Here is a 1,153,433-nt window from a genome sequence, read left to right as displayed (position 1 = left end):
TAAGTAACAGATCCACTACTTAGAATAAACTCAAGAGAATGAGATCAGCAGAAATAGGTTCTCCTAGAGGTAAAACCTCACTCAATCATTTTTAACTACCATTCCTATCAGGAATATTCTCTCACGTACACATAGATTGCATACAGCAACTTTAAACGAAAATACCATGCTTGAATTTGTGTTACCACAGAACAAAAAATTTGAATCCCTAAAAAAGGTTACAGCTTCACTGTTTCCATCCTATTCATTCTATTTTTCAGAAATCTCTCATCCCTGAGCCGTGTGTTGCAATGTCCATCTACCCAAAAACTCAGAGAAAGAACTTTTGCTCTATTCTGAGCTAATAGCTAAGACTACACTCATTTCAATTGTTAAATCAATGCTCCTACTGCACAAAAAAGAAAAGTATTAAAATTTGTCTGAAATTACAAATCACAACTTCATTTTGTGAGGTAAACTTGTAATTGTCTTCCCCTTCTTTTGAGATGCTTTGAATGCAAAGGCATTAATATCTTTCATTTTTGTTTCTATTATAGAATAGCTTTTTACAGATGCTTGACATCCATTTTTATCTGATATGCCAATCTATCTTTCAAATTAATATGGAAAAAAACAGAAAAAAATGCCCGAAACTGTACAGGGCATTTTTAAGGGTGGTTGTACGTTTTTTAACTTTGCTTTGTTTCTTTCCTTTTAGTTTTAACAGGTTTTTAGTGTTTAGTATTAACAGCGTTAATAGGAAAATAAATTATTTTCATTCAGAACTAACTCATTTCTTCAAATTGAATAATAATTTAATGCTGATTATTGTGTGTATCTTATTATGTTTTGGGCTTGTTCTCTACACATTCTCCCATCACGTTTAAAACAAACAAATAAAACAGCAAACATTAAACCAGAGTTTACCACAGATATAGAAGATATAGTCCCCTTCCTCTCTCCCCTACATATAAAATTCAGAAAATATGCTCTTTCAGTTCAGGGCTCAAAGTAGATTTCTCCACAATTGCCATTCCCTTCAAAGTCCAAACATTTTATTCTTCCTTTGGTCACCTCAGTAAATCCCAAATATCATCAATCCTTCATATGACCAAGATGGCAAGAAGAGATAAAAAATGGAAGACTGCACTGAGGTTTTAAATTTATATCAGAATGAAGCATTGACCAAAAGACCTCCCATTCTGGTGTTTTGGGTTGTTTTTTTTGTAATGTCATTCAATTCTCTGGTTTTGAAATAAAACAAAAGCCCCCCCTGTTCGATATCAGTAAATCCAATTTGTCATTCATTCAAGTCAACAAACAGAATTATATTAACTTCTTCACCAATTTAAAACACAGTTTTTTAAAATATAACCAGACTTACATAGATATATCACCATTTGGGAGTCTTTGAGGATTTTTTGTTTCATACAATAGGAATCTGATGCCATCCTCAAAGTGAAGCTGGCTTTTCCTTAACAAAAAAGTTGTACTTGATGATCCTAAAGGTCTTTTTCAACATTAACAATTCTGTGATTCTGTGGTTCTATGATCAACATAAGCCAATGCTATTTATATGAGCTAAGTATAAAGTCTGACCTTCATACTTCTACTTGGCTGTAGTATTCACTATACAACACTGTCTGTACATAGGAGAGAAGCAGAAGATGCATGTAACTTTCTTGTCAATGTGTAATTAGCCAGGAACACCAGGAGAGGCTGGAAATTTCACTGGAGCTAAACAGAGCTGCAGGAAAGGGCCTGATGCTTTTAGACAATCTCACCGTGCTTGGAAAACACTGCTGTACATTTACTGCAAAATTAAGAATAAAACCTCCAGTAGTTCTGCTACAACAAACTGATCAACATGGACATCAATAATGCACAACCCTCCTGGGGTCCGTGGGGCTTTGGGTGAGCAGAAGATTTGGGAAGGAAGACTGTCTGTACAACATGCACCCATAATTATGGTTTGAGGTTAAGGATGACTTTCCTTCTAACACTCCCCTCCCAGCAAATCTGAAATGTATACAATAGCTGACATGCCCTGTAGCAAAGTGAAACAAAATCAGTGGCTAAAGCAGAGCAAAACATTACAATATTGTTTAGTGCATTCCAGTACAAGCTGCTTTGGGTTTTTTTGTGACAGAATATAAAATATGAAATAGTTCAGCTCAATACTAAAGAATCACAGAGGAGAGAAAAAAGAAAACCATAAACACACTCCAAAAACAAAAATCTCCATCAGTAAACCTTTCACTAAGAAGAACTTGATCAAAACCTGAAAGCCACACTATCCTTACAGCTCCTGTACCTGCCCATCCTGCTGGCTGCTAGTGCTTCCAGCAGTTCATTAGCATAACATGGAGTTAATCAACGCTGCTTCAGAAGGAAAATGCCACCTAATGAATCCCCAGTGCCCCTTTTCTGTGCACCAGGTGCTTTTGCTGCAGGTGTACCAGCCTGGAACAGATCAAGACTACCTGTTTAATTTGTGGAGCCCGACATGCCCCAAGCTGTGCGGTGCTAGGAATGATGAATTCAGGTGCAGTAATGAACCATGTACTCTCCTTCTTTGAAGACATTCTGATGCCAGGTTAGGCTCCAGGACTGGTGATATGTGAATGGCACTCCAAATAGTCCTACTTTCAAATTTGTTACTACAGAAAACGAATGAACTTGAAAATATACTTCTGGATGAGCTCAGCCGATTATCCTTGTGTCTCCTTGTTTGTGGTTATGGTATGGACATTCCCATTACTGGCAGATTCATTTCTGAACCAGTATTACAGCCTGACACTTTATGGAGCAAGGCTTACAAGTCTATCTCAGTTAAAGTACAGCAGATTTGCAGAAAAAATCAGTTTAAATTAAAGCAGGAAAAAAAAAAAGAGAAATAGAAAATCACCTTGTAAAATTCCTAAATAACTTCATCTATTTTTCTGCATTTTTGCTGATTTTAATGTCAAGATTTCTCTAAACTTATCAGCCTTCCTCAAATCCAGGGACTTATCCCCTGCTGGAACAATAGTCACAAGGAGCATATGGTTTGTTATGTGTAATGCTGGGCACACCTGGAGGCTGGTGAAGGCTGACTACACACCAACAAAGGCACATGCCTTCCATCCTCAGAGGACCTGACCAAATTTTTCACCGAAGCAAAGCAAATGAGCTGTAGGGAAGTCTGCAGCAAATTTATGTCACTCATTAGGGTGTTCTTAAAAAAAAATAAATTTTAAAGTCAGAGTAGCAAGACCTTGTTCTAGCTTGCTACTTCCAAATGATGTCTATATTTAAAAGGCTTAGTTTATGGCTTTGAAAGCTTAAAACATAAGCTCTTAAAATAAAAGTTTTAAGGTCAGAAACAGCTGTTTTTCACAAGAGCAGCACTGCTTCACTTAAACTTTGGAGGAACAGAGTGAGAAGCCATATTTTAGCATTCTTCTAAACAGCAATTCTTGTCTATTTTTACTGTCACTCAAACATAGCACCTCTAGTAAATTGGGAGGAAGAACAACATCTCTATAACAGTATGGTTACAACTAGTACACAACAGTATTATTGCATTGTGTTGTTGCTTATCTCAAGCAGTTTAAGGAACAAATCCATTATTAAACTTGTTTTATTGTGATCATTGTTTCCTCAACATAAATATGCACTGCTTAAAATTCAAGGTAACATTTCAATTCCCTATTTGGGAGGCTTTAGAAATCTATTTTAAATGTCATTGAGACAGTCACACTGTTTTGTAGGTTCTCAGTATTTTGCTCCTTTTAGACTTTCTCATTTTCTATTCCTTCTGTAGAAGGCTACATACTGATTTGTTTCTTTCACCTTATTGTGGAGCCTTCTCGCTTCCCTTCTGGGATCCCCCTCAATAGAGAAACCAGCATGATTTAGGAACTTCTGCTGAATTTTCTTCCACTCTCATTTTCTATTTAACATAACAAGGCATAACTTTGGAAGAAAACAAGTAACTGAGCCCCAGATGAAGAGTTAGTACTGCAATAGTTCATGAAACAATTACATCTATTGCTATAAATGCAATATATTTTCATGCTTGAGAGAGGAATATTTCTCTGAAGTAAATGTTATTATGATTTAAATTAAATTAAAAAAAAAACCAATAAAACCAAATCTGTATAATAGTTGGCAAATGTGTAATAAAACCTCATCATGGAGTTCTAGATAACTCACATTCTTATGAATGACAGAGTTACACGAGGTTTAAAAAAAAATAAGTAGATAAAAGCTTTCCACAAAGATAGATGACATCAGTAAAAAGCTGATATTAGGTATATCCTAGAGAAATTTTACTTAAAAAAAGAGAGCTTAATGATATCCCCCCCTGAAAAAAGCCACAGTACATCATGAGAAGGAACTAGTAGAACCATTTGAAGAAAATAAAGATGTCTGTCTCATATGAGTAAAAAAAACTTGTTTAGAAAACAGCTACATGACTTACTAGGGAAAAGTTAAGGTCAAAAAATTTCAAATCCCTGGACCTGAATCTCTTGGCACCCAGCCAGCGTTTCAGACAACAAAAAAGGAAGCTCCTGTTCTAACTTTTGTGGTAAACAGAATATCCCAGGTAACTAGAAAACTCGGCAGCCTGACATAAACCACAGATATATCCAACACAGGAGGAATAAAGATTTAAAAAACTGACACACTTTTAAGGAGTGATATTATAATTAATGCCAATCAACATGAATAAGTGGAATGTAGGTCTTAGGAAAGGAAAATGGGGTAATTTTTGGTGAGTTTACAAGATTTGTTGGTTGGGTTTTTTTTTTTAATTTATGGAATATTGATGCAATGCTGTCAGATTCCCAGACATTTAACTTGTCACTTCATATCTTCAGTATTCAACAGAATATTGGAATTCTATTTCACAAGTTAGGTAGATTAAAAACAGTAAACACTGAGGTTTCCTACATAATCAACAGAGAATGGATAGTCCACAGATTTTTACAGCCCTTCTCTAAATATTGTTTGCAAATCACTTGGGGCTGGGGGATGTCTAAACCAAAACATTTCTCAAATGATGTAAAGACCGAGAGGAATCTGGAAAGTTATATTGTAATTACTGAAAAATTTTAACCTTCATACCCTGATAAATCTCCTTAAAAAAGCCCAACTGTAGTCCTCTGTTATCTTTGTATCAGTTACAAGTGAAAAAAAACCCAAACCCAATATTACTGATTTTACTTTCAACTCCCCAAGCTTAAGAGTTTTTGTGGATTTGATCATATCTCATGTGAGCCTTCTCTTCAACGTTAATGTTTTTTTAATTTTACAAAGTTTTTACACAAAAACAGAAGTTAGAGATACCTGAAAAGTTTGCATAAACGATTTTCTTGAAATCAAAACAAAAAACCCCAAAAAAACAAAACACCACAAAAAAAAACCCAAACAGAAAACCAAAAAACCCCTCAAAAACATAATGGTGGTTTTAATGAAGATTTTAAGAGGTGGAATTAAAGAGGTTTTTCTAAATGTGCGAGTATATTAATGTGTGAGTTCTTGGAAGATGTCAAGTAGGCATGCACACAACACCTCTGGTCTTTCTTCCATAGGTGGCCACATGAAAACCTCAAAGATTAAGTTCTAGAAAGTGATTAAGAGGAGAAAAAAACCCAAACTTATGCTGAAGGAAGAAGAAAGAGAAAAGAAGAGGACTTTTCAAGATTCAGACCTCACGTCAGCCTCCTCATGCTTGTGAGGTGGTTCCTGCGGAGACTGAGCTGTGCCAGGTGAGAGCAGGAGACAAAAGGGGCAGATATTGAAAAAAGAGAATTCAAACAAGAGAAGGAGAAGCTTTTCCTCCAAGCAAGATGGGTGGGCAATGGCCCAGGCTGCCCAGAGAGGCTGTGTAGTCTCAGTACTCAGAGGTTTAAAACTCAGCCAGAAAAGGTCCTGAGCAACCTTGTCTGACTCTGTACCCCTCCCTGCTTTGAGCAAGGATTTGCTCTCAAGGACTCAAACCTCAAGATCTCTCAGGTTCAAACCTGCATTCTTCTCTGATGCAACAAATATATGACAAGAAACTTACAAATAAACAAAACTTAGATGCTCTATTTATGAGTATTCTGTGAAAAGCAGGAGCACGATCAGAAAGAACGTGCACTTACATTTGGACAATGGTGAAAATCACCAAGTCAGCAAACAGAATATTTTGCATGCATAACCTAGCAGCCTTAAAATTACCATAGTTCAGTGATAATCATGACATTGATTTTTAGTTCTGTGGGAACAGACGAACACTGAGAACAGTCTGTTTCAAAAGCAGAACACCAAAAGAGCCCTTCCCCTGACACTCCCTGTGAAGTGAATTTTAAGGAAGAGGGAGAATAGCAGACGATCAAAAAATGTTGGTTTTTTTTTTACATAAACTTTTCATTTTGACATACATGCATATTTAATATAATACAGAAATCTGCCTGTGATGCTTATTTTTAAAATGTCATTGAAGCTGACGTGAGGCTTATTTTGTCCTCTTTTCCACAGAGAAATTCTCGCTACGATGAAAAGATTCTCACTCAACAAATGTGGACCATGCCTCAGAGAGCTGTGCAAGCTCTGCAGCAGCTGCAGTGGGAGGCAGGCACTCAAAGGTGAGTGCCCCATGCAAGCAAGTGGAGCAGAAAACAAAAAACATGCAGTGAGCCACAGCAGAAATACCACAACTGTAAGTAAAACACACAATTCCCTCACGTTGCAGCGGAGCCGGCGAGGCAAACATGAGTGTGAATAGTGGACTGGCAGACTGTGTGATCCCAGCCCCCCTGGTGTTACAGATACAGCCTACAACACTCACCACACTGGTGCTGCTCTGCTCCTGGAGTGTGACAACAGGGACGAGCCAAGGGGCTACACAGCCAGCGGGGCATCAGGGACGTGTCACTGCTCTTTACACAGGCATCTCTGAGTACAACTCGCATGCTTCACCAGGAGGACAAAAGTGTAATGTATTGATCCAACACAGGCTCTTCTGCAACTGAGAAGGTTAGACACTGCTGTTTTCCTAGATTTTTTAGCAGCATTTAATTTCTCCTGTTTTCTAAGGCCCACCTGTGTTCTGAGAATTTTGAAATTTTATCCCTAACCCCATTTACATTCAAATTAAATTTAGTGCCGATGAATTCCCAAAGTGTTCTGGTAATCCATTTATAAAAGACAATTTCTATAGAATTTTTCTCTACCTTCACCTTCTATTATCATCTTTCCTTCCCACCTTACCTACATATATGTCAAAACAGATTCTCCTAAGGAAAATAAAATCAGGATAAAGACATTACTTGTTATCAAAGTTATGTAGAGGAAAACAAGTTACTTAGTATTTATCACCAAGAAAAAGAACCTGTTTATCACCAGTCCAAGTTACCTGTGCCCTGAGAATCTAACAGTGGAACAAATGGAGCAACTGGAAAAGAAACCCTGGAATCCTAGTGCTGGTAGATTGAAGGAATTAAAATAAAACTCAAAATTATGAATGAAATGAGAGCAAAAGAGCTGCAGAATTATGTCCCAAGTGACTCCAAGACCCAAACAGAGACCCTGTTATCAATGTCACTATTACACAGCTCCAATCAGCTGTCTTTTAGCTTTTGTATACATAAATAATACCAAACAGAAGAAATAACTCTTTAGAAGAGCGACCAGTTTTCAAATCAGTGGCAGATGTTTCTGAATTGGTATTCTTCTCCAATTCCTTGTTCTCAATCAAAGTAAGTTCTCATTTAAATCAAAATAAAAGGAATATATGTCACACTCCCCAAAGAAACCACAAACCAAAATGGTTGGGAGACATGACACACACACGAGAGTTTGATAAAGGTTTGATAAAGGTTAAAGCTTCTTTAAATAAAGGTTTGAATTGTCCTAGATATAAATTTTGTCTTATAATCATCTAATCCTGGAATAAAATACTTGTGAAATACTTTTGTTAACATTTTTGACACTTGCAATAAGAAAATAGAAAGCAGATGACCCAGAAGTCAGCAGTGGTGTGCTTCCTCCTTTAAACTCATCATTACTTTATCACTTAAGATCACATTGGGTTTAGCTCCTTAATTTTTATCAGTAACCTTAAAAGAAGCAGAAGTTCAAATATCAACTTTGAAAGTTTCATTCTTAGTTGGAGGAAACTTGGGATATGAAGTTTAAAGCCAAAATTTCAACTGTAAGGAGATGTCAAGAATAAGAATAACATTTCATTGCTAATGGACAGAAACTCTGTAACATGGTTGGACACCTAATAGATAGCTTCTTTGGGTTTTGGGCTTTATTGAGGGGGAGGAGATGTTTAGGGGTTTTTTTGGTTTGTTTTTTTCATTGTTGTTCAGCCTAAAAGTAGAAGTTACTCATCAAGAAGCCTTATCAAGGAGAACATTTCAGCCACAAGTGAAATCAATTATGCAGCAGGGGTGGTAGAGCAAGGCTCCATTTAAAGTAATTATAACTCCAATTAGAAATCAAAGAGAATTAATGTCAGGATTTTATTCCTATCAGGTAACTTTTGTAAAGGTCTTTAGATCCCATTTTAAGTTTTAATTTGTAGGGCAGAATTTCAGCCCATTTGTACAATATTTTTATGTTAAAAACCCCATAAACAATAAACAAAATCCCTACACCTATGCAAATGAAACATAAAGGGAAACCTGTTCCTATTTTTGTTCTCAACCTTTTTGATTACTCCCCACCTCCTGCAGTACTCAGGATAAAATGCTTAGAGAGAAGACCTGTGAGACTCTTAAATCACTCCATCCTCTGGAAGATTCACCAAATCTATTTAGTCAGTCAAGGTGATTATTGCAATCCTTCCGTGCCCTCCTGGTGCACCTACTGCAACAAAAGGGGTTTTGCAGCCCTGCAGATACAGAAGTCTTAAATAGGATTACTTATTTCTGCCAAGCTAACCCTTATTCCAATTAATCTTCTCCCATTTTTTTCTCACTCTGACATTTTTCTACCTGTAACCACCTGTTTCATCACTTTAGTAGCCAGCAGTTTTTAATATCTTGAAAATAATATTACTTTCACGTAGAGATCAAAAGTCAAATTCAACCAGCACACTTATTTACCTTGGAGAACTGCCAGATACTGCTTAAGCTCACCTTATAACCTGAATTTTCTTGCCAGAGAGCAAGCAGGGAACACAGGTAATGGATGTGCCTTTAGTTGCTATGATCAGTTGTTTATAAAACCACATGATATGCTTTCAATTACCTCCTTTTGGTATCTAGAATAGAAAGAATAGTGAGCTAAAAGATAATTCCTCTGTCATAGTGTTAATAGAGATAATTGTTAACTGATTTTTGGTTGTGTGCCTGAATTTCTTCAGTTCTGCTCAAAGGTATTAAGGGATATTTGCTGCTGCACATTGGATAAAGTTGATTACTTAGTAATGTTTTTATAATTATGCTTTGTTCTTTCCTTATGCTATTTTTCCATAAATAGGTATTAGATATTCTGTCTCTGAAGTCCTGTTTTAATCTAGATTAGTCGGTCCAATCAAAATGTGTTTGTTGCACTACAGCCAGAACAAGCAATTCTGGTTTAATATTGTCCATCCCCATATATCTACAGCATGGTAATGTAAATGTAAAAGCTTACTAAGTATGGCTACAATTAAATAAAACCTTTCCTACCCTATTTTGAGGCAGCTTTTAATTCTACCAAACAAGCTATTTAATCTGTCTGTTGGGATTAAATATGGGGTGGATGTGTTAGAATTTTCTTTACTGAAGAAGTTAAACTAAAATAAGCTCTTCTATCCAAGAGTGAGTGACAATATCAAACCAATATTTTATGTATTTTGAAGGTAAATATGTAAGTCTATTGCCTTCTGTATCCTTCAGCATTTTCAGCTTGGTACAGTAACTGATTTCAAATTGGAAACTAATTTTTGCTAGGGTTGGAAAAGAAGTTGGCATTGTTGTTACCAAATAGATGTGCATTTACAATTATTCTTATTATTCACATACCTTTTATTGAATTTTAACCTGTGATTAATTTATATTGGGTGGCCTGTTTATTCTGACAGGAATTTCACTTTAGCATCTTCAAATGAAGCAGCTCCACTGACAAGATCCAGTCCACGTAAAAGAAATTAATAGATGATACAAAATTGCAAGTGGAGCTACAGGCACCACAAAGGTCTGAAAAGTGAAAGGAAAAAAGCAACTATAATCTGCTGTAGCGATGAAGTATGTTAGAACCTCAGTATTTCAGCACATACTTCAAAGGCTACTGTCTCAGAGTAATACAGAGCTGTTTTCCTCATACTGTAAAGGTACAGAAATAATTTATTTTGAAACTTTGATGTCTTGTTTTAAGCTGAGAAACCAGACATTTCTACTTTATTATTTTTAAAAATCTCTCCTCCATACTTAAAACTATACTCACCAATTGATGCAATAATTCAGCATTGTTTTAAGTAACATGCCATCTTCCTTTTCTGTAATCTGCTGCCTGTATCCTTCACTGACTCTTCTTTCTCTAATACAATATGTTTATTTCCTCCTCAGGAACAAATGTATTGGAGTGTAGCAGCAGGCTGTGGAAACATTCAACTTCCACAACCACATAAATCTCTTTTAAAATAGAGATGCATTTGGTTTTGTTTATTTTTTTAAGAAACAGAGCTACTTGTATTTATTGTGAGACTACTTGTATTTATTGTGAGACTGATTCTTATACTGACAGAGAAAAGCTATAATGTCACTGACAACATAACTTCAACATTGTATTCAATGATTCTTTTCACATTATTAAAAAAAAATATATTACCTATTCCCCACATATTTTCTGTATTTAGTAAGCAACAAACCAACCGAAAAATTTACTGCTGTGATACCAAAATAGTCATAGAAAAATACCTTAAAATTTTGGGTATGTTTTTTAGGTTTGGTTTTTTGGGTTTTTTTTTTCAGATTTTAAAACATAGAATTGGACAGTTAGCTTTCATTTCTGTCAATATGGCCCAAGGAATGGGAAGCCAAGGAACACAGTGACAGACAAAGACTGCCCCATGCTGAGAAAGGAAACAAGTGACAATCTGCTGGAAAAAAAATCAGAACACAAACTCCCCAAGAGCATGTGCTATTCCAAGGTACACCAGGGCTCCAAGTGACTTGACATTGGGAATATGTGCTCTGCTCAGCCTTAAATACTGCATTTACTTTTTTCCCTCGCTTTGAACTTCATTGAGATTCCCCATGCATTATTTCCCACTTTTTTGACGTCAGGTTTATCAATTGCTCCAGAATCCTACATATTCTGCTAGAAAGCTACAAGATCAATGTAAGCCTAACTTCCTTCCACACATTTTATTTTGGCAAGATTCAGAAAAAACCACTTTCACTACCTCTACTAAGGAATATCAGAAAAGAGTGTGGGTATGTGCCATGGCTCTCATGCTTTAAACTGGTTTAATACAGCTGCTCTTAAACTGCATGGTTTTGATGCTTCAACTTGTTCAGTCTGCTTTTTGAGCAGTCTAGCACCTTCTAGACAAGATACAAGATATATTCTTGGTCAAACAGGTATTTAAATATTCTGCAAAAAAAATCCATTCTTGTCTAAAGCAGAATAGTTGGCAGTTCTGACAGAAGAAATAGACATTAAAAAGAAGACAGGAGTGAATTGGGTCTCTCACCTTCTCAGACAGAGTAGTTATATGTTGAATTGTTATTCACAAGAATTGCCCTTTTCTATCAGATGTGCTAGGAAACAAAATTTTTGTAAGGCAGGAGGGGTCAAATTAAATATATATTTTCTTTTCTATCCTTGTAAAAATATTCTGGATCTGTTTGAGGAATGGCTTGATTAGTTTTGTTGTTGTTTTTTGTTGATTTGTGTCCAGGATTTTTTTCTGTTCATCAACTCAATCAAGAAAACAAGTTATTCTCAAAGCCCTATAAAAGTATCCCAAATCAAGTGAATAAAAAAAACAAACCAAGGTTAGAAGTTTTAAATTAAAATAAGCCCTTAAATCAAGATTTCAAGAAAAAAAGATATTCTTTTTTTTCAGGAATAGGTGACCTCACTTTGGTTCTACAACTTCTCAACTCCATCAGGTTATTCTGAAGTATTTACAAATATTGGAAAACAGGAGACTGCTCTTAAGATTGTAATATGTAACATGGAAATATTTACTACAAACTGATCTATTAGAAATTGGAAATAGGTCTCAGATACTCCTGGTTATGTCACTTGACTATTTAGATAATGAAAAGTCCAACAAGGTGGATTTGGTATTTCTGGGAGAACCACATCCAGCCATTTCAGATAAGAAAATAAAAGCATGCAAAGCACACAACAATTTAATTCAGTTTGAAGCTAAATCGCCCTGGCAGAGATCACCTATTTTATAGATACATAGAAAGATGCCAAAACATTGTGGAAAAGATACTATGCTTTTAAGCCCTGGGTTTTCTATATATTTTTGTCACCTAATCTGAGATAAGTGATGTTTGCCAACAGTCACTAGGAATCAGCAAGATGCTGCTTCTACTGAGTTATTTCAGGCTTTCAAGGATGCAGCAGCAGATACGGAGAGCTGAGAAATTTTCTTGATCCAGAGGAATGGAAGTGTAGATGCACTGATAGACAGATGTGGTTTGTTTTCCTTTTTCACTAGCAGGTTTGTGGAGTGAAACAGCTGGTGCTTGCACTCTCAGGGAAGAGGTTTCAAGGGAGGTTTATTTCCAAGTGCCTTTTGCCAGGTGTTATTGCCAGGACACCCATCAGCAGCTGGAGCTGCTCTCTGTGCACGCCTGGAGCTCAACTCCTGCTGCACTGAAATGGGAAAGGAGCCACAGGACAGCAAGGGGGGGATTTTCTTTAAAAAGTTCATGGCTGACCTGTGCAAGCAGGCACGTGAGAGACAGAGGTGGGAAAGGTTTGGCTGAGTTAAACTACCAACTCTCTAGGGCTGGGAGGGCTCTGCTGAAATGAGCTAGTTGCACATCCAAGGAAAATGTAAACAGAGAAGGTACTTGATGTCAAAGTCACTCAGACTCCAGAATTCCTTCCTGCAGATGCCATGAGTCCTATAGATTTATATGCTTTCAAGAAGACACTGAGCATCTTAATGAGAAATCCAATGTATTTCTAAATACAGAGAAATGAAGGTCAAAAAGTACTCTGTGAACTGGAAACTGTGACAGTGTTCACAGGGGTCTGAGGATGAGGGAAGAGACGAGGATCTGACTCCATGTTTCAGAAGCCTTGATTTATTATTTTATGACATATACTATATTAAATCTATACTAAAAGAATAGAAGAAAGGATTTCATGAGAAGGCTAGCTAGGAATAGAAAAAGAAAGAATGATAACAAAAGCTTCTGTCTCAGACAGAGAGTCTGAGCCAGCTGGGCTGTGATTGGCCATTAATTAGAAACAACCACATGAGACCAATCACAGATGCACCTGTTGCATTCCACAGCAGCAGATAATCAATGTTCACATTTTGTTCCTGAGGCCTCTCAGCTTCTCAGGAGGAAAAATCCTAAGGAAAGGATTTTTCATAAAAGATGTCTATGAACTGGAAACAGCAGGGCTGGAGAGACAGAACAGATCAGTCCTTGGCTAGACCTGGAAGGGCCACTCCTTTTCTGTGTTGTCATTTTCATCATAGATTCTTTTCAGTGAAAAAGGAAATATCAGGTTAAAAATATAGAAACTACAAAAAAAAAAAAAAAAAAAAACCTAAAAACCTCTTGCTGCAACTATACCAAAAGTCTACTGTGCAGCCAGAGTGAACTCATACTTTCAGACATGAACAAGCTTAAAAGGTACTTCTGAAAAAAAATGTGTGAAGACTACAACAGAAAATACCAGAAGTGAATGAGCCTGCTGCTTTTCCCAAAGCAAACAGGACACTTCCTTTAATTTGGATGAAAAGAAGCAGATATCAATGTTTGCTTCAATAAGAACAAACACTAAGTCTAATTCATTTCTTGCTCTGGCAAACCTGTTTGACTTTCTTTTCTTTAGGGTGACTGCCCAGAAGAGCTGGGAAGAGATAACTCATCTCAATTTACTCTGGCAGCCAGCAAGAAACCAGTTCAGAAGTTAAGCATTTATAGCTGTGAAGGCTTACACATATTAAAGACAAGATTTTTAATAAGGCAAATGGATAGATATGAGAAAAAGAAAAGGTGAGCTTTCAAATGTGGACGCTTTTGGGCAGTTTGAAAGAAATCTCTTTACATGAAAAAAAGTTCAGTGCTGAGAAATACACTGCATAAGTAGATAAATAAAAGTAGATAAGTACATATAGAGTATATATAGAGTCTACTATACATATAAGTAGATAAAAATAAGTAGATAAAGTAGATAAATAAAATAAGTAAATAAAACATGCCTAAGTCAGGCATGTTAGTCTAGTAAATAGTACAGAGGTTTGGCTTTTTTTCCCCTCAAGATATTTATGCTGGTCTAACAGTGGCACTTAGAACAAACTCTCTTCCTCTAGAGTTTTAATTGGATGAAAGTAAGTAGTTGTAAATTAAACTTGTCAAGTTATCTTGTCTTACTTACCATAGTGGATAAGTAAGAAAATCAGTTATGCTAGTTATGGTGAGATGTAGGGAGGTGGCAGTTTCTTGTTAGATATGAAAGGCTAGATTGAGACTTCTGCAGATATTTAATAACTAAATAGCACCCCCTGAGCACTACATAATAAAAGTAAAATGAAAAGGGACACTAAGTTCAGACAGACTCATTGCAAACATCAGACTTCACTCAGACATACCAAATTCAGTACAGCAAGTTATTAGTGCTGCAAGTCACTGCAAGTGATTGTCAAGTTTTAAAATAGCGTTAGCTATTAAAAATTTCACTTGGCCTACAAGTTATTCTTCCATATTGCAGTTAGCATTTTTTTCTTGTTACTTTCTGGTTAAGATGCTGAGAAAGGTAATTTACAATAACTAGAAAAGTTATTTTCTATGTGATAATGTTAAAAAAAGAACATGGTAAAACAGTTACCTAGAAGCTGCTCAAAGTGATCTATAATAGGAAAGACTTGACTTGTTTACAACAGAGAGAAAAAAAATAGCAAGCTTTAAGAAGGAAGGAGCAAGGTTCTGTCACAGAAGACACTGAGAAGGATGTATGGAGAATGTGACAGCTAAATCCATTCTTTACAATATAGTGTTACTCACTTTTGCTACAACAAGCTTGAAAGAAGGGATTCATTTAAAAGAAATACACACATGGCTGATCTTTACTTGTGTATCCATAAAAACAATACAAGAAATATAATTAAACTGCTTTTCTCAAACATGATTACAGTGATAATTTCACCCCTACATGAAGCTCATTCTCTGTAATCCACTAGAATTCCTTAGTAACACCTTTTTATGAACATCCTATCTATTTCTTCCAGGAGTTTAATTTCATTCATTCCATATGGACCAACATACAGCTGTCATTTTAATTACAATGTCACTTTGAAGCATTTTTTTCTAGATTTTTTCAGCATATAACTTGGAGTACAAAATAATGGCCGAAATTGTCTTTTACCTCATATTGTTTGACTAACTCTTCATGGGCCCTATTTTTTATTGGAAAAAATGATGTTGCCCTGAATTTTAATACATGAATATACATTCAGTTTAGGTGTTTACACAGGCTCCTGACATTAATGTTCCTACAACTAACTGAAGGTGAAAAACAGCTGCATAAATCATTGCAGGTGCAAAAAGAAGTCAGGTTTAAGCACAGGTGTTAAAAAGAACTGTAAAACACTGACAATAAAGAGCCAAGAAAGATTAAACATGTGTTTAGAAGCACCATCAAAATTCAAATCAAATCTTTTCTTTGAAGTCTTGATTTTACTTTAAGGTAATTGCAGCAAGGTTAAATCAGACTAATTCAAGCTTATCTTACTTTATATAGAAAAGTCGATGTATTGTCTCTGTTCCTTGATAAACACTTAACAAGAAGCACTTATTTATTCCTTATTCATAAAGGTTAAATATACTTGTAAATGTTCAGAGAAACACAAAACATTAAAGGTGGAATTTTCAAAGCATGTGAAATATATAGCTGTAGAAACCTGCTGATTTTTTTTTGTTTTTTAATTTTTGTTTGGAATGAGTACTCCCCCAAAACTTCAAAGGTCTCAGACAAGGTCTAATCAGGCAGTAATGAACACAAGATCCTGCTACCAAAGCTAAAAATACAGAAAATTCAGCCTTTGAACTTACATTCCCAATCACTTTTAAAAATGGTATCTTCGGTGTGTACTGAAAAATAAAATATTAAATTTTAAAATAAATTTAAATATAAAAAATTATAATTATATATAATATTAAACACTATAATTGTACTATTTAATTAAAAATGAAATATTTAAATTTTTATTCCACATACTAACCATACACAGGTGTTTGCACAACACTCCCCTTCCTGTATCTTTCTAGATCTTCAGTGACAAATATAGCAGGATTTCTGGTCACTGTCAAAAAGCTGTCATTTAGCCTACACTCTTTCCAGATATTAGCTACGAGCCTGTAAACCACAGGAAATAATGCTAATAACACCATGAGAGAAATGCATGCAGGACTCGAGCAGCTGTGCCTTCCACAGCACGGAGAGCCTTGCTGTGGAATTGTTTAAAATGCATCCTGACAGAGAGAAAAAAGGCATGTAGGATTTTGTTGGGGCACACCATTGATCTGTGCACCTGTTTGCACGTCCATATATTGCCTTTTGGGAAGGGCAATAGAACTGTTCTTGCGTTTGTCAAACTCTTCCCAAGCAGGAAAAGCCTTCCCCAAGCACCAGACACACCCCCAAACTCAAGCCTCAATGGAAAAACAGCTGTGACTAAACTCCTCACAAAGGAAACTGGGATGCACCCACAGCTCATGGGACAGAGGGAACTGTGGGGAGGGAGTTTTAATGACTGGAGCCACGGAGACTGAATCCAGGAATTGTGAACAGGCACAATTATGCACCTGAGATTTCCTCCAGTTCCTCTCAGAATAGAAAGTAAAAAGGGAACCAAAGTGTTGTTCTTAGGGCAGCGAGGTGCTTATTAAGATTGCAAGATGACCACATCCAATACCGCTCTCATGGCTGATTCCATCAGGGGAGCACAGTCCTCTGCAGCATTTCCATCTCCTGAAATCCCTGCATCCAGCTCTTCTCCCCTACCTCCACCCCACAGGATACCCCCATCAAATCTACATCAAAGCCTCCTGTTCCCATGGTTTTGTAGTCCAGTTCAGCATGGTGGCTCACTTCCATTTCTTTTCACAGAATTTATAGCCTCCCTCTTGCCAGCATATTAAACTAATTCTTTCCATCCGTTACATGCTGACTGCTCGACTTCTGCTTCTATTGTTCAAATCTGGAATCTTTGGTCTTTTTATTGCCATTCATCCCATGCTTTATTACCTTATTTTACCTTCCCTACATATGGCTTTATTTCAACTGCTTTGCTCTTAACATCTCCCTCCTGCCAATAAATCTCATTTTTCTCAATATCAGACTGACTTTTAACTATTTTTATAAGCTCTATTTTCCCTGTTCACAGCAGACATGTAAAAATATAAAGACACAAGAATGAACAGGCCAATTCGGATGGACAAAAGCCAAACAGCATTTAAAATAGTTTCCCATTTGCTTCAGCAAGCCCAAACAAAATTCTTGTTAAGACAGTTTTTTTAACTTCATCTTCCCCTTCAAATATGAGTTGACCCAAAACCCCTGGCAAATGTATGATATTTCTTTTTTATTTTACTTGAGGGCACAGATTTAGGTGACAAAGAGCATGTACCATACCACTATAAATCACATACTGTTAAATACCATTTCATCCAGGTGAGTGCATGGATCTGTGCATACTCCCACCTGCTCATGTTTTCTATGTCTGTGAGTAAAAGTATTCCCACATTCAGTTTATCCCAGATATTAAAGTTACTCTATAATTTTTCCAGGCCCAGGTCAGCTGATCCCATCAAAACCCCAGTACCATCACTGAAATCTAGTTAGAGACTATGATTTTGCTCTCATCATTTTCACAAATTTGTCAAATAGTGAAAGCCACTGTAGTCATTTAATAGATAGTTCAGAAACCCAATTATGTAATTCAGTAATATAATTTCATTAATTCCAAACTATTTCTTTAATTTTAATAACTGCATCATAAAACAAAAATAGAAATGCTAATTTTGAATGCTTTAGAGTTTGATTAATTAGTATACTGCTTTAAATGAAAGCATTAGACAAAAATACAGGGGAAAAATTATTTGTGTTAACAGCTCCCCATGAATTACTTATAGCATAATTCAACTGCCTTGCCACAGAAAAAGTTAGAAAATAGATTTATAATTATTTCCCCAGCCATTTCATGAAGGATCACACAAAAAGAGAGGAAAATAAATATCAAATTAATGCACAGAATAGTGAATGAGACTTCTGTCATTAGCTAGTTATAGTCATCTTTCAGAATCCTTACACAGTTCTCATTCCCAAACTCATTTGGAAGAACATATGACAAAAGCTTTGTAACTTGAATTCAAGTAACTTTTAAAGTTCTTTAATTGGCTTAATTTACTTTCTTTACTCACCCTGCTTTCAACTACCCCTTGAGTGGGGAGCGATGATTTTGGGGGGTATGAAGGTTTTTTTTATTTGTGGGGTTTTGAAGAAAAGGGGTATGTATTGAGGGTGAAGGACATGAGGAAGAATATGGGATGCTTGTTAGGGCATATCTCCGAGCAGAATTTGGCCCACTCAATGTGACAGCTCTGGAGATTTCAATGGAAAGCTATTTGTACAGCATGATGCATCAAAGATTTGATCTGAGAAAAACTGCAAGCTCAACATGATTTTCTGACTACGGAGATAGTTGATTATGGTTTGTAAGCAATGAGTAAAAACATAAAAAAAACTATGAATCCTTGCTGTCCAGTTTGCAAAGAGGTTGTTTGCAGCCTTCTGCATTTTTTTGTTTAAAGATGGAAGAATGTTTCAGATCCAAAACCTACACAGAAAAGAAAGTGCTCAAGACCACTTTTTCCTTTCAGACCTTCAGTTGTATTTTGTTATAACTAGTTAAACATTAAGCAAAATAATTGCTAATCTTCAGGTCTGTGCTTTGAAAGAAATGCTAACCCAGAGTTCGTTCGGTGAATCTACTCAGCAGCCATTTATTAAACAAAGTAACTGCAGTCTTTCCAGCTCATTTACCTTTGTATGACACACTTGCAACATAGAAAACACACAGGAAAACATACATAACACACAGGAAAAAAATACAGGAAAATAAGTTACTCTCAGCAGTCTGTCAACGTAATTTACCTGCTAGAAGGAGGACCAGGCAATGCCATGCAACTCAGTGTAACACACCAATAGTTTCCAGAGGAACAGAATCAGCCACACAAGTCAATTTTTCAGAAATATTATATCAGATTTGGAGCACTGATGGAAGTGGTGTTATGGGTCAGTTTATATCTATTGTCCACCAAAACTGCTGAAGTCCTGAAATATCTCTAAATCACTGCAAACAAATAACCCAGAACAAGGAGGAGTTGCCTGTTTTGCTTGTGATATTTGTTTATCACAATGTCCTTATTATCTAGACAATGGTTTTAAACGAAAAAGAAAAAATTGGACAATAGCAAAAATAATTAGCAGCATTAGTGGTGATATACTAAATATAATTTTATAAAACTCCCTCATGAATGTACTCGACACTCTGAAAACAAACTTTTAATTGGTAAAGGCTATTCTGAATGGAAAAAAAATAAAAAACCAAATTTTTACTTAGAGAAGGAAAATGCAAGTGTATCACTCAGCTTTATCAATAATTTCATTCACTCTATTTCAAAAGTGAGTGAGTTTTATGAGAGTTTACTCTGCAGCTGTTAAAAAAAAGAGCTGGCTAATTTTTTTCAGGTTTCAGCCCTGGTGTTCAAGCTATGTTTTGTCCGAACTAAGAAAGTCATCCTTACTTTGCAGTATCTTTGTTTTACATCTTGAGTATAATTATAGAACTTGGGAGTGCCTTAAAATACACCAGTCATAAACCATCCCTCAACTTACAGTTGTTATTGAGACGGTATTGTAATGTTTGCACTTTCAGAATTCAAGTATGATAATTAATATTTTCATTTACATAAAAGCAGAGCAACGCTTTTAATAGCATCTTAAGTGTGACTTGAATGGCTCACTTAGGTTCACCAGAAGGTAAAATGTAAAGCAGAGCTTTATTTTCATTCCTCTCTTACTAAGGCAACCTGTCAAAACACAATTGTTTCTTAAAAAAAAAAAAAGAAAAAATAGAGAAATAAAAAACCTAAATTCATTCTCTCTCCCTCCCTCCTTCATATTTTGCATTTCATGTACTTCCACTTTTCTTTAAAGTATTAAAATCTTGCAGGAGCCATGCCTCCCCTTCCCATTCACCAGGAATGCTGACACAGGAGCATGATCAGATGTATTAGTGAGGCTGCTCCTGTTCCAGTGTGCACAAACAATTTGTTCTAAATCAGCTTTGCAGACATCGCCCATCAAAATTCCTCTCCCCGAGAAAACCTTTTAGTTTGAGGCATATCCAAACAGTTGTAATATGATTATTCCACTCTGTGTTTATCTCTGGGTCTCCAGCTGGAGGACCAGGCTCACAGTGGTCACAGCCAACATTAGGCTGCAGACAGCTGATCCAGCATCCTCTGTGCCCGCTGCCTTTCCCCCCTTTTTCAAGGAAAAGCAAAGTCTGCTAAAAATATTTGGGTGCTTTAGACAATACCTCTTATGCTGATATCAATATTCACAGACCAGAACTGCCTAGAGATTACATGTAAAGGTAAAGTAAGTTTAATTTAAAATTAAACTTTGATTTTATCCATCTCAAGAGGGATAATCAGTTCATTATATTTGCTAACCTATACAACTGCACAAAAAATTTTTCTACTAGTTTCTCAGGGAACAGGTTGTCCTTATCCAAGAGATCATCTTTGTGACAGCTTAGCAGAGACAGGATTAATAGATTAGATAAACATCTTTGAGTTTTATGAAAGCTGTCAATAACTTGTCTTCCAACCACTATTTAATAAAGCTAAATAAAAATAAAGTAGCGATGAGAAGTGAGTTAATTCGAAGGTGTTTTCATTTCTTGTTAAAGCCCAGAAGCTGCTTTGTCTTGAATGCTATAAAGAGAATTTTGAAAGGCAGGAGAGGAGAAGGCTCAGCCTCCGCAAGGCAGTGTGTCAGACAAATACAGTGGTTTGGTATGAAACCATCTCTAGAATAACATTTCCTGTGCACTTCCTCAGATCTAAAGCTTAACTGGCAAGCAAATTAAGAGAACTCATCTCTTGTAGGCTACTTGAGCAGGAACACCATTATTCCATTGATAATTATAACAATATCCCCATTCAGACAATATGACAAAGACCAAAATAAATGGCTGCAAATTTATGTCATCTCACCTTTTATATGCTGAAATAATTAACTGTTCTAAAACTATTTGTTGGTCTTCACAATTTGCACTCATGAAGAAGTTTTATAAGCCACACAAATAACTCAAAGTACAGAGCATACTTTTTTTTTTTTAAATCTTAACTGGACTCAGAAAAATGCTACACCCCTGAGTTCCACTGCAGTTCACAACCATATCACTTGTGTACTAACAGAGACCCCAAAACTTCCAGGTTTGTTCTGGGCTTTTTTTTTTCTTTTTTGTTTAGGGTTGGGTTTTTTGGTCCCTGTAGACCACTGACAGTAAATCACCTTATTTTATTACACAGGTCTACACAAGTTTAGTCTGTGGCAAAACTCCACAGAAAAAAAACTTTTCAAAACAGATTGTGATCATCAGAAATAAAGAGATGCACACAGTAATCTATATTAGAGGCCAAAAAAAGTGGAAACTGTTGGACCAAATTCTAGCATAGTCTTTTTTACTGTGTAGCTCATTTTCCTTTAATTTGCTGATTTGATTAAAATTGCTAGGCAATATATTTTATTGCAGAACATTCCCTCATGCAGACAGCCTGAAAGCAATGTGGTGCCAGATACATGCACTGACCTCCTTCCCACAAACTTCTCCCCCAGAAAATTCAGCTCTTTGCAAAAGCCAATGCAATCAAAAATTGACATCTGTGCTTTTCACCTCTAGTCCTAGCACAATTAGAAATGAAATTAATTGAAAACTGTTTCCTATAGATGAGCAATGAATAGCAAAAGCTATTCTCCATCCAGCTCATTTCATATTGAAGATGGACACAGAAGAAATGAGACAAGTCATGCAACTTATTTAGTATACATTACAAAAACATACAGTGGAACTATTTTCCCCTGCCTACGATTGGAAGGAATGATGAAAGATGAGAGGAATATCCTGTAAAACTCCTAACCAATCAATTTCAACTCCTTGCAGAATAAGTATCAGTGTTCTTGTGTATGTCCTAGAAGTATGTATGGAAAGTATTGCAAGCCATCTATACTCTTGTTTTTATTTGTTTCCAACTTCAGAGCTTTATTTGTGCTTCACTTCTGGAATTTAACCTCAGAGCTCCTCAGAAGAAAGAATTTGCATTTTGCTTTTAGATCTCATGTTTTTGTCCCAACTGGGAGACCCAACAGATGTAGAATTTTTTTTTTTAATGCATTCTCTAATGACTCATTTTTAAAGTGACTGAAACACTATCTCTAATTATAGCCGCAATATGTTCCTCAGCAAATTTCACATCCTGTCTAAGCATCACATTATGTTCTTCCAATAATTATAGCCTTTCTTCCATCCTTTTTTTGCTTTTATTTCAAGCCACTCAAAACTTAAATTCAGTCTTTAACTTCATTACCTAAAGCTTCTCCCCCATACTAGATGCTCTTTGGATGTTCAAGACTACTTGCTGCTTAAGACCACCTTATAAAAATTTCAGCATGTTGATTCCCTCCCTTGTGGATACATGTTGTATTTCAGTCTGAACTTTCAAACACAAAGTTTAATCTTGATGCTGAATGCTGTCCTTGCCAGTTAATTAAATCTAGTTTACATACATCTCCATGAAAGGATGTATTTTAAAAATAAATATGCATGAACAAACTAATTTAATTCCTTTGTCATAAATATCCTTTTCTCTCAGCGAGAGAAAAGAAAGATGACTGGGCCAAGACAGATCACTGTCAATAATTTAAGTTGTTATAATAAATAAGTTGGTTTTAACAGCAGATAACTTCACAGAGTACATTTCTTTGCTTGGTCCCTTACACATGAATATACAAACCCTTCTCAGTGTTGGAGAGACAGCTGGGAGGCCAACCCCAGCTATTTATTCAGAAGTAGAACCAGTCAGGGATGCACCACTGACTTTTAAGACAGAAAGTCCTTCAAGGAATTTTTTTTTCTTTTTTTCTTTTTTTTTTTTTTTTGCTTCAAGGCCTCCAAAACAAATCCTGTTGACTTTGTCTGCATCTAGCAGGCACTGGACTCCTGGCTGCAATAAATGCCAATGGTCTCGCACATTTTCAGCTGATTTTTGTCTTAAATGTAACAATTCTTGTGGATCCAGTAAGGCCACAATTCTCCAGAGCTGGTGGATTCCTGGGAGTCTCTCACATGTCCTCTCTCAGCACATAACTCACTTCTCTTGGCTTCTTTTTTCAGATATGTAGGTACCAATAAAAGATATTAACATGAACAGGCACAGAGAGCACTTGCACATTTTCTCCTTATGAGAATCTCAAAACTCTGAGCCTACTACATCTTGTTTTGATCTATTTCTTCACTGCGTTGCCAGTGCATCTAAACACTAACTTAAAATGAAAAAGCATTGAAATATTGCAAATATTGAAGTGGACATATTTAGTTTGCAAACAATGTATTGATTCTCTCTGAAGCATTATGTTCTTTCCAGTACACTTCAAAGAACAAGAATTTTATCTTTAATTTTTCTCCAATTTCTCATTTCCTATTTTTTCCCCTTTAAGTAATGGACTAGAATAGATGCAGAAAGCCCCAATTATTATCCCGTTGGAATATCTCTCACTTCCTAACTGCTTTCATATAATGCAAAGGTTTCATATTGTTGTCTCCTTAGTGCAAGAGTTTTGTACCTCCTTGATGTTTCTCACAGGCAGCTCCTCCAAGCACTGACTCTTCCATCTTCTCACAGCAGCCAACTGACTCCAGTTCCCCTCAACCAACCAACCCACTCTTTTATAACACTCTTCTTATTGCCTACAGCTGTGGCCTGTTAAAGTCAGGCCTGCTCCCAATCTTTAATAATGAACCCAGCTGCAACTCTTTAGGGGGTAAGATTACTTTCTATACTACCTTTATTTACTTATATTCTATCCCTCTACACCTAACTGCAAGGAAAACAGTCAAGAGAAGCATCTTCTCTTGAGAGAAGTATCTTGGTCATTGGACAAGGTAATATGTAAAGATCTCTTTCAAACCAAACACAGATCTATGATTCTATGACCTTCGTTCACTGCACACTCAGGTGTCCATACTGTGCATAAGATTACTAATTACTGTTGGAATTCAACTCTCTGTACCTCAAAACACTAGTATCAATCTCAGATAGCCTAAGACTTCTACAGTATTAATTTTATGTTTTTTTTCTTTAGTTCAGATGCTTTCGGGGAATATAAACATATTCCCTCACTTTTGAAGTAAGTTATACACATTTTTATTCTACTTCTCCAGGGCAAGAACAATAGAGTTGTGACTAGATTTCAACCTGGACTCAACTAATTCAGACAGAAAATAAATACATTTTTCTTGTAAGTATTAAAAAAACCCCAGCTAGTCTCAGACATATGAACCTGCTCCTGCATTAGGTGATTGAGCTGCTGATCTTTAGGTTCCTTGCTCTCTATTTATCCAGGATGTTATGTCTGTCTTTGCTTGTCCTTATGACAGCATGTCAGATGCAAGGTTTTTGAAGGATGTCATGCTGATTTAGTGCAACCATAATGCAACCAAGTGTCCTCTTTCTGGACATCCTCTAATGAGAGCTAATTATAAGCTGTCCAATAAACGCAAAAAATTTTTCTTGATCTGTAAAGTCACAAATTAAAAATAAGAGTGGAATCAGTTAAGAGAGATGCAGCCATCCAGTCCATCAGAGGAAACTTCATAAGGATGGCATGAAAATTTTCCTGTCTGTCAATGCCACCAGGAAAACACTTTCATTGACATGAGAAGCATGGAGCACCGAGGTCTCGAGACAGCTGCCATCCACCATTAGCAGCAGAAAGGGAGGTAAAAGGGAAAAAGTTTTTGAAAAGACAAGTTCGAATGGAAAAATAAAACTTCAGTTGCAGAAATTATGGCATGTTGAATGTACATCACAGATCTTCAGATTTCAGCCACAAAACAGGCCCCATGGAGAACCTGTCTGGGAACATCCATGCTTATTAAAAGTTGTCATCCCAAATCTGTGGCATCCTGTAAGGGATGTACTTAGAATTAGCCCAGGAGTAGTCTCCTCTCACAAATATGATTTTTTATTTGATTCAAATTCAGGATAAAGTCTTTTTGTCTGAATAACAGGGATCCAGGACTCAGAATTCACTCCTACGCTAACAGTGCATTCCACCCCACAGTTTGTATCAGGAAAACACTAATGAAGAAAACACTCATTTTCAGTATTAATTTCCAAAGACAAATTTCAGAAAAGGCCAGAAGCATTCTGTGGGTTTTATTACATGAAGAATTTAAAGATAATTGTTGCCACTTACAGATGGGATTTAAATGTTAACAGCTGTGCATAGCCAGTTCAGATTGTGTGCATTTTCTCTAAGAACCTATATAATTGTTCACACTTTTTTTTTTAGTGTTATTAAAGAAGACTGGATGGCTTGGGTAATGACAATAAATACAAACTGCAGGTCACAAAATCAGATGGTAGTAAAAATGATACATAAATGGGAATTGAGACACACGAGCATCTGTGAGAAATTATTCCGACCTAAATATGCACAATAAAACTGTGTCTGGTTAAGTTCCAGGCTGGCAGGATGAAAAAGATATTAACAGCCAGGAGACTTGCCACACTTTCAAACCTTTGCAGTCCCTAATGCTGGAAGGGCAAATGGAAACTTTGCAGCAGATACAGGACTAGAATTTTTCAGTGGTTCTTTTTCACTCTCCAGAGTAGCTGAACATGTTTTTACTGCAGAGCCTATAACTAGCACAATGTGCAGGGTTAAAGCATCTGTGCATTTATGTATATACATACATACACACAGAGAATATATTTAAAATAAAATCTACAGTTCTTTATAGTCATCCCTAGTATGTACATAATGAGAGATACAGTGCTGACAACTTTAAAAGTGCTTTTAAAATCCTTTTTGCCATTCATGCAAATAATTAGGTTTTCTCTTTGATCTATTTTTGAGGCTTTTCCCTCTTCTTTACAAAATGGATGATTCAGATTCAAAATAGGGCACAAAAATTATGTGTTTTTCACTAAAATAGAGATTTATGCTACATACATACCTTGAGTAAGCTTGAAAACAGAGATATTGAAGTCAAATAGAAATGATCTTGGACTGGCTCTAAGTTGTTATTTATCTCCATGAGAGAACTGTGACTCAGAGGAAATAAATTCTCAAATAAGCAAACCAGGAGGGGAAGAAGTGGCATCATAGAAATGAAGAGATGTGACTGCAATTTCTTACAGCTGCTATGAAGGAGCAATGGACATGAGTTTTAAACCATATAAAACAAATTTTTACTACAGTAATAAAAACATTGGAATTAAAGTAATAATCCTGTTTAATTAATTACATCTGGATCAAACATTCTTAAATCAGCCATTCAATGCTTTCACTTCAACTTACCATTTCTTGAAGAACCAGAGGTAGGAGAAGCAAAGCATCTAGGCAGAATCACCTGGAAAAAGAAACTTTAGAGCAAGCTATACTACATGAAAAGAAATACTACTGTCTAGTCATATGTATAATTCTTAACCATTCTGGGTCATTGAATACTGGCTTGTTGAGAGAGGCAATCACTTTTATATTTCATTTTTGTTTTTTAAAACTCATAATCGCCAAATTCTTACCAGGTCCATTCAGCAGTCTGGTGCCTTCTCTCTTGAGTTTCCATCCTGTTGTGGCTTGATCCTGTCTGGAGGCCAGGGGTCTCACAAAGCCCCTCTGTGACTCCCCTCAGCTGGCCAGGGGAGAAAAAACGTGACAAAAGAGCAAGGCAGGGCGAGATCCTTCACCGGTTCCTGTCACGGGCAAAGCAGATTTGCATTGGGGAAATTGGTTGAATTCATTACACACCAAAATCAGAGTAGGGTAATGAGAAACAAACCCAAATCTTAAAATACCTTCCCCTCCCTTCTTTCCAGGCTCAGCTTCACTCCTGATTTTTGCACCTCCACGGTGGCACAGGGGGATGAGGAGTGAGAACCAAATCTGTTCATCACACCTTGTCTGTGATGCTCCTTTCTCATCAGGGGCAGGACTCTTCACACCATCCCCTGCTCCAGTTTGGGCTCCCTTCCCATGGGAGACAATTTTCCTACAGCTCCACAGTCCCCCATGGAGTCACAAGTCCTGCCAGAAACCTGCTCCAGCACAGGCTTCTCTCTCCACAAGTCTGTAGGATCCCTGCCAGGAGTCAAGACAAGTCAAGCAAAGCACTTTTATTGTACACAGATTTTCAGTGGAGTTAAAGTATCCATTAAATGCCCAGCAACCTTTAACAAATCATGGCCATTAAAATATCCATCAGGAAAGAAAAAGTCCTTGGATGTTGTTACTTGGCACTTCAAAAATATCAGTAATTAAAGCTATGAAATAAATAGAGCCTGAGGTCAGTAACACTAATATGAAATACTGGGAAGGAGGAGTAAGAAGCTTTAAATAAGGCAAAAAAGTTTTTATTATTATTCATCTTTAGCATTCTCTCCATTGTATCATCTTCCTTGCAGGGATCTTGTTATCATTATGAGTGGGGGTTTTTTGCACCTATGTGCACACAGCAGAGGATGCATAAAAGGGCACAAAAGATACTGTAGTGATAAAAATGGTGTATCTTATGAAATAAAAATCAGATTATTTTGGAGGTCCTAGGTTATATTCATTTTCTTTCATAAATGTCTCTGAAAAAAAACGAAATGTGATATTCATAATAACAGTGCAGAAGCACTTTCAAGTTGATTATGATAGAAAAAATAACAAGTATAAAAGAATGGCTTTGCCTGCTAACTACTACTATGGACCATGATTGCAAGTTAGACAATTCCTTATTTCATGTACACACCCTAGAAGAAATTGGAGGTACTCTGTACATAGAAGATTTTTTCAGAAAGCTATCTTTATCAATGGCTAATTGATTTAAACATTACAAAAATCTTATTGTATAGGAACAAACTGAAAAAAAAAGAGTGAAATACAAAAAATCCCATGTGTCAAAATGGTGCAACAGCAGAAGCTCAGAATGGAAATTGCAGTACTCAAGTCTCTTCATACCAGCCAATGAGACAGAATTGCAGAAGACAGAGATGCTATCCCAGCACTGATTGTGCCATTAAAAAAAAGCTAGAAAATATTGAGAATTAGTCAGAAGGAGCTCAGATTGAGATGGTAATGTTGAAAGAGGAAAGCGAGACACTTAAGAACAGAAGATAAACAGGGCAGAAAATGGAATAACCTATCAAAATGATTACTCAATAATGGCAATTAAACTTTCAATGAGATGAGACTGTGCCACTAAATTAGGAGCAGAGCAGCAGCCAATAAATTCTAAGCTGTGTGCTGTCCAAGCAGCTGAGCTATTTGATACATTTCTTCACAATGACAATTAGAGTTATTTTTCAGTTATGCTTGCAGCATAACTGAAAAAAAGTCCAAGATCCCAAACTTAAACGTGGTCAAGTCACAAACTTTAAATTTCAATACATAGAACCTGAACATCCTGGATGGCCCAAGAGCAGGCCTTGTGTCCCAGGTCTGAGGGATACAGTGCAAGTTACCGCAACAGAAGATGTTGATTGTAGGAGAGAGGTGATCCAGAAAAGATCTATTGCTCCAGAGGGGGATTTTCACAGAAACCTCAGTGCTTATCAGAAGCAAACAGTCTAATAGCTTTCATAACTGCTTTCATAACTGTGAATACCACCCACTAGAAATCACACTCCACAAGCTTTCCAAGAACCCAGGGAAAATTCTCAGAATACTTTTTAGTAGTTCTCTCACTGTTGTGCAGCAGATTTAGTCAAGCATAGCCTTGTTCCCTGTTTCTGCCCCACCACACTTCTTAAAGTCAAAAATCTCTGCATTATGATCTGTGAAAATTAGGAATTAGAAAAAGTCTACATGTTAATCATATCTCCTCTAATTTCCTGACTCATTTGAAGATATTTATAATCTTCTGAGAGGATTTTTGGTAAGAAATGAATCAGAGAAGTTAAAAGCAGAATTACACATAGTTGCATCAGAATTACAAAGATTATCCACATATTTATTTTTGATTGCAAGTACAATTGCAGTTCAGTTTCTCCTCTCCTCAATGACCAAGTTACATGAATGGACCAATACTATTTTTAGGTATTTATATTGTTAGATGACTCATGGAAAGAGGACAGTTGATTATGTTGCAGCTAATGATTGAAAATAACAAAAAAGTGTTATTATAAATAATATTGATGCTACTTTGAATGTATTGTCTTTGCATCTGCATATAAAACAAATTTAGTGCAAGTAAAGGCAAACCATTTGCTTTAATGTGCTTTTTTTAGAAACACCATGCAGCACTATCCAGCAATGATTAGAATCTGCCATTGAAAAGTTCTTGGTAAAAATATAAAACTACAAGTTCAGTAAAGACCATGCTGATGTCCTATTTATACTTGGTTCCCTTATGTCTCTACTTTTGGACATGAAACATCAAAAATCTGTCCACCTAATGTGATGTTTAAAAATACTCACTTATATGAGATCAACTTTCTTTTTTTTTTCCTCTTAAGTCAAATGGTATGGAAAACAAAAAAAGAAATCCTTTAGTTAACACCAGGCTGTGAAAAGTCAAAGAGCAATGCTTTAACAATACTGTGAAGAAACTAGTTTGAATATTTAATGCATTTTGAAGTCTTCTAACCTGGCTTTATAAACCCAAGACTAACAATACTATAATGCACATAAACTGTGGTCTTGGGATATATCCTTTATTTTTCCCCTAAGTTTGTCTAAACACTGTCTAAAAACTTTGTAAAAGTGACTATGTTATACTAGTCACTTTCAACCAGAATAAGACATTGGGTCTTTATTCTCCTCTCAGATTTCTCCTTTGATTATTTGTACCAAAAGCAAGAAATGACACTTGCAATCATTGGCAATTTCCTTTCTTTCACAGAAAACAACAATAAAAAGAACAACCCTTCAAAATCAACCAACCAAATATGAGTCCTCATACCATTCTATAGTCAAATTTCCTATCTAGACACATATATCTTAGAATTTGGGAGGGGTTAGACTGTTGATTCATGACAAATCACACAGAACTAACTCACTAAATATTTATTTTGAGTAGATGTAACTTATGTCATAGGGTCATATCATTTGAGCTTGTTATACCACTGTTTGGCCCAGAAAGGAGAGAATAATTTAATCTCCAATTATTATTGTGTAAAGTAGTTTTCTGAATGTGTTTGCTATTTATTAAACTCTGCAAATGAACCCTGGGAAATACAAGTAATTTTCTCATTTAAGAAATTAAGGATGTAGCGTGTAATCTTTTTTCCCTTTACTGAACACACAAGCCTGCACTGGTCTGATGGAAATCAGAAACTGTTCTTCGTGAGTGGGAGTTAACCCAGCTGACAAAGGTTCAGCTGTATTTTAATATCTTCATATCTGGGAACAGTAGCCATGCTAGTGAAAATCAGAGATTTTTGGTTTTTTAAGCAGTCTCCATTTATACCATTCCATTTAAAATAGTTTTTCCTCTTGTTGAGCTAAACAGGGATTGTCAGTAAAGCTCATCTTCCCTGCAGATGGTCCAACTTTTATTCTAGCAGAACTTTTTTCTCTCTGAGTGCACTTGAATAGACTGAAGTAGGGCAGATTTAATACTTTGCCGCATCAAACTCAAAAAGAACCCCCAAAACCCAGAACAAGATGCCCAGACATCCACCCACAGCAACTACATTCCCCAATTGCTTTATATCTCTTCTGTGCAATGTGTATTGCAAGATGGAATTTCACTAAAGACCTGTAGCTTCTCTCCAGCACTATCACATTTGTGATCTGCAACTGCAAGAAATAATCATCCTGGACTTCTATTTTTAGTGGAAATACCTAGAGTGCTTTGCAGTTTTCAGTCAGAGCTATGGAGCAGCAGCCATGATCTTCCCCTTCCTCCTTGTCCCATGATATTTGCTGTGCTTGCTGTGATAACCCTGCCAGACAATTTGTTATTTTTCTCACAGGAAATCCCCAGGGCAATGCCAGATGACACTGCCATTACCCTGATACCAGATTATCAGCTTCCAACCACTTTCCAATTCCTTGTCCTTAACAGACCATTTCTTTCCTGCTCCTATCATGTGGCACAAGTAACTTCTGCTTTTCCTTAGGAAAGGTGAGACTCATGAAGCTGGCAGACTGAAAAAAGAAAAAAAAGAAAAGAAGATAAGGTAGATTCCAGATACTGCTGACCCCTTGACCTCTCTCTGAAAACTGAAAAAATTATGAGTATTACAGTAAGTACACTATTCTATCTTGGAACAGAGATATTAAGTACTTATTTTATAGTTCTATTCTCATTTAATTTTAATTTCAATCTAGAAATCACACATCCATTTGACCAAAACTTGAACAAGATGAAAACACTACAGCTATGTTAGTAACCATGTCCTGCATTGGAAAAAATTCTTTAGCTACCATGTTGTTTAAATGGATGAAAGAGTAAGCACAATGATATTTCCTCTAGTTCCACTACTTGACCTGCTTTAATAGATGCTGCTTAATAGGAGACTCTGTATATGATAGAGATCTTTAACAAAAACCTATAAATAAATAGAATTAAATTTTGCTAATAAGGAAAAATATTAAAGCTGCAGTTTAACATAAACCTGAAGTTAAGCAGTCACAAACTTTTGCACCCTAAAACTCCTTCAAGCAATCAAATATGCAGAGAGGTTTTCAGAATTAGACAGCTAAAAGATGGGTAAAGAATATGCACTTAATCAGATTAAGGTCATTGCAGTGCTGCATAGCTCATCCACTAAAACAAGCGAGCTCATCAGGACTTTCTGTGAGCAAATAAAACTTCTGATTTTGCAGGTGAAGTGTTTCACACACACTGAGACCAGGCTGCCAAGCTGCAGAACCAACATACTGAAACAATGAAACATATTCCAGGCTCACCCCGTGGGAAGGAACATGCATAGATCTCCATCTACCTCAGTGCTTACTAATTGGGAAAGAACAAAAATCAATAGCAAGAGAAATTGCATTTTCAGCTTTCAAAGTGCTGCAAGTAATGCAGAAGAGAAAACTGTTGAAAGTAAAGCAACTAGCAGTGTCCTTCCCACAGAGAAGTTACTTTTGTTTAGCATTGCATTGGTGATTTATGTTGATGTGGCTATGGCTCAGAGTAGTGGACTAATCTGGAATACTGATGAAAACTATCCACTAATAACAAGAGCTAGATGTATTATCATAAACTCCCTGTCTGCAAGAGACCTAATAGATAATTATGAATATTTGAGTGGGATAAGGATTTTAACAAGTAGTAATGACCTCATGATTCAGTGCTGGAGAAAAGACATCGATTCCCTCAATTAGTGTTTTTCTCACAACCTGCCTATTAAATTCAGGGAACAATGGGGAAACTCTTATGAAGCTTCTAAGTTCTGGAATATAGAATTTTCAACCATGACTTTGTCACTTTTGATGAATGGAAACATTATTGACAGCTTTTATTTCAGGTTTCTGTTTTTCTCTTACAACTTGCTCAGTACTTTTACTTGCAGTATCACTTGAGCAGTTACAGTTTGATGAAAGACTGTTTAAAAAGTATTTAATAGAAGTAGGTAAATGCAATACACAAATTTCACAACGAAATGAAGCAATTCATCACTCTAAGACAGATGTACCCTTCATTTTATGTGACCTAGAAGATGTGCTTTGTTTTTACTACAGGTTATTTGATTTTCCATTAGCTTTATATGCTGAAAAATGTAACTCTCTGAAAGAAAAAAAACCAAACAACCACAAAAACAACAACCAAAAAAACCCTAAAAACCCACAAAAAACAACAAAAAATCCAGACACTAAAGTTTTGGGGTTTTTTTTTTCTATTATGATGGTTTAAACACTAGTGAATGTTGTTTATGGGTGCTGGGAAAAAAAACAAATGCATCAAATGACCAAAACACATTTGGAGCCAAATTCAATGCCAAGACATTGAAGAGCATTGTACAGAGAGTGAAATGATTTTAAACAGTGCAAACAATTTTTGGATTATCTCTCACAATGTTGGCCTTCAACATGTTTCCTTTTTTTTTTGTTTGCCACTTAAGTGTAGAACATTTCTGAGCAAAGGAGTAGTTATTTTCTTTGTCTCTGGCCAGAGACATTAATGGCATTCATGCTTGAGTTCTAAGCCCAAAATGAGCAGTGCTAGTGGTTAAGCTACAGATGAACTTCAGGCAATAACTATCCATCTCTGTTCAAACTGATATAAAAAAAGAAAACTTGAGATTTAGGGATCAATTCCTTTTTCATATAATGTGCATTTATAGCCTAATGGCATCTTCATACTGTTCCAGTATTTCTTACATTGGTTCAAACTCCCAGCTCCAAACATGCTTTCATGCTTTCTCATAATTTATTGTTATTTTGATTCTCTAAATATCAAGGGAAAAAAAATATTCTCGAAACAATGAGCAATATATTGCCATAACATAATTTAAAGATTAGTCCTTTACTAGAGATCATATGCCATCCTCAGATTTAGTCCTTTACTAGAGATCATATGCCATCCTCAGATTTTCTGTGGAACCCTTGCTCAGTCCCACCTCCTTTTGAATAAGTGAACCATCATGGGCCTCAGCACTGGCTCCCCACAGCTCTGATTCCACTACTGCTGTAATAATCAAGGCTCAGCTTTCTTCTTATTTTCCCCTTACCTGTGACTTCCAAAAGCTGTGAGGCCCAGGCTGCAAGGAGTGTGGAATGCCAAAAGCAGATAAGTGCTCCTACACAGCATGTGTTCACAGAAAGGTACCCTGTCATACAAACACTCTATTTTTAGCCAGGAGTTAGTTCCCTCAGTGCGGTGTAAGTAAATTTGGAATACATTTCAAGTTAGCAAAATAAGACTCTCTCTACTTGTACTGATGTACATTCTAAAAAAGAATAATTGTATTTGACACCATTAATAATGGTATTTAAAATCGTAAAGACCAAGAGTAATGAAATCCCTGAGTGGAAATTCTATTTTATTCAATTCTATTTACATATACACTGTTGTACTGGAATGGGAAAAACATTCTATCATCCTTAGGTGGCATTTTAACACATTCCAGGGAAAAAAGATGAAAGGAGAGTATATCAGTTTGATTGTGCTAGTAGAATTACTGTGAATGTAGTTCAGGATCAAATGAATTAAGATTCTACAAGCAAATAAAACAAGCCCTCCGCTAAATATGAGACTTGAAGATATATTATTAGCCAAGATAAAAGTTCCTGTCTGCAGAAATGCAGTTTTGTTTTCTTTCTAATTTTAGCCCGGGCAAGGAGATCATCCCTTCCAAGAATCACGGAAAAAACACACAAAAATCTCAAAGGAAAGACTGAATTTTGAAAAGAGTATAACAGCACTTCAGCAGAAAGCTGCTTCTTTGACCTAACTAAGAATTTGCCTAAATGCTTACATTTGCAACAATAACTATGCTTTAGATAGAAGGATGTGTTACTGGTAAAATGATGGTCTTGTAGCAACACCAATTAACTGATATTATCCTCATAAAGTTGATCATATGTTTTACAAAGAGATCATCCCTGTTATTTGAGCTGAAGAATTTCAACTTCAGAATGATATTAATCAGGAGAGAAGTATTTGTCAAGCTTGCAGGAAATCTGCTTAAGTATTCTTTCCTCATTTTCCCCATGGTAATATTACTACCATGCAGCACTTGCAAGCTGAATTTTTGCATCTAAACCAATGCATATATATTTATGTCCAGGTTATAATTTATGAGTGGAAGGTGTTTAAGGCCAATAAGACAACATAGAATTAAAACAATATGGCAGACAATGTTTAAGCATCAATGTTCCAGCAACTCTATCAGGACAAGATCATTGGTACTTAATGTAGTGAGAGTATCATAATATCACTAAACTACACTGTGCAAGAGTGTCATGTATTCAAGATGTATTAAAAAGAAGGTACTAAAGGATAGCAACTCTTCAGATTCGTTTCAGGCTTGGCTTTATACATAGAAATACTTCAAATATATATACATAAAATGCATCACGTGAACAAAGTGCATTCAAAGCTAAACTCAGTGTCATGGCACTAAAGGGCTTTGTGCAGATGGTGAGATGATTAAAAAAAAAAAATAAACCACCAGTGTCTCTGATTTGTGGCAGTGCCTCAAACTTCACAAAACAGCCAAATTAGTTGTGTGATATAATCAAAGCAGTCCTCACTGCCTTAAGGCTAATGTTGGCCCTATCATAAGCTTTCTTTTTTTCTCAAGTATTTGTATACTATGCATACTGTAATATTAATTCCCAGGGTCAGATTTCTCATGTCAATAAGTAACAGGAGTAACCTTCTGTGAATTTCATGCCACTGGCTGCGAAATAAAGCTTTTTATCTTTTTTTGATGTCTTAATTCAGAGTGAGAAACCTCAAGCCTACATTTTCCTCAAAAAGTTTATGAGCATAGTTCACAAACTCTGAGGAAAAATAAATGTCAGAAACCTTTTTCCTTTGCAATTATTCTTACATATTATACAGAATTAGCATACTACAGTATACAAATAAAATGTGCAGCAAGTCCCTCATTCACTCTTTGTGGGGGATTTCAAATACGCCTTATTGCATTTGTGATTTACAAATGAAATCCTGCCAAGAAGTCCCTCGTGGTGCACATTATTTGTCACTCACAGTGACAAATAGGTTTGGTCTGTCATCACCCAGTGTAGTGACAAATGGGTTCCTGAAAATCTTTGAGACAACTGAAGTGCCAGGGAGCAGTGCTGAAATTTTTGCAGTCAAGAGAAATCCATATGCTTGCCCCTGTTGAAGGTAGCTCATATTTGCAATTAAGAAAAGAAAAAAAGCTAAAAAAGAAAGCCTACGGATTGATCATTCCATTGGAATTACATTTTGACAATTTTAAGATACTCCAAACTTTGCCTCCATTTCTTTTTACCCCAGAACATGTTTCTGACATCTTGTTTTGTTTTAAGCGTATACCAAATACACTCATCTTCCAAAACATTTTTAGGGAAGTCCTATCCCTGTGGGAGAGTTACAGAATGAAAACTTATAAACTTACAGAATAAAAACAAAAGCAAACTCAAATTTCCATTAAAACAATGAAATGTCTAAAGAGCCTCATGATGATACTCACAAGGAAAATATTTTTTAAAAAATGGAGATGTGGATTTTCTTGGAAAACAAAAGACACATTAATTTGTGAAACCTAGTTGGGAAAATTTTTCTGCAATATTATCCACTAGTAGCAGCTTTCCAGCAAACTTCCTGAAACATCACTGCTTCAGAAAAATATTTCAGAGACAAGATTTGATTACTTCTACTGCAAAGACAAGCTGAGCTTCTTGTGCTTCCTGAATAAAATACCAGTTCAAGAAAAATTACTGGGTTCTAACTGCTTCACATCCAACTACAATGCTGTGTTGAATATTCTGTAAATATTTTTATTCTGTCTGTAAACAGTTAAAAGAGACACTCACTTATCTGCTACTTTCCAGTATGATTTTCTGGTAGATGAAAAACACTCAGTTATTAAAAAATGCAAGACTGATTAGTTATTCATAAAATAATTGAACTAATGAATAATTGTTTTCTTTAAAGAACAATTTTAGAATTATGTGGTTTGCTTTGAAGAGTCTCCACGGGTCATCCTCATCCTCAAAAGCACAGAAACAGCTAAAAATACACAAAATTTTGCCTCTGCTTAGAAGCTGCACCAGCTAATCTACCTTTCTTTGTTGTACTAATTTTTTTTTTTAATTTTTATTTTGCATTAGTTTTATTCCAAACTGTAACAAGGTACCAGCACTTTGGTTTTAGCCAGGTTTCTGGACCTTTTCAAAAATCCTACTCTATTCTGCAATAAAATTGCAGGGTCCTACTGCACAGTGCAATAGATGGATTCAACAAGAAGGGAATTACCTAAACAAGACTATCGTGGAGATCCTAACATGAAAGTGTGATAGCATTCTGATTTTTTTTTTAAATTTATTCCTTTTTTTTTAAAAGAGGTTTGTTCTCAGTGAGTTTTTTGTTTAATTACGATTCCCATTCAATTTCTTGGTCGTTTATCCCAATTTAGAAATCGATTATCTCTAGGGCATCCTTTTGCCCCTGCCTGGAGAACTGAGGCGCACCCATACCAGCCAGGACATGGAACTGAGAATAAACTCTGCCACAGAGACATCTTTAAATAATCAGAGAAAACTCCTCCATCACCTCCCCAACACCAAGGGCAGTATCTCAATTCCCAGCTTTACAGTCACAGCAGACTCTATAAAAAAATAAAAAGCTCACAGTGTCCCAGGCAGGTAACACTGAAACAAGAGAAGCTGGTTTACTTCCCAGCATCCCCTAATGAAATTCTCATGACTTTCACTCATTTTTGTTAATCTATTCATCAACATTCATCAGGAATTTGCATTTTCTGCCAACATAATGGATTCCTCCCCCAGTTTTTTTTCCTTCTAATGTTCAACAGTAGCACTGGGAAACACATCTACTCACTTTTAACCCCCAGTTTGAGGCTTGGAACACACACATTTAAGAAAGTGGGAAGTCTTGTGCATTTTAAATGCATTTTACAGTTTGTTAAGTTTAAACACTCAGACTTGAAAAATATAAATTACCAGAATAATATATAGATTGCTTCAAGAGTTTTGTGGTCTGCTTAGTTTTATTTAAATTTTTAGATTGCACTAGAGAGATGTTTCTATTTTGTTTTGTCCGCTTTCCCTGATTAGTCCCTCAGCAAAGTACTACCACATTGTATTCATTAAAAGTTTACTGAAACACAGAACCTTGACTCATTTTTAAATTAGCTTAGAGAAAACATAGCAGAAGAGTGATTACCAAAATGCAAATCAGGTTCCATCCAAAAAATGCAAGGGATTTTGTCACAATACATCTAAACTAAACGCTATCTCAGAGAAAAGCTGATACTTCTACCTGCACAGATTTGGGCAAATTGTTTATGTGACAGAATTCACCTGATAAGAAGAAAAGTCTTGCTATGATCACAATAACAGAAGTAGTGAATACATTTCAAAGATTACTTTAAAGCCAAAGACATAACATTTATCAGATTTATCAAGCTTTGAATTCTTCCCAGCATTGATTTTTTTTTTTGCCTTACTTGTATATTTCTGACCTGATTAGGATGGTCCCACCCGCCTCACAGACACCTTTTTTCCTGCATTGCTGATGACTCTGACAAGCAATCCCTTCTGTATTATTTTTATTCTTGGTTATTAAGAAAGCAAATATAAATAAGCTCAATGATCCATTTAAATTTTTGACATGATCCCAGATATGCTTCTACTGGAGTTGTTAACTTTATCCTTTAAAACCTCCATAGAACAATAACATCAGGATATTTTTTTTCCAAAAATACCGTAAAACAGAGAATCACTAAACAAACTCTAACAGTTCCTCCTGGCATGATGTTTAGTGGGATTTCTTTTTCTAAGCCAGTTAGAGGGCCTTGAGGAACCCTTGCAAAGCTCTTTCCACCTGATTCACCCTTTAACCTCTGTCTAGTATGCTCACAGCATTCCAAAATAATTCAGAACCCTCAAACACTACACAGAGCATGAAAAAGTATAGCAATTTTGGTCATGATCACAAGCTTATTAGCCTGTCCCTTCTCCCCTCTGTCAGCAGGAGCCCAGAGCAGTCTCCATTCCTCTGTGAGCACCCAGAATATCTATTGGAAGAGGCAAGTCAGGGACTACAAATGAAGAGACACGTGGCAGAGAGGGTTAGCCACAGGAAGGATATGAATGCTGGATGTGGGACACAAAGAGCCCATATCTGAACACATACCTACATCTGGCAGGCAATTTCAAGCCACAGTTTTGACCCAAAAAGACCCCTACAAAACACAATCCTTATTTTGAAACTGAGTGACACATCTCTGATTTTTACCTCATAGCATATTCAGAGATAAAACTCAGGACTAATATCCTCTATCCCTTCCTTGAAAAATAGACTCTATTTTTACCAGAAGAAAAAAGAAACTCTCTAATATAAAGATGCATGAAAGACAGAGAATTTTTCTTAGTGCACTAATATTCTTGTAAGATATGTTACAGCAAAAGGAATTCAGCAATTGTATAATATTTTTGCTTTTCTTAACACAAAGAGACACAGGAGTCCAGACAATGAATTATTGTTTAAAATTTATAAGTAAATGACTGTTTTAGATGCTTTTAATGTATCTTTGTAAAAATTAATACTAGAAGTGGAAAATCCTTAAGACATCATATTTATGTAAAAGTTAAATAACTTTTTTTTTTTAAAGATATGCCTTGGAAGTTCCTTTGTCATGGTTGTTGCTTTCATTTGCTTGTGGTTTTGTTTTGTTGTTTGATTTTTTTTTTTAATTTGGCTTTTTTGATTTTCCGTTAAGCTTCTTTTTGTTGTTGTCTGTTTGCTTGTGGGGTTTTTTTTGTTTTTAGTGAAACAAACAGTTTGATAACATACATTCAGGAAGATAACCATTTAGTAAAGCTGTGTTCTTTCTTTTTGAACACTTTATACCAGTATAATTTTTTTGAAAGATCAGTACAATTTTTTAATAACTCTCATTCCTAGACTGACTGTTCAGCCCCATAAATTCATTCTCTTTCTATGCACCTTTTTATATAGTTCAGTAGAATTAGAATGATAGATAAAATAAAGTTTAGGCTTATTCAGACCTTTTGCTCTCATGGAAAAGGGAACTTAAGATAGAGTCATACTTCAATGTCACAGACTTTTTAATATAGAAATCTTTGTGATTATAGAACACCATGTGGTTACAGTGGTCTTCTCAGATTCATGCAGTCCAAGTTTACATCACTGCAACAACGCTGTTTTCATGGAGGGAGATAGATAGATAGATAGACAGAGAGAGATATGAGAGAGAGAGATCTCCACTGTAGATAACCAGATTCCACATAAATTGTTGAGAATTTGGTACTTTTGCAACCACATACTTTGAGGGAACATACAAATGATGGCACATATTTACATGCATACAATTAAAACCATACCATACAACACTTAAACTCTCTACCTAATCCCCATTCAACATTTTAAAAATTTTCCCAAGCAGACAGAAATAAATTATGGAATTTCTGTCTGATAATGGACACTTTCTGTTGATATGAAAAAAGGCTAAGTATTAAATCTCATACAGTCCAAATGAAATCCACTCCTTTTCTGCAGCATGAGAACACACCATTCCTGCAAGAACAGTCTTTCACTCCCCTGTGATTTTTCATTCAACTAAAAGTAATAAATGAAGATCAAAAAAAGGCCAATATTTTCATAGTTCCGTTCCATTTTACTCCTCTCAGGACTAGACTCAGGGCTCCCTGATACAATTCTGATTAAATAAGATTGTTTAACTTAATTTTGCTTTAATTTGCCCTCATTTGTAAAACTCCTTGAGGTCTCACATAAATACCACTGACTGCCTGAGAAGATGCCACAGTTATGAGCAAAGCCTGCAGCCAGGCTGGAGATGCACATGTGCAGTTCTAATTTTACACACAGTGCAGGTCCATATCTAACAGAAACAATCATGGTTCTGCTAATTCAGAGGGAGTCCTGAAAGCTGCCAGCAGGTATAGATCCATTCCAAACCACTAAAAAAGGCTTAAAAGGGATCAGGCAACAGGGACTTAAAAATCTCTTATGGCGGTAATAAGTGCAAATTAGCTACTTGCCTGCTTTATTGGAAAAGCAGGCAACTTTGTATACCAGCAGACATAAATTTAACACAGCCAACTTACCTCCATCCCTCAAAGAATCTTCATTCAGCCAAAGAGACACCATCACTGAAATGTGAATTTTGCCTCTTCTGAAAACAAAGACTTTTTTATTTCATAAAAAAAATCCAAAATAATAGAAACGTTGGAGTGCCTAGAAAGTTAAATCACAAAGATTATTATTATTATTATCACAAACTATGCACAAGTCTCTTAAAGCCAGATCACTGGTATAATATTTTATGTACTACAGGAGAGACATTCTGGGTAAAGGTACTGTAGGCCTACAAAGACCAAGGTGGCTCTTAAACTTCATTGAACAGAAACCTCAGGAATATTTTTCCCCTAAAGAAAAGTCAGAGAAACTAAGCTGAGACACCCACAATAACAGTTGGGGTTATTGTGATCCTTCAGTAACATTTAAAAACATTAACAAGAACAAAACTCCTAAAATTTCTAATAGGACAAGGCTGAATTACTGGTAAGTGAGCTACATTTAGGTTATCTGAGTTGTCTTTAAGATGAATAACCTTCAGAGACGCAACACATGGAACTCATGTTTATTTTTCTTTGACTTTAACACACTGAAATTAGGAATTTTATAAAAAACAATCCTATGGGGATGGGAAAGTCAAAGACTGCATACAAGGATTTGTTAGTATACCATCTAATATCCTTATTTCTATAATTTTTGTATCAGAATTCCTAGCTGAACTCAGGCACAGCACCCTTTTAGCCCTCACCAAACAAGGATATTATTTTTAAGCAAATGATAAGTGTTTATAGACTGAAAATGGCTACAACAGACAAGAAAACTGGCAAGCTGAAATTCCTTAATGGCTTGTTGATGACTACAGTTAAGCATCGCCTTTTCTTAACTACACTTTTTTACCATTATCAATACTGTATTAAATCTAACCCATGGGGAATTTACATGGCTTTGATAAAATTGATTCAACCCTCCAATATCTGGTATTAAACACTGTACTAGAGAAAGAAAAATCCCATTTTTCTTTTGCTACAACAGCCAAAGCCATGCAGTTTGGACAAGCTCTGGGCAAGGAAAGGGAAGCCCATCCAAAATACAACTAAAAAAAACAAACAAAAAACCCAAACAAACAAACAAAAACCTAACCAAAATATTTTTAATTGACAGTCCGGTCTCGGTACAGAAAATTCATTGTTTTCTGTGATTCACATAACAGTGTGTTATGACCAACATAATTGCATGGCACTCCAGTAAATGAAGTAGATAGGCCTTTAGTTGTTTTTACACATGAGTCCTTTTTAATAATTTTATTTTACATACTTCATGGGAAAAAGTCATATCACCGACTTAAACATTGCAATTTTTGTAGAGTAGTTTCATGTAGTAATAGAACTCTTTGAAAAAATAGTCATGACTCAAGTAGCTCTTTCTTATAATTTATGTAGGTTTGCACTAATTGACGGAATGAGGAATTGGTAATTAATTTTTTAAAGATTGAACAGAGACTGAAGAAAACTTAATGAAATAATTTAGGACTCATCATGGTAACGCTGTACCTCTCAACTAGGAAGCAGAAATAATGATCGTGTGATTCCAGGCAGTTGCCTGAGGGAATGAGCTTTATTAGCCATTGTTTGCTTCACTACCAGGTGGCCCCATCCCTGGTTTTGTTTAGAGCTCTTTAAGTTCCTGCTGTTTTAAAAGGCAGGGAATAAAATTTAGGCTAGGTCAAGGAGCATGGAGGAATGGAGAATGGTGTAGTCAGTGATACACAAGGCAAATTCGATGGAATCCAAGGATGTCAGGAGTGGACATGTGTAACACAAATGGTCCCACCATAGGAGCATGAAGACAGCAGCTGTCTGCTGTAGAGACAAATTATTTTCACTGAATAGATTTGGCTGGGTTGCAACTACTCAGTTACTCTGAGCGGAGGAGAAAAAAATAAAAACTCCAACTCACATTTCATCTTCGCCACTCGCTTTTCATCTTTCAAGCTTCACAACTTTTAAGTTTTGTCCTCACTTCCAAGCTGTCAGTGATATATTATAAAATGAATAGCTTGAAGCGTTTGGCTACCTGGGGCCATAAACCCAGCAGGTCAGCAACAGAAACTGTTGGGGGACTTTCTATGGCTTTTGCTGGAATTAAAACAAAACAATCAGGAGCAAAGCGTCATGGGTACAGCAATAACTTGTTAGTTCTAACACACATATCCCTGCAGATCACAGCGACCTCAATCTGCTTAAAAAATGGCTTCCTTGGGTTAGCCAATCTTTCTATTAAATAGCTTGGTCTTCCCTGGAGCCAAGATCTGCCTCCTTCTGCATGGCTTATTATAACAGCACAGGCAATATTTTTTGCTCTGACAATTTTCAAATAAAAATCAGTCCTATAAAGGCTGTGATTGTTTATTTTTCCTTAGGGCATTCAGTTGTTCTGATTAGGGACAGAGCAGAAGAAAAGTTGGATATTAAAACAGCAAAGATGTTGTGAACCTGAGGTGTTAGTTTTAGTTTAATTAACGATAGAGGAAGGCACATAAAAGAAATTAAATCATACAGCGCTTAAGATATGCAGACAAGGATACACTATGTGACCTGCCAGTAAAGATCAGTGTGATAAAGACAAAGGTAGTAGGAAAAACATCCCAGACAACTCCAGAGCAGCAAAATGGGGGGGGGGGGGAATCTAGCCCATTATAAATTTTTGGCAGTAATATCCAACATGCTCTCTGTGTAGCTTTTGAATCAAGACACATTTTTAGGATATGTGAAGTTTATAAGTTACTAACAAAACCAAAAGTACTCCGTAAACATCCCATAAAACTCATCATCTTCCATAATCACAGAAATGCCAAAATGAGTTAATTCATCAAACAGAAGACAAATCATATGTACCTTTTTTTGGAGCTTCCGGACTGTAGAGGAAAAAAGATCTCATATTACTCACATATTGCAAATTGTGGGGACATTTCTCCCCAGACCATCATGGGTACAAGCTCTCGCATTTATATGACATCACCTGAAGGGCATGATTAGAATTTTAAGCCTTTGAGGCCATTAATGGAAACTCTGAGCATCTTTCCCAGACTTGGATCACCTCATAGCTGTGCTTACACAATCTTGACTTCAAAGACCTTCTTTCAGTCACAGGAGTTTCCAGTTCCTTTGTATAACCTCAATGTGTGAACATCAGCACCTTGCTCTATGCCCCAGTGATAATTACCTCTCATCTGCATGCAGAGTTCAAGCACCTGAGAGCAGAATGTCTGGAGAGGAGCCCTGTGTCCCTGGGAAGGGTCTGCAAGCCTGTCCTGTTACTAACACAGTATGTTATGCATATTATCAGGCTTCCTGTTGGATCCTAATATTTTAGGCTAGATTACATAAATGTCAGAATGTCATTCTCCTGCTTATGAATTATTCAGAATAATTTACAGTAAAGCTATTATTAGCACCACTGTGACCTGAAAGTATTTTAGTTTTTGAAAGACTCTAAGTGAACTTACCTCTCTTTGGATGAATGTTTCTGTGATTTTTCACAAACATCACCATTCACATTTAATGAAAATGTTAAATAGCAGAGACAGCAAACAAGCCTGTTCTGTACTGGTGGTGTACATAAAACTGTACATAAATTACTAAACTGTCTGATTTTCAGAACTGGATAACCACAAGCTTGTTTCGGTTTTGCATTGGTCCACGATCTTTTTGTTGCTTTCTGGGAAAAAAAAGATATGTTTGTCTTTAAAAATAATGTTATGCAAGGCATCAATGTATATCCAGGAGCTAATTGAATGCTTTAAAATGCTTCACCTTTGCTAATCCCCAGCACTGTTTGTAATTGCCGTGACTAATCCCAGCCTGTCACTTGGGATTATTTCTGCTTCCTAACAGAGTGAATCCTGAGCATTCAAAGAATATTCTCAACTCATTGGATACTTATATTAACAAATTTATTTAGCTCTATAATTGACCCAGGCTCACAAACTCAGAGAAGCTTTTTTGACTTCAGAGACCAAGCTTTGGATCATTTTAACAGCTGGGTTTCAAAGCATTATTGGGGTGGGGGGAGGAAAGGGACAGAGGGGAAAACAGCACAGAAAGAGCAGTGGATGCATCTTTTATGAACCTGCTCCACAGGAACCCAAGACAATCAAAAGCAGGAGAAGCTAAACACTTCTTCCATACTATTACTGAAAAAGGTACAGGAGGAGGAGGGGTGGAGAAGTTTGCTAAGTGTGCTGAAAGATACCTTTAGCACACAGTTAAAGAAGATTCGTTTCCTAGCAGAAAACTCCACAAACCAATTGAGGCCTACTTCAAATTATGTATGAGCAAAGGAAAAGCATCTAGAACATTTTCAACCAACTGTAGGAAATGGTAATGCAAAGAGCTATAAAATGAAGTGGCAGCTGTCACCTTAGCTGTTTTCAAGTACAAGTCAATAGCCCATCACAAAGCAAAGCACTTTAGATTTTTTTGCCTTTTTAATAGACTTTCTTTTCCATGATTAGTTGCAATTAACAGACTGAAACACAGAAACAACCTATCAGGCTAAGTAACAAAATAAAGATTAATAGACCAGCTTGTCCCTCCTCTTTTTAGCCTTAATCTTTTCTCCTAACATTTTAAAAATAAAATATGTGTTTCTGGAATATTAAATGAATTCTATTTATTCATAGAAATAAAGACATTCTCATCCATGTTATAGAACTTCTCATATTGCCTTTACATTCTTTAAGAAAAAAAAAAAATCAACCAAATAAATAGCACATGAAACCCCTGGAAACCACCACCAACCCTACAAAAATAGCTTGAAGCCTTAGCTATACCAGCAAAAAACACGACAGACACTGCATATTCCTATCCAGTTTACATTTGCAATTCCAGACACACTGGTACTGCTGCTGGAGCTCATTCTGGATCAAGAAAACAGTTTTATGTCAAACCCTGCTATTTCAAGCACAGGTATGATTAAGAACCTCTATATTTTTAATTAAGGACTGTTCTGAAAAGCTGGTTCCAGTAATAAGTCTTTTTATGCATGTATATGAATTTCTGCAGATTCATTGAAGTTGAGAAAAATAGTTTTACACTTTAAATAAGCCCCAAACCATAAATGAAGGAGCTTCACTAATAATAAATAAAGAACAATAGCTTGAAAAATTTGAAGAGAAAACCTGAGAAACTCAATTTGATCCAAAGGGCTTCCTGTTATTTGGGCAAGAAACAAGAGGAGAGAGAAATGCAGAGTGACTCCTATGAGTCATCTTTACTGTGGTTTAGCGACTGAGCCATGCATCTGGCAAGCAAGGAAGAAAGGAATTTTATGAGGGTGGCAGAAAAAACACAAGGCAATACGAAAACAATAGACAGACATAATTTAATAAACTCGTATTATTAAATAATTGAAACCCACTCTGTAGCTAGGAGTCTCCTTCAGTTTACTGCAAATGTGCCACAGTTTCAGGTCAGATGAGGATCTGAGGGACAGCTGCAAATACTACAGGTTATGATGTCTGTAATTTTTCCTATGTACAGTCATGAATCTGAAAGAGGATAGGATTGACCTACCAGACCTTTTTTTTGTATAAGAAATGAAACAGGAAGATTTTGCTACATTTCTGCAAGGAAGCTGATTGAGTTTAGACCTGTTACATCCCAAATTTAACATTGGCAGGCTTAGTTATTGCAGTGACAATGAATAGAACTTGCTCAGAGCACTCTTAATACGTGGCAAGAAATGTGTACAGTAAATCAAGCACTCCAGCTTGACAAAAGAACAGTTGTGAACCTACAGTCCTCATACAAATGAACAAGAAAAAGGAAATTTATGAACAGGAGAGAAATATTCATCTTTGGAGGAGGGCAAATAAACTAGCCCACACAGTATGAACTTGATGAAAATTCTGTATTTAGGGTCAGCCTAAACACAGAATAATTTAGATGTGTTTTGGTAAGTGAAGATTATGCTCCTGAAACTTAGTCGTAGGTGTCTGCCTGAGTCATGCTAAAGCCTATCTCTCCTAGGACACATCATATGGTAAAATCTATTTCACTAAAAGAAAAAACAATCTCTGTCTCTCTCACTCGGGGGATCTTTTAAATGTTACAAGCTTTAGAAGGCACCTACATTTGCCTCAGGGTTTCACAGTATTCAGTTTTGCCTGGGCCTGGAAAAATACTCCTGTGAACTGTTCCACCAAAATATCTCAGCTTTGAGTGCTGAAAATTAATCACCTGGCTAAGTAGTTGACTAGGTTCAAGTTTTGTGTTTACTGTAAGTATTTGAAGTCATTAAAAACACAGCATGAATGAAAAACAAATATATATGATGTTCTGTAGAGAGTTCAGTTCCATGAAAATGTAAATGCTCAGTGCATAGATAAGATGATTAAAAATGGAAAAGACAGCTTGAGCCTAAATACATATGGTAACTACACAGCAGTCACTGACAATGCTGCATCTATTTTACAGACCATTTAAATCAGCAAAAAGCCAAGACACGTTATTTAAATTTGTCTTTATCAAAAAACGTATCTTGAAATTTTATAGAAAACTAATATCAGCTGGGGTATACTTTAAAGATTGTAATTGGACTTTATCCAGAAAAGGCTAAATAAATTGAAACATGTTTTATATCATTATGCATATTCTTTTGTGATAAAAATAGTTTTATATTTTGTAGCAGTTCAAAAAACTGTGCAGCAAGGGAATAATAATAAAGGAAAAGAAGCAATCAAAATGAGAAAGGGGGAGATTTCTTGTATCCCTCTGCAAAAGAAGTAACAAATTACTTCTGTGAATAATTTCAAAGACGTGAATAAGCTGCATGCATCTCCCAGATGTCTCTCAGAAAGAAATATTAAAGAATTGTCTGAAACACTTGCAGAAAACATATAAGACTTCACTTTTTTTAATCTCAAACAAAAACGTGCAAACTACAATATTTACTGACACAGTTTTATCAGATAACCCTGTTAGAGAATCCTACAATAGCATATCAAGAGTCTATAGTCCATGAAATTTCCTCAGTAAACTGAAGATCCCTTCCAACATGGATATCCCTTCATACACTGTTCAGCAAGAACAGTTTCTTAACAAGTTTTTAAGGATTTTGAGCAGGGCAAGATTTAGTACCAGTAAACCAGATGTGATCTACCTTCATCCATTTCAAAATCACCTACAAAAAGGGCAAATTTCACTGCTGTATGACAGTGGTACTCTGTCTTGCAAGAGAGCAAATACCTTTTTTTCATATGTTGAACGTACACAAGCAAATGAAGACCTTAATCTCAGAAGTGCTTAAAATCATGTTAGCCATGAGTTTTTTAACTTCAGCATTAATGACCCAAAAGAAAGATAAATATATATGATACTTTACAGACATATATATAAATTATTTATAAACATTTATAAATGTTTCATAATGCATGTGGAAGTACGTTTTATATGCAGACACAAACACCTTGCACCTCCACATATTCTTTGTCTTCAGTTGAGAGAGGCAAAAGATTTTTAATTTTGCTATTTTGTTATTTTGCATTAAAAAGTTATTTCAGTGCAGAAAATAGTCTTCCCAAAGGCCACTAGATCAGGACTTGTGTCTTCAGTCTGGACTGAAAGTCATTTCTAAAATTGTTTCAGAGCAGATGATCAGTTCAAGCAGAAGGCAGGCTGCTATAGATTGCACTAGGATGAGACCAAAGCTGACATTTAATGACTTGAAACATTTATTAGGAATGGAAGTAGATTTGATTTTTTCTTTTCAAGTGATTTCTTTTTAAAGTATCTGCGTCACCTGGAGGCAGGAGAGGGCAGGAAGGCACCTGAGCACCATTCACGGGGAAAGACACAGATAGAGGTACCAAGGAGGGCGACAGAAAAACCAGTTGTTGAATTGGGAGAGATTCTGGTCCTATCATTTTTTGTCTTCTGATTCTGCCAGCAGTCAACAAAAGAGGCTTTTTTCTTTGCTCGTATATGGTTTTAAGAAAGTAAAATCAGGTACCTGCATGAAAAACATTTCTAAAACTACAGCTGTAACAGCATAACTTTACATTTCCTTGTGCCTTTCCTTGTTTTCTCTCCTTTCTTTCTTTCCCTCTAAACATAAACACAAAAACCCCAAAGCATCCATATAAATAGCACACACAAATGCACTTGGGTGCTCATTCATTACTCACCCTGTGTCTCATTTTCTCACCTCAATAGGAGATATGATAGTCTCTTAGATAGCAGCCTGTGTTGTCTTCTCTTTTTGGATCCCTCTGATATGTGTGCACCCATACACAAAGGAATGGCAGAGCTGCTAAAGATTTGTTTTCCACTATTTTTAAATCTGAATTAAAAGCTGTGTTAAATGAATTGCTGAGTGCTATCCACATGAGGACGCATTTTTTACAGTTATCCTGGTCTTGAACTTTTTCATGCCAGCATGGTAGTGAAGCAGTGCTTCTTGTGGGGAAACCAACACTTTTACAAAATGTCCATTTTTACAGGACATGGAATATGCCATTAGGTTACTCGAGGGATTAATAAACTTCAGAATTACCTGCCTTTTCTACAGTGAAGTGGCATAATGACTTCACTGCTGCATTTTTTTCTTCCTGTAAAGAGGGACATTAGAAAACACACTGGAGAGAAATGAATACATGCCCTAAGCCCCTAACCAGCACTTACAGTGTACCTGAGAGCATATTAGGAAAATAAAGAAGAATCTTCAATTTACTGACTGAAAATGATTTTTTCCCCCCTTGTCTCTGTGGACTTCAAAACTGAGTCTTGAGGAGCTTAAATTACATTTTACATGCAAAGCTTAAAACCCTAATTTACCATATTCCTATCAGCCAGCAGATAAAGTCTATAGCACAGTGGTAGATAGCAGTTTCCAAGGGCAATACCTGTGCCCAAAGCTTTCAAAAGCTATAACATGGAGGATACAATAGAGAAGGTGATACACATCAGACTACTTGTCCCTGGACCCTTTCCTTTCAGCTTCAGGCTAGCGATGTATCTGACTAATCTGAAATCCTCTCATCCCCTCGAGAGTGTCACAGGCACTAACATATATGGATTGCTGCAACCTCCTTCCTCTGCCAGTGCCACAGTTATCTCAGTTCAGGGACTCTGAAAGAATCACAGAGGGGACAGATAACTATGTTTAAGCCTTAAGAATTGCCATCTTTGTGAGGGCTAGCCTCACTTTCCCATCACAGATAAAAGGGACACGGCAGCTTCTTCTGAGACAAACAAAATTGCAAGGACCATTTTCTGCTATTCCAAAAAGCTGGAATAGCAGAAAAAAAAAAGCACTTATAAAAGATGTCTTATAAAAGCACAAAAGTATTGAAAGCATAGATAACTTCCTGAAGCTGGCAGCTGTAGTTCAGTGGAGCCGCGCCAGCCTACTCCAGCTGAGCATCAGGCCTGCACTCTTCACAAACAGAAATAAACATTTTATTAAATCAAACCTCCTCCTTGCTGTGCTTTTACATCTAAGAACTTTTCCCAGCAGGCAACACCCTGATAATGCTGCATAAAGTATTTTAGAGACACATTTCCTGGGTGGTTTTCGCCTGAGAGGAGAATCTTCTCTCCCTGGTCTCTCATCACTCTAAGCACCTGATGCCACTGCAACAAGCACCTCGTGCTTTATATTTCCCTGCTTCCTGGTGTATTATTTGTGTTACCTTCATCACTGGTGTAGGCCTTAACTATCTTTCTAACAGTAAACAATCAAAGGGCATGGACCTTTTTAATAGCATTAAAATTAATGCTGTGAAAATTAAATTCATTCCTATTTCCACCTTTTGAGTAGCAGCCTGCCAAGAAATCACCGAGCTGATGTGTTTCAGCTTTCAGGGTGGCCAACCTCCTTCTGAAGTTTAGCTTCCAGCCCATACACAATCTGTCATACTTTGATCCATCACAAAAAGCATGACAGCACAACGAGGCGTCCCTCTACATCTCAGCTGTAATTGCTGAGAATTTTGCTTAATCAGGAGATTCTCAGTACCTGTCAGGCCAAAGTCAGGGCAGGATACTGTGACAGGGGTCATCTGTTTCTCTCTGCCTGCTTGGTATTAGCACAGGAGCCAGGCTCACATTACTAGAAGTGCTGCATTGGCAGAGAGATAATAAAGCTTGCTATAGATTCTGGAATTCCCCTTTGGGTTTCAAGTAACAGGCTTGCCAAAAGTGGTTCACCTTATTTTTTAAATATTTTATGGCTGCATAAAAAGTGCCAGATGCTGCTGAGAAACTGGACTTAGAGCTAGCCACTCAATCAGCAGAAAAAGGAAATTAAAACAACTTTTATTTAGCAGCTGCCAATATAAAGGGAAAAGTCTAAACAAAACAGCTATGCTCATGATACAATTTGAGTTTAGAGCCACAGCTAAAGTGACACAGAACATTTTCCATTCAATTTGAGGTGGCAGGTACTGTATTTTACATACCACAGACTTATTTTCTAGTCAAGACAGCTTTTTCCTTGTGTCAGTGGAAGAGATGCTTGACCACCTATTCTCAAAATTGATGTGTCCCACTAAAGAAACAGGCTCATTATCTATCCTGCAGAAGATATGCCATATTAGAGGTAAACATGGAAGAGAAAGATAATATGAAGAGAGACAGTAAAATAATGAGCGGCAAAGTGAAGACGGTAAATTTAATTTTTCTGGATTTTGCTAAACACTTGATATGGTGCCCCAAAAAAATTTATTTGCAAGAAATTAATTCAATATTCACTCAGAAAAAAAAAAGTGTTGCCACATAAATGAAAATCTGTCTAAATTGTTCTAAGATGTGCAATGATAAATGAGAACCTCTTGAGGATTGAGGTGGAGGACAGAGTTATTTGGGGGTACTACAGGCTTTGGTGTTTGCTTTCACACATTGACTGATATAGGAAAAAGTAAAGAATTTGGTCTTTAGTTCTGAAAGGTACTGCATTGCAACAATATTATTGGGAAGCATGACAAGAGGGTGACTCTAAACATATGGTTGAAAGAAAGCTAAAATTTCTTTTCAAAAACATGCATGAGATGGTTATGTGAACGATAACATTAAATGCAGTTTTTTAGGTGATAGCATGGATAGAATTTCACCTAAACTAGGGCTGGGAGAATAGGTATGGTATAGAATTGGAATACTGGCAGCTAGATATGGAGAAAAAGAATTCTTTAATTTCTGAAGAAAGTTTAGGTTACCCAAGCCCAACAGGGAGAGAGGAGGGGGAGGATGAGGACTGAGTACCCATTTGAGGGACCTTAGACATTATAAAGCTCATTGAAAAGAATTATGGGACTGGATAAAACTATTGAAAAAATTATAGCCAGAAAGATATATAATGAAAAGCGGAAATTACATCATTTGCAATGAGACATAGTCCCTTGTCAAAAAAACCAAAAAAGGCATTAAAAGCTTTTCTCTAAGAAATTCCTCCTCTGAACAGATTTGTACAGAGAAAGCACAAAAGCCAGTGTGGTTATTATAGTTATGCTGGGACTCAATCCAACAGGTAAGGAATTTTGCAATATTGGTTGCTACAGTTCAACTAGGGAGAAGCAGGAAGAAACTCAGAGCATTTAAGAATCCACAGGAAATATAGAGAACAAACTGCAATAACTTCTGTAGTTTATTTCAAACTCCCAAAGAGCACGTAACGCTGAATAACAATCTAAAGGACTTTTACAGTACCAGCTAACTGAAATGAAGAAGTCTCATCCAAAATATCAGACTTTCTTAGATGAAAAAGAAATTTGCTTTGACTGAGTGATAAAGTCTGAACCAAACACTGATCTATTTCCCCACAGTTTGAAGACAAGTTCTGGATATAGTGTCACTTTCACTGACTGTCTTTCAATAAGACAAACCTGAAATATACATAAAAAAATACAGTCATGACCTTAACTATACTTAGTTAAAGATCTAGCAATCACCAACTCTAGTGATGTCAAAACTGATAAAATATCAGCTTATATATGTCACATACACTATAATATATTCCATTGCAAGGCTGAGATAGAAATACTGAACCTGTTTTCATTAAATTCACAAGGACTTAATGGCTTCTTTTACCTTGTAGGTTTATTAGCATGCCTAAAATTCAACACAACTAAAGAATATACATATTGCTTAATTATGCAGCCATACAGCTGTTTGCCAATTCATTACTAATGAAAATAAAATAGCTGGAAATCTATCTGCAGTTATATATAATATAAGGAATATATATGCAGCTACAGACCAGACTCCTAGGCATAGTATCCCTAAGGTATCACCTAGTGTAACATCCTACAAAGTTCATAGATCCTACAAGTTCAAAAAGATAGCTGGAGACTCTGTGGTAGCCCCCAGAAACTCTACATTCAGAGTAAGCACAAGTGAGACAAAAAACCACTCAGAAAATGTTGTATTTAAAAACAAATAATGAAATTCCCATCTTCTATCATTGTTTAACTGGCAGCCTGGGGATATCAGGAGCCTAAACCTGAGCTAAATCACTCCATTGTTTTTGAGCATCTCATTATGGCACTGTTAGAAATGCCATTCCCAACACAAGCGCAAAGATAAAATGCAAGTCTCAAAAGAATTTTAATAATTACTGATGAAGACAAATTATGTTTGCTTTTTTTGGGTTTTCTGTTTGCTTTTTTGGGTTTGTTTGTTTGTTTTCCCTTAATATTCCTTCCTTTCCTGTTCACTCCCACTTGGCAGCTGGACCCATTTGTTCCTTCACATGTACACCCCTAACCGTAGTATCTGGAGTGGGAGGTTCATGTGAATATCTGAAGCCTTAGGTTTGAAGAATTTTTATTTTGGTAAGTGAAAAAAGGAGCTTTCTGTAGTTTTTCCTCTCAGGAAGAAAACCCAGTAGAGATCTAATGCCAATACACTTGGGCAACTTTACAGTGATATTATTTAAGTAGCGAGATCAAAAGCTAATAACCTCTCTAGCTTGGCAAGAGCTTCCAAATGATTGCCTTCTAGACAATTTATCCAGAGAACTGCTGGTACATTGTCCTGGTGGAGAAGAAACCAGCAGTTGGTCTTTGCAGCAAAGAAAGCCTTTTAAGCTCCTACTAGCAATTTTGTGCAGAAGAAATGATTAAGGAAAAGTCACCTCCAGGCACAAAAAAAAAATCCTCACAATAAACCAGATGGGATAAAATTAGAATCTGTTATCAAGTCTGAAAAGCTCAATGTTAATGCTGTAATTGCAGAGCTGAGAACTGCAGTGGAAGGAATTAATACAGCTGCTTTGAATTAAAAACGGTCAAGGAGTACACCATGTGGAAATGCAAAGGTTTAAAAAAATGAGGTCCTGCATAAGAGGAATCAAACTGCAGCATTTCACCTGATGTAACGAGCAACTCATTTGATATATGACAATATTAAACTAGTAAAATGGAATGAGTCCAGAGAAGATTGAAGCAATGGCTTCCATCACCTCTTTACCTTCCACCTTGCACCAGTTCCAGGACTAGATCCTGCATTTCAAGCTACACCTCTCAAAAGCAAATCCAATACAATGGGCACAGCCATTGCCAGGGTTTAGAGTGTTAAATGATTGATTACACACACATTACACACACAGAGTGGGATGCAGCAGTCAGGTTTGCACGGACATTTGCAAGGAGGATTGTGGATGTGACTGATGGTGCCTCCTGCCTGTGCCTGGGCAGGTGCTGCCCTTCAGACTCTCCTGACACAGTGCTGACTTTGGGTTTTGCCAAGCCCAGTGGTTTTGCCCTCCAGGGCTAAGTGCAACCATTCCCAGGACCCAGGATTTCAGTCTGCACCAAGTGAATGTGCTCTGCTTGCAAAGCAACTTGGCTGAAAAGAGAGATCTCCTCTGGATTTCTCACTAAAGACAGGCATTTAGAAGTATTGTATATTAGAAGTACTTAATGAGAAAAATATCTCAAAATGGCCTAAAACTGTTCTAAAGTCTCTTGAGCTTAGGTACCTTTCTATGAATCTGTATCCACATGCAACTTGTAATGCAATCTGCAACTACAATTTCTAGATAACCATACTACATATAAGATTTTCTATTCCTTTTTTTTTTTTGGTTGGTCAGGGTTTTTTGTTTATTTGGGTTTTTTGAGGGTTTTTTTTGGGGGGGGCAGGCTTTTTTGGGGTTTTTTTTGTTGCTGCTGTTGATTTTTATTTTTTTTCTCCAGGATGCCTTGTAGGATTTGGTGGGGTTTTTTACTGCAGAGTTTATTCATACTTGGAAATGGTAATTTGACAGCAAGATATTTCGGCTGACATTATTTCAAGTTCTGTTCTGCTGCCATTGAAGGCATTTAACAGAGCATGACCTGGCCCTATGGTTCTAGTCCATCAAAACACAAACTATATACGTTATTTGAAACAAAAAGGTCGGTTGTTTGGCAGTAGGTTTTGAGGCAGAGAAAAAAAATAATCTCACAAAGATCAATATACTATGAAACATCTCTATAGAGAAAGGTATTTTTCTCTTCCACTTGATGCAAGTGTAGTCATTATCCATCTGAGACTATTCCACTGAGTCATATTCTACTGAGACTATTTATTTTTTCAAGTATCTATCCACTTGACGAGTTACATTTTTGTTTTAAAACCTCTCTGAGTAGAAGAGGTAAAATCCTGTCATCTCAAAGACACTGTTCTTGGCTGAAGTCGCAGACCTTAAAAAAAAAAAAAAACAAAACCAAAAATAAAACTATACATGCTACTTACAGGATGGAGGTGACCTGGGTCTCATGCCTAAAGATACCTGCTTAATCTTTTGGAACATCCTGTGGAAAAGATCAATTTTCAATTGACAGGAACATTCAGTGTTGCAAACCTCCTGCTGGCATACAAAACCGAGGTCATTTATTAAAAGGAATATAATGAATGGCAGGGAAGATCCTTGTAGTTTCATGGATACATACCAAAAAAATCTAGCTAATCAAAGGCTGCAAATTAACAGCATGTTAAAGCAGGCTGGTTTAGTGTCTGTGGTTACTGATGAGTCACCAGATGCTCAAGATCAATAGATGTTTTACATATTTTAATTATTCTTCTGGGTTTATAACTTAATTACTCTTATGAACTTCAGGTAGCTTTGGCAGACTTAGTTTACCTTGAGTTTTACTGTTGCTTCATTAGCTAAAACAAGGTGCCAGCATGCTGATGTAGAGCCATGCTTTTATTTCCAGTTGCTCATCTGAGGGCTGGAAAATGATACACAGAGATTCCAGTGTGTCTCCCACAACACAAAGTTAGGCTTGATTTTCTGGAAAATGTAGGAAATCTGTTAAACAAAGAAAATTATTTTAAAATCTTACATTAATTTTCAGGAACAATGTTTTTAGTTTTGTGGACACTGGCAGAGCCTGCAAAGAAAAGTTGGTGAAAACATTTAAATGTGTGATTCAACAAGAGGGAGGAAAAAAGAACTAGTTGTGACAACTGTACTTGAATTTAGGGAAGGATTAAATTGCATAGATGGCAATAGAAACAGAGGAATCTGCTTTCCATTCAAAGAAAATGTTTAATTAAGGGGTGTCAAATCAATCTGTCAAATTACAGGCCTCTCCTTGTAACCCACTCTCTGGAAGTGAATCATTCCTTAGGCTGCTGTTGGAGATGTTCCTGGTCATGCTTAAGAAACCCTGGTTCTGCCACCTTCTGCTGTTGCTCTGGTATCACAACCTTTAGTTTCACCCTATTCCAGTTCTGCCTCCTCCAAATATTTTGTTGTCAAAGGAGTGGAACATGATTTATCTCAGTAATGAGGTAACAAAAAACTTGCTTTGTACTTTTTAAAGTCTGGAGTAAGTCATATGGGAGCATATATGAAATACAGGTTACGAGCAGCTAACATGATGGAGAAAATTTACTCCTCACAAAACTGTGTACACAACAATAAATCCAAATAGAACAGGCTGATTTGTTAAACAGCCACAACCAATAATACATAACATCAATCTTAAAAATTCTTTTCATAATTATATTGCACTATAAATTACTGGAAATAAGGATTTAGGATTGGGAGAAAAGATGCTAGAGGAAATAAATCAGATCAACGATGGTAAGAATGAAAAGCATGAGAAAAAGACTTAGCAACTCAGGGTTAAAATACATTTCTCTGTATCTCTGCACTTCACAATAAACACTTTAAAATGATTGATGGGGATGGACATTCTATCAATACCTAAAATACTTAAAATGCATAATAATTCAGTCAATCCAGAATGTGAGAAGGACTCATGTGACATCAGCACTGCTGGTGGTTTTCCCCCATTCTCATTCATTTTTTTAGAAATATAGTCTATTTATGTATTTTTGCATACCACGAATATTCATTTTTCATTCCATATTATTAGTTGTGCCTAATTCCTGCTGCAGTCAGCATTCTCCTTCAGCTGAAACATGACATAAGATTCTATATACGTGGATTTCAGAGTTCTTTTTGTCAGGAGGTTTTTCTGTTAATAAATGGCACAGATTTTGCATGCCCTAATTCTTCTAGGTAATTTTTTTAAGCATTCTCTTTACTCTAGATTTTGCTGTCATCACCGTGTGAATAACAAACTAAAATTAGTTACACTTGATATTTTTTGGAGTTTTTTTAGTTCAATCTTTTTTTTCCCTTCTGGTCCCAGGTTATTATGTTACCCATGAGTTTTGATATCTATCACAAAGTAATTTATATTAAGTACATGGAGCTTCAGAAACCAGAGCCTTTTCTGATTTCATGATTTCAGTGGTGATTGCTAACCAATAGTTTTAGCATTCCTTTAGTTGTGCCATCTGATGACTACAAAAAAATCCTTCAAAATATTCATTAACCAAGCCACACAATACACCTGCGAAGTAGATTTTTATCACTCATTGGCAGATGGGGAAACAAAGACACAGAAAGGTTCAGTGGTTTATCAAAGAGCCCAGAGGGGGCCTGTTGCAGAGCTGCAAACCAAACAATTGGAAACCAGATACACCAACATTTGGTGCTGCACATTATTATTATTCCTATTATTACTCTGTTTTACTTCTCAGGTCTTCCAAGTCTCAGAACACAATCCCAGAGTAACTCAAAACTCTTCTACCAGCTTTTCTACTGTCTTCTTTCTGTGGACAACACCCTGTCTGTCACTGAGCTGTGTGTGACTGCTGACTGCCCCAGATTCTCATGTTCTGTTGGACACTTTAGAACCTGCTTTCCTATCTTACGTTCACAGACAGAGTTCTTGTCTAAAGTTTCACCACGTATCAATATCTGCGATCCTTTGCCTTTGGTCATGACAAAGGCAATCTCACATAATCAATATTGTCCACAAAGAATTGCTCAAGAGATCATTTCTGTAAGCCCTTTGCTTTGTCTTTGTCAACTACTCACTGGTTTCCATTTGTTTTACATTACAAACATAAGCCCTTGTCTTCATTTTTGAAGTCCCTTACAGCTTACTCCTGCATTATCTCTATCAGTCATAGGATACAAAAAGGTCAAATCCCACCACTGATGAGCCCCTACAAAGGTTGCAGGATGGTAAAAGTAGTGTCTAAAACCAGTAACTTGCTGATACAACTGGTGTTCCAAAGAAATAAAGGAAAACATTATAGTGATGATGATTACTAACTAATATCTAACAGCTTTTAGCTAGTAATTTTATCCTCCAAATATAAATAATAATTGATTTTAACACTCCTATAATGACAGTTTTGAAGCAGATTCAAAGGCCATAAACCCCTCTTACTTGCATGCTTGCAATCTGTCTATGGAAGTAACTTATCTACTCTGGAGCAAAAGTAGTAACATCATTGAGGACAGAGAGAATAGGAAGAAAGAACTTCTCTACATATTTACAAGAAAGGGATTTATGAGAAATATTTCTGCTGAAAAGCTGTTCTGCTAAATCCAGAAGGATTTTATTGGCTCAGGCTCTGGTCACTCAAATCACAAACATCTATAATTTAGAAAAGAGTCACCTTTCTTTGAAAAGCAAGTGAGACCAAACCAAAGAAAATCAGCAAAACCAAGTCCAGAAACCATATTCCCTCTTATTTTACTCTGAGATGACTTGGACCAACAAATGAAGACGCATACATTAAATAAATCCTTAAAGAAATGCCAAATAATGCCAAAATACAAATATTTATATAATTGTCACTGTGTCTTCAGGGATATTTGGTAGTAGGTATTTAAGTCAAGATAGAAATTTTTTTAAAAATACCATGACACACATGAACATAGAAGGAAGTGCTGTTATATGAAAAGAATTTCAGACTATGAAATAATCCTGTTAATCTGTTATTTCAAAAAGAAATAAAGTTTTTAGAAACTCCCTTTATACAAATACTAAATAAAAACTGCTATGCTGCTAAATGTTCTGCTGTTGAAACAGAAGAAAATGCTTTTGGTCAACACTATTCAGTGAATTTAGACAATTTAGTTGAATTTAGGCAATTCGAAAGCCTTTCTGAGAAAGGTTACAAGAGAATACACAGAAAGATCTTTCCAAAGTTGGACATTTCCCCCTTCCTTCTTCATAGTGCAAGAGTCACCAATTTCCAGATGTTGTCAGTTTAGGATGTTGAGAACCTGGTGGTGGTGTGACAAAACCTGACATTTGAGATGAATTAAGAATGGAGAATGAGTACAATGAGGGAAATGTACCCAACACCAACAATGACACCCAGCAGCAGAGACATTTTGACAACCATGCCCTAGGCTCCAGTAAATGCAAAAAATGAAAAAGAAAAGGCAGAAAATGATAGAAGAACTTAGTTGACAAATAAATGAGTTAGTAAACTGTCCCTTTGCACAAGGTGAGCAGGAATATCAGGAAAAAAGTCATAGTTTTAAAAGTTCAGCTTGGGAAAAAAAACTAAACTGCACTCAGTCAAGAATTTTCAGTAGACCACAGTATAAAGGAAAGATATTCCTTCTTAGATATAATGGGAAAGTGTAGGAATGATTTCAGTCACTAATCAGTCCTACAATACTTACAACAATCAGCATGCTCTGCTGATACCTCCACTGGGGAAAACTCTGCCTGCCTTATGGGTGTGAAAGTAGATGTGGCCAGCAAAGGAAGCAAGATATCAGTACTGGAGTATGGGTGGCAGCAGCATCCATAAGAACTTAAAAAAGGAGGGAGAAATGAGCAACAAGCAGGAGAAAGGGCCTAGGAATTACACAGACCAAGAAGCTTTGGTTTGGAGAGTAGGACCCAAGGTGTGTGAGGTGATCAGACTGGAAGAAGGATGGCACATGGAAGGAGGAGGAGGCTGTAGGGGAATGATATTTGGATTGATGGGATGATATGAACAGTGGAGTGGATGGAGGGATCAGAACAGACTGGAAAGAGGCAGAAAAGGAGGACATGGTCACTTCTGGGGAGAAGGAGAAGACAACCTAAAAGGTGAGAGAGCAGAGACTATAGAAGAGATTCAAAGGAGCAGAAGAGGCTTGGTTATTATGAAGATGATGTCAAGTGATTCAAAGCTGGGCACTTGAAAATGATGTGGTTAAAGGAACACAGAAACAAACAAAATTATTCCAGATACAGAGATAATGTAGTCAGTCTTAATATAAAAGGATACATACAAATGCCCATAAACACTTGATACTAGGCACAATGATTAATTGAAGGGAATGGAATACAAAGGAAGAGTGATGAACAGAGATAATCCATGGAGTGGTATCATAATACCAGCATTTTGCCATCTCCTGAGACTGCAGAATCTAACTGAAGAAGTTAAATAAGAATGAGTTGCAAAACTGAAGTCCTAAAAGCGTGTGACATTAGTCAGTGTTAAAAAATTTTAATATCCTAGCAGTATTTCTTATTTGGCAATTTAAAGGGTGAACATTATTATTAACTGGGGCTTTTTATCTTGAAATTAGGTCTGTTAAAATCCCGAGTGTTCTTGGTCATATTGGATCAGATTGCTGCATAAAAGGAGTTTTAAAGTTGGGGCAGATTTTAATAAATTCAAGCCAATTTCGAACATTTTTGTATTAAAAGGCATTAATTATTAACAACTTTTGTGACTTCCATATTTGCACTTTTGCTGAACCACCAAGCTAAATGTTACAAACATTTAACAGTGATAATTGAGGGTTTTAAAGCCTTAGCATTTGATGCCAAAACCCCAGGAATCTGCAAGAGATGACAATTCTTGAACCAAGTACTTCATGCAGCCTAATATTTCTTTTGAGAAGGAGCAAGTGGCTTTGTTTTTAAAGACACTGCTATTAGTAGAGCAAACAAGATCCAAAGCAAAAAGGAATTGCATGCCAGTTACCCGAGATGTGTGGAAAAGACCTCGCGATCTGAAGTTTCACAAGCTAATGACAGGAGCAACAGAAACTAACTCTAAAAAGAATCTATTACAGACCCTTTGGCAAACCTCCCTCATGTGGGAGGTTATTAATGGGATTGAAGTCAAGGAGACATTTCCTACCCAGCTGTGCTCATTGTAGGATGACTGCCACAGCCTTACCACTGGAGCTGTTCCAGCTTGACCCTCATGTAAAAATAGAGTATTTTAATAATGCCACAGTGAGCTTCCCAGATCCTTTTAAGAACAGTATCTCTCTTTTCATGAGGCATCTCTTTCTGAAGAGCATCATCAAGCAGGCTCAGAAGTGAGACATTGTGTTCATTAATAGGTTCCACCTTGACTCCTGTGGAATATGAATCACTGACCTATACACAGGCAAGGAATTTTCTTTAAGTCAGATGGACAATTATTTTGCTTCATCAAATGAAAAGGTTCTACTTTACAAAGAAGAAGTTAGAATAATGAAACAACCCTTCCCAGTAGCTTGTAAGGAAATCTTGTATTATTGAAATTAAATACGTGGAGAAAGAGCTATAAAATTTGTGGGCAGAAGATGAAGAAAACTAAAGTATCATTTATGCTCCTTCAGGACTGGAATTAGAAATAGATTTTAAGTAAAATAGACTGACTCAAAGTTCCTCCCTACAGAAGTTGGAGAAAATAAATTCTTTCTTTGGGAATAACAAAACAATAAAGAATGTGTTTAAGGCTTGGAAAATATCTATAAAAAGGTTTTCATGAAGGAAAATCGGGAAAATCCTTTTGATTATAACACCACTTGAGATGTATTAAAAATCTGGATAATTTCAAAGTTCCCTAGCAGCTCCTGCATTATTTCGGGAGAAAAACATGGGTAAAGATGTGAAGGGAGAGGCTGACAACTGCAACACCAAGAAAATTCCTGTTACATATTCTGACTGTTTTGATTACAGTTGATCAAAAGACAAAAGTCTTTCAAGATACTAATTCTGATTTCATAATGGAGAAAAGGTGTATTGAAACAGAATTGGGACAAATTTCTATTTTTAAACATAGAGTGAGCAAAAGATGTTTCTCTCTTTCTTGGTGGCCAGGTGATAACTGAGTATGTGAGAAATCTCAATTAATCAGCCACGAGACCCTTAATACAATCTCATCTGTTTCAGCAATTACAAACCAGACCACTGCTGTTGCTGCAAACATTCTCTGCTTTGGGGATACATATTACGATACATGTTAATTTATGCAGTTAACAGCTACAACTTAATCTTGCATTCCATAGCTCTTCCTGTGCTTTTTCTTTATCCTGAAATGTAGTACGTGTCATGAAATCAGTTCGTGCTTCAGGAGCAAAGGGAACTTGTTACAGGAAGTTAATTGAAAATAGAGAGTTCTAAAGGAATGAGATTATGTATGATGTTTTCTTTTTTGATTTCTTTTTTTCACTACACCCTCTACTAGTCAGCCTTTCCTTGTGTTGATGCTAGTTTTTCTACCCATTGTTTCCTTTTTCAATTTCTGTTTGTATATAGTGCAGTGGGAACATCATTTTCCTTTTCATTTTTTTTTCCCTGTACAAACAGCAGTAATTCAGTGGAACTCAGAGATTAGCATGAGGAGCAGAAAATGATCAGTGAAGTACTTTAAAACTCTTTGTAGGAAGAGGAGTATTCTAGTTACAGTCTCTTAGACAGCAAATTGCTAAATTATGCTAAGGACTGAATGAAGTTTGAGATCAGAGAGAGTCTGCAGTAGCTGATTCTGCAGCCAAAGCAGAAGAAAACAATGACCTACATGAAACATACACAAAACATTTTGGTTCCTTTACAGAGAACATGAATTGGCCAATTTAAGCAGAGTTAATTGAGAGTTGAGGTCTAATTCATTTCAAGTGGTACTATACAGGATGCAGTAATCTCCTGGCTACTGCCTGTACATCAAGATTTGCTGTAATTAAAGAGATAGAACAAAGAAAACTAAAACCAAACAAACAAAACAAACGAAACAAAAAAAACCCCAAAACCAACACAGACACAAAAAAGAAAAAAGCCACACCCAGCAATAACAACCTTAAAATAATTTTTAAATAAAGGGAAAAAAAAGCTGAAAGTAACAGGTCAAAGCATATAAAAAGTATGCAAAGGACATCTATTTCTCATTCAGCACAGTACCATGCACGTGTGCATAACAAAATGATTCTTCTAATGCAGGGATTTAATTTTCAAGTTGCTTCAGAACATTGAGTTGGTCTGACTTCTACAAGGGTATCCCCCCCCTCCCAGTAAAATCATTCTCAAGTTTGTTGCCTCTTTTCACACTCTAGCCTCCTTGGGTTTACAGTACTGAAATATTATCTGATGCTCAGGAAATGCCTAATTAAAGCACACCAAATCCATGGAGATCTACGCTTTGGCTTTATTATGTAGAGATTCTCACTGAATATGCAAACACTATTAAAATTGGGACTTTTGTTCCTGTTTATTGGAAATAACATTTAATATGCAGTAAAACATCTCAGAGCTCTATATTCTATGAGGATCTTAAGCATCTTTTTTTTGCTGCCCATGTAGCCACATTTGCAGGAATATAACACCCTTATGGCACAACAGAGAGATGGAAGATCATATAGGGAATCAGCCTGAACCCAACTCTTAGATATTAAAAAATAAAGTTTAGTTGTAATACTAAGTCCTTCTTTTGTGCTGTCTGGACTACCATACTGTGGTGTTCCTATGATAAAAACAGAAACATTAATTTGCATGTTGTAAATTAACTTTGTTTGAGAATGGACAGATTTGTGTGAAAGAGATTATCTTTCTTTAAAAAACATTTCTCAGTTCATGGGAAATAAATAACAGTGTTTTGGTGAGCCCTTAGATTCTCATTAATGTGAAGTTTACATCCTTTTCACTCTTGCTGCCAGGAGACCTCGAGAGATATACTAATTAAAACTGAATTATGTATTTCAAATAGATATCTGACTATTTATTATTATTAGATGACTATTTTACTTCCAAATATATTTTATTTAAATGAAATAAATTAAAGAATACAGCTTACCTATACTGTTGCATCTTCATGAATGGAAAAGGGTCTTTCTCTGTTCTGATCACATAAGTAGCCTCTCAGTCCTACATAGAAACTATATTATATGGAAATTATAGAAACATTTTTATTTTCTTTGTTACACTGTGGTGAGGATTTCCCTTGCTCTGTCTTCTTGGCATTTCTCCAGATTTTTCTGTTACCCTTTTGAACCTCCAGGCCTGGAGAAGAGGCTGCCAGGAATCTATGTGAAAATGGAACAGCATGAACTGTTTCAGCAACTTCCTCATTCTTCTCCCACCCCCACAAGGATTTAAGTTAAAATAAAGCAACTCGACATGATTTCTCTCCAGCATAGTTTGGGCTCTGTTTCTTTCTAGTTTCATATCAAATTTACAGGTCCTGCAGGGAAGAAGGTAAACAGAGAGGTAAAACAAGCAGAGGCAGTGGCTGTGGCAGTCTGACAGTGCAAATACATGAGCCAGGCCTGCGAAGCAGCAAAGGCAGCATTTTCCAACTTGTTACCCCAGCCACCAAGTAATAACACACTGCAGCTCAGCCTGTGACTGACAGCTGAGGGAACAAGCTCTCAGCTGCATGAGACACTGCTAAGGAGCTCTGCCACACCACCATGCTGGGGGACTTCAGCTCTCTGCCTCTGAGTGCCATTTCACATGAAGAAGGGATTTTGCTTTTGAAAGATTCTGCTGCTATTATTATTATTATAAAATAATTATACATAATAATAATAATAACAATAATAACAATAATAACAATAATAACAATAATAATAATAATAATAATAATAATAATAATTTTCATTCATTTCTTTATTATTATTTTATGATGGAACAGGCCTATCAAGCAAATTTTGACACACCTTGAAATGGAAGGCATTAACTAGACAGCTCCTGTAAAGGGAAACCCTATTTTCACATAAAAGCAACAGGTATCTCTAACAATCTATTTCCCACATATATTTTTATAACATGACCCTGAGCTCAGTTGGTCAGAGCATGGTACTAATAATGCCAGGGTTGTGGGTTTGATCATTGTATGGACCATTCATTTAAGAGTTGGACTTGATGATCCTTCTGGGTCCCTTCCAGCTCAGACAATGCTGTGATTCTCTTTACATCAATGCAAGAGAAGCAGAGCAAGTTATAATTGAATTGTGAAATGTGTGTCTAAAATAATTAGAAAAGTTTTGAAACAACAGCAAGGAGAACTTCAGTTTCAGAACTGAAGCCACACCAAAAAATTTTTGCATGTGATTTTTGCAGGTGTAAAAGTGGGATAACACTTGAGAAGAGTTCTTCTACCTCGTGCTCACCTGAATTCTGCTTCTATTTACCCTGTAACCAATCCTGGAGAATTTTACAGACTTCTGAATCTTTGAGTTTGCCTGGTTACCTACATATTTTCTCTTCCCTGTTAATGTGAGCTTCAGCTGGTAGTGGAACCCACTGGGCACCTCAGTTCTTACAAACAGGACTCAACAGAGAGGATAAAAGATCATTAAGAATGTCTTTGGTTTCCCCTCTGAGCAGAGATATTTACAGAGAATATACTAAGATACTTAGAGAATGTTGCAGACATGATGCCAGTGGGAGCTGAGGGGCACTTAGGACTTTGTAGAAGAGCTCTGTTATCTTTCGATTAAATCTCTTCATTTTCAGAAAGGTGTTTGGTTTTGGGTTTTGGTGGATTTAGTTTTTTTCTTTTTTGCATTTTTTTTCTTTTTTGTTTGCTTTTTTTCTGAATTAAGCTTATGAGGGGAAGAAATGTTGTGGGGGAAGAACAGGAAAGAGAAACCAAATTTCCAGTCAACTAGAGTAAATGACAGTTTTTTCTTTGGCTACTCATGGTTATATTTGAATGCAAGAGAAGGAATGGATTCTTGAAAGAATAAATATTTGCTTCTCTACTAAGTCCCAAAGTCAACAACAAAACTGAGAGGCATGTCTTGGCACTGAACCAATCATCTGAAATCTCTATAGCTTCCTATAATGCTGAGAAAACAGATTTCACTACTAATGACTTTTCAGTATCCTCATCATTGGTCCTACAGCAAGACAATAAAATAATCCATGTAGTCACTTCAGAGAAAGCTGGACTCTGCTTCCTGTGAGATAAAAGTACTGAGCCAGTACACTCACATGCCTTTCTGATACTCAGGTAACATATTTCCTAGCCAATAAACTCATCAAACTCTAATCTTTGCTATCATCTCAGCACATTGATCATGAACAATTGGTGATCTGAGCACAGCTTTTGCACTGATATGAGCCAATCTGCTGAACCAGATTGTACAAAATGTATTGCATCCCCTCTTCCAGGAAATCAGAGGAATTAACTGGGTATGCCTCATGAAACTTTTTAATTTAATATCAATCAGTAATGTTAAAATAAATTTCAAATATTTTGGAGCCTGGACAGTCATCATTTTCTGAAAAACAAAACAAGTTTCTCACCTTTTCTTTTTCTTGGCTTACTGTTAAGCCCTTCTATCTTTCCAGCTCTTCTCATCCTTCAGTTATCAGAGAATTAAGAACAAGAACCTAGCTGACTTTAAGCAGTTAAAGGAGAAACAGACATACCTGATGATGAAGAGCTGTTAACATTATAATCTTGGCCCGATTTGCCTGTTTCTGCTGTCTGCTGGAAAACAGAATGGCTCTGTTAGCCCTCTTTTCTTGCCTCTCTCCAGAGCAGAATAAGCTCTGGCATATATGTAAGAGGCTACTGGGCAAAAAGAAGGTAACTGGAATAGAGATTTGTCTACCAATACCCAACAGCTTTGACTGGGATGACATGGATGCAGATTTCAAAGTTGGAATGAGAGGCCAGAATTCCAACTCCAATAATATTTACCTCTAAGAGTTAGAGACTTGTCAGTGATGGTACAAAAATAGCACAGAACTTGATCTCAGCTTGACCAATGATAGATATGGATAAATACTTCAAATAATTATTTCTGAATATGAAAAGTAACATGGTCTACATTTTCAACTAGCAGAAGATAGAATTGGGCAACTACAGGTAACTGATTCTTTACTTATTTGAGGCTCAGGAGAGGATTTTTTTTTTTTTTCATAAAACAAGGTATTGATTACTTTACAGTGGTTCAAGAGAAAAAGTGAAAAAAAGGCTCTTTAACTGCCTTCAAGAAAGAAACAATGCTATCATCCAGAAGTGATATGAAGATTCTCACTGTGTAAGATTTAGCAACTAAATCAAAATTCTAACAAACTCAGGGAAATCACATGACTAAGCTGATTTGCAGAGGAGGGTATCTAAAAAGACATGGATCAAGTTTCCCAATATTTATCCCTTATTCATCCAATACTTTTGAACAGGTTCTTGAAGTGAATGGTCTAACTCATGGGTGGAAATTCACAGATGTTGCAAAATTAGACCCAACAAATGCACATATATATGCAATACTATTTTATGAGTAAAATAGATCTGAAAATCTAAAACCAATCTGGAAATATCTAAAATTATTCAGGACCTTCACAAATTGCTATTTTAATACTTATAAAGTAACAGATTTCCCAGCAGTTGCCTGGTAACCCTACCATAATAGAATCTAGGGACTGTTAGGTCATATTCAGCTTTATAAGTTGTAATGAATCTAATAAGAGAGCACAGCCATCCATTATTATGGCCAATGTATTCACTATGAAATTCTGCATGGCAGTACATATTTGCAAGAATGTGCCATATTCTTTACTATGTATATGTCTGATTTAAAGTGATTAAATTCTTTCAAACATATTAGATGTGTCCACTAGGGAATTTCTCACATATTTCCTAACTTCAGAAGGCATTTATGAATTTGTCTTCCAACTCTTGTTGCTATGAATGCAAGTTCAAATTCTTATTGCTATTAATGTTCATAGTTTTAATAGCTTATTAACGCTATTCCATTTTAAAAGCCTGAGAAAACAAAAAATCAGACCTTTAAAGAGTTAAAAACTGAAGATATTCAGTGGAGGGGGTGACAAGAGAGTGACAGAGTAAAGAAAATTTCACATCTACCATGAAATTACTACTGAATTTACAGTTTAAAAATGTTCTACCTTATACTGGGAGAAATTATTTTGTACTTGTGATATATTCTGCAGTTTTATCAAAGGTGCAGAGCAAGTGCTAGTGAAATACATGAAGCTGCAGTAGCAGTGATTGAGAAAATAATTTTCATCATAGAGCTTAACCACTAGAGAAAACATGAAAAAGTGCTTAAAAATAGTTCATTGATTCATTTCCTTTTTAGATATGGATGCAAGGAAAATATAAATATCGCTATTATAATATGCTTTGCAAAACTTTATCAGTCTAATACAGTCCTGTCTAGTTTACAAAGACCAAGGTAGGCAAGAAATGGCTCCATCTAATTCCATTTTTAAATATAGATGTAAGGTGTATTAAAATAAACATCTGAACTTCATATGTATATTGATTTCTGATGAAGGCATAGCATCTCAAACCTTAAACTTCCATTCTTTATGCGCAGAAAGAGGAATATATGTACAATATACAAAGAAACACATTAATCCATCTAAAATTTATATTCAGTAAGATGAAGTTTGTAATGGTGCAGGCACTTACTAAAAAATAATCTGGCAAGCAAGTTCCATTGTACAACTCCAAGAACTTACACTTCTGTCTCCATGGACTGGTGCAGACAGTTGTGCATTTATTTTGCCGCAGTCCAAGCAGGCTGGATATGAGCTACATGCTTTAGATTTATACTGCAAAGCTCAGCCTCTTCTCCAGTGATTCCCAGTGTATCAGAGGAGGTATTACTCACCTTGACATATGGAAAAATATGCATTTATGTGTATGAAACAAGTTTGTAGGTGTTATCTCCATACGGCCATTTTATTAATATACTGGGAGAAGAGAGGCACAATATTTTAGATTCCCAGTTTGAATCTCCCACTGATCCTCACAGAAATACAAACACTTCACCTGAGTCCATTATCTGGCAGGCATGACACCAGTGAAAAACCTTAAGAGGTGAGGGACTGGACAAAGAGAGGTAATTCACAGACACCATGGGGAGAGCAGGGTGATCTGACAGCGAGGGGAAAGCATTTTTCCACAGCTTTTAACTAGGTGTCTAATGTGATTCCAGTTTAGATTTACTGCTTTCTGCTGTTCTCAAAAACCCGTTACCCAAAATGCATGCTCAAGAGTCGAGCTGTTTGTTACCCTGGCATTGTTCACTCTGCTTGTGCCACAGAAAATGGAAGACACCAGAGAGGGTCAGATCCAGTCCATAACTTACACTGATAACCATCATCCCTTGAGTGGGGAAAAAAAAAGGATCAGGAAGAACAAATAGAAAAGCCTCACTTGAGAACCTGCTTTGTTTCTTGAGGAGCTCACTGTCTTTTCATCAAAGAGGCATCAGCAATCTGTTAACACACAAAAAAATTAGCAAATGAAAGGTGTGTGTACCCTTTATATATATATATATGGAAAAATGCATGCTAAGAAGCCACTTGGAAAACATCTGTGCAATAATAGAAAGAAAACAACTTTTTAGTCTAGCAGATTCTTAGAAATAGGAAAGGAGGCAATGCTATTAAACAGCTGTAAAATTGGAATTTTTACTGAGGTGTGTTTCTATATTTGTTTAGACATCTACTAACCTTTCTCATTTAAAAAAAAAAGGTAATTTACATATAAATATTTTGAGAGAACCTGAAAGCAGTGATTAACTTATTCTATCCTAACATAGTTGTAGACATAGGAAGAATGACACATTGTAACAATATTAAGTAAAAAAATTGACATATTTTACTAGAGGCATTTTAAACATTTAAGTTTGTAAATATTTTATTAAACAATAGTTGTTCACTAGTTATTAAATAATAAAAATTAATTGTGTTTTCTTCCTTGCAATAGTCAAAATTATTTAATCAGTAGCAAATGTTCAGTACATTATGATAACTATTTTGAAATTACATTCCCAGAGTACTTTTTAAATCACAAGCTATTGAAAACAAAAATAACAATTAATATGCAAATAAATAATAAAGGTACAGTAAAACTCCATTATTTTATTGTTATTCACATTTAAATAATGCATTACTAACAGATTGTTATCTTCAGAAAATAGCATCATGGCTGGTTAATGAAAAAACAGAATTAATTATAATAAATTTGGAGCAGTAATAGATTAAAACTGAATATTAAAATTGAGTAAGAAAATACTTCAGACCAACAGGATTTACCCTGCGCTTCGATGCAAGAATCTGGAGTTTTAGAGTTCACAGATGAATATATTCATTTAATAATACAATTCCTGCCCTGGATACAGGCACCTCTGTACATGCTAAGTATCATTAGGACACACTCACTACAGACTATTTTAAAAAAAGTTAAAATTGCTGTCACTGACTGAATTTGGAGAAGATAAGAAGATATTCTAAAGGCAACACATCTGATGGAAAGCTGCATCCTATACTTGGGAAATTCTAGTCCAGTCCCACCTGGTTTTCAAGGTGGGAGTGGTGACAACAAAATGTGGGACAGTTTGGTTCCCTCACACCAATGGGCAGAGAAGGAGGCTCACTTTCACTGCTCCATCTTTGCCTGAACCTCTCAGCCTGATTTCAGCACATACAAACACTGAGACAAAGGTTTTCATGCACCTTATGGTTACCCACAGCCATTCATTTTGGGAAATATAAAACTTACTCCATCCCCATCAGGGGAAAAACAAGTCCTTAGTCTTTCCTGACATGAAGAGAATGCAAGGCTGAAACGAGAAACAGTTGTGGACAGCAAGCCCCACTCAAAAAATCCCTAGCAAGAGAGAAATATGAACCACACTTAGAGGGATTAATCACCTCTTTGCTGAAAGGGGTTGGAGATCATTCCTCCCTTAACTAGCAGCACTTAGGACCAGCAGGACTCCATCAGTCTCCTTGGTATAGATTGGGCAGTCACATAAACACAGAAAATGAGGAACAGTAGCAGGCCCAGAGGGGTGATATCACTCCTATTGAAACTGCCCCAATTCAGTGGAAGGAGGAAACACTCTGGAGGTTCGTAGAAGAAATAACAGAGAAGTTAATTTAAAACCGGTTTCCCAAATTTTTAAAGGGAACAGTAAAAGAAAACAATCTCTGAGTTTCAACCTCAGTTTTGCACTTTTGATCTTTTTTTTCAGAACATTCATTATTTAATTACACTTTGTTGCATTCAGCCATGGAGAGGATATCTATTACTTCTTAGCATATTATGCTGTGAGTTTTTTTCTGAACAATGCACAAATAAAAATACTGTTCCAAAATCCCTCTGGAAATTTAACTGATAATCTGCCTAAATTCACTTCACCCAAATTAAATAATCATTGTTCTTGGCTCTTCTCAAATTCACTCATAGGATAATTGTTGATTGAATATTCAAAATTATGTTAAACCTCTACCTATGTATTACACGTGCTTTTAAATATTGCATTGGCACCATCTTCTTGTCCATTGACTTGCATAGTTTTTGAGATCAGTCACATAAAAAGTGACCACAGGCCAGCCAAAGACATATTTTTCAGCCTGAAAACCCACAGGAACAGTGGCTTGCATGTACATAAGTCAAAAATGTTCACTTCTTTGCACAAATGATCTCAAAAGGATAAGGGGAGACACTCGAGTGGTACATCAAAGCCACCTCTCCTTGAATCTTTAAAGCCATATTAGTTTACCACTAAAAATCTTTTGGGACTGTCAAAATGATACTGAGATCTTGTTTTGTGCATGAGCAATATTTTCTAATCAAAATATTAAAAATTACTTCTGTTTTCTTTCACTCTCCCACAGAAATATTAAGTTCTTTAATATCCTGAATTTCGTGTAGTAAGAAAATCACAGCTCAATGCAAGGTCACTTGAGTCTAATCAACCCTAACCAAGAATGAAGATTTGTTCTTTCTTTGGGTTTTGATAGACCAGAGGTAATTAATCACTGCAGCTCAAGCACGTGACTGTTTTATAGACACATTAAGGGTAAAACAAAAGAATGAAATATACATTATTTTGGGGTCTTTGTGGCTTCTCTTTTTCCTTGCCAAAAATTAATCTAGCAGCTCAATCTGGTTTTCAAGTCTGTCAATATTACAATAATCCTAACGCAATAAACCTCTCTTGTTTGTTTGTTTTCTACAAAAATGCATAAACCCATTTATTTATCTTGGCTTTCCATCAGTATCACAGAGGAGTATACCTGCCCACAGAGGAAGTTCCCACACTCAATAAACTTTGTTTACATCATTTTGAACTGCTGTTCTCAGCCTCAACCCATTGCAACCCTGTAGGTTATTTTGGGTCACCCCCCTTAAGAGCTCTGGTCAACAGAGCTGTGCCAGTCCAACCTGAGAGTGGTTTAAAACAGATGTGTGTGTGCCTGACTCCAGCCTGGCTGACTGGAACTGGCAGGGGAATAAAAACAGAGTAGTGGAAGGCAGAGTAGAATCACAGATAATTTCCTAGGCACAAGAAAAACCTGAGAAAACAATTAGTATGGCACACTTGGGAAGGGTGGTAAAGAAAACCCGAACCACAAACCTGAGTTCATATAAACAAAAGGATTAAGGTTTGCCACAACAAAAGCTTCATACTAAATGAAAGAAGAGTTTTTAATTAGAAACTCTTTCTGCTAGTCACCCACAGTAAAGTGGGAAGAGAAAGAAAAAGGTGCTCTTTGAGACAGGAATAATTCCCTTCAGATGGCCAGAGCCCACAGCCTCAAATAGCTGTGGCAAGAAGAGGCACCACTGCTGACACCATTGTAGGGGGTCACCTTTAACCTTCCCCTGTCAAACCTTGGATGAACTCCTTTAAACAAAACAAATTACTGCAGAAAGCAGTCAGACTGACTGCTACACTACCATTGCAACACCTCAAGAAGTTGTCCTCTGCCTACTCCAGGGTACCAACTCTTTGACTGAAATTAAATAATTGAATGAAGGAACAAATCACCAAGTGAATATATGAATATTCATCATTTGGAGCGTGGGGATACAGTAAAATAGCTTAAAAGGCTTTCCAAAGAAGCTTAAAACCACCAAATTGTTCATGGATTGAAGTAGAATAAGCCAAAGCAACCAAGTCCAAAGGTGGCAACAAATTCCAAGGGTTGAAGTCTTAAACCTCTTAAAAGCAACCACAAGAGGTTTTTGTGATTACATCTGCAATGCTACATAGCAAATGCCTTGAGTTTTCAAAACTTTGTTTTCTTTAGGATCCTGTACTCAAACTGGAGTTCAATTAATAGCAATGTTTCATTTTTGCTTGAATTTTCATGCTTTTAACAAATTAATACTCTTAACATCCCTGTTGGATAGACAGGCAAAAACCTTTCTTGTCTGCAAAACTGAGATAAGTGCCTTGCTTAAGGACATACAGTTAGGACTGGGCAAAATAGGGTTAAAATTTAATAAAGAGTGCCTCTCATTTGTGCAGCAACAACTAGATTACATCACAAAGATTGTGCTATTAACATGAAATATAAACACAAGACAAAAAAAAAAAAAAAGACAGATAACCAGATCCTCATGAATATTCTCACTAATACTAGAGATAAAACACCTCAAAAAGTACATATTCCTTGCAATTTGGAGAAAATTATTTTGAGGCAAACCCCCAAGATTTCTAATAAAATCAGACCTATTTTCAAATTATTCAAAAGCACACAGTAGAAATGTACAAAAAATGCATCCAGCTAATGAAAGTAATTATGAATGGTTTTGTTCATTATGTTTTCTGTGATTCTTAATGAGAACATTCAATATCCTTTGCTCTTATAAATCACCATAATGTGACACATAATAATTTTCAAATATGTTCATTTTAACCATATTTAAAAATACATTTTCTAAAGAGTCTATTTTAGCAAGTAAATATTGCTTACTATAATGCACATACAATACCTCCCTAGTTATTATAACTCAAGACAGGGAGCCAGTACCTTGTACATTGATACATTTTATGACTTTTTTTAAAAACTATTTGATTTTTGATAATTCCTAAATATTTTCAAGTGTTGTTCTAGTCAAATTCATTTTATTAAAAATTGTAATAAAATTACTTATCTGAGTTGGGTTTGCAAGATGGTCTATAAGCCTTGAAATAGTGATGACAGGACAGAATTTATCATTCATATCTCAGCCTGTCAAATCCTGATGAAAGATTCAGAGAAGTCATACTCAAGCCTTTGTGAATAAAAAACTGTTAACACTCATCGATACAATTTCCATTATCATATAATCCCTAAAGACATTAAAAAAAATTTAATAACCCAATGGACCTTTTTTGTATAATACCATATCATGCTACCATGCTAGCAGAAAGACATGACACTTTTTATCGGTGGTCTTTCTATGTAAAGAATATCTGTACTAGCCAAGAAATTGCAGCTTGTACAGATACCATTTCAGGACAAGACCCCATTTTTGGATAGAGAGCACAGAGTTAACCAGATTTTAACAAGTCTTTAGCCAGATTATTTAAATAAAATAAGAAATCTCATTTAAAGATATATGACCTGAGATTTGGCCTACCAAAGAACTTCTCTAAGTTATAACTTGATAGGTAGAGTGGACATTAAGACCTGATAAGACACTCAAATTTCTACCAAGTATTTTCTGTAGAGAAATGACAAAATCATCTGCTATGACTATTCATGAGCAGACAATGTCCCCTGGACATGCACAGTAAGCAAGATGCTTCTAAGGACATGCAAGAGGTACCTCAAACCTGCTGTGCAGGCCCTTTGTGGATGTGGACACATAGGAATCCTGATTTTAGACTCACTGTTTTTAATTCTGATCCTGGGATTCCCAGCAGCTCATTCAACATCACTTTTCCATCCAGACTGCCAAGCAGGTGGCCAAGGTGGGCATCTTCTTCTTCTGCTTAGAAACTTTCTGGGCAGATAAAAGGAGAGCATGTGTGGGGAAACCCAAGCATATGGCAGCACTAATAACTACTTATGGTGGTAAATATTTATAATGCTCATCTCATGGCTATCACTTCCATAAAAGCATGCATTTAAGTATGGATATTACTGGATTCCTGTACAGTGCAACACTGAACCTAAATAACTTAAATAGCTACTGAAGATTCTGCACTTGTTAAGCAGGCAGTCTAGCAGCATGTTCACTCTTTTCCCTAAGTGGCTGAGCAGCAATTTCCAGAAATTAAATCACCTTAGTTTATAATTGCTTTATATTGGGTATTTCTTCAAATAACTTTTAAATATTTAATAGGACTATTTTTTTCTACCTAATTTCCTAAATGTCAGTTAATTCTCTACAAACATCTTTCAAATATTTTCTCATATCTTTATTAAGATTATTACTGTATTCTCAGTTTTCCACTTTATTTTTTTTTAGGATTACCTTGGCATACGTTATTGTTATAAAATGCAATAACACCTAGTATAAAACCGTAGAAAAACTTTTTTCTTTAATATATCTCAGAGAAGCCATATTTGGTTTTCCAGCAGAAATGGGCAAAATTCTCAATATGGTTTTGCAATGGACTCATCTAGTCCTGCGCTTACATGCCACAAAAATTGCTTCTCTGGAAAAGCTGCAAAAGGGAGAGAGAATCCACAAAAAGAATCAAAACCTGTGGTAGTTTTCAAATGGATCAAATTTTAACTATAGAATTGATATGGCTGAAAAATAATTTGCTCATGCATAAACATGCAAAGAGAAGGTGCAACGAAAGAGAAAACATATATCCAAAGGTACCTACTCACAGAACACAAGGCAGTGGACATGTTAAAATGTCCACCTTCAGATGGAAAGGAAAGGAAAATTTTCATAAGCAAAAACTTAATCTCACTCTTAAACCCCTTAATGTTTTCCTGAAGGATGAGGTGGGTTTGAACCCTCCTCAAGAAATATGGGAATGCAACATGGGTTAAATCTTTCACTAGAGTCCCAGCTATGAAAAATAACACAAAAGGATGGAGCATTTCAGTGTACTAGGCTGAGTGGAAGGGGCTCTGCTTAAATGAAATTCCCATCTGGAAAATCCATTTCTCTAAATATATTGATGCCAGGTTAAATTCCCAGAGAAGGTGTGCAGTTGAACACGTGTTCCAGGGAGCTAGATGGGTCTAGCTATGAAAGAGGGAGTGTACTCTTGAGCCCTACATCAATAAATTTTCTGATTGCACCCTGAAATATTTCTGGTGAAAACAGTAGTGAAAATTGCTAAAGTAAATTTTCTAGGAACCTTATTGATACACTCTTTGTTCTTTGAAGAAAAAAAAAAAACATTGTAGGTGCATAAAAATGCTCTGATTCCCTATGGTGTTCCACCTTGACAAACATGCATACACTGCAGAAAAAACTACCTAATTTAACTATTTTTGAATTTCTTCAACATGGACAAATGCCACATGACAGGATAAACCAGTAAAAATCAGAAAGTATTTTGTGGGCGGTCATTTTGTTCTCTGGAATTTGATTTGGTTTTGTAGAGTTTGTCATCTTCAGAGTCCTGATGCAGAAGGTTCTCCAAGAGGGTTTGTAAGAAGTACTTGCTTCTTCAAGCACTTAGCTGTAAAGTCACTAATACCTGAGAAAGATGTGCTTGTAATATAATGCAGCAAATAAAAAGCAACCAGGACATCAAAGGAGATTAGAAGAGCAGATTAATTTCACAATTTCATACAGTCAGTTTCCAGGAGAGAAGTTAAAAAACTCTTCCAAATTATTTGTATTGGCTGATAAACAGAACATATGAAAACAGAGGATTCATTACATTCCATATATAATATCTTGGAAATACAAGAGTATCCTCCTCATAAATCTGCAATAGCACACATATCACTTCTGCATGCAATGTTAGCAAAGAAATGAAACTCCACCCTTTCTAATTAAAGGGTATTTTAGAAAGGATTATATGAAAGTAGAAATGAAAAGACAAATAACACTGCAGACAAAATTTAGGAAATTAATCAGGGATCTCATTTTATTCTCTTTTCCCCATTGTTTTGATTAATTAAAAGCTATTTTCTATTAAAACAAACAAAACATGTGCACACACACAAAGCCAAAACATAACAAAACAAAGCCCAACAAACACTGTGGAGGTGAGAAAGAAAGAAAAAGAGTTTTAACAGTTCTTCTGTTCATTAAAAAAAATATTGCGTAAAATTTGAAAGTGCATATTGAAAATGTTTATGAAGAGATAATGAAGCTTGAAGAAGGGAAAAGAAATCTCCTTCACTCCATTTCTGTTCCACAAAAATGCAAAGATTCAATTAACCTCAAGCACTTAAAAATGGCATTGAAGTTACAGAAAGGATCAGTTTTATTTGTCAGCATTCTATGTGAAAACCCCTTTTTCAACAACATTTTGCTGTACTTTGCTGTGAAGTGCTGAGGTTAGAAATTTCCTTGAAATAATCTGTACATCCTAACACTTCACCAGTGAAAATTTTCTTCTGATTAAACAGTTATTCTTTAAAGCAGAAATGACACCTCCCAAGCAAGGAAGCCTTGGAAGGTCGCAGATTCTGTCTCCATAGGAGGCCAAGCTGTTTAGCAGAAAGTATGACCTACTGTGGAAACCAATGACCTAGTAAAAAAAAATAAACAGTGCTGTGCTGCAAAGTGGTGGAGCCAGCTGAGAAATAGAGACCTCAGTAATGAACTGCCTTCCTCCTACAGAGATCAAATCATGTTAAGTTATGCTATTAAAATAAATCACATTTTAAGAGTCTTTACCTGAGACACTAACTTATATTATTAAACCACAAAAATATCAATTTTATTTTCAACATATATGAACATGATTATTTTTTATTTGCAACAGACTGAAGTCCAAACTCTCAGCTCAACACCCACCCGGGAAAATATTTAGAATATGTATTTAAGCCATAGTAACTTAAAACTTATTTTAATGTTTTTCCAAATAAATTAAAAACTCTGAGAATTATCTGCTGATTTCAATGAACTTTGAATAGTGACCTCAACTTGAGAACTCAGTTTCTTTTTAATATTGTTGAACAGTCATCAGTTAAAAAAGATGGAAATAAAATGTCAAAGCATTAATTGCAGGCTATTCCTTTGCATAGAATACAAATACATGAGTTTAATCCTCAGAGCAAATCATGACAGCACCCTTCCTTATCAGTGGGGCTGTGACCATCTGCACTACACCAACAGCCCTTTTAATTAGGCAAACCACATAAAACCTTGCTTAAATTTGAGACACAATGGACAATGCTTCATGGCATTATTTTAAAGATAAACTTGGTCATCACTCTGCAAAAGAAACCAAAAACTCTGGGAAATAAAAGTTAAGTGCTATTGACTACATTTCAGCAGTGCTGTGTTAAGCAAGTTGATCTGGCTGTGGGTTTAAAAAGAGGGTCAAAACTAACACAGCAACAAGGTGCAGTAGAGATCAGTCATCTAGAAATTGGGGTGTTTACACTGTTATATTCACATGTAATTACTGAGAAAGGCAGATGTGCCAGACACACAGCAGGTGCCACACCATGGGGTGCTGCAGGGAACAGCACTGTGGTGCCCTGAGAGTCAGATATAAGGGATTAGAAGAAAGGCCTTGGGATGGCACCCAGACCATAGAGACAAATACAATTTAATCAAATTATCTTCAGAAGAATGAATCTTCTGTGATAGGCTGAGTTCAGGGCTCCTGGGAAAAACATGGTTCCAAAGCAAAAGGTGAGGTGTTTCCCAGGAAAAATTGCAAACAGTCTTTATTCAGTAACTAATCCTTCCTGTGCTGCTGGACTAACAATAAAACTAAATAGAACAGCACTTGCAAGGCTATCATACTTTCGAAAACACAAGAAAAAGCATCTTAGGATAAATTTTTATTTCAAATAAACATTTTTGGCTAGGAAGAAAATTCTGCATGTTGGGTTTCATATTGATTGTGGCTTCTAAAAAAACATGTTTATGAGCTAAAAGAGAAGACATCATAAAGCTCACATTCTCAGTGAGAGGAGGAAGTTCTTGTCACATAGCTTTTTAACACATTCTAATAAACCTTTTCACAGATTATATTTCACAATCATTTCTAACCCCATCTACCTACAAAAAAGTAGCAGGCAGTGCTCTCCTACAAGACTAACCATCTGAGAGAAAGTGTTCTGATTATATTATGTTTTATTTCCAAGCAATGCCATAGATCTGGAGTTCAAACTGTTGATGATATCTTTTGTCTTCCAAGCAGAGAAAGGACTGTATTCTCTTACTGATGTTACAAGATGAATTTTATAAGGGTTTGTGTCTCGAACTTTCTGCTCAGCTATTTCATTTGTAGCTGCACAATTATAATCCCCCTATCACTTGAGCTAATATAAATTTCCCAGCCAAAATCAAGATTTACACTTACATTAAAGAGTAAGACCTACTAATGTATTAAACCTCATAGTACAACTAATTAATATTATCACCAAACTTATCATATCTAATACTTTCTTCAGAAAAATCAACCCAATCAGGTTTGCTACCTGCTCCTTTCAGACACTTTCAGTGCAGTGTCTCTGCAGAGCTGCTCTTGGTGTGTACAGACATCCACTGACCTTCTACAAGACACATGGGGACCTGAAGAAGTGCTGATGTGTCCTTGTGATGGAAAAGAGAGCTGTTAAAAGTCACAGTCCCCAGCTGCAAAATCACATGTCAAATTACAGATACCCTCAATTACATAAATCAACCATCTGGCAAAAAAAAAATAAAAATAGCTATAGACATGAAAGAACAGGGAGTGTGTCCAGAAAAGGGAAACAGAGCTGGTGAAGGGTCTAGAGCACAAGACTCATGAGGATTGGCTGTGGAAACTGGGAGTGTTTAGCCTGGAGAAAAGGAGGATCAGGGAGGACCTTACCTGAAAAAAGTTGTGATGAGTTGAAGGTCAGTCTCTTCCCCCTCAGGTCACAAGCAGCAGGACAAGAGGAAATGGCCTCAGGTTGTGCCAGGGAAGGTTTAGCTTGGATGTTACAAAAAATTTCTTCACCAAAAGGGTTACCAAGTGATAGAACAGGCTGCCCAGGGATGTGGCGTAGTCACCAAGCCTGGAGTTATCTGAAAGTTGTCCAAATGCAGTTCTTAGGGACACAGTTTAGTGGTGGGCTTAGCAGTGCTGAGTTAACTGTTGGACTCTATTAACTTAAAAGAACATTTTCCAACCCAAATGTTTCTATATTCTGTAATCCAAGCAGAGCTCAGCACCTCTGTTTCAATTTTGTGATGCATAGTAAACATAGATGACCATCCTATGGATACAAAGAAAAATCCTCAATCATTGACACCCAATTGTTGGGCTAAGCATTAGACTCTCTCTCCTAATGCCCAAAAAATGTACATTAAAAGGGAAAATAAATTTTGAGATGGCATAGAAAATACTCAAATGTTCCTTGACTCATAGCTAGCTGGGGATTAGATTATTTAATAAGAAATTTATCGTGCTTCTGTAAAACTGCTTGTTAGGTCACATATTACAAACTTGGAAAAGCTGCTAGGAAAAAAAAAATAAATCAAGAAATCAATTTATAGTCCTTGTGGTGATGTATTCTAAGTGTGAACTGTGTTATGCCTGGGGAGCACAGATTTCAACCTTAAATAGAAAAATTCTGGCTTGTCTTAGCTTTTTGAAATATCGTTTTAGTTCAGATTTTCTTATGAGGATATGGCTTACTGTGAGAATGCCATGCTCCCATTTGTATTACCAAATATGAAATCCATCTCACAGAAAATTATTATTATTAGCTGTTCCAGAAGCAGATCCAAGTTCAAAAAGTTTGAAGAAATGGAAAAACTTCCTTTAAGTTTTCCCTCAACAACTCATTCCAAATTGAAAAAAATGAGGATGGTGAAGGGACCAGAAGGAAAGCCTTTAAAGGAGGGGCTGAGGTCACTTGGTCTTTTCAGTCTGGAGAAGAGGAGACTGAGGGGGAACCTCATTTTGATCTTCAACATCTTCTTGAGAGGAAGAGGAGGGGCAGACACTGATCTCTTCACTCTGTGACAAGTGACAGGACCCAAGAGAATGGTATGAAGCTGTGTCAGGGGAGTTTTAGGGTATCAGGAAAATGTTCTTCACCCCAGAGAGTGGTTGGGCACTGGAACAGCTCCCCAGGACAATGGCCACAGTCCCAAACCTGACAGAGCTCAAGAAGCATTTGGACAAAGGTCGCAGGAACATGGTGTGACTCTTGGGGTGTCCTGTCCAGGGCCAGGAGTTGGACTTTGATGACCTTGAGGGGTCCTTCCCAACTCATTTTGTCCTATGAATCTGTGACAAAAAGTAGCACAATTTATAAAAAAAATCTTCTTTTTAGTACAATTCAAAATGTAATACTTAGATTGTTCAGTAACTTGAGATAGAATAACAGAATCATTTTGGTTGGAAAAAGATGTCTAAGGTCATCAAGTCCATTAACCCAGCACTGCCAAATCTACCAGAGCTGTTCTACCTTACATTTGGAAATCAATGAAAAAAAGATTTGGGATTAGATGACAGACATCTCCTATCAGCTTCTCTCCAAGTATTACACAATATAAAAAAAGAGGAAGCAAGAAGAGAAACCTGTGCTGTTGTATTTCTGCATCCAAGTGTCACACACTATTGATTTACCTCCTTGAGGACCAGTAGGAAAACAAACCAAGACAAGTATGAATAAGCAAAGTCTATTTATAAATATATTTATATATAGCTCAGGCCCGAAGTTTGTAGGTAGAGACCAATATTCCACCTAAATATTAAGTAGCTGTGCTGACAACATGTTGGAGAATGACAGATGACATTGGCAGCTGCTGTAACAGGGAAGGACTTTTGCCAGAGCTGTCACTGCAGCTCAGAGCTGACAGCCAGCTCCAAGCGAGCCAGTCTGCCCTTGCCACCCTGTGTAAGAGATACTGGGGAGAAGGTTTGACAAGCCCACGCTTCTCCACACAGGAAACACAAACAAATATCGTGTTAGGGAATACACAGCATCTATAATTCATCCCACAGTCAAAGCAATTTTAAGTAAAGGCAACTGCAGTTTAGCACATTACATTTATAGCAGGTCAGTCGGAGACTTTTAAAAACCTCAACCAAACCACTATGACCCAAAGCAAAACCCCCTCAATATTTAATCTTGTATGAGCGGTTAGAACTCCCTGAGTCATCTCTTCTCCTTAAACAAAACCAAGTAACATGGGTAATAAAATGCACAATATGATAAGGCTTGAGATTTTTGGACTGAGAGATGTCATTATGGTGAGATGAACAAGGAAGAAGCAGGCTGAAGATAAGCTCTCACAAACTCTTGTCTTCCTGCTTCCAGTTTCTGAACCTGGCAAACTGGCAGAATAGCTGAGAAAAATCTCTTCAGTTGTTACCAGCTGGCAGAAACAGTTCAGACAGGTCGAGATACAACAAAAATGCATAGATTCCATTTCAGCAAGGTGACAAAATTAAAACGTTATGACATGATCTAAAAAAAAGTAAAATAATAATAAAAAATTAAAAGTTAATAAATTATTAATAATAAATTAATGATATTTAATAATAAAAACAGGTAAAAATCTCTACAGCTTTCAGAGGTGTTTTTTATTCAGATTTTTGCTCATTATATGCTACTCTCACAATTTTCTGTGGCTTTCTGTATAATTTTGAGCTTTGAAAAGAACTCTGTTTAGTGACAGCTACTATTTCTTTATTCTCATTTAACTTCAGGATCTAACAGAAAAATAAACTTCTGCTTTATAATGAGATTTAGAAAAAAAAATCATAAAATCTTTCGAGAAATAAAATATTTAATGTTTAGGGCGTAAGATTAGCAATAGTGCTAATCTTGTCTAAAACAGCCTTACATCTCAGAGATCTTGAACCAACCTGCTACCAAAACCACAAATGTCTGGGTGACCTGTAACATTGATATCCCTAATTAGCTGCACTCCTCCTGCAGACCAGACAGAAGTAAAGATAATGAGAAGGTCAAGGAGAGTGGTTGAAGAATTGGTATAACTTGTGTCGACTCCACATAGACAGGGCCATTAGAGACTTTGAGGATGATATGCTTCTCTAACACAATAAATATTCCAGAGTCACTGAGAAGGAACAAGATTCCTGTCATTTTGACTGTTTTTCCATTCCCAGAGTATTAGAATAGTGACTTGCAGAAAAGCTGTAAAGCTCATCAACTCCTACTAGGGCTGCAAAATCAAAGCCAACATTTATGCGAATTCCCTGGTTTTAAATGCACAGGACAGGTGCCTGTGTTTGGCACAGTAAAGTTCTCATAATGAACATACGAAAGAAAAAACAGTTTGACTGTTCCAAGTTACAAAAATGATGTAAAAAAAAAAAACTAGATTTTATCTCTCATTTTCAGAGGTGCCCAATGTCTCTACACATGCCACTTACATCCTCTTCCATGGTTCCTCACAGAACCACCTGTAACATGGAGATTATACAGTTACCTAAATCACCAAGGAATTCCAACAATGACTAAAAAGAACGTACTATGACTCCAAAGCCTTCTGATAAAAAGAAAACAAAAAACATGCAAAATATTCCTCAAAAAGCTAAGCAACAATTTCTGATGTGTGCAATAATCCCAGCACATGCTAACATCTTGCCCTACTTAATACATCAGTAATACTTTGTGGTTTAAGGTTAGGAACATATTTAGGTAAACAGTTAATTAAGATTAAAACCACATTCCCAAGTTATTCCCAAATCCTCATCCTCATAGGGTTCTCACTATATGCAGCTGAGTTCACCAATTTTTCAGCGGTACCTTCTCTGAGGACTGTTATCAAATATTCATCACAAAGAGACTTAAACCTGCTCATCTAGGAGCACCAGCTTAGTTCATGCTGGATCATAACAAAGCACAGCTCCCAAGTAAACCTTGGATGGATTATTGATGAGAACTGAAAAAGGGGACTAACACCACTTGTGCAGCAGAGACAATGAGAAGAGCAGCAACCCTGACACCCAAGAGAAACTGGGATTTACCATGACACCAATTGTAAAGTGCAGGCTAAAATAGAAGTCACACAGGCCAGAGACTGTGCTACATCTACAACAAGACCTGCAAAATATGGTTTGTTGTACTTGAAAGAGCCTGACAACTGAAAATGAATCTTCATACCTGGTAGAACTTTTCATGCACAAGAAGACTGCTGGAGCTCTTCTTACAGTCAGGTCCCATGGTTTCAAACAAACCAAATTTTTTTAAAAGCAAACAAACCAGCTCAAACCAAGAAACACAAAGCAAAAGAAGAAAATAACCATAAAAAAGCAATAAACATTGCTGTTATGCTCAGTCAGATATCCTTATCTTAAAAAGTCTTTCATTATTGAAAATGGCAACTATTTTTAAAGAGTGTCTAGAGATGCTTTTAGTGCATATCTGCTGAAACTAAGTTGAAATTATTTGAAAAGCTGGATTGATTTTCTTTTCCCTTGAGAAATGCTGCAATATCTTTTTGTTGTTTGTTTTCTGTTACTGTTTGTTAAAGCTGTTTATGCTTTTTTCTTCTCATTATTGATTTAATCAAAATTTTAACTTCTCTTTTTCCTTTTTTTTTTTTTTACAGAACCTTCACAAAACAAAAAGCAGCCAGGAACCTCGTGGTTGTGAGAGCTTCATGGGATGCTAAGGTTGAAGTCACTGCTGAGAATCACACCAAAGACTGAAAATGTGGCCCTTGCACTGACTCCTGTGACAAACTCAGCTGCTGGTTGTGTTATGCAATCTCTCACTATAAAATTAGGACAGGGCTGTTTTGTTGTTTTGTTTTTGGTTTTTTTTTTTTTTTAATGCAGAAAAAGCAGCAAATATTCCTCAAAACAATGCCATGAACCTAGGGCCAGATAGGTCTTAGATAAATGCCACAACCTCTAGGCAAATTCACGCTGGATCTGTGAAACACTCAAATTATTTTTCACAGGAGCTTATTCCAGCAAATTTTCACATGCTATAAAATAAATCTCTTCAAAACGAAAACAAAAAAAGAGGTTTTGTCAGTTGTTAGCACTACTAAGAGGGTAGATATAGATATAAATCAGTCATTAGAATAATCATGTCATAGACAATATACTAAACAAGTATATCATTTCCTTGATGATAGTTTGATGGTTACCTATTACTTTTTATAGAATGTTAAATGCAATGTCCTCCAATTAAACTATTTACAAATATCTGCGAAGCTAATTATCTTTTGATCATTAATCTGGCTGTTTATTTGTTTTCAGAGACAGTTATCCACATTAGAACAGCCAAGCACCCAAGATCAGCATGGCATAGTGTTTTTCAGATTTTTCCAGGCTTATGCCAATTTTCTGATGCCATATGACAGATCTGTAGTGCTTTATGCTCTGATTTACTGCAAGTATCCAGCTGAAAGCTTTGCAAACAATGTTGATTTTGAAGGTCAAAGAAATTATTAAGATATTCACAATTTTATTAAGTCTTAAAAATATTCTGATTGCTCCTTAGCTTTGAATTCAGTGTTTGGATTTAATTTTATTTAGCATTCATATTTTTAAACTATTCTCTGAACTGGAAATCATTCAAGGCTTTTGTGTGTGTGTGTATGAGAAAAATAATAGCGGTGAGATCATTCTTAGGATTCAACATTGTTTTCCTCCTTAACATCAGGAAAACCTCATATTTTGCACAGAAAAAGAAGAAAACATTATGAAAACAGGAAAAGCAGCTTCAGTCATTTTAAAGTGTAGATGATTATGGACAGATGAGATAACACAGAATCAGTTGAGTTATGACAGAAGATATTTAAATATCTAAGAGGTAGGAAATTAATTAATTTTTGTTTTCCTCTGAGACTTTTGACACAAGTATGTCTGACCAAACTTCTCATTCGAAATCAGCATTTCATTTGCAATCTTGATGAATTAAAAAAGTCTGTGCAAATGAGCAGTACCTTGTGTATTAATTTAAAATTATTATTTAAAAATGTCCTCCTCAAACTCAGGCTATTACACGTTTCACCTGAAATGACTCTTCAGTCAGTGAAAATTAGAAAAAAAAAAACCAAAACTGTAGAATGTTAATAACACGAAAGATGATATCCTGCCACATCTTTCCAGAGACTACTGATGTTCACCTTGAAACACAAAATGTTTCAAATTCACACCTATGTTAGTATTTACCCAAAATTAAAGATCAGCAGTGATAAACAGTGGCATAAGAGTCACAACACATAAAAACCAGTCCTGTTTGAGCGGGACAGCATTTTCACATATTAAATTTACATAATTATTAGGGTCTGTAGGCTATATACAAACAAAAAGGTCATGGCTCTCTCCTTTTATAGACTATCTGTGCACAGTTTTACGGATGGAAACTTTTTTGAGCACATCTTTGCTTTGTTCTACAAGGTACCTGAACAATTTTTTTTAAATAGCACAGATATGTCACATAAGCTGTGACACTTTTCAGAGGAGTTTCTTAAAGCACACTGTGAATTTGGTATTAAACAATTCCATATGTTTGCCTCCAATTTGTGGCTAATTACAGCAAGTTTTTTAGCACCTTCTCCTCTGACATGAACCTTTTAGAAAATGACTGAAGAAAAAATAATGGAGTTCAGGAACCTGCAGTTGTTAAATATGCAAGTTTTATGAACCACCAGGCAATCTCAGGGAGTGTTTTAGCATCTTTTTTTCTCACTAGTAGCAGTGCCAATATGAGATCATCAGGTGCAATACAATAATTCTATCATCACCTTAAAGACTTCTGCGTACATCTAATTACATGGACTCTTCTGTAACAGACTGAAAAATACTCTTTTTATTAAAGCGTATTTTCAAAAAGTTTTATTGATAAATGATAAAATTAGCATTACTCTTAATTTTAAAAGTATGTCACTGGATTTTGTATTTTTTTAATGGATTCCACAAATATTTGGATGTGTTCCTTTCAGATAAACTTCTTAAAATGTATATTGTCTCTATAAGGATAAATACATTGACAAATACTCTAATAACATTAACATTTAAAAATGTCCTCTATCAAACCATCATCAAAGGCTAGGAAATGTTCCATTACTTCTGACATATCACAAAACTGATAAAATCAATTAATGATTGCACTTTATTTGCGAAAATCATTAGGAATGGAATTTCCCTCTGGTGATTAATGTTTTTATGATTTTTTGCTGGTGGGAAAAGTTCAAAATTCTGATGGTTTGAAAAAAACAAGCAGAAGTGATAAACCCTACTGTGTCCCATCTTCGATTCCTCCAAAAAAGATATCTTTAAAATACTATGAAACCACAATACAGCATGTTTTGGAAAATTATACTTGGCATCACACAGCAAGGCAAAACTGTGAAATATCCCTGCAACATAAGAATTGCATGTCTCAACAGGTTCATTTCCTTCCCTGGTGGAATTATGGAGCACACAGCTGGAGCCAAATGCAGCATTATCTGTGATTATTGTAATGGGAAGTTTTGATAGAAGTTGCAATTGTTCCTTCTACTCCATCCCTCTTCCACCCTTGTTAAAAAATGTGGCAAATGAGAGAAGCCCAAGCTTTCTGCTGAAGAGGTAATGATGGCTACATGCAGATGAAAATTTATTCTCCTACCTTTGGTTTTCCCTTAAACAGACATCTTTAATGTATTCTTCCTCCTGAGCATCCCACCGCCACCTAATCTGTAGTCTTAACAGTCTAAACAAGCAACTACTTTATTAATATTAACAAGACACTTCAATATTTATAACACATAGCAAGACTAAGGGGAAGTGAAACGATGGGTAGTTCAGCAATCAGATGCTGAATCTAAGTGACTGAGAAAGCACATTGCAAATGAGTACAGATGGGTGTCAAAAAAAAAGCAGGAGAGAGGCAGAAGCAATGTCTTTTGACCAATGCTAGAGAGCATCCTGCTTTCTAGATATGCTCAGGTCTGCTCTGGCTTTGGTGAGAAGTGCATTTCAATTGTACATTTATTACACATACTCCTATCATTTTAATTTGGTATTAGGACCTTGACATGCAAGAATTTGTAACACTTTACAGGTATTCTCAACAAATGTCACTAGTCTGGAACTACATTTTCCTTTTCAAGTATTCTAATGCTTTATAGAGATATGGGAGTCAAAGCAGAGCAAAACCCAATGCCAGCTTTCTTTACATAAACACAAACAAGCAATCATCTACATTGTTACCTAATCACCCTGAAGTGTCTTACATTAATAAAATAAATTGATTTTTCAAGTTTTGCAGTAGAAGTCCAGCTTTCCAAGGTCACTCCAACAACACTGAACAAGTGTCACAGGATAGGACAAGTATTTTGACCTGAAAGTAGATGGCTGAATTCCATTCACCAGACATATGATGGAAGCCATTCACAATAACACAGACCCAACAAGATTCCTGTATTGCAGTGAAAACACTGAGGCTGCTTTACTCACCATGTGCATGAAGTTCAGTCTCTTTCATCCAGGACTCTCTACTCATTCAGACCCAAAATCCAGATGTTACATCCTGTGTGTCAGGCAGTTGGATATGGCCTCAGCAGTCTGGTGCCAGCACCTACAACCAACGGCTGGACTCCAAGTGTCCAAACCCACAGTGCTTCCTTTTCCTTTCACCTTCCCAAAGGAACAGCAGCCTCCCATCTGAGGAGTTATGACGCGTGAGTCAGCTGTCTCCTCACCCTTTTTATTCTACGGAGAAAGTGAACAATAGGATAAACTCCCTTCAGAGCTGCTTGGAAATAAATCCCTTAGGATATGTAGTCCCTGATTATGTTAAAGTTTGCCTTAAACTTGCAAAGGAAGTCTTTGTTTCTTCTCTTAACTTTCCACATCACTTTGAAGATCCTTTCTTTGAGTTGGATCCCACCATAAGGGAAGCCACTGTTTCTATCTCTTTATTTAATTTGCAGTAATGTTACTTATCTAATGCATGAAGCAAGTTGTTGCCTTGTCTTTTTTTTTTTTTGTCTTTTTTTTTAAGGCACAAGTACATTCCCAACAAAGAAAAGACTTTCATACTTTCTTGGGTTGGTTGTTTGGGCTATTTTTTTTTTAAATCTTTGAGGAGGATGCAAACATATCCCTTTTTCAGGTAAATCAATTAATTCTTCTGCTATAAAGAAATGAGTAGCATTCTCTCAGGTTTTGAGCATGCAGCTCCTTTGTTCAACACCTAGCACAACTCTGGAACTGGATTTCTTTCTATTTTGTGAAAGATTTTAATACTGCAGGAAAAGGAAACTAATTGTGCTCAGTTTAGCATGATTGCCAGTTTTTACCACAAAACTAATCATTGCAAGAGCAAAATGAGAAATACATTGAATATGCAACAAATGAAAACTGAATTACATCTTCAGAGAGTACCTGCAGTACACAGCCAAACCACTGTGCCCAAACATGCTATTTTATTTGGACAACTTTTATTTGCTTAATTTTATATACCACTTAAGCAGCTCTAATTGCAGCCTGTTTCTGAACCTCTTGCTCTTAGATCAGAGAGAACAAGTAGATACTGACAAAAGCTCCTCTGCTCAAAGCTGTTCTGCTTCAGAGGACACGTATTCACATTCAGGGAATCCTGAACTTGAGTTAGTAGGATCAATATTTCAGTCAGTATCAACTGTTCCTGCAGAGATTCAGAACCAAAGCTTCCTCACATCCTTGCAGTCAGACATTTGGGAAAGGAGCTTATTCCGCTGTGCAGGCATGCCTCTTGTCTCAGACTCTTTTCTTTTTTTGTCCTTCAGCTGTTCTGCCAAAGACAATCATCAACCAAACCTGCTTGTACATTGTTACTTACTATCATTTCCTTCCTTGCTGCTGTGCTATGCAAAGGACTAATTATGTATCAGTTTCTGCAATTCTAATGTGGGAAGTACAACCACTTGCAATATCTTGATGACTGTTCTAAGCTAATTTTGGAGGTGCACATAGTAATTATTTTTTTACAAAATTATGTCAGCTGTATAAAAATATTAACCTGAGGAGAAAGAGGATAGCTCAGAAATGGCAATCAGCTACAGAACTTCACATACCTAATTAACTGGTTTAAATCTAGTGAAACTAGATTAAAGCTAACACTCATGTGAAGACTATTATAGCCATAATGTTACTTGCCCCAATATCCAACTATCTCTCTTCACTCAGACTTGTCCCATGTGCCCATATCCATGGCCAGCTTCCATCCTGCACTAGTTATTTCACTTTCTTGTGGGCAGTTCAGAGGTCACCTTTTGGAAGGCTGACAGATTCTTGTCAGGTGGATATTTTCTGCCTGTCCTACAAGAGTTTAAAGGGTGGTAGCAGGCAGTGGCAAAGTCTACACATCATGCAGACCGATTTCCCAATGTGGAAGGTGTTTCTACAGATAACCACAGCTTAGCATTTTTCATCCCACGGCTCACAGAAAACCTGCTTCCCCTGTGCCACCACATGTTAAAATGTCAGACATGACCTGACAAGAAGAGCAGGTTGCCCACAATATATTAGGAAGTACTGCTGCCAGGTGGGAGAGTAATGACTAGGAAATATTGCCACAGCAGGGCAACATGTTGGAGTAGGCTTAGAGTAAAATATCCTGTAACAACCCATGAGTCCTTCCCTTTTTCCTGGCAGTTAAGAGACAAATGACCAAACTTTGACTCTAGAGCAACAGTTTCTGAAGAAATGAAATGTTCATTGATCTTGGCTAGTTTAAAATAAGGAACAAGCATTTGAGAGTTGCAATGCAGGATAATTTCTTGATAAATTATGTTAATAAGAGAAAATCTATCCTCTAGATCTTGCTTTCTTTCACTGCCCATTCACAAAATGGACAGAGCCATACTGGTACAATGAATAATGAATTTTTACTCTAGAGCTATTTTTATCATAGCTTTGGTGTAAACAAACATCTTCAGCTTCAAAACTACCATTTTGCCTTCTTTCACAAACAGCAGATCAAGTAGAATTGCTTTTAACAATGCTTATTTGTATTGCAAAATGAGGCTTTTATTATTTCCAGTAAAATAAACTGAATCAGCTATTCTGCAAAATATTCTGTAGCACATTTATTTTTTTCTAAAGAGAGGGATATTCAAATCTCATTTTAGAAAACCCAGATATGTACTGTAAACCCAAACTTGTTTGAGAGAGAAGTTAAAGGTCAGTTCTTAGAAATTGTTTAGGGAAGGATTAGAATCATGTTAAAAGCCTAGTTTGTTGCTTTCCTGGGAATGTTGTTTTCAGCTCCAAACATAATTTTGAATGAACTGCCTTGTCATTGGCACAAAAGATAATTATCCCTGTCCCACCCAAAGAACTGAGCTTGTGCCAGCAGGGACAGCTGAGCTCAAAATTAAACAAATGCCGTGTTGAAACTGAAGATATTGTACCATGTTTCCAGTAAGATCTTATTGAGTTTTTAGCCACTTTTTAACACTCTAGAGGGTGTCACGTGCCACTGACCTACAAGCAGTGTGTAGGAAGGGCAAAACTAAACACTCTTAGCCTGTTAACAGTATGAACAAGACTTTTACACTAGTCTCATTCAGAGGGGCCAATGGAATGTACTACCTATGATCAATGTCCTCCATGCTGTCAGAACATGTCAAGCCTGCAAATTATCTAGATGATGGCTTTTTAAGAAAGCTCATGGTCAAGAGCAACAAGTGAATGACAGTAAAAAATACAGTACTAAACAAAATTAACAGCATAAAAAATATTGTGCCATTATGTAACTTGCTTCTTATGGAAAACTTTGTCCTGGCCCTATGCAATGTCAGATCTGGGTGGGTACAGAAGCAGAATAAACTAGAATAAACTAGTTCAACCCTAATGACTGCTTAGGCTGATCCCAGTTTTAAAAGAAGTGATTTTTATTTTTTAATTTTAGCTAACTCATTGTCCAGATAACATGCTTTATTAAAGAATCATTTAAAATGGAGTCATTGGGAGGTTTAATTTAGAAACTCATCAAAAGTCAAGCCTGAACATGAAAACTAGATTCACAAATCCAACACTCAGCATTTGCAGAGACAACATCATTTCTTTTCCATTAAAGTTAATTATTTGTATGCAAGAAGTCTTTTCAAAGCTCAAAGGAAGTATTAAACCCAGTAATCAACATGTCCTTGAAATTTATCTTTTAGACAGTCAGCTGCAGACAAACAACACATGCTTATGTCATACAGATTCAAAGAGAGAGTCTCTAAAGTCTCAACACACTGGAGATACTGGAAGATGCACATATTTTATTCACTTACTTGTACCTTTCTGTTACTCACCTCCACATATCCTGGAAGAGAACATGTAATTTAAAGCATACTGTTGCCCAGTGAGCATGGTGAAAAAGAATGTTTAATTAATTCAGGTTATTTGACAAGATCAGAGAGGCAACAAGAGTGGTACCTGCAATAGATATGAAAGACCATCTGAACTTTTAATATGACAAATATTTCATTAAAATGTAAGTTCAAATTCTAGGCATGTTAAATGATTGCTTTATGGAGGCCCTAGTCAGGAAGTAAAGGAAGAAACTTCTAACCAGGTCCTGACTCGTAACAAGGTGTGGCTCAAGAGCTGTGATTCAAGAGCTGCCCTGCATAACTCAAGCAGACAAAAACATGCCTAGGTTGGACATCCATAGGGGCAAACAGACTTTCAAAGTCTGCTATTGTTTGGTACTACAAAATATGAAAAGCAGAATAGCAAAGAATAAAAAAGTTGTGAAAACCTGTGAAGGACAGTCAAAAGTTTTGAGCAGTAGGCTCAAAATTGTTTAAAACCATATTAGAGGCATAAATCATAGGTACAACGATTCTGAAAAAAATTATGAAGTTGAGAAAATCTAGTTAAATATCAAAGTAGGAAAAGGCGGTAAAAATCCGTAAGTCTTCTATCAAATACTGAAGGTGTGTGCACATGAGGAAAATAAAAAGGTTCTTAATCTTTAGCAGGTTTTAGCAGGCTAAACATGAGCTTGATGAACAACTTTCAAAGAACTAAAACGAGATAATACAGAGTAAAATATTTTTAAATTTTCGAATACATAAGAAGTAAGATACCTGCAAGAAGATCACAGAAAAAGTAGAACATGTAAGCATAACAGGAGTATGCAAAGTAGATAATGCTAAAGCTATTTTTTTAATCTATGCATCCACTGAGATAATGATTCTGAAAAACCTTCCTTTGCAAGGTAAAGAACAGTGATCTATGCCAAGCTGAAATACTGGCAGAAAAATTTATTAAGTTGACAAAATGACTTTTCAGTAACAGATGGCATACAATTCCATGCAAACCAAGGGTTAAACAGCTGATCTTTTGCTCATAATAAAGAACTGAATTAGTGAAGTTTAGAATAAAACACATTGTGAAGGTTCAATACAGCTCTTCTAAAGAGAAATATTTCCTTCCAATTTAAAGGGGTCTTTTGAAGTAATGATCAAGTATAGTGATAAATCAGATTTCTATCTCATCCCCTTGGAATGCCAAAATGAATCTCACAGGTTCCAAACTGAACACTTCTAGGCATAGGATGATGGCAAATGTCCTCACACAGTTGGAAAAATAACTTAAAGAAAAGTGACAAGATTTTACAGAGCCAGAAGTGTCTAGTGGGGAGTTATGAGTTATATTCATAAATTGATAGAGAAACCTCTATGAACAATGAAGGATGTAGTGGGCTTATGATCCTGACATGTTCACAGTAGCAAAAACAATGGCTGCTTTCAATGAACAGAGAAACTTGGAAGATTCTGCTTTGGGCAAAAAAAATTCATCATAGATCAATTAAAAGCTATTTGTGTATGGAAAAAAACCCCAAAACCCAAAAACTCTACAAACACATTTAAAAGCTCTGCCCAATCAAGTACATCAATAAAATGATCAATGGAAATTTGAAATCAAAAAAAGTTTGTGAATAATTAGGAAAGAAACAGAAAATAAGTCAGATTTCATTATGACTATGTAGAAAACCATGCTGTACCTTCCTGTTAAATGCTCTGAGTTCTCACATCAAAAAGGACATCCTTAAAATGAGAAATTCTACAGGAGAATGGCAGTGATTATCAAGGTAAGAAATGTTTCTGTAGAAGAAGTGACAAAACAGACTAGGACCTTTCATCCTGAAAAAGACATGGCAGGGTGAGGGGTACATGGCACAAATGCACACAGCCACGAGCAGAACATGCAGAGCAAGTAATGACCTTGCTCTCAGCCCAGGAAGAGCTGCAGTGCATAAAAACTGGTGTACAGCTACAGGGAGAGCAAAATCCTTTGAAGGTGACAAAATGCAAAGTGTTACTACTCTCTAGGAAAGACTCTGGCTGGAGACCATGGGATTTTGGGAGAGCATTCCAGGGAATGCCATTACACTTTTGCCATATCCTGGAGATCCACTGCTGGCCTTTGTCAGACAGAAGGCTGTCAGGCATGGTCTGAACTGATTTGGTCTCTCTCATGTCACTCACAAAACACTGAGACCATTCACTACTTCCAAACTGAATGCAGTATTTGACTGTAGCCTCCATGAGTGTGGGTTTTCTTCTTTGTAAATTTAATGTACTCAGAAAAAAGACAGAACTAGGTATATTTATTGACTAAATACATAAGAAATGGCTGGAACAATATTTCATGTGTGTTTGCACAATGAGCAAAATGTATTTACTGAAAATCTCTTTGTTTCTTTCTAATCATTCAGGTGTTGCCCAATCACTTGAAAAGAGCTGATAGCACCAGGCAGATTTCCAGCTGTGCTTTATCTGAAACCAGGAAATAATGTGTAAGCTTGCTCATGTAATAATGAACAAGCAATTAACAGAATCAAGACAGTTTCTAAATGGATCCTGTCTCTCTTCACATATCTGTGGTGAACTCAAAAAAATCTGTAACTATTTTTATCTACCCTCCAGTTTCTCTAGGGCTGATTTTTAGTTCATTGGTTCAGAATTACTGTGCTCCTGACAAGGTGAAGTGAGCTCCCAAAACTATGGGAGCTGATAAAATTCCCAGTAAATAGGAATGTTCAGGTTATCCACTCTAACATCTGCATCACATTGTTTTATACTTGTGATCAAAAACTCCTAACAGATGTTCCCTTATATATGAATGCTTCTGTAGAGGCAGTTAAAACTGCTTCGAAAGGCTGTCATAATCCACTAGCCATAAGGGAAAATGGAAAATAAAAGTTTTAATAGATGGTACTTAAGGTACTCTTCAATGTATCAACTCAAAAAAAATCCTAAGAATATTTTATTAGATTTTTTTAAATAGCAATTATCATGCAATGATGGTAAAAATTACTGAAGAAATTAATTTAAAAGTAATTATTTTAAGTATTATACAACTGTATTTCTACAGTTAGAAAAGATAGATTCCAAATAATGAAGGAAACACACAACCTTTGGAACTCCTCTCTCAGTAACTCAGTAGCTAACTCCATCATCTGTGATTTCTTCATTTCTTCTCAATTGTACAATTCTATTCTGCAAATCTCCCAGAATTTAAGAAGAAAATGGACCAAAAAGGAAGTACTTAAAAGACTTCTTAAAAGACAAAATAGCTAATTTAGCCAGGAGACTGTATCACTTACCTTGGCATAAATGCTGATTCTGGCTGTTCTCATGGGATTTAGGTGGTGTGCTGGGGGTCTCACAGAAGAAAAAAAAAAACATGATCACTCTATGAAATAATTCTGAAAACATTGGGGTTTTGTGATTTTTTTTCTCTAATTTCATCATAGCTTGTTTCTATTGAGGTTGCATTTTATGCTTTCACAACATTTTAGTTGATTTGACCCTTTTGATACCATACCGCATTGCAATAAAAAGAGATGCATTTCTCGGTGAGGAAATGACAAAGCTGTGGCAGCTTCCCACAGAGGTTGTTAAAACAGAGTTGATAAAACATTCTGTTTGTTGTTTGGTAGCTTAGCTACTTCATCAAGCATTCTGCTTATTTCCCCTCATTACTGGAATTATGCCTTTCAGCTATGGATACCAAGAACATTAATATATGATTTAGGCAACAAGAATATTAAAAGTGTGTGTGAATGAAATACTGACTAGGCTAAAAAGAAAATGGGACAACGCTGAGCATCCTCCTTCTCCTGGTACATCATGCAGACAGTACACACTTTTTTAAAAGATACGTGTCCAAAACAAACAATAAGGCCCTTTTTTGGTTCATATTAGCAGAAGCTCTACATGGCCTTTCCATGTGGAAAAAAGGCAAATAAATGAAAATTCTGCATTTTTCAGTCTCCTGAATGATACAAAGAATAACATTTTATTTTATAATTCCTTGATCTTTAGTTTCTATTACACACTAGTTTAACCATTACATTTTGGGGCTTTTCCTGACTTGTTGACTGCAACACCCCTGAACCTAAAAGAAAACAAACCCCCCCATCCAGACACACACCCCAAAAGCGACAAGCACTCACATTTCAAAGTACCTGGGAGTATCATTCCATGATGAACACGAAGGCCATGTGTCTGAATAGACAGGTACATAATGAACACTATCAATATAGGATTGAACTTGGAAGAACAAGAAAACTTAAGGTGACTTAAGCCTTTCATCCCAAGCAATCAGATAAAAACCAGAGTTGATTTTTCAAATTGAAGTCAAAGCAATTTTTAAGGCTCTGAATGGATAGTTTTTCTGAGCATTTTTCTTTTTTATTTCTAAAAGATAAAGAGTAAATTGGTTTCTATCTCATTGACTTTGTGCATTTCATGTTAAGAAACCAAGCCAAGTAATAAATTCAAAAATTCCTAAGCATTCATATTTTCAAAACATGGATTAGTAAAATGAATCAGGATTCTCATCACTGTTCCTGCTAAAGGTAATGCTAAACAAAACTCCCATGATCCTTAAGAGATAAAACTAGGTCAATGCTCAAAGTTTCCACTCCTGTGAAGTGAAAAAGCACAACACCAATGGTTTTTTCTATAAATCCAAACCTGATAAAAAAAAACTGCCATGCTTTTCCTGGTATGTTAGGCATAGAAAAGACAACATGATTGGGCCAGGGAAAACACCACCTTTTCCATCAGCAGCAGGGAACAACTGTGGAATGATGATGCTCCAAGGAAAGCACAGATCTTTCTATTATTTCAGACCTTGATGAAAGAAAAAGATACAAGTCTGGCAAAGCGACAAGATATATGGGACATGGAAATTTTAAGCATTTTTGTCAGCTCTTCCATCCCTGTAGTTATGATCAGATGTACAGATGGAGAAAACAATGCTAAAGTGTGATGAGTGAAGATGAGCTTTAATCAGGGTTTAAAAATGGAGATGGTCTAGAAATATACAATATTAGAAGAGCATCGATTTTATATTTTAATGGATTTCTGTTGCACCCAGGAGACTGTTCTTGCTGTTCTTGTCCTAAATAGCAGGCTCCAACAAATACTTTATATCTATACATACATACATAAAAACACATATGCCTGTATTTATTATTATGGTTTTTTTATTTCCTTCTAAATAATAATAGTAGTTTCTCTAGCTACTGTTAATTCTGAATTTCTTACAGACCTCATAATAGAAATTTATCTGAACAACTGATTTAGAAAACATAAATCTTTAAGCTTTACATCTCTTTAGGAAAGATCATGAATAGAGCTGTGATAGAGATGGACAAAGACATAGAAAAGAATGGTACAGAAGTCAGATAAGCAGAGAGTATCCTAACTGTGAAAGGCCTCAAAAACAAAGAAAAGTGATCTGAATTGAAATTGCTATGAACTGGAAGCCAAAAGATGGATTTGAGGAATGCAGATATTATGGAAGAGGTAGTAAAAATAAACAAGGTTAGTACTGAAAGTTGTAGTACTATGGTTTTGATTGACAGGTAAGGATGGTGCTATTCATCAATATGAGAAAAAAATATAGAATTTGGAAGGGTACAGGAGAAAATTAAATTCTGGATGGATAGACAGACTTTAGGAAACCAGATGCTATAGAGGTTATAGGGCAGGGGGAAACAAGCCTGAAAGGATGAGGATAAATTGGTTCTGGAAATATAATTTTCAGATTACTACATAGCTTGGGAATGTATCCAGTAATCAGAAATAGTGTTAAAAAGACAGATTGCTCAAGTAAGTCTTATTGTGTTATTGTATCTTCCTTGATTTTCTGGGAAGCAGGAGAAGTCTAAAATTTATCCCAGAATAAATATCCTTCTTTCAAATTGCACCTGGGTATCCTAAGAAACAAAGCTTATTCACAGGCTTGCTGCCTACCTTCGTGGTGAAAACCTTTTCAATAAATCACCTAAATCCAGCAGCCTAAGTCTGGTTGCATCAGAAACATGAAGTCTGAGAAAATCAGCTTCTGGGTAGGAAAATAAATTTTTATCCCTGCAGAAGGAGCAACTGTTTGAGTTCTCATTCATCAGCTGGTCAATCAAACAGCCATACATATTCATTTCAATAAATTAGCTCAGTAGCAGCCTGAAAGAAGTCACAAAGTATTTTTCTATCCATCTGGGGATTCAGACACCTGAGAAGGTCAAGGTACAGTGAAGAATATAGGGAGTAGAGGAAAAGAAAAGGAGCAGGAAAAAAAACACCTATTAGATACAAACCCTTAGAAACAGAGAATCATGAGCTGCAATGCTCACAAAACAACTCCCTTCAGAAGATTCTTTTTTTGAGGTGTGTATAAAAGAGAACACAAAGAAAAATATCTGTTACTCTCTTTATGAGTAGTTTTTCATTCTTTGGTGTTCGTGACTTAGATCAATTAGAGATACATCAGAGTTCAGGTTTACTCACTCTGCATCCAGCACATTTGTATTGTGCACTTCTACTGCTTCAAGTTTCCCTTTGCCTTGAATGCTTCCTGAACTGTAAGAGACAATTATGTAAGATGATTATGGTAGGTGTAGACTAAAAATTCCAGGCCCCTTGTGCTCACTCTGAGAACCTGTGTAGGAGGCAGGTCCAGCCCCACCATCCTCATTCCCCCAGCATCCCATTACTGTTCTTTTGTCACCTATTAGAGTAGCCCAGTGGTAGTCAATAGTTCTTAGGCATAAATGAGGGAAAATCTTAGAAGTTAAGAAAAAGTGTTATTCTATGAGCTGGGGTGGTAGTGCCAAAACACCCAGAAGTGCTGATTAAACTCTGCTGTAATAGACCTCTGTAAAGTTTAGTAATCCAACTAGTAAAGCAATTTTTGGCAAACATTACATTGTACGGAGACTATAAGAGTTTCAAGTTGCTGTTTCTAAAATAGAAACTGCAAAATCCATACAACTCCACCTAATTGGTTTTTGATTTTTTTTTAAGTATAAAATACAATCTTTATAACAAATTGAGTTTTAATTTACTTGTAACATTAATTGATGTTGCCTGGTAACAGTTTGCATACAAAATATGTACAGTATCACAAATTTGGATGCCCAATCCTCAATACATATATTATTCAGTGACTAGGAACAAAATCCACTGCAGAGTAATGAATTAACCATCCAAAGATAAGGAATCAATGCAGTTAAAATGACTGAGCACATATTTAATGATATTCTCATGATCCAGATCTGGTATTTGGAGAACCAGAAAAATTCTGTAAATTCCTTGATGAAGTTTAAGACATTTACAGGTCAATAAATTGTGAGTGCCCTTCCATTTCAGTTAAGCAAATACTTGTTTCTAGTTAGAAACAAAGATTGGCATTGGGGAATGAACTTTGTTTCAGTTCAACAGCTGCATACTTACACTAAAACAAGCATTCTGCATCCTCATTGATTTTATTGAGACTTGGCAAAATAAGCTCTGATTCATAGTCACATTCTAATAAAGGTAACCAGATATTGTTATTACTGTGGCTGGAATGCACAAAGATGTTCTTTTGTGTTCCCAAAATCCCCTCCCATACTATGTACTGACACTGCACTCAACTTGCTATTTTAGAGGTCTTGGTGGTGGGGAAAGTATTTACAAGTGGTAGAAGAAGGGCAGCGAAGATAAGGCTGGAATTCTTTTAGCCCTCATGTGTTACACATTTTTGGAGTTGTTATAAGGGGGTGGGATTAGCATTCACATCACTGCAGATTTCAGGAATCAGATAACATCTTTACAGGATTTATGACACCTCTTGGGCTTCCCAGCTATCAGGTAAAATTTTTATGCAGATATGTCCTGTATCAATCTTGAAAGAATAAAGTAAATTTATGTCCTATTCTAGGTAAGGGATCTGGATCAACAACGTTTCTCTATTTTCTAGCAATTTACTTGCTCAATATTTCTATTGCCCCTGTTTTACTCTTTCAAGTGGCCTGTAGAACAAATCTGTTTCCTCTACACAGTCACTTTTCAAGAATACTTCACGACTCCCAATTTTGGTGTTCATCTCTTAGTGGATGAAGCCTGCAGTTTCCATCCTAAAATAAATCTGTAGCCATTCTTAAATCCAGCCAATTCTGAAATATATTCCCAGTCATTAAAAGAAGGAAAAAAACCTGTATAGTCAGATCACGCTATCAACAAGGACTTGAGGGCTGGGATCTTGGAAACCTTTCAGTAGCTTCTAAACCACAGAAAACAAATCAGTTTCCACAGTTTACATCTTCCTGCGTCTGACTTTTATGAGATGATGATGTGGTGATGCCCACTGATACGGCCTCTGGCTGTCACCTAGATTTGCAAGGATGTGAGCTAAGATTTAGTTAGTGTCAGCTGTAGCTAACAATGGTGAAAATGTACATGCTACCAGTTCTGAGCAAGATCTGGTGCCTTGCCATAACAGCTGATGCCTTGGTATACATTTGAAGTTATGCGGAGCTATCACCAAACTAAAACTCAGTGCTCCTTTCCCTTCCCTGCTGTTCTCTTCATGCACCAGTCTCACCTCACTCTGGTGCCTTCTTGTGCCATCAAGAACACAGAGTAAACAGGGGTAAATATTTTGATATCCAACACCCAAACTCAGAGGCTCAGGGTCGGTGTAATCAAATCCTTGCTCTGGAGAATGGTTCACATTTGACAGAGCTTCACCTTGCCCTGGGGGTGTGTAGGATGGCAAAAGAACTTTCTTTGTCTATAAAACAGTTTAATTGTTCTCAAATATTTGTTGTTACATAGTTAAATATTTCATTGTTGTAGAAAAACTGAAGTTATTTTCTTGAAATTTTAATGGATTTCTTATTTTGCCTGCTCAGGACAGCAATTCAGAGTTATTTAAAACCACCATTTATGATATGCAAACAGCTGTTAAAATTTTTATCGAGAGCGCAGAATTTTGCCACTAACAAAATCACAGGTTTTTTTCAATTTTTGTTTAGTCTGTGGTATAGTAATATATTCTAGTGTTATGAAGACCAAAGGGCCCATTAACCAGGCTTATGTATACAATGTTATACAAATACTTAATTCACTGAATTAGTCCCCAGAGTTATCCAATATTTCCGCTTCAAGTTTCCTTGTATGGTACACAAGGCATTGCAGCTTGAACACATCTCACATTGTTTTTACTTTGGAATTGTATCCTCCTCCTTGTGTGCTGCATAAATTTAATTCACAATTTCTCAGTTACAAACAACAGCCTAAACATGAGTATTTTGAGGTAAAGAATCTACATTTTACCCTCTAAGAGAATTTAGTTGCAAGGATTCACTGATGTTACAGAATGAGACCAAGAGCAGAATTTGTTCTTTTGTCTAAGAACTCTTAAAAACTGAAACTCTTTGTGATTTTAATCAAAGAGCAAAAGTATTAATGAAGGTCTTAGCAATTTTATTTTTGTAAGGAACTTAGGCTTTAAGTCTTGAGTGTCTGAAACTACAAGAGCATCATGGAAATTAAACTATTGAGGAAAAAACATTATGAAAAGAGCTTTCTTTGGGGTTTGTATGTTTAGGTTTTATTTCCTTTTTTCCCCTTGCCCCACAAAAGTGTCTACTGATTAAGAGTTTTCTGAATATTTAACAGTTTAATTTTGGCATATAAGGGGAAAATTAGTATTAGACTCCAAGAGTCAGCTTCCACATTCAATTATATCAGTTTTCCCCAATTTAAGTCAGAGATTGTTCATAACCCATCTCAAACTAAAAAGAAGTTAGACTTATACAAGGGGGTTCAAAGAAGGTGTATAACACACAAAAGATAGAGGACAGGATTTAGGAAGCAGTAAAAAATAAATAAATTAAAAAGAATAAAAAGCTGAGTGAACTTACCCATTAAGTGAATAAAACTCTATACTGGGAGATGCAAATGTGATGGCTGATGTCACACTGCTACATCCTCCTATCTCTGCACTCAAAACCAGAAATTATCCAAAAAACACCTACCCATTCTTTTTTAAAGGGTGGCATTATCACAAATTATGACAAAATAAAACCACAGACTTAAATCCACCCGAAAATGTAAATAAGTAATACTTCCTACAGTGCATGACCAACAGGGCCATTTTGGGAAGGGATGAGAAGTGTAGAAAAAGAGAAATGGAGGAATTATGTTTGTTTGCCCAATTTGTTAATGCTTCTCCCTAAAGGCGCTTGAGTACTTTTTAATTGCAATTACAGACACCTATGCTGGCATGTCCTACAACCATTACTTCCAATGTTTCCAAATTTCCCTTTTCTGTAAATTTCTATTTTTATGAAGACAGGATGGCATAGGAGCTTCAAGTTTGGTTGCTCCATAGAGACAAGAGTTTATAGACTTCAAATAGAAACTTTGCTTTACTCTTAACAGGTGAAAACTGTACAATTGCCTGTGGGTTTTTGTAAAGAATTCCTATCTGTTACAATTTTAAAAGCTTAAAACCCAAGTGCATAAATTCTTATTCTCAATAAAATGACAATGGGCAACTGAAAAGAGCTCAGAGTAACACCTACATATTTTTTAACATATTTATATTAAATACATTATGGTAAAACCATATCCATACACCAAATAGAAACTCAAAGGCTTAGAAATATCCTACAATTCCTATTGCCATAGTGATTAACAAAAAAGCCTTGTGGGGTGATTGTGAAAAGAAATATTTATCCTACTAAGGACTGACATCTACATTAGTAGGTAGAAAAGACAAAAAGGGTAAAATTCAGGTTTTTTAAATTCATTTTATTGTACACCCTATTTTTTACCTGATGTTTCCAATAACAACTAACCATGCTGGCCTATCCTGAATAAATTCCACCTCACAAAACTGGGCCCCAGAACAAAATTATTTTCTGAAAACTGACAAGACTTTTATGCAAAACCAAGTGTTTTACTGATAGTCGCAAAACACGTTTGCAAATACTGCTAATAGGTTTTTTTTTTTAAATACCAGTGATGAGTAATCTGTTTTATGTCTCGTTTCAAAAGTAACCAGTGTCACAGATGCAAAAGCTTCTCTTTTTTTACTCTCTCATCCTTTCACTTTTGTGTTCACTACAGTAATGACAGATACACATAGGGATGATTTGTAATTAAATTAAAATCAGCAATAAAAAGGTGTGCAAAATGCATTTACTCCAAAACAATAAACAAGCACAAGATTAATTGCTTGCAATATGCCTACCTTTGATGTGTGAAAATAAAGATGATGCAGCACCTGATCACCTTCGAATCAATTCAACATCCACCTGGTAGAAAAGCAAATTATTTACTGCCAATTTAGACAGGTTCCATGAAAGGATTTCCAAGACCTCTGGTGGAAAGGCATCAGAACAGAAAAAAAAATGCATCCATTTAGCTCTTCCCCTTCTACTACAATGACTTAGACCAATTTCCACAGAAGGAAAATATCCCCCAAATGTATTCAAACAATATGGTAGAGCAAAATGTAGAACACATAACTACTCATTTTTAGACACTCTGATAACAGAGAAATATAATCACCATTGGCACAGTGTATGTCTTTTGTTGTGATTTTCCACAATTTCCTATGTATTCACAGAATTATACTTACAAAACCCACAAAGAAATAAAATATAGAAGAGCTCCTTAGCAGTGGCATCTAATTTCATTGACATTGTGTTTTGAATCTCTGAGCACTCTCTTGAATTGCACTGTAGCACAGTAAGACTTATTAAATACACCAAGTATACAATTATGTGCACAATGAAAATAAAGAGGAAAATATGTGGTAATAACAAATACCATTTCTCCTGTATGCAAAATTCTATTACTCTGCTTCTAAGTTCAAAAGTGTAAGAGAGTTCACCCTGCTTACTTTCTTTGGGTATCTGTAGTATTTACAGAGGAAACTCGGATTAGTGTTGATTTTCTTTGTTTTACGGGAGAAGCAGTTCCATTTCAGTGGTGAGTGATGATAGTACAGATCATCTGAAGGCTTGTTTAGGTTTAATTCTTTATGGTATTCATCTAAAACTCATTGCTGTCAAAGGAATAGTTTACACTAGATTTCAGCAAGGTTGCAAGTCAAAGTCTATATTCAACAGATTTGGGAAAATACTTTTCTTCCACACAAACCTTGTAGATATGTCTGGAATGCCAGAAACTTGAGACTTTGAGATGTTAACAACCAAATGTGAAGCAATGTACTGGTGCAATTCACAGTAAATGGAATAAAATAGGTTGTCTAGTAGTGCTAAAATATTTACACCCCATCCCCACATGCATCTATAACTCTCTCTTTACACCTCCCACACAGATGTCACCTTTTTGTAAGTGGATGTAAAGAACAAAGAAGAAAGGGGAAGCAAGTCACTAGCTTCTAATTTTGCTTTCTTCTAGTAGCTGTGGGTTATTAGAGTCTAATAGTGAAAATATAAGTGTGCAAACATTCATACAATAGGATTGAACCTTCAAGCATGCATCATGTCACGTGATGCAGGAATGATCTGTATTTGTAGCTTTTCAAAGATTCAGGAAAAAGGCACATTTGTATAAACAGATCAAATATTTTAAAAACTAACTAAGCAATGAACAATTAAAAAGAAACCAAACAAAAAACTCAGATTTTGCTAAATATGAAAATACTTAAAATATGAAGACTAGCAAAAGTAGCCATCCTTTCATTCCTAAGCAGAACATGAAAGCTCAGTGAAATTCAGGGAGTTAACTTACATTATGACTACAGGCAACTGGTGATGCTAAAACCTGCTTAGCTCCTTGGAGATTGGCTGCACTCTTTTCCTATCAGATGACCACTGGAGTTTCACAGGCTGCTCTACAGCTCTTTTTTACAATAGGGAGCATTCTGCCCAAGCCCTGGCAAGTTGCCATTGATTGTTTCAAACGCTCTGTATTCAGCCATTCACGGAATGATTCACTGGCTTTTCAGACTGTAAGCCAGCCTAGTGTGTCAAATATGCTTCTGAAGATAAAGGCATTTGTAAATGTAAAGGCATCTGTAAACTCAAAAGGTGTTTAACTATGTATGCAGCCCTTACAAAGCACAGGCAGCAAGCGTGAGACTGCTCCCAGTGAGAAAGAAATTCAGCAGCACTTTTCCTCTCTCTGAATTCAGATTGCAAAATAAAGATTTAGCAGGGTTCCACATAATGAAGTTAGGAATTTTAACAATATATCCAGCACTGGCCTACCACTATTTCTGTATTTTCTGCACCACAGAAATGTTAGCAGCGTGTGTCACAAGGAGCTATGATCCCTTTAGAGTATGAAAAGTGTATAAATACAGGGGCTGGGAGGCCTCAGTGGGCAAACCTACTGGCAACAAAACAATAACACTCTGGCATGTATTTACAGACACAAAATCCTGGCTTGTATTTGAATTAATTTACTCAGGGTACAGAAAAGAACCAGAGGTTTGAGTGGAGGAAAAGGGTGGTGAGATCCTAACAGTTCAATACTTAATTGCTCCCTAAAAATTCCCTTGAATCATGATTCCATTATCTTCTCACTTATTTCTTATAGTTCCAGATCTCCTACCCAAAACTCTATTCCTTTTAGAAAGGCAGAAGCAAAAGCATAAAATTGTGAAGGCTGGAAAAAACCTCAAGGGTCGCTGAGACCAGCAATTAACCCAGAATCACCATGTCCACCAGTAAACCAAGTGCCACATCCACACACCTTTTGAACACTCAGGAATAGTGATTCCACCTCCTCCATGGGCACCTTGTCAGCCAATGCCTGACCACCCTTTCAGTGAGGAAATTTTCCCCAATATCCAATCTAAGCCTCCCCTGGTGGAACTTGAGGCTGTTTCCTCTTGTCCTGTCACTTGTTACCCAGAAGACTGATCCCCACCTCACTATAATTACAGAATTATTTAGATTGGAAAAGACTTTTAAGACCATCAGTTTCCAACAACACTGGCAAGTCCACTAAACCATATTCCTCACTTCCACATGCACTGTTTTTTAAATACATCCAGAGTTGGTGGCTACAACACTGCCCTGGGCTGCCTGTTCCAATGCTTCACAATCATTTTGGTGAAGAAATTCTTTTCTAATATCCAGTTTAAACCTCTCCTAGGCACAACTTAAAGCCATTTCTTCTCATCCTATTGCTGATTAGCTTGGTGAAGAGACCAACCCACATATACCTAAATCCTCCTTTCACAGAGTCATAGAGAATGATAAGGTCTCCACTGAGCCTCTTTTTCTCCAGGCTAAACCCTCCCAGGGCCCTCAGCCTAACAAAAGTTGTGCTTCAGACCCTTCACCAGCTCTGTTCCCTTCTCTGGACTACCTCCAGCACCCCAGTGCCCTTCCCATAGTGAGGAGTCCAAAACTGAATACACAATTTTAGGTTGGCCTGCAGTTCTCCAGAGTCCCCATCCAGCCATTCATTTGGATGTTTGTTACTTTTGCCAACTTCCAATCAACTGGGAGCCCCCATTTGAGTAGGGCTGCTAGTAAATGATGAAATTTTGCTCAGTGACCTGTTCTGGGAGTTTCCTTGGCACTCTTGAGTGGATCCTGTCTTGCACCATAGACCTCACGTGTGTTTCAGTGGTGCAGCAAACCTCAGCAAAAAAGGATAACTTTTTCTCCCTGGATAGTTCAAGTGAAAAAAATGAGTTCCTCTTCCTTTAGGATTAAGGAAGACAAAGTGAGAGTGCAATGTGGGAGGTCTCTTAGTGAAGAAGGAGCATAAATAAGCCCAAAGCAACTCTTAGGTTTAAATAAAATAGTGTTGGCATGTTAGCTCTTTTTCCCACTGACTCGTGAAGCTGTGTGTTGCACTGTAACTCAGAAGGCTCCACAGTGATCTTTCACAGTTTTGAGTCTCCCCAAATCTTCTAAGTTATGTGTGAAATAGCAGATTGTACGGAATTGAGAAAAAGGAGCACAACAGGGGAGGAACCAATAGGTATACAATGCGTATTTGAAGTTTGGTGGCACCTCTTATTAAAAAAAATGTGGTGCTGGGAGGACATACAATATATATGTGTAAGTGCACCCAAAATAGAACACTCACAAAGTAGAAAAGTAGAGGAACAAGTAGTAGAGTTGTTGCACGCTCCAAGAAAAGACAGAAACCCCTTTAAAATAGGAAATCATTAAATTGAAAGATCAAGAAATAGCACAAGCACAAAACGCTGCATATAGAGGGAATTCAAGGCAAGTAACAGTCAATGTGTACAAATGATGTGGCACAATGGATTCTGCCTACAGTGAAGAACTTTGTTATACCCACACCTATTTTCCAACTTCCCTAGAAAAATCAATGCCTTTCAGTGCTTGCTGAGCCAAATGGGGAATGCCAATGAGACTCCAGTTTGTTTTGACACATCACCCAGCTACACCTCTGAAGAAACAGGCACAGAATTTGTCATCATAAAAAAAAACTTTGGGGGATGAAAAACTGCATGTTACAGCCCTGTTGGCAGTGCTAGCAGATGGCATGAAATTGCCACCATATGTGATTCCGATGTGTAAAACAATGCCGAAGGAACAGCTGCCTACTGGAATAATTGCTAGGTGTCAAAACCAGGATGGATGTCTAAAGACTTAATGAAGGATTGGCTGAATATTGTTTGCAATAGGTGACCAGGTGTGCTATTAACAGAAAGGAGAAATGCTTGTCCTACACACATTCAAAGGAACCTACCACTAGCAAAGAGTAAGGTCAGAGAAGTTAATTCTGTTCTCTGGTCATGACAGGAGGAGCACATTAACAGATGCAGGTGGCTCCATGTATTAGCAAACAAATCCTTTGAAGACCATTTGAAATCTATCCAAAATGGCTCTAGAGGTATGATCACGTTATATCTCCTAGGGAAAATAATGTTGTTGGGTACAACAATGGAGTTAGACAGAATCATACCAGATAAACCCAGAAGCTGCAGTTTGAAAGTTTTGAGTAACTCCATATTTCATTTTCCATGTTTGAATCAAAGGCAATTTGCTTGAGTTCAAAGGGAAAGGAGTTCAGAGGGAAAACTCTGAAAATGAACAAGAAAGTGTATATGAGCAGGAAAGCGAATTAAGGGAAATGAAGAGGAATGAGACATGTGATAAATATTTTTTGTTGATAACCTTCTGTTCTGGATGGAAGGAGATGTTGCCTTCTGTTCAAATGTGTAATTTTTCCTGGTTGCTACAGTAGCTAACTCTGATGCTCAGTCTCAACATCCCAACTGCAACTGCACCAAGAGGGAGGTCAGAGCTGCCTTGCAGAACCCCAGTGTACCCTGAGCTAGGACCAGCCACATGTCTCAGGAAGGGACAGCAGACCATCTTCTCCACTAGCTCCAATTTCATTTGAATTAGTGGAATTCAGTTGGAAAAATCTGCATTATAGAGAATCTCTACCTTTCAGATTAAAGACAATATCCAGGTTACCTCTCACACAATAGCTCATATTTTCACAACATGGCCTCACTTATTCCTAAAAACTGTGGAGGCCCTGGAGGGGCTTCTCCTAAGTTACACCCCACTGGCTCCTTCCCCTGTTCCTATGCCTGAACATAGGTGCTCCTGAGGCTCTCCCTCCCTTTTCCCTGATTGGGCCTCACCTTGATACTGCCTGGAGACCAAGGTCAGCCAGGAGGCCCCTGGGGGAGAGAGTGGGACCGAGGTTGGGAGTGTGGGTTGGAGAGGAGAACATCTCATCACGCAGCTGAATTAAACATCCATGGATATCATGCAAAAGCCTTTTTTGCTTCTTTACCCTGGACTTTACTAGCAGCAATTCAAACTGCAACACACCACAAACCCCCAAGCAAAACAAAAAAGAACCCTACCCTCCCAAAAAGATCTGCAATCAAACAAACAACCAGTTCCAGCCATATAAAGCGTCTCTCCACACAGGGTAAGATAATTTGGTCAGAAAATATTTTTATGAATTTGTCATGTATCCTCCTGGATTTTGGCCTATCATTCACATCCTTTTTTTTTTTGTTCCCTGAACACAGGATTGCACTAGTGACTAGGTGACTTTGAAATGTGTTGGGTTTTAAATCAACAATGAACATGAGAATACAACTTTGTGCTATTTCTGTATAAATATATCTAGACAAGTATTTATAAACTCACAGGAGTCCTTACAAAACTTCAAAGCTTACCCACACTATTGAGTTGCTTTTTCCTATTGCAACATTCAGAGGCATATCAGTTTGAACATTCTGCTGTGACCGTAGGCATTTCTGAATGAAAAATCTTCAGCATGAAGAAGTGCCTAACAAGAATATAATTGAGGCTGTATAAAGAGATCAACTGCTCCCTGCCACGCTTAATGTAGTCTACATTTTGTTAATGACAGTTCCTCCCAGAAGCATCTAAAATTTCTGAATTTAAACACAAGTTTAAATTCAGTTGGAAATTTTAAGACCTGAAGAGATTGACACAGTTCTTGCTCAGTTCTATTGGAGTAGCACTGGGAGCTGGTACCTCCTTGCTGCTTATGGAGCATCCATTTTTAAGAGAGTGCTTTAAAAGATAGTTCTGGAGCTGGAAGAGTTTTAAATCGATGAACTGGGTATTTGCGTCTTTACTACTTCCCAGTAGCTACACTAACTTCGGACGAAATATTTCTTGGACTGATTTACTTCTTCCTCAGCCACATCTTTTGTCAGCAGTGAGATTTGTCTTGGTAATTAAAGAAGCAGAGTCAGTGCCCAGACAACCATTTGAGTAGAGTGATACAAAGACACCTTAGCATCACTTTTGTTCACGCATGGTTTTGGTGTGATTCTTACTTCGTGACATCGCTTCCCAAACTCAGTCTGCATTATTTTAAAATAAGTTCTTAGATGTAAAATTTAAAGTGAAGTGAAGTGGCACAATCATTTAGCCTTGTGGCAAATAAGTTCAGCATTTGCACATGTTGAAAAATATGGAGTTGCTATATTAAAGTTAATTTAAATCTATCTTCAATATGGCTCATATTTATCACTTTTTAAGACAAATCTATGTGAAAAAGCTGTACCTTGGCTTCTTAAATATTGCAAAGGAAAGATGTTTAAATTTATAGATCCCACAGAAGCTTTAACTCTGCTCCCCTATGCACATACTTTTTACCAAGACCTTTCAGTACATGATCACAAGCAGCACTTATGGGGAAACAGGCTGCTAGCTACTGCACATTGTTAGATTTATTGGGAGTGGGCTGGGAATAAGTGTTGCTTAGGAGGTGGTAAGTACCGTTTTTTTAAACAGGTAAAGCAATACTCCACTTCTAGCTTCCTGAGAAGTGATCTCCCCTTTAGGATCAATTTTCTATTAAAATAAATAATTCCACTGAAATCTAATTTCAGGCAAGATAAACGGGTTCTTGGCTTGCCTTCTCTATCTGTGGAATATATGGAGGATATTAAAATTATCTCTTCCAAACAAAAGATATTTCAGCACACTGGCAAGAAAAAAAGCAGTGCAGTCCAATGTCTGAAGGTTACTTCTGCAAATATTATTAGCCCTAGACCAAACTCTTTATATCTTTTGGGCCAACAAAGCTAATTTATTAATTATAAAGAGTTTAATATTTCTCTGACAGAACTGACAGGACAAATACTTAATAGAAAGATTCCTTAAGTGCAATGTGAGATCACCATGAGATAGAGTGCGATGTGTGCGTCTGAAAAAAAAATGAACTTGGTTACTTCTGACAGTGGGATATTAATATTTCTAATTTAGTACTTCTATGTGCAGCTAGTGTTTTAGGGCCAAAGTTGCATTTTCCTTCTGTTAAAATTACTTGGAGGAGAGAAAAACTTGCATCCCTCCAAAACTGTATTCACCTCCTGTATTCACCGTTAGACCTCCCTTCCCTTACAATGGTCTATGCAGAAGGAAATGTGGGTCTCAGTCTTGTTTCCAGTCTATGTAAAATCTATTGCAGCTGAATCTCAATGGGCCAGTTAAATAGCCAAAAAGTGAATTAGCATGGAGACAAAGGATGTCTCTGAACATGAAGTTAGTAACAGATTTTTTCAGTATAAATAAGCATATGGTAGATCAGAATAACAGAGACTTCAGTGTTGCATCACAGCAGACACGTGCAACTCAAGGAGATTCCTAACAGACTTAGCACTGAATGGAGACTTATCCTCAGAGAAAATAATATAGTCAAGATCTCAGTGTTCTTTCAAAAAGAAATCATTTATGCCAATTATAAACATGAATCAGAAGATACATGTCTTTGTTGTTTCAAAACTAAACATCAAAACATTTCATCTGAGAATGATGAAACAAAATGCTCCAATTCCTAAAGAAAAAAAAAGCCAACATAAATCAGTTAAGACTGAACATTTGAACAGATCCAGGACAAATTATTTTTTTGATGTTAGCAATCATTTACCTCCAAATGCTGCTTAATTTTAGCCATAAGCATTACAGACACTGCCGATCAGGCCAGCTTGGTTGGTGAGGAGTATCAAAAACAGGAGCTTTAGCTATGGGGTTTTGTTCAGTTTATTCCAAAGCACAAGAACAAAGCCACAAAGCCAGGGTAAAACCATTCACATGGTGGTTCCTGTTCTGCCACTATGGCAGCCTAGACCTGCAGGCTTCACAATTTCCCCCATAATCCAGCTGGTCTGCAGGATCAAGCCTCAGGTGTTAGAAAATAGAAAGTGTGTCCACATGGAGATGAAGTCTCTGCTGGTAGTCACAGTGTTGTAGCCAGATTTACAGGAATAGGAATGTGCGGATTGAAAGCAGGGAAAATAAATGCTTTGTGGTCCCAGTTTGTGACTGTGCAGCAGAAGAGTGGAAAAGCTGGAAGGTAAATTGCAGAAGATGTATTTGTGCAGACTCTGTAGCAGTATTGGGAAAGTAGCAGATCCCAAATGAGCTAAGTGGCTGTAGCCTGCAGGGGTGAACTATGGAGCAGCCCAAGCTTTCAGGAGCCAGGAATTGCTCTTGGGGAAGGGAGAAGAAGGGATTGAAGCAAGCTACCTCTGTGTGACAGGCCTGACACAGACCTGAAGGCTGCCATCAAAAGAAGAACCCATGCCATCTAAATTTGGAAAGCATTGTACAAACAGAAGAGTGCCTTGAGTTTTTTGCAGAGCTCTAAACTCTGGGAGTCAGTTCTGTACTTGCCAAAATAGAGCTTGGACTTTATGACCTTGAGATCAAGCTGTAAGGCTCCCAGAAATATCAGAAGTAGATAAATATATTACTTCTCAGTATTGCAGATGTTTTCTGTCAATTGTCACAGAGCTCTTTTCTCAGAAAACACACTCAAGTGTCCGTGTTGTCTGCAAACCTCAGAGAAAACATCAGTCATTCTAATTAAAGAGCATCCAGAAATTGTTTTCCTTATATACTGTCGACCAAAGAATATATTGGAAAAGACCATAGCCTGCTGTTGGGATGATGCTGTTAAAAAACTGAAACCTGGTAAATACTGACATCTTATGCTTTTGGCAGAAGTTATTGTTCCAAATTCATCCATGTGTAAAATATTTATTCATAAAGCTAAAAAAGAAACAACAATCTTAGGACAGTATTAACAAGACAACAGAAAGTAAGAGCCAAAGTAAAGGGAACTGCTCTTAAAGAGAAAACCCTGCTGAGAATTTGTTTCAGAGGACATATTGCCAAAACATCCACAGTAAAAAGAGCCAAAATTTGCAATACAGTTAAATACTCACCACTCTGTGCTTTTTTAGCATTCTCCATCTCCAAATTTTTAATGCCTGGTGACAGTGGCACTCGGGTTTTGTCTCTTCCTCACTTAAGCCACTGAAGGGAATCAATGGTTTCATCCTTTCCTCCCATCTGCTGAGCATGTGTTATCTAACAAAAGGGTGGGGAATATCTGGGAATCACAGCACTGAAATGATATTCATAAGGAAAAAAAAATCTCCAGTTCTAACACCAAGATAATATAATAATAATTGCCCAAGCTAAAGGGTCAGGAATTTGGGGAAAGCATGGATATAACATTATCCCACTTGACTGAAGTCTGCAAGTATCAAAATAAAAGGCAATGCCTATTCCTGTCACAGCAAATCTAAATCCAACTCAGCAAGCTAAATGCCTTTCAAGCACCCAAATCAATGGAATATATGAATGGGATAATGAGATGCTGTTAGCTTATCTTGATCCACTTGTTTGAAGGATGATTTCTCTAAAATGCTTGCATCAGCCTTACATTTACCTTCTCTTCTTCACATTTTTTTTCCCAGACTAGGCAAATTATATGATGTAGAACACTACCCCAAGTAAAAAGTATGGTAGAGGTGAAAGGCCTTGTTTTCCAGAAACACTCAAGCAAATTAGCGACGGAATCAACTCTGACATTGCTTACAGGAAGTCATTGCTTACAACTACCCACAAATCACTGCACATGTATGTTTCTTTTTCCAGAGTGATGAGGAGAGATAATGCAAAAATATATTAATAGGTTAAAACTCAATATTTTAAGAATTCCTAACCTCTCAGTTTAGATTTCAGCCTTAGTTATCAGTCAGACTTCTGGGTCAAAAAGTCAAATAGTTTAGATATTAATTTCAAACATTTTTGCCTGCTTACCCAGAATTGCAAGGAATAGCATATAGGTACCTCTACATATCAGTTACTTTTGTAGCTAATAGTTTTTTGTGTTACTTCTGTTTAAATAAATCAGGCTTCAGAATGAGTTACAGTCCTCTATTAGAGAGCTAAACAGCAATGTAATACTTAATGATGCCCAAAAATATCTTCATTATCCTTTGTTCTTGAGTCATACAGATTCTTTTGTGCTAAAATCACTCAGTAGGACTCCATCAAAATTTTTCTGATTAAATTTTCTTATTCCTTCTTTTGCTAGGAATTTTCAGCTAGACAGAAGAATTCACACTACCTTTTAAGCTAAAAGCACAGAGAAAAAGATACAAACAACTTCTTCAGTATCTGTTCTTCAAATTATTTGAAACTCCATTGGCTTTTGCTCCTCAGACCTTGATTTTATAGACAAAAAGACACCCTTGGGCTTCACTTTAAGTCATCTCAAGTGTCACCTTTCAGAGAAGACAAATAAGCAGGTCTACCTTTTGCAATTTACATTCACTACTCTCCAGTAAAGAGAGAGACAGACTTTGAATATCATCACCACTTTTTATGGGATGGCCATGCTTTTTAATTATGTTCCCTAGCTTCTACTCATATTGGAGTTAATCCTACTGGATCCTACTGTGTTATTTCCATTGATTACAACGGGCTTTGGATCCAGCTGACCAAGAAAAGTAAATCCTGGTGTTTGTCCAGCATGCTGCATTGCTATGTTTTAGAACATTCCATGCATAGAAAAATATCCCCAAACACAAAATCATCACTTTTGCAACCCAACAGAATAGAGAAGTAGGGGAACCAAAGCAAGATACTGAAAGCAAGAACAAGAGGGGAACATCAATAGTGAGAGAGAAAATAAAGAAACCAACAGAAGAATTTAAACTCTGCGGTCTTTCAGCATGAAGGGACACAACAGGAAGGTGAATTTGTCTCATTTTATCATATAGTTGCCAACTGATGCTCTTGGTGGGGAAGGGAGGCCATTTCTTACTAAACTTAGTGAGGAAAGAGATAAGGTAAGAAGTTATAAATACACCTCTTTAGGAACTTAAGAAGTCAGTGAAGATTATCTTGACAAAGACCTAAATTATTAAAACCAGGAAAATTTTCTTAACATATATATATGCATATATGTATTGGTAAGGGTTAGTCCAAATTTAAACTAGAGACATTTTTCCGTGAAATAAATTTTAAACTACTAAACTGCTTCAGCAAGGGCAATATTTAGAAAATGTTAACATTATCAAGAGATGCAAAATAATGATTAAAATTAGGCTGACATTACTACTTTGGAATTTACTCTATTTTGGAGCTGTATTTCAAGGCTTTGCATGTCTATGAGAATCTCAAATACAGCACTGGTTGCCTATTCTCCTTCTCCTGGGCATCAGAGATGTTGCAGCAAGGTTACCAAACTATAATAAATATTCAGTGAAATTACCTTGTATGTACAAAACAATGAACAACTTGTATCTTGAAATGCTGATGGAACTTGGAGTGATCACAGCTTTCTCTTTCTATCAGTCTAATGGAGCTGAATCTGTTCCCATCTTACTGGTAATAGTCCAATGGGGATTTGCCACAGGGATGAGGAAGGACAAAGAATATTAATGAAAACATGCAGAATAATACAATTACTGAAATACTCTACCTCTATGTCATGGTTTAAACCCAACCAATAACCAAACCCCACAGAGCCATTCATTGGTGGTCTCTACTAGAAGCAGACTAGGCCTTGGCTCTGTAAGAACCCTGTTCAGCAATAACAGAAAACATCTCTGTGTGATCAACCCTATTTCCAGCACAAATCCAAAGCACAGCCACACCCTCACAAGCCACTGGGGAGAAAATTAACTGTACCCCAGTGAAACCCAGCACACCATACCAAGGAAAGTGTGGCATCTATAATGAGGTACAAAAAGTCATGGGATCTCCCATTAATGAGATAAATTGGCCATGGACTGGATCCACTGGGGAATTTCCAGTGCTTGACAAGAGGGCTGAAGGAAAATGCATTTTCCACCACAGTGCAAAGGGGTGACCTGCCTTGTCACCCTGATCACCACACTGCTGATTTGTATGGCTAATGGCCATCCCTCTCCAACATCAGGGCTGAAAGAACATTGCAAGCTTATTAATTGGATAGAGCATCAAGTGCCAGTTCATTTGCTGCAGAAGCAGCTCCTTTTGAAGGCTATCACCTTGATTTCTAAGGCTCTGACCTATGACCAGTATGTGCCTTTGCTGCTAACAAAGAATCCTTATATTACACCCTGGCAAAAGAACTCCTCTGAAGCATGGCTGTCCAGTCCTACATGCTCTACAGAAATACAGAGCCTAGATATAATCTCTCAGTACCCAAACTTGACAGCAATCTGCTGAATATTATGTCAGATCTGTCTACACAAACTGCTATCAGGTTACGGGTACATATATTCTTAACTTTTCTTCCTTTTCGTGCAGAATTATCTTTTTGGTGATGTAAGGAAATGCTGACATTTTTTTTCAAACTTCATTTCCCTTAACACAACACTATGAGGTAATCTAGTCAAACACAAACTGCTCTGCCTGGATATATACCAAATTAAAAAAAAAAAAAGCCCTTCTGAGTTCAGTGTCTAGATTAATCTGGCTGTTCTGGATCAAGACACAAGTAGGATTTCAAACATTCTCCTTAGTTCAGCATTGCTTCTCCTTTCTTGAAGCATGAACCATCAGTGTGATGGCTACTGTGGCTCAGCCACAAGCATCTAATTTCCCTTATTCACTGTATCTGCATATGAGGTGCCTGGTCTGGCTTGGTAAATTTATAGTTCTGGATCCTTGTATTGCTGTGCCTAGTCTAACAACGACAAGTTTCTTGTTAGTCTGGATCTAAGTAATTTCTTTCCCAACACATAAATTAGAAAACATTTAGAAGCCATCCACCTTGGAAAACAATTTATTTAAGGAGAAAACAAAGTATCACGTAATTGAGTCAGTGAGGTGAATGAAGATCCCTCTACAAGAACAGAGAATCATAAAACTGTATCCAAAATGAAGGAAAAGGAAATTTTCTGTCCCCACACAGTAGTACCAATGCACATTTAAAATCCACATAATAGCTCATGAAAGGATTCTTCGCAGCACTAAGTAGCTTTCCCTAAGTGACACTGCTTGTGTGACATTTCAAGCACACAAGTCTGAAGTGCTGGACCTTCAACCCATCCACCCTGAGCCCCACCCTACTCCCAGGTACCTAACAATGGGTGCCCCAGAAGTAGAACAGGGAGAATCTAAGTGGAAAAGGCAGTAGCATGTGGATATGTGGACAAGCACATAGCAGTATTTCCTCAGAGTTCTTCTTCAGCCTTTAACAACCCACAAATCTGTTACTTAAAGCTCAGTTGGTAAAATCACAGTACCAACAAAATTAACAAAATATACAGGTAGGAATAGCAGAGACAGACCTGTAGAAAATCTGTAGCAACATTTGGGGAGGTCCCCCAAGAGTCACTATATATACTTTGCTAATAACACCAACTTGACATTCATCTGTAGTCAGGTAGGATGCTAGGAGTACTGGGAACACGTAAAAACAGCAGATGTAACTTTAGTGTTTTATAAACACAGTGTGCATTCACTGTTTTGAGTGTTAAATACTAGTTTAGTCATCCCACCTCCAAAAGGATACAGCAAAATAAGATATGTAAATAATTTAACAGGTATAAATCTTAAGATGTTAGAAGTGCTTAATAATGTCTTAATAATGACAATAAACACAAATGGACTTCAGCCCTTCAAGGAGACAGCAAACAGAAATAAGACCAAGTTAAAACAGAGAAAAACCTGCATCCCCAAGCATGATCACTGGTCCTCTGTTGTTTCCTAAATTTGTGTATAACTTATCTTCATTACTAAGCATCCAGTACTGGTCAGAGTCAGGCAGAAGGCATAATGTTGGGTGAAGTTTATGTATAAATGGTGTGGCTATACATTAAAATAAATAAATAAATTGAGATTAATTTCTGGTTTTCTTCAAAGTAATTTATAAGGGAATTAGAAATTTCACAGCAGGTTGTAAACTAATTGGGGCAGGCAATGTTGATTTGGCTGTGGAGTTTTTCCTAATATATTTGTCTCCTTCATGTGACAACTTTGTGGGGAAAAAAAAACAAAAAAGTAAGCTTTTTTTCTTCTTAACACCAGGCTTCCTTATCACACCTTGCAAAAGTCTGTAACACTATTCAATCAGTCCAAAGCCTGGGATTGCAGAGACCTTCGACCGATGAAGTAGAGGACTGCTGGAGAAAAATTATTTCAATTCACTTTTAGGATAAAAGATGAAATAGAGACAAAAAGTACTCAGTAACATCTTGTGCTTCACAGCCCTTGTAGAAATGTGATCTTCTGAATGACCTGTATTGCTGGGGATTCAATCAAAAGAGGCTGAGCATGGGAGCAATGAAGTCGTGGTGGAAGGCAGTTGGGTAGGTGGTATTTGGTAGCTCATTACAAGGCAGGTGATGGTCCAGAACATTAGCCTTGCTTAAATATCAAAAGTAAAGGTATTAAACTGGAACAACTCTCCTATGAAGAGTGTTGGGTTGTTCAAGCTCAAGAAGTCCCCAGGGAGATTTTACTGCAGCTTTTCAGTATACAAAGGAATTTCTTAGAAAGACAGAAGCAGATTTTCTACCGTGTCTGTAGTGACAGAACTAAGAGCAACGATTTTAAACCCAAAGAGGGCAGGTGTAGGTAGGGCATAAAAAAGAATTATTTAATTATGAGGGTGACCAGACACTGGAACAGATTCCACAGAAAAGCTGGAGATGTTCCATCTAGGAACATAGCATGTGTTCAAGATTAGGTTGGATGAGGCTTTGAGCAACCCAAGTTTATTTGCCCCTGCTTAAGGGAGAGGTTAAAATAGATGATCTCTAAAGGTCCCTTCTGACCCAAGACAGATGTTCTGACCCAGAACATCTACTGTTCTGTGATTCTGAAGGAATATTAGCACACACAAATATACAATGATTTGCAATTGCCTGGCCACCTGTACAGAATTGCCACTGAAATAAAAAAAAAAAAAAAACCCAAACCAACCAACCCTGAAAGACAATCATTGTTTTCACTAGTAGTTGCATACTAGGAGACCTCGTTTCCTAAGCAGCATTTGTGCATGGGCAAGCCTACTGATTCCTGGCTTGAAAACAACTAGTCAGCAAACCACCAGCTTTGTAGAACTTGGTGTAGGATGGGAATATTGAAGTTGTTAATTTAAACATTGTTTCTCTTTTGATTACAGAGAAACAATGGTGAAATGAAAAATAACGTGCATTTTATCCTGCCTGATGACAAACAAGGGGGGAAATAGCATCTTTAGTTTTCAGCAATATCCAGTGTGGGGAAAGCACAAAGGAAATTGAACAGATGCCTTCCTTCTACTGCAGGTTCTTTTTCAAACAGCTACTCCTATAATTTGGCAAGAGGAACAAGACAATCTAGCTTTCTGTATTAAAAAGAAAACAACCCAACAGGTTTACTTGAGAGATTAGTCACTGGGTACGTCTTACTTGTGACCCCAGCTTCAAGATGCTGCATTACAAAGAAGTACCATGCAGCAGTTAGTTTGAATCCTTTAGGATTTTCATTGAAATCTGAAAAAAACCCACAGTAAAAGTATTGTATCCAAAGGAAGAGAATGGGCCTATCAAATTGTTATTACACTTCAGAGACAGAAGGGTACATGATTCCTCTCAGTATCAATTTCAGCAAAATACATAACCAGGTACACAACACAGACCACCATCGTGGGCTCAGAAATGGAAAGATAGATGTAAAAGACTAACACTACGTGTGCAAGATTGCCATTCAGACTTCTGAGGTTTCAAACCAAGAAACCAACATTTATTAGCTTAATTTAGCCAAATGTCCCATGTTTTGGAACTAAAATGCAATGTGAATGCCCAAGTCCACCTGGATCTTAGGCTCTAATACACAAATTTGAACCCCTCTCCTTCTTCATGGTCAGTGGAGAAAATTTCAGAAGTTGATTTAGAATGGGAGTGATTGCATATGGCTGTTTAGCTCTCCACTCACTGTAGAAGTGACAGTAGAGAGGTAGAAATGATCAGGGGAGCTCATTGAGCTCAGTCTCTCATGGCTGAGGACAGCAATGCAATGCAATATGTATTTTAAAGACTCCACAAAGCACCATCATACTCAATCCAGTGTGAGTTACTAATGATTAGCATGATTGTGAGCAACTTAACAGCTTATGATACCTTGACACACACTTTAAAATTTGAATGAAGGTCACAAGTTCACAACTACAGTTTATTAAAAAAGGGCAGCAAAAGTCAACTGCACTGCCAGAGAACACTCTCCTTTCACTAATTGGGGATTTTTTGCATAAAACCTCCAGAAGACCCTGAGCACCCATGCTACTGAAGAGCACAGCCTTTCCTTGCCTCCATCCCCTCCAACCTGATGCAACAGATAAACCCCAACTCCTGAATTAGGCAACTCTATTCAGGTAATATATATTTGACCACTGTTCTAGATGTATCATAGCATTTACAAACAGGTCATGAATTAAAAAAAAAAAAGAAAACAAAACAAAAAAAGCAATTGCAGTACAATAAAATACTTGCTTTGGAATAAAACAGCATCCAGGATACAACCTCCAAAAAATTTCTAATAGCTGTCCAGAAAATTGCCTTGTCAAAATCTACTCCCTCTGTGCCACTACAACAGCAGGAAGACCTGGATACCTAACAGAAATATTTCTGGCATGGGAAGCCTAGCACCAGCTGACAGAAAGGACATACACATACATAACACCAACACACAGACTCTGCCAAGGGACAAACGGGGCCTAATCAGAGCACGCTGCTCTCCAATAACTCTTGGCTGCAGAGTGTCCCCCTTGCTTCCACCTCAGTTTAGCACAATTTAGAGATGTGATTGAGCTGTCATAACTTATCCAGGAACCCTCATCCAGGGATTAACACAGTAAAGAAAGAAAAAACAAAAAAAAAAAAAAACCCAAACCAAACACAAAAAACAAAAGCAACTGTCCTGAAGTCAGTCTTCCCGTATGTAACTCTTTCTGGAAAAAAGATGGTGCAGGGGTGATGTAAAAATCACCAATTTGAAACACAGCCAGGGGAAGAAATTGGCAGGGTAAAAGGATTTCACCTCTGAGAAATTTTTTTTCACTTCCAAAGACACACAATAAGAATGGATTGGTTATACTGGAAAGGTAAAGCAAAAATTGCAGAAATCATGAGGTGCATCATAGAATTGAATTTAGCGAAGTGATCTACAATTAAAACTACAATGATTTATTAAAGAAAAAGAATGTTTTCACTCACATGTCCCAGAGCACAGGAATTCACTTGTCTCTCAAATTACACATGAACATTCCCACACCTCACAGTGATAATGCTCCCCATAAATTCAAATAGGTTATTGCCCTCAGCTGATACATCAGAACAAGTGTTTCAAACCATATCAGACAAGTGTAAAAATTCACAGAGATTAATGAACTTAGGATTCAAAACAAGCAATGTACCTTTGAATAAAAGATATTTGCAGGTTTTTTCCATAAAGAGGAGTTAATTTATTAACGTATGAGCTGATAGAGTTCCTGAAAAATCTATTGCCATTCCTAACTAGCAGAACCTTTTCTTTTTCTCAATCAGTTCTTCCCCACTAATATTGAATCAAGGCTGGAAAGAAAACTGCTCTTCAAGAAGCGCATGATACCCAATGTCACAGCTTACTGGTCCATGAATGTTTTTTGTTCTGGTTAGGCTTCCTGGATGAATAACTCAAATTCTTTTCTAATTTTATAGAAGTAGGTGGTTACTGTTAGATTAACACAATATTCTCTTTCTCTGAAACTTGCTACCTGGCCATAAATATACAGGAGCCAAGAGCAAGAATTTCCATACTCAAACTTCATCGCAACTTTTTGGGTTTGACACAATTCTTTATCCTAATGGGCTTTTATCCCCCAAATACATTTTAATTCAATAATAAATAACCATCAGCAGAACATGAATAATTACTTTAGGTACACTGGAAATTAAAACTTCCTGCTATAACTGTCTCCGAGTCAATGAAAACATTTGTTATTGAAGAGTAACTAATGCCTTGAGAGATTCCAATTGTTCACACATACTTTTAATCTGTGGCAATATAACTGTTACTAATGGAATCTCTGTGTGTAAGAAATTTAAATCACAAAGACAATTTAGACACTTTAGGTTACATGAAAATTTACCCTTCTTTTTTAATAGAAAGACTTCTGGGCTTCTTAATTTGTTACTGTCCTTTCAGAGAGAATGTTTCTGCTTCAAATCCATTTACCATTGTGGAAGGTAAACCTATCCACTATTCTTTTTACCATACAGCAGAAGCATGGGAGGAAAACATCCTCCACCTCCAGCTTCTTCAGAGTCTGAAGAGTGTATCAATTTTGCAATTTGTGGATCATTGTGACTTTACTCAACAACACCAAAATTGTTTTGGAGTCCTGTTTGGGCTTTTTTATCTTCAACACAATACTTGGTGCCACTACAGCTGTTTACGGAGTCTTTCCTCTTTCAATGAAAAGATGGCCCACCTTGGATTCATCTCTTAGAGCTTTTACTCAGAACTGCCTAAATCTGAAAACCTATTTCTTCCATTCTGCCCTTCCTTTTCCTGGTCAGGGAGCACAGAGCTGATATTAGCCAATATTTTCTTCTCTCTACAAATATCCTTGGCATTTGACCCTGCTAACCCAGCTCTCCCTGGCTCCTACCAGAAAGTGTCCAGAGACAAGTCTTCAGTATGTTGCTCATCTTTTGGAGGGCAGCACCTTGCCATGCTGTCTAAGAAAGGATCTTTTGATGCCATGGAAATGTGGGTCAGAGTTCTTCACTGCTTAGGAAATGTTTCCAACCTAGTTCATTCAGTAGAGAGGGGAAAAAAATATATATGGGCCACATGGGCGACAAGAAATTTCTGAAGTCTGTGTAAGCTGTTCTACTGGGAACAGATCTGGTCTTCAAAAAAGTGATGAACATGAACATCACAATCAATGTTAGAGATTTTAAAATTCAATTTTATGTAAAGATCCCAAAATCCCACTAGCACTTCCCTAGTACCAACCCACAGGACTCTTCCCTGTCAGTGTTCTTCAAGCATTTTCAGCCTAGGTGAGTAACACAAGTATGTCCAACTCAGCCCTAAAACCTTCCTGTGTTTTTAAAGGCTTTTTTTTGAGAAATTGATTCTCAGTATGGATATAGAATAATGCAACTTTTGTCTGACACCAGTACAATTTATTTCAAAGGAAAAACAGCTATGTAAGAGTTCCAGGAACACATGACACTTCAGAAAATAGGAAAAATTACATAGTCAAAGATCCAAATTTTCTCTGAATAATAGACTTAAATGAAAATTTTCAAAGAAATTAAAACATAGGATGGAAAGTTTTCTAGAGAATGCCTCATTTATTCCTCTCTGCACAATCTGTTTCCTTTCAGTGTGAAATTTTCACCACAAATAGAAATAAGTACATCTAAGTTCACCTTCAGCTATTAAATTCGACTTTTACAGTCCCTGGCAACTCTCCATTCTGTTGAAATCACTGCACAAATCTTAGGCTAAAGTGGCTAAAATCTCTTTTTAAACATTTCTTTTGGTTCTATTCTTTTCAACAACCTCAGTCAGACACAGAACAGAAATGGTGAACCTATATTTCATGTAGTGGAAATTAGGCAATGCATTAAGAACATCTCTCTGAGTAGGTGATAATGGATTCCCATCATAGCTCTCAAAATTAGTCATCAAGTCACAATCTGAGGTCAAGTAAAGAGCTTTTCAAAGAAAATGAGCATGAACTGACAATTAATACATTTAGACTGGAAATCTGAGAGGTTCTAATTATAAGAATGGAGAGAACTTCCTGAGCAATAACAAACAATCTACTTATTGGTGGGTAAAACCTGATTTTTGTAATCAGAAAATTGGCTATAATAGCAAGTACTGATTTCCTGGGTTTGGTGATCCAGTGGAACACTCAATATTTATTTCTCTATGAGATAATTTATTTATTATGATTCTATATATCTTCCCAAAATACTCCACCAAGGGTAATGGGGAGGCTGCTGAATCCCACTTTAAAATATAGAGAAAAAGAAATGAATTAGAGGTCATTTTAAACCTTTTTTCAGTTGACATTTTTGAGTGCTGCATAAAGCTTTATATGAAAAAAGAACCCATGATTTTCCAAAACCAGAAAGCACCGCTCAACATCTTTTTATGACAGATTAGATTTCCAAATTCTTATGCAGAATTAATTATAGCCTCTTATTATTTATAGAATATAATTTCTAAAATCAACATGAGCCTAATGTTGAACACCAAATGGTATTTTTGAAAAGTAGTCCAACTATGTTTCCAGTAACCGGTTGCGTGTCTTTTAATTAGTTCTCATGATCAATTTTAATTAAAATGAATAATTCAAATATCATGCATTACAATCTCAAACATTAATCTTCTCAAGAAAGGTAAAGAAACTTAAAAGGCAATGATTTAAAACATAGTCTCCAAATTTGAGTTTATAAACTTGTGTGTAAGACAAAGGATCCACAATTTGGATTGCCCTCTTATGTAACCTTTTCCTGTGCAGAAGTTACTTGGACAAACAAAAGTCCCAGTAGGGATGAGGAAAAAACTAAAAGTGCTCAGAAATTCATCTTTGTATTTTCATAATCATAATAACAAGACACAAAAAATAAAATATTAAGCAAAAAAAATCTTTAAAAGCTTAATTTAAGCAAATATTTTATATTATTGTAACCTTCAGGAGTCCTGGAGCTGCTGTTAAAAGAATATTCAAATTAGATATCAAATAGCAAGAATTAGATGACTAATAGTTTAGGAGTAATTTAGGAAATCCTAATGGGGAAAAAAAAACCCACCCAAAACCAGTTTACCCTGGAAGCTGATAGAAAGCAGCTTACCCAGAACTAATACAGGTATGGTGGGAAGTAATAGTCATAATGCATAACAATCTTGAATATTAGAAGACTACTGTATTTATTTCCTGAAAATAAAATATGGAGAGTGAAAGAAGAATTTTCTTAGGTTTTTTTCAGTGAAGATATCATATTTTGGGTTTAAAATATACTGTGGTTGTATCCAACAATGCAGTATACCTAAAGCTATTAGAAAGAGCTCAACATATATTTTGCCCATAGCTTTTCTTCCATTTTCTGTTACAACAATTTCTGTCACTTGGGACATTCATACGGAATGCAAGAGGTGCGAGGGTAAACACAGATAAACTTAGAGAAATAAATGTATCAGATTGATCTTCAGCTTCTCTAAACTGGTGAACTTGTATTGACTCAGGGAGATGACTATCAGCTCTGCTCTATGGAAGCTGCTCACAGCAATCTTCCCCAGATTCAGAGATGAAGATGATGTGTTTCAGACACTTAAGTAGTCATATTCCCTCTGACCCCAAATGCATTCACCTCATGGCAGTCTCCAACCTGATGTAATAGCTACAGAAGTTTCTGCAAGCAGGAATGCACATTATTGGAATACTAGTTTTGCCTCGAGTTATGAAGTCAGTCCTTTTTGTGCTAGCTTCACACAAGCTGAAAAGTGAAAAACTTATTTTCCAAAAGGAGGACAAAAAGGCTTCAAGTATTTGCCTAAACAAAATAAAGAGCCAGAAGACATGCAGATGCTATTCCTAAATATAAAGGAAGGAAATGAGCTATTTCACCCCGGCCATATTATTAGCAACTCTGACATTGAAACAAATGCATGTGAACTGGCCGAGAATAAATCCAGGCTGGATATTGAAAAAAGGCTTCACACTATCAGGGAAGGAAGACTGTAAAACTCCTTTCTATTAGAGAACAGTAAAAAAAAGGAAAAAAAGATCATGATTAAATTCTGGCAAACATAATTAAAATATGACATGATAGATCTGGGTCAGACAGCCCAAGACATCCTTGGCTTATATCCTGTATTCCTAGGAAGAAAAAAAAATTTAAAAAATGACTCCTACTTTCCAACTGGAATCAATTTTACCTTGGGCAGAAAATTACAAATAACCCTTTTAAGTGTGAGTAATACTTGTTTCATTCTACTCCAGCTGTTTACCACATATGATGCCCTTATCTGCAAGTCAGGAAAAATCTGTGTTGTTTCTTCTTATTACAATGTTAATGAAAACATTTGTTTCCACAAAGAAGAGTTTTAGATCAACAGAAACTCAGTCCAGAATAGTAGTGCATGTGTGTGCATGCATGCACCAGTCAGTAAAAACGCAATCGAGGAAATTATAAAGCCAAACCCACAGTGCTGCTGGCACAACAAACTATGGGAGCTGCTCATCTTAACCTCAGCTACCTCAGTTGACCTGGCTTGAGGCTGCTTAAAGCTGCCTTTGAACCAAGTTGGTAGACCATTGTGGCACACACCTTACACACGCTCACACACAGAGAATTAATTAGGTTGGAAAAAACCCTCTGAGATGATCCAGACCAACCTTTGAGTGACCACCACCTTGCTCACCAGACCATGTGCCATGTCCAGTCTTTGCCTAAGACCTCCAGTGCATTCCACCTTTTAACAGCCATCTCAGTGAAGCACTTCCTCCTGATGACCAACCTGAACCACCACCAACCTGCACAATTTGAAGCTCTGTCCTCTTGTGCTGTCACTGGCTGCCAGGGGGAATTGGCTCTCCCTCACCTGGCTATGACCTCCTTACAGGCGGCTGTGAAGTTTCAGTGCCTGGCTCTGCTGTTTTCTCACCTCCTTTTCCCTGCTTTGTCTGTGCAACTCTCAGACCCCAGTCTGTAAAAGAGGGATGATAAAATTACTCTAAGTCAGCTTTAAGGGGATTAGGAATTGCAATATCTAGACAGAGTAAGAGCCGAAGTAATTTATCATTTCAAGTTAATAAAAGTAAGAGTGTTACCACAGCAGCTATTTTTGTATGCTAGGACAACATAATATTGTGAATAAGAAAAAATGAGTCAAATGTTTAGCAAATATTAATTAATTGAACAGCAAACAACAAGCATTCTCTTTTGGCTGATAAATACACTTGTTTGCCCAAGAAAATGAAGATCTGTATGAGCACCAGTATTCCTTCAAATACAAAAAAAAAGATTGTTCAAATGCTCATTAAAAAAAATTAAGACACATACTTATGCATAAACCTAATGAGTAATTAAATTTTGAAATTGTGTTCAGAAGTATTTGCCAATTATTTGATCAAACCACAAATTAAATGTTTCACTAAAAATAGCATGAAGGCAACAAATTCAAAGACTACAACATGACAAAGCCTCCATACATAAATTGCTCATGTAATCTGATTTCTAACCTCTTGACCATAGTACAGTTCAGCAATGTGATATCATATTCTGACATCTACAAAACTATTATCATATTTATGCAGAGAAATGAGAGTGAATGATATCTTTATTCAGTTTATTTTCTTTTGCTTCTTTAATTCCTTCTCTTTTCTTTTTCTTCTCTCTCTTTTTTTTTTTTTTTAATTTCTCCATTAAGTATGGAGTGGCCTAATTCCTTATAAACCCCATTTCGTTGATGCCTGGTTTCAACAGCACTTTATACCTCTATATAGAATATTTTATCACCTTAAAAAGCTTCTCTTACTATTTTCTAAAAATCTACAGCATGTCTTTGAAGTGAGGAAGCTCTCCGTGAATATTTCACAGATGGGAAACTGAGTCATGTATAAATATAACATTTAAGGAATCTAATTTGGGGTGTTAGCTTGATAACAAGATATATATTTTACATACCGGAGATGCTCCCATGTTTCAACAAAATTCTAAGCTGTCAGCATTCCTAATCCAATTAGGATTCAGGATGAGTTTTTTTCCTCTTAAGTACATCTGAGCTAGAGAGGACTATAGAGAAAGAAAACAAGCATGTAGAGGTCAGAAATCTCACCAAAAGTTAGAGTTGAAATCAGCATAATTCATGTCTGAAAAACACCAGGTTCTTTCCATCGGCAAGAAAAGGAGTCAAAACATCAAAATGCACAAATAAACATCTCAAATTAAGTGAATGGACTCAGACCAGAATTCCCACATTTTTGATCCTTGACATTAAGCTTCTGAACACTTTTTTTTAATAGTGAAGCATGTTTGATAGAGAGAGTTGTTCTCATAAATCTTTGTCTGAGTTTAGACAACATCAGTGGCACTAGCCATTAGGAGGAATTGGTAAATTTAAAAATATACATTAATGTCCCTCATCATTCAGAAATGATGAAACTTCTTTGTTCAGTGGAGAATGGAAGAAAAACTAAACACATCTCCAAAAGCATACATTTGCCCAGTGAGATGTCAAGCCCTGTTTTCTTCATTCTGCAATTGATGGGACAGTCAGTTCAGAGAGAAAGCTTGCTCTTACATCTCCTAAAATCTCTGAAATGTCTTGTTTTCTTTGTTTTTCTCCACCATGTCCAGGACACAATCATACAAATGTTGGCTGCTGAACCTTTCAGAAGACAGATAGAACACTCATCCCCCCCAAGACTGTGATTCATTTCTAGTTAAAATCTTGTGGGGATGCTGGGGAAGTAAAGGAAAAATAAAAGCCTTTTCTGGTTATAAAGTAGAAAAGCAATGTTCCATGAAAATCTCTAGCAACATCCACCTGCCACTGGGAATTTCACAAGCCAAGTAGATGATTGTTGCATTGGCTGCAAGTGAAGCCCAGACCTCCCATATGGCAGTGCTAATTCAGCCACCAAATGACCAGTGGTGCAGGGAAAGGTCCTCCACCCCTCAGAAGCACTACAAGAGAAGACTTGTATTTTCACCCAAGGTATTCTTCTTGCAGGACTGGATGTCCTTTGATTTATATTTTGAGTTTGTGTTCCAAAAGCAGTCAAACACACACAAAAAAAAAAAAAATAGTTTGAGGGTTTACAACACAGGGATCCAAACAAAGAGATAACACAGTATTGTTCCTCCAGAGTTTACAAACTTAAACAAGCAGCTCAAGCATACAACAGTGCAACATTCAACATGAAGAGACTTTTTGACACAGCCACCTTCAATAATTTCCTAATATTGCCTTTTTGCCACTTGTATATACAAAGCAGCCCTTTGATTATTTTGATTTTTAGACAACTATAAAGGCAGTGACTGCTAAGTACAACTCTCTTATTACAGACATAATGAAAAATAAAGACCCTTTTTCTGCAACATAGCAGGAATCAGCTGAGACCATGCTGTAAAACACCCCATAAGGCCACCTCAGAAGTGTGAGGTGAGAAGGGCTTGACAACTTCAGAGAGATTAAAGGATTTTTTGGGAAAGCTCTGAATGTTTCAGTCACATACTCAGTCAGGACTGATCCCATTCCTCTATTCTTCTCACAGCTGATTTTCGGTTTTACAGACTCTCCTGTCACACAATTTAGCAGCAGCACATTCTGCTTTCCACAGTGCTTAATGTGTCAATCTTCCTTGCATCTGAATTCTGATTTAATTTCCCCAAATAAGCTCCTTTCTTCCCCAACCCTGTCTTTGTCACATCTTCACCAATCACTGCTTTTAAGGAGGCTTAGCTATCAAAGGAAAATTAGAAAAGAAGCAGGAGGCCTTTCTAAAACCAAGTTATCTTCATTTTTCCTTCCTGCTCTGTTTCCTCAGGGATACAGTAACATTTTGGGCCTTCTCTTGATGGAGAGACCTGGTGGCCTCTTATTCTCACGCTGGGATGGAGAGAGCTCAATCACTTGTCAGTGGCATAAATGTTTAATACTCATGCAAGCAGAACTGTCTCATGGTGGCTTGCTAATTACCCACTCCAAAAGGCTCTGGATTGGATGGCCTTAGATTATTCTCCTTTTTGGCTATGCTTTAAAAAATAATTACTCATCATATTTTCAGAAAAATACAACAGTATGTTTTCACAGCAAAGGCTTTACTAGCAACAGGGAGGACACTAAAAATAGCATAAAAGAGGGCAGTGATTTCTTTGATTCATTGGCACTGTTTCCAGCTCTGCTGTGTGTGACTGGAGTTTGTACAGAGAGCAGAAATGCACTGAAGATGAGATCTTCCTCTTATACCAAGCTGTGTGCATTACTACTGTTGAATGAGCAATTAGTGCAATTTGCAGAAAATTAGCAGATATTTTTAATGAGAAAAGTCGTTTGTTTCTAGGATTGCCATTTTACATGCCACAGATTTGGTGGTATAGAATTCCAAAATATAACTCAGCACTTCAATTAAACCACTCATGGAGTTCTGATGTGTGTCCCTAAAACACAGAATTTAAATAAGAATGACTGCATAATTCAATATCAGACAAGTTGAAACAGAAAATTATCCAAAAGTATGGCAGATAGATTTTTTTTTTTCCCAATCTAAAGATTTTTCTTTACCAAAGCTGACTAAACAGCTGGAATTTCAGAAATATCACTTTATCACAAAGCGCATAGACAACCAGTGATAAGAGACAGTTTTGACTGATTAGTTGCTCAAATCAGAGAAAATTAAAGCTACAGTGAAACATATCTAGAATATGAGAAAATTTAGTGAGAGTGCAAGAAGAACAGAAGAACAAAAGGGAACAAAAAAAAACTTACTGTCAATGTGTCTATGTAAGAGGCAATGCAGAGGTCAAAAGCAGAAACTGACAGTATGGAAAAGGCTGACAAACTTGCCTGCTGTCTTGAACCTCAAAAATTAAAACCAGCAACAACATAGAAAGAACAGGATGCTAATAAATTCATATATACAATTATATTAACATGTGACATATGGTTTGAAAATTGACCTTACAGAATCACAACTAATAGAGATGAGTATATGATGGTTTTGCCTTAAAGAAATGCTCTTCATACCCATGCCTTCAGCTGCTCTCCATCAAGTGGATGCAAAAAGAGAGATTCAGTTCATATTCCTACAAACCCATTACAGACTACGCAAAAAATGCTTGTCAACACTGAGAATAAAGAGTTACTCTAATCATTAGAATTAGTCATTAAACAAAGGCACTCCCAAAGCTAACATTCATCCTATTAACAGGTTTCACTGTTTTCACTATAAAGCTGCAGAAGGCTATTGCTTTCAAGTTTATTCTTTTTCAAAATCTTGTAATGTCAATGCTGACATTTTCAATTTATCTTAAAGATAGTAAATTGAAACTGAGTTAATTTTTGTTTTCAAACTATTATCAGCCCAAAACAACATTTAGAGAAAACCCAGTTTATGCCCTCTCTTTCTTGTAGTGAGGCAGATGCAGAAAGAAAAAAGGATTCTTGATAATCAATAAGTGAGTAAGTGAAAACAAAACACCTTTCTTCTCATCCCTTATACTCCAAAACCAGATGGAAATAGAAACCTGAGCTTACGCATTCAGGAGAGTGAAATCAATGAAACAGTGGCACACCATAAAAGACTCCAGTGAATGTATGTAGGATGAATTCAAAACCAAAGAAGTCTTCCATCTTGGAAAAACTCTTCTGCTTTATTTTTTATATGACTGCTGGCTATGTTACACCATAAAGAAGGCAAAGACTAAGAATTATCCTGAGAAGGATATAACATATTTTTCATTAGCAGCAAAAACTAAGTCCTTGCTTTAAACACAGAACTTCTGTGGCAACTGAATTTGCAGCTAAATTTGGGTTATTTACTGCTGATATACTGATTAGTTTAATCATGAAAACATCAATCACACAGACCAAAACACTGTGAGCAGCTTCCACATAGACAAATTTCACAGATGTGGACTAGAAGACACACAAAAATCTGTGTGCACACATACATACACATACTTTCTGTGAAAAGAAAAAAAAAAGAAAATTGCAGTACTTTCGGACTTCAGTAAAACTGGTTTTTGCCCCATATCTGTGGGGTACTTGTGGTATTTTTTTCCTGTCTCTTTGGTCACTAAGACTGTAAACTTTGCAGTAACAGGAAATAGTTTCTATAGAACTCCATTCTATATACATTATTATGTTAGCTGAGATGTGAACATGCCTATCAGATGAAGCCTCCCATTGGTACAAACAGCTTGAGAGAAACTGCAACTGTGGTAGCCATGCCTGAAACTGCTCACTGCCCCAAACCAGCAGGGTAAATTATCCAGCAGTTCTGAGTTTTTGTTCTTAGTAAATGAATTTTTTATCCTACCAAAAAAATGCCACCATCTCTCCAAATTTCTCCCCCTCTGCAGGTTTTTTTTTTTATTATTTTCCTCATGCAGGTGTTATTTCTGCACTATCAGAAGTCAAGTATCTTATGACAAGTAATTTATAAACTTCCTTAGTATTTTCAGACTCGTTCTCTATTTATTTTCCTCCATCTTGAACAATCTCTACAGAATTTCAAATTAATATGGGGCATAACTGCTGTACATGCAATCTGAATTTCTATGGGCAATGGCTAGTCTGAGTTATCTATGGGAAAAAATATACTTACACATTCAGGTAATTTCACCTGTTTCTCCAAAAGTTCTGCATTTGGAGCACATGTTGATTATGTGGACCAGTTTATACAGTGGCAAATACCAGCTTTTGGTAAGCTAGGGTACTATTACAATCAAACACTGCCTACATTTTAAATTACCACTGTTTCTTATGCAAGGCATAATGTAGGATAATGCACGTAGCTTTACAGCTCGTTTTGAGTTTCAAAACAAGTTACAATGCAATCACCTATTAACCTTTTCATCCCATGGGTTTTTCTACAAAAAGTTAATATCCCTGACAGCTCCTTGTTTATTTTCAGATCCATGCACTGTTTGCCACTAGTGACCTTGCAAGCAGATTCACACCTTACAAAGTCCCTGACCTTGAAGTCATTAAAATCCAATCACACACTGGGCAGGCTTCCATATTCATTAGGACAGCAAGAAGATAGATTTGAACATGCCTTTGAAGTGACCAATACATTCATCAGCCAATTTCCATCTTCTTCAACAATTTCAGATTGCTCAGGGATATTACTAGATTAATTGCCACAAAAAATCTTTTGCAACAAAACAGTAGCAATGTTAAGCAGATGCAATATGTTTCTAATTAAAAAGGCTACGATCAAACACAAGTCATAAATTATAGGTTGTCCTATGAATACCCATATGAAGCTCCTACAACAGCTCTTTTTGCTTATGCTTTTGATGTAGAGGTCAGAGCATTTTCTCAAAACACATGATAATGAAACTATCATCTAAAAATAAGAAAAGCCATGTCTACAGCTAAATGAAACCTCACACAGGATATTTTTTTTTAACTAAATCCATCACTGGAACGTGGTAATTAACCCTATTAGGTTCTTATGTATTTATTTCATAAGCCGCTTTGGAAGGTTATACTTCAAATCATAAAGATAAGATTTATAACAAGCATTAAAAGAACAACAAAAGCTGAAACAGAGACCTAGAGGAAACATTTTCTCCATCCTATTTTGACATACACTTGCCTTCATCTACACAGATTGTTCTCATAGAAAAGTGAAATTTATGTGAATATGCATTGCAGAAAAAGAAAGCTTTTTTTCACATTGATATATGTAGGCATGATTTCTTCCAAATTTAAAGTGAGAAAGATTTGAAAAAGGGTGGGATGAAGGAAGATGTTTCAAATACATAAATAGCAAACCTCAAATGAATCACTACCTGTCAAACAGGTTGCTCAAAACTCTGTTTGCTCTTCTCACAAATCACATTTACAGCAATACTGTTCAAAAGACTTCTACGTTTACCTGGAAAAGGCCAGAGTTATATCAAAACATTTTCAAGGGGACTGAGCTTCAATACTTTGGTCAAAGGTCTCTTTGCACAGAAGGCAGCTGAGGGCATGTTGCTAGCTCCTCTTGAATTTTTAAGCTTGTTGCTTTTTTGTACATGGGGAACCCATCCATGTGAGTTTTCACCAAAGCACAGACAAGAGGCTTCAAAAACCCAGGTTTCTTACTCCTTCTCTTAAAGTCACAAATAGCATTGTTAATTGGCAATTTCATGGTGGCAGCCATTTCTGTTTGTTTTTCACTGGGATCTGTCTGAGGTACATCAGTGACAACAAATCAAACCAAGGACCTGTTGGAGAGAACTTTTAATTCAGAAGGCTTTTGCCTGATTAACAGCTTTTAAGTAACATTTCAAAAAAAATCACCACTTTTTACAGACCCCTCCAGCTGTCTGATGGCAGAAGCCAAAAGTGACACATGTCCTGCACAGGGGGCTGACCCACTAAAGTCCTGTATTTTGGTGATCACAGTCCAGCATATAACTTCAATCAATACAAGGTTGTTTAAAAAAAAAAAAAAAGACAGAAAGACTAAACAAATCTATGTAGAGACAAGAGACAAACAAGTTTAAGGACCATAGATAATTCTAAAACTGGCTTCTTAAGGAGAGAGGAGAGGAGAGAAGAATGAAAGAAAAATCAATATTGCTTGAAAATGCATTCCCCTAGATGGGAAAAGGGCTGTTGTCTTGAGAATATAGTATATAACAGGCAACTGGTTGTTTCCCCATGTTTGTTCAAGACCATGTGATGAATGTCCCAAAACAGCATCTGTAACTATAAAACTAGTATAATAGACTTTCCATACTATTGCACAGTAAACAACTGGATAGAGCACAATAGTGTCAGTATCCTTTGTGTAATGGTCAGGTATTTTTCATTTATACTGTCCTTTCATAACCTGCATTGTGCTCACACTGAGCCAAAGCTCAAAGGCTTTGGCACCCAGTTACACCATAAATTGAAATAATGAGAATGGTTTTATATAGTTCTACAAAACGTGTCTAGGGTGTTGTGTGTGTAATGTGAACAATTTTGCAGCCAAGACTCTTTCTGTGGAGAAAACTAAGACCTTGAGCTTTGCTTCAGGAGAAAGCAGGGATATTTATGGCAAGAAAGAGTTTTTGAAAGCAACTAATTTTAACGGGCCCATTAGTCTTTATTGAATTAATATAAACAATTTTCTTTCAAGAAAATTAGGTTCAGGAGCATAAAGTCAATTATCTGGCATTACCTTTGCACACAAGAGAGACATTTCAAGTCATTACATCATACATGCTACAAACTCAGAAAATGAAATACACCCCTGAAATTTCACAAACACAGCTGAGAAGGTGCCTAAAGCAGTATATAATCATTTATTAAGATAAATAAGATTTTAAAGCAATAAAACTGTTTGAGCCCAAATCATACATACAATAGCTTCCTGAATACCTGCCTTTAGGTATAAAAGGGAAAAATTCAGCCCTCCCTTTCTCATTATTTGCAAAGGAGATTCCTCTCTTTAAAATTTTATTATTTGAATAATGAAAGCCAAATAAAACTCAAGGAAAAACAAAAAAAAAAAAATAAAGCTATATAGAGAAACATACATTAAAATTTAGCAACTGCACATTCTTATATTTGACACTTTGTGTTTATGCATCCTGGATTGTTTTCTATTGACACCAGCTGTCAGTTAAAAATTCCATTTTTAAACACAGTTAAGTTCACAAAGGAGTGGAAGATGACTAAGATTTTGATTGCTGAGGGGCTGGGAGTCTATGCAGCCTGTTGCACTGAAATTACTCTGTGACCTCCTCTGTACCTTTGAAAAACTAAAATCAGGTTCTAAAACTTTACCCCATGCATAACCAATCCTACAGCCATGCAGTTTCGATATATAAGAGGTCAATGTGAGACCATCAAAAAACCAAAATCAATAAGGATCATGGAAGTAGCCAAATGGAGCAGGTACAAGGGTTGTGGTGCACTAGGCCAGCACAGAGTGCTCTTCCATTTGAGTGGTGACAACACTGATCAGTCTCTGGACCATATTCTCCATATTTGGTCTGAATTTATTGTATTTTAATACCTCTAACATTTGAATGAATGCCCCTAATTTTTTTAATGAATCTTCTGTTTTTCACTTCAATTATGTATTTATTTGACTAGGTGATTCAAAACAAATAATTTTTTATGTCACTGTTAGTCTCACTCTCACTTTTGTCATTTTTAGAATATTCCTCCTCAGCTTCCAGATTTCTTCAACAAAAGCTGGGTTTCCTCCCACAGCCCCCAGTTGTTTAAGATATCACCAATCTCATGTTTTCAGTGTCTTTTAAGTGGGAATAACAATTACCTGAAAATATTTCACCAACTTACTTTAATGCTACAATATTATGTTAAGAACCAATTCCCCAAAACTCATTTTCTTTAAACAAGGATGAAAACGCACTTAGGCATGGATTTCCTGTTCATGGCCCCAGCTGCAATTTCAGCTTTAATATAATTATTATTTCTGTGTTTACTAAGCCTTCAAAGTGCTTAGTACAGAGCCAGTAAGTGCTCAGAAAACTTGGTAATAGAGCACAACTTAAGATAGGAATAATGGTTCCTCTTAAAAGACAGAGCTTAACAAAGTGTCATTGTTTTCCAAGTCATAGAAGCAGAAAGATGCTCAAAACAATTATGAATCTAGGAAGAAAAATATTAAGACACTGACCTAACACCAAAAAAAAGTAAAGAACCAAACCATACATCCCAGGAAACAGAGGAACAACTCAAGGGGAAGGAAAAAATTCACATCAGCATCAATTCCTTATTATGGATACTTAATAATTTGCTTATTTGGTTGTATGCCTGCATTCAGGAGAGGAAACACTCTCAAGCTGTGTCAGGGGAAATAGAGGTTGGATATTAGGAGGAAGTTTTTCACAGAAGGAGTGATAAAATATTGGTATGGCCTGCCTGGGAAGGTGGTGGAGTCACCATCCCTGGATGTGTTCAGAAAAAGACTGGGTGTGGCACTTGGTGCCATGGTTTAGTTGAGGTGTTTAGGGCATGGGTTGGACTTGATGCTAAAGGTCTCTTCCAACCTAGTCATTCTGTGATTCTTAAAAAAGGCTTAATCATAGAGGTTACACACTGCCCTGTTTTGGTTTTTTCCTCCTTTAGCATTGACAGGAATAGACATTCAATTCTTCATTATTTTTTCCTCAGACTAAGCTTAGGAAATAAGTTTTTGCTCTAGACAAAGGGGCATATTCCTCAGCCCCTTAATATATACCTCAATATTATTCAGGCATTGAATTTACCACCCACTGGCCAGCAGCCATAAAGTCTGCCATTCTCCTACACTGCAGAGAAACTTGTTTACAGAATCTTGGAATCATTCAGGTTGGAAGAGACTTCTCAGGTCATCCAGTTAAACCCATCACTGCCAAGTTCATCACTAAACCCTGTCCATAAGTGCCACACCTCACCCCTTTTAAACACCTCCAGGGATGGTGACTCAACCACTTCCCTGCACAGCCTGTTCCAATGCTTAAAAACCCTTCTGGTGAAAAAGGTTTTACCTAATAGCCAATCTAAACCTCCCCGGTACAACTTGAGGCCATTTTCTCTTGTCCTATCATCTGTTACTCACAAAAAGAGACAAACCCCCACCTAGATACAACCTTATTTTAGAAAGAAAGAAAAAATCATAATCAAATGAGAAAAGACTCTGCAGTAGAAAAAGTATAAAGAAGTTAGCAATTTCAAAGTTAAATTTAACACAAAGTGATCCCAGGAGTTCACAATAGCAGCAGCTAAAATGTAGGTGGTGATTTTTTTTGGTGCAGAAGTGGGTAGTGATTTTTAGTGCACTTTATATTTAAATTAGCTCAAAGTGTATGACTGAATTGCCTAGATGGTTAGATGGTATCTAACCATCTCAAATAATTACACAAAGGTATGTGATCTTCCACCTGACTAATGATCCCAAAACGTTTCTTCCAGAGGGAAGCTGGAGTGACATTGAGTAGGGGACAAATCACAAAATTGAGGACAATCAGAAAGTTACTTTTGCTTCAGTCATAAATAATGTGAGAAATTTGATGCAGCTGCTCCACAGGGACTCTGTAATGCAAAGACAGAGAATTTTGATATCCCTTTCCCCTACCTCATGCTGCAAAAAATGCTTGCCAAGATATATCAAATCAGTATCGACCTTTGCAGATAAGCAGCATATCATGGAAGCTTGAGCTGAATCTTGAGAATAATAACATACATGAAATACTTAGAAGATTTAAAATACCAAGTAATAGGGCGTGGGGGAAGAGAGGGAGATTACAGTCAGCAAGATGCAAAGACTAATGGTAAGGCAGAGCAGAGCATTATTTGGAATAAAAATATGTTGTCACAGCTAGAACCTGATAAAGAATTCCTACAAGATGGAAACTAGATCTTTAGTGTTCATAAGAAATGAAGACCATTCATCCTGTATGTCAAGTTTATAGGCCAGGAAAGCACTTCAACAGAAAGGAAATGTGATCTACACAAGTGTTTCAGAGTAGAACCCTCAAAATCTGATACGGGAAATTCCTTGTTTACAGAAACGTAATTACGTAGCAAAGGAGGGAATACATTTTTTTAGATGGCATCCGAATATGTTATAATTCGATCCTGAAAAGGATCCACATCACTGGAATAGCAACTGTGCTTCAAGTTTTCAATTTACTACTCAAAATGTTCACAGGACATCTCACTTCAATAATCAAGCATCAATTAAAATCTGCAGATGGCAAAATTTAATGATGCAATTAAGTAATTTTGTTTATTTCCCAAACTGAAATTTAACACACATAGCGCTCAGGACACATACACTCAAGCTAAAGCCAGATTCTGTCTCTTCTCCTCTCTTCTTGCACCAAGGTTTAGTTACACCTTTTGTCGCTTTTATGAAACGAGGCCACTTTTGCCTCTTTGCTGTTTTCCTTGTAGCCTTCCCCCACTGCCAGCAGGCATAAACTGACATCCAGTCTGACAGCAGCATTTTAGCTCCTGCCCATTTGCTCCTGGGGTCTCACTTGCTCTTCCTCTGATCCCTGGAGGCTCTACCTCCTTGTCAAGACCAAACAAAACAGGGGTGAGTCATGAAAATGGGTAGATGACCACAAGAGAGAGAGACAAATTTAATATTGCATAAAGAAAAAAAACATAGCCATCATTCAATGAAGACACATTCACTATGGTCTGGTGGTCAGAAACACATTAAAAATACAAATAAAAACCACCCTAATGTAGTCCTGTGGCAAACCCACAATGCTGGAGCTAAGATAAAAAGAATGAGGAGCAATAAATTTATAAAAGCTGACTCACAAAATAAACAGAAAGAGGGATGGCTTTTCAGAGAAGAACTGAGCAACTGAGGGGATATTAGGATAAAACTAAATAAATGTTGAGTTCATAATAAAATTACATTGCGCAAGAAACTTTTTTTAGTGGCATGATTACAGTGCTCTATTTAGACTGTACTATTGAGTGTCTGGAATGTTGTAAAGGCAGAAAAAGGCAAAGAAAGTTGAAACAGCAAACTAGTAGCGGCTCTTGAACATATGGCTCACAAAACAAAATTAAAAATATTTGTATTCTCCCTGAGGAAATCGAATTTAAAAGTGAGCACAGCTCTGCATAAATACATGGGATCAATGAGTAGGCAAGTGTTTAATTGAATACTGTGCAACAGATACAAGCTAACAAATATGGTAGTTTCTTTCAAAATTTTTAGACTTGTGCAGTTTAAAAATTAATCTGAAATATGCATTCCAAAAGCCTTTTGCACTTACAGATAATAGTGTAATAATGAAATATATTGTGTGTACATATATGTAGCTTGCTTATATGTGCATTTATAAACTCACAGACACATGTCAGTTTCCCAACTTAGAGAGAAATCATTTTGTACAAATAATTTGGACCACATATTGCAACACTGGTGAGCTACCAGGCAAAAAAAAATTCATATTCATACTAATTTCTAACAGCCATAAGAACATGTAATAATGAAATAATCCATAGCACACTATCTGAATTGGTCTTAAAATATTCTACCTGAGCTATCAGATAACTTTTAGTACTTCTGAAGTTGTCAATAATAGGTTTATGGATGACTGCTAAATTGAGAGGACCACATATATTTATTAGAAGTAAATTATACAACAGCACAAGGTATTGTCAAAACATATTAGCAATGATGCAAAATTGCAAATGATTTGGCCAACTTGATCAAATCAAAGAGGGTGGCACCCTGCTGCAGGAAAAGAGTCACTTGAAAAAACAACAGGAATTTTAACTCCCTGGGGATCTACTTTGTGTGTGCTTGAGGGGCTCTTGCAACAAGAGAAGGTACTTTATAACTCCTAATTAGTTGGGAAACATAAGATTGGAAAATTCAGTGCTACTTCCTGCATCTACTTCAAACAAGTTTGAAATTTCCTAAGAGGGTTAGTTTAAAATAGTTTCATACAACAGGTTTCTGATGCTTTCCCAAGCTACTTGGTATGACCAGTCCCAATTCCTTACTGATTGCACCTGCACAGAACACAGAAGTGTCCAGAAACTTTCCTCCCTCTTCTGCTGGCAACCCTGACCTTAGACATTCAGGCTGCCAGCACACAGGCCACAGTTCAATAAGGAGAGGTGTTCAATACTCATTCTGGCCAGCAGCAGCCACCTCCTGCCCCTTGTCACTGCTGCCTCCCTCCTCTGCTCTGCGCTAACTCAGCCGCCGGCACAGCTGTCAGCCCGGGCCAGGGAATGAAATGGGATAAAAGAATAAAGGTGAGCAGAAGGAGGCTTTATTTTTAATCTAAATCGGTTCCCTGATCTGATTTGATGCACTTCACACCCTCGCAAGCAATTTTCAGGGACTTGGCAATAGGAGATATGGTCAGGGAAAGGTACTACTTAAACTGTCATTGTGGTATCAGGGAACTATATTCTCATTTTGTACTTTAACCAGCTGACAGCTCAGGAAGAGAGTAAGCAAGATAGGAGATACACATGGACAACTCACTCCATCCCAGTTTATTGCCACTTTGGCTAAATTCCCTTAAAAACACCTTTTTTATTTTCTCACTTCTTACCAACCTGAGACACCAAAACCTTTCGAAGTTATCAGAGTGTCAGATGGACTTAAAGTGAGATTACAACATTCAGCACATTCTTAAGCACTCATTTAGGTAACACAGCTAAAAAACATCCTTTACACACTTTGAGTCAAAGTCCACATTGAAATTAAATAAATCTCAGATATCTTCCATTATTTCATCTCAAATACATAAAGAAAAAACTATTTGTCAACATCTCATCAAATTAATACTATTCTAATGATCTTAAATAACATCTCTCTCCCAAAGCTGTCATTACACTACAAAGGTTCTATTGTCATGATATTGCAAAGGTTCCATATTGCTAGAGTTCTGTACCTCCTTGATGTTTCTCATAGGCAGCTCCTCTGGGCACTGACTCTTCCTTCTTCTCACAGCAGCCAACTGACTCAAGTTCGCTCCCAACCAACCAACCAACCCACTCTTTTATAACACTCTTCTTATTGCCTACAGCTGTGGCCTGTTAAAGTCAGGCCTGCTCCTAATCTTTAGTAATGAACCCAGCTGCAACTTTTTAGGCAGTAAGATTACTTTCTATACTACCTTTATTAACTTATATTCTACCCCCCTACATCCCAATATAGTAATTCTCGGGGAAAATGCACTCTCTTGCATGCAATCTGAAAGAAAGGTCTTTTCTCCTGGGTTTGACACATTTGGTTGCTTTTCCATAAATGCTTAAAGCCAGGCAGATTGTAACTCTGTGGTTCACCTCTAATTAAATTCAAAGCTGCAGCAGTGTGGCCTGGCATGAGGCAGTGAATGGCTTGGGCTCACAGGCTGAACACCTGCAACAAGGAGTTCCTTGAGCAAGGCATTAATGCTGTCCGAGGAGATGGAAAAAGAAGTCTCTGAGCACAAGCAGCCACCTGAGCTCTCCCCATGAACAGAAACCACTGCCATCAGTAACCCTCCATTTCAGAAACATCAGGGACTTAGATCATCCCTCAAACTAGGATTTGAGGTCATCCCCCACCTTTTGAATCTACATTAGTAACAAGGACCTCTTTACATGTATATATAGATATACATAAAAAGAGGTTATTGTTAAATATATTCCTGTATATTCCAATCTATTTTTACACACAGATACAATGGAGTAGAATTTACTTACACTTTAGTTTCAGCCAACCTTCCTCACTGTCAATTGTAACATTTCTTTCACTGCAAAGCCCCAGAAAACCTTTTATATCAACAAAGTATTTTCTTAATGACTTCTTTGTGAATGCTAAGTCATCAAAATTGTAGCTTGTTATCATTTTTATTGCTGTTATGGGTATGTTCATGAAATATAAATTCAAACTGAGGAAATCTGCCTGCTTTTTTTTTTGACTTGTCAAAGCTAAATAAAGTTCCTAAAGCCTCTATTTCAACTTTGCTGTAAGTACTTTTCCATTTCCTCTCTTACACATCATTTTCTGGTACTATTACTAACAGAAATTATGCAATTTTAGAAATAATTCTGCTACACCATCTGACCCATGCAGCTATCACAGTTCAGACAATAGAGGACCAGAGGTTTCTGGCTGCTTATATGTCAGTGTTTAAGTTCTGGCCCAAGTCTAGCTCTCAGTACATTTAAAACCAACATCCCAACAGTTGCCATTAAAATTGGAAATTGAACAGGGGCAGTTCAAATAAACAAAACCATTCTCCATTTTGAAAGTCACATCTTAGTTCCACAGGACATCAAATTACTTCTAGAAGAGAGAAAAGGAAATACCATGTGAATTTTGTGCTACTTACCCACCTGTACTTTCATTGTCTATCCCAACAATTAGAGAAAGGAAGTTCCTGTCCCAAAGTTTAGCGGAGCAGACCTTGGTCTGTAGTGTGATTGGGTTATTCTATTTGAGTTATGGACCTTGGAAACAGAATATTATGTGCTACTGAGGGCCAAACCTTCAGATGGCATAACCTGGCATGGCTACACAGATTCAGTGATATGGAACACAAACCCTGTGAGCAAAAGATGTATCATTTCATGGCTGGAATGCACCACACACATTTTGTGTGTTACTGTAATTCAGCTGGATAAAAATTGCTAACAGCTGAAAACTGAGTCCTTCCAGGAGAACATGAAACCAGCTTCTAATAAAAGAGTCTAAATAACTCATTTGAAACATTAAACATCTTATAGACTATCCTGGCAACAATATCCTAGCTAGTTCAACACTAAGGTTGTCCTATGGCATTTTCTCACTCCATCATAGTGTTCATTGGTAAGAGAACACCATAAATTCCTTTCAATTAACATGTATGGTTTTCATGTTAATCTGTGTTTTCCTGGATCGGTTAGTGTGGGTATTTCCATATGACAGAAATACTCATCATGTGCTGGGACACCAAAAAGGTGAGTAGAAGCAAATGGGAAATTTATAATAGTGCATATATATTAACACAGTATATCAGAATTGCAAGAAAAAAAATCCAGAAACCCAAGTCTGTTAAGAAAAAAACTAAATGATTGCTCATCTAATTCAAAACTGAGAAAGTTGTAAAAGAATTCACAAAAGGAAATTGATTAAGTGGTTAAAAAAACCAGGAGAGGGAAATTTTTCACAATTACAACTGGATGATTTCTCATTTTCCCATTTGCAGAAAACCTGGAGAATTTGAAACTAAACCCATAGGAATAAAAACTATCATTTGCTTCCTAAGCATATTCAGTTCTGAATGCCTGCTCTTATTAACCAGATGTCACCAGAAAATGTTCCTTATTAAATTGTACAAGTAATAAATTGTTATTATAATAATGTTTCTCTGTTTCTCTTCATATTAACGTAACCAGACTGGCATTGTATTTGTTATACTTTGCACTTTAAATATAAACATTATCAATTGTTTCCATTACAAAACTGATGTTTGTGTTGTTAATTCAATTTTCCCACCACCAGTTTTTCACCTTCTCATGTAACCCAGGTGATAACACTCTGACAGAGAAAACAATCTCTGCTACCAGGATACAGCCACATCAGAGCTAACATAAATTTCACACAGGAAAGTCAAATGGAGAGGCAGCAATAGGAGAACATTTGAGAGCAACAGAATTCAGAGTTTACTTCTATAATTTCAGAACATAGAGAGGGAAATGGTCTATCTTGCTAGAGGTAGCAATGCTTATTGTAGAAGTATGTTGAGATTAGTCATGTTAATGATCTATAACACATTTTCAGCTCTCTACAAGGAAAGCTGGCAAAGTATGAAAAGAGAATGGAGGCAAGGCAACATCTTACCCAGAGTGAGAACAGAGCTGAGGGAACTAAGGAAATGAATCAAATTTAACAAGGAAGATACATGGTATCAAAACTGAGACAAAATTATAAAAGCATTTTTTACAGCTTGATGCTTTACTCTCAGTTCCTATTTCAAACATTATTTTCATTTATTGTATTCCTCTTCTGTTTACATCAGAAACCCAGTTAGACTTTTTAATAGCTACAGACCCACATCCTTCCATGGTACTTCCATACTAGATAAAATGGTTTAGGATTAAGAGAGGGCATGGTGACATAACAGGAATTCCAGGATGCATTACCTCTATAAAAGACATGATTCCTTGGGGAGAGAAGGAAGGAAACATGAGGAAGATTTTGTTACAATTTCAGGAACTGTTTTCTCTTTGGAAAACAGGCACTTTTGCATGCTTGGAGAGAATCCTTCTTTCCATGACCCGTCCAGAAGTGCCTGTTCTCTTCCCCAGGGTCTTTTTATATATGGTTCCTGATTAATAAATCTATAGCACCTAAACAAGCCTAATTTTTCCTTAAACATCATCTAAAGAAGAAGCAGCAGAGGTCACTGGGTCTGCTGAGGACTGAGGAGAGATCTCACTGCAGTTACAGCTTCCTAGTGAGGGGAAGAGGAGGGGTGGGCACTGATCTCTGCTCCCTGGTGACCAGGGACAGGACCCATCTTTCCTAACAACCATCGCATGGTGATACAGTAAGGTAAAGAATGTTTAAACACCTTAACACATAATTTTCACATCCGTTACCTAAACTTTCAAATTCAGAAGTTCTTGAATTTGGTTTGGTCACAATATTCCTGAAATAACGCACATCACTGATATAAAGACGTAACAGCAAACAAATCTCTGAACTTGCTTTTTATAAAGGCATGCCTATAGTCAACAGCAAATTCCCAAAATGATGTTGCCACACATTATTTCTAATGATTTCAAGATGTATAGTATCAGGAAAATATATTTTGAAAATGGGGAGATGCAAGGGCATTGGGCTATCTTAGCCTGCTTTGGAAAAGGACATATTACAATAGCACCTCATGAAAATCTCAAACCAGAGAATTCTTTCCCTGATCCTAATAAAAACACTAATAATAATTAAGGATTCCAGAAAATTTATTCTATTAATAAGAAGGAACAATAGGGAAAAAATGAGAACAGACTCTCATCTCAAAAATATATATGCTATTTTTGTAATTTTATTTTAGAGAATATTCAAAAACATATTTTGATCAACTGCACAAAAAGTAATCTTTTGAAACTGGTAGTTTCCTTAAAGAAATAGCTTGTTTAAGCACTTTCAATTCATGACTAATCATATAGACTATAAATGATCAATACTCACTTCATCATATCTAATTATTTTCAGAAAACTGTAGTACATTTTTCTGATTCTGCTGAAGTAATAATAAAAAGAATCTCAGTTTACAACTGGAATCTCTGCCCATTCCATATTTTGCAATGTTTGACCTCTACCTTGCACAGTGCTGTACAGAACCCGAGCAAGACACAAGTTCCTAATCCAAGGAACTGGAAAGGCTTTACCAGGGCAGGGGAGTAAAGCAGCATCATTCACATTCCAAGAGAAGACAAGCCATTGTCAGTGGGAGATTTTAAATCAATTGCCTGAGGTCACAAGTCAAGTCACTTGTGCAGCCCCTTTTTTTAAAATTAAAACAAAAACCCCCATTAATGCAATTTGAATGGGCAAACACCCTTAGCATACTTTAGTTGCAAAATGTGTCTTCAAATACTAGAGATGCTATATGCAACACACCTGGAAAAAAACTGTAGGTCTTGATGGTTGTTAATAAATTGTGCTTCCAGGAGCAGCACACCAAGATGCAATCTGGATCACTGCTTTTCTCGTGAATTTAAACAGGAAGAGGCACTTTAGTGCCAGGGTTCTGAGGACTGCGTGACACAGAACCAGAAGTTCACTATTTCACAGCCTGCCTGCTGCAATAACTCTGCTCAAATTTCCCATTTCCCTCACAAGTTCTCTCACAGATTTACGTGGGTGCAAGGGACTCCCAGGCCTCGTGAAAACAGAACAACATTTCCTTTCACTGCCTGCATCTGCAGAATTTTGAATTCTGGGTATTTCTTTCACCACCTTTACAAGTTCTAAAGGGCATCTGTTGATTCTACATTGCACTTTTTAAAAAATGGGCTTTTAAATGAAGGTGGCAACTTTGAGCAACTACATCTTGTCTCTGTGGAAAAAAATAACATATATCCTACTCTTCTGAGCAAAGGTTTAGTCTGTATGAAGGTAGCAGCCAAGAAACCAGTAATTTTTCATGCATTGCAACAGATCTTCCTAACACTGATATTTACATACTATTGGTTTGTTATGTTTGGCCATCTGTTTGTGGGTGAAATACTGTAGGCATATTTCATTTTCTTTTGACTTTGCTTAAAAAGCTTACCAAAATCTTCTATCTTTTTTTTCCCCCCTCATAAATACTCTATGTTCTTTTCAGCCTGTTGGGGAAATGCTATATAATGATAATCCAAGATATGCATATTACCCTTACTGAAGTATCATCTGTGTGTTTCTTTAGGATCTCAATCACTGAATGCATGATTCTAAGAACTTTTTTTCACTCTAGAGACTTCATTTTTACACTTTTACAGTTAAATGGAAAGCATGGTTTCACATAGCTTAACTCTGTGTTCCTCTATTTAAAATCCTCTAAACGATGCCAACGATTTTGAACCAGTTAATACCCTTAAACAGCAGATCAAGATTGCTCAAAAAAAATACACATTCGACAAGGACAATGTAAAATCTACATTTCACTTCAAAATCAGCTAGAAGAAGACCTGCTGTACTAATACCCTGGAAGCAATATCATGTATAAATCCTTTAACAGCAGCCACTTTGAACAGAGTAGCTGATCTGAAATGCCCTGTGATTTAAATCCAAGTCATACACAAAGTAATCCTCAAACAACTGAATCCTATTTAACTTTTCAAAACATCTGAATTTGAATTTGAGAAAAGCAAGCATTTTTAAAACCCTACTTTTAAATACACATTTAACCTTAATCTCTTTTTCTGACTCTTTCTTGGAGCATACCACCTGTACATCCATCTCAATTATATGTTCATGTATATACATATATTTGAATGTGTAATGTATGCAGCTTGCTAAGGACAGATTTAAATGAGAATTTTCCTCAGTTCTAAGACTACCACTCCAACTCTCAATTTCTGATCTCAGTTTGGACAGCAATATGCTGTAACTTTTTAATCTCCATGCTTTTTCAGCTGGCAAGCAGGAAATATTTATTTGGCTTTTTTCTTTTTTTTTTCTCCCCAATACAAGAAAATTACAAAATATCAAAAATAACCAAACAAAAAAGCAAACAAAATGAAGCAAATCCTTTTCCCCCCAGGCCCCAAACAGGATATTTCACAATTCATACTGAGATATACATTTGATAGCTACATAAGAAGAAATAATTTATAGCAAAGCATAGCAAAGTCATATCAACACTCAGGCCTATTGTTATGGTACTCATTTGCACACAAGGGTTGGGTTGATGCAGATTTGTGTGTGAAAAGTCCTAATTCAGATTACTCCTTTCTGGACTGACGTGAAGGGAAATTTCATCTTTTTATTAGTCTATCACTACTCCAAACATAAGATGGCACAACTCCACTACATGCATTTCTAGAGCTGAATATCAAGAAAGCAGATCAGGAAGCTTTCTTTCATTTACTGGCCTTGTATCAGGGGCTATATTTTTCCTATCAACTCAAATCCATGACTGGGGGAGATGACTCTACTTTCTACCTGCCTCACACATCATGTCAGGAGAGGACCCAGCAAAGCTGCCAGCTTCAAATCAGACAATTTATTAATTTTATAATTTATGACACTCAGAGGCATTGACTCTGAACCCTGAAGCCCACAACCACGAGCATGCAAACACTAGTAGTTCTCCAGCTTCTCAATTTTTATCTCTTTTCTTTACATGCCAGAGTTGGTAAAAATGACCATTCTTCATTCATTCCTCAGTCATTCCAATTCAAAGGCCAATGTCTTTACTGAGCCACATGAAAAAGCAGCGAAGTAGAGGCAAACATCCACTTCTGTCACCCTTCTATGCAGCTGTACTACATAGTTAGTAAGTTGTAAGTTCCACAAAGGGCAAGGATGAAAGGTTGGAGATGACATCTTCTAATTCCAACAAGATTCACCAGCAACTACCCCTCAGGGATCTCAGTGCCTCAGGAAGGTAACATCCATGCTCAGTGTCTCCAAATCGTTAAGAGAGCACTCGCAAGTTTAAGAAGTGGAAAAAAGTTTGAAAAAAGAGGTTCAGTAACAAAGTCTAACTAATTTTTCTAACAGTAACAAAGTAAACTAATTTCAGCTTTCCATCTCCACAGCTGCTTCTCATGGTTTGATGGTACCTTGGCTTTCTCCTAAGTAGGAATAAAAGCAGCAATTCATTCCATCTGGTTTTCAAATAGTGAAACGTAATTTTTTTTAATAAAGGTTTGTTGGTAGTGATATCTTTGCAGAGATACTACTAACACACTACTATTGTATTATTTTGTTTGTATCATACTGATGTCTATTCAAGCCCTAAGAAAATCTTTTGTGAACCTTGTCAAGTTATTTCTATGGAACAACATTTAAAATAAAATCAATAAATAATGTGACCTGAAGATACAGTGAGCTGCTCACACTGCCTATGTTATTTCTAGTACAAGTCTCCCCTAGGCTCATAAACTTCCTGTCACTTGTGCACTAGACTTCAACACAAATTTGAATGATTCAGCTGGACACAGTGGAAAAGTGAACTCAAAAGTAAACAGTGAGAAACAGTCACACGACGTGATAGGAATTCTGATTTTTTTCAAATACTTGAGCCATTGAAAAACCAAAATGAAAGTGACATGCCAACCATAGTGTATTTCTACATGAGACTTGCAAGTGTTTCAGAAGTTAGCTTTCTTCCTCTCTGACAGCTACTAGTTTTAATTCAGCCACTTCCTCCATTTTTGTGATATCAAAGCATTTTCTCCTTTTCTTCTGTAGGCCAGGCTATTAAACTACCCTATGGCACATAGAGGGACAATAATAATAATAATAATTAATGGTAATAATAGTAATAATAATTTCAATTGTTTGACAAATTGACAGAGAATAAGAGAAACATGACTATCATTTCTTCTTGCTCTGTTTCCATGCCTCTCATTGGTTATGAAACAAAGGGCATTTGAATTTTACAGCGGGGAAAGAAAACCACAACAACTCCCCTTTGAAATGGCTACTGGATGAGGATTCTCAATTTCTCATTTGTTCTTAGTGCTGTGATTAGACCTGGACAAGAACACGACAAAATAAAACATCTACAGTCATCTACATTGCATAGCTATGAGAAAGAAGTAAAAGGAGAGAAAGAGAGAGGAATGAACAGTTATTCAGTAAATGTAGGACCTTATAATTAATACAGTGATGTCTCATCACCATCACTGAGTTGATCAATATCACAATCAATATTCTCATTTCAACTACTTGGGTATTTAAGGAGAACAAGTCATCACACACACTTAAAACCCCCACCAGCGTTCCTTAGATAAATCATGCTTTGCACTGAAGGCAAATAACAAAAGCTCATCTGATCAACTTTTCTAATGCTTACCTAAAGGAAATTAGCTCCCATCACTTAAAGTAATTCAACATCAGAAAAAAAAATCTTCCAGTTCTGCTGAATAAGGAAAAAGAAAACCATCTTTCAACTTCAGGAGCTTCAACTTGACCCAGCAGAATAACTGTTTCCTGCAATTCTTATTCAAAAGTTCCCTCAAATTCTTAACTTGTACATCTAAGGAACTACTCTGAGGGCTTTTTTTTCCCCAAATTTTATTTGACATACCGTACAGACTGACAAGTAAACACCTAAACAGTGTGAACATTAATATTCACTTGCTGATGAGCCACAGATGCCAAAGCAGCAGCAGTAGATACAAAAGTAGTGACTCTCTCTTATTCCTCTCTGAAATCCATCAGTTATTTCTTTAACAGTCATTATCATCATTCCACTGTCTTGTATTTCTATATGCAAAACTGTTCCAATATAATCTTGTATTTTGACCATTTCCTTTTGGTTTTGATGGGAGTCTGTTTTACAAGCAGAACAAGTTGGTCAATAAAACTGGTTATTTGAATGCTTTAATACTCACTAAAATCATGACATACACTTAGAGAAAGAATGGAGATGAAAAATATTTCCCTGTGAAAATGCAGCTTTCTACCACATGAAGCAAAACACACTCCTCAGCTATTCTAGCACAAGGATATGTTGAACAACTCTGATTCAATTGCAAGGACAGAGGCACTGTGTGCTGGTCAATTTACCACCGTGCTCCTTCGCTGTCCTGCTCGACCCAAAGATACACGGACTCAAAAAAAAGGAACTGCATTTGAAAGAAAAACGCCGTTCCTTGAAAGGTCAAGAATGTATTACATAGACTCCGAGCACAGATCATAAAGCAACACAACACCAGGCTTGTTCTTTCAACTGTACTCAAAACCATTCATTTGTTTTCTTGTTATAAAGAAAATATTGCAGACCGATCGGAACAGTTTTTGTGGTGTATAAAATCTGACACTTGAGTGTGACAAAGCAAAAGGTTTTGCAGGTATCTCCCATTTATATCTACATGAACATTTGATAAATTTCATCATGAATTAATGATAAAACATGCAAGTGGTGTTAAGCTTCTGAAAAGTTCCTAGCTTTTTTTTTTAAGTATATGAGTACACACGCATTATGCATTTTATATTAACCTAGAACAGAGTGATAAAACATACTTTTTTGGTTAATAATTTTCTGGAAAATGAATTGGTAGTTATGCTAAATCAAAACATTTTCAACTGAGAATCAAAATTGGAAAGGATTATAATACATGATTTGATTTTGTTTCCAAAAAGTTCATATTTTATAGCAAGTACTGGAGCAATATTCAGGTGAAAGTTTTTCCTAGCTTACATCTCTTTCCTGTTCCCTTTTCTGCTCCTCACTTTATTGAAGTCCTGTGGCTAAGATACTCACATTAATCCTAGTCTTGGTCTTCTTTGGCTTTAACAAAGAAATCTTTAATTGTCCAAAGGTCACCATAAACACTCAAGAAAGCAGGCCTCCCTTTGAAGAAATTCTATTTCCTAAAGAATTGTTTAAAATATACTAGAGCAAAAACCAGAAGCAATAGCTATGGAACCATGCAATTAGATTGTGGATGACTACAATTAGTCCTAATACTTGATGGGCTTTGTGAGAGTCATCTAACACCCTTTACTCATCTAATTTTTATGCTTGTACTAAAATACCAAGAAAAAAAATCCATAGATTTCTTTAAAAATCTGGAAAATTATTGGCTTCAGACTGACTCAAATCAATTCATCTTCAGGTGAGCTTCTAAAAAATGGAAAATATTATTGTTATACCCCAATGTAAAACCATTTGTTAATCTCCAAGACAGAAATATCAAGATGCCCCAACTCAATGGACAAAAACTTGGAGTATTAACAAGGAGGTGAGGAGAAAAAGCACAGGAAGTAAAGAGGAGTAAGAGGAATATGAAAAGACATGAAAGACTCCTTAAAATATACAGCAATGCACTTCATTGCCTCCAAGAAAGGGAAAATACATGAATGCATAATAAAAACAAGCATTAATATTGACTAGAACAAAGTGAGAAGACTGGGAGTTTCTGTTCTCCCTGCTTTACAATTCAGGAATGCATACTGAGAGAAAGAACATCAGTTTCAAACTTATAATAAAGGGTGGGGGTTTTTTGTTGTTTTTTTTTTTTTTTTTTTTCCCCAGATAGAGCATATTGCTGAAGGATATTATTAAAACAGGAGAGTTTTGCTCATTTAACAACACTGTAAATTGAACAGCAAAAATTAACGACAACAAATCATTGTAGAAGTCCTCCAAATTCAAATTGAGAGCCTAAAACATTAAATCCCCAACTCTGCCACTTGTTCACTGATTTGTATTTCTAGTTGCCAATGGAAAAACAGGGGGAAAAAGGACCACAATAAACAAGCTTGGAAGCCACAGTCTAAAACAAATGCTATTAAATGTAGTAATAATTGAGGATCAATAAAGACTATAGTGGGAAACTAAGTGCTGAATATTGTAAATTTTCTGGTTCTTCTCTGATGCCACAAAAGATTGCTATATCCAGAGACAGATTATTAAACCATTATGAGAACTTAAAGAATGTCTCAAACTACTGTCAAAGAAGGAAGTTCCCATTAGTTAAGTCACCACAACAGGCACAGATGGCAAACAGGAAGGCATTATTTCCAGGGCTAAATAAAGGTGAAGGTTTGGAATGAGCACACTGGACAAAATTCCTCCGAGTGAACTTGTGATAAGCACAGGATACATTAAAAAGGCCTGTTTAGAAGTAGTACCTCCAGAAGACCACTTGGAGATGCCCAGCAGCAAGATGACCAAAAGAAAAAGTGCCAGGAAGACAGCACAGGGATCCACGTGGTGCTGACTGCCTTCCTACTTATTCTCTATTTTTCTCACTTACTGTTTAATAAAATCTGTACTATTGACTTTGGCATATGGTCTCACATCCACTTTAATTCGGGCAGAGGCATCTTTTAATAATCAGATCCTAACAGTCAAGAAGATCAAAGTGTGAAGCTGCATGATTTTGCAATAAATTTAGAGATTAATCATTCAACCACCTGCCCATCTCATTCTGTATTCTGTACTGGCTCTGCAAGTGCACATCTAGAGAAACAACCCACACACACAGATAACTGTAACCTGGGATCATGGGCACGCAAGAGTAGCTCTTAACAGATCTTCTAATAGTTTGTAAACAATGGGTGTTATAAAGGGTGACAAGATTTAAGTAGATTCCATGAAAAATACTACTGAATACTAATCATGAGGCACGGATGAGACAAATACTTCAGATGCTGTTCCAGATCTGCTGACTCTGAATGCCAAGATGTAGCCATAATCTGTACAAATTACATGTAAAGATATACATATCTGTTAAAAGTGGTATTATTAGTATGTTCTTACAGAGTTAATATCCTGGGATTTATTAATTTTTATTAATATATTTATAAGAATATTTATTAAAATACTTAATATACTCAGCACTCTTTGCTTGTAAGTTTCTCTGTGTCCTTATGGGAACAGAATGACAAGCTTCACCCTATGGAGAATTTCGGGCTTTGTTTCTCCTGAAATAATGCACAAAATCAGTGGTCATCTTTTTCAGCTGCCAAATTTTCTGTTATCTCCTCTGTGACAACCAAGAAGTCACTCCCTGCAGGTATTCTCCCTCTGTACTGTAATCAGCCATCTTTTTGCCTCTCACTGCTGCTGAATTAGAGCCCAGCAGCAACATTTTTAGGTGTCATTGTTTGGTAGCCAAAAGAATGCAGCATGGAAGTGAATGGGTTATTAGAAAACACAAAGGTTGCAGTTTTCAGGCTTTACTGCTGAAGCCTAACAAAGTACATCACTCACCAGCCGGTTCTTGCTTTCAAGTTATTCTTTGCATTTTTATCACACAGGAAGTTACTTTCCCATTAAATGAGTGCTGAGACTCTGGTGCACAAATCATCTGACTTAAAGAAACTATTTTTTCCCTTCTTAGTGTGTATTCCATCCTGTCCATGCCCTGCTGGCACTTTTCAAGAGCTTTTTCCCCCCCTGTTTTGTCAATTTTGCTTTCAACATTGCTGGTCTAACAGCTCTCCTCTGCATTTGCTAGCAAAGCCAGTTAATTTTCCATATTGGCACCAGTCAGCCATGGTTCAACAGAGACTACAGCCCTATGCTTTTGAACTGAAGAGCTCAGACAGTCTGTTTATCCTCAGCTCTGACCCTTTGCTGACCCTTAGCCAGTGCTTGGAAGGCACAGTGGGATAAAGCAGGTGGAAGGGAGCTATCCCTGCACTATTTACTGCACAGGCTGCGTACTCTGAGGCCTTCTCTCTGCTAGAAAGTCACCTCACTTAAACCAGGCTGGTGCAGCCAGCACAGCATCACCTGCACTGTTTGCTATTCTCTCATACCTAGAATTCTGACAGAGATCTGCTTCACTCGTTGCCTCTGTTGCACCTGAGAACTGTGTTGAACATGAGCTTCTGTGAAGCAAATGACTCTCCAGGTGAAGATGCAAACAGGATCATCTTTACATGATAAGTCATTCCTATAAAAGAGGACAGAAAATATTTTGGTACCTTGATACAGATGGCTCCCCATGTTCCCACAAGTGGCTCATGCCAGTGTGGGTATCATTTATAAAGGACAATCTCTCCTATTCTGGCATCTCTTGACAAATTCAATGAAGATACTGCGAAGGAACAATTTAAGTTGCACTCTCTCTTGCTTATGAAAATGCACAATTGCTGCTGCTTTGAATTCAACTGCCACACTGTCCATTCATTACCAAACCAAAACCACACTTGATTTTGTCTTGAAAAACAGCTTTGAGATTTAATTTATACTTTATTTGTTGTCACCTGCCAATTGACCCCAAAATAAGTTTCTCCCTGACCTTATTGAAAATCTTTAAAGCCACATATTATGTTATGTATTACACTATTTATAAAACATCTGTCCTACATTTGACTGAAAGGCCTTGCAAATTACTTGAAGTTTTGTTCATTCAACACTAATCTTCTAACTCAAAGCCTGTCAGTACAGTACATTGCCTGATAGCTTTGTACACTCTTTGCCAAAATGATCATAATACTTTTTGATGCCAAACAAAGGAAACATTTTGAATATCATGTCTTCAAGTGTCTAGTAAAACAAAAGCCATCATTTCAGTCTCTGAAGAATATTAATAAATATTCATCTGCACTGTAACTAAATGCCATCTATGTTAGACTGGACATATTTTTGATAGCTCAGAATCAGCCTAGAGAACTAATGCTATTTATTTTTTGCCTTCCTGACAGAACGTCTTATTTGATTTTCCTGCACAGCATACAGTACCCAAACCTTGTCTTTGCAATATAAGCAAACTTTACTTAATTCACCTTTTCTCTGGAATATTACACAGACATTCATACATAGAAAATTAAATATTTTTGTCCTCTCTCAGTCTGAAATTTTTTTCTCTTATGAACTAGAATATTTATTGTATTTTCACTCAAAATACATAGGGTAACACTTTATTCACTATTCAACTATTCTATATTTAATATCAAAAGAGGTCAACCTTCATGTTTATATCACTTTCTCCAGATATTTTAGCTACACTGAACAGCAGCAGAATATTTATGTACATTTGAGATGCTTCATTGGTTTCATAAAGTGTGGTAAAATACACTAATTTTTAATCCAGTTTATTACTTTCAGAAACTGATCCATACGCTGCTGTTTCCTCCTTCTTGGTCCATTCCATTGGATGAACATCAGCACATTCCCAGATTTCTGCAGAGGTGAAGGCAGGTGGCAACTGCTGCAGAGAAAATAAAAAGAAAAAAAAAAAGGGGGAGGCTGCTACCAAGATTTGCCTGTTTTTCAGTGCTGAGTGCTTCTGCTGCCTGATTGCTATAGAGACTAAAGAAGGAGCTGTTATTAGCAACAGTGGGCAGGCAGAAACAGGAGGGAGGAAAGCATCCTTAGTTAAAATGAAGCTTTCTGTTTGAACGGGAGGAAGGATGAAAGGACTGATGGTGGCAGGGCAAGACAGAAAAGAAAAACAATACTAAAAAAGGACAAAAAAACTGAGTGAGAAGAGTGAATTTGACAAAATTGGTGCACATGGAGAGCCATATGGTAAACCCTGACACTCCCTGAGGCTCAATGGGATGGGGGAATGCCATAGTCTGTCTATTAGCATTTTCTAGTGCAATGCATGCTCTCTGCCACAGGAAGATGCCTCACAGATATGCAGTCTCTGATCAATGCCATATCCCTGTTTCCTCATGTTCCAATATATGAGGAACCTACCAATCCACTGATCAGGTAATAACTATAGGGGTATTTTGGAAAAACATAAGGGTTCAAAATTCAGACTCAGCAAAAATAAATTTGCAATAATTATGGAAAACTTTTTCTAAAAATCTGCACAACTACTGTTACTGCAAAAAGTCTAGTATCTGAACTGCTTTTAATCACTGATATTTTATACTTCCTATTATGCATTACAAACTGTATAGGGTCAGTAGAACATAGCCATAACTTGTCATAACAGGATTTATGACTGGATCTCCTAGATGATAGCATATGACAGCTAAAACAAACAAAATTATACTTTTAAATAGAAAATAAAAAAACGCACCCAAACTACCAAACCTGATGTTGGCTTTCCTATATTTCTTGGTTGCATACACAGTCACAGGCATTTCAGTGGTACACATGAAGCAAAACCACTTGGGAAATAATAAATAAATATGTAAACAAAGAGTAAGAAACTTAAATAGCACAAACAAGCCCACAGAATTTTTCTGACAATTTGACATGAAATCTGCATGTGCTGGAAAAGTGTTCCCACATTAGCCTATAGAAGATGCAGCACAATGTCAGAATAAAGCACTGAAATTTTTTTTTTCTATGAAATCTGCTACAATACAAACTTTTCCTTTGTATGGCAACAGGGAAAAATAAAAACATTTTGTATTTCAACAGAAGAAAAGTTGACATTTTTATTATTTCTCACAACTATTCTTTTTACTTATGTGATATTTTTTATCCTAGATAATGTACCTCATTTTAATGTACATACAACTTAATTCAGGAATAACTATTAATTGAGCTACTAACAGAGAAGTAAAATATGATTAGACCATAACCAGGACAAAGTGACACAGATTTTACCAAGTGATTATTGTAATTATAGATTATGTCCTAAAAACTCAGAAATGGTTCTTGTTATTGGAGGTCTATTCTTTGATATTTCCTAATTTTGAAGGATACCTAAGCTACTTGAATAATGCAACAGAGGGTTTTATTACAAAATTTTATGTGAGCCAGTTTTTCTATCCCAATTATAATTAGGAATAACACCTAGACACAACAGCTAAAGATCAGTTCCAGTGGCACTGCTGCTCTTAATTTTCTACTAAATTATTATGTGAATTTTATAAATTTTAGCAGTCACGGAAATGAAAAACTACCTCCATTGGCTAAAGCCAAGAACAGTTCAGATGTGCTAAATCAGGTTGTCCAAACAGCTGTGCCAATGTTCCTCTGTCCAAAACTGCTCGTTGAGTCTCAGGTCTTTACTGAGCAGCCTGCCAAGCTGCATGAAGTTATGCCAGATTGTATGCAACATAAACAAACATCTACTTGGGCTTCTATTCAGACCAGCAAACATGATGAATTTGTGTCCCAGGGTCAGATTTAAGCCTAACCCTCCAAAACTGTATCATACACTATTGCCTAACTGTGCCATCTAGCTCTCTTTTAAGGTAATCTTATTAGGTAATGAATTATTATGAGACATTTCAGCACTGGTGAATTTGAATTAAATAATCCCTCTAAGCAGCTGGATTGTAAAAGAAAATACTTCTGCTGTACCTGAGCCAAGTTTTTAAACAGCACAGTATTTTTTTTTAAGACAGATTAATTCAACATATTCAGCATCATTACATACTTTTTACTAGGAAAGGATTCAAACAAGAGGCTAAATATTATACATTTTCAGTAAAGTCCTCTAAATAAACCAACTCAATAAAAGTTAATAAAACTGAAAGGTATATATGTGTTAATTTTGGAGGTTAAGTAGAAACAGAATTATCTAAATCCTATAAGCTGGAAAGTTTTTAAAAATCTAAATCCTTTGGATTCTTATCACTTAACAGTCATTTAAACACCAGGCTGCCCCTAACAACCCATTGAGTGTGACACTGAAACAAAGATTTATCACCAAAGCTGGTTCAGCTGTCATCTGATATGAGCAACTGGAGTGAAAAAAACCCAGCCACCAAATAGGAAAAAAAACCCACAACAAAAATCACTCCCAGCTTATTTAACAAGAAACATTTCAAAGGGCATTGAAACCCATTCAGCAAAACAACCAAAAAAGAAAGAAGAAAAATACAGTATGAAAATACTGCAGCTACAAGACATACAGTTATAGTAATTTAAGGAATAAAAGAGTTTGAGTCTCTTTCTGAGACAAGGACTCAGGTGAATCCTTCACACAGCCAGAAGGCTTGTACTTGATAAGCAGTAACTGCTAAAGGCTCTAGATTTGGTGTTCTCTCCACAACTGCTCATTGATTGAAAAAGGAAAAATACAATATTAATGGCAAAACGCATTTCATTACATGAGGTAAGGAATGACTCCATGTGGAATGAGCAATCTCTGGGAGATGGATTCTGGGCAGGATTGCCTTTTTGGCCAAAGCAGGACAAGGGGTAAAACAAAACATTCACAACAAGTCAAATAATCCACTGAATGACAGCTCTTACCTAAGAGGTGGGAATGCCTGACTGGTCAGGAGGTTCAGGTCATCAGGTTGTCCAACGAAAACTGGCAATGGGTTTGAGAGGTTTTCCTGTGGGCAGAAATAGTGATGGCATGCTTGTGCCCACCTGTGAAGGTGTGTGCGAAAACACACAAAAAAACAGAATGTGGAACTCTATAAACTCAAAACTACACATAAACCACATGATTTCTCTCTGTTTTTTTCTGTTTCATTTCTGTCTTTAAGGCTTTTAGATGGACAAGAGACCAATCAAGCATTAATCCTACTGTTGGAGAAGTGCTCTTTCCCACACAGCAAATCTTGACGCGTAGTCAGGCTAAAACGCCTGATGACAGCCTCTAACCACCAGTGACACCAGGAGAAATCATGGCTCAGGGTTGCAGGACTTTCAGTCTCATTAATAAATTGAAGCAAAAAAAAAAATAAAAGGAGGAACTCAAGCGAATGCATAGTTCTGGAAGGTGAATGAGGAAAAATAAGCTACAGTGAGCTTTTGGCCACTCACCAACCCTGTCTAGTTGATGTACTGTGGTCTCACTGCAAGCCTGCTAATTAGGAGCCACCAGCACACCATGCTCTTCCTGCCATGCACTTTTTCACCTGCCTTAAATAAGCTGAGAAAAGCTTCAGTGGTTTTCATGTCACTCAGGGGTTTCCCCTCACACTATGGGTATCTCAGAGAACTAGAATATTTCAGCTGCCCTTGAAGCAGCACAAACCTTGAGCACACAGCAGTATCTAATGTGTACAGGGGGAAACCAGCCCAGTTCCTAAAATGAAATATAGTATTTTAAGAGGAGGAGCCAGAAGATTAAGAAATGAATAAAGCCTCAAGGTATTATTGGAACCATAAATTAGAAATGCAAGTTAAATGCTATTCATCTTCTGCACTGACTGAATTTTTACCTCAAATGACCCCAAAGGAGAATGTGGAACTCTCCAAAATTACTAAATGATGTCCAAATCAAAGCCTTGGCTAAATTTTGATCTCACAGGGGAATCAGAGGGATATCCCTTTTGTAGTTTGCAAATATATATGCTAAATTAAATTTAAATTATGATAATATTAAGCAAGTTAAATTCAGGCTATATGGCTGAATAACAGTAATAAAGGGACACAATTTGAATGCAGCGGTAGATTTTAAGTAATATTTCAAATTTTTCTTTCTGTGGGCCTCAGGCACATTGTGCTTCTATTCATGTGAATAACTTCTGCTTTGAAGGGGAAAAGGAAAGAACACGTCTGTGAACATTCTGCAACGTCTGTGAACATTCTGCATCAGCCCAGGCTGACTGCAATCCAACAAGATTTGTCTCTGTCAGAGAAAAATGGCTATTTCCTGATAGTGATGTGTGAAATGAGAATAATCCACACTTAAATGCAGTTACAGGGGAGAACCATCATTCCAGTCTTCCCTGAAAAGTCACAACCCTGTTGAGCAATTAGTATGTGTGTTAAAAAAAAGACAGGAATATATTTCTCATGTTAAAATACTACCAAAAGCATAGCTTTTGGTACTACCAGAAGAATGTATGTGACAAACAACCCAGAGGTTCAGAGAAGGAAATATATAATGACAGATGATAAGTACCAATTCTTTTTTAACCATTTCACATAAAATAGTTCCTTGAAACTTTTTTTCTTCCACAAAGTTGAAGAGATAATTAGGAATAATTATGGGAAGCAGAAAACTTTGTTTTGGATTTCATGGCATTACAATTTCAAAAATCAGGACTTGCTTACCACATATTTTGTTCTCGGTCAAAAAAAATTTAAATCTACATGAATAGAGGTACATTTCTGTCTAACATTGCTTCACTCTATATGGAAGGAAATAAATGTCTTGTTCCTGCACCAATTTAAAACTGATGATAAAAATATATGTGAACATAAAATGCTATACTTTGTTCAAAGGAAAAAAAATACACCAAAACAATTCTAACACATATTTTAGAAGCAGAGTCATAAAAATAATTTAAATATACATACAAGTATTGCAAATAGATCTTGCCTCCTGGGATCATTACTTTCTATCTTAGAGGGGAAAAAATAAAAGGCAACTTAAGGGAATAAAACCAGTGATCTAATGGCAAAAACATGACAAATTTGTCAAGGCACATTTGTGAAAACCTAGTTTTAGAGCGTTTGCTATGGGCTTGACCAATAGCGTAAAGACAACAGCCTTTATTACATTGCACTTGATCCAATAACTCATTAATCTCTTACACAAAAGAGACAGAAAATCTGTTGCAGATTGTGGTTATCTAAACACAAATAGACTGTGGAGACAGAATATTCAGAGGGAACAATAACTTTTTCACAGGATAATGTATTCAAGTCACGATATAGATGAGCATTTCAAACTATGCTAATTGTCCAGTCAATACCAGATTCCTCTAAAACAAGATGAAATTGGACTAGGCTGATGTGGAATTTCAGCTTTCTGATATGTACTGTTCTCCTAGTTGGCACAAGCCCTACTCCCTCTCCCTTCCTGAACACCTCTGCAAAAATGTGTGCCACCAGCCATTTCTGTTTTCCAACTGGAAAATATTAGAGTTAAAAGCCAGATATTTTCATAAAAATAATTCTAGACAGGAATTTAATAGAACTTCACCTTGCTATGATTCACTAACTGTAGAATTGCGAAGAGTGATAAAAGTAAAACATCCTGGCTGTCCCCCCCAAAATACATATACATGCACACTCACACAAAAAGAAAAATTATTTCCTTTAAAATTTTCATTTAATCACATAAAACGTGATTTTCCTTGATGCAGTCAAATTTGGCAAAAAATAAGAATCACCATGTAGCTAAAAAGCTAAATACAAATAGGAAACAGATTGTGCTTGAATAATACAAGTGGTAGGAGAAGAAGAGAAAATATTAGCATCCTCTCCTTTAAGTAAAGCAGAGAGGAAATGAATCCAAATTTATAAGAACTATTGGCATGGGTCAGACAATCCAGAAAATAAATGAAATTGAACAACAAAACTGCATTTTTTGGTCAGTTCCGTGCATACAGATACTAATTTATGAACTTTGTCTTCCTGCTAATGAATTATAAATCAGTGCCAAAGAATAAAATTAATTTTATTACATACACTTTGCTGCTTTACCTTAAGGCTTTGAAAGTTCTCAACCAATAATTGGAAGGCAAATAACTGAGAGAGGCAAGAATTAATAAAATTAGAAAACAAACAAAAGAGCAACCATAATGGCCAGACTGCCTGAAAAACATTCACTTTTCCCTCTACTTCGAAATTTACACGGGCCTGAAGCCCAGAAATGGCAATATGCAATCCTGCACCTGTGACAAGTCAAAGACTGCTATCTTTTGACCTGTTAGGATAGAAACACAAGAGAGAAAAGGAAGATCCAGATCTTTCTAATAGAAATCAGCCCCATTTCATCTGTTTAAAGTAGTAACTTTTAACAGTACTAAAATACACAGTATGAAAATAGGATCTTATAATTTCAAAGGGTTTTTTTTGGTACCATTATAAACTATTTCTTGCTAGTTTGCACATCGTGATTGGGACCAAGTCTACAAACAGAAGGATTAAAAAATACACCCCATAACATCTTCAAAAATTCCTAGGGCCTAGGCCTGCACTTTTGAAACTTAATGGCATAAACTCAGTCACTGCCAGATCAGACCCTACAGAGCTTCTACACTAACTGGAGAGGGGTTTAGTTATTTAATAACCTCACAAATGTGCCATGGGGTAAGGTATGGGAAAGGGTTTGTTTCCTCCTATCCTAGTGGCACAAGAGGATTTAGCTCTTTGCTGAGTTTCTACACCAACAAACACCAAGCTAAATTCCAAGTGGGACTCTAAGGAAGAGCACACGTTACAAGTGTGCAAATAAAGGAACAAAAGCAGGGCTTAGGAGCACTGAATGTTAAGTGATCCATGGAGTGGATCAGTGTTTGCATCCACCCTCATGCTTTGTCTCTTTGACCATTCACTGCAATGAAGATAAATGTTATCTTCTTCCCACTTTTACATCAGAAGAAGTAGCTAATGGCATGGAGAAAGAACATTGGTTTTGATTGAAATGCAAATAAAATACTTGAAAAGTGCTGCCTCCTACTCCTTCTGCAATACCCAAGTCTCAGAACAGAGTAAAAAGATGGTACCCAAATTACCAGAATCTCCTGTTTCAGAAAAATCTAGGGCTTAATGTATTACTCATTGAATGGGCAGAGTTGACTATACTGATTTGTTTTACAGAATAGTTTTTTAAGGACTCTTGCAATAATTTAAAGAAAAAAAATCTAACAATTTTACATAAGTCCCTCTAACACAAATAAAAAAAAACCAAAGAAAACAACACTAAGGAGGGTTACTTCATCAAAAATAAGAACAACAGAAATTTGTCATCCTCTATGAATAGTTATTGTATCCATAATGAAATCACAGAACTGTCCATAAACATTTCAAATATTTCCATAATTAAACAGCAGTTAATGATGCCCCACAGTTTCAAGAAAAAAAAGTAAACAAATAGTCCAGTTATTTAAAAATTCTTTAACATTCAAATATAAGACAAGTTCATAAAAAACTAGAAAGAAAATTTTTGGGATTTAATCTTTTAAAAAATAGTCAGATCAACTGCTTTCACCAAAATCATATGCTGCATTTTCAGCTCTCTCTTCAGAAGACTTATGAACATATTATTATGAACAATTATGAACATAAAAGGAATAAATGAAATGTTGTTCTCTCCCATGCACATACCTGATAGACAGATACACAAGTTTTAGTAGCTAATGATCAACATGAACATGACAGACAAGGAGAGCATTTAAGAATTTAGAGGAATACTTGAATACTATTTTCCACATACATTTACAGATCAAAACATAGGTTGGGTTGTGAATGTGTACCTAGCAAATGTTATGAAGTGTTTTTTTGGGGAGGAAAGGGAGTTAATGCTACTTATTAGATTGCTGAAAGATAGCTAAAGAAAACCAGTTGTTGTCATATGGTCATAGCAAATGGTCATCAAATTCCTAATTTTTCCATTCTCTTTCTGTCTCTTTAAGCAATAGCACCAGTGCTCTCTCCCTCTGTTTCACTTTGCTTCCTAGCAAATGGGCTGCAATACTGTCTATACAAAATAGATCTTTCTGTAAGGCTTAATTCATTATTTATAAGGTACTTTGAGGTGTTCAGAAGAACAGCATAAAGCAAAGGAAAAGGAAGTGGGAAGTATCTAAGGATACACGTCCTTTGAAGACCTACAGCTATTTAAGGGATGGCAAAGGACTCTTAATACATGACATTTCATTTCTGAAGATACAGTCCACGTTTTGACCTAGAAATGTTTGTCATCTAGACCTAGTCATGTTTCCTGATTCCTTGGCATCTATTTAACTCCAGTTTTACTAAATATGCAAGGCTCAGAGTTCCAGACCAGAATCTTGAAAAGAAAGCATTCATCATACAGTATTTGTATGCCCAATATCAGTTCTTTATCACTGCAGAAGAAAATCATGTCACAAATTTTCAAACCCACTTTCTCTCTGTAAAAACAACTATTCAAAATTCCTAACCTTTTCCCCATTTCTTATACACCATTATTTGCTTACTTTGATTAAATGATGTTTCTGAATTTCTAAACCACTTTTTTAACATTATGTAGACAAAACTGAGATACTAAGTAATCCATAAAAATAAAAGGACTTCCTCAATCCATTCCAAAAATACTCAACTGTAATAAGAAGCTGTAAGAAGAAACTGGGAGAACAGAGATGAATAAAAGACAAACAAACAAGACAGAAAAACTTTAATTTCTTTCTCAATATCTACTGTTAAAATGTATAAAGTGTATATTTCTTGAAAGTTGCTTTTGAAAATGGAACCTAGACAAACCTTACCTTTCTTATATAAATATTTTCAATTTCTCCCTCTTGCTCTGATATTACCTTCAAACAATAATTAGTACACATATAGAAACAAAAAAGAAAAACAAACAAAGAACAACCTATCGTACCATCATATGCAAGGTTTTCATAGTGGTACACCTCCACTCTTACTTCTATACTACACATCTATAATTTAGACTGCCCCTAACTTGCTAGAAAGGGAGACATATCTTCTCAATCTGTGCAGTTAATTTCCAGTTCCTGTCTACCATTCCTAAGACACTGCAACACTGTATCTTTAAAAGTAAATAATTTGAATTTACTTGCATAATCGAAAAAACTGCAAACAAAATACAAGGTCACGATTTTTTTTCTTTTGGGATGGCAACAATTTGCAGCAATCAGTTGCCAGTACGTTGATTGTGTTCCATCCTTTTGCAAGTAAAAACATTTTTAATAAAATTTGAGAAAGGAAACAACAGGTGATTTTGAAAAAGCTGGGTATTGTCACTCACTTCAAGAGGCTGTAGAAGTAATGCAGTAAAAAAAAAAATCAACTCCAATGGTTTTTCAAACCATCAAAAACCTCATTAAACAACTCCAACAAGTCAAAACTGAAAACATTTCACTAGTACTAGCAGCATTTCCTATGCATGAATATAATAACAATAAGAATCTCAGCCCAAACTCATAATTGAAAAAGTTCTCAATGCAATTGCAGTCTTTAGCAGGTAGCTTAGAAACATGAAACTAAAGCAAGACCCATTTCTGTAAACATCTGTATCAATCTCTGATTTTACATGCTCCAGAACAGTTAATTTTTAGTCAGTTAAATATTTTCCTCTGCTTTTTCTGCTTTTTTTCAGTGCAAATTGTCTTTGGAGAAATACAACTAACACTGTGTGCCCAAAAATGTATACACTTGTACCTTCTGAAAAATAATAGAAACCAATGGGCCAATTTTCTGTGTGCGGAAATTTTTACTATGACATTAACTTGCAAATGCCTAAATTTTCTGTTTCCCCTATCAACCCTGTGACAGAACATTCACCAGTAATTTACACATATCCTAAAGTAACACATCTACTCCTATAGTCTTTAAGTAAGACTTAACAGTTGCTTTTTTTCCCCCCTATTTGTTTCAAATCAACCACAATTTCCTGCATGTTTCAACTGCTGTGTTTATCTCACTACAGTAATCATTGGTTCACTACTGATTATCACAGAGACCTACTTTTAAATATTAATTTGAAACATCAGCACTAACTACCTTTAAAACTAATAGAGGAGTCAACAAATCATATGGTCTTGGCCTCTAATGGATGGCTTCACTCAGTGTTCTTGAGCATAAGATGATACTGTCCTAAAAATCTCTAACTCCCCTAACTTTATGGAGACCCTAGAAACCTCTACATTGCCACCAAGAACTTGGAGTATCTCTTTACACTGCCCCAAAGTTATTGAAATGCCAGTTCTCTGTATCAGAGCTTCCGTTTTGCAGTGGTTGCAGTCACCTGAAATTAAGTTGGCAAGTAATACAAATAATTCTAATGAATTTAGGGCAGAAGACAAACATGGGATTATGCACCACACTTCTCAAGGGTCATGCATGGCAGACCATGAATTTTTTGACCCAGTTGCCTTTGTCATGGTGAATACAAAACAGAAATATGGAGAATGGAAAATGAAAAATTATCTCGTGGGATATATTCAAGATGAATTAGTTTAACGTTCTGACACTGGACACTATTTCAATGACTGAAATGTCCCTTGTCATTTTCTACCACATCACTCTCACCTGTGGCAGAAGATACTTTCACTGAAGGATGATGCAACAAACATGGCATTTAAGAACATGACCTGTATCAGATCATACCCTCAGAGAAAAAGTGGCACTAATAATAAGCAAGATGCTTTACAGCCAGCTGTTTACTACTATTGTGATCATGAAGCTTTTTTTTGGATAACAGAGCTTGCATGATTTTCTGAAGTCTCTCTTTGAATTGACTGTACTTTTTAGTCATCCCTCCCCCAGTGCCAGATATTTACCACCAGCAGATCCCCATTAATGGCAACCAGAAGTCACACCAATCTCTTCAATGGTTCATTGTCCTCTCCTCATAGAACTGAAAGAACTGTGGAGCATGATACACTTCACATTGAGCAAAATGACATGTTCAGTCTCTAGAGATGAACAGTAACTTAAATAATTGAATTAACTTAGATTTATTTTTTTAAGCCTGATTTCCTAAGGAAACAAGATATATTTAATGAAGATGGGTTGTTGTTGGTTTTCTTTTTGCTTTTTTTTGTTTGTTTGTTTTTGGGTTTTCTGTTTGTTTTTTTAAATTTGGTTTGGGTTTTTTTTCCTCACCTCTGGGTGAGAAAAAGTCTGGTAATCCTTCAATTCCTCACTCTGAACTTGGAGCTGCTTGGCTAACTTTGACCAATTTTGAGACAGCAGGATAGACCTCACAGATCTGCTGTTTCCTCTAAAACAGTGGAGAAAAAAGACCTAATTAGTACCTCTTCAGAAGCAAAATACTGCAGCATATATTTGGCTTTGTCCTGGTATAAAGAATCAATGTCCAAACAAAATATTAAGAATGCCTTTGCCCACAAAAAAACCAAACCCCAGCTGGAACTCTCACATTTCCAAGCAGAATACAATCCAACCAAGAGACAAAAAATGTAGGAAGTCATTAACACAATTAATTTTATTTGTTGTCTGTGGATGAAGATCTCAAGTAGGGTTTCTGTAAAAAAATGCAAGTTATTGCCAAAACAATAAGTGATGCAAATGAAAACTCTCCTTTACACAGATAACCTTCACAACAGCATAAATAAATCTGAAAACAATATTTGTGTGCATATACATATTCAATTGTGTGACATTTTGGTCCGTGGCAATCCCATGGAAGAAAGGCCAGTAGACTGATTACAGAGGAAGGAGAATTTGATGCATTCTTACTCAGGGGGCCAAGAAGCAGTAGAAGAGTATGAGTAGCTGGAAGAACTGTCACTGGAATGTGATACACTCAATTTGTTAACTGGGGTAAGGTATAGCTGCTGTGATAGACCATAGCAGGTCTGTGACCAGGATACAGAGTGCTGCAGCAATTTATCTAAAAGTTACACAAGACAGACTCTATAGCCACTACACAGTATGCTTTCTCCAGATGATGCTCCACTTACAGAAAATAACCACAGTGATTTAAGTAATTTAATAATTTTCTATCTTAGTCTCTTGATGTTTATTGTAAAGAAGACACCAAACACACAGCATTCACATGAAATTAAAGATTTTGTCCAACTGCTGTCCATTCCACCCAAGTATGAATCCCGATTTCAAAACCTGAAACTTTATTGCAGTAACATCCTAAGAAAAAGTTTAATAAGGTTACACTGTACAGTTTTGTTTCTTTCTGTTCATATCCATAAACACTGTCAGAGTTTTGCACTATTGGTATTGGACAATTTCCGGGATATTTTTTAAATTGCTTTCAGTTCTCAAATATGACTGGCTTCACATGCAACACATCTGTTTTTCCTGCTCGCCCTCCATAGCATTCAACTCTTAATCATTTGATAATTTCAATTCCTGTTAGCAAATTGCTACATGACTGTTTGCTGTGGTGTACAGGCTTTCTGTCATGACAAGGAGAGATACTGACAACAGCTTATTTTCCCCCTCTACCTTAGAAACATTTGTTGCCACAATTCAGTAGCTACACAAGAATTAATAAGTTGATACACAAATTATCCACTTGTGTTCAAGGAATACCACTGGACTGCAGTATCACCATATTTCACATTTGAAACACAATTCCTAAAATTTTATGCTTTTATATTCTCTTCCTCATGTGTAAATATGTGTTTATTGTATAACTTTTTGAATCATTATTAAAAATTCTGATGTACAAACCCTGAAGTTCATTGTAGCTACTCCAACTACAAAAAGACAAATGCAAACCTTTAACTCTTAAAGAATGAATAGACATTTAGAAGAAAAATTAAAATCTGTATGCCCCCAGATTTTAAATTTTGTAAATTTTCCATTTCCTTACTTGTGTTTCTGATCTACAAATTCCTTCACAAATTGAGGTGGACTGCAATATATTATGTATGCTATGCCTGTTTCTACTGTAAAATTTCCAGGACAGATACTACCTGATCAGTCCCTATGCATAAATATAACTAAAGCTGATTTAAAAACAAGCAAAAAAAAAAAAAAACCACCAAAAAACATGCCAGAATATAGCCAATCAACAAGTACATCTCTTTAGCTAGCATACAAGCAGCAGGCAAAGATACATTTTTAACTTTTTTGCCTCATCTCACAAAAATTTCATCATATTTGATGTATGAGTAAAATGAAAACTTATTTGGTTGAAGGAACAAGGCCATGAGGAAAACAAATGCTGCATGCACCAGTTCCTGTTATCCTTTGTTATCCATGGGTAGCTGACCATGGGCTAGGAGCAGGGGATGGATGACAGGATACCATCTATGTCCTCAGATTTTAGGTAGAGGGCTTATTTATTGTAGGCCATCTTCTTGTCTGTTGTGAAGTAAGAGTAAGATTTTTAAATGGAAATTACCTCAAGGAAAATTTATAAATGAATATACTTCAAATACGGTTTTGATTATTGTTCACAGCTTTGGAGTTTAGAGAAATAGTAAGGTGGCATTTTGTTTGTTTCCTCTTTAATCACCCACTCCTGAATAAGTCTGTATCTCCTAGGTGACTTGGCCCCCCTATTCATTACCTCAGTCTAGGAAAAAGTCTATAGATCTAACCTGGTTCCAAATGCACTGAAAATCAACATCTTAAAACTAATAAAATGACAGCAAATGGACACATTAAGTTGTACAGCATCTCAGTTCTCTGTAGTAGCTTGCTGATGCATGTCATAAACACTACATGAGAAACAGGTGTTTTCCCTTTTACAGGAAAAATATGCAGAATGGTCTAAAACCTTCAACAATGCATTACAAAGTTGTGCTGCCTAAGTAAATTCATATTACACTATCTAGCTATAAGAAAAAATGCTAGGCAAAATAAGTCCTTGAAATTACCAGAAATATCTGCTGAAAAGAACAATGTTAACTTTGGCTGCTTTATTGGGGAAAGATAGAATATTAATATACATCAAAGTTAACTACTTTGCAATATTATTTTTCCATTTCTGATTTTAAACAGTGCTGCATTTTAGTAAAATTGACAATTCAAACAATTGCATATGGAGAAAATAGTCACATCCTCACTGCAAAAAAGAAATGTAACAACAACAACAAAAGAAATGTTGCAACAATGAAAATTGGCTGTGAAAACAAATATGCAATCCCTTGTGACTTAGATAAATCCTTCTGATAGGTATGGACCAGTAATCACACCAATTTCTGCTTATTAGCTGCTGTGAGAAGGGCAAGTCAAGGACAGGGATCCCTAAATTCCTTCTGCCATGGAAGCCCCTTGGTCATCAGATGCTGATCTTCACACTGCCCATTCAGTGTCCTCAAAACCAGTCCTACACCCTTTTTTTTTTTCTGCTGGATCCCTTCACTGAGCACCTCAAAGCTTAGCAAATACACTCATCTCCTCACCCACCTCAAGAACACACCCTGTATGTTCACGTTTTTCCCCTGATTTGTTCCAAATTTTTCCTAAACCAGAAGGGAAGGCAAGATTTTGGGCTTCACCTGGTGGTAGACAGAACCTACCACCACCAGCACAACTCAGGAGAGGCACAGAATTTATACCTGTTCATGTATCAGTAGTTGATACAGCAGTTTGGGAGCATCAAGTCTTGGGGAAGTCTGGACTGGTGCTGATGGCTTGGGCAGGAAGATAAATAGCCACAGAACAGCAAGGGTTAACTATAAAAAGCTGATTTGCAAATAAGAGAGCAATGCCCCATGAACATCAGAGACATAGAAAAACAAAAAGTAACTTCTGGAACAAGAAAAGACTTCCAGTCAGGACAAACACTGCGTAGAGAAGGATTATTAGCATCCAAATATGACCCAGCATTAGTCACAGAACAATAGCAAATTATAGCATGATATTGAAGCCATAAAGGTCTAAACTCCCATTTATATGAGTATAAATGGGGAAGCATACAGCAGCATTATCTGAGTTTAGAGTCCAGTCTATGGCAAGGACATGCTCCCCAACACACTCTAGCTGGCATGGAATCATTGAGCATCTGAAGTTGGAAGCGACACACAGGGATGGATCATAAAGTCCAGCTCCCTACTCCTCTCAGGGCTAACTAGAACAAAACCATTTGGCCAAATGAGTTGTCCAGACACTTCCTGAGCTCAGTCTGGCTTGGTACCATGACCACTTTCCAAGGGAGCCTGTTGCAATGACTGACCATCCTCTCAGTGAGGAACCTTTTCCTTGATGTCCCGTTTGAACTTCCCCTGAAGCAAATTCATTTCATTTCCTCGTGTCCTATCACGAGGTTGAGGAGGATAATATATTCTCCCTTCAGCTTCCTCTTTTGTTCCCTCTCTCTCTGGTATGCCAGATTTATTTTACAGGCTATTAATAGCATTTGGAATTAGTTGCTCTCCAGACCTCTCCAGGGTGACTTGCAATTTAAAGCAAAACCAACAGTGAAGGAGTGTGGTATTTTCTGAGTCCCCTGTCACACGGAGGAATGATCAATCTGACTCCATGTTCTTAGAAGGCTAATTTATTATTTTATTATATTATATTAAAGAATGCTATACTAAAACTATAGTAAAGAATAGAGAGGATACAGACAGAAGGCTAAAAGATAATAATGAAAACTCGTGACTCTCTACAGAGCCCTGACACAGCTGGACAGTGATTGGTCATTAAGTAAAAACAACTCACATGAAACCAATGAAACATGCACCTGTTGCTAAACGAACCACATACCAAAGCAGAAAAACCCAGGAGAAGCAAACGAGACAATATTATTTTCCTTTTTCTCTGAGGCTTCTCAGCTTCCCAGGAGAAGAATCCTGGGCAAGGGGATTTTTCCAGAAAATATGACTGTGACAAACGAGGCCAGAGCAGAACTCACATCCCACTCACCTTCTCCTTTCCCCACACACTGATGTGACCCCATTCACATCCAGACACAGATTCTCAGAGCACATCAGCAGTGCCAGCCAGGTGTCAACTGATATTTTTGGGCCCCATTAAAGATGAGCCCAATCTCCCCTCAAATTCAAGACCGTAATTAATCATAGAAAAACATCTACTCCTACAGAAAACAAAGTTATTTTCTCCCCCATCTCCATGAACGCTGAGAGAAATACTAGTTATGTTGGAGCAATTAATGTTATTTCATGCAAAAATAACATTTAAATATAAAAGAGAAATACAGACACAGGAGCCAAGACGGCCCCACAGCTGCAGGACCTTGACAACATCTCCAGATGCACCTTCTGCTGCCTGCCAGCAGTCAAACAGGCAAAGGAGCCAGCAGAGGTGACACCAAGGAGTTAGCAGCAGCCCCGCCTGATGCTGTGAGAACAAGCATTGCAGAGTTTGGCATCTGGTCCCTACTTTTGCCAAGTATGCCCTGTTTGTTTCCACAGCTGTTAAATGTGTTTGCTCAAAAAAAAAAAAAAAAAAAAAAAAACCACACCAAAAAGGGGAAAAGCAGAAAGAACGAGCAACTGGAGATAAGCAAGCGACTGTGGGAGGAAGGATGAAGCCAACATGCAATTTATTCCCAGATAACAATTTGCTTTAGAAAAAGTATTTCTAGTTATTAGGACAAGTCTGAGATATTCTTAGATGAAATTCATGCATAAATTCATATGGCATATTTGTGTTTACATCTTCAAAACACTGTAGGCAATTATCAGAGGGTTAACAAATGCATTTGCTGTAAACAACTTTTCCCCACTTTCTATATATATTTTAAATTACCTTGTAATAATCTGCTCCATCCAGCAGAGAAAATTATTTTAGGCAGACTGAATCTGCACTCGTTGTTCCACCCCACCTGAAGGTAAAAGGATACAAAGTTAAACATTATTGTTAAGTGAGGTAACTTGTTACAAGCATAAATGTATTTTATAAAACAAAGCAGTCATTAAAAACAGTAAAATCACAATTCTCGTGAACAAACTAAGAAGAACCTTATTTTGAAGTAGCATCTCCCTTCTAACTTTAGTTCAAAACAAAGTAAAATTTAAGAAAATAAAGAACTGCATTTAAGTGAACGAAGAGGCACTAAATATTTAGACTTCAAGAAGAACAAGTAAGGTCAATGCATCACTTTAGGATGCAAAAAACACGTCATATTCAATTTCTGGCTAAATCTTATCAATTTCTTTGCTTCTGGCAGTGTTTTGGTCTTCACAGGGGAATAATTTCTTGGATTATTAGCATAACTGACCCTGTTTTACACCTGTGAAAGCAAACCTTGTTAATATGGCTAAACAGAATTCATATTAAGTTAAAACATGGCCTCTAGATATATGTGAAATACTTATTTACTGAAATACAGTTACCCTCTCCTAGGCAAATACAGAGACATCTTGAAAATATAGTTATAAACTAAAACCAGATGTCTCATGCTATGATACTAATTTAGAGCTTAAACAAAATCAGTTTTATAGAGGTTTTTTTAATAAAAGAGTCTCTGGTAACCTGAAGCCTAATAAAACAAAGTAAGTTTAAAAATCACATTGAGTATTTAATCTCTGCTGGAATGCACTATACAGTTTTATCCATTCTATATTTTTCATAACTCCTTTTATTTATTTTTTTCTTTCTTGCAACAGTAAAGAAATTTCTGCAAATTTAATTTCACTGAGTTTTGCTAGCTGGAATAAAATAATTACTCTTGTTTTCTCACATTATTTTCCAATTTTAAACAAGGGAACAACATGCTGCAATATTCAATTTTTCTCTCTTTGTAAACCAGTGGTGTTGCACACCTAGTGATAATGGTTTCACTGAGAATGCTCTGGCAAGGTATCTGTACACTACCTTATCTCTGGGCCTCCCTAGATCTTAGTATGGATGGGAAAAGAAGATTGTGTGCAGCTCAACTTCTACGCAAGAAAAAATCATGATCAGTTCCCAGTACTGAAGGAGAATTCCTTCAGGACACTGGTTAAGATTGTCCATCACCCCCCTCAGTTTTGAGCTAGAAGGGATCTTCCCATCAAGCATAGGCCTACTATGATGGCAGCATAAATTAAAGTCAATGCCATTATAATTTGCAATTAGTTTGTTCTACAGACACGTTCTGACACAAACTCTAACCCATGTTCACACTCATTACTGGCAAGGAAGTAAGGCCAGCTTCCCATGAACAGGAATAGGCACTGATGTGCAAGACTCACACTGCTCAGATGAATATTTTGTGACCAGTACATTACAAGGATGCTTTGCAATATTGCAGAGCATTCTAGGTTAAATGGATGATTAAAGTACTGAAGACAGCACAAATTCTGCCATGGATGTATTCATGGGTCTTTGTTCTTCCCATGTAACTGTGATTTGAAATAGTTATCATGATTTTTCTTGCTGTTCAATGGGGGATAAGAGAGTCTCAGTAGAGATTGTCTGTGTCTGAAATCACTTCGATAAAATGGTTATTCAGAATTAGCTTGAAGTTGTCTTATCTCAAATGCACACTGGAAAACTAGTTAATAGAAGCATTTACAGTCAGGGAAGGAATCCTCCTTCAGTACTGGAAACTGATCATGATTTTTTTCTTGCTTGTTTGTTTTTTTACAAATTGAAGACCTTGTTTTGAGTGCTGTTTATCCAGCAGAAAGCAAGGGGGTATAATGTTCATTCTGTTCTAAAGAAAAAAATCCTACAAATGTCAAAGTCCTCTCTAAAGCCTGGTATTTTTTTAAGTCTCTAAATAAATGTGTTTTATTGCTGCTTTGACACCTGTTTGCCCCCTTTATACAACTCTGTTCATGAGTAGCAGTACTTGATTTATAGACCTTCCACAGAGGGTCAGTGTCTATGGCTCAGAGCCAGATTGGAGGCACTTGTTGAATTCCCATCAAGTTTTTTCTATAACCTATACCCAGCAATATCTCAGTGCTTAAGGGATGGCAGTCAGTTCTTCTTTCCTAAATATGTGCAGCTCATCAGTTATGTAACCTGGCTCTTACACCTATGGAAGAGTTGATATAATAGACCCTCAACTTACCTGAAACTCAGGCTGCTGGAAGAAGAGTGCCAGCAGGGTCTGCCACAAGAGTGATATGGTGTTGTCATCTTATTGCCAAAGTCCCACACCTTCTCAGTGATTTCTAATGGGCAGCTCCTCACAGCACTGACTCCTTCTTCACAGCACAGCCAACAAACTCCAGCTCTCTCCTCACCCAGCTCACCCACTCTTTTGTAGCACTCTTCTTTTATTGGACACAGCTGTGGCCTATTGAGGGCAGGCCTGTTCCTAATCTTTGGTGATTAGTACAGCTGCAACTCCTCAGGTGTGAGGCTACCCTCTGCACTATCTTTATTTTCTTACATTCTACCCCTCCACAATACACTGCGCCTATTTTCAGTATGAAGGTCCAAGAAGTTTGTCAGAAGTGGGAGAAAAAGAAATTTTTCCTGTTGTTTTTGATGAGGAGTTGTAGACTTGGGCCATCTGAAGCCCAGTAAGGAGCCTGCAACTGAAGAAGACTGAACTGAATGGATGGAACTAAGGCAGTGGGGTTGGATGGGGAATGGTGAGAGAGAAAGAAGCTTTGATTTCTCTGTCTCCAGACCAAAAAAAATGTGGCATGCAGATCATGATGCTGTTGCAGCTAAAGTAGCTTGTGCTACACCCAGGTAAGAACTGCCTTGGCTGCTTTTCTGGACTCTGACACAGTAAGAAAAAAAACAAACAAAAAACACACGAATAGGACTGTGACTGAATTGCCTAATCAGCTGCTTGGCTTCTCTGGCCAGTACTGGGCAAAAACTGTAAAGATTCAGGAAGAGTAGGCATCCCTACTTTAAGTCCAGTAACCCAGGTTTGATACTGTTTAAAGTTAGGCAGTGTAGACAATCTGATTCATCTTCAAATCTTCCAAAACTAAAGGCTGATTTGTTTTGAAAAAAGAGCAAAGGAGGAGTTAGTGAGCTCTTACTGTCATGTCCCCAGCTATTGCCTCTCATTTTTCTGCCTGTTGAAATAAGTTTAAAGGACATCTTGCATTTGTCTTCCCTTTAGCTGATGTTAAAAGAGACATCAAGTGTCATCAGATGTTCTGTATTGGACAAGTTTCTGGTCAATGGGGGATGAAGCATCAACAACATCAGTAAAAGTGCATTCAGGGAAATAAGACTAACTCTGATGTGAAATCTTCCAAGGGAGAGCCCTGCCACCATTTGATATGCAGTTGTGGTTACTTAGATTATAAATCTGGGCATCTAATTTTAAGGAAAGGGTAGAACTGTCTCTTTTGAAGCATTCTTATCTGCCACAGATAATGTTAATTGAGGTTATTATTTCCATTCCAAGACAGATTAGAGCACAAGAGAACTTAAATGGAAATAGAAAAATAAATTCAGCATATATATATATATATCAGGAAGAACCTTTTTATGCAGAGAATAATAAATACTCAGAATAGCCTGCAGGCAAAGTTGTGCAGGCAAAAAGCACCGGTGTCATTCAAGAAACAATTAGATGTGATCCTTGGTGAAACAGTCTACTACAAAGAATATGTCTTGATGGACAAAATGACCTTTATTCATTCTCCAAAATTCTCTCATGTGGTTATAGTTCTATTGAAGAACATTTCACCATTTTGGCCTCAAGCAATGTCAATTCTTCCTTGAATTATCCTGTTCATCAGTTCACTGATGAGGCTGATCCTTTTTTATACCATAACAAATACTAAACAATCACCAGCCCTGTGTCATGACATGACTTTGAGTACATAATCATAACTCATTTTCAGTCCTATGACTGTACCTAATCTTGTACCTCGATGGACTAACAAACTTGTACAGGCATCTGAAAAATAAAACCACAAAAACCTTCTCAGGGTTTTAAAATTAACTGGAAGAAACATGGTCATTCTCCACTCCTGGCACACAGCATGCACCTTTTAAATTAAACACATACAGGAAAACAACAAGGTAAATCTCCCTCAGAAATCTAAGCAGATTCATGAAGGTCCTTGTGACTCTCCAGTTGTCACTAAAGTCAATCTTTCAGTATTTTAAGTTATTGCTGTTATTTTTCTTTCAGATGTTTGCTTTGTTTTAATTTAATATGGATTAAAATTCAGATAAAATTAAGCATTCAAAAAGATTTTTTTATTAGGCACAGTCCATTTGAGACATTTTGAACAAACCCTGGAAAAATGGTGAGTACTGCTATAAATAAGGAAAAGCATAGTTTATCTGTACCAACATGGCGAGGTAAATATAAACACTAGGATAAAAGGAACCTTGATCATTTAGGCAATTGAGGAAAATCTGGTGTTACCTGTAAAGCTGTGCATGTTCCTTTTTTTTTTTTTAGTTTTAGAACACTTGAGTCATACTCACAAGTATGGCTCACAGGAGCTCTGGGTTAATCTGATGTTTTCTTCTCCATCCGTTGTTTCAGGAGCTACTTCTGAGCCTGCTTGCACTCCGCATTGCACTGTCAATTCCAGGGAAATTAAGAAACACAGCATTTCACAGGACTGGTTACACACAGAGAAATAAGAAGAAGAAAAGATGAGAGAAATAAGAAAAGAAAAGATGCATCTGGAAATCCATCCCTAAAGAGTATCTCTGTAGTTCTCTCTAAATGTCACAAATTGAAGCTCAAGGGGAACTGCATGTCAGGAGTGCAAGCTTAAAAAGCTGCAAACTTGTTGAGAAAAGTGGGTGTTCAATAAACCATTTAAATTCAAGCTAACGTATACTACAAAAATATTTCAGACTATCTACAAAAAAAAAACGTTCTGAGATTTTAGAGTTTTGTTAAATGGTATGGACTATCAAACATAAACATTCATTTAGTCTAGGTTAAGAAATCTATTCATATTGCTATGTCATAAAAGAATTTCTGAAACAAAAAAAAATTATGAGTAATTTAAAATGCAAGAAAATTAATTAGCCTAAATTCTCCACATTTTGTTAAATTTGATTAAAATGTCTAATACATCCATGCTGTACATCAATAAGGCATTTTTTTAAGTGTTCAAGTTTTAAATATGTGGAGAATTTTAGTATTTTATAACTTTGAAGAACTAAATTGAAGTTTAATAACATGGAAACATCAAACCATTACTTTCATTGTGACATGGCTTCATATTACTGGTACATTGAAAAATTCAGATTCTGTCACACAGACTATTTATTTCCAAAAGACAGCATGTAAGTAATATCAGAAAAGACAGCAGAAAGGCAGCATAAATTTCCAGTGAAATCCTTTCTCAGACAATTTTTCTGCATACAGAAATGTAACATTAATATCAGTTACTAGGAGTGTGGGCGTTCTGAAAACAAAAAAATATCCCTTGGCATATTATGGTTTCCACCTGTTAAATCTTCATGTGTCTACTACTGTAGCTTCCTTTCTCTTGCTATTAGAATTTGCATCACAGACTGTTCTGCAATAAAATGATGCCACTGCTTTGAGATTCACACTGGATCCTATCACAAGTTATTTGTGCTGCACTGCTTGTTCTCTCGATTTTATTCACGCTGCCATCATTTTTCAAGAACTTTCCACAGATGGACATTTATCCATGTTGTTAAATTACTCAAGCAGTCTATTAATTTACAGAAGCCCTGAAATGGATGTGTGTTGGCACAATTTATTGCTTTAGAGTCCCTCCATAGCAGAACATTTACCTAATGGTGAAGTTTTTTGTGTCACTAGTCACCACTTACACAAGGTCAGCCCCAAGAGCCAAGGTTTGCAGTCAGATTCCTGAAAAACACAGTTGTCATCACCAATTTTAGCACTAGAATAATTATATTTCAGCACTAGAATAATTATTCTGTAGTTACCTACAGCAAACCTTATTTGCATAATATTGAGATACTTACTCATGCCATTACGCAATCAACTGCTCTCTTCAGAGCTCTTCTTATGTCCCCCTTCATTTCAGACCCCTCACCCAGAAAATTTATATAAATATTTTTCAATCTCCAATATAAACACCAAATTTTGTAGTAATCTAGTAGTAAATCTTTCCAGAGCAAAAATGTGTCATTTATAGTTTTAGTTACTGTTCCTCAAATTTTATTGAGTGCCAGTCAAATTTTTACCTAATAATTTAAAATGTAGCTTTTTCTCACGAATATATTTTCTTATTTAGGAAAAAACAAATAATCACCTCATTAAGTAAAGAGTGAAAGACTGAGTATATCCCCCTCCTTATCTTCTGGAAGATCATTTCTACTGTTCTTTGTTATTTGTATCTTGAGTTTGCATAACCCTGCCCTTTCTAAAAGGCTAAATGAAAAGGCTGAGGAAAGCTTTCAGAAAAGGCAACCATTTTAATTTTTTTCCCCTATACTTCAGGCATTTGAAAAATACCATCCTTTTATATTCTTTAAAAAAAATTAAATGTTACAGCTAGTCAAAAACGCTGAAGACCATTTCAAAGGACATTTCAACCTTAACTGAATTTCTGCTACACCTTTACATCTGCAAAAACTGGCTTTAAATGTTATACAAAGTAATAGAGGGTTTTCTCAATGTAATATTGTAGCTCTCACTATTGTACACTCACAAGGGCATGGCCTAAGGTTTTTTCTCAAGAGAAAGATAATAGTTGAGAGGTTTTTATAAATTAACCCTGTTTCTGCTTCTATGAATCTTGTTCACTTAAGTAAACAAGAACCCACTGGCTATTTCCGTAGTGAAATTTCTAGGTACACAGTGGATATTTCAAAAGTCAAAAACCCACTTACCTCAGAAGATTTTCACCAAAATTAGCACATGCTAATAAAAAGGTAATCTCTACTGAGAAACAAAGGGAATGAGATCAATACTACTACTCTATGGGCAAGTCCCTTTGCTCACGAAGGATTTTTAATTCATTAAGAATTTTCATTGGTTGGTTGGGTTTCGTGAGTTACCGATTTTGTAAAAAGAGAGAATTTTGTTTTTCAAGGGTTGATATCTTCAAAACAAGATTCAGACGGCAATGTAAATTGGAGAGGTCTTCCTTTTCAATTATTTTGAATAGCACATGAAAAAGCCTTTTTCTGTGCAGACTCATGAACATGGAAGCAAAAAAGACATTTTGAACCTGTCTTGTGATACATGGCAAGATTTTCAGAGTGCCAAGGATGTATCAGCTGTCCACAAAGAGGAGATAGACCTCAGTGAACCTCCGGAGCTGGAAAACCAACTGAATCTTGGGTTCAGGCTGAAATTTGGAAGACCTTGCAGTTAGTCTAAGTAAAGAAGGAGAATGTCTAAATAAACAGTTATAATTCATGTCTGAAATTTCCCCCCTATCTTGCATAAACAAATATATTTATGTATAAATCCATATTATCTCCTTGTATTCTGTCAAAAGTTCTACCCACCTGAGAACAGATGAGGATTCTCCCTTGAAAGACTGCCAAAGCCCTGGAGTACAGACATCCTGTGGGCTGGGTACCCACAGGAAATGTCCCTCCAGGCACTGAGGTCCTCTGCTGAATTTTTCTTAACTGTTTTTTCAAATGTATTCCAAAGCAGGATATTTTAATTCCGTATTCTCACTATGGTACCACAGAAGTGCACCTGCTTGCTGCAGTCGGGCATCAGACAGCCCTAAAAGGGGAATATGAGTTACAAAAAAGCCTTCACCCGAAAGTTTCTATAACCCATCATGTTACTCTACAAGTCAGCCCCCAAAATACCAATGGAACATTTATTTCACAGAATTTTTATAACAATTCAGGAAAGCCAAACTGCTGATGTGTTTTACAGGCAGCTTAATCTATTCTATGTTAATCAATATTACAAGGATGAGCATCATGAACTTTGAGCTGCAAAGAGGATTTTGTACCATCATTCCAACAAATCAGCAACCATAACTCAACATAAAAAAGGAAATAATACATTTCTTTACTCTTGAGCAACTATGAATTATAGCCTTCATTAAATAATGGGTGGTACTAATTTTTTTCTCAAATGTTAAACAATTTCTAATTCTATCTCTGCTTTAGGTAAGAAATTTTCTGATAATCTTGAAAGAACAAAATTATTACAAAGTTATTTTGTTTTCTGTAAATGCTAAGAACTAAAAGGATAATATTGTAGTTTGGGAAAGCTGAATAACAGAGTTAAATTGTATTCTCACACTTGCTTATTGGAAAAAGGCTTAAGAAATGTAACAGACATTGGAGCAGGGGTTCTATATAAAAATTTAAAAACAATGAAATTTATAATTTTTACTGGTACATCTTCCTTACATCTTAAGAGCATCACTTTTCCCTGCATTCTGTATAATAGCTAAAAAAATTCATCTCTTTTTCTTTCATTTCTATTTTGCCAAAGTTTCAGATGTAGTATCTCATTTCTCATAAATTGCTTTTGTAATCCTAACCATGAATGCACATGCTCATCTTGCAGTCCAAATTTGGCAAGTTCCATTGTTATTTCAAAATATAAGAAGAATCTTTTGATGTTCATATATGCTGCCAAGCATCTGAGGGATAAAATGCAATACAAATGCACCATACTTGAGTGATAGGAAAAGAAGAACATTAATAAAGTGCAAGTGTAGATACTCTAACATCACTGCTCACCAACAATATTTTTTCATCTAAATATACTTTCAATAGAAAAAAAATAATAGAATGGTGAAACCAATATGGAAGTTTGGATTATCATAATAAATTAAACCATGTAAAGAATTAAGTCAATTTTTTTCCACGTAACATCTATATGCATTTTTCAAGGAAATAATATGAAAACAAATGAGTCAAAACAGTAAAATTTACATGTGTTAAGGTTTTTCCAGACACATAAAGAGATGCCGAACAACTTGAGATTTGACTGTATGTAAACGAGCATTTAGTCAGAATTTTGATAATGCAGAGGGCATTCAAAAGCTGAGTAACTTATGTCTTATATTTAGATGAAGTCAAATGATAAGATGGATATAGGGTGGCAACATTCAAGTAAGCAAAAGAAAATTGTTTTGTAAAATGTATTTAATGATGGGTGACTTCAGAGCGTTTGCAGAAACCTTTATCATTGGTTCACAATTAAAAATTCATTAGGTTTTGCAAGGCCTGGATAGCATTTTGTAAATAAGAAGAAGCATGTGAAAAATTCAAGTGAATGAAAGGGTTTAATAGAATAATCACAGCTTGAAGAAGTGCCCCACAACATAACAATACATAAATATGTATGTGTCAAGGACTAAATCATGCTCACTGTACTTACACTAGCAGCTCCATTAACTTGGGTTATTCTGAAATCAACCAATCTACTCAGAGCAATAAAACAAACAGCACCCTAATAACTTTGATGGCCATTCCATCACCTCTATTTCCACTGGTAATGTGTTACATAAGCATAACCCATAAAATGCATGAGACCACATCAATAACTTCAACTGAAGGAATCTTTTTCCTCAACAGTAGATTTTTTCTATTTTCACTCCAATTAATTTCAATTCAGCTCAGTGACGGAAGGCTTAAGTCAATGTTAGTTTAATGTCTAGTTAAGATAATGAAATATTTTTATAAAAAATGTCTCCATTTAAGATTCAGACTTCTGCCATTTATTCCCATGGATCCAGAATTATACTCTATGGATTACATAGAAATCCATCATTTGCACTTAGTCTTTTGTCAACTCCTGCTAATTTATTAATGATAATTTATTATTTATTCTCATATTCAAAGAAACAATCAAGACAAAAGCATGCATAGCCCCAGATATAGTGAAGAATAGGCTTTTAACACAAGCATCAAAACATATTTTTGCCTGAATTGAGAAATCATCACTGGCACAACACAACTCTCTACAACTAACCAAGTAGCAAATGAATTGATTCCTTAAAATAATGGAAAACGCAATCAGTACATCCACCAGTGCTTTCAAACACTGATCTGAAATCCCTTGGAATGGCCTCAAATTACTTGAATAATTGTGGAAATCCCTGCTTGACTTGGATCACAAAAAATGAAGCATTCATACAGCTGATACTGCTGCATTTGAGGAAAAGGCAGCACCTGCTCTTTTAATCCACCCACATTATATTTGCTTTTGCCATCCAGCAGCATCTATGGTGGACACCAAGAGCCTTGGAACAGCTGGCTTAACCCAGATGTTGGTTTTTAAGAGTGAACTATAAAGAAGCTCAGCAGTGAACCTGCATTCAGTGTAGATGTATCTGCCAGATGTTGCTGTTGTATTTGGCCCATCCAGCCGTACTGACTCCTCAGCGTCTCATGATCTCCTCCTTCTTCAAAAAATTAAGTAATTTTTTTCTTTTTTACTTTTCTACCCTGCTAATAACACATATTTAAATAGTCAGGAACATTTTGTTTCAACGTTATTCCTATTTCTTTAGGATCAAAGCCTTGACATTCTCCCTCCCTCTTAATTCACCAGGTGTACACAAATACATAAGCGTAATACACCATTACGCTACCATATATTTTCAAGTTTTCCTTACAAGACAGGTGAAAAAGAAGTGACTATGCACTGTTCAAGTCCTTTAGTCCTTCCACCAACTCAATGTAACTTGTTTTCAAATCTCTATGCAATTCAAGCTGGACAATCCCTCTGGGGATTCCCCTCTGGGGAAGCAGGACATGACCTTCTCATTCGAATTATGCAGACTTGCTATTCTGATCTCAACCCACCTGACAAAAATATTAAAGGGCAAATAAAACATCCAGAAAACATGGAGAGTGAGAGAGATACATTGTCAGAGAAAGCTATTATTATCTTGTGATACCATGGCAAATGTCTTATTACAGGGAAGAGTTGGTAAAAACAACCATTCAATATTTCATACCAGAAAAAGAAATACAACTAGATAAAAATAAATGTGAATGGAATTTCGAAAACCTAAATTATGTTGTTACAATTGATATAGATGCTACCATACCTTAATGTTCTTTCAGAAGCAATTCATATACTCATTTTCATCTATCTTCACATCTTTTCAGCTCTTTTAATTTACTGCCTCTTGCATAAATGCCGTTTTTATTCCTCTATACGCTGCTTTGAACTTGACTTTTTCATTAAACAAGGCTTAGCTTTATACAAGTTTTTCTATATCCAAGCAGCAGCTAGATGCCTCAGAGTGCCTGAGAATATAATTGACCCTAATCATTACATGACAATAATCACTTTAATGAGACCTAGTGTTGTCAAACTACTGGCATAGTGTCAGCTCTTTAGTTCCCAAACAAGCAATTCTGAATCAGGACTTGGGTTGTACAGGTTTTTTGATCACCATGTTTTTTTAAGGAGGTGATCAGTTAGATCTCCACACTCTCTGCGCTGACTGTTCATGTGGAAGGCAATGCCAGCCACTGCTCTGAGCTCAGCTGACAATAATTCCTGCAGAAGGCAAGAATCCCAATCTTTCAGCCCTAAGAGGAGACAGGCAGATAGCTTGCACAGGAACACAGCACTGATGCTTCTGCAGCTGATGCACTGCACGGCTCTCATGCCAGTGATCAGCTCTGCCACATATTTTCCTTCCAGCCGCAGCAAAGTCACCTGTTCTGCTCATGAATCAGTGCCACAATGGCACAGCAGGGAGGACAGCAGGCTCCCCTGCCTGTCATTTGTCTGACTTTTAAAATTAGCTCCAGCCTTTCAGGAGGAGCCCACGGAGGTGGCTTTGTCAAACAAGCAGAACCCTGCTGGGGCTGAGACCTTCCCCACCGCGGCGAGGCCGCGGCTGCGCCAGCGACACCCACGCGCTTGTGCTCTGCAAGCGATGCAGCCCTGTGCGTGTCAAACACAGAGCGAACCCTGAGCCTGAGAATGAAAACATGTCCTCAATAAAGCAGAGAAAGAGGTTCATTAAATCTATTACTTTATGCTGGAATTTGAAAGACTTTGCAGCCTGTCCCAGTGTTATCGTTACTTCGAAGCAAACTCATGATTAAACAATGGTTAACATTTAACTTTAAACCTTGCTGTTTTGAAATATTTGAGTTCTGACTTGAGGTTTCTAATTCAGACTCAAACCAGGAAATTAAATATTTTAGCAATTATTCAAGTCTTTCCAAACTTCAGGTAGAATATTTTATCCCTTAATTTATTCTCAGTATTTGAAGCGTGGGACAAGGAAGCCAAAACACCACCTGTGGTTCTATTTTATTCCTTACACATCCTTCACTTATCATTTTAAATACTGCATCAAAAGGAGCCTGTTAAGGTGATCATGTTCATTGTCAATTCAGAAAAATAATATAGTATTATCTCCTAATGATGTGATTCACATTTATAATAAAACTAAACCCTACTTTCTATTTAATTCTTTCCTCACGAAATCCTAGTAATAATGCCTGGAAGATAACTATAAAAGGAAAATCACATCTGATCTCTACACCCTCAGTTTTATCCTTAATATGCTGTTTTAATTAAAAGTAGCATTGTTTATTGTTGAAGGAACATGAGGAAGAAGTTGCGTGTTTAATATTCCATATATGAAAGGAAAGAAATAACCAGCACTGTCTGAAGTCCTGGAACATACATTCATGTTATGTGATGTTACAGGCATTAATCAGATCACTCTACCCTCTGGATATGAAAATGCTTGAAAGTTAAAACATACACCTTCATGTTCTCCATGTGGCAAAAAGTTTAACTTATGCATAAGATAAATACAAAGAACCTACTGTGGCTTCATAGCTTTTAGTTTTTTAACTGGTGGACAGTTACATTTTTTTAAAAAATGAAGAACCTTGGGTTAAAATACTGTTTTCTGGTTTTTTTAAATGAATGCGTTAGTCACAACAGATAACAAGTGAGAATTTTATCTACCCTTACCTTTTCAAGACCTGTCCTGACAGGTTTGATGAGCAGAGCCTAACACCAGGTCACTGTAGTACCTCTTCAGAAATCAATTAAATCCTTGGGACAGACTGAGGAATGTCTCAATGGCCATGCCTCAGCCTTCCTAGAGGATGACAAGGGTGCTGATTTGTTAGGAAGGTAGCTGGCCTATCCCTACCTCTGCTTCAAGAGAATATCTTTTATTCCACAGTTACAAAGTTATAAAATGGTTTTTTTTTCCACCTCCTCAAGAATTTGAGGTTCTCACATGTCTGGGTTTTTACATTCTTCCTCACAATCTGACAGCAGATGATACTGTGCTTCTAGCACAGAAGAACTCTGTTACACATTTCAAGTTTCCTGGCACATCAGGGTCTGATCATACAAGATGCTGAGTGTAAATGGTCCAACTCTGTGTTACGCTGGAAGCTATTTGAAAAGGGTGAGAAAGGAAATTTTTTGAAGTTCATAGTTTCAATGTTAGAAACAATGACAATATGTACATAACAGATGAGTCCAATGTGCCCTTTTAAATTTTTTCTTTCATTCTTTTCATCAAGGGAATAGTAAATATTCTGATGAAAGAAAATGTAAGTGTAAAGTCTCCTGACCCCAAGTATTAAATTAAGATACAGCCTTTCCTCTTTGTGTTTATGCTGCCTCTAGGACTATTTGGAGTAGCCACAGTTGGTTCAGCTGTGAGGGGAATGAAACTTCTTTTCTGATATGGCCATTACATCTACACCTGCGTCTGCTTTAAAATTGACAATCTTCCCACAAACATTCAGTTCCACTCTTCAGGCTGGCTCTGTATCATTTCTTCTGACTGAACACAGGAAGACAGTAAAGGAAAAAAAATGAAAAAGCACACTTGACCCAGGTGCTTGCTTTCCATGTTACCTTTGTGTGACATAAATCAACAATTTGGTATGTCGGTGCCATTTGGCTGCTGTAGCTAAGCAATTACCTTCAGATATTGGTGTCTCCACCTCACCTGTACTCTGGGGTAAGGGCATGAATTCCACCTGAAATATCCCCATAAGCCATTTGGCTCCACTGTGAAAGCAGTCAGTAAAGGGGCACCTCAGACAGTGGCCATTCTCTAACACTGGACACATCCTGAACTTCACTGGTGCAAAAGCCAGGTCAAGTTATTCTAACAATTCCCTGGCCATCTCAGAATCCTTTGTTTCTTGGCTCTGACTGCGAAGCAGAAGCCAATTGCAACTTCTGAGCTGCATGTGTTAATGAAACTATTAAAGAAGAGCCTCAATAGTGGATTGCTACCATATTGAACCTAACAGTAGAACCTAAAGTGCTTTTTTCCATAAGACTCAATGGAACTAGTGCAATAACTCAACAATTAAGGTTAAATTATGAATTTTAAAAAATATATATTCTATAAATATCAAGCTGTTTATTACATTTTAATCCACTTCTCTTCAATTTCACCACTGATTTTATGATGCTAAAGGAGGGAAATAGAGAAATCACAGCTTTACAATGAAGAAAGGATGAAACTTCAAAATAAATTAAAATTGCATCTCAGAAGATTTTTGATACTATTTAGGTGAGTTCCAGTTGCAGAATTTATATTTGAACTATTTCTTTCTATATATATTGCTTTTAGCTACAATAATAAAGTGAAAGAAAACAGGAGATATCTCAGTCTAAGTAACAAGCATTGTGGTAAACAGACACAAAAACTGAATGGAGAAGAAAGAACTAAAATTCTTTTTTTCTGACAGGCAAGTTAGGAAAATCTTTCATTCATTTGATGGCTTTACTTTTTTGGGGGTGTTTTTTTTTTGGGGGGGGGGGGTTGGTTTTCTTTTTTACTGTTTGGATGAAAAGAAATATCTTCAGTAATCCTAACATATGCTCCTTGTGCCCTGAGACAGAGACCATCTGATAAAACACACTTGAAAGGCCTCAGCATTTGCAATGACATGGTTATACTCAGCAGCTTTCCCTACAGTGCTGATAATGTTATACACAGAAAAGAGGATCTGTGCACAATGCAGTGACTTGCCTGCTCTTACAGAGCCTCAGCTTTCCTTTTGCTGTCCCAAACTGTCTGTTGAATAGCAATGAGGCTGATAATGAACACTGCAAAATGACAGCTTCCACAAGTTTAGAGTTCTCTTCAAGAGCAGCAGCACTTCAAGACAGGATTTCTTTTCATCTGACAAAGAAATTTGTTTTCAAATATGTCTCGCTTAGGTATCTGAGGAATCCAGTGGACAACATGACAGACTGCTTCAATTTCTGAATTCTTACCCAGGAAGCCCCACAGGAAAGGGCTACTCCCTTTCTAGTGGTGAAAGAAAAGAGGCTGCACTGTTCTACTGCCAATGTGCTCAGAACACAGACATCAGGAGTGAGGAGGAGGCCCTTCACATCTCATTTGCAAACTGAGTCTCAACATGTTTCAGTACCATGTATTGCACATTCTCTTCCAGTACTGAGTGAATTAAAAGACACCACTTACTGCAGAAAGGGTTAGATAATAGAAAGAGAATGATTGGTTTATCTTCTAAAGGATTCATACACGATAAAAGGATCATTGAGAATTCACCAGGGGATGGGAGCCTTGTGACACAGAATTCTCCACTCAAGGCAAGCAAGAGTGTAGTTTACAAAATCTCTGGTATTTTCAAGCTAATGGGAAAGCAGAGAGGGTAAGGATTTTTTTATGTTTGTGTCTACAGAATATAAATAGAGAAAAATCAATCTCTCTCTTCCTATTTATCTAGCTGCTTACAGAGTCCTCAGAAACGGTTTGAGAGCTACAAAATCATGAATGGATTTTATCCTTGAGGTCTTCAATCAGCACAGGTAGTATTCCCCTTTCACTGAGTCATAAACAGAATAGTTTTTCAAGTCAGGAATTAACCTATATTCGAGAGTCCTTATCCAGTAAGACTTTTTCATCCTTGTCTAGTTCACAGAATATTAATCTGTACTGGCGTAGGAAAGTAGCACAGATTTATCCCAATACATCATCCACCTATGGCCACTTTTACAAAAGCAGTGGGTTGCTTTCAGGGCAGTATCATTTTATGCAGAGATGTTTTAAGTTTATTTAATGCCCTCTGAATCATGTTACAAACTAGGCAGAGCACAGAAAGAGGATGAAACATGTAAGTAGCGGTCTTAGAGCATTTTGAATACTGCTCAAAGGGCAGGTATTTGAGAGTATGAGAAGCACAGAAACAGACAAATAGGTAAGAAACATATTTCCTGGACATGTTACTTTCTCCAAGAGACAAAGATTCCATTAGAATGTGAAAGAGAACAGCTTTTCATACTTGAAATTGTGATGCTTGTTAGGAACTTTGTTGTTTCTCAATTGTTTTCAATAGCTAAGTTTATTAATGTCCAGTCTGCTAATCTCAGATTGCTTCTCCTGCAATTTTCATATTGATTTTCCCTATCAAAATGAAATTATATTCCTAATGGCTTCTAACTCCTTGCACTATCTGGCAAAAATAATGACACGTTAATTAAATCTTTATGTTAATGGCCTTAGAAGTAGTTCCCACCTCAATAAATCAGAACCTTCCAAATCTGCACAGTTTATTCCACTTGCAATCAATGTTAATTTCCTTTTGCTTCAGCAACTTCATTTACTTTTCTACTGAAAGTCCAATTATTTCTGATTACAATTTCAACATTTTAAAATGAATGTGATATACTAACTATATTGTAATTTGTTGTAATTTAAGTTTTTCTGAATTTATTTTGAAGCTCATCTCATAGGATAAATACTAATGTTAATATACCAAATTTTACATCCTGATTTTCACATAATTCCTCTGCAATTTAGCCATGATCTCTATCTGGGCTGCTAACACCATGAAGTTTATGTTTGATCATATGACATGTGACAAAAGAAAATTAGAAATGCAAAGCTATGGCTCCTTCTGCAATTATAGAAGCATGTCTGTCAGAGCCTGTGGACTCTTGCAAAATTAACATAGTCACATGATCTCCATTAAATGAATTGTATCTCTGATTTGTCAGATTGCTTACAAAACTGAGGCTGTTCAAATGTTTCATCACTTTTCTCTCTTTCTTTGTATTTCTGCTCTAATAACAGTTCCTCTAGTAGTCTTTCATGTCTTGTCCTTTGTTTTAACATCACTCTGAAGCAATGAGTAAGGAATTCCTAGTATTTCCTCTTAAAACAGATTATATAATGAGGACAATTTTTTGAAGATGGTTTAACAAGCGAACCTAATAAAACTGCTGTGGAAAGGAACTTGAATGAAGATTTTTTTTAAGCCTATTAGGATTTTGCTCTGGCTTTGTATGCATTTACCATGATTCTGCACTAATTTTAATCTTTTATAGTAAATTATCTAACTGTAGATTTCCAGTCTTGCAACTGATTGCTTTATTTATGCCTTATTTCCTCCTTTGCAAATTGTCTTTGTTACCTTTGTGACTTCTTTTATGGGCAGAATCCATTTTAGGCCTTGTCTGTCAAAGCACTGCAATCTTCCTCCTCTAATTAGCAAATTAGACATTAGTATATGCATCAGGATAAGTAGCTGAAAAAATGATGAGTGATTTGAAGCACTCCTATAGTTAAATGATTAAGAGCTTTATACAATACTATAAATCATTGGAGTCGTCTTTGACTAAATCTGACAATTCCTTTAAATCATTTGAGGGACTATTTGAGGCATATTGACACTTCATTAGGCAGAGTTGAGTTCCTGGTTGTGTTGTGTAGAACTTCCTTAGATCACTCAGTTGGGCTAATTCACCTACATTACACTAATATGGACATGAAAGTGGAAGGCAGAGCTTGTTTTTGCTACTTGCTAAATGGAAAAAGAGATAGAAAATATTGTGTTTAGATTCTTCTTGCCATAGCTCTGACAGTGTTGAAGGAAGGCCTGTTACACTTTCATTCTTTTCTCTACACTTTTAAGAAGCAGACACAGTTCTCTAAGGAATCCTGGTTCTAATGAGATGAATATTTCTGCTCTGATTTTAGTAGCTCCCAAATTTCTGAAATTTACATTTCTGGATAAAATCCACCAAGCATTTAAGCACAAGTTGATTTTTGCAAGATATATCAATTCACCATCCAGAAACAGACGTTGGAGATATTAAATGTGGTTGCTACAAAACACCTCTAAGAGCTGGTCTACAGCATAGGCTGGCTGAGGACTAAATGTTCACTGTTTCTCCAGTGAAAAGAGTCAGAAGAGGAAGACCTAAAAGTCAAAAAAAGCTAGTGAACGCCACAGGAAAATCCAAAGATCAGCAAGTAAATAGTGGATTAGGATGTTGTTGTGGTTTTTCCACTCTTTGAAATGGTCCAGAGCTGCAAAACCCTTTTTCCTCCCCCAATGGATACTGGACACATGGCTACTCAAGTTCGTATGGGTTCAAGGGATGAGGAACATGTTGGAAGAAAAAGCCACTGAGGGTTTGTGAAATACACAGAAGTAAATATGGCTTTGACTGTCTAGTTTGTACATATTTTTTTCAGCTAAAAAATAACTTTCTTAGTAGCACTACCATACTCAATCTAACAAGCAGCAGATTTAAAACAAAATGACAAAAAGAAAGCAATATTATAGATATATGGATGTTTACTTGGTGGTCTTAGAATGGGTCATAGGAATAACCAAGTCATTCAGACAAATTTTATATAAGTTGCACTTTCCAGTGAGGCACTTGAGGGCTAAGGCTTAGAATAATGGCTCTCTAAATGATAGTTTGCTGTTCATAATCATCTTAAATCATGCCTCTCTCCTTCTCCCTTGCTTCAAGTCCAGGGCATAAAGGTATTTATCTTTATGAAAAATGCAGAACAAAGCTGGTACACAAACTCTGTAAGTTATACTTGTGCTCCTATGGACATTAAGCCCAGCATCCCTCTGCCCTAAAGGAAGAAAAAGCATCAGGCAGGTAGCTATTCTCCTCTTTTTATATATATCTTCTCTCACATCTAAAATAAAGGAAATCTGTTATCACTTCATTAGAACTCAGAGATTTTGCTTATTTCCTATTTAAAAACACCAATTTAATGCATGAAAAATATTTTGTCTGTTTGTTCAGGTGTTGGGCATTTCCTCACAATGGATATACAGGTATTGAGGACAAGTTACAGTCAATCATTCTTCCTGGAGCCTAAAGTATAATACAAAATAGAACATGGAAAAAAACCCTCAAAAAATGTAAAACAAAACCTACAAAAAACAAACTAACAAAAACATCAACAAAATCAACCTGAATTGGGAGGTTCCAAAGATTCCAATTGCAGACAAAGACTGCTGTGCACAGCCTCAGGACATCCAGTAGCCTGGATTTCAGCAGTAGGTATTCAGTTAGAAAAAAAAAAAAAAGGAAAAATAAGGCAAACAAAATTATTCAAGCGAATTGGCTGGTTATTTGAGTAGAGGCTTAGCAAAGGCTGGCATTGTTAGCTTGATGGTTAAAATTATGCAGCTGAGGCAAATATCTCAAAATCTGGCTTTAGCAAAATCAACTGCTTCTGGCAAAACCTCTATTACAGTCAATGCAGTTAATAGCCATGTAAAAATGGGATTTATCAAAAGGAAATCCTACATAGTCATCTACAGAAGTTAGGTTAACAATTGTTACTTAGCACAAGCACTGATAATTTCCAAACAGAGAAATAAAACACTTACTTTCCATTCTTCTAAGTACACTTACATAATGAACTTGCAATAGCTAGTTTTACTTCTTGCCTGCAAGCAAAATATATAGTGCCAGAATATAATCCAAACTACGGGCAAATTAGGAGTTTTAGACACCTGCATTCAGCTCTGGGGCATCCAATACAGGACTGTGGACCTGTTGGAGTGAGTCTAGAGGAGAGCCACAGACAAAACCAGGGTTTTGGAGCATCTCTCCCACACACACAGGCTGGGGCTGCTCCGTCTCAAGAAGGCAGCAAGGCAATGTTCCAGGACCTAAAGGGGGCCCACTGCTGAAAGACAAATAATGTCCAGCCTAGCCTCCCCTTCCCAAAACTTTGAGCAGACAGGTGGAAAACAAAGACAGACCTGCTTCTCTCTTTTTTCCCTGAGAACATTTATAGAGCAGCAATGTGGACAAATCCCTGCACACAACCTGCAGTGGACTGCAACAGCGCCTCTTCCCTGTAAGGTGAGTTGTAGTGTGGTCTGATGGAGAATGCAATTAAAAATTATTTTAATTAATCCATAATCTGGTCTGACTGGATTTCAAGGGCATCCCAGACAATAGGAGCAACCATTCTCAACCTGATTTTAACATAGTCCTTGAGCTGTATATCCTTCATTAGAATATTTAAATGCTATCCCTAAGGATACATCAATCTTGAGGGAAGTAACAACAGCAGCATATTTTCTTCTTTTTACAGAGCATTCTCAGCACCTCACAGGCAACATTAAATCCATTAAAGATTAGCCATACTGCAGATTAAGCCTGACACGATAAAAATCACATAAATAATAAATGCTGAAGTAGCACGCTATGCCAAAGCCTATTTCATCAAACACGACAATGAAAACCTCTTACTATTTTTGTTTTGATATTCCTGATATTGTAAGGGGACAATAAGCTGCATCTTCCACACTTTGAAGCCTCAGGGGCAAAGTATTACAGATAAAATACCTTTGTCACTTGTCAGTAACCTGCTTTTCAGGAAACCAGACCCACTGCCACACTGGCCTGGAAAAGCTTTGCTGGATTTCATCATTAGTAAGTTTTCCTGTGAGTTTTAAGGGCATTTTTAATTAGGTTCTTCTTTGTTGATACAGACTATATTTTATTCTTTTGTTTCATAACTGTTAATTTATTACATTACTTAAAATATTTTTATGCTTCTTTTAGTTATTTCAGGATTATTGTATCTCCATTTCCACAGAGATTAAACGTGGGAAGTGATAAATGAGAATCTCCTTAATTTTTCAGCATGTTTCTCTTGGGGAGGGGAAGTCCTCACAGTGTCATATACATTTTTCTTATTTTTAACAGTTAGTCCCTACTGTTTCATTAAGTGCATTACCTATATCTCTGCTGCCTATTTGTGCAAAAAATGCTTGATCTATATGTTCTATGTTAAAAAAATAAAATCAGACTGTTAGTTTATTGTATTTTTCTATCAGAGATACTCCCAAGTTAATTATTTTTACTTCTCTCACAACTTTTTTTTTTCTCTTCACATATCTAGTTATATGATCAAGTTTAAAACATATTTGGTAATTCAGCAATTTTGTAAAAAACAGCTGATTTCTCCTCATTTTTTATTAATGAGCTTCCTTCCCTGCAATTTCTTTTTTTCCTTCGGAATAGTGATAACTCATAAGGAGTTGAAACAGGGATTTCAGATAGAAATTATAGAGAAATGAATTGTGATAGAGGGCACAGGGAGCTGGAAGGCACAAGGCTGGGAGGAGTGGCTGATACCCCAGAGGGCTGTGCAGCCCTTCAGAGGGGCTGTGACAGAAGGCAGAGAGGAACTCTCTGAAACTCAAAGGAAAATGCAGGGTCCTGGTGGGCACCAAGCTGTCCATGAGCCAGCAGAGCCCCGGGGACAAAGAAGGACCAAAGGTATCCTGGGATGCATGAGCAAGAGCATTGCCAACAGGACAGGGGAGATGGTCCTGCCCCTCTGCTCGGCCCTGGCATGGCCACATCTGGAGTGCTGTGTCCAGTTCTGGGTTTCTCAGTCCAAGAGAGACATGGAGCTCCTGGAGCAGATCCAGTGGAGGGCAACAAAGTTGATTGAGGGGCTGGAGTACCTCTCATGTGATGAAAGGCTGAGGAGCTGGGCTGTTCAGCCTGAGAAGAGACACATGAGAGGGAACCTCATCAATGCCTGTCAGTGTCTGAATGGAGGCTGTCAAGAGGATGCAGCCAGGCTCTGCTTAGTGGTACCCAGCAACAGGGCAAGAGGAGAAAGCCCAGAAATTTCACAATGAACACGAGGCAGGATTTCTTTCCTGTTCATTGACCAAGTGCTGGAACAGGCTGCTCAGACAGCGTGTGCAGCCTCCCTCACAGGAGATTTTCCAGAACCACCTGGACACAGCCCTGTGACCTGTGCTCTGGGATGGCCCTGCCTGAGCAGGGAGGTTGGGTCAGATGATTCACTCAAGTCCCTTCTAACCTGACCCATTCTGTGATTCTCTGACTGGATTTTAGTTCTGGCTTTATATTTTAAATGTTCATTTACTGTTAGGTTACCTTAGGTCCCTCTTCCTTCTTTCTCTCTCCCTTGTCTTCTCTACTTATAATGTATTTTCTGCTTTTGGTATTTAGAGAACATATATCCCAAAGCAAAGACCCCTATATCAGTAATAAATACTAACACTACTAACAATCATTAATTGGATTCTGCAAAAAGACTCTCTAATGTAGAAACTCTAAGTCAATTTCTTCTCCTCCCTTCCCTTCATCTCTCATCAATCTCTTCTGCACAAAGATTTTAAAACACTTTTTTCTTGGTGTTCAAGAAAGGAAGTTTAATTGAAAACTGTCCTCTTTACTTGTGTATGAATTATGGGACTATAAAATGGAATTGGGAGAGGGGAGCAGACAAGGGGATCAATAAAACTGCACTGACTGCACCTCCCAGTAACACTTCCTGAAAATCAGTCACCCAGTCCATAGATACTTTTTTTATCTTTCAGTGTAAGACTGAAACAAGACTCAAAGTCTTGTATACATCTCTCCAAGTCATTCTAAGTCCAGTTGTGTTTTGTGCAATATAATAGAGGTGCAGCCCAGCTTTGTATCTATCAGTAAATATCTAGTGATGTTCTGGCAATAATTTAAAGTTGCCACTTAATAGAGGTGGCAACTTTATAGAAACATTCCACTGTGACACTATTTACATTTATAAGCAGTTAGTGGGCAGGGATGTTTTAATTACTTTTCCTCAAACAGTTCCCCTGCCAGATGACAGAAACAAATTGTAAGCTGTATGGTCACAGTTACATTATTAGCAAATATTTGCCAGGACAAGGTACATAGATTTTTTTCTGAAAGTAAAGACTGTGAAGCCCAAGAGAAGACCCACATAGAACTCATTGCACCTTGGTCCAAGATACTTGCAAGTAAACCAGAGAAATATGAAGCACAGAGATTAAAATAATAAGAAATTATAATAGGGAATATGTAGGATTAACAAATATATTACTTATTCTTTAGAAAGCCAGTTGTTAAGATACTTTCTCCATGACTGACAAAAATTAAACAAACACATTAAGTATAACATACATTTAAATATATTAAAGAACATTCAAGAACATAATGAATATAATTGTGACAAGGTTGTAGTATGCTTACTGAGATTTCATATTTCCTGAATGCCAGTACATTGAAGTATCTTTCTTGCATCTATGCTTCCACAGGAAAGTGACTGTTCTCCAGTAAAATTAGGGTTTAGTTGTACATGTATTTGCAGAATCACAAGATATTCCCACTGTCTCCATCTTCTTTTCTTTTTTTGAGGAAATAAATCCTGCCATATTCAGATTGATGTTTTCTTTTTTAAATATCCATATATAGGTTTAAAGCATTGTGGCACACTAAATATTCTGGATGTAGGACCCATGAGGAACTCAACTCTTATTTACAAATCTTGCATGCAGATCTCAACCTATAGAGGCTTAGTGTACTTAAAACTCAAAGAAATGCAAATACTAATTTCAAACCAGAAATTTATCAGGATTTTCAAAGCCTATGATAAATTTCCTGCAGGATGGGTTTAAAGGAATGCTAATCCCATTGCAAAAAAGAGAGAACTATGTAAAGGTACAAAAAAAATTGTCATAGTCCTCACATGCTAGAAACAGTCACTGAGTTCTGTAACCCACTGTGCTGTTTTTAAGGGTAATTTTTCTTCAAACATTCTATCTAATTGTCCTTGGCAATTGATGATTCCACTAAAAAAGCTCAGCAAGGTATATTATAAAGGACTATCTGACAGATATAGTTAAGTTACACTTAACTATAGTTATATCTAAATTATATATAACTTACAGGTATTTGTAAAGAGCACAACTAGATAACAGTGGCCATAGGAAATAAAGTTCATGATCCTCTTATCATCATTAGAACCCCTAAACAAACTGCCACAGAAACTCAGAAATATTTCAGCACAGAAGTAGCAGTGGAAGAGCACATATGGGGAAGAAGCAAAAGGAGAAATGTAGAGGGGGGAACAATAGGTTCATTTTTAAAAAGCCCCCCAAAAAATGTTAGAAAGGGCAGGAGTCACTGGGAAGAAGGTTATAAAAATTCATTCAGCTTTGAGGTTTGCTGCTTAACTTAGCCTTCTTAATTTAAATCATCTACCAAAATCTACTATGCCATGCTGCTACCAACAATAAATTTCATTTTAATTATGTTGGAGATTCATTTATATGTAAATGTTCACCATCAGATGCATAAACCCAATGAAAGAGATTCATTGAACATCTGCCTCAGAAATTTAACAGAGTCAGGTCTGTTTAATGAGTAGCATTGTCCAACTACCTGTTCTTACCATGAGATACACTTTATTTTTATTTTTTTTCCCAATAAATCTAAAAACATAAGGGGGAACCATACCATCTTCTCCTTTTTACAATTATTACATACAATTTGTAAAGACAATAATAAAACATAAAAGATTCCCCAGCTGAAAAAAAAAGAGCTGAGGGCAAAACATGGTAAATAAACTCTTGTATTATTGATTTGGAACTAGAAACACAACACTGAGTCTTATACCAAGGGAGTGATTCATGCACTAAACACAAGCATCAGGTGCCGTTTTAAATGCCCAAGTGGATACAAGACAGTACAACACAGAGCCTGATTTCCTGCTCTTCTGCAGCAGCAGGTGGAGGTGTGGGATATCCTTGGGCATCTAAACAGTCACCAGATATGCAATTTTAAGCACCATTATAATTTCTGAAGTGATTTGCCTGTAAAAAAGCTGCTGCATCATATTAGTGGTAGCAGGTTCATTTTCAATGACATTATCTCCATTCAGAGCTACATGGAAGAGACTGTTTTGGTCTTGATTTGCTTTTATTTTAGCTTTTTAACTTCAGGGCAGTATAGTTTTATTCCAATTTTCACACCCTGCATGCACCAATACAATATGGCTGTAGAAATACCATATTGAAATTAGGGAGCTAGATCACCCAAACATAACAGCTTCAATTAGCATCACTAACAACACGGAAAATCTCACTATTTCTATGAATGCCAAAAAATATATCTCCTATAGTATGAAAAATATGAACTTGGTCATTTATTTGTGTTGTCTTTTTGTATTTGGGGGTTTAGTGTGCTTTTTTCCCCCCACAAACTCTACAACACCTGCTGCAGCAGGCATGGCATCACTCAAAAGCAATGGGATTGTCCAACTGCTATGAAACCATTCCCTTCAGCAACACCACATGACAGGAACACACCTGCAACAGGTCCGAGAACACCAGGGGATGCAAGGGGGCAACACTCTCATGGCAAAGAGGAGCACATTGCTTGGCACCTGGCACATGCAGCTCTGGATGGCAGCTGTGCCTGGCATGTGGAAATGAGGAGAGAGACCAAAACTGTTGCACATAAAGTTGTCATCTCTCCTCCCAGGCTACTTCTGCCACATGTTGGTTTTCACAGCATTTCTATTGCCTCCCAACAACTGCACACCCAGCATCAATTCTCCTACATATAAAACCAGATCAGTATCTTTAGTTTATGCTACAAAGCTTGAAATTTCAGGAAGATCCCCCTGGAGCCAATGCTGATCTGTGTAGTTTGTTACTGATTATGTGAGTGAGCAAGTGGAAGTGCCTTGCCAGAGAAGTTCAGAGAAGTTGTCTTTCTCCTTCACTTTTATAGTGTGGAAAAAAAAGTTACTGCAATTGAATTGCTTTCCTCCTCCTCTCCTATATATCAGCAGAGGTGTTTTTGGTTTTGTTTTTTTTTTTTGTTTAATTCTTGAACCATACAACTCCTGAAAAAGATTAGAGTATGTTGAAAGGTAAGATGCAGCTAACCAAGTGTAGAAAAAGCAAAAGAGATCACTGCAAGAACAGTCAAATTTAATTCGCTTAATAGAGCTTGGGAAGGATGGATGGAAGTCAGTTGAGAAATGAAAGAAACAAAAATTCTGGCCAGGAAACTAAACACACACCTTGAATGATAAAGAAGGAAGCTACCACAATCCAGGGACAGCATTACGAGCCAAAACAGACTTACACAGCTTCCATATGCTTTACTTTTTTTTTTTTTCCCCTTTGCCTATAAAGCTCAGTAGTTTCAGGGCCAACCTAAAGCTGTTTTTGAAAGAAGTTCTTTGCACAGCAACATTTGAGAATCAAACTTGTGTTGAGAGCCAAACTGTGGTTGCAAGATTATTCAGCTTCACCTTACAGTTGATTTTGTTCTTAAAATACATGCCTCACATAACTTGTTGAAGCTTAGCTTACTCTAAAAAAAAAAGAAAAAAGCTAAATGAAACACATGCCTATATGTTCTGTCAAATTTTTTACAGATTATTTGTTTACTTTTTATTTATAAATAGCTTCTTTCCTTTTTTCTATTAAATACACAAATCCTCTTATTTTAAGAAGACTGCCTATGAGAAGAAGAAAAATAAAATAGTGTCTGTGAAATATAAAACGTGCTAAAATATGGTGCCAGAGTTTCTTGCAGAGGCAGTTTCATACTCCCAAGCATCTTGAAATTCAAAGTACTTCAAATGATAGCCAGATTATTAGAGTCTCATGGCTGTGCCCCACTTAGAGCTCAACTTTGAGCATGGAAGCAGAGAAGAGATAAATGTGAGCTATCTGTACAACAGTGAATTTTAGTTATTGTTGATGTTGACCTCACAAACTTCTGTCCACCTACATGCATAAAATACACCACAGCAGGCAGTGATTGCCCCTCTGTCTGTCCCCTTGTCCTAAGCATCTGCCTTCCCTCCAGCCTCCTGAGAAAGCATCTCAGATACCAGTGGTGCGTGCATAACAAGATTAGATGAGATAGTGAAGGTTCAGTCATACTTCCCTCTCTCAAAGAACTACCATTCTTTTCAGAATTAATTAATACCTGAACTTTGGACTTGGGTAGAGGGATAAAATGAGATCAGGATTCAGACACAGAGGCTATGATATTAAAGAGTTCAGATACAGGCTTTGGAGAAAGCTTCCATTTAAAGGGGAAAAAAAGGAGGAGAGATGTGTAATTGATATGTGGTTATTAACAAATTATTAATCAATTCCTGCCTGCTGGTGAAAACCCATTATCAATTAACACACAGATTTTCTGCAGTGTGGCTTACAGCAAGTCTGCATGCTACTCAGCCTTTCTCATGCATTCAAAATCCAAGAAATTGTAACACAAACACACACACACTTTGTAGGTGAGCAGGTGTACAGAAGTCCTGTCTACCTGGTAAACTAAGGAGATTGAATAAAAGAGAATACTTTTACTGTTTCCCCAAACAAGTATAGCTATCATTTCTGTTCACCTAGATCTGCTTTATTTTGACCTCAGAAAATGCACAACTTCCTAGAATGAGTGGATTTGAGTGTCTTGCGCAGGTTGTTACAGATATCACATATGTCAAGGCAGATAAAACAAGCCCTTTAATGAAAGACACAGGACTGTGGCACTCCTTGAAAACCAACCCTGATAAAATTCCTGGGCCTGTGTGCTTTTTTCTTGTAGTAAGAAATTCTTTTTACTTCCATGTCTATTTATTCTGAATTTGCTTCATATTTGCACATCACTCCCTGACTCTTGAAGGGGAAAGAACAGTTTATAATCTTACCTCTACAAAGTCCTAGTAATCCTTTTAAAGCAATTCATACAATGCTGCTACTCCATAAAATAGAGCATATTTAAGAAATATAATTTTCTTACTGAAATCCTTCTCTTGAGGCCATAAAGTGCATGCCAGTATCAAAACCTCATCAAGGTAAGGAAGGGCGGAACCTGTCTGATGTTGAGGGGAACAGTTTGAGAATGAGCCCTTGAGCCTTTGACCCTTGAGCTTTGACCTCTTATTTTCCATCCCTATGTCCTTGAGGAAGGGGAGAGACAACAGCCAAGTGGGTGTCTGGCAGCTGGCCATAGCCAACTTGCTTCAGTGGCTTTTTCAAATGAGCAGGCAATAGAGAAAACCTTTTAGAGCAAAATACAAGGGGACAGTCACATCCTGGAGTGAACTGAGGAGCCCAAACTGAGCATGTGTCCCATTAAGGGACTGCCAGCTGCTTGGCATGAAGATGGCAAGAAGAAAAAGGACAGGGAAATGATACCTTAAGTTTTAGCTTTTCTATTTTTCAGATTCTGTGCTGCACTAGTGTGTAGTTCAGAGCTTCATATTAAGTCTTGGTGAGCTCTCTTCAAAGAGCATCTAGACAAAACAATTCCTTCTCTAGCTGGGGACCAAGGACAGTCATGAAAATTTCAGGCCCAAGAGTATAAACAAGGTGGACTGAAGAGAGAAAAGCAAGAAGGATGGGATTTCATAATCTGATGCTGTAACTAGAGTACTAACTCCTATGCTAATGGACCAGAACTTATCAAAGTGAGAGACCTTGTGACTGGTCATCCATTTTGTGACCATTTGGGGTTCATATTAGGTTTAGCCCTGGCTGGGCTCTTGTGCTGCCCAAGATGTATTCACTAAGGCCTTCTAATAAATACCTACTTTATTCTTTAGCTCTGTCCAGCCTCTGTTCTAGGTCAACCATCACAAGGCATCAGAGAAGTCAGTACTTTATAGAAGCAAATGGGGTTAGATTTCTAGTTATACACAGAAGTCAGTGAGGAAGACAAAATCGGAAAACATTATTATATTTAACATGAGATTCTGCTCCCAGTGAAGTATGCTTCCTCTGACAAACTGTTACAACCAAGATTGATTTTGTGGTCTGGGTGTAGATTTTTTTGTTTGTGATGGCTGGCTCCTCAAACATGAAGAAAGTGAATGAATGTAACCCTAGGAGGATACTCTAGAGTCTTTTCCAACCATAAAGTAAGTTCTGAAAAAACCTTAATTAAACTCTTCCTAAGCTTGGGGGGATGTTCATATATTTATTTATTTAGGCTTGATACCAGATAGCTATTTGCAAATGCTTAATATCAGAACTCTAAAGACAGTCCTCTTCACTGATACTTCTTAGCTCTGAAAGTGCTAGAAGGGGATGCTATAATATGTTAACTAGAACATTAGTTGTAATTATATTTACAGTTACTGGAATCTAAAGTGATCTGCACAAGCTTCAAAGGGCAATATCCAACTCCTGACAAAAGGAGTGGTTTCTACACAGCAACGCTCATTGTATCTGCTTTCTGCTTGCTCATTTTCCTTTCCACTCTCCAGCTCCACACCTCTCAAATGTTACCCTCAATTTTTCTCCTTTATTTACCAGCTGCTTTGTCACGTTAATTTCTCTAGATGTTACTCTAACCCATCTACCAGTCCTACACACGTACACTTACTCTCCCCTTTCTGTTTCTGTCCATTCTGCAAATCCTCTTGGGATGTCCCTTCTAAAAGTCCAAAGATGAGGCATTAAGGAATACAACTCAGTATCCATGATCACAAAGAAGAAAAAAAAAATGGAACAGCTTGCGGATATTTTGGAGAAAGTGTGTAAAAGCCAGGAATAACATCAAGAAATCTTCACTGAAAATGTTTTAAGAGAACTCCTGCCAAATTTCATTTGCTGAAAATAAATTCCTAACTGCAAAATTTTTACATCCTCTATTTCTGACTGCACATAGTCTCATGCTTTATTTACCAAATTAATGTTTATAGCACAAGGCAAGAGTATTCTCAACTTACATGACTGTAATTTGGCTATCTTCAATGAAATTAGAAGTGTTCACATGAGAGTATAAAAAAATGCCTGAATTTTAAAACTATGTCAGTACACAATTCCTTTCATTTTTTAATTGCTTACCCACATAGAATTATGAGTGGAAGAAAATAAGGCAAGTGGTTTTTTTCTTCCTATCATCTCCAGTTCTTTCAAATCTTTCTGCTGATGGTAGATTTTGACAGACAACATCAAGCTGCCTGAGTCACGTCCCATTATTGCTAAGTGATAATTTTCTCATTTCAAAAATGTTAAATTTTAAGGGTCATTGCTACCACAAAACCCTGTTGAGGTTATTTGCTAGAGAAAAAGCCAACATGCTAAAAATGTTACTACTTTCATCTCATACAAATTCCACAGAGGTGAGACAACACCCATTTTCCTACAGTAAATAGCTTGGGATATAAATAGTATTTACATGCATAAAGAGGGGTCTATAAAACTCATATTTACCAAAGAACAGTTTGAGCTATAGACTAAAATAGGAACTGCTTTTTTTTTATTTAGCATTTATGAAAAGGGAATAAAACGACAGATATGGAGCCCGATTAAGAGCTTTGTTAGGTTTAAAGCTTCAACACCAAGCCTTTTGTTTATGAAATTGTACAACTGAGACTGCCTAAAATATACAGTTTATATTTCTACTGAAAAACTGAAGTGCAAGAACAAATGAAATCAAGGCAATGACAGCTCCATGTGCCTGTTCCAGGCAGTACATGCAGTCTACAGGCATAAGAATGTCCTTTGCAAATACGCAATGCTGACCACTTTCATCCCGAAGTGTTTCAGTAGCTATGAGTTACCAGTGTAAAGGAAATATTTCTGGAGTGGATGATAGAAGAAAAAGGAGAATAAAAGTAAAGTGGTACACAACAGCAAGTGGAGGAGAAAATTGAATCAGAAAGCAGGACATTTTCTTATCAAGCTAAACATGCTGGTGAGCAGCTGGGAGAATAGGATTAACACAGCATAAGATGTAAACAAAATGTAGACATTAGAAGGGGGAATAAAATTTATCTTTGTGCTCTTCTTTTTGTAGAACTTCCCTGTCTGGGAAGATTTTCCAGTTCCAAAGTTCCCAAAACATAAAACAGTTCAGGAGAGCAACAGTGTCTCAATGGTAGCAAAATTGGATTTACTTTAACAAAATGACATGAGCTACTATTATATGAGGATTTTCCAGTATACAGCTCTTACAAACACCTTGTGAGCATTTCAAGACTGCTTCCTTCCCTGGGCTGGGTTATTTGATTGCTACCTCGACTGTCCTTCGGTCATGTTCAACAGTGATCCACATTACTGTATTTAGGAGAAGGAAAGCAGAGGTGACTGAGGCACCTACACCTGGCAGTGCTGGGATCCTTCTGAGCACTTGAGGTTGGGCGGCACAAGTCCTCTAACTCTTGGCAGGGTGGGATCTCAATCTAGAGCTCACAGAATACAGTCCTGCACAGCAGAGCCCGTCCTGACAACTCCTCCATAAGAAATATCCTTCCTACAGGTAGGTGTACCAGTTTTATTACAGAAAAGCAGCCATACACTGTGTTATCTCCTGGGATTTTCCCATGGGACTTGCACTCCAAAACTCAACTCACGTGTAGCAAACTAAATTTGCAGGCACTTGGGCTAGCCTCTACTAAGCCAGTTTGCTTGCTAAAAAATAGATTACTTGTTTTCTGCTTCTGCTTTGACTTTGTCATCATGTCCTCATTAACATATTCAATTAATTAGCATATAAAGGTAATATTCCTGCATGCACGCCTCCCTTAGAAACACTTCTGAGTTCCACTAAATAAGGTAGACTTGCAACAGATTAGGGGGATCAAAAAAGGAAGATTTAGGGGTTTGTATGCATACAAAAAGACATATCTCTTAGGAGAGGGGTATTATAGTAAAATTACACTAGTTTTCTATAAGGAAAAAGAAAGAAAGGAGGAAAAGAAGACAAAAACATTGAGATAAAACTAGGGAAAGCTGCATACCTACTGAAAAGTGCAGCCATTTCTGCTTCACTTTGACCTCATTATAAATAAAAAGATTAGGGGAATAGAAAATGAGCACAGATTCAAGCCTTATATTCCTTTTCCCTATCTCAAGGAAACAAACACATGTTTTTGTCACAATTTTGGGGGATAGAAGGGGATTAACTGCTGTGTTACTTTGAATCAAAAGTGTCAAGTCTATTAATGAAGGGGAAAACAGACAGTAAAAACAAGAAACACTGCATTAGTTCTAAAGATAAGCCAAATTAGATTGGTTGTACCTATAGCTTCTCTAGCTTGGTTGAAGGCTGCTTTTGAGAAAAACAACCTGATCATCTCCATTTTCTGTGTTTTGTTTTCTCTCTGAAATGCTTTCAAAGCACATGATTTGGGAGCCTTCCATATTTAAAAAAAAGGCAGAAGTTGCACTCTGGAGGCATCTCTAATACACGTAATTCAGTCCATGAAGCCTTAACAGGAATAATAAATAATAAAAAGAAACAAACCCCAACAAAATTAAAACCAAAGAAGCAAGATGAATGTAAGAGTGGTTGTTATGGATGCGGAGTCCTCAGCATAAATGAGAAAACTGTTTCTAAAGATCATGTCCTTTTTATGTATAGTACTTGACGGTGTATTTAGAATGGAACAGAGTAATTTTCAGTTCTCATCATCTAGTCCAAGTGTCTGACAACTTCATGGTGACCAGAAGTTAAAGCATGCTTTTAAGGGCATTGTCCAAATGCCTTTAAGCACTGTCGGATAAAGAAACAAAATTCTGCTTGTGATGCACAACACAAAGGGAAGTGCAAAGGCATAAATCGTCTGTTAGACGGATATAAACCCAACAGACTTCACAAGGTAGTTGTTTACTACTTCCTCTTGCCAGCCTCTGAGTTCAAAAGTCTCCAGATGGCTGTGGTTTAAGTTTTGCCATGATAGCTTTCAGTGGTGTTTTGCACAGTAGGTGACTAAATTGCTTTTCTCTTGGTTGGTGTCCTCATTGCAGTGGTAAAGGGGATGGTTTTGGTTTTCATCAGTAAATACTTTCACTCCTTTTTCTTACATATTTTTCAAATTAAGTCAAATATATATGATGCCACACTTTTACATTAAGCACTTCCAAATCTCATTAACTGCAGCATAATAAATGTAATCCTTCAACTGGTACTATTTGCTTTCAGGGAGGTAAAAAAATTATATGTTTCTAATGCAGACAAATTGCTTTCGGATACAACATATGACCCAGCATACTCAGGGATACAGAATAATCACTAAAAAGCTATTTGCTCTGCTTTTCCCTACAATCTTTTACCAGAATATCAATGTTGTACTGGAAGTAATATAAATACAGCACAACACATTGATCTCATTGGGGTTGCTGCTGCAAAGAGGTTATACATATATTTCCTACGGCCTCTTCTAAAATGCTTTTTCTCACTCTTCCCCTGTCAGAAGACCTTGTTTCAATATTGTTACCAGAATTATCACTACATTAAGCTTGGTCTGCTATTACAAATACATTTCCAATTCCTCATTTGGCAAAGTATTCAAAACTTCAGTAACTCACATAAAAAAAGAGTTCAAGTGCTCAGAATGAGAAAAACATCGTACGTACTAATGTAAGCCATTAGGACAACTACAGATATTTCTCTTAACAGCACATTCCCTGAACTGAAGCACTAAATTCCACTTGTACCTAAACCCATTTTTTATATGTTCCACTCAGTTGCAGGTGCATTTATTACATTAATATTAATGGCAATATTGATTTCACTCTTGGATAGATCCATCACCAAGCAAAGTTCTTGTCACTAATATCCAATAACTCTGAGAAGCTCTGGTCCTATCTGAACTACCAGATGCCCAAGTTACGCACACACCCCAATCACATCAGAGTTGCCATGTATCTCTATAATAGCTCAAAGGTATCTTCTAAAAAATGACCAGTTGGTAATTGAGTTTAGAAAACAGCAACTGTCAATAGAAAATGGTCACCAAGAGGCACCATTTCTTCACTTAAAAGCTGTGGGTTTATCTGATTTGATATTGAACTTTGCCATTCTTTTTACCACAAACATGTACCTATTAGATTTTCACAAAAAAATGTTGAGTGAGAAACCAATTTCTGTATTTTATAGATGTATTTATAGATTTTACATTGGAAACTGATCACCTTCACTGGGATGAATAAAAAAATTAGTCATGACCCTGCATTGTGCACTTCTTCTAGCTAGGCCACCTGTGCATGCTGTAGTTGCCTGATTCAAGACATGTCAAACATCAGCTGGGTGAGTTGATCACCAGCTGAGTGAGTTGATCACATGAGGTCTGCCAGCCACTTTGTTATTATTTGGAGCTAACATGAAGAGATGTTTATCTCAGAGGTGCCTGTTCCTTTGCAACTTATTTCTTGCAATCCCATTCTGCTCATTTTAGGTATCCTACTTCCTACACCATCTTCTTACAAACTTTGCCTTTTGTTTTCACCAGAAGGTGACAGTTTTGTTAGGACTGACTTTCAAGAACCAACAGCTCTAGAAGATCAAGGATATTAGATGCATTGCTTAGGCAGGAAAAAAGAAAAAATCAAAATCCATGTTAGGCATTTGTTTATCTACCTCTTGTTTGAATAGGCAATGTTGCATTTACAACATTTACCAAAAGAAGGCTCTTTTTTCTTCTGGGAAGAAAAAATTATGTTCTTCTAAATTAACTCATATTCTTGAAAATAATTCAGTTGTCATCCTTTAAGGTTTGCAAAAAAAATTTCTTCCTTATATACTTAAATTGGTTTATCAACAGTAACACAAGCTGTACACTGCTAAATGCTTACTGCTGGTAGGTAGTAAATCAAGTTTACATTTTACAACTGTCACAAATGTTCAGTTTTTCTGAAATAAAACTTACAGCTATACTTTCACTGACAAGCATGCAAGGTTTTTACTTCATCTTCACCATATCAAACTTGAAGTTATTTTACCTAACTTCATATGTCAAGGTAGCACAAGGGGGGGGACCAAAATGGATTGTTCCACAGGCACTAATTGCCTCACTAATACAAAGCAATATAGTGCTTCACTGTAGTGAATTGTTGTCCTGAAACACACTTTTATGCATTATGTTCAAGGTTTCTTTTAACTTTAGAGATCAGAAACCTAAGAAAAAAAATCTTGCTATTGTTAACGTTTTGAATCAAAACTGAGAACTTTTAATATGTTGTGATGGTAACAATCAATGTAGTATTATTGAACTTGTAGTAGCAGAAAAAATACTTCAGTATATGAGAGCATCTAGAAGACAATTTATAAACATTGTAAGGCAGAAATCCTCCTCTTCGATTTGTGCTCCAATCTATCAAGACCTTTCCATACCTCAAAATAAGTAAATAAATACCTTCCAAACAGCTTCAGACACACTAGTTTAATAAAACCAACAAAGGAGAACACATTCATTGAGATGAGTGGAATGCAACAAAATAAATTCAAAATAGTTTGTAGACCAATTTCCATGCCTCAGAGTACTTGAATATTGTTCCTACCCAAAATAAAATTTTCTGATGAAAAACTCTAAATACTCAAAGGAAATATGAAAAGGCATTATGAAAACAAACTGGAAATATCTAGATACATAAACAATCTTTTTTTTTCAGGATTAAAATTAAAAAGATCAAATCAATATGGCCCTCACTCCAATAAAACAACTGCTAATAAGCACTGAATAAAACAGATTATACAGCTCTGCAACCTATCAAGGTACAACAAGTGTTAATGAGAATTGTGAAACCAAAATGTAAAGTAAGTGAAATACAGAAATAAGTCCTAACAGATTTTCACTTCTCAGTGGTTCAGTTAAAAGCAACTCTGAACTGGCATTAGACATGAAAATTAAAATAAAGTTACTCTAAACCCTACAAAAAACCTGATCTAATGTCAGTAACACACACATTGAATAAGTGAAACAAGAACCTCTCAAATATCTGTTTTGGCAAACCACTAAAAATTAATTCAGCTGAAGAGTAACCTGTTGAATGCTAGTGCCTAAAAATGAAATAGGTGCCTTTATTACTATAAAGCTTATAACTTCTGACTAGATGCTACTTTCTGTTATGAGAAATCTAAATCTTTGGAGGTGAATCCCTCTCCATTGAAGTTAAAAAAACCCCTACATATTAATAAAAAACAAACAAAAAAACAACACCCCACCCCACCCACTGTAGTCTCAGTTCTCATTTTGAATTCACATTATTTTCACCTACAGAAGAGCTGAACTTGTTTCCCTTCCTGAAATGCATAAAGAACCACCAACAAAATGCTGAAATTGTATTCAAATGGCCACACTTTGCATGTACAAGAAAGTTTTCCTTTAACTAATTCTCAGCATAAGTTGAGTTTTCTATACAGGGCATGCTGTTCCTCTAGATAAGCAAAATATCAAAAAATTATCAGAATTATCAGCAGATATGAAAGACCACTGAGTAATATATCTCTGATTTTAGGAAAAAAAAACAAAACATCACCATAAACTGAAACGGTCATGCAAGCTCTATCTTCATTTCTCTATTTGTTAGCTACCCCAAACTTTGTAATTCAGTAAAACAAGTCTTAACCTCTGACAAAACATGGTCCTTCTGTTGACAACAACTTCACAAAGAAATTAATTTTTTTAATAATCTAAGTACAAAGGTACAAAATCACTTCAAGTAGTAGGAATTGACAAATCCATAAGGGATTGTGCAAATCACTTTTGAGAAAGAGCAGCCGGGTTAAAAACAATGTTAGCTTTTTATTTTTAATAAACTATTAAGCTGTCCTTCACAGCTTTCTCAGATTTGAATGCAGCTTTGCAAATAAAAGAATTCTTACCTAAAGAAAAATGTGAATTACATTTGGTCTTCATATTAATTGCACAGATTAAAGCCCAGAAGTACAGCAAGTTTGCATTGTTATGTTTGTGATGGCTTGTAGAGCTTTTATTTTCTCAAGGAAATGGCTTTTCTGCTTTCGGTGTCGTTACCAATTAAAATTTTGTCTGAGGCAAAAACTAAATCAAATTCTGTCTCCAGCCTAACTAGCTAGAAAACAAAACTATATACACACTGCTGAAAAATCTCATGGTTCTATAAAAACTGCAAGAGTAAATGGTGGTTTTCCTCCAAGATGAGGGTAAGAGAATAATGTGATTTCCCACTTTCCCTAATGTGCCAAAGACAAAACCATCAGAGCAAAACATGAGGGTTTGTAAAGCCACATGATTTTCCGGTGCTTGATGGCCAGCAATGTTTACGTGAAACTTTATGAAACAGGTACCTCTGGAAATTATTCTTTTTAGGAAAATACAGTATTATGTAGCAGCTAAATAAATTCTCTGTGCAGGTTTTTCCTCACCTCATATTATTATAAACCACTGCTACAACTCAATTATTTAATAGAAGGTTGATGCTAAACCCTCTAAAAGTATCACTTGGCCTTAGATGTCAAGCATCATCACCCTTATCTTTCTTGTTTCTCTTTGCAAACATAAATTTAAGTTGCATCTGTAAGGCAAACTTAGGTTAAGTAATTGGAACTGAGTTAATTTGCCTCATTTTCTGTCTAACACCTCCTCCTCCTCACTCTGTGTTCCTGATTTCATGGTTCAGTTTTATCTCATTAATGCATGTCCTTGAACGGCACTTCCTCAGCCCAGAATGCTGGTGTGCAAACACAACAATGTTTACTGCACTTAACCTACCAGGCATTCTTTAACTGATAAAATGATCATTCAGATCTGTCTTGCACTTGAGAAGAAGCAGTTTTTCTTAACCATATTACAAGTGATTTCAAAGGCCCGTGATTAAGGGAGAAAAATGAATGGAATCTGCATTCTCAGCACACCTTGATTTCTTAAAAAAAAATCTCCTCATGTTAACTCTACTTAAATAATTACTTCTATGTATACTTATTATAAATATTTGTTTTTATATTTATGAAGCAATCCAGAGTACAGGAATTCACTACTCCTTACTTCCTTCTCAAAGACATTTCCTACACTCCTTTAGTTAAATTCCATGTTAGAGGTTTCTTGTTAATAGATCGTTCATAATGCCACCATGTATTTCAGTTATTTGTGCTCATTTAAAGCAGTCAGAGAGATGTTCATTGCTATTTCAAAGGAATTTTTTTAATTCAGTCCTATTGCAGTCAATCACTAAACTACAGTTTGAATAGTTTGGAGGTTTGCTAAGAATATTTCTTCTTATCATAATTGGAAACAAGAAGAAAAAATCTTTGGGTTTTTTTTATTTTTTGGTCTAGTCCTCACAAGGCCTGTATTCCAAGCAGTTGGCTATTTCTTGCTTTACACTGACACTGAATGTACAGTACTAAATATATAATAAATAGGCTTAGACTGTCCTTCCCCAGGATGTCCCTGCTTGCTTCTTGCATAATGTGTCCTATGCTTTGCTCAGTTTTCATTTCGTCCCTCTTACATGTTAATTTTCTTTTGTTCTGTTTACTAAACTTGATGGAATTGGTTTTCCTGTTTTCAGAGAGAAGTTTTGAGATGTCAGCTTTTTTAGTAGTGTCAGAGTTGCCAGATACCTCCAGCACATGAAAAAAATGCATTTTAGAAATTTATATATATATACACACACTTTTAATGTATGTGTAATAATTCATATTCAGAAATTACCAGGTACTTTCCTCTAACACTGTTGCAACTGAGTGCAAGAAGTATAAAATCAAAGGTGTGGGTCTACCGGAATTAAACTTTTTCCACCTCTCAGGTCCATTAGAAGAACATACCCAAATTACCATTCATCATTCTGTGGTGTAGTTTTGAAAAAAGCTAAATAAGTCACCCTAATCATGAAGTTCCATAATTTTGTTTCTATTCTATTAGCTTATTTCCTTTCAGTGGAATTCAACAGCATTTAGGGTATCAGTATTAGCTACTGAAGCCAGCTTCACAAAAAATTACCCAACTGATACTCACATGGCAGTCAGCACCATGAAGAGGTTTGTGAAAGGCACAATTTTTATTTTTTTGAAGTGCTGCTATAATAAGAATAACTTAAACACAAAAATAAAAACACTGCTGATGCCACAGACCCTGTCTCAAAATGATAATATTCAAGTAACAGAACTGAGTTAGTTTCCTTAAGAGAAAATAATCACACCTCAGCAATCTCTTCATTGACATTCAGTATTCACATTTTAGACAAGAAATCCTATTTAACTTAGGTCGTTCTCAAAACCAATGTAGAAATATGCATGAACAACAGCGAAAAATAAAAGAACAAAATATTCTATGCCACCACATCTCTTTCCTCTCATTTGCACTTCACATGGAAATAATATATTTATTAGAGAACTTTAGGAAGCACCACAGTTTATAACTTGATTTTCAGATCCTTTAAAGACTTTTGAAATGTCTCGTTCTAAATCACATGGATATTATTCTGTTAGCTGATATGAATGCAAGTGGAAAATGTAATATTTTTTGGTGGCTGGTTTCATCATATTCTGCTGTATAGAAACTGTAGGAGTGTGTCATTTCCAGACATGTTTACAGTGTCTTCAAGACATGAAGATAATCTTAAATATCATAGATAAATGATTATTGAGTGAACCAGGAGAAGAATTAAATTAAAATTCTTCAATAACTTAGTGGTAAGTTATTAATCGTTTCTTAGGTTAGAGGTCTTGATGAAAAGATTTGGTTTTCTTGGATTGAAAGTATGACTGCATCCAATCTATTTCTTTGAAATACCCAATTTTCACTGAGCCCAGAAAAAAGTATTTTTCTAGCCACTGCTCCTTCTCCAGATGGCTTCCAATTTCTCTTTCCTCTGTACTTGAGCAGCTTTTTTATTTGCACGAGTACCTATGCGCACATTAATTCCTGAACTCCCAATTTTACTCCTCTGTTCCTACCCTCTCATTTTATCTAGCCCATTTGACAGAGTGGAAAATTTCATTCTCCAACTTTTTATCTTCCTTGAACACCTTCCTGGGTGTTCTTTAAGATGATTAAATTTCTTCTCCTTCCCTCTAAGTGTTCTCAACCTCTTTTTTTTCAACATATGATCTCATTCACTTTGAAAACTGTGTCAACATCAGAAGTCCTACCCACAAATGCTCTTTCATTGGTAATCTGCCGTCTAATAGTGCTCTTCTTTTTGCCCTTAGTTTCTAAATTTACTAACAGCAACAAGGCTAATACAATAAATCAACATGTTCTTTTCTTCTTACAAAGCTTTGATAAACCCAGATGAGTTACCTTCTTTCATACTTTTAAGTTACTAACTATATATCTTCACACATATTGTCCATATTTTAGTGCAAAATTCATGTGTTTGCTCTGAAGAGGTAGTTTTATCTCTAGTTTTGACATTTTTCATTTTTATACCCCTGTTTTCTCCTGGTTTTGCAATGTCAAAAAGTTGCAAGTGATCAATAAACATTGCTGTTTCTTGTATTAGGCTTTGCTCAGAGCTAACAGATTCACACTTCCCCTTCTGCTCTTTGTCTAAATGTCTGTGGGTGGAAGTGGAAGACGACAGAGAAAGCTATGTGCTTTCAGATGTAAGGTACTGTATAGCACAAGAAAACTCTCATTTATGCCTAACAAGAGCCTAATCAACATACATCACTGAAATTAGTTCTTATTCTTTGCATGCTAAACATGCAACGCATTTAAGGGAAAACCAAAGTCATGTAACAAGTGCACATGAAATGACACCAATTCAGCATACAGTAGACACTTCAAATGGAGTATATAGCAACAGGCACCGATTTGGGATCCAGTCAGGCTGTTAGGAATAGCAGAAATAGGCACTAAACAGGGAAGTTTCTGATTTATTATTACTCTTTCCTGATGTCTTCCTTTGCTACTCTATCCATTTTTCAGACCTACTGAATGCTGAACAAATATAAGCTGTATTTCTATAGGTGCTCACTTTTATGATCAGCTTCAGCCATCATTTATGTAATGGCTGAATTTGACTTGAAGGCTTTCAAGGGAATTTCTAACTACTCCATGAGGTAGCTGGACAAAATTATCAGTGCTTTCAACTCCAGGATTCAATGATGTCATTATTACTTATTCCAACTAGTTCCAACTACTTTTGCTACAAATTTCTAGTTTTTACATATGGCCTACTTGAAGGTCTTTAATTTCTTTTAAAATACTGTGGCATTACAGAATTATGGTCAACTATTTATTCTGATATGCTTAGAGTACTCTCTGAGAAGACATTCTGGAACAGATATTTATCACTACAGTGATGACAGGTGCATTAAGTCTTTAATACTTTAGGCTATGTATAACCTTTTTTTGGTAGAACTTCCATATAATTAGCCAACAGTCACAAGGTTATTAGTGTTTCCATGACTGTCCCATGAAATTCTAAAGGCACAACAGGCACATGTTTCAGTTCAAATGAACCTTACATGGAGATTTTTTGTTGCTGAAACTCTTAAGTCAGTTTGCATTCCTTTTTCTATATTAACTCTTTGGGTGGTTTGGAATCTTTGAACTCACATTTTTGGCAGTATTAGAAAGACAAGTCTATTTTCCATGGCCAAAAACCTGCACTGTAATTTATTTTTGTTCACTGTTTAAGACTTCAATAATTTTTTCTTTCTAACTAAACAGGAGCAAGCACCCAAACCAAAGCATCCTGAGTAAGATTTCAAGAATTAAAAAAAAAAAAAACTCAATGTGATATGTTCCAAACAAATATCAGTAGAGAAATTAAAAAAAAAAAGTTTCACTCTGTCCTGTATCTGTGACATCAACCAAAACTCTACCAAAAATTGTGAGCAACAAAAATAATGTTTGCAGAGATGGGTTGCACAACAGAGAAAAGTCAGAACCCACGTACTGGTTAACCTTACTGCTATAGCACAGACGCAGCCTACCAATTTTATTTGAAAACAAACCAACAAAATAATAAGGCTTATTTTACAAGTTATAAATATTAGGAATTCTCTACCTGGGAATATCAGGTGCTTCAGCTGAAGACAACAAAATGACAATGAGAAAAAGAAAATATTCACAACCACAATATTTTGAAATCTTTTCAGTGATATTCTCTAGCAGAACCAAAATTGCCACTATGCTCAGAAGCCCTTGACTCTTGTCCTTCATTTCAGGCACTCCCTGTCAAAGTGAGATTGCACTGCATTTTGGTGGAGGCACTTGAGAAGGCAGAGTCAAACCACAGCAAGACATCTGAACAATGTGTGTCATATCCTTCTCATTTCAGGTGTTTACCTAATGGAAGTCCTGACAGGTGGATTTATCCAACTTACGGAGAGTATTTTAATTTATATCAAGATGGCACACAAGAAAGGTATGACGGGAGAAAGAGATTTTTCTGCTAAGTAACTGAACAGCTAGAAACTGAAGTTTCATGGGAAATCAATACAATTTCAAGTCTTCAGTGAACTTCCACAGGAAGGCTGAGAAACTTGCTTTTCAAATTGTGTCTGCTATATTCAATCTATCTAGATTACTGCAAAATAGGCCTAAAGTCTGGATCACTGTAGTAGGTATAGATTTTGTATAAAATGTCTACAGAGAACATGACTGTTAAAAGAAATCATCATTTTACAGGCAGTATAACATTTCAATAAACCTCTTCAAATTATTCCTTTCCCATTCTCTGAATACAAGACATTTGAATTTGCCTGTTTTTTCAAGCTTTTATCTTGAAGACATATTACCTCCCACTGCATGATAGAATCATTTTATTCTATCATTTTAGAACTCTTATTCAGTTCTTCGAAGAGAGCAAAAAAAAAACCAAAATCTTAGGGTCATGGAACATGCACTGCATGAGTGTGTGATATATGTACAACATCTCCTATGTCTGCTTGTCTCACATCATCTGTGTGACCCAGTTCCTTCTCTTCCATCTCATTTTGAGACATGAACATTGGGCCTTACATCTCATCAGTGCTGAACATGTCATCATCTAAACCAAGGAGAGAAATACATTTCCTTGATAGGACAGAAAATATCACTTTGGATGTTCTTGTCTCAGTGTAAAAAATCCCCCCCCCCACAAGATGAATAAAGTATAATTTCTTTACTTCTTTGATGAAGGCCAATGAAAGTTCCACCTTGTTTCTGGATTTTCAATAATACAAATAAACTAACACTCCATCTGCATTTTCAAACTAATCACTCCAACCTTCCTTCTCAAGTGGAGAAGAAGGGACGAAATGGAAGAAGGGTACCTAGAGTGAACGCGTTTCATAAAATAAAGGAATATTGCTGAGGCTAGCAAGCTACTACAATTTCATAGATTGCTTGAATTTTGTTCATGACTTTTATAAACTTAACTAAACACATCCACTCTGCACTATTTACTGCCTTCTTCCCAGTGCAGACACTTTGGCCTTCATAACTAGAAATGTGTTGGTAGTACTACCCACAAAAACAATCCCCACTGTATGAGTCTGGACACAAAGCCCTGCTGAACAAAATACCAGCCAACTGAACTTATCCCACCTCCAAGATGTTTTCTGTCAGAAACTTAGCATTTGAAAATACCCTTCCTAACAGCAATCCTGCTGTAGAAAGCAATTTGGTTAGTGTTGGGTGATTGTAAACTATAAAGAAATTCTGACAGTTTATATTCTTTGACATACTCTGAAAAATCTTTCACTTTAAAAGCATTTTTTCAATACAATGTCTAAAGAAACATGAAAAAAAATAAAGAAAAAGTTAAACATTTCACAGCCTCTAATTTTTTTCCAAGAATTGGATTCAATTGAGCCTTAACACTTTTATAAGACACAATAGGGGAAAAATACTTTCTTCTGTTACTTGATGGGAATGAAAAAACTTCAATACCTCCAGTACTTCTGTTTCTGCTATGGGGATAACTTCTATTATCCACTTTTTGTCATTTGAGAACAGCAGAAGGCTTCTTAAAAAACCAGTCTTTTTTTGGTTTTTATTTTGCTCTGATAGCTAAAAAAAAATTAAAAAGTCTTTCTTGCCTGGCTCTCTAGATTATATAACACTTTATATATAAAGTAGCTTTTAATATTTAGCAAGTCCTACATATTAGCTTTTAGTACTTTTAAATGAGAGATTAGATATTGGTCCTTTTACTGTCATTCCAGCAGCATTGGTGATTCTTGTACATCTCTGAATTGTGTCAACAGAATTAAGAGAACCTGCTATAGACAGTGTGCTCTACTATAAAAAATGTAGTGATGTTGAAAAGCTTGCTGCTTTATAAAAATGCTGCAAGAATTTCTGCAGCATATTTTCCATCTTGTTGCTTTTCAATGAGATGCTTATATTTTATCAAACAAAATGTTAAAGCCTTTGTATATATTTGCATATTCATTCAGTTTTCTCTGATGTATTTATATATAAATTGATTAATAAATAAATTGGAAAACAGATGGAGCTATTTTTATTTGCTCTAATCTATATTATTTGCCAAAGGTCTAACAGTTATTCTCAAGTATATTCATGTTTGAGTATTTCAATAGAATTAGAACTGGATTCTTTTGAGTGCAGACCTTTGTATAGAACAAATCACAATACAGAAAAAAAATCCATGGAAAAATCACATTCTCTTGTGACAAAAACTAGATGAGCACAGTAGATATCACTCTGATATGTTTGTCTCAAGATCTGGCCTGTACATCAGGTTTTAATGATATTGGGCCTTCAGACTGCTGAAATGTGGCAAAGCTATCTCCTAAGTACCTGAAGCTGTTGACAACTATAGCTACACCTTTCCTTCCTTTTATTTCACATACATCAAGTCGTCAGGCTTTATCAGCTTCTGTATGAATAATGAAATATTCTAAACTGTGACAGGCTCCAGGAAGACCCACAGAACCACTTACAAGCCTGTGCCACAGAAACACCTGTGTTCTCATCTTCATTTCCTAGCCACGCTTCACACAGGGAAGATTTTTCCAGGGGCATTTCTTGGGAAGGTCTCCTTCCCTAGAAAGAAAGAGAAGAAAGAAGAGAAAAAGAAACCCTACCTGGCACATCTAGAGGCAGATAGGGTTTAATGGCTCTGAACACACCGGCACTGAAAAGGATTCCTGACACATAGCTTTGATTGTCCCTGATGAGCCTCTGAGTCACTTTGCAGGGCCCCCCTGAGGGGCAGCCAGCATGGTGGCACTCCCTGTTAAATCATCCTTGAGGAGACAGTGACAGTGCTGCTCACTTCTCACAGAATCACTAGGTTGGAAGAGACCTTTAAGATCATTGAGTCCAACCCATGCCCTAACACCTCAACTAAGCCATGGCACCAAGTGCCACATCCAGTCTTTTTCTGAACACATCCAGGGATGGTGACTCCCCCATCTCCCCAGGCAAGGCAGACAATTGCAGTATTTTATCACTCTTTCAATAAAATCTTTTCACTAACATCCAACCTATATTTCCCTTGGCACAGCTTAAGACTGTGTCCTCTGGTTCTGCCAGTGCTGCCTGGAGAAAGAGACCAACCCCACCTGACTGCAGCCACCTTTCAGCAAGTTGTAGAGAGAGTGATAAGGTCACCCCTGAGTCTCCTTTTCTCCAGGCTAAACACCCCCAGCTCCCTCAGTTATTCCTCACAGGACTTGTGTTCCCAGGCCCTCACCAGCCTTGTTCTCATTTTTCCCCAAAAGACCCACTGGTGAAACCCAGTCTTGACTGCACCATGCATGCTCAACTCTCTCTTCCTACCACTGTCCCAATTACTAACTTACAGGGGATTGTTTGTTTGATTATTTGGGGTTTTTACTTTGTTTTTAACAACAGTAATTAGAGAATAAATATCAATCCTCTCCCTCCCAGGTGAGTATAAGAAAACCACATTTCTGCCACTTTCCTTGGATCTGCCCTGGTATTAGTTTCAAGTCATGCAGAGCTCTTTTATTAGACTCTACTTCATCAACTATGACCAATGCTGCCTGCATTGATCCTGTTTCCTACACAAAAATCACAGAGCTAAGATCAAGGTCTGATCTGTGTCACAGAAATTCATATCAACATGCACTCAACAAGGTGTTCTGAGACCCTGAACAGCAAGAAGTCTGGAAAACACGTGCCTCAATCCTGTACCACAAAGCTGAACTGATAAATTTCTCCCTTGCCCTAGTGCCTGTGTTTCTCAAAGCCTTTTTTGATGATCCAGGGTTTGCAGTAAAGAGAAGACCTCAATGATAATTCTCACATGCAATTTTCACCTTTGCTGCAAAAAGGCACTCTCCGGATGGAGTGATCCTGAGTCATCCACAGATGGCTTCAGCTGCCATACATGCTGTTCCAGTAGGGCATCCCATAATGCTCACCTCCTAATAACAACACCTAGTAGCAGCTATCCTTTCAGATAGCCATGATGATTTAAAACATAAGTGGTTTCCCCTCTGTTATAAGCTGTTTGTACTGGTTCCAGCAACAGGCTTTCTCACGTTCGGAGACTGTTCAAAAGCTGTACTACTTTGAAGAAGTTTATACGATAGTCACTGAATCATTCTGAGAGTAGCAGTCTTGCAGAATTCTTTATTAACTGTACTCCTCCTGGAGCTGGACATATGCCCATTCCTTTGTAAGGAAATCGAGTTGTTTCTGTCACAGCAGGCAGTTCTCAGCAAGCTTTAGATGCTCTTGCCCACCCTCACTCTATGCTAGACAATTTAACATGTTTCTCTCACGGTGACTGTACACAAGGATAATAAATGAGTAGCCATTCCAAATCCTGCCGTGCCTCTGGCATTTTCCTCTTGATGATCTCAAGAGCACTATTAGCACCAAATATACACCTGTGGCTTAAAGATAAAGTAGCAAAGTACCTTCTCCTCTTGGAAGAATGCCTTGCAGCACAAGACTCATTCATCTCCCAACTATTTTGTTTGGGTGCTCCCAACCAGCCATTTAAGAACTACGCTACACTTCACCTGACGCACAAAGCAGCACTCACTGTACACTGGCTCTCTCTACAACTGCCCCCCCCCTTTCTAAATCTTCTGGAGCTGGAAGAGCTGCATCATAAAACTTTCATTTCATCTTAATTGAGCTTCAACCAAGGTATGACAGAGGCACTATTTCCCTGAGATCACCAAGACCAACTTTTTCCAAGTCCCATTAGTGGGAAGTGCCAAGTTTTAAATTTCTTGGTATAGGCAGGCAGTCCCAAAGCATCCCCGGCCCCCCTCGGTACTGACAAAGTACCAGGTATCAACTTTGCTATTTTCTTGTTACAAGGAATGATTTTGCAGTTCCTGCATGCTGGGCAACATCTGCTGAAGCTGCTACTGACTCTCTCCTGTGCCACAATGATCTGCTTCCTATGGAAAAGTTAATGCCAAACAGAGTAAAAGAGGGACAGATCAAAAGGGTGAAAATGGGCAAAATTTGTGCAGCAGGCTCAAGTTGAAGAAAAGTTCAACAAAAGACCAAAGAACAAGCAAGCAGATGAGCACTTCTGTTATCAGTCTCACCAATGCTGTTTATGTCTCTGCCAACTTGCTCAACTAATCCATTCTGCAGGTTGACATCAAACACAAATAGAAGCAGCTGCAAAACAGGCATAAAAATTCTGGAATTCAAGTCTCTAGATGATGATTCAGTACAATGGCACAGCCTTAATTCTTCCCCTTGTCTGTTTATCGTGGCAAGGCTAGCAACAAACTATTCCAACCACACAAATTGGAGGGCAGAGTTAAATAAAATTTAATAAACTGAGCTAGTTAGAAAAATACAGAAGAGTAAAGGTGAAAGGCAGCAATTTCTGACAGACATTAGAATCAATCAGAAAAAACTGCTATATTTAGAAAGCAGTTGAAAAAATCTAAGGTAATTCAGTTGGGTGAGGACTCTTCTGTTTCATTCTGCTGTTTAGGGCTGCAAATTCCCTCACAGAACTTCCCAGTGTTCTTCATAGTTTGCTTTCACAATTTGCTTTTATAGTTCCTGGCTAAAAAATAGTGCCAGAACGGTGACTATTCAACTAGTTTATCTCTCAGTGACCCAGTGGAACTATGAAGGCTAGGATAGGAAGATAAATGCAAATATTGTAAAATAAACTGTAGTTTATAGAACTCCATCTCCCACATGGCATGCTGCATACAACCTGTACCTATCCTTACACCCAAAAATCAGACCTCCCAACTCATTAAATTCAATCAAATGTAAATTTTCTTCTTTTTTGTCTATGTCAAGCAGATTAAGCCTCTCTTTTGCTGTATATTTACCCTTCAGCTGGCTGTAGTCAACTTGTTTCTGCTCAGTTTGGATGAGCTTACAATGGCAACCATGCCATACGTAACAACTCCACCAGCCTCAGTGCAGCTGCCAGCATGGCACCACCTCCCATGACTGCTCTGCCCCTGGTGATAGACAGTTTCCTCCCCTTGACTAAGCAGCTCCCGCACCACTGACTGTCTTTGAAAGAATCATACTCCAGGTCTTTATTCCCTGTCCCAGGAGTCTATCTTTACTCTTTCAGCCCAACATTTCTCCCCCATGAGACCAACTACATATAGGGTTTTCACTCTGACCAGTTCAGGTACATGGTATTCTGATTAATATTTAGTCCCTTTAGCCAGTTTGAAGGCTAATCCTTTGTGCACCTCTCTGTAAAGAAGCCATGCTAGAGGTGGAATGATGAAAATGGGAACTTGCAGATTTGGACCAAGAGTGAAGTCACATGAAATTAAAGAGCTTCTTTGGTTAAAAAACATCACCACACACACAAACCTACTCTCAATTCCTGTATGAAGTAAAAATTAGGCACCATTATGTTCAATAGCACACAAAACTTAATTCAACTTCACTTACTAGCAGAAGTAATATGGGCTGTAACAACTAATTCACAGAGGTCCTTCAAACTACAGTATTTTTTCCCAATTTCATTCACTTTCCTATAGCTAAAAACTGCCAAATATGCTACTGTAAAGCATATGTTCAATTTGGGTCTCCCCATGTACATTTTCCTCAGCACACCTGATGACCTTGGTGCTGATTATTGTTACATTCCTCTGCCAAAGACAAGGATTTAAAAGTACTGTACATATTTGTGCTTATTAATTCCATGTCTTCTACATTCTTATCAAGTCTACTTAGTGATTTATTCCTCCTTGATTAACTTGAAAACTATTATTAGCTAGCTATATTAGCTACCTATCTTATTATGTGTTTGGAAGGTTTTGCACTGAAGAAAACAGGGACTCAGTTGTCCTTGATGCACTCCTGTTTATCATGCTCAGACTTGTAATAATTCCTGTCAGACCAGCCCTCCTTTGTTCCCTGAGTTTTAGCTTTTTATACAAAGCACTCTTATCAGTTGTGTTTCATTTGGAGATAAAATATTCATCAAACTATCAAACCATTGCTATTTCGTAACAATTTACATTATCCTCATACTTAAATGCTAAAGTTTAAAGTTTTGGGGGCTTTTTTTGTGTCCATCCCCCTTGACATACATATCTGCTTTTGTGTTTTCAGCTCTATGAACATCCTATGCCAAGCAGGTCAAACATGCCCATCAGAGCCAACTCCTGAACAGCTAAACACAAAACCTTCCCAATGATCTACTTCTTTCATACTAAATATAACCCTATATCCTTGTTTTGCAAACCAATTCCTTTTGGAAATACATCTTAGCCACTAACATTTTAGCTTAGAAAAACTCCAGGTTCCACATGTACACTTGGATATTGAAGTCTACTGAAATGAAAAATACTTGTTACTGCTCCATTGTCCTTATGGGGGGGAAAAAAACCCCAAAAAATACACCTTTCTCTTTAAACTCGAATAACTAGTTAATTTTTAAAAGACAAAACAAAAAAGCCTACACATAAACACAAACCCTCATCAAAACCAACATTTCTGTGGAGTGCTGTTTGTCTCTCTGCAAGTGTCTAGCTAGTTAGCTGTCTTACTCGTAGTAAAAATTTAATAAGGAACTAATCCCACTCTAAAATTCAGAGCTCTCTCAGCTCTATCAGTGATGCTTCTTCACAATGGTACTTCAGAACCACCACTTTAGCAGTCACAGAAATTCATTTCATGAGTTGTTCTTCACAGCTTCTGGTCATACATTTCTTGATTTATCTAAAAGAGAACTTAAGAGTGGCCTCCTTTAAGGCTCTAGTAAATTATGCTTAGCCTTTCTGTTGATAATTTGCCTAGATTCTAATGTCCTTTTAAAGAAATCAAACAGACCCTCATTCATTCATGAACTGAAATTCAGCATGTACTTTTTGGCAGATAGGCACAGACAAAACAGATGGAGATAAAAAAAAAAACAAAGCCAAAAAAAAAAGAAAAAGAAAAAAAAAGAAGAAAGCTTGATTTTGTATTTCTCCAGGAGCCAGTTCTGCCAGATCTTTTGTGGATTTCCTCACAGTTGTTTTGCTGAGATACTATTGTCCACAGCCATTGACAGTAGTCAAAACAATCCTCATCCATAATAGGCTTAATGTCTGAGCCAAAACCTGACTCCTCCAAGTGGTAGCTAATATCACTGAGCATCAGAATAATTCAGGATGTAACTTGCTGGGGCTGTACTTCTGATGAGCACAGGTGATTATTTCTCTGTGTGTGTTCACACAGACCCATGCTCACAAACCCAGTGCTAGACACAGAAATCCTTCTTTCCCTTTCCAGCCCAACACACTTGGCTTGTTCTTTTCTCTGCCTCAATTTTTAAGATTTCATTTTAGCCAAGATGAGAGACACAGGGTCCATCTGAAATGGGCACAAATCAACATGCCCTTACTTGGCTGTCTATCATTATCTCTATACATAATTTTCAAGCTGGCAATCATGTGACTTGCTAGCACACTGACACAGAGGCACTGCCCATGAACAGCATCTGCTCTTAGATATTTGAAAATGGGCATCTCACTCCACAACAGAGCTCACTGTGCTCTTGCAAGCACAATGAAAAAGGTGGCACTTGATCCTTCCTGAAAGAAGTGTGAATGTGTGCATGGGAGAACAGCACACAAATATACATTGGATTTACAAGTCTTTTGGATGTACAGGAAAAAAAAAACAACAACTAAAACCCCATGTTTTAATTTTCTTTGCATCCTAGAAGACTTACTGTGCTCCATTTGCTGTTCTTCCTTGCAACAGTGATGCATAAAAACCTCTATTCCTTTTTTTATTAAGGAGTTGCCAAATTATCATAAGAATGCACTACAGTATGTACCTGTCCTTACAGAACAAAATGAGTGCCAAACACCTAAAATTCATACGTCCAGAACAATTTTTAAAAGGTATTCTTAGGTTCAAGGGACAACTCAAAAGAAGCCATAGGATCAGTAAAGTGAAACTCAAAAGGAAAAATTAAGGTTACTTTTTCTATTAACTTTTCACCCTTCTTACAAAAAAAAAAAAATACTATTGCACTTACAAAGTGAATTTAAATTGGCTACACCATTTAAACCAAAATATAAACTTATTCTATCCCCAAACATTTCTTTCTTAAAGGTTTTGTTGTCAGGGGACAGGAAGGGGAATATTTTTTTTAGTTGGGGTTTTTTTGGATTTTTTTAACAGTATTTGGCTTTGCTCTCAGTGCAAAGCTTGGGCTGTTAAAGTAAAATAAAATCAATTCTGTGTATACATCAATAAATAGTTTCAAACACACATAGATGTCTTCCCTTCTGCAAGTCACGGAACGCACAATTTGCCCATCAGTGCAGTAAGAATACAGCTAATGGCTAAAACCAGAAATATTTTAGTTTTTTTTAAACTGCGTCAACAATTTTCTTTTCTTTTTTTTTAAACACCATAGGTTTCAAGTGTAAGAAAAAAATTATACAAACCCTGTCAGGCATATCACATATTTCAGTAGAACTTAAAACCTGTCTCACTTCTAATCCCCTATATAATATGTAAATTACTGAACTGTATAGTTTTGCCAATGTTATTCTACTGTGAAAAGCTAATTAATTCAGAAAATTGAAAAAAGTCTTGGTTTTCTTTTAATAAGATAATTGATAGCAATTCATTTACAGCTGTAGACTTAGAATTGTCCTGAGGATGCTTAGTAGATGTTTAAAAAAAAAAATCAGAAAATATACTGCAAGAGAGAAACAAATAAAAACAACCTTGAAGAACAATAATAAATAAAAAAAAAGAGAACAGATGAAGGATGAGAAGATTATTGGCTTTGACTGGAAGAACTTATGTTTATCATCACCTATATTTTATCTACTAGTCAGTCCAGGGGTTTGATTCCCAGAGGTATGTCTGTCTCTCTCAGCATCATGCTACAAGGCAGCAGATAATACAAAGTGGAACTGTAGTTAAAATTCTTATTATGTGCTGGTTTCCCTACTGTTGCCTCTAAGGCAAAAAGAGACCACTGAGCTCTTTTGTATTGAAGCTTTCAAATGCAATTTCAGCCTAATGCTTTGCATTAATATGTGGCATCTCTGAGTGCTCTGCTCTACTGCTGAAGGAAAGAATGACTCCGGTACTGTGAGAGGCACATCTGTGATTAAATATGGCAGTGGTATTTATGCTGCAAAGCCACTGGCAAAACAGCTTAAAAATTAATGAGAAGAAAGTTCCACCACAAAAATGGTGGAGCCAATTTCTGTAGACAGATTGACATGCCCCAAAGAGGGAGAAAACAGAAATTAGTTTACCATCCACACTTCTGCAGATATCGCTAAGTTGTCCTTAATAAATAGAGTTGTACGTAGATATTAATCTCTAGCATGAACATACAGCTTATTCAGCCATGTTATGCTCTATAACTTTGAGATGATGAGATCTACCAAACAGATATTGAGCTGTTTTAGACCTGCATGTCTTCCAGCAACTGATTATTCTATTTGTGAGTACAAACTTATAAATTAGTCTCCAGAGTAGACAATGTTTTATTTTCTCTTTCCTCTCCATAAATTTACAATTTTTAGTTTAGTATTTAGGACTTACAAAATTTAGTCTCACTGAATGTGATGGCTCTCCTAAAGCTATCCTACTATATAAATGCAGACACAGAAATACTTGTTGTTTCTACAAATGCTGAATATTAAGAGAGACAGTGCTAAGACAGGAATAAGAAGGATATAAAGAAAATTGCAGCTCTTTATCCTAAAAGCCAAGCTAATGCAGTTTAAAAGTTATAAAATGGGAATTAAAAGACACTCAGAGTTTAATACTTTTTTTGTCAATTTTTTTTGAAGTGTTACCAATCCCCTACCAATAACAACACCCACACAAAACACTACAGATGTTTCCAGAACAGTCTTTTCTTTACTGTTACCAGCTTCCTTTTCATGAATCACACTATGGAAATTTAGAAGAATTTTAGCACAAAACGTCAGAAAAATATTTTTTGAGTTATGCAACTTGAATTTTAAAAAGAACTGCACTCCAGAGTTTGAATTTTAGTATCAAAGAACCATGACAAAATAAAAGATAACCTGATGGTTAAGAAGGATTTCTTATATAAACTATTCAATATGCCTATGTATAGACATCACTTTGGGCCCCATTTCTAAAACCCATCCTATGGCAGCAATCCAAATGAAAAGAGTATTAAATATTGATCCAAGTTAAGATAAAAGCCAAATCCCCATTCAAAATTTTACCAGTGAGGTTTGGGTTTATCTTTATAATCTTGTATTCTATCTTACTCTTCAAAATCTGTTAAGGACAAACCTATTTTTTTGCATACATAAATTATCCCAACTCAGACTGAATGACTCTAAACTTAGCACTTTTATTTTGGTTCACAGAGAGTAGATTTACCTCTGCCATTCTTTGTTGCCATCTCTGTGTCCCTCTGCAATGACCCTCCACAAAGATCTCTTCTCTACAAATTAAGTCACTACTTGTGCTTCTCCTCCCCATCCCATCCCACCCCCACCATGTGGAAGGGCACATAGATGTGGAGAAGCAGTGTGTGTTTGTTTTTCAGAAGGGAGAAAAGGTAAGGACTCACATTAATTGGACAAGATGCCTGTTAGAATTGTCACAAACTCTCTACACTAATCAGAGTGCATTAAAATTGTCAGGCAAGTGGGCAATTAGCACAGTATACCACCCTCCTGTACTGTAGGGCACAGGATTGTCACTTTACACCTCACTGTTTAGCCTGGTCAGCTAAAAGCCTTCCTAATTTCACCTTTTTTTTCTTGAACAAAATCTGAATAGGGTTCTGAACCACTAATTATCTTGGTTTAAAAACTGCTGAAACTGAAGTAACCCCTTGCTTCTGAGCAACCCTGTTTGCTCCTGATCTTACCTGAGAAAAAGAAGAAAAGAAGGGAAAGGTGCATTATTTATTTGGTTGTGCTTATTTTTTTTTAATTATGGCCACCTTTGTTACAGATCTCAAGAAGAGGGTCTGTGATCTCAGGGCCACATTAAATAAATGTTAGCAGATGGGCAAGCTCAAGTGGTTGGGCAGACAGGGCACATCTGTGGGGAACAGGACGCTTGCATTCCTGCCTCTGGTCTTGCAGAGACACTTCAGGAAAGTAAAAGGCCAGGGTAAAGAAATATAGTTTTATACTGAATCAGTTCTATTCTCAAAGCACATACTAAAGTGCCAAATCAGCAGCAGAAAAGAAAATGCATAGTTTATTAGGAAATATGTGATATGCTAATAACTTTGAAAAAGTAGCTGGGGAGATGGGAAACAGCCTCTTCAGGCTCCTGTAAGATGTGTATGTCAGGTCTATTCCACATAAATGAGCAGGGAACACAGAAATAGCTCTTGTTGGTTTGTTTTAATAAGATCAGCTTTCTCAGCTCAATTTTTACCTCATGAGATTAGTTCATAATCTCCAAGCAGAATTCCCACAAACCTGCACAAATATGAGCTCAAAATCTGGTCCTATTTGAGGCAGCAGAGTCACCTTTCCTGTTAAAGCAAGCTGGATTGCTTTTTCAGTCGAATGCCACCTAAGGATGCTATAATCTTAAAAGAGATATTCATTCAGTCTCTGACTGAATTAAAAATTAGAATAAAATGAAGTATTTCAGATGTAAGGGACCCACAGTAATCACCTGGTACAAGTCAGGGGACCAGAAGTTAAAGCACATGATTAAGGGCATTGTCCAAATTCTCCTTAACACTGACAGGGATGGGGCCACCATCTACCACCTCTCCAGGAAGTCTGTTCCAAAGTCTGACCACCCTCTTGGTCAAGAAGTGTTTAAAAAAGCTAGGGAATGCATTGAGCATATTAAAACAGAACAGCAAATAATTAAACACAAAAACTAAATAATTAAATCTTGATGCTACAGTGTAGACTCGTATCTTCATTTACTTTGTTCTGTTTTTTTCCTGATCTATGCATACATAGATCTGTTGGTAGATTGCTTTCCAATGAAAATTATTGAGCCTCTGTACCATATGAAATAAGATTTTTGGCATTTGCTGAATTTTTAATTAATTTTTACTTCTAGCTTCAGGAAGGAGCTGTCTTGCACAGTAACTCATAGACAGAGATGATATGTAAACTCACTTCTCAAAAACATCAATATTTCACTCATGCTTACAAGACTCTAGGAATTCTGCAAACTAAAGCATTATATTTGTTGTTTTAAAAGACTGCTTTCAGCTGCTTCTAGTACAGCAATCCTTCTGAATTTTGTAGGTATGAGGTGTCACTAAGATGAAGCGTTATACCTATTCATGTCAATGTGCACATCATATTAGCCTCTATAACCATTCCAAGGATTCATGCCAAGAATGACATATAAAAATATCAAACTCACTATGAACTGCAGTTGCAAACACCCTGATTGCCAACACACTTCTTAGAATGGGAATAATTCCCTATACTAGGGTATTGTTTTGTTATTATCATCATTATTTTTATTCCAGCAAATTCACAGCCCTTAATGATTTGAGCTTGCAGCACAAACTTGCCTCGAGCATTTTGTAGCCAGGATGGGGAAAACCGGACAAACATCACTGCATTCATTATTTTCAATGTATTTTAAGGCAAGGACATTAGAATCTCACTGAGGGGTAAGAAGGGACAAATAGGTCTGACTATGCAATTCAAGCCTTTTCCTGCAAGGGATTCCTTAACAGCAGTGGCCAGAGATGCATTTGAGATGATTTTGTTCCATGGCTCGGGTTGCAGCTCGCCTTCGCAGGAGAAAGAAAATGGCACAAACCCAGGGCAGAGATGAAGGAGTGTGATTTAATTTCCGAAGTATTTTCTGGATTAGAGTTAGAAGACTAGATGGGAGCTAGAAAAATCCTTCAACCCCTTCCCCTATAGTAAGGCAACTTCAGCTACCTGTGTCCTATCTGACCTGGTTTTATGTAAACCTCACTTAAAAACGTGCCATACCAAAGACACTGCAATTTGCCAGGAAACCTGTGCTGAGTTGCAGATCCCTGCCCACAACTCATTTGTTTATTCCCATAGTATTCAATGCTGAATCCTTATTGTAATTTAAACCTAAACTTCTTAGGCTCTGTAACATAAGCATAGGGGGGAAAAGAAAACAAAAACAAACCTTTTTACAGCAAGAGTTATGAGAGTTATGAAGTCACCTTGCTATTCATCTCAGTGCAGGTAAAGACTCAGCCACCGTATTCTGATCAGTTTTGGCTCTCACTGTGCAGTAAATTAGCATAGCTCAGAAGTTTTCCCTAAGAATTACCAGAGGTCCTATCACACCTACATAAGCTGCCACCTTCTTTCTCAAGGCAAGGCTGCAGCTGTTGGAAATTATACAAAGTTAAATTTTTTTAATGTAATTTTAGTTAGTTTTGTTCACTTTTGCCCCAGGGGTAGGGAACTGAAGTTTCTTTTCAGGAGAACTGTTCCACCAGTGGAGGCCTAATGAGATTAACATGCCAGCAGACTGGGAGTAGCACAGGAGATAGACAAACCACCATTAATGACCATGAAGGAACACCAACTCCAAGCATCACCCCTGGAATGGTCAGAGACACCTGGTCTGGGAAAAGAGAGATAAGAATAAAGACCTAATTATCATTGGAGGCCAAGAAATCCACAACCAGTAGGAACCCAAATACCAAGACCTGTGCAACTTTGGACCAATGAACACTGAACCAATCAATTTCTATGGGTTTTGACTATATAAAATATGTGAAAAATCTAGTAAAATTTATGTGTGATGAAATTATTTTCACTGCACAAGCCAGGCAACGTGTGGATGAAATTATTTCTGTTGCACATACCGGCCAGAATAAAGTAATGCCTTGATTCTTGAACACTAAAAATGTTGTTGGAGAGTTTTTTGATTTTCCCACACTTTTGATGACACAGCCAAGCTCTCTAATCACTGCTAGAATTACTGTCAGCAAATGGTCCCTCTAACAGAGTTGCCATCATGAGTTGCTGCAACCTTCAACTTTTGCAGAACCATCAGACAGAAGTTCTCCCTCTTTAGAGTAGTGGACCACCTCACAAAGTGAGGCTACACTAAGCTAGAGGTAATTCGCAATCTCAAAATTTAGAAAGAGACTACCACAGAAACTAACCTATTTTATGAGGAAATAATATTTTATTTTAAAAAAACCCCAAAAGTAAAAAAACAACAACAACAAAAAAAAAAAACCCACACAGGCAAAACCAAAAAAACAACAAAAAAAACCCAAACAAAAAACCTGACAAGCAGACAGATTTGGTGTGAAATATAAAGGGAGTGTACAGAAAACTTGCTGCTCCTGGCTGCTTCCTAATTTTGCATAACTGCAGGAAGTCTGGGGGCTCCATGAAAAGGAGCATCACACAGCCAACCACCCTAACTGTAAAATATTAGGGTGGCTGTTCCCCTTGTCACACAGACAGACACCTATGAAAGAGTCCCATATTCACCAGGGCCTAAGACAACATGAAAAACTAGTCTAAAGCACCTTAAACTTAATTTTCAAGTTACAATGACAGGGTGAGTTTTCTATGAACTCAGACAGAGAGGATTCAAACCAACCCCCCCATCCCCCCCATTTAAATAGTAAAAATTATACCCTTAATTGTATCCTGGAGCATTTGTGTGTTGCAGAAAGATGACTGATATTTTAGCTTGTGAAAAATGGAAAAATGTTTGGGAATTCTTGCCCATTTTAAGATGTTAGTCTCAGAGTCATTAGCCATGAGACACTCTGCATTCAAATCACAAGAACAACAAAAATGCCTTGATCTTAGGTAGAGAAAAGGAGGCTGTCTGAAAGTTGACCTGCTCTTTTCCACTTAGTAGTGGGCCAAACCTCATGCTGGCAGCCCATCAGACACTGACATCGGCTCATTGCTTTTATTCAGCAAGAGGGAAAACAAAAAAACCCAAGAAGTTTGGAGCACTAATTCCATGCACACTAACAAGTGTTAGCAATTGCACAGGACAGGTTTTACCCTCTCTGACAGTCCTTGGAGCACAAGTGATGCTGCAGAAGCCAGGAGGGCTGCTTGGGGAGCAAGGCTGTTCTTCCATGTATCTTGTCATAACAGATTATTTCACACCCCATGTCATACATGGGAGTCAGGAGCAAGCTTAATGAACACGGGGCCCAACAACCAGGATTAGCAGCAGGAAGTTATAGAACATTAGATTAATGAGCTAAAGCTACCAGGCCCAGAACAGGAACAATTGGTAAGAATCCAAGATTCACAGCCAAGGACCAGAGTCCTACAGAACCAGTTGCCAGAAACAAATTCTTATTGTACCAACACAAAGGGAATAGAAAATAAGTAGCTTATTTTCAAAGCACCACACAGAAGAAAAAACAAAAACAAAACAAAAAAACCAAACCAAAACAACAAAATAACAGCCAAACCAAAGAGGAAAAAAAGAAAAAGTAGGAATGACAACCTCCTGCTCAGAAGCAACAGTAAATAAGACACTAATGCACAAGCAAGAAGAATTTTACAGTTTTTTTTTTTAAAAGAAAATAGTATGGATTCCAACTGAGGGAAACACACAGAGCCAGAAAATAGAGTTGATAAAGGTTCCCAATATTTTTCTTTTATTCTGACAAAACCCTTTCTTCTGCTTAAAGCTGCTGATGTAGATGCCTTGTGAAAGTGACACTGGCATTGCCTCAAACAGAGCCTGGGTAAGATCTGGATTCAAAGACGTAAACAGACATTTTAGTGCATTTGTTTCCTGTTGCTTGCACAAATCTCAACAGCTCTATTGCCTGTTTCATTGTTAAACATTGATTCCAATAAGAGACTATCACTGAGGAAGGGGAGAATAGGTTTTGCTTATCAGTTTGTTCCTGCAGGACAGTAGTTTTAAAGGGATGTATATGGGTAAAAAAAAAAACAAATTAAAACCATGTCAGATTTTCTATGGGCATGGATGATTTTGTTATCTGAGGTTTTTGGTACTAAAACAATAAAAAAAATTCTTGCACAAGGCAAAATCCACCCCAAACCAGGAGCCCCAATTCCAATTTTTTCTCAATTCATCAAAAACTTAACAAGCTCCAAAGCAACAGTAGCAAACATATCCAGAAAAATGTAGCTTCAAAAGTCCAGAATGGATACAAACAGTATCAACATAAGCGAGAGAAGGCAGCTGGATTATTCTTTGCAAGAGTTCTCAGATTTCCAGGTCTACTTCAGTTTAACCTTTATGCATAATTCCTTGGGGTTCTTTGCACAAACTTATGAAGCAATGAGCATTCTTGTTCATCTATAGTAAGTCTTTCTGCATTATCCAATGCACAAGTGTAAGAGATGACCAGAGCACAAGATGTCTGAGTCTATTCCTTTTCAGCTGAAAATACAACAGAAGAGCCAGATTGTTAAAACTAAGGCCCCAGAAGCCAAACCTATAAAGATGATTAACTACCTGAATCATCTAATTCTTTGTAATCTACCTAATTCTTCTATCTAAATCTAGTTAATTCTTCAGAAATATAAGCAAGTGCACACAAAGACGTATCCTCTCCTGTAGAACTTTATAAAACACAGAACTCCTTCAAGGAATCTACTCCTAGATTAAAATGAGGAAGACAAGAGCATCTCATTGGGCTGTCCTCATCACGGATACTCTGACTTGTCTCCTTTTTCTGTGGGATACTGGAGGGAACACTGTTTCTCAATACCTTACTGGTGTGCATCTCCTGCCACGCACGCAAATCATGAGAGAGGAAAAAGAAGCAAGTAAGATTAAACAGAAAAAGTAGGAAAACATTTCTTTGCTGGGCCAGCAGATTATCTTGAAAATGGCTCGCCTTCCAGATGCTCCCCAACTACAGCAATTGGCAGACGGCAAGGACTGCAGATGGATGGGCACAGCTGAGACACAGATACAGCTGCGAATAGCTGGCTTGGTAGTGTTTGCTTTTCCTGCTGCCAGCCACAGTCACAGCACTTCTAGAGAGTGGGTGGCAAAATAAGGAGAGGATTTCCCAAATTCACGGCAGAGGAAAAAGCCTTCTGTTAACATCACTGTCTTAATCCTTATTATCCTGAGTGCATGATATTAGAAGACATTTTTCTTATTCATTAATGAGAAAAGCTATACTTTGCCATCTATTAATTAATTCCTAAGATTAATTTAGAGAAGATTTATTAGATGCAGATCTGGAGTTAATTTACCCTCTTTCTTACAGTTTGCCACTCAGTTCTTACGAGGTCACAAAATGTTACACATTTTATCCTGGTTCTGCACTAACTCCTTTATTAAGAGCAAATAGCAAACTGTGAAACCAAGTCCACTACAGTCAACTTGACCTTCATGGTAAACATACTAAGTTACACCCTGGAAAACAATAAGAAAGAGACCAAAACTGCAAACCATATCAATGGTTATGCAAATGTCTTTGCCCAAGCCATAAAACATGCTGCAGGGGGTTTTTTGCACTTTCAGATTTCTAATTTCTAGTTGCTCTCATGTCAGTTTTATCTTTATAATCAATTTTACTGAATTCTCTGCATCACCAAGATATTTTCATCTAGGGAAGGCCTCAGCCTGGCAGGCTAACAATTCACCAGTAAGAGGGATCTTAATAACCATTTGCACCTGGAGTACTGCTGCACTGAATATCATTTAAAAGGCAAACAAAAATTAAGATCCATACATTTTTATAGCATAAAAAAAACAGCCCAGCACTTGATCTCATATTTCGAAAGAGCATTCTGAGTAACTACCATAGGAGAGCGTGCTTAGAGAGTGATCATTTGAGACCAAGATTTCCTATCTGCATGCTTAGTTTGCACAGATAAACGTCAAGCCTTAAGTGTAAGTATGTGCTGATAGACATGTGCCCCCTTCTCCACCTGCATTCCTAATTATGGCAACTGCAAGCATGGGTAATAAGGGTGTTCATGTGCATTCATTTTGTTACAGTCACCTCTCCTACAAAAAAGTGAAGCTGACAGAGCTGTTAACGTCCAGACTACTTCTGGAGCTCAATTTTCTTCATCTTTTCCCTTCCCCCTTCAATAACATCCAACTGCTGGAGTCTCAGTCTGTCATAACTGAGAGCACTTTCCCCTCCCTCTTTAATAAAATCTCATTTAGACAGAAGCGTTCTGTTGGTGGACATGACTACTAATGCCACATTTAAAAGGGCATGATACCTCCTTTCAGAAAAGGGATGGCAAGTGGTTTTTTTTTTTGTGCCAGCCTAAGTGCAGAGAGGCAATTCTCATTGAACTGGGGTGATTTACTGTAATGGGGAAAAGCTACATGATGGAGAGGACCACATAAGTCCATCTGTAAATTGCAATTCTAACCTTTTTGTTTTATATATAAGAAGGCATAGGGAGAAATTTCAGAGGAAGAACAAAACAACAATAATGCAATCCTTAAAGAATAAGCTCTTCCTGCTTGAAAATAAAGACATGTTTCTAAGGCTGTGATAAACCCTAAGATGTTTTTTAAGAATCATATCCAAAATAAAATGCTCAGGGAAGATGCTATAGCACACAATTACTGTTTTCAGCACACTACATAAAGAGTGAGGGAATGGGAGGAGTGGAAACTGATGATATCCTTAGTTATAATTTAGTGGCACACACACATAGTTAGTGGTGTTTTAAACATATGCAGAATGTCTCTAACAAGTTTGAATGAACAAGTCTATAAACTGTTAAATTGGTTTGGTTAATAAATGAAATTACTAAACAAGCTTGCCAGACAGATTTGTCAGTGATTTATGCACCTGTGAGAGTATATAAAAGATTTGTCTCTGGGGATGTTCTTATATAAAGGCTTTTATTGGTATCCTGTAAATCCATTTGTGGTGCTATTTCCACCCCTTTGAGTGTGGAGTCAGATTTGTGACAAGTTTTTGTTCAGGCAGTTCACAGGAGATTCTATTGATGCTCAGTTCTTAACTGCTTATTTGCATATTTTTATATAAGAGGGAAAAATTAGAACTTTAAAATCTAGACATAATTAAGCAGACAACTTAACTAAATCAATTCAAATACAGATAAACCATTTCTATTAAGTCAATGTATCCACTATCCTTTCATTACACATGGCCTTAGCAAGTCAGATGAAATAATCTTGTGATTTTACTGAGGATGTGTTTCATAAAACTGGTTAAAGACATATTTGAGGACCTACATCAATATATTTAACAAGTCAAAAGTCATGCATAAATAAGAGCCATAAGCCTGTACAATGAAACACTTCAAAATTCCACAGGATGAATCTATCACTTCCTGGTCCCTTCAGTGGGCTTCTTCATTCCTTCCTTTTCAAGGTGAGCCTTAAAAAAACAATACTGTGTTTTTATGACACTTGTAACTCCTTTCCCCACAAAAGCCTCAAGTCAGAATGAATCATAAATAAGATGATTCATTGAATCAATAGTTTTTGGAAATTGCCAGAGCTACTTGTTCATAGTAGCTCTGTTAAGCTGCTTAATTAGATGGGGGACAAACTTAAACCAATGTGTGGGCCAAAATGTATGTATGGAAATATACATTTTGATATTGTCCTCTACAGAGAGGCAAACAGCATACTATTGCCAGCCTCATCTCCAGGCTGCTTTCTTCTCTTTGCACAACTGGCTGCCCATTCTGACATTTAAGAGCCCTTTTCATGGAGACCTTTTTTCTGGGATCCAACCTAAACCTCCCCAGGCACCACCTGAGGCCATTTCCTTTAATCTTATCTGTGGCTGCCTGGGAGGAAAGGCTGGCACCCACCCAGCTACAATCTCCTTTTGTCATTGTAGAGAGAACTAAGGTTTCTATTGACCCCCCATTTTCTCCAGGCCCAATACCCCCAGCTCCTTCAGCTGTTCCTTGCTGGACTTGTGCTCTAGACCCTTCCCCAGCTCTGTTATCCTCCTCTGGCCACCCATAATTTTAAAAGAAGTATTTAAAGCAAGTTATTTTATGTCAATCTATTAACCAAGCACAGGAGAGTTAAGAAAACCCAAACAAACAACCCTCAAGAAACACAGTAGTAATTTCTTTCAAGAAAATGTTTTTTTTAAATGCATATATTTGAAACTCATGTTTCTATCCAAAACTCAAGTTTCTATTAAAGCAGAGGTGAGCAATTGGAATTATACAGGTTCCATCTCCTATTTCCATACTGCTTTTTTCTTTTCAAACTGAACAATCACACTTGTCCTGGACTTCAACCTAATCTTAGTATTCTTGAACCTTTGTGCAAACAATGGTCGTGTGTTTCTACAACTCAATTCTGCAGTGCTTTTGCAAGTGAGAAACTCAGCTTGTTGGAGAAATATTTGTGAGTCCCTGAGCCCATGTGCACACAGACAGACTATATGGATGTTTACAAAGAGTCAGGTTCCCAAAAAAATGAATTCATTTTTTTTCCCTTTAAAAGCGAGTTTCTTCACCTTTTCATATTTACATTCCCAGCACACATTTAACCCAAAAGCTTAGACACAAACTCTCAAACTTCAATGCCAAACACGTTGATGCCACTCTGGGCACAGTCCTTGGAGCATTCAATGGGTAAGGAATGCCTAATTTAAATCTCTATTCAGGATCTGTAGCATAATCTCCAGTGAAACGATGAAGGTGCTACTTTTAACAAGCTCCATATGATCCAGGGGACTGAAATGATTACATAGATCCTTCTCACCAAAAGAAAAGCTAAGGGATATTCCATACCATACAATGGTGGAGGCCATGTTTAAAATAATGCACCCATTAAAATCATGTACACTGCCCTGAGATTGTTCACAAGACAAGAAGTTTGTGGTTTTGGTTTTTTTTTTTTACTTTTAGAAGATTTTGGCTCTAATGAAATACCCTGCTTTACAAGATGTTTGGAAAATCTGCTTGTTATACCATCACGAAACATCAACAACAAGCTTTTGTGGTAATTGTAAAGAGAATTGACCTATTTGGAGAGTGTGTGCGTGAGTGTTTGTATACACAAACGCTTGTTTGGAAAGGTTTATGCTTGAAGATTTAGAGCAGTGAAGCTATGGTTAAAATGATCTATGATGGCAAAAGCTACTCCTGCTCCTGGCTGCTCTATTTTGTGCACCTACTGTAGAAAAAAATATCCTTTCTTCTCTATTTTCTTTTTTCTTTAGCATGGGATTATAATACTAGCGAGCTTGCAGAAACACCTCCCAATCCTCTTCCCTTACTCTGCCTACATTAACATCACCCCAGCCCCAAAACACATGCCCTATTTCAGATCTGACAGATAGTTATTAAAGGAAGGAAGGTGCTACAACACAACACACTACAGAGGAGTCAAAGGATTTAAGCCAACAGCTACTGAATACAGATTTTCTTTTTCCCCATCTGTTTTTGGCAGGATTCTTTTAAGCCTTGCAACAAAAATCATGTGCTGTGTGGCACCTGAGGTCTTAGTTCATGTCAGCAACTGGTTTATTTCCTAAGTGTAAAATATCTTACTCAGTTGGGATGACATAATGACTCCTAGGACTCCCCTAAATTTTTAAGCTCCTGAGCTGAAAGCACACTGATGGAGGAGTCAGGTATAGCAGGGTTAAGTACAAAGCCTAAGGCTTATCAAATATATGACAAACCTTTAAGGCAAAGCAGTTCCATCCAATCTTGGACAGCAACAGTACAGAAAAACATTATAGAAGGAACAAAGGAGATGGCACCCAATATTCTGCTTCAAGATTGGAAGAAGGGGATGTTTCAGTTTTGAGGCAGAAATAATCATTGCTCCCTTAGGCAAGAAAATATTCATCTGGAGTTCCTAAGAGAATTTTGCACTTCAGTTATATTTTCTATTACCTCAATAAGAAAAAAAAAGGACTAAAAGATAGTGAGTGCCCAGTAGTTCAACAAAAATTAATTTCTAGAATGTCATAATTTATATTAAAAAAAAATCTGTATGTGTAAAGAGTGATCTGAACCAACCTGGAATTTAACTGTTGATAGAAGCTATTGGTAGAAATTGATTTTTTTCAGACTTCAAGTGTGGATTAAGGATTTTTTAAGTTTTTTTTAATTCAGCGCTCTCAAGCTAATTGGGAATTTGCTGAGATTGTAAGCCCAAATCCAGGAAGATCAAATATGGCATATAGATACAGAACAGGGCCCTAAAATCAAACCTTGCCCAAATATTAATTTTTCTAAAAACAGAGAGCAAATGTACCATTCCAAAAAGTATTTCTGGCTGTACCACATTAACAGAAAAGTAGATTTTACACTCCAAGAAAGAAAGCCGATAACATCAATCCTATTGTTGCTTTCTAACACAGTTTCAAATGTAAATTATGCTAATTTTGTATAAAATAACAATCATAAATCTCAGAAGCAAATTCCATACTTTAAAGATTAATATAATTAAGACAAAAGCCTTTTACAAAGCCCTGTATGCTGTTAGAGAAGAATGCTTTTTCATACATCTCTATTTTTCATAGGCATCTCTTCAAAAAAACTCAAACTTGAAATAATAGTATTCCATAAGTACACTGCTGATAATTTTGCAACCATCTTGTTAAGGATTAATCTACCATCTAGGCATCTTTAAGAAAATAAATAGATCTCCATTGCTAAATGATTTCCAGAACAAGAAAATAAATTTAGCAAACAGGTAGGTTACAGCAGGTCAAGTAGCGTAGTTTTACTATTAATTAGTGCATCTTAACACGTGAAAGCATAGGAGGTTTTCTTATTAGTTGTAATATGTAAGGCCATGGAAATAAATGTATTTTTCTCCACTTCTCCACTTGCAAGTTTCAAACTCAGCTAACATAAAAGTGGAGAGAACAATACATAACTGAAATCATCTGGGAGATGCCAGAGAAATTGCTCATTTAGGTAAGCAAAACATTTAACCAAAGTTTGTTCTGAATAGCACTCTGCAGCCGACTTTAGGGTCGTGAGAAATAACTAATTTATCTCCATTTTTCAGATGAGGAAAATTTAGTTAATGCAGTTAAAAAATTAGATGTATCTATAAGCAGAAACAGAACCCAAAACACTTGGTTTCCAACACTCACACTCTGATCACCTGACCATGTTTCTATGGCCTTGAAAAAAAATTATTGCCTCAGCAGCCATTGCCCAGCCAATTTTGTTTAAATCACTGCTGCTCTGTCGGTGATCTAATCAGGACAGCAGTCAGGCCTGCTCTGCCCATGGCTCCCGCAGCGCTCGTCTCGCCGCCAGCTGCAGCATAATGCACCTCCACAATGGATGGCTGGATCAAAAATAAAGGTAAGCTATTTGCTTGAAGCGTTCATCTTATCGATTTGGTGCTCATAGGCTTGCAGAGGAGGCCTCTTAAGGGCTGGTTGGAGATCCAAGGTAGGCAAGGTCAACAAACACTCCCACTGATTACCACCAGGGTGGGCCTCGCATTTCCTTAGGATGAGAAAGCCAGAAAGGAAAACTAAAAAGGTTCTGTTTTCTGAGCATCCACAAAGTGAAACAGTGATGCTTAACCCAGGATTCCTGATGTTTTATAAAAATAACTTGACTGCATGACAGTGAGAGGAAAACTTGCATTCTTAAGCAAAATTTCTCCGATAGTTGTACATCAAGTAACTACTTTCAAAATATGCACACAAAAATTAATGTATGAAATCAACACCCACATACCATGATTAAAAGCTACATCCTAAGAATTACAGTTTTCCACAAAAAAAAAAAAAGAAAAATATTTACAGTGCCATCTGTTGTGGCAATGGGGATAAGTCTAGCTGGCCTGCCTCAAAGCTCTTCTCAAAGACCATGTCTACTGACAAGTGCCCATATACTTTTCCTTAAAGATTATAAAACTGTTGACTGCAGTTGAAGCTTTGTTGTCCACAAGTACTGCAACAATAAATAGAAACCACCTAAAAGTACTGTTTATTGAGCACAACATCCTTCAGTGTTTGTACACACAGAAACATGCACACATACGCACAGAGCTGACAGAATATTTGTCCCCAGATGCTCGGGCAACTGCAGAGTTAATTGCACATCACAAAATACTCATTATGTTGATTAGATACATGGAAAGGACTTTTAGCCATTAAGTAAATAACCTCACTAAAGATTCCTGGAGCTAAACACAGTCAAAGTGGTGATTTCCTACAAATCTATATGCCTTTTTAATAGATATCAATATACCTTCACTGAGTTAAACCCCACAGATTATATCCACCATGTTTATGTTTTTGACCTCTTGGGGACTGGAGGGTAGCAACCTCTTACTTTCTGGTGACTTCTCTGGTGAATGTTTCAAGAGCTTGTGTGCCTGGGAATGATATTGAAGGATTTGAATTTACAGCATAGCACTAGGCAACAGAAAGCTGTGGCCAGTCAAAATTATACTAAGTAACAAGAGCATCCCCATGCAAAATTAGCACGAAATTAGCAGTGTGTCATAAATTTACAGATATACTTATGTGTACTCTATGCTGACACCCTTGCCCTATTATAAAAATACTCTTCACCCTTTCTTGGTGAGAACAGGCCTAATTTTGTGGGAAAAGGAATAAACACAGAGAGAAAAAAGGTTTTAGGAAGGGAAGTCAAAGCAAAGTACATGTATGGAATGGAGGAAGGATTATAAACCAGCCTGTTCAGATTGATTGGAGTTGGTTTAGGAGTCAGTTAGAGCTGCCATCTCTTTTTCATGGTTAATTCTACCAAAAGCACAGAGAGATTTCCAATCCTTATCAAGCATTGAATTTCAGCATAACATTAAATCAATATTCTCAGAAACAAAAATGTTGATCAATAAAATGTTATTGAGTTAATAAAGGAAAACATTTTATTTCAATTCACATTTTTATGTTATTTTAATACACCAGAACTTTGAAATTAAAATCTGAAAGTTACTTTGATAATATAAAAGTGTTTGAAAAGAAAAAAATCAATATAATGGGCCTTTTTTTTCCCCTCTACAATCTTTTAATTTCAATGAAAGCGATATCCATCAACACCCAGCTTGAGACCTACAGCATAGTGGACTAAAAGCCTGATAGACACTTGACAGAAATTTGGCTGCATGAGCATCATCACAAGAGAGTCTGCTGGATGGGCAACATCACACAGGCTTCAAATCCCTGACTCCACCAGCCCAGCAGCAATAAAAGAGAAAATACATCACTGGATCAAGCACCTCAACATCAGAGCAATACATAAAGGTATTTATCTGCATAAAGACAGGGCATGATGTCCCCTTCCCCACTTGCAACTTCATGACCATAATAATTTGATTCATGAGTTTGCCTGTAAATCGCGCAGACAATTTGTCTGTCTGTACCCACCCACCCTGGTGTGCTTGCAGGGCAATTCTGAACACATCACGCTTTGCCTAAAGTAAAAAAAAGGAGTAGTAGTAATAATAAAGAATTCTGATTCACAAGAGGAAAGGGTGCAGTGCATTTCTGTTAGGAGAAAAGGTACTTAGTAAAGTGGAAAAATGGGTTTAGTTTTGTGTAACAAAAAAAAAAGGTAAAACAAGAAAAAAAGATAAAAAGTTCTATGAAATTTGGAAAAGGCAGCAGAGCTCTGAAAGAGGCTCAAGTCAGAGTTTTAGCTTTGAAAATAGCTAATATTGCTAGCATTAATAACTGGCAGGAGAGTTATATTTGAAGGAGTGATTTGTTCTTTCTGGGAAGAAAAAGAAAATCAGCAACTCAGTAGAAACATTGATGTTATATTTTGAATTTGATGCAATAAAGCAATTCTTTCTATGATTACTTAGACACTAATAAATGTATCTCATTTTATAGGTATTTATGAATCATGCATTTAAGTATACACCATGTCCAGAAGACAATGAGACATTATTACTCATACTGAGTATCCTTCTGGGGAAATACATGTTAGTAACTCTGTCAGAATTTACTGCAAGCTATCAAGAAAAAAAGGCATTCAAATCAGTGGCAGCTTCAATCTGTGCACGGTAGACCTAAATCTAAGCTAATGCCTTTCACAATTAAGGGTAACTGGCTTGAATTTAAAAGGCAGATAGTTTCTCAAATTTTGTGTCAATTTTTTTTGTAATAAAAAATTATAATTCTAATTATTTAATAAAAGATATTTGCTGTAAATCTATAACAGGAAAAGAAGTCGTGTTTGTGGCAAATAAGATTTGTAATAAAAAATTTTTGCACCATCATACCTTGTGAAAATAAAACATTTACTGAAAACAACTCTACCTGAACCAACTGAAGGGCTCTTCCAGTGGCTTGTGTGTGATGTGACAGTGCAAAAACAAACTGGAGGTCCTTACCATGAAATCACCTAAGTTTCTGAAGACTTTAGAAATCCCATCAACAAGTAAATTCCAAGGTCCTGTCATGAGCCCAAGGCACATCAAATGCATGCAAGCAGATAGGACTAAACCAAAATTCTAATGTCATAAATATACCAAGATTGACCTTTCTCAAGGAAAAAAAAAAAATCATTTTCCAATCAGCTTGATGCTTGTCTTGGTGCTACCACCAAACCCAGGCTCTCTCACATTTAGTCAGCTGGAGTTCTAATACCTAGGTAAATTTTGCTCAGTGTGAACTGTGATTAACTGATTTCTACACCAAATGTTTTAGTTTCCTGATCATCACCAACTCAAGCAAAAAAAAATAAAAATAAAAGAGCTTTCAAAAAATACAGTTAAATTCTGGATGTTTTTTTCCTAAAATGCACACTATTATAATTAAGATACAATTTATCAACTAAAAATAGAACTGCATTTTAGATTTCTCCATCTCCCTTTTGTTTGCCCATGATGTTTAAATGACAGCCATGTATGCTTGCACATAATCACAGAGTTACACAAGGTTTCCAAGTCCTTTCAGGTGGGCATTTCAAATACCTCCAGCTGTGATGCACAGCTGACCAGAGCTCTAGGGCAGGGAGGCAGGTGGACGCCATGACATAGCTTAACCAGACCAAGCAAACTTATCTATACTCTAACAGAAATAAACCTGAAGAAACAAACCAGTAGCACCAGTCTTATGGTGAGAAGCACCACATGTGGTGTTCTGCTAGCAAGCACAAGTGAAAGGCAGATTTTCAACTCTGCAAGAGTGACAGAAGTGCAACCCATGGGCACAAAACCATAAATATTAGAGGAGGAAGTGTCTGTTTCTGCCAGCACCAAATGACATTTCCTCCCTCTGAAGAGAGATGGCTGGAATGACAAGAGCAGTGAGAGCTCAGGAAAGCCAAGTGCCACTGCTTTTTGGGGAGCTTTCCAGGCAGGCTTGGGCAGGCACACCACACTGCATGCCCCAGGGGTGCTTGTATCAGCCTCTGGGCAGGTTAGATGGGTAACTGCAAGGAGCTCTGAGTCATCCTTGAAAGAATAATTGTAGTGGAATCATAACCTCATCATCTCTGAGAATTTAGAAGCCAGACTGGTCCATTCACAGTGGCACTGGAGCAGAGAAAGGGCAGCTCAAACATCCACCTGAACGCTGCCATTAGCACTTGGGTGCAAAGTAAACACCAGGAAAGATGCTCAGAATGTTTTGCAAGAGAGGACATCCTCTGAAATTAGTACTCTAGCATCAAGTGTTTATCGGGAGCTGATTCCATAGCCCGGCTTGAATTGCTTGTAACAAACGTTATAACAGTGTTCTGAAATATTAAACATGTACTCACTTGAAGAACAAGATTATTCATGAACTTAAATGCTTGTTCCTACATTAACTTGAGTTATTCCGTGGATAATTGACTGAAGTTATTTACAATAAAAATAACAGCCAAGGCACTAAACTGTGTCCTGGAATAAGCATTTATGAAATGCAAACACCAGCCATATGAGATATAGGCTAGCATATAAAGTATCAGCTAGGTTAAATAAAGTTTTTTAAAAGTCCCAACACAGAATTAACAAATAGAAGTGTAAGAAGGCTATACTAAAATACAATAAAAGCTGCCTCAATTATTTTGATTTTATTTCATTTTTTAGCTCCTACTAAAACTAATTCTTTGTACAGAATCTACTCTTTCTTCCATGATTTTTGTCTGGGAAAAAAACCCCAAAAAACCAACAAAAAAACCAAAACCCAGCATTGTAAAAGGCATAGAGTCTATGAATTGGTAAATATGAAATTTAAATAAAATTCTCTGCATCAACATTTTTCCCCCTAAAATTAAAATTTATTTTATAAATAATAATCAAAAAATAAAGAGAGGGTTCTCATTTTGTCTCTGTTTGGGTTAAATATTGATAAGAAATATTATTCATCAAAATTTCCATTATTACTTTCAGGAAATTCAGAACTACTTTTTTTGTTCAGTTATCAAAAAAAAAAATCATGTACTAAAAATACAATTTTCACCTAATCTATGATCAAGTTACTAAAACTGATGCCAAGAACAATCTACCCAAAACAAAAAATCTCTTTTGTAACTTTCTTAAATTACAGATCTAACATTAATACCATTTTGGGGAAAAATAAAAAAATATATCTTTATAGCAGTAGTACCTCTGAAATAATACACTGACATATAAGATTGTTTAATCTTTTTTTCTGAAAAAGAAAACCATGCATACATGAAGTTATTTTCCCTCTTGAGTCTCATTTTGATGGATATGTCCATCCATTGGCTTTGTCTGCCTCAACCTCACCTTCCTGACTTTTGAGTGGAACCTCTTTTTGGAGGTTGTTCCAATTGGAGCCATTTCAAGTTGGCTTAAGTGATAAGAAAGAGAAATTAGAACATGATTTCATTGAGGAGGATAAGTCTTGGAATTTGTTTGTTGTGGTTTAACATCATGCATAATATCATTATATCACTTTTTAATGACCAAGAGCACTACCTGCTAAAAACACAGAACAAGGAAAGCTGTACCTATTTAAGAGAGAACTGAAAAATTTCCCTTCACAACTACATTGTGCAAAGATGTGACAAATAATGGACTAAGTCACCTTTGAGATGACACATAAAAGCTTAGAACTAAATTCTGCATAAAGTATCTGCCTAACACTTTGAATATGCAAGTGAATTAGACTTTTGAGTCATCACAGTAGCCCATATGACATGTTTAGTTCTCCTGATGTGCTTATTTTACGCTTTAATTGTTGCCCATAGCAGATTTAAGAAAAAGACCTTGCTTAAGGTCTTTTTTTTTCTTTTTTGGCAGGCAGCACTTCACTTTAATCTTGCTACATGTTTGCAAAATACAAGTTTTCTGCGTGAAGGCAATATATAAATGTAATGAAAATACATGGAAAACACATTATGAAAATATCAATGAAAAACACTTAGTTAAAATAGTTTATTAGCTAAATAGCTCTGAAGTGTTAGTCTGGAAACTAATACGATACTCAAATCAAGTTTGCACTTAATTTCAGTATCTACGTCCTGGCATATCGATTTCAGTCCCAACAGATAGCAAAAGGCTCTAAAATTGTTTAAGTAATGATTTTCTGTTAAAAGCTTATTCTCAATAAAGGACTTCTTCTGAGATAAAAATGCATCACTACCCAATATTCCAAGGACAAATCCTTCCCTAACTATCAAGTAAATATAACAAGGGGGAGAGATGTGAATGAAATATCTGCCACAGCTGTTGTAGAAAATCACAGGTTCTAACTGGTCAAAGCAGCACCTGTCTAGTTCAGTCTATTACAGCAATGTTCTTACAAAAGTCTGCAAAGAGTTGCAATACAACACGTAAATCACAATATATATTTATATGTGCCACTTCTGGACAGTGTTGCAAGCTATTCAATAAAATAGGTATTGGAAGAGAAGTCAACAGATCAGCTCTGGTGTGTCAGGAATTAGGTCTGACCAGTCAAATAATCTGAAAGCACAGTATCCAACACAGGTCAGATGTCCTTCTTTGGAAATGGATTAATTATTGAATACACCTGGATAACCACAAGTAAGTGTTCCAATATCTAGTAACTGATACCCACGTGTTTAACTGCTAAATTCTCTTCTTAATATTTCAAAGTATTCTATTCCTCAGGACTACTATATTAAAAAGACAACGCTTACTGCCCTTTTTTCCTATACACCTCTTCAAGACTTAGCTCAGCATCTTGATTATTCCTCTCTGAATTGAGCCATTTGATAGGTTGAAGCAAGAAAGAGCTATTTCTTTGGAAAGATTCTTCTTTCAATAAAAACCCAAAACCAAACAAAGAAACCCAACCCTGTCTCATCTATTTATTTTATTCTTTTCAGAAGAACTTTGTTTTTCAATAGAGCTTTACAGCCCCCCTGCCGGTCTGGCTGATTTAGCCAGACATTTGCATCACTAGGTAATCCATTCAGATCCTGATAGCTGTTGATCTAAAACAAAAGGCCACCCTCCGATCTCCTTGCTGTTAGGATACTCAGCTTCTTAACCTTATTCCCCGAGTTTAGTGGGCCTATTACCCTGTCCCTCTCCCATTCTAGGGGTTTATACTCCATACTTCAGGATTTAGACAGTCACAAGTACAAGGCAGCTCTTAAAATATCAGTGGTCACCATGCCATCTGTGTCTTTTTTATTTTATTTTCTTTTCCAAGAGAAGGCAGGAGATTTTACACAAAAAAAATTGGGCAAAAAATAAGATTTCCATGGGTGGCAGCAGCTGCTCCAGAGCAGAAAATCATTAATATGAGTACTTGATTGAATTTCGCTACTAATCCATGATTCTGAGGACAGTGTACACAAGTCCTTAGCAGCAATACTGAGGGAACTGAAATAAACTTACTGCTACCAGATGGGTTTAGAGAAAAAAAGGGAAAAAAATGCCTGTTGGTCAATATTGCCATGAAGTTATTCCTAACTGAAGAAAACCCAACAAAAGACCCCTCCCTAAGACCCTGGTTCAAGCTGTACAAGTCACCATCTGATGTGAGGTGTTCATAAACTCTTCAGGATTCTTTGTCAGGGTTCTTATGCCAGGGCAAACCTCTGCTGCCAAATTAATTTGGTTTCTGAGTGCATATTTTGCTACTGCTTGGATGTCTAAGGAGTCTCTGAGGGTGGAAGGGGAGCCTTTCACGAGCACTTTGTGATTTTCCTGACAGTGCTAAACTTAGTTCTCCTTATAGAGAAGCAGCAGCCAATAATCATTTTGCCAAGTAAACAAGCAAAGGAATAACAGGTTTTGATCTCTAAGTGGGAGAAAGGAAAAAATACAAACCCCTGACAACACTCATCTTTGATTATCCTTAGGATAACTGGTGTAGACTTTTCACAAGCTTCTTTTACATAAGGAAGTCAGTTTTTTTTGGCTGGTTTTGTTGTTTTGGTGGGGGTTTTTGTGTTTGTTTGGGGTTTTTTATGGTTTTCTTTGTGGTTTTTTTTTTTGGTTTTGTTTTTTTAAGACTTTCTTCTGAAGCAGAAATTAGCAGCAACTGTAATCTAATAAATCTTCCTCTCCTCCAGGTAGCAAGTCCTACCACATACATCCTTCTTAGTCACTCTCTTATGTATTCTGTACAATGAAAGATGTCCCAAAGCTATATTTAAAAGGCCTTCTAGAAGCAGGTGACCAAAAAGTCTCCTAAAACTACTATCTTTAGCAGCAAATTATGGGTAGAAGTTTGGCAGCTGTCAGAGGGGATTGATTGATTTCATGAGCATGTCATTTCACCAATAAGTTAGCAATAACAATTAAGCCACAGGGTTATTGGAGTTGTTTTTGTTGAAGGCTTTTTGTTGTTCTGTTCTTTGTTTCCCCCCTCCCCCCTTACTTTGTGATTTTGTTATTTAGCCCTTATTTTTGCTGGCTAAAGTTACTATGCATTCCAAAAAGTCATAATAACATTGAATTTCTAGATTGTTTAAATTAATTTCCTAGTTGTAATAAGCTTGGGAGTGTTTTAACATAAATTTTCTTTAATATTAATATCGGATCATTTTCTAAATTCAGCACAGTTGATGAAATGAAGACTGAAAAACATTCCATTTTCACATGCTACGGAAATGACATTTACTGAACTTAGCAGGAAAAAAAACCACAAGTTACTTTAAATCCTGTCAGATTTTCTATCTGTTCTATCCCAGATCTGTAGGATCTCAGCAGGACTACCTCTCAAATTAAAAGAGACTGATGCTGTCACTTCTGCAACACCTGCAATGGAACTTAACAAGAAAGCCAACTCTGTTATTCTTCACATGTGCCTTTCCCCTCATTGAACTGCGGAGAAAAAGGAATAATCACCATCACATCTTTTAGAAACAGTCCCCTCCACAGAAGGAAGATGTAGAGTGTGGGTCACAAGAGCACATTCCCAGAGCAAGTTGGAGCAAAACCCAAATTCTTGCGTTTTATCATCTTCTTGTCACAAATGTTTTGTCAATAGGTTTCAGAGGTTTATCTTTCACCCTTATTACAGCTGCTGGTCCTCGCAAAGGACTGAGTACTGCTATCATCAGTCTGTTGGAACATACTGTAGGTGACAGAAATAAATATCATTGGTTTCCACAGTTACAAAATTGCTGTTGACTTGTATCAGTAGCAATACGGTTCCACATAATAGAATTTCTAGGAGGGATTAGTTTGCTTTCCTAAGCAATGAAATAACACATATTTGAGTGTACAAAGAAAGTCTTGCACTTGGAGCTCAAAGCTATTTTTTCTCCTATATGTGCACTTGTCTGTCAAGATGGATATTTTTTGCCTTTTTTTAGCCACTGTTAAAAAACTGGGAAAAACTAGAGACAACTTACAGAAAGTTTCAATACTACATAAGATTAGTAAGATATTTTTCTATATTCCTACCTGTAAGAAATTCTGCTACAAGGGTTACTACTGGCCAACTCCATGTATTCAACAATACAAAGTCAAGATGAAATTTTACAAATCAATTTTTATTTCTAGACTGCAGTCTTATTTGCCATACTGCTCAGCTTGCCAACAGATGAACATGAAATGATAAAATATCATCAGGTTCCTTAGCTGTTCCCCAAAATAAAGAAGACAGACACTACCAAAGCACCATAAAGTAACCATCCATGCTACAGACAAATGTCAGCAACCAAGAGCTGATAATCAGCCTGGTGATTCCCACATGCAAATGAAAATGAGGATTTACTCAGAGGATCAAAACCTCCTCTTCTATTTCTTTCACATTTGGAAGCCAGAATGGTGAAATGTAGTATTTAAAACTATAAAGATCCAGAAGATCTGCCCAAGTCCAACAAATTGATTCCCTGAGTTCCCAAGTTCCCTGACTGATAAATCAGGGAACTTCATAGGCACAATAAGCAGTGCAACCATGACAAATTGCCATATACTCTACCATCATAAGGTGTCCAAACATTTGGCCCTTTTCTCACAGAATTGTTTATATGGAAGCCAGTTAGATAAAATTCCATTTATTTAATAATTTATAATTGACAATACTTGAAGTTAAGTAGACAGAAATAGCTGGGTTGTACCTCTCACAAATGAAATGGTTAGACATTATGACCAGTTATTGGGGAAAAAAAAAAACAAAAACAAACCTCACCAAATTCCTGACACCATATGCCATACTTCTTCTGCCAGGAGGAAAAAAAAATATTTCACTTGGACATCAAAACAACATACACTGCACTTCTGTAGTAGGGATTTGCCCCCTCAACTTTTATAATCCAATTCTATCCTTTTCTCTCTTTCCATTATATTTGACCAAGTTTTCAGTGTATTTTTTTATCTTTAGAGCAAGTGAGCAAGCAAAGCCAGCCAGAGAGCCTGCCCTTTGAAATGGACAGTGCTGTATGCTGATTTGGATTAGTCATGCATCCATTCCAAAATAAAAGCAATGTTTATGCTCTCTTTTTTTTTTCATTATGCTTTGGCTCTTCAGCAAGTTCCATATTCATTAACACAAGCTGGCAGACAAGAATTTAGGCTGGTGTGGGATTTATTCAGGAAACAGACGCCATATGAGCATGAGAGAACATTTCTTTCTTATAAGTGTTGTGCACACCTTCTCATGTGGATTTGTGAGACATTTTATTTGCATAAACAGCTGTCTTCTTGCCTCATTTCTGCAGCAACAAATAGTACCATGCAAGAAAGCTGCCATAAGAGATCCTGTTCTTATTCCTCAAAGTACTCCCTCCACTTCTCTTTGCAGTTGGCCCTTCAAACTTAAAAAAACCCAACAAAACAAACAACCAACCCCCAAAACCAAAACAACAAAGAAAACAAACCAACACCAAAAAAAGCCCCCCAGCATTACATTATTTTTAAATTCTATTACAACTTGTATTGCAAGAATGAGGTATCAGGATGTAATTCCAGCAGACATTTTGAAGCCAGACATCAACCTATTTTTAACTTTTGGCCCTGCCAAAGATTACTTGACCTGTAATTGGGAAACTAGAATATCTTTCTAACAATCATCAGGCAAAGATTCTATCCATTAAACGGGAGAATCCTGAAAGATCAAAATACCACAGAACACTTATAGAATTCAAAGAACTATAAAAATAGGAAGTACAGTTTAGTACTCCATCTCTATAAAGAATATTTCAGAGGAAAATAAAACAGATTAATGGTAGTATATATATCAGAGAGTGGACCAAAACAGAAAAATATTTTAGGCCAATAAAAGGAAACAATAGTGGATTTACTCTGTTTCACTAAGATATTTTGCTTAATTTAACTCCCCAAATTCACTTTCATCTCCAGAACTAAGGTAAACAATCTTCATGAGAAGTATTGTTATAAAACTCACTTCTATAGAGCACAGATCAAATATTACTGGAAAAAAATCCTCATTCTTGTAGTGAGTATCTCAGTGTTTGATGGGAAACAGCCAATGGCATCTGACATTTCAGCTGACATGAACCATGGAATCCCAGAGTGGTTTATGTTCAAAGGGACATTAAAAGTTATCTAGTTCCAATGTCCCTGCCACGAGCAGATTTTAAATATTTTTTTGCACCATCCACTGCTGAGAACCCTTATAAAGATAAAATAGTCTGTTTTAAATAAGACTAAAAATTCATTAAGGAGGAGAAGAAAGAAGAGCTTATTAATGCATTGATGAACTAATCCGCAAAGCACACATAGCATCACAGAATACTGAAGGTGCCTTAAATTGGGACCAAGTTGGAAGGAATTTTAAAAATATAGACTTATTTTCCCACTTATAAAGTAAACTTCAAATATTTTTCACATGAATGCAAAAATAAGTGTGTTATCTCTGCTTAATTTTTTCTTCTGATAGTTAATATTTTTTCTATTTGTGATGCTAAAAAGATTACAGGAGCACCAAAGTGACTAAGGTACATTAACTCAAATGAACTATTGAAGTGTTTAAACTGATTCTTTCCTTTTACAAACAAGAAAAACAATATTTAAAAATTTCCTCAGAATCTTCCCTGAATGCAGGATAATCACAAATAACTTGCTTAGGCAGAGGCAAAATCTCAGAAAATATATAAAAGCAGGTTTGGGTGCTAGCATTCTGATGGAAAAAAAACCTCACAAAACAGCCTCCAAGATAAGCATTTATGTCAAATTTCTAAAACAGATTTGTGAAAGCCCTTCACTTAAAAAAAAAAAGCCAAACAAAAAAACCACCATAGCTTCCTATGAATTCTCTTGTACTCCTGATTCTGTGTTCCATCTTACATTCTCTTGTCATTGGCTAGAACTAATAATGATATTTTAGGTATCATCTGTATTCAGGACAAGCTTCATAGGACAGTTGCAGGTGGCAAAGGTGCTATAGCAGAACCATTCCCTTTTGAGGCAAGGAGCTTGGACTTGGCCAGTTACCCTGGAATTTCCAGACTGATACTACACAACAAAGTGGAGCTATTTTGATTTGCTTTCAGTCACAACAAGTTCTACCCCACATCATTTCTTAATGTTATTTTTTTGCCCCCAAACCATCTCTTAAGACTTGTTCAATTTCAGAGGAGCACCGTTTGTGAATTATGCAACCTTGAAAGTTTCTCTGCCTCAATTCAAATTCACATGTCCTCTCTTGCAGCCAGTCCAACTTGCTCAAAGAGCAGGTAGTTAGTGCATTCATTTTTAGCTGTGTTGGAAACCATCACATCATAGGCATGGCCAAGAAATCCAGGCAAGCCTGTCACAGCCCGAAAGTCTCTTTCAGAAGTGTTCTGGCATTAAAGACATTGCTGAGGGCAAGCCAGTTGAAAGTGCCATCCAAACAAGGTAATAAACAGATAATAACACACATTCTGTAGCAAAGGGGAGTTGCCAGGAAGCCTGCTGAAACCTCAGACTTGCAGATCAGTCTCTCCTGACAGACCTCCTTGACTCTTGCAAAAGTAACAAAAAAAATCCACAGAAGCATTTTTTAAAGTACCAATAGCATAACATTCACATAAGATCTTTGGAAATAACCCAGTACCTTTGATTCCATTAGATCTTCTTTTGCATCCTCCCCTCTCTTCCAAAGATAAAGGAAGAAGCTCAAAGAAACAGGACTTACAGATGACAACCTTCATGCCTCACCAAGAAAATCTCTTATGCTTTATTTCACTGACATTCAGATTTCTCTGCCACCTGCCATACACTCTAATGACATTTTCAACAAAGATGGATGAATGATCTTTCATATTCTGCACAAAATGGGCACAAATGCTCTAAAAGTTACTCCCTGTCAAACTTGGTCTGATTTTTATAGAATCAGGTGTTGGAATTACACTGCTTACTGTTCCAATATTTCTTACTGTTATCAGCAATTTTTTCTCTACTTAGGTTACTGTTTAAGAACAGAGATCTGGTTATGACTAACTTCCAGAAATAAAGACCTAATGTCACTTAACTATGACACTCTTTCCATCATCTCCTGCATTGTGAATCTTAACACTGATGTTAAATTATGACATGTGGTTTCAGCTTCCACAAGTTTTCCATTCTTTCCCCTTATTATTTCTTTCCTCTCTCATTCAACATTTGTACACTACACTTGGGAGATAGATTTGATCTGGCTTCTCCTTTCACATTAGTATTTTTGCTCATTACTGTATCTGAATTGTTTGATAAACACATCAGTGGCACAGAGGTAATTGTAAATCAAGTCACTTCTTTGATCCTCACATTTGCTACGGCTTTTCTAAGTGCAGTACCTAATTCTAATTGAAACTGCTGATAAATGTGAGCCTCTTGTGCCAACAGCTATCCTCTTATTAGCTTTTCTTTCAACATTCTATATTTGCAATGCTCAGCAAAGCTGAACTGCAGCAATAAAGCCTCAGCTGTTTCCCCTTGTTCCCAAGAGCTACGAAATCCACTCCAGATTTCTGGAACATTCATCTATGTATGTAACTGCATACATACAGATCTGCATATACAATGTTTTGTCTATGCTTGAGTATTAGAACTCAGTTTCATTTAAATCTTTTGGGTTTTTTTCCTACACAGTGAGGGAGAAGGAACACATTTCAACCTTTCATTTCCTCAAGTTCCTCTATATAACTTCAACACAAATGGACAGTTAAGAACCACTCCCAGTTTTCACAAGATTCAAACAACATAAAAAGAACCTAAAGGGATATCTTGGTGTAGTTCCTTTGGGTGAATTAGGTGCAACTTGAAGATTTGGAAGTAATTACTTTCACATTGATGCTATAAGAATTTTCTCATCTCCATATTAGAAAGGGTAGCCCAAACAATTTGAAGGATCTGTCTGTATGCATATATGAACAGAGAAAAAAAGTATATATACATAGGATGGGAGCTCTGCTCTATCAATTTAGTGGGCTCTTTTTTTCATGTTCTGAGTGACTCCATCTAACAATGCATGAGAGAACTCCTTTAATCAAGGAGTTTCTCTTTTCTCAGTATTTTTTTGTCCTTGGAGGGCTGCAGCACAGAGAGCAGCACCACACAATCAAGTTGTGAATTCTTCTAGTAAAAAGGAGCTTTCAGAGTTAAATGGCTATTTTGTTAACATTTTAGACCAACGCATTGACCTTGCAATATAAAAAGACTAAAACAGACAAATATTTTAAAGCATTTTGTTTTATGAGTTTCAGCACAGAAATAACCACCCTTCATAAAGCCCACATCTGAATGAGAGAGTCAGTATTCCCACAGTGCTTTCAAATTTGCTAGAATGTTACATTTCATACTGCTTAGTTTTTAATGCCTCATTCTGCTCCCAAGTCCAATGACAGAAGTCACTTGGAACCATGTAATGATTTTATTACAGGCACTTGTGTTCTTGCATTTCTCATCATTCCTCTTATTTGTTGGTTACAGTCGATTGTTACGCATAGTTTCAAATTAAATTGTAAGCAATTTGGGGAAGTAGCACAGTGGATATTCACAGAGTACATTAGCATAAGGAAACTAAACCCTCTATCTTTCCCCTGTTGTCAGTGAAAAGGTAAAAATGGTTTCAATTCCCTTGCCACTCTGGAAGTGACACCAAACTTCACCAGTGCTGTAGCCTCTCCTTTCACTGGCAACAGGAGAAGCTGATGGAAACTAATTCTCTCAGAGTGAGGTTACTAAAATGCAAATAAGAAAATAAATACACACCAGATTAGCCATAAGGGTCAGTTCTTGAGCAGACACCTGTCTTTTCAAACCAAAACAGTAGCCTAACATGCATGACAAAAGAGTGTAAATAAAACAATGCAAATACAAACCAGTAATTTTGGTATTACTACAGCATTTTATCATGCTTAGTGATGGAAAAGAACAGTACTGAAATGCTCCTGAAACTAGAAAAAAAGAAACAAGTTCCAAACTGCTGGCAATATTTTCTGATGCTGGTATAAGACAGAGGGAGTGGGACAAAGACTCTAAGGAGTGGTAGACAAAGGTGATCTGGAAAAATAAAGAAAAGCAGGTGTTCTATAAAACTAATTATTACCAGTTTTTACTTTGTCATTTCTATGAGTCATATGAAGAAGGTAGTTTTATACTCTTTATTCCTGAAACAAATGAGCACATAGACTAATGCTCATGGAACACTAGAATAGTGCTCTTTATTTCCAGTTACCAGTGTACAGACAGCAATCTTTCCCGACCCAATGAAAATGTCTTTAAAACCTGAAGGACATCTAAAATGACACCAGCATAACGTGACTGAACCTAACAATTGCCTAGGAAAACCCTTAAATTTATGCAATTTCTTCTGTATGTTTTTTTTCTGATTATGAGTAATTAGAAAAGGTCTGACAAGTAATTTCAAGAAAACTTGAAGGCACCTGAGCCTCCAAGCACTGTACATGTGCCCAACATCAGCATATCACCACTATCATGGTTTAAATTACAGACTAGAAAGACATATCTGCAAAGCAGAGCCTCAGTCTCTAAAAAAGTTTCTTCCTTTATACAGGCTCAATTTCCCAACTAATAGAAGAGACAAGAAAATTGTTAGGAACGGTGAACAAAGTTCACTGTGGGTTTTGTTGATTTTTTTTTTTCAAACAGCAGCATCACAAAAGGGTCAATGCTGTAGCAAGGCAGCTGATGTGGAACTGAGAATAAAATAAAAGAAAACCCCACCCACCCCCCCCCCCCAACTAAAAAAGAAAAAAAATAAAAGAGGCAAAGAAATAAAAAGTCAGCTTAAAGGGAATTCACAGACCAGAAGAAACCTCATGACAAACTGCCTGAGGAGGAAGTAGAGATACTTAAAGAGATGCTGATGTTTTCAGAGACAGAAGTAGGAAGAAAAGACTGAAAGTTGTGAATCTGAATCCCTGAAGGGAACATTAAGCTAAAGAAGTCTATTCAAGCACATTAAGGCAGAGCTTATTTGTACATTTTGCAGCTGAAGCAAATATTCAGAACCAAGGAAGATTACTACTATTTAAAACATTATAAAGACAATCTCATATAGACTTGTCAAGTAAGACAAGAAAAGACAAGACCGAGAAAATGAGGATTTTACTGTTCAAGATTTCAAGCTAATGTGCTAATCACACCAACTCCCCCTTCAATTCCTTCCTCTTCAGTAGAGCAACTGGCTAAGTGATAGAATGAGGCAAGTTTCCTAAGCGGTCACACTTTTACCTGAAGGAACATTTCATTTACTGTATGTTTTATGTTAAGTACAAGTAGTTTTATGTTAAAAGGATCCTCTAGGGCTTCTGTGATGAAAGACTCCAAGATTAGCTGCTGCTTCTCTCCTTCACACCCGAGCACTTATCTAAAAGTACTCAGAGACATACAGGTACATGAACCCCTGCCATACAGTGCACAGGAGAAGCAAAAAGGCAGAGAAAAAAAAAAGAAAAACACCACTACATCCAAGTACCAATACCAAGCCTGCCCCAAAGAAATGTACTATGAAATTGTAAATTCACTCCCATCCCTATTCCTTACCCCAGAATCAAATAAGTAGATAAGGCCCATGTGCACTGTACTAAAAAGTAGGACACCCTGTTGGCAAGGGAGAAAGATGGGGAGAAATTACCCAGGTGGTAATTTCTCAATCCTGTTGTTGAGCAAAAGCAGTCATTCAGTGCTCCAGATAAATACCAGGCTGATAATCAAGAATGAGGGGCAGATAAAACCTTCCTGAGGCAGCTAGGAAAAGTCTCACTGTCACAGGAGCTGGGTCTCATGAGCCTCTGGTATCTGCTGGTCAATACAGTGGGTCAAAAGAAATCCAGATGCTCAAGATACCAAAAGGAATGAATAGAATCAACAGTATTGCAAGTCCTGGAATGCAAAAAGAAGGTTCCAGCCTCTGCAGGGACCTGCTTGGAAGGATCCCATGGGAAAATGCCTGCCAGGGCAAAGGGACCCAGCTGGCTCAAGCTCAAGGGCAGCCTTATCAGAGCATGAGAACAGTTCATTCCACTTTGCAGAAATCCAGCAAGGCCAACACAGATAAAAAGGAGAGCTCTTGGCTGAGTTCAGGCACAAAAGGACACAGAAACCAAAAGCAGGGATAGCTGCCTGGGAGAAACAGACTCTGGCTGCATAGGTGGGAGTAGAATCAGCAATGCATAGCTGGAGTTCAAACTAGCAAAGGGAAGATGGACAGGAAGAGTTTCTGCATGCACACTGCCAGCAAAAGGAAGCCTAAGCAGAGTGATGGCCCTGCTCAGAGAGGCAGTAACCCCAGTAACAAGCCACAATAGCACAGAACTCAGTGCCTTTTCTACAGCAGTTTTGACAAGTCTCAACTACAAGACAAGCACTAATTCATGAACCAATTAATTCTGGAGTCCTTCATAGTGGAAATATTTTCATCCATTTGCTGTCATTTACCACAGGCCATCACATAGCACAGAGCCTGGTCACCAACACTTAAAAAAAATAACCCCTCCTCATTCATGTTTCCATATAAAATTTGTTTGCAAAATCATGGCCTCTGACATAGCTTCCGGTCACATCAAAGCATGCCCAGGGTCCTTTTCCATATTCAAAAACTTCCAAATTTGTTAAAAGCATTTTACAGTTCTACTTAGGTGGTCTCTATCTGCCAACCTATTGCTCAAGAGACAGAAGTAATTTAATAATACGAATAATTTCCTAAGCTGGTCTCTCACCACATAACCAGCAGAAGAGCCATGCTTGGACTGGCAATTCACCAGTGCAGTGGCCTGACCAAGTCACCCAGAAAGGCCAGACAAGACTGATAACAAAGGCATCCAGGGATCAGTTTCATTCCATCTTTTGATCATGTGGTGATAACATCTGGAGTGCCACTGCCACCTTTGCTCAACAACGGCAAGTTAGTCCCAAACCCATCAGCAGCCATTTAAATTATTGAAATTTTGGAATCATGTTTAATCCTGTTCCTTTACCATTTCTATACTGAATATTTAGTATCACTGTAATAATTTGTTAATATATATATAACAAATATATTATCTATATTAACAAATATGTATCTATATTTGGTTTTTTAGAAAGAATGTTTAAACCCAAAAGGTCCAAATCCTTCTGATTTTAATACACACTTGCTTGTTTTGTGTTCCAAATCTCAGTCTTAGCATCTGAAAAGCACACAGGCTGTTGCACCACTGGGTATGACAGGAAGCACTGACAAAGACCAGCAAGATTTTCCAAGTTCATCCCATGTTCAATATCCCAGCTCCTGACAGTTGCTTTCAGAACTAATACAGCAGATAAGCTATACAGATAGCAGAGAGAAGTCATGCCAACAGAGCCAGATATGCAAATCAAAATTTTGTACCAACACACATTTCTGACACAGGATCAAAGACTTTTGGACATGGGGAGAAAGACAAAGGATTTAACTTTTTGCTGATTCAGAAATTAAAACTAGCCAAATATATTCTCTCCCACTCACCTGTAGATCTAAGTATTTTTTTTTCCTTAGGTTGGGGTTTTTTATTGGTGCATTGTGATACTAATTCAAGTTTAGAAGAATGCTATGGAAAAAAATAGAACTGTGAAAGTGTCTCACGATTGCTGCCCTTCTTTTCTGAGAATAAAGCATTATATCACAGAGAACACTTAAAATGACAGAAGTCGAAGTTGAAATGGAGGAAAAATTACACATTGGCCTTTTGAACAAGGATGGATTTCAACTCTACAATTTCCTTTAAGTGTTTTCATTCACACTTATGACTGATCCTTAGAGTATCAGTTCTGTTCTATAACTGGATGTCTTTGACCCATAGGAAGAGCACAAAGTCATACTTTCCTGAAAATTACTGACACTGATAATATTTTCACTGTGAATATAACCTTTAATGGGTGAGAAAGGTGTAGTGTGTTACTAAATGTAAAAAAATCAAAACAACCATTTCCCAAGGAAAGCGGAAGAAACATTCACCACCAAAATAATGGTAATCCCTAGAATATTAACAAAAGAAATTCATAGCCATGAGACCTAAAATATCCTGCAGCTCAGTTTTTTCCTTCTTCCTGTAGAGAGAGACCTGTATCCCAGACTGAGGTCTCCAAAACATCTGACAGGTGAATTAAACAAATGTTTACTGTTTCCCTTTCAGAAATGTTTATCACTATTAAGAACTAAGGTAATACTAGGTACATTTACAATCTCTTTGAATCCAAAAGTATTCTTGAATCAAGTTTGCACAAATGTTATACCACTGATCATAGGTATACAGCACAGTCTTGCACGTACAAGAAGTCCAGCATCAGATGTAGTCTGACACATGTACTTGAAGTAACAGTGATTTCCTGATTTCAGTGAAATTAAAACCTGAGGCCTTTTTATTGCTGAGTACCTGACTGCAGACTGCAGTATGACTCCCCATTTTTCATCTCACCAACCTACTGAGTGTTCTCTGCTTCATTGTTTCAGCATCTCTTAAGAAAGGATTTTTTTTTTTACTTCCCTCAGCTGACAACACCAAGCAAACCATAAACAGGAGGGCTGCAATTATTAGGTACCTGCTTCTGACACTTAGTTTCTACTCATAGACAGTCCTCTGCTTAGCACAATCCTCTCATTTACCAAGAAAAGCTTGGTGAAGCACAGGTTTTGGCATCAGTACTTTATTTGGTTTCTATTTGACATGAAGTAGCTGATGTTTAAGATCCAGACACTCAAGAGATGGAGTAATATCCAGCTAAGCTCTGTAAATCCCATACTTTTACATTGGTAAACCCTAATATCTTCCTAGTCAAAGAAAAGAAAAATTAAATGCCTAAATAAATGATAGTATGTCTCTTTTGTGGTTTTAAAATGGTAGGGGATAAAATGAGAGCAATAATATCCATTTAACTTTACAAATGAAATAACTATACAGCATTAAGTGTCATTATTTTAATTAACTAGCAGAGTGATTAATCTTCCTCTAGATACCAGGTCCTGTGAGACAGATATTCCCTCCTAAACAAATATGATGCTATCACTGTGGACTTAGAAAACACTAGGTCTGGCAAGAAACAATAATGGATTGTTTTGTAATTAATATATACCCTTAGATTTGATGTGTAAGAGCCAGAACTACTCAGTTGCTCCTCAAGCATCTCTCACAGGACCATCCTTTTGTACCATCCAAGTAGGTCTTATGGTAAGCATTAATTTATATTGGCAGGAAATGCTGGAAAAGAGCCATGTGTCAGCTTTTCAAATGCAGGCTTGCACCTCTGATATTATAGCAGCAGGTACAAAAAAAGAGCAACTTGGGTGTTGGAACGAAGGGATATTTCTGGAGTCTTTGTGTCCTCATTCTAACAGACACCCAATGGCAACAATCATGACTGCTTAGGGATCTCATCCGCATTTAACCTAAATTCCCTTATAATTTAAGTTGTAACTATTTAGCATTAAGTTATATATTTTCTGATTGTGGAATATAATTCCATGTAAATTTCTTTCTTGTGAAAGAAGGAATAAATCCATATAGGAAATACTCAAGACCTGCTATTAAATCCAAGGAGAGGCATGAATTACCTTGTTTAGCAGAGCTCTAAATTTTTATTCTACAGATTGGCCTAAAGGCAACAATAAGTGTTATGTCTTGTTATGGAAGTATATTCATTTGTTAGTCTATGTGTACTCAGAACTTAGGAGACAATTACTTTAGAAATACCTGGCATTCCACTGTTAGGCATAGTTGCCAAATTCCTATTTAATCGCCTTTGAATAGTGAGTTTTTCTCTTGGCTTGCTTTATTTATGTCTTCTAAGGGTTTTCCTAGCTTAGAAAACACTACATTTTCGCTCAACAACCAAGAAGCCCAGAGGGTCCCACATTAAGACCCTAGCTGTGCCACAAAAATGAAAGATTTACTTAAGCAACTAACAATCATTCCTTCTTTGGGACCCACAGAAACAAAATTCATGAGAAGGAAACAAAATTAAAAACATGAATTAGATGAACTGAGATGAAAGCATCACAGGGGTAGATTTAAGGCAGCGATATGCAAGGTACTATAGTGATGAGGGACCTTGTTCAAGAGGTCCCTAAATACAGATCAACTCCAATTCAGTTTGCCAGTAATTCCCCTAATTTAATTAGGGACCGATAAGAATTTTAAGTTCATGAAGATTTAATTGAGTGAAGCTTTTGAATAATGCTGGGCTTTTCATTTATACATAATGAATGTGAAATATAATTAACCCATTTTAGCTGTTCATAGTTTTCCGCATTTCTAGCCAATTCTTATTTAAGGTAAGAAATCATGCTACGTGTTAATACACAGACTTGTACTTTTATAAAATAGCTAGTAACATTCTGTCTTTTAGACAATTGTGCTGCCAGCCTCTAGCAGGGATGAACATGTGTTTTGTGACTTGGGACTTACTACCCAGTCAGGCAATGGCACAGATTCAGATTCTCAGGCAGAATCAATCTTGCAGCCTGAAAGTTATTAGCTTATATATAGAGTATGGCCACTTCCACCACCTCATAGAAGGAAAATATTACATAGCAGAAGGTGTGCAAAAGAAAATACATTGCTGTCCCTTGCAGCAAGAAAGCAAAAGCATCAATAAATCCAAAGATAACAGATCAAGATTAGCCTTTTAAAATTACTTGCAATTCCTGATTATAACACATTTCCCTCTTTTCCTTCTCTTCCTTGTCCACACCTATAGAAGCAAAAGCAGTGGAGGTCTTTGGAAATTTTGGCTAATAGTAATTCCAGTGTTAGCCTCAAGATTCAGAGCTGTAGCACTAGAATTAAAAGCTATCAATCTCAAATAGGAACAATTCTTTTTCAAAAGACTGCCATCTTCATACAGGGAATACTTACATTGTGTCCTAGATAATAGTTTTAACATTTCAAAAATGGGACTTTGAAATGAAATAAGGTTTTAGAGCACACTGAGGATGATTTAGCAGTACTCTGAGGAACAAACATGATACTTATGACTGTTTAAGTGCGAGATAATGAAATTAGAAATGGAAAATTCAAATGTGAATTATAAGATATCTATTAAAAATATCTACATCTGGATCTTGACTCAATACAGGGAATGTGTTTCAACTTGAGACCTAAATTACTTTATATTATTGTGGCAGAACCCCCCTACAGGCAGCTTATGTAACCAAGTATGGAAAAGTGGAAACAAAGTGTTTAATAGTCCAATTCCCAAATTTGGAATGGAAATTCCCAAATTCCCATCCAGTATCATGGAAAATCTTCTGATCATACCCAGAGCAGTGAAGGATAAACCAAAGTTTTCTAGACTGATGGTTATCTTACCTTTATTAATTGCTTAATGCAAACAAACATTTTCAGAATGCTACAGCAAGGGGTAAGAAGAGCTCAGTCTAAAAAAGGTTAAAAAAGAGAAAAGGAAAGAAAAAGCCAGATGTAGGCATCCAAAACAACAGAAAAATCACCAAGTCAGCTCAGACAAAGCATCATGCTAGTTTGTAAGCTACATTATCATTGAAAAATAAGTGAAGTTGCACAGTAGGGTAAGGGTGTGACCAGGCAGCTCTGCTTGGGATGACAGAGAAAAACTCTTTTGTGCCCTTTCCAATAGCCAGCACTGTGCTGTGAAAAGGAAGCCCAGGGTGCCTGCCCATTCTCCAAGGGACCCATCTTGTTCCAGTAATAATAAACATTAGGTTCAAACTAGAAGCAGCTGCTGGCCCAAATGCTAAAGCATTAAATGGAAGCTTGCAAGTGGAATCTCAGAAATGTGCTGCTACTTGATCTCAGTGCTACGTTGTTCTAAACACGTCAAATGTATCAACATGACATTCTATCTCATGACAAAAATGACCAGGCTCCTCCAGTTCTGCAGGTACTTTTTAAAAGCTACTCCATCTCTGGAGTCATCTTTAAAGCTGTGGTGGAAAAACTTTCCCTCTTCATTCTGTATTCATCCTTTTTTGTGCAACACCACTGGCCGTGCTATTAGGCATTGTTGGGAAGAAAGGATTAAAAAGCAGAAATCCGACCAGGAGGAATCTAAATGGCTTAAGTGACCTTGCAGCTGGGAATAACCATGGATAAACCTGTGGGAACCCCAGGACAGTGACTTCTAGCATGGTCTGAGTGCAACAGGTCTGTATCTCTGCTGATGTGCCTCTGACCAGGTGCTGCCTCAGGGATGCCCCTGCTAGCAAGGTAATAGCAATAAATTGACTGTTTGTGCTCTTGCTACAGGGTTGTGGGTGTTCTGGGTGCCTGTGTTGGCTCAGAGACACTAGCAGAGAAACAGGCTAAAATCTTGTCCCAGTCTGAGTAATGAGGTTAAAAGGCTCAACACCACATGACTCAACGACCGAAAGAAAACCAAACCTGCAAACCAAACTGCCTGACCTAAACTGAAAGAAAACCAAACCCCAACACAGAAAAACTATGGAAGCTCAGCTGGTTTGTCACAGTGTTCATTAATATTCAGTTTGTCTATTGAAATGTATCAGCTAAAACAGGTCTACAGAGCAAAGACTACAGTATCCTAAGGCAGGGCAGGAATTTCTCATTCATGCTGCGATATGGGTCAGACCTATTAACCAGTTTGATGACAACTTTAGCAATTTGCAAGTGAACACACATAAGAACCCAGTCTGCCAAACCAGTTCTTACTAGTTTAGCTAAGAGTTGGCCACTAGACATTCAATGTTATATTAAAATGACATTTGTAAGCAACAAGCAATCTGTTTTTTTCAATATACATATGAATACACTTGGTATTTCTTCCAGCTGGGGTGCTCAGAATGAAGTTTATCTTCTGGGGAGGGCAAAATGTCAGTGGTATGTTTCAGAAGAGGCTTTTGAATTTTGTCTGCATTTCCTCCTATCAACTCAGGTATGCTGAACACCCTCTTGGAAATCCACTCCTCATATCGTCTTCTTCAGCAAACAGTTGGTAATAAGAGATGCCACACTTCCCTTTCATACTACATCTGAAAGTGTTACAGGAGTACTGAGCAAACAGAGAGGAATAAACATTGATGGAAGGCTTTTCTCTCTGTTTAACCAGACTTACAATGTTTTGTCCCTTGCTTCATGAAAACAAATTCAGTCTACCCATCACAGAGCATTCTTTTGTTGAACAAGGTGAACACTTTTTTCCAGTGTGAGAATAATATGCACCACCAAAAAAAAATGGTTTCTTTCATCTTAAACTGTTCAATTACTCAATTAATTACATTAACAGCTTTGGTGGATGAGTTTCAAGCCAATTACTATCTTACTACACTCAGAATATATCTGATCAAATTCCAATTCTGTTTCACAGTGTTTTGCAAAACAAAATTGAATTTATTAAGCTTTCATCATTCCAGAACTTTCCTGCAGGGGCAGGAATGTGCTCAGCTTTGCTGAAGGGTTTTCCCACACCCAGGTGCTGTCACCCCCGGCACAGAGACACTGTGGATTTTGTACAGGGTGCCCTGGAGAAGAGTGGGGCTGAAGGAGCCAGGAGGACGTGATGTACTGCAGGCTGTCAAGGGAGCCCATTCACTGGGAGCAGAGCACCAGGCAGCTGCTACTTTTTGTCTGCAGGCTTCAGAGCAAATACTGCAAAGCACACAGCAAAGCCAGGCTAAGGACACAGTGCTACTTCAGGACAGCCACTACAGCCACTTCTTACACTACAGGATCATTCCCCTTTTTCCTTTTAAAATAGAGGGTGAAAGGAAAAAAAAAAAAAAAAAAAAAGGAAAAAAAAAAGAATTAAGGAAGATATTTCCATGACTTCAGGTGCTCTGAAACACAAGTATAGCAAATTTGTCTTGGTCTTAATACAGAAATGCCTTTTCAAAGTGATGAGGTGAGTCTACGGAGCATAAAGTCATGTGAAACTCTGAACTGAAGAGCTTTAAAAGATTCTGAGAGATTGATTAAAAGATATAGCCATTTACAGAATAGACTCTGCTTAAGAAACTAATAAAATGTGGGAATTCAAATGACTATCAGGAATGCAAACACAAATCTACGAAACTTGAATCTGAATATATTTACCAATTATCAAGTAGGAGGCTAACAAATCATGGGGGTTTTTAAATGGTTTTCTAGGGGTTTTTTGTTGTGTTGAGTTTTGGTTTTGTATTCTTTAAACACTATTAACAGAATAAGGAGTCAAATTTGAAGTTTCAAAAGTTAGAAGAAAAAACAGACAAAGTATTTAAGTCACATGATATAACCTCATCACAAAAATTAATTTAGTCCTGACATCTAGAGCAAACCACTGTTTCAAGAAATAAGGAAAAAAGTTCAAAGTAGAAACAAGAAATTGAGACCATTCAGCCATACTAGGGGCAGGAGGAGAAGGAAAAAATATTTTAAGTTTGGCAACAAATAGCACAGAAATGAGCATGAACAAAAAAGAAACACATTGCACAGAGCAAGCAAAAAAAGTTAAAGCCGGACAATAAGGTATCATGATATTAAAGCAAAATATGTCAGATAGCATGTTGCTTCTTAAATTACCACCTTTTGCTCATCATTGTTATTCTTTTAAATAAACATTAAAATCTGTTGTCATCTTATTTCAAAACTCTCCTACCTTCTCGGTGATTGCTCATGGGCAGCTGCTTGCAGCACTGACTCCTTCTTCACAGCACAGCCAACAAACCCCAACTCCCTTCTCACCCAGCTCACCCACCCTTTTGTGGCACTCATCTTCTTATTGGACACAGCTGTGGCCTGTTAAGGGCAGGCCTGTTCCTCATCTTTGGTGATTAGTACAGCTGCAACTCCTCAGGTGTGAGGCTACCCTCTGCACTATTCTCTTACATTCTATCCCTCCACAAAAACCCATCTCCTCTTCCTTCTTTCTAACTGTTGTTAGTGTTAAGTTACAACTGAACAATTTTTATTTTTTAGATGATGAAATATTTTTTCCTCCACTTACACTTGTCTCAAATTTTAAAGGCTTTTAAGATATCTGTTTAGCCATCTAATCCTCTGGTCTGTTTAGCCATCTCCTGAGAAACAGCCTGCTAAGGCATCATATAGTATACCAACATTTAGGAACTTGCCATAACATTATAGAGTCAGAAGATTTGCTTGACTTCCAATTCTCTTGCTCTCTGTGCTGTGGTTATGTCACTGCCCACAGACATTCCCTTCTAACAGATGTATCTCATGGGAATGCAAAAGCAAAGGGAAAAAAATCCAGTTTAAAATGTACTGTGCCTCTCTGATTATAATTAGATTTGCACATGTAGAAATCTAAATATGATGCATATGTCTCTGCATCTCTACTCCCACATTTGTGCCCATGATAGTAGGCAACCTTCACAGAATGTGTGTGTGATGAGAATGTGTAGCATCTGTCAGATGCTCCAGAGTTTCTCTAAACGAATATTCCTAAGAGCAGGCCCAAAAAGAAGCTCCGCAGTATTTTCAGGATGCTTGCCTGATGTACCTAGATCTTCTCAGCTAAACATGGTTTGGTTTTCAGATTTCTGTTGACTGAACAGTAGGAAAACTGTTCAGGGAGGAGGAGCCATTTTTCAGCTCAGAACAAAGCAGATAGGAGTTTGAAGCTCTATAAGTGAAAGATCAGATAGAACAATTACTAGTTCATTACATCAATCCCTTCAATTTCTGTTAGAAAGGTAGAAAGAAGATCTACCTTTCTAACAGAAAGATAGTCAGGCCTTTCTGACTTTCACGATCCACCTGTTGTGCTGCTCTTTTATTTCTACCTCCCATTTCAGATTATAAATCAGGCTATAAACACATATTTTGAAGCCAAAGAAGCACTAAAACACACACCAAAAAAAGATTAGTACAACGACTTCAGTACAATGATTCCTTTACCATTCCACAACTTTATCCTCAAAGTAGGCTATTCTTGAAGTCAACAATTTTTCCATATAAACATCCCCCATTAAGGACACCTAAATGATGTTCTTACAGCCAGAATCAGCTTTACAGGCACAGATATGCTTCCTACATATTTACACCCAAACTGAAGACAGGATCAAATACTTGAGGAAGGTGTTACTTCATTTCTCTTTTTTTTTTTTATCCTAAGGCTTAGTCACACCTTGCTATGGCAAGGAACTTCTATGGAAGAGTTCACCTGGGTTTACTTGTGTGAATGGGGCCAGCAGCCCAACTGCATGCTACCAGAAAACCTGACATTCCAATCCTGAAAAGGCTCCACATTGGCATCCCAGTGTAACCATCACATGAATTCCACTATGGACCTGAAAACAGCCCACAGCCATTCCTTCAAATTGAACTAAACAGTAATATTCTGGTATTCACAGGCACTAAGATAAAATTCCAACCAAACAAACAACAACAAACACTTCAGAGGTTTAGAGTGAAAATTATGTTACACTAACAGTGGCATTTAAACTGTCAGGGAAAAAAAAAGCCCAAAATAATATCTACTTATATTAAATATTTTGTTGTTAAGCTCCTTGATTTTTTTTTCTTTTTAAATGTGCATTCCATAAACCAACTGTGCAAATTCACACAAGGTAAAAAGAATTAGATTTTCTGGCTGCTGTTATTCAGGAGAGAAGCACCCTTGCAAATACAGGTAAAGTACTGATATTAATACTGTATTTTCCTGAGAGTAACACACCAAGTAGACAGTGGTCTGCACAAGAAAACCCTGTCACTTTTAGCTGAGGCACAGCAGAAGTGAAAATAAAATTTTTTGAAGGTTACATATTAGAATAATGGTCTGGAAATTTTGATAACATTTCTCACTTTAATAGGATAATAGAGGTCTTAAGGGAATGCAAAATTCAATTAACATACACACTGGAATACAATTCTGGTGGGAAGAGCTGCAGATCCAAATAAATGTAGCCTCTCTATCCTCCACTTAACACTTTATCAGTCACCATGGCCAAAAATGCATCCTTTTTCTCCTTTGAGCTGCATTAATTGATTGACCCAATATGAATAATGACACAAAAAAACCTTCCCTCCTCTTCCTCACATCTCTGACAAAGTTCATTTATCACTTAATCATTGTGACATTTGGACCTCAGTTGGTACAAAGTCTTTTCAGTGGGTTATACACTTAATTTTTGTCGTCATTTTGGTTTCAACACATCCCATAGTCTTCAGATGACTTACTGATTGTACAGACAAACAAGCACAGAAAAGTACACTCTTTTGGCTCCTTCCAGCAGCTGAGCTTAAAGTTGACAAAACCACTGGAAAACTGCAAGGGAACACAATGAATTACAACAGGATAGCATGGACTAAACTTGATGAGATAATAGGATAAGATAGGTTTGTTATGTTATTGCTTGTTGAAAACAACTCAAATATTATTAAATTCAGATACTATATTTACTATAGTATTTATACATTGCAGAGAAGTTGTGTATGAATTTGTTTGTTGCTCTCCATTATATTTTTGGCTGTTGAAAAGAGGCTTATTTTTCTTCTTTGGTCTTCAGATAACTGAACATTGCCCTAAAAATGCAGGCTCTTTTTTTCTTTTTCTGATTAATGAAAATTAACTATTATCCTGAATAGGGAAGCAGGAGATAGAAGGGCAAGTCACAAGATAACAAGGATGTTATGAAAATGAACATTGGATAAGGGAGTGCATTCTTCTAGCCAGAGTGCAAAAATTAGTAGTTTCCACCAGCATGAGAAATGCTTGAAGATGCTAAATGGCAGATTACTGAAGTACAAACAGAACACAGGGACAAATACAAGTCCCTCTTTGGTAGATTAAGAGCTCCTTTGAGCATCTATTTGTACTTCAGGCAACAGGGATATGCTGTTCATAGAAAAGGGTGGGAGGGAAGGCAGACAGACCAGTTCATTCAATCAGGCCAGAACACAGAACTCAAAAGACTTCTTGCCTGACACAGAGTATTTAGCCATAGAAGCTGGCCCTGCCTTTTAAAAGGACTCACTTTGATTAAAACACACTTCAATTTTTGAGCAATTTCCCTCTCTTTTTTTACTACCTCAGTTAACAAAGAAGATGAGGGAAGAGTGGTATCTGAAACAATTCAAGGAAAACGGGGAAAAGTTTGAAGCCACATGCAGAACCCATCCTATCTGACAAGCCAGACTTGGCCAATACACAGGGGTTTTCCACATCACCACTGAACTATTTATAGTGCAGCAACCACTGAAAGCTTTACCTATGGACCAGGTCATCACTAGGTATTACACTGGAGAACGTCCCACAAGGAATTCCTGCTGCAAAGTGTTTTCCATCTTGTTATAAAAGACGCAAAAGGCAAACACTAAGTTATGGAAGAAAGTATACCTGAGTAAGGTATTAAAAGCTATTCATAACTGAAACAGATGATCCTCTCCTCAAACCACAAAACTCCCCACAGTGAAAAGCACATTTTAGCCTAATAGAGCCATTAATATATAACAAAGCATCCTGCCTCCACTTCAGCCTTCAGCACAAAACCCCCAATAACCACATTCACCTCCACCTGCTGGCCTGGGAGCAGAGTTCTATTTCACCTGCTAGTGTTAAAAAAGGATCAAAATTAATGAACTGCTCAATGGAGAATGCTTTTTATCACCAAAAAGGAACAATTCAGTGCATGGGATTGGGAGGGGTGGTGGTGCAACAGTAGTTTCTGCAATGCCTTTAGAACAATAGATTTCCTTGCTACTTTATACATAAAAGATCATCCCCCTCAAAAGAGTTATTAATGACTTGCAGTTTGGTTGGCAAGAGGAGACAAAAACCTCACCTTTGCAAGAGCCTCCTCAAATTCAAAAATATGCTGCCATTACTGGCAAAGAATTTTCACTCTGTCTGTGTGTGGGTAGCAGCATGTGTGCACTATAACTTTGTCAAAATTTCAGCAAAGAAACATTTTAGGGTTTCAGACCCTCTCAAAGGAATTGTACTACCAGCAGCCTCAACTCCATTAATTAAAGCATCAAAACCAAATGCCAGACTAAATTTGTTCTCTTCTTTTAATAAGAAAATTTAAATAAATTCTATTTATTTTATTACTATGAATACAAAAAAATTTAGATGATGAATCTGTTTGGAGTCAGGTGAGTAGATGCACTAAGACCTTAAATCAAGGGACCATACAAATTACTACCTACTACTCTTAATTTATCTGCTCAGTCTCTCACCTTTCCCTACTACACCCTCTACTCTCACAGGCCTTAAAAACAGATCCCAACAGTCCCATAAAAGTTCTTCCACTTCAAAAATTTCTCCCAATTCATGGAAAGTGGTGGCAAAAAATAATAAAAAAAAAATCTATCTTGCTGCATTGCATTTTACTAATTCTCATAGTTAGTGTTATTGTTATGAAGGATGCTCATTTGGCATATTTATTTTGTGGTGTTGTACTGAGGCTGTGATAAAGCTTGGTTTATATCTTCTTTCACCCAAGTGAATGTTTAAATTCTCTTCAATGGTTTATTTGGTACCTGAGCTCATATAAGTATTTCATCAGAATAATGGATGAGAGGCATTTTGACAATCCTCTATAAAGTATCGTAATTGTAAGGGGATTGTCAGGTGAGAAAGGGGAAAATAAACCACCACCCTTGCAGAAGTCGCCGGTGTTTCAGACTTCTACTTGGAAACACAACACATTTTATAAACCACTACTGCTGCTTCTTACTGTAAGTTTTTAGGATCACCCACTGTACTAAACGATTACTTGTCAAAAACCACCAGTAATGTTTTTATGTTATGATGGCCTTTGAGCTTTCTACTACCAGGCAAAGCCTTTTGGATTATTGTCTTGACTTTTTCAAGACAGATACCTTGCTTACTAAGGCCTGTTTTAAACCTGATTTATTTTTTTTTACTCATAGTAACTTTCCAGCAAGAGCTTTGTACTGACTTTAAAGCTTTGAAGAACATATCAAAAAGTTATTTTTGGGTCAAAAACTTTCAGTACAGAGCTTTACACCTAATCATAACAATTTCTTAAGTCTAGATATTTTTCCTCTGAATTACCTCTATAGCTATCCCATAAGCAAAATAATGCAGGCTGCTCAGTCACTGTTGCCATATCACACTTTTCTGATGTTCCCATTTATTCCAGCATGGAGCTTGGTTAACTTACTTCTCCCTGAGTTCCAAGAGAAAGTAAAGATGTAGAAAGTCAACCCAAAACAGCCATAAGCTGTTACTCTAACACATCCTTGTTTCTTAAGCGACCTGAGGTAAGAGTCAAACTGCAAGACAAAACATGTCATCTGCTGACCAATTTTCCAGTTCTGTTGAATACATAAAGGAATCAAAGACAAAGTCCAAGTCAAAATGTTCAACCATCAGGATGTATTGTGGTCAAAATTGTCTCAGCTTGGGAATTTTTGTATTATTTAATTTGCCCACCTCCTGTCCCTGAAGCCTCTCCACCCAGGATGCTTGGCACAAACACCCCAAGCAAAACGTGGTCATTTGCCTTATTTAAGGCTGATGAGAGAGGAAGGAAAAAAAAATTAAAAAAAAATCTTTCACTATCTAACTAAAAAAAGTAGTTTTAACTTTGTGAGCTGAATGAAGCATTGGGAGAGAGTATGAGCAGTAGCTTTTTGACTGCAGCCACAGTATAAATACTTTATTTCTGAAAGGAAAAGCCTGCTTGGTATTTTGTTAGTTTACCCTGTAGTTCCTAACAGTTGAAATATCTCAAGTCTTGCTAGGTTGGATCCAAACCTTGCTTATTTTCTTATTCTTGTTATATCAGACCCAGCAAATACAGTGTATATGATAGTATTTCCTTTTGGAAATTGCTGTGTACCAGGAAGCCTGCAAGATATCTCTGCACATAGTGAGACAATTTTTAGAAGCCATTATCCATAGCCATTTCACTGCAGACATACCAGTAGATGATCTCTTTTTCTGGCATAGTTGAAACAGTTCTAGTGATTTCAGTATTTAAAGGAAAAGCTATATTTCTCAGTGAGATAATAAGATATATAAAAATATTCACATATTCCTACGAATTTATATCAGTTTCATCAAAATTTATCTATGCAGGTAGACAGAAGTACAAGTTAAAAATAAATATTACTGTTACTTGTTCTTAAGAGAAATAGTATATAAGAAATAGGCTAATGTTATCACAGATAACATTGTCAAGGTATTAAATTTATCAATTTCAGGAAATCAGTTCATTTGTTTGGATAACTACAAGCACTCAAAGAAGAGTTCAAATCCTATTTCTCAATAACAAGAAAAACAAAATAAACTCGGTATGGAGTTTGAAAAACAAGGTTTTTGATCAACTTGCATTAAGACCCACAATACCATTTAGCACCCCATGACTTAAGTTAAATTGCAATCTGTAAAGAGGATTATTATCCCACTGTTCCTGCCATGGGTCCTTAATGGCCACTTCACAGACTTCAAGACTCATTCAAAATAAGAGAATAACTTGATAAATACTACTCTCAGCTCAGCTGCAGCCTCATCTCTTCCATCTCCAGCTTTTATTTTCTAACGTGGCTGTAGACAATTTTGACCTCATCAGTACCTTAAAACTTGACTTTTCATGCTGGCCCCTCACAATATGCAAAAGTCTGACTGAACAACAGACACCAGTGAGGGCAATCACAGCCCCATGTCAAAACATGCCGCCTTTAGATCAAGGAAAAGGTCACACAAAGCCCTAGGACTCCAAGAGTGACATTACAGCATAACAGAGCAAATTTCTGCTCTTCCAGAGTCACTCTAGAATCTTTTACAGCAAAAGACATGGCAGATTTGAGGGCCTGTGGAGCCACCTGTGAGTGTGACAGATGAAGCATTGTCCTGGCACCACCTCCTGAACCTGCTGCAGGTGAGGAGACGCAAGACAGCAAACAGGGTGTGCTGCCAGCAGAGAGGCAGAATTGCTGGGAACAGGGGTTTGGGAAAAAGAGATGAGCTGCACCAAGGCATGGGAGAGCCCTACACCCAGCAGGGGCACTCCAGAAATCACAGGAGGATTCAAGGCCTTGGACTACATGAGAGAGCAGAGCAGTAATAAAATCAGGGTCAAAGCTTTGCCTTCAGCCCTGCTTCAGCCTCTTGATCTAGCTGAAACTCACAGACCAGAACCAACAAGCCCAAAATGCCCTTGGGACAGTGATGCAATGGGTAAGACAGCAGGGGTTATTGTATGGGGCAAGGGAGGCAGGTAACCTAGAGCAGAATAGACCTTTATCTTTTATCTACTCATAAAATGGCATTAAATCAATCCCATTCAATGATTATTTTTTCTCCTCCAAGGCTATTATTGCCCCTGCATCCATTTGATTTGACAAGTCATTTATAGGGAATCTTATAGCCAAGGTGTATAATTTGCTTTCAGCTGTTAAACCAAAATAAACATGGCTAAATATTTGAATTTGCTATTTCCTTATGCTTTCTGAAATTAAGACATACTTTTTATTTGAAAAAATATTTGTTTCCTTCCAATATTTGTTGATAGTTTTTACTTTTCTTGGACTGTTCAGTCTACTAGAGAAATATCACATTGGAGCAGGTGCTTGATTCGTCAGCTAAAAATAGGATCCTCATTTTGTTTTCCAGCAAACTTCTGAGAGCAAAAGAGGAACAAGCCTGCTGGTCAGCAACACTATCTCATTTGGACACTACTGGTAGTGACAAATACAGATTTTGAGCACAGCTTCATCAGGTAGGAAAGAAACACCTTTTCCCCTTATGAAATAGTCATGCCTATATGGCGGGTCAAAGTAAAAAAGGAAGGCTTTTAGTAAAGTTAGACCAACCTTAAAGTTTTTAGACTTGGTACATCATAAAAGGAAGGTAAGGAAAGCTTAAATTCAGAGGGTTATTAAAAGATCTAAGAAATCCTGCTGGCTCAACTTCTATAGCACTATTAATAAAGATGCTTTTGTAGGTAAAATAAAGAAAAAAAGATTAAAAGGTGCAGTGGGTGAGGGGATGATTTTAGATTCTATGAAATGTAAGAGGTGAAACTTATTATCTGAATACTATCATATTAAAGGACATTTTGCTAATATTAGTTGTGATGACATAAAATCTGATTTTCTGATTGTCAGAAAGTGACTTCTGGTACATATTTAATTTTGTTCTTAAAGATGGATTTGCTTTACACTGTCAGATGCACAGTTAATCAAATATAAAATGTGAAAACTCTTTCCCCAGTTTCCCAATTTCTTTACCAGGTCTGGATAAATTTGGTTTGCTAATGTTTTAAGCATACACAAGATAAATCCTGAGCTGTAATTTTCAAATTAATCTAAATGTCAAGGCTCTCTGCTTGTTAGGCAGTGAATGAAGTATTTTTAGTGTTGTTATATGTCCAATCTAAACTCTTCAGATGAGTATCTACAATTTATTTTTTTAATATTAGATGGGTGAGTGATCAGAGCCCTATTTTAGTCCTATAGGCTCTTTGTCATCTGCCTTTGCTTGAAAGGCATCAGATGCCCCATGTTCTTTGAGTAGATAATTCTTGCTTCTCTGTCCATTTTCTTGCTCTCCTACCAAAGAGAGTTACTGGGGTTTTCTTATACATGAAGACTAAATCACCCTCAGCTTACAAAAACACACTTCAGTTATGAGTTTTATTGTGCACTACTGCCAAGGAACTAGAGAGAGAATGGAAAGCAATAGGTTACATTTCTGCAGAGACTTTTCCCTGCCCCATTTTTTTATAACTTGCAAGAAATCTTCTGCAACAGAAAGGATAAGAGACATAAATAAGCCAATGCTGAGTAACAGAGAAAACATGACTCAGGGACAAGTTTCCACAAAACAATAAAATCAGCAAAAAATGTAGCTACAGAGTGAAACACCAAAGCCAAAAGTTTTGCACATTGAACCACAAGCCTCAATTTACTGCAGTCATCTCATATTTTCCTGTAAGCATCCAATTCACCTAAAATTGACCTTTTACTGCAGAAAATGATGGTTTGCTTAACTCTGGCTGAGTTGATAAGTGCCTCACTTAGGCCCTATAGCTTGTTGTAGCTCCTGGCTCACTCTCTCTGCTCTCAGTTGGCTCCATTGTGTGAAAGTGAATTTGCAGGACCAAGGCACACCAGCTCCTGCCTCAAGCACTCTACCAGAAGGGTGCCACCATCTTAGGGACAGAGAATAAAACCACTGAGCAAAGGAACATCCTCCAAACCACGACAGTGCTGCCAAAGTCAAACTTGGAAATGGAAAAACCAAACTAATAATAAATAGGCCATTTACTGATAGAATTAGGCCAAGAATATCAATGTGAAAATTAGGAAAGCACTGTGACATAAGTAATATGGATTTGCCTTGATTTTGGAAGCTGTTTTCAGCATCCAACATAATAAAAATCTGACTTGCTCTGTTATTGGGTTGACATCTGTTTTGCTGGTTTGGGCTGAGGCTGAGTTAGTTCTCTTCAAGGTGTTTGCCATGGGGCTGTGTTTTGGATTTGTGCTGAACACAGGTTTGATAATATAGAGATGTTTGTGTTATTTCTGAGCAGGGCTTGCACAGAGCCAAGGCCTTTCCTGTTTTTCACACCGCCACACTGGGAGGGGTCCTGGGGGTTGCTTGGGAGGAGACACTGCCAGGACAGGTGACCCAAAGTGACCAAAGGGATATTCCAGACCATGTGATATCATGCTCACTGTTTAAACCTAGGGGAACAGGGGGAGGTTTGAGTGATGACATTTGCCTTCCAAAGCAACCATTGCATGTGATAAGGCCCTGCTCTCCTGGGGATGCCCATGGGAAGCAGAGAATTCATTCCCTGCGGTGCTTGTGTGCGTGACTTTTCCTTTCCCTATTAAACCACCTCAAATCACCAGTTTTCCAGTTTTTTTTTTTTAGCCTTTCAATTTTCTCCCTGTTCCCATTGGTGGGGGAGTGAGAGAGCTGCTGCCTGGGGTTAAGCCACACCACCTGTCCAGGCTCTTGGTGTATCCCTAAATTTCCCCCTTTACTACCTGCAGTAAATCTGAGTGAGACATAAGGGAACGTAGGACAGACTGATATCATCTTGTAGAGAATTATCTGTTTTATAGCAATAGAGTTAAAAAAAAAAAACAAGCCCTGAAATGATCAATTTTTTCTCTTGGAAATGCGGTAAAGTACTGAGCTTCATCAGAGCAGATAAAAATAGGAAAGAATAAATAAGAATTATTTTTAATCAGATGGGTGGTTAATACTTATTTTAGAACACTAAAATTAAGCTAAGAACTCTACAAAGTAACTATAAGGGTATTGCAAAAAAAAAAAATTCTCTCATTCAGTTCTAGAGGACTTTAGCTTAATAAAATTTTCATGTGTTCTGGTCTTCTTGGACTCACTGACTAAGCACTCACATAAATAAAATTGCAGAGGATTAGATTTAAGAGGTAGAATCTTTATTCCAGTAAAGAATCCGAGACTAGAATATCCTATGCTACAAAGCAAAGGAGATTTATATAAATTTAAATAGCAGTAACTAGGAATTACAACTGTGTAAGCCTAAGAGGAGATGGGAGCACTTTATCCAAATTATCTTTTTCTTGCAAAATCCCATTGAATCTATCACGTAACTTTGTAGTGTCATATCTAACATATGTAGAAAGTGACTATCAAACTAGGCATTATTTTTATAAATTGCATGTACAAGAGAAGCTCTTACAAGCCTTTTTAAGTCAGTAGTGTAGCTGTTCTGGCCATGGAGGGTCTTCTAAAGCAGAATTACAATCTTCATGGGTTAGTGAAGCAACAGAAGGATGATTTTTGCATGCTATTTTTGTAGTGTGTATGCAAAGGAAGTAAGTGGGAGGAAAACACAAATGGACTTAAGCATATTGATTCGCCAAAGAAAAAAAACCAGACCAAATATGAAACAAGATTCCATTTTTAGAGTAACTAAACTGAAAACACAGGTTAGATGAAGATGTCTCTTACACTAAACCTGTGGAGAATAAACAGGAACAAGCATTCCTTCTCTGGCACCTCCCATAATTTTTCTGCTGTTTCCCCTTCAAACATCACGTTATAGCTTTGGGCAAGTCCTCAGTCATTACAGAAAAATGTTGTATCCAAGGCCAGAACAAATGAAGTTCCTGTATTAGCAATTCTAGCCAAGTACTTTGAAGAAGCAGCTGGCGGAGAATGGGGGAGCAGGGAGCAGTAGGGCAGGGAAATTTAGGGAAGGACCTCTTTGGCCATTGAGGTGTGCACAAGTCTTGCAGGCCCATTCTCTAAATTACAAGTTCCCTCTTGATTTACCTATTAACTGCAAAGAAGTAACACACAGATATTCACATATCCAGGTCAGGAATCAAAGAATCATCAACGTTGGAAAAGACCTATAATGTCATTAAGAACAACCATTAACCTAACAGTGCCATGCCCACCATTGAACATTTACAATTCTCTGAAGTTCTCACCAAGGAGCTCCAACCCTGGCAGCTGCTAGAGCTCCATGCTTCAGCCTCATCCATGCAGTTCTCAGCCTGGCAAGGAGTTTTCCTCCTCTACCTGCTACTGCCACACTAAAGGCAGTGGAAGGCAGATTCCATTAACTCCCATAGTGTCCTGGCCAGTTCTGATATTCTTTAGCAGACTTGGTTAGGGAATTTTTCTTTCCATTAAATATTGTGCATTAATTTTGAATGTCAATTCCATTTTTTTTTCCAATAAATAATACAGCCATAGAGATTCACACCAAACAAGAATAATATGGTACTCCTTTATGTTTCAAGGCCTATGGAAGCCCCACTTCAAATTAAACATTCCCAAACCCAGCAACCTGAAATGGCTTCCACATTTGTCCTCTGCTTTATATTTAATGGTTTATTCCTCTGTTACTCTGCAGAATTATTCTGAAAGAACTAAGAGATTAATCAACATGTTATGAATATTGATTTTCAAAATATACTACCTCATGATTCTACAATAAGCTTAAAAGGTTTATTCCTTGCTTTTTTTTTTATGAACAATCATCCTTAACTTAGCTCTAAACAGAAGTTTCATACCTTTGAAATATTGTTAGAACTTTGATGTTCTTACCTGCCAGCTGCTTAATAGCCTGAGCCCCTCTGGAACCACAGCTCTGTCATTAAGTGCTAAATAAGTCTTTGATGCGTTTGGTTTGGTGTTTCCCTCCACTCCCTCTGCCCATGCTCTGACACTTGTCCTTTTCGTAATCCACAGAGTGAAAGCAAGTCTATTATGCTGCAACTAAGAAAATAGAGGGGAAAAAAAAAAAATCTGATACAGATTACAGAACAGGCCCTGAAAAGAGGAATAAAGATGTTTTTCTTCTGAGACCTGTGAATTTTTTTGGATTATATAAAGTCACTACTAAATATTTTTGGGGGAGAAGTTTATAAAAAGCATGCACAAATATACATTTCCTTTTTAATTAACGTAATGTTTTAAAAGATGTCCCGCAGATATAGGTAGGCAACATGATACATCACTATCATTTTATCAGCTAGATTCTTGAATCAAACTCCCATTCTGTAGCTTGTTGTAAAAGGGGCATGTGTGGCTATGTTCTGGCTGGATTTTGAAGACCAGAGTAAGAGCAAAAAGTAATAAATATGCACAATATAAATGTAAGGAGGAACATCCATAAAAAAACCTAAGCTTACTTCCACTATGCTGAACTGCAAAATATGAATCATCTGGTTAGTCCTGAATAGAGAATGCAGTGTAGGACTAAGACTAACTGCAAATGTCAGAACACCACAGATGAAAACATTTTGATAGACCAATAAACACATTTAGGACCTTATGCTGTGGTTAATTTTAGCAATTTTGCCTCAGTCAGCAGCAGCACTTGGTTTACAAATATTTAGGAGGTCAACTATGAAGTGTCCATTGGAAAATTCTGTGTAGAACATTTTAATAATAAACTAAACATTTGTCCTAATCTTATTCTAAATAAACACCCAAAGACAACATAATCCTTCAGAATTAACCTTCAGATCAAATACAAGTACTCAATAAAAAACCAGTAGCTCTTTCTCAGCTCATTTTCCTTACCTTAGGGTATTATTTAGCAGGTTTTTTAAAATTTAGTTTAGACCCAAAGACACATCCTATTCCAAGCTCTTCTCAATAAAAACATACCAGGGAGTAGCCCCCATTCTTCAGCACAAAAACAGAAGCAGCAGAGATGTGTGCCCTAAAAACCTTAGGTGCCAAAAGTTGTCCCTAATATACCAACACAGATGGCTCCATGCCTGACTTTAGTCATCACAATGAATATTTCTGAATGGAAATAATCATGTTTAGAGGGAACAAGCTCTGAAACCACTTAAATTGGGAGGAAAAAGTGATTAAGGTGGCACGGATTGGGTAGGGTGTTTTCAGAGTAGGCCAGAAACAAGGTTTCTTAAGCACAGAACAAAAGCCAAACATCAAATAGTGGCACCACAAAGCTCTTCTAAGATGATTATGAATATCACCTTTCTTTCCAAATATTGATAGAATAAATTCAGATAAGCCTGAAAATTTCCTCTTTTCTCAACTCCCCATTTCCTTTTCTAATTTCCTTGTATTAATAGAGCCATGGAGATCCACCTTTCCAAGAAACAGATAATAGGGGCTCCACCAAAACACTATCTCTCCTCCCATTGCTGCTGAAGCTGGGGGGTGTGTGCCCCTTATCTTACTACCTGAGCAGGCAGGGAGGCTTACTGCAGTTCTTGGAAGGCTGATTACATAGGTGGCATGCAGGGAAAGCTAATCAGAGGATCCTTTCTGCTAAGTGAATCCTGGCTTATGGCTGACAACAGAGTGAAATCAGCAGCACAGAGATGGACTTCCAGGAGCTTGTTCTACTAATAATGACAATCTGTGGCTTGTAAAGCAGGACTGTACTGAAAATGCTCAAGAGATTAACTGAAAGAGAGGAAATATTAGCTGTGAACTCCATGGCTTTTCTCAATAAGTGTCAAAACCTCAAAGCTATTGAAACATTGTTTTTTGCATTTAATATTTACAATGCTGTGATAGTAGCAATGAGATAATTATAGCACTTCTGCTACCAAGGCCATGATTCACCAAAGCCAAGCATCAAGTCATTATTTCTGTCATCCCACTAGAAGGGGTGAGGAGGGCTAAAGGGAAGAGCAGAGTAATGTAGGCTTTTACTTTGAGATACTGTTTACAGAAGCAGAATATTTGTTTCCAGCACAAAGCATTTTGCATCTTGTGCAAGTGAATTACCATGGAGTTTTTGCTCCTTCAATCCTATTGGGTTTTTTCTCCCTAGACCTTGTTAATGACCAACCCAAAAGACAAATGCAACAAGAAAGAAAGCACATGAAGGGCTCAGTCAAGATGTCAATTTGTGAAGTGCCCCAGTTTTTCAACCTGGAATACTGCAGGCTCTGTGGAATTATTTAGCTATTATTTAGCTTATCATGTGGTGAAGCTAATCATTCCACATGACACTGCTTTGGGAATTTTTACAGGGCATCTGTGCTAGCAATGTAGGCAGAGGGGAACCTGTTTTCCAAACATCATCCATGCCTTTCAGAGATATGGCAATTTAAACTGACCTGAAAACCCCTTAAGGAAAAAAAAAATCTAAGGTTGTGGTCTGGGACCTCTTATAAAGTACTTTTGCTCAAGATTAATCAAGCAGCATACCAGCAGCATCATAAATTAAACAGATCCATTCTGTCCATCACAAGTGTCCAAAAATTTAGTATAAATTTAGCAACAATCTGGAAAAACCTGTTTTTCAGAAAGCATTGTGTCAAGTTAATTGGAAGTAAAATCTTCCCTCTAATATTGTCTGAATGATGTCCCAGCAAACAGTTAGGAAATGTTACTACTTGGTAGTCCAAGGTAAGCAGGTCTCTTGCCTCTTTTCAATTGTTATGCTGCAAAATATAAAGTACAGTTATAGGCTGTAAAATACATGAAGAAATTTTTTTAGTGGCATTACTTGCTGGTAAAGCTCCAAAGCAATCACCATTCTGGTTTTGGGGACTGTGATTCAAGGAAAATGCAAAACAGTTGGGATTGGAGGGGGAAAGAATTTTAAGAGAAGTAACAAGCATGATCAAGGTTGAAAAGAAATGATATCATTTGGTCTAACAAAGACTAAAGGAAGGTGTAACAACTTTTTTACCTTTTACATTTTAAGTTATTAATTAGTGGAGAATAAACATTTCTTCACATCTTATGAAGATAAGGATAGCAGTATTTTGTTTAATAACAGCAAGAGACTTTCAGGTGAAGTGCATAGCACTACAGATGGCTAAGTACTGGAAGAGAGTGCCTAGGGAGGCAGCCAAATTTCCATTATTATATTTAGAACATAGATAAATATGCATCAGGAATAACATAGGAAGACCCAATTCTACCTTGGGGCTGAAAGTGAAAAATGACCTGTTCAAAATTTCTTCCAACTTTATTTTACAGGATTTCTGCTAAGATTCTTTGCTATCTGGCCTTCTCAGTCCCCAGCAAGCTCCCTGCTTGAATGCACGACAGGTTTTTGCTGTTATCCAGATGAGAAACTAGCAACTGACTCAGGTCCTGCCATGCTGAGATGCCAGAAGTTTGCTGGCAAGTCAGCACTATTAGTGGAAAAATCCTTTGAGAGCTCTGTGGTAGTACAAGATTTAAAAGCTTGAATTTATGGACAGCATTGTCCAATTGTAGATGGGGACTTGCTGTGTTTACAGCACTTGAATGTGCTTTGTGTCAAAGCACATAAGGCCCACTTCAGGCCACTAATCCTCATTTATACAGCAATTTAATTCAAATCAACCTGATATTAGTAATATATATTCCATGTACTCAGCTGGATGGGATTTTGTTAATATTGAGTTGGTTTGTAATCATAGAGATAGAAGTAATTGCATCACATAGGAAGGTAGCATTGTACCACAGTGGATCACAAACAGAACTTAATTAGGGCTTGCATAACATTCCTTACTACTTTTATTATCTTCTCATAGGTATTCTGCACAGAAAATCTAGAATTATTTCAAAAGCTGTTTTTATTTTCATAGTTCTTCATTGCCTGAACTGGTAGACAGTTTTCTCAGGAGCAAATTCAAAAAAGCAATATAAACCTTCCTCAAGAAATCAGAACATCACAAAATCCCATTGTTCTTCAAGTGCAAACTTCATCTCCTCACTTTGTAATTAAGTACATAAATCAATATTAATACATTTTTAAAAGTAATAACCTAAAATATTACTGAAGAGACTTTTCATGTTTTCCAGCTGTGAAGAGAATGGCCAAATTATACAATTCCAAATACTTGTGCTGCTTAATGCATTGTTGGAAAAGGAGTAATAGACAGCAGCTAATCTGGCTGGGGAATGTAAACAATTTTTTTAAATCCTGGCCATGATTTTGAATTCTATTGGATGCATTACTGAAAAGACTCAAAGGGAATTAATCCATCCATGTATACTCCAAATTCCTGAAAAAAAATCGTGAAGGAAATTGTACTAGTATTTTCCTAAAAAAAGGTCTAACTCTGAAAAGGAACCTCACCTCAAGGAAGCCAAACACATGAAAGCTTTGAGTGCTTTAACCTCTGGTTGAAAGAATGTCTGTCTGGAGCTTTAATCTCTAGCAGGAAAATAGGCAAAGAAGCAGCTCCCAGTATACTGAAAGTTGTTAATTAAGTCCAAGCCAAAAGGTACCAAATGAGAACAAGTTACAAGAAGGTCTACTCAAAGATGTGCAGAGTATCTATAGATACAGACCAACAAGGATCTCCTAAGATACGAACTGTTATGACTCATAAAGGTGGTTACATTAGCTGAAAGAAATTGTTACTCTGTGGGGTGATTCAGCTTGGATAGAACATTACAGTGTTGTGGCAAACAGTGCTTCCAATACTCCAAAATATCTCACAGCAATCAAACCCGGGCATTTCTACACAGTACAATTTTATGCCATAGAAATGTGTCTTAAATGAACATGAGTTATGTAGCCTAGCAACAGGAAACAAGAGAGGATACTTCTCTTTAGTGTGAAAGTTGTAGGAGGACTAATTACACAAAAAAAAAACACCCAACACGACCAACCTACAGAGGACAAAAGAAGAGGACAGACAAAAGAAGAAACTGAGAGCATATTTCCTGTGAAAGAGTCAGAAGTTCAACTGTATTTAGAAGACTGGAATGAGAACTAGAACAGCCTTGCAGTAAGAATGGAAGGGAAGAGACAAAAAGTGTTAGCCATTTTAGAAGAGTACTCCAAATGTAGCTTTAATGCTGACTACATGCCAGCTGACACCTTCACTTGGCTAGGCCAAGCAGTAATGGTTCCCCAAATTATATTATTATGCTTATTTTTTCTTGACTGTTCTTTGAATTCTTAGATGCAGTTTTGAGCTATCTTCCACCTACTTTATACAAAACACAGGCTGAAAGCCCTGCAGGGTAATTGAAATTGGAGTGGCCACACTCCCTTCGTGCTTACCCTGTGTAAAACTTCAGTTAATTTAGTGTCAGAAAAATAAAGCAGATTGGCTTCAACAAATTATTTTTGATTCCAGTCTTACTGCTACCTCCCCTTCACTTTGAGAACCAGTGGTTTAACTCCTCCATCACAGAAAGATGTGGTGATCTTTATCTTAAGAAAGTTTTGACAAATATCATCATTCCAGATAGAGAGAACACTGTCACCATGATATTTTCTGAAAAATCCCTTTGCCAGGATTTTTCTCCTGAGAAGCTGATAAGCCTCAGAAAAGAAATGTAAACAATAATTATCTGATTGCTTGGAATGTGGTCTGGAGGTTGTTTACCAACAGGTGCATCTTTGATTGGGTCCATGTGAATTATTTTAATTTAATGACCAATCACAGTCCAGCTGTGTTGGACTCTCTGGTCAGTCACAGGTTTTTATTATCATTCTTGTCTAGCCTTCTGATGTCTCCTTTCTTTTTAGTATAGCACTTTTAATATAATATAATATCATAAAATAATAAATCACCCTTCTGAGAACTTGGAGTCAAATTCTCATCTCTCACCTCGTCCTGGGACCCACAACAACACAACTCCACATTAAACTTGGAAGAAAAAAAGAGAATCTGCCTTCAATTAATATACTCAGCTTCAGAAACTCTGGTTCACATTAAGCAACATGAACAGATTCTACCTAAAAGGCCTGAAATTACCAATGGCTTATATCTATACTGTTTTCCCCAATTACTAGAAAATTTTTAGTTGAGTTCATAAGAAACACTACAAACCAGACACCTCTTAAAAATAGTTAGTTTGTCATCAACATAGAACATCTTAACTTTTTTTTTCAGTGAAGCTTATAACTTGTCATTTTAAGATTCAACCATGATATTTCTGTTATAAAAATATAATTCCATTGCTTTTTTGTAACCAAAAGAAACAAACAAAAACAACTACAACAAAACACATAAAGCAACAAGAAAAGCCACAAAAAAGAGTATAAGATTTTTAATGCATTACTAAGTGGTGAACTTTATACTGGTAAAAAATTTGTCTGCCACAGTGGTGAGTGCATTTTCAGGGCATCTACTAATTTTAATGGAAGTTCATGGTATTTCCTACACTGCAGAATACAACCAAAATGAATGTCACTACTGAGTTTCTTCATCTTTATTTTCACTATGTTAACTGATAAATGTTTAAGACAATTTTCACTTGAACATGGTCCATCAATAATTAAAGAAGAAATAACTTGCTGTTAAAATGGGCTCCTTTCTCAGAGAGTTTTCCCTTCATCTCCTCCATGTTAAAGCTGGCACATCACAAAGTGACAGATGAATTTTATGAGGATTGATTCATGCCAGTCTCTGAAGAGTAATTAAGTTCAATAAAGGCCTGTCAATATCATTTGGTATCAGTTGTCACTTTATATCATGTATAAAAGGTACAGATGCACACAGAGATGGACAAAAACTGCAAGGACAGAAAGTGCAATTCAGCTGGGACAGGGAGGTAGTAAATATTAAACGCTTACTAGGTGTGAAGTCACTGCCTCACCTGAAAAACTGTTGTGACCACCCCAAAAGGCCAGTCCTCAGTCAGAAGTCAAAAGCACAAATACTCCCAAAATGAAAGGTTAAAACTCCTTACTTTCTTCTTGTCAAAGGACATCCATTCCATGCTTACCCACCTGGAGATCCAAACCTCGTGCCTTCTTAAGGCATTGGAAGAGCATAAAATAAAACACATGAAAGGAATAATTGTCCTCTTTTCCCTCAAATGAGTGTATGGTTTTGTGCTTAACACAGCTGCCTACATAATGAGAGCCCTAAACCCAAATTCACACTCCAAGCTTTAGGCTAGTTATCCCATCTCCTGGATGAAGTGTGTCACATAAGAAACATGCAAATAAAAAGAATCCACAGCAACAATCCTTTAAAATATTGTTTTGAAAGCAAGAAGATCCTCTTATTCTGTCAGCAAGCCAGAGACTCTATGCAGTTAGAAAGGACATAAACACTCACATCAAGATGAAGCAGTGCTGCAAGCCACTGGTAGCAGAACTCCAAGTGCTTTAATCCCAGCAAGAGCACCAAGTGCAGGGAGATAAAACTCAACCTCCAGCCTTTGCTCTATAGCATTTGCCCATTAAGCAATCCCAGCGAGATGGAGTCAGAGACTTTTCTGGAGAAGGCTGCCTGTGAAAGTGCTCCACCCTTCCCCTGAGTTTTAATTCACACTCTGATTAATACAGCTGTACCAGAAGCTGAGGACTACGTGGCCTAGTGGGGAGCAGCTGCCCTTTCAAGGTTAAATGAGTTAAAATTAATTGAACATAAGAAACTCAAACTGCAAGCAGGAAGGTTCATGCAGGGATGTTAAGAAAAGAGGACATGCTAAGTTAAAAAAAAAAAAAAAACCAAAAAGGCTTTACATGTGGAAAGGTAGTAGAGCCTCTAGGATACATAGACCTGAACATTTAATAAAATAGTAGGTGCTCAAGGATGAATTTGGGGGGATTGTTACATTTGAAGTTTCAGAGCAGGAACAGTGGGTGCTGATAAAGAATAGCTGATAGCTATTGGTATGCAGCAGGTGATCCAAGTGAAAAAATGAGAGTAGGTTTCAGCTTTTGGAGAAAAGAGTGATGTCTCTGTGAAAAAAAGTGGAAGTTGGGTTTTTTCATGGACTGCTAGATGGCTCAGTCATACTGTCATGACAGACAGAAGCTAAATACTCTTAAAATCCTGATGTTAAGTGCCTAACTCTCTTATGTCCTTTTTTTTCTTTCCTACCTCAGAACAGATCTTCTGGTCAAATTGTGATTGGGCCCAGATGAACAATCTGAATTGGAATTACTTTATTATGTCTGATATTCATCTCATAATGAACCATTACTCACCATTTTATATTCTCATATTCCTATCAATGATCTAGAAAAGAAAGGTTTATCTACATCCTGTCCATTTCCTTTAGGATGTAGTTTTCAAGTTTTCATTTGCAGATCACTGGAGGCACAGGGAGTAGTTCTTTGTTTTTTTAAGGAAATCATTGTTCTGTACATAGTGAGGTTTTTTAAGGAGTCATACTTCATAATGACTTTTAGAAGTTTTTAGGTGATTTCATGACCAATTAATCTGAAATCCCTGTACAGTTTCTTTTTTCCTGTGCTTGGAATAGCAGCTCCACATCTGCTGCTGGTAACTTTAGAGTGATTAGTCAGCTTTGACCACAACTTAGAAAACATTAGGAAATAAAATAACAGAGGCCAAAGTGAAATGAAAAAGAGTGGTTTGGTCTGTGACACTTTCAGCTAACAGGAGAGACTTAATATCAGTAAATGCAAAACCTAGTGGACAGGAAAATGGTCGAATATGTCTAGAAAGAGGTGAGCATAATAATTAAAACATGGCAAGGAGATATTATCTTTTCTTTTTTTCTTTTTTTTTTAATGGCAGGATGGGTTTAAATCCAATACAGTTTTTCAAAACTTGTTGAGTCTTTCGAAGATTCTTCTGCCTGTTATAAAACCTGCAGGGGGGAATATCTACATGAAATCGATGTCTTCATTAAGGCATTTTTTTTCCCAATAACATTCTCAATTATCATGATCATCATTAGCATGTTTTATAGCCTGTTCATTTGTTTTTCCCCCTTCTGAAATGTTAATCAAATATTAAATTTACTGTAAATCAATCAAAAACATTTTCTTCATTTTAACTTTAATCACAAGTGTTATAGTGTGTAATAAATGAAACACAAAAATACTGAGTCATTGTTGTCAGTTCTTTTAATAATAATAATGTGAAAAACCTTGAAGTTTATAGCACTACTAATTTGAACATAACCTGCAGTTACTTTTAAATTTTTTAACTAATATCTTTTATAAAAAACATACTTTCTTTAAAATTTATTTCTACCTCACTAACTTAATAATTTATCTGAAAACTTAGGAACTTGTATATTAGAAAGTTTTTCCTAACCACAAAAAAATATACTAAAAGACCACTGAATTAAAATGAGCAGGCTAGTTCATGAATAGCTTCCCTTAAGAAAGAAACAGATTTAAAAATCAACTTTTAACAAAATTAATTTTAATTACTCTTCTGGCTTGTTAGAAAAATTTGGTAAAATATTGTAATCTTATTCTTACACTTGAAAAAAAGCTTCTACATAAATCAGGCATGAATTTTCTGATATCCTAGACACTCCTCAAAATCCAGTGTTGTCATGCATATGAACATTTAAACAAAGACTCGAATCCAACTTCAAAAATATTGCCACAGTTTTGGAAAGTGAAGGTGTACTTTATAATGATTTCATGACAACATTTATGGCCTCAGGAGAGAGCAGATTCTGAGGGACAGGAAATTTTAATTTGTAAAGAAAGTGTGGTGAGCTGACCTAGTCTGGCTGGCAGATGCCCACCCAGCCACTCTCTCACTCCCATTCCTCAACAGTGCAGGAGGAGAAAATGTGGAAAAGCTCATTGGTGAAGATGTAAACAGGGAGATTGCTTATGAGTTATCACCATAAGCAAAACATTCTTCATTTGGAGGAAATTAATTTAACGTATCACTTATGGGATTACAAATGAAGTAGCAGAAGTAACTCAAAACCACATCACCTCACTGTTCTCCCTCCCTTCTTCCTTGGCTCACCGTCATTTCTTTGTGGAAGCTTCTGTCTCCTCCTCCTCTCCCTGAGTGCTGCAGGGAGATGGGACGAGGGGAGCTGTGCTTAGTTCATAACAATTCGACTCCTCTGCTCCTTTTTACTCATACAGTCCCCATGCTCCAGCATGGGCTCCCTCCCACTGGAACCAGGCCTTCACAAACAGCTCCAAGGTGAGTCCTTCCCACAGGCTGCAGCTCTTCAGGAGCTGCTTCAGCATGGACCCTCTCCAAGGGGTAAATGGATCCTCTCCAAGGGGTAAAGTCCATCAAGCAGAGACACCTTCAGCATGGTTCTTCCACAGGCTGCACTTTCTGCCAGAAAAGCAGCTCCTGTGGGGGCTCCTCTTCTGCCAGGAGCTTGCTGGTCCTCCATGGGCTCCACTGGTTACAGGGAATAACTGCTCTGTCATGAGGCTCTCAAAGGCTGCATGGACATCTGCAGCACCTCCTGGCCCTGCTCATTCTGTCCCCGCAGAGCTCTGAGAGCTGTTTGTCACATTTCCCCCTCAGTTCTCACTGACGGGCAGCACTTTGCCCCTCCCCGCCATTTGCCCCGTCTGCGTGACTTTGCCCCGCGGCTGTGGCTGCAGGACTCGGCGGCGCCCTGGAGTGGCGCTGGAGCCCCGTGTGTGTGGCATTTCACTCTGCCGTCCTTGAATACGCAGCGCTCTCGGCCTTAACTTTCAGGAATTTAATAGAGTAGTTGAATGTCATCAAATTAGACAGCTTCCTGGCCGTATGAAAAATTATAAAAGAGTTTTTCCACTCTATTTTTATCATATTGGTTTCTGTCCATGCTCATTTCAGCATAAAAGTACTTCCTTTGTGCTACACTTTGACTCCAATTACCATCCAGCTTCAGCTAAGGAATTGGAAATCAATTCCTAAAACATTATATTGATGACAAATAAATGATAGACAATTCACAACAAGCAAGCTGAAAACTTTTGGATGGAAAATCAACATAAATATTTGTGTACATACCAATGGGAAATAAGCTACATTCTAGGCTTCCTGAATTATATGCAGGTTCTTGTTTCACAGTACAGAATTATTTGTACAGAGAATATTTATTTTATTCCTACTATGTGGATCAAGTTGTATAAAAATGTGTGATAACCTTGATTCAGATACCTGATAAGTAGTTAGCACAAAATATAGATCTAAGGAAATCCTATGTGAATGTTTGTTATCTCTTATGGCTTGGATCTGCTAATATGCTGAAATACAAAGTGTGTTGGAAGAGACTAAGCAAACAAAGAATTGTTTGTTGACCATGCTGATAGCATGATGAATGGATCAGTTACTAATACTAAAAAGCATCATGCATAGGATTTGCACAAAGCTCCTGAAAGGTAGAGGCAGAAGGAAAATAGTTTTCCTGTTGTGTCTGTATTAAACTTTTCTATTCTTTGGATTTTTTTTAATTCATAGTGTAAGAAAGACAATGGGAAATAACTCTATTAATGATCTGCTGAAAATACCAGAGTAAATGCTACCCCTAGGTTTTGCTTATTCCCAGATATCCAGGCTGCAGAGGACAAGTTAATGTACACAATAATATAATTGACTGGATCTTGAGAACTGAGAACTTTATCTAGAGACAGAATTGTAGGTGCCCAAAGTTTACATCTGACGGTCCAAACAATGAAAGTACTGAGTGCTTAATAAATTAAAATCTGGAAAAGGAATTTTGTATCAAAAATTATGTACTTGAAAAATTTCATACCTATAATTCATTTTTTCTTACCCGAAAAATAGATTTTGAAATAACAGAATGAGAAAAAAACACAACAGTGTTTCCTTTTGAAAAAACTAATGGAGGTAAAAAATCTTAGTCACAAATATGAAGTTTGACCCGCTCTGTACGAGCCCTTTTTTTTCTCAGAAATGAAAAAACACTCAGAACACTCAGAATGAAAGGTTTCCACAGCCAATTGGCTAATTCAAGTGATCTGAAGAGCTCCTATAATGCAGTTTGCATTTCTTCATACTTCAGTGTCTCATCATTTGTCAGTGAGCACAATGAGGAGAGAGCAAAAGGCAGCCAAGGCAGCAGACGTGACAATGCACTCTGGCAGAGGAGCGGAGGGGTACAATTAGGTGGGATCCAGAGGCTGTAAGTAGAGGCAGCAAGGCAAATTAGTAGTGTGAAAAGGTGATCTATTATTCCTTAGTGAACAGTGCTGCAATTATTTTCTCTCTCTCTATGGCATGTCTTCTCCCCCGCCCCTCCTGGCTTTTTAATTTTGCCATGGCATTAAGTGAGTGAAAGCTCTGTCAGGGTTGCACCTAATATGGCTGGTGAACTTCTGTCTTCTATTTCACAGACAGAAATTATTTGTGGAGACTTGGAGGTGTTTAGGATCAGTGGGTCTTGTTAGCAGAGCAGTAGGAGGTGCTGCCCCACCAGGTCACTGCAGTCAGAAAGATTCTATAGGTCACACAAAGTTTGCACGTATTTCTCTTTTCCTATGCAGACAAAGCTTGTGGGCAGAAAAAACATGCAAAATCGTTTTGGTCTGTTGGCGCTATGATTTAGAAATAGGGTGGAAATGAAGGGAGTACTCATCAGTAGGTTATCCTTTTTATTTTGCCATAAAGTTCAGCACTTTTTGACTTTTCCTGTGACAATGTAAATCACTTAGGAAATGTGTGTTTCTAACACAACTGCATTAAAATAGCAATATGCATTATGGGGTAGCAGGGAAAAAAAGAAAGATGGGAAGTAAATTTTTAACTATCTTTAGATGGAAAATGCAAGTCACTGCAAGATGGCAAAATTAATGGGTTCCACTTAACTTGAGATAGCTGAGTGAGCCTGCTGCCTGACAGCCATTAGTGAGTCTGGGCTGGAAATTCTTAACTGGAGAAAACCATCTGGTAAGCACCACACAAACAAAACTGAATGCCTTGGAGCACTTGGAGCATGTAGGCAATAGCAAGCAAGAGGTAAAACTGGAGTTTGGGAAAGAGATAGCATTTCAAGCTGAGTTATTCAGACTGAGTGATTCATTGCCACACACGCTCCAGCCTTGTAGAAACACCAGCACAGCCTTTCCTCAGGAACTTCTGGATAAAGAAAAAGTAAAGGAGGGTAGATCCCATGTTCTATAATCATACTGAGAAATGCAGTTCTCTGTGAATAACCTAGGGAATAAGACACTCAGTGGGAATCAGAGCAGTGAACCTGAAACTGAATCCATCTCTTAAATCTATCAGAAGGAATATCAAAATATCAGATATGTTTATCAAACATTTCTAATCAGAAAACTTCTCTACCTTGAGAGAAGTTCTATAATCTTCAATGGGTTACCCATGATAATGATGATGAAAATAATAAAAAATATTGGATTTATTTTCTCACTGATATATTGAAGGGATGGGGTAAGATCCCATTATCAAGCTGCACACTTATATGTGTATTATCTTTGTTCAGTATCTGTATTTCTTAAGGGATTGTCACATGTAGAGCTTGAGGATTAGAAGCATAAATCCCCAAAAACTGGAGAAAAGAGAAAAGAGAGAATAATTTCGTATGATTAGATTATTTGTTTTATTTGTTTTGGGGATTTTGGTTGGCATATTTTTTTTCTGTGATAAGACTTTTCCAGGAAATTGAGGTAATACTTTCAAAATCATGACAGACTAAAACTGACAAAGTCTTTCTGAAAGGATTTAGACATGAAATAAATAGTTCTATATCTGTTATTTGGTTTCTAAATTTAAAAATTTGCCCAACCAATAATCAGTTCTATAATGCTTTAAACATTCTTTCATAAGTGACATCATACAAATCAAATGTTGAGTAAAACATGATTTTTTTTTTTTTAATGCATGGATAAACTCCCTTTCATAACTGCCAAACATTGCAAAAATGTTCTACTCAAAATCTTTTTTGGACAAAAGATACCATATACATGGCAATCATGATTTACTGTTATTTCAATTTACATTTTAACAGTCTAACGGTCCGAATAATTAACTAATATTTTTAAAAACCCTCTTTGGTAATAAAACTGGCATGCAAAACTTCCTCATATTTACCTTTTTTTTTTTTTTGTGCTAAACCTGTTTTCCTTTGGAAAAGCTTCACTCTTGCTCAATGACATTGGGAAAGGCAGGGGCACAGAACAGTCCATCTAATAAAGAGCAGCATCCAGAGCTCCTTACTAGAAGGAGCACCATGTCCAAACTGGCAGTTTCTCCAAAAGGGAAAGGAAACACATATAAGACCTGCTTATTTCAACACAGAAAACATGGAATCATTTAGGTCTTTAAAAGAAAATAATTGAGTAAGCCAATTTTCTAATACTTGATCAGCCAAAATACATTTACTGGGCTTTGTTTAGGATGTCACAGTAAAGTGAAGACACAATGGGGCTAGAGGCAGACATCCCTATTGATCCATCCCATGCACATTAAAATTGGCTTTCCAGCACACCATGATTTGGGAATTTTTTTGAATGTTATTTACTCCATCTTCCAGATAAGGCCAGAATGCATTGAATAAATTGAATTTTAATGCATAGGGTTTGAGTACCCATCTACACTTCATCCTACATTAAATTTCACTTTGTTCATTGTCTTTCATCTAGATTTTCCTCCATGTAATAGCAATCACATCCAAGTGAATGTGGATTTTTTTTGTAAGATTTTCAAAGGCATGATCGTACTTTACTAAAATGCAAATATATCTGCTTCATATCCTTCATCCACTAATTTTGTAAGTCTATCAAAAAAAGCAATCAAATTTGAGTGGCATGACAAGTTTTTTTCTTTTCTTTTTGTTTATACTCATACTGATTTTTAAAAATTAATGGTTTTCATTATAGCACAAAGATAATTCAATATAATGAAATGAGTACCCTATAATTGTGAAATACAGAATAAATACTAAATGTAAGAATTGGAACTTCATTTTAAAGTTGTGGGTAGCATTATATTTCATTACAATCTATATATTTTAGGAAAGCAAATTAAATAGTGCCATGTATAAAGATATTACCAAATAACAAAGGAGCAATGATGGATTGGTGGATGCAATGGTGGATGCATTTTATTCTCATGGTAGGTTTCATCTCCCTCTCTAAGCCTGTGGGTCAAAATTCTTTTGAACAAAAATTATTCTGGCGCTGCCATATAACACATGGAGGTGTTCAAGGCCAGACTGGATGGGGCTCTGAGCAACCTGGTTTAGTGCAAGGTGGAAAGGTGTCCCTGCCCATGGCAGAGAGTTTGGAATAAGCTGATATATAAGAACTCAAATGCATGAAATATTCGGAGATGGACTCATCTGACCCAAACCCTTCCATGATTCTATGACAAATGAAAGCATTTTTTAAGGTTTTTTTTAATATATATTTAGTTACCCTTGGCTGCTTGGCACAACAATGATTTGAAAGTCAGGAGTAACCATAAAGCAGGCCACAGACTTTCAAAAGATCTTTCTGAGAATTGATGATTCTTCTCTCTATGTAATGATGACACAAAGTTCAGTAACTTGCAGGTAAACTAAGTGTGTCTTTTCAATGCATATGTGACTTTAATTGTAAACCAACAGATTAATTGCTCCGTTAGTAAGCTGCTTCAGTAGAATATAACCCTTGTTTTATACAGCTAAATATTATCCCAGATTTGATTGCTTTCAAACTTCAGTTTTTCAACTATGTGTCTGTGTTTTTAGCTTATGTCAGTTTATGGAGCTTCCACTGGTCAAGATCTTATTCCATGGTGGATATCTTCAATCCATGATCAAATCCTCCCTTTACCTTCTCTGCACTAAGCAGAAATTACTGAAGTCTTTCAGTATGAGGTAAATATTCCAAACCTTACCTGCAGTTCTTTTGAGCATTTTCCTATAACTAGCAGTGTTTTTAACTTAATAATCTAATCAAAGATAGAATATCTGCCATAGATATTCCTGACCAGGTGCTGAAGTCTGGGGAGGAGGTTAAAACAATTATAGGAATAGGTAATATCATTGTATGAAGCTGTGACTGCATGAACTGCTTCAGAGGGCTTCTAGCTGCTGTTACACATCCCAAACATGAATGGAAATGCTCTCAGAGTATTTCTTGTCCTTGTGAGAACTCATGTGAGACCTCATAGGGGACCCCAAGCTGCAAAAAGATCTTTGGGTTTATCTTTTGATTGTCTGAAGAAGAAAAGAGTAGTTGGAAGGCAGAACTGTGTAGGAGATGAAATGGAAAAAAAAGTATTAGTAATTTGCAGTTGTCATCCGTAGCAATGAGATGAGCTGACAGTGCCAGGGCTGCAGCTGATCTCTCCTTTCACTGATGAGGAGTAACAGAGCTGCTTAAATGCCAGGCATAAATAAAGCATCAACACTACCTCAGTATCTTCTGCCTCAACTCTGCAGGCTCAGTTCAGCATCTCTCTGTTGGTTACATTTCGTCACTGTCAACAGACAGGAAATGAGTGACATAACTGTTGCATACTCTGACCTTTTCTGTAGTAATTCAATGTGTGGAATAATAATTCTCTTCATAACTCCTATATAATAATAATTCTCTAAAAAATTTTTCATAATGGAGTTTGACTGCAATTTTCTACTTTGGATTGAATTTTGAGGTCTGTTGTGGTAAAGGTCCTTAGTGGAGCAGGCTGTGAGGAAAGTGTAGACAGAGCTGTTGTTGCTCCCAGCTTGCAAAGGACATCCCATGAAAGATTGAATACTGCAGTTTGATTTTTATTTATTTATTTTCTTTACAAGGAAAGCCACTTACCTGAATTGTTGAATACTGCATGTAATATTTACTAAGAATGTACCAGAAGAAAGAAATCAGACTGGAAAAAACAGAGAAGCCTACCTGCAAAATCCAATGTAAGTTATTTAATGACCTCAGGAGTCTTAAGTAAATCCCTTTTATTTGAAAATATCTAAATAAGGCTTCTACATATACATCTTGGTTTAGATTTGATTTTGTTTTTTAACAGATTGTAGAATAGGACAAGTTCCAAATTGAGATAAAGCACTCCTTTTCTGGATTTTGGTTAGAAAATATGTTCCAGCATGCATGGAGGACAACTATTCAATTGCTGCAGCTAACCATAAACTCAAGCATTAATCTAAAATTCTTCTGAGTCAAAACAAGAAGCTGGATTCATGTAACGCTGGAAGTTGAACAATTACATGACCTTGAGACCCCTCCCAACCTAAATTATTATTATTATTATTAAATAAGACATACTGCAGACATTAAATAAGACATTTACCACTAGCTAGTCTGGGAAAGTGTACTCATAGATATAGACACTGAATATTACACAATTACTTGCTTTGCATTTTGAAATCCTGTAAATTCAAATTACAATACAGAGGGTGATCTTAATTTCAAAATAAATTCTGTATTTGGGACCCCAAATTTACACGCATAGAAAACTGGGTTTAGTCAAATATTATATGTGAGGGATTAAGTTTTCTTTTCCTATGTAAAATAAACTCAGAACGCTCTGTAAGTTCCTATCAGACCACTGTGACAAAGAAAAAAGCCTTCAAGAAAACAGTGATGACATTTACATTTACTTAGCCCTGTACATTCCTCATATGAGATTCAGTCTTACTTCTTCCTTTAAACCAAATGAAAGTAAAATGTGAGCTGAAGTCTCAAAATCTCACTGATTTTTCACCAAATTAAAGAAGATGGTAGAGAGTCATCTCTTAATTGTTATAAGTTTCTTAATTGACCAATTGAGGACAGGTGTTCCCTTGTTTAGAAGTGTTCATTAGCCAGGAACCTTCAAGGAATAAAGAGTTTGTGCATCAGCCTGGCTCTGCTCCAATAGATAGGATGTCCATGATTACCTAATCCAATGAGTCACCAAAAAATGAAACGCCCTAAACTTCTTAAAGAATTTTGGATTTTGTTAATTGACAGCAGGTAACTGCAAAAGTTTAGATGAGTAGGACAATAGAACATGAATAGAGGTGTAATGCAATTCATTGGACAGCTAAGGTTGTTTCTTTGTGTTGACATGATAATTGAAAACACAGCAGTGTTCACTGGACTACCAAAAATTCTCTCTGTTCTGCTGCTGAGCTCCCCTACCCTCTCTACCAGTGTGTTTTCTGTTCAGTTTGGACAGGACAGTCTGCTCCAATGGTTTACAGCACAGACCAATCCATAGGGTTCAGTGTCTGCACCAAAAGAAACCAACTTTGTTACAAAAGCAGTATGAAATCCCTTCTCTTCAGAGCAGAAAGAGAGTGAAGAAAAACAAAATGAAAACACACATTATTTTTCACAAGCTTGTCTCTCTCTTTACAGTATTTTTTCGTGGTAAGATAGCATTTTGGTCTATCTATCCTAAAGTTTTCAAATATTGACCATCGTCAAGGAATCAGAGCTGTGCTGTATTTTAATTTTGAAAAAAATAATCTTTTATAATTTTAAAGAACATGAAGTAACAGAGTATTATATATAAAAGTAACAGAGTATTATATATAAATACTATATATAAATACCAAGTAGAAAACATAGAAAGGAATATTGAAATTCTAACTCACTTTAAGTATTTTGCATCCCTGCTTTTAGCTCAAATCTTAAATTTAGCTGGAATTTTAAAGACTTTAATCTTTAAGATTAATGATAAATAGCCATTTGCAACCTGTGAGTATTTCCTGAATACATAGTAGTGACAGGATCCAAAGAGAGAATCTGAATCTGTATGGAAAACCCGGTGGCAAGTGGAACTCAGTTCCCTAGGTATACAGTTAGCTTAAAAAAAAAAAAAAAAAATTACATCACATTATTCTGGATTACAAAGCAATAATGAAGAACATGAAACTCAGATAGTCTTGTGTATACCTGAAGGGTTATAAATATGTTCAAATTTAACTCTCAGCTGGATATTAATTAGCAATGCTGTTTTTTTCTTTGTATTGACAGCAGTGTTTCTATACACTCCACCTTCAAGCAAGTACTTATTCTGTGTATTTCTCATCAAAGAAACAAGTTTATTTTCAAGGTATTGACACACTGTATTTTGAGACCCTTGAAAATCCTTGCTATACTGAAGGTTGCTGAGCACAAACACAGAACCCTTGAAAATCCAGCTGTAATTTTGAGTGCTGAACCTTTGAAAAATCAATCAATGTTCCTTTCCAAAAATATAGGTCTAAATAATCTATACACTTAATAAAAAACAACCAACCAAAAAAACCAAACTCAAACACCAAAACCCACAGGAAAACAACCACCCTGCATATTAAATATGCATTCATTAGTTACTTCAAATGTGAAAAGCAGCAGTGACTCCTTTCTCATATTAAAACTGGGAAATTTTATCCTGGAAGAAGGACAGGTGGTAAAATATAATGGAGTAAAATAAATGCTAAAGCTATTCTAGTCACTAATTAACCTTGTCTCACTTGATAACAAGCTCAAGAACATTTCCTGCTTTCCTGTACACATACATATCAGAATTACCCTGCAGAGAGTCTGAATGGGTTTGGGCTAATTTTTCAAATTCATTATGTTCCAGACTTAAAGGTCTTTTCTTGCAAAATAGAAGGAAATAATGTCAAATTAGGGGTTATATTTCCTTCCTAACAGGAATGCCATGTGCCTTGGCTGGCCCAAGATGTACCACATGAATGCCATGGTTTGAACATTTCCTTCAGTATATATAACTGCCTAGCAAACATGTAAAATAAAAATCCCTTTTCCAAAGCTGCTATTAAACTGCTTTGCTTCAAACACATCACAAAGAGATGATGATAAGACATGTCTTAGTAGTCCTGCCCATCTCCCCCTAAATTTAAATATATATGACAGTACAGAATTGACATGTGTTGAACTAAAAATTACCTTACTACAATTAAAACTTAGCTGTCGTGTATACCCCAAAGAAACTGGAGGATTTGAGGCATTGAACAAAGTTATACAAAACCTTGCTTCAAATTCTATTCTTAAACTTCTCAGGAGCAAGTTATAATTTGCCAAAATTATTTTTAATTAAAGAAATTTACAAATTAATTCCTGTAATTATTACTAGCTCTGTAAATTGTTTAGAAGCTTTAATTATGAACATTTAATATTAAAAATTCAAGCTGAATTGTGATTAAATGTAGTCCTATTTCTGCTTCTCTGCTGGATGAAAATAGCTCTTGGAATGAATGATCTCAGAGTATTAAAAATACACGTTTAACAGTTAAAAAGTGTGAAACTGCCTAATATTTACCTTAAGTTCAGTTTCTTCTTGTTTAACATCTCACAACTAAGAAATACTGCTGACAGATGGCAAAAGCTTTAGAAACTTGGAAAGAACTGAAAAGAGTTGCATAAGAAGTGCAGGTGAAAGTGAGAGATTTAAAGACCTAAAATCAAATACATGGAGGGGTGTGTGTGCACAAGTTTGCCTGCTTTACATATTTGTGTTTCTTCAAATCTTTACATAAAACAGCTGCAGACACAAATTTGGTCAGGTAATAGCTCTGCACTCTTCAAGCTGTTTTTATTTTTACTGTTAAATAAGTGCTTTGAGGCCCTAAGCACTTTCATATTTTCATCATTTTCATTTCGTTTGACACAGATGTGTCCCAGGTTAGTAGCACATGGATTAGCTTCTTCTCTCTCACAGGCTCCTATGATGGAGTTTGTGCAGTGAGAAAGTACCTGCTCAGTAATGCCTCTTGAAAATGTATATAAATATCCCCTAAAATATAAATAAAAATAAACAAATGTAAATATATATATATATATACACACCGCATAGAAAAGTTTATGATTTGTTGGCACACCTTCCTACTCAACAACTTTTCTAAAGTTCACCAAGGGAGCACAATGAAATTTTTCTCTTTAAAAAAACCCAAAACAACAAAACCCAGACTACAGACTATTGAAGCCAGTAGTATTCTATAGGAAAATTAAATTCATTTATTTCTCTTCATGTGTATGAATCAAGACAGTACAGTTCACTAAAGAATGTCCAATTACACAGGCACCTTTACCCTCTTCGAGTGTCTATTCTAGAAAAAGACTGGGAGACAGGCAGAAAAAGGAAAACTTAATACTGTCTCATTCATGATAGTTTTCTATACTTCATTTCCCAACTAATTAACCTTTTGCTGAAGAAAAGTTCTGTGTTAAGAAGCACAGCATAACAATCAAACAACTCATCATTATTGAAAGACTGGTTCTAATTTAAAGTATTTCCACTCTTCAGAAAAATCACTACATTCCATAAAAATCTTCTATTCTCTCATCCCCTATAAAATCATAGAAGTACACAGAATCTAAACTTAGATTTTTTTCTTTTTCCTGTTTCCAGTTGTTAATGTCAAAAATGTTTGTCTCTCAGCAACACAGAAAAAAACAGCATTTTTCATATCAAAAAATTGCAAATAATACATGTAGGATGTTTCTTATGTTCAGACTTGTCATATGTTTAACTGTGCGTGACCTGCACTTTAAAGAAATAGTACTCAAAATGTACAGAAAGCATATGTACACACATGGGGTCTCCCTTTCTATAGGCACCCACACACCTTGTTTATTTATGAATGCACATCTGGGTGGGTGTGTGTGTATATTTTTATTTTACAAGTATGCATCCCTTCTTTGTGCATGAGAGCAAGCAACACATGTAAAATGTGGTATGCAGTGTTTTTTACAGACTGGACAAAGTGAAGGAGGTGAAGTTCCTCCTGTCTCTCAGCCACAGATTGCCCAGAAGTCTTTGTGCATGGCCATCATCTCTGCCTTAGTGGAACACCAGGAGAGGTGACTCCAAATATATTCTAATTTAAAGAACACATAAGACAAGACACTCTCAGAACTCACCCCTCCTCAATATACTTCAAAAGCAGCCACTCATAAAAGAGAAATATCTCCTCGGTGAGATGCTTTACTGCTGCTTTAATTTACCTGACAATCTATTTTGATGACTTCCTTAGTGACAGATATTCAAAAACTCCTCAATATGAATATATTTAATTTAAAATCAGTGAGCTAAAAACCTATAAAATGCATAATTTTAATAGTTTGAAAATCATAGTCACTATTATACAGGAAGTTGCTATAACCAGACATGATTACTAAATGGATAACACGTTATGGTTGAAAGATTCCAACAGGCCCATTATGCTGAAAACATTTCTGGAAATAGATCTTTTTTTTCTTCCCCCCCTACATTTCTGCATTTTTAGAAATGATATTTCTTTTCCACATTTCAAATGTTACCTCTAACAGACAAGTGTATTTATGTGCAAATTTCAAAATGATTGAAATTGCCACTTCATAGCCAGAGAACCCTCTTAGTGGAAAGCACTCTAATAGCTTGTTCCCAATATATTTTTTTGCTATACTCCCAAAACCCAACTCCTGGGTGCATCCCACTGCCCATTTCCCTGCTGTGAAGGGCACAACCTGTGCACCACCAGTTTGTGTACAAAGGAAGTCAAAATAGAGTAGCTGACACTGTTGTTATGCAAAACATTTATCATCATCTGTAGATATTTCCTCAACTCCTGCTAAAGTCACAACAAGGACTTTCCTGGCTTTGAGAGCTGAATCAGGTTTGCAGTTGCCTCCAGGCTGTAAAGACATGAACAGTTTTTTAAGGAGGGACAGCTTTAAACACATTTTTCTCTAGAAAATCCCTTCCCTTATGCAAGGGCTCGGACCTATCATGAGACATTACGAGGCAGAAAAGCTTGGGGATCAGAGCAGGCACAAAAAAGATGCAGCAGCATCAAGGCTTTCAGACAGAGTGAAGCTGGATTGACCATTCTATCCATGACAGATATGACACAATAAAAAAAAAAAATTAAAAAAAAGGCAGGAATTCTCTAGTCCCTGTGCTGTACCAGGGTACTGTGACATTGACACTGTTGCAGTTCACTATGTTCCTTGTCTTTAGCCATATAAGAGGTCACCTATTCAGTAGAAACACCTTAATAATTCATTTTATTCCATGCCACTGCCAAGGAATCTGCTGTAAATTCTACTTTGTGATTTTTTGGGTTACATTCAGCATCCTGGAAGGTATGAACCCTGTAGTTTGAAGACAGGGTACATATATATTCCATCTTGCCAGCACTGTAGCTCCCTGAGTATCTAATGAAACCAGCAGGGACTTAAGCATCCTTCAGGATATATCTCTGCCATTTCTTACTGAAAAACAAGAGATATAAGATGACTGTAAGGAAATTATGCTATTCCTCTACAAATCTCTGTAAGGATACTGAGGGAATATACTGACCACAGAATCTGAGTTGGCTACACTGAAAATCCATAATGAAAGATTTTGCACCAGTACAGTCAATTGCCAAGTATTATTACCAAGCTATTTTTTTTAATAACATGCTTGCTATTTTTTTAATAACTCATGCTTAATGAATGTCAATGAGGAGAACATGTTTCTTCTTTTATTAGAGGCCTCTGAGATCTAGTTTGGAAAGACATCAAAAGGGTAAGTTTTACTTGAAAAAATACTAAAAAATGAGAGATTACCTTCTAAATTATTGTGTTCTACCTTGCTTTAATTGATTCTCTACTTCAGACTTGTTTGAAGTTTGACATGAGAGCCCCAGTGGAAACACAACCATGGATTAAGCACCAGTTTCACCTATGAGCTACTGCACAAAATCTTCACTTATCTTGAAGTACATATGTAAGGCCTAAAATTCTGATAATAAAGGAAAAAAAAATAAATGTAGTGGGTGCCATGAAAATAGCAGATTAATTAGTGAACAATTTAAATTTTAATTTGAAGTGCATGAGTGTATATAGAATAATGTTTCTCTTGGCAGGAAGGATTTGCCCAGATAAATGTGGTTGAATGTAGCTGGCTTTCTTGCTGCCCTTAGGACTAAACATGCTCAACAATATCAAAGGGTTCCACATTAACTTTCAAAGTACAGTGGTCTTGCAAATATTATATTCAGTATTAATTGCAAACTTAACTTTTCTTTTGTTAGAATCTTTTGTGTGTTTGCCAAGACAGTTTGGAAAGCATATTCAAAATGGTATTTCTGAAAATGTTAAACTTAAACAGAAAAGTTAGTTTCTTTCAACCTACAATAAAATTGGTTCTATGACTTACATAAGTTTAAAGCAATGTTCACACAGTACCTAGCTGTTAATTAATAAATTACTTCGAAATTTCTGAATAACTTTTTAAGGGAATTTATATACCAGGTCTCCTTGGCCTAAAAAATAAAAACAAAACAAAAAAACCAAACCAAACCAAACCAAACCAAACAAACAAACAAAAAAACAAAAACAAAAACAAAACAGACCCACAAAAAACAAACAAAAAACCCCCACAAAATAAAACCAAACCTAAACCAAAGAAACAAAAGCAAAAGTCAACCACAAAAAATGATACCCACATAGTCAATTAATTGTAAGCAAAGTACATAAAATTATTAGTTCTGTTATGGGTTAGGTCCAAGTGTGACCTGAAATGTACATTTCTGGATAATATGTTTGTCTTCTGCCTTCCTTAAAGGATGGAATGCATCTCCTCTAAGAGGTGAATTTTCATATTATAACATGCCATGTGAACTTGTGGTTTCTCAAGATTCCTCAGAGAAAACACAAGGTCTGATTCAGCTTTCTGTCACATTTAGGTAAGCACTGGAAAGAATTCAAAAATCATAAACAGAAAATCTATTTTCCTTCTTGTGTTTTTTTCCTCCCTGAATTGATGTTCTACATCATCTGCTGGGAGACAAATGACTTAAGTGGACTGATAGTAATGAGAAAAAGAACCAATTACTTCCATGAACTGGACTGAACCTTTAGCCATCACTAGAGAAAAACACTTGAGCTATTCCTTAATGATGTCCAAAAGAACACTATCATAAGCACTGCTAAAACAAGTACACCCAGATAGTAAAATGTCTTTCTAATTAAGGCAGAATTGAAGAAAAACAATAAAAACAGAAGGGATGAAGAAAAAGAAACTGTGAGAAGGTCAGGAGTTAGTGCATCAAAGTCAGTTTTCCACAGAAGGGCTAAATAACATTAACACAGAAGAGAAGAGGCAGGCAAATGGAGAGGAGAAATCAAAAATAGATTCCATTCTTAAACAACATTTAGAAAATAGGTGTTTTTCTTCCCTACAGCTTCTGGGATTGTTTGCCTCTTCCAAATTGTATGGTAACTTAGAGCTCTGTATAAGTATTAATGTTTAGGAAGATTATAGCTCTCTCTCAGAGACTTGGTTATATAATTATATAAACTGCAAATATGCAGTGCTGCTTGTACTGTGTATTTGTGGAATTAAAATATCAGTCTCTGTTCAGTTCAGGCTTTCAGTGTAAGGCTCTAGAGACAAAATTCACCCTGTGCTGTATCTATATTTGAAGACAGCTCATGGAACCAGTCAGATTTGGCAGTGCCTTACAAACGCCTGGGTTTCTTTCCCCTGGTGCCAGCTTGGGAATTTCCTTGGGAATCCCATTCCACAGAGACAGCAAGAGCAAGGAGTGTGGGGACACAGAGAAAAAGGTGCAAAGAACAGCCCCTGGAAAAGCCTGCAAGCTCAAAACTCAGCAACCAAACTAACTCTTCTATCATGCCCTTGTGGGCCTTTGATAGATGATTAATAATAGTGGAAAATTCTAAATAAATCTGACTCTATAAGACTCCATGAAAGTTACATACTTTGAAAGTTCACAATTTGCAGAAGGTCAGACCCTTCTAATCATATCTTGTCTCCAAATGTTCCTGAAATCTTCTGTCAAAATGCTTGCAACTTTTTTTTTCCTTGCTTGTTTGTTCATCTGTTTAGAATAGGTAATCATCTAGAAAGAATTTTTCATGTTGTGAATTTCAGACAACATCCTGCCAAGAAATTGCTTTGAGTCATAGAAAGGTCATCTATGGGAGTACAGAAATATAAATTAGTAAGGAAATTACTGGACTTTATATTTACTCTAATATTGACTTTTAACATATGCTTTAAGGTTGAAAGACTTTTGTGCATAGAGACGAACTAAAATCAAATATTCTGAAAGTTACTTTTAAACTCCAACATGCATCTTACTGATCAGGACTCCAAATTAAGTAATTGTAGGTGGAGTAAGAGTTGTCCACAGGTCTAAGTGCAAATCCAATCCATATTTTACTACCTCAGTTTTGAAGGTCAATATAGGTCTTATTTCATTGAAAAGATGAATAAAAATGAATGAAATAATTAGAAATATATTTAACTTTCAAGTCTAGCGTCCAATTTGCAATGACTTCATCAAATAATTTAGAATAATTTAGGACTTCATCAAATAATTTAGAATTCATTTATAAAAACAAAAAAAAGGAATTTGGTAGTATTATATTGCATTCAGATATGGCCCAATGTCTGTAATTATCCTATAGCTACTCCCTTTTCCAAACTGATGGGATATTTTGACACTTTCTTTTACAAATAGGTAGCTTGAATTATAAGGTCCTATGCCCAACAGTTCTGAATTAAATCTGGTTTAAAAATGGTTTAGAAAACTTCTACTCCAACAGAGCCATGGAGAGATTGAATTGTATATGTATATACTTAATTAGACTTTTCATCCATTAGGAATATGAAGAACATGTGTGTCAGATAACTGCAAATTCTCTAGCGAAGCCAGCAAATAATCTAGGACAAAGTCATGTCAGCTATTAATGAGAGAAACAGTCCTGTCAGGGCTCTTTTGCCTCCAGGGAAACAGAATGCTAACTTATTACCTATTCTTCTTCCAAATAGTTATCAAGTTTAAATTTCTCTTACCTCAATGAAATCACATTGAGTTCATTATAATCTAATTTCCTGATCCAGCACCACTTAACTTATTCTTAAATTAATGCTGGTACCATGCATATACTTAATCGTGTCTACATTTTTCTTTTATGGAAAAACCAAAGGATGATCTGGCATTGTAAGCTGCATATCAAATGCAAATCCTCCATGTGACATTGCTTTCTCTCTACTACATTTTTTTGAACAACAGGATTTTCATACCTACTTAAGTAGAATTTTGTTGTTGCTGAAACACAGGGGTTCATGCTTTTTTTCCCCATACCTTTCCTCCACATGCATTATGCTATATATATCTCTCAACAGTTTTTTCACAGAGTTCTTCAGGCTGCACAAAATCTCAACACCTAAATCTTTGATGAATGCATTACTAAATAGATTGAAAAGGAAATGATATGCTGATGTGGATTGAAAAGTCATATGGAATTCCTCAGAGAGGATTTTTCCTACATGGCAAACCTTAGTAAAAATACTGCAAGATATTAAATTTTAAGGAATGATTTTTCAAATATGAGCACTATGAAAACAGTTTCCTTTTTTGTAGCTTTTCCAGATATGCTTTTACCTCAGCAACCAACATCCCACCTTCAATCACTGCTGTGAAATTTTTGCCTCTATTTTTCTGTTGAATGTATAGCTGAAAAAAGGGCTGGATTCTGACCTGGTTTAAGATAGACATTTTTAGAGCAACCCCACTAAAATCAATGGAGCTTTTCATCATGTGTCTGGAAGTCAATCTGCTTCTTTCAAACCCTTCCTTAGGGGCTGATGGGAATGTCCTTATTTCTGGTGAGGTTTTATTTTTTTTTTTTTTAATGCATATCACTTGGCTATGCCTGGTGTAATGAAAGACATCTGAATCAGATTATATAATTTGACATAATTTTTAAAAATACTGTTTTCTATGGAGTAGCAAGGATGTGTCTCTGCCTTAAAAATCATTGTAAAGTGCTTCATGCAAAATTTCACGCTGCTCTGTCCTAAACTGTTTCCTCTAAGGGTGAGTGGGGTTTAAATGTGACTCCTCACTGTATTCACTGCTGTGTAGGTACAACTTGTGTCAGGTTCCCTGGCTTTGACTTTGTCACATACAGAGCTGCATGAGCTGCCAAAATCTTCCCAAGATTCCCAGAGCTCTGTGTAGGATATCTCTCATATATACCATCCTGTGGGTGTTTACTGAGCATGACATAGCTTCAAACCCTCAGTGCCTTTTATCCCCTACACAGTCTGAAGGCGTTTGACAATACTTTCCTCTTGCAAATGTGAGAAAAGAGAGACTTCTCTGTGCTCTCCAAGTCTTTAGCCACAGATTAATCACTCCACTACAGAAACAACTACAATATTCTCATAAGTATGTTTTACTTTATCCAACAACAAAGCCAAAAAAAATAATTTTAGCTATTCATATTAATCCAAGGAGTTTCTACAAAAGGGAGTTGGTATCAGAGTCTGGTCTCATACTCATCCCAAAGTAGTCAGATTGTTTGCTTTAAATGGCTTTTCCAAAACTAAACTCAAGACCAGCTAATAACTTTATCTTTGCTATGCTACAAATTAATACTTGTCTATCAAGTTAAGCAAGATTAGACCTCCATAACTTTATGTTGTCTCCCTCTCTTTATCTTTTGGGATCAGTGGTCAGTTGTGAACCACACTGTGAAGCATCCATTTGCAGCTGTAATGCCCTGGTGTTTGAGGATCTGACTGTGGGGTGAGAACATCCTTAGCCCAATTTGCATACTCCTGCTCCCACACCAAGAGCTTTTATTCAGTCACAGACTTCCTGAAATCTTTTACACCAGCTTAAAATTTATAATAATTTGCACACTTTTTATCTTTGAACAAATGTCTATATATATATGTGTGTGTGTGTGTGTATGCCTGTAAAGTGCTGTATGATGTTCCAACCCACAGAACATCTTTCTTACATAAAAGTTACATCCTGCTTGAAAGCTTCCTTGGAAATGCTGAGATTCATTGCATTATAAAAGTGCACAGTTTTGTTAGGATGCAAGGATTTCTGGCTGCATATTAATTTTGCTGTAAAAGTGCACTGAGATGATAAGCTTCCAGCAACTCAGTCCAACTCAATTATCTGCATCCTTCCAGGTGGAGACATCAGGACTTTATGCCATTTTTGTCATTTCACTATTTTACAGCTCAAACTCCTACATGAAGCCAGAGCAATCTAAAATTTTAAACGTCTATTAAACTTCCCACCCCTCTGGCAACCAATATGGCAGCTGCTCTACTGCATCAAGAAAAAAATTGCCCTCTTGCCAATGAACTTTTAGAAAATGGACTAATCCTTTTATACCATGATTTTCTTTAGACATGAGCCAGAATAACCTAAGTTTTGATCTCAGCACGTTTGGCCCAAGTCATGCAGCCCCATATCACTTCCACCTTTACTTAAAGACTAAACAAATGAAGATGGAACTCCTTCCTCTGGAAAACACCTTTGTGCTTTTGCTGTATTTCCCTCAAGGTGGCCTCCAGGAGGCAAAAATAATCTGAGGAGCAGACACTCCTGCTCAAAAATCAAATAAGTGGAGAATGAGACAGCATATTTTGTGAAGACAACTTTCTTCAAGTCTTTCCTCTGACGTTGATGATACCACAGCTCTGTGCCTTGGGATATACTAACAGAAGCTGACATATGAAAGAGCAGAATCAATAAATCCTAATGGCTCAAATTTCAGTTGCACTCACTACTTATTAAAAAAAAATAAAATTCTTCAGGATGGTGAGGTTTTAACCACTGCATTAAAAACAGCCAGAAAAAGCTGTGAATATGTCATTATGTATATGTAATCCTGTAAATATGTCATTATGTATACGGTAAGATATGTATATCTTACCGTATACATAATGACATATTTACAGGATTTTACACAGAGAAATGCTAACAAAGTTTCTGCATTGATTATGTTTTGCGATTTAAAATATCCTGATATTATCTTAAGAGACAGAGCTTAAACTTTAGAAGAGCAGTGACTCAGGTGATCCACCTCACATTTTGCACAGCTTGAGTACAAACTATGCCTTAGACATCTTGTGTTATGACAAATGCAATATACACTTTCTTCCTTGAGGCTGCCTTAAAAGAAAATTAGAGGTGGATATTTTTAGAAATTTATTTCCCAGAAAGATCAGAATGTAATCTCTACTCCACTCTTCCTTTTCTTTATACATACTGTTCTCTAAAAGTAAGTGGTTCTTTAAGAACCACACATTTTTTAGTGTCAAATATAACTATTAACAGATATACTGAAAGAAAAATACACTGGTTGCATAAGAATAATTTAAAACATTCTGAAAGATCCAGAAACTTTTACATACAAGTCCCAGAAGTGCCCCTGCTTCCAAAGATATAAAACCTAAGATTCCTTTCCAAGCACACTCTCCAGTTTATCAACTAAGCAATAATTTTATTTCTGGTAAATATAATTGGAGAATTGAAATTCAGAATCCACAATCAGTTTTCTGAGACATTGACATAGGAAAGGTTTTCATCTATTTTTCACTTCTTTATATTAATATTTTCTTGAATTTATTGTTGGTTTTAAATATTACAGAAGCCTCTAATGGGAGAAATGCACTAGTACTATTCCTAGAAATTGGCTATCTAAGATAATGAGAAAAAAAAATCAGCTTTCATCTATGATAAGTACCAGGTTTTATTCAAATTTAATTGTAATTCATGGAGTAATATCTAAGCAAGGTAATTAATTGATCAAAGATATTTTCCTAGAAAGGCAAAATAATCAATACACTTCAGCACCAAGGTGTTGCATTCACTACAGTACATTACAAATTAATTCTTCTGCATCCCGTTTGTCCCAAACTTCAATAATGCATAAACATGAGGCCAAACTTACAATGTGTCTGTAATAAACAAACCTAATTTAGGAGGATAAATTCGAACCTGACTTTCAGCTGTTCATCCTGTCAAAATTCCTGGCCTCAACTAGCATTTGTTATGTCCTAATGCTCATTTTATTGCATTTATTCCTTTGACAAATAGTGAGGTTTCAGTGATAGCAACAGCACAGGAAACCACTCCCTGCAGCTGTTCTTGTCACACAGGGTCACAGCATTTACACATTGGTGCCTTTAGGCAAGTGCCTGAGTGCACTTATCAGCATTTCCTAAGGCACTTATGATTTTAAGACAAAGTAGGAACTTGAAGAATCACTGTAAAGGGTGCTTCAAAGAGGTACAGGAAGCTCGATTGTCACTTTAGGAAATTATGATATCTTTAGAATACACAGTAAGAAATTCTTCAAGGCTAGCAAAAGTCCTTAAAAACCTGGCTATACTGCATTAATGCTAATCAATTAGTTCTTTACAAGCACAGTACAAAACCCAGCTCAGCTCTGGCAGGTGGCAAGGTGGTAGAAAAAGAGTTTTGCTGAAGGGCCCTTCTGACATACAGGGTCAGGCAGAAAAAACTTCTGGGAAAGGTAGTAGAGGAGATTTGGGCACCTTAGGCAAGATAGAAAGCAGATAAACTGTCAGAGATAAGGGTTAGAAAATGAGAATGTGCACAGGGGAACATCAGGAGGGCATAAAACTCTCAGATTTGGCAGCTAACTTTCAGAAGTTTAGAAATAAGGTAGTACTGACTCAAGGGAGGAGAACAAAAACTGTGGTTTTAATTGTTAGAAAAGAATCATTGTCTTGGAAAGATGTTTTGTGGGGTGGTCAGATACAAAAAATACAGACAATGTCTCCCATGCAGGGTAGGACCAACGAGGTCTCCCACTTAGTAGATGGCAGAAAGGCTGTGCATGTCACCTCTCTGGACTTTAGTAAAGCCTTTGACACCATTTTCCACAGCATCCTCCAGAGAAATTGGCTTTTTATGACTTGGATAAGTGCACCGCTCCCTGTCCAACACACTGTCTGGATGGCCAGGGCAGAGTTGTGGAAAATGAAGGTGCATCCAGCTGGCTGCCGGACATAAGTGATGCTCCCAGGGCTCAGTCTTGTTCAATATCTTTATCAATCAATTTGTAGATAACACCGAGTAGGGTGGGAGTGCTGATCTGCTGGAGGATGGGAAGGCTCTTCAGAGGGATGTGGACAGGCTGGATTGATGGATCAAAGTGAACTGTATGAGATTCAACAAGGTGAAGGGGCAGGTCCTGCACCTGAGTGACAACAACACCCTTGTTTCCACCAGACTGGCTGGAAAGCTGCCCAGTGGCAAAAAGCCTGGGGATGCTGGTGGACAGCACCTGAACAAGAGCCAGAGCGTGCCCAGGTGGCCAAGAATGCCAGTGGCACCTGGCCTGGATCAGCAGGTTTATTTTTTTAATTTTTTTTTCCTCACCAAAATTAGGAACTAGTGTTTTGTTGCTTTTCCTCCTTTAAGCAAAGAGGAGTTAGGTAAGAACTGTGGGATTGATTTCATCAACAGACCTGCAGATATTATTTTATTATTTTGTTCTGTTTAAAGGTTTGATGAAGTAAAGCATAATGACCAGAAAAACACTCTGTGGCCTTAATGTACGTCATCTGCCTAATGCCCCCAAGAAAAAGTCATCATATGCTATATATTTAAACCTGCTTCTCCAATGAGGTTGCTCTTTTATCATTCTAAATTTTGAAAAATCACAGGAGGTATGTTCACAAAGCCCATTAACAAATAAGATTTGTGCTCACACTTTCTGCACACTGTTTTGAAAATTGATCCCTGAGGGCCTAATTAGCCATTATGCGCTTTTCCTACTGGAAAAGGAGAAGGAACTTTTATTCTTAAAATAACTTAGCAACCAAAATCTTCCAGAAGATGTAATCTCTCTTAGTCAGTATCTCACCTCCAAATTAAGGGGATCCCACAGGGCTCCATCCCTGCATCCAGTGAAAGAACCACACAGAATTACCCAAGTGGATATCAGCATTTGTCATCTGCATAAAAAGCAGGAAAATTGTCATGTCTTCATCCTGACAGATGCTAAGTTCTCTTAACTTACATGGAAATTAGAGATGCAAAAGAAGAAGCTGTATCCCTCAAAAGAATGAGCTGGAAGTGTAGATGATTGCATGGAACACTGGGATACAAGAAGATGCCAAAGCAGAAAATGAGTGCAGAAAAGTGTGCTATGATTATAAGGACTCGGATGCTTCACTTTAAGACCTCCATGAACACAGCAATGGGAATCCTAATTATTTTCTTCTCTCAAGCATGCTACTAATTTGTCCACAGCATTTAGCAATCAAGTGGCATTTAGCAAACAAGTGCTCAGCTCTACATAAAACACACCATGTCCCTCACTGAAATGTTTACATGTGGGGAGATTGTTGTTAGAAAATTACTCAATATGCTTAGGACAGTATTTTTCCTGATCTTCAATATCCTTTTACTCCCACTGGCTTGCACTTTTGCTTTGCCCTGTTGAACCATGACCTGGACAACTGCTTTCCACAAATGGCAAAATGCTTGCCCTTCACAGATGCCATCAATTTTACAGGCAGAGTCCTCCAATTTGGAATTGCTCTATCTTCATAAAAGTAAATTTTACCACACTGTCTTGGAATCCAGTTATCTGTTTGACAAATGTTGGACTTTGGGATGTTTACTACCCACTCAAATGAAAAATAAAATTAAAACCATCTAATTTAAAAAGTAAGAAAAAGATTAGTTCAGTGCTTAATTGTGATATTATACTTTTCAGAAAACAAATAAACAGCAAAATTTTATTGTGATACAGACTTCACAGATATTAGTAGAGCATTTTAAAAGTATTGCAGAATGAAAATAATTATAAACAAGTTGTTCTTCAAGGAAAAAAATTCGATTCTGAAAAAGTTCAAATTGAGTGGTTTGGCCTTAGGGATGTTAAAAAATATATGAATAAAAAAACTCTGCCAAAATATTTATATTTCTTAGAAATTTTTTACTTTCAACAAATCATCATTTTCCATAAGGACTCTTTTGGGGAAAATTTTAACGAACAAAATTGGATGAAACACATCTAGTGTGATATTTAGAAATATGAGCATCTACTTTTATCTGAAGGCGAGTGTTCCTAGAGGATGGATTCAAGAAAAAACTACATAAAGCAGTGTAGCCTTTTCTATTTTCAAGGCTAAACCTTTGTTTTGACCAAGAAGTCTGCCAGTAGAATTTTAGAGAAAGAGACAAATGAAAATAATTATTTTGAGTGGCTTAATTAGGAAGTCAACAGTAGCTGAAATGGTGGATGAATTATATGTTTTATAGAATGGTTCGAGTTAAACAGAAGGCTTGCCAAATACAGATGCTTAATGACATCTAAAGACAGTAAATGATTAATTGCTGTTAACAGCAATGGAAATGTTCAAAGAATATTTTTTTTTTAATTTCCATAATCACACAGAAAAAAATTCTAAGAGTATCACTGAAGTAGCATAACTACAAAATGCAAATGAGCTATGTGTGATCACCCAAATATGACTATCTTGCTCTCTGCATTTCACCACAATTTACTTTTTTGATTAAATCACATTAAAATAAAGAACAGCCATTCTGAGTGCAAGTATTCTTGAGTAAGGTTAAAAGACTTTGACAAACAGAACTGAAGTATAATCCATTACCAATTTATTTCTATTGTTGACTCATCCATAATAGACATAAATATGGTACTTTGCAATAATGGTTGCAAAAGGCACCCTGTGTTAATTTGTTAAACATGTTGGAAAGAAATAACAGTGATAAAGACATTTTTCTCTTGGTTTCCTGATAATTAATGTTTCTTCTACATATCACCCAAGCTAAATTTATATCTTGGTATTTCCACCAATTTCAACAGAGTTCAGGCATGTAGAACTTCAGTATTTTTCTTTTTTTTTTTTTTTAATAAGGAATTTTGTTCTAATGCCAATGCTGTATGATATTATTGCCATGAGAATGAGCAAAGCAGAGGGAGAGATAACCCCACCACAGTGTGGAATCATATGTCCTGTAAGCACTAGAGGAGAAAAGGGCAGTCTGGTTTTCCTAATAGAAATGCATATCACATAAAATACACAGAACAGCATTTTACTAGAGCTTACATAGTTTTCCATTTAATTTCAGATTAACTTCACATTTTATAGTTTATAACTAGCAAGGGTTTTAAATAACTTGCACTTATTTTTTGTTTTGCAATTATAATAAGGTTGGGTAATTATACAGAGAGCATTATTGCCATTTATTTCTAATTTGAAACTTTCCCAAAAGCATGGAATCCAAATAGAGTATTTGCAATTCTAAAAGAAGGGGAAATAGCTATTTATAAATAGGCAAAATGATCAAAATCTCTTATCAACCTGCTATCATTTTAAGAAGGGACCATGCTGGCATAAAACAGTAAAAAACTCAGTATATGTCAGCAGTATTAAACAACAACAACTATAACAACAAAAAAACCCAAAAACAACCAAACAAATAAGTATTAAATTATGTTCAATGTGTATAAAATATATGATTGGCAGCAAGAGTAGCTAAAGGGTTGGCAACTTGAACCTCTTTTCTCTACTCCTTCCCTCATTCCTAAAGTAAATAGAATAATTATTTGACCAAAAATACTCAAAGAATGGAGAAGGGATATCAGTTGTTCAAAAAACTTTAAATGTGTGATGGCACAAACAATATATGGGCAGTTACCAAAGGACAGGCACAGTTAGTTTACTTTGGCATAGATTCTTAGTTTGAAAATTGGAAAGTGCAAGTCAGATAATTATATTATTTTATTAAAGCCTCAGCTCTTACACTAAGATGCTTGGATAGCTAGGACACCTAATTTGAAAAGTGCTATAAAATTAATCACATATGACTGCTGGATTTTTGGGTGTGGATTTTTTTTTTTTTTAGTTTTAACTATTTATAGGAGGAGTTGTCTTTAAGACTTCGATAGTTTTCTTCTGCCATGACCAAACAGTATTTTTATAGATTTATAGTATTTAAAAATACTATATTACTACCTAAAGCTTTGGATAGTTGCCTCATCTTTTTGCTGTAGCAATCAGGATAATTGAATAATGAACCTGCCCCATAATGATTAAACAAAATGTGTTTAGGAGGGAAAATTAATTATGAGGGTAATTTCCAAAATAAAAAAAATTAAAATCCAGCTGTTTGCAATACATCGCAGTAGTGCCAAGCTTCTGGCTGTGAGACATCCAGCAGGCTGTAACTTAGCTAAGAAAACTGCTGTCCATTCTCTTCTCTAATTTTTCCCACCATTTGACTTGCCTTTGGGAAATTCTTATGGCTAGAGCACAAAGCATAAAAGTGCACAGCATGTTTTTGGCTGACGGGATTTAGAAAATGGATATTCACCTTTCTGATTGAATAACTCAGACTCAGGAGAAAAATAAACCTCTAAAGAAAGCAGAGACAGTTTCTGGGTATGGCAAAACAGTATGAAAAATTTAACTGGAAAGACATCTGTTCTTGTGAGCTGTTGATCCAGGATAAGGGAGAGTTGTTTTTGTTTGGGGGTGGTGGGTTTTTTCGTACATTTATCTGAGCATGTCACAAGTTTAGCCCAAATTGTGTAAAGAACTTGGGCACCGTGAAGAAAGTTTGCTCAGCTATGAATGTACCCATACTTAACTTGTTATGGTTGTAAGGTTAATTATTACAAATGATATGGAACCCAGAACCTGAAATCTAGAGGAAATTTGCTTTATTTCTAGCAAAACTAGAAGCAATTCTTGCCTGTATTCAAATTATGTACTTACAAATGTGTACACCATCTCCAAGGACTCAGAAACTGATTCAGATACTTGTTAAACTTCACAGGTTTAGCCCAGATTGTGCAAAGAACTTGGGCACTGTGAAGAAAGTTTGCTCAGCTATGAATGTACCCTTACTTAACTTGTTATGGTTGCAAGGTTAATATTTACAAATTATATGGAACCCAGAACCTGAAATCTAGAGGAAATTTGTTTTATTTCTAGCAAATCTAGAAGCAATTCTTACCTGTATTCAAATTTTGTACTTACAAAGGTGTATATCATCTCCAAGGACTCAGAAACTGATTCATGTACTTGTTAAACAATAGGAATAATTGGATAATTGGTAACTTTTGCTGTTTCCTTTATAATTTTGAAATAAACCACTTAAAAAAAAAGAAAGCTGTTAACACCTTGACCTGCTCAGCATCCTCCCAAAAGTCAGGATGCAGTATGAGCTACAGGAAGATCACACTGCTCTCCTCTTATCCTTTTAGTGATGCAAGGCGTGTGCTGAGCGCTGCGTTCCAGAGCTGCCATCCACAGTGAGACAAGGTCTTTAATATGTGGCATCTGGCCTCCTGCCTCTTCTCCTATGCTCCCTGAATAGCAGATGGACCTCAATGCCACAAGTGTGACCAAGGCACTAGATCAAGCAACACCCCCTTAGAAATTATGCAGTGGTTAGCACATGCCCTCCAAAACTGAAGCTGAAGAAGCCTCCTGCGGAGCAGAGGGGAATATTATTTGTAGTTCTAGACCTGAGCATTAATCACAACAAGGTCAGACACATGAACAAACCCTATACATTTAAATTATTCAAAGCTATTAATCTGAGCTTGTAACACTACATTTTCGCCATGGCTATCCATGCTTTCCCTCTCATAGTTTGTCACTCCTGTAGACTTGTTTTATCTTTGAGTACCAGTCCTTGCTAGCAGTAATAGGTTTTCCCTACATGAATCTACACCATGTCCCATGAGGAATTTCTAATGCTGACTGGGCAGGTGGGTCACTACCTATAAATTTGGTTTGCAGAGCACAAAAGGTTGAAGGAAATGAAAATAAAAGCAACAACCATTCTCAGTAAAGGTCATCTGAAAACTTATACAAGGAATTCAAAGTAAAACTTAAAAAAAAATAAAATCAGATTTTGATAGAAACCTTTTCTCACAAAATATTTGCTCAACTCAGGTGAAAGCAGAAGATTTTTTTTCCTCACCAAATTTCCATTAAAATAGCAATCACTGACTTAAAACAAGCTCAGATGGGATTGTTTGAGTAGCTGCAGCCAACCTTCTTTGCATTTCACCATGTACAAACAAAGTACATATCTCATGCACTTCAGAGTGGTACAGAAAGGGAGAATTGAACAATCTGGAAATTTGGAAACACAGAATCTCACAAACATGACCATCTATCAATTTTGTACATATTATTTGAATATGATGAATAAAAAATGCATTAATACGTCACAAGAATTAGTTCTCTGTCTGTAGGAAAAAAGGTCATTTTTGATGCTGAAGGACTGAGTGACTGAGGAGATTAGTGAGCACTAAAAGCAACAAAAACCAGTTCATTTGACTATTCTGACCATGAGATAAGGTTAATAAATGGTCTTAGCGTAGTTCTCAAAGTGCAAGAACCCACACCATAAAACTGTTAACATTAATTGATACTTTTACGGGTAGTCTCAGCTGAAAGGTCACACAACGGGAACACTTCCAGCTCTGAAGCATCACAGAGGCCTGAAGCTTATACACATTCTGCCTTGCCTGTGTCCTGCCAGACCCAGAGGTTTTATTCTCAAGGACTGTTCATTTGGAACTTGCTGTGAGCACTAAAACTCAAAAATATTTGCTGGCCTCTTCTACCTATAAATCTAAAAATAGAAACTTGGAAGGAAAAAGTCATTAAAATTTACCAGTGCCTTCTACTTTTAAGGGAAAGTATTACCAACAGAGAGTGGGAGGAGGATGAGTAATCCTGGCACCTATTCTATATTTCAGCTCTCTACATCCTTTATTGTTTGCCTAGCTGTTGCATAAATTCAGGAATTTACTATTTTCAAAAGTATATATCAACACAATATATATAGAGCAGTACATACCAACTACTGAATTGTGTGAGCAACATAAACAAAAGGCCAGGTTCTTCTCTGGTGCCTTGAACACAGCCTGGCATGTTCTCACAACTCTGAATCCCACCTTACATCAGACCTGGAGTCACAGAAGCGTCAGTTATTCTAAATATTTCCCCTAAAATAGGCAGCCTGGGAGCAGTGCCTGTAGGAGCTGAATACAGATTTCAGCATCCCCGCTCCCCTCCCATGCTTGTGGGAGGCTGCAGCCTGCGCACACCCGTGTGTTCTCTCCATGTGGGCAGCAGTCCCACCCATGGAGCAGCCTCCCTTCACACTCCCACCCCCCCTCTCATTTTATCCTCTCTCCCAAGTGCTGACATCCTGCAGAAGAGGATGACTGAAGGAGGAGAGGACAGGCACAGTTCATTCTGGCTGCTGTGCTGGGCCCTGGCGGGGAAAAGAACTGGCAGTAAAAAGAATGCTCTTCTGTTTGGAGTGGAAGATGCTAGGCTGAGTGGAAGACAAGGCTACCACTGAGCTGAGCATGTCCTGCTCAGGCCAGCTCAGGCTTCCCACCAGCAGTGGCAGCAGCAGCAAACAAACCCCTCCTTGCCTGTGCAGTCACTCTTTATGTCCACATTTTACTCTGTTTCATGCATTTTAGGGCTGCCCTCTGGGCCTACTGAGCATTACATCGACCTGTGCACTCACACAAGTCCTCTAGGAGGAGGAGAGGATTTCATTTGGTCCTTCCTACCTGTCATGGGTTAACCCCAGCCATCAGCTAAGCCTCACATGGCCACTTGTTCAAACAACCCCTTTACCCTGACAGCTGGGAGGAGAACTGAAAGAAAAGAAGCAACCCTTTTGCATTGAGATAAGAACTGTTCAAAAACTGAAACACAGTAAGGTATAAAAATATCAATAGTAATGAAAGGGAATGAGAGACAACACTCAAGAGAGAAATGATGCTCAATACAACCTCTTACCACCCAATCACTGATGCTACATCCCTGGGCAGTAATCACCCTTTCCAGTCATCTCCATGCACTTTGCATACTGGACATGATATTTTAAGGAATATTCCTTTGGCTAATTCAGGTCAGCTGTCCTGGCCATGCTCCCTCCCAGGTTCTTGTGCCCCTCCTCACAGGCAGAGCATGAGACACTGAACAGTCCTTGACTGAAGGCAAACACTGTTCAGCACCAAAACATCCGTGTGTTTCCAACATTGTTCTAATATTAAATCCAAAACTCAGCACTGCACCAGCTACCCTGGAAAAAATTACTTCTATCCCACCAAAACCAGGATACTACCACTGAAACAGATTGTTCTGCCATCTTTCCTAGACAAAGACAATATCTGGTGATGGTACTTACAGAAATGTTTATGAAGAAAACCAAATTAGACATCAGGAGCATTGAGGAAAAAGCTTCTGAGAGCAGAGCACAAACAAGATACTAATTCTCAAACCCTGTTGTTAAGGCTCTCCTGCACAAAGTAGACATCAACCTGAAATGTGATAAACAGTAGTGTAACATGGATATTGAAAGATGCTTTCTTGCAAAAAGGGAGCAGGTGGTAATTCATAGTACATGAGGCTGTTTATTAGCTCTGAATTGTCATATGAATTGTTCATAAATGACCTTCAGATGCCACCATTCACAAATGCAGACGACTATGTTTGGAAAAGTGAGTAATCTTAGAAAGATAATTAACATGTTCTGTATGTTATCTACTGATTATTATTTTCAAAACTTCAGAGGCATAAAAATGTTAATTAATCTTAGGATAGTTTTAAATGTAAACAAGCATTTTTCAGTCCATTTCTGACCTCTTAAAAAAAAAAAAAAAGTAGAATTGATGAACTGAAATCAGTGTTTACACCGAGCAAGCAATTCACTCTCCCTCTGTCCATCACCAATTTATTGACAACTTTCATTTTACTATTTCTACTTTATATGAGGCTAGTTTAGTTCCAGTGCATGACACCTCCATGAAATATTTCTTCTACTGCCTAGAAATAGAGAAGGGACATGGATTGCTGTTTAAATGGCAGTGACACATTGACAGCACTCAACTCTCCAGCCTTACCAAACACCAGCTTGATTAGAGATACTCAAATCCAGGTACCATATTCTTGGTCATATCATTTGACATTATCTTCCTGCAACCCCTAAAAAATATTAGTTTAAGAAACAGTGAGTTAGGATGCAGACAAAATAAGAGCTCTTCAATTCTGGGAGAAGCAATAAACAACAGAATGACAGAAGCCTTGCTATAGCTTAAATACCCCCAGTTTCCTTAATCCATATAATGAAGATTTTTTCCCCTGTAGCCTTCAAATGACAGTGTCATGGAGTAACCTATACAGTTTTCATAAACCTATCAAGTTTTGAACACTGAAAAATAAGGTTTTTACTTTAGGGTTGGGTTGGTTTTGGGGTTTTTTTTTTTTGTTTGTTTTCTTCTGGTGGTGTTGGATTTTTTCCCCTTTTTTTTTTAATTGGGAAGTACATATAATGGTTTTGTAATAAAAAGTCTACAGTTTAACACATATCAGCATCAGTTTTCACCAGGGATGTGAATATATCTGCATGTGAAACTGTTTCCTATAGATTGATTACAGCTTCATACGCTTTGTTTTCAGATAATAGTCATAGCTGTTATAACTACAAGGACAGGAATTATTTTATTAAAATAAATTCACTCTTCTATAAATGCCAGTGTCACACCAGCAAGGTCTGCATAAAATACAAAACTGCTGACAAGAAGGGTTAAGCAACCAAAATATATCAATGCTAAGTCTCAACATAATTGTCTAAATGTCAGCTGAACCTTAGAGGACTACCTTTCCAAATCTAAAAACTAAATATGATTAATAGAAAAAAGTTAAATATCAATCTCTAGACACAGAATAATGTTTTAAAAGGCTGGGTTTAGAGATAATTAACTAAGGATCCATTTGAGAAAGGTTATAAGTCTCAAGTAGCACAGTCAACATTTTGAATGATATTAATCCTAAGATTTTAAGCTATTTAAACATTTAGATCTCATTTAAATACCCTCTCTTATATGTGATTTGCCATATTAGCAAGGTCATTTGACAACAATTTTGCACAATTGGTGTAAATTACATTACAGATGAAACTCTACTATCAGCTATGTGATTAAAGCCAAAAATGAATAGGAAGAAAGATCCAAATGCAGTAAAAGCCAAAGCTTGAAAATATCAAGATATCTCTCAAACATGTAACAGTGTCTTAGGGTCCAAAATAGTAATAACTGATGGGTGAATATAATTTGTAACTACATCTGTCAATACATATGTATGGGCATAAATGCATATGTACATACCCATAAAACAATGTCAAAAGTATTATCAGCTTAAAAATTATTTGAAGACCACATGTGAGCCATTGAAATTTAGTCCTCCTGCTTATGGTACTCTTTAGACATAAGATCACAAGCACGAAAAGTCAATGAATCCCCTAACTCCTCATGCAATGCACAGCTTGGATAGAAATCATTTATGAAAAGCTTCTCCATTTTTTATTCCTCTTCATTTTTTATGTGTAGTTCCAGCTATTATAAGTGGCACACTCTTAAAACACTGTTCTAAAAACAGAAACTTAATTCACACATTTCTACTACGTGATGGCTTCCCAAATACCAATTTATTTCCCCAACCTCTCACCCCTCTAAAATGATGGGGATGTATTCATTATTATATACATTTTAAAGAGGGTTTCTGCATCTCAGGGAGTTTAAGGTCAAAAGCATCAAGTGATTTTGCATGTGAAGTTTGAGAGGTGGTTAGAAACTGATTTTTCAGCATCCCTAATGTTAGATAGCACTTTTTATGTTTATGGATTTATTGACTACACTTTTAGTTCTGACTTATAAACACTTGTCCCAGGCCAGGCAGGACCTGCAGGTTGTTCTATACCATCTCACACCATTGCCAGGGGTGTGAGGAAGGGAGTCTTTCCTGAGGAAGGTCTCTCTTGCTGTTGGAGAGGCTTCAGTTGGGTCATGGTGAACACTTGGGCAAGTGAATAATTTTGTACACCTTTGTTACTAGGGTTGCTGTTCATGTTGTTTTTTTTTTTTCTTATCTCACTGCTGTTTCCAGCAAACTGTTCTCATTTCAGTCCAGGAGCGGTGAGTGGCTCATGGTTTTAGTGGGAATACTTAATTGGAGAATACACTTCCTAAAATATGACACTTTTGCACATAAAACGCTAGGAAAATGAAGAATCTTGTTTACAAGTGAGAAAAGTCAGGTCAAAGTTATTTGATAGCACAAAATAACATTCCATGTCACAGATAGGAAGAAAGTCCAGTTTCTCAAAAAGAACCAGCTGCTTTCGTTGTCAGACCTTCCTCACTCAAAATACCCCAGTAACAGCTCAAGGCAGGTCCCAGGATGTGTAATGGCCTTCTCATGATTAACCCATAGAACAGCTCTACCCTGAGCACTGGCTGGGATGGGATCCTGAGGAAAAAAATCTGGATGTGATCATTGACTTTTGTCAGGGTCATCATACCTAGGTACAAGAAATAAGTCAAGAATCTGCTCCTCCAAAACAACTCACCTGGCCTGCTGCCTTGCCCTTTCCACCTCAGACATACACAGACTTCCTGCTCTCCCAACAAACCCTGCAGTCCCCTCCTGCAGGACAAGGTGCAACCTAAACCTGAAAAAAACTGGCAACTACCAGGCCACTCAGAGCACCAGAGAGCTTGTGTAAAATAAAGTAGTTTTAAAGTGATTACACATCTTATATGTTATGGCTGGCAATAATAAACAGCATTCAAAGAGAAGAAAAGTAAAATGTGTGGGAGTGAAACAAATGTAGGGAAGCTTTACTTGTAGTTTGGGGAATATCATGAGAAATGGTTGAGGCTATCACACAGTTATACTAAGGGCACTGGAGAAAAATTTGGAGGGTAATGAAATTAAAATGAGGGAATAAAAAATGGAGACTAGTAGCCTATATCAGAGAATTTAGTCTGAAAATTTTATTACCCCTCACACCTTAAAATCAAACCAAAATGCTGATAGATAATAGAAAAGATCCCATACAGTTGCAGTTCCCCATAAGAAAGACAGACCTCAGCAATGCATCACAGCAAATGTAACAGGAAATGTGCTGTTTGAATTGCAACTCTTGGCATTGTGTGACCTGAGAGTAAATGGTGATGAATGGTGGTCAAATAAAAAATAAATAAAATTGCAATACAATGTAGTGGGCATGTTCTTTAGAAAAGAAAAAAAACACAACCCTTCTGTGATCTCCTCTCTTTGCAAATCACAGCAAAACCAGTGTGGAGTAGCTGAACCATGAAACTTTCCCTTGATTAATCAAGCAGAGAAAGCTTTCTCACTTAAATACACACTGTATTCCTACAACTGCTTAGTCAGAGCTTCTAATCAGACAATGAGCTTAATTCAAACAAACTGTGGAGTCCTCTTTTTTTTTTTAATTGGATTGAAGTGAGCTAGTGGAAGAAATCCTCTAGGACAGAATCATAAGGTTCTTCTTTTTAGGTTCAGTCACTTTTCAGAGATATAGGTCAAGTCTCTCCAATTCTTTTTTTCCTTTGGGTGCATGCCACACAAGCATAAAGAACTGTCAAGGTGAGATAGGAAGGTTGACATTCACCCAAATACAAAGCCAAGCTGCTTTTCAAGTAAATCATCAAAACATGATCTGTAATCCCCCTTCTGTCACCTGCAAAAGGCTGAACCCCAGGCATTCCAAGACATTAAATGCACTAAAATGCACCATTTGCATTCATCTGATAAAATATCACAGACAGAAATTCAGGCTTCTGTCTTAGTTCTATCTGTATATAATCCAGGAGGCAAAAAACCTAAGATATAAAAGTTAGAGAAGTATCCAAGGAAAGTGGGTAAGGAAAAAAGATGATGCATTCCAATACCAATGCATATTTTTTAACTATACTAGAAGCTAGATCTTATCAAAGCATGAACCTTCGTGGAATATGATCCAGTATTGCTCACACTGTGCTTTCACTTGAGTGTATGAAGTTAAAACTATTGCTTCCTTTATGGGCAGTGGTGGATGATTTCTTGCAGAGTGTAGTCTTGGAACAAGAGGTGAAAATAATAAATCACTTGAGAGGTCTTCAGCTCTTATCACTACAGCTGAGTGTCTAAAATCATTTAGGTGATCTTAATAAGGATATTCTGGCTTTTGCCTACAAAACTGCAAATTTCATTGGGTTTGACCAGGCAACCTTAAAGATAGATAGTATGATATAACACCAAGGAGCAAGCATTATCAATCAAAGCTTTTGAACTTTGATGTAATTGAATCCTTTTGTTCTCTCTGTGTAGTACAATGTAGTACAATGTTTCCCAAAGTCACATCATGCTGATTTATTCCTAAATAAAAAAATTCCCAAGTATTCATTCCCTGACCAAAAGAATATCCAGGCTGGAAAACTCCACTCAGTATCACTGAAGCAGAAATTTTCAGGTCAGTTATTCCTCATTCCTTAACTTAGCAAATGAACTACAAAGGAAAAAGGGATCCTACCTGTAGCCACTTAGGGATCTCCACACATGTTCCAAATCTTAGCTCCCTCCCTGCTGATGGAGAGAAAGGTGCCTGAAATGCCAGTGGACAGGTTGATAGTGATGATATTTTTCTTTCTTTCCAAAAACCTGAAGATCTCTTTTCTTTTAGGGACACACCCTTAATTTTGTTCAACATGTAGCAGAATAAATGAAGAGGGAGGGAACTATCTGGCTACCATTTAAAGCAAGATTAAAAAAAAGGAGTGAGAAATTCTCACTCTCATCACTCTATCACAGGTTCGGTATCTGGGCACCTTGCCAGTGTGCAGGACCACACTTCCATGTGACATAGCCTTGTGTTTCAAACAGATTAGTAGCCAGAATCAAAGCATCTGGTGTTGGCTGTGCAGAACCACTCTTCATAATTAGTTTAATATTTTATACCAGGACATATTTCATGTGTCTTAGCCTACTAATCCACTGTTATACTCCGTGATGCTACTGATCTGTGTTCCTCATTCATCCATTCACTGTGACTGAAGGACATCAGTTTTATTGTTTGGTGTCCACAGCCTTTGCCTGATGGAGATGGAGGAATGTAGACTGACCACGTGACATAATAAATCCATAGGGATTAGTGATGATGTATATCACTTTCATGCTTGTGAGAGCACTGACACTGTGATATTACTCATTGATAATGATCCAGCATCTGCACCTCATTTCTGTGGAATATTTCTCTACATCAGCTTTTTCCACTAACTAGAACGACTGTTTGGGGGTTGTGTTTCCAGTTTTCTCCTGTTATTTTCAAAGTTACACACAGTTTGGGGACTGCTTCAGCCAGCAGCCTCAGCATATTGACCAATATTTCTTTGGCTTCATGTTTGCTATATCACAGCTTTCATTTTACACTTGATGTGCTATGAATCTCCCTCTGCATATGTGACCATGTGGGCTTTGATGATAGCACTTTACCAATTACTGCTCACAGCTGCAGATCTTTCCCAGTGGCATTTCCTTGATGCACAGAATCTTAGGCTCTTTTTTCAGGGCATGCCTCACACCAGTTGTGTTGAAAACATGTTATAGGAAGAACTAATTGGCAGATCCCGATTTTGGCTAATATTTCTGTAAGACTTTGCATCACTCTTTTTTATTTAATACAATGGGCATACGTGTGCTAAGGGTCAAGAAGAGGTATGAGAAGAGTCTTACAGATAATTCTGAGTGATTAACTGGAATTGCCAATGCTGCCTTTACAGTAAAGCATCATTGATAGGGGCACAAGAGCTTTTAAGAATTATCCAGCCTGCCATTTTAATAGTCATCTGCCAAGCTTTTCCAAAGCCCTAAGATGAAGCATAAGGGGGAATGTGAGGAACTGGTCTTCAGTGATTTCTGTCAAAGAGCTCATGGTATTTGAGGAGCTTGAGGGCAAATCTTCAGTGATTGTGAAGAGGTAGCACCCCTCAGCCTGTTCCCAGATTGACTCTTCTCCCAGTCTTGATTGCAAAGACAGTTCCTTGCTTCAAGTCAGGAGATCCTGAGTCCCTGATTCCAAGCAGATTTATGTCAACTGTTTTCAGCTATCGCTTTATGCTGTAGACAGAGTTTTAACACATGGGATATGCTATAGCTTCCTGGCCTTTTCAGCCAATCTGGGTACAAGGCAGGAAAAGCTGTGGCATTGTTTTAGCTCCTTCCACTAGTCAGAGATTCTAATATATTTACATCTGCAAATCTCAGGTGTTCTCCTGCCAGAGGAGCACTGATTGTCTCAAAGCAGGCTGTAGAAGAATGCATGGAAGAACTCTCTGAATAGGCATGGTGAAAGAGCACAGATGAAATGCATGTGAATGGTCAGAATTTTCATAAGGGAGCATTAAGAAGGCAGGCTCTGATGTAATACATAAATTCACAAAGAAGGAAAGAACATATTGTTAGAGAAAATATGTGTATGCAAAAATAAAATTGACAAGAAGTTTTATTCTGTCAGTTACAGAGCACCATTGGCAGATTATGTTGTGGGAGAAAATGCTTCACTAATGCAGTTAATGTTGTATTATCTCAGATGCATCTAAATTGCTTTCAATATTCTACACCACACAGCCTGAATGCTCCTATTTTGTCCTCTCCTTGTTTGCTGGGCTGTTTTTAACTTGCAGCTGGAGAGACCAAGAACTAGAAATGAAATTCTCAAACACTTAGAGATGTCATATAAGCAGGAGTAAACATTTTCTCCTGCTAACGAATGGATATTTTTATATTAGCTGGATTTGAAGCATTATTTATGCAGGTATTTGCAGTCCATTCAAGGTAGCTGGTGGTTGTCCTTGTTCAGTATCTGAGTATTTCTAAGATGTATTTACTTTATAATACCAAGGAAAGCAATGAGTCTCTTTGAAAGCTTATTTAAGTACATTGTACAAGCTTAAACATTTTATACCACCTGCAGTGGAATAAATATCTTCTGTCCTGTTTTATTTCAACTCTGGTGCCTCATTTTTTTATTTTCAGAGTAATTTTGTTTCAGCTGAAGCTATTGTATTCCAAACTACAGCAGGAGGTGGTACAAAAGCTCTAACAGACATTAGATAGAGAGAAGAGCTCATAGCTCAGAAAACAGGGAGGAGAATCTGTGCTTCAGCTTCTCAATACTGAATGGCCAAGGAGTCTGTTCCAATGGCATAATGCAAATCCTATCTGCTTCTAAGCTATTTTAACCTCTAATAATAAATCTGCTCTGGGTCTGAAGCAATAGAGGACACACTGAAAATACAATCATTTCAGAATTGAAATACCTTAGAATGTAGAGCTGAGTCTTTTCAAACGTTCATGGCCAATATTCTGCAAAAGCAAGCAACACTTTATCACTCTTACCTTTCCAGAATCCAGCTCCTGAGATGCACAAAAGGGTTGTGTAAGCAAGCCCCCAGCTGAGAGGGGAGCTGGTGCTGGGAGAGGTGCTCCTCCTTTTCCCTGTCTGCCCAGCTGCTTCACATGCAGCTCCGGGAGCAGAGAAGCAAGACTGAAAATGGCTCCAGGTGTGTGGTGCTGAAATTCTCTTCAAGGACATGAACAGGAAAAGAAGCAGCAAGAGCCATAGAAACCCCCATGGCTGCTTTTTCCTAGTAGTTTTTAAATTTCTTTTAACATCTAAACCCAACAAAGCAACTCTGATGCGTTGAATCTGAGGTTGTCTCTTGCTACAGCATGGCTTGCATTGTATTGCACTGGTTTAGTCACTTATCAGTGTCAATCAGTTTCCCCACTCATTAAGTAGAGTTTTTTCACCTGTTTTGCAGAGGAAACGGTGACTGAGTTGGAGGGAAAAAAAAAAACAAAACAAAATCAACAAACTCAGAGCCACTACTATATATTTATTTAGAAACAGAAACAAATACTGCCCAGTTCCAGTACACTTGTTTTCCAAGAACACTGTAGCCTCAGTTCAGTTGTTTGTCTTGCTCATCTTTGTGCAGTCATTAAAGTGACATATGGTAAATGGATGCAATGGCAGCCCAAAATGACTGCTGGTGTGTGAGGAAGGGTAATAGACCCTTTTACCCTTTATGCCTCAATCCCTCATATGTACATTTAGGGGGGATAGAGTGGTTAATTGTCTCCCTAGATACTAAATAATTCATCATATGGTTCCTTATCATCCCATCCAGAGGATTTTGTTAATTTTGAAAGCTTTTCACCTGAAGAATCCTTAGTTCTCCCTTTGTCTTTGAGATAATAATATTTGCCCCTAAACCCCCATAGTTTCATTTCTCACTTTGGTCTTTACCTCCCGGGACCTTTTTTTTTCTTTTCTTCTTCTTTTTTTTTTAACTCTTTTATTTAGAAATAGTTATTGGCCCATAAATGAACAGAATCCTAAACCAATCTAAGGATCCTGAAGATGCCAATAAAATAAATTATTCATCATTTAAGTCCTATAAAAAAAGATTTCTTTGCTCATTTCTCTTCTATAAAAAATTCTCCTCTGTGAAATTAATTTCTATTGCAAACTTACGTACAAGCAATGTAGTAACAATGTACAATTACATTGTTATGTATAATTTTTGTAGTAATAGAGATTTTTACACTGTAGCACAACTCTGCCTGAAAGGTTTTAACCTTTCCAAGCTATACACAAAGCATAGTAAAGCCCTGGTTTTTTAGTCACTGAATAATAATTTAAACTTGTAAATAATATTACTCTCACTGTAGATCTTAGAAGAAGTATTCAAAATATGAATCTTTTTACTTTTGGGTATTTACACCCATTTAGTTTGAAAATCACCAAGCCCCTATAATAGGAGGAAGTAGATTATTCACAGAATTGGAGGACAAAAATCTTGTAATTGCAAAAAGTTATTCGAACCTACCACCCCAAATGAAATTATTGTAAAGTCCATGTCCTGAGGGCTGGTAGTCATGTGCTTAATGACAGATTTGCATTCGTTTGCTGGTCTGGATTTGACCCACAGAGTAATTCAATAGTCCTCCACTTTTTGTTACAGAAAATTTATGAGTGTAGGATGAAGGGGTATTAGATATCGGCATTTATTCCTCTGGTGGTTTGGGATCTATTTTAAAAGACCCTGACTGCTGACATTATTAGTGAATTAATTGCTTCTACTCAGTCTCTTCATAGACCATTATGTAGGATTGCCTCTCACAAGTCTGTAATGAAAGTAGTGCTGAAACCCCAGCATTGCAAAAAATATTTTATTGGTGTTGAGCCAAATAATAGAGCATTTTACATGTGAAGGAGGAGCTTTGTGAAGCTTACTTTTAAATTTAGAAAATTGTATATTGCATTTCTAAAAGAATATGTTGGAGCTAAACAACCAAGGAATTCAAAACTTTTTTTTTATTTCAGGTGTTGCATGCACATACATGCATATATATTTTACAGATTTTGAGATACTATCTATATTTATGAATATTTTGTATGTTTATTGGAAATAATACTATAGTTTTTCTACAGTTACAAAAAACATTAATAATTCTGAATTGAACCATCTTTTAATTACTAATCAAAACTCCTAGAGATTATTTCTAGTAGGAGGATACCTACAATGAACATAGCCCAATAATATCTACTCTTCCTAAAGTGGCAGTTCACTTCATTAATGTGCCAAAACTAGATGAATCATAGGTCTATAATTATGCTATTAAAGACAAGTAGAAGTGGGTAGATCATATATGCCTCAAAGACTCCATCTTTTAAAACAAGGAGGGGGGAAAAAAACCCAATACAGTAAGATCAGAGTATGTTAGATAGAGAATAATCTTATAGTGCAAATACCCACAGCTGAAGGAAACTGAACAAAGGCAAGTATTTTTCATTATTCAATCATAGACATGGGAACCTTCATAATCCTAGGTATGGTGCTAATAAAATAACAAAAATCATTTCTTTAAATGTGTCCAAGAATTATTATTTTTTAAGTTGGAAGTGGGAGTAAAAGAAAGCAAAAAGGAAAGAAGCACAGAGGAAAGAAAAGGCAACAAAATTTGATATCCACAGTAGCAGCTGGATAGAAGATTGAAATGACCAAAGGCAGCTTCTAAATGAGAAATTATAAAATGGCAGACTTGATTCATAAATATAGTCTGTGAAATCAAAATAATTTAGCAGTATAGTTTAGTTTAAGTTTGAAATTTATTTATGAAAACTCCTGAATCAGGGTCTCACTAAGAATAATAAATAGGAGTAGAAAGAAGTCATGATTAGTCAAATATGTATTCTTAAAAGGAAGCAAAAGTGTACTGAAATAACACAGTAAGTAGATTGTGGAAGAAATAAAGGAGAATTTAAAAAATATGGTATGTACAAGTTCAGCAAAAAGGCCTTATGCTATGCTTGGAATTATCCACCAGCAAAATGTTTGGCTATACTGCTCCCCCGATGCTGAAAAATTACTTTGCATGGAAAAAAAAAGTTCAAAATAAGAGAAAAATCAATACCAGATAGTAGAGGAACAATAATAAATTGAAAATAAGACTGTCTCTTATGTTAAGAAACCTCTGTAGAGCTGTGAAGGACTAAAGAAGCTTTAGTTCTAATAAGGATAAAGCTTTTTAAGAAAAAGCTGATGACTGAGAAAATGCAGAGAAGATGCTTCCCTCCCCAGCTTCTCTGAAAACCCATTCAAACAGAATAAAAACTGATAAAGTGTTATATTTCATAAGGGATGTTTTCACACCAGAAAAGGGGACATAGCTTACATCTCACATATGACAGATCCTGGAGAACACATATGTGCGTTTCCTGTTTATCTTCGAGATGCAGCAGCTTGGATGGGAACAATAGCATCCGGAAACTTTGCTGCCTCCAGCAGAACTTGGCATAAATATGAACGGCTTCAAAGGCCTCAGATGACAAATAAACTCCCCAGGCAAGTGAACAATAGGTACCAGGATTATCCAGTTAAAATTTTGGGGCACTTCTATGGTTGTCATGGTCTAACCCCAGCTGGCAGCTCAGCCCCACCCGGCCGCTCTCTCACTGTCCCCTGGTGGGATGCAGAGAGAGTCAGGAGAGTGAAAGTGAGAAGTCTTGTGGGTGGATTTTAATAGTAAAGCAAAAGTCAGGCATGTAAGCAAAGAAAAGTGGGAAATTCATTCACCACTTCCCATGGGCAGGCAGGTGTTCAGCCATCCCCAGCAGAACTGGGGTCTAACACATATAATAGTGACTTAGGAAAACGAATACCACCACTGCAAACATCCCACCCTTCCTCCTGCCTTGTGTGCCAAGCATGGTGACATATGGGACATCCCTTGGGACAGATCAGGTCAGATGTCCTGTCTAGGTCCCTTCCCAATTCCTTGCCTTCACTGCTGGAGTGGTGTGAGAAGCAGAAAAGGCCTTGGCTCCGTGTAGCCCCTGCTGAGCAGTAAGGAAATATTATCAATACAAATACAAAAGGAAGCATTATCAATACAAATACAAAAAGGAAGCATTATCAATACTAATCCAAATCACAGCCCCATGCTGGCTACTGTGAAGAAACTTTATCCCATGCTCAAACCAATACAATTGTACATTGCAAACAGAAGTATTGCTTCAAATTAATTTCTTTAGATTCTCTGTTGACATCTTGACAAAAACATTCTGAGCCATTTGATAAGAAGCAGTGTATAGATGACATAGGTCATTCAGGAGAATCTAAGTGGAATTTTCAGAATCACAGAAATTTATTGTTTAAAATAAGTTATTTGGGCCACTCCTGTTAAGAACATTCATGACTAAGAAGAAGAGATACAATAACTGAATACCTCATTTGGTTATTATAGTAGAGAAGTGACCATCTGAAAGTTTATTAACAGGAGTAACAAATACCTGTCGACTACTCAAAGAGCCACATGTATGGATAATGATTAATAATCATATAGTATAAAATAGAGAAATATATAATAGAGCTAGATTACTAGTCAGTTTTTCCACCACACTAATAAAACTAGTTCATATTTTGCACAGTATTCTTGGGTGAATTTTGGGTGAGGGGTTAAAAGAAATCAACAAACATTTGATGAGATAATGCAAATGGCTCGAGCAGAATAATTTAATAACACGTCTTTGCCAAATAGCTCAAATTATCTCATTCCTTTTCTCAGAAATACTTCTCGAAAGAGTCTGCAGATTTTAAAAAGGAACAAAATAGGAACTCTGAAAATCCATACAATTTCAAAAGTGATAGAGAGCTTTTCTGAAGTTTTCCTTTTTAACCATGCTGTTATACGTTACAGAAGACACATTTTTCCTCTGTTATATTTTGTGGGATACAGATTACAAATTTGCAGGGGAGGGCTTTGTGCAAAGAGCACTGCTCTTGCTTCCATGCACCTTGCATTTAAGGTTGTCCTTTTGCCTGGCTGAAGAACCACTCCTGAAAACTGATCATCTCAACACCAGCTCCAGTTTTCAGCATTAAACAATGGGCAGCTGCAGAGACCCCTCCTAGTCTGGGGAAGGTGGGAAGAATCACAATTTTATTAATTGATAAGTATTAATGCTAATAATATTAATGTTGACATGATTATATATGTTATTTTAAGAAATGTACAGCCACGTATCAAACAATTGTATGATTAAATATATATATATATGAAGCCTGAAAGGAATATGTTTTTAAAAAAGGGCAACAGGAAACAAAAGTAGTGACCATGTTAGACTGCCAGCAGCGTCAAGCCTGTGTGATTAGAAGGTCAATATGTCTGTAGCAGCAAAAAAGTATATATTGTGAGAAATTACAGAAGGCATGTTGTCATGTCAATCCTCTTCATGCAGTGAAAGGTCAGTGATCCACTGTGGAAGAAAGATGACAATTTCTGTGTAAGACTGACTGACAGCACAGCTGCTGTAAGACATCGTGTCTGGTGTCAAAAGACCAGTGGACAATAAAGCAGTTTTGGCTTTATTTTAGATTTTAGAGCCAAGAGCAAAGTAAAGTCATGGGCGACTTTCATGAAAAATGGCACCTGAAACATTGAGTTGCATATTTATAACCCCTAATAGCCCTTGTAATTAATTGTGTCAATAACCCTTTCAGAGGAAATGGACAGGGTTGCTTTCTGTACACAGTTTAGTCCTGCAGCTTTCAGTGTAGCTATCGACAGGCAAGAAGAAAATCTGTGGCTGTCAGAGTTTACACTGGCCAGCTGGAAGGGAAAGGAATAAATGTGAGCAACACATTTGTAGTATTGTAGTATTTGAAGTATTGTAATGGACCACACACTGTCCTGCTTTACCTCACTTTCTGTGGGTTTGGGTGGAGGGATTTGATTTCACCCATAAATTTCTGAAGAGTTTGCTCTCCCAAACACAAAGGTCCTGATTGTCTTTAGATATATATAAGTCACATGACAAATAACTCCAGTGATGCAAAATAAGTTTGAGGAGAAGCAAATCCTTACTTTCCAGCTGTCCCCGGCACTTGGATAAAATGTGGCTCAGAATTCTCTTTTTACCAGTGAGTCAGTCTTACAAACACAGGCCCTCCTTACTGTCCTTGAGGAATACTTTAGAGCTCCATCAGGCTTATTCAAACAATGCATAAGAGTTCTTAAGCAGAACACAATTACTGTTCAAGTGGAAGAATAGGTAATTGGACGACACCCATCAGTTTTGGAATAAATGATATTAGGTGCCAGATCTGAAAAGCAAACCTTTGGGTTATAATAGAAAAGGGAGATTAATTTAATGAAAGACAAAAATTTCCAGTTCTCCTAGGTTAGAAATAATGAAACAAAAACTTTTCACTGTATTTCAGATAGTAGTAAAAGAGAAGGTGCATGTACACTTGGAATTTTAAATTATCTAAGCTACTTTTAAATGAGAAAAGGAACCATGGTTAGAAGTTTCTCAAATTATTCTTGTATCAAAAAGGTTTCATCCCTATGTAACCTTTATCAAACCATGGCTCAGAAGAAGTATTAATAAGAGGTTTTATGAGTGCAGATGGGAAACTGAAATCTATTCACTAATTTTATTCTAATTTAAATTAATTTCCAATTAGAAGCATTGATACAAACATACATGAATGGAGATGTGTGTATATATTTTCTCAAATGTACTTTTAGTGGTAGCTTTTTCTTAACTCTCATTACAATGACTAAAAGTAATATGGAAAATTGATTTTTGAATGAAGCAATAAAAATAGGGATTCCTAAACTGTTTGTAAAAGGAAGAAACAAAGTTATAAGAGAAATATAGTCTATATTTCCATATTTAATCTATGGTTACACATGGTTACTAAAATAGAAGGGATATATTGCATGATTATTGCTTCTTTTAAATATACTAAAGCTGAAATGTTAATCAAACTCTCCAAAATATGGAATATGGTACCTGAAGTAGCCTCAGTTCACATCTTGAAATACAGAAATAAAATATTTCAAAGAAAGCTGAGGTTAATGAAAACTAGTGGTGGTATGCATAAGGTCACAGCTAATTTTTGTGAAAATAAGACTCTGAATAAAGACAAGATTCAGTTTGCAGCTACATAATCAAGTATATTCGGCCCTTCACTTTTTATTCAGAAAGAGTGCAGCTTCTGAGGCAACTAATTTACTTTTTATGCATCCGCAGGCCTAACAGAACCGTGTTGCCAAGACTTTATACTGTGCACATATATTTATATATAATATATAATCAGACTTTATAGATAAATGTTTGATATAGATGGGTGAAACATTTTCAGATTTAAATAATGACGCTGATAAAGAAAATATAAAAGCTACGGGTAATTGAAGCACATATATTTTCCAATAATCAATTTAGGACCATAAAATAGATATGGTCAAATATTTTTGAAAAAAAATAAACAAACTGAAAAAACTCCAATAAATACATGAATTTAAATGATTTTAGATTCAAAACAGTGCCGGCTCCTTTTTGCTCTTGCAGATGTTGTTACATTTTAGATGGTATAGTAAAATATTCATTTCACTATACCATTCAAAATGAGGATGGTATAGTGAAACAAATATCTCACTGAGAGCTGGAGTGACCTTGAAGCCTAATCACTTGTGCAGTTACCCAGGATGAGGAAAAGTGGGGTTTCAGTTCCTCACTAATGAATGTTCGTGTTCTATATTCAACAATAATTGTACAAAATGCATAAATATTCATAGGGTTGAGACTCTCTCTCCTTGCAGATGAGTGTTCTCATGCTCAGGTGAAAGCCATGCTCGATTTTCTTGTCAGTGTGTGATTTGACCTCATGGTTTCTCTGGTGATGAGGTGGGAGAGGTCACTGCTTTGGCAACTCTTCAGTTCACTGCTCATTTAAATTGGGCTTTGTCAAAAGAGAAAATGCACACAGATTTACATGTACCCTATTCCTTAATATGTCTTTAGCTATTCCATCCTAACAGGATATTGTATTTCCAATATCCTATTGATCCTACAGTACGTTGGGCATTTAAAGCTATGGATCAAATTTTAAGAGAGATCCAAATAAAGAAAAAGAAGGCACATCAGAGGAAATATATTCCTGTAAGTGAGATGAAGACCAAAGCAGAGTGTTCACAGACACCAAGTATATATATTGCATTTCATCTATTTTCCACAGTACACAGTTCCTTTTGAAAATTGCAAGAAAATAAAAATCTAGTTTTACTGGAAGCAAAACTGAAGTAAAAATTCCTAACTTTTTGTTGAATTTATAAACCATTTTCCCCTATACAAGTACTGAGAAAGCAAGTTACAACTTTGCTTTTACTGTCTTCAGAATAGAAGTTTCTGAATAGCAAGTTAACTTTAGCAGCAGGGTCAGTAACGTTGCCATACTGATCAATAATGGTGTCTCACTTCTTTTTATTCCTTTTTTTATTATCTTTCAGCAGTGTCACTCCCCATCCATTACATCTTTCACAAAAATTGTTTGCTGACTCTAGCAAGACACACAATTTGTGCACAATTCATCAGTACAATCCCTTGGAGATGTTGCAAAGGCTGTGAGAAAAGGGATACACCCCCTTCATGCTCTCTTCATTTTAGCCTATTTTCTAACTTCCCTTTCTAAGGATCCTCTACCAGAGTTGATATCAGTTAAGAGTTGCTCTCTTAACTGATATCAACTTCCTTTGCTTCTTGTATTTGGTTCAGTCTGTCCCCAGTCTCTGTTGCCAGCTGTAAAGTGTTACACGGTTATTTGAGAATAGCAAGTTTAAAAGAGGGATGGAGAAGGTTAATTACAACAGCATAATTAATATAGTTCCTACTGAAGTAAATGGCAGTTTTGTCATTTTATGTAACACAAGCAGGATTACACTAATTATAATTTCATAATCTCCCATTAGAGAAGCACAACAGCAACTCCATTAAAACATATTGCTTAGCATTACATTCCCTGCTGACAGGATCCATAAAATAGGACTTCAGATGCTCAAAACATGAGATATGTAACATGATGCTATGCCAGGCAATAGCCATGCTCTTTTGGAACTATTCTTATCATTGCCATTATGTAAAATTCATACTTTTTCCTATTTTAATCTCAAAAAAACCCTCAACTGTTTTCTCAAATATACTAAGTAGAATGTTCAGCCTATTTTTTTCTCTTTTTAATGTAGGAATTTCAGTCTAATAAAAGAAGAAAGAACTCAGCATTAATTTGGCACAGGAATATTTGCAACTGTGGGGATAAACAGACTACTGAAAAGTGCAGACTTCTAACCCATTGCCAATTGTTCTAATTTTTTTAAAACCCCTATTTCGCATAAATATATAAATTAATGTATTATTATGGCATTTGGAAAACAATCCTACTTCCAGGACTATGCATTATTCATGTACAAGGAGGCCTGTGATGCCCTTCCAAAGCACTGCACATCTGTGATTTCTAGATCTTTTATGAGCTGCATTTTCACTGACGTTAACAACGCTAACTCAGCACAAAACTTGATGACAGATTCCAAACACCTGTGGGAAGTAGGTCAGAATTAGAACTCACAAGAACGAAAAAGATACCACCAAACAAAACAAGCAAACCTTCCTCTCGGCAAACCTCATTTAATTATGTCAGCTACCAAAGTGATGCCATAAGTAGAACAGTCCTTGTAATGCTTTTTAAATCCAAAAGATACCGTGGAGAGATTTTCAGGAGATGGTTCAGCCCTTCTACTGCAGTAGAAGTTTCACTTCAATAGAAGTAGTTTCACTGCAATAAAAATTTGCCATGATCTACAGATTTGGAAGGAACCACACCTTTTTGTGGTGTATAACCACATAAAGATTTCTCCTATTCTAATAGTTCTTCACATTAATTCATTTATATGGATATTTTTACACAGATTTTATTCCCTCTTTAGCCATAGCATCAGTAACATCTTTTATATTTTCCCTGCTAACTGGGATTTAGCACTTTTGTTCTTTCTTTTCAGCATCATAAGGTTTTACAAACATAACAGGTAATTTAAAAATAAAAATCGTCAGGAGTTTTGTAGGTAGCCACTGTTTAAGTATTTCTTTTTGCTTACATTCAGTCCACTAGACTCCTGTGCCCGGGTTTTACCCCCAATTTTCTGTAAAGTTGATGAGAGGTAGATATTCACAGAACAAAAAAGCCCATATAAAGTGAACCTGTATTCACTATGTGCCCATAGTTACACTTTGCCTCACAAATCCAGGGGATTCTATGGCTTAAATGTACATAATTTAAGTGCAACCTAAAGCAAATGGTGATGCACCAATGCTGAGAGTTATTTCTGGGAACCTTATTTCAATGATATGTCTAATAAAGTAAAATGCTAAACATAACTGAGTTACAAAATATTTAAAATAAAACGTTAACATCATCTCAATATTCACATTAGTTCATCGCCTTGAAAAATCCCTAAACTCTAAAACGTTTTAGGTTTTTAAAATTGTTTTTCATTTCTAGTCTACAATTTTCTTTAACATTGTCACAACCTGCTGAATAGATACAGACATGGCTCAAAATTGGCTGCTGAAGACTAAATTCTAAATAGTGAAGTGATACTTCTGTATTTACCCACATAACTGTGTATTACATTTATAAAATCTTACAGCAGGCCCACTGAAGTTATATATATTAATGATAGAGTAGCCTAAACTAATCATTAGAACACATTTTTAAGAATATCAATACACACTTAGACTGAAAACACTTGAAATAAATTTCCTGGGAGATCAGATTCTTTCAGTTCTTGCTTCAACTAGGGTAACTCATGTCTGGCTGAGCACATTCCTGGTCACAGTGGACAAGAGCTGGGTTTCCTTTGAGCCTTTTCTGCTGAGGATCCTCACTCAGACAAGGGCAGAAACAGCAGATCACCAGAGAAGCTTTTAGAATCTTTAGAATCTTATTATTGTAAAATATAGTTTTCTCCTTGATCAAGAGGCAATTTCAACCCTGTGTATGCAGTTTCTATGGGGTTTTATTTTATTTTAATTTAGTGAAGAAAGCTGGATACTATGAACAGTGGTCATAATGGAACCATATGCTAAACTAAAACAGAAATAAAATGTATAATTGCATCACTATGTCTGAGATTCACCAAATGTTTCAAATTCACTTTTTTAACGTGCAGGGTGTTAAACTCATACCCTGTACATCGGTACTGAAATGTTTAAGTACTTTTTTTAATATTTACACCTTAGCACAAAGCAATGGGAGAAATTTTGCAGTGCATTACCCACATATGCAAGCAAACCACAGCGTGGAATCAAAGCTGGGAGGTTTCTTGTGTGTTTGCTTTGCAAAATGAGTTCAGTTGGAGAATACAGGACTCTGATGAAACTTTAATGATGAAAGGGACACTTGGAAATTGAAAAGCTGTAATTTCTCTCTGTAATTGTATGAATCCTACTATAAGTACTCCTGGAAAGTTGCAGCTCTTTAGGAACCCTATAACACTCCAGGAACATAAAACCATGGGACCTCTTCCTCTGCATTGCCAAAATATGCAATTCTCTGTAATTAAAAACCAGCCAATCTGTTTATTGTTAATGGCACAAAAGGAAGTAAAAAGCCTGCAAGAGCATGGGCAGGAACTAAAAAGCCTGCAAGAGCTTTCATGTTGGTGCCTGGCAGAAGGAGATTGTCAATGATAGAAGTTACCTGTCTTTCAGAATCACAAAGTGAGATAGGTTTTAGTGAAAGCTGAACATTTAGATAACGGGGAAAGTTGGCAAGGCAGCCCTGGGGGATTGCTGTTACTCAAACCTATCCATCCATCCACCCACCCATCCATCCATCCATCCATCCATCCTTTAAATCCCCTCCCTAAGCAAGTTACTTAGCAATAATCTCATAAATTCTGCCAGACTACAGTAAAAGTAAATTGATGTCTTACTACAGCTCCCCAACAAGCAAAGGAAATACTTCTCTGAGACTATACCTTACAAAAATTCCATGTTTAGAGTCTGGCATGTACAGAAAACTTATTAATGAAGATTCCTTTAATTAAATGTTCTCAAAGTACCATGGGAGAGTAAGATAAAGAGTTTGAAAAGCAAATAAAATCATAACTTGGTCACGTATTTAAGACCAAGTTTCATTTCTTGTGTTGAGTTATGGAAAAAAGGTCTTGGACTTGGGTCCTTGACATCTCTGGTAACATTCATGCCATGGTGACCTGAGTCTTCCTCTTTTGCTGACTTCCCACAATTAGCTTCAGAAAATGAAATCTCAATTAGTTGGGGGTTTTGTTTAATTTTTTTTTAATTGCAAATATATGCTACCCAACCTTATCAGTTAGTTCAACGGAATTTCAGAGAGGCTAAACTTAAACTGACAAATAGAGCTGTGGAGAACATAAAATCATAGTAATCTATCCCAAAAATGTTGTCCATTAGAGCTCTCCCCATGACAGTCCTGTGAGTATTGCCTTCAGGATGTTTTCTGCCTGGCCAAATATAATTCATTTGTGTGTTGTTATTGAAGATATATTATGAACATCTGGTGGTATTTATATGTCTAATTTTTCTAACATATTAATTGCATTTAAAAATAAAAAGGCTTCATAACCAGAAAAGTTGCTTTTAAATACTTCCTGTTATCTCTCATATTTCCCCATGACTCTCAGCATGCTTTTGTAGTGGGCTTTAGATCTAAAACATGTAAGTCTTGAAAGGCAAATTTATGTGCATTCATAATACTAAGCAGTGCATAATTAGATTTAAAGGATGCAACTGATAAAACATGTCTACTTTCTGTGTTATTGTTGATATTTATAGCTGGCACATGGGATTTAATATGGATCATTACTTTCTCTGGATTTTATACATTAGCTATGGTTATGGCATTACTCCAGTACTTGTTGATGTAAAATATTTTTGAGTTGTACATATTAGAAGCATGTTTTTAATCACATTCGTCTTACCTTAATAGAAGAAGACAAAAATTTTTACTTCACCATAGCAATGCATTAATTTCTGTGCTGTACTTATCTGTCTTTAAATATAATTCCAATATCAGGCACAACACATCATTTCTATTGAGCCAACCATCTCCAGTGTGGAAACATCTGCAAACCATTCATGGATTTTAAACAGCAGCCCATTAGTTTGTATTGCTTCATAACATTTCATGCCACCATTTATTTAAGAACAAGCCCTCAAGGTGAATTAAAATATTATTTCATTTAAAAAAGAATTCAAACTCAACCTCCCCTGCACTGACACTGTTTGCATTATTTGCAAGCTCTTGAATTTTAAATAGTATTTAATCTAGACAAGCTAAACCAATATGCTACATTTTTAAGATCTCATCTTTGATAAATATTATCATTTTTACTGTAATCCTTCAGAGATTTGTGTCCATCTCTTAAAATTTTAAATTTAAAATATATTACCAAAGTAATTTGAAATAGTAACATTGATTAATAAAAGATAGCAAATATGATTTTAAGACAGAAGTATTCACATGGATGTAACAAGATTGCTATACTCATAAAAATATAACCTCTCCCAAAATACTTATAACATCTTAGAATTTAAATATATCCTTCAAAGTTTTTCTGCAGTACACTCTCTAACCAATTGTTGGAGATGCAAATAAATGTTTTTAAACTTCTCGGAGTAATCAAGGATTCTTCTTTCTCTAAGACTCACTTAAAAGAGGGACTCCATCTTTTCCATAATCTCACAAAATTTTATATTAATCATTCAATGTGGTGACAAATTTTATTCTTTCTTTGTTATAACTAGATTTTTTTTATGGTATGAAAAGTTGTGAGAGAACAGGGTGCAGAAATCTTCCTACCTGACATAGTCCTCAAAGTTGCATATAAAATAAGAAAAGAAAAAAAAAAAGAAAAGAGAGAGAGAGAATAAAAGCCCTCAATTCCTTCAGGCTTAATGATATATGTGCTACACTAAAGACTTTTCTTTAACATGTTTTCTTTTCAGTATGCAGCACTGAATAATACTTTCCACTATTTAAAAGCCTAAGCAGTGTGAAAGCTGTTGAAAGAAGAAAATATACAAAGCTAACTAAGCTGATAAGGCTGTGATGACTGAAAGTATCAATAGAGAGGAAAAATTCCCATCTTAGCAGCATGCCTTATGAAAACCATGCATTTTTTCCCAGATGGGTTCACTCCTTTTAACTAGAAAATAGTACATGCACTCATCTTCCTCCTTGTCAGACTTGCTCATGACAGAAATATTCAACTTTCTTGGCATGCACTAGTCCTGAAACTGATATAAATATAAATAATTTTTAAAAAGGTTAAAAAATTTATTCGCTCCAATAAAATCAGTGTAAACATCAGTGATGACTCAAATAAATTGTTGTGAATAGTGTTCCTTAAAGCAAAACAAAGAAGTTTGAGGGCTGTTAATATTTGATGCTAACAACTCTTCCAAGCTGTGAACGTATAGTAGTGACAGAAATTAAAAAGCAGATGTCCTCCCACGTTGAAATTCCCCCCAACTTACTTCAAGATTACATGGTTGATGAAAGTACAGCAAGTTCTAATTTCTAGGGAGAATAATGACTTTTAGTTGCAATTATTTAAGGAATAATGTACCCCAACTGTACTTAATAAGGCTATAATTCCATCAAAGCCTTCCAGGGATGTCATAAACCATAAGAGTGAAACTCAAGTGGTTTCCTGACGTCACCAGAAGGCTGAGATGGAAATATAGTTTGAATTTATATTCATTTTGAAGGAGACTTATTTAATATTGCACATTGATCATGATAAATGCCTTTGGAACTGCCAAAAACTATTAGGGGTGTTCACGGTCTTTTGAAGGCACCAAAAGTCAACTATGCCACTGCCTAGTGGTTCTCAGCAATTCCATTCTTTTAAAGATGTGGTTTGACCAGCACAAATTGTTTAACCATGCTAAAGTTAACATCAATTTGGTCATATATTTTTAATACTTTTCTTCTTCATATTGAATGAAAGTGGGAAATATTTCTTCCGTCTATGTGCATAGCTCTTTATTTATAGAATTTCATTGCAAATTAAGTGGCAAATTAATCGGAATCATTTGGCTAACTTAGCCACTGAGCATCATGGAATGAGGTTACTTTTATTAAACAGATTTTTCACTTAAATGCCAATAATATGTCTACATCCTATGTGAGCTAACTAAATAGGGAGGAACTTCAGTAACAGGAGAAATTTTTTTATTTTTTTTTGCTGTAAGACTGCAGGTAATCTGTTTTTAAATGAAGGATTGTATGGAACAGTTCAGAGAGCCCACAGATGAAAAGCTGTGGCAGAGGGGAAGAAAACAGACGGGGAAATCTGGCTCTTAAAAAAAGTGTGAATCAAAGTTTCTAGAAGTAAAATAATGTTTAGAAAATATTTCAAATTTCTATTATTCATTTTTGGACTTGACAATGCTGTCTGCCTCCACAGCCTTCTAGGACAGGAATCCCAATGTGATTGCTTAAAGGACAGCTACTCAAAAATGTGGTTTATTGTGATCTCCTGCTGAATATCCTTACTTGCCTAAGCCTAAGGACTTAGTGTCTTTGAGGTGCCCTTTGGCATGGTCTCTGGACTCAAGATTTTCCTCTCCTAAAGGGTCTCCACAGTTCCAATGTGGATATTTGCCAGCTGCCTGTGGATTTCTTAGATATCACAGGGGAGATAATACAGCAGAAGATGCCTTTATTTAGATAATGGCATTAAGCCAGAACGTTTACATGTGTCAGAGAACCTGCCATAAAATGTATTTCCCCGGAGATGACAGTGTGTCAATTCCTGAAATTCCTAGTGCTGAGTAGCTGATTTGATTTACACTTCTGAACAGAAGACACATCAGGGTAATCTCAGCTCCTCTTTACAACAATATATTCCAAGTAGAGGATTTATTTGCAATTTGTTAAGATCAGATACAGATAGAAATTAGTCACATACAAATCCTATTGAAAGTCTTTTGGCCAAATTCTAAGATGATGGTGGAGCCAATTGATCTTTAAAGCCAAAAACATGACAGCATAGCAATCAGTTACATGGCACTTTTGAGCAAGATAAATATGCATTCTATACCATAAGCTAAAAAAGCAACATTAAAATGTAACCAAAAAAAAAAAAAAAAAAAAAAAAAGCTGTGTTTACTTCAAGTAGAGCAATCCCATTTGGCTTTTGGAAGGAGACTTTCTCAAACCCAAGGCCCAATTCTAAAGGTTGCCTTTGGAAAACCACAGTATGAAAACCCTCTGATCCTTGCATGGACCACTAAAAGATAAATTAGATGTCAGGTTTTTACATGATATGTGAAGCAATGTCCCTCGGCATTTGATGTTTTGAATGCCGAGGATTCAACATAGGGTGTTAGAACAAATGAAAAGAAGAAAAATGCAATCAGGAAACTGACTGAGAAAGTCCCAGGCTCAAAAAATTTTGGAGGCTGAGAAAAAGTTCTTAGGTTTAATGCTATAGGGGTGTCTTGTTCTTACAGACTTCCCTTGGCATTTGGTCTTGGACAACGTGATATGAGCTCTTTGTCTGCAATAACCCAACAGAGGTGCTGCTAGTGTCCTCTTCCCCATAACAAATGTTAAACCCTGGCTTTGATTCCTGAGATGGGTTGAAAGTTTTTCAGTTTCCACATGGAACATTTGTGATTAGTGCCAAATTGCTAGTTTGTTCCATCCTTCTGTGGAATCTAGCACAGCTCAGCATTCCCCGTGCTCCTTTGCAACTATTTCATCAGCCATCATCTCTGCCTAGCTTCCCTGAAAAAATTCTTCAAATTCATGAAAAATTCAAAATCTTCAAAACCAGACAATAACAGTCAAAAATAACCGCCTTCTGAATGTTTTCCTTTCTCTTAACTGCAAATTCTCTGAGAGAAAACCTGCTTGAACTTTCCCAGGTTGCTGACCTGTTGGAGTTCCAACACTGGAGCATCTTTTAATTGCTCCAATCCATTTCTCAGGATCAATAAATAAATAATATCTTTGAACTCCTGATACTGTATGGTCTTAAGCTGTACTCCAAGAAAAGGTGTCCTCAGGAGTTATCTACTTCCTTCTGTACTTTAGTTTTTATTGATGTGGAGTAACAAAAATACATTTTTATGGCCATCTCTAGATGTGCTTTCTCAAAAATTAAGACATGAAGCACAGAATGCTGGATACACAGGTACAATCACAAACAACCAATTAAAAATTTATCTAGGCAAAAGAAGTGTTCTGCTACAGAGTCATCTTGCATGTTCATTGCTTTTGTGATCAGTCAGTGAAAAATAGCAAAATGTTCTGAAGCATGGAAAACCATAAAAAATGTGGAAAAATTTTTATCCAACCAGATAGAAGGAGAATTTTTTTTCTTCCTCCCTCTAAGGACAATCAAATGTTGGAGCAACTGCCCTGAGATGCTGCAGGCAGCCTCTCTGGAGGTTTTCAAAATCTGTCTGAATAAAACTCTGAGCCACATAAACTGACCACAGAGCTGCTCAGGCATATGCACAAGGTTGGACAAGAGACTTCCTGAGGTTCCTTTATCCTGTGAAAGTATATGTATATGTCTTAGGTTGCTGTAAATTAATATGCAAATAAATAAATAAATAAATAAATGGAGCAAAAGCTATTTCAATTTTTTTTAATTTTATCCCCAATTGTCTTCAGATACAATTTTTTTGTTGTTGTTGACAATACAACAAGGGGTGGCTTTGGCAAATTATTAGAACTCTGAACTTTATTTACCTAGACCTTGCTTTGTCAGCAATTGTCTTCTATCAGCTTTTCTGCTGTACATCAAAATTTGAAATAAAGAAGTTGGCTAAGGGGAAATTGCAGGGTTTTTTTGAAACAATTTTCAAAATGTTTTTTGTTTTTGAAATTTTATTCCTGAAAAAAATATGGAATAAAAGATAAAGAAAAATTGATAAATTGGAACAGTATATTGTTAGTATTACCATAGTCAGCTGTTAACTATGAATGCTTATTATGTTAGACTAAAAAGGTGCTAACTTACAACAAACAGCAGTACAATATTTTTGTACAAATCCATTGATCAATCTTCTAACATTTTCTGATTTTGGGTGTTGAATTATTTGTCTGCAAAGCTTGATACATTTTGAATAATTATTCTCAAATGGAAGCAACCAACTATAGTAAGAGTTTTGTAAAATTTTAACCTTAATATCTCTCAAATCCTTTCATGCATTCCATAAGAACATTGACAAGGTTAAACACATAGAAAGCAGAATATTTTCAGGTAAATAAGAGGACTTCTGTAGGTGTAGCTGAGACTTATAGGTCAAAGTGAAGTATTTTAATTCAGTGGTGATTCTTTTTCCCTCCACATGAATCCAGTTATAAAAAATGCACTGTGGGAGGTATTCTGGGGAAAGAGGTAATTTGTGCGTAAATATATAAATATATAAATGTAATAGACATACATATCTGTGTACACCTATATAAATATAGCTGCACACAGTGGGCCAATAACAACAAAGTATGACGTGGTGACATTCTGTGTGATGAAAAAAATCATTAAATTCATGAGGGAATTATGGACATGTTAAATCTTTGGTACAGAGGATTCACAAGAAAAGGAAAGAGTTGTGTGAGAGGATATCTTTGTTATGTTTCTTTCTAATAAAAGTTTTCAAGATTTCTAGTTAATTGATCTCTGGAGAATACAGAGTAAATTGTTTTATACTTCCCATGTATTTCAACTTATTCTAATTGAGCACAAATTGAGAGAAAACACTTTTCCTCTCTCACACTCTGCTACTTGTCTCAAAGGGCCACCACCACAGATAAAGGACCTTTGAATCTCTCCAACAGCTCACTCTTCTCAGAGCATCATCAGAACCTGTTTGTACAGACATAGACACGTCTCAATTAGCTGATGAACTCAATCTGCAACAGACACTGCTGGCATCTCCTGTACTCTGTGTAGCTCACTAACTCAACTCTACTCCATGAAATTCCTATTAAAGCACACGCATTTGGGGCTCACACTGGAGTTTCTGCCTGCCCAGTACAGCAAGAACTGGCCATGTGCTCCCATTTCTGTCACCAAAACACTCCCAGTCCGAGCAGAGTAGGGTGATCAACAGCACAGCACTGCTGCAAGAAGTGAAAGCCAAAATCAGCCCCTAAGGAGCACCAGAGTCTCACAGTCAGGCAAAGGAGCCCCATAGCAAGCACAGGAGCTGCCCATAAATAGCTGAACAGCAAAAACAGCTATGGGTTCTACCCAGCACATTCCAGTCAGCTCTGTCATTGCAGTGAACCCTTTGTCCCACACTGGGTGCCCAAAAGGGCTCTGGTGGTTTAATCCCAATCAGCAGCTCAGCCTCACCCCACCAGCAGTGTGGGGGAGAGAATCAGAAGGGGAAGAGCTGGAAAACTCATGGGTTGGGATAAAGACAGTTTAATAGGGAAAGCAAAAGTTCTGCACACAAGCAAAGCAAAGCAAAGCAAGGAATTCACTCCCCACTTCCCATGGGCAGGCAGGTGTTCAGCCATCCCAAGGAGAGCAGGGTTCCTTCATGTCCAGTGGTTTCTTAGAGTCACAAATCATTCTGAAGACCTCATATCTGAGCTCTTCCTGCTCCTTCTTCTCCCAGCTTTACATGCTGAGCATGGTGCTGCATGGTCTGGGATATCCCCTGAGGTCACCTGTCCTGGCTGTGTTCTGTCCCATCTCCTTGTGCCCCTCCCTGAGCCCACTTGCTGATGAGGTGGGAAGCAGAAAAGGCCTTGGCAATGTGCAATTGCTGCTCAGAGTAATGAAAACATCCCTGAATTACCAACACTTTTTCCAGCACAGATCCAAAATACAGCCAGTTATCAGCTACTGTGAAGAAAATTAGCTCTACCCCACCCAAAACCAGCAAAATATCTCATGTAAGTGTTTAATCCATCTCTAAAAATATTAGTAGAAGAACTAAAAACCCAGTTGAGTGAATAAAATCATCATTAACATGCACAAGGATGGAGATGCTGAATGGCTTAAGGAGATCTACTGTTTAATTTAGAAATACATATGCAACTATAGTTTACTAAACTCTTCCTACATATTAGTAGATTTCCTTTTTGGGAGGGTTGAATATTTGAGATACCAGTGATTCTAAAGGCGCTGGAAGACCTCAGATATACATTTTCTAGCAAAACATAGAGCACTGAGATGCTGATTTTTTTAAGAAACCCTGCCTTTACTCTTGGAACAGACCCCTATTTTTCATTAAGTACTTTCTAGAATACCCAGGAACTTCTTTTCCCTGGAATCTGAATGTAATGAAGCCTGAGGTGTCCAAAGAGGTAAAAAACATAAACTACAATTAATTTTTCAGGTGTAGCTCTCTCAGCTGTCGTGTTCTGTTTTCTTTATTTGTGTACGAATTACAATTCCATTAGTTTTTCTTTTTTAACATGAAACTTTAAATTTTTTTTTTTTAACAAGAATTAATTTTGCTAAGTTTTTTTATAGTTTTAAATAGTATCACAGATTCAGGGGAAAAAAATATAAAATGCTTAACATAAGACAGTGCCTTATGACATAATAGGTATATACCTCAACTCTTGCAACTGCCTCTTCTTTTTTTTTTTTTGTTTCCCCTTGCCATAGCTTTTTTCTCTCATTCCCCCATAGCACTTTCAACTCAGAATATAACCCTCATATAACTTCCCTCTAGATTTGAATCCAATGGCTGGACAGATTCATTAGTACAGAAAGCAAATTTCCACGCCTTTCAGATTAAGCTTTGTAAAGGCTTCTTATTCACAGCATCATTAGATATTAGGGGAAAAAATTATGTAAGGATTTCTTCAGTGACACTCCTTGAAAAAAATCTTACTCCTCACTTGCTTGTTTAAAAATCTTATTTCCTCACTTGCTCCATTTAATCAATATTTCTGATAATCAGAGTCTGATTCAGGATATTGAGCCCATTTCTTTGTTGCCCTGCACATCCTCAGCTTTTGGGATACTAAAAAAGCTCTCCCATTGAGAGGAATGGGCTCAATCCTTACATAATTTTTTTCTGTGACACATACAAAAGTGAAAGAGCAAAATATGTCTTTTCTTCCACTCCATCCCCTCATTAATTATATATCAGTCCAGTTATTTGGGTTTTTGTGAATTTCCCCTACTGTGTGGGAAACACAGTACTTACAAATATGGGCCCATGCTAGGCAGGTGATAGATGATCTCTCTGCCAATGTCCAAACTGAGAAAATGCATAATTCCTACTCATAAAAATATAAAAACACAAAATAAAATAACATAAAGCATTGACGATTTTTCACAAACCTTCCCAAGCCTTTCAGTTTTCAGTAAAACTGATGTCCTTGTCAGATTCATTGTTAAGAGCACTGGATATTTGCTCAGCTGTAGAAATCTGGAGCAAAAGATTGTAGGTTCAATGAAATGGCATTTTCCAATTAAACTGTGTTTTGCTGGAAGTTCCCCAAGCTCTACCAAACACCATGGTTATACATCCTATGTAAACTACAGATTTGCATCATTTTTGCATGACAGATTTCTGAATACATAAGGCTTGGGGGACAGAGCTTTGCAAGGTGAACATTACAAAATGCCCAGTGATTTTTTCTTTCTCCCACAGGCTTTCCTGCAGGCATGCATAATAGGGACATTAGTTATTAAATTGGCACTGGGTCTTTCTCTATTTCTCTATCATTTTCAAACAGGTTAATTAAAGCTCATTTATATGCCAGTTAAAAAGAAGGTAACTTGAGTCAGAGGAAATATCAGCACACAGTTTATCATAAATCCTTCTGAACTTATAAATGACCTTCAATCACTTTCAGTATCTGCCTCTTGAAAGGTACAAATACCTGCATCTTCCTTTTTTTCAAAACCAAAGGAAAAAAACGAAATATTTTTATTTTTGTTTTATGTGGGATTTCCTTTTCCAGAATCCTGTGTAGTGACTGTCAATAAACTCAAAGGAAGAAATTATTCTGCACAATTACCATTCATGAAGTATGAGAAGGAAAAATAAAACACTCTCCTGAGATTAAAAACAAAATAGCTGCACCAGCATTGGGCACCTCAATGTACTTTTAGCTTAGGTGAGATGCAGGTAAACAAAGCAAGGATTTCATCCTCAGCCTCACAGTTCCTTTGGAGACAGATGCTGACACAATTTCAAGTGCAATTTCTGTGTACAGATCTATCAGAGATGGAAAGCCCCAGGTACTGCTGGTATGCAAAAAAACCTAATTAGCCACAGGTACACAAAACTTGGTTGTTTGTGCCTGCTCAAGGCTCAAAACCAGAATGTCAGGGCTCCCTTATATCAAGGTAAATTTCTGTTTTCTTTGTGTGTGCTCTTTACCAACTGCACAACAAGACAAAACCACATGGCTAATCTCTCACAGTTTCAAGCTTTTGGATATATTTTAATGTGAGTATATACATAACTATTTTGGAGCATCAGGAGCAAGAGGTATTAACTTTCCAGGTAGGGTGCTTGTAAACAGTCAAACAGTCATAAAACTCTTTCATTCTACAGATTTGGTTTCATATATTTTCTTAGATTGCTCTTTTCCCTTTAATCTGCTAAGCTCCATGAAACTCTGTCACTGAAAAATCATAAAAATGGTGTGTCTGTGAAGCTAATAACCAGAACTGGTTTTTGCTATTATATCCCCAAAGACTGTCATAGAATATTCTAGAATAAAACAACTTGGATCATATGTAACCATTGATTTTTAGTCATAGTTCCTCACTGATTTCAGCGGGGAGTTCTTATTAGGCATCCTTGGCATGAAATGGCCACTTGGATTAGATTTTTTAGGAAAAAATACACAGTTGGCAAAAATAATCAAAACAGGCATCAAGAAATTTTCCCCATGTTGTGAGCAATCACAATAACAAAGTTACCTATCCTGCACCCCAGAATAATTGCAGCATAAAAAAACACTAAACTTTTTCTTTCTTTTTCTGTCTTTTTCTCTCTTTTTTTATTTATTTAATAAACATCAATCCTCAGGAGCTAAAAGTAGACAGATTAAACCATATGATTTGGGATTAGTTTCTGAAGAATTAATAAAAGAAATCTTCAGAGCTTGGAGTTTCTCACTGTGGGAGCCATCTTGTGGAGGGAAATTATTTTCCCTGTGATAGCTTAAGAGCAGATTTGCTTCCCTTTAATTGGAAAAATATAGATGGGATGTAAAAGGCACACAGTCCTAAGTATATCTTCCTTTCACAGCTTTAAAAGAAGAAAAAATAGACAGATGACTCAGGATAATGTTTTTGGGTCTTTTTATACCCATTATTGGATGTTCATTCCCTAAAGGTTTCTGCATGATCCCAGATATACTAGAGGGAAAATTTTAAATTCCAAGGTTAAAAAAAAAACCTGTTTTTTTTTTTTTTGGTTTTTTTTTTCAGAAAAACACATGATTTTCACTCTTTAGAATTTGGATATGAATGTTTCTTATGCCATATTACAAAAAATCTCCTGAAATGCAATTCATGACTCTTATCACTGTCCTATTTTCTGAAGTGTTTACTATACTTAAAGCACATTTTTACTCACATGTGGCAAGCTGTTACCTGTCCCCATTTCCTAGATGACAAGGAAGATTAAAACAGGGCATGTAAGAAATTTGTGGAAGAGGCTGGAGTCAACCTGGAGAAGTTTTCCCACTTCTCACACCATGAGTTGAAGCACTGAGCTGTCCTGTTTCCCATTAGCAATCACAATGTTTATTTGCAATTCCTCCATCTGTTATTCCCTCAACAACATAACTCAACAATTTATGAGTAACACACCTGACCTGGCTGGCAGTTCTGGCTGCTGGACCTTACAAACCCCTTTTCTCTCACAGCAGGGCTTGGAGGTGCTTCTTTTCCCAGCCAGTCAAGCATCACTGGTGAGGAAATGGAAATCACATCAATCCTGGATGCCTTTGCTCCAGCAAAAGTGTGGATTTGATCTGAACATCTTTTCTCTTGATTCTTCTCTTTTTCTGGTAAGCGTTGTGCGTTTTTAGCTTTTCCAGCTGCGCTTTCCGAGGGTCACGTTGGGATCTGAGGTTGTCATTCAGCCTGGTGAGCTGGAATCCACTCCTGCAGAAAAGGCAGCCCCATTGTTTCATTTCTGTGCTGCCAGGTTCATTTCTTTAATGCTCTGACCACTGTTCTCCATCATTTCTGCCTCTGCAAGCTGACCTGGAGCCTCACTGCTGCTGCCTGAGGAGAGGGAGAGGGCCCTGCTGATCCTGAAAGGAATTGGGAAAGGATGGCCACTCTGTTAAGAAAACAGGTTTTTCTTCCTAACAGATCATTATTTAGTCCTCCCTTTCATCCCAGATGCATTTATCCCATCTTTCTCACCTTGCAGAGAAGGCTTTTCATGGGAATTTTTGCAAAGCACCATGAGGTATTGCTCTTCAGGCTATTCTGCCTGAAGAATTCTGTCCCTGAATTGTCTTTCTAGAACACTCAAAAGGTTTTAGAGTCCCTTCCATCTCCAGATTTTGTTCAGTGTTGTCCACAGACTTAAAAATTTTAAGTGCAAAAAAAATAAAACATCAGCAGTCATAAAATTCAACTGATTTCCCATGGAGCCATAGCTAATCCCATTAGGTAGCACACATGAATATTCCAGACCACCTCATTCTTGAAAATTAGTGGCAAAAAAAAAAAAAATATTGGAAAGTTTTACAAAACTATAAAGTAATACGAAAGATGAGTTCAGTAATGTTCCAGAGAATTGAGTTTTGGATTTTTCTAAGTTTTTGGCAAGTGTTTTGTGCTTGGTTCAATGTCTATTTTCTTTTTTATATTATACCATCAAAGCAAGTCAATTTCACAATATCTTCTTTACTCCTTTGGTCTGTCACTGACTTTGATATTCTCATTGTAGGGTCAGCTCTAAGAACTCAGAGCTTTCCCCAAAGACAAAGTGTTATCATTTCTTCTAGGTTTGCTGACCCAGAAAAATTCTAAACCTGCAAGTAATATGAACAAAGCAGACATTTAGTCCACAAAAAAAAAAAAAAAGTACAGATCCCAAGACAGAAATGCAGTCAAGGACAGAAGTATTTCTAAGGAACAGGGAGAAAGGAATTGCTGGGAAAAAAATAAGTCCAAAACAGTCAAGGCCTGCAGATAAAGCAGAAAGTGAAGTAAAAGAAGGGATATTTTTGGAAAGATTTCATCCTTGCACCTCCCACCCATGCTTTTCTTTAATGCTACAAAATAGAATGTGGCAACAAAATAATGTGAATCTTTCATAAAAAGTATCTGTGACCGAGCAGAAAAGTCTTTCAATAAGGTTTATGTTCTTGAGATATAGATAAAGTGTTAACTATCTCTTCCCAAACCCTGTAATTTCTGCTTCATTGATAAAAGGGACACTGATGTTTTCAGTTTTCCTGTTAACATACTCACTTTGAGGCTGCTTTCTATCCACTTGAGTTCTTTCCAAGTACCTTTGATTTTGTTTAAACAGGCAACTGAACTCAGGCATTTCTTATAGATTTAGTTATGTAGTATATGATATTCATCATGTTAAGAAGGCTACTCACTCCAGTTAAAGAATGTTGTTGATTTTTCAGTGTTTGTGCATCCATAGTAGATCTGACCTAAAACTCATTTAAATGAAAGACATCTATTGAATCCATGGGCTTTGGGGCATAAACCAGTCAGCCTTTCACCGACTCACTGAAATGCTGTAGTCAGATATATGATTCATGTTTCTTTCCTATGCCTTGGACCTGAATGTGGTTATTCAAGGCATTAGTAATCACAAGGCCAGTATTTTATGAGCTATGAATGTTATAAGAATGCAGATGTATCAACTCAGTACTCTTCTTTCTGAAAAGGATGTTCGTTTTTTTTTAACAGTGCAATACAGACTCAAAAAGAAGTGAAAGGAAAAATTTCAGAAGGACAGATGAAAGCTGAGTTAAAATTGCTGCTCAAAACTGGAATTTGCAAGTGTTCACTTCACCAACAGTTGATATTAGGAAAACAAGAAAGGCAGATAAGGTGCTTGCTTGCAAAAACAGATGGCTAAGGAAGTGTCAAAGGGATCTAAATAGAGAAGGAATCTAAGGAGCACTTTTTTTATAACATTGGTGTTTATTGATATTACCACTAGGATTTACTAATTAGATTTGTGTAAAGTGACAGTAGATTGAGTAAATGTGGGTGCAGATTATTGTGAAAAAGTTATACTAATGGGATAAGTCGGGGGAAAAACCCACAAACCACCAAGATAATAATCTTAAATGTGAAAAATCTGTCATTAATTTCAATAAATAAATGGATAGTTTATCAAGTTATGGCTATGTGAGGACAAATATCAATGAAGGAACAAACATCTACTTGCCTTTTACTGATGTATCACACTCTCCCTTCAGTTTACTAGAAAAAGACATTGATATTTTTTCCTATTTATTGTTCATTAATATTCCTTTACGTATTCGTTAACTAAATTACTACATTTCGCAAGTAATGCAACCCCTAATTGAAAAAAAAAACCAAACAAAACAACCTGCTTTTAAATAAGAGCAATATATTTTAGAAAATGGCTACATTTTTTCTACCTGTGTCTTTGTTTATCAGTAGTTACTTAAACTGCATCCTTCAAGAGTTTTATGTTGCTAAACTCAGCCCTAGTGCTGAAAACATTAGTGGAGTTGCACAATATATGTGATAAGCATTTCCCTGAGAATTATTACAGAACACAAGAAGGCCCTTCCTCTTTCACTTGGCTTTCAGGAACTTTGCTGGGGTCCTGTTAACTTTGTAGAGGAAAAAGAAAGTTAAGTTACAGCAACAGATAAGGAGGCCTTCAAGTTTATAGAGCAGATTTCATTCCTTCCTTGCTAGACAACTAATGTGAGGAATGATTGCCATCTGTGAAACCTCTAATCTGCCCCACCAAGATAAATAAAAAGGGGAGCAATCAAAATTTTAGGACACCCTTCACACTGTATCACCCATGGCCAAATTACCTGTTTTCATGAGATTAAACCACACTTTAGGATATTTCTGAAAGGATGTGATAGAAACACGCTGCACAGCCAGGGTATGAAGCACTGGTATTTTAGACTTATATAGAGTAAAGCTTTAAACAGACATTTTTTCCCTGTCAGAGGAAGGAAATGATGAACCAAGAAATCTGTCTCTGCAATGTGTCAGAAGGTGATCCCAAGGGGGAGAAGCATTAGTAGAAAAAGGAGCTCTGCCTTATTTTCTTAGATATAGACAAGTAGCATTGCTAGAGGACAATTTCATACTCCTGTGAAGAAACCTGAGTCAAAAACTCATGTAACAATTAGCAGCAGATTTTCTGTGAATTGCTCGAGCTGCAGCAAAAGGAACTGCACTTGCTTGCACCCTCTTTCCACTGGAAATAAAAAGGACTCTTGATTCTACTTTCCTTGGAAATCTTGCGTACAAATTTTTCAATCCCAGCCTGAGCTTTCTGTGCGTGACAGAATCATTTCCAGATGATCCATGTTTCAAGGCCACTAGGTGATGATTTGGCTTCTTCTGTCACTGCCATGAAGTTGACAAATATTCTTACTCCTTGTTTTTAAACAGGTAACACCATGGAAGGCCGAATCCATACCCAGTGATAGGTTTGTGTCACAGAAAACCACTTGCTCCTAATCCGCCAGACTGGCACTGTTGGAAATGTGCCCTCAAGTTCCAACTGTGCCCAAAATTCCTTCCAGAAAAGGAGCTGCTGATCAGGAGAGGAAGGGGCTGGAGCATTCCCAGATCTCACTTCAAGGAGTCAGGATGTAGTTAGGGCATGAGGTTGGACCTGAAGGCTCAGAAAGGTAGAGGCAGACAGCTAAGATATAGTCCCAGCATCTGCAGGATAGTGACCTGAGCATTGTAAATCACTTAACCCTTAAAAATAGGATAAAAATGTGACATTTTCATAGTCATGTATTGATGGATCATAAATGCCCTTTCTGTCAATTCTCCATGATCAGTCCAACTAAAAATTACAATTTTTTTAAAATATATTGGAGAGTTTGTGAAATCTATTACTAATGAAGTAGAAGCTAAATATTTCAATTGTCTTATTTTGCTATGCACTCTCCTTCAAAAATATGTAGTTTGAATAAGATAAACTGAATATTTGTGTGTGTGTATACATATATATACACACAAATATGTATCAAAGGTAGCTATTTCTTCTTTTTGTTGATGAGGAATTGTAGAACAGAGAGTTGACACTTAGCCAGAGTGTACATAAAAAAAATCACAATATTGGCCTTCTCAGTTCCAAAATCCAGTGTCACCCTGTTGATTCTCCCTAAAATATGCAGGAGCACATTACTGTCCCATATGAATCATGGTTCCCCCACAGGAGCTTACTGCCAAACACTGTATCCCCTCCCCACCAAGTCAGCATGCAGGTCATTCTGTGCCGGTTTGGGTTTTTTGAACTTCGAAGTAAGATGGAGATTTTCCATGCAGTAAAAGGAACTAAAGACTAAAATGGCTGAAATGGTTTTATGAGTAGTTACCTGGCAATTTTTTTCTTTTGGCAGGCCAGGCAAAGAGTATGAAGGTTAAAGAAGAAGACAAAGAATGTTAACAGGAAAAATAATAATTGTATGAGTTTTAGAGGACTTGGGCTGCAGTGATAGTGTTCACTGAGATATGCAGCAGCTACCAGAAGTCATAGTCAATGGTTAGGAGTAGATAATATTAAACATTTATATAGTGTTACACAGCTTCAAAGAACTATGCAAACATAAATTAATTAATCCTCAGGATTTTAAGATCTCTATTTAGATAGGTAGATTCCTCTCAGAAAGTTCTGGATAGCACAGATGATTACATCTACTTACAAAATAGGACAAACAACAGCAATAATATCACTGGCTTTGTGATTCAGTTAAGCACTGTTATCCCTCTTTTGCTGATGGAAAAGCTGAGGTTTAGCTATCGGGAAATTTCTGTGAGGCATGCCAATGAGAGAGCTGAAATTAAATTTTTGGAATGGCCTATCTTGTGACTCTTATTTTCTGCCTGCTAAGTAAATGTAAGGGACAATATAGTTTAGTGATGTAAGGCAGATAAATTTAAATTAAAACGTTTTGAGCTATGATATTTCTTTTCTCATAAAATTTCCATCCCAATAGTGCACTTTGGTGATATTTTTTTGAAACTTACATCAAAAGTAATGTTGGGGTATGGGAAAAGATATTGGAAAAATGTTCATCATAATATGATCAGAATCTGACCACTACCAAAGAGCAGACCTTTCAAAAAGTTCCCTATTAATTTATCTGTTTAGTGACTCTGAAAATTTATTTCTTTATTGTCCATTGTTTCAGATTTTCAAACACAGCTAACGCATACATGTTCAATAAAGTCTGATGTGATGGGGGAATGTCCACCAGAGTCTGCAGAGATCCTGTAATAACATTGATCCCACTTAGGAGTTCACTCAGAGGCCTGATGATTATTAAAAATGTCAACATCATTAAATATATCATTTCTCAAATATGAAAGAGGAGGTTGAGTCTCATATTTGCATAATTTACATAACAGCCATCTAATTTTGGTGATTGAATTGGTGACACCTGGGATTGCTAAGCCTTTGGGTTTTTTCTTTCAAAAAGTCCACAAAGTGTCATAGCCAGAGAACTTCTCAAATCCTATCAGTGTATTGAAGTTCCACTATGGGTATTGAAATCCAAAAAAATCTGAGAAATAAAATCTTATTGGGGGTTGTTCACGTCATTTGTTTTAAGTATGATGGCAGCTGATATGGATGGAGCACAGAGAGCTTTTCTCACTGTATTGTTCTCACTTGACTCTTGCTAGGAAGATAAATGGCAATGTTGTCCATCAAAAATATTTTAATATTAAGTTTTCTCTCTCAAGTGGGACCAAATGATATTAAAGCTTTGCATCAATTATCTTATTACTAGCTTTTAAGAACTGTATATTTGTGTTTTCCAAAATGAACTCAGTTCCAAAGAACCAACCATTAATGTTTCAACCTGCTAAATTCTCATCTTACTTTAATTCATCTCTAATTTACAGAAAAATATCCCATTGGTAAGTCAAAAATAACCAAGGAGTACATCCAAGACCCCTCATGATATAGGTAACTAACTTAAATTTCATTTTAAACCTTTGCCACATAATTTAAAATGCTAACTCTTTCAAGGTTTACATTGTAAATATTTTTCTGGTTTTATCAGCTGGAGTTTTGGGGAGGGAGGCAGTTGCCTTTTATTTTTAAATTAATACTACAATATATAGACCAAGAATTTTGATATTAAATACTAAATTGTTTTGTTAGAGTTGCTGTAAAGCATTTAAAAACACTATTGCCTAGGATAACATCTCAACTCATGGGAAATTCAGCTGCCATGGGACAAGAAGGGAGGTCTTATGAATTAATAAATAGCTTAAAGAGTAGGATTAAGTGATCTGCTTCAACAAACGTAGAGGTTTAACAGCAGAGTCCCTCAGGGAGCTCTGCTGGGATATCTACTGCTCAACATAAATCATCTAGAAAAAAGGGAATAATGAGGTGACTAAGTGTTGTGGTGATATAAAATTCTTTAAAATAATAGTGATGAAAACTGACTACCAGGAGTTGCAGTGGTTTTCAAGGTATCAATCAACTATGGGACAAGGAGCAAATGAACATCACTGTGGATAGGAGTAAGATAACGGACATGAAAGGGAGGAAATGTCTTTATTATAAATACACAGTGATGGTCACTAGCCAAGCTGTTATCATTCTGAAGAGATATTTAATTGTCATTGCCCATAATCCTAGGAAAACATTAATGGCCTGACACTCAGTGACAGGCAAAGGCTAAGAAGAATAAGAAAAAAAGCAGCTAAGGGAAAGAACAGAGAGTAAAAGAGACCACCATTATGGCATCATGTACAGTCATGGCACAGTCATATCATGAATTACAGATGCATTTCAGTCTCCTCAGCTAAAAGCCAGGACTTTCAATGAAGTAGAAATTAAAGATTTCAATTGTTTCATTTTCCTATGCACTTTCCTGCAAGAGTATGTATTTTGAATAAGATAAACTGAATAGTGAACTCTTCGATATTTGAAATGAACAAAGAATGATTATTTATATTTTTCACGTCAAAATTAAGAAACCCAAAGTTAATAGACAGAAGCATTAACATCAAAACACGTGCTTTTTCAGTATAATTGTGGAGTTTGCTGCCATTTGCTGCAATGCTTTGGATCTACAATGGGCTTAAAATCTGTGTCATGGAAAAGGAGCCCTGGCAGGCTACTCTTGCAAGGCTAAATTGCAGCCTCCAGCTCAAATGCAGGGTGAGCAAAGACATAAGAAATATCTGGAGAGGTCCCTCTCTGTCCTTTCCCATGCATCAGAAGCAAAAAGGTTGGCTAGATGAAAGTTTCAGTCAAAGTAGTTTTATTATTTTGGGTGGTTTCTTTCTAATTACAGCATGTCTGTTTCTCATCTCTGAAATGGGGCTAAAAATACATACTACTCTTACTTTGGAAACATGTTAAGATTTGAGATTTTCTGTAATGTCCTTAAAGGGGTGTAAGGTACAGAAGTGGGGGGGTTTGTTTGATTGCAAAAATACTCTGACATTTGCTTGTGATTAAATGATTTTAAATGTCTTCTAAATAGCTTGGAGACAGCTTCATCTAGTTATAGTGACTTCTAAGGAGAAATGACTTTGAGTAGAAATTGTATTGGCATGCTTATTCTGCACTCCATCATTTGTGCTTATTGAGGTGAGGGCTGTTAATGTTCTCATAGGGCCAGCCTCTGCCTACATACGCAGAAATCCATAAAATCACAATTAGACTGCATTTTGGTATAAATAAATGGCAAGCATTCTGCTATTCCCAGGACACTTTAACTCAAGCATTTTTCAGACCCGTTTCTCCTGTCCTTAGCACAGAGGTGGTGGATCCTAAAGACCCTCTTGTCACAGTCATATTTTCTAAAGAGTGCCCTTTCCCAGGTTTCTTCTGGAAAGCTGAGAAGCCTCAGAGAAAAAGGAAAACAGAATTATCTCATTTGCTTCTCCTGTGTTTTGCTGCTTTGCAATGTGTTTGGACACTGTTTACCCACAGGTGGTTGTTTCATTGGTTTCATGTGAATTGTTTTGACTTAATGACCAATCATGGCCCAGCTGTGTTGAGGCTCTGGAAGGAGTCACGAGATTTCATAATCATTCTTTGTAGCCTTCTGTCTGTATCCTTTCTCTATTCTTTAGTATAGTTTAGTATAGTATTCTTTAATATAATATCATAAAATAATAAATTAGCCATCTAAGAATATAGAGTCAGATTCATCATTTCCTTCCTGCCATGGGGGCCCCTGAAAATACCATACCCTCTCTCAGCTGCAGCATTTTCCATGGCCTCTTTTCGCATCAACTGCTCAAATATCTGCCTGGTGAGCTCTTTTCTAACTTGCCTGCTCATGAAGGAAGTGGAGAAAGAAGCCATCATGTCTGTCACTTGGCATGCAAGCACCATTTTCAAGGGAGTGGTGCCTTGACCTGTGCAAGTAAGATGCCCATATTCCCTCTAAAAGGTGATTGTTGCATCCTTGTTCAGAGGTATCCATCTCTGCTAAAATCTTCTGGAATTTACTCTCTAGGCAGCTGGGAGGCTATAGAGCAAAGGGGTTTTCTAATGCATCATAATTACACAAACACCTGTGCTGAGCAACCTTGTACTGAGTTACCCAATTTTTTTTCAGCAGTTCACCAATGCTCAACACTCTTCATCTGCATTTTGGTGGTCTAATAGCTGAGCATAGGATGCAGTGAAGTACAGATGGGAATTCTAGATCCAAGACATTTAGAAAAAAGTGCCCAGATATACCTGTTCACATGATTGATTTTGATATAGTTTTACAACACGCTTTGTAACATAAAACTGCTTAATGGCAATGTAAGGGCAAAACTAGAACTAGACATAATGTAATTTACAGGTGCCCTCTTCAGATTAAAAAAAACTTGAAAGATTATTTGTTTGACTCAATATATGGGCATCACGCTGCACAGTACTGTGAGCAAAGTGTCTCTTTAAAAATTTTGTTTACTTTTCCAGATTGTTCAGGTGGCTTGTACAGTCATACAAATTTTAAAGTTTCCAAATCTCAAAGCTATTCTTTACCAAAGATATTCCTACTATCACATTCTTTTGTGAAGTCATCTTTAAAAAGATAAATACTCAACACTGGATTTGAAAGTTCATCACAGTGATTTTTGAGAATGCATTTAATGATCCATTCAGTCTTCAGCCACCAAATAGAACTCATTTTTAGATGGGCAATAACTCTTTCCCTATGTCTGAATTTCTCTCTAAAACTTGCTAAGAACAGGAACATCTTAACAAATTAGTATATTCTTAGTTTTTCTCACATTAACATGATGTGGTATCATCAACATAGACTAATCAAACATTTTTAAGATTATTAACACAGGAGACTTCCTTCACTTCACACCAACTTACAGCATTTTTTTTTTACTGTGGTTCAAATTGTTTGAAAATCTAAGCCTACTAATGAGTTTAAACATAGAGATTATTTGAAGAACAGGATCTTTCAATTCAACATTAATGGAATTTTCTTTTAAGAGCAACACTAGTACTGGAAATCAGAATGTTCAAAATTCTCACAACATTAAAGCAACTAAAAATCTATGTATTGACATGAAGTTTCTGACCTGAAGCTGGTGTGGAATTGGAGAGATTACTTTGAATCATGCAAGAATTTGTGTGACAACATATATAAGAGAAATTGTAGGAATAAAAGAAAACAGACCATCTTACCCAGATTTCTCTCTACAGCAGTGTATTCCTCCAGAATAAAAGGCCAAAACCAGAGCAATAATATTCCAGAGTACTCTTACAACCTCCTACATCCCAAAAGATTTCCAGTTCTAAGGTGGTCCCTTTGTACTTAGCATGCTTCCTTTGATTTATTTCACTCATATTTGTCCAAGTTCTTTTTGAATCCATGATAACATTGAGCATTACCTTTTAGAAAATGATGTGTAATCACAAAGACTAGAGGTTTGGCTCAATTTTTTCTGTCTTGGTTTTTAATCTGTTTAGTAAACTATCTGCCTACTACAAATCATGGGGATAGAGAATACCATTACAAAAACCCAAGCTGTTAAACCATGAGGCTGACAAGGGATTAATTCCTAAAATTGGCCTAGGGCTTGCAGAGGATTTTAACAGTTTGGAATTAAAGACTGATGGAGTGGTTGCAGCTCAGCCATGATGTGTTTTGTCCCAGAATGTGACTTGTGCCAAACAAGCTGCAGTCAGAGAAGGCTGACACTAAGCTAAAGAAGAAGAGGTTCCCTTCTTTAAAATTTTGTTCTAGAGCTTCAGATCTCACAGAATGTCAACCTTCCTATTCAAGTCAGAAAAAAAAAGCAAAATATTTCTATGTGGTACTCAACGTACTTAACAAAGACAGGCTTTTTTCATACATGTGGAGGAAACTGAAAACACTGTTCTATCCTAGTTTTCTCACAATTCCATGTAGTTTTCGGATCCTGAATTCGGTTTTACTGTTCTCTGCATTTACTTTTCATTAAGGTACTCAGTGACTGTTTTAGATGACTATATAGACACAAATCTTCTAGAATAGATTTCATAATTCTCAAAAACATGTTCTGAAAACACACACCTATTCAGACATCAGTCTGGAATAAATAACATCAGCAATAAGACAAACAATACTCAAAATTGCATTATGTTTTGGTTTTTTGGGGTTTTTTGGGGGGGGGAGGTTTCTTTACAATACAAGTCTGCAACCAAAAGTGTTATGATTTCAAATGCATAATTTCAAAGCACAAAATTACTATGTATGAGAAATATTATGGCATTGACCTAAGAGTTATGTTATTTAAATTAAAAAAGCAGTTGCCAAATTGATGGGGTTTTTTTTAAATGTGGGGGTTTTACTTAATTTATTCTTACATTAGCTACTTAGCATCACACAGAAAACACATTTTTCTCCTGGTAGAATTCTAGTCCAGATACTTGATTTCCAGTTTGACATTAGTCTGTAGTAAAATAGCTACACCTGTGAACTTCCACTTGAGTTATATATTTTTTTCCTTTAAACACTAAACCTCTTTGAGCACAGTTCTTGCAGATTTTCTCTTCCTCTCAGCTTGCTACTCTTTGAGTCATAAATCTATTAAGTTTGAAGAATCTGCATATGGTGCAAAAAGACTTAATGATTAATATTTAATTCAGAATTATTTGTAGCATTCAGAAAGAGAAATATTCTTCAATTTTATCGCTCAAAGTGAGCTATTTTCAACACCATTAATTCATTTTCTTACTTTAACCTTCACTGTGAATTATCTTATGTCACTACCGGCATTATATGTACACATAATACTCTAAAGAAATTATATTTCCTTATGACAGTAAAACTTTTGGGTTTTGGGTGATGGAAGGGTATTATTTTTTTAATTTTAAACAATGATATAACTAATAAACCAAAAAAGATCTGTTAAATTTTAACACTTCATTCCATCAGCTTGGGTGTGACTGGAAGGCAGTTATTGAAATAGACATCTCCTTTCATTAAGGGTGTCCAAAAGTTAATTCATGTGTAACCTGTAATTAGGCTGTAAAAGATGCTTGTGCTCACAACAGAGTAAGACTTTCTGAGTAAGAGTCCTTCATTTTGTCACCGATAGCTGTCTAGGTTTTAGGGACCAGCAGTTTGTGCTGCTTACTGGTGGAAAAAAATAACATTACTCAGAGATAGTCAGAATTAACTGATGTTTATGATGCTCTAAAATTTTCAAATGGAAGGAGTTATCAAAAAATGAAGTTGTTATAGATATTGGAATACTGAAGGACATTGTTCTTTTTCATTTTAAATAGTAGGTCTTTCTAATCTGACTGAAGGGAAGCGATGATGCTTTTAGCAGCAGATGGGAAAAGACAGACAATAGCATTTCAGAGCAGTACAGCTTGTGCTGTGTGCTTGCAGCACAGCTTGTTCCACAGCACTGGGGGCAAATAGCTTTACATCTAAAAGCTCTTCAGCCCTTTAGGGGCAACCTGCCAGACCTCCAAGAATAAGAGATTGCCTTGGAAGAAATCTACTGGATTGTGGGGGAAGCAGACCCAGGTCAAATAATCCAAGATGAGGAAGAAAATCAGGGTGACTTAACTCTTCTGTAGTGAAATATCCCAAAGACGCCAGCTAACTAACGACTCTCTGGTAATTTGTATTTATAAATTTTGTCAAGAAAACCCCATTTTTGACCCCCCTTGAAAAACAGCACAAATGTTAAAAATAATACAAAAGCCACTACAGGGTTATAAAACTGAAGAAGGCAGTGAAAAAACTGCATCATAAGTTTTCTGCCCATAAAAATATGCTTTGATCATAATTATCTTCTGAAACATCAACATGGGCTTATATTTAGCAACAATTTTACAAAATATAATCATGCTTTAAGATCTCAAATTTCATACCAACAGACCTTGACTAGCAAAAATTAAAGCACTATAGGGAATAAATAGTATGCACCTAACTTGGAGTCTATCACAACTTGACAGACATTTCTGTAAGACAGATATATTAAACACAGAGATTCATTTCTCAGGAGAACATAGACACAAAATTAAATAATTTGATCTCATTAAAAGGAATATGCCACAATAAAAATATGTAGCCACATCACATTTCAAGGGATAACCAAATCCTCCTTACAGAGTCTGCTCTAAAACAAGAAATTTAGTAACTTCAGTTTTTTGTAACTAACCTTGCTGAATCATTGTTAAATCATTGCTTACTCTCATTACGGGGTTCAAACATATTCTGACTACAACACACTTTCTCCACCATGTCTTTTGAGGTCATAACACATTAATTCATGCCATTTCTGTAAGCAATACTTAGGCCAGGAGAATTAAAGCTAAGAGAAGTCATCCACTTAGAAGGAGACTGAGGAGACTGAAGAACAGGAACTGATCACACGCAATGCTGTCTGGAAAACAACAGGAAAGCTGTCTCTTTTAAATAAAATTTGGCCAACAAACTACATTTAACAATTTTGCATAAGTCAAATTTTCTACCAAAGGTCCTTGTGTTTAAACCAGTAGAATCAAACAGAACAATTAACAGCCCGTTACATTTAAGCTGTCTTTTCAGTGGCCTTTGAATGACCAACACATTTGATGTATAGATTATCCTGGGTTGGAAGGAACAGATCAGGATCACCGAGTGCATCTCCTGGCCCCAGGCAGGACACCCCAAGGGTCACACCATGTACCTGAGAGCAGTGTCCAAACACTTCTGGAACTCTGTGAGTCTTGGTGCTGTGACCACAGCCCTGGGGAACCTCTTCCAGTGCCCAACCATCCTCTGAGTGAAGAACCTTTTCCCAATAGCCAACCTAAACCTCCCCTGACACAGCCTCATGCCACTGCTTATGTAACCAGGATGCAGAACAATTAATTTTAGAAGGGCACTACAACTATAAAACATCTACACATTTTTCCTTTTTTTTTTTTAACTCTTATACAAATGTATGGAGTATCTGAGAAAAGAGCTTGGGAAAAATGCAAATCTCTACAACAATGACATTTAGAGCTCCTGTATTTCTAAAGTGTAGGTTATAAATATTAGATTTATAATTCCTTTATTAATCATTAATTGCTGTTAAATTAGTATCAAATTAATAAACAACTATTTTAATAATTATCATGAATACGCAAAGTATCAAATATTGATAATATTGTGGTTTGCTTCTTTCCCACACCTTGGCAAGACTATCACAGTAAAATAATTGCTTGCAAAGGACCCAATTACAAGTTCTAATTCAGAAGCAATAATTTTGAGGAAACATCAAATAGCATATGTTTGCATTTCTTGAATTCAAATTTGTAAAACAGTTCAACATTTGGATGTTTTAGAAAATTATTCTGAAATACCTAATTAATATGCCCTGGGTTTCACTCATGGAGTTCAAAACATACTTGCCTTTCTAGAAGTGAGAAAAGTGTGGGATGGCATAGAAAGGATATACAAAACACCTCCCATAGCTTGGGAGGAGAAACAATCAAATATAACCATGCTAGTTCAGAATTTTATACTTCAGAGCACATCCCCTCTTCCAGTGGAGTACTATTTCCTATTCAAACGAATATTTGTAGTATGGGATCTGCATCATATCTTACTGAACTGGGATTCTGATTCAAATCAAACATTAGTTAAAAGAGATCATGTTATACTGAAAGGAGATAAAAAATGCAATTTTCAGTTTTGAGGGGCTTTTTGCAGTTGCTGTTTGAGTGTTTAAAAAGTCTAAAAATTCACTACAAACAAATACGTGTTTTAATAGCTAAGATAGTTCTACCTTCAGTAACAGCAAAGGAAAAGCTTTGCAAACTAGAATTTATGATGAATAAGTTTGTAGCCAATGAAATTTAAATCTCTTGTGAGTGAATGATATCTCTGGCAGTTAATAAGGGGTAGATTTTGGAGAAAGCCTGCCAGTAATAGGTAAAACTTAATGAGAAAAGTTATGGATGTGGTTCCTATCCCTGTATTTAGACATCAGTCACAAAAAAATTAGTTTAAAATTCTTTACTGCAAAGCACAATTTGGTATACTCCATGAACAAGAAGGTGAAAAGTAGAAACCGAATTTTTTGAAGAAACTAGACTTAGCTTTCCTCTAACTGTAAGCACAATAAACAGCCATTATAGCCCTTCATTAACACATTAATATTATTTATTATTTCTATGTATCACTACACAAAAATATAGCTTGTTTTATATTGTTTTGTTAATGCAATATTTTTTCTCTGTATCTTGAGTTACAAAATATAAATGTATTTTAGTAGTATATGGTATTTTACCTATGCAGTAGAGGCATTTTATTGAAAATATATATAAAAATTATTTATTTTGTTGTTTATGGCTATAGAAATTGTTGATATAAAGCCTGGAACCTGAATTTTAGGTGCACATGCTAATCCTTTCTTACTTTCCTTTCTAGTTAAACATTTTCACTTGTTCAGTGTACTACAAGAGACAGATGAAATGAGACAAGGTAAAAAGAAAGGAAGAAAATTAAAATTAATTAAGCAACAATTCATTGTCTGTTAAAGTAGCCACAGATGGGAATATTTTTTTTCAAATCAAAGTTTAAATTCATTTGCAAAGAGTTTCAGTCATTTAACAGCAGGAAATTAACAAAGAGGGAGCCTGGATGCACCTCTGAAGACTTCAACTGTTATTTCTGTGTTTATAGTCTCATTTGAAAATTGTCTGCTGAAGTTCATATGGAATCACAGGATGAAAATGTAAAACCTGAAGTGTGTCAGACACACTACCTAGTGCTGTAATGACAGATTGCATTTTCAAACTAAGTTTGTTTCTTTATCCTTACAAGTTAAACCTACTAGAGGCATGCAAATTCATAGAAGTACACAAAAAATTCAGTTGGACAATTAGATTCATACAGAAGAGTATTTACTTCTATTGAAATATATTGACAGCCTGCAGCTTAGCTTCTCATGTACTTTTGCTGATTCAGGAATTAGATATTGCACATTTTATCAGTCATTATTAAGATTTTCATAGCTGCTGAGGAGATTTAGTCACGTTTATTTCTCTTCCATTGAGATGTAAGTCTGAAGTCCCTTAAATAGCATTAAAAACATTTTAAAAAATCTATCAATACCTAATTTACACATATGCAGTAGTCCAAACAAGAAAATGCAAATAGATGAAAATATCACATTCATTTGCACTTTCATGCATAAGTGTATGTATATTTGCACAAACACAGTCTTCTTCTATATAATTGTATTTATTTTATGGTATAAAGGTTATGTACTACCTACTGTAATATAATTAGAGATTCTTGATTAGCTGGGTTATTTTTTAATTAAATCTCTTAATGATATGCATAAAGCAAACAAAAATGTTTATTGTGTTATTGAAGGGAGATTCAGAGAGCTGATTCTCCCCCTCTACTCAGCCCTAGTGAGGTTACACCTCAAATATTGTGTCCAGTTCTGGTCTCCACAGTTCAAGAAAGACAAGGAGCTACAGGAGTTGGTGCAGCAGAGGCCACAAAATGATTAAAGGACTGGAGCACCTCTCTAATTAGGATGGACTGTGGGAGCTGGGCCTGTACAGTGTAGAAGAAAAGCCTGAGAGGGGACCTCATCAATGCACATAAATATCTCAAAGGCAGGGGCCAAGATCAAGATTTTCCTGATACAAAATACTAGGCCCAGAAGGACTAGCCAACCTACAACTAACGGCAACCAAAGCTGCCACCACCCTCCATTCTGGCCTAATCAAAGCCTACATAGGATCATTCGCCTTATCCGTCCTCATACCCACATACAGAAACAACAAATGGCCCTCAACCTTCATAAAAACAACCAAATCCTGAAAATCATCAACAATGCCCTAATTGACCTCCCAGCATCATCAAATAGCTCAACACGATGAAACTTTGGATCTCTATTCGGCATTTGCTTAATCACTCAAATCGTCACAGGTCTTCTGCCAGCCATGCACTGCACAGCAGACACCAACCTGGCCTTTTCCTCCATCACCCACATATGCCACTTCTCAGTGGTGCCCAGTGACAGGACAGGGCGCAAAAACCATAAAACAGAACTCAAGATGTTCCACATAACATGAGGAAGGACTTCTTTCTATTGAGAGCTGCAAAGCATGGGAAACACTGACCAGGGAGGTCGTGGGGTCTCCCTCTCTGAGACATTCAAACCCACCTGGACATGTTCCTGTGTCACCTGCTCAAGGTGACCCTGCCTGGGCAGCAGGGTTGGGCTGGATGATCTCCAGAGGTCCCTTCCAACCCCAACTATTCTGTGATTCAGCTCCTGAGTGTTGAAGCAAAGCAAAGAGGGACTCTCTTGGGAAGGCATGAACCAGAATATGCAAAATGAGCAGAGCTTTACTGCCAGGTGTGAATGAAGCTGTGAGGCCTCAGGTAGCACTAGATCATAATTGAACTGTTGGAGTACTGACACGTGAATTACTCTGCACAGACCATCACCAGAACAAAGTGGAGCTTGACTGTCCTGTGGATAAGTGGCATTTGTAGCGAAATCAATAAGAGCACAGTGAGTTTCAAGTTACGTGAGGTGCTTTTGCAGCGCTATCAGCAACTGTTGAAGCACTGTGTTTTCCAGAAGGGCCACTTACAGGAAGGACAACCAGCTACGCTGCCATGAACAAAGAGAGAGTGCCTTTGACTTTCCAACTTAAAAGCAATTTGTCTAATGAATTATTCTGAATGGGAAACAATGAAATTGCACTAAATGAAGAGAATAAACAGAAAATTAATGTGACTTGCAATCTGCTGTTGCAAAACAAAGAATATGACTGATAAAATACAATTTTGCATGTAAATGGCATGCAATCTAGCTAGATACACAAAATGGGGGTTAATGTATAATGTTCAAATTTGTTATAAATTGGTTTAATTATGTTTTACTTGTTCTTCATATATTCTCACAGTTTAAAAAACTAATCTTATTCCTTACCAGTATAAAGACATTTTCACAAAGAAACTTTGCAGAAAATCCCATCCTAAATTAACCTCAAATTTAGCATATCACCAAAACCGTATCAACGTCATTGATTCCGTACATTTTCCCTAACTTTAACAAAAGAAAATGTACAGTTTGGCCAGAATTCACGTTTTCAGCGGGAAGACTGTTTGCACAATTCTCCCCACCTTCCAGAACTGAAGAAATACCTTTCTCCTCTGCTTAGAAAAGAAACTCAAAGTAAGCCATTTGAGTTCTTACATAAGTTTTACTTCTTAAGATTGCTTATTTACATTTTTCCTCATCACCAATTTCAGAGACATCCCTCAAATTTTAATTACTGTTAACCTGGCTTTAAATGTCATTAAAAATAATATATATGAAAAAATTGTTTCTGGACCTCTCAAATAAGCCAGAGGAATCAATGATTCTCCTTGTAAGTATGGAGTGTGCTAGTGGATCCTCATTTTTATACATATCTTCAATTGTCACTCTCCATGCTTCCATTAGTGAGCCAAGACTTGTCATGTTAGCCAGAAAATTGAGTTTTCATGCATTGCTTTCAAATCTTTCAAAGTACAAAACCATGGGCTGATATTATGTACAGATTTGGAGAATTAAATCTTCCCACTTCTTGAGACCATCCCTGCATTCCAGTTTAGTTTTAGTTTCCAGGTATTACTGCTTATCTCATAACATTTTCTGGATCCATGAACCACTATAGAAATCCCTTTCTTTAGCATTGTTTCAAACATTTGTCTTATTCCTAAATTAATTGACTATGAAATGACCATGAGTGTGCAACGTCATGTTTCAAGAAAACAATAAAAGAGAAGCTACAATAATAATCCTACAACAAATTTCCAATCAATAAACCACTTTTCTTCCAAGTAAGCATTAGCACTAAACTGGCACAGCCTTTATAGTTTTTTTATTATAGCTATAACCCTTTTAACTAAGGCTTATTATTTGTTCTTAGTTGACCATTTCTTCCTCCATGTCACTAGAGACAACTTTTTAGTGCGAGCAGAAAAGATCTTATATACAAGAAGTACTGAATGAGAGAAGCTTTAGACACAGCTTTGTTTCATTTGAAAATATTCAGCATTTCAGCTTAACAGATTCACTGGTATAATTGTCATAACTGGAAAAAATAACCTCAAAACCTGACAGGTTTGAGGCGTTGGCCACCTTTCTCTCCTGGGAGCCTTTTCCAGTGTTAGACTTTTTTCTCTCTAAAGAAATGTTTCCTCTTGTCCAGTCTGAGCCTCCCTTAAAGCAAATTTGAGGCTCAGAGCCTAAGGCTTCTAATGCAGAACATATCAGGAGACACTGAAATTCAAAGTTTTCTTTGCATGGTTGATTGACTATCAGTATGGATTGGGAAGGGAAGGTGGTGACAATTTTTGGGGGGGAGGTTATTATTTGCTTTTAAAAAGGTGGCCATTAACAAAATTGTAGGGCAGATTTACTTGGCCTGGAATAAATGTGAAGGGAGAGCACTTCTGTGAACAAGACTTTTAGCTAGCACGTATTATTTGCCTTTGAACGTGTGTTCAGTTAAATAAAAAGTAGAAGGTGGATGATAATGTGTCCTTGGAATTATTCAATAACCTTATTACTGGCCTGTAGTACATTAAAATAAAAAAGGCAAACAAAAAGAAGGAACATGTCAGCCTTTTTCCTAATAGTGATCTTTTTTTCCTCTGTGGGCCAATTTCCCCTCTCTTCCCCTCTCTGTCCTTCCTCAAAAGGGATAATACGAAGGAAATCATGATACTATAATTTTATTCCAAGTATGCTTTTTTTTTAGCACTTCTATGTGATTAGCCTGAGGGGTGTTTTCACACATGCCATGAAAGGCAAAACCTACAAAGACGGTAACAAAAATACTTCTATTTTTCAGGATTTCATTTCCTTCATCCTGAAAGACAAATCTCCACCCCAAATACCAGTCACATATCCACACCCCATTGTGCTAAGCCCCACAAAAGGAATTTTAAAAAAACACTAAAAAAGTTATGCTAAAACAATGCAGTTCTATGCTATATCATTTACATCCCCCAATCAATTATAAGTTATAGAAATAAAATGGCAACAGAAATCTTAAGCTAATGTGAAACCTGCATAATTTTCCACAAAAAACATAAATGGACACATATTTTACTATCCCGTGCTAGGGCAGATGTGATTTCCCATAAGTAACACTGCTTGTCAGGTTTTCTTAATTAAAAAGATAAATTTATCTTTCCTCTACTGCTTTACTATTAAAAAAAAAACCCAAGAAACCAACCACCCAATAAACAGCTATTATTGTTAATCTGAGTCTCTGTTATCATTTATTTATGAAAGAATTCATAATCTTATCATTCTCTAGCTGGATTTTATTACTTGTTTCCAAGATATCTTGTTGAGATAAAAAGAGGGAAATACTTATGAGAAAACTAAACACCAATAGCAATGTCTTCCACAACTACCAATTTCTCAAAAAACAACTATGTAAATCTCACAAGATGTCCACTTTTTACTCAAAATCATCAAAATAAATTCTGATTTCAAGCAGATTTTGGTTTGGTTTTTAGTTTTAGGCAAAACATTTACCTTCGTGTGAAGATTTGAGCTAGTTTTCAAAGAAGGCAAAGTTAGTGTAGAGAACAAGCTCTAATTCTCTGAATTCAGGATCACTCAAAAGAATGGACACTGAATAGAGAAATATTATTTTGCTGTACTTAGGCCCAAAAACTCTATAACAGCATGATCACATCTACTGTTTGTGACCGAAACTGTTTCCAATAATATTCATATTTAAATACTCCTGCACTACTCCAGGGAAAGGAGAATTAGATGTTCAAGATGTGCCTGGAATTCAGGATGCATACCTTCTTGGAAGTAAAGAATTTTTTAATTATTATTATTTATTTAATACTCCATTAAATAAGGGGAAGAAAGCCTGAGACCATAGCTAATCACATATTATGCAACCTAGATAAATTTGATATTGAGATGTACATCTTGCTAAGGCTACTTTCCTGTTCATTATCCAATCCATTATGGCTTTATGGTTTCATCATGAGTCAGGGAGTCACTGATTCCTAGTTCTGGAGAAACACACTGAGTGATATCCCTTGGCTAAAGCAGGGAGTAAATGCCCAAGATACTTTGGGTGTATAAAGCAACGAGAGCTTTCCGGAGGAAATCGTGGTTCAAACAATCTATGGCTCATTTTAGCCTTTGTATTAAGGTTAGAGGAGGTAAGTTCAAATATTAGAATTTTAAGAAACAGAAAGCTGGAGACCATCAGTCAACAAGTAAATATGGGTAAAATTCCCTGTATATTCAGAATTCCCCATAGCTGAAAGTATATAACTTCCATTATATAATTTAAAAAATTATATTAGTGAGGCTCAAAAGATATAGTCTTTCTCCCCATTTTTTTTGCCACAAAAAAAAAACCAAAATAAGAGAAACTTCATGATATTTAAAATTATTGAAAGAGCTTTTTTATCAGTATTAAACATTGCAAAACTTTGAAATATTTATTTTCTGAATGCTTGCTACAGAGCAGAAAGTGGAACAAATATTTTAGAAGCAACAAGCCTGTAGGAATTTACATGAGCTCCTGGACTGTATAATCATATAGATAAATATATAAGACATAACAAGTTCTATCAAAGTGAAACCTGAGGGAATCTCCTCAGAGGGGAAAAAAAAAACCAACCCAGAGACAGAATTAATTTAACACATAGTGAAAAAAATCACTTTCTATAAATAACAGGCATGGGCTTTTTATTTAATATGAATGCAGAAGTCTTGGGTTTAGATGCACTACTCTTAAGACATGTTTATAAGAACTTTCAGCCTCAACAAGGACCATGATCCAGTCACAGCAACTGCAACCCTCTTCTTCTGTACTCACCTCAGCTGCTGTAAAGAACTGACTGCACAGCAACAGACTAGGCATAAACTCTCCCTTAATTCCACACCTCAAAGCTGGAAGCAGTTTCATGGCTCCCTTCTCCCTCTTCTTTGCACCAAATAGAAAGGCAAACAACAGTAACTGCAGTGATATATGATTTTTTTGTTGGGCTCTCCGCACTAAATGTTTTAAAATGCTAGAGTACTGAAGCTCTTTGCTGTCTCTTGTCACGCACACCAAATTAACAAATTTCCTTTATTAAATGCTGTTATCATAGCCATACTCTGACCTTGGAAATTAAATGAATAAAATAACCATTAAAAATGAGTTTCCTACATGGGTCATTCATTTTTACTGTAATCTTGCTATAATATTGGAGGTGAGAGAGTTGCCTGACTTCAGATTACCAGTCCTGTTAATGCTCAACCTTTCGTAAACAATTATAAAGCTTAATATTATTCAATAAATAATTATATAATTAATGTATATTTCATATCAGTATTGCAGTTCCATTAGGAAGCACTCAAAAAATGTCCCTTTCTAGAAAAACTATCACACAAAAAGCCTAAAACATGAAGACCTCTTTTAAATCAGAAAGCTATCCAAGTGCTGAAGGATAGCTCCTATAAAAAAATTCCCATCTAAATCCATGCTGACATTTTTAAAATTGAATGCCACAAATTCACCTAAAAAACGTTAATGTGTTATGCATTAGCCTAGGTATCAACGAGCAATAATTTTAGAAAAATAAATAGGAGCCTCAGTAGAACTTCTGTCAGTATCTGAGCTTTCTGCCACCCTAGAGAGAGAGGGGAAAAGAAATTGAAAGACATTCTGTCTAACCATGAGGCAGTCTGATCTAATATAGAAGTGCTTGGGTACAACTGAAGAACAATTCCATTCATCCTGCTAATAGAAACAGACTAAATTTTCATCCATATCTGTGGTAAGGACATGAAATAGATGAAAAAATCTTAGAGAAGGTCATAGTCATGAACAGAGAGTAAAGCAAAATTGCTGTCTTCTGAGGGCTGAGGTTTTCTGTAATAATGAAAAACTGGCAGCTGGACTGGTGCTATGAGAGACAAAAGGTTTGGTGGGGATGCAAATAAAAGTAGGGAACAAAGGCATGAAAGCAAATCTTGCTGAATATTGATTCAAAAGAAACTGATCACATTCATTGTTACCTCAAGACTCTCAACCTACAACACATCCAGTATTTACTGAAGCAATAATGTTTACCACAAGAGCCATTAATTCATCAACTCTCTTGAAAAAAAAATAAAAGGACCCAATATTCAGCTGTTCAGGTGAACTGGAAACTGTTTATCCCTTCCTCAAATGAAATAAGAGGAGTGTCTAGAGTTGTCCACATAATTTTTTCAGTGTTTTCAGAAAACTCCAACTGTAATTTTGTGGTGGCTGAGTCCTGTGGGAAAAAATGTGCAGTATCTCACTGGTCAATGAAAAAAATTGGTTACGGAATGGAATCTAAATTCACACAGGAAAGATAGAGAGTGAGTTCTGAATGTTATCACTATATATAAATATATATGCCAATAGATGCTACACTGAGAGGAGAAAAAAATAAAGGAAGTTTATTTATGGGCAAGGACAAAGGGAAATAATACAGAATTGGTTTATAAAAAAGACAAAAGTGAATTATTTCTTGGAAAGAAAGCTGAAAAGGTTTTATTCACAATAGGTAAACAACAAGCAGGAAGAGGTGATAAAGAGGATATGGAAGTCTTTGATGAGGAAGAAGAAAAAGAAGTGAAAAGAAAGAAACAGTGTGGTCCCTTCTCCTCTCATTTCTTGAGGACATTTTGTACTATCAGTCTACATCTTCTGCTACCTACTTTTCCTTCACATACAAAGCCCTGAATTAAAGAAGAATGATATTTCAACACTTAAATTATTCATAATCAAGGTGAAGAGAGGATAAGCACAATAGGCATGGGTGATATTTTGTTTGAGAGAAGATAAAAAGAACTTAGAACAAACAGCCCTAATTCAGCCAATCTGGTAGGCACATATTTATTAAATTCTTTCAGAATCCAAGAATCCTCTTCCATATTATTTATAATTGCTGCATATTTTGTGTATGCTTGTACATACTCCAGGAAGCTCAGAATGAAGTTTGAATTCCTAAAGGATGTAGGCACTTAAAAAATCCTCTGACGGGTTTGACACTACTAGATTTACAAGGATGTCTCTAAAAATTACAGAAATGAGAGAAATCTTAGAAGCACAGATATGAAAAAATAAAGGGAGGTACATTTGGCCTGTACCACATGGACAAAAGTTCCAACTTAGTTTCTTTTTATAACATATATCTAACCAATAATTAAATAATGATATTATAATAACATCTCTAATCCTTTACATTACTTGAGCCTTTAGAACCTTTGACATCTGCTAGAGCAATGTTATACAATTTGACCTTTATCTGGTGCCTGAAAAAATAATATATTATTTGCAAGATCACAAAATAAGGGAAGGGGAAAAAAGTACAATAAGGAAACAGCAAAATAAGTCATGTGAAAAAATGGCCACATTAAGTATTAAGAATATTATACTTCAGGATAAAATCCACACCTACACACTGGATCCCAAAAATCAGTATTTGCAGCCAGGTCTAAAATATTACATAACAAATGTTCTTAAAAATGACAACAAAATCCTACAAATGGCATAGAAGACTGATGACATGCCGAAATTGCCAATAGACTCCCTATTTTAAATAATGCATAGAATATGCTGCCTTGCACAAGCTGTCTGATAACTATTAGGGTATGACAACTTGATTACTTCTTAATAATATTGATCCTTATTATTTTGTTCACTTTGAAGAAATACGATCTACAATAACAAAGCATACTTCTCACAGAGGTTGAGCTGGTGACAATGGACTTTTCAACATCCAGGTAGAACAGGAAGAGCCTATAAACTGATAGAGCCCATCTACAAGGAGGGGTGGCTACTCAAATGCACATCAAAAAGGAGTAATCAGGAGTGCAAGCATCAGCTGCTGTCAGGAAACCACCAATCCTCAGCCAGTCTTTATTAAACATGCCAGGTCTAAACTTTGACTAGTGAAAGAGCTCTGATCAGGAAAAAGGGCATTCACTATTAACTTGTTTTTCAATAAGTAAAAGACTTGTAGAGCTCAGTAACACATGAAGGATGATTAAAATTAGTACTGGGACATGGCAGACATTGAATTTCATGTACAGAACACATGCCTTATTCTTATCCTTGTATAACATCTCCAAAACTGGACACTGGGGGCATGAGTACCATGCATAAATAATGGTGATTTTCTTCACCCTTCCCCTTTTTAAATAAGTAAACACTTCTGCCTCAAAAAAACCTGAATAGAAAGTATTAGGTAGACAAACAGAAATAAAAATTAAGGAGATGTCTATAGTACAAACCATATCTAAAATGCTCTATTAATTAATCAACTCAGAAATAACCCCAAAAATAATATTATTTGACAAATTATCAGTCCAAGACAACCTTGAGTGTGTTTGGCATAGACTTGGATAAAGCTTTCCTTATTGCTTTGGGACAATATTCACATCTAGGAGTTCCTTGTCCAGAGTTGATTCAAACAAACCTCCAGGACATTTTAATGATTATTAATCAGCTATTCCGGGACATTTGTAATCAGGGGATTTTTCTGTATTTAAAATTTAAAAAATTTGGGATAAACCCATCAAATGTGCTAAAATAAAATGCATGACTTCGGTGTGTTAAATCCCAGTGTAGAAGTGCTAACTAGAAAATAACTTAGTTCATGATGCACGCATTTGTTCACTTGTCTCAACTTTCACACATTTCAGATTCTACTCCTTACTGAAGAGGTAAAAGAGAAGCAATTTCTATTACTATAAACAGATTTTTAAGGCAGAACAGTCTAAAACTTTCCCTTAATGAAGAAAAGAAATAACATTTGCAACTTATCACATAACTGTCATGGGTATTCCAGGATTTCAATAAATACAGGAACTGTGAACGACAAATCACCACATTTATAAATTCATTTGATATTACCACCAGAAAAAATCTTGAAATTTTAACCTTTTTTTAAAAAAAATGACATTTCTGAATCTTTTGTCCCTGTAAGACAACAAAATATAGTTTCAGAGAGAGGGGAGAATAAAAAAAAACTGAAAAGGGTTGGGGGAAGGGGGAAACTACTGGAAACTAGTAGTTTCACACTGAATCTGAAGATGTATTTAAAAATTAAATATCCCAGATAAGGATAAATGGCACTAGGCAGTTTTTGCCAATATAGGCTTTTCTAAATTGATTGTCTTATACTTTAAAGTGAAATTTCTCCAGATCTTGATAGAAGTTCACCCATTTCAGAGCACTTTAGTAGATAGGCTTTTATGTTTCTATTTTTTCATCCAAGTTTATCTTTCACACAAAAGAACAAAAAAATCAAGGAGTAGGGGAGGGAATTCACCTTCATTCTTCACACTGCATGAATGATACTGAGACGTTATACAGTTGACAAAATAAAAGAAAGGGGGAAGAAAAGAGAGAGAAAAGAAAGAAGCAGAATAAATTCTAAGGAAGCTCTAATGTTTAAAAGTGATAAATCAGTTAGAGATCCATTGATTCTGTGCAGAACCCATTGTGTGCCCCTCCACATCTGCTGCACTGATTTAAGGATTAGATAACAGCTCGATGTTTCTCCCCACCAGTGCAGAGTGTTAGGCTGTAAAAATTCTTAGTTCCCTTGAAGTCATTAGGTTTGTCATGCTTAAATCCTACTGCAAAGCCATCTACTGTTCTTCCATGTAACACTTGTAACAGAAAACACAGAAGGTGCCTAACTCCAATTGTAATGGGAGATGGGCTTTAGGTCACTAATTTCTTTGAGTTTTTCCACAGTATCAGTATGCTGAACAAACTTGTACTAAGTAATCACACAAAACTCTTAAATTATGCAAGCATAGGCCACATCTTCTATTCCAAGCATTGGTACTTCCTCAGTTTGACTTGAGCCAAAGCCAACGAAGACAAGAGCAATGAAACAATGCCTGATGAGTTGCAAGTCTTGCTGTATACAGAGGTTTCTTTATTTTTAAGTATTTTTAAAGATCTAATTCCAGAAATCACTCTACTCAAAATCACTCTACTCAGAAATTGAGCTTCTTTAAACGTCAACAAAAAAATCATGAGGAGTCTTTGCCAAGCCTCACCTTTTCAAAACTGTCATTTTTCAGGTTCTTTATTGAGTTATGAATGAAAAATAAAGACTGAAAACTAGAAATCAAAGTTTTGCTGAAATACATTAAGCAGGACAGTCAGACTTCCAATAAAGGCCAACAGCTATATGGTACTGAGGCTCTGATTCGGTAACATTGTACATGACTAACACATACAACTGTGAGGAATTGCAAAGTGTTCATTTGTAGCCAAAGGCCCTCACTTTTCTGTTAATGTTGTGGACATACACAGGACATTCAGTAACATTAACACAGAAAGATTTCTTTTCTTCTTGCAAACAAGACTAACTGCAATAGATTTTCAAAACTGAAACTGAAGACAACTATCTTTTATACTAGATAATCATCTATTGTCTGAGATCTACGGTTAACCACATTTACAACACTTGGTATAAAATGTGAATTTTTACAAACAAAAATATTTTGATAAATGGAATGTTTAAATGTAAATTAATTTAGTTCAAAACACACAGTGTGTTCCCCTGCTTATTTTCAGATTTGCCAGAATACAATAACCTTGAACACAAAATGTGAGCATCAGAGATGGCCTTCATGTGTCTGTTATCCTTTCCTGATATTACGAATAAGAACATAACATTTACATTTCTTTGTCTTGCCATGCTTCTCAAGAGGAAATGTACACTCAGGCAAAAAAGCAGAAAATGCAGAAAAAATCCATTGGATACACTACTGAAAGAAGTCAAACTGAAGAGATTAGACACTTGGCTCGGGGGGGGTTCTCCCTTTGCATCTTTAAACTGGCCTAACTTTAGGCTTTCTAGAGCACTTTTGATAGGGTTACCTGAAAATGATACCTTCAAGAAAAAATGGTGCCATAACATCCATGTGAAGGAAAAATACCTTTTTGAAAAATATTAAATACTATAGATATAAGCAATTTGTAGTTCAGTTTCCATGCTTCAAGGCCCCCTTTTATTTATTAGAAGAAATATTTTGTGAATAATTGAGTTTTAGAAGAGGAAGGTGAAGAACAGATTCTTTTTCTACAACAACAGTTCTCCTGCTTTCTCCCCAAGACACTTTTTGTGAAGCACCTCCAGTGCTTGTTACACAGGTGCTAAGTTTGATCGAGCATTTGACATAACTTAAGCAAATGGTGTTATATGGGTTTACAGAGAGCTGAACTGGTTTGAGTCCTTTGAAGCAAGAAGGGTGTGTCTCAGTTGATAGCAAGAGATCTCTAGGCATTGCAAAAATAAACGCATAAAAATATGCTGGTAGTGACAGTTGTGTTATTTACTATTCAACTACAGTGAAGAACTGAAATACCCACAGAGAAGGTTCTCAAAAAATGCAAATGAGTCAGTGTACCTGCATTTATATATAATAATGAATAGATGGATATATTTCAAAGACAATACATTCCACTGTTCATCAAAACATTTTCACTTCTCACAAATATGTGTTCTACAAGGCTTTTGGTGCTTTTTTTTGTGATTTTTGTTGGTCCTTTGGCTATCAAAACAATTCTCCATTGCCTCCAAACACTGTGATAGATTAATTGTACTAATCAATGTTACAAAATGGACATAGAACTTAAAAGGAAAGATATTTTTTTGGAGGCTATTTTTTAGTTTAGCCTTTTTCCAACACAGATCTATCCTCTGGGTATTCCAGGGTAAGTGCTAAATGCTTCATAGGCTTGATAGCCAGTCAGACCCTTTACTATTGTACTGAAGCATAAAGAAATTCACACTGCTGGGAGGCAAATCACTGTAGAGTCACTACATTTTTTCCTTTTTGAACCTTTTTTTCTAAGTGTTTTATGCATGTAGTATTTGAAAATGGTGTTGGTCTGATAGAAGAGATAAATTTTATTAATGGAAACAAAATTTCCATCATGGCAGTACTCTCTCTCCTAATCTGTTATTACACATCAGTCCAGGTGGTCTGAGGAATGGGTTTTATCCCCAAAACCTGTTCAGTTGTTTCACCTGATGTTGACATCTCTGGTGCTGTACAGTGTCCCTTGTGCTGCTGAAAAATTTATGCACTGACATTGCCTACAACTAAGCCTACTTTATTTTCAAGTATGAGCGATAAATGTTCAAAAGACATCCGACTGTGGCACCTGGATACATGGGATACCAGGTCTGAAAGATCTTTTCCAACTTTAATGATTCTGTGATTCTAATAAACTTTTTATTTCTAAAAGTTGCTGCTATTTTGTGGTCAATCATCCATGAGGCAACCACAGTACTGACCACCTTATACAGATGCACATATGCACACCCGTTAAATACCACACAGCTCCAAACAACAAACTTTCCATGGAATTTTGGCCAGCAGATAAACTGAAAAGCATCCAAAAGACACTTGACATTCCAGTATTTCACCAGTTCTTCTGCCATTAATTTTACCAAACTCAGTCATATGGATTGAAACTGATTTTGCCAAGGACAGCTTCAGACTATGGAGTTTTAGAAAACATTACTCAAACCAGTTTGGCAGTTCCACAAAAGAAGAAACCGAGTCCTTCTGCATGTGTTAAATAATTCACTGTCTGCTCATATTCCCCATAAATTCAGTGGGAAGTGTTTCCATGCTGGAGAAAGAGACTTTACAGTTTAAAGCACTAGAACGGAAGACTGTGGTTTGCACTTCATCCATCCACTTAAATATTTTACCAGAACAAGAGAGAGTTTCTGAAGCATCTCTCCCCATCACCCACACACTGTGCCTCGTGTCACGCTGTGGAGAGGCCTGGGAGTAAACAAACTGGATTCCTTACAGACAAAAATAAATTTGAAGATGTGTTCCAGGAATACACCAGACATGCTCCAAATGCTAATAGTCCCTCAGTCTACAATCCTGACTATAGCTAGTTTGAAGTTAAACTCGTGAAATATATATGGAATTGTCATGAAGTGCAGCTCCCCAAAAAATCTGCCATCCTGATCTGTGTGCTTCAGAATCAAGTATTTGCTTTTAGCATTCACAGACTTCTTTCTAAGTCATGGGCTGACTTTTTTCAACATGAGCTGGCTAAGAACACAATCTGAAGGTATCAGGAGCTAGTAAGAGATTTGCAGAGAAGAAAATAAATGTCATAATGGGTCTGACTCCCCTTAGAGCTTCAGCAAGCTAAAATACAAAACTTCCCAAAGCAAGGAGGGCAGTACCCTTTCCTGTTCCCCATGATATAAAAATGATGCTCAAAAGGTAAGAAAGAAACATTCTAACTTTACTCAGGCCCCATCACATCAAAAAAAAAAAAAAAAAAAAAAAAAGAAAGAAGAAAACAAAAAGAGAAACCTCATCCTGCAGGAAGTTTGCTGTCTCTCCAAAAAGCTGCTCATTTCTAAAAACGGCAGAATGCAACCAGCCACGAGGCAAGGAAACAGTTACTGTAGCCCAAATTGTAAAGCTTTGTTTGCTTTCATTTTTATTTGAACAGACTGTTTTAACCAAAATCCTATATACATAATGACAGCTGCATAAGCACCATGGACTAAAACAGAGAATAAACAAAAAATAAAATGTAGCCAAGATTGTCCAGCCAGCTCTGTAAGTCAACTGAGAATTTTTCAGAGGGAAGGGGATCCTGGAAGACTGAGATTACCTCTGAAAAACTGTATCCAAAATTCATATGGACCAGAAAAGCAAATTTCAGTTATGTAGGCAATCTCAGTTTTGGTTTACAATATTTCACAATAATTTCAAAAGGACACTTCTTTTAATGGATCTGTCCTGACTATGGAAAACCCCTTGATCACTTCACTCTGCATGACTGCTTTTCCTTCACTTGATGAACCAATAAAGAATAACTTTGTTTGATAGAGATTCTGTTACACCTTCTTTAAAGTGTTGCTTTAAAGTATTGCTAGATATTTCACAAAAATGCTTTTTAACTTGCTCTGGTACAGATCTTTACAATATTTAACATTTCTGAGTACGGAGCCTCTGCTGAGATCAGCTGAGCCTGTTATCCCCCACTTAACTTTACTAAACTCTTTTTCTCTAATTTTGCACCACACTAAAAAGCAGTGATTTCTGTAAATGCTCAGCTTAGATTTGCAATGTCAGCAAGTAGTCTGTTTTCTTGTTCATTTTTTTCTTTTAACACTTGACTGAAGGATAGGGTATATTTACACATTTCTAATTTGTGGTAGGTTTTCTACTCCTCCTGTCTTCTCATATCATCTTGCTCCCTGAGGAAGGGGGAATAAATGGGTAAATTAAAACCCTTCTGTAGGGTAAAATACATGCATGCCAGGAATCATTTGGATTTTCACATCTGTCAGAAAAGTTAACAGGGCTTTTAACACATTGATTCATTATGAATAGAAAAAACAGTTTTATCACTCAAAAATAAGAAAAGGGGGGAAAAACCCATATAAGCTGTTTTCTTACAGGTTTTGACAACTATGAAGAGATAAAAACATATAAAATGAGAAGAGTATTCAGCAACAAAAATAAACATACCAATTTGAGAAAACTTGATATGAAATTTTCAATTTAGAAAAAAAATGAAAAGTTATTACTTAAACTGGAAAGCAAAAGGTAAAAAGAAAAGCAGAATGTAATTTGTAACCCTTTCCACAACAAAAATTACAGAAATCATCATCAAAACAAACCTACTGAAGTACTACAGATAAAACCAGATCTACCTCCAAGTAGAAGGAAAATATCCTCTGCTTTATCAAGTTCATGTTCTAAGGCATTATCATCTAAATTAATTATAACAGTTCTGAACACCAACTGGTTTAAAATCATGAAGCATTCAAGTTCTTCACATTTCCAAGCTCTCTACTTTTTTATGTCACTGCCTACCCAAAAGAGGAGCTATAAGTTCTCACCTCTGAGCTTCTTGTAAATCGCAGCACTTCATTGACTGAAACAATCACACACAGGTGTGAAAGATTAACATCAGGACAAAGGGAACCTCAACTCCAAAAGCAAAAATGCCACATGTCAGCTTCCTTCCTATCCCACTGTATTGTCTTTTTTATTCCTCTTGTTACTTGCACAAAACACTGTCGTAGATTTTTTTTAATACTTGATAGATCTGAGACCAAAGTTTTTTGTATGAAGTTAAAGCACACATTTATATGCACTTATATATTTTATATGCATTATATATGAATATAAAATTCAAAAGATACATATTATGCATAAATACATCAAGTATATAATAAAGAGAAATCTGTTGATCTGTGAAGAAAACAGGCACATAGACCTTTGCAACATCTTAAATATTCAAGAGGTTTTCTCACAACAGAGTTTTTGTAGCTCTTTTGTTCTAATATTACCCATGAGGGAGATTCATATGGTCACATTGTGTTTCTTAAAACATCAATTAATATATTTACTAAAAAGTAAATATACTAAAACCCTCGAATCTTGTAGGTGCAAAATTTTACTCTTTTCCCAGTTTAACATAAAAAGAAGAATTTTCAAAACATGAAAAAATTTCAAGCAGTTATTCTAAATTGACCTTTGTTATGTTACTCAAACTATTTTTATCACATTGTGAAAAAGAGAAAATTAGCAACCTTAGCATCCCTAAACTGTTATTCAGAACTGAAACTGTAAAATATATCATTGCTTTTATTATTCTTTATTATATGCTTTGGTTTGGAGTTTGTTTGTTTTTTTCAGACCTGAAATGAGTCTACAGTTATGCACAGTGCAAGAAAATTGAAAACAAAGTTCATGTAAAAATTTACTCGTTCCTTCCTTCTGCTCCTACTTTCCCCTTTTAAGAATGCTCCTAGGAAAGCTGTTGATTTTCCTTTTACCTTTGATTTCTTGGGTTGCTTGGACTGTACTTGTAGAACTAGTGCTACAACCTCAACATGTCTTATGATTGAAAGACTTCCATAATAACCTAAAACACCTGTTTTAAATCACCTCTGAAGAAAATATCAATAGAATTGATTCTTTGATCGATGATACCAATTAAATCCCAAACACAGAAGGCATAAGGGAAATAATTTCTTCACTGGGAGAAGTTAAGTTCCTGAAGGTGTTATTCCTGCTGCTGACACTATTGGGGTGCAGAGGCAAGGAAATGAAAAATAGCTGCTCCTGTAGGCATTGCAGCATGAGTAATTGCCCCTTTATTGCTGCTTCACTTGCAGTATATATCCCAAACCATCATTTTCTGAACAGCTGTTTTCACCCTGGGTTTTGATCTATTTAATAATAAAGTATTGTCTAAGATATCAGACATTGTCATTTTTACTATGTTCCTGTTGCACCTAGTTCCAGTTGGCCTAATTATATTTACATTTTGTAATCAGGCAGGCTTATTCTTTCCTCTGTAATCTTTTCTTTGAGAAACTTAATGAATTGCAGCTCTTTCAAATCTTTTCAAAAGACTTTGACATTTCTTTTGTAACATTTGACCCTGAAGTAGTGAATACTTTTCATCTCTTCTGACAAAAACAAACTTCTGCATGTTGAAAGATGGGTATAACAAACTGATGTTTGGTTGTTTGATTTAATCCCATTTTTCTAATAAGCAACAAAAAAGGGGAAGACGGCCTTTTCACTCAGCCTAAATAGTCAAAAAGCAACAATATGTCAAAGCTACAGTGGGAAAGAATTGAGAAGGTAGGTGACACCTAATTAAAGCCAAATCCAACCACAACACAGGTCTGTAACAAACCCTTTCAGCAGTAAAATGAAGCTGAGTGAACACATTTAAATGGTGCTCACAGTGGTGGCAGCAAACACAGAGAGAGCTTTTCATGGCTAGAAAGGAAAAGGAGACTACTGGGGAGGTTACCAGACAGTCTGCCACAGCTGTGGTGCACATGAGAAATGCCAGGGAAGTGTCTGCCCAGAGGCTTAGCAGGGAAGAGATGGCAAATAGCATCATTCACCAGCTAGGGACCAAAAGTGATTTCTCAGAACTGGAAGACCAGCTTATAGGACGAGAACAAAGAGGCCTAAGGAGTCTTGAAAGTAGAAGCAAAACACAGCATCTGACAGGTTAAAAAGGGAGACGTAGTGGAAGAGATGTAAGAGTTGTCACAACTAATCCAATCAAAATGATAAAGCAGGAAAGGGATCCTTGCTGTGGAAGTCAGGATGAATGTGAGTGAGGCAAAAGCATCCTTTACAAAGTCGAAAAGAACACAATTACTAAAGTCATTTACATGGCTTTAGTGGATGCTTCTGTTACTATGTAAACAGTAGTTGTTAGATGCATTGAAAATTCATTTCTGTGAGAGTGCAGCTAAACTGAGGGTTTGAAGCCAATGGCAGGAAAAAAAAAAATCCTGATTTTCCGTGCTTGGCTGTGCTCCTCTGTCAGAACAGCCACAGCTCATGCCTGTCACTGCACACGCCTCCACGCACTCGTGCTTTCATACCAGCACATCCAACTCTCAGCGCTGATGCTCTGCAAAGTTCCCTTTTGTTACTCAGATCTCTTCCCACTCCTCAGCATTCTGCCTTCCTTGGGTGGCACGGACAGACGCGTCGCTCTCTCAGCAATTGGGATCGTGCAGCCATGGGTTTCATTGGCTGCTATTTTTCACTTCTGCTCTAAAAAAGGTATTAGCTTTTTTTTTTTTCTGCTGGGTAGTTTGGTTTATGTTTATGCATGAGTTTGTACATAGGCACATATGCTGAGCTAAAAAAGTTAACTCTGCGCTTGTCACTCCCTAATTGAAGCTTAGCAAGAATTGCTAGAACTGGAATATCTGAAAACAGAATACATCTGAAATAAATGTGTGTCTAAAAAGGACAATAAATGGATGCAGGAGGGCAATTGGTCTGCTGTTCCTTTAATGTACTTAAAATTATTTTTTTTCCTCTGTGACACAAAAGTTGAAAACTTCTAACACTTTTCCTTAAGTCTTGTGGTGATAGGGTGATGTACTTCCCACTCTGCAATAACCAAGAACTATAAAATATTTACTGGCCAGGTGGAAAATATTTCTTCAGTCCATTTCCTGACTCACTGTGAGCAAAATCAATGCTTAACCTTCCTAAAAAGGCTAGCACTAAATTTACCAAAAAAAAAAAAGTGTTGCCTTAAAGATACCAACCCAAAATGGTGAATTAGAAGAAAGCTTTCATAACCACATAACACAACTTATGAAAACCACCTGATGTGTATGAAGTTGAGATGCAGTTCCAGCTAAGGATTAAAATGAAGTAATTGGCTCTTTTTTGCCAAATCTAGTACCAGTGCATATTAATTACTCTTTGGAATTAGTTCAGATCAATGATATTTGCCTACTAAGGTGTACAGGCCACAGAAAAATAATTCAGGTAGCTCTGCTCTAGAAACCTCTTAGCCTGGGCTGTGTAATGTCCACCTGAACTTCCAAAGACTCAGTCATAATCCCAAACTTGCTCAGCTCTGCAATACCTCTGTCTCTGCTTCTCTATCATTATGAGCAGAAATTCCAACTTGAATGTGACAAACTGCCACTACTCCCATTTGGTCTGTACCAATATATTTCTCCAAAGGCAGATTTTCATTCCTTAAATAACATTTCCAATTAAAAAAAAAAAAACCATTGTGAAGAAAAAAAATCATAGAACACAGTAAAACACTGATAAAAGGGCTGAGAATATAAGAAGCATGGCTGATCTAACTTTTGAAACAAAGGTTTTTTTTATTCTATTTGCCTTGCATAAAATCCACAATACTTTTGATGCATGGAACCAAATTTTGTATTTCATATGCTAGAGGAATCACTAGACCTGTAAGGAGCAGCTAATTTGCAGCTACTATCTCTGTTACCACGATCAGCTCCTACCTGTACCTAAAGAGACATCATGTCCAATGATCCTTATGGTTTCAATTTATTTGCCCAAGAATTAAAAAAAAACAAAAACAAAAAACACAACCCCCCCCCCCCCAAAAACAAAACAACAAAAAAAAAAAACCACCCCTAAAAAACACCAAAAAAAGAAGTAGAGAAAAAGGGCTTTTGGCTCTGTTGTGCTCTGGAGCACAGAGAAAAGCTCCAGCAGGACGTGCTTTGCTGCTGTCCTCGCCCACTATGGGTAAGACAGCAGCTGCTGTCTAAGCCTGCCCTAAAAATCACTCCCTGCTCCAAGAACATTTGATCTTGCAATCCCAGTGCTCCTTACCCAGTTCTTTCTCTCCTCTCCTCTGTCATTTATTTCTGAATCTTGAAATCATTTTTTGGCAATGAAGACACTTCAAGGAAAGGCTCTGAAACTGTATTCCCATATGCAAGACTTGTCTTAACCTGGCCATTAACGCAGGCTATAATAAGAGATTTAACTGAGCAAACATTCAAGAAAGAGTGGAAAAACATCCAGAGATCCCACTGGTATTAAGGGTGAAGTGAAAGGGTTGAAAAAAAGTATCACATACTGTTCTGGCCTTGTTTTGCAGCAAACATGACAGCTGCCATGCTGCTTTGTGAGGGCTGTGCCCTTGTCGTGGCATGTTCTACATGCTCTGAGTGCACCTCCAGGATTCCATCCCTGGGGCAATCTCGTGCATGAAATGCAATATTGCTGAGTCTCGTGATGTTTGAGCGTGAGACAGCAGTCTGTCTCAGCTGGGCATTTGATTCCCCAGGCTCAGATATTTCTGAGATGCTGCCTTGACATCTCGTGCACAGAGATGAGAGCATGAGCTTGTTCTGCCATGCAGATTAAAGCCCAAAACACTGAACTCCCACTTCAGATACATCAAACCAGGTGGGGGCCTTGATGGATTAACTGCAGCAACAAAAATCATGCATTTAATGCAAGTAATACCTGTGTGACAGGGGGTAAATGACAGCTTGCTTGGGAGGCAAAAAGAGACCTGGAGCTGTGTAGGGGATATTGTTTAAAGAGCTGCACTGTGATGATTCCTTCAGGGCAATGTGGAAGAGGTTGAGGACAACATAAAGCAAGTCAGGGAACTGTAGTCTCCAGGATTACACCCTCTGGGACAACAAGGGGAAAGGTACAAAGAAAACTTACATTTCTCTTGTTTCCATTTCTTCTCTTTTACTTTCCGTTTCATGGAAGTGTAGCTGTGCAGTATCAGCTTTGTATCGTGTCTGTCATGGTACAGCAATATTTCCTGAAGGAGAAATGTCCTTTTTGAAATTCCAGGGAGTTCACTAGTCTGTATTTCAATGATAAAACAGACAGGAAACTATTTTCAGTCTTTTCACCCAACATATAGCTGTCCTGTAAACAGATACCCCAGACTGCTGATGGGTTTTGTGAATTTGGAACCAAATTTGAGTTCTTCCTCACTACTTGTTTTTTTTCAATTTCTTTTTTAAAAAAATAAATCTTCCAGCAAAAATCAACTTTTATATCGAATAATCAGTCAGAGGTTAATAATCCACGTGTAAAGTCAGGAAGTGAGATTTGACTGTCAGGCTAAAAAGCTGTGTGACTCAAAGAGAGAACATTTCATAGGCAAAATTCTGTTTTCATCTTGAGGGCTAGCTATATCATGAATTTATAATTAGAACACACAAGGAAACTTTAGAAATCTTATTCTGTGGTCAAGTATTAAAAAAAAATTAAGAATCCAAAGAACCTATCCCCTTGATAGCAGCCAACTCATCACGGTTATCTTGGTGGCAATATTTCTCCTGCATTGGTCATTGTCACAGACATGCACACACTGTTTCTCTCCTTTGAAATGAGAAATAGAAACCATGCCCCACCTGTTCCATCTCCAGCTCCCCTGGCCAGCTGCAGAAGCTGGTGGTTTAGCAGCTCCCACTTCAGGAATCTGTCCCAGATTTTGTACTGCTGGAGGGGTTTTTTGAGGAACAGGCATTAGAAACATGCAATGTCATCATAGTTTGAGGTGTTTTGGTGACTGTACATTTTTGGTTTAACATTTTGAGTAGGAACACTTCCAGCCTAGGAAATAAAACTCTAGGAAATAACCCTCTCTATGCACTAACCACAAAAATTATTTCACACAAGAATGCCTGCTGTAGATACTGCTAAAGCTGGCCTGAGTGATGGTACTTAAAATACTTGGGGTTTTCTTAAGCTGAAGCCACACAAGCCAAGAAAGTATGAAATAACAATTCATTCTCTTTTTCTGTGTCTCCCATTGCCAACATATCAGTTCAACAACTTTCTTCACTGTGCATGAAGTGAAATGCCTCTCCACACACTTTGGCATCATCATATTCTATTTCATTGCTGGCAGATTTGTACTGTGCCACAATAAAATCAATACATGCAACAATAAAATAATGCATCACCACCTGTGTATTCAAAACAATTTTATAGTAGATTTACTGCCTAGAGTCTGGGTTGAGGAATTTTGCTGAAATATCCAAACATAATTTAGGTGTATTATTACACATGACAATTACAGGCATATATTATACATTAATTACATACAAATATATTACACATGAATTATAAATTATATAGGCAGATATATATACTTCAGTCTTTATTATTTACATAAAAATAGAAAGGTTTTTTTCATATTTTCAAAATTCAAGAAATTACTCTATTGTTGATGTAAGTTTTGTCTGTATGGTCAACAAACAGACCTTATCCATGAGGAAAAACTTATATGACCAAGCAGGCAAAACATTTCAAATTAATTTTAATCTTAGACTTATGATCAATACATGAGCTAAAATTAAATTTTTTTTCTTACATGTCCCCTCTGAAGATAGCTAGAAATTACTTTAACAACTAGCATGAAGAAAGAACCCTAATATATTTTTAACATAAAGTTATTACCAATTTGTTTGTGATTTTGCCAGATGTTAAGTAATTGCAGTCAATTTTCTATCTGAGAGGGCCACTCAGGATGAAATAGTCATATCTTTTGAGGGGGTTATTTGATTAACAGGAGTCATTGAGCTAATTACAGTAATTTTGGGGGCATTCTTTTTTTTGTCTTGGATTATTTTCCTATTTTAAAGAGAAATAAACTCCCTGTGGACATTAAACTGTATTTGCTTTGATGTAAATGTGTTTGTAAAGGAAATAAAAGATATTTCATAGTCTGTATGGTGCTATAACAATATTTTGTGTGCTGTGTTTTGAAATACACATAAAAGTAAAGATCACACTAATTTTTATGAATATTTTACATGGAATCTTCGAATGAAAATGGTAAATGGTATAAATGATAGCATGCAATCCTAAAAGTCTTTTATGAAAAGACAAAGAGATGCACCACTTAGATTATCTTTTGCAAAACTAATAATTTTTTTTTAAATCATACTTATTCAGTGGTTCTATTTTAAGTAAAAGTAGTTGTTCAAATTCAAGCAGATTTTACCATGGATAATTCAGAAATACAAAATTCAGGGAATACGCTAACAAAAGCTATAAACATTACTGTAAAAGCAGAGTGTTTTCACCCTACATTTCAACTAAAAAAAAACCCTTAAAACAATTATATGAATCATTGTATTTCAGAGAACGCCTTACATGAAGGCATTGAAAGCATCCAATTATTTAACATTAAATGCTTATTTTATCTTTGGAAGATATTTAGGTTATTGCAAACACGTGTTCTTTCTTAATGGTGAAAAAAATGCAAATACTTAACTATTCAAAGCACAAACCTCTCAAGTGTTACACTTAGAAACATTTTGCATGTAAATTCAGATAACTGGTAATAACATCTTAATATTGGTGCTATGCACACAATAAAATATTTTATATTCCAGTATGTAGGAGAGTGGCTGCATTACAACTGGTTATGAGTTTAAAGAAGCCATTTGAGTATAAAGCATTTATCTTAATTTTGAAGTTAATTAGGTATTTAGAAATGTGTAAGTAGCTTAGTGCAAAAGCAAAAAGAACGGAAGACAATGATCTAAAAATTATTAAGAAAAAGAAGGGCTTCCTGAATGACTCTGTGCAGTTTATAATTTGTTTTATAAGTTCAAGAAGTCTATTTTTAGATCACGTAAATATTTCAAATTAATAACATTTTCTTGAGTTCTGAAAAATACTGAAGGGTTTCCTTATTAAATGTGCCTACCAAGGTTATTAAACAAACTGTAAATATTAGAGGTTTTCCTGCAGTTTCATCTCCAAAAAGAAAACAATACTGATGGTTTGCCTATTCATGAACTGATCCTTCTATAATACCACACCCCATACTGTCATTTTATTGCATTTTCCATTTCCTTTTTTTTTATAGCTTCCTCCTTCCAAACCGAATCTGAAGCAATTTCTTATTGACCCTTGAAATTATGTATTAAATAAATGATTCTGCTTTTACTTATTTTATATTGGTTGGTCTAAAATGGTCATTTTTGTTGAGCTTGGTGAGGGGAGGAGAGCATTACTGGTTTTCTAGACTAAAGCACTGCCATTTTATGCAAAAATCAATATTGTTCCCACCTAATAATCCTAACATTTTACACAGAGAGTCTCAAGGGCTCAATGGCAATAAGCCCCAAATCTGATCCAAACCTTTATTAAGAATAACACCAAAGTTACCAACTGAAAATTACAAATACTGCAGAAAAGCACCACTTGCATAAGTCGTCACATGAGGCCAATATTTGCACAATTAAAATGCCTCTAATGTTCAGCATTAGCTCTGAAGAAATAACTTTCAGATTTCCCTTCTCACCAGTAACAAAATGACCTGGACTAGAGCACCCACCAGTGAAACAAAAATTACTAAAGCATAGCTAAAGAAAAAGAACGTCTTTTGTTCTTATAAGATCATGAATTCAATAGAAAATCCAAACTCTGTTGTGATTAGAAATTTGGGACGATAATTGTGTCTTACATAACACTGTCAAATTACAAATCTTCAAGTTAGGTTATGCTTTCAAGGAGGCATTAATTAATTTCGGTAAACAGAGAGAAACCTTTGAACTTAATTGCATTTCAAGGCTATTTTCCACTCCATAATTGTTTGTTGCAAGAATACACCTTTAATGACTTCTTTTAATTAACTGGTCTAAATTCTTTATTTGGTTACATGGACTCAATAAGATGGCTCACTAGGTCCACTATACATTTTCTAGGCTATTCTTTATAAACTGAAGAGAATTCTCCAACCATTAAACAAAGCTCTTTTGCCCGTGAAGAACTTTGCCCGTGAAGCGCTAAATTGTCTGAGGCATAAGAAGACAGATCACATTGATTTCAGAGAAAAATTTTCTTTAAATTTAATTTACTTACAAAGGAGATACTCGGCTCAATATATTCTTACCTCTAAAGGTGATATATCCATGTTGATAAAGAAACACCCAGTTAGGTGAAGAAAACAGCATTTACTCCTCGTGTTCCCTGTTGCTCTCCTTTTTTCTGCTTTTATTGGGAGTCATTACAGCTATTCTGCTTGCCTTCAATTAGACTGTTCTCTCAGACAGCAAGCATTAATCTAAAATGAATAAAATACTGAGACCCATCCTCTGTGTGACTCAAGGACACTATTGTTGAGCTTTGCCCTGTGTATTTCCTGATGTTTTAAGACCATGCATATTAGTAATGTCAGGGCAAATCCTTGGGAAAAAAGCTTGCCTGTAATGGATTTGACCATGCATCCATAGCCTCTTGGAAACTGTTCAGTGCCCTTATTTTCTTTCTGCTGCAGCACAAAACACAAATACGCCAATATTTTGTTCAGTTCTCAAAGAGGAGTCTTTCAAACAGGTTCAGTGAATTTAATATTGCTTACAGGAGGCAGAGGAAGTGTTGGAAAAGAGCAACTCTAGACATCATTCAAGGAAGAGTTCAACCAACTCTTTCTAAATTGAAGAAGAGTCAGACCCACAGCCTTAGAACTTGGATTATTTTGTGCTCTTCTGCCATAGTTTACCAAGGAGGGTCCCATAGGGGGCATTTTTTCACAGGAATGTTATTTTTTAGTAGCAGAATCTTTTCACCATACCTTCACTAACTTTTTCCTGGTAAGAATATGTAAAAATCTCTTCTTCTCAACAATGTGGATGTTGTGGTGGTGAACTAGATTACTATTTTGAGTACAGTTTATTTTCAAGACCACAGTAAAGTGCATAGCTGGAATTTTATTTACTTATTATATCATGTCTCAGTATAGCTAATGCTGAATAAGGCTCAAGGACTTGGTCTTTTGAAAAGAATAAGGGCTTCAGCTGCTTCATTAGTTTAAAAGAACAAGGTTTGCTGACTCTAAAATGGTAAAATGAACTTTCTAAATGTCATTTGCATGGGGTCTGGGTCACCCCCTTCCTGTGGCTCTTCTCCAGAATATTTCTCCTATCTGTTTCAATATCCAACTTTGCTGCACCTTAAATGTCTAGAGGTCAGACTGTACTCATTACACTGCAAAGTATATATTACAAAAAAAAAAATCTCTAAAACCTACAGAGGAAACACCCAAAAGTCCCCCCAAAAAAACCTTCACCCAACCAAGCAAAAAAACCAAACAAACAAAACCACCCCACATATGTACAACCCAGTTTCCAATGCTTGCATGCCACTCTGTAGAAAAATATCAGGAATTACTGATAAGGATACTACAAATTTATTGAAAAATAAGTTCCAATTCCTGTCTTTCAAAGGTCACTACATTTAGTGTTTATTCCATGCCAAATCTCCTGTGCAAAACCAAAATAACTCCAAAATTCAAAACCCCTGCTATTAATTGATGCTTGTGTTTACCACATGTAATTGTATATAACTCTTCTCTAGGATTCTTAGGCAAGAGAAAAAAAAAATCAAAATTAAAAAGGTTTTCAAATCAAGAATTCTCCTCGTAGCTATTTCCTTAGTACTCATAGGTATTTGGTATGGTAAGCTAGTCCTTAAAAGGTAACAGAATTCATTTTTCACATTTTTAATGTTGTCTCCATGCTTGAAATGCCATATCCCAAAATTTTAGCCTGAATTATGAAAAAAAAGCAAGAGAAAGAACGTAGACATTTATTATAACTACTGTGGGAAGAGTTAAAATTATGTGACAACCAGTGGTGATGATCATACCTTAAAATTCTGTCCTACTGCATTGTAACTCAGCACCAACATGAAAAATCTACTACATGTGAAAACTAGAATGGCTTTCAAAGCCTATTTCATTCTTGTAATATTAAAATTAAGTTTACTTCTTTTTAATACTCTATGTCATTTTAGTACTGTGTGTCCTTTTAAAGCTCTTGCTGACAAGTATTAAAAAGAAGCAATATTGCAAGCAAGCAGGAAATGGCAAAACATTTTCACAAACCACTGTTTAAAGATTTCAAGGTTCAAAAGCAAAACAAAATTGGCACTAAAAATAGCTAAAAGTAAATGCACATAAGGTAAATTAAAAAATAAAACCTAAGATAAATAAATAGAATCGGATTAGTTTTGTGGCAAAGACCCAAAAATAAAACCAAGAGTAAATGGATTATGTTGGGAAAAGGTAAAGAGGGAAATAAATAATATTTAGGAAACATTTTTGAGAAAAAAAACGCTGTTAGGAAATATAACAAACAATGGGGAAAAAAAGCAACATTACTTTTTAAGTAACACATGTTGAGCTGCCTTATTTTCAATAGAAAGCACATTGAATTAATAACACAATCTAGAGAAAAAAAATCTTTTTATAGTCATTCATGCTTTTATGCCAGTTCTTGTCTTAATCATCCCTGTGAAGAAATCTTTCACCCTCTGCTTGCAAAAAAGTGTTCCCAGATTTCTAATAATCTATCCCAAAGTCATCTTTACTTTTCAAGTAGAGAAAATGGAAACCACACAACATCATGTCTACACGCAACGAGTGCCTGATAGAATTATAGCACAGTTATTTTCTACGCTATTTTCAAAAGTATTCTGATGTTTTCATATATTTGTTTTATGTGGTAGCATCACCATACACCAAGGAGACATTTTTACTGAAGTAAATGCAATCATTTGCTTATCTGTTTACTGTTTGAGGTTTTTCCCCACTCAGTGTCCCTAAGCTATTTTTCTAATACAAAAGCTTGTATGAACAGATTAAATTATTCCTGTGCTTAGGTATTTTCATGCTTGTATCAAAATCCAATTGACAATTATTTTTATTAAACATGTCAGTCATGTTTGTGATTCTTCCAACAGTACACAAAGTTTCTTCTAATTTTGCTTATCTAAAATTTTATTATCTTTTCTAGTCCTTATAATCTAGCTCTTGGAAAATATATTAAATGACATCTAATTTTAAATATTGGGCAATTTTCCATCATTGTGCCATATTAAAAACAAAACCACACACACAAAACCCCCCAAATCCACTTTTTTTTTTACTTCAATTTTTTGCAATACTTTGTATCTCCAGTTTCTTTGGTCTTAAAACATCAGCTTACTCTTATTTTAAAAATATGGGCCCAATTTCACACCTACATAATTTATCACCTATTAATGCCACAGTGATATATTCACACTACAGAACATTAAAAAGAGCCTTTGAAGGATAAAAAGTTCAGTTTCCATGATAGATTTTTGTGGAGGATTTTGCCAGTCTTTCATCCATGAGGATTAGTATTAATACCTTTGAATATACCAATTCACTTTTTTGTTGATATAATCAAAATATTTTGGTATGTTGAGGCTACTTCTTCACTTTCAGGTAGAAACCCTGATTCATTCCTATAAAATTGCCCTGGATCAAATTAAACCACCTTTCCTTTTTCTACTAAGTAATTCTATACTTTGATTAGGGCTAAATAGCCTGAAGTTACCCAAGCACCAAGCATAGCAATTAATTTGACATATTGATTATATAGCAAATTTCTTCAGATCCAAGGGAAGCCTTTTATTCTGAAACAAAAAATTGAGAAGTCTTTTGAAAAAGTTGGTCAAAACATCATTTCTTGCATAGCCAAGACTTAGTTGTGTGAGCTTTGTGCCATGTGTAACACACACACACACCTGGGGAGAACCAGGAATTTTCATGGTATGGAATAAGAGCTTTACAGTCTCCATTTGTGTTTACATGAGGCAAGCATTTTGAGTCCTCTTATGGTTTGGTCTAACTGTACCAAAAAACACCTTCCTCCCTTGGATACAGTCAGAGAAGTAATTCCTGGCCCAAACCAAGGACACTTGGCTTGACAATTTCACAAACAGCTGCCAATTCAGGAACGTGTCAAAAATATACAGAAAGATATTTTGGAAAATAAAAAAAAATCAAAATATTTCCTCCTGGTTTACTGTCTTGACAGCAGGCTCTGTTCTCACAGCACTGGAAGGGCAAAATTGCATGGCCAGGGGTGAGGAGTGGGAAGCAGAATCCCCCCTTCCAGCAGCTGTTAGCCAACATTTCAGCTGGTGAAATCAAACAGCACAATAAATTAATTCCAATAAGGAATCATTTGGTCTTTCAGATTGATTTTCTATTGCTTCCATCTGGAAAACCTTTTATTTTATGCAAAACAGGTGTTAAATGCTACCAAATGTAATCGTACTTGTACTGTTACAATCACTATGAAACCGAATAAGCACCTATGCAGGGTGCAAGGAAGTGGAGATCTAAATTCATTTAAATTAAATGTATGTGAGCAGAACGTATCCTGCATTCATGCCTGCAGCTCATCTTTACAAAACACCACCAGGCTCTTTCAAGTGTGCCAAATTTTGTTGGTTTTTCTTTTTTTCACTCATGTGAAACACTTTCAGAATAAAGCTCTCCTTTAGACTTGTGAGCAGTTCTTAAATATTTACTGCAATATACTCTCATATTTAGGAGCCCAGGGTTTGACTCCGGGCTCTGTCAATTATCTGACTCTTGACAGTGACTTCAGTACTGCCTTGCTGCAATTATTGTGGGTGACAACCATGCAAGGATTGTTTAGACTGAAGCCACCGCACTGGACATACCCATTGCTTTGATTTGCTGCCTTGGAAGAAAAAGGGACATACATGGCTTTCTTGCTGAAATTAAAAACTATTGCACTAGCTTTTTCATTAGCATTATGACCTCATTTGTTGCAGAACTTCTTTTGCCTCATATTTTCTCTAATAGTTATATTCCACATCAGAGAAATGAAATAAATATGAGCAAAAAAAAAATAGGAGTTGAAGAATTAAATGTTAGCAAGGAATAGCTCAATGCTTGTGTTAAAAATAGTTAGGCTTAAAATATTGTTAAGTTTTCTGTTGATATTTTCTGGTAGAATGGCTGTTTTCCTCTAAAACGGAATTTTTCTCCATTCACTGAACTGACAACTGGCTGCTGCAGCTTATATAAGTGGGCAAGTCCTACATTTATGGCCAAAGAACTTCAGGTTCTTACTTGGATGACACCAGAATTCAGTTAGGACACACTATTGAGCCTCTAACTGTCCAATACATTTTGCAATTTCTTTGAATAGGCTTTCTATGTTCATGTTTGGTTTATTTTCTTTACTTAATTTGTGTATATTTGTAAACTCACATAGCACAAGTACATCCTGCAATACAACATTAAAAGGAAATAGTGAAATATATATTAACAAATGTTCTATTCTAATTTATACCACAAACTGTTATCTACACGTTATCTTCCATTCCAAACAATTAATATACAGGCACTGTGGCTTATTGAAATTGCTAAAATAAAAAGATTAAGAGAAAATAAACAAACAAACCAATCAAAAAACCAACCCCCAGCAAAACAAACAAGACCCTACAGACATTGTTCAGTGCAATGCTATGATTGGCAAATGTAGTAGAAAAAGAAAAACACTATTTTGATTATCTGTAATTTAAAAATTAAATATCATGTGGAGGTTGTGAAATTCAAATTTTTATATATTGTTATCTCAGCTCTGATTGTAATTTAACATCCAAAATAGATTAAAATTGGATTGGTCTGTAGTATGGAATTATCACTTTTTATTATGTTCACTTCCGAGCCTGTTCTGCAATGTCAATCTTGTTTGTCAGGTCCATACAAATATTCTGGGCTATAGGATGCAGTTACCATCATAAAGATGATGGATAGAATAATGAAGGGGGACCTGTGGACTTAAAAGCAGAAAACATGGAAATTCCAGGAGTTATACACATTTACTAAATAGAAGGAATGATAGGAAACTGCTTCATACACCACAAAGTTTGAGCTGTGAGAGAAGTTTCATTCTGGTCTGTGAGAACTATTAGTAAATTCTCTGCCAACCCTTCACAAGAGAGAAGCTGCTCTGGCTGTGGTGTTCCCCTGTGCACAGCCACAACCACCAACTCCATACAGACTGTTAGATCTACCAGGCAGAGATGTAGCATGCAAAGAATTTCCTCCAAGGACACATTTAGCCCTTGTTTCCAGAAACTCCCCAGGCAACACAATGTTATTTTCAGTATATTGCCAAAACACTGATAGGAAGTTTGCTGATTTTCATGTTCCATGTAGCATAAAGGATGCTTCTCAAAAGAGACTTTCCTCTCTGGTAAGTGGAGCTGCTATCTGTCACAACAAGGCTGAAATACAAGTCTGGATACGACACTGTTCTTCTCCAGCATTGCACAAAACACTCTCAAGGTTCATACATACCCATCTGTGGCTGATTCCAGACCAGATGCCCTGATTCTTCTTGGATATTGTGCCATAGTTTTCCCCACATGTAATTGCATGGAAGTTCATTACACACAAAGTGGAAACAGCAGCAGGGATTAGACCTAATCTTAGTACAACCACTGAAATGTAAGATGTATTTCTACTTCTGTAACATTGTATAAAGACACAGACATATCTGAGATTAGAACTAAACTTCAAAAAAGAATGGGAAAAGAGATGGAGTTAATCCTCTGTTATCTTTTTATAATAACTGTTAGGAGAAATGGATTTTCTGGAACATCCATACAAGATATGTGTGAAAGAACATAATGCATTTCTAAAGTCTCATAGACTATAACATTTTATGGCAGATACAGTGTACCTAACAGCACTTATTATGGACTGTGAATTAGTTTGTATGGTGAACCTAGTCAAGAAAGTGCATGAATTTTAATACGTGAAAGAAATACAGTTTACAGTTTAGGAAGCTATAGTTTGCAAACCAAGAAGCACAATTTTAAAACTCAAAAAATTTCAAGCAAAAATGGCTGGCAAAAATGATAATCTAATACTCTTTCTATAAATGCATAAACAGTTGAATGATGAGTTGGCTTAATCCAGCAATTTTATCTTCATTAATAGTGGTGGTGAAGGTGACAGTGGAAGATGACACCCAGCTGCACCTGCTTAGATTTTAAATGGACATTTAAAACATGGAGTGTGTATCACACTAATGACTAGTGAAAAAAACTTGCCTTGCATACACTACAAAACTTTAAACTTTTTGTGAAATAATACAGTGATGACAATTTTGAAAGACTTGTGCCGTGTCATAAATATTTACTGAGGAAAAATGATGCCTAACCATGGGATTTTTACTCCAGCAAAGAGTCATGCCAAGAAGCTGTGGATATTAGGGTTAGGCACATATAACTGCTGTTGAAATAGTTATCCATCAGAACAAGCTGCTCTGCAATATTATGGATTTTCCCTGTTGTGATGAATTCCCATCAAGTTTAGAAGTCATTTTAGAAAACCTGGGTTTGCTGTGTACAAATTATTGAACCTAATATTGTGTTAATTACATCAAAGCAGATGGCTTTTTCCTACAGTCACACTAATCCTGCAGTAAATCTATATATCCCTCATTTTTTATGAGTTCAAAACAGAAAGAACAAAATGATCAAAGAACGCTGTATGAGGGAATATTTTCATTGACATGAGAAAGCAGTGCTATCTGGTTAATTAATATCATTAAAATTCTTTCTTTGGCTAATTGCTTTCCCTATAAAGGATACAATAGGACACAGTAAGTGCAACTGCTGAGTTAAATTTCCAGTTTAAATATATCTTCATTTGATTTGGACAAACTATTGCAGGTAAAAATATTAAAACTCTAGAACTACTATCTCCCTAGCTCTGTATGATATCTGCAATCATATTTTATAGCAGCTTGCTCAAACAGGTCTAGTCCAGCTCTCTGTAGTTGTTTCAGGGAGGCTCTATGTAGTTCTCACAGGCCAAAAAAAACTGATCTTGTTAAAATTGTCATTTTCTAAATCAATATTTATCATTCTGCATCAACAATTTATAAAGAATTAGAGATTGCAACTATTGCTTCTTTTAATAAAGGGGATATGACAGCTAACTAAAAAATAATATTTCAGTCCTCTATTAAAAGCATGATTGCTTCAATCTCCTCTTGCATCATGCATCATAATTCTGCTAAAACCCCACATGATTTACATGGAGTTTCTATCATTAAACTTGCTGCTGACTTCATTTCTAATCCTATATTTTCTGCCAGTCACCACAATTTAAGTTCATCAGGTGAATGATGGTTTGGGTTTTTTTGGTTTGGTTTTTCTTTTTTTTTTTATGGGAGCAGGATAGGAAGATTTAATGACACATGGAGTTTTATTCTCTCAGGTACTGGGCCAGGTACCAAGCCTGGATTCTGAAAGCTCATAAGCCCATGCTTGAATCCACTCCTATGCAGAACATTAAGCAAATGATATAAGAGCTGCTCCAGCTGGGAATGTTTTCATGTGTCACTGCCAAAGACATTTATTCTACAGGGAAGGGTGTTATCTACAAGGAAAAATGTCATAATAAGTCAAAAATACACTATATCTGGAAAGAAACCTCCCAGTGCTCTGCAAGCAACAACTTAAAGGTGAAGAAGTACTAAGAGGGAAAGAATATCAAATTAGACACTTTTAGTGATGCTATCAGAAAGGTCCTGTGCTACCAAATAATTTATATTGTATGTGTATAAGCAGGATTTTTTAAATTTGATTCATATAGCTAGAATTCAAATTGAACTCTTCTAGTTAAAGGACTAGCAAAACACATTATTACAGCCCCTCTCTTAGGCTGGCTCCTCTGCCCAAAGTTAAAGTAAATTTTAAACAGGTCAATTAAAGCTAAATTCAGACATTCCCCTGATTCCCAGGGCATAAGTTACAAATGAACTTATTATTTTGTTTTTCAAATAAAAAAATACTAGTTCTCTGTGCTCACAGTTCTTGGGAGCAGACTTTTAGGATACCACACACTAGGATGACATTGAAGGAAAGGAGTTGGTTTTCAGATGTGGAAATTTTACAAAGTAAAGCACAATATTAATACAGTTATGAAAGTGTAGACTCAGTACTTGATTCTGCAATCAGCAGAATAAACACCTATCACTTTTTTTCTGATAGATATTAAATGACTACTAAACTGAATAACATAGTAAAATTGAAATTCAGCCTATTGGACACTGGACTTGAAAAGTACAGTTGATAGAGCAAGAAGATGTACAATTTGAGAATTATGTCTGTCCAAAGTTGTTTAAAATCTGAATAATGCCTCTAAGTTAGGCTAAGCAATTTATTATGTGTTTACAATCCAATAATGCTACTTGAAAACTGAACTCAATATTTGTCAAGATCAGATCCATTGGGACTCTGAGCTTGTTCTGAGTTTTTGGGCAAGATATACAAGCTATAACGGTTTTTTAAAAAGTTATGTAAAAGCCTAGAGTTCATCTACCTTGCATTTATTCATCTCTAATCTGTACGATTGTGTTAATATTAGCCAGAGACGGTTTTTCACTTAATAAATGGATACTCCCTTACATCTTTTTCCTGGTTATCATACAATACTTGTTCTCCATTTTAGATGCCAGGTCTGGCCTTCTCTAATCTCCAGAAGCAGTGATTCAAAATTATTCAGGTTTTTAGTAGCACCTCTGCTCTTTTGATTGGTCTCATGGGAGGATTTAGGCTTTGCTCTTCTTTCAACCTGCACCTCTACTGAGAGAAAAAAAAAAGTCTCCTGTATGACTGGATAAACACTCAATTCAGGAGAAATTTGACATGCATGCTCTAATTCATCTGATCAGGACTGTGTTCTTTTACAATCCATCTGATTTCAGTGCTTTCTGACTTGATAGATGCACAAGGGCCCTCATGGTCAAAGATATTTGCCTGATCTGGCATAATATGGGGCTGATTTAGTGTCCATATCCAAAGTTCATGATGGATCATCTGTCATCATTTATTTCCTGAGGACCAGAGTTATAATCAGGCTTTTTATGTGGTGCTAAGTCTTAAAAATCCTGTTACCTTACTTGAGAAAAAGAAGAATAATAATTTTGATAACATATAAGAACTGAAAGGCCCATTCTAGTTTTCAGTGTGTGACCTCATTGGATGCATGGGTGTAAATTTGTGCAGCAGTTATATTAGAAATGTCTGCGTAGGAACCCTGTTATTATTTTACACCCACATTACTTGTAAACTAATAACAGGATTTGTGTTGTCTTCTGTACACTGTTCAGAAAATTTACCCTACATCCTCCACTTTACCCTTTAAAAATTTAATCAAGCATCTGTCATTTCATAGCCTTCTCCAAACCCTCTATGTTGCTGCAAAGAATCCAGATTATTCCATGATTATTAGGAGGAACAGGCTGCATCTCAGTTTAGTTTGCCTCAATATGAATGTCTCATCCAACATGTGAAAATACAATAAATGCACCATGTGTGTATATGTTTAAGGGGGTAGGTGAAAAAAAAAAAAAAGAAGATATTAAAAAACCCAATAAACCTTTTTGTTATAATTCCTTATGCTATTTTTTTCCCTGTGTATACAACAAGCATCATCAGAACCTGGATTAATTTTTTCTCCCTAGTGGTTAAGTCTGGATATGCTTGATCATATGACTAAATATTACCCAGATGAGGGATCTGAAGTTATTTTCCTGCATAATCTAGAGGATTTTCATACTTGCCTTCCAAAATGCACTCCACCTTTTCAAGCATGCCTGAGTTTGCATGGCCGCACAGCCTCCCATTCCTACTATATTGGGTATAGCCATAAGTCCTCTCCATGCCTATTTCCCATGTTCTCATAACCAAAGTCATGGAAGAAAGAGCTTCCACTTCTCCACACACTGTGGAGAGGATGTGGGAAAATTAATCTGCTGAAAACCATGATGATAATTTAGAAGTCAATGAGACTTAAGTAGAAGCAGCTGTACTACTGGGGTGGGTGACAGGATCCAGAGAGATGAGCAGACACCTGCTACCCACCTCGCAAGATATTGTTAGACTTAATTAGTCAGTGTTGAAAAGCACTTTAAAATCTACTGAAAAAAGGGCAAGTATTATTAATTTTTATTGTAATTACCATAATTATCTCTATTATTGTTATGCAAAATGCACTGTGCGAGAAGGCACGAGATTACAACAAGTGCTTTTCATAGAAGATACAAAATATTGGTTTCAAAATTCTCTAAATTATAACCATGTCTACACTGTCAATTTGGCTAATGTCTCATTTCAGTCTTTGGTCCCACTTCTCTGAAACTCTCATTCATGAGAGTTTGCTCCTGGGCTGGTGTTTGAAGCAAATCTTGTGAGAAAACGTTGCCAGCCACAGCAACTCAAGGCTCAGAAGTCCCTGGAGATGAGATCATTAATGACAACTGCCAGCCAGAGGTCTGGAGCATCCTGGCATGCACAACCAGAGCAGGACCTTGGGGACCATCACACAAAAGGTTTTGTGGCAAATGCCCAGCCTTCCTTATGTCTGACTGAGGGCAGAGAGCAAGGAAGGAGGGAGCAGGGGGCACTGACTGTGTTTGGGGGTCAAGGTATGACAGGGTACAGGGTGAAACAAGCAGGGCACAGGTGACACAAGGGAACAACAGCTTCTGTACCTGGCAGCCTCCCCTCACCTGACTCTGCCACCACACAACAGGTCTGCATGACAGAAAGCTGCACCACACTTTCTGCAACATAGAGATTGATAAACCACAGCCATACACAATTATGGACATCAAGAACAGACAGACATCTACAAACAGTGCAGAAACATAAGCTGCCAGGCATCCCCTCTGCATGGGCAGAGAAAAAGTGCAACTTTCACAGTGACAGTCAGCTACTCAGATGAAAAAAAGAAACAAGGCATTCACTGAGTTTTGTAGAGAAGGACTACACTGCCTGAGACTGTGCTCTCTGGTTTTACAGAGCACCATCCTGCTAGAGAGACATTGCCAACACTAACATCAGCCTCACACAACCTTCCCTCTCTCACTATTTTCCCCTGGCAATACATCCTCCACTCAAGGTTGACTAAGATAGCATATTCTGACATCTCTTCTCTGTCCCCCTGCCTCATAAACACCCCACTGAAGTGCAGGTACACCTCTGTGGCTATCCCACTCTGTGGGTTTTTCCTCTCAGAGCTTAGAATGGTTGGTGCAAATTCACAGAAGGATGCCTGATTTGCCATAATGGAGGGGAAATTCTATGTTGAGGCACCCAAGCATCAAATACCAGGGCAGCCAGTTATTCCACTCATGATCTTCCATGGCAGTCTCTGACTTCCTGCTTGATAGAAAAGGAGGGGGGGAGATATTTAAGCTCTTTATAGAGATGCCACATGGGAATGTAAATCCTATAGACAGCCACAGATCTCCAAAGCCCTGAAAGGCACCAGGAAAAATTGCTGATGGATTCTACTCATGGGTCAGGCAGTCTGGTGGAACTTTCCAGACCTCTACTGTGGTCACACCTGTGGAGAAATGATTTCACAGTAGCCAGTAGAAGCTGTGGTAGACAAGCACCAGAGGTTCAGCAGTGAGCCTTGGTCCAGCTGTCATTAGGGCCTGAGAGAAGGATGCACTCCACCTTGATTGTGATGCTGATCCTGACACAGAGTTTTAAATGCCATCCTCTGCATATAAAAGATGCACACACAGCTTAATTCTCCCCAGGATTATGTCCCAGTGCCTGTAAACAGGATTTTGGAAGGGGAGGAAGCAGCACACCCAGTGGTGTGCTCAAGATGATGCCCTGACCACTCGAGCAATAACAGCAGCAAACAAAACGAGAGACAGCACAGAGTGACATTCAGGACTCTCAATGGAACGGGTTTGGGAGGGGTACTGATTTCTCTTATAGATCCTGACAAGGCAGAGTGGGAGGAGGAAGAGCATTTCCAACACTGTGTGCCTGTTATCCCACACAGGGGAGCCCCTGGTGAGCTGCAAAGGGCTGTGGAGCAGCTGCTGAGCCAGCCAGGATTAGGGAGAGGAGGCAATGCCTGCCTGTCAGAGGATTTGTCCTGAGCAGTCTGAGCACAAGCTGTTCCATATCTATCACTACAGCAAGGGAAATCTCTCATGTATAAATTCCATCCCTATGGCCTAAATCCCCTTAAATATCACTGTTTTTCTCCTTATCTAATGCCTCTGTTCGCTCAGATTTTAATGTTATTTGATAAAGTTATCAAATAATCAAACATCTCCAACTGGCTAGCATATCATAACTTCATGACTCATGCATCAAATTTTCTAGCAATTACACATTAGAGTGTTTGAGAAAAAAATTCTATTCTTTTTCTAAAAATGAACCAAAAATACATCTTTGCAGAGGTCTGTACTTTTTACTGGGCTAGTTAATGAACAGAAACAGTATATATGCAGAATATTTCTATTTATATATATATCCAGAATATATTTAAATATACATATTTAATTACATAATATATTACATATATAATTATATATAATATATGATTATATATATATATTTATTGTGGGAGGATCTACCACAGATCAATCAAAATCTGAAGTACCCAGGGCACCTAAATGGAATGATTGTTAAAACCTACCTGTCATTTTCTCCCCAAGCTGAATGAAAACAGATGCATCTAGGAAGTTCTCCAAATTATTATCTTTTTAAATGTACCTATTGGCTTCCATTACAGGAGAAATTCCCAAATCTCACCTTATACACCCCATTACAGTTAAACTACTATTTAAAATTAAGGTAAACCAAATACCAATCAATTTTCTTAAGGTTATTCTTCCAAACAAGTAGTTAGCCAGGTTTCCCAGCAGGGTAGTCCTTGCCAGCTAAGGCTAATCCTTACTAGCAGGCTTCCCACACTTCATTCCCTTAGGAACTGTGATCATCAAAATGCCAGTGTTCCAGGATCTCACAGTGGGGTTGCCTCCTGCCTGATGAAGCCTTGATTTTTTGCTCCTGTCTAAAGTCTGAGATAGAATTATGAAAACTTACTTATAAGTCAAACAGTGACCAAATATTTTGGCCTGAAATGCACAGATTCAAAACTCACTATTGGAATAAGCTGAGAGAGAACATAGAAGCACAACATCATCATCCTACAAGGTCATTCAGGGCTTTAGGTCTGCCTGTAGGAGCACACTGTAAAGCACACTGGGCTCCAGGTGTGAGCTTTCACTGGGACAGGTTGGGGCATGAAAAGCAGCACAAACCAGTCTAACTGCTATTTTCTAATTTAAAATTGAAAAAGCCCTTTAGCATCTGTATAGCTGAAACAAGGAAATGCACCTTCTTTAACAGAATAGCCAGGGAATCTGAACTGTCTGGTCCTCATGTGAGGATAAGGGAATCTTGTCCATATTCCATACCTAGAGTTACCAAACAAGGCCATCTGTGTTGGAACTTGGTCAGATTAAAGGTCCATTTAGTCTATGATATTGTCTCTGAAAACGATTGACTGTGATGATTTAACCAGTGAAGATTATTTAAATAGAGAATAAAAACAGGATAGAGTGATAGTTCTGATATTGGCAGCCTTGCACCACAACTACCTGAGGCAAGGATTTTTCTGAGTTAGAAGACTATCTTTACCATGTGTTTGAATTTTCAAAAAGTATTTTATTCTGTTAGTCAATTTCATCATTTTTAAAGTGCACTTTGACATAAATTACATTCTGGGGCAAATGTTCTGGGATTAATTCTTACATTATGCAAAAAGAAATTATCTCAATTCTGTTTTAATAAAATTAGAGAAACTGCAAATTGTCTCTGCTCAAGATTAGGATTCAGGTATGAATGTCAAAGCAGAGAGTGTAACAGACTGGAATAGTTCAAAATTAACTACCAGAACTTGTCAGGACCCTTCAGTCACAAACACATACCAACAAACTACTTCTAGTGTCTCTTGAGGTTATGATTCTCATAGAGCAGTCTACACTTCTGTAAATCCTTTACTGTGATAGGCATTTTGGAAGCATACAACTGAGGGGTTTTGGCCTTCAAACAAAAAATGAATATTTAACGTTTCCTTTATTTTAATGTACTTATCCAAACAATCTGATGTTGCAAGCAGCTATTTTGACTCTGAGGCTACAATAACGCAAATTAATTTAATAAATTATATATAAAACCATTATTGGCATGTGTCATATCATAATACATATAACCAGGCTAAACTTTGATTAAAACAACCTTATCAGGTTGACAAGAGGTTTTGGGAAAAAAAAAACCAAACAAATCCATCACATGTGCAACTGTCCTCCTTTGGTGAAGTACTTTCTGACAAGACAAAGTTAGTATAGATGTACTTTCTGTAGAACTTTGCCATAATTTTAAAAAGTAATTTTAAAAAGTCATAAATTAGTTATAGAAATTTTTCATATTCCCCCCAGACCAGTTCTGCAAAGTGAAACTGCAAGGCTCTTCATCATGAAATGAGGTTTTAAGGGGATGGGATGTCACACATGTTGGTGAATGAAGGCAGGCAAAGTTAGTGTGCACCCTGATGCTCTGAACTCTTCCTCCCACATTTCCCACATCTGAGTCCTGCCAGCCAGGGCAAGTGATAACCCTCATCCCAAAGTCTATTCTTGGTGAATTCTGCAGCTGCTTTTCCTCCTGGCTGCACATCTGTGAAAACCAAGACCCCCTGACTGTTGCTGCTGCAGATACTCCTGCTTTGCCAGTCCTGTTGTCACCAGAAGGAAAAAAGAGCGAAGCAGCACCTCTGAGGAATTGCTCCACCACACATCTGGAGAGCACAATAAAGAGAAGCAAGACACTTTCATCTGTACTTCAGCTATTTATATCAACGCCTGACATGTATCTTAGAGCTTGATAATACCCATGTAATATTTAAGAGATTTATTGATACCTTTCCTTATTGCAAACTTCAGTCTATCCTAGAGTACTTTATTAGAGTTTGATTTTTACCCAACTTTGTGTGCTCTCACAGATGCAAGAAAGACTGCTTATAACAAAATTCTGGAAGTACAGGTAGGAAAACATGATGTTACTAAGACCTTCCTACTTAAACATAAAACATATGCTTTTAAGCACATGTTTTATTATTGCACAACTGTGAAGTTTCATTTCTGACTTGGATTTTCTAGAAATATTTATTTTGCCTTTTTAGGTACTGGTCTCATGATCTGAAACTTAAAAAAAAGAAGAAATACATTATGAATTTTTTCTTATGGAATCCTGAGAGAAAAGGGAACTTATTATTTGAAATTAAATTGCCAGTGTTTCTAATTATTCCAGCTGCCTACACTAAGTTAGAAATGGTAGTCTGGAATCCTTCAAGGCCACAAAGCCAATCCACACTCTGAACACTGAACTAAATAGATTACTAAAAATCAAACCCACTCAAAGCCGGCTACTCATCAGAGCTGATGCTCATGAAGCATTAGCTGTTCCTGCTCTTGTAAGGTTCACAGACACGCTGTCATGTCTATGAACATCCTTCAGATCCAAGGCTTTGGGTTTAATCTCACCATACTTTGAAGAAATTCAGATTTTTCAAAGCTTGCCACTTTTATGGTTATATGACCTAGTTATGTTCAAGTGACTAAAAACATGCTGCTCATGAAGAATTCAGAAGCCTCTGTTGAAAGAATTGCTGGAACTCTTGGCTTTGCCCCTAATTTTATTTGCTACAGGGGACCACAAATCCCAACTACAGCTATATTTGCATACACAGCTCTCTGCCTTGGAAGGGTGCTAAAAATTCTGACTATAACAACAGCTGACATCCCTGGAGGTTGATTTAGATTATGGGTTCTGTTGGTGAGTTAATTCAGGCCACTGAAAAGAAATTTTCTAGCGCTTATATCAGCTTTTGACATACCTGACATACTGTTGTACACCATTCTCAAAAAAAAAAAATTAAAAAATCAAGTTTCGGTCACTTCCAAGAACAGGCCACAGAGACATTGTTCTAGGAGAGGCTTTTTTGCCAAAACTTTTTGAGAGCTTTGACAAAGTTTCAAAATGAGCACCAATATGACCATAAGCATGGGGTTGTTTTATTACTGCTATTGTGGTTTTTTTTACTCTAAATGCATTCCAGAATGTATTTCCCTTTCTAGGACTCCACTTCTTGCATTGCTGATTCAAGTCACAGAGTTATTTTTCAATTTTTTTGGGTTTGGGTGTAGGGTTTTGTGGGTTTGGGTTTTTTTTCAAGAATTCAAAACTGCCTATTTTCATTGGGTGTCTAATCCATTTCTGTCTCCAGAAATAGAACGTAATATTGGTTGCAATATGGGCCTTGTTGTTAGAAAAAGAAAAGCGAAGTAAACCATATAAAGAAATCAACTTCACTCTTTCTTAAACTGATTTTGCAATTGAATGGCTTCAAATGTAGTGTAAACAACGCTCCATGACAAATCTATCATCTGCTATAATGCTTTATACAAGTCAATGTACAGTAAATCTAAGTTATGTGGGAAAAGTAGTGACTATATTTTTCTGGAGAAATAACAGGTACAGATGTTAAAAACTAACAAATTTATAAGAGAGGACTTTTTTCCTATTGTCTTGTGTTCATTGATAAACATGTTCTATTTAAGTACCAATATCAGGTCTTGTGTTCATTGATAAATGTGTTCTGCTTAAGTACCAATATCAGATATTATTCCAAAAAGGAAGAATACCTGATATTGGCACTTAAACAGAACATGACTAAGTCCTTGTGCAGAAGACTCTAAACTTCTTGCCTGTCCTTCATGAAACTGCATCATAACAAAAGACGTACATTTTGTGATGCTGTTTCAGTAAAAAACTTTAAAAGTCCAACCTACAAGACAAGAAAATACTATTTGAAAGAGGAAAAATTGAAATAAATTTAAAAAATGAATACATGAGACAGTATAGTATAAAAAAAGATAAAATTAACTTAATAGGTATTCCCTTAAAAAAATTACAGTTAGACCCCAAGATCCGTCAAAACTTATTTAATTTGCATTTCATTCATTGCCCATCTGCTGTATTTCCAATTTCTTCTTTGCCATCTGGTTTTCTAATGCTGTATCTACCACATAAATTTTTCTGCATGTGAGACCTCTAAATTGCAGCTGATTGATTAAAACATATTACAAAATAAATATGTTTAGGCTTCTTCTAAGAGCTAGCTCACTACTTAAAATTAATTACACGCCCTAAATCACCCTTGGTAGCTGATAAGGTGAATAATGACTATAGAGTTGACTCCTACAAAGAACAGAAGAAAAGAAGAAGATACAGCAAAAGACATAAGCAGAGAAATCAAAGGAGAGGTCCCAGAAAGGTTATGAAAAGAAAAGATAAATCCCAAAGCAGTCCAGCAGAATGGAGATATTGATGAGAATACATGACTGGGAGGAAATTTGACAGTCCCAGAATGTGTCCTGCAGTGTGATAAGAGAAGCAGTAGCAGCTGGTGCATGTTAAACAGCACTTTACTCTGCAACTGGTCCCACTAATTTTAATAGGATAGATTTCTATTCACTGACGTCTCATAATCTGTCCTTTGTGATGAGTCCAATAATTTTGCCTCTTCATACACCCTAGGACTCTTAGACTGTTCTAGTTGTCTGTCTCAGCTGCTGTGATTTTTGTCTAATTGTTGCATCCTTTTCCCAACAGACTCTCCAACTCGTTCAATCCAGCAGCTGCTACAAACACTTCTATTTTTGGCACAGCAGCCCAACAGTTTCAAGAGGTTTGCTCAAAGAGTTGGTGGTCAGAATCTGCGTGTTTGTAATATGTGATACACATCTGATCTTACACAATGCTTGGGGTGGGACACAAAAAGATTCTTCTGTTTTGTAAGGGTCCTGAAAACATTCTAATTTTGGCTGTTATATTTTCATTTCCATGAAGGTACTCATCCAAAGATGGGTAAATCATTGTAAAGAGGCATAAATACATTATTTGCCTGACTGGGCATGTAAATAGGCAATGAGATAGTGAACAGACAGTCAGCTTGCTTTCTAGGAATGTTAAATGAAAATAAAGCTCTGAACTGAGAGAAACACAGTACTACACTAGTAGTTACCCATTGTAAAGGTACTGAGGAAGGAAGTAAAGGAGCATTGTAAAGGTCAAAGAGTCCAGAGATGACATAGAAAAACTTTTAAGGGAGACATTCAGAAAAAGCACTTAATGACAACCTCAGCAAAGGGTTTTTTTTTCCCAGAATTAGGCCAGTTGCCCTAGGACATATTCAGATCTCTTATTTCTACCTCTATCACTTGAAAAGAACTAAAGCAAAACCCAAAACCGCCTCCTGTTCCTCATTGTAACACTTCACTAACAAATTCCATTTAGCTGTCTCAATAAAGAAGTTAAAACTGCTCATTTCAAACAATTTGCACTCCTAAAGTACATCTTTCTGACACAAAATGAGAATTACAAAGTGACTCCATTCAGTTACCTTTCCTCATGTTACTTAGCACTTTGTCAACAACCCCTGCTGGAAGTTTTTTTCATGGAGAGTATGAAGACTGTTTTTAAGAGCTTTTATTTCCTCCTCATTTCTTCTGTGATAAAAATACATGTAGCATACAGCAACGCAGAAGTCCACACAAAATATTAAACAAGATTTTTCACTAAACCTCAAAATAATTTATATTTTCTTACTTGCAGATCCTAAGCAAGAAAAGGAGATAAGACCCTAAATTGCTCCAGAAAAACAGCAATCATCATATGACACCTACTGTACACATGATAAAGTATTTTTTTCTACAGCAATCACCTCATGCAGGGATGCTGACATCAGAGGGGATGCTCATTTACACTGGAACAGCACTCTAAGGCAAATACACTAAAAGCACAGTAATGCTGATTTGGAATGGGAAAATTAGTCAAAAAAGGAAGGAAATATTTCTACTCAGTGACAACATAAATTTACATCATGATGCAACAGAGCTCACTGTTTCACAGTGTTTCAACCTATTCAGCTGACACATGCCCTGTTGATGTTCCCATTTTAGAGAATGGAAAAGAAAGGGGCAAATGGAAATACCTCAGTGATGCTAAACTGCATCCTTCAGACAGAATTACATCTGATATTAGGAGACCTTCCCAAAAAACTTTAGGCATGCTGAGGTGTGTTTTCATTAACATACACACAAACAGCTGAAAGTTTCTTTTAATCGTCCCTTGAAATTCAAGTCTTCAGTCACAACATAATTTACTATGTAGATGAAATTAAAATACTTTCAGCAAAATAACATGTAAAAGTTTCCAGACTACTCCATAGTCCATGGATTACAAAACAGCACCATATTATAATTCTTATTTGCAAAGAAACACCTTGCTACAGAGCTACTATTTACACACTCTTACTAAGTGTTTCTTTCAAATTCAAAGACTATTTACAAGCCCAATTTTAGAACACAATTGCAGTGTTAGGTACACAACCCTTTCCTATTGGGCTGGGGAGAGACCAACTCTTTTTTGATGTCAATAAACTTCAGTTTAATGACTTGCCATTTGCCAAACGTTCACCAAATATATTCAGGAGTGGAAGAAAGCAACAAACCTTAAAACTCAGAGAAAAATCAAGTTGCAAAAAGATGCATAATTCTATAGGAATTTCAGGCCTCCGAGACTTGATGCAATAAATATACTTCTGGATTACACTCTTGATTAAATGAATTAAGTATCTTAAACTTGCATGCACATACATGAAAATGCTAGGCTTTCTCTCGATGCATTTCTTTCCTTACTAAGAATCATTTGCCCAGAACACAGGACCTCTCAGTACATGTTCATCCTCATCTAAAAGCACATACAGATTAACTTTCACATTCACATTCCAGGTTAGCTCTGTCTCGATTGTCAGAAACAAATAGAAATACATGCAAGTACAAAAACTAGAATATTATGTATATTTCTACAGACTTCTACTGCCACTTCCAGAAACACATTCTTTCAAAAACTTCACTCTCTTGTCCAATTTCTATAATAAAATAGACAGGTACAGACTGGAAAACTGAACTTCACGTCCCACTGGCTCCAGTTTATGATAAAGAGCTCCCAGGACACAAATTAATTCTCAGATCAATCTGATCAGTGCACCTGCTGGACTGCAGACCCTTGTCTTGTACAAGTTACAATTGAAAGCAGAAACACTGGGTGGGGGAATAAAATGCCTCCTTTTGTTTCTCCATTCAAAGATATGGAGGTGTCATCCAGAGCAATTTGCTACTAACTCACCTGTACTGATATCTTGACACAGATATACTACAATTTCTACAGGCCAATGATAGGTGAGCTGATTTATAAACCACATTAAAATAAATTCAGGTAATAAATCACATGTTTGCATAGAAAACATTTAATGAAAAACACTAAATACTAACAACAAAATTTTATTTTCCCATTTTTTGAAAATATCTGGATCAAAGAAAATTCACACTAGGACTGAGCTCTTTATTTTGAAGGCCAAAATAGATTTGACAGTCAGGGCAAATGACACCTGGCACTTGTTTACTCTTGAAATCTCTTTAACAAGATGCAATCTCTGCTGGCTCTAACTTCCTCACTATTAGGAACTCCTGCACTGCCACAGGGACTGCAACATGTCCATAGTTTGTGGGGACCTAAAATCTCCAAGCTGTTTTTCTTCTCATTATATTCATGGCCTTTTCTCCCCATATTTTCAATGTCTGTCTCCTCATTATAAGAAAATGTCTTCTGTCCTAAAATCTGGGTGATCTTCAGAATGGCCAGGTTACTTCAGGGGGATGGAAATTTCACTCCTAGCTACCACCAAAATTCAGAAAATCATTTCCTGACTCCCTTGCACTGCCTATAACTTGACTGTTATTGATTATCTGGAATCCTCATAGCAAAGGTTAATTTAACAAGGACACAGAGAGCAGAACTGCATCTTCATTGCCTAGACTAGAAAATAACTGAATATTCCTGGTTATCACAATTGGATAACGCTGACAGAGGCTCCCTGAAACTGGCTTTGTTACCAAAACATAAAGAAACAGGGAGAAGGATAGCATGAAAACAGAGGAGAAAAATCAAAACATGCTAAACTCAATGTAAACAGACAGTGCAGTTCAGATCAACTCCCTGGCTAGAGGTGCTGAGGGACAGATGTCTGAATTTGGCTGATCAGAATGAAGGAAATTGGCACAAAGAGCAAAATATCTGAAAAGTGTAACAGATCTAGGAGCAGAATTCTGTGCATTAAAGGCATCCATTGGAGGGTATCAAGGCACTCCTTCTTTCTTTCATTGCTCCACCCTATAAACCCAGCTGATATAATGCAAAGTGGTACTATTAAAAATTAACTAATTTATTCTGAACATATTCCTTCCTTCATCTTTGTTTTTAACTTTGCTATTAAAAGCTTTAACATACTTTTTTCACTTGACATTAAGATAGCATTTCTTCCCTCCAGGGCTATGGCAGCTCCCCATGTGATGCACAGATATGTTCAAGTCAGTGCACGTTTTGAAACTGCAAATCACAGAATGCAATGCTCTTAGCACATGCTTTCCTTGACACTTTGCTCTTGCACACGAACCAGAAAGCTCCCAGGGGCTATTTTTGCTATTGAATACCAAAAAGGTTACTGCTGTGAGGAAAAAAAAACAACACCAAAACACAAAAAAACCCCGAATTATTAAGTTACAGACAACATAAAACACAACACAGTGTCACATGTCACGGAATGATGATCACAACTTGTGTGGGAAAACTGTCAAAGCAATTTACTGACAAATTCAGTACAGTTGATACTAAATTTCAAACTTCAAGCAATTGATTTAGCTATTTAAAAGATACATTAAAATGGAAATCATTCAGTAGCAACAAAGACAAAACTCTAGTTTTCACTCAATTTTGACTTCCTCCTTAAAAATCTAACTTCTAGATTTTTATATTTTTAAAAATATACAGAAATAAAAATTAAAACTCCCTAAAATACCTCCGAACACCAGTCCCTAAAAATCATATATACCTGTGCTCTTCCAGACAAAAAAGATGTTCAAATTCACTTGTTACTATAATTGAGTTACATCATGCTTCATAAAATGTTGCTATCACTTCAATAACTTTTTCATTTTATTTTAGAAGCATTGAAACAGAATCCCTATTGTACAAAAATTTGGGTTTCACATTCACAGAGGGGATCCAATACAAAGATAGAAATTAGAAAATTAGCATATTAACAAATTAGCTGCTTTGCAGAGTGATTGCACAAAGCACTAGAGGATCAAGTTCCATTCAACAATTCATTTTCAATTTGGTGAAAATCATGATATACAATTCCTTTAATATCGCATTTTGATTTCAATCTACCTATGTACACAGAGAAATGCTCTTGCTAGAAATATGCAGGATCAAGGTTTAGATGTGCATATTGGTATAACAATAATTTGATACATATGTTTATTAGAGGAAAAAATGCATATATTCACAGTAGTGAAGGCAGAGTGTTCTTTTGTGAAAATTCTTGCCATCTGGAAGGGTGCTAAATGAACTCTGTTAGGTTATTGTTTTGTTGATAGCCAGAGCACTTATTTTCCATCTTTGGCATTTATTGTTCTTTGCAAATCGCTTTCCTCAGCCACTATAACCATAAAATTTAACACTACTTAATATATATTCTGAATTGTGATTGGAAAACACCAACAAAAGAGTTAATAAATTAATCATCACAAATCCACCAAAGTCATTGGGACGGAATTTAGTCTCCTCTATCAAGGGCTCAGTTATCTGCTAGAAATACAGCAAGTAAAATTTAGCATAAACAACCTGAAATTTTTTGTGTTTTGCTTAATAATCATCTTCAGGACAAATAACACAGTGTTAATATGCTAAGTGGGCCACTGTATTGATTACAAAATAAAGCACAGAAAATCAACAGGGATTTCTTACAGATAGCTCTACTTACATTTGCTGTGAAATATTTTCCATGGAAAAGAAGAAACTATTAGGGAAAAAGAATCCTATTAAGGAGAAATTAATAAGTTAGATAAAAAAAAAAACAAGTTATGATAGATGGCACACACACTGAAGTTTTTCACATGGCCACACTTCAGACCTGAATGTGAGCTTTGACCCAGCACAACTCTGTAGAACTACAGGCCAAATTTGGGATCTCAAGCCAAAGAACAACCAGATATATTTTTATTCTTTATTTTCTGTACAGAGTGCACAAACTATGCTGCTTCACCATTTTCCCTCATGGATAAGCACGATTATCTAGCTCTTTGTGGAATGATAGAACTTCAACAGCAGCACCTTACCCAAGCACTTAATATAACAACCTACTCATGGAATAACCAGTTCACATACAATTCTTTGTTTTATTAAATCATATTAAAAAGACATGTACAATTTACAGTTGCAGCTTCTGTACATTCAGGATTTAGAATAGATTATGTTCTCCTCCAATGACAAGTTGTCATTTTCTAATCCTGTTGCCTACTCTGAAGTGAAAAAGCTGTAAAATACCACTGGACCAATGAAACCCAAAGATGCAGTACTACTACATGTTTCCAGGTGAAGAGTAGCATATGCAATATCAGCAGTAAAAACATCCATAATTCTATTATGTCATACTATTATTTGTATAGGAATACATAATACATGATGTCCTACTTATCTCTTTAAAATAAGTAGAAAATAGTTGGATGTTCTAAAAAAATACTTCCAGACTGCCCAAAATTTATCAAGTTGTACAATTAAAAATGGGGTTTTATGAAATTATTTTATGTAGTTTTTAATTATATTCTGAAATTGTATAGCACTTTGAGAGGAAGGATAACCTGCTATGGAGCTACAGTAATTTTATATCTGTCACTACATATAAAACAAACTATTCAAATCCATCTGGAAAAAAAGCCCTTTTGGCAAAACCCTAACTCTGCTCTATTCCTATTCATGCTGTGAAATACATGAGGAAATAGAATAAAGCAAGAAAATAAAAAACAAACCACACAATTTTGTGTTTTGAAGTTTTTGGTCACTGTCGTACCTGTACAATTCATATCTTGAATTTATCAGAAATCTACACTCAAAATACTTTTAATAAAGATGAAGCCAAAAAACCAATCATCTACTTCCCAGAAATAAATTCTGAAATATTTTCAGGTGGGGAATTATTAGTTCTTAAAATTGCCTTGATTTAAACTACTCATTAGCATGAGCTTGAAGAGCTAAAAAAATGGGTCTATAAACAGCCTGTAATGTTTTAACAAAAAAATTTCTTTAGGGCTACAGAGCTTTCCTCTAAAAAATTAACATGCCCAAATCTTATTACTATTAGAAATATATTGCTCATGGAAGTAAATATTAACTTTACTGAATATTTTCTGTGCCAAGATAATCAACTCTGAGTAACCAGCACTACTTGGGATACTCAAGTTTTCTCCCTTCTTTAAAACATGTAAAACAGTTTTCAGTCTTCTGTGTTTCCAAGTTGAGTATTGAACATTCAGCCTGGCCATGCAAAAAAGGAGTATATAGTAGTCCATGAGCAAATCAATATGGCTGTTCTAATATGAAAGGAAAATTTCTTTCTCAACAAGGACTGCAAAAGAGGGCAGCATTCACATATCGAGAAAAAGTGAGGATGTGGTCAAATCCCTGCCATGAATTACCTGTCCAGAAATTAATATCCATTTTCAGTCATCCCAAGATAAACACACATCATCATCATCATCCTACTGTTAGTTACCTGATTTCCTATAAACTTCATCTATTTTGGACCAGGAATTCCAACCTGAGGCAAAACACTCAGTTTTATTTTCTTATTGAATTTCTTTAGAGTTTTGATGTTGTGAATTTGCATGTGAGAGTTTGCAAGTGAGAATGAACATTTTCTGTTAAAGTTGTAGCATAAATCCATTGCAGGACAATTTCACTAACTCTCAAAACTGAAATCAAACTTTAAGTTAACTTAGCTTGAACATCAGCTATGATCTGAGCAACCAGGAGCCAAATTCTGTCTAGATTCCCAGTAAATAATCACCAGTGCAAGGTTCCAACTTTTCTATATTAATTCAAGGTAGTTGAATGCCTATTCCAACGCTTTGTAAGTTAGCAGAAGTGGCCGTTGCAATAGGCACATGCTAGAGATTTACACATTTGAATTGCAGAAAAAAAATCTTGTTTTTTAAAGTAAAGACTGCCAAATTTTCATGTCCTGTTAAAAATGAGATTTTTGGCCATAAAAATCAGTGACAAAAGTTTTATTTAAATTAGGCAACTGAAGAATTGGCAGTTACTTCCCAATCTCTGTTTGTGCAGTTTTGCTTTCCTTCAGTTGTTTAAACTTCAGTGCCAATGGGATTTATTTCCTCAGTGGTTATGATAACTTTTTCATGCCAGAGGTCTGAAAAAATCCAGTCACTCCTAGTTAGGATTTTCTTACATCTGTTAGGAGTGAATTACATTACCTGTCCAACTGCCTATTTATCTAACCTTGTTATTACTTCACAATGTTTTCAGGCTTCATTATACTTGACTACTCTCAACAATTTAGTGTCAACTCTAAATTTTTTCTTATCTGAAGTCTTTGCTTCAATTTTCACATGTCATATAATCATCTAGAAAAAATTTGACATGGGAAATATCCTAACAACTGTTAGCCTTTAGATGAACTAAAGATGTGATTTACACTCACATTTCCTGGTGTCTGCTTTCCATTTCTCATTTTTAATCATTACCATTAATTTTCTTTCTTTACTTGACAGCCTTCCCCAAATTAACCCATGAAAAGATGTAGCTCTGAAACAGTTAAATTATTTGATTTTCTTTAAAGACAAATACATGGTTATTCTGAAAGAGTATGTAAACACAAATACCAGCCATATTTGTTATGTTTTACAAATTATAGCTTTACCTCTCCTGCCTTGGAAGCTGCTGTACAGCTTCATGTATATGTACAAGTATACACATACAAAAAATCAGCTTTTCATACCTCAGATCAAGCTCACACAGTATCTTTGTACTTGTGAGATGAAACATGCAAATCTCATCCTGTCCCAAATATTTAAGATGAACCGAAATCTTACTACTCAATGGGAACCCCTGACCATCTCCAATTTAATGTAACATTTTACTTACCCATATTGATATGGACTCAAATATGCCTGTCCAACAATAAACAAGGCATATTTAATTATTATAGCCATGTAGTGGACTGAAAGATGAACTATTGATAAGTGAATGCTCTGGTGGGTACTGGACTTCTGAAGGTAGTTATTCAATCACTTTGTGAGACAGGTTTTGGTTTTTTTTACTTTTTTTTATTCAGTCTCAATTTTCTTGACTTTCACTTCAACCCATGTTAAAATTTTATGTCTGAATATTTCCTACATAAGTTTTCCTGTAATGGAAATACAGTTCCTGCCCAACCCTTTGCTAGATATTATCTGTATTCCAAAGGAATTTATCTTTTTGAACTTGTCATTTAACCATGCTATATAGTTATCCTTTCTCAAGTTTTATTCAAATCTTTATACTTTTTTGATGATAGACTAACCTTCCCAAATCTAAGGATTTCTACCCTTACATGTAGCTTTGAAGCTTAATTATTAAGTGTTAGACTTAAGCTGATATTCACTAATTTTTCTCTTCTTGAGCATCCAGTGTTGTATTTCTAGGTTGTTTTTATACAGGCACAGTTTATAAACTTAATTCTATTGTGGCCATCTCAACTGCTACAAGCAGTTAGAACTCTTGTGAGCATTTCTTTATAGTGCTATAAAATTTAAAGACTTGTTTTCTTCTATAACTTGATATAGAAGATAAGAAAACAATGAACCATTTCCTTTTAGTCTGAGCTTTCTAGGAATGATAATCAAGTGACATTTGAAGCATTTAGAATGTTTTCTCAAGTTCTCTATTGATATTAACAAGTATTTTCTAGAGCAACATTCAAGTTAGACAGGACCCTCTGTGCTTTGGAAGCTACACTACATGCAGTATACAGATGGAAATAATAGAAAATTTGACATACAATGTTCTAAACTCATGGATTTAAGTCATGCAGGCTTCAGACTGCAGCAGGAAAAGCAAAAATTGGAATACCCAATTTGTTTATACTGCTGGCACAATGAGCAAAGCAACAAAATTATTTCTTTGTTCACAATCACCTTAAGCCCAGAAAAAAGGATAAAAAAATGGGTGTTTTTATAATATGGTTAAATAAGATTTGTTATTAGTATGTGAAGAGCCTTGTAGGTCCTCCTACACTCAGAACTTGAGAAGAATAAGCAGTTTCACACATACTAAACTCAGATGGCTGAGCTCAACCAATGTAATACACACACAAATACTCCCCACATTTCCACTGCAGGATATGTCCCACAAATATCTAGAGGTGCCACAGAATTCTGTTCTCATTACAAAAATTTCTTTGGATTACTTTACTACAGCTGCACTAAGGGAGCACTTCAGAGAAAATTTGAAAATAGCAGAGGTCATAGTACATTAACAAAGATAAGCCCCATGAGGTTATTATCTTTTTTTTTGAACTGCAGCCTAACAGGACATACACGAAGCTTAGATCCCATTTCATAATGAAATAACAAGGTTGTTTTATAGCTGCTCAGAGGGAACACTTCAAATGTGACCGAACTGCTAATTCTGCTCTAACTGTCCAAAGTGCCTAAAGGGCCATTTATTAAAAATAAAAAATAAATTGCTTCTGCCACTGAATAAATCCCCAAACATACAAGGTCTGAGGGCAGCATTTTGAAGGAGAAATATTTAAATGTTAGAAGCAAATTGTACTTAATAAAAGACATTAGCTTTTCATTTGTTGATAACAGAGCTACACGTGCCCATCTCAAATTATGAGAAGTCAGAAATCAGTATCATAAAAGATAAAGTCCACAGCACATCAAAAGACAGGACATAGACACACTCCATTTGGAAATCACTTTATTTATTACAGCTAGCAATAATCCCAATCACCAAAGGAGAAAAGATACTTTCTATTGAAAAACTTCATTCTCTGAGTTCCACATTGCAGCTAAAGCATAATATAATAAGAATGATTACTTGGAAACTTAATCAATTCAAGTTGGTTCATTTTTTAAAACTGCCGGAAAACTACAAAACCTTCTAGTGATCATTCCACTGCTGTCATCTGATATAGTTTCTTACATTGTAAAAGGCTACTTAGTGCAGGACAAGAGCAGGCCAGACTCTTTGATTTCGAGTTAATGGAATTTTAAAGTACTTTCATGTAACTAATTAAACATGCACAATATTTGTGCTAAAAATTACAGAAGTTTATAAATGAATCCCTGTGTCTCTGTAGCTGCATTGACATTTATCAAAATAAGTATTGAAGACAACCTGGTGATAAACATCTTACAAGTGTCTATAAAGAAAGCAGTAAATAAAAAGAATATTTTAAACATGGAACAGTATCATCACTATTCTCATGAAATACACACAGATGTGTTCAGCCCTTCCTCTCATTTTCAGTGTCATGAACACTACACAGTGGTATTTTATTATGTTATAGTAGCACTTTGCTTCTGACAAAAGAGATTATGTGTTGTGAATACATGTGGAAAGACAGCACCCACTCCAAAATAACCTCATATATTAAAACCCAGGGTTTGAAAACTTATTATCCACTAATTCTCAAGTCCCAGTTCAGTCCTCCAGCAAAAATGTTTGCCTTTTTTCCCCTTAGACTGACTGTTTTAATTATTAAGTTGTTATAAATATACTCACAAAAAATAGTCAGAATTATGTTCCCTTGCAAAACAAAAGGAAATGTGATTAATATGAGTACCACAGAGAAGAGGAAAACACAGACTAAAGCCTCCTTTGCTGTAGCAGTCTGAGGATCTGTACACTGCATGCTGAAGAGTTCTTAGATTCAAAGAAAGGAAGAAATACCATTCTATTTCTCAAAGATTTCTATAAACCACATTTTGCCCTCTCTAAGTCCCTTTGCTTTTCCTGCTTCTTCCTACAGAAAAACATTATGCTGGATTTGTGACACAATTTTCATGACTGCAATGCCACACACAGGATTATGACTTAACCAAAGGATCAGGCAGAAAATAAACTGTGAGGGGAGGCTGTGAGCTTTTCTGCTGGATTAAAGCACAAATCTTCAGCAGTAGTGCAAAGAGCATCAACAGTGCTAACCAAGAATGTTGCTTTTCCTATGAACACTCTCACCCAGACTTGCTCCACTATGACAGCTCACTTGATCACCATCCAGGTAGATAAAATTAGAAATACCACAGACAGCCTGACTACACCTATTGGGTTTTTTTCTTTGCTACATTTTTTGACCCATCTGACAAAGGATAGTTCCTGCTCTGCAGGACAGAGAGATTCCTTCACCTCCCAGTTCTTGCTTTACCTCAATATCAATGTACAGCTGGGACCTTCAAGCACCTCCCATCCTTGTACTTCACTACAGATTAAAATCTGGACTTCAGCATTTGATAACTAATAAAGAAACTGTAGCAAATTACCTGTCTGCCTATATAATTTGTCACAAAGTAACAGTCACAGAGATTTAAATATTTACTTCTGTCTTTAAGGGAAAAAAAAAATCAGAAGTCCTCATTTGAAAGTGAAAGCAAGCTGTGCTGACAGATAAGAATGTTCTATGTTATGAATACCTGTGCACGTGGTTAGAGAGACTTTACACACCTATTAGTCTCCTTCACAGGATTTAGAACAGAGGAGCTGTGGGTCCAGAGAGACTTTCCCAGGCTGTCACAAGTAAGAATAGATGCTGACATTGAAAACTGGTGCTTTACAAACTACAGCATTTAGGTTTAGCGTGAGTTGCCAGAACCTGCTTTGTCAGTGTCTCAAGCAGAAAGGACAGCACAGTTCCACTTCTGCTGGTACAATCTTCATGTGCAAATGGCTGCTTATCACACTATGAAATAGTCTGCATACTGAGAATTTACAGGGAGGTGTCCAATAACAAGCTGAGAGTTTTTTTGCCATGTAGGATTACAGGCGCATTGGGATAAAGGAGGCTGAGAAGGGTCATAAAAAGGAGAAAAGATCCGACACAGAAAAATGGAGATAAAATGCAATGCTAGAGTCCATAATATATGTATTAAGTATCCTGAAGGGTGCACAGTGATCCAATCCAAAAACAGTTCTGCTGTGTCAAGTCAACAGCTGAAGGGCATTTTTTTGGGGTACTCTTATTAGATTTAAATGGGAAAACCCAAGGTAGATGCTTTATAAACTTTTAAGACTTCAAACCACCCAAAGAAGGTAATATCAATATGGCACAAAATTGTCTGCTTTTCACTAAGCTACTATGGGAAACTTATTTAGGAAAGTCACCATCACTAGGCAGAGCAACAGTAATATAAATTAACAACCCTATTGTTAAATTTACATATGGAAGAAATTCCAATACTGAGGTAATAGAATCTGTTGGAAGTCATCAAAAACTGTGAATTGTTACAAAGGGGAAGAGGTTTTTTTTTTTCCCTATGCCTTACCTAGTACCAAGTAAGTAAGGTCTCCCCAAAGAGATATTGAGAGATTAATGCAGTGAAATGAGTCCTATTTGCAAGGAAATAAACTACTGTTAAAGCTCCTAGGGTCATTCAAAAAACTTCAGACAAAAAAGTCAATTCTAAAGGAACCACAAGCAGAAATACCAAACTCATTTTAAGTATCATGCAGTGAATGGGTAAGTAGGAAGGAAAACTGGAGAAAGAGTAAATTTTTACCCCTTGAAAATTATAGCAAGAAAGACACACAAGTTGACCTTCTCTAAAAAGATGCATTGCTTCTAAAAGGGGACAGATATTAAAACAACAACCCTGAGCTTACGCACCTCAGAATTTCAAGATTTTAAGAATTTACTAAATTGCAATAATAACAACAAGACATAAGGATTGAAAAGATTCCTGTAAATAGAAATACATGCTTTATAGGAGTTTTTAGTTTTGGTTTCAAGGATTTTACTTACTCCCAAATGAAGACTCCACAGCAGTTTTCATCCAGAAAGAATCTCCAGGATATCCTTGTAAACATTTAACCACAAGGGGTTCTAAAAGTCCAGCTACAGTAGGGGAAAACAGCAGCTAATTTGCTCTAACCATGACCTTTTCCATCTTATTGTACACAGATATAACAAGAAGGAAAAAGGCTTTTACTGCATCTTCCCCTTCCCAAAGGTTTTGGTAACCCCAGCTCAGGGCTAACGAGAAAACAAAAGCAGGAGAGAAAGCAGGTGAACATCAACAAAGTCCACAACCCTTCCCTGGGATCTGCTTTTAAACTGAGGCTCTCAAGATTGGCTTCAGCTGTAGATAATACACTACACCTGTGTTGCAGACTTACCACACCCCAGCATATCCATCCATCCATCCATCCATCCATCCATCCATCCATCCATCCATCCATCCATCCATCCATCCATCTATCTATCCATCTATCTCTGTTCTTGGATCTGTTTTATCACTCTAACCTTCCCCCCAGCCAGGAAATACGTGTGACTGTTCCCTCCCCTGATGCTATCCCAGCCTAAGGGCTGATTTTGGGGCTGAGCTCAGGGCCATCAGCAGGGCCTGGCACAGCCCAGGTCCCCTCCCTTCAGTGGGTGCTGTCTGGGGAGTGTGGGCACTGCACTGTCCCCAGGCTTGGCACAGCAGCCTACGACGTGGACCCTGGCACAATCTGAGCACTGCTCATCCCCAAATCGTCTTCTGCCATGGTCTGAAACTGAACCCAAATAACACCATAAAAATTGAAAAGAAGAATCTGGCAAAGATTTCAGATTTATCCCTGATGATGAGGAAAGGTCTAATGTGCCAAAAATGTTGTTCCCTAAATCCCTGTGGATACATATCTGCCTCAGTCAGCAGCTGGACTGACAGGAAACCATTTTCCCACTTTCTTTGGCACAAAAAGACTGCCACTGTCATAAAACTGATAAACCAGAATTTCTTTTGTTTTATTTTATACCAAACAAAAATTGCAGACCTAATAAAAGCCACAGAGATGTACTTGACAGGATGATAATGAGTCAGTGCACCATTCTCCTACCTCCAGAAATATGAGGGAATGCCACGAGCTTAAGCTGCAAGTTAAATGAGGGCAGCAAATTCATCCTTGTCTACTCTAACTCACATGATGCATTTCTCCTTGTACAGCTATTTAAACTCCTGTACCTCCATCCACTTCAGTAGACTTCCTCCAGAATCACAGTGGAGAAAGGCATATCTAGGCTTAGGATTGAATAGAAATGTCAACAAAGGCAGTCACTGTAGCCGGTATATAATGGAAGAGTTCCCAAGGACAGTGTTCAAAAATGGGCTGCAATGGTTCATTTCATTCTGGTGTAAACTAGAGGGCATCCAGCTTGCATTAGGGTTGAATTTGTCTGTCAGTTTCAGAAAATTATTCAAAGAAAGATTACGTGCAGTTGCTGAAAGACATTGCTTGTAACTCCTGGGAAACTGAGTGATGCTGATCACACAATTTATCTAAAAGAAGAATTTGATCTGTAACTTGCACAGATAATAAGAAAAGCATCACCAGTAGCTATTATATTGCAGCATTTGTTCCCATTAATTCGATGAAACAATTCACTATAGCACATCAAATAAAAAAATATATCCAAAAGCCCATATTTTAAAGCTTAAATACTTTTAAATAGACATCCAATTTAATTAATGGGAAGAAATTGTCGGCAGATTTGACGTGCTAGTTTAAAGGTAATTCCATACAGACAGCCTTTTGGTGCTAATATGCCATTTAAAACACATGCTCTATAAGCTTCAGCAAGACTGGGTTTTGAAGCAGAGCACAGGCATTTTGTTTTTCTTCCAATTAACCTTTTATGTAGGTATTTGGTTGCAAAGCTCAATATGTTAGAAGAGTTTTGTGTCTAGAATGGGATCAAATAAAATGACAGCAATGTATATTTACATATTTAGAAATCAGTTTGGGTGAATCCTACATCACATCAGTTGAGAAAAATATTGTATTGCTTTTGGGGCTAATAAGATCAATTCCAGGCAATCATGTCTTATGTTTCATTGTAGAATGAGTGGTTTTTCCATGCTGAGTCTTTGCACAAAGTGTGTGAGATGCTGACACAATCAATAGCCTGTTCCCTACAAAAAATAGTTCAAAGGCCAGTTTATGTGAATTAAATTGTCCTATTTTCTCAAAATCCTTCCTAGCATCAAGTAGTATGGCTGCAGAAAGGGATTCCAGCTGATTTTTAACATTAAAACTAAATAAAATATGAGGGCTCAGCAGACCAGCCAGAAGCAGAGAAATTACGCACTCCTTCCTGAAACTCAATTGATTAAAGTCAACAATCTCAGATAATTTAGGGTAACTAAGCCCTAACTTCTTAGCAATAATTCTTGAAGAGGTCTTCACTCCTAAAAGACCAAGTAACATCTGTCATCACAGATAAAATGAGAAGGAAGAAAACCTGTTTCTTTTTGTTGGTTTTATTGTGGGTTTAGGGTTATTTTTTGTTGTTGTTTATTTTCTAATGGCAAAATAAATCATAAAAAAATCATAAAAATAAATCTCTGGTCTTTTTTTTATTAAATGTATGCATTCAACTTTTTTGTTAATACTTATAATTTTTTTTATTTTGCTATAGGTTTTTTTAAATCACTTTTTTGCTATAATTTTTGATTAGACATGCTGTAGAGACACTTTTGATTCTGAAGTAAATAAGGGCTTCTTTTATTCCCCTGTGTGTATCTGGACTTAACTGCTTTGTGAATGTACATGGGCTGATATTCCAAGCTAAATAGGTCAATATTTAGTCTAAGTCTAAATCCATATGCTCCTTTTAATGAAAATGTTTGCCATCTTCATTACTAAAGCATGACATGATTTGTCCAATGAAATTTTTTATTGATTTCCTTAAAAAAAGGAGTTAAAGAATCATTCAAAGAATGTTTCAAAGCTATTTAAAATATGATAAAGTTATTTAAGAAGAAAAGGCAAGAGGGAAATTTTCTACCTATGGAAGATTTAATTTGTTTTGAAATTTTTTATTTCTCTCCAAAATAAATTTGTCATGTTTTCAGTTTACAGAAACATAAAATTAGACACAAAAGTTTGTTTTTAGACATAGAAATTATACAACTTTTCACTGCACATAGTGATGATTGTCAGTAATAAATGGCAATTATGTCTACAGTTGAAACTAATGATGATGGGATGTATTTAGGAGTTTAATTTTGTGCACAGGTATATCTACTCCTTCTGTATTCTTATATTTTTCTAAATAAATAGCAAGACAACCTGGACAGGGTTGCTCAGGGGGAGAGTATTTCAGAGACCAAATGGTTGAGCAGGCTCACATCAAGATGCTTGTTCTAATAGGGCCTTGATTGGGTCATGAAGAGCTTCTTAGGAATGAAAGGGAATTGGGAACTCTTTGTTGGAGCTTGAAAATCCTGGATCCCCTGAAAGCAAGGATTCATTGGGCAGGGGAAAATGGTACATAACCCATTGTTATTCCACTTTTCTCTTCCCTAATAGACGAACATTCTCTGTTCAAAAAGGTTAAATAGTCAACCTTATTTTCTAATAAAAATTCTTGAAGTATTTCACAAGCCTTTGATCACCAGTAATTCATTTTCCAAGGGACTGGAGATGCAACTAGACATACATTTCTCAAAGCTTTGACCAACTTAGGTATTACAGGAGTTGCAAAATCACATTAGGAAATAAAAATCATTAATATTGTAGTAGTTCTTTCCAAACTAATTCCAAGGCCCCAAACAAATTCCAAGGTCCCAGGATAGTTTCAAATCTAAAACAGGTTTTCTCAGTGTGTGATGTCAGGGTGTAGCCCCAGCCAGCTGCTCCTTCACTCCTCCCTGGTGGGATGTGGAGAGAATCAGAAGAGTTAAAATAAGAAAACTTGTGTGTTGAGATGAAGACAGCTCAAGTGGGAGAGCAAAATCCATGCATGCAAATAAAGGAAAGCAAGGAGTTCATTCACCACGTCCCATGGGCGGGCACGTGTTCAGCCATTTTCACCACTGGGAAGAGAAATGCCATCAACTCTGAGCCTCTCCCCTGCTTTCCTCTTGTTTCCTCAGCTGTATACCCTGAACACAATTCCATTATGGCCTGGGACAACCCTTGGGTCGGTTGGGGTCCCCTGTTCCTTCTGTGTCCCCTCCCACCTCCTTGTGCCCCCTCAGCCCACTCGCTGGTGTGGTAGAGGGAGAGGCAGAAAGGGCCTTGGCACTGTGTAAGTGCTCCTCAGCAGAAACAAAAATATCCCTGAATTATCCATGCTGTTGCTATTAAAAATCCAAAGCACAGCCCCACACTAGCCACTGTGAAGAAAATGAACTGTATCCCAGCAAAACCAGCGCAGATGATAAGTACTAGAACTAACATGCAGTTTAAAAAAAAAATCCACCAAAACTCAAACAAAAAAGACCAAACAGAACTAACACTACTTTTCATATCCAAGCTACAAAAGCTGTGTCACTTCACTTTCAAAAACAAAATTACACAAGACAGCTTGAGCCAATCTAACACCTTGTCACTGCTCCCTACTGCATGCTGTCTCTGTTTACCTTGCTTTAGCTGCAACATATATCAGGCCTCTCCATGAGGCAATTTCAGATGGTTTTCTGCTGGGCTAGTGCAATCAGTCTTTTGAGCAATGATCTTGGGTCACAGAGCCTAAAAAGGAGCAGAATGACACCGTGTGTGGGAGGGAGGAAGGGCTGCTGCTGCACCCATCTGGCAGTGGTCAGTTGTGGGACCAACTCGGGATCTCACATGATTCCAGCTGGAGAGGAATCAGATTATTTGGGAACTTTAGTGCTCAGTTTTGGGAACTTTAGTGCTTAGGATTTACAAGCTTGAGAGAGACCTAAATAGGTATCATGACATTGATATAAATAGTGATGTCATGATATAGATAAAATAGATATGTTCATTCTGTTGACCAAATTAAATTAATAATTTTGCTGGTTGATCCTAGCATACAGAAAGACCATCAGATGCCAGGTTTCACTGCCAAAATTTCAAGAACCCCTGAAGACTGCTGTTGGTTATGAGTAATATGGCACTGCTGATCTCAGAAGTGTAAAAAGTTATTTGTTATGAGAGCATAGTAGAATTTGTGCTGCCTCTTCCATGGGCAGCTCTCAGAGGGCAAGAGCCTCCTCTGTTTTGTAACCATCAGACTCTCTCAGGTGCACAAACAGTAGGTTGAACTTGCAATGCCACAAGGTACAACCTCTGCTATCTTCCCACAGCTCTATACAACCACCCAGCAGTGGAAAAATCATGAGAAGAATTAAATTAAAAAATGTGCTAGTAGAAAGAAAGAAATACAGAAGAAAGGAGTATCTATCTTTATATATTTATGTCTAGATATGCCTTTAATTGCTAAATTGCTAACATTGCTTTTTAAGATTATCTAGATTTTTTGTAAGCAAAAACAAAAATAATTTATAAGATGTTATGTAAATTCTGTATTTATTATTAGTGAAATCACAGTTTTATTAAAGTTCTATTGGTACAGGGAAGGTGAACTCACTAAATTCATGTGACGCTATTTAAAAGCTCTTAAAAGATACATGATGGATTTCAGAGGAGGTTAGCTTCAGAATTTTAAAATGTTCTTATAGCATAGAAAAGCTGCAACAGGCAAAGATCGAAGATTATACTGAAATGGATTTCACTGAAGAGGTTAAATCACAGCTTCCCATATTAATTTATTTACCTCATATCAGCACAGCTGAGGGTATACCTCTTTAGATTATGTCAGATCATGCATATCTCAAGAGCAAACTCTCTCTCATAGACCAGAGGACTGATCTTTTCAGAAATGCAAAATAAAGTGATGCGAATATGTCTGGGCATAGAGTGGGATAAAGAAGGCAGTAACTGATGATGGAAAAAGTAATTGTAACTATGCATTTTTTTCAGTGTCTCAATGCCTCCCTATTAAGATATTTGCATCCTGAAAAGAAATGGAAATAAAGACACTGAAATACAGTCAGATTCTTTAATGTGCCCTCGTTTTCTGAAACTCATTTTTATTGGGATACATACAGAACATTCTAGAAAGAAAAAAACAGCAGCCCAAATACTTGATTTATAGAAAAAAAAATCTAATTTTCTCTATGCATAATGGTCTTGGTCCCATATAAATCCAAATAATGTCCCCTGGAGTATAGTGCAGAAATATTTCAGAGGGAAGCTCACCTTTCATATTCAACTCTTGGAGATATACATAAAAAAAGACATGAAGAAATCTCAAAATCCACTGCCTAATCAACGATTTTGCTTCACAGGAACAATCATATCTGAAAATCACCATGTCTATTTCAGTCACCAGGTGGATGTGGCAGTTACCAAAGGCAGAGTCAGCCCTTTTTCCCTCCGTGGGACTCCATAGCATGCAGCACAGTTTCCTGGCATAAAACTCCAGAACACTGTGACACAGACATATCTGTAAAAATGAAGTAAACCCCACTTCCCAGCTGGCAAAAAACAATTTCAACATTTTCAGAATTCTACAAAGGCTTTTTTTCTCATTTAAAGCTGTAAATAACTAAGTACACATCCATCCTGGCAAGTGGAGGCTTTTGCATTTTTTTAACAACACCTGCAAAATGAAAGAGAAGAATGACAAACTAAACTATGTGTGGGTTGATCACATGTTAGAGGAATGGTTTTACATCCACTATATGATTTTTAAGAAATGAATTCATTTCAATTTAAAGTGATAAACATTTCTTTCAAAGAAAACTTTGACAGAAAATATCATTTAGATTTCCATGTTCTAAAGTTATTTTACTCTGAACTACTTCTCTGCAAAGTTACTGCAAACAGCATTTTACAGTAACCTAAACTAAAATATTTATCATATGCAGCTGATAGTTTGTGACCTATTTCTATATAGGTCTCCACTTTGTTCACCTATCACCTTAAGGTATATCCTGAATTTTTTCCTTTTATCTTTCACTGAACATGCCCTAAACCAAAAGGCACTTATATAAATCAGAATGATCAAGAAATGTGTTTGAAGTCCAACATTTTTAGCATCTCTGACATAGTTTGTCCATATTAATATTAAAATGAAACAATCTCAGTGAACTACAATTCAATTCATGGAATAATTTAACTCCATAAATATTTTAGGAGACAAATTATTAGGTCCCATATGTAGCTTATGTATTTGTGTGATCAAAATAATTCTAATGCTCTGGGAAAATCTGTGTCCTCCTGAATTGAATGATTTGCCCTACTTAATGATATATTGTATGTTATGGAATTACAACCACCTTATTTTGTCCCTTAAAAACAAGGTAAGAATTCACTGCCAATATGCAATTCCTTTGCTATGTCAGTAACCTAAATCTGAAATATAAATTGTTCCAGATGTTTAGCCCACAAAGTTGCTCTAAATCTAGAGCGTGGGGTATTAAATATTCAGATGGAAAATTTCTGATGTACTAGACCAGGAGTCAAGAGATTCAGGTTCTGCCTGTTTCTATGTCACTTCAGATGCTTACCTGATTTTTTTTTAATGTTGCCTGCCTGACATATCCTCCAAACATATATGATGAGTCATGCTTGCCCATCAGGAAGGAATGATTTATTATTGCTTATTCCAAAATGGGCTCCACATCCTGGTGTTACACAAGCATCTCAGATATGAAAAAAAAAACCAAAACCAAACACCCAAACATTCCAAAAAAAGATCCTGCAAATCTAAATCAAAATGTGATTCCGCTCAGATAGCAAATTTTATTTTACATTGTCATATTCGCCTTTCTTCCATAAGCCAGCATGAAATCAATAATTAAAGAGATACAAAAACCAGTATTTTCTTGTAAGTAAAGCATTATCCCATTTCCCTTTTTTAAACTTAATTTGATTTAGCACCACTTGGCAGACCTGCTTCGTTCTTTGACTAACTTCAGGCTCCTGAAAGTGATGTTTCTCTCATTTACTGATCTATGAACAAATAGAAACTGTGATAATTGCCAGGATGCTCCAAGGAAAGAGCATGAATTCCAGAACAAAACAGCAGGGTAAGAATTCCTAAGTGTCTGTCCTGCTTAATGTCCTTGGCAATAAAAAGGAAACATCACAAACCAGAAAATGTCGATGGGATTTGTTGGGTTTTGCACAATGTTTTTGGTTTAATTTGCATTCCACATCCTTTCCTAAAGCTATCCTCAACTATTTAACACTTACAAGTGCCACAGTCCAGTTCCAGCCAGCCTGCAGAGTCACAGGGACATAGAATGGTTTGGGTAGGAAAGAACCTTAGAGATCATCCACTCCCAACCCCTCTGCCATGGGCAGGGTCACCAGGTTGCTCAGAGCCCAATCCAGCCTGGCCTTGAACACTTCCAGGGATGGAGCAGCCACATCTTCCCTGGACAACCTGTTCCAGTGCCTCACTGCCCTCACTACAAATACCTTTTTCTGAATATCTAATCTAAATCAACCCCCTTTCTGTTTAAAACCATTCACCCCTTCTCCTACCACTGCAGGATCCAATAAAAAGTCCCTCTCCAGCTCCATTTTAAGCCCACTTCAGACACTGGAATGCTGCCATAAGGTCTCCTCTGAGCCTTCTCTTCTCCAGGATGAGCAGCCCTAAGTGTCTCAGCCTTTCCTTGCAGGAGAGATTCTCAAGCCCTCTGATCATCTCTGTGGCTTCCTCAGGACTCAGTCTAACAGGCCCACATCCTTCCTGTGCCAAGGATCTCAGAGTTGGATGCAGAGTATTCCAGCTAGGCTAGTCATGAGAGCAGAGTGGAGGGACAAAGAATTGCTGGTCAAACTTCTTTCAATGCCATAAAAAAGTCTCTTTGGAACTGGAAAACTTTCAGAAGTGACATTCATCAGAAATATATCATTTTCAGGTGAAGCCTCAAGGGCAGAAGGGAGGGACTGTTGCAGTTCTACCACTCCTTCAATCACCCTGGAAGATTCTCCTCACCTAATTTATAGTCATTCCAAACCTCCCCTGACTTATTACCTTTGTGGGGCTTTTCTCAGGGGCTGCCTGAGAAAGGTCAGTTCCTGCATCTGACAGCCAGCTGTTCAGCAACAGAGAACAAATGAGATGGGCTTAGCTGGCTCTTGAATGAGTTATCCTGGAAGTAAACTAGAAGGGAAGAAAAATGGCTGAAACTGGTGTGCAAAAGCCACTTCTGCCAATCCATTCTGAGTGGTGGAAAAGGAGGGAGAAAAACTGTCCCTCCTGCAAGGGTCAGTTGTTCTCCCACCTCCTTTGTCCAGCTGAGGAGCATCTCAGCGCTGCACTGCAGATGGCAAGGGGGTTATCAAGCTGCCCACTTCTCCTCCACATGCTGGGTAGTCAACTTGAGCCTAGACCACCTCAAAGTACCTCAGCAAGGCTGTGTGTTGCACCCATTGCTGTAGCCTCCCTCAGAATGGATTTTAGCAAAAACTGCTGCGGTCACTGCTGCACTCTCACCTTGGAAGTGTTCATCCTGGATCTGTGGTATTGAGAGGCTTTCCATAAGTTCTAACAGTTGTTTTCTTTATGTTCAGCAGCTGATGGCTCACCTAATCAATTCCCTGTCAAACACAGCTCTGTGAATGGGATCTTACTTCAAAAGTCACCAGGAACAATCTCTCTTACTTGGCTTTAACGTTTCTCTGACAGTGAAGGGTTTTCTCTGCATAGTATCTGCAGCACTTGTTACACAAACAGAAAGTCAAAGATTGATAAGACTTGACTTATTAGTTGTGCAAAGGGACCAATTATAATAGATTATTAGGATGAACCTTCGTCCCTGAAGATGTTGAGACTAGAATCACAGGAAGTCAAATATTATGACAACTATTCTTTTGGGTTTGGATAGGAGCTTGAAAGTTATTGAAATAAAATATCAATGGCTAGACATGCATATAATGTAATTAAATGTATTAAAATAATGCAGAAGTTCCCAAAATATGACTCATACTTCCGAGCTACCAACAAAAGAAAAGAACTGCTGCTACTGGAAGGAGCAGTTGGCAAAAAGAGTCGGTATACAAAAGCAACCCAAATAAATAGATAATCTTCTCAAACAAGAAAGCACGCAGCTGGATTCTTCTATCACTTTATGACTAGTGGCATAATAGGGATGAGGAATGGGATACAGAATTCTTTGCCTTATACTTCAAAATCTTAGGAAGGATTTCAAATACTGAAGAGCTGTTGCTGAGATGAAAGAAGCCCATGTTCTGTATCATCATAATGCATCAGATAAAAAAGTTATAGATTATTATATGTTATAATTAAATTCAAACCAATCCAACAGCTCACTTGAAATTGGATAAAATATCATTAATATAAACTGATTTCTCTACATGCAAATCTTAAGTGCATAGATCACAAACCAGTGTGGTTCCAGAAGGCATGTTCAGTCTGTAACACCATAACCACTTAATGTCAAGCAATATACAAAATATTACTCACAGTACAGTGATGTTTTGATGCAGAGTGTGCATTCATGAATTTTTAAATTAATGAAATAATTTTAGTACATAGGCCTTGCCAATGCTTCTGTTTCAATGGCTCAATATGCATTTTTCTTCCTTTGTGGCTGCATTTCTTCTTTTTAGGTGACACTTCATGGGTACACAAGTCCAAAAAGAAAAAGTTGTTATGCATAGAACTCTGTGGTGGACAACCAATATATTATCTCTATGGTAAAATAGAAAATGAAAGCTAGAAAGATGGAAATATAGTCAGAATGTGGCATAAATTTATTGGACCTTGCCATGTAATTCCTGTCAACAATTTGAATGTATATTCCAATGGCATAAACGGTCCAGTAACAGCATCTGCTTTTGACTGTTTACTCAATAGGTACATAAATGTGTTTCTGAATAGGAAATTATTAATTTTTTCTTCTTATCTTTTCTCATATGCAAATAGTTCTGAGAACCAGGCTGCATTCTGAAAATAAAATTTATTTAGTACCTTGTAAAAATTCTCTATAAAATGCAAAGGAAGAGTCATATAAATCTTAAGAGGATTTATGAATATGTTCTTAAGTATTTTTCTTTCTCATTGCTAACTGTAAGCTTTAGTGACCATAAACCATTCATCTAAAAGAAAAGCCTTAAGGTTGCATATCCCCAGTTTTACTCTGACTTACAATTTTTTCAAAATTGAATTTGAAAACTTCTGAAGGAAATGCATGGACAAATATAGCACAAACTTTTATTAGAAAAGTATAATGGATATAGTATAATCTTATCTCATTCATCTTGACATTCTTGTACCTTTTTTCTGTTCCCATGTATGTGACAATTACCTTTTGTTATTGCTGTGAGTAAGACAATAGAGGTCACTGCTGACGGTGTAAGTTGAGAGTTGGCCTGAGGTTCCCTTCTTGAGGAGACACTATCATCTGTCCTTTTCAGAAAAAAGGAAATGCTGACATTTTGTAAACAAAATCAACTGGCTAAGCTGACAGCCCCTACAGTGCTCTGTATTCAAAGATGCTTAAAAGCTATTATCTGATGAACATTTGTGAAAAAGTGAATATTACGATATGTAGCATTGTTTTACCATTTTACTGAGGATATTTGCATATGGCAGAGACGGGAAGGTTTGTACACAATGTGAAGCTGACATGTTGGCATCACTGAAAAGATAGGGACTAGTCACTTTTGAAAGGTCATTCTTCAAAGGAAATTATTTTTCTCTGTTATCTCGCACAAAATTGTTTAGTTTCCAAACTTTCCAAAGGCATTCAGATTTCAGTATAATCACAATAGTGCATTCCATTAACTATGAAAAAGATTAAGAATGACCTTTCATCAGGCAAAAGACACAGCAAAACTGGCAGCTTTATGTATTTGTTTTCAATTAGATCTAAAAATGCAGCAATGTTCCAATTTTCAGCTACATTCTTGCACAAAGGCAGGCATTTCAAATTATGCAGGTACTCAGAAAGTGTGAACATTGAATGAAAAATAAATGTATATGAAAAAGTGAGGAATATTTAAAGAAAGTAATGAAAATTTGTTGTGCCAGCAGTGAGAAGATATGGTGTATTTAAACAAACAAAGCAAATAAAGTAAATATCTATTTATGGTCATTCCTACAGAACTTGCCCTTTTCCATCAAGGTGCTTCCTTGTTTATGCCTTTTTTAGGTACATGTAGCTTTCAAGTAAGAAAAGCCAAGCCTGACCCACAAACACCCTTTATTCATGCTCCATCAGAACACAGGCTTGATTAGTCCTGGTATCTTCACAAAGTTTATCAGCTGGTCATAAAATACAGATTTGATGAGGTGTGGGCTGAGGGCTCCCATCTTGGCACCTTGATCTGGATGACCTCTTCTCACCTCCCAGGGTTTCTCTGCAGTGGATGCCTGTCTGGGAGAGGATAGGAACAGACTGGGGAAATGGAGGAAATGGTGCACACCCAACTCTTGTCACACAGGGCACAGCTTCCAATTTCAGGTTGTATCTGCAGGGCAATAGCTCCTTGCAATCTGCTCCAAAACCTCTCAGATAGCACTGGGTACTCAGACAATTAGCTGTGGTGGCATGACATTCCTCTTTGGCAATACTGAAAGCTTCATTATCTTTGCTCTGTAATCAGCTACCACTGCAGCAAGAACACACTAAAGGGTTTGGTTATGAAATCCTTCTGGATCCATCAGATTCATCTCAACCAAGATGCAGACTTCTCTCAGACTTCTCCTCCTTATTAAAGAGTTCAGCCATAGGCAGGGTAGGGAGATTCCTTGAGTAAAATATTTTGGGTTAGTTTGCAGCTCCAAGCTTTTCTGGAAAAGGCTATACAGCCATTCAAAGGAGTATTATTATGAAATAAATCTCAGTAAAACAGTGGTCAAACTGAATCTGGAGGCATAAGAGTCACGTACCATGATCTGCATGGCAGGAATGACCCTAAATCTTCTGAACTTGTTTGATGAACACCCCCCTGAACACCATCAATGGCCTCTGCAAGGGGCTCTGCTAATTGTTTTTGGGTTCATGCAAAGAGTGATGAGCACATTCTGTGTCAGGGGAGCCAATGCCAGCCCAGTAGCACTTGTTCACTGTTCCCTGGGTTAATCTTGCAACAGGCTGGGATTTTCCTTGTGAGAGAATCATTCATCTGAAGTCGTCATTCTTCATGAAATTCTAAAAAATCAACTGTGATATATTGTGAGTATTTTGCATTATTGCTATCATAATACCAGTTTGGGCAGCAATATAGGATTACAACTGATTCAAAGAGCAGGAAAAATTCATCTCTGCTGGAGAGATTTGTTTTATAATAACTTCCTTTCTTTTCTGACAGATATCCAACAGAGAGGAATTCAAGTACTTTTTAAGGATCTCTGTCAAAATTAAACTGATGAAAGCAACACTGAATTAGTCCATTTCCTGGATGACCTTTATTTTTCCTTTTGTCAACTCTGCCTATTTGTAGAGCACTGAAAAGCTGTTCTGACACTGTGATGGTGTTAGTACTGTTAGCCACAGGCAAAAAATATGTGATTTTCTTTGTAAGAACATCCTAGCTCCAAGGACTGGAATTCAAGCTGTTTAAACAAAATTCTAAAAGTAAGTTGGTCAATGGAGTATTATACCCAATATCCTCATTATGTTATCATCTAGCACTAACACAAATGAATTGTGATTTATCAGAAAAAAACCAGATATATCCAACTCCTATATCAGACTTTGGAAAGTTTGGTTTTTGCATAAAACCATAGTGGACAATTTCAGAACTCGTATTCTAAGAGTTTCTACATCAGCAAATGTAGTCAGTAGAAAAGAATAGCTCAAAAAAGAACACAAACATTAAAAAAAATCCCAGTGTCACTATCCCAGCAGTAGCCAGACACCTTCCATATATAAGGACGGCTGAAACAGATGCTGGCTTTCGTTCTGGCTTTTCACAATTTAAATATGAGATCTTTACTTCAAGGAAGCTTTTGTTAGAGACTTTTTTTTTTTTAATTTAGTTAATTTATTTGTTGTAGAAAGGGAGGGAAATTGCTTGAAATTTTCAGGTTGAAGTGAGTGACAGTGGTAGCAATAGCAAGGCCTCATAGAAGGTTTTGTGTTTGCTCTGAAAACAAGTCAGAGTGGATTCATGTAGGGTCCTGGCAAAATGTGTTCCCTGGCAACTTCTCTTTGACCACAAAATAAATAAAGAAAGGAAAGTGCAGTGAAAGCCTTTATACTTTTAAATTTCAAATCAGTTCTAAGCTAAATTTATTTTGTTGTAACATTCTGCTCTGTCATATGTCAGCATTAGGTGTACTACTTAGGATAAAAAAAAAAGAGCATTTAACCATTTTAGAAGCTCTGTAGAAAAACTTTTTTTGGTTAAAACGACAGGTAATAATGAATGGACTCTGATTTCCCCTAGAGACAAATTCCTTGTCCTTGTGCCAGACCTTTTGCTGTAGCAGTTTGATATTTCCTCCAGTGGCACAAAGCTGGCAGGGCTGGATGGCTCCCTGCCCTGGACTGTGCACTTTGAGGCACAGTAACCAGGACAGGACAAAGCTCTGCTCTGACAAGGCAGCCTTGGTGGGGTGGGAAACATATCCACTGGGGGTCTCAGTGGGCTGGGAGTGTCAATAATAGCAGCAATAATAATAATAATAATAATAATAATAATAATAATAATAATAATGATGATGATGATGATGATGATGATATCTGTATTCTATATGAATTGCAGTGGAAATTAGGGTGGGACAGCCAGCTTCTTGCACACCCACCAGCTCTTCCCAGACCAGAAATTTTCTCATGACACTGTTTGCAGTGTTCAAACATTTTTATGCTTATTTGTAAAAGTGTAGCATAACATGCTCTTGCAGCACTGTCTAATCTTTTGTGTATGTGTTAAGGTGCAGAGACTTCTGCCTAGACATTCATCAGTTCTCCCTTTTTCCTGTCTTCCTCTCTTTCTTTGTCATTCTTTGAAGTGGAATTTGATGATTCTTTAGGAATCCAAGTCCCTGATCAGGATTTTGGAAATGTGGCTTATTCCTATCATAACACCAAATTATTTATTTTTGTGGACTTGAAATACACTTTTTCAGTATTACTAATATTAGAACTCCTAGTTAATTCCATATTATGCTCCATCGAAATGATTCTGATCATACTACAATTTCTACCTACGTAAAATTTTCATTTATATTTATGCAATATTACCATTTCTACTTATATACAATTTCCAAATATTCTGAAATCTTTTCCTCTTCTAATCATGGCTTCTTTTCTATTAAAACAGGATTGAAGTGCCAAATTTCCCTAAAAATGCCTGTTCTATTGGTCTTTTATACAGAGATCAAATAGTTATGTTCTACACAGACACACACACACACAAGGGATTTAATTACTCACTGCCTTGCACCTAGTTTACATATTTGTGCAAAATAAGTGATACATATGAATGAGCAGAATTGGCATATACTGATTTTCATACAAATAAATGCACACACACACACACACAAACAAAAAAGGAGAATCAAAAAGACAATACTTACAAAAAATGCAGGAAAGTATTACCAAGAACACAGCCACCTTATCTAGACTGATATGAAAGGACTCATCAGAATTAGCCAACAAACACATTTATAACAGTAATCCTAGTCTAGACAAGGTCTTATAATTTAAAAGAAGATTTTCAGAATCATCTAAGAGCTATTAGTCCTCTTAAGTCTCAAGATGGGATCCCAGAGGCAGCAGTTTCAGGTAAGAGCAAAACAGTTTAAAGAGGTCAGTTTAGAACAGACAAAGTGAATAAGATACTTTTAGCTTTGTACTAAACTCAAAAACACAAAAAAACCCACCCAAACCCAAGTTAAAACCTGAAAAATTTAAATATCATTAAGAAATTTGATTTTTAGAAAATCCTTGATACGTGTAAAAACCTTTTACCTGTATTGAAGACATTTGAAAACAAATCCCCCCAAATTTTTATAGGAGATTTAGTTTCCTAAAATAGATTAAAGCAAAAATTCACCTGTATAAATCAAGTTAAGACTAAAGAAATTATGGAAGGCAATTTTTTTTCCTATAAGTAAGTTGCCAGTGCCTGACAGCTTTCCTATTGATTTTTATTTTAGAAACTGCTTAGTTCCCCTCTAGCAGTCACAGGTATGGAGATCTTATTCTCAGGATGTTTCCTAGATACTTTTTTCTCCTACACTATTTTTCAAAAAGGGAAATATACCAAGGAAAGCAATTCCTATAGGGTGGTGTCCACAGTTAAAAGAAAATCTACATCCTTGCTAAAGTAAATGACACCATCAGAGACTTCTGTTTCTGGCAAGAGCAGGAGAGATAAAAATTACTTTATTTAAAAAGAGACTACTCACATTAGATGGACATAGAAGATGATTCAATCTCCCCTCTACAAATGCATCCCCAGACACACTTGATTTAAATCTTACAGAGGATGAAAGAGTTACTGAAAGTTATATAAACCACAAGGTTTTCTCCAACACCTGAGCTAAAATGCTTCAGTGCAAAGAACTGATGAGTTTCAGAAAATCTGGTAATTTTAATACTAACTGAGACTAACAAGTGCTGTGGTTAAGGATGGGTACAAGCAATGTGCAGAAGGAAGGAACCAAGACAGAGTGTGGTCAGGGTTTCTATCTCATCTTTTTGCTGCTCTCATGAAAAATGAGCATGCTAGACCATTTTTTTCTGTCAGAAGTTTCTTGCTGCCACCTTGCTTTATAAAAGTACATTTATTTAGTCAGGCAGCTGACCTCAGGAGAAGGAGAAAAGACTTGTATAAATCTAAGTGTGAGGCAAATATTCCTTCTCTTATATTCCATAAAATATTTTCAACAAAATATTAAGTGGATGAACTTCCTCTCAAATTATATTTTGGATAACCCACTAATTTCATTGCGGTGCCCTTCACATTCCATCAGTTTATGCTATGTTGAATAGTAAAACATTAGGCACAGGTCATTTATTTCCACAATAATCATCTGTGTAGCAGCTGAAGAGAATGTTACCTCTCTAACAATAGCGACAGGATAACACATCCCACCTCCCTTTCATTTGGCTACTGAATTGTTGCTCTGCGCTAAAAGGATTAAGCATTGCATAATAATTGCAATATCAAGATAAATGTGGCTAAGGCAAAGCACATTAAGGCTGTTTCAAGGCACACTTTCTCATTTAATCCTTATACAGAAACTCAGAAGCTCAGCTCTTGTAACACATACAAAACTGGGAAAGATTTTGGAACATTTAATAGAAAATATAAATGTAAAATTTGCATTATTGCATGTTAATTCTGGACATGCAAGCAGCCTAAAAATAATTTTTGAAAAAAAAGAAGTATTAATAAAAAAAAATTTTATCTATTTGGGCACCACGTGTAATTTTAATATAGTACCTGATTTGATAGAACTGAAATATTTTTTGCAAACTTTTTGATCAGTCATCAGTTCCTAGAGATAAGCACTAGCAAAGTCAAAGGCTTATATATTCCAAAACTTTTGGATCTTAGGTACCTATTTCACAAAACTCTTTCCAGTGGTTATTTTTTCTCAAAAATAAACCAGGCCTTTGAATTTTAATTAAGTTCTTATTTGAGCAAAAATTACTCCTGCATCTGAGATTTTCAGTAGGGTCAATATAATGATTATATCAGTGATAGGTTATTGTATTTCCTTTCCAACACATTTTTACCTAAAAAATCCAAATTTTCTCACATTGGCCCAAGAGCTACATGTTGCATTTTCGAAAAAATTGACTGTGGTGTTTTTGTGAGAGAAAACCCCACTTTTTTCTTGCAATCACATCATGCAAATAGAAAAACAAAAGTGAGGAACCTGTTGAATCAGAATTTTTACATTTGGATTGAAGAGGCTTGATTCAAATTTTCTTTAATTAAAATTACTGTAATCTTAACCTACTTAATCCAGTATATGTTTGAACGAAAGTATAAACCACAAAGGTAGTAAAAATTGTCAAATGAATGATACATTAATGAGAGAATACTAGCAAGATGACAACCTTGTAAAAATCACAGTCAGTGTAATTCTGAACTTTTTTTTTTTAATTATTCATGCAAAATTCTAGATTAAAACTTTAAAAATCCACGACATAGGAATACAACATATGGGGGTGCTGGTCTTTTTTTTACCTGTTAACTATTTCATTCTATACACTCCTTAATATTGTTGTTTGTTGTTTGTTGTTTTGTTTTTTTTTTTCTTGTGAAGAGAGAGAATTCTTCAGGACCTGGGGAATTTCATTGATACAAAATTACAAATTTGGCATGACTTTGGAACTATGATAAAATCCAATAGATACCAACATTTCCGTTAGCTAGGAACTTTGAAAGTTTGATATTGTTGCCAGATCTTTGAAAAATACATTTCTCTAAGATCAAAAACCCCTCTTCCTGTAATGCATCAGCGCTGAATACTTTCACTTAAAAGATTTGCCAGTTGCTTCAAACACAGCCATGAGCCTTTTGTTTTTCAATACCTCTGCAATACCGAAACCTTCCACAGCCAGTGCTGCATAACTTATTTCCATGTATGTGAGTTCTGAAGAAAAAACATGTTGATAGCAAACGTGCTATGTCACCTAAAGGAATTTTAGGGGGTTTTGAGGGGGTTGTGGTGTGGAGAACTTGAGACTCACAGGACAAAGACAGCACCTGATGACAAGGCCATGGTGAGGAGCCCAACACCAGCAGTGGACCCAGGAAGGACTTGCCTTCAAGAGAACCCATGGACACTGGGGAGTTTGCTACAGTGCAGAAAACCACAGCATTGAAGGACTAAAATGAAGTCCAGGACCCACAAGAAGACACCCTGGATAGGAGAGGAGTGTATGAACCCATTTTACTCTGATCTGGTCAATTTTAAATTTGAAATCTTACTTATTTTTATAGCAACAGCTGTCTTTAAAAAGCTCCTGATTTTAGAACCTCTTTTGTCTTCCTTGGGGATCCAGGACATCTAGTTTTGTTCATCTCAAAACAGGGGCAAGTTTCCCATCTCGCCAGGCTGCATGTTTGACAATTTTTGGAGTTTTATTTCTATAATATTTTAGCTTTACTTTCCACTTTGTCAAGGAGACTCTCTCCTTCATAATATAAATCCAGGAAGCAAAATACTCTTAAGCTGTTTGCCAAGACTTTCAGAAAACTGTTCTAATGGTGCAAGATGGCACAGAGATATTCTTCTGTTAATTATTAACTGTAAATTCTTTGGGGAGGTGGGAAGGAAGATACTAATATTAAACTATATCTATCTATGAAATTTAAATATATATGCTGAATTTGGGCTAGACCTTCATTTGGTAAGGTCAGCATAATTCTTCTGACTTCCCTCCAATCCATCCAGCATGTACAAGTTGATTAGCTTGTTCATTAGTGTTCTTTTCCATGATTACATCTGCCAAAGACAGACTCCAACCACAGCCTCCATGCACTCCATGCTGGGTTATTCCCTATTCTCCAAGACTGGCCATGTAAACCCCTAAACTTGTATATCCATCAGTTTTGATGAGAAGTCACACAGGCATAGGGGTCCTTGTGCCCAAATGTCTTTCTGGAGCTGGAAGAGATTTTATGTTTATTCTTTTCAAAGTCGATACTTACCAAACTCTACAGATTGAGACCATTTTGTTTTTCAGAGCAGCCCTTGTCACATTCATCAGAGTAACTGACTACTTCTTCACTCTTTCATTCATCTTTTTCTGTTTTCCAGACTTTTCATTCCATTGTAGCAGTTGCAGTGGATCAGAGCCATATGGCTCTGACTTTTAACTGCTGCAGCAGGCTGCTCTACCACCTGGCAGAGGAGTGATACAGACTCTGCTCCTTATTTCCAGAAATTCTGTGTCTCCTTTCACAGTGACTAGGCTTTTCACAAAGCAGTGAAAGGAAAGAATTAATCTGAACCCACTTAACAGAAAACATACAAATTTTTATATTGATATTTATTGAAAATATGTGTCTTTGAAGACTGCATGCAGTACAAGAATTAATTTCTTTTTAACATCTTAACAGTGCAAAAGTCAAGGATAAATATAATGATGACCAGAATGTGCTTTGTAGATATTTCAAGTAATCTTGCATCCAAAAGCAGATGTGGCATTTGATCTTCAAATACCATATATTTCAGAAGATCAATGGCAATGTCTTAAAAATAAAAAATAAAAAAGAAAGCCCTCTCAATATTTTTTTTTTTAATTTCTAAGACAGTGCAATAGAACCAATGTTTATCCCTTCACTTTAGCCACCTTTCCATATAAAATGCAAAGGTTAGACCATGTGGTCTATGTCAAAATATTCAGTAATGTTTACACATTTTTCTTTTTAATGCTTCTAAGTGAAATCCATGTGTCATTAACATTTGTACTGTAACTGAGGAGCAGCTTGAAGATCCACATGAAAAAAGAAATCCACCAAAAACACCACAAGAGCTTTTAAAAAAAAAAAGGAATTAAATAGAGGCTCAGTGTCTTTACTTGAGGGTCCACTTTGCTGCACATGGAGCAGTGGTAAGCTTCATAAACAGCTTAAAATATATAAAGTTTCTCTACATGTGTTATGATGCCAAAGCTTCACATTCATCAACACCAGCATTTTGTGGAATTGCATTTTCACCCTTGGAAAATCTGGCTGATCCTTGATTTTATATTATGCAGATTCCTTGGGGCTTATTTTGTTTGCAATTCATTGGTCATAACCTAAAGTAACTGAGTAACAATCTTACTGATTGAAATGCATGCCACATGAAGAGGAACTATTTGTTTGTTCTCAAAGATTCAACAAAACTGTCATTTCTTGTAAGAGAATACTTGGTGAGTACATCTTCAAGGAGTCAAAGGTGAGGGTGGAAGAGTTCAGTGAAGATAATTCCTCACATTAGACCATAAATCACTGACTGCATATGTTTTATAACAAGCCATTTGGGGAAAGAATAAAAAAAAAAAAAAAAGAAGAAAGATGAAACATGGAAAGACAGAAAAAGCACTATGGAACAGAAGGAGTGTGAGGATAAATAAGGAAGGCAGGAAGGAAAGACTACAGTTTCAAGAAATGGAGAGTCCTGGCTTGCCTCTCAGGAAGGGAACTGTTTATGTTCCAGAGTCTTGGTGAAGGAACAGAATATGGACTCTGCTACAAACAGTTTCATATAACCACAAAAAATGACATTACAGTGACTTCTAACATCTCCAAGAAACTGGAGGTCCCTAAAAGAAAACCTCATAAGATTGGAGGAGTGGTGCAGGGCAAGTTAAACTTCTAAGAAAATTATGAGCCCCAATGATTCAGATTAACAGCCCATCTTTCATTACTGCTTTGTCATGTGCTACTGAAGGCCCTTTTAAATTTCAGCTCACTGATTGCTGCCAAGTTATGGCATGTTTTAAAGGGAATTTTGACTTGAGTGAAGCCAAACAAACTGAGAAATGTAGAACCCTCTCTAAGGTACAGGGGAGTTGCATTACATGCTGCTGCACAGTGAATTTCACCAGCTCCTCGCGATGTGCTGTTAAAGGACACAAAAAGAACTCAGGGGCCTTTTATCCTCTGGAATCCAAGCTGAAATCCAGCGTCTTTGTGACACCAAATAGAAATAATTCAGTAGCACTTAGGAAGTGGATACTTTTATCTACTGCTCTGACACCTTCTGGTCATAAGTAGCCTTGACTTTCAGTCCTTGTTGATTTGAAGGGGTTAGATACTGTCCATTTGTACTGTGACAGAGGATGAGCTTCTTAGAACTTGGTTTTAGTCTTCAGCACTGCAAAATGCCTATTTTAATGATGTCCCAATGGAATGGATTGGGCAATTAAAAGTTTTTTTGCTGAAAATCCTGCTGTTACATTATTAACATGTGGCAATCACATGGAACAGTGTTATAAATTACCCTGTCCAGTACCTGTCATTGACTTCACATGCACAACAAATTGTTGTACTGTATCATTCGTGACTCTGATGCTTTCATTGTTAAGGAAGAAGACTCACAAAACAAAGATTTCCCTCTTTTGCTCCATCTCCAAGTTCTTCCTTCATCCCATCCTACTCCCCTTTCCAGAAGCATCAGATTGATCCAGTGTCCAAATGCAACACACAAAAGATGAAGAGATCTCAGGAGCAAAGATTAAATACCTGACTCATCTACACTTGCTCATTAGCTATTTAACTGGCAATTTAATAACTGTTTAGCTAATTTCAGTATTTGTGATTTCTGTTGTGAACCAAATCATTGTCATGGTTACCAAGCATTTGATACACTTCACACACAAACCTCAATTTTTTACAAATTTTTACCACATCTGGGAAAGAATATCAACAATAATGGATTGGTGTTCCAATCCAAAATACAGAAAATCCCCCAATATAGAAATGTTTCTCAGGTGGATTATCTTCTAGAATCTGGTAACTACCCCACTTGCCACATTCAGTAAGCAAATTATACATACCAGATGATTTTTCAAAGCATGAAATAGGTTCCTCCAAATGTATAGGCCACAGAGATGTTTGAAAATAATGGGGAAAAAATGCAGGATGCCCAAAAGACAGAAGAGGCTATTTGCAAATTAAAAGGTATGAACAAAATACTTATGGGAAGCAAATGAAAGTTCTGCCATAACTGGGCAGAAGTGGGCAATGATAAACTAAGGTTTTTTTGTAAAGGCTTGACACTAATATCAAAAGGAAGAAAAAGATGCAGTAATATAAGTTAAGGATGCATGATGATCACTGAACTCTAATTATGGCATGCTTTTTTTTGTTCCTTTTTTTTCCCCCTATTTTAGGCAGAGAGAAACACACATTGCAAAGTGTGAATATACATTTAGAGGATAGAAGTTAGAAAATGCATGTCTAAACTTGCTGATGCAGGCAAAATATTAGGTGCTCATGCACCTCTCTGTTAGCCTAAGAGTTTGGTTTGGATTTTATGAACAGATTAGTTTAAGTATTTTAAAGGAGACATACATTATTTACTTCATTCAACTACAGCTTTAAATTGTACAACATGAAAGCCAAATGATTTTTTAACATCTCAGTGTCACTATAGCACTGACTTATGGTAGCAAACTGACAGATGAAAAATATACACACTTGCCTGAGTCAGTGAAATAAGGATATGATAAATATTAAAAACTATAGCAACTTCACATAGGCATGGGTTTATGGGTCCTTGATGAGAGGGAGGAGAGGAAGTAAAATCACCCATTTGATTATTAATATGATGTTTCTATAACAATACATATTTTGAAATATAAAAGGAATAAAACCTTCACCTTCAGAGATGGCTTCAAAGTGAACCTTACTCTTGTGTGTCCAATAAAAAGCAGATACAATATCATTTAAAACATAAGCTCGTGGTCTTGCATTATTATCATAATCAGCTGCCTTAAGAGACTGTGAGGGGTTTTAATCATCCAACATGAAACAAATTGGCTCCTTTATTTTCTTGCTGATCAGTGCTTTTCCTTCCACTGTCAGTACCTCATGTATTTTAATTTCTACTTCTTATTGATTAGATTAATGCACAAACAAAAAAAACCAACAAAACAAAAAAAAAAAAAAACCCAAAAAAACTATCCCTTTCTGAGAGGCTTTCTGCTGGTTTATGAGTTCCAGGTTCATACTTTGGTGTCAGTTTCTGACAGAGATATCCCACTCCTTTTTTCTGGTATCATTGTTAAGCAGCAAATGCAGTTAAAGAAATTCTTTTTGCCCTCCTTTTTCAGACAGCAAAGATTTACCTCAGTACAGCTGGTGACTTGTTCTTTTTTCTGAATTTTTCAGCACTTCTTCATACTATATTTTTTCTAAGCTATGGTTTAGTTTTGTGGCCTGTGTTCTCCTAGTGGTGGAGATCTGAACTGGAACTCTGGGAAGGTTCCCAGATGGAAGATATGCCTGTCTTCTCAGAAAACTTCTAAATCCTTCATTCATGTCCACAAAGATCCCAGCACTATTTCATTCGATGTCCATATCCTCAATCTTATTTTTTCTTCCCTTAAATTTTCTCAGTGATTTCATCTCTGTCCTTTCCAGGGTCCTTGCTAAGTTACCTCTCAAAAATCCTGAGGTAGACAAAAGAATCCATTGGGCAGCTTTGTCAATAATGTACTTCTTTTTCCAGACAGTCTTTCTTTGAATCTACTGATTACTCAGGAATTAAAAGTTCCAAAATATCTTCCAAAACATCTCAAAAATATCTATTTTTGAGAAAACAACTACTGGCTTGTCACACTCAACCTGAGATGCCTTTGGAATAATATCCAGCTTATCTCACATAGCTCTGCTTTTGAAAAGAGTAGAAGACAGACCTGAGGACCACATGGAGATTGATCTCATCTTTATTTTAAGGGTGCATAAAGAAAACTTAGTCTGTTTTATGATCTGGAAGATAGTTTTCTGAATACCATGGAATTCTGCACTAAAATTTCCACATGGAGATGCAAGAAATTCTATCAACAATTATTTTAAAAAAAAATTTTAAACCAAGATAATGTTAAAAATTCTCATAGAAAATTTTTATATTGAATATATGTCATCTATCAATAAAAATACCTTCTGAATGTAGCATGGGGCAAAGCTTTTTGGTGAAAATGGTTTTGTATGTGCATATTTAGTATTTCAGCACAACTGCATTCTCTCTTACCACCGGTTAGTGCTATGACAATTTGAGGAATGTCAAACACACGTAGAGAAGAGGGAATTCGCCAACTTTACAAAAGTGTAAGCTTGTTTTGGCAAAGGTCCACACAAATGGCCATGAATTTACCAGCTTTGTTAAAAAAAAGTCACCTAATGAATCAGATATGAGCAGATTAATGGTTCTTCTTCCCTTTTTGATAAAAGTCCAAGCTGCCACCAGTGCCAGGCTGGCTCTCACCTAAGCAATCTGCCACCTAGGGCTAGGAAGGGGAGGTTCAGTGAGAGGGTAAGGGAGATCCTGCTTTGGAGTCATAAAATTATGTTTTCTTCACAAGCAAAAGATTTATCAAAAATTGAAATACACAGTTCAACGACTGCAATGTGCATTGGAAGAGAGCTGATGGACAGCATATAACAATTCCTGCAGTAACCTATTGCAGATTATATGTGAATGTAACTAGCTTTTTTCAGATTGCTCATCCTTCATTAAAACAGCTGTTCAATAATTTGATATGTATTACAATTTGAATATTACCCCTATCAATCTTACTTATGTCTCTGATATCTAACTGATCTGATCTGCACAACACAGAAGCTGAACTATTGTTTGAAAAAGAACAGGTCTGGTTTTGAAAAAATCCTACATTGGCACCTTTCCATGTTTTCCAACTTCTCTTCATTGCAAGAGTACTTAGATAAATCATAGAATCATGTGATCCACGAATGGACCATATCAAGGATACATTTTAAATACAATCATCTAACATACAATCATGTAAAAACACAATTGTGCTCTGTCCTGTCTGTCAAGGCCTTTCCTTTCAGAATGCAAACACTCACATGTGTTGAAACACCTGCTTATCTTTCATAATTCAATTTGATGGGAAATTTTTCCAATCATATTTATTATCCACAGAAAAGTAATCTTTCTTCTCCCTCCACTTCTTACCCTAAGTAAGAACAGTATGACAGATAGACCAGGATTTAGTCTACATCTAGAATAAAATAAAGCAGCCACAAGTTATTGCTGCTAAATGTGTGTTTATTACACTAAACCTCCTCAATACTTAAAGTAAGGAGTAGACATCCTCTCTTCCAGTCTAGAGGGATATCTTTGCAAGCTGATCTGTCTGCAAAACCTCATGGACCATGCTTAGCTTCCAAAACAGATACCTAAGATAGTGACCACACACACACAAATCCTAATCCAAATTTGCCTCTTAACAATAATCATGTTAAAGAGCACTTTCTGTAAATAACCCAGTTAGACGCACAGCTACTCCAGTCAATACTACCTGACAGAACAGTCCTTTTAAGACACATGGGGAAGTAATCATTTGAGCCAAACAAATTAAAGGGAATTAGACATCTTAGAAATCGGTGGGAATTAGTGTTCGTACCATTACAGTTTCAGGGGTTTTTTTTTCCTTCAAGTGTTCTACACTCAGTGAAAAAGGGGATTTATTTGTCAGCCTATAGCATCAAGGTTCCTCAGTCTGTGAATATCTAACAGGAGATTGATTGCAGCTGGATGTACAGATTCATTACAGAGGGATGTTTAAAGAGAGTCGTGATGAAAAAAGTCACTCAGAACAAACAGTAAAGCCGGGGAAAGAAGGATGTTAACAAGATAACCCGCAGAATGTAATTATATGGGCACAAAAAAATTAGAGGATCACAAATACAGAAGTTACTTTCATCTGTTGACACTCTTTAAACACCAGTCAAATGAATCCCTAATTTCCAACTAACTGTGGAGCTTGTTGACACCAGGTGACTCTGTGTAAGCATAGGTGCTTTTGCCTGGCCAAACAGAGGTTAATACCCTGAGGCTTTACATGCACAGGAAGGCTTTTAAAATCATATGAAAGAAGTTATGCAGAAAACCTGAGTAAAAAAAAAAAAAAGTAGAAATAAAAAGCAACTAGCACTTTCAACACATTAAGTACACTAAATTTCAGTAGATGATGACCAGAAAAGCTGAAGAAGGAGATTTTAAAACGTCACTCAAGATTTGAATGCCTTGCGTGTTCTGCATCTTTGCCACTGTTTAAAGACAGAAAAGTACCAAGGACATAATACAGTTATTTTCCCTACTTAACAGAGTTAATTATTTACGTCTGATACTTTTTATGTTAACATCATATTCTTGAAGTAACACTTTGAATTCATAAGAGCTCTCTGGTACAAGGTCTCTCTCAATTGGAGAATGTCAAAAACCAGCCCCTACTTAATCAACATTGAATTACTAAAGCTTTATTCTGTATTGAAAACTACCATTTCTGCAATCAGGAGAATAGACAAGCAAGGAAGGGACACTAGATGAAAGAACTCTCAGAAAAAAGTCTCAGAAAAAAGTAGCATTTGTCATGACCAATTTTCAAAACAGATAATAAATGCAAGCTTTGGCAAGACTGGATGTCATTAAGCTTGCATAAACCAAGGATTTATTAACTAGATGGGCCAATGTAAAAGTCTGTAGTTATGGGGATAAAGCGTGGATCACAGCTAAATAAATCTTACAATGTAGGAGTATTTGTTAATTTGTGATGTTTGGTCTTTCTTGAGGATACAGGAATTTCATAGTGTTTTTTTAAGTAAGGCGTCTGAAATAATTTGCATATCATGGCTGCCTGTATTATCCAGGAACCTGAACCAGAAAATACAAGATTCCCTTCTGCCATAAAGTCCTTGGTAAAATACTGTAGAATCCATGCCTTTACTGTGTCTATTATGATTGTCTGTTTAAAACAAGATCAATATAGCTGTAACCATTTGGAGCACTGCAGGAGACCAAGTTTTACCGAGTGTCCTTTATTTTCATATTCTGAGAAGCTAATGATAGTCAAACTTCATCCTAAAAACACCTCACAGTCCCCACTTAAAGGTAGAAGGGTTCAGAACACACATATGGGTGTGTCAACAACTATAAACATGGAAAACAGTTTCTTCTCAAAGGTAAATCAGATAATAGCTCTTAGAAAAATGCATGTTTTCACTCTCTAGATAATAAACAATTGTGAGCCATTGTCTCACACAGCAATACCTTTCATGTGGTCAGCTGTGTACTGTAAAGAATTGTTGGGAGCTCACACTGAGGCAATTACCCAGGATTACCCACAAATCCATCAGTGAACTACTGGAGCTCCCAAAACAGATTCTCCCATTCTCTTAGATTAACTGTGCCAGGTGCACTTGGCTAAATTATGGATGTTTCCTAATATTTGGTCTTCTACCCAAGTGACTCAGATTTCCCTGGCTTTATACTAAGTCTTGTCCCACGATTCTTTATTATCTCTGACCATCACCAGCAGGACTGTGCAGCATCATCTGGATCACTGACTAAAATATCACACAGCAAACAAGCCCTGATGCCTGTGAACCCTAGCTGATAGGATTCTGCACATCCTCAACAGCTCCATCATGATATCTGTCAAGCATTTAATCCATCTCATCAATTCCCTATGTGTATATATATATATGTAAACTTATGGACTTTCACGTCAAGGAGTATCAAATTGAATGTCAGAAAAATCAAGTACTGGATTAACATATTTTCTTCTATGAATCAGATCTCATCTTGGTGAAAAACTTCAAACCATTCTGTCTAACATTAATTATAGTTTTGCCACTCTTTGTTTTGTTTATGGGCCTCAAAATTATGTTGTCATGATTTTATGTGTCAGGATAATCTTTGTTGGCTGTCTACATTCTCTTTAAGTACTATTACAAGAGAAAATAATTTTCCAATTTCTAAAAAGTAGTTTGAGATGCTATTGATTCAGATTATTTCACAGGTGATTCTTTTAGTGAAATTTATGTAAGCCAATTTATTTGGAATTTTTAATTTTTTATCTTGAAATTTAAACAGTTATTAGGAAAACTTTTTAATTGACTCCAGGAGCAAACAAAAGAGAAAATTAAAATGAAGTTTTATGCTACCATCTCTACTCCTCATCAACCACATCTGAGCTTCAAGTATCTAATTTCAAGATGAAAGGAGAAGCCGGTCTCCAATTTAGGTGCATAATTCAATTGTTGCAATATAAGTTTATAAGAAATTTGTATAAAAATTGTGCATTTACTCCTTTTCCCAGCATTACATGGGAGGAGGAAGTGGTAGCATTCCCAGCTCCTTTCATAATAGCAATATTTAGGATACATTCAAGATATGGAAGATTCTGTAAGATAACAGAATATATTTAAGTCCAGAACTTCACCCCTCACCACCATAAAAGAACTTTATAAATTTTTATTCCATGTCTTTTGAGCTAATAAATCTTTCCTGTCCTTCTGCTAACTGAAATGACGTAGCAGGTGAGAATAGAAAATGTTCTCTTCCTCTCTCCCATGCAGACATGAAACAAAATATAAACTGGTGATTAGATCACTGCCTAGAAAGAAAAAAAATTGGAGTTTGGACACTACATCTTCTAGAGAGACTAAGCTTTTACACACATGTGATGCCTATTCTGACTAGACGAGGCCTCTTGCAAGATCCAGAGGGACAAACATCTATGTCAGGGGCAGATTTAACTACTATCTAGCTCAGCACTAAAAAGACTGAATCAGTTATAGGTCTGAAATGAAACTCCGCCTAATCCCATTGCATGTAAAAAAATAGATTATGTATCTGTCTATCTTATCTCCCCATTTTTAATCTGTGCCTTCACATTAGGCTTTAGCTTTACTTGCTTTGAAATCAGTACTAAAATCCTTAGACTGTACAATTAACCTGCTAAAATTCAACTAGACCATTAGAAAACATAGCAATTACACCTACTTTACTAAAAATATTCTTTTCTATAAGTATAAAGAGGTTTTAGATACATATTTTGCCTTGCAATCTGCAATCAGAAGAAAGGCATTGGTTACGAAGCCTCAAGAATAAGGAACACATTTATCTCAGATATAAATTAATTCATTTATATTTGGCTTCATATGTTCTGTCTCAACAGTTTTTTAAAGAACCTCTCACTGTCTTCCATGTTCCCAAAGAAAAGCATCATTTTGTGAGCAGGGGGTAGATTGCTTCCACACGGAAAAACTAGTGAAGCCTCTCGAAATTGCTGATTCACAAATTGTAGTGATTGAAAGTTAATCTCAATTATAGTACTGAGGTGTATTGTTGCACAGTATGATAATGGTATTTGCTGCCTTAAGTGGATTTTGATTCAAACACCAGCTTCAAATAAAGAAAAGAGAAAAAAAGAACAAAAAAAAAGAACCAGACATTTACTATATGCTCATTGTAAACCTAGTAGAGAGGGCTTTTTTTATATTTACAGAAGGTACAAAGACACCTGCACAGAGAGCAAAAAGTTGTTTGATTTTTCAAGGTATTTTCTTAAACGGCAACTTTAAATATTTTTAAGAAGAATATGTTGCCATACTAACTTGAAACTAGTTTGTAATCATATAAAAGCTATGTCTCAGTTAATTATTTGAAGAAGCAGAAAATAATCTACGGATAGCTTGACTGTTGTTTACAGAGGTCAAATAGAGGAAATAAAAATAAAAGCAAGATTATGCCCTAAGCTAAACGTAGTTTCTAACTCCAACAGAAAAAGTTTTAAAAAAGGAGAAATCCCAGGAGAAATTCAGTAGTATTTCCTTGCAAAATAAGTGTTAAAATAAACAAATAAGTGTTGAAAAGGCACAACCTGGAAATAATGCAGTACTATAAAGTTTACTACAATAGGGAATGTAGGAAATATTGCTGCACTCCAGATACAGTACTCAATTCACAAATTCCCAGAGTAAATGGTCAAATAGCCCACTATAAAGAACAAGCATTCACCTCTTTTTGGTCTTTTTCTCAGAGATTTTCTTTTGCAGTCACTGTCAGAGAAATAACATGGTTCTTGACACATCTTTGGTTAAAATGACTATTTTACTGGAATATTTTAAGCTGAGCATGAATCAAGTGTAACTTTGCTTTTTGACATTCATTAGAGCACATTATATTATTCATCTTAAGCGCTGCCAGAAGAGCCTCCTCCTGTCTTCCAAAGCGTCCCTGCCTTTCCACCTTCTGAGTGAATTTTTTCTCCTCATAAACAGATATTTGGTACTTTTGAACTCAGTCCCAGACAGTGACAAGATAACTTGCTTAGACCCACAGTATCTCCCTGCAACACTACTGCCACCAGCAATGCTCTCATACATTAGCAGGCTTTAAAAGGGGAACACATTGTAAGTGAATTAATGGAAATTTCAAAAGATGGATTTGTCTTCAGGTGAGCAGCCAGTGAACTAAGCACACTCTGAATTTCTCTGCAAATATGAGTCAAGCAAGAGAATGGAAAAAGAACCTTTTAAACCAGATTAATTCTGCTGGATACTGAAGTAGCTCCCAGCAATCCATCAAATGAGGCTTCATTTCACCACATGAGGATCCATCCCCACGAATACAAATTTAAGGTACTTTAAATGTTACAACAAGGAGAATAAATTTGCAAAGGACAGAAGGGCAAATCATGGTCTGGAGAGAGAAGTGAGCCAGGTGTTTGAATTCCTGCAAAGGAGGCCTAATTATCCAGAGCAAGGAGCTTGTCTTAAATGTCAGCATTCATAAACCTGGAAAGTCTGTGACTGAGGAACTCTTTAGAAGCTCTGCAGCTGAAATGTATCCAGAAAAATGTGTCTGGAGAGCTAGATGTCATTTTAAACAGTATTATATAGCTGGGCGGGGGGGAGAGAAACGCTGTTTGTAGGAAGTTAAATGCTAGAAAGTCTAATGTGTTTTTTGGTCTGTTTTGATTTGTTCATTTTAATACCATTATTCTATTTTTAAGGAATAGCAAACAAAATAATAAGTCACTAAACTCCATTGTTCTTAACAGAGGAGGATATAAAATTGGTATTCTTCCCTGAATTGAACATATTGTAGCTGATTATCATTGCTAGGCTGAAATCTGGATTATTGTTATAAGTAGATACATGTTACCTTACCACCTTCACAGAAATTGCATATAAAGAAATCCTATTTTACAAATCATTTCAATAAAGAATCATAAGGGTCTAATATAGATTGTGTAACAAATATCAGAATTAAGTACAGTGATGCAGCCTTCACTTGCCCTGCTTGGCAAAGACAACACATTGCTGGGAAGTGAGTCACATTCACAGTTAGAGTCAATGCAGGCAAGGTCAGAGATCCAAAATTTTTATGCAGAAAAGCAGTGGAATTGCTTGCAGAAGTCCTTACATGTCAGAATCCTGCTCCTTTTCCTGCCTTTGCCATGGATAACTTCATCACATTTTAACTTTATGAGTGAAATAGGGCAGCACTAGGCTGAATCTTCCCAATTCTTTAATTGTAATTATAAGACTAGCACAAGGACATTTTCTTAACCAAGATGATGTTTGGACAGCAGCTAGAGGGACAGAATGCATTTTGTGAGTATTTAACTGTGCACAGACTACATAGGAAACCTGGTGGAGTTTGGCAGCATTTTCTCTGAATCTGGCCTGTACCAAAGCCTTTGCTCCTGCAGCAGCTTTTGTGAGGATACAGTGCTCAAAAAGATCTTATCAGCCCCTGATGATGCCCTACTGAGCACAGGTTAATTCTGATTTTCAGAGGTTTATACCCCAGCCAAATCAAAAGGAATCTTCTTAGAGATAGAAAAAGTCTCTTTGACCCAATGACTGTTCTCTGCCCAATTTTGGGTACCTACTGCAAAGCCAAAGAACCACACTTCAAAGAAATGATTTTACAAAAATCTGGTATTGGCAAAAGGATCTACTTGGCTTAAGCTATTGGGCAAAGTATAATTGTAAACTATAATGGCACAAGGTGGGAATACATTTTTACATCAGTTTAAGATTCACTGAAAATGGAAAATTTCAAGGTGCAAAACTGTCAGTAATTTTATGCTCATCTTCTCAAAATAAAAAGGGTAGGGGAAAAATAAAACTCCAGTAATCTTTTAGTATTTCCTTTTCCCTTTTGAATTGATAGCTTTCCATTTCATTTTGGGAATGTTTAAAGTATGGTCTATGTTTAACATCAAACTTTACAAGAGGTGGAAGAACATTAAATAATACCAACATTAAATTAAATAGTTGATTCTTACTTGTATTTAAAATCAGTTCATAAAAAACCAACAAATTTTTATTTTCTAAAAAGGAAAAAAGCTTCAATTCATCCTCTACTCTTTCTTTCCTTATTTATTCAGGTTATCAAGGAAGCTCACAATCTACTTTCTTGACACCTGGATGAGTGCCTCGGTACATAATTTCACCAGGAAATGCAAAATAACTTCTCTCAAAACTGCCAAAAGTTGAGATCCTTTCCCTGCTCTTAAACACCTTGTTTACCGAATGATGGCTCTGGTCCTTGCCAGACTGCTGCACTGCTCCATTCACTTCACTAAAATGGCATAATACAAACAATTGGGGGTGAGGAGGGGTGGTGAAAAAAAAGTGGTTTCCTACTCATTTAGTATGTAAAAGAAACCATCACAACTGCTGAGCATGTAAGCTTAGGTTTTTTTAACATTTTTTCTGAACTTAATAAATTAGAGGTTAAATTATACACAATCACTTGTAGAAAAGTAAATTTCTAGAACAAAAAAATGAAATTCCGGGTAAAAACAGGGTTATGTTTTCCAAAAAACATTTCCCAGAAAAATATGATGCAAGTAGTTATTTTTACACTTTTCCAGGATATGCTTTCATACTTACTCAAAACATGCAAGTTACACATTGTGCTAAATGACAGCTCCTAAGAACTTTTTATATTTCTCACATTCCTGTTACAAATTTTTCCAAACTGAAGTGTGGCAAGCCTTTTTACTTCACTAGGTCTTAATTTCAGACACTTTGTTTGCAGTGATGGGTCTGAAGTATTTGAATTTGACATGAATATCTGGCAATGGAGGCAAACAATCATATGTCCATCAGCCTGAACCAATAGTACCAGGCACTCTGTTGTGAATTTACCAGTTTCTGTAGTCTTAAAAGAGAGATCTCTGTGCTGAAGCTGAGATTATACACTGTAAGAGCCACTAGGGATGATGAATGCCCAAGTGAGCGCTTGCTGTTGGCCTTGGACTGTGAAGCTGCAAGAAACACTGACATGAACAAAGCTAATGCAATTTCTGCTACTTTAGGAGCATTCAGCTGTCTGCTGATGTGAGCAGAGAGTTGATGGACACAACAATCTCTGGCTACTTGCTCCCAAGAGGCAAATAAACTTTACTTGCAGTTCTTTATTGTCCTAAATTTTTAATCTGAGAATAGTGGTACAGTCCAAGAATCCCCTGGAGGATAATGATTGAAAGTGAGAAAAGTACAGCAAGTTTATTAATTGCTCAGCCGAGCTGGGATGGTTTTTGTTGTAACTGTTTTCTTACATTCAGAGCTTCCAATGAGTAGAAACATGACAGATGTTTACAGGAGCTGAACAACACCTCTTGCAATAGTTTAAAATTAAAGAATTCATCATGAAAAGTTGCTCCCACCTGAAGTCCAGCAGCATTCTCTGTGTCTTTACTTATGGCTCATAATCCTGGCAGCTGGAGGTTCAAGGTTCAGAGGATTAGTCCCCTGTCAAAGCCTTAAGGGAGTGTGCTCCTTTCAGCAGCATTAGACAATCTGAGAAAGCCCAAAGCCTAATTGCATTTAGGACCTCAGCATCGTTATCTCTGTCTGAGGAAAGAATAGCTGTCTCAGGCTCCCACAGGTGAGTCCCACAGACAATGCAGTCACACAAACAATAGTCCCACAGACAGCAGTCACCAGGCTGCTGCACAAAATCCATGCTGCAAAAGGCACACAAACCATTCAGGCTGTCCCTCTCCGAAGGGAGCCTTGAGGAGCCAAGTTTTTACAGTTCTAGCACCAGCAGAGCCTGGCTTATCCCTTTTACAGTCTCCCAGCAGTCTTCATTTGTTATAGGAATGGTTCATGGAAGCAATTGGAATGCAGAAATAGATTAACCTCCATGTGACTGAAAACTGTACATACACCATTAAAAATATTTTTGAAAATGTCAGTTCTTTCTCGGTTACTGTTTTTTAGATGCATTGGTGTTCTGTTGGTGTCTATCAGATGTGAGTGAGCAACTGATAAATAAATTATTTGGCTTTACTATTTTCCCCTATAGAAAGTCTGTCTTGGACTGTGTTAAGTTTTAGCTACTGAACAGACTTGTGGGGGTTATTTTTTCACATTGTTTAAATATTGTTCACAAATTATAGGTATGAGCCATGGACCAATATAGCCAAAAGATGATGATGAAATCTCCTCTTTCTTTTTGATGAAAGAGGAGATTAATTAGTGCTTGATGACTGCTCATGTAGCTATATCAAAGTCCAGTTATTTTTAGGATTTCCGAGGATTTTTTGTCCTTTGGGTTTGGAGATTTTTATTCAGCCAAGCTATGAACACTGAGCTCTTGTGTTCCTCTTGCTACTTTTACCATTTTTCATTTGTTTGTTTATTTTCCCCTTATTTCTTCATTTCTTAATTATATGGGGGAAGTTGAAGCTGGAAGGACAGAAAACAAACATAATGGCACAATAAATTGTGAAGTGACCAAAACAATGTGGAGAAAGACCATCTGCAAGCAAGGAAAAAATTGGCCTCAGTAAATGTAAAATATACTAAGAGAAAATATATAGCAGAGATACTGAATGAAAGGATATTAACAAGCTGCAGAAACAAGTGGATTTTTGTTTAATTCTGTTTTAGTAATGCTTTTTCATGTCACCAAACACTACAAACCACAGGTAAAAGTGGTTGGTGTTCATAAAAATTTTTGTTCTTTACTTTCTGTGGGAACCAAATACAGAAATAACAGAAGAGTTCAGAGATTTTAGTACTGGTTGAGATCTAGAAATTCATTCTTAATCCTGCAATATTATTTGTAGAAAACCAAAGTGCAGTTAGGCCACTTTTATCAATGTGGGTTTTTTTTTTTTATATAAATAGCTTTCAGAAATATACTGCATTTGTACAAGTATTCAGAAGTCATACATAAAAGGAGGTTAGGCATTTCCAACTTTATTCCATCTGTACATCCCAGGTCAGCAGGAAGAGTGTTCAGCCACAAAGTTCATCAATTTTTTGCCTATTATACATCCTTGACAAATTTTCTGCTATTTCTGTGGTGTTGTGATAAAATGAACTCCAGTATGCAATATATTTATCTCAAATTTATTTACAGCATAGAGGCTGGCAAACAGCTTTCTGATGATAGCAACATTTTATTCAATATAGCCTTGTGAAAAAGGTTAACAGCTTCCAGATAACTCAGTGGCATTACTCCAGCAGATCTTGCATCCCAGGGGTTTATGAGTGAGTTTAGTAGATTTAAACTAGTACTTTCTCCTGGCCTTTCCAATATGTACCTTATCACACAGATGCCTTTCTTAGATGTCCTCACTTACATGCCCTTAGTCATTTAGGCTCTGCATTGTAGTCCCTGGAAGTAAAGACCCTAAGTAGCCTGATGGTGGTTTCTCCTAATGCCACTTTACACCCTTCTAATAACAACAGAGCCATAAAAATGATGTAAATATAAATTACTCCTGTTTTAATGCCTCCTTTTATTACCAGAGTGATGTGGAGTGCCCTTCTCACAAATGAGAATGAGGTCTTGGGGGCCTGAATTGATGCAACTCTCATGCTGATGGGTGAGATGGGAACAAAGCAAGCAGATTTAAATCTCTCAGTTTTGCTCAGGGCTGGTTTAATGGGCACCTTCTTGTACTTTCCTTTGGCTCCTTGGGCAGTACCTCAGATGCCCTCATGCTCAGGCAGCTTCCAAAGAGGATGGATAAGGAGTATGATTCTCGGGGCCTTTCTGGGTTGCTGTGACCCAGAGATTGTTAAAAGTCTCTTTTCCCAGCCCGGGCGCTTGAAGAATGAGTCGAAGTTCTTCAGTTCTCAGTCTCAAGGTTGTTTATTGTGTCTTATCTATAAAAAATTTTCCTCTGCCCTGCTGAGGTCCATCCAGCAGGACAGTTCCAGGCACTCTGCCTGTCCCCCGGGGCGGTGTTATGTCTTTATACTAAAAACTACCTATACAATATTTACAATTACTTTCCAATACCTATCACCTATGTTAGACAGTGAACTTCTACTCTAGACCAGTGAACTTCTACTCTAGAACATCTCCATCACAGCAGAAGATGGAGGCCAAGAAGAAGGAGAAAGGCTGGACACACCCAGTTCCCTCCATCTTGCCTCCTGAATCCCAATACCAAAAATCCTAAAATCTACTTTTCCACCTCGTGATAATGTCACTAATATTCTACCTAAATTGTTGAGGCTTGCTGATCTTCATATAAGGTTGGTAATTTGCTCCATGGGTCAAAATCAAAACCACAGGCATCTTGGGCTCCGTGCCAGGGCTTCTGAGCCCCCTGGCAGGGGTCTTGGCCATTCTGGACAGCCAGAGGGATGTTCTGGGTTCCCACATATGTTGAGATCTTCACCTCTTGAACACAGCTGTGATTCCAGCCCAGCACCTCCTCCCCTGCCACGGGTCCTAAGAGCAAAGCTGGTGATGAGGAAGTGCAAATATTTTGGTGCAGAACCCAGGGTTTGCCTCTCCAGGGGCTGTGGGATGGGGAGGAAGTGCAGGGCCTCTGTGTTCTCCTGATGGTGAGCTGTGATTTATCCCCTGAGGGATAAATCACTGTTCCCTTCCTCAGAACCTTTTCTATTATTGCTTCCATTGAGAGAAATTGAGTTCTTTGCACTACTAAGAGTAACACTTTGAGTAGGTGTGTTACAATGCTCGTTTTGTCAACATTCACCCTTTGGGTTTGCTTCCTGTTTAAACATTTGAAAGACAGACAATATCTTTGGTCACAAGTGCTCTGCACCATAACAGTATCAAAGAGTGGCTGAGGGACTGTTGAGCTGTAAATAGAAAAATGCAGGTATTTTAACTAAGTAATTAAAGATTTTATTCCATGCAAAGCTTTCCATTCCAAATACAAGTTGTCATTAAGTGTTTATTAAAGCCAACCACAAACTCATAGGAAAACAGCAAATTTTGATATTTCCGCAAGTAGTGAAACATTTTTTTTTCCCAAATCTCACAAATTTCAAAAGCATAATGCTTGTAAGTGTTGGTGAAATACCAACATGTATTTTGATTATCAAATCTACTTGTGCAGTGTAAATATACATAATTTATTATATATTAGTATTAGCCATCATTATCATCCCTTAAGAGATAAAAGCCCTGATAAATCAAGTCTGGCAAAGTAATGAACAGATACCATCACTTTCTCTGTTCAAACAGAATAAAGAATGATATCACGTCAGTCTAATGCTAGAGAAATGTTGTTTCCTCTGAAATTGCCTGTCATAATCGTTCTTTGAAACTCTTTTTTTTTTTTTTTTTTTAATAGCAATGCCCTGTGGTGTCACTACAATTTGCCTGGCATGCAGAGAGCAGCTCAGGAATCAGGGAACTTCTGTGCTTTTACCACATTCCACAGCTTTTACACAACAACTTCAATATTGCAAATTAAACATGGCCTGTTTAAGCATTGTAGCTGAAAATTTTGGTTTCATACCAACTAATGTTATCTTACCACTCTTCTTTTAAGCAGTTACAAATCAAGAGACAACTATTCCAGCACATTATTTGGGAAAAGAAGAGCTCCTATCTAAAAACTGTTGGTCTCAGTTCGATAATTTTAAAACATTGTTTCCATAAATCAAAAGTTATATTTTATTTTAAAAAAGTAGTACTTTTAGGGGACAGTACTGAAAGTCAAGTTGTTTTTTTTTTAAAGCATTTTCCAGGGGGCTGCAACTGCAGTTCTGTCACCGTATCATGCAAAATATTTTGGAGTTAAATGGAGTCATTGTTCCTAAGGTTAGGTGAGTGTTTAAATAAATCAAGACATGAGGTACAATGTTGCAGTTTGCAATGCTGAGCCTCATAGACATGCTAGGAATGCGGTGCTCATCTTACTTGGCTATTTAGGCAAAATTCTAATGTAGCTACATTTACCCATATTAATAGTGGTATCCTAAGAAAATCAGATTCATGGTAGGGGAGGAGCAAGTACTTCCTGTTCTCAATAAAAACTTAGAGCAGACTTGGGTCAGTTTCATTTTTCCATATTGTATTCAATGTCTGAAAAACTTGTAAAATATGCTTGTCTTTTTATGTTAGCAAGGACCAGAAAAGAAAGGCCACATTTCTCTTTTGTGACTGTTGGCTCTTCACTCTGATCCAGAGAATAATGTGATGAACCTTTGGACCACTGTAAGAGGTATTTTTATAACAAAAAGCAAAATTCAACATAAATCAAACATATTCTGAGATTCTAAATTGCCTATGTCTCTAAAATACCTTGAGCATGAAATGTTTCACCTTCAATTTTTGAGATAGTATGTAAAATATTTAGGATGTAAAATGAAGACTAATTCTGGTTGCTAACCGCGTTACTTAAACAATTTACTATCTAATGTCAGCTTTTAATTGGTCTCTAGATATGTCAGCCTGTATAATGATATGGTAAAAACAGGAAAGTGTCAAACATGGGGAGCTCATCTGGAGACGTTTCAGGTCTAAGGCCTTGACAATGCAAACTTGTGCATTAGTAATTTATGTATCTTTGAAACTGCTTTGGCGTCAAGGCCAACTGGAATGGGGCAGACACTGCAGCACATTTTAAAGACTCTCAGCCTCCACAGCAGCCTGGATGCCTCCAAAGTGTCATTTGAGAACATTTCCTGTCCAGGCTGATGCCCGGGCTGTGCCTGGGGATCACCCAGGAGGGTGCTACATGTAAAGGACCAAAACCTTGTAAGGGACAGGTTACAAATAGCATTGGCAGCTGAGATTCCCACGGTTGATAAGGTTCCCTGGCATTTTTTTAATTGCTTGTATAATAGTAAAATCTTATGCCAACAGCTTTACTCAAAGCCTTGAAGAGAACAAAGAAGGTACATTTTATATTACCATGTCTGAATCAATTGTTTAATAAAATTGCTATTTAACTTCTCTTTCATAAAATATGTAAATTATATTCTTTGGTTCTTTCATTTTAAGATAGATTTTCCACTTCTATAATCATTGTCTTAGCTTTATGTAATCTTCTTTTTTTTAACTGGAATCAATGAGAAATAAAAAAATTATTCCTGAAGAATTACTTCAGTGCCAAAGACAAACAAACAAACAAAATCACAAACAAACAAACAAACAAACAAGCAAACAGAAAAAAGCAAAGGAAGCCAAGATGGCATTCATACAACTTGATATCTCTTTCAGACTTTTTCTAAGCAATTACATAGCAATTGGAGCTTGAGTTCAACTCATTATTTATCAAGAATGTAAATTTTTTGCAGTTTCCATCCTCCAGATATAGTTACATTTTTTTATTTTTAAGGATACAGTTTTATATTTTGACATACAAAAAAATGTGTTTCTCCTTTGCAGATATTTTACTAACAATGACATATTTGTCATTTTTACTGCATGCTAGTCCTCTGGCCCTTGTCCCATCCAAAGATGTTATCAAGAATGATATTTTATTCTAATTAGTTGTTCAAATTCTAAATTGTGTAAATTTACACACCCTTTTGGGTCTTCAGCAGAAATAGGCTTGGAAAAATTAAAAAAATATTAAAAATGCAGGGATATAACTTAACTTTTCTGGATACGACATGACATTGGACACAGCTGTTTATTTCTTCAACAGAAACTATTTGTTGAAGATAGAAAAGTTATATTATTGAAATATATGTAGAAAAATGTTTACATTCAAAAACTATGTGTAAGCCTCTCCATTTCAAGTTTCTACATCTTGAAGCAATAGCACTGATATCAGCTGGAAAGCTCACAAAAAAAAGTGTGTGTTATATTTTACACAGTTAGTAAAGGAAAAAGTTCAGTCCTGTATTCAACCTCATTTCCATATGCAGAATAAATTGAGAACATTCTTCAGATTACTTTCAAACAGGAAAAAAGCATAAAATCTATACTGAAATCTGATATTTATTTTAATAGCGTGTTGCTAAGAAAATTACCTGCTGGCATTATTTTTATGAGATATTATGGAAAATAAATTCTAGTTAGGTTGGGGTTTTTTTGTGTGTAAATTGCAAAGCTAAACCAAGAAAACCACAGGTTCTGAATGTGTAAATAAGGGCTATAATTTCACCATGTGTGCCACACCAGCTGCTCCACAGGGGAAGGGTAGCCAGGGGACAATCAGGACAGGAGTGAGAGCACCCACAGCCAGCCCAGGGCTCAGTGTGGGTCAGACAATGAGGATGAGGAAGAGGAGGGGGCAAAGCAGTTGAGTGGCAAAGAGGCAGAAGTGGGCACAGGGAAGGGGGGACACACCTCTCACACAAACCAGAGCCAATGCTGAGGAGCCACATGCCAGCACTGACCTTGAGCAGGCAGCAGAGGAGCAGACGTGACCTTGACTCGGGCAGCAGAGCCTTCAGGGTGTGCTCTGGATCTCCATAGGCAGTACAGACAACACAACCCTATTTTAGGAGGGAAAAAGGCTGTGGGGATGCAAGCTGTGTCATGTCACTTGCCCTCTGGTGCAGCAATTGGTCACGTGGTGCTTGCTGGCACAGACAGAGCCTCCAGTAGTTGTTTGCTGAAAAACTTGTGTAGCAGAACAAGTTTTTGTACAAAATGTACAGCCTGCCAATTAAAACATGGTCTGTCCAGGTCCTTGCTACAATTTCAGTATGCAGAACACCCATCTGATCCATTGAGCAGATTTAATTCTAGCACACAGTCAGGGGAAAAGCCTGCAAAAAGATGAGGTAATCATTCAATGGATTTCTTGCAGCTTGTTATTTGTGGGATTTTTTTTAAAGAAATGCCTCCCAAATTGCCTTGCTATCCAGATGGACACGACTGCACTGCTCGTTTCACATACACTTGGCAGCTTACCTAAGGTGAAAATAGATATCTCAAGATATCTCACACACCTCAAGAGATGGATGTGTTGACAAAGAGAAGATGCTGGAAGGTACAATACCTTTTCATACCTCCACAATCTGTGATTTGTCTGTTTTTGTCTCTGGTTTTGATCTTCGTTGTCATGTACCATATTGAGAAAGAAGATCAGCAAAGAGCAAGCGGTGCGTGGCTTTCATCAGCACATAGATGCAATTTGTCAGTGTTAGCATTTCAGGACTCATCTCTCCTCCAGGTTAATCTGATTAGACTGTGTGTCAAAGCTTCCTGTAAGTCAGCTTGCTGCTAATAGGGTCCAGCCAAGGAAGAGTTCATTCCTGCAAAGTGTTCTGCTTCTCTTTCAGCTGGAGTTCCAGTGTGTCATCACTGACATCAAACCAGTTTTCTTCTCCTCTGGATAAAATTCAATAATGTGCATAAATAATCACATTAAACTTGCCAGTTTCCAAAGCAGAGTTTCAGTTTTAGACAAAACTTGGAATGGTTTTGAGCACACAATTCTTTGAACATTTCCATGCTTTGCGTTTTTCCTGTTATGCAGCTGTTGTGAATGGTTTTGGGCAGATCGAGCGACCTGTGCAGCAGTCAGATGAATCACAGCAGAGATTTAAAAGTCACTCCCATGGGTGATGAACAGGCACAACACAGACCTTCCTAATCCCTCTTTGTCCTGGCTGGCTGCTGGAACATGGTGCTGGGTCACAGCTCATATGGGAGATGAGGAGGCAGATAACTCTGCCATCAGCACAATCTGCTCCTTATCTGCTCACAAGGCAGAAGGCCCTGTTCCCCATATGCCCACTGAAGCCTACCAGAGTGAGAAACCCCTCAGATATGAAGACATCCAGCTCCTGTTATACATACTTTGTCTTTTCTCTTCCAGGACTGACATACTGCATGAATTGCACTCAAGTTTAAGAGGCACCCCACAAAAAATAAAGATCAAATGCATTCAACGATGATCTATACCTCAACATATTTTTTATGGTGAAGTTTTGCTTCCAGTAATTAATTTCATTCCATTTCAGAAAGCCAGACACAGGAAGATTATGTTCTTTAGAAGTGATTACCTCCACAACAATTGCATGCCTATTCAACAAGTTAATTTTCCAATAGTACAGTAATGTTTATTGCACTTGAAGCTTGCTGTTTGCCAGGGAGGTACAGAGATTCAGCTGGCTTTGGACTAACCAATACTCCCTAGGCATTCTAAGTCAAGCCAGTTACTTCCTTTGGTCACCTTTGCAGCACCTTATATCTGGTTAAATAACATCTTTATGTACATAGTGCACTATCCTCTTACTCCAAGTATGGTATAATATCTTCTTCTTTTTTTAATTAAACTTACAATTGCTTTCATCTCTTAACATCATACATTAAGTCCTTAAAGTACCTCAAGGAGCAATAACATTTTGTAAAATTATTTCATTTCATGAAAAAAAAGAATGATACTATGTGATAGATATGGAAAAATGATGAAATCCCTTCAAAATGTAAGATATAATAGAATTCTAGAAACTATTGTTAATTTTTGGTGATTAATTGCTAAATTTATACCAAACTATAAAGCAAGAAGTAATTACTCTTCTACATTAACTATTCTATATGTGTACGTGTCATTTTTCCCAGTATGGTGGTGATCTCATTCTCATCCAGATCAATAGTAATTTTTCAACTTAGTTCAATGAGTGTTAGATAAGCTTTTCTGGGAAAAGTACTTTCCACAAACCTATTGAAAACAAAGACATTTTCCATGTAAAAAGATATCTACATGATTATCCATTAAAGTAACAATGCAATTCTTATATTACAGGTCACACTTCTAAGAACTTGCACCCAAAGTAGCTGCATTCTCTTGAGACATATCCTCTGCTTTTTGCAATGCCATTTTCTAACATTTCCTTGGCCTAAATGCACAAAAAATTTAGCAGCAGGAGTCACAGTCCTAGAAGTGTAGTGAACACATTTTAGGGTTTTAATGGTAAAGTACCATTTTGCTTCTCAGTGGAGAAGCCACTTCAGTATATTCCATTATTAATTTAAAAATTAATTCAGATCAAGACATCTTCTCTGAAGGACTCTTAGTTGAAGCTATAAATTGGGGGCTTGTTACATCTGTTAAAAAATTATCACTTTACTTTCATCAATTTCATCTTTCATTAAGAATATTTTTTAGACTTTAAGAAAGAGAAAGGGAACTTATCTCTATGTATCATTCATCTCTTAGCATGTCTGGTTCATGGATTTGTAAAGCAGCATTTATCATAGGTTTGACTTAGAAGGGACCTGAAATATCTCCCAGTTCCAAACCCCCTGCCCTGGTCAGGGACACCTTCCACCAGACCAGGTTGTTCAGAGCCCCATCCAAGCTAGCCTTCAGAACTTCCAGAGATGGAGTACCCAGAACTTCTTTGGGCAACCTCAGCTCTTTCAGCCTGTCAAGTTCTTCCATCTATCTTTATGCCATGCTACTATCCAATCACATGCTGACTTGATAGTGGACTTGAATACAAGAATTTGGTAAAGTCACTACCTTAAAATGAAGATGTAAGAGTCAAGAGACTGACAGATCCTTCATGATGTTCATATAAAAATATTTGTAGTTGGATTTAAATATAATATAATGCCAGTCTCTGATACTTAAACCTCAGGAAGTTTTTTATCCAATACCAGGTGGGTGATCTGGTTTTGTTTCTTATGAGTTAAAAATGAAAACACTCCAGTATCTCTCCCCAGATGAAAAGGGGGGGTGATAAAATGACTTTGGCAGGTACCTGGTGTACAAGTAAGGTCAACCCACCTCACTCCTTTTAAACTTCTAGGCTATTTGGGACAATCTGTCCAAACTCCTCTAGGTCCCAAACACACCCCTGAGCCCATCCTACTGTGAACCACAAGTCTGAGCAAACTTATTCTTGGATTACTGGACCACTTGTTATCCAAAAAGAGGGAGAAATAGAGTTTTCATTAAGTGTCTGAAATAATATTTTCAACTCAATTCAGTAACACTGAAGCTTCAACTCAATTTTCTCATTAGCACCCTGACTCAGAGGGGTAGGTTCAGTTGTTAGATCAGGGAACTGCGAAACCAAGGATTATAGCTTTGTTTATGGTTTAAGTACTCCTGTACTTAGTGTGACATGAAAAAGGCCTTTGTGGAGTTAATGATTCATCCAGTGATTTCTGAATCACAGAATACCACTGATAAGCACCTAAGAGAAACGACAGTTCCAGAGGATGAGGGAGTATTCATAGTGTAATAAAAAGCAGAGTAAAGTGCAATTTGGGGGGTTGTGTGGTGATATTTCTGTTGATACTGCTTCTTCAGTGCTGAAACCCAGCTCCATAATCTATAGCTCCTTGAAGAAGCATTTTTTTATTTGGCATTTCAGTTTTGCATTCAATTAACAGGCTGTTTTTCCCTGGAAGCCAGACAAAGCCAAGGCATTGTCTCTGGAACCTGCAGGTTTTGATGTGATATATTTGATCCGACCTCCATTCCCCAAGCAGCATTATCCTTCTGAAAACAAAACAATCCAAAAATCATGTACATGACAGAGAGACATTTTCCTCTCATAATAAAGTGCACATCTTAAAGCTTGCTGAGATGCTATTTGGCATTGTGAAAAAAAAACCCAACACTGCAGCACAGTAGGCATCTCAAAGAGAAAAGGGACATTGAAGGCAAGAGAAAACTGTCTACAAAATCAATGAGACAAAAAAATAAACACTCCAGCGAAGCACTGAATGTTCAGTGTGTCTTATACAATTCTCTTAATATAAAAACAGAAACTGACATTTGATTTAACTGAGGAATTAGATAATTCTGACTTCAAAGGAGGAGAAGAAGATTGAACTGACAGATGAAATCAGCTACAAAAGGGTGTTCTTTACCCATCATCAGTAGAAAAGGAACTGAGGATTGAAATCCCTTCCCAGAAATCACTGCTGGCCAGAAAAACCCCGTTTATTAGGAACATTCTGATTTTGAAAGTGCCCTAGTGTAATGTTTAATCTCATTAAAAATATTATTTTATTCTTTTTTTCTTTTTCCTAAATTAGGACTGACACCCCCACAGCTGTGTGTTCTTGTCTAGTTCTAATGCAATCTCCCTGTTCGTTTCTCTAATTTTCCAAAAAGCATTCACCACCTAGCAGGTATCTACCAAAAGCTTTCTTTACCTGTCTCTGAAAAATGAAGAGTCTTGAAATTCATGAATGTAACTCAGTGAGCTGTTACATTATCAGAATAATTATAAGAAAGTCAGCATAGGAATCAAATTTCTTCTATGCATGGCAGAAGTAAGGAAAACTTAAATTCCCTGAGACATTTGATTTGCTGCAGCTGTAATGATTCTTAGCTAGGAAAAAAAAGGAACAGGATTTTTCTGTTTGGCATCTACTTAGAAAACAATAATGCTACTTCAATTTATTTTTTTTTAATAGTATTGAATTTCCAAATCCTATATGAGCAGAAACAGGCAGGGGGAAAGACAGATAAAAAACTTTTTCTCTATTCTAACTTGTGGGTTTATTGATTTTGCTTTTATCTTAACACATGTACTTTCATTTGATGCAAAAATAAAATAACTTCCACATAATCTTAGAAACTGATGCAATGATTCAAAAAGAGCTTTTTTTAACACATGTAAGAAATAATTATACCTTAATTTTTCAGGAATGATGGTTAGTTGGCTTATATTTTCTATTTTCATAGCAAGCACAGAATATGTTTTTCTCCACAGTTTTGCTGACATCTGCTTTGTATGCATCACATCCATACATCTTTTTGATTTCTCATCTTTCTCCTCCTTGTCAGAGGTGAATAAAGGACCTGACCATAAACTTAACTTTAATATTAAATATTTGTGCCAAGAATCCCTGCTCTGATTTCTGAGTACTGGAGAGACTAGTCCAAATCCAGGTCTTTTGAAAAGCAGGGCTGATTCTTCCTAGGCTGCAGAGTGTCAGGGATGTTTTCCTGCCTGACATTAAACAGCAGTTATGTTTTCTTCTACTTCTATTAAAAATTAATGAGATCAGAAGGACATAAAAAGCTTTGTTGATCTAAATTGCTTCTAAAGTACTTCCAGAACACGGCTATGTGAGAAAGCCTTTTAGCAGCAGAAATATTGCCATTTGAGAATCTAGAACCCACTTTCCAGAGGTGGTAATGACATTTCCCAGAAGAGAGAAAATGTTTGAGGAAATTTTCTTAATTAGATGACAGATAATATGCTCAAATTGTTGGGAGATAGTTTGTGCGGGAAAGGGAATGAGAGAGGAGAGAACAATCCAGAGTAGGTGCAGAGTAACACAGATAAAACATTTCCTCCAAAGGCTCTCAGAAGTTAGAATTTGAGATCTTGTATAATCCATGGGATGCAAGAGGCTGCCCACAGCTCTTGCTTGATGGAAAACAGCTGGGGAGGATTTGATATCTCTATCCTATCTTATAAAGAAAGGATTACTTATTGGGCTGAATTTTGGGCACTAGAGAAGAATGGAGTGCTTAATTTTACATATTAGAAACAGATTCATTGGTTATACTTAGAATTATTTTAAGCTGCTTTTACGAAAAATATATAGCAAAGAAGATAGATGTTAGACTGGAGATGCATATGTTCTGTAATAAAAATCCTACATATGATAGTAATTAAGGTTTCTTTAACTTTTAATTTCACACTAAGTAGATGAGAGCACTTCTTTATCTTGCACTGAGTAGTTTTACCAACAGCAGCAATACAAACAGTGCAGAATTTTCTTTGTGTTAACCTCCTGTCAAACCAAAACACTCTGGTCCATCACCAGGTCTAATTCATGCAGTGAAATTAATATACAATATTTACTCATAGCAGTTCTGAATTTTCTATATTAATTTTAATTAGAAAATCAAAAGTGAAGACAGATTCTTCATGATGTAAAGTAAACTGACCACAGTAATTAAGAAAACTGACATCTTATGCCTCATGTACAAGTCACAGAGGATCACAGAGAGAAATCCTCCTTAAAATAAAACTGACAGAAGATGCTGTAAGAGAATGTAATAAAAGTCTAGGAAACAATGAAAGTGCACTGTGCATCCTTCCCAACAGGAAGAAGCTGGTTCCTGCAGATCTTCAATTATATCTCAAAACATAGTTCTTCAAGAAGAAGCACACTTTGAAAGATCCACAGAGGATGTTTCTGGGAGAAAGGATATCTAAGATCAAAGTTTTGTCTTCATAACTGAGTCTAAGGACACAGATAAGAATCTACAGGCAGAAGACACAATTAGAAACAAACCTGAAGGTAAAGCAAGCCACTACATTTTGTTACGGGTGTTAATTCAGCCATTCATGACAAAGGAACTAGGATGCTTTTCAAACACTTAGAGATGAAAACCAAATATCATGTTTTGCTGCACTGTTTCTGGTCATCCTGAAAGTCTGATGGAGTTGGAAAAATCTAAACCACATGGAACCATGTTGAAAGAAAAAAACCTCCTAGATAAAAAAAGACAGACAGACAGATAGATAGATGGATAGATAGATATAGATAGATGAATAGCTCTTTGAATTACCAACAATTGGATGTTTATTTTGATGATAATGAAAGACCAGCTTACATACAAAGGATATTACTCCCATATTTCGTTTCAACATTTTACTACCAGAACAGGCAGCATTAACTTAGACAAAAGCAGTGTTTGGCTCCAACAATACTGACCACTATTGATATTTCCAGACAATAAATAATAACATGGTTTCTGCTCATAGGATGAAAAGTGCAACTCCTTTTTGGCCTGCCTGATGACTTCTCTTTTGCCTTCACACAAACATGAGCATTTTCATGATGTGTAGTTCTACTTTTTCTCTGTATGGCATGTGCTTAGAATTCAGAAGAAAAGAAATAATAATTTTAAAGAGAACACAATCACAGAATAGTTTGGGTTGGAAGGGTCCTGTGGAGATCACCCAGACCAACTGCCCTGGCAAGGAGGGGTCACCTCAATCAGGTGACACAGGAACGTGTCCATGCACATTTGGAATATTTCCAGAGAGGGAGAATCCAGGACCTCCTGGGCAGCTGTTCCAGTGCTCTGCCACCATCATGGAAAATTCTTCCTCTTGCTGAGATGGTGCTTCTTGTGTTTTATTTTGTGGTCATTGCTGCTCCTTCTGTCACTGAGCACCACCAAAAAGAGTCTGGCACCAACCTCTTGGCACCCACCTTGGTGATATTTATGTGCATTGATGAGATCCCCCTCAGGCTTCTCCAGAGGAAACAAGCCCAGCTTCCACAGTCTCTCCTCATTAAAAGTCATCCAGACAAGGATGAGTTTATTAATTTCTGTTAATTAATTGCAAAACTTAGGATATTAGGGAAACTGCTGAAAATTTTTCAAATCTGAATCCTCACAGAAGAGCCTATTTTTCAAAACTCAAACTGTTCATGGGAGAAAGCAATTTTAGAACTCTTTTTTTTTCCTGTGTTCCAAAATGACAGTTCAAAATTGTTTCTATCTTGATATATCAAAAGGAAATAAAAAAAATCATCATATTTTAAAGTGTATGATTCTTTTTCTTGTGGGGGAAAAAAATCATATTTTGATATTTTAAATTTGCATCCTAAAGGGAACAATGAAAAGGCAGCTACATGGAAGGGATTCATTGGACAAAGATTTCCAGGGGAATTTGAGGGAGCTATGCAAGTGGCTCCAAATGAAATTAGGATTCAGGAGCCCTGGGGCTGGCAACTTCCAAAGAGGTTGGGTCTATAAGAGATTCAGGAAACTTGAAGTTCCTTTCTTAAATTGCATTAATTCAAATACAGGAATACTTCAAGTATTCAAATACCTCAATATTCAAATACTTCAAGCTAATTTCATAGAGCTCTATCAAGGAGAGCTATTTTCAGACAGATTAATTTGGGCACATAATAGCACCAGAAACACTGTTGGTAAATCAATGATAATGGTAATTATGCTGCCTTGACTCTTGTCACAGTTCACTACCTTTTGTACAACTGCAATATGTCAGTCTCCTCACTAAAACAACTTTCACTGCTCTGTGCCTTGCTGACCAGAATTGTACTAAATATGGGATAAAAACAGTGTCCATGTGGAAGCAAAGAAGTGGCTGTGGAAAAACTCCAAATTGTGTTGTTACTAAACAAATGGCATTATCATAGGGAGTAAAAATATAACAATAGCTTTTGTTTCTCAGGATTAAGCTATGTGCAAGTTTGTTACTATGCTGATATTGTGTATCTACAGAATTTAAAATAAATGCAGCCTTGCAGGATTGCCAGTGAAATCACTTGTTCCATGCTCTCACTGCAGGATGCAAAACATTATCTACTCAGTTACATAAATATATCTTACATACCCAACCAGATCCCAACGTGGGTACAAAAAGATCTTCCCTGTTTTGCTTATAAGTTTCTTTTGTTTCATTTTCAGCATTAAGAGTCCAATTTGAAGTATACATACTGTTCTTAACAACAGCAAATGCCTGCAGCAGCAGACACAATTATAGAAATGTATTGAGAGAAGGGTGTTTCAGAGCCAAATTCCCTGCTTCTTAAAAATGTCTGGTTGCTGGATCAAGGTTTTACTGAATGTATCTCTCCTCAGTGTTGAATTTGGGGACAGCATAACCTATGAAAATAACGATAAAATATAGTTTACCCATTAATAGCATAAAGATTAACTAACCAGAAAGGAATTTCCTTTCTGATTGCTAATTTATTCTGAAGTAAGAGCTGGGGCTTCCAGGACGGCTGAAGCCATGGGATGTTCTGTGCTGTTCCACAGACCTGATGTAAATAACCATAACAGCACGCGTCAGATGCACCATGGTTGCACAAGGAGTGGTGCAACCTTCTGCATCACACTCAGCTGCCCACGTTCTCCCAAAACCAGGAAAATTTGCTCTCAGCCATCTGAAAATGGGAAATGTCTGCACAACAGGTTATGGCAGAGTGAAAAGGTACCCAAAGATACAAATGGGCTGCTCCAAACCCATCGGCAGCCCGGCTGCAGCGTTCAGTAGCTCACTCTAACTGAAGTTATCCTTTTTGTTTCCAGACATTTCCTGTGAAATCTCATAGAAAATCAAAGTGTCTCAGAGACATTTGCTTCAAAACAAACTGTCTCCTCTCACAAAGATCAATATAGCATAAAGGAAGGAGTGAAATCTTGTTTATAGCTACCAAAGATTGAATACGTATTTCTGCCTTTGCTGTATTTAAGGCACTCTTGCCAAGTTCTGAAAATCAGTTTCCTTCATTACTGGTTTGGGACTGAGGACTAATCATTGCAGGTTTTGTGCTTCTAGCTGGCAGAATCCTCTCTAGGCATCATGGGTCTAGAGACTTTATTGTTCTAGTTCATACCTATTTCACCAAAATGTGAAAGCCTTTGAAAATAATTCAAAAAAATATTCTGTGTGATGGTTGCACTACTGTTTTATTTGTATTTACTTCTGTTGCAGTTTGAAAGGCCAAAAAATATTTGAGGTTTTCCATATCAACAAATTCAACATATTTGGCCTGGGTAACAAGGAGCACAAAAGAAGGAAACACTGATTATGGCCTGGCAGATGAAAATGCCTTGAGCTGCCTTCAGCTAGAATATTAAATGGTTGAATAGCCCAAGGCTCTGTTAAACAAATGACCAACAAAACTTGTCGGCACAAGTAGGTGACTTCTATTTTCAAATAATTAAGTATAGCAAAATAAAAATCAGTGGACAGGTATGCAACATGGTTTTCTTGATATCTTCAAAAGATCCAGTGAAAAAGGATTGAAGAGAAGGAAGAAGAAACAATGTATACTCTTCAGAAACATTCAGTAGCAAAATAAAAATTTTGGGAAAAGAATGAAAGAGAGAGTGAAAAGTGATTTTTTTGTCCAAATGTCAGTCATGTGTTAAGAGAAAATATAATAACAACTGTGCAAACTTCAGTTTATTTTTAACTTCAAGTCTGTGAAGGGGGGAGAAGATCACACTGTGAGATAGAACTGTTTGCTAGGAAAAAAGTTAACAATCAATCTGCAATAATAGTTCTCATGGGCTACAAGTGAGAAACTGCTATCCCATTTGCAGCATGTTTTCAAAAAAAAATCTCATTATGTCCTTCAGACAGAAAGAAGTATTGAACTTAAAACCCAAGACTGAACTCTTGGAGCATATCAAAAAAAGTGCAGAAAGGGGAGTAGCATAAAAGGTGTTGGTTGGATGAACAGATACACATCTTTCCTTTTGGTCCTTCATGTGTATCCTTCTATGTCAAGTACATATTTCAGACCAAATGGGATTTCAGTCTTCAGTCTTTCTATCCAGTACACAGTTCATCAGCTGCTGGTTTTTGTTTTAAGGGAGAGAAAACAAATGAGCAGACACAAAGCAGAATTATGAATTTTTATTCACTGAGGGTAGTGGTCAGCTTAAGATAAGTAATTTTGCATGAGAAAGATCTTGTATTGCTCTGTGCATCTTAATCCTCCAAAACTGTGAAACTCAGGAAGGGATATGCAATCTTGCTTGTTTCATGTTGAATTACCTGTCTCAATTGGGAAAAGCCACTTATTACAGATGTTAGTTCTTTGTGTGGAACCCATAAAATGTTTTTAAAAGAACCAATTAATACTTACTGAGGGCAACATATAATTTGTATCATAATAGTAATAATAGAGAAAGAGAAGAAAGAAACTAGAAATTAAAAATAAAATAATTATTTTAAGTGGCCATTATTCCATTGAAAGCCTATGATGATATTTCTAGACTCTGCGTTCAAGTGTTATTAAAGTGTTCAAAACAACTAGGAAAAAAACAGGTTAAACTTCCTTTATTACCCCACCAGCTTTTATAGTGACTTTTTTTTCTTGCCACCTATTTTTCACTGTTTATGCCCCTCAAGAGTGATGCCTCAAGGTCAAAGTAGTGCAAACTCATGCTCACTTCACCACCAGTTTGCTCTTCCAAGCAGTTCAAACTAAGCTCCAATTCTAGTTCCAATTTGTCTCTTGTGGGAAGGATGTTGAGTGTCATTTTTTTTTCCTCAGTACTGTGATGTGAAATAGATGTGTGTTGTCAGGCTTCTGAGAGATTTGAGGAAAGGAAGCAACTGATTTTTAAACCAGACTTGTGCATTTATTACCCATCAACATGAAAGGCACAGGGAAAAAAAATGGGAAATTACAAGATATTGCTGTCCTTCAAAAATGCTGAAAATTCAACACACTCATCACAAGAATTCTGTGGTTTCCACGCAGTTAGTTGGTGTTTTAGGAATTTTTGACTTTTTTTGTAATAGCTACTAGCTAGTTGGGGCAGATATTGTTTTGCTTATTTTTATGCAAAGGCAGTTGTTCGGTTTGAGCTTTTTAAGAATTTTTCTCAGGGCACTGTTCCTTTATTAAGTGTTTAAATGTTGGAAATATCAGCAGCCATATACATAAGGGTGAAACAAACTTTTAACTCTCCTTATTTCTCCAGTACATGTTCTTTTTAGGAATTTTGCTCTTAAATGACCTCTGCCTGTCTTTCTCCAGGCAACAGCACAAACAGGATTTCCCCAATAAATTGAAAATTATGTGAATATGGCCCAACAATTCATTCAGTCCAACAGGTAGGAAAACCATCATTCTCCAGTGTGATAAAAAGCTGTCTTTTGTCTTCTGTGTCACAAAATGAAATGACTTCAAAAAATCAGTGTCAGGAAGGAATCTCATGGGGTGTTCATGAACACTGATCTTGATGTTCATTTTTTTTTACTGATTCCTTTTAATAGCATGGCCTTATGCTCCTTTACATGTTTTGGACAGAATTTACTCTAAATCATGGCACCTAAAAAGCTGGAAAAGGGACTTCAGGGTATTGGTGGGCAGCAAGCTCAGCATGAGCCAGCAGCATGCCCTAGCAGCCAAAAAGGCCTCCAGCACCCTAAGCAGCATTAACAGGAGCACAGCCAGCACAGCACTGCCTGAAAAGAAACCCCAAGCATTTATTACTGTATCAGGGAAAGAGGAAGGTTGGCAATAGCACAGGACAGTACATTCCACCAGCAATTCGCTGTCTCAAAAAGCCTCCTGGTTGTAAATGCTGTCATGTAAGACCCACCCCATGGATCATGTCGTGCCTGGTGCTCTGCTCTGCTGGTGCAACCTCTGTAGGTGTAGATGGCATTTTAGTTCAAGAGTTACATAAAAAGCCACGTTTACATGGCCATTCTCACACATTTCTTACCAAATGAGCAACAAGAGCCATTATGATACAAAAGGCAGTCATTTCTGCTGTTAGCATATACAGGCCACAAAGAAGTTGAGAGTATTGGATCTTAGTGATTTTTTATTTAGCTAGATCAGCTTGGATACAATGGGCAGTCTGAATAGGTAGAAGGTATAGCAATTGCAGTTTGTATGTCTGTTTTTCAAAAACATTATAACGTATTACTCATAAATGGAATATTCCATAAAAATAGTGTGAACTGATAAAAGACAGAAAAGCTTCATCCTAAGATAAGAGATTCAGACAGAAGTATCATCTTCCTCTGGTTTCCAGCACTGGCTTTTCCAGATAGGATGCATGACTGAGACCCAAAAGGGGCCCAGAAGGATGGACACAGGCCCATGGTGAGCTCGAAAGCCATAGCCTAATCGCTTAAAGAGATGCTAAGATGCACCAGTTCTCTTTCATAAGAGTTCCTACATGAAAAATATTTTATAGCTCATATTTATATAGCTTTTAGCTTAAATTCAACTGAAAAGCTCCAAGGACTAAACTGGAACAACTCTTCAACCCTTACTGGGAGCCATTTCTGGTCATCTGGCTAATAATCATGATAGTACAGAAAGTCTCTGACTTTTGAATCAAATGTAAAACTCACAGCACTTTGCAGACATAATTTTCTGGAAAGAAATAGAAGCACAGTCAGCAGTGATTGCCATTCAAATTAAAGGTGAAATATGGCAGGAAATATTCTGGCCATTAGGAAACATCCTGACAGCAAAGATATCTGAAAATTGTTGCAAATCTAGGCATGCCATTAAACATACATTTGTGATAAAGACAGTGAAACAACTACAATTTTCCATTTTAGAAGCTCCAGTATGATTTCTTTTCATCTTTTCTGTATTGTCAGATTACAAAGTTCGTATTCTCAAACTATTACTTTGCAGTCTGGTTTTGGAGTTAAATCAGAATCTAGTCACAGCGACAATCTCACCACAAAAATTTTTAAAGACCATTTTAGCAAAGGATCTTAAGTAAATGTTTAGCTTGAAAAAATACTAAAAACCATCACTCTTTCCAAGAAGCTGTATATTGTAAAATGGTTTTAAGGAATATATTCTTGCAGACTGACTTCTGCCTCCTAAAGACATGCACATATGGAATGATGTCTTGTATAAATACCAGATTTGTGTGCACAGATGCGCGTGCGTGTCTGCAAACTCAGATCAGTCTTCAATTTGCAAAAATTCAGCACTGGAATTTGTGCACTAGATTGAACTTTTGCTATTTCTGCAATGCAGGGTTTCATTTCAGAAGTGGTTTTTTTCTAGGCCATTGTTCCCCAAACAGGTGTAGTGGTGACATAAATGCCTCTTTGCTCCAGCACATTTCTTTCTTGGGAATAATTTTGTGCATGCAACATCTAGTTTTCCCACTTGAATCACTGGTAATGAGAAAGTGTGGAATGCAATGTTATATCTGGAACAGGTGTCAGCCACCCAGAGCCCATTGAAAGATGCTGAGAAGACTACCCACAAGCTATAGTTTTATTCCAGTATACAAGGACAACTTCCAGTTCACACCGTTACGTGTCCTAGTGCTTCTTGACCTCTTGTCACCTCAGCTCTTCACACTGATATGATTCCATGGATAGAGAGCTGGCTTGTCTATTCCCTTATAGGTGGAAGAAAGAATGGTTCCATGACTTATATCTGCCTGACAGGGCTGGTGATAAGGTCGTGTCTGCACAGTAAAGAAGTTTCTTTTTCTCCTATCTCCTACATCCCTTTGTGCAGATGATCAAGATAAATCCATTTCATTTATCTTTCTAGAAAATAAGTTTATAATAACGCTTGGCCAGAAAAACCATACTTTTTTCTATTATTTTCCCCCTCTTCCCATTGTCCTTTACCCTTGCACTTCTGCTCCTTTTCACTTTGCTAAATCCTAAACACCACACCATAAAACAAAAGGAGCTACAAATGTTCATACACAAATGATCAGCTGTTATATTTCTAAGCTAAAAACAGGTGATGCCACTTAAATAAGAATAGAAAGTTGTGGTATAACAGTTTCAGGCAAGTAAAGACATGGGAAATTAAGGAAATTCATTGGACAGGGTTTGAACCTTGCAGCTGGATGAACAAGATAAATGATAACAAGCTTTAGTGAAAGCAAGACTAAACAACAGCCTTCACTAAGGAAAAAAATATTCTGAATGCTGTATATGAGCAACGCACAAAGTCACAGAACAGATGATCCAGGAGTTTAACAACAATAAAATTAGCTTTAGAATCTCCAGAGCTTTACAAACAACATTATAATAAAAAACAAAAAAACAGATAAGGTATTTCTGCCTGCATATAAACAAGCCATGTCATACTACTCCTTTCTTAATGTAGAAGTTATGATTTATTTGTAAAATAAAGATAGAATCCATATTCATGGAAGTGGAAACACGGCTATGCATATTATGAGAGAGAATTTGTTTACTTAAATGGTGAAAAAAAACCCAATCAAAGCTTATACATGTAAAACATAAATGTACATTGATAATTACTCAATATGCCACATGCACCCAAAACATTTGAACCAAACAGAATAGTCTTTGCTGGTCAACCCAACCATCTTTGTGGGATGATATTTTTTAGTACCAGATCCTGCGGATTCTCACTTGAATGGCATTTCAGGTAAACTAACTCAAAATGAAACAACAACATCATCAACCAGGATGGTCTTTTAATGCCTGTTTTGTGGCCCATGTTAAATCTTTGTTGTTCTAAAAATATAGATAAAAGACAAAACTTGTGACCAACTTCCATTTCCATTGAGGAAGCCAAAGACTATTGGACAGTTTATCTTTGCTCACACAGTACTGTGCCTTCAAAAGCAAAGTACAGATTGATTAAAACTTACACAAAACCCTCCTTAATTCTTGAGATACAGGTAATTACTCCAGAGCAGACCTGAGACTCACCAGTAGAACAGTGTACAAAAAAAAAACCCCCAAAATGTCATTACTTGAGTTCAGTGTACTAATTAAATAGAGAATTATGCTTTCCACAGCTGTTAGTCCAGTGCCTTTCAATAGAACATTCAGCTCAGGTCTTGTAGAGAGAAATAGCTACCTTCACAAAATATGGTACTCAATTTCAGAAAAAAAGTGATTCAAATACGTAGAAAAAATTAACTGTCCATTTGTAGGATTATTTCCACAGGCCTTCAATGACAATAAACCAAGATTATTGGCAGAAGCTTGACTGTAGCTTCGAATTATTTTTTAATAGTAATCAGATAAAATTTCCAATTTCATCATCCTTTATTTTGAAATCTGGTTTCTTAGCTATGAGGTGGCATTTAAAACTTTTGCCTTTCTCCTAGCTCACTAATGTTCGTAGGTTTAAAGCGTTTCAAAATAAAAGAATGATTGTCACTGGAAAATGAGGTTTTTTTGCATAGTCATTGTCCTTTCATCTCATTGTGATATGATCACATCTTCCCTTCAAACTTTCCAGGGACACGAGATCATGTTTGTAAATGCTTTCCATTTCAGTGTTGTAAAGCCAAGTCAAAGATACAGGGATAAAGAATATGTGGCAGCATAATAACACTCTGAAGGCACTAAACAACAGCAGCATAAGAGATCTTTGAATATTAACTATTTTTCTCCAACCCAGCAAGAAGATTTTTTAAAGGACCCATGTTCTAAAAACACAGATCTTGAGAGCTTTTCCGGCTGAATTTCTAGCCTTTTCTTTTTTCTCACAAAGGCTCTTACAAAAAAAAAATATTTTCTAGGGCACAAAAGAGAATTGAGGACTAAAAACTGAGTAATTTGTTTGACCCTGCAGAAATCTTGCATTACTTTTCCAGAAAACCTGCTTTGTAGGAGGTTTTCACTTACCTCATAACATAAAGGGAAAGACACATCTTTGTTCTGAACTTAATTTAAATCTGAAAACACCATTCATGAGTTTCTAGCAAAATACCCTCTCTTCATCAAATCAGGGACATAGTTGACATTACTTGTGGTTGCACAGTTATTTGCCTAAAATAAAAATTTGGAAATGATTACAGGAAGGTTCAAGCTGGAGATGTGTCCACAGAAACCTGAAAAAAATGAAAAAGCAGAAAGTGAAGCAAATCAAAATTAAGTAGAGTAAGCAGGCTACAGGCACAGTGAGTCTTTCAGTTGTAGAGTAAAAAATAAGTATTAATATTAAAACATGGATATTGATGGAGACTTAGAGGCAATTTCATTTTTTGTTTGCATAAAAATGGAGATTAGAACAAATCAAATAAAGGAAAGGGAAAATAGTCACAGAAGTAGGTATGCAGTTACTGGTGATTTCCTCTCATAGGTTAAAGAAATCATTAGATATGAAAATATTATGGTTAAAAGGACAGTTCAAGTGTAATGGAAAAGAAAATTATCTTGCAAGAACTTTGGAACACAAGTTCTGAAAAGTAGTGCTGCTTAAATGTTTCAACATTCGTTTTCATTCCCAGTACTACAAAATTATATCTAGAAATGTTCTTTAAAAGTTTAAGTCTTATAATGCTATTAATAAACTTACTGTACTTTTTTTCATATACTTTGAAAAGCAATGGAAGGAAACAGCTTGCTAGTAGAGAAAATAAATTCATTATATGTTTTTGATTTTTTCACACACACAGAAAAACCTCTTATTCCTCTAAATGTACTTGGTTTTACAAAGAAAAAAAAAAGCTATTAATTTAAATCTGACAGGCAAGAAATCATACACAGTTTTCAGGGCCTAAAATGTTACCCAGTCTGGTGGTGTATAGAGATCACCACCTCCCCTTTGAGGTGGTCCATGTCACAAAGCCTGGATAGAGTCCAAACTCTCACAGAAAACCCCTGAGGAGCATTCACCCTGTTTAGGAAAAGTTATGTGCAGCATGGAATGGGATAAAAATTAAGTTATTTTTGTAACACAAGAGGGTGTAGGACGCAGCACTTTGAGCAGTCAATAGATGCTGCTAATTTTGATTTTTCACCTCTAAAGAGCCAACACATGATTATGTTTTCTGTTATTTCAGAGCAATTTGATTTTCCCAGACTATTTGCCACTTGCTCAGACAATAAATTATTATTGCAGTTCCTTGTTTATACACCTCTTGGTGGTATCTCTGGGTGCCTCTGGCATCTAGATTCCCACAGTTGTCATTGACACAGTTTCCAGATGTACTTCTCAAGGACTTCTCCAGGAAGTTTCCAATTCACAGAGCTACTTCCAGGCCCAGCTTTCAAGCTGAGAGGCCTCCCTCTGTCACTATTTTCAGATATTTTCCCCAGCAATTTTACCTATTTAACCAGGCCACCTTATTCCTCTTCACATCAACATGTTCTAGAGGGCTTAGAGGTTATCTTGGAAGCATTTTCTGCTGCCATCAATACTTAGGTAGCCCTAGCAAGGTCTGATCACCTAAGACAATCCAGAAAATCTAAGAGGACAGGAGGGAAAACTGAAAATATTTTAAATTCAAGGTGCACAGATTAAGTAAAAGAAAGTCCTTCCCATATTGATTAAGCCATTATTAGAGACTCAAAAATTTTTCTTTTCCTTTCAGTAAAGACTTCAACCCTCAGCATTTGATACTGAATTTTCATGAATTTGGAAATCCCACTGAACCAGAGACTGGCCTATCAGAAAAAATCTGTGTCAGCAAGTCGGAAGAATGAAACTTTTTTCTTTCTATAATCATCTCAGCATTAACAGGTGCATGTTTGACAATTTGCAGACAGAATAAAGACTAAGGAAATGGAGAAGCAATTGGTCTAACCATGCAGTCATTTACCCAAGCAAGCTATTTCCATTTAAATCAAAAAGCTTTGCTTACCTGAGCAAGTATTTCCCACCTACATAACAACTTGCAAAAATGGAACTGAAGTCATCCCAGTCAAGTATTACTTCTGAGTAAAGGGAAAACAGATGAATAATGTTTCAATGAGATAAGCAAAATTTTAACCAAATTTTATATTTGACAGTATATTAAATGTATCACAGAGCAATCCTCCTGAGGAATCAACATTTGAAATAATCTCTAGGCAACAGAGCACTTTCTCCCTGCTGTAGTTATTGTAATGTCTGGTTTTTGAGTTGCAGTTTGTTTGTTTAGACAATTTAATTAAAGAGCTGAGTTTGAAACAAACTTTTCTCCATTGTGAATTCTGTCTAGGATACAATTCTATCCAGTTTTCTTGTCTTGAAAAATCTACTTGGGAACATAGCTGGAATAAACATGTATATACCTTAGCAAGTTTGTCTGAGATTATAGATGTTCATCTACTGAAGAGTTTCTAACGCTACATGAAAACCATTTGTGTTCAAACAGTGAACTAAGGAGGAATGCAATTGTGAATTTTGGCAAGAATGGTGTTTCTGTTTTAATAGAATTCCCACAATAGTTGCCTAATTAAGAGCTAGCTTGAGACAAAAGGCACTAATATTGAAAATATGGAACCTTAGGAGTTTCAGGCACAGGAACATTATGATATACTGGCATCAAGGGATGAAAGTGTATTCTTTTCACTGTCTTATTTTCAGGAGATTCAGGAAACCTGAGGGCTGCTTCTGGCAATTCACCTGGATGCCCCTTTTCCCTTTTACCAGTTTCATTGTGTTTTACAAAATGTACAACGGCCTGTGGTGGCATAAGATCACCCACAGAGCCTAAATCTGAGTCTAGCAGTGCACAGAACAGACATATGCAAGGCATCAGTCTCAGGAGGGACAGAAAATAACTTCAGAATAAAAAGCAGAAAGGCAGATTGTGACATTGGCCTGCACCGGAGGGGGTATGAAATGGCATTTTCTTGTGGGAAAACACTCTGAGCCTTCCTGATTTCCATAGGAGTTCCCAGTTCTTTTTAGATGGTGTGCTTATACCATCATGCCCTGATATTTTAGTCAGCTCTTCCCCATGTATCAAACCAACCATAACATCAAAAGCAAACCAGAACAAAGAACAGCCTGAAGTGGTGTCACACACACAGGTGGCAACAAATCCCTTTTTGCCTTCTTCATTCCTGTGGGCATTCATCAGGCCCAGGAACAATCTGTTGTTTCTCAGGTTCAGCTACACAGGTTTTTTTATTAAAAAACCCAAACCCCACCTACTTAGAAATAAACCACAGCAAACTAAGTCACCATGAACTCCTTACATCTGTTCAATACATAATAATGAAGTGCAGGCTCATGGAATTCCCTTGTTTTGCCAAGTCATTAGTTACATTGGCAAAGATGATTTCAGGGAAAGGCAGTGGTGCTGGATTGAAAATGTTTACACTTTTGTTCTGTTACAGTGTTTTATTATTACCGATGTAAGTTCCTAAGCCTCAGATTTCTGGGGTCAGAAAATCCACATGGACAAATGGGATGGAGGAGTGCCTGTTGCTCCTTGGGAAAAGTAGGATCTTGCTTCCACTGCAGAATGAAAGCGTTGAGAGGAAAATTAGGTAAATATATAACAGCATGGAACTTCATGTTAGCAAAGTCAGGAGGCTTAAAAGTAAGCTGGCAAAAGGTCAGTACCTTAAACAGCTGTACCTTGCTGGTGAAAGGCCTTGATTTCACTAATGGTGCTTCCCACTCAGTCAATTCTGTCGTTTGTCATTTTGTGGTAAAAAAACTCATGCATTTTCACTCAGAACACCAAAAAGACACACACACAAATTTTGATAAACAACAAACAGGTGAGAAAGTATGTAAACAGCAAAGCACAGAACAAGGAAGCCACGCAGTTATTTGTAGCTGCAAACATCTTACTTAGAAAAATAGAGGTGGAATCCATTGAAAGACAGCTCTGAAGGGCAGAGGAGCCAAAAAATTGGCAGGTCTTTAAAGACAACCTCCTCTGAGTACAGCAATAGTCCATTCAAACTGGTAACATAAATAGTAGGCATTATGAGTTGTCATTTGATCTGTAAATTAGTTCTAACAGAATGGATCATAATTACCTTTGTATTACTTAAATAAACAAACTAATCAAGGGAATGACAAATATGGAAAAGAAAAATAAAAAATCTCTAAATCAAAAGAAAGAACTACTCCCATTCTACAAGGCAAGAAATGTGGACTTTGGATAATGTTACATCCTGGTTCTTTTCTCCAGAATATTCCCCAAAGAAACAGACTTAAACTCCTCTATCAGTAACTCTCCACCTTTTTCCCCCCCAAAGTTAGCTCTCACTGCTGGGTTCTCCACCACCCCCATGCCAACACCTGAGCTTCTCCACCCTTCCTGTGCTGTTGCTGTGACCATGGGTGCTCCCCCAGCTGCATGGCCTGGCCCAGTACCCCAGATCACCGACCATCACTCCACAGTGTTACACAACATGCTTGCAGGTGAAGGGTGTGTCTCCTCATCCCAGAGCTCCTCTTGCACCCACCACTGTCTTCATAAGAAGTTGCATCAAATTTGCACCTTCAAACTAACTAAAATTGACTGTGTGCTCTTGCCAATCCAAACATGATGAACTATCTCTCATTCCCTATACAATCTTCTAGACATGTTGCCTTTTTTTTCCAAATGACTTCCAAAACCTTTGGGGTTTTCAGGTTTTGAAACATTGACTTTTTGGGTATTTGGTTTAACACTGACAGCTGAGACAAATTTATTTTAGCACTGGACCCAAGGAAGTCCAGGAGTTGTAAAAGACATGCTGATAATGTATTCTTTAATGGATTTTGTCACGTACATCATTTTGCTGTAGGATCTTACAAAAGCAGACTTAAATGAGCACAAGATAAAAACTTCTTATATGATGGCTATTACAGTATTATTAATAAAATGACATTGTTATTTTTGAGTCCCAGGAAGAGCACTTTTCTGCCCCATATATTCTACATATGATACATATTTAGATGAAATATGTTTTCTATTTCTATAGTTGTAGATTTAAAACATATCCTCCATCTGAGGAAATTTACTCTAAAGGAATTTATCAATCAAAACAAAAAAGCCACATCTAAGAAGTCAGTCACAGCAGAACTGATACACTGTTTGGAGCGGTTGTCTTTAGATAACAGTAACTTACATGGATGAACATTTAGAGTTTGATTTTAACAAAAAAGAATCTTGGAAGCAAGTGTTTGATGAACTATTTAAACTACTGAACTGTTTTTTTAAATATTAAAAAAAAACCCTATCACAGAACTCAAGAGAAATTGAAGCACAGAAATTTTCTAAGATAGTTTACACTGGGGGGAGGAAAGAAGAAGGGGCTAAGAAGTTAAAGACAGAAGAATAAGATCCTGTGACTCACAGACTCTTCCTCCAAAACTCATAGGTTTGATTCATTCAGTTCCCTCTCATCCAGGGAGAAGATCAGGTTCCATACTGTGCAAGCCCTATGATCCCAATAATAACATGCATTGTCCTAACCAAGCTATCCTAACCAGGCAGGTGATGACAGGAGGAGCAGGAAGGGAATAGCACCGCACATAAATCACACAAGACTAGCAGAGAAAAACAAATTATTGAGGGATTTGTTGCAAATCCTGTGCACTGACTTGTCTCCCAATAAGGAAAGGGATCTTGGAACTGGTTCTGATATTAAGGGAAAGGGCAAGAGTTGAGTTACAAGGCAAGAAACAAGGTGCTGCAGAAGTTCCATCAATGGAGGAACAAGCTCCAAGGAGTTGCAAAAAACAAACAAACAAAAAAAAGCTACACAAAGAAATTCAACTGTTCTATGTATAGCATGATAACTAGAGAGTTTAACAAAGTGTTAGAAGAATAAACGTTTTTCCCTAAAGCAGAAATGTCAGTGTATCCTCACTAGACCCAGCTGTGTGCCAAGAGCTTCAGCAGTTTCAAGAAAGTGCACGACAGTACACAGTCTATCATGTTAAATATAAGAAGGGATTTTCCATCACTGAGGCCCAATATTATAATCTGAAGGTCAAAAGATTATAAAAAAAATACAACATGCATTACTTCAGGTAAGAGGTCTGAAAAGGAAACAGAGGGAGTGCAGAGAGAAAGGAACAGCACTGCATTGATTGTTATGAATTTTTAGTATGAAAATACCAGTAAACACCAGCAAATTTATCTTGAGAAGTTCTCTGTGGCAAAAGTACTCGGCAAGGCAGCAAATAGATGGAAGGTGTATTTGTTGTGAAAAAAGTTTACAGCCTAAATGTTGACACTGTATTGTGTCAAAAGCAAGCATTGTACAAGTTACATGACTTAACAGGAAAGACCAAAGGTAATTAATTTACTCTGGATATTAATAAAAGACTAAATATTCATGTATGCAAATTATTAATATTTAAAACATGTTATTACCTGCTTAATTATCATAGATTAATCAATGATAATTAACCAGTGATTAATCAATGGATCTCTATAGAATTGAAAGAAAACAATCTCCTACCTGAAAACAAGAATGTAGCTAAGTAAACTTCCCAGAAACAACTGAACACAGAGACGGTGTTTGGCAAGAAATATAATTGAGCCCCAAACCACAGGTAAGTGTGAAGACTGATATCCTTCCAGAGATCTGTGGAGTGGAGAGAGCATAGCAGAGGCACTGCCAGAGCACCAGGCAGGGCTGAGATTGCACAGAATTATATCAATAATTCTGAGAGCAGGGCAGTGGAGACCCTCACGCCAACCAAGGCTTAGTGCATTTAAATGTGAAACTCAAACTACTTGACCCGAATGGATGTCAAGTGTGCTCAGTGGTACAGTACAGTGGTGACTGCAATTCATTCCTTAAAAAAGGCACAAACTGTTCAATTTCCTGACAAATTTCAATTAAAAAAAAAGAAAATCAGGTTATGCCATAATATCTGCTGAAGCAGCAAAATGGCTTCAGATATTCAAAATAGGTGCAGGTGCACAATTCAACAGCCTTCCTTCGAGGTGATACAGATGGTGCTTGGCAAAAACTCTGGCATGGTAGCCAGGGGTCAGGCAAGGCCAGCTGAGAGCACACAGCAGCCCCAGGATGCAGGGGACACGTGCATAACGCAAACAGCAGGCAGGGAAGCACTGGGTGATGGAAAGGGGCAGCAGCTGACCAAAATTGCAATAGCTCTCGGGGAAGCACACAGTCCTTAAGAGAGCTACATGAGAGAAATCTGCAGCTGTGATGAAGGCACAGAGGACCCTAGGAGTCAGTGCCAAATCAACAGCAGCCAGCTTCCACTGCACCCCCTCCTTCTGACCAAAAAGAAATAAATATTCCCTATGTAAAACACAAATCAGGAGGAGAAACCCGAGTGGGTCAAAAATCAATCTTCTCAGTGATGGCCGTAGCAAACAAAATCCAGAAATCATATTTTTTACGCATCCAAGTGTTTTAATAATAAACTCTTGTATGAATACAACAGCCACCACTATGGGCTGCCATGCTAAGACATTCAAGTTCCTACTCAGTGTAAAATGTGAGCAGGTGATGCACTGGCAAATGAAGCTGGATTAGAGATGCAGCCTGCTAACCTGCAGCACATCATTTGGCAGCTGCTGGTTCTTCTACATGCCCTTTGCATCTCATCTGAACAAAAGGGGGATTCTCCTCTTGCTTTTCCAGAAGGAAGCACATGAGGTGCTTAAAGGACTGCACAGAGTGAAAGTCATAACTGACAAAAATCCCAAGTATAAATTCACAAGTCAGCAATATAACAAAAAAATTCATAGCACTGCCTCAAAGTACTGTATTTGCTGCATACAGCTGAGTCTGCACTCATAAAAAAGCAAGAGGGAATCACACACTTGAAAAACATTTTAGGGAAGGAGAGATCAGACACAAAGCAAGATGAAGGGGAAAATAATCAGCAGATTTCCCAACACATCCATAACTTGTTAAATATTTTGTAAGAGAGTAAAAGTGCCCAATGACATGACTTTGTCACATAAAACTTGACATTTGCCATAGCATCAATACTCAATTAATGAAAATGCCCAGAAGTTTAGCAGTTCTTGGTGTACCCTGTGGTCCAGTAAACATCATTGTCTCTGCAGGTCTGTGCTTCCTACTTTTTGTTACTGCTTTCTACACATTGCATAAGAAGCAAGGGCTGAAGGCAGAAATAACACTTTGACCTGTGCACTGCTAGAACAGTGACTTCAAAATACCTGACTTTGGGGTAAAAGGATATCCCAGAGTTAGATTTGTTAGGCTCTTCCTGCAGAAGAGACTACAACTGTTTTTCAAATGTATAGAAGCTTAAAACATTTCAGAAGTCAGGAAATTTACAGAAATTTGGATTCTGCTGTTGCATAATTACTTTTCATAATCTTGATCTCTACCATATTTTAAATTTAACCCCTATGCTTCCTAGATTAAAGAAAATAGATTAATATGTCAGCCCTAAAGAAGATTCTCAAGCCTGTTAAATCCCATTAAATTAGACAATCTTTTCCAACATATATCACAGTATTAAGTAACTACAAAAAATATTAGTTGCTGTGCCATAGATTTAAAATTAATTCAGAGGCTAGAGAGACTAGCATTAGCTTTCTGAGCAAATCCATCATTGAGGGTAGCCTTAAAAACATCTGGTTGCAAATAAAAATTGGAGAAGTAGTAGTTTGTCAGTCAAAAAAAAAAAAAAGGATTGGGAGGAGAATTTGGTTTCTTCCAAAGGAAAGGCATGGATTCATAATCAGCATTCTCTGGGAAGATGGGCAAGTTAACAAGGAATGACTCCCATTTCCAGCAAAGACATACATAGGACATCAGGAGAAATATTTTCCAACAAGAAATATTGAAATACAAAAACAAGTCCATAGCTTGGAAAAAAACCCCCACAGAGATGGGTTAGATAATTTTTTTGTCATTGAATAGACTTCAGATAATCACTTGAAGCAATTTTGAATCCTATGTTACTGTAATTCCCAGAAGAAATTCTGGGTTTGCTACATTTCCTTTCATTTAATAATTAATCTTTTAATAAGGCATTTCTTTTTACATATTTGGGGATATTTCTCTGCTACTGATTAATGTTTCCCCTTTTTAGCTATATCTTTAAAAATGGAGATTATATTAGAGTTAAAAATACTTTTGTTTTGACTTTTCATTTTTTTTACCATCAACTTACTAATAAGTAATTCTACTTCTAGGTTTGTCACATTTCTTTCTGAAAAAGCCTCATATTTCTGAGAAAAGTTTGCAAGTCTATCTACTCCTTATGACCTTTTACCTCTAAGGGCATTATTTATTACTGCCAAATATATTCTCCATAAACCCATAAATATTCCCATTAGCACATAGCTCTGCTTTTAGTTCCAATTCTTGATGGTTTAAATTATCATTTGTTTACTGGTAAAGAGAGAAAAAAATTATTTCATTATCAACCAAATCAACCAAATGAAAATTATTTCATTATCAACCAAATGCAGCTTTTTTAAACTTCATAATAATCTGTGTACAGATTTTATCTACCCATCTTTGAGTGCATCTCAATTTCAGTATTGCAGTCATTCATTCTGAGCGTAAATTTATTTTAATTAATTTATTTTAGTGATATAAACGTAGTCATGCAGCCCTGCTACCACTGATCCTTGTTGTCGACATGTACAGAGTACTCTGCAGAGAGCTGGCACAGAAGAGAAACTTACCAAGGCAATTTTGTCTTCTTTATTTTTTTTATATGTAAAACTCATAGAGACAGAGCAATCTCACTTGCAGTAAAATTCTGGATAGCAAGATAGAACCACAAAATAAAAACTTTTTTGGAGTACTCCAAGTAAGACCTTGCCTCCAGAGGAAAGCAGAGAGCAAACACAGGCTTGTGCAGAGAAGGATGACACCAAAACAACCAATTCAGCAAGAACAGCTGTTATCCAGAGTGAACAGCAAAGTCAACACAGTCTGAATCCAAAGGAAGCAAAATGTTAAAAGAAATAAAAGTGTTTGCAGAGCCAAGGCTATTTTTCAAGACTGTGAAAGAAAGGAAATGGATTAATAGTAGGTTTACTACAAATCATAATTAATGCTTTATTCTTCCCTATATAGAAGATTCTCTAGAAAATGATGAAGAAATTGAGTGAAGGATTATGTTATCTGTATATTACGTAGAAAGTCAAGTTTAATGTCCTATGACTGTATAAGATTATTACCAGTAGAATACATAGCATGCTTAAGGCAGGTGCAACCAGTACTGGGGCATGAACAGCTTCTGTGCTTGTCACAGGGGCTGGAGAAGCCACAAATAGTTGCCAAAGCCTAAACAACATCCGAATCACATTCAAAAACATGCTGGTTCAACAGTCCAACAACACTCAAATTTTACAAATTCTCAACCGCTATTGCAATTAGCCTGGAGAAGGGGGACATAAAAAGAAACATTTCATGTAATACCTAAAATTATGATAACTTCAAACAATATGTTACAGAATAGCAAATCCTTCAAGACTTAAGCCTAATAAAATCAAAGGTACATAGACTTAAAACCACTATTCACATTCAGTCAGCCATATTATTAACTTAGTTGGATATTTTTCATGTTGAATAGATTCTGCTCATAAATGTCACCACAGGGATATTTATTCACCAGAACGCGTGTGAGCAATTTCAAACCTTTGAGCAAAGGTCCCCTGTTGTGGCACTTCTGCTGCATTCAGGATGTCAGTGGGTTTTGGGATTGCAACTAAAATCCTGGGTGGAGGTCAAGATTAATTTACCAGTTTTTAATAACTCAGAAAGAAAGGAAGAAAAGACAGATTGACAGAAAGAAAGAGCAACTAGCTTCCTGCATTGAGCAGAAAGTTATTCCTTAAAACAGTGGACACATCTCAGCAAAACATACCAAAGTCTCTTACCTCAAGCACCTTTCATTTTGTAGCCAAATGACCCAGATATCTCACCATAAATAGGAATTGTCATTCAATTAATAATAGGCATAAAGAGGCATAAGACTGTATAACCGTTACCACAATGCTTGATTTGTCTGATTTATTCTTGCTGTTTTCTAGTCAGTGTGGAATGATGAATGCCTTCTTTTCATATTGTCTGCTTGAAGTTATGCTTCTAATTTTCTCTCTCGACAAAAGGTGAGAATTCATGTTTAGCACAATTGAATTATCAAAAAAAAATCAAACATGATTTTTAACTATAGATGAATGTACTATTCTTCTTTATTCCTACCTTCTTTCCCCCTGTGAACCCCTGCCAGCCCTTCTCCCACAATGACAGCACCTTCCTTGCATGAGCAAAATAAAATAGAATGAGTTAGAGTTTTTTCGGGTTTTTTTATTTATTTAGGGGGATTTCTAGTTACAGAAATACTTAAAACAGCTGTTTTAGACTTAGGGTTTAATCTGCTGTGAAGTTTACGCATTAAAAATTCTAACAAGAAAGAAAAGGGTGATTTTTGGTCTTTTGGTCTATCTTTTCTGGTGATTTCACTGGATGATAAATTCTCTCACAAAGATATTTTTTATTCAAGTGATCCAGTAATTTGAAAATTTTCTAGTCTTATAAATAATTTTACTTCCAGCCTATGTGTGATTTCACAGGGCAGGCTTCATGCAAATTAGGTGAGTGCAAAATCAGTTTCCAAATTTTTCAAGTCAGCCTAACTAATGATTTTTGTCTTGATCTTTTGCTGAGCTTCATGCAATGAATTCTCAGCACAAACTAAGTCCCAGCAGTATTAGCACTGGCTTGGGGGCTGTACTTGTTCTTCAAATCATTGTGCACTACTGCCAATTAAATTCACTGGACTGAAATCAAGATGGCATTTCGAGAAGTTGGTATGGTTCTCTGTGCTTCAGAAACCAAGTGAGAAATTCTGAGAAGGGAAAACAAATGAATAGAGTGCAGTGTGAGCAGCAGCAGTATTCATGATCTCCTCCTTCAGTTTTCCTCCCAGTGTTTCTACAGCGTGTCCAAACTCCCACATAATCCCCTCTTTGACTTGAACTTTTCTGCCAACGTTCCCAGACCATGACATCTTTTAATCTGTCAGTTCAGTCTCCAATTTTTGAAGCAGACTAAATACTGGAGACGTAGCTCTGGTTTTAAAGGAAACAAAGGGAAATGATTCCTGCCTTCCTAAGACAACCTCAGTCACCCCTTTAAAAGAAAGCAGAGTTGTCTGCATAGTGCCAGGGTGGCTTTGGTTCTGCTGAAAGCTGCTTACAGGACAGGTAACATCCTGTGACCGTGCCCCTCTGTGTGGCTGCCAGCTTTGCAGGAGAGATTGCCAGGGCTGGCTTGCAACAGAGCTGGAGGAAAGAATCATGTCGATGTCAGAAGTTTAGGGGATGTTTCTACTACAATTTCTTCAAAGGGAATCCTTTAGGCTTTTCCTTGGTTCTTCTGCTACAGTTTAGAAGTTTCAAATCCCTCTCTTAAAACCAGCACAGCAGGGCTGAAAGTCCCCTATACATTTCTTGAGGTGCCCCTACGCAGATACACTGATAACTCCATGTAACCAATTATAATGTCTGCCTCAAACATATACATTTAATTAAAAGGTAGACAAGGAGTATTTATTACTAACTAAAAAACACATAGCAAGAACTCATTACATCTTTCCAGTCTCCATACCCATCTCAGCTGTTTTCCAATTACCCATGTCCACCACAATCTTTCTTAGTCTCAATTGCTCAGTCCTAGGCACAGTATTACAGTATGAGTTACTCTTCCCTTCTGCTTGTAGGACAGAGAGATAGCTACTGCCTTTTCATCTTTTATCCACTGCTTCTGGTTCCCTTTTTGAAACCATAACAGAAGTTCAAGGTTCCACCTTTGGGATGATTTAAACATCTGTAACTGCTGTCACTGCATTAAGATGTGTGACTGCCCCTGCTGCTCCCTAACTGTTGTCCAGGACTAGCATCTCTCCACCAGAGAGTGACCCCAAAACACATGCTGTTGACAAGAGGCCCTCATTTAAGTACTTAGGCATTAAATTACATGCCTTGGAGGAGGCACAAATACAAACAGCATTATGACCTCTAGAAAGATGCATCTCAAAAAATCTATTCCTATTCTTTCAGTGAAAGAAGTGTGTCTCAGGATATAATGGCCAGGTGCATGGTTAAGAAACCAGCAGCAGGCATACAAATGGATTACAGCCACCTTGTCAGCATCTGTGATGCCCCACCCTTAAGGGGAATGGAGCACTCAAGATCCAGAGATGCTCAGGGTTGAAAGGGAAAACAGAAGTGAGAGGGTCCCCAATAACTCAAAGTTTTGTTAGCAAATTACACACTTGGAAATTGCTAGGTTAGTCCCTGAGATGCTACTTAAGGGGTTTGGATAAAGGGGTAGGGCAAAGGGAAGACAGTAAGTAAGAAAAGGCTTCAGGGGGTTTTGGTGGTCTTATTCCTCTCTACAGTGCATGCCTACTTCTTGATCTGATGCCTTAGGTTTTACCTTTTATATTTTTCAGATTCTGTGCTGCTTTATTGTGTAGTTCTGAGCTTTCTTATTAAGGGATGGTAAGCTCTCTTCACAGAGCAGCTAGAGAAAAAAATTCCTTCTCTAGCTGGGGACCAAGGACAACCAACCCAAATTTCAGGCCCAAGAGCATAAACAATATGGACTGAAGAGAGATAAACAAGAAGGATGAGACTTCATAACCTAAAGCTGTAATTGGACAATTAAATCCAATATGCAAATGAACCAGAATTTATAAAAGTGCAAGACGCTGTGACCAGTCATCCACCTCTGTGACCATTTTGGGTGTAGCCCTGGCTGGACTCTTGTACTGCCCAAGGTGGATCCATCGTGGTCTTCCAATAAAGACCTACTTTATTCTTTAACTCTGTCCAGCCTCTGTTCTAGGTCAGCCTTTACAAGGCATCAGATCTCATTGCTGTGCCTGTACTGTACTGTGTTGTACTCATCTGTAGGAACAAGAACAGGGCGTTTGTCCCAGAAAAGTGCTGCGCTTCCTCCCAGTGGCTCCTTCCTCCAGCCACATCCTGCTCTCTCTCACAGTGTGCTATTACCAACTATTACCTTGGCTGCTGGTTTGGTAACAATTGGTAACAATTCCTGTTTGGCTTCACAGCCATCCAGCTACTGCTGTTTGAGACATACACAAAAGTCTTCTGGGCTTCCACAACATCTTAACAAGACACATTGGTATTGAACACCAAAGAGAGTGATGATGCTACCACAAGAATTGTCAGTCTTGACTTGTCATATGATGTATCTTGCAGGCAGGTAATGTGTTTACATACACACTCCCACACAGTGAGCACACCAGGCATGTAATGCAATCCTGGAATTTAACTGAGGTTATATGCCAGCTTTTTAGCAATGCACAGTATCACTATGAAAGCCATCTGTTAAAACTGTGCTAAGATTATAGGCAGTTAAACGGCTAAATGTTATTTGTCCGTCTTTTTTAGTCCCCTTCTGTTCACTGAGACCCACTGGAGCATGTGCAGGTGCTGCAACTCCCTGAAATAGGAGGGACTGCAATCAGACTAGTCTCCTATCAGGGGAACACTATCACTGTGTCATTTCTCCCAAGATTTTTCCTTAAGGCTCAGAAAAACAGAGAACACTGCTACCTGCAGACTTCTTGTCCCTCCAGCAATGGCCAGCTCAGAATTTGACAACTTACATGTCATTACTCATTCCAAATATATGCTTGCTCTTGAGGTATGAAGAAAGGGTTAAGTCAGTAAAGAAGCACTGGTTAAAGACTGTTGTAGTTATACTGCAACAGTTCTATTGTCCTTACATTGCAAAGGTTCCAAATTGCTAGAGTTTCATACTTTCTTGATGTTTCTTGCAGGCAGCTCCTCTAGGCACTGACTCTTCCTTGTCCTCCAGTTCCCCTCAGCCAGCCAATCCACTCTTTTATAACACTCTTCTGATTTGGCTACATGTGTCATCTGTTAAAATCAGGCCTGCTCCCAATCTCTAATAATTGGCTCAGCTGCAACTCCTTAATGGGATAAGATGACTTGCTATACTACCTTTATTTACCTATATTCTGTTCCCCTATAAAAGGCAAATCTGAACTGCTGGATATCAATTCTGCTCATCAACATTTTATTCATATGGGAGTTCTCTAGAAAGACATTCCATTGAAGTGAGTAATCTCCTTCAAGGAGCTAGGTGACCATCTGCTAATTAATCAAGGTAGCTCAACAAAACCAAACCAAGTTGGAAGGCAAACAGCACTTCAAGAGGAAGGCAGTGCAATTCAAAACCAGCACATTGTGAGTTTTCTTCTCTGTCTCTCAAAGGAAAACTCTAAAAACTAGAGAATAAAAGTTACGCAGAGCAGTGACAGCTTTAAGACTAAACTGTGGTATCTCTAAAAACCAAGGGCACTTATGGAAATTGCTGCACGCTTCCCATCTAAGAAGCTTTAGGAGGTTTTATTTGTTCCCCAAATAATTTACACTTGCAAGAAGTCACCACTCTTAAACGTTCAATCCATCCAATGCTTAATCTTAAATCCATGCTTCTGTTTGAATTCCTCTACAAGATAGGTGAAACATTCTTAAAAAACTGAAACCTCATTCTCTTTCAAGATATCAGCCAAACTATGAGGCCTAACACAGAATCCATAGTTTGTAGGTAAGATATCAAATGTTCCATCACTAGGGCAGTTGTAAAATATAAAGCCCCACATTTTGAGTGTCACAATTAAAGTGAGCACTTTTAACACTACTTGGAAGTTATTTTTTTCCAAAAACTTAGTATTCCAGAACTGAAAGTTAATGCACGTCCGCACAAAATGCATTGAAAGCTTAGTTTTTAATACAGATTAAAAAGAAAAAAAAAGGCTGCTTACATTCATCTTCCTTTCAACTATAGAAAGAAAACAAGAATAATGTGAAATAAAAACATGGCATCTTGAGCTAATTTCAGATTGCACTAGCTACCTCTGCAGGCACTGCCAACACCAGCTTTGCTTCAAATGTAGTCTGCAGACTACTTTTTACAATTACGTCTTCAAACTGTTTGAACACACTTCCATTAGAAAGAGACCAAAAAAGGCAGGCTATATCTACATTCTATTTGAGTCCTTCAGTAAAGGGACACCAACAAATGTGAGTCACTGAAACAAAAGAGCATTTTCCATCAAGGTCACAGGATTTTCACACAGACCTTGCCAATTGCTACAAACCAAGGCCCTAATCCCTCAAATTTTAACACAGTCTCAATTTCACTCTTGTGCATTCCATTGAAGTGAGTAATGCTTTCTAAAGTGGGAAGTAGATGCATAAATATTTGGAGGATTGTTGACTAACTCCGCAGAGGAATACTAGTTAGATAAGGAAAGAAGAAAACAAGCACCCTTGTAGTCACATCTAGGCACAGAAAGCGGTGACATATATTCTAGTAAACTCCTGAGAAACATATAGTGGCACAAGCAAGTTCTATAGAATCCCTATAAAACCACCAGACCTGTTCTCTGACAACACAAATAATAGGCTTATGTTTGCCTGAAAAGGACAGGTATGGAATTTGAAAATAAGCACCAGAATTGAACAAATTTCATATGCAGGCGGATTGGCAGGGTCTCTCTGCCCACTAAACTCTGTGGAAGATACAGCAGAGTACACGGATTTCCTGACTTTGTACAAAGATATTTCTTTACGTAAGATGAGCCAGATAAATTCCAACTGTTCCAATGAGAAATTAAATTCTTTATATATAATTTTTGGATAAGAAAGTAGCTCAGGAATCCTGAAAAACTTTAATGATTAATGTTTGTGATGTCTATACATGTACCTCTCAAGGGCAAATTTTTTGCATGGCTCATTTTTAATGGAAATTGCATGCCTAACTCACTGTACACCATGCAGAAAAGGTACTTCTTTACAACTATCCTGATACAAAAAGTAGGAAAATATTTATTATCCTATTTTAAAATTATATTCAAAGTATCTCTGATAACAAGCTAATAAATATGCAAAACAGCTGGAGAGAAAAATAAGCAAAAGTGGAAAGAGGTTCTAGCAACAATTTATTCTTAACACAATAAGATGATGTCCAATATCTTAATGTAAATAAAAGCATTCTTTAAGGTTGTGTCTTCTTATACCTGCCCAAGACAATATATTTCCTTTGTTTCTCCCTTAGTAATTATAGGAAGTTATATAATGCATATCATGTATTCAAAATTACTCTTATAGAAGAAAAAAAAGCCATCTTTTTTAAATGTTACTGAAACATGGGAGCCTTTATAGACAAAGAAAGGTGTAGAACCTCATTTTCTTTTCTTAAGTCTCAGTGTGAGTTGCTTATATTTTAAACATGTTGACTGTTGTATTCAACAGGTTCCCCTTCAAAATACTAGTAAGTGATTTAAATGTTCAGTTTCTCAATAGCATTGCTGAAGTCCAAACCAAAACTTGTCACTGCCTTACATATGAAAAAAAAAGTGAAAAAAACCCCCCACAGAATCATGAAATATCTCAAGTAAGAAGAGACCTGTAGGATCACGACACCCAACTCTTTGTTCCTTACAAGACCCCCTAAAAGTAAATCATAAACTCATAAATCATAAGAAGAGTGTCATCCAGATGGGTTTTGAACTCTGACAGCTCAGTACTGTGATGGCTTCCCTGTGGAGCCTGTAGTAAAATAAATGTGAGGTAAGTGCCACGAGGTAAAAGAAAGTGTCATTTAACTGACAGAAACTGCAATATCACAGAACATCTATCACAATATTAAGCAGAACATCAAACATATGGCCTGGGAAAAGAGATGTTTTTTCAGAAATTAATAAAATATTGTTTACAATAAGAAATACGCACAAATATACCATGAAAAAATCAGATAAATGACAGTAGAGGGCAGAAAAATATTCCCCAAAAAATAATACAATAGCAGAAATAAAGACTCAAAGTGGGATACTCCAGGACTAACTGGAATCAAACCATGGTCATGATTTTCCTATGGAGGATGGGGTAGGGGAATGATGTGGCAAACTCCCTGTTGTATCAAAGTAGTCAGAATAGGCAAAGCTAGAAGAGATTCCTAACAATTACTGCAAACCTACTGCCTGCCTGATTGCCAAGCTACTGCCAGACCTTGAGCATCACTGCCCAGAGAGTGATTCTTAAAGCTGCTAAGGATGATTCTGCCGGGTGCTAATTAAGGAACCTCAGTGTCATCTTCACACTCTCCTATGAAGTTCCCAGCTCTGATAAGAGCAGGCTAAAACCAAATGTTTTAGCAAAATCAGTGAGGAAAAGGGAAAGGTAAAATAACAAAGCTCTCATTAGGGTTTTGCTTAAGAAAATCAAGTAGAATTCAGTAAAAGGTATGGAAGTCAATCTGTTCTAAAACAGAACAAATCAGTAACCATGTCTTGTAATAAGCCAAGTTTCTGGAGGGTCTCTGTCTGTTACACTGTGTTATATAAACTATCGAATCTTGAAAAATCCAAACAAATCTTAGGCTGGCTTTATTGTCTTACTCTCTGGACACCCAAACACTGGAATTACTTAATTTCTCTTTTTAAGTGACTTCTGGTTATACAAAGCAAATGAGAAAGTTCAGTCATAAATTGCTCTAGTTCGGAACTCAACACTACAAACCATCTTAACTTCCATGGAAGACAAAACTAATTCAAATTGCTTATTTTGACTAAACCCATGTAGTAACTTCTCATCAGCTTTTTTTTTTTTTAACATCATTAAAATTCTGTTTGTGACAACTTCTATGAAAGCACTCAGCAGCATGAAATTAAACAGTAGCTGTAACACACGTGCAAAATTTCATCTGCAAAAAGGTGAAGAACCTGATCTTTCCATTCCAATTTCTAGCCCCAAAAGTAAGCATGGTTGTTGCCATCTTATTGCAAAGTTCCCATACCTTCTTGGTGATTTCTCATGAGCAGCTCCTTCCCACACAGACTCCTACGCCATCTTCTTCCCAGCACAACCCACAAACTCCAACACCCTGCTCACCCACCTAACCCACTCTTTTGTAGCACTCATCTTATTGGACACAGCTGTGACCTGTTAAGGGCAGGCCTGTTCCTAATCTTTTGGGATTAGTACAGCTGCAACTCCTCAGGTGTGAGATTACCTTCTGCACTATCTTTATTTTCCTTCATACTACCCCCCCACACACACATGGTGGTTGAATGATGAAGTAATCTGGTTTGATATGGAAAAGGTAAACATTTCTCCCTGTTTCTCTTGAGTATTCCAGAGTTGGGAAAGTAAGAAAAAAAAATTGCTGAGAGTTTATTATTTTATCTAATTTTTCTCTCTACTATCCTTTGTCAGAACCCTGATTGAAATATGGTCTCTTTGTTACATGAATTTATTTTTTGGAACTAGAAGTTTTGGTTGACTGAGAGACATTGTAAATGCCAGATTCTCTGCACAACCAGTCCCAGTGGTTATCTAGAGCCTCCATTCAGATTAACACAGGCTACATGCTGGATTTCTGGCTGTAAAAAAGTTTAACACATCAATATTTAAAACAGCCCACAGCCAGCCCACACCTGTAGCATTTTCCTTTTCTGACTGAATTTCCCATTTACATCTCCACCAACATTAGGACTTAAATGTATTTTAAACCCACACCCTAGTCCTGACCACTGCTTGGTCTTTAACTGGAGCAAAGGAAAACACCCCTCTGAGGTGCAAGATGGAAAAGTAGCAGCAATTGCAGCATCCTCCTTTTCCTGGCTCTAGTTTCCCATTCTCCCACTAAATTCCAGTACCAGCCTGGTTGGTACAAAGGGCTTGAACTCCACCCAAGTGGGATGAGGATGAAGACTCCAAACAAGCACCCACAGCTACAGAAATCAGCATTCCTTCTTTTCCCTGACACTTAGCCCCTGGGAGCTCTGCTCCTCTGCAAAATCCTTGTCTCAGCATCAGCCCCGGCCTCGCCCCGAGCCCAGGGACACCTCTCAGAGCTGGTCCCAGCACTAGCCCATGTCTGCAAGTGCCACATCCACACAGTTGTTAAACCTCTTTCTGAACACTATTCTGTGAGTGAAAAAACAGTGTACTGAATTATGTACCACATCCATGGATGCATCACAGATAATGCAGAAGAAATTTCTCTGCGGTAGGATAATTTCCAAACTGTACTTGAGTATTTTGTATAGCCCTTGGCCCTTTCACTAGAACTGAGAAATTGTGAAGGAAACCAGTGGGATGCAGGGAATCAAAACTATTTTTCACTCAAATAGGTAAGAAAATTTACATCTTACTTAGGAAAAAAACCCTAAAAATCAGGAAAATAAAGTATCAGCTAGTGTAGTAGCAAACCAGATGAATTTTCTTTTAATAATCCTCTTTCTGCCATGTACCACTGCATGACAGTGGCTCTAATTCTTAGGCAATGCTTTGAAATGAGGAGCCCCTTCATACTTGTAGGGCTCCTAAGTAAGAAACACTGCATACCTGGTTTAGAAATGCATAATTTGCCTCAGTTTATTATTCTTAGCTTTGGAAAGTAATATGAGTACCAAAAGCAACAGGAACTTTTATCACTGAACACTAACAAGATAAGTTTCCTGACAAGGAATTTTTAGACTACAACACTATTGTGCATCATTTGTAGGGCTGGAATTCTAACACAACACATTCCTTCCACATGCTGAGATCCTCAGATGGGGAGCAGAGAAATTCTCAAGAAACATAAAAGAGCAACTTCATAGCAAAAAAGTAATTAAATACTCAGAACCAGATGGGAGAGAAGCTGGTAAATCGAAATGACAGCTTGATCATGGACAAATGTACACCAAAAGAAGAGAGCTTAGCAATTTCAGAGAAATTTCTGATTGTTTAAGCGTGAACCTCAATGAAATCGTGTGGAAGGTGGATGATACATCTGTGCATCGCTGACTATGTATTGCTAAGCCTTTTTCAAGAGGGACAGATAGCAAATGTCAGCTGTATTATACAACAGCCACATTCAGGACATGCTTTAACAACACTCTTCCATAACAAAAGGTCACAAAGACATCACTTCAAAAGGGAGGCCCTTCTTAAAGCATTGCAAAGAAAAATCTACTCTGTCAGTACAGCAGACAAACAACTGAGTTGCACAGTCCAGTGTGAAATAATGGTGCCTTATGCATCTAAGAATGCAAATGTTAAACATTTAAAACCAGAAGTACATTTCCATAGCAATTATTTCCTTCATAAAAAAAAAAAAATTCAAAAGATCCCAGAACTAACTTATATAGACTGGAAGTACCACCAGGGACCACCAATTGCTCAGTTATGGACTATTATTACATCCTATCCAGTAAATGTTTTTCACTATTTTTTGTTACTGAATTCAAATATCTCAAACATAATTTTATTACTTTCATGCAAGGAAAGTTCATCAGTCTTAACTTCTCACTATAAATCACATACTACACTGAGGTCAATATATTTCAAGAGAATGAGTTTACTTCATACTACTGTATGAGCACTTTCATGCCAAAATTCATGCTTTCAGAAATCTGAAAAGTTGAAAGAAAAAGAGTTATATGTACATTACAAGGCTAGATTTTTTTCAAGACAAATTTGTATTTTCCACAACAAAAGGAAAAAGCATTCCACATCTTGACTTATTAAAATTATTCTAAAAATTGGAATCCAAGATGTTTTTCTATTGCTGGTTTAATGAGGTTTGTTTGGATTTTATAGAAAAGACTTATGGGCATATCAGCTGGTCCACTAAGTGGACACAAGTGCGTGGCAATACCTTGAGTATCTGAGAAAGAGAAATTAATATAAAAGCAGAGAGAGAATGTGTGCCCTAACAAGTAATTTGTAAATTTCTCAGTGGAATGGCAGTCAAACCCTGCTGTGAGGACAGTCACAATTTCTGCAGCAATGAGAGAAAGAGAGATGAGAGATATAGAAGGAGAAACAATTGCCACCTGATCTACAGATCCCGTTGGATACAGTTTTCAGGAAATAAATGAGATTCCAAGCCAGAGGATCACAAAATTCCCAGTGTAACTGAAAGGGGGCTTTTCTCCATTCCTTGGTAAACTAAAGAAAAAATATTTTGCTTAAACTGCTCAGTGCCACAATATCAAAGCTTCCACCCCACAACAATCAGCCAGGGTCATCCCATTACCTGTGGGAAAAAGCCAAGGTGAAAACAAGCATCAAGTGATGTGTGTTTTTCTTATAAATATTCAGTACTTTCACTTCAGCTTTAAATTCTTCCTCTATTGAGCTATTATGGCCACACATCTATTATTTGCTTGGTCTAAGTGACATTTGTTAAAATTCTGTATATTAGTCTTAATACTCCTTGCCAATTTGCAGGATTTTAATCAGCTTTCAAAGACACTCTGCTTCTGGTGAAGTGAGTGATAGTTTTTTCCAAAGAGGGTCCCAAGCAGATCTTGGTCACAAGTTGGTCATGCAAAAAAAACCAACAACTTTCCAGCTCATGATGACCCAAGCAGCACAGTGAGAAGAGGGAAAAAGCTTAGGCTAATTTCACTAGGTGAAGTAGCAAACTGTTTTCCTACTGAGTCTGACATGAATTTGAGCTGCTACTTGGAAAAATCCAGCATCTGATAGTTCTTGATTTTCCTATGTTGAAAATAAGGAGGCATTTAATTCATTTGCAAAGTCCCGTGGTCTGTGAAAAATAAGAAACCAAGGAAAAACATGTTTTGAAAAGAAATTAATTTAATACAAGTAACCTTCTGAAGGAAAAGTTCAACTCACAATGAAGAAAGAAAATTTCCTACTAGGTCCCACAAAAATCTTTGCAAATCTAATGCTTTTTTTTGTTCCCCCTTGAATTTCTAAAAAGCACCAAAACCCCATTATGCTTTCAATGATGAAATTTATACAATACAATTCATTTGAAGAAATCCCTGTAAGTAAGGATAGGGTTATGCCACCAAGCAAGAAAACACAATAAGAATGGCTCTGCAGAACAAAACCATTCATTTTGAAAATAAGCACATGGGTGCAGGGGGGTTCCTTAGACTAACTGTGATTTTGTGTATTAAAAAACTCATGAGGTGGTGAAGTGTGTAAACTGTGTTCTCAAGCTTGCATTGTGATTTAGTTTCATAAAGAAGAAATCCAGCTTTTATAATTCCAAGTCCACTCTCTGAAGCTGCACAATAACTGTGGATGATCTGGAGGTTCACACAGGATCAAAAATAACACAAACCAAGGTAAGCACACCCTAATGTTTCTAGACAGTCAGAATTTAGAAAAAGGTCAGCATAGCTTTAAGTACATGAATGGTCTCAGTAGTCTTAGAAGAGTTTGGCTAAGTTTATATCTATATGCTTTGTTAAAATACAGATTCAGTTGGTTAAAACGGTTTTTACATTGCAAGCCCATGTAGAATTTTAACCTAAATTATATATTTTGAAATTCAGAAACACCCTGCCCTTTCTTAAAATTTATGTAGAATGTTCAGTTACCCAGCTATTATATTTCCCTTACAGTTCAGAAGTACTTTCAGGACAGAGGTCTTAACAAAAACAACCATAGCAACATCCTCCTAATCTTCTCTCAAAATTGTTAGTGGCACAAAACCTCAAAATATTTCAATTTCAAGACACTCGGGGAATAAGGGAGATAAGTTTCTTGTATTTCTCACTTTTCCATCATCTGTAGATTCATGTGGACTAGCACAGTCATCAGGGAGTATAGTCAGGAGTATAATTCAGGAGTATAATTCATCCTGTACAATTAGTTTCAAAATGGTAACATTCTGCTGGTGAATGTCTGTAGGTACAGCATTCAAGTCTCCAGCTTTGCTACACCAAAAAAAAAAAGTGTTACTTTATACTACTGATCCATATAGCCAGACAATGAAACTGTGGAAACACTACAAAATGAAAATAAAGACGGAGAGTGAGCCATTTCATGGTCACATTTGGAAGTGCAAATTATGGTCTTTGAAGACAAACAAAACACTTTTATTGGCACAATTCAAAGTGTCAGACACTTGATTTCCATATGCTATGACACAATAAAAATTGTAAATCTTCAGCCTTACTCATGACTGTAACCAACAGTGGGTGACTAATGATAACACATTAACATCACAGTTTCAACTAAACTGACTTTATATGATAATTTATGTAGTTCAGATAAATGTTTTGGCTAAATGTAAATAAATTGTTTCATGGAGTAAGTCAAAGACCTAATGCTTACTGGAACTTGCAAAGTTTCATCTGGGTCTCTTTTTTCCAGAATACTATCAAACTTTAGTTTGTCAGAAGAACTTACATATTTTTATCAAATTAGACTGTCTAACCTCTCAAAGAGGTGGTGGAGTCCAACAGTCACAGGCCAGAGAGGTCAAAGAGATTCCTTAAACAGCATGAACTGCAAAACCTCACTCAGCAAACATATCTCTATAATTCCTGGAGAAAATCAGGCCAAAATATACTAGTGAGCATAGCTCTCATAAGGTCAAACCCCTGGAAACTCCTTTGCCTTTCTAATTTTGTTACTGTTCCCAGTATAAAAGAATAGTGAATGATGTACTTAAACTGTCTGAAACTGCTGGATGGGATAACCTACACAAAAACTTAGATGAAAAGTTATGCTTTTTGCAAATATTCGGCTGTGAAGGCCAGGAAATTCCTGAACATGCTTAAGCTAGGAGAGAAAACTAGACCTAGCAGCTACAGGAAAATATAGACAGCTTAGCAGCTGGCCCAGATTGTTCTGGTGCTTTCACTTACAGAATCCTTACAGTCATCTTGAAACAAAAGAGGTTTTGGTCTTGGCCTGTTCCTGTATTTTGTTAACATCCTCAGAGTGTGCTTGCAAACGGGAGGCACAAAAGGAATGTCTCACATCAGCCCAGATTCTGATGAGTCATTTAGCAAATTTCATTCCCATTCACAATCCATCATCACCTGTGGAAATGCATGTGAAACCGTTATGAGAAACAAAGAGAATCCCTACCCCATCAGTTTAATCTTCATTAAATATCTGAAATAAAAATAATTATTTTTTTAGAAGTTTAAGCGTGTGTTTCATAATGTTATATTATTGTGTTAATGTTATAGTGATAATTAGTTTTGATGTGATGAAGCATTTTCATATACCAAGCTATACTTGGAGTATGAATACTGGAAAAGTATCCAGTCTTACCTTCTATTTTCCACATATAAAAGATGCCTTAACAGAACATAAGAACTGAACATAAAGTTTCTTATTTTTCTTCTTCAACTTACCTTTTATATAGTAAACAGTTATTGTATACTGTTAAAGTGAAATATTGAAATTATTTAATTAACCTTTTTTGACCTCTGTAAAATGCAAAAGCTATAAATATGGAGCAAATCAAATTGAGTTCTGCTGTAGGCAAGAAACCAGCCTCCAGTGGATTGCCTGCTGCTCAGATAGCATTTGCTAATTTCAGTCTTTATACTTCCACAGGAAAAACTGAGGGTACACACGCAGTACAGTTGTGTTTAGTGATTTTCAATAGTTTGGTGTTATAAAAATTATTCTGATCTTAAAAAAGGAGACATAGCTTAATCCAATTAATTCAGGCAGAGTTAAATCTCTGTTGTAAGTGAAAAGTTTCAGACAACTAAAATCCAGAGGAAGAATTTTTTAAATGACATTTTGTATGTGTGTCTACTTACCACTATTTCCATACACAGCCTCTGGCAAGGGATAATTTTCAGCTCATTCTAATCTTATCATCTGTCACTGGAAAAATCACTGACAATAGGCTACAACACAGTCCTGATATTAATAAAAAAACCTCAGGACCCATAATTTAGAGCCTTAAGAACAAAAAATCTTACTTTACATGCCATTATTTTAAAGTTAGTACCATCTTCTAACAACTGAATTATTAATGGCAACTGAATGCACTTGCCAAAAACCAACTTTGTGATTATTAGAGAATTTAGATTTGCTTTAACAAGTGCAAGCACCTTGAAAACCTTTTTATGGTTTCTTCTGCTCCTCTGTCATAAATATGTTCCTTTCTAACTCTTGTATCTCACTGTTTTAGAAACTTGAAACTTGAAGCTAATCCATTAAACCTTCTGTATTATAGTTTTTTATGGCTGCAACACACTTTTTAAAAATTCTTAATTCTGTTTTTCACCTAGGAGCAAACACTGATTCCATTGTCCTTTACCACAATGGCAAGTGATACAATAAATCACTTTACTGCATTGTTATGTTTTCAAAGCATTAAAAACTATGCTGTGATCACTTCTTAATATGCCATGTTCCTTAAACAACATATTAGCAGGTCTAGAACCACATTTCATAAAAAATAAATCTAGAAAACTTACAAACGTTATGTATTCCATATATTTCTGTGATTCACATGCATTTCAATGTGATCTTGAATAACAATATTCTGCTTTTTAAAAAAAATTTACAAAAAAAGGTTTATTTACATGTAAAATAATGTAGCAATTACAGTAACAAACACCTCTCACCTACTCGGAGACAACAGTTAACAGACTGACAAGCTGTTGAATTTTGCATAATTCCTTCCGGTTTACTTCTTTCCCAATATATTTCCACTGTTTTTCTTCCAAAGATGGGTGAAGTCAGTTCCATAGTTTGAGCCAGTAACAAGCTGCAATGTAAGTCATTATTTATCTTAGTAGTCATAATGTCTGTGTCCATTTGTGATTTATTGGATTAACACAAGAGATGCACACTCCTCAGGGTAAAAAAAAAAAAAAAATCCTGGAACTTTCACTGACTTCATTCATGTTTCTGAGATATAGCAGATTTTAAGCGTTAGGCAAATATTTCAGAAGAGCAACTACATCAAAGCTAGTAAGCTAATTAAAAAAAAAAAAAGTAAATACTTGAATCCTAATAAGTGACCAATAGGTATACAAAGCCATATTAACATCACTAAAATTGAAAAATCAAAGGCTTAAGAAATGCCAGGATTCAGAATTGCCTATGCAACTTTAATTTGTCCTCGTTCTGCAGATACATTATAATGAAGTATTTAATTAAGATTAATGTCAAAGGTAACCACTAATTCCAAGTGGCCAATTTTCATTACACAGCTCTGCGTGTTCTTAGTCCAGTTCACACCGGCTTTAGGATGTCTGCAGTACTTCACATTTCTGCAGATAAGACTCTTTGGTACAAAGTTAGGAACTGAGAAAATGAGCATTAATATCAATTTATTAGCACTGTAAAAACATTTGGTCTGAGTGACTTACCTAACATCAGAGAGGAACTCTGAGGCATAGTGAAACATAATCCAATTCTCAAAGGCCTCATTTAGTTACTCAGAGACTGTCTTTTCCTCTTTTCTCAGACCTCTGCCATATTGAATACATATTTTCTGTTTTTTCTTCAGTTAATGAATTAGAGATTCTATCTATCAGTGCCTTCCTTCTCCCCAAACCCATGAATCATCCCCAGAGCCTCTTCTTGGGCTGAGCCCAAGACTTTGTGTTGTGTGGAGGAAGGGTAGAAGAGGACAACAGATGGACAAGGCATGGAAGAAAACAGACGGAAGAGCTGCCAGGCAGTTTTAGTTCATCATATAAAAATGCAAAAGTAACATAAAGTTTGTATAACTAACAAGTTCATTTCTTTCATTATGACCATCTCCTAACTGTAAAATCCTTACAGCAAATCTATGTATTTCCCTAAAATTTATGGAAGTGAACAAAGAAGAAAAAATGTTAGCACATTGATATCCATGCAGATCACCAGAGGGCATAGAGCCTTTAAATCTACTTGACATCTCTTCATTTGAGCTCATCAGCTAGGGAGTGGTATAGAAAATTGCTGTTTCCTAGAGGAGACAGTAACTTCAGAAATACTTGATCATGAATCTCAGATATTTACTGAAAGAAGATGCATTATGAAAGTGAGAAACAATGAGTTTCGGGCCCTGCAAAACAATTTGGATACCGACATTTCTTCCTTTTATTTAAAACCTGAAGTTTTGTTATTCCCCTTGTTTATCTCATCTATCAGTAGCTACTTTTATCATTCCCCTTTCCATTCCTCTGGCTCCTCATCTCATGCTAAGTTGTACTATTTAAATCTTGATTTTTCTCTTTCTGTGCTTTGTGTCTTCTTTTTTCTGCTCTCACCTTTTTTACTGTTGCACTTTATTTTCTGGTTTTTCATCACCACACAGCTGCCTTTGTTACTTGTTTTCTGGTCTTGACTCATGCTCCCCCTCCCATAGCTCCTCAGTCAATTTTCTGGACTCAGGGATTCTAAGTTCCTCTTTGAAGCTTTACTCTGCCTTCAGATTTATCTTATCCTTCTTATTTCCTAGATAATCTGGTCCTAAATTCCTCACCTGGATGACACAAACTCCTTCCATTCTGGGGTCTCAACATGTTCTCATCACCTTGGTTGTCCTTACTAACAATTTATCTTCCCTCAGATTTCAACCTCAGCGTTATGCCAGTCTTTTCCATACATTCAACCTATAATTTAAAGTCCTAATTTTACCCTGACCTTCCATCACACTTGTACTTTTCTAGAGCTAGTCTCCCAAAATAATTTGTCTGAATATACTTTACCTTCCTCCCTGGTGGATTTTTCCTCTGTTCTTTTTTTTTTTTTTTTGTACCACATGACATCCTTTTGATTCTGCCCAGCGTCAGCAGATCAAAAGATGACACAAATCTCTGAAACCAAAGACCTGGATCTATTTCCAACTCCTTGGGAACTGTGGTCTCTCAGACTACATCTGCTGGGAATTAACAGGAGCAGGACTGCTTCCCAAGGAAAGGTGAGCCAGGAACACAGGGATGCTCAGCATCCACAGTCCAGTCTCACAGTGCTGGAGCAAGGACAGACCAAGAGGTTTTAGCAGAGCCCAGCAAGGCTGTAAGGCAACATCAGAGTACAGGAGCAGGTCAGAGATCATACTGAGAAGGCCAAGGTTAGGATCAGTGCTCACAGCATCAAGAAATTGATTGAAATCTGGCTCAAAGTCTTCCATAACCAAATAGGAGCAGGACTAGCTGGAGACATGCACTGTCCAAACACAGCTCAGCTCAAACAGAGCTCCTGAGTGTGGGTGGAAAGCCCAGGTGAACAGGATCATTAGGGGTTATTAAAGCCCTCGGAATCCTGACTGTACAGAAGAGCAAAAACTGGAGCACACAATTTCTCATATTCCCTGGTTTCTTTGGTGTGCAAGCCAGGACACAGTAAAGCAGGTCTTCAATAAGGGTGATTGTGGCATCAGAGCTGGTTAGACACAGGTCAGACAGAGTCTGCTCTTTCTGCTCCTAATTGTGGTACCTAACACCACCCATCTGACAGAATTACAGTCTCATTCCCATTGCTGGAAAGAGCACTGGTAATCCAGTCTAGCTGTATTTCATTGCTAGATCATCTAATTCTTAGGAGACTGTTGAGCAGAGGCAGAATGCATAGAAATAATAAAGGCTATTATCTTTAAAGTCAGTTGTGTGCATTTTTTTATTTCCCTGAGGCTTATGCTGTGGGCCAATTTTTATAGAGACAGCAAAAGAAATGCTCTTTTCAGAAAGCTCCTCTGAATTCTTACAGCCTGGTTTTAAAAAGCATAGATGTGCTTGAACAAATATTTTAGGAGTCTTTAGTATGGGCAAACTGATGTATTTGTTCAATTCTATGAGTCTTACTCTGGATCACTTAAAATACTTTGGCTTGTATTGGAAAACATTTTCAATTTAGGATGCACTAGTATGAAAATCTTAGTCTCAAAAAAACCCAAATGTTGGATCTAAATATCTAGAGCCTCCTTTGTACTATCAGAACATGTGAGAAAGTCATTGTACTGGTGTCAATAATCAGAGCTGTTCTTGAGAAAGTATGATGGATGGCACGATGTTCTACAGAAGGAACAACTCCCTTCTTACTGAGTTTTTGAAAACTTTTTTGTCACGTCAGCTGAGTGCAAGAGAGGTTTTGTGCAACACATCATATAATCTCTGCATATATAATAAAAGGCAGAGCAAGTAAAAATTACAAAATATTAGAAATAAAAAAAAATAATTAGATAATTGGATAAATACATATTCCAAAGATATTAGCTGGGATGTATTCTAAACTATATGTAAATCTGTTCAAACACAATTATTGTCGACTTAATTCCATGTATTAATATGTTTTTGTGGCTAACTGTAACACGCATTACACAGAATCATAGGAGTATCCTGCATTGGAAGGGCCCCACAAGGATCATAGAACCAGAAAATCAGAGAATATCCTGAGCTGGAAGGGTGCCATCAGGGTCATTGAGTCCACCTCCTGACCCTGCACAGGGCTCCCCAAGAGTCACACCATGTGCCTCAGAGACTTGTCCAAATGCTTCTTGAGCTCTGTCAGGCTTGATGCTGTGACCACTGCCCTGGGGTTCCAGTGCCCAACCACCCTCTGCATTCCACAATATGGCTGGAATATTTTAAAAATCATAAGGAAATAATGTTACAAAAGCTGTTAAAGTTGTATAACTCCCAGGTTCTGTCGTTTTGGGTAAGGAAGTAACATTTCTTCAAGCAGTTGCTTCTTGGCTGAGGGTGAGAAGGCATAGGAAAGCACACACTTCTGCTAATTATCAAACACTCTAGGAAGAGGGAGACCTAACTAGAATTTATGGAGAATCATGTTAACAGCACCATTTTTTCTGTGTCTTCATTCCACAAATTATATGGATGAGAGGTCAGGTAATGAATAAGATAATTTTCTGCTTCCACTCATCATTGGTAATTCTCTTCTGCAATTATATTCACCAACTCGAAATGTAGATTAGGTATTTTTCAATGAGAATGATACCAGTGAGGTTTGACCTTGGTTTACTTTGCATTGGCATTGCATTGACAGGGTTGTTTTATAGACTTTTTTCTACTCCAAAAGTCTGTGAAATATCTCACATTTATAATTGCTTTATAAATGGGACTTCATCCCACACATATTTTATATGTAGTATTCACAGCATGCAATTCCTTTTACTTGCTTCATCTTACTAACTAACACAGAACAAAATTTCACTGAATTCATAATATTGCTCTGGAACTGATACATTCTGTATATTTACACACCAATATGTTTTATGGAAATGAACACATTTCTTCTCTGGAGCATATTTTCAAACTTCAATTGCTCTTTACTGAAGCCAATTTCTTTTTTTTTCAAACAAAAAAAAAATGTGCAATGCGTTTCATGTCTATATATTTTTATTCACGCCAATATATTTTCACAGTTGGATAGATTTAACTAAATTAGTAGTTACAGTATTTGTTCAAACCATTGCATTTTTGCTGGCATCTGGTAAGTAAATGTTATCTGGGCTTTTTTTTTATTTTAGTAATCATCTTCCACCAAACCCAAACCATTAAATACAACAGCGACTTACCTCTACCACTCAAAATTTCTCACCCCAAAGAGCAACAAAAACAAACAAAACTCCAACTCTTCTGCTGCAGCTGCTGAAACACAAGGTAAAAGGCAGTGCAAAAGGGAAATGCACAGACTCCAGGGATGAACCCTGGTGCTCTGATTTCTACATAGGCCAGGAATGGTGCACTGGGCCAGGAAATGCCCTTCCTGTGATCCCTCCTGGATGTAGGGACCCTCCACATGAGGGGAGCTCATGGTGGGGCAAACAGAAGCATTAAGCACTTGTTAAGGACAAATGCAAGAGGCTGCTATACAGCCAGAGATTTCTTCAAGGCTAGGGGGCAGCTGCAATGGGGTTTTCTCACAGGATTTTTTTCTACTGAAAGATGTAAATAAATCTTACTTTCCAGACTGCTGTTTCAAATGTGATCATGAGTGATTAGCAGTTTTGCAACTCAGGATAGGATCTGTCTCTAACTTCTGTCACTAGCAGCTTGCCTTCTCCTTATTTCCTGTGGGGTGTTTTTGCTTGGTTTTGGTACTCTGCAACCATATTGTGACTACTTCTTTGCTACCCTAGATTTTTTTAAAACAAAATTTACTTTAAAGCATATATTATAGGACATAGCACAGAACAATTGTTTCTAGAGTGATGTTTCCCAGCTTGTAACACTGGAAGTTTCTTTCTCCATAAATTATCTATACATCTTCCATAGTTTGATGAATCCCACAAAACCATATTTTGCCTAATATGTTTTCCTTGGGTTTCCCCTCCCTAATCACTGACTAGTGATGCTATCAAGGAACATCATTAAAAAAACATGATTATCCCTTCAGATTTTGTTTGTCCTCCAGGGCAAACTCTAGAGGTTCTCTAGAAGAGGTGGAGTTCAGCTGTTGTCTGGGGGTGGTTTTATGATAAGTTGGGGAACTTGCTATTCACCAGTTAGTAAGAGGAAATACCTGAGAACTCCTTCTGATCATGTCTGGGCATTAAACTATTTTGCTTTGTTTAGCATCAGGAATATTTGTACATGTCAACTTGGTGCACAACAGGATAATGCGGAAGAACATTTTTCTGCTTGTGATAGAATGTTTGCCTTCTGCACCTGATTTTCAGAGTTATCTCTTATTGGTATTTTAGGATATTACTCTTTATACTGTCCTGAAGTGTGTTTCCTGAAGAATCCCTCTTGCCATTTTGGTCTGGATCCAAGGGAGCTTCTGGCCATGCTGCCCCACAGACCAATTGCAAAGTTGGTTTAGGTATCAGCTGCCACTGGATGTCACAAGATGTGCTACTGCCTACAGAAACCATCAAATTAACACAGGTGAGTTAATCAGGAGAAGTATGGCATCATATCTGGCAGCTGTAATGATTTTAATCACACATTTTTTCAGATATATAGTCAGTAAAAAAAACCAGGGACTTTTGTTGGGATTTTTTTTTATTTATCAACATGTTGCTAGCTCATTTCAGACCCACCTGAGCCAGAAAAGAATGGCAAGAACCAGAATTTTTGGTTATGCTCCTGACATGAGGTGTGACATTACGTCCATGTCACTGAATCCTGGTAAGAAAAGGTGTTTCTAAATACTCAGATCAGCTTTTCCAAGTGTACTAATATGGCAAAGACTTGAAAACCCTACTAAGTACAGACAGGCACTTCATTCCTAACCTGCCAGAGGACCCCTTTCTACAGCTTTTAATCACTAAGTTAGGAAGATTCTTGTATCTTTCCTATAATGTTTCCTGGAACAAGACTACAACCAAAAGTATGTCTTGTCAAAAGTACAGAGCTATCAGCTGTCATAATTAATGCAAAAGCACTTCAGGGTGGATTACAGTCCTGCCTTAGTGAAGGATTTGTGGGAATTGTTTTTTAATTTCCTCCACCACCAACCAAAAAAAAAAACAAACCCCACACCAACATTTGCTGACATTTATAGGGCTGCCTTAAAAATGATGACTTGATCCTTTCTGTAAGTCTTCTAAAATATTTTGATAATCATGCCTCATTCATTACTGCTGACCCTGCACTGAACTCTAAGAGTTGTAAAACCTTTGCCTGTTGTGTCTTTTTTCACTAAGAATAAAAAAAAAAAGAAAAAAAAAAGAATAAAGAAAAAAAAAGTAAAGCAAATGTCTACTCATGCTTTAGAGGAAGACTACAAATGCTTCCCTGTCCTAGGGGACATTACAGTGCTACATCCTCTATAATGTTAACATAACCCTCCAAAGGCATGGAGATGGATGTGATGGTCCTTTGCTCCCAAACCATACGAATGCTAGAACTTTAAAAGGTGATTCTTTAATTTGATTCTGCATTTTATGTGAGCATCTTTTTGGAGATTGGGGGAACTCGGTAAAAATCCTGATGCAGTCTCAACTGCTGCCAGGCATAATCATCACTTGCTAATGAACCAAGTGGAGGATATGACTGCAGAATGCATAACTTCCCTGATCCCAGTCCTGTGCAAGCTCTTCAAGGTGAAGTTGACAACTGATTGCACTTCCTTGACGATCTGAGACCGTGCCCCCTTCAGAGAAATGAGCTTCTAAAGAGCTTCCCTCTCCTGTAGGGAAGACTATTTCACCACTTATCTCCGCAAAGCTCTTTGCTGTCAAAGCCTGGGACATCAAGGTGGGAATTCAGAGAGTTACTGAGGGAAACATGCTGCATGGTGTCGGAGAGAAAACCTCAACAGGAAAAGGATGGAACCAGACCTGGAGAAATGCCTGGTCATTATTTGGGCACAGGGGAGTCCTGCTTTCTATGGGATAAAAGGCAACACAATTCCTCCACAGGGTGTTTACAGAGACAGATCCAGCAACTTCAAACCCAGATATTCTGATTTCACTTGTGCAAAATGCTGTGCTAAATACCAGCTACACAAAGGTGAGGTGGCTGCCTGCCTTCTTGCATTTCTCATGGCATTCAGCGCTTTATCTTTTGGAACATTAGGAATTCCAGACCACCAGCTGAATGCCACCAACCCTCCCGAGAAACCCTCACAGAAAAAACTTTCTCCACGCCACGCAGAGTCCGCCCACAGTCCAGGGATATTTATCGCCATTGCTCGGGGCTGGATCTCATGGCCGCCGCGGTGAGGGCACCTGCACGGGATTCGCCCCCACGAGCACGGAGACTCAGCCGGCGCTTCTTTCATCTGCTGTTTTCGGGGAGGAAGAGCCGAGGGAGGAGAAGGGGCTTTAGGCATGGACGGGCCGAAGGGGCCGCGTCCCCCACCGAGCCCCGGCCCGGGGCCGCGTCCCGCCCGGCACTGCCGCCGCTTCAGCACCGGCCCTGGACAGCGCCCGCTCCCGCCCCGCCCCCGCCGCTCTCGCCGCCCATTGGCTGCGGCGCCGCCGCGCGGCCACCGCTCCCCGCGATTGGTCCGGGCCGGCCGTCACTCAGCGGAGCGCGAGGCGGGCCCGGCGGCGGGGCGCGCGCCTTTGCTTTGTAACGCGGCTTCTCATTGGCTGCCCGGCCAGCGCCGGGCTGCGGCCATTGGGCAGCGCCGCGCTCCAGTCACGTGCCCGCCCGAGGGGCCGGGCCGGGGGTGAGGGGCGGGGCCTGACAGGCGGGGGCGGAGCCAAAGGGACCGCGGGGGCGTGGCCGCGGCGCAGGGAGGGCCGGGGTGTGGCGGGAGGGCGGGCCCGGGGGCGGGGCCAGGCGCAGAAAGGGGCGGGGCGAGCGGAGGTTGCCCTTGTGTCTCGCGCCGGGAAGCGGCTGGAGCGGAGCGGGAGCGGAGCCGGAGTCCCTGCGCATTCCCCCCGCCTCCGCCGCCCCGCGGCGGCACGGCACGGGACAGCCTGCCACAGGCCAGCGGAGAGGCGGACGGACGGACGGACACGCCGGCAGGGGCAAGGGGAGCCAGCGGGGGCACCTGGCACCGCTCCGCGGTGGGAACCTGAACCTGCCCAGCAGCGCCGGAGCCAGCGGAGAGAGCCGCTCTTTACTCCTCCTCTCCTTCTCCCTCCCCAATCCACCCCCGCGACCCTGGTCCTCCTCCTCCTCCTCCTCCTCCTCACCCCACTGGATACAGCGAGGGAGACACTGCGGCGGAGGCGGCGGCGGCGGCGGCTCCTGCGGGGGGAAGGAAGCGCCCGGAGAGCGGAGCGGCGGGAGGCTGCGGATCTGCGTGCCTGGCGCCCACCCAGCCCGAGGGGAGCCCCCAGGATGCGGCTGAAGCCCGGCGCGCTCCTGCGCTTCTACAGCCTCTGCGGGATCCTCGTACAAGGTACCGCCTCCTCCCCACCCCTGCCCCACGCGCGGGGAGGGAGGGACGCCGGGGGGGCACCGCTGCGGCCCGGGGTATTCCCAGATTTTCCCCCCCGCCCCACTCCTGACCCGCTCCTTCCCTCGCCCCTCTCCCGGCTTCCCCCCCCTCGCCGTGCGCCCCCAGCCTCCCGCTCGGGTAGCGCTATCCAGCGCCGAAGCGCCGCACGGCTGTTAACCCTTCCTGCCCTTCCCTCAGCAGCCTCTTCCCGCCCTCCTTCGCCCTCCGCGCTTCTTCCTCCACCTACCCCGACCCCTGCAGCCGCCCCCCGCCTGGCCGTCACCTCCTCGCTCGCCCGCCGCGAACGTGCCCCCGAAAGTGCGAGTGCGGCCGCGGCAGCGGCGTGTGGGCTGCCACGGCATCCCGGGGAAACGTGCGGGCTCCAGCCGTGCTCCCCCGGCGGGGGGCGGCGGGATGGGGGGGTGCCCGCGCCTCGCTGCGCCGCCGCCGCCGCCGGGAGTGCGTGTCTGTGTGCGAGGCATCGAATGTGCGCGTAGGGTAATCGGATGAGCCCGGATCCCTTCGCCATCCTGCTCCAGGCGGCTCCTCCTGCAGCTAGTTTGCAGACTGGATGTATTCCCCTCTCCCTGCTGCCCGCCGCCGCTCCCCCTCGTCCCCGTTATCCGGCCAAGTGCGATGGAGCGGCCGCCGCGCAGGGAAGCCCCGCGACGCGCTGCGAGGTGACCGCCCGCCGCGGCTGCCTGCGGGGGAGCCTCCCCCATCCCTCTCCCGCTCCAGCGGGAGCCAGGCCGGCCGCCGAGCCCGCTGAGCTGCGCTGCCGCCGGGAGTTTGCCCCCTCGCTGCCGGGATGGCGGGCGGGGAGCGGCCCCGCGGCCCGGCGGGTGCGGAGGGGGCCGGGGAGCCACCCCGCTGCAACTCGCCGGCGGACCCCGCTCCTCCGGGAGGATGCGGGGCATCTCCCAGCCCTTCCCTCGGTGTTTCGGTGTGGCAAGGAGAAGCGAAGAGTCCATTAAACTAAGTGGCCTTATAGGTTTTTTTTTTTTTTTCCCTTCTATTCTTTTTTATTTCTCCCCCCGCTCGCCTCCGTCATGCCATTCCACGTCAAGTTTAATATATTTGGCGTTTCACATGGCTGCGTCATGTGTCGGGCGATCTCTCCGGAGGGAGCCGCGGCTGGCAGCCCGGAGCGCGGGCACCGGCAGCCGCCCGGGTTCCCGAATCGCGGGAGCCTCCCCCGCTGCCATCCCCATCGTCCCGACCCCCCCCGAGTGCCCCCGCTCCACCTCGCGGGGAAGTTCCCGGCCGAGGAGGCGAGAAGGAATGGGAGGGGAAGGGAGTGCGCTGGGCAGCCGCGGAGGACGGGGCCGTCGGGCGGATTATTTGTATTCTTTCCCGATGTTTATGGGTTGCCCGGTACGTCACCGCACAAGGAGCCGCTGTGTTGGTGCTATACAGGATTATTTATGGGGGCATGTGCGGCGCGCTGCACCTGGGGGCTCCTCTATGCCTTTTACATTTCCCTGTGAATTGTCAATTCATTGCCCTGCAACGGAGCTGGGGGTGGGAAGCCTCTGGACTGACTTTCTGTCACCAATAAAATCAGGGTTGCTGCTGGAGGAGGAGGATTTGATCTTTCCTAAGATGCAATCAGCCGCATTCAGCGCGGCACAGCTTTAGGAGTAAACCAGTGATTAAAAAGTGATGTCTTTCACTGCAGTTTAGAGAGTGTGCCAGGCAGAATGTAACTCTGTGAACTGCATCAGGTAAAAAACGTGTTGCAAAGAAATGGGGTGTAGTGCAAAAATCTGTCTGTGACTGTGTGAAAATAACCAGATTGGGCCTGTCCTTGCAGATGGGGAAAAGTGATGCCTAACACATTACCCAGCTTGCCCTCTGCGTGTGTAAAACATCTCCCCTCCCTTCAGTTTCTCACACAATTATTTTTTCAGCTCCTGATTAAAACTTCAGTCAGAAATACTTAGGCTCTCTGTGTACCACACTTCACCAGAGTGTTCTTTCAGGGGGATATAAAGAACCTGTAACACTCAGGCAGAAGTGAGAGGAAGTAATTTCTCCAACCCTTGTTTCCTGAGGTAAAGGAGAATGGGGGAGATGAATAAATATATTCCGTAGGACTGTCCTCAGTGGCAGCTGTATCCTACAGAATATCAAATTCCTTCAGTCCACCTTAAAGTGCAACTTTGTAAACGTTGTTTTGGTAGTTTCTGCCATTTATTTTGACAGAAGTAGCAGACACAGTTACCATTAGACACATTTCTTGTTGATAGCTTAATAGCTGTATTTAAAAGTAGTTTTCCCTTTGGCTTGATTTACCTGCCCAAACTGTATTTTGAAGAGGCTCAATGGATTTATTAGATTCCTCCAATTTTTTGTTTGTGGGCCATGGGACATGCAGGTTTTTCTGTCGGCTCTGATGGGAATAACATCTTTGTCCTGAGGATCCGAAGCACTTCTGAACGGTAATTACCGATGGTTTCTGGTGGTGAAACTGAAGCTAATTAAAAACAAGGTGACAAAGAGTCAAGCTGACACGTGTCCTGTATGGAAGTTTTCCTTTCTGGCAAGATCTGTTGGGAGACTTGCTCAAGGAATCTGTCCTGAGTATTGATGAAGCATCAGCTGAGGGAAGAGGACATAGAATAATGCTTCTCAGCTTGTGCATGGAATAGCATTAGCAGCAAGCAGTCCCTTCAGAGAGGAGGCAAACAAGAAGTAAAAGAGCCCAGTGTCAGCTGCTTGCTGTGAAAGGGGAGCCACAGAGGTGGGAGAGGGAGTAAGAACATGTGGAGCTGGGGAGAGGTTTGTCAGCTGAGTTCGGGGATGGTATTTGTCTGCTCTGCCCTCTCCAGTGTTTGCCGTGAAAAGAGTGGGGATCTCTGGCTGCTGCTGTTCTTAACTAGAGCGCTGTAATGAGCCTGGCGTACTTAAATGATGTCCCAGGAGGTTAACCTGTTATTTATTTTTACAGACAGCCTTACTTTTTTTGTTTTTTTTTTTTTTTTTCTCTTCTGATTGTCTTTTGACTTTGAGAACGTAGTCTGAAACAAAATTTAACAGTTGTATGGGAGGCATGTTTTTAGAATAACTCAAGTGCTTCATCTGAGCTGTTTTTATGTAACCTGACGAGTAAGCTCGTCATTGTCAAGAGTGGCCACGTGAGAAGCTGCTACAATAAAAATAGTTCTGCTGGATTCATAGGATACAGATACAGGTTAGGATTATCCTGGAATTGTAGCTTCTGTAGCCCCCTGCTGTGTGATAATGCAAATGGCATCTAATGCCTTAATGTGCTCGGCTCTGGGCAGTGCCATGTGTGGGAGTAAACGATCCACGTCCAAGATTTTGCCAACACTGGGCAAATCTTCTCAGTGCGGTTGCTTCAGACACTTCAAAGGCTTGCAACCTGTCTACTAATGAAAATAATATAGGGACTCTTTAATTTGTCAGAAACTGTGGCCACTGATGCAACAAATCAGCCAAGACAGGTAATTGCTTGCGGGTGAGACTCTTTTCATTAGCCCGGATCTGTTACAAGCAGAATAAAAAAAACCTGCAAACAAACCTGGACAAACATGGATATGACTGCTTATGAGATGGCCTAAGCTGATTTAAGATGAAGTTGTTACACATCACTCAATATCTTGTGTGTTTAGACTTTGTTTTCAATTTTCAGTTGGATTTCTGTTAGCAAAACCTTGGCAACCCAAGGCTGCCTGCACAGGGGTTGTCTTGACAGCTAGGCGTTCATATGCTAATACAGTGTACAGCAAGTCAAATGCATGGAGTTTTAATTCTGTTGGTACTGTGAGGGCGTAAAAAATTGCATAATAAAATACAGTAGTAGTTCTAGTACAGTCTCTATGTGGAATATTTTAGACACAAGTTGAAACAACATTTTTTACTCGACTTGGTTGTCTCTGTCTTTATATGACTTCCATCAATCTAACCAGGGCTAGGTAGGCTTATTAGCTGCTTAGTTCTCAGGTTGGCTCATATTTTATGAATTATTTTGCTTGATTTCTTCGTGGCTTTTTATTGTTAGTCATTTTATAGCAGTTCAGGTTTAAAACATGAAGTAACTAAACAATCCATATTCCCATTGATAATGACCCACAACTTCCCTGTAGAGTACATGAATAGGGATTACTCACTCAAATATTTATCACTTTTGCACTCCAAGTATTTATCAAGTTTCTACCATGAAATTAGCAATAAACAGTTTTGAAGTTTGTCACCAAAGAAATAACTCCATGGAAGTGCTCATCAACAGAAGCACTTCTGTTGAAGCAAATACATTTTTCTCTTCTACTTGCCTGTTAGTTTTTTTCTTCTTTTTAAAAAATCTTGTTTCAGAAATGTAGAACAGTGAATCTGCCTGCTTTTAAATTTACTTGTCAGTTGCAAATCCATGATAATGTTCTGCAAATGTCTCTAAGTTATAGTTTATTGTTACAGAAGCCTTAGTTCTCATAATTAGCTTTCTCATCACTCTGGCCTGATCCTACTATTGACAAAATGTGCTGAATGAGATGACCCTTATTCTTTCCACCAAAGAATTATTCTTTTAATATGAGAGTTATTCTTTTAATATTGCTATATAAATTGGAGCTTGGATTTTGAGGTGGTTTTGGTTTGGTTTTTTTTTTTTTCCTTATTCTCTCCTGTGCATTAGACATGTTGATTAAGTAACTGGTAACAGCAGTTATGTATGGTATGGATGTGGACTTCAGGTGCTTGCCAAAAAGAATAGCAGTATAACCAACCAGAATGTGGTTGACTGAACTAGAATAGTGACTCCCTCTCCATCTAACACTTAAAAATGTACAAATAGGAGATGTTGTTGTTGTCCTCTTAATGCCTTCTCCAAGAGAAAGAAGGATTACTTTAATTTTGTTTTGAGTGGAACAGCAGGCAGAAATGCCCAAAAGTTAGGTCCTCTCAAAACAATGCAGGGTCTTCTGTAAAGAGATTGCCACTGACATGCTTTTTAAAATACACATCCTAAAACAAATGCAGAATGGCAAAACTATTAGACACAGTTTAGTGTGTGTATCCTCTGGGATTGCATTGATATTAAGTATGATCTTAATGAGCATATCCCATCTTCCCAAGGAGTTTTTGCGGTGTGTTTGAAAGGAAGAAAGGCAAATATCACATTTCAGTGGCAAGGAATAAATTGTAAAATCATGATTTCTCTCAGGAATTTGCCCTTCTATATAATGAAAACATTTTGGAAAGAACTGAGTATTTTCAAAAATGAATGTGTGTCTTTGTAAAGATCCTTAATGTTGTAGGGTTGGTTTTTTTCCCCTTTTTTTCCCCTCTGAACCTATTACAGGGTCTTTTCCCTTCATTTTATAAATGAAAATTAAAGACGAAGCCCAAATGTTTGCAGTTGCTCTTATGTTAATGCATACTAAGCTCAGGATGGGTGCTTTAAATATCAATGCATAAGCCACTATCATTATAGCATTCTAAGGGGGTTGAAAGAAGGAGAGAACATTTATTTCAGGGACAAAAACACTGGGGGCTCTGTAGCTGTTCTTCTGGTGCTCTCCTTTAATGCTGGAGTTTGGTGCGTAGGACTTTGGAGCATGTGGAACTCAGAACAGCTACAGAGGGGTTAGTGAACAATGTAGGTGGCATGTCTACCTATTTTCCCATCTACTTTCTCTTTAATCTATAAATGTGAGAAAAAAAAATCATACTTGCATCCTTTGCTGTCCTTTTATTTGCAAAAGAGAGACCTTGGGACCTTTGAAAGTCTTATTTAGGAATGCTTTTGCTGTCTTGACAAGTTGAGGATTTTTGAGGGAAAGACAATTTCCTCCCAACAGTGAGTTGTGTTTACTGGTTTCTAGTTTAATCAAATGGCTCTTGGGGAGTGTGAGTGCTTTTATAACTTTTGCATTCAAAGTAGCAGCAAATCAATTTTAATATAGATTTACATTACTATAAATTCATGCATTCATCTTTTTTTCTGGTTTTTTTTAATACTCAATTTAGATTTATCCTTTTTTTCCTTAAACAGCTGATAGAGATTATTAGCTGTCCATAGGCAGCTGCTCTTCAGTTTCAGAAAAATAATTACAGTGTATGTTTCTTAATTCAAACCCCTAAAGTTCTTTCAGAGCCAAACATTTTGCTGTATAAATTTTGTTCATGTGGAGATACATTCCTGAACTACTCTACAGTTTTTCCTTTGTTTTTCTGAATGGATTTGGCAAGGTTTAGGTTTTTTGTAAAGCAGTGTATGTCATCACATATCCAGTATGGTTGTTTAAATAGCTTTGATATTCCCTTTATCATCATCTTTGTATAAACACTTTGTTGGGAAGGATAGTGCAGGAGAGATTGTTTTTTATGTTAGAGGTAAAAATATCCTGGTGATATTTTAAACCTCTTATATGCCACAGTATTAATCAAACAATGCTTCTAATCATGGTAATTCAATTACTAAACGTTAGGTGAAGGAACCAGAGTCTGCTGCTACATGCAAAAAATATCTGTGACCACTTATGAAGATACAGTTACACCTTTATCATCAAAGTATGATGCACTGCATTATTGCTGCTGCTTCTGGCAGAAGCTGAATAGGCAGTGCAGCTGCACACACCCATTGGAATCTTAAAACTTCTGTTTTTTTTCCCAAGTTCAGCACTGGAGATTCAAGAACTGCCACTGACTGACAGCTCTGAAGAGAGTAAGACCAAATTACTTCCCAGCAGCAGTTGTAGTAGGCACGGGCACTGTGGTATTTTCTGTCTGTTCAGATATTTATCCCAAACTGACCTACATCTGCTGGATTAACAGTGTAACTTGACCTGCTTTTATTCCTGCTATGCTGTAAGGCAGGAAGGCTGTTCTGGTTAGTCCCTAACCAGGGGAAAAGCTGTACTAGTTGAAGCAATCAAATTTATTTTAATTAAAAGATTGTAAAAAGTATGTTCTAGCATCAAGTTCATTTCATATTTATCCTTTTTAAAGATTTTTTTTTTCTTCCCTGGGTGTTAGTATGTTTTTATATGTGAAGTTAAATCTTGACATGCCAGTTGGTGCTTTATTGTGGTACACTGGAGAACAGTGAAGAATTCTCCATTGATTTGCTCAGTTTATACAGAGAAAGAAAGGCTGAATTTGATAAATGAAAACACTTATTTTCACTCTTGAGTTTCTTTCAACTGAATGAGATTTTTTATGTCTTCAAATACACAAAAACATGAACTGCAGCCATTTGCAAATTGGAGAATAAATGCAGTGACTAGAAATATTACTCACTAAACTGATTACTAATCAAGGATTAACAAAGTATCCCAAATCTGTGACAAGTCATCAAATGGTATAATATGTTGAAATATTCCATTTATATGAATTCTTTTGTTAGCAACTAAGGTAATAGTAGTGAGAATGAAAGAACTTCTTGTCTTTGGAGGAAACCTTAAACTAACATGCCACTTCTTAGATGACATGTGAAGCATCTTCTTGGCATTGCAGTTTTCTCTTAACTTCACAGTTTTTTAACTTTTCCATTGCAGGTTTCTAATATTGTTACTGATGTCTTCAGGCTTGTATCATGTAGCCCTGTAACACTATGAAAAATAGGTGAGATTTGGGCTGATATGGAGCAAGACAGGAGTGCCATCTTGTTCAGTGATGATTGTGGTTAATGACAAATTCCATGTGTGCAGTCAAAAGGGAATCCCTTCAATTTTAATTTAAAACCAATTGTAGCAAAAGTGGCAACACCGAACACTGAGAAGCTTTTCAGAACTGAAATATCAAGTGAAATAATTGACAGGACGTTGTATATTCAAAGAGTGTCTCTCATCTTTTGGTATAAAACCAAATTAGCCGTGAATTAGCTTTAAAGACTGTGTTTTCTCTGAAGGCTGGAGTCCTCAGCCTAACATGTCTTAGGCCAAATCTTGACTGCTGCTTATATAAACACAGTCAAGATAGTCTGGTTCTGAACACAGGCAGCGTATAAGTAATCTAAGTATGGGTTAAAATGACTATTTGCCAATCTTCTGCAGAACTATTTACCATTCTTCTTATTATATGGATTTTTTGTCAAGTATGTGACATATCTCTCCTCAGTAAATGTAAGGGTTTTAGTTTACCAACTTCTGGTTAATGCTTCTTTTTGGTGTGTAAAATGCAAAATTTGTTCTTAGAGTGAATAAATATCATTAACTCCTTAAATAATAGTCCAAAGCTCACATAATTTCAGTACTTCCCACATAAGATAAGCCTGAGTTTTAGAATTGGACCAGAATAAAATTAAAATATTTTCAGCTTCCTAAGCCATCTTTGTTTTGCAAATTATAAATCATTACTGCTTTGCTGCATTCTGAATGGTGAATTTGGGAGCCACTGGGAAAGCATATAATCAATAGAATTATATGGGCCATTTGTTTTTATTTATGATAGATAAAAAACCTCACTGGCTTGTAGATTTATTTATGGGACTTTCACATGCTTAGCACATAAGATTAATGTAATTTCAAATAGCTTGGAATATAACATTGGTTTAAGTGACTAGACTTATATATTTTGTGGAAGCAATATCTGGGGACAGGGAGAGGAGAAGAATTCTTGAAAACAATGGGATTGTTGAATTTCCCAAGCTGTCTTTGGATTTTGAGAAAAAGAGATATGCCAGATTTTGTACAGATCTGCGTTTGTCTGTTAGAAGTGATACTTCTGTTCTACAAAAGAACAATTTCTTCCTGATATGATGCAAAATGGAATAACAGGAAATCTGGATAAAGAAGGCAGTTGAACATGTGCTGTGAAGGATATTCTTCATTTACTGTGATAGCTGTACCACAGGATTTGGAAGTGCAGATGCACTTAAAGTTCATTAGACTATTCCTGTTGCAAACTGAAATATACCAGAAACCCCAGCAGGAAAACAGAATCTAGTAGTCTTTATCATTTCAAGTAAACAAATGAAAAGTTTTTGTTTAGAATTAATATCATAGGCTTTTTTTTTCCTTTTAATTGGTTAAACTCTTTATAGAAAGTAAATACCTTCAGAAATAAATGTCAAAATATGTGACTGGCTGGTCACAGATAAATGCAGATTAATCTCCCTCTAGGCCAATAAAAAAAACCAAAAAAACAAAACAAAAAAACCCCAAACCTTTTTTTTTTCCTTCTGCTTGCTGCTTCAAGGCTGATGGTGAGGAAACAGCAGTAGCCCTGCTCAGTATGCATGAGGGATTTGCTTTCTTAAGATTGTGAGGATAAAGGCCTCAAACTTGGATCCTCTCTAATCTGTTTACATTGATGTGTCAATTCTGCAAGGAGTGAGCTGTGCCAGGACAGAGCCTGCGTGTTCTTCATGGATGATACGTGGATGGATGGATGGATGGATGGATGGATGGATGGATGGAGGACAGGGCATGTGGGCAGCTCATTTTCTCCAGGAATTAAACATCCCTTTCTGGAGTTAACACAGAAGCCTTTGCTGTGGAGGACCAAGACATCTGTGAAGATCAGGCTGGAACAATCCCCTGTATGACTGCAGGTTTGAAGGATGCATGGGACTCTTCACCTGTCTCCTGCTGTGACTTTCCACCTCTTCCCCTCTGCAGGAAATGGAGAAATGGAATGAAACAAGTCAAGATTTTAGGGGAAGTGCATTCTGCAGAAGCTGTGAGAAGACAACCTTCTTCCTACTTTGAGGAGAAACTACCTGAGATGGATGTGACAGCAGGATTAGAATTATTTTTCCCTTTTTTTTTCCCCTTTTTTTTGTCCTTTTTTTTTGGGAGTTTGGTTTGGTTTTATTTTTAATTATTGGTGTTTTCTGCCCACTACTTCTCTGCCTTCCTCAAATGTGTACTGACAGAGGTGAGGAGGAGAGCCAGTTGGAGTCAGTCCCTGGCACTGGAGCCTGCCTCCTGCCAGGGACACTGGTTTCAAATCCTTTTTATAGGGATGGTCATAAAGCTCCAGTCTCTTTTGTCCATTCACCTGATTTATTTTTTTTATGTCAGCAAAACATGGAAGATTTCCTGCAGGCATAAGTAGGACAGGATAAATATGAGAACTGAAAGTACTTCAGAAGTCACCACAGGAAAACCAGGAATTGAGATGAATTTCTGCAGATTGGTACAAATGTACTGCATGAGAGCATTTCAGCATTTAATTTTCCTCATTCTGAGTTAAGAGAAATCAATTGCTTGATTTGAGCATCTCATTCAAATGCAGCTAAAGCACTTGGTAGGTGCAGTTAACTCCCATTTTCTCTCTAATGTTACAAGACAAGCCATTTCACTGTAGAATGCAGTAGGACCCAGAATGCTCAAAGCATCAATGTCACTTGTGCTCTGTTTGAATTAAGAGGCTTACAGAAAAGATTCAGTGAAATATATGTTAGTATGAGAAATTGGAGTTGACTTATGAATATCAATGTCAAAACAGAAGATAGCTTCAGAAATACAGTTCCACTGCTATAATGTCCTCTTGATCTGAGTGAGAACTTAGGAAATCTAGCATGTCTAGAGAAATGGAATTACTGCTCTGCATGTGTAGCGACCTGCTTATCAAATTTAAACCTTGGCAGCCAGGCTACTTCAACTTGGGTAAGATGTTTGAATAGAAAGAGTAGGCAGTTTCTTAGGTGCTGCTCTTGCCTCCTGGTAAACTTCTGGATTGTCTCAATACACACCACTCCTTCTCTAAAAGGGGAATTTTTCACATGAAAAATTCAGTTCAGCTAACACCTGAAATGTCCACCCCATTTCTGAAAGGCTTCTGTTGCTTGCAGAATAGAGAAGTAACTGTGAAGCAACTGGCAACAAGTTTTTTAAACACATTGCTGAGGCTCTGGGGCTGTCTGTATCATGAATATATTTTTTGTATCTGGAACATGTGGAACACTATTAAGTGTCAGGCTATTGTACAGAGGAATCAATACAAATGCAGTGTTTTGCCTAAATTAGGGAATAGTCCCAAGAGTAGAGTTAAGAAAAGATGAGCAATCCATCCAGTGTTTCTGGTGCTTCAGAACAAGATTTGTATTATTGCAATTCTCTGCCATTCTTGCATGTGCAAGTTGGTTTTGATTTTTTTTTTTTCCACAGTACACCCTTGTAAAGCATCTACATCAGATGCTTTAATAACTCCTGACAAACTTGTTAGTATTGTTTCCTGTGGCAGTGTGACAGATTTTATTGCAGAATACACATGCATATGTGAATTTAGATTACAAAAATAAATCAATGGATGATGATATTTGAAAACTTTTAAATAGAGAACTAGGTGGTGCTGTTCTTTCATCTTTGTTGCTTAGCTGAATTCTTAAGTATGGACTGAGAACACCAGGCTACTACTTTTCATGAATTTAGCTGTCTTAAATGTTAGAAGAAGTTATTTTTTCAGATTTCATTGAGAATGCTACTTCAACAGCTAATAATTTCTCAGTGTTACACTTTTTACTTTATGGAAAAGAACTTTTGCATTGAACAAATGGCGTAGTTTTATTCAGCCTGGTGATATACTTCCTTTTATTTTCAGTTTGAATGACTTTGGAGTTAATTCAAATAACTTTTTAGACTCTATACTTGGTGTTATATTTAGGATTATTTGTTCTAATCAGTTTAACTTGTTTAGTTGTGTGAACCTTTTTAATCCTTTTCCACTGTTGGTTTCTTAAACACTTTGGGACTAATTTGCTAACAGCACAATGAGATCATCAATAATTGCTGGAAGAAATTTGTTATAATTCTGTAGTAGCAGTATATAAACCACAATTAATTAAACAAGAAAACCAATTTATTAAGTTTTATTCCATTTACAAAAAATATAAATTTTTAATCACTGTCTTGTCTCAATGCCATTAATGCTGCAGTAGGAAACAGTGAAGCTAGATTATAATGAACTGCCTAGGAGCGAGATAGATTTGTTTTATTAGTGTTCAGTGTTGCAGCAGAATAATAAATGTCTAATTAGACTCCAACTCCAGTATGTAGCACTTCTGTAGAGAGTGCCTCTCATTGACCACTGCTTAAACTAAAACACTGAAAGAACAGATGGAAGATAAAGAAATAAGGGGAAAATGTACTTCTGCACTGAAAGAGAAATGAAAATGTGCTCTGGCTAGGTCAGAGTTATAAATGTGTTTGCTCTAAGTATGTAATTACTTACTCAAAAAATAAGCTGCAGCTGTTAATGGAGGAGTGTGAAAACACTTTCTCATGGCATTTGTTTCCCCTATTCCTCTGAAGTGCTGCAATACAGAGTGGAATCTGAAACAGAAAGTTGGATTTTTACTTTATGCTTAATAATGAACTATCAAAAAATGCTTTTACTTGACACAAATTAGGGATTTAGTCAAATATCTAAATAGTACCCATACAATTGCAAATTCGTATCTACCGATGTTAAAAGCAATAATTCATATTATGTTAATTTTTGTGAGATTTTTAGTGTCACCAAAGTCGTTATTCCAATGTTTGAAAAGCAATGGAAGAAGTTTTGATTTATTTCTAAAAACAGGAAAGAAACCCAAAACAACTCCAATTCACAAAGAATTTTAAAAAGTCCATTTTTATTCCTGACAAGCAAATATTCTTAGCTCTGAAGCAGGAGTCACGTTTCATTATGCTCTGTGTGGCAATGGCCTTGGTACAGTTTTTTTGGTTTTAGTTTTTACCATTAAAAGCTACTAATAAAAACTCACTGCAAGAGTTACTTCAGTGCTTAGTGTTTGCTTATTGCAGAATTGCATCTCAGAGATAGTGCTTCCATTTGCACGGGTTAACAGACTATTTACTTTTAAAAGGGGTGTGTTTAATAGATTTAGTGTTCCTAACTGTAATTGGATACAAATGTGCAGAAGATTTCTGAATGTGTATTATAAATTTAAAATTATCAAACCAGCTACCTTCAGAAGTTTCCACTTTGTCCCACAGTCCATAGTTTGGCCTGCAGATCAGCACATACTCACAGTTATTGCAAATACTTAATTTTTACAGCATTTTTCTCTTTTTTTCTCAGGAAGTGTTGGACCCCTGAATCAACTCCTTCTATGTGCAAGTGTTCTCTTAAAGAAATATTTGACTGGAAAGAGAGAGCATTTATTATCTTCTTTTCAAGTGCTGTGATTCAAAACCACTAAAATTTATTGTTTATGTACTGTGTTGGAGGTGGGGTGTCAATAAATAAATGAAGGACCACTTATAAGTCTTTCTGCACCAGCCCACTCCTTTTAAAGCAAGCTAAGCTTGAACATGTGAAGGAGTGAGGTGTTAGAACCAGAGCTGCTGCTGTTTCAGTGATTTTTCTAAGTTAGAGATGCTATTTAATAATCTGATTTAAGCCAGGTGCTCTGAAAATGTCCTGTGATTTCTACAACATTCTGCAACACTCCAAATTAACTTTTAGAGAATGGATGCTGCTTAATCCTTAGATGTGAGGGAGAGAGAGGGGGGTATTATTATTGCAAAATAGAGAAAATATGATAAAAATGATCTTTATTTCTTTTGTTCTGCTTAGGTTCTGGGAGGCACAGTGATTCCAAAAGCATGAGAGGTGTCCTTGCCCATGGCAGGGAGGTTAGAAACAGGTGATCTTTCAAGTCCCTTCCAACCCAAGCCATTCTCTGTTTCTGTGGTTCTGTGATTGCTAAAGCTCAGATTTGCTTTCTTAGTACATTAAAATAATACCAAGTTCTTCTTTTGTTTTCCCTCCCTAGTGAGTGTTACCAGTATGGGGAGAGATCTGAATAAGGTACTGAGTTTTAGGTAACTTCTGTTTGAAATCATTTAGATTGGCACAGTAGGTTTTTTTCCCTTGGCTTACATTGCAATGAATAATTTATACATGAGGTGCAAGATGACACTGTATCTAAGGTTACTTTTCTAATCCAGGAAAATGCCACAATGTAAAGGAGCCATAAAATACTTTGCATTCCTATTTGTGAGAAAATGCTATTGTTTTTTTCCAACATTCTTTGATTTAGGTTTTGTATTCTACTTTCAGGTTTTCTTCTCTTTTAATCTGTGACTTTAGCTATTCTTTCTCCATTGTCTGAGCTTTTACTTTTTTGTTCTGTTTTATTCTCATGTCAATTGCCATGAGTCCTGATATTGTAAATTTATTAAATCAGCTGAAGAATAATTCTGATTAAACATGAAATTGCTGTGTGTTTTGGGGCAAAAGCATGAGGAGCCCATTGCCACCTGTCAGTAGTGTGGTTTTTGCTTTTTTTTAAATTTTGGTGTTTGTTGTGTTTTTTTTCCTTTTGTTTGGATTTGAGTAAGGATAATAGGGTAACACTAAACATTAATGTCTGATTTGGTAAAAAAGACAACTACACCCAACTTAACTTCCATGGTATCTATGGAAGGGTTGTAAGAGTGGGACAATAGAGAACTACCTCATTTTTCATAACAATATCTCAGATTTTGCTGCTTCTGCACCACTTTGAAAAGTTCTTTGATACTTTCTTTTGATATTTACAAGTAAGTACTTCCTCTTTGTTTTCATCATATTTCAGTTGCCACAGTTGCAGTAACTGTTTTATTTCAAATATAGTCAAAGCAAGACTCTCTATTATGACTTCAGTGTAGGGTGTGACTCTGGTTTATTTCTTCAGCACACCTCTGGACAGCTCACTCTTCAGAGCTCAGATGAAAACTAAACAGATGTGTAAATAGAGAGAATTTAACCTGAAGTCTTTCTTCCAAGTATGGAATTTAAAGGAAATAATTAATATTTAGAATAAATATTAATTTATATAAGTGTTTACTCCTCTTTTTCCCTGACAATGGGACCTCAGAACCCTTGAATTTAACTTTTCGAAGTTAACACTAGCTAAATTGAGTTCTAAGGCTACTCAGGTTTATGATAGTGATACAATTTTTTTGAGAGTTGTTTCATAGTATTTGTCATGATTAATTCATCTTGAAAACCTCTATCTGTGCATACATTGCAAACATAGCAGAATTAAATAGAAATTATGAGATAGGCACAGAATTGTTTGTGTACATCTGTTTATATCCATACTGAAAATAAGTGATCGAGAAGATAGGACAGTTATTGCATGACATTTGATGAACCTAATTCAGGTTTGTATCTGACTCTATGCAAATATTTCAAGTAACCAGAAAAGAAATTTTTGGGATATTTTTTTGCCAACCACCATTCTCTCTCTCTACTTCCCTAAAGAATTTGAAGTGTGCAAGAAACTTTACCAGCAACACTTAAAAATACAAGTAAAATTCTGAAGTCCAGCTCTTCTACCATGAAACAAGTTGTTTAAGCTGGAGCAAAGATGATTGTGTTTTTCATCTCTGCAGGACTGTATTATTTGGGATTCTCTTCATTGTGAAACACGTTAAATAATAGGTATCAGTTCTCAGATAATATCAAGGTGATTTTTTTACTGTAATCTGTGTGTTTTCTATGATTTTTGCAGTTGGAATTGTAGACATGCCCATGTTTCTGCTCTGTGAAAATTCCAAGATGCTGTCGCAGCATGTGAGCAGTCATTCAGTCCCACAAGTGTGTTGGCATTTTTCTCAACTTGCTGAGTGCATAGGCTGTAAATTTTAAGTAATTGCCATGTAGAAACCTCATGCATATAACAGGACCATTTTATCTATGCCTATTTGTCAGCAGCTGCGTCCCAGAATGGATTTGTTAAAAAGTACCACTGTTCTGCAGTCTGCACTTGGACGTGCTTTTAAGTTGCCTGGTGATCTCAGCAAATCAGAAACTCTTCCCCCACCCCACCAAATAGTCTTCTCAGATTATGGAGGTACTAAAATTTGTTCAGAAAAGTGATAGAATGTTTTCAGCCACCTAAAGTGTTGGGCTAAATTTTTGACTATTGGTTCATTAAATCTTCTGTCTTGTTGCTGGCTCTGCTGGCAAGTGTCTTTCAATATTTTCATTTTTGGGCTTTCTCATCACAAAATGCCTTGTCAGACAAAGTATCAAGTAAAGTTGAGCTCATCCTTCTGCACTAACCCTTTGAGTTGAGCCTGTCTTACTCCATATGAAGTGCATCTTCTGAGTAGTTACAGTTTACCAGCTTATAGCAAGGGTAAGGGGCTGAAAAAGGAGTTCTCCAAACAAGTCCTTGAGCTGGAAACATCATGGGGCTGTGGCTGGGCTAATTAACCTTGTGTAATTCATCTTCAGTACACTGGTTTTCCTTACTCTTCTCTTTGCAAACACAATTTACCTTTTTGGTTAATACATGTCCCATTCTTCTCAGTGAGAATTTTCTGTATCATCTCATCCTAGCACTGTATTAAACTAGATCTACTCAATAATCTTGGTGTAGGCTGCTAAAAATGAATCTTGAAATCCAGAGTTTTGTGTGAGATGTAGTCCACTCAAAAATGCAACACCCACTGTGGTTAGTAGAAATTGATATTCGCAAGTTTGGAAAAAAGGTTGTGTTTTCTGTTATTTAAGGAAAAAATACATGGTGTAGAGGTTGCATTTATTTAATATGTTTTAACAATATTTGTATGTAAACATTTAAACTGAGTTTAACTCTGTATAAATATATATATATATATATATATATATATGTATATATTTCATCACTTGATTTGCACTGCATTCAAAGCTAATAAATTAAATGTCCATGCATGAGTTGGCTTCTGGCGAGAAAGTTGCCCAAAACTAAAGACAAATTAAGTGCAATAACTGAAATGTTCTGAAAGTGAAATGTGAAAACATCCCCCCAAAATGTGTGTTTTTGCTCTCTCTAAATAGAAGCCACATTAAAAACAAGTACTATTTTTTTTTAAGTGTTGATGTCAATGCAGCTGAGCTATGGAAGACCTGATTGTTCAACAGAGTCAGAATTATGCTGTTCCAGGTCATTGTGGGTCGTCTGGTTAATGCTGGATGTGAAAGGCTGTGCTACATTCCAGCCTTTGTCCTACTTTCCTGAAACAGATGCTCCTCGCTGAGGAGACACAAATAATTTCTGTGAAATGGGTGGGTGTCTGCTTGCCATTCCTTAAATGCAACCATTTCAGTTAGTTTTGCTTAAATCCTTTGCTCTTTGTAGCTGCAGGAGTTCATATTTTGAGGTTGTCAATTTCTTAGACTCCAAGAGAAACTGAACAAATGGAAATACAAACACCTAATATAAATACTTGCAGTGCTTTTAAGCTTTTTGCTTATTTTGCAAGCAGTTGAGCTTATAACCCTGAAAAAAGTAATCTGAAATGGTAACAAATATAAGTGTTAATATGCAACCTCCTCTTTCACCAAAAGAACCTGAAATTTGCAACACCAGGTCACTTGACCTCTAGTTCCACACTGAATGTAGTTTAATGAACATTTTCTTTCTTTGAGTGTTTTTTGTTAAGCAGTAATTCTCCTGTAGAAGATTAAGCTATTTACTAGCAAGAATAAAAGGTGAAACATCTAAAAAACTTGATGGCACAAATTTCCTTGTGCACGTCAAGTGCATCCAGTAAATTTTCAGTGGCAGATGTGCTGCTTTTATTGTTGGCTTCCATGGGCTGCAGTGAGGGGAGCTGCCAAACCAGATCTGCTGTGGGCAGCACCTTGCTGATCCTGGAGTTTCAAGGCTAATCTCAGTCACCTACAGGGCTGAGTGTGCACATCTGGGTGGGGGAAGCATCCAGGCAGGGTGTGCGAGGCTGGGAGACACCAGTGCTGGGAGACACCATGTGGAAGAGGCTTCAGATGGAATCTGGGCTTGGATTGGTTTTTTCCAAGGGGCAGCACACAACTGGATTCCCAGTGTAGCTTTGGTGGGATGTTATGGTGAGCAAGGAAATGGGGAAATGCAGAGTTCTGAAATGCTGGATGGAAAGGAGAGGGATAGGACTGAGGTACAATAATAATGGGGTAGAAGGGAGAGGAACAGGACGTGTGAGTTGAGGCATGAAGGGTGGACTGCCTGTGGTTAAAAATAGGGAAATAGCATCATTTCAGATGTGTACAAAGATCCCTGCCACGTGTAACTGGTTCAGACTCACTACACAGTTTAGTCCTAATCAAATTGCAACTTAAAATCTAAGTTCTTAATTAGAATTAAGAAATTGCATGTCTCGAACCTGCTTTAACTTCACATATTTTCTGTAATAAAAGAATGAAATCCTTTTCAGGGTGAAACATTAAATATCAGTGTAATGGCATTAAATACCAATGATTATAAATAGATTTTTCTTTAACAAATATGATGCAAATTTATATTATCTCTTTTGTCCACCTATTTTTTTTTTTCTCTGTGGAATCTCTTTAATAATATTTTTGTTCCTGTGGTTGGTTCTTCCTGTGCCTGATTCTGAGTGACTTCCTCAATTCAGTTTTTATATAGTGACAAGTATCTCATGCTTCTAATCCAAATGCTGTGTGCTTGACTAGCCTCAATCCAGAGGGTGAATATCCTGCTATGAACAGAGCCTATTCTGATAGTTTTCAGAATATATATCTGCACTATTGTGCTATTCTAAGCTGCTACATGCTATGGTCCCTTTTATGAGCCAAGAATTCATTTATAAATAAGATTAGGAATTTATTGTTACTAATCCTTCCTTAGTGTCCACTGCTGCTGGATTACTCTGCTTGTCATTTACAGGAACTGTAGTATTTGGAGCACACATTTTTCATTGTTTATTTGTTTACGTTTTTGATTTTTTTCTTTGCTTCCAAGTCTTAAACCAGAAACTTAAAACAGGGAACTCTCTATATCATGCAGAAGGAATGAACAGCTATCATTTCTCATTTCAGGCTGCTCTATTGGCCCAGTATTTTAAATCATGAAGTTTTTTTTAGATGTTAAATTGTGCTTTTTTCTCTACACTGATAGTTCTACCAAGTGTATCATCAGTCAATTCAATTAGCACAGTCCTACCTATTTGGTAGTTGCTTATGGGAATGTTAAATGAATTTTAGTCAAAGATCAAGCGTAGGTTCTTCAGAAATAAGTAGAAGCTAGTAGAGTTTGATTTCCATTTCATATATGAAATATTTATTGTCTTAGGAAGATCTGAGAATATTTAATTCCTGCCTTCTATTTGTGTTAAAAATGATAGGTTGTTTTTTTTTCTTTATGTGTCCAACATTGTTATTATCACACTAAAAATATTTGTCTTCTGATACACAACTTGAAATTTACTTTATTTTTAAATCAAAATTTCATTCATGTTGCATTAAAAAAAATATACAGATGGAAATAGTTTTCCTTCTTCAGTCTTCCTTACATATTTGTTGCAAGACCTTACTTGTTAACTGTTCTTTTCATCCTCCTTGTGAGCATTAATTTATTCTTGCCTTGTTTTATTTTTATGATTACATTTTTTGTAATGTATTCAACGGGTTTTGGTGAAAATTGATCAAAGAGATCTCTTGATGTAGTTGTCTGTCTATTCATTAAAGTCAGAAGCTTCTCAATAGGTTTTTGGGTTTCTGCCCATGGATTATGATAGTCTTTCCAGACAAGCCCTTGTGAAAGTGCTGACTTTGAGCATTAGCTGCATTTCATTGTAGATGCTTCAAGTCTTCATTTTGTCTTTCTAAAATGAAAAGTTTGTTGTTTTTTTTTTTGTTCTAGTTTATCAGAAATGTTGTTTCTAGTTGTGCAGTCCAAAGTTATGTATTCTGTCCTCTGATTTAGCTACTTGACAAAGCAATGTGTGAGATAAAATGAAGTCTAGTTGATGCTTTGTGGCAAAAATACACCAAAAAAAACCACCAAACAAATCCCATCTCAATCAGATTTCTGTATTCCCAGTACTGATACTCAATGTTTTTGAATGTATATCTGGAGAGTTGAAAATATATTAATTTCTAGTGGTATCTGCTGACAGACCAAACCGCCAAGCAGTCAAGAGATTGAACTTGAAAAGGAAGATTTTCTACAAGACTTGCAAAGTTCTTCTGTGGGTTGAAGTCACAAAAGAGAGAGAACAGTTTGCAGTTTACTTTTGCTCTTCAATTAACTTTAAGCATGTAAAAACACGTATAAACATGTAGAAACTTCTGCCTTTGAATAACATTTTTAAATATGGCTTTTGCAGACCTGCAAAATTATGGCTTTGGAATATCATGTAGAGTTATTTCACAGCAGAATAAAGAAATTAATGTGGTACATATATATGTGTGTGGTTAGGAATATGTGTTATATTGAATTACACTTTTTTTCATTTTCACTCTTCTCAGAAAGGAAAATATATCTTTGAATCTCTTTACTCATGGCAGTTTCATGTAATGTGACCAAGGCTGAAGTTTTTTTGGCTTACACTTCTTCCCCAAAAGTTCTTGACAGTTCATGAAGAGTAACTTTTAGAAAGCAGGTAATGGACTCAAATAATTTAAATAACTCTAAAGTGCTTGTGTATCTTCTGTAGCATACAGATATGAAGTGTGCATACATATGTAAACTCTCTTAGAATATTTTGCAGGCATATTATTGAACATTTAGTTTAATAGGTATTCAGGAGCAGTCTTCTGTTTCTGCTTTGCTTAGTCATACTCCTAAAGTGCTTCCTCTGCAGAGCCTATTACAGCAAATCTTTTGAAGTGTTTCATCAGAAGCTGCAGGTGCCTAAGACAAGTGAGACACCCGAATAGCTGCCTTATGAGATCTGCTCATCATGTGGTATTCACACAGATTCATGTTTGTTTACAAGCCAATTTAAAATTCAGTTCTTGCAGTAAGCACCAAGACAATGGTTAAAGATTTATTTCCATCATAGTTACTGAAGAAAGAAAAACCAATAGGATCAGCTAACTGATCTATTTCCACTACACTCTTTTCAAAGATTCACTTCACTGTTGCAGCAGATGAGGAAGCAATAGCTAAAAAAGGCTCAAAGTTGTCAATTTGCTGTGTTTACCACAAAGGGCACATGCTAAAGCCTTACTAAATCCAGGTGCACATTTAAGAAGTCATTTAACTTATTTAAATTATTAAACCGAAGATGACAAATTAAAAGACTGATTCGTTGTTTATTTTCACAGCGCCAGTTGCCAGAAAAATTGCCATCCTCCTAACATTGTTTCTAAACATTTTTCCTTGGGCGAGTGACCAAATTTTTCATCGTTTCTGACTTTGCCAGGATGCATTTGTTCTGCGACTTAAAGCTGTTAGATATGCTCTAAATACTCTGGAAATTACAGATCGCTTGGATGGCACTGTTAGTCAGCATCTTCAGCTGCCCTGGCTCCCAGAAGCTGCTTCAGGGTGGAGCACACAGCCATGCTCAGCTCTTGGCTGTGGCCCTGTGCCTCGGTGGGGGTTTTCCTGCTGGCATCCTTTGTGTGCCTGGTAGCTCTGAGAAACACAGAGCTATCCAGAGGGAGCAGGTTGCTGCATCTCTGTCCCTCAGATCGCCCATCTCTGTCCCTTTGGATGTCCCATCTCTGTCCCTCGGATCGCCCATCTCTGTCCCTTTGGATCGCCCATCTCTGTCCCTTTGGATGTCCCATCTCTGTCTCTTGGATCGCCCATCTCTGTCCCTTTGGATCCTCCATCTCTGTCCCTTGGATCGCCCATCTCTGTCCCTTTGGATCCTCCATCTCTGTCCCTTGGATCGCCCATCTCTGTCCCTTTGGATCCTCCATCTCTGTCCCTTTGGATCCTCCATCTCTGTCCCTTGGATCGCCCATCTCTGTCCCTTTGGATCCTCCATCTCTGTCCCTTTGGATGTCCCATCTCTGTCCCTCGGATCGCCCATCTCTGTCCCTTTGGATCCTCCATCTCTGTCCCTTTGGATGTCCCATCTCTGTCCCTTTGGATCCTCCATCTCTGTCCCTTTGGATCGCCCATCTCTGTCCCTTTGGATCCCCCATCTCTGTCCCTCTGGATCCTCCATCTCTGTCCCTTTGGATCGCCCATCTCTGTCCCTTTGGATGCCCCATCTCTGTCCCTTTGGATCGCCCATCTCTGTCACTTTGGATCCTCCATCTCTGTCCCTTTGGATCGCCCATCTCTGTCCCTCGGATCGCCCATCTCTGTCCCTTTGGATCGCCCATCTCTGTCCCTCGGATCCTCCATCTCTGTCCCTTTGGATCGCCCAACTCTGTCCCTTTGGATCGCCCATCTCTGTCCCTTTGGATGCCCCATCTCTGTCCCCTTGGATCCTCCATCTCTGTCCCTTGGATCCTCCATCTCTGTCCCTTTGGATCCTCCATCTCTGTCCCTTTGGATCGCCCATCTCTGTCCCTTTGGATGTCCCATCTCTGTCCCTTTGGATCGCCCATCTCTGTCCCTTTGGATCCTCCATCTCTGTCCCTTTGGATCGCCCATCTTTGTCCCTCGGATTCCCCATCTCTGTCCCTTGGATCCTCCACTTGTCCATATGCAGCTGGGGTAGGGGGAAAGAGGGTGGCACAGCTGCCTCTGGGGGGTTGGGAAGGGTGGGAGAGGAGGTGTAGGGAGGAGGAAACACAATGGTGCCTGCAGTAGAGGAAAATGGAAGAGGATATGGCAGTGGGACGGGATGAGAGCAAGAGGAAGAGAAGCTGCAGGAGGGTGTGGTGAGGAAACAAGGCTCTGTGGAATAGAAGGAGGAGGAGGATGCAATGGCCATGGGCCTCTTTAGAGAAAAGCAGAACAAATCACCCAGACACTGCTTAGAGCTGTGTTAGAACCCTGCTCCATTGTTCTGGCACTGTTGTTGTCATCAGCATTAAAGTCATTCAAGCAAGAGCACACACAAAGATGATGATGTCTCCTTTGTCTCTTCTAGCAACATGAACAGATAACCCCAGCCTTGCTGGAAGTTTAATCCCTGACTTTGGAGTTCAGGACACAGCCAGCCTGCTGTTGTCCTGTGAGTGTGTGTCTTCACACTTGGAGAGGGTTCTGGGACACTGATGGTTTTGCTCCAAATTTACATCCTAAATTATCTCTTTCCCTGGGTAGAACAGTTTTACAGCTGCCAATATTTTCCAGCTTCTCACCATCATAGAGTTCGTTTCACATGTGCATTAACTTCCTAAGTGTATCCTAACTAGGAACGCTAAAACTTTATATGTCTGTATATCCATCCTTTTTTTTTTATTTTGAATTGTATTGCTTAGACTGCTTCACACATTGCAAAAAATTCAATGTAAATGAAAAGCATAGTTGAATTGAGACTTTGGCAGTGTGCCAAATATGATTGAGTTAAACAAGTATTAAACCTTTTTCAAATTTGGATCATGTATTAATTTGAAAGAATATAATACATAAAATAAACCAATATTATTGTTTCATTAATGTATGTATAGAAAGAAATTATTTCTATAAGTGTGTATTTATATAAGATTCTGAGACCTTATGCCATTCTAAACTGTGCAGTAAACACAGTCATCCTGCAAAAATCAGGAAGAATTTCAGTCTAGCTCTTTTTTCATCTTCACGTCTGGCTTTTGCATGAGCTAAGAATGCTCTAGTTATCTATCCTTGGAGCCTGTCTGAAAGTGTCAATTTTAAAAGTTAAAAAACCACAAAACATCCAAAGCTAACACTTCCCTCTCCTTCCTTTTTTGCATATCTTAGATCATTTAGGTGAAAGTGAAAAATACAACTGTAGAAGACAGAGCAAGCTCCTGTCACTGATTTTCCCCTCATTTATCAGTGTGATATTTGGGAGGGGACAGAGGGAAGCTTAATGCATCCTTCTGTGAATGCAGCTTCCTCCTGGCTTATGAGAACTATTTTGCCAGTTTTATTTCTTCTTTTAGCTGCCTCCAAGTTTATGGCCCATCTGTTGGACATAAACAAGCCAACAAGTTGTCTTGGGATGCAAGAACTGCCTGATTCAATGGCAATGCAATTTGAAGCAGAGCCCACTGTTGGACAGGGAGGTTGTTGTGTGCAAGGATTGGATGTGTGCAGCATTGCAGAGGCTTTTGTAATACAACAGGTATTGGGGAGTAGCAAGTTTGAGTGACTTGTGGATAGAAAAAAGGAGGAGTAACAGATTCTGTTCTTTCTTGCCATGGTCTGTTGTCAGAATCTCTAAATCAGCCATATGCAGGCATCCTTGCAAATGATTACCATCTTGCAGGTCCTGAGGAGAAATAATTGAAATATTTTATTCAGTTGCAGGGCATCAGGATTCAGCAGCTTCATAAGTTTTATGAAGTCAAAAAGCTTTTTGCCATCACTCCCTGATGTAAAGAATTGTATGGATTGTGTGGAATTTAGCTGCAACTCCAAGGCCCTGTCCTTCCCCGTGGTGGCCTTGCAGACAGGTGTTTTGATGCTGAAAGTGTTGATGCTCCTTCTGCTGCATCTGTTGTCAGCTCCATGTGCCAGCACATTATTGGGCTGTAATGCAAAGCCTGGAGAGTTTTATTTATGAAATAACTTAATTTTAATATCGGTGCTTACTTGGTTTGAAAACTCTCAAATCATCCTTTGAGAATGGTGGTTTTTTGCACAGTAAAACTGCTATAGCAGAATAATTTTATGTGAGAATATACTCCATATTTGTTAGGACAAATGTATTCAGTACACTGACAATGAACACTATTAGCTTTGATAGTAAACACTTTTAGCTTTGTTGCTGGGTCCCAGTGGTTGTAGGCGATCTTTTTGGACATTAAGCTTTTGTGTTTTGGGGTTTTCTTAAGATTTCAAGGTTTTCTGAGTCACCTTAAAAAGTGCTTCAACCTGCTATCAGTTGGTCAAATAAAATACAAAATACAGATAAGTAAATTTAAGGTAGTGCAGATCTGGAACTTGCATGCCTGGGACAGAGAGGTCAGTATTTACATAACCTAAGAAATCAGAGGTGCCTAAAGAAACACGTCAAAGACTTACTCTTGCATGCTAGAATATGCACTGATTTCTCATCATTGTGCCTGAATTTGTAAATCTTGATTTGATGAAAAATGGGCAAGAACTATTTGCTTATTCATACAAAGGCAAGCTGATGTTAGTACAGTCCAGAAAAATCATTGCTTTAGGCTCATGTGCTCATTGTATCTACAAGTTTGAGGCAAATTCTGTATTTTAAAACTTCCCTTATTTTCATTGGGGTTTTTTTATTTGTTTGTTTTGGTTGCTTAATTAGTTTCATTCTTCTGAGGAATTTCTTCCCATCAGGTGTAGTATTTAAGCAGACAAAAACTAACAGGGACACTTTGTGTAATCTTGAGTTTTCTGTGCAAACCAGTTTCTTTGAACCATTTCCCAAGTAGTTAGATCTCTTCTTTTAGTGTTTTCAGGGGTTTTGTTTATTTGTTTGGATTTTGTTTGTTTACTTTCGGTTTTTTTGTTGTTTTTTTTTTTTTTTTTGTGGTTTTAATACTTGGCTTTTACTATTCTGTGCTATCACAGCAGCACTGAGAAAATTTTTAAACTACAACTTGCCAAAACAGAAGATCATGTTGATGGTTAAGTGCAGAAGTGGTCTCTCACCTATACTTGCTACTGTCAAATTGGTGTCTGTAATTGTGTATCAATTCACCTTTCTAGCTTTTGATATGGAATTGACTATGTAGCATTTTGAGTGGCTTTCTTCCATTTACTTCTGTTTTCAATATTCCATTTAATTACTTGGCTTAGACTAATACATGGTTTTGTTCTTACATCCATAAAGTATAGTTTTACTTTAATTGTTATATCTGATTTCACATTAGTGTGCTGTATCCTAGCAACTTAATTCTGTGGTAATTTTTCTTACTTTGTTGTTATTATTTCTGCAGTTTGACCAACCTTTTATTTTCATTCTGTTGCAATGAGAATCTAAACATGGTTCTGTCTAATGTGCCATTCATTTCTTCAATAAAATGGAGAATATCCCGCTATGAGAAATGGAGTCTAGATTAGTCAAGTCTACTGAAAACTGATGCAATGTGGATCTTCTTGCTGTGTTAATGGATTTCTATTCTTTATTGTTTATTCAGATGAGGTAAATGCAGCTTTTTGCCCTGAATTCTCTCTTGACCCTGAAAAACTGTTTTTTTAATCTTTGGTGCATACAGAGTTACATTTTGCAGAATTGGCATTCCCACTGGGGAGGTTGTCCTGACAAGTGTGTGTTTATATCTCCAAGGCTGTTAGTTTGGGAAACTAAATTGAAAGAACTCTTATTTCTGCATATGCCTGATGTGGTAGCAAATAGGTTCTGTTTATTGAGTATCTATACAGGTTTCTGTTAGACTGTATTTTAATTTTTTTTCTCTTGTAGATTTTGCATGTTTGTAGTGATTGGACATGTCTATTGTTGAAGTGACACATATAATTTATTTAGCATCACTTTTCTTCTGGGCAGTCCCTTTATCAGAGTACATTTTGGGAAGAAAATTGTTTACATTTTGCAATAGAAAGCAAACATCATCCTGGATGTAAGATTAACATCAAGCTTGGAGAAAATAGGATTGCAGTGCTGTGAAGCTGGAATTATTTGAAAGTGTATTGGGCTGAGGAATTAAAGGACAGATGTTCTTCCATGTAAACTAATATGGATGTATTAAATATGAGAGCAGTGTTGACATGTTTATAAAAATAAAAAGTACACTATATATGCATTTTTATACTGAGAAGAATTTTGAACCTTTTTTGACATTACAAAGTTAAACACCAAAATAAATAAAATATGTTAAACCTATGCAAAAAATTTTGTCAACAAAGTACTCACTAATGTGGGGCTCATCTTCACAACTGTAGCTTGATTTATTGAATTGCACTCTTTGGCTATAAGGAATTTATAAATGACAAAGGGACAAAGCTAGTTCTGGGAACAGGGAGAATGCCTATGTTGCTTGATAATTTTTGAGAAATAAAATTCAAAATGTCTTTGGGGAAAGGGTGCCTTGTTAGAAAAAGCACTGCTGTAAATACCAGTATACTTGTCCTGGAGGCTGTAAAGTCAGAGACCCAAGAAGACTGGAGTTGTTGAGAATCCCTGTGGTCAGAAGCAGATGTACAGAAAATCCCAACTGCCCCTCCTGGCTGCTGTGGGCCTTGGGAATCCTGGGGGAAAGCAGTAAACATAGTAAATTTTATGTCACAAATCTGCTGTGGAAGGGATAAGGCACTGCTTCAGCTTGGACTCTGCAATTCTGTGCTCTGCAAACGTAGACATGACTATAGTTTGCCTTCCCTATATCCCCACTTTCCTGAGATTCTGGATTTTTGTCTTTGTGTATAATATCTACTCAGTAATTAATCTTTTCAGCTGTTGGATTGAATGCTTGTGCCAGTTAAGGAGCAAAGTAATTTTTTTTTTAATCTCCCCAATGGAAGACTCCTCACCAGTCCCTTCTCCTTATGTTTTCAGTACCAAGAGTATTTTAAAAATGTGTAGTTATTATAAGAATTCCCAGGAAGAGAAAGAAAAGTTGATCTGCATGTTAGGTTAAGGATAGAAAATAGTCAAATAAAAAAAAAATAATAGCAATCAGGATATTTACACTTCCTAAATTGTGGCTTTTACTAATGAAATTTAATGTAATGTATCAACATATTTTTCCAGGCACAAATGAAGAAAAATAGAGATCCAGTTTGTTTTAATCAATTTTTATTAATTCTGCCCTGAAGCTCTTCATGATTTCAGCATGGAACACAAACATGCAGAGCAGCAGACAGAGGGGAAATCTGTCTCATTAATCTCTTTTGGACAGAGCATGGTGGAGAGTCATTTAGGATGCAGACAGGTTTTATGGATAACATGCTGTCTGTGTTTCCACCAGGGCCAGAAAGGCTTCTGTGTCCTGGTCCAAAAAGGTGCCAAGCTGTGAGTACAGAGAGTGCAGTCAGGGAAGGGGTGAACAAAGTTTCCTGTCTTCATCTTGGGAGGTGGGGGGAAAAGGCCAAGGTCCCAGGATTTTTCTTCTATGAAAGGAGTTATTGATATTAAACTATGTAACTGTGTCTTATCAGAGGCCTTCAGTGCTAGTCACAGGCATCTTTATTTCTAATTCATGAGAAATATTTGTAAAACTGTAAATAGCTGGTTTTAAAAGGTTTTTTTTGTTTAAGTTTTGGTTTTCCAATTTGAGATTGAATATTTTCTCATGTTTGCTTTTAGGATTAGAAACTCCAACAATAATAGAAGAGAAAAATATTATGGGAAATAGCTTTAAAAAGACAGAAAATCAAAGCCAACACAGACCCCCAAACCTGGAGGAGATGGCAGTCGGTGTTTTAATGAATAGCAGATTTTAATGTGCAGCAGATGGGAAGAACTTGATGTGCTGAGTACTTTGAGGCCTTTTAAGGCAGTTTGCTCAGAGTTATCTACAAACTAGAAATCTCCCAGTTCTTCAGCCAGGGGCTGGAAATCTTCATATAGCAGGCTCCAGCTCTGAGCTCTCATGTGCTCTTGAGCAGAGGCACTCTCAGATTTCTGTGCTCCCAAGTGCATTTGGGCTCCCTGTTCCAGGGAAAAGGGACACAGCAGCTTGGGCACAGAAAGGCTCTTCCCTGCCAGTTCTCATGAGCTGATAAATAATTGCTGATGTGATGCCACCATGTCCAGGAATTGCCAGCATGGGAAGGGCAACCTCCCCAGCTTGTGTGCCCTGAAGTTTCTGATTTCATAAAAGGTTAATCAGCTTTGAGACATTTTGATAGTATTTAGAGTTCTCCAGAAATCCATTAGAAAATGAGCAGCTCTGTTTAGAATTGGTGTTGAAATGCAGCATATTACAGCTGTGCAAAATGAGGTACTAGCCTGTCTCTCCAATGTGGAATACAATTTATATATTACATTTTATGAGTATTTTCTGAAGGAAACTAATATATAATTTAGCTACAGAAAGCCTATCTTCTGTAACAGACCACAAAACTCTTCCTGTTCTTACAGGGAAGCACAAATTGAAACTTTGTGTATTACTGTCCATACACTCTGTATTCCTAATCTCTACCCCCAAAAAATAGCTTTGCTTCATTGAAAGTTAAGGTTAGGAGGGGGAAAATCCCAGCTGACAGCTCCCTTTTAGTTTGGCTTTATAGATTATAAACTGGTTCTTAAGTATCTGCTTGTTTGTTTCCCTCCTCTGTTATTACTGAGTTCATTTTTGTTTTAATGAGGGAGAAAAGAACCATGAGTACAGTAGCAGTTCCTAGTTTGATAGAGGGCAACTGAGTTATAAAAGTAAACCACTGAGGATTTACATGGAAATTTGCAAGGAATTTGCTTTTTTTTTTTTTTTTTTGCTATATCTTCTGTGTTACAACTTTTTTTTTTTTTTGTAATGTGTCTGAGTGCTAAGTCACCATTTTAAACCCTATTTACTGCTGCTCTTCTAAAAAGTTAATGTAAAGGAGGATTACAGCCATCATCTTTTGATGTTTCACTACATAATATTATAGAAATTGGCTGTCTGAGTTCCCTAAGTGTCTTTCCTGCCAGATGAAAGTCATCAGGAAATTTTAAGTATACTTTTTTGGTTTAGTCTGCTGCCATCTCTTTCTGGGCAGGAAACTCAAGCCCAGACTGGCCGAACAGCGCTGGTGTAGGAAGGAAATATCTGAGGGATGATCTGTAGTTCCTTGTCCAGGAGTCTGGATATGGAGGAAAATCAGAGTGCACTAGATGAGCTTCTGAACCATCTCCTCCTGTACAAGAGAAGGGACCACCACTTTGATATCTCATCATCTCTTTGATGCCAAATCAGAGAGCAGACTCCCCCATCAATCATCAGGGGCTCCTGGCAGGTGTCACCTGTCTCAGATCAGTGCTTTAACCAGAGGGCTTGGAGAATGCTGCTCCATGAGCTCCCTCTCTAGAGCAGCAGGTTATAAAGTGTTAGCTACTCAATGTTACAATTCTGAGAAGAGTGTGAAGTAAAATAACTTACTTCACTTGCTAAAAGAGCTTAATATTCCCTTGGTGAGACAGGATGGATTTAAACCCTTCTGTCTGAGTAGTGACTCTCTTCTTTACCATTTTTTGATTATTTAAACCACTTCACTTTTGGGATTCCATACATCCCTCATAAATGGCAGTGGATCAGCAATACTCTATTCCCTTTGGCTTTTGGTGATGGTTATTTGAAATACAAAAAGGTTCTTCATTTTTTTCAATTCCATTTCTAGTGATGGCAAATTCTAGACCTGCTTATTTGACAATGTTTGATTCTCAAGATAGATGCTTAAACCTCCGAGACCTGTGGAACGAAATGAAGTGTTTGCTGTCATCCAGCTTGTATATTTTCCTCTAAATTGCATCCTCTGCTCTTAAATTGCTCTTTCCCCTGAATGCTCTGTGCAAATTGGACCCTTCCTGTTGACTTGGACACCACACTTAAATAATTGCAGTGTAAATGCTGAGTAACATTACTCTGAAGTACCATAGTTACCTGACTCTATTAAAGATGGCTTTAGCAAGATTTAAGTTTTTAACTATTTTCTTTTGTTTGAACTTGAGAAGTTCTTCGTAATGTCTTCATAGTCTTCTCAAATTTGTACATTTTCCAGATTTTTTTTCCTGAAAAAGCTAAGACCTGCCTAATGAAGTGGTGTGATTACTCATCACTGCTAAGGAAAAGAATTGTCTCAGTTCAATGCAAACCCCAGGTAATGTTTGTACAAAGAGAGAAGCAAAAAGAGAAATGAGGAGTTATGATAATGGCAGTTCTGAAAGGCATTTGAAAATTCAGTCTACAGCTGTGATGTATTGGGAAAAACAAATTAATTTTCCATAGAGCCTGCTGTAATGGTGTAAGTTTTTTCTTCTGACCACCAAAGTGAATGTTCCAGGCTTATGTTGCAGCATGATTAACTCACTGGAATATAAATTTGCTTGTAGAGGTATTTTTAAATAGGTGCTGGCAGCCTAAAAATTACAAACCAGTTTTAAGTGAGATTTCTGTGACATTTTTCATGGTTCAATACCTTCATTCTCTACAGGTTAGCTATCCACCATGGCTTGTGCACAATGGAAGGACACTGAGCTGAAATTGCCTAAATGAGAGAGAAAGAAGAGCTCCTATGATTTTTCTTTGAGAGGAAGAAATTCCTATCCTTTGGAATTACTCTTCTTTTCCTTATGAGGCTCCTGATTACAAAAAACCCTTTCTCTAGCCAAGGCATTTAAAGGAAGCAGTCAGTGGACTTCTGAACCAAACTCAGAGGGCTTATTTCAAGGATGTTTTCATTATTGTTCTCATTCTTATGTTTTCAGCAATAAATATTTGTCAGTATGTTTCAATGGAAATAATTTACCTGACTGTTAACTCGAGTCTTTTTTAGGTGTTCGTGTTGGTGGCTTGCACTAACTTACTGATGTGGCTTCAGAATCATATATATTTTGTAATTCCATTTGATCTAGATGTATTCAGAACTCTCATAAACAATATCTTGGTATCCTAGTTGGCTGATTAAAAATAAATATGAATGAAAATTCTGCCACTCTTCTCATATCCTTAATTCATACAACATTCTAAAACCATTCACTTACTAAATATTTTTTAAATTAGTTGGAACTTGCAAATTGTGTGTTAAGTTTATGCAATAAAGTCTTTTATATTAGAAATGCTCTATAATTACATTTTTTCAGTCGTGAAAAATGAATTAGTGCTGCATTTTATGTGATGACAAATTTTCCTGTTTGTTCTAATTTTACTGAATAGCATGCTGTAACTTCTTGGCACAGCCTAGAATAACTCTATTTAGCCATGAAAGTAGGAACTGTGCTTAGTACCAGAAAAGGCCAATATTGTGTGTAAACAATTAACTTAGATGAAAGCAAAGCAGAGCTGCTGTGAGAAGGATGGCACGGGGAATTGGCTATCAGACACCAGTACACCAGTTTGTCCAGGCAACTGGGATCAATGAAAGTGCCTGAAATGGAGCTTCAGCAGCACTGAGGGGCAAGTGGTGCAGATACTTTCTCTTCTGGGAATATCACTTTATCCCTGTCTAACTTTGTTTTGATGGTGGAGAAGTAGGAGATGGAAGACATCAGGGCTTTTTTTCTTCACTGCTGAAAAATCTGATTAGAGACATAGCCAAGCTTATGTTTCATTTTGTCCTATGGGAAAGTGTTGTTTTTGTTTTGTCCATTCCAGATGAAAACGAAAAATACCCGAGAGACAAATTCTCAAAAGAAAACACATTTTGGTTCTGTCAAAACACTTTGTTTTGATAAGTGTGCTCTCCTGTTGTATTGTTTTTAACCTTTATTAAAGATTGGTAATCAGGTTGCCTGCTATTTGATGTAGTCTCTGTAGCCATTGTTCTTCCTGACGCTTCCCTGGTTCTTGTGAAGTGTCAGATGGAGCCAACCAACCATGTTCTTGTTGAACTCCAGAGAATTGGGAAACTTGTCAAACAAATAAACAAACCCACCAGTCTGGGTCCACCCAGTCACCTCCATTTAATGCAGCTTTCTGAACTAGATCCAACTAATAAGTGAAAAGGAGGATTTTAGACAGGAGAGAGAAAGAGATAATAATGACTATTAATCTGATTCCTCAATTAGACTGCTCTTCTGGTGCTGCCTTCTAATGCTCAGGTTAATATCTAGTTATTTGCTTTTCTTTCTGCCCTGTGTGTGCTTTTTGCCATTGAGACACCCTGCTTCTTTGTAATACATATTTAAAGTTCAGAGCGCTTTTTTATGTTATAACTAATGTAATAAATGCATCGTTCAAATAGGACAGAATATTCCATGCCTGTGTATATTATTTGTGATGCCAGATGAATCTCTTGAGTCACTTAACTCAGAGTTTTTACTTGTCAACTGGAAGGCTTCCTCAGCTTTTAAGTCTGAGTGCTGTGTCAGACGTTCAAAAGCTTTCCAAAAGTCAATGTACGTTGCATTCACTGTGCTTCCCTTATCTGCATAGACAGTCACTTTGTCACAGGGGGAAATTAGGTTGGTCGAGCATGATTTGCTTTTTGTAAATCCATGTTGACTGCTCATGATTGACCTTTTTAAACATGTTTTGAAAAGAATTGTGAGGATTTACAATCTGTGGCTTATGCCTTTCTTGTTGTCTCAGGTGGTTGCCTGATTTCCTTTTAAAACACAACAAACCCAAACCCCATAATGAATGATTTTGGCTTTGTTTAAAAGCCTTTGAAAATCTTTGTAAATTCCTTAGATGGAACATCATTAACCTTGTGCTGTTGTTCCTCACAGAACTGCATTATTTTTCCAGGCTTTTCTTTAAAATCCCATGTTGACTCTTCCAATATAAATCACATTTATCCACACATTTTACTAACTCTGCTTTCTTTGTGTTCCTTGCTATTTTGCCTAATGTAGCGATCAGGATCTTGGACCTACAATTCCCTTAATAAACCATGGAATAATTTAAAGATTTTTTTTGTAATTATTTTTTTAACAACTGTCATTTCCACTTTATAGATAGGAAGGTAATTTTAAATGTGATTTTATTGTGCAAGCTGTGATGTATTGCCCAGCAAGCAATACACTGTGCTAGATCGGTGGTTCCCTACCAACTCCAGCATTTGTGGGAGTATCTTTGCTGGGTTTTGAAAATTTTTTAACTGAAAAATATAGTTTGGACTGCCTTGAGGATCCATTATTAGTTCCTGGTGCTGATCAAGACATTCATTTGATCCTGGCTAAATATGATTTTTAAAAAGTAGTTTCCATCCTAATTTAGCAGCTTCAGGCTGTTCCAGCAAGCCTAAGGTGAAATATGTGACGCAGTTATCCAGTATTAGTGACCAGTGGAGGACAAAAAGTGCTTTGGACAGCAAAGTTTATGATGTATTTAATTTTCACAGACCAGAAGAGATTGTCAGCACATCAGACAGCTCAAGCACTACAGAAGCAGAAATCTTCACAGCACAAAACCTGTCACAATATAATACAGCAGAAGCAGTTTTGTAAATATACTAACTAAAACAGCTGTCTCCATTACTCTAATGTGACCTCTCTACTAATATATACAGTTTAAACTGAGTCTAAATTAATTGCATAAGTAGCCAAATGATGCAAGCAATTTGAAATTCTCTAAGTGGTGCAAAAGCAGTCTCACTGCAATTAGGTGCCTGCCTTGCCCAACGTAAGACACTTTTTTTAATCTTTAAATATTTTTTTTTCTTAAAAGAGGATGCATATTTCTAGCTGAGTTTAATGGGTAGTCACTTGGGAATTTTGTGCTGCTCCAGCTGATGTGAATTCCAAATCAGAATCTGTTGGTGGCTTTTCCATATGGAATGTAAGACTGGTTGTGCCCACAACAGGAGTAAATAAAAGATGGCAAAAGAAATCAAAAGAAGGTGAACATCTTTGGTGAAACGTCTCTGGAATATTATCCTAATCTCCAATAAATTATGATTAAGATAGTACCTGTGTTACAGGTGGTATTTCCTCTTTAATTAGGTGTTTGGTTCATGTTCAGTCATCTTATCTTCAAGAGCTGACTTTAATCAGCAAACTTGATTGCTTTCCTATTCATCTCTTCTTTGAGATAATTTAATAATGGACCATCCAGTTACTATCTTAGAGCACTTAATTGAATATCTCCAATTTCAGTAGCAATCCTTGCAGAGCTCCACCAGTGACTTCTCTTTGCTGTGAACTGTGCAGTGTACTGCACTGCTCCTTAGCCAGATATTTCCTCCTGCTGGATTTTACACCTGGTGGCAGCTTTGTTCCTTTAAGCACCTGGGCAAGGGGCATTTTTGAAAGCCTTTTGTATAAATACACCTCTGTCTACTGCTTTTTGACACCTTGGCAAGACCCCAATAGCTTTCTGAAATACCAGTCCCCTTTACAAAAGCCAGGAATATCTGGCTTTAAATTAAAATTAACTTTCTACCTCAATTTTAATAAGAGTTTCTATTAATCTATTCAAAAAGCACATAAAATTCATGAAGTTATAAGGGTTTGTTTGCCTCTATACTATCTGCAAAGATGCACTCTTTTGAGCTTCCTTTCAGCTGCTTTATTTTTTTTTTTTTAATCAAGTGCTCTTGCTCCTTGACAATTAGCCCTACAGGAATATTGCTGATAAAAGATTAAGAAAAATACATAAAGCACTCTTTCGGTGCTAATCCTCGTAGTTCATCTACTTAATGCATGTTGTGGTGTTTAAATGGCATTTTATTTCAATATTAATTAAACCCTGCTGGACAGAAAGGTCCCCCTTTAAACAAATTTTGTCAAAACTCACTTTAATTAGTGGTGAGTGGAATAAGCTAAAAAAAAAAAAAAAAAAAATTCTGTCGGGGCCCCAAAGGCACTGAGAGCCCTTGATTGCCCTGAGCAGCCTCACCTGGCGCTGCAGCCCCACCCTCTGCCCCTGAGCCATGGAGCTCCATTTAAGCTCAGCCCAGCACCTCATCCTGCTCTGAGTCTGATCCCAGCTTTGCTCCTCAGCGTCTGGGGGATTTCTCTGCTTGTTCTTGGCTGCTTCCTTTCCCTGCTGCTCCCTGGGGTGTGTTGGTGGCACCTGTGGCCAACACTTTGTGTCCCTGTGTGCTGTGTCCAGGCACTTGAGGGCTTTTCTCGTCACCTTTTGTGCTGGGGTTGTCCACAGCTCCTTGCTTGGTGAGTAGCCCAGCTCTTGCTGCTTTCTGCCAGTGACTTTGGTGACTTTTATGGATTTAAACTAACTGAAGTGCCATTAAATTTGTTTGTTGGTACTTTTTTAGTTGTTTTTTTTTTTGTGTGTTTTTTTTTTTTTTTTATTATCAAGGAGGATTAACTTAAAAAGCAGCTGTGGCAGAGTGTTCTGTGTCCTGTGATTTGAATTAGTTTCTTTTCCCCAGTTTCCCACCCACAAGGTCTGGGTACTGAAGCTTAGCATACTTTTAATTTTTCTTATGAATATCTTTTGTGTCCATTTTGGGTTTGCCTTAGCATTGTTACTATTTATTTTTCTCAGAAATTTAACTGAGTGTGTATTATAAGTGTATCATTTTCAAGGACCTCTCTCAAGAGCTTCTAGTTTTGGGCTCTCATTTTTCCTCCTTTTGTTGTCTGCATTTGCAGGTTCTGTAGATAAATGAAAAGGTTCTTGTGATATTCTCATACATACAGGCAATTATGTTCTAGGTTGTTCAGATAATAAGCTATTGGACAAGAGGAAACAGTCTCAAGTTGCATTGGGGGGGTTTAGATTGAATATTAGGGGAGCTTTTCTCTGAAAAGCTGGTTGGACAGGGGAACAGACTGCCCAGGGAAGTGGGGGGATCCTTGGCCCTGGAATTGTGCAGAAAATTGCTGATGCTTTTCACAGCTTAGGGACATGGTTCATGGATGTGCTTGGCAGTGTTAGGTTAATGGCCAGACTGGATGATCCTGGAGCTCTTTTTAAACCTAAAAGTGTGTATGATTGTGTTTTGTTTTAATTTTTGATGTAATTAATTTTTTTTTTTTTATCTTTTGATATATATAACCTCTGAAGGGTTAGTGGTTATACAAAAGGCTCTAGGCATCACTGAGAGTGGAAAATCAGGAGTGTGCTCTCCATGGAGTCCTGTTAACTGAGCAGTGAGAGCAAGAGCTTCAACCCTGTCTTTTATTGAGAACAGGCGAGCAGAGGTGCTGATCCAGTCTGCAGCATATCTCCTGGCCTCTTATGATAGTGCAGGGCAGGGACTGTTTTCCTCTTCATAAACACACCTTAGAAAAGATTTCAGTTACTTAAAACTTAGCACTAGTGTTTTTTGACTAGTATCTCTTAACATATTTTTTTCTTAGGCAACACTGCATAAATTCAGTTTCTGTGTTCTGTATGTGATACTGGGCTGTGTAGTTAATTAAAGGATGAATGTTGTGGGCAGAGATGAGATGGACTTTCCCTGCTCTGAAAACCAGCTGTAAGCAATGGATGTTTCAAGTGATGTATCCTGTGTTTCAGCATGAATTACTGCTTTTGGTCTGACATTGTCCATCTGCTCAGTGGGCAGAGCTAATGCTGTCAGAGGGAATAAGCTCATATCTGCCTACAAAAATCCATTCCAGGCTGGGCTGTTTGAATTGTGTTGTAAAAGTTGACAATGCAGAGTGAGTCAAGAATAACTTTCTGTGTTTTACAGTAATTAAATAAAAAAGCTTGGGTTCTGTCATGATTGGTCCATGCTCAGAAAATGCTGGAAAGTATGTACAGCTCCAAAAAAAAAAAAAAAGTTGTTGCTGTTTAAAACATGCAGGTGAGCAACTTGGATGCACAAACATCTCTGTAATTGAATAAATGCAGCATCAGAGGCAGTAGAAGATAATTGAAAGAAGATGTTCCTTTTTACCTTTTCCCTCTAATTCTTAGTTTTTAGCTTGGCAAAAGTTTTGCCTGAGTTCTCTGAGACTTAGTTAAGCCTGCTTCAATTTGGGAACAATCTGCTGCTTCATCTTGGTCCCAAGCTTCTCCCCTGGCTGCCTGTGCTGCTGCTCTCTGTGCTGAGCGAGAGCTGTGTCTGTGCAAGCAGGGTGTGAGCACTGCCTGTCGGGCTGTACTTGCAGCAGCTCCCCGCAGGGGGAGGTTTCACAGGCAGCAGCAGCAAAGAACTTGCACTCTCTGAGAAATTTTTGCTGTGAATAATGCAGAATAGTCCTGACTGAATGTGCAGGCTGAAGTTGGTGCAGTTGCAGGCTAAAAATAGCTTAATCTTTTATTGTGAACTGGAGAATCTCCTTATGTTGCTCTCAAAAGTAATGAAACAGTCCAGTTTACACCCTATAGTGTAACCTCAAAAACTTACTTTTTGAGATAAGTTTTGTGGTTTAGGCTTGTTGTTGATGTTTTTGAAAAGAACAAATTTTGCAGGAGTGTCACACAACTACCAGAAGAATGGACTACAAAGCAGTTTCCTCTGTTTAAAAAATTATGTCATATGCTTGTCTGAAATCAAGGAGTAAATCAATCTGAGAGTAAATATAAAGTTAAAATGAATGTATTAAGCAAGTATACAATTAAAGAAATACAATAAAAAAAAAACCCTGCAACTTTAAGTGAGGTGTGTTTCTACTTGTAGGAACTACTGGCACATCAACAGCTCTGCTTTTGAGTGCTTAGACACCTTTTGCAATTCACATTGCTTTCTAACTATGGCCCTGTCAAACTTCAAGAGGGATTACTTAAAATGGAATCCTTAGAATAGCAGGGTACTTTTCATTTGTTTTCCTTCCAGATGGAGTTGTCAGAGCTTCTCCTTGCATTGCAACCTCTGCTGCTCAGAATTAATCTGTGCCAATTATTAAGGGTTCAGTTGCCAGCAGGAACTGGAGTTAAACTGGTGTTGCTCCCAGTCATTCACCAGACTAGGCTTTGACTTTCTGATAAAAGGCTAGTGGAAGATTTAGGGAAATTGAGTAGAAAATGTGACTTCCTGCACTAAGATGTGGAGAATCTCTTAATTTATTCTGGCACCGCCTCCTTTTTACTATCACCTACCTTCTTCTCCAACTCCTTACAGCTGTAGAGAAATCCCTTCTCAAGCAAGAGATTTCTCACCCAGAATTTTTTATTATTCAGTAGAGCTAGGGATTTTGAAAATACTGTATTATATTGCAAAATACTTGCTCTCTTCAAGCTCTTTAGGTTTTAGTCCTTATTTCAGCCAATGAGTGAAGTCTTTTCAGTCAGTACTCAGTGATGCTGTATTTGTTTACATAAATTTTTAAGCATGAACTATTTAATATGACCTTTTTTGTTTCTATGAGTTTATTAAACTTCCCTCTTTAATGGGTGGGCATTTCAGTAGATGTGCAGTAAAACCTTGTACAACTCATGCTTTGTTTCAGTAGTGAGAGCCACAGCTCCTACTTATCTCACACTGTCAAATGTGCTAATACTGCAGCTATGTAATTGTGGAGGGACAGAATGTAGGAAAATAAAGATGGTGCAGAGGGTAGCCTCACACCTGAGCAGTTGCAGCTGTACTAATCACCAAAGATTAGGAACAGCCCTGCCCTCAATAGGCCACAGCTGTGTTCAATAAGAAGAAGAGTGCTACAAAAGAGTGGGTGAGCTGGGTGAGGAGACAGTTGGAGTTTGTTGGCTGTGCTGTGAAGAAGGAGTCAGTGCTGTGAGGAGCTGCCCATCAGAAATCACCAAGAAGGTATGGGACTTTGGCAATACAATGGCAACATGTAGTTTTGACATGTGTGTTTCTTAGAGGCTCATTAGGATGTGTATTGGGATTGGGTGCATAGCTCAGGGCTTTAAATATAAAAGGTTAGAATCTGGCAGCCTTTGCTTCAAAGACAAATTATATTATGAAGTGATTTCATGTTTATTAGCTATTGTTTCTTGGCTGTCACTGTTGTGGTATAAAATACTGTCTTTGAAGATTATTTCTTTTAATTGAACAGTTCTTCCCCTTCTCTTGAGTAGTTGTTTGGAGGTCTTTAAACCTATCTTAGATGGTAGTTTCAGTGGTTTCTTTGATTTAAAGATGCTTGGTTTAGATCTGTGTGTACAAGCAGGATGACCAAATTCTCTGAGCATCACAATCTGGGTGAGACAATTTCTTAATTTGTGTGTATGCTTCAAGTTTTAAATGTGGAAAAATATGTTTCTTGTTGTCCTGCGTTAATTGGAAGAGAAAATGCCATCAAAATAAATGCAGAGTTAAAATAGAGCATGAAAACTTGCAAAAATATTATGTATAACTCTGGCTTTTTTTCACTACAATCACAGACACAAGCTTTTTTCCAAGTACAGTGTTTGTTTTTTTTTTCAAGAAGCATTTTTGGTTGGTGGTCTAAGAGCAAGGCCAGAAAAAGTATTTCTGTGATGGCACAGGTTCTGAGAACTTGCAGATTAAAGCTAATCATTCTGCTAGGTTATTTTGTGTCTGGATCCCTTTCACAGTCCAGAAGCCAGCAGTCAGTGTAGGTGGCACAGCAGCAGGAATGAACAAAATGGAATTACAGGGAGGGATGGAGTTCCTTCTTTCAGTTCCTTAAGGTGTCTAAGTTGATGTGGTGTTACAAAGTAAAGGAGACAGAAGAGCTCATCTGACCTGCCAAGTCAACACTTTTAAAATATGGGAATGCCTTACATTTCTCCTTAGGATTTTATTTCTTTCTGCCTTTGAAGATTTATGAAGAAATACTTAAATTTTCCTTTGATAAGGGCGGCTGGCAGCTTTGAATTTCAAATATCCATTGAAGGTGTATTTCAACACCTAATACTTGCAGTTAAATTAGGTTTTCATTTGCTCAGGCATAAGTAAAGACTTGGACATGTTCTCCTCTGATTACTGGTTGGCATTTTTTGTTAGTTTGTTTTATTATTTCTTCTTCTTTATTTAAACAATGCAGCTGCATTTGAATTGTAAATACCCTGGAAGACATCCAGTTGAAGCAGATGTTTCTACTGTAATCTGTTTAATTACAAAAAAAAATAATTTAATTGATTTTTAAATTTGGGAATTCTGAAGTTTTAATTGGCCTGGTCATAGTTATTTGCAAATACTTTGATTTAAAACAAAAACCCAAAAAAACAACCCACTTAAAATTGGGAAATATCAAGAGACAATTGAATATTTCATGTTCATTTTCACTACTTTAATGAGACTAACAAAAAGAGGATGTCACTCCCTTCAGTTAGTCAGCAATTTCAGTTTATTTAATACTTGTAAATAAGAAATTGCTGTATTTAGTCATATTAAAAATGTCCTGCTCCTCAGGTATTGCAAGTTAATGGATAGATGACATTCAATTGAGAAAATATTTTGTAACTACGAATTCTAATATGCTAGCACAGGGTAGGATACTTCCAGTTGGGAGGTTCTTTTGGAGATTTCTAACTCATCCTCCTGCTTTCAAAGCAGCATCAGCTCTAAAGTCTGACTGGGTTACTCAGCTGCAGGTACTACTGCAGATGGATCTCTGCATCCCTGAGCCCTCCCTGGGCTGCAGGGGCACAGCTCCTTCACCATGGTCTCACCAGGGGCTGCAGGGGGATCTCAGCTCTGCCACCTTGGAGCACCTCCTGCCCCTCCTTCCCTTGGTATCTGCAGAGTTGTTCCTCATCCTCACTCCTCTCTCCCGCCGCTGGTTTGTGCAGTGCAGGTTTTCCTTCTCCTCTTATTGTGCAGGTTTTCCCGCTCCTTCTCAAATCTTTTGCCTTGGAGTTGCTGCTGTTCCTGACTGGCTCAGCCCTGACCCCAGTGCATCCACCTTGGACTCACCAGAGCCTGGCATTGGCTTTGTCACACATGGGGGAAGGAGCTTCTGGCAGCTCCTCACAGCAGCCACAGATCTAGCACCCCTGGCTACCAAAACCTTTCATGGTTTTGGTACCCAACACAGGCAGGTATTTGGTTAGCTCTGGCCAGTTGTTTTCCAAAAGGGAGGAATAAAACTGCTGAAGTCATTTGTGTGGGTAGTGTTGCTGGGTCTCAATGTACATCAGGACAGGTGGTGTGTTGTTTTAATAAGGATATTTGGTGGTTTCTGGGAGTCTCTACCTGAATTCTGTGAGGATAAGAACAAGAAAGACTGCTGCGACTGTAATAATGGAATAAAATCTTGAAATGCACAGTAGAATGGGGGCTGGAAATTACACAAAAGAAGCATCAAAAACCAGTTTTGTGTTAAAGATTATCACAGCCTCTGGATGGGAGCTGTGTCTCCTGTGACAGCATTTGGTGCACCCTGCTTATTAGAGCACAGTTGTTGTCTTGGAGCTCCAGACAGGAATACTTGAAGCTGCACCATCCTCATAGAGGCTGATCACAAGCAGGCTTACTGCTTCCACAGCTGCTGCTTGGAAGATCAGGTGGTATGGAGGTGGATTAATGAGGGTGTAGTGTTGCTCTGGTTCTCCATTCCTCTTGCCTACTAAGACAGCTTCATAATAGGGCATCTGACTGTGTAGCAGCCCTGTGGCCCCATGGCTGCATCATGGCCATGGCTCTCTGTGTTTGTCAGCATTTTGGAAAATATTTGCTATTCCTAAAACATTATGAAAAGTGATTTAAATAAGCTTTTTCAGTAAGCCATACTGCCCATTCTAAAGAAAAGAAGAAATCATGACAAATGACTGTCTGGATTTCACACAGAATTGTTGAGATTTATTTATCTTGTGTATTACCTCTTCTGAAAAGTGAAACTCTGACCTAAAATACAAGCAATCAAATAGATCATGGTTATATTTCACACTGCTTCATTTTCAAACTCAGTGAAAAAATTTATACCGGGTTCTTTTTATAAGAAGTCAAGTTTAGTGTGTGTGGATTGATTTTTTTTTTTTTTTTTTTGCTTCATAGTATGCTACCACTATACACTTTTTTTTTTACAATCACTTTTTTTCCCACTCTTCCATACATGCAAAATTGCATTGCCTTAATTGTTACACACAGGTTTTCTTAATGAAAATGATCTTTGAGGAGTTATTGAATCAAAAAATGTCAGGGACTTGAACTTGAAATCAGTCAGATTAGTTGCAAAAACAAGTGTTCATTAAAGTTTAAGGTGTTATTTTCTGTTTTCCTGACTTTTCTGTGGAAATGGATGTTTTATTGGGTGATGATCTTTCAGTGTTGTTGGATGGTGTGGGAACAAAGTATATTTCAGTCCCAGAAATGTGTTTTGCATAAGTTGTTTGGTATTGGACAATGCAAGAGAGGTAACTTGCTTTTTATGACATAAATCCGAGAAAACCTCTCTGTCACTTTGTTCAGTGTCTTCCCCCTAGACAGTTTTTCAACCTTTTTGTACTGGATGCATGGTTCTGGGGTTTGATTTTCATTTTTTAAAATTTGCTTCTGACAGTTTTTAAAATGGTGTCTTATGCTAAAATTGCTGAGAAATAACTTTTTAAGGAATAACAGCAAGTAAGGAGAGCAGGAGACAACCAGGGAAGCAGAGTCTTTGGCAGCACTTGTCCAGATCTGCAAGTGGCTGTGTTTCCCTAAAAGCCCTACCTCTGCTTTTGCTGCCAGCATCTGTGGATTTATGGCACTTGGATGTGTCAGCCTTCTTTATCAGGACTTCAGATCCCTGCCAGCAGAAAGGAAAAGGCTGTGTGGAGTTAAACCCTCTGCTAGTGCAGTATTTAGTGCAGATGAACCTGTGCGTGTCAGAGCTGCCCTGGAATCCTTTTGCCTGCTTGTGACCCTGAGTGCTTTGGGGAGCTGTCGCTGCCAGGCTGGGTGCCCAGTCCCAACCTCTCCGCAGGGCTGGGGACAGCCTGGCCTGTCTGCCACCTGGGAATAGCACAGCAGTTTGCACCTCAGACTTAGTGGTGGCATTGCCACTGAAAATTTGTCCCTATCCGTGGCACAAGCTGCCAACGGTGAACTTCTGTGGAAGCCTGGGGAGAAATGAAAAGCAGGAAAGGGGAAACAATCAGCACTGCACTTGCAATATCACTTCATTCTAACTGGGAGGAGTTTTAAATTTTGTAGGAATGCTGAAAAAATTGATTTAAGATGGAGCTGGTGACATCAGATGTAGGAGCCTGAGCCAGTGTGAGAACACCTGCTGGGTGGCCAGGGTTGCCCTGTGCTGGCCACAGCTGGTCCCAGCTGACCCCACACCTAGGGCACAGCTGAGCTGTAAATTTATTAATAAAATATATTTTATTAATATAAATCCTCAGCCACAGTGGTCATGCCTCAGGGACAGCTGGATTAAGGGAGGGCAGCACTGCCTGGTGGTGAAGGGAAAAAATATGAGGAACAGCTTTGAGAGCCCCAAACAGAGGGACAGGGGAGAGCAGGAGATGCAGGAATTGCTCTGTAACTCCTGGTGCAAATGTTGGGGGGACAAATGTTCCCTGGCAGCTGTGGACAGACCATAGCAGAGTAAATCCCCCCATGGCATCCATGGAGGGTCCCCACAGGAATGTTTCTGTCCCTGCAGCCATTGGGAGGGTCCCATGCTGGGTAAAGAGAAAAGTGTGAGGAAGAAGCAGCAGGAAAGAGGAGCTGGGGACTGACCTTAAAATGCTGTTCAAGCTACTCAGGGAGAGTGGAGGTAGAGGAGTCAGGAATGAGGGAGCAGAGGTGAGCAATGAGGAGGGGAGGGTGTTTAGTTTTGGTCTTTTTTCTCACTGTGTAACTCTCATTTATTTGGTAATAAATGAATTTTCCCCAGGAACGGTCTAGTCTTTGTGATACTAATTTGTAAATGATCTCTCTGTCTTTGTCTCAACCCATGGGCTTTTCCATTTTATCTTCTCCACTGGTGAGAAGGGGGAATGAGAGCAGCTGGGTGGGTGCCTGGCAGCTGGCCAAGGTCACCTCATGAGGAAGTTCAAATCCATCTGTGCTCTTGAGGGTATTTAGCACAAGGGTTTAATTTCAATTGCTTTCCTATTAAAGCATTTTCATAATTGGTGTGTTCTAATGTAGCATATTTGTGAGATCAGCAAAATGTAAGTGGTGTTTTATTTAAAATTTTGAAGAAGCTCTTGAACAATACATCCCTTTCCAGCTAAGGCATGGAAAAGGCCATTCAGTTCTAGGGTGCTGTGCCAGTTAAAGTTTGTTCAATAGAAGCAGCTCATGTGTTTTCATAGCTGATTCCAACAAGATAAATTAATAGTTGGCAAATGGAGAGAACTTGATGTGGTAAATAGCTTCTGGAGAGGTTTGAAATAAATATTGTAATAAAAAATATGTTGAGAATTGTCCTAGAGTGTCTCCATTTACGGAGAACAGATGGCCTGGAGATTATTAATGGCATACAAAGCTTTTTACCTCTTGGTCCTGAGTTTGAACTGCCATGAGGCTGGACACGATTGAAAGTTGTGGCCATCTGTCTAATGGCCTACATGAAATGAGTTACTTGTCCAAATCCAGTTGCTGAAGAGCATCACCTTCATCATCACACAGATATCACAAAAAAATCCAGTTTTGTCTTTGATAAGTTTTCCTTTTGAAAAGTAAATAGCTTTCAAAAATAGCCGAATCTCCTATGGTTTGCAAATTTATTTTTGCCATAATTTAACTTTGCTTTGTTTTTTCACAGATATGTGACTGAACAAGTTAATTAAAAATATCCTGGTTTTAAGGCAATATATTAATGTGCTGGTTTATTATGTTGAAAGAGGCATTTTATTTCTGTTGGCGGCTGCCAAGAGTCTTAATCTGACTCTGATCCCATAGTTATGCCAGTGCAGTACCTTTGCTGTGCTCTGTCTCCACCCAGATGGAATGCTCCTAAGGTTTTAAGGCGAATTTTATTAACTTTCAACTTAAATTTCTGGCTCTCTACAACTCAGAATGATATTAACCAACTCTGTACTTGGTTCACCTTGCAAAGCAAATGTTGCTGTTTTTCTTTTGAGCACTTGATTGATGTCAAACAAAACCTTTTTTTCTAAGCAGATGTTTGTAAAAAAGCCTGATATAAAAATCTGAGCCTTTTGATTCTTTAGCCTTTATATCATAGGCTTAATTTGCAGACAGGAAAAATTCATAAATGGGGAAAAATACAGCCTTGAGAAGAAAAGCAACCAAAAAACCTTTGCACCCCTAACTGTTGTCTTTGATGTGCTTACTGTATGCACTGTTGAGGAGAATTTTTATACAGAGATGGAAAATTTACTAAGATATTTGACATATTTCATTATAAATAGCTTTGCAAAGGCTTGAAATGCTGACTGCTTTCTTTTAGAGGATTATAAAAACACAACAGGTCATGCTGAGGATTCCTATGTTCTGCCTGGAATGCTGATATGCCTCTGGAAGAAATCTATGGACTTCACTACTCATGTGCATCAGTGCTTATGTGTTTTTCCTGTTTTTTAGTGACCTGCTTCTTAGTAGGTTACCACATAGTGAAGGAAAGAGAAATTCTAAGGGGATAGGGAGATTAATATAAATCTACTTTATCATAGCCAGATGCTTTTATTTCACTTGAAATATTTGTGAGCACTTGTTACATTAGTGAGTGAAAAACACAAGTGAACTCAATAAATATAATCCCAAGTAATTTGTTTTACAGTTTGGTCCTAACTAACTTGTGCTTTTTCACTCTCATTAAGACTATTTTGTAAAACATGTGTTGCATACTGGTTTTGGGCTCAATAAGTTGATGCCTGCCCTGGCTATGCATAGATGGAAGGAGTTCTGATATAACCAGATTTTCTGCACCCTCAGTGTTTTCCCTTATTTAGAGATTAACTTGTACCATATCCAGTGAAAGGGAGGCTTTTCTGGTGTGCTGAATAATAATTGCTTCAAATAATATTGCTTCAGATAATAATAACACTTCAGATAATATTGCGTGTTCTGTAGCCACTCTGCATTATGAAGAACAGGGGGAGAGCTGGGGATGAGCTTGCTTATGTTACCAAAACTAAAATTGTTGCTGGAAAAGACATGGTGAAGCGAGGGGTAATTGAGTGTTTCCCCCTGAAAAGTTGAAATGCTGATTTCAAAGTTACCGTTACTCCAAGTGGGTAAGAATACTGATTACAACCTAGGCAGAGTGATAGTTTTTTGCACTCTGAAACCCTTTTTTCTCTATTTCTTCTTTTGGCTGTAAATCAGTCAAAAAAGCTCCAAAATCAGTGAAAGGAGTTTGCTGAAGTTGTAAAGAAATCCTGCCACAATGCTGTTTGTTATGTCCATCCACTGCTTTCTCTGAATCCATTCTTAGGGTTCAAGATCATGGAGAGGCAAAATACTTTTTATTTGTTCTTAAGTAGTAGACTTGGTAGCTGCAGCACTGTGAAAGGGAAAGCAAATAGCTGATTTTTATACCAAATGAAAGCCTCTGATGTCACTGTTTCTTTCTCTGTCATGATACTCATGGTCAGAGATGATGTTGGTTGTACTTTGCTAGTGGTTAATGTACTTCAAGTTTTACTCTGGAATTAATATGAGAGGGACATTGCTTGGGGGACATGCTCCTCTCAACTCCAGAAGCATCAGTGACATTGTCACAACAGGACACTTCTCCCCTAGTCCATAACAAAATAAAACCTGTGTTAACTGCCTAGATCTAACACTGTTAGTACATTTTTTTAATGATCTATTTGTAGATCAAGTCTAGATGGTTTTCTAATGTTTGTTTTTAATGGTTTTTGATCGAGTTACAGGCTCTGTTAGGGACTTTAGCATCTTATGTGGAAGTGGAACACTCTGAGGGAAGGCAGATCTTAAAGGGTTCCTTTGGTTTGAGCATGGTGCTGATAATGCCAGAGTTGTGGTTTTGATCCCTGTATGGGCCATTCACTTAACAGTTGGACTTGATGATCCTTGTGGGTCTTTTCCAACTGGGAACATTCTGTGATTGGTGGCAGGTAAAACTCCCAGGTGTGTGTGTGTGTTCACTTTGTGTACTCCTCCTGACTAGAACAGTGAAAGCAGAGTTTCCCTGTGATCATGTGCGGGATTTCTTTAACCTGGCACTGACAAAGCTGTGTGTCAGTGAGAACCAGCTGTTTGAGTTTGCAGGAAGAAACTATGTGTCATTATCTGGGAATGTTTTATGAGGCTTCTGAAGCAACATTCAGCAGTGCCAGGCAGCGTGCTCCGTGCTGTCTGCAGTGTCGGTGCTGTTCTGCAGCTGCTCCAAGTGTCAGCCTTCAAACACACTGCAACTTCATCTGCTGCTGGGACTGCAATAACACAGTTTTGTTTCTGCAGGTGGAATATTGGCCATTAATATGCAAGCAGATAGCCAGTTATTATTTGTCCTGCTGTGTTTGGTTCAGGCAGGCTGTCAGTGCTGGGATTGGGAACAAGCTCCGTGGTGTGAAAGGTCTCTCTGATTTGTGAGCAGCTCTGACATGCACACTGGCTTTGTAAGCCTTCTTCAGTTATTAGGCAGAGTTAAATGTATTGCTTTTTTGGTAATTTTGAAGGTGTTTAAAAATGAATTTTGCTACAGCATTTGGAATAATAGAGCTAATATCTTTGAAGGTACTTGATGTGTTGCTGTTTTTTTGAAGTGACTTATAAAAGTATGCTGATAAAATGAATGTAAACTAGGAACAATAAAAGCTGCTCAGGTAGTTGAAAAATACAATTGGGTTTTGGCTGAGTCTTAAAACTACTTAATTAGAAGTAATGCAAGTTAATATTTTACAGTTCCTTGTGAGCTGTGTCTACAAAATTATCAGCTTCTGTAAAAATGACTAACTAGGTGATGCAGAAAATACGGGTTAGCTTATTAGGAACTACTAGTGGGGGAAAAAAATCTGATGCAAAGCAAAAATACTTAGTCTTGGTCTAAAAAGCACATGTAAAAGGTTTCCATTTGTCTGCCTCATTTCCAGTCTTGAGCTGGACTAGATGCATGTGGGCTTTTTTTCAGGTTTTTTATGTTGTTCAGTGGTTTCACTGATGTTTAAACTTGTTTCCTTCATGCCAGCAACAAATTTACTGGGTAAGAGAACCAGCCTTGTACATCTGTAACCATGGAAATAACTTTGTCCACGTTAGAGGACTTCAGGCAAAGATAATTTTTCATTTTAAGTTCTTCAAATAACTTTTTAAAAGAATTACTGTATTGGCTTAAAACAGATATTTGATTTTTTTTTTCTTGATCAAGGATAAGAACTGTAGCTACTAAGACTGTTTATTGTTCCTCTGTCAGCCCTTGTCTTGGACAGAATTGCCTACCTGAGAGGATTTTCAGGGTGTGGGATATTTTTTTCTTAAATGCACAGCAAGATGTGGATTTTTCTTCCTGAAGAAAAGGTTGTTAATATATTTTACTTGGGAAAGAAGCTGATGAGGCACTGGTAGTCATTACAATTCAACCTACACTTGTACACAGGAATCCTAGTTTCTGACATTGCTCTGACTGATGAGTTTTGCCCTGAAAGAGTAGTTTTGTGGCAAAAGTTTGTCATGGTTTATTACCACACTTTCACAGAAGCTTTGGAGGGCATTTTGTATATTTTAGGTTGATCCTGGATAATGACTGAGGCATCTGTCTCAGTGATTAAGCTTGCCAGACCTTCCTGCTAAAAATGTATTTGTGCTATCTTGCTTTGCTGAGGAGATGTACTTGTTGGGGTTTTCCAAGGTCTTTGGAATTTGAGATCAAATAGATTGATAAATAATTTTGGAGCTGAGGCTCTGCTGGGTTTTCTGCAGCCCTTACTGAATTAATGGGAACTTTGTTAATTTTGAATTGCATTGAAGCAGTAGGCTGCTATTTGAGAAGGAAGTGTGCTGTTTGGGAAGCACTCCCAAATGTGTCTAATGTTTTATTTTGAGCAGAGTGGAGCATCATCTGCTGTAAGAATGCATTCTGGCTCTGGGCTTTCACAATTCATGATGCTGTTTATGGTCCCCAGGTAGATCCCTAAAGAATTTTATTTTAAGGCAAAATTAAATAACATCATTTCCTTTCCTCTTGATGACTTTGATTCCTGTTAGAGCTGTGAAATGTAACCCTCTAAGAGATGTTTGATGTTAATCTGAACTCTTCATCACAGTGTTTACAGCATTCCCAAACTATTTATAGTGAGCAGGTCTGTTTATCACATTCTGAAGTGATTTCCTTCCTTATCAAAGAGGTTCTTGAGGTTTTGTTGGAATGATCAGTAAGTAAAGCAGTGAGATAGTGAGGAACATAAAGTTCTCTCCTACCAAATACGTGATAAGGTGTTAGCTCATGTATATAAAAGGTTGTTAAACAAATTTGGCTTACCACGGTGAGGTTGGCCCCATTTATAGTCTTACAGTTTTTCAATCATCTTTTGGCTTCAGATGAAGCAGAATGTTAAATTTAACTGTGAATATCTTCTGAAACGTGGTAAAATTCAAGTGATAAAAGGCACTTTTTTGTGCCTTTTTGTGGCTACATCCTTTTTAAACAGAATGTTGTCTAATTTTGGGATATTTTTAAGCAAAAGTCTAAAAGATACCACTGCACAAGAGCATGAATGATATGATTTCTTACTTCATTGACTTGAGGTGGTGTATTTTCTTTTTAAATTTTTAAATTTAATTTGAATTTAACACTGCTTTCTTCTGAATTAGTTCAGGAACTTAGTTATGTTCACAGAATGCAGGTCTAACTCAGATGCTGAATCTTGTCTGGTAATCTGATTTGACTTCTTTAGTTGCTCTCATAGTACTTAGTTAAATGGATTTTTTTTTTCTTTTTGAGTCCAAAAGAGATCAAAATAGATTTACGACTCAAGGAGAAAAAAAAAAGAGAAATTATATCATTGCAGCTTTCTAGTTTAGAGAACTCATGAGTGGTGATCTGATATAGTCCATATATAAATCTATAAAATATAATAAGAGTATAAAATAATTATATTTAAATATTAATATGTAGTAATATATTTATATTATAATCTATTCAGAATAGATTATAATATATTTTAAATATAAGTAATATTTATGTCACCTATTTATGTAAAGTCCAGATCCATAATCTATTATTTATATAATAATCTCTTCATGTTTGTCTAAATTTCATGTCATGAGATGGCATTGTGACAGAAGGTGCACCTGTCTCTCTAGGCTGGCTCTACATAACTGCAGCATTTCTAACTCCAGTCCTCTGTGGTGAAAGCCTTTCCATGTCTATCCTCTTTCAAACCTTGCAATGAGCATCAGACATCCTTAACTATCACTGTTGAATGGCTGACATGTTTACCTACAGTGTTTTCCCCAGAAAGATCAATTCCAAATGAATTTCAAAAGGAGCTAAATCATGTTGAGATTGGAAAGGATTTATTTGCCCTCTTTTTATTGTGCTGTCTCTTGCTGTGGACAAAAAGGAATTCACCATGTGTAGACAGGGCCAAGAATTTACTGTTAGTCCTGATAATACTATAAGCAGTCTAATAACCCAAACTACTTAATACAGGAAAAATCTCAAAAATTAATGCTGTCTTCATCTGTACCCATGTAATCAGTAGCCTACACATATCAGAAAAGCAGCAGTGGATTTGGTTTTGGTGTGGTAAATGAATCTTCATCTTGCAGCTGTTTTAATGAGCTTTGTTTTGCAATTTGTATGGTGCACTTATGGGCTGGGGCAGAGAGGGTTGAGTGAGTGATTCTGGCTTCTATTGAAAATTAATGAACATAACAAATGAGGGCTTGTGCTGCTGCAGGTAGCAGCAGTCTGAGAGCTGCAGCTCAGTGCAGCACACATCCATTTTTGAGGCAAGAGGAAAGAATGCTGGAAATAAGACATTCAGGCACAAAGTGGGTAGCTGCTCAGGTTCAGTCGTTCTGCATCCACAAAAGTTAATTTGACTGAATTTCAGTGTGTGACTTACTAAGCAGATTTTATTTCATGGGAGCACACCTTGTTTGTATGATGTTGGGTCAGTTTAAAATAGACGGTTTCAGTTTAGATTTAAGTAAAAAAAGGTAAAAATTGTGTGTTTTTAAAACTCTTGAACTTAACAAGGTTGATGGTGCGATGGAGAAATCCTATTCTCTCAATGGTAGAGACATCAATATAAAAAAGGACAAAGTGCTTCTATTTTTTCTTTAAACAATCCAAAATATAATTGAAACCTGTACCGATGTGTATTTCTGTTTCTTCCTTGAAAGAGTGTGGGCACAATAGGTTTAAATTATTTGGGATGTTGTGCCCTAAGCTTGTTGGGTATGTGAAATGAATCAAACTTTGTCTGATGAATCCCTTGACAGCTGTGGAAGGTACTTTTTTCAAGAAAGAATTAATATATGAGTGGGATCTGAATCTTGTACTTGCATTATTTAGGAGAATGATTTACTAAACTTGTGGCAAGCCTTTCAGAAGCTTCATGCTCCCTGTCTGTTGTGACCCAGGTGGATCTGAATTTCTCTGTAGCTCACCAGGATATGAAGAAACTTTTGAAAAGTAATAGATCTTGCTAGTTCTTGACTATGTTTTTGCAGTAATATAAAACAAGTAAGAGGAATATTTGCTTGATTTCAGTTTGGGCCTTTTTTTTCTTTAGAGTACTTGGGATTTTTTCTTCCTGTGGTGGTTTTTTGGCTTTCCAAGCCTCCATATTATAGTATGACCATTGCCCAAAACCACTAATGGCCATGTGGGTTTATGTACCATAGTTGTGTTCTCAGTCAATGGTTAAAAAAAAGAAAAAGTGCAATTCTAGCAAGGGACAAAGAAGTGTTAGTAAGGAAAGAAAAATAAGAAATATGCAGATTAATTTCTGTAGTTGTTAGAAATCATTTTCAAAGGGAGTAAAATGGTCTGAAACAGAGGGATCAAATGGCAGGAGCAGGGGTGTGAGTTAGGGAAGAAAATAAAGAGTTAAAATGTGTTGAATTATGTGTGTTTCAGATGTTCAGGTGCATAGGTTGCAGCTTCAATTTCTGAAGTAAAGATAAATTATGCCAACTGAAATAACAGGGATCAGCAGAGGAAATGCTAGGATTTTTGAGCTATGAAGAGTTCTCAAAATAAGGCTTGTGTATGACCTTTGTGGTAAGGGAAATATTTTTAGGGTGGTATTATGCTGATTTGCATTTTATTTTTATGAAGCAGTGAGAAATACTTGCTGGGATTTAGAGTTGTGAAAGAATGTGTAATGACCAGTATCTACCCAGACAGTGGCATCACACTCTGAACCTGAACACTCAGCATCTACACTCAGTGATCCTGTTGAGTTTGTAAAGGAGAGCTGGCAAAGAGTATTTAATATATAATTATTAGCTTCTTGAAGCTCAGACACACTAGTTTTGTTGGCTGTTAGCCTGCAGCCATAGTTAAGGTGACAAGGGGAGCTCAGGATGGTTGAGAAGTGCAGAGAAACTTTGTTTACTCATCAGATAACACACTCTGTAATCTGTACAGCTGTACTGTGCTGAAAATCAGATCAGTGCTGCTGGCACCAGTCTGTCAGGCAAGCACAGAGAACACTGACAGAGCTGGTACTTGGAGGCAGCTGGTGACTTGCTGCTTCATGTGAAATTTCAGTGAGTCACACCAAGGAAAGTGTTGAGCATGTAGTTCTGTGAAATGGCCTCTGATGATGGGCGGCAGCATGTTGGAGAGCAGCTTCAGAACAGCAGGGTCAGCATTGTTTTACTGAACTCAAAATGACAAAAAACATCAATCAGTCAATTGCATAGAGTTAGCTTTCACAGCAGAGGTTGGTGACTTAAAATCTATGTAGAAGATTTTAGCCAATTTACTATTTAAATAATGGTTATGGACTTAGTTGGCATGCTCACGTGAAAACAGAAGACTCTCAGTTTCTCTATGCTCTGTCTGATCAGACTTGTTAGTAATAATTGGAGATGGCAAATTTCAGTCTGGATAATTCAGTGAATAATGCCTCCCTGATAGGTTGTTTGTCTTATTGACTAAAAACATGAATGTTGACTGAATCTGGTTAGCAAAAAATTTGAAGATCCTTTACATATAACAAAGAATACGCACAATTGTCTGATGATTGTTGCACAGCAAAAGTGATGGTGTGCTTAAGGCTTAAAGCCAAAGTTGGAGTCATTCAATTGTTTGTCTCAGTTGGAAAAGGTGTCAAAGGTCATACTCTTCATTTTTTGTGTGTATGATTATAATAAAAATATCATGGTTGAGATACTGGGTGGGGACTCCTCATAAATTAGCCACACTGCTTGATATTAGATCTTGAATTACATCAAGAAATTCTAAGCAGAAAGAAAGAAAAGCTCATTTGATGTAATTAGTGACTACTAGGGAATGCTCATTGAAAAAAAGTTACTGTAGTACTGCACCTACAGAAAATGCCTGGAACAATTGCCAAGATTGCAGATGTTTTGCTGTGAAAAGAAATGAGCCTAATGAGAGACTGTCTCAGCTGACTGAAACAAAGGGAACTTCCCAGCAGGTAGCAATTGAGGCAAATAACAGGGTTAACATGTGAGAACGTGTACTGGGGTTTGCTGGGTGAAATGAAGCAGTGCAGTCTATTTCTGATTTCTCAGTTTTCAGATGTTAAAGAGTGAGATCAAAATACTGGGTTTTGCTTATCCACTAGGAGAAGTAGTACTTGTATGGATACAGTGAAACATTAAGTACTGGAAGTAGTTGCTAAATTTAAAGAATATGGAATTCTTAGGTATCCCTTTTTTTCTGAATTGATATGGCCACAATATAGTCTAAATTAGGAATATGTTAGAATTGTCAAAAACCTCTATTATTCATTTCTTCCACTTCTTTTTGGGTGTCCATAATTTTTTTCTCTTATATTGAGCTAATAGTAGGAAACTTTAACAGAGGGTGTCTTTAGTTCCAACTGTGTTGCCAGGTTACACAAAAATACAGGAAAAAAGGAGGCAGAAATGCAGAGATAGAATTCAACCTGCATTTTTCCTTCAACTCATCCCAGAGTTTTATCAAGAACTTTATCAAGCCAGCACAGTCCTTCCACATCTACCTAGAGAAGAATTCAGATGACCTACTTTTATTTGGGAAGTGGGAAAGTAGGACTTGTTAAATACAATTTTGACCTAAAGAGTAATTACATTGTCATTGCAATGTTCTACATTTGTTTTTTTTTCAGAGAAGCTATACAAGAGGTCTGAAGTAGTCAGATGACCTAAGTTTTCAAGGCAAACTAAAACATTTAAGCAAGAAAGGTTGCTGGGCTTTGCTTTCAGTCAACAACGTGCTTGGGAGAAATTCTGTACTCACTTCAAAAAAAGAGCCTGTAAAACAGAAGCCAAGCAAACTGACAAACTCTGTTTTCATATGGTTATAGGGTTTTTCAGATAGATCAGAAAAAGCTCTTTGGTCTGAAAATCGTGTGGGTTTTTTTTGGATTAGGACAAATTGTTCTGTATGTTGACAAAGACTAAGAAAGCACAAGGTGCACAAGGCTGCTTTTGCTTGGTCATTTGTAAATACTAGCAAACTACAGAAGCTGAAAATTGTTTACTTTTTTGATATTTACCTCATGTAGGGCAGTTTGTGGTTGAAGTGGCCCATCAGTCTGCGTTTCACTTGAGACAGGAGCTGATGCTGATTTACAGCTTACATTTTTCATCCTGCTTTGTGCTCCTAACTACCAAAGTACAGAAAACTTTGTAACTCAGATACAGAAGAACATGTCTGGATTGAATCAGGACCATCTATCATTCTCCTGTTTCCAGCAGTGAGCACGGTAGCCTAAGTATTTGACATTTCCCTTAATATCCTTATCTTAATTTCATAAGTTTCCGGAGCCAGATGTGGAGGTTTACATAATAGATTCTTCTCATTTGATTGTATTCCATGAACTTGCCCAGCCCCTAGTGTAATATTGAGCTTTCCCTTACCTTTTTGCAGGGACTACAGTGAGTTTATCACCCATTGCAAGCAAACTGCTTCCCTTTGTTTTAAATTACAAATTCATTTTGATAAGTACTGGCTAACATATTACAGTGTACAGTGATACTTAACTGCGCTCTGTGCCATGGGTGACTATGGAGAGTTGTAGCCATGGCTTTTAAATGAATTAGCTGCTGCTGCCTGATTTTGTCTTTGCTGTTGCTCATGGAGTTCTTCCCAATATTTTTCCCCCTGTATCCTTGCAGATGAGGGGATCAGAACTTAACACAGTAGTCAAGATGCTGACAAATTTGGTTTAGACTATAGTTCAATGATAACCTCTGCTTTCTTAGGTTTTTCTAATAATCACTAGCATTTAGTTTATTGTGAGGAAAAGAAAACAAAAAATATTGGCTTGAATGTTTTTTTAATAGTATTATTTAGCATTATACAAGAGCCTCATTCTGGAATGGAAATAATCAATTTAACCTCCAAATGTGCAAACAGGAAGTTTAGGATTTTTGCTATGTGTATAATGACTGGTACTGAAATTCATGTACTGTTTCACTGGAAGTCACAAGCTCTCATGAAGAGAATTTGCAAGTCTTTGTTTGCCCCTTGTACTTAGTGTTCAAAGTAATTCCAGCATTTGTTTGCCCCCCTTTTTCTAGATCATTTGTGTGCATTTTGGTTTACTGCTATCTATAAACTTGCCTTTTATAAACCCTGGGATTAGACTAGTCAAGATGGTAATTTACCAACTTTATGGCATGGGTCTCTGTCCATGGTGTCAGATAAAAGATGTTCCCTTTTGTTTGTTCAAGTCCCTGAGGTTGTTTTTCCTGGTTGTTCCTGCTCAATATCAAGGTTTCTCTTGGTCCTTTATACTCCAGCTCCATTTCCTGGTTGTTTGCACTTATAAACTTTTTCCCTCACTGTTCTTCAGGCGTGTGAGCAGCTCTCCTTCAACATAAGCCAGCTGCTTCACAGCACTGCTCTCAGTTGCAGATAAGTCAAATGCTTTTCCAGTGACTCCTGGAAAAACAGCCTTTGACTAGTTTCAAGTCATTACATCTTTATTCAGCTTCTGTGAAATTGCACTGAAACCTCTGCCTGATATTCTGTTCACTTCTCCTCAGGCACAATCTCTTTTTTGGTGTTTTAAGTTTTTTTTCATTTTTTTTTCTTGGAGATGTGTTAAATCAGTAGGCATCATAGTAGGAGCCTGGTCTGTGTTTTATGAACTCTCCTGCCACAGGTAAATGAAGTTATCAAGAAAGCAGCAGCTGCCACTGAATGTAGGGGAAGACCTTCTGTAATCATGTGCATTAATAAGGATGCTTAGTGTAGTTATGCGAACTGAGATTCTAATTTTATCTTTGTTGTGCCATTAGGCTTTCAGGTAAAGTTAGAAAAAAAACCAACAAAACAATTAAGTATTTATTTTCTCTAATTTGTTTCCTAAGAGATGGTGATGTGAATTATGAACAGTAAGCATGGTAGGAGCTGGGTTTTATTTTCCTGCACTCTTGTTTTTGAGGGTTGGCTCTTTACTTGATCTGAATGCTTAAATGTTACTAGGATTGCTGAAAGATGCCACCTTGATTTGTAAAGTAATTCAACCATCTGTGAGCTGTATGTTCAAGAGAGGAAGCTGTTGGACTGGAGTGAGGCTGCATTGATGTTTGAAGTCAGGTTAGGTGGTGGGGTGCTCTGATTTGGGTGAGGAAATGGGCCTGCTGTGCTCAGCTTAAGTGTTAAGTAGGGAACATAATACAGAAGGGAGTAAGCCACTAGGAATTGAAAAACATTATTATTTGGGAGTGATAATCTTTATTAGGAGAAGCAGATGCAAAAGGTCTTGAACTGCTTGAAGAATCTGGAAGCCAATCCAGAATTCCTGAGTGTCAGACTTGGTCAGGTGTTGGCAAGTAGCCATGAAATCCACTAACAGCAAACACGTGCTCCATTTCTCTCTTGCTGGTTTACACACTTTCTGCAGGTTATAATCTTGTGTCAGTCAGGACTGTCAGCATTCATGTGACTCCTTCAACTTTAATTTGCCCCCCATTTTCCTGTGAGTATGTATTATAATTGTCTTTAATTACATGTTCACAGCTTGTCTTGCATTGGATCCTTACTCAATTTAATGGGTGGTATTTGGAGAATGAGAGCTGTACAGTTAATGAAGCTGTTGTCTCCAGGGTTTCTGCTGTAGCTTGGGGTAGGAATAAAGTCATGCAGTGAATGAAACAGATGAATTAGGGAGAAGAAAAATAATGGTCTTCCAATATAAAGCATTCCAGATCACTTTTCTCATGGCTTCCTATTCTGAAGCTTATTTTGCTTCCTATTCTGTTGAAACCAGTTTTTCTGGTTATATGTCTCCAAAGCATTGCTAATAAAAGTGGCTTTAATATCTTGTCACTTCTATGGAAGGTGTTTTGGAGTGGCTTTCCTCACAGGGAGAAGGACTTCAGTTACCTTGCTGGATATCCAAAGGAAAAAAATGTTTGCACTCACAGCTACAGATGGTGCTGTGTTGTGCCAGGGATCACAATCTTAAACTTGTGGGATGCTGATGAAGCCATACCCTACTTCAAGAGGGAAAGGGGCTTCAGGGATTTCTAAATCAGAACTGTGACTATTTTTTTTCTTTTTTCTTCCTGTCAGTTTTGAAGGAAACTCTGAGTGTTCCCCATCCTGTTCTATGCTGGTTTATCCTTGAGGTGTTTTTTCATATAAATCCAGTAGAAGGCAATGAGAAAACACACCTGTTCATTACCCAGTTTATTCAATAGTAGAGAGGGTATTTGGTGCTTTTGTACTCCTTGTGAAACAAGTATATCTACATGAGAGTGGCATGAAAGCTAAATGGTGGATAGAATGACTCTTCTTGTCAGACTTAGATATAAGCTGCATTTGCACGATAAAAACAGTAGTATTTATGTACTAAAAAGAGATTTCTTGATATCCCTTTGGAATTTTGTGTCAGCTGTGCTTTTGTGCCAAAATTTTAGGTTTAGAAGTGCAGAGGGCTACCCAGCACTGTTCCTTGGCTCTAATTCTAGAACCAGAACAGTGCCAGTCTGGAGCCTGGGTTCTCCAGCATGCATCCCATCACTCTGGGGCTTTCTGGCTGGAGGACACTTGTTACCCTGGCATGAAGTCATGCCATGCTAAATGGAAGCACAGTACCCTTCCTCACCATCCATGTCTGATCCTGGCGGAGTTGAATCGAGCTGAGACGGGGCTGACATCCCAGCATGAGAAGGAAGGCAAAATAAGAGTGGACTGTAAATGTTACATGTTGTGACATTGCATTTAAACTAGTCAGAGTGGGGTTTTTTTCACTTTTTGTAAATTCTATTTTAAACAGTGTGTGGAAAAGTACCTGGTGACTAACCAAGCAGTTGTTAAATCTTCCTGAAATGACCTTCACAAAGGCCTTTTCTCTGGCAAATTTTTAGAAATCCTAGCACATTTGTACCAATGCATGTTGAGTGTTCATAACTTGAAAAAAAGTTAAACCCAGGAAGATGTTTGCTATGAACACAGAAAATAGGTTCTCTGTAGTGTTTGTATATTTGCATAGTTGGTGGCTGTGAGGTTACAGAAATTCTAATGGCCAATGTGAACATCTTCTCCAGTATTAACTGTGATGTTCTATTTTCCAAATCTTTGGAGGAAGTTAAATCAACATACACATTGAGTTAATGGGAAATTTTGGTGAAAATAAATAATAATTAAATTAAATGTTTCGAGCGTGCTGAGATGTATTGAAGATGGACAAACACAAGTGCTTAATTCAGAGGAAGACAGTTATTTTTCAATACATGATTTATAGGAATGCCTATAAGGATGAAGAGAATTCTAAGGTTTATCTGTTTTATGGTCTGAACTTGCAAGGTTTTCTTATGCAATAGTCTTCTATTTTTAACAATTAATGTGTTATATGTAACACACATAGGTGTAAGCCTTTTTAAGAACTTTTTCTCTAAATTTGAGCTGAAAAAGTAAAATTTTCATCATGGGTAGTTGGGCTTGATGACATGCCATTATTTTAAAGGGAACATTAACAGAATGTGTACTTTTTAATGGTACCATATAATTTTCTTGTTGACATTTTGGGAAGAAATAAATGACCCCCTCTTGTAGGTGAAAATGTGGGGAAATTTTGCTTGCAAATTATCTTTTCAATTATTTTCTTTAGATAAAATTCTCAACTATTTTTAACAAAGTTGGAAGAATAGCACAATAGACAATAGCACATGGAGAATAAAAGCAATAAAACAGAATGTAAATTTTCAAGTATTTACACTGACTCCAACTGCTCAATTATTAGGGGGCTTAGAATTTTTGTGGATGACCTTTAGTTAAGTTGTTAACCAGTTCTATGCAGTTTTCTTCTAATTAAATGTAGAACACTTCCAACCTGATATTTCAAAGTGTGAAAAAATCAAAGCTAACCTTTCACCTTGTTTTAGGCTTAGTTTTTATCATTAATGATTTTTGCTTTTTCTCAAATTGTCTTCTGAATCACTGGCCTTATTTCAAAGTGATAATACCATTGTGTATTGACAAACTGGCTTCAACAGAGTTGGTGTTAACCTGCTCTTTGTTACAAGTTTGAGGAAAATTAACAGAATAAAGGAAGGGGCTGTGGTGTTTTGTGAAATGGAGTTTATTTTAAGGAAGGAACTTTAGTTTTGCCAGGATTTCCCTCTTTTCCCTCCACAAACAGGAGTATGTTTGCATTCCCTGTCCAATATATGCACAGCAAACATGGCTGTGCTCAAACTTTTGTGCTTTTGCTGGAAAAATTGTCTGTGTAAGAGAATTTTCAGGAGTTGCTTGTCGTTTAGCTTTTTTAAGCACACTTAGACCATTTCAGTTCAAGCTAACTGGAAGTTCTGGCCACGATAACCACGCTGGGTACCTCCAGGTCCCCTATGAAGTTGGTGGCAGGGGACATCAGCTCCTGTGCCTGCACGAGCACTTCCAACTGGAGTTTTGAAACACCTTCATCCTCATTAGCACAACACACTCTGATGCATTTCCTGGGACGATGGAAAGGGATGTGTAATTTTCCTCAGTGTATTAGGAGTATTTTCCATGTGTATTAGGCTCTGTATTTTAATTTCTGCAAGGCTCTCCCAGAGAAAAAAGTGCTTGGCGTTTTGGAGCTGTCAAGGGATGCCTCATCTGAAGGTGTGCTGATTTTTCAAACCCTAGATATTTATGGGGAGAAAGCAAGTTGATTATTCTTTACATCAGAATCTTGTGGTGGCTTTTTTGGGTCTGTCATGTCTTTTACAGTCTGACGGGTCATAGTTATTTATTCTGCAGAGATAATTTGGTACCTAGTTAATCTGAAGTATATTTCCAACTCAGCTGCTGGAAGAACAAACTTTCAGTTAAGGTGCATCTTTGGCTGGGTCAGATTTTGAGTACAAGTAGGGGAAAACGAGATTTAAGGCTTACCAATGCCTTTTGCTCCAGCTGAAATCAACAGTCATAAAAATATATTTGTCATTTATTTTTCTTTCACCCATCCTATTCAGGATATCACTATGGATTCTGATCTAAGCCTTATCCACTGTGAGCCAGATCCTAATGTGGCAAGGCTGGATCTTTAGCATTTGACTTGACCACAGTAACAGATTGGAAACAATACTCTAATTTTTTACTGGAACTTAGTTTAGCCTTGTTGCTTTACCACCTGTGAAAGACTGAATTTGCCACTTAGAACATTTGACTTCCTTGGCTAAAAGTTTCTGATATCAACATAGGTCATTTAAAACCCTTCACAGGAGTGAGCATCTAATAACCAGTGAAGTCCATAACAATCAGTGTTTTTCCTGAAAAAATTACTACTGTACTTAAATGCACTATAGCATTTTGATTTGTGATGTTTTAGGAGAAATAAGAGCAGAAGATATGAGACTGAAGTGCTTTGTGATTCTGAAATGAAGGTGAACATAGACACTGTACTGCTTTTCCTTTTGGAGTAGCAAGTAAACAGAAAGGGAGGTCAAGGCAGTGAAGATGTACCACATTTTGCACATTAAATATCAGATTAGCTGCAAACTAAGATTTGGTTTTTCTTTTTCCTATAGTTGTAAGATGAAATTTAAGAAAATATTTCTGAAATTATTCTTAATCTCTGCTCCACCATTGTCGTCATGTTGCTTTCAATTCCGTAGTTTGCATTAGCACCAACAAGTCATACAAGTAAACTATTTCCAATTTCAATTTTTGTAAGGCCTCTGAACTGTTAGAAAATCAGATACATGTTGAAATCTAACAGGAAGAAAATGAGATTTTAAGTTCCCATGCAAACTTCAGCTTTCTGGCTCTCCTGTGTTGTGTTAACATTTTACTATACAGGTACTTGGGAGAGGTTAAGTGCTCAGCCTCATGTAGCATGTGTTGAACTATGAGGTTGTATCTCTTCTCAGCCTCCTCTTCCTTCTAAACATCAGTGTAAAGATTGCTTCTGGGAAGATTTATGTGCAAAACAAAATTTATGTAGCATTAGGAATCAACTTTGAGGCAGGCTGGTAATTTTCAGTAATCAATCTGCTTTTAAAAATGAAACCGTAACGTTTCTTCTATTAAAATTCTTTGGTTTTGTTACATTTTTGTCATGACTGTTACGCTCTGAAATAATTTCAGTATTCAAAATTATTTTAGTGAATCTGCAATTGAGCAAGTCAAATTTATCTCTTGTCCTGCAAACCAATTATAGTAAATTACAGTCATTCAGAACCTAAAAACTGTAATAACTCTGACAGAATTATGAGCAAACTAATGGGTCATTTATTATCAGATAAGTTTGCTTTCATTGAAAATGAATATATACTTGGCTATTTTTCCTTCTAACTCAAGAATGGCTGTTAAACCAAAAAAAAAAACTTGAAAGATGGCCTGCTATATTGCTGTAGTACAGTTCTGCCTCATACTGTGCTGACAAAGATCTATTAGATTGGAATGATATTTCACCTCTAACAGAACTGACCAAGTTAATTTTTATTTCAATGGAGCACTTGTTAATACTTGATAGTTTTCTGTCAGCCTGGATAATAATACCCAGGGGAAAAAAATATGATCCAGTTTTACTGTTGCTAAAAAGTGTATTTGTATTAGACTCTTCTTGCCATTGCAAATTGTATTGCTCACCAGAAAGGGGAGGATGTTTTTGTTTAGTAGCTTTGCAGGGTATATCTGTGGAGTGAACTATCAACATCAAAGCAGTCCTCCTGGAGGTAGTATGGGATAATTCCCCCGAAATGTGGCAAATTCAATTATCATTGTTTTTGTAGATCAATTTGAAAATGCATGTATTGATAGCAGGTAGGAGTGACTCATTGTTTTTTATACATCACCATGTGTAGTAACACATGCAAATCTGGATATACATTCTCTAACATTGCTTTGTACAAACAGCTATAAGACAAATAATTTAGCTTCTGAGTAATGTCAGTGTTTTTATCCATGTTGCTTTTTGGGTTCTGGACTTTCCTAGGTGCATCCTGGGCTGTTACTTTAAAATTCAAAAGTCTTTCTTAAATCTGTGATGCCTTGAGATACATTTCAGAGAAACCTGATGCTTCTTTGATCAATATATTTGATCTAATTTGAATTTGAGGTTTGGGCTTTGTGTTTAATTGTGTGCCTGGGAGGGCAAGAACCTCAGTTGTCTGTAGCTAGAGGCAGTTTTGAGCAATGTTTTAATAGGGTGATCGATTGATGTGATCAACCAGCCTCATCTATAAAAGCTCAGGGAGATGGAAGAGGCTTTTTGAGTAAAGGATAGGTAAGAGGAGGGTTCAGAAAGATCAGCCATCATGATTAATATCAGTAAGTGCCAGGAGAATCTAAGCCTCAGACTGCCAAGGAAATAGTTTGCTGAAGGCTGTTCCTTCTGCTGAATGTAATCCAAGGGGGCTTCAGGCAGGATGATAGAATTTGGAGTTGTTAATAATTTTTTAGATTCAATTTATGAGACAGCAGGAAAGTAAACAAAGGGTAGAGGGAGACATGGGGATGTAAGTAATCAAAATACCTTTTATTTTTTTTTCTTCCAAATGATTGGAAGAAATAAAGTACTTGGAAGCACCAAAATACTGGGTATGGAATGATACCCAAACAGTGCTTGAAACTAAGGTGTCTGACCATCACCTCACTAGTGTCTAAGAGCAGGTACAGAGGAAATGCAAAGCCTGGTTAGTATTAATTGTGGCACTGAGACATCCAGCTTGGGAATGCCGTGTGCTGCTGGATGTGGCAGTGCCTTCTCCAATGTAATAGTTCTGTGTATTGTTGATAAAAACTCACTGAGACACTGTCAGTTTGCCAAGATGAGGGAAAGAAAAACACCTCTCAGGAAAAGTAAAGTTGAAGAGACGAGAGGCCTGTGGGGAAGAGGTCTGTGGTGAAATGGTTGTGTTTATATCAGCTGGGCTCTCTGGTTAACTCAAGTCTCATCTGACCTCAGTTAGCTCAGCCAGAGTGATTCCTCTGGTACAGGTGTATTTGCACTTCAGTTTTGCTCAAAGTTCTCTTTCTACTTTGTGGTTTTTTTTTCCTGTGCTTTGTTTGTTTCTGTTATGATTTGGTTTTGTTTTTTTTTTCTTCTTGTTTTGGGCTTTTTCTTTCTTTTTTGATTCTGTTGCCCTTCAATACTAGGGCTTTCAAACAGCTATAATGCATGTAAATGAACATATATTTGATGTGCTCTGATTTTCGACTACGAAATTTTTTTTCTTCCTCTTAGTTTTATGTGGCAAAGTAACCTATATCAGTGTCACATTGTGGTAAAGCTTTTTATGCAAGTCTATGCATTTTTTTTAATCACATTGGTGTTTTTATTAGCATCATTAGCTGTTAATGATGTAAGTGGGAAAAATCATGGAAATTAGAGTTTAGCTGGTATTAATATTTAAATATTTTTCATAAAGGCATGGTAAAAAAACATGTTACAGACCACTTTCATAAGCAATTTTATTTTTGAAAGAGAAAATGAAGTGGATGAAGTTTCAAAATTGATAAATTCAATCTCCAAATAAATATGAAACACCAAACTTATCTGTGGTTAAATTCTTTCTTGCTGATAATTGGATATTTACGGTGGTTTGCTGATTAGACTTGAAATTAATTTGACTGTAACATTTAGATAACTCTAACTATTTTCTGCAATGATGATGAAGCACGACCTTAGTCATCATTTAGTCATTCCAGTAATTATTATGTAATATTCTGTATCTTGTACATAAAACTCATAATTTAGCTTATAATGAAAGAACAAGGGGTTTTTCGTTTTCCTTTTCCTCTTTGGAGTTTTGAATCATTCTTCAAGTGTTTACTTAATTCAATGATTAAAATACCTTAAAGCCGCATTTCTGGTTATTGACACTCATAGCTTATGATTTTTGGGAATTAGTTTTCATTCACAAAGAAAACAAATACTAAATGCCAAGCTCAGTTGCAAAATGGATCTTGCGTTTCATGGGCAAATCATTTACTGAAATGTCTGCAAAAAATTTAGTCCTCAAATGCAGTGTAAGCCATAGGAGAGTATAACCTTTGGTTATTTTACTAGCTTTTAAGGGAAGGCAGGAGGAATCTGTTGCTAAAGATGGGTTTTTAAAATGATGAGTGGATATACTGACAAGAATTCTGTTGCTGTAGGGACCGTGGGCTATAGTGAAAATATGTCAATATATTAAATAGGTGATAGCAGGTGTAAAGAGAAAATTAGGCTTTGAAGGAAAGCAAGGGCCCTTGCTGACTCCAACTCTCAGATTTTGCTATTGAGAGTTGTGCAAGCTTGTGTTATCTAATGATGAAAATGCTGCATAATTTCAAGACAATTGAAGAAGATGAAGATGGAAAAATAATAATATAAGAATTAATTGAATAGGAAGAATTTAAATGATTATGAAGAACTTAGGGTTTTTTAATGGACATTATTTCAAGTTTTTGAGAAGAGCAAGAATATAGATGTGCACATGGTATCAATGTTATGCATGTGTTTTTGTGTTTTAGTTCATTTAATTGCTAAATTCATTCAGAGTCCTTTATTTCAGGTTTTTGGGAGACTGGGTGAAGTATCCTACATAGTGTAATTATTTTCCCACTCTTTTATAATTATAGTTATTTATTTCTATCTGAATACATAAATAGCTAGAGAACCATCAAGTTGACCTTCTTCTCTGTGGTGAAAAAAGCTGAGGTAATATTCCAAGCCAGAAGTAAGAATGTGGCTGTCGAAATTCCAAGTTCATGGACCAAACACTGGTGGTCAGTGTCATCCCTGTCTGTGTTTTTTAGGCATTTGGAAAATGCCCTAAATCATGTGTTTTCATGTTTGCTCTCCCTGAACTGGCCAGGCAGTTGGACTAAGAGGTCCAGCTGAAAAACGCTTTTCTATTCCAATTAACACTGTTGTTATCTAACTCATAGGCTGAGAACAACATTGTTATGAGCCATGAATTACCCTTAAAAACAGAAGGGGATGCACGAACATGCTGACATGCCTCCAAACTGCCTCAGGCTTGCTTAGTTTTCTTTCTTACCTTTTTCACAGTATATTTATCAGCCTCCAAACTGCCTCAGGCTTGCTTAGTTTTCTTTCTTACCTTTTTCACAGTATATTTATCAGCAGTGATGTCATGGTATTTGACTTAGAATGACAAACAATGCCATTATTGAACTGTTGTCTTCAATCAGAACTGCTTGCAGAGTGGTAATATAGCTTATGTCACTTTCTTCTCAAGCTGTCTTTTTTTTTTGGAATCTAAATATCCTTAATTGCAGCTTTTCTGCCTGACAAAAGGCATACTTAAAAATGGAAGAGAAAATGGAAGACTCTCACTGAGAGCAGATAATAAATACAGGTTTTGTTTTCTGAGCTTTTGGGTTAAAATAGGAAGTGAACAAGTCTAAGATGACTATAGACAAAACTTATTTTAGGGCAGAAGTGTAGAACTTTATGCTCACACTAGATCAATACATAGAATCAGAATCTCTATTAAGTCCCACTACAATCTACAAGTGGATTTTTTTTCTTTTATTTGTCTCTTCTGTTTGACTGTAAGCTGTTTTACTTTTTCATACATGGCTGTTTTTCAGCAAATCTGCTCTGATACCATGGATCCAATTACATTTTCCTAGACTTCTTGTACTTCTGTTTCTTTTTCAGAAGTCTTTTTCCTTCATGTTTAAAGAGGTAAAGTAGCATTAAATTTGTTATTATTTTGATGATGAATTAGTTGTATTTAGTCAAAGAATTTCTATTTTAAATATTGCCTTGCTGTTTTTGCTATTACTGAGAACTGTATGCAGCCTATCAGTAATTGATTATTTCTTGTCTCACATTGAAATAAGTATTACTCTTTTTGTGTCATTCAATAATGAGTTAAGCATTTTGCAGTCAAAGGCAAAAAGGAAAAGCTTTTCAGCGATGGTTCTGTTGAGTCTTGTTTTTTGTAGTCATTTGCTGAAGTTTGGCATGACTTCTGTATTTCAAGTTCCTGGCACTGTTCTTACATTTCTAGGTGTGTGCCATTGACTGGATAAATATTTTCAATAATGTTTAGTGTGTGGATAAATCTTCCTCTTTATGTAACATATTTTTAGTGTATTATGTGTTGTTAAGAGCTTCAAACTAACTTGCTTTGGTCAGATCTGCTACGAAGCAGAAACACTGATGCACCTCAAATAGATACTTCAGCGAGAGTTTAAAGCAATTATGCAAGACATTAAGCTCCAGATTACACCAAAATGCTGATCCTAACATTGTAGCAAGACTCTATTCTGATTGCCACAATAAAAACAGCTTCTGTTAGTCAACCACAAAATATTTTTAGAGAAAAGAAAGATGCACATTTAAGCAAAGCCAGAGTCCCAGGAGAGGTTATGTGCATATAGGAAGATGTAATCTTTTTCCTTGGGAACAGTAGATATGGTGTTTTGCAGTAAACAGAAACACTAACGTTTTAGTGCTTTTCATAGTTGATATAGGGAAATACTGTATTCACTGTTTGGGTTCTTCTCATCTAAGCAGATAAACAGCTTTTTTTTTTTTTTAAGCAAGTCACCTACCCAAGTAGCTTTTTATTTCTCTAGAAGATGGCAAAAGATGCAAGGACTCATGGCAAAGTACACAAGTGGTGAGAAAGAGTGGCTGCTGCTAACTGCCTACATGAAACAGCTTTACTGAAAGATATTTCCATGAAAAAGCTGATGCCTCCTCCTGTGAACATTTGGTTACCTGGATAAATGCCTGTTCTTTGCACTTAAGGCTGCAAAACCTGCAAATATATTCAATTACCCATTGACAGCCTCTAATGGCTATGCTAATATGATTAGTGAGATTTGAAATTTTTAGTGGTGTTTTAATGGTTTTTTGGCAGGGTTTTTGGGCTGGTGACTCACATGCTGTGACTGCAGTACTTTTCTTTTGTTTGGGTTCCTTGAGAGGTCTCTGGCATGCACAAATTCAATGCTGTTTGATTTTCAGGTCCTCTTTCCACGTGTGTTTTTCACAGTTAACAGTGTGATGTGACCTTTGCATTCCTGCACATGCTGTTGCTGACACTGTTTGGGTTTCTCCTAGGCTGATCTTGAATCTCAAGGATTCTGCATAGGTAGCAATTCTCTCTAGAGTGTGATGTGTGTATTATTAGCCAACAAAGCATGTTTGTCTGCAAAGTCCTGACACTTTTGCGCAGTCAGCTGATTTATTTTTTTCTTTGACCTGTCTCTCCACTGTGCCTTAAAAGAGGAGGTTAGAACACAAAACTGCTGGGTAGCAGTGCCTTTGTCAAACTCTCTTTGTAAGTTGTTTTTTTGCACTGTTTAGCTGCATTTTGTATTGGCTTGCTTTTAGATCAGCTTGGAGGGATCTAGACCATTGTTTGTAGCCTGCAAACCATTGCCATGGAGCACAGACCTTGTGTGGAAGCTGCTCACATCATGTCAGCATGATATTGGTCGGTGCTTACTGCCCCTTGGAGGCAGGTGGTCACCTGGGGCTTTGCCTTTGTCATGGCATTTTCAGGTCAGAGTTGCCTTGTGTGAGCCTGGATGTGGTTATGTTATAACCAGGTGCAGAAGGAGTCCTGCCAAGGAGCCCATTTGCAAGAAACTTCTGATTCTGAAGCAACTGAGATGTTTTGCTAATTTTAGGGGCTATTTTTTTTTTTTTTTTGTGAGGGTTACTTGCATATTTTGATCTGGTATATGTGTAATAGGAGATTCTGAACTCAGACCTCTTGTTTCCTTTAATCCAAATACTTACTATAACTTCTGTCCTCTGTCCTGAATTTCTGGTTGGTTTTGCATGGGAATTGGAATGTTACAAGGCAAACATGCTGAAAATAAGGCTGTGTTAGTTTGGTGCATAGTCTTCCTCCTCCTAAATTACTGGTTTTTGCTCCAAATCATCTCTTAGCATGTTATCTTACATACACTCCTGTCTCTTCTTCAGAGATCTATTTCTTGTGTCCACATTGCCATTGATCTGTCTTTAAGAACAGTTGTGAGGCTTGTTGTAACAAAGGCAGAGCAAGCACAAACCCTGTAGGCTGTGTTTTGGGAAGGTTGTCAGCTGCTGTTGTGCTTCAGAACAGATGTTGCTTCAGTAGGGAGCTCTTCTGAAAGGAATGCCTTTAAAAATGGAAGTAAAATGAAGTGCTTGGAGTGAAAAAAAAACCAAAAACCATTAAGCTCAATGCAGTTATGATGAGATTGCCTGATAGCACTGGGAGGAAGCCAGGCATAAAAATTAAATGCCTATCTGCTTTTTGTCTTGGAGAAATATCTTAAAAGCTGGTGTGCTCGAAATGACCAGAAAAATGGTTCAGAATGCACCATTGCTCCAAAAAATGGTCCTTGCTACCTTCTTCCTAGGAAAGAGCTGCTTTTCTGAAGCTCTGTTACATTTTATCTTGTGTCGTGCCTCAGCTGAAGTTCTAAATGTGTCAAGTACGTGGCTTCCTTGGTTCTCAGCCTCCCACAAATGTTCCCTGCCTTGTGCAGAACAGTGGCTTCTTCAGGGAAACAACATTTTCTAGGTTACTACTTGTACAGACCTCAAGCTAATATTATTTAGTGAGATATAAATATCACTAGACAAAGAACTTGCAGTACTTCAGGAACATCTATCCAGCTGGTTTTTATAAGCATTGCTTTAGTTTTGTGGATTCAAAAAAATAAATTGTTACCCATGTGTAATATACCTCACAAAAAACATCTTGTTGAATGGCTTTACACTGTATGTCCAGGTGAACAGATTTTAAATTTCTTCTCGATCTAGAGCAAATGTAAACAATTTCAGGTTATTGAAACTATAATTATCTGTTTCAGAAAGAATGAATCAGAATTCTTCTGTAGTCCTGTGCTTCTGTATGTGGTAACTTTTGCAATGAATTCTGCAGACAATATACAGCAAAATGGATGTTATAGTCAAGGAATTTGTACGTCCAAACTGGGTACATCTCAGTTTTTCTGCCTAACACATTTGCTGGGTATGGGTTCTACAGAGCATTTCAGGTTCCTAATTCTTTGCTGGACTTTTGTTGTCTGTGGTGTGTGAGAATTGCCAGTGAGATAAGTGTGGGGAATGTACCCAGATTACTTAAAATAATTTGTACAAAACGCATTCCACACATTACATTGAAATCCAAGGTAACAGAACAAAAGCTTTGCTTCAACAGAAACTATAAAAAGAAAGTAAAAAAAAAAAAAGAACAAAAAACCAAACCTGGGTAAATTAGTTTGGTTTTTGGTTATTGGGTTTTGATTTTGTCTTGGTTTGAGAGTGTAATTTTCTTAGTACTTTTTTTAAATGTGAAGGCTTTTTATTTGGTGGGGTTTTTTTCTTTTTTCTTTCCTTTGTAAAGACACACTTCAAGTTTAGTTCAAGTTTAGCTTCTCTAATGAGCTCTAGTTCATGAGAAGGAAACTAGTGCAAGGGTAAACACCCCAGTATTGAACAGATGGGAGAATGACCCAGTCCAAATTAAAAACAAACCCCTTTTATTTGTTGAATATACTCTAAAAATTTAGTATAACACCCTGTTTAAGCATACCGGTGCTTACCTGAGCAGCATCACATGTGGTGTGCTGTGAGATGTAGGCAGTGTTTAAAGGTTATTATCTTTAAAAAAGGGAGGGGAGGAAGGAAGTAGCAGAGGCTGGGAGGGGTTTCATGGGCTCAGTGTATGTGGTACTACACCAGTACAATGTGATTTGTGGTGATCTGATTAAGCCTGAAGATCACTCCTAGGTAGATGAGGAGGGAAGTGTACAAGAGTGTAGTGAAGACCAGCTCTAAACAGAGATTAGGGCTGGTAAATGGGAATTCTGTCTCCAGTTCAGAAGCTTTTGTGAATATTGGATTTTATAATCCCATGAGAATTTGTAATAAAAATTAATTGGGAGAAGACATGATCAGTGGCTTCTGTTAGTAATGGTTGGCCATAATAGCTACCTGAGTAGATGTCTGCAAATTGCTTCATTCAGGAACTACACAGTACTGGAAAATGCCCACAAATGTGAACATGTACAAGAACATTCCTCCCTCACTTTGGTGACTGATGAAGAATTTTTTTTTATTACTGTGTGAAATGTGTGATAGTGGCTGCTAAGATATATCCAGTGCTCAGCATGAATCCTGAATTGCTTGATGGCACTGTAAAGTTTTCTGTGCTAAACATATTTTGAGGTTCTTGCACCATGAATTAGGGTACTAGAACACTGAAAACAGTCTAATTTCATTTTCTATTCCTTGAAAATATGTGGAAGTCCTGTGTATTTCCTTTAATAAGTTTTTAATTGTTTTTATTTTAACTTTTAGCAAGATATGCATGGTAAATGATCTTTCTTTAGTGGACTCAAGCAACACTTTAGGTATTGAAAGGATTCCTGTGTGTTGTGTGGACAACTTCGATTCAAGAAGTAGAAAAACAGCTTAGAAGTTTTTGAGTAAGAAAATCTGAAGCTCATTCTAAAGAAAGCAAGTCTAAGGAAATCTCCATTTAGTCTATTTTTGTAGTTTGCTTGGTTTTTGATGATAGTGTGTTGTGAGTTTTTGGCTGTTGTTGGCTTTTTTGGGGGGGAGGGAGGGGTGTTTGAGATTTTTGCTTGTTGTTTTCTGTTGATTTCTTGTTTGATTGGGTTTTTTTTTAATTTTAGGTTGAATTATAATGGATTTTTTCCAATTCTATGTCATCTGTAAGCCCTAGATTGTCTTTGTTGGTCAAACTAGACATTACGATGAGCAAGAAGAAATAAAGAAATAGAGACACTGTTCTGTCTCTTGATCCTGCTGAAAAGTGGGGCTAGCATTTTTAAGTCATTTCCCAGCAGAGTTAGGCTGTCCTTGCTCCTATCCCTACCCAGGCTTTATTTTTTCAGCTTTCAAAATTTAGTAAATGTAGTTTATATTTCTGAGGCTTTTTTTTTCTGTTTCAATAATGAATTAATCAAGTGAATTCTTTAATGTGAGTATCGTAGATGCAGACTAAAATTAGCAGCTTTTGAGAACTATTACACTGTTAAAATTACAAATATTAGTTTAATGCTTGTATTTTTACAGTGTTATTAATCTCACAAGTTTTCACTTGAAAATACTTAGTCTTTCAGTATTGAAGTTTTGAGAAGCTGCAAAAGACCCCAGAAGCACTGTAGTAAATGTGTGAATAAACATGTGAAGGAGTTTGAAATCATGCTTAATTAAATTCTGTGACTTGTATATTCATGGAGAGGATTTGTCAACGTTAATTAGTTCATTTGCAAGACAGTCATATTGGCAAATTATTCCTTTCTTTTTATAGGGTCAGATGTTTAAGAATAGGTAGGGGAAACCTAAGACTGCAGCAGTAGTTTAGCAGACCTGTTAAGTCCTGGTTCTATGCATTTACTGCTGGACCATAGCCCTGTATATTTTCCATGCTGTGCACTGTTTTGATAGTGACCTAAATCATTGGAAAACCTTCCTTTTTTATTTTTTTTGACAAGTGAAAAGTTGAAAACAGAGGTTAGTTCTGATATGCTGAAAAACATGAGCAGCACAGTTTCCTCATTCAGCACACACTTTATAGGACATTTGTACCAAATTTGTGGCATCAGATTAAGAAACCATGGGTATAAGTTTATAATAAAATAGCAGGAAACAATTTCTTAGTTGAGAGTTGTAAATCATTCATAGGCTGCTGGAGGGAAAAGATCATGCCTCCTAATTTTGTTGGTTTTTTTTTTTCCCCCCCCCATCCCATGATCTTTTAAAAGTGGAGAAGAGTTCTAGGGGAAAGAAGAAACAGGTTGCTTCTTCCTTCATTTAAGGCTTAGCACATTTTTTCTTTAAATTAATTTGATATCCATTAACATGTGTGTGTTAGTATAGATGGTGATTTCATTTGCCTTCCTACTTTTCACTGAACCAGCCTGAAGTGTTCAGGTCAGAAGAAGCAGACCTAGGCTTGCCTTGAGCTCCTCTGAGTGCATGGCTCCAGTCTGACAACCTAAACCAACGTTTTCCAAGTCAGCTCTTGTACATTCCTGCTTTGCAGGAATTTCCAGTGGTAGTTCTTGGATTTAGGGCAACAAACTGAGGGTTTGTTGAGGGTTTTTTCTTAAACTGAGGATAGATGAGTTTAAAAAAAAAAAAACTCTCAACAACCCTACTGTCCCTTCCTTTCTCACCATCTTTATTACTGTTTCTTTTTGTCTGGAAAGCAGTGTTCTCAAATTGATCTCTTCCCTCCCCCCATAAACTGAATATTAAGTAAACAGCACAAGTACATGTAAAAGGAATGTTACGTTGCAGCTGTTTCTTCTTACTCATTGAGATAGTTATTTCAGACCAGAGAAAATCAGATTACTTAAGCAATACTATGCTTTCATTATCAGATCGGTTTTAATTTTGAATATGATGGTCATTTATCAACATCCCTTTTTTCAATAATAAACCATGTTTCCTGTTTTTCAGGCTTGCTTAGAGTCTTAAACTGTTTTAAACAATTATCAAAACAGTCACAAATTTTGAGACAAGGGGGAGATGAAGTGACTTGACCGTGGTGTCAGGAACAGCAAACTCCTCTCTTGAACACTGTGTGCCCTTTCTTCATTTAATGCATATAAATACCAATTTATTACTGGAGATGAGCTCAGAATACCAGGAAAGAACCCCCCCCCATACAGAAAATGGAAGGTGTGTACATTTCTGTGCTGTCAGTGCTTTAAAAGGAGGGATGACAAGAGGCAATGCATGCTGAGATCAGACAGAGATGGTGTTCTTCAGCACAGGTGAAAAGGTGCACGGTTTTTTCTCGAAGTGTGAGTGGTAGGCTTGCTTTTCAGAGCTCAAACCTTCAAAGCACAGTGACTTGTAGAACCAGGGCTGTTGAGTGCCACCACTCAGAGCTGTTCAGGCTTGGGAAGGCCTTTTCTTGCCTGGCACCCCAGGGTGGGTCTAGCTGTTAACTAGTTAAATATGCAGTGTCGGGTTTTCTGTCCCCTGCACAGGCAGAAAATCCAAGTGGCTGGTAGCAGGTTACATAGCATCAGCAAAAGCCAGTTAAAAGAAATTTGGACCTTTAGGTAGGTCAGAAGTAGGGTGGGAAAAGAGAAGGAACCAGAATGAGCAAGAGAAAAATGGATGGGCTGCCATGTGGCCACTGGGCTCTCAGACTGAGAGGTGCATGATGGAGTCTTGCCCTGATTTGTGATTGGGCTGTGATAAAGGTATAATTGGCCAGGTACCTATTTTTTGTTTTGTTCCTTCCATCATTTTGACCTGTGTTGACATTCTCTATGTGAAACGATATATATTATATATATATAAAATATGTATTATATATAAACATATAATAATATATAAATTATATATATAATATATATTAAAATATATATCAAATATAAATAAATTAAGGGCCCTCAGTGAGACTGAAGAGTACACTGCAGTTTAGAGTAAGTATTAAATGTGGATGTTTTGGCTAGGAAGCCTCCTGAAATCAGGTGTGTTGTGGGTTTAGTGCTGCCATCTTCATGGTTCTAACTCAGAAGGGTCACACAAACATTCTCAAAATAATAATAGCATCTCAAAATAATTGTGGGTCAAAAAGACCTAAAAACATGATGCTGTTAGTGTGTTTGGGGAGACTCAAGCCCTTTCCTTGTTTCCTTCCCGTGTGTGACAGAGCTGCTGTTCCCCTGCAAAGGGATTTGTTTGCTCCTTGAGCCCACGTCCACTCCTTCACTTACCTTGAGCTGAGCTGTTGTGTTATGCAGCTGTGACTACTGAACCATGGTTCCTTCCAAGAACAGAGGGAAACCCTGGAGTATATGTTATTTAGGGATTAGTTCCTGTGTGAGTGTTTGTTTGGCACCTTTTAATGTAAATCGGTGTTTTTTGTGCTCTCCAAAGGAAGAGCAGGATAGGTGCTTGTTGCTGCCTGGAATTGTGCCTGTCAATTATGTGTTTACACATGGAATTATACCTGTAAAATGATGTGTTTACACATGCAAGTGTCAACTTTCATCCTATAGCTTTAATATACTCTGTTTTTTCTTGTGGCATTTTATTTGTTAGTGTTTTTGGGGTTGTGTTTGTTTTGTTTAGGTTGTTTCTTTCAGGGGTTGTTTGTTTCAGTTGTTGTTTTCCCTTTTTTTGTTTGGTTTTTTTTAGGTCAAGTACAGGTGATGTTCCACTCTCTTGGGTCCTTTACCATGAAGTCTTTCAGCTATAGCCAAAATGATTTTACAGAACTTTGATAAGATGGTGAAATTGTTGTCTTGCACACTTAACTAAGGGTGGGGAAACAAAAGGTTATGATGTGGCACTTGAGCTGCAGGGATCTCAGAAGAGTGTTGCCACAGATGGAAAAACAGTTTTTAAAATGTGGTTGCTCTTGGGAGGCTCAGAGAATCTAAAGAACACAGTCAAAAATGGCATTTGGATGATAGGAATGAATGACTGGGAAACAGATTTAAGAGGATGGAGAAGGAACTCACTATTTTCTCCTTGTTTGTTTCTGTCAAAATAAATTGGAAAATAATATCTGTTCCATAGGAAATCCTGTTTTTTTTAGTTGTCACTCAAATTCAGAGCAAAAATTCTGTTTATCATGGAAATAATACACCAATAACTTAGTTTTGGGTCTATTGAAGTCTTTTTGACTAACTGATGTTGAATCATTCTGATTTAATTTTGAAAAAATCAAATCATTATAGACTGAAATGCATGAAAATTCAAACAGAAAAGTTTTAGTGAAACTAAAAAATCCTAGTCAAGTGTTTTGAAACTTAGAAAATGTTTTCAAGCTGTACTTGAACAAAACCAATTTTGATAAAAACACATTTTTTATGAAAAAGTGTAAACTTTCTCTTACTGTTTTTAAGTCCTGTAGGCTGTATCACACAGAGATGAAAATGAGGTAGTTGAAGCTGTTATCAGACACTTGTAGCTAGAAAGGTGGGAGGCTGAGATGGCATCCTGCTTCTGCCACATTTCCATGTTGCTGCTGAGCATCATTTAAAAAGGAACAACAGTTCTTGTATGGTTCACAATAGACATCAGCTCCATGTTGTAAAGGACCTGACTTGCAATGTTGAACTGAAATTTTCTTGTCACAGCGAGAGTTTCAATGGATGACAATCAGGCTGCCTGTAGAGAATTCCACAGAGTTAGAGTTTGTGTTTATGTTTGTCAAAAACAACTCGAGGTGAGCGAGTGCTTTTTTTGCCTAAGCAGCTTTTAAGGGATTAATGTAAGGAGATCTCCTGCAAAGCTGACTGGAGAACTGACACAGAAACAATCAGTTCTATGTTTGTGTACTTTTGCATGGAGTTGTACTGTCAACAAAAGCAGTAAAACAGATTTTCCAAATTTGTACCATCCCTGAGGAATGTGCAGAAATTGTACAGCGCTGGTGATGCACTTAATGATATAGGTGTATATGCAAATAGGAGGAGCAAATTTTGTATCCCTGCTGTAGAAATAGCAAAAAAAGAAGAAAAAAAAACCCAGGTAAGACCGAGAATTCCTGCCTCTTGTTTCAAAACAAGGTTGTTGGTAGTAGACGTTATTTGTAGGCAGCAGTGAAGAAAAACACTTTAGAACTTTTCATAGCAGGTCAAACTTGAATTTGTAGAATGGAGCTTCAGAATGTACTTTGGGGTTTTCTGTATGTGTTTCTTTTCTTCTGTGTTGATGTAGTTTGCCAAGATTCCTAATGGAATACATTGGTGGGAAATAAACCACCAGGTATCACTCTGAATGCTCTGTTATCTGCCCATTCCAGTCAGGTTTCATTAATGTTTCTGTGCTGAAATTTTAGGATACAACTTTGGGTAACTGTCTTTATACCTTGTAGTATAAAGATAAGACAACTACTCATATATATTCTGTGTATGTGACTTCAGCCTATGTAACAGCAATCAGATAGAAATGCAAATAAATTAAAGTGCCCACAAGTACTGACTTCGTTATAACTTCGCTGTAAGTATTGTATAAGCAGACAAATAACTTCAGATCATGTTGATAAACCAGCGCTGATTGTCTTTTAGTGTTACTTAAGAGAAAAAAATAGGTGGTAGAGGCTTATTTCTCTAATTGTTTCCCTAAAATATTGATTATTTTGAGTCATTACCAAGCCTTTATTAAGTACTAAACCCTATAAAGAAAGCCTCAAATCCCAGAAGTAGAAATATATTTCAAGCATTGAAATGTACCATAAATTAGCACAGAATCTTTAATATGGTTCAATTCTATATCAGTTTTTGCTGTGTTGGTTTCTGGGGGGGGGGTAATTTGGTGTGTTCTGTGTTTGGATTTCTAGAGTTTATACTATGGGTGAGGAGTGTAGTATTAAGGTGATGAATGATGTTTGCTTATATTCTTCTCTAATTTCTCCTAACTTTGATAAACTACTAGGTTTACCTAGAAAAAGGCAAGCTGCCAATCCCTACCATGAACACAGTAATGCTGTGTTTGTAGCTTTTCATCAATCTCAAAAGATAGGTAAAGGTCAAAAATACTGTTTTGCCCTGGGAGATATCTTTATTTGTTATGTCATGGGTAACATTACAGTCCTGTTATTTCAATAAACTGTCTTTGATTTCAGTAGAGATTACACTCATTTCAGGAAGAAAATGCACCAATGAAAAAGAATTTATGTAAGTAGATATAAAAGAAGTGGTGCTTTACTGTTTTCTCAATAATTAACCAATTTTCCCACTCTGAAGCAGAATGTTACTAAATCCTTCCTGGAGCATTACTTTAAAACATTTACACTCAGTGTACGTTCATTTATATAGCTCTTGTTCATTTATGAACAATCTCTTAAGATTTAATAAAAAATGTTTTTGATCAGTTGATGATTTATAAGTAATGATAACATTTCTGAGTTTATTTAGATTGAATCAGGCAACTTAGGAAGCTTTTAGTAGACAGCAATTATTTTAAAGTTAAGGTCTTTGGTTGTAGATTCCCTGAAGAAGAGAGTGCATTAATCTCAGTCTCTTCGATTGCTTTATTTTTCTGTTCAGAAAGTCAATTTTTGAGAGCATGCTTTTCTGAAACATTCAGCTAATTCTGCAGAGATGTTTTACTGATAATCCAAGTCATTTTCCTAGCTGACTTTTTTTCTTTTTCTATGTGAAAACCTTGATTCTGAGCAGAGGTTTAACCTTCCAGCATGGGAGATGTTAAGGGGTTCAGCCACAGTCTGACTTTTATTTTCTCAAGAGAAGTAAACCCTTAGGTAAATAACAGGAATAGTAATAATATATTGGAAAGCCCACTAATACTTTTGGAATTTTCTGAACCTTAATATTTTGAGTAGCCTGGCCTTCAAATGCTTTTCATACTCTGTTTAGTCATTATGAAATTCAAGACTGTTTATTCTGCCTATATAATTTTACAAGGAAATACATACAGTTTTTCAGTGTGATTGTCACACTTAAGTGAGTTGGACCTTTAATTGAAATACCTATTCACTGCTAATGCTGGTCTTCTTAAGACATGTGGAGGTAGAGGAGAAAAAGTTTGTACTGGATCTTTTGCTGCCTAGGATAAGCTGCATCAAAAGTAAAGTTCTAGATGTGTTTTGCAAGTAAATCCTTTTAATTTATTATCTTTTACGTATTTTGCTTGTTCCACAGCCACACTTAGATTACCACAATCACACTGAATGTGTGGAAAGCAGTAAGATTTTTTTTTTTATGGTTTGGTTTTCATCCTTTTATTTGTTTGTTTGTGGAGTCCCAGTGTAAAATTGAGCAGGGGCATTGAATTTTAGGCAGGGTGTGACACATTTGTGGCCTTGTTGGTGATGCTGCCAAAGACTTTGTACTGCCTGAGAGGTCAGGCTGATGTGTTGTGACTCTGTTGAGGATGGAGGTGGTTGGACTGTGAGAAGACAGGAGTAAACCTTGTTTCTGCTTTACCTAAATTGCATTATTATATGTATTTATTATTATTATTACTACATTATTGTGTCTGAAAGTGGCAAGTAAATTGTAGCTGAATCCTCATAATGGGGGAATGCACACTCTCATTCTGGAAAATGTGGTTTTTGCAGAATTTTTGGAAGGAAGATTGTACTTTTACAGTGATATCTTTTTTCCTTTGTTACGTCAGCAACTGGGCTTGCTGTTAACTACAGCAAACTTTAGATATTTTTCTCCTGCTTTACTAGAATGTACTTGTTTGCTGGGAGGTGGAGGTTAACTTGATTTCTGACTTGAATTGAAAATCAATTCAACTACCCCTTAGTCATAATGCTATAAACTACATTTGAGAAGCTGATCTAGTGTTGAATTATATGTGAGTTTGTGCTGGGAATTGAGTCCTAGCTTCCTGAAATGGCAGTTTTCATACAATGGCAGGCTTTTTTTTCCCCCTTTTTCTTTTAAAAGCAGCTGCCTTGATGAGAAGTAACTATAAATTATATTTTGCCAAAAGATGGAGGAGGTAGAATTTTCTGACTGTGCTTAGTTGCAGTTTTTGGGGTTTTAGTTGAGTTTTGGTTTTGGTTGTGTGGATTTTGATTGCATGGATACAGATTATTGCAATTTTTTTTTTTTTAATCCATGTGTGTGTGAGACTTTTCTGAGCGTCTTTTCATTAAATGCTTGTGGTCAGGTTGCAGCTCATAAAGACAAATTGAGTAAACAAGCAGAAATACTAAATGGAAGACTAGTACTTGAATGTCCACAATACAGATATTTTTAATTTGGGGGGGGTTCCTTGTTTTGATTATGTTCAGGCTTTATTACTTGAACTTGTCAGAGACAAGTTTTCCTGATGAATTTTTTTGTTACTTCTAAAACAAATCTGAGAAGATTAATTAGTTCTGTCGGTTTTTGTTCTTTCTTTAGTCTCATCTGCCAGTGACTCTGGAAGTGAAGTTTATGCAACTCAGCCATTTGAGTCCTTTCCCTTTCATGCCTTGCTTGGTTTTTTTGGTCACCTTGTGAACTGGCATAAATTTGAGAGAAAATAAATACTCCTCTCAGTTTCAGCGGAGATCATAGTTGTTTGCTGTATTTGCTGCTGTCTAATTACATCCATGATGCTCCATGATTCAGCACATTTGTATTTTTGAGTTAACTGTGGCAGGCAGAAGGTGCTGCAGTTCAGGGTGTGAGTATGAGTGGTGGGACAGATGAGGATGACGTGCAAGCTGGTGGGAAAGAAGTGTGTTGAGGTGGAAGAGTTGATAGAAGAAGTTGTTGGTTTTTTGAGTGGAAATACAGGATTCAAATCCAGAGGAGGCTGAATTACTTCAGTTTGATTGCTTACACTTGGTTGGAACTGTGGAGTACCTCTGGAGAAGTTACAAAGTCTGTGTGACAGTGGGCATCTTTACAGTTTAGGTACTCTTCAGAGTGTCTCATTTTTTAACAATTTGTGGCAGTGAGAGGCACAGAGCATAAGCATGAATAGCATGGGGAGCTTTAAAGAGAACAGGGTGTTCAGTTTGCTCTCTAATTACATCATGTTTGTATCAATATAAGTCAAATTTATAGAAGAAATGGAAGTCTCCAAGGATATATTCTCAGTTTTATGCTTAAGTGTATTCATAGTCAGCTATGATATGGAATATGAATTTCTGTTCATTTTATTTGGGTAGAAGAGAACAAAAATATCAAGCACTGATGAAGTTTGCAGCCAAGTGTTTACGTCTGACCTGTTTTTTTTCCCTGATTTTTTCCAACTGTGATCTGGAAACTTCAAAGTTACCTCATAGATCATGGTGAGCTCATGCTATTAAAAAAAACACAGAAGTTTTATCATTACATTGTTGTGCTGTTGAATTAATGTTTTGCTCTAATATTGCAGCTGTGACAGGCAGGAATTTATTTTTGTTAGGTCTCATTACCACAAACTCAAGTGGGTACACATTCTGCGTTTGAAGGCACCAGAAGTTATGCATGCATAAACTACTGGTATAGCATTTCTTTCCCAAAAAACCCCCAAAAATCTACCAAACTGGCCAAAGCACAAGACCAAGAGTTTTGGTTTTCTTTTTTAATTTAATTTTCTAATGGCTGTTTTGTCTGTATTTTTACCAGTTCTCTTTTATGGTCGATTCTCTTCTATTTTTTGTGAATTTAATAGCAAGAGGTAAAAAAAAAAAAAGAAATAGCTAGCTATGTTAAGATGATTTTCTTTGGTCTAGTAAAGTCACTTTGATTTGATATGTTGTAAATGAGGACAATTTTGTCTCTATGACTAGGAAAAAGCCACTTGATCTTTGTTGGTTTCTCGTCTGTTAAGGGATGATTGCTGCCTTTTATCATCTGCAGGACAGTAATACTTAAAATACATCGTAAAACATGTGCTTGTCAAGTATTCTATGGACTTCTGTGATTTCAAGCACCGTAAAAATCCAACTTAGTTATAGTAGTTATAAGAATGAGAAGTGAATACATTTGTAATGTTGGTAGCATATGGTTGATTTAGAGCAGTGAGTAGTTTGAGTTTTTTAAATGGATTGCAATACTCACTTGGCATAAACTGTGTGTTATCCACCACTTGTGTAGACAAAATTTTGTGCAGCTACATGAAATACCACTATTAAAGGCAATTATTTCATCTTGGCCTTTTGTGCATTTGTTCATATTAGTGAAAATCATAACCACATCTCCCTGCGTTTTTCAGGCTAAGAAAAACCTTGATCAAGTAGTTTTAGTTTTTGGTTTTTTTTTTTTTTTGGTAGGTTAGTCAGGACTTTTTGTTGTTGTTTCTTTTGTCTTTGCTGAGTTGCCTCAATGCACCTGTGAAGTTCTCTGGGCCTTAACAATTTGTGTACACAGTTTTGATTGGAAAACCCTTTTTTTTCATGAAATAAGAATAAAAAAAGATGACAACTGATATGTTACTGTATATTCTTGCCTTATAAAAAGCAATTGTATTGGCAGACAAGCAGTGCAATGACTTTCTGCTTTATTACCTGTTTTGGCTCAGTAATGTTGATTCCATCCCCATGCAATCTACTTGATTGTCTTTTTAGGGCACACAATAAACACAGAACGCTGTTTTGCTATAGAGCTTTATAAGGGAACACTTGTGGTAGTGGTATATAATACAACTTCAAATACTGTTTACTGCATAAAGCACAAGATTTATTCCTTTAAATATCATAGTAAGTAGAAACTGCAAGTGATTACAAAACTGAATCTTGATCATAGATCACAAGGTGACAAGTTCTAAAAAAGACCAAATTTTAGGATTTTATTGTGCAGGATGTGTTCTGAAATTTTAAAATAGTTCGTAGGCAATATCTTTGTTTGAGCCTTCTTTGTAGAGCTGAAATAACTGGCAGTGTTAGGATTTTCTCAAGTTTACATGGTTTTGGAGGAGTTATGTTAAATAGCTCTATTTTCTTTTGTTAATGAAAAGAATAATCTTACTTTTTTTAAGAATGGTAGTCTCCTTTCTCCCAAACTGTAGAGCCTGCTAGGAATTGGAAGGAAGACAGCAGTCTAGTCAAAGTAACCTTCTCTCATATGGTTCATATGAATTCTGATTCTTCTGTCCCAATTATCAGTGACAATCAATGACAACAGGAGTCAGGTTAGATTACCCTTTAGAAAGTGGTGGGGGGTTTTCTTGGTTTTCATTGGGTTTTTTGTTAAAAGGAAATGTAGGCCGTATTTTTTTTAGGAATATTAAAAAAAGAATGCAAAATCCTCTTGACCACAATGTGAAGTAGTGTCCTTTTAATTTCAAGAAAGAGATGGTGACATTAGAGAAAATGGGGAGAAGCTGGTAATATTATCAAGGGTGTGAAATAGCTGCCAGTGAAGAGAGGAGCCTCAACCTTTTAGTCTGAAGTGAGGGATAGGACTAAAGTTGTTGTGTTTTTTTATTTCAAATCATCTAAGTGGTAAGGCAAATGCAGAACTGATTGGGAAATAATGTCAGTACTGGGGCCATCTGATGAAATGAGCAGAGATGTGTAAAACAGATGGAAAAGAAAAAAAGTATTTGTGTTTACGCTGATTTTTCCCTTCTTCAAGTTACTGCCACAGGATGTTTGTGGGAAAAGGTGCCAGTGTGTTCAAAAACTGATCGGATGAATTTGTGGGCAATTGGTACAGAGGGGATGCCAAAAGGCCTAGGCAGGGGGATATACATATTCTGGAGTACACCACAGAATCATCAGGTTTGGAAAAAACCTCAGAGATCTAGTCCAGCTTGTGACAGTGCCATGCATGTTAAGCCATGTTGTGAATTGCTGTGGTCACTTGCTTTTGAACACTTCCAGGTGAGGAGTTGAGTATAAGACAGGAACCCTGGGTAGAGTTTGGGTTGGTGTGCTTTTGCTGCTGACAGAACTGGGTTAGCTAAGCTATTGGCTTGATCCAAGAGAGAATTTCATAGGTAACAATGAATACATAGCAGAACTTGAAGAATGAGCTCCAATTCTTTTGTCTTTAATGATATACAGAAAGCTTTTCAGCATCAGGCTGCATGTTCTGTTTTTTTGAATACTAAGACGTCTCAGGCCTCAAAGGAAAGCTGCTGATGTTTGAGCCAGAAGTCTCTGAAAAAACCAAACCTGCTATTGATTCAGTAGGAGGCTTTCTAAACCTCTTTCTTAACAATTCTTCTTGATAAGATTGGGGGACACCAATCTGGGATTTTACAGTAGGCATTATTCAGGTGTTGGGAGGTGAAATTATTTTCTTCTTTCCTTCTCCTATCTTGAGGCTTTGATTTGTGAAAATCTTGGAAAAAACCTTGGAACCCTGTGAGCTTTTATTTATCAGTGCAATGAACTCACTAGTGCGGGAAGACTGCTCTTCATAGCCCCAAACTGCAGTATTCTTGCAGTACGTGACATTTCCTCCTTTTGGGTGGTTTTATAGAGGTCTTGTGGTTTCACCCCAGGCAGCCACTTGCTCACTCCCCCAGCAGTGGGATCAGGGAGAGAATCTGAAGGGTCAAAACTGGAAAACTCATGGGTTTAGGTAAAGGCAGTTTAATGGGGAGAAACACAGCTTCACATACCAGCAGGACAAAACAAAGAATTGATTCCCCACTTCCCATGGTTGGGCAGGTATTGAGCTGCTCCAGGGGAGCAGGGACCCATGACACATAACAGTGACTTGGGCAGACAAATGGCATCACTCCAAATGTCCCCCACTGCCTCCTCCTTTCCCCAGCTTTTACACTGAGCATGATGCCACATGGTCTGGGATATCCCTTTGGGTCACCTGTCCTGGCTGTGTCTCCTCTCAAGCACCCCCAGCCTCCCTGCCAGTGTGGCAGTATGAAAATCAGAAGAGGCCTTGGCCATGTGTGAGCTCTGAACAGCAACAGCAAAACCCATCTCTATATTATCTAGCCTTGCTCAGCCCAAAAGCTAAACAGCCCCATACCAGCCCTTGGGAAGAAATCCAGCTCTACCCCAGCCAAAACCAGCACACAAGGCCTTTTTGATGGGTATTATGAGGGCAACAGCCCCTTTTTGTGATCCCTTCCCTGTCAGATTAATTTTGGATCTATTAAAGCAGACCTGTTAGTTCCTCCATCAAAGTGGAGCCCAGGAGCTGCAGAACAGGATAGAAAGAGTTCTTGCTGGGATGGATTAGCGGTAGGCTGTTTATTGATTGATGCTTCCATGTGGTACATTATTTAAGTTAAACTGCATCCATACTATTGTCTGCCAGTGTGGCGTTCAAGGCAACTAAATTGAACCACTTGCAGATATGTGGTTTGAATTTATTAGCAGTGTTTTACCTGAATATAAAAGGATTCCTGACTCAAATGGGCGTAGTTTGAGAAGCTGTGTAACTGTTTTGTTTGTAGAACAGTACATCCTATTTTACTGTATTTCCTTTCAGTGTCTTTTGAAAACCTTTTCAGGTGTTCAGTAGGAGCACAGCCAAATCCACACCAGACAGGAACAGTAGCTGAGTGCACTTACACTTGTTGTTGTGTGCAGTACATCAAATATAATGGGAACATAACAATATACTGTTGTATACAGTGATTTCTTTTTTTTAAAAGTCAGCCTCTTTAATAATAACTCTTAATGTTGTGGTTTTCATAAGTTATGGTTTGCTGTACTATTCTTTTTGTAAGTCTAATACTTGGTTCCCTATAATTTCAAGAATTTGAAATTGCGTGCTGTGTGGTAGGCTTTTGGGTTTGTTTTTTTTTTAAACAAAACCCTCTCATGTGAACAAGTCATTAAAATTATGTGTGTAGGTGTGATGTATTAGTGTTGTCTGTATTTGATTTAGTGGCTTTTTCATATTCCATGCGCCCTATTGATAAAGGAAAAAAAGATGATTTTTGGCAGAGGGTTTAATAATGCTAAATGTGGCCTCTATTCTTCTGTTAGAGCCGTGAGCCACTGGGGAACAGAATTGACATCGGAACTGTGGCAGGTGGCTGCTTGCATGGAGGTTACTGCAGAAGTGGAGCCATAATATTTATTCAGTCTTCACTTCTTCATGTATTAGATGGGTTTATTATTTAAGTCAAATGTGGTTTTTCAATGTTCTGCGTCAGGCACTGTCAAAATCTGTTGTACATTAGTGTAACACTTTGCTCACTTAAAAGCAACTTGCTTTGGGGACTAGATTTTTTTAATCATTCTAGAGCACTACCACTGCTCACTAGTGTAAACATTGAATTTCCATCTCTCTTTGTTTAATTCTCCTTGAATTGATTTTGGATGACTTTTCCTTGCTGCTTCTTAATTAATGTTTCCTTTATGTTTCAGATTTTATTTTTCCTCATTTTGAGGTTCTTAGTTTTCTAGGAGTTGGTTTCATATCAGAGGCGTTCAAAACTGTTTCTAATTCTCTTTCTTGAGATCTACCAGAGGAACCCTTAGTTCTGAAGGGAACTCACAAATATGAAGCTGTTTATTTCAGCCTGGATTTTAAGGCTTGGTTTCATGCAAAATAGAAAAGATTTGCTTCTATCCATTCTTCTATTAAATACCCTCCAATATTTAAAGAAAAGACCAAGATGTGTTTGTGTCACTGAGGCATTTTAGGCAGTTTGGGTGGGAGGCAACCTGTATGTGCCAGAGATCCCAAAATGGGGCTGTGGCCTTGGAAAGGGATTTTTTTCTGCCTCTTCCAGAGACATCAACTTTCCAACTGTGTGTCAATTGTAAACTTCGAGGGAGTGGTCAATTACAGGCAGAACAGCTTTGATCTTTTTAACTGGAGGATTTTTTTCTCTGAATGTCACAGCTCTGAAGGTGAAGGGGAAAACTGTTTCATTGTGTGATAAACTAAACTCTATTAGTGTTGAGACCTTGGGTATGTAGTAAAGCCTGAAGGCAGAATTGTGGAAAGAATGGACATGACTCAGAACTCAAAAGAAAAATTACTTGGTTTGGCATTTTTATCATTTTTAATCTAATCATCAAGTTAAACTTCTGGGAAAACGGCAAAATTATTGGACTATGGCAATCTTAAAATATTATACTACAAATGTTGAAACAGCTCACACCTGCTCAATGGGATATTTTTGATCCCTGAAGCCTGATTTTAGGGGTGACTCCAAGATGGACCCACTGCTGGCCAAGGTTGAGTCCATCAGCAAGGGTGGCAGCATCTCTAGGATAACATATTTAAGAAAGGAGAGGTAGAAAAATGATGTTAAAGTAAGCTTGATAATAAGATACTATAAGTAATCAGAGTCTCTGAATTAGCTGCTGTTATTACTTGAGGGAAACCCCCATGCAGACATTATCAACAGTTGTCCAAAAACATCAACATAGTGTTTAGCTCCCCTTACTGAATTTCATAAGGGAGCTGGAATCAAGAAGAAGGCAAGAAAGATCAGTACATCATTGGAAATTCATGAGCAACACTATCTTGGAAAGTCATAAATTAAAAATAGGGAAGTTGTGCACAGCAGGATAAGGAAGATGTTAATTTTGGAAAGGTTTCCATTTCAGGTGAGATTAGACATACTGGTATGCACTATGACCTGGAAGAGGGGCACCTGAGAAGGGTGTAACAGTAGTGTGCAACTATGAAGTACGTGGAAAAGAGGAGCAAAGAAATTTTATTCACAAAATAATAGCTATGATAGAAACAAAATCTCAGGCAACTGGCTTAAATTTACAAGTGCCTATTCACAAATTAGGCAATTATTGTGGAATTCACAGATTCAGAATACTACTGTTGCCCAAACACCAACTCAGAAAGCTATTATAGAAATTAACACAGACATCTGCTTAATGAGTATTCATACCAATTACATGTGTGGAACTGAACTGCAAGTTGTTTTAAGTGGGGATAATGCAGAGCCCTCTGTCACAAAAGAACTTGGTGTTTTAGCTAATTTCTTCTTTGGGCACCTGTCAAGGCATGATTGAGAATGTGGAGATTGGTTTTCAGTCTGTTCCTTGTAGAGGAAATTATGCTACTTAAGAAGAATAAGTGTTGCTCTGAATTCCCACTTCACCCATACTTTGACCACTTAGTATAGATTGGTAGCTATTCAAAAGCAAAATCTGCCCGTTATTATACATTCACAGCTTTTGTAGGACTGTGGTGCTTGAATTTTCTGTGCAGAAAAGCCAAGAAAGCCTAAGAAAAGTTATTAAACTCCCAAGGGAAAATAGTATATGAACAGCATCATTCAGTTGTAACCTGGTGAGCAGGACTGTCAGTCTTCCAAGTATTGCTTAATGAGCCTTAAAGTAAGTTGTTTTTCTTGTACTAGATAAATCTTCAGTCAGTTTTATAGTTCTAAAGCATGCTGCAGTAAAAAGAAATTGAAAATTTCATCTGGGAAGCAGAGAAAAGAATCATTTGCACTAAGTTTGCCTCAAAAAAATGATGTGCTGGGTGAGAAAAGGTGTTTGGTTTCTGCACTTGTTTAGTTTACTGTTGTACAGTTGGAGGTTCATATAACGTAGCATAAGATTAACTGCTCTGTCAATCTTAGTTTATGTGATTGTTTCTGCATCTTTCTCTTGATGAATTCAGCTCTACCAAGTATTTTCTCAATTGAAAGGTCACCATGTTATCTATTCACCAGCTTCACTTCCTCTAGTGCTAATAAACCAGAGAGCCCTTCAGTGTGAACACAGCCTTGCTGTTGTGTGCTGGTACAGAACACAGCTACCAGCAGCATCACACTCCCTTCCTGAGTGGGAATTTCAAATATTGGCAGAGCATGGGGGTCTGTAATCACTAATTTTTTTCAATGTTATGTATTTAAAAACAAACTATGTATTTATTTTATATAGCTTTTACAGATCCTGAGAAGCCTCTTCCTGAATATAGAAGACTATCTTTTATTTGTTCCTTTTAGTTTGCATTTTGATGATATGAGCATGTTCATAAAACCTGAAATATGAAAATCCGGATAACATTTTCACTCCTAAGTGATCAGAAAAAGCCTAATGGAGTACAGGAACATTTTAAGGCTAGGACTAAGGTGTTAAGAATAAGTAGATGGAGTGCTTTTTGAAATGTTTTAGCATCTGTCTTGTTAGCTTGGGTTACTATGATGGTAGTAAGAAAATAGAAATAGAGGTATGACTTTTTGAATTCCTGAAGCTCTGGGAGAAACACTCCATGTCAAGGAAAGACCAAAACTTTTTTTCATTGCAAATAGTTTAAAATGAATTTGCCTTGTTGTAGAAGGGCACTTATGCAACTCAGTCAGGTTCACAAGAGTAAAATAAAACTTGTGACCAAGTTCTTAAAATGGAAGGAGGAATAAATTAGAAGATTAGACAATTTAACTGATTTTAAAGCTCTTAGACGTGGTAAATGATCTTCCCAGTTTCAGTTTGGAGTAAGATTTCATCTTCAGCCTTCGTGATAGTGGCTATGTTGTAACAAATCAAACCTGTACTTATGTTGAGGAAGTTTATTTGGCATTTTCAATATACTGAAAATCCCAATGATTGCATACCTACTACTGGTAGCAGATGTGATATGCTATGCTATAGACAAATTTGTTGTTGTTCTTTTTGGTCTCTAAGGTTGAAAACTGGAAAAAGGGAGAAAATTTGATAGGCTTATCAGAATAAAGGAGTTATGTGACTGCGTTTTGGTATGCATACAAATTCTCACTTATCACTGATAAGACCTTGTAGGTATTTTTAATATGCCTGCATTTCTGGAGATAGTGTTTTGTGGTTTTTTTGTAGTTGATAATTGGAATGTATAATGTGTACCTGTTTAAAAAAATACAAAATTAATTCAGCTGAATCATATAGACTAGCAGTTGGAATATGTTTTCAAATTTGTTTTATAAATTTTTAACATGTTTTAATTTGCAAAACATGATCCGTCAAGGTTTTTTCCAGATGATACAAACAAAAATTATTCTTTCAAATTTAAATATTTAGCTTAGCAGAAGTTGCAGCGTGGATAGAGGCAGAGGATTAAAACATTAGAGGTTAGAACCTGTCAGATTTGGTTAATCAACAGACTCATTTTTTGAACCATGAAAACGTGTTTATTTTCCATGACAGAATTGCTCATTAAAATTAACGTTGTACATAAATAGCCGTATCACACAGAAAACTGTGAAATGTTTGTTCAATATGTAGTGTTTTGCTCGTAATTGTAGCATTCAGTCAAATATTGTGTTACAATATAATTCCAAAAGAAGCACTGCTCCAAAATTTCTTGTATCCAATGAATATTCCCACTTGTTGACAAAAAGGCTGTAAAATGACTTATCTTTCATTATATATGCATACAATACCTACATGTAATTTTCAAGAAAATGCAAAGCAGAATGCTAGGCAATATAGTAAATTAATACAAAGTTTTCAATCATTTTTGAAAGAATATCAATAATATATATTTTGAAATAATATCAATAATACATTTTATAATTTTATCATTTTAATAATATTTTTAAAATTTTATTTGTTTTTATAATTTTTATAGTAGTGTGTTTTTATGCCAAAGGTTAATAGTTAAGTGGAAATACCATTGGAACAGAATATATTTAATTTGGCAGTAAACAAGCTAATCATTAAAGATCATGTCCCCTAGTTGGCCGAGGGTAATTAAGACAATCAAGATAATACCAACTTCCTAAAAAAGAGGTGCCAAACAAAACAAACCACCCAAACAAGCAAACCAAAGCAAAGAAAAAAATAAAAGACAAAAAAGGGGGAAGGACAACAAAACCCAAAGCCTTGCAAAAACCAGAAACCAACCTCCAGAAAACACCTTATTCTGTGCTACTTGGTATCTCTTTGAGTGGTAATCAAGTGGGCCTCAACAAAATGCTTTGGTAAAACTTCTTGTTTAATGTATTATAAAAATGAATGAAAAATAAGTTGTTCTGATTTTTGTTGTTGTTGTTGGCTGGGTTGGGTTTTTATTTGGTTGTGTGGTTTTTTGAGGTTTTTTTTTTGTCATCTCAGACTTTGCTATCACTGATCATTCCAGGACATTCTGGAAGCACTTGTTCATAACTCATTTTAATTAAGATGATGGTTTTGTAACTTTGGGAGAGAAATGGAAGAAATGGGAACTTGGGGCTTCCAGGAGCTGCTTTTGGTACCCAAGCACTTCACCCCTTGTCTAATGGGTATTTCAGGTGTCATCTCTGACGTTCAGCTGCTGTTGTGCAGAGTGTTCCAGGTCACTTTTGGAAGCTGATTCAAAATGCCTTTGACTTTGTTCAGTTGGACAAACTGCAGAGGTGAACAGCCCTTAGATTTGGGAGTTCTGGATGCTTTGCTTTTTTCCTTTACAGAGCGTTGTGTGGAAGTTGGAGAGATGTATGGGGAAGGGTTAGAAGAGTGAGGCTCTAGGGCAGAGAGGTGAGGAAGGCACTTTGAGTGGTAAATGCCTGGGTGGGAGGTTGTTCTTCAGGGCCTGCCTTTCCTGTGTGTTACCAGACTTGTGGGTGTCTAGTGGTGTACTGTCATTATGATAAATCCCTCAGTGTGTACCACCAGGACTATGTTTCCAATCTTTGTAGAGCCAGGGGGCTTCAATGATTCTCATTTACTTTTATTCATTGCTTCACTGTGTTGGAATTTCAGGTACCAAACTGTAATCTTGAATCAAATTAAGACTTCTCCAGGAGTTATGAGGAAAAAAATTTTTTCTAATGTACAACAACATTTGTATTGGTTTTTTTTTCTCATAGAAGGTGGCAAAATAGCACATTTCTCAAAAGTAAGCACTGTGGAAATTGTGACATTTGTTCATCATTATTAAAGTCAGCATTACAGGCAGGAACCATGCAGCTGATATTAAAATAACTTCAATAATTCTTTTTGTTAAAAACTGCTGGGTTTTTTGTCGATCTCAGAAATTAGATAGCTTTTAACTTTTAAAAAGTAAAAGGAAAACTGGCTCTTAAAGGTAAATATTAAATATAAACTATATGGATGTGCTTTACCACTATCGATAACATTATGTTAATTGAACTACAGCAACAAATTAAAAGTGCCCATTGTAATTCTTTGTTGCTCAGCTGTCAGGCACCACAGTAGAGATCTGTTCACTTCCTGTTTGATTCCTTGGAGTTGGGTGTTTTAATCTTTTAGAACATCATATCCATGTAATAAAGAATTTATGAGAAAGAATGCTTAGGAAATTTGAAGGAACAGAAGATGTCACTAATTGTCTGTGGAGAAGATAAGAGGTTACCAAGTCCCACGACAAAAGAAATTAGGGTGAATTTTCCTTTACGTACAAGACCTGGTGTCTTGTATGACACCAGGTCTTGTATGTAAGACATGAGTCTTATATACATGTGTGTATGACAAGAATCATTCAAGTCAACAACTTGGTACTCTTTAGTAGTTGAAGTAAAACTGCAAAACCAAAATGAGTTGTTAAAATATTGATCAGTAACAATATTTCAGTATCACAATATGCCCAATTTTGGTGGCAATGAACAATCAATTGTGTTATCAACATATATATGTGAAAAATTTGCACATGGGAGAAAATAACATTTCTTTAACATGTTATGTGGTTTTATAATGGTAAAACTATGGATGACATTGTGTACCCAATTGCATAATATTATTCTGCCCAAGCTGTTAATGGATTTTTCTTCTCTAACATTTTGAGTCCTATCAAATAAACCAGTAGCTTGTTATAGAAGGTAGTGTGATTCTTTTTCTGTACCACAAATATGGAAGCAGTAGCAAGAAGGTTTAAAGAGATGATTTTAAATATCTAGAAAATCCCATAACCCATCAACAACAAAAAAAGAAAAAAAGCCTACCCAAATAAACAAAATCAAGCAAATCACAAAATAAAAATAACCTTATACAGGTAAAAGCAACTATTTAAAAGTATTTCTGGTCAGGTTACAAATAAAAATTTTACATGATTAATTCATAGTCCAAACACAAAAGATAGTATTTTTTTCTTTTCAGACTCATGAAAGAATTATTAATGTCGTTGTTTTAAGATAACAGTATTTAGCAGTATTGTTACTTAGCAGAAAAACAGAGAATTTATAAAACTCAAGTTCAGCTTTTTTTCCCTAACTGTCCTACAAAATGAGTAGCATTTTGTGATTTGAAGTGATACGTGTTGTCTGACTTGGTTTAGAAAATTTCAGATGGTATTTTGCCTGTTAAAATTTCTTATTGTAGATAGTTTAACTTCTGTGTTCTTGGAAGCATTGGTGTGTACTCATGGCTTGCTGGTCCCCTGTATGAATTGAAGGTTTACCATTTTGGTAGCACATTTCTCCCTCCCTGTGTAAAACATAAATACGTAGTAATTGGAATAATTCTTTGTGGAATAGTTGTTAATTATTTTTTTAATCTCAGGACTCTAAAGGAATGTGAATTTAGTTTTAGGCATGAAGAGCCTTTGAATTATCTCTGTCATATCAGCATGTTAATGCAGTTAAACTTCTAATTTGAAGGCAAACAAATGTGTTTACTGAAGCTTGTTCTCACCTGTTGTGGTTATTAAACCAGAAATACATGAAATGCTTGCATGCTAAATGACATAAAGACTCTGTGATAATGATATTCATGGAGTTTAACTCTTGAGCATGGTGACTGCTTTGCTTGAAAGGCACAGGTGCAAAGAAGGTGTGTAACATCAGCTTTTCTCTGTTCCAGTTGCTGTGCACGGTCTTTAACACAGAAAAAAAAAAAAATCTGTGAAGCTGTTGACAGGGAAAGAAATCTATATCTGGAATACTATGTAGTAAAAAAAAAAAGCTCAACTCACCTTTTTGGGTTGAGAAAAATTACTTTCAAACTTGCAACTGTAGAGGGAAGTTTTTAGGGACTTGGTATTTCTACAGTTCCTGTAAAGAATTAAGAGTATCTAAGGTGAGAGATGTAAAAGTGTAACTATAGACAGAAAAAAGCCTGTGAAGGAGTAGCACCTTTTCCACTGAAATCCAGACTTAAAGGCATGCAGGAAAATACAGTTAAGAAAACAGCAGCAGAAATGTAGATTTTATCTAATGTGTGTAAAAATATTTCTGCGTATTTTCATTCCATGCTTTTAATTTTCTTCAAATACTATCAAAGAAAAAGTCTATGTGCTTTAATTTCTGCACTTAGTTTGTACATAAAATGTTGACTTCTTTTGGCAGAGATTTCATTATTCATGAAATTACAATATACTGTTTATTACCTTTGAGTTGTAGAGTATCTTAACTTATAGAAATATTAAACAAAAGAAATCAAAATTGAGACTAAAATATATGTTTTTAAAATTGATGTTTTCTTTTTAGTTAAGTTGAAGTGGCTTGACCATTAAAGGGCCATGAATTTCTGTTGGTCCACTTGAATTAATTTGTTATTATTTAGAGATTCAGACCCATTCAGTCTTAAAATGGCTCTTCCCCTATGGCATTTAGTTCTAAGACTTCTCCATTCAATAATGGAAGGAAATGAGAGTTGGGAAGGCAGTGATGAAATTTATTGCTTTCCTTCATGGTTGAACTGTTAGGGATTATAGAAAGTTGGCATCAATGCTTGTTTTCCTGGAACTGTGCATTGTTACTAATTCAGTTGATTCTTTACATTTTTTTGTGCGCATCTCTGTATTTTTGTCAGGGAATTTTCGATTCAGATGTTCCAATTTGTCAGATTTTTCAATAAATTTGGCACAGAGCTAACAGTGTTTAGATGTTCCACTTGCAAAATTCCACCCTGATTTAGAGACTTTTTTTGAACAAAATGATTGTCTTCTCTGATTTTTAGCTGTACTTTATCTCAGTTTTTGGAATCTCTGTAGACATTTCAGAACGGCAACTTGTCCTTCTTGCTTTTTTTTTTTAAAGTATCTTTTTACATGTACAAACATGCATATATATATTTGTATTTGCAGTCTGAAGATTGCTTTATTTCTTATTCAGTGTTTATTGGAATTACAGGTTCTCAGTTGTAGACAGAGGTGTGTTGTGGTTGTTTATTTTTTGTGCGAGGCACAATGTTATAAATGACTTGGGATGAAATGCAGGTAACTATTGGAGAGTCAATTGTTTTTAAATTGCTGCCCTAATTGTGTTCTGAATATTGTCCTGGAACTGCCACAGGAACAAAATGCATTTTATTACTACATCTCAGGTCTCTTGAGGGTCTTAAATGATGAGGTCTTCCCTGCCTAATCATGGGATCATGTTATTGTTGCATGCCTAGATGGGACCCTGAACCAATTTCTGAAATGGTTGTTCTGAAGTCTTGGTTTAACTGCTCATGCTCAAGTTTTTCTTCTGTCTTTATCAAGGTGTTGTTTGAATGATGAGTCACATTGAAGTATAGTGGTATCAATGAAGCAAACCTCTAAGGCACTATTTACCAGAATTAATAAAAGTTCTGGAGCTCTTCCCTTGGAATCCTCAGTTACAGGAGCTGTGAATGCCTAGGTTTTCCCTATATTGACTTGCTTCTTGGCAGAGCACCACAGAGATGATGTGCTGGCCAGCTGTGGGCAGTTGGTTCCTTTTTTGCCCTTTTTCCAGAGTGCTTTCTTTGCCTCCTCACACAGGTTTGTGCTTTGCTTGGTCCTTAGTGTGATCTCTCAGGTGTGGTGTGGGCTTAAATATCCTTGTCCATAGCCCTTACTTAGTCAATAGTTGGAAAAAGTGAAACCTCCTTTTATGAGTCAATATTTTTCTCCTTGTTGACTAACCCTTCATAAAAGGGATTTATAAGTCCAGGAATTTTAGAAGCTTTCTATTGATAGTAATTAAGGCCCTAGGATCTGTTCCAATATGTTTAAAATTCTCATTGTATTAGAAACTCACCCCAAAGACCTAAATTAACTTTTCCCCTTTTGTGGTTTTTATTATTAGTTTTATTTTTCAAGTTGTTGTCTCAAGTAGGAAAATAATTTGATAAAATGTTAAGTCATGATCGTGTTTCAGGTTGGACTGAGTTTCCAGCCTGAACCGACCTTAGAGCTTTTTGTCCTGTTGTTTCACCCAAAATAACAAAAAAAAGCACCAAAGAAACCAAACTAAAAAAAGAAAAACCTCAAGAAAATCCCTGAGTCAAACCCACTTAAATAAATTTTTTCTGACTACCTAGAACTTTTGAACTATCATTAAAAAATTAATAAATATGATGAAATTCTGAGGGTGATCTATCAACTCATCGTAATATATTTAGTAACAATAAATAGAAGGAAAAGCTAATGAATGTTTTCACTAGTAGTTCACTAGGCGCTCTGTTGAATAATGGATAATCTAAACATCTGCGTGCTCAACAGTAGCTTCAGAATATGAGATCAGCTGTGCTGTTCTTACATGTGCAGGGTGGCGTAGCTTGGCTGCTGTGAGTTCAGACACTTGATTATACTTCAAGCCTGAGTAATATGTCCAGAGTAATTGTTTTAAATTCATCTTACTTTTTTTTTTATTGTGTTTTGCCATTTAGTGAGGCAACCATCCTGCTAAGCAGCCTTTCCACATGGATGTTTCAGTGACTCCTTTCAGCACTTTGATGTGAAAATGCCCAGGATCTTAAGCTTAGGAAATGTGCTTACTCCTTTGTTGTTTTTTGATATCTTTCACAATGAGTTTTTTTCTACTGCAATATGAAGCCTGCAGAACTGACTTCAGCCTTTTTTTCTTGGTTTGGCGTGGCAGAAACTTGAAGGTTATGTCAAGTTGCATTTTATCTGTGATAAATAAGCTCCTATAAGTTTTCTGGTTGGATTCAGTACAGGGGACTTTCCAACTGGACACGTGGCTCATGCAGTGTGGGTTTTGGACTTGTCATGAAGATGAAGCTTTGAGATCTTCCCCTGTGTGTGTGCTACTGGAAAAAAAAAGAAAAAAAATGATCTGAAAGTCTCTAGCCTAAAAGCTGCCATCCCCAACCCCACAAAAATTTCTCCTGCCCAAAGGACATTCTAGAGGAATAAAGAAACCACGAGTAAAGGCATGTGAGAGAGAAGCCAGAAGCAGTGTAGCAGGTTCATAGATTTAATCTAAGGTTTCCAAGTCTCTTGTGTGACTCCTGAAACTTTCCTTTATTATTAAACTATTTTTTTGTCCTACAATAATGGCTTTTAAAAGTTTATTTCAAAATCTGGAGACTGTGTTACACACACACACTGTATGGATCCAGATCAAGTGAATTGTTTCATTTTTGAAGGTGATGTGCTGTGGCAGAAATGAAATAAACCAATCAGCTGGGCTTCTTTTTGTGAGAGGCAGATGTGGGCCAGGAAATAAACCAGATGTTTGGTCCAAATAGTCACTGCAAATACAATGGAAAAAAAGGTAGAATTTTTATAGTAGTTGTATGAGAGTGCAGTAAATATGCTGGTAGTATCAAACCGGGTTAAAATAATTGAAATTGCAGAAGAAAATACTAAATTTTAGATTCCTATTAAATTTAGATGTAAGTGAAGAGAAGTAAAGGAAAAAAAGATGATGTGCTGCTTCTAAATGGTAAGTTTCAGCTGTGACAGGCAGTGGGGGGACAGAATCTCCTTCCTGAGTAAAAGATTTTGCAATTCTCTTTCTCTAGTAACTTTGGTTTATTTTTCTGGGGATTCACTTGTTTGGGTTTTTTGGATGGAGGTTTTTATTTCCACCTGTTCGCTTTTTGTGGAATGTTAATTCCTTGAGATTGAACTTAGAGACTTGCAAGCATACCAAGAAGAGCAAAAAAAAAATTGCCAATTAAATCTGTTAGCACGACTCCTATTGCAACAAATTTCTTTGGGAAAATTCACAGGATAGGCCAAGTCATGGTGTACTATCTGTGGTGGAGGTGGTGGTTCTTCTGTGGAAGATCTGGTTTTATTTATATTTACATTTCACCCATTAACATCTTCCATTCAAAAGATCTGAAAAGTAACCTGGCCAGTGATTGGAACCCAGTTTTAACAATAGGAGGGTGGAGGAGTACGGAGGAGGAGGGGTTGTTAGAGATGTGTCAAGAATTTGGACAACAGAAAGGTGCAGAAATATTCTCAAGTGGCGAATAAGGAGTGAAAGGTTAAGTGATTGGCATATCTGTCACTTTCACATACAGGAAACTAACTTTTTTACTAGCTGGCTCACCAATATGTACACAAAGTAGAAAATTAATTCAGCAGAAAGGCAGGTTTTTTGGGGTTTTTTTTGTTTGACCTTGTTTTCAAGTTAGGTTGGACCCATTTAGTCACAGCTTTTCGGGAACTTATGACTGTAATGTTCAAATGTGAAACCATTTGAAAGAAGGGACCTCAAAAGTTAATTTTTTCCCATTATTGGGGAAAAACGACATTTATCTGTCAAAGCTATTTCTCTGTATAAAACAGTGCTATAATTGGGGTTTTTTGTAGCTGCTGTGGTCTTGCATGGAAATGTTTGAAAGGGTGTGAACTTCATAAAAAGAGAACCAAACACAAACACAAGAGCCGGTGGCATATCTGGGCCTGCTGTGCTGTGGAAATGGTCAACAAGGAAATTGGGGCTGAACTATGTAAAAAGGCATCAAACCAACAGCAGTGAAACCCAGGGCTGGCAGCAGGATGACAGGAGCAAACAGGAGCAATGTGATGTCTGTGAAGATTTTACTAGATTAATAATAAATAGCTATACATAAATAATTAGTTTTTGACAGTTTCAATGACAAGTCATCCAAGGGAAAAAAAATCTGCATATTTGAGTTGAAAAATGACAAGTTGGAGATGACAGAAGGAAAGAGGTGGTTGGGAACAGAGACAGGCAGCTTGTCTAAATATGTGTAATGCTAAATACAGGTGATTATTTTATTTGAAATTAAAAATAAGCTTTTGATTCAGTTATTTTTAAATTGTTAGGCCTTCTCAGCTGCAAATTTTGCCAGGTGCTAGAAGTTCTAACACCAAGCACGTTACTTATTACTTAAAAGTGACATTCCTAGGCGTCAGTGAATATCTTTCTACTCATGAAATGCTGTTTAATGTGGTGAAAAATAAATTTCCCTTTTTTCCCCCATGTAATTAAGATAATTTGTGCAAGTGTGTGATTCAGAAGCAACAGCAAGGTTTTTAAAATATTGCCTTTTTCTAATTAATATATCAATCAATTTGGTAACATGTATGTGCTATGGAATTTTTTTTTTGTCGCTATCTAGAGCTGAATGAAGAAATACCTTGTTTTAGCTTGCAAACAGTGCTTTAAAACATCACAGCCTCACAGAATATCCAGAGTTGGAAGGGACCCCCAAGGATCATTGAGTCTAACTCCTGGCCCTGCATAGCACCATTCCCAAGAATCACATAATGTGCCCAAGAGTATTGTTAAAGTGCGTTGGGAGCTCTGTCAGGCTTGGTGCTGTGCCTGCTTCCCTGGGGAGCCTGGCAATCTCACATAAATTTGTAAATTTGACTTTGTTTCCCATTGTTTTATCTCAGCAGTCTCACTCATCTTACTGAAAACGCTGTGAAAATCAATAGGCAAAAATAGAAACCTATACTTAGCATTGACACATTGCTCCTAAAAAAAAAAAAAACTAAAAAATCTAGGTATGTAGACTCTAAATATGTAAAACCCCCTTTGTTATTCCCTCTTTGGCCTGTTACCAGTGGGATAAATTGATCATGGTCGGAAAGTTAAGTCAAGAAAGCCTCAGGAGTTTTACAGGAGGGCAGGTCTAATGTCTGTGCTGTTATGGAGCCAGAAAAAGGGAGATGTTGGAGCAGTAGTGGTGGTAGCAGGTGAATCTGCTCCTCATTATATTACTTTATAATGCCCAACTTTGGTGATCCCAATGTGAGTCTGACAAAAAAGGAGGAAGGTTTTGTTGCTGTCTGGAAGATGATCATACCACCTGGTGTTGCAGGAGGTGGTAGTAAGAATCCTCCAAATTTCTTTTTAAACTCAATTTCTTTTTTTTAAATCTTGCTATTGAAAACCTAAGAGGCTTCTGAGGTCTATAATGAAATAAGGAATATCTTATAAATACCTAAATACATACAGATTTGTAAAAAAAAGTACCTTTTAGGTAATGATGGGTGAATATGTTATCACAGCATGATGCAGTATTCCAGCATCTTATCTCAAGATACTGCCCTCAGTTTTGATTGGCAGCAATTAACAAGGTCTAATATATTATCTGCAAGCTATTTATCTGTTGGAATTTTTATTAATGACTAGACAAAGCTCAGTTCAGGTAAGCTTGTTTGGTTATCATGTGTCAGGCCTCCAGTTAGCTGAGGATTTACTTCAGGAGGTTTGTTGTTTTACTTACAGATATGTCAAAAAATGAACCTGTGAAGATGATACTTCAAGAGCCACCACCCATAAACTTCTACATGTTTTATTTTTGTGTCTTGATTTGAAATGTTATATAGTAAATACTAGACTTAGGAAGAAAACCTGGGGTCCCTTTTAATCTTTGACTTTAAGTGCTGTCAACTTTCAGAGAGCAAAACCTATTGAATGTCTGTGTGTGTTTTCGTGTGATGCTGATCTCACTGTGGTTGTCACTAGACTAAAGGTTTTATTCAGTGATACAGAGATCTTTCAGGTATCAGATCTGGTGTGTCTTAAAGAATTCCTCTGTAGCACTGTGTGTGTTCATCTGGCTGTGTCTGAATATACATGAGCTCTTCTGTATTTTTATGTTGTAGAGTGTGTTTCCAAATAGATTTTGACAAAATTGTGAAAGCTTTGATCAATACTTCAATTTCATCATATATTTGATCTTTTGATAATTGCAATTTTTTTCTAGTTTACTCATATCCATGTTGTGTAACAGATGAAAGAAGCACGTTGTGTTTGGAAAAGACAGCACAAAAATAGCCTTTTATCTCTGAAGATTATTATGCAAAATATAAGGAGTTAATATTCACAAAATTATATTTCTGAATAGTTCTGATTACTTTTAAGCAATTATTGGAAAGGGTTTTAATGTTTAGCAAGTGAGTTAATGTAGCTGAAATGCAAAACTTTCAACTTGGAATGGGTTTCAACTAGAGTGAAGTAAGAGCTTTTTATTTTAGGTTTGTGTTGCTTTGTCTAACCACCTTGTAAAACCTAGATGACCTTCCCACAGAATGAGTTAGCTAAGTAATGAATTTACTTCTTGTGGTTCTGTCATTAACCACCAGCTTCTTGTGTCATAAGCAGATGACCAAAATGAAGTTCATTTGTCATGGCCCACAGCATGCCAGGCTTTCAGTTCCTGTCACGCACCTCAGCCCTGCTTGAGGGGGTTTCCTCCTTCTCAGGGCAGTGGTCTGTCATTGCTGCTGGTGCTGTATTCCATGGATTCTGAATGTCCCATAACACATGACAGCAGTTCTGCTGTGGAGCTTTGCCAGGTTTCTTGCACGAGTGAAAGAGGAACTACATCTGTAATGGCATATACCTCTTGTTGACTGAAAATTCTGTGTTTAGTGTTTGGTAGAAAACACATAGTTAATGAAAAAAATCCCATCCTTGCTACTTGTTGCCATAAAAATTAGTATTACAGGCAGATGAAATCAATAGTTAAATTATGCCTGATCCAAGATGACATGACAAGAGATATTATCCATTTTGGAAGAGCATTAGTGTGTGGAAATTGTGTGAAGAATGTCACTGCTCAGCCTTTTGTGAAGGATATATGTTATCTAGGACAACTAAAATGATGTTCATTTGTCTTTAAATCATTAAAGTTTTCATTAAGCTTAATTGCACTGGAAGTTTGAAGAGTCTGTACAAAGATAATTAGAAAAGAAATGTACCTTTTGCAGTCTTATAAAGAACTTGCTTCAATTAGTTAAATGATTTCTTAAATATCTAATTGACTAGAAAGTTTTTGGGAATTAACCTCTGCCATTAATATGCAACTGTCACATCATTTTTCATAGATTGACAGCTGAATTCTGGCTTTAGGTGTGCACCTCAACCTAAATTCTGGATTTCTACAGTTGAAGGCCACATAACCTGGAATATTTTCTGTTCATATTTCCATATTGCATCATCTATTGAGTAGTTAACTTTTCTGTCTTTTCCTCTGAGCAGATGTTTACAGAAGGTACCCTAGTGCCTTAATGACTTCCTTAACTGCCTCTACACTTTGTGAAGTTTAAGTTTACAGATTGGTACCTGAAAAAAAAACCCAAAAAACACCCCAAAACTGTCTGGTTTTGACCTAAGTTACAGCAGAGAGGGAATGCTGTCTGTCTTGCTCTGGTTTTACTCATAGTGTGATTCCTTGTCTTATATGACCTAGACTTTGAGCAAGACATTGGGGCTAGAAGATGTTGAAAAGCAAAACGAAAATCCTATGCTTTAAGATGATGGGTGTTTTTGGTTTTGTTTTTTTTTAAGATCAAAACTTGAAGTGTCACTCTTTAATGCTGCATACAATTACTTTTAGGTTAAAGTAGTAATGTAAAACCTAAAGGAACTGTCATTAGAATTAAATATTTTTCTTTGAGGTTTCTTTTAAATGCTCAACAATTACTAATAGTGACCTTTAAAAATTATTGTCATTTCCTTATAAGGTTATAGATATCTTTAGGTCAAGTATCCTTTCATTTGAAAGCTCATTTTACCCCTCTGGGTGTGGAATTTATCATTATGGCAATAAGATTAACTGTAGATATGTGTCTCTTCCTTCAGTGAAATTAGGCAAGTAACATTTACTTAGAGGAACACAAAGAGAACTGCTAGGTAGTCCAAAAAAACCCCAAAACGTTTGAGAGAAGTAATGTAATGCACCTCTCCTCTCTGAAAAGTAACACAGACACAATTTTGTGCTATCAATTTTTTTTCAACATTTGCCTGTTTTTCTACTTGCCCAAGAAGAAAAGAAATAAAATTACTGATTTGTGCCATATTGTGTCCCCTTTCCTCCCCCATCACACTAAGCTACACAATTAATTGAAATTTTGATTAGAAGTGTGAAGTTGAGCCAGGTCTCTGGAATTTTTTCTTTGTGACAAGTGCTTTTGGAATTACAAGGCTTTTATGTAGTATTCCAGTTAAAAAATGTGTGGATAGTTAAAATTTTCATGTATTATTATCTCATATTATAGCAATGCAATTGCTGTGCATGTGCCCCAGTAGCATGGTAAATTTTCTTGATGATCTTTAAATTTACTGAATATATCTGTCTGGCTACACTTCAGTTCAGATTTATATGTAGTCCCACATACATTGGGAAGTTCAAAGTGAATACAGAATTTTAAAAAAAGTTAAGTTTGAGGTGTAGTTTAATTTTTAAATTAAAGTATGATTTTATTTAGTCAGGAGCAATCATAAAACAGCAATTGTTTTGGCTATCAATATTGTACAAGACAGTCTCAAGGTCACTCTAAGCATGTAAACCATTTTATTCACTATTTTTGACTAATGACTACAATTTGCTGTCACATTAATAGTGTGACACTGGGAAATCAGGAAAGCATAACATTGGAAAATGCAGTTGCTTAGGAGATTTTTCACTGCAGCACTGATGTAATTTGAAGGACTTTATAAAAAAGTTAGAGGGGTCTTTGTCTCTAAATTAAATTACTGTATAGCTATTGATTTTAAGAGGGATTTTTATTTAAAACAATAAAAAACTATCTCCTTGTAATAATATTGCATCAAAAAAATAAATGTAGCATACATTAGAACCTCACAAACCATTTCTTTGCTGGTGAGTGACTTTGTCTTTGCCCTTATGGAAACTGGATATAGAGCACATTCATGGTTTGGTTTCATAATAGAAATTTGATGTATAACATTGAGCCACGTGGTTATGGTGAATAAATACTTTCAATGTTATTTTCATTGTTTTTCAATTGCTTGCGTAGGCGAAAACTTTGTCTCACTAATGCTTTATACAACAGCCATGAGTTTTTAATGCTCTGAAGTTAGATAAGCATTTTCCTTGCAAACTTAGATTACAAATATTGTGGTTTTGGAATATAAACTGGATGAATCCACAATTATGCTGGAACTGACAGCGTTTGAAGGACTTTTTGCACATAGTATTAAACAAGTTATAAGGAGTAAATAGATGCCTTATGGGTACCAGCTTAGTTACCTGATACAGTTCCACAGCCATCGGCAGAAATTAATCCTCTCGGTATGAACAGGGCCAAGTTTTGTGCTTAACTGGATTATTACCTGTTCAAGTGAGATACTCAGGACTCAATTCCCTGCATTTTTAAAATTTACTTAATAATTGCTTGAAGTTGTGCCAAGTGAGTTTCTGGTTGGATATTTGGCAAAATTCCTTCACTGCAAGAGTGGTGATGCATTGGAACAGGCTGCTAAGGGAGGTGGTGGAGTCACCATCCTGTGAAGTGCTCAAAAAATGAGTGGATGCAGCAATCCATGCTATGGTTTAGTGGCCATGGTGGTATTCAGTTGAAGGTTGGACTTGATGATCTTGGAGCTTTTTTTCCAGCTCTAATGTTTCCATGAGTCTCTCTTGGACTTTTAGCCATGCATTTTTTCTGCAGTCTCTTCTTAAACAGTGGAATGGTGTGGGCTTGATCTCAGTCTTGACCTAACTTATGTACTTAGGTCTTAGATCTTGAGATGCATCATTATGAACCTTATTAAAGATTATCTATTGCCCTGCAGGAGTACTTAAAATTTCTGTCATGAGACATGCTATGTACTTTTTCATACGTTTACTACACTATTCCACTCAGCAGTTACGCTCTAAAAAAACGTAAAATAAAAAGAAAACTGTTTTTCCTAAACCTTGGGTGTGTAAGAGCCTACAGTGGCATCTAAGAGCTGCTGTGATGTAAACTTTTGTTAGATTATCCACAATGTTTTCAAGTTTTTTTTTTTTGCTGAAGAATTTCTGCAAGAGAACTGTGTTTGTACAATGAAGGATGGCAGGGGTGTAGCAGGACCAGTTTGAACAGTCCTCTCCACACCACTGGAAATTCTTGTGGATTATGCAAAGCACCAAGTAATCCTACTTGGTCTGGATGGCTTTGCATCTCACTTTGCCTTCAGCAGTCTGGGTGCTAAAGTGGGATTTGTGAGATGCACTGGAATGTCCAAGTGTGTCACGAGTGTCTCCTGAGTGGGCAGCTGGGATGCTCTGGGGCTTTGTGAGTGACATTTCTGAAAAGCTACGTTTTAGGTTGCCTATGGTTATGACTACACATTCTACTAATGTGGTGTAGTTAGGTTTTTCAGATATGCTCAGTTTCCAGCAACTTCCAATTTATTGCATCCTTTGAAGTTTAATTCATTGGCACATCTCCCAAATTTGAAGGCACAGCCTTTCCTGAAGCTAATGCAATTTTGTGTAACATACTATAGGAAGATATTAATGTTCTTGGTAAAGGTTTTGCTGTTTATTTTTTTCTTTCTATTGTAAACATGTGAGATCCCAGACCTTTTTTAGCACATGTAGCTTATGTGTATACACTGATGAAGAAAGCTTTTATTCTTATATTTATCATTTCTTTCCATTCAGGCTACTCATTAATAAATGCTGAATTCATTAAATCTCTGGAAGAGCATTTCATAGTTAAAACTCATTTGGCATTACCTAAAGCACAGTGTGTTCTGCTAAAGAGAGAATACACTAAAATATGTAAATGTGCCAGTTCAGAAAAGTTGTCTTAATTTTATCAGGCAAAACTTCTGATCTTCCACCAGCTTCACTGGAAACCTTGAAAGTGAATATGGTAGTCACAAAAATTAATTACCTTTCTAACTGTATTCTGTTAAAATGTTGCTTTAGGGAGTGTGTTCTGAACTCAATCTTTATCCATTTTGTTTTTCAAAGATTTTGGCACTCCTCTTGTTGTAGCAGAACAGAATCGTGTCAGTGCTCCAGCTGAATGAGCTGCTTGGATTTTACACAAATGTGACTTCTACCAAGTTGTTGTTTTGTGATCCACTTTGCTGTGAAACATTTCCATCTCCATCCTTTAAACTTGAATTCAAAGACATTTTAATTCAAAAATCTCATGAACATGGAACTAATGTGCTTTCCAAATTAAGTCTGTCGTGTTCCTCCTTCCACCAAGTGTGCTTATCCCTTTCTCTTCTTTTTCCTAGGTGAGTAACTGAAGGTTAACAGAATTCCTGCTTGCCAACTGTGCTCATTGCTTTTTTGTAGTATGTGGTGGGTAAGTAAGAAAGATACCATTTATTATTTTGTTGGCTCTTTTTTTTTTAATGAGTACACAAGCAAAAATGAGTAATTTATAATAACTCCTGCCATGGCATTTCAATCCCTGTTTGGTGTGTGCCACAATTGGCTGCTACATTAACATGTCATAAAAATGTGCAGAAGATTTGAAAATATATTTTATATGGGGAAGGTTGGCTTGGATTGGATACTCATTTTCATGGAGTTGTCTGACTGTGGTGTCCTGTTGTTGTTTAAAATATGTGCATAGGGCAGGCTTGCAAACTTTTACAATTGTAGATGTGAAAATTGTTTGGGTAGGAACAAGTGTTCCATGAAAGACTAAGATTCACAGTCATAAAAACTAATTCAGAAAATTATTTCACAGATTTAGATAACTATTTTGGGCTTGTGGCTGCAAAACTTATGAATAAATGTGATGTATTTTGAATTTAATTAATGTTTAGCATTATGCTTTGGATTTATATTTGCTATGCAAAAGTTATTAGGAAAAAAATTTGGTTTGTAGTTTAATACTCAATTTATATATTTCTTCTTGGGATTTGCATAATTTATATTTTTTATAATTGGAAAAGTTTTTCTTTTTCTATTTTTTTCTGGAAGACACTTAAACAAAGTGACTTGCCTATGCTGGATTTACTTCTTATCAACAACTGAGTGTATGATGGGGGAAAAACTGGCAGTAAAAGACTTTTGCTGTAATCCCAGCCCTACTGGATTGAGTTGTACAACATTACCAGCAACTCCAGGGTCAACAGTTGTCGTTGGAAATGTCTGTTATATCAGTCAGAAATTACAGTTAATAGAAACATAGCTGTAGAGAGAAAAACACTTCAACATTGCGAACTCGTAAAAAAATAATTCTGACTTCACATTGGTGGAAATAGTTCTGACTTCAAATCGTGTTTATTTAAATGTTTGTTAAAATGCTTAGTTTATGGGATTTGAATTTTTTCATGTTTATTTAGTGGTTCTTTTTTGTCTGAAAGTGTGTTAGCAACATGGATGCTTAAATTGTCAAATGCCCAGTTGGTTTAAATGATGGAAGAAGGAAGGAAGTGTTTAAAATAAGCCTCAGACGAGGTTCCAGATTCTCTAGGAAGCCTGATATGTGTTCTAAACTGGATAGAGTTTATTCAGTTATACCTGTACAGTGATATTCAGGAAGCATGAAAAGAGCATGCTTCTAGGCAGTGAGACTTCTGAGGGGGGTTTAAACCTGGGAAACTTAGAAGTTTATTTAAAAAATGCTGAGTAGTCCCATGTGATGCATATCATGTGTATAGAAGGATGCATGAGTAGAGCAAAGAGCACAGAAGCACTCAACAATCATGGATTCAAATCCTCAAGGCATAGGATTTATATTAAAAATGTAGTGAATGGGATAAATTCAGGATGCCAGAGAGCCATTTTGTTATGGCTTTCTTATTTGGGCTGTACCACATGTTGTCACAGCCATGACTTACTAGACTGTTAAACTTTTTCTTGAAATGTTTTAAAACAATTTTTACAAAAGGTGGAAGAAAGGTTATAGAGATATTTTATGTCTGGTTTTATATCCTTGACTAGCAGAAGAACTATTTCTTTCAAGAACTATTGAAACTATTTCAAAGTTCAGATGTCTTGCAGAAACAATAAGCGATGTTTTCCTCTAATTTGAAGATTTTGGTTTTGTAAAACTTATGCTACCAAATCTTAAAATGATAGCTTCAATTGAAAGACAGAGAAGCCAGTGATAAGCTTTATGGAACTGAATGGAAATCTTGATTTTGAGGGTCATTAATTCATCGGATGGGAAAGTATTCAGTGGTTTTCATTATTTTTTTCTTTATTTTTCATTTGATGATTCCTTAATTAATACTTACAATGTATAGAATATGTATGGAACTAAAAATGTTTCGAAGATGACAGTAATTTATAGACTCAACATGTGTTTTTGAATAATTTCCATCTGCCTGGGTATCTCAAGCTACCAAAGGAAGTAACTAAAGTGTGATTTATTGTCTGCTCTCTTATCAGTTCTGTCGGGAGCTAGTCACAGTTGCATGGATCTTATGAACAAACTTAAAGCAACTTCATGAAAGGAAATATGAAGACCATTGATTTATGTTCTAGGATGGATTGCATTTAGAAGCATAGCTTTGAATATGGTAGTCCTGGAATAAGAAAATGAATGAGGAACAAAAATCTATTTTATTCTATGAGTAATTGCTAACATAAAAGCAGGACTTCAAAAAAGCTGCAATTTTAATGTCAGCATTAATTAGCTACTGGAGAAGCCTCTGATAGTGTAAGAATAGATCCAAATTTTGGTGACTTACACCTCTTGACTGTAGAATACTCTGTATTGATCTTATATGCTGTATTGAAATAATGTGAATTGCATTTAATGAAGTTGAAAAGCTGAGCAAAATACAGTGAAACTTTAACATAGATATGTTAATAAACAGTATTAGGAACAAATCAGTGGCAAAACACCAATGCCATTTTCATTTTAAGTAACTAGTAAATGTGGATGGGATACCATGTGTAATCCAAATGCAGAATTCTATAAATAAGCTGAGTTGCATTTTAAAATAATAGCTACCTTTAAAGTTTCTGTAGGAATATCTTCTGACACCTTGATTCATTACATCAGCTTTGCTTACGTACTAAAATTGGTCTTTTTATTTTTCTATGAGTAGACTTCTGTTACTAATTACAGCAGTAATGGCTTTTGTAAGTACTGGAGACACTTTATTGTCTTACTTAAAAAAGAAAAAACAGTTTTAGCTCCCATTTTTGTAGCCAGGTTGCTATTGCTCTCTACTTTACATAAAGCTTCATGTGAACCCTTCATTGGCTTGCAGTTAACGCTGCTTAGATCTTTGGCTCTATAAACCAGAGCATATCCATCCTTCCACCCTACTTTTCCTATTCTCTCTCCTCCCCTAGACATTTAGGCTTGGCTTGAGGTATTAATTGACCCATAGAATGCCTGAAAATGAGAATAACTGATGACAAGAGGAGCATTTTCCTAAATCTTTTGATGAGCAGATTTAAAATTCAGCTAGTAGAGAAACAGGCATGGCACTTCCTATCAAAACCCAGAGGCATTGCATTCCTGCTAACTCCCCTGCAGCTACAAAGCCAAGGTGCAGCCAAACTGCACAATTCCTCAAGTACCTCAACCATTTGAGCAGTCAGGACCGTGTCTAACAAATAAGGTGTGTTTCAAATATACCTTGATAAAGGATTTTCCCATCTGCAGGTAACTTTAATACTTCATTATTTGCCCCAGTTTGAGATGAAAATTGAATTTAATAGGGTTTTGAATACTATGACTGTGCCTTGTTGTATTCTGACTGAAGGGAAATGAAACTGCAGAAATAATGTTTTGATAATCTGTTACTTGTTCTTTTCCTCTTGTAGCTAGCTTCTTGTTGATTTTTTTGTTTGTTTGTTTGGAGATAGTTTTTTGTGTCTTGGTTGGTTGGAGTTTATCTCCCCACCCTCCCCTTCCAAACAAATGTGCATTGTGCATTTAAAACAAAGACTCCCCCTCCACCCTCCCTTTTGTTCCTAGGGCAAACAAGTTCTTTATAATGCCTGCATTGTACTTCAAAGTGAAATTATAGAATAGGAAGTCTAACACTTCAGACTTGATAGGGTTTTTTTATATATGCAAGTGCTACTTGTGGAGCAATTCTGAGATCTCAGCAATTACAAACCAAATTATTTATTCAATAGTATCTGCAAGTCCTTTGAAACAAAAATCAGTTTGAAGCTTCTCTCTTTTATATACTCTGTAAAAGACAACTTTGACATGAGTTTTGTTTGTGTTTTCCTAAATAAAAGTTGTTCTTTGGTTGTAGTCTTTAAGTACTTTTTTGCTAGTACATGCGTGTACAGAAGAGAGGTTTTGTTGAGTGCTTAAAATCAGATTTGATTCCTTTCAATTGCTGCTTTGTACATTTAGCGTGGTTTTCTTTGATTTTTCTTGTTTATTGTCTTGATGAGTTTTGTGTATACAGCAGATAGAATATGGTAGCACTGGTAATTCACCATGTGGACTAGCAAATCTAAGCTTGCAGGAGATTTTGTGGCTTTCTGTTGAAAATTGACAAATTAGCCTTTAACAGTGGCAAGTTTAAGCTGCATGGAGATGAGCTGTTTGTGTATTATTTCTTATTTATCTGAAGCTGACTCTGTCTGGGGTTTCCTGTGCGTGATGAAAGTGATGTAAATGACTGAAGGCAGTCACACTGGCCTGGGAAACATGGAATACAGCAGCTAAGTGCAGCTCTAAATATTTTTCCATATCAAAGCTGCCATGTAACAACAACATGAATTAAGCAGGGTAATTACTAAGAGAAACTTCACCAAGATTTGTCATGACTGCAGCATTTTTCTGTGCACTGAATGGGAGGTGTTGCTAGAGGGCATGATGTACTTTGTCTATGATCTGCAGCTTAATTAATGGAACATCTATTTTCGTTTTTTGATTACTTAGAGTGCAGAAAACCGGCTATGTGACTTCTAATATAAATAAAATATGTTGTCTTTCCTTCAGCTTGCAAGATGTAGTGTAGGGCAGGAGATAAAAGAAGCCAGGAAAGGGAATATAAGTGAGGTAGTATTCTTTGGGAGCTCAGAGTGTGTAGTATTGATAGAAAAACTCTTGATTTGATGTTCAAGAAATAAATAAGTGGAAATCCTTGAGGTTTTTTTGGTTTCAGAAGTTACACATCTTCCAAAAGACAGATGTTAACCTGGTCCCTGTGTTAGCTCAGCAAAGGCAGCAGAGCAATTAAGCTGCCACAGAATATCTTGAAGCTGCTGCTTGTTCTTGCAGGTAACTCTAGTCCAGTTTGTGCTTCTTGTGTCCCTCAGAATAGGAGCCAAAACATGGTTTTCCAAAATTCAAGATCATGAGCAACATGGTGTTAATGCTGGCATGAAGTAGTTTTATCTGTGCTCTTGGACAGAAACTGACCAAATCTAGTTTTAATTAGAGAAATATTTTTCTAACTGCTACCTTTTCCAAATAATAATAGCAGTAAAAATTATTGGAATTCAAAAAATAAATAGTATTTTTTTAATGAAAAAATCATGGTTGATTTAATTCTCATATTCCAACAACAGTAGTAAAATTATGCATGGAGTTCATCTTCTTGTCCTACTATGCTATAGACACAGTATATGGGGTATTCTATATATTTTCATTTTTTAACATCAGAACAGTTAAATATTTTTACTCTAAAAATAATTTAGGCTTTTCCATGCCATTTTCAGCTGCTTACATTGGTGTTTTTTTTTTTTTTTGCAGGCTTAAAACCATGAGCTAAAAGTAGAAAAATATAAGCAACTTAATTTTGTGTTATCCAGGTCCCTGATTTCTTACACATAATTGTTTTCTAAAAGGCATCTTGATGTTGTCTTGTTCTGCATATTTGAAATGTATCTAGTAAGCATGACTGTTGAACCATAGTCAGGAGATGAGCTTTAATTTATTGGCAAATCAATGGCACCTTTATGTTATGTAAGTTACTGTTTCGGTTTATAGAACTTCCAGGAAAAGAAAATAATAAAAATCACTATCCAGTATTTTAAAAGAAAGAGACCTATGCTTTTACTCATGTGCAACAGACTTGTTTAAGGTCAATTTTTTTTTCTTTCTCTGCTACAGGCCTGCATGGGTTTGTTGGTGGTTTTTGGCTTATTTTTTTTTATACTGCTGTGTGTCAGTTGGCTTTACTGACTCATTTTGTCCCTGCTAAATAACCTGTATGAATAGCATCATTTCACTTACTGCTATTTTAGGGAAGTAATAACAGGTTTCAGATATGATTGTGGTCTCTTGAATAAAGTCCATTAAACAGAATGAAAACCAGGGCCCTTTTTGATAATATTATGTATGGTTTATTAATAATATGTCACCCCCTTATTGTGAATATACTCAGGAAAATTGCCTTGAGCTCAATGTGGCTGAATAAAAGCATTGACATAGCTTCAGATGTATTTACTGAACTGGGTTCAGCCTAATGAACTCCTGAGGTTTTGTGGGACAGATAGAAAAAAACCCCAAGTGACTCCATGCAGATCCAGTTTGTAATTAGTTTCTATTATTATACTTCATATACTTATTGTTTTTACTGGTTGGAGGAGGTTCTTGTTGCAGTCAATTCTTATTACTCCTTCTCATAAGGTAAATTATTCTAGGTATTTCCTGGCTCTTCATTTAGACATTCAGTATTTCATTTTTGTCTTTGAAATGACTGCACTTGATGCAGTGTTATAAACTTATATATTGCAATTATATTTTCTTGTGATATGTTGTAGCTTCTTAATCCAGTGTCTCTATTCCATTTTCTCTGTACAAATTCTGACACATACTTCCCTGGCTTTCTGAGTTCCTTCTTTTATGCTTTGTAACAATGCTCTTTCTGCTATTTATTCATCATTGCTCCCTAGCAAATTTTCATTTTCCTTTCTCCTCTTCTATACGTGGTGGCTTTATTTTTCTAGACTGCTTTGTAGTTTCAGCAGACAGTGAGAAAAAGTAATTGAGACTTTGATCCTGCATTAAGCAATTCTCTCATTATTTGAGGGGAAAAGTGACTCAGTACTCAGAATAAAGCTGCATAATATTACATTTATTTCATGGATTAAGTAGTGCTGAAATATTAACTGGGTTAACACTAAAGATCACTTTTCAATTGTTAACTTGCTTAGTGCAATGTCAACTGCTATCATAGATCTATTTTTTAAAATTATTTCAGCTGCAACAATTATATTGGGACAGTTGACAAATCAAGTCTATCTTGAAATGTTTGTTATCACATTTTTGAGGCAGAGGTGATAGTTTTCTGGGTTTGATTGTTCTATAATGTAAGACAAGTCTTGCTTTTGAAGGCTTTCTGGGTGGTAAAAGTTAGTCTCTATGAGTTAAAAACTTTTTTTCTGATCAATGATTGTTTCTTGAAATTAGAATAAGGGAAATTGATAAAAATTACAACAGGAAGATGTTTTTGTTTATGCAGTCACCTATTGGCAGATTTGCTTAGGTAACCAAAGCTTAACACATGGTTTTTCTACAGACTGGAAGCCAAGGCACAGAGTTGCCAAGCTCAACACATTTTAGGGTGTAGACTGATTATTTCTCGAAAAGTTAAATGTATTTCTTTAAAATGTCTGCCACCTTACTGGTGATTAGCACCTTTGCAACTGAATTAACAGGTTGTCTGAGTTTTTGTTCCTCAGATCAGAGTACAGCTCCTAGCAAGTCCAAATAACTTTGTGCTGAAGTGGCCAGACTCTGTAATGAGCATCTGGTGCAGTAAGTTTTCAATCATCCCAGCTCACTGTGCCAAAATTCATCTTTCTATGCCCTTAGTCATCGATTTTGCTGGGCTTTTTGCTCATTGACTCATGGCAGTGTTGCAATAGAAAGTCCTGACTGGCTAAATCAAAACCCTTTTCACAAAGGTAGTCATAGAATGAAAAGATGAAGAAAAGGGAAAAAAAAAAAAGAGATAAATGAAGGGGAATCTGAGAGAGGGCAGAAATGCTGGTGTTAAACTCTGGATCAGTTTCAGAAAGGAGCAGAAATCAATAGGAGCTCCAAGTACTTTGAAAACCTCTGCATCCCCCTCTGGTTTGTTTGATTTGGACTAGCACAAAAGTGCCAAAGACAGAACAGCTCTTCCTCAAATCCCAAAAGATGACTGAATGGCAAGAAGGGTCCTCTTTCTTCTGCATTTTAGATATGTTTTCATCAGTGCCAGCCTGGAGTAATTTTTGTCTGTTTACCTCTGGGACAAAATGCCAGATTCAGAGTATTCAAAACCCATCCTACTCTTTCTTCTCTTGACTCACTACTTAGGTCACATTTTTTTCCTACTTGGATCATGATTTTTTGCTAGTATTTTTGCTATTATGCTGTTTTTGTTGCAACCACTTTTCTGTTAACTCAGACTCAATTGTTTTTCAAGAGGAAAAATTCGATCTATCATTATTTTGTTGTGACTGCTAATTGAGAATTTTGACTAGTGCACAGTTGAATAGCACAGGTTAAGAGCAGCCATGCTAGTTCCCTGTTTAAGTGACTTTGTCTACCAGCTTTGACATGATCATACATTCACCTCACATGGCATCCCAGAGATAAATGATACCTTTTTCTTGCCTTCCTTTTCTTTTAAATGAAGATTTACTCCACAAATAAAGTCCAAGAAGGATGATGCTTTCCATTGCCACAGTGAACTCTTTAATCAGATTATTCTCTTATGCTCTGAGAATCTGTTTTGGATTAGATATTCACTAAATAGTCTCTAATGCATCATACAATTGGTAATGTCGAGTGGCTTTTCAGCAGTTTGGGTTTTCAGTCCCTGTTGTTAGTTTGGGTGGTTTTTTTGGTTGTTTTTTTTTTTTTTTTTTTCCTGTGGGTTTGTTTTATTTTTGAATTGGGGTGTTTTTTCTAATAATAATTCACTGTTTGAAATACCATGAAACATGCTTTATATAATCAAGACCTGACTCCATCTTAAATTTTGTATAAATGCTTACTATAAATTTGCATGTTCCTATGCTCCTGTATTCCGTTCTGATTGCACTGTCTCCTCTCACTGGAAAAATCTCAATTTTCTGGCACATTCTTACTTAGGAATTCCACTAGACTTGGAAATATGAGGGAAACTAATATTCTTAAATCAGGCAATTACCAAATTTAGCCTATCACTGATAAAAACATCTGAAGGTGTGTTTTTTTTGCTTTTGTTTTTACTTATGAACCGATGTCTGTGGTGTGTATGTATGCATAATGAATTATACAAAGTTTGTTATTTTTAAAGGGGCTCTCTAGTCTGTTCTTTTTGTCTCCTAATTTGGTGTATTAAACTTACACTGAAACACCCCTTATGTTCTTTGAGGTTGGTTTTGTTTTTAGTAAATCAAAGAGAAGGAAGTTGGATGATTTCGCCAATGCTGTGTTGAAAAAGTTTTTTTTTTAAAAATCTTTTTGTGGCTGCAATATTGGAAAAAAAAAAATCAGAAAAAAACCCCAAAAGAGTTGTAGTTCTACTCTATTACATGGAAGAATTGCTGTCCACTGCGTGGGTGGACTTCTCAGTTACTTAAAAAGCTGAGAAAACAATTACCTATTGGTTTCCTCCTTTAAGCACTTCCATGCACTACACCCAGGGAGATTGTTCAGCACACAGTGAGCACTGCAGTTCCTTGCAGGTGTCTTCATTTAACATCCAGCACAAAAAACAGACAAACAAGAACAACAACAAAAACCCACAAAAAAGCCAAAACCAAAAAAACCAACACCCAAAAAACATCAAGCAGTTTGACACATCCATCCAGAACCAAACTTTTTAAATACAAATATATGTCTGAGACTCTTAGTAACTTCAGGATACATTCAGTTTTGGATAAGTTGGTGCTGTTATGGTCTAAAAGTTGCATTATTTGCTGTGTCTGTGGGAGGACTTGTATGTTGATGGCTACACACTGAACCAGTTTTTTCACTAATCATCTGAAAGAAACTTAGTTCAAAGGCAGGTGATTTATAGATGCTAAATATCAGGGGAGTCCTTAAGTGTCATGGTCAATACACCTCAGTGGCCTCTGGTTCAGTTTGTGAAAATAAAGGGCATGTTAGGACAGCCTGAGGTCTGCTGACTCTGTCTCCTGAATAGGCTTTGTTGTAGTATTTGGGAGATGAAAATTGTCTGGAAAAATGCCTCAAAAAATGTATGAGATGGAATGAAAGGATTCATCCAAAAATTGATCTGGCCCCAAGAGTTGCTTGTCCTCCCAAGGTGGGAAAAAAGCCGAATTATATTGTTCTTGCAGAGTAACTTATTAAAGAATGGCAGAGCTTGGGTATGTGGGGAAAATGATTTTCCAACTGAGAAATTTCTCAAGAAATATTTACCTCTGATGGTTACTGAAAGTAGTTTTAAGCTCCTATGATGTGCTATATTATAAATAACTGTTAATAAGGAAGAGAGTATAAGAGTGTGACTTTTTCGGTACTAAAGTGGCTGAGAGCCCTCTTCTTAAAGAATAATAACATTTTTATTGAGCTGTGAAAATTATTTCTGTATGCAGAGAGGAGGCAGGGATTCATCAGCTCTTTTTATCCTTCTTGGAGACCCAGCTGTTCATGGTGGTCTTTTTGTTAGCAGTCCTCATTTCCATTAAGGAAAGAAAAGGAAAACGTCCCATCTCCCTGTGCCCATACTTGAGAATGCTTTTATAAGGAGGAGAAAGTGTGGCTGAGGGGTATTTGCCTGTGGGATTTAAGGGCTGTTCCAGAGTGGTTTGACAGGGAGCAATAACTGGAGCTGTAGAGGGAGGTGGATTGAAGAGCACTCACTCTCTTGCTCAGCTAAGGTGTTTCTGCAGCTATTCCAGGTGCAGGAGTTTATTCAGAAATAAACTCCCTGGAATACTTGCAATTCCTGAGTCATCGAACATTGGCCTCACTCTGGTAATCCCTCAGGAAATCTAATTGCTAGCAGCTTCTTAGAGGTCAATATTATAGATTGCTTTTTACAGAAAGATCAAGGAAAAGATCAAGCTGTACTTCTTGTTTGAAGATGGGAGGGGGGAAGGACAGGTAGGAAAGGGCAGGGAGCTCAATAAGAGAATGTGATCTGTGCACTGGGGCACTGAAGCAGCTTTTCATTGTAACCTTGTATTTGATTATGGTGCTTCAGAAGTAAAGCCCAAGGGTGAAAACAGGAGAGAATGATTAAGCACCTGCTCTGTTAAACAAATAATTTCCCATGGAGAAAGAGTTTAATGGTGAAAATTTTTTGTTTTCTTACTCAAACCATTTTTTTTTTCGGCATCCAAACTGTATTTTCAAGCTCAGTTAGTATAATTTTTAATTAAAAGCAATTTAGATCCTGTTAGTTTTTGAGGAGGGGACTCTACCATCTAAGTTCTGTTTGATGTGGCAAATATAGAACATACATAGATTTATTGAACACTTTCAAAATTATAATAGCAAAAATGAATTTCATTTCTTCTTGCTATAAAATTATGAGGAATAACTTATGGAATAAGTTAGATGTGGACTTTATGTTTTTTTTTTTCTCTTCTGAATTTTTAGTTCATTTATTGTGGGAGTGCTTTAAGTAACCATATGGGTTGTGCACACAGTATTAGCAGTAGTGGCAAGCAGATAAAGTGAGTATGCAGCACAGATAAATAAGGCCACAGGGAGAGCGTTTTTTAAAGTTACATTGTTCATGACTGCCTTTACTTCTCCTTATCTGAGGCTGTATTAAAAGGTGAACCAAGTAGCAAACTGAAGCTATGAAAGTGGTTGCTTTGTAGAATCTGTTGACTGATTAAGTATTTCAAGAGTAAAGTACTAGTAGGTAAGTACTTGAGTTTACATAACCAAAGTGAAATCATCTCCTGCTCAATGGAACAAAAGAGCAGTTGTGATACCAAGAGCACAGATGCTTTGAGTTCTGCAGCATGGCCAGGCAAGCTCTCAGCTGGATTTTAGTAGAATATTTTAGTAGATTTTAGTAGAATATGTCTGAAGAATGCTAGAAAAACAGTTTTAAGCTCTGTTTTCTGTCTGAGAAAGAGTACTTGTAGAATGGCTTGATAAAGCATAGATAATGCTCCTGCTTAATCTTGGGGTTTTTTTTTTTAGCTTTTATGGTGAGATAACAGAGTTTGATATAGATGTAGTTCACATTTAAGGGGACAATGTAATATTATGAGGCCTGTTTTATTGTCCATATAAGAAAGCACTGAGCAACACAGCAATAGCTCTGTAGTACCAGAATTGTGCAAGTATCCTTTGTTGTCATTAATAATTCTGATTGTCACTGCAGTTTTGAGATAACTGAAGTGCTAATCCTGGGGCTCAATTGCCCCTGTCTGGCAATATCTGGCCTTTTATGCCTGATTCCTTTTCTTTTTGCCTATAATCCAGCCTGGAGGAATGAATGCAGCAGCTTCTTTGCAGTGAGGGGCTGGAGACAGATCCGCTGCTCTGGCATCACTGCCTGCCTGCTTTTTCCTCAGAGCTGTGTCCCTCTACAGCTGTTGTGTGTTTGGGACTGAACTCCTCAAGTGGAAGGAAGAAAGGAGAGGAGGGTGGGATGTGATGAGCAGGGGGATGTGGTGTGGGAGACATGAGTAGTATGAAACATTTTCAGTTTTTACTCTTCAGTACAATGTTTGGTCAAGACCCCACCTTCATCTTTTTTATGCTGCCCAGTGAAATTAGAGTCATACCATGCTCCTCCTGAAAGTCTTAAGAACCTTTTTCTTAATGTTGAGGTGTACCATTCAAGTTGATGATTCAAGCTAAAATAAATTAAAGAATGTAAAGAAGTAAAGTTTTTCAGTGTGCACCTACTTTGATTTGAGCAACTTAAGTCCTCAAGGATCTCATAACAAGCAAACAAATAAAAGGTGATAGGTTTAAAAGGGTTCACAGGACATATCACCAGACAATACCACAGCTCCTCAATGCTCTACAATCAACTTTATTAAAGCCTGAAAATTAGCAATTTAATGGGACAGTAAAGAGAAAAAGTACAAAAGGCTATCATTGGTATTTTGTGTGCCTGCAGAACCAGGACCCCATTAGGGAAATCAGAGCTCATTTTAGCAAGGATCAAACAAATCTGCAGAGGTGAGTCTGTTGTGCCAGAACCACAGGGAGGAGGCAGGGAAGGCAGGAGATCCCAGTTTATGTACAGTTGTAATTTCAGGGGCTTCCCTGGACATTTGCTATGCTTTGCTTTCACAGTTAGCAGTGCTGTCTTGCCATCCCAGGCTTGATCAAATCTTTCCTTGAGTGAACATTTTTCTATTTGCCATTTTGTTCCAATTATCTTTGCACAGTGCATCTTAAATAATGCTTCCCTGTAAGACAAATATTTTTCAGGTACAGTGATCTGTCAAAAAACGTTAGGATATCATAGTGTAAATTTTATCACAGGTGTCTTACATGCTGGCTTAACTAGTTTAGCATTTATTGTGCTGTAATGATTTCCATTTTCTGCTTGTTCAAATAAGCTTTTCTATTTCATGCATCTAAGTTTTGACTGATATTGGGTATTTACTCTAATATGCATTTTGATCAAGTATAGAGCAATTAGAAGGAAGATGACACTTATGAGAGAAGACAGGTAGTTTTCACTAGACAATATCATTTATCATGCTTTTATTAGAAAAAGATAGAAAAGCTGTGTACAGTTCTGGACTGAGGGCAGTGGAGTGTAGACCCATGTGCCCCTGTCAAATTGATAGAGTAAAGATGTTGAGGGAGATAATGGAACTTTCTGTTCAGTGAGGAGTGGAATAAAGAAACCATTTCTAGTCATTCTTCAGCATTGATTGCCTTCATGCTTTAGGCTTAGATCAGAATTTGCACATAATAAAGAGAAAGTTGAACAAATATGGAGATCCAGTTTGGAAAATGTAGTTACATGAAGCTGATCCTTTGGTGTGGAGACATCAGGAAAATATTTAGCATGGAACTTGATTGCAGGTAGTAACTACAGTGGTGATAACACAAAGGAAAAAGTGCAGGCAGTAGCACAGATAAAACATAAAGCATTTAGTGTGTAGTGGAATAAATGGTCTAGTGCAAAACATATGGTTCCATATTTCTGCTTTGACCTTATTGCAAGGCAGCAAAGCCACAAAATAAACCTACACTTCAGCTGTAGCAGTTCATAGTGGCTCTGTATTTGGGTATGTCAGGATTCACTTCAGTTTCCTTCACAGCTGGCTGTACCAGTCAGGCATTTGCATATTCTACAGCTGCTCATACCTTGCCTCTGCAATCACTGTGGCAGTGATTTGTATATTAAATTAATCACTTAGCAATTTTATTATGCAACCTTCTGAAGCTGTAGTGTACTATAATCTTCAAGCAGTGCCATTATGGTTACCTGCTGGGGCATTTTATGTTCAGTTTTTATGATGCCTTGGTATTCATTATTTGTAGTTTAGGGTTGTCCAGGAGACTGGATTTTGCAAGGCTTTGTAAAAGAACACAGGAGCACAAAGACTTGGAGTCAGAACATGGGAAAGTAAATGACAGAGAAAAAAGCAATCAGAACATCTGTTGCTGTAACATGCTCAAGAATTTGCTGTTCCTGCATCACACTTACATTATTTGAAAAACATTAAGTTGCTGTTAATTGACACTGGTTTTATTAGCCTGGGGTCAGAAATGTTCATTACAATAGAAGTGGTGATTGCTGTAGCTGAGAATAACTTAGAATTTCTGTGAGTCACACAGTGCAGATTTCATCAGTTGCCTTCTTCTAACAAAAAATCTATGAGTTGGTGTGTAAATGGAACAGAAAACCACCTTAGTATTATGAAAAAGATTTCCTTTTTTCTCTAAAGGGTGAATCTTTGAAACAAGATTAGAAGAAACAATTGCAGGTAGTGGTAAGAGTTTTTCACCAAAACCTGTTTCTTAATGGAGAAGGGTGTAAACTATAAAAGTAAAAAAAGAAAAAAAAAAGGAAATTGTCATCAGCAAGTGTTAATAATCTAAGGGTTAAATACAAGTTGAATTATTCAAGTTTTGTAATTCTTCTCAACTATTGGGTTTTTTAGTGGAAACAGATCAGCTGTTTTTTGTGATCTTTCTTTTTTGTCCTTGTCCTCCTCTTACACATGACAAGATTTTTTAAAAACTGTAGGAGATAGCAAAATTATCCATAATCAAATTTGTTACTATGTTCACCACTGGATCTGTTTTGATGTTGTTTATTTCAATTTGACATTGGAGGAAGTAAGGGAGAGAGGTGGATTGTCAGAGGAGTTTCATGAATGTCTTTTGTTCTTTAGCCTACCATTAATTGAGAAAACACGTCCTTTGGGTAAATAATATTTTGACAGCACACTTCAAATGGTTGTTACCCACCAAAAGTTGCAATTTCAAGTGTCTATGTCCCTCTTTTTAGGACCAGCTGTTTTTATTCCTTTTTTCAAGTCAGAATCGGGCCCTGTCTCACTTGTATGCTGTCTTTTTCTGCATTATTTTAAATATTTGCTCTTCAACTTTGCAAGAATTTTTATGCTTTTGTGTTTCAACTTGTAGGGTTTCTTCCCTAAATTTTAACTGAAAAATATAATGTTTCTAATAAGATTCAGGCTACTGCAAGCAAGCAGTACTTACAATATAGCTTGTAAATAGAAATATCAGAAGGAATTAATTTTCCATTAAAATCTCCCATTTTAACATAAATTCTTGTATTAGGCTAAAACCCTTGTTTCCTAGCATGCTTTTCACTGTCTTATGTATTCCTATTAATTAGTATTTTGTTATATGCTAGGCTATCTCTGTATGTATGTTCATGGAATGAAAGAAATGAGTAGCCTACATCTAATTAGTTCCTGTATCTAAAATCTATTTGAGAAGAAATTATTTTAAGTGCAAAATAAGCACTGAGAATCAGTACCCTTTTAAGCATAATTATGAATCATGGCAATGGGACAAAATATTTGTTGAAGATGTGACAGAAATACTACGCAAGTGGAAATATAGTAATGAGACCCACTATATTACCCAGGAATATCCACTCTTTTTGCTTTATAAAATTATTTTTTCTTAAATAGCTTTATGCATTTCAGCCTTGTTGTGTCTTGTTTACCTGTTGCTTTAGTAGCATGTCCCTTCTACACTAAAGGTTACTCTGCAGGAGATTCATAAGGTTAACCTTTATATAAGCCTAATTTGTGAACAAAGGTATTCATCTCCCACTAAAACAAGCAAAATATATCAAGGAATAATACTTCATCTTTCAGCTGTTTTCATTGAATAGTTTCCTTGGAATGCTTCATAATGCTTCCATCAGTGATGGCAGTTGGTATTGTTGGAGTACTAACATAAAGAGTAAAGTATACTAGAAAAAATCATGTTTTATGAGATACTTGGCCTGGTTTTGATGTCCTTGAGATACAAAGAATCAAGCTCCTGAAATTGTTCAGTGTGTAAGGAGGGAAGACTTTCAATGTGCAACTTGGGGGGACTTGTTATTTCTGATAGCCATTCAGTAATTAATTCAGTTGCTAACAGTAAGAAAAGCAGCCAGAAACAGGAAAATGGAGGGAGAAATGGGCGGGAAGAAGTAACACAGTTTTGTTCTTGAGGTAATATTAGCTTTTTCATTAATTTAATGACTGTTATTGTCAGGCATAATGTGTTGTGATAGTCTGAGTACAATGTGTCTGTTGCTTGTAATGACCATTACACCTGTCACAACCTTAAATCTGAGTTGGTAAACGAAATAAAATATCCTTTACGTAGGTATAAAGGAAAAGTATTTGGAACACAGGAATAGGGAGACAGATGTACAGAGTTCTGTTTTGTTTAGTTTTGCCCAGAGGAGGGGAGTACTGAGTTGTTAACAATAGATTCTGCAAGAATTTTAACAACTTAATACTAACAGTGTTTCTCACTGCTAAGGCATCTCCCCTTGATTTGAGGGAAGGCCACTCTGACAATCATTTAGTTCTCTGAGATCTCTGAACTTTATCTCTTTCTAAGAAGTTGGGTGAAAAATGCATTTGCTGACCTCCACTAACTAAGATGTAATTTGGCTTTTTCTTTTTGATTGTTTGTCTTATTTTGATGGGTTTTATAAACTACCAATTCTATTTTATTGGACTCTCATCTTCCACTTACCCTATCTTGTTTTATTGGACTTTTACCACCCTGCCATGATCTTTATTGGATTAAATTATTTTTAGCCTGAATGTTTCCCTCTTGCAAAGGAAGGTGGGGAGATAGCACGGGGAAGAACATTTTTAGCAGGATGAAGAGAAGTGTCTCTGTCCTGATGTGTTGGGCTCTCCTGGGGCAGTAGATCAAAAGGAAGCTGTGTATGTGAGCTTAATAATTTCCTGACAAATAATGAAAAGTTAACTCTGTGATGTTCAGCAGAGCACGTTGTCAAGTCCTGAGCTTCTTGTGACTTGTCACAAGTGTTCCTTGCCACCAAACTTGGTGTGAGTTGAACTTCTCTTTCTGGGGGAGCACATCAGCATATTTCCCCTAATTTTATTTGGAAGCTAGACTAGCAGAATACTTCATAAGACTTGAACTGTTCCTTTATTAGCTTACTTAAAGACTGATTACCTCAATTTTTTTGCTGCTGTTTTGTATTTTTGGGCCTTGCATTGGCCAAGGTGACCGAGATAGAGCCCTCTTGAAATAGCTGGGAAAATGCTTGTAGCAGTTTGCAATTGTGAAGAGACACCTGACTTGAGATTTTTCTCTCTCAATTCTACCAGCATCTGAATTTGTTAACCTGCCAGAACACAAGTTCACTCTCTCCCTTCCCTCCTCCCTGTTTTCTCCAGCCCAGCACATGTAAATACTATTTTCGTGTGTTGATGAGGAACAAGTGGCTTGAGAATATTCTTTGTTGCAGGCAAATTGCTTTGTGTTTCTATTAGTTTAATATAGTACAGACATGTGTTTAATGGCAGTTTTTTAATGGATTTGGGTAGCAACACAAACTTCTGAAGAAAGCAAAGGGCTGACTCCTTTCAATGTGGGGAATTGATAGTCTGGATTTGAGGAGAGGGGGAAAAGTGCCTTTCATATGTGTGCTGTCAATCTGATCACATTCTCAGTGGGTAATGAGTGACAGTTGTTACCAGCTGATGGCTGTGTGGTGACCTGGGTGAAAGCAATTGCAATTGTGTTTGATTTCAGAGTCTACAGGTGCCCACACTGCAGAATAAACCAACAGAACTGACAGTAATTGGCATTGGTTTCAGCAGGCTCTGCAAGAGGTCAAGGACAATCCAACATTGCTGGGGCAGTTTGGAGCTGTTGTCTGAGAGAATTTCTGTGGTTTTTCCAAGCTCTAGCTCTGCTGAGAATCATGAGTTTTGGTTTGATGAATGTCAGTTGCACATGCTTCAGAAGGACTGTATTTCCTTTTAAAACATAAACAGTGGAAGGGAGGAGGGCAAAATAATGATCTCATTATGAAAGCATTGATTCCTTTCTATAAATACCTTATTGGAAGGGTATCTTTCACTTTGCAATAAATGAAATTGGAAACTAGCTTCTAATAGTGGTTTTGATTTCCATTTTAATTAAGAACAATGAGATATAATAGCTGGTTTTGTGAAATTGTGTGTATGTATGTATATGTGCAAACACACGTGGGTTTTGTGCACAGCAATTAAGCTCAGCATATTGTGTGTAATTGGTGATTTACTACAGAAAGTGGCACAATTAATAACAATTAAATGCCAATAAATGCTTAATTGCACCTTATGCTTTATATAATTGCTCAGCAGTTTCCTTTTGTATTTACTGAAGATTCAGCTATCAAAAAAACTTTTGAAATCCCTCATGGACCTGTGTATTTTGTGGGTATAAAGTGATTTTGGGGAATTTATTTTTCTTGGGTTGGAGGGCTCTTGCTTTGAGTTTCAGTTCTGAAAGATGATTTCTTGGTTATTTTAATTAGAGAATAGATTAGGGGTTTTAGCCTCACCCTTGTTGTCTTGTTCAGTGATAGTTGAAGAAGTGGTAGCAGAATTTGCCATTTTCATATTTAAGTGTATCTATGTTGGACTTGTGGCAAGGACAGATGGAAGAGACTCATCTGGTGTCTAATGGATCATTCTGCCTTCAAATATTTTTTTATTCTTTGAAGAGAAAGACACACAGTAGGAAGAGAAGTGAGGAACTTGCTCCTCTCCAGTATAAACCAATGAGTTTGAATGAATGGTTGCATCAGGGTACTGCTGACCCAACCTCCTGCAAGATGATCAAGCCTGGGATCTTTTCAGCTGAGAAATCTTCCTCTTTTCCAGGTGTTTGGATTAGGGTTGAGCCTAATGGTTACAGCCCTCCCCCTTTGTGCAAGACAGTTATGGGTGCATTCCTTACTCCAAGAATTTTATGTCATAAAAATTCATGTGACGTTTTAATAGAATCAGCAAAACAGATATATTAATTCATTCATTATGCATTTATATTTTTCTTTTTACTGCTGAGTACCACAAATATTTAATCAGCTAGCTGTAAGTACTCTTTAAATCAAAACTTGTGCCAACTCTTAAATCAAAACATACTTTCAGAAAAGAAGAAAAAAACAACACCATTGGAAACAGAAGTTATATCTGTCACAATGATTATCTTTTATGGCTTACCTTTCCTCCACAATTTTAGAATCCCAGAGGTTACTGCTAAATTGGCAGGGCTTTTTAAAAATCCTTTTATGTTTAAGAATAAAATCCATCTGTCTTTCTACTGTCACGAGTTATCTTTGGTGCATTTTTTCATCATGTAAGTTGAAGATTTTAACTTGAACATTTAGCATATAATTATGTGTTTATAAATAATAGTATTAATACATAATGCTAAAAGATTAAGCTTTTACTGAACTAGGATTTAACTCTGAATAAAATTTGGTGTTTGAGTCCTTCAGGTGCCTAACATAAATATGTAGCCATGTAATAATTTGAAAGCAGTAACTTAAATTTTCTTCCTCTTCCTTCCTTCTCTCAGATCTTTTCTGTTTTTGTCTTCCTTCTTTTTCCCTTTCATTTTTTAACTGAAACACATAAACATTGGTGGGCTTTTGTAATGCAATAGTGTCATTAGAAGGGATTTTATTAATTTCTAGTCCCATGGCATAGGAAACAGATATTTGTGCTAGATTGCAATTGAAGCAATAAAGCAATTTTGGCACAGTCTGGATGCTTACTCACCATCCCAGACCTGGCATGAATTTTATTTTTTGTTAGTTTAGACAACTTAGGATGAAAACACAGTGCCTCCAGGTACTTCTCACTGTTAAAGAATTCACTGAAGAAGTACAAATAACTGTAGGCTGTCAATGTTATTAAACTATTGATGCATCTAATTCAAGTGATTCACATCCATTTTATCTCTCCCTTTGTGTTTCAGTGCTGAGCAACATCTTATTTTTGTTACTATGCATTTACATAGAACTAATAAGTGCCTTCTAGAAGTATATTAATGTTGTGGTTTTGAAAGATATTTTAAGCTTTTGCTCTATCCTATTATAAACAGCTTATAAACAAAACAAAGCAAGTGTATAAAAAAGTATTTTCTCCTGGCATTACTACCTGTAAGAGATCTATTTTAAGATATTTAAGATTGGCCCTGGGGGACAAGTAGGGAAGGAGAAATGTATTGATGAATGAGGACAGAGATATTTCTAGAAATATCAAGCAGTGCTCTCAAGGCAAAGTAAGGAAAATGAAATATTTGGGAAATACATTAAAAAAAAAATCATTGAAAGGAAACTGCTTTGGATGCATGTCCAGTCTGTTTTGTGTGCAGAACTAAGGTGATAAACTCCATTTCAGGGCTCAAGAGGAGGTTTGGGGAGCTTGGATGGACTGCAGGGTTTGGATGGTGGAATAGAATTCCGTCCAATGGCAATTCATTCCAAAAATAGCCTTTTAAGAAGGGAAGGGAGTTAGACTTTGTTAAATTGTTTTACTTAAAATGATGCATTCAGAAGTCTGTTCTAAGCCTGAATAGCTCACCCAACAAGAGAACTCTAGGGCATGCTAATCTTCTGTAGGGGCTATAGGAGAAGAAAGTGCTATGATCATCCTTTGATTTCTACAGTTAAATAAGCAGGCTCTCCTTCATGTGTGGATTAAAAAGGAATAGTTTTTCATGTAGGTTCAGAGCAAGGCTGATGCATGAGTGACTTTGTGGTGAAATGCATTTAACTGCATATTACTGATATAAAAAATGAGTTTAAAGGTAGCCCAAACTTATTGCAGCCCTTTTCTAATTGAACTGTGTTTGCAGAAATTTCAGTCACAAGAGAAACAAACTGTTCTCATTATCAAGTGGCATATTATAATTTGTAAATATGTGCTCTGTCATCACATGTAAGTGTTAAAAGAGAGCATCTCTTTGCCTAACCTTTGCCTTCTTCTTTATTTTTATCTTGAAAGTTTGAAAAAATGTTTTATTGTTGAGTAACCTCTTTGCTCTGATAACAGGTGTTTTACTTTTTTTAGTTATCTGTGTTAGCTCACTTCTGAGTCTTTGCCAGTTTTTTTTTTCTTTGCCAATTTATTTTCTGTTTCTGACCAGCTGATTTGATACATAGCTTGTATTTCTGAATATCTCACTTGGGTTGGAGGAAACCCAGGTGAAATTCATTTTACTGCTTGCATGCAAAGCATTTTGTTTCTTGTTATATTCCTTGAATCAATTGTAGGTTTTTCTCTGTTTGAATTTGATGCTACATTTTTCTGTAGTATTTACAGATAACCTGAGAAATCTTTGATCACTATCAATTTTGTTCCTTTGTGGACTGGATTCTACCTTCTCGGAATGTACCACAAAATCAATCATTACATTAAGAAGTCTTTTTGGTTTTCATTTTATGATGAGGGAAAGCTGATTTCATCACAATTGAGACAGACCTGATGACATTGAAACTTGATTATGGAGGATCTTTTTCCCCTTCTATTCATATGGAAACATGTTGTTTTGGAAAAAGTAGAATCTAAGTTTAAGACTAGCAACTTTATAACTTGGATGTGTTTTCAAATGGGTCTCTCCTATTATGGTAGAAATTAAGCAGTCAGAGGTTATATCTGTAGATGAAGGGATTTTATTTGAGTTGAAGCAGCCCAGCCTTTGTTACAGGTCTCCCTCTCTTTTGTGGTCTCTGAAGGGGAGGTAACCCTTGTTCAGCTGGTGCTAGAGCAGCACAGAACAAGAGCTGCTGAACAGCCCAGTAGATTTTTGAAGCAGTTTGGGGTTGTAGTAGCTGGATATTTTTCCTGTGCTATGCTTTAGAAATTGGCTGCTAGATATTTTTGTTTTATACAAGTGGTTTCTTTTACATGGGTCTAAGTGGTATGGGGCTGGAGAAAAGAGTCAGTACTGCCTTTTCTCTGTTAGGCAGCATCTTTAGAGGAAAAGCCAGACTTCTGAAATCCATTGACTTAGTGTCTGAGGTTTTCCTTTTAATTTTATTAACCTAGATGCTTGATTTTTACTTTGGATAAAATATCACGTGAGAAACTTAGGACAATTCCTCATCTTTTTTTATTACTGTGTGTGAAATTTCAAAATTATTTACAGAAAGAAAATAAATCTAAGCTACAGAGGTTTTTAGGTTTCTTTATTCAGTATTTGAAGGAAAACTTAACAGCTCCTTGTGCTGTTTGTGCATCTGAGTGTACACATGTCCAAATATATTTATAAATATGCATATTGTGTCCTACTGCCTAAATGGCTGGAAGACTATAGAAGTATTTTTTTGTAACCTCAAGTAAAATGTTTTTAGAACATATGAAGGTTCTATATATTTTATTTGACTGAAATATTTTATGTGCAAGGCCCTCGATCATCTTCCAAGATATAAGATATGTTAAAGGTTTAGGACTTAACTCTCCTCAAGCAGTGCCAGTTAAACATGAAATGCACTGCAGATATTGCTAATTAGTCATTATTTTTCTCAGATGTTACTGTATTTTAACTATAGCAATGCTTTGAAAACTTGTGGTTTCCCCACTACAGTCATCCATCACTTTTTTATGTATCATCTTCTTTCATTGCAGTTTATTGTGACATGTTTACTGGGATGTCGTAGTTCTGATTGCTATCATGCCCTGCTTGTGAGATGATAGATTTTATTGCACTGAAGATTTTTAGATTGGATGTTATAAAATATTAGCCACAATGGAAATATTTCTTCTTTTAATTTCCATTTTTAATGTGAGTGCTTGATCCTCTGAAGGCTAGAAACAGCTGTTTGCAGGCAAGGACATGGCACTTGGGTTTATTTCAAGACACAGCCCTCTAACTTCCTGCCATGACTGCAGTCACTCCTGCTGTTTGTGGCTTTGCACCGGGTAACTTCTGAATGTCCCTTCCAGTGTAGTCTATCATTTTTTCCATGGTCAGGGAGTTGCCAAAATCCTTAAGGAATTTAAGCTTGTACATACTCCTGCCAGTAAGAGTAAGAGCAAAAGTTGGCACAGGAATTCTTCATCTAACCCAGGTCAGTGCTCAATTGCCCTCAGTTCTAGATATTTTCCAAATACTATGGAATAATATTGTTTAATGCAGGAAATGTTTACACACAAGAAGTTCAGCCATTTTTTTTTCCTCTCCTTCTTCTATATATTCATCAGGATGATCCAGATTTTGGAAGGATTGTTGTTTCGCTGCTGTGATTTCTGTTTCATTGTCATTTCAGTGCTGTGGTTGTGTATGGGATTCTGAGGAAAAGTTTAAAAACATGAGGTAATGCCTGTCTTTGAGCATGCAGCATTTTTCCTCTCTGCTAATAATTTTTGAAGTTGGAAACGAAGGTTTCCTGCCCAATATTTTTATTTATGGCACTTTATCTCTTATAGGTTTTTTTAACTTGTTGTCTGTATTTTATTCAGAGTGGTTTGTACACCTGCTGTAATATGCTAGGCTAACTGATTGAGACTATTTGAAATCTAGTATTTCCTTAATTGCTTATTTTAAAATAAAAACTGTTGAAAGACATGATGGGCACTGCAATTTATTTTTGACAAATAATACTTATTATAATGAGCCTGGAGGTCATTGTGTGTGAGGTACAATGTTATATAAATGTCTACTATTTTTTTTTTATTACCGAGTAATTTACAATTCCCTTGTCAGACAGTGACCCATGTATGAACATCTCTGTATACCAGTCAAAGCAGATCTTTTCTTTCACAGGAAAAAAAAATCATCCAGTTCTCATTGCTTTACAATATTCTCTGACAAAAGACATTATCATGAAATAATTGATTGTGCTGGAGAATTACAAATGTTGCAGCACCACCAAGGTCATCTAACCCTCAGCAATGTGGGCTACCCAACGATAAGACTGCTTTGTTCAGAAATATTGCTATTGCAAAATGGTTTAATAGTAGCACAAAGAGGATGTTCAGGATTTGAAAAAGCTGTGTTTTGAGAGAAATGCTGCCCAGAAGCAAAACCCATCCTGACAGTGGTAATGGTTTAGTGGGACACTATGGGTGATGGAAATGCTAATGACTAAAAGTTAAGTATCCTATAGCAAGTCCATGCAGTTTGCAGTCTGATCTTTGCCTTTTGAAACAACTTGGATTAATGAAGAATCAAGCTGTATACCAAGGTGTTCCAGGGGCAGAATGCATGCTTAAGCTTTCTAAATCTCAAATATTGAAATCCACTGTGCCAATGAGTCTAACAATAGTCTGATGACATTTAAGAGGTCAGAATAACTTTGTTTAATTGGCAGGATTTCTGTCATTCCTGAGTAGATAATTTACTCTAAGTACATTGTAATAGCAATTCAAGCTGTGGCAGATTCATCTCTTTGTCTGTGGCAGCAGAGAGCACAATGATTGATTTTAGTTGTGTCATTAGAATGTACTGATAAAAAGGAAATGTTATAACCAGGACAAACTTGGTGTGCAAAAGCATGTGTCACAGGAAACCAGAGGAGAGGTCATCCAATTCATTTATTTCTCTTTTCAAGAGACAATTTGTCTACCTTCCATATACTTAGAATGGAAAATTAATTTAGGTTGAATATTCTTCTGTGTAACTAATACTGCTACTGCCATGAGCATCTGTAGTGGGGTCCTGATTAATGTAAAAATACTTTAGCATCCAGGAACTTATGCTGATAGATGGTGCTTTTGTTCCATACTTCCTGCAGCAGGTTCTTCAACAGTTTTGAAATTAAGAATTTATACATAATATTTTTTAGGGTCATTATTTATGCCCTTAGGACTCCTGTGCATTGATCTTGTATCCAGCAATTAATCATTTTCATTGAGCAGCTTTCAAAGCTGAATTCTGAATTTTTTTCAGAGCATGTATTTTCACCTTTCAAGATCTGAAACCAGCTTTTTATCAGAGTCTTTCTGAACAGAAATTATATCACTCTTTAGTCCTCATGTAAGACAATATGTCAGTTTTCTGATGTTCCTCTTCACTCCTTCAGGTTGGGATGTTGTGGGTTCTCTCTTGGCCAGTCCTGTGGAGTTCTTGCTGATTTATTTGCAGTCTTGGTAGGTGTGGAGAAGATGACACAAGGGCTGAGTAGACCTTATTTAACTTGATGTGCCAAATGCTCCATTAATTGTTGTGCTTACATGAAAACTTGAGGTAGCAGGTTTCTTTGGGAATGGCTTTTTTTTTTTTTTTTTGGTCATTTATAGTATTGGGAAGCTTTGTCTTATTCTGGGGAGGAAAAAAAAGTGAATAAACAGATCAAGCCAAGATGCCAAGAAAAATGACCAGACTATGAAGCTAAAGTGGAAACCCCACATGTTTTAGCTCTTTCTCAGGTATAAATTACTTATTTTTGTTTATAAAAGCAATTTAAGGAGTTGTCTCTTTTTTTAAGCAGTGCTGGAACCATCTTTAAAAAAAAAATCATTACCAGCATGCAGGTTGCATTTCTGTTACGAGAGATTTGACAAAAATAGTGGGTTTGCATGGCAAAAAGTAGTCTCAAGCTTGAGGCTTCTGAGATGATTTCTGATGGAAGTAATGTTGGTGGTACACAGCCAGGTAGCAATGGTGAGTGGGTGGTCACACACAACCTCAGTTATTACAGCAGTTATTGTTAGCAGGGTCTGAAATCACTCATTTCTCTGTTTGTGTTACCATCCATTCCCATTGTAGAAGTCTTCATTCCTCCTGACCTTCTACCTTGTAGGCTGCGGTTTGAAATTAGAAATTTTACTGGTAAAATATTTTGATTAGCGAAATCTTGAAAACCATGATTAGCAGTAAGGGTTATGAGTATTTGGTCCATTGAATTTCTAGTAATACTTTTAAAAACTGCAGAAATCACATGTCTGGGCAGTCACCAGCCTTATGAAGTTTAACAAGGGCAAGTGCTGGGTTCTGCACCTGAGATGGGACAGCCCTGGATGTGTGAATACCCTGGGGAATGAGGGGCTGGAAAGCAGTGCAAAGGATCTGGGGGTCCTGGGGAGTCAGAAATGCCCTGGCAGCCAGGAGGGACATCCCTGTCCTGGGGCCAATATTATTTCCTACTTTGATTTTTCAACAAAATCTTTATTTACTCTTGGAAATTCTTACTCTGACTTGTTATTCTGTCATTTTTCTTTGCAGTGATTATAGATGTATTTCTTAAAAATTCTTGACCTGATAAGTTGAATCTTCATATTTGTTTTAACTTTGTTGTTTAATATCATTTCATTATCCCAAATAGCAGAGTCCTTTTCAAGGCATTTCCTACTCTTTTTTTCTGATGAGCTAAAATTGCTGGAAGATAAATCTTGGAAGATTGCTCTCTTTAGTTACTATACATGTTGACTGATTGTATATTATTTTCTTTCTTGTTATTCATGGCAGTGCTTGACACCAGTTAGTGAAAACACTGAGGGAGCTGAGCCTGTCTTTTAAGAGATGACCCAGTATAATGTATTCCTTCATATGTAGTGATCCACTGGAGTGGAATTTCATCCTCTAATATTCTGTGATTACACAGCACTTCCCAGAGTGTTTTGAACTTTTTATCTGTAGAGTTCAGTGGGAATACTGCCATGCTCATTGCTGTCTTGGTAGAAAGGCCTTCAAGTGAAGATGGCTTTTCACAACAACTAACAGAAAGCAATATTGCTTTTGCCCTCAGTATTCCTGAACCTTTGGCAATGAGTCAACACTTGTGAGAAGAGCTGCTAAATGTGCTTTCTCTTCTGCCAGCAGAGGAAGGGAAAGGGGTAGGAAGTTGTCCAGATTGATTGGAGCTCCTTAGGAATGATGTCCACATCAATAAGACTGGGGAGTCTCCCACCAGCCAGCCAGCGGGTGCTCAAAGTCTGTGCCAAGCCATCCAGATGACCACGTGGGTCCACCTTTACCAATGCCAAGTCAGTGTGAGTTTTGTGGAGTTAATCCTGTGTTTATTCTGGAGTTCTTAAGGGTTAGCAGCCTATGCTGAGTCAGACTCAAGGTTTCTGAATAACAGCCTTTGTGAGCTCTGTCACTCAGTTTCATATCAACACCTGTGCACTTCTGCCTTCCTGTACTCTGACTCCTCCATCTACCACCTCAGACTAAAGCTGTCCTTTATGGGAAAAAAATACCTCTGAATACACTTACTTAACAGTGTTTCTTTTCTCTAAACACTTCAGGACTAGAAATAAATGCCTTTTCAGTAGCTGAAATCTGTTGCCATTGTACAACAAAGCTTAAGCCTCTATTGTGACTTTGCTTTTCCCCTTGTCTTTCTCTGCAAGCTGGAATGAACCAGGTGAGTTTGCTGTGCTACATCTACTGATAGGCCACCATCTTTCCTTGTGGAGGACTAAAAGCTGCCACTGCAAATCTGTCACTTGGCCATTCACTTGTGTTTTACTAAGCTTGTGGAAAAAGGAAAAGTTACCAAAACCCAATGTAGCTCCTAGCCTTGAGATTAATTCTTTCCCCAAAAGGTGTTTTAGAGCAAGAAAACCCTTTTGAAATAAACTACTGACAGTTTGCTTTTCTTATTGGAGCTTATCCTTCCCTTTTGCAGAGACAGGGAAAAGTTTAAAAATGTTTGTAGACTGCCACAAGAAGCAGTGTTAAAAATGCTTCTCATGACTTCAAAACAACCTTAAAATACTGTCATTGAATAATATAAAGCAGTGACTTTTAGTATAGACAGCTTTTCCAGAATTGGTAGTATCTGTTTTTCATGTTCCCTGTTTTCTTAATGTGAGAACTGTCAGCTTGTCCTAAATTCTTTTTCCTTAAGAGTGAGAGAAGAGTCACAAAAGGTGATTCATACGTTCATATTCATGTGTACCTTACCTAGACTGCAGTAATTCATCCCAGAAAGAGTTTTTTGTTAGTTAATGTTTACTCAGTAATTGATACAGTGTTTTTAGAGACTGAAAAGCCTAAAAAATACTACAACTAGAATTACAGATTGCAGTTTTAAATCAAATTTTAATGTTGATCAAAATAACTTTTGTTTTGGCAATATACCTAATTTCAGTGAATGTGGAAAAAGATGTATAAGATCTATTCAAGAATTTTTTTTTTTTACATTATGTACACTAAAATAGTAATCTCTCTAAGCAAAGATTAGTTTCTCAAATAAAGTTCATGTTATATGGATCTAGTAGCTTTCACCCAAAGCAAATTATCACTTGTCTAGAGAGGGGGACAAGAAAATGGTATCAAAGAAATCCTGAGATGCAGGCAAAAATAGCATTTAGACCATTTTAGCTGATTAAGAGAATATGAGAACCTGTTTCCTGAGTTGAAATCTGCCATCAGTGAAACAAAATCCCTGCATGTGAACTATAGGTGCATCCCCAAAACTGTCAGATCCCATATAACAGGTGCTTCCAGATACCTGGTTCTCAGGGTGTAGGGAGAAGTATGAATTCCAACTTTGCAGACAGAAATCAGCATAGATCATCTTTAACATAAAGGGCAATAAATAATAAAAACTTACTGATTCAAAAATCCTTAAGACTAGGAAGAAAATGAAGCCTTTTTCTTTCTCCTGTGCAAGTTTCACTCCAGAGAGGTTTTGTTCCTGTGGTCTAGAAAAATGAATATCTCTCTTTCTCTCTTCTGTCTCATAGTTTTGCTCATTTAACAAAACAAGAATTTGCTAGTCTTTTTACCTTGTTTTTTTTTTTTTTTTGCTTCAGCTTTTTATTCATTAAGTATTTTGCTCATCCCCAAAATATCTGTAGTTTGCATGAGGAGCAAGTTTCTCCTTTTTCATTGCCATGATAAATGGAGCCTACTTGAGGAGTGATTCACAATAAGAAGGGGCCTTTGGGTTATGACAGAAATTTCACCTTGAATTGCTTTTGGGTTTTGCTGCTGCTCCCAACTAGTAATGTGGGAGCACCTAGAAAATGTTTGTGTAGTGTAGTCCAGTTACCAACCTTGGTTCTTCAGCCAGTTTGGGTGCATTTGGTCTATAAAAAGTCTCAGACTTAAAACAGAAGATGTTGCTGTTGGGAGACACCCATCCAGATAAATCCCTGTTTGTGGAAAGCAAAATTCTCAGAAATTATCCTACTCCAATCATTCCTCATTGCTGCTAGAAACCAAGTTGTATTTTGCAGCTGTTGGAAAATTTTGTGTGGAGCAAGGCTAACTGCAGTCAAGTTCATCCATTATTTAAAATTTCTTGCATTACTTCAGTCATAAAGTCAGAATCAAAAAAGAAGCAGACTTTGGGTTAGGATTAATGAGCATGAAAAGGAGCAGAAATGAATCAGCAAGTAATATTGGGATAACAGTAAAGCTTCTTTTTTTACTGAAGTTGTAAATATAGCTGTAAGTTTTTACATTAATTTGAAATACAGCTGGATTCTGTATTATTTAGATGCAGAATTTTAATTCTCCTATCTCTAAAACAGCAATACGTAAAAGCTTAGTTATCTGTATTATAATTTGATATCATGGACAATTTTTAAAGAATAAAATATAATTGAGACAAGTTCTCTCATGTAACATGTACCAGTTGATGAAAATGTTTTGTGTATGGAAGCTTTTTGTGAACCACAAAAAGGACTAATTTATCTTTTCTTTTTTTTTTCTCATCCTGTAAGTGACCTATACTGAAAAAAATATTGTGGAGAGTTTCAGGGTTGTTTTTTCTTAATTTTTTTTAAGAAAATGGCTGCAATTTTCCCATACTGTATGAAACATTAAAACTTGAAGAAAATACCTGTCTAAGGGAAAAAAAAGTGTGGGTTTTTTTCCATCATACTTTAATTATTGAATTTTCTAGTCAATATACTGTAACATGATGAAACCCTTAGAATATAAAGGCATAAGAGCCATGTGGTGGAATATGCATTATGTTGATGTTCATATGCCTTCATATAATAGACACATAATTTTCATTCTATTTCTCCATGCATCCCAATTCAGAGTTTCACGTATTTTATATCAGGATAAATTGCCCAAAGTAGTGATTTACAGCCTTTACTAGCTATGATTTATTTCCCACAAATTTCATTTCAGTGGAATGATGTGCTGTAATGTGGCATTTAGCATCATCTAAAAGATCTGCTTTATCTGGCTAAGAGAAATAACATTTTCTGCATATCAACTTCCATTTTTAATTTTTTTTTTTCAGTAGCCTAAGTGTTAAAGCCTGAAAGGATTTAGAAAGCTGCAGTGAATGTGTTAAGACTGTTAATGAAGCCTCTGAATCTAAGGACAAAATTAGCTCTCACACCCACACTGCGCAAAGTACAGCAACTGTCTGATGGAATTGCATCATGACTTTTACCTGGGGACATGGGTATTATGTTCACTTGAAATGATGAAATTGGGAAGACAGATGTCCCCAGCGGACACTTTAAGGAGCTTGTACCTACATAAATCGCTCACCAAAAACCCCTGAAATTTGAACATGAAAACTATGCAAAAATGTGTATTAAGTGTGAGCAGTGGGTAATGCATTCCCTTGTGCAATATCTGCTTTTAAGAGTGTACAGGAATATACTTTTGATACTGAATAACCTGAGAAAGAGAGAGAACAAAAGGAACTTTTGACAGCAAGGACTTTGAACTGCTTTATTTTGTTGGAGGCAAAGATAAATCTGCATATCAGACTCTGATTCCTCAGAATCAAGCTCTAGAGAATGAAAAAGGATCAGGTTCTCATTTCCTCCATTTCAGTGAATGGGAAAGACGCCTGTGGCTGTAGTCATGGAGAAGGAGGATCTCCAAGATCTAGAATATCCCGTTCTTCTCACCTCTCAGCCCACACAAGTTCCTTCTTTGAGCTGTAGCACAGCCATCAGGCTCAGGAGATGAGTCAAAAACAAGACCAGGAGGACAGCTATTCCCTTGAGAGCACATTGCTGGTCCTGTGTTGCTGATTTAATCTATTTCTTCTCGATTTTATATAAGTTGTTTGTGCAAGATCATGACTGAATAGCAGTTGGCATGATCCTGCAATGTAGGCTTGGAATAGGATGTGAGAAAGCAGGGAGGAAGGGATAGGACCAGATTCCCACGGAGAGCACTGAAATCAAAATATTCTGGGTAGAGGTCAGTGTTGGAAAAAGAATACAGATATGCCTGTGGATGTAACTGGCAGTATAAAAGCATAAAGTGAAATTGCTAATTACAAGAAAAAATTACGATTGCAATATGTTTGTACCTGACGTTCTTTGCAGTAAGTGAAATGGTCCCTCTTCACCCACTTTACCCAAAAATGCAGGAAGTGATCTGCAGATCAGATGCTTGCCAGCAACACAGTGGTGCTTGTTGTCCAGAAGAAACTCACAGATAAGCAGAAGTGATAAGCTCTTTTTTTTCTCTTCTTTTAACAGAAAACTTAGCTGAATGGGAGTCTTAAGCAGGCAGTAATTAATAACCTTAGTATAGATTAAAAAAAGGGATATTTGTAGGCACTGAAGAAAATTAAACAAGCAAATTTGAAATCGTCAGCCTTCAAGATTAAGTATAATCTTCATAATGGGGTAGTGAGTAAGAAGGAAGCACTTCCTAAAGAAAGGTTAATGTATTTCTTCATGAAGTGTGTTGACTCCAATAGCACAGAACTAAACATTTCTGTATCATGCCTCCTCTCATATCTCTAACTTCCATAATACTGAAAACCCACTGGCTGCTTCCTTCTTGAAAAGGAAAATGTGTTGCTTTTAATCAAAGTAGCTGCATTTCATGTCCATTAATTTGGTAATTCTTTTTGAGAGAGTCTTACGTGTATCAAGATAAAATATCAGACCTTTGTTTTATTCAAGTGAATATTAGTAAAACTACATAGCCCATCAGGGTGAGACTGGAGTTCTATATCTGATTCTTGTGGTTCTTCTTAGAACCCTGTATAAAATTAAAGTGTGTTTGGAGCTACTGAATGCTGTTTGCAGTCATCAAAATTCAGAGTGATATTGTATAATGTAATACAAGGACATCCAAGTTTAGAAATTTGTTTTGGAAAAATTTTAGAAATACTGCATTTAGGATGAGAGAATAGTAAAACTCAGATGTTTTAGAAGAAGGTGATAAATTATGCCATATCACTGCTTTTTAGATGTAGTGTTTCATAAACATGACAATAGGGTGAAGTCAACTAAAAATCTTGAGAGATTCCTTTTACAAATTTGGGTTAAGGCATGTGCACACAAAATCCTAGACAAGTTATCAAATATAGGAAATGTCTCACCAGGGATACTCAAATCAATTTTATGTAGACTCTTTGACAAGGAAAATTGAGAAAAAGCATTTATGATTAGAAAATTTTTAAGTTAAAATCCTGTAAAATAATTCATAACTTACAAATAAAAGGCAGGAAATTGAATAAATTAAACATCCCTGTTAACTACATGTACAGTCACACAGGAAGATGCATATATTCCTGCTATTGACATATATTCTGACTTTTGAAATTTACCATTTCTGACATGAAGGCTGCATCTCATTTATGTTGAAAATGGATTAGTTTGGTCTTAATTCCATTTCTCTAGAGCTACAGTATCCTACAACTTATTCGGAAATCCTGTCAATGGTCATACAGATGGATTTCCTAGCTAAACCTACTTTTGCTTTCTCTGAGGAGCCTGAGGCTATAGTCCTTACCACTTTTTAGTCATCAGATCAGTACTTGGCAAGGCAGTGTCTACTACAGCACTGCCTATCACTTCTAAAATACGAGAAGCTATGAAGGAAATGTAAAAAAAAAAAAAAAGCAGGTGTAGTACTAAAAATTGTGTACAAATTCCAAAGGATATGATAGAACAAATGCATAGCATGTAGCTGTCAATTAAGTTGGTGAATAAAGCTTACTCTTTCAATTGATTCAAAAACCTACTAAATACTTGGGGGAGGCGAAAGCAGAAGAAATCAGTGTAGTAGTTTTGGATTTCTACAAAAGCTTGGGTGTTGCTTTGCTAAGCCTGACTTGCAAAATTAATTCAAATTGGCTTGGATAAGAGCACTGTCATGTGGATTAAAAGCTGGCTGAAACACTGCAAACAAAGGGTGTCTTGAGGGTACCACAGGGATCACTGCTAGAACCAGTCATTTTTAATGTCTTTATTAATGATCAGGGAGAGTGTTTAACAACATGCTAATAGAATTAACATGTAATGCTAAACTACGAGGAGATGGAAATACTTGCAAGTTTAGAAAAAAGAAAAATATGCCAGGTCCACAGAGAGATTAGGAACATGGCAGAAGTACCACAGTGAGCTTCGGCTTCAAGGAAATGCAGTCCAATTAGATCTCAGGAGGAGAATTTGGAAGATGGATAACACACTTAAAGGAACTTGGAAGCAGTTAGGTAGGGGGAAAAACAAAAGGCTGAAAGGAAGAGTGATAATCAACAGCAAACCCAATGTGCATAAACCATGTAAGAGGGTGGCAAAGGAGGCTGTGATGGCAACTGGAGCAGCCCAGGAGACCCTGGGGCTGTGGGTTGGGCTCTCAGCAGCTACTTTGGAATTTTTCCGTTTGTTAGAGCAGGCAACTGGTAAATGCTGCAGTGGGGAATAGCCATAAAAGGACAGATTAGTTGTTTGTATTTTCTTCCTACTTTCTTTGGATCTGCTATGGTGTTCTAAAGTGCACATTGCTTAAATATTGCAGCTGTGAAATATGAGCATTTAAGCTAATACTGAATAGTGATGGAGCTAAATTATTACTCCTAAAGTACCAATGGGTAAGTATTTGCAGAATCTTCAAGTAATAAATCAAATCACAAATAAATAATGGAAAATACAAAAGTGTTGAATACGCCTGGGAGTGAAAGCAATTTTTTGCACATAGAGCATCAACTAAACAATCTTCAGATCTCAAGAATTTGATATTTCTGTATGTGAAATGTAAGCACTTCGTTTATCAGAATAAATGATGACTGATTCATGGTTACATGACATAGTACTAAATTCTTGAAGAAATAGATTGATTTTCTATATATGTTATTCAGATCACCTCAACAACTAATGAACTGCTTTTGGGAATTTTCACTTGCAGTTTACCAATTTACAAGTCTTTAAAATTGTATTGTGAAAATATCTCCCCCCACTTCAACTGCATTAGTGTGGACAGGCAGCTTTTGTTCTATTTTTCTACATAATTCGAAGATTGGTGTTTATAACTGGGAAAAATAACTTAGTGTATTGGAGGCTGAACTATCATATAAAAACATATAAATTATTATATCTGCATTGATCATTTAACTAATAATGTCTTCATTTGAGACTTTTTTTATTTAGATAAAATTCTACTTTGTTTCCAGCTGGAATAGCTTGCATACACACTGACATCGAGCTTTGCTTGATGGGAGCAGGTGCTTCTTGCTGGTTGTTCTCTTAGTTATGTTGAAGGAATGATTTCCAGACTGTTTGTTTTCTCTAACAGACCTCCACAAAATTTTGAGCATTCTGGGTTCTCCTTATTTGTAACCTTTTTTAATCAGAGAATCAACCCATCTACATTAGTAGTCAATTGCATAAGTGTTTTTAAAATATTAGTGTTATTATTTCTGTTTGAAAGAATCTTTCTAATAAGTTGTTTGAGTTGCAGTACCAAGAATCTGTATAATTCTCTAGCAGTGTTCAGTGTGGCTTTCCAGCTTCCAACAGCTGATGGGAGGCAAGATTTGTTGTGGAAATGTGTGAGACACAGATAGCAGATCTTGTTTGCCAGCTGTTTCTTCTTACATATTTCCTTCCAGTTGGCCCACATGTCTTGTTCTGGACATCGCCAAACAGCCCACATTGTTGGAAAAGCATTTGCATTGATTTTGAAGCTGTTCATTCAGGAAGAATGTTTGAAGGAGCAGTGATAGGCTGGGAAACCTTTACTGCCTTAATTGTTAGTGGAACTAAAGGTGAAGTATATTGGAAAATTGATCTGTCTGAACAGTAACTTTTTTTTTTAATTTTAAAGCAGTTTATGTAGCGTGGTTAGGCATGAGATATGGCCTCAAAGAGAGATTGTCTCCTGTAGCTCTGTTACTTAATGGAAGAGAAGCTGGAAGTGTCTCTGTCACCTCTGATGGGATATGTAGGCTCCATTGAGGCTTTTTGGGGTACAGGGATGTAATTCTAAGGATTTTTAACACGCGCATTACTGTGAAATAGCGAACAGAACCTAGAGAAGAAAATGCTAGGAAAAAAAACATTAGTGCTAACTCATTTATCTGCTCTTTGTAAAATAGCAGAAGTTTCCATCTTGCGCAAAACCCTGAGAAGGAAGTCGGCACCGCTCGGAGTGGCGTTGGTTGTGGTTCCAGTCATCTGTTTAGTATTCTGCTGAACCCTGGGGCTGTCTGAGTGCCCTCTATCAATAACAAAGGCTCAGTTGTTTTATTTGCTTAGCAGTTTGCACCAGCTTTAGTCAGCACATTGAAATCTACATTTTGAGTGCTTTTTTGAAACATTTGTGAAATAGATTTTTGCCTTCTGTTGATGATTAAGGTAACATGGTACAGTTCCAGACTGCAAGAAAATGCAATGGGTTTTATTTGTGATTAAATAGATGCAAATCTGCATATATACTTTTTCACCATATTTTTTAACTTCAAACTGTGAGGCTACTTGGTCTATGGGCATATTTATTCCACTGTAGTACCAGTATAAGCAAATAAAAAGCTGGGCATGAAATTAGATTTTGATCAGAAAACGGAGTTCTGGTTATGTATTTTTTATGTGTGCAGTAGTATTTTAGATTTACAATATTTGAGAGGACAAATATAATATGCATGCTAATTTCTGAAGACTGAAGTATATCTTTGTCACACCTGTAAACATAAACAAATTGAGTTCATAAAGTGAAGTTTGTAAACAACTCAAACTTGCAAGGTCATTTTGCAAGTCTTGTAAAAGTTTTTCATCTTTTAAAAGTTTTAAAATATTAGCTATCTAACCCTTTCAAAAGCTCAGTGAGGAAAGCAGTGAGTACAGTCACACCGTTGAGCTCCAGACAGGGTGAGGTTCCACCACAGCACCCAGCAACTTGCCTAACTCTGGATTTAAGCCCTGAGCTGGTCTGGGCTTACTTTGGCCTGGGGTGATTTTGAGGTTGCCTGGTTTTGGAGCTTGCCTGACTCTGGATTCACGCCTGTGCCTGATTCTGAGTTGTCCTAGGCCCACTTTGGTTTTAAGGAGGGCCAGTGCTTGTCGCAGATGGCAAAAACCATGGAGCATCCTCCAGAGAGCAACACAAGCCCTTCCCACCCTGGAGCCTCATCCTGGCTTAAAGTTACCTAGGGCAGATCAGAGGCAGCCAGTGAAATGAAGTGTCATTATTCCTGTTCCAGTGGAGGGTTTTTTTATCCAAGTGTTTAAGCAAGGAAGCAATCATGAGAACGTTGTGCTTGTTAACAGCAGTGATTGCTCTTTCTTGAAGGCTGTGTATTGCTTATGCACAGTGACATACTCTAGAAGTATGACCTGGTATTAATGAAAAGGCACTTGGCAGAATCAATTAACACAGATGTTTGTTTGATTTATTATTTGTTGCTCTTTGTTGTTCCATCAGTTATTTGCTGAACATGGTTGATTAGCCTGTTCTCCTTTTTTTCCATTTACAGCAGTAAAATCTTCTGAAGAGTTTGTTTAAACCTTTCACTTTGACACATAAAGCTAATAAAAGTAAGATGATGCACTGTGCAAGATCTCTTCAGAAAATTCTCTGCTGTACTGCAGAGTTGAGGAAGGCAGGTTAAACCATCTGATTTTGCATTTAATTCACAAAGGAGAGTGCCAGACATTGGTGGTTGTCTGGAGAACTGGTGATAAAAACAGGATGATATTGCAACTGATGTGCCAGATAAAATAAAACATAGGAGGACAAAGACTGGCGTCTCTAGAAGGAATACAGATTACTTAGTTTATCACTGGGAAAGACACCATCTGTTTTCTCTTTTCCCTGCAAAGAGGTAGGAACATTGTATTTGTGGGTTGGATATTTATAGTTTTATATACGTGAAAATCTTCCTCCAGTTCTTTTTTTAACATGAGGTAACAGCAAGCCTCAAAAAGGGAAGAGAAAAAAATTGACAATTGCTTTAGCTGAAATTGGTAATAGAGCATTGCTTTGATCATTTTTGTAATGTGAAGAATTGTACTGTGGGCACACAGGTGCTGTAATGGTTTTGGATTTAAGGAATTTTGGACTTAGCCATTGTGTGCGAGGTGTGTTGTTGCTTTTAACAAGTTTTCATAGGTTTTGCTGTTTGATAGCATTTGCTAGTAATTTCCTACAGTTGAAAGAACTGTGTAACATAAAACCACTTCATATTGTATTCTTTTATTGACTATAATCAACAATTTACCACACATTGTTTGAAAGGGACTATGTAATCTCAGCTAAGGATATTGCTTATAGGATGAAGCTCCTGCACAAATTACTTTCTCAAAATTGTAATCAGTTTTAAATATCTACAACAAATTTTTTGAAATTATGTGGTGTTGTGCTCACTGTGTTAAAAAGTACCTTATTTAAATGAGTGGGATATTTGAATGTTGATAGCACCTCGTGGGGAATTTTATTACAGAGTAGTTGAGAACTTGGAGGTTAAGTGGTATTTCAAAATAACAATTAAGGTACTGTCAAAAATGATGGCTACATTTGAAAAACAATCTGAGTTACCCATATGGATAATTTGTGGACAGCGCTGTTATCCATAGGCTCCTCAGGCTATGGTTTCTGTAGGAAGGATGGGAAATATTATTTTTTAGTCTCCAGCCTGTGTTTGCTACCTCCTGGGTGCTGCTGGACCAAGGGGCACCAGGTCTGTCTCAGTGTCTGTCCAGATTGCCTCTGGAGGAGAGAGCTGTGCTGTGCCAGAGGTGGCTGCTCCCAGGGGTGAACAAAACCTCTTAAATACTCCTAGGCTTGAAAAAATGAAATGCAACCACATTTAAGTTGGTGGGGAACCAGGGCAAGGCCAGCGTTTTGTGCTTCATTCACTTTACATGGGTGTTGTATTCTTTTTACGAGGGTGGGTAGTTATAAAACAAAAGGTAAGATTTTCAAGCTTAAAGAGGGTGGGATTTATATTAGATATTAAGAAGAAATTCTTCACTGTGAGGGTGGTGAGGCACTGGAATAGGTAGCCCAGAGAAGCTGTGGATGCCCAATCCCTGAAGGTGTTCAGACCAGGTTGGAAGAGGCTCTGAGCAGCCTGGTCCAGTGGAAGGTGTCCCTGCTCATGAGAGGAGAGTTTGGGATTAGATGATCTTTAAGGTCCTTTCCAGCCCAAACCATTCTGTGATTTTTGTCCTGTTTGGATGATGGCTGCTCTCCAGCCCTTAGTGGTCAGTACGAACATAATTTTATAACCAGTGCACTGTAAATAATAAGGGGAAATCATTTTTTTTCCTCCAGGTCTTTTTTCATTGATGCCATTGGTCCTATCATGCAACAGCAGGCAGTTCTGTAAATTTATGTCTGTTTCAGAATAAGATAAATAATACTCTAAACCCTAGATGAGAAATTATTCACTGCTCCTTGCCACGTCCAGCAGCCTTTGGTAGAAGGATCATGTTGCCTTCTCCATCCACTGTACAGCTCCTTGCTGCTGCATTCAGTAACAAGAGATTCACCAGTGACTTTTTCCTTGTGTCGTGTTCAGCGGTGGAACAATTAACGCTGACTTTTGAATCGTTACCGTTTTGCATTTTCATTAGCACCTGCCCTGACAAACAGGATCGGTTCACACCTTGGAGTGGCTGTGCCAGCCTGTGTCTGCAGCCCTCTGCACGTACCACTGCAAACCCAACCCTGTGATTGCTGCTGTGTCTGTACACACTGGAGAATCCGGGATTGCTGCAGCTAAGGCTGTGCAGTGGAATTGTGAAGGAACCTAAACTAGGAAGGATAATTAAGAAGGGCTTTTCTGCCGCTGCGTAATTGCTTTGTACAGCAGGTCATGGCTGTGCTGCAGTAATAAATTGTAATGTTGTCCATGCCTTTTAAAACGTTATCTTTGCTTTTGCATGCGAGGAAATAACAAATAAGATGTATTCCAATTTGCAGGTAATCCAGCTCATTTAATTCTAGTTTGCATGCATCACATTTTAGTTGAATTTATCGCCGCTACCAAAATCACTTCTTAGAAGGACAAGTCTGACTAATTCTGCCTAATCTTGGCCATGGCACAAGCAATGCTTTTATTTACATTTGGTTTTGTTGCCACGTCTATCTTCTCAATTTTTAAAAAAAATATTTATTCAAGATTTTTTGTATTTATTTCTGCAGCTTATAGAATCAATCTGTTTCACAATAAGCCCTGTTTTCTTAAAACTGTTGTTTTTAGGATATTTGGGAGCAGTTCACTAACAGAATGTTAAAAGCAAAAACCCATACAGTTCCATGCCACCTATGGCAGCATGCTTTTACTATAAAAAATTCACTATAATTTGAATTATTTTAATACATATTTTAGGATAGTCTTACTATCACTTATATCACTTCTGTGATATTTTTCTTTTCTAAAAGTGAAATTGTTCCTTTTATTTTAATAGCGTTTTAACTATTTAACAAATGCTTTTTCTTATTACTGAACATTTGATTCAAAGCTTTTGCTTTAGTCTCAAAGTTAATAAAGTTCTGAAATAACTGAATTTAAATGTGAAATGAAATTTCTTAATACGTGACTATTCCATTTTCACTGAAGAACTCTACAGTGGAAAAGTAAAATATGCTAAATTATCATCTGTAATTTAAAGTCAAATCTATCTCTAAGTGTTGTCGTGTGGCATTTAATTATCAGAGCTGATGTCTGTGCATTTCCCTTGGCAAGCTGTATCAGAAGAACCAACAGGGACTTCTGTCCAAGCGTGCAGGAATTGTTTCTGCTGAGAGGGGCAAAAATAGGGCTGTGTTGGGGTATTTTTGTGGTTTTATTTTTTTATTTTGTTTTTCCATGTACATGTCATCACTCTTTTATGTCCCATTATTAATTTCAAGTACCTAGTTAAATTTTTTCTGTTGTTGGGTTAGAAAGAGCTTTCCCCATAGCAAGGGAACCTCAAACCTTTATTGGTTTCTATAGAGACTATATATATGTGTTTGGTTAAAAAAAGAAATAAAAATCCCCAAATTGAAATGCAAGCCTTTACAAATGGGTAAATGACTGCTTTGGGGAAAATGTGAGTTTGTTTGCCTAAATACTCAGCATTTGTACAGTAAAAAATAATGATAATTTCTGCAGCTTGATAGCATGGGTAGGCTTATCACTGTCTTATCTTTCTCCTATACCTGTGCTAAGTCTTATGTCTCTCTTAAAAATTAAATTAGACAACCCAAGTTACTTTTTTGGACTCCAAAGAAGCTCTGACCTTTTTTCTTGTTGTCTCCTTAGTATTCAATGTTCAAATGTTTTAAGCTTCCACGTTTTCACTAGGCAAGTGAAAAGCAAATTTAATATGAAAACATGAGACTGTGTCCATTCTTGAAGTGCTTAATGGATTTAGCAACTCTGCTTCAGACTGACTGTCCATTTTCCAGTAACTTCTGCATCAACTTTCTTTCCCCCTCGAAGGGCAGACACCAACTTTCCTTCCTCTCTTGGCAAAGACTGAAGAGTAGGTGCTTTGATTCAAACTGCTTTATTTGTTGTTTTGCTGTTGTTTTTGGGGTTTCTTTCCAGCAGTTTTAATGAAAGTAGTATCTGTTTGAGGTGTCCTGCCCTGCTGTGGTCTCCAGGTTTTCCCAAAAGTTGGCAGACTCCCTCTTCCAAAGAAATGCTCATTTATGAAATGGATGGTTCCTTTGCTTGGTTTGTCACAATTATTTTAGAAAAAGCCTCATCTTTTAAGAACTGCATTTTCTGTGGATGAGGGTCAAATCAAATTGCTACTCTGCAGGTAAAATCATCAGTTCATCTACGGCTTAAGCTTTGCCCAGCTGTAATGCCAGGAACGCAAAACTGTGAAAGAAAACATTATTTTTGTCCTCCTCTTCCTAAAATTTTCTCTTCCTATATCTACTGACTACACAATTTCAGATGCTGAATATAGCAGACTATCTTCCTTCACACTAAGAAATAAACAATTAATTTTCTTTCAGTTTGTATAGTGACTCTGTCACTGAGTAATTGAATCTGAATTATTCATATACCAACTAGTGGCATGAAGTGTGTTACAAGTTTTCCAAGTATATATAAAATATATTTTTCCAAGCTGTATTGTATTAATTTGTGGTGAAGGTAACAAATTCAATTTGCCTCACTGAGAAAGCAAAGCAGAAAGTTAATTCTGGTTTCAGTTAGCATGTGAAATCAGTGGAATAATAAAACATAGGAAGGAAAAGCAAATCTAAAAACTTGATTCAAAACTAGAGAAAATACCCGAGGGAGAACAACTTGGGGGTCATGCAGCTAGAAAAAGTATATATCCAATAAAATGTGTGGCTTATTCTGGATGAAAATAAAAGATGAGGGGATTTTGGAGAAGACATGGGATGCTTGTGGTGTTGGGCTGCAGTATTGAGGCACAGGGAGCAGTGACAGGAGCCCAGCCCATCCATGTGGCTGCTGGGCCACGTGTGTGGTGGCCAGGGGTGCTGAAGCAACACTTGAGAGGGTTGTGATTAACACAAGTCAAAGATAGAAGCCTTGGAAAGAAATTGTCTTGTCCAGAGGAAATGCCAATTTGGAGACAACTGGTGTAGATAAAGGTTATTTCAAAAATCAGGTATGGACTCCATTGTTGTTGCTCAGAAATCCTCTTTTTCTCCTTAATACGACCTTATAGGGGTTTTTTAACAACTCATCTCTTTCATAGAGGGGAAAAACCCGGCTTTGTTGATCCTAGGATTTTTGTTGTGTTACTTGGTTTCTTGGACTAAGTGAAAGAAAGGGGTAATTAACCATGTGCCAGCGTGAAATGGACTTTCTGAACCAACAGAACTGATGCTGTAATATACACTGAACATGGGGAAAGGAGAATCTCAGTCAAAACCCCTGAAAAGTCTGACAAAGAATCAATGTATGTGCAAAGTACTTTGAGGACTAAATGGATCTGGATGGAGAGATCCATTCTTTTGACTAAAGAATGGGACAGATTGCTCCAGCTCCTGCTGTTGGGGATCTGCAGACAAATGTTTTGGAAGGCCTGTAAGGCCAGCTCCAAGAACAAATGCTAATTTATATCCAAGTTGTTTCTCCTTCAGATGTCTCTCTTAAAAAATGCTGGGAAAAAAAGTTAATTTAAGATGTGCTGGGATCTCTTTCACAGTGATTAAAGAAGAGAAATTCTCAGAGTAAAGAACCTCTGGTCAAAATTAATAGCTATAAGTAAAGTTTTACACTTACATCAAAGGAAATGTTTGGTTTTGATAAGTGGACATCAGGTTGTTAGGAAAGATAGTTATTTAATAAGCACAAAGTTGGAAACATTCTAAAATGGAGAAAATAACTGCTTTTATCATCAGTGAAATCTAAAATGTAAATTGTTGCAAGAATTTTTTTATTTTTCTCCCTCTTTTTTTATGTGTGAACCTGAAGCTTTACAAGTGCTGCCATTTTCCTTTCCTTGTAGACAGGTAGATATTTAACAGAAGTAAGAAATTAAGCAAACCAAACTCATTCAATACCAGATTGAATGCTTTTGTGCCTGTCTCCTCTGCAGCAGCTGAAGTAAAACAAATGAAGTGTTTCTGGTCGCACTCAGTTTGTCAAGCATAACAAACTTTAACAAACTTGTATTTCAAGTAAAATAAAACTGGCACCAGAACACCATAAGCCAGGATGGTGCTTGTCTTGAGCTCCATGACATTAATTCTAGTCCAGAAACATTGTCAGTTCACAGGTCCTTAAAATAACCTCTTTGCCTGTGTCTCTGACTAGATCTGCTTATGCATCTGCTTATTAGTTTCAGCACAGAGAAGTGAAGAAAAGCTCAGCCAGAGTTTCTTTTGGTGGCTAGCTGTGAAACACTTCAACTGTGTTCTGCCTTCCCTCCACCATGAGCACTGCTGGGGGCTCAGGCACCTTGATTGCAAAACTCCTGAGAGGGTATCAGAGATCAGGTAGACCATCAGATCAAATTCAAGGGAATTAGAATTTAAGAGGTAATAATTTTTTTTTAACTGCACAGACCATTTATTTGTTTTGTCAGTGGCTGTATGAGGTGTACCAGGTATTTAAACCATCCTAGAAATTGAATGTGATTGACTTGACTTTAATCTACCCCAGTGGTTAAAGTAGAAGTTCAGTTGTGTGCCTTGCCAGGTGGTGACTGATGGGATGTGCAGGCTTGTCTTGAGTACAAGCAATCTGCCCAAAATACCCAAGGCAAAGTAATTGGCATTTCCCTCTGTCTGCTCAGTCTTGTGACTGCTGGGCCCAAAGATCCATCAGCAGGAAGGCAATTATGTCAATGCCTGGAATCCTTTCTGCCCAAAGTGGTTTTAATCAGCATGCAAATAATGTAAATAAATGCAAATGTGAGCCACTCAAGAAAAGATGCCTCACCTCAATTTTTTTTTTATTCGTTTATTGTTATGCCTGTGTTTATGCCATTATGTACCCATATCATACCATTCCTTTATTCTTTTTGATTTTGAATGCTTTAAATTTGGCAAGACAAGTTTGTGCACAAATTGCAAAACCAGTATGACCTGAATGAATAAATTTTCTATGAGCTGGGCTCACTTTCTTACTCAGCTGTAAGAAATCTACTCAAAATATGTTTTTTTTTTAGTGTGTTGTGCTAAATGTAAACCTTTGATCAGACAGTACATGAATAAGGAATGTTGTTTTTCTGCATTAAGTGGAAATGAGGCCTAAGGCAGCCTGCTGTTAGGATCATAAGTACTAAATAAAATATGAACTAGGTAAACTTTGCAACCTTCTAAGGACAGGCATAATTTAATATATTGAAAGAAATCTTATGTAATAAATCAAGCTATTTGTTTTAGATCGTGTCATGTTACAGCTTCAAATACAAGATGGAAATTTAAAAGTGCTACAGTCTTAGAATATAGATTTATTTTTTTAATCCACTTCCTCTGTACTAACATTTTTTTAAATTATCACAATATTTTTTTACCTTTGTATTTTTTGCTAATCTTTAAAGAAAATGCTTTGCAGTTCTGCTTGTGTTCCGTTCTTGGCAGCCTAAAGGCCTTAAAAAAAGAAAAGGAGTTGATTATTGAATATTATTTGTATTTTACGTTATTTTTTCTTTTATTTCCTATGGCTTGCTGCTCCACCAAATTGGAGCAGAGCTGTGTCTTGAAGATGTGATGACCAAAGAGTAAATGAACAATTTAGCAACATTTTTTCACATTCTTGAAATAATTCTTGAAACTATTATGATTTTTAGCCTGGGTATTGGGGAACCATTCAGAGTCTTCTCTTTGAATTTATCACCTTTGCATTTTTGTCATTGTCTTAATATTCCTCTGCTGTTGTTTTTCTTCCTCCTGTTTGATGGTCTTTATATTTCAATTTTACCATTCCTCAATATATCAGCTATTTTGCGGCCATCTGAATTTTGGTGTCAAATGCTAAGATTTTTCAACTTTGATGTAAATTATTCCATGACAGTGACAAGAATAGAGCAACTATTCTGTACAGCTCCCCACTCTCCCTTCACATATGACCACAGGCAGCACCTGTTTTGTTTTAGTTTTATTTTATCTTATTTTATTTTATTTTTTAATTTTTTAAATTACTTTTATTATTTTGATTACTTTATTTTATTTTTAATTACTTTTCATTTTTTGTTTTTAAAATTTATTTTATTTTTATTTATTTCATTTTTCTTTTATTTATTTTATTTAATTTTTAAATTATTATTTATTTTATTTTATTTTTCATTTTCTATTTTATTTTAAATTTTAATTTAATTTTGTTTTATTTATATTTTTATTTTATTTCATTTTTATTTCATTTTTTATTTGGATTTTATTTAATATTTTATTTTTATTTTTTAAATTTAATTTTTTAATTTTTATTTTATTTTATTTTGATTTATTTTCCCAGGTATGGTTAGCTGGATACATGCCTTCAGTGTCTGTATAGGCTTACACAAAATGAGGTGTCACTGAAATCCCTCAAGACAAATCCTCCTGTATTTCTTTGCCTACTCAGGTAGCTGGAAATATTCTGGTCCACTCTTTGCTGCCTTGTTTCTCTGATGTGGTCTTATTGTACTTTGTTTCATCAGTTTTTCACCAAATGCATTTTAGATATAGCTTGTAGTTTTTTACCAGCATTCTAAGTATGTTCATTCATTAAATGCTTTATTAGAAATATTTCATTTTTAATACAGAACTTTCAAACTAATAAGTAGAAACTGCTGCAGGTGTTCTGGCTCCAAACTGGAGATAATTATCTGTAACTTTGTGTCCTATTTTTATTCTGTGCACCATTTAGATAAATTATTGCCCATTATGCATGTGCTATTTTAAAAGATCAGTAAATATGTGCAATATTTTCTTGTGCTGCATTATCAATGGCAGCTCATAGAAGCTATTTCTCATTTCATATTAGGGTTTTTAAAGTTTCAGCCTCCCATGAAAACATAGCCCATAATTGTAACTCATATTAAGTTTAGTATTTTTCTAATGACAGAGATGTTAAAGGGTTTTCATATGCAAAGAAGCTTTGCTTGCTTAATCTAATAATCCCACCTTAATAAAATACAAACCCACTTGAGACAGGGCTTCATCACTTAAAGGAAAATAAGATAGCTTAGGTATTGATTAATATTCCTGTGTAGTTGTCAATAATGCCGAAATACAAGTACAAATTAGCTTGTCATCTTTAGGTGTAACTGCCATTTATTATGTTCTCTGAAACTGCTATCACAGCCATTTTATTTTATTTCAACATTATTACAGTCATTATACTCTGGGAGCTTTTCTGAGTGTGGAGAAAAAACACATGTGGTTGCGAAGATGGTGACAGGGCTGCCTGACCTTTCTGCCCAGGACCCCTCCTGCTGCTGCTCCTCTGTGGAGTTTGATACTGTGGGGACAGAACAGCAAGGGATAGGGGATGAGGAGACTGAAACCTCCACAGATGGTCATTAAAACCTAAAATACTGCCTTTATTTGTAATTTTGATCTTTTTCAAACTAGTACAAACCAAATTACACCAGTTTAAACTGATTTGAATGCTTGGATCTGGTCAAAACTGGATTGAATCATTCAGAACTGGTTGGATGTGGTTGGAACTGGTTGGATGTAGATCTGGTCCAAACCTGTAGAACTGGTTGGATCAGATCCAAACCATTTTGAACCAGCTAGAACTGTTTTGAACCAGTTGAAACCTGTCTGAAGCAGTCAGAAACGGTCAAATCTGGTTTAAACTGGTTCCAACCAGATTTCAGAGCCAGTTTTGTTCTGGGCTGAACTGGTTTGATCCTGTTTGAAAGCAGTCTTAGCCTTTTTGAACTTGTTGACTCTGGTCAGAACCGGTTGGATCTGGTTGAAACTGTTCAGTTTTTCATTACAGATTCCATCAGGGAAGAGGTATAGTTCTTGGTCACTGTTTCTCTTAAGGAAGGTGTTCTGGAGAGCAGCCATCAGCTTTTTCTTCTAATTCATTAATTTGTAGGGTCAAAAGGATAAAGATGCGAATTGGGCTTCTGGGCAAGTTGATCTCATCTCAAGCCACAACTTTGCATCTTAACTATAATCTTTAAGGGCAGGGTACATGTCAAGCACCCTGTGTTAATGTGGCCTAAAGAAACACACTGGAAATGCAAAACTGGCACTTGTTCTTAATCTCATTAAAGTCTTAAGTCTACTCAGAGAACTATTTGTCTTGGTATAATGATAGTAATTCTTATAAACCAAATTATGCAACTGTTAGAAGTCATTCCCAATAATGGGACAATCAGAACTGATAGAAACAGACATTCTGTGTCTGTCTCTAGCATTAACCTCACCTTTCGTAGAAAGTCTCAGTGCTAAGATTGATGGTAATAATTCAGTAGAAAAGGAGTATGGCATTATGGGGAGTGGTCAACACCTCACTTTCTACACCAGAAATCACTGATATTGATCATTGTTTCTTCTCTTGGTTGGGAAGAGTGGGGTATTGACTTAGCGTATTTCTTCCCCCATGGCTGGAATCTGATTTGGTTCATTTATATTGTTTGGCAAACACAGTTTATTAACTTGATCTTTATTGACTTGTAAAACCATTCTTGTTTTTTGCTTCAGCTCGCAAACTCATGCTCCCTTAGTGACTATAATTGACCATTTCTGATTTGTGTTTGGAGCCCTGGCAGCTTTGCCATCGTCTTGTGCTCTCTCTTTCATGGCCTTTGCTGTCACCTGGTGTTAGTACTTTTGGGAATCTGTTCTTAAGTCTGTTTTTTTTCAAGGTGTGGTTTTCTGATAGCCTGAATAAGGTGTCACTGTTACAGACTCATCACATGTGCATCTTTTTTTCTAACACCATGAGAGGGACCAATGTATTTATGCCTCAACAGATGTTACACATGAGGTAAAAGTCAATGCCCACCAAGAGCTGGGGTTCTTGTGGTAATGCTGTCCCTGTCTTCTTTCCTCCTCTCTCTTTTTCCTCTCTCTGCTCCTTTTCTCCTTTTCCTATTCCCCTTTAGTAGGAACACTTAGCCCCTTTTTTTTTTTCAATAATTTTTTTTCAGATGTAATATTGCCACATTTGTGCTTTATATTAATCTGAAAAATCTAATCAAAAGAATCCTCCTTGACTCCTGCTTTTATAGCAGCATGGGACACACCAGTGACAATCCACTTGACAACAATGATGATCTGTTTGAAGACACTCATCCACAAAGTAACATAAAGACTTGAAAATATTTTTTTGCCAGCATTGCTCAAGCCATGCAGTTGTTAAAAGGAATACACTTGAACCACACCTTTATTCTGGTCTCTCAAATGTCTTCGCTGGTGTTTTAGCATGGCAGAGAACGTGCAAAGATAGAGAGCACAGAATATGGGAAAGGCTCCTGACTGTCACAGGGAACTGTCAACAAGAGGAAAGCAGGGGTGGAAGATTTTGTGCTAAGAAAAGTTTGCAGTTCTGAGATGACTTTGAGATGCATTGATTTATAGGAAAACTATGAACAGTGACAAGTGAACTAGAACAGTAAGAAATGCCATGTGAAAATAATTTTTTTGTTGTTTTTTAGTTGCAAGGTGATAATTTTGTGCATCTTTGTGTGTTTTGTTGTTTTTCTAGGTTCATATTTTCCTTTATGCTACTAGGTAAAGCTGTACAGGGTTTTGTAGGTGTTGTGTTTTCTTTCTCACTGAATCTAAAGCCAATGTGGACGAGAACTTGTTGTGTATTATTAGAAGTAAGGTCAACACTGGTCTTGGAGGCCTAAAACAGTTTTACTTTTGGACTGCTTTCCAGTCGAATATTAATTGGCAGATGTCACAGCCAGGAAATATCCCAAGAGGCTCAGGATTGAACGAGGGGACAGTTTAATATAGTAATCTTGTACACTGTGAGACAGCTTTGGAGTTGGAGGCTTTGTAGCTTCAGACGTGTTATCTTCAGACAAAATTATGGGTGTTCAACCTGAACTAAGTATCCTTGCTGGCAGCAGGGCTCCATGGCTCCTCAGAGCACTGGGAGATGGCATCAGCTCTGGCCTGACCATTCCCGCAGAACTTATTTGGGAGTTGAACTTGATTTGGCAGGAAGACACCCATTCAGTGCTGCCTGCAATCCACAGGAACTTCAGCAACTCTGTGAAACAGGAACAGCTCATCCATCTGCTCTTTTTGTTGGAAGTTATGAGGAGAAAAGGGAACAAACAAAGGTCTTGTGTGGTTCTGCTCAGTACTTCCAGCTTGTTCAGGTTCAGGCAAGCATGGCTGCAACACTTAAGTTGAACTGTGTCTTCAACCAGCTCTACATAAGGTTTATTTGTGATCAAGGAGCCTTTAAACACGTTTGGGGTATTTGGTTTTGCTGGGGAATATATTTGGTGTTGGTAACGTGATTTGTAAACTGCAGATTGAGGTGCAGCTTGAGCTCTGGGTGTGGGAGCCCAAGACAAAAGGCCTTGATAACAGAGGGGCATGAAGATGTGTGTCCCAGCCAGGTGGATGGACCCTGGGAGATATAGAGCAGGAGAGGGGAAGAAGAGTAAGACCATGGCAAGCTTGGACTGTGAGGGGATAAAAGCCCAGGGGTTCTTTTGGGATTTCTCCTCAGAGGAACCAGCTCAGGCTGTGTCGGGTTCGGCTGTCTGTCTCTGCCCCGACACGAGTAGTGTGGTTCTTGGGTGGCACGCGTTTTAAAGGATGAGTCTGGACTCTTCAGCTTTTCGGTCTTCAGGTTGTTTATTATTTCTTATCTACAAAATTTTCTGTCTGCCCAACAGAGGTCTGATCTGCAAGCAGTCACAGGCACTCTCTGACCACCCACGGGGCGGTCATGTTTTTTTATACTAATATCTACGTACATAATATTTACCTTTATTTCCCAATGCTTTTCACCCATGTTGGCAAGTGCACCTTCACCATAAACCAATCCCCAAATGCCAACATCACCACAGGAGATGGAGGACAAGAAGAAGGAAGAAGAAGGACAAGACACGCCCTGATCCCTCCATCTTGTCTCCATAACCCCCCTGTACCCAAAAAAACCTTAAAATCTATATTTCACTTTCTAAATGTGTCTATTTCACACCTTATACTCTAAAGTGATTCTCTTGTCCTCAAACTCTTGTTATTTCTGTGGATGGATCAAAATCAAGCCACCAGACACTCTTGGCAACATTCCAGGATTTTCGAGACCCCCAAGGGTTCTCCTGGCATCTCTGAACATCAGAAATGATGTGCTGAGATCCCACAAGGCTGTTTCTGTCTTACTGCAGCTTTATGGAATGGGATGTCTGAGACTCTTCTTGGGGAAACCTGGGATCAAGCTGGTGAGGAAACCTGGCCTGACTGTGTGCGTGGGGAGACCAGTGGGAACCCACCTGGTCACTGGGGCCACCACTGTGAGGGGGCTTTGGTCCCAGCAGTGAGAATCTGAGACATTGGGAGTGTGGCAGTCAGGGAGTCCTGTGAATGTTCATACTGGTCACACTGGCAAGTTTCCTTAACAGTTTTGTTGTTTGTTTTTTTTGGTTTGATTTGTTTTTTTGTTTTTTTTCAAAAGCAGAAGGATTTTTAGCATTTTTCAATGTCTATGTAATCTGAAAGTTTTTTCTAAAAGCTGCTCCTACATCAAGATTTGAACTTGTGTGTGTGAAGTGACTCACTTTGAGCAGCCTGGCTTGTGGCTGTCCCTGTGGGACAAAACCTCTTCTCCCCACTTGCTGCTTTGAACCACAGCAATACCAGTAATTATGGGTCACAGTGTGAAGACCTAACATTATAACTGAGTTACAACTAATGTTGGGAGTGTACTTGAATATTTTTCTGAGAAAACAATAAAAAGTGTCTGAAGGATATGTAAGGAACCTTTTGTTTTTATGCTTCAGTAAATTCTTGCACATTTGTCTTCTTTTTTTCTTTTTTTTTTCTTTTTTTTTCTTTTTCAGAGATTTTGATTAGCTGATATTAAATGGGACTCAGTATTATTTTTTGTGCTCACTCAGTATCTGTCAAGCAAAGGTTTTAAAGGGCATCACACATTTGTGGCAGAACCCATGACTGAAACTGAAATTTCCTAGCACATTTAGCATCTAATTAGTGGCCTTGGTTTCACATGGATGCATGTGGGTAGGATAATACACATGTATTAAACTCTGTAGAGCAAAACAGATCAGAGCTGAGTATTTACATTTGTATTTGCAGGATCAGGTTCCAAATTTGCTTTTATTTTCTCAAATATTGTATAACAGCCACTGAGAACAGGAGAAGCAATTGAGTATGATTAACCTGTCATTGTGTTAATTCTATACGGTGCAAGATTGGATGGCAGCAACAACTCATCAGTTTTGTTTCCAACACAAGTCCTTCTGGCAAGTGAGGATTTACTAAGTTTTAATTCCATCACACATGCTGAGGTTAAGCGCAGTTGGAAGAACTTTATCCCTGAAATTTTTAGTCAAAGCTTAATCACTCGATTAACTTCCTGAAACTAGAGGATTGACCTCAAATCCTCATCCTTAATAAGAACTTTGCAGTAGATAAGATTCAGCAGAAAACACTTCTCTATCTCCAGAAAGGCTTTTCTTTACATTTCTAATGAAACTGGAATGATGCAGTTACCCTTCCATTATCAAATCAACCTTCACTGAAATTCAAACTTCATGACTGGTACCACTGAAATTGAAGTCCACTTGTTATTTGTCTTTTCAGACTTCTTACTGCTTCTCAGTGTGAAAATACAATTGCTTGCTTACCAGTTAATGCTGCCTACCTCAGTTCAGTTTAAGGGATGCAGCATTCACACTGCTCTTGGTCACCAGTTGAGACTGAAACATTGCTATGAAGGTTCTTGTGGTGCCCTACAATATTCATCATGACTAAGCTTTGGGATGCTTTTTGTGGGAAAAAAAAATCAAAACTATTACCCCCCCTTTGAAAAAATGTGTCAGAATACATATTTGCATGTGTTGTGTACCATTATTCCCTCAGCTGAACTGATTCTCTAGGATCAGATGAGGCTTTATTCAACTGGAGCTTTTTCAGATTTGATGGCATGCTTGGGGCTGCTCCTTCAGCTTGAGATTTGCAGAGCAGAATGTTGGAGTTCATTTGACAGTTGGGTAAATGATTGCTTTTGTTTACAAAAACAGCAGAAGGGTAGCTTGGCCTGAGTTGCCAGTAAAGCAGTTTTGTAGTATTACCTAGGTTTTCCCTCTCCATTATCTTTGTTGGTTTTGGTTTGGTTTTTGTTCACAATATTCTTGCTATTTTACCTGAAGTTAAAACTTATTCTCAAAAGTACTTTGCAGTTGGTTTTAAGTTCACTTATGTTCTCTTCTTTCCTGTCTCTGTAAAACATTTACTGAATCTTTCAGGTTTGATCATCTGTTGCTTCTAAAATGCAGGAAGGGGAGAGCAAGATCTCTCTCCTTAGTTTACTTATCTTTCTTTGGAGTTACACTAGCAGCTTTTTCATGTCGTCCTTTACAATGTGGTGTAACATTTGGAGTGATGAAAAATCCCTGTTAGGTACTTGGATTCCACTTAATTACGGTGAGATTTGTATTCTTAAATCACATAGTACAGATTGCCATATTCCCAGGCATTAACCCAAACCAGTCAGCACGTCTGAAGAAGCATCTACTGGGCAAGAAACTGGACTTTTTCCAGCCAATTACCAAATGCTAATTAGAAGATGAAGTAGGTCAAATGAGAATGAATAACTTCTCGTGCTCATCTTTGCTCAAGTTCTTTGAGTGGGCTCACAGGCAAGGCCTGGGAGGTATCACAGCTTCCACAGGCAGATGTTTTATGTGCCTTGGCTCATTTCACTACAGCTCTTTTACACCATGTGCTTCCTGTCACCAGGGCTCATCTAATTTTTTGTGTGACTGATAATTCCTCCCAGAGTCCCTTAATTCACACTTGATTCTAGTATGGTACTGGTAATTCCATAGGTCATTCCTGAGTGCCTCCCAAAAGTTGAGCCACACTGGAATCAATATGGGAAACCAAATTTAGATCCAGTAGAAAATAACACCTAAACTTATGTGGTAGTAAATGAGGCAAGGAATGCACTTCTGTGGTTTGTGGGCTATGTACAGTTTTAGGAAAATCGTCTTTATCCATCCAGTGAATGATATTCAAGAGTGCAATTTGAAGTGTATAATACTGAGTTTGCTATGGAATTTGGAGTATTTAGAAGTTTTGATGTTTAGAGGTGGTCTAGTTGTACAGAAAACTTTGAATTTCACTCATCTGTATTTATGGAGTGAAGGAGTGCGGAAGGTGTTGGAGCTCTGTAAACAACTGAAGCTTTCAAGATGTTGTCTAAAAAGTAACATAAAAAATTAGAGTAGGTTTTCATGCTTTTTAGTTTAGATTTCCGTTTCTGACTTTTATTTTCACTAATACTAAGGTTGTTTTCTGCTAATTGCTACCTATGTAATGCCATTTCAATAAATTACACAATTTCTACAGAGTTCTCCCACTTTTATTTATGATAGCTCTTTATATTCCTCAGGAAGGCCAAGACCTGTCCCTCCCAGAAGGAACACAAAAATGTAGTTTGGGTTTTTTTTTTTTCCCTTCTGCTGTTCTTAAATCCTGATCTTGTGAATTCTTTTGGGGGGTTGTGGTTTTATTTGGCCTTTTTTTTACATTTTAACTCTAGTAGTTCTAACTAAAAGAATTTAAACTTGATCAACTTTAGAACAATATTGAAAAAGAAAGGTCTTGAAGGGAAAATGAAACAGACGTGAACACGTTAAATTTCAAAAATGATATCATTTGTCTTTAATTTTTTTTGGAGAGAAAGCATGACATCTGTTAGGTGCCTGGAGTTGGGAAGAAAACTCCCCTTGAGACTTTGTTATATCTTCTGTAACACCTTATGTCAGTGTCACAGATGAAGCATCCTATTAGGCTTCTTATACTGTATTTTTTATATTTTATCTGTGAAATGCAACTCTAAAGGAATCATGGCAGGAGAAAAATAGCACATCTTGAAATACAATGAGCTCATCAGTGTGTAAGCCTTTAATAAGATTAGAAATACGCATAAATATCTTCCTGAATAAAGTCCATGATATGTAAAATAATGTAAAAATCCTCTTGAAATCCTTCCTGCGTGAATGAGAGATCACTTTTTTTATTTAGTACTTGGCATTTTATTTCTTTGCTTGGCACTGTTGAAATATCTCTATTTTTAAATTTGAACACTTTTTAAATGGTAGTGTTTTGGAGCATTTTGTTGTGTTAAAGTAGGCGGGGAAATTAGTCCTCCTACAAGTTCTGTCACAACAAAATTATGGGTTTTTTTCATCTGGAAGTCTAAAAGCAAGGACTGAAGCTTTCTGCTTTTATGATGAAAGGCAAATGAGATGTTATTCTAATTATAAATTTAAAATATCAATAGAAGTACTCACTAAGTAGCAATAAACATCTCTCTTTAAATTTCCTGTTCTATCGATTGTATCTCGTATGATAACCCATTAACTGATTGCTGTTGATCAGCAAAATGAAGTGAGATTATATTTATTGCTTTTCAGTGGTGGCTCTCATAATAGATTATTATGGTAAGCGTGAAAGGCAGAAAAGAGTAATTGCTACTTCATTTATGTTAATTATTCATTATTTTCAATATCAAACTCTTAAAACATATATATGGAATAAATTAAATCACCAGTTTATTGTACAATTAAAATGCAACAATTGTTTGCTTGTTTTAGGCTTTGAAAATAAGTCTTTTTTTTTTTGGTAATTTTGCTTCCTACAGTTCTGCAGCTCTCACATTACAGGATAGGTCAACTTATTCCTATGTCAGGAACCAAATGCTAAGAATGATAATGCAGCTGCTGTGCATATGTGTAATTGTTGACCTTGGTGACACTTGAGTTTTGCACTGACAATCCCGGCTTAGAAGGTCAGCCTGCTAATTTCCAACACAGGCAGAGCATAAACTTACTCTGAGCTTTCTGAGCTACTTTATTAGCAGGCTGATTTGTGGAAGAGGCTCTGTTGCCTTGATGGATCCATTTTTCTGTTTTGCTCGGTCTATTTTATGTGCTATCGCTGTCGTTGCAGTCTGCAGAGATCCTTGTATTACCCTCACCTCTGTCACCTGAATGTCACCAGTCACATTGCCAGAGTAGCCTGTTTTCCAGGCACTGAACAAATGCAAAATAATTAAATATTTGCTTGGCTTTTTGTGCTTGGGTCAAATTCCAATGTCCTGCAACTGACAACAGGAAAATACATGACCAGGCCATAGTGAATTTAACTTGTGATTTCAGTGTTGTGCACTTACCCATGTCTGGTGTATCAAAAATCATTTGGTGTACTGTAAATTACCATATTAATAAGGTCTTTTAGAACAGAAACCAGTAGCTAGGTCTTCATTGTCATCTGAACTGGTTCTGAAGCTTTTCACAGTGAGCACTAAAACTGTTATTTATGTCTTTATCTTCCATTGGAACTAGATGATCTTTAATGTCCCCTTAGTTGTGGGTAAAATTGAAGCATAATTCCTATATTTCACAGTGTAACTGGTGTGCCTGTACCTTTCTGACAAGCAGAACAAACAAATAAAACCATCACTTATGTTGAATTAGCACTTACCCCAGTGGCAGCCAAAGTAAGTGTAGTTTTATGTCAGCTCTAGGAAATCCCTCTCTGTGTGAATAGCAGTACACCATGGGCTGTAATGGGAATTTTACAAATCCCTCCCTGCAGGGGTTTACATTGTCAGTAGTCTCCTGCATATAATATGCTGTAATTGAAAGTCAGGTTTTTTCCTCCAAATTATACGATAATATTGTTTTACATGTCTTGTGAAAGTATGTGTTTTCATGGTTTGTGTATATCTACTTTCAGCAAATCAGAAAGTGGTGGTAATTTTTTTTTTTGATGCTAAGTACGGTTTGTTACTTCCTAAACACTGTGTTTCATGCCACGAGGTTGTTTTCCATAGCCTACATAGCACTCTAGCTTAGTCAGAAACAGGTATAGCACTGAAACCAAAGCTGGCTGGACTGAAAAGAATGGACTATCACACAGCTAATTTTCAGTGATGTGTCAGTCAGGGTCTTTTACCATGCATTTATTTCTGGCAGAAATGGATATTTCAAAGCTACTGATGGAATAATTGTGTTTCTTAAATTGCCTAAATTACGTATGCTTACAGATGATAAAAGTGTCTAGAAAACTTGGTAAACCAAAATGAGATTTAAAATGGTAAGAAATTACTGTAGAGGTTGGAAACCTTGACATATTTGTGGTGATCACAAAGATTGAATTCTTGGTTTGGCCTATCAAGGCAAAACAATCTTGCAGATTGAATAACATGTTCTGAAAATCGAATCACTGATGGGCCACATGGCCCTTGTGGTTTGTCATCAGTAATTTCTGTAACAGGTTTTTCCTGCTGCTGAAACCCCAGGATCATGTGAAATTTGCTCGGGCTCCAAGGAGGAAGCAAATCTCAGTGGAACAATCTATCCACACACCTCTGAGGACAAAAGATTGAGAGCCAAACACTGGGAAGTCATCCCCAGCAAGCTGTGGTGGTCTGCAAGTGTGCAGATTTGAGGGACACATTTTAGAGCTGTCCTGCAGGAAGACGAGCTGGGAAGATGCTCCACAGCTCTGGGCAAACCCTCTGCTGCCAGATTTGGCTTTGAAATTTTCTTTCCCAACAGCAGAGTTAGGAGAGGTGATGTTGATGTGGTGCCATTTTAGTGTGAACCACCTCAAGGGCACCGGAGAGGGGTTTGGGAGAAAAGAAACACAGAAGACCTGAGAAGAAACTTCAAGTTTTGATCTTTGCATTTTACTGTAAGAATTGCTAAAAAACAAAAGGCCAGATCTTGGATTTCCTCCTGGCTTGTCAATAAAGGGCTTAGATGACAGTAAAGAAAACAAACTTCTCAGATGGCTGAGTAGTTTGACCCATCCTTTCTGGGTTTCTCAGCACCTTGGAGTTCCATCAAGAGCCTCATCCAATGAGGCATATTGTTACTGTTCTGCTGGATAATCCACTGTGAGCCTCTGACCAGCTTTGATTGAATGATATACAAGCTGAAGGCTGGTAGATGGAAATTAGGAAGGTAATGTTGATTTTGCAGGTAACTGCTAAAGCAGTTACTGTCATGATATACCTATTTTTCAGTATCTACTCTCAAAAGTCTTAACAAAGTGGAAAGGTGACAGAACAGAATTACAGAATTACAGGATGTTTTAGGAATGGAATTCATTCAGCTGCAGGTAAGGAAACTCCATGCTCAGTTTATCAAGGGAAGGGACAAAACATCCCTTTTATAACAATTTTTCTGTGTATTCTGTGGTGCTGTATGTGTATGCTGCAGTTGTCTCTCTTGGCTTTAAGGTTTTCTAAATTTTATTTAACTCAAAAAGACCTTGTGGCAGGAAGTTTTACACAAACTCTCCTATCCGTGAGTATTTCTTGACTTTCAAGGTGGGCTTCTCCTTGTGTGTAGAAATTGCCTGTGAAGGCTGAGGGGAGGTGCTTAAAAGTGTATTAATGAAATAACTTTGGAATAAGAAACATGCTAACAGAGGGCTGGAAGCTGCAATGCTCTGTCATTCCTCATCTGCTTTCCTGGTCTTCTGCAGAACTGTGTTGTTTACCCTTAATAGCAACAATTCAGTGTTTACACATAAATGGTTATATTTTCTTCAGCAGTTTATAAGCTGATATTACTTTTTTAATTTGCTGACTTGGCATTCAAAAGAATCTTATATGCAACACTTAAGGCAAAGAAAGTACAACTGATTTTTTTTAACCCTTAAGAGTTCAGTTTAATTGAATTTTAGATTCAAGTTTGTGATCCATGTAAGGGAGGCCTTTCAAAAAGTCTTCAGTCAAAATGAATATTGCATATCTATAATACTTCTATCTATTGCATTTCTATAATACTTTTCCACAGGGACTTGTGTTTAGATTGCATTAGTCTCCTTTAAAAATAGGAAATCTCAGAACCATAGAATCATGTGGGGTGAAAAAGACCTTTAAGATCATTGAGTGCAGCCATTAACCCATCATTGCTGTGTCCACCCATGAACCACGTCCATAAGTGACATGTTTGTAGATCTTTTAAATACCTTCAGGATTGGTATTTAGGACCTCAGGACTCACTCCCCTCCCTTGGCAGCCTGTTGCAATTCTTGACAGCCTTTCTGGTGAAGAAATTTTTCCTAGTGGCTAAGTTTCCTCTTGAGACCATTTAGTCTTGTTTGTTACCAAAGCCCCACGCCATGATGAAAATAAATGTGTTGAGCAGTGAAGAAGTACAGTAATTTCATATTGGGAAAAAAGTAGGAATATGAACTCAGCTGCATATGACTTAGAAAAGCAACATATCTGTTCTAAAATGTATTGCAAGAATAATTGGATTTCTGGACATTAATTAGTTAAATTCACCATAGGAAAAAAAAAAGTTTTTAGCTCAGATACAGGCTTATAATATTTAAAATATGAGTTGGCGTATCTTGTGCACTTACCTCAAGATTGGTACTCCAGTAAAGGAAACACACTGTTTTTCCCCCAAAGTAAAAATAAAGCAGAAGTTGTGGCAGATTTTTAACAATGTTTTATAATCTTTAGAAATAAGAGGATTGTGATACATTTTCTACAAAATCTGTATTTCCTCATAAGAAAGTTTCTAATTCACCAGAGCATATTTTAAATAAACTCCTTTAGCATAGGGATTACTTTAAGCTCAACATAAAATGAAAATGCCATTCATATTTTTCAAACACTGGCATATTACATATTTTATTTTTAAAATGGTATTAAATGCATGCTACAGGCAAAGCAACCTCTAAAATGCTGAAATATGCAGTCACAGGAAAAAAACATACTTTTTTTTTTTTCATGTCAGAATCTTTCTTCCTCAATGCCAGGAGCAGCCAAATTATATTGGTAGGAGACCTTTCCATATATTTCCCTCACAGCTGGCTGTTTTAGGGCCAGACTAATGTGGTGGCATGCCAGGCAGTCAGCAAGAAAACAGTGGACAGCATAAAAAACCTTGAAAATACCCACGCTGTTGGGATATGCAGCACAGCCCAGCATGAAAGCTGTCATATGGGCCCAGCTTATTAGTGCTGGCTCCGTTCCATGCCAGCAGGACCCAGGCTGGCTCCTGCTGGCTCATCCCCCTGTTCCCTCTGTGTTTTGGATCCAGAAGGAGCTTATTAGCTCAGGTGCGTCGCCTTGCAGGGCCAGGTTTTGCCTGGGATTAAGTGGAGGCTAATAGGAACCCGGAGCTCCCCAGAGTCAGCTGAAGCCTTGCCAGGAGCAGCTGTGCTGCTGACCTGGCCCAGGCATCTGCTCAGAGCTCTGCTAAAGCCTCCTCCTGCTCCAGGGCTGCCTCTGTGTGCTGCCAGCTCTGGTAGCTCAGCATCTGTGGTGCGCTCTGTCCGTGGTCCAGAGGAGCTGTCCGTGGTCCAGAGGAGCTGTCCGTGGTCCAGAGGAGCTGTCCGTGGTCCAGAGGAGCTGTCCGTGGGGATTTCTGGGCTTGAGGGTGTTTTGAAAGACCTTCAAACACCACTAAACCATCTCTGACTCTTTGGTGCCTTCCCCTTTCTCCTGTTGGCAGTTGGTAGCTTGGCTGGGTGGGCAGTGAAGGTTGGGCTGGGATCAAGGAGGCTCTGGTCAGTGCCTAATTACCAGCTAGTTCATAATTACTCCAAGCCTGTGTCTAGCTGCGAGTGCTTGATGTTGCTTAGTCATGTTTGAGGCATTTTGGAGGCTGAAATTCATGTCTGATCTGGATATTGCCATGAGCTGTCTGCTCCAAACCATTTTGAAATCAATAAAGTAAAGGTGGATGTGACAGTGTTCACAGGGCTCTGAGGATGAGGGAAGAGAGGAGGATCTGACTCCATGTTTCAGAAGGCTTGATTTATTATTTTATGGTATATATTATATTAAAACTCTACTAAAAGAACAGAAGAAAGGATTTCATCAGAAGGCTAGCTAAGAATAGAAAAAGAGAGATAACAAAAGCTTCTGTCTTGGACAGAGTCTGAGACAGCTGGACTGTGATTGGCCATTAATTAGAAACAACCATATGAGACCAATCACAGATCCACCTGTTGCATTCCACAGCAGCAGATAATCAAAGTTTACATTTTATTCCTGAGGCCTCTCAGCTTCTCAGGAGAAAAAAATCCTAAGGCAAGGATTTTTCATAAAAGATGTCTGTGACAGTGTATTCGCCTGCAGTCTGCTAAACCATGCACAGTGTGTGGACTCATGTGCCCACGTACCCTTGTCATATTGTAATAGTTTATTGCTTCAGTAAATCTGTGATTCAGAAATTAAGCTTATCTCAGTTAAATGAATAAAACTATCTTGCCACTTTGGTAAGCTAGGCAGCTCTCAACTCTGGACGTTAATAGAGAGAAGAGCAAATAATGGTGTTACATTGGTGTTGTTGAGTTAGGGATGGAATGAAAGATTTTAGTTTTTATAAGGTGAATTAGAAGGTTGAAGGTTAGTTTAATCAAATTAGTTGTTTTTTTAATAATATGACTTGTTGAGGTGAGACTTGGTCTCAAAGTAAAAACTTCTTCCACTATTGGTGAACTATGAGTAGTACAGTCTGGAGAACTGTATCTATAAGTAATGTTTACAGAAGGAGAGATAATCATTGTTTTAATTCTTTTCTCTAAGTTTCTCATGGCTTCTCACAGCTTCCCAGGAAAATCCTGGGACAGCTATGTCTCTGTTTAGAGGATATGTGATTACCACATTACATTACTTCAGTAATGCAAGATGATGAAAGTGGATGTCTTCTACCCCTTCAATGATTTAAAATCTCCCTGTCATAACATTATGTATTATTTTTAGCATAAAATATTATATATTATTATGGATGCCTAATAATAATTACTAAAACCAAGATTAGTTAGAGGAGAATAAAAAAGCTTATAATTATGTTAAAATTAGTTCTGTTTTTCTTTTAAAGCACTTTTAAAAATAGCTGGAACTTACTAGTTAAGGACTATGAATAATCATTTTTATTCTCCCTAGCTTCTCTTCCAGATAACATTTTCCTCTTGCCTTTAGGGAACATTAGCTTTAAGAGTGATTTGCTCATTTTTCTCTGCTTACTGTGTTTTTGAGAGTACCATGAGACATTAAACACAGGGCTGATCACAGCAGTTAATGTTTATATTGGTGGTTTCTGTTGTCCTGCCAAGTCTTGCTGAATCCACAGGTGGCCTGAAAGTTTGGACAGTTTTCATTTTTTTCAAAATCAATATTTTATATTAATGAATACATAAAATAATGTAATTAGATATATTTTGTGAATTATTTTAAGCATCCTGCTAATTATTTGTTTCCTAAAAAGATACTTAAATTTTCAAAAGCATGTCTAAAAAAAAATGCAAAAAGCTTATGTAGAGGGGATCCAAGTCATTATTTTCCTTTGATATAGAGATTTGCTGTATACAAAGTGTTTTCTGTTTCTGTTCATAACCATGGGATTCTTAGAAGGGGAATCATCTATTTCAGATAAGATGGTAAAAAAAACCTGTCTCTTGTTTTTAAAATTGAATTTTATTATTGTAGACACCAGTACAACTCTCATTAGCAGATTTTCAAACCAATTTGCCCATTTTTGTTTTGTGGACTCCTGTGTGTTCTAGTTGTCATTCCCAGTAATTTTGGAAAAAAAAATAAATCTTCTGAGAAGGAGGGAGGGAGAAGCAATTGTATTTTAAAGTGTGACTCCTAATAACATTTCTGTGGGTTTTTTTCCTCCTTTTTTGAATACCTCCTGATGTTATACACTTAATATAATGTAAGTGCCTGTTGCTGCTTCGTTCTTTTCTCTTCCTTCCACTTTTCATTATCTAGTTTACTTTTGTGAACATAAATTTCCCTCTCTGCAAAAGCAGTCATGTCAGAACACTTCCTACTAGGCACTGATCTATGGTGGGATTCTATTACAATCCAAGGGATTGCTCTTTTAAGAATCTCATTAAAGTCTGAACAAACAATATGAAATGAAAAATCCTTCCCCAAGGCACAGAGGCTATAGACAATGCTGCATTGCATGGCCAGATAGGTGAGGTGATACTAGACAGGTGATAATGAAAATATCACAAAGATTTCATAGCTAAAAATGTGTAACAATTAAGGTCAAGGAAGTGACCCATTTTCTGATTTTAAAACTTAAATATATTTCAGAGAGGAGAGAGCATAAACACAAAAAATCTTTGCTGATGTGGTCAGAGGTGATGTTTCTCATGGATTTTTTTTGTACATCTACTCAAGCTTTTACAGTGATCTTTACTTTAAATATCCCCACCGAAAAGATACCAAAAGTTGGATTTTAATATATTTTTTTAAAGAAAAAAGTTCAAACAAAAAATGTCGTTGTACTTGCATTTTCAAGTTCACATTCTATCAATATAAATAATTCATGCACTAGTACTAATTTTTCTGAGAGATGGACATCTATAGAAGATCTTGCCAGTCATTAATCTGTGAGTAACTTCTGCTAGTTTTTAAAAACTTGTATTTAAACAGATAAAGACTGGTCTATAACTGAGACTTTGATTTAACTCAATTTGTCTTCCTGAATAGCTGTTCTTATGATAGCTGAGCAGTTTGTGACTGTAGTTGTCTCCTGAGAAGGAAAGAAGAGCTTGAAAGCTGTTATTCCTGAGAGGGTGGTGGGATTAGATGGATGCTCCAGAGACAGTGGGGGGAAAAATATTTGTGTTTTCTACATTAGACCCTTTGTAAATTGTTGTGTTCTCTTGGAACTGAGAGTTTTATCTGTGGAGTTGATGGCAATTCCTGGACTCTCCTGGGTGGCCAGAGTCTGGCACTGTTCAGAGCAGACCTGTGAGTTGTGCCTTTTCCTTCTGTTTGCAGTTTTGGGTGGAAGGCTGAGTGCTTTGTTTTTTGTTTTGTGGGTTTTTGGTTTTTTTTTTGATAAAGACCTCATTACAAGTATTCATTGCCTCTATCATCTCCATGTACAATCTGCTCTTTTTTCTGTAGCTATATATTTGCCATGAAGACCCCAAGGGAAGTTAATCTAAAGCAATGGTCCCTAAATTAAAGCTTGAAACAAGTGGTAATGAATGTTAAAATCCATAGCTTTTGAATAGGGATACATGCAGCTTGCTCTTGTGCACTTTGGACAGTTAGGATTTTTATTTTGGGGTGGAGTGCTCTTTGTCTCCATATCCCACTAGTGTGTAGTTTCTGGATTTACTCTTAAAATATTAACGAAGTGTTTATCCACAGAATTCATTCATTGAAAGAGGAAAGTTCAGCTGTCTGAGACTTACACACTGTCAATTAAGACAAATAGTTATTGGCTGGTGGGAAGCTTGTGAGCAAATAATTACAAGAGATCCTCCCTGTTGAACCACCACATATAATCAATCCATCACATTTCATGTGATGGGGATTAGGCTGATAGGTGCAAATGATGCAAGTCAATTTTTCTCCACTAAGGGCTCTTGCACTTTTAAAATTTTGTTTGCTTTTGCAAGTGGGGAAGACAAATTTTCTTAAGCAAGTCATTTAAGTTATTATGAACTGAGCTGAGAAAATTATATGGACTCCAAGTTCCTACTTAACACCTGGTTGGAGGCTGGGCTGCCCATGTGTGGCTGGGAAATGCCATTTGCTCCCATCTCCTGTAGACCAGAGCAAGGGCTGCAGAATAATCAAGATGTGGTAATTGCCTCTTTCCAATTAATTTCTTAGCCCATAGCACAAGGCAGGAACTCCAGGGAAGGCAATTCTGAGCCAGGAGCCATAGGTGAGTCAAACCAGGCAGTGACTTGCTCAAAATCCCAGAGTGATTTATTTTTGTCTGCTATTCACAGAGAAAAGGTGCAAGTAGAGTTTTGAATCTGCCCTGTGAAGTTTTCATACTACACATCAGTTTAAAGATTCTATGTTTCCACAACCGAATATATTAAAATCATTTTATATTTTTAAAAGGGAAAAAAAAGTAAAAGAAATATTGACAATATTAAAGACACACCAGTCAGAAATATCACTGAAAGTGCAAAATGGTAAATTTTTTCTATGCCCTGACAAATTTTTTTCTATGTAGATAAAAATCACTGGCCGTATAGAATTTGGACATGAGCATGTACACAATCATTATGAATCCCATATAAATGAGAAGATATGATGGCATTAAATGCTGTCTCACAAAGGTTATTTCTTTAGTGTTCATTGTTGTGGCTATAAATGGAAATAAAAATAAACTTATGTGCATTCATGTTGTGGAATAAAAGAAGTAAATATTAAAAACTAGAATTGTAAAAAGCAGAGGATAAAAAAAAAAATCAAGTGACAGTGAATGGATACATCTGGCACTAATGCGTTAAAGGTAATTTAGTTTTTGTTTGTAGTTGCAAGTGAAAACCCAGACACTACCAGTCACTCTTCTTTGTGACTGTTCATACATCTCACACTGTGTATGAACACAGCATACAAGAAAAGGAAATGTATAATTACATGGTCAGGATAAGGAGAAGTCTTAGGCCAGACTGGAGTCTTTGTATTTTTTTTTTAATCAGTGTTTAGAGCTTTGAGGACAATAAGGAGAAGAGAAATGCAGGCAGAGACTTGTAGCACACCTCTTGGCTTCAAAGGGCTGCTGCTTTTTCCATAGATATCTTGGATTTTGCTTAAGTGAAGACAAAGTCAGCTGTGTAATCCATCCATGAAGCTGAGCTTAAATTTCCCCGTGGTTCATTCTCTGCTTGCACTGACAGGAGTGGTGTGAATAGAAAAGATGGCTTTGATTCAGGGTATATTCACCCAAATTGTGGGACTGTTAATTCTTAATGGCCTTATAATAAAGTTTGAATTGCTTCTGACTAATAGTAACAATTCTGTAATTTCTAATTGTTACGAACTAGTAACTCTGAGGTTTTTGGTGGGGTGTTTTGTTTGTTTTTGTTTTGTTTTAAGGGTGTTTGCTCATACCTGGCCTCTTACGATGCCAGGTCAAACTGTGGTGTCTTGATTAGATGGAGATTTTTTTTTCATATGTCTGATTAGGAATACGTGGATAAGGGCAAATACAGAGGCTTCCCTTGTTCTATTTTGTAATAAATCTGTTTCAGGAATGTTATTCTGAACTCTGTGGGCCATATAATACTGGATTATTTGCATGGTATACAAAATATCTGTTTTTTTTAACAAGACAGAAATCCTGTAGGGCTGGATCAACATGTTGCCTTTGATTTAAAGGGGTGATTTTCTAAAAAAGAGAACTTAGGAGATGATCCGTCTGTGTAGGCATATTTTGTGTCCAATAATGCAGTACAGTATCAATATATCTGATTTTTAGTGAGAATGAGCTGTGCTTTGTGTTTAGACCAATCTATAAATGTACATTTTTTTGTCTAAGCTACCCTGTTTACTCTGGGAAGTTGGGTTGTATAAATGCAATGCAGTGGATCCACCTGCAAGCCATACTGAAGCAGTTTGTGGCTTCTGGTTTAGAAGTTAGGTTTTTTTATATTCCTTACTTTATTGGATAAACTGATGCAATTTGGTTGAGCTGTAGAGACACCTGCAACTAAAAGTTACCAAAAACTGGATAACTGAGAAATGAGGTTGTTCATACCTTTGAGTGAGATTTGTTAAGGTTTCATTACAATGTTTTCAGGACTTTTCCTGTGGTTTTGGGGGCCTTGGTTGATTTTAATTCTGGAGAACCTGAAATTGGTGCCTTGTAACAGATGAATCTGCCACACCAATGAATAAATTGAAGGCACTCTGAGACAGTCCTAGGATGTTGAACCACCCAGCACTTTTCCCTCTCCATGTTTTGTTGAGTACATTAAAAGATAACCATAACACGCTTTCTCAACGTGTGATAGCAATAACATGTCTCCATATACTGTAGGTATTTACATTTTCAGAGTATTTTTTATGGATTAGACTATTTTCTTCCCCCCCCCCACCCTGAGTTTTATTGTGAAGTGAATTTGGATATAACGTGAGTACATCATCAGTGTGTTGTTCAGTTTTTTTTAAAATTAAAATCTTAGTTGGATCTCATTAGGCATCTTACATGTCATTAATTTATAAAGAAAATACTACATGTATTAAAATGTAATTCTGGCTAATGCATAGCAACTAAAATTATTAATGATTTTTTCTTTATAGTAATTTCTTTTCGAACCTCTTTCTCTGTGGAAATTTACAGCAGCTGAAATAACAGCACACTGTGTGAAGTACAATATTTGTCAGAAATTACTGAGGATGTGCCACAGCAATGACAAACATCTGTGATAAAGCTCCACCATCTCAGTTCTGCTTCAGCAAAGCAGGCAAACATCTGTACACTGATTTTGGTGCATTTATTTAGATGTGTATGAGTGCTTTGCACATGGCTAGATAGGAATGCATTTAGGAAAAACAGATGAAACTTAGACTGCAGTTTGGTGGAAAACAGGTTGATGGAGAAGTATGCAGATGAGGAAGAAAATTACTCTATTCAAGAGTGTTACCATCATAGTTCACTCTGTGAGGTGCAAATTCAGTTCAGATTGAAGCTAACAGATACATAGATGTAAAAAGGTATAGAGATAAACCCAGCTCTTGCAGGCTGCCTTCCATTAGTAACAAGTGAAATACAGAATATCCTGTCCTTTTTACATAACCCCTTTATTATTTTAAAATTTTTCACTGTTACTTTGACCAGGCTCTGTTTTGTACATCCTGGTGGAGGTGTTGGTAACATCATCAGTGACTTGAGCAGTCCAAGTGACGTCTCTTGCCTCCTGTTTGGAGATAAAATATTGTTGCAGCCGCTCACTTGGAACCAGGAGATTGCTTCTGCAAAAACAGGCTATCAGCATTTATTAGCATGACATTCTTCACAAGCCTAAGACAAATGAAACATTTAAAAGGAGCGGAGCATGTTGGGTTCCTGGTTCCTGTTTCTCCTGAGAGGGAGAGGAGGCTTTTCTCTTTGATATACATATATATATAATGTGCTTCCATGTATGTGCAGACCAGGTAAAACTTCATGTTTAAAATCAAGGTTTCCTTGTTGGTGGGTTTTACTAACTCAGAATTGTTGTTAGGTTGTTACATTTGAACACTTTGAGCTTGACCGTGGTTTTGAAATTAACAGTGCATAACTGTTGGAAAGGAAGCAAAGGGTATTTATGCCTTAATTGCACTGTAATGTTCATATTAAATATATTTATATTTTAAAATTCCAATTTTAAGGAGATTTTATTAGAAGCTGAAGCTGATGAGGCAAAGCAATGCAAAAAGGCTGTTCCAGATGGCATTCATCCAGAGGGACACATTTGTGTATTGACAACGGTGGAAATATATGAGAAGAGAAATAAACAGTGAGTGTGAGACTAGTGAAGAGAATCCAAGTGAGAATAGTCCAGGACTCAATCTGTTGTTGCAGGGAAAGGAGTAACAGTATTCTTTACATGCTATAATCAGATCCCAGGGAAAGATACTGAAAATAGTATTTCAGTCAAGCAGTAGGGGAGTGGAGCAGTGAGTCAGCAGGACAGTCTGAAATTGCAGTGGAAGAATAAAGTTTTGCAAAACTGGGAGAAAAGAGGGAAGATGAACTTATGGTGAAGCTCAGTTCTGAGTGATGATAGATCATTTTATGGATTTCTTTCATATAAAGATGGTTTTTAGGGGTTAAAATCCAAAAAGATGACATTGTGTGGGGCTTTAGTTACTCTCGTGGGTAATTTGGTGAACTGGGGATCTAATCTGGCATGATGGTTATTCTTCCCTGTGTTGGAGGATACTTTTCTTCAAGGGAACCTCTCTGCAAGGCAAAATATTTACATTTGACTTAACTGCATGTAGTTCAAAAATTAATTGAAAGAAAGATAAAAAATATATTTAGTGCTTAAAGTCTTTCCCATTCCTTTTTGATGTTGTTTAAAGTGACACCACCAACTCTAGGAAATACCTTATAACTAGCTCAGGCAAAGGTTAGAGCTAAATATTGTGTCAAGGAAAGCAGGCTTTTTAGCTAAAAGCAAAAGCCAGCTGCTGCCTTTGATTTTAGAGGAGAGCTTTTCTTGCTAAATACCTCATTATAGTGTTGTGTATCTGCTCCCTTTCCATGCAACGTTTGTTCAGGATCCCTATTCTGAAGTTCCTTAAGAATTTATTCAGTTTTCAGCCCAGTGCTATTTGGATGTTTTGCTTTAGGTATTAATTTCTTCCTCATGTGCTTATTTTCCTCTGTGCTGTAGAGAGCCCTCAGTGTCATGCCACAGGCACAGTGCACCAAGGGAGGCATTTTTCACCTCCCCAGTGACTAGCCAAGCAAAGGCTCCCTGGGAAGACTCTTGGGAGCATGGGGAGTTTCATAAATTGCAGATTAATTAAGAATTGCCCTGCTTGAGAAAATACATGTGCTGCCTTGTACTTGTATAGCTTCCATCTGCTGTCTCCTATCCACCAGGGCAGCATCCTCACACCGACTCTGCCTGGCTGACCAATTCTCCTTTGCAATTCAGATTAACAAAGAACATGGAGTTTTTGTAGTCACCTTCTGCAAATAGTAGAGGTTTTGGTTCTGCAGCGGAAAGTAGGTTTACTTTGTTAAGTGCAAAATTTAAAATAGTAAATGCAGTGAATTAAAGTCTGCAGTTTGTAACTTGGAACTTAAAAAATACTGGAGCTTCTTTTTTTACTCTGCCCAAAAGAGTTACATCCCTTATGAAGTTAAAGCAAGTCTGTTTTATAATGAGAATAGTTATGAGGTGGTAGAGACATGGTTCAGTGGCTGTATAATTGCCATCTTATCAACTTTCTGAAAGTGCTATCCATCTATCAGCTGCTGATTCATTTTTTCCTTATTAAAAAGACACACTGCAAAAAAAGACACTGATACATTAAAAAAAAAAAGAAAAAAATCTGCTAAGAGAGTGGATTTTTTTTTCAATCAGAAAATGTGGGTTTTGTGTTATCCTAGTTTATTGTGTATAATAGTGTTTATTATATAGTATTGTGTATAATAGTGTATGTTATATAGTATTCCTGAATTTTTAGCACATTTCCCTAGTGCAAGAAATATGAAATGCTGCAAGATTTGGTTGCCACAGTTTTTTGCAGAGAATGGGTTGTTTGAGAAACCATTCTGAGCTTAGTCCATTGAGCTTTTGAAGGGGAAATGCTTCAAGGGCACAAAGAGCAGGGAAGGAGCTCAACTGTCCTGCCATCAAAGGGGTTGAATGGAGGCAGGGTTGCAGGTACTGCCCCAAGTCCCACATGGGCAGGGAAATTGTTTCAGCTCCCCTTGGGAATCCCAGGGCTACTGATGGCCCAGACATGGGAAGGAAAAAGGAGGGCAAGAAACAGTATCCATTTATAGTGGGGGAAAGAAACCAAAGAAAAATATTTTTGTTGATATTTGCTTAAACAGAGCTGTTTCTTAGACGGCCATGTCTTCAGTGTCATGGCGTGTTGGATATGGTTTTCAGTTTACACTGATGTAAGCTGTAGGGTCTAAATTATTATTGCTTCACTGTACAACAAAAGTGGAGCTGCCCTCTGAAAAGAACCTACTAATGCAAGCTTGTAATTTCAATTTTTCACGCATTTTTCATTCTGTGTTTCACTAAAAATCCAATCTACCCAATCATTGCTTTAGGCTAATAGCCTCTAATACAGTATAGTTCAAAAATGTCAAACTTAATAAAAAAGGAAAAGAGAGGAATCGTAAATGTTCACTGAAACCACTTCTTTGAATTTTTTTTTCCAGAAGATCTAGGTTTTGTGGAATATGTACTAATCAAATCTGAAATAAAAAGGGATAGATGTACAGCCATGAGACTCTCCCATGGCTAAGGTATGTATTAAAGCTATAAATCTACAAAATCTGTTTTTGAGCAATCATTGACAGAAAACCTAGTAGAAGGTTTTATGCTGTGCACATCAGATATATTTTGCTGTATCCTTGTTGAGAACTTCTACTTGACCTTTTTCAAATGAAAACCTGAAGTTTTTTTGCCATCTGTTGGGCAAGGTGGTCGAATTCTTTGCTTTTAAAGCACTTCAAAATTTCTGTTGGAAATTTAGAAGGAGAGAAGGCGTAGATTCTACAGTATTCATGCTATTTAATTGCAACAAATAGTTTAATTACCTGACTCAGCCGAGTATGACAAACCCCTGGAATCTCTGAGGTGCTATGATGGTCCATGTGAGATGAAACACCTGCATGTCAATAGTTGGCTCCATTTGCATAACTCCCTTAAACAGGGAGGCCATGGAAAATCAGCAGCAGTGATTTAACCAGTCTTTGTGTTCATTGCTGTCCTTCCATCTCTCCCATTAATATTTGTTTTGTTTTTCTCCTTCATGCTACAGCAGTAATGCTGATGATGCAACCCCAGAGAGTCATTTCTGTGTAATAGCTTTGGGCATGGAATGCTTGATTTGCACTCCTGAGCAGCTACCATGGGCTCTGCTCCCCAGGTCTGGATGGATGAGGCATCAAGGAAATGAGGAATTATCGTGAACTTAAGGGTGGGGGATGTAATGCACAGAGTAAAAAAGAAATAGAGTGAAGGAATAATGCCACCACAGCGTGACTGACATAAGGAATAAGAAACTTTTTGCTTAAACTAAGAGATGTATTTGATTCAACTCTTGGAGAAAAATAAGCCATTCCAAAAAAAAGGAATATTTTTAGTCTACTCTACCATATCTAAACTCTTAAAAAAAACAAAACAAAAAAATCCCAGACTGTACAAATAAATAATAACCTTTTTATTTTCTGGACAAGGACTGTCTGGATTCATGGCAGATTTCTCCTTAGTTATTTAGGTAGTAAATGCAGAAGAGATTTTTATATGTCAATACATTAAATATTCTACTTTTGAAAACTCTCAAAAAGGTCAAGAATTATAGCACTGACACTTGTGGTTTTTCTTTCATTTATAATTTCACAACTTCCTCCCCTTCCCTCCTTCTGCATATGTGTTCAAGAGATTTTGAAAGTTTCCTTTAAATCCTCTGTAATGGTCTTAGCTAATACAATAAATGTCAAGTATCTTTGAAAAAGTTCTGAAAAACTTGTGTCACAAAATGTATTCGAGGCTGAGCAATTTGAATCTTTTTTGCTGTCAATGTAATTGAAACTTCAGCAGAAAAAAAAATGCATAAATAAAAATTAAATTTGCTGTTGCAATACATAAAATCATTTGACCTTGGTGAAGATAAGTCCATGTGCAGAGAGAAGAGCACCTGTCATTTTGCTTATGGGTCAGAAACAAGGCATGATAACTAAGAGTGTGCTAGTAAAATATATTACTGCTTTTATGTCACTCTGCTCCTCTGCCAATACCTAGGAAAATGTGCTGTATCCCCAAAATGCCCTAATCAGCAATCAGCAGAATTTAGTTAGATTTGTCCAGGTTTTTGGGTTCTTTGTTTGGATTTTTTTTGTTTTGTTGGGGTTTTTTTTTTGTTTGTTTGTTTTTTATTTTTGGTTTTGTTTTGGGGTTTTTTTGCCCTACAATAAAGGGTGGTATTTTGAAGAATAGTTATGAGTGAAAGCGTTGAGTATAAAAATTCAAGCCATGGGAGTAACACAGTATACAGACATCAGTAATACCATTATTCTCCACTGATGGCATTTCCAAATACGCTTTGTTTTTATTTAACAAGGCCTGAAAATTGCTCTATTTTCACTTTACTTGGAAGAAATATCCAGACTTTGGTCTTGAGCTTGGTTTTATGAGCTTATCTCCAACCCCCATCCCCGTCATTAGTTCATCGCTAATTGGGAGAGTTGTGAAAAACTCAATGATGAGGTTATTCTTAACCATCTGCCCAAAATGTCTCTTCCTTGGAAGTTCACACGTGCATGCACTGAGATGCACACCACAGGGTCACTGTCCTTCTATAACAAGCTACTTAGGCACAACTGAATGAACAGGACTAACTGCATTTCTCTACAGACATTTATTCCTGCTTGAAGTTAGATGCAAACTCAACTGATAACTTGATGAATTTAATTCAGTACTACTGGCTTTCCACAGCAAAGAGTTTCTGTTGGCTTTAAAACAGAGCTGGCTGTGTTTTCTGTAATTTTAAACATGTTTTTATTTGGTTAAAGGGCACACTTTTGAGTAGGAGTTTTTTGGGGGGACTGTTGTTCCAGGAGTGTTGCTTCATCATGTGAAGGTATCCCACCTTATTAACCAACAGGCATTCACCTGTTAAATAACTAAGTTTATAGTCAGTAGTCTACCAAATAAATGGCCTGATTTTGGGTTTTAATGAAGATTTCCCTTTAGCGTTTGCTAAAAGGGAAGGAGGCTGGTTGAATAATTTCTGCATCTTTCAATTTATTAAACTGTTAGCAGCATTACTCAGATACTGCTTTAGAGCATTACTTATGGTAGTATCAAAATATTATATTCATTAAGAAGTGGCCAATAAATTCCTTTGACAGGGAAAGCTAGGGTGGCTCAGCATCTGTGGCAAACTGCCTTTAAAATATGCCTATGGCTGTGTATTTATGTAGAGGACATCAGAAACCTAAACCATGCCAAATCCATGGATCATTACATGATGGTATTTTAACCTATTTTCTACTAATTAGGACCATGAGCATTTCTAAATGAAATGCATCTTTTAAGTGAAATCAATATGCCAGAGTCTATGATAGAATGCCAAAGGAAAGAAAAAAGGGATTTGTTACTGTTTTTAGGTTGGGGTTTTTTTGTTTGCTTGAGAAATTGTGGTCTAAAATGAGGAGCCTCTTTCCAATATAGTACTTTGTAGCAGGAATGAGAAAAAAAAAATTCAAAGAACTAGGAGGTTCGTATTTTGACTGAGGCATAGCCTTCACGTTTTTCTTAAGAAAAAACCCAAAAAAACTGGTGCAGATAAAAAGGAATTTGATCCTAAATCAAAATTTTAATATTATACTTTTAATCCTTAGCTTTTAAATCATAAAATTTTATAAATTTCAAGAAGAGGTTTTATTTTAATGAGGTATTTATTGTTTTTTCTTATGTTGATATGAAAGGTTAAAAGCAATGAGAAACTTTTTGTTCATTAAGGATAATGTAATTCTTGTCAGAACTATCTTAGTCTCAGGAGGCAAATATAGTTATCACTGAATTCTTGAAGAGTGTTGGTGCTCTTCAATTTGTTCATAGTCCTTTCTAGTTCTTCCTGGAATTTCTTTCAGGTATAATTAATGTATATGTGGTGACACCATACACAAATCTGTTGCAATGTAGAAAAAAACCTGAAAATAAATAACTAATTTTTAAAATTTTCCGTAGCTGGGAACAGTGGTAACAGAGCAATTAAACTGTGATATCAATAGTGTATCCAACAGAAGAAGAATCAATCAAAGGTTGATCAGCACAAATATGTTTCTATGTGCTTTGTCAGTGTTCCAATTGAAATATGAAAATTTGTGTGTCTATGTATATATCTCCTTACACTAGGATGGCGTTTTTGTGCTATAACCATTGTGTTGTTGGGAAGAACATCTGAAATGAAGTTGGCAGGTGTGGAAGTATTCAAAATGTGAGCTAAGTAAATGATTTTCCTTCTCATCTAAAATAAAAAAAAAACAAAAAAACAAGCATACCAAAAAAAAAAAAGGCAAAGAAAAGTCAAAACAGTTGGTGTTATGATTGCAAAAATACCAATTAAGTTTCCTTTTAAATATGGACTCAAATGCAGCTTGAGAATGCCTTCAGTCATTTTTCTGAAATCACTGTTGCAAAGGCATAGATGTTTCCTAATTCTGTGGAAAAATATTTTTGAGTTAATTTCTTACTGAAGGGTGGGATTTATTCTTAGATCTGAATAAAGTTTTGGGATGAAAAGGTGAGGAAGTTGATTTACTGTCTGAAGTACAAGATGCAGAATGTAGGCTCAGTTTTATTTTTTCAATTTTAACTTAGATTATATGGTTTGACTTCATAGTCATGCCAACAAGATGCCTTTTTATAGCTGTTTAGAAGTCACTTTACGATACTGAAATCTTGGTAAAAAAACACATAATTTCAAGAACAAATGCTCATAAGTGCCATGGCATGTTCTTTTCACTATGTAGGATGCATAAAATGTCAAATTATAAAATTATATGCATTATAAAGTATATGTTACCAAGTAGAAATTATAAATATACCCTTTTGATGTATAAGTATCATGATGTGGGTACGTTCTGGGGGATAGGAGTGATGAATTTATTTGGTGTAGTGGTGATCACTGGGTGGGAGACTTGAGGTGAGGATAAGGTGCTGCAGTGCCTTTGTGTGTTTTGGGGTGCTGGAGATTTTGGTTGAGGTGTCCTCATCCTTGGATCAATTGAGTTATTCTCCTGCAAAAGTGTTGGCAGAATGTGAGTTCAAAGACAGGCTGAGATGTGTTCCACAAAATTGCAAATAATTTTACCACTAATTAAATCAATTTAATCAATCCAGTGGTTTTGAAATTCTGTTCTTCTATTGATTTCAGGGACATTGTTGAGATACCATGTTAAAAAAATAAACCTGGTAACAACCCCCCAATATATTCAGGTGCTTTTGTCTTATAAGGATAAAATACTTATAACTTGAGGGATTAAGACAAAAATTTCTTTATTTCTCTCAGGTCTTCACTTCTATCATCTAAAAGAGAAATCATTATTAATTTATTATGGCTGTGAAGAGGTATTAAATTAACCAAGAATTTCTCTCTTCCATTACAATAATTTTATTACTTTCAACTGTGTTTAAACCTGAAATTTAATTTTTGAATAAGTAAATAAACATAGTTTTTTTAAGATTTGTATTTTTTTGTGTTTGATGCAATATATTTCAAGCCATTTTGAAAGGTGTAGGGTTTTTTAATTTTAATTTTTTAGACAGGGCTTTCAAAAATACATGTTAGATGCCCAAATGCACATAAGAAATGGATGGAGAAATATTTTTACTTTTTAATGAGAATGGGCTGTGAAATATTTATAGTTAAAGTTTTTATACTAGACACAATGTAGTTTTTTTTGGTTTTTGGGTTTTTTGTTGTTTTTTTAACTCTTATCAAATATGTAGTGCATTAAATTTTTGGTGTCAGGAATTATAAAAGAGCAGACATCATTAGATGGACAAAAATGGCAAACTATGGGCTTTGGGAAGTCTTCAGTTCTGGGCTGAAGGATCTTCTTTACAAAGAAGTGGAACTTGTTCTGGGAAGAATGATCCAATCAGTTCTTCTCTCCTGGACTTTCCCTGTGGATAGTTTCGGTTATCCGGAGAAATTAGAGTCTGTATTACAGCATTAGAATTAGGGAAATAAATGATAGTATAGCAACATTAGCAAGCCAGTTGATGGTGGGGTGTTTGGGTGGGGCGAATTTAGATTAAGTGAAGAAACTCAGGATTTTTGCCACATTCTCAATTTTCTTCAGTCAGCTTCCCAAGACTGGTGTGTCCTTGCCTCTCAGGTGTTACTATGTATTTATATATTGTTTTATAAACATAAGGACTATATAAATTTGCCTGAGGAAAAAAAAGAGATGAGGCTTAAGCTGACACACAGAGAAAGCATAAGTAGACTATAGGATAAATAAACATTTTATGTGCTCTAACATTATATATGTATAAATGGAGTCTGTGTTTCTGTAACATATCTATGAACCTGAATAGTTAGAACAGTGTTGAATCATTTAGAGGCTGAATCTTTTGCTTTATAATAGCACATACATAACAATATCAATTCTCATTCTATGAGAGAATGCCTACATTGGTCATTCTTTTTTGAGATTTAGCTGAAATAGAAAGGATATTGCGTAGATAGCCAAAAATGAAAGGTGTTAGAAAAATATGTGGAATTTCAGGTTTATAGAACAGCCTCTCTAAACTCCAGGAAGATTGAAGTTGAAGAAGAAATATAAATCCTAGTCAGGTTTCATCCCAACATTTCTTGTCTGTGATAGAAGTACTGAGAAGTATTTCAAAATAATGTTTTAGTCTTGTGGCTGCCCTCCAGTCTCCTAAAAATGAATCATGAACATTTGTGGCTCTTGCTAAAATTCGAGTATTGGTGCTGTTTTGTTCAACAAAGAAATAGTTTGGGCATTTTCTTCTGGTTGTAGATAGTTTAGAAATAGCATGTTCAGTCTCCATTCTTCCTGTACCTCAAGTTTGCTTATAAAAAAGAGTACAGAGCAGTTTTCAACTATGAAGTAGTAAAATCTGTTGGATGGGGTTTTTTTTCACTGTCTTCTCTACCTCCTGTTTGCTTTTTTGCGTGTTTGTTCTTTTCCTCCCGTACATCCTACAGGTCAAGCTACATTAGAGTGTCTGCTAGGAAACATCAGAAGAAAGCCCTGAATGCTTGTTGAGTCAGATTAAAGACTGTTTCCGTGGGGCTGCAGTAGCCTCAGGTCAGCTCCTCCTGATGAGATTTATGGGATGGTTCTCCTGAGCTCGCTGCACGCTCTCATTAAACCCGCTGTGCTGACACGGTGTCATGGACAGAATCGAAATGTGGGTGTGCAGGAGCCACCACAGCTGGTTTTTTGTCTGAAACTCCAATTCAGCTGACCCTGGGCTTCACTCCCATACTCATGAGGTGTCTGGGCAGCACTGACACAGCACTGGACAGGCTATGGCCGTTGGGTGGATTTGGCAAGGAGTTGCCTGCTCTGGGCTCCTGGATGGAGCAGCTTTATCTTGTTTTCGCTGACAGCTTTCTCTGTGCTTGCATAATCAGAGTAATTAACTGGGTGCCTGCTTCAGAGTTTCAAGACTCTCTCTTGGAATTTAGCTATTTTAAGTTTTGAGAGCTAGCAGAGGGACAAAATACCAGCAGGAAGTGGTGTGGCCACTGCTGTGAGTGCCACATCAATTGTCATTGTCATCATCATCGGGTAGCCTGTGGTTTCCAGGTTTTGTGAAAACCTTTTCATGGGGGGTACTAAAGTCAGCACCACAAGAGCTGCAGTAAGAGAGAATTCTAACAGAAGTGTATATATTTTATATGATTATCTATATAATAATATATATATATCTAATTATGCCACTAGTGTTATCTGTAAGAGACCTCATGAGAAATCGTGTTTTCTATGTACATTTTTTTAACGTAAAGGTTATTTACAAAATGAATTCTCATCGTTTTATAAATCAGGGATAGCTACTTTGTACAATTAGCAGGGTATATACAGAGATTTTTTTACATCAGAGGAAAAAAAAAGCCTGCTTTTAATAACTATCTTCAATAAAAAAATTCAGTACTTGAACCATTCTAGTTTCAAACTACACCCACTCCATCTATGCCCCATACCCTGATAAATTTCTGTGGGGGTTTCCTGGTTTTTTTTTTTTTTTTTTTTTTTGGTGGGGTTCATATTTGTGTCTTCTGTGGGGGAAGATTTTTAAGCTTAAAAACTATGTCATGTATCAGTTTTGCCTAGGAAGGAAATTTTAACTGTATGAAATCTGGGGCACACAGTAACCTGCAAGTCTTGACAGAATTAAATCAACTGTCTGGCTGACATTCGTGGTGAGGATTAACATTTCTGTTTGCCCTGAAATAATTGTGTTACTTGCAGGAAAGGAATTTTACTGTCTGCATCTCAAAAGGAAATGCAGCACATATTGTAGTGCTAAGCTATGTTTATTTTTCACAAATTTAACATGGAAAGCATTTGTAATAGTTAAGCATCAAAATGTTTACGAAAGCTGCACATTCAGATCTTTTTTCAGTAAGCCAGCACCAATGGAAAATCCCATAGGTAGCTGTCAAAATGAAGCTTTCAGGGACATGAGTCATTATCAGCCAAGAATCTTTATAGCCTTTGGATAGTTTGCAGTCATTTGGATCTGCAGTCGTAGTTCTTTATTCAAGATCATACATATATTATTTAACATATACCAAACAGTCAGCTTTGTACGTTAATTCTTTGCTCTCCTCAGCTTCTCATTTTCTCTGAAAAGAAAGCATTGCAGAGCAAGTCTTGGAGATAAAACAAAATAACTATCTGGGAGAAGTGGTGCCAAGTAAGGCCAAAAGTGTCTTCAGGCTAACTGTATTGATTGGCGTTTTTAGAGTTTGATAGATAATAGTTTAACTTTTTTTAGCACAAATCTTCTGATTTAACATGACAGCCACATTATTAATTAGCAGAAATTGGAATGAGCAACTTCAACAAACTGCTAGATGCATAATTTATTAATTTATATACAGTATTAATAGTTCTGGGTGTATGCCAAAGGAATTAATAATCATAGGAATAATGTCACGGAACATTCCTATCAAGGAGACATGGTAATGCTTTATTACAACATTTGAATTAATGTGAAAAATTAACATCCTTATTGTATTCCATGTTTATTATAATTTAGAGAGAAACTGATAGTGTTACAGACCTGGAATCAGGAGACTGCAGCTCTGGAAAACACACACAAATGTAAAGGTTACCTTTCACTTTGCAATTGTGGAATATGTGTAGTGGAAGGAAGCCTAACATTATGTTCTTTGGTTGGATGCCTGATGATTAAAAAAGAAAAACACAAAACCAAACCAAAAACCAAACCCAAACCTGCTATGAATGGCCTGTATTTATACCTTAGTGAGCTCCTACATGTCTCATAATTTTGTGAGCATTAGGGAAGAAAGTTAATATTTTGCCACACATGCTTAGCTGATAATTATGCTAATAATATTTGTTATTTAACGGGTGGGGGAGATTGGCATATTTTTGTTGTGTTTTGCATTCTCTGATGTTTGAATCTGTGACACTTCAATATTCTAATGAGTTCTGGTTATTAATTTCTGCTGTTCAGATTTAAATAACTCACTTTTGAAGTACTTTGCCCATTTAATTATTACTTCTCCAAGTAGACTATATGTAGAAACAGGACATATTGCAGGCAGACATCACCTGGGCTTTTAATCTGTGTTCTGTTATATTAAATCATTATTTTGCTCTCCTTTGATGGCACACAACAACTTTTCACATTCTGTTTTTGTCTGCTCTGCAAGACAAAAAATTTTGTCTGCTCTTTTCTGTCTGGGCTCTCTCGTATGGCCACATCAGAAGCCATACAATAGAGTTGAGACCATATATTAAAGTTGTGTTTTGTCAGCATCAAAAATAATGGCAAATAATGGCTGCCATAACACTCCTAGGAGTGTTATGAACTATCTGTGGTCAGAACCAAGTCAGTGTATGATGATATATTGAAAATCTACTTCTCAAAATCATGTGCTTATTACTTTCCCAGCTGTTATCTAATGGATGGGTGAGGTTTCTTTGTAAGAGTGCACTTCTAAGTTTTTATCTTGAGATTCTAAGAAATTCTCATTTCAAGGCATCTATGCAATCTTTTTCTTTGTGAAAGACTGGAGAAATCCACCCTTAGTAGGTGGATTTTCAAATGCCTTTTCTTCTGTGGAGCATGTCTTTTACCTCTTCTCCTGTTATGCTGTGATTTTACTGTGCTTTTTTATAATTTTTAGTTTGTCTCCATAGAAGAATTACTTTTGTTTCAGACCTGTTTAGTGCTGTATTTTACTGCACTGTCTCCTTAGTATTAATTAAATCCTTGCATGGAGTGTAATTGTAGCAACTTTATGTGAAGTTTGTAGATTTCCAAGAATAGCAAATAAAATAGCTTTTGTTACTTGGCTATCTCTTAAATTCCCTCAGACTGACAATATTAGAATTCATGTAGAGCACCAAAGTCTTACAATTTTAATGAAAAAAAAATTACAAAATATGGCATTCTTAATAAAGAATCAGATGTGGCTCTTTTATTCCAAGGCCTGGTGCTGAAGCTGGATAGAAGTAGAGAGGTAGAGGCATTCAGAAGGCAGCAATCTATTTCTCAGCTAAGTCAGGACAGCTCACAGGGTGATGCTCCTCTGCATGACTCACTCACACCTAATTATTAAATCATCACCACCTTTGCAATTAAAGACTTCTAATAGACCCTTTGCTTAGTTAATCCTCCTCTAGTAAGAGCAATGCTCAAGACTGTACAGCCCTTCTAACCTTCCTCTTCTGGTCCATTTGTTTGGCGTATTCCTTCTGATCATCTCAGAATCGCATAACACCAGTTTGGAAGGGACTTTTGGAGCATCATATTCACAGAATCACTGGGTTGGAAGAGACCTCCAAGATCATCGTGCCCCAACACCTCAACTAAGCCATGGCCACCTCCCTCACCTGCTCCAGTGTTTTTTGGCAAAAGCACAGTCTAGACATATTGGCCCAGCCTCTGTCCAGGTGGATTTCAAGGCTTTGGTGTTGGAGATTGCTGCATTTCCCTGGGGAGGTTTTTGCAGTGGCTGATTGGGCTCTTTTTGAATAATTGGCCTCTTGTGCCCAACAATAATCTCTCCAGAAGTAATTAGCATCCATTACCCTTCATCTTCTCCATGGGACTCCCTGTTAAATGGAATTTCCTTCTCCTTTTTAGGCAGCCTTTGAGCATGGTGCCAAGGCCTCCTCTAAGCCTTCTTGTCTCAGGACTGCTCAAAACCAGTTCTCTCACTCTCTTACATGCCAGGCTTCCCAGCCCTTTGCTCCTCTTTGTGATTATGCTTTTATCTTTGTGGTCATGTTACTTTATTATGATCAGGAAGATTATTTTATTTTTGCTCTAGAACAATGGTTTTGACTGAACCTTCAGCAAAATGGTGTGTTTTCCATGGGTTTATATTGTATTGTAATTATTCATTTTGTTCTGATGAGTATTTTGAAGCTTTGAATATCAGGTTTATAAGTGAACCTTGAAATTAGGTTTATAATTTCAGAGGGAAAATGGAAATTTTTAGGGTACTACTTCAGTCTTCTTTTAAGATCAGACTGTTTGGTCCCATATTTAAGAAGCTATGCCTTTGAAGTTGAATTTGAAACTAAAAGCCGAAGGTCAAGAAAAGTTCCACTTGGGATAGGAAGCAAAACATTCTCCAAGTGCTTATAAAATGCAGTGTATTATATATGAGGGAATAGACTTTCAAGGAAAAACAAACCACAAAGAAACATACTGAGTGATTGTCTTCATCACTTCTTAATAAAGATATTTAATCATGAAATATGTTTTTGAAATTTCTATAACATGTAAGACAGAATTTTCTATTAACGCTTGTAGAAATAAATATTATTTTGGGGTTTCCCTCTGGCTTTTTGGGGTTTTTTTTTAGTTGTAAAGAACTTGAAATTGTAACCTGAAGTTTACCTCTCCTTCAGTATGTTCTGTGCTACTTTTAGACAGGTAATCACAGAAACAATTACGATGTTGTCCTGAGCCTCCTGTGCTGCAGGTGCAACTGTGTGATTGCTGCTTTGTAATTACTGTATAATTTTAACCAAGCATACGCATCAGATAAATTGTACAGTGTGCTTCAAATAAGTGAAAGCCCCTTCTCAAGCTCAAGTAAGTACTTAATAATTTAGGTTGCTCTGTTATTAAGTCTCAGATCTACTCCTTGCTATGGTTTTTGGTTTGTGCAACTCAGAGCTAATGGAGAATTTGTCATGCAATTGGTTAAATTGTTGCAGAAAACTGTTGAATAACAGTGCTGATTAAAACACTGAAATTAAAATTCCTTGAAATATGCAAAAAAGCTTTTAATTATTACAGAGGCAATGCCAACTTTAGTATTTTTGTTTTTGAAGTCTTTGAAGTCTGACTTTGCAGAACAGATTGTGAATCCCTGGCCCATTACACACCTGCAGAGATTTTGGTGTTTTATTTCTCTTGGGTGAAACAGCAGAAGCCCAAACCATGTTAATCACTGTCAGAACCAGTTGTATAAAATGCCAAAATGCAGTGAACCAGGAACTTCATAATAAATATGACAATGCAGTTTAAAGTGTTGTTTTGTTAGGCTTGCAATTTGTTGTAATTTATCACCTATGATAGTACTTGAAGGGGAAAATATCTGGGACTTTGCAGTGATCCTTTCACTTGGAAGAAATGTTTCTGTATCTGTATACTGTTTTAAAGGTGAAGGAAGGAAAAAGGAAGTGCAGCTATGAGATATGTAACACATGGGTTTTAAATACACAACATTAAAATTCACTGCAATTACCTGTTAATATCTACTTAACACATGGTCTCTATTTGATATAAGATAGATGTGTTGCATCTTTTTTATAGAAAGGGGCCTATATCCTGTTATACTTTTAAACAATCAGCAGATTTATCATATGAGAGTATTGGCTTTTATATTACAAAAATAACACTACTAAAAGCTGAAAAGAGGAATGGTGCACAGCTACACGAACAGAATCTGCTCTCTTTTGTAGCTTCAGTATCTGTACTGCTCTGTTAAGTGAATTAGTTTATCAAAAGTTACTTCTCAATGTAATTTCGGTGCAAATTATAAAATAGTATAAATATATATAAACATATATATAAAATTATAAAATAATTTTCAGAAGATTTTCTGGAAAAGAAATTGCTCCATTTCAGCTGCTGTGACAGGGAGTGACAGTGTTGTTCTAGAACAGAACAGGATTGTTTTCTTATTCCGCTGCCATACATAAAAGTACAGTTCTTATCCTGAGGCCTGGTGTGTTCTTGAGTTACCCAGGTGTTTACCCAGGTTTTCTTCAGGGGTGTTATCCAGTGGTGACAGAGTACTCTAATAGAGATTTCATTGAGAATTCAGATGCTTTTTGGCTGATTCTAACAATTTAGATTCAGATTCTGATCTTTAACGTGCATATGTTTATGCAGGTATTTAATTTAAACCACAAGAGTGAGCTGGTTTACTTCACTGGAACTATATCTGATTAGGTGAGAGTTTGCCAGATGAAATTTCTAACCTGCTTTCTCCCATACCTTTGCTCTTGTCTGTTGGCTGCACATTCCAAAAGTACCTTGAAGGCAGCTGTTGAAGGTTCTTGCTTTGTTCCTGCAGGAAGTTTTCCCTGCTTCTGGCATAGTCCTAGTAGACCTGCTGGCCACAGAAGAACTGCCCCTGTCAGTGCCTCTGTTTGTTGTTCCTCCTGCTGTGACAGCTTCTTCCATCATTTAGCTGTGCTATGCTCCTTCTGAAACCCCTCTGATGACTCTTGGCATCATTGTAGCCCCTGAATCAGGTCATTGGGAGTTTAAGCACTAGGGTATGGCATAATTTCAGAGGTACTTGTAGCTCCTGCTCTCAAATAAGTGATCAATTGGGTGTTTTTTTAAGTAATTTTCAGTAGAGAATCACAACACAATAAGAATAGGCTAAACGTGTCTTGGGGAAGAGTACACGTGATTGCCCTGGGAGGGAATCATAAGAAGAAAAATTGCTCAAAACCTACCCCTGAAATATATTATCAGGTTGGATGATTTTTCTGTGCTTTTATTTTTGTTTGTTTTGTTTTGGTTTTGCCTGAGAGGGTTTTCCCAATCAGTTGATCATGTTTCTCTGCAAGGCAAGTAATTTTTTTTTTTTCATTGTTAGAATTGTTACTTGTTTTGCTGCTCATTTCCATAGACTATATCCCAAACAGAGCTTTGAAATGGATACGAATGATTTATTGCATCCTGAGTTGACTAGGAAGGATATGTCCCTTGGAAGAGTGGTGAAATAAGTTCCCATATCTATCATGCTTCCCAGTGGATCTGTATTACTCATGTAGTAGAATCCATCACTCTTCAAAACCTCAGGCAAGTCCTTCATATGAAGCCATAATATTATTTATGATACTTAGCTGAGTTTTTTTGTGGAAATCACCTGAAATCACTGATACTTGATGAAAATATGACTAAGAGTTTGCACTGTGAGCATTCTTGCCAAGTCCAAATTCAGAATTTTAGGTCAAAGAACAATATAGATTGAACAGTTGGCCTCACTTAACTACATTTGAGATCTACAACTTTTTCAAATATATCTCTATATTAGAATAATCCATTTGGGTTGATGTCTAAGAGCTCTGGCTTTTAATGCTAGAGATTGACAAGATATTTGTCACATTGCATTCTTGAAAAAAAATTCCCCTCATGAGAGCCTCATGTTCCTGGGCTTGTTTCCCAAAATTTTCTTGATTTTTACATGTTGCTAACTTCAAAACTTTCTTCTCCCACAAGAATAATTGGAAGGGTGCTGAGTTTCTCTCAGACAGTCCCTAGAAGAACCAGTCTCTGTTCACTAAGGAATGGCCCAAGAAATCCCCCTGAGGAAGCCACTGCTGTCATCTGACTCTGTCTGAGGCACATGGCTTTTATAGTTGTCCCTTTTAGTGTCACCCGTCATTATGACTTTTAATAGTTTCCTTCCTTGAGAAATGAGTGCTTTCTAAGCCAATAATTTGTTACCAGAATTATTTGAATATGCTCTGAACAGGCAAAGTTTTGATTTTAGGGAGCTTTCATATTCACAAAAAATTCTTCTTGGTTTTCCTACTAGGGTGAGACCTACCCTTACTTCATTCATGATCAGAGTAGTGAAAGTAAATTGTGTTTCTGTTGTTTTGCTGAAAATCTTCTCTCCTAACAGAATAATGGGGTAGAGCATTCACTTATTACCTGAACATCTGTTCTGGAATGGCAGGTTCTTTGTGATTTCTCCTGAAAGCCAGAGAAGATTTTGCTGTGAAGTAGATCTCTGCTGAATGGAACTGAGTTGTAACAAGGTCTCAAGATAGTGACTTTAATCTGGTTCCCTGTTTGCTTCTTGTTATCTACTTTTATCTCCCATTTTGTCAGAGGTGTGATTTTTTTTTCCCCTTTTTTCTGTTACATCTGCTGCACCTGTGTGATAAGGTCTCTTATGTTTGTTTATCTTTTGATGAATGAGTTCTAAAAGTCTTTTGCTTGAAAGTCAAACAACAGTCTTGTTTGAAAGTGTCTTGTCTGAAATACCATTTTGGGATCCTGCTGTTCTCTTTGAATTTGGCTTTAAATGAACTCAGGAAAGGATTGAATATCTATGCCGATGGCTGAATGACTTTTTACTTGCTTTTTTCTGAACCTTTCACTGTTAAAATCCCTCACTTCAGGGGGGTCAAAAAAAAAAAGCTCTGTGTGATATGCTTATGGAGTATGCATGCAGTCTAGGATTTACATGTTTAGAAAATATACCTGTATGACAGAAAGCATGAGCCTGTTAGGCTCTATAACCAAGGAAATCAAAGGGGAAATGGCCATAGGGTAATGAACTTACCTAACTTGGGCTCCTCCTCAGCAATCTCCCTCTTTCTAGAAGGTTCTTGCCTCAGCATGGGCTATAAAAGCTGAAGTGAAGCTGAATTGCAACTCTCCAGCAGAAATGTGCTTTTAAACCAGCACACCACTGGTATGAGAAACTCCTTGCTGCAGGAATTTGTAGATGCTGAAAAGTTTGTGTAAGTTAAAAATGCAGCAGTTGAGTTCAGGATGAGAAAAGACTCTCAGAGCCATTAGATTGAAAGATAGAAACACCAGCGCAGCATATCCTGGAGTGATACCTTTCTGTATGATACCTGAAAATTCTAGGAAAGCTTTAAAATTTCAATTCTTCTTCAAACAAAAGGCATTCTTTTCATTCTCAGGTGTGTCTCCCTGTGTACCTCTAGAAATTTGCAATGATAGTGCGAGTGGTCATGCTGAATTTTCAATAATAAGCCCTAAACATGGACCAATTCATACCAATTCATAAAGTCTGGCTTGTGGTCCCTACTTTCCAATAATAAATCAGTAACAGATTGTTCAAAAATGTAATTATTTACAGTACAGTATGTAAAAATTGATGTAATTTAATTTATTCTGAGTGAATTAATGTATATGAAAGAATCATCCAACTGAAGATCAATTTGAATGTATCCCTAAATGTATTTGCATCTTAATTCTGACTTTCTAATAGGATATTAAAGTGATTATTAAAACACAATTTTTCATTTTAACCACGTCTTGAATACTGTTACTGTTCAGGTGGCTCACCTGCACTCCAGTCAGGGTTTATAAATCTACTGTTGAGCTGTGACAGGACTATTGTGCCCTTCACAGGCCACTAGCTCCTGATAATCTCATTTTATCTCTAGTGCTTGTGTACAAGAAGGATCACATAACTGAGGTGCTATTGAGGGATGCCATGATGGCTGAGGAGGAGGTGTTTGGGGCCAGGCTGGTGCTCCAGGATGAGGATGGGGAACACTCCTGTGTTAGGAGGGCTGAGATGGGAGGCTCCCCAGTTGCTTTTTCAGAGTTAATTCTTTCACTCAGGCTGTCTCCCTGCACTCCCAAAAGGCTTCACATCCATGGTCTTTTCTTCACAGCCTCTTTGGAGTCACCCTCTGCACCTTTCCCGCTGTAATCATGGTGGAGTCTGACATTACTCTGACATTATTTTTCTCCTTTCTTAAATGAGATTTTAATGTCAGTTACCACCAGTAATAGATTGATTGTTGCTGATGCTCAGTGCAAGTAACAGTGAACAGCAGAGAAGTGTGGGCTAAAATAATTTAATGTCAGTTAGTGTTTCAGCGTGCTGTGTTTGTATGACTTGAGAACACCTTAAACCCTAAACTTTGGTACAGAGAGGGCTGCTGAGTGAAGGGAAGGTGAGAAAAGCTTCTCAAGGGCTTAAGGCAACTAAAGGTAAAATACAGTTTACTTGGGTGGAAAACTAAGTTTAGATTAGTTATAGCATCAAGAGAGTGGAGTTTTGATGGACTCACTTCCTTTTTGTTCTTGCTAATCCTTTGCCAAACATTTGTGTAATGAAAGTATTGTTGGTATAGATGGGGTGTAAGACCTAAGCACATGTCCACATAGACACTGAAACACTGGTGGAAGGTCAAGTTGATCTAATAGTGTTGTTTTAAAGAAATATTTGACAGTTTATGGGATGGATAATTTGATCTAGTTCTTGAGAGGGGAAAAAAATGAAGGCCGTTACTATGGCTCTGGAATCAGAAAGAGACAAGAGTTGTATCCTGATATGCCCTCAGTCTAGAGGGAAAAAAAAACCAACTTAGGGGAGAAAAAAAAAGAAGAAAAATAAAAAGTAGAAGGGGTAAATGCAGACCAAAACCAAATTTTACCCATCAATTTCTGGGTAAACCAAAAAGCTGAATGACATATGTAGGTTATAAAATAGGTGATGTAAATATCTTTCAACCTTGAATTAAAAACACACGAAACAAAAATCCCTATTCTGTAAATATTAGATGTTGAGCATATAATATATTAAACCTCTCAATCAGGGAGTTTTTTTAATGCATTTTCTCCCTTATGCTCCCTTGACACTATAATAATGAACAAGTTATTTAGTTAATGAAGAAAGCATCTTGTATTTAAAGATCTACATATTAATGTGACCTTCCTTTGTTCATGGCTGTTAATATTTATTGCCTTTTCTCATTGAGATTTTATTTGGTGTTCTGTGACAAACAAGAGTATGATTAGTGAAGCTGTAAAGTTCTCATGGTGGCTGCCTGTGTTCCCAAGATAGCAGCATTAGTGTCTGCAGAAGCAGTTAATGCTGTTTATCATTAGTGACAGAGGCTGGGAAGGACCTTCTGTAGCTTTTATCTTTCACCTTGCCACCAGAAGTTGATGAGCTCTGTGATTTAAATGCATAGGTGATATTGTAATATTTATATTCATTTCACACAGACAGGAGCACAGGTAAACTGATCTTGTTGATGGAGATTAATTAAAACCATGTTACTGTACAACTGGACAGGCTATGAATTGATGTACTTGGGAAAAAATAGCCATCAGCACTTAATTTACTTTTCTCTTTGATGAGGCTGATGTTTTCAGAGTTTGTAAAAAAGACAGGTTGGGATTTTATACCTGTTCTTCCACTGGTTTGGGGTTTAGAATCTTGAACTCTTCATGTCACATCCACAATTTAGAATAAAAGAATTTTAGCAACTTGTTGCAATGGACTCTATGTTGGAAAATAGATAAAATGTCACATAAAATTATGTGCCTTATGGACCTTCATATTCAGAACTCCTGTTGTATGTAAATGTCTGGGTACCTTGCATTTCTTCTGTTTCCAATTCCATGCAGGATGTTTCAGCATTCAGCTTGCCCAATATTTAACTGTGCATATCTGGGAAATAGGTGATAAACACTGCTGTTGTGCCAAAGTCTCATCATACAATTCTCCTTACTCAGAAAAAGTTGACATTTTCTGAGCCTTCTATTTCACTCCTGAAATTCCATTTCAAAGTAAAGCAAGTTGTCTCTCTACATTTTGTAGGATCTCATTTTCAAAGGAAAACTTGTAATTTAAAAAAAAGAAACTGAAAAAAACCAAAACCACCTTGGATAACAAAAATAGTTGCATTATTTGTATACATGTTAATGTAGACTTCAAAACAATCCTCTAACTGTTTCAAAAATGCTTATTTGGAGAGGAAAAGTCAGGAGGTAGCCTTTCAGGACTGCTGCCCAAAGGAGGTACAGACTGATAACTTTGCTGGGATCTTTACTTGTATGCTGGGAAGAATAGGACATTTTATTGGTTCCATAGTAATGCAGGAAGATAAAAGGTGATATATAGGTGATAAAAGGTGATGCTATCTACAGGAAATGGTCTGACCCGAGCTCCTTACCAAAAGCTAAGTGTAAACCTGTATAAAGTACATGGGCCTTTCTTATCAGCTCAGAGAATATGGTACCAGGGTATGAGACCCCTTTTGTACAAAGTACCTGTTTTTGCTGATAGTTATCCTTTTTCTGGGTGCAACTGCTTCAAGCATTGATGATTTACAAGTATTTCTAATTTGGTGATTATAATAATCCAGAGTATGTCTTGTGCTCTTTTTCCTAATTATTTTAAACAGATTACAGATGAATTATTTAGCCACATAAATAATGTATTGTTGCCTATAAAATTTTTGTGTCTAGCTGTCTGTAGCTGCTTTGATAGTCAAGGTGGAAAGGAATTAAAGTGATGCATGGGGTGGAGGATTTAGTGATACATATGAAGCAGCAGCTACTTAAAAATGAAAATTAATAGTAATGTTTCTTGCCAGTTTACATTATTACAATATTTCTGAATTTGTGTGAAGGACAAACTTTAGGGACCAAACAGTACATCTTTTTGTAGCAGCTGAGTTTCACAAGGCAAAGTATAACAAAACAGTATTGCAAAAGAGAGGTATGGGGTGAAATACACCTAAATATAATTGCTGATGTACTGTATTATTACAGGTACTTCATATTAATTTCTTCGTGTTTCCAAGTGCTTCTCCTTGCTTCAATATTTCAAGAGTTAATGTTTTAATTGCCTCTTCTGTGGTGGCTTTCACAAGGTAGAAATCAGGCTGAGTGATCTTCTAGTGCATCCCATGCCAAGTGCAGAAGCAAGGCAAGCTTTCCAACTTGGCATCCATAAATTAGAGTCTCATCTTTGCTTAGACAATATAATTCTGATGTTTGAGGGGGTGAGAATTTTTCCACGTTCCTCCTTTTGCTGTTAAACATCCTTGATTCTACACAATCTTCCAACTTGTGCATTTGTAAGGGTAGTTTAGGCAAGAAGCAAAAGTTTATTTGCAGAAGCTCCTTTCCACCAAGAATGCCACTTCCTGCACTCCTGTTGCAGTCAGTGGTGAAGTGGAAGCTTCGCTATTGAATTATTTAAAATATTTGAGTGATGCCATCACCTGGATATTGTATTTTTTGGGTTTTTTTTCCTCTTTGGGGAAGACAGCTCAGTTAACCTGTCACTGTATTCAGAACTCATAGCCAAGGAGAGAATGATGCCTATGTGTCTTAAATATGTTGATAAAACATTTTAAGGCTGATAACATATATGTAAAACAAAGAGTGCATTTACATGCATAGTAATATATCACTACAAAGGCAATCAGAAAGATGAAAAACTTTATGTTCTAAGCTTGGACATTTACCTGTAGGATTACTGGCAGATGACCCTTGTGTTAAGGGAAAAACTGATACCAGACTTACCTAAATGGACAGATTAAATGGCAAAGAAGGTTTTAAAGTATTTGTGGATGGAAATCTTTGCTTTAATCTATCTTTAATGCAGGGGGAGCAGAATACCAAGGGAAAGCCTGTTTTAATGATCATGTCACTAATAAGAAATTGTCTAAATTTTATATAGAAGACAACCCAATGTTACTAAGCCAAGCTATTACAATGAGCACCTTGCCTCAGTCAGCTTTCCTGTAGAAAACTCCAGTTTGATTTTCATTTTGGTTCTTTTGATTTCTGAGATTTTTTTCAACGTTCCTTTTTTTTGCTAAGCCATCAGTATTCCTTTTAATCTCTTTCCAGTGTTATTTCATGCTGTCTAATAAGCCAAGGATGAAAGATTGAGGTTAAGAATGTTCTATGCTGCTCTGCAGTTTGGTTTTTCACACTGCATCTTCTTCTAGACAGAAGGTGAGGGGAAAAATCTCAGTCACAGTAATCTTTTTTTTGAGTACCCTCACTTGTGGGCTCATAGGGTCATGAATCCAGTACCTACAGCAGAAGTAATTTCTTTCCAAGTGGTAGAAGACCTTTGGTCACCTCAGCCACTTCCTTCAGCTTGCATGAAAAGGCCGGTATTGGTAGAGGATGTTCTGTTCTTTGTTTGATAGAAAGAGGACTGAGAATTCCTAATGGCTAGGAATTAAAAGACCATTATGATAATTTGTTGAGCTTTGACTGGAAAGTGAATTATTGGCATTTGCAAGTTTAGAAAGCGGTTGAGTTGACTGAGGATAAATAAATGTAATAAATTTGCTTCCGAACTCATATAACTAATAATAGCTAGAATATAAAATACCCATCTGGAGGAAAATATAGCATAGTCTTACTGCATTTTCTCACAAATATTTTTTGTTAAGTTCAAGATAAAAGTCTGCACCCATATGCCACAATAAATTTAGCTGCCAAAGACTCCAGGTCTTTTACCATCCGGAGCAGAGGCAAATGAAAAAGAGCATTATTCTCTGGTCTCAATTTCTTTTCCCTATTGTAACATGGAAACATTTGATTCTATCTCTGGCAATGAACTGGATTAATAAGGGTAATTATTTTATAAAACATTTCCATAATCTTTGTCTTTGACCTTCCTGTTCCACACAAATAAATTTTTGTTTCTTTCCTTGTTCCAACATAGGCCATCACCTAAGTTGTTAAACTTTGCTCAGTCATATGACTAAAGGGTTTATGGAAAGAAGTTAGTAATTTGGTTTTCATGTAGAACTCTTTAATCACTTTATATTCCATTGTTGTAACAGGGATTTAAGGTCTTTAATTATATAAGCTTTTTTTGAATAAATTACCTCTACACTAATCTAATTTAGAAAACTTTATGTGGTTGGTGGGGGATTTGTAGATAACAATTAGTCTAGGTAATGCCAAATTTAATGGTAAGAGGAATGGAGTTCTTTAAGGTCAGTGCTAATGCTATATTAGTTATGCCTGAAATTGATACATAAGGGGAAAACACTGAGTTAAATGAAATTTTAATGTCAGTTACCACCAGTAATAGTTTGATTGTTGTTGATGCTCAGTGCAAGTAACAGTGAGCAGCAGAAAAGTCTGGGCTGAAATAATTTAATATCAATTAGTGTTTCAGCATTCTGTATTTGTTCATGATTCGAAGATATCTTATACCTTAAACCAAATATAAGCAAATTTTAATTCAGCAGGGACAAGGGAGGGAGTTGATGCTTAAGCTTTTCAGCTTCTACATTGTTAAACTATTTTAATACAATCAGGATTATAAATAATGGTTCAAAACCAAATTTCTACATAATATGAGAACAGTCAATGCTCTGAATGTGATCTTTACATTTTTATTCAAGTACCAGCCTACTCTTTCTCCACAGAGAAACCAAGATGTAGCCCATGCTGCTTTGTTTGAAATGATCTCATTTCTTCATCTGGCAGTCACTTTGGCAGTCCATTGTAGGAAGAATTTAATCTTATTTACTTCTGGTTTTTTTGTGAACCCTTCAGTCACTTTTCCTTTTTTTGACGAGTTCCAAAGCCACGTTGAAGTTCATACTGTCTTTTTTTTTTCCTTTTACTTTTTGACTATAGATATCTGGTGCTTTTAGTGTACTTTCTGCATCTACACTTTGTGTGAGGTGTTATAAATAAGAACCTGCTGCTCCTTAGCTGGTTTAGGGAAGGCTCTGTGGAAGCCTCCACCATCTAACCTGGAAGGGCTTGCGCTCGCTTCCCCGGCGTGTTTGTTCAGGTCAGTGCCCTGATGTGGAGGAGATGGCAAAGCTCTTCTGTCCCAAGAAGCTGCTATTGATATAAATTATTTCCTAGCTAAAATTCATGAAAAAATGCTGGTAAATAGAGGAGCATTTGTGGGCTGGAGTCTAAGGAAGTTGCTTATTTGTCAAATCAGTTTTATCAGGATTTGCTTTCCACTCATATTTTCATGGGAACTGACTGTAGCACTTCTTTAAGGAATTGGAGAGGAAGGAGGAAAAGAACTGTCCATTATCAGATATTAATAGTTTGGGGGGTTTTGTTAAGTTTTTAGACATAAATGGGAGAGGAAGATGATGTTTCAGTGAGAAAAATGCATCGTATATCTGAATGTGGAAAATTGTGAAATTGTTGCTGTTTATGGTAGGATGTGTTCTCTTTAAGAGGAAGCTTTCTTCCACGTTGAACCAGTGTCTTATATTTTTTTCTGCTAAATCTCCCCAGGATACTCTTGGAACAATGGTGAACTTTATTTTTCTGTTAAGTACTTAAAACAATTTCCTTTGTGCACAGGATTAGCAGAATGCCAATTAGAAAGAGTTCTTCAGAGGGAATTTTTTTTTTCCCTCTGCATCTTTTTGAACCTGTCATTGCCCAAACACAGCTGCTTTTTGATGTAAATACCTTTTGTTTAAAATGATTGTATAAAACTGCCAGTCAGCAACATTGTGATCAAAGAATAAACCTGAGCTCTGGGTTTTATTCCTGTCATCTCTTTGAATGGCACATATGAGTAGCTTCAGCCAGTTGTGGATGCTGATTTTTTGTTTGAGAAATGTGCTTCGAAATCAAATACTTTGTGATTTTCTTAAAGTTACCATTTAGAGGAGGCTTTGTATTAGCACACATTAAATTAAGTAATTCAAGGTATAGTTATATTTGGTTATATCATTTATTTGCCTTTGTCATGTTAAGAAGCAAAACTATTTCAGAGCCATATGAACCACTTGAGGAAAAGAGACTGCAGAATTGGATATAAGATGGAGACTTATAAATAACTGTAATCCTCTGGTCTGCATGGAGTAAAACTCCTTTTATGCATATGAGACTATTTTGGGAATGCCAGTAATTGATATATAACCAAAGCTGACTCATTGGTTTGTATTTTGTAAGTGAAATAAATTTTTAGTAACATGAAATTCTTCAGAAGCTGATACCAATACACTATTTCATGTTTTATCCAACTAATGACTTTAATGCAGGATTGTAGAATAATATCTGTTGGATGGGGAAGACCTCAGGAAGTTTCCAGTTAAATCTCTGGCTCAAGCAGGGTTGGTTATGGGGTCAGACCAGGCTGCTCAGGGATTTCTTCAGTCTGGACTTGAAAATCTCAGGCTGTACAACCTCTTTGGGTAGCCTCCTTCACTGTCTGACTGTCCTCATCACTGATTTTTTTTTCTCACTACTCGATGGAATTCCTCAATTAAATTGATGTCTGTGGGGGGGAAAAAAACCAAAACAAACAATACAAATACCAAAACAAACAACAACTACAAAAGAGAGCCCAAAAATAAAAATAAAAAATAAAAATAAATAATAATAATAATAAAAAAAACCAAAACAAAACAAAAAAAAACCCCAACCCAGATACCATTTAAAAATCTTATATTGAAAGTCTTTCTATTTAATGTAGAAGTGAAGAATACAGGAATAAGTTCTAAGGATAAGTAGAGTTTGGGATTTTTCTTTTTTCTGTTTGTGGTGTTTTTAGTTGGTTTCTTTGTGGTTTTGGGTGGGTTTGTTTTTTTGTTTTCCTAGTTGTGTGTTTATATGGAAAGGCAATATTTTTGTATGTTCTTCTAATATTTGGTAAGACTGCATAGAGTACAAACCTATGGATGTAGATTCTGTTTGCTCAGTGGAATGACATTTTGGAACTCTTTCCTCAAGTTTCTTGATGACTAAAAAAACACCCTCTAAAACCATTTAGGAACATCTTTCAGTCTATTTTATGTTGTATTGGTACAGCTAGGAGTTTTACTGGTTCATTAGAGTTCGTAGGCTGGTCCTTCCATGTTAGAAAGCTTTGGTGTATGTAGCAGAAATGATTATTTTCAAGACAGTAAACATTTCAGAGATCTCAGTACATTGTAGGATTCCTAGTAGAAATCAAATGGTACATAGAGTTAAATGAGATTAAGCTGTCAAAAAAAAATAAATTACAAACTCACGAATGAAACTGCTGTTTATTTGCTAAATGGTGGGGGGGAAGATTTTATCATGATCATATAAGACACAGTTTATTTGTGGGTTTTTTCAAATCTTTATGGCAGTTTTATTGGTTTTCCTGTATTTTATTGTTTGTGAGGACTTGAATTGTTATTTAATATTTGAAACAGAAGGCATCTCATATAATTAGAATTTGGGTTTTTGCTCTGGGGTGTGAGGAGGCTGAAAGAAAGCCAAACTTGCTTTTTTTTCTCTCCTAATAATAGGGTCATGATATATCTTGGGTGAAGCCAACAGCTATAATTCTCTGACATTAGTTCATTCATTTGAAGCCTAAACACTGTCCTAGTTTTTCATGATGATCTATTAGCTGTCTATAGTGAATTTGAGTTCGGTGTGTATTTTTTCTCAATTAGATTCAGATCATTTGATCTTGAATAATATTTATGGATCTATGGTACCTATTGCTGTCTGTTGTCTTCAACGTATGTCTAAAGAGTAACCAAAACAAGTAAAAACACAAGAAAAATAAGTACTGGCAGTCCCTCTGAATTGGGATATAACTGTTGAAGGGTGCCTCATATTTAAAAGTGTTCTCTTCAGAAGAGAAGAATGTCATGGCTTCTAAGTAAATGCAGGTTTTTGGTTTGGTTATTGCTAACAAAAAAAAGCTGCTGAACATTCCCCCTCACCTCCCAGATGTGGAGGATCCTACATACACCTCTTATGCTAAAGTCTCTTGCCAAATGTAGAGGATGCTTAGGAAATACCAGGGGCAAACAGTCAAACACATCTTTTTACAAGCTCAGATTCCCGGGATGCTGCAGTTTAGGATCCTCCTGAGGTAGAGAACATTTGCCTGCACCTTAGTTTTGGAGAGATTTTTATGCCATGACCTGAAGTCAATTCTCTTATGGAATCTGTGGCTGTTGTTTGTCATCCAGAGCTGTGTGAATGACGATAACTTGCAGAGTTTGGATCCACATTGTGTAGAAAAAGGACTCACTCCCACCCTCCAATACTCGTTGATTTTTTATAATGGTTTCCAGTTTTGCATTGTGGGCAATAGTGAGTTGCTTATTTTCTCATCCAGTAATAAAGATGATATACTCTGCCATATTCAGCATTAAAAATGTTTAAAAAATAAAAGAAGTTATGTTAAACATACCAGGCTTTGAAGTGAAAAGACCTTCATCATATGAAGGCTAAGTGTAAAGGAAGTATGCTTGATTATTTTTGAAAAACCAATTTATCTGGTTTCATATTGCTATGCATTATTTTTAGATAGTGGTGATCTCAGCAAAAAGTGTGATTAACTCAAAGCTGACAGCCATTATTTATATGAAAATCTACTTGTATTCAAGAGTGGCATCATCTCTCATTGTTCCTGGGATAAGTGCTGCTTCAGCAAGCCTCAGCAAATGAGAATTTCCACAATTTTGCAAGGTACCAAACACCCATTGTGGTGGTTGTGCTTTTGTCTCTGCTTGCTCTAGCTGTTGAATTAAATGAGTTTACATTTGGAGCAGGATGAGATCTTGTACCCCATCAGTTGCAGAGCTCCAGGTGACAGGTGGTAATTTCTGAAGCAATAGGAAGTTGCATGCCTTTGATCCATAACCTTTGCTTCCCTGACTGCTGCAGTCCTTGTTGGAGTCCTCCCAATTTCAGATGTCTATAAACCACCCATTTCTCACAGTAAAATCACAATCTACTTTTCCCTGGACTGTAAGTCCCTATGTACTATGCAAAACATATTCAGAAAGTCTAATTTTGGGTCAGGACTGCTTCTTTCTGTAGGATTGCATTAGCTCAAATTCTCTTACAAAGGCTAAACCATGTATTAGTAAGACAAATTATTTTGGAGAACACAGATCTTGAAAAAGAAAGGGAAACCAAGGAATCCTAAATCACTCTGTACAGACACCAACACCTAAACAATGGCCTTTTTTGCATAAAGAAACTGGAGAAATTGAGATACAAGGCTATAGAGGGGTAGCTGGATATCTAATGTAACTAAAATTAAGAGACACTTCTCAAGATGTTTTAACTCTTTACAAACTTCTCTTCAGCGTTTTCCTGGGTCAGCTCTTTCTCAAAATTTACAAAAATGCCTTTGAAATGTAATTCTCCTTCCTCACAAGGATTTGTGTACTTGAAGGTTTCTCCCTCGTTATGCTTTCAATCTAGCAAAACTTATTGGTTTAATATATAGCTAAGGAAAATGATGATGTCTTTCAAATCTGTGCTTGTCAGTTGTTTTCTTGAAAGAGGTGGCCGTGTCTTCCTGAGCAGATTGCATTCATTTTAAGAATTATAGGCATATGGTGAGCATCCCAACTGTTTTAGCATAACATATTTAAACCAAAAGTGTTGGTGCCTCATCATAGTCACATAGTTATCTCACAGACTACATTCATAAAATTGTTATATTTCAGTATTCATAATGCTGCTACAATTTCCATATCCATTATCTTTCTATATAATACAGTTTACAAGAATCCTGTTTTCAATATCAGTGGAGAGGCTTTTAACATTTCTGATAAAAGTATAAAGGTAAAAGGAAAGTCTAGAGATTTGTCTTCATGGAACGATGCAAGACAGTCAAAAGAACTCAACAAAACTAAGAGGAATACAGATTACTTTTCAGTGAGAGGGAAATTTTTAGGCTTTTAAAAATGCCATTTTGGAGAGGGAGACAGTAAAAACATCAAGCTATACTTGTTTTTATGAACTACTTTTAGTTATATTTCTTAGGGGAGTGGTTCTGATTTCAACTAAGACTACTGAAGCTTTCATTGCAGTCTCACCTGGCCTGTGGCTGCTTCTCTGAAAGGATTTGGAAGGGTGAGAGCTCCCTACAGTCCTTTTATCACGGGCAACAGAGGGCAAATCCCAGACTGGTGTGGGCAAGGCAAAGGATGCTTGATGCCTGCAGTTCGGGCTCTAGTATTGCTTCAGGCTGTTTGTCAGCAATTCACCTCAAGAACATCACCTGTGAAGTCTTTTTTTTTTAATTATTTTTCATATTGATGGTTACAACACAGCACAGTCCCTCCCATCCTAATTCACTGCAGGGAAACAGAGAATATTTCAGCAAGTTACTCAGTTGCAACAAATGTACACAGCAGATGTGTGAATTTTCACAGAACAAAAGGAGGTTGTCATGTTTATACAATCATAGTATCTTGTAAATGACCTGTAGATGGATGGGTTCAATTTTAGAAGTGTGTATCAATTTTAAATATCCCATTTCTTCTTTATAGAATAATGCAATGATTCTGTTCTACATTAATTACCTGTGTATTTATCCGGTGGTTTCTGTGTTAACAACCTACAACCTATCAACCATTAGGATTAAAAAAAAGGCATGAAATGCTTTTGTAATTTTTTTTTTTTTGTGAAGACTACACAGACTTTGGCATAGTCAAAATTCTGAGCTACAGTATTTGGGACTCTTTTAGGACAGGGGTCACCTCTGACTGATTGCGTGATTTAAAGGAGTCGGGAGCAGGGATTCAGCACATAGAACGAATTGCAGTACTCTAGTGCTGGGGCAGAGGAGAAAACATTGAGTGTCAAGATTTGCTGTGGAAATCTCAAGAACCAAGAGGAAGATTTGTTTCACAACAGCTGCTTAGCACAGCAGATGATTTCTTAAGGCATGTCTCGTCATGTAAAGCATGACCGTTGACTACATTTTAGGCCCTTTATAAATAAGAACAGTTATTGCTAGGTGTGCATCCAGAATTGGATCACAACAATGTTGAACCTGAAAAGCAGGCAGACTATTTCATGATTTCTTGTTTCTGTGCCTCTTTGAAAAGCAAAGCAGTGCACAAGTCTAAAGTGAATTGAATCTGACATTGCTATCCATCCTCCTTTTTCTCCTTAAGTCTAGTTCATGGCAACTATTGATGTTCAGAAAGACCCTGCAGATTTATGAGTTCAGACATTTGTGAAACCACTGCCGAGTGCTTTGTCTTTAACTCACCCAGAACCTTCCAACAGTAATGCAAAGGTTATTTGGAACTTGGAACATGAGAATTGAATCTAAGTTGTGAATCAGGCTGTGGTTGCTTTCCTTCCTGCTTCGTCACTGGGCCGTGACCACTTCATTGGTGACTCTGAGCAGAAGTTACCAGCATCCTTCTGGAATTAGAGCAGTGCTTTTGAGCAGGGTCCTCTGAAATGCAGTTTCCACTGGTCTCTCAGGAGTGTGTTTAAGAGAAGTTTTTGTTGGCAGTACTGACTGCATTCATATTCTATTCTTTTAACTTTTTCCAAAGGCATGAGACCAAATCCCTGAACTTTACTTCATTAGTGAGGGGGGGCATTGAGCTGAATGGAAGATGTGAGGCAAAAATTGTTCCCAAAGGATTTCTAAAGGGGAGAGAATTTAGAAAAATAGCATTAAAGCATAAGTTTACACCCCAGTGTCCTGAATTGACTGCAATGCTGTGAATTAACAACATTCAATTAAGATTATCATAGATATTTGGTTACATTATTTCAAAGTTCTCTTTTTTAGATCCCCATCAGTGACATTTTACAACATAGAGAAGCTTAAATGAAGTTGCGAATCAAAGTTTCTGTAAGTATATAAAGCTAGACCCTACAAGATTCATAGAGGCGTACAGCTCATCCTGTCTGGAGTCCTGCTGCTCCCTCTGTGGCTCCATGTGACAGTAGCATATCCCCCATTCAGAACACAAGATAATGTCTTCTTTATACCAAAGGAGATACGATAATTAGCATGATTTATGTCACAATTTAATTTGACCCCCTCAGCTGGTAGCTATGAAGCTTTAATCCATTTCAAGAGGGAATTTTTAAAGTCAGACAGGATTATTAACCCCCTTACTACTGCTGTGCTAAGTCAGCCACCCTCACCTATCACCATGACTCCTTTCCCATTTCTCCTTTTCCTTTTCTCCAATCCCAGGGAACTCATCACCTTCAGCTTCCTCCTCTTTTGTGCAGGAAAACCAAAAAATCCTAAATCAAGCAATCTACAACCAAAACAAAATCAACCCAAAGCAATCAATGTGGACTCTGAGCGGGAAAGGGGGAATAGAAAGGATAGTAAAGGGTAAGGATTAAAAAGGAATATGGAGGATTCTCCTGTTGAGTCACAAAGTTCAGAGTAGACCCCTGGGCTAAAATGAGCCCCCACTTGGCCTACAGTTTATGCCTAAAGTCCCAACAGCACTTAATCCTTACCAGAGTGGTAAGGATTGGGTGATCAGCCAAAGATCCTTTGAAGTCAAAGGAAGGTAATGCCTCATTTATGGAATTTGGTTATTTCTGCAAAGCATTTCCCATGCTGCTGTTCACAACTTCCATTTAGCTGATGAAAATTCCTTCTGACATGCCAGTTTTAAGAAAATAGCTTTAAAATTCTGTTCATAAGTGGTAATCTCGTCTGGTCTTTCTGGGAAGTCTAGTCCTAGCAGCTCATTTGAAGAGACCCTGAGATACAGATGGTGCTTTGAAACTGAGAGCAGGAGAACTTGCAGATACACTGTTTAGCGTGATAGGAATTCATTTCATTATGTCAGAAAAAGAAAACTTTGAAAAGAATCCATTGCAAAAGGCATACTTATGGATTCACAAATTGATGAATTATTGATTATGCCTAGCAACGCAGAAAACAAATTAAAGATAAGGGGGAAAATGTTTGGAAAGCATGCTCATTCCAAATGCATTATAATCATGGTGTAAATACTTAGAGAAAAGCTCAAATATTTTTAAAAGGCAAGACAGTCACACTGCTTCAGATCCATCTTTCTGGCAGTTGTTAAGACAGCTGCTATACATGAAAATGCATTTTGAAACGGTGCGTGGATATTTGACAGGAGAAAAGGCTTAATGTTAGAACACAGAATACAAGACTATGAGAGTATAAAATTAATTAGAAGTGAGAAGGAGGTGGTTCTTTCTAAACAGGCATGCATGGGAACAAAATGTGTTTGCAGCTTTCAGTCCCCAAAGAGTTTGGTTATGGAAAGAGGCAGGCTATGAACATTTGAGAAGTGCACTCTGAAAATGATTCCAGTATTCACTGCACTGTGATGAGGCCCACTCGGGAATAAAATAATTACAGAGGGAAACCACACCAGTCCAAAGAAAAATGGTAACCTCTTCTCATCTATTATTTGAAATAACTTCTTGAAGTTCCATCATCAGCACTTTTTTTTTTTAAACAAAATATTTTAAGTGAAACATCTTTTATATCACTGACATAGCTTCATTTTAGTGCTGTATGTTAAATAGAAATGTCATTTATAATTAATATATTTGGAAAAAATCCTCCTTTTTGCAGTCAAAATGTACTTTTAAATATGTCCATTTGTCTTACAAAGTCTTTCTAAGCAATGTCAACTAAACTGATTTGAAACCTTGTCAAAAAAGAAGATACCTTATTTTAGTCTGTATTTAATTTAATTCTATTTACACGGAAGCTGCTAGAGCATATGATGGTTTCAAGAGTGGGAATTTTATAACACATCTGCAAATTATTATGCATAAAATCCATCTCTTAACTAATTAGCAGTCTCAACATGTCTCCTGAAGTATAAATGAATTATTAAATGTTGGCTCTGATGAGGAATGATTGAAAAGAGATAATTATTTCTTTAGCCATTATGTGAATGAGGATCAGAAAAAGGATAAGCTAATTCTACATCAATAAATAAATAAAAGGAAAAGTGTAGATCAGTTTGATTTTGTTGATTTCCAGCTGTGCTCCCCAAAAGAAGCATTCTGCATCTGTCCCTTTGACAATTCTGCCCAAAGAAAGGAAGGGTTTCACACAGAAATAAAATTACAAAATTCTGAGTTAATACCATAGCACTCACTTTTACATATTTTCTCTTATACAATTAACTTTTTATAAAGTTCACTTGGTCTTTTGAATACAAAGAGTAATAATTTGACTGCTGCTACTTTTTTTGCCCATATTTTAGCAGGTAAAATATGTAAAACCTCATAGCTTTGAATTTTGTCTTGATGGCTGTTCTGTGCAAGGCTGTTCTCCACATTTCCTGCTTGTTTGCTCAGGGGAGCATACTTTTCTCAATGAAATACTGAGCTCTGGCATAAAATGATAATTTTATTAAATACATGAAATGAAGGCTGGGCTGTGCTGCAGAAACAAATCTTGACTTGACACTTTGGGCTAGTGTCTCAGCAGAGGTTGTTGTTAGGGCCCAGCTCACCTCAAAATGCACACTGGCTTTGAAGTAACATCACTTGACGTCCTTGCCTGTACCATAGCTCTGATCAAAATCTCTTTGTCACTCTGTATTTGGTGAAACATTCTATCTGGATCCCTTGAGGGGTGATCTTTGGCAAGAAACAGTGTTCCACCACCAGTAAATGGCTTTCAAATGGACGTTGTTCTAGGGCAAAGAGAAGAATTCACCCTGTAAAAAGCATTCATGCTGAAAAAGGCATTGTGGGAGAGCAAGCTCTGTTAGGAAGCATAGTTTCAGTATGGTTATAATTTCAGATAAAGACTATATATTTTAAGGTAATGACTGTTGGTGTAAGTGGCACTGCATATTTTAGTACATTATCCTTGTTCTTACTAAACTTACTTGATACTTGGTCTTGATTTGGTCATTTATTGTTATCCTCTTTACTCTGCATCCTTATGTGGTTTATCAGCATTGCTTTTACTTATAAGCTTTAAGGGGAAGCACTGGAAAAAAAACTCAGTTCCTCTGAAGTAATTCTCTAATTCATTATTAATCTTAGAAAATTCCAAGACTTGCATTTTTAACTTTTTTGTTACCTATAAACTTTCATGTAAACAATATATGAACTATGTTCATTTTGCATTGATTTTGGATCAGCTGAGGATAATCAGGAAGGAAATCATAAGGATATCATCTTACTTGAACTAGAGACTTGTAGAGAATTTCTATGTAATTTGGAGAAACTTCAAGTTTTGAGGAGTGTTGATATAAAGCATAAAGTTTCATTTTCTTCTTGATTTGATAAAAGGATGTACTTCATATTTTAACAACTTTTTTAAAGGTGCAAGAGGTCTCTAAAGAATAATGTAGTAAATGTAAGTATATCTTATTTTTGATCAGTTCTGTCATATTCTGTGTGAATAAGGACGAATGATCTAATGCCACTTAAGCATCTAAGCTTAGTTAAGAAGATTATATGAAGGAGAAATACAGCGTAGCTGTCAAAACAATCTTGCTGCTGATCTTAGCTTTGAAAAATAGAACTTTTTGGATTGTTCAATATTTTTGGTCATTTTCCTTTCTAATAAGTCTAGGCAGTAAATGCGAAGTATTTTTATTTGTTCTCTCATACTAGGTAAAGTCTTTCAATGCAGTTTTTCAGTTTATAGGTTCTAGCCAACATTTGGCTTCCTTTTAATATAATTGTGAATAAGGATTATTAAATATGCTGCTGGGTCATGGTAGAAATTGATTTAAAGCATCAACCACTCTTCTAAGTTTCAGGGTACTTTTTTGTTTGTTTCATGTTGTATTTTTCTTTTAATAATTATATTTGGGTTTTGCATTTTACCCTACTAACAAAATTTTTATGACTTGGATGCTATTATATCCAGCCAGAAGATGCTTGCAATATTCCCTTTTCCCATTTTCAGTTGGAAATCCCTCTGTATTTTGGGTTAGCAGTTTAAATAAACCACTGTGCCCTGGTTCTGAGTGTGAGGTGTTCAGCTGCCTGCCAGGTTAAATCACCTCAGTCCTTCCAGGAGAGTTTTCTACCCCAAAGTGACTAAGAGGGCACTCTGAGGAGCTCCAGGTGATGCTGCCATCCCAGCAGCCTGCTTTGCCAGGGTAGGGTAGGCAGGGAAGATGGGGGAGCACAGCCATGGAATTCTTTTCCAGAACACAACAGCACAGTTGTTTCTATGGAGGAGTCATTTTGTGAGTCCTGGGCACACGAATCACTAATTATTAAATCCAGCAGCATCACGTTGATATTGATACAGTGGTGTGCCCAGGGTTGTGCTGTCCAGAGTGGAGCAAAATAGAACAGAGTATCCACTTTGGCCTATGGAAATCCTTAATGTGCAAGCTCTAAAATATGTACAAAAGGTACCAAAGATAACAAAGTGGTTCTGTCTCTAGTTCTGTTATTCACCTGAGCTACTCATGCAAAGAAAGTAATAAAAATAGGGAAAACACCCCAAAGAAACAAAAAAAAACCAAACAAAAAACAAACAAACAAAAAAAACCCCCAAACAAACAAACAAAACAAAAACCAACCAAGCAAAAAAAAAAAAAAAAAAAAAAGGCATGGGTGTAGTCCCCATTATCATAGGCAGGGCATGTTTCACATTTTTCTTCAAAGGCATTGCATTGAGTGCTTTATCTTGGTTAGCTGAGGTGGAGTGTTTGTAGAGCTGTGGGAACAGTGTGTGTTCAAGCAGCAAAGTCCATGGCATTTTGTGTGTTTTGTCCATTCAAGAAATAATTCTGCTATTGACCAGCTTGTGTGGCCTGTTTTTTTGAGGGTTTTTTGACATTTCAAGATAAATCGTCAGCCTTAAGAAATTTTTTGTTTGGTTTTTAGAGACAGAAGGTAAACTTATGACAAGGAAATCATATCTTGCTCACCCATAGCCTGATAAAAGTTGTCAGATTTGGGAACCTCAGGAAAAAATCTAATTTTCTTGTAGCTTTTAAGGTATTGCTATTTCTCTGTAAGCAGTAGAAACCAGGAAGCAACATATCTTTTTGAATTATTTTCATTTCTAATAAAATGAATGTATTTATATTTATAAAATATAAATACACCTTCTATTTAAATGGTAGAGTTTGACTCAGGAAACATAATAATCTCTTCAGAGGAGTAGATAATAGTTATTTTTGCATTAAAATTTTTTTGTTTGGTTTATTTTTAATTATGTATTAGTAGGGTACATTCTGTAAAATCTGAGGTAAAATTTGATTTCTGTAGCCATTTTCATTTCAGACATTTGAATGCTTTCTATGTAGGGGAATTCATTATATTTTTGTTTAGCTTGTGCATGACCAGCAGTTGGCAACTCAGTTCCTTCTCTTCCTGAGCTCATTAGGTTATCTTTGGCAGCCCATGCCTCTGTCTACAACCACCACTGGATTGCTGAGGCTGGTCTCAATTTAGGACATTCAGGTGACAGTGGGCTTCCCTGAGAATTTATTAATAACAGCAGGAAAAATAAAGTGACAGTAAAAGAAAAGAATTAAGAAAAATAATTCTATTTGAAAAAAAGCAAAAACAAATAACAACAAAAAGTTTTTGTACATATTTTCAGAGTTTCTTCTATGATAATTTTATCCAACTAAAATTAGAGTAATTTTGTGGCTCGTGGATCTTCCTCATTGTAAATGATGTAGTGAATCAGGATAGGTTTATGTGCTTTATCAGCACACTCCTGTCTTCAGTGGGAATTTATGATAGAGCTGTTAAGCCTCAGACTCCTTGCACATTTCCCTGAATACAGGATTCGTTTTTGTGTTGGAAGTTATTCCATCCCAATACAAGCAAACCTTTATTCAGTGATTTTGTTTGTGTAGCTCTGCATAAAAGATTTTAAAAAGTTTACTGTGAAATCTTTTGGGAGAATTTGCATTTTTTTGTCTTCTCAAAAAGCCACAAAGTCCCTGACTGGAGAGGGAGCACCCCCAAAGCAAATTTTTTTCTGCTTAATTGGTTTGTCTCAGTGAAATGTTTAAGGAAAGGGGGAGGAATCAGCCTGCTGCAAGGAAGAGGTTGTTCTTTTGAACCAGTGCTTAATGTGACACTATATCACACCATCTGTTTTATGAGCAGCAACTCCAGGAGAGCAGATTGTAAAGGTACTGAGGGCTGGGGTGTTCAGGGATGGAAAAAAAAACCTGCTAAGTTTTGATGTCTTGGGGGCTAATCTTCAGATGCTGTGAAAGCTGTTTATTCTTTTGACTTTAGTGGAGCTCTAAGGATGTCTATCAGTTCAGGATCTTGTTCTCTTCCCTGTCTGTATTTCGACCAAGTCAAGTGAGAAATAAATCCTTGCTGAAGAGGCAAGCAATTCCCTTTTATTCCTCTCTTGATTTGGATAAGATCTGGCACTTTGAAGAATTTATTAGATTTATAATGTCCTTTGGTTCTCTTTTATGTATGGCAAGAATGGCATCATTTCACCTCCATTCCTGTAGGGTGTTTTGTTATAAACAATATGTGCACCTATTACCAGGTTAAATTTAAGCTGAGATGAATATTTTTCTGCCAGTGTGTTCTGTTGTTTGACCAGTGTTTGAAAACAAAAAAAATCCTCATCTAACCTCTAATTTAGGAAAGAGGAAACGGTGTATAAAGGATTGCATCAAGCACAAAGCCTGCTTTAATAACAAATTATTCCTAACTGCAAGAGTCCTCTAAGAAGATTTTCCACACTGCAAAATGTATCACAATTAAAAGGATGTAGTTGGTCAAAGTCAAAAACTGATGTTTACATTCAGGGAGGAAAATTATAAACAAAATTATTAAATACCAAATAATCTGTTTTTTAAGGGGAATATATAAATGTTTATATATTCTCTCAGAAAAAAAAAATATTGCAGAATTTTCTTTTGGCAGGATTGACGTAAACATTTTTTTGCCTAAATTAAGGTACCTAATACCATGTGAGATGCTTTAATGTAGCCAAGAGTTGTGCCTGGAGTAGATCAACATGACACAACATTTTTGTGAAGCTTGAGACTGCCTGGTCAAGATACCCCTGTCTCTGTGTTATGGCACAGTACACTTGTGTTTGAGCAGCAGAACCACTCCCAGAATAACTCAATCACTGGATAACCCTTTGTGTGATCTCTGCATTTTAATTTCCACAAGATTAAATAGTAAATTGTGTGGTTTAAAATTAATTCAGCTTTTAACATGTGTTCTAATGCTCACTTTCTTGTAGTCTCAGAGTTAACTTATAAAAGCTTTGGAAGTCTTTGGATTTCCCAGAAACCAGGGCTATAGAGGAAGCTGTTTTGATAAATGAAAGCACAGAGCTGACAAGAATACTAGCAGGACAGAAAGGCACAAGCATTGTATCAAACCTGAATGAGCTGATTAAAGTACTCCCTGTGATGGGGATAACTACTTAGCAAAAAAAAAAAAGGATGAACCCTGTGTTCTGCTCTCAGAACATATCTCATCATATTCATCAATATCTCTGTGAAGATAGAGCTTCCCAAAAAATCCTAGTCTACTTTATGAATTTTGAGTTTTGCAGGCAGTTTTCATGCTGCTTAAATGGTGTTGTTCATTCATTAATTGAACAAGTGTGAAAACCAAACTATGGCACTTTCAAATGAGAGATATTTTCCTATCACTAATACTTTTGATGTCCTAGAAAGCATCATAAAGTTTCCTGGCAATTTAGACATGTGAGAAATGTCTGTTGACATGGGAAGTGATATATCATCTGCATTAGCTGTAGTGAAGCAAGAGAAAAAAAATAAAATGAAAAAATTTTCTTGTCAGACAGATGACTGTCAGAGCAGTCTCTCACCACATAAAAATCAGGGAGGCACATGAATTATAGCTGCCTGATCATATGTAATTGGGTCTGGACAAACATTTTGGAAGAAAACATATTTTAAATATTGAGTGCTATCTCTCTTCTAGAAGAGAGGTCCAACTACAATCCAGCTCAGAGCCTGGTAATGTGTTAGCCCCCCTCTACAGGTAATATATTCTAAATCTTTTTTTCAGTTCCACAAAGCATAATTCTTATGAAACCTGGCACTTTTTTCCCCCAAAACATTTTCTTCTAAAGGTATTGTTCTACGTCTAATGAGTGTCATTTGTTTCTCATGTAAAATTAAAATATTCCTTTCCTTTTATATTATGTTGAAATATCGATGAAATAGTGTTCACTGGAAGGCTGACATTTCTTCTTACAATAGTTTTAAGTTTCCATGTTTAGTCAGAACTCACTGTGTCGTCCCCTAATATTTTATTATTTTCAGAAGAAAGAAGTAAGACTTAAGTCTGGTTTAAAGCAATACTTTTCTTTAAATGAATCATAAATTTTCTAATTTAAGAGAAAACAAGTAATACTTTTGCTTTTTTGGTCATAAAGAAATGCATGTATTTTTGTCTAGATGTGAATGTGAGAGCCTGAGCAACAGGAATTGTGCCCACTCTGTATCCTGGTATCCTCTGTTTTGTTGATTCTTCATTCATTATGTGCAGTCAAATAACAAGGGAAGTTAGTTAATTAACTATCTGTAGAGAGTAATTATAACAGTGAACAGGAAAAAGAAATAGAAAGGTGTATTTTTTATTCTTTAACTACTGCTTTGCACTGCTTACCATTCCTCTACTAAACATTTGTCTTTTCTGTTTTATCTTCAATTGTAATGTTTCTGCAGAAAATATTTTTGGATTGCCTTATGCATAGTGGTTATTATCCACCTGTCTCTTTACTGCCTGAGTAGGGAGATTGCAGAAACATGTTTGACTCTAAAGTTTTTCCTACAAAAGCCTTCACTCTTATTTGTAACCAGGCCCAGGAGTTATTATTTGCAAGTGTCTCTTGGAGACACCTTTTTTACTTGGGTTGGCTTGGTTTTGCTTTATTTCCTATGCTGGAATATTTTATAGATTACATCAGATTGAATCACAGACTCAATTAGGCTGGAATAAAGTTCTGAGATTATCACAGAGTCCCACCCATGGCTAGACACCCCATGTCAACAAAACCAAGGCCCTGAGTGCCACATCCCGTCTTTCCTTGAACACCCCCTGGGACAGTAAATCCAGCACCCCCCTTGGCAGCCCATTCCCATACCTGATCACCTTCTGTGTGAAGAAATTCTTCCTAGTATTCAACCTAAACTTCCCCTGCCATAGCTGAGCACGATATCAGTCATCCTGATTTTCTGACAAATGATCAATTCTGCTTTTGGAAAGCATTTGAGTAACAAGCACAATAGATTTCTTATGCAGAATGAAAAAAATGAGGAAAATAAACTGAATTTGACACCTTCAGATATGGTTTTGAAGAAGCAAGCCTGGAGAAGTACATAGGGAGCAGTAGATGGTTTGAGCATCAATCTCAGGAAGCCTCTGAGACAGACAACTAGCAAAGAGTATAAACCCAAGGGAGTGCCAGGGACTGTTCATCCCTTGATGATTTATATTTCAGAAATGAATATTCTATCTTTGCTTGGCATCTTTAGTCAATTCAGTGCAAATAGCCCATGAACATGAGTATGAAAGACTGTATATATCTACATAAAGCCTCATGAAAATGTGCCCTGCTCGTTTTTGGGTTTTTTTCTTAATAATAGAGTTTATGCCTTTAACAGAATAGAGAAAAGGGTTCTTTATGTATCTTTAATGTGCCTTCCATTTTAATGTTGTTGCACTAACAAATGCTAGCAATCCTCCTTTCTGGAAAAATGATGGATAAACCTATGCAAACCTTTCTTCTCTGTCTCTGGATCTTTCTGGCATTTGGGTTAGCAAACAGGGCCATTTCTTAGCTTGGCACTTTATTTTCATAAACTGTTACTTTTGTCTTGATTATTAAGTTATTTTAACCTAATGTACCCTTATCATCAACAGCAAGTATCAATAATTCCTCTGTCACTTTGGCCTTGGAGACAGCAGTGCCAGGGTCTGTAGTCACCAACTGAGTGATTTCTCCTGGCTTCAGCACCTCAGCTCCCCAGAATGTGTTGTCACAACTGTGCCCTGAAAAATTATTTGGAGCACCCTATGGCAATGATTTCATAGGAATTATGCTTGAAAGAGGTCTTCCTTGTTTACAAAGAAGATTGTGTTCAGAACTGAGGGAATCCTCACCAGAAGAAATATAATTTAGGTGAGGGGCAAAGGCTTCTGTCCTATCCGTTCCACTGATCTGGGGAAGGGTGGAGAGATATTTCTCATAAAGCTTCTATTGTTTTGTTTTTTTTTCCTCTGGACCAAGGTGATTTTTAGCCTGATAACAGTTCCATGATCTGAATTTTAGAGTTTATATCTCCCCTTCATACCACTGGCCTTTTCAGAGTTTGTCCTCATACGTGTGCACGCCCTACAACCCCTGGGGCTGACACCAGAAAATCCCTTTGTTGCTGAAGTTCAATTTCCAAAAAAAAGATCATCTCAGACTGCAAGGCCAGTAAAGTCCAGCTCCCTCTGTCCTCAGGCTGCAGAAAGGCCATGAAGGTGATGGGAAGCAAATATTGTCCCACAGCTCTGTCAGCTGTGACAAGGGTGGGCTTGCTGATGATTTGACAGGTCTTACAGGAGCTGATAGATTTGATGCAGGTCAGTTCCCAGCTCAGGCTTCCAAGTTCTCCAGACACCAACACTGCTTGATGGAGGAGCCTGAAAGAATTCAGCTCAAAAAGAAATCAACCAGAACAACTTTTCAACCTAAAGGGGAAAAAAAAAAAAGGTAAATATTGAGAGCACTCTCTGGAATGCACTTGATTATTTCAGAAATATGAAGGAATGATAGCACTAATTTAGCTTGTGCTTTTCAAAGGCAATTCAAAATTATGCTGCAATTTGGAGGGTAGATGTATTAGGTAAATTGAAAAGTAAACAAAGTTTAACATGTATTAAACAGGGGGAAGTCTTTATCAACTCTTTCAAACTGAGGACAAATCTGTAAGTTTTGCCTGGGTAATTAATAATCCTTCTTTTTAGTCATTATGGAAAAGCGAGTTTAAGGCAGTGAATACAGTGAATTTAAAATTGGGTGTCGAACAAAGCAGATGAATCAGTCTTTGCAGCCTAACCCTGGAATTGAGATTGTTACAATGCTACACAGAGGGTCCAGCTGCAGGAAGCTTTTGTTGGATACATTTTCTTTAAATTGTAATCCTATATGAACTCCCAGTAAACTGTAACTAGAGTAGATTCAATCATCAATTATTTGGAAAAAAAAAATGCACCCTTTATTGGTTGTCTGCAGGTCATTATTTTGTCAAAATGAGCAGACATGAAGGAAAGGGGGTAATTTTGATGCCAGCGTTCCGGTAGTGCTGCAGCCTGTCTTGCTGTGCATGGCTGTGAGCTGAAGAGGTTAACATGAAAAACAAATTACTGTGCTTTTCTGTACTCTTCATTAATGATGTACTTCACCGGAGAAAGAAAGCGACAACAAGTGGGAATGGTACCAGCTTTGCAAGCTGAATTGGTGTTCTGCTCTGCACGGTGCTTTTTACTCACTGGCAGCAAGAGGACTTGTTTTTTCCAATTTTTGGTGCTAAAGGGTCAGGAAACAGCATTAACTAAGGCAAGTGATTAGAAAGAATTAAATTGAAAACTTTGCTCTGCCCAGCAGAAATCAGCATGAAAACTTGCTTACTTTGCTCAAGAGTGATTTATCATTTCTTCCTCTCCCCCAACCCCACGACGATAAAACCCAAGTGCCACATGCACAAAGGATCTAATTTGATCCTCAAAGTTGTTGCTTTTTACTCAGGTAGGAAAATGTTTCTAATAGCATATCTTGAGGTGTTTCAAATGTTCATTTTCTTATGTGCAATAAGCCTTGCTTTAGATCTTATAATTTTTAAGGAATGATGTAATGTATTTCATCATTCCTTGTATATCTAAAAAAAAATATATTTTTTGACCTCTATATTGTCCAACAACTCAGCATTCTGAAGACTATTTGGGGAAGTCAATATGGCAGCAGATACAGAACAATAGCAGCACTGGCTTTCTTAACACTATACTGTTTCTTTTCTCTCCTCAGCTTGCCAAGACTGGCACAAAATTTTGTGCTTTGTCCTCCTGACAGTTTACATTAGACATTTTCAAGTTTCCTTTGTCCCAGATCCTCTTTAGTAATGGTCTTTTTAGAGAAAAACTCCAGGAAGTTTAATTTTTTATTTTTTCTGTCAATGTCAGTATTTTGTTCTTCTGTTTAAGGTGTAAAATGCACAGGTGATTTACACTGGGTTTTCCAAACTTTACTGTTCTTGTATAATGAATGGCAAGGTTATTAAGAAATATTGAATTAATACCAATGACACCTTTTGCCATCTTTACATGGCAGGTTTTATTAGGGTGCAAATTTCACCTTTACAAATTATAGTACTTTGATTTCTCTGTTTTCTAGGAAAATACTTTTCATGGAATTATTTTTTCTCATTTCATTTCCATGTTTACATTCTTTGGGTCATGGAGACAGGAAGGGTATTCTTTGTCTTTTCCTTCTATTAGGATTTAGGTTCAGTGTATGCTGAGTAATAACCAGATCAGCTCTTCTGAAATTCAGTATTGAAACAACTAATCTGTTTGGTTTTGGTTTTTTTTTTGTTTGTTTGTTTGGTTTTTTTTAACTGACTACACTCTCTACCTTTTAAAATTATTTTTTTGGCACCCACCACCCACACACGTACCCCAAATGAACATTTTACAAAATTAAAGCATACAATGAAGGAAGAAGTAGTTAATCCTGTCAGTCCTAACACTTGCAAGAACATAAAATTATAAAGAACATTTGTGCTATCAAATAGAGTCTTTTTCAGTAACCATGGGAACTAGAACTCTGCAGTATTCCCCTTAATGCATTTGGGGGTGTCCACTATAGGCAAAAAATAGATAAATAATAATGTTTGTTGTTCTTTTAGGAAAAAAAACCACTTTTTTGTTTTGTTTTCTTTGTTTGTTGTTCAGAAGAGTCCTCAGAACATTTGATTCCCTAGTGGTTTTGCAAATTAAGATTTTCATTTGTGAAAACTAAAATCAAATTTTTTAACAGGATTTTAGGGAGGAGTTTTTTATACCATGACTGGGGAAAGAAAACCCCAAGTTTTCAATTAATGATGAATATTTGTTCAGAATTTATATCTATAGATTACTCAAGATGGTGCTTCCTCATCAGTTTTTCAGTATAATTGACCAGAACTTGAAATGTGAAGAGATTATTTTATCAAAACCTGGTCAAAGAAACACTTTTACAGACTGTGCACTGCATATGACTGTAAAACAAAAGCATGGGTGCCTTCTTTAGAAAATAAGGTTTTACCAGGTTGTCTTTTAGTGCTTCTTGTCACAGATTGATTTTAAAAATGCAAAACTTATTTGCTGGTTTGTCTATTTATAAATACACTGCTCCTAAAAATTCAAAGCTGAGGAACTCCATCTCCTCCTAACTTGTGTTTAATCACCAAATAAAACCTACAATGGATTCTGTAAAAGAAAGCTTTCCAAGCAGCCCCCATCACCTCATGGATGCCCAAGCTCACAGCAGATCTGATTGCTGCCAGTGCAAATGAGAATTTTCTCTTGCTGTTTATACTTTGCTTTCCCGTTGTGTTGCTTACTAAGGGGTTCCTGGACACCTCCCAGGCACGAATATATAAAGGTAAATAGAGAGGGGAGTTAGTTAATGCTGAGTTCCATTTAAATGGTTTCCACTTGTTCAAATCAGAACCAAGTGGTAAAATAAATTCAGCAAGGTCCTTCTGGAGTATTGCATCTTGCAATTAAACTGCGGGTTTTGTTAAGACTTGCAAATACAATTGATTTTCTTTTAGTAGCATAAATTAAGGACTTTCCTATTAAACTGCATTTATTAATAAGCCAGTTGACACATTTCTAATAGGAATTTGCATATTTTAGTCATAAGTTATCCTTGCTGTGCCTAAACAAACTGCCTCTAAATGGGAAAAGCACTACAAGTTTCAGAAGAGAATGCTGAACCCAAATTTGCTTCATTTCCCACTCTGTCTCTTGAGACCCTTAATGACTGCTCTCAGGCACTAAAACCATTTTTCTTTCACTGTTTTGCCCTATTTAAAGAAATAAATCACCTTGCACAGCCCATACAGACGTGCCATTTAAACTTGGGATTCTTTTTTTTTTCTCATCTAACAGTTTAGTATTTAATAGAATTATCTACTGGGTGCTTTCCCAAGAAAAAGAAATTCTGGGAAGGCTTCCAATTCTCATCACCTCTTACTTGTGGTGGCTACCACTACTGAGAAGAAGGATAACATTACTAATTTTGTGCCAGTCTTGGCAAGCTTCCATTAGTTCTAATGTAGTCATGAGATTGTTGTGGATACATAAGCTGCTTTTTACTTCCCTTTGTAGTCTTTTGCTCTTTGAGTCTATTTCCTTCCTCCCCTCTCCTCCTCCCTTTATGTCAGGTAAATTCAAATTATAGCTGTTATGATCATCAAGCTGTGCTTTTCTGGTGACCATGTGTATTAAACAGTTTCATTCAAAACTGCCACATACAAATCCCTCCACAGCAAAAATTGACACATTTCCCCAGTATGGAAATAATTTTTTCCAGATGACTTTATCTAAGGATGTGAAGATAGCAGAAAGTTGACATGTTTTCTTTGGCAATCTGACTCTGTGATGCAAGTTTTCATTCATGAGGTGCAGGTGTAAACAAAATTAGTCAAATTAAGTATTTTTTTCTCCAGGTAGTCAGTACAAACACTTTCTTCTTCAGGCATTCTTGTTTTCCAGAAGTTGTTATACTTGTGAGTTTAGTTTGATGCGTAATGCCTCTATTCTCAACCCATATTTGTTAATGAAAAAAACAACACAATAGTGCCTTCCTTCTAAGTACTGGCTTTGTCAAGTAAATTGTAAATTTTATCAGATAGTGTGGAAGATACAGAGAACTGGGTTTTATAATGAGCTTGCCAAATTTCTGCAGTAAACCTGAATTTTGATTTCATATTTTTAATTTTAAAATATTGTTACTGGAATATACAGAAGTAATTTTGGAAGCAAAGTTTTAGCCTGCCTCTTTTCCAGTGTGCTCTGCATGACTTCCACAACTTCTGCCTAAGACTGAGGGACATGAAAAAAAATTCTTAGCCAAGAAGGTTTCATTTTTTCTGTGACTTGAGAGCTCACAGGGACAGATGTCATGCATGCTTTCAAGTGTATACCGAGTTTTAGAGAAACTTAGCTAAAAAAAATACAAATATTTATTTTGAAGAAAAAACTAATAGATTTTGGAAAAAGTTTTTCCATGATATCTACTGCAGCAAGAAAATGCATCATGTTATTTTAGAGAACTTGGGAAATTTTGCAATTCAAAAAGAATCACATTCTGAGACACTGTTTTGTTGATCTATTTTAATCTCTTTTTAAAATCAGTTCCATGATTTGGATATGAACACTCTATGCTGCTATTGTGCAGAAACTGCAGCATCAGCAAAAGTTATCAGAGAGGTGAAGCTTGTGATTAGAGGTGGAGATTTTCTTCCAAAACCAGATCTGGATCACTAAGGTGATAAAGAAGCTGAAGCACAACATATTAAAGCTATCCTAAAATTAAAGTCCAATGTACTTTTGTCTGGGATGCTGAGAAATAAAAGAAGAACTTTAAGGCTTTTGGATAAATGTGATTGCACTTTATCACCAGCTGGTCCTAAAGATAGAGTTCAACAGGTAATTAACACTTAGCAGTAACCCAAAAAGAGCTTTTGCAACTGTGTTTGGGGGTTAGGAGCTGAGTTAACACAGAAGTGACAAACGAGTGGATTGCAGTTAGTTTGAAACTCTGTCAATATATTTATGTCTCTTTACATTTTCTCAAATATGCTTGAGCATGAGGTTCACCCACCTAGTAATAATATGTATCTAAGAAGAATAAAGTAAATTAAACTTTTCTTTTTTCCCCCAGCTACTCATCCAAGTGGCTTTACTTTGATGCTACAGTGGCTGTAAACTTGCATAGAGTAAAGTAAGATGTGTCTCCTCATCTTAGCAGAGATCTTCTGTTTCCCTCTTCAGATTTGTCATCATGTCAAGGACTCGTAATATTTAGAGATGTCTTCATACATCACCAAAATTTTTGCCACAAATGTAGCACAGGTCTGTAATGCTATACAGAAGAGATGGAAAAAAACCCTAAAAAACAAAAACCAAAAAAAAAACCCAAACAAACAAAAAAACCCCAAAAAAACCAAAAAAACCCCCAAACAAATAAACCCCCCAAAAAATCCCAAACAAAACTAAAACAACAAAAATAGTGTAGATAAACACTGCATTTTTACATTACTCTTTTTACTCTCAGGTGGAGTACAGATCTCCAAAAATGAAATATAAATTGTTTCCTGAACCTACAGTCTACATCCTGGAGATAATCTCATGAATAAAGGTGATTCATGTATATTTTTGTTACACCCTTAGGAAAATGCATTGTACTGGCATCCTTCTAGAAGGAAAAGTGTAGCACTGCTTAATGAGACTTTTGAATATACAGACACAGCATTAAAATAAACTAGAAAGACTGTTAGCATTGCCTGCTTTACTTCAGAGACAGAATAATGGTACACTTTAAGCCATCATCAAATACACATTTTCTGCTTGGCAGCTGGAGATATCAGACTGTGTAGAGCTGGTGAGGCGCATTTGGGAGTGATTTGTCTGGATGTAGTAGGCAGCTTCACAGCCAAGGGGGTTTGTGGCTGGAGAAAAGAGGGAACTGGAGGACAGGACCAAAAGCCTGGTGAGCAGGCAGGCAGGGGGAGGTGGAAGGTTGCTCAGCAACTTAACAGAAAGAAGATGCGAATGCAATGATAAAATTCATACCCCATCAAGAGGTGGTGCAAAAAGAGTGGGTGAAAAGTTGGTTGCTGTCCCTGGAAGTTAAAACATAAAAAGCCCCACATGATGCAATTTCTTTAGATATTTCTAGTAACAAATGAAACTGTTAACATTCCAGAATCAAATTGCTGTGCTTGTTTGTGGAACTGAATTATGCCATATAATTGTGTTTTGGTTTGCATATGTTTTTGAACAAGTGTCAAGTGCATAGAAAAAATCTATTGTCCTGGATGCAGAGTAGATGATATCCTTCTCTTGAAAAATGCTTGTGAAACCTAACTTGCATTCTCCTTAAGAGTCCTCTGGGTTTTTCAGTAACTCTCATATTTGTAAATTTTCTGCCCTTTGGGGGATCTATAAAACCTTTTTTAGAGGACAGTTATGGGAGAGTGTTTCCTACTCACTGTTCTAAGTCACAGCTGGGCACAGTTATGTGAAATAATGTTCAGCCTCTGGACAGCTCCAGATGTTTGTCTGCAATGGAAAATTACCTATCATTATAGATGCCTCTCTCTTAAAATTGCTGTGGGAATACTTTTATTTGAGACATTACAAAAGTATTGGTTATAATGTGCAAGTTCAAGTGTGATATTGGCACAGATTCAAGTTTGTCACTGACATTGTGCCAGAGTTGCTTTTGTTCTGTTTTTCCATACATTATAGCCACACTACATTAAGCAGTTCCTCACTTTGCAAATGGTAAGGATAGAGCATATCTGTTCCAGTTTCTATGAAACTTGAATATTTACACCCAGTGAAAACTGTTGATAGCTTCAGCAAACAGAATTTATACATTATTAATTTGCTGTAATTAACTGGCTACTAGCCAGTGATGAAAGCAAGAGATCAGACAGCATGTCAGAATTTTGCTTTATTTCCGTTAATAACTTTGGTAAACAAGCATTTTATACACTGCTTTAGGACTCAAAATATTTTTCCTTACTTTTTGGTGCTTTGCACTCTAACAGGGGATTCATGACGTTGCTTCCTTTGTCTAAAAAATATCAGCTCTTTTTGGCCTGGCTTTCTGTGTTCTTCCAAAGTCTGACATGTAACTGTTGTGATGTAATTGCATTCCTTTACTCCCTGAATGTGTAATCCCTTTCAAGACTCTGATGGGAAATATTGGATCTGGAGTCGTTAAATGGTCAAGTGTATCATCACATACTCTTAGTATGCCCATCTCTTGATTGGCCCCAAAAATTGGCACTGGTAAACAAAGTTCTAGAGATAAAGGATGAAGTTAAACAACATGGAATTGTAATTATCTGCTCATGACCCTGAACTGTGTCTTCTTGTCTCTGAAGCTGGAGATCACTGCATTTATGTTATGATTTGTATTGGGGTGTTTCCTGGGAGCTGCAGGGATGAAATTGAAGTGCTTTGAAGAGTTGATAGTGGCAAAAATTAATTTTCTTACCATGGGATAGAATAGAGACCTGTCCTTACCAGCTGAGAAAGAGGAATATTCCCAAACTTCACCCACAGTGGGTGACATGGGATTAGGACATGTGTGCCTTGCAACTCAGTGTCACCTCCTGTGCCAGGTGCCTCTGTCCCTTTGCTTAAGTAGATCTTCAGCAGCAGGGCTGCCTGCTAGTCCTTGTAGCTCTTTCTACAGCTGCAGTAAGAATGAGAGGTGTTGAATTGTCCTTTTTTTTTCTTCCTCTTGTCATACCCTCTATATTCAATGTCTGGGGTAATGTCTGCCTGCCTTCCTTGGCTGCTAAAGAATCCCTCCTGTGGGAAATCTTGTTTTGATTATGCACTAACTTCTTAAAGCAAGCAGCATGCAAACTAACCCCCTCCCCACTTTCCCTAAAACCTGAAAGTTGTTAACAAGGTATTGCTCAGCAAGTCATCTCATCCATACATGTTACTGGAGGACAAAATAGTCTCTGGAGCCTCCTTCCCATCAGTTTGTATTTCCACAAAATTTCCTAAAAAGAAAATGAGACTTCAGTTGCAGAAGAAAAAGCAATCCAACTTTCATGCAATGTCTGGGATTTTTTTTTTGTTTTAATTATGTATTGTCATGGAAAAATGAACAGTCCTAATGATATTCAGGCATCCAAAATACAAAATCAGCCCCACATTTCATCTCAATTATGCCAATTGTGTTTTCAGTAGCCCTGTCTCAACCCTGTAATAGAGTTTTTGGAAATCCCAGGTCAGGCAGGCTGCAGAAAGCACAGACCAAATTGTGATCATGTCTGATGAACCCTTTGCAGAGTGCCTGTAAGGAGGAAGTCCCACCCTGGCCTACCAGGTGTGGAGATCTGATAGTGAGAGCACAAACCAAAGTTACATATGGTTCCAGTGTACACACAATTCCAGTATTAGCAGATGGATTTCCCAACAGGATAATTGTCTTCCAAACTTCTGCCTATTTTGTCTGAATTAAAATCCATTTAATATTGAAATATTAGAATATGAGATTACTTTGGAAGTCTGAGCTTTTGTTTTAGCTTCAGATCACTAAAGGAGTGACCTTGAAAAGAGATAAATCTGCCTAATCTGTTCTCCTCAGTATTCCATAAATATGTGAAGGAATAAAATGGCTGTCAGAGATATGAGATTCTACCAGCAGAATTAAATGCACATAGAAAACCAGGAAGGAGGTTTTGGAGCTTTGGTTTTGCTGCCTCCTTTGCTTTTTGAGGGAAGGAATGGACTGGTTTTAACGTTGATCTGTTCTGCAGGATGGTTCAGAGTTGGATCTTAGTGATGTTTAAATTCCTATTGTTTGATAGTCTTGCACAATGCCTACTTAAGTTATTTTTAATGGCTAATAAAAAGAGTAGTATTTGTAAGATTTAAGTATTGTTTTTACTCTGATGCAGATTTTAAAGGATTAATGCTATTTTAACTTGATCTCTGCATAATGGCATGAATACAGAATGAGCAAGGAGGTGAATTTAAAGTTCAACATCTATGCTGCATTTACAAGGTAGATTAACCCCAGCTAGACAAGGTGCTTCTGGGTCAGAGTAAGAGCTGTGAGCCATGAGCTCTGTTGAATCCTGATGAGCAGATGAGGAGGATCTGGCTGGTGTCTGTCCTTCCTGTCCCACAGCTGGCAGGTTCTTTGCCAGGAGTGGGGCTGAGGGAACAGTGACAATTCTGCTCCAGAGCCATGGTAGTATTTGGGTAAACCAAGGGACATCGCAGTTTTTATGAGAGACAATGAGCCATGGCACATGAGAGGCTGACTCACAGTCCCTGCAGGATTTAGCTGGAACGAGGTAAGAAATTAAGTTCTGCATCCTCTTCATTTGTTGGAACTCTCTGGTTGGGATGGGACAGTAACCTCTTCAGCTTCTGCAACTTCATCAGGCACGAGTCATGAATCAGAGCCACAGAGCTGCTCACCTGGCAATTAGGCAAGTGGGGCTCATTTACATTCTGGTTTATTCACCCAGCCTTGGGTGGACTTGCCCCAGATCCACAGTACCCAGTTGCTGGCTCAGGGAGCAGTAGCTCCCCCATGAAGCCAAACTTGCTAGCCTGTCAGCCATGCCAGATTCCAGCTCTGCAGGAGAGAGGGATGCAACTTGTACCAGCTTCAGTGGGCCAGGAGCAGGCACACAGTGGCAAGGGGACAGTCTCTGTATCCCGTGGTTTTGAATGCTCTGGGTTCTCCTGGAGGTGCTGAGCTTTGTGGGAGATCAATCATGCAACCATTTACAGTGAAAAACACCCCTAAAATCACTGAGTCCAAGCAGAACCCAGCACTGCCATGTTCACCTCTCAGTCCCATCCCCAGGCACCACACCTACACATCTGTTCAATGCCTCCAGGGGTGGTGATTCCACCACTGCTGCCCAGGGCAGCCTGTTGCAATGCCTGATCACCCTCCAGTGAAGGCCTTTTTCTCAGTACCTAATCTGAATATCCCCTAGTGCAACTTTGAGGCCATTTCCTCAGTGACCAGGCCACTTCCAACTCTGACTAGGTTATTGACTGCCTGCCAGGGTTGAGTGAGACCTGTTTCAGAGGAGCAGGTCAATGGAGAATCCTTAAAGAATGATCTTCTATCTCTTGTAGAATGACTTAAGCTGACAAAATGGTTTTCTTATTCTGTACATGCATGCTGAGTGTGTCTGAAAGACAGACTTGTTTGGAAATTCAATGGTTTGGGTTTTTTTCCCTCAATTATTTTATTTGTGTTGTACAAAGACAATATAAAGATTTAGGTGCTGTAAATTTCACATCACATGGTTCCGAGATTGAATTTTTCTTCTGTATCATACAAACTTTTTTTTTTGAGTGTGAGTAGATGGGTTCTTGACATGGCATTAAGGAAATGTCAAAGTAGACATCTATTCCGAGTCTATAAGTCATTATTTAACAACTTCAAAGGTTTGACAACTACAAAGAAATGAAGCACAAACACCTTGGTATTGATTTTGTCTTTTGCTTTGTATCTACTCCATTAAATTCTATTGGCATTGACAACTGCTGAACTCTTCTTCAAAATTCTGTGAGCTTTCAGTCTTTAAGGACAGCTTTATTTCATTTTCCACACCTTTTTCTTTCTAAAATCTCTCTGTCATTAAACTATTACTGCAGTCTCAAGAAGAACTCTTTGAAATGAAAATTCTTGAAGATTTTCCTTTCCTCATGTCTGTGCTGAAACATAAGGGCATGGTACCATGTCATTGTTGAGTTTAAGGGTGCTTGCTATCAATGGATTTTTGATATTAGATTAAGTTACCCAATGTAAGGACTAATCATTTGTCACAAGTGTCTGGTTGCATATAAAATAGATGCTGTAATGAATAGTTCCTTAAAAAAGATGTTTTCAACTGTATTCCAAAGTGCATATGATAATACTAGTTGGGAGGGGGAAAAAAAAGTTATACTTAACTAGAAATCATTACAGTAGTTTATAGATTGCTAGCTGGGATTATATTTAATTTTAAAATGAAGAATAAGTAAATATGAGTAAGCACTTTCAGAAATATCACCTCACAGTGCAGGACAAGATGACCATCAAAAACCAGCCAAGTCCTTGTACACACTGCAAGCCACTTTGCTCTGGGTCTCCTCCACAATTTACAGTGTCTGAATCCGTTGACAGAGCTGGTTTTTTACTGCCTAAGGTCCCACTGCATGAAATATCAGGGCTCTTTTGCACTCACCAACTTTTCATTTTGCAATATGAATATCAAAGTATGTGGTGCTCTGTGCTGTGGCTGGAGTCAGAGGACACAAAATGTGCCAAGTTGGTTTTGAGCGATTCTCTTGGGTGATGGGAGGCAATTGCCTCTGTGATGTTGCCTGTGCTGTGTCCTAAGAGCAGAGCTGGGAATAAATTGGAAAAAAAAAATGGACAGAGGTTTTGCTTTGTGAATAGCTGGGTGTTTCCTTCCAGAAGAGAGTCTGGGATAAAAGTAACAAGCAGTGTGAGTGACCAGGGATGATTCAATGCTCAGTGTCACTTCTGGACATGTTGTATGTTCACTGCAGATGTCCCTTCAGGGATGTCTACAAACAATTTTAATGTGGAGGAACTCAGAGAGTGCTGCAAACTATTGATAAAACAAGCATAAACTAGGGCTAGTCTGGAAGCTGTGGCTGTATTTTATTTCCCCTTGTTTTCGGAGAAACTAGAGATGGTTTTGCACTAAGCATCTATCTCATAATATGCATGTTATTTCACAAACCTTGACCTCTATAAACAGGAAACCCCACAATATTCTCACTGAGCTGTTCTCACACTGCTCACTTTTGGAATAAGGATTATGGTGCATATGAAGTAGGAAAACAAGAGATTTCTCATTCTGAGAGGAAAGAGAGATGAGATGTATGTTAAGGTGAGCAAAAGTAAATATTTCTTCTTGGGTGGTGAGAAGAAAAGAAATAGCAGGAGGTGGTATTTGCAGATTATAATTTAACTGCCAAGTTCAAGAACTGTGTCTGATTTTAATTTTCCCAGCCCTGGAGGTACTTCACATCATCTTTCTCTAGTTTTGTGAATCCAGAACTGCCTTTGCTTCCATTTTTCACATTTGATTTCATATCAACTGGAACATATTAGGAAGGGATAAGCCTTTACTTTGGAAAGGTTAAGATGAGAAGAAAGAAATTAGAACTTGTCAACATAAGTATGATCTGATCAAAAATTATACTTGAAGTTTTTGATTTGTTTGCAGATGAAACAGTAGTAAACAGAGACCTGCTTACAGCTATAGTTTCCAAATTCCTTCCAAGTTTCTTTTGAGTGAAGATTTAAGTGCTCCTTATAAATTTTGTCTGTCTTTATTTTATGGAGCAAAGTTGGAGTCACCAAGAAAACACTGTAGAATGGTACAGTAAGCTGTGTTTTGAATTACAGAATAATTTTTAAAGGGGTTGTTTTTCTGATAGTAATATTTATGTACAATAGGAAACACTTGAATGTCAGCCAAGAACCGACTGTATTTCAACAGTTTCCAGCTGTAAGAAATGTAGGCATTTTCATTTCTGTTTTGGGTGAAGTTTCAGTGACTGTGGATGAGAAAGAAATTACTTTTTTTTCAATCAGTGTTTTACCTGCATTCCAGCCAGAATGAAACAAAAGTAGTAGAATGAACACTATAATGTCTCTTTTGTATACCTACCTACATAATTAAAATACTGTGAATGAAAAAATTACCTTATTTATCCATTTGCCTGGAAATGACCATAACTCCCCATTTCCTTGATCTTTTCCAGATAACAATCTGTAAGGGCTCAATGGATTTCTTAGCAGACGTTTCTGAGAGTAAACTTGTATTGGGTACTAAGGTGTCAAAGTCTTTGAAATGTTTCTAGTAGTTTAGGACATAAACATTTCTGTGTGCATTTTATAACATCAAATTAAGTAAGACAAATAGTTTTAAATCTAACTGAAGCCATTGGCTTATCTCAGATTTTTTTAAAAATTTATTTCTGAAAAGAGTAGCTAGCTAACAGAATGAAGTTGCTGGTATTGGCAGCTATATGGAGAGTGTAAATTGTTTGTGATTTTTTTTTATTATTATTTTAGAGGAGAATCTGATAACCTTTCCTTATTTTGCCTGTTATTTTAATTATTCTTCAATTGAATAATTGATCAAGTGACAAAATCTAATTTGGATATTGTCATGAAGTACAAAGCAGTTGAATCATTCTGCCTAATTCTTGTGTCCTTTAAGAAGGTGCCATTGTTTGGATTTCCAGAAAGGAGGGAACTATAAGCTGAGAAGCAGAAGTTTTTTCAGCTGTCAAATGGAAACCTACACTAAAATCTCTTAGGCCAGATTCAGAATCATTTAAGTTGAAAAAGACCTCTAAGATCACCAAATCCAAGTAAATCTAACACTGTCAAGTCCACTGCTAAACTTCATCCCTAAAAGCATCACTTGAGAAATATCAGTGAGGAGGTACAAAGGCAGATCGTCTTGAAAAATGTAGCAGAGTTTAGAATTACAAATATAAGATATAAATTTGATTCTGTGTTTTCAGATAGTTAATTTGAAACTAACCTATAGGAATCAAATGCTTTCTCCTGGCCAGATGAGTTATTGTCAAGCAGGTTGTCAAGATTAAGGGCTGCTTATTTTGGGAAGCAGGAAGGAAGAACCTAATTCTAAATTTTTAGGGGGGCTGATTTAGCTTTCCTCCCAGTAGCTTGGCTAGAAGCACTTTTGTGTTCATCTGGCTTGAGTTATGCTTTCTACTTACACCTAAAACTCCTGCCTGCATCTCATTCTGCTGGAAAGATGCAGAATTTACTTGCAAGCAATGAGCAACGGGAAATTGGCTCTTAAAGCAATTTTGTTCTGGCATTTACGTTTTAGGGACCTGAGGGACAGATACTCATACATGTCACAGCATCTGGAAAGTAGTTTGCTAGTTCACACACCACTTGATAGACTGCCTCATCAACAGGAACTTGTGTTGCTGTTTCTCTAATGAGAAACATCATCTCTTCTTAGACCCAAAATCCAAACTTGCAGCAGGACTTGTTTCAGTTCCTTTAAAACGTGTACCTTTGCACACTTGCTTCTCTATCATACAATGTTCACAATCAAACAAATGCTTTTTTCAACCTAAACAATTTCATTCTAATTGCCTGTGAATATTTCCTGCTTATGGAGTCTGAAAGAATAACATTAAATTTTACTGTACTTTATTTTGGTATCACAGTTTTTTTGGGGTTTTTTTTCTTTTTTTTTTTTTTTTTAAGGGACTCAGCTGCCTGTAAGAATTACAAAGGAATAACCTTAATAAGCTGCTCAAAATATCAGCCCCAATTTTAACATTCAAAAGCTTCCTTCAGTTTTCTGGTATAGAAGGCAACCTAATATCATTACAGAAGAATCAATAAATCCAGGCTGGGGAGCTAAAGGGACATTCAGTTTCTGAGTCAAGGGGCTTTAACAGTGAATGCCCTTCTAGGAGGTCTCACTTCACTAAATTGACAGAGCTCTAGCACAAATTTCTCTGCAGACAATCACACAACAGAGCAAATGCCCCTCAAGTGCCCTTTTTCTAGTCATTTAAAGGTCAGAACTAACTCCTTTGGTTTCATTTGAAAGCCCACAGGTGTGGTAAGCAGCTTAGGTTACAAAGCTAATGACTGATAAAGTTGACTCTGCATGACAGAAGGAATACAGAGATTTCTCAAACAAGCTTTAGTTTGTTATCTCTATTGCTAGCCCTGCTATTTTGACCTCCAGTAATTATGTGACAGCCGTCCAGATTTGCTAACAGATGTGTGGAAGTAAAGCAACTTCTTGCACTTAAGGCTTGGCTATTGAAACGAGGCAGAGGTGTGGAGAGGATTAGGGGAAGAGATTGCACTTTCTTTCTAGCTATAAATAGGTGTCATACAAAGTTGTGCAATGCAGAAAGTTTTCCTCTCCTCCATCTGGGCTTCTCTGTTTTCTGTCATGGTTGGTTTGCCACAGGGCCGCCCACCATGGTTTGGTTTCTCAAGTTTTATCTTAAAGAAAAAAAAACAAAAGCACAACCAGTAATTCTTAGAGTAAGGAAAGCATGAAGAAGAGGAAACCCTTCTGTAAAAATCAAGTGATTCCTGGTCCTGACTGCCCTGGTGAGGCTGCTGGGACACCTGGGGACCTCAGCTCTGCACGGCCATACGAGGCTCAGAGCTTGGGAGCTGACCACTTCCACCCTGGCTGTCAGCAGAGCTGGGGGATTTTTAGAACACTGGGAAGTGAAATTCCTCAGGGGCTGGATAGACACTCTGTCAAAGGGCCAGAGAGGATAACTGTCAGGAATGGCCCAGCACTGTATTTCATTTTGACAGCTGAGTGCCTTGGCTCAGTTGTGACAGACCTGCAGGGTCTGGTGGGGAAAGTGTCTGGTGGAAAATCCATCACCAGTTCCAGCACAGGGATGAATAGGTGGGGAGGGTTCCCCACTTGTAGAAGCAGTAAATCTGCAAAGCCTCTCCCCTCTCTCTGGGTACAGTTGTGCTTTTTCCTGAGCCAGTCAGGAAAGTTAAGATCTCACTAAAAATTGCTGAGTTATTGGTAGGCAGGAAGGGTACAATGAAATTTCACCAGGCAGGCAAGTTCACTTTTTAATCAGGGATTGTGATTGAAGAAATCTGTTAAAAGTAGTCTAAGCTAAAGGCAAAAAGAGGCAGAAGTTGCTTGGTGAATGGATGAAAACAGAGGAGGAGAAAAGAACTGCAAGAGGAAGGATTCAGTGAGCATAAAGGAGAGCCAAGCTGCAGTTAAGGAGGCAATCTGAGTCCTACCCTCTTGTCTCTTTGTGTTTCCCTAAAAAAATCCTTCTTTGTCCTTTAAAAGTTATTAGCCTGTTTTTTTCCAAAGTATTGCAGCCTCTAAAATGGGGTGCCACACACTGAATACAGAAAGTAATCTTTGTAGTAATTTTCCATTTTGTTAATGCTTTTAGTGATTAGCAGACTACTTTTTTTCAAAGACGGTATTTTAAGTTGAATTTACTTTTATTTGAACATGGCTGATTTTTTTTTTTAATATTAAATCCTCTTGTGGTTGATGGTGATTGGACATTTGAGATTAAGAAACTGCAATAAGTGTCACTTTTTTCCTAGTTAGTGTCATTGGTTTTTTACTGCAATGCAATTTCATTGAGGATACTTGCTTAGAATTGTGACCATCACGGATGATCAATTACCAGAAGTGGTGACTGACCAAATTACATCTAGAAAATCACAATATTGTAAATACATTGAAGTATTCTTATCATGGGAAGTGTTTAAACATAATCAAATTACTCAGAAGGCAACAGCCAAAAGCACCATAGTAAATGAAAATGTAGCATTAACAAGAAAGTGTACCCCAGAGCTGTCTGTATGGAAAATCAAGGCTCACCAGAGCAACACTAGCCAGTAACTTTAATTACTTCTCATGTATTTCAAACATTCAGATATGACAACCAAATTTTCTTTCACCACATTGTTTCTGAGTGTATAGATGCTTTATCTTTGTCTGAGAAGCATGAGGTTGAGAGGGGATCAACATCTTTACAGCTGTCTTTGCCAGGTGTGAAGGCTTGAGATCCATTATATGGGCTTTAATACATATTTATGTGTATTTCCCACTTTTTATATACATTTTTGTTGTTGTTGGTTGGTTTTTTTTTTAAATGTTCTGATAATTCTTCTTTGATTCTGAAAGAGAAGTGTGAGAAGCACCACAGAAGAATTTGTTTCCTTATATTTAATTCATTTAATTCAAAAGCCTATAGTCTATTGGAGATGTTCTGGTGATGGAAACATCAGAAATGCTTTATGTGATGGCTGGGAATCCCATATGAAACAGAACACACACAGAGTGGCCTAGCGTTCTTATGTTTGCACATAAATTAGATTTTTGTTGAGGATTGCAGTGTAAGTAGAATGATGTGAAAGATAAGAATGAATGTCAGCTGAAGGCAAGAAAATTAATAACTCTTGGTCAAAATCATGGAATAACACAATTTTTCATATGCTACTCTAAAGCATATATGTGAGTATGTGTGCATGAAAAGTTTTTGTGCACTATTTTATTAATGTGCATCAGAAATAGATTAAATGCCAGCACTTAGAAAAGAAGAGTGTTGTTTTTATAGTGACACTAAAAGTCACTATAATGACTTTTAGGGATCAGTCAGCCTTTATAAAGATTTGTGTCTCCAGGCTGAGCTGCAGTATTCTTTCTGTTCTGTTCCTGAATTAAGGCAGGGGAAGGTTTCAGCTTTTTTAATTTCCTCTGTTCCTTCCCTTAACATTGTTTGCACTGATGTACAGCATCTCTGTTTAGGAAAATCCTATCTGGTCTGTATGGTCATGACACTTGTTCCAAGATGATTCATTGGTGCCTTTTCTTGAAGAATAGCTCCACATCTCTTTTTTAGCAGAGCTGGCCATCCCACATTGTCTTTCCTAACAAATTCTGACTTGTAAGGTAAAACCAGCCTTTTTTTGACCTCCCATCCTCAATTCCAAGGACTGGGCTGCTGTCTAGAGCCACGGTGATTACCTGAAGCAGACAAGGTTGGACAGGAATATATCTTTTCAAGGGAATGTGTGTTTGCTGGATAGCAAAGGGTGGGAATTCAAACGAGCTCTGGAGAAGCCAGAAGCAGGGCGCATCAACATGCTGCTCATCAGGGGGAGCAGGGGTGGCCCTGCAGCTCTTGGCTTGTGCCAGGACTGCCAACAAAGGCAATAATTGTGATGAGCCCCTTGATGGGATGAACTGTCCACCAACACCAGTGAACAAGCAGCTGCCACACAGGAAGGCTTTTAGGTGGCTAATACCTGTGGCACCATTTGAAATTACAATTAGCTGCATTGTTGGGAAGAGCTTCCCAATTCCAAAGGATATCTACTTCCTTTTTTTTTTTTTCTATAATTGCTGACATGTGGTTATATCATGTAATTTTTCTGAAATTTGTTTTTGTTTATCAATGCATGCTAATCATTTACTAGGCCTGCTTTTGAGGAACTAAGAAACTTTTTTCTCTGGATGTTGAACGTGGGTTTGATTTTCCAGTGGCATAGCATGAATTGAGATGTTTATTTTCTTGTTAGCATGTTTGAATCCTTTCTTTTCTTAGGCCATGAAGCATTTGCACTTGTGACAGAATTGTTTCATTTCAGAGAATTAACACATTTAAAATATAAGTGCATCAATGAACTATAGGCAGGCTATAGGCTTTGTGTTTTTCTCACTGCAATATCTACAAAAGGAAGAAAGAGAAAAGCAGCATTTTGTTTCTTGCAGTGTATACCCTTTAAATAAGGGCCAAAAATGAAGGTACAGTAGCTGAAATGTCCACAATTCTGGCACTGAAGGGGAAACAGGTGGGTTTGAGAAGCTGTAATGAGGGAGTTTCACAATTAGACCAGTTGAATTACAATATGTTTGTTTGGTTTTTAATTGTTGCTGGCATTTTTCCATTTGACATTTAGTGATTTGTTAACATCCAAAGAATATTCTAACAAGCGAGCATCTCTCCAGGTCGTGAGATTCTCTTTTAGTGCAGGGACAACTTGGAGGTCCTGTGAAGCAGCTGAATGACCTGCTTGAATTGGTACCTGAAAGCAACAGCTAATCTGAGCTGAATTCTGATCTCATATTTCTTCATCTGCATCTTAAATTAACTCAGAGCTGTCTCAGCGTTCCCTTGCAACTTCTTGTGCGTTCCTGAGTGAGGTGTGGCAGGCTCTGTACCTGGGCTGAGCTCAGTGGGACCTTGGAGCTCCTAAGGCTCCCAATGGATGAGGAGCTGCAAGGAGTCAGTAAATACAAACAGAGGAGAACTCCTCACTCTGAAACTTCTTGAGCTTCCAAAAAGATTTTTTTTTCCCCCCCTCACTGGGACAAATGAAGCCTTTTCAAAATCGTGTGTGTGAGTTTATGGGTGGGGAAGTAATTTCTGTTTTTGTTTTGCTTCGATGTGAAGCAAGACAATGAAGGAAATCCCCTGCTATAACTGTGAATTCATAAAGCAGAAATGGTAGCGAATGTTCACCCAAGTGCCTGTCTTAAAAACTGCTTGCTTGCTGACTAGATGTGGGTATCCCCTTTTAAATTTGAACTTGTTAATCATTTGGAGATAGTAATTAGCAGATTAATCTTTAGAAAATCAGAGGTATTAAATAAAGTAATATAATTGTCTCTATAGTAGAAGTCCTACTTTACAAAATGTAGTATTAATCCAAACTTAATAATGGTGTGGAGCATGAAAAGTTCTTTAAAATGAAACTTTTTGTGTTTTAAAGCAAATACAAAGCAGTTTGGATGTTGTTTTTATCTCGGTGCTCTGTCTTTGGGGAAAGGAAGTGGAAAACAAACATGACAGTACCTTAATTCATTGTTTCAGTAAAAGATCAGATACATTCAAAATGCACATTTGTTTTCCTTCTTTGACTTTATTCAGTGCAATAGGGGAAAAGACCAGCTTTCTGGTACTAGATGAATGTTGCAAGTACATAATAAACCCAGATCTCTCAACACATCAGTCATGTGTCATCTGAAATATGCATTGTGTCTCACATTGCAATTGCTTCCCCAATATTCATGAAATATTCATGCTGGATATATGCAGTACGTGCCACATGGATGGATGTGACACAAAGCAGCAACAATAATCAAGGCTTGGGTAGAAGGAGGCCAAAGCAAAAGCAGAACAGCTTCCATTTCACCTTTGCATAAGGAAGAAAATGGGTTAGAAATGAAGTGTGAAAGGCTTCCCTTCTTACAGCTGTGTGTGGACACAGGAATACACAAATACAGGGGCACAGAGGGGCTCTCTCTTCTGTCAGTCAAGTCAGTGAAGAGTTCAGTGTCTAGTAAGATTTTTTTTTTCCCTTACTAAAAGGGGATGATGTGGCTCTCTGATCATGGAGCGATCTTGGTTGTTAATGGTGAGTTTAGCTTCTTAAGCTCATGGAGTAATTGGATGTAAAAGAACATCCACACCTTAAGCCCACTATTTGAATTACAGCTCTCTTTTTCCTGTTCATTTAGTCTGTCCTGTTTATTTTGCTTGGAAGCTGAAAAGAGAAATGAGCCTGTGCTGTGTTTTGTCATCTCCCATAAATCCTCGGGAGGATGGAGTAATAAATTTCATTTCATAGGTAGATGGTGGAGTTTGTTTTTATTTAAATTATTTTTATATAGCTTCATGCCTAGATGCCAGGCACATTTGGGTGACCTGAAAGAATTTCCAGGTGTCAAGGTCTGGTCAGATTCTGTGGGCAAAGCCCAGGGGAGCTCGACTCAGCCCAGAGGGGTAGCAATCTTTGCAGGTGTTCAGTTAGAAATTTCTTGTTTTGTTTTAGAAAACCAGAAAATAAATCCTAGCACTGAAAAAGGGCTCTGAGTCATAGCATTTTATTATCCATAGTGCTGTTGCCTTCCTTGAGTGTTCAAATATTTTCTCTGGTTTTATCAAGTGATCTAGGAGCTAGAACCTGAGCTACTTGTGAAGTACTTGAAATGATTACATCCCATTTTAATCCTTTTTGCAGCTAAAATAGTGAAATGGGATAGGATTGGAAATGCCTCTAATAGTGACAGCTGATGGGCACCAAACATGACTGCCCTAAAAGAGACTTGGAAACCATCAAGGGTGACCTTCCAGAAGAGAAATGCAGCACTTCCTAAACCAAACTTTTATTGATGGCACATGGCCTTTTGAATGCCAGGTAACATGGAGGGGGACCCAAGCTTTTATCTGTCTGTATTGTTCAGTCCTTATCCTCACAGCACATGTAATGCTGAGTGTAGGTTTTTAACACAGTCTATAATCTAATCCCCAAATCCACATTTAATAGGAATTATTATAGATTTTACCTTGCAGCCATGAATAACAAAATAAGAAATAATAAAATACTTGTGGAGCATTACTTACTTCAACAAGAGAATATTTTTTTCCAAGAGAAAAGTGTTAGTATGACTTTTTCAGATTTATAACCCAGCCACTGATTTTTACTCCCACAATGGACAAAGCAAAAGAGATGTTTGCTCATTTATACCACTGAGCTCATAATAAGGGGCTTCCTTCTATGTGGAGAAAAGTTTTCTAAATGTTGAGTGCTTGTCATTCTTTAACTGACTTAAGGAAGGCATTATTTTGAAAATTACCATGTCAATTTAACTGTGACAGTAACAGAGGCAGGTACCAGCAGTTTTCTTCTGATTATGTTAAAATCTCATCTATTATTTAGTTTGAAACTGACAGCATATATTAAGGCTTAATGAAGGCTTTCAGTAATTTAAAAGTTGAGATTTATCTTTGCAGATTTTGGGGCATTTCTATCATTTATGAGCTCTAGGGTTCTAACAAAAGCTCATCTTAGGAGGAGTTTCAGCCAAATTATTTTTACTTTGAAATAAGGAATTTTTAATTTACTAAAAGAAAAAAGTTTTTTAAAAATTTCTACCTCTAGTCTAGTTTGAAAACCCACCAAAATGGTGGCATTTTATATCTTTTCTTTTTTCTTTTTTTTTTTTTTTAGGGTATATTAAAATAACATTAAAAAGTAATAGAACAACATGAGCAGAAGTTGGAAGTTCAGACCGATTTATGAAAATGAATCTTCTACATTGACTTCATAGTGCTCATTAAAATTGACTGAATTTAAATGAATATTTCTCCTGGAGTAAGGAGAATTTTTGAATTTCATACTTCTGAAGCATAGCTCAGAGGCAAGACAGTTTCCATTTTATTTGTTAAGGTAACACTGGTTTTGTTGGCTTGGTTGGTTTGGGGTTTTTTTAGTGGGATTTGGTTTTTAAAGGAAGAGTTGTTCAACCTTTCACTGTTTGTGACTTTGCATGGCTCTGTCTTCCTCTGAAAATATCCAAAGCTTTTGGCTGATTTCAGTCAAATTTGACAGAAGGCTGCAGGTCCCTGAGGTAATTACGTTTATTTCGATTTCATAAAGACAGTCAGAAAAAAGAATGAGATTTGAACTATAATAAATTTGCCTCAAGAACTTTTGTTCTTGTTTTGGGAGAGCAATTTTAAGGAAATAAGAAGTAATTATATTGGGAAAAGGAGTGAAATGTATAAGCATATGCAAAATTGATGAAAAATCTTTACACGATAAAGTGAAAATGAAAACCAAACAAAAGCCATAAAGTGTTAGGAAAGCAGGGGCTTTTTTCTCTCATTTTACTGCATTGACTTATTTTAGCAGAGGAAGGGGAAAAGTTAGTGCAGCTGCCATAAAACATCATTAACTCATCTTATGAGAGAGATAAGAACTGAGATATGGAGAGGATGACTTTTTTATGAACTGCATTTCTAAACTAAGGCAGTACTTGACAGAAAAATAAATTCCGCTTTTGAAGAGTGGTTTTTTTTTCAAACACTCAGAATTCCATATCTTTTCTAATTGCATACTTTGTATGATGGCAGACATATGTATTAATCTTTAAAATTGCGCAAGAATTATGTTCCGTATTTAATTTTTGCTGTAAGCTGCGGAGAAAAGGAGCCACAAGTGGTTATGAATCTTTAAGTGCTTTTTATAAATAAGCAATTTCGAGATTAATATCTGGGAAGAAGTGAAACCTGCATTTATGTTGTACTTCTGCATATATTCCTGGCATTAGCACTTCCTCTTTTGCACAGCGACGCACAGCTGAATTTCAACCTTATAGACACTGATAAATCATCAGAATTGACCTTGCATGATGGGTTAAGAGTGTTGTAATTAATGTGTGGCCAGCATACTCCTATTTTTTTATTCCTTTTTTTTTTTTTTTTCCTAAGTAAAGCTGAAATTCCTTGGGAGTTTGTGTAGTCTCAAACCTTGGAAACAGTCAAAAGCCATCTGAACATGGTTCTGAGCAATTAGCCCCAAGTGGTGCTTTTTAGGCAAGGGGTTGGTCCAGATGCCCTCCAAAGGTCAAAGAGATTCTGTGATTCTGTAAAACTTATGTGATTTTTCCTTCTCTTGTCTCAGTTTGATTTTTGCTATTCATCAATGAAAGAATCAACCATAAAATGCTTGGAATATTTGAGATTTGAAAGGGAAATAGTAGCAGTCAAGAGGAGCTGGGGCTTGTGATGTGGATTGTGTAAGGTCATTTGCTAATCCTGCTGGTAGCAGGTATCTGGGATGGCAAGTAAATATGGATTAAATATGCTGAAATATCTCTAGAATGAATGCAGAAACAATGAGTTTCACTCACATGGTAAGAAAATATGTAGGGCAGATATTGCATTGTGATCTATTGTATCTTATTTACTGTACGTTATAAATTTCGAAGTTCTATGTTTCATTTATTTTGTGAAATCAAAGAGCTGATTAATAATTGAGTTATCCTGTGAAACTTCTTAATGAAAGGGCAGCCCCCTCACTGAGCAGCCCCTCTCCCAGAAGTGGGAATATCAGCCACTGCTGCTCACAGGTAACCTTCACATCATGCCAAGCTTCAGTGGGATGGCAGCTCTCTTTCCCAAAGGCTCCCTGTGTCTTCGGAGGGATTAGGGAAATAAAAAGGATATCATCGTCTGGTAGGGACCAGTTAGTCCCTGCCAAAGCTGCCTGTGGACAAGCTATTGCCTTCCTTGATCATGGACAGGAGTGGAGTAACTACAGTTTCAAGACAGTCCAAATTTTGACTATGATAAGGAAAAAAATATTTTTAATTTTATTTTTACTAAGTGCTTCAGTTATTTCAAATTATGCAGAACACTGGAAAACTAGCAATTTGTTAGTGAAAGAAATAATACAGAAGTGAGCAGGCGCAGAAGCACAATTCTTATGAGACCCTGTGTTTAATTATGTTTAATTCATAAGCTAAGTGACAGATTTAGTTAAAATCCTGAGAAAATTCAATCTTTAATTACAGTGTGTCCTTTGAGCGGTGAAGGTGTTATAATATATCCTTTAAATAAAACAAAGAGGATAATTCCTTTTTTTTTTTTTGAATACAAATATCTGAAGTCAATCTTTATACAGGGATTGTTGATATAATATGACATTAAAAGGAATGAAAATTAACATATGCCAAGGCTACTTCAAGGTGGCAAGGCAAGCTCTGGCAGCCTAGGAAACACTGATGAGGATTGCCTATGCAACCCTGATTTGTCCCCTGCAGGCAGGGACACTAATTCAGCCTTTAATTACCTGCTCACAGACTGGTGTCACCTCACAGCGTTTAACTTCTGCTGAGGACTGCATGAGCTGCTATTCAGAATTTCCTTGCAGCTTCCCCATTGCCTTCCTGCATGTAACATTTACAGCGCTCAGCCCAGCCTTCACGCTGAACACAGAATTACTGATTTCCTCGTGTGCTTTTTTCCCAAGTATTTCAGCTTTTGTATCTTACAACTAGATCCTCAAAGGGACAAAGGTATTTTGCCTAATTTGCAGGTGCCTGGCTCTCTGCTTAGCTTGTACAACCCCGGCTTAAATTCCCTTTTCAGCGCACGGACACCTCGGGGTATTGCTGCCACAGGCTTTTCCACAGAGCAGGGAATCCTTGGCTGGGTTTAGGTGACAGGAATACTTGCACTGGTGCAGGCTCATCAGCACACATCCAACTTCCTCTGCCATCCTTAGATTTAGCTCCTGGTGCCCACTGAGGGCTTGGGAGGCAATTCATTTCTGCATAGGTTGACCGTTGGTGTTTGTACATATAAGGGATGTTTATGTGTGTTGGGTCTGAACCCAGGTGTCTTTAGCTACTCCTGGCTCATTGAGAGATAGCACATCCAGGGCTGATTGCCTAAAGTCTTTATTTGTTTAACAGATTGCCTAGGGAGGTTGTGGATGCCCCAGCCTTGGCAATGTTCAAGGCCGAATTGTTTAAGACAGTGAGCAAACTGGTCTGGTGAAAGATGTCCCCGGCCATGGCAGAGAGGATTGGGGCTAGATGATCTTGAAGTCATCCTTAACATTCTGTGATTCCATTTCTGCAGGAAAGGAGGGTGATTCTGGCTCTTTTCCTGTAGGCATGTTGAAACCTCTGTTCTCTTGCTCACCTCTTACACGTTGGCTCCTAGTTAGACAATCAAGCTGCAGGACACCAAGGTTTGCTTCTCACCTTTTTTGGATGAGCTTTCCTATCTGCAAGTACAGCCTTTTGGGAATAATCTTGTTAGTAATAACCAGATGCTGTTGGAGTGGGAACTCTGCCAACACCTCCTGCCAGGTGCCACCAGAGACCACTGCTAAACCTGAATGGGGCTGGGCATCACTTGCAGCCTGGGGTGTGGGGTAGGTGTGGGAGTTGAGGGACAGCAACAGAGCTGGAGGTGGGCTGGGGATTAGGGTCTGGGGGTGCTTGGCATCAAGCCTGATGGTTCTGGGGTTGAGAACCTGGGGTCACAGCCCCAGGACTGGGAGCAGCACAGCAGGCAGGGTAGTGCTCTCAGCCCTGTCCTACTGCAGCCATCTGGGCAAGGCAGGCAGGCCTGGGGATGATGAGAACACCCAGCCAAGGGTACTGATCATGGGCTGTGGCTGTAGGAACCAGGAGGGCCAAGGCTGGGTCAGGTCGGGGTCCAGCTCAGCAGGAGTCATGGCCAGGAACTGGCAGGGTTGTGGCAGCACAGCTCAGACAGGGATCTAGGATGAAAGGCTCAGCATAAAAGCAGCTCTCAAGGGAATGGGGAGCAGTCCCAGCTGAGGTTTCTTCTCTCTTTCTTCACAGTGGCTGTCTCCAAGGTCACCAGCTGTGATTTGTGTTGGCTTTGAGTCTAGCTAGACAAAGCCCCAGGAGGTGAAATGCTCTTGGGATCCTGACAGCTTTGTTCCCCCTGAAATCCTCCAAGTGTCAGAAAGGAGAGATCATGAGCACCTCATTGCTTGTAAGGAAGCAAACCTCAGCTTTTCTGTTGCAAGAGAATTTTATTGTAAAATACATGTCCATATGACAAATCCACTTTTAAAACAACTCTGTGATTTGAAGCCATATTAAAATTATCCTTAAATTGTGCAAGGCAAACACAGGCATGGACAATGTATGTCCAGCAATTTAAAAGCATTAGTTGGGTATTTATTGGGACACTCCTAGCACATGTGTAGAGGTTTATGGGCTGATAGCAGCATTCTCTTTGGTTGTGGTGTAGTTGTGAGTGTTTGTGTCTGCAGATTATGTCCCAAATTAATTGCCCCCAAATACAGAACGGACAATTAGCGGCCATGAGGAGGACTTTGGTTTAATATTTGTTGATTACAGGGTAGAGTTAGAATAGATTGCTGCTTTCAGCCATAAGATTGTTCTTCTATGGTTATTGCTTCTTTCTTCCTCACTGGACAGATGTGAGCTCCCTTATGGATGTCGTGTGGATGGTAGAGGTTCAGTCTTTCCCAGGTGATAGTTCTGCTGTAAATGGGCAGAATTCCATGTAGGGAATGGATGGCTTGAACTGGAGGCAGTCCGGCTCTCAAAGGAGCTGAACCATGACTGTACAGAGGAGCATAATGCTGGTGTTTAGGTCAATAACCACATATTGTTTAAAAATAGCTGTTTTACATAACAGTAGGTAACGTCTTCTGTGTACAACAGCAATCTCTTCTTTGTTTCATTATTGATATCTTTTTGGGGGGAAGTTGTATAAAGAGACTTATATACCTCAACATATATAGAGAGAAAGACACAGACATATAAAGGAAAAGAAAGTTTTAAAGGTGCAAATAGAAGGTTCACTCATCACCAAGACTTACACAGCCCCACCTGCATTTTACAGGCCAAAAACATAACTGCTGAGACCTACAGCTCTGCCAAGCACTGTCTAGAAAAGTCTGAGATGATGTAAAAACAAGGATTTTCAGAGGGGTTAAAATGTTAATTGCATTACAATAAGAAGGGAGAGTGAGAGAATTGGAAATGCCCTAGGTTTGTATAACGAGTGAGTAATGGGAAAGACTGAAATGCATTAATATTAAACCTTCACTATATAACTCATCCTTATTGGACACAGCTGTCGATAAAATATGCCCTTACTCTTGACAAGTAGCTCCTGTGTTTTGCTTGTAGATTAGCTTGCAGCCCTGCTCTGTATTCTTTATCTTCATCACTGCACCAGTCCTTTAATTAGGCAGTGAAATCTTCTGCATAGTGATTAGGAAATCACAGTTAAGAAGGTGTTACAAAGAGAGCCTCTGGAAGCTGCTCAAAATAGCTTTCAGCTTTGGAAATTCCTCCATCTACTGTGGGAATGAAATGCATGTAGGATCCAGAAAGCTGTGAAAACTAACCTTTGCTCAGTTGCTGCAGAGAATTGTTGGCCTTTAGTATACGGATATCATGCTTAATAAAAGTTATCTTCGTGTGAGGAGCTAGCAGTTGCTCACTCAGAAATTAATAATGTTAGAAATTTGACTCAGATTGCATATAGAAACTAAAGATGTGTTTAACAGCTTCATGCTGATGAAGATTTTTTGATTTCAAGAGAAATCATCTGGCATTCTATCCAAATTTATTCAGAGCTTCAGCTGTTGGCACTTAAGTAAAATCTAGATTTGTTCTTCATAGCACTGCTTCTGGTAATGCAACCCACTGTAATTGGTTGGATTTATTTTTTTGCTTTTGGGAGCATTTGTACTTCAGCTCCTGGCAATTGGCTTCTGTTAGCTTTCTAATTCCCCAACTTAAATCATTGCCTACTGGATATGAAAATTTACACATATATGGAGAAGCAGAGGAGTTGGATATAAAGAAAGTGCTGTCAAAAAAAAAAAATTCTTTGCTGTTGAGCTTCATGCTCATATTTTGAGAAAAAGGCTTTCTAACATACCTGTGTGGAGGCAGAAGATGATGGAGATCATTTGTTGAGGGAGAGATTCATGTTCTTCCTTTAAGTATATGTGGAGAAAAAGAGGAAGCCACCATTTTACAACTTATCTCCTGCCTTGCTTTGTTTCATGTTCTTATATCTACATGTTCCCTGTGATTAGGAGCATATAAATGTCTGCCTTTAGCCTTACTCCTATTCTGTGCCAGTATATCTCAAATCAGAAAATAGAATGCTAAAATGCACATTTAGCAGTAGAGAATTCTGGAATTCTCTGCATTAATCATGTCTGGTATGAAACATATTCTTTGCCACATAATGTTTTAAATTCCATCACATTAGATGGGGAATTTGGACAATAGAGAGTCTAATTCAAGGAAGCAACATGCTGAGCAATAAAGTATAGCTCAGACTCAGTGCATAGGACTTATACTTCTGTGTTGAAGAGGAAAATATGAGAAAGAGTTGAGTGGAATAAGAAAAAAAGAAAATGGAGAAGGTGCTGATATTTTTTATCCATTCCTGGTATAAGTGCCAATTTGAAGAGTTCCTTTTTTTCTTTTCCTCTTTCTTTTCCTCTTTTCCTCTTTTTTGCATTATTAGAGATACTGTAGGTAAGTTGCATTTCATAGGAAATGCTCATTTCTATCATTTTCTAAAGAACATGCCATTTTTTTAAAATACTATTAGTAAAATACATAACAATATAGGTGCTAAGATTTATGAACCAAGACTTTATATTTAGGCTTCTGAATAATAGTGATTTTACAATAACAAACTTCATCCTACAGAAAATGTTGATTTCTGGTATTATTTGCATTTAGTTAATGCAGTGTGTGTTGCAAAACTTAAAAAAAAAAACCCCTCTTAACCAAAGGAAAAAACAAAATCTGATTTTTGAGGCCAGAGCTCATAGAAATCCTTTGACTTTTTCTCTAAAGTTACACAATAACTTGTGGCAATTCTACCTTTTGTTTTCATTAACCTCTTCACCAGGAATGTTAAACACCTGGAATATCTTAGTGTGGGCAGAGGAGCATAAATAATGTTGTGCTGTTTTACAGCTTGAAAACATAAGATGTTGAGATGTGATGTCTTGGCCAAGAACTGATTTTTCACACTTGCATTTTAGGATGGTAGTTTCTTTTTGAAAAGAGGACAGTCAGTGCCAGACTGCCTGAAAGCTTGATTGCCTGTATGGAGTCTGCTGGAGGAAGTTGAGGGCAAATAGGGCTGGGTAATTCTGCATACACTTCATGACAATGCTCATAAGTTTTTCCTTTGGAATGATGCATTAGTTGGATAACCTGGGAGTATCTTTTTGTGTTGCTGCTTTACTTTAGAAAAACATTAGAAAACAAATGAAGAAATACTTCATGGCAATGTATGTTTCTGTGTTGAATTAATTTCACTTTCTCTCTGAGATTGAAAAGGAATAGATAGAAATTTTCAGGAATACTGGACTCCACACAGTTTCTTTTTCGTTAATATATATGTCTAACTTGGAGCAGTTAGACATATATATTAACAAAAACGAAACTGTGTGGAGTCCAGTATTCCTGGAAAAAAATTTCGCTCTACTGTCTGTCATTGAATTCATGCACAAACAGATTTTGTTAAACGAAACATTCACACTTAGATATTCACAAATATGTTCTGAGGCTGTGGTTTTTTCCACTTTTCCCATCAATATTGTTCATTTTGAAGCTTGTCCCACCTGCTGTTTTCTTTAGTAGGTACTTGTGTGGGGTAAGGGTGAAAGAGCCTGATCTTCTCATTTTCCTTTTAGGATGCACACTAGACCTTGATGACATTACTCCAAATTTGATTACATTTCTAAGCCAGCCTAATAAAAACATTTTTTGCTACTCATTCAGCTTGATAAAATTCAATCCTTAAGATATAATAAAACCACATTGTCTACAATAGATCCTCCATGCAAAAGATTCAGTTATGTTGTCACACTCATCTGCAGCCATATTTTATTTTAAAATTTATGCGTCTTTTTGAACACGCTGTATGAAACATAATAAATTTCTCTTAATTAGGCTTTGCCAAGTTCAAATTTTCCCAATAACAGAAAAAATAACTTCATTTGCACTCTAAAAAAGTACTAAATTGAAGCAGTCAGCTACTCTGCTGAGTCATAAAAAATTATGTGAAAAGGCTCTTTGGCCTCTAGCGGGCAACAGTGGAAAATAGGTTTGTCACTCAATGAATTGAGACATTTTGCCTCAAGGCACAAGTATTAGGTGTGCATTTTGCCTGTCTTCAAGGTTAGGTGCCATGTCACTTAATGCTCTGGTTCTTTCTTTACTAATGGCTGCAGTGTACAGCTTCAAGTTTACTTTTTAAAGTTTTGTTTCCAGTAGTTGTTGATTGTCCAGCTTTATTTGCCTGGTTTTATTCTTCAAGTTATTTAAGTAATATCATTACAAGTCTTTAATCTCTACGTGTCTTGACAAAGTAAATGTAGCAGAAAAAAAGACATTTTTCTCTAAAATCTCAGTTAAACTAATTAAAAATAAGCCATATATTTTATTTTTTTTATTGCAATGTGCCAGTCACTGCTGTTTCTCACTGCTATATAGCTCTTCTAGATAAAAGATCCACATGGAGTAGTCATTGGGCCAGAGTACGTGGAGTTTCTAGCACTGCAGGATGCACTGAATGGCTTAATAGCTTCTGGAGAATGCTTAGGGCACTTTCAATAGTGCCATTAAAATAATTTTATGTTTAAAGTGAATTCCACTCCACACATCAGATTTTAACCCCGAGTTACTCCCACACTTTGAATGTAAGCCTGCTATGAAAGCCTGAAACTGGACAGTGGAGTTTTTTTCTTGGATCAAGTGAAAAGCAGTGGAGATAAAGCCAAGTCATTGTTGAGGAATTATTTTCAATAGATCATGAGAAAGATGTAGAAATTATGGTAAAAAGAAAGGGTGGTGAAGTAGAATGGATGATGCCACAACTATTCTTAGGCCTAGTTCATAGCCCTAGTGCATAGTGGACAAAATTGGCAGAACAAGTCACTAAAATGGCTTTCTAGTGGATTTAACTCCTTGTCCTAAATCTGGAGGTGAAGATGTTGCATAAATGAGGACGATAGATAATTTATTTGCATATTTTTAGCAAAGTGGTTTTGACAATTAAGACTGGAACTAAGTGCAGCTGAAATTAAATATTCATGTGCATTTAATGGCTTGATCATTATTGTTACAGAAATGATTTAACCCTTGGGACGTCAGGTATTTCTGGCATTTCCATTACCAGCCAACAGCAGGCCAGTCAGCTGCCACTGCAAAATATTTGTGTGCCAGAGATAGGATTTATTTGGTGCAGACATAAATATCTGGAAGTCACTTTCTTGGCTTTTTTAGATAGATAGAGACTCCTGTAACCACTGAGATAGAAAAATGCAAGCCTAAGTTCTTTTACTTTCTCCCTTCCCCGTCCCCAAAGGTACTAGTTCTCTATTAAGCATTGCCGAATAAATTCAGATATTTTGAATAATGCTCATTTTTAACAATAAACAGAGAACCTTGGCTGTGCAGAGATACCTAATAAGCATTTGCTCCTGGAAAAAACTTAGCTCCAATGGTTAATGGCAAAGAATCTCATGAAGCACCCTAAAACTCTGGTTTTATTCTGGGTGTGGTTGATATATGTGTCTAAGTCATAGGCAAATTAGAAGTAGATTATCTTGAAAGCATATTAGGGGTCATTTAATGTGGTGTACCTCTTAGTATCTACTCCATGCTACTAAATCACCCCAGAACCCATTTGGGGTTTTCTGGGGGAAAAAGCACTGCACTATTAGGTGGTACACGTGTCTATGCCATGCTGGAGGTTTTGTGCTGCCAGTTATTATTTTTCAAACCAAGCAACTTCTGTTATAACCTCAACTGCTGCTTCCATGAGCAGTTTCTGTCGACATGAGGGCTAGAATGGTGAGATAAGCTACAATAGAAGCAAATATTTGCTCCCAAAAGCTGCCACATTTCTTAACAATTTTCCTTTTCAAGCAGATAAATCCAAATCTAAGTACTTGTGCAGATGTACTTACAAAAGGAGTACTTAAAGAAACTAGCATGTGTCCTGAGAAAAAACAAACTTTCAACAGTGGAGAGAGAAGAAAAAGAAAGAAGAATAAATTCACTGCACTCTTTTTGTGTTCTGAATATAATTATAATTCATTAAAATGCCCTCATGGTGTATCATGGTGGCATTACATGTGAATCCCAAATATCGATAAGTCTAAACTATAAAACCCACAGCCTGTGTTCACAAAGACACAATTCCACAATCTGGAGGAGGGAAAGGGGAGAGAAGAGACAAGGTTCATCATCATGGTGAGATTCTTGGGGTGCCCTGCACGAGGAGTTGGACTTCATGATCCTGTTGGATCCCTTCCAACTCACTGTATTCTATGATTCTGTTTTTAAAAGTCTGGGCCAGTGAAAAGAAATAAAAACAGTTGCTAAACTAGGAAGAAAAAGTTTTTTTTTTTCCTAAAAGCAGTATATCCAAAGCTAGCAATGGTAGAAAATTTATAGAGAAAATGAGAACATAGTCTTTAACCAGCAGCCAGCAAGGACAGTCCAGAAGGAGTTTAAACATATTAGGAGCTAAAGGAATCCTAATGATTTTTATTATAAATAGTAACCTGTTAAGAAGGATGTGGAAGAGATGGAAGGACTAGATAATGCATTTGCATTTGGGGGAGGAAGAAAAGCAGACAGCTAATGCAGTCACATTACACGGTGCTGAAATACTTTGCATTCTAGGAGGAAAGGGATGCTAATGGCTGTGCAAGTAAAACCCTACTGGGTATTGCTCCAAAGTGCCTGAAGGGGAGATGGGGTTGGTCACACAGACGTGGAGCCAGCATTTCTCCCTTTCCTTCATTCCTGTGCTGCTTTGCTCTATGAGTTCAGCCTAAGAAGATCTCCAGGTCTCTGGGAAGAAGCAGCCAGAAATCTCTCTCTCTTTTTCTCCCCTGCACACTCGTTTTATCCACCTCTGTGTGAGTTCATCCAGCTTCTCCAGCCCCAGCCTGGATCTGAAGGAGCTGCCTCTAATTGGTGATTAGCTTGCATCTATCAATCTTATTGTTAGGAGGATTGACACTTGAGACAGATGTCCAAGCTTAGTCAATTAAAGCTCCAGTTGCATCCATTGCCAACCTTATGTCAGGTCAGTGCCTTCAAATGCAATTTGCAAGGCTTCAAGCAGCAGCTTTTTACATACATTTCCAAACCTGTTCTCTAAAAATGTTTTTTGCAATTTTCCCTTAATTTTTCTGAGTGTGGCTGGAATCTAAATTTAATTTTGTCTTCATTTTGTTCTGTGCTGGTCTAAAGCATAGATTCATTATATTTTTGCAGCATGAACTCACTTAAGTGTGCCAGGTTAATGCTTCATGATTCCGTAGTCAATATCCATAGATGGCATTTCCAAAGGTATTATTACCTACTGCAGGTAAACAATTCCTTTTATTTATTTTTAAATTCAAATCCTTTATATGAATCCCACAAGAGAGATTAGTTTCTCATTGAAAGAAATGAATCTCTAGCAAGATAAAATCTACTTGCAGCGTGGCTATTAAGGTGGTGAGTAAATGCCTTTTGTACATAAGAAGGATTTCATTAACAAGTCAGAAAGAGCATTTTGACTTGTTTCCAACTCGGTGGAGGTCTTTTTCATTCTAACTGATCAACACAAAGACAAGCAAGAGATTTTTCTTCATAATGTTTCAGAAAGCCACAACAAAAAGGTGTATGTGTGTATTTTTTTAAAAATTACATTGGAGGGGGGGTGGAGGATGAATCTAGCTCAGTTTTTTTCTCCTGAAAAATTTTGAATTATTTCAAAAGCACTGTAATTCTTTTGCAAATGTTTTGTTACAAATGTCCTCATGAGCAGTCTCTTGATGTCATTAGCCCTCTTTGTGAGCTGGAAGGAAGCTGTACCTCAAAAGAAACTGAAAAGGATTAAAAATGCTAAAAGAAAAATAAGTAGAGATTAGAACATCAATGATTCTTCTTTTTTGTAGAATGCTGGAGTGCTACAATTGATGAAAGTAAAAGATGCAGCATAACATTTCCTAACTCTGAGGGAAGTGATCTAACAGGTAGCTGAACTGAGAATAATAATTCCATCCAGAGGCATTCAGATCACCATTTTAATTTTTCTTTCTTGTGTTCACTGTAGCACCATCACATTGTTATATTTTCAGAAACAACAAAAAGCCACATTTTGATTTGGTCTTTTTTGCCTTCTTTTCTACTGTCCTTTCTTCACTCAAGGGGGCTGCAGAGAAGCAGAGAGCCTGTATATGTAAATTATTTTAAGGATTTGAGTGTCTAAAGGAAGGGAAAGGAGTTGAAAGAGGTATTTAATTTCATCTTTGTACTGGTACCAGGCAGTTCAGTTGTATCTGTAAAGCAGTCACTGGCATGCCTATGTTGGATAATTGAAATGCTCAGCGTAAAATTCCCTGCACAATGTATTTGCAGGTATTTCATTTTCCTTTATCACATTTCCTTGAAAATCCAGTTTCATTTCATGTTGGTGTTCTAGTTTGGGTTTATGGGTATATCTGCTTTTTCTTTCATGTGATACAAGTGTTCTATTTTTGGAGACTCATTTTTCCTTAGACTGAACTGGAGCTCTAATTGGTTCCATAGCTCATATCTAGCAACATCTTTCAAAACTACCACAGAAGTTATGACTATATCCTACACTGCTGCCCGCTGGACTTTAATCAAACTCAATTTTAAATATATTAAAAATACAATATGCATCATGCCTTAGCCTATTTAACTTTTTGAGTTGTATCAGTAATAATGTCTAGATGAGTTAAAAAAAAATCCCTTCCTTGTTGATATGAGGTTTTTTTTTTCTCATGAGTAGAATTTTTTTCTGGGTTTTTTGGGTTTTTTGTTCTTCACTTTCAAAATAACCTTGAAAATTTATAGGCTGAACAAGCAGGGCATACTTACTGACGGTGTTCAGGGTCAGAAATTGAAAACTTGTTGTTTTATAGCATCCCAGGAGTTTATGTAGAAGTTTCATGTCTTCCTTTATTCCGGGGTACACAAAGCCGCCTGAGTTTTCTGTTAAAGAATAACAGCATTGGATTTTTGTGCTTTTTTTATCCTTGTGTACAACCAAAGCCTCAAAGGCAAAAGAGATTTTTGGATTAGTTTTATGAAACACCATGAATTGGTTTACCTGGTTATTTTGTGCACATGTGTGTTGCTTCAAACCTTTCCCTGTGATGTTCACTATTTGCATGGGCGTTGCTTATGACAGGCAGTACCTGGCTAGGGACAGTGAAGAGGTTAAAAAAGCTCATTGGCATTTCAATAGGTCCACTTGGACACCACAGTGGATATAGGGAAGAAGCTGGCCAAGCAAAGCAGCAGCTTTGCCAAGTGGGCCAGCGACCAGCTGAGGGTTCATCTAGCACGCTTGACAAGAGGCATTCTGGCAAAACTGGCTGCCAGGTTATTTGACAGGGACTGGACACCCACAATTTGGGGAGGGGAGAGTGCTGGACACAAGCAGAGGTGCTAAGAGATACTCCTGTTTTAGAAGAAAAACCAGGATGTGCACCAAAATGAGGAGAGTGAGCACATTTACTGATTTTGACCACGTGCTGCACTGCAGCTGAGGGTAATGAGTGACACCAAGGTAGCAGTCGTAAATGTGATATGGTTTGGTCACATCTGAGCAGTATGGCTGCATTAAGTACAATTGAAATGAGAACATCTCAAAATTACTCTCTTTAGATTCAGTAGAGGCTTAGAAAATTTAGCTACAAAGCCAGAGCTCTGATTTGTGGTGCTTAGTTTGCTGAGGTTTGTAAGTAAATACACGGGAGTCCAGAAAAGCTATTGCTGGTCTTTTTATTTTTTTTATCTTGTTTTGTTTGTTTTATTTTGGTTTTGGTTTGTTTTTTTTTTTTGATACTGGGGGAAACTGAAAACTCTGTGGGGTGGTTGGTTTTTTTTGGTTTTTTTTTGGTGCATTCTTTTCCATGAGAATTTCTTCTTAAAAACTTCTCTGGAAATCCCAAAGTCAGAGACTGCATCTGATCTCTTTTCACACTGAGGAAGCTTAGCAGTAACTGGATCCTGTCTGGGACACAGGCATAGCAGCACAGCCAGATTCAATCACAGGGAAGCTTTACCAGAACTAATGTCAGGCAGAGGCAGAATTAAGCTGCTTGTTTCAGCTCTGGAACAGAACATTCCGAAACGCGTGGTTTAAGACTTGTAAATTCCCGACCTCAGTCGAGTCACTGGTTTTATCCAGTTACACTCAGGGCATTCTAACTTCAAAAGCTTTATTGGCACAGCAGAGCAGCATGCTAATGTGGCCAGGCTGCTTCCAGAGCAGGACAGATCATTTCCAGCAGTGCTGTGTGGACTTGCTATTCTGGGACCTCTCTCCTGATCTTCCTTCCGTGCTCTAATTACATGGCCACTAATTCATCTGCTCCCTTCATTCCGAGAAGGGCTCTGTCGTGCCACTAATTTAATAATATACACTGCTCCCTCATAATGTTTAAGGTGCTTCAGTCAGTACTTCAAAATTTAAGGAACTGAAATTAGTTGCTGTAACTAGAAACCTGATCATTTTTAATGGTTTGGGGTTTGTTCAGGTTGGGGCTGGAAAGGAGAGTGTGAGGTGCTGCTCAGGTTGCATTTCAGCAAATTAGAACTGCAGGTGGTCAGTCTGTTGATACACAGGTGACAACATAAGGGTCTAGGAATTTAGCTTTAGGCCCTGTATTTTGTATTTCTCTGTGTTACTTTTTTTTTTGTCAATTATAAATGAGAACACAATGACGTAATTCACTGGGGTGTTAATGCCAAATTCAGGGATGCTTTTCAGTGACAGCAGCAAGGACAGTGCAGTGTCTAAGTAAATAGATATAACTTCTGAGCACTGTCTGCTCTTGTAGAACAAGAGGGCACTTCCATTACATGAACTTGTGTTTTAGCTGACACTATGTACAACTAAAGTTCAAGAGGATTCCAGTCACCACTGCCTGAGTGCTTAATGGCCACATGGTAAAGATAACATTAATTTATCTCAAAAAGCCATCAGCTTAGGCTTTAAGTATGTTTTTAGTTCAAGTGAGGGAGAGCACATGTATCTGAAATAAGGTCTAATTTCTTTTGTAAGCAAACTGAGTTTGTAAATTGAGTTTTTCTCCCTTTTTCTTCAGACTGCTTTAGAGTTCTTGTAATATATTGCCACCAATGAAATCTCTCATTAAAAAAAACACACGGGTGGAAGAGTGGAATTCGAAAGGATGGTGCCAAGATCATTTTGTCTCCTGGTATTTATACATTTTTGCACTGCACATATGATAGAGTTCACAAGTAAAAAGTGAAGCATTTCACCTGTGGTAAAAATCTGATAAGATTGAACCGCGAGCTTCTGGGTTTCTGTGACTTAGCTGGGCAAGAGCCAAAGAAAGAGCTTGTTTTGCATTTATTCCACCCTACTGTTCATAATGCCAGCTTCACAGATCCTGTGAAGAGAGAGAACTGTGTAAATGGTAAAATGTTAATGGTAGGGTGGTAAAACAGGCTCTTGTATCTGAAAATTGCTCACACTTTTTATAGTGGAGATTGCCAGATGTATAAGACTACACAAGTTTGAAACCAAGATTTATGATTGCACTGTTTTTGCAAGGACAGTATTTTGAGGGGGAAATGGAATTTTTCCCTACTAAACCCAATGCCTCTTGCTGAGTGCAAGTTGTCATTTACTTTTGGTCCATGATTTACACACAGACAGGTATAAGACAAAAAAAAAATGGAGAGCTTCCTCTAAAGGTGATTGTGATAGGTCCTTGAATCTCATTGTGGTAATTTTCTAGTTAACAGACAATTTTCAGCAAGCTTGTGTTGTGAATAATATTTGGTACAAGTGGCAATTGCTGAATGTCTGTGGTCACTTCTGCTTTGGTCCTGAAGAAGGCACAGTCTAGGCCAGCTTTACTGAATAGCAGAGGAAGTTTGACTCCTTCAGAGTTTTTGGCTGTTTTTCAAACCACTGCACACCCTCTAGTTCTCTATATTCCTGCCCCATGGGAAGTGGTTGCTGCCTCAGTCACTCTATCCCTGCATAAGGACTTGCCTTGAGTTGGAGGGAGTGTTCATGAGGGAAGGTTGTGAGCAGAATGCAAGGTTGCTTTGCAGCTGAATTAGTTCTTCATTGAATACCAGTGAAGCCACCCAAGTGCTGGTTTTGATACAAAATGGTGTTATGGGAGCCAGAAGAAACAGGAACAGCAACTCCTTTAGAAGAGTTCATTGGAGAAAGAGCAGTTTCAGCCATCACACAAAAAGGCTTGTTAATATATTAATTAGTCTATTGTTAGCTTTTCCTTTTCTTCTGTCTTAAAAGGGCACTGAAACTGTTCTTGTTATGTGGTCTGGCAATCTGCTACTGGGGGTTATCCATGAATCCTCATTGTCTGCTGCCCAAACCACCTCCACCTATTTCTGAGGTGTTTGGCTTCTGTCTAATTACTCACCAGTTCTACTGATCCCCCTCCAGTGCCTCCAGAAATCCAGCTTCTTACCATAAGCTCCTGCTTTACCTTAATATGTCCAGACCCTCTCAAGAAACAAAAAATTATCTTTGCTTCTGCTTCTTTTTCTCATTTGCCTGCAGAATTTCAGCCTTTCCTGAAACCCGCTCTTCATTATGCAAGTTGAGGCTGCTTGTTGCCTCAGCCTCTCACCTCAGCTAACAAGCTGGCATCCATTTACTCCTTAGACACCTGCAGCTTCCATTTGCTCCATCCAGCACAGCTTGAAGCAGTTTGTTTTGCTATAAATTGGAGTTTATGGTAACATACAATGCATTTGCAAATGTCACAATATTTAAATAACAAACTTACATACCCGTAAATAACTAAAAGAACTATAAGCAGTGGTAACAATAGGACCCTGTTTCTGCAGTCTTAATGAGTTACATAGGTCTTTGTAACTGAAATCTCTTTAGGAAACCATAAACTTTTGATTTATTTCTTAGGTCTCAGATCAGGCCATATGGTTTTAGACAGGCTTCCAGACCACCCACCCTCATCCATCTTCATCTCCTATTTGTTTGTATTGTGACAACTTCAAATTACATTTTTCCTATTTTATTCTCAGAATTTACTTTGCTTCTACAACAATCTCTTTAGATAAAGTATTTACAAGGAAACAGATGGTGATCTTATTTTCTGTGCTGTGAAGGGACAGCAGTTCTTAGTTTAGTGAGCAGAGTGAGATCCTCGTGCATTTAGAAGTTGTATTTAGAGGGATGAATCAAGCATCAGAACTGAGATAGTCCCTTTTCCATTAATCACTATAGCACCAGCTGTATGTTATTTCTGCAAAATGGCAGAATTGCATCTTGCCAGTTGATACAAAGCAAGAGTCAGTAAAGCCACACTGTTCCCACTTACCACTGATTCATTTTCAAAAGGGAAAAAAAGAACATTTGTATTCAGGAACTACCACTAAAACTATTCCATTTAAACCAAAAGAGGGCAAATTGGCTATCAGGGACAAATTCTCTTCTGTGAGGGTGGTGAGGCTCTGGAACAAGTTTGCCAGAGAAGCTGTGGATGCCCCATCCCTGGAAGTGTTCAAGGCCAGGCTGGGTGGGGCTCTGAGCAACCTGGGATAGTGGAAGGGGGTTAGAAGTTCATCATCTTTAATGTCTCTTCCAACCCATGTCTGTTCCTATTCCATGATGATTTATGACTCTTCCCTTTCCTATGCTGGGAGCACAAAGCATAAAATACCAGTTCACCATTGGGTAAAGCACCTTGTGGTGTACAGTATCTTTACAGATGGGTGGGTTAATTCTGATATTTTCTTTATCTTAAATTTCAACTAGGGAAATAGAGATCCCTCTGATCATGAAATATAGCTCATAAAGAATGCTATTTCTGAAAGTCTGTTCTATAAGAGCAAAGTCTGGAGAATGAAGATCCTTGATCCTTTTTTTCCAATTAAATCACTTAGATGTTTATTCATACTAAATAAGTTATGTTATAGGTTTTCTTTCTGGTTTTATTAACTGCTATTCCACATCTTGAGGTGATATACTTTAAAATAACTAGGAAATGGTCTTTTTTTATTCTTGCTTTCATCTGGAGAGTGTCCTTCTTCATGATAACTCTCAAAAATGAAGACGTAATGCTCTTCATGTTTTTAACACGTATATAATTATATATGAAAGCCTAACATATCTATTTAACTTGGTTTTGGTTTTTTTTTGGGGGGGGGAGCAGATTGCATGTTTTAGAAGTCACACCAAGGGCAGCTTATTAACTAGAATGCAGTTCCCAAGTGTCTGAAACTTAAAAAGAAAAATTAGGAAAAGGTCTTTGTTCTTAAAAAGAAATATTTTAAACCATCTTAAAGTTAAACATGAGCTCCTGTGATGGTGATTGTGAAGTACAATAACTGCAGATGATAAAAATAATAACTGCTTTGCATAGTTATATGTGATGAGAGACATTGTAATAAATATCCCAGCACATTCAATAACAACAGTAGTTGTTATTCTTGGAATAGCTACTCCTTCTTTATTCAAGGTGAGATTTAAGAACAGTGTAAATATAAGTTAGTGCAACAAAGAACTGTGCTTGCTATCCCAGAAGATGTGTTTGTGTCAGTGTAAAGTCAGTAGGATTTTGTATTTAGTTTCAGCAAAGATCTTGAAAGGGAAATTTTGCAAAATCATGGCCTATGACTTTACCAGCTTTGACTAGTGTAACATATCTGATAAGCACTGCAGCAATTGCTAAACATGATATTAAATTGAAATATATTCACAAGGGTTTATTTCCTTCCTGTTTGCAGATCATTTATTTTTTATATATGGGGTTTTTTTGTTTATAATTCAAGACTGCTGCAAGGCAACACATGCATTTTTAGAATAGCCATCTGATTTTTGTTCTTAGGTGCCCAAACCTTATTACTGAGTTTGGTTCTTCTGCTGAATGTGGCTGACAAAAATATGGGTTTGTTTTGTTTTTGTTTTTTTTTTTTCATGGTCAAGACTATTTATACAGACCCAAACCTTTTGTGCATGTCTAGTTTTATAGTAAAATTAGTCTGCAGTGCTCTGCTGCACCTCTACCTGAGAATTTGCAGAATAACTCTTCCAAATTTATTTTTTTAAGTTAACTTATTTATGTAGTTATGGTCTCCATAGATTCCTATAAACTGCTTCCAATAGTGCCTGGATAATTACTTGTAAACATTTAGTTCAAATGCCCATTGACAAAATAAGGGAATAAGGAAAAAAAATATAAAAGAGCTTAGAATTTTATTTCATGTTTGTCTGCATGGTATTATTCACTCATCTAACATTGTTGACCAGTTATCTTTTCTGTCTGACAGCAGAAATGGAACTTATCTCAGAATTGTGTATGCTGCAGTCACAATTAGCACGTGAAGTCACCACTGTTCTGCTGCCTGTGTTTAACTGCCTGTTATTTTAAATAATTTCATGAAAGCATATGTCAAGTAACACTTAATGCAAAGTCCAGCAATGAAAAAGTGGCAACATAATCACCTCATTATAATATATGGTGTAGCTCCTGGCCTCAGGAGAAATGCAACCAGTTAATTTGCTTAATGTATTTTTCTGACAAAAAGATCTGCAGGAGCTCTGCTAAAGAAACTTAGGAATGGTTAAAGGTGCTAAAAGATCACAGAAAATGGACTCGGCGCTCTTGGGATCCTGAAGCTTTTGTCAGCTAGAAATATGATGATATTTACTGTAGCATTTTGGTTTTTGACCATCTTTTACGTTTCTGGGGCTGAACTTGATTTGCCAGTCAGCAGAACTGCAAAAAATGTTACCTTGAGATGTGTGTTTATGCAGTTTAGAAAAGAGGAATTGTATGAATATTACCAACACAAGGTAGACAATTTACTTCATAAAGTAGAAAATTGAGTATGTATTTGCTTATTTTATGCTACTTTATAGTTATACAGATGTGTGCATATATCCACAGCATTGCTTAGTAAATGCATTATGTGTAGAAAGAGAGAGAAAATGGACTATTTTAATGTATCAGTGTTTTTTATAAAATGTATTGATACATTAATAGTTCATAAAAGTGTTTCTCAGAGGAAAATGTTTTAACTTATTTTTTGCAGTCTTGTGCCTTTACCCACTGAGTTGTAGTTTTGAATATAATAATATATTATCTTCTACTTATTTTGTTGAGTATGAAAATATAATTTATAATCTTCTGCCAATTAGCTTTTCTCCTTAGTTGTATTTCGAAGGCATTCATTGCTGTTCTAAAATTCTATTAAGATAAGACAATACAGACTGTTGGACTTCTTTGCTTAATTTTCCTTGAGACTGTCACACAGTGCTTCTCCCAGTAAGCCAGGAGGAGAGAGAATGTAATTTGTACTTTGCAATGCTTTTGATTTGAGCTGATTGGTATATTCTTTGCAAAAAAGGCTGAGTAAGTTTTATTACAGTACAAACATGACCTTGAGGGAAAAGTTAAAGATAACTTCACCAAACTTCTTTCCCGAGCACTTCTAAAGAAACAGTTGAGCAATGGCTGTGCTCAGCTCCTCAGGTGAGCAGCCCTCGTTGGTTGGCTGGTACTGGCATGATCATTCTCATCAAACATTTGCTGTTATTGACTCTGGAACAAGAACACACAATCAACAAATGAATCTGAAATGCCAGAATTAAGATGTTGCTAGTTAACTTTTATAGCTAACGGGGAGTTTTTGTGGTCGTGCTGGTAGTTGCAAGTGGTTTAATGGGATCCTTTCTGGGGTTTTATAGTTACAAGATCATGTGGTTAATTTATTTCAAGCATGTTAATGTGATCTTCATTCTTTTCACCTTTCACACGAGGAGACTCATTACTTTTCTCCAGGGATCCAGTATGATAGACAAAATGTCAGAAATAATTAAAACTGATGATCGCCACTGACAGAGAAATGTTGAGTAGGAATTGAGTCTCTGGCATCAAGAATTCCCCCTGGAAACTTGAAATGGAATTCTTCCCAGTTGAATTTGGAGGCTTTCTCATCAGCCTCATGGTTTCATCACTTTGATAGTGTGGTACTTCTTTGGCACCCTGATTTATTGGCTTGTGGGAAAGAGGTCAAACACTTTATGGCCTTGCATTGTTTAGGCTGTTTTTATAACTCCCTGGATAGAATGATTTTTTTTATGACAGGAGTGCCTCCAGTTTAAAATCCAGCGTCCTGAAATTTGTTGTCATGGTCCCCAGGTCCCTTTGGCAATAAGAACTATGCTTCTCTGTGCTGTAACTTTGAAATGGCTTTTCTATCAAAAATTAATGTTGTCTTAAAACATAAGTTGGGATTATTTGCAATTCTGACTCATTGTATGTACTCCAGCAGTTTTACCTTCATTAGAGTCTGGGCAGATTTTCATAAAATCCATATAAGCAATAAGGTTTTCTGTAATACTAAATAGTTGCAACATAGCACTCCACATATAAAAAATCTTGACTCCAGATTATTATAATTCTAAAAAGGAATTATAATAAGATATTGTCTTCAAGTGGAATATGAACACTTGGCTCTCAGATTTTTGAAATCTTTCCCTGAAATTGCTGATCCTGTTTCTTAGCACTGCTGGTAGCTCAGGCAAGCTGTAATTGGTAAGGGCAACCAGATTAATAAAACCAACAAAAAACCCTATGAGTTGAAAATGAGAGGCTCTGCTGTTTTTGGGGGGATATGCTGGGCCAAGGCCATTCAACACATGTTAGCTTTCATTTGCACTTCTGAACTTTTCCCTCACCTATGAGAGACAGATGCCACTTCATTTGGTCATGGGATAGGGAAGAGCTGCAATTTACAGCCAAGATTTTCAGGACATCTGCTTGTCTGGCACATCTGTTTGCTTCAAGCCTGGAACCACAGTGTGGGCAAGGAGTGATCCAGCTGTGGAACTAGGGATGGAGAACAAAAATATCAATTTCTGTTGATACTTTGAGGTGAATTTTGTCCCTCAAATTGTAAGTGTTGGATGCTGTAGTTAGATTGATTTGGATTTAATATTTGCAATATGAGCTGTATCTTGCAAAGCATAATTGTTTCCGGATCTCCACTGGAAATCTTGTTTCTGTGATTTTTTAGCTAATGTGAAAAGTCTAGGAAAAAGAACGAAGCATGACACTACTTAAATATTGGTTTTGAAAATAATGTTTACTTTAGCTTCTGAATCTCCCTTCTCAGGGACCAAAATTGAGAAACTCTAAATCCAAGTGAAATGGTTACAAATGTTCTTAATTCCAAATGCATAAGAATCTCTGAGTGGATAAGTTTATTTCTGTCTTTTTAAAATTCATTTCACCTGTTTCATGAGACCCATACAAACAAAGCTCAGAAGGTGGAGTATTTTGAAGACTGAAATATTACCAACTTGGTTCCTTGCATACTTAGACTTCTTATTTGTAATATCTGTCATTTTTATTGAAGACTTATTAATACAAGTGAAGTGAGCGTTAAGAATGGTCCTTGCTTCACCCAGAGCTATCAGGGCTCCTTCTCTTTTGCAGTGTTAGGAGTAGTGCTCATTTATCTTGTGATGCTGAATCCCCATCTTTCACACTTGATGAAGCCTTGCTTCAGGATAAATCTTGTGTCATCCTGCTTCTTCTTTCATAAATGAAATGCTGTTAATAAACCAAGTGCACACAGGTTGCATGGCAATGCTAGCAATCTACCCTATGTATCTACCTGTGGGTTTAACTGATGTTACTTTTAATTTTGCTTATCAGATTTAACCTCTCTGCCTGTCTTTCTGATGGCTGTGACTGCAGTGGAAATTGATTCTAGCTTTTAAGATCACTTTGTCATTAGGTTTGTGTTGCTATATTGAAAAACCACAGATAAAAGGGTCTGATGGACGAGGTGCAAGGATTAAAACTATGCCCTGTTTATGTGTGAGGCAATAGATCTAAAAGATTGAGTTTATTTTCTTCTTGCTATTGTTAATGCTGTTCTGAAAGATGAAAATAGAACCTGCTTCTTCTTCAGTAGTTTTTTTCTTCAGTGCATTTCCATTTGTGAGATTGTTCACCAGTGCTAAAACTTCATGCCTTTTTTTTCTTTTTTTTTCTGAACAAAAAGCAGATTTTTTTTAAAAAAAGATGATATTTCTATCTGCAGAGCACTACCAGAGAAATGTAAGAGAAAACACAGGAGGAGTATATGAAGTTTTACGCTCAGCCTGAAGGTGAAGCACCAAGCTTCCAAAAATGAAAAAAAAAAAAAAAATAGCTTTGACTAGAGAATATACAAAAAAAAAAAGTACTACTGACAGCCTAAACAGCAACTTCCACTTGCACCCACACACTATGAGCCAGCATTGGTTTATTCTTCTTCCATTTGGAAGCCTAAAACCTTAGCTCTCTTGGCCTTCAAGTAAAGCTTTTGCCACTGCAGTGCTGAAGAATAGATTGTGGGATGTGGTTGAGTTCAGACCTTGAAAAGAAAACAAAATTGCTCAATTAGACCCTCCAGAACAGGTTCATTTGTTGTAGTGAATTACATTGGTCACTGGCTACCAGTAGGAAAGGGAAAGGGAAGGAACAAGGGATCAGACGTTCAGAACAGGTCAGATTAAACCAGACAGAAAGGTTCATGGTGTCATAAACATTGCAGAGAGTGAAAAAGGACTTTGATAGCTGATAACTTAATTATCTGCCACCATCAGTTTGGAAGGGCTTTTAAACATGTCCAAAGTGTCTACCAAAATTTCCAGCAGGAGTGACAGCAGATTTTTAAGTAAGGATAAAAATGCAGCAGTCTTCCTGGAGTAAGAGTCTGGCAGACTATGATGAATTACCTTATTATAGTTGTTCGCATGACAAATGTACTTGATCAGTGTTTCTTCTTGGGAATAGTTGAGCTTATCCAGAGGCAAAAGTTGAAAGGAAATGGAAGCTAACTAGTAATCCAAAGTGTAATACATCAGAATTTCTAGCAACAGAAGCTGAGAAACCTAATCAATTATTGTGTATGTCAATAAGAAAATAATCTTCGTGTCCCCCATAGTGTTACTTCTTCCTTCATCTGTTTAGTCTTATTGATGGAAATTTCACATACACATACTTTAATAATTGACTCAGAGGTCCACTTAAAGCAAAATGCTGGATAAATAGAAAGATTTAGCTTTTTTTCTCAGCTGCAGGAGCAGTCACAGCACTAACTCAGAGTACGTATCTTGTGTACAGAGACTGACAGTGGAGTTGAGATTTGTCATCTGCCTGATGACAAATTACAGCTGACTGTGCTGCCCAGCTTCCCCAGAGAATTTGCAGAGAATCCTGGTTATGAAGCCAGTTTGGGGGCCTGCAGGTGGCCAGGCTCTGGCAGCCAGAGCTGCCCTTTGCTGTACCCAGCAGGATCCAGCTGACCCAGAACAGGGCACAGCTGAGCCCACGGCCAGGATTGTGAGGAAAAATGTGACAAAGAGTCCTGGGAGAGCAGGAGGAGGTGATCCACGTTCCCCTGTAGACCCCATGGAAAACCCCATGCTGGAGGCAGGGAAAAGCCTGGGGGGAGGAAGAGGAGTGGCAGAGAGGAATTGGAGGAATTGTTGTGATCACAGCTCCCATTCCCCAGCCTTGCTCCAGTGCAGGAGGCGGAGGATTTGGGATTGAAGACGTGAGTGCTTTGTGCTTTTTGCCTTTGTTTCTTACCATCCAACTCTGTTTTAACTGCCAATAAATTAAATTAATTTTCCCTGAGTTTTTGTTTGTGGCCAAAAAAAAAAAAGAAAGAGCATCTTCATCATATTCTTTTCTCCCTGTCCTGTTTTGGACATCATCAGCTGGGTGGGCAGCTGGCAGCCAGCCAAGGTCACCTCATCACAGCTTCTCTGTGTTTTCCTGTGTCTTGCTATGGCATCTCAATCCCGGCCTGTATCTAACACACACCTATTTTCCCTTATTATTTCCCAAGTGTTTCTTCATTAACATAAGCCATAGTGTGTAATCTAGAATCACATTCAGACTTTGCAGCTGCCATTTCTTAAAGTAACTAAAGTTTGTATATCAGTATAGATGGGACACAATAGTTATTACTGTTTTAATTTCTGCATCCTTTCAGAAGAAACTCATGGCATAGGACCTAATATGTGATTATTAGTTATCCTAACCTGTAGTTTCACAATTTGCCTACCTCACAATTTAAGCATGAAAGTAGTGGAGATCCTACTCCAGAAATAAGAGTTGGCAAATAAGCTTTTAAGCACTGATTTCTCAAAAGGTCTAAATTAGGCTGTTAGCCCAAATTACAGTTGAGAGCCTACATCTGGCCCATCTGGCTTGGAGAAACAAGGCTACAATCCAGTCTGTCAGGACACAGAATCCACATAACAGAAGTGTGAAGTGCAGATGGAGAAAAATACCAGTATTTTTGACCAGTTAGATATTTTGTGTTGACTCTACTTTTTTTTAAACTTCGCATGTGCATTTAAAACACTCTCAACTTTTTTGTTTGGTTAAGCCTTAAGCAAAGAATATCTGGTTCTGATATCTCCTAACACTTCTGACAAGATTGTGCCATAGTAAGTTGATTAATATACTGAAGGTACATTTTTTGTGATGCTTATATCTTTGATATTTGTTTTTCTCTTAATATATTATTACTGTTCCTCTGAATTAGTCATTGGCAATGTTTTCTAGCCAGCAGTGTGAACTGGGGGCATTTTCCTATGTTTCTAGTTATATATAATTATTAATTTGTTGCAAGGCATGATTTGAAAATCAACCATGCATGCATGCAAAGAAAAAAGCTTGCACTGTAGTTTATCTTAGCTTTAGAGGACAGATAAGTACATCTGCATCCAAGCTTTCAAAACTCATCAGAAAATCATTTAATAAAGAAGAATTACTTCTGTTAATGCTTACTTGGCAATTGTGGAAAATAGGAGTTTGTTATTGCATGTGCTTTGCAATACTGAGTACATAAAGTGCTCAGCAAACTTTAATGTCCTTGATTACATTAAAATAATAGAGTTAATGGGAGATGTAGTCAGCAGTTTTGAGAGCAACATTGATGGTATAACACATTTTTTCTCATTGTTTTCTTTGATTTGTTCTAGTGTTTCTGTGATTCAGAGGACAGGAGTGGGACAGTATTTGGATCAAAAGACATATTTATTTATCCCCATGAGTGTCTTTCCAGACTTGGAGTGAATATGATGCCTCTGAGAAAATTAGCACCTGTCACCTTTTTCAGGAAGTGACAAGCTATAGGTTTTACTAAGTTAGCTTGATTACTGGAGGAATGTCTCCACAACAACAAGGGATTCTGTGGGAACTTAAGCAGAAAGTATTTACTCAAGCACACTGTTGGTTTTACCTTTATGGGGAGGAAAAAAAAAAGGAAAGAGCAAAGTATCTTTTCCTCCACAAAGCACCAGACTGATCATCACCCTTCTATATAAACATACTCCTAAAGGTTTACTGATCATCTGCTTTAGACTCACCCATGTCTTGTCTTACCCCTCTTTTCCTTACTCTAGGTAGCTTTATGAAGTGAGAAGTGTGTTCTTGCATTCTTTGGCTAAAAAAGTACAGTTGTAGTAGCTATCATCTCTACTGAGAAGTTAGTCCATATCTATAATAATTAAAAAATCTGTCTGAAAACTAAAATGTTCTGTAGTTTCCATACCAACATTTGATTGGTGTTCTTCTTTGATCCCTATGAATCTCAAGCAACATTTAAGGTGGATTGAAAGAAAGAGAAGGCAGGTGGGGGTTCCTTGACATAGCTGAGGACAAAACTGAAGCACTTTACCCTGTTTAGGACTGTTTTCATATCATAATTGGGTTCACATGTTATTTGGGTTGATTCTATAAAAGTACAACAACAAAAAAAAAAGAAATGTTAGCTTCCTGCAAGACCTCCTATGCCTTTTTTCCAGCAAGACTTTTATATTTTATACATTTGCTCCTTCTTTTAGTTCTTGAATATTTTTCTGTCTGTTTATGTAGGGGATTTTTTTTTCATGTGTTTATAAAATAACATTTCAAATTGCCAGTAAAGAACAAATGCATACATTTAAAAGTAAACCAGAAAAAAATTGCATGAGTTTGTTTGTTTGTTTTTACTGGGTCTTGTTGTGCAGAATTATTTATTTTGTCCTTTATTTCAGATATTTATCTTACTGATGTGTGTAGCATAAATTCAGTCATATGGTACTTCTGGTGAAATTTTGACAAAGCAGTTAAACAGAAGAGTGGGTAAAACTGCAAATTAATTGAATGGATATACTTGGGTCTAATGCTTCTTTAGCTGTCATTTGCTTGTTTTGTTCTGCTTAATTTAGCTGCTTTTCAGCTCATAAACTTCAAAGTCAACTCAAAGTCGAGCTCAAGGAGAATTCATATGATGCAAGCAGGCCTGATCAGCCTGAGAGCTGTGAGCAAGGCTTGGATCTGTGCAGTCTGCATAACTGTGGTGAAGATGTAAATATTTATGGTTTTGTATTCTATATTTGAGCTCAAAGGATTAATTTGTAGTAAGAAATGAAGGAGGTTGTTAAGACAGAATATATAAAAATCACTATTTTAGAATTTTAAATGTCATCTGTTTTAATGGAATGTAATTTAGTAGTTTGACTCATTAGTAGTGATCACAATCATGAGTTTTTCCCAGTACTGTGGATTATTTTATTATGGATTTTCCCAGCTGGGTTTTTAGAACAATGTATCTGTTTATTCAAGGCTACCCTTGCACTCTGCTATTTGTGTAGGACTGCTGTTCATTTCTGACTGGTCAGATATTTGTTGAACTCAGCTTGTTCCTGGTTCATTGATCATAAAACATATAACTTTCAATTTACACCTTAGTTGTAAAGCTCTGATCTCTCTAAATCATATGGAAATGAACTCTAAACCTTTATAAAAATATCCAGTGATGCTTTATCCTTATGCCATTCCCTGTTTCTTCAGTGTACATGACACAGAATTCTTATTTGGTCTACTTTTTTCTGTTCCCTTTGTGTCAAACCAAAGCATGTCAGTGCCATTTTGCTATCCCACGCTAAAGCTACTTTCTTTAGTAATTATTGAAATTCTTTTCTAATACATTGAAATCACTTGTTGCTTAGTTTCACACCTGAAAATACAGGGTATAATATTATACTCTATTTTTTTTCTTTTCTCTTACATATGTCCCAGCTACTAAAGCCTGCAGATGTTTTGGTATTTCAGGTGACAGCAATAAATCCCTGTATACACCCTTAGAATCTGTTTCTCTTTTCCAAAGACCATTTTAAGTTTTCTTTCACATGACCTGAAAGAGACGGTGCTGGTGGCTGCACTTGTGAAACAGAAAAGAAGCAGAATAATACACACAAATCCTAAGTTAAACACATATTGGATTCTGCAGATTGATAAGAAGAGTAAAAAGGAGCAAGCAGAGGGATGCAACAGAAAGAGTCTAACTCTGGAGCTCCTCTTTTTCCTCTTTTGTCTTAGACAAATGGCACAGCCACTGAATAGGGAGGATTTTTAGAGCTGTGACTACATTGGCACTAGCAGAACTTCCACATGGCAAAGTCTTCCTTTCTCAGAACCCTCTTGGCTTGCCCTGATGGAAGCCCAATGGTTTTTTAAAATCTTGAAATATTTTCAGATGACAGCACTTTTGCATCCTTCTTCAAAGTGTTTCACAATCTCTAAATAAAATACATTAACATTTGAAGATCTAAATACTTTGCTGTTTAACAAAACCTAAGAGTTGATATTCTTGACAGAATAATCTATAACTCTTCAAGTGTAGTAAAACCTTTGCTGGAATTTGTGAGGATGAAGCCAAACAGCTTTTCTCTAGAATAAAATCTGATAGACACTAGAAACCATTTACCATTGGGAATGTTACCTTTTTTCCTCCCCTCTTCTCTATCCCAAGACCATCACTCAGCCCAACTGAGTCACAGTTATCAAAGAAAATCTACAAAAATAGCTAAGTTAGTTATTAAAAAGATAATAAGCTCAACAGAGGGAACAGGAAAGGAATTGGTTTTAAAGGAAGTTCTGTTCCACTGGTTTCAATAGCAGAGGAGAAAAAAAAAAAGTTAGTTTTGCTGTCCCATAGCTGTTCACTGAGAAAATAATTTGGATTGCCTAATGGGTAAACAGAATTAGGTTAAAGGAAAGGTTGGGATCATCTGCCAGCAAGGCTTTCTCCACTGAGACTTGTCACACTCTCTGTTGTGCCATTTCAAGCATTGCTATTACCAGAAACTAACCCAGACCTGTCTAAATGATCTAGTTTAAAAAGTAAAGAGAAAACTGTTTTTCAAGTTTAAATGGTTTGAAGTTTAGAGTGGGGAATGTCACTGAGAAGTTTTGGGTCAGTGCATGGCTGCACAAACAGAGCATGGAGAAACTGCAGCATCTGGGGGGAGAAAGGGAGAAGCAGATCCACAGTTGTTGGTGCTGGAAAAAAGCAATGTACCCAGCCTGTGCTTGCTGGATGTGTCAGTGATACTGGGCCAGGACCAGTGATAAATATTGTACTGCTGGATTTTAAATCATCTGAAAACCTTTGTGTGTTGCAGACATACCAAGTTGGCTAGGTTTGTGCTCATTTTTGCTGTGTTGCTCATAAGAAGTTAAACTAAATGTCAAACCTAAAATTTAAAATCATAAATATGATATCTGATGGTTTATGGCTGCAGCTCTAAACTAAGAGATATTTTGTTTCCTTTTTGTCATCAGGAAAACTTCTGTGAAAAGTAAACAGTTCTGTAGTCTTGCTTGAGACTCCAATAATCCACACAAGTGTTAATAAATAGCTTGTAGGAAGAAACTTTCAGTTGTTCCAGGAATCCATATATTCCATAGTTCAAGCAGTTGGAAGAACTTGTAATTTCTTTGTTGTTGGCATCATCAAGGTGAAATCACTTTGCTTAAAAGAATGTATACCATCTAAAGGTTAAATTGCTTGAAAACATATGTATTTACTAGTTTATAAACACTTTATGAACAGAAAGTGCCACTACTACTTCAGACATTCCTTTAGCTTCAAGGTACTGCTGCCAAAAACTTACGGGATCTTTGTCATTGTTGAAAAAGAAAGTGGAAGATAAAATTAAACCAAAGTATTATGATAGTATCGTTACCCCAGAAAAACAAAACCAAAACCAAACAAGCAAAACGAAAAACCCAAACAACAACAAAACCCAAACAAACAAAAGAACAAAACCAAACCACCAAACTGCTCTAGAGTGAGGTTTATAGAAGCCTTTGAATATCTACTTTCAAAAAAACCCATGTATATGCATGTACGTTTGTACAAGTGGTGCACATTGGACCAAGTTTGAAAGTTAAGAACCTGAATCATACCAAGATAAATGCAAACATGGAACTTGGATTTTTACATGGTTTTTAACTTTCCTGGATGGAAGAGACTGAGATTTTAATAGTCTAAGGAGAAAAAATGGCTAAGCTGCGAAAGAAGATGATGCCAAATATCTTGGATTTATTTAATGCTAAAGACCATTTACCACTAAATAGTCAAAACCGAATTTGTTGATTCTATGTAGTTCATTTTTCTTTAATTTGTGAAATGTATGATTTGAACAATGCCATGAATTAATCTAAAATTCTCTTTTGTGTTCTAGGTAAGAGAATATCAGGTTTCTCACACTATAATCAGACTCCAGCAAGGTAACATATTTCAGGTATCTGAATCTTATGATGGGAATATAATTTGTGAGTGTGTGTGTGAACATCAGATTCCCTTCCATATGGAAAGTGTCTGAATCAGTAAAATATTTGATTTCCAAATGAGAAGTAGCCAACCTTAGCAAATATTTAACAAACCTTGAAAATAGTTTTTGAGCTACTGTGTTATATATAGCTACTGTTATAAATATATAAATATTCTGAGCTACTGTTCTGCTTTTCTTCAGTGAAAATGATTTAATTCATATTGTTACCATACTGGAGGTGTTTTGTATGTCTATATATTTACAAAGCAAGGATAAGGCAGCAATATTGTCGCTTTGTGAAGTGATTTTGAAAATTAAAAGGAAAAAAGGAAGAAAAAAATTGTTTGATGCAAATAGTAACAAAGTAAGGAGTTGCACATGTAGTTCACAATATCAAGATTAATGTCAAAAGATCCTGAAATACCATTGTGCCATAAGGATGCTTCATACTCATTTCTGCTTGTAGGCAGTATTTATAGGCTGACATTTTGCTAAGAGGTGGGATTGGCACAGCTTGGCTGTGCTGCATAGACTGATGTGCTCAAGCATCCAAAATACTTTTTATTTCAATTTAAGTTAATATTGGATATGGACAACTCTAAAAACAAACCAAACAAGCCTGGTTTCCTTTTACATCCTAGGTGTTAATGAAGATTTATGGATATTAATTCTGTAAGAGTCTTGTATTTTTAGTTGACAACTGAACCTCATTTATTTATTAACCTGTGATTATTGACACAAAGTGCAATGGATTACAGTAGATTCAGCCAAGATCCAGTACTAGAAAGTCTGTCATCTACAGCTTTCTAAGAGTCTCCTGGAAAATGTAATTAAAATTGTTTCATGTTTTTCCCCTCACCAACAACCTGTACTTCTGTGGTCCTTGATGTGGCTGTTTTCCAGCAAGAGTAGAGTGTAGCCTCTTGAAAACAACTGGAACATTTCAGAGGTCTTTGTTTCCTTGATTGCATCCTGCCTTTAAAAATGCAACTTTGAAATGGATGATAGTGCTGGGGTATCCTTAATAATGTTGTATTCACATTTGAGCACTGATTTTTTTTGTTGTTGTTGATGCCAGTATCTGCACTGCTGGACACTGGGATACATAAAATCCTGCAGCTACACAAAGACAAGTAAACAACATAAATCCTTTACTGCTAGACAGAATGGTGTGATGAATCTAAATGGCTTTTTAAAGGTAAGGTTTGCTGGGATGTCCAGAGGTTTCAAGATTTTTGCTAAATCACCCAGAGTTCCATGAATAACTTTGGGATGGGAAGGTCTTTCCTTGTCCAGCTGCATTTTGAATGCCTTGTCAGTGCCACTGGATCAGCACAAGATGGATAATTATTTGGTGTAGTAGCATCTGTTGTTCTGCAATGTACTTGGAGCAGATGCTCTTGCTTTAAATGTAATAAGCTATTTGTTTTAATCTTGGAGCATGTTACCTGTAGCAGATGAATGGTGCTAAAGCTGAGGTGCAGGTTTGAAACCATGGATTGTGTATCTCTGATCAGATGATACCTGTAAATTGTGCAGAGCATCATTAATTTTGCTAAGGATGGCAGTTGGAACAGTTTCTGATTTATTCCTCAAATTGGCATAGCCAATCCTTCTGACTGTAGGGGAATTTGTGCTTTCATATTTTCTTTTTATTTCCTTCTCTCTCTGCCCCTGGTAGCCATTCTTCTTTTTGTTCCTGGTGAATTCGTGGAACTGCATAGGCACAAATTTGTCACTGTTTTTCCCTCTCACACCATATGAAGAGCAGTAAAGAGAGAAATGTTAAATGCTCAGATCTGTCACCTAATTGACTTTGCATACATAGTATGCTGGCAAGTGGTCTAGACTAAGATCATTTTAAGATAATCAGTGTTTCCTTCTTTATGTAAATGCACGATAGTGCTTATTTATTTAAGATCAAATGGAGATGATACCAGGCATTTCTGTAGTAAAAGGAAAGTTTTTGGTTAAAAAAAAAAGACCCTTTTCCAGTGGGAACACTTCAACTAGAATATTGTACAATGCAATGCTCTTAAATAAGTTTGCACAGCAGGCATCCCATATTTCTTGGTGTTAACAAGTCCACTTGGAAGTACCATTTGCTTTTTCCAAGGAGTGGCTTGCTATTACTTGTATGCAAATCCTGTTTTCTGTTGCAGAGTTACAGCAATCAAGATAGTCTCACATAATGATGGCATCTGCTGAATGTTGTTAAAATTCTTCATTCAAGCACAGAAAAAAATAAGAGTTGCTGTAGATGTTTCTTTGAGTGTTGCTGGCTATATCACCATTGAGCAACCTGAAGTTACTTTCCTGTTTAAATTTTTTAGTGACTGAATTATTTTTAGCCATAATAACTCTGCAGGATTGTGTTTTACCCAAGGAGAATGCAAGAAGCTGAATAAGGCAATTTAGCAGTTCCTTTTCCTGTGTCTTTCTCCACCCCTAAGTCTTTGCTCAGTACACTCCAATACGTGTTTTGAAAATTTGTTCTCTTTTAGGGCTCTGTGGGGAAGCAGAAAATTCTAGAATTTCTTTGACTGTAGGTAGCTCAGTCCAGGCTTTATATGGGTTTGGGTTTTGTTGTTGGTTTTTTGGGTGGTTTTTTTTTTTTTTTTTGTTTGTTTGGATTTTTTGGTGGTTTTGTGGGGGGATTTTGTGGGTTTGGTTTTTTTTGTTTTTTTTCTTTGATGAATATTAACTCTGCTTCTCTGTCAAGTAGATATTTGTGTTATAGGATCTGTCTTCTTGGGCTAAATAGTCATCTACCATGTTGTAGTCTAACCCCAGGCAGTAACTAAGCATCAAGCAGTCATTCATTCACTCCTTCCCTTCCTCCCAGCAGGAATGGAGGGAGAGAATCAAAAGGGTAAAAGTGAGAAAACCCGTGGGAGTTGAGATAAAAAGAGTTTAATAATTGAAATTATATCATAATAATAATAATAATCAGATAGTTTGTTAAATAAAAGGGAAATAACAAAGAGAAATAAACCCCAAAGAAGGCAAGTGATGCGAACAGGAGTAGTTGCTCACCACCACCTGACTGATGTATCCTCTCCCAACTTCTTGTGCGCCCCACCCAGCCCTCTTCTCTGGGGTGGGAAGCAGAAAAGGCTTTGGCTCTGTGCAGGCTCTGCCCAGCAGGAAGGAAAAGATCCCTGCATTACCAGCACTGCTTCCAGGACAAAGCCAAAACACTGCCCCATGCTGGATACTGTGAAGAAAATGAACTCTAATCCAGCCACGAGCAGCATGCCCATAACAAAAGAGATGTTATTAAAGTTCTTAGGAGATCTCTTGCTTTGGGTCCATTAAGATTAATAGAGGTTTTGAGCAGTTTGATGAAAATAGCATATTAATGCAGTATAATGTTATAGAAAGCTACATGATGCTTAACCAAAAGTACTCAGGATAATTTGTGAAAAAAACTATTATAATCCATTTGCCATTATTTCCAAGGCAATTGTCAGTCACTTTTAAGTTGTGACAACAGTTTGTGCTGTAAATTGTTATATGAATTGCAGAGATTCTGGTGTTTTTGTATCATTTTCACATACAACTGTGCTATAAGCACTGATTTTATAGGTGAGGTTATGTTAGCACAACTTGGATTTTTGTGCCTCTACCTATTGTGAATGGAGGTATGGTCTCTTTGTGACAAAAATGGGTAGGGATAATGGATAATCCCTCCTTTCAAACTGCATCTCTAGTTTAGGAAAAAGTCATTAAATATAAGACTTGAATTCACAAGTAAAATAAATTACCTTCAGTCTATAAGATTTCTTGCCAGCGCAGGGCTTAAATGAAATTTAGGACTATAAGTAGATTTATGAGGTTAAAAGGGAATTTCCCCTTCCTGTAAAGTGTCTTTGCCATGAATGAAGAGGGAGTTGTGCAGAAACACTAATATAAGATTAAATTGTTAAAGCACACACCTGTATTAAATATTAAATATGTATCATAGGGCAGGTTATGTGGAAATTGTGGGGCTTCTTTTTTGCAAACCTTATTTTTGTACTTTATTTTTCAAAATTTAACATTTTGCATGACGGTTTCTGTGCGCATTTCTTAATTCGATCACCAAATTAAGGTTTTCTTACAGAGGATGAGCCATTAAGGAGGAAAAGAACAAAGTTCTAAATTGCCTATTATATGAGTTACAGTGAGAGGGATAATTATATCCTTCAGAAGTGTATTCCACAGAATAGTTGGGGTTGGAAGGGACCTCTGGAGATCACCCAGCCCAACCCTGCTGCCCAGGCAGGGTCACCTCAAGCAGGAACACGTCCAGGTGAGGTTTGAGTGTCTCCAGAGAGGGAGAATCCACACCCTCCCTGGGCACCTGTTCCAGTGCTCTGCAGCTCTCAGTGTAAAAAAGTTCTTCCTCATGCTGACTGGAGCTCCTGGTGTTTCATTTTATGGCCATTGTTCCTCACCCTGTTGCTGGGCACCACAAAAACCATTTTGGCCTTGTCCTCCTTTTTGGGCAGTGATCTGGAATGGTTTGTCTGCTCCTAAGATTGCTGGTAGGGTAACCCCAAATCCTTGGCCAGAATTCCTCCAAAAGCAATGTCCCATTGCATTGTCCTTGACATGGGAGACATTATTGTATCACGTTTTAGCTTTTAGTGAAAGACCACAAAATCCTAATGCATGTACACACAAATCAAAAGCAAGCTGAAGCAAAGCTCATTTCTAGAGTGATCAAATTATTCAGTAGAAAAGCTGGCAAAATTACTGTACTGTTGTGATAATAAAGAAAAGCACATTACTTTTCAAACTGTACAATTTTAGTAGGAATAAAGCTAGAAAGCTAAATCAAAACTGTTTTCATATCAATCAAACACCAGTTAATTTTTAATGAGATTATTTAAGAAGAAACCTTCACAATTAAGCTGCTATTAATGTATTAAAAAGTAAATGCAAATATGTTGCTTTCCAGATGATAGAGTTTCAAATCAAAAAGCAAATTCTAGTGGAATGCAGTCAACTAATTTTTCCTCATCTGAGTAATTCAACTTTTCATCAGTCTCTTTTTGTTCCCCTTGATTTGAGTATTCAAAAATTTTGTTACTGTCACCCAGTGTAATTTTTGTGCTCTTTTTCCTCTTTTTTAAAATTTTGTTTGAAGAAGTTCAGTGTAGTTAAAGTGCAGCACCATGGTGTGTTTTTTCATGCCTTCTGGATGTTCCCACACAGGTCACACTAGGATTGAAGGCACGGATATCTGATGAAATTGCTCAGGCCAAACATGTGATGTTGGTGGTCTTTTTTGGGTTTAAATCAATGCAAAATTATTTGTGAATGAAGGCAGAAAATATCTTAGCTGTCTTGTCTAAGGATGTTTTCCTCTACAATTATTGTTACTCATGTGGAAGATGAGTTGGACAATAAAATGATTTACAAATAGGTGAATCAAATGCTCTAAGAGACCCAACCCATAACTTTTTAATGCTATATTTCATTATCTAAATCTGCATACCCGGAGGTTTTTTTTCCAGAATGTTCTTGCTATTTTTGTTGAAAAATTGGCCAAATATTTCAATTATGGACCAGAAATATATCAGGCTCCAAGGAAACCTACCAATAATTCTTGCATTGTCAGAAGAAAATCTGATGAGTTTATCAGAATTACCACTTGAAGAAGTAAAAGGGATTTTTTAAAATTTTCTTTTTTTTTCTTTTTTATTTTTATGTTCTGCTTTAAAATACCAGCAAGACTGTCTGCTGAAAACTCTTCTGCAAAATGTTGTTCATTTCTTCATTTCTCTTTGGTAGGAATTAATCTGAAAAGAGTTGAGTTCTGGTATAATATGAAATATCAAAGAGTTGGAATCTGGAAGGCAGCTACTACTCCTTAAGATGAAAACTATGCATTGAGAACTAATAGCAAATGTTTTACATTATGGTGCAAAACTCCTCAAATAGTTCCACTCTCCAGTCACCTTTCTTCATTAAGTATTCTTTGTTGGTATTTTAGAGCAGTGATCCTGGCCCCGTGCAGCTTCAGCACTGACAAAGGAGCAAATGACAGCTCCTCAATGATTTTCAGTTAATCAGTCTAATTGCCTGTCACTCCCTTGCAGTGGCAACATCAAGCTTGTGAAGGAAAACTCTTTGAGGAACATCCAGGTTTCTCCTGTTGTGCTTTCTTCAGGCAGGCTCTGTTGCAGCAATTCATTGTAGCATTTATTTCATCCACTCCCCAAGGTCACAGGAGTTACCAACCTGTTTTGATGTCCTCTGAGGGATGGAGCAGGGTACTGAGGAGATTCCCTGAGCTGCAGTCTAGTAGTGAGGATGGAATTAAAACCTTTGCTTTACAAGTCATGAGTGGGCCAGCACAGGATTAGAGAATCATTGAACATTTTGAGTTGGAAGGAACTCATAAGGATTATTCAGTGCAAGTCCCTGCTTCTCACTGGTGTCATCTTGTCTTTGCGTCCCCTTATCCTCACAGAGGCTGAGCCTTTGGACAGTGAGGCAGTCTGGCACTGACCTGGCTCATTTTAAATTCAACCAGCAGTAATTTAAGTCCACATTTTTACATTAGACTAGTCCAGAGGTGATGAGGGAGGGTTTTCAGAGTCTGTGCTGTCTGTTCCAGGTTTGGCCACATCTCATTTTTGTGGACACTCACAGTGAAGCCTCACATGGCAGCCATTGGCTAATATGTTTGTAGATATATTATCTGTGTTTTATCTTTTTTCATATAACCTCACAACCTTTATTAGTATCTCCTGGTTCAGTGGCAGCTCATAAAAAATTTTGTCCTTTTTTACTTCTGCGGCCCTCACTGTTCTTTCACGATTCCAGCAGATGTTTGTGTATTGCTCCCTTAAATCTGCCTTCTTCTGTCATTTTAATTTTGCTGTAGCTCAATTTAGTGATAACAGTTAGAAAGGAAGTAAATTTTTTGTTAACAGTGCAAACCATCAGAGGATGAAAGCTGGTCACAGTAAACACAATTGCATAATTTGTGATATTCAGACCAAAGTTAGAAGATTAGTAAATAAGCCTGAAATCAGAGCTAGTTCTCTTTATCATTACCTGACCTGTTCTGGATAGTTAGTTATTTTTAACATTTATTTTTGAAAATTGATTTTCTAGATGACTAAAAAAGCCTATGGCAGAAACCAAATGATTTGTGAGTGTTGTAAACTGTCTTTGCCATGAATGAAGAGGGAGTGATTTCCTGAGTGTTGTATTAGATCCGCATTTGTCCCCATTTGTGAAATCTTTGCTTTGACCCATTTATTTTGATTCTCTTCTCAGCATGTTTTCACAGGCACATAAACAATTCAAATAACAATAATATGTGTAAAGAAAGTACACCAAGATACCTCAGGTGCTCTATTTAGATAGAAGATGCTTCTAAATTGATTCAGAAGTAATATGTACTTTGGCAAAGTGCCACGACTTTCAGACTTAGCTGTAGGAAGAATCGGCAATGAAAAATAATCAAGAGGAAGAGAAGACAAAGAAATCTAGATTGTCTTTTTGTGCATGCTGAATTTAAAAAAATAGTATTAAAAATTGTATAATTTTTTTGGAAATGCACAATGATGCAAACCAGCATATTCTGTTAACCATCAGCAACGCTAATTCAGGCTCTTGGTGTGATGCCTTCTGTCCTCTGTGTTTGAGTCAGTGGTGGTCAGTTTGTACGTGTAGATGCAGGGAAGTCAATTTGGGACTATCCCACCCAGCCCACTGGTTGTGCATCACACTGGACCTTGCACTTCTGCCCTCAACCATCCCATAATTTCCAATTAGAAGCTAAGGATGGTGCCAGTCCCATGGTCACCATGGGAGAACAACTCTGCAGCAGCGTTGCCCCTGTGCCTGCTCATAAACTGATGCCTGTGACCTGCACATTGTCCCCAGGGTGTTCAACACCCCATGGCATGGGCAACTCTCTGCCTTTGCTCAGATTCCCATTCCTTCTGTTTTTTACCTCCTTGGGGTAGAAGATAAACCTGTGCCAAAACCTGGAGGATTTACCAATTCTGCCACTGTCTTAAAAGAGGGAGTGAGTCTTTGGGAGCAGTAGGAAAGCTGAGAATAAAAATCTGTCAAAAGAATAATGTTCTTTTTAAAGAGCTCTGTGCACATGACAATGTGATAACTTGCTCTGTCATGCACATTTGTGTATATTGTTTGTCATATTTGTTATACACTTTAAATCCCACAGAATGTTTTTGTCTCTCAAGGTGCTCTTTTAAATACTAACAGTATTTTTGATTTAAAAGTGTTTGAGATAAAACCTCATCGTTTAAATACTATATTCAATGATAATTTTATTAGCTTTGCAAGGCCTCTTAATTCAATATAAAATCATTAACACTACTTTTTTTCCAGTTTATACTTTTGTGTAATTCCACAAAAATCCTAGTAGATTTTATGAATGCTGTTACATCTGCAAAGATATGTATCATAAACAGTGCAGAAGGACAAAATCTCAGTTTCTGTTGATTGGCACAGCCTAAGTGAAGCTAGAGAACAAGTGGCAGCATGGGCTGTGGCTCAACCATTCTAACAAAGCAACTTGCTGTATAAAAATCCATGGATCACTTCTCTAACTGAGCAGTCAGTATTGCTGATGATTTAAAGTTGGGTATAATGTACTTCAGTCACTGATCAGTAGACAAAAGTAAAGCTCCTTAATTTTTTGCCTTCAAAATGAAGCATGCAAAGGATTCTTCTTATGCTCTTTAAATTTTTTTTTCTGACTTTACTGTTACTGTATTTTACTCTTTGCAGTCTATAAAACTGCAGTATTCACTGAGAGGATATTTATATCTTGAGGTGTTTCTCAGTTGAGATCTTTACCTCTAATTTGTGATTTTTGCAGTAGTTGTCAACTACAAGATAGTTATATATTAACATGAAAAATAGGCTATAATTTCCAAGAAATTGTAAAGGATTTAGGTCATTCTTGTTTGCAGATTAAATTCATTTCTTCACAATTACTTGAGATCCTACTTACTGGTTTTTTTTTGTCATTGAGTACCTTGTGTCTTTAGTGCCTTTTCTCCTCCCCTAAAGGTAAAGCCTGATGAAAAAATGGAGTAGAGTTCATTAAACTTCTGTAATGAATTGTTTCTCTTGAAAACAAGAGGAAATTGATGTGTCCTGCATACAAATTAGATCCTACATTTATAGAAACAAGTTTAGGTTCTATCAGAGGTTTCACTCCAGTAATTTTTTTCATTATTCCAGTTAGTGAAGACTTCAAGGGCTGTGTTTTTTAGTAAGTTTTTTTTTTAGTAAATACCTTTGTTTGGCTTTAACAGAGGCCATCTGTCTTGTCATTCTTGTTTCCAGTCTTGTTTGTTGTTGATGCTTCTTTCCATGTGTGACCTAAGAGACATCCTTCCATTTCTGGAAATGCTGAAGAAATCATTTCTTCACATGCAGAGCATTTAATGCATTGCGAGCCCCAGCTTTGGGAGAAGAACTTTTGTAATTTATAACGAAAATTAGTTTTATATTTTGCAACTTTTACTGCCTTTTTTGCAGTTATAAAGTGCCCATGTGCACATGCAGGACATACATATTCCCTATTCTGCGTTTTATTGCCCAGACTCTGCTTCTTTGACCCTTTTAACCCTGAGAAAGGTGCACTGTGTGAGAAGCTGGATACTCTGTCCTGCTCTGAAGTGTGCATGTACATTCAAGAACACATTTTTATCAAAAGTGAATAATTTTCCTTTTTTATAGCATTCGTCTCTCATTCATTAGGTCATTTGTTTCTGTGTTAAGGCTGGCACCAGGCTTTAGTGATAAGAGAAAACTGAAGGTGAGCAATCAAAGAAACACAGGTGCGTGTAGCTAAAGCAGCAACTTTGTTCTCTGAAAAAATGATGTGGCTTTGTAATAGCAGATTTAGCATGTCTGTTCAGTAAAACAAAGTGACTCCTGCAGTGATAAGTCCTGTAATGGTAATGAATGGTGTTTGCTCTTGAGGGCTCTTTGGTTTTCTCTCTGCTTGTTGAAGTACCCGGCATGGCTGAGCACCTTGTGAGTGCGTGCCTGCTCCAGGGGAAGGAGAGGGAGAAGGAAACTGGAGTCTGCTTAATGGGAATGTTTACTGAATTTCCTCAGTCAGACTTTTCTGTGGAAGAAAGTGTTGGAGGTTGAGCTATTCAGACCTTGACAGGTTATATATCCCCTCAGCTCCCATTTAATTAACGGAAAAGAACTCGGAACAATATTTTGGTTTCAGAACCTTCACAAGAAGAGGTGTCAGAAGCCAAGCCTATTATCCACCTTATCTCCTCTCTAATCTTCTGTCTCCTCTGCCCATCAAGCACAGATTCAATGCCTCATCTTTCCCTTTGGTGCATCCTTCTGACCCACAGGGTCTGCTTCCACCGTGCTATGGGTCAATCAGTCATGGATGGATTGCTGACTGCGCTGCAGGAGGTTAAAATGTTTCCCAGGGTTCGGTGGTGGGATGAGAGAGAGGAGGCAGGGGAAGTCTCAGGTAAAATACATTAGTGCAGAATTTCACTCAAAGGGGTGTTTTAATTTAAATACTTCTATTAAGAGTTTAATAGAGTTGTAGCTTCTATCCCCGCTGCGCTGACACATAACTATTTTTCTCCCTGTCTCTTCACAGAGATGCCATTTACACTCACTTCTTCTCAAAAAATGTCTTTTTCCTTGGATTAATAGAGATATACTGAAATTGCTGTGTATCTCTTGTAAGAATTCGAATCATAATAGGAAATATTTTGGCTTTCAGAAACAAGCATGTGGAAGAGTGATGCTTAAAAATCAAAGAGGATTTTGTGGGCTTCAAGGACAACTCTGTGAGGGCAAGAAGTATGCAAAATTTTGTTTACTAAAAGGAATAGAATGAAAATAGTAGAGACAAAGGTAAAGAGTAAACATGCCTGATACTTCCTTGAAGATAGATTCAGTTATCTCTCATTGAAAAGAAGGCTGAGATTAAACGGAACTTTTCTGTAAAGTAGATAGCTAAAATGATAGGTAGGTACTGCAGAAAACATGACTTGGAGGTAACTGTGAGATAGTATGGAAATGTAGGGGAAAATACTGGCAGAGAAATATGAATTTTAGGAAATAAGTAGAAAGAACCTAGTAAAAAAGCCTGTCAAAGTGTCACAGAAACACTTGTACCATTAGTGTAAGTATTTCCTGGTATGTTCATGTTTTCTCAAGACCAAATCTGAGGTTCCTGTTGTATTCAGAAAAAAAAATGAGTTTTTCACAGGTTCCCTGTACATATGAATGACTTCTGTATCAAATAAATAATGATTGGATCTTCAGCTTCCCCTCCAAGCATTAACGTTCTGGAAGATCCCAAGCCTTCACTGATGCTCTGACTCAGATCTATCAGCAAATTCCAAAACACTTGTACATTCAATCACCATTTTCAAAGTTTGTTTTAGCTGTTGGATAGTCTCATCCACAAACATGATGCTTATACATACATTCCTAAAGTACTCTTAAAAAGAACTTGTGTGTGAGAGACTAAATTTGGTCTTGTTTCTGTAACCATTCTGAAGCAAGTGTGGAATTCAACTTGCAAGTGCCTGCCTTAGTGTATCTAGCCAAATTCTGAATAATTATAAGGCATAAAAGGCCAGCATGGGGCATTTAAAGTCATTTGCTTTGTGTCCCTGTAATGTTTCAGTGTGACCAGGTAGATTATAGGATGGAGTTTGTCAGTCTTCTGCCTTGTTTGACACAGGTTGTCAAATATATATCGTTATGGAGAAAATGTTTATGATATAAATTTGGGGAGTGTTCATTCTACTAAACCAGTTGTGTTCCTGGTATGCTGAGAAATAGGAATTACAGGGCAAAATCCTCTTCTGCTACAAGGAGTGAAATGAGGGTTGCTCATTTTGAAGCAGAGGAATAGTGGGGCAAATTGTTATATAGACTTGGGTCTTATTTTAAACAGACTTGAGTGTCTGCAGAAGGAGCTGTGCATGCAGTTGTGAAGAAAATGTGGAATTTTTCAAAAGATCTACAAATGATGTTTAAACACCAGGTCTCCTGCAGGTGGCCTGTGCTTCTAGGCACTGCCTGCTATTCTTCAACCTAAAACTTGCCTTTGTTTTTCTTTCTTCTTTTTGTACCTCCCTGTAGTATTTGTTACCTCTTTATTCATTTTTCTTCTTTCTGACAATAGCATTTTGACTTGTAAAGAAGTCCTGTGTGTATCATGGGAATGTGCACATGAACAAAAACACCAATAACTCTTGAACCCCCTGTGCAAAGCCAAGCCAAGTTGAGCTACAGTTAGCACTACAGCTCAGCTCCAGCGGGCTAAAATGTCTGTATTTATGTGAATTCATGCTGCATGTTAGAGTTCCTATTTCCCAGCTTTATGTTGCATCTTTAATTAGTCCTAGCTCTCTTCAAGTCATAAATTAAAGGCTGCCCTTTCTTCTGTTGACAGGAGCACCAGTTACAAATTTCAGTAGCTGAATCCTGTTGCACTGTAAATCAACATTAGACAAATAGATTTTCAATTATTGACTGACCAAATCAGCTTATTTTGCTTCACTGTATTGTTTCACACACTGGCAGCGTCATTAAATTGGAATTAGTTGGTAGCCTTGAAACTCCTACTGCTTAATTTGTAAATGTGACTTTCCTGTGGTACATTTTAACACAGTCTGGACAGTGTTTTTTTATTTTTTATTCTTGGTAGATGTGTTAATTTGCTCTCTCTTTCTTATATGGAGCCCCATGCCATGTTTGCCTTACCTTTCATTAGGAGTGTAGTCCTGCAAAGTGGCCAAAGGGTAAGACCCTGTCCTCTCCACCAGGTTTTCAGTGATCTCCATGGAATTCCATGTATGGTAAGGATATGTCTCACTCCTTTTACATAATCAGACCTGGAGTTCACCCTTGGAAAATACTTTGGGCACTGTAAGAGCATTTCCCTCTTCTGGAGGGCAGATTCAGAGGCTGCCTTTGCAGCTGATATATAAGGAGCTCTGTAGGTCCCCTACAGAATGCTGCAGCCTGGTATCCTGTGTGCTGTGATCCATGGAGAGGGAAATCATCATCTCTTGCTCTATCTAAACTACTGCATAAAACAGCAAGAAATTCAGGAGTCTAAAATCTTTCTCTGCAGTGTGTGTGTGTGTGTGTGTATATATATATATATATACACACACACCTACACATATACATACATACACAGAGAAATATAAGAAATGGAGTTGGTTATGTCCTCAAGCATTTGGAGTTCATTTCATATTTACAGACGCTTACATTTTAGATGCAAATGACTCATTATACTTTAGAAAATGAATATATTAATTTGATTAATTTCTTAGCTTATTTAAATCTTTGGAAATGTCACCTGCCATTCAATCTACATGCCAGTTATGACAAAACAACAAATATGACAAAGAGGTGAAGCATTAAATTTCTCCTAATCACAAGACAGACACGACAGGTCTCAGTTTATGCACACAGACATTGCTGAGTGTGCTGAAAATATGGAGATATTTAGCTCTCTTTACAAAACTCATTAGAATAAAACCTTTGGTTTTAAATCTGTAACTGAAAATGTTTTTTTCTGTCTTGTGGAAAGCAAACACAGGGTTCTATAAATTTTCTGGTGAGAGTGTGGACTAGATTTGAGGGTTTTTTGGATAAAGCAAAATATACGTGAACTACTGAATATCTGGAAAGTTGGGGAGGGGATTGTTGGTTTAGAGTTTTTTAAGTCTAGGCTTTGCTGTGGCCTTTTAGAAATTTTGTGTCTGGAGTTTGATGTCTACTAAGAAGAAATAAATTCCTCTATCCTTGTGTCTTTCCTGGGGTATCCAGTGGGTAGCCTGTCAGTTCCATTATTGCAAGAAGGCTTAGCCCAGCAGTCATTAGCTATCCCTCATGCTTTGCTGTACAATTCTCTTTAAAACCACTTGAATTCAACACCTTCTCTATAAAAAAAGAATATTTTTAAGTGTTATTCCAGTATTTAGAGCTTTAACATCTAGATTCAGTTTCCCATACTGGCTTGAGACAGGGCAGGAGAACTATTCCAAAGCTTTATTACCATGGCATAGATTATTACAGGAATTTTACAAAATTTTAGGAATTTTGTGAAACATACTGACTTTTAATACTTTCAAATTAGTTTACTTTTTTCTATGCAAGTGATGCACAATTCTAGTGTGATAATAGTATTATTGTGATGGGTTCTTTACTCCACTGGAGGCTTGTGGTGCTAAACCTCACTGCAATCTTCTGTTCAAGACATTTGAGTCACCAAATGTTTCCTGAGACTGGCAAAATCCAACATGAACTTGCATTTAAGCTTGATACATGCATGTAGAGATTTCTAACCACATATAAAACACAGCTGCTGATTGAAACAATCTCAGAGCTTTTGAGAAAGTGATTCTAGGTTTGAGTGTTTTATGTATTATTTTCTTTCTTGAACAACTTACTTATATCACTGAAAATATAAGTTAAAATGACCTTGAGTAGAAAATATGCAAAGTTTCCTTAGTTAAATATGCATTTGAGAAAGTTTACTTCAAAAACTACTCCATGTGAAAGTAATGTCTACCTACATTAATAGTTTTATTATTAATGGCTTTGCACTATATTATATCATTTAATTGGTGTTTATAAATAGCTTCCTTCCCTGTGGTTATGAAATATAACATTTACCAAACTTCTTCTTTGATGGAATTTACATATGGCACATCATGATGATTAAAAGCCAGCCGTCTTTTCACAGCATGGCAAGAAATAGGATTTGATTTATCTGCGTTGCTCGCCTACCACTTGCTGTGACTGTACTTTTGAAATTTTAATATTCTCATTTCTCAAAAGGAGCTTGTTATGTAAAGTATTATGTAAATATCTTTTATGCTTTGTTTTTTGCCTTTCCGTGTAAAAAAATTGAAATTTTAATGTGATGAGCAAACAAAGCATGAAGGTGGGAATGAAAACTCTCAGCCAAAGAGATTTTGTGTCATAAGAGGCAGATTTATTTATACATTCAAATCTGAAATAATTTAAGTACAGTGTAATGTGAACAGTGTTTTGAGTCCCTTTCATATTGAACTACTGATCAATAATCAGTTGAAATGTGTCACTTCCAGATTCCCAATGCTTTCATAGATTAGTACAGGTACAGTGTGTTTTTCCAAGACGAACAGGGGAGTACAAACCTGTTGTGTGTGGGCAGACAGATCCCTTTTCCTGCCCTCCTTCCTCATGCTCCCCTCTCACAAATGACTCTCCAGCAGTAAATATGTGAGTCCAGAGCTCAGGCTGGTCAGGCAGTGATGGGATGACCTTTATGGGATGGAGATGCAGCAGCTCTGTCTGCATCTGCTACAGCAAAGCAGATTTAAAAGAGTAGGGATTGTGTATTCCTGTTACATCTGCTCAGATTTTAACACTCCCCCTCTTAATGTTGGCCTTTCCAACACAAGAGATTTGATCAAGGTGTACTTCAAAATTCAGTGCCACACTGGGAAAGTCTAGTGTAAACCTGTTGTCTGTCACCTCCTAATTCTTTTTAAGCAATTAAGCACCTGCTGATTCTCTGAGGTTACACCAGGATTTTTACTTTGATTTTTTCTCCATATTTTAGCTCAGTTCTTTTCTTCTGTTGATCAGTTCAGCAAGGGAGCTAAAACGACTTTGACTCTCCTCCTTTCCCCTTCTTGTGAGGCAGCCTGAGCCTACTAAACATCTGCTCCTTAGAAAAATTAAAATCAGGATGAATTAAATGTACTCAGTGCTACGGTTTAGAAAGCTGAACACAGAACTATGTATCCAATTTAAATAGAATATTGTCAAAAACTGCACACAAGAGAGAGAATTAACCAACGCCTGTGCCAAAGCTTTGAAACAGGAGGTGCGCAGTAGGTGGTTCATATCAAATGCAACCCACAGATAGATAGGAAATTTTAAAAAATTTTTTAATGGATGGGTTTTTTTCTGGGTTGTGAATTTTTTTTAATTGGTTTTTTTGGGGTTTTTTTTGTGGTTTTGTTTGTTTGTTTGTTTCATGTTTTGGAGAACCTCCTAAAAATTTTCAAGGTATTTAATGTGCCAAGGAAGTAGGAATAAGTAGACCAAGGGCAAATTATATATATACACACATGTATAAAATATGTTTTAGATATGTATATATACACAAAAAAAATATAGATATATATACATATATATCCATATATAATATATATAGTTCTGACAGTTTGAACTGGTAAAGGTGAAGAAATACTGTCCCCTGTAGAATATGGTCCCACTCTGATACACCACTACAAAATAAGAGGAAGCAATCCTATCCCTCTCCTAATTTTTAATAGAATATTTCATATACTTGTCAGTTTTCTTTGCCAATTTTTAGAAATTAGTATGGCAGCATGAGTAATTATCAGTTCTAAAAATAACAGATAAAATCATCCCAGAAGTGGAGGCCTGCTGGGGCTGTAAAGCTGGTTAAAATGGGGTTTGTCTTGGAATGCTCTCAGGCCCTGCCCCATGAGATGTTGTTAAATCCTGTTGGATCTGAATGGTAAAAGGGATTAGATATTCTGCAAGGCAGAGTAAATGACTTCCTGTCTCAGGAAGAATAAACATATAAAACGAGTGAAAAATGTCTTTTTCTTGCTCTGTGCATTGTTATAAATGCTATTTTTTGTGATAAACAATATATACAAATAGATTGTAACCACATTACCTTGACTGAAACTTGTTTGCTAACTATAGAAGAAAAAAAAATGAGGATTAGGTAGGACTCCTTAGGATTTAGTTTACAAACTGTAAACTGTAGCAAATCTCCATTTTAATAATTCTTGAAGAAAGCATGACACTCAAGAATTTAAAATTCAGAAGTTTCTCACTTGCTAGCTGGGTTAGCAGCTCATGCTGTTTCCAAAGAAATAAAAATATTAAGCAACAGGCTGCTCTGTCTTGAATGCTAAAGGCTTCCAGTCTCCAACATGGTAATTTCAGACACTTCAGAATTTTTTTCTATATCTTTTCAATTAAACAGTGGTATAGAAGACTGTAATTAAGCAAGAACCTATGAGCTGAACTATTTACTAATTAAGCTAGTAAATAGATTGTCATTTATTGTCTTCAACACACACTTTCAAATCATAGTGAAGACTTTCAAGGTCTTGGTTGTGTAATGGTAAATTATAAGACTCTTAAATATTTTTCTGTGTCCAAAGGATATGCTATAATGGAAATAAAACAGTATAAATGACCTATGGTTGATCTTTTGTAGTCTTTAAAAAGTATTGTAACAAATTAGAAAAGCCTTTCTTTTGTCTCCATTGTAGTTTTATACGATGACTGTTAGGATGCTGAACTGGAAAACATTCAATTTCTGTGCAGGCATTTTAAAAATTGTTACATAATAATCCTCACATTTAAGCCGGGATAAATATCTTTTTATTCCAATCATACATTCATATTTTTGTTGAAACATAAAAAATGAGCTTATCTTCTTCTTGCAGAACAGAAAAATTTGTATTTACCATTACTGAGGAGGGCTTTGATTACACTTGTGCAGATTAAGATGCTGATGAAAAATGAAGGGCCTTTCCATTCCACATGCCAGGTAGGGCACAGATTGCACAAGCATGCTCATGGTGTTCCACTGCTGATCTCAGCCATGCCCTGCTCCAACAGAGGATTTCTTCTTCCTACAGAAGAAAAAATAGGTGCTGCAGTGTTTCTGGTAATTCTGAGCTTTGTACGTGGGAAACAATGAAGTGCATGTGGTCTCACAGCAGCAGGAGTAGTAACAAACAGATGGCTTTAGTTTACCCCTGCACAGGCTGCCCCGTGAGCACAAGTGAGTTATATTTTGCCTTGTTTTTATAAATCTGTTTCACTGCATTTATTCAATATGTGAGTGGGCACAGAACAGCAGTAACAAGAAGTGTATAAACAAAGCAACAAAACAAAAAACGCAAGCAACCAAAGGACAACCCCCAGGCCTATTATTTCTAATTGTGGGTTGTTAAATGGGTGTAGTGCTTCTCAGGACATCTGTACAGTGCTACTAAAATAAGAGTATTGCCTGGCTTGGTCATGGTCAGGATTCATGGTAGCCATCAGCTATCCTGACACTTGGATGTGTCCCTCGGGTGTAATTGTCACCATCATATTTTCTTAAAAATCCCTTTGCCAGGATTTCTTCTCCTGGGAAGCTGAGAAGCCTCAGAGAAAAATGAAACCAATAATTATCTGATTTGCTTCTCCTGTGTTTGGCTGCTTTGGAATGTGGTTTGGACGTTGTTTAATAACTGGTCATTATTTGATTGATTTCATGTGAGTTGTTTTAACTTAATGGCCAATCACAGCCCAGCTGTATTGGGACTCTGGTGAGTCATGGGTTTTTAATTAGTATCTTGTTAAGCTTTCTGTATCTTCTCTCTATTCTTTAGTGTAGTTTTACTATAGCCTTCTTTAGTATAATATAATATGATAAAATAATAAATTAGTCTTCTAAGAAAATGGAGTCAGATTCATCCTCTCCTTCCTGCCACGGGGGACCCCGAAAATACCACATGTGATGAAGTGTTTTACATTTCATTGCTTTGCTTTGGGATTGAAGCATTGAGTGTTCTGACCTTACAGACACTTGGTTCAATCTGAGATGTTTAGCTAAAATGAAAATTGTTTATCCTATGGCTCATCTTACAGGCAAAATCATGCTGAAGAGAGCTTAGTATTGATTAAAAGATAGAGAGAAGAAGGAGGAGAAATACTTTTCCTGCTCTTGGAAGCTTGGGAGACACAGGTAGTGTCTAGCAGTTGTTTCTAAATCAGGATTATTTCTGGCAATTTGTTGTAAGAGTTTTGCATTGCAGTCTCAATAGTCATATGTGTTAAGTGGTGACACTTCCTACACCTTCTGCTGTGCTCTGATGGGACATTTGCCGTCCCCTTTCCCTCTGGGGCCGTGACAGGTTCAGGCAGGAATGGAGCTAAGAGTGGGTTGCAGTGAGTCATCAGCATTCTGTGCCCTTTACTAGGACAAGTATATTATAAATGCTTTATTTCCCCCTCTTGCTGGAGTTCATTTGAGGCTGATAGAACTTCTTGCTGCAACATGCTGCAACACCTTATCCCTTTTTCCACTGCTTTACATCCTAGCTGATATGTTTTACAAATATTGTGGTTTTGTTCTTTTTTTTCTTATGATCTAGATCTCAAGGTTGCATCTGTTAGTGATCAGTAATTGATTACCAAATATTTTTTCTACAATCCTGGATATTCTGTCTGTACTTTGAAAGCCTTTGCTCTCGTTTCATGACTTCACTCCTCTATCTGCATTTTTATGCTAGATTCATAAAGAGCTTGCTAGATGAGGACTAACAACTAGCTACTGTTTTGCATTATTGCTGAAAATATTTCAGGGTATCAATAACAGTGGGGTTTACACCCCACCACTGTACAAAGCTAAACCAAATCAAGTGGGAGTTACCTGATAATGAGAGGGTTGCTGTCAGTGTTCATTATGATAAAATAATGCTCTTGGTGAGCCTAAAACAAGCCTAGACAAAAGCTGTTACATCCTTGCAAAGTCATCCAGCAGTGGTGACAACTTTGCTGGGTGAGAGAGCTGCAGAGCAGCTTCATGACTTGAAGCCTGCATTGCCATTCAGTACTGCTATTCACATTATTTCATCATGAAATCACATAATTTTGTCCATCTTTGCTCCTCCCTCTTTCTAGTTTTTGGTGTTGCTTTTCTGTATTTGGAATTTCAGATTGCATTAGGCTAGTTCCTATCCCATTCTGAAAACATTAGATAGCAAGTCAACCTAGTGCCTTAATTTTTTTGGCTTTTTTGTTTTGTTTTGCTTCAAATTGGTGTATTTCAAGCTAAATCAAGGCAGTAATACCTTGAAAAGTTAGTCCCTCCACAGAACCTCAAATAAATAATAATTGGAGGTTGCCTTCTCAGGTTATTTCAGTTGCCTCAAGCTGACTGTCAATAGAGCTACAGCCCCCTTCTCCTTTCCACCCCAAATAGGCCAAAAACTCCCTCTGTGGAAATTCTCTTAACGTATTTGTCAAAAAAAACCAAAAAACAAAACAGAAAACAAACAAACAAAAAAAACCCAGACAAAAATCATCAGCCTTCACTAACACAGAGTTTAAGTTACCTAATTGTATCACATCTCAGGACATAGTTCAGTGAAACTCAACATCAGGAAGAAATAAATGGACAAAAGTGTAACAAACAAACAAAACCCCAAAAACCAACCAAACAAAAAAACTCACCAAGAAAAAAAAGAAAAACCAAAAAAAGTACAAACACCCCAACTTTAATCCTATGCCTCTTGAAGTTAATAGGGAGCACCTGTGAGCAATCCAGCCCTGCATTCCAGGTGGGAATTACAACAGCTTGGCAAATCAGGATGTGATGGGAAACACATGAGAGGATGGTGCTTTGTATGGTCACTAAAAAAAAGGCGTGTGCCCCTAAAAGAGATTTATTAGCTCATTTTCAGAGCTGCTTCGTGTGTGTTGGGCCAGGGGCTGAGGCTGTTATCATCTTAAGAGCTTTCTAGCAATTAATCTCTGCATTCTGGAGGCTTAATGCTTGGTAAGTGAAATTATAGATTTACATGGATTATGTGGTTATGGGCAAGGAAGATGTAGACTGGGAAAAATATTTGGAAAATATCTTTTCTGTGGAGTGGGCTGGAAATGAGAGATGAGTGAGGGAGGAGCTGTAACAGAGAGGAATATTAAAATACTGAGTCCTTAAGAAAAAGTAGTAATGTTAAAATTAAACTTTATGGTTTACTTTGGGTGCTGAATGATGATTTCTTGGTTGTTTAGGAAATGGGTAATTAGGAAAAAAAACAAAAGAGTACTTTTTTTCTGTTTAAAGTAAAACTATTACAACTTGTTGCTATAGAGTATTATGGATGGTCAAAATCTGGCTGTACTGGAAAAAACTATAAACCATGTAGGTAATGGAAAGGAAACACAAACTCACCAGGGTTTCTTAACAGAAAAAACTGTTTGTTGTTTTTTTTCTGGGGACTCCTTAGACCTCAGACTGTGTGGAAGCTACTAAAAACTATTTTATTCTTACAGTCCTCCCCTGCTTGTTACTTGTGGGTGTCTAAGACTCACAGCTCCTTGTTCTCATGGGGAAAAACTGAGATGCAGGCAGCTTAATATTCCCACTCTTTATTTTTTAACTTTTATTTATCCTCTTTTCCAAGATTTATTCTTTAGTTCTTGCCCCCTAGTCCCTCTCCATATGTTCACCTATAGTTCTATCTCTCATTTCAGCTGAGTGCCCTTCCTTTTTTGCCTGCCTGTGTCCAAATCCTAATTCATAACTGGATAAACAAAAGCTATTTTGTTGCAAATAACTTAATGAAAATTAGCTAAGGTTTCTTTGAAAGAAACTGTGTGGGCCCCTTATTTTAAGGGGGGAAAAAATCTGTAAAATATTTATGAAGGCGAGCATTTTTCCTCAAAACCAAGAATTCTTTCATCAAGACTTGCAGAGTATTTTCACAGGGGCTGAAATCTGTACAAGCAGGTTTTCAATCTTTGGCACCTGTTGCAAGATTTATGAAGTAGGTTCCCATTTCATTTTACAAATGCCTGCCAAAGGTAAGGCTTGGGTAGAAACAATTTTTTTTTTCTGAAGTAAGCTGGGACACATCAATGTGTGTGGGTGAAGCAATTTACACTATTAAACTTTTATGTAACAGCACTGAAAGTGGAAGAATTTTGTGGCACACTTTTTTTTTATTCTGCCATAGGCTCCTTCTTTTGGTAATGAGCAGAATCTATCAGCTGTTAGCAATGAACTTGTTAAAGAATAATTATCCACATCTGTGTTAATGTACTTGGAGTTACTTGTGTGTTTGTTATAGGTGCCACAGTATTGATGTCTCTACTATATTAAACAGAGGAAAACTAAAATAATAGACAGCATTTTAACTGTATTGAATTGGAATTTTGCTGACCTCAGGAAAGCAGAAAAAATCCTCCAATACAGTGATAAAGTAACAAGGCATTACTGTATGTTTGAGTGCTGACAGTTATTGTTTAGACAATTATTATTAGAGGAATACATTTTATACTGTAGGAGTTAACTTGTCAATTGCATGTACAGCACATTACATGTGCTTATTACTTAAACCAAAAATAAAGGCAGAAGGAGCAGTAAATGTCAAGTTGGGATTTTTTTTGCAACTATAAATTGGTTTATATTTGGAGATATATGCAGAGATTTTGCATGCTCAGCTTAGGCACCAAGCTAGTCTGCTTAACTCACTTCTACAGGTTATGTATGTGGACTATCAAATGATTGGCTCTAAGTGAAAATACTAATCCATCAAATAAAAGGCCTAATTTTCTAAACAATCAACTTTATCTCCCCTTGCTGGCTGTCATTCACAGAATTCACAGATGGGCATGGCTGCTTGCAGAGCTTGTGTGGAAAAAAATGAGAGGAAGGCCTCTACTGCCTGTATGATTTTGCAAAATGATTCTTCAGTGTTTGGACTTCATGCACATCTTCTAACAAACCAAGATTTATAAATGTCAAAATGTTGAAGCTGTTAAAAATGTTGTATCTAGCTTGACCAGGAACTTGGAGTCTTTTGTTTGTGGATTGAGGTGTTAGTTGAAAGTGCTGTTTCAAGGTATATGTAAATGGAGGAAAGCACCTTTTCCAAATCAGGAATAGGAACTAATCTTGTAGTATATACTTGATTACCACTCTTACAAGTTTGAACCCGGAGTTGGAGCTGAGTAGAAATTGCTTGTGTTACCCTCTGAAATTTCTGACATCTTGGGGCTTGTGGAGTCTGTTCCCCCATGCTAAGAGAGGCTGTCAGGCCATTAAAAGCCTTTGTGTCACTTTTAGTATTACAGTTGATTTGGTTTTTATTTTGGGCTTCCTTTTTGCAAAGATAGAGCTCAAGGAGCTCCTCATGATGTACTGGGTCAAGTCACCAGGGGTGCTAAGTGTGCCTTTGTTGGCTATGATAGTTGAGCAGAATCTTTAATGGTGGGGTTAGTATGTTTTCATGCTTTTTTCTTGTACTCACACTTAGGTTTAAGTGACTTTTTAATAAGTCATGTCTATCGACTAAGACAGCTTTGAGTAATGGCCATGATATCCTTTATATGGGGGGCACATATGTTATTTGGAACCAAGGCATCTGCTACCTGCTGGCTTGTGCTATGCCCAGAACTCTTTGTGGAGATTCAGTAGGAGGCCTAAGAATGTCAGGTCTTGGTGAGCAGCATTGTTGACCAATGCACCTCAAATTTGGCTGAAACAGGGTTTTCTTCCCAACCTAACAAAACAGGAAGATGTTGGGCTTTTGATGCTTGAGCCACTGCTTCTATTTGGATATGTCTGGCTCCCCAGAGCTCTCTCATTGCTTCTCTGCTCAGCACCTGAGTTTCTGACTGGGTCAGTTTTGCTTCATTTCTGCAGCCTCTGCCTTCAGTTTTTTCTGGCCTGATTGCCAGCTTACACATCTTGGTCTAATTTCACATGTGAACACATCATGTCAACCTCTGTACATCACTTCCTTTTCTCTTCTCTCTCCCATCTACTTATGACTGCAGCAGTTTTGAACAAAAGATGATAAATTCCATGAAAGGGATTTTTAATGTGTATTAATATCCACTATCTTCTAATCATAGCAGACGTAAGAAAAATGACTTTTTGTGTCCTCATCTGTGTAAATAGGTGGTTACTGCTTGTCCTTCCTGTGCTTGCTCCCTTAGTTCTGAATTCCCTGGGCTTATTTATGACCATGTGCTCTGTGCTGCTGTTACAGCACATCCCAGGCCCTTCAAGGGATCAGCTTGTGTTTGTACATCTGTTGGCACAATCAGGATATGGAGCAGAACTGTCTGCACTGGCAGGATCTAATCTGATGGGCAGTTGGGTTTTTTTAGGCCATTTTTCTCAGCAAGATATTGAGTGAATAACTAAGTAAATTATTTCTGTTTCCCTCAATGTGTTTTTCAGCTGTTCAAGTCTTTAACTTGAAATAGAACTTGTATAAAGGTAAAATGGAGGGGATAAAGCCGTGCTGATATTGAATGTGTCTTGCACTCTGAGATTTTGATAGTACTGTACTGAGAAGAGTATTTTAATAAATCCAATCTCAGCTGGATTGCATGGTGGGTGATGAAAAAAAAAAAACCAAAAACGAGAAAACAGAAAAAAAACCACCACAAACATTTAACCTGCTTGTTATGTTGAAGAATTTCAAGGCATATTAAAACAGAACTTAGCATTTACTTTTATTAGGCAGCAACTAAAACTGTATTGTGCTAAATAATTAAAAATTTTAAGTTTTCAGTAATTTTAAGTTATTTTTTAATAAAAAACCAAGACCTAGTCTCATTGAGATGTTACTAATGGCTTGACCAATTGTTCTTATTGGCTCAGTAAATATTTTTTACTGTCTGACTATCTCCAGTTATTTGCTACACTTGGGTGCCCAGCATCAGAATAGTGCAGCTCCAGATATGACTGATAGGAGCTGAAAATTGGTTTCAATGAGTTTCATCAATTTAAGGACGCTGGTGTTTTGTCTGACAACACAGGAACTTAAATTGACAGCTATAATTTCAGCTATAGCCCATTCAGCTGCAGAACAATGAAATCCTGCTGAAAGTTTCTTTTTTTTTTTCCCCAACTGGCTTTGCTTACAACTTTAAGTATTATGAAAGTGGAATATATTTCTCAAACTCTAATTCAGCAGAAGCACTAAATAAAGCAAGTCTCTGTTAGATTGACAAGTGAAGTTACCAGCTCAAGTCATTATGTGGAAAGGCAGCAGACCTTTGCAGCTCTAGCAAGGCTCATACTTAAATGGTTTGGGTGTTTGTTGGTTTTCTTGATTGGTTCGTTGAGTTTGTGCTTGGGGATTTTACTGGGGTTTTGTTTGGTTGGTTTTTTTGTGGGTTTTTTTTTCTGTTTTTGTTCTTTATTTGGTTGGATTTTTTTGCTTTTTTTATTATTTGTTTTTTAATTTTCTATAACTTTTTCCACCTGGGATATCAGGACAGAGACAGACCACCTGAATCTTATTTTTCTTGTGTATTCTGTGCTAAGGCTTTGTCTGTAATGAATAGGTAGATCTACCCAGCTTAACAGAATACACGAGCTATTGAACATAAATATGAATATTGCATTGTAGATATGTCCAGAATGCAAATGACACTTAATGCAATGAACATAGATCATGCTGATATACTACCTCATATTTTATTAAAAACTTAGACAAATGGACTTAATGAGTACTACTTTTAAAGTTATCAAAGTGTGCACTATTAAAACCAGGAAGTTCTGCTAGAGAGAACTCAATACTAAATTGGCTTTCATCAAAACTGTGCAAAAAAAGAAAATCAATTATAGCAATCATATTATCTTTCAAGTATGTCCAATAACGTCAGTTAATGGATATAATTTATTCTTTATGGAATTACTCTTTAAATGTACTGGAAGGCACTTAAACACAGGAAACACTAAGGCAATTAAGATTTCACTTTGTATGAAATTCTCAGTTTATGAATGCATAAACAGCCTAAACTGGATTTAAGAGTTCTACCAAAGTGAGTTTTTTTTCAAAGAAAACATAAAAAAAAAAAAAATCCACACAATCTGTAGCTACCACTTCCTTTGCTTGATTAAATATCCTTAATTATTATATATTGCCTGAGGTAATACATTTTGACAATTTTTCCCACTTGCACTCTTCTCAGTCTTCCTAACTTTTTCCTGAAATAGTTACAAGTGCGTTTATCAAAGTATGTCAGACAGTAAATTACTTAAATATTTTACAATTTTTTCCTCCTTTCTCTTTCCCACACCTCTTTTTCCAGGTGAATTGGGAGTAAAGTGAAATTAGGCAGCCTCTTGTACCAATCGTGTTTATATTGGAAGCTAGGAAGTAGATGAGAACTGTAACTACTCTCTGGTGTTTATTTGTTTGTTGGTTTTTTGGGGGGCTAAGGTGTTCAAACTGATTCTTTGCTTACCCCATTTGAAATATTTTCTGGGTAGAAAACCAGTCACATTAGGAAATGTGCAAAATTAAGATGTCACGTGGAGTGACTGCTCTTGGAATGTGAGATTCTGTTGTGCGAACAATAAGGTCAGATAGTTGAATGACAAAGCTTCAACAAGGAAAAAAAATATTGAAAACAGGCTAGGAGATATTGAGAAATAGAAAGGATGATGAAGGTGGGGAATGAGAAAAGCTCATCAGGCTGTAAGTAGAAGTACAATAATGCCATGTCCACTTGAACTTCCTGGTTTTATGTTCATGCTTAAAAAACATATATATTCATAATTATAAACAAGTAACAATAGATGTTCTCAAGCAGTGGAGTCCAAACTTAATGAAAAGATTACTTATTTTATACTCTGTTGACAAAATATGCCTCCCACAGTCCGTTATGCAAAAGGTAAAGTGGCAAACACACATAGCAGAAATGCATTAGTTTACCTTTTTCATTCTTCTGCTGGAATGTATCACTGCTTCTGCTCAATTCCTGGGAGCTCTGAAGTTCACAGAAAGGCCTTGATACCTGTTCCTGCACAGAAGTTTGCCTGGAGATTTGCAAATCAAGATAGGCACTGACATTTCCAGCCTTAGAAAATTGCTGCTCTGTGTCCATGTGAATAAATTTTGACCTAGTTTCCAAGAACAAACTTAGTCCAATGAAGCAAGGGTTTTATTCATGAATACACTTCATCACAGCTCAAGAAATATGCCTAATATAGGAAAGATGCCTATTGAAATATGCTATTTGGTTGATATTTCGGCTTTTTTATCCTCATGTTGTTCTGTAATGTGCTGCTGACTGCACAAATCATGTAAAACTCAAGGGACAGGGAGAAAAAAAATCTGATAAATAAGTGTAGGTTGTTTGGGTTTTTTACTTATATCAATTTATTTATTTTTTCTCTATCCATGTTCTGCAGTATAGATTACTTGTTGAGTAGATTTATATTACCTTTGCAGACTGTAAAGCAAGAAGAATGCATAGCAACAAACAAACCATTGAAGGGAAGTTGGTAATCTGCCCCAAACTTTGGTTTTGCTTCACAGTAGAGTATTACTAACACATTGTCCTACCATTAAATAGAATTATAAGAGTTTAACAATGAAGGATATGTAGTCTCAGTTATAGCTTTTGGGTGGTTTTGTTTTGTGTTGTGGTTATTTTGTTTGGTTGGATTTTTTTAACTTTTAGAGGGCAGTGGTTTTTATGAGCATTTCTGGAGAAAGCAAAGCAAAACATGTAAAATATATGACTGGACAAAGATGATTTTTTTTTTCTCTTTCAGTAGCCTTAGTATTCTGTATAAGGTCTTCATTTTTAGTATTTGCAGTAAAATATACAATTAAACTGAAAGATGTTTCCAGTGCCTCATGTAGTGTACAGATGGCATCTTTACCCCAATCTGTATCCTTGTCCTTTCAAGGATATCTCTCTGGGTACCTTGCCTTCATAGAAACCAATTCATTTTTGGAAAGAGGTGGTCTTTAAAATTTAATTTTAATCAAAATAAACTGGATCTCTTGAGTCTATGATGTTTGCCAGAAACTAATTTTATTCCTTTTTCATTCTTTTTTTTTTTTTTTTTTTTTTTTATTTTGTAGCCAGGCATGTTTGTAAAGGCCAAGTAAACAATTGCTAACTGTGCATGATATATAAGAGTTGGATAGAATTACCGTTTCTGTCTTGGCTGTGGAGTGTTTTGGCCCTAATCTTCCCATGAATTCCAAATAGATGCACAGCTATTTCCCCACAGTGGAAAATGAGTCTGGAGCAAAGTGAGGTCGAGTTACTGTCAGTTCATTTCTGTGTCATGGTTTTTTTTGGGGTTTTCTTTTTTTCATGTGTGACTTGGCAAAGGTGGGTTTGCTTTCTTTCTCTTCTATTATCCTGTGATGATGTGGTTATAGATTTTAATGGTTTGAGACGCTGATATCCTGAGGTTCCTCTCAACTGTTTTTAGCAGGATGCAGGTCTGTAAATTTGACTTCAGTTCAGTGAGGAAATAGGATACAACAGGAGAAGCAAGTAACCTCTCTGTTTAATAGACAAATACTTAGTAGCTAAAGCTCTTTCATCCATAGAAGAAATAAGTTTTGAGCTGTATTCTGGTCTGCTGATGGTTGAAGTGACAGAGAAGACCAAAAGTTGATGAATTTCTAAAAGGGATTAAAGCTTACCTGTAATATTTCGAGTTCATGTCTGCACAAGGTGCAAAGACACAATGGCAAAAAGGCTACAAGTATCACAGACTTCTGGGACTGTGAGAATTTGTTTCAACCAATGATGAAATGCCAAACAAGAGAAATGTTTGTCAAGGAAGGATCAGCAGACCTACAATGCTGAGGTTTGGGGGAAAAATGTTGTACCTACCAAATGTATCACATGCCTGCTTGCCCCAGTGAAAGATCAAGAACTATATGTGGAAGGAGATGCTAAGGATCAATTTATCCAAGCCATCAACATAAGGAAGTAGGGTCAAATAAGTGGAGAAATTATTATAATATTTTTATCAGAATCTTTTTTTTTTTTTTTTTCAATTTCTGCCACTACCTCTTCTCAGCAATTCAGTTTTATTCACTGAACTCTGTTTCCATTTTGGAAAATTTCACTGGTGAAGAAAATGAAGTTGCTCTCAGACACTTTCTTGATACTGACTACATCTGTAATAATCAGTGTACTCTTAGAAAAGGGTTTAGCATGTAACTTCTGTTTTCTGGAACAGTATTCCCTGACCTTGTTGGAAGTGTAGTTGCTGCTGATGTAGGAGTAGACCCTGTACATTATATATTCTTTTGCCCTTCTGAATAATTTAATTTTTCATTAAGTAGAGTTTGTTAAATCAACTCAGCTTTTTACGTGAACGACAATAAAGGCCTATTTGAAGAAAATTAGCCTCTTTATGCTGAAAGAAATTAGGATGCCAGGAGATGAAATAATAAATCCACAAACTCTGCATGAATGCTTATGTTTGTGCACAACCATAGCACTGCAAAACTATTGAAAAATTGCTTTGCTGGAGAACAGATTTCTCCCAGTATAATTTTATGTATGTTATAGGAATATAATTATTGAGATGTAAAGGCACAAACCCCTCAGCCCAACCAGACAAACAGCACTAATAAATCTATTTGAATTTTCTTCTTTTGGAACTATTCTTCTCTCAGTTCTTAAAGAAAATGGGCTTCAGATTGAAAGGAAACTGGGCATCAAAAGCTGTGGGCTGGTCTGGAACTCTTGGGTTGATGTCCTTCATGGCTGGGATAAGAGGAAGACTTACTGTGGGCTTGCTCATTTCTTTCTCTAGAGGATTAATTTACTAAAATAAGTTGTCCATGCCAGGAAACACAGAGAATCTGAGATGGCCTTTAGTAGAACACTTGGGTCTGCGTTTATTTCTTTGCTCAATGCTGCTCTGAACTATCCCACAACCTTGGCATAGATGTTTGGCTTTGTTACTGTTCTGTGTTTCACATACTGAGGTCATATTATAGGGTTGTGGTGGTTTTTTTGTTGTTAATGTGTGTTTGGTTTGGTTTTATGTTTGTTGGGGTTTTGTTTTTTTTTTTTTTTTTTTTTTTTTTTAACTGCATTATCAAATTATAGGATATGGCTTAGTTTTTTTTTTTTTCTTCTTAGTCAAAATTTGCACCAGGAAGCCTTTCACAATATAAAGCTTTACACATTTAGTGTTTGTACCATATATGTAATGTGTGGGTGGTTTTGCATTTGACATAATATATATAAAAATTATTTTGGAGGGAAAAACACACAGAAAGATATGTCAATAAAGGGCTGGAATTTCAGGCCCTGTGGCTGCAGAACAGGTCAGTAGGCATTTGTATATTTATAGTGTTTGGATTTTCAGCATTGGTTATTTTAGTTGATTATTTTTTAACACACGGATGCCAAAATATTATTTTGGCACTCATGGTGTTAGGCAGCAGAAGTGAGTTTTGTGTACATGGCAGCAAAGGCCAGTGGTGCCTCTCTTCCCTCACTATCCCCCTCCAATCTTCCTGCTCAGCAGTTCTGGGATCAGTACCTGGCACTCCCTAAAGAGAAAAGGAATTAGGATGTGCTGCTGCTTCTCTTTCTGGACAGCCTTGGAGTAACAATTGGTTTATCCAAAAAAAAAAGTCCCTTCTGATAACTGTAAACTGCACTGATTTTACACTCAAACTAGCGCTGATTTCTTTAATAAAGGAAGAAGCAGCACTGCTGGATGGAAGGAGGGTGGAGGGAAAGATGAAATGTGATTTATCTGCACCTTTCCTGTTTAAACTGACAAAATGCAGAGGCAATGCAGCTGGAGATCAAGTGCCCATTCCCTGGTAGGATCCTACTCACTGGTCTAAAGAATTATTTTTGGTCTCTGGTAAAATGCAAAGACTCCCATCAGAGTCCTGTTTCTTAATATTCTTAAAGTTTCCTGTTTCTAATTTTCTTAAAGTTTTCCTGAACTTTCTACCAAAAGAAAGTAGCAAATTCAGGATCTACTTCTGGAAAAAACAACAGATTTCATGTTGTCTGTGCTATCCATCAGGTGTGTCTCTTCCTTATTGGTCCATAGGATATTCAAAGTTGAATCCTCTTTCATCATTCCTGTTCATCTTGTGCTTTTTTCCATCCTCGATTGGCTTAGTTACAATGCTCTTTGTAAACAAAGACAGAGACTGAGGCTTTTATCAATTTGAGATTACTTATAAAATGGGTACAGCAGAGGAAAAATTCTGATATTTTTCAAAGGCTTCATTAAATTAAACAACTGAGTGTAGGTGTCTTAATATCTTGGGGATGAGGTCTGTGCAGGTGACATGAAAGAATGCCGCAGCGTTCTGGGTGTGTTTTAAGCTGTAACACTCAATGTAGTTTGCTTTATTGCTGAACAAAAATGATTATTTTTGTCCTTGACAATCAAATATCAGCTATAAAATAAAAATAACCACTTCTAGGGAAGGCCTTCTATCTGCCACAATTTATCTACAGCCCAGAAATTTAAGTAATAGGGCCATAGTTGGGGAGAGAAGGAAAATATGAAGAATAATTCCGTATATTCAGAACAAGTGGGTTTTTTGTGGTTCTGTCTTCCCTTGCTTTTGCAGTGCCAGTATGTTTCAGTATCTTGCAAAATTCTCCTTTGAGAGCCTGAAAACAGAAGCACCAAGTACCTTCTGGGTGACTTGTTAAAGCTCTGTGATTCTTACACTGTCTTCCTGTTAGAAATGATAAATGTGCTCAGAGGAGTTGAGTGAAGATGCACCTTCAACAACCACAGAGCTCTTCAAATTAAAAAAAAAAAACAAAACAAAAAACCCACCAAGAAACACAAGAAAAAACCACTGCAATAGTCTGCTGAAACCAAGTCCTAACTTTTTACTTCTGAAATATAGATGTATTCAAATCCTTCCAGAGTGTGTGGACAGAAGTTACTGGAAAAAAAGAACAAGCAGCTGCTTGCTTACCTTCTGTTATCCCTGAAACTTTAGTTTGACACTCAAAAAATACCTTGAAACACATCTGGTTGAAGGAGGCATCTTTGTCTTGGCAAGCTGTCACCTATCAGTTGGCTGTCAGTGAAACCCCTGCACCCTGCTGTAGGTAAACATGTTTCAGTAAACAACTCCTGCAGATGGGGGGAGTCTGAGGCAAAGAACACAATTCTGTAAATGTCCATGCCTGTTCCTCTCTCAGGATGAATGTGATGACAGTCTAATGGGAATATGAAACACAAGGCAGTGAAATATTGCTCAGAAAGAGGGTCTTTACTGCACACTGTACATTAACAAATTTTTGACACCTTGTGGAGTTGTTTCCATTTTGATCAGTTTGTTTTGTCATTATATGAAAGGTTCTTTAGAGTTGAGTTTATCTAGAGATTTTGGGGTGGTTTTTTTTTTTTTGTTTTCAGTCATGCTTTACCAGACAATCTGGAGGAGAAGCACTATTTTTTCCCCTGACAGTTGTGAATCAGCAAATGTGACCTTACAGCAGGAAACGTACTCTTAGTGCTAGAATCTCCTGTGAATTTGTTCAAATGTTTGCTACTTTTACTCTCAAATACAGAGGCCAAATGATGTATAGACCATAAGGCTATTAGCTTGATTCATCCTTCTGACTGGTTGTTAGAGGCTTTTGGAGAGAGTAGTATTTAAGCCCTTGGTAAATGGAAGCAGTCAATGGATAATGTTTCTGGATGTGAGGGGTTAGTGGTTTGTATCAGGAAGGCAAATCTAAGGAAAATCAACAATGCAGAGTGAAGTTGTTATTCTTTTGTATATGGAAAAATCATAGACTCTCTGGGACAAATATTTAAACCTGCCCAGCCTCTAGATTTTCTGTCTTTCTTTCCATAGTAAATGTGAAAATGCAGATAATGAATTCTTTATTTAGCCATGTTTTCCAAAGAGGCCAGCTGAGCTCAATCACTGGAAGGCAGTTCTTGTGATTTCTGTCAAGATGTTGCCTGAAACCTGTGGAATTTTAAATGATTCTTTGCTGGCTGAAATGCTTCCTTCCTTTGGACATGATAACAACAAAGGTCAAATGGTGAGCTGGCAGTAACCATCTCTTTGTGTATCCTATGAAAAAGCAAAATGACAATTTGTTTTTAATGAAGGCATGGTTGTCAACTCTGCCACGTCTCTTCTGTGTTTGTCCATCTAATTGCAAATTTGTTTTTACTTCAGACTGTGGTAAAACACATTTTTGGTCTGAGGTTTATACATGGTAAGAAAACAGAGAAGATAATACCCTCTAGAGAACCTGCCCGCAGGGAATTTTTTAACTAAGTTTTATTTGATTCCTCTTCTATCTTATGCAAAAGAAATTATAGAGGAATGTCAGTGGGATGATTATAAAAAATACAAATGAAAGTATCCATATGATCAATGAAAAATCAGTTAGCACTACTCATGCAAATGTGCATGAGAATGTAACAAATACCAGCAGCAGAGCATGGGGGGGAAGAATGATTCAGATTTGCTTTATTATTTTCTTAAATACAACTGATGCATTCAGTCTTATAATGTAGAGGTAGGATTTTTTTGTGTGTGCATGTGTGTGTTTTTCCTTGATGATTGTTCACTCTTTCTCTTGTACAGAGTTTGAAAAATTAATATTTGATCACTTGCACTACTACCTAGGTCAGGCAGCTTGACCTTCTTAGTAACTTACTAGTGGAATGTATGTTAGCAGTACACCAATTTTCAGATAGTTATTTTGGTGTCATGATGGACTTGGCTTGATTCAAGGCCACCTCAAGTACAAAAAAAATCAGTCACAAACTGCAGACAATGAAAGTTTTTTTTGTTTTTTTGGTTTGATTTTGTTTTGTTGTTGCTGTGGGTTTGCTTGTCTATGGGCAACAGTTGTAATGGATCTTCTGGAGGAAAAGGGAAACATTTTCTTTGGTTATAACTGGCATAAATAGTTAAAAGCAGTAATTTAGGTGAAGTTGAGGGGGTTATGCAAATTTAAGATATTTGACAGTTTCCTAAACCCCCAAATGTAGTTAAATAATTTGTTTGACTTCACGTGTTTTTATTCATCTTAGTTGGAATTCCTTTTCATAGCTTGTCCTATGCTCTATTTAGCAATTAAATTGTACTGAGTGCATCATGAGAAAAATGCCTGTACAGAAATAAAAAAAAAAAAAAAAACCCTCTTAATATAAGCAAAGGTGAATTAGTTGTATTAACAAGTTCATTTTGGCCAATGTTCTAGTTGAATTTGGGGAAATGGCTCTTCCTTTGGTGATCACCAAGCCTTGGTTTCCATTTTTCCAGTGCTATGTACTTGAGGAACTCCAATGCACAGAACATAACCAAGAAAAGAAAGCTTTTCTCTCGCACTGTACAGGAAAGGCCAAACTGAAAATGTGTGCACGTTATTGCTGTGAACTCCCAAGCCATCTCTGCCTTATCAGGTGGGATTAGAGGAAGGGGGCAGTTGATGGAAAGGGCTGGTACTGGGACCTGCTTTGTGCCTTTTTGAAAGCTCTTGTTGCATGGACTGGAGCATCTGTCAGACTTGGAGAGCACTCCAGGTGTTCATGGAGTAGATCCAGTTCAGTTTCATCCTCAAGAAATCTATTTGTGCCTCTCAGGAATGCTGATAGATGTGAACCAAAGCAAATGGGAACGATCAGATTTGTCCTGAGAAAGTTTATATGAGCAGCACTAACACAGTTGCATAGGACTCACCCAGAGATAGATGTGTATGAAATTTGATTCCAATCCAATTCTGTCTTCAGCTTACAAGCAACTTCTTGCAAACAGGTGAATGTCTGAGTTTGAATTTCTGCCTGAAGGAAGCAGGTTGCCAGCCAGAACATTTTCTCAGCCCATGTAGATAAAGACCACTTCTAGAAGAATTGTACTGATCTATTTAGTGTTTTCAGCGAGCAGTTAGCAGAGGAAGCTCAGAACAAAGGATGTAAGCCTGACTTTGCCCAAGTCAGCTGTGAACTATTGTTGACTTGAGAGGCTTGTGCTGAGAGATGAGTTCTGCCCTTTCCCCATCTGCTGTGGTTTCAAATGCCAGAAAAGTGTCCTGGTGGCTGACTGGCCCTATTTCAGATGTTCTGGGGGCTTTACTTGCACAGTCCTGATGGAAATAGGGAACCATTCCTCCTGTCTGCTAAAATTTAAGGTTGATCCTTCCCCTCGCATTTCTAAACTTTAAATAATTTGAATTTACATGTTGTTGTTTCTACTATTTTTCATTTTCAGTCTTGGCTTTCTTTTTTGTCTCCCCTCTTCTTTCCCTTCTCTGTTTATTATTAATGAAATTTTTTTGCTAGGAAGAATATGCTGTGGTTTTGGGCTTGTTTCTTTGGGGTTTTTTTCTGAATTATTCTGTGGGATTTTTTACCCCTGGAATAAGTATCAAATCTCAAAGGCAGTGTAACTAGATAAAGCCAAAGTGCTGCCCCTGTACTCTGTGTCAGTTTACATAGTGCAGAAATAGATGATTAGAGGAAAGAAGAGGCTCCTTTTGGCTTCTTTACCACTTCCTATATTTTGCATCCAATTTTGGCTACATCAAGACTTGTGGAAGCATTGAATCATGGTATAATGGAGAAGAATCTACTCAGAGTTTCCCTGATTGGGAATGTTTGAATGTTCCAAGTAATGTTTGACCCAGAGATCAGATAATGTAAGGGATGTTTCTCAGGGCCTCAGTTTGATGGGAAATTGTTTCCTCTGATTATAGGACTCTGTCACTGATGTGTGACATGGCAGTATCATTGGATCAGGCTTCTTTTTGAGAGGAGGTAATATTGGGAAAGTTTAAAATCAATCTTCTTTAGTGCATTACCCACAGTATTTAGGAAGAATGGGTTTCCTTCCAATTACATCTTCAAATAGAGAGATTTGTGTGAGGAGAGTTTAAAATTTGTATCTGAATACAGAATGCAGGCGGCTGTCAGCCTGAGCATGCTTCAGGGAGGCCTAATATTCACATTTTGGTTCTGCAGATTGGAGGAGCCTGCAGAAAGTCAGTCTCACTGGGTGGTAATATTAAACAGTGGAGCCTACAAGCCCACTGACCTCCAGAGACAACTTGAAATGCTCAGGGAATACACCCATGTTAGCTGTATGACAGTGCCAGCTGAATCTCTATCATGAGAAAACTGAAACTTGCCAGATGTTTATATCTGAAACTCACCCCTAAGACATCAGAGTGATTATTGTGTCAGAGCAAAGGCCTTTGCAGTATGTGAAATATGCTTTTACCATCCAGGTGGAGGTATTTCAAGAAAGAGTAACTGATTCAAGTGGGGTAAAGTTGCATTTTCTCATTTTGTAGGGAGGGTGGCAGTGGAAATGGATGGCCTCTGGAATCAGACTCACCAACTAAAAGCTGACCTCCCATGTGTTCTGAGGTGTGTGCTGCTGATGTGGTTTAGGACACGTTGTTGGTAATGGGGAGACTTGAATGGAGGCTGTGCCAACACTTGGACTGCATGTGCTGACTTTTACAAGTTAAAGGATTTCCATGCCTTGCAGGAGGAAAGGTGATCTGGCAGAGAAGTTGTGTGTGTCAGCATAAGGATTTTACCCAGAGTATGCTCAGCCTGATTTCAGGGTCCCCTGGCCCATGCCCATTTACTTGTTCTCTTTCAGGGTACCTTTTGTTCTTTCTGTGTAGCCTGGGAATCTTGGATATCCCCAAGTTTAACTGAAGCTGTTCCCTCTGTGTGTCTCCAGGAACACTTGGCAGAGTGTCCACTCAGTTTTTCTCCTGGGGAACCTCTCCCCCTCCATCTGTTGCCCCTGTGCTGGCTGCTGTCACTCACCCATCTGAGTGCTGTGGTACCATGACAGTCCTTTTTTGGTTTAGATGCCATGACTAAAGACTGGGAACTGTGCTGGCTTTAGCAGTGATGATGAGATGCCCTGGCAGCAGCTGGCTCTTTCTGGGGGTTCCTGTTGCAGGGGATTGAGGTGGCTGATTCAGTTTGAGGATCAGATTCACATCCCCTTGTGCTTCACTGGTGACAGTGGTGCTCCTCCAGGCTTTCTGTTTGTGGGTGAGAACACTGTCACTCAAACAAATGCAATTACTCAGGATCTCTATAAAACCTGAGTGCACTGTAGGGAAGAGGTAGCTAATGGAAGATGAGGATGCCTCTCAGTGAGTACATTGGGCCTTGAAAAGAAATGCTGTTCAGTTTATTTCTTTTAATGTGTTTTAAACATCTGTGAAGGCATAATGCTACTAGCAGGTATAAAAGTGCTATCAATAGCAAAAATTCAGTTATTTAATCCCCTTTATGGAATTTGCAGTAATTCAGTTTAGAACTGTTGACTGTTTTCCAGCAGTGACTGACTTGTTACAGTGTACCCATAAGTGTGCATTTTTTGTTGCTAAATGAACAAAATAGAAACTCTTTAATAAAACAGTTTCACATATTAGTCCCCTTTAAAATTATTAGTTATTTATTAGTTGAAAAATGGTAGGAAAATGGACAAACTGAAGTATAGGCAGAAGCTGGTTCTGTTTGTTCTGTCAGTATAGCAACAGCTGAATTGCAAATGCAAGTGATTGAAGCAAAGCTAAGTGTGAAAGTAATAACAATTACAATGGTATGGTGTGTGTGTATATGCTTCTTTTATCTTTGGTTCAAAAGGTCACACACTATCTCTGTAGCTATGTCTTGAAGAGTTTTGAAATGTATTTCAAAACCCTTGGAAAGGGAGTCCTCTGAATTGATATGAAAATGTTGTTATTTATTGTGACTGATACAGTGTTTTTTTTAGTTTTTTGGTGGTTTTTTTTTTTCACTATCCAGAGTATAACTTCAAGAGATATCTGCTATAAAGCTATTTTTTTCAGTGTTTTGTGTTTTGTTGAAGTTATTTTGTTTTCTGCTATTTGATTTAAAACAGGATTAAATCATCCATGACATTGAAATTAAATAATGAGGCAGAGAAAGAATAAAAGGCAGAATGAGGTAATCAATGTCTATGAACAGTTAATCATGCAGGTGTCTGATAGGCACTGACATGGAGGGTTTCTGCTTTGGGTGGCTGTGGCTCATAAAGAAGGTTTGCAGCGTTGAATAGGTCTAGAATTGAGAATGTTGGTTTCAGGTGAGGTTTCCCCTGTAGTGTTTTAATCACAGCCAGCAACCAAATACCTCAAAGCCCCTTACTCCTCCCTCCCAGACAGCTGAGCTGCCCTGGTCATGGTCGTGCTCCCTTCCAGCCCCTTGGGCCATTTCTCACTGGCAGAGCATGAAAATTGAAAAGGCCTTGATTTAGTTTAAGCACTACTTGCTAACAACTAAAACATCAGCATATTATCAACATTATTCTTACTTTAAATTCAAAATGCAGCTCAGCTACAAGGATGAAAATGAACTCTATCCCAGGTGAAACCAGGACACCCTACAGATGTTCCATGTGGCTGCCAGAAACTGGGACTTAGAGCACAGCTGTAACACAGATTCAAGAGTAATGCTAAATTTCATAAAAAAGGTTTTGAAAATGAGTTTGTGAGGTTTGTGAAGTTCTTAAATACATCAGCAGAACATGGTAGGAATGTTCACAAAGAAAATAATTTTTTTTTATGTACCACATAATAGATACAGGTTGGTGATTTTAGGCACAGGACTGCCCAGTGAGCACAAGGATGAAAGTAAGTTTGTAGGGATTTCTTTCACTGCAATATGCAGGAGTCCTGGTGACAAAAGGTAATATTTTACTCTTCAATTAAAAATAGTATTATAGTAGACAAGATTTTTTTTTATTTTTCAGGCTACCTTGAGTCTGGCATTTCCTCCTTTTGAATATTTTGCTTAGCAACCATTTCTTTATATGATTTTGTGGAGGCAATTTAATATTTATGTAATGGTGGTGCCCATGGGCTTGATCAGGATCAAAGACTTGTTGTACTAACATGCATATAGACAGAATTTCTTTGCTCTTAACTGTTTCTCCACTGAAGCTTCTAATTCAGTGTCATCATGTTAAAGCTCTAGGGAAAATGTCACCTTACAGCTGGTTTTTAAGTTAACAAAACTGCATTATGACTTTTTAGAGAAGAATATTTACATTCTGTGGAAGAGACTTGGGATACACGAACTTCCCTGAGGGTGAAATTAAGGAGTGCTGAACACAAAGGTTCCCCATAAGAACAAAATTACTTTTTTTTTGGCAGGGTTGCACAGGGACAACTATGGATGAATATCTGCTTTAAAATTTTTCTTTCCTATAAGATGGTTAACTGGAAGATAATGGGCTGCAGATTTTCAACAAAATGGCAGTGTGTTTTTTTTTTTTCCTCTTTGCCTGCTTGGTACAGCATGAGGTTGTATAAAAAAACTTATTACTGCAAGTAGAGAGAAAAAAAGGTGTTTGAGCTTCATGTACATTAAAAAGACAGAATCCTTAGCTTTTTGGATTCAATGTTTAGATCAAATCCCAGGCTGAAGTTTTCACTACTGATCCTTAGATAATTTCTCTTCAGTGGTCAAAGAGAAGAAACGAAAAAATCATACCAGGCTTCAAAGATTTAATTTATGAAGGAAGATTAAGAGGCTGACTGAAAATGAATATATTTTATGGGTATTTTAGTGAAATTTATGTATTTGAGGGGAGGATGGCTAGTGTTAAATGAACTCTTTATTCATGCAGAAAGCAAAAGGGGGGAAATGAAAAGATACTAAGAAAGGGTAAGAAAAAGCTTGAGTGAAAAATTTTTACACATAGAACAATAAAAGTACAGGAAAAAATACTGGAAAGTTTGTTGAAGTGCAAGCATTGATGGATTCTACAGGTGTTTAGTTTCTGAAGATGAGAAGATATGGAAGTGAAATAGTTGAGTAGCAGTGAGGAAAGCATAAATAAAATGCCAAGTTTAAGTTGTGTTGTTTGGTTTTTTTTACCTCTTTTCTTGAAATTTAAGCATTTGAATTAAGGGAAATGTATTTTAAAGAAAATTGTTCTGTTTTTCTCACTTTGAAACGCTTCTTTAAAGATGGAAGCAAGATTTGAACCTCTCATGCTTACTGTTCTTTGAACCTTACCTCTAAATCTTGGCAACTGCCAAAAAATATTATGGCACAAAATATAATGGAAGACATTTGAAGAAGATTTTAAATTAGCTAATTGGATTTAGTTACTTGCAAGCTCTATGTGAATGGAGTCCAGTCAAAGTTTTCTGTATTGTAATAACACATGTAGGCCCATGACACTGAGAACATCAAAATGCAAAGAAAAATCCACAAAATGCTTAAAAATAGGCTGCAATCAAAACTGTGTTTAAGGAAGATACTGAAGTAAGTAGTGGTATTTATATGTGAAATATTGGCACTTGACAGCAGTTTTGTTGATGCAAGATGTTTCAGTGCAAGGTTTAAATCATTGGGGGTTGTCTTGCTTCTCTTTTTGGGTGTAGTAACACAGATTTAAAAAACTTGATACGTTGTTCTGCTTGGTAGACCAACAGAGCGATGTAGTTCTCAGTTGATATCGTGATGTTTTGTTGGTCAGGATGTGTTTGTTTGCATGAAGTGACTGGAATGGGGTGTGTCTGGACAGCAGAGTGTGTTTGAGGTCAGAACTTGTGAAGAAATGCATTAAATTTTTGAACCTGCTGCCTGATTTGTGTCTCCCAGGGGCTCATGTAATAAGGGTCTTGTAATCCAATGGAGGAATCCCAGATTACAATCTCATGGTTTTAGACTTTTGTAATGTCCTCAAAATGTTTTGTCAGCTATTCAGATGTGCTGGAAATCAGCACTCAGACCAGCATCTTCTGGCCATGGTGTTAATTTTGGACCTTTCCTTTCCCTTGCCTGCACATAGAGCTGAAGTAATCCATCATCACACTCAAGCCAGGGAAATTCAATCCATCACTGCTGGATTCTGATACAGGGCTGTAAGGGGGATGCAAGTCATCTTCCCAGTAGTAATCAAACAGCTGTGATACATGCCACTTTAAGCTTGTATCATCCCATAATAGATGGGTTTCTTCTACATGGGAGCCTGCTGCAAAATCTTCTGACAGATGGACTGTCTTGCAGAGGTTTCTTTTTGCAGAATTTAAGGCTGTGAGCTAGTTATTGACAAATACTACATCATCAGTTCCAGCTGAAGACACAGACTAATAAGTAGAACATTGGCACTAATCCTTATTTAATCAGCCTTAAAATGGTAATTTCAAATTGATGAGGGCACAGGGAATAGATTTTATACTTTTAAAGTGCTTCTAAAAATACCAGGAATGTGTGTGTACAACCCAAGGATGAAATTAAAGTGCATTCTGCATGTATGGTGAGTGAAGCATGCTACAGAAAGCTGAGGTTGGAGTCATACTGGCACCAAAGAATTTCTTGTTTTAAAAACAATGCATTCCCACTCTGGGTTTCAGAGTGTCTGAGGGAGCACTGTTAAATTATTTTTGGTCTGTGGCTTTTTGTTATTTACTCAAGCCCTTTCAGAAGCTGTTAAAGCATGCTAAATCATTAACAAACTTGAATATAAAAAGCCCCAAAACTGTGGCCAGCTAAAGCACCAGAACTCATTAATGAGAATTCAGTTTTCTGTCTAATACAGCCTCAGTATTTACAATATTGACAAGAATTTCCGAGTTGTCTTTACTGTATATTTAGAGAATCTGAGACTGATAGCTAAACCTTTGATTTTTGCAATTGAACACACTGATTTCTATAATGCTTTTATTTGTTTAATAGTGGTACTGGCTATTATTATTAAATATGACCAATTCATATGAAAGCAGAAATTATTTGTAGCCACTTTGAGAGTTTCAGCACAAAGAAACACAGTGCAGCAGGAGATGATTTGCTGTTCAGGTGGAGTAATACAAATATTTAACAGGCCTTACTGAGTGCATTAGTGTGCAAACATCAATCTCAATCTGTTTTGAAACTAAGGAAGGTAAGCCATGGAATATGTATCAACCATGCAACTGCTTTGGTTGGTTTTTGGGCATTATGAACTTGATTTAGATGTGAGATTTATCTACATACAGTTAATTAATCACCTAATGATGAAAAGTAGCTTTGTGGAAACTGAGACCAGGAATGTTAACAGGCACCAAATTAAAGGTGCCCACAAGATATTTAAAGCATGGGAGTTGTCATTGCATAGGCCTGAGCTATTGGAGTGCAAGTATTCACCTAACCTGAGCAGAAAAAGACTCAATCTGGGCTGCCTTGCTCTGGCAAGTGCTGGGGTCAATTCATCCAGTGCTGAAGTCTGTGCCCCTTGAAGAAGTCTACTCTTAGCAGACATTAATTTATTTTCAATTGATTTTATTTTTTAATTTCTTTAATCTAGGTTAGAATAGCTTGTTACACCACAGCACAGAGTCATTCTGAGGTAAGGATGGACAATGCAGTGTCTAGAAATTACATTAGTATTTTTATGTAGAGATAGTTATATGGATAACACATCATATTGCTGTGGACAATATTTTGCCTGCTCTGTGAGAAAATCAGACTAAATCAGTAGTAACTTTTGCAACCTTTTCATTTAGCAGCAGTTCAAAACAAAGAATTAAGCCAAATAATTTGAAAAAGCAGCAAAAAATGGGGTTGTGTTAATAAACTGAACCCTGTCTTTTCCTTTTAGTTCTTGTTCCAAACCAGCAAGCAGAGTTAGAGTGTTTTTATAAAGCTTCTGATAGTTGGTACAGAAAATCTGCTGGAGATCATTCTGAGCTCTTAAAATATGTTTAAACGGTATCTTTTTTTCTTCAGTGAAGTAACCAGTAGACTTACTTGCATAGATTTTTATCTATTTGATAATCTCTCCATCCAGCAGTTTTGGAGTTACCTTACAGACACAATTACCAAAAGAAGAAAAGGAAGTGCACCTGAACCTTATTTTCAAAAGATTGTACCAGGAAAATACTGGGAGATGGAGAAAGCCTAAAGCAATTGATGTGACACCTGGGCTACTGAAGATAACCAAAGGAGATAGGGAGGAATGGGTTATGCCCTTTGGTAAGCAGCAGAATTTTGAAGGCCTGTTATAAGCTTATGATGTGCTTTTCTCGCTCTCTCTTTTGAAAACACTTCAAACCTAACAAACATCCAGTATGCAGGTAAAAAAAAAAATCCACAAACTAGGCACTTGTATTTTGAAAAACTCTTGCAATATACAGGATATGACCACCTTCTTTGGCAGTATCTTGCTGTGAGTAAAAACAGGTAAATGCTGCCCACAAACAAGTATAAAACCCCTTTGTTGTTGTGGGTATATATTTTGAAAGTCTTTTAGAAGTACAGCCCTGGTGTATCCATTTAGACCATCACCATCCCCAGCAATTTCCCCCTATCTTCTGCCTCTGATGTCACCTCATGAGAGGAAACCTGAGGCACTGTGTAGAATTATCCTGCTTAGGGTGTTATCCTTGTTTTGTAGAAAACAGGAGTTTGTACTTTGTAATTGCTTTCTAATCTTTGAGGTGAGAATTGGTTGTGTGTCCTTCCAAATAGTAAATGTAGATCAAATAGCTTATGGGAGCTGAGGGAAAGGGTGAAGAAGGAAAAAAATGTGATACACCAACTTTGTGTTTTACAGAATGTTACAACTGCAGCAGTGGTTCTGGTAGAACAGAGGAAAAACAGTGGCAAGCACTTCTGAAAAGATGTTTTAGTACTTAGTGCATAACAAAAAACTGGGAGTAAAGAGGAGATGATTTGTAAGAGCAGATTCAGACTTAAAGTGAGCGCAATTTAGGCAGAATATCTATGTTGAGTAAGCCTCTAGAACTAACAAACAAACTATAAAATGTTTTTAGCAATAGTACAATTAGGTAGGAGACGCGCCGTATTTCATATTCATAGGTTGGAGTTCAGGCAAACATACTTTTCCATGCTGTAAAAAAATTCAACAAGTGAGTGAAAAATTTCTTCTGGGTCTTTTCTGATCTATGTTGGTTGATGAAAGCTAAGGCTTTACAATCTATTATGCAATATTAACAATTTTTATTTTCTAGGTACAGTTTTCATTAATATTTTTAATCAGTTGTCATTGAATTTTTTCCTAACACAGGTATCATAAAATAATAACAAAAATTATTGTAAGCTAACCAAAATAGAACAGTTCTAGTGCTTTTTTCTAGTTTGTTTAAGCCATAGGACCAGAATTTTAGTAAATTGGTTAGATACGGGGTAGTGTAAGTTGCTTTATTTTGATGTATTCTATCATGAGTTTATATGAGCACTGCACAGGTTGGTTTTTCTACATTTCCTGTCCAAAAAACTTGAAGTCACATGATGTTGAATACTAAACAAAGAGACCTTGTTACCTCATACCACACTTCAAGGATGTTATGAGGATTGATTTGTTCATAACAGTCCCCAGTTCCAAGTATTTGTGTATTAAAAGGTTGGTTTGAACTTAGAAAAGGGCAAATTAGCTTTTATCAAAGGAAATATTCCAGAAGCTGTAACAATTTGCTCCCAGAAATTTAGACCTAGGCTTGGCCCTGATCCTGCTTTATTTGGGTTTTTGTTTTGGACAATACCATCCAAGTAAAACCTTTTCTAAAGGTAGGTTGATGTGGTCCTCAAAGGACACATTTGAATTCAGTGGCAACTTTAAGATCTTGTGGTTTATTTTTTGAGAACATCTTTGAGGTAGTAACTCAAGTAGAGTGGTAAAAAATATTTGGGGTTTATGTTTAAAATAAAAGCATATATTTGAGGTTTTGTCCTTTGCTGCAATGCCTTTTTGTAACCATTCTAGGTTGTAAAGTCAATTGATGACTTTTTTTTGGTGTGTTTCCAGGCACTAAAAAGGCACTGTCTCTCTAATAAAAAAGACAGGAAAGCTTCTTCCAGAGTCTCCTGAGTTGCTCTGACATGTCATTTATAAACATTAAGCCTTATTTAGTAGGTCTAAAAGTTCAAGCTTTTGAGAAAGCTTCCAAATTGCTTCCATGCCTAACTCATGAAAGGCTTCTTATAATCTAGAACAGATAAGACAGCTGCAAGGAGTGCCTGCTAGCAAGGGGGGAAGGGTTTTATTCCAGATAATGTGCTTGGTGGGAACTGCCAGAGATCTGGCTCTCCCTCCATCAGGAAATATCTCGATCAAGATAAGATCATGATAGTCAGCCTCTGAGCCTGCCAGGGGAAGGCTGCTGGCTCTCATTGTTCATCTTTAGAAGGAATAACTTCCAAGAGCTGCAAATATTTTAGATTAGCTACCAGGGAGCAATACTGTGCTCTTTTTAGTCTGACTGGTGCAATTTCCCTGTTACCACTGTGAAAGTCAGCAGTCAAATTCATTTAAAATTTCTGTGTCTGCGTAATGTCTTAAGAGGGAGCAAAGAAGCTGGAGAGGTTCTTTACCAACTTGGTGGGGGTGTGTTTACCATCTTAAAAGTAAATTCAGAGAAGCTACACACATCTTTGGTAGGGATCCTTTAGTATTAATAAAGCTTGTTCTAGCTTCCTCTAATCTCTAATTGTTTGGTTCAACTGTGTTTTGAGAACTCTCCTATGACAAATCCAGAGAAGGAAGTTTGAAAAATACTAATGAGTCCTGCTTATCCATACTGAAGATAGTTCAAATGTAGACGAAAATATCAGCACAAAGTTTGAGTGCCAAATAAATTCACTTCTCCTAAGCACACTCGCTTCCATCTCCTGTCTGATGAAGTAAAGTTGGGATAACAGATGAAATGTGAGTGCAGGGATGGCTTTTTAGAAGCAGCATTCATTTCAGGTGTCAGTGTAACTAATACTCTAAAGCCTTCACTTTCATGTAAGACATGCATGTCTTCAGCTGATAGTTCTCTCTAATGGCATAAAGAACTCTCAGTAATTAGAGGGAGTGAAACTTGAGTGTTCTGAAAAATGAATTTGGTTTACGTAGAAAACTCTTGTCTCTTACTGACAGTTATTTTCTGTGCTGATTCATAGAAGTGTGTGCTCCTGTTGGAAAAGGTAAAGGCAATAACTGTTGATGGGGAAAAAGATTGGTTCATTTGTTTCACTGATGCTTGAAAGTTTACATCATCTCTCTCAGGAGCACCAGCATAGTATCTATATAACCAGATGTCTTGCAAGAGCCTGGCTGTCAGTGCTCTATTATTGAACAGATAATCTACATATTAACTGGATTTTTTGGTGTTGTTTTTTTTTTAATTCAAGTTGCTCAGTATGCTGGAAACTATCTAGGTGGGATCTCAAATAGGCTATATGGTTTTGCAGAATTTCCATTTAGACGTTCTAATTTTCTTTAGCAAGTCCTGCCCCAAATCTCCTCAAGCCCTCTGACACCTGGGCTGTTTATACCACTGCAACTGTACTGAGATTGTGGAGGAAGTGCCAATAGTTGCACTGTAATTAAACCTGCATATAAAGTAAGAAAAGGTTGTAGAGGGGAGAGAGAAATTTTGGATGAGAACTCAAATGGAAAAAAAGGTTATTTTTAATATATTTTACTTCACTTATTTATACCTGCTGTGAAATAAAAGAGGCAGAGGGAACCAACTTCCACAGTGTGCTGTTTGATGAGCTGGTATTTCAGTGCTGGATTCCCTTTCTGACCCTGTCCCCTGGTCACACAGCAAAACTCTGACTACTACATGTTCCTTCAGATCTGCATGCCAAATTGGTGATGACATTTTATCTGAATGATGGAAGTCAGGGGAAAAAAAAAATCATAGAGAAGACTGGTGATTGTGTCTGTCACACAACCACTGACTTTTCTTTCTCAGAGTCACTGTGTTGGGTTTTCTATGCACTTCTGAATTAGAGCATCTTTATGAGCTGCAAGGCTGAGGACTAGGATGAGCTGCCAGGTATCTGACAGCTCTCGAGGGAGAAAATGAGAACTGCAAAAGAGGAGGAGGAAGATCCAACTTTGCATGATCTGTAAGTTCTCTGGAAATATAAGTCTTTAAAATTTGGTATTTTTGCTCCATACTGACTAATACCCAGATTAGATTTCAGAAAATTAATATCCTCATTACAAGATAATTTAGCACCATATGGGGAAACTTCAGGCATTGGAGATCTTGTGAGCTGCAACCTATTGGTAGCTCAGTGCTTAGTTCTTTCTTACTGGCTGTTACTCTTGCTTATACAGGATGTGGAAAATGTGCATGGTGGAAATTGCATTCCAGGGAGGGATAACCATTTATAAAGTGCCTGTTTTAAATTATTTTACGCATTTAAACAAAGGAAAACTTTCTTCATTTAAACAAAAGAATAATAGTTATATAGTGTAGTTATATTAGTCCTTGGCATTCTTAATAAGTCACTGCTTTGGAGGTCTAAAGAACTATCACATCCATTTTCTTCATTAGCCATTTTTTGATCTTTGTCAGTCTTAGCAATGTTTAGCATATTTATATGAATAAATATTGTGTGTATATATTAATCGTGTATGCATACAAGGTTTAGAAAAGTCCAAGTTGTAGAGTGTAAATGGAAAAAAAAGTAAACAAGAAAAATCTAGTACCGAGAAAATGCAAAAACCCCAACATTATCTCTGCTGGGAGATGGATCTTAGTTTATGAAATTGTTGGGGTTTGTAAATTCTTTTTTTTTTTTTACTTCCTTTGAGAGTCAAGTTTGAGGAGGGACACTGTCCATCCATGTGGGACTACAGTCTTTGATAAAATCAGGAGTGTGAAGGATGATCCTCATAGCAGAACAGCAAAAAGACAAAAAAATGCTATGTGGTTATCCAAAGGTACAGTAGTAAAAGGCTTGTTCTGAATGCTCCAGCTAACAATATATCTTAACCCCAAAGTGTTCCTTTCCCCTTCTCCTCCCCTGGAACTGCTTTCTCATGTTACCTCTGCCTCAAACCTCTCGTGTCTGCTCCTTAAGCTTCAGCATGGAAATCATAAAAAGGCAGGAAGCTGTGGCTGTAGAAGCTTGAAAAGTGCAAGAGAATGAGACGAATGCAGTCATAGGGACAGAAATAAATTATTTCTTGGGGGAGTGAGCCCTGCCCCCATGTTTATTCTTAAAATTGTTAGAGGATGCAATAACTTACTGGTGAATTTGATAACAATTTTTTTACCTAAGACTTTAAACTGACTATTTAGGACTTTCAATAATGTTATGTTAGAGATGGTGGTTGCTTTAATGAGGAATGCATAACCTTTTCCCCAGATAAAAAAGATGTTACATCTGAGTGTGCTCTTTTTATTAAGAACTTGTTGACAGTTAAAAGTCAGAAAGTCTAAATCCAGAGGGTGTTTTCTAATTTTTATCTTGGTTCTCTGGGGGGGAAAAAAATTTACTTTGCTTAGTTTTTTATGTACAGATCATCACTGCAGAACTTAGTTATCCTCCTGCAATGCAGCAGAAGCAAATAGGACCCTGTGTAGTTCATGGTGTTAAAACATTCATTTGCATCTTTTGAGAACAGCACAAAGAATACCAAAAATTGAGTAGGATGAGCTGAATTAAAAAGTAAAAAATGGTTTCCATTTTAGTTAGAGAGTTATGCCTGATGCTGTTTTTAATGAGACTTCTAACGTGATCATTGCTTTTAGATAATTCAAGTTCTAAATTTGTAAATGTATAATGACTATGAACAGATAACCTGGTATTTACAGTTAGATTTATCTAAGAGTAGTAGTTCAAAAGGAATAATCTTTTAAAAGTCCTCTTTAATATAACTAGTTTGTGATTGTTTGTTGACCCACCTCTTCCATATAATGATAATGGGAAAAGCCTTAATCTTTTTTTCCATCTAGCTAGTTGCAGGGAAGGGCAGATTTTGCTAAATTCAAGTCCTCTGCACTCTAAAAAACACCCATATATTGTGTGCTTTACATGCATTTATAAAATGTAAAGCTCTGCATACAAACACAACAACAGCATAAAGAAGATTACATAACAGTAACATAAAGAGGGTTTCAATAACTCTCCCGAAAAAAAAAAATTAGAGAGAAAACAGAAATTGCAAGCAGTTAGAACTGGAAATGAAAATTTACTAGTCTCACTGCATTTGAAAGTTCTTAATAATGAATGGTAAATTGTGCTTTTCCATTAATTGCAAAATAAACATGATTTAAACAGCTGTTCCAGGAGGGGAATCTGCAATTTGTGATGCATGATTTCATTGCTCAAGAAGAAACTATCACTTTGAATCTTCTTTCTTGAATCAGCTTCACCAGGCAATCCCAGCTTGAAATTACTTGTTTATTTTGTTGACAGAGTATTTTGAGAGGGCAGTGAAATGAGGAGGAGCAAATATCAACACAGAGATCAAGTGTTTGCTTCAATCTGTGGTCTGTAATAGCCACAACCCAAATTTTGTATTGTTGAAATTAAAATTAAGATTATCTGTAGTGGCTAGGTCTCGGTTAATGGAAGAAGAACAGAATATATTTCAACAACAAAAGTATCTCAAAGAATTTTTACTTAGATCATATTAGAAGATCCCGGTAGTTCTCCAGTCTTTAAAGAAAATTGAAAAGCACAAAAGTAGCATCAAAAGTATCTTTGGTACTAAAAAGCAATCTGGCAAGAGAAATATGGCCTTGTATACAAATTTTGAGCTTGCTTAGCAAATGACCTATTATATAATTTTTTCAACAAGATCAAGGAAATTAACTGTGACATTATTAGAATAGCACATACTGTGGGTTTAAAACAGCTGCAATAACCAATATTTATATGCTGACTTACATCAAAACAAAAATGTGGCAAATTTAAAAGTTTTAATTTTGACACATCAAAGCCTTTTCATTCCCGGTAAGTGTTGTTTCCTGTTTTGCACTAATCATCACTTCCACGGCATTTTAAAACTTATTCTTTCTTTTAAAAAAAGCTCAAAATAATAGTAGCCAGCAGATATTCATATAATTGCAAGTGTCAGTCACCTTGTCATGTGTATCAAATGCATTTTGAATACAGAACATTGTTTTGAAGTGGTAGATTTAATTCTCCTGTGTTTTTCTTTTTGCTGCTGTTATGCTGAATCCAGCTACCATACACAGGGTTCAGAATTTGTGTATTGTTGGATCCTCAACGTGCTTAAAAATCAACAAAACTGTTGCAAGTAAAAACTATTGTTAAGCAAGTAATAACTTTTGGCAAATTAATAGTATATCAAAAATGTAGCAGATATTAATTACTAACCTGACCTTCTCCTCAAGTTCAGCCCCCAAAAATGAAAGAGTAGCTTATAAATAGGGAAAAAATTAAAAATCTGCATTTTCATTTAAAGCTTATAATTACATGGAGGGAAAAAAAAAGGAAAGTAAATGGTTTTTACTTTAAAATTTAATCTAGATGCTTTCATCTTTGTTTAGGAAAGTTTCTATTTCTGCAGATTGCAAGGGATGGCAGTGGCACTGGGACTAGGAAACAAGCCTAGACATACTTGTGGGCAGAGGCAAATGCAGATTAATAATAATAAATATATCTAAAAAGGGTGATTTTAGAATCATCATACATACCTCTAGTACTGTGTCAGGAAAATGAAGATTCATTAAAAATTCATGCTTGTCTTGTTGTTTTGTTTTTTTCCCCAAATACGGTGCTCAGGCTTTGTCCTTTTTTTCCCCATATTTTGTTGTTCTTTTAGGGGTTTTATTAAATAAAATAATAACAGACAGTGGTTGTTTCTGAAATGGCAATTTTCATTATGTGAAAATTAAATATATTCATTTAGCCTGATGATAAAGTGTCTGTACAGCACACTGCCCACAGGGAGACCAGCTGCCACATGAATTATCTGCCTCCCTTTGCCTCTTCTGGGGAAAGCAAAGCAAAGCTGTTCTGTGACTGGTGGAGGAGTCTGAAAAGATTTTATCTCCAGTTCAATGAACACTTCTCAGTCTTGAAATGGCTATCTCAGATATAAGGGAACATCTTGCAAAGTTTTGGGGGTGGGGTATGTGTTAATTTTTTCCTGAAAATTATTTTCTTCAAATTGGGAATCCAGAGAAATGTGCCAGTAATACAGGGAGCAATAGAAATGCGAGACAAATATTAAAAGCAAAAAGTATATTTTGTATTTTTCTCAGAAAATGGCCCTCTTTCCTGAGGGAGATGAGTTCCAAAGCAAAAGGGTTTTATGCAATTCCAAAACGCTGAAGAAATAATCTTCTGTCCAGCCAGTGACTGTTATGGAACAGTGCCACATATAGATGGAAAATGGAGAAATATAACTCTATAGGACCTATCTTGGTAAGCCTTATTATGTGTGTGTGTGTATATATATATATATATATATATATATATATATACACACAAATACGGCATGTATGTATGGAACAGCATGGCATGCTAGAGGAAGAACACACAATTTCCCCCATGGCTCTCTGTTTGGATCTACAGTAAGCTGATTCACTTGTGTTGCCTCAATCCTGTGGTAATCCTAGAGACTTTCACTTCCTCCATAATGGAAAAGTTATTTTCTTCACCTTAGTAATGTGATGTGGTTTGAATGGGTGCTTGTTTTTAAAGCAGTCTGGGATTGCATGAGTTAGAAGATTCGTAATTGTTTGACAAAAAGGTTAGAGGTCTTCAAAATGCTGCTCAGAATACCATGAAAGGCACAAAATTTGTACTATCTGACTATGGCTGAGGTGAAAAGAATAAATATTTGTATTTTGTAAAAGAATCATTATTTGTATCATTATTTGTTGGAAAGAAGCTGCCTCACTGGTCAGTATAAATATCCCAGGTAGAAAATCAGCTCCTGTTTAACTAGGGCATGTGTTGGATCTCTCTTCCAGTGGGTGTTCCATGGATGAAGAAATTTCTATGTCAGAGGAAGGAGATTTAGTAAGAAAAAAACAATTCTGTAGGTATACAGTTAGTTTTTCTCTCAAAAGAAAACTTGTTTAAATCCTTAGTGAATTGGAACCCTCTGGAAAATTGTCTTTGGATTTTGTTTTTTAGGAGAAGGGTAGAGTTATAATTTAAATTGGAAGGAACTCCCAATGGCCATGAGGTCAAAGTGCCTTGCCCAGTACCTCATTTGGTCAGGTTGCTCAGGATCAGCTTGATGGTCCCACAGTGATGATCATTCCAGTATCTTTCTCATACTGAGACACTTAAGGAGTATTTTTGTGTGGGCTCACTTATCTGCATTTAGAATTCACTAGAATTATAAAAAATGGTCCACTGTAAAAAAATAGCCCATGCTGTTCTTACACAGGAAATAAAAAATGGAAGTCATTTCTTTTTTTTTTTTTTTTGGTGAAGGGGACCTTGGATGGATTTTGTATTTCTTCTTTTTAATTTTGCACATTTGACTTGTTTTAATTAAATTTCTGATAAATTTCATTCTATCCATTTGTTGGTGGAACATATTTTGTATTCTAGAATGGTCACCTGCAGGCATGTGGGAGATTTTTTTTTTTAAAGTGTAGATGTAAACCACATCAGAGCATTACAGTGTGTTCTGTTTTAGATCACAGGAGCAGTAAATTACTTTTAAGCTGATGCTGGACACCAGTTTGTTTTTTAACTTTAAAAAATGCTTACTTTATGTGCTTAAGAAAATACTTCAAGTGAAATCATACTCTGTGTCTGATGATTTTTTTTTTTTCCTTCTTTCCTCATTATTTTTACCTATTCATTAAAATCACCAGCTGGGTAGCTTCTTTAATTTACTTCTGAATCTCTTCGGAAAGCTCTTCTAACAGTAATACTTCACCTCATGCATATATAAAAGCAGCTGCTGACCAGAGAGCAGCTTATGGCTGACAGAGTGTCAGCCTTATGTGCAACACCTGCCTCAGCTTTTTATGTGCTGTAAACAACAAGGTGAGAAACAAGCACACCATGGAGCAATTGAAACGCAAAAGGAATTCTAATGCAGTGTGGATAACTCACATTGGGGGGGAAAAACAACCCACAAAGGTGCAAAATAAGTCAGTAAAAACAAAAGGAATGTTTTGTGCACTCTCCACCTGTATTTTCCACTATAATGGCAAAGGTAGTTTACTGTATCTTTTAATCCTGGTATATAGGTAGAAGACTAAATTCATTTTTCTAACAACAAATGCTACCGGTATTTGGTGTAAGTCTGTTGGTGTTATTTGAGGTTTTTTTCAAACCTGGATGCTCTTCCTGAATCACAAAAAGTAAGAGTCGGATGTGGCTTAAATGTTTACTTATCTTAACCCCCTACATAAACATGGAACCTTTATATTGGTTGTCAAGAACATTCAGGAAGAGAGATTGTGCAGTGGGTTGAGATCATCTCTTTGATTGCTTTAGTTCTTTTATAAATGGATTTTCCTTCTCATGTCTTCCAGACAGTCAAAAAGGGAATCTTTTATTACAGACCAGGTCCGTCTTTTTTTGCCCTCCAACAGAGAAAGGGCAAAGAATTGAACAAGTGTTCTCACAACTCAACTATTTGTGTATTGGGAACCTTTGAGTCCAAAAAGCAAACATTTTGAAATGCACACATAGATAAAAAAAAAAGGTTTCCTTTACATTTCTTGAAAAATCATACGTTTTGATGAATGTGTAATTTGGAAGCTTTTTCCTATGTAGATTTACATTTGCTTCAAGGAATACCATGTAGAATTAATATCTGCTGTGTTGGTCAAAAGATTACAACATTAAAGGGTTTCATGCATGTTTTGCACGTGGTAGTGGACAGTCAGCAAGCCATGAATAAAGAATATTTAAGGCTGACTCCTACCTTGAGAATCCAGATCAGATTGAATAATTTTGTCATGATTGATGCCAGCCTATTGAATTTGAAATTTCTTGATTGAAGAAATGCTAGTTGCTAGTTTCAGTATGCTCAATTCTGAACTTTAACTGCCTGATTAAAAGTTTACTCTGTTTAGCATGGGTATTTATCCACAAATATCTTGCCTGTTTTTTCTTTTACCAATATCATTTATTGTAGTTATTTTGTTTGATTTCTGTCTGTAAAGCATTTTACCTGAACATACTTTTTTGGAGGCAATGCTGGGGTTGTTCTTTTTCTATATGTAAATGCCACTTCTGTGTAAAACCAATTATAGTAAAATTCCTAATTCTAGGAGCCTCCTTAAATATAATTTCCTATAAACTTTTTCCTCATATGTATGTGTACCTGATGTGCCGCTGAGCCAGATTTCTCTTTTGAATTCATTTCCATATCAGAATCTCCATTCAGGCTTTCAGTATAATGGGGACAACACCAAAATCAGTGATTTATTGCTAGTCAGAAGGTAGTGTGACCTATCCAAGCTGTTGCATATCTGAGCAGTTAAAATTAGCTCCTGTCTGGCCATTTTGGCAGGTGTGTGGAAATAACAAAACAAGTTCAGACTCTTTCTGGGTCTCTGGTAGAACTTCCCATCTTGTGACAGTATTGCAGGCTGATGCTTACATTTCTTTTGTATCACTGGAGAGCCAGTAAACAGTACAGATTATTAATTTAAGGGATGTATTTATATGCAATCTAAATAGCCATTATTTCTTACTGAAACCTCAAATAAACATTATTAGAGAGGCATTTAAGAAAGGTTGTAAGATTTCTTAGTGCCTCTGCTCAAGTCTAAAAATTCTGTTCAGTTTGAAAATTATCTTATTTCTGACAAAAATCAGGTATTTCGCATTTTATTGTTATTATTATATTTTTCCACTAAAACGTTTTCTGTCAGTACCAGCTTAAGTGTTTTCAGGACACAAAAACTCATGAAGAACTTGAGAAGCATAGGGCTTTCAGAACTTTCACTGATTCTATTTTTTGATGTCATTTGTTTTATCTCCAGATATTTGCTAATGAAAGTCCTCAAATAGTTTGTGGGGGCCTGAAAAGAATTTTTCTGTGTGGCTATCATTATTTCAAGGGTAAGAAATATACAATGGCAAAAAAAAAAAATTTACAAAATATGCTCAATCATGCCTTTTCCTGCCACTCTTAGGCTAATTAGAACACTTTGCGTGTTCTTCATATTTTTCAAAGCATTTCTTCTAAAAAATGTAAAGTTCTAAATCAGTCTCAGTACTTTTAGCTCCAAATCGAACAGGTTTTAGTGTACATTTCTCTAATGAGTAGCCAAAATCTGGCACTTGTTTTTCTTCTTTTACATGCTTTTTATAAACTTCAGGTAAACCTCTCCACTGAAGATTTTCTTAGACCTGAAGTAACCAAGAAATTCTTTGATTACTTCAGAATTCCTATTGATCTTCAGGGTGTGTTTTCCCTTGCCTTGTAGGGATTTTCTATTTTGTTAGGGTGACACAGTTATGAGATAACATTTTCATTTTTGACTCTATAGTGTGTGTTCTTACAGAATGAACATGATCACATCCTGTGCAAAATGAATTCTTGATCAAGTTTTGCTGTGTTTAGAAGCAGATACACTTAAAAAAATAGGAAAAAAAAAAAAAGAGCAGACTAACATTGTCAGCATTGCATTTCTGCTTTTGGTCAATGTAAATGAAAACTTCACAGAGGTTTTGTATTTTTGTTTAATTTAATCTGCTCATCAGTTCTATTGAAAGTAATATAAAGTGACAATTAATTCTATCATATTTGGCTAATATGTAACTCAGCTGTCATGCACCCAGAGAGATTCTTTAGGGTGTTCAGCTGTCATGTGTAATTTATAATACATTTCTGTTGCATGACAGAGGCAAATTTCAAGCTGAATATATTTGGTTTTGTTTCTCTGAATGGAGAGGAAGGATCTGATAACAGTCTTTTTAAAACTGGATTTTCCTATATTTGCTTTGATAATACTGACCTCGGACTTCTATAATGACAAAAAAAGATTCAACAACTCAACAAAAAAGGATTCTTGCAAAAACATTCTCTGTTACATGCCTGCTGTTGGGAAGAAGAGATCAGAAACAGTAGAAGAGATCAGATTATATCAAAGTAGCAACTCACCCAATGAAATTATGATAAACAAAGTCATTAATGTCATTCACTGAGAGCTGGATCTCTTTGCCAGCTCTCTTAGTAGGTTTTCATATGTGTCCCCTCCCATACTTAGTACTCAAAATATTGATCTGAACAGTATAATTTATGATCAAAGGAAATTAATCTCAGTGGAATAAATCAAGTATGTCACCCATGAAGGGTAATCATCTTTAATTTTATCAGCTCTTGTTCCATCCTGGATTTCTTTCTTCTCATACTTGTGAAGTAACAGATGCTACTTCTATATACAGTAAAATAAACATTTCAGCGTTTTAAACACATTGAAATTATGTTGAATGAGGAGAACTGATAGAACTTCTAAAATTACTTTATTTTTACAATGACCAACCTGTGTTATTTATAAAATTTTCTTTTTTTGTTTTAGTTTCTAGACAACTTTTCAGCACAAATAAACCAGACTCTCATAATAATGTATTTCAAGGTTCTTTTGGTACTTCATTACTCTGTTGTGATTTTAACAATTTATCCAACCTCAAGAACAATGTCTGTAGAAGCAGCATGTAAGAAACTACATTTCACCTGTCTTTCAAATCATTCTTGATAAGCAAGACTAGTTCTACTGAGATCACACCACGTGCTGTGTTCCTGGAATGACAAATTTAGCATCTGAGTGATGGCTGCCCTGACCCTTCATACACTGCTCTAAAACATCTTTGCTTCTTAATCAAGAAAAAAACCAAAAAAACCCAAACCCACCCAAAACAAAAAAGACAAAACTGGGAAGAAATAACGGTAATACCCCCGTTTTAGAGAAAAAAAATAAAGGATATGTTTAGCAATATTTGCATTGTTTTTTTTTTTTAATTTCCATGACAACTTTTGCACTATGTTACTCAGATTTTTAAATGTTGTATCTGCATTATTAGTCAGGAAGAAAACACTGACATCATTAAATGTGGCAGGGGTGTTTTTCAGTTGCTTATTCCAAATGTAAAGGGAAAAAGTACAGGGTATTTTTGACAGCATTGTAATATTGAGTCGATATTCATGTTACATTTTATAAAGGCAATTAAATACTTTTCCACTGAAAGTATAGATATCTGTGGGATTTCCAGAATAGATTGTGATGGATTTTTTTTTTTACTGATATTCAGTGTTGAAATGAGATTTCAGTTTTGATCCTTTTTTATGTAGTTATTTTTTTACTTTTTGTCCATTTAAAACCTATATGTAATTCATAATCTGTGTTCTCTCAGAAGTGTCTCTTTTCTACTGTGTTTTCAAGTATGTTTAGCTTGGGTAGGCTTCACTTAAAACTTCTACATTCTTGCAGATAAAAATCAGCAAAGCAGAAATTGTTCCAATTTCTGATTTGGTGCCACTAACTGCCGAATGAGGAAACCTTTCCATTCTCTTAATTTATGTCTCAAAAATTGTTTACGTATTTCATATACAGAGGAATAATTACAGCAGGTTTCAGCTCAGAATATCTTCACACATGTTAATTAGGACAATTATTTTGCTGTAGTATGATTACTCAGACCTTCATGTTCTGTTAAATGAAAAGCAAAGATGTGATATTTTCGTGAAGTTAAAATATTTGTGCTGATTTCCAGTAATATTTTTGATCAGCATTTAATTACACGATCAGATTGTTTTGACATGAGGCATCTTGCTAGATACTTGAGAGATTAACATGGATGTGAGCAAGCAATTGATACAGCTGCTAAGAACTGGGTGACTTGCTGTGTTAACAAGTGTGTTAAAAAATTAATTTGGAAAGGAGGAGGAGATTTGTTTGAGGAGGAGATCCTTAGCTTGCTTTCAATATCACAGCATCATGTTCTGCCACACTGGAGAACAGCTAAACAAGAACACAATGAGATCTTATTGGAAAATAACTGATTCACTAGAAGTAAAAGTATTTAGAATTTTCTCCCTAATTTCCTGCTACATTGAACCTGTGATTTCTGAGTAGAATTGCCATGTGTGGAACAAAAACCCATAACCCAGTAAAAGGTGTAAAGATTGTTAATTTACCTCTGTTCAAATCTTGCTCATAACTTCATCATTACCAATCTGATTGCTATTGGGAAAAATAGTTTTTTGCATCTTCCTAATATTCTTCAACTTTATGCTCTGGTTTTTCCTCCAAGTTCCTGAAGGGAAATGTTAGAGATTAGATTTGGAGGCTTTGTATGAATTTTTGCATGCCTCTGGCTGTGTATTACCAATGTATCTCTTAAACTAGAAAGCTTCCATTTGTTTAGTTTAGGCTGTTAACAGGAAATTGGTTTTTAACTAACTTAGGATTTGAAAAAGGTTCATTGGGAAACAAGGATTTCAGTTTGAAAAACTGAAAAAGTCACTTCACCTCAAAGGGTGTGCAAGTGTTTAATGGAGAGTAATGTGAGAAAATACCTGAGGCACTGAAGAATTTACTTTTTTTTTTAAATCCAGGTGAACTCTCAGAATCACCAGAAATTTTCCTCCAACTAATGTATCAACAAATGTGCAGTAACATTAAAAAGAGTTCCATCATGATGTTTATAGTCACAGATGCATAAAAACTAAATTTTTACCAAACTTTTTGTCACAACAGTTTGGTTGCTAATAAGTAGAGTGTTCATTTGAAGGTAAGGGAATGATAGCAAGCTTCATTACTTCTAAATTTCCTATGAAATCTGATGTATAATTCATGATAAAGGGTCTGAAGTTCATATCTTGCCTTAGCATAATTTCTTTGTTCTTCACAAGTAAGCTTGTCAACATCCTGATTCCTCACTTCATTTAAGTTATGATTTTTGTAATAGATTATAGCCACAAATCAGTCCAGTGATTTGTTATGTGGACTGGCAGAGGCAATTATTGGAGCAATGGCCAGAACAAAGACTTGGGAGAACTGTTTTTTCTCAACAAATAGATTGAATTGGCTGGGAAAATTTGTTTCCCCTACAAATATAACCCGTGCTTTTCTGTTGTATTCTGGCTTTCTACAAGAAAAAAAAGCATAAACCCCATCTTTTACTGCTTTTCTGGTTTGATACCAGATTCTCTTGTTTAATCTTTTTAAAGTTTCTTCATAGAATCCATCCTTGTTTTTCAGAACACATTCATTTTTTGTAAAGCAAGACTAAAGTTCCAGAGACCAAATAGATGGATTGAGTTAAACCACTGGTGTTTGGCACTTGATCACTTAATACTCAAACTGAATTGTAGAGTTGTTTTCCTCTTTGATGGACAGGAGTGCTTGTGTTCTAATTTCAGACAGATACAATCTTGAGTTTTATTTCCTTGATGTTTGAAAAGTAGCTGGTTTAATAGATATCATCTCAACTGTATGTTTCAAGTGCTTTGAAAACTGCATCTCCCTCTGGAAAATTTATTTCTTCCTCAAGTTTTACTTCAGTAAGAATTAAGTTTTTAAGTTATACTTGCAGTGTACATCTAATTTATACTATAACTTAAATTTGAAAAGACACATTTTTTTCATTAGTTGGCTTAGACCTGGGAGTTAAGGTGAATGCAGAACATTTCATCAATAGAATCACAGCAAAGGAGTTTATGGGAACAATATTTCTTGAAGAGCACTGCTGGCAAAACTAAGCAGGGCTTTCTCGTGTGGATTCCATTGAAATGCCTTAATAATTTTCTGACTGTGCTTTTGAAATAACTGCCAAAATCACAAATAGCCAAGTTTAGACTGTGCCTGTGATAACAGCAAATTAAAGATTAGGTATTGGTTTCCAAGTCCTTTAATCTTGTGTTTTTAAGGATGTTTTGGAAAGCTTCTGGTGCTTCTGGTATTTCTGTTCTGAATTTTAGATAGGAAACATGGCCTTGATTAAAAATAAGTGTCATATTCAATACTCTGTAATGAACAACACCTCTAATATTCTATCAGAGGGAAAATGTTTAATCCATTTCATTTGCACTTGAAACTAGCTTGTGTTTTTGTTGTAGAATATAATATAGGGTATGTCAAATGTCACAAAGTCTGCATTTCTGTGTTTTGTAAGGTTTCAGAGTTACCTTTATTAGTTTCTGTTCCCAAATTCAACTTGAGGAAAATTAGGAATACATTTTATGCATAACTATTTTACAGAGGGAAATTAAATAACAGGCAGACAGAATGTGCTTGCCATGATTTCATGGCAGCTGATAAAGAGAATAGAGATTTCCTCACCTTTTAGATTTTGATTTTTATTAAGATATAACAAATGCTGTATTGCTGAAGCTGCAATTACTTTTTTTTTTCTATAATTATTATACTGATGATGAATTTGTAAAACTTTTGACAGTAATAATGGTTATGAGTGATCAGTCATTTTTGTAATGAGAGACTCCAAGGCAAGGGTGCTACTCAAAATTGGAAATCCGTGACACCAAAGATTTGGTGGCACTCTTAGTGTCTTTAGTATTTACCTTCCTCTGTCAAAACCCTTCCACTTCTAATGTTCCAGCATTCAACTGAAAATCAGAATGGATAGATGAGAGGAAAAAACCAAAGAATTAATAACAATTCAGTTAAATCAGCAACTTTTAGGAAATTTTTCTAGAGACAAAGATTATAGACAGAAGAGACACTTTTTACATCCCAGTATCAGTTATTTTTGTTTGCTAGTTGCAGCTGGCTAGATAACTTACTTCAGGGGGGATCTACAAAAAATCATTCAAGTTTGTAACAAAGCTTCACGACTTGAATTTCTTCATCAAATGATTTATAAATGAAGTATTTGAAATTTCTTTGCAAAGAATCATAGTCTTTTTTTGGGCTTAATGACATCTTTCAGAAGTCTATAATACAAAACCAAGATGTTTAAAAATGAGAAGTAATGGTAAAAGAAAAAAGCTAAGTGTTTTGTAGGAAAAGCTCCAAGTAAAATGTTTTTGACAGGCTCTGAGTATGTTTTTTTTCTTTGAAATGAGTTTTCTCTAAAATCAACCCATTTCTTTTACTAATTTAAGCTGCACTTTATTTAAGATTGCGCCTCAGTTGTTTCTGACTCCTTTTTTCTCTCCCAGTATCTTATGGGTATTTAGACCACAGCAGGGTCTTTAGACCACACTTTTTTTAGTAAATCAGATATAAATGACTCTTGGTGCGCCCCTTTCCCCATCTGAAGGAGCTGCAGCACTGCCACCTCGTACCCCTTTGTCCTTTCCCATTGCTGTGGTTCTGCTCTGCCATGGCGCAGACCTGCAGGTCTGGAAGGGTGGAGCTGGAAAGGAAGAGGCAAGCTGTGCTTCAGGATTTCTCTTCACTGAGCACGTTCTGTTCCCTTCTCTGCAATGCCTCCCAAATGATTTGAAGCTGCTGTTTATTCCCTGCTGCTGCTCCCCTGCTCATGCTCTCCGCATGTGTTGTGTTGGAATGGAAGGAACTGCATAAAATGCGTGGCTGGGGGGAGATGGGGATCTGGAGTGATAATCCTTGAAGACACAGGATGGCTTGAATAATGTCAGTCTGGTGGCTGCATCGCATGTATGCCAGAGGAAACATAAACAAGGGAACAGGAAGTATATTGTGGCCTTCAGCTGCAGCAGGGAGGTTTAGGTTAGACATCAGGAAAGAATTCTTCACTGGAAGAGTGATTGGGCACTGGAATCATCTACCCAGAGAGGTGGTGGAGTCACCATCCCTGGATGTGTTTAGAAGCAGCCTGGATGTGGCACTCAGTGCCATGGTTTAGTTGAAGAGGACATGTTAGGTCATAGGATGCACTTAATGATCTCAAAGGTCTTTTCCAACCTGGTTGATTCTATTATTATATTGTAGGGAAGGGATTTTGCAGGGATATGCCTAATCTGAGTTTTGTCTATCAGAGCATGTTTGGACTTTGGTCAGAAACTGGTGGTGTGGTGGCTGTAATGATATATTTTTCAGGGCATTAGCTTTCCATCTATCTCTTAGTGAAACTCATGTAGGAAGGATCTGCAGAAGCCAGGCAGTGAGGAAGCAGCAGAGAGTTAGTGGGTCTAGAAGGCTGCCCTCAAGTCAGATAAGGAAAAATACACGTAGATAGTGCATACTAAGAACCTCACAGACATAAAATAGAGCATAACTTCATTCTCTTTCCTATTTCTCTTTTATTTCAGAAAAAAAAAATAGTCTGAATTTCATGATTCTATGATTCTGCTTGAACATTATCCTACATAATGTAATTTCTTTTTTTTTTTTTTCTCATGGGATGAAGTCCTACTTCTACAAGTTTACCCTGAAAATTCTGGTTGTTAAAATTCTGGGTTGCTTTGTTCATCCTTTTCCTTTTTTTTTTTTTTTTTTCTATGAGAACTTATGTTTTTTAATTGCATTGTATTTGTTTAATGTAACATTACATACTCCTTGATCTTTAATGTTAGTAGTACCAGAACTTGTATCTATGTTTTGTTCCCTCTCAGGCCATATACAGTTCTATGGAGTTTTTATTCAGAGTGCTGCCACAATAATGAAAATTAGGATTGTTGTTAAAAGTACTGAAATATGAAAAAAATAATTATGAGGATGTAATGCACAATATCAGTTTCTTTACACTAAAGTCCTGATTTTCAAATGTGAGTGAAAGATTAACTTTACGTTTCCAGAGATGATTAGCTGCCAGCTCTAATCAAATTGAGAAGTAATTAGCAAATCAAAACTTGATTAGCTCCCTGCTTGATTTACTAAAATTACAGTTTATGCGGTTTAAATGATGGGGGAGGGGAAATGCCTCTCCTCTGCATGCATCCCACTGCTCTGTACCAGGGGAGCAGGAGAGGGGGATCATGGCTTGTGCTGCTCAGCTGTCAGCTCCCCAGCACCAAGACTTGGGTGGAAGTGATGCTGGAGAAGCAAAGATTTCATCCCTTTCCATCTGTGGAGTAGAAGTGTTGTGAGCAGCTGTGGAAAGTTGCTTGGGATGCAGGTGACCCAGATAACCTGAATTTGCATTGCCAGTGCTCATCTTCCTTCATGAAGTGCTTCAGTGTTCTTACACAGTTATTAAAATGTGAAACCTGTGCATATGACTCTGCAGTGGAATAAGTTATCTAATTGATGCATGTGCTGTAACAATACAGGCAAGGTTGAAAGTGACAACAACTCATCCTGACAGTGTGAAAATTCAGTTTTCATCTCTGTCACCTGCTGGTTGTGGGATATTTGCCTTTGCTTAATCTGTTTTTCCTCTCTGTGGGGCAGGTACCATACGTTTTGTTCTTATACCTTGCTGAACTTTGAGTTTCTGATGGAAAAATAAAGAATCAAAATGTAATGAAAAATGCTCTAATAGGCACCCCTCTAGCTACATAAATCAAATACCAAATAGTATAGTTCTACCTTCACGAGACCAAAACTATGTCTGTTTTTTCAAGTATGCAGTTATTGGAATCTTCCTTGTCTGTTTTCTCCTTGAGATTACATGGCTGTAATGCTCTCTGCATTTACATTGGGACCAAGACACGTTTTAATGCATCTTTTATACTTGAGTCTTATTTGTTACTGAAGTAACTGCAGTGGAGAGCTTCTCAGAATTAATTTAATGGCAGAATTAGCAGGCAAGCTGTAATCCCATTGAAGTACCTAAAATCTGCACTTTTTGGAGGTAGCTTTATTGAAAAGCAAGAGGTTTAAAACAAATTCAGAATAGAGTGTAAGATGCCATTTTTTCCCCCCCTGGAACTGCTGTGCCAAAATCTTAAAAATAAAAAGTACAATTTAATTAAACAGGAGACTAGAGAGATAAGCCTAGTGATATTACAGAATAGAGTATTGCAGAACTGCTGATAGAGAGCCCAGTTCTGCTCTTAAATGCTAGGTATGAAACACTGATTAAAGCAAATGGAATCTTTGCTGTGTTTGTATATCTGAGAGCCAAATGGTTTTCTCATATAGTATACATTTCAGAGTACATTCCAGAAAAGTTGAAGAAAAAAATGGATGCTCTTTTCAATGGACTTTTTTTTTTCTTTTATTTTTTAGGGCACTTTATTTTCAGACATGGATTGTTTATATAGCAATTTAATATATTGAGTATTTTTGCCTCAGGCTGCAAGGTTGTGGCATGGCAGCTGATCTATTTCTCTTTTGGATTAAGTATTTAATCCATAAAATTATCCTTACTCTAGGGGACTTGAGTAGCTTTAAACATTACTCTTGGGCTTTCCAACTTGTATAGACTATTAAATGAACTGCTATGTATTTTTTATCAAAACCTTTATTTACTTTTTCTTGAGCTCTCAGGAACTGCACTGCACTTACTTTCCCTGGCTCCTTTCCTCCTGTAGACTCAACCTGCTGTTAGGAACATTTTGTCTTTTCCTGCATCTGCTGATAAGGAAACCTTTTTCCCCTAGGGCTGAAGAGTGGCCCCACCATCAGCTGGCAGGGGTTGTCACAGGATGTCACCTCCAGGGCAGCCCTGGCACACAGTGAAGCACAATTTCTTTACCTCCAGCTGGAACGTGTGCTGTTGGAGGAGGCAGATCTCAAGAGGAGCAGGAGTGGCAGGAATGCTTGACAAGCAAAGCTGATGGTTGATAGCTCTATGAATGGGATTTATATGATGTGTGCTGAGATAGGGGAGGGATTAAGCTGATCTCCCTGATGGCCCATCCAATGCTCAATTCAGGTGCCTGATAGCTGGAACTTCAAGCTGAGAGAATTTGTACACTTAGAAGGAGAACATTTCACTTAATAATTTTCAGATTAAGTTCTTAAAGAAATAAGCAGAAAAAAAACCCAAACAAGACCAAACCACCAAACCACACTTTTTCTGTTTGTTTTTTGTTTGTTTGTTTTTGGTTTTTGTTTGTTTTTGGTTTTTTGTTTGTTTGTTTTCTGTAAAGGCAATGGATCTGTTGCAACTGTGTTGCTGTCAAGGCTGATTTTAGTTACAGAAAACTGAGTTTTCATTTTAAGGCATGTGGAGTTTTTCTTATTGCCTGGAAGTGTTGTGATGGGAGACAGCAACATTGAATAAAAGTATGTATTTGTCAAAGAATAGAAGATACTGTTTTGACAATGAGAATGAGGAATATGTAACTGAAACTAATTTCTAAAACTGTTTGCTATTGTGTTCTCTCAGTTTTATTTGCTTACATTTCCAATGCTTACAGCTTTTGCTCTGAATTACACTGTTTGCAGTCATTGTTTTACTCACAGAATTTTTTTCTTAATATAAAAAGAATAGTTTAGCTAATTTCACTTTTTTAAAATAAAAGGTTTGTCAGAAAGGCTTTGGAATTAATCTCAACTTTTCTTCCAGGCTTTGGAGGTCTGAAAGACAATAAGAGATCTAAGGAATATTTTTGTCTCATGGGTGGCTTGGTTCAGGATGTTTCTATCACAGAAAGTTGCAATCTTTTACACTGATTTTTGGCATTGTTTTCATATAAAGGTGGCTTTTTTTGAGTTGAATGACTGTGTTTTCCATTAAATTTGTACTGGGACAAGTAACTTTCTTCAGAGCAGCTCATATGGTGCTGTGCTTTGCGTTTGTGGCTAAACCAGTGTTGGTAAAACAGTGATTTTTTGGTGTAGTTTAGTGCAAAACCTTGGTTTTATCCAGCCCCACAGAGACTGGAAGGCTGGGAATGGGCAAGAGATTGGGAGGAGACACAGGACAGCAGGGCCTGGCTCACCAAGGGAGGATCCCATCCTATCTCATCCCATCCCATCATTGGTGTGCTCAGACAGAAAAGCTCAGGGTAGGAGGAAAAAGGGACATTGAGGTTTAAGGTGTTTGTTTTCCTAGCAGCCATTAATGTGCTCTGAGTGTCTGCTTGCCTGGGAGGTGGTGAACATCTGCCTCTGATGGGAAGCAGGGGATTTTGCTCTATTTGCCCACACAGTTTTTGCTTTGCCCTATTAACCTGCCATTGTCTTGTTCCACGAGTCTTCTTGCCTTGCTTCTGTTTTCTCCCTACCCCACAAAAGAGAGGAGTGAGCAAGAGGCGGGGTGGGTGTTTGGCTGCTGGTCAGGGTCTGGATCTTGCTGAAATGATGGAGGTGAAAGAAGTTGCTCTCCTTGGCTGGCTTAAAGGGAGTACTCACAGCTCTCAAGGGGACATCCCTGGGAAGCTCCAGGTCCTTTCCTCAGTCTCTAACTTTTATTTTTTTTCCTAGTATGTTATCAATATGTACTTAAGAGTGTAAACTCGAGTTCTCCATCAGAAAATCATCCATAGTCAGCACCAGCCGTAGCTGCAGCCATGAAATTGTAATGGCAGAAAAGGTCTGATCTGTTCTGATCTGCTCTGGCCCTCAGGCAGCCACTGCTACAGCAGTGCTCTGGCCATTCTCTGGGACCTTCTCCCTGGATGTTCTATGGTTTCAGTGGGAATTCTCTGTGAAATAAGATGATTCTTTGGTAAACAATCCAGGCTTAAGGAAATGCCAAACTCCCATTTATAAGTATTGCATTACAAGTCTGATTGTAATGGCATCCCAAATTTCAAATATGAGCAGCAGTTAAATAGGTAGATGAAAGTCTGAGAGTGTTTCCACCTTACAAACATTGTGTCTCAACAGATGTGATGCTGCTTCATGTTATGTGTTGCCATAATTAAGAAGCATTCAGAGGCTGTTTCTCTTTCAGAGATTTCAGACATGTTCTTGTGATTCAAATTTTAGTGAGGATCATAACCTGTACTCCAATAGCACAATTAAGGTAATTGACAAAGGCAAAACTAGTTTGCAAAGTTAATTAGATTTTTCCAACTCCTCACTTTCAATTAAGCTTGTTGGTCTGATGCATTTCTTCCTGTTTAATTGGCTTTTTTTTTTTTTTAACACAGTGTGCAGGTTGTAGTAGTCAGGTAAATAGTTGTTACTGAAATAATCATGAAGCTGAACTATTTTTTCCCAAGTTCTGATTGTCCTCCTCTGTTTGAGCCAGCAGTTTCATAATTAATATTTACTTCATTTATGTAGCAATTTTGATTTGTGCTTTGAAGTACATTAGTTTTTTTGTTGTGTGAGGATTTAATTTTATTTTTTTTCCAGACAACAAGAACCCTACTGTATTGCAGAAACAGATATAGCACATTAAAACAACTACAATTACAGCAGATGAAATATTAAGAGACTACAAATCCTTTAAACTGTTCATGGTTTAGGTTAGAAATTATAGCAGAGCTGGATGTTAAACCTGACAGTGTCAGAAAAATATTTATGGCTTGGGTAACACAGCAGTATTAAAAGTTGGATTGCTGCCCTGCAGATCATACAGTTCTGTCAAACACTTTTCATGGGCAACTATGTTAGGATTCAGCTGAATAATTCACTCCTTTCAGAATATGTAGTGGTTTACAGCACCATTGATAAATTTATTCTTTTGATTGTCATGCAGGTGAAAGGAGGACAAATACAGCTAAAGATTAGATGCAGATCACAGCTAGTGTTCATAAAGCATGTATAAATACATATTTTAAAACCAAAATGTTTGTTCAGCATGTGTATACAAGCATCTGTCCAGTCCCTGCAATCATGAGATACCAGAATACCTTGGTTCAATTATGTACCTTGCAGAGAGCAAAAAGTAAAATTCATCATTCTCCTAAACATGATGCCATTTGGGCATTTTAGTGAAAATCTGTGGTTTGACAGGTTTGAGAACAGAAACAGCAACTCAGATGGCAATATTCTCCACTGTGCTTTTCTCTCCTGTGTCTTACACCTCTCAAGGCTGCACTGAGCTTCCCTGCATGCTGGTATCCCTTCATTTAATGCACCTGGAAGGGATATTTACCCTCCTGTAGCTGACTCCACGTACACATCTCCATCCCAGGGGTTACTCAGCGTTGTGCTGTGGCTGTAGCTGTCCTGGCTGTGCCACAGGCCAGCTCTGAGGCTGCTGCTGCAAAATGCATCCTGTCATGTCAGCTTTATTCCACAAGAGTCTGTGGGATGTGAGCCTTGCCATCCCATGGGACATGAAGTGGCTTTCTGCTGATAGTCTGGAGTTCTCACAAGGGGTGTGAACTGCAGCTGGGCAAATTAATTCTTGTCATACCACTGAGTGGCTTAAGATCCTAATGGAAAGCACAGCTATGTGTTCATGGTTTATCACTATTTTATTTTATTTTTTTAAATTAACCTGGCTTTGTGTTGTTTCATTTGTAACCCCTCCCAGTCTAGCTCCCTAAAAACTGTCAGACTACTATCGTACACATTGGTCCAGGAGTCAGCACAGGTGGAATTTAACAATCTTGTGGGTAAAAGTACCTTGATGTTTGAGTAATATGCCCATTCCATTGTCAGAATCTGAATAGTTTCTGAGTCTAATCTTACCTAATAGTAAATTATTTGCATCTTTGAGACTAGTCCTCTACTCAAGGTGATGTAAGAACACGTAAGGGCAGATGATTTTGATATTTATAGGCATTTGCAGGGATACATCCATCTTTAAAGTAATTGAGAGTTGGCTAGGCAGCTAGATTTGTATTTCAGCTGTTGTCCAGTACAATTTAAGGGTATGGATTGCTTCTTTAGTCAGTAGAAGGGACTGCGTAAGACCATAAGAAGGCCGATTGTTTTTATAAATGTTTCCCTAGATAAGATGGATGAAAACAGAAAACTTGATATTTTCTGTTTCTCTGATGTATGCAGAGATCTTTTTCAGTCACAATGTCGACATTCATGGTGATCCATTAGGCAATTGTCTTGCCTAATTATATGTTTCAAATATGTGTTGACATGTCAAAAATATTTAGCTTTCATCCTACATTCATTCAGCTTTCTGAAGGACTGTGATCTTCCCTTCAGGAGGATGTGCTGGTCAAATTAAAAGGGCCAAGGACAGTGGTTTTGAAAAACAATTGGGAAGTGTACAGTCTGCGAGGCTTTTGGTTTATAGGGTTTTTTGTTTCCAACAAACATGTTTGACTTTCCATGCCAGATAGCTAAGAGAGAGTCCTCAGGGAATTAGATGTACAAGCAGGGGGAGCTGGGAAACCTTTGAAATTTTTTCAGACTTTAGAATTCCTCTTGGGCAGTGATGATAGCTCAGAAGTGGATTGATCTGTGGCATGCAGGAGGGAAGGTGTTTCTTAAATTGGACATTTTGTAGAGTAAAAACCTAACCTGTTTTATTTTGGGCTATGTGAAGGTGAGAGGGCACATCTCCATAACACAAGTCAGTGAGCATTCTTTTCTGCAAAAGTTATCAGCTGAATCTATGTCAGCTTTTTTTCCAAGCTGAATTTGTCATGCCCTATATCTGTGCTGTTCAGACGGCTGGTTTTGTTTTCTTTATAGCATTGATTAGATGAGAAGTTGAAACTCCATAAAGATCAGCAAGATGAAAACCATATTTCTCAAGCAATCCCTCTAAAGATGGAAATGCAGGGATTCTGAATGCTCAAACTGTAATGCAGGTAATGCACTGCTAGAACAGGCTCTTTCTCTTGAGGGCACCATAAATGGACTGTGCTTCTGGGATCTGCAGAAGAGACCATTCAAAAGATTCCAAACAGAATATTTTCTTCCTGTTATCAAGATATCAGTCTGTTTACCTCACTTAAAAAGGCTTATCAGTGTGTGATCCGCTGACTACTTTTGCTCAGAGTTTACCTGGCAGACACTGCTGCTATTTTATGGGTTGAGGGAAGGAGCACCAGCTTGTACACATTCCTCTGGTGGTTTAGTTTATTAGGGAAATGATGCATTTAACACCCCTACAAACAAATAGGCTGTGTCATGGGATATTAACTTTCTCTTGCCTGAATTAATGAAATCTGTTTGAGGATATTTTTTTTTTTACCCAACCTCAAGTGCCTTAAACAGAAGGTTATTTTCTGGCAGAAGAAAATGCAGTTCACAGACGCAATAAACTGCAAGGTCTAGTGACTGAACCACAAAATATTAAAGCTAAAATGATGTTGAATGTTAATTCAGAATTCTCCTCTATGGAGTAATTCCATGGCAATCTGGCAGCCATGTCAATATTTTGTTTCTCTGTGCAGCAGTTTTAGAAGAACCTGACTTCAAAAAAGAAAGCCTGGAGGGAAGGGGAAATAAGGCAGAAAGGGATAAATCTGTCAATTTTTAGGCAGACAAATGCAAATATCCAGAAAACAAAGTGTAAATTTTGGGTTTAACATTACCTTCTGCACTAGCCACTGCCCAGGGAACCAGTGTAGGAGAGAGTTGGTTTCTTGTACTTCTCATTGATATTCCTGAGTGATACTCATGCTTGTAGGTCAAGTAAAAGGTCACTCAGCCAAAGCAGGAGAGAAGATGCCTGCCAGCCTCAGGTTAGTACTGCCTCTGGAGGTTTATATGTCAGCCACTTGGATTTCACTGTATACCTTTGGTAAACACTAGAGCTGCTATGCAGGCATTCAGGAATTAATGAAAATTGTGTCATCACTTGTAAATACTCCAGGTATGTCATAGTTTTGATGTATGTGACTGACAATGTGTCTGAAGTTTGAACTGCAGGAATTCTGTATCCCTTTGTCTCTTTCTCAAGAGCTAAACCAGAGGTACTTATTTAAATACCAGACTGAAACTTGTTAATCAAAGTTCTCTGGGAAAAAAAACAAAACAAACAGATTTCCAAACTGAGTATAAAGTATGAGATATCAGCCAAGCCACAGCTTTTGACTTTTTGTTTTGTTGCTGCCATATTGTGTTCTTAACAAAGCTGGGAAATAGATGGAGCAGTCAGCTGCCAGCAGAAATCTCCAAAGGATCGCTTGTGTTTGCTTCCTCAGCTGCTGCCAGTGTGGTGTTTTCCAGTTTGTCTCTACAGGAAAAGGTTCAGAGAGGGTGAGAGAAGAAGAGCTGGTGTTAACAGTGACCTGTTTGGCTTCTATTCTGTTGAAAATCAAGCCTCCAGCATTTATATATTTAAAAGTTACTGCATTAAAACCAGAGAAAACATACAAACTCATGGCAAAAAATCACCAGGCTTTTAATAAGCATTTGAGAGATTTAGGAATAGCCCCAACTGTTGTCAAAATACAATGAATTTTTGACTAACCTTTTCATGCGCACCATTATTCATAAATACTTTTTACAAACTTGGAAATCAATTTGAAAATCTCTGTTAATGTCATGTTTATGAGTAAACTCAAACTGATTTTTCTTTTCTTTAGTAACTTTAGGGGCTCTAAACTCTAAGTCAATGGAGAAAAAAAGCATTAAAGGGAACAACAAAATAATGGAAATGGAGGAAAGCTAAAGGCTGTCTGTGTTCTAATGTACCATTGCAAAGTTTAGGTTTTGGTGCTTCCACTACAGAATGAAAACATTAGTATCAGTGGAGAGATTTCCCTCAAGTATTCCTGTAATGATATTTGCTGTCCTTGGGAGGTACAGACTTATATGGGAAATAGCAAAAAGAATTATGGCTGTAATGATAGAACTGCTTAAGGTGATGAGAAGGACTGTCTTTACCTTTGCTTCTTTTCTAGTGCTTTAAGTGCTTTATGGTATTTCAATCTCTGTGTTAGTTTGTGATCAGGATTTTTTTTCTCTCATTCTGGGTTCAACACAGGAAAAAAAATATAGAAAATCCTTTTTTTTTTTTTTTTTTACGATTATTGATGCCATATTTAAAAAAGGAGAAGGAAGCATAATAAAGTAGGACACAACTTTGAGTCACCTACAGAGGCCCCACCTCTCAGCTTTCAGAAATCCACCTTCAATTTCATTTGTGAAAGAAGGTTTTAAGTATCTGCTCCCTTGATTAAAAAAAATCTTTAAGCCTGCTTTTTCAGATATACAGGATTCGAGAATCAATTAAATTGTTGTCCTTGTTAATGAATTTCAGGATACCATTTCTGTGTAGATGTACATTATCTGTTCTATAAACTTATTTCTTGTTGTATCAGCTCAGATTATACTAATTGCAGTTAAAAATAGGGTGCATTTATGGTTCAGTAAGAAAGAAGATATAGATTGTACAGAAGATGAACTTCCCTCAGTTTTTCACTTACTTGGATTCATTGCCGTTTTCTTTTATTCTTTTAATAGCAATGTTTGTTTTTTTGTAGTTTAAGTGTTAGTTCAGTCCTAGTTTTGCTACCATATTCATTAAACAACACTTACTTTGAATTTTTGTTCATCCTGACTCTTATTCCCATCAATACCAAGAGCCAAATGCTGTATTTTGACCTCTTATTAGTATTCTTACCATACTAAACAGAAGAGTATTTCCTCAATAATTCATAAGATAAAAAAAAAGTAATGTTCTGCAACTACCTCATTTTTCCTCATTTGGCTCCCTTATAAAGAGGCTGTGCAGCCATCTTCCTAAGCAGAGAGCACATTCCTTGCCTAAGGCCAAAACAATTATCTGCCATCATAAAGAAGTTAAACCAGTGTGGACGAGGGGGAGAAAAGGCTTGAAGTGCTACTTACACATTCTAGCAGCAAATCTGCAGGAAAGTGAAAAGAATCCATAAGGGTACCTCTTGAAAGCAAAGCCATGTCCCATTTGGCATAAAAAGCTCTGGGCTGCTGAGTTAGGACAAGCTGAAAGGGTAAGCCTGCTGCAAGGTCTTTGCATGTTTGCTGTTTTAAATGACTTGAGAAATAGTTTGGCTGAAGATAGACGTGGTTTTAGATCTCTCTGTCTAGTTAGGCTTATAAAAGAGTAGCACTGCCAATGAGAAACTGTGTCTTCATGTATTATGAGGCAGTATTTTAGCTTATGAATCAATTTGTCCTTTACTGGTTTAAGTTGCTGTGTTATTTTTGTTTCTTTTTCAGTTACAGCATTTGAAAGAATGCCTTTGTCACTGCTCTTAGGCATAGGCTTGTATCTTAATGAGCAGTACTTTGTGAAACAGCAGAGTTACCAAAAATACAGTGTTGCTTTCATCTGTATGATCGCAGAAACTGAGGTCTTAAGAGACATTTGTGTTCTTGCAAAATTTGTCTGCTTTCCTTTAAGCCATGTATAAGCATGCTAATCAACTTGGCTTCTTTTTTTTTTTTCTGAAGGAGATTTCTCAGTAGTCCATTAATTTTGTTGTCACATAGCTGATCTCATGGATGAACTGCTTCTTTATGGAGGCTGAATGTCTAAATAATCAAGAGACCAGAATATAAAATACATGATGAAGAACTTTTTTTTTTCTTCCTTGGGATAGAAAGTTCTCGTATGAGCATAAATATTAACTGTTGACTACACTGTCAGCTAGACATAGCTTTTAAGAGAAAATATTTAAGAATCGTTTTGCTACAGAAGAACACTGATTTTACAGAATTCTTCCCTTTTCCCCCTTCCTGCCCTCCCTTGCCTGTTTCTGATATAAATGTGCCTAATATTTTTATATAGCTTTTATTTTTAAATAAGAGGTTGTAAAATATAAGTCATGCTCTAGCTGTTTCTCAGACTGGTTGTATTTTTATTGAGATTAAGCAAGGTCCTGTCACAGTCAGTTTTTTAGTTAATTTACATTGCTCTTTTCCATTCATTCACTGTGTAAGTGAAAAGGCTGTGCTGTACTACTTGATCTATAAACACAAAAAGGGAATAGATGGTCTGTGTCATGCAAGAATAGAAGAGCTAGCTAAAAAGTTAAAAAAAAAAGATCAAACAGAGAAATAGACTCAGTAAAATGGTGATACAGTCCTGTTTGGCACAGTGGGCTGTAGGTTGAGTGGTGTAAGAACCTTTGTTGTGATCCTGGCAGCATGAGCAAGCTGGATTTAAGGAGCTGTTTCAAGAAGACCAACACTTTAGGTTTGTAGAACTGCCCTTTCTATTAAAATGGGTTTTGGAGTCTTCCAGCTTTGGTTGAGAAGTAGAAATTGGCATCAGTGTTGAGGTGGAGAAGGGGATAGGACAACAAGGCTTAGAAAATGAAGAAAGCTTGAATTTAAGCAATAAAGAAAATTATCTAAGTGTCTTTTCCAATGCATTGATGCACAGGTGAGATTCCTTGGGGCTCTATTTAGTTCTAGTGGGGTTTAGAATGCAAGAGTGTGCTGCTACCCTGAGCTGATCCAGAGGACTCACACTGGAGCAGCCACTGCTAATAGGGTACTGCAGTATTCTTCTGCACTGATAAATCTTTTTTTTCTGGTGGTAGCCACATCTGGAACAGATTTGAACCAAGCAAAACTGCACTGGTTTAGGCCAAAGCAAGGAATGCAGCCATGCAGAAGATGGGATGAGCTTGCTTTCTTTTCTTTTTTTTTTTAGTTTTTTTTTTCCTTTTTCTCTCTCCAAAAAGATTAGAAGGACTCTATTTCAGAGATACTATGCAACAAGCATCTGTGGACCAAAATGACAAAGGATTTATCAGAAGGTATAAAAAGTAATTTAAGTCAAGTTTAGAAGGTTGAGATGCAGGTGGTTATTACTATAGAAAGTATTCATGAAAGAGATTTTCAAAGGGGGGAGGTGGAAGGAAGGGGTGGTGCAGAATTAAAATCTTCAGTTGAGGTGTAATATATCTGAAATACATGCTAGACATCCATAACAAAAGGCCAGAGGAAGAGGCTAATGAGATTTTAATTGGGATGTGGTGGAACAGAGAGGGAATAAAGAGGTAGATCGGTGAGACAAGTAGTTAAAGCTGTTACATGCACTCATGTCATGTGAGTTTCTGGGTGGGATTATGCACAGGAGGCCTCTGTTAAATACAGTGGGCTTGGAGAACCCTGCTGAGAGCTTGGGGGAAATAAGGAGGCTTTGCTGAAGGTCACCAAAAAAAAACAAAAAAAAGAAACAGAACACAGAAATGAAGCAGTGAATACACGAGGTGTGACAAAAGTTTGTTTTGTTTTTTTTTTTCCCTGAAATTTAGATTATCTAGACTTCAAAAACTTGGAGAAAAGTGCTGCAGCTGGAATTAAAACAAAATGGGAAGAGGTAGTAGTTGAGTAGTTGCCTTTTTTTCGTTTTTTTTTTTTGTTTGTTTGTTTTTTTTTTTATTTGTTAAGGTCACAGATAGGAAATAGCTTCTTTCAGAGGCAAGAATTGGAGTTCTTCACTGGCCCTCAGAATTCAAGATAAATGTGTAAGGAACAAAGGCCCTGCAAAGGAAGTATTTTATGTAGGATTAGGAGGGAGTTTCATATTTTTCAAGTAATAAGTACGTGGGGTTTGTTTGATTTAGGAAGCAAAATGATTATTCTGAATTTAATATTTATATACCTATAATAAATTTCCATAATTATTTTTATTAGCATCTTATTTTGTACACAGCCTCTCTAACTGCTGCAGAGAATCTTGCTTATATAATGCAAGGGTTTCTCTAAGTAACTTGGCTATGACTAATAAGAAATTTGCTTGTTTTCCTGTTCAGTCGTTTAAATAACCTCTTAAAATTCAGTTGCACAAGGCTTTGCCAATTTATGTGCAAGCCCATAGGATATCTAATAGGTTATAAATACAAAGCAAACATTAGAAAAGCTTTCTCTTGTTATTTTTCTATTCACTTTTTAACGGGCTTCAGAAAACCGATCAATAATAATGAAGTCCAGAATTTGTTTTACAAAGTATTTCTTAAAGTTCAGCTATGAGTTCATGACTAAATATTCTAAAAGCTCATAAAATTTTGTAACTGCAAGACTTTACATTGGAGCAACGCACATTTACGTATAAACATATCTGTATATAAATATGTGCATATATGTAGCATATGTAGAATGCATAAAAAGTCTGTCACATTCAAAAGACAAGGACTGCAGAGAAAAATATCAGATTTTCATGCTAATAATTTCCTCCCAAATGTGAATGCTTTGTCACCTGGAATACAACAGATATTAGAAAGTGAGAATTTTAGAAGACAAAGATGAAATAGTGAATAAATGCAAGATGCCTGTTGTTCTCATCTGTCAGGAAAAAGTAATTTGAAGCATGACAGTGATTGAATTTTTAATATGCACTTAATTCAATAAATTGTGTTAATGTGTCCAAAATGCATGTCAGACAAGGCAACAAGTATGATTATGTCAAATTTGGTTACAATAAATATTTTCCACCACCCTAATACAACTGGCATTACATAAGCCTGGCTCTTCTGAAACTCCTGCTTTTAGAACTGAAAATGTCTTTTCACATAAGATAACTGCACCTGGGGTTGTTTACCTGAGATTTTGATAACAATTTTACATCAGAGTTTCTGGGGCAGATTTGCTGGTTTTAAAGTCATTGTTTGACTTAATATGTTAATTGTAAATGTTTGTGAGTTTTACCTTATTTCTGTAAAGTGGCCAAAACCTTTGTCTAAAGCATTATCCCAACCTCTCCCTTTCTCAAAACTGGTGTTTTGATTTCCAGCTATTTCAGCAGTTTAGGGTCATCACTACCATATTATTAGGTCACCAAGATTTCTGGTTTTATAGTTGTTTTTTTCTTTTTTTTTTTTCCTAATTTATTCTTCCATTTGCAAATTAAATTTAATGTGTGGGCATGAAAATTACTACATCATGTAATGCTGTCTTGAGGCAAGTCATCATTTGCTGATGCTGTCCAGTTGCTCAGTACTGGAGCTGGAAATGTCAGTTTTTCCTTCCATCAGCACAAACCCTATTTTTTATTAATAAGCATGGTGTGATTAAGCCACAACATTAAATTAAATGCCTTTTCCAATTTTGTTCTGTTAACACAGGGAGAGCAATCTCACTCACCAGTGCTGAATGCCAGTGCTGTTCCTTTGGTAGGGAATGGAGACCTGAGATTCTCTCTCTCTCTCTCTCTGCATGTGTAGAGGGAGGCTGAGTGTTTGCCCAATTCCTTTGCCCCTTGTTAAGTTTTCCTCTGTCAGTGGAAAAATGGATCTGCTCCAAGAAAATTATTTTCCCCAACTTAGAGGGGAGGGAAACAAAGAGCTATGATTCATTCCTCCAGGGGTTCGTTAAAATGCATTTTATATGACTGTGGTGGTTAAATATTCCAGTTGCAGTTAGTGGAAGTTCATACTGGCTTTGGAAACTTTCAGGTAATAATTTTTTTTACTCTGAAAAATCCTTCTTTAGTTCTGAGTATGAAGTTCAAAGTCTTTTATTACAAGCATAGTGCTCCTGCAGGGAATTTGTTAGAGCACAGAACCAGGCCAGTGAAGAATGCAAAAATCCTTTGGTTTGGTGGGCAAACAACAGGTTGGGGTCGTTTGTGACCCCTCAGCCCAAGCCTGGCCAGGACCCCATATCCTGGCTGCCCTACACCAAGTTGCGAAAAAAAAAAAAAAATCCTACTTGTTATTTTAAGCTTATTATGAGGAGTTAGTTTGCAGGAGAAAACATAAAATTAATACCCAAACTAGGTTTTATAGCTTCCCTCTAGCTTCTGAAGTGTTTGCATGCAGATGAGAGTGGGATATACGTTTTCAGCAGTTGGCTTCCTGTCACTCACAAATATTTTTTCTCCTCAGGGTATCCTCAATCAGTGTATCTTCTTATTGAAAAGTTTGCTTTGGATGTCTGAGCAGGAATGTCAGGCTTAGTCAGAAAAATCTGATGCCTGTTGATTTTGATGTCAGAAGGAAAAAGCAAACTTATCTGTAGATGCTTTTAACAAATCCATCTGATAGTTTTGGATTGAGAGTTCCTGAGCTAATGCAGTATGAAAAGAAAGAGCCATCAAATTGGGTCTTTGGTGGAGATGGATTTTATTTTGTGAAATGTAATTGGGTTTCCTCATGTCAGCCATAGATGATAGTGCCATTGCAAATTAATGTTTCAATTTCCTTGACTACAATGGTGAGAAAATCAGTGTTTAACTCTGTTTTGCTTTTTCTCACAAATATTTTTTTAAAAAATATTTAACAGAAATTTTTTTTAAACTGTAAATTGCAAACTGATTTACATTATGATGGTAATAATATTTTCAGGAATATCTTACAGAATGAACAAGCAAGTGACTAGAGCTCTTATATCAGTAGTCAATTTACTGAAGAAAAAAGTCAGGTAATTCACAGTATACCATAATATTGCAATCTTTCTTAAATTCTGTGGTTATTCTGTGCAAATAGGTGTCAAAGATTTTGTATTATTAAAATCTGCTTTGAATCTAAGTGTCTTTCAAGAAAAAAAAGAGATCACTTTTATACTCTATAAGGCTCCCTTGCCAGAAGCCATTTAATATCACCTTTTGACTAACTCTGAGCATTGTATCTATTTTATACTCAGTGAAATTTTGCTGGTTTTCTACTGGTGGGTGTTCCGGAAGTACAAGTGGAAAAAAAACCTCTTTATTTGTCAGATCTGCAAGAACAAGAATCAGTAGCAACAAAAATTTTTGGTGACCAGGCACTGGTTGCTGAAAATGATATCATGTAGCTTATTACAAGGTCTCATAAAGGTTTGGTTTAATGGAATAATTAAAGCTCTCTCTGCAAGGTGGTGCCAAGTAGCAGGAGTACTGGTGCAGGCACAAATGGATAGCACTGAAGAAAAGGCAGGAATCGCTTAAGAAATACTGGGAAGAGTTGAGTAAGGAGCTGAAATCAGAAGCATAATTCTGTGACATCTTGAATAATGAAATAGGCAGCCTAACTTTGAGATTAAGATGAGAATTTATTATGATTATAATACATTTCATACACCTGGAAGGAGGCTCTGACCTCAAGGGAGAGAGAAGTTTCTATATTAAACTGTGGTGCAAGCAGAGTGTGGGTATTGCCATTAGAATAAGGTCATTCTTTGTGGCTTCCTCATGTCAGTGACAGGCAAAGCAAAGAGCAGAATCAATATTCTGAGCCCAGCTGTCTTTATGGAGCAGATTGGGTCACATCTCTTTCCACTGATTGCATGGCTTTTCACTTTGCACAGTGCATCAGTGTTGAAAAATTAAAAAGTAATTTTGGACTCTTGTTGTCAGTCTCTGGCTTCACGTGAGACATAATCAGACTTTAAATGTGAAGAGAAATATTAGACAATTATGGCATCACAATTTCATATTACTTAGGAGTATAGAATTTATACAATAGTGACCAACTTGTGAAGTGGTAAACTACTGCTACCTTATATTTCTCTTATATTCTCATCTTCCTCCTCTTTACATTGTACCAGTAAGAACAAAGCCAATAAGTAATTTGATTTATTACCTTCAATTTGTGCATCAGTATCTTTTGCCTCATTTCCAGTAATGGATATTTTTGGGTCTTGTCCTAACTGTAATAAACATTACAAAAAAATACACACTGTGGCTTCCCCATTCAGAATTTTTGAGGTGAAGCTATGACAGATTACTTATTATTTGTTCTACAAAAGAGAAATCCTCCTACCATAGCCTGTTCCTTTGATCAATTTTACCCAATGAAATCTCTTTCCAAGCTATTAATTTGCTTGCTGTCCTTTTATTATTAGAGAAGTTTCACTGGGGCCTAGCTGTTAAGGCTCTGATATTTTACCAGTTTTAGTAATTCTTAGTTCCATTTATCTTTTTTCTTGACAGAAGATTTATAGTTTGGCTCTAGATAGACCCTTGCACCAGCTCTGCCTGGCTTGGAGTTAATTTTCTTCATAGCAGCCTTTATGGTGCTGTGCCTTGGGTTTGTGACTGAAACAGTTTGTTGGCTCCTACTGAGCAGAGCCTGGTTTGCAGTTTTTTCCCTTTTCTCCAATTCATTTGGAGCTTGGTTTCTTCATTTGTTTTTCTTCCCTAAAATGTTTTTATTTCAATGCACTTTTGTATGTTTATTTGTTTTTTCTTGCTTTTGTGCATCCTTTTCTCTCCCCCATCCTGCTGGGGAAGAATGAGCTGGATGGAGGCTTAGGTGCTGTTGGGGGTCAACCCATCTCACCATTCTTCAGACACCAGGCAGAAAGGATGATTAGGGTGCCAGATCTGGAAAATTCATCGATTTGTCTTTTCCTCAGAGAACAGTTTATCCTGCAATCATATTTAAGAACAAAGCATATCTTTGGTTATTTGGTGGTGTCCTTCATCTTACTTGTTAAGGTGGCTAATACATTTGCCTTGTATTATGGTCATTTGTTTGAATAAATGTCATCATTATACTGATTAATGTCCTGCCTTTCAGAAAACCCATAAAATTTCCTGTCTAAAATCTCAGTGTCCTATCTTCAGTGATGCAGAGCTACTATTTTTCATATTTAACACACTGAAAATCAGCTTGGGAAAAGGACTTAAAGGAAAGGAACAAACTTTTTAAAAATTGTTTTATTCTTAGGAGATATTGAAATAAGGCCAAAAGGTGAAGAATATAGGCAGCTGCTAAAATCTGGGCAACAGAGGTTTTGCCCTTGTTGCATGCTGGAATCATGATGGAACACCCACAAACTCCCTGGAGGTGCAAGTGCCCGGTGTAGCTGAGCACAGATTTGAGCAGACCTGAGCTGGGCTGCAGATCTGGGCACAGAGGGATTGATGTGAAATTGGCCTGCAGTTGTTCATGCCCCATTCTGCTGTCTGTGATGTTATTCTCCACAGAGCATTTCTGACAAGAGACATACAGTCTAACATGTCATTTCAATCCAGCTCTCTGGCCCTTCTGCACTCAAGGCAGCTCTGGAGTTTAGTGTCCAGAGGACCAAGAGTACCATAATCGAGCAAGAGAAGAGTTTAAAGATTCCAAACCTGTCTTTGACATGTTTATAACAAAGGAGCTAAACTGTTTACATCTCTTTGTACAAGCATGTATTGTCAGATCTTTTGGATGACATGATAGCTTATGACAGTTTCAGCAAACAAAATTTTCCCTGATCAATTTGTTGTTTTCTGCAGAGGATAAGATTTTAATGTTTTCTGTCTCTTCTCAAGGACTTCTGCTAAGGACTGAGCCCTGAGTCCTTTGTGTCTCATGCCCTACTTTCTAGTGTCCAAATATATAAATGAAGAGAGAGTTTTAGATGACATCTGAACGGTTTTAACTTCGGTGGATCCTCAGTGGTCTGAAGTTCTTTGATGATTCTTTGTTCTTAACCAGTCCTTTGAGCTTTTGTTTGCTTTTGTAGCACAGTGGGACAACTGGGTCTCATGGCTTACAGATGGCAGCAGCAAATGCTTTTCCTGCTTCGGGGAATGGCTGCTGACCATTTCTCCTGGGTCAGCTGCTGAGTCCAATAGCATGGACACAGGCCTCTCTCAGCAGCTTCTCCTCTTTGGGCTGAGCTCCAGTGGTACTGTACTCCCCCTGCCAGTGCTTTGTCAGCACAGGCTCGAAATTGCTCGGCAGAGGTGTCAGGCAGATTTTGCACAGCAGTTCTTGCTGCTCTTCTCTCTCTCTCCTCTCCTGGCTCAGTGCATGGGCTCAGCTGCTGTCAGCACTGTTGGTTGAGCTCCTGCTTAAAGCTGTGTGAGCTCCTCTGTCTGTCTGGAGGGCAGGGACACCCCACTCACACATTTCCATGCTGGCATTTTGAAAGCTGCTCCTCAGCCCCCACTTGGCTGTGGGCTTCCACCTCTAACACTAATTAACCGTATCTCTGTGCTTTATTCATGTTCCCACTACTGTTTTAATTCTGACGGTTCTTGCACTGCAGTGTGTTTTATTTCTTCCCTCATTGCTTCTCCATAATGTGCCTCTCTCATAATGCCTGCCTACATTTTTCTGATCAAATTGGAACTCTGCTCTTTCAGATAGGGATATATAAAAAATTATGGAATTGGGTGCTTACTGTGATTATAGCTCCTAAATTAATTCTTTTGCTTTTTTTCTTTCATGAAATGACTTCCAATCCAGAATATGGTTTCATAAATATTGCTGATGGTAGTTATTCTGAGGATAATAATTTTTTCTACCTATTTATTGAAACAGAAAGATATCCTTGCTTGCTCCCTTAAGAATGGTGAAGATGTATTCTAGATCAGATGGTTTTAAGGAAGTAAGAATAACTTGAAATTTCAAAACTTCAGAGTCTGAAAATTGATAGTCCTATGATAGATTTCTTTTCCTGAGTAGATAACCTCTTAGTATCTTTGTAATTGGCCCTTAATTTGTGCCACTTACTTATATCCTTAAATTGTTTTCTAAATGTCTGTTAGTGAGAGTGTGTATGAATATGCACTGTTTTCCTCAGATTCAACAGCTTTGAATATTCTGGTTTTGTTAGCTAATATCTTTGTTATTGTAGTTTGCAATCATTTAAGTCTAGTTGACAAATTCAGGATGCCATTTTTTTGCATATTGCATTGAGCTTTGTCTCATAAAAAGTAGTTGTCTGAGTGCAGATATTAAATAATTTCTCAAAATATCATAAATAATTACTGCTGCATATGGGGATCATTTAGGGATGTTCATACATGAAATAGTGATTTTCATAAAAGTATATCATAAATAAATAATTGCACTAATAGCAATTCCATATGAAGAAATATCAATCATGGTCAGTGTTATTACAGTGTGCTGTGTTCATGCAAGTGGCAGAAGTGCATTATAAATGTTGATTAAGCTGGGAAATAAACTAAGAGGAAAGCCCAAAGCTGAATGTCACTGCAAGCATATTTATGAGAGCTTTTGATTGAGTCTTGCCCACTAAGTGCTGCAGGTGAAATGAGAGGAGCTTCCACCTGTAGAGTTATAGTGATATTTAATGAACACATTGGTGTTTTAGTCACTGGAGGTCCAATGAATTTCAGTGTGTTAATCTTTATAAAGCAGAGCTTCCAGGTGTCTCCATGTTGCAAAGCAGTCATTGAAAGGCTCTTTAAAGAAATGCAAAAAAAATTCAATGATAGTTTTAAATACATTTTTACTTTCATAGGTTTTTTTTTCATACATAAATTTTATTTTCCATCTTGTGAATAGTTAAAATATAGGATTTGGCAGATTATATTTTTCTAAGTGCAACAGCTTATTTTAGCCACTTTAGAGTTACAAAGATCCATCATACAACATATGTTCCTCTATGCTACAAATAATATTTGTAAATAGAAAGCATTCTTCAACCTGCTGCCACTGAAAATGGTATAGCTGGCTTCAGCTTCCAGTGAATCTGATTTTTGTCAGGCAGGAGTAGAGGAATAGCCCTTTGTCTCCTGTTCTAAACATTTCATTCCCTGTGCATATCTGATGCACATATGCAGACAGGCTGACAACAGATTTCTTATCTACAGGCCAGCAGAAAAATTAAATAATACAAGTAGGAGTCTAAAGAGGAGTGAGTGTACAATAAAAACTGACAAGCCCTGAAAAAAGAGCTGAAAGAAAAGGGAAGCTCTTTGAAATCCTGGCCTTTGTTGGCCTACTTTTTTTTTTTATACAAATATTATTTGAACAAATAGTTAAATTAAAACTCTATATAAAATGTTTTGCATTTCTAGAACAAGCATACTTTTTTCTCTTCTCCCTCTTATGTGCTATTTAGAAAAAAAACCTTAAGCTTTATTAATGCATTTATGTATTTTCAACCTCTTGGCTTGCTGTGCAGTAAAGGAAGTATGAGCAACAAAATGGGGATGTGCTTATATTCAGTTGTTGTTAATTCTGGGACTAGTGACCTTTAATTGGTCTAAGGGTCCATCTGTATAGATCTTTGCAAGGAGTTGCTTCCTTTGCCTCCTAACTTGACAGGAGGATAACCTGTCCTTAGAGTGTTTTACTTGTGGTGATTATTGCACAATTTTATTATAATATTTCTTAGCTAATAGAATATTTTTTTCCCAAATAATAACTGGTTAAAGCAGTCTTAGAGGAAGCCAGTTGCTATATAAGACAAAACATCTACAGAGGTAAAACATACACTTGTTTCCTGAGTTTTTCCCAGGTTCTGCTCAACATTCCTTTGCCAGGCATAGGAAAAAAAAGGTAGTTCATGAAGAGATGCCAAAGGATTTCAATAAAGAAATGGCAGATGATTTTCAAAGATGAACTTGTGTATGTTGTTTTGGATAATTTTTGTAGTAGGAACCTAATTAAGCAAAGGCATGCTGGCTGTGGTTTTTAGGCTTATCATGTGTGAAAGTGAAGTGAAAACTGAGTTAGAAAATATGGACTCACCATCACTTACATTTGTATTTATTATTTTTGCACAATTTCTCAGAAGTTTCAAAAATGCCAAGACCCCTCTTCAGTAAGTTTATTTGTACAATGTGTCCAAATCATTGCAATAGCACACAGGAAAGATCATATTTAAACCTAGGATTGGTGTTTCCACGCTTTGATACTACCCTGGCTTCCTTTGATAAGAGCTGAAGATGTTGTCAGGAAGCTAAGCAGAAATTCTGTAGGAAATTATTTCATGTTGCTCAGACCTCTGTTTTCTACTGTGTTCACCCTTGTTCCTCCCAAGAAGAATAAAGAGAAAACCTTGAGAGTGACTCAAGAGAGGCTTAGACTTCTCAGGACCATGGTTCGGGGATGAGCTTCGGGAGCCTGACATTATTCCAGTCATTATTCCAGATATTATTCAGTCTAATCCAAGTCCAGGATTTCATTAAGGGTTTTTATTAACTCTCATTTGTTTGGTCACTATTGAATCTGAATGCTATTGAGTCTCTTTTTTTTCCTAGTCCATTTACTGGAATATCCTCAGCCATATTTATCCTGCTCATTTTCTTGTGTTCTTCTCTGCTTTGTAGCAATCTTCTGCTGTTTTCCGCACCTCTTTTGCTCAGAAACACCCTTCTCATTGCCCCAGTCATACATTCTGCTCCTTTCTAGTAAGGAAACATGTGCTAAGGGCCTACAGAACTTTCTTGATGACTTGGCTCTCTTGGGCAGTGTTAACAGTTCTTAACAGGGATTAACAGTTCTATGGACAGGGATTTTCTGCCCTGATGTTTGTAGAGTGCTCAGTGTAGTAAGATTTGGAACCATAGTGAGATCCTTACCCTCTGCTGTTTTCCACATGGAAGTGAGCATCCAAATTCCAGTTTACAACCAGCCATTTGTTGCTGGTTTAAAATCAATTAAGAAGTTGCAGCCTGTTTTAACCAACCACTTCAGCTGTGTGCATGCATTTCTTGCAGTTCGATGTGGAGACCACGTGACAGGCATTTTTGCAAGGTCTTTCTTCTTTGCTGGAAATTGGTATTGAATGGTGGAGTCCTCAATGTCTTAAAAAAAATTAAAAATTAAAATAACCCTTTAATGCCATAAGCACATTTGAGGAAGTATCCATGTCACTTTGCCACGAGGAGGAGGAATTTTGAGAGATCTTTAATAGACTGAGAGACAGGTTCTTCTAAAGGGCAAATTGGAGAGGAAGCCTAAACTAAGACTCTGTTTTTCCACTGAGTAAGACACCTTTGGTTTTGGGGGAATTTGTTTGTTTTTGTGTTTTGTTTTATGTTTTGAAAGTCAGGCATCTCAGTGAGGTGGCTGAGTTTGAGTGGCACAAACAGACAATGTTCCCCTTTCCACATCTTTCCATCCTGCTCACCCAAAAAAGTTCCAAGCCTGGCCCCTCATTCCAGAGCAGCCAGAGTTACGCTGGATGAGGATGAGTATGAAGTAGGACAGGGATGAAGCACGACCATGGAGACATGTGGGGGTGTGCTCAGTGCTGGAATCTTGCCTTTGCACCCAACAGGGCAATTCCCAAATCTGCAAAGAAAATGAGCAGATTCATCTTGCATCGATTTCTGCAGCCAGGAGACTCTCCTGTCAGGTTCCAATATATTCCAGGTGCTTAATCAATATCAGTGTTAAACTGCCACCCATAACCATTTCCAGGGATATTTTTCTTTGCTTTTCTGACTTTCTCACATAATGCCATATGTGTCTTAGTGGATTAAAAATTGGAAGAATACATGTGTAGATGTTTTTGATGAATAGGATCTTTAGTAGAAATTTAATAACCTCAAATGTAAAATATTGATCTTGTTCCTGCTCTTGTAAATTCTTTTAAAACTTAAGTTTTTGGTTGGGTTTTTTTGGTTGGGTTTTTTTGGAGTTTATTTTTTAGTTGCAAATACATAGGAAGACAAACACAGTCTTGCTACCTGTAATCTAGCATGTGGCTTGATGCAATACACATTTTTCAGCCCTGAAGGTCAGGAACTTGAATGTTATTTATTAGGGAGAGAGAACGTGTCAGGAGGGTGTATTTTTAGAGAGAAATGGAGCAACAGGGAGACAATTCATAGCATTTTCAATACCATAGACCTTGTTTAGTGGCTTTGGAAATTAAGTACATTGATGAATTTTAGTAAAAGCATTGACAGAAACATTAAGAAATACTTGAGTAGTCTGTGCCACGTATGCTGTGGAAGCATTTGATGATGAGCATAAGTTCCTATAAAATTGCTAATAAAATGCAATGCTAAGCAATGCTGTGTTCTGGGCTGCTGCTGGTCACGGCATGAGAAGGGATTCTGGTTTATCTGAGCTGGTCTGGTGGATCAAGTCAGCCTTTGAGGCAGTGCAGAGCATGCTGTTGGGACAGTATAACAATTACAGCAGGGGCAGTAGGTGAACTTTGCTGGAGCTTGTTTTGTTTGTTATTTACTACACCATGGAATGGAACTGTTTCAAGTCTCTGTAGATGAAGTCTTACCTGTGGCTAAGTCTTACCATCCTTCTAGTAGAATTCTCCATTACCAATGCCCAAAATGGCTTGCTAGCACCCTTTTATACTTGGCTACTCTGAGGAACAGTTTGATGCTATAGGCACTGCAAGACTGTTGAGTCTCTTGGGTCTTCAGATTGCCAGACTTTTGGCTATGAGATGCCTCAGTGTTTGCTTAGTGCAGTAAATCACCCTTAACATAAACTAGTTTGCATTTTTGTGTAAAATGAAAAACGATTTAAAAGTTCTAACCATGGAGAACATAATTACACTTTAACAGAGCAAATACCATTCTTATCTCTTTCTAATCTACTGAAACTCTGTATCATCTGTCTAATAACCTGTTTGTAATGCAAGAGAAAAGGCTGCTTCTTATAAAAATTCTTAATTTGCCACCAGAGGGGGAAAAATTCCTTTTATACGCAACCCCACTTGAGGTTCTGTGCCTATTCAAATCTTAATTCCATCAAGAATAATATCTCTAAATCCTAATATAATTCAGGAGCGGCTTTTTTTTTATCTCAAAGTGTTCACAAATCATGACAATTAGTAAATATTAGAACTGTAATTGTATAGGGAGATAAAGTATTCTTTTTCTACTGCGAACAAAAGTCATATTAGTGTCTCAGTGTACCCAATATATAATTTATTAATAAAATACCCAAGGCGAGAGTTGAAGATGAGTTCACTGTGTGTAAAATGAAGTGTCTCCAAGAAACTGAGGTTCTTGAGTCCCTTTTGCATCCTGTTTCAGTGTTCAACTACCCTCATGAAGAAAGTTTTCATTTGCTGCAAGAACAGCCCATGATAATGACATTTTGTGAGGTGAGGATTGCCTGGAATACCCAGCTCCTCTCTCACCCAAGGATCCCATGATGGCACATGTGTAGAATTTATTAAAGAAAAAACACTTAGCACTGATGGTTCCAATGCTCTCAAGCCATGAGCAGCTTCCCTGCCCTGGGTGTCACTGTGCCAGGATTGAAGCTGGCATGTCTGCAGTCACACAGTGCTAAGAGAGAAATAATGCTTAGAGTTTAAAAAGAGTTATAAAACTCAGGTGGAGATTAAAGGATGGCGGTGCTTTCTTATGAGCCACAGCACAGCCTGGATATTCTACCACACTCTGATGACTGCACACTGATTTTCTTTTTTAAAGCCCTCACAGCCTCAAGAAGAGCAAGAGTGAAAACTCTGAGCTGTCCCCACATGACTGATCCACTTTTATTTCCTGGTCCTTTTTTTTTCATTAATGGTGAATGCATGTTACTTTTTTCCATGTCTACAAACTGATTTTAAAGATGATTTTTTTCTCTACCTACAAATTAGAGGAAATTCCTCTTGCATTGTAACAGAAACTTCATCAGAGTCACAGAACAGTTCAAATTTGGATAGACTTTGGGAATCATCTGGTCTAATTCCTGGCCAAAATATTTTCAGTTATGCAGCTGTTGTCAGAGATGTATGAAATTAAACACTAAAAATAAGTGTATGTATGTTTTTCTTCTATGTTTGATATAAAAATAATTTATAATCCCTAGAATAAAATTAAATAACCAGCTGTTATAAGAGAAAATGTTTTGACCAAGCTCCTGAATTTTAGTCCAATGAATGGAGTGAACAAAGCTCTGAATCTGGGTGTCTGCTGAAATCTGTCTTTTATATAGATCTGATAAAAATTCTGAAGGTCACTCTTAAGCCCAAAATAGATAGGGTAACAATTAATCTGTTAGAACTAAACCTATCATTATTGCCTTCAACAATAAGAGGGAGGTGGGATTTTGGATTTTTTGTTGTCATTGTAGATAACTGCTTTTAACTCTAGAGTAAAAGAAGGAACTGTTTCAGAAAACCTCTTAGTTTTGTTTTTTTTTAATTTTGTTGTCTTTCTATAGTTGAGTTGAAAATTCCTCAGGAAGAAAGTGAGTTCCTGTGGTTTTGGTTTTGTTTGGTGGGTGGTTTGGTTTTTTTTTTGTAGTTTTTTTTACTATATGAACTCTGAATATAAATATAATTTATAGAGTACAGAAACTGCAGACAGAGTAACTCAGTCACATTGTGCTGATGTGGCTACAGATGGTGACTTCTGAAAGCCTTGGGGACATGGGAGAATATTGAATCTAACTTGAAATGCATTTACTCAGGCCCTTGTTATAGGGGTTCTGCAAACTGTTTGTAGTTGCTGGTGCTGCTGTCACTTATTTGTGAGAGCACACAGTGCCAGAGGTTGAGGACACACATGGCCTTGCCTCAGAGTGAGCAGGTCTCTCCTGGCTGCTCTGTGCAGTAATTGGAAAGAAAACAGCGCTGTGCCCGTTCTGAGCAGCCTCACTGACGCAGTCCAGTGGCACCTCAGCAGTCAGGGATTTTCAGCTTTGACTCCTTAATATGATGAATGTCTTACCCGTGGTGATGGGGGAAGAATCAATAATGCAGCCACCTGGATTTCAGGTGTGGGTCAGCTGCCAGTGGGTTGCAGATCTTTGCAGGCTGTCCTTGGAAATATTGCATTGCCAAGTATGGAAAATTCTCATCACAAAGTATGGTGTGGACTTTACCTACTTTATTGGCTTCATGCTGCTTCACTCACCATTTCTTTAAGGAATGGTGTTTGCCATTTTTGGGAATGTATACTTCTAGGGCTTAGTGGTTTCAAACAATATTGTTCAACTGCTTTTGACATTTTAGTTTTAGCATGTATATTCATGAAAATAGGTGCCCAAAAGTAATCACGATTTGGCATCATATTTTTTTGGATGAAATTCTGAAGCTCTCCAATTGTTTATAACTAAGTACAAGATGCTATTAACTTTTTGGCTTTGTCTTTTCTTTGTCTTTTCTTGTCTTGCCACTTACTGTGAAGTATTATGAGATGTGTTGTCTGGACTCATTATTTTTTGTGCTAAACACATGGACAATGAAAGGACAGTCAAATTTTTAACAGTTTTATTACTTTCCACGTATGCATCCTTCCTTCCACTTTACCTCCTCTTTATTGTTGTTTGATTTATTTTTTTTTTCTGGATAAAAGTATCTTATTCACATTTTCTAAAGTTTGAGTTTATTGAAGTTTTTTAGCAGAGAGGAAGATGTAGAAATATTACAGCAGGAAATAATATATGTATGTTACACTACCAGTTCCCAGATATATTTTTAAAAATGGAAACACAGCCACTTCCATACTGAGTTAACCCATGCATTTCTCTTGACACTGGCTAACATGTTAAAAGGTGGCCAAATAACACAGCTGACCTAAGAGTTAACATTTATGAGTTGAAGAAAATGCTATTAGTAATAGTTCATGCTGGACTTGGAGTAAAGAGATTCTATTTTGTACCCTGAAGCATGAGATTTAATTACTCTTACAATCATTGTCTTTGCTTACAAAGCTGCCACTGTTGTTTATCATCAGAAAATTATCCAACCCTCTTAAAAAACAGCTTTAGTTTTTGTCTCAATGAACTTTCACAGCAGTAACTCCATAAATTAATTAAACACTGCCTTGGAAATTGGCTCCTTTTTGCAGTGGAAAGTTTAACATGATTTCATAGTAACAGATTTTTCACACTCAGGGAATAAAGTTCAAAAGAAATTGGGTAGTTTAACTATGCCCTTCATTATTTTTTTATACTTTTTTCACAGTTGATAAATTAATTGACCAATTACTTGCATTAAGTGGGCTTCATCCTCCCATACCCCCCTCCTCCCAGTCTCGCACATTCTTTATGGTCCAGTTCAGTCCAAATATGCAAAAAGTCTATAAATTACAGTAATCTTGTGATCTGTCTTAAGTTGCTTTATTACTGATACCATATTTATGATCTGTCAAAAGTATGTTCTTCTAAAGCTAAAACTTGAAAGTTAACCTTCAATCAAATTCAGCAAATTCACTGAGTTAATTATCATCTTAAGCATCTCCTGTTTGCGGATGCTGAAAGTTTCAAGTTGGGTGCTATTTTAGTTTGTTTTTCTCATGTTAACGTCAATTTCTATTTATGAGACAAAGTGTAGATCATATCTGAGAGCTATTCAGCATCCCTGATATTAACTGTAATGCATTTTATAAAATATTTTCAGATTAAAGATGTGAGGAGAGGTTAGTATGTGTTTTTGTGGGAGTGAAGTGCATCTCAGTTATAGTTAAGTACAATGAAAGAAATTTAGGTGCTGATTAAATTCAAAAAGAGAACCGAAGCCACAACAGAAATGCAAAGAAATGGGTTTCAGCTACATTGGTTTCTTCATTAAATTCTCCATGTAGTTTGAAATGTACTGGCATAAAAGGGGAGGGGGAGTCACAAGTGCTTGGGGGTTGGACAGAGGAAAGGAACATTCATTCAGATTTATGGTCACTTAATTCAAAATGGTCCCAATGTAAAAAGGCTTAATGTTAAAAAAATGTATGATGTCAAGATTATTATCTTCTGGTATTTAATGCTCCTTATTACTATTATACTTTTATGTCTCTAATGTCTTCTGCAGTGCTATGAGCTTCATGTTTTTAAATTACCTGGGATTATTGTTACTATAGATTTTCATGGAGTTTTGATGACTGTGCACTCAGTGTGGCACTAAGCTTGAAGAGGACCTTCATCTGTCTTTCTTACCTATAATTAAATATATACAAAAGACCCTGTATTCATCTAAAGCAGGTGCTTTAACCCTTCCCAAAATCTAGCATAGCAAAGAGTTTTCTATGATTGAATGAACTACACAGCTTTTAGAAACTTAATTCCCTGAAAAAACTGCGTGTCACTTTTTAGTATATGCATTCCTGGGTTTCAGGGAGAAAGTGTGAAATGGCATGTGGCAGTTTGGGGAGTAAAATCATGGCATTGACAGCCAGTGATCACCTTCCTGGAGGTTCCCTTTTAGCTAAACTGATTTCCAGAATAACTGATGTGAGCAACAGCTCAGCCACATGTGATCCCTGTCAAGAGACAGACAATGTCATGGCTGTTTGCTCTGTTTCTTAGAAATTCCATTTTATTATGTTTTTCTCCTATCAACTTTGTGAGGTGGCTGTTTGCTGTGACAGTGTTGGTTGTCTGTTGATTCCTGGATCTTATTGTGTGAGTCATCACTTTGTCTGGGCAGTAAGTCTTTCAAGAAATTTGGTTCGTTTGTTGTGAATATTCTCTCTGATAACATTTCTCGGTTAATTTATTTTATCAGGAGTCTATAATGTACAATAATCATCCATCTTGGCTGCTAAGTATATAATAATATGTGCATGTGACTACTGATAATTGCAGCATTACAGGATGCTGAAAAATGCAATTTCACCTAGCCAAGGTTGATATCAGATTATATGGGTTATTCTGGGGCTATTTCCTTTTTTCCATTTATTTTTTCTAAATCACTATTATTTTTCTTTCAGTAATCTAATGGTATAATTATTGCTTGATTCATAGCTTACTAAAGTCAATAGAAATATCCCTGTCATATTTAGTGGGTAATAGACTTTTTTAGCTTGAATTTGCTTCTAACATGAATACTTTTTGTTAAAATACTTTTCCATTCATTCATGCTGCACAGGCCATTTTTTTTTTCTTCTTACCCTTTCTCTTTGAATGGCAGATTACAGTTCTGATTGAAAACCATATAAAATCCATTGCAAGACAGGTTGTTTTCTTTTGCTTGGAAGACAAAACACAAAGGAATAGGCAACTTATATCATTAAAGGAAACAAAATATTAGAATTGTAGAAGGAAAACCTGTGTTAACTAAAAAAGTTAGTTTTCAACAAATAAATATATATATTCATATGATTCGTGGTAGATGGATTTTTTAATGGCTTCCAATAAATTTTCTGATCAAGTGTCATTGATATGTACTTTATCCATATGTTACATATTTCAGCTTATGCAGAGGAACACTTGGTAGCAAAAATATCTCTGGAATTGTTTGCCATGTGGTGAAATATGGAAGGTCATGCAATGCTGTCCCGGTGCTAATGATATTTCTGTTCCTTACAGTATTAGAAATGCAGAATTAAAAAAAAAATACTGAGTCTGATAGGGATTTAGCACTTGTATATTTGCCATAAGTTGTTTTAGAGCCCAAATGTTTATACTTGTGTTACTTTGTGGTTGACAGCTTCTCACAGAACTGATACCAGCATTTTACCTTGAGTGACACTTTTTTGTCAGCATTCTTTTTGTTTCTTTGAAGAGAATCTAATTTGAAATTGCAGTTTGAAACAATATTCATCTTAGAGTACTTGGGTCTCAGTGTAGCTTGGTAGACAATGTGCTGACTGTAGAAGCTCTTTTGTTTTTCTTTTTAAAAGTATTGTTATGAGTTGAAACTTGTCAAAATATTGTTTAAGCAAGGAAAATGCCATGGTAATCTCTCTTTTCTGTATGTGTACTTCAGTTGAGGGTTAAAGCAGAGAGAAGGAAGGTGGAATAAAATAGTCTTCAGAGAATGTTTGTGTAGGTTTCAGAAATTGTGCTTTGAAGCATCATCTTTTACATGTTATTCTTTTTATCCTAGAGCTACTTTTTTCCTTACTGGGAATCAGTACTAAAATACATGAGAATGTATTTTATTGTTAATGTGCTGCCTGACAGTTTAACCAAGTGTTTATGTGGTTTTCATAGTGATATGAGGAGAGAAACTAGAAATATTCATCTTTCATGTGATAACCAGCAGGGTGTCAAGTCACTGTGTCTGTCTTGATCCATTCCCTGACTGCAGAACAATATCACCAAACTTGGTTTAGGTATCTAGTTTTTGTCAGTCTGTTCTTAGGCAGACCTGATGCACATATTTAGAACACCAGTGTTTGGTGTTCACAACATTATTATTATTATGTTGTTGTTGTTGTTGTTGTTGTTTTCAGAACATCACTTACCAGTTGTACAACTCAGTTGTACTAAGGTGATGATCAAAAACTAAACTTGATGGACCACAGATATTTCTAAAAGTATATTTTTAGCTGTAAAGATTCCTGATTAACTTCCTAGAAAGATGGAAGGCAAGGGTTTGCCTGAACAACACAATCTTATTCTTCTCCTTTAAAAAGCAAACAAAACAAGTTAAAAAAAACCTTTAAACTGTTAATTTCTGGTGTATGCAGGACAAGTTATGGCAGTGCAGTATTTGCTTTGCCTGTTTTGTATGTAAAATTTGATCATGTGTTTCACAAAGTTCAGTTTATAACACTTAAATTATTCAGTCATTCTGACTAAACTTGCAGTCATCCACTATTTTTGCTTTGCCAGTGGTATTGGCTATAATCATTTGATAATCTCATTGTGCTCTTGCCATGCTTTCCCAATTATAATCATATGCTTCAAATATAAAATAGTAAAATCAATAAGAGAATTTGCTGAAGGAAATCTAATGAATATAAATAGAAATATCAGAAGGTAGCACCTTTTCTGTTACTAAAGCTTTTTTTTCATTCAAATGATATATTGGTCTAGTGACAAGACAGCCTTTGTTTTATTTTTGAAGTGATGAAGCAATGGGAAAGTTAGCTTTTGGTATGTAAAAGCATAACAAAACACAACTGGACAAAATAATGCTGTAAAAGTTCGTTTTTTGACACTCTTGGAGCTCATCAATCCAAAGTATTGTTTTCCTTTATTTAAATAATTCTAACTTACAGATTCTTTGCCACTGTGTAGTTGTAAATCTAATAATGTGATTGAAATTGCTCAATAATCTCCTGTCTGGAGCTTTTCTTCATTGTGTCTGTTATTAAACCCAGCTGTTGATGCTTTTGAACAAACTGATTTCTGAATTAACTCTGCATTGTGTTCTATAATAACGCCACTTCTGAATTATCATGGGCTGCTCCCAATTTCCTTTTCGATAATTAAAGGTTGTCTTTATTTCTATCCATGTTGCCTGTTTTATTTCCCAGAACACAAGGATGTGATTTCATTCATGCTGCTCTAGGGGGTCTGAAGTTGATAACCATTTTTCTGCATCTGCCCCCATCAGTGTCATGTTCCAATATCTGATGCTCCAGCATTTTTCCTTGGCTTTACTCATTAGCATTCACAGAGATGGTGCTGTGCTGTGCTAGTCTGCCACAAGCCATTCCCTATTGTTTTCCTGAGAAGTCTGTAGAGGACCTGTGGATTAGTCTCATTCCTGCAGTACATTCCTCTTCTTCCTATAACCTTTTGCTCACATAAGCTATTCCTTTCAAAGCTAGTGTTACCTTAAAATCATGCATTACTAAAGTATTTAAATAGATTGTGTATTAATTAATATGAGCATCATTGGGCTCTTTGTAGTGTGTCTCATGTATGGTGCATATTCTAATTGCTAAATTAAATTTAATACTTTAAAATTAAGACCTCAATATATTTTGGATAACTGTGCTTCTCTTCTTCTTTTGGATTCATGTGCTTCTTATATCTGCAAATAAAAATGATATATTTCTTCCTTAAAAAAAAAAAAAATTAGTGAAGCCAACCAAACAGAAAAAAAACTCCAAACACAATGGACTTCAAGTAAACATACTGACCTGTGACATGTTTTAATTTGAGGTCATACATAATATTTTGCTTCTTTCTTTTGTCAAAACATGTCATTGTATTTAAATAGAGTGTCTCGCAAAAATTTAGGAAAAACAAAAGGAAAAATGTAAAGGATTTACAGTAAACCCCCATGACATTTTAAAAGAATTATCTTGTTTATCCCCACTAAGGTTCATTTCAGGACATTCTAGGCTCTTAATAGTCTTTTTAAAATTAGTAGTGACCTCAATTTATGAAAGTTGTATATATTTCCCCTTGGCAAGAGCAAGAATTTTAATCTAATTCTACAGCATTTTCCCTTGCTGACGTAAAATTCTTCTCCATTTGCTAATTGAGATCTTTGTGGACTCTTTTTTTTTTTTTTTCCTTTTTTTTAATTCTTTTGAGGTATTCTTGTGGTAGTTTTCAGTGTAGTAGCAAACCTGAGTATTGGATCTGGCAAACAGTGATCCTCACTTTACTAATCAATAGGATTAATAAAACAGGGAGAAAATTTGGTGTCCAAGGTGTACCTATTTGCTTTAAAATGTAGTGGCAAGATCTTTCATGTTTGGTTGCCTTCACAAAGCAACTGCTTTTACCTACTTGATTTTAAAGTTGGACTCAATGATCTCAGAGGTCTTTTCCAATCTAAATGGTTTTGTGATTTCATGTAGCTAGTAGTGTATGAGTAGATTGAACCTTTGCACTACTTGCCACTTCCTTCCTTTTTATATAGGATTTTCCTCTATTATCCCTCAAGAGGCAGCACTGTTAGGATGCTGTGTAAAATTTTCAGACAAGTGCTAAGGCCCTCTTAACAAAAACACGCGTCTTATTTATGATGTGTCAAATTGCTGTTCTGAGAGTAGACCTTTTAGGTTGCATTCAGCCTTTAATTTGACTGAATTTAAATAGCATAAAACGCCTTTTAGTTGGAACTTGGCTTGCATATTACGTCTCTCATTTCAATGGAAAACATTCAGATGCAAATACGGTTTGTTTGGACTGAGTACAAATGCCACTATCATGACTGATGAAGGCTTTTGATCACACATCTACAAACTGAAGCCTTAAAAAGGAAGAGGCTATTTGGACTGGCATCTGCAGTGCCATGAATTATTTAGTTCCTATTATTCATAAATCTCTTTGAAGAGAAGGCATATGAGGTTTTTAAGGAGGAGTAGTCATAGTTGTGTTGCCAGTTTCTATTTATGCTGTGACTGCGTGTGCAAACTCCTTCTGAACTGCAAGGATTGTGCTGAATGGCAAGGAGTTGTGTAGCTGAAGTGATCAGAAATGGTCCTGAAAGGCTTCTTTAGTTTCCTGGGATAACTGAGGATGTTCTGTTGTTCCTGTCTGCTTTGGTGGGCTCCAAGAGGTGTGCAAGGCAAGAACATGCCTGTAATATTTGCTGAGCAATGCACTTAGTAGTTAAGGATTTGGTTGATTCTTGCAGGGCACTTGTTAACAGCCAGAGCTTGTTCTGTACTCATTCACAGAACTACAAATGTCTTTGGGCTGTGCCCTGACAGCCAGGCAAAAATAGCAACACCTCTCTCCTTTTTGCATTTTTTTGCTCGGTATCTTTTATTGTGCAGTGTTGGTGCTACAAACGGGTGCCATTCCAAAATATTTCCTCCCTTTCCACTGCTGATGGCAGCTACACACTGGGTGTAAACACTATTTCTGCTCTAAAGGGAGTCTGTGTGCTTGTTTAGCTCAGTGTAATTGTGTAATAATGTTGTCTAGAAGATGCATGTTGGCAGAGATGTCAAGGAACGAGTTAGAAATACCCAATAGTGTCTTGTTTATTTGCCTTGCAGACTAGTTTGGTGTCTGGGGGAGTGAGGGATAGGGAGGGTGTGTGTGTGTGTGTATCCATCCGTTTGTGGGATTCGTTTGTTTGTTTTTCCAGTAGGATTTCAGACTGCATTGCTGAGGAATACCTTGAGAAATGATTTGCCTGGCAAATGTCCTTTCAGCACATCATCAAATTCACTCTGGTGGTCAAAGTACAATGAAGACTAAAATGCAGCTGCTGTACAATTCAGAAATGTACAGAGTTCACAAATCGTTTCTTTACCACAACACATTTGTCATTGAAGGAGTAGTAAGAATAGTTTAGTTCCTTAGTCCTAATTAAGAGGATTAGCTGAAGAATCACATAATTTTCTGTAAATAACAACTCTAACTAGACTTAGATTTCAATTTCCTAAAATTATATTTTTGTGATACTTTTCAAGTTTCTCAAAAGGGTTTCATCTTGTCATCTTTCCATATTATCATTTCCCATTTTCAGTTGACTGTACACATTTTTTTACCTCCCTGTATTTTAATTTTTCTTGTTGTCTTTGAAGAAGTTTTTATTTTCTGATCATCTATAATTTTCAACTTAGTGTATTAACTTGCCTGCTGTCCTAGACTCAGTTTTTAAAGATCCTGTGCTACATACAAACTAAAATCCTCATTCTGTTCTTTTTCGTTCCACCAAAGCAGCAGAACTTGCAGAATGTTGGTTTTCTCCCTTCATTTTTTCCTAGCAGTCACTCAGAAATTCATGTTTGCTGCTGCATTTACAGTGGTCCATGACCATTGTTGACGTGTCTGTTTGCCAGCTGCTTATGCTGACTACACTTTCACTCTGAATACACACACCCCCTGCTAAAAATCTTCTCTATTAAATCTTTATTTTGATGACTCTCTGGCAAAACTCAGCTGTCCATGAGGTGTATCTGCTCTGGTTTTGAGCTATGGGCAATGTGTACATCTGCTGTAAACATAGATCAGTTCATAAATGACTCCTACCTACAAATAATTTCAGTACAGTGGAAGCATAATACAAGGAGGAGTGGAAAGGTGTTTAGTGATCAGAGCAAATCAAAATGGGCCTCTTGTCAATATTAAAAGTATAATATGTGGAACAATTATAGTTTGGGGTTTTTTTAACTTTAATTTCTAAGGTTTCTAAACAATGTTTGAAATTATGAATTGATGCTGTTTTGTTTTTTTTTCTCTCTGAAAAACATAATGGCTGTTTTATGAGTTTTCATATTCTGAATTGTGAATGGTATTCATTCATCCATCTCATTGTAATTATTGGCTTGTGTTGCTTTATATAAAAAAGTGGGCACAAAATCTTAAGTCTTGAATTGTGAATTTCTTTGTTTTGTGGTAGTTTTGGTTTTTATTTTTTATTATGAGTAATTGATTACTAAGTCAGGTGAAATTTCAGATGTGCAATGTAAAATGGTGTCAGGTTATAAAGATGAATAGTAAGGATGAAATTTGTCTCTGGACTGTGAATTTCTATAAAAATAATTCCTCACTTACATGTCTCACCCAATCTACAAAAGTCCTGCTTAGTGAGTCTTGCCAAGGAGGCGCCAAATTTGCTGTTGGCTGACAAAATGGTGTGGTGTTATGACTCTTCTCTTTCTAGTATTGAAGTCCTTTGTTGTAAAGATAAATAAAAGGAAAAAAGATAGTAGTTCTCCTTATTTTTTTGCATGATTACAGGTAGCAGATGATAAATTGCAGTTAAATATTTGAACTTTGGGTATGGCATGCAGTCTTAATATTTTTGGGTTTTTTTTTTCCACTTTCTTTGTGTTTCTTTAACTGTTAGGAAAAAATAGTCAAAACCCAGAAAATTACATTGAAAAACGCAAGAGTTTTGATTTTTTTTTGTCTTTTTTTTTATTTCAATGCTACTTCCCTAATAGCATTATGATAGAGTTGAAATATTGACCTTATGTTCCCCATTATCTAAACTGGGATATATAATAAAAATAAATCATATAGAATGCAAAGTCTTTTCCTACCATGTTTATGAGGTTAAATGGCAAAGTGCGTGTTTGAAACAGAGTCATTTGACTGTGGTTAGTACTATTTTGGGGTAAGGGGTTATATTTTTTTGTATTTAGGGGTCTGAAAAAACAAAATATTTGATTTGTTGATGGATCTGAAATTCCAGTTCTTCAGTTATAGAAGTAATTATATTTAGGTCATAGATGTCCATTTTTACCTTAGAAAATTGAATTGTCTGAGCTCTGCACTGAGTTTATGATGGTATTTTTTTTCATCAATCTTATCTGTTGTCTAAGTTTGTCTCTTAATATCTGGAAAAGTCTCAATGGGTAATATCTGGGGAATAAAAAAAAAAATCTTATTCTTCTGTTTAAGGTTTTAATTATCTGCCCTTTAAGATATGTGCTTGTTTCCACATGTTTCAGGCATTGCCCCAGTGGTCCTTAGTACATAGATTAACCCTATTAAAAAAGCATTTCATACAGATTATCTTTATGGTTGTTCTGTAACACTTATACAGAGATACCAAAGGTTATAATTTTAAATAAATAAATAAATAAGGGAAGTAACCATGCAAAAAGCGCCAGCTGCCTTTTGATAAGCATCTTTGAGCTTCCAGTAGATTATTCAGTTGTAAGCAGAGGTAATATAAGGAGAATGCCAGCTGTGTGTCTGCCTGCATTGCTCCTTGCTCTGGATGGCACAGGGTTTTTTTGTGGTGTCTTTTGTTGTTGTTGTTTTTTTGTTTTGGTTTGGTTTATTGCTTTGGTTTTTGTGGGGGTTTTTTGTTTGGTTGGTTTTGACTTTTGTTGTTACTTTTCTTTGGTTTTTTGTTTTGTTTTGGTTGGTTGGTTTTGTTTGTTTCATGCAGGTTGCAGAGGAGCTTATTTTCAAATACAAGAACCTTTAAACTTCTCTGGGTTAACAGACCTGTGGACTGTGACCAGAAAGGAATGTACATGAGCACAGTAGACCCAGGAAATTTCTATTTGTGATAATGTAGGATAGCATATACTTCATTGAAAAACAAACCTACGTGAGACATGAATGTCGCAGGTTGCTCTTGGATTGGGTAAAATGGACAAGGCATTATTTGAGATATTTTGTATGTATTGATCTGCAGATGTGAAGAGACAAAACCTCACTGCTTACAGCTGCTTGTGCCCAGTCACAGTCACCTGATGACAGACAAATGCTTTGCTAAGTGTTTCCAAGAAGGAAGTTTTCCTTTCTCTTTACTCTGGAGACCTGACAAAAGCACAGAAGCTGGACGTGTTTGTGTGTATGGACATTCTGTAAGACTAATAATTTTCATAGCTATTTTGAGGGGATGGATGAATGAGTATTAAAGCTTTTCAAATATTTGGTTTAAGTTTTGAAATAACTGTTAAAGTGATCTGAGAGCAGAACTGGGGACTTGTATCTCTGCCTGACACAACCCTGCTTACAGCCTATTGCAGTACTTAATTCTACTACTCCAGAGTTGTCTTTATACATACTTCTTAAAGCATTCTCTTACCTTGGTAAAACGAAATATAAAAATTGTATTTTCTCTTCTTCATGAGTTGAATTATTGATTTGCAAGTGAAATTTCTCTGATGTTTTATGTAAACCCAGCTTATGATAAAATTGCTTAGTAGCAACTTGCATTGCTTGTAGGACTTACATGTCCAGCTGCATTAAAACATGCAAAAAGCTGGCATTTTGGGATGGGCAAATAGTCTTATCTCAATATTTTTAAGAGGGCCCTTTAGGACATGATTATATTCATCTTCTATTTTTACTATCCTGTAATATACTGTGTTATGTGTTTCCAGCTGCTAATGTGAATCAGCTACAGCTGGAATCCTGAACTCTAGTGATGTTTAGATTATAAGATGCTTTGCTGATCTCCATCATGCCAGTCATAATGAGTATTGAGAACAAAATTACTATATTTATACCCTACTTTTCAGAAAGAAAATAGAGCTGCATGTTTTTCAATATTTTGTGATTAGTACTGCATAATAAATGTTGTTGCATGTGATAATCTAGTCACAGTTTTAAAACTGAGGGAGGCAAAAAAAGTGCAACTTGGAAAACTTACCTTGAGAAAGTTTAGATCATTTTTAAGCATACAACAGGAATAATAAATTTTTAGGTTTGCCAAGAATTACATTTAAGAGGTATGCATTCTGTAATTTGGACTCCTGGAAGGTATGAGAAGGGTGAAGGAATTGTACCAGTCATATAATAACATATAATGGTTAGGTTATACAACAGCAAAACAATTTACTGTTGAGAGAGACAGCTGTGCACTGAAAGAGGTGATCTGGAGAGTTTTTCAAGTCCCCATCACCAAAGGTTTTAACACTATATTAGGCAATCTGTTAGGAGGGGTCCAAAGATAACTCATGATGCTTCAAACCCACAGGATGCAATGGCTGACATCCTCAGAACCCTTCCCATTTGCGTTTTTGTCCCTTTTTCAGTTGTATCTTCAAGACTATTTTATGTTTCTGGGGGAAATTACCTGATGTCATTTTGAGAACTTGTGTTGTAGATACAATGATGCAGAGATAGAACGTAGAATAGAAGAAGGTCATGTGTTTGAATTCCATTTAGTTACATATGCATGACTGCACAGTTTTTTAATGGTTATATACACAAAGAGAGGAGGGCTTATCTAGGAATATGTGGATTCTGGTTATATCTGCAAACGCCACCATCTGATATTTTAGGGTTCTCCATGAGAAGAGTATGCAGAACTTATGTATAAAACTTATATTCACTATAAAATGCAAAGGAATAGCAATAAAGGGAATCAACGGAAAGATGAGAAAATCAGAAGCAAACAAATTTAGATCCCATGTTTTTGTGTCATCTGTTGGCCACTCTTTGAGTCTAAGCAGCAATGTCTTCCTGAGTTCAGGAGACTCAAATTCCCACCATGAATTTCAGGTGATGGTGGTGGTTTGTTTCTCCTTCAATGGCTTTTGGAAAATGCTGGTTTTGAAAAGGAGGATGGGAAGGATTCTGCATTGCAGCACATGTGGGTATCTTTGTTTGAATGGGTCTCTAGTCTGTGAGAGCCCAATAATTTGCATTATTTTCTGGAGGAAATGATCCTGCTAAGGCCTTCTGTCACACAGAGGAGCTTTTCCAGTCAAAGATTCAGAGCTGGCATTTAGGTGACCTAAATGATCAGTGATAATCCGTCTGTTTATCCAAAGGGAAAAAATGCAGTTGTTGTCATCATCATCATCATGCTAAAATTAAAAAGAAAATTCCAAATGTTGGTAGTGTAAAAATAAGAAGTTTTTCTTTTTTTTTTTTTTTTTTTTTTTTTTTTTTTTTTTTTTTTTTTAAGTAATCTTAATGATATGTTGGGCAACAGGGCTGTGTGGTTGTTGTTGTTTGTTTCCTCCTACTTTGTGGAGTGGGGGATGTTTATTTATGCTGCTTCTCTGATCATTTTTCATGATCCTAAAAGATTTTAAGGCTGGAGTAAAAATATAGATTAATAAATGCTTCCATGTGACTGGTGATGTGTTAATGTTTCATTGAAGATAAGAGGACCTCTAGAATTGCTAGAACTGTGGGTTATTGAATTTGGGAGAAAATCAAGGCAATGTACTTCATGAATGTGACTTTCTTGTTTTTTCTTGAATAGAGTATTTACTCATTATAAAATTGAAATATTTTACTGTTTGTTCCTCTATCTGCAATCTTAGTGCATCCAATAGGAGAAATGAGAACAAGACTGGCCTCAAACCTTTCACTTTTCTTTTTCTTTCCACTTATTTTTTGAAATAAAAAGGTTAGGTGGATATCTGGGGAAAATGCTTTTTCCCTTTTTTTATTTTATTGAGCTATTGAAGTAATTGGACGGATGTGGTTTTCTCCGAAGACAAAAGACAAAACTCCAAATCGAATAATAAATCACATATAAGAGAAAAATAAAATAAAAGCTATATCAAATCTGTCTAAAAGTGTCTACAAAATTGAACAGTGTAGAGCAGCTGAGTGTGGAGAAAATATTGAACAACTTGTAGCCACCATTTATCAAAGAATGTAATTTAACAATTGTTGGCATACAAAAAGCAAGTAGTCAGAAAGATGTATCACAGAAAATAAAGCACAATATATTATTGATATTTGAGAGCAAGGGTATATTAGGGTTTTTGAAATTTGAATCTAAGTTTTTACATTCAGGCAATGATTTTTTGAAAGATCGTTTTGACAGCACAGCTACAGCAGGATTACTTTTCTGATTTAAAAATGCCCTAAAAACATTTGTTCTGTGAAATTTAGCTGTGCCTGGCAGTTTTCCTCCCCTTTCCAGATCTCTCATAGTGGGACTCCCCTGAGATCACTGACCTTGGGTTCTTGCTGTTCTGTGATGCCCTCACTCACAGACCTTTCCCTGGTGGCCAACCCTTTTGTTTTACATATGCTGTGACCACAAGAGCCTTGAAAGAATACAATACTGTTTAACCTTGCTAGAGAAAATAGAGGAGATTTATTTCTCTGCCTTACCTAGAAATCTAGTAGCTCTGTCATGCCTTTCAACCTGACTTCTGAAAATTTGGTCTTTGTTCCTACTGTAGTGGTTTTGGTTCACTAATTTGAGATTTCCCAGCCAATGCCCCAATTAATGTGGTGGGTTCAGTGCTGGCTAAACACCAGTGCACCCACTAGAATCTATTTACTCATTTCCTGGTGTGAGATAGGATTGGGAGTAAGGCAAAGCAGGCTGAAAACTTTAAAAGGGGATAGGAAAGTTTATTAACAGTACCTAAAAGAAAGAATAATAAGAATCAGAATAAAACCTTTAGAACACCTCTCCTCCCCTCTTACAACCTTTTCTTTCCCACTAACAGTGTACAGAAACAATTCAGTCCTCCCCTCTACAACCTTTTCTTTCCCACTAACAGTGTACAGAAACAATTCTAGAATAGTCTTTTTTCAGCTCACTGAAGGAGAGGAGTTCCTCTTGTCAGTTTATGGAGATTGCTCCACAGGGAAACAGTTCTCTTATGGTTTCAATTTCCACAAATAACAGCTGCCCGGGTATCTGCAATCATGAAGTCCCTCCCATCTTTCACGGTTTTTGCACAGCTGTGTTTATGGGCCATGTAAAGTTATGGGGTACTATTTTAAAGACGAGCTGTTCAAGAGCAAAGGTTTTCTTTACCTTTCTCTGAGATCATCTTCATCTCTGAGAACAGAGATCTTCTTCTCTCCTTGGGGGCAGAAGGGTCTTCATCACTCTCTCTCTCTGGTCAAACTTCTCATGAAATCACAGCTGCTTCAATATCTGTTACTTTAGCATAGAGGCCTTTGCTCATATCTACAATTGGAACATTTAAGTCTTCCCATACTTTTAACCAGTTTCAGGGAAAAAGAGTCTAATGGATCAATTGCATTCTTCTCCATTGCTTTCCTAGAGAATTTCAGCCCCAAAATCAAGGCATCTCCTCCTATCTGGACTTGAGCCTTTCTTCACTGACCTTGGTGTCTTCATGTTGTTCTTCTACATGTTCTCACTCTGTCCTTTTCTCTCAACAGAGGGAGGACTGAAGGTCTGCAAATCTTATCTGTGCACTAAAAGAGTTAATGTCTTGCCTGGGGCCTGCAGATTGTTATGTCTGAGATGGGAGCAGGGCCAGCCTTGTAACCTCCTCTCAGGCAGGAAGGAAAAGAGAGCTTCCTAGGATTTTTTCATCTTGAACATAGAGGCACGTCCAGCTTTCTCAGTGGTTTAACAGATTGTCAATTCTCAAAGCTAATTACTGATTGGTTTTTTGTCAGACACAAAGGAAACTGCGAGCACCTTCTCTTAGAAAGTCACTTCCATGAATGGCTCCAATGCATAAGCAGCACACCTGCTTTGTTTCTCTTTCTTCTCCGGTCTTTAAAAATTTTCCTTAAGTTCTAAAAAGGTGACAGTTCACAGTTTTCTGCAGTATGCCTTCCTGTCCAGAAAAATTTTCCTGACAGGGTCACTAAATGGAAGTGCCCTTATAAATGTTCTTTTTTTTACAGGTATCCCTGAACATAGGGAAATATCAGATGGCATTCCTTTTTATCCATTTATTGATTGGCTTCTTAACTTAGACCAAGAAAGTATTCCAGACATATACAGCAGATTTTAGGTTATGCCCAAAAATAATTACTGGCCAGTCTTAAACAATTTGATTTGTATTACAGAAGTCTCAAATCAGTGTCCTGAGATAGTAACATATACATATCCTACTTTAAGGTGAGGTAGACTCACTGCCTTGAAGAGTTTTTTCTTCTGTCAGGAAGCAAGGAAGCCTAGGTCAGAAGAAAGACAATGTATTATGTGAAATGTGGATAAGTCAACTGACTTGCTGAAGATTTAAAGCAAAAGTGGATTCTTTGACTGTAATGTTATTTTTTTTGAAGTCTACAGTCTTTTGTCACTGACATGGGGTATAAAAAGCTGAGTTTTCCCATATCTGATGCTCCAGCCAAAATCTCAACTTCTCAGCTTCCGTCTGCTAAATTTCAGTCTTGATGATGCTCATTCAAAACATTTGTCTATGCTTGTCTTCTATGGCTTTTCATGTAATAACAAGGGGTAGGTAAAATTTTTCAAACATAATGTATATAGGTTGAAAATTGTCTTCTTTTTACAGAGTGACAAGGTGAGTAAAAAGGGAAGAGAGGAAAATTCTTTCAGCTTTGAAAAAAAGAAAAACTTACCTCAGTGATATCTATGAAAGGGAATTTTCCTTCATGCTAAGTATCAGAAAGATGGAAACAGCTGTAGCTAGTTGCCTTCTGTAGGCAGAATTATATTTTGTAAGACCATTTTCAGCTAATTTGGTTGTTGTGCAGTTTGAACTTTATGAATTGACTTGTAATTGGACCATGCTGTCAATGGGAAAATTTACAAGTATTGAACATGACATTTTTGAGAAGGTTACTGTCATCTAGTCCTCTATTAGTGGGTTTGCAGAGAGTTATAATTGGCCTAACAAGCTTAGTAACCTGTCCTACTTCCAATTATAATGTACAATCTCATTTAATACTTTTCTTTATTTACTGATAGGTAATAATTCTCTGTCTAGTGCATGTGCTTCAAAATAAAGTTGTCTCATCATGGAATGTGTGGGTTCTTTTAATATGCATGCATATGTGTGTCCATAAACATAAATTATACCAATTACATATGCATATAACAGTGTGTATATATATTCTGAAGAGTTTAAGTACATATATTTTTAATATATGTATTTATTTATACACATATTTTTTTTATTCTATTTAATTAAGTACAAAGTCTCCTGTTGCTTTTAAATTTCTGGTGGGGACAGGGAGATAGTGTTTTCTCCAGACCTTTATTAAGTTTATATGATTATTCTGGCTAGAAGTGATAATACATTCAGGTAGATGTAATTCTCAGGACTGGAAAAAAAAGGGGGAAGTGTAATAAAATGAACAGGTTGATGAACTCAGTGCATTCATTATCAACTAAGATTTGCATGAAGGAGAAACTGTTCACTTCTTATAAAATTAGAATGGCATCATTAATTTTGTTTATTACACAAGCAATATTTAGCTCGTGTAAGATTTACGGGCAGTTTGCAGGTGAATATGTCTTGTTAAACAGCCCTATGGAAAAAGCTCTGCAAAAGCATCTGCACTCATTGTACCTCCCCAAAGCAGAATTTTTTGTGTTGTTTTCACTGCAAGGAGAATGTTGACAAGTCACAATGGTGAACTTGGAAGTAAAGGAGGGACCAGTGAAAAACTTGAAAAATAAAAGCAGCTAGGGAATCGATATTTTGATGCATTCATAAACCTAAAAGTTTCAGGTTTTCAACAATTTCTTCATATATGGCAGCTTGGTCTTCACTGCTATGCACTCCTTGCTTATTTTAGTAAAGACTGACTGGCGAGACACCAGACCAAAAACAAAAAAAAGTCAATCAAGCAAATAAAGATTGCCTTTTAGATATGAACAAGAGAAGCAAAGCCACCAGCAAAGGGTTTGGTCTTTCTCTTCTTTCATGTCTTTTGGTCTCAAGCATAGCTGCCTTTGAATTGTCAATGTAGTTGTGCCCTACAAAAAGGGCCAACAGAAGAGAAATATTTACATATTTTGTTTTTTTTTTTTTTCATGGAGAGGCTCTTAATTGAATGCCTTCTCAGAGTGTGCTTGAGAATTTAGAGAGGTTTGGATGGCATCTTTTTGAGTAATTTAATTAATTCCATTAACAGAGTGATTCTATTCCAACTTTGGATTCTGAGTAATATTTTATTTCAACAACATTCTTCTTGAGCCTCAGAAAACAATGGTTCTGTTTATTTTGGTGATGATGTGGTTGTTAGTGAAACATTTTAAGCTACAATGTTTGTTTTTGTTACCCTGCTGGACATGAAATACTACCAGCATGAAACTGTGTGGATTCAGGATACTCAAGGAAGGCTGTAGTGTCTCTCCCTATTTCTGTGAGTTTGAACATTGGTTACTGTTGGTTAAAATATCATCTGTTCTTTTTGGTTTGCATGTTCCATTAGGGTGCAAGAACAATCTGAAGTTACAGGTTTCAATGAAGAAAAATAGTGATTGTATAGCAGATTGTAAATCATTGGAGTATCTGCAGATTAACTGATGCTTATTTGCATTACCTGCACAGAAAAATGATGTATCAAGTAATAGGAGCAAGGGGATGACATAAGATTTAGGTTCTTCAGAATGTACTTTTGGGAAGCCAAATTGTGCTTTAAGTTTTGGAATTCACTAATGTGTGTGCATGTATTCTCACCTACTTGTGACTAATGATCTGTGATTTTTCTGCAAATCTCACTGTGCTTTTTTGAGTGTGTATTCTGGTGTGTTTTCCAACTTCTCAATGCAGGGTTTCTGACAGAATCATAGATCTGAACTCTCTCACAGCACAGCAGTGTCTCTAATAAATAGGTCAAATAATCTTAGAAACGGTGTTTGTTAGCCTTGAATCGATAGTGATGAAGTTTCTCTGTGTTCTTGCTTGCTCAAACTTCTGTCTAATCTATCTTTGTTCTCTTCTTCTTGTGCAATCTTTTCCTTGCTTCCAGTGGCTGCTACAAAGAACAAAGCTAGAGGTGAGTTTCTGCCTGCACCCTTCAATTTGCATTGCATGGTTCTGCAGCCCACGCATTTTCTCCCAAGGTTGTTTCTGCTTCTCCAAACAAAGAAAAATATCTTTAGGTCCTATGGTATGCCAGATTAGTTCTTTACAATTTTGAATTTACACCTAAATGCATTGTTTATCAATCAGCACTGCTCATGCTGTATTTTGTTAATTGCTTTAATTTGGGAAGTTTTCAGGAAAAAAGATAAAACTAAGTGCATTGTAGTTAGATTTCTGACTTTCATTATAGTAATGTAGGGATATTGATGGCATTTTAATCAAAATGAAGATATTGCATAAAAATGCTCATAAATATGTAAATGTAATTTATATTTTTTATCTCTAGTCATAGTCATAAATATCTGAACAGAGAACAATGAACTCCTAAGTGTCTCCTAAGCATTTTCTGTCTTTTCACACTAGTATAAATGATCATCACTGTTCCTGATAGCATAGCAATATACAGAAAGATATATACTATGATATCTGCAGAGATTTATGGCTTCAGAGCAGCAAGGTGATTGCCACAAATCAGTGTGACAAAGAGGGAAACCTTTCAGAACTAATCATGTAAGGTCAGCAGTGCTGTAAACCATTTCCTGAATTTCAACGAAGCAGTGATGTAGCAAATGTAACCTGAGGGGTGTATTTTGACTTACAGAGTCACATGAATCAATGGATACATGTTTATATATACAGATGAATGTGCATTTATACATATGAACGTATATTTGCATGGAAAAAACATGAGAACATGTATTTTAATATCATTTTTATATTATTTCTGGTAGATAAATTTGAGTTGTCTGATAATTAAACATCAGATTTTAAGGCAAAAATCTCTGCTAGTTTAGATGTATTTTGGAAGCCAAGATTCACAAGGCTTGCAAAGTTCAGTTCCATACATTGCTTAGCTTGAGGTCATAGAACAATAATAATAATAATCAAAGAAAATAAACCCAGTTGGGAGTGTTTATGCATTAGAAATAATTAAACCACTAATTAAAATACAGCTCAGGTTTGTATTTTTGTTTTAAACCCTTGCATGGCTTTTTGTAAGATCTTTTTCTCAGAAACTTTGCATGCATTGGGTGACATGAATGAGGGGAGTGAACAAAATCAAGTTCATCTATTTGCCTATGCATGCTTTAAAATTTGCTTTACTCCTTTCTGTACTGTTATGTATTCAGCTGTGGTGCTGTGTAACAGCGGGTCAAGACTTTGAGACCTTCATAATTAACGAAAAAAGCCCAAACTAAGGCAACATCCACAGAAGGGACTTTTCAGCACAAATGAACACAATCTCATCAGTATTCAGTGATTAGCTGATACTCCCATATATTGCCATTAAAACAGAAATTGCCCTGGAGGCACAGGAATTGTAGGATGACTCAGAATTACTCATGGGTACCACTCATCTGTGAGCATTAACACACACTTATTTCAGAAGTGCACATGCATATTGAATGCATAGTTGAAACTCTATATCCTGAAAGAGGTTTGACACTGTGATCTGCGTTATCTTTGGCGATCTCTTGCTCAGCTGCACAGTGCCTTCAAGAAGTCCTCGGCTTTTCCTTTGGAGCTGAACAGCCCTGGGATGAAAGCACCCAATATCCACAAGGAATTCAGTCCTGCAATAGCTCTGTCTTTTACCAAAAGCATAGGACCTATTTTATGATCTCCTGTGGTGGAAGACATGAAGTAGAGGATGCCTTACTGCTTTTCTCATTACTCTGTCTAAGCAGTAAAGAAAGGTCTGTTCCTCCTTTTCAAGTCTCACACTTAACTGGAAACCAGTTCTCTAATATGGCACTGGAAACATCAATTCAGAACTGAGAGAATTCTCAGGAGGAGTTTCTCTTTTGGCACTTATAATATGAAATACAGCAGTCCTTTATGTCTTTGCTCTTATGTATGAGTCTTCATCTTTCCTTTCCGAAAGTCTGGAATTTGTGCTGCCATTTTCAGCAAGGCACAGTTGATCTCATGCCTACCCTAAGATCTGAGAGTTCCAGAGCACATTAGTAAATGATATTCTGTGGGAACACCTGTCTGTTGTTTGTGCATTGTTAGCATGGGAAAACTCCTGCTGGTCTCCACTTCCCTCCCCCTCCTTGTGGCATTGTCTGTAAGCTGAACAACAGAGCCTTTGCTCTCAAACATTGAATTCAATGCTATTTCCTGAAGTATTTTCTCAGTCTTTGTCAAAGACTGCTTGTATTAAGTGCTGTAAAGCAGCTGTTGAACTCTCTACTTTAGCCTTGCTTTGAGGCACTCAGAATCAATCTAGGTTGAAAGGTCATCTGGTCTGCAGGTCATTTGGACTGAGCTACCCTGTAAGTAAAACCCACTTAAATCTGTTTGCTCACAGCCTTCCAGTCAAATTGAAGTATCTCAAGGATTTGACAGCTCCAGGATAGATTTACACTATGATTGCTTGATTTTACCATGGTTTTCTTTCTTTTGATGACCTAGAAGAAGCTGCATGGAGTTTTTTTGTGGTAAATACTTAGATTTTGCACAGGCCAGATCTTCTTAAAATATTGGAATGGTCTGCCTGGGGAGATTGTGGAGTCATCATCCCTGGATGTGTTTAAAAAAAGACTGGATGTGTCACTCGGTGCCATGGCTTAGTTGAGGTGTCAGGGAACAGGTTGGACTAGATGACCTTGAAGGTCTCTTCCAACCTTGTCATTCTGTGATTTCCTTGGACTCCTGGGCAGATGCTGCCACAGGATACTTATGGGCAGAATACTTAGGACATTGCCAAGAAGCCTAGTTCAGAAGGGTTTGAAAGGGTGAGGAGGGGGAAAAATGAAACATGAAAAAGGATTTATGGCACTTCATTATGTGAAGCAGAAACTGAAAATGCCACCTGAAAATCTCAGGCTATCAGAGGTTTTTTCAGTGCATGAATATTTTAAGGACCATTTCTTAATGCACCAGATGAGATTTGTTTAACTTGATCTCCATAAATGAACATTTCCTCTAGCAGAGCACCTGTTTGAAGACTGCCTTGACCTCTTAAGCAGTGCTTTTGTGACAATTTTGAGACAATATTCTTGCAGATCTCTTCTGGCAGCCTTTAACAATGGTTTCCATCCTGGATGGTCTTACCAAATCTGCTAATGATGTGTGAATTTTCAGCCAGCAAGTGGAAGAAAGGGCCAAGTGTCTTCATTCAAATGTAATTAGTTGAGAAATTGAGTTCTGTGCTCCTCATTTTCACTTCTTTGATACACTCCCATTTCTGGCCGATGAGCATGACCCAAGATGAAGACAAGGACTTAGATCTGTTTTACAGAATAACTCTCTATTTCCAATTCTTTCAATTTAACCCAGGCCTCATAAGGCCTGTACTGCTGGATGGTCCACCCTTATCTCCAAAACAGAGAAAAGTATAGCAAATCCCATTCCCTGTTCCTAAACCTAAATGGGATTTTTAAGTGTTTTCCTCGAGGTGAATGTTTGCTTGTGCATAATCTGTGGCTTGTCTCATGTTTCATTGTTCTCCACAATGTACAGATGGTTGATCCTTCTGTACAACGCCCTCACGTCGAACTGCTCTCCACACCACAAGGCATGTTGTTCCTGGTTTGGTCATAATGATCTTCTTGCTTGTGAATTCCACAAAGACGGCAATTCCATTCACAGGGACCGTATGTGGAGAGCGTTCGGTCAGCTGGAGCAGCTCACAGAACGGAATCCAGCTGTAGCAGTCATCCATGACTGCTGCGTCTTTGTCTTCCCTGTTACAGCTGTCCCGCCATTCACCGCGGGCCCTGTGGAACTGTGACCCCTCCTGGGAGGCAGCCCAACGGCTCTTGCCTCCCTCTGGTGGGCCAATCAGCACACAGACTTCAGTTTTGAAATTGCGCGGTTGCTGGCCAATCAGGAGTCTCAGATCTCTGAGGCCACGCCCCCACTTGACATAGGCCTCAGCGAACTCTCGCGTGATTTCGTCAATTTTAGTTCCGGCCTTCATGGCGGCAACAGCTCCCATGAGGCAGCTCCGGTGCCCTCAGCCCACAGGGACCCCCACCCGGCAAAACACGTCATGTTCTTTGCTGCAGTACTGCTCATTGTCTTCATGGGACCCACGGGCAACTTCCAGGTGAGCTCAGCAACACTTTTTCAGCGCTGTCAGTCTCTCTTTCTTCTTCAGGTGCACATAGCCTTGAGGCTATGAGGAAGTGCACATCATAGCCTCGTTTCTGGCTGGGAGGAAGTGCGCTCTGAGGGCTTCAAGACTCTTCACGGCCTGGTAGTCTGCTTTGGTGGGCTTATTTACAGAAAAAACCCACTCACATGAGGGGTGGGGCATGGCACGAGACGCCTTTGGCAATGGGACACCCGTGGTGGACACGCGGCCTTTGGATTTCGGCATTATGCCTCTGTCCCAAAGTGTGCCATGTCCCGAAGTGAACAACAAACAGTACTGCAGCAAAGAAAGTGACGTGTTTTGCCAGTGTTTAATAGCAGTGGCATCTGTTATCAAAAAGTTATTGTCAGATCTGTCCCAAACCTCCTGTAGTTAGGCAATTGGCTTTTAACCCTTCAGAGTGTAAATCAGAGTTTCTGATAATTTTGATTGTGGGGTTTGTTGTTGTTGTTTTGTTGTTTTGTTTTGTTTTTTTCTTTGGTGGCACTTTTCATTGTTGTTGAGGAGGATGACTATGGCAACTTTTTATAAAGAAAAAAAGAATATAAAGGCCAACTTCTATTGCAGGAGGGGAAAGAAAGCCCTCCAGAAAGATCTATCATCTGCTTGTTTACAAATACAACATTTCTTTCTCTTCCTAAGTCTCCTCTGGGCCCCAGATTAGAAATGGTGACATTTCCAAGAAGATTCCTAAGTCACCAAGAAGAGACTTCTTGCAGAGGGAAAGTTGTGATTGCTTTAATTTTGCAGGATTCACGCTGTCCAGTCTTTTTTAAAAACCTGTTGGATTGGTAGCTATTTCTGACATGCTTCTTTCTCCCATGTTAGCTGTGTATGAAGCTCTATTTTTAATTTTTTTCTCAGGGGAAGTCCCATTCATATCATAGTGCCACTGCTTCTCACATAGCAGAGTTCTGCTGTAGTACCAACACAATGCTATATTGTCTCTCAAAAACTGGCATGAAATCTGTACTTCTGATGGTTCTAGGGAATGTCTTCTCAATGGGAGATAGCATCAAACTATTTTTTCTATTTTAGTATTACAGATTTAAGTACTGTAAGTGCCTTGAACTCCTTCTCACTTGCCTCATAACTTGGGTATAACAGGACTATTTTCTGTAGCCCGGTCGACATCCAGAGGATTTTTCAGTTGTCTTTTTCTTGAGTTTCATTGCATCTGTATCCCAAAGAAACTCTCTTTATTTTTGAGAACCATGGAAAAGCATTTTTGTTCTTTCAGTCATTTCTTCTACAAATGAAGAAGTATATTGTTTCTGCCTTACTTTTAAAAGAAGAGACTGATTCTCTTTCAGAAACATAAGATTAAATTTAGCTTTAACAATGCTACTTAAGGCTTACATCTCAGTCTGTAATATAAATCATCATAGCAGTTGATGCACTGTCTAAAAGCATCTTATCCAGGAGGCAAAGATCACTCTGGACTTTATTCACTTGATTTACTTTGTTTGTTCTCATTATGTCAATGAAATTGGTATCAGCTTATTTGAAGCTTAAGTCAGGAGGGATCATGTGAAGAGTGTTGAACCAACATACTCTGTTACTGCCTGGATAGTTGTGCAATTACTCACGTTGTCTTTTAGTTAAGAATCAATTTTTTTCACTGGACTTCAACAGATCTTCATCATTGGTCATGTTCTTCCCAGCCATCTTTGATTTTCTCACATAATACGATAAAATTTATTGTGCATATTCTACATAAGTATATTTGTAAATATGTGGGTAAAGAATAGGTTTCATTCATACCAGAGTTTTGACTGAAAACCATGCAAACCAGGAGAAATTGTGTTGGCCAGAATTAGTCAGCACAGTTGCAAGGCCTACAGGGTCTGAACCCACCACTTTAAGTCCTCTCTTTAGTACATGTAATTAGCCAAGGATATTTCTCATTCAACAAATTATCATAGAATTAAGTCAGTAACACAGCAGCTGTCCATGTAAGGAGCAGGATGAAATAAATGTACACAAAGAGACTAAAAAAAATACTATTTTTCTTACTTGCATTATCTTCACAAAGTTCTCAGCTATTCAGTTACTGACATTAATAAGGAATTAGCTTTGCTGGTGCTTTTTTTTTCCCCTTTTTTTCCTTTTTTTTTTTTTGGTTGAGGAATGGCTAACTCAGGGTATCATCTGCAAAAATGACACTCTGCAACATATGATGGCAAAAGTTGCAAACAAGTGGAAGTGTATAGATGTTGAAAGTGTGAATCCAATATAGAGCCTGGGGAAACTCCATAAATCAGTAGTTTGGAGGAGCATTTATTTATGGTTATAAGCTTTCACCCCTGAGACATGTAGAAATAAAAACCTGTCATATTCCACCTTTCCTACAAGGTCATTACAAAAAGCTTGCCTAGACTGTTGTAGTAGCATAGCAGGATTTGAAACCTGATTGAAATTTTTTCAGATATTCTAGTGCTATTGAAGTAGAGGAGCTCTGCTTTGTAAAATCTTATGATGTTTTCATTCAAAGTACAGTTTTGACTTCTAAAGGTAGAATTTTCATATGTCACTTAAAGGTATTAAAAGCACCTTTAGTTTTTGTAAGTGATTGTACTTTCAGAGAGAATAACAAAGCCAATCTAGCCTTTATAACCATTCCTTTACTGTCTCTTTGGTATTTCCTCCCCTGTAGTTTAGTCACTGCTTCTAGCTCATAAAGCCTGTGCTTTCCTCTGAGGATTAATTTCTGTCCACAGGTTAAACTTGTGAGCCTGAAACATAAGGATTTCAAGTTTTCTTCCATGATTTCTTATGGATGTTAAGGGTCAGAGTTTTATTATATTCAGCATTTCTGATGAGGAAGAAAGTGGTGATGTAGAACCAAATTTCATGCTTGTCTTTGAAGACACTCCACAGACAAACAAAAAGCCAGAAAAGTTTGGAAGTGAAAAAGTTTTGAAATGGCCATGTTAAGAGTGCAGAAGGACTGTGAAGGTTTAAATTTAAAATTGTGTTGGGTCTTGTTGAATGTTTTTTTTTGTTTTATATCCTCTTAAATGCAAAATTCATGTTAGATCAAGACACTAGATTATTTCATGGTTTGGTTTTCCATTAGATAATGGAAGACATTATAATTTTGTCTCAAAAAATCATGAAAATCTACTTAAGTATGTCATATGTATACTATTTGTCCTTGAAGATTTGGGAGAGAAAGCAGTTGCCTGAGTTCTGGAGATCTTTTTAGAAAACTCACGAAATACCTTCCTGTCCTTTTTTCTTCCTTACAAACTCCAGCAGTGATCCTCAGGGAGAAAAGCTGGAATCATAATGATGATAATAGTTCTTAACAAAGTTGCTGACTGTTGTTTACTCTTTGTAATTATTTTTGGGAAATACTTGGCCCTTACATCTGTAAGATCTTTCCAATATTGAGAGTGCTGACGTTTCCACATGATGTCATGTGTATGCAGTCAAAATTCTCACCATTGTAGTTCTGTCAGAATTTTTTTGCCATTCAAGTTCCCAAATCCTGCTACATAATAAGGAGACCAAAAAAACATGAATTATTTTTTCATTTTTTACATGGAGCAGCTCTGGAAGCAGCACTTTGACAAGCCTACGTGTCCTCTTACAGCTTTTAATGCATTTTATTCTGTTTTCCAGAACAGATGCAAAAAACTCAGTATTAACAGTTGTGATCATATAACACTCACTAAAGTTGCAGGCTATTATGTAATAGAGTTGCTCTAACAGTACAGAAATAGCAAAGGAAGGTTCAAAGCCCCCCCAAAATGAGATTTGTAGGGGCAGGCTATTGCTGTCAACGTGTCCTTTTTATTTGAGAGGCATCTACACTGAGCCAATGTGTCAGTCATTTATTGGCTAAATGTTTTTATCAGTCAGTGCAGAAGAATGTGGGTTGGAATAAGGACATAATAATGTCTGTTTTCATGCTTGTGAAGTGCAACACAGCTGTGGGAGAGGGACTCTAGGGAGGATGTTCCATTCTCAGGTGGACCTGGTTATCATTGACTAAAGCATTTTGTCAGTTCTTCTTCCCCAAGTTTCAGATAGGCCACTCTTCCCTCCACAGTGGTTAATACAAATTCTGATTGCCTTTTTTTTTTCCAATTTTTCTGTGCTCATTTGGGTGTTAAGCATGTGAGACTGTCAAAAGCAGTGTATTAGGAGAGCTTGCCATACTTGAATAGAACTCTGCTGGAAATGTGGTTGCTTTATTTGCTATTTGAATGGATGTGCTGCTGTAAATCTGGTCATGGTTTTGAGCATTGAGCCCTAATGATTCTCGGCAAAGAATTTCCAAAGGCAGCACATTGCATTTCAGACACATATTGCTGTGTGCTGGCTCAGTTAAGTAATTTGTCAGATTCTAGTCAGACAAAACACTTTGCTTCAGGGTCTAGACTGTTGATTTAGGCACAATCTAAAAGGATATAGTGAGTTCCCAAGATGCTTTCATCATATTTTCTACGTCCTGTGGAATTGTTGGGCATGAGTGCCTAATATCTGGCAGTTGGTTGGAGCTGCTGCTCTGAGGCAGATTGTCAACTTCTTTGGCCTAAATATCTAAATTTCTCAACTTCTATTGAAGTTTGGGGTTTTTTTTCAAAATTTCATATAGAGAAAAGGAATAATAATAATTATATCAGATAATAATACTGAAATACAGGAGAAAAAATAACAGTTCATGTACAGGTTAAACCCATGGTCACTGGTTTTTATTTTTCTGAAAATATAGACACTTTTAAAAATACAGGCTTTTCCTTCAGGCTTGGTTTTGTTCAGTGTGCTTTTATACAAAAGGAAGTGAAAAAGTGTTTTAAGTATAAGGAATTTTTTTTTCTTAAAATTCCTCTTTTGAAAACCAGAGGGCTTATAATGATTCTCCACATTAGGTCAGATCTCAAGATTTGTTCCTTAAATCTCTGTATGGGATCAGATCTTCAGAGAACTTGTTTTACTTTAGTGGTCAGTGAAACACACGGTGTTTAAATGGCTGAGGATTTACCATCACTGCTACCATTTGTGGTTTTATGTTAATTCTATCTTGGTTTCTTAGATGAAGCATAAAGGCCTAAATCAGCTAAGACTTTTTCATGTGTGCTGTTATAGTTTCATAGGGATCTCTAGTTCTTTGTAAGTAAGCATTATGCTCAGCATTCCTCTGGGATTCTTTCATGGGCTAAAGACTTCAAGGTTTTCCTCACATTTTAATTATGGGCTGCATAAAAAGGAAAGGTAGTGGAGAACACTTGAGCAGTGTACTTTGGAGGGATTTTTGTTCCTGTGCTGTTCATACACTACTATTTAAAAAAATCTGCTGTGATTAGAGATGGTCGTGGGATGATTTATGCTGGCCCATTGACCACAAGGTCTGATGGATCATTAGAGATAAAGGAGAGAGAAATACTCAATGTTTGTTTACCATGCACCTTCAATTGTTGATTCTGAATTAACATCCTCACCCTGTTGCAGAAAAGCCAACTCCTTCTCTGTTAAGCTGATACGGTGAAGTTGATCTCTTATAAAAACTAGCTGGCAACTTCACATTGTCTTTATGCATCTTCTCAGCTCCTGTAAAAGGACCAGAGCTCTGTTTGGAGTATCACAAATAATTGCAAATTTCAGAAGAAACCTCTGCTGTTTATGTTTTGGAAGCTGTGGCTGGCTCCCAGGAAGCTAAAAAGATGAATTTGTTCTTCACAGATTGCTGCAACTCCAAGTATGTCAGTACTAGCACCCCAGGAAAGAAAAGAAACTCAGCTTTTTCTTTCTAGGATCCTGATTCTGTGAATCTATGATTTTATGAAATCAGATCTAGAAGCTAAATAGATAAACAACATGTAGTAATTAAAAAAAAAAATTGAATCTTTTATTTTCTGTACATATTGGATCTTTTCATTTGTTATTTTAGCATTCATGGGCTCCTTAGAGGCCTACTAGCTAAAAGTCATGATTCCAACTTAGTCTTCTAAGTTTAAAAATATTATACAAATCTTTAAAACACTGTAACTTGAGAAAAATTATTCAAAGAGAAATAAGCAAGAGAGTGAAGGAGTTAGAAATAAAATTGAGTGTAGCTGTCAGGAGGGAGAGAAACACTGGAAAGAAGGCCATGGAAAGGAATAGTGCAGTTGGCCTTTGCAGCAGCCAGCAGTGGAGATTGTTCCTAGGCTTTTCAGGTCCCCATGTATCACATTGAAATCACTGCCAGTTTGCAAAAATCTGGTTTTAAGGATGCAAACAGAGGTAAGGCTATAAACTCCTGATTTATGTCAGTACCTATGCACAGAGAACACATCCACCTGGTTTCCCACAGACTCACTCTTCTTTTGCTAATTGGTACTGGGAATACTGCAGTCCTTTTTTTCTTCTGTGAGGGGTGACTCTCCTATTTTTTTGTTTTTTCAAGTAGTCATTCTTATTTCTATATGCATATGTTATATGTGCTGTGTGTGGTGTATCAGGAGAAAAAAAGCTTTTTTTTTTCAGTTGATGAAGAAACAATTTACATAACTAAGTTTTTCAAGGTAGAAAAACTTTTTGTGCTTTTTGTGTAGTTTCCCTTTTCTTTCAAAAGGCCTGTCATTGGAAATCCCTTTGTTTCGTTACTTAATTTCCTTCAGAAGTAGCTGTTTTCATTTGTCTTGGGGAGCAGTATTTATTTTGTTTATTCATCATTGATTTCTGGAACTGTAAAGTGTGTCAGCTAATGCTTTCCAAATAGAAGCTAAGAAATGAAGGGAGAATATCAATCCCTGCATTAATGTCCATTTGCATTTTAGGAATTTAGAAGTGTCTAACACTAATGAGCTGATAATTCAGTGTTCTTTTCAGAGAATGTTATGTACAGAAATGAATAGAATGAATGGGCTTCCCTACTATGGTTGGGCTCCTCTTACAGAATTCAATTTTTGTAATGATTATTGTAATGGACTACCCATCCCAATCTGACAATAAATATTCCCCAGAAGGCAGACAAGTAAAAATGGTTTTCCATAGCAGACATAGTAGAATTCCTCTGATCTTCGGCTTTTCCACTCTTCAAAAACCCAGGAGGAAAAGTAGGCCTTGGAGCTCTGTTGAGAGCTCCAAGTTTCTGGTGTTTGGGACACCAGCAGTTATCAAGGTCCAGTATTTCTCCCTAAAACCTCATCTAAACCTACTCCCTTTGATTTGAAGCCATTCCCCTTTATCTTATCTCTACATGCTCTTGTAAATAGTCTTCCTTTATTCACCTGCCATCTTGATCTGATCTAAATATATTCCAAAATATATCCATTCATTTGTCTAGGTAAGTGACAGTTTAAAATAGTGACAACTATTTTAATAACTTTACATTTTTAAAAATAAATTCTGCTTTCTTTAGTGCTTCTGTGAAGAGCAAAGTGTTATTTCCTGTCACAATTACTCTAAGGAAGATGTCATATCAGTGATTTTGGCTGTAAAGCTGTCAGTTTTTCCTGAAAACTGTTCACATGTTTCCCAAAAGATGTGAGTTTGGTTGAGTTCTTGAAGTACAGTATTCAAGCCCTTTGGCTATTTCTAAAATGCAAGTTCAACATGAACAGCTGTGGAGGTATTCTTGATCATCAAGACCAATCTCTGTAGGTATCACATATTTCCTTGTCTGTTTTCATTCTTCTGAAAAGCAGAGGATTTGCTGGTTTTTCTTTAGTGTTGGTTGGTTGGTTTGATTTCTGTTTGTCCCCCTCCTCAGCTGGTAATTTCATTAGGGAAACTCTGAACCTTTCCTTTACAAGGACAGGTGTATTCTTCTAATTTCCAGAAGCAGCATATTCACATAATTTTTCTTTTGTCAAGATTATCTTTAATTATAAGCATCTTCCTGCATGTCATTTTTTTATCGCTGTGAATAATACACATCTATAATTTTTTTCTCCCAGTCGTTTTTGGTAGACAGACAGATATTTTTCAGTCTCTTCTGTTTCTAGGATGATATTTTTCCAGTGTGTCATGATGTAAATTGCCTGCTGTTGACTGAAGTGAGCAGAAAATTCTCCAGTGTTTTACCTGGGATTCACTGCATCTTTTCTATCCAGCCTTCCCACATCTACCAGAAATACTTCAACTGTCTTATAACTGCTTCCCTTGAAGCTGCTCCATCTTGGTCATTCATACTCATCCAGTGATAAATTAGAAAATGTGTCTTCTTCTTGCTCAGTTGTTCTCAGCTAATGAGATTCTAGGGTATAGCTGAAGTTTCAATTTTTAATCCCCAAGTGCATGGGGATTTTTTCTCATTTCTATTACTGCAGTCCTAAAGGTTGTCCAGCGCTTTCTGTGAGATCTATCAGCCCTCTTCTGTATGAATGATACTTTGAGATTTCGCCTATTCCTGGTCATTTGCAGGGAACAAATTCACTTATTCTTCCCAGTCTACACAAGGTGACTTGCTTGTGGATTTGTTAGCTGGGGTTTTTTGGTGAAGACATGGATGTTTAGCAATTGTAATGCTGCTAAGTGGTGGTAAAAAGGCAAGCAGCGAGATAGAAAAAAACCCAAAACAATAACAACAAAAAATTTCTGATCTCACATAAATTATGCCTATACTACATAGATAATAATTTCCTGATAGGTGTTTTTTTTGTATTTTTTTACCATAAATTTTTTCTTGTCGTGTTTTCCTGAACTTTTTAGTCATGTCGTTATTTAATCTGTGTCCTAAGTACATAAAATAATTGTGGTCTGTGCCAGCAGAATTGTATTTGGACTAGCTATGTATCCTTAAAAGACTTTATTGGACATTTCCTGGTTTTTGCACCATTTTGTGTTTAATTCCTGAAGTGCCTTATGTCTGTCTTCCAGAGCATTCCAGTGTGCTACAGATATTGTAAATCCTAGTCCATGGTTCCTGTTTACTTGTTGGTCACATTCTCTAGCTTATCAGTACCTCATTGATACACTTTAAAATTATTATATATCTTTTTCTCTTTTTCTTTTTTTTTTTTTCCTTTTCTTTTTATCCCCCTAGGCACTCATGGCATTATTTGATATTATAAAAGCTTTCCCTTGGGAATTCTTGGTATTCAGGCATGCTCCCTGTTTTTGCAGTGATCCATGACAGCCAGGCAATGATTTTTTTTTTTTTTTTTCCCTTTTTGAATATGTGCAGCATCACTCAGTACCAGACTTGCTGCTCCTGCAGAGGCACAACTTGTTACTCTGTCAGCAGCTTGGGGAGCTCAACACCTGTTCCAGTGACCAGCAGAGATTAACATTTTCTATGTCAGGTCATTTACTTGGCTTGTCAGAGTGCAAGATTATGGCTGAAAGGGTATATTGACCTGAAAACATAAGTTTATGAATTTGTGGAACAAAGCTGCAAAAGTATGAGGCATAATATAATTTTGAGTTGCAATAAATCTAACAGAGTCTATCTTGCCTTCCTCATTGGCAATAAAGGAATCTGTTATGATCCTGACATAGCATTTCTTCTGATTGGACTGGCTTTAAGATGCTTTCTCCATGCTTAGGGCACAAAAGAGGTCTTTTAATGTCTTAGAATTTCACTAGTTGGATGTGTCTTTTCTAATATCTCAAGTTACTTCCTAGGAAAACAGTTTCTGTACCTTGCTGGGTTTTTTTTCATGAGATAGGGTTGTCCGAACCCTTTCCTGGAATCTGGTCAAAGCCTCCTACAGAAAAGAGGGCAAAACAAGAGTTTGATGTCCATGAGGCCAGTGCAAAGGGTGATGGCAGGAAGGAGCTCCTGAAAGGAGTAAGATGGCACTGAATTAAGTGGGAAATGATTTTTAATTAAACACTTGCAGAAATTTTGCAGAGCAGTTAAACTAAACCATATTTCTACTGCCCAGCTTGCATAGTGATTTGAATTTCAGAATTTCTTCTGGTAAACCATCCCATAGTCTCCCACTGCCAAGGATTTTTCTGTCTTTTTTTTTTTTTTTCTTTTCCATTTTCAGTGTTCTGTCACTTGTGTCATTCAAGTATTAGGGCCTTGTGGCTAAAGACGTCTCTGTAATGGAACTTGCTGGGTTGTTCATGGCAAATTATTTTACAAACACGTTGTTTCCCTGTTTCTCTCTGTCTTGTTTCCCTGAGTGTGTGATGTGAACTTGTATTACACACAAATTGTGTATCCTAGGGGATCATAATAGAAAACCACAAATCACCAGTCAGTCTGAAACATTTTTGCAGCCATGCTTAAGATGTGTGTGGGACAAGTGGGGATTCTTAGAGGAGGAACTGCTGTGCTGGAGGAGAGATCTGGGCTGGTGACAGGAGGATGCCAAGACAAGGCTTCTCGACTTGTGCCTTGTGATTGAAATTAGCCATTTAGACTTAAAACCTGTTGAGCTTTGTGTTTCAGCCATTGCTGTTCCCTTATCTACAGTATGGCAGTGACTAGGCTGTTGGATGCCTTACAGTGTGTAGCCTGAAAGTTCACTAAAATAGGCTTGCTTTTTTTGCCTAAATCAGTGTGAAACTAAGCAGAATTTTTTTGGCTCTTGAACTCTGTGAGCCTCCAAAATGCACAGATGCTGCCTTAGATACCTTTAGATTCATTCTTGAACAGGAGAGACTGGCAGCTGAGACATATTTAGGCAGCCCAGGAAGCCTAGAAATTTGATATGAAACAGAAGCTGAAGAGAATCAGTACCTTCAATTTATTTTATTTTCCATTGGTTTAAATTTTCTATCAAAAAGTAATGATCACAGTGTTTTCTAGTGGGGATTGACATCTATTTTTCTAAGAATAAAGGGCAAAAATGACATTTGGATTCCAGAAGAAATGTCATATAGCTGTGTCAAAGAAAGTATCTGGGACTCTAATGACCTACTTTCCTGTTAAGTCTCTAGGCCATTGCTGAAGTTAGGAGCATAGGGAAAATACATTTCATCTTCAAAGACTTCAAGATGAGGTTTGTAACTTTCTTAAAGAGAAAAAAAATGAATCCTCTCTCCTGAATTGAGACAGATAAAGTTTCAGCCCAAGATGGATATTTGTCCCTGAAGATTTGAAGATTTCAACCACCTGCTTTAAATGAGAAGTTAAAAAAAATGCACTGTGTTAAACTAGTGTATTCACTTTGAAAAGAAGGTGAAAATTATATACTTTTACTTCTCTATAGGTCTAAATAAATAGAAAAGGCTTTGGGTAACACAAATAGCACAAGGACTGAAAAATACTCTCATATATCCATGGGTCCTAAGGGTAGTGACAGATGAAGCAGCTAAGTCATTATATTTTAGAAGTTGTGGCAGGGTGGTGAAGTTCCCACTGGCTGCAGAAAAAGGAAATATAACCCTCATTTTTAGAAAAAAAGGAAAGATCTATGAGACTTTAATCTGGAAGAGGGTAGTTTTAGATTACATGTTAGGAGGAAATTCTTTACTGTCAGAGAGAAGCTGAGCATGTTCCATCCCTGGAAGTGTTCAAGCCCAGGCTGGATGGGGCTTTGAGCAACCTGGTCACATGGAAGGTGTCCTGCCTGTGGCAGGGTTGTTGGAACCAGGTGATCCTTAAGGTTCCTTCCAACCCTTACCACATGGTATGATTCTATGATATTTGAATTGGAATCAGAACCGCTTTTGAGTATTTGGGGGAAAAATACACTTCATATTTTCCTGACATATCATATTAAGGCAGGTTGAGTATCAAGTGTATTTCACCATACTTTTAGCTGAATCTGATGACTTCCCTACAGACTTTGATCCCTCTGTCTTAGGAAACAATAAAGTGCTCACAACCACAAATCCACATGTGTATCAGGTAACCAAGCAGGCTCACAATGACCCTGCATGTGGGGGTTTCAGGTGGGTTTCCCATCTTCTGGAATGAGCCACATGACAGACTGCTGTGTCCTTATGTGCTTCCAATTTGGCTGGGAAAACCTGCCCTTGGTTTTGATTGTGCCTGCTAAAAATCCCTGCTCTCACTCCTTGTGGAGTTCAGTGAGGCAACCAGAGGGAGAGGCTAACTTAGGTGTTGAATCAGAAATAGTACAGCAAGGGCATAGCTGTGCATCAAAGGCACATGGATAGAAGAGGAGCAGATGGCTTCTGGATCTCGCTGCCTCAGAGCTGGGAAGAGCTGCTGCATTGTGCCTCATTGGGCCACAGAGATATTCCCCATACTTCACTACTATTTCAGATTCTTTGGAGCCTTTACTATAAATTAACCTTTTCTGAAGCCATCCTTATTTTGAAAGAAGCAAAAGAAGCAAAAGGGGTTTTTTTGGCAATTACCTGTCCATGATAGAGGAAATATCAAATTGACATAGCATGCTGGATCTTGAATTCTCAAATGCCTTTTTTTCTTCATGAAATTTTGTGCATCACTGCAATCAGTACTTCAAAGCTTTATGTAGCTGCATCACTTGAGGAAGGGCTGTGTGGTGAGGAGCAGGTAGATGAGTAGAAAAAAAATGGAAGGAGGTGGAGAAGACAATTTTTATTAGTTTTTCAATATATTCATTTTTGTGTTAGTGGCAATTACTCTTCACAAAATATTGGGCCTGAGTAAAAGGAAAAAAGGTAATATTTTTGTCTCCCACTTATTCAATGCTTCTCAAGCCCTTCTGTACCTGAACTCCAGCACCTTAGCACAGTTGTGTTGGAGCTTCCTGCATAATTCATCATAAAAGAACATGAGGCATTCAGCAGTCAGTGCTCATTCAGAGATGTTCTGCATTACTAGCAGCACTGGTAAAAATGCCTGCTCCATACATAATTTATGGTTCTCAGCAGAGATAGTTTTATGCTTCATAATAGGCTAGCTTTGATCCCTTAAAATTTGTTTGTTCAACTTGGGGTTGGGTGCAAAACAAAGACTTGAAAATCTCTTTCTTGCATTGCTTGTTTCAACAGTCATCATTTCCCTATCCCGTTAACAAGGTTGAAATTGTTTCTGACCCACTTTTGGGGAAATGAGCCTTCCTGTAATGGATTTTGTGTGTAAGACTTTTTATTAGCCAATTCCCTCCACACACAACTTGAAGTAGAATGAAAATTGGTTTAGAAACCTTAGTATAGTCTATTCTGTGCTTCTGCTTAAAGAATTTATTGGTATTTCTTGTGATCTGTAGGAGGAAAACGTAGATAGACCTAGTGTTCTGTGAATCCCTCTTTTAATGCTGCGATACAGCTAGAGACTATATATAAATGTGTAAATTAATGTATTGAAACTCATTGAGACAATTCTATTCTTCAAATTCAGTAAGTTCTTAAGGTAAAAAACATAACAAAACAAAAAGACAGTTTTAAATGTTCCCATTTCCAGCAATATTTCAAAACAAAATAACAACCAGCTATGCATTTCTAAATGAAAATTCTCATTGCTCCTCTATGCATTTTAAAGATTGTAAAGTCTGGGGATTTTTTTAAACAGAGTATCATTAGAATTGATGAATTTCTGTGGCATGTATCAATTTGTCATTTAAGCATTTTCTGATGGAGTTGTTCTTTCATCTTTCTCCTGCTTGATGCAATTTTCCCTGTCCCATTGGCTGTTTTGTTTGGTTGAGATTTTTTCCCAGCGATTGCTATACTTTAACCTATTATCATTCTTTGTTTTTAAAAGCCTTGTTCCTACCCAAGCTATTTCAGCTATAAAATTTCAGAATTGCTAAGTGGCTTTCATTTCTTCAGCAAATAGTACCACCTGCCCTTTGGAAATTTGGTCCCTTTTATACATGTCAAGTTAGGCATGTTAAAGACTGAGTTCAAGTTGCTTGTCACTGTTCAAACTTCCTGTCATAAGCTTTTTTCCCCCTCCAGTTTCTGATGTTTCAGTCCTTTGCAGGTAGTCTGCCCAAAGGAATGATTTAAATATTCTCTCTGTCTGCAGTTCAATTTTTTTTTTTATTTTCTCCCTACTGGCCCAGTATTATGACACTTGCTGCATCAGATTCAAGTCGTGTAGTGACATCTTCAAGACATAACACAATTTTAGTCCCTCCCTACTTTTTGCTGTTTCACTTTAGTGTTTTAAATATTGGTGGGTGGGGTTTTTTTTGTTTGTTTGTTTGGGATTCTTTGTGTTTTCTTTTGGTGGTGGTGGTGGTGTTTTTTTGGGGTTTTTTTACATAATGTGGATTCTTGGCTATTTTTAATGATCTTAAATGAAGCCTACATATACACCATAAATTCAAGATGGAAAATGGGGTAGAGGAAGCTTTTTTACCATCCTTTTGTCTTTTCTTCTGTAGTCATGAATCTGTGTGTCATCACAGACCAAAAAAAAAAAATTAGGACTTTTTAGGAATGTGATTGCTTGGAAAATGGGCACAGCTTTTCTACCTCATCTTTAATAGCACAGTAACACTAGGAAAGCTACCTTCTACTTTTTACCTCCATTTGCTATTTTAATACTTTTGGCTGACTCATCTGTAAGTATAAGGGAGAACAAATAAGAAATTTACTTATCTAAATTTCTTGTCTGGCAGAGCTAGAAAAAGTTCCTTGTAGCAGTGAGGGGGAGTCAGCTTCTCATTGTATCTGTTCCTGTGTTGCAACAGATGTTGTGAGATGTCATGATCTATTTCAATAAATGGATACAGTTTCTGTAATTGTGGAGCAAAACTTTGATTTAATCCCTCTCTTGCAATAATCCCTGTGTTTGCATTCATTCATGCAGAATGTGCTGCACGGGCTCCAAGGGCTTTCTGGAATCACTGAGTTTGCCATCCATTTTGTTCCAATCTATTGGAACAGAACTTCCCATGTCCAAACAAATGTGACATTGCTTTGGGGGTGAGAGGGATTGCTGGTTTTGTTGATTTTTGTGTGTTTGTTTGTTTTTCTTTTCCTTCTTCCCCATGATGCTGGCCTTCTGTGTGTGAAGCCTGAAGCAAGGGTATTTGTAACAGCAGTAGTTAGAGCAGTCAAAAACAAGTGAGTTTTCTGCATCATTGTACTAGTTCTCAAATACAGACTGGGATAGAACTTTTGGACTTTTCCTTGCCCTTTTGCCAGCATCTTAGTGCATTTGATATGGCTTTTGGAACAGAAGAATCAGATTGCAGCAGCATTACAACATACAGTCATTTCTTTCACATTTTCGTTTGTATCCAAAAAAGAAAGTTCTTATGTCTTGCTGCTCTGTGACATGTTGTTTGGTGTTACATTTGTTTGTTTTTAATTAAAGCTCCAGGTCTCAGAATTGCTGGATTATGTTTCTTTTTTCCCAAATGGCACTGCATAAAAAATTAGAAATATTTATGCAAATCAAAAATCATAATTTTAGTTGTTGGTTTTGCCACCTTATTTTCATCCTTTCTTGGAGCAGATTCATTGCTTAAAAGTTTTTTTTTTTGATAGTATTTTTGGATGGAGCTGTTCAACCTATTTTAAAGTCAAGGTTAGTAAAAAGAAAATACTCTTTATGGTCTAGTGCAGGTCTACAAGAACTGTTTATAAATGGTCTTACTGAAAACCTAAGGAGGGTCTAGGTGGTTTTTTTTTTGGGCTTTTTTTTTTTTTTTTTAATTCTACTCTTATCTCAACACAATGCCATTAAAAGCTATTTTTACAGAAGGCATCTTCTAAGAGCCTGTATATACTCCTAGAAAAGGTTTCTATGCATGGGGAATGAGATGCTCTAGCTACAGTGAAGTTATTATTTTGAAATAATTTCCCAGAAGCAGTGTAAATAATGTTAGAGTCTTTCAGTGAAACAGACTCTGCAATGTTGGCTCGTTTGGAGATCATAACAGTTACCTTGTTTTGGTTTGGTTTTTTCCTGTGAAAACACAGACCCAGAATTATGTTTAACTGAAAGCTAACCAATTATTCTTGGCCTTTTAAATATGTAAACTCCCTTTTTGAAATATTATTGTGAGTTGTTTCTATAAGTGAATTTAGTGTAATATTTAGGAGAACTCTGGCCAAGTTTTGACTCATCTTTTGTAATCCTACTGCATTGTTATTCAGCCCCATGCATCTGTTTGCATATAAGTAGTTCCTGCACACAAGAAATCCCAGATATGTGGTTCAGTAATGATTTTCTTTCTTACAAGCTGATATCAGAGAAGTTCTTCCCAGTCCCCATGACCTGGGTTGCACTGATTCAGCTGTCTGCCATCCAGCCTAGGACAGCTGAAACCCACTCATTTCACAGATTCAGTTCAGGGTCTGGCCAGCCTGACAGCTGAAATGGTACAGCAGCACACAGGCAATGGAAGCAGCCTTTGGCAAGGGAAATAAGCATCTGGAGGGAAGCAGCAGAGATATTCTAGACTCTGCTGCCAGTGACAGAGGAAGGTGGATTTACCAATCCAAATCTCTCATACAGGAGGAGCGTGCTTGACAAAAGGCTTCAAGGCAATTGCTTTCCATGGCTGAAAGTATAAATTCTAAGTGGGAGGATGTCTAAATTAGACATGATTTAATTACACATCAAATTAATTGAGAAGATCAATTTTCTTTTTTGCCCCTGAATTTTTTAGACATGGATTACTTTACAGCAAGAAACGCTTCCAACTTTTGACTCATATTGGCATCACTGTGCTGATAAATCCATGTTCATCATTCTGGGAGAGCTGAAGAATGGGAAGCCCGAAAAATGCTGTAAGAAAGATTTATAAGTGCATGTAATAGCCTGTAATTCCATGGTGCTCAGGAGAACTTGCTCAGGCTTTTTATACAGTGCATGATAGTAAAAGATGTCTTCACTGCTATCATTCTTTGTGTTCCTTTGATTCTCAGAGTCGAGCAGAAGGAGCAACATCTAAAAGTGAGTAAAACAGCACTTGAAAGCTAGGCTTTTACTAAGGGTTTGGAAAGAATTTGTTATGGATTTTCTGTACCTTCTCGAAGTGGGGGATACATAACTATTGAAATTAAGATTAAAAAAGCAATATAATGATGTTGCAGAGGACAGTGAACTCTCTTCCACAGCTGCCTGGCCCAAAGGAGAAATATGGAAGATATACACTGGTGATAGAGTTCAACTTACCCTCAGCCATTTAGTTGATAGGATTTTTTTTTTCTTCTTGTGGTTCTGTGAAAGAAAGTCAGGAAGATCAGTAAAAAGTGATGGTTACGCTGTAAATTGGGGTACAGTGTGGAGATAGCTTTGCTTGCTCTAGGTCAGAAATGGAGAAACAGAAAAATGAACCCTTGTAGGACTTGTCCTGTGGCCACTTTGCACTGCCTGTTTTGAAGAGAAAGCACTAAGCACTGCACTACAGTGCTGAAAAGAAAAAGAGTCCAAGTGTGACAGATGCCTCGAGCCTGAGTATTGACTGGGAAGAGATTTGAATCGTGGGCAAAGTCACCCTTTCTGCTGTTTGGTGTGCTCAGAGGTGTAGAACTTTGTGCACTCTTTTTAAGCTGCATGGCTTCATCACAGAAAATCCCCCCTACATCATCAGCTCCCCTTTCCAAACAAAGCATTTTTCAAGTCTTTATAATCTTCGCTAACTACTCCACAAGAAAACCAGTTACTCTGCAATGGCTGCAAAGGAGTCTGCATGTACAAACTTGTAGATGGGTGTGGGTATAAAATTTGCTGTAGCAGTGTTAATAAAGCACATTGTGTTCTAAGCACTTGCTCATTTGCTTCGTCAGTGTTCATAAACAAGTGCGTGGTCTTGAGAACACAGAAATCCTGATACTCAAAACAAAGGCACTTGGTGAACAGGATCAGTTCTCCTGCCTTCCTCTCATATATGGTGTCTCAAGCAGGGATTCTGATAGCTCTGTGGAAGAATGCCAAGAATGAGATGCTTTGTGCAAACTGAGAGGAAAAAATTAATTGAATGAAAGCAGGCAACAAGACATAGAAATATGCATGTTGCATTTTCTTCTCTGTAGGTCTAAAAAACTAACAAAGACCAGCTGGGGGGAAAAAAATTATTTTACTTACATATAGGACAGGCTGTGCTTGAAAGTTACTAAAATTATTATGCTCATTCTGAAGAGCTGTTGTATGTTATGAGTTTTCAAAACTTAAACCTTAAAATTCGTAAGTTCAGAAACTCCTATTTAACTTACATTACTCCACTTTGAAACACATTAATTCACTGTAATGATCTTTTATTTCTTCACCTGAGAAATGCACTCTGCTGTCTGGAAAAAGTCTTGTTATCTCAATCTGTTCAACAGATGTTAGTCATTGTGTCTCCTCCTCCCCTCTCCTGCCCTCCCCTGATATGCAAATATGGTCTTTGACATTTATATTTCCCTAATGGGGAAATCTATTTCCCTCCTTAGGGTAGGTGTTGTAACTGTTTAAAAAGAGATTAAAATCTCTATATCAAAGCTAGTATATCAGTTTTGTAAATTTTATCATGCAGCCTCCTCTACCATGTAATTTTTCCTGTAAAATACAGGAGGTGAGGTAATGTTAGTGTGACCAGGAACAAAATTTTTCGTCTATCCTGCAAATTTTACCAGAGAAGACATTTTATCAAGCATGAAGAAAGTTAAATGTTTTGGGTTTTTTCTCTTTTCTAGAAGACAACATTATATTAGGTACCAAATAACCTTTATAATAATTCAGTAAATTATAAAATAAAAGGCTTCAACTAAAATATTCTTACAGCCAAGTAAGGAATCTAGTCAGCCATTACTGACATTGATTCACCGACCTAGAAAATTACTTTAATGCACATATCAATTTACTTGCTGATTTCTTACATTTGAGTGGATTTAAAAAAAAATATATTACTTTGTAAAACTGTTATTGTTGAGGGCCCTTGTGGGTCAGGTATTATAAAATTCAGTAATTTTTTAAATATTAAATCAATTATAGAGTTATTGTAGCCTCTTAGGTTAACCTTTTAAATTTTTTTTCAAGTTGAACTTAGCTGTACAGATATGAGGGTATTTATATGGAGCTGATTAATTTGATTCTTTGCTTTTTGAATACAGTTAATTTAAGTGTGATTCTCCTTCCAGATCTGTAAGGGATTCTTTGTGCAAGAGGACATACCTAAATATGATTTTAAGGAAGACACAAAAATTTCCTAAGAAAGATGCAGTTTTCTAATTGAAAGTAATTGATGAATAGAGTTATTTTGTCAGCCTGTTGGATAGAAATTAGTCTTTTTTGTTAAAAAAAGACAAAGGTTTCAGCCCAGATAACACTGAAACTAATGCTAATACCACTTGTGGAAATTCAGAAGTCACTTCTGAGTTCCTGGTTCTGCCACTGACTTCACACAGGTGCCCCTATCCTGTCCCTTTTTGTACTTTCTGAGGAGTCATAATTTAATTGTCTCATGAGAGAGGAATAATGAATGCCTATATCTAAAAATATTTTTCATAAATGCATAAAGAAATTGGGATTTTTTTGGCTGATCCCTATTGTTAAACTAAATTATTACCTTTAAGAGCAGTAAGGGCAAGAATTTCAAGCAAATATGATATTTGGGTTGAAGCTTTTTATTCATAGACAACTGGAAATGACAGACTTCATGTTGAATTCTCACAAATAAAAGGGATCCAAAGGTCAAAATAAAAAAAGAAACACATTCTAGAATAAGAAGTTAGAGATTTTGAATAAGAGACTGTTTCTACCACCCACTGCTAAAGTGAGGTCAAGTGATGAAAAAATAAGGTTTCAAAAAGCAGTTTTTGAGGACAGCAAGAGAATTCAGGAATATAATTTCCTTTAAATTACCATATAATCATAGAAACAGAGAATGGTTTGGGTTCTAAGGGACCTTTAAGTTCATCCAGTTCCAACCCCCCTGCCCTGGGCAGGGACGCCTTTCACAATCCCACGTTGTTCAAAGTCCCACCCAGCCGGCCTGGGACACTTCCAGGGATGGGGCATCCTGTTCCATATTTTAAATTAAATTTTAAAAAATTTCCATTGTTCATGTCCTAAATCACCTTAACAGTTCCCATTGTCACAGTCTGTACAATCTGTTTAGGGGCACAATGCTGAATGCAACTAGGATTTAGGCATTTCTAACTTTATGTTGGCAGGGAAGTAGAAGACCAACATATGAACATATCTTTCTAATTTATATCTGTGTATTAACCTAAGGCTCAGTAGCACAACAGGGGGAGTTTAGGGGATGTTTTAAAGAGCCCAGGTTTGTGTTTAGCTGCATGTGAGGAGCATGGCATTTGTAAATAACGCTCTTAGAGAGGACTGGAAAAAAAAATACAATCATTATACAGCACCATGCTCAGTGAAGCCACAGCAGCTTTTTCCTGTCTCTGCTGCTGCATGGCACACATCCAGGTATCTGCTGTACTAACATTTGCTCCTGGGAGGAGGTGAAGAAAAAAGGGTCCATAAGGTTTCCATTGGCCTAGACAACTGAAACATCTGCTAGACTCGTGAGCAGCTTGCTGGCCTAAGTCAGCAGGAAGAACTGCTGCAGATCAGCACTGCCATACCAATCGATATTTCATAGACCACAGGGAGGAAAAAAGAAAGTCAAGAGAGAGTAAGTGATTTTATTTCAAAGTACACCCAAGTCTAATGCAGTTTTGCATGGAGTGATATCTAAATTGCACAAAATTAGAGCCACATCTACAGCTGATCTGCATGCAAGATTCATTAGGGAAACAGGTACATGAAAGAATAGCAGGATCCAATCCTCATCTTCTAATATCTGCTAACAGGAACAATTGACCTGGTTCCCAGATGAAATTTGCCAAAGAGCAATCACCTGAGAAAGCATTCTCTTCACTCAGAAGGTTGCACAGGATGAAGCCTCCTCTGTCATTCTGAAATACTAATAGTGTTGTTAGAAGGGAAAGGGCCATTCTTTGCTGGGACGCAGAGCAGAGGCAAAGAGCAAGTGTTGAGGCAACAAGGGGAGAGGGCAGAGTGGAAAATCCATCTTTGTTTGGTGTAGACTGCCTTTCATTTTTGTAGGTCAAGCCTGGCTTCTGATGCCTAAAAGCGTAGTTTGGCCTAAGTAATTTTGTTGTTTATAGTTTGGTGCCACTTAGACTCAAAAAGGCTGCTAGAATTGTATAAAGCAGTTATTCTCCAGACCAATTCCTGGCCTTATTTTATTGTGTAAACCAAGGGAGGGGAAAGCAACCCATCAAGTACAAAGTCAGTTTTGAAACTGTTGTTTTGTACTTGAACTTTCATGAGCCTAAACTGAGCTGTGATGTCCTCTGCACAAGAAAAAAAGTCAAACATGAAAGAAGGTAGGTATCAACAGGATGGTGAAACCATCAGGAGTGAAAACTTTGTGAATCTACAGATGATCACAAGTGGAAAACACTTTATTAATCATTCTGACTTTTCCTTTGTGAGAATCCAAACTGCTTTCTTCAGGGACCGTTCCCAGCTGGCCAGGATGTGTTTAGGTATTGATCAACACAAGGTCATTAAGGGAAGTGCTGGTTCAGATCAAACTGCGTGCACGATATTTCCCACCTTTAAGACAGGGTTTCGTTTGTGGGTTAAAACACAACTCTTCAGAATAGTTTTTATGTTTATGAAAGGGATTTTTTCAAAAGTATCTAAGTAAGCTTGTCCATATTTTGTTCCATTGACAGAATTCAAAGGTCTGACCCCTGTATATTGATCCCCATTTACTGCTAGGATAGTTTTATCAGTACTACTTACAACTACAGAGTATTTCACTGAAAACCACCCGTGATGTAGTAATCAGAACAGATAAGTCTCTGATCAAAATCTGTTTTCCCCACCTTTGCTCTTTTCTTCAATTACCTTTGAGGATGACATGTCACCTGAAGCAAACTGAGCAGTGAAGTGTTGGAAGTCCAGGCAGCAAAGATTTATTTAGTGTACTGGTGCATTGACAGGTTATTCTTATTCAGATTGCTTCCAAACCAGGGGTGGTAAGATCATGTTTAAATGTGCTGTGCTAGTCTAATTAAAATATACTGAAGTAAAAAGAAGTTAAATCCACAGAAACAAGCTAGGGTTTATTAGCAATTTTATCACTGTTCTTCACTCCCCTCTCCTATGTGGACATATATGTGCAAATATGTACCAGATGTGTTTAGTTCTAATTTTTTTAACAAGAATAAAGCTACTGTGTGGGCAAATATGAAGGCAAACCTAGAACAGTTTTATTTTTCACTTCTGCTCAGCTGTTCAATAGAGTGAAAAGTTCAAGCTTCCATTTAAACACAGGAAGTTCCATTTGGTGAGCGAGCTCTTGCTATGTGTGTTTAGAACTAGAAATAAGCAGTGCAGTTATGGTGCATTCTGGTGGATTTCTGAATGCTTTCTGAGATCACAAGCATTCAAACAACAGCATTACTTGGAGCTGATTTGCGTAGCTGCCACTTCTCTGTCTTTTAGCTTCTCTTTGAATGACATTTCAGAAGTTGGTGAAACAAAGTTAAGAGTGGAAGGCTTTTAAACCTTGGGTGTGTTCTGCTCAGATACAAAAAAAAGGTCAAACAGAGAACAAAGATAAATAGGTATGCAATAAGAAAGTCCTTGCCAGGTGGGTTACCTACATGTTGGACTTCAAATACCATGATTTGTCTTTAAGGATGAAGGAAGGAGGAAAAGTATTCCTAGAGGGATGCAAATATCTTTTCTTTTATAGAACTCAATAGCTGGAAAGCCTAAGAGAACATTTTCTTCCGATAGATTTACAATTTTTCACAAATGAGAGAAAGGAAGTCAGGAAAAGGATTGTAGCAAATTGAGGAGGGAAAAGATGAATCAAATCTACTGATACATTTTTTCTTCTTTGTGTAATTTTCTTCTTTATGTAATTTTTCTTCTTTGTGAAATGAAGTGAAATGTTTGATTTGAAAATTTGAAAACCAAGATATTTTGATTTTTGCTGAAGAAAAATTGTTTTCTTTGAATACTGTGTGAAAAGTTAATATTTCTAATTATATCAGTCCATCTTCTAGCCAAAATTTTCTTAATTACTTTGGAATTTCTAGTAATTTCCATATTTTTTACACATTAGTTATTTGCAATAGAAGTATTATTTTTCAAAATATTTGCCCCTAGCATTAATGTTAAATTCTATTTATATTTACTCTGAAATTACTCTGCCTAAAGTATATCAAACCAGGATTAAAATAGAGGAGAATTGTGGGAAAGGCTGTGGTTGGCTTTCTGAATAATTGGGAGGTTAGCAAAGGTGTCTTTGCAGACATATTACAGATTAGGAATAGAAATGTGGTGACCCAGATCCTGAAAGAAATTAAAGTGTCCAATTCCTTACTCTTCATGTTGGGACTGGATGCTGTCCTGCTTTTAGAGAAAAAGGACTTTTCAATTTGTTAAGGCACAAAGAATTGAGCATAAAGCTTTAAAGTGACAAGTGACACAAAGCTCTGAGCCATATCTACAATTATGAGAATGAGAAAATTGATCAGTTTGTTAAAACTTTTGTGGGAAGATGAGGTTCACTTCAATTATGTTTGGATTTGTAACTTCCTCAGGAATTCAGAGTGCTGGAAGAGAATGCCTTTTAATAAATAATAACTGAAGAAAATCACTGGATTCTCTTCTCCATTCACAAGCAAGTAATACCATGGTGATAGCCTGAAAAGAGTAAAAAATAGGCACTTAGGCAAGGTTCCTAGGAGACAGCATTGGTTTGTTTTGGTTTTTTTACCCTATTATCTCTCTCATACTTTTTTCCTGTTTATTATTGTGGAATAATTTTACTTCAATTTTTTTTTTTGTTCCAATTTATATCTGCTATCTCTTTCACTGTCATATAGCCCAAATTAATGATATTTTGAGTTAGCTGCTGGTTTGGAAACATACACCTGAAACACATGGAGTGAAGGAAGGAAGAAGTGGCTTCTTCCTTTTCTGTTTTTGCTATCAGACATAAATTTCATAGTCTGAAATCAGAGACAGCACTCTTGTCCTTTGCCTTTGCATTATTTTAGTATTGCTGAAACATTTAAAAAGGCTCAGTGACCTTGAATGCACAATCTGGGGTTAACAGTTATTCACTGCATTATTTATTCTCTCTCTCTGAAACCTGTCATTCTGTACTAAGTTTCTGCAGTGTTCTCATTAATTCCAGTGTTCTCTGCAAGAGGTTTTGTTACTGGAGTATGTAACAGTTATTGCAGGACACAATTTTGTTTGTTTTGTTTGGTTTGCGTCTTTTTTTAAATGATGTTTCTGCAGTGAGCAAACAACTTAAACTCAACAGCATAACTGCATAAACTCAAAAAAGTATTTACCATCCAGATATAGAACTAAATTACTGTTATTTAAAACAGCAAGTTCAGAAAGGTGAATTCATCCAGTCAAGGACTATGTGTATCAAATAATGCTCAGGCAATCTTTTGTTCTTTAAAAATGCTGTATGAATGCAGTTTAACATGCATGCACATGGCTGTATTTTCTTTTAGAATAAAGCAAAGCAGGTAGTTATGCATCTGGAGTTAAACTGCCTTTTTTAATCTGTCATCGATATTTTTACCACACTCTTAAGGACTGTTCTAAAAAAAAATTAAAATAGTAAAGGCAACAACTTGCCTAGTTTCTTCCTTCAGAATTTCCAGGACATGAACCTTCAATCTGGTCTCCATGCTGACAAAAAAGAGAAGCAGATTCATTCCCATTGCAAAGTCAGAAAAAGCCCACAGTGCACAGTAATGCAGATCACTGTTTATTCCTGCTGAAATGCAATTCACAATATCATTACTCTTTAAATTAGGTAAAGACAAGCTAATAACACTTTGTCTCCTTGGAGAGATGTTTGCATTATTTCATATATAAATTAAGTGAGAAAGCCAGAAAAGTGATTCAGTATATTAGATATTTCATCATAATGGGTTCTTCCCCCTAATGTTTTAGTTTCTTTACTAAGAAAGAAAAATTAATCTAGTCTCCCTACAGATGTAAGCTGCTATTTCAAATAGTAAGCTGCTTTCCCTCCCACCCAAATATTTATTTTTAGGGTCTGGTCCTGTTAACATCAATATTAAAAATCAGACTTTTTTGAAAATTAATTTGCTCAAGTTTGGGCTTTTTTTTTAATTTCCTCTGCTAATCCTGTGCATTTTATGGGCCCTGGTTTTGGCTGACACCATGCTATAGAGGTATCAAATAAAAAGCCCATGGCTTTGTGGTTCCATGCAAGACTGAAAAGGATAAATGTCTGCTATAAAACTTTAGACTCTGCTTTTTCCCTATTGCATGCTGATAAACTTAATTTACCTCATGGGGACACTGGTCTGCCAGGCTCTCAAAAGTAGAACCAATGTGGCAAAACATGGATAATTCACTGCTGTCTCTCTCACCTCTTTTCCAGGCCATGCTCTCTAACTAAAGCCATTTCTTTTTCTGCCTTTATGATACAGAGTGGCAAAGCTTGCTGCCCTGATAATGTGAAATACTCTTAATTTGTGACATAGCTATTTACTTTACAAAAAGAGACTTTTCAGAAACAAAACTAAAGAGAGAATTATGTTTTCTCTGTGCTTACAGCCACCTAGTCACATTTATAATTAGCCTGGTAAATTGATTAGAATGTATCACCTAAGCATCAACTGGGAGTGTTAAACTCATTAAAGAGCTTTCATTGTAATTGCAAAAAATAAAAAAAAAAAAAACAACAACAACAAAACAAAAACGAAAACCAAAAGCAAAGCCACAAAACCAAGCACAAAACTTAACCCAAGCATAAACAAAAAACCATGAGGCGAACTCACATGATGAATGTTTACAAACTGGACCAAATAATGGTAATTATTCTACATAGACTTGACACATACTGAGATAAAAATCAGTGCTAAATGTAAAAACAGTTTAGCCATGATTTCTGGGTGGGAAAAAGAAAAAAAAAAAGCCTTTCTTGACAGAGAACAGCTTGTGGCTAATGAAATATGAGAACTGGTCCTCCACAAAGCATTGCAGAAACAACCTGTGGTAGAATATATTTAAGCATAGCTCCATCTAGTCCAAAAAGTTGAAATAGTACTGCTAACAAAGCTTCTAAAATGAGCAGAGGGGCTGGGATACAACATGATGACAATGATGTCTTGATGCAGCCTCCTTTCTGCAGTAAGATCACTGCTTGTTTACCTTTGCATAACCTTGTAGTTTTTTCCTTTTCAGATGCAAGGGAATTAGTAATGTGGGCCATCAGTATTTATTTTTAAGTCTTTTTTAGTGTATTCCATACAGGCAGTAAAATTGTTTGTCCTCCCTCTAGATTTGATTTTGGAACGGAATGTAATTTTACATAGTGTAGTGGATAAATATATATATATATATATATTTGTTTGTTTGTTTATTTATTTATTTATGACTTGACCTGCTGCTGGAGGTTAGAAATGTCATCCATTCCCAGCCATTTGTTGGGAGGATAGCAAGTAAGCTGGATGGGTAGCCCTGTGTTTAGGATGGTCAGCCATGACAGGGATAATAATCCCTGTCATATTCATTTTCTCAATTATACCTGTCAATCATCTCAGTTAATAGTTAAGTAGGAAGTAAATTCTACTGAACTTGCCTAAAAAGCTGTGTTAAGTGCAGTGAAGAGAACTGGAAGGGTGTGTGAGGAAAAATGCCAGCCCCATGGTAAACCTTCAGCCACACCTGGGTCTGACCATGGGGCCAAGGCAATCTTTTAAGTGTGCAAACAAGAATACCAAAACCTGGCAGAAAAGTGGCACCACCTTTGGATTTCTGCCTGCTGTGGCTGCAGCAGTGGGGCTTCCAGGTCTGGGCTGCACACTTCAGAAAGAAGAGGACACATGGAAGAGGGCACACAGAGGCACAGACTAATTAAAGGATTAGAAAAATGAGATTTCTGCAGAAAGACTTAAGAGCTCAATTTATTTAGATTATCAAAAAGAAGGTTAATGGGTGATAGGATCACAGTCTCTAAGTACCTACAAGAGAAATTTGATGAGAGAGGGCTCTTCAGAGCAGGGGAAAAGATACAAGAGCCAGTGGAAGCTGGGTGCTAAGCAAGACAAATGCAGAGCAGAAGTAGATTTTGTGGTTTTGTTTGAACAATGGGGACTGTTGCTCTCTGAAATAAGTTACTGAAGGGGCCACTAAATTTTCCACTACTGGACTTGTTAAGTTAAGATGGAATGCTTTTTTTTAGGGGACATTAACAGAAACAAGGCCTCTGCCACACAATTTTGTCAGATGCTCAAGAACCATGAGTCTCTAGTAGCATAATCCACTTCTTTCACACTTTTACTGCAGTAAAAGGGCAGGATGGTGGTGCTTGCTTTAGTTTTCACCTGTTTCATATAGAGCTTTACAACCTTCTCCTGTCCTTCCAGCCCTACTTCAGTATCCCAAGTTAGATGCAACAGTAAAATAAATCTCATAAGGTTTTCTTTGTCTTAGTTTTCCATCACTTGCTAATAATTTTTGTTTTCACCTAGAAGAGTGCAGTATCCATTCATTTGGACTTGCTTTATATCGTTTTCTCTGTCCTGCAAAGGCTCCCTTCTTTCTACTCAGGCTACTTTCCATATTAAATTTTCTCTCATTTTCTCTGTACCTCTTTCTCCAGTCCAAACTTCCCATGAAGCTCTGTGCATCTTCTCCAGAACCATACAGATCCTCTGTTGGCAAGAGATACAATGAATGGTTTTGTCTTAGTTTTATATTCTAAATTAATTCTTGTTTCCAAATCATCAGCAATCACTAGGTTGGTCAGAGAACAGAAAATTCTTCTGACCTATTCAGGTTACGGCATCTACAGTTTCAATTTATATGGTTGATCAGAATAGTTTACTTCTTGACCAGAGATGGGTCTGAGTTGGCAGTCATTAACAAATGATGGAGTGCACGTACACTGACACCTTCATGATAAAAGCTGTAATATCAGACAGACAACACAGGGTAATTATGGGGAGATCTCCTCATCTGTGTTAATAGGGTCCTGAGTCATTACAGCAGGTTCTTTATTAAACTACCTCCCATTCCAATTCTTTAATGTAAGTGACAGATTTCTCTGTGCTAATCTCTGGCACTAGGTTCTGTTTAATGCTTCTTGCAGGCAAAAAGTGTTTTAGCCCACATAGCCTCCTATTCACAGCTCATACTTTAGAAGGTTATTCCTTTGGTAAGTTGCCTGTAATTTAGTGGAAGTAATAACAGGCTGTGTGCATTTTTCTGGATTTAAAAAATTCCAATTTAAATGATAAGCAATTTATGCAATATCTTGAAGTTCCTTGACACATTGGAATTGAAAGAGGAGAAGTGGAAGGAAATTACAAATCTTTTCTGTTTTCTTTTTTTTTTCCATCCTTGTTTATGATTTTTCTCTCATCATATATTTCTCAATGTGTGGTTTTCAAGAAGCAGGGTTTGATTAATGAAGTGTCAGATACAGAGGATGTCATGAGAATTTTGGCATTTATTATTTGCAGCATTTAAATTAGCTATGGTATTTTTAGTATTCCTATTTTTTTTTACTATATCTGTTATCCTGTTGATAGTAAATACTCTCTTAAAGTAAATATCAGTACATGGTAAATCTTGATCATTAGACAGCTGTAGTTGATATTTATACAAAAATTATACCATTTATTCAGATCTGCATTTTGATGAAAGTATTAATTTCACTGATCTCGGTGATTTTGTTCCATGTCTAAGGCCATGAGGATTATTTTACATAGGGAAATCAAAATCTGACTAGAATTCTGGTTTGTGCAATATCAATAGGTCAAATAGAAGTTTGGTTGTTAATCTTTTATTTAGTACTTTCTTACTCTGGTCATCTGCAAACCTGTATCCTAGGTAATAGATTTTCATATTTTCATGCTTTTGTATAAAAGACGTGCCTCAGTTTAACTTACTTGGGAACAAGTCTGATGAGAACCACTAAAATAGAATGTTTCTCTGAAGGTTTTATGATTTTGTATTGTATCATTAATGGATATTGTATATATTATTTCCTTGATGTGCTTGTGACACATCTATGAGCTTGTTCCTTCCTGTAGGACTGTAGAGAGGTTTTTAATTTCTGACACATCCCACTTGAGTGTCAATCTTGGCATTACACTTCTTATGCAAGCATCTCTACCTACTCTTCAGTGCTTCTTTTAATAGAACCTCTGTAAAAGCAGGAGAAGAAAGAAGCATATATTTCACGTGGAGTATGAGGTTGTCTTTCTTTTGCATTGTACCCTCAAATAAATAATATAACTCCTAGTTAACAATCATATGTTCAATGAAGTGTCTTGCTTTGATGATTATTGAAGATTTTTTTTTCTTTCCGCACCCATGTTAAAACCCACTTCCATGTTTTTTCTGTGCACCCTTCTTGCAGTCCTGTTTTGTCAGAATGTGTTGTGCTGCTTGACAAGGGGTGTGCTATAACACTACATAAACACTTTAGCCTAACTATGCCATTGGAAATGCTTGTGATTCAAGAACCTGACTGATACTGCTCCTCTGTTGTGTAGAGGCATTTGGAAACCTTCCCAGTGACTTTTCAGCAAGCACTTAATGTGATTGATAATGCTCTGGGATAGAATCACAGATGTGAAAGAGACCTACTACATCACTTCTTCCATTTTCATATGAGACCAGGTTATATTCCCCCAACAGAGTATGCATCAAGTGTTAGATTCACACTACATTTGTTCTCCAACAACTTTCCAAACCTGAACAGAAAGCATCATCCTGAGAGGCCTTTAAAATGTATTAAAAGGAAACAGAGAGTCAAGGTTGCCCCATCCCTCTCTGTTAAAAACTCTGTGGATTTTTATGTTATGTTTTCAGCAATGATTTAACTGTATTGTCTGCACTGAGTTGTCTTTGGTACGTCTGAGGAGGCAAAAATGCTGAGTATTTCTTTGAAATTAAATAGTATGACTCACAGAGGAGGACAAAGAAGGGGGGAAACCCTTATTTCTTAATTCATCCAGCTGTTTCTTGGTTGTAATGAATATACTGTAAATGCAGTTTTAAAAAATTTATTATACTACCTTTCTTTGGTCAGACTAGATCACATTGAATTCCGGGTCTATCATCTGTGGGAAGCTGCTGCAATAAATTCAATCCTGCAACTTAAATATTTTCTTTTTTTTTTTTTCTCTTGTTCTCTTCCTTCCTGCATCCCTTCCCTCCCTCCTCAGGCAGCCAAGGGCAGTTTCCACTCACACAGAACGTCACAGTTGTTGAAGGTGGAACAGCAAATTTGACCTGCAGGGTCGATCAAAATGATAACACCTCCCTCCAGTGGTCAAATCCAGCTCAACAGACACTGTACTTCGATGACAAGAAAGGTAAGTTGTTTCCTGAACTCATGCTTCTGCACTGGTTTTTTGTAAGAAATAAATGTTTAAAGCCATTTCTCTTTAATACTCTGATGTGAAGGTATTTCCCATATATTTTCGGAATTGATGTCTTCCGTTATAATTATTATGTGATTTTTTTTTTTTTGACTGGGGTTCACTGAAATACTCTCTTGCACATTATATTATATTTAAATTATTAAAGAAAAAGAATAGGATTTGAAAGGCTTACTTTGAGATAATTTGCATAGAAAGGCTTATTTTAAGATAATTTACATTGAAGGACTTATTTGAAGATAATTTTGCGTTGTTGAAAAATATATTGGAAGAGCATTTATGAGTGGGAAGAGAAGTAGTAGCCCATAAAACTTTGTGACTCTTTTTTATTAGTGTGTATGAAAAAATATTCTATATATTTTTACATTTATTTTTTATTTTATATTATTTTTACACTAGTTTGCCACTAGTGTACAGCAGTCTGGTTGCTGGTGCAATGCACAGTTGCTGTGGTAGCTGTTCTTAACAGCTAATAAAAAATGCTGGGATTTTGTGTCCAGATGTCTCCAATGTTTCCATGCACAGATTTTTTTTTTTACATTTTAGTTAAATTAGTGAAGAACAAAAGACCAGAAAGCATCCATTCCTTGCAAAAATAAGGACATTATTTTGCAGTACTACATATTTGTAGACATTTAATTCAACTGAAAAAGTGTTGCATTTTACATAATAGAATGTTAATGTCAAGATTGCAGTACATTCTGTAAAGAAATTAAAGTTAGGAGTAATAAATTCGTCACTTGGCTTTAAAAAATGTAAAAGCTTTGGTGTTGATTTCAGTAGTACAAAAGTTCAACAGTTAATTCTGGTGCTTGAATTTATTTTGAAAGGTGCTACATACTCTAGAACATATTTTAACAAGTGCAGTTATTACTCTGCTCAAAATTAAAGAACTGCTGTCCAAATGCTTTGCTGAATGATTACAAGAGTTTAAAATACCTTGTAGGACTAAAAATGCTCTGTGGATCTGTGCACTTCAATAAAAGAGCATCTAAAACCTGTCATTTTATACCTGCAGAAGCTGCAATCAAAATATGTTTTTTTACTATTAATATAATAGCTGAATAGAATCTCTTGATGGTGTTGAAGTGGTTCCTTTCTCTTTTATCTAATTTCCTGTAGCGTGTAATCATTTGATTTGCAATTTCTTTGAAATCATAAGTACCTTTTGAATGTAGGATTGAAGATGAGAGGTTTTATAAGGTGCAAACTTTCCAGCTGTAAGTCCTGTGCTGTCACCTTTGCCCACATGCACCCCTTTATTTTAGCTGTAATCATTAGTGATTTGGGGTGGGTAAGAAATGTCTGCAAAACTAAAAGCAGAGACACTTGTCTGTTGATAGGGCACATCAGTACTCAGAAAATCTATATCTTTTATAAAATAAGTGACATTTTAAAGGATGCTGAGAAAGACGTGCAGGGACTGCAAATACATTAATTTAAGCATTGGAGCCATTTTGGTTTGAATTGAATTTTCTGTGTGCTTTAGCAAAATCTCTACTTTTACAACAAATAATTGGAGTTTGTATTAGTTTTGAATTTAATGAATTAAAGCAACAGAATTTGAATGGCATGCAGAGTAGTAAGTGCTAGAAGCAATTTATATTCCCCACAGGAGATGTGCAGAGCTCAAGTGTGTGAATTTAAGGGACCACAGTCTTTATTGGACTTTTAGCTCGTCCCAAGACTTGAAGGAATATTTGATGATTAATTTTATGGAGGAATTACTCTGCATCTAGTGCACATGGAAATGTCTTCATGTGGTGAAGAAAAACTTCAGATCCTTTAGCTGGAGATATTAAAGTCTTATGTCAGCAGCGGTTTGCACTCTGTGTGATATTTCCAGTCTCAAGTGTTCTGAGGGGTGTGAGCAGTACATCCAATTCCTGCATGGAAAACATTCTGCCACTTCTGAGAGGGAAGCTGCAGCTTCCACTGGCAATTTTTCCTGTTTGTATATGTATGGGCTCCTATAAGTAAGAAATCTATTTCCTTCACGTTCTTTCGATAGTTGCATTATTGAGCCAAAAAGGAAAGAGATATTTATTAGTGGTTTTGTCAGGAAATGATGGTAAGTGAAACTGTATAGGCTTCCCCTTATTGTCTTTCCTTGTTTCCCACTTCTCCCAGCCAGGCATACAATTTGGCTATAAAAAAGCAGCTTTCTACTAGAACCAGTCATTGCATTTAATTTATTGACAGCAGTGCCTCTGCCAGAGTCTATTCAAACCTGTCTCTTATTGTTAGCCAGAATCAACCTGCAGGTCTTACTTGTCCTTTCAACACCATGAACATTGGTTTTTAATAGCTGTGTTTCTCAAACCCTGAAAATTAATGGAAGCTTGAATAGCTATAGAGTTATGTTCTGTTGGAAAGCAGAAGCTTAGACAAGCAGCATCACCAGCAGCCTTTCATCACCATCAGAGCTGAGTAACTCTGAGAGTTGCCATGTTCAGAAATAAAACAAATTTGCTTACTTTGAACTTTACTTCCCTTCAATAGTTTATTTTCTATTTATATGACTGGTACACGTAGGAGTGAGAGTGTATTTCTTTTGTGTCTGGAAGCATAAAAAAAATTCAAGAAACCTGGTTTTTTTGATAGCTGTATATTTTAATAATTATGAGATAGTCAAATAGTAAAATGAAGGAATGAATGTAAGTGTCAAAGAGGGTTGAGAGTCCAACAGAATATGAGAGAAGTGAGAGCCGCCAGTATATATAATAATTAAGGTTAGAAAAGACTTTAAGGTCTCATCAAGTCCAACCAGAGACCTTAGGACCACCACCATATGGCAGAACTGGTGCCAAAAATACAGGAAATTGTCCGTGCAGTGAAAAGCTCTTCCTTGCTGGATTGTCCTTGGTGAGACCCCTTCCATGCTCATGCTCCTTTCTCAAGCAAGTTGGTTCCCCTGTCTTGCAAAGCCATTTTCTGACAAAAATAGAACTTCTGGTGAAAAAGGAAAATGAGTCAGTCACCTGGAAGAAACGTGCCCTTCAAATTCCTGTGCCTTTCCACAAGGGGTTAATTATTAGTCTGCAGTTTATTAAAAATGGATGACATATATTATGAAAATCCCACTAATGTAATTTTGCATTCTTCTGAACAGTGATGCAATCATTGATGTTGAAGTTAGGAGTCATTCTTCCTTTTCTCTTCTAGATATTCTACAGTACAGAAGTGTACTGAGCCAGACATACTAGTACCAAAACCACATTATTAAAATTACTCTTCTCCTTCTTCTCACATACTGCTTTGGCCACCTCTTTCTAAGAGGGTTTTTTCTCAGTCAGGAGGATTGTGTGGCTGGTAAAGAACACTTCCAACCACAACCTTCACATCAAATTAATATTTCTTTATTGCTTATGAAGGAGACAAGAGCTATTTTTAACTTGGGACATTTCTGGCATTTGGCCTATACAGCCTTAAAATGATATAGACAAAAAAATCAGGAGAGTCTTGTTTTAGAAAAGGCAACACTGAATTTAGTCAATGTGAAATTACAGTTCAGAGTTGTTTTCAGGTCTTCATCACTTGCAGTACTTTGTTTTCATTGTAAATTTAGGCTTAAAATGTGTTTGACTCATTGTGGTGATGGGAATAAGGAGGAGAAAGGAATCCTATTTTCCTACAGGAAATTAAGTTATAGCTTTTTTTATTATCTAACCAAGGCGAAACTGCTGCTTCCCTCCAACTCTTTCTTTGACACTCTAAAATATATTAAGATCCGAAATAACTTTCTCCTCGTTATTATTCTAACACAGAGTAGCTAAAATATATGAAAATAGAAATGTTTGATCTGGTCAACTTGGTCTCACTGATGACCTGTCTCCTTGCTGTCCTTTTTGGTACTTCTGTCCTTTTCTGGTTCCTCTACCTCAGAGATTCAAGGGCATTGTGCATCAATTGTATTTTTAATTCTTTCTCTTTCATTTAAAAGTCAAATCTTTACCAGACAGTAAAAAATACTGTACTGAATAAGTATTTATATAATACTTATTCATATATATATATATATAAAATAAGGATACATGCTCCTAAATGTTGATAAGCTAAACAATTTACCCTGGTCTCCCAGCCCCTGCTCCCCCAAGAGAATTTTAAAAATTGTGTCTTCCTGAAAAATAGGAATTCACAACTCTAAGGAAGTCCAGATTCTCTGGAAACAAATGCAAATTGTGTGCTGCACTTGAAATGAGTCTTTCCCTACACAATTTTCAATTAAAATGAATAATTGCCATAGAAACCTCCGTATCACTTTATGCACCCAAGTACCTATAATTGCATAGCTGCCTTTGGAAGAAGCACAATGTGCAACAGTGTAGAACTGGCAGATATTATTTTAAATTAATATAGGTTATTTTATTTTATCTTCACTGGCGTTACTTCTTAAGGATTTTGAGAGGGCAATAAATGCAGAGAGACATAAATATGAATGCAGAGCTATAAGAAAAAGGCCATAGCATGGAAACAGAGATATTTGATAAAGAGAAGACTGAAAAGAACCTTTATGCAACTTCCTATAGCAGCCATCTTCTCATATTCCCATTCAGTAGGGAATATAGATAAATATGTAGCAGGATATTGAGTTATAAAGGAGGAATGTACAACGGAACAATGGCTGTTGATATCAAAGGTGTTTAATCTCCTCCGTATAAAAATGTGTAATCGGACTATCAAAAGGAAGAGAATCTGTACCTGGTGTGTACAGACCTAACAGTTTTGCTCAGTCAGGCAAGTGCAAGTGTAAAATACCTGCTCTCCACCTTAACAGGGAAGTTTTCAGGTCTCTTGATAGTAAAACAAGGGTGTGTTGACATTGACCGTGATAAGTTTGCCACAAACTGACACAGATTTTGATGAGACATGTGCCTGATGCTAATCGTAGGTGGGCACAAGTCCCCTGTGCTTTCATCAAGTAGTAGCACTTTCATGTCTTACTGAAAAATTAGAAAGGATATTCCAGCCTCAGAATTATTCATCCCTCAGCAGCAGAATATGTTTCTTTAGATGACCTTTGATTTTTCATGTGTAAGAGTGTTGGCATTTATGTAGCTCTCTATCATCTCAATACCTTTCAGAGATAGTGGGGTACTAGACAAGGGTTGTGCGAGGCCACTGATTTTGCAAAGCCCATGAGAGCTTCCCTGATAGGCACAGTGCCTCAGGTGATCTTGGGAACACGTTTGGGTACAGCAGCAGCCTGGGAGGTTCAGCATTTGCTCCCTCTCAGGGGTGGCAATATTGTGTTGGAACTTGCATGTGTGTTTAGAGAGTTTAGGCTGTGTCTCTAATCAAGCCATCATGACTGTTGGGATGTGCTATCAGCTTCATACAAACAACTCCTGACCTTTTTCTTTCTCAATAGGAAGATATTTAGAGAGACACAGAAATTCGCTGTGTATAAGGCATGGGATTTTAATTCCAGTGGCATGTATGTCAGTTTAGAAGGATTCATTAGTGCAGCAATTTTTTTTTTCTAACACTAAAATGGTGATTGAATTGCCACCCAAAAGGCTGGTCCTTTCAGGTAGGAAAATCCTGTCTTTTTGATGTTATAGATACTGAACTCCATCCTAGATAGCTGTATTTATTCTTTGACTTGTTTTGTAGCAGCCAGGCTGCCGCTATTGAATTTAAGTATCAACCAAATCTATGTCATTCTCTGGTGATTCAGCCTCAGATTCTAATCTGCATAAACAGCAGAGGTACTTGTGAGTTACAAAAATAATTTGAGGATATTTCTGACTGGGGAGAAATCGTGAACTTACCTCTTGTAGACATTTAATGATTCTAGTAAGCAGTTGAATTTAAGATGTAGGTGAGCATGTACACAAAAGGAATAGACTTGTACAAAACATGAGTCAGAGAAGCAAAGAAAATAATGTTTCTTTTTGCAGTAGAAAAGAAAGCAGAACATACATGGTTTAAATTAGTTATGCAAGACAGGGAGGCAGACAAGCTGTATTGTTGGGAGGATGGAGAGCATTAGCTTTTAGGTAATGTGAAATCGCGTAGTGATGATGAATGGACTTACGTCTCCACCTTCACATGCTCTGCTTCCTGTTGCATAATTGAGTGGAGATGGTATCAGACAGGAGATGATGACCAAGCTTAATCCCATCCTAGGGTACACATATAAATTAGATTCAGTGTTACTTAGAGTTTAATAGACCTTTTCAAGGAGAGAATACCTTGCAATCAACCTATGAAGTAGCCTGAAAAGCAATGGGAAAAATGCAAGAAAACTATACAGATAATTATTGAAGGATTTTTTTTTTTTCGGAGAAGTTAGTGCAGAGGGATAGGATTTTATTTTATCTTCTTTTTTTCTCCCTGACCTGAATGACGATAGTCTTTAAATACTTTATAATATTTAGGAAGTTTCTAGCACTTACAAAAAAAAATATGAGGTAGAAATACAGTTTTCACAATGAGCTTTCCATAAAAATCTTTAAGAGTGCTCATTCCAAGGTATGTAGTTGAGATCATCTTTTTCTGTCGGTCAGATCTGTTGATTTCACATCTGTGCCAGACAAATATCAGTAGCTGTCTGGCCAGGTCTTATCTTTCCTTGAGACCCACAGTATGACATATAGGGACAGATAACCTGGGTTAAATTGTTCAGCTGCAATTTTCATTCTTACTAACGGGTTCTTGCTCTTACTCCCTTGCAAGGGGATAGGGGAGAGAATCAGAAGGGCAAAACCAAGAAAAACTTAGAGATCAAGGTTAAGAGAGTTTATTAAGAGAAGGAAATAAGAATAAAAAAATTCCAATTAATGGGAAGGCAGTCACTCACTCTGTCCCACCAGCAGTGTGATGCACCAGCCAGTCTCCAAACAGTCCCTGCTTGGGGGAAACAACTTTTTATTGCTGTGTTTATGGACTATTCCACGGTCAGATTGGGTCAGCAGTCCTGGCTGTGTACCTTCCCAACTTCTTGGCCACTCCCCAGCCTTCTCACTGTGGGTGCAGAGTGAGAAACAGAGAAGGCCCTGACAATGCTCAGCGATATTCAGTGCGCTGATCTGTTTTCTGCACTGTTTTGGTCATGAACCCAAAACACAGCATCATACAAGTTGCTACGAAGAAAATTAGTTCCATCCCTACCAAACCCAGTACAGCTTCTCTCTGGAGCATGGATAGTAAACAAGCTTAAATCATTTTGGTTGGTAGTTCTGCAGTGCTCTGGGGAAGGAAAGAAGCTGTCTTAGTGCTTTTGAGATCAAGTGTCTCACTTTATCCTTAAACCCCATATTTCAAAACCAGTTGCCACTTTTGAAACCTGGAATGTTTGTGTTCACGCATCTTAAAAAAGATAAAGTGATAAAAGGGACCAGGAGTCTGTTAAAATATCTTGACAGCTATTGTCTGCATGAATATGAAAATTACATTTTAAAAATGTATTATAATGCATTAGAATATCATTTCATTGCAATAAATTAGTAGAACTACTCCCACTTACAGCATTTATTTTTCCATTTCTTAGCAGAATTAAGGGAGTAAATGGCTGTATTGTAGAGATGGTTAGAAAGTGTAGGAGTTTGCATTATATTGTGCTGAAGTGTCGGTATGTGCAGAAATTGAGTTTACCAGCACTCAAGCTAAATGGAGAATGAAGCTGATACATTGGTATATGATGAATTGAAGCAGTAGTTGTGATGACACTGCTCAGATTACTCTGTAATGAAGTTTCATGATACTCAGGCTGCTGGCTATTTTTGTTTTAAATGAAAAAGAATATTTTATGAGTGAGAATTCCTTTTTTTGAGGGGGGACAAAGTTTAAAACAGGTGCAAAGAGAAATTTCTTATATCTGCACTCTCTGCACTAATTGTTTGCGTGGATGAGCCAAACTTCCTGGGATTTCTGGAGAAAATGGACTTGTTACCTTAAATTCTGAACCCATTGGGGTTTTTTGAGACAACTCTTAGAGCAAATGATGGCAAGGAACAATTGAAATGCAGGGAAGGGCAAGTGGGACAATACATTCGCGATGATAAGCGGTAGATCCCGGAGCAGTGGAGCTCAGCATTGTACATCATAAGAAACATGAAGGTAGGCAGAAAAAAGACATTTTGTTTTTAATCAGGAGCACAGCAAGGAGTGTTCCTTAGGGAAGGTGAAGGTTATTTTTTTTGGAGAAACTATGCGACAGGCAAGAATGCTGATTGTTATATCAGAGGGTATTCAGTACAGCAGAGTTATAGGAATAAGAGGGTCACCAGACAGACCAGAACATGACTGTTTTGTCATATAAATGATTGTTAAATCCAAGAAAACTGAACTATGGAGAATAGAAAGAACTGACTTTGAATTTTCACCTGATATTTTCATGTCTGGTGAAAATTATACTTCTCGGAGGAAAACGGCAGCATTGGAAAATGTTGAAGTGCAAATATTTAGAAACGACATATCAGTATATAAATGAATAGCTTTAGGATAAAAGCATAAGAATATTTATGATTAAAAGGGAAAAACAATCATGGAGCATTCAGATATTCCCCAGACAGAAATGTGTGATGTTGGATACAGAAATAAGAAAAAATTCACACCACAAGTGTAGTCATGACTTTGCATCTGGAGGACAAAAATCTTCCAAGGGCAAAGCAGAAACCCCTGAAAACATGACAGTATCTGTGTGGCACAGTGCCATGAAGAGACATCTGAGCTAGCTAAGATATTGCAGACAGGTCTGTCCAGATTCCACAGGGTTTCTCCAAGCAAATTAGATCAGCTGAAAAAAACATTTTTAGCATGGCTCATAGAAACAGATGTAACTTAACACATTTAAAATTTAAGATTCTGCACCACTCTAGGTAGTGGTACTGGAAGCAGTCAATCAAAAGCTGACTTTGAAACAGGAACTGAAATGAAATGCAATATAATCTCAGCAGTCCTACACTAACAGCAGGTGGTACAGTCACTGCCATTCCAGCTGCTTTTAGAAGGGTTAACGTGGAGATTAACAGTCAGTAAATGTTGCAGGAATAAAAAACACAGCAGGTCAGGGAGAAATGTAGTTCACAAGAGCGAGTCAACAACGCATTTTTAGAGAATTACCCAAGTGGATGGGAAAGAACTCCAAAGGATATGACTGAAGGACAGTGACTGCCAGGTAGGAAAATACTAATGGAATAGGAAAAGCCTCTTTTATCAGCATGATTCAGAATTCCCACTTTGCCTTACCTAGGCCTGAGATGACTAGATTGATTCCAAACCTGCCTCAGAAGCTGGTCTGACAACAGAGTTCTAGCTGTGGGCTCCAGCCCTGTGCCCTCTGAAATTACAGCCTCTCTGGGGAGGTGGAGGCTTGCTCGATTGTGGAGACATTTCCATCTTGCTCAGGCAAATAGGGTGGAGACATCCCAGAGATGTTCTGTCCCCACAGTGTTGAATTAGCAGGGTTTAGGAGCCTGTTGGCCCAGGGAGATAAATCCTCTCTGAGTTAGAGCTGGCTGCAATACAGTGAGTATGAACATCTCTGTAGCAGGCTTGTCTCCACACACTTAGCCAGGGTGACAACTTGTGTCTCTTTTCACTGAGTACAATAAATATATGTGTAATATACCCACTGAAACAGATTTGTAAAAGATATGTACTAAATCTAAGAGAAATTTTTAAATGGCTCCTGTGTATTAGATTCACACCTTACCACGTGGATAGAAATTCTGCTCTATTAGCAAAAATAGAATACCATATTTAAATGTCTGTCAGCAGTGGGAAATAAATTAAAGGCAATTTTTACCAAATCTAACATCAGATGTTATGAAGCCAATCCAAAAGCCAGATGAATAGCTTACAGGAGGATCACAGTATTAAGGTCAGGCAAACTGAGGATTTTAATATATCCAAAGATTTAAATAAAGGCAGTAAATGTATGCTTTCATATGCCTGGATGTGCCTAAAAATAATACTGTTTTCAATTTCTGAGGTGGAAGCATGGGATCTCCCATTATTAGAAGTGTTCATCTTTCCTCTCCCTGTCTGGTAGAAACTTATTTGAGGAACATGATTGTTTCAGCACAGAAATTGTAACAAATCATCATGTCCTGGATCTTTAAGGATCTGTGTGCAGAAAAGTAATTGCTGATGAGCTGCTGATATGGGGTGAAAATCCTCAATACCTCAGTGAGAGACTCTGCAATGTTCTGCTATGAGCCAAAGAAAATAACTTTAAATTTAACTGAAACAAGAACTGAATCAACTTGAATGAGATTACTTTCAGAGGCTTGTTCTCTGGGTAAAAGGAGCTTGAGGAAACACAAAAACCAAAAGGAAGTTGTGTGAATAGGGAAGAGGAAAAAACAAACCAACAAACCAATAGCAGAGAGAGTTAAACCTCATATTAACAGATGTAAAAAAAAATTAAAATGCCTGTAACAGTTAATCTATAGTAATGAAAAGATAGTTATTGATATTTGTATATCTACTGTCAAATATCAATAGATTTTCAGTATGCTGCTTAAATAATATAAAATAATTACAAAACTGGGTAGAAAAATTAAGCTTCTGAAATCTAAAATAAAACCAAGATGTAATATAAATGGATAGACAGTAACAGCAGTATTTTTTGAAAGAAAAAATGCCGATGAGAATTTCCATCATGGAATCTGAGATGGTAAAAAGCATTTCTTGCATGTGACAGCTATATTAGGTCCGGAGCAGCATCCAAAGTGCCTTCTAATTCACTGAGATACATCCAAAGTGTTGCAACAACCATTATCTTTTCCTTCCTTGAACCTCAGCTTAGCTTTGGAAGCACAGGCCCATTGATCAGTCTGATCAAACATTTTAAGTATAACCTGTCACAAGCTGTTACTATTTTATTTCTGTCTGTAGCTCTGTTGTCCAGCAGCAGCCTAAGAGAATAATAATGCCACACAATTACACTGATGGCTCACGTGTGTGTTAGATGGAAGCAAAGCAACTTAAATAGAATTTCTCATTATCTAAAATAACATTTAGAAGCAAAAAATACAAGATGGGTCTTCCCATCTTACTAGATTGATCTTCCCATAAGGGTTGTCTGGTCATGATTTAGTTTATTCCAGTAAACAAAAGCTTAGTATATAAAATGTATGATGCAATGTACAGTCTTAGCACATGTGTATTTATTTTTCTTCATGCAGGATGTCTTTCCTCTCCTGACATTCTTCAGATTTTTCCATTCTTTTTTTTTCTTTTTTTTTTTTTTTTTGCCTAAAACTAAAGCAGGTGTCATTTGTATCTTCCCATTCCTGAATGAAATTATCATAAGCCTCAGTGCAAGTCTCATTCTTTCTATTTTAATATCATGGTTGTGCTGCTTATTAGCACAGAGGAGAAAACTTGTCTGCATTGAACTGTGTTCAGAAAATGAGTCAAAGTTGAGCAGACTTACATGACATGGGTGCAGAGAATTAGTACCTATATTAATTGTAAATAATAAAATAAGTGCAGACAAGGCTTAAAATCTGCCTCATTAAAAGGAAGAAGAAATTCCAATGACTTGCAAATCAATTCATAGCATGTGAATCTCAGAATAGTACCCTGAAATCCTTTTTACCTCAGTTACAGAGACAGTAAGTTGTGTCAGCCACTACAAACCAGAAAGGAAACAGTGGCACTGTTTATACTGGAATCAAACAGTTTTGGGTCTGCATGCTGTTTGAGCAATTGAGTGGTGAGCAAGCTTTAAAAATGTTATTATATTATTAAAAATACATATGAATAATTCAATCTCTTAATTGTCAAAGGTTGCTAAGGAGAATCAACGCAGTCACATTCCATTTCTTTTAACAGCATGATAGAAAGTTTTTGTACACAATTAATGCAATGCTTATCTGAAAATGAGAGATATGGTCTGAGAAGTAAAGAATTGCCTCTGTTGAGTTGAACCATGGGGAATTTCTGGAAGATTTACAATTGTATTGGCTCATTGCTTAATCGGATGGCAGAAAGATGGTCTCAGTATGTATTCCTTTCTTTAATGAAAGAGGTGATTAACCCATGCCAAATGCTATCTTTAAAGACTCTTTTTCTCCAGCTACCTAGCAAAATTATATTTAATCTGTCTACAGATGCACAGTATGTTCTGCTGATGTAGTTGATAAAAGACATTTTTGATCATTTTTAATTTTTGAACGGTAAATGTTTATCACAGTCACATCTTGTGAGAAAAGCAGAAGAGACATGAAGGACTCTGTACAGCTGAGCTCTTGGCAGGTCTAGTAGCAGCACTTTAAAATGCTCCTGTCTCCAGTTGTCTGCCCTGCCCCACTGCCAGATGTTATTTAATGGCATTGTGAAAGCAGCAGCAGAAGGGAATATGCTCTTTGCCAGCTCGTTTCTATCTGATTTTGTTCCTTTGTTCTGATTCTCTTATGGGAGTGGTAATTGCTACTGCTGGGAATAGAATCCGAGGCTGCTCCTTAAACCACCATTACTAATTCCATCAAAGCACTTACGCCACAACTCAGACTGCTACAGAATAGCTCTGCTCTGCAATCCTCTGCTCTGCCTGGGGAACTCTCCTGACAGTTCTGATCCACTGGAAGAGTAGAAATGTCAACTTAAAAAGTCAGACTTGTATCTGCATTAGTCAGAGCTTTCTTAGCAACTGACTCACACACACGGAATTTTCTCTGTGCAGATAAGCCAGGATTGTGAATGGGTATTTTTTTCTGACCTGTTGAAGGCTTCAGTTTCCTCTTATTAGCATGAAAACATTTTCTTATCATTTTCTTCCTCAGCGCCTTGATGCTGCCTGGTCAATGTTTTGAATTTTAAATGGCTGTTTCCCCGTGCGTGAGCATCCGTCAGGGTGGGCAGGGTGGTGGGGCACTGAAAGGGGAGGGCTTGTTCCTTTTTTTCTTTGCTGCAGTGTACAGTTTCATACTGGAGTTCTTCTTGCCCTCAGCTGGGAGGGTCACCTTAGAGCTGAGGCAAGTAGGAGCCTTGAAATCATGCGAGATGCCGTTCCTCTCAGTAAGGAGGCTGAGCACCACCTGAGGTGTTCTTGTTAAAATACCTGTGTCAGCCTCTGTTCACTAGTTCTTGGGGAAGCGTTTGAGAGACCTCATGGGTGTCAGGTCCTTCTATCTGACATGGATCCCTCCTGTGTGTTTTCCAGGTAAATTGGTTGCTCACCAGTCACAGTAAGAAATTTTTATAAATAAAGTATCAAGGCTTCACATGAATGACGCCTGCATGATCTTTCACCCTGAATTAACTTCTGCTAAAGACTAGGAAAAGACAACGTTTTTGACAGTGAAGGACAGAAAATATTTGAAAAAAGTATTAGACCACTGTACCCACACTTTCTGTAACAAGCATCCTTAGTCATCAGAATGTTTGTCTTTCAGGCATAGCTGTGCATTGATGCTTAACAAGCTTCTTTACTGAAGCTTTTGAGTGTTAATAATGAAAACTTCATGTCTCTTTTATAGCTATTCTCCTTCAGAACTGAACTGCAGTGAGATCTGGATTCGCTGTTTTTCAGGAAATGTCGCCATTTTAATATTCTTCTTTTCAAAATGTAGCATTAAGTATCAAACTTGATCTGGGGGAGGGGAAAGATATTGCCTAATGTAAACATATTATCTTTTAAAAATAATTTAAATGTGTTTATTTCGATTCACCTTTATAGGTATGGAATGGAAACTTGTTCTAAATGAAAATCTCAATCTGTGTTCTGCACAAAAACAAAACACAGCCCTATTCCAGCCACTGTGGAGAAGCTTAATTCCACCCTGCATGCAGCCAAAACCAGCACACCATTCTAGCATCACAATTATTTTTTTAAATTAAAAGCAATTTTAAAAGAAAGTTTTAAAATAAAAAGTAGAAAATGAGGCATTACCTCAATTAATTGATGATTTTCTCAAGAAGATGGTTTTGTCAATGTCGGCTTTTTGCCAGTTTTGTGTGAAACACATCAGCCTATCTGCACAGATCACTGATAAAGCATCTTTCCTTTCATTGGCCCTATTCAAGAGCCTCTGATTGAAAACTGAATGTAATTAGGGTTTGGTTTTATTGCCTCACATACCCATAACAAGGGAGGTACATTGAAACCATGGAAAAGTCTACTTCAAGAATCAGACTCATACATATAAGAGTTGACCTAAAACTGAATTTCAGTCTCTTGGGAAATAGGAGTAAGGGATGAACCTTGGCACTGCAGAGCACATCACCACCAGCACAAACTGCTTCTTAGAATGACTCTTCCCCTCAAGGATTACCTTACTGTCAGAACAGAATCCCATTCTGACAGAGGGGAGATCAGGGCCCTGGGCCAGAACTGTGAGCTCATTCCCTGCTCCATCACAGATCTGCTCAGGGATAAGGCACCTGTGAGGGCCTGGCTGCAGAAAGTGAAGGGGCAGCATTACAAGGTAATGTGCTACTAAATAGCATTACTTTGTGTTGTGGAAAGAAAGCTCTGCTAGCAGGATAACTGCATATTTTGGTTTCTTTTTTGTGCCAGTTTCTGGTGAGATTTGTTCCAAGCAGAAGCAGAAAAGATGTTTCCTGCTTTCTCTCTGGGGCATCTTGAGGTTTTTTATGCTTATTTTCAGAAAGCGAGCAGCCTCAGTGGGCACAAAATAAAGGTACAGTTTACAAGTCCTTTAAACATTTTTTCCTTGCTTATGAAAAACTGTGCACACCTGTCTTCTAAAATAGGAGGATAAAAAAGCAAGATGTATCTTTGTTTTGATGCCCTGCTCTTTTGTTGAACTCTTGTACTTCAACTCCCAAGGAAATGAAAACTATGATATGAAACATGCGGCTTTGTGTAAAATAATCCACTTCTGTAGTGAGTTAGACTTTTAAAATCCAGTTTGGTTTGAGTGTTGAAGTTACCAAGGACGTGCATACTTTTACCCATTTATAGATGAGAGTGTGCTAAGCAGAAAGATGTATTTTACCCATTCTTGCCAGCTACATCCTTGCTTTATTACTCACATTATTCTCTGTCTGACTGTACTGCAGTTAAGGTGATGTAAGAAAAGTTTATTCCAACCATATTTCTCTCTGTTCTGCCTTTGCTCCTCAAGCCAGAGTTCATCATCCCAGGATGATGCAGGGCCACATCAGCACACAATGCAGAGGCTCCTGAGGACAGTGTAAATGCTCTCCTATCATGTTATGTTTGAACCACTCCTTTTGAGAGGCTATAGGGCAATTCAGCAAAGTTAATGCAACTCAGGTCAGCTTGTGCTATTTCCAAGGTTTTTAAGCCTGGATGAGCTTGTACTCATCCTCCAGATCGATGTGTCCTAAAGTGTATATCATTGCTTTTTCAAAAATGAGAGGATTTACTGTCCAAAAAATGTCAGCCTTGCTGCTGAAGGCTTTAAGAGGTACAGTTCATCCGTGTTTAACAAAATCTCCTGGCAATGATGATGTCAATTTGCAAGGAGGTAAGTTAAGGGGTCTGTGTACAATCTATCAGTGCGCTGCAGCTTCTTCAGAGGATGGTTTTCACACTGGTCAGTAATAAACTCACTTTGCTGAAAAAAACCCTAACCCCACACCCTTATTAATATAGATTTTCTCTTTCTGATTGTGACAGAATCTTCCCTTTTCTCCTCAGACAGTCAAGCAGCCTACATCTGTGTTTATATTTTCAAACATGGAGAGAGTAGCAAAGGAAAAGATCCAAATGGCAGCGATATGAAAATGTCCTTATTCATTTTTATGTGCTTTGTAACAATTTTGAAGAAAGATATTCAGGCAGTCATATTTCCTTTCCTTCTTTTATCTACAACAATAAATGGGTATTTTTTTACATCAAACCGATCAAGGCACAGTGGATCAGAGTTGTCCTTCAAGTTGTTATGGAGGCGATAAGGATTAATTTCTTATTTTAAAATGTGCAAATTACTCTCCTTGTCTGAGAGCAGTATGTCACCCAACCATCCCCCCATTACCAAGGTTTAACTTATGATAAAAAGGGCCTTGCATCTCCCTGTACAGGCATGACATGAAGGAGACCTATTAGTAAAGATTTAATAGGCCTGGAATAGAGGGCAATAGAAATTGAATTGATGTAATTTATGTGGCACTGAAAACAATATGATCTGAGAATCTTTAAAAGTTTTCCTTTCCTTAGTAGCTAGAAATGGTCAGGTATTTTCAAGTCATGTTCCTGCAAGGGGTGTACTGTCAGTGCAGTTTTCTCAGACTTGTTCAGGAATTTTGTGAGTGCTGGAAGAAAAAACATTTTTAGCTGGTGTTCATAGTGAATTGTACCATATGATTGCACCATCATTTAACTCACATTTTCTTCTTCCAAATGCTCCCTTATTATTATGTTGTCCAGTTCCAATCTGTTTTAAAGAAAGTATGAGTATCAAATATCTGTAAATCCATGGGTATTAGGAAAATGAAAAAAGTTATCTAAATACATTCTGCCACTGCAAGAAAGGCAGGTAGAATTTTTTTTTTCTTCTCCACTTGGAGAGGCAGAGACTGACCAGGCAGCTGAGAGAAGAGAGTGAGGCAGCTCTAGACCAGGAGGGTAAGTCCTAATTCTTTCTTACACAGCAGGAAAAAATGGAGAAAAAAGCTGAGAATTTTTATAAAAGGGACAACTTACTATAAACAGTACAGGTGTGAATTCTTGGGGTTTCATGTTTCAGAAGATCTTTGCTGAATAATTGACTAAAAATACCTGAAAGAGCTAGTTCTTTAAACAACTATGTGTTCAAGAAATTAAAATATAATTAATCACTCCCAGCAGTTGCCTCATAGACAGGTTCTGCCTGTCACAGACCAAATCATGACACACAGCAGCAGATACAACTCTGCCCTCTGCAGCAGCTTTAACTTGCTCTTGCAAGGAGTTAACATGGTGCTGCAACTTTAGGTATAAAGAAGTTCTGCATCAGGCTGCTGAGATCTATACTACAGAAACATGAAAATGTTCTCTTTACTGGAGCTCTGCTGGAACCTTATTCATCCATTGTTGAAGTGAATCCCTGCAAGACAGTGCTTATTTCCAAGATAAAGAAGAGTTTAACATCTTGACTTTCCTTCTGAAATTTTAAGCAATTTCACAACAGACTAGGAAAAAAGGATCCATTAAATATCCATGTTAATGATATAAACTGTCTCTGAAAGTAAAAGAGATATTTTGACAATGTAAGGCTGAGCATTCTTATAAAAAAAAAAGTACAGTTGAAAGACTGTGTAAGTAATGAGGATTTCACCCACTGCTAAAACGTCCTTGGGGGCAAAACAGAAAATCAGAACCACTGAACAGGCTAACTCACTATTTTATGCTTAAAAATAATCAAAACCTACCTTAGCCATGTCACTAGTACCAGATTGCAGCTTTTTGGAATTGAATACCAGGCTTCAGGCATTGCTTTTGATATGCCCTACACCAGAAATGGGTAGTTGTCCTTGTTGTTATTGTTGTTATTATTATTTTTATTACTATTATAATCTTAGCATAAGAAGTGGGAACCTAAAAGCATTAAATTAATTATAGGAAACTTAACTCCTCAGCTGAGGATATTATCTTTTTGAGGTTAAGATAACAAACCAAATCTGATTGTTTGCTTTGGATCTGTGCTACCCTTGGCTGTGATATCATGTTTTACAAGACAGACTTTTATTTGATCATTGCATGAATGGGAGCCTTGTGATAGTTTTTGGGAGGAGGATGATGATGATAATGTTGGAGATTTACTAGCAAGAATTTTGAAAGCCTATAGGGCTCACCAATTTAAACCCGATTTGGTTTTAAATTATTATTTCAGAATACAGGTGCTGGAAGTTGAGTATTTTGGATGAGATTGACATTACTGGGACCCTGGCTGTGACCCTTCCTGCAGCATTTACAAGGTGCAATTTTAGTTAAACAGAAAGCTTTTAAAATACTTTAGAATCTGTGAACACCTATTTTTGTCTGAATCTTTTTAAATATAAATCTGAGATGCTGATAAAAAGATGTACAACTACATTGGGAAAATTGAAGTGCCTGGCTCTCACTGCAGACAGATCCACTTCACTATTCCCCACCAGGACCTTCTTTAGGAAAAGAATTTCTGGCAGTTGGCCGTACTTTAAATGGTGCTTGACATCAGGAATTGAGTTTTGCATCCTAATCCTAAAACAAATGGACTCCTAGATGATAGTTACTTGCCCCAGGCGCTGAGGCAATGAGTTTCAAAGACAGGATGAAAAACCAGGAATCCCTGCCTTGTAAGTACCCTGTTACACAAGGTATTCTCCCAAATATTTTTCAAATAATAGTTTATAGAAGTAATAGATAGAACAGTAGCAGTGCATTGTTTTTGATTGATGAATCATATTTGTTTATATGCAAGACCTAGAAATTACTTACAAAGTTTCTGTATTAAGGCCCTTTTTTTCACAGGCAGTTTAACACAGCATGTCAGTCCTTTTGTCTTTTGAGGTAATGACTTGAATCTTATTCTGTAAGTGTCATCCAGAGAATAATTATCTTTGTGTAACTATTCAAAAACAGAGTTTGGTTGATTTCTTTCAGCTTGACAGCCATGTTTCTTTGGTTCAGTAAATGTTATCAGGCATTCTTTGGCTGCTCCTATTGCATCAACTTTAATTAGTTTTTGATTGCTGTTAATTTCACAGCTTTTTCTCCTTAATAAATTGCATCAAAAATGCTTGAGTTTTTTGTTGCATCAAGTTTAATTAGTTTTGTGCTTTGCTTACTTTATTTTGCTTGCTCTTTTTGAAGGAACTCCCCCACAGCTTCTCCCTCTGAATACATCTGAGTCACTGATTCTGATGTTGATGATTAAAGGAGATTTTAGAACCTCTGATCATTGAACCTGTCTCTCTCCAGAATGATGAGAATTCTCCTATCTCACCAGGTTTTTCTGGTGAATGTGGTGTGTCACAGGAATGTCACCAAAGGGCTTTGCACACTGGTGCCATTTGCAGTGGCATTGTCACAGCACACCAGCAAGCGGAATTCTTGGGCTCCTGATCTCAACAAATTCATGCTGTAAACTTCAAGTTGTTTACTCTAAACAACTCAGAAGGATGGCAATGCCATGAAAATGCAAAATGCAAGGGAACTGCATGTTCACTAACTTGTGGCAGTGATAGACTCATGTTATAATCCTTTAAATATAATCAGGTGCTTTTGGAGGCCCATGTTTGGTGGGACTGATAGGATATTTCATGAGAACTATCAACTCACCCCTGATGTTCTAGTCCTAAGGAATTTAAGTTCAAATGCATAGACTTGGAATTAGATTCTTGTCATTCTCTAGTTTTTCTAACTCATCACTTTATGGATAAAGTTTAATTCTCAACAAGCTCCATTTAACCCATTTAAAAGATTGTCTTTTTAACCTCACAGCATCTGGAAGGCTCTGTACTCTTTGTTGCTCTCTTCATTTTTGCAAAGTTTCACTGAAGATTTCTGTAGGACTCAAGATTTCAAGTAGTGAGTGTCCAAATGGTCCTCAAAGAACATCAGGAGGTGAGATTTCAGTACTCTGCTTCTTTAGGCTCCTTCTTTCTGTAGAAGAAGGTGGGGATTTCTAAGAGAAAAGGGACTCAGAAGCCATATCTGGGAAGAAAAATGGGAAATGAAGAGGGAACATAGATGGCTTCGAAGATCAGAAGAATATCTAAAAGAACACTGTCAGAAAGAAAAAAACTCATCTTAAATCACTTGTGGTACTTTAGGTATCAGTAGCAGAAGGATTTCTCAGTAAGACACTGTGAGGGCAGAAGCTGGCTGAGGAGAAACTGATAGTTATGGAAAAATTATTTTTATATCTAAAGTACTGAATTAGAAGTAATGAAATGTGGTGTTGATTTCTCTTTCAATCAAAGTTTTCTTATGTAGCCTTTGGTAAATAAGATGGACTATCATCCATCTTAGGATGGATGGAAGTATTTATGTCTCACCTTTTTTTTTTAGGGTTTTTGTTTGTATTAATGAAGGCAATAGCATATTTCTGCAGCATTTCTCTGCTTCAAATATGAATAAGCATTAAAACAAATCTTACTTTGATGATTTAATATTCTATGCCATCTTCCATCTGAAAGTGTCCAAATTTACATTTCTAATTACACAGAAAATATCCTTGACCATCAGATAAAAGATTTTGAGGGCTTTGATCACTTCTTTATAAAAAATATCTACTGTTTTCAGTAACAAGTGCTCTTTGCAGCTGTCCCTTATGAAATTGTGGTCTAGAGAAAATGAATGTTCAGGATTTTTCATAAGGGTTTTTTTGGGGAGGGGGATTTGACAGAGAGTGAGGAACCCTTGCCTCTCTGGAAGTCTAGGGAGATGGTCAGGTGAGAGTTTTGTTTTGTCAAACAAGCACTTTTGCAAATGTGGCCATCAATCTCTTTCAGCTTCTGTCTGATGCCTGTGCTTTGGAGGATTGAAATGTCTGTTCCTTCTTTCTCTGCTTTGCCTCATATACATATTATTATATTCTACCTTTGAGGGCAGGGTCTTTATCTTTGTTAGTGCCCAGTGACTCTAAATTAAAGATGTGGGTTTAGGTGTAGTGTAACAACCAGATCAAGCAGTAATTGTTTTTTCCTAGCCGCTGCCTTTGAGACTGCTTTGTGTTATTCAAGTGGAAAGTGTGTAAATATATTGGATAACCCACAGCAAATGAGATAATATGGGTTATCTTCCACATGAAGGTTCTTTCACAGTTCCTGTAGTTTCAGAGAGGATAGATTGTTTATTTCACATACAAGGCTTTGCAAGTAAGCTTTTCTCCTTGTGAATTTGAGTTTCCATTTCAGTCTTTCACTTAGCAACATCATGTACAGAATTATCTCCAATGTTTAAATTGCTGACTAATTCTGAATGATGGCAACAAGACCTAATATTTAAGGAGTAGAACTGGAATTTTGGAAGCCATACTATTACCATGAAACTCAGTTGGCATTTCTAGCATCCAGAGTCCAAGAGCATTTTGTCACAGGCTTCTCTTAGGAATGAATGGATTGTTCGCAGGAGCTTTCAGAATGTGTCTTGCAACACTCCTGTGCATCAAATCAGGGAGTAACAGATGTATGTGACTGACTTCACAGTTCCTGAAAGCAATGAAGCAGTGTAGGTTCTTCCTCTCCATCTAGTTGACCAGTAGATGTAGGAGAAAATTCACAATAGATCTGTAAATAACAGAATTAAAAAAAAAAAAAAGAAGAAAAAAAGAAAGAAAAAGGAAAGTACTCTGTGTTTAAAGTTCCTTCTCAGAATTCTAATTCCAGGCTTCTGGCTCCTAATGTCTCCTGATGCCACAGAGGAATTGCTTAATGATGGTTTCTCTATCACAACCCTTTTGAAATGTGATCATTTCCCATCAGTGAGGTTTCCAGGCTCAGCCATGGCACTTTTCATTTGCTTTCCACTGTTTTCCCCTCCTGTGTTAAATGACCTCAATTGCCCCGTGACCAGACTCAGCATGCTGTCTTTTCCTCAGAAGTATTTTGGCTGTGTCACAGAAATTCTCTTTTTGTTAATGAAATTGAGTAAATAATTTGTAGCAATTTTAATGCAGCAGTTTGCTAAAGTTGTTAATTGAAATACTTCCTTTGATTTTGCAGCAGATATTAAAGGTCACAGCTGCTTCCATACCAGAGATTTTTTTTCTTAATGTATATATAGGATCAACATTTCCTTTTCCAAATGCACTGTAGATCTGGCTATAAGCAAATATTTTCTCAAGGTAAAAAGAAATTTTCAGGTCACATGCAAGTAAGGTGGTTATAGGCTAAGCTGCTGTTTGTTTGATTGAAACAAATCAAGCAGTAGCTGAATGTTGAAGGTGTATATTTTTATATTTGGGGATTATTATTTATGGTGTTTAGCAAAAAAAAAAAAAAAAAAAAGAAAAAAAAAAACAAACCCAAGCAGGATAAAAAGTGGAAAGGCAGTGGCCTAGGGAGGTTTCTTTTTTGTCTTACTTGCAAGCTGTACATGTTTACATGATGTGGTTAGAAAAACAAACTAGCATTCTTCACAAATTCTTAATATTGCCATCCCTGAAATACCAAACCATAGATTAAAATGCATCATTAAGTAATGATAACGGACAGGGGGAGAGGAGTAATGTTTATTATATAATTTCAAATATACTTTTGAAAGAACTCTTTAGTAGTTGGTTTCCTAGGCAGGTCTGTTTGTTTTTTTTTCTTTTTTTCTCTCATGCATTTGAGAGGGGTAATAACTTGAGATAAGAAATGCTCAAAGAAACTGTATATACTGTAGAAAAGTATTAACACAAACAAAGATTTGCTTATTTTCCTGAAGGCTATTTCTGGGGGTTATCATGACATCCTTTCTTCCTTTGACCAGTCATAATGTGTGGAGTCTATTTTCCCCCCTCCACTTCTAAGCTTTGGCATTATATACAATTTCTTGTACAAACAGGATCAGAAAGATTTTCCTGGGTTTTATTTGTAATGGAAAGTTTATCCTTTTTTATTACTTTCACTATTGACTCTTGGTGTGTTCTTGCCTCTACAAATGCTGCTGAAATAGCTGTTGTCATCCATTCTGTGATAGGTTTTGGCTGGACAGGTGCTTTAGGGTCAAATGATAGCTCATTCAGTCAAAACTGTGGTAGCAACAATTGCCAGCCTCAGGCCAGTTCCTGAAGTTTACATTTTCAGGGTTGCACTCCATGATATTGCTCGTAGTTCTGAAACTTCCACCAAAGTTTTAGTCTTCATTAATTTATATATATATATATATATATATATATATATTAAGAGCTCTCTAAAAAGCTCTGGTGATAAACTTTCATCCATCCTCTAAACCAGAGGATGATTATGATAGGGCATAAAGTAGATAAAGTAGCTGTCAGGAACTGATTAAACTTCATTGACTTCCAGGATCTCAGGGTTCAAACAAACACCTGGTATTTTTAGCTGCTGTTTGTGGGATTATTTCATAATTGAATGAATGAATTCTAGAAAGTTAATCCATACGAGATGACATTTCCACAAACTCAAGCACATGATGTCTATTTCCTTCTTATGCTGAAAAATTCCCTTCTTCATCAGAATATACTATTTTAGAACTTATTTTATAGTCTATTCATTTTAGTATTTTAAATAATGACAATTTTTAATATAATTTCCAAAAGTCAAGAGTTGATATTCTTTTTAGAAAATCAGAAAGCCCAAATGACCCTGTAGGTACTTCAAAAATTTTTAGTTAAATTCTAATATTAAATAATTCTTTGGATAGCTCATCAAGTTGTTGGGAAATTGTATCCAGCAAAATCAATAGGATTACACATTAATATCCTAACCCTGAGAACTTAGTTGATAAAATCCTGGCCTATTTTTGATTGCAGTTCTTGAATTCTGAATTTCCTAAATTGTCAGCTCAAATAAGGACAGAATATAGTCAAGTGTATGCAATTTTTGCCTCTCAACTTCTTTTTTTAGAAGTGTTAAAAGAAGCCTCATCCTCTCATCCATTTCCCCTTACAAAACACTCATTTAAATTTTGTACCAACAGTGTACATACAGATGATGAAGCTTTGCTTGTCTACTGAATGAGTCACTGTTCTATTTTTCTACTAAGTCATATAAACAGGATAATATTTTTATATTCATTAATATTTTAATGAAAGCTTCATAATTGTATGGACCATTTTCTTTTCTTAAAATATGCATTTCCTTAACATTTTTTACTGACACTTACTCAAGTAGATAAAAGAAAGTTATACAACTCACAAAGATGTGCTCTTTTGAGAGCACAATATTTGAGAAGTTTACAACTCAAATTTGAATTTGATGTCATAATATTTCTTATCTTTACTGAATGTTGTTTTTGTTTGTTCCACCTTTATTAAGTTATATTTTCATAAATGTGGTTACTGTTGTCACTTTCAAGATTAACACCTGAAAGTAGTGACAGTGACATAAGAATTGCCATTGGGTTCAGAAGGATTTTGTGACTCGATTATCATCCTGGGGTAGGGCTTTTTCTAGAAGTTTAACATTTCAAGTTTATGTGCCCATTTTAATGTTCTTACAGTGATAATAAGATATCATCCATATGAGTAAGTGTTTGCATGATGTGCTTTGAAAAACTGGCACAGCTGGCTTGGACCTTATCCTCTGCCATTAAATAGCTTTTAAAACATCTGCTTCCCAGCTGACTGAAATTAAAAGGGAAGACTTTTCCACAGGCTTTTCCAAAGCTTCATTCTTTCCATTGTCTGAATGGTCCTAATGTACTTCAGTTAAAAATATGGATCCCTGAAGCACTCAGGAGCAATGACTTTATTTTTTGTAATGAATTTAAAAAAAACTTTGTTGAGCATTAATAAAACCTCCGTGACTCATTATGACTTTAAAATATAGCAGCCACTGTCATAATGGTTTTTTTTGCGTCTAAATACAGATAAAATAGTAATATTTTATATTGTTCCCTCCATTATTTTAGTACTCTGTACCCTCATTTATCCTTTTTACAGAAATTAAGCATGCTTTTAACATCTGGGTATCCAAAACTTGGATAGACTTACAGTTTTACAAAAAAAAAAAAAAATCCAGATGGATCATACCTGAATCTAGGATTTCTGCTTTCTTAGTAAGCACTGAAACAGCCTAGTATTAATTGCTAATGCAAAAAGAACTCCCCTCCCTCTTTTTCAGAAATAGGTCTGTCAATATTAACAGACCTTTTTATCTGCTTCTCAAAGTCCCAGATCACAGAATGGCTCCAGTTGGAAGGGACTACAGTGGCTCATCTGGTCCAATGCCCCTGCTCAAGCAGGGTCATCCCAGAGCACATTGCACAGGATTATGTCCAGAGAATTCTTGAATATCTCTGGTGAGGGAGACTGACTAACAGGAGAGTGAAAAAAAAAATTTATTCTACATCAGCAAGATACTGGTACGTCTTTAAACTACTTCTAAAATGTATGTCTCAACTCTTTGAGTTATAATTTTAGAATAGTTGGCATCTATAACAAACTCTGTGCTGGCTCAAGGCCAAGTTAAAAGCACTACTTTTTATTGGTTTTTCCACAATCAGACTTTTATTTTCAAAAACAAAAGGCTGCTATCCCCCCTCCATTCAATGAACAAGCACAATCCTTGTGTCATTATCCAAGTGCTCTTTGAAGGGTCCTGCAGTCACCTGAGGCCTGCCTACCTGGAGTTAGAAATACAGGATTTATGCCTTTATGCCCTCTTGGGAAGAACAGGTGAGGGCACTTCATAGCAGGTGTTAAACCAAGCAAGATATTAAGGGTTTACTCACCTTTTGTAAGGAAAGATATTAATAGATAGATAGATATAGATGTTGAAAGAGAGCATGGCTCTCATGCATGAGAGAGCATCTCAGGTAGAAAGTATTTGTGTAAAATTGCCTTCTCATTGCCTCAGAGAAATAAAGAATTAAATGGCAGCCAGCTGCAATGGTAATTGATAAACAGCTTAGCTGGTGAGCTCTCCTCATCTATGTGGAAAGGAGCAGTATGAAAGAGCACAGGCATTTCATTATTTTGGAAGCAAATCTGTAGTAGCTATCTTAATTTTTGTAAAGGCTAAGGAGAAATGATGAGTCCAAATAGTCACATTTTTTTCCTTGTAAAATTTTAATAGCAAAAATAGGAGCCAGGTCTGCTAAAAATACATAGAAGTTAAATGCCCATACTTTGCAATACTCAGTGCAGTAAAACAGTGCTGTTATACAGATTATGGTACAGTAGCAAGTCTTTCATAGATTTTTGCATCAGTGGAGTATTATGAATTCCTGGGTCTTGGATAATACCTAGGAAAAGGTTTTAAGTTTAAGACCAAGCATCCAAATGACTTGTTGAATGGAAGCTATGAAAGTTACTGTGAGCTTCTGAATTGCAATCCTCATTTTAGTCCCAAGCAAATCAACTGTTCATCTAGAGTACTTGTATGAAAGGAGATTTCTCACATAGGAATTAAATTTAGGGAAAATGAAACGAATTAATTCTTTCCCTGCCTTTTGGAGCACTTCAAACAAAAGAATGAGGAGATGCTAACATATGCATCAAATGTCACCTCTGTTTCAATTCTCTAGTCTGCTTAATGCATAATACTTATCATTAGGTAAACCATTAGGGAAGGGGTTGAATGTATGGAGATGGACCTTTTCATCTTCTTTCATTTGGCAGCATGAAGCATGAATGCTCAATGCCCAAGTGTGTCATTCATCTGACAGGTGCTGACATGGAATGAATCAAGGCTGGCTCATCACAAAACAATTTTAGAGGACAGCAGTTCATTCAGTGTTCTGTGATTCCACTGTTTTCTCTAATCACATCTGAGGATGCCCCTCTGCTGCTGCTTCTTTTTTTTTTTTTTTTTTGATAGATGCCTGTAATAGCCCAATGCAGATTGCCATGACCGTATCCTGTGTGACCTGAGGCAGCTGCACGTTTCTTCTGAGAGCATGACACCCTTGTTCTCAGCTCCACCTTATTTCCATGGATTATACTGTTGGTTTGGCAACGTCTTACTTTAAGAGCTTTAGGCACAAGAAGATGTGTCAGGTATTGAGTAGGGTTTTTTGGGCAATCTTAGGCCAAATATGATGTTAGCTGAGGCTGGACAAAGGCACAACCATCTTCACAGAATCATTTAGGCTGGAAAAGATCTCCAGGATCATCAAGTCCAGCTTTGACCAGTCACCACCTTGCCAACCAGACCACGGCGCTGAGTGCCAGGTCCAGTTGTTTCTTGAACACCTCCACGGATGGTGACTCAGCCTTGGTGAGCCTGAAGACCTTGCCCACAAAAATATGACATCTGGGTATTCATAAAATATAATTAATCTTTTTTTTCACTGAATTCTGCATCCTTTCTGGTTCAAGATTTTTCTTTTTTTTGGAAATAGTTTCCCTGTGTTTTATTCAGTTTAATTTTGGATTTTACCCACACAACATCATCTGGTGTTTTTCTACAGAAATATTCTCTTGCCAAACTCATTTCTTTTATTTAGGAAACCTTCTATTCTTAGGCTAAAGATGTAGTTCATCCCAGAAAATAGCCCTCATTTTAGCTATGGTTAGCTAAAACAAGGGACAGACTTATAGCTGGAGTGAAGGAAATGTTATCAGCTTGTCATTTTTTACAATCTCAGTGTCATCAGCCAGAAACGCATCCATTATCACACATCGTGTCTTGTATGTTGGATATTTAGGAGAGCAGACCAAAGGATAAGCTGAAAATGCATCACTGAGCTCCTTAATCCTTAGACAGTTGTGGATACTAGAAATATGATAAGAGAATGAATAAGAATCAAGTGTGCATTTTTATTCTAGTAGAGGACATTTAATTTATTTCTGATTAAATTGTGCTTGATTGAGTCAATCAGTAAAATCAAATGTGATTGGCAGGGAACATCTCAGAGATTGTGTGTTCTGATGTAAGATTTTATTTTCATACACTTAATATCTTCCAGTGAATTGAAGGTCTCATTAATTAGTAAGAATTTTACAAATATTAAAAAAAGAAAAAAAAAGCTGGCACTTTTTCTGTGGCTCTGTTACAGACAATGCTTTTTCTCTTACTTTTAATGTACTAAAATTTTATGAAGAAACAAAAAGAACAATTTGACAGAACATGCTGTTTTCATGGCATAGTATAATTGCATAACAGTCTCAGAACAGGAAGAAGTAATTAGACTACTAGTGTAAGTATCATCAGAAATAGGAAACTTGTCAATTTTCATAACATTTTGAGAGTAACTGAAAAGACTGAAGAAAATTAATAAATGTAAGAGGGAACTGGGACTTTGCCTCCCATGGTTATTTTGCACTCTAATGGAACTATAGATTCATAGCATTAGCAAAATAATTATCATTAGAAAAAGAGGTAAAAGTCAAGAACCTTCAGTCAAAAAAAAAAAGGAAATGGTTCAACAAACTGAATAGTAAGCTAATTTTTTTTCACTATTTGGTATATTAAATATGGATTGTAAAATTGTACCTCTGAGATGGTGTTATCAAAAAAAATCAGAACAAAGCCCTGCTACTTTATTTATAAGTATGAAATCAGAGCCAGACAGAAGTGAATTATTTGCCACTCAGTATTCTACTCATGGGGTCAGATTCATGAACACAAGTTTTTTATGCGTAAAAACAGACCATTTAGAGCAGAAATATGTTGCAGGGGGAAGGAGGGACTGGGGAAAAAAAAACCCAAACAGATGGGAGAAAAACAGGACTGAATAAAGATTCCTTAAAATACCTGCCATGAAATTATTTGCTCCTGTTCTTGTTGCTAATTAGAAAATTGTTGTCTTTTGCAAATTCTGAAAAAAAATGAAGTGGGTTTAGGAAACTAATTCTTTAAGGTATCTAAAGGTCTAAAGAAGAAATTCAGCATTAACACAGGTCTACCAGACACATATTCTTATAAAAAGGAGGAGACTGGGCATCTTCCCTTGCTGTGCAGTCACCGTGTCTGTGTCTCATGCAGGCAGCATTGCTCTGAATTCATTGCTTCATCTCCTTCCTGTGTCATACCACCAGAAATTTGATTGACATCTGAAATATTCCACTTTAAATTACGAATAGTTAGTTGTTAGAGTGTTTCATTTGTTAAAAGATATTTCCATGGATTTGTATTTTCAACATATTTATTGAAATAAAGCAAAAAAAGAACATGTGAAAATATGAGGAGAGAGAGAGACAGGGAATGTCTTTAATGCAAGTGTCCCAGAAAACATGCAGTTATTTACTATTTTGTTTCCTTTGTGTTATCTTTTCTCCTAATGTGCTTGTCACTCTAGTGTGATCAAATAGCAGTGTGCAATGTATTTAAATTGTGTGAAAGCCATGGCCATCATTGTCTTGGCCACCACCATTTTACAAACCTTGCAATGGCGATTAAATGGAAAGGCTAATGTAATAATTGTGTAATTAAACTAAAAGCACAATTGAGTAATTACCTTTTTACTACAGAAATAAAAAAAAAGAAAAAAAGCCCAGATGAGGACTGAGTCCTTCCTCTTCTAAATTCAGACACCCTCCTTAGAATGCATGGTGGCTTTGCTCCTACTCTGTACTTCAGCACACTGTAACAGTGCAGAGACATGAAAGTAGATAAAGGGAAAACAAAAGGAATAAAAGAAGCAGAACATAATAATAAAGAGGCACAATAAAAACCAGACTAGCAAAACCATGTAAAACAAAGCACATTTGTGAAGTACAGTGACATAAGAAAGGAAAAGAGAATGAAAACATGAAGCAGGAAAATAGCGTGTGGAAAGGAGGCTTGAAATAACTGGAATAATCATAAAAATTTTAAGGCTTGATTTATCAAATCTAAAATGGCGTGCCAGCCAGAGAGAGCAAAAAAGAAGAGGCATTATTATTCAAGGAGAAAGTACCTCAAAAGCTTTTGAGCAGCATAAATTGCATTGGAATAGAACAGGACTACTCTAAGATTATTGATGAAGGATTTTATGTCACTAACTTCCTATTCAATGAAAGCAACATAGTCTAGTATACCCTTGAGATGTGTTTTGAAGACTATTTCTTGCAAAATCTGTGCTACCAATATTAAATGTGAACTAGGAAAGTCATGATTTTAACTCAAGGAAAAAGAAAAAGTTGTTTTGAGCACACCTACAAGTACTTGAGGGTTTTTTATGTATTTATATATCCATCTTAGAGATTGCATGTCTACTGTGCCTTGGAGTTTGAAAGATAATGTCATGTTTATGATGTTTTTTCTCCTAAGCACTGTCTTCCTCAGTGGCCCAAAACATTTGCATCATGCAGGTCTCCATCTTAGATAAAAAGTAGGTAGATCTTGCAAATTCTCTTGATTCGCCAGTTAATCTAATGATAATTCATTAAAACGATGCCCTTATCCCAACCTCAGTAAAAATGCTGCAGCCCTCTCAAGGTGCTTTTCCCTTCCATTTGGCTCAAAAAAGGAGAAAACAGTTAAATGAATACCTATATAGGCTCCCATAAATGTTATTTCTAACTAAACATGTCCTGTCTCTGCTTCTCTGTGAGTTAGGCTACCATAGAGTACAAAAATTCTGCACAAAGCTACCTGCCATGGGGCTAATATGCCCAAGGATCTGCTGCTTGAGCTGTGAGTCCTTGAGGATATGTGTAATGCTGAAATTCTCCCGTTGGGAGCAGGAGGTGAGTGAAGGTGTCCCTCCCAGTCAAACTGTGACATACTTGGACCAAAGGCTGCCACAGGCAAGAATTGCCAGGTAATTGATTGCAGCAGGGCTTCCTGCTGATTAAGATGCTTCTTGATGTGAATAATAGTGACAGATTGTCTTTGATTGAAAGAGTGTTTTGTTGGAAATGTTTAGTGTCAGTTTTAGAGGGCTCTCAGTGATCTTAGTCTCCCACCAGGTCATAGAATAATAGAAAATGTTGAGTTGGAAGGGATCCATCAGGGTCATCCAGTCCAACTCCTGGCCTTGCAGAGACATCCCAAAATTCACACCATGTGTTCTCAGGAGTGTTGTCCAAGTGCACTCTGAAGTCAAAAAGGCTGATGCTGTGACCACATCCCTGGTTCAACCACCTTTTCCTGATATCCAGCCTAAACATCCCTGACTCAGCTTCATGCTGTTTCCTGTCACTGGTCACAGAGTGAAGAGAGCGCTGCCTGCCCCTCTGCTTCCCCTCCTGAGGGTGTTGAAGACCACAATGAGGTCTCCCCTCAGTCTCCTCCAGGCTGAACAGGCCAGTGACCTCAGCCATTTGTCAGAAGGCTTCCCCTCCAGTCCCTTCACCATCCTCGTGGCCTCCTTTGGACACTCTCCAGTGCTTCGTGTCTTTTTTATATTGTGGCACCCAAAACTCCCCCAGGGCTGGAGGTGAGGCTGCCCCAGCCCAGAGCAGGACAATCCCCTCCCTTGCACAGCTGGTGATGCTGGGCCTGGTGCCCCCAGGACAGGGATGTCCCTCTGGGCTGCCAGGGCACTGCTGACTCAGATTTAGCATCAACCAGGGCCCCCAGGGCCCTTTCCATGGCACTGCTCTCCAGCCCCTCATTCCCCAGGCTATACACACAACGAGGGTTATCCTGTCCCAGGTGCACAGTCTGGCACTTGCCCTTGTAAATCTTCATACAGCTGGTGATCACTCATCTCTAATTATTTAAGGTTTCTCTGCCCTCAAGAGAGTTGATAGCTCCTTCCAATTTAGAATTGTTGGCAAACTTAGTATTCCTGTGTGTCCTGCGTCCAGGACATTAATGAAGATGTTGAAGAGAACTTGGCCTGAGCCCTCTAGAACCCCCCCTTGAACCCAGATCCAGTAGTGTGGAGGAAAAAGTGAAAAGAACACTGGTTCTAGCACTGCTACAGTGGGTAGCTTGCCTGTGCCTGGCAGAAGTCTTGTAAAATCCAACCATGTCTGAGCTGCAGAATAGTAGCAATCAGCTCTGCTCATGTCAGGTCAATATGAGACCTGTCTGCTATTTCACAGAGCAGTTTTCTTTCCCCTTTGCAAAGTAATTAAGCTTGTCTGTGATGTATATTCCCTGTGTCAAACGATCTTTTGTGGTGCATTGGCTCAGGTGGTCTGATTAGCAAAAACATCACCTTGCAATGAAAAATGGAAAATAATTTCTGCTTTATCTTTCTGGTTATAGACATAAGAGTCACTTTTTATTCTATGCTGTAAAAACTTATTTGAAGAACTATTCCCAATATGATTTGCTGATATAACGAGCATAAGAAAACTACTTAAATCTAAAATAAATATTGCAGTAGATGAATGATGGAGACTGATCAAATATTTAGGCAATTAATGGTCCTGTAAATCGTTACTGTGAATTCTGATGCACTCTTGCTAGTCCTGCTGGACAATTATAATCCACTTTGTAATGGCATGCTACAGTATCTGAAGAATAAAAGGTTTCCTTAACGTCAAGGTTACACATAATTAGTTACAAGAATAAAGCAGTTCTCTGTCTTGTGGGGTTTTTTTCAGCAATCAATGTGCCAGTAAAATCAGATTCAACCCAGTAAATAGGAAAAAACTTGGAAATTTCCCACAGTGAATTACAACATTGCTGTGTTAGTGAAAGAAAAGCCTTGCAAAGAGCCTTGAAAGATATCTGTATGTCAATCAGGAGGCAGAGAAACCAGCTGAGATATGCAGCCAAGGGCAGGACTGTGCAGAAATACCAGCACAGGTACTTGGTGTGGTATAACCGCATGACTGTGCTTACGTGCTGAATTCAGCTGGTGCAGCTGGACTGATGTCAGATCCCTCTGCACCCTGCCATCAGTGGCATGCTGGATCTGATATTCCTCCTGTGGTACTGCATTTTTCCCTGCAGAACCAGCTTTGGTGGGGACTGTACTGTACTCTTCCTTCCTATATCTGATGTGTTCTTTGTTGCACCTTACTTTGAGGGTGTTCCAAAGGTCACTAACTCAAGCCACAACCACCAAGAAGTACATTTGTATGCAGAAACTCATTTTTATTGGTTATTACATCCTGTGTCTCCTTCACTTCTCTGTTAGAGCTTAGCCTAGCTAAGTCTTTCAGGGGAGTCTTTTAGTCCAGCCCCATGCAGTGGCACTCTGCTGTGTCCAGTGACATTCCACGCTGGCAGTGTGTGTAGTTCCTGTGCATCCACAGGGCACCCCGAGGTGGTACCTGCTTTAGCCAGGTAACAAAGACAGTAATAAACTGCTTCCCAAGTGCTTCCCTCTCATCATATTGAGCATTTCAGATGCCAGGTGTGCCCAAACCAAGAAGGAAACTCTTCTCTGGGACTGTGCATATACAAGATGTTTCTTGTGTAGCTGAGAAGCAGAGAATGGCTGGTCCAGAGAGTTGTCCTGATTCAACAATACCATGCACATCTGTGGCAATTGCAGTTTATAGTTATATTTAGGTACAGGCCATGGAAAAATGGAATATCCAGAATGTCCAGATTTTCCCCAAGGAGCTCCAGGTATTGGAAATGGCTCCCAATTTTTATTAGAAATTTATTTAATTTTTATTAGAAAAAATATAATTCTACCAGTCCTTAAAATATCCTAAATTATTATATGTTTTGCTTGTTTGATGTGTTTTTTTTTAATTATTGTGGAGTTTACCCTGTGAGATAATAAGTTGTAGAGCACTGAGATAGTTGTGATGCTACAATGTTTTTTTTCCCTACTTTGAGTCTGGTGTTGTTAATTTACTTGATTTTAAATGCATTCTCAGATTATTTGATTTGCAGTAAAATTAATTTCCCTAAGTCAAGCCTGTTTTGCCCATAATGGCAGTTGCTTAGTCATTTCTCCCTGCCCTTATCCTGACCCATGAGCTTTATGTTAAGTATTCTCTCCCAGGAATAGAATGTCACTTATCTTTTTGGTTATAAAAATAAATCATGTTTTCTTTAGCTCTTTCCTCTTTTTTCTATTAATGGACCCAGTATCTCGTGGGCTGCTAGTAAACATCATGTACTTTTCTGAAATAGAAGGTAAAACCCAGGTTTATCAAAGACTTTGGAAACTGGCATAAATTTTGAGATAAGAGTGTGCAATTCCTACCTCTTAGGCATTTTGTTCATGCCTCATTTTTCTCAAAGCCTTTTAGACCAGTTTAGAGCTGTTTTCTTCAACAGTGTTTGTTGACACGTTGCACGTGGCTGTGAGTGTAATTTCCATTTCTTATAGTAGAAGCTGTTATTGTTACTTTAGCAAAGCACTTAAAATTTTGAGCTAGAAGCTTAACTGATACAATGTCATCTGAGAATCTGTTTATGATGAGCAATGTGTTAGAGCAGGAATTACATCTGAGTAGTTCTGACTGAGTGATTCCATTCATTGTGATTTTGGTCAAGATCACATTTTTTCATAGTCAGAATAAAGCAGCTTTGACAGGAGGCTGACATCAGAGTGTAAAGGACATCATGCTTTCAGGCTCTCCTGCAATATTTTAAGGATGCCCTTGAAACCACAGGTTTTTTTTAAATGCATTAATTTAATTGTTGGTAAGTTTCACTGTGGAGTGTGGCACAGACAGAAAAGTAGAAAAGAAGTAAACAGTTTTGTGACTGTATCATGTTTCTGTTTGAAATACAGAAGTCTGAAATGTGTTATCAGAAAGTTTTTTGTTATACTATTAAAAATAATAAGTACCTATTTTCTGGGGAAAAATGCAGACAAAATAAGGACAGATCTTTACATTGAAAGGCAGAAGTCTCTCCATTAAATTTCTGGGGATGTGCTTGTAAGAGCTGCTGATCTCTTAAGAAGGTTAATGACTATGCTACAGTAGGAAGAAGCAGTTCAGCTAATGCATACTTCAGTAAATTAAAACCCCCTCTATTGCACTCAGGTGTTTTATTCACATATTTTTCTCTTGCTTTGTCCCAAGGAACACAAGATGGCTGAAACTTCAGCAGATTCCTGCACCTAAAATAACAATAAAATCCTCTGTTGTCACCAGAAACATGTGAGTGGAATGCAGGAGAAAGATGTGGAGGAGGAGTTACCTGCTGCCCAGTTCAGTGGCTAGACAGGTTTCCTGCATTGCTGAAGTAATAAGACATGATGGGTGTGCATTTCTGAGCTTTGGGGTTTTCAGGTACTGTGTTGTGATGCCAGAGAGAAATAACGTCAACAGCTGCAGTAATGTGCCTGTAGCACAGTGGTGCACACTGACATGTCTCATTAAAATATATATAACTGCATTGTGATGCAGGTGCAGTGCAGGAAAGAGAGGGGAGTTTTATGATTGTCCTTCACTTTATGAATTGTTCTGCTTGCATTGCCAGTGTTAAGTATAGTGCTAAAGCACAACCTTAAAGCAAAATGATTTGTTGGAGGTTGTAAAATAAGAACATTATCAGTCAAAATCACTGAAATAAGGGAGAGGAGGATGCACTGGTTTGTAGTCAGTGAGGAGAATGGAATTGAATTAATCTCAAATGCCACAGTAACAAGCACATGGACATACAGCAGTGGAACTTAAAAGTGTTTTCAAATGCCTGTTCAGTTCAGCTATTCCAGACAAACACTTTGTTACTGTTCTTGTTGCTGCTGCCCCAGCACTCAGCAACCAGGAGATGAACAGAGCTGTTAACTCTCACCCAATTTGTGTTTCTGTGTCAACAAAGGAATGTTTTCCAGCTCACTCTGGAATGAGAACTGAATCTCCCTCCACCTTTCTTGGTTCCCTTACCTTTTCCCTAATAACATTTTACAGCAAATGTGTAGATAGAAGGAAAAGCCACTGTTAGTGCATGGGCTTAGAAATCATGGGCTCAGTGAGGTAAAAATGACTCCAGACAAGGTCAAACCACAAACCAGGAACCAAAGTAGAGAAGCAGTTCAGTGTTTCTCAGGAGCACATTTGGTGCTTTGGAGAGGAGCATGTCAGCCTCAGTGGGAAATAGATTGCTCACTCCTCAGGATTGTGCCTCTCAGTGTTAGTTTCTATATGAGAGGTGGATGAATCAGAAATTAAAGGTCCTGGGTATTTGCTTTTAGAAGAGAAAATATCTCCTGTAAGTCTTAAAGGTGTACCTTGCTAGTATAGGTCTGTGCAACCCCTCCAGTGAAAGGAATGGATTGCAAGGCATTGTGGCATTATAGGGTCCCTCCTTCAATTGTATGATGTTCTTGAGTAATAAAGAAGAGTGATTTGAATTTCAGTGGCATTGCATCCTTGTGTGGGAAAATTTTGCAAATGCTGTCTCCTGTGTTTTTAATAACAGAGAGTTACTTCCCCCTTGAGTTATTCTGCAGAACTCTGAAAAATACTTGGTTCATCTCAGAGTATTTTCTACAAGTTGTTTCTTACAAAGTAAATGGAGAAATAACCAGAAAAGCCACTTTTTTTCACCAACACTTCACTGTGTAGATTGTTCCTTGTTCCTCTCTTTGTAGTTTTAACTGTCTTACAAGATTTATGTGCTAAAATTAAATGGTGCTGCTTCAGTGTTGTGCTCTACAGAGACCTGTGTCACTTACCATTTTTAGTAGTTAGGAGCTGATGTGGCAGGACACATTTAGGCTTTGTTTTCTGAGACAGCTAAAAATAGAATTGTTTGATAATATTCCATTATTCACCATGATGCTACCTAAGGGGTTATGCAAAACTTAGTTTTGTTTTCAACTAAGTGGGACAATTGTCCAGAAGCTGAAACCTAATTACTATGGCATTGCAAAATCAGCAAATATAACTACTGAATTTGAAAAAGCAATGATAGCTTAAAAAGAAAGTTATATCAAAAGTTTGTGGGAGCTCACAAAGGTAATGCAGAAAAAGGCAATAACAAATAAGCCACCCCTAAATCCATCAATACATTTTTCAGAGTGCAAACTGAATGCCTAGGACTGTCCCTGTGTCTGTTCTGTCAGTCTCCAACCTCCTTTTATTAGTCCTAGATAGAAGATAAACAACAAGACTGACAGCTTTGTGTCCTTTGGCATTTTTGTGTCACCATCACAGAGTAAGAGGGTATTATGTCATCACTCAAGCCTGTCAGGTTTAGTTTAGTCTGCTGTTTGTCTTAACGATTGTTTTCCTCATTTTTTTCCTCTCAGTTGATACACATACCCTGTATAGATTGTATATTGTTGATGTTACCAGAATCCATTTTTCAGAGGAGAGGTGTTTTAACTTCAGCCATAGAAATGTCACCTTTTTTTGTTCCTGTACACCAAAATAGAAATTAGAAAAAGAAGCATCTTCTGCACTCCATCAATTCTGGTCTGTGCAGAACTTTTTCATAACTCATAAATTCAAACATTATTTGTACTAATATTACAAGCAATAAGGACTCTTAGGTTTTTATTTTATTAAGGCTTTGTTTAGGAAAGTTCATTATGTATAACTGCTGTGGAATTTCTGTAGGTTTCAGCACTGTACATTGATGACTGGTGCCCAGTACCTACCTTTAATTGTATCATTTATGGATGAAATAAAAGAGAATCTTAGCTGAGGTTTGTCTATTGAAAACAGTCAAATAGGTGTGGTGGGAAGAGTCAACACTTGGCTTTTGTTAATGACTTTGTAGCATTTGGAAAGTACTGGTTTTCCTCACAAGGGAAGCCATAGGCTGCTTCCACAAAAAAAAAAAAAACCACGCAGAGGTACCTATAGGAAGCATCTGCCTCAGACCTCAGATTATACATTCAAGCTCTCTTAATAATGTCTCAAAAAAGCAAGAAAAATTAGGAGCAGACTACTCTAAAGCTAGAAAGCTGAGGAAGAAGACATCTTAACTAAACATTATGAAGTCCTAATGAGGGGGAATAAAACCTGGACAGCCAACATCAGCCTAAAGGATTCTGTTCAGTGCTCCTTGGGACTCTCCACTTTTCCCTAAAAGTAACATGTAAGCCAGGTCAGATCTTGCTCATGCTGAAACAAACACAGAGAAGAGGCTGCTTAGTCTAGATGCTAACCAGATAGCTGGATCAGTCAGTGTTAAGGGGTGGGAAGGAAGGGACAAACTTTTAGTTGTCACACTCCCTAATGCAAGCCAGTAATAAGACCTTTTGTCCATCAGTCTTCTCAGAAAATGATGTACCATCTGGGCCTTGTACTTTCTTAATGGATTTTGCTCATACCTGTATCTACTGAAGCTATGCCACTGCAAATATTCACAGTAGGAAGAAAAAAAATCAACTAGCAGGTAGGAAACACAAGAAAACACCTAATTTTTTCCTTCAATTAGTATGTCTTTATTCTTATATGTGTAACGTCTGTATTCACATAAAGTAGGACAGTTTCAAAGGAGACTTTAAATAGCAGATGCCCCAAAGTCCAGCAGTGATGGCATGCAAGTGAGGTGGAAATTCTGGAATCTGCTCCTTCTTAGCAGGGTTGTCTAACCAGGCCCTTGTGGGTAACAGCGCATGTTTGGGACAATAACAGGCGGGTTTGGGACAATCCTTTGGGACAATCACAGTTTGCCAGAGGAGATCCAGCAAGTAATTCTGGGAATGTCTGGTGGGTGAGCTCCTGGGTAAAATCAGTGGAACAGCACTGTCTTTGGGAGTTGCCCTGATGCAGGAACAGGACCCATCCTGCACTCCCAATACAGTTAAATGACCCAGGAGAATTCAGGCAGTTGCCTGGAGGCATTTGCACCTTCTGAGAGACTTGAGCTCAACAACTCAGCTAGATACTTGTCATTGAATAATTGAAGAATTTCAGCAGAGCCCAAAGGTTTTCCTTAGGCACAAAGATTCATGTTTCTGTTGTTTGCTGAAGGTTTTTTTTTTTTTTTTTTTGGTGTTAAGTTCATCCCCAGCTAGAGCTAGGTGCCATTCTTTAATAAATTGCCAGAAATATCAGAGACCAAATAATAGTTCAGAGGGCCATTGAGCCTCCTAGGTATTGCTGTAGTGGCTTTTTGACACGTCTGTCACTGCTGTCAAATTTATTCCAGTAGAGATCGCCTTACAAGATGATACTTGATTTACATTACCTGATTTGTTCTGTAATGGGAGAGAACAGAGTCGAGTCCTTGATTTCATTTTCACAGGGAACAATATATCTTTAATTTTAAAATGGATTATCAGCTCCTACATTCAGAGAAGTTGGCTACTGCAATCCCCATTGCAGAGCAGTGTAATCATCATTCCCATCCTACTTTGTCTGTTGCAGTCAGAAATGTTTCATCTTGCCTCATTTGTAGCTGTCTGTCTTGGATCTAGATAGACACACCTGGGCCAGATCCTCAAGCAGTCCCACAGTTCTTCCCCTCCCTTCCCCTTCCTCTGAATTTAAGCAGTCTCCAAGGAGCCTTATTCTCTAAAGTGCTTTTGGGGGAGACAAAGGCATTTTTGCCCCTTTTTTTGGCTTTAATCCACTTATTGTTTTATGTCTGCCGGCAGAATTAGGAAGATGGATTTGCACTTGAGGATAAAGTTTTGTCTTCATTCCCTGGAGATAAACCTGGTTGCAGACTCTCTAATTATTGGTGCAAAATTGATGATGGAGATTTTACAGTAGGAAGCTCCCCGTGGTCTCCTATACAACTTTAGAGTGCCTTTGAGTTAGTGTTAATCCATATGGCTCTGATTACCCTTCACCTGTGTGTGATGGTAAATCTGCTGCTATTCTTAAATTTATAGAATTGAAGTATTCTGTGCAAGAACAGTTTTATAATTTTATTTCATGTTATTTTATTTTATTGGTGGCAGTGGTAGTAGATTGTTTAATTCTAATCTATCTGTTTGGTGATACTTTCTAGGATTCAACTAGACAAAATTAATCTGCGAAGGAAGTTTAAAATGTAGGAGATACTAGAGAAATTAGCTCTGAGCATTTTTCTACAAAGTTGTTGGTTGGTTGTGTTGGCTTTTTGTTTTGTTTGGGTTTTTTTTTTGTTTTTTTTTATTCAGCTTTTTAAGCAAGGGTTTATTGAGTTCTGTATAATGTAATTTTTCTTCTCCTGATCTCCGAATGGACCTCTTGGAAATAAAAGTAATACATTGTGATTCTTGTCTATTCAAGCATAGAGAGTTCAAAAATGTATTCAGTAAGTCAGCATTTGAAGATTTGAGTTGCCAGAGCTTCCAAACCTCAGTGGTGGTTGTTATTTCTGTCCATGATGCTGTAATTCATTGTTGATGCAGAAGTTCTCTTGGGAAGCTCAAGCTTGTGCTATATCCTCCAAGTGCCAAAAGCAGCTCAGACCAGATGACAACCCCATAGCACAGGATCCTGGAGCATATGAGAGCTCACCTGTGTGTACTCAGACTAATATCAGGCTCCTTTTTCTTCACCTTCTCACTTTCTATTGTTCTATCTGGAAAGATTTTCAATGATTCAATCAAATGTTTTTAAAATTCTTTTTTATTCTGGAAAAAGACCTGTCTGTGGGAAGGCCTACCCAGAACAGCGCTCAATTCCAGAGCTGATCACATTAATCTGTCAACACTTTTTCTGTAGCAGGTAAGACTAATTTCTATGGATGGCTAGTCCTCAAACATTTTTCTTTATTACAGTTCAGCAGAGTACTCTGCAGGGTATCAGTTCTTAATTATACAAAAGCAATTTCAATGCCAAAAAAGGTGAGAGTAATGCCTGAGAAATTTTTGTTTGTTTGTTTGTTTTTCTGTAGTATTATGATGCACATAAAAGCTCTATAAATTAGAGAATCCTCGAAGAAACCTCTGGAGATCATGCAGTCCAACTGGATCAACCAGGGCAGATTGCCCCAGACCATGTCCAGTCAGATTTTGAGTATGTAAAGCTGGAAACTTTACACCTTTTTGGGATCTTGTAAAATACAGTGCCATAGTTCTTTCTGCGATTAAGTTTTAAGTTTGTGGAGGACTACCTCCAATGCTGGAGCAGAAGTGTGTGAGGAGCCCTCCCCCTGAGGAGGAAGCAGCAGCACAAACACTGAGTGATGAGCTCCATAACATTAACAAGAGAGACTTCTCTCCCTAAATGAACTGAAGAAAGACTATTTTAGAGGTGGTAAACTGACTGAAATTTTAGGTTTTGTTTCTTTATATTGTCAGTGGCAAAGAAAAGGTTGTAGGGGGAGAAGTGTCCTGAAGATTTTGTTCTGATTCTTATTACTCTTTCTTTTTGTTACTGTTAATAAATTTTTCTTTATACCCTTTTAAAGTTTTGAACCTGCATTGCCTTTCTCCTAATCCTATATCACAGCAGGAAATAAGTAAGTACATTCTAGTGAGTGCACTGGTGATTAGCCAGCACTGAACCCACTATGTGAACTGACAACAGCCCCCATTCTATTCCTCTGTGCTCTTGGGAAAGAGGAGTTAAGAGAATATTGGGAGAAAAATTATGTCTGGAAAAAAGGGAGGGTTGGAAGATAGGTGTTTTAATATTTGATTTTATTTCTCTTTAGGCTACTCTGATTTGATTGGTAATTAACTAATTTTGCCAAGTCAAGTCAGTTTTTCCCATGACAGTAACTGTTGAGCAATCTCTCCCTGTCCTTATCCCGATCCATGAACCTTTCATTTATATTTTCTCTCCTCTGTCCACTTGAGGAGGGGAGTGATAGGGAAGCTTGGATGGCACTCAGGTCCCACCAAAATGATTGATGTTGCCTTTATGGCCCTGCTCCAGTGTCACCCTGGCTCTGTTCCACTGGGTGAGCCCAGAATTGGGCACAGCACTTGAGGTGTGATCTCTCCAGTGCTGAGGAGACTGCAGGGATCCTCTACTTGGACCTGCTGGCAATGATCTTCCTAATACAGCTCAGGATGCTGATAAGTGTAAAGTAATTTAAATTTACAATTGCTACATTTTTGAACTTCTGCAACAGATAAAATGTACTTGGGAGTTTATATTTGGAAATATAAAGTAATAAGTTAATTTGATGTACTCTTGCCTTTTAAAGAGTTTCTGATCAGTATTTCTCATGTATTTTGTATATGTAATTGGTTTAGCCCATTCTTAATTTTTTTTTCCAGTGGCCTCATTCTTACAGAGAACCTGTCTAGTACACAGAGAAAATGAAATTATTTACTACAGAAAATAGGAAAAATGTTACTAATATAGACGACAATAGAGTTTTTTATCAATTAAAGATTGATGAGGAGAAGAGAAAGAGACTAGATGGATTAAAAACTGGAGTAAAGGACAGTCTATTCCAAAGATGGGCAAGATCCACTTATGTGTGTGATCAGGAAAGATTTCAAAGAAAAGGAACAATGAAGAAAAGTAAGAGGAATGAAAAAATGAGGAAAGGAAAGGATCAGTGAGGCAGGAAAAATATTTTCTGTTTGAAAATAAATGTGTATTGAGTATACTAAAGGCTGTGACAAGGGAAAATAATTAAATACAAAATCTTTAGTTTTTGTTAAAGAATTAAATATATTTAAAAATATAAAAATTAGCCATAAAAAATGGTCACTATTGGAAGAACTCCTTGCATTTTTTTTAATTATTAATTGCTTCCTTTCATATGACAGTGATGATGTGCAAATCTATTTTTCACAGGTAGCAAACTGAAGACATTAGTTTAGGTGTTTTCTTAGTGAGTCTTCAAACTGTATCAGTTAAACAAAGTGTGAGAACCAATAATAATAATTAATTGTTGCAAACGGGAAGGATTAGTAGCATTCTCTAGCTATAAATGGGTGTTAGTGTCCATATTTCTTTTTTCAAATTAATGTCTTCTGTCCCTTACCTCTTGCTACAATTTGTACTGCAAAAGGGACAGGCAAGAAACAACAAGAAAGAACCAACAACCATTTTTTTCCCAACTCATAAGAAAAGGAAATTTCTCCAATAAATGCTTAATTGAAAATTTCAAGATACATTCAACTGCTTTTTGTCTAGACATACGTGTTAAGCATGGACAAGTTTATTCTGGTATACTCAAATGTATCTGGTGTATGTGAATGGCCCAAAAAAATGTCACATCTTGGGGATAAATAGTACCAATGGTAACAGGACTCCACACGTCTGTTATTGTCAGTATCTACTGTTCGGTAAATATATGCATTTGTTCACAGTAGAGTTGGTTTTTTTTATTCTGTGCATCTATCAGTACTTGGCATGCTGTCATATGTCAGGTGTTTCTTTTTATTTATTTACCAAATAATATTCTCTAGTACTTGGTGAATATATATGGCCACCACTGTGGATTCCAAACATTTTATTGCTGCACTTGTGTCACCATATTCTTGGAATATAGCTCCTGAATAAGTGCATTTACACAAACTAAATTTAGTCTAGACAAGTTATTTTTTATCTTCCTCTCTCTCTTTTGTTGTTGGTTTTTTTTGTGGGTTTTTTTCCCCCATTGACTATAGAGGGGAGAGACTGGCAGCCTCTTCTTCATAGGGACTCGCATCCACATCCTCCATGAGCGAGAAAAATGCTGAGGAAAAGAAAAAGAAGATTAATCTTTGTGAAACCTACCAAAGGGTTTTTTAGTTGGCACTTCAGGATTGGTCACACTTATGTATTTTGTGATATTCAGGTTTTTTACCCCAAAAACATCCAGAATGACAAGATCCCAGAATGCTTCACATTGGGTCATCTAGTGCTTCACATCTTGAGGTCATCTAGTCCAGCTTGGTTCTCTGACTCTTCTAGAGCAATTTCCTATGAATATTAGAGGTCTAGATCTGCTGCCAGTTTGGTTTTTTTTCTTTTGAATTTGGATTAACTCCGGGATTCTCTGACCTTCTCGCTAAACAATCCTAAGTCTCTTAGCCTCAACTTGTATGAGAGAGGCTCCAATCTTTTAATTATCTGTTTCTGACACCATTTCTCACTAACAGGCTCCTTCACAGCACATCTGCATATGGAAAACTAAGACAAATCCCACAAAAGAGGGAGCATCTGTATTCTTGTGGTGGAGAGACAGATTTTCTGCTGCTGAGCTGTGTGAGAGACATCATAAAACTTTAAGGGCTCTATCATAAAAGATGTTGCAGCCATCAAAGAGCTTTCTGGAATCCTCCCTGGAATTGCACTAGACTAATTTTGGATGTCTCCTGATACTTCCTTCCATATTTCAATTCCCTCCTAGTGAGACATGTGAGTCATCCCTAACAGCACTAAAATCTTCAGTATTGATGTATACATTAGGCTTTGACTCTTCATTGGTACTGGGATCAATTGCTAGGTCGATTGCAGATACATTCATCAATCATTGATGATTTCTTGGCTGTTTTGTCCAGGTTCTGTAATATTTTCAAGGCAGTGACCTGTTCTTAACTGGCCACTGGAGGAAGATGACTTGCTCCACTGGCTGCAGCAGGAGTTTAGGGAGCCTGAGTGCTTAATGTTTGGAATGTCCACATTCCTGTGTTGGCATCTGTAGCCAACATAGCCATCTGCTACAGGAGGCATGATGTTCATTTCTGTATCTACATGATCAAGAAGTGCAGGAAGAACAGGGGCATGTTATAGCTGTTCTCAGGTAGGGAAAAATCTCTTAGAATATCAAAAGGTGAGAAAGTCTCTCCATCTTCTGCTGAAATAATATATTTGAACAGGATTTCACTCTTTAGAAATTAGAAGACTGACTTTCCAAGGAATATGAAGCAGAACCATAAATATGACTCTACCATGAGTAGAGTCATATTTATGCCGCTAAAAACTCTTCCAGTGCCATGGGATCATTAAGCTTAGCTAGTGAATGGGCAGAACTGTAATGTCACCATCTGCAAGGTCAGGGAAATTCAGCTTCCTTGAGGTATGGTCAGCTGAAGACACACACAAAAAATGCATTGCATTTGGGCAGGCCTGAATAGAACCTGGTTGTGCAGCAGTGCTAAAAGTGTGAAGTCTGGCTGAGTTATTCTGTGCCCCCTGTCCTTTAGGAGTCCTTTCATTCAAAGCTGGCTAAAGCCAGTGCGTGAAGGTCACCAGCAGTGACTGTGAAGAGCAGTCCCTTGACAAGGAAAAAGAGTATTATAGAACTGATGTTCTTTAAAATACATCGATGGCCTTGGTAGAGCTCTGTGCTGTTTGGCCAGACAGTTTTTAATACCTACATAAGCTTAACTCTGCCTTGGTCAGGAGTCTTTAACACACTGATTAGTATCAACATCGGTAGCCTGAAGAAAAACTGCCTGGTCTGATCTTTGCAGAAGGACAAACTTGGAAATCTGTGAAGCTTTGTTTTAGCTTGCAAGAGGATTGGTATTTATTTCTCACTTCTACTTCAATCAAGTCATTATCTAACATTTCTCACTCACAGTGAAGTCCCATTTAACCTGAAGCATATAGAAAAAAAAATAATTTCTAATTTCTATTAGTCTTTCCTTAGGTACATGTGGACATATTACAGCTCTCCATTGTATTATTATCATTTTCTTAGGATTATTTTTGCAGCAGTAGTCCATCAGTAGACCTTCAGAAATTCTCTTCCCAACTGAGAGACTGTTTCTGTCTGTAATTTACAATATATGGCACAGTGTGATGTATGCTATTTTTCAGAATGTTGTAGCATTTTCTTTTCCCATAATTGCAAGGCTCAGTAAAACCCAGAATAGGATTCATCTTTTTAGAGTGGTGTTGCATTTGAACATATAGTTAAATAATTTCCTCTATAATCCTCAGGGCTCCTTTACAGCATTACTGTTTTCAAAACATTCATCTCTAACTTGGTACATAACACTACCAATTACTTTTATCTATTGAATCTCATTTGTTTTAATTCTGTCCATCTCTAACCTTGCCAGATCATTTTGCAGTTTTAAGCTTTGCAGCTGTATATTTGAGAAGTATGGTTTTTAAATATTTTCTAGGCTACTGTGCTGTGGTACATGTCCAGTTGCATTAGGATAATAGGAAATCTTGTAATTCCCTGTTGAACAAGGAACCAGATGAACAGACCTTGTAAAGACAATGTTTCATCCTGACTAATGTGATTTTTGTTTTATTGTTTGGAGGTACGGTTAAATATTATTCTAACACAGTAAAACAGTAAAGCATCTTCATAGTTCAAATCCTGTATGCTTTGCAAAGATTTGAAACTTAAATTTCTTATGGGAAAGAGAGTCAGGCCTCAGTCCTTCTCAGACAATAAATATCATCCTTATGATTCTCAAAAGACAAGAAGAAAATAAGTTCACTGCTTCTTTAATACAAGAAACATGCATTACAAACATCCTAGATGGCAAGTTTTTCCTCTCTTTTTGCATGTTGCAAAATTTCTTTTTTCTTCAGAGCACAAATTTCTTGAGTGCTCTGAAAATTAAGCCAATACAGAACATGATTGTGAGAGAAAAAGTAGCTCAGTGCAGAAAATCTGCCATGCAGGAAAGTTTTCTTTATTCCATCCATGAAGGGCATGTAGTCATCCTGGCCTCCGTTTGTCACTTGGCAACAGTTGGTGAAACCTCAGCTCAGCAGCTGTGTTCAAGATCATAAGTCCTTGTAAGTCACCTTAAACTTTGTTTCATTTTATCCAGATTGCAGGAAACAGAGAATCGTTGTTTTTTCACCGAAGAAATTATCTTTCTGTTTGGGTTTTCCTCGTAAGCATCTAAGGCTGTGCGCCCTGATAAATAATAGATAAGTCTGTACAGGCAGGTTCTGAGTCCCCAGTGCTTTGGCCTTTTCAAGGCAAGCCCAGAGTAGATGCCTCTCTTAGTGAGGCTGTCAGCACCTCTCCTGATGAAGGGAGTTTGCTGCATATCTTTGGCAGATGCATTATGCAACATGCAAAAATTCTGAAAAATTTAAAAAGGAGGAAACAGCTTGCTGTTCAACATTGCTCTCTAAATAACATAGTCAAATATTTCAGCAGTGTATCTCTGCTGAAAACAATCTAGTCTTTTCTTATTAGACTGCAAGCCACAGCATAAAGCAGAAGATAGCCAGGTGATTAGAGATGGAAGAATTATATTTCTATTGACCCCACTATTTCTTCCTTTTGATCACCAAATACTTTGAAAGTAAAACCTATCTCCAAGATTCTTACATAGCTCTTCAATTTCGAAACTTTTACTTAATACCTTTTATGAAGCTCAGTATGCCCCAAATTTATTAAGTACGTGAATGGGTTTAAAAATTCAGTGATACTGATGTGTTCTCAGCATCCAAGCGACTGAAAACTGTAAAAGACACTGTTTGGAATGTCTGTTTGAACTCATCTGTGTTATTAATCATTTTCCTAATGGGGGAAAAGCCATCATGCATCTGCAAATTGATCAGACTGTTCCACAGCCAATTAGCCAAAGATCCCTCCACAGTATTGCAACCTTCAGTTTATGTGATTACCACTGATTTTACCTATAAATGATGCCACCTTTAAAGGACAACAATGGCACATATGTTAGCCAATTTGACAGGTTGCATAGAAAATCCTAATTCTTTTCCCTCTACATTAGCATTTCCTGTGAAAGTAGACTCAGTTTGAGGACATCTGTCCCAGGGGAAAAAGGTGATAGCTTCACAAATGCTGTGCTGTGGACATGTAAGAATTGCCTCCACTGAGAGGTAAAAACAGTCTCAGCACGTGCCAAAGTAGAAATAGAAAACATGGGATTACTAAAAATTCACACTGCCACCCTTGTGTACTTGCATGAAGGTAATCAACTTGCATGACTGGATATGAAAGAGGAAGGAAATGGATTTTCTTTCCACATGAAAAACAACTGAAGTTTTAAAGTCTTAGGAATTCAGATACCTTGCAAATATGGACAAGATAGGTTAGGTATGAATAGAATAACTATGTATCAGTCCTTCTTTTTAAGGAAATGTGAATGTTTTGAAAAGAAATATGAATGTTTAGAAGACACTAAATAACAATGCTAAGTTGGTTTGTTCCATATATTCCCGTTCTGTCTCTCTTTTTTCTTCCTCTGGTGGTGGTGGTTGATGTACAACTACAAGCAAATTTTGTAGATCATCCTATGGGAACTTGGTATATTGAATTCTTAAGGAGCAAAGAAAAAAGGCCTTCTCAAGTATACCCAGAAACACAGCTTAAATCCCTTTAAATCTCTTTCAGATTATGGTACAGCATTCAGAAAGTTGGAATCTGAAAATCAGAGGGATTGTTGCAGTTTCATAAATATTAGAATTCTGGGAGTTTAGCGTGACCTGTAGAGTATCAGAAATCCTTCTGGCTCCAACTAATGGTTATGTTATTCCCATAAGAGAGGGAAGAGCTCCAGCATAAGGAAGAAAATTTTGTTGAGTGAATCCCAGGATGACAGCATATGTCAAGTTAGTATTCTCAAAATATCAGGAAATTACTCTAGAGAATTTTGGGATTTTGTTGTTTGTTTTTTCCCCCATTCCTCAAATACATCACTCAAAATACTACAAAGATGTGGTCATTTTAGATGAAATGGCATTAGAGATGCTGCTGGGTGGCTACTATGTCTCACAGGTCCATACTGCCTTTTCCTCATGGTATGAAATGTGGAGTATTTTCTTCCATTTTGGCAAATTTCTAAGGTTCCTTTGTCTCTCTGTTATAATTCCTGTTGCAGGGTTTCTCTTTGGTAACATATGACCATTATATTATTATTTTTTTCCCAAAAATAAAGTACAGCAGTGTTTGTGAACAAGGAGGCCAGTTTATTGTGATGGTCATCAGTCTCAATAATTGCTAATTAATGCAGCTGAAATACATGACTGTATCTCTTACTCATAATTACCTAACCTATACAAACTATCAAGGTTGCTTGTTTCTGTGTCAGAGAACATTCTGAAAGGAAATCTTTTCCACAGGAAAAGAGAATGACAGGTAAAATAAATGAAGTGTGTCTGCTTAGGAACAAGTGTTTTATGCATAATTATTTCATGCCTTGCAAATTAACTACATCATATGTGCCTGGGAATTACAGAAAACTGAAGTAATGTACCTAGGGCATATTGGAATTTACTATGTAATTATATTTCTTGTTGCATTTTGTATTTTTCAAACAGCTTGCAACATGAGAATCCAGCAAAGTGATGCCAGTGCTGGTATTCTCTGTTACTGCTTTTGGCATATGTGTATTTCCCAGAAGTCAAATAAATATTCTGTTTATTTTTCCTTTTTATAGTATCTCTGTAGGTATGCAAACTATGGATAGGATAATGATTAAGCAATGTAGGTGAAAATTCCCAGGAAGAGGCCAGAAGGATCTGTTTGGCTTCTAAAAAAGTGAAATTTTTTTTTGAAAGGAGTTTCTAAGAAGGTTCCAAAAGAGCAGTGTTCTACTTTTTTTTTTTTTGTGTGTTAAAGTGCTAATTAAATGTGATAGAACATTTTGTATTTTACTTTATGGAGCTTTATTTGAACTACTGTGGTGGAGCTGCTTGCCACTTGGTACCTTTCAGTGGCTGCCTTCTGTCCAGGCTCCGTGGGTTGCTTTGCTTCATCAGCCAGCCTTGGCAAGGTTTTCTGCCATGAGCAAGACCCTGCTCCACTCACTCTCAATGCCTGGATATCATGGGTTGCTAGAATTATCCCTGGTTTCTCCACTGTTGCTGTTGTTTCCATCATCCTTTTAAGCAAAATGTACCCAAGACAGAAAATGGAAACAAACCAGTTCTGGCATCCATCACAACTATCAATTGCATGAAGAGAAACTGGTATATTTCTAAACAGATGAGGATATAGAAACAGGAGTGCAATTTAAAAATAAGATTCTAAAAAGTCTCTGTGTAAGTGCTTACTTTGTCTGAGCCATAGCAGTAAAATTTGGTTTGCTTGTCATCTGCGTAGACAGGAAACTTACAAATATTCAGGTTTGAACATGATGGAAGAGATAATTGTTTTTAAACCCAGCACTTAGAAAAATGCTTCTGACAAACAGCTTTCCTGCAAAGCAGTGTTATGTTGGTGCTCTTTGCAGCATTTATTGCAAAGGCTGGGTTGATATTTCCGTTACAAAACTTTCTTGCAGTTCTTTCGATAAAAATCCACTCCGTAACGAAACATGGAACATCTGATCTCATCTCTTGACCAGTGGTTGTTTTTACCAGCTTTTCACAAAATTGACTGAGCTGAGGTTTTTATATTTTACAAAGGTTAAAAAAGGTGTGGAGGGGAAGAGGTGAGGAAGGGGAGCAGTAAGAATGTAGTTGATGGAAACAGTTTGTATTTCAATTGTAGGATCAAAATGATGTGCTGTTGGCATCTGTAGGCCAGTTGTGCTGTAGTGGAATTCATTACTGTTCTTCTCAGGGCATGAAATTCTACACGTTGTCCCATCTGTAGGAAAATATTTCAACAGATTCATAAAATCTTTATCACAAGGCAGTAACAACTGAAAATTATAGCAAAGTAAAATACTATGTAAGATGCTAAAGTGGATTATTTTTTAAATTATTTCAGATTACAGGGAGGAAAAAAATCGCCACTTCCAAATTATGAAGCGCTGAGATACTTTTTGGTTTTGGTCTGTTTTGTTTTTCCATTTTTTCTGCTGTTGCCAAATTATATAAACAGGTGTGGTGGTGATCAAACTGTTAAAAAAAACTTGAATAATTTTTTTAAATTTTTTTTATTTTTGGGAAGGTCAGTAAGATGAAATAAGCAACAATTCTTATGTCTGCTCATTTGCATCTGACTAGAATTGACAAGCTGAGAAAGGAATTCTGAGTCCCCATCTACTTGGTCAAAGATAGCAACAGCTTCACTATTGTGAGGAGTTTAGGCTGCTAAAGCCACAATGATCAGCTTTGCTGCTGTTTGGGGTTGGTAGATGCTTTCTTTGTGCTTTTTTGTTTTCCTGAGCTGGTTTTTCTCAGCTGTTCTGTCAGCTTTGCATTTTTTGGCTTCTGGTTTGCTTGCTTTTTCCCTTTAAGCTTGTTCCTCTTTTCATCATTAAATAGACTTGATATTATAAACTAAATAATGGTGGTTTTTTTTTCTTGTTGTGGCTGGCCATATGACATCTCAGTTCTGTTTGGGATGTGTCCATTACACACAACCTCAGTCCCTTTGATGTTCCTTGAAGTTCCTGGCATGCCTTTATGTTATGCATGATTAAGCTGCCACCTTTCAGTCCTCAGACCCTGCAGAAGAAGCAGCTGAGCTTTAGCTGGCCTACCCTGAAATAATCAACAAATTCAGCTGAAATTTTCTGGTGAGAACAAACCTAAATGGCAGCCTTAGAAGAAGACAAATTCAAGTGATGCTTTTGCTGACTCTTCACTGTATCTTCTTATTTTGGTGTAAATCTACCTGGATCGACTTGGACAGCAATTGGGCAGAAACATCTAGGTTTAGTAGCAAAAGAACTACAATAAAACTCCTTTTTTTTTTTTTGTCATTAGAAGAGGTATACTAGAAAAATCTAAGAGTCTTTGGAGACTTTAGAAAGAGGTGAGAGAGAACAGCATTAGGGACTTGAACAACTTTGTTCTTCTCAGAAATGCAGGTGCAACTGTCTTGACAAATACCATAGTCCCATTTTACTTTTGACTTTCAGAGGTTTGTTGTAAAAATAGACTCACTGAAGTTTCACACACTATCAGGCCAGACATTTCAATCTAGAGGTATACACCTAAACTTCCTGGGTTACAGAGGCTTTTTTTATTGTTTGCTTAGGAGAATTACAGTATCTGCTCACTTATGATATTAGTATTTCTATGCCATGGAAAGGCTTGGATAATATATACAGATTCCTGAAGCAACTTTACTGCAGAAAAATAGAATGTTTGGGAATGTTTTGTCAGTTTTTCAATAGAAAATGAAGGTTAATCTGAGTATAGGCTCTAAAATACTTTCAATTTTAAATCATTAACTAAAGTGACATTTTGAATTTAAGTGAACCTACATTCTCCTTCTTCCTCATTGCTTCCATGCAAACAGAACAGATCATATTTTTATTCATAATCAAAAATGGAAAGCCACTATATTCAATTACCTCAACTTGTTAAATGTACTACATATGCATGTATAAGTGGAACTTTCAGTCTAGTGGTAAAAAATAAATAATTATTTCCAGAATTTTAGAAATCTGATAGTCCAGTTCAATATTAGTAGTAATGGACATGAGAAAAATCTGTAGACAGACTAGGCAGGGCTAGATACAGGATGCAGGGCAAGATACAGGATTCTCTACATCTATAAATACATGAAAAACAGGCTGGTTTTGGGAAGAATTTATTTTAGACACTGAACAAAGCTTTGAGAGGGCAGAAATCATAGTCATTGTTGGGATTTTTAGAGGCAGGCTGGAGTTAACTCAAATCTTGTAGTTTCTAGGTTTATAAATGTTAAAAATCACTCAATTCATCCCCCAAAATCTTGCTCAACTCTATTCCACAGAGAAAACAAAGTGCTCTGCATAGACCACTGTGTCCACACCCCTGTGTTCTAGGGCCTGATTTCCCTAGGAATCGTCATGGAGCCTCTTGTACAGCACCCCACTCTTTGTTCACATGCTGGATCCAACAGTAATGTCAATTTTTTTGTTGTTGTTTTTCAGCTCTGAGGGACAACAGAATCGAGCTGGTGCGAGCGTCGTGGCACGAGCTGAGTATCAGTGTCAGCGACGTGTCCCTGTCGGACGAAGGGCAGTACACCTGCTCCTTGTTCACCATGCCTGTCAAAACTTCCAAGGCTTTCCTCACCGTCCTCGGTAAGCACACACTGAGCCGAGCAGAAAGAAGCAAGTGTTAAACTCCTCAGGCTCTGGCAAATTATGATAAGAATGAACTTTTCTAAGGCTTGGCAGAAGATAAATGTAAACGTCTGATCTGGTTTCCCCTGATGTTTATTGTTTCATAGTGCTGGGCTGAAAAATAACATGCCTCTACCTGTTTGCAGCGTGGCAGGATAATGAGTTAGGGAGCACACAAACACCACGGAACGAGTGCTCCATAAAATGGACATAACCTCTACGTCCCGAGCACCACCAGTGCACAGAAGGTGCATGTGTTCATCTCCTGACAATCTATTGGATAGGGCAAAGGGGAGAAAATCAGAAAGCATGAAATCAAAACGGGCTTTAGAGCTTTATCATTTTTCCTTAGCTGTGCATTTTTTTGGCTCATTCTCCTTTCTCTTTTTTTTCTTTGGTCTATAAAGTGCAAATATTCACTGGGTTTGCCGCTTCTTTTATGCTTTATCCTCTAAGTGCTCTGCTGTTTTCCCCAATGGTTATAGATACACATAGAAAAGCAATAGATTTCAAGAGATGCCCAGGAAATAAAGTTTCTGCTCGAAGCTTTATATGATTCTCTGAATGTCAGTAGCCCAATCAGCCAAAATTGCTATAGTTCACTAAAACACACCTGCGAACCTAAGAGGCTATATGATTTTAGAGATTGATTTTTATTCTTTTTTTCCTTTTTTCTGTCCCTGAACATGACTCTGCCTCTCTTTTTGTTTTATTTTTATATGTGGATGGGCAGACTGTTGAATTTAATAGAACTAATGTAAGATATTCTCTGTGGCAGTAATATTCACATTAATCCAGCTAGGGAATTGGTTTTGTGCTTAGGATATGAAATACATCTCCCTTTCAGTCCCTGTGAGACTATTTTACAAAAATCTTCACAACTTTGCCATTAAGGACAAAAAGTACCCACTCAAAGCAAAATATTCTGGAATAGTGACTGCCTATTCTTAATCTTCTTTCTGTAGAGAGGCATTTCATGATCTAAACTATTGAGGAGTGCACCAGTTTGACCTTTTAAATGGCAGAAGGACATAGGTGTTACAAAGACAAGAAAACCCCCAAAATATCTAGGCAATATTTATTAATAAAAGTAGCTTGATCCTTAACAGTCCTTTAAGCTTGACCTTCATTTTAGGGGAGGGTTTCATGAAATTTTCCCAACATCATTTACTTACCTTCCAAGAGAGAAAGCTGCACAGTTTAGGATTCCTGCCTTTTTTCATTTTGTATTTGTAATTTCCTATTTCAAAGGAACCTTTTAAATTCCTACAACATTTTCTGCTGGAGAAGGGGATCTTTGCCACTGAAGTGTATTGCATCTTTTAATCAGATAAACTATCCTTTTATGTACTTATAATCTCTTTATTGACTGCTCTGCTTTCAATTAGAAAATTTAAGTGTCAGGGTATTGTAGTAGACACAATTTTCTGTCCTGAAAGAGAGGACTAGGTTTATTAAAGAGATGAACTATGCAATAGATGATGCTGCTTTGCTTTTATGTACATAATTTGTCATTTTGGAAAAGAGATGTAGAAAAACTGAATTATTAAATACAGGGCACAGGATCAATTATTGTGACTTGAGCCCTTGATCTTGCCACAAATGTGAATGCACCAAAGCAGTGTAGCTGCAAGATATAACTGACATTTTTGGAGATTTTTAAATTACTGTCATCAGTATTACTTTAAAGTAAGTTATTCTTGTGTCTTTATAAGTTAAATGGATTTATGCATGCATGCAGTGATCAAAACTTTCCCAATTTTCTTTGTGTTTTCTTTTTTGTTGTTTTTTTTTGTTTGTTTGTTTATTATTTTTTGGGTTTTTTTGTTGTTATATCTTCCATGGTTCATTAAAAAACAGCCATTTCCATATTGAATATTATGTGTATGGCATGTCCAAATCATAGGATCTGCTCTGAAGAACTTGTATACAGCAGAGGACCCTCCACAGTCGGTGGAGCTGTAATTATACCTCTTGGTGTTTTGGTTTTGTTTCTCTGAAGATAAAGTGACTCCAGTATTTATTTTCACCTTCCCATTTCCCTGTTTCTTTCTTTATTAAAGTCTTCATTATTTAGGTGTAAATATCTGTTCTCAACTTAGGTCAGTTCAGCTTTTTGTTGCCAGTTTAACGTTTAATTTTCACAGCTGTGCTTCTAATGTGCTTCGTCATCCTGCTTGCTGTGCTGAGCAGTTTAAATATTGTAACAAGTCAGACCTGCATGCAGAATATACAGAGATAAGGTATTTATTAAAATTCAATCTGTTTCTCTAGAAAATTAGGTAATTCCTGCTTTCTCTATTTATTTAGAATCAACTACCATTCAGATTGATGGATAATTTACAATAGGAAAAAGGTTTAACTGACAAGGCACGAGGAATTGATCATCCTGTTTCCAGAATTTAGAGCATATGAAGAAGTTAACTTTAAATTGGTCATGCATTCATGGCAGCAGCTGGCACTATCAGAGACATTGTGCTTGTTTGCTTGTTAGGTGTTCCTGAGAAGCCACAAATTACTGGATTTACCTCACCAGTTATGGAGGGAGAGAGGATGCAGCTCACTTGCAAGACATCTGGTAGTAAGCCAGCAGCTGATATCAGATGGTTCAAGAACGACAAAGAAGTTAAAGGTATTTAAAAGGATTTTGGTGTCATTTGGTCCAATTGTCAGGCATATCCATTCTGTAGAATTATGTTGTTTTTTTTTTTTTATTTATGTTTATAAAGTTGCTCCTATTGGGTCATGAAACGAGTAGGGGATAGTACACAGATGAAGAATTGTACAAAGAAGTGGTCATATAACCATCTTTTTATTGTTTTTTCAAACAGTAAAAACTGATGTTTTGGATTGCTCAGAACTCTGTGCAGCATAATAAAGTCAACTGTGAGGTTTCATAGAGAAATGTTTTCTGGATTATTATCACAGTCAGAACCACTCATCCCTGATATTTTCCCTTTTCATTTCTCTTTTGCCATTCCAGCATGGGGTATGTCTGATTTAGTTAATTGCCAGATTTAGGTTACACTCCCCTAAAAAAGGTGACCAGATGAGGCAGAACCGTCTGGAGCAGACAGAGAATGCACTTCCCTTAGGAGACCTATGGAGCCTGCTCTGGTGAGGAAGTGCCAGGTTGTAGCAAATGAGAGAATCTCAGCAATGAGGAATCTCCAGCTGAGGCAAGGATGCTGACAGTCTTCAGCGAGGAGGAGGAGAAGATGGACTTTAAAGGGGATCAGTAAAACTTCCCAGGGGCTGGGGGGAGTTGGACAAAGTCTGCTGTAGCTGAAAAGCCATGGAGTGACTAAAACCAAAGCTGACAGTAAGGCTTTGCCTTCAAGGATGCAGCGAGCTAGGAATGAGCTGCATATAAAAAGCTGTTTATTTCCTTTCCATCTTCTCTTTCACTTGGTATGTTCTTTGCTGAGAGCTCAGTTTTCTACTCCATATTCTTAAAAATGCTGGAATAGTTTTAAATCCTTGTTGGTGAATGAGTGAGTGAAGAGAGATTCCTAATGCAGAAGGCTGTCACAGCTCCAAGCCAGCTGAGGTGCCCATTTTAAAGTAGATAGATAAAAAGGATAAGGTATTGGTATTTATTCATATCACCTCTATTCATTCTGCAGATAAATAAATGATTCAAAATCCACCTTTTCTGTGCAGCTTTAAAAAACAAAAACAAACAAAAAAACACCCTTCATTTATCTAATTTGTCTAATATTTTGGATTTCATTACCTCAATATACTGCCTCAAGCAAAGTTTCAGAGTTAATTACAGAACCATTTATCTTCCATTCCAAGTGCAATGTGCAAAAGCAGAGCTCTGGTATAAAATTGGTAAATAAAGGAGATTGTAGATGATTGCCTATAAAATTGGTAAATAAAGGAGATTGTAGATGATTGCCTAAAGAATCCTGTTCATTCTAGAGATGTTCTTATATTTCTAATGAAATATAAGAGAATAGAGAATATAAGAAAATGAGAATAGTATTGAAAGGAACAAGCATTTCAGACTGGAATAATTTGAAATGTGTAATAAGAATAGAAAATGAGTAAACAGAGTAACAGTAAATGAGTAAACTGAGTAAATGATAAAAAATGAGTGAACAGAGATTCTTTTCAGTACTGGGAAATTTGAGGAAATTGATGAAAGAAAGGCAGCATCTAATCAAATGCAAGTAGAAAGAAGAATTAAACAGCACAGCTAAGACACATGACACAGCATAGATTGTGTCCTCCAGAAAAGATGCTATGATGAATATGCAGATTGATAGCATGTTAAGATTGGAAATAACTCCAAACCATGTCAATACTATAAGATAAACACTGATACAGTTGGCCTAACAGCAAGGCCATATTTAAAATATGTTATTTTAAAAATTATGGTTTAAAATTTGGTGTAATACCTTTTCATTTCATTCAGCTGACAAGTAATTGAAGCCAGCAAGAAATTTGTTGATTTGACTCTTTAACTATTTGACTCTTTATTTTTCTCAAGAGTTCCTAAAGGGATTAAAAAAAAAAAAAAAACACAAAACCAAAAGGGGATGGGGAAGAAAGGAGTATAAAAGGAGTATGAAAAAGAACAGTAATGAGGAAAAAAACCCTGACAACCAGAAATAGGAGGAAAGTACTGAGCACATTCATTTCAGTTCGGTTTTCTAGGTCTTCTGAAGAGCACATTGCCATTTCTCAAAGGTTAGAAATAAAATAACCTAAGCAGTCTGCAGTGGCATCAGCAGAAGTTACATTAGCTTTGTGCAGTGTAAAAGGTGAAATGATAAATCTGAGAAAATAGATATGAAATGATATGCTAATGCAACTGACATTAAAGGTTAGAAGTTCGTCTGTCTAGCACCAGTAAATCCAATTGTGTTCCACTGTATTATACATGCTGCAAACGAATATAAATGATGCACTGAGATCAGAGTTGCACCAAGGGGGAAAAAGCCACTCTAAAATTGTAGCTCCATTGCTATGACTCAAAAAAGGAATCATCATATGATAAAGGAATAGTGTTTGATAAAGTAAGTGTTAGTAATGAGAGAGACTGAATGTGAAGCACTGGGTGCCACACATTTTAGTTTACTGTTCTGTCACTCATATATGCACCAATTTAACAAAGGGATCTGCAGTTTAGCATTCTGGTGACATTTCTGGAAGATTATTAAGAACAAAAATACTGGAGAAACTAAATGCAAATTTTTAATTTTGAAATTACCTATCTTTTTCAACAAAATTTGTTACATGCTCTTTGAACAAAATTATATAAAGAATTTTTTTTAGGCTTCAGGAGTACTTTGAATGGATTTTCTTTTTCTTTTTTTTTTCTTTTCCTGGGTAGACTTGATTTTAAAACTAAATAAGTTCATTGTGTTGCAACAGGTTTAGATACTTTAGATATTTAAAACTAAATAAGTTCATTGTGTTGCTACAGGTTTAGAATTTTAGTATACACAAAGATTTCAGAGAGGCATTGATCACTGTCTTGAGAACCCTCTAAAGCAAGGATGATTTTTTTTATTTTTTGATAATAAGTCCATTTCATGTCAGAAATTGAGTTTAAATGTAAAAAATAATTATATCTGCCATGTAAAACCAAAAAAACTGTCTTTTTAAAAGATGAGTATTTGTGTGTGTTACAGGTATGTGTTTTTATAAATACCTTGCAATGAGCAATAGATGATGGATATTCCATCATTTCCATTTATTATTTTCCCTATCAAACATCTACACTTATGAGATATAACCCTGTTTTAGTTGAGACAGCCACATTTGTATGTGCACTTGTCTGAAAGTCATGGGAGTGAGCCTGAAGCTGATCCCCAGGTTTCATTTGGCCCAACATCTATTCCAAGGTTCAATCAAGTGGCTAAAGGTCTTCTCCAATTCAGGTTTGAAAAGTCTCCCAGGACAGAGATTCCATAGAAGCCTTTCTGTCTGGGGTAGATTTTTCAGCATTCTAAAGCCATCTTGTTTAGTGTTTTCATTATTTGTAGATATTTCATGATACATAATCCAGATTTATCTAGGTGTAATTTGTGTTTGTTGCCCATGAGCTTTTATTGTACACCTCTGAGGGCATTCTGGCTTTTTCTCTTTATGGCCATCATTGATTTACTTTAAAGCAACAGTTTGATCTGCTTTTAGTCTTCTCTTCCTCAGGTTAGATAATATCAACTTTCTTAAGATGTCCTTGTACAGCTCCACTGACCACAGTGTTTTTCAACAGGTTTGTTGTACATTTTTTCTTCAGAAAGCCCAGAACTGGGCCTGGTACTCTCAATGTAGCCATGCACGTGCCAAAGAGAGAAGGATCACTTCCCCTGACTTTCTGGCTGTGTTTTTACTAATGCAAGGCAGTGGGTTTTAGCTTTCAGCCCTGCAGGGACACTCTGTTCACTAATGTTCAACATGTCCTACTACCCCTAGGTCCTCCTCTATAAAGCTGTATCCCTTCAGCCTGTTCCATTACAGTGCTTCCCACACAAAATACTTGTGCCATGGATTTCTTTTCAATCTTTTCTTCAAGGGGATATTTAGGAGAGAGAGGAGCAGCAAGAAAACTAATGAAACATCAGGTTAAAACTGACATATTTAAAAATTCTGTAAAATATCCTGAGTGATGGTAGCTCAGTAGCTGATCTCCACCATTCTTACATCCAGTTGGGTTTGCACTCAGTTAGAACATACTACAATTATACCTTCATTTGCCATGAAGAAACATCTAAGAAAATACAGCTGGTAAGGAGCACAAGGTAAAAAATACCTGTTGGTGAGGATGCTAACAGTTTGTAGAATATTATCACTGCCCTTTTTGCAGAGGAAGTTTATTCTGAGAGTCTAACTCTTTCACACAATAGATAACTAGAGAGGGACTTCTCAACATCAATTTAGGAAATTACCCGCTTTAGTTTTTCTAAAGGATTAAAAATCCACAATTTTTCAAAAAAATTAAAGTTGTTGATGTTTTCAGGAGCCTTCTGTCCACCACCTAAAGTCAGTAAGCAAAGGGATGTGCCCATTACTTACAAGCAGAATGTTACCTATAGATATTTAATATATAATATTAAATATTAATATATGTTACTTATATATATATTTAATAATACCTTATTATTAAATATGGAAACCTAACTCTGGGAACAATATCACATGTGTTTGCTTTAAATATTAGTGAAGACACATGTTGTTTGGTTATAATAACTCTGCTTTAGCTCTGGTCAATATGTCTCTTACCTACTAATCCCTAAATATTAATAGTGACCATGGCAGAAATGGAAATCTTTTAAAGCTTAGCAGCAAACAGGCATAAAAATTCTGGTATGCAAGAAATAATTATTTTTTAGGGAGGAATGGAAACTGTATAACTACACGGTGTCCTTCTCTGTCTGGAGACAATGATAAAGACCACCTCTCTGAAGTCAGAGGTATTTTTAATCTAAAACTATGTAGCTTAAGCCATTGAAGATTTGCTTTCTAAAATTGATATTTCATGGAAATTTTATTTAGGTCATTCTGTTCTCTAATGGGATTTAGTATAATTTGTAAACCTGAAACCTCTCACTTTTTTAGGGCACAGAGGACATATGAAATCTCAGTGTAATTTAATATATATGTTTTAAGTATTTATAGATGTCTTTTCAAGCTTTCACTGCAATAAATCAATATAACAAGCTTACCATTTTTTCTGAAATAAACTAAAATCAATAAGTATCACAAGTAGTTGGGAACCAAGTGAAACAATTCTAAAGTATGTGTAAGAAGATCTCATGTTCCAGTTAATACATTCAGACATTTTAACTCAAATGCTCAGTCTTTTGGATCTTCATTTCTGATCTAGCATGTATTTTTTACAGCAAAATGTTCTGAATGTGAATCTTAACCTTGAGCTGAGATGATGCTTCCTAAGCATAGCTGAAAACTCCCTCCACTGCATAGTCTGTGCTGAAAACTAAGATTTTTAACTGGATCTGCAAGTATATGTATCAAGTCAATTTAGAATGGTGTAAAGCAGTGAGTGGAAGTTCTCTGCAATAATCTTATTTCTGGTCTTCTTGGGACTCGTTTGTATATTCCAGTAAATCCTATGACATGCTCTATTTACAGTTGTTTACTACCATTGATGACTATACCTGGCTTTATTAGTAAATTAGCATAATTCTAACCAAACACCAGAATAAGCAATGAATAATGTAAGCAAAGGATGAATCTGACTGTGTGCAATTGGCTTCAGTAATATCCATGTATTGCATTACTGTGAGAGGCTGTAAGAATGGACTTGGGAAATTTACTGTTCAGTGACACTGTGAAATGTAAGGTGATGAGGGTGGGACAAGGTCACAATCCTTTTCTGGTGACCTACAGAGAACATTTATATCTAATATGGACCTAAACATTTAAGAGGTAATAATGAATGGAATTTCTGTTTGAATGCAGTGTCATGGAACCAGTTCTAAAATTTTCTCTTTCAATATCTATCTGGTATTCTCACAATGACAGCAAATTGAGGAATAACTGCAGTCTAATTACTTTTATATTAAAGAGACCAACAATAAAAGATGGGGTTTTTTTCCAACCACTGTGATAGAAAATTTAGCTGTCTAATGCTGGACTACTTTTTTCCAAAAAATATTGTAAAGATAACTAACTGTTTATTCTTTCTTTCAGATGTTAAATATGTCAAAGAAGAAGATTCAACTCGTAAAACATTCACAGTCAGCAGCACGCTGGATTTCCTAGCAGATCGCAGTGATGATGGTGCAGTTGTAAGTTGCAGAGTAGATCATGAGTCCCTAAACTCTACACCTCAGATAGCAATGCAGGTTCTAGAAATACACTGTAAGTAATACACATTATACATGCTTGCTTTTATAGTTTTGTTTTGTTTCGGAGTGTCTGTTGGAGCAAAGTTCTCTGGTATTTTGCAGATAGATAACACCAATTTCTTTTAGCCAAATTCTATGGTTTGTATTTGATTGGTGGGGTGTGTTTTTTAATTTATTTTTACAGGATTGACTCAAAAAAGTTTATAGAAAGCTTAACATTGTGAGAGCACTGTGGGACTGAGTTCTTGGTTTTATTTGAGAAGTAGGGGAAAGAAAATGCATTTGTCTTTTTTGGTTATCACTGAAGCAATGTAAATGGGTTATTTAACATCAAGAGCATCCTAATTCAGAGTTTTCCTTGAAAGTTTCTAGAAACTTGAAACAAGGGTATAAATAAATAAAGTTTGTAGCAGATTGCCTCAATGACACTGAATCCTACTAAAGAAAATCACTAGCATTTTTAATAGCACAGACTCAGGAAGAAAAGCTCTTTAAGATTTATTTTTAGGCCTGGCCCACAGAAGTTGTTAATCTAGGTAATCCAAACTTCAGTTGTATTACATCTTTATATATTGGCTATTTTTTTTCTTTCAAACAGCATTTCTGGACATGATGTTTTCCACAGTGCATTGTTCCAAAGTTGAACGAATCTGGTTTTCTGTGTGCCCTATTCTGAAGTCAAATTGTCCTTTGAGTCAGTGGGTTTTGGTCTCTTATAAACTGTGAGAGACACCATCAACTGACCTTTTCATATTCACTTCTATTATATCCACCATATTTTGGGGTCCAGCTGTTTTTGTTTTTTTCTGGAGAACGTGTACATATCATTGCCTAGCTAGCAACAGCAGGCATCTGCAAAATGTCAGACCAAGAGAAGGCAAAAGATCTTTCATGAATCTCTTTCTAGGCCAGGTACAATCAACTTAAGCAGACAAGGTTGTCCCTGAAGCAGGCAAGTGTTCAGTGACTGCAACCAGTTCCAGAGGAACCATGTCAAGGACTGCTGCCATATGTAACTTGTTTATAAGCAGGGATATTTCTATAAACAGGAATATTTCTATAAGCATCTAAGACTTGCAGCACATGTAAGATGCAGGAATGGCAAAAGCACTCTGTACACAGAAGCTGACAACTTTGCTAAAAATGCCATCTGCAAAAAAAAAATCTGAAAATGAAGAGAATGTGGATTAGCATATGTGTTGAAAATGTTTTCTGAAACATTCTAGCCATCATTTTACTGAGGGAGATCAGGGCCTTTCTTCACCAAATGGCTGTTAAACACCTCTCCTAATATATTCAAATACATCTGTGCTGGAGACATGAATCCCTAACAACTTTCTTTCCTTGAATTCTAAATTGCACAGCCATCAGCCACTGAACTCGCCCATGTCTTCACTTCCTAATTCTTTGCTCTTTCTTCAGTGCCTTACTCAAGATGTTGGCACCACAGGAGATGAACCAAATTTAATGGAACACTAGATGCAGAAATTGGACAGCTAAAAGAGTTTAAAATGGCTGCAATGTAGTGTAATGTGCCTGCAAGTAAAGGCAGGGCCCTGGTTTGCATGAGCCTCATAAGGCAAAAAAGCCTTTTTGTGGCCTCTTATATATAAAACTTCCTGAATATTTGTTGTTCCCTCCCAGTTTGCACCCCTGTAGCGAGGCACTTCCTTGCTAAATAGCAGTGAGGTGCATCTTCCTCTATGCTTGTTTCTCCAAATTTTGAACAAGACCCTTCTCCCTCTTTTCTGGCCTCACTGAAGTTCTCTGACAAGGTCAGACTGCACTGGGCATTTCAATTACTGGTGTGCTTTATGTTAGTGCCCCCTCGGACTGCCAGCTTATCAAAAGCCATAATGCACAAGTAATTGTTCTCTATCATTCTCGTTTGCTCCATTAATTTTCCACCAATCAATTTAATACTCTCTAGCACTGCTATGGAGTTGTTATACATAGAAAGAGAAGTGATAAATGTGCCAAAAGAAGCTGAAGTTTAGGGCAGAGCGTGGAAGAAACATTTAAAGCTATGGAGAAAGAAGTATTCTGTTATTGGTGACAAGGAGACTGAGATCAGTCTTTTGTTGTCCTTGTCCTTGCCACCTACATTTCCATGGTCAGCATACTCAGAAATCATAATGCTGGTCAAATTTTGAAAGGAAACTTTACAAAAAGAGAAGATTCAAGGAACTGATGATATTTTTCATCAGAGAGCCTTAAAGGAAAAAGAGATGTGAAATTATTCACTGGAGCAATCCCAAATACTCCAAATGGAGTACATTACACTGGAATTGGGCTCCTTGATTTTATTCTCCTTGTGTTGCTCACTGTTGTCATGGATATTACTGCAGCCAGTGGAAGCTGGGGTTTTTTTCTGTCGGCCCATAAGATTTCAAACATATAAAAGTCATCCTGTTTGTATCAACAAGAATCATGCTCACAGGACCCTGTGTGGAAGCTGATCCAACATATATCCTCAATGCCACCTTGCAGCAGGGTGAAAATAGTGCTGGCAAAGTTGATGAATTATGGGACCTCAAAGTCAGGAGAATCTGTTAATCTGACAACCTGTAGGCTCCAAAATCACAACCAAGTTAGTGTGGCATTGCCACATGCTCTTAATATCCCAGAGATCTATAAAATTAGCAGACAACTGTGAGAGAATGATAAGCAAGCCTCTTAAAAAGGTCAAACAGAACAGCACAGGTGAGCATCAGTTTGGCACAGGGAATGAATGTACAAAGATGAGGCATCACTCACTAGAACTGCTCTTGAGTTTTAAATTCCTTCTTAAAATCTGAAAAGTTAAAACATGGATGCTCCTCATGAATTATCAGTGTATCATCGCCAGTTAGAAGGAAAGGGCAATATGAACTTGTCTAGGCATTTCTGCCCTGTATAATTATGCTTGAATGTTGAAAAGCCTGCTTTGTTTCAAGCAACTGGCCCCTGACAATGGACAAAATTTGTGGCTCCATCAAAACAAACAAACAAACCAAAAAGCAAAGGAAAATAGAAGAGAACAGTAGGAAGTGCAGGATTTTGTTTGCATCCAGTGGATCACAGGTAGAGAAAAAAAGAAGCAAAATAATGGAATGAAATGACAGGTTTTGATATATGCCTAGTGAAAGACAGAATAAAATTAAATCTGCCTTAGAAGCTGGGACTGTATGAAACAGACTGTATGAAACAGATATTTGTAATTAGTCCATAGAGAGATGTAGATAGAAGTGCTTATGAGTCCACACAGCTGTTTTTATCATCAGCTTTAGTAGGAAGTCAACTTAACAAAATGAAAGCCATCAGATATAGAATATGTTTATTCCCTCATCTTCCCCTTGCACAAATCTTGTGTTTTATTATTGTGATAGAGAAATCAAATAAGCTTTCCCAGTAGTGCTACAGTGTATGAAATGAAGCTGAGGACTAAACTTTTACACTCAAAGTTTTTTTTTATTTTCTATTATACATATTTATCTGTATATGATAGAAATAGTGCCTAAGTTTTTCTGCTGCTCTTTGCTTTCCTTTCTTTCTTATAGTTCAGTCTGACAGTGGAGATAATCTTATTATTACTTTGAAGGAGAGAGTAAAAACTCTCCTTGTTTTTACAGGGCTTCACAGATTAATTTTGCAAACTCAAAATATTAAAATAATAGGGGAAAGCATAGCATATCCCCACTCCAGACTACAGGATAATTAGCTCCTCCAATCATTTGATTTATTTGCTGTAATTTATGTTATATCTCACTTGTGCTTAATCCTGTTCATCTGTATGTTGTGCTCTGTGCACTGCAGGGCAGTCCAATTGCCCAAGTCTTTCTGCTGTGCTGAAAGGTTGGGCTGTAATTTAGTTTCTGCTTGGCCAGCAGAGGTTTGTGGTAGCATGACACTGCTTGCTGAGTTTATTTTTCCTGTGACCCTTACTGTCAATAGCAAACCTAAAATAGACTTGTATCCCCTCTGGCTTTGCTCTGAAGTTTGCTTGTCAGCCCAGCTGCCACTGATTATTAGGAAGTGCTTCTTGTAAGTGATAAATACAAATCTCAAAGGGATACTTAATTTCATTGTTTACTTATGTTTTCAGACTAAACCAAGAATGTATTCTTTGTTCCTGTATTAAAGAATGATGGGTACAGTGCTTCAATTTTGAAAGCTTCTCAGTACAATTTTTAAGAGATTGTCTCAGTCCTTATGCATGCTCCTGAAAAGACATTTTGAGGACATGTACAACTTCTGGTCCACAACTGGGAAGTCAGTGAATTCTTCTCATCCCTCCTCAGTGTTGCGGACATGTTGTGATTCCCAAAAGCAGCATCTTCTCTTCCTTCCAGGTCTTATCTGAGCAGAAACCAGCCAACATGTTGCTTTGTACTGAACAGAGTGCCATAAAATTACCCAGTGGTAATTACCTTACCTTAGTGAAGGTTCTCTGACTACAGTAAATTACCCAGCAGACCTCAGTAAAAATTAATTGTGTAAATCTACCCCAGAGGCTGCTTTTGAAGCCTTAAAGTGAAATCAAATCATTTGAACTTCAAACCTAATCATGGTGCTTCTAAAATGGCAGCTGCGATGTGATCCGTGCTAATGGACTCAGTGAGATTTTGCTTAAAAGCTGACCACACTCCCAAATGACAGCACTAATAAGCTAAATATGTGTTATGTAAAGAAGTGTCTAGAGAGGCAATTTTGAGTAAATTCCATATTGGCAGACACAGATGTGCAGTGAATTGTCGGCCTGACAAATCTATAGCCATCAGCTAACTTGCTTCCACAGGCTATTCCAACATGTTTGTGTGATAGGCACACTTCTTCTTTTGTGAGCTGTTATTAGATTCTTTTGCAATGAACATCTGGACTTGACTTTAAAATTAGGCAGCCATTCCATGAGAATGTTGGAATTGTTATCCTGGAAATAAAGGTATTGATTTTGCATTAAGTCAAGCAAGCCCTGGGAGTGCAGCAGGCTGCGGATCGGATCAGCCACGCGCTGGTGCGGCCGTGTAGAACACGGGGTGTCTGTGTGTGCACGTGTGTCTGACAGCACCCTGCCCCTCTCACTCCTGATGTAACAACAAATGGATCCCTCCCTGATGGCAAGATGGGTCCAGAATTTCTGCTGGTGCAAGCAAAGGCATTTCACCAAAGAGATCCCTGGTGCTCACTAGGAGGGTTTAGCACACTTTTTCTGCTTGGCTGCTCTCAAGTTTTTGTTGGAACAGAGTTTCTAAAATACAAATTCTGAACAAAAATGAGTAAAAACTGTGTGTGAATATATAAAAATTTATTAATTGTAGTATATAATGTACTGCACCTTCATATAGCACTACATGAAATAAGGCATTCTAAAAACAGGCAAGAAAAGAGTCGTGAATAATTGGGTGCTGGACTCTGTGTCTGTGATGAATGCCTAAAAGCCTCAGAGCTGCCCATCAGAACAGTATATAGACACAAAAAACCCTGTCTCCCTTAAGTCTTAATGTTAAATTCTAATGAATGTCACATGTTAAATATGTTAGTGGCTCTTCAAGGTGCCTGTCTCTACCCAGACTTGCTGACTTTTTGTAGCTCAAAAAGGGCAAATGTATGCCCATGCAAAAGCAAACAAAATGGGATACTTCTTAGCTATGATAAAATAGGGGAGGAAAGGAAAACTCTTCTCTCTTCCTTGTCTGTAGGCCTACATATGGTCCTTCAGTACTGTAAAATGTGTGCCACACATTCATTTTCTTTAAGCTGTGTGGCCATTTGTCTTTTTGAAGCTGATTCCAATTTTCTCTTTATGTGCTCCTTTCTTTCTCTTTACTTACTTTAATTGTTTCCCCCCATTTTGTGCTTAAAAAAAATCTTTGCTTTTGCACTTTGGCATATCTCCTCTGATTTGCCTTTTTTTTTTTTTCTTTTGATTTGTGGTATGTGTTTCCAGAACTCTCCCAGAGTTAAGTGACACCTATGCTTTAGGAACAAGGGCACATCTCCCTTTTTTTTTTGGAAGCAGCTTTTATTCCCTAGGCAGAAAATAGGTTTTTCTGAAGTGAAGAAAATATGAGACTTAAAAGAAATTTCCTTCACTGATGCTCATCTCATTGGTTTCTGATCAGTCAGCAGAATTGGTCATTCTCATTTGCTTGTGACCATGTCTTCATTGCACTGTATGACACCTCAACAGACACACTGGCTAGGAGTAAAATCTGTTAACAGTTGGTGTGATTACACACTGCCACAATCTGTGTATGGACAATCTGGCAAGAGATGCATCCCCAGATTCAGAAAATGCCATGTTAACTAGGATAATAAGGTGTCATAGCAGCACCTTCCATTTTTTTAATTTTTTTTTTTTTGAGCATCACCCCAAAATACTAGGTGAACTCAAACAAATAGCCTGTGTGTTGAGTCAGGAGTGTAAATAATTGCAATTCTTGTGAGAATTGAAGCTTCTTTTGATGTTGCCAAGAGAGAAAATGTCTGTGTAACGATGACTTCAACCAATGAGTTTAACCATACAATTCTCGTATAACTTCTGATACAGTGGAAAGACCTGGATTTTCCAGGCACATAATTCCCTAGAGTCACAAAAACAAACCAAACTCACCTGAGATTTGCACATCCAGGGCTTTGCAGTTCTCTATTTCAAACTAGCACGATTTATTCTCTTCCTACAACCATTTTATCATGGAATAATTTGAGTGGTTTGGAGCTGTGATACCTCAGAGACCTCTGGAACTTGTGGAAGGAGGCCAATATTTGAAGCTTGGTTCTTGTTGATTAAAGTCACCTTTTGTTCCAGCTTAAGAAGCAAGAGTGGGCTGTATTTTCTGTCTGATGTGCAGACAGGACCTTGGTCTCTCACAAAGCCTCCGATCACAGATGATCTCTGTAAGCCTAAGCAAGCAGGGATGTCCTTCACTTTAAGTGAAAACCTGTGAGCTGTTCAGGTTCCCAGAGAGCAGCTCATGAGGAAAAGCTGGACATTTTCAGCAATGTCTTCCTGAATCTGAAAGGAAATCAAACTTCTGAGCACTGTTCCTGCTTTTCTCTTTCACTGAAGATTTTGCTGGATTGCTGTGAGCTTGAGAAGGAGACAATTCTGGTGTCTTCCAGTTGACTCTCTCTGATTTAAGTTTATCCTCTTTACACGTCCAGGTTCCCACCCAAGACTCACCCATGTTGTGATACTCAACCAACCCAAACAGGTTTGGGTTTTGTTTTTTGTTTCATTTTTGTTCCTGAATTCACCCTGTGAATGTTAATATGGAAAAAAAATACATCTCAATACAATACTTTGAGGACCAGCTGCCAGTCTATCTCCCTTAAAGTATAGAAACATACTTACCAGTGTAAGATGCAGATGAAAACAGTAATAATGAGAATGCAATTTAAAAGCTACAGTTTCAGTACTCTGCATCTCTTCATATTGAATGAAAAGTAAATAAAATATTAATTATATAGCTCAATAATTATGTAAGCACTTTGTTAATTAGTGCAGTTGCATTTATTAAACTTTTCATACTGGTGAATGCTTGAAACAAATGAAACTTAAGGGATAGTTACTGTACACAGAAAAGGATAATATCTGTGAACAGAAAAGTTCACTGCTACAATTTGCATGTTTAAATGAGATCAATTAGGTTAATGATGGATGAAAATAAGAAATCCATTATTTAAATGCAAAATAATTCATAAACTTGTAAGTCCATTTACTGCCAAACTTTCATCTTTCAAAGGGGATATCCAGTTCAAAGGGTTAATGTACAATCCTGACCTTTACCATCTGGAGGTTTACGTTCAAATATGGTTTGCAAGTGAAATAAAATCTAATTTGTTTCTCTGTAAAATCTTATGTAGAAAATCCACAGGGTGGCTTGTCTACTCTGATAAAACCTTTGAAATCTGGTGTGAGCAGGATATTCCATGTGCCTGTTGTGTGACTGAGAGGGCTCCAGAAGGTTTTAAAGGAAGTTTGGGAGGGAGAGTTTAATAATATTAAAAGCAGGAAAGACTAGCAAGCAGGTGAGACAGTCTGGAGGAAAAGATAAAAAACAAATTTAGAGATCATTACCAGAACCACCCAAGGAGGAGAAGTTTGCCATTCACGAGGGTGGGATGAATATTTGCAAGAAGCAGATCAAATTTTCGTTTTCTGATGCTACTGCTTAGTTATTTTTATATAGACTAAACTTTTATAGAGTCTAATATCTGATATGCATGTCAGAGAAAGGACTGAAGAGATATTTGGAAATTCTGAGCATCCAGAACTCTTATTTCACTTCTCTAACAGTTATGGATGTGCTACAGTTCTTAAGCCATATTCAAGATGATTTAAGTCAGACACAACAGAACAATGAAGGCTTTAAACAAAAGAATCTGAGAAAGCAGAAGATAAAGTTACACTGAAAGGTCATGCACTCTCTCAAAGTTCAGCATTTCTACGTGGTTTAGGCAGAAGACTTTTCTTTGTCTTTTTCTCCTTCTCTTAACAGAAAAAGTGAGATAAAACATAAATAAGTTGGAGAGAGCACAGTGTAAGGCAATGGAGATGCTAAACGAAACAGATTTTACTGTTTACTCTGAAAAAGTGGCATGGCAAAAATAATTAAACAAGATGAAAGTTGTAAAACCAAGCTTCATCACTTGCATTCACTGGAGAAAACAGAACTGATTTGCAAAGAAAATATTGTTTCTACCATATCATTCATGTGTGGATGGGACTTAATGCATAATTCAGAAACCAGTGACCCATTTGAGAAGCCATGTAAAAGGGAGTGGCTGTTGTCTGGTGCTATCTCCATGGAGTGGCACACACTCAGAACTGGGGTGACAGTGCCACTCTGTCCTCCAATTAATTCAGCAGGGGCTACTGATGTGCTCACATTTATCTCTGCCTGGGTTAAGGCCAAGCACAAAGTAGGTAAGAATGATCAAACAACACATTAGGTGACAAAGGCAGGGTAAATCTGTGAACATTGAAATGGAGCAGAGGGGAACTGTGGAGCTTTGGTGTTGTACTTCCAGCTTCTTTTTCCCCTCCCAAAACCCCAAGCCACATGTTATGTACTACCACATTTCACATCCTTTATTGTGTTTCAGTAATTGTGGGGAAGGAGCCTGGCATGACCAGCAGGTGAGGTGCTGAAACAAGTCCAATGGATATCTTTAACAAACTACCACATAATCAATGCCCACAGAATTAGTAAGCTAAATGGTTTCCTGCCAGGTTGGTGCTCAAATTGAGGCATTCATGTAATACGAGTGTCAGGAGGGAATATTTGACTGATCAATCTTTCTTTTCCCCCACATTGGCATCCACTTTCATGTTTTGCATCCAGGAGAGTGCATTTACACTCTTCTGTTACAAGCTGTTACTACTCTTTCCTACAACAAACATAATTTTTAAATAAACCGGATGAGATTAAGGATGACACAACAGAATTCATCAAAGAATCTCGGGTAACAAAGGGACCATATGCTGTTTCTGGTCCTGCTTAACTGTAAAGCAGTTTTAAAGGAGTACAAAAAGAAGACATTGGAATATTCATTTGGATATGGTACCAAGTATTCACTTCTGTCAAACCTATGTATTGAAGTACTATCATAAGGCTTAATTTCTCAGTGCTGTTGAATACTTTTATTGAAATTAAATGCCATTGCCGTGGCACAATTGCTTGAATGAGATTGACTCACCCACAAATATTACTAATTGAATAATTTTTCAGATACATAATATTGATTGTTTTTCTCTCATCCATTTAAGCAAGGAGTTATTCATTCTTTTCTGAAGCAGATTATCAAACTTCCTGCATCTGCCAGGCTACTTTGGTGAAGTTACCAAGGCAGATTTGCACCTAAGTGCTTATTCAAGGCAGCAGTGCACAGACAGAAGCCATGCTGCTTGCCATTTACAAAATAAGCCAAATTTGGGGAAATGCTGATTCACAGCTGTAGGATGCACAGCTGGTAAGTGTAAAAGCTATTAAAAATGGTGAGCACTTGCACAGAGCTGATTAAAGTGCTCCTCTCTCCTCTTTCTCATCTCATTTAGGATATCCAATCTGATGCTTATTTTTGTGCATGCTGGAGTGGTTTGTCCTTGGAATTTACTTTTAAAGTCTCTTCTTTCCTAAGCTTATTTTCTTATATTTTTTAGAAGTAAGAATGAAATTATATAGGACTACAGAATTTTCAATGAGCTTTGTAACTGCTATCCATGTATGAAAATTATATTCTCATGGTTTCTGAAGTGAAAAAAAAAGTTCCTGAAACTTGCCTGTGCTCACTCCAGTGCTAATTAATTTAGGAAGTAGATACATCATCATTTTCAGAGGTATCTGCTTATTTTATCTTTGCATCTGGAAATGTGGAAAGGTTCCAAAGATATAAGAGAGAGAAAAAGCGCAATGAAAAATGTAGAAGGCTGTGACATAAATAGATTTCAAAAACATGCATTTTGAAGAAAAACAGACAAAAATGGATAGACAATAAATGGATTAGTCTCTCAGGAAAACTTTTAAAATCTTATCATCTGGCAGCCATTTATTACCAGGCAGCAATAATCTTTTATTATCAGACTGTTAGATTTTTATAACATTTTTTAAAATTATAGCACCAGAACTGTTGTTGTGCACTGCCACACTAAAATATCTGAGAAATTTATGAAAGCTTTTCAGTATTCAGAAGGTTTGCAGTCATAAAATAAAACCATGAAGTAAAGACATGCGGTTGGTAGCTCATAATTTAGCTAAACCTTTAAGAAGAAAAATGTGTTGTAATGAACCAGTTATAGTAACTTGCAGTCTGGTACAAAGACAAAATGGTGGTTTGTGTTCAAATCAAAAGACAACAAGGTAAATATATGTATTAAAAATGGCATAGTAAATCTGAGTATTATAGATACAGGCAGGAGGTGCTGCTGCACAAGATCAAGTAATTAATTCAGAACTTGGAGTATTCTGGAAATAGTCAGTGGGTAATGGGAGGAAGGTGGGGGTTATCCTTTTCCTTGCCAGATGACCCAGCAGCCATGACATGGATGTTACACCACAGAAAAGGTCTGTGTGTTTTACCTGGGCTGCCTGGAGCTCAGCTGAGTATATTCTGAACTGGCAAGTAATTAATAAGACATGTTCCCTGTGTTGCTTAGGGTCCAGGAAGGTAAAACCTGGCATCCATGGGATGCTCAGTGATCACAGTGGGAAGAACTGCTCTGTCACACAAGCACAGCTTTCTTCCTGAATGGATCCTTCATCATATTCCACACTGTTGAATGCAGTGCTCAGCTAGGTTGTTAAACAAAGCTTTTACTTACTAGCAATACTTTTAAGGCTTTTTAAATCATTGAGTATAGGAGAAAATTTCTAGTGACAAAAGGTAATTAATACAATCCGCACATCATCCTAAAAGATGAAATAAGGAGGTGGTTTCAGTGCTTTTAGCAGGAGGAATGTAAGTAACACTTGTAGCAGATCCTGATATAACATGAGCGCTTGCTTCCCCTGACAAACACAGCCAGCAATGTGTTTGCCCCTCCCTGGACCTTTCCTTTTGCTGTTAACATAATTTGCACTCAAACAGCCAATCCAGCATGGATCACAGGTTTCATTCCAACAAACTCAGCTTCTTGCTGCAGCTGGTGAGATGTTCATAACATAAACTACAGAGAGAGAGTCACTTTTAAAGGAAAGATGCATCAGAATCAAAGTATTCCAGCGGAGGCCTAGGGTCAAATGATGTTAATGAGCTGCTTTCAATTTTTTATGACACAATTAGGGACAGGATTGTTTCTGCCCTGGTTTTGAGATAGATGCCTGACAATTTGGCTGCATGGAAACTAATCAGTTAGAAGAGCCTTGTTTTGGAGGTTTAATATGTTTGTTGTAGTGCTGTGTTGTGTAGAGCTGTTAAGTTTTTGTTCATCACGTGCAAATGTTTGACCAGCTGTGCTTCCTTTTTTCTACAGTTTTCACAAGGTTTAGCCCTTTTTACTAGAGCTTTCAAGACTAATTAGGACATTTGTGGTAAAAAAAAAAGAGAAAATAAGCACAGAATCCCTCATGTTTTAAGAAAAAAATATTTAGGCAGCATATATCACACTGATGTGTGCCATGCATACGGGAAAGAACCTGACCAATGAATTTTTCCTTTTGAACCCCAAAGACTCATAAACTAAAATAATTCAAAAGATTTATCTTTCTCTATGCACCTTGTATATATTGAACATTATATGTTACTGTCACCAAAAAGGACATTTTTTTCTGTGCCAGATCTTTAAATATTCTACAAACCAGAAAAAATGTTTTCTTTGGTGAAGGAAAAACAGAGGAAGTCAAGAGAAATGTGATTTCTGCTTGACACTATGTCCTGGGTTGACTAGTCCACCATTATCACCCATTTCCTTAAAATTACGTGAACCAGACTATCCAAAACTAAAAGTTGAGACCAGTACTACTTTATGAATTGATTATTACTTAAACAGTAAATAAAATATTTTGGTTTTAAATATTAATTATTGGATTGCTTTGATCTTGAGAAAATCATGCTAAACATGTACAAAGAGAAGATCCAAACATTTGGCAAAATTACTGTATAGCATGTGAGACCTTAAAAGGATACTACTACAGGAGATTTTAATTGAAATGTGAAAGAAACTACATCTTCTGTGATGCCATTTTACCTTGGGAAGTAGGAATCACAGACTTCATGCAATAAATGAGTTTATTTATTGCACTTTATATGAAATAAGTGTGGAAATATAATTGCCCTAGCTGAGAAAATATTTGTTACCAGTTTGGACAGAGTTTTCTTCAGTTTGTGTTGGTATTAGTATAATATCTAAGATCTGCTTATGGCATTGTGTTTACATTTACTTATTTGGTTTTTTAAAAATAATTATTTAAACATTCAAAAATATTGTAATCTTTGACACATAAGGCTACTCTGAGGCCACCAGCTCAAAAAGTACTTTAAAAAAAATTAAGTCATTTTTCGAATGCAAAGCCTAAGAATGGATGCACCAAAACCACTCAATGCTAAGGATTGACACATTCTTAGGAAACAGGTGGCGATTTTAAAAGTATTATAAGTTTTTCTTTTTGTGAATATCCTTATCTGGCTCTAGAAAACTTTCCTAAATGTAAAATGAAGGGTATATTCTGTGTTATGTTGACACTGAATGTAAATAGAGACAATTTGCACGGTACTGAATTGCTTGAGAAGTTCTAAATCATGATGTGTGTTGGGCTAAAAATTTTCTAATACCTGGCTTTTTATTTTTTTGTGTGTCAGACTATCCTGATTTATCCAAACTAGGAAATAGGTAAGAGAAAAAGCCTTTTCACATTCAAAGTGAAATCTTAGTTCAGTATCTGGCTGGAAGGGAGACCTTAGCATTCCTCACTGACCTCTGCTCTTGCATGAGAGGTCCTTGCACTCTGAACCAGACCAAACCCTTAATCCATGAACTCCACAGGCTGAATGTTCTAATCTCTAAATTATTGCCAAATAAGTATTTTGATGGATCTGATCAACACAGAGTGAATACTTCAGTACTCAGTGGAGTAAGTAACCTCTTTTACTCATAAATCACTGCATGGGGTCTAATAACTGATCTTGATGGATTGATTAGCACTTCTCACAAAAATCAAATTATGTATCAAATTAAGTGAGGGAGTGTAGAAGTGGCTTCCTGAGTCATGGAGGTAGAGCAGTCCTCTTAAATGTAGACTGCTGAAGTACAGGACCCTTGGGATTAGTAATTCTACCCTTGCAAGGGAAAAGGAGGAGGTGAACTTGTTCTGTTCTGCTTTCTGATGATTCAGCCACATTGGAAGATATTTGGGGTGCTAAGTTTAAACTTCATAGTACATTAATGCATTTATTTCTTTTTTAAAAAAATCTATAATTCAGCAGAAAATTTGCAAATTAGGAACCTTGACTTGGATCTGTGCATCTGATACAATATTCCTGTGTAAATTTCTGCTGAGGAGAACCACTAAGACTTTTTCTGTTAATCCTCCATTCACTGGAATGCCAGTGGAGGCTGAGATTTACCTTTTAACAAAATGTGTAGAGAAATCCAGTGGCAAGAAGTTTATATTACATCTAAAGTAATGGATATATCAAAATTACCTGGAGGAAAGACTGCTGCATGGTTCTTTGCATAGGTGCATTTTCAGCACTCCTGGAATTCTGATGACTAAAAGATCATGAATACTCCTACTCTTCAATAGTCTACTGCTTCCAATTGTTGTTTCTTATAAGTGCCAATGAAATATATGGGCTCCACCCACCCTAACATCTGCCCAAGAAGAAAGGTGGTCTTATTTTCTGTTTCTGGGATTATAATTACGTTGACTGAAGATGATTACATTATGGAGGGATTATTTGATAAAACAGGATCATAACCTGTGTTCCTATCATAACCTCATGATAATGCTACCACTTTGTCTCACAAAATGATTTTTCATATGCTTATTCCTACACACCTGTTGCTGATTAATGCCTTAGGTGCAAAGGATTATACTTTGATTTAGTGATTCTGCCAGAGCTGTGAGTTCCATGAGAGGTTTTGCTGAGAACTGATGGGACCAATGACTTCTGAAGATACATATGTAAAACAGGCCAAATTCCACTTTTACTATCTTGGCACTAAGAAGAAACTAGTAGAGATTAATTGTCAGATTCTGTTGTTGGCCTGTTTCACAATTCTAGCAATTTGTTTACTTTTATGAATTCAGGTTTCCATTTTTACACTGTGTTTGTCGAGAGTTTGCACATGAAATATAACATAACTTATCATGAGGGATTTTTTTCCAGTGGCTTTCATGTGATTACTTTATATGAGTAAATTTATGTGAAGGAATTTAATCCTGCATGTAACCTTATAAAGGCTTGGTGATAAAATAATATAAATATATACTGAAGTCTATTTTATTTCAAGCAGTGTAAAAGCAACTAGTACATTCTGAAAGTAAACACACATTTAAGCATAGATCTGATTAAGAGCAAAGGTCTAGTCACTGATGAGAACCACCTTTATTTTGAAAATAGCTTCAAAGAGATTAAATCAGTCAGTTATGCAGTTCCACAAGGTTGGATGTTGAATGTTGCCATTAGTTGCTGCTAAAAGTAAAACAAAAGTCGTGTTGAAGTGTTTAATTTCTTCATGTATCAGATCAGATTGTTACTGGTATAAGCTGGTATCAATTTTCTACATGTTCACTGATTTTGTGTCTTGCTGAAGATGACATAGCCTGATCAAAAATCAATAAATCTTCCCAAAGTTTTGGAATGAGTTTCCCAGGCTTGTGAGATGAGATGAGCCCAAATCCTAGAAAGATGGATGAAGCAGAATCACTCAGGGGAACTTTTGCCTTTGGTCTGCTGAATCACGAAAGGTTATACAAAAAAAAAGCCCCATGCCATAATTCTTACCTGTAGCTGGTATGTCCAGAAACAAACTAGCAGATTCTGTGCTCATGGAGGGTAGAAGATATGTTAAGACATGTTTGACCTTAGGTTGGTGGAAGAAATCAGTTGCAGCTCATAAGTACCTCATAACTCAAACTAAAGACTGGAGGGCCAAAGAAGCTCTCGCTGCTGGAGATGGATGTAACTAAAAAAATCACTGGGTACTGAAAGCATTGTGTTTTACTGAGAAAACTTGCTGTGGTGCTTATACCCACATAAACCACTAGTTTTTTATAGAATTGGACTTTCCCAAATCTTATTCTTTTTGGAATACTTATCTCCTCCATAATATTCTTAGAACTCAGGATAAGGACATATTTGTAGATATTGTAGAGAAACTGTAGTCACCACTCCCTTGTTCAGAAGAATTTTGCTTTGAATACTGGCCCATGGTATTTTATGTCATGAAATTGCTGACCTAAATACTAAAAAATATGCAAGTTATTAAAGTTCAGGTAAGTTCAGCTTTGTACACATTGTTATTTTTCTACTGAGTTTAGAGGAGGAGGAAAAGATTTGACCCACATTACTCTTGACTCTACTCCTTTTTTCTGGTTGTAGAAGGAGATTTTTTTTGGACATATCTCCATTATTTATAACAAGCTGATAAACATATCTGAAAAGAAATCAATGTCTTTGTGTATAACGGTTCTTGATTTTCTTTCTTTAGGCTGTTTTCTAATGTTGGTGTTTGCCTGAGATCATGTGATGTTCCAGTTGTTATGATTAATATTTTAAGTGTGACAGGTCAAAACTCACAGTATTGATAGAGTACAGTTATACTTTTTAAGTTCTTCCAAAATGAGAGTCACAGTGGGAGGTAGTGTTTTGTAATAGCATCTTGAGTTCTGGGAAAGTACCAGTCAGCAGGGTTCTATCATCTTTGTAAAAACAAGATATTTAGGTTAGTTTTGATTCAATTCAACTATTCTGAAGATTTCTTTTCATTTAAATTATTGATGTGAATGTGAAGATAGAGGGCAGGTTTATCTTAAAGGTTTTTCCTTTTTAAATATAAACTTTAATTCTGGAGAGAAATCAAGCATGGCCTAAAAATAAAAAATAGAAATAGTAATACTGAGAATAAATCACTCAAAATAGGATATCTAGTTTTTGAAAAAGAATAATTAATAAAATGCAAAAATTTTCCGTTGTTGTCTTCCCTAAAAATTATATATTGAATTAAACCCTGTGTTTCCTGCTTTAGAGAAACAAGTAGTTACTGTTTAAGTCAATTAGCAGGGAAAACCACTAGGGAATGTATTTCTTACACCACTTTGTTGTGCCTTAGAGGGTGAAACCTCAATAGAAGACCTTTCTGTGTTAGTAAGCTCCATTTAGAAGTGTGTGGAGAACAGAGAGCTGCCTGGTGGATTAAAGTAGGAATGGGAACTTCAAGTAGGGGCAAGCAGCACTGCATTGATCCATGCAGATGAAAGCTTAATTGTCTGGAATCCTCTCTTCAATTTTATTTGGGTCATTAACAGTATTGCAAAAAATGCTGATAATTTTTTAAAATATTTAAGCCAGGAATAATAGCTGGATTGCCCTTTAATTTCTTCCTTCACCTGTGGCTGTCAGGATTACTTCCATCAAAGTTTTGCTCTTTTTCATATTTCTCTGGAAACCTCTTGATCTCATTGCATTAGTTTTCTCCCTCCCCCAGTTAAATTCTTCATGTATTCCTATCTGATACTAATTTGCTCCTCTGGTTCAATGTATAGTCAAGAGAGTAATTTACTCATCTTCAACAGCAGCACTGAAATCACAGAAGTACTTGATGCCCTGATTTATTAAGGCACTTGAGGTCAGTGCCTTAAGCATGTGCTAAAAATGAAGCAAATGCCAGCCTGGCCTCCAAAGGATTAGTCACCTGTATAATGGTTTGCAGGGCCCTTAAAAATATGGACTTGTGGAACAGATTTGCTACTGGTGTAAGGTTAGAGCAGCTATTCTGGAAAGCTGAATGATGCTGAAAATACTTTCAGTGGAATTACAGAGAGTCTGCACTAAGCCTTTCCCTCTTCTTGTCTTGTGCTGTTACTCTGTGATGTGCAAAAATAAAAAATCAAAAGTCAGAATTTTTTTCCATCATTTTAATTGTTCAGATGCCATTTAGGGTTCAGCAGGACTATTGGCATCTCAATAAGAAGCTATATTGTGTCAACTGCTAAGGATAACAGCAACTGCAAATTTAGTGAGACAAAACTTAGGTATCCTAGATTTACAGGATAAAGTGGTTTGTATTAGGAAGCTATAGACAAAGAAACCATGAGGAAAAATATACATTTTTCAATTCAATCTGATTTTTTTTTCCACAGTGACAATGAAATTTGGTTCTCCTCTTCCTAAGGAAAAATGCATAACAGTCCTTTATTTATCATCTTTTTTTGTTCTTTATAAAGGTGGCCCTCTAAGTCATATGTTTACTCTGAAAATATATTCTTGCAAGACAGGTAGCAAATATTTTAAAAGTTAAAGACCTACTTCAAATGCTTTATTTGGCATGAATTCACAGTAGCTCTATTGTGTATCTTTTTGCAATTAAAACTATAAAACTAATCCAATCACATTGGACAACAGATTGCAGATTCTTCTGTAGTGCTTTTTGCAGATATTTGAAACATTCTCTTTGGAAATTCTGTTTAAGATTGTTATGGTTTAGGGGCAGCTTTATTGCATTTCACAAATAATATCCTGTAAAACGTCTGTAACAAGGTATTTTATCTGAAAGCCCATTGTATCTATCTTATTATGACTTTCAAGCTTCTGCAACAACAAAAGTGTTCTTATTCAAATGTACACTATTGCATTCATTCCTCTAATAGCAGCATTCCATCATATCAGCCTAAAAATAGGCAAACAATTGCATGGAGTACTTGTTATTCATCATAGATGGTTTTTTTTCTTTATTTTGTTGTTAGATATCAGACTTTTGGATAGTCATATGGAGTGTTTGCATCGAATACAGAAATAAAAAATAATTTTCTCTTAGTATACACATGCTTTCTATCTGTGTCTCCTAGGGATATAAAAAGTTACTGGTTTAGTTACATTGGTCATTTTTATTGCCTTCCTGAAGACAATGGAAATTGCACAAGGCTCCATATGAAACTGTCTCCAAGTGTAAATTAAATCTGTGGTTTAGACTGTTGTAAATAGAGAAGAATGTACTCTTAGATAATAAATCTTTTTTGTGTATATCAACAAGTTGTCTATTTTTTTCTTCCTAGATACACCTTTAGTTAAAATCATTTCTTCCAATTCATGGCCTGAAGAAGGACAATCTATAATTTTGACTTGTGAATCCAAAGGAAAACCAGTGTAAGTGATTTAACAAGTAATATGTTTTTTGTTATTTTACTTATTCTGCTGTGACTGCAATCCTCAGCTGCAGAAATCTACTGGTTTTGTCTCCTCCTGGGGTGTAAAGTACTCTCTGGTATAGAAAACCCCTTGAAGCCTGTCTTCATTAAGTGTCTATAGAAGATTGCTCTTTTACTTTGTCATCTATTTTAGTTTTCAGGAAGAATTCCAGCTGTGAGATTTTTTTTTTTTCCCATCAGGTATATCAACCTGAAAGGTGTGCAGGTTTAATCTATCTCTGTTTACATCATTAAATTGATGATAGAGGAGAAAACATCTCATGAAAATCTTCCTACATCAACCAGCCTCAGAAAAAAATATATTGAACTTTGGCTGCCATTTACAGGGGAATTTGAAGTTTAATTATATGTGCAAGTTGGCTGCCTGTTTCTACCAGGATTTGGAAAGGTGTAGCCTGCTTTAAGAATGTAAATTGTTTTCCTTGGGAATTAACATCTTTTCTATTAATATCTTTAGAGACAAATCTGCAGAGGTTAACCCTTGCACAGAATCTACTACTTAAATAGACTTGACTCTTGAAAACACTTAACTGCCCAGAGGGGCTGTTATGTATTTACTCATAAATATATATATATATCTATATATATATATATCCATAATCCAATTGCTTAATATTAAGTCATTATGAATCAAGTTTCTTAAATATTGCTCAAAAGATCAATATATAGTGTTGTGATGATACACAGATTTAGAATGGTCTTGAAAATGATAATGAAATAATATTTTGAAGCTAGAAAAGGTGTAAATTGCATGACAAAAATCATGTCACTTATGGCTGAATTTCTCCCTGGTGTAGTTTTAGTGACTTCATGGAATTGCTTTATGTAGGAGCCTGAAGTCAGACTTAGGTCAAGTAAGGCATTGAAGTCCAAAATTTCTATTTTCAAAAGCTCTTCTGAGTTATGCCTGGCATAATTTAAACTCCATAGGTACTTTTTTTTTTAATCTATTATGTGCCTGCATCATTTTAAAGCAGCTCCTCCATCCAGATCTTGACTGGGTGAGCACCTAGATCGTGCTTCTTCCCTGCTTGAGACCAGAAAACTGGTAGTCCATCTAATTAGTCTGACCTGATGCTCCATGTAATTGGTCTTTTCTGTACCTGTGTACTTCCGATATGTGTGTGTTGCTGAGAAAAGTACTTCTGTCAGTAACACAAAATTCCATTGTGAGCCCTCTCTTGCTTTTATAATGTACCTGAAGGATAAGGAGTTGTTATTTTATCTCATATTCCTTGAACATTTCCTCGAGTATGAAGAGGTAGAGTCTGTTTCCCCCTTATTTTCAAAATCTGCTGAAGATGTGCAAGTGCTCAATTTTAGGAAAGATGTCAGCACTGATTGCGCTGAGTGCACCCATAGGCTGGGTGATATGTAGCATTTTCCTTATCTCAGTATTTTCCTCATGACTTAACAGATGAAGTGCTCTCTTTGGCTAATAGACTTGAAGCATTCTAGGCCCACTCAGTTCCTCACTCACAGCAGGATCAGGGAAAGAATCAGAGGAGTAAAAGTGAGATAACTTGGCATATGCAATATTTATTATTTGGTACACATTATATTCTGGATATACTTTAAACATTAGGAGGCACTCGTTATAACTTAGTAATTAAAAGAGAGCTTCAATTAAGGTGTTACTGTTTGTTTATTTATTTTAAGTAAAGCTGTGTTCTGTCCTTAAAGGATTCAAGTGCAAAACTTGTATGTGGTTTTGAAAGGGAAAGAAAAAAAAATCTTCACATGACAGAATTATCAAGACAGAGGACCTGTATGTGGTAGCCTTTGGGGCACAAATATTTTGCCAATAAATGCACCTCTAATTGTCCAGGCCACATGCACTGCCAACTTCAGCTGCTCTTAATTGCTTCATTAGGTCAGTCTTTCATGGCACAGGGCCAGTAATAAATAGGCATCCTCCTGGGAGCAGTTTGCTGTGGCTTAGCTTGAGAAACAGGAAAGTCATGCTCCCAACCTGCATTGTGAGTACCACTGGCTGGGAGAAAGAGAGGAATTGGAGAGGTCCACCGAGCCCAGATATGTCAATGTCACAAGGTAAGTGATGAATTGTGGGCTTCATGGAGAGCTCAGGGCCAGCCGTGGTCCGTCACAGCCGTTTGCACGCCATGGGTTAATTTCTGTATACTTTATGGCACAGTCTCTCCTGCTTCCTGCAGGCAGCAGTAAATGAACACTTACTTAGAGGTGCATTTCCCTTGCATCCCAGAGCAATTTTCAGAAGCGTCCAAGTGGCAACTGAGAAGGGGTGAAGCCAGGTGGTGGCTGTGGTGACATTGATGATACTGGTAGCTGCTGCTGAGGAATTCTTTTCCAAAGGGAAAAAACAGGATGAGGCTAAAGCTGGAATGTACTTACAGCATCACACAGCTCATGCACCATCATAAGTATGATACTTACAGCATCATACACCACCTTACAGCTCATCATCCTGAAAGGTGAATCACCTTCCTGGAAGGGGATTCTGTCCCTCAAACCATGTGCATCATCATTACACTGATGCTGTGTTTCCAATCTACAGTCCTGAGGGAAAGCCCTTCCTAACTTACAGCCCTGTAGCAGGAAATGGGAGGGAAGACTTGCTGAAACCAAACCTCAGGGAAATCAACTGCACTTTGCATCTCTTGTTGAAACAGCATCCTCCAGGGATACATACAGAAGATGGACAGAGAACAACTACAAAGAACAACTGTACTAAGGGTTAGATCTAGGGCCCTGCTGAGGTTTCACAATTTGAGGTATAAGATTTCTCTTGGCCAGTCATTAGCCATGACTTTGGACAGGAGAAAAAAATGTCCTCAGACCCTTTTATGTGAGCAGCATCAGCTATCACAGCATGTGAGGTGGGCTGGGATTATCCCAGCCTCTGGGGTTCCCACTTGCTGTGGATGGGTTCATGGTCTTGGTAAAGGGATCCCAGTGTTGGAACAGGGATGCCGAGAGCGGGCTAAGGGGGAGAAGCTGGGGGCATGGAGAGGAGAGCAGAGAGGGGTGGAGAGGAAGATGGAAATGTGATTGAGTGAGGCAACATAAGAGGGTGTAAGACAGACTGCACTATTTCTGTAACTGTGCTGTTTTACCTCTTTGCTCATCACTGGGAGGATGAGGACAGCTCTGGCTCCAGTCAGGCCCTGTGCTAATTTGTGTTACTTCGAGGCAGGAGCTGAAAATGACCTTCTTCTGGGTAACCACTGTGTTGCTGCTGTGGAAGTGGGACAATACCATTAAAAGGAGCAGGCCAGGCTTCCTGCCTGCCTGTTCTGTGATGGTTTTGCAGAGGCAGGCCATGTGGATTTGGTGATGTTCCGACCCAGTTGTGTAGCACTTCAGGCACCAGCTCTAAGAAACAGCAGCAGAAAGCTGGTGTCTGGAATATTGCATGAATAAATCTGTGACATTTTCAATTAAATTTTTCTGTTGATGTAAAGGAAAAAAGGAAATATATTCATCAGTTTACTACAGATAACATGACTCACTCTAGGAGTATACCCTATTATGTGGAATATTGTAAGGGATCTTGAGATATAGCATTTGTGAGGATTTTGTCCAATTAATAAATGCACAGTTGGCATAAAAAATTTAAGAGTTTTCTTTTGGAAAACTTTGAATATATGTATTTTTGTTAGCTTAGTCTTTCCTTTTGCAAGACTCAGTCGCTGGTTTCTTCACGCTGTTGACGATTTTGTTAATATTGATGTCCAGGGTTGTTGTGTTTTGGGCTTTTTTTGTTTTCTCCAAATTACAGGTAAAAATGTATTTAGCCTTTTCTCTGCATAACCAAGGTCAAGACCCTCTGTACTTGATATGACTATTCAGCAGCATTCCTTTTTTGGAGGTGCTTTTGTGCAGTTTCAAACCAAATTGAATCTCTTCCCTTTTCAATTCTTAGCACTGCTTTCTTTTCCATTGTTTTTGGCTGGATCCCAGGACAGCTGTCAGTCTGTAATATTTTAATCAATGAGCTTGCCTAATATATATGTAAGGTGTTGTTACTTCTTAATTAATTTCGTCTTTTAGCATAATATAGTTTTACCAAGACTTTGTTTATTTTCCAAAGAAGGAAATGTAATTAAACTTCAGAAATCCTAGACATCCTTTTTATGTAATGTCTAGACTTTTCTGAAATCATATTGCCTGACAGTATTTTGAGTATTTTAAAATAAACATGAGGTAGCTGTAAAAAAATATAGAAAGTAAAGAAAAAAATGATCATTTACAGTCATCCATGCTTACAAATTTTTTTAAAAGCCAATGTTTTCTTATTGCAACCTGTAACTTCTCTACACTTTGTGTTGTGTCTTAACAATATAGTCTAGTGACTCAAAACTGCCCTAAAAGTAAATTCAAAAACTGACCATAATGAAAGAAAGGGTCAATATTTAATATTCTTAGTCAGTACTCTCATCAAAGCATGCATGAAATATGTGAGTTTTTTAAGTCAGGAGAAAGGACATCAAAATATAATGGAATAATTAGGGCACAGGAAACAAAGAAAAAGTTAGCTGTCTCCTGTGTGCTTTAGAGAAATGTCTTTCCATTCCATGAACCTCAGGGGAATCAAAGTACACTTGGTTGACTAATGTAAAGTGAATATTTGGCCTTGTTTGAGATAAATAGGGAAGATTTTTATTTCAGAAAACTCACATAGGTATCTGTCATTAGAATAATATTATTTGTGAGCTCATGAAAATTATAGAGAAAAACACAACCAAAACCAAACACGAGTATGTACAGAGTAGTATAAAGTATGGACAAATAAACATATTAATGTAAGGAAAGGTGTTCACTTTTAATGATGAGTGCACACCAAAGAGCCAGGCTTGGGCTATCAAGTCATTGTAAATGATGTGTGCAGTATCTCCACACAGTGTCCTGTCTTTTCTAGCATCTGTTTAAAGAAGACTCCCTTGAGTGAGGCAAACATTTTGTAAAGGTTGGTGGAAACAAATACTAATGGTAACAAGAAACATACACCACCCAGGGAAGCCAGAGAGAGAGTGGCTGATTCATTTGAGAAGGACCTGGCAGGGCTCTAGGTGAGACTGAGGAAAGCCAGTGAAGGGAATTAACTCATATCCAGTCACCTGAAAGCAGCAGAGCCTGGACTCAGGCTGGCTCTAGTTAAATCTACTGTTAGCCACAACTTCCATGTTCTTCTCAGCTTAGATGCAGGATTTTATATCCTTGCTGAATTCCCTGCCTCCCATGAGAAACCTGTTGGCCCGTTCCTCCAGGCCACAGAAGCCCCTCTGAACAGTGGCATCCCCTCAGATGTATCAGTGCAGCCAGCTTAATGAACACATTCCACCAGGCCTTTGGTATTAAAGAGTTAAACAGGACCAGGATAGACTCCTGAAGAAATATGCTTTTAACCATCCCCTGGGTAGAGTGTTCCTTCAGCTCCGTCAATGGTGCAGACAGTTTTTCACCCATGGAGTGGCACAAACATCTAGGTGACAGTGACATCCCAGCTTGGGTACAATGAATGTCATTGGAGACAGTCACCAAAGACCTGCCAGAGTCAGAGTAGACAACATACACTGTCTTCTTCATCTACAGATCCTGCCATTTCTGCAGAATTTTCACATGTTTGGTAGTTGAAAAAATTATAGAAAAATTTATCTCATGAATCATTTTGTCACAGGCTTAAGGATGAAAGGTATTGTAAAGAAAAGAGGATAAAATCTCTTCCTTCCTCTGAATACTTGCCTTAGTTCAAACTAGTTCAAAGTGGAAAGACATCTGAGCCTGAGGTAGGCATTTTGAGAAGTACTAGGAGGGACACATTCAATTTCCTGATTTTCTTTGTATTATTTAGGAAACTCGCATAGGTATCCTTCATTAGAATAACATTATTGGTGAGCTCATGAAAGTTATAGAGAAAAGCACAACAAAACCAAACATGATAATGATTTTCTTGGCAGAATATAACCTTTGAAGAGGATTCTTGACTCCTTCAGTGAAACATTAATTACGAATGGTAGCTATGAATGACCTGTATGTCTTGTTTGATGTATACCCTCAGAAGAGAGAATTAGACGTCCTTCATACTGTTCATATGGTTTTTAGATTTTTTTTTAATTTCCATCGTATCTAAGAACTTAGCAAATATTTAAATGGGTTTTTTTACCACACCTTTGCATGATTAGATTATTCACTTGCCTCAAATTTACAGCTGGGAACAGAAGCAGCAAAAATTCCTAAGTTCAAAACTGAAAAATAAATGGTGTATATTTCATGTCTAACATTGATCACAGTCCCTATTTTCCCAAGAGTGTTTTCGAGTGACACAGCATCCCACTCAGAAGATATCTCATCCTTGGTTTGAGTTGTAACAGTGAGTTCTTAGCATGCCTACAAACCTGTGCTTGAGAGTGAAATCAGAATCTGGGGCAGAAAATTGTGGAAGCCCACTTGATATTCAGCCATTAATGTGTTGTGTGAGCAGTTTGCCAATATTGCTTTGAAACTGCATCCTAATGGCAGGTTTACCCTCTGATGGCCAGCCTTTTGTCCATGGACAGTTTTTTCTGTCCTACTTTTATATGATGCACTTCCTGGCCTCTCTGGCAGGTGAGATGGAGGTTCTGTAAGAAATTATCTCATTTTCTACATAGATTTTATTCACTGCTATCTGGGTTTGTGTCATGAGTACCTAGCAGCCTATAAAGGAATGCTGGTATCAATTCTGCCTATATGAATTATCATAATGAATCTGGAAAAGCATCCATGATTCTGTGTCTATAAATCACTGTGCAGAATGAATCCACAGCTCAAACTGGAAGTTAAGGCAGTATCAATAAATGATAATGATTTGGAAAATTGGATGGATTTGTCCATATCTACAATGAAATATTACTCTTGTAAAACATGAATGTGGTATCAAAGCATTTCTCCCTTAAGCTTCACACACATTTGTACATAAGAAATCCTGAATTTAAGAGTCTCTGGTTTCTCTGGAAAGGACCACCTACAAGTGAAATCAAGTAAGTGAAAAAAAAAAAAGGGGGGGGGGTTAGGGTTAGGTACTAGATACTGGAGTTTCACTGTTTTATGTTTAGCTCTTTGTCTTAGCAGAAAGGTGGACAGTTTTGAACAAAACTACTGTGTATTTAACTAACCAGGAGTCTCCCTGATGTTCTCTGCCTTGATCCCAGAACTAGCATTAGCTGAAATAGCTTTATCTGATTTATGCCTTCTGAATGCTCTGACTTTACAGTGAAGTTTCCAGGGACACATTTCACACACAGCTTTGAGCAAGGCTCTGTAAATACATGCTTGAATAAATGCCTACATTTATAGGACAGGGTATCATATCTGTGGACATAGACTTGGAGAAGGGTACGAAACCCTCCTCACAGTTCTCAGCCCTGTGTTCCTTGTCACTGGGAACAGCTCTCAGGATAGCTCAGGCTCTCCTAGTCCTGTCTTTTGTCTTGCTTTCTGTCCATTCCAAGTTGTCTTTCCTTGAATTTGGCTTGTTCAGCAGTTAGATAGAGCCTATCTTCTGCAAATACTTCTGGTATCTCTGTCCTGCCTGTCTCTTCACCCTTGTTATAGTTTCTTGAAATGTTCTTACTTGGCCTTTTTTTTTTTTAACATTACTTTTTCATTTCTGTATCTTTATCCCATTTAGGCTGTCTGCATGTTTTTGGTTTTTTTTTCTGTTTGGAGAAGTGTGAGCTTCTATTTCTCCAAAAGGAACTTACTGTGTTTGAGTAGGTGGTTGTTAACTCAAACCCAGCCTCCTGTTAATTTGATCTGATGTGATACATCCCATGTCAGCTGTGGTAATCACTCTGTTTCCTGTGGTTATTTTTAACCACAGAGAAATGTTGACCAATTTTTGAATTGTTGTCATTTTGAAGGAGTTCATGCTAATGATATCTCCTGCCTTGATTTAGTGCACGTCTATTTTACGTTATATTTAATGAGTACTCATTTTCAGTAAAATATTCTAAAATCTTATGAAGAATATCGTATGAATTCTAGGAAAAAATCTGCTTGGTGAAACTTTCCACGTAGGTAGTTTGTCTTTGCAGGTAAAGGCAGTTATTTTAAAGGATTGTGTGAATATTCTGCTTGAGACTTTCTACACCAATATTTCATTGATATTACACCTCTACTGTAGAATTATGCCATGATGCAGTAGATAACATATTATGAAGCAGGTAACATTTTTGCTGAGATACAGTATATATATTCAATAGATAAAATTTCATTTTGTATTAAACATCCTGTCCTTCTGGGAGCTTGTACCTTCTTCTCACAGCTGGGACATTCTACACTTTTTTGTAATTTTTCTTTTCCCCAGTATTTTGCAGAAAGCAGGGAAATTGGTGTTGTAAAAAGTGTGACACAAAAAAGAAGCAGGTGGGAGCATTAGTGGCTGTCTGAAAATTACACTTTACAATAAAGCCTCCTGCAGTGCTTAAGAACTACCCCTTTAGTGTTCTGTAAAATGATCACATTGCTTAATAGGCTCAATTCAATAATTGCTTTTCCTCTTTTTTAAGCATCCCTTTTTTGCAGTGTTTACCCATAAAAGTGCAGAAAGTACAGTATGAAAAACAACTGCACACAGCATTTTTAGTGCTCGTTAAATCCATTTTGCATGTGTATGGCTTTTGAAATAATTATTTTCCTTGCTCTCAGGTGGAAACACATGCTAAAATAAAAAAGGCCCGTGGGATAAAATAATAGATAAAATTAGAGCAGGTAATTCTAAGTACTAGACTGCAAGTTGAAACATGAGAAAGAAGTTTTGGGAAAGGATATGACATTTGGCCTTTTAGATACTTAGATTCTGTAGATAAGTGTTCAGCTACAGTTACACATAAAATTATAGAGATTTTAAATCAGCCACTAGCAGTAGAACACAAAAAGGCACATTTGTATAACTTTTTCAGTGTAAGTCGTGTTGGTTATACTGATTATGTTTCACAATTCAGGAATTTGTGTAGCAGATGTTATGTGGAACCACCCAATGTCACAAGGGAGCACCTGCTCGTTGAATATCTACATTTTTACCCCACATTTACAACAGCAGAATACCTTGAGAGCATGTATGTGGGGTAAGCTAGCAGGATAAAGCACCATCCTTCTAGAGGAGCTTAACACTGCTCTTTGATGAGCAGAATCTCAGAAAAAATGGAGATGACAAGATAAAAGTGTTTGTGGTTCTGACTGGCATGACAGTAAACAGGTAAGAGAAGTAATAGATTGGGTTAATTTATTATTAGTGTAGCAAGTTATTCATTGTTTGGCTGAGCTAGTCTTTGCATTGCAAGGAAGATCTTGGAGATTTCTCAGACCTGAGTTTGGCTGGTTAAAAATTTCCACATCCACACTGTTCTAAGCACCATGGTAAACCGTTTCCAAAACATATTTAATTATTATTATTTAAGAGCTGAGGAAAGACTGAGTCTGAAATTTGCAGTCTTGCACAGGAAAATGCTGCTCCAGAGTATTTTCCTCTGGGGGCTGCAGGACAACCCCTGCTCCTGCAACTGGATCACCTCTTTCCATTGCTTTAGTTATTCCTACTTAGGAACACTGGATTGGTCACCTCTAAAATGGAATTGTAAAGGTTTACCAAGGGTTAAGAAGTGCTGGTGGGAGAGACTGTGATACCCTATGGTAGGAGGGAGGTAAGTGGGAGATACACCAGTGTTTCTACTTACTATTGCTTATTGATTATCATTTTTTGTTGGGTTTGTTTGTTTGTGGGGGGCTTGTTTGTTTTTTTCTTTTGCTTTTACTTTCTATTGCTCTTGAATATTCCTAACCTACCTTTCTGCCTCGTATACACAATTTCTAGAATCTTCCAAAGGGTGGCACAGACTGAGGGAGCTCTCAGCACCATTTTCATTCAGCTTATTCTTTAAAAAGTGTTTATTTGCTGTTTGCACCTAGAGGCAAAAAATTAAGGTCTGGGCAATTATATGGTAATCAACATCAAAAAAGGGGAACTACATAATAATGAAGAATCTTGTTAAAAAGGAGTTATAAGGGGCAAATAAGAGAATTAAATCTTTCCAGGCAGCCTGAGGACTATGTTAGAAAAATAAAAAAATAGTTTAGAACCACATATCACCTAGCAGAATCCCTTGAGAAGAAGTTTGTGAGGCTAAACAGAAGAGAAATCAAAGTAATAATAAAGGCAAAAGCTATAATTTGAAAAGCTGAAATTATCTTCCAAAGGAAAGAGAAGATTCTTAGATCTTGGCAGATTAAATATAAAAATTCAGTAAACCAAACCACCAAAAAAGCAGGAATATTAAAGGAATAACTAGAAAATAAACTTGAAAATGAAAGGTTTTCTTTTTTAAAATTAAATAATGCAAAGTTTGTCAGTCATTTTTAACTGAGAATCAAGGTTTACAGAGAAGCCACATGGATTTGCTACATCCATGTTTTCTGTGGCAGAGGAAACTGGGTACATTAAAGACTGATTCCCTCTTTTCTCAGGTGCTCACCAGCAAGATTTAAATGGGCTGTGGCGGTGGTTGTGGTACAAACAGGCAAAATGAGCACTAGGAAGTCAGCAGGACCAGAAGGTTTTACCCCAGCATTCAAAGGGAATTCAAGGATGAGATTGATGAATTATGAACTGTGACTGGAAACTTAATGCTTAACGCCACCTGGCTAGGTCAGGACAACAGAGCTTCAGGAGAGATCCCAGAATCTGTGGAACTGACATCTTCTCAAATACTAAAATTTATAAAAAGGACTAGAATTAGCAGACTGAATTTAAATTTCAATCTGAATTAAAAAAAAAAACCAAAAAAACCAAAAAATGTTTCATGGGGTTTTAATTCCTTTTGCAGAGAGAAAAGTCTATTTTATAAACATTTTTAAATGATCCTTGATGGGGGCCTATTTGGTATAGGAGGGAAACATTGCAGATGTTTCCAAAATTGTAAATGATACAGAGGTAGTTGTTAAAGACTGCTAGTTCATTCTTTCTACAAATAGCAATGTTTAAGAGAAAGTCAAACTAATAAGAGCCAGCTTTGTTGCCAAGCAAGGACATAATTTTTCATAAAATGACTGGTAAACTTGGGGAATTTGTTGTCGATGGATATGACAGATGGTGAAAATTTGCAGTAATTCAAGGGAAAACTGCCTAAGTTCATGAAAAGGCAAGTCCTTAAGGTTTACAGAGTATTTTTAAACTGTGCTTGGTATCAGAAATGCCTGAGATGTGTGCTTGGCCTGTTCCCTAGACATCTGCTTATCCCTGGTGTTGGAGATAAGGGACTAGGCTAGCTGAACTTTTTGTCTGACTCAGTACAGCTGCTCCTTCTCTGCTAAGCACTGAAGGTAGGCTGTTGTGGCTTGCTGGGACTAGATGCTAATGGAGCTGGAGCCCATGGAGAGCTTGAGGATATCTCCTTTACAGTGCTAAAATTATTACCATGAAGGTACTAATGAATAATTTTCTGTATGAGAGAAGTTTGTGTGAACTAAAGCAGAGTTAATAACACATTTGGGAAAAGAAAACAAACTTCTCTAAGTAAATAATGTTTGTCTCTTTTTCCCTTTATTGTATTGCTATTTCAGAAGTTATTTTTAAATGCAAAAGAAATTGACACAAACCATGGTATAGAACTTAGCTCTGAAATACAAATACTCGTGAGTTCACAGTGTATTATTGTTAGGGTATTGTTATATTATCTTGAAAGCATAAAACATTTTATTATTCATTATGGTTCAATACAATGTGCCTCAATATCAGCTTTTTTTGACAATCGTGAAAAAATAACTGAGGTACAAAAATTTTATGGTGTATTTTCCTTCCTATGGTGCTCCTATAAACTGTTGTATATAGCAACAAATATTTACTTGCTGAGAGGAAATAATTCAACAGAAGATCTTGGAAATGTCATTGCTCTGGCTAGGTATTAATGGTTTCTTATCTGGTGAAAAGAAGATACTTTGCTTCATCTCCCGGACTTCATGATGTTCTTACACTCATTGAAAGTCAAGAAGTGCATACCTTGGTTAATGAGGGTTGGTTCTGAAGTCCTTGCTTGTCATCCTAGACGCAGCACTGGTGCTTTTATCAGCTCTCTGGGTGTTGTCACTGCACCTCAAGTGCAGGAAGGAATTTTAGTTTAATGAGGCTTCCCTTTGACTGTGTCTTACATCAACAGCAAATGATTTCAAACAAGTAGTATTTGGACAAGCAAATAACTGTGAATGAGATTTTCAACTGTTTACTTAATGGAAAAAGCGGAAATGAATCAGCCACTCTTCATTTTCCTCTTTGATTCTCGTGCCAGCAAACATTTGACCTTAACTCAGAAAACGCAGCTGGCGTTTCTTAGATGGGATTTCTCAGCTTATTGTAATAACAGAGACAATGTTTCTTGTGAATGTTGGGACACAGTGAAGGCAAATTCAAAACAGTGCAAATTAGGCATGTGAACATCCGTCAGTGTGGCAGCCTGAAATATCTAAGCGCTTGAAAATCAGGATTTGTCAAAGGGGAAAAAACCCCTCGTAATAATATTTGCTCATTAATTCCATTATATACCCTTCAAACCTCAGCTGGCATTGAGGATATGACAATAGACATAGGGAAAAAGGACCTGAAAATGTGGTGTGACAGCAGTTACTGCCTGCTTCTTGTTTTTTGCAGTCCCAACCATTATCTCTATGTGGCACTTCAGCATAACCTATGTAAACCAGGCTATCTTAAAAAAATGTACCTTAATCCTGTAACATGAAAATGTAAAGCATTTAAAATCAGTGGTGCTGAAGCTCTTTCTGCTATTTTTTTTCTCTTTTATTTCTGATAAATCACTATTTTCCTCAGTGCTTGTTCCCCTGGCTGGGTATGCAGCATGCTTGTAAACTGCTGTGAGGAGACACGGTGTTAGAAACAGGTCTGAAGATGTGCCAGATGAGAAGATGTTACTTTCCTCTGTTCTATGACATGCATAGTAACTAAGGTGTGCACATCCTATCATTATGCTTTGCTGCAGCATTCCTATCCCCAGCAGTACTTCATTAACATTAAGAACATAGTTCCTGGTTAATCCCAGTAATTTTCAGCAGCCATTCTTATGCATCCACTTGAGCACCATATTATCTTAATACTGCTGACAGTTGCATGTCTTTGAAATACATTTTTTTCCAGGTATTGGAAATTCCATGGCAGTTTTCCATCATCCTTTGTTCTTATAGTCATGCTTTACTTGCAACTGATGAAAAAGAATAATCTACTAATTCTTCAATAGCTCTAAAAGGTTAAGAAGGAATCAACAAGGTGTAAACAGCAGCATAGGAAGCCCAAAGATTTACCTGTTTCAATACTGACTGCATAATTAGAAACATATAGAGTTAGAATTATAGTGAAACCAGGCTATTGAGATTTCAATATTTAATCAACAATTTTTCATGTGAATAAAATTGTTATATGCCATTTATCATTTCGGCTGTAGTCTGACAGGAAAGAAAAAGCCTTTAGGAACAGCGGTAAAATATTTAAGGAAGGTTTGACAATTATTCTTTAATATTCACTTATCTGTTTATAGTTTCTCCTCTCTTCCCTTCCCTGTTCTTATCTGAGAGTGTAGGTCTTAGTTTCTGAGACTGAAAGGGATTTGTCTTTGTAATTTGCACATCAATATATGGCACCAATCCCAGGCAGAACAGGGGAAGGGCGTATATTATCGATGTGCTCCAGTGCTGATCCAAAGTACTTTCAGCTCCAGAATTTTAAAGAAGCTTTCAAGGCATCGTTGTTTTTCTGTGAGTGGACCTCACTTCTTTCCCTGTGTGAGATTGCCTGGCCATCAGTTTGGAACTTGGCTCTGCTGGATTTCCATTCTCTGGATGAGGGGGCAGCTTCACGGTTCTTCTTCTGCTGCCTTCCCCTACTGCAGCAATAAAGGAGATGCATCTTCTAGAGGTCTCTATCCCTTGCTGTCTTGCACAGCCTCCTGAAAACAAGGCTGTCACTTTTCTTTAATTACTGATATGTCATTAGGTGTGTCTTATCCATTGCCTGTGAGAGCGCTGAAGGACTGCGTGGCAGATAATGCTTTGTGCATCCCCCTGAACAGGTGCAGCATTGTGCAGTACACCCCTATCAGCCTTCAGTACAAGAATTCTGATACAAAACCAGCATCCTTGCTGCTTTATAGGAATTGGAAAACACCTTATCTAATCTGTGGCCGAGTGCAGGCCAACCTGCAGATGTTTCTGTGAAGTGTTGCCTACTGCTTTGTCCTTGAGCTATTGCCAGTTAGCTCACAGTAACCATCACTTCTGAAAGGCCTCTGCTCCCCAGCAAGTGAGACAGGATTTATGACATAAAATTGTTTAATGTGGTGGGGGTTTTATGTTTGGGGGGGTTTTTTTGGTTTTTTTTTGCTTAGTTTTTGCTTTTGTTTTTGGAGTTCTTAATTTTTTTTATTTTTTCTCTTTCCTGCTGCTGTACTGGCTTGCACCTCTCCTTCTGCCTTTTTAGCCTCAGGAATCTTTTTGAAAGACATGTTATACTTCCGTGGAGGACTTTTCTTTTTTCCTGGTTAAAATTTAAAAGGCATATAAATTATTTATAAACTGGTGACATAAAATGAACGGTATAGCCATACATACCATTGTTTTTTAAAGACAAGGTTTTAAAGCAGACTTGTTATTAAAGCTGTTCACAAACTGCAGAGGTTATAGTGTTTCCCCTGAACTTAAGATGTTTTGAGCCTCAAACTTTAAAATACATATTAGAAAAAGTGTGGTTATTAGCTGCCTACTGAAAGTGTTCCAAAATACTTGGCATTTTGATTTGATCTACTAAAAATGCATTGAAATGCCCAGGGTTTTTTTCAGATTTACTGTGGGAAAAAAATAAAATTAAAAAAAGAAAAAAGTCAGTGCCTATTCCCTGACCTGATGGTGCATTTAAAAGAGGATTACCTATCTTCTTTATGGTATACATAAGTTTAACAGTATTCTTCAGTTTTGTTTCCTTCTAAGTGGTGGCCTGGCCTTGAAAATTTGGAAGTATGGCAACCTCTTCCTCCTCCATTTTTTGCTTCTAGATTCATAAGTGATGGGAGGCATAAATTAATTAGTTTAGCAAATTTTCCCTTTCATGGATACAACTGTTTGCCTGGTGCAGAAATGTCTGGAGAAGTAATAAAAGAGCAGAAATGCCCAATTTGTTGTTTGGGAAGTTGATCAGAGAAAGGAGGGATGAAATGAGACAACAGAAGTTTGACAGCAGGTGTAGTGCATGACAAATATGGGAGAGATTTGTGTGAAATACCAGAAGGACAGGTTATAGGATGGCAACTCCTTCCTATGGCATCTCCCTTACAAACTTTGGTTTGGTTTGCTTTTGTTGCTGGTTTGCTTTTTTTTTTTTTCTTTTTAGACAATCTTTGTCCATTTCTAGCCTCCCTGCTGCTTACAATAGTAGAATACAAGGGATATTTCTGGTGCAATTCACCGATAAGTTGTCTTCTGATTTCACATAAGTTCTCTTGTTGATCTGTCTCATGACTATGAGAAAGCCATTCCCCAAAATGTTATTCACAGCAGGGTTTTTATGCTTCTCTGAGAAGATTGTGAATAATACTGGAATTAGGTAAGAAGCTACACATATATATGTGGATTAGGCACTTTTCAGAATATTGATCTGATATTGCCTTGCCTTCTTGAAAATGACTAACAAAGGAAATGGAGGCTTTTTGGGGGAGGGGGTAGGGAGGGGGTACATGATATGCACAAAGGAAAAAACTAGAGTTAAGTAGCTTCAAATAAGTTACAATCATAATGGCTTGATGATCAGTTGGGAAAATCTCTCCAGACAGAGAGCAGCAGCATTGCACAGTTCTGTTAAAGGTGGAAGGCCTTATGTCAAAGGGTGCCCTAGACTCTAAGGGTACTAAAGGATAAAAAGGAAATGGATTATCAGCCTGATGAAAGGAAACACAAAAAAGAAGGAGAATTAATGCAGAAACAGAACAGTCAACTTCCCACAGGCAAAGGTTTTAGACCTAAAAGGAACCTTGATACCAATTGCGAGGAAATATTTGAGTGTAGATAGAAGGAAATATGAATATGAAAAATTACTCTTTTACCCTCTAACATGATATACTTTGTATCTTTGGGTAGAAGAATAAATACCTTTGCTTTGAAAAGATTCGTGATGCACTTTAATCAGTTGCTGTCACAGTCTGCTGAGGGATAAGGAATTTTCAGCTGCAAATTTAGTCTGTCATATCAGCATGTTTAGCACCTGTAATCCAGCAAGGGTGAGAGGACTGCCTGATTTATCCAAAGCAAGATCCAGGCAGGGAGGTCTGTCACCTAAGTAAAGTTGTGATGAACAAAGCAAAGGCTTTATCTATCTTGGACAAAAGGTAAGGAATGAAGAGTATTTGGGTTTTATCTGGTTTGGTTTCTTTGTTTGACTGCTTGCTTTCCTCTTCTGCTATATTTTTCTTTTTTTTCTATTTTTTACTGTTCTCTTTTTTTTCCATATAAATGATGAATATTAGGCCCATTTGAGATTTGTTTACCTCTTTATGTTTATTATTTAACCACCTTTTTTACATAATACACTGCAGCTGTCTTCAATACTTCTTGTTGTTCCTGTTGTCTTTGTAGCTGTAAAATCCTTTCAATTTTTTCATGATATAAAAAGTTGAAATCTGTATTTAAGTGACAGCTCATTTTTAACACATTTTGGTAGTTAAATTCTTGACCATTTAGAAGGCATTAGTATAGAACATTATAAATATTTTTTAGGCTACATTATGTCTGCTGAGAATGCTTAAAACAGAAAAGTAGAAGAAAATATAATAATAGTCAATTCAGATATTCAAAGCTTCTTTCTGAAAAAAATAAGGGAACTTTATGAAAGGTATTTTGGATATTCTTTATTAATTCTACTGCTGAGAAGAACACTTTGTGAAGGTTACTCAGGTTTTGCAGAAGTAGAAAATCACAGAGAGTTCATATCTCATAAAATAAAATCCATCTATCCAAGCCTTTTATGAAAGGCTAGAGATTATGGATATTGATGTTTTTGATAGATGTAATGCTCCCAAACCAGCTCATCCCAATATGACTCCTCAGACTGAGACTTTATATAAACAAGGGGCTCCCTCGGGGTTTAGACTTTCAAGTGGGTGATTAACTGACAAAGCTAAAAAATCCAATTTCTTGATACAAAAGAAGTATAAGTTTCAAATTAATGAAGCAATCATTCCCTTAGATGACTTTTAACATTGCACCAGGTTTTCAACAAGAAACACTCTGATAAATCTTGTGATACCTTTTCCACTACTCATTTGAGCATATGCACTAGATTTTGTTTTTTATGGACTTCAGTAAATACAAGTGTACCCCTGTTTGGAGAACTAAAAGGTATTGTTGGAGAGGGCCCTACTCAAAAATATGAATTTGTTTTTATCTTGTTAGTGTTCCTCAAATTCTTCTTCTTCTATCTTTATTTTTATCCACATTGGCTACAAAATTTTGGCAGGATGCCTAGATAGCCAGTTGGATGAGAATGTCCCCAGTGAGACTGGACATGTAAAAAGATGGCTTTGGGGTTTTTTGTTGTTTTGGTTGGTCAGGGGGTTTTTTTTTGAGTGTGATCTTATGGAAATGAAAAGGTTATTCTGTGCTGTTATGATGGGTCAGTAAGTTGTCCAAGTGTTGTTTATTTAAGGACTCAGATAAGAACACTCTGTACATGACCTTTCTGTGCACAGAATTAAAAAAGGGCAACAAAAATGCATAGAGCCAAGAAGTTTCAAGTGAAAATGGATTGTGTTGCCTAAATTCACTTTGTTCAAAAAGGAAACATATAGATACATGTATAGCTATAAAACATATAGATATACGTCTAATTTTTAAATGGAGGGTAAGTTAACTACTATAGTTATATATAAAGAAATCACTAGGGAAGAGGATTATGAGAAAGCACGCAGACATCACTGTCCTTGGGTTAAGGGTGGAGAAAGAGAAAATTGCCAATGTTGTCTTAAAATACTCCTGTGTAATTCCAAAGACCTCAGCTAAAAAAAAATTTATATTAATGTGAAAAAATATAATTGTTGACTTTCATATTATGTAAACACTTATTGAAAAGGTAAGGCTGTGCCTAGGTGTTCTTTTCTAATCAAGAGTGTGTTTTTTAAATTATTTTTTTCAACATATTTCAGTTTGGCCCTACTTTCTCTCTGACTGGTTTTGAAAGAAAAGGTTTTCTACTCTCAAGGCCAGAAAATAGTTTTGCTGTATTTACCATTTCTTTGTTCAGTTACTTGTAAGAAAAGTACCACAATATAAAATATGGATCATTGTGGAACTTCACACCAGTGTTTTATACCTTCATTTCAATCCCATCTCATTCTGACTGGAAAAGAATACCCAATTTTGTTGCTTCTGTGTCAGGTTTTGAGGCCAACATGAAGACAGTTAACAAACTCAGATTTCTGTACTAAAAACCAGTTCCTTTTTCTAAGGCTTTCACTGAATGCACAAATGGAAGGTACTGTTTGTATGAACATCCCTGTTTGTTCCAGTTCAAATAAGAATTGATAGTGTTGTGGCAAGTCATTAGTATTTTAAAAAAGCTTAAATTCTGCAGTGTTAGAGTCGTATGCAATAGAGAAATATGTGCAATATTAGGAGTGTACATGTTTGCCAGGTGTTTTAGCATGTCATACTTAAGTATCCTTTTCAAAATGTTGGGTAAGAGAAGAAACTCTGTTTGGATGTGCAGATCTGGGCAGGTTTCAGTAGGATAAACTGTGGGGAATTCACACTTGTCTGTGCCTTGTGACAGAGAAGGAAAGCTGTTTCAGGGTTTCAGCTTTGGACAATGAAGGTACTAAGGCAATTATGAAAGAATACCCAATGTGCTCTAAAGTTAAGACTCCTTTCCCCTTTTTTGTGTAGTTTTTTTCCCAGCTGATAATCTCAGAAGGTATCAAATTCTAACAAACAGAAAAAGGGGGAGAGAAAAGCCTGCTAAGTTTCTAGGCTGTCATAACTTACAACAAGGTTATAATAGGAAGGAGTCCTACTTACCATGTCCTGCAATATTCATTGCCACTTCTAAGAGATCAGTGAAGGACAGATATAAGTAAATACCATTTTGCATGGCAGGTAGGGAACTTCCAGAATTAGTTGCTACAGGAGGTATAGTTGATGGACATAATAAGCAGATTACACAAGATACTAGAGACATTCATAGGCACAGGTGGTCTAAATAACAAGTGGATGCAAAAGAGAGCAAAAGACATGGCCTGCAGCACCCCTGACAGGATGATTGCTGTTGCTGGCAGAGTGCAGGAGGAGTGGACAGCACAAAATGGATGTACTCCCATGCTTCCCTGAAACAGCCATCCTGCTGCTGCTGACCACGGCAGCGTGATGGCCTGGGTGCATGGGCATGTCTCATGTTCTTAGCTCACTTCTGCCTAACCAGTGAATTGTGTAGACCAAGTGTCTCCAAGCTTCCCAGCAGTGCAGGCAGAATTTAATTCCCTGGCTGTGACAGAATTGCTGCTTTAGGCAGTGGTGAGGTGGAGGGAGAGCTGTGCCTGGCCACCAGGATGTGTTGGCTCTGGGCCTGCTGCCCAAGCCTTGCTCTGCTGCTGCCAAAATACAGCACAGGATGGCTAAATATTCACTCTGGATTAGCAGCTTCCCCAACACCCAGAGAATGCAGATCTGCCTCTCTCTAAGCCCCGGCTTTTCTGCCATGCATCGTTTTGCAACCACAGCTAAGTGCTCTGTATAAGACTAGAGTCGGTGTATTATAATGTGACAGAGCTCCCTGAATAATTTATATCTATGCCTCCATTTCATACTTATTTGTTATCCTATAGGTTTCCCCCTAGGATATGCCATCTAGTTTCAATTTAAAACCTAAGTTCCATAAATTACAGCTGTACAGAAGTTGCTTTAACACGCCATTTATGCAGGCAATGGTGCACATTGTAGCAGAAGTGTTTCAGAGTCCCCACTCCTGGGATTGCAGAGCCACAGTAAGCTGGTAAATGGGAAACAATGCAGAGTTGGCCAGAAAATTGAACAAATCCTCCTTAAAATATCACAGCAAATCACACCTTAATGCTGGGAACTCTGTAGGGCAATGTTTCTACACCACCATGGACATCTGGATTCCCTGCTTGCATTAAACAGAAAGAAAGTGTGTACATTGTGTACCACGTGTGTGTGGATACCAGTTCATAAAAATGAGCTTAGGAAGAGGATTAAGATGTATTTATGGCAAGGCATAAATAAGGCCCATCACACTATCAGCTCTTAATCCTTGCTTTCATTCTCTGAGCGTATGATTTTCTGGAAAAATTCAAAACTTTGGAGTATAGCCAGTCTAAGTACTAAGTTCAACAACACTTTAACAGCGTGTCATCCAAAATATTACTAAAATCTGTGTAAATTTCTTATATTTCAGAATAAATATTTTTCTTTAAAGACTAGTTTGAATTTTATAGAAGTGCATTTCAGAAAAAAATTCTTTCTGTTTACATGAGTTGCCTAACTCAAAATCATGTCATTATAGCCATTAGAACTATTTTTCTTTTTATGAGGCCACACTTTGGCTAAACGTTTCTCCTTAAGTATTTAGGTTTAATTCTTTTTCTTAGCACTTATTATATCTAATAGGCCTTAAACACCTGCTTCAAATTAGTGAAATTAAGTGTATCTGGAGTGCTACTAGGGACTAACCTGGCAACTGCTAATTTTATAACAGTGTATTATATTTTGGTATATTACTGAGTCACACAACTGGAATGTTTGTATAGAGATTGATATGTGGCATATGCGGCACAAAGCTACAAGCAAGGTAGCATTTAATCCCCAGGCTCTGAATATCCTGCTGAAGTGACTGGTGTAAAAGGGCCTGAGATGCTCTGTCTGCTCCTTGCATAGACAAGATTCAGTTAACCAACCTTTCATTCTCAGTTACAGTCCTGTCTTCTTGGTGATTTCCCTCATGTAAATTTGGAAATATACCTTGTTACATGCAAATAAAGGCTGTGTGCCAGTAATAAATACATCCTGCTGTCTGCTAGGCAGATCTCATGGGCTATGGAGCTTCTTGAGAGTCTCTAGGAAGGAGTTAGGTATGCCTTGCCAGAGGGAAGGTGTATGTGAACCTTCAGGACTGTCAGTTCCCTTCTTTGTGGTGCCCTTACCTTGCCTGGGGGGTTACCACCACCAGGGCATTGCCTTTGGCCTGTTTGATGTGAGTGCATCAGGCAAAAGAGGAAAGGTTTCACAAGAGGAGAAAATCCAGGATTTCAAGTTAAATCTTACATTGCTTGTGATGTGAAACAAGGAATTATTTAAGGGAAGGATGAAGAAAAGGTGGGAAAAGGGATGGGCTGTGACACAATGCAGCAAGAGAAACACGTTTAGGTTGTGTGTCACATGTGCTACTTAAATACTCAGTGCATTCAAGTTCACTTGTGAATATGAATGGCCTAAGTAATTTAAGAATCCATTTTCAAACCACTTACACCCACATCATCCTATTTGCACTTACCTTGCCAAGCACCTGTGAGCCCTGAAACCTCACAAGAACTATTTTTTTAATTTAGGAAAGTTCTTAGCCTGTTGCAGTACCATTCTGCTTCCTTTTTATTTATCTTCTTTCTTATTTCTCTGCTTGTTCTTTCACTTTCTTTAGCAGTTCACATCCAGGATGGTAAGGTTGAAACAGTGACAGTTCATTAGATCCAGTAATTCAAATATTCTTGGGGTGGTAGGTGACTATTTATAAGTTGTTGATGGTGTTATTTCTAATGTACATGTTGCATATGCGTGTTTCATGTGTCTAAATAAATGCCACACTTTGATCCAACAGGCCAGAACCAGTACTGTGGACCAAGGATGGTGGAGAACTACCAGATCCAGAGAGAATGGTTGTCAATGGCAGAGTTCTAAGCATCAGCTTCCTAAACAAAACAGACAATGGCACATATCGATGTGAAGCAAAAAATCCCATTGGCCGGAACAGCACAGAATATGTCCTGATAGTACATGGTGAGTGTGCTCTCCTTGGTGCATTCCATGCATATTTAACATTTCCAGCTGATACAATCAGGTTCTTATGGTCATTATAGAAAGAATAGCAAGAAAATTTGGATGTATAATTGCACTTTTATTGCTGCTGTGGTCTAGCTGTGTTTTTCTTTTATTGGCATGCCTCTCTTCTTACAGTTTAAACAAAATGTATTCATTTATGCTGTGAACTTTTTGCTAAGTAAGCACCTGTAAAAATGTTTTGCAGTGTGTGGGTACTGTTTCATAAATACTTGCCTCAGGCCCAGCTCAGATAAAGCTGGTTACAAAAGGTTATATGAAGAGAAATAACAGACAGATGTGTGCGTGAGGTTTTCTGCTTAGCTTTTTATACACCACCAAAGACAGGACATTGGATACTTCACACAAGTTAGATCCTGCTCCTGAGAAAACTCAGCTCATACAAGTAAGCTGATATGACCAGGCCCATCATTACAGTCAGACCTCAAAACTGTGTCATGTCCTAAATGCATTATACTACTTCCAATAAAATGGAAAAGTAGGAAAGTTCACATTAATTTACAATTGTTTTGGTTTTTTTCCCTCAATAAACAGTATGTGTCATGTGAAAAAACTGCCTTCCACATTGATCATGAATAGATTGATATAACTCAGCTGTAGGGGAAACTATAATATAAAATTAGAATTTGCCGTTAATACAGCCTGGTAGTTCGGCTCTAGGAGCCTCAAAACATGATGTTCTCTTATCAGAGGTAATTCCTGGAAGGTTGCCATTTCCATAATTTCAATTTTAATATTAGAGAATATAGAGGCAGAACTTCCACTTTAGTTCATGATGGTACTTTATCCCTTCTTTTTTTTAATGCAATTTCTTATAACTCTGACAAAATAAAATGAAAAAATCTAATGCAAATTTTAGTCATTAAATAGACAAGAGAATTTATGTAGATTTTATTTGCTCGTGATGAACTCAGTTACAACAAGAATACATTTCCTTGGTAGCTGTAAGATATCAGAAACATTTTTCACTACAGATTTACCTGCCTCTAGGAATTTGGCATAAAACTTCTAGTAAGTGCTGCTTTCAGTAATGAGATATTTATTGGCACTGTTGATGAAACATCATTTATCAAAAAAACCACTTAGGTTACTTTTCATTTTTCTTAAAGTTCACCATTAGTTTATGTAGGATTAGTGACACAAATAAGGAGGATGTCTTTGCATAAGGAACACAGTCTTTACTGCCGCATGAGTATTTCTGTGCTAAAGACAAACAGAAAAACTAAACCCTCTAACCTCTATTTACATTGTTTGCTACAAGAAGAGGAAAAGAAAAAATGTCTTTTTCATCCCAGAGCCAGTGATATGGTGGTTGTTGGCTGCAGGCACAAAGTGCTCTGCCTTTGATGAGGTAACGGCTTCTGCACTTGCCATGTGTTGAAACTTCTGTCATTTGTGTTTTCTGCCCAATTTATTTTTGTCATTATTCTGAAAATATGGCCTTTTATAATGGGGGATCTTTTTCCATCAGCAGTGACTTTGCAATAGAACTCTATCAAAGAATATTTCACCGTTCCCCGTCTTGCACAGTGGTGTGTCCTCTGGTGATCTGATTATCTTGCATCAACTTCCTGGCAGTCTGTAAAATCATTCATTATCAGGGAGGCATTTTGTTATGTTTGGCAGAACATTAGACATGTTATCAGGTTTAGCTTGCTTATTGCTGACCTTTTCTGTTATGAGTACCTGAGTTTTCCTAATTGCATTTCTGCAATTCCAGCGCTGGAACTGGAGAAGGTAAATGTCAGGTGCTTCCCAGCTTTCTGAAACAATCAGACTTCTGTGGCAGAGCATGAGATGATGTTTAGTACTTAACAACTTACTGGGGTTCAGAGTTGTAAGGTTAATTTTAAGTAAAAAGGAGACTGACACAATTATTTTATCAAGTGTAGCACAGTCCGTTGTATAGATAAATTTAAGCAGCCTTACCCCTTCTTTAGCTCATTACATTCATGAATGTCTCTAGTGAGCCATAATCCTCCTAAAATTATACAATATTTTTTCTCTCTCTCTCTGGGGGCTAGAAAACCTACTTTTTATCATTTTCTGAGATGCATCCTTCTATTTAATAGAGGATGTATTTTTTATCTTCCTAAATATATCTGGAAGAATCCTTTGATTTCTCATCCCTTCCCCTGTGCTTAACATGTTGACGTAATTTTTTGTCCTACTCCTTTGTTAGAGATCATTAATCATATGACTTCTTAGCTTAAAATGTCAGGTTTCTAAGACAAGGTACATGCCAGATTTCTCACAGGAACTTGTGTAAGGAAACAGGGGACATCAGTGGAAGGTATCCTCTGCAGAGGCAGGGAAGGGCAACATGATTCACAGCTTTCCTTTTCTTATATATACTGTGATTTCCAGACATTTTATTCCTTTTTTTTTTTTCACGTCAACAGATTTTTATCTCTTTCTGTGTGTTAATGGTGTAAGAGCTTCATCTGGCTTCTCTCTTTTATTTTTGTCTCCCCCTAAGAAATCCTCCTTTCAGTGATACTCAATATACTAATTCTCTCAATTCTTTAAGTTATCTTCCTAACTCAGAGAAGGTTTAGGCAGCTTTAGAGTAGAGAGAACATTGACCAAAAATGGAAAATGTAGTTTATCTTAATTAGATATTAGGTATAAGCAAAGTATTTATACATATTAATTACACATACCAAGCAAAGAGTGTCTCATGCCTTTAACTGGACTGATCAAAACACAAAATTATACAGAAGAGTAGTATTTTTTCCACTGTGAGTGGTGATGATGAGGTAATACTGTTTTGATGTTAACTGATGGCAGAGAAAATAAATATTACTGTAAGCCAATGAATGGAAATCTGTCCAATAAAATTAGTATCTGACAACCTAAAAATTATTTTTAGATTTTTTTTTTGTATAATTAAAGAAACCAGACTTCAGAGAAATTGAATCTATTTGAATAAGGTTAAAGGCTTGGGCTATTAAATATGCTCATGCTGCTTTGCCGAATCAATGTGACTGCTAATTTCCTTTTTCTTAACATTTATTGTTAATAATAAATGTCAAACAGTACTCTGGGAAGCAGGAAGGTGGGTACAAAGTCAGAGTTTATAGGCAGAAGCACAAAGGCAAGACATGTCGTTTGCTCAAGCATTTGTTTCATGCAGTAACAAAGGCAGAGGCTTTAATGCCTGTAGCTGTTGTCATTTCTGTATTCTAATTGGCAAGCTTAGTGCTTTAGAAGTGCACATTCTGGCTAGATATATTACACCCTTTCTTTGGTAATGGGCCCCAGGCAATTTTCACTCTCTTCCAATTTATTAAGAACTTTTGTTTACCTTTGTCCAAATACTAGTAATTAATCACCGGCAAACAGAGCAAACTGTCAAACTCGTGTTGCTCAACTCAAAAACATAGACTCTGCTTGCAGATCTCCAGTAATCACTGCAGTGATTTAGCTGGAGTGGAGGAAGGAGGTGCTCCATCATAATCAACCTGAGGACACAGCTGCTGTGTTTGGAGGAGTAGTTCTGAACCTCTGGGTGCTACTGCCAAAGACTCAGTTCAGCACTGCCTTGGAGTGAGTGACAGAAGTCCACATCATTGAAACCTCCTTAGTGCAAACAGCAGCAGTTGATCATTTACAGCCCTATTTGAAACAGAGCACCTTGATGAAATGTCCTGATATGCCAATCTGCAGCCAGGCACTAAATTAATTGAAATATTCAGAGCTATGATGTGTGGTGCAGCAATTATATGGAAGAGCAGTGTGGAAATGAACGTGAATCAGCAGCTGTGGATGGTCAAGGCAGTTCTTATTGCCCAAATTTTAACTAGGAAAGCATTTGAGCCAGCACCTTAGGACCTCTGAGGAATAAAAAGTGGCATGACATATTCCTTTGTCTTCAGCCTCTCAGTTTTATATTTTTTTCTTGGGAAAGCAATATTTTGTAAATAAAAGCAACTGAAAGACTGAGTTACAACCTCATTAGGTCTCCTATAATGTGTAAGACCAGAAGTCCCACTGCACCTTTCCTAACTACAGCATTAGTTATATTCCACCTGCTTGTCCAGTCCCATTTCAAAACATTTGTCATCTTAGCTTCCACAGTAACCTGTGGCAACAAGGTTCTGAATTTAGTTATGTGCTTTGAGGGAAAAGTATTCTCTTTTGTTTGTTTAAGCCTGGTGCTTGATCTCTTCGCTTTCCAACCTTACAAGTTATTTGGCCTCTTTTGCTGTTTGTGCTGGAAGTTTGCATTTAAAATTATATTTGCTGCCTCCCTTCAATAGATTCTCAAGTATTTCCACGTTGGTCTCTACTTCTCATTAATTGTGATCTTAAGCTCTGCATTTCCTGCAATTCTCTCCACTGTATGCATTCTCCTTCTTTCATGGTCTTTTTTTTCCTCCCCTTTTTTTCTTCATTTTTTGGTCTAGTTCTAAATCTCTGCGACTGACTGCTCTCCATATCTGGAACATCACTATGCAAAATCTGCACCAGACACCCTAGTTTATTAAATCCTACCTCTAAATATATTTATAGATATTCACCTTCTGTGCCTAACAATAGTTCCAGCACCATGCACTTGTACATCTCTATAAGTCTGGTTTTTTTTTAATTGGTGGGAACTCTGTGGAATCCAAACCACGTGAAATTAAACAAACTCTTCTACCTCTATCTGTTATAGATTATTTTGTCTTTTTCAGTTCATTTTCCAGCAATCAGATTTGTTACTCTATTTCATTTCTGTTTTGATGTCCTCACAGGGGGACTTCTTTTTTCATTTATTTTTTGAACTCACTTGTGCATATCTCTTTGTAAAGGTAGAAACTGAATAGAGCAGAAAATTGAAAAACCCTGAGGAGGTGAGGATATATTCTGCTTTCTTTCAAAATTAAGCTTAATGAATAGGCAATAGATCTTTCACTACAGACCTCTGGTAAATCTTGCACAGTGTTTTTGGACACTTTATAAACCTTTATAAATGTGTAACAAAAGCCACATAAAATTTTTGGGAAAGAAGGGAAGCACCATCCTTGTCAAGCAGCACACTCATCAGTGATCTTGGCTGCTCTGTGTTTCAGTGTTAAGGTCCTACAAGTTGAGGTGACTGGACTTGTTTCAAAGTTTCCTCCTTTAAAGTTTTCTGAGCTGAAGTGTCTCATTTACACACACACCCCTCAGGCTTTCTTTGCCTATGGGAACATTTTGCCTTTATGTGAACAAAGCTTGTGCTTTATAAAAAGAGAATTGAGCAGAGCCATGGTGTGATGTAACAATAATAACATTTATAGCTGCAGTTATGGGGGGATTTGGTGAATAACCCCAACATTGCCCTTAGAGCAATCTCAAGAATATGAGACTCAGAAGACTTCTTAGGCCTTTTAACTAGAAATTCACTGTATGTGACTATGTGTGCCTTTTAGTTTGGAGATTCTTCTTTTTTTGTATCTTTGTTTGAATTAAAAGAAAGAAGTCTCAGTACTGAGTCCTTAAAACAAAGGTGAAAAGTTTTTATATTCCCATTTTATATGAAGTAAAAATGAATTTAAAAGTGCAAAAGATAACTTGTAGAAAAAAGGAGCCTGGGCTTTCAGTTGGAAAGTAAATAAATAAAAGCATGCTTATGAGTGCTTGCTCAGTCTCAAAACCCTTCTTTTCCCCAGTCTTCCTCAAAGCATAGCCCATCAAACTGTGTTGAAATACTCTAATTTTACATCAATGTTGTAAATGACATTAAGGCATTAAATCATTACCACAACATTAAAGCTGACTTCTCCGGCTGATTTTTGGTTGGGCTAGAAGAGGTGGTCCAGACTTTAAAGCACAATGCAGATGAATTTCCTGCAGTCAGATGAATTAAGAAATTGTGCAATTGAGCTTTTGCTATTGGGCTGAAGAAGAATAGTGTATAGTTGACATTTTCAGGTATGAGAAGTCTGTCGAGAAACTTGGTGGAGTTGTTGGCTTAATTTTATGGATGAATTGTCCAGCTATTATCCCTGAACACTCTCAAGGCAGCTACTTTGAAATTGCTTTTTGTTGATAAATACTTGAATAGTGGGGTGTATGGTTGAGCTGTATGAACTGATCTTTCTTCATTTATGGTGACTTTAGAAAAATAAGATACAAATTTCTTTTCCAGATAAGCTTAAAAGTATTTTGTAAAGGTCAAGAAAATAACATTCCAAACCACACTAATACTTTTGAGGAATATGTTTGGCACTTCTACATTTTTATATTAAAATACTGTTTCTCATTAAAGAAAACTTTTTAAATGAAGTGATTTTTTAATATAACAGATAAAAGATTTTTTTTTAAATTTCGTATTGAATTAATCATTGAAATTGAATGCACAGTATTTCAGCAGCAAGAAATCTCTCCCCAAGTCCTTTCACAATGGAGCAATAACAATATACACAATATATCAATATAACCTTTAACATTATATTCTAACATGTAAAGCTCCTTCCTATTTGAATACATATTGTATGTGTTGTAAAACCTGTGGTTTTGGATAATGCCTTTAATAAGACATAACTCTTGAAAATATTTGATTTTCTATGTGCACATATAACATATGAAATGTTATATGATAGTTCTAATGGGATTTCTGAAAAGGAAAAGCTTGTGTGGATATACCAAATATGTCACTCTTACTTTTATGACTGTTTTAACTGATCTTCAGTACTGTTGAGTTTATTATCACTGATTTGATGTAGTGGCAAAGATTGCTCTCTAATTTTTCACCCTTTGCTATTGCTGGTACCCACAACTTTCCTGAACTTTACTTCAATTTACCCTTTTTTTTCTTTGAGATGCCAGCTTGTAAAATTACCCTGTCTATGAACATCATATGCAATATTCATGAAGAAAATATTAACTCAATGATTTCACTTGAGACTGATGATAAAATTATGATCTAACAGTTGCTAATTATCTTCTGTTTCCATCTAGACCATTTATTATTCAGGAAACTCAAGCCAGAAAGACAATATTGAAGTGACTTTGTGATTTTTTCTAAATTGAAGCCTTTCCTGCACCATGAGGTGGTGGAATGCAGATAAGGGTGTCCTGTCCTTGTCTTTCTCACATGGTGTTTCCATTACTTACATTTCCTTTGAGAATAGGTTCCTCAGTGTTTCACTCCATCCAGGAAAGAAAATAGAACATGATCTAAGTGATATTGCTTAAAATGACCACTGGTCATACCAGGTGATACATCAGAACTGTGCTTTGCTCCCCCTGAGATTGTGAATCCTCTTGGAGATAGATGTAAATGCCTTGGAGGTGAGAGGGGTAGGGAAAAGCTTCTGCAAATATGCATTTCTCTTAGTGAGTTTTGAGAACTTTCATATCTGAGCCTTCTTGATCACATATGAAGGTGAGCATGGAGGCTCAGATAGAAGAAGTTAGCTTATCTCAAACCATTAATATTTCTAACATCCGTAAGTTTATATTAATAATTGTTAGTACTTACTATTTTATTTTTGCTATTAAATTTTTAATTATTAATTTTTTGGTGATTTTTCTGGAGTTTATCTTATTCTGCATTTCTACGCTATATAAAAGAAAAATATTCAATAAAATGTTTCTTGCATTAATTAACATTTTTCTTAGAGCAAGCAAGGTATTCCTCCACTTGATTTCAGAATTTAATTATTTCAATATTGAAACTGATAAGAATTTGAAATATCGCTAAACTCTCAAACTCAAAAATCTTCCTAACATCACTGTTCACAGCATAGGTTAAATCTAAATATGTGCTGGGACCTAAGGTGTCTTTAGCCCCTCCTCTATGCTGCAATCACAAACTATTTTTTCTAGCTCTTACTGCTTGAATTCTTGATGCAATATAATAAAATTCTCTTAGCTTTGTAATTAAGGTCATGTTTTTTATTATTGAATCCTGTCATAGACTTTCTGCATTGGATCTAACTCTGACTAGTTATGCCCTAACATGAATCACTTTGCTTTGTCTCAGAGATTCCAGTGTGTTTTGGCAGCTTTCACAAAAGCTCATGGCATCAGTCTTTCTCTATGATTCCCATAGAAAGGGGAGCAGACAGCAAAAATAACCAGGAGGCCAGTAAGGGTGTATCTCAAACCCATCCTCATGTTCAAGGAGAAAAAAACAAAGCAAAAACCCATTAAAACCATTACTACCAAAGCTGATGAAACTTGGAATCTGCCATATAAGGATGTCCCAAAATGCCCTAACTTCTTTGACCAGGCTGTGGTTCCCTCACAAGCACTGAGAAAGTTCTAACCCCATGTGAAGGAACTTTCCTGGCAGGTTCCTGGGCAAAGGTCTCCAGATATGTGGTGTAAGCTGATGTGTCATTTGTGACAGAGACCCCAAGAGTTTTCAGTCAGGACCCCTTGCTTTCCCTCCACTGGTATCCACACTGCTTGTTTACTCCCTTGAAGGAAAAAAATGTTTTCCTTGGTAACCTCATGCCTGAGGCAGATTTTTCTTCCAGCTGAAACTACCCTTATTAATCCTCATGGCAAGTGTAGAAGCAAACAAATCAAAGGAGAGGAGGAAGGACAGAAGAAAGTTTGGCAGGGAAAAACTTGAGGAGAGGGCAAAGTGTTTATTCTTCAGATATTACTGTGGGTCATTGCACCAGTGGATTTGTTTGTACCCCTGTGGTTTTGTAGTTTACATTTTCTGCAGGTTTCCCAACCCTTGATTGGTGGGGAGCAGGGAGGATTGAGGGATGCTGACACATTGATGTGCCTGATGGAGGAGAGCTCTGGGTGGTTTTCACCATTTTGGAGCAGGAACTGAAATCTCTTTGCACTGCTTTGTGTATCACTTTGTCTAAAATAAATTAGCAGATATGATCAAGTATTCTTTATTAAAAACCCCTTTGATTTCCACTGGTGAACTATCCTGCTTGATGGCATAATTGTTAAGGTACTAAATGTCTGCCACCCTGAAGCTGGGTAATTTTAACAAAATTAAGTCTTGACAATATTGACAACAAGGGATCCCACCATTCATAGTTGTATGTTATATAAAACCGAAGAATCATGTATAGAACTCTTTTGAGGACAAAAATCCCCCAAACCCCCAAAAAACAGAGCAAAAAGATTGACAGCTGGAAAGATAGAGCCTTATTTTCTCAGGTAGTGTAGTTTGGTGATAGGAATGTGAGAATTAAGTGTATTAGTCAGAGACAGTGCAATGAAGTGCAAAAATCTATGTTTTAGGTTGCACAGTGCCAGTCACTTTCCCAAGGTGATTTTCAATAAGATACAGCAATCCCACTGTGATAAAGTGTTTCAGATTAGTGTTGGACCCTTTGATTTTATTTTGAAATAAACTTATTTAAAATAAATTACAGTCCCTGTTATCTCTCTTTACTAACCTTAGAATTATTGCCATGAGTTTGGAGTTGTTAAAGCAACTTCAGTGATCTGCCCTGAATTTCTCAGAGAAATGAAAGTAGCAACTGTAATAAAATAGAGATCAGCAATCTGTTTACCTCCATTTAGTTTCAACATGTACCCATAATAAGGAAATTTTGGAAAATTCTCTTTACTTTCTTTCTTTCTTCTCAGTGCAATTCTGTCAGAGCTTTTTAAATTTCTGTGTGTGTGTGTGTGTGCAGAAAGAGTCAAGTGTCATTCTGAGAAAGCTGTCATCTTTGTTCAAGGCTGCTGGGTGTCTGAATTTGTATTGTGCATTAGCTTTTCCTTATAGGTTTTCAAGGGCTAGCTGCCAGTACTTTATTTCATTTAATTTTGAATACTCCTATTTTATGGCTTGGGAAAACAAGGAAATATGGCTTGTCTGCTTACTTAAAAAGAATAAAAATGAACATCACAGCCTTAATGTGATTTTTAAGCAGTGGCAATGGGCCTAGAACACCATATTAATAGTGATAGAATGGTGTGCTTCTGGAGAAAATTGTGCTGGCTTTATTCATACAAGATGTTTGGTGGCTTTTGTGGTAACATTTTGTCCTGAATGCAGTGAAATTTGCACTGCAGGTATAAGGACAACTGCTTTTTTAAATGCTTTTTTGTTTTCTTTTGAGGTTTTGATTTTTTGGGATTTTTTTAGCAGAGTATTAAAATGAGCCTCAGGAGATCTGTTCTGAACTCCCCTGTCAAGCTCAGAAGTCTGTAAAATATAAGACATTCCACTTAATTCTCCTGTGTTCATTTCCCCAGCTGTGAAATGGGAATAATACTGTCTTTTTTTTCCTAAACTTTTGTCTGTACTGCCCAAAAAATGGTCTTACAAATCTTCAAGGCAGAGGTCCATTCTTTATTGTTTCTGTATTTGTTAATGTAGAGCTGTGAACAAAATCGAGACATATATGTGTGTGTGTGTATATGTATATATATATATATGCCTTTTTATAAGTAAGATGTCTTTATTTGAGGCTGTGGTCTCAAACAATGCTCTAAAACTTTTCCTTTTTATTTATTTAAACTGTTGAATTACCAAATTCAGGCAAGTTGCATAAGCTTCAGTGCAGTATTTGTAGCTACTCTAATGAGAATGATCTTTTATACAATACAGATTGACTCCTTTAAAACAATAGGCTTTGTTATTATTACTAGTATTGAACTGGAAAGGACTTTTTTTGACTGCTGACAAAACTTGTGCTAAGTTTGGGGGAAAAAATTAGGTTTTACAGTGCTCCAGGAGTAAATTTGTATGTATTATATTCATATAAATCCATAACATCAAAGCTCAATGTTTAGGTTGAATACTTGGTTTGATTTGCCCTTAGAGGTAAACCTTGCACTAATAACCATTAATAAAGTAAAACTTAGAAGGCTTAAAAACAGATTCTTCAGTATTAAATAATTTTTCTACTTGAGAATTTCAATTTTTCTTGCAGTAAAAGAACTTTCAAGATCTAATTATTGAAATAATTAGGTATTTTTTTGTTAAATTTATCCTTATTTAGAAGACTATGTGTGTCACCTGGTTTTAGCATAACTAGAAATTAAGAAATGAGGTGTTACAGCTTATTAGCTTCCTACAGTCCAAATGCTGCAGATAACACAATTTTCCCCACCAAAACTGAGCAGCAATAGGTAAATATATTGTGAGACAGTACATTATGTCACATTTTATTCTTCTGCTTCACTGGGAGCAGGGACAAGGGAGCTTTTTAAATGGCTGGGCTGGTGACAAACAATGAGTGTGACGGGCAGCGAAATGGGAGCGTGTTCCAGCATCTCCAGGCCTTCATTGCAAACTTCTCTCTCTGTTCCAAGGGAGCTGCAGCCAGAGTGCTTTTGCTGATAGCAAATTCAGTGTAGTGCTGTGGGGAGCGAAACGATCCCTAAAGTAAGCACTGAGGGCTTCAAGGCCAGACCTGACATTTGGAGAGCTATGAGCCACCAGTGCAAGTCTCAGAGGTTCATGTTAGATGCTTTCCTGTGAAATGCTCAGTTCAGGTTTCCTGGGGTCCCTCTGTGCAGCTCCGCCAGCTGTGAGTGCAGCAGACTGCTCCAGCCTCCAGGTGACAAAGCCAAATTTGTGGCAACATCTGGTGCTGTGCAGAAAGGTCATGTCTTAATATCCATTAAGAAAAACAAAAGACCTTTCCTTTCAGTGTTTATTGTTACTATTAGAATTTTTAGCAAGTACCCACGAGCATAATAAAGCACATAGTCCCAGTGTCTGCTAAATCCTGGATCCTGATTGTGCAAGTGAAGGGTGGGTGCTGCCTCTACTTAGCATATTCTGCTTGTTAGAGTGATGCCTTGTGAAGGCTGACCTAAAATAGAGACTAGACAGAGTTAAAGAGTAAAGTAGGTATTTATTAAAAGGCCTCAATGGATACATCTTGGGCAATAGAGGAGCCTGGCCAGGGATACACTGAAGATGAACCCAAAATGGTCACAAAATGGACCACCCATCACAGGGTCTCACACTTTTGTAAATTCTGGTCCATTAGCATATTGGAGTTAATTGTCCAATTACAGCTTTAGCCCATGAAGTCCCATCCTTCTTGGTTTTGTCTCTTCAGTCCACATTGTTTATGCTCTTGTGCCTGAAGTTTGGATCATTTGTCCTTGGTCCCCAGCTAGAGAAGGAATTGTTTTGTCTCCCTGGTCCATCCCCTAATATGAAGTTTAGAGCTGCACACTAAAGCAGCACAAAATCTGAAAAATATAAAAGCTAAAACCTGAGGCATCAAGGGTGCCCACAGAAGGTGGCAGGGGTGGGTTTTACCTAAATACCCTAAATACCCCTCCTGCCTTCCTGGCCCAGGGCCCCACAGCTCTACTGAGAGCTCACCTGGATCTGGGCAGATGCACCTTGAGGGAGGAGGGAAGACAATGCCGGTCACTGCTCTCAGCCCTGCAAACTTGTCCTCCCTTGCCATGTCTTCCTACCACTCTGAGGTACTTTCATCCCCCTGCTTCTTCCTTCTCACCTGCCTGAGATCCACAGCTGGTTTTTTTTTTTTTTTCTGGCAGCTCTCACATCTGTCCTGAGCCTGACCTGGCTTTACTTGTGGAAAATCAGCCTTTCACACACCTGTGGTCTTTGTGAGTCCTGCTGTTGCTTTGGTGCACAAAATAAATGAGATATTCGCTACAGGAGTTCTTTCTAGACAATTTAGGGCAGCTAACTTCTTCATATTTCAGTGTCAAATGAGATGGCATAATCAGAAATAACTTGCTACTACACCTTGTTTTTTCATATTCATCACATTTTTTATTTTTTCGTAAGCAATTCTGGTCAGAGCGTGTGTTGTAAAAGGTGCCACAGTGTGATATCAGGCCCTCATTTTAAGTGATTTGGGATGACACCATACTGCCAGTACTAAATACTAATATTAAAATGTGCTTTGTTCATCTGAGTTATATTCTTAACTTTCTAAGGACAGAATTTGGGCCAGAGATGTGCAGATTTTTGCTTGACTCTTTGAGAACAGAAGGACACAGGCTTTTTTGCTGTATTTTTTAATACTTCTTCCTCCTTCATTTGCTACTGAAACCGATTGCTTTTGAAATAGGGGAAAAAAACCTGAAAAACAAAGCATAAATGAAGCAACAAGCTGCAAAACTTTCTATAAGAAGAGAAAATTGTTGTTCTTTCCAGTTAGTCCAACTGTATGTCTTGCAATATGAACTCATCCACTCGAAGATTTTATTGGTATAACTAAAGATATAGATCTACATGGAGCTTTTGTTAAAAGGGTTTGGATATTTTTAATGACATCTGATTTGCGAGCAAAAATGTCAAGCACATAATTGCCATTTCAGAGTTTCATAAATCTGAATCAATTAGTAAAAAGAACCCCTTGACCTCGTGTCCATGAGCATTCATGATCATTCAGTCTAAGTGCTAAGGAGCTATTGGCACATGATGTTCAAGCTGAGTGATTCTTTTGTTCAATCCCATTTTCTTGAAGCAAGGTAAATGCAGCTCCCTTTGAATTTAAAACCTTGCTAAATTATTTAGTGCTACATATCACAGACTGATTAAATTTTTCACAGAGTAGTGAGATTGTTTCCCAGGTAGGTCATCACTCAGTTCAGTTTACCACTTAAAATTTCTTTCATTCTCAGTCAAAATACAGCAAGGACCATCCATCATTATCACTCTGTCCTTTAATTTTTCTGTCAGCTTTTGTCAGGCTTCAAACAAAAGCCTTTACATTTTTATCAGCTGCAGCTATTGTTGTCTGATTTGTGCTCAGTCATGTCAAAATATCGGTGGTGTTTTTACCAAAAAAGTCAAATATTTTCAATAGGTCAGATCTATCTTTCACATAAGCCCGCTAAACTAAACAGAACCATTTCTCATTTCTTTGGAAATGGAGAGTAAAAATGCTCAGGGCCAAATTGGCAGGGAGAGTAAATTATCCAGACTCTCTGCACTTAAATGGATGGATGTCTTCTGCCTTAGCAAGGAGAACACTGCATCAATTCAAGCAAGAAGGAGAAGCAAACAGGAAATTTTGAGCAGGTGGGGCTCAACACTGCTTTGAGCCGATCTGGTCCAGCACTGCCCTGCCACTCCTAAGCAGTTTGCATCTGTGCCTCTGCTGTAGAGCAGCTTCCACACCAAGCCCAGTTCACCTGTTTCTCCTTTTTCCACTAAAAATCAGCCTTCAGGGTGCCTGCTGGCTGCTCTCCCCTGGCTCCTGCCTGTGGTGTGTCAGCAGCGGCAGTGCCACAAGGAACACCTTTCCAGAGCTTTGCTCAGGCTGCTCTCTGCAGCAGCTCTGACATTATGCCAGGTCCTCACTGAAATGAGGGTGCTTGGGTGAGCATTTGCAGCTCAGCTCAAATGTGCCACCAGAGAGAGGTCAGGAGCCCATCTCTCCTACTCAATGTCCAGTTCAAGCCTCACCTGTTTAACCAGTGGAACAGAAGTGACAAAGAGTCCATGGGAGTCTCTTGGCATGAAGGTCAACCCCTTTTCTATTTCCAACAGCTTTTATGGAAACAATTAGTTCTCCATGAGTTGTTTGCATTTCAGAGCTAGCAAGATGATGAAGTTAATACCAACTTAATTACATTATTGGATTTTTGACTGAATATCTGTCTGTCAACAAACATCCAGTTTAGAAGTGAGGTTTCAAAATTAATGGAGACAATTATTGCTTGACTTCTAGATCTCCTGAGCATGGCTTTTCTATCTATTTTGGCTCCCCATCTGCAAAATATAGCTATTTTCTGCTTCACAGGAGGCTAAGGATTAATACCTTAGTATTATTGAAATAGCAATCTGGCACCGTGATTTGGGTATGGCTACTTGAATTAAAAAGTTCCGCTCTGCAAGGTCTCTTGGTCATAATGATCCTTGGTATTTAGTGGCATGAGAGGCATAAAGAAAAATTCATTTTCAGCTGAACATTGTGTACAACTAGATTCAGAAACTGCAAGACAAGGAAGTAGAAATTAGTTTCACTCCAGCACAGATTTCTTGGGCAGAAATCTGCAAATCCATTCTGCTAAGATCCTCCCTGACAAGAAAGCTCAAGAGGATAAATCTACATTGTCCCTATGATAGCATGTTCTGAGTAGCTGCCAGCAGGGAGCTCTGGGTGACAACGTGTGCCTTGCAAGTGAAATAAGATAGGTTTGCTTTGCATTCAAAAAAAAAAAAAATACCCAAAGTCCTGCAGGACTAAAATCAGGTCAAATTGTAATTCTCTCTTCTGGCATGAAATGGAGCAGCAGACCCTCTATGAATCACAGCGATCCTTATGGCTTAAACAGAAGCCCGTGCTATGAAGTATCAATTTTTTTTTTATCCATAGTCTGTGTGCTTTTGGGAACTCCCAAACCCATTTACTTCCTACACCTGCAATGCAAGATGAGAGACTGAGGAACACTGGACATTGCTTCTGGTTTATTTCTTGAACCGCATATTCTGTATTCTCTTATGCAAAAGCCTTTTCAAGGCAAAGACAAAGTTTTCACAAGAATCCATAAATCTTGGAAGAACTGATCGGGGTCGTTCTGTCAGACTCAGCAGGTGCCTTACACACAGGTCTTTTCAACATGGGGATCATTTCAGAATGCTTGGATCAGTGCTGTCCAGAGTAGGGTTTAAGGATGAGATACGATCCAGGCTTTCCAAAAAGTGTTGTCTGGAGAGCTCTGAGTTATTTGGTTACTTTGCACATTCCTGTTGCAGACTCTCCTGTTGTTAATGGAGTATTCCAATGGGCAGAGCCTTGAATGTAAACTGGTACAAACCAAACCTTTCTAGAGCCCTGAACAGACTTAAATTGCATTGCCTGGGCAATGTGATGCTCCTCAGGCTGCTGATTCCTGGTTTCTCTCTTGTGCTGGGTCTTTAGGAGCAAGTCCTGGTATTGCTGTGAGCAAAGCAGACAGACTGCAGTAGTTTGCACAGTGAAATTCACCTCACTCTACAAAAAAACCAAATGCTTGTTGGCAAAATAAAAAAATCCTTCTTTTTGCATCCCTTTTGAGAAAACATATTTTCTTTGAGGCTTCTGCCAGGCTTCCATTTTGATGTTTGGCATTAGAGTTCATGACTTTCATCAGGAAACTAATAGCTGCACAAGTTTTCATTATTCTTAATCTGATGAGATCACATCTGTATAAAAACACTGACATATCCTAGTTCATGTTAGCTAGAATGCTTCCTAGGTAGCGTTTCATTTAAAATAAGAAATCTTGTTTGAAATGCTTTAATCTCAAGAGAAACCAGAAAGTTCTAAGTTTAACCAGTGATTCATGTAAAGCTATTATTTGGTAAAATAGGTAAACAGCATGCTTGCAGATTGGATAGCTCTGTCATAAAACCATAACTTGTCATTGCAGTCTTAAGTAATTGGTATTTTAGAAAAATAATGAATGGAACCATGAGTCACACTAATTAGTTTTACGTACAAGAATGATGTATACAGCTTTCCTAATAAGCAAGGTTTTGCTCTCCTTATGAAGTAGGTGGGGTTTTTTCTCTTTGATTTAATTTTTAACAGATACCTATCAGGGAAGGAGTTTCCCTTTATGAGAAGAAATTGCATAGATCAGTACATGTGACATGTATCTTTTTAACATGTTAATTTATTTCTAATGCTTGTTATACTCAGTTCTATTTCATTATTGTGGTACTCACACTCCAGGTAATATTATCATTATTCCTGGTGATTAATATGGCTACAACTGTGAGGGTTTTAAAAAGCCTGTTCTAATTTTTCTGTCTTGAGAATATTTTATACTGGGAATTAGATTAAATATCAGTGTACATTAGATTAAAAATCAGTGTAGAGATGAAAGATGGATCTTTGTTTTCTGATGGCTTCAGAAGTAGAGCATCACACAGGTATAGAGTCCAGTGAGCATAGTGATATTTTTTTATCAAAACTAGAGGAATACAGCAAATAGTAGGTGACTTACAGAATAACTAGCAAGGAGAGTTTTAAATTTGGAAAATGATCTGTCATCCAGCATGGAAATAAGGTAAGCATGCTACTTTGAAGCCTTAAGAGAGTAATTAAGCAATGCTGAACTCAAGGATTCTGTGTCTGAAGTGTGTTCGTAGGGCCCAGTACTGAAAAGCTCTGAGCTACTTCAGCTTCCATTGATTTCAGTCTGAATTGATGGTACTCAGGGACCAATTGCATTTCTTTCCAAAGCAAGGGAAGACAGATTGTGGGTCATACTTTTGCTCTTTTATTGCACGGAATAGCACCCTTCAGAAATATTTTCAGTGAAATCAGTATGGAATGGGTTACTCACCATCAACTGCTGCGAAAAGAGTCCTTCCCTTTCAAACCTGCCATATAAATAATCTGAAAAAATGTCAGATGCTTTTGTCTTCTCAGAAGTGCTTTTCTCTACTTCTCTTCAGAGCTTTTGTTTTTTGTTCTTTAAAACCTGCAATCACCTTATAGGCAAAGTACTATTGGTCTTTATTGCTTTTGGCAATGTAATCAAAGTATTTTCTATGTGTACATCTGGTTATGATCTGATCTGTTCTGGAGCATTCTGCATCAGGTGGTGTTGCTTCCTCTGCAGAGAAGCAGTCATGCTCCTAATTCTGGCAGTCCAGCACTTGCTTGAGTAAAACCTGAAGGGTTTTATAGGATGCTGTCATCATTTTTTGTATGAATTTTTTCTGACTTGCATGCATGCTTTTTTATCAGTAATATTATTATAATTTCTGATTTTTAGTTTGAAGGTGTTTTAGAAAAATACCGATGTGTACTAACAATAAATTGTAAGCATTAAGGATGACTGAAAGATGACTGTGCCTGCAAATTAGGGTAAAGATTTTGAAATATGCTCTGCTCTGGATCTTAGCAGACAACTGTGTCTTAAGCAAATGTGTGGGAAGAAGAAAAGCAATCCGGAAAAAGCAGCTCTTATAGTTAGTAGAATTTTCTCCCCTTTTTCCCTTCATTGAGTCTGTCTGAAAGTGGGTGTTTTAACATACAGCCATTTCTCGTTAACATGTGTGTGTTTATTTTAGCATGATGGTGTTGTTTTTTTTCATCTCCCACTCTGACACAGCATGTTTCATCTGCATATGGTTTCTACTATGTGAGACATTTAAAAATGGCTCAGTGAAGAAATGGATTCTTGTCACTTAAACTGTCACTCTCTCCTTCTGTGGAAATGTGGTCATTTTAACAGAGTTTTAAATTCTGTGTACTTAAAGATTGACTATAAAAATTGAGAGTGATAAATGTCAAGAATTTAAAGGTACCCTGTTGTACCTGTAATAATTTATGTTAATCATGTTTTAATTTAGTCATTTTCAACATACTTGTATTTACAAATTACACCACTGTTATGGTTCTCCTTTGTTTGCATGATATGATTTTATTTTATATTTTTTTTTCCACTCACCAGATGTTTTCAACACTTTGCTTCCCACTACTGTCATCCCCTCCCTTACCACTGCAACAGTCACAACCAATGTAGCCTTAACAGCCAGCACAACCACATCGGCAACAGCCACCAGCATCAGAGGTACAGTATCCTTCTTTGTTATGGCCTGGGAAGCACATGATAAAGAGGAAATTAGAGCTTTGATTTTGATTTTTTTTTTTTAACAAGGATGGAAATTGCTGAAGAGAGGGTGCAAGTGTTCAGCTGAGTACATATTTAACAGAGTAATCCAAAGGGTGATAGATAGGTGGCTTAAGAAAGATTTCATATGATCTCGAATGTTGCCATTGCTCTAGCAGTGTGTATGTGAACTTTGACAGGATGCTTAAATTATTTGTATACATTTGCATTTAATTTTTTAAGGTTAGTAAATTAACTTTAATGTAAAATGCAAGCAAGCTATTTTTAAATAAACGTGACCTTTTTAAGGCTGGTTATTTTGGGTGCTACCATTTAAAACAGGCTAGGTGTCTCAGCACTGGAATTTCTGTTGATGAAATCTTGCTTGATAATAAAGAGGCACTGTGATGTTTCACCCTTGTTAGCCCTTTACAGTTTAAGGCATTCCTTATTTAGGGGTGTTGTTATCTCACTAGAGTTAATGAGCTAAAAGTTCTCTCTCCCCTCCCTGACCCCCATCTGTTGGGTTTTTTTTCTGTTACAGCTTTTCATATGTTTCTAGTAATGCTTCATTTCTTTATAAGCAAAATATAAAGGTTATTTTACTCTTTTATTCAGTGGCTGATCAGATAACTGTTAAATAGGGAAGATGTGTGCAGAAGGTTTTGCAGATTATCATCTTCTGGGTAGCTACAAATCTCTTGTGGTAAATGAAATGGCAGAAGGTTCCTGTGTGGTCTCTTGAAAGCTTTCGTTGCACAAGAAGAGAGGAAATTATATTATTTTACCAGACTGCAAGTATTGACATGATGAGGTGCAGTTAGGCCAGGAAAGTTAAGACAGCTGTGACATCTTTTCTTTCTGGATGTGTTGTTATCAGTCAGTTGTAGTGGCCTGCCTAACTAGCAAGAATAAAAATTGTTGTAGTATCAAATCACCTAAATTATTCCTCCACAGGGCACAGATATTTTAATAATGTGACCTTCATGTGGTAACTGACATCAGACCTAAAATTACATTTTCTAATCTTTAATATTTCTTTTAATGTGAAATTGCTGGGTTTTTTTAATGGAGAGAGAGGAAGTGTTGTGGTTGTCCTTTTCCTTCAGAAAGAGAAAGCTAGACCATGGAAAACAACCTAGGGTCTAAGAGGTTGCAGGAGGAACATTTACTGAAAAGGATCAGAATGACAGGAATCTCTGTGTCTTTATAAAAGGGTGGTTTGTGTAAAGCACAGAAGCTTCCAACTTTCTGAGGGCTCACATCCTGGAAGGACGATGCTCTTGGTGGGCTGTGCTGAAGTTTGCTGCCCTTCATGAATTGTTTTCTTCTGCTTGTTATGTGGTCATAACTATGTCATTGTTATGATTGTACTGATGTTTTTAATGCATTGTCTCATATCCTAACTGTGGTTTAGGGCCTCATTTTCTTTCCTGTGGAGTGTTCATTTTCACTATTTGTGTGTCCAACATCAATAGAACAGTCTGAAACAGGGGAATTCTCTTCTAAGTTTCAGCTCTAACTCATGGGAGAATGCATGCAATTTGATGCTACCCTTACAAAGATGCTGCTTTAATAGCAAGTAAAAGAAAGGAAATTTGGTGATCAATTGCTGAAACATGAGCACTCACTTTTCCCAGAAAGAAAGAAGTGAATGCAGCAAAATAGCTGAAAAGATGAGACCACTTCAATCTCAAGGAAGTGGTAGATAGAGTCTGTTGGGGAGATAATCAAAGGGATAAATGAGTGTGGGAAGTACATTTCCTCAAAATCTTGTATTAAAAGGATAGTTTATCCCAAAGCAGAGAGAAAATATTTTATATATTATTTTTTTCTACTATACATGTAGTATAATTTTATATTATATAGTTATATTTCATATATTATTTTATACTACTATACATGTAGTATAAAATAATATATAAAATATGAAGTCTAAAATAAACTAATAAAATTAGGTTTTTTGACAGTCTAAGATATCAAACCTCACTAAAACACAAAAAACAAGGTTACTATAAGCCAATCATGTGGAAGAAACATGAAAACAGATATGAAACTGGGTGCAAAATGAAAGGAGCAAGTTGTGAGAAATTTAATAAAACAAAAGTGTTTAGAAATACACTAGATGAATAAAAAATAAAGAAATTAATCATGAATAATGAGGACAAGGCCAAAGTAATTGGTGTTTTAGCCAACAGTGGAAGACAACTGGAGTGCTGTTTCTAAGGGGGGTAGCAGGGGATGTCACAGAGAAAAATGAGCACAAAGAGAGACAGATCAAAGAACAAGGACAGCAAACTTATAGATATGCTCTGCAAAGAAGCTGAAGGCACCACCTTGTTTGGTTTTGCTTTCAAAGCAGAAGTCAATATGACTGATGAAGAGCTATTTTCTAAGTTCAGTGGGGAAAATGATTCCCTATATTAGTGGCAAAGACATTTAGCAGAGACACTGTATATGCATGGGAGACAGTGACTTCAGATATTCAGCTATTTAAGTTTTATTTCCTTCATCCTGACTTTCTTTCAAAGTGCTTTATTCGCATGGCAGAGGGAATTGGACAAGGTGCATCACCTTGGGTCTCCTCATCCCCTATCTATCTTGGACCTGTAAACAAATAATCTTCACAGATTTTCAGTGCCTGTTGTGGAGTTCTGCCATCCTGAAATACAAGACTGAACCTCATCTCCAATGTCCACCCCACCCCACAGAGGTACAAGTGACATAAGAGCCATTGCAGAGAAGATCAGGTTTTTCAGTATTCTCTGTTGCTAGCTGAGCAAAAAGTACCACATAAACATATTTTCCTTTGACACCTAATACAGCTGTATTACAATAAGATTTTTGACATGAAAGAGTATATTAAGTTGAGAAATGATCCATGAATTCTCAAACATCAAAACTTTTTTGTTTTTTCTTTGTCTTGCTTTGTTGGATCATGTCTTAAGGAAACACGTTTTCCACAGACCGTAGTAGTGTATGCTATTTGGTAATATCTTTGAACTGGGTCTCCCATAGCTGGCATAATAAACTTTCTAGACAAATTTGACTAATTTTGTTATGAAATTAGCGCTTAATACTTAAGAATCTCCTCAGGTAAGTTTTACAAGACATTCCTCTTTTCTTCATGACTTTTACATAGTCCACTTTGAGTATGTATTGCTTCACATCCAGTCACATGAAATGTCTACAGGTATAATATACAGGATGTAAAAAGCCAATTGAACCTGTGAATCCAAGGCATTTTGCATTCTGATTATTGTACCTCCTCTTTAACAAAAGCCTTAATTCATGGGAAAGAAAATTCTCCAAAAGTCATCAGTTAATTCTGGAACCATGTGATTCATTGCTGCCCTGATTTGCCTGGCATTTAGTAAACAACATGAAAAAGGCTACTGATCCAGTTGGATGACAGCATGATAATTCATAAACTTTCTGTTTAGTTAAACTTTTCGCTTTCTCAGAAAATGTATGCTTGTTTTTGTGCACAGTCCTTCAGGAATTAATTATTCTTTTACTGGTACATTACCTACTAAGTCAAAAAATCCTAAACATAATTTGATGCCAGTGAGGAATATTGCCCTTTATATATTTGTCAAGGGTATCTTAAAGCCTAATAACCATGATGAGGAATGTACAACAAAATGAGAATAAAATGTATGAGGAGAAGAAACAAATCTGGAGGAATACTGAAGGAATGATTATACACTGTATGAGTAGGTACATCAGTCTTTCTATGAAATTTATGTAATGTTATTTGTGAAAGCTGTGAATGGATCCATGCAATTTTTTCCCTTTTATGATTGGGAAGAGGCACAAGAGGATTGTGGATTTGCCCCAACAGTGAAACAAGGGATGCTTGCATTGGAGAAATTCTTTGTTAGTGTAAAGTTAATTTAAGTGGTGCTGTGCCAATCTTTCCAAGTCCTGTAGGGGGAGAGGGGGTGTGATTAACAGTCTAGGAGAAGCCACCTCAAGTCAGAACAGTTCTGTGTTTCTGTATTCACAGAGGGAAAAGAGCCTGTGCGCACAAATGTACATAAAACCTTCCCATGGGCTGTCATTATGTTAATCACACACACACACACACACACACAAACAGAGCATTTTTTTTGTTCTGTTTTGTTTAAATCCTATTTCTATCAAGGAACAAAAAAAAGTCAAAGAGGTTATAAAACTTGCTTATTTTTACTTATTGCTGAAGACTGAAACCTCACCTCCATCACCAGCACCCAAACAGGTGGAAATTTAAGAATGTCAAACCCAATCTCAAAAGACAGATCCTTTCAGTTTGATGGCACGTATCAGAGTGACTCAGGCTCAGCTGACTCACTTGGATGGTGACTGTACCAGAATGTTCAAAGCTTTATATAGCAACGCCTGAAAACATCTCCAGAAGTTGTTGTGTGCAGCACAGACGCGATGCTGCTCCCAGGCAGCTGCACTGGGGAGATCAAGAGTTTATTTGTCAAGGTGACCACAAAGCCAAAAGATGCACACATTTATATAGCAGTGAAATCTCTGCCTTATTATAATCCACTTTGCTTTTATTTGGTTTAGCTTTGGTATAAAATAAAGATTTCTTAAAGGAAATCTGTGGAGCTAAACTTAGGAGTTTACAGTGGCATAAGGAGGGGTTTGAGGATGCATTCATTTTGAAAACTATTGTGACTTTAAGTGTAAATCTTACTACTTAATAGTGTAAATGACAACCATCCTAGCTAAAAAATTATGTTACTTTCTTTTTTCCCCCAAGTTTTACCTTAAAGTCTCTATTAAAAAAAAACTAAACCCAAACCTAATAGAATAACTGTGTCATTATAGGCAACTTAAATGCAGAAACTACTTGAACAGTACTTGTAGTCCTCATACTTTTTCCTGTCAAAAAATGCTAAATATTACTAGTTCTTTCCTTGTGATTTTATTTTTCTTTCTCATAATCTGATTAATATAACTGAGCAGGCTGAGATATTAACAAAGAGAGAAACAACAAAGCAAGGAAAAGCTATAGAATATGTGAGGGGCAAAGGAGATAAGGGTAGACTTATACTTTAAATACAGTTGTACGTGCTTACTTGCATTCAACTCTGATAATAAAAATGATCCTTGTCTAACGTTAAAAGCAGTTTCCTATGACAGCCAGCTAAAAGCCAGTTCATTTATATACTATTTTATAGCTGTAGCAGTAACATAAAACCTAATTTGTGGCTGGGTTTATTCAAACGGTGTAGGAAAAGTAGAACTTTCTAGGTTTTATTTCTTCTTTCTCCCTACTTTTGCTCTAGTCTCCTAGTGGCTTACCCAAGGTCTAGATTTGTCTGAAGGATGAACAATTTGAGATTCAAACCAACAATGTCTTAGATTTTTTTTCCATTAGACATTCAAGTCTTCATCATCCATCTTTCAAGAACTGCCATCTCTTGATTTTATACTGATTTCTTTCACTACTATTATTTTTACAATTTACTTGTTCCTCAGCTGTATAGATGGTGTGTTAAAAAATCAGGATAAACATATGTTAGACCATGATGAGATCTCAAACTTATTTTGCAGCCCTCTTTTTCAAAATCTCTAAGCAGGGCTGTCTTGGTCAGAGCTGTTACCCAGGAGAAACATCCACAAGCTACCGCTGAGTAATGGCTGGATAATCTTCCCTGGCATTTGCAACCAGCTAGTAGACCAAACTGTTGGATATTTTTATATCAAAATATACCTATTGTGAACAGGACTTGGAGTTTCTTAAGTTCTACAATAATATTTTTATGAGGCTTAGTCATCCACGGTGCCTGTTTTAGGGGTTGCACAGTATTTGTTCCTTTTCTGAAGCACCATTTAATTAGGGTTTCATTCCACTAGTCAGGCTTAGTGGTGCAATTAGTGCTGTGAATTCTCAAAGCTCACAGATTTAAGATCAACAGAGGAGCTTGTAGCATCTGTTCTAACTCAAAGAGCTCTTTGGTTTTCAGGTCTGATAGATACAGAGCCAGGAAAACCTTCTTATAACATAATCTGGGAAAAAAAAAAGAAGCATTAAACCCCTCCCTTCCACATTCCTCCTCCAAAAAACAACACAAAACAAAAAAACAAAACTATAAAAAACTAAAACCAAACAAATATTCTCAAGCAGTTTCATACTTTATTGGCAGGATTCCTACGGATTTCTATGTCCCCATAGAATTAGAATAATGGCAAACATTATGTGTTTACATGCATAGTGATCACAGACCAAAACCATGCCAGCTCCAAGCAAGAGGTTCTACAAACATAATATGAAAATAGCCTTTTTTTTAAATTTAAGGCTAGGAATTTGAGGTATTGGTGCATGCACATGAGATATCTTCCTGTGTCTCAGAGGTAACAGGGCAGTAAGTAGCAGCAGAATGTGGTTATGGAAGGAGGAAATTTTTCATGCAGTGTGAAACGAAATATAAAACTGCATTATCACTACATGCCGAAAAAAGGAAACAGAAACACCCTGATGTCTGTTGTAAGCAGACCCAAATCAAACCCAAATGCTTCTGTGTGGAATTTCCAGTTCTCAGATACTTTTTAAAGATGTTGTATAGTTGTAATATCAATCCAAAAGTAATCCTCAAGGCAACATGTACATTCATCACTCATGCAGTCTAACCACCAAAAAAAATTCTGGCAACATGACCCACACGAGGCTAATTACCTCCATTGCCATGAAAAGTATTTGTGCTTTGCAATTTTTACCTTTACAAACTAAAGCAGAGACCTGTGCCATTTATAACACGGCAATTTTCTCTGCTTAACAGCCATTATGAAGTAAGATGAAGACTGTCGTCATTATTACACATTATTTGGTCATATTATTCATGAAATGAGGCTGTTGCTTTCTGGAACAAATAAAGATAGATTTCATGATCTGAATAGTTTGCCAAGTAAATGAATATCATAAATGAGACATAGATTAAGCTACAGGCATGCTGAATACATGAAAGAAAATATCATAATATCATATATTAGGAACCTGCTCTTTGTGTCTGGGACAAATATTTCTAGTGCTAACAAATCCATCCAGCTGTCAGCTTGCAGTAATGAAGTAGGCAACTTAAAAAGTACACAATGATTTCCAGCCTTGATGGATTATCACTTAACCCAAAATGCAAGGCTGTGCAGATAAGTATCACAATTGGTTGATGGTCTGATAAAGATTCCATTATACAGCTGAGCTCCGGAGAGGCTTCAGCAATGCGTCAGGAATTCAAACATTCCCAGCCTAAGCTCTGATCACACTGGGAGTTTTTTTGGCTTTTTTTTTTTTCTTTTTTGTCTATGAATCATGCAGTCTGACAGTCTCTATTGTAAACTGGCAGTGCCAGAGGTTCTCCAAATTAAGAGTCCCTTCTGCTGGAAGCGTTTTTACTGCCTACCAAGAGCATCCTTTGCTCTGAGTTCAGCCTCAGACCTCACCTCAGGTGCCACGGGCTGTAAGGTGTTAGCTCTCCTTCTGCTCAGCCCCCACGTGCAGCTAGGAGGGAAGCACAGGCATTTCCAAAAAAAGTCCCTGGGAAGAAGGACTGAAGTCATGAGTGTCACCAGCTCTGTGTAAAGTGCTACACCAGAGTCAGCATGTACTGATGTCCCACTGACCATTTTCATCTGACCTCTAGTTGGGTGCTGACCTCAGGTTAGTGATTTTCAACATTTGTGTGTAAACAAGATATGAAAACTATATTATTCATACTAACTTCCTGCTCTCTTCAGGCTTAAAATATGATTTTCAAAATAATAACCTTTTAAAAAGTAGGCTTTTGTACCTCTTGCTTTAAAAGCCAGAATTCTACTGATTTCAAGAGATTTTGGTGACCTAGTAATTACATCTCTACAAGCAGTTTGGTTAAATGAGTTTATCCCATCTCACTTGCATGTAGCTCTGAAGTGGATGTATCTGGGTTTTCCAGTCCAAAGAGAGACAGGCAATTTTTAGTGTATTGTCAGTGCTGCCCCATAAGCTTGACAATGGCTTGCAGACATCCAAAGAATTTCCTCCACAGAAAAATAGGCTGTACTTTCCTTTCTTCCGAGTAAAACCTTACATATAGATAAGCTCATTAATTTTCAGTGGGACTGTATGTAGTTTTAGTGTGTTATTCACAAATATAATCTGTGATCTGCTCACTCCAGAGGGACCTCCTGGGTCAGTAAATTCTTGTATAGTTGACTGTCTCATAGATTTATGAGACACAGAAACCTTTATTTTATTAAAGAGCATGCACCAGGACATATGTAGACTTAATTTAGGACCTAAGGAAACAGATTCCCCTTGGTGTTTCTCTTCAGCACTTAGTTATCCTCACTGTTGCAAACTTGAGCCTTGCTTCTCACTTCAGTGTCTTTGAGGTTAACAACCACAGACTGACTCTTGAAGGTTTCACATTCCATATGCATTTTCTTCTCAAAAGCAAATATTTATTGTAAAGAAGGCTTTGCAAATATGCTTTGAAATTGATTCTTGAATTTCATTTGAAAGAACTGAATCTATGATCTTCAGGATCTTATTAAGATTTTGATTTGGTTTGTTTTAAAGGTGTTGTCAAGCACACCTTTAATGTTGAGTTTTAAGGGCAATATATTGGATTTCTTACAGCAGGCAGAAGGATTAAGCAAATGGTTGCTGTTGAATGTCCTTCACTGTTCCTGTATATATATGGGATCACAAAGCTTAGTTTTACTTTATTTAGAGAGATGTTTATGGTATTTTAAAGGAACTACCCACAAAAACTGATTTTTTTTTTATATTTATTACTGGGCAAGGCAGATTTTGGCAAGTTCTGTGCTGTCAGGGTATTGATGAAGTGCTTCACTGTTACAAGCAAAAGTATACAACTAAATATTGTTATAGCTAACAACAAGGACATCTAAAGCCACTGTTCCAGTGCCATATAGGATGTGAAAAAAAAGACTGAAGTGGTGCCAAGTTCTAGACATGAGGAAAGGAAAGAAAAAAGAGAGAAAAATGCCTATAGTTTCAAATGTATTGCTAACACCTTTAATAAAAAATGCACGTCTTTCTCACTAACCAGTGAACTAAAGTCATCAACTCTGCCTTTGAAGCTGAAAAGATTACTCTCTCTGCCCTTCGTTTCTCTGACACTCCACTTGAAACACAGTTAATAACTTCCAATGTGAGCCTCACAAAATGTAGAATTGATTCTAATTATATTAAGTTTTTTGGATGAAAGATGACCTTGGTGAAACTTGAAGCTATAGCATTCCCAGAACAAAAGAAAAATAAAAGCAAAATCTACAGAGAGTGACTTTGGAGATTATTTAACCCGACCTGTTAATTTTTGCATGTGAAGGTATTCAGACTGTGAATACAAAAAAGGGTATTCTTAAGGTAATTTATATTTTTTTTTTTTTAGCATTTTTCAGAGCATTGAAATAAGTTGCTGAATCACATCACACGCCTGGTTTGTTGTTTTTTTTTTTTTCCTGTGTTAGTCATTTGAGATGTCTTTTCTGTGTCAGATTCAGTGAGTGCACTGTGGAGAAAAGGGGGTGCCACAGTGCTTGGAGGGGCTGGCGTGTGTGTGTGTGTGTCAGCAGTCAACAAAGGCAAAAGGTGAACAAAAATTAAATGCCAATGTTTTAAAAGATTAGCTTCAAACACACCTTTAAAGGAAAGGAGTGGAAGAGAAGTCTGGTTTGAAGTCCACGGTCTCGTAATCACAGCTGAGTTCATTTTTGTAGCAGCAAAATTGAGAAAAAGAGAGAATTACAAACTCATCTACTCTGAGAAATACAGGGTGGAAAACCTTATTCAGTAACACTTGACTCACTGTTTGGCTGACTATAAAAGACCGAACAGGGAAGCAGAACTGGAACTGACTGAAAAAAATGAAATTCAGAACCAACACAAGGAAGTACTTTTCACTCAAAAAGAAATACAATTTTTCAATAGCCTACTGAGCCAAGTTTGGAATTGGAGGCACTGGGGTCATTAAAGAAGAAGGGAGATACTATTCTGGAAGAACTGTGTTAACCAGGATGACTTGCAATGGGCTGAATGGCCTTTTCCTTTTCCCCAAATTTATGTTCTTTTTGAAAAACTTTGATTACAAGTCATCCTGCTGTGATTTAGATAGCATGAATTTGAAAAGAATGTATCAAATCTTTTCAATCAAGATGCTTGGGTTTCTTTCCAGTCTGAATTCTTGCAAGCCTGTAAGCCTGTAATAGAAAACCATCAGTCAAGGGAAAGAAGTATCAGGAGTAGCAATTTACCTTAATGTACAATTTCCTTTTCTGGCATAAAGGGTAAGAGACGAGGATCCCAGACAACAAAGGCCAGAATATAAATCTTTTTGGGAATATATCAAAAAAAGGGGTAAAAAAGAAAAGATAGAAAAATCCCCCAGATTGACAATTTGAGGAAGACATTTTATTTCTTTTGTATGCTTCTTTTCTTGTGGCTAACAAGTCTCTGCTGTATACACATCAGGTCATGAAGTGCATTCAGCACCCAACAGAGAAGAGACAAGTTTCATTTTAATGAATTCAAAGTGCTGTAATGGACTTTTAGCATTGACTTTGGACCAGGTCCCTGGACATACTTTACAGAAGCTGGCTTTTAAAACTATATTAATTTGTTATACAATGGGAATATTGCAGAAAATGAATATGTAAAGCTTTTTTTTTTTTTTTGATGCAGTATTCTGTGCAGAGGAACATTTCTGATATTTAGCTTTGAGTTTCAATCAATTACTGCATCCAGTGCAGGAATCCACTCTGTTACTGGGCTGAATTGCAAATATTGGGCACATTTTGAGATTCTTTGGCACAATTACTGCCACCAATCCTGAACTCATTTATCACCTACAATGCAGTTTTGTTAGTGTGAATGCTGAGTTGCTGTTGTGTCTGTGGACATCCATATGTCAGACTGTTGTTGTGGGGTTTTGGGGTAAACTGTGTGGTTTTGAAAACAATAGCAGCCCTGGGTCATTTAAGTTTTTAAGGGTTGCCTAATTCCAGAGCCCTACCCCCTCCAGCTCATCTCAGAGGCATCTGTTCCCAATATTTCTGGAGTTAGTAGCGCTAAGAAGAAATTAGACTTATATTGCATTCAGGTTGGCTCTCCTCCACCACAGGACCTTGTGCCAAGTAATCTGTGAGTGGTTTTATGTATTCCCAGTCCCTATGGGATTTTTTGTTGTTTTTAGTGTAAGTCCCTGTATTATAGCATGACTGTGGGGAATGTGTTAATTGTTTTTGTCTGATGAAAATTTTCACCTTTTTACTTTCTGGGGCTTTTGAGTAGTATTCACTAATTCTTACCAAATCATTTCTGTGGAAAATTTACTTCAAATTACTACTATGGCACTCAGAGATTTCAGTCTTGTTTTCCCATGCAGAATGTGCTTCTTTATATTTATTAAGAAATGTGAGTAGACTATAGGATTTCTGCATAATTCTACTCAACCAAATAAGCATTCAGAGGAATAATTCATGCACAACAGAAATTCACAGTAGTGTGGGCTTGCCTTCAACTCTCTAATAAAATAGATGGCTTGTATGCAGTCTGAAACATCTTGCTCCTGCTATATTTGCAGTGTTATGGAGAAATTAAGAACATCAGGAAAGTTCAAGGGCAGGAGACTTTTTCTTCTGGTTTTTTTGGTTTCATTTTTTATATAGGCAATGCCCACATGCACTTGTACATAATAACAGAAAAACAATGCTCATAATATGAACAACACATGGGTCAGTCTAAAACACATTTTCAAATGTGTGTTTTTTATTAAAAAAGTGATGAACTGTTAAGCTACATTTGGAAGACAGAATATAAGGAGCAGATTCAAAGGCTTTGGAAGTTAATGCTGCTCAAATACATTCAAAGGGGTTTTTAAAAATTGTTTTTTACTGTTGGCAATGTGTTGCCTTTTTTTTATAGGCTTCTAAACCTATTAGTAACTGTCCTGGTTTCTAGACAAAACAGTTTTCAAAATCCTACCATATTCAACCATTTTGTAAAGAATTCTTTTAATCTATAGTTGGTTGATACATGGCAGTATTTGAGTTTAATTCAGTATTCAAACACAATCCTATATTACAGTTTTGTCTCTAAATGTAAATGAAATTAAACATACTCAACACCTAGCATTTAAATAGAGATCATATAAAACAGTCTTCATTCCTTTTGGGGTCATCTGATTTAGGTTTTGTAGGATTGGACATGTCTTAAACCTTTCTCTGTCTTTTGTTGGCTTCAGAATGATGCTGCTGATTCTTCATGCTTTCACAAACTTTAGTAAAGAATCCAGGGTAAACTCTTAATGAGTATTTAAGGTCACAAGTGTCTAGAATTCAATGGGTCTGTCATTGGCCAAGATGGTTGAGGAAGGCAATAGGAAAAACAAATCTGGATAAAAGAAAATTAGTGGCTTCTTCTGTGCATTGTAACATCAAATTCCCTATTGTTGCCCATTTCATCCTCATAATTCTCTCTCACACTTTTTCGTTTTATCATTCACTTTTTATTTATCTCACTTTTACTATTGATAACTAATTTTAAAAAGGAATGTACTCAGGGTAATACTGTGGATATGCCATATTTCAATTTCCTTCTTCATTCAGAGTCAGAATTGGCATTAATCCATTTAATTGAACTCTGGGCTTGTCTAGTCTGGAGAAAAAGAGGCTGATCCTGAGGAGGGAAAGTGGAGAGGGAAGTGGCGATCTCTTCCTTGGCATCCAGTGCCAGGAATGGTTCAGAGCTGCCACCAGCAGAGATTCTGAGTGGGCATTAGGAAACATTTCTTTACCAAGAGAGTGGCCAAGCGCTGAAACAGCCTTCCTGGAGAGAGAGACAGTAGATGCCCCATCCCTGTCAGTGTTTAGGAGGCTTTGGACAATGCCATCAATCAAGATTTTTGAGAGTCAGGCCTGAAGCAATCAGGCAGTTGGGCTGGATGATCACTGTGGGTCCCTTTCACCATGGCTTTTCTGTTCTGTGCTATTTTGTTCTATTGTATTCTATTCATCCCTAGCATTTATATCATGGCAGCCACAGCAGATGCCTAAGGTTGCACTGGAACTCACAAACCTCCAGTTGAGAGAGGTTCCTGGAAAGATCTAAGCTTTACATTTAATATCACACGTGAAAATTTAGGTCATCTTCCCTTCCAAATAAATTATAATCAAAGGGTTCAAGCTATGGAATAATGTAATTTTTTAAAAGGCACACAAACGTTTAGAAGGGTTACAGTCATACGTTTCCCCATCTGTTGCTGGATCTCTTCAATAAATGGCTTTTTAATGCTTGAAAAAGATATTTTAATTCTCTTTATGAGGGTTAGAAGAGGGTCTTTTGTAGTGTGTTCAAAAGACCAGTGTTGGAAAAGGGCAGTTATTTTAGCCATATTGCAATATTAAAAGTATGTTAAAAGGATGGCTGCTGGAAAGGGGAAAAAGGAAAATGGCAGTCAAATAATCTCAGTCTTGGTCAGTTGAGAGTTCCAAGAATTGGCTTCATTAGCCCTGAACATCAACTAAAGCTTAACTTCAGACATCAGATCTAGGTCAAAAATTACTGTGGATTAGTTACTTATTAGCAAATGGAGTAAATGGAATTTTCCAAATGGAACGAACACTTTTTCTGCCAAAAAAGCACCTTTTCTTTATTTTTTTTTTGTAATTGATTGGCCCATGTCAATAAATTTATTCTTTCCATCAACATGTTATATCTTAAGATCTCAGTTTTATCTGCTGATATTTCATTAGCATTAATTATTATTTTTGCATTTGCCTGTATTGTAGTGAAAGAAAAATACAGATAAAAACCTAAAGATGAAATGATATAGGACTGGAAAATGGGGTTTTGAGACTGTAAGGTGCTAAGTCCCAGAAAAACACGTGATGCCCACTCACTGTTGTTGGAATGTGAGCTAATCCTGACTGCATTCCACAGCTTTTCTTTCAGCAATCAAAAGGAAAACGATGTATCAGCAGCAGAGCTGTGCTGCATTGGCAGCACCCCTTACATACATAGCAGGGCAAGAGCATGGCAAAGAATGGCACCTGCAGTCCAGCAGAGTGTTACTCAGCCTGAACTTTACATTTTGTCTGGCCTGTACTAAAATTTAGGAACTTTTTGTCAGCTTTACATGACATTCAACATAGATTAGGATTACATATTAGTTGAATTGGTTTGTGACTTCATAGAAATGCAAAATATTCTTAACATTAACACTTTTCTAGGTGCCTTCCCATGAACTGATTTCTTGTCTTCTGGACAAGGGGCAGTAGTCAGGCTGCAGATGCTGCCCTGATCCTGCAAACCCACCCACTTTGTGCTGTAGCAGCAATCCTGTGGCAATCAGGGAAGCTACATCTGTTTTTTAATTCAAATGCATGTGTGTCTGTGGGATATTAGGACCCTGTTTGACATTAGGGATAAACTCCATTCTTTGAACTTCACTTCAGAAAGTTTTTTTGGAAGGTTGTCTAGAAGGCACCATAGTGTAATCATGCCCAAATATTCCATTAATTTGCTTTTTTTTTTCCCACTTACTCATTGCATATTGAGACAAGTAGAACAAAAATGAGGGGTTTTGGTTTGTTCTTTTTTCTTGGCACCCAGTCTGTGTTATTATAGATAAATAATTTTCATGATAAGCTTAAAGCATTTATATTGTTATGTACTTATCAAGCATTTACTCTATTTGCTCATTTTATGTAGCACTTCACAACTTTGATAAGGTGTGAATATTAAGATAAGACCCAATTTCTGTCTGAAGTGTCCACAGAACCTGCTTCAAAGAAAGAAAAAGTAATTTGACTTCAAATTTTTACTCATTTTCCAAATATATATCTGAACATCTGCAGTACTATAGTAGATAATGCTAAATACTACTGCTGCTGGAAAGCAGTAGTACAACTATATTTTTAAGAGAGAAATTTAAAACAAATTAAAATTATTTACTCATATGCTGAACATTCCCATTTTCTATTCCACAGATTTTTTTTTTTTTTTTATGTAGTGGGAATATTTAGCAAAAAGGCATGGTCATCTTGCACTTAATGTAAGATTTATGATTAAATTTGGAAAGGTTCATAATTTTCAGTGTCAGAGTATGTATAAAAATCTATGAGAGATTATGCATATTTTCCTTTCACATAATAAAGGGGGAAATGCCCCCTAATCCCTCCTGCCCAGTAGGGCTATTTTCACAAGCCACTTGTAAAATGGCTTGAGATATTTCAGGACTGTGAAGAGCACAAAAATCTTTCATTTGCCACCTGAAGTGGTATTAATTATTCCACTACCAGGAAACAAGTGATAGAGCTCTACAGTGTCATTGTCACTGTCACTTGACCCTGCAGCATTCTTGCATTTTGCTGGAGAGAAATAATGATTTTCAAGGGAGGAGAGGAGCAGAAACCCAAACAGAAATCATTGCTTTGTCACTTCATAAATGTGGGGTGGACCTTAAGGAGTGCCCCTTCAGGTGTGCCTTCCATGCTTTGGAAATACTACACCTGTGCTTTGGAAATGCAGCGTGGAGTTCTGCTCATCCAGCAGCCAAAAAAGAAATGTGATCGAAATGAGGAGGGAAAAAAAAAGTGAGAAGGATGGCTGATCTTTGAAAATGGTGTCTGTGCTAAGAGAGATTAAACACACTAGCACTCTTCACCTTGGAGAAGAGCTGGAGAGAGAGGTGGCAGCAGTTAAATTAAATTAGAAATGACATGAAAAAAGTGAATGATGTGAATACAGTCACCAATGCAGAAAGTTTCTAGACTCTGGAGTCTAAAAATGGGTGAAGTGAGCTAGGGCAACTTTAAATATTCCATTTTTCATTTGGTTGTAAATTAAATTGGACTAGATGATGGTGTTTTCCCATCTAGTACAGCCATTCCTATTTTCTCAGATTTGTCTGCACAGGAAAAAAAAATAAAATTTCCTATTTGCCATCATTTAAATGATGAAAAACATAAGCTGAAATCATAGCTTTAATTACCACTCGAAACAATAAAATTGTTAAATCAAAATGTGCCTTTCCAGAAGTTGACTAATATAACTAGACTATAAGGCTATTTTTGTTGCAATGTATTTTAAAATAAATTTAAATCTACTAATTTTCTAACCACAGATAAAACTACTTAAAATTGCAAGATGTCTAAATCCCAACCATAATATACCTCTTCATTCATCCAGTCTAGTTAAAATAAATCTTGTAAGAGTATAATTTATTATTAAAGCAACTTTGGTGTACAGGCAATGTAAATATGCTGCTATCCATAGCAGAGTTCACAAACCACAGCCAACATAGGTCAAAACCATTTGATACAGGTCTTAAAAAGTCAGACCAAGGCAATGATCATTACACAAATCATCAGCATTTTTAAAGACCACTGTGTACTCCCTTTTTTTTCATGAACTTGCCCTTTAGAAATTTCTGTTGGCTTAGGATATTTTTTTAAAAGGCTTCCACCATTTTTTGGCAAAGTGAGGTTTAGCAGGGAGAGACAAAGTGAGAGAGAGATGCTAGAGAAACATCTTCATACAACATGTGAACATTTTTGGCACCCTGCCCACTCTGGCTCTAGCACTACTTGGAAAATGTGCTCTCAGTATATTGTTTGGAACTCTAAACTAAAACAATTTCTCTCCTAAATGACTGGTAAAAAGAAAAAAATGTTGCAGTCTCCATTGGAGGCTGTCTTGTTATAAACCAGTAAAGCTAGGTTGTTTAAGTAGTCTATAATATTTTGAAAGATTATTTTTACAAAGTTACTTTATTTGCTTGTGTAAAATTTAAAGACTAAGACATGGCTAGGACTGAAAAAAAAACAAATGCTGGAACTTTTTGTCATGGAGAATAATTTCTCAAAGGTAACATGGTGTATTTTAATTAGGCCTCAACCCTGAAAACATAAAAGTACACAGGCAACTGATTATGCATGTAGTCATAAAAGTCTTTTCTGCTTTCTTACAGGATGTTTTTGAATAAAGGATGTTTTCTTTTGCTGTTACAGAATTTGCAAGTTTCCCCCCTAAATTTAAGATTGTATTTGTAAGCTAAATAAAAGTCTAATGGTTGTGAAGGAGACAGAGATGCTTGAGAGTGCAGCTTAATCCCCCCATTATTGCCATCAATAATAGTGATGTAACACATCTTAACAAAATGAATTACTAATTTGGACTCTTTATTGCCAAGTCACTCAGCTTCAAAGACATTGTAAAATCATAAAACCAAGTTATGAATTTTCCTCCTTCCAAATAATGCAAATAAAAATTACAGATGAAAAAGGCATTTACTCATCTTACAATATAATTCACTTTATCAGGGAAAATAAAGATACCATCTGATGAGAATGCTCATCAAATGTGAGTCTTATTGCTATAAAGGAAAAAACAATTTCTCTCTATGGCCAGCTACTGTGTGAGTTGAGTGGTAAAATGATTATCAAACTATTTGGCAATTGCACTGGTGGTGTGTGCAAAGAAATACTGTCTGGGTGGCTCAAGGTTGTAATAGCAGTAATGGCTCCACAATTAACAGAAGTGATAGGGGAAACCCAAAGAGCATCTGTTACAATAATGGTAGAAATAAGGAACATAAAGCAGAGAGAGGGGTAGTACAAATTCAGATTTTATAACCACAGATAAAAATACAGAATATTGCGAGATGATTAAATCACAACTGCTACAACCCTCTACTTTAATCCAACATAGTTAACCTAAATCTTCTAGCAGGATAATTTACTGCTAAAATCCTCCTGAATGTACAAACCATGTAAACATGCTGCTGTGTAGGTCACTCTTCATTTAACACAGCAAACACAGGTAAAAAAATGGGCACAGTTTTTACAGAATCACATTAAGTTGGTGACTATTAGACAAATCTAAATTTAAGCCTAGTACCAATGAGGGAAGATTTATATGATCTCAATGGAGGAAGATTTATAAGGTCATGAAGTACATTGTGAATAATTTATACATATGCATTGTTTTTCCTGCCAAAAACCCCTGCATTTTTCAGTATTCAGAAGTTACAAAATACATGAATGGAACCTTAAAAATAAGAATTTTATATAGTGGGTTAAAGGAAACGATACTGTGAGTTTTCTTTGGGTTCTGATGTTGGTTTTGGTTTTTCTTTGGGAAAATATGCTGTGTCATTTGTGGTCTTTTTCCTCTGGTGATACACATAAAATTCAAGCTGCTTTTTGTGTTCAGGAAGGTCATGGAGCACATATGAAGATGTACCTAGGTTCTTTGGCCAGAGAAAGGAGAGCCATGCTGCCCTGCAGATACCTCTGCTGGAGACCAGCTGTCATGTTGCTGTGGTTCTTTCCTCTTAGCAGAATGTCATTTCTGACCCTGCATTTCCTGAAATGCCTGGTGTGGAACTCCAGCTGCCAGGAGGATCCACATCCTAGTCAGTCACACCTCTCCCTCTGCTACAGAGGCAGGAGAAGGCACAGCCAGTCATGAATCAGGAACACTGACTTTCAGCCCTGACAGTGTAAAAGTGTGTGGATTTTACTCTTGTTTTTTGTCAATGCTCACCCATTTATGAGTGAGAGAAAAATGACAGGAAATAGCTAGAGAGGTGTCAATGGGTAGAAGTTCATGATCTGTGGAGACATTTCATCCAAGTTATTTCGTTTTACATTCCCTGAACAGGCTCTTAGCTTCTACACATCACTGAAGGCTGTTAAAGAACAGTGGCTTTGAGGGCTCAAGCTCTGTGAGTCTAACCTAGTAAATCCATGTATAAAATATTCCATGTGTAAAATTGTGCACGTTACATTGAATATATGAAGGGAATATTCAGGATTGGACAGTTTGGGGGAGTTAGGGTGAGTGGGTGAAGAAGTTATTGAGTTGATTCTGGGGCCATCCATTAAATGTGTCCCAATTGTATCTCCTGGTGCTAAGGAAAAATCAAAAGTGAAATCTCAGCTTAATGCAGTGCTACAGCTGTACTAATCCACAGGGTGCTTGAGGTATGTTACAGGATATATAGCAGACATTTATCAGCACTTCTCCTGCACTGGGTGATGCAGAGAAGGCTCTGCCCCTGTGTGTGTATTCAGGCAATTGAACTGAGCACACATTCTCAAAGGCACACTTTGGTTTGCAAGAGGGATGTTAACATTTCATTTCAGCAGAGTCTCTTGCCTGCTTCAGGCAAAAATTGCAATCCTGGCCTGGTCCCAGAAACTTGAAAAGAGTCTGATGCCTATACAAATAAGCATAATGGCAATCTTAATCATTAGGAATTATGTTATTTTTCTGTTTCTCCAGTAGTGTTTCATAATGAATCAAAATGAGCTAGATGGTTTGCTATCAGTTTGAATGCTAATTAAATGGAGACCTTCAGCAGTTTGTGACCACTTCTAATGCTTCTAATTTCTGTTTGTTTATATTTCTCTTTATCACTGGGGCTTGTGTTGTAGAAAACCCCAGAATAACAGAAGAATCTTAATTTCTTGCTTTTTCTTTCCTTTTTGTCAGAAGCAAAGCTTCCAAATCTACAGTAAACTCTTCCGACTCAGACATCAGTGCAACTCAGACTATGCCAACAGGGTTTTTTATCTCCCTGAAGTAGGGATTCAGAATATTAAGCAGTTTGGAGTAGGATTTACAAGGATTTTACCTGCCTAGTTGCCCCATCATTTTCTCACTTCTTTTCTTCAGTTTTGCTTCAGTGGACAGAAAATTAAATTCTGTGAAAACAAAAGGAATTTAGCAATAGCAAAGCAACCAGCTAATTGGGGAAAAAAGAGAAGGAAAAAAGGGAAAGCATCCAAAAACATGTATTGTTTGCCCACCTGTTTTTTGCTAATCATGCTAGAGCACTGACTGGTATTCTGCCTTGAAATCTGTTTTTGCTGGTTGAAGTTTCCTGCTGGCCTAATAGGGCCTGAGTTTGACCATTGGAGCTATTCTCATCCTCACTTTTCTCAGAGAGGATGTCATTCCATGTTTCAGCACCCTCTCACTGATAATACTAAATACTTGGGCACACACAGCAAATCCAAAGCAGAGCCTCTGTTCTTCCTTGTATTTTATTTCTTTGTTGGTATTCTTCTGACTTTAAATGCATTAAGGATAGAAAGGGGCAGTAGTGAAAACCAGGGAAAGATAAATACTTTATTTCCTATCACCATTTAAAGAACCCCTCATAGTTTATTTTAAATGGTGGGCAAAGGGGCAGCATTTGGAGGAATCAAGCAGAAGGCCGGTTTATAATACTAATTCTTTTTTTCCCAAATGGTAAAGAGAGCTATATACATTAAATACAACTGGTACTCCTGCTGCTAATACCAACAGCAATAACTAAGAGAAGGGCATGCTGATTTTAATTCATTATTCTAAGGAACCTCTGAAAATCTGCCTTTCCTTTCCCTACCTCTGCCAAACAGAGAAAAAATGTACCCAGTACTTTTTTTGGTCCTGGCTGGTGTCACCCACAAAGGTACAGTGAGTCTTTCTGCTGAATTTTAGCACTTTCTGTCATGTAGGAAGCACCAAAAGTCATGGTTACATCACTGTGACTCAACAATCTTTATGAACTAGAGTGAAGGAGAATGGACACAAAGAGGTTTGCATTCTTAGGGAAGATTCTTTTTCCCCCTTTCATAGTCTCTCCAGTCTCTTCTGTTTCTTTAAAATCTCCTAAAATATTTTTTGTTCTTGTATTTAAAAAAAAAGTTAATAAGCACAAAATACTGGGAAGGAAACATTACTTTGCTTTTTCCAAAATTTCCACAACCAGTGTAACATTTCTTTTGTTATAATTGATTTTCAAGTTTGTTTAAAATGTTTCACAAGCTGTAACATTGAAATGAGTCATCCAGTTTTCAGGGTGTTCTTGGAATAAAAGGTTCCCGTGCAATATAGGTGTAAAAATACTATTAAAATGTTAGCAGTAGAACACCTCTCCCTAAACATGTTGAAAATAGTTTGATGGTTTGTTTTGGTTTTTTTTCTTTGAAAGAACAGTTCAACTCACCATCAATTACACTCAGAGCTCATTATGTTTGTGCTGTTATAATTATCAGTCCTTTTATGTCTTGGGCCTTTCTTGTAGCTCCTTGGAGGAATATTTTGGTTTTGATGCACAGCTGCTTGTTTCACACAGGTCCTGCCTCAAAAAGCCAGATCTGATATCAAATGCTGTTGTCAGTTACAAAAAAGCAATCCCAGCCACCATTTTTTGTGTTTCCTCAGAAGGCACATATGAGACATTTCAAAGTGTTGTATTGGAGTGCTTCACAACATTTTTTCCTCTTTAAGCAACCCACTGAACGTGTACTTTTGTAGTGCCATGGATCTCCTACACACTGTTGCTCCTTTAAAGGAGCATGCTCTGGAGTTCTTTTAGTACTCCAGTAACCCTATCCATCCTGCTGGCACATGAAGAGATGGAATATTTTGAAGTCAGATTCTGGGAACTGATAATTAAGAGGAGAGATTTTATCTGTCGCTTCCCTCATTATTTGTTTCTCTGAGTTAGTCTATGGACTAAAAAATTATTATTTCTTTTAAATTTTCTTTTATGTGTCAGCATTTTCAACAAGGATTTCTGGAATAGATGATTACAAAGCTTGTCTCTAAAAGAAAATTAAAAATCACTCGTCCACAAGAAGGAGTTATACCAAAATATATGTGATTTTAAATGGTCAATATGATCTTTCCTGAAGTTCTACTGCTTAGACCTGGGGATTTACCAGCACAAGGTGGTTCTTTGTCACCAGGCTGGAGACAATTCAGGAGTTTGTTCTCTAACAAGACAGACTTCCATTAAAGATTACAAATCTGGTTCAAGAAGCCTTCTCAGTGACACAGTGTTTATAGACATGCCAGGCAATCACATCAATATGTGCATGAGAAAAATACCTGTTCAGTGCTTTGCAGAATGGGGATTGTATTCTCCATACAAAGAAACACATCTTTGAGCACTTCACACTAAGAAGGTCCCAGAAGTAGTTTGGATTTGGAAAACCATCTCTGTCAGCCAACAGCTCTTAGTGGTAGTTTTAAGATGCTTTAAATATTTAAAAGGTTGAAATGTATATTGAGTCAGATGGGACAAGGCTGCATCCTTAGATACTGAAAGTAAAGCAAGCATGAAGCAAACACAATGTTAAACTGTTCTGTGCTAAGCCTCTGATGAGGGACTCAGTCATGATAGTATTTGTTTAAAGGGTTGGCTGGTGTAGTTCCTTTTGGATGTGAAAGAAAACTAAACTATTTGTTTTGTTTGGGGAAGGTTTTTTGGGATTTTTTTTCTCCAGCATATTTTAGAAAAAGGGAAGTCAACTTCTTTTCATTGCATCTGTTCTGTGAAATGACAGACATCTCTTCAGGCAAAAAAATCTTGCTGTAATTTGTCTGACTCTCAGCAGACAGGTAAATACAGCTTGAAAAGCAGATGTTTCAAAGAACAAATTTAAACAACACTAGACAATGTGATTTACATTTAACTGTGCATCTTGGCTTCTACAGATTGCCTATTAATAACTGGAAGATAAATTCTGTGAAAAAGCAGTGCTTAGAAGAAAACCTTCCAAGGTTTCACATACACTGCTTTGTTCTGTGTTCTCATAAAAGTGTTAAGATGTTAATAGTATAGAAAATTAGTCAATTAACTATAAATCCCTGTCATAAGATGCTAAAAGGGAATTGTTTAAACTAAATAGTGGTGAATGCAAATGAGTGATATACCCTATCAACTAAATGTACATATACTTCAAACAGCATGTTTTAAATCAACAGCTGTGACAAAAATGCACAACCCTGAAGAGATGCAGGGAGGATTTTAACTGAATGTATTCTCCTGAATGCACAGTGAGGCATCAAACTGATCATTACAGAAAGGAGAGGAACATATTGATGATGCCATGTGCTTCACATGGGATATCTTCAAATGCAGAGTTCCAGGTTCCACTTCATTCACATGTGAGCTGTTGTTAAGGAACCACTCTGCTGGCTGCAGTTTATTTCTTTTTAAGAGTTCTGGAACATTTTGATCATGGGCAGGACTAAATCACGCCATTGCTGGTCAGTGTGCACTTTCTCATGCACCAGAGGGAGATGAGATAGGGGATGTGTCACTGCATCCATCTTCTGAGTCATTTTCCCAGGAGGAATTTGCCTCTCTAGGTGCAACCAGTCAAACAAGGACAAAGCCAAGGAGACATTCAGTGCCTGATGCTAGGCAGCCAGCTAGAGAAGGGAAGTTCAGTGCTGAATGAGGCATTTCAAAGAGGCCTTTGGGTACAGTGATGCCTTAAGTTTTAGCTTTCATATTTTTCAGATTCTGTACTGCATTAGTGTGTGACTCTGAACTACATATAAAATGTTAGCAAGTTCTCTTCGCAGTTTAGTTAGACAAAACTAAAATCCTTTTCCAGCCTGAGAACCAGGGACACCATTTGGCAAGTGTCAAAAGGCCCAAAAAAGTGTAAACAGTGAATTGAGGAGAGCAAACTGGGAGGATGGGACTTCATAACCTGAAGCTGTAACTGCACAATTAACCCCAGTATGTAAATGGACCAAAACTTATAAAAGTGTGAAAACTCATGACCCATCATCCATCTTGGGTGTAGCCTTGGCCAGGCTCTTGTACTGCCCAAGGTGTATCCTTTGAAGGCCTTTTAATAAATACCTACTTTATTCCTTTAACTCTGTCTGGCCTCTGTTCTAGGTAGCCTCTCTAGGCACCAACAGTAACTCCTGTGATTATCCAATGCTCCAAGACAGTTCCACTTAAAAGGGTTTTTTTTTTTTTTTTTTTTTTTTTTTTTTAATTAATTAAAGTCACAAAGCCCTACTTCTCCCAAAACATCACTGTCCATTTCTGGGGACTTGATTTCTGTCTCTTACTGCAAAGTTGGTCATGCAATATCAGTGTAATTGACATGTAATTTTGTTGTGGTGGTTCTCTTAGTATTTCAGGGGGTTTCACCCTCTTTTATGCATGGAAGAATTGTATTTATTTTAATATTTTTGTTAACTTCTACATCCCTAGAGAAAGATAATGATTCTGTTCCCCTTCATGTTGCATCTTGAATAAAATAACTGTGGTCAGGACATTTTGGTTTGAATTCAGTGTTTTCAAGTGTGTATTTAACACTCTTGAGGTAAAACAAATTGCTTGGGCCCTCAGGCAACTTAGGGCTAGAGATACCTACTTTGTGAATGTGAAACAATTTTTTGGGGCAGGTAGGTCCACAGGTGCAAAAAAAGGCATGCTGCCTCTAGGCATGTGTAGTACAGCATATCAGATATCCAAGGATGTATTTTCAGTGATGCATTTGTCTTGCTGTCCTTTAAATGGCTTAAGCCACTCTTCTGTGAACACTCTTCATGACTTTGCTGCTCAAATTTGCCTGAAGATGTACTAAAGATACTTAAATGTCCATTTGGTTCTCATCTTGAGTACACATTCACATTGAATAGAAAAATAGGTCTCATGGAGCCTACTTTTGTGGGACCAGGAAAGGTTCTTCACTTCCAAAACAATAGCAGAAAGTAACAGAAACAAAATAATAAGCAATAACAGGATTTGTGGAGGTGCTTGGGACACTGCTGAAGTAATTTTAAATGACAGCATTGCTGAAGCTGTACGAGCATCTTTCATGGAAAAATAGTAGGGGAAAAAGGTGGTGAGAGAGAGCTGTGGAAGGCAGGAGACACAGAAAACTGTGTGTAAGCACACACCTAGATAGAGTTGGTATGCAATATCATTAACAGATGGTCTGAGAAATTTTCCTCTCCTTGGAGTCAAGTTATGTCACCAAAGAGGAAGGGATATGAGAAAGGGGAAGGAAAAGAGAGATGGCTGATGCTCTCCAGGATGTGTTCCCACAGGAAACTCAGGGGAGAGAGAAATTTCAGGCCAGAATTTTTGCAGCAGGATTTTTATCTCTCCTTTGGGGAGAAGATTTGGACCATGTATTTAGTTGTCAGATTGTTAGATGAGGGTTTCCATGTGGTAGTTCCATCAGAGCCCCTGCTGCGTTTGGGGTCTGCAGTGTACTTTGAAAAACACGTGCTCACTGTTATTACATGGAGATAAGATTCAGTATATTTTTATCTACAAAATGTTTTGGGCATTGAATATCAACTCTGACAGGCAGAGAAGCAATTTCTGTGGTTGTTGGTTCTTACTCCCTGCTATTACAGAGAGACACCACCATCCAGAGTTTTACTTGCATGACAATTTCTCTGCTGAGTAAAGCAATAGAAGATATTTCAAATGAGTTGACTTCACTATAAATAAACCTAGATATACCTGAGGAAAACAGAATTACACTAGTTTTGTCAAGCTGGCCATAAAACTGAAATCCTGACTGAAAATACTGCAATTGCCACAGAATGCTGAAATGTCAGCTCATTTCTTTGCAAATCTAACCTCTCAGTAATTGTAAACATAATTTGATGGAAAGTCCATTGGAACAATTTGCTGATCTCTGACATTCTCATTATGTATAATGCTGTGTAAAATATTCTCTGAAATAATCTGGTGTAGAATTTACAGTTTGTTTGTTTTGGTTTTTTTTCCTAGAATTCTGAGACTCTGTTTGTGAGATTAAAACCAGATTATTTTGAGGAAAAAAAAAGTGACAGGAAGACAAGGCCCTATATATCACATAGAATTTTCCTCTACTAATAAACATCTGCTTTCTGTGGCATAATTTCTAAGGTTTTATGTGAACTCCTGCTCCCTGATTCATGTGTGTCCATCACTAGAATATAGGAAAAAAATAATTCTGGAGCCTTTTGAATTTTTGCAGCATGGCTATGACAGTGATGGCAGCAATGTAAGACAACACAAAAAGAACAGCATGGCGTAAAGCAGTAGCAGGATCTTGGCATCCTCCTGGATGCTGGTTTGTTATTAACTGTTCATTTTAAAATGCAGAAAACTGCAATTTTTTTTTTTTTTGCATGTATTCTTCATTTTGGTGCTTATAGCCCATTTCTTAGAATTGAGAATGATAAAAGTTTTAGCAGACCTCTGGAGATTAGCTGATCCAAGCTCAGCTTAAAGCAGGCCCATGATACATCAGATTGCTGAGGGCCTTGTTTAGGTGAATTTTTTCATATGTCCATGCATGGAAAGCTCACAGAATTTATGGGTAACTTGTTCCAGTGTTTGACCAACATTGTGGTGAATAAGAATTTCTTGACAGTTTGAGCTTTTTATGTCCCAGCTTGTGTCCACTGCCTCTCTCCTTTGCACGCCTCTAATGAAAGCCTGGCTCCACCATTTCTTCTCCTTCCCCTGTAGCAGAAGACAGCAAGAGTGTTTCCTCCTTCAACTCTCTCTCCTTCAGCATGTAGTTCTCCCAGCACCTCCTCATTCATTCTGTGAAATATATTGTATTATGGCTTATACCTATAGAGTTGTGGTAGCTTTTGGAACAATAGTGGTTTATGAAGATTATCCATGAAGATTTAACCATGTGGCAGCAATGAAAGGCACAATGGTCTCTATAAATACATAACTTGTTCATGCCAGAATGGTTATTAAGAGAAGTCACTCTACCTGTACACACATTATTCTGAAACATTAACATTTTATGGCTCTTTTTTTGTCACTGCTGTGGTTGCTTTTGTTGCTCAGTGGTGACAAAAATGGCAAGGATACCCTATTGTTCCACTTGTCCAAACCTTGACCACTAGATGGAGGTTTGATTACTTCATGTAATTTTAACGTTCCAAACTGTGTCGTTGCATTTGATTACCATACAAATAAAGCATTTAATATTTGATTGTTCCCCTGAGATTTTAGGTAACTTTGTGTAACTAAATAGAAAGACATTTTAATCATAATTTTCTAAGTTTAATTGTAATGCATAAATTATTAGCACTTGTGGGAAAGTAGACATTACTGGGATGAAAAACAAAACTGAAGCCAGGAGAGCATAGCTGTTCATTGTTTTAAATATTAATTCTACGGTACCTTCTTGTATCAGCTGACATACATCTTCAATGATTCTATTATTAAAATGGAACATCCTTTCCTATTAAGTTCAAGGTGGTTTATGAACCCAAGGGTTCATGTTGTCCTGTTTAACTATGTTTAACAGCATCCCTAGTACTTCTCTGTTTGTTTCCATAATCTGAAAGTAGAGTCATCCTATTTCTGGCTTATTCCCATATTTCTGTTTATTTTTATCTTTATCAGTTATCTGGTGTGAATTACTTCCAGTGGCGTAGCTGCATGAGGCTGTCTTGTTCAGTCTCACCTCTCTGAAATAAAAGCATTTAGCTTTTAATTTCTTCATTATGCAAAATCATAATAATAGATACTCAGTTTCCTTTTATACAAGAAAGAAAATATATGTATATATCTACAACAAAAAGCTTAGTAGAAATTAAACCCACAGAAGTTCATTTAAAATGTTTTAAAATACTATTACATAGAATATTGTGTGTAAAGGCAGGTGATGTGCCTGCCTTACCAAAAGTACTGTAATATCTAAAATCATTCTTTTATAATTCCTTCTGTGAGTCAAGGTAATACATTGTTCCTGACCCTCACTTCGTTTCAAAGGACCTGAGGCTCAGATAAAAAACATTTTGCCAAAGCGCACGTCGAGGCTTTTGTTGAATGGCAAGGATTTCAATCTGATTTTCCATGTTTATTTCCTGAAAAAACTTGCTCTCAAGGGCTGCCACCAGCAGGATGTCCTGGAGGAGCACCTCCCCACCCTCTGGGCCTTAGGTGCTGCTGTGAGCCAACCAAGCACAGCAAGCGCAAGGTTTCATGATTTTGCTCAGCTGTGAGGTGCAAAAAACCCCTTTCCACCTTAAGTATCAAAATAGATATTGAAGGAACAGGCCCCGTGCTGCCTCCTTGGCCCAGGTGACAGGAGCAGGGCTTTGATGAGAGGCTGCTCCCAGCGAGGGGGACTCTGATTTTGCTCTGCCCAGCGCCACGGGCTCGCTGCTGCCACTGGCGCCAGACCCAGACGTGCTGGTGTCAGAGAGAAGCTGTCACAATGAGCTCTGAATTCATGAATCTCAACTCCATGGGAGGAGGAGTAGCCTGCTAAAGGTTTCCAGAAGGCAAGAAAGGCTAAAAACACTGCTTCTCACAGCTTAAGAATTCTTAGCTTTTTCTTTAACTTGCCTGTGTCTCCTCTAGCCAGTGTCAACTGGAGCTCGGGTCTAACAGCCCAGTTCCAAATCAACAAAAGCATGAAATCATGTCTTAAGTCTCAAAGCATGCTTACATATTTTACTGAACTAAGGGCTCTAACAACCTTGAAATACCCACACTTGGCTTCACAGCTCTCAGAAACAATTTCTATTTTTCAGCTGAATGTAGTGTCTGCTACTGGCATGTCAGGAATGGTATAGCTAGAGATGTTGGTTAGATAGTCATATCCAAAATTTCACTGACTAACAAAAGCTTCTGCATCAAAGAGGGTGTCATCATGTTTTTGAAGGGCATCTTTATTTTTAATCAGTTTGAGCATTCAGAATACTTCAGAGAGAAATATCATGTCCCTTACATGGCTATAATGTAAAGGCAACGGACTTATTAGGAAGGAAGGGAAGGAAAGAATAAAAGTTTCTCAGCAGTGGCATTTGAAAAAGTTGTGTTAATTCCAGATTTGTTTAGCACATTATTTTCTACTTGCACAATTTGTCTTCTTGACTTCCTAAAGGGAGGACTAAGTTTTTAGAGGTCTTTTAAAAGGAAATGTCATTTAATGAACCACTTCAGTTAAGTAAGAGTGGATGCTAAGTGATGCAGGCTAATGAGACAATTTAAGGTGAAGGGTTTATATAGCAAATCTCATGTAGTTAGAATAAGAACTGAGCAGGGAAAGAAAGGAAAATTTGTTGTAATGATCACATAGGAGATGAGAAGAATATTTCTAGATTTTTCTTAGGCTCATAATGACTCCCAAAACTTGTTTCTGGACATATGTCTAGGTGGAAACAGATTTTAACCACTGCAGTACAAAGATGCTCTTCTTTTAAGAGCTATACAACAGTAAGGGTGTTTTGCTCATCTTTAGAGCAAGAATTTACAAGGCCAATACTCTCCTTGATTTATACAGAGTGTCCTGCTACACTTTCTGGGCAGAATAAATGTGCAATAAGAACCATGACAATGTAATAGGGTAGACCAGAAATATCCATCCTTTGACTAGGAGATGATATTTGGCTTTTTTTTTAATAAGCCTTTTATTCTCAATTCTGAATTATTTTTCTTGTTGATATGTGAGCTATAAAGCTCAAGAAGCTGTAAATCATAAGAAAAGCCCTTCAAACCACAATTAGTTGCTCTGTAAATATCCCCCAGACATTTTTTTCCCCAATCTTTCTTTCTTACCATAAGTTTTGAAAGACCTTCAGTAATGTACTACATTTTGACTGCCTACATGTTGCAGCCACCATTTCAAGGAGAGCTGTAAAGTAAATTGTGAAATGGCAGCTTCATTGTCTATTTTTTCCATGAAATTTGTGCTATTTTATTTTTGAAGTTTCTAGTTAGGATTTCTCTTAAATGGAAGGCCCTGAACTACTGATTTTTTTTTCTGAAGAGAGTGTATAATTTGAAATTATTGATATATTTTGCTGGTTTTTTCTGATATTTAAAGTTTTCCTCTAGAACACTACTGATACTTATTTCCCCAGTGTTAGACTTTCTGCAGCTTTCCAGCATCTAGAACAAGATCAGGCTGCTATTAAATTGGGTCTGCCATCTTCAAACAGTGTGAGCACAATCAGTATTTACTAAAATAAACATGGCCCCATTATTTCTTAATGCCTTGCTTAACAGCTTTAAGATTAGACCACGTCCCCCATGCTCCCAGTAGGCAGCACTTTAACAGTGAGTAATATTTCTGTCTGCCGTAGTCAAGTAATCCCAAATGTAAGTAATTTACAGGCTGGCATTAGGGACTGTTACAAGAGACATATTGTAATATGTCACTGAAAATCAGCCTGCCTCTGCACATTTGATCAACAGCCAGATGGAGGCTTTTATCACATTTATTTAATCTGAAATATACATAGTAATTACAGTGGACCTCTGGATTCTCGGTCCTCATCGCTGTCTCAGGAGAAGGTAGGAAATGAATCTGTCAGCTGCAGGCTGACCCCCTTGGTAGAATCTGGGTGTGTTACAGCTAGTGCTGCTGACAGTGGAGATCATGCTGCTGGAAATTAATGCATGTTGCCAAGTTAAAAAAAAAAAAAAAAGAGGCCCATAAACCAAAGACTGCGCGTAACTTTATTTTTTTTATGAATACAGAAAGCCTTTAGGAGAGCAAAGACCAATGTTACTCTCAGCAAACCCATTACCAATCGATGGCTTTAAGAGCAAACAATCTCTTACTAATAGCTGGATGGTATTTAACTTAAAGGCATGTGAAAACAACAGGCTTAATGTTCCCAGAGGAGAATTTGGTTAAGAAATTGAATTCCATCAAGCATGTCATTATTAAAAGGGGAAAATATTGTTGTTTCCATTAGTACAGGGTTGGCATATAAAGAATGGATAGCATTCAATTAAACCACAAGGAAAAAATTCAAACAAATTGCAGGTAGATTTATCTCTTGGGCAGAAGCTTCACAAATGGATGTTGCCATTGTCACAAAGAATTTTATAAGATTTTGTGTCCTAATTAGAGCAGCCATAGAAGACGCCTCACATATTAATGATGGTGCTGACCTTATAAATAATTTACCCCTCATTCCTGTTACTCTGTGCATTACAGCAGGCTATCTCTGCTAATGTCTCTCACATCTCTCTTTCTGAGATGAGCTGGACCAGTCAACATCCACTTTTGGATCAGTTACTACCCTAACCACAAGTATGCATGGCTAATCTGGAGATACATTGACAGATAAAATATACTATTAACTGCCAAAGAGGCTCTTCTATTACAGTTACTCTCACTGAGTAGTCCCATGACAGATTAAATTGCTGTTCAGCCTGAATAAGGTGTCAGATTCTGGCTGTAAGTGGCTGGTTTACTGGGGTGTTTTGATGTCATTATAGGCTTATAATTAGTCTAATCTGATTTGGTAAGAAAAAAATTAGCATGACAAGCATAAAGAATTCATTTGAACAATAGGTTTTCTTCCACCACAGAACTAAGTTTTAATTAGAGCTGTTCTTCAATTAAATTAAATCTGCCCTTCTTGGTTTTAAAACTCTCATGAACATATTCAGTACAATGTACCTTGTACAACTGTGAATCTGTTGCTGCCTCTCTGATCTTTACCCATCCTTACCTGTTCTCAACTAATTTTACATGTGTGGCTCTGCCTTACTGATGACAAAACTTCTCCCCAGCTTCTGCCATCAGGACCAGCTCTGTCTCTCTTTGTCTCTCTCTGTGTCTCTCTACTAATCCTCCCCATCCATTTGTTTCATGCCATTTCTTGACTGAAAATGTGCCATTTTCCCACTGCTTACTTGTGGTATTTATTTTGAGCTCTGCAGTGATGCTGATTAGCTCTGAGAAGCAATCAGTGAGGGGGTTCATGTAACAGCATGGAAAACAAGGTGGGAGAAAAGCCACAGTGGAAATATTTATGCCACTTTCCAGTGGACTTTAGCTCTTGGGGCTTCCTTCAGTTAGAGGAGGAAGCTTTGAGCGATCCCTTTAGCGCTTTGAATGATCACTGTCTCAGCAATCTCCCCCTAATTCCTATCATGTATTATGGTGATAATGAGTTGCTTTCTCCTGAAATGTGAGTGCTAAGACTGCCAGAGACCATGTGAGTCTGGCCCCAGCCCCTGTGATGGCAGCCAGCAGCAGATGCCCACGCTCAGCCAGCTCTACGGAGCACAGGTGCCACACTCCCTTCCCACACGTCCTGTTTCTCCAGCAAATCAAAGTCTGTGGGAAGTGACCAAAAGGCACAGATTAAAGACACTCTAAGAAAGGGAGACGAAACTGGCATCTCCACTTTCTGTACTAATGAGAGAATGGTTTATTATTTATATAAATAGTTAACTTCTGGTGACAGGAAAAGGAGCTGTGTGCACACTAACTCCATCTGGTCTCTGGTCTTTTTTGACAAAGAAAACCAAGAGCAGGGATCTTCCTATATTAATTGATGGAAAGTCATCAAAAGAAAGATGACACTTCTGGAATGTGGTTTTTTTTTTCTCCCAAAGCAGGAAGTCATGATTCTCATTTTTTCTAGATAGAGATAAGGTCTTCTTTGTTCTTTTTTTTTGGTTTGGTTTTTTTTGGTTTTTTTTTTTTTAAGTATCTAATAGGTAAATGTTTCCAAAGTTCAATCTTTTTTTACTGCAATGAAGGCATTGAGCATTCTGGAGCTTCACAAGAAAATGAAAATTAAAATGCTGGAACAGTTGACTCATTCAACTTAACAGGGAAATTTTCATGTCATGTGTGCCAGTTGTCTCTTTTCCTACAGCCTACAGAAGTTATAGCTGGATGGATAAGTATTTCTTCAAACCCAGAATTGACTTAATTATCCTCTACAGAAAATAAGAGGAAGGCAAAACATTGCAGATTTCTGTTCTTTTTTTCCTAAGACAAAGTCTGAAGCAATTAATGAGTTTATTGACAGCCAAAAATATAATGTTGTCAATAAGAAAAGTCTTTTATGTGCTCTAATTAGAGGAACTGTTCCCTTCAGGAAACTGGAGCTTTTGCAGCAGCATTAAGGAAAAAAAGGAGAAAGGAAAAAAAAATCTTTAAAAAAATGTGTCAATGACACAGGCACAAAATATGGAACAAGGCTCTAAGGAGCCTGAAAAATATTGCTAAACTTTTCATCTTAATATTGTAGGTATACAGCTCTCTTCTAAGCATTAAAATAAAATGCATTTGCAAAATAAATAGGTATGAGTAATGCTTTTATTCACTTTGACAAGGGCTACCTGCTCACAAATATATATCAGGACACATTTGCATTTTTCTCTCCACTGAAAGAAGTCTTGGCTTCATGAGAACAACAGGAGCTCTTCGAAAGGAGCTGTGGTTTCAGCTGCTGAAATATTGCGTGGGGCTTTTATCTTTCTGGGACATAGGATCTTCTTAACAGGAATGTATATAAATTCAGTAATGTGAAAAAAAAAAAAAAACAGAGGCAAAATGGGCCAAATGTGCTACTGCAGTAGCATGAGAAGAAAAGGCTATCAATTCCTTTGAAGGTGTAGAAGTATTTTTTTCTGCCTGTCTTTGCTATGGTTGATGATGTTCTACTATTAAAATAGCAGTTTATATGTGCTGTATATTAGTGCAATGTTTTGTTCTTCTTTGCTTCAGGCACTGAAGGATAAAGAAGCTTGTCACATATTTTAAGTTTGGAATTGGTTAATAACAGAATGCATTTTCAACAAATTTCACAACCAGCCCCTTTGGGCAGCTACTCTTTGCAATTTAAATGAAGGTGCAGAAAGTTTCTTTCTTCTCCCTCTTAACAATAGTTTCACAAGTTTGGCGTACAAGTACTTTAGTGGTTAGTAGTATGTTACAAAAAGAGATTAAAAACACTTGTTTCAGCCTTGCAGACCATGCAAGATCAATTGAACTCTGGGGTGCCCAAATTAAGATGCTAAAATGGGTAAATTCTAACTTAGCAGCATTTATCACAGACAGCACTTCTGCCACTTTTCCTAAGGCAAATACCTTGTCAGCTATCACCTCAGTCTAACCGTCTATCCATAATGTGGTACAATTCCTGCTTTAGTCTTTTTTCCTACTGATGTAAAACCAGATCTTTGAGGTTCTGTTTTGATGTTTTTGTTTTGAGGTTTTTGTTTGGGGGTTTTTTAGCTTGTTTGTTTTGATTTTTTTAAGTTTTACTTTTTTTCCCCCCAAACTTGCATTGGTGGGACAATTAAAAATTTTATGAACCCTATGGCGAAATCTTGGCAATGACATTAGTCTGAATACATTTCAGAACCCAAGTTTGTGCCATAAGCTGCAGAAAGAAATCTTCTCTGGTTTCCATGAGATTGTGCCTTGTGGCTTTTTAACTGAATTATGAAAATACTGCAGTATGAGCTGAGACAAGAAGGAAGAGAAGCACGAAGGGTGGGCTTTGGGGAAAGGAGAAAAAGGTGAGGAAGCAAGGGCTCAGAGGTTACGAATGCCACCTAGACATGTGAAAACTTCAAACAGGATCTGTGCCACTGGACACCAAAGTATTTGCAATGGAGAGAAACCTCTAATGAAAAATTGATTCTTGGGCAGAGATTTTCAAAGAAGCATTTGTCTCTATTAGGGCTTTTGTAAAGGCATCCTTCCATTGTCTGATATCTAATAAGCTCTGAGCCCCTGCTGCAACCTGTCCTCTCAGGTTAGTTATAAGAAAACAAGACTCTTAAATTCTTTACTGTCCCTTAAAACTTATTGTAATGGAACCACGTTTCATAAGTAATTTGAACAGAGTGAAAGAGAATATTCACACAAGCTCTTGTCTCCTTGGGAAATTAAGCTGATATGAAGAAATAAATCACTGGGGAATATTTCTAATGTAATTTACATTCACTGATGGACTTCAGAAATCCTCTAACTACTCTCCCCCCATAGTTGTTGCAGTTTGTTCTCTGCTGGTTAGGACACTTCAAAGCAGGTTTAAATATCTCATGATTTGAGGCTCCTTGCTAGATTTCCTCCAGAAATCTTCACAGTCTCCCACCACTCATTTTCACGCTCACCTGCACTGTTTCAACAGCCTTTCAAATAAGACAGAGATATTTATCTAAATTTTGTATTAAATTTTGTATTTTTTGGGGTTTCCCACCCTAAAATGCACCTTGCTTTACTGATCTGGCTTGAGCAAAGCCCTTAAAACAATAGCTTTTTTTGTAAAAATATGAAATATTAGTGAGTTGTACTGAGGGTTATAGCAAGTCCCTGAATATGGGGAAGTGATCAGCAGTCATTTTAAGAGATTTTTCTGCCATATAAATTGTAACACAAAGCCATGCAACAGGAGCCCTTATTGGAGCAATTCTACTTTGTAGAAGCATTTGATTATTCATTAAATCAGTAAAAGTGACTGTAGGCTGATGGTTTCAGTACTTCTGTGAGAAATAGGACAGCCCTTTCTTTTCCCAGCCTTAAGGAACAGTAATTTATGAATTATACATATACTTAATAACTCTTCACTTTGTGAATGCTATTAAAGCTCCACAGCAAATTAGGATATTTCCAATTTTTTGTATAGTAGAAATGGTCAAAACTAATTGTTATTTTGGATGCCTCAAAACCTAGGTCATCTCATGCTCAGAGTGATTTTTTTAAAAATTTGCCATATGAGCCAAAAATACATATTGATAAAGTTCTGCAAATGAGAGGGCTACTTGAGCACATATTTCCCAAAATATGCCATTTCAGCATTCACAAATGTGCTTGTTTTGCCTTTGCTCAGGAAAGTGTTATCTGACCCTTTCCTGCAGCCTGCTCAGTCAAGTCAACTCTGCATAAATAGGAAGGAAACTTATGCATGAAGAAAGTGAAATTAGGTGAATAATTAACATACACTTTATGCAAAAGTATGAAAAACTATTCCAAAATTTCTCTGCGTAACTAAAGTGTGAATTCATATTAAAATATTCTACATTGAAACTTTGTCAGCAGGTCATAAAAAGCACATATCGAGTTATTTATTGGGTCTAAGGTTTATCTGATGTGTTTCATCTCTTAAAAAATAAGGCACTTTTTTTCCCCCTCTTAGTCACTTTAAGAGTGTTATTTAATTTAAGTGTATTCACAGTTTGTGAACAAATGGTAACAGGGAAACCCCAAAAGCTGAAAATGGGTAAATTTTCACATCATTGGCAATCAGTATTTTGAAGAAGCTTTCTAAATTTAGGCGGGGGGGGGGGGGAAGTGCAAATAAAAGAGTATAGTGAGGTTTTGTATCATTATGTTTTTATAAGATTTTCTTAGTTTTATCAAAGGATAGCTGATCTCTGAAGATCTAGTCTGATTGCAAAATTGTAATTCCACTGTTTCAGGCCATGGGTACTGTAGCTGCCTGTGCTCATGCAGTAGAAACCAGTATGTATTAAAACAGTAACAGTATAATCTTTTTTCTTCTTCTTCTTTTCTATAGAAACAGCTGAATTATAAGTATTTATTGCACAGTTGCATACCTAATATTTCATTTGCTGGAGTTGTGTGTATGGCAGGGTAAGATTTACTTGGTAAGATCCATGAAGCTTAAAATGTGAATCTTAAAATAATCTGAATAGTATTCTGCTTTTTGGTAAGCAGACTATGGAGTGGTCAGTGGTTTCAGAAACTTTATTGGCAGCTGCTAAGACTTGTGCCCAAAACACTTGAATGATTATGCACATTCACTGCATAATGCCTAAAATACAAAAAAGTGTAGCTTCCAAATCCCTGTATTTCTGTGTTTCAGATACTGCTCGGGCACATTTTGAAATAGTAATTATTTATACCACAATAGAAAGCCCCAGATCTATAATTCACTCATGGGGCTTAGGTCATTTCATGAAAGGCAAAAGTATAGTGCATTACTCTGTATGCATAATGTAGAGCGTGTTTATATTTAATGCTAGCATTATTTTTATATGAGGAGGCTATTCATGAGGTATGCTTCCTGTTCAGAATATTGTTTATGTTGTGCAGATTTTCATTTTGAGATGGAAAAAAATGTCTGTTTCCCAAGAAAATGTTGGCCACTTTTAAGAATCTATCTTTATTTCCTTTGCTTCCATCTTTTCCTTTCTCGCCTTCATTTCCTTCTTCCTTTTCAACAAAGGAATTGTTCACTGGTAATATAGTAGTAATAGGTTATGTATAAGGTTTTGGGGTTTTCTCTGGACAAACTTCTCTAGCAATACCAACCAATCTAATGTGGCTTTGATAGCTAGGTTGAAATTAGAGCAAAAAATTTTGCAGTCCAATGAATACCTATGTTAATTTTAATGTTAAAAAAAAATCAGCCTATGGAAGTATTAGAATCTCATTAATCCACAGTAATAGGTGGAAACCTTGTGTTGAGGCTGGGTTTGGGTCACTTCCTGTAGTCACAGCAGGTGTGTCAGAGGAGGAGTGAGTCACTCTGAAGAGGATAAAAACACAGAGATGTATTTATCTCGGTGAATTGTGAGGATTTTTATCTGTAATGTTTATTACAGCTCACAGAGGACATGCATTGTAAGTCTGGGTATTGAGCTAAGGCTGTGCGCTTCAATCAGCTTTGCAAAAATGCCTGTAGATAAAGTTCTGTGCTAACCCTTCTCTGGATTATGCCCTGCATCAGGAAGTATATTATCCCTTAAAAGATCTCCTTTTATTCTTCACTGTTACTGGCAGCACATCAGCAGGAGCCAGTTTTTAGTGGGAAAACATGCTCATGCTGTTCCTGTCCCAGTGCTGCCAAAGAGCATCTCCTGCAGGTCACACACTGCAGGGCCTGGGCCCTTGGGTGGTCCTCAGAGTCCAAATGGGTCCTGCCCTTTTGCTGCAGGGAGGAGCTTTACTCAGCATCGCCACAGGCACCACAAAAGGAGGAATCTTCTAGATGGCTCAAGCAAGCTGGCATTCCTGCAGCAAGCTGTCACCTTCCATCTTCTCAAGCAAGCAGCCACGTCCTCCTTGCTCTGCTCAAAAAACAAAACCCCTGCAAGGCAAGGGAGAGGAAGGCTGAATGCTCCAAGCTCCTACTTTTGGAAGGCAATGCTTCAGCACTCTTGCTTTCCCCTGTGAGTCTGCTGGTGCACAGGATTTGGGGTCAGATTTAATGACCAAAATGGAACCTATGTCCCGCTGGTGCTGTGTACTCAGCGTGCTGCCACCACCAGCAGCACCATGCCAGGAGGATGTGGAGGTGAAAGAGGATGCAGGAGAGCTTATAAGGTGTTTCTAGCTTTTTTGAGGGCAAATACCTATTATTTGCCATCATATCTACAGAAGTGCTATGAGCAGCTTCCCCAAAGTCCTTGTGGCAGCTAGAAGAGAAGGGTGTGGGAGCTTGGAAAGCCAGCAATAAGTGACAAAGTCCTGCCTGATGAGTCCAGTGACTGTTATGAGCAGACCTGGATTTGTACCAGTGGCCACACCACTCTGTGCTCCAGCAAGCCTGAAAATGCAGTTGCAGAATGCTTTGCAGTTTGCAAAAGGAAGGGAAAACAGGATTCTTTTCTTTCATCTATGGAACATGCGTGTTTGTGGATCTTGAAATCATAGAGTGGCTTGAGTAGGAAGGGACCTTAAAGATCATCTAGTTCCATGGGCAGGAACACCTTTTACTAGACCAGGTTGCTCAGAGCCTCATCCAACCTGGTTTTGGACACTTCCAGGGATGGGGCAGCCACACCTTCTCTGGGCAACCTGTGCCACCACCTCACTGCCCCCATAGTGAAAATTTTTTTTCCTAAAATCTACTCTAAACATACTCTTCGTTTAAAGCTATTTCCCCTTGTCCTATCATTACAAACCCTTGTAAATATTGTCTCTCCATCTTTCTTGCAGGCTTCCTTCAGGTACTTGAAGGCCACAATTAGGTCACCCAAAAGCCATGTTTTCTCCAGGCTGAACAATGGGGTCTGAGAAGAGTGGCTCAGAGGGCCAGAATCCCCTCCCTTGGCTTCTGCCCACGGTGCTTTGGGTGCAGGCCAGGACACATTTGGCTTTCTGGGCTGCAAGAGCTCAAGGCCAGCTCACCCAGCAGCACCCCCAAGTCCTTCTCAGCCAGACTGCTCTGGATCTGTTCATCCCCCAGCCTGGACTGAGAACAGGGTTTGCCCTGACCTGGGTACAGCACCAGCACTTAGCCTTGTTACAACTCATGAGACTCCCATACCAGACATATCCATACATCTTATTGCCATATAGCAATCCTGGTCAGCAGAATGTAATAATGGTATTATGGTGTCACACCTCCTCAGCATTATCAGAGGCCTTTCTATCATCTTCACAGATTTGCCCTCTTTTATGTGTAAATATTGTTCCTGCCTTTCCCTTTTGCAAAGCAAAGAAGTTGTTTGCAAACTATTTGAAGAACATAAACAGCTCCTACAAGGGAAATGCCCTTGAAGCAGTGAGAGTGGAATAATTGCAGCATACAGTACATGCTAATAACATCTTCAGAGAATTACTATTACTTCATAACAGAGGCATTTTCATTATAATAGGAACCATGTCATGATCCTCAGATTAAAACTTTGCTTTCTACATTTATCTGTTGAGTCAACAGTCACAGGTTACTGGTTTGTGGTTAAAAGCTCTGAAGAATTACTCACCCCAAAGTTGTGCCATTTCTCATGATTGTCTCATTGCAATTTTTGTGATGCATCAGGCAACAGAACAGCAAATGACCAGCACAGAACACTTGAATCTGTCAATATTCCCAGTGCTCTGAGCTGGAAAGTGGAACCTGCTGATTCACTCTGCCATTAGCAAATGTGCAGATGACACCAAGTTGCGGGGGAGTGTCGATCTGTTGGAGGGTAGGAAGGCTCTGCAGAGGGACCTGGGGTTGATGGTCTGAGTAGAACAGCCTGAGGCCTCACAACACCAAAGTGCAAGCTGTGCCAGAGGAGGTTTGAGTTGGACATTGGCAAGAAGTTCTTCACAGAAAGAGTGATTGGGCATTGAGATGGGCTAGTTAGGGATGTCAGCATCCCAGGAAGTGTTAAGAAGTGACTGGATGTGGCACTCAGTGCCATGGACTGCTTGACAAGGTGGTATCACTTCATTGGTTGGACTTGACAATCTCAAAGGTCTTTTCCATGCCAGCTGACTCTGTGATTCTGTGATATCTATTACAGCTTGTTGTAATAGATATCACACACTGAGTGTTGATTGAACATTTGTAGTAAATTCACGAGCTGATGCTTGAGTCTGAATGCTGAGTTTCAGGTTGCCTGATACCTTTATCTAACCAAATCCATGCAGACTCAGCCATGTGCAGAGGAACTTGGCACGGCTGCGCTTTATCTGCCTTTTTATTTCTGGTGCAAGAGGGTAGGAATGAGAGGAAGAGAACGTATAAGGGTTCCCCACTGAGAATCAATTCCATAAATTATGTATTATGCAGATACTATTCTGCTGATGCTATCCGATCCCCAATTCTCACTTCCTTGTTTTTCCTTCTATAAATAGCTGTGGCCAGGTTTTCAGTTGTAAAGTGACTAGGACAAAGCTAGGAACCTTTTTCATTTAATAACCTCTGCCAAAGAAGAATAGGGTAATATTTTTCATAACTGTGATGTCCTCAGGGTTTTAACAATCTGGGAATACAAGCAGCACTCTGCTGTTGATAAGATACTGGGAGTAAAAGTGGGAATAACGGTGCTGAATATTAAAGAGTGAAATGCCCTATTTTCAGGATGATCACTATAAAACATGGTATTGTGTATTTTTCTGTCTTTTTTTTTTTTCTCAGTGTAGCAGCGTAGAACCACTTTTGCTTTTTTGTCTCTCCCTCTAGATCCAAATGCTTTGGCTGGACAAACCGGACCTGATCATGCTCTTATAGGAGGAATAGTGGCTGTAGTTGTCTTTGTAACACTATGCTCTATAATTCTCCTTGGTCGATACCTGGCAAGACATAAAGGTAGGACACATTTAGTGGAAGTTCAGTCACTCTTGGAAGCAAGGCATGATTTCACCTGGGAGTGCCATTCCCTTTCACCTTCCCCCCTCTCTGCTAAATGATTGGAACAAAAAATAGTTCTCAGTCTAGTCCCAAGTGAAGTCCCTGTGAATTTTCACCAGTTTTCCTGTGGGCTGGCAAAGGCAAAGGACATGGAGTTAGGGCATGCCCAAGGTCATCTTATAAGTCAGTGATTTAGGGAGGCAAGATTGCCCCTTGGTTTTGGATCCTAACTCCTGATACTTGATTACATGTTCTCATCATGTTTTCATAGTTTTAACTACCATATCAATTCAGCAGAATATACATGCATTGAGTGAACAAAATTTACATTTTAATGGATTTTGCTAATATTTCAAGCATATGTTTCAAAGATAATATTGGAATCCAGTAGTGAGTTTTAAATCAGTTTATCAATGATCCTGCTGGAATAAGGGGTTCATTCCTGGGGCTTGCTTTACTTTATTCTGTGGTTTTACTTTAATAATCCTGGTCCCTTCATTTTCAGTCCCCTCTGCCACTAAAGATAGCAGGAATGGAGTGACACTGACTTCTGACTTCTCTGCGATTTGATTTTGACCTAGTTAATTCCAAAATCATGCCTTGAGATTTAACCTTTGTACAGCTTGTAGGCCTATTGCTAAAACTCAGCTGATTCCCTTTCCATACCCCCCCCCAAAAAAAAAAAAAAGAGGATGAGTGTTGGTATTTTGGTATTAATTCAGTAACTCTCATTTTAGACAGGAAAATCATATACCTAACATAAACATAAATTGATAAAAAACATCTTTATTTGATTATACTACCTGGGACAAAATCAGATTTTTTTTAATGAGCCAGTGAAAGTGTGTCTCCTTTTTTTTGCTTTCCAGAATGAACAGTTGTACATCTCATGCCAGCATAAATAATGATTTTCACAAAGGGAAATTTGACTATTGTACACATTTCTTCTTCTTATTCATTCATTTCCAGAGCATAAAAATAGTTGCGATAGTATAATATGAGTTGGTTCACTTAATAAAATTGCCTCAATTTTGTAATTCTTGGAACCTACTATGATACAGTTCTGTAAAATTAACGCATAGATACGATCAATATAAAACAGAAATACAAATGATCAGTGGCCATTATAAAAAAGCACTTTTACAAATATCTAGTTCTTCAAAATTGCTTTGTTTTTGATAGCTATTTCATGAAATAAGCAAGATTTTATCACCTATTTTATAATTGAAAAATGTATTGCATATTACCGCAGTTAGATAAAATGGGGTTTTATTAAAATATTTCCTTAATTTGTTGTGGATATACTATAGTTTGTATATATGCCTTTACTAGGATAAGTATCAGTGTAAATATTTCTTAAGCAAATTAGAAAGTTGAACACACCTTTATGTTGTATACTAAAAACTGTGTAAAAATATTTTTCATAAATTGAAAAAATTGGAGTACATTGTTTTAAATGTACTTCCTATAATGCAGTGTAAAAAAACCCTAATCATTCTATTTTTCTTTTCTCTTGTATTGATTCCTACAGGAACATATTTAACAAATGAAGCAAAAGGAGCTGAAGATGCACCTGATGCCGACACAGCCATTATCAATGCAGAAGGCAGCCAAGTCAATGCAGAGGAGAAAAAAGAGTATTTCATTTAGATGCAGAGCTAGAATCTTGGAGTTTTACTTATCAGGCTGACTGCTGGAGAAAACTGGCTATCATTTCTCAGAATTCATTTCTGCCATCTTCTGCTATCTTTATTAACTCGCATACCTGCTATAAGTAGCCAGTTTATGCCAACAATCAGCTGTTGACATCATCATTCTATAGTTACAGTATCATGCATAAAACAGGACATTTCTTATTGCCTAAAAATCATATCCACTGCTCTCTTAACATACAGTGCTTGAATATACAGCCTTAACAATGTTAATCATCATCTTAATCCGAGTTTTCTACATATTTAAGTGTTTTGCAGCTTTCTTTTCCAGTTTTCTTTTATCATGTCCCTATTAGTATGTCATAGAACAAAATTCATAACAAGTACTGTTAGGTAAGGTCCTAATTTACTTACAGAAAATGTTAAGTCTAAGATTAGAGGTTTACAAAGAATATTTTATACCTGTCTATCTATAATTCAAAAAGCAACTTGTTTTTGAAACATACACCCTTGGAAACACAAATTGAAATCTGTTTAGTATAGCTTCTCATATGTTTGGATTTGGTGGGAAAAAAGATCAGTCCAGTGAATTTTTTGGGGTATTTTGCTTTGTTTTGTTATGATTTAAATGGTACCTTGACAACAGTGCCATGGTTCAGTGGTAAAAACATGTGAGTAGCTATACAGATTCTGCAGTTAAGTAATAGAGCTTCTTTTAAAACAGTTTGTCCTGCCCTTTTACTGGCTTTTGGGATCACAAAGATTAGAGAACTTTCTGAGTAATTTATGTTTTTATAATTTATTTGCTAAACATGAACTCACCTGCCTACTCAAATTTGACGTGTTCATGGGGCACAATTGCAAGGCATTTTAGTATCTGTATATAGTGCATATAATAAATTCAATTAAACATTATTTGATACATATTCAACTTTTTTGGCGGTAGCTAAGTCAGTCACAAGTAAGCATTTTCTAATGTCCATTATATCCCTTTAGATATGACTCAACATCAATATTCTGAGTAGATAACATGTGTTAGTATTTTTTTGTCTGTATGTCCTAGCACTGTTCAGCAGCAAACTTTTCTAGTTCTTGTTAATTTTTTCTTTGTTATACAATGGAAGCACAATGTTATATGGAAAGGTAGTTTTAAGCTAACAACCAGTGCACAGCCTCAGGTTTTAAATTACAACCACATTTGATTACTATCCTTAAAAAGTACTATTGAGTTGCTAAAATTCTCAATTTTAATTTGGCAGTTCCAGAGCTGCTTCTCTATGTTGGTTTGCCAAAAAAACAAAAAAAAAAAACTTTAAAAAAAAAACAAAAAAAGAAAAAAAAAAAGAAAAAATAGAAGTGTTAAAACAAAAGATATATGTTTTGTGTATACAGTAAATGGACTAATTCTTTATATTAAATTCCTGTCTATGCATTTTGTGAGGTACAAACTTATGTCACCGTGAATGATAGAGAATTCCTGCCATGCTTTTAGCTCCACAGTGAAGGTCTCTGTTTGGATTATTTCTGAACTTTTTTTTTTTTTTTGTGTAATTGACAGCTGAAAAATCACATGCTCTTAAATATGACAACAAAACACTGTAAGCCCATCGGCTTATTTCCTCTTCCAATGAAAAGAAAAGGTTGCCATAACAGGTCTTGGAAATGATTCTACACTGGAGAACGCAAGTTAAGTCTAGTTGGAGCTCGCTTTGCTCCTGTATTTTGCACCTTTGACAAAAGAAGTATTTCTCTCTGGTTGATGTGTTCGTGAAGCATAAAAGCATGATGGTCTGCTGTAAAGGACTTTCTCCTGGGATTTTATTTTTGTGTGGGGAAGGGAGAATTTGGAATAAGACATCATGTGGTATGGTAAAATGGAAGATAAAGGTGCTGTGACAGATTATTTATCAGAAGAATATAAACCTTTTAAGGACAATATTAGAGTATTTTAATTGTTTTTGTTGAAGCATCTATCTTGTTACTTTCTAAGAAAAAAGGGTGACGTCAATCAAAGCAGCACTTTTTTTCAAAATATACAGACATAAATAATATGATGTGGTTGAGTGTTAACATAATAAATCATATACAGTATGACATTTTAAAGAAATAAGTCTGCATTGATGTGATTGCATGCTTGTTTTTACAGTTCACTCCATACCCATCTGTGGAAAAATGCAATAATATGTTAATATACTATGGTAGTTTGAGAGAACCAGGTAGGTGCTACTAGACACATTGAAAACTAGTATAGGTTTACAAGATATTCATGTCTTTCAAAACATAAACATGTAAAAGGCTGGCAAAGGAAGTCATTCAGTTTAATACCAAAAATATGGGTTCGTGTCACAGCAGTGAGTTACATTAGCTGTAGTACAGTATCAAAGTTTTATTTCAGGACCTGGGGCCCAGTTCAACAACGCTTTTAAGCTCACAGTCAGCTTCAGGCATCAGAGGAGTTTCTTTGGAGTATAAGGCACTGTTCATATGCTTAAATACGAAGTGCTTCCCTGGATGAGGGCCTTATTTGCTCCAGTGGAATTCTCCACCAGCGTGGTGTTTACGCCTTTCTTCATCCTTCCTAGCTCCAGCTTGCTTGAGTAGTAGGGTTGTTACTTGAACCATTACCCAGCCAAGGTCAGGCAGGGCCTTCAAAAGCAGGATTGGCCTTGTGGTAACCATTTCAAACCATATTCTCCAGTGGCATACAGACAGCATTTCAACTTGGGAAAAAACAGATATAAACTGTACTGTTAAGACAGGTTTGTTTGGGTTGTTTTTTTTTTCATTGGCTTTCAATTAAAACTGCTCCCATATGCTCATTTTTAACCCATTTGATCTTCCATTGTCTTGCACCTGGTGATGTCCCTTGCAGCTGTGCACAGCAGGTGTGAAAAGCCCCACACAGAGCGTTCTACCTGGATAGCACTTTGCAGGCCTGTCTGGTCTTCACGGGTTCAAATTACTACACTGGGTGTAAAGAGGCATCCCTCTTTTCTGTCAGCAGAGTCATGGCTCTACACTAATGACATTAAGTAGGCTAAAAGCCAGTTGTCCATTCCTTTTGCCCGAGTTCCCATTCTGAAAAGAAAAAAGAAAAGTTTTTATGATGGTGTGAGACACCAGTGAGTGTGTAAAAAGGAGGCTCTGAATGGGAACCACCTTCACTAAAATGTATGTGACATCCTCTCCCTCACTCACTTGCAGAGTAGTTTTCTCCAGACCAGGTAGCTAGTTTCTGCCAGTGTACTGTTTACAGTGTCGATTGCTGATTATTTTTAAACTTTTTGATGTAGACTTTAATTTTTTTGTTGTTTTTTTTTTTTTTTAATGCTTCAAGAACATTCTCATGATTTGAACAAGAAAGCGGTGCATCAGAAGACAAGGGGTGCATCATCCCACTCTTTTAGTGTCATCTGACAAACCAAGAGACAGTTTAAGGAACCTGATGTTTAACTTGAGGCTCAGAGATTAAGCTAGAACATCTCAAAAAAGTTTCCACATTACTTAAGGATGGTTCGTCTTGCACTGAGACTCCCTCTCTAAAGGAACACATGAAGAAAACCAACTTTTCTGAGTGAGACATGAAAGTTAACATCTTGTGTGTTTTCATTGCAGTATAATATATATATAAATATATATATATAGCTATTTCAATGAAAAGAAAGGACAGAATCATCTGTAATTATGTAATTCATGATTGTAACAGCACTGAAGTTACCATGTACGCACATGTACAGTAGCTCTTTCAACAGTTACAGTGTAGTTACATGTAATTCCCTGTAACATAGCAGTTCTAGTGTAATTTAGTGCCACTTATTGTAAAGTGTTACCAAAAGGAAAACGGACTTCTTACCTTTAGAATTCCGTTCCAATTAAAGGTAAGTTTATTAAATTAGCATCATTAAATCTGATATTGCGTTTCTTAATTAAGGAGATGATTTAAAACTCTCATGTTCACACTGCAGCTTCCCCCCATGGCTTACCCAGACTCCTCCAAATGTCTAATCTCTACACTCCTAGGGACTGGTAATCTGTGATGAGCATACCAAAAATTCCAGCTACTACAACTTTAATTGAACAAGCTGTCTAATAAAGAAAAACAGCAACAACAAAAATGATGAGTAATGCTTTTTATTAAGTGGCACAAAGTACACACTAAAAACTATGCAAAAATATAGGTAAATACAGTGTACTTACATGTAAGTATCTTGTACTTGCTGTGTATGGATATTGGAAAACCATGTAATTATAATATGCATTTTGATTATTTCAAGCAAGGGGTGAACCCAACAGTCACAAGGGAAAAGTGGAAGGTACATCTACGAGCAGTGGATATCCTAATGCAATATGTGTAATTCCTCTACTTGCAATGACAACTAATTTATAAATAATACTGCTCCTCATTCTTCACCAGCTTTGCTTTCCATTTCTTGGAGCACCATTAAATACCACTGAAACACCTTTAGGCAAAGTAAGACACCGACTCCTCTAATGGCTTTGCTGCCAGCACTCTGAGTGTCTGGCAACACTGTTCTGTAATCTTATTGCTGGCTCAACAGCACAAGTTTCATCTTTTTTTCTGTCCTCAAGGGAGCCTAGTATGTTAAGATGCTGAAATATGCTGCCATATGCCCTGGTATTTTTAGCATGAACACCAGAGAAAGAGAGAGAGAGAGAGAGCTGCATTCTTCTGACCCCTATTTTGCTGAATCACCTCACCTGGAATTTCCACTGCTTGCTCAGTAACACCAGGTAATCTTAAATTGTGAGTACAAAATGCTTCCATTACAGTACAGAGGATGCCCTAAATGATAAATCTAATGTTTTTGTAAATGTGAAGTTTTGTATTGTAGGTCTTTTTCCTTCTTGAGACTTTTCTGTCATGCCCTTCCAGAAGAAATGCACCAAAAGATAGATAATATAGAATAGCAAAAGAAGACAAGAATTTTTTTGTAAGCCTTCTTGTGGTTGCCACTGCTATCACCCTCCTTTGTGTCCTGTGTAACAGGCAAATAAATGTATTTAGCAACTGCCATTAGCATCATTCCACACTATACTATTCTTAGAATATGACATCTACCTCTTAGTCTAAGTACTAGCTATGAAATATTTGTATACATTTTAAATACTATTGAATCTTTGCTTTAGTCTTGAAATGAAATCACTGTATTTTTTTTTTCTGTTAAAAATAGGTAAAAATATTTTCTGGGTTCATAATTCTTGCCCTGTTCTTATTAATTTTGGTAGAGTTTTAGCTTTTTAACGGGGCATAAGGACACAGCCTCAGCTGGTATAAATCAGCTTCACTCTGTTGCCTTAAATGTGGGCCAATTTACGCTGGCTGGGGATTCATCCCAAACAGCTTAAAAATAAACTGCTATAACACATCAATATTTAGTCAGCTCTAGATAATGATTTGCAATCCAACTGCAACACAATTCTTCCAAGTAAGACATGCACGTATGAAGAGAAACTTTAAAAAGCACATGCAAGCTTTTGAATTAAATATGCAATATCAACACTGTTGAGATATCCTGACTTGTCTCCCACTTATTTAAACATAATATTGCCAGGGCATGTTTACATTAAAAAGACTCAATGCGTGTGGAGCAGAGAAGGACTATTGCAAACAGCAGGAGAAAATGAAATTAATAGAGAAGCCTTTGATGTCAACAGAACAGAGTAGAAACTCTTTTGAGAGTAGGACTTCCTACAGGGTTTTTCAGGGTGGACCTAAGGCCTCTAAAACATGTGGAAGTTGTTTACTTGGCATTAAGAGAAGCTAGCACAGGTCCTTCTTGCTGTCAAGGAATCCTACCCAGCACTCTGCACTTCTTTTAACTCAGGAGAAAATAAGGGTACAAACATGGTTGAACAGCACACTTCTGTATCACTCCACATCCTCAGGATGCTCCAAGCCTCGTGCGCTTCCAGCAGCCCTTAAGAGAATTCTTCCAGCATCTAGGAATCATCCTGTTGCCGAGCTGTGTTCATTTTCTTCAGCAATGTTTAATGTACTCACAAGCAGACAGAAGGTGTGAAGCCAACTGGAATGAGTCTGCAGTTCTAGGGGCTTCCAGAGCCTTGCAGTAGATGGGGAAAAAAATTAAAAAAAAAATAAATTCTTCATGGCTTCTGTGTTTACTGTAGGTCTGCCCTCCACATTCTGTGTCTTAAGTCATTTGTTCTCTGCTGGGCTAAAAGCAGCCGTCTAATTGGAAAGGAGGAAGAAAAAGTATCTTCTCTGAAAGGAGCAGTCTGTGCTACTATTAAAGAAAAGTTCAAGGGTTTTTGTTTCTTCCCTTTTTTAAGATTTCAGGTGCAAAGCCAAGCCTGTTGGGGTCAGCACTTTAGCACTTTCCCTGTGTTCAGGGTCAAGCCAGCAGTGTTTCATGTGTGAGCTCTGATCTCATGTTTCAGCACAAACTACAGACAGCCTTAGCCTGCCCTTATGCATAGTGCTGAAAATCACCAATGCTATTTTCTTCTACACATAGTAATTTTCTCAGTCTTGTTCTAAAATGAAATATTGAAGGGTTTTTATAATAGGTGTAAAGGGAGGGAGTTTAAAGTAATAGCTTGTAAATAAGATTGTAAGGATGATCATCAACTCTTTATGTTGATTATAAAGAGGAGGATAGTCTTTAATTGCTGGGCTGATTTCTTTATCATTTCCTCTTTCTCTCCTTTCTATGCATATTGATTAATGTTAGTAAATATGCACTTGCACATGTTGTCCTTTTTCAGTGAATGCAGATTTGCTTATACCCCTATATAGCTTTCATAGAAATATGCAAATATAACCTACAGTCATCTGCTTCTGCCAAAACAGTGAGCCAAGAGAGGGAAATCATGGATTACTGGGTTCATATATGTCCTGCTTCCATCAAAATTGAGTACAGTACGCCTATTGATCTCAAAAGAACAAGGCTCAAGTCCTTAATGCACATGTTTGAGTTGCTATTTAGCTCTTTTTCAAAAGAATTATAAAGCAATCTTTGTGCATCCTTTACTTTTAGCCTAGATATTTTATAACTACAAAACCCCTTCAGTTCACCAGGAAGTTTCCTAGAATAAATAAGGCATAATTTGTGAAAGGACTGTAACAAATTCATCGATTCATGGTCAGTGTAAGTGTACTCTCCTAGGAACTCTGGTGTACTTTGCTCTTACACTGGCAATTTATGGCCCTGAGAAGGATATATTTGAATGGTTCAGAAATACAATCACTAACCTGTGAAAAAAAAATCCATGGGAATTAAACATATTGCACTGATGATGAGACACATCAACTTCATTTTATATCCTCATTAATAACTTTAAACAGACAAAATGCATATTGTAATGTTGGGTACATGACACTTGCATGTTGCTATGCCTATATACTTACAAAGTATTCAATGTGTACTTGGTGGCGCTTAAAAATGTCATGTACAATTCTTCTAAACATTCTTACAGGGTTCCCATTTGCACTTCATCTTTCAGAAAAGTCTTGTCAGAAAATTGTCTGATGAATATTATTGAAAAAAAAATAAAATTTCAATTTTAGTTATCTGTTGGACATTTCTGAATTGTCTATTCATTTTATATATTACCTGGTGCTTGCCAGTTTGGCAGTGGAGTTGATTTAGACCAGTGGCTGTACACACAGACTGTACACTGAGCAGATTTTGCTGTTTCCAGTAGAATTGTTGCAATCAAACATATTCTTCTTGAAATATTAATTCTGAGATTTTAAACAGTGATCCAAGGAAATAATCTGTGAGACAGAGTTACAAAATCTATTATTTGATTTGATGTTTATATAATATTTATTGTGTGTTGCTTTATAGTTTTGTCTGACTGACAAAGTAACAACTGTCGGATGCCATCCTCACTGTAGGGGAAATTCATCCTTATGAAGAGGTCAAGTGATGAAAAGCACTTAAACTTGTGGGACTTAAATGGTGGATTAGCCTTCTTGAAGGAGCTATGGAATTCATGCAAGGTTTTCTGCACCACTTAACCATGTTTGAGTTGATGTTGTAAAGGGCAAGAAGGCCACCAGTCTCAAAGGGAGAGGGACAAATGTCAGAGGGAAGAGGAAATTCTGAGTGTGTCTGTGTTTCTGAAAAAGAAACCAGTCCCAGATTGGTACCCCTGTGCAGAGGATTTACAGTGCTCTTGTACATCTCAGTTTTCCTGTGACCTGAACTAAGCACACATTTGACAAATGTAGAGTCCTGTTGGATTCAGTGGATTTTTCTTATCTTTATTGCTTCTTTTCACTAAAACAAAATATGTCCACTTCACCGATTTTTAAAGTGCAATAAGAAGCTTTTTAAATATAGCAGCAATACAGATTTTCACTTTTTCCTTAGTCACATGCCCATGATTTTTAGGGCAAAGCATGCTGGAAGTCTACAGTGTACCCAAGTAAAATGGCACAATCCAAAAAATGATACAGTCCAGCAAACTATGCAATGCACCCCTGGATTAATAGTTTTCTGCATTCAAGCTGTAATTTTAATACTGTCCTGGTTTCTGTCCCCAGCCAAAAATTTACCCAGAGGGAACTGCACTTTACTCTCTGCCTTTCCCTGGTTGAGAGAAGATTCTTCCAGTTATCACTTCAACCTGGTATGTCCCTCACATGGTTCCCTTAAAAAAAAGAGTCCCAAATCTTTAAATGCTGCTAATAGATTTTTTTTTCATCAACAGCAAAAAAGCCAGCCCTCTTTCCCACTTTCCATTGTAATAAACAATGGGAGTCCCTCTTTCTATGGGTTTTTGGTTTGATTTGGTTCATGTTTGGTTTGGTTGGTTCTTAGTTTAGAGTTTTGTGGGGTTTTGCTTGTTTGTCTCTTTTCAAAAGGGAGAACAAACAGGCTTTCTTTTAAACTGTAAAGGCTGCCTGAAATTACACTGAATACTGAGAATAATTTCATTGAATGCAGAGTCTCTGTACCAGCCTGTCATGGCATTATACACATTAAACACTGATGTGTAAGAGGGGCTCCTTGCCCCCTTTAACAGTCATCAGGCACCTGCATGAGGATACACAGAGATTTTCAAAAATAATGTTACAGAGGAACACTTGGCCCAGCCCCTTTGGTAAGTGTAAGGTAAAGGTAAGTGCAATTAGTGAAATTCAGAGATAATTAAGTGGGGATAATGAAGATGATTCCTTGCTTGACAAAGAGTCATAGTGTGCTGCCTTCTGGTCCTGCTCCAAGCACTTGGCAACATCCTGAGCCATGGGAGGGCACTTTTGATTATCTCTGGGCTCCTTGCTTGCCCTAGCTCTTCCTCCTGCTGAGTTTGCAGCAATAGCTTCTCTGCTGCTCAGGGCTAAGAGCTGGGGCCTTATTGATTCTGCAAGCTGCACACAGGAAGAAAAGAAGACAAGAGAGTGTTTTTAAGCAAGCCGGAAAGATTTTTTAGAAAGAGGCCTCTCCTTTATTCTGTGGCAACTTACAGGAAATTAGCACTGATGTCAGCTGGTGAGGATAGCAACCATCCCTGCTTGCAGTGTTGAGGGGGAGGACATCCTCGGGGCCCTGCCAGCTGGGTGGAGGGGAGAGGGAGCAGAGAGAGGAGGAAAACTGCACATGCCAGGACCATGGGAGGCAGGTTTGTCTCTCTCTAGTAGTAGGACCAAAGGGGGAGCCTGTGGCTTTTCTTTTCAGGCTGTATTCATGGCTAGAGGTGCAAAAAGAAACTGATCCAGCCAGGAGATTTGCAAAGCCACTGAACAGCAAGAAACATTTCAAATGCTGATGCCATCACCAGGCAAGCAAGCAAGCAGTGCTTCCAACTTCAAGGAGTTTGAGTTGATTGAACTTAGAGACAGGTGGGAATTTACAAAAGACAAAGAAAAGAGAAGAAGAAGAGAAGAGAAAATCAGAATTGGAACCTTGACAGATAAGTTTGGACAGAAAGTGCAAGCCACAGAAAAGAAAATAATACCATTTGCAAGGGCTTTTAGTCCTGTATCAAGGCATTAGCCAGCCCTGTCTCAGGACAAACAAAATATTTTATATAATTCGGTAATTTTTCCAGTGCATTTTCTTTTTTTCTAGAGCATCTAATGGAAACCTCAGAGACAAAAGCACATACATCATGATGTGATCCAGTTAAAGTACATCATTATTTTGCACTCACTCACATGGGATGAGATTACCCTCCAGAATAGGAGTAAGGAACATGACTAAGAGCTGTCATATCTATTTCCTCATCCACACCCCATGAAGGAATATGTGTGCAATGAAGCATTGTGTTTAGTTTTTTATTTATTTATATATTTTCATATTTTCCCAATGTTTATGTAAGAACTTTATATTTTTAAAATCACTTTGTACTTGAAGATGAAACCAATCTGTGATAGAACCCAATTTGTGATAGTTCCTTCTTCCTATGAGTTTCAATGCTCCAGTTTTAGCAAATTCTCCCTGTAAAGACTTCAGCAGGATAGAGGAATAATTTTCTTGATGATGATCTAAATTTATGATCTCCAGCAAGACTTTTAACTCTACTCAAATCCAGCCTTTAAAGTAAAGTCCAGGACCTTGGAATGAATTCTGAAAAGCTGATGTAGGCTGTGGGAAGCAGGCTGAGCTTGTTTATTAAGGAGAAGATGCATCCAAGTTTTCCAAGCCTTTGAGGGTGCGTGAGGAGATTCCTCATGGCCAGCCATCCTGCAGAGCTCTCCCCCACCTGAGAGGTGACACAGATGAATTGCTGCCACCAGCTCCACATTAATGTATTGCCTGAAGGTGGTAACAAGGCACAGCTTCTGGAGAGGAGGGAAGCAATCCTCCTGTTGGGAGTGTAGCAATGTCTCTGTGTCTGTGTGGGGCTGGTTTTGGCATTCCCTGGGAGCAGACTCATTCCTAAATTTTATTTACCTGGACACAGGTGAGGCTGGTGCCCTCTTCATGCAGGTAGCGTGGGATTGCAGTGCCTGTGACCAAGCCTTGTCTGCACATGGAAGCTGAAGGTGATGTATGAAAAGGTTAATCCCATAGGACTGGACAGCTTGAATTACTGAAATATTAATACAAGGTCTTCTTCTGGTTCTGCATGAAATTAGTGGTGGGCTCTAAGTTAGGGGGCTTATTTTTCAAGTTAAACTCATAAACAACAGGCACAGCTGCACAGAAATGTGCACACCCACAAGCACAACACTTCCTATATTTTTCTATGCCTTTTTCTTGCCCTAGTAGACAAGTTTAACATTCTCTGCTCCTCCAAGTTCACGATTTTGTAACTACCATAGTCTCTTAGGACACAGCTTCCTCTCTTCCCTCTTTGTTTTATATCTGCACAGCTGCTAGTGATGCTTTGTGTGGCACAGGCAAACTAACTCTTACGTTTACTCATTGATCAACAGGTTTGGCTGTAAGTTTTTCACACATATTGAAAGATTCAGATACAACAGCAAAAACTGTTAAGGGTTCAGGGAGGGAATGAAAGAAATTTCAAAGCAAAGCCCGAGAGAGGAAAAGGCCTCTGAAAGAGGACGATGGCAGACTGAGAGAATGTCACTTTGACACTGCTGAGATGCCCTGAAGTCCCCAGAGCTGGGACTGAGGAGGCATCACATCAGATTCCCAACAGAAAGGACTTCCACTGTCACTCACAGGCAGCCTTGGAGCTGATCAAAGGGTACTGCTAAAAACCCACACTGAACTCAGGAGCCCAAGAGAGAGCAGATTGCCTACAGGCAACACCTTGAGCAGAAAATCTGTAGGAGACAATAAGGCAGAAGGGAATAGCTTGAGGTTCCTGTAGCCACCAGAAGCCCTCTCCCCATAACTAATGGGAAATGATGATGTGGTCTAAAGCATTCCCTACTCTTTTGGGGTAAAAGTATATCAGCAGCTTCATCTGGAATGGGAATATTTGATATAAATATTTACATCTTCATAACTCCTCTCTCAAAGCTCTACTGGAGACACTAGAAAGTCAGCAGCAACTGCTTCAGGCCAAAGCTCTGCTCCAGCTATCACAAGAAAATGGCAAGTGCAGTCACAGCCTTTGTGACCAGCTGCCACCCACTTACTCGGGTTCTTGCAGAAAAGAATGACAGACAGTTACTCCCTGACAATGGCAGTGGCATTCTCACTCCTTCCCAGCTAAAAGGAACTCTAAAAAACCCCTCTGTTAAATTCATACTGAAAGAGGTTAAACCTTGATGCACTATTAATAAGCTCAAGAGACAAAACTTGGAAATCTCTCACCTCCTTATATACCTCAGGCAGGAATTTCCTTCCCAGAAATAATCTCCTTTATAACCAGCCAATGAAATTTGTTACAATTAACCAAAAGAAAGGAGTGAAGACCATTGTCAGGGTTTCATGAGCTGTAGAGTTCATTGTACAAGCCATGAAATTCTCTTGCAAATGGAAATTAAGTACTCTGCAGAAGCAGGGATCATTGTATAAGAATATAAAGGAAAGCCCTTGCTGCCCTATATCCCTAACGAGCCAGCTAATTTAAGGTTTAGTTTTTCTAATGACCAACAGTGATTTGGCAGACATCACCTATGTACGAAACAAGGTGAAACTGAGAACCACAGAAATAAGGCTGAGTTATACCAAAGCTAGTTCAGTTTAAAATCAGCCTAACTCCCCCAGACCTCTGTGAAATTACTCCTGATTCATGGATGGATCTTAAGCATAGAACCCAATTATTGTTTTGGCAAAGCGTTGAATGTGGTGTCATGCTGGGGCAAGGAATGAAGAAAGGCTTGTTTCAGCCTTTTTTATTTCTTTCCTCATTGTTTTTTTTTTTTTCTTTTTTTTTCCCCCTCTGAATGACTTATGCCAAAGTTCTCATTAGGCAGCACCAGATATGTCAAAAAAACTGCATGAGGTGTTACAGTACTGACTCAAACCTCATCTAGCCTCTGCAAAAATGCATGTTAATGCACTGACCTCTCCCAAGAAGCAGGGACAACTCCACAGCCTGTTTCTGAGCTAATGCATAGAAATTGGAGTGGGAGGATATTGGGAAGGATCAGTGTCTGGCACAGCCATATACTGGTAGTGAATTGCCCATGTATCAAGTTAGAAAATGTGCAATTACAGTTGGACAGAAAAAAAAAAATCTGAAAATAATGCAGAGACTCAGAATTTACTTTTTGTTTGTTTTCTCTGAAGGCCTATATATTTACTAGAAGTTATGAGAATGCAGGGTAGGGTTGTTTTTTTTTTTTTTGTTTTTTTTTTTTTTTTGCAAAAGGCTACAGGAGAATTTGTCAAATATGATAAGGGAAAACCATGAACAGATATTCCTAAGAAGTTGTTATGTGAGTGAAATGTGGGCCTGCAGGGAAAGGCCTGGGAATTAAATATCCTCATAAAATTCACTGGGCACAGCTGCTTTCAGTAGCTGTGCTAAGCTGCAAGAAATGCAAATGACTCATTTCTAAAGGAGTAGAGCCCCTGGTAGAGTGTGACTAACCCACATCCCCTTGCTGGCCAAACACTCACTCTAGTGCTCAGCTTGCTGTGAAAAACCAACCCCTTTGCTGGCACAGAGCTGGCACCAAGAACCAGCTAAAATTTTGTCTTGTTCTGCTTTGTTGTTTTTTTTATGGGACTGATCCAGCAGTTTCATCTGGCTGGTACAGGACTACAGCAGCATTTCCTCAGTGGAGAACTGGGCTTTAAACCAAAAGCAGAAGTGTCTCTGTAAGACTGCTGTGTGAAAAGTCCCTTTGCAAATCATTTCCCACCAGAAGACTTGCCTTTTCCCATGAATAGATAAAAACATGGGAATAATGATAAAATCCCCATGTTTTTATCAATTCATGGGAATCGATAAAAACATGGGAATAACTAATAATAATTTTCAAAAATTTATTGAGATGATCCCTTAGTTTCTTGAACTTGCCTATTCCTTCCTAAATTTATTTTACCACGTAACATTCTTTAGCAAAGGTCTCATCATCAAAAGGGGAAAAAAAAAGAAACCAAGAAAAATGGGTAAGAAAGAAGGGTTTAAACAGTACTCAAAGTTTTGCTTTGAGGATAGAATATAAGTAAGGAAAGGTAGTATAGAAAGTAATTGTATCCCCTAAAGAGTTGCAGCTGGGTTCATTATTAAAGATTAGGAGCAGGCCTGACTTTAACAGGCCACACCTGTAGGCAATAAGAAGAGTGTTAGAGAAGAGTGCATTGGTTGGTTGAGGGAACTGGAGTCAGTTGGCTGCTGTGAGGACAAAGAAGAGTCAGTGCCTGGAGGAGCTGCCTACAAGAAACATCAAGGAGGTATGAAACTCTAGGAATATGGAACCTTTGTTATATGATATAATGACAATAGTAAGAAAGTAGGGTTTAAATAGTATATTCTAAATTTTTATTTAGTTTTTTGGTTTTTAAACACAGTCTGGAAGTACCTGGGTTTCTTACTGCTTCCTACTGTAATTAATTAGAAAGTTGAAACACATTTACAAACCAGCATTTCAGATGATGCTTGATCTGTGATGAGTGAGGTCAAGGATTACCTCTCTCACAGTGTGCCTGGGCCTCTTGTTAACTAAAAGTCCCATAACAACGTGGCTAAAGAATACAGATCTGCATCTGATCTCCAAATATATTTGAGGTGTATGTAGAGATCTCTATATTTATTCATGTCCCTAGGCACCTTTTGTCCCTGACTCTCTCTGTGTCAGTACAAATCTATTATGTTGTCAATGTGTTTGGGTCAGGAAGAGTTAATTTAGGGGGTTTTCTCTTCCCCAAATCCCTTTAGTTGATAGGAGCAAAATCAGTATCAGGTTACCCAAGTTGTACTGCCTTTTGAGCAAGTCTCGTATCCATTCCATGTTTTCCATGTATGAAATGGAGTTAATATTTAAGGCACATTTTTAAAACCCTTCGAAGATTGTGTTGTTAAAAATTAGCCTTTGCCTCTTACTAATATGTTAGTTTAACATGTATTAGAAATCCCATTAGATTTGTACTTAGGTGGTCTCAGGGGAGCAAATGTCTGTGACAGCCGCCGATGTAGAAAGAAACCGAATTCAGCAGCATGCACTGAATTTGCTAATAAACCCAGCTGAGATGCCTGTCAGAGCTGGAATGGCAGCACCCAGTCTGGAAATGAGCAGGCATCTCTGCATGCTGCCACTGGAGAAGAGAGTTCTCCACAGGACAGCGCGGCTCCCGCTGCAGCGCCTTCCGCGCCCTCGGCAGCGCGGAGCAAAACAACTCTGGAAACAGATGGGCTGTGTGACAGGCAGATGTGTCAGCAGCTCCACTCAAGAGAATAGGAGGTTGTAATTAAGGTTTTGCTTTAGAGCAGGAGTTTTAATAGCAGAGATATTTTCCCTGGTATTTGTTTCAAACAGAAATCAGTAACTTATGGGGAGCTGACAGTAGTGACAGGAATTGAAGAGACAAAACCTGCTGGAGACTTCCCTCTGACTTTTGCTGCTTCTAGAAAATGTTTGCACAGCCTGGTTTTTAGGGTAATGCAACCCTCTTTGTCCATTCAAGAAGGATAAATTATTGTGTGAGTTATTAATAATATTAATTATTTAAAGATATTATCTGATACTAAGATACAACCTAATTGCATAAAGTTCCTGTACAGGCAAATTTCTCCAGTTTTTGACTTTAGCTCTGCATTGTTCTGTGCATTATTTAAAAATCACAAAATTATTGTTTTCCACTCTGTCTGTACTGTAGTCTTTCAGTACTCTCACTGATATGGACTAAACAACTTATTAGAAAACATGGAGTTATAAAAATGCATCCTTATTTGAGCTATTGCCACGTTAGAAATCCTGCATCAACTTCTATCACACTCTTAAAACTTGAAAAGTAGTGTTTCAGCCTGTGTGGCTAGTTCAAAAGACTGCAAATGCAAAGTTTACAGAAGTGTGTGACAATGATATATTTGCCAGCAGCAAATTAGTCCAAGTGAGTTGTAAAGCTTGCTCTGACATATATAATTCTTAGCAGGTTTCAAACTGTCTCCTGTAGGCTGTGATTAATTTCATTAGATATTCTTAAAGTTAAGGAAAAAAGGAAGAGTAATAAGGTAGTCTGTCAATCACAAGTTCTAAAACAAGAAAATATATCTCAGATTAAGTAATCTTTCCATTCTGCAGAATTGATTCTCATCTCACTGACATGTAAATGGTTCTGCTGCACTCATAACCCACACATTTAAGCAGATGAAGATTTAATTTTAGCACCAAGCACTGATGTCTGATGTGTTTATCCCAAAAGATCTCCTCCAAAATGGAGATTATGCAACAAAGTGTTTCAAATTTACCTCTCCCCAAATAATGTGAAATGCCATATAAATGATAAAATTATGTGCCCGTAGAAAAATGTCATCACATAATCAATATGGAAAATTATTTATATTGTGCATAAAGAGTATTTATATCATAAGTGAAAGATGTAAACAGTAATTTAAAGCTAGAATTGTTTTATTATGGTCATGTTATGAAACAAATTTTTACATTCATCAAAAAGATATCACAATGACAGAAGTTATGTGGGAGGGCAATTTGCAGCCTGAACACCTAACACTAGGAATCATCATTAAGGTGGCTCCTGGCTAATGACAACATGGCTTTTGTTAATCCTTGATGATTAAATATTACTTTATTTTCCTCTGGTGATTCCATCACTGATTTGAATTCCCAAAAGAAGCTTGATCTAATGACAACAGTGTTATTTTTTAAAGAAGAGGGACACCATTTCTCTCCCTGGTAAGGCCCAGCTGTCTCCTGCACACAGGTTTTGCTCATCACTTTCTGACAGGGCTGATTTACCTCTCTGCTCAGGATACACAGTTTTGGTTTTGCCCTGGTGATGTCTTGCACCTGGCTATCATTGGCCTCAGCTGTGGCCATTTCACTAAATGTGGCCATTTAGTGGGTGTGGGAGGAGAGAGAAAATCAGATTGCCTATTTCTTACCTCTGCCCACCCTTACTCAACTGTTGTTCTCTACAGTTTCCAGCTCTCCCTTCTGAAGGCAGACAGCAGCAGCATGGCAGTGAGTACCAATAACCTTTATTCAGTACAGCATCCAAATTTTCTAGGAGATTACTGCTTTTATTCCCCACAGACACCTGTGATAAAGGGTGGGTACACCTGTGATAAAGGGTGGGTAGTGAATTCATGTCACAAAGAGGAATCTGAGAACTAAGAGGTGGCTTGGTAAAGGGGCTTAAGGGTTGAAATTGTGTGGTTTTTATCTAATTTTAGTGCCTCTCTGCCACAGCAGAGTCCAGAGCTCTGTTTCAAATCTGTGTTGATGCCTAGGGCATGGATCTGGGTGTCTAGGGTGCAGCTGCTTAGCCATGAAAAAGGGTGCATTTAAAATAGTTGTGGAGAGTTGGATGGCATGAGATGCTCACAAAAGGGATATTTCTGAACTTTTACCTTTTTTCTGAGGCTTTGCCAAGTTAGCTGAGTGTATCATAAATCAGATATTCTTTTGGGCTCAGTACTGGAACCTGTTGCCTGAACTTCTTCCAGCAAGCAGGTCAAACAGCAGACTTACCAGGAAGGGTAATGGGGTTGTGTGGTCCCTGGTGTCAGTGCTTTCAGCTCTGGCATGAGTGCTCTTCTGTGAAGTGATAGGGCTGCAGAGATGCCCGTGTTTGCTTCAGGGTTTGTTTGTCACCACTGCTAGCTCTCAGAAGAATAAAATCACAGCTTTATTGGGTCAATGATGATGAGAATAACTCTTAAGGTTAACAGCTAGGGACCTAAGCCATTCTTTTGCAAAGTCACATCACCATAGACAGAAGGGGAAGAACACATTCCTCCTCTTTGCCAGCACAGCTTTGTTTCAGCTCTGTGGTTGTGGCGCAGGAGCTTGAAGATGCAGGCTGGAATTACCCCAGGCAGAGTAGCCTTCTCCCAGATCTTTTTCTGAAGCAAAATGAGACCTTTTTCACAGCAGGTGGCTTCTTTACCCACTTAGACCTATGTAAGGTATGAAGGCACTGTTGTTGCTGCTGCTTTCTGTCTGATTTCTGAGACCTAATGAGACCTGACCATTGTTCTCCACCACACTAAAATGTACAAAGGACGAGGCCATCATTCTCTTGCCATCTGTCTCAGCTGTGAATAGTTTAAGGATGACCAGAGTGTTTCTCACATGGGAAACACACCAGTCAGCCCTGAAGGGAGTTTTATACACCCAGATGAAGCAAGCTGCAATTTTCCGCTTGGGACTTGCCCCTAGTGCCAGCATCAGCTTGGGGACTGGCTCAGGAAAGGGGCTCTATTTTGTACATCCATTTGCACCCCCATTCAGGCCCTTCTCATCACAGCAGAGGCTTTTCAGTCCCCCATGGCTGCTGTTACAGGGGTACCAGCACAAACTTATTCTTTTGATTTCTGTGTAGGCCTATAGCACAGTGGAAAAAACAAGAGCTAATAGAAATGCTTGAGCAGACAAATGGGAGCTGGGCTTTTTGCCACTTTCTCACTCTAGTTCCTCCCATGCCTCTCACTCCTGCTTTGCAATAACCCCTGCTACTCCCATCACGTGTATGTTGATTAGAGTCTGTCAGTCATGGTTTCAGGATGCCAGATGTGATGTTATGTTATGCCAAACGTAGCCTGAACTGAGTGCTAGTGTGACTCACTATTGAACCATTTTCTCCTGTGAGACAAACAAGATTTAATAAATATGTAAAAAAACAGACAAACAAAAAGAATCTCAAGGAAAATACGAAGAGGGAGGGGAATGGTGATTTTAGACATGACTGTTTTGTATGTTGGTTGGATCTGTTGGCTGAGCTCCTGTACAAGTTAAAAATAAGTATATTTACTAGTCTTTGTCTTAACACAAGTTAATAGTGAGAGGCTTGAAATAATATGGGAGGAATATAGCCTGAAATGGGGATTTTTTTTTTTTTTATTGTAAAAGCACATGGAGTTTTGGGGTTGTCTGGAGCAATTTCACAGAAACAAGAGCATATTAAAGGAGGTAATGACATGTTTGTAATTTCATTCCTAAGGCTCATGGTGTCCTTCCCTCTGCCTAGTTTTCAGCCTGGAGATAAATCAAGGGCTGCAATTTCCAAATCTGTCATAGAAGCTTCACAAATAAAAACGCTGACAAAAAATATCTGCTTTTAAATGGCTACTTGCAAGCACTGACAACTAGCAGTCTATAGATCTTTCACCTTACAGGGAAGAGAAGCAGTGTGTATTGCCAGGAAAAATGGAGAGCAGAAATGCACTACTCCTAAAATTAAAGTAATCTAAAAATATGACAATAATAAACCATTTACAGTCATGTTTTGAATGCTAGATGAAAATAGATTTCAGGTGCTATATTAACAAAGTCTCTCAGCTGCCTGGTGTGGAAAAAGAATGGATGTGGCATTGGAATAAGAAATAGAGAGGCCATGTGCACAAGAAAAAATCCTTCCTGGCTGTTCTACATGTGCCCCACTGGGCCCACAGAGTGCTTGTAAGTGACTGGGGAGGAGCGGGACAGAGGCAGCATGAAAACCAGTGCAGATTATGCTGCCTAATGCTGAATAATTTCCTGTGTCTTTTAGCTGCAGGCTCTAGCTTTTGCAGGGTATGAATTGCAATTATAAGTGAGAGCTGGAGCAGTGGATAGCAAGAGGCAAACTAGGCCAGTTATTTTGCTGAAACTCGGGGTGATGGAGCTGAGGAGTGCTTCTCCTGGAGCACTGCAGAGTCCCTGACCCCACAAAAGGTCCCCACAGAGGGATTGGTGTCTGCTGCTCACACCTATTGTCCCCTTGGTCTGTGGGATTCAATTCTGTCAACAAAATTGCACAGCCACACTGTGGTTTTGAACTCCTCCTCAAACTCTTGCTGATTTTAGAGGCAGAATAGGGTGAGTCAGCCTCCCCATGCTGTGGCTTCCTGAAATATTGGACCTGCTTCAAGCCAGAGAATAACCTGGCATGCAGACTGTGTGGGGTGTGATGGTGCTCACAGGGGTCTCAGGTTGAGAGAAGAGATGAGGATCTGACTCCATGTTTCAGAAGGCTCGATTTATTGTTTTATGATCTATATTACATTAAAACTATACTAAAAGAATAGAAGAAAGGATTTCATCAGAAGGCTAGCTAAGAACAGAATAAGAAGGAATGATAACAAAGGCTCTGTCTCAGACTCTCTGTCTGAGCCAGCTGGGCTGTGATTGGCCATTAATTAGAAACAACCAACATGGGCCAATCACAGATGCACCTGTTGCATTCCAAAGCAGCAGAGAATCATTGTTTACATTTTGTTCCTGAGGCCTCTCAGCTTCTCAGGAGGAAAAATCCTAAGGAAAGGATTTTTCATAAAAGATGTCTGCAACAGTGGGGCTCAGGTCTGGGTGCAAGATCTGAGCTCCTGTGGCAGAATAATTGCACCCACCCATCCAGGAGAGTGCTCATTCTTCACCCTTGGCCAACATGCACCTGTGGGTCTTTGCTGCCTTTCAGTCAGCTCATCTCTTTAAGGCTTCAGCCTGGTAAATTCTGAAAGGAGATGTCCAGCAGTTCCCATATCCAGGGGGTGGAATGAATGAAACATGCTTTAGGCAGTTGAAGTGCCTCATGTAAATTTATTTCATGCATAAGCTTGTTATCTTTGTGCTGTGTGGCCCCCAGGACTTGCTGTGGGCAGGCTCTGTGGTAGCTGCAGCCCCTGCCCCAGCAGGAGCAGTGCTCGTGCCCTGCCTAACAGGCAAATGGCCCCAGCTGGCCTGAAGGTGATTTGTAAGGCAGAAGAAGAGAACATGCCAAGGGAAACTTGTGTCTAGCATAGCCCTACAAGTGAGAAAGGATAAGACATGAAAGATAGAGGATCATGTTGTCTAGCTAAAATATGGATTTTTTTGAAATGCATGAGAACTGCCTGTGGGACATAATAGCTTTCTAGGGCAGGGAATTTTACACTTGCCTCTGCCATCCATCTGCTCAAGACAGTGATTATCTTCATCACTGCAGCCTTTGTCAGCTGGTTGGATTCAGAATGAGTCTGGAGAAGGTGGATGCTCTCATTTTGTTCCTCACGATTTACGCTTCGAGGTCAACTGAGCACTGTGAACCTCACTGCTCTAATTTTGTTTCTGGTTTTATCACAGTTGTAACAGGAAGGGTTAGAAAAAGTTTTTACTTCAAGTTGAGGACTTGCCACCTCAGAGCCACTGAGAGACAAGGCTCAGTGAGTAGCTACCACCAAGGTTTTCATTTCAGGGAAAGTTTTGGAAAAGGAGTGCTTTAATCTGTTGGTCTGGGAAGTCATCTGTGAATAAGGGCAAAAAGGGTTAGTATTTTTAGGACATATTATCTGTTCAAAGAGCTGGGCACAGTGCTAATGCACAGCCATTAACAAATTGATCTTCAGCCCCTGTGCACAGTTAAGTAGGAATATTTTACTGCTGGGGAGACTGAGACAAAGCATCTTGCTTCAGGCTGCCCAGCAACAGAACTGGCTTTAGAAGTCAGCATCTCCTGTCTCCCTGTGTCATTCCCCCAGACAGCACTGCCAAGCAGCAAAAAGCTGAATCAGAGGCACCTTTCTGTGAGGCTTAAAGAGCATGACCATGAAATAAATATATAACAGGTAAGGCAAAAGGCAATCCAAACATTGCTGCTGAATTTTGAGTGCTGGGTCTGCAGAGCAAAGCCATTGAGAGTTTGGTAAATCTAACACCAAAGACATTAAGTTTTATTATCAATATCAGATCATTGCTCATCTTGGTAATCACTGGACTATGTGTTTGATAAAAGAATGTTTGAGAACAGCCAGGGTGTCATTATATATAATTGCTCTTTACAATGACTGGATATCTCTGGTGAAAATGAATCGGTGATCTCCACTGTAGCAGAATCTATTAAATAATTGGAGAGCATGACTGGTATCTTTGATGTTGAAAGGAGGAAATTCAATAAGCAGTCTCATCAGGCTCCCTAACACAGCAGAAAAAAAGGGCTGCAGGCAGGAACACACTGACACTACAGGTCAGTGAAGGTTTATGGATTTGTGTGCCTTAGAAAGGAGGCAGAACCTACTGTACAGGACTGTTGAACCATTAGATACCTCAGGGTGTCAGAGTATTTTTGTATAGCCTTCTAAAAATATAAATGGTAGGGCCAGACATCAAAAGTCTCTCCCCTGCCCACGTTTTATGAGAATATCACGCGTCCTGAGGAGATGTCAGAACGGTGCTTCAGCTGTTGTGCTATTTGACAGTGGAACATTATCCTTAGATGATTCATTTTCACATTTATTAACCCATCTCTGCCTCACAGACTCACATCTCTCCATCAAAGAAGTGCCTGTTTGTCTTTGAATTAATAGCTTACATGTATGTAGTGGCCTTCATTGCAAAAAAAAAAAAAAAAAAAGGCATTCAAAACCATTCAGCTCCCTCTGCCAAATGTAAAACAGCTGGCAGGTACTTAGTACATCACCCTGGGAGGAGAGCTGGCTAAAGAAAGCACAAAAAAAAGTCCTTATTCTCTTCTAACAAGAGGTACCCCGGGACATTTAATGTGACCATGGGACCAGCTTTTACTGCCTCCTCTGACAAAACTGCACACAATGCACCTCATGATGCACTCTTTATCTGCAAGGCTGAAGGAGGGAAGAGGGATCAAGGGGCTTTGAGGATCAAATTATACATCTCTAATGTTCATAGCAGCAGTTGTGCTGGCATTAGGCCAGAGAAGGGATATTTGGTGAAATAGTTGACAAGATGGGGTTGGTTGGTCATTTCCTCTGTAAAGATGTGCAGTAAGAGAGAGCTGAGCACCCCTGGTGCAGGTAGATAATGCTTCTGCAATGCACTGGGGGTAACTGGTGCAGGATGCTGGGACAGTGTCAGTGGCCTGCCCCACTGGGGGTGGCCTATTCCTCACCCATCTCATTACTCTCACCTGAGGAGTCAGCCAAGTTGAAGGAAGCTGGCCAGGAGAAAGCACAAACACTCTGTGCTGAACTCTCAGTCTCCAGGCCAGAAGGCCAATGTCCCTTGTGATGCTGATCTGTGCTCAGCGGTGGCACAGTGGGGAACGTGGTGTTCCCAGGGTGTGTGAGAGATGGGAGAGCTGGACAAGCTGGAGGGACCTTATCACTTTTAAATCCCTTTATCAATCCCAAAGCTGTGTGGCACAGGCTTGGGTGCAGGCAATAAAATGGGGTCACCCATTTTAGGCAGACATCCAAATCCTCTGACCTGCAGGCTGTTTGTGGAGCTGCTGTCTCAATGTGGCATTGAAAATCCTCTGGACAGCATTATGCACTATCCAGACCTCTTATACAGCATTTTTCAGTATCTCTCAAGGAGGTCCACATCATTGTTCAGTATCTCATATCCATTTCCTGCTTGTTTCAAAAATCATAAATACATAGCAAATGTTGAGTGTAAATTTTTCAGTAATAAGGTCTAAATTTATTCTCTTATTCAAAAGGTTTCCACCTTCAGTGAGACACATCTACATCTCCTGTACAAGGTGATGATTTAATATTTTTTTTTTTTTTACTTTATGCTGAACTGTGGGAAAGGTCTAGAATATGGATTTATAATATATAAGTTAATGCATTTTTAGAAGTCTCAAACCAAGTTGGTTTGCCATGAAACTATTTTTCTCATAAGAAATTTTTCTCTTCCTTGTCCACCTTTTTCAAGCTTAAGCAAATTAAATGAAGAATTCATACACAGATCAAAGAGAATATTAAAGATTAACTTTCCTGGCTTACTTTCTCTTTTAGGAGAAACTAGTAACTTTTAGGAGAAAGCAGTAACTTTTCATCTCAGATGTGTCTTGATTAGCTTTTTTCCTGCCTCTATGCTGTGCCACAGTATTCCTATTAAAATGTCTTTGCAGCTTCATAACTCCCCAGTACAGCAAGGAGCTGAAGGCTCTGTGCTGCAGAAGTGAAGCTTTGCTTGGAGTACGTGGTTAAAAAGAGCAGATGAGTAAAAAGAAAGATGAGATAGCAAAAAGCCCTATCAAGCTTCAGACAATCCATGCTTTGGATACTTGGAGAGATCCTTTAAAGCCTTTGGATTCTGTAGGAAAAGGGTAACAGGTTTGTGTTTTCAGGCCAGCTTCCAAGATCTCCCAGTATTCTCACACTTGAGGTTTTCCAGTGCATGCTCAGCCATAACAGGGCTGATAATCTGTGTCAGATAAATTTGGGATTCAGAGCTTGCACTTCTTGAGGGTCAGGGCTTTAAATCTCCTGTGAGTCTGAGCTGAACACAGAGCCAGAAACTGGCCTGTGCATGCTCAGCTTGTCCTGCAATGGGCTCTGTAGTGCCCAGTTGCTTTGAGGCATCTGTGCTCACTGCATTGCTCAGCATTCCAGCTATTCTCTCTCCCTCAAACAGCATGCTCCCATTATATTTCTATTTTTTATCACCTCTGCTGTGTCTTTCAACTGAAAGAAATGATGGCCTGCATTTTTAAATTTGTACTTGGACATGTATTTTTCCTTTAATGCCAAACAATGGATTCTTTCCTGTCGGTTCCAATTTATGAAAACTAAAAATCAGATTTTGGTTCCTGTTTGACCCTGTGCCACCTCAGTGTCCTGCAATTCTCACCTCTCTGGCCTGGGTTAGAGGTCAGACACCAACCCCCAGCAGCACAGAGGAGGAGGCTTTGGTCTCCCTTCTGTTTGGGAGGCACTGGATTAGGAACAGGACGAAAGGAGAGGAGCTCCACCCGTGCACCACTCTGCCATTCCCCCAGCAGGATATTTTGGGAGCCACATTGCTCTGGCCACTTGAGATGAGCCTGGGTGTCTCACATTGTAGTGATGATAAGACTGCAGTGTTCAAAAGCTGCTCTTGCTCCTCTGCCCCAGCTCCAAAAGCAGAACAAGGCCCTTGTGATACCTTGGCTGATGGAGAAAATAAGCCTGTGTAAAGTGGATTTTCTCTCCTTGGCTTAGAAAATCACTAAGCAAAAATTATTTTAATAATTTCTTAGAGGTACCTTTTCTTAAAAGCCTGTGCTTTCTGTAATTCAGATGTGCTTTTTATCTCATCAGCACTTCAGTACAAAGACCATCAATGTTTTAAATTGGCTCATTTTATGTTTATGAAGGCTTTCTATATTTTAAAAAAAGTCAATTAGAAAGCTCACTGGTATATACTACTACTTCAAAAGGCCTGGAGAAAGATGTATGTTTTAGATGGTCAGGACTCCTGGGGTGAGTTTGGTTTAATCTTTTGACAGGGCGAGTTTCCATTAAATCCATATAATTATCATGAAAAAAGGTTTTTCTCCTTTATTAAAAATATTAACATTCTATCACCTTTAACAAGAAGGTGGATTTTTTTTCTGATGACAGCCACATTATATTTGGACTATTGAATGTGTAGTCCTTGCTATACTCTGCTGCTGTAATATTAGTGTGCACCCTCAGTCTATCAGAGAACATCTTGTTTTCCACAATCTCAGCTCACTTGCCTCAAATAGATGATTTGGGGTGGGGATTTCATGATTATCATTTGTGCTTTTCACATCATTGTATCGTTTTAAGGATGTTATAATGTGAAAAATCACCTGATTTTTTTTTTAATTTTAACTTATGAAAATTGAAATCAATTAAAATAGAGGCTCTGTCAAGACACTGCTGAAAATGAGCAGCACCAGCTGACCTCGATGCACATTTCAAATGCCACATAGCCTGTTTTTATGTCAGTGATAGAGTCCATTGATGTGGAAAACATGGAGCTGCAATAATATGTGCTCAGCTGGCTCCTAGTTCATGGGCACAGTAATGTTGGCTTTGCTTCTGCCTGCCACAAAGCTCCTGCAAATTAACCAGTCAGGGTGGGAAGAGCTTGAACCTTTGGAATGATTTAAGATAAAGAAAAGTAGAAAGGCGACTTTAAGCCCCAAGCAATTTAGAATCTGATTTCAGAAGAATATGATACACAGGATAAGAGTAAAATTGTAAGATAGGGTGTGATACTGACAGCATTTAGAGCACTACTGTCAATCTCAGTGAAATGTAGGTTATATGGAGGGATTTGAAGGAAGAAAATGAGAGTGCTTTGCTGGCAAGGGAGAAGGGTGTTTTTTTAAGTAAAAGAACTTTGCTTTGAAGAGGACAGCAAGTTTAGAAGAGGAATAGACAGAAAAAAGGCAGATGTATGAATGGTGGTATTATGATGATGTTAATATCTGAAATGTTTAAGAAATAATGAGCTTAATGGCATATTTGAAAATTCTTTTGAAAAGTATTGCAGGGAAACTTAAAAATATATTTTTATTTGGTTAGCAGTTGCTAAATCCTACTCTCTGCCTCAGAGTTTGCTTTAATGGGTTACAGAATCAGCTATTGCCCTGAATGTATCAGGAGTTCAAATAATATTTCTTCATTATTTTCCCTGCTGAAGAAAGAAATCACAGAGGAAAAAGTCAAGGCATTTTGGAAATTATTTTAGATTTGTATTTTCAAAGCAGTTAAATGCAGGACTGCATAAGTGCCATGTGCTTACTCATCTACTTCATCAAATCACGACATTTGCTTGTTTTCTGATTAAATTTAAAATCTCTCAGGGTGGACCCCTAAACTGAGTAATGAGAGAGAAAAATACACTTGTATTATGTTTCTGTATCAGAAACTGAGCAGTTCTTTGCTTCTTTACTTAAAAAGACCCTTCCTTAGCTGCACTTATTAGCCACAATGATGCAGAAAAGAGAAATAGGGTGAGCTAGAAGTATTTTTAACCTGGTTGAGTTGGGCAGGGAGCTCTGAAGAGTGAGAGAAGGGTGGGGTTCTGGAGAGGCAGCCTTAGAAGCCACAGTCAGTCCTAGGCAGCCATGCAGGCACTTTGTCTCATTGTCCCTTTGTAGGATGTGATGCCTGGCCCTGTCTCCATGTTCAGAGAGGAACTTCTGTTCTCTGATGCTTTGTCTCCTCCAGCTCAAGTTTTATGCATTTGGGTATGAATTCATGCCATAAAACCTTAATGAAATGTTTTCAGCTGGGAGGTGCCTAGGAAAGCCAAGAGCAAGTTATGAGGGAACAGCAGACACATGGGACCTGTGGGAGCTTAGGATCCAAAATCATTTTGAGGATTTCAAATTGTGCACCAGAGCTATCCCTGCAAGCCTGCTTGGCTCTTTCTGGTGCACTGGTGTAATAAAAAGAGCAGCAAAACTTTGGCTACACCAGTTGAATGTATTCTGTGCTGGTGAGACAGGCATTATGTCTTAATGGCATAAACCAGCCAGCACTATTGTCACTTGTTCAGCTGCTCCTGGTCAGGGTTAGAGGACTGCAGAGTGAGCCCAGGCAGTGGGAAGCCTCTTAGGAATACAAATAACTTAATCAAGACTGCTTCCTGCCTGACAAGTGTAGTGGCCAGTGTGGAACAAATGGCTGGCACAAAACCCCTCAATTCCACCCAGGCAGTTGCTCCTTTAGGAGGAAAAGGATGTAAACATGGGGGACAACGAGAGGATCCTGTTAATTCTGTAGGGATACAAAAGTTCCTCTCTCAAAATACTATCTGACCAGAAAGTGGGAGCTCAGCTAGTTTTGAAGACCCCCATTTCACAGAGCTGAAAGCAGAAAACACGTGGCAGCTTTCTTGCAGTGATTTCTGTGACTGTGTCCCACTGATTACTCTGGTTTAATAGCAGCCTGGTGCTCAGTGCTTCAACCCACCTGTGCACAGGTGTGAAAATGCTGAGCTTTTACTCAGTCTTCAGCTGTTGTTGATTTCTTATTAATTTCTCCTCTTGGTTTGACACTGAATAGATCAATCTGCTTCATTCACATCTGCATTTCAGATCCCTCTTTCTGAGCAGAGTTGTTTCAGATATGGGTGAACTTTTATGCAAGAATAAGCCCGAAGAACAGTCAAAAGGTTTAAAACTTGCTCATTTTTTTCTGACATTTTAAAAAGGAACAGGACAATTAATCTAGATTAACAATTTTGTGGTATGCATGTGTGGCTATTGAACTACTTGAACACTTGGAAAACTTTTAATAGAAACACACTGAATTTTTTAAATGGTTAATATTTTGTGGGTTTTGGTTGACATGTTTTTAAGTGGGTTGATGTTCTTTCCTAGTCCTAAATGGTTTTAAATGTGTTGTCCTAGTTTTGCCTCTAAATGTGAGGGAAAATCTACTCTGACCTTGAAACCAGCAAAAGCATTGCCTTTAAACGTTTATTTCTATGTATCAGTTATTTATTTGTATAAATATGCATATAATGCCTTCCTGTATGTTGCCTTTCTAATCTGTAAATTTTCCCCTCTCCTTTCTCTTCTTTTGATAAAAATTAATTTTATTCTTCTGAGTTGTCCCCTTGGAGAATGCTGAATGAGTTTGCCATTCCATCCTGATGAATTTGCCTTGCTACCTAAGTAATCTTCACTTTCTCTACAATGGATGCTGTGTCCCAGCAATGACTCTAATTTCTAATATTCCTTTTTACTCACCAAAAAAAAAAGGAGGCTAAACTAAACAGATGACTGATGTTCCTGAGAATTAAACATATTCTCTCCTCTACTGTGGGTTTATAATCTAGAACTCCGTGATGGGTGCACAGGCAGGGTTGCCTTCTTTCAAGAAGGTGTGAAACAGCAAGGTGTGCGTTTTATAGCCACTTAAAATTGTCATGCTGGACATCTAGCTGCCTTTTGCTAGCAAATGGAAACTTCAGAGGATGTGATCAGCCCTCCTGTGACACATGGAGCAAAAGTGATGATTTGAATGCAAACCACCCAGTCCCATTTCCTAAGACCTTTAGTTCACAGCTCCGGACTAAGACTGCCCTCTAACAGGCATTTACTGGAGGAGGTGGAGGGTATCACTTCCTATTATCTAGTAATTTAGGGTGTACTATCATCCTCTGCCTGAGGGAATGAAAATGGATGCTTACCTTTTACCTGAATGCTGCTTTAGTAACTGCTCTCCTTTTCTAATTCGTTTTCACACCTCCAAAATCCTTTGGGACAGAGGAAGCAAAAAAAAAAAAAAAAAAAGAACCCAAAAAAACCTTGTCACTCTGTGTGAACATGTTTCCTGGAAGTGGAAGAGCTGAGGCTTGTGGCCAGCAGCTGTTTGCTCTTTTTTGGTGTATTATATGGTGTATAGAACTCTTGTGAGAAATTATTGAAAGAGACAAATCATTCATCACCTTTCCCTCCGTCTGCTAAGGAGCACAGATGGGCTTCCCCTTTCTCACACACGTGAATTCATCTCTGAACTCACAGAAGATTGGCTATTTGTAGCTCCTTCTCCTTGACTCCAAGTTTTGGGCGTTTTTTGGGTTGTGTTTTCTCCAAAAAGGCGTGGAACCCTTTAAATGTTTCAGCCACTGGCTTAATGCCTCTCTCCCTCTCTCTCCCCCCACTTCTTTTTTTACTAAAGAAAATGAAGAGTAATGCTTTAGATGATTTCTCAAGGCTGAATTTCATGCCTAGAGTTTGAGTTGGGTTTTGGTTTGTTTTATTTATGTTCAGTTGGCTCATTGGGGCTTTCTCTTTCCTGGTAATTAGTTTATGTACATGTTTGTTTCGTGCTTTGAAAGATATATCTGACCTCAAACTGGTTTGTTTTTCTGCCTTATAAGGATTGTTCCTCTGTGTAATGCAACTTTTTTTTTAATTCTTGAACCTTCATATATTCATGGTGTTTTGAGGATTGCATTTTAAGTGCACAAAAGACCTACAGTAAGCCTGATGTGAAGTCTTAACAAAAAATATTCCCTTTCAAACTTCTTTCTGAAGTTTAGCTAGTTTTATTTTATAGGAATGAAAGGAAGAGCAGGGATTTATTGAGTAAATGTGCTGTTAAGCTCCTACAGCTTAAGAATATATCTGATGTTTACTGTGTTGACCAATTTGTTCTGGCAGCTCTAATTCTCTGGTCATAAGGAGTTTTGGCTTTACCCTTTGGAGAAAAAGCTAGGGCATAAAGGCTTACTACTTGTGTATGGTCAGTAAATATCAATTAAAATTATTCTTGAAGAGTTTTGACATTTGTTTTACACCCTGTACGGTCAGATTGACATGAAAGACTATAACAGCTCCTGAGCAGCTGTTAAATTCCATTGCACTGATGATCTGTGAACTAAACAGAAGTTGACTGATAGGCTGTGCTCAGTTTGGAGGAGACCATGGGCCATTGGGTCAAAAATGGTCTGTTAAGAAGGAGCCTAAGTATAAATTCATAACTCCTTGAAAGGAGAATTAGACTGCCTCAGGCCTGTTTGGATTGTGTTTCAAAACTTTAAATGCTTTTCAGAGAAAAGCCTTAGAAATGGTATCTGTAAAGCACCAAGCACATCTGCAGTGAACAACTACCATCCACCCTGGTGGTGTGTGAGCATCTACAGCTCTAGGAGGGATTGGTCCCTCGCCCCAGGGCTGTTTGTATCCCCTAGCTCATGTCAAAATCTGCACAAGGTGGTCCTTGGACCTGGGATTCCTCTGGGTCCCCAACATTGCTTTGCTACAAAATAGTTTGTGTGGCTTTCTCAGTCTGAAATATTTCCTGTCACATCCAATTGTAGCTGTCTGGAAAATTGGTTTTCTTTGTCATGAACCCTCTCACTGGTAAATAACTGTAGAGAAAAGAATCCAAGTCCTGTGGGATGCCATCTTTGTCACCTCTGGAGTGAGCTCCATCCCTGGATGTGCTTGGGCAGTGTGATGGATGTGGATAATTGAAATACCCAAACCAGGTAGAAAAGAGCCAGCCTGGATGGTCAGGGTCCTGTGCCCCAACTTGTTTCCTGGTCCTTTTTTCAGGTATTAGACCACAGCTGTGTGTCTCTTTGTGCCACCCCCCTGCCTGTACAGTGACAGCAATAGAGTTCTATTCAGAAGGCTGCATTATTGTAGGATTTTTATTTGTTTCTCTGCATTACTGAGTAAAGCACTTGGTGAGTGTCTGCTGTCATACACTCTCCACACCTGGCCTATTGTATTTGGAGCCAGCTAATGAAATTCCCATTCAGGGCTGTCTTGGGAAGGTGTAGAAAGGAAACAGCTGGCTGTGACAGACAGTGCTTTGTGTGCTTCTGAAAGGTGCTAAGCATTACAGAAGAGCAAGGATTGTATGGGGGAAAAAAAATAAATCACAAATTGGATGTTTTGCTAAATGAAGATGGCAAAAGGAGTTTTGCCTTTGGCTGTTGCAATATTCCTTTAGGTGCATAAACCAAGCCAGTGGTAAGCCTCTTGGAAAACTGGCAGCAGGGCTCTGTGGCAGTCACTGCCATAACACCAGGAATCCTGTGCCTGTGCAGCTGTTGCAGATCCAAAGGATAGAAAGATAGTACAGTGGGCTATGTGTCAGATTATTGCCTACCCCAACAAAATTAGGGAATTCCTCTTTTTGCCTTGTTAGCTGTCGTTTTTGTCTACCCTGGGATCAGAGAAGTGTGCATGTGGGAGCAGCAGGGAGGTTCTGCTGACCTGTGGCAGGTGCAGTTTAAATGACCTCAGCTGTCTTTGATGCAAATTCTCAAACTGGGCTTTGTTCCCCTCTGCTATGTGTGGTTTGTAGTGGTTGTAGAGAATGCATTTTCCATTCTTAGCTGTCCTTCTGAAAAGGAATAACATGTTTGAGGCTGGAAGAATTGTCCCAAAGATCAGTTATTTATTCCTAAGAAATGCTGTGAAAGGAAAAAAGTCAGTGAGATTAATAGTCAAAATTACCCACTCTAATTAATAACCACAGGGAAATTTTCCCTAGCTACTTGCACAAAAATTTGTTTCAAAGTACAGAAGATCTCCCCATAATGCTAATTGCTTATGAGTTTATGCATCTAGAGTTGCTCATCCTTGGACCTATAATGAGGTTGCATCTGTGTGTTGAAAAGTGGAGCAAGCACTTCCTTTTTTTAGTAGAACCACATAAAGCTGATGAATGGTGAGTGATTTGCTTATGAAAAATATCCTGAAGTATGACAACTGACAAACAAAACTTTCTCTTCTCGAGTCCTGTAGAGAAATCTGAGAAGCAATGAATGCATGCTTTTGTTCATGACAATGTATTAAAAAAGGAAGCTGCTGAATACCAAGAACAATTTTCTCCTGAAGATGTACAGAGAAAGCTGACAAATGCCAAATGGATTCTTCTGTTATAATGAGATGAGGAGAAAGCTCACAGCTACAGCATAGATGGTTTGCCCTATGCTTATTAAAATTTATAGAGGAGAAACTAATTGTTCACTTGCAGGGACTCAGTCAATGGGCCAAAAATATTTGCATAATTATGAATATTCTTAAGCATGTGGTGTTAGCATGCACTCCTTGGTTAGGCTAAGGATCTTGCCTGGCTGCTTGTTTGCCAGAAGAAGGGATGAAACAGTTTTTGCTCTTGGTTATGCAGAGGTGTTCCAGGAGCACCTCACAAATAAAGCCTTTTTACTAACTTGCTGCTTGGCTGAGTTAGAGCAGTATGAAAGCACAATCATGTTCAAGAGTTACAAGCCTGAATTAGAGCACACCAGCTGATCTAAATTGGGTTTATGCAGCTTTGCTTAACCAATACTGTTAAGGTAGTTTGACAGGCATGGAGGGGGATGGAAAAAGGGTTTCCAGAAATACTTAGAATTGTTCATTGCTGTGGGTTTGACAGTGAAAAATCCTCCATGAATCTCTGGTATTAAAGTCACTGCAGTATGTAGCACAGATGTGTCAGATGAGAAACAAGGGTTGCTGAAGATGAAAGGGCAGGATAGGAAGTTGAGTCCTGCCTGTAGTGCCCCTTCATCCCTTGGAGCAGACAAGATTTGACTTCTCTGGTCCACAGTAGATCTGTGACTTTAGGGAAGGCATTAAGTGATTTAAGAGTTCAGGCTTATCTCTTTCTGAGTAGCATTTACTTCTTTTCTCTGGGGTTTCTGCTAGAAGTCTTTCATTTTTTGGATGCTCGTCACTTATTTGGGACTCTGATGGAGGATATGGTTTTTATTTTGCTCACTCTCTATTTTGTGCTCTGGGAAGGGGCTCATTGTCACCTGTGTGGATTTTGGAGGGAGGGTGGGAGGCTGGTTTCACTGCAGTGAGCAGCAGATGGACCATGGAGGGGGCAGAGCAAGAGGTGGCCAGAGGAAGAAAGCAGAATAAAGACAAGGATATTGGTTAGGGGAGCAGAAACACAGTTATGCCAGCAGCCTAGCCCAAGAGGATGTAGAGTGCAGGAAAAGTCAGAAATGAATTTTTTTTATTTTGCTAACCAGTCTCTCACTGGCAGATCTGAGCTCTTAGAGGCAGTGCTTGCTCTGATAGGACATTCTGTTAGCACTTGCTGTTAAGGAGAATCTTTCATACACAAAACTGCTAACTGAGGATAGCAACACTGCAGCATTTAAGCTCTTTCAGCCAGAGAAAAGACAATTTTTTTTTCTTAATTTATCTCTTGACACATTTATGATATTATAATAATTTTTGTTTGTGTTAAAGCAAATACAGAACACTTGGAGCACTCCATAGTCCAAATAGATTTTCCAGATAATTTCCAAATTATTCAAGACACGCATAAGACTTAAGGAATGAAAAGGAGAATGGGAAATGCCATAAAATTTTCTTCTAAAAACAAAGGTGAATTTTGTCTCTTGGTGTCCATTCTTTGCTTGTTAACTCAGAATGATAATATTCCAAAATAAAGGATCTCCACCATCACCTTTGATCCAAGGCTTGTATCCTCCTTGTTTTAGGTAGCCACTCATGCTGTGCAGCCAGGAAAGGGATGTGTCAGCTGTCTGATGATACAGCAGTGTCTACTATGCAGATGTAAAATCTGCAAGAACAATAGCTCTAACAGTGTTTGATCACAATTTGGTCATAAAATATGGATTGCATAACTGAAACAAGTAGATCACAGCTCTGCTGTTCTCAAAAACTGAGACTTAGCTACTCTTAAATGCACGGTGGTTTGACACAAGTATCTGCATTTCTTTTTCTTTCTTGCTAAAAAAGAGATTGCTTTTATAAGGCACAGCCCATCCCTTCCTCCACCATCTTAATGCCAACTTTTCAGTTCCCCTAATATGGATTCTGGGGAGCTCCTGAAATGTGGCTGTGTCTTCTCCAGTCACCAGTCTGCCCTCCTAATGACATCTTTTGGCTGTGCCATAGGGAAACTTGTGAGGGGGCTCTTTACTGGCTCCATCTGCCTCTGATGCTCTGAGTTAGGGAAGAGAGGGATCCATGTCCTTCACTGGGAGAGGGAGATGGCCTGGTGTCACTGCACTGCCCTGCCCTGTTTAAGGCAGTCTTTGGAGGCTCCAAGATTGTGTTTGCCACGTGGAAGAGCCATATTCACACAGACATTTCTTCTAGTGTGTCCTGGGCTGTTCTTTCAAGCCTCTTCTGTCCTGCAGCATGACAGCTCTGAGTAGCAAGCCTAAGAATGTACGCTGGGGTGACTTCTTGGAAGAAGGAAATCAGCAGGCAGCCTCCCATCCTGCAAAATCATGTGCCCCCCTAACAGTCCCCAGGGGCATCATCTTTTCCTAAAAACATCTGTTTGACTTCTTGTTTCACTTTCATAGATACTGAAAAGGGTATTTCTGTGCAGAGTTCTTATGCATAATTCAATTTCCAGTGTTGGTTTAGAAGCTGCCTTTAAATCTGAAGGCAAATCCGTTGCTTTTTCTTTGCCCCACCTGCCAGGAGAATTTAAATTTCCTCTAGAAAAAAACTGCATCCACTGGATTGGGGTCACTCCTGCCTTATTATTCTCCCATCCATGTCTCTGCAAAAGCATGTAAGGAGAGCTGCATTAGGAGAAGCCTGTAATCCAAGTCCCATCACGGAAATCTTCAGCCAGTCTGTCTCATTCTAGGCAGCTCCTGGTATTTGGCCATTTATTTCCTTTATTCTTCCTCCTGAAATAACACATAATGGATGCACCTGTCCAGTCATGCAGAGAAAATGAGGCCACTGCTTGTAAGTTAAGTAATGATTCTCTCACCCTAAATGCATCCCCTGGTGCTTTGGTCCCCTGCATGTAGAGGTACTTTTTATTTTTTTTGTCTCTCTCTTTTAAAGCAAGACTCAATTTAATTCCCTCTGAAGTGTCAACTGCTGTGATTGCTTTATTACACAATCCTATGCCACTCATAGCTTATCAGATTTTAAATTACCATATAAATCTACATAGTTTGACAATAGAAGAAACATCTAATCTCATTTTCAAAGTTAGATAAGAAACAATCAACACTTTAGAATGAAAGTGATACCCCTAAGCTAGAAAACAGCAACCTAACAAAATTATCTACACTAATCATCATTAATAATGCTTGCAAAACAAAAAGCAGTGGTATAATTAATTGCCACACCTAGAGGGCAAAAAGGACCAGACAAAACCCAAAAACCTTGGATTACATGTTGTTTGCTGATTCTACAACATAGTAATATGAGGGTTTGCTAATTATATATGTTACTGGTGCTGAAGTTTTAGCAGAATATTTGTAGTGTACTGTATGTATTATAATGTAGTAGGCACAGCACAACCTCTGTGAATTTGAACTCCCTAAGTGGAGGAAAAAAACTAAGCCAGCAACAAGGCTTGGCTGGAACTCTGTCTACAATTACCTCGTGGTCAGCGAAAAGCAAGCCTGCTGTAAGACCTGGGGGTAACGCTTAATTAATTTGTGGGAGGAAGATGGTTTGGAAGAAACTTTTGCCTGCCTTGGGAGGGGAGCTTTGGCAGGAGCTGAACAGGGAATACTGTACCAAAGAAACAAATCAGGAGGCCTTGTTTTGAATTTTATTAGTTGTTTGAAAGCAAGCTCTCCAAAGCCCCATTACTGAGGAAGGAATCTCTGAATGCCCGGGCGAGGAAAGGAGCAGAGATAAACAGGCCTGAGGCAAGAGCAGCTGAGATGCCATGCAGCAAACACGACTTGGGCTGTGTAAACCTGAGCCTTAGAGCAGGGTCTCTGAGGACTGGGAGGTGCACAGACCAAAGAAGCGGCTGCCTGGTGAAACTTGACCTCGTGTGGTGCCAGCAGGGCTGCAGAGGTGCAGCATCAGCACTGCGCTGCCCTGAGCGCTCGCTCGTGGCCACGGCGCTCAGGGAGCACTTCTGGCTGCTCTTCTATTAAATCCTGTTCTGAACACACAGCAGGGGATTGCTGTGCTTCCTCCACTGCCTGCAGGGGTTTGCCCACCTTGGTTCTGATTCCTAAACATTCAGTGTGTGTCTGGGCCTGCAAAGCTCCCTTTTGTTAAAAGGACTGTTCAGCTGTGTGCATAAGAATTGGTGCGGGTGATTGAAGCCTAAAGTAATGTGCCTTGGCGCCCAACACATGTGAAATGAAATAGAAGTAAGCTGGAAGGGATGGGACTTCTGAGGAGAGCTGGTAGTGCTGCCCATCAACTGGATGGATGCCTTTGTGCTACAAAAGCCTGTCTTATAATTTCTGTTATAACCTGCATAGAACTTCTGGTTTTAGGAGCCATACAAAAGGTTTCTAAGACCTACATCTGCTTTAGTGTGATAAATGTGTGTGACTGCATTTAAAAGTTTGATGGTCTATATTTTGCCAAAAAAGGGAAAACACATTGTTTTTCTCTACCTAAGTTAAAGATGAGAGCCTGACTGAGAAGCTGCAAAGCCCTATGATAAAAGGAATAAACCTGGTACTCAGGGGAAATTTCTGAATTCTGTGGCTGATGCTCCAGAGAAGAGCAGCTTATGGTCAGATGTCTGCCTCTTGAGCCCTGGGAGCTGAATCTGCAGCAGGTTGCACTGGGGGCTGATTGCTCCCAGTTAACTTCATGGGAGGAGAGCTGGAAATGGGAATGCCAGGTTTAGGCTTGGCTGATTAGAGCGACTGTGCCACACAAAATCAATTTCTTCTTTCCCTCCTTTCCCACCTCTGCCTCCTGGAGCTGCACGTGGGGCATGAAATGCTGGACAGCCCCTGCCCACAGAAGGGAGAGGGAGGGAAGGAAGGGAATGGCCAGCCATGCCTGACAGGAGCTGTCAGCTCTCTGCTCTCCTGCACTGGCACCTGCAGAGCCTGTGGGCAAACAGTGCTCCCTGCCCTGCTGGCTGCTGTCAGGGAAGCTGGGAGAGATCCCTCTGCCATCCCCACTGGCCAAAGCCTCTGTGGGGCTGGGGCTTTGCCAGGCCCCAGTGCAGCCTCTACCTGAACTAGAAAGGTCACCAAACAATTCTGGAAAAGTACTCGTAAGGGTGGTATGGTCAAGCCTCCAAATGCAACTGGGGGAAAAAACCACCTTTTTTTCCTGATTGTCACAATGTGAGGCAAAGTCCCCAGTGGCTCTAAACTCATTTGGCTCTACTACTTTATTGGAGCTGTGCTGGTTCATCCGGGCAGATGAACTCATTCAGATGCAGATAGTGTCCAAGTTTCAAATTACTGGGCTTGTAAACAATTGGAAAGCACAGGTACTTCCAGTGGGGAACACTTAAAATCAGTTTTAATTGTGAGAGCCTCTGCTCTGCATTTTAGCAATTTGTCTTGTCTGTGTTTTCCCAGCACTTCCAACTCCATTTTCTTTTGATAGGATGTATTTCATAAAGATAACCACAGTTACTCTAAAATCTCATAGAGATGAATTTTTAAAGGTCTTCTGCTGTACTTTTCCTTTTAATATATTTTTCAAAAATAAGGAGACCCTCTCCTTTCCCCCTCCTCCTTACTGTTTCCTTTTTTCCCCTCTCTCCTTATAGTGGAAATTCTGTGTATAAATTGCTGTTTTACAAAAGTTATTCTGGCTGACTCCATCCATTTTTTCACTTATGATTATGCACTGTGTTTGAAAATGCAAACCTACTACAAAGTGAACAGGAAGCTGGGCACTTTTTTACTTTGATGTTAGTTCTGCTTTTTGGAAAACTTGCAGAACATGAGCTCAATCTGTCTAGCATGCAAAACTCAGTGTGTTATGTGTATAAATTTGTATAAAGTTTCTACTGAAACCTAGTAGAACTTATGAACTGCAGAGTGGTCAGCCCCTATCTTATCTCTAAATAGCAATGTTGATTAAACATTCTGAGATGAGAAGTAAAAGCTAAGTATAGAGGGATGTCTAATAGAAAAAATAAGTTATTAGAGTGATGGTTTCAACAGAATAAAGTGGGATAAGGTCCTGTTTGGAAGTATGTGGCATGTCTGCTACTTGGCATCTGATGAATGTTTCATTCGCATCTTGTTCGCCATCTCTCTGGTCATCATGAATCATTGGATTTTTTTGTTGTTTTTTTCTTGGGTTGTTGCTTTTTGTCCCCCTTTCTGACCAGCTCAGATGACCAGGCTTGGAATTCAAGAGACAAAAAAAAATCAAGGATACATATTGCTCTAGTCACTTCTATTCTGTATTGTGACAGATTTTCCTTCTGATATTCATTTTCTTTCTGACACCTTATGAGATTACTGCAACTTATTTTTAGCCTGGGAAATTGAATGAAAAGTTGAGGCCACTGTGTGAAGTAGCCCTGCTTTTTAACTGGTAGTAGGTGGAAGAGCACTTGCTATGATGTAAATAATGTAAGTTGTCTCTACTGCTCAGCCACTTTTCAGCTTGTCCGTCCCCAGGCTTTGCTGCTGCCTGGAGTTATTTTCTTCCAGGTGCAGAAGTTTCTTTATATCCTTGTTAAACTCTGAGTTTTCCTGTTGGCCAGTCCCCCTGTTATCCAGCTCATGGGTGGGAATATTTAACACTGTCCCCTCAGAAGTCAGCAAAGATCAAAGGATGGCAGAAGGGTCCTTGCCACTGGCTCTGAAAGCAAGCCTGTAAACAACCTTCCTGGAAAAAAACAAAAACAACCAGCTGCTGAGTCTGGTCATACCTGAGCAAAGGAACTGTCCCATTATTGGAGTCTATTTTACTGCTTAGGCAGGGAAACTTTTTGTTTTGTACTTAAAACCTCAAAGCAATCAAGCCCCAGTTTCAACAAACTTCTCCTCCTCAAGTCTCTTCCTGTACTCTATGGGTCTGAATGAGTAATTCCTTAATTTTCTTTCCCCACTATCCCTTCTGTACCTTCCCTCCTAGTTTGCTTCTTTTTTGTTTTTGTTGTTGCTTTTTGTTTCTGTTTGAGATCAATGCATGGAGTAAGTTTTTCTGTGCTGCTCAGGTGAAGTGGGACCAACACAGTTTTATATCAACATTCCTCTGCGTCCCCAGCGGGGAAGATGACTGGGTTGCTCTGTTAATGTATTCTTGCTGTTCTCAGTCATCAAAGAATCCATTTGGGGTCATGGACATTTTGGGCACAAACAAGGACTGCTCCCAACAACCTTCAACAAGGAAGGGGGAGCAAATGAAAGTAACATCTCAGGTTAGACTGATCAAGAGCTGCTCATCACTCTCTTGGTGGTTTTTCTCCCCTTAGTAGTTCTTTCTGTTTTAGAAAGTTCTCTTAAATACCTAAAATGAATGCAACTGTGATGTTATTCATACTCAGGCAATAACATAAAAAATACTTAGGTAATAACAAAAAGAAAAAAGTGTGACTTTTGGTATTATTTGTTTCTCTGGGGATTCTTTTCTTTAGATTTTTTGCTGGATTTTCTGGTTTGCATTTTCCCTCCCCCCTCCTCCAAGTCCTAGGACTTGATTTTATCTCTTTTAAACTGAAAAATTTAACTTTTGGAATCGTAACAATACACTTAATTGCAGATTCTTTTCCACAAACTGAGGTTACCAACCTGAATTGTAATTACATGAGTAGTGAACCTCCAGAATGTCGATGTGATGAAAAGTAAATTTCAAACTACAGATGACTTTCTTCCACCTTACCAAAGAAATTTTTTTTTGGAGTTGGGTTTGGGTATTTTTCATTATAGTGTGTAACATAATATATAGGATGGAAAAATATATTTTGACAGTTTTTTTTTTTTTTTTAGTGGAATTATGGGTTAGGGATCTCCTGTTTCTAGGCTTTTCATCTAACTGCAATTAGTACCGGGTACAATGCTATTTTTTTTCCTGCAATATATATTGCTTTAACTATAATTCATTTGCAGATTGTCTTTTATTCTATAGTTTTTTTCTAATTGTGCAGAGATGTTTCAGATTAGTGCATGCATGCTCACATTTAAAGAAGGTCTGACTATCTCCAATATATGGTCAAAGCAGGTGGGATTTTGCTTGTGGAATTTTGTGCCTGGTTTCATTAAAAGTTTCATAGAAAACAATGCAAATAACCCTGCCACTGTTGCTGCATAAGTTTCTTTTTTTTTCTTTTTGGTTTCATAGAATATTCTGATTATTGATATTTATACTGTTGAAAGAGATACAATTTCATTTTGATGTTTGAAAAAATTTCTTCTCTGTTTTCTCTGTAGTCAGTTTATCTTTTTTTTTTTTCTTTATAGGCTGTTAGCAATGTGGTTGGTCTTTCAGCACATCTCTTTTCTCTCTGACTTCAAGGAATCATAGAAGGGCTTGGCTTGGAAGGGACCTCCAAGCCAAGTGCCAGCAATGGAGGTCTCACATTGACTCCAGCCAACTGTGACTTATTGATTGTTTTTAAAGATTATATGCCATGGCTGTGCGAAAAGCAAGAATGTTTTTATGCTTCTACCCCAACCTCTGCTTCTAGAGGTTGAGGGACATACCCTTGCTCTCATTAGCCTGGCTGCATGATTGGGTTTAGCTTGTTGTTTTGGGGGCACAATGGAAATGGCAAAGGGGTCTTACTCCTGCACAAAAGAAAATACCTGATGAATATTTTGCAGGTTTTAGGTCTTTCAGGTGAGACACTGCCAGGCTTTTCTGCCAGTGTTAATGCAATTGGAGCATTCTTTCCCAGCATAGAAATTCAAGCATTTATTTCTACTGATTAGGAGGGGGAGAATTCTGCATGCTGAATGTACCAATTTTTCTCTTTTTGCCTGGCGAGATGACATCTGCCATGTTTGCTCTTGGAGCTGATTTTGAATAATAAGACTTCTGCCTTTTTTTTTTTACCTGAAGGTTAAATGTTAATGTGCTCTGTATGGGACTGTACCTTGAAGTCATTTGTAAGCTGGATACAAGCTCCAAACCTGTTGCTTATTATGAATCGCTCTGCCCACATCTAAAGACTTATCAAGAATGATGTCAGCTATTTTTCAGCTATTTTGATGTTAAGGTTTAAGCTAAGCCTCTAAGATTTGACTTAATGCAATGTTAGGCCTCCCTTTGTATTAAAAGTAACAGAAAAGAGGGAGATCTCAGAGGACCTGTGACATGACAAACAATATCAGTTTTTCCAAAGCCATTATCGTTTCTCATGTCACTGCAAACAAATAAGGAACCTCTAATCCAAGGGCAAACATCGTGTAACACTTTTATCTGTCATCTCAATATACATTTTGATATTTAAAAATATCACTCAGCATTAGCAAGCTATTGTACTGCATACTAAAAATATTGTCAAAAAGTCATCAGGGCATACATTAACTGGCTGTGAGGACTCATTGCTTTAAGTTTAGTTAATATTTCTAATTGTAATTGATTGTTGATTTCTCTTGTTTTGTCATTTTAAAGGACATCTACCTGTAGAGGTGACTTATAACAGTATATGTTATGTAATACAACAGATCAAAAACTTATTCAAGAGAAAAGAACATGAATTTGAGACAGAAATCTTATTCACAGATTGAGCAAATAAAGTCTTTTTTTTTAGCAGGGATAAAACTTGCTACTGCATTTGACATTTGTTTCCCCTTATTGTGCAAAGAATCATAAGAAAATTGTTTACTTTTTTAAAAATAAGCCAAAGATACATGTTCAATAATCTCTTAAACTCCTTTTGGCATCTCAGTAATGACCTCAGATTCACAGCTCGCGGGATATAGTGTTTCTTCATAATAATAGCCTGGGTCAAGAAATCAAAGAAATTATTGTATTCCCTATAATAATAGCCTGGGTCAAGAAATCAAAGAACATATCTGTCCATCTCAACTCGAGAGAGCAGCAATGGAATTGATCTTGATGTTGAGCAAAAAATAGCAGCATTTTAGGGGTAGCTTGAAATAGTGCATGACTAAGAAGGTACAGAAGTCACTGTGATCTAGACAGTTCTCTGAATCACTGCTCATCCTGCTTGTTTGGAGGGGATAAGAATTTACTTGTAACCTAGTGAAGTAAATTGTGAAATTTTTCACCAACTCTTGTTTGCTCAGCTGCTTTCATCAGTGAGTTGGAGGAGGGATGCAAAGGGGACAGTCAGCAAGTACTCTTTTCTCTTCTAAAACATGCTGATAAGCCAGGTAGCTTGAGGTTGATTTCCCTTGTGTGACTGTACAACCTGAGACAGAATTGAGTCTGACTAAAGGTATTCTCAAGAACAGAAATTATTTACTCTGCTTTTTCCAAAAACAAGCAGAGCTGAAAATTCACAGTGGATTATCTTTTTCCTACTGATTTCATTTGTTGGGTTCTGGTTTGGTTTTTTTTTTCCTCAGTTAAAGAGAAAATTCCCTTCTGCATCTCTACACTGCTGCTTAGCCTCTAGGAAATGGAGTATAAAGATATCCATCATAGTTCTTTCAGCATTTTCAAGTCACTGCTTCAACCATGCAAATTCCTCTCCATTGCACGATTGCAGCTGGAAGCTGGTGTTTGTGTTCTTGGACCTTAGTGTGCAGATAGCATCTGCTATCTGCACTTCATAGCAGTGGAGTCATTTTGAGCCTAAATGTTTATAATTGGTGAAAGGGAAGGTAAATAGAGTCCTGGACCACAGGTGTACTCCACCAGTTTATTTTTCACTATCTGCTTAAAAAAAAAAGGTGTATTTTTGTCCCTTCCTACTTTTTTTTTTTAATATGTTGTGGTGTTTAGTTTGCTCCCACTTAGTCTCCCAAATGTTGTCTTTTTCCTCCAGTAATAATTTTGTTACAACCAGAAAAAAAATGGGTGTGGTATTTACTGGGCCCCCAGGACGAAGGAGGAATTGATGAATCTGACTCTATATTCTTAGAAGGCTAATTTATTATTTTATGTACTTATATTAAATAATGCTATACTAAACTAAAGAATAGAGAAAGGATACAGATGTTGATTGGTCATTAAGTAAAAACAATTCACATGTTGGATAAACAATCTCCAGCCACATTCCAAAGCAGCAAAACACAGGAGAAGCAATCAGATAATTATTGTTTTCATTTTTCTCTGAGGCTTCTCAGCTTCCCAGGAGAAGAAATCCTGGGCAAAGGGATTTTTCAGAAAATATGATGGTGACAAACGGGTGGAATTAGGAGCAGTCCTTGACACTCTGAAACACTTTCAGGATCTGTTGGCATTCTTCAGTTTCTTCTTCCAAGTCTCTCTCCTTTTTTTCTTCAAAAGCCTTATTCCCACCCATGTTTTCCCCTTATTCTGACTCAGTTTATCCTTGGCTCCTTATCTCACAAGTCTTGGTATTTTCTCACTGTCATTCCCCTGCCATCAATCTCTTTTCTCACCTTTCCTTTCCCTCGGGGTTTTTCTCTTGCTCATTGCAGATTTGCTCCCCCGGTTCCCACGTGCATGATGTCCTGAGGTGTGGATCTGCAGGCACCAGCCCCCACAAGGAGCTGTGTGAGAGCTCAGGGGTGAAGGGACAGGAGGAGCAGGGACCTGCCGGGCTCTCTGTGGCTGCCTGGCATCTCTTGAGTGTAGCATCACTTCAGCAGCCCAAGTGGGAAGAGGGAGTTGCTTGGCTCTTCCCACAGCTTCTATTTCCTTCCCATACCCCTTCTTTTCTCTTCCCAGCCAGCAGGAGTAGTCATTCATGTCCCCAAAGCAGAAAAGGGTGTGTGGGCAGAGGAAAGAATTTTTTTTCCTCTGCTTGACTCCCTGTTGTAATATTTAGATTCTGAATATATTTTGCTGTAATAATCAGTGTGCAGTTCCTGGGGAGAGGGTGAAGAACATTGAAAACATGATTTTTTTGCCTCCCTGGGGTTGGGTTTGTCCTCTATTGGTCTTATACAGTAACATGAATACATGATGCAACACGGGGAATAACACTTCAGACCAACACCAAAATGATCTGCCTTTGTTAGGCTCTTGGCTGAGAACTGGCTGGCTGACAGGAATGAGCCACTCTTTCACTTACAAGTGGGTGCCTCCAGCTGCACAGGAAAGGAACCTGTGCTATATTAATTCTGTGCAAAGATAAAGGGCCTCACTCTTCAAGAGCCTTTATGATTGTTTTAAAGAGGTTTGGCGTTCTGAAAAAAAAGAGAAAAAAGGCAACAAAAAACAAGCCCAACCCCTAAAGCAGCAAAAGATTAAATGTATTTGAAGGGAATGATGGAATGTGAAGTGAAGGAAACTAGGAGTTAAATCTTGCTTGTTGCCAAACTGTGCAGTATGTAGATAGGCTATCTGTAACATGGAGTTTTGTGTTCCCTGCTATCCCTACCCCTGGAGAACTAGAGTGCTATTCTCTACTAAAAAAAGTTAAGCTAAGTGCCAATTCTAATTAGCCACTGAGAGTTTTGCTGTTGACGTCCATGCTAGCAGAATGTCACTCCATGTGCTTCCTCACAGGAGCAGACCTTCCAGAGCTGTGAAGAGAAATAGGGGGAAGAGAAACTTATGGAAGAGATAAAAAGACCCCCTAGTTTCTAGTCAAGGTCAGGAACTATTCTCAGGGGGCTTTCCCAGCATAGAGTGACACCCAGATATTCCCAGCTCCATCACTTTGGGAAATTCCCTGCTGGCAATAGGATCAGGAGGATTTTTTCAGCATCCTCATAGATGTAATATCCCTATGCTGGGCAAGGCAGACTCAGAGTTCTAACAAAAACCAACTTTTCCCTGGGAGTGTTTTGCCAAGGGAAGTGTTTTGCAGAAACAGTGATGAGTTGGGTCATGATGGTGGAGCATCAGGAATCTCACCTGGGACCCAGATCCTTGGTGTGAGACAGCGAGAGGTGATGGATCTTACCTGTTCCTGCTGAATTCTGAGTGGGGTTGTTCTAAACTGAAAACCCATTAAAAAAAAAGTATAATTTGCCACAGCTGTATGCACTACTTCAAGCACTTCACAGTGAAAGAGAGACAATAGCAGAGCCAAGAACCATATCTGCTAAAGTACAGCCTGCTGCAGAAGTCTGTGCCCTGTGGTTGACTCAGGCTGCACTCCAATAAATCAAATCTGGCAGTTTTTTGTAAGAGTTGAATTTTGCTTTGGGAAAGATGAAATTTTACCTCTTTTAAAACATTCTGTAGTGTGTGATTCTTTGAGAGAAGGAGGAGGGGGAGAGTAAGGCCATCATGCAAACCTCAGTCCTGAGGCTGAGAGTAATGACTTTGAATAAATCCTGGACTCCTTAAAACATAAAGGGATATGAGAAGGTTTGGTCTGAAATTACATGATCCCACCTCTGTGAAAATGGAGGTAGCTAGCTGAATGAAATCTTCTGTCTCATACCATTTATTTTTCCTGCCTCAAAAATATACTGAAATAGAAGAACTGCACAGGTGGTGTCCTTTTCTTTTATTTCTGTAACAAAAGACCTGATGAAATACAGAAAGAAACAAGATGAGGCAAAGATGAGCATGGTCTTTGTGTTCCACAAATTGCATCTCTCTTGTATCTCTTCTGTTCAATAACTGGACCTAGAACCATCTGCCTTCTGTATTTGAGCAGTTTTAGTATTTTTAGTCACTCAGTAACAACACTGTAAAATAAAGAAAACTACTGAAGCCTGAGTAAGCCAAACCCTGTTCTCACCATCTTGAAGCATTCATCAAGGTTTTTCTTGAATTATGTGGAGCAAATTTCATCTACGATCTTGCCAATTTTCTGTTTCCAGAGATTCCATGTTGAAGTTCTCAAAACTGTTGTAAGAAAAAAGTTTGCCCTTGTATGAATTTAGTGTAGAACTCTTCTGAACTCTGGAAATAAATGCTGTCAGAAAGCACCCTCTTGCCTTTCATTTTTAGTTTTTCCTTTGTGTTTGGTGGGCATGGGTTGCAGCACTCCTTGGATGAAAAAGGGCTGCAATTTGAATTGTTCCCAGCAGCACCTGTGAAAGCTGCTGGCATCAGAAGCAACAGCACAAAGCTCTGAATGAAGTCTTCTCACTGCTAGCTCCTGGCTTGTCAATAACCAGTGAAGTGAGAGAGAAAATAACATTTACATTTTCTCTCTAATTTAATGAGAAATGAAAACACAAGATGAGGGAGAGCTTGGTTAATTTTCCATTCAGCATTGACTTCAATGCTTCTACAAGGACAAGCTAAGAAAGGCAGGAAGCTGTAGAGGGTAATAAATCTAGAGCTGCTTGGGTAGCTGGGAGAGGATTCTGTGATGCTGAGTTCTGGGGTATAATCCTGTAACTCAGTGGCTCCAGCCCAGTGAGTGCCACATTGCCTTCCAGGAAGCTCATTTATGATCCCAAACAGCTCTTTGCTGTCAGTTCCTATTTGCATCTTCTCCTCACCTCTATTTTTTCCTTTCTCTGCTGTCTCCCCTGTTGCATTTCATCTTAATTCTGATTTCTTGTCATCTTTTTTGAGCTGCTTCAACTTTTTTTTTTTCCTGCTATCACCCACCATTTCCATCATAGAGGGGCTAACAAAGCAAACCACCTTTAGCACCAGCACAGGTTCTTTGTGTACTTGCTATTTCTTGTATGCCCAATTTTTTGCAGCTAAACCAGGACCTCTGCTTCCTCCTCACATCAGGCTTCCAACAGGAGATTCTCAGTGATGGAATTGTTTTAGGAATCAGTGGAGCCCCATGGCCAGTAAATGTTCTGGGACTGGCACAACTGGTAGTGGTTTGTGCTAAAGAGGGATATAAGCTCTTTCAGTCTGATATTTCTTAATCTCCCTTTTCTGTTTAATACTTTTACACTCTTGAAGCAGTCAGATTAATCTTCATCTCTTTGTCATCTACAGTTTCTTGAGACCAGACACTCATTGCAAATTGATTTTCCTCTGAGTGTCTCTGGGTTATTATTTGGTTTCATCTTCTAAATAAACAAGTGGCAAATTGTTGGTTGGTGTTTTTCTGAGCCTGCAACTTGAACAGGTGTGTGCCATTGCTGTTTTCCATAATTTCCTGCTTGTTTTGCACTCTTCATCTAGAGCAAATTCCATTCCCATCCCCACATTAGTCATGTGTCATCTTATCACAATGAAACTTTCCCTTGGCTTGGTCAGTGACCCAGCCATCTAATTCTCCTTGGCAATCCTGTCACTCACTGTTTCAACCAGCACACTCTTTCATATAATATATTCTTCTGTCAGAATTTTCCAGTGTTTTTCCACCACATCTCACTCAGTGGGTTTCACAAATTTTCACATTATCTCATCCCAGTCCAGCTGTCAGCACCTTTTTGCAGTCCTGCTCATATTCTTGTCTTTGTGTTCTGTGCCATAAGGAACAATGAGGTACAGCAATAGCAGAAGGATGGAGTTGGGTTTTTGGGTTTTTTTTTTTTTTTGATAAAGACATCCCCAGTGCAGTACTGTTGTGGGAATTGATGGGCAGGAGGCACAGTCTCTGAATCCTGGTGGTCCTTTTGCTCTGGTAGGCATGACCAGCTGAAAAATCAGCTGCCAGGAGTGGAGGTTCTTTGGAATGCACCATTTTCAGGATCTCTTCCCCAAAAATCTGTATTTCAGTAGTGGGAGGGTAAGAAATTTCCCAGTAGTTAGCACCATCATGGAGTCATCTTGTATATCTGCAATAACTGGCTGTATCATCAGAAAAAATTTCATTTCCATTGGACAAAATATGCTGTTATAGTTAAAGGGGATTTTTTGGTTTTGTTCAAGTACTTCTGGAAGTTTTTGGAGTGATATTGTTTCAAGTAAATTTTGTGCACAGATTAGTACAAAATGCTTTTTGGAGTGTTGTGTATTTGTAGCTAAACTGGGAGGGTTGTCTTTCTATAACATTTAGGGAAGGAGGTACTTGGGAAGAGTTTCATGGTGATGTTACTGATTGTATACTTAAATGTGAGGAATTATTCTTGAACCTTTAAATGCAGGAATTCTTTAAAAGCATGAACATGGTATCTGCTCTTGTATGGAAGTTACTCCCCATTGTGTAGAAAGCCAACTCTTTAGGTTATTTTCGTTCTGGTAAAAATTATTTTGGAGATATATTTTTGAGATGTTTACGAAGTGTGTAATGAGACAACCTCCAGGGAAGGGTGGAGGAAATTTAGAATATTTAGAAGCTATGAATGAATCATTTCAAACAAGAAAACATGGTGACTAATTTAGTAGACTGTTTGGCATGGTATATCTTATTTTTTTTCCATTTCTTGTAAATCTTATTCAGTTCTGTTTTCCAGATCTCTTGATAGCCAGTAGTGGTATGCTCTGGGTGGCCCTGTCTTAGAATTCTGTGTATAAATAGCTTTAGAAAACCAAGCAAACAAAATCAAAATCATACACTTTGGTGTTGCTTTAACCCAAGTGAGAGGAAAGAGACAATATGCTCCCATTTAGGCAATAAATAGCATGAAATACTCAGGACTGAGTTGTGATTACCTCAAGGTAGAATACAGGAGATTTTAATCACATAAATATTAAGAAAGATATGAAATTTCATTGATTATAAGATATTTCCTGCAACAGATAACTTTGCCTTTTGCTTTTGTAAAACAGAAATCATTCAGAGGCCAATATTGTCAATGTTTGAAAAATACTACTCTTTCTAACTTATTTTTTTATTAGTATTATTTTTATGAATTTTTTTTCTCAGCTAGTAAATACTACAGTAGAAGTGGAAAGCCTCATCATAAACAGAGCATGGCCCAAATCACTCCAGCAAATCCTGTCTTACTCATATCTGACAATCACACTAATTGGAGCAGTTACCAAAAAATAAAGCCTTTTAAAAAATATCTCCATCACATTTTTTTCAGGGTAGCAAAAGGAAATATTGTGACTTAGTAAATTCTTTGAATGGGCAGGGAACTGACTTCAAATAATAGATTATAGGTTTTAAAGGGATTTCAGAATGCCCTGAGGGAAGACAGTGCAGAAAATTACAAGACGAAGTTTGTCTGCATTTCCTGGAAAATGCTTCTCTTGCCTGTTCTTAAAAAAATCTGGTGATGGAAAGTGGATTTCCATGGCTGCAGTTGCAACCTGTTTCTGGTTTTTTCCTTCATGGACATGGAGGATAAATTTCTCCTTCTCTCTCTGCAAAAGCCTGTGATTTACTTGAAGACTTTTTCAGTTATCAACCCCGATTTGTTTGGCCTTTCCTGGTGGGTTATGTGTCTTAGACCTCTGATCCCCAGGGATCTCTGCAAGCAACCCACGCTTTTATGGTTGGGTGATAGCCAAAGCTGAACCCACTGCTCCAGCAGAACTGTGAAAGCTGGGGAAGGCAGGAGCAATGCAGTTTATTCTGTTGTCTCTAATCCTGCTTCCATGTCCACCTTTTTTTGCTAGTGAAGGGCATTGTTGATTCATGTTCCTCCTGTGAGCCGCTGTAATACCAAGTATTTGTCTGGCTTTTAGCAGCTTGCCCTCCAGGTTGAGCTTGTGCAATCTTTTTGTTTTACTTTTTTTGAACTGTAGCTGTCTGTGTAAAAAGCCATTCTCAAGGGGGACAAAGAAGGCCCTCGTATATATGTGTGTGTGTGTGTATGTGTGTATATATATATGTATACACAAAATATCTTCTTGGTGCTTCCTGTGACTTCCCCATAAGCAGCACAGAGTCATGACTTACCAGTCTTTCTGTCACAGAAAAGTTAAGGTCAGAAGCCCTTTTATATCACCACATAAAGGTGCTGGATAGATTTGATAAGAATTGTTCTTCCCAATTTCCCTTGTCCTTGTTTCCTTGCTAGGTATTAAAAGTTGTTTGATTGTACTGATAGGTTAAGGTGGCTGATGTATAATTTCTACCGTTTTTCTTTTCCATCTCAGAAATACGTTTTATATTTGATCTCTTCTGGTTTTCTAGCGTTCTGCCATTTCCCAGGGCTCCTGAAAGAACAGCCATTAATGGGAAAGTTTTTCCAACTTTCAGATGTTTTAAATTCCCCAAAATGAAGTTTATCAGGCTTATGGAATCTGAAAACAAATCATAAGTCTCTCTGAGCTGTTTATTCCCTTTTTTAGCTTTTTGCTGCCTACTTCAATTGTGCATCATTTTTCTAGTGAAGACTGACAGCCAAGAAGGAATGCAGTGCTTCAGCTCTGTGGGCATTCTCTCACTACAAAAAGCAATATTCTTATTGCTTTTAACCTTACATTAGTGTATTCTAGGATGATTTCTTGTTACCTTTACCATTCTTTGCCTACTAAGCTCTGCTTCACATTCCCCCCTATGTATTAAAGCTCTTCTTTTACCACCATCTTTGGTAATCTTGTGTAGCTTCCTCTAAAACGAAGTCAATGAAGAATTTTGATTTACACAACAGGGGTCTAATTAAATTTGCTGTCCCTCCTTTATACTGGGTTAGTTTGCTTTTGTGCTTTTGTTATTTCTTTTAGGAATTTTTAGCTGCCCAGAATTTCTTGAGGCTTATCTCATCCCTGTGAGTGCATTATCTACCAGTTCTCTGAGAATTTTACCACTCTTTGTCAAATTTACTATGCTAATTTTTTTTGTCCTTCTCAAAACCTATGTTTCTAATAAAAGTTAATTTTTCGATTTTTCAGCCCCAAATTACTCTCTATTTATCTGGGTTTTTTTTTTACTGGCTGAGTAGAGTTGCATTTAAATCACTCAACTTTTCTCCACGTCCTGTAAAGAAAATCAAGAATTCTCAAAAGTAACTTTAAGGAGTGTACTGATCTCCCTTAATACTCAGCAGCTCACAGGATTCAGTCTCAAGCTGCTTATATAGTTTCTGCAGGCTTTGATTAATACCTTGTGTCTGGAAGAATACCAAAGACCTGAAGCAAAGTATGGCCTTAAGGATTTGGCATCATGTTGCCACGTAGAGATCCTACAAGATACTTTAAACAATTATATCTTTTTTTTTTTTTTTTTTCATTTTAGCACAGCCATCTAGTATGCTGTTCTTGTTTCTCCTCTGTGTGTTTTTTTTCATATCATGGAATCCCAGAATGGTTTGGGTTTGAAGGGACCCTAAAGGTTATTTACTTCCAACTCTCCTGCTGTGGGCAGAGACAGCTCCCACTGGAGCAGTTTTCAAAGCTCCATCCAGCCTGGCCTAGGAACATTTCCAGGGATGGAGCATCCACAGCTTCTCTGGGCAAACTGTCCCAGTGCCTCACCACCCTTATGGGAAAGAATTTTTTCCTATTATGTGATCTAAATCTACTCTCTTTCAACTTAAGGCCACCCCTCCCTTGTCCATGTCCAATCCCTGCTTGCCCTTGGGAAAAGCTCCTCTCCAGCTTTGCTGTAAGTCCTCTTTAGGCACTGGAAGGCTGCAGTGATGTCTCCATGAAGCCTTCTCCTCTCCAGGCTGAACAGCCCCGCTCTCTCAGCCTGTGTGCAGAGCAGAGGGGCTCCAACCCTCTGATCGCTTCTGTGTCCACCTCAGCAGCTCCACATCTTTTCTGTGGTGAGGATCCCAGAGCTGGATGCAGCTCTGCATGTGGGGGCTCTTGGAAGAGCAGAAGGGCGGAATTCCCCTCCCTAAAGTGCTGGCCATGCTGCTTTGGATGCAGCCCAGGATGTTTCTGGCTTTCTGAGCTGGGAGCACACTCTGCCAGCTCATGTGAGGTCTCACCAACCAACAGCCCCAGTCAGGGCTGCTCCCAATCCATTCTCCTCCCAGCCTGTTTGGAAAAGTATTACTGATTAATTTTAAAAAGAGCAAGTGACACAGTAACATCTCTAAATCTATGCAAAGTCCCAAAAACAATTTCCAGATGCATTTCCTACATATATTTTTCTAAGACAAGATCTTTTAGCTTTCTTGATTTTCTCATGTACACACATGTACCATCATAAGCAGTCTTCAGTAGAATCAGATCAGTGATGAGGACAGAAGTAATAAATTCTTTATCTCTGGATTTTATGGAAGCAACACCTTTTAAAATACATTTTTTCTCTTGACTTCTTTCATGCTATGTCGCTGACTGATTTAGGCAATGGAGCACTGTGGTCAATTGAATTCCCCAAAATCTAATATTAAAAGATGGAAGGGAAGGACCTTTGTGTCAGCAGAATAAACTGAGGAGTGTTCAGGAAGCACCAGTAATCCTCTCTGAGAAAAGCAGAAAAATCTATTTGTGTTTTATTATTTTCTTCCAATGCTTGTTACTGACTTTGATTCATTAATGCTACAGCTTTTTTTTTCCTAATGAAGATGGTATGTGTTCTAGATACTTTTGATTTGAGTGGTAGAAATGTACAGTAGAGACATTTTTCTATATTGATAAAGATCTCTTATTAAAGAATATTTTTTGCCTTGTACAAAGAGAACCTAACATTTCTCAAGTGAAAATAAATCTGAGACAAGAATGAAAATAAGAAGCAATTCTGTGGCAACTGGAGAAAGCTAATTTTTACTTTATTCAGTTTCAACCTATTACTGAAATTTTCCCACAATGCCTCCCTTTTAAATGCACTGATACTGTAATGCACTTAGAAGGGCCTGGTGTGCTTCTGTTTTGTAGGCAGGGTTTTTCTAGTTACACTTTTCAGATGAACCTGTTATAGTCAGCAGAGATTTTAGAACATATTATGAGAAATTCTGAGTTGGATGGGACCCATCAGGATCACCAAGTGCAACTCCTGGCCCTAGGCAGGACACCCCAAGGGTCACACCATGTGCCTGAGAGCAGTGTCCAAACACTTCTGGAACTCTGTGAGTCTTGGTGCTGTGACCACAGCCCTGGGGAGCTGTTCCAGTGCCCAACCACCCTCTGGGTACCAGTCTTGTTTGATACTCATTTTGGCAGTGAGCAATCTTCTTATGTTCATATTGAATTACTAAAGGTGCTTCTATGCAGACAAAACAAATCCAGGAAACTCAGCACACAAAAGCCTCCAATTTCTCTGATTCACCTCTCATCAAAAGCAGTGTTTCATTTCCATTTATCCATTTCAGGCTGAAAAATTTTCATATTCATTTCCTCATGTGCCATTGTGCATAGATAAGTGACTACATTTGTTTTTACTGTAAAGATATTAGCAGAACAGCTTGGTGCACTTTTGCATTTTTCACAGAATTTGCTCCCAGGGCTACTACTTTTTGGGGTGGTTAATTTGTTGGGGTTTTTTGGTTTTCTTGTTTTTTGTTTTTTTTTTGGGGGGGGGTTGTGTTTTTTGGGTTTTTTTGTTTGTTTGTTTTGTTTGTTTGTTATTGTTGGCCTTATCTTCAGGGTTAGTTATGACAGCACATAAATTGGTATTGTGGAATGAATGGCTTGATTTGTCCCTTACTTTCTTGCAAAGCAGAGTCCAGGTTTGGTTCCTGTTTAGTGTTGATGCTTAAAATGTGATACCATTTTAAAATAACAGCAATGGCTGCTGTGAGTGTTTCTTCTTTGATGAAAAGAGAGGTGTAATAGGCTGGGACATGTATTTCCTGCAGGCACTGAAGCACATATTTTCTGACACATCAGGGCTGCAGCTTTAGAGAAGCTCCATGCTAACAAAAAGCTTCCAGCAGATAATTTCTGCCTGTGACCCTGGTGCAGAGTGCAGGCACGTTCTGTGTCACTTTTTCAAATCCATGTACACCAGCTGGGAATAAGGGAGCCTTTGATGACTGTCCTGGAGACTCCATCCTGATGGAGTTCATCTTCCAGTTTACAAGCTTGATATATTGGATGAGTTTTTAGACAGGCCTTCTAAGTCCTTTAAAAGAGAGATTGGAAGGATGACATCTACATCCTTCCAATCCCAAAACCAAGGAAACATCACATTTGGTGTTTGAGTACTCTTGGTCCTTGTAGTCAGTAACTGCATGAATGAGAAGTATCCCTTTCCAAACAAATGTAAATGAAAGATTTATTTTACTTCTTACTGTGCACTTTGCTTATGCCAGTATTATTTTTGGTGCAAGGACATCCTATTATTCACATCTGTGCAGTAGAACAAGGAATGCCTGGCTGTGGGATCCCTTGGAAAGGTTGTGGCTCGGGGAAGACTAATTCATACCAAACCTCTCTGAGACATCCCTTGGCAGAGTGAGACTCCACAGTGTCCCACAAACAATTAATTCTGGGTGACCCTGGGCTGTGAAAGCAAGGTTTCTTTTCTGTACATTCCTCAGCAGAGCCCTACTTCCCTTTTGGGTTGCTGGCCTTGCTTTGGGAAGGGAGAGGTGGCAGCTTCAGGGGCTTTGCTGCTGCATTTCTGTGAGTGCAGAGCCTGCTCTGGTGACTCTTTTACACTCAGGGAATGCAGCAGGGGCTGGTGCCTTTCCCTGCTCCTCTGCCTCCCTTCACCTGGGCCCCAGGACACTCCCTGGAGGGCCACTCATGCTCTGGGCCCCAGGATTTGCTTCCAGCACTGTTGTCTGAGCACAGAGGTGCTGTATTTGTGCATGCCAAGGAATTACAGTTATGCATTGCAGCAGATGCTTTATGGTAGTTCTGTAATTAGCACTCTGCACTATTATGCCAGAGGCACAGATTTGATCTCTTGCTCTCTGAGCTGGCAGGGGATGGGAGCACTGCTTAGGCAGTGTGCAAAACCCCAGATGGGCAGGGAAAAGGAATATTTTTTCCATTGCTCTGCAGTGGCCCTTACAGCTAATGATGATGGTATTTTGTGCTCTTATGCCTTTCATTTAAGGATCTCAGAGTGCTCTGCAGGCATTAAGCAAGACATTCTGCTCCCCAGTGGAACAGGCAGCGTGGGGAACAGGGGGATCTCTCCATCAATTACCTCTGGGCCATAACACAGCAGCTGTCCAGCAAGGCACAGCAGAATCAGTCAATATTTTAGGATGGACAGTAAGCAATACAGCTTTCAATTAAAACCACAGGCAAAATCGTGGTGGGAAGAGCGCAGTGGAACTCGTACTTAGCTGGAGCATTTGGGCCAGTGTATCTATTTTGAGGGGAGGTTGCTGGGTTTCTTAATCCAAACACACATCTTCCATCAGCAGCAGCCCCTGACAGGATGATGGCTCTTTGGCTTAGTGATTCAGTGAGAAAAATGCCATTCCCTGCCTGACCAGAGGCTCACAGACTGGCAGTGGGAATTTCAAAAGAGCCAGACAAACAATCTGACACTCCACCACTCAGAATTCAAGATTTGCATCAGCAAATATGGATTAAGGCCCTTGTGCTGCAGCCATCTCTCAAGCTTCCAGCTCCATTTAGCAGCTCCTCAGTTTGCATTTTGTTGATTTTTTTGTTGGCTTACTCCACTATTTTCTTCAAACTCTTTAGGCCTGTGTTATACTTCTTATGCTCAGTTTATGAGTTTTTACCCCTCAGATGTTCAGCAGCGCTTCTTTGGTAAATTTAGAAAACTCCAAGTTGTTCATTAAATTTGCTGAGCCAAAAGATCTGTGTGAGGGTTTTTGATTTACCCTTTCTTTCATTTACTACCCTTTTCTTTCATCTATTACGTGCCTGTCTTAATTTCTCTCCTTGGTATTATTTATTTTTCTTGCATAGATTATTTTATTATTAGTAGTATAACTAATAACATGCTTTAGCCACAGGTCAAAAAATAATTAATTGTCTTTTTCTTTGTTTTATCTGGGATCAATGCAGAAACGTATATTTTATACCTGCCATGTTTTCTTCTCCTATATAACAGATTTTGTGGCTGTGCTGATGAAGCCATTTGTGCTGTACTGTTTTGTCATTCAGGATTTTTGAGCTTTTTTTGTTTCTGCAGGACTTTTTTTTTATGTAACACTTGAATGTTACATTAAAAAATGTTATAATCTTCACTTTTGTGTTGTTACTGTGTGGTTACAAGTGGCAGTGTTGATTCTTTGTTGATCTCTGCTGTTCAACAAGTGCAGCAGCTGCAAGCAGGTTGGTATTTCCATCTCAAATGCTTGAAATCCAATACAAACTGTAGATTGAAAAGCCACTGTATTATCATTTATTTAGCTAAGTTGTTGACTACTTCTCCAGAAACAATCAGCAATCAGAGGGCATTGCAGAATTTGAGTCTGGGAACTCTGAATGCTAAATGACAAATGTAGCCATTGAGCGCAGCACATCAGAATCATATTACCACTGGCTACCACCAAATTTTCCTCCTGCGTGTCTAAAGCCTGGTGAGGTGATCCAAATTGCCCATGCTTGATTTGTTTTGATTATAATATGAACTAATATCAGGCTTGCTGTCTTCTGAAATGGCCTTGTTGTCTTCAATGCAGAGTGATGATGCTGTAGCATTTCCTTCCTCTGGCGTCTCGCTTGCTCGCACTGTGGTCTGGTGGAAACAGAACACAGATGCTTTCTTTGCACATGGATGATTTGGGAATAACTCCATTGGAACCTCATGTCAGTTGTAGATCAGCAATTGTACCAACAGCAAAAGGTGCCTCTGCCAGGTTCCTCTGCAGGGGAAAAAAAAAATAAAAATAGCCACTGTGACATTTTAACCTTTGCTTTCTGTAGTTTTCCAGTCATCTGGTGAAATCAGAGATATTACTGTGTCTCTTTCCATCTCTTCTGCATGTTGTCATGAATGCATTTCTCAGTCAGGGAACATGACATTGTAAAATCACAATACCAATATATTTTTACTCCGTAGCTCTGCTCTGAGCAATATTGGTACAATTGCCTGGCAAAGTTTTCCAGCTATACTTTCAAGAAAATGTCTACACACTCCTCTGAAGGCAGCCAGCTTTCATTCTCTTGTCTACCTTTGCATGTTATTTTTCCTGCAAAGCCACAAAAGAGCAGCAAGATCTGAAAGTGCTGCTTGGGATACTGTGGTACAAAGTATGCACAAGACTGTGGCTATCCCATTAATTCTTTCTGCTATTTCCAGTTGAGATGTGACAATCTAATAAACACAAAATCTACTGCACGTCTATCCATCTCACGCGGTCGTGTTGCTCTCTGCGCAATGGGAAGGAAGTGACTGTGCTTAGAGCATCTTTTCCTTCCCTCATCACCACACGTCTTGGTGAGCAGGCTGCACAGATCTGTACTTGAGTGCTGTGTCTAAATGCCTCCCATTGTTATGCACCACTCAAATACCTCTGCACAGAAAACACCAAGTGCAATTGTTGTTTCCATGGATGGTGGATCACTTCCAAGAGAACGCTGTTCCTGCTGCTGAAGCTTTATCAATCCAGGAAAACTGCTGGCATTTTCTTTGGTGCCTGTCGTGGTTCTGCTGAAAGGGATGAGAACTGTAACTTTTGGGAGCAAGATGTCCCCTGTTGTGCTGTGCTATGAGGTTCTGATCCAGCTTTGCAGGGTCCTGGCACTGAGGCACAGCATTTGATGGGCAGGGCTTGGTGAGCAGCAGCTCATGGGCCACCAACAGGGACCTGACCTGCAGGTGGGCTGGCACCTTGCTCTCTCCTTGTCCTAGGGATCAAGGAGACATTTTGGGTTTCTGGATCCTATTTATAGATATCAAAGGCTGCCATGGTCCCCTTGTCAATACTTTGATAATTTCAATATATTGATCTACATATTAATCAGGGCTCCTGTGGGTTCCTCTGTGTGAAAGTGGGCCATGCTCCAAAGGGAGAAACTGAGCTGTTCTGCTGCAGAGTGTGATTGCTCTATAAATATAATGGAGTTTAATATTCCATTGGTGCTACCTTTGACATGCTGTAAAGCATACTATTGTAAATATTGCTGGCTTGTAATGAAATAATTTCTATCCCTAAGGCAGCATCACGAGCTAGACAAGTAAGGGTTAAACAGCATAAATACACTTTTATCCCTTCTTTCAAGTTACCCATGTATTTGATTTCTTTCGTGTTATTCTTTCATTTCCTTCCATGATTATTTATATCTGGCTTTGGAGCCAGAGCTTCAGTGTTCTGGGCATTGCACAAATACAGAACAAAGGCAGAGCCCCCGTGACAGAGGCTTTGCTTTTATTTCATCTGTTTGTTGTAGCCTCTCATGGAAAGGCTGCCTTTTGACAGCTAAAGACAAAGTGTGTGTGCACCTGGAAATTAAATGGAAACTTGTGTTCCTCCCACCCCCTATCTCAGCCCTCACCAAAGTAATTTGTTTTAACTTTGGCTATAAAGAGAACAAACTTTCTTGGCATTTTTCAAATTCAATTACACAAGATATGAAATTCTCCTGTTTGCTTTTAGAAGGAAATAATTAGGAGACATTTCTGTTTTCCACATGGATCTTAGTATTCTGCAAAGAAGCTGACATTATACCTGGGTAAACAGCAAAGTGATTATCAAAACAAAGTCAAATAAAACAAAGGAGAATTTCCCTTGCTTTCAGAAACTCCTGGTACTCTGCAGCAGCATTTCATGTGTAACTGAATCTTTTCTTCTCAGATTAATTTCTGTTGTTGACATGTGGCTAAATATAGAATAATTGAAGCAGTTTTAAGTGAAGTAATTTATTTACAATAATTTTCTTTTCCTTAATTCCCTTGTGATTGCATTGGGTTGAATTTGTGCTACATCAGCCTGCATGCAGAAAAATAACTTTAATGATTTTTTGCTATGGAGCTTTATTTTACATCGTGCTTTGTTCTTTGGAATTTGGCAACGACCGTTCCTCCTCTTCCTAAGGTCAGAGTGATTTGAGCTTCAACTAGTTATTTAGAGAGATCTGATAAAGAAATTTCATCTCTGTGGGTGCTGGCCAGTGATGAACAGAACCCTGGGTTTCAATAGAGACTAATCTCAACTCAGGAGGGAAAATTCGGGAGGGGAAAAGCAATCTGCTCTTCAGTGACAGATCGCTGACAATTTGCTTCCACTAGCCACCTCTCTCTTCCTGCCTAAACTGTCAGAGTGCCATGGAAGAAAAAGCCCTTTGTGCCTGTCTGCAGAAAGTGACTGTCATCACCATTATGAATGGTATTTTACATAGGGCTTGTAAAGATCAGCAATTACTTCATCCTTCCTGCCTCTCCTTTGTGCTGGTTTCTGTTCGTGCTGCACCCAGCTGAGGTTCGGCCCAAAGCACATCTGCTTCCCCGCTGAGTGAGTCCCCCTAGCTCTGCCTTGTACTCCAGCTCCTTCTTTCTGCTCATCTTCACAAATCTGCAGGGGGGGACAGCTTCCCCTTCTCTCCCAGGAGGCTGGGACCAAGATTTGTACCTCTATTTTTGACTTAGAGCCCTAACTCAGGCTGAGGTGCTGTTGTTGCTGCCCATGGCTGCTTCAAGCCCCAGGAACTCCTGCTGGGATGGGAGAGATGATGGTGGGAGAAGTGACAATGGGTGCATTTGGGGAGGACCAAGGGATGGAAAAGAATGGGTGTGTCAAGGATGGGTGACATCGTGAACGGCCATAGGGGCATAAAAGTTGGATGGTACCCAAAGTGATGAGAAGGAGCTTGAAAGTTGTGGTTGCAAAATCTTGGTGTTTTTCCTGGATTAAGAGGAGAATAAAATTATTCTTACAGTGGAAAACCCCCCAAAGATTTGATATTTCAGAACTTTTTAGGCTGGATGTTACACTGTGCCTGCCTGAGCGGGGCCAGCACCTTATGAAAAGTAAAACTCAACTCCTTGTCTACTTTGGCTCAGATTTGGGCTCAAACTACATCCTCTCTCAAGCACTAAAGTCTTATGAGTCAGTCAGTGTGTTTAAGAGTTTCATTGGAGGGGTTGCTATGGTGTGTAAATGTATCTGGAGCTCAGTAAAGGTACCTACAGGGAAAAGGTGAGCTCTAGAATGAGCAAATTTCTCTGGTGAGGTGTCCTGGCAGCTCTGGGAAACTGAATATTGGTGAATCCAATATGAAGGGGTATGGTTTGGTTTAAAAACATAACAGTGGTTTTTTTTTTCAGATAAAATTTTCTCCCAAGTCCTCCTTTCTTCCTTCCATCCTGAACTAGAAAACATAAAACATTGACATAATAAAGATTTTTTCATATAAAGCATCTGGGTTAGGCAGGACACTGATTTCTATGAAATAGGTTTGTCACTGTAAAATTCCCAGTCCCTGCTAGTCAGTGAGTCAGACAAGTGAGGTGGATAGGGGTGAATTAGGGGTTTTATGACACAGCAGTGAGTGGAGATTGATGTGGTGAAGGTACCTCTGGTGTGGGTGAAATGGGTGTTGAGATAACTTGGTGTAGACAAAGTTTGTTCTGAGAGGGATGAGAGGGATGTCTGTCCAAAAGATACCAGGAACCTTTCTTTTACATAAGAAAAGACAGTCCTTTTGTACAGCCAGGAAAGATTTTGACTGCTCACATTTTTCAGCAGCTCTTTCCCATACTCACTTTAAACCTCATGAATTTTAAGCTAATGGCATTTCTTGTTTTCAAGAAATCATTTAATTTGTGGGTGTTTTTTTTAAATTTTAAACAAAAGGTAGCCAGTATATTTACAGATAGTTACTGGAGACCCTCTCAGTTACATGAAAAATTTGTTTCCCAGGTTCTGTGTATTAGAAAGAGAAAGTATTAAAAGCTTGAATTATCATATGAATTTAATAAAAATCTTACAAATTAGGAAGCTGCACATTACAAACCCAGAGGATAGGAAATCCTATGATTGCACCTTTGGGTGCAATTCCTACAGTTAAGAAAAGCAGGATCTTATCAGTCAGGCTGTTTACCTGTGAGAATCACTGGTGCTTCATGTTTTTCTGCTATTACAGTAAATAGGTTGTGCATTATTTTACCCTTATTTAAATTTCATCTCTTTATTCTTTCTGTATTGTATTCATTCTGTGGTATTTATCTCATTTCCTTTTTAATTATTTGAACAATTGTCCTTCTAAATATTCCTGTTGTTGTTGTTGTTTTAATTTCTTTGGAATCCTTTAATGTTGCTCCATGGTCTTTACTGGTTGTTTCCAAGGAGATAATTAGTTTCAATCTCCCGCAAATTTTCTGGATTTTTCTTACTAATTTGTAATACAAACATAATTATTTTTAAAGTGTTTCGTGAGACTACTTACTTTTTTTTTAATTTGCAAAATAAATTACTGTTCACATTTATCAAGTGCCTTGACAGCCTCTCTGAAGTAAGGGCGAATATATTGTGCAATCTGGAGGAGAAAAGAGGTCATGTTAAACACTCTCAGAACTGGTAAATTTGTTTGCTAGACCGCAGCATCAAAACAAATTTCACTGTGTAGTGTTTTAAATAGAGAGAAGGACTTTAGAGCAGCAGAAAAATCCATGATTTGCATGTACTTGGCATGTGAGGAAATTGTGGCGACATTCTTCAGTCTAAAATAAGTTTTTGTTTTCTAGTCAGGAGTGCAAAAGCCCTGGTTGTAGTACAGGTGCTGCTGAGTTAAATGTTGGTGCCCTCTGAGACACGAGCCTGAGGACACCTTGCACTGCCACGAGTGAACTCCAAAGTTCCAGCAGATGGGGAGTCCTGTGTGTGCTGCCCTGAGCTCAGAGGAGAGCAGCTTTGTCCCCTGGGCAATAAGCAGTGGCCACTGAGCCTGAGCTGACGTGTCCAGCCTGGCTTGCGCCACTTGGGGCTACTGCCACGGGCAGGTGACACCTCCAGGGTCCTCACACCCCATCTTGCTGGGGGGAGTTCACAGGAGAAGGGTGTGAAGGTCCTTCAGAGCTCTGCAGAGGGGCAGGAACTCATTCTCTGCTAGAAAGGATTTCATCCCTCGCCATTTCTCAATGCTTGAGATTTCCAGCACCTACAGTTGCCCTCCTAAAGCAAGAAATACAGGGTTCCCTCAGGGAATATCCACTGCAGGTCTAAAGCAAGGTGCAGCATTTTCACTCCCACTCAGCAGGTAATAAGCCTAAAGTTCTTTGGTTCCACTGGGTTTTGTTTTTTTTCTATTTGCTTGTTGTTTTGGGTTTTTTAATTGACTCCATGATTTTGGGCAAAGCAGTGAGCTCACTATCCTGAGGTTTTAGCCCTGTAAAACTTAGAGGACTGAAAACAAGCTTCCTAAAGCTTGGGGGATTCTTCTTTTTGAGGAAAGTATGACTATTTTATGTTGTATCATCCTGTCTTGTAAGTTCTTAGTGTTTACTGCATTAGCACCAGGTCTCATGATATTTCAGATTCCTTTTTCTCTTAACATCCCAGACACATGGGTGCATAGAAATTTCAACTTTAGCTGAAATAAGTTTCTAGCTCTTTTGATTGTCAGGAAAGAGAAACCTCGATCAAGTCTCTCCCTGAAGACTAAAATAAAAACTAGACAGAAATGAAGAGGACCCAAACTCTGTTCCTTCTTGAAATCAGTAATACATTGGGAGTCTAAGCTCTGTGTGTGTGTGTCTGTGTGTCAGGTCTGGCAGCATTACAAACATGAACAGCAAGGTGGGACTGTAAATGTTAAGTATGTGCAGCCAGGCTGATAATTAGAAAGTTCTCAGCAATTTGTCTTCAATTCAGAGGAAACATTTCTTGATCAGAGTGTGTAACTGAACAAAGATCCAGGAAAGGGAAGCAACAGAAAGCATCCTTTTTCCCCCCTCCTCTTCCTCTGTCTCTCTATCCCCTTGGCATATTGTATCACAGGTGTTAAGTGCAATGTTTTCTCTCCTTTTTTTATGCAACTTTTCATTCTTACTAGCAATTAGAAATTCATAGGCTTATTTTCCTTCAGTGTTTAAATTTTTTTATATGCTCAGTACTATTTTAAAACTGCATCTATGTGACCTGGGTAACCTTGCAAATGGTTAAAAAAATAGTGTATCTTTACTGTGGGTACAAAGAAGTAGCTTTAGTAATGTTGGTTTCATAGCATTGCTTTTTGTTTTCCTTTTTTTTCCCCAACCCTCTGTCTGGACTGGATCTCACATGTTTTAGATGATAACTCAGAAAAATACCTCCATCCTTGTATGTCCACTAGTATTTTCATGGTCATGCTGTCAACATAATTGGAAAAATGGAGCAAATAACATCCTGATGTTTAACAAAATAATATTAAAAAAATAATAATCTCTTGCATACATCATTAAGATGAAAAAGAGCATAAATGACTTTCAACATTGCCTTTAAAACATATTAAATTAAAGGGACAAATCCCTGTGTGGAATAAATTGAACATGTACCATTGAAATCAATGGAGCTACACAGATTTAAAGCAATTTGGTACCTGGCACTCTATTGGAAATGCTAGATTAAGTTGGAAAGACACGTACTTGAAAAAGCACACCTTTTCACTTGGGAATCTCTAATGATCCAAAAAAAAAGCTGAAATACTCCCCAAAATGTGATTTGCACAAACTCCAACCAACTCTGCTTCATATCTTTGCACTGCTTTTACCTGGAAAGATATACTTCAAGTAGTTCTCAAAATGACTGAAGCAAATCTGACAATTTATCATAATTGAAAGTGTCTTAGGAAAATGTCTTGGAGGCTCAATTTCCTGCTGAGAAGGGGAATGTCACTGTTGCCACTGACCTGTGGCTGTAAGAGACACATGATCAAGACTTATTAATTACAACATTAAATGCCAAATATATGAGACACCGCAGACATTTTATTGGATGTGGGAACTAATCAACTTGCTACTGAAGTAATTCAATTCCATGCAGGTTTATTATTCAAGCACTTTAAAGCTCAAGGAATGACAGCTGATATATATGGAGGAAAACTAAGAGAGACAGCAATATTTCCTTTTAATTGTATTTATTGTATTGGATAAAAGTGATGTACAGCTTTCCTTTCTGGTCTTGAAGTGATTTGTCTCATGCTTAATTATCACTTAACTGTCAATGACCAGGATGGAGAAAGAACAGCCGTGCTGAAAACCACAGAGCTCTGAGTGAGTGGGTTGCACAGGTGCCCTGCTGGCTTTAGGTCACCCAGCTCCACTTCCTACAATTTTCCAGGGCTCAGCAGAGCAAGGAAGGAGGTGAGCTGAGGTGTGCCCTCAGTGCCATCACAGCCATGCCCATGCTGGGCTCCCCAAGCAGGATCTGAGCACTAAATGTTTAATTTAGCCCCTGGCCCTCTGGAAAAAGCCAGTGTGTGATTTTTTTTTTTTTTTCCTCCTTGCACACAGAGAAATTTCTGCAGCCAAACTCACATTTGGTTACCCAGGGATCAGTGCTGTGTGCTGATGGGACCAGTCAGCCTGGTGAGCTGGAGCCCTCTTGTCAGCTGAAACAGTGTTTTCCACAGGCTCTGTTTGCTTGTGAAGCATGTGGGATTTGGGTAGGTACACAAAAGGAAAACCTGCTGAGTTATGTACCTCTGCAAGCACAAAGATCTCTTGTTTGTGGAGCACAGGTGACCATCTCAGTAGGACAGGATTCTTGGTGGTAGATCTCTATTTTTTTCCCCCCCATGTAAATGTATTACACGGCATATGTGAGAAACAGTGCAACTTAGTGAAAATGGAAAGATGCTCATGTTCTGGAAGGATGAACTAGATGGGGTCCTCACAGATGATGCATCTCCTTCAAATGGGAATAATATGACTTTATAATAGACTAAACCAGACAAAACTGATTCTTCCCCAGTCCTCAGGGAGTGGATGGTTATGATTTGAATTCATTAAAAACATTTCTTATTTGTACTTTAAGTTTGAAAGCAAGACGTGTCCTCGGCTCAGGAATGAAACTTAGCAGGAGAACATGCATTTACTTAGCCTCTGAGGCTGAAATTTTATGCAAAATTTGTTTTGTGCTTTAGTTTTGATTTTGAAATGCAGACCTCATTTCTGTTTACCCTAAGTTCAGTCATTCATGGTCATATTGACACAAGTACTAGAGCTATGGAAACAGAGAGTTTTGGGGTCTTTTTTAATGTAACTTAAAAATACTCTGTTGTTTTTCTGCCTAGCATTGTAGTAGAAGGACTGAAATTTTGTTAAAGGCTTATTTTGGTTTGGAGTTTTTACTTTTTGTTTTTGTGGGGTTTTTGTTTGTTGAGTGTGTTTTTGGTTTTTTTTTTTTTTTGGTTGGTTGGCTGGAAATATTTTGTTTGTTGGGTTTTGGTTTTTTCCTTTTTAGTTTTGGTTGTTTTTATTTTTAATGCAGTAGCAAGTCCAGAGAGACCAACAAAACAAAAATTCCTGTGGTTTTATTTTTTGTTATATTGTGGCTGTCCATCTCTATAAATATAGAATGTCCATTTGTTTGCTGTCCAACGGTTTTTCTAAAACAAAATAATTATGGTATTTGTAGATTTATTTTCATTCTTTTCATACTGGTTTGAATATAACACCTCTTTGAAAAATTTATAATCCTCTTTGTGTTTAAAATGGGTTACCAAGTTATTCCTTGTGTTAGTACCTGAAGCATTACCTGTAGATCAGGTAGGAGTTGGGAAAGAAGACAAATATTCACAGCAGTGTTTAGGGCTGCATAAAATCCTTGTGGCAGTTCAGTCATATGCTTGCACAGATTAGCAGTGTTAAAAGTAAACTAGAAAATGATAAGCAAATTATTTTTTAACTTCTTTTTGCAGGTGATTAAACCACAGGAAATAAGGAAGAAGTGCTAGCATAATTAGATAAGCATTTCACTTGTAGTTAACAGTGATAAATACAGTGATACCAGCTAAATTTTGAGTTGGAATTTTAGGCAGCATGCTAGCAAGGGGAAGTGTGCCCACAGGGATATTTCTGTTACTCATTCCTAATGGAGCTTGGCTAAGGGAGGCAGTGGGTGTCATCCTCGTGCAGTGCCTCCTGGCCAGAACCAGCAATAAAAATACATAATAGATTTAATGCAGCTTGGCTGCCCCGTGACCAGCAAGTGGCTACTGGCAAAAAGTACACTGAAATTCTTCAGCCTTGGTCTTGAGGCTCTTCTCAGCATCATCTTATGCAGTGGACATAAGCTGGGCTGAAAGAGACCCACTGAACATATGAAAATGCAGATTAGGATAATGGTGAAAGCATGAACACTACCAGAAATGTAAGCAATCTTGCACTGAAAAAGAATTTAAAAATGTATCTGTTAATCATATCCTTAAGAACAATGCATTAAATTGTCTACTCCCTGAGTGTTTTCTGACAGTGTCAAAATTTGGTATTTTTGAAGAGTTAGAAGGCAAAAAGTTCTGGCCCCGCTCTGAGATATTTAACCAAGGCAGAGATCTTGATGATATTAGCATTGAGCAGGGTTGCTGTAGCCATGAATGGGTGAAGCTGATTATAGGAAAATTTAATAGCTAAAGAAATCTAGAAATAAATTCTTTAGATTCCAACCATCAGCATCTAATGGGTAAATTACAAATGAATTTGAATGAAAAAGGCAGACCTTAGTCACCCACCAGAAGAGTACAATCCAAAATCCCTCTCTAATACCAAAATCGGAACAACCATGCAGACTTCTCTTTCATACAGTGTTAGTTTCTTTTTAAATGGAAATGAGATTATTTCTGATTTATGCTGGTGATGTCTTGAGCAGGTTTGTGCCCATTTGCTTACCTGGTTTACAAGAGGTGTATTTTTCCTCTGGGCCAAATGTTGCACTCCCTGTAAAACAAAGGTTATGGCACTAACACAAGCTATTTCCTTGAGGCCAGATTCTACCCACAGCTTCTTGAATGCAAATCACTGGCATTACACACGGGTAACTGAAATCTGAATTTGCCCTTGAGTGCTCAGTTCAGTCAAAATTATTTTGCAGCTTCCCTGCTGATGGCTAAGAAATCATCCAACACCAGTAGTATAGCTACCTTTTATTCAGAATTCCCTTCACAAATATAGCATAAGAGTTGCTTATAAATATACATGCTTTTGTTGAAAATTGCTGTTGAAATTCACTGCTCTGTATGCTACAGGTATAATGAAAGAAATCTCT

General features: G+C 37.2%; 1 protein-coding gene across 3 annotated transcripts; it reads left to right on the top strand.

Moving 5' to 3' along the window:
* The first annotated feature begins 515,275 nt into the window (after nucleotides 1-515,275).
* Nucleotides 515,276-1,088,871, top strand: CADM2 (cell adhesion molecule 2). 3 transcript variants are annotated; one of them, XM_066571919.1, is made up of 11 exons: nucleotides 515,276-515,788; nucleotides 889,854-889,880; nucleotides 924,048-924,197; nucleotides 976,078-976,230; nucleotides 978,767-978,904; nucleotides 984,943-985,113; nucleotides 1,003,796-1,003,886; nucleotides 1,025,835-1,026,013; nucleotides 1,044,377-1,044,496; nucleotides 1,084,956-1,085,081; nucleotides 1,086,655-1,088,871. In XM_066571919.1, exons 1-11 carry the CDS (start codon nucleotides 515,728-515,730, stop codon nucleotides 1,086,771-1,086,773), a joined length of 1,335 nt encoding a protein of 444 aa, XP_066428016.1. In that variant the 5' UTR covers nucleotides 515,276-515,727; the 3' UTR covers nucleotides 1,086,774-1,088,871. The 3 variants fall into 3 exon arrangements, with proteins under 3 accessions (XP_066428016.1, XP_066428017.1, XP_066428018.1); XM_066571920.1 differs by lacking the exon at nucleotides 889,854-889,880; XM_066571921.1 differs by lacking the exon at nucleotides 1,044,377-1,044,496.
* The last annotated feature ends 64,562 nt before the right edge of the window (nucleotides 1,088,872-1,153,433 follow it).

Source organism: Molothrus aeneus, chromosome 2, assembly GCF_037042795.1.
Source record: "Molothrus aeneus isolate 106 chromosome 2, BPBGC_Maene_1.0, whole genome shotgun sequence".
Classification (NCBI taxonomy): Eukaryota; Metazoa; Chordata; class Aves; order Passeriformes; family Icteridae; genus Molothrus; species Molothrus aeneus.
Note: the sequence above shows the minus strand (reverse complement) of the source record. Positions and strands in the feature narration are given on the sequence as shown.

Bases quoted from the DNA above. Each gene is read 5' to 3' on its own strand.
- CADM2 (XM_066571919.1), top strand. From the start codon at position 515,728: ATGCGGCTGAAGCCCGGCGCGCTCCTGCGCTTCTACAGCCTCTGCGGG. The intron at 889,881-924,047 runs GTGAGTTTCTGC...CTCCCTCCTCAG, and splicing joins TACAAAGAACAAAGCTAGAG to GCAGCCAAGGGCAGTTTCCA. The intron at 1,003,887-1,025,834 runs GTAAGTGATTTA...TTGATCCAACAG, and splicing joins GAATCCAAAGGAAAACCAGT to GCCAGAACCAGTACTGTGGA.